Source organism: Mobula birostris, chromosome 10 (assembly GCF_030028105.1).
Source record: "Mobula birostris isolate sMobBir1 chromosome 10, sMobBir1.hap1, whole genome shotgun sequence".
In the NCBI taxonomy this organism is placed as follows: Eukaryota; Metazoa; Chordata; class Chondrichthyes; order Myliobatiformes; family Myliobatidae; genus Mobula; species Mobula birostris.
The window spans coordinates 126,314,500-127,433,325 of record NC_092379.1 but is presented as its reverse complement, the minus strand read 5'-3'; the positions used below and the strand labels follow the sequence as shown (position 1 = coordinate 127,433,325).

At 41.9% G+C, this 1,118,826-nt stretch overlaps 3 protein-coding genes across 3 annotated transcripts; all 3 read left to right on the top strand.

The window, feature by feature from the left end:
- The first annotated feature begins 33,223 nt into the window (after positions 1 to 33,223).
- Positions 33,224 to 99,348, top strand: LOC140203739 (arrestin-C-like). Its single transcript, XM_072269772.1, has 14 exons — positions 33,224 to 33,257; positions 36,104 to 36,313; positions 40,476 to 40,520; positions 45,464 to 45,660; positions 47,324 to 47,383; positions 52,408 to 52,475; positions 56,250 to 56,385; positions 66,890 to 66,974; positions 71,131 to 71,203; positions 73,557 to 73,694; positions 74,800 to 74,883; positions 82,843 to 82,866; positions 84,508 to 84,560; positions 99,238 to 99,348. Exons 1-14 carry the CDS (start codon positions 33,224 to 33,226, stop codon positions 99,252 to 99,254), a joined length of 1,224 nt encoding a protein of 407 aa, XP_072125873.1. The 3' UTR covers positions 99,255 to 99,348.
- A 149,067-nt stretch (positions 99,349 to 248,415) lies between these two features.
- nalf2 (NALCN channel auxiliary factor 2) lies at positions 248,416 to 728,159 on the top strand. The gene is made up of 3 exons (XM_072269771.1): positions 248,416 to 249,057; positions 685,316 to 685,487; positions 727,855 to 728,159. Exons 1-3 carry the CDS (start codon positions 248,416 to 248,418, stop codon positions 728,157 to 728,159), a joined length of 1,119 nt encoding a protein of 372 aa, XP_072125872.1.
- Positions 728,160 to 848,669: 120,510 nt separating this feature from the next.
- On the top strand, positions 848,670 to 1,118,128 carry eda (ectodysplasin A). Its single transcript, XM_072270941.1, has 8 exons — positions 848,670 to 849,066; positions 1,009,153 to 1,009,264; positions 1,063,560 to 1,063,583; positions 1,068,017 to 1,068,196; positions 1,077,362 to 1,077,396; positions 1,087,801 to 1,087,852; positions 1,096,131 to 1,096,261; positions 1,111,693 to 1,118,128. Exons 1-8 carry the CDS (start codon positions 848,773 to 848,775, stop codon positions 1,111,936 to 1,111,938), a joined length of 1,074 nt encoding a protein of 357 aa, XP_072127042.1. The 5' UTR covers positions 848,670 to 848,772; the 3' UTR covers positions 1,111,939 to 1,118,128.
- The last annotated feature ends 698 nt before the right edge of the window (positions 1,118,129 to 1,118,826 follow it).

Below are 1,118,826 nucleotides of genomic sequence, written 5' to 3'. Positions count from 1 at the left end.
CGCTGAAGGCTCAGAGCTGTTCACCGTTGGAGGACAGTCCGTGTGGCTGGCTGGGTGGGTGAGAGGGAAGAAGGGGGCTTGTTTGGCTGCTACTGTCTCTGTTGCTTGTTGCATTCTGTATTGTTCTGCTGAGCACTGCGGGCATGCTACGTAGCACTGGAATATGTGGCAACTCTAGCGGGCTGCCTTAGGGTTGTGCTGGTTGTTAACGAAAATGACATATTTCACTGTGTGTTTCGATCTGCACATGACAGAAAAATCTCAATCTGAATCTGATTTATTTATCTCCTTTAGCAATGGGTTCTAACTTGCAGCCACGTTCTTGGTGAATAAAATTAGCCGGCTTACGTTGGCGCTGGTGAAACACAGTGATGCCTTACTGACAGTAAACAAAACTACTAACTGCTATATTGCTCACACATTTTCTGGAAAACGATCACTGCAATCAATAGCCAGTAACTTCCCTTTCGGAGTTGCACTTTTGAACCGCCTGGATGACACAGCATTTTTGCAGTGTGAACTGAAGTCTCAGAGGTGCAGGACAGTTGCAATGAGGGATAAACGGGCTGAATAGAGGCAGCAGGGCCCAGGCCCGAGAGTGGGGAATGAGCCAATGTTTGGCCTTTGCTGGAGCAGATGCAGAGGCAATTTGATGTGCAGAACTGAGCCAAGGAAAGGTCCAGGCCTGGGAGTGAGGAATGACCCACTGTTCAGCCACTTTAAGCGTGGAGGCAGATTGGAAAAGATGGGGTGTCAGGGCCGGAGGAGAGGGATGGGCCAGTGTTCGGCTTGCTGCTCCATGAGGTTTACCTGTGCCTGTGCTGAAATGAAGCTGGGGCCTAAAACTAACGGGCTCCTGGATTAGTTGATGTGATGACCAACTTTTTGGCTGTGAACTCACTTTCGTGATCTTCAGTTCTGAAAGTTATTTGCTTACTTTCACTGTTTGCCTAATAAGTGTTTTTTCTACACATTGGGTGTTTGACGGTCTTTTTTTTTCCAATGGGTTCTATTGGGTTTCTTTGTTCTGTGGCTGCCTGTAAGGAGATGAATCTCAAGATTGTGTATAGCATACATACTTTGATAATAAATGTACTTTGAACTTTTTAGTCTTAAATAAAATTGGGTGATCCAATTTAAATTTCCACAATGGCAACTGAGGAATTTAAATAATCTGGAATCTGAAAAAAAAATGGTAATCAAGAATAATAGTGATGAAAACAGACAGTTGATGAAAAACCCATTTGTTGCACCAGCAGGGGACGAAATCAGCCAGTCCTTCCCAACAATGACAATCTTTGCCACTGTCTGGGCCCACATACCAGGCTCAGTAATACCTCCCAGAAATGACCCAGCAAACCGGAGCATTACTGATGAGACTTGCATGTGGAAACTATATCCTAAAATATAAATGTAAAATAAAGAATTCTTTAGGGACTAACAGGAAAGATGCAGAGCTGTTGTTTACTTTGTCATGAGATCCAGAACCAGAGGTCTACTACATTGTTTTTCACTTGTTAGTGATTTTCTATCCACAGCACAGACCCTTTTATTGATATGTTTCTGACTTCTTGACTTACAATCAGTGGCCACTTCATTAGGTGCTGGAGAGAAACCCAGTGCTATCTTCTGGTTGTGGTAGCTTCAAGGTTCAATGCTCTTCTGCACACCACTGCTTTTCAAAGTTCAAAGTTATTTCAGGTTACTGCCGTCTTCCTGTCAACTTGAGCTATTCTGTCCATTCTCCTCTCTCATTAACTAGGTGTTTTCACCCACAGGATTGACACTCAATAAATGGTTTTTTTGTTTCTCGCCCCATACTCTGAAAACTTTAGAGACCGTTGCACATGAAAATCCCAGAAAATCAGTTGTTTCTGAGATACTCAATCTACCCCCTTTGCTGCAACAATCATGTCACAGTCAAAGTCACTTAGATCTCATTTCTTCATCATTTGTCTGAACAGCAACTGAACCTCGTGACCATGCCTGCATGCCTTTATGCACTGAGTTGCTGCATATGATTGGCTGATTAGATATTTGCATTAGATGGACAGGTGTACCTAATAAAGGGACCCTTTTTGAAATCCTTGTATACCTCATGTCCTTTGATATTCTGCTTATTTTTTCCCTCAAAGTAACAGCAAAGCAGAAACAGCATATGGAGGGAAAGTCCGATGAAATGGATTTGAGGAAACTGGAGCTCCATCTAGTGCTATGAGGATTGAAAAGGAGGATACAAAGCAGATTGGAGTACAGCCTGCGAAGAGATTTTAATAAGGCATTGAATCAATGGGAAGAAACAATGTGCATTGGTTTTAGCAATGAAAAAGAGATTAAAGGACATACAAGGACAAAGATACCAATGTGTAGAAGGAGCCTGAAATTCATTGCCTTAAGAAGGACACACAGAAATACTTATAAAATCTAAAGAAGTGTCAGGATTTGCATATGAAATTATTATCTACACAAGTACAGATGGTAGTCTGATCAGTGGGAATGATCAAAACGGCTCCATTACTATGCTGCAATGACATGCTTCTCTGCTGGCATTAGAGGCACAGAAAGACAAGGGCGTGGGTGCTGTTTCCTTCATCCATATCCTGTCCTAGTCCAACTATGGAGAGTCTATGGCCAAGAAGGCCCACTACTTTTTCAGAAGGCTAAGGAAATTTGGCATGTCCCTGTTGACCCGCGCTAATTTTTATAGGTGCATCATAGAGAGCTTCCTATTCAGATACTTCTCATTTAGTATGGCAACTGCTCTACTCAAGAAATTGCTGAGAGTTGTGGACACAGCTCAGTCAGTTGCGAAAAGCAGACTCCCCTTTATGGACTTTGTCCATATTTCTTAATGCCTTAGAAAAGCAGTCAGTATAATCAAAAGACCCTTTCTCACCCTTGACATTCTCTCTTTCCCCCTTCCATTGGGCTGAAGGTATAAATGCTTGAAAATGTGCATCAGTAGGCTCGATGACAGCTTCCATCCACAGTTCAAAGACCCTCAATGCAGGGATTCCAAACCTTGGGTCCACGGACCCCTTGCTTAATGGTATTGGTCCATGGTATAAAAAAGGTTGGGAACCCCTGCTTTAATTGAACTCCTGTACATCAAAGAAAACTTTTGAAAGGCCTAGATAGATTGATGTGGAGAGGATGTTTTCAGTGGTGCGAGTCTACAAGAGTAGTGGGGCCTAGGACCAGAAGGCACAGACTCAGAACACATGGGCATCCCATTGGAACAGAGATGAGGCGGAATTTTCTTAGCCGGAAGGTGGTAAGTCTGTGGAACTCATTGCTACGGATGGTTGTGGAAGCTAAGTCATTAGTTATACTTAAAGCAGAAGTTTATAAGTTCATGATTAGTAAGGGTGTCAAAAATTATGAGGAATGCAGGAGAATGGGGTGAGGAGGGAAAATAAAATCAGTGGTGATCTAACGGTGGAGCAGAGGAACAGACTCGATGGGCCGAACAGCCTGATTCTGCTCCTATGACTTAGTCTTATAATCTATCACTTGACCTCACGACCTATCTTGCTCTGAAAGTTGCACCTTATTGTCCACCTGCATCGCACTTTCTCTGTAACTGTAATGGTAACTATGTTCTGCATTCTGTTATTGTTTTTCCTTTGTATTACCTTAATGCGCTTATGTTTTGAAGTGATCTGTATAGATGGCTCGCAAAACTATCTCGGTACATACGACAATTATAAACAAGTTCCAATACCAAATCCAATTTCAAAATGAAGATGAGTGAGCCAGGTTTTGACAAGGATCTCGTGCTTTCATGGTCTATATTTCCAGTGCCAGAGAAGATGATACAAGTAATACAGCGTCTATGGAGGGAAACAGATTTTGCTCTTCGTGTCCATGGACTTTCACCAAGCAGAGAAATATTGTGATAAACACAGTTTCATGAGTGGGGGGAAGAAACAAAAGGGAAGGTATGTGATATGGTCAAAATCAGAACTAGATTTATTATCTCTCTCTAATATGACATGATGTTTGCTTTTCTGCAGCAGCAAAGACATAAAATTAGTATAAATGACAATACATATAAATAGTGCAAACAAAAAGGAATAAAGAGGTAATGTTAGTGAGTTTATGGACCATTCAGAAATTTAAAGGTGGAAAGGAAGAAGCTGTTCCTGAATTGTCGAGTGTGAGCCTCCAGGCTCCTGTACTTCCTCCATGATGAAAGCACAAAGTAAAGGATAAAAGTGGTGTGATAACAGGGTCAGAAAAGGAACAAAAAATTTAAAAATGTTGTAAATGTGAGATGCCAGTACTGAGTCCAGAAACTACATCCAGTTGAAAGAGGGGGTACATCTTCCTAACTTTACTCTGTTGAGCTTTATTGGAACAGTGTAGGAAACTGAAGAGAGAGAGGTCAAAGCAGAGAAGCACAGAGATTAGATTAGCTCGAGACATATAGTGAAATGCATCATTTACATTAACAATCTACACAATCTGAGGATGTACTGGGGGCAGCCCGCAAGAGTCGCCATACATTCCAGCGCCAACATAGCACACTCATTATGGTCAGCAGAACAACCCTCTTCAAAATATGACAAGATAGTAGATGGATTGACATGCAGATTACAATGCCAGCAGAGTGAGTTCAATTCCCACCACTGTCTTTGGGGAGTTCATACATTCTGCCCATGACCGTGCATGTTTGTTTGGGGTGCTCCGGTTTCCTTCCACATCCCAAAGATGTACAGGTTGATAGGTTAATTTATCACATGTATAACTGGGTGTCACAGGCTCTTTGGGCCGGAAAAGCCTCATCCCGTGCTATATCTCTACATTAAAAATTATCTGAATCCCACTCTTAATTTTTTAAAGTACAGAGGTACGATTCAATGCAATTAAAGACACAGGGTAATGCAGAACAGGAATAAACCCTTCGATCCAGCTTGTTCATGCTGACCAAGGTTCCTATCTAAGTTAGTCCCAAATCCCTCTAAACCTCTCTTATCCATGTACCTGTCCAAGTACCTTTTAAATGTTGTCATTATACCCGCCTCAACCATGTTCATTAGAAACTCGTCCCATGTATGTCCCATGTTCTGCATGAGGAAGTTTCTTTTAATTTGTTCCCCTCTGGTCTTAAACCTATAAGCTCTGGGTTTCATTCCCTTTTTCTATGCATTCACCCTACCTATGCCCTCTCATGATTTTTACACACCTCTATAAAGTCACCAACTATAAAGTTGGTGCATGGAATGCACTGCCTGAGTCAGTGGTAGAGGCAGATACACTAGTGAAGTTTAAGAGATTACTAGACAGGTATATGGAGGAATTTAAGGTGGGGGGTTATATGGGAGGCAGGGTTTGAGGGTTGGCACAGCATTGTGGGCCGAAGGGCCTGTACTGTGCTGTACTATTCTATATTCTTTGTTCATTCTCCTATCTTCCAAGGAATGAAGTCCTAGCCTGCCCAACCACTTCTTAAAACTTTCGTAAATCTACAGACAATCTTGCATCCTGACAAAGTTTTTGCAAATCTACTCAGATCCTTGAGTCCTTACAACTTTCTTGTAAGTGTATTCTTACAGTGTCTATAAAAAGTATTCACCCCCTTGGAAGGTTTAGTGTTTTACAACATTGAATCACAATGGATTTCATTTGGTTTTTTTGACAATGATCAACAGAAAAAGACTTTTTCATGTCAAGGTAAAAACAGATTTCTACAAAGTGATCTAAATTAATTACAAATATGAAACACAGAATTATTGATTGCTTAAGTATTCAACCCCCCCCCCAATATGACACACTAAGTCAGCAGTGGTGCAGCCAATGGTTTTCAGAAGTCAAATAATTAGCTAAATTGTTGATACTGCTTCTTTTTATGCTGTATATCTATGATCTAGATGATGGAAAAGATTACTCTGTTGCCAAGTTTGCAGATAATAGGCAGACTGGTGGAGGGGCAGGTAGTGTGAAGGAAACAGGTAGGCTGCAGAAGGATTTAGGTTAGGAAAATTTGCAAGAAAGTGGCAAATGAAGCATAATGTTGGAGAATGCATGGGCATGCACTTTGGTAGAAGGAATAAATGTGCACACTATTTATAATTGGGCAGAAAATCCAAAAATCTGAGATGCAAAGGGACTTGGGAGTCCTTGTGCAGAACATCTTAAAGGTTAACTTGCAGGTTGAGTCAGTGGTGAGGAAGGCAAATGCCATGTAAGCATTCATTTCAAGAGGTCTAGAATACAAGAGCAAGGATGTGATGCTGATGCTTTGTAAGGCACTAGTGAGGCTTCACCTTGAATATTGGGAAGAGTTCTGGGCTCTTCCTCTAAGAATATGGGGAATGTTTGATAGCTCGGGGCCTGTTCTTGCTGGAATTCAGAAGGCTGGGCGGGGGGGATGGGTCACATATGAACCTTTCAAATGTTGAAAGGCCTAAACAAAGTAGACGTGGAAAGGTTGTTTCACATGGTGGGGGAGTCTAGACTAGAGGGAACAGCCTTAGGATAAAGGACCATCCATTTAAAACAGAGATGCGGAAAAATTTCTTTTGCCAGAGGGTGGTGAATTTGTGGAATTTGTTACACAGGCAGCTGTGAAGACCAGATCTTTGGGTGTATTTAAGGCAGACCGTGATAGATTCTTGACTGGACATGGCATCAAAGGTTATGGGGAAAAGGCTGGGACGTGGGGCTGAGGAAGGGAAAAAAGGATCAGCCATGATTGAATGGCGGAACAGACTCAATTGGCCAATAGCCTAATTCTGCTCCAAAATCTTATACCCTTATGGTAGGTCTAAATCGAGATCACATGTGTAGTCAAGATGTTTCAATTGATTGTAGTAAAAATACACCTGTATCTGGCAGGTCCAACTGCTGGTGAGTCAGTATGCTGGCAAAAACTACACTATGAAGACAAAAGAACATTCCAAGTAACTCCATGAAAAGTTTATTGAAAAGCACAAGTCAGAAGATGGATACAAGAGAATTTCCAAGTCACTGAATACCCCTTGGAGCACAGTTAAATCAACCATCAAGAACTGGAAAGGATATGGTGCAACTGTAAATCTGCCTAGAGCAGGCCATCCTCAAGAACTGAGTGACAGTGCAAGAAGGGGAGTAGTAAGGGACGCCACCAAGGAACCTATGACAATTCTGGAGGAGTTACAAGCTTCAGTAGCTGAATGTGAGGAGAATGTGCATATAACGACTGTTGCCCAGGTGCAGCTTTAGGGGAGAGTGGCAAAGAGAAAGCCACTGTTGAAAAAAACTCACATGAAATCTCAGCTAGACTTTGCCAGAAGGCATGTGGGAGACTCTGAAGTCAACTGGAAGAAGGTTTTATGGGTCTGATGAAACCAAAATGAGGCACTTTGGCCACCAGACTAAGCACTATGTTTGGCGTAAGCCAAACACTGTACATCATCAAAAGTACACCATCCCTACTGTAAAGCGTGGTGGTGGCTGAATCATGTTGTGGGGATGCTTCAATGCAGCAGGCCCTGGAAGGCTTGTGAAGGTAGAAGGTAAAATGAATGCAGCAAAATACAGGAAAATCCTGGAGAAAAACCTAATGCAGTCTGCAAGAGAACTGCAACTTGGGAGACGACCTGTTTTCCAGCAAGCATAAAGCCAAAGCTGTACAGGAAAGGCTTAAAAACAACAAAATTAATGTCCTGGATTGGCCAAGTCAGAGTCCGGACCTCAATCCAGAACTTGAGCAGCTTTGTAAAGAAGAATTGGGAAAAATTGCAGTGAGCAGATGTGCAAAGCTGATGGAGACCTATCACACATTCTCAAGGTTGTAATTGCTGCCAAAGGTGCATCTACTAAATACTGACTTGTAAGGGGTGAATACTTATGAAATCAAATATTTTGTGTTTTATATTTGCAACTAACTTAGATCACTTTGTAGAGACTTTGATGTGTGTTGCTTGAATTTCCAGCATCTGCAGAATTCCTGTTGTTTGCGTTTAAATTCACTACTGCTGTCCTGACGAAGAGTCTCGGCCTGAAACGTCGACTGCACCTCTTCCTACAGATGCTGGCTGGCCTGCTGCGTTCACCAGCAACTTTGATGTGTGTTGCTTGAATTTCCAGCATCTGCAGAATTCCTGTTGTTCACTTTGTAGAGATCTGTTTTCACTTTGACACGAAAGAGTCTTTTTCTGTTGATCAATGTCAAAAAATAACCGCATTAAATCCACTGCAATTTACTGTAAAACAATCAAACATGAAAACTTCCGGGGGGGGGGAAATACTTTTTATAGGCACTGTATAAATTCATTGAAAGAGTAATTGTCAGCTAGAGTGAATACTCCATAAATGATCGTGATACTGTATATTTAATGCTTTTGGCTATGAAATTACAAAGCGATATTAGAAGGTCAGAGTGAAATATGAATCGAAAATTCCTCTGCTTGCTGAATTGCTCTTGCTTCACATGGACAGACACATGGTGCTTTAATCGTAAATGCTTGTGCATCACTAAGACAAGAAGAGGAAGATTCTCTTATCAAGCTATTAACTCATTGGAAATAGTCTGTACAGTCATGAACTGACACGCATGGACTTACGGTAAAAACCAAAAAAAGAAGTCACAAAGATACCCTAAGAGGATTAAGAAACATTGTTAATTACTGATAGAGAACACACCATCTGTCTCTTGCCAGCTAATACTAGCAACTTGAAGATATATGGAACAAGTACTTAGATAGAAGGAATCAGAATCAGAATCCTTTATTATCACCAAGTATGTGGACACATACAGGGAATTTGATGCCGGTTTCCCCGAGCTCTCGCTGTACAGAATCAAAAAGCAAACAAAACAATCGTGCAAATAATCGTGAACTATATACAGTGAGGTATACCTGTGTATGTACAGGTGGACTTGGTTTATAATAGACTAAAATTCAATTGTTCATAAGACTGATGGCCTATGGAAAGAAACTGTTCTTGTACCTATTTGTCCTGGCATACAGTGATCTAAAGCATCTACCAGAAGGAAGGAGTTGGAACAGTTGATGTCCAGGGTGTGATGGGTCTACAATGATGCTGTTTTCTCAATTCCTGACTCTAGATACATCTAAGTCCTGGATCGAGGGCAGCCTCACACCAATAATATATCATTCTCAATCAAAAACCTATCTTGTCCACCCAGGTTTGATGAAAATATCTACAGCTCAATCAGTAATCAAAGAAAATAACTTTTCTAAATGCATATAAAATATGTTTAAGTCATTTGGATAAATAAAGACATAAAGAAATAGAAGCTGGAGAAGACCATATGGTCTATCAAACCATCTCTTCATTCATTAATACCGTGCCTGATCTTTCACCTCAAATACGTGTATCCTACCCAATATCTGCATTCCTCAGTTCCTTCAATATTCCTAAATCTACCAGTCAAAGACTGACCCTCACCAACCCTCCAGGGTAAAACATTCCCTATCCTCAGTGTTAAGAAAGTTCTTTTTATTTCAGTCTTGAATGGCACATCCCTCAGTCAGAGGCTGTGCAGAGTGAAATGTCCTACCCAAATATGACCATAGGACCATAAGACAAAGGAGCAGAATTAGGCCATTCAACCCATCTGCTCCGCCATTCCATCATGGCTGATTTATTATCCCTCTCACACTCATTCTCCTGCCTTCTCCCCAAAACCTTTGACACCTGGACTAATCAAATAACTATCAGTCTCTGCTTTAAATATACCAAGTGACTTGGCCTCCACAGTCATCTGTGACAATGAATTCTACAGATTCACCACTATTTGGCTAAAGAAATTCCTCCTAATCTCTGGTCTAAGGGGATGTCCCTCTATTCTGAGGCTGTGTCCTCTAGTCCGAGACTCACCCACTATTGGAAGCATTGTCTCCATGTGCAATCTGTTTAGGCCTTTTGATATTTGGTCAGTTTCAATAAAATCCCCTCTTATTTTTCTAAACTGCAGTGGGCACAGGCCAGGGCCATCAAACACTCCTCATACATGAATCCTTTCATTCCTGGAAACATTCTCGTCAACCTCGTCTGGACCCTCTCCAATGCCAGCACACCTATTATTAGATAAGGGGTCCAAAACTGCTCACAATACTCCAAGTGTGGTCTGACCAATACCTTATAAAGCCTCATCATTACATCCTTTTTTTTTAATATTCTAGTCCTCTTGAAATAAATGCTAACATTTGATTTGCCTTCCTTACCACAAACTCAACCTATAAGTTAACCTTTAGAGAATCCTGCATGAGAACTCCCAAATTCCTTTGTACTTCTGATTTCTGAATTTTCTGCCCGTTTAGAAAATAGTCTATGCCTTTATTCCTTCTACAAAGGTGCACAACCATACACTTCCTCGCACTATATTCCATCGGCCACTTATTGCCTATTCACCTAATCTATCTAATCCTTCTGCATACTCCTTGCTTCCTCAAGGCTACCTGCCCATCCACCCGTCTTCACATCATCCACAAACTTGGTCACAAAGCCGTTAATTCCATCATCTAAATTATTGACATTGTGGTAAACCATATATATATGTTGTAACTGGCTTAACTGTCTGGACACGCCCCTCTGCTAACGGCCCCTGTGGCTCCTCCCACACAGCCCTGTATAAAGGTGTTTCACCTTGCCCCTCCCCCTCAGTCCGGGGGCAGACACTCACCGTGGAGGTCGTGGAGGTCATATTGTACAGCGAGTAAAAGCCTTTCAGTATGTTACCAAACCTCAGTCTTTTGGAGTTATTGAAGGTGCTTCAGACATGTAACATGAAAAGAAGCAGTCCGAACGCTGATTCCTGCATAAACAATAAATCATGCAAACAATAAAAGCAAGCACCAACATTGTGAACCAAAATCAGCATTCAGATCCGAATCCGAGAGCAGCCTGGAGTAGGCCCATGCCTTGGTATCAGTCACTCATATTAGTATCCATGGAGCACAGCAGATAGGGACAGTCTTCATAGCCTCAGTGAGAGAGGAGTGAACAGTGGGAGAACAAGCGAAATCGGCTCTCACTTCCAATCCCGATGCCCTGTCCTTCCAGTATATCATTTAAATTGTCCAATCAGCGTATCATACCTCACAGTAGTACCTGGGCATCCCTGCCACGAAAGGCTCAAGGTCCAGATTTAACCATCCGGCCCAAAGCCACTCCCGATTTCTCCTAATCGTTTCGGCACCTAGAGTGATTCAAACTTTGCACCCAGGCCAGTAGTACAAGCATCAAAATTCCTCCGTCTCGGCTTCTCCTCTCCAAATGGCTCACTCCATCTGCGTCAATTTTGGGACATACCAGCATGGTTCATCCCTCAAATTCGCTTCGCCTTCCCTCACCTCCTCATTTTTTTGTGGTGATAGTTTATCACCATTTACTTCATAAGCTCTGTGAGGTCTGATGCTTCACAAGTTCCTACTGTGAAACGGAAGGCAGCTCACTGTAAGTGGAGGGCCAGATGGGTCAGGGTGGCGAGGTGGAGAGATATTATGGATGCGATGGGAGGTGAGGACCTCAGTACAATAGCTATCACTACAGAGGTAGAAGAAGAAGAAGAAGAAGAAAGCCCTTAACTCTGAGTGGAGTCATCAAGACGCCGTCATGACGGTGTTTTTTAGCAGGCTTTATTTTTATGAGGCCGAGTTGCGAGCTCAACACTCAACCCAGCCCAGATGGAAAGTGTGCAAGGGAGCCACCTGGATTTGAACTCGGGAGCCTTCGCTCTGAAGTCCGGCACTGATGCCACTACGCCACCAGTTGGCATCACTACAGAGGTAGTGCTGAGCAAACTTGTGAGTCTGAAGATAGGTAGGTCCCCTGGTCCTGAAGGAATGCATCCCAGGATACTGAAAGAAATGGCAGAAGTTATGGTAGAGGCTTTTGTGATGATTTACCAAAGTGTTCTCGACTCTGGGCAAGTCCCAGTGGATTGGAAGATAACAAGTGTCATGCCACTGTTCAAAAAAAGGGTGGAGGCAAAAGGCAAGTAACTATAGGCCAGTTAGTTTAATATCTGTAGTTGGAAAAATGCTTGAAGCTATCATCAAAGAAGAAACAGCGAGGCATCTGCAAAGAAATGGATCCATCAGGAAGATGCAGCATGGATTCAGCAAAGGCATGACAAACTTACTGAAGTTCTTTGAAGATATAATGAGCGCAGTGAATAGAGGGGAACAGATGAACATTATTTACTTGGATTTCCAGAAGGCACTTGATAAGGTGCCACATAAAATACTTATCCATAAAATAAGGATGAATGGAGTTGGGGTGATGTATTAACATGGGTAGAGGATTTATTAACTAATAGAAAACAAAGAGTTAGGATCCATGGGTGTTAATCTGGTTGGCAATCAGTGGTTAGCGGTGCGCCGTAGGGGTCGGTGCTGGGCCCGCAGATATTCACGATATACATTAAAGATCTGGAAGTGGGGACCAAGTGTACTGTATGTAAGATTGCTGGAGGCACTAAATTGAGTGGAAAAGCAAATTGTGCAGAAGATGAGGAGAGTCTGCAGAGAGATATAGATAGGTTAAGTGAGTGAGCAAGGTCTGGTAGATGGAGTACAATACTGGTGAATGCAAGGTCATCCACTTTGGAAGGAAAAGTGGAAAGCAGATTATCATTTAACGGGTAAAAAATTGCAGCATGCTGCTGTGCAGAGGGACTTGGGAGTGCTTGTACATAAATCACGAAAGATTGGTTTGCAGGTGCAGCAGACTATCAAGAAGGCAAGTGGATAGAATTTAAGAGCAGGGAGGTTATGCTGCAACTGTACAGGGTACTGGTGAGGCTGCACCTGGAGTACTGCATGCAGTTCTGGTCTCCTTAGAACATAGAAAACCTACAGCACAATACAGGCCCTTCAGCCCACAAAGCTGTGCCGAACATGTCCTTACCTTAGAAATTACCTAGGGTTACCCATAGCCCTCTATTTTTCTGAACTTCATGTACCCATCCAGGAGTTTCTTAAAAAGCCCTACCATATCCACCTCCACTGCCGTTGCCGGCAGCCCATTCCACGCACTCTCTGCATAAAAAGCTTACCCCTGACATCTCCTCTGTACCTACTTCCAAGCACCTTAAAACTGTGCCCTCTCATGCTAGCCACTTCAGCCCTGGGAAAAAGCCTCTGACTATCCACACAATCAATGCCTCTCATTGTCTTATACACCTCTATCAGGTCACCTCTCATCCTCTGTCACTCCAAGGAAAAAAGGCTGAGTTCACTCAACCTATTCTCATAAGGCATGCTCCCCAATCAAGGCAACATCCTTGTAAGTCTCCTCTGCACCACTTCAATGGTTTCCACATCCTTCCTATAGTGAGGCGACCAGAACTGAGCACAGTACTCCGAGTGGGGTTTGACCAGGGTCCTATATAGCTGCAACATTATCTCTCGGCTCCTAAACTCAATCCCACGATTGATACTTCAGGAAGAATATACAGGCTTTGGAGGCGGTGCAGAGGAGGTTCACCAGATTGATTCCAGAGATGAGGGTGTTAGACTATGAGGACAGATTAATTCACCAGGGACTTTACTCGCTGGAATTCAGAAGAATGAGAGGAGATCTTATAGAAACGTATAAAATGATGAAAGGGACAGATATGATAGAGGCAGGAAAGTTGTTTTCATTGGTAGGTAAGACTAGAACTAGCCTCAAGATTCAGGGGAGTAGATTTAGGACGGAGATGAGGAGAAACTGCTCTTCCCAGAGAGTAGTGAATCTGTGGAATTCTCTGCCCCAATGAAGCAGTGGAGTGTCACTGTCTGGTCTGTGAAGTCTGCATTCCGGTTCATGGTCCAGTCCGTGGATTCCGTACTCTGGATAATCCATTTTTCCCTTGTTCCGTTGGGTGCCTTAATTGAGGAACCTGATTCTCATTTTAGGCTGGCAACATAAATAGCTCTGGGGTCCAGTGATTCCTTGCTGGACCGTCCTAGTCAGCAACCTCGGCAGCAACCTCATTAGCAACCTTGCCAATATCCTCGTCAGAATCCCCGTCAAGTTAACCCGCCAGAGTGAGACTAGAGCCACTGTCTGTAGCTCCTGGGCCACGTCTAGGGCTTGCCGCTACTTGGAGCCTTTTCGTGTCAAGTTAAAGGTCAGTCTATCGTTGTGTGGTTTTGTCTCTCAGTGTTCTCTCCTCCACTGGGTAGGTCCGGCCGTTTGCCACTACCCTGAGGGGGGAATGGTCTCAATGTTTTGTGCCCTGCGTCCAAGAAGAGTCTCAGTTCTATGTCCTATGTCCAAGGAGGCGCCCCGGCTCAGTGTCCCATGTCCTGTGTCTAAGAAGAGTCCCAGCTCTATTACCTGTGTCCAAGGAGGAGCCTTGGCTCAGTGTTCTGTGTCCTGTGTCTAAGTCAAGTCTGAGCCTAGTCCAAGTCAAGAGTCATGTTCCAAGTCCAAGTCGAGAGGCAAGTTCCAAGTCCAAGCCTGAGTCAAGTCCAAGCCAAGCCTGAGTCAAGTCCAAGCCATGTCTAAGTCCAAGCCACGAGCCAAGTCTAGACCTAGGTGCCAAGTCCCAGCCAAGACCCGAGTTCCGAGTCATGACCTGAATTCCCTGTCATGTTCAAGTCCAGGTTTTCCAGTTTGTCACTCTACGTCTACCTTTGAGTTATCATTTTGTCCTCGCTCCTCGGCTTCCCTAGCATTCTGAATAAACATAGTCCAGTTCCTAGTACTTCAGTGTCTGTGCCTTGCATTTGGGTCTGCTCTCATCACCCCCTTATGACATGGAGGCTACCTCAGTAAATATGTTTAGGACAAGTTTGGATAGATTTTTGTGTAATAGGGGAATTAAGGGTTATGGGGAAAAGGCAGGTATGTTGCTATCAAAGGAGGTCTAAGGCTCTCCTTCCCTCCGGCAGCACCTGTTTTGCTCCCCCGATCAGGGTCACATGAAGCCATGGGAGCGGGTAGTGGATGGTCATATGAGCAGCTGGTGCATAGCACAAGTCCTGGTTGTGTGACCACTAGTGTCAGGCAGACAATCTCTGAAGAGTATTGATAATGGCTGGGGTCACCCGTCTTACAAAGACACTGCCCAGAAGAAAATTTGCCAAGAATAATCATGGATAGGCCACGATCGCCCACGTCATACAACATGGTGCATAACGCAAGAATGGTATCTTAAAGTTATTTTTTATCCCAGGATTCAATCCATTACAACTACTTTGTTCAAGGCATACGCATAGACAAGCAGAAATATATGAGAAATTCACTGATGATGCTAACTGGATTTTGTATCAGTAGACCCATGCTGTTTTAACATTGTTGAGAATCCGTGGGGAGCACCATACTGTACATTGAGGCAGCACAATTCAAAACAGCTGTTTCCTACAATAGTTAAAATGGCACTCCCCTGAAATTAAGCCACTGTTCTCTATCTAACTGATGGGAGATTTATTGAGATAATTGTGCTTTGTTTCATTGTTTCTTGCCATTTTGTATAATCATATTGCTGTCAGTAAGAGACAATAGTTATTTTAGACAAGCAAGAATTCCAAATGGATCTACAAACAAGAAGCCACAGGAGACCGCAAATGCTGGAATCTGGAGCAAAAAGCTGTTGCAGGAATTCTGCAGGTCAGAAAAAACCTATGGAGTCAAAGGGATGTTCGAAGTTTTGGGTCACATGTGTAAATCAGAAGGACTCAGCCTGAAATGTCAACCGTCTCTGTGCCTCCACAAATACAGTTTGATCTGCCGAGTACTTCCAGCAGTTTGTTACTTCCTGAAGCAGACAACAGCAACATATAGTTCCCACCAACCTGTACTTTACTGCACCAGATGTAGAATGCTGATCCTATAAGACGTAGGAACAGACTTAGGCCATTCAGCCCAATGAGTCTGCTCCGCCATTCCATCATGGCTGATCCCAGGTCCCACTCAACCACATATACCTGCCTTCTCGCCATATCCTTTGATGTCCTGACCGATCAGGAAACTATCAACTTACGCATTAAATATACCCACAGACTCGGCCTCCACCGCAGTCTGTGGCAGAGCATTCCACAGATTCCCTACTCTCTGGTTAAAAAAATTCCCCCTTACCTCTGTTCTAAAACGTCGCCGCTCAAATTTGAGGCTGTGCTGAGAGTTAGACAGTGAGATCCCAGCATTAATCACACCTTAGGTGGTGTGGTACTGAGGACACTTCCTTGAACACCTTGACAGCTTTTGACAGCAGAAAACGTTTGGAGAAAGCATCAGATTAACACAAAATCAACGAGGCCACCATTTCACGGCTTCAATAGCCCACAAATATGTGAGATGTTTAAAAACTACTAAAATTGATCATAATAAAAATGATCACAATTGTAACTACAAGTGATGTATATTAAATATTGTAAAAACATTTATGAACCATTTCAAACACTAAACTGAAATAAATCACTTGCTTTCTCCATTCTTCAAGGTAAGAATTTCCATCAAGTCTCAGATCTCAGAGCTTGGATCCTGTCCTGAATTTGACCCAATGAAGGGTCAGAGACATGATTCCACAACACAACCAGGGTTCTCCAGCAAAACTTCATTGCACTGTTGGACTTCATGTGGAATCCAGGGAACGAATGGGGTGGCAGATACTACACCATCTGTCACTAGTCATTCCTGAACTCACGGTGATCCCATGTAAGTCTGGGATTTATTTAAAGTGACTGTCTACTCCAGTTGTACTTTATCCTACCTCAGATCTGAGAGATTGCTCAGGCAAACCGAACTCTTTTAGTTTCACGTGATAAATGTTATTGGGAAACAACCATATTTCAGAGCCACTAAGGACATCCTGGGGATTATAGTCTAGTTTAGTCATCTCCAATTTAGAGATCCACCTCACAGGGCCGAAACATTGCCTCAATTCACGTGTAAGCATACGAGATCCATCAAAATATCTCCTTATTTTCTAAAACTGGATCGCATTAGCTTGCATAAACCTTGTAAGCATCTTACTGAAGCTAGCTTGTACACTAGCAAGACATCATGGTGTCTTCAGTCTGTCAACAATGTCAGCAAAAGTAGAATCTCTTTTGCAATTTCTGGAGTGTAGGGTGGGAGGTAAAGTGCTTGAGGTACTCCTGGAACCAAGATTGGCATTTCAGATTTCAACTGGACTCAGGGTCTCAGCCCGAGACGTCAACCCCTTATTCATTTCCATAGATGCTGCCTTAACTGCTGAGTTCCTCCAGCATTATATGTGTGCGTATGTGTTACTGTTAAGTGTGTGATCTTTTAATGACTCTTTCAACTCACGTTCTCGGTATTTAATTTGTTTATTCATTCATTTATGTATTTATTTATTTATCTGTCTGTATACTTATTTATTTATTTGACTGTCTGTTTATTTAATTATTTAACTTCCTTTTTTTACTTTTTGCAGAGTTTGTCCTTGTATGCACAGTGGGTGCTTTTCAGTCTTTGTCAGTGTGTAATTTTCATTGATACTATTGTATTTCTTTATTCTACTGTGAATGCCTGCAAGAAAATGCATCTCGGGATGAAACATACATACATTGATAATAGATTTATTTTGAACTTGGAACTTTTCTGTATCCATTGCTCTTGATATCACATGGAGTGAAATTGGATGAAGTCTGCTCTGATGAAGAGCACAGGAGACAACAGCAATGAATTGTCACTTGGCATTTATGGCTAGTAATGCTGGCAGATCATTCAGCCTTTCCCTGGAACAGTGTGTTAGACTCCACTGTTACTGAGGTTGGGGACCTTCCTGAAACCCCCACCTCATGATAGTTGTCTAAATGTCCACCACTCTCTACCACTGGAGATGGCAGACTGAAGATCTTTGATCTAATTGGTTGGTTGTGGGATCAGTTAGCACTCCTTGCTACATGCTACTGTTCCAGTTCAACACACATGCGCAGGCTTTGCTAGATTGGCATCTTACCTTCAGAATGCCTGACCTTGCCCCTACATGCCCTTTGATTTTGAAGGAGATACCATGAGAGAAGGGCCATGTGATTCAAGAATGTGGTGGACTACAAAGCTTCAGAGCAGACAGCCTATAAGGGCCCACAAAAGCCTGGCTTTGAGCCACTAGAACACTTTTGACAGTATCACTTTAATAGGATAATGATGCTGCAAAGTTCAATGAAGAGCATCATCAGTGTGAAGATGGGACTTGGTCTCCATGAGGACAAATCTCAGCCATGCTGCCATACTCAGATATACAGCATCTGCAGGAGATTAATTGGTAATGTTAATGCCAAGTAGCTATATCCACGTCTTATTTTATTAGCCACCTGCCACTGAACTGTCAGGCAGCCAAGTCCTTCCAGACCATTAGTTCCTTCAAGTTTGTTGCTGCCAAGATAGATTTGGTGGTGGGCATTGGTTTCCAACCCAAAGTACACTCTTTGCTCTTACTACGTGTTTTGTTTTCTACTTATAATGACACAGCAGGCTACTCAGTCCATCAGATTCGTGCTAGCTCCCAGGAGAACAAGTTCTTAGTTCCAATCTCGTCTCCATATTTCCTTGCATTAATATAGAACATAAAACATAGAACAGTACAGCACAGTGAAGGCCATTTGGCTCATGATTATTTGAGAGGTTGGTGATAAAATATATCAGCTCCTGCCTGAAGAATGACTTGGATCTACTCCAACTTGTCTACCATCATAACAGGTCAACAACAGCTGTCAATTCATTGGCTCTTCATTCAACCCTGGACAGTGAAGATGCATGCATCATGATGCTTTTCATTATCTCAGCTCTTCATTCAAGCCTATCATCCCCTCAAAAACAAATCAGTAAGCTCCAAGCCCTAGGTCTCAATACCTCCTTATGCAACTAGATTCTTGATTTCCTTACTTGCAGATCCCAGTAAGTTTGGACTGGCAACATCTCTTCCACAATCACCATCACCAAAAGTGCACCACAAGGATGTGAGCTTATTCCCCTTTGAAAGGTTTAAATGAACCTTTGAACCTTTATTCTAATTGCTTCATACTTACAACTGTAAAGCTAAGTACAGCTCCACTACCACTTGTGCTGATTTCATCACTGTCATGGGCCAGATCAAAAATGTGGTGACAAATCAACATCTAGGAGGGAGGTTGAAAATCTGGCAGAATGGTGCCACAACAAAGCCCTCTCACTCAATTTCAGCAAAAGCAAAGAGCTGATTATTGACTAAAGGAGGAGGAAACAGGATGTCCATGAGCCAGTCCTCATCAGGAGATCAGAGGTGGAGAGGGTCAGCAACTTCAAATTACTCTGTATTATCACTTTAGAGGATCTTTTCTGGGTCTGGCACATAAAGGCCATTACAAAGAAGTCACTGCAGTGCTTCCGCATTCTTAGAAGCTTGTGAAGATTTGGCATGTTATCCAAAACTTTGACAAAGGGCTATAGATGTGTGGTGGAGAGTAGAAACATAGAAAGATAGAAAACCTACGGCACGATATAGGCCCTTCGGTCCACCGAGTTGTGCCGAACATGTCCCCACCTTAGAAATTACTAAGCTTACTTATAGCCCTCTATTTTTCTAAGCTCCATGTACCTATCCAAAAGTCTCTTAAAAGACCCTATCGTATCTGCCTCCACCACTGTGCAGCCCATTCCACACACTCACCATTCTCTGAGTGAAAAACTTACCCCTGACATCTCCTCTGTACCTACTCCCAAGCACCTTAAACCTGTGTCCTCTTGTGACAACCATTTCAGCCCTGGGGAAAAGGCCTCTGACTGTCCACACGATCAATGCTTCTCATCATCTTATACACCTCTATCAGGTCACCTCTCATCCTCCGTTGCTCTAAGGAGAAAAGGCTGAATTCACGCAACCTATTCTCATAAGGCATGCTCCCCAATCCAGGCAACATTCTTGTAAATCTCCTCTGCACCTTTTCTATGGCTTCCACATCCTTCCTGTAGTGAGGCGAACAGAACTGAGCACAGTACTCCAAGTGGGGTCTGACCAGGGTCCTATATAGCTGCAACATTACCTCTCGGTTCCTAAATTCAATTCCACGATCGATGAAGGCCAGTACACCGCACGCCTTCTTAACCACAGAGTCAACCTGCACAGCTGCTTTGAGTGTCCTATGGACTCGGACCTCAAGATCCCTCTGATCCTCCACACTGCAAAGAGTCTTACCATTAATACTATATTCTGCCATCATATTTGACCTACCAAAATGAACCACCTCACACTTATCTGGGTTGAACTCCATCTGCCACTTCTCAGCCCAGTTTTGCATCCTATCAATGTCCCGCCGTAACCTCTGACAGCCCTCCACACTATCCACAACACCTCCAATCTTTGTGTCATCAGCAAATTTACTAACCCTTCCCTCCACTTTCTCATCCAGGTCATTTATAAAAATCACGAACAGTAAGGGTCCCAAAACAGATCCCTGAGGCACACCACTGGTCACCTACCTCCATGCAGAACATGACCCGGTTACAACCACTCTTTGCCTTCTGTGGGCAAGCCAGTTCTGAATCCACAAAGCAAGATCCCCTTGGATCCCATGCCTCCTTACTTTCTCAATAAGCCTTGCATGGGGTACCTTATCAAATGCCTTGCTGAAATCCATATACACTACATCTACTGCTCTTCCTTCATCAATGTGTTTAGTTACATCCTCAAAAAATTCAATCAGGCTTGTAAGGCACGACCTGCCCTTGACAAAGCCATGCTGACTATTCCTAATCATATTATACCTCTCCAAATGTTCATAAATCCTGCCTCTCAGGATCTTCTCCATCAACTTACCAATCACTGAGGTAAGACTCATTGGTCTATAATTTCCTGGGTTATCTCTACTTCCTTTCTTGAATAAAGGAACAACATCCGCAACCCTCCAATCCTCCGGAACCTCTCCCGTCCCCATTGATGATGCAAAGATCATCACCAGAGGCTCAGCAATCTCCTCCCTTGCCTCCCACAGTAGCCTAGGGTACGTCTCATCCAGTCCCGGCGACTTATCCAACTTGATGCTTTTCAAAAGCTCTAGCACATCCTCTTTCTTAATCTCTATATGCTCAAGCTTTTCAGTCTGCTGTAAGTCATCCTTGCAATCGCCAAGATCCTTTTCCGTAGTGAATACTGAAGTAAAGTATTCATTAAGTACCTTTGTTATTTCCTCCGGTTCCATACATACTTTCCGACCATCACACTTGGTTGGTCCTATTCTGTCATATCTTATCCTCTTGCTCTTCACATACTTGTAGAATGCCTTAGAGTTTTCCTTAATTCTGCCCGCCAAGGCCTTTTCATGGCCCCTTCTGGCTCTCCTAATTTCCTTCTTAAGATCCTTCCTATTATCCTTATAATCTTCTAGATCTCTAACATTACCTAGCTCTCTGAAACTTTTGTAAGCTTTTCTTTTCATCTTGACTAGATTTATTACAGCCCTTGTACACCACGGTTCCTGTACCCTACCATAATTTCCCTGTCTCATTGGGACGTACTTGTGCAGAACTCCACACAAATATCTCCTGAACATTTGCCACATTTCTTCTGTACTTTTCCCTGAGAACATCTGTTTCCAATTTAAGATTCTAATTTCCTGCCTGATAGCCTCATAAATCCCCCTACTCCAACTAAACACTTTTCTAACTTGTCTGTTCCTATCTCTCTCCAATGCTATTGAAAAGGAGATAGAATTATGATCACTATCTCCAAAATGCTCTCCCACTGAGAGATCTGACACCTGACCAGGTTCATTTCCCAATACCAAATCAAGTACAGCCTCTCCTCTTGTAGGCTTATCTACATATTGTGTCAAGAAACCTTCCTGAGCACACCTAACAAACTCCACCCCATCTAATCCCCTTGCTCTAGGAGATGCCAATTGATATTTGGGAAATTAAAATCTCCCATCATGACAACTCTGTTATCATTACACTTTCCAGGATCTGTTTCACTATCTGCTCCTTGATATCCCTGTTACTATTGGGTGGCCTATTAAAAACACCCAGTAAATTTATTGACCCCCTTCCTTTTCCTAACCTCCACCCACAGAGACTCTGTAGACAATCCCTCCACGGCGTCCACCTTTTCTGCAACCGTGACACTATCTCTGATCAACAGTGCCACGTTCCCGCCTCTTTCATAAGGGAGGACGTACAGAGACTTCATACACAACGGCACTGGAATTGAAGTTTGAACTCCAGAATGCCCCAGCCTATAATGTCTCTCTCTTCCCCCCTCTCTCCCCCCCCCCATATCTGGGGATATGAAGATATGAATTGACAATAAACTGGACTGGTCAAAGAACACTGAGGCTGTCTACAAGAAGGGTCAGAGCCATTTCTATTTCCTGAGGAGACTGAGGTCCTTTAACATCTGCCGGACGATGCTGAGGATGTTCTACGAGTTTGTGGTGGCCAGTGCTATCTTGTTTGCTGTTGTGTGCTGGGGCAGCAGGCTGAGGGTAGCAGACACCAACAGAATCAACAAACTCATTCGTAAGGCCAGTGATGTTGTGGGGATGGAACTGGACTCTCTGACGGTGGTGTCTGAAAAGAGGATGCTGTCTAAGTTGCATGCCATCTTGGTCAATATCTCCCATCCACTACATAATGTACTGGGTGGGCACAGGAGTACATTCAGCCAGAGACTCATTCCACCGAGATGCAACACTGAGCGTCATAGGAAGTCATTCCTGCCTGTGGCCATCAAACTTTACAACTCCTCCCTTGGAGGGTCAGACATCCTAAGCCAATAGACTGGTCCTGGACTTATTTAATAATTTACTGTCATAATTTACATATTACTATTTAACTATTTATGGTTCTATTACTATTTATTATTTATGGAGCAACTGTAACGAAAACCAATTTCCTCCGGGATTAATAAAGTATGACTATGACTAAAAACATTCAGTGATCACTCTAATTGGGGACCTCTTGTACCTAATAAAGTGGCCACTGAGTTTATGTAACTAGTAAACCTTATAGCATATTTTTAAATAGTTTCCTTTGTCTGGTTCAACCAAAGGTCATAGAGTTCTTGGTTTAATCTGTCTTTCTGCACTGCCACTGAAGTCTTTCCAAGTCTAAGTGACCTAACATTGCAGAGATACAATATCGTTAATTAATCCTAGAAACTGCCCTCTGTCATTTTAATGACTTCCAAGATAATCTTTGCTTTGCTTCTCCCTCTTCAACACCACTTTAGTCTCCCAGAAACAGTTATTTATAACACAAACTTTATCCTGTTAATAAATTAATACGATTGGAATGAAAGAGCTGTTGTAATCCTGTTCTACGTGGGAGGCAAAGTATATAAAGAAATGAGAGAAAATGTCACAGCAAGACTCACCACCTACCAGGGTTGTTAAAATCGGAACAAGTGGAATCCGCATTATCTGTTAAAAGTCACATCGGACCAGGTAAGGTCATGTGAATTGTTTATATTTACTAAAACTGCTTGAATTTTCACACCACTTTTTCCAATGACAACTGTAAAACAGGAGCAGGTCAATTATTCTGTTAAGTGTGCTCAACTCCTGAGCAATCATTGTTGATCCCAGTCTTCATCCACCTGTTCCAATATCCTTTAGAATCCATTTGAAACTGCTCAGCAACTGAGTCTCTGATATCCTCTGAAACAGAGTGCCAAGGTTTTGCAGAACTTGTAGTGAAGTAATTTTTCCTCATCTCAGTTCTGTCTCTCTGACAATTTATTCAGAGAATATCTCATTAAAGGGAAAAGAGGCTGGGTTTACTCAATTGTCTCCAGTACTGATTTACGCCCTATGTTCTGTCTCAATTTTAAAATACTTATTCTTGCTCGGAATCACTTCATAGTTTCATTCTTAGACATAAAACATAGAAAGCTAGAGCAAAGTTGCAGGCTTTTTGGCCAACAATGTTTACCAACATTTTAACTGACTTTAAGATCAACGTAACCATTCCTCCTGCAGAGCACTCCATTCTTCTATCATCCTTATGCCTATCTAAGAGTTTATTAAGTGCCCCTAATGTTCTCTACTATCATCCCTTATCATAGTTCTATGTAAGTATTCTTCCTATCTCATAATTCCTTCTAATCACTCTGAGTCTCTGAACTCATTTAATTCTAGCACCTGATCCACCCCGATTCTGTTCAATCCACCACATATGGCTGTGCCCTCCGTATAGCCAGATGCATTGTGGGAACTAGCCTCCCCAACATTGACAACACCTTTAAAAAGTGATGCTTCAAAAAGGGGTTATCCATCATTAGGAGCTCCCATCACCCAGGACATGCCCTCTTCTCATTGCTGCCATCAAGAAGGAGATACAGAAGTCTGAAGACACACACTCAATGTTTCAAGGACAGCTCTTCACCTCCACCATCAGATTTCTAAATGGACAATAAACCTCACAATTTGCTCTCTTTTTGCACTACTTATTTAAGTTACTTCATAAGTATATACACACGTGGAATGTGTTGTTTTGTGGCAGCAGTACATTGCAATATATAATAGTAAAGGCATCCGTTAGTCTTGCGAGACCATGGACCTGCACCTGGAAAGTCTTCACTCTCCAGGGTGCAGGCCTGGGCAAGGTTGTATGGAAGACCAGCAGTTGCCCATGCTGCAAGTCTCCCCTCTGGACGACACCAATGTTGTCCAAGGGAAGGGCATTAGGACCCATACAGCTTGGCACCAGTGTCGTCGCAGAGCAATGTGTGATTAAGTGCCTTGCTCAAAGACACAACACGTTCCCTCAGCTGGAGCTCGAACTCACGACCTTCAGGTCGTTAGTCCAATGCCTTAACCACTTGGCCACGTGCCCACACAATATATAATAATTTTTTTTATTTTTTTATTTTTAATATATAATAATAAAATATAAATCACAATAAGAAATCAATATATACTGTATATATAGATATTTATTGTAATTTATAATTTTTACTATATATTACAATGTACTGCTGCCACAAAACAACAAATTTCATAATTTATGTCAGTGATATTTGGCTCACCTGATTCTGAGAGGCCTAATGAGCCAAAGGCATCCTATCATCTTACACGAGAAAATAAGGAAATTAAGCTCTGGAATTCTCCCCCAAAACTGGCCCAGCACTCTCTCCTGCTCTTTGACTGAGGTTTTGATCAATTTTTCATGGTGTGACTCAGTATCAACACTCCCACGAGAATGTCTTTTTTTAAACTATGTTAAAGGACAAGTCCAAATGCAAGTTGTTGTTGTAGCTCTAACGATCAACCTTGTCACATCAAAGAATATGGTGAAATGTGTCTTTGCTGTTAAGAATGTGCTGAGGGCAGCCTGCAAGTGTTGCCATGCATCCAGCACCAACACAGCATGCCCACAATGTACTCATCCTAACTCGCACATCTTTGGAACGTAGGCGCAAACTGTAGCACCTAGAAGAAAAGCATGCAAACTCCTTACAGACGGCAGCAGCAACCGGACCCTGATCGGTGATTGCTGTCACCGTAAAACAATTGTGCTAACCACTACATTACTGCGCTGCTCTAAATTGCTCAAGGACCAGGAATAACAAATTGCATTTGAAAGGAATCTAGACCAGGTCTGGATATCTTTTTGTGCATCTGATATGTAATTTCTCCACTCACCTTGTTTTAAATGCTCTCCCTCAATGTAAGATCTAACACTAGCCAGTATTTTGTAATCACTGAAGCTTATTAAGGATTTCTTACACCTTCATTTCATAATGTATGCCTGGCTGTGTGTTTACAATAATCCACCCAAAGCTCTTTTCCAATAGCCGCTTAGCAATGAATATTTCAATGTTGAAACCTTCTGCTGAGCTCTCAGGGAAAAGTAGACTGAGCAGACTTGTCCCTTCTTGTCGTAAGATTAACGTAATGAATTCAAAGCTACTATAGATCAAATTTGGAAGGTACCAGGCCAAGTTATTGTGTGATAACCCAGATCATATTAGAGAGATTAACATAAAGGAACCTTGAGGAGGTGGTGATCAAAGTGAGAATAAAAGGGTCCTTTTCTGGTTGGCTGCCAGTGACTAGTGGTATTCCTCAGGAAACAGTACTGGGGACTACCACTTTTCACATGGTTTGTCAATGATTTAGATAATGGAATTGATGACTTTGTGGCAAAGTTTGCAGATGATACGACAATACATAGAGGAGTAGGTAGTGCTGAGGAGCCAATGCAATTGCAGCAGGACTTAGACAAATAGAAGAATGGGATAAAAAGTGGCAGATGGAATATAGTGTTGGGAAATGTATGATAATGCATTTTGGTAAAAGGAACAACAGTGAGGACTATTATCTAAATGGGGAGAATGTTCAAACATCAAAGGTACAGAGACTTAAGGGTTCTTTTGTAAGACTCCCAGAAAGTTAATTTAAAGGTTGTGTCTGTGTTAAAGAAGGAAAATGCAATGTTGGCATTTATTTCATGGGGATAGAATATAAGAACAAGGAGACAATGCTGAGCCTTTAAGACACTAGTCAGGCCGCTCTTGGAGTATTGTCAACAGTTTTGGGTCCCATATCTCAGAAAGGATGTGTTGGTATTGGAGCGAGTCCAGAAGAGGTTTACAAGGATGATTCTGGGAATGAAGGGGTTAACATATGAGGAGCATTTGGCAGCTTTGGGCCTGTACTCATTGGAATTTAGGAAAACGTGGGGGGATCTCATTGAAAACTACTGAATGTTGAAAGGACTAGATGGGGTGGATATGGAGAGGATGGTTCCTATGGTGGGGGTATCTAGACTAGAGGGCACAGCCTCAAAATTGAGGGGCAACTTTTTAGAAAAAGAGATAAGGAGTTTTTTTTTTAGCCAGAGAGTAGTAAATCTGTGGAATGCTCCGATACAAACTGCAGTGGAGACCAAGTGGAAGTTGATGGTTTCTGGTTTGATCAGGGCAACAAAGGATATGGCGGAAAGGTATATGGGATCCGGGATTGGCCATAATGGAATGGTGGAGCAGCCTCGATGGGCTGAATAGCCTAATTCTGCTCCTATGTCTAATGGTCTTATGGGCATCTTACTCTCTCCTTTAAACATAAAGCCTCTTTCTTTTTGCATAAATACCATACTGTGCAAAAGTCTTAGGTTCCCTAGGTATATATATGTGCTTAAGACTTTTGCACAATTCCATAATAGACAATATAAATTATAAAACCATGCCCATTGAAATTTGATAGTTGGTTCTTAAATTTAAATGAGGGAAAGATTCAGAACATAAAATGCCAAGTCTTCCCATTAAAGTAACAACTGGAATATAGGACAAATTCCATATGCTTAAACTTCCCAGCTTAAACCAATCACACATCATTTCTCTGAAGAACACTATTCAATGTGTATAGCTTAAAACAAACAATTAGTCTACACATTTAAGGTTAGCTTAATCGTCGTGGCTATCCCTTGAGGCCGAGGATCATGGTCTTCGTTCTGAAGAAAGGGCCCACAGAGTGAAGACGCCTGTGTGTGTATTTGTTTAACGTGTACTTGATGTTGCACTCCAAGAAGCACACAATGCTTCACAAATCAACCAACTGATTCCAATGGCATGGAAACCATGACGATTGGAGCTGATGAACTTGTTGCAATTTTCATCCGTCTTCACAGCTATTGAGTTCAAAGTAACTTCATCCGCCTGTTCCACCGTTGAGGTTTTGGTTGGATTGTTCTTTGTCAGGAACCTCACCCTCGACCTACCGCCATGGGTGACCCTACCAGGAGCATAGCTCCAGATGGCATTGCTCTCGGGATCACAGGACCACACAAGCTTCTCCACCACGACAAGGTGACAATCCTCGGAGAAGATCAGCTTAATAGGTTATGTTAAAAAGACTCGAAAGGTTGTGCAGCAGCTGTGGAGAAGGCATCATCACTTTCAACTCTTTGCAATGGTTAAAGGTCATTAGGCTGAAAATTTCACACTCTCCTTCTGTTCTCAGAAGCACCTGGATATTTTCTTTCCTATCTTAAATGTCCAGTATCTGGAATATTTCCCTTGAATAGTTTTTAAAATTTGATACCATGACCGAAAAATATCCTGAAAGCAATTTGAATCATTTAACAGGAACCTAATGAGAAATGATGAATCACATATTGACATTACCTTAGTAATATTTATTTATTTATTTAGAGTTACTGAACTGAACAAGCCCTTCCAGCCAAATGAATAGCACCACCCAGCAACACACCTGTTTAACCCTTGCCAAATCACAGGACAACTTACTATGACCAATTAACCTCCTAACGGGAATATCTTTTGACTGTGGGGTGGTGGGGGGGGGGGCGGGGGGAAGCAGCACCTGGAGGAAACCCAGTTCATGGGGAAAATGTACAAACTCCTTACAGCCGATGCTATAATTGAACTCTGAGTTCAGGAATGCTCGAAGCTGTAATGGTGTCACATTAACCACTATGCTACTATAACACCTATAATTGAGATATTTTGCAATGTAACCTCAACATTGAAAATATTCACCACAGCACTTTTCTACAGACATAGCAGATACTGCAAGTATTGAGAAAGGGGCAGAAACATATCTTCAAATGTATGTAGTAAATTAACATCAGATCCAATTAGCTGTCTGTTATACTCTCTTTCCATGACAGTAGATAGCTTGCCAGTCATCACCTGTTTCCCCTTAGTGGTTGTTTGCTACCTGTTTATCTGTTAAGATAAATTTCTATTCCTCTTAATATTGTATAAAATGCTGCACTCCACCACCAGTATAGGATATATCGAGTGAATAATTTTACCTCAGCGTACAAAGAATAGTCCCATTTTCAGAGTCACAGATTTCCTTCTAATTGTCACATAAAGTTTGATATTTTAGTTCTATCCTACAAGTTTTTCTCTTTTTTTGTGTGTGGGAGAGGTGGATTTGGGGATCAATGTGCCTGTTCCAATTTTGTCTGTTTTTGTGTGGGGAGGAGGGGGTGGGGGTGGGGGGTAGGTTAATGAGCGTACTACCATTCTTTTCTTTCTTGGTTTTGTGGCTATCTGAAGAAGGAGAATTTCAGAGTTGTTCACTTTGATAATAAATGAACTAAATAAACCTTTGAACCTTTGAAATCATCAACACTTCACAAACAGTATATATTTCAGTGTATGACACAAGGAAATAGCCAATGATATTCAATTATGTTTGATAATGAACAGCACTACCAAGCATAATTAGAATGAAATTGGCCAAGAAACAATTCTGGGCAGTCATATTTCCCAAAAGGGGAAAATGCTAGATAATTGCACTAATGCACGTGTTACTCGGAGATACACAACAATGATACCATAAGAACATAAGACATAGAGGCAGAATTAAGCCATTTGGCCCATCGAGTCTGCTCAGCCATTCCATCATGACTGATTTAATATCCCTCTAAACCCCACTGAGGCGGGCCATAATCCTATCTGCAACGAGAATGGCCCTTACAAAGATGAGTTGAGTATCAAATATACAGCTCATACTGTGAACATGCATAAAATAATCAGAAGGTATGCAGCTGAGCCCAAGAAGAGGAATTTTTTCAATTTGGTCATCTCTGCAGCCAAGTGAAATATTCTCACCTCCAGTTCAATACAGAACACCCAATCCAGTATAGCTGGTCCTCTAGTAGGCTCAATGACAAACTGCTTTAAAAGGCCATCTTGTAGGCAATTAATAAATTCACTCTCTTTTGATCCATTACCAACCTATTTTTCCCAATCGACCTGCATGTTAAAATCTCCTATGGCTATCAAAACATTGCCCTTTTGACTCGCCTTTTCTATTTCCTGTTGTAATCTGTGGTCCACCCCCCAGCCACTGTTTGGAGGGCTGTATATAACTACCATCAGGGTCCTTTTATTCTAGAAGTTTCTTAACTCAACCGACAAGCATTCAACATCTTCCGATCTAATGTCACATCTTTCTAATGATTTGATGCCATTCTCTACCAGCAGAGCCATGCCACCCCCTCTGCCTACCTTCCTATCCCTCCGATATAACATGTAACCTTGGACATTCATCTCCCAACTACACCCATCCTTCGACCACGATTCAGTGATGACCATAACATCATATTCGACAATCTGTAAAAGTGCAACAAGATCATCCACTTTATTTCTTATTCTCCGTGCATTGAGATGTAACACTTTCAGTACTGTATTTGCTACCCGTTTTGAATCTGCATCCTGACTGCACTGATACTTACCCTACTGGCTACAATTTTGCGTTGCAATCTGCCTGCCATTCCTGGCAGTCTGACTGCATGCTATCTTTGCTTTTTGACCATCTGTCTTATCCTGAGTACCTTCACTCCGGTTCCCATCCCCCTGTCAAATTAATTTAAACCCTCCCCAACAGCTCTAACAAACCCACACAAGAGAATATTGGTGCCCCTCGGGTTCAGGGGCATCCCATCCCTTTTGTACAGGTAATACCTCCCCCAGAAGAGATCCAAATGATTCAAGAACCTGAAGCTCTGCCCCTTGCGCCAGCTTCTCAGCCATGTATTAGACTGCCAAATCATTCTGTTTCTACCTTCACTGGCAAATGGCATAGGTAGCAAGCCAGATATTACTAACCAGGACGTCCTACTTCTCAGCTTTCTGACTAGCTCTCGAAACTGTCTCTTCAGGACCTCTTTGCTTTTCCTTCCTATGCCATTGCTAGCAGTATGAACCAAGACACCTGACAGCTCTGCCTCCCTCTCCAAAATGCTGTGGACACGATCCAAGACATTTCTGACCCTGGCACCTGGGAGGCAGCATACCATCCGGGTGTCCCATTCATGTCCACAGCAACTCCTGTCTGTTCCTCTGAATATTGAGTCCCCTATCACTACCGCTCCCTCTCCTCCATCTTTAACTTCTGCACCACTGCGCAAATATAACGACCATCAAAACTGTTCAGCAATGATATGTATAAGCATCACATACTAATGTGCTATCCACAAGTGAAAAGGGTAAAGAGCTGTTACAGGCATGAAACTATATTCAACGTGCATTATTTCCAAGAATATTTGGAAAACAAAATCTTACCAATAGTACAAAAAATAGCAGTCTCTCAAAATGAATGATTAACTTTTAATTTTTTACCAATTTTAATAAATGATAAAAAGCATCATCGAATGCAAAGAAAGACATTTTGAGACATTTTCACTGTTTTCAGAAAACGTTCATCTGATACATGGATAGAAATCTCAATACATTTTTGCACAAAGAGCTAGCATAAATCCTGTTTCTTTCAATAAAACACCCCAGACATCAACTCCCGACCTCTGACCATACTGCATCATCTGTTCCACCTCAACAAGGATTAAAACGCCTATCTCTAAGGCTTGGATCACAAAGAGCTCCAGGAAATCTTGAAGGCTAATGTCCAGTAACAGGCTACTGTTACTGCCAATAACAGCAGGAGGCTCCCTGTTGCAGAATTGCAACCAAAATGCTTCATACACATAAGGGATTCTGCTGGAGCAACACACACAAAATTCTGGAGGAACTCAGCAGGTCAGGCAGCATCCATGGAGGGGAATTAACAGTCTATGTTCCAGGTCAAAACCCTTTATCAGAACTCAGAAGGTTTCATACTGTACTCAATCTCAGTTAACTGGTTTCCATTCTCAACCATGTCCTCATTGTAAATAAAATCCACTATCAAAAGCTAAGCAAAAATTTACACCATGCATCTGGATTCAAAATCTATTACCAGTTGCCATTTCCTTTGACACAATCCACATCAATAATGGTCATCTCCTGATGGAGCATAAAGATTGAATGGAAAATAATCACAAAGACTGAATGCAAACATTTAGAAGTTTCTAAGCAATGAGCTATTTAAATATTCCTAAATGCAGGCTTTCACAAGGCTATTTGTACACCCTCTGACCAAGTCAGTCAAAATCAATTACTTTCTCTCTTCAATTTAGAGCAATTGAATGGATGCCGGCTTTCATTGGCCAAGAGAGTGAGTGTAGGAGCCGGGAGGTTATGCCCCAACTTCATACAGATCTGGTTAGAACTCCTCTGGAGCACTGCATGCAGTTCTGGTCCCCACACCGTAAGAGGGATGTGACTGCGCCGGGAGAGAGGGGGAAGGAGATTTGCCGGGATGTAGCCTGGGATACTTCCTCCATGAGGAGAGACTGTAAAAGTGAGGACTTCTTTTTCCCTTGGAGTAGAGGAGGTTAAGAGGAGCTCAACTGACGTATGTAAGATTGAAAGGTATAGATTGGAAAGACTACAGGAAACTTCCCCATTACCACAGAAAGATAAAACAAGAAGACATAGATTTATGGTAAGGAGTAAAGAGATTTAGAGGGGATCTGAGCAGAGACGCTTTCATCCAGAAAGTGATGAGCATCTCGAATACACTACTTGTCCCAATGCCATATTCAAGTTTACTGACAACACCACTGTCATAGGCTGAGTCAAAGCCGATGACTAATCAGAATACAGGAGGGAGACTGAAAATCTGTCTGAGTGGTGTCACAACAATAACCTCTTTCTCAATGTCAGCAAGACCAAGGAGCTGATTATTGACTTCAAGAGGACTAAAACCAGACAGCCAATCCTCATCAGAGGATTGGAGGTGGAGAGGGTCAGCAAATTTAAATTTCTTGTTGCTATCATTTCGGAGGACTTGTACTGGGCCCAGCATGTAAGTGCAATTACGAAGAAAGCACGGCAGTGCCTCTACTTCCCTAGGCCTTTGAGGAGGTTCGGCATGACATCTAAAGCTTAAACCAACTTCTGTAGATCTGTGGTGGAGAGTATGTTGTCTGGCTGCATCACAAGTACGTAGAAATCTACAGAATATTGCAGGCCTTTTGGCCCACAATGTTGTACCAACCATGTAACCTATTTAAGAAACTGCCTAGAATTTTCCTACTGCACTGTCCTCTATTTTTCTAAGCTCCATGTACCTATCTAAGAGAATCTTAAAAGACTCTGTTGTATCCGCCTCTACCACCTATGCAACCCCACTCTCTTTGTGAAAATATTACCTCTGACATCCCCCTTTAACCTTCCTCCAAGCACCTTAAAACTATGCCCTCTCATATTAGCCATTTCAACCCTGGGGAAAAAGCCTCCGGCTATTCACATGATCAATGCCTCTCATCATCTTATACACCTCTGTCTGGTCACCTCTCCTCCTCCGTCACTCCAAGGAGGAAAGGCCGAGTTCATTCAACCTATTCTCATGAGGCATGCTCTCCAATCCAGGCAACATTCTTGTAAATCTCCTCTGCACTGTGAGTGTGGTGGAAGCAAAATCACTGACAGCATTTAACAAGTATTTATACAAACTCTTGAATTAGCCAGGTATAGAAGGCAATGGGCCAAGTGCTCGTGGATGAAATTAATCTGGGTAAGAGTGGGCTGAATGGCCTGTTTTCACTCTGAAAACATCTAAGTACGTCTAATCTATTGTGTGTGACTGGGATGCACATACATATCAGACTGGAGCTGAAGTCACAATACCTGTAAAAGTGTGTGACCATTTGGTACTTCTGGTATAACAAAACCTCTTAATGCAGTTGTCCTGTGTTAAATCTTAGTATTTATAACAGACTGTACATACTTGGATATTAACATATTAAACATACATTCTGGCTATTCTTTTTTCCAGGCCTCTGTATCCAGCAGCTTTCCAGCATGAGTCAAAAGGCAGGAAAGTGAGTAAAATACTCTCACTTTAAAAATCTGGATCCATTTTCTTTTTAGTAGGTTTTTTACAGTTGTCTTAAGTTTAAGTTTACTGTCATTTTCAACTGTTTGCATGTATACCACCAAATGAAACAAGGTGCATAACACAGTACAAATAACTCACACACAACATGTAAAGTAATATTATCACAAATAAATTAACAAATACTAAGGTGCATTTACAAAAGTAAACAGTACAATACCACTGATGCTTCATGCGTGGTGAGACCTGGGTGGTGGTAGGGATTTCAGTTGTCTCACTGCCTGGGAGGAAAAAGCTGTTTCCTATCCTAACAAACCTTGTCCAAATACTATGGTATCTCCTGCTTGATGGTTGTTGATCAAAGTGATTGTTGGATGAAACACAGGGATCATTGACAATTCTGAGGGCCTAGCATATGCAGAGCTCCTGATAAGTATCTCAGGAGGGTGGAACAGAAATTTCTCAAAATTGAAGAAAAAGTTGAACGACAAATATAGACACGATTACAACAAACCGATGGAGCCCAACCCTTAGACTCTCCCAATATAGGAAACATCCTCTCCACTTCCATTCTATCAAGGCTTTTTACCATTCGATAGGTTTCAATGAGGTCACCCCTCATTCTTCTGAATTCCAGTGAATACAGGCACAGACTCATCAAGCACTCTTCATATGACAAGCCATTCAAACCTGGAATCATTTTTGTGAACCTCCTTTGAACCCTCTGCAGTTTCAGCACAACCAAAGTGCATGACCATATATTTCCCAACACTGTATTCCTTTGCCCATTCCTTTATTGCTGAGGATGTTCTATGAGTCTGTGGTGGCCTGTGCTATCATGTTTGCTGTTGTGTGCTGGGGCAGTAGGCTGAGGGTAGCAGACACCAACAGAATCAACAAACTCATTCGTAAGGCCAGTGATGTTGTAGGGACGGAACTGGACTCTCTCACGGTGGTGTCTAAAAAGAGGATGCTGTCCAAGTTGCATACCACCTTGGACAATGTCTCCCATCCACTACATAATGTACTGGGTGGGCACAGGAGTACATTCAGCCAGAGACTCATTCCACCGAGATGCAACACTGAGCGTCATAGGAAGTCATTCCTGCCTGTGGCCATCAAACTTTACAACTCCTCCCTTGGAGGGTCAGACACCCTGAGCCAACAGGCTGGTCCTGGACTTATTTCCTGGCATAATTTACATATTACTATTTAATTATTTATGGTTGTATTACTATTTAATTACTTATGGAGCAACTGTAACGAAAACCAATTTCCCTCAGGATCAATAAAGTATGACTATGACTAAGACTATGACTATTCCTTTGTCATTTCTTTGCCCATTCACCTAATCTGTCTACGTACTTCTGTAGGCTCTCAACTTCCTCAAAACTACCTGCTCCTTCACTTATCTTCATATCATCTGCAAACTTTGCAACAAACCATTCAATTCCATCATCCAAATCATTGACGTATGACGTAAAAAGAATCGATCCCAACAGAGACCCCTGTGGAACACCAGTCAACAGCCAGAAAAGGCTCCCTTTATTCCCACTCTGCTTCCTGCCAATCAGCCACTGCTTTATCCATGCTAGAACATTTCCTGTAATACCATGGGCTTCTAGCTTGTTCAGCAGGCACAGGTATGCAATCTTGTCAAAGGGCTTCTGAAAATGCAAATACACATCAACTGATTCTCCCTTGTTTATCTTGTTTGTTATTTCTTCAAAGAATTCCAACAGATATGTCAGGCAAGATCTTCCCTTGAGGAAACCATGCTGACTACAGCTTATTTTATCATGTTTCTCCAAGTACCCTGGGACCTCATTCTTAATAATCAACTCCAACATCTTCCCAACCACTGAGCCTATAATTTCCTTCCTTCTGCTTCTCTCCCTTCTTGAAGAGCAAAGTGATATTTGCAATTTTCCAGTCTTCAGAAACCATCCAAATGTCAAAATTTGAATTGAGAAAAATAATTAAATAAGCTTAACTTTCATTTAGTTGGAAAATCATTTTTAAATTAAGCTAGTGGAAATTTTATGCGCCTTCGGGAAGTTCAATGATAGCTGTTGGTGGACCCTCCCTAATGAGATTTTAATTTTTCTATTGCAAAAACCCGTAATGATACTTTGAGATTAATGCTGGAACATTACAGTCTGGATGGATAATATTTTACTTTTCGATTTTTACAGGGTTTTCAAAAAGACCAGCCCCAATCAGAAGGTTAGTGTAAAAAGTTGTAATAAGTTGGAATAAAAACAGCAATGCTGGAAACACTTAACAGATGAGACAACACTCATGGACAGAGCAACAGATTTGAAGGTTCAGGTCTATAATGACTTTAATGAAATATCGTCGGTTTGAAAGGTTTCTCTGTTTCTCTCTCCAGAATCTGGGGATTCTCACTAGCTGTTGTTTTTATTTTGCAAGGTCAATATCAGGCCTTGTCGATCATTCTGGATGAAGTTTTCATTCAGTACTAAGCTATTAAATTCTAACTTCAGCATTTTATTTCATTTCAGTTTATAATAATGAACAGCAACTTGCATGCTATTACTGTCACTATGGAATACTGGGAGTAATTTTGACTTTTATCCGTGATATTTATTCACATGGAGTTTTTTGGAGTAAGTTACAAACGTGTTGGGTAACACTCATTTCCTTTCATCAGCTCTCACTCTACCTGGGAAAGCGAGACTTTGTTGACCATATTTACAAAGTGGATCCAGTTGGTGAGCAAGGACCATTATTTACACATTAGTAGCAATAGTGTAACATGAGTGTGCATAAACATGTCTGTGAGTAAAGAACACGTGAATGCCTGATCATGTACATGCATGTACGCGAGTGTATGAGTGCGTGTTTGTGTGTGCATGTATGTACGATTAACAGCCACTTCGTTAGGTACCTCCTACACCTAATAAAATGTCCGTCATCTTCGGCTGCTGTAACCCATCCACTTTAAAGCTTGACATGCTGTGTATTCAGAGATGGTCTTCTACTGTTGTAGTGAGTTGTTATTTGAGTTACTGTCACCATCCTGTCAGCTTAAACCAGTCTGGCCATTCTCCTCTGACCTCTCTCATTAACAAGATATTTTCACTCGCAGAACTGCTGCTCACTGGATGCTTTTTTTTGTTTCTCACACCATTCTCTGTAAACTTTACAGGCTGCTGTAAATGAAAATCCCAGGAGATCAACAGTTTCTGAGATGCTCTAACCAGCCCATCTGACATGAACAATCATTCTGCAGTCAAAGTCACTGAGGTCACATTTCTTCACCTGGATCCTAGCCCTCCATTAATGTACCTATCCAAATTTCTCTTAAATATTGAAATCAAACCTGCATCCACCACTTCCACTGGCAGTCCATTCCACAGTCTCACCAGCCTCTGAATGAAGACGTTCCCCCTCATGCTTCTCTTAAACATTTCACCTTCCACACTTAACCCATGACCTCTATATCTAGCATCATCCGAACACAATGGAACAAACATGCTTGCACTTACCCTATCTGTACCTCTATCAAATCTCACCTCATTCTCCTTTGCTCCCGGGAATAATGTCTTAACCCGTTCAAACTTTCACTATATCTGAGGGTCACGAGTCCTGGCAACACGTTGAAAATTCTCCCTGCACTCTTTCAATCTTTCTTACATCTTTCCTGTAGATAGGTGACCAAAACTGTCGACAATGCTCCAAATTGGGCTTCACCAATATCTTACACAACTTCGACATAACCTTCCATCTTCTATACTCAATGCTTTGATTTATAAATGGTAATATGCCTAAAGCTCTCTTTATGACCCTATTTAATTGTGATAACACTTTGAAGGAAATTACAGATCCATATTCCCAGATCTCTCTGTTCTGCCACTCTCCTCAGTGCCTTACTGCTACCTTGGTTTGTCCTCACAAAATACAATACCTCACACTTGTCTGCTTTAAGTACCACCTGCCATTTTTCAGCCCATTTTTCCAGCTTTGATAGCCTCCTTCGTTGTCTACTACACTCCCACTTGGTGTCATCTACAAATTTGCTAATCCAGTTTATCACATTATTATCTAAATATTTGATATAGATAGAAAATGTGCCCAGCACCATTGGGTGTGAGTCAGGGCTTTTGAATTGCATGTGGGTGGAGGAAGCACCCAAGGAAAGGATGTAAGCATGTTTCAGTTCCAGACTGATACAACAATAAAAAATCTCCTCTCCTCTTGAATGTATGGATCAAATACTGACAGACTTTGGGACAATGTTATCACGTCTGGCCAATTAAAAAGACCAAAAATCCAAAAGCAACCCATACAAAATGCTGGAGGAATTCAACAGGTCAGAGCAACACTCAGAACACGCTGGAGGAACTCAGCAGGTCGGGCAGCATCCGTGGAAAAGATTGGTCGACGTTTCGGGCCGGAACCCTTCGTCTGTAGGACTGTAGGGGGAAGGGGCAAAGGCCCTATAAAGAAGGTGAGGGGAGGGTGGGAAGGAGAAGGCTGGTAGGTTCCAGGTCAGGCAGCATCTATGGAAATGAGCAAACAGCCAATGTTTCTGGTCTTGGCCCGAAACGTCAACTGTACTCCTTTCCATTGATGTTGCCTGGCCTGCTGAGTTCATCCAGCATTTTGTGTGTGTTGCCTGGATTTCCAGCATCTGCTGAATTTCTCTTGATTGGGAAATAAAGATTTTGGTGAGTTTTCTGGACTGTGGCATCTACGTGATTGGACCAAGACAGATCATTAATGACGTTCACTCTTTGCAACCTGAAGTTACCAACCCTTTCAAATTCAGCTCTGTTGATGTAGATAGGGATATGTGCACCAAACCTCTTCCTGAAGTCAGTGACCAACTGTTTGAGGAAAAGGCTGTTGTCGTGAGGTCATGTTACAAAGCTTCCTGTACTCCGACTCATTGTTATCTGAGCTATGGCCCACTGTGGTGGTGTCATCTGCAAACTTGTAGATGGAGTTAATGCATAATCTGACCATGTGGTCATGAGAGTACAGGGAATAGAGAAGGGGGCAGAGGATGCACCTTGTGGTGCACCAGTGTTGAGAATAATGTATCCTTGCTGATTGCAGTGAGCCTCATAGACCACCATGTTTCTATGGCCAATGTCCACTCTGTGCAAGTTGAAAGATCACAGACAATGAGTTGAAAAGCAGACAAAACATATATCGCTAACAGGAAGCCGGGTATAACATTCACACATGCGAATACAGTCTAAGATAAGATCAGACTTAGCTATGGTAGCAGTAACATAGACCACATTGTGTTCGTACATTGACGTGTTTTTACATGCGATACAGAAGCTGCCTGCTATTTATATCCCCATGCGTAATGACAAGAAAAAATGATAATTCTTGCAATCACCTGTCACATTAAGGTATGAAGTAAGGGACTTATAATCTATTTTCCAGAACTTATAAACCCTACCATGACAATTGGAGGATTCTAATTTAGTTATGTAATCTGGAGTTAATAAACTATATTCGGATAAGAGGATTTTTTGGAGGAGAGGACTGTCCAGCTAAAAGAGACTAAATAGTTTGGGCTTGTATCCATTGGAATTTGGAAGATTGAGGGGTGTTTATTCAAACAGTTAAGATCATAACAGGTCTTGACAAAGTAGCCGATGGGATATTTTTATTAGTGGGAGAATCTCGAAAAACGGAACCTAACTAGAAGATAAAGATCCAGTCAGTTAAGTGTGAGGTAAGTGAAAACTTCTTCTCACAGACAGTGCTGTATCTCTGGAGTTCTCTGTCCTGGATATTGTATCACTAAGAGTATTTAAAGTGGAGGGAGGTATGGAGAATTGAGACAGAAGAGTTGAGGCCAGTAGAAAAATTATCCATAATCATGTTAAATGGTAGAGAAGCCTTGAAGGGCCCAGATACCTAATTCTGCTCCTATTTCAGAACAAAGGATTGTATAGCATAGTACAGGCCCTTTGGCTCACGACGCTGTCCCAACCTAAATAAACCTACTCCATGAGCAATCTCGAGGTTGTATACAGTATACATACTTTGATAATAAATGTACCTTGAACTTTGAATCTAACCCTTCTCTCCTATATAGCCCATAACCCTCCAATTTTCTTACAACCATATGCCTATCTAAATCTCTTTTCAACTTCCCTCTCGAGTCAGCCTTGATCACCACCACCAGCAGAGCATTCCAGGCACCCACAGCTATCCATGTAAAAAACTATCTTGGACTTCCCCACTCATCTTAAAAGAATGTCCCCTGGTATTAGGCATTGTTGCTCTGGGGCAAATGTTCTGGCTGCCCATTGTATGGTGCCTGTTATCACCTTATACACCTCTATTAATTTGCCTCCTTTGCTCCAAAGAGAAAAACCTTGGTTCATTCAAGATTTCCACATAAGACATTCTGTAATCCAGGTGGCATCCTAATAAATCTCCTCTACACCTTCTCTAAAACTTCTACATCTTTCCTATAGTGAGGAGACCAACTGAACACAATAAATGTTCTTGTGGGTCTTGTGATGTATGTCAGTAGTGATGTCCAGAAAAGTACTAATTGTGTTTGGTTTATGAATACATACTAAGAGTTTTATCTATCCTTATTCAGTCTGGTCCACATCTCCCTAAAACCACAGCAGTGCAGTCAACTCTCACCCTCCTACTAAATCTTTCAGTTCAAGGATAATTAGTTTTGCCATTGATCCTTATCAATTAATTTTTAAAATGTGTTTTCTAGTAAGTCATAAAGAGACAATGGAACATTGATTTAAAAACTATGAATGAATATAAATTCTATGACACTCCCAGGTTAATCGGTGGTAGAATTCAGAAATCGCATTTCTGGGGTCAATAGGTTGCATTCACACTGTTACTTTACAAGTTATTTTGGTTTGTTTCTTGCAGATGGAGTATTGCTGATTGACCCAGAGTACCTAAAGGACAGGAAAGGTAAGGACGCTGAGCTGATATGCTGCACTTGTACGCTATTCCAGTTCCCAGTGACATAGATAGATTAGAGATTAGCTTTCTTTGTCACATGTGCATCGAAACATACAGTGAAATACATCGTTGGCACCAAAATCATATCAGCAAAGATTATGCTGGGTAGTCCCCAAGTGTCCCCATGCTTTCGGCCCCAACAACTTACTAATTCCTACCCATATATCTTTGGAATGTGGGAGGAAACCGGAGCACCTAGAGAAAACCCACATGGTCACGGGGAGAACGTAAAACTCCCTGCAGATAGTGTCAGCGATCGAACTCTGAACTTACAGCCAGTGCTGAAAAGAGATGTGCTAACCTTATGCTACAAAGCCATCCGTAAACTGCCCCCGATTTATTTGCTGACCTCTGATCCCTGTTTGCACCCTGGGTTTCAGCAGTAGGTACATCATAAGAAATGGCTCAACTCCACTGTGTCTTGTGTTACTCACTGTCACTTAGGTAAATTTGCTCTTGAATGTACGTTTCCTTTGCTGAAAATGACTTATTAATGGATTATTGGAGTGCTTGTTGTGTGACATGAGCCACACGTTCACAGAAATTGAAAAGCTGCAGATGCTGGAAATAAATTTTAATGAAGCAGAAAATAGTGGAAATACTCAGCATCTATGGTAGAAAGAACAGAATTAATATTGCAGGTCTGATGAAGGGTCTTCAATCTGAAATATTAACTGTTCCTTTTTCCTCAGATGCTGTGTATCTACCAAAGGTTTCCAGCACTTTCAATTTTCACTTCTTAAATCAGCTCTCTTGCACTCAGGGTGACATCTTCTGAAACATTCGCACTGCAGTTTACTGTCAACGGCCACATTACTAGGTACCTCCTGTACCTAATAAAGTGGCCACTGAGCTTATGGTTGTGGTTGTCTGCTGCTGTAGTCCATCCACTTCGAGGTTCAACATGTTCAGCGCGTGGAGATGTTCATCTTCACACCACTGTTGTAACTTGTGAATATTTGAGTTTCTGTCAGCTTGAAACAGTCTGACCATTCTCCCCCGACCTCTCTCATTAAAAGGACATTTTTTGCCCACAGAACTGTCGCTTACTGGATGTATTGTTGTTTTTTGCACCGTTCTCTGTAAACTCTAGAGACTTAAGGCTGATTTATACTTGTGCGCACTAGCTTACACCATAGCCTACGCAAGTGGGCTATGCCATTGTGAGCATTTATACTTGTGCATTGGTGAGTCTGCGTCGCTCTGCAATTCACCGCCAAAACACTAGTTGGGGGTGGGGTTTCTATGCCACTGTGTTGAGTTTCTTCGTGTTGAAACTCAAAACAAAGAAACTCAAACTTCAAACAACGGCAACTGAAACTGAAGGAGGGTGAATTTTCTGTGCTTGTCCGGCCACTGAGAGACGTGGACGAGGAAATGCATTTCAAATATTTTCAGATGTCGGCAAATAGATTTGACGATTTGGTTCATCATCTCCAACCATTTATTTCGCATCAGTGTACGCACAATATACTCAGAGACTGGCAATCACCATTCGAGTTTTAGCTTCGGGTGGAAGTCAACAGGATGTAGCAGCTATCTACAAACTGGCGTCAAGCACAGGGTCCTCCATAATTTCGGAGGTCTGTAAAGCTTATGGAAAGCATTGCAGCCAGAGTTCCTTCCCTGCCCTTCAGTCGCCCTATTGCTGCGTAGGATGAAATGCGATGCTACCAAACGGACCAATCACAGTTGTTGAAGTCTACGTCGCCGCGATACGTAGTTACATTTTGGGAGAGGTGCGCGTTAGGCTACGGCGTAGGGTTCTGCATAGAGTACATCATAGGGTATGCCGCAATGGCATACATTTGACGCACAAGTATAAATCAGCCTTTAGTCGTGAAAATCCCAGGAAAGGAGCGGTTTCTGAGATTTTCTGGTACAAGCAATTATTCCATGGTCAAAGTCATTTAGATTACACTTCTTCCCATTCTGATATTTGGTCTGGACAAGATCTTGATCATATCAGCATGTTTTTATGCTTTGAGTTTCTGCCACATGATTAGCTGATAAAATATTTGCATTAATAAGCGGATGTAGGGCTGTACCTAATAAAGTGGCCACTGAGTGTATACTCTAGTGATAAATTCAATGCATGGGATTTAATTTTGGCTGTCTACTGATTGGGTGAACAATCTTGTCCCTGACAAGAGAAACAAATGAAACAGAATAGATCCAAATCTGGGCCCCTTTGTCATTAATGTCAATGCCCAGCTTTAACAGCTCACAGATTTTAACCTTGTACTTCAAATCAACCCCTCCCCCACTGAAACAAACATTTAGTATGGATGTTCTGTACATTTGACAGTCTGACAGAGCTTTGTGAATCCATGGTGTATGGACTTTACACATTTCCAGAATCATTCTTACTTTAAAAGTACTGACTAGGAGAATGGAGATATTAAACTCATTGACTACGGTCAACTGCACACGGTTAAGATCTTGTACTCTTGGCAGCTTTAAAGTAATCTGTTCTCACACCGTCTATTTGCAAACTGTATGCAAACAAATGCAAAATATGACATTAAGCTGAGTAACAATTTGTAACATTTCTAATGCATGGGTTTTCTAAAAGGCATTTCTTTTCCCTCAAAAGAAATTTTAAAAAAACACTTACCTTTTATGGAACTAATGCCATGCAGTCCTGGTTTGGGGTTGGTGGTGTGAGAGGGGGTAAAAGTGTTAGGAAGTCAGTGATAATTTATTTACTCATGCTACCAATTTTAAGGAAAGTTTTATGTTGCCTAATTGTAGTTTTAACCAGCAGACTGAAAGAACTCGCTAACTCCGGGGTGCGTAAATACACTGGGCCACCTGAACACTCAATTTCTATTTGTGGACATGGTTTATGATTAATTTGTAAGCTTCACAAGTAGATATAACCCAATATCTGCAGCTTGATAAGGCTGCAGTGCAGAGAAGCAGGTAAAGAGTGTGATTTGAAAAAAAGAAACTTGTATTTAGAAAACATAGAAAACCTACAGCACAATACAGGACCTTCAGCCCACAATGCTGTGCTGAACATGTACTTTAGAAATTATCTAGGGTTACCCATAGCCCTCTATTTTTCTAAGCTCCAAGTACCTATCCAGGAATCTCTTAAAAGACCCTATCGTATCTGCCTCCACCACCGTCGCCAGCAGCCCATTCCACGCACTCACCATTCTCTGCGTAAAAAACTTACCCATGGCATCTCCTCTGTACCTGCTTCCAAGCACCTTAAAACTCTGCCCTCTTGTGCTAGCCATTACAACCCTGGGAAAAAGCTTTTGACTATCCACACGATCAATGTCTCTCATCATCTTATACACCTCTATCAGGTCACATCTTATCCTCTGCTGCTCCAAGGAGAAAAGGCCGAGTTCACTCAACCTATTCTCATAAGGCATACTCCCCAATCCAGGCAACATCCTTGTAAATCTCCTCTGCATACTTTCTATGGTTTCCACATCCTTTCTGTAGTGAGGTGACCAGAACTGAGCACAGTACTCCAAGAGGGATCTGACCAGGGTCCTATATAGCTGTAACATTACCTTTCAACTCTTAAACTCAATCGCATGGTTGATGAAGGCCAATGCACCGTATGCCTTCTTAACCACGTCAACCTACGCAGCAGCTTTGAATGTCCTATGGACCCACACTCCAAGTTCCCTCTGATCTTCCACACTGCCAAGAGTCTTACTATTAATACTATATTCTTCCATCATATTTGACCTACCAAAATGAACCACCTCACACTTATCTGGTTGAACTCCACCTGCCACTTCTCAGCCCAGTTTTACATCCTATCGATGTCCCTTTGTAACCTTTGACAGCACTCCACACTATCCACAACACCCCCAGCCTTTGTGTCATCTGCAAATTTACTAACCCATCCCTCTACTTCCTCATCCAGATCATTTATAAATATCACAAAGAGAAGGGGCCCCAAAACAGATCCCTGAGGCACACCACTGGTCACCGACCTCTATGCAGAATATGACCCGGCTACAACCACTCTTTGCCTTCTGTGGGCAATCCAGTTCTGGATCCACAAAGCAAGGACCCCTTGGATCCAATGGCTCCTTACTTTCTCAATAAGCCTTGCATGGGGTACCTTGTCAAATGCCTTGCTGAAATCCACATACACTACATCTACTGCTCTTCCTTCATCAATGTGTTTAGTCACATCCTCAAAAAATTCAATCAGCCTCATAAGGCACAAGCTGCCTTTGACAAAGCCATGCTGACTATCCCTAATCATATTACGCCTCTCCAAATGTTCATAAATCCTGCCTCTCAGTACAGTATTTATTAGAGAACATTCCGAGGAACTAGGACTTCAGCACAAATGGATCATGTATGAAGTCCGAAGATGCTACATAGACAAAGTATGTAAGTTAACATATATAATTCATGAATATATTTTGGTGATACTGTGATCCTTCTAAAGGAAATCCACAACTGCTTGAAAGATCTAGGATAATAGGAACATGAAAAGGTTGCTCAGTTCTTTGAGCTTGTATCATCATTCAAATAAAATATGTGACCTATATAGCTTCCATGTCTACATTGTTTCTGAAAACCTAAATGCTCATGCCCAACAAATATCAATCAATATTAGATGTCAAGTGTTTCAGTTTGCTTTGCAAGCCCCTCTTCCCCTTCACTGACTAATTAAAAGGAGAAAGGTTCACATAACATGGAGCCAAAACTGTCCCCTGTGCTCATAGCATATGTCACCCTCCCCAGCTAATTCAGAGATCATGGGCTCTCTTTTAGTCTTATAGTGGCAACTTCTCTTTGTGGCTTGGTTATGTACTTCGCTCAAGTGCTTTGTATTTGGAATGTCATGTTTACCATAGTTTTCCGGGTAATCGTTTACCAAGTTCTCCGAATTTCAATTTACACAGTTTACGTGACGTTGACGTGTGCATTCCGATATGGCCGTGATGATTTGGACGTTATTGGCCTTAGTTTCCGAAAGGATATTTACACAGAGGCAATCCAGGTCTATCCACCACTTCCCAAAAGCAAGAAGCAACTGACCTCACTGCAGGAGAAAGTGATTAACAAACTGAAGGAGAACTGCTACCCTTTCTGCTTTGAGGTGGGCTCTAATAGTACAAATAGTCACATATGCTATTTAGGCTAAGGTTAGGGAGCTCTCAAGGTCTGACAGGCCTGGACAACTGGAGTCTATTCATTGGGCAGGTTTACAGCTTTGATTGCTGGCTTGTGGGCTTGAAGGTCAGGGGAGGAATGCTGATGAGGAGCTGGGAGGCAGAATTCTGCTCCCTCTGAAAAAATTTGCTGCAGACCTTTCAGTCCAAAGACTCTCAACTGTTAACCTGTTTATGGACCAGGAAAATTACCTCCCTAAAACATTGTAATGACAGATCCAGAATGCAGATTAGACAACCTGCTCCCTTTGATGTATTGGTATTGAAATGCCAATTCCCCATCTGTTCAACCTTTATTAATGTCCCCACTTACTTTGTCACAGGGGCCCTATATTAACTGCTTCTGCATAACATATAATATGCTCAAATTCCATATTTAAGCATTTATAAAGCTAACATCATTTATCATGTAAGATATGCATAATTTATAAAGGAATGATTTGCTTCATTTCAGTTTGCTACTTATTCTACATTCTGTGAGAGAAATGTTCCTTGTAACTATTGTTCTTGCTTAAGACCTCTGAAGAACCTAAAGGGAATGAAGTGCTTACAACCACAACATTATCTGTGTTGAAAGGCATGTTAATCTTCTTTTCCCTGATGAAGATAAGCTTATCTCTGTTAATCCTTCCTTATGATGGGTCATAAGCTGCAACAGTGCCTCATAAATCCACAACCTCACCATCAAAATGGTTAAAGACTGCAGGTGCACGGGAAAACCTCTGCCCCCAGATTCCTCTCCAAGCCAGCCAACCTCCTGATTTGAAAACACAGTGCCATTCCTCCTTTGTTGCTGGGTCAAAAACCAGGAGCTTCCTATTCAACATTGCTATTGAGTATCTCCACGGGGGAATGTATGAAAGTGGTTCACACCACCTTCTTGAGGGCAGTTGCTATCAATAAGTTCTGGCCTTGCCTACAGTGCCCCTGTTCAGAGAATGAATGAAACAAATGGATATAAACTGATGTCAGTTAAAGTGACCATAAGACATAGGAGCAAAATTAGACCATTTTGCCTCTTGAGTCTACTCCGCCATTCCATCATGGCTGATTTATAATCCCTCTCAGTCCCATCTTCCTAGTTTTTCCTCGTAATCTTTAAATTTATTTAAATCTTACATCCATCCCACAACGTGAGGGAGTAAAAATCTTTGTGTTATGACTCTGTTGCAATGTACAGACATGTGAATTTAAAAGTCTAATGGCTTGCAGAAAGAAGCTGTCTCGTAGCCCGTTCGTCTCCGCTTCAATGCTGCGGTGGCGTTTGCCAGACAGAAGCAGCTAAATTTCTGGTTGGGGTGACCGGTGTCCCCAATGATCTTCCAGGCCTTCTTTCTGCACCCGCTGCTATAAATGTCCTTAATGACCTTACTAATCAAGAACCTATCAACCTCTTCTTTAATTGTACACAATGACTTTTGACCACCATAGCTGTCTTTAGCCATGAATTCCACAGACTCACCACACTCTGTCGAAAGAAATTCCTCATCTCTGTTCTAAAATGATGTCATTGTATCCATTTAAGATAAACAATACATATCCAAATTTATATTATGTTGTTTTACACCACAATTATTCATATCTTTACAGATTCCAACCAACCTGCCATGTTCGGTTACCTTACAACCTGGCCCAGATGACCAAGGAAAGGTAAAGTGTTTCTTGTCAGTAAACAGATTGAATGGTGTAAGTATATTCCATGCATTAACATGGGAATGGGGTGAAAAATGTGGTTAAACAGCAAGTTCCACAGACAGATTAACTACTTCTCCCACTAAATGCCAAAATAAGAGGCTTGGTCACCTGTCTTACGGATCTTCTTGGACAGTCAATTCACGGTGCGCTACTGGATGAGGGAAGGAAGAAAATTACCTCTAGCCACTCTGATGCCGGCTGCTGAAAGATCAGGTCTGGGGCTTGGCAGGGGGAAAGAGCGAAGGGGAGATCATTTCAACCCCAGACAAGTCCAGGGGATCTAGCCGTCTCTTTAAGGATAGTGGTGCTGTGGTGCAGATGGTTGAACCAGAGACAGAACTCTGCTTTCTCTCTTGCAACTCAACATTGCAACCAGATTTAGAGTCATTGACTTAGAGACAAATCCAACATGGAAACAGGCCTTTGGCTTAGTCCACATCAAACATCGACCACCATTTACTCTCACCTCTTTTTTTTTATTTCCCCCACTTCCCCCCATCCCCAGATTCTATGACTGTACATATGAGGTAAACTACAGTGGCTAATTAACCCACCAATTAGTATGTCTTTAGGAGAAAATGGTGCACTGGGGAGGGGGGGGTGCGGGTGGGGGCAACCCATGTGATCACAGGGAGAACATTCAAACTCCACATACACAGCACCAGGTCAGGACTGACTACCATAAATTACCTCTAGTGCGTTGGTGGGCCGTAGAAACAGAGGGGAGTAAATTTGCATGTGGGGTGCATTGAGTGGGATTAATATAGATTGGTGCTTAATTGTCAGGACAAATGGCTGAAGGGTCTGTTTTCATGCTTGATGGCATTATGTAATCATCTCTCTGGATATGGTGACATATAGCCCGCTGATCATTTAAACACTTTGCAACAGGACTTCTTGCCTGTAGTAATAGACTGTCATACCACCATATTACCTCTGATCGTCGTCCATTTCCTCTCCGGCAAAGAGCACTTCTTCCAGTAACTCTGCAGCACGTGCAGCTGTTGTGCTTTGGAACGTCTCCTTGTTTTATCCCAAGCAGAAGACCTTGATATGTTAAGGAGATCTCTATGCAGGATGGGAAAATGTACATCAAATGAAAATTAGGGAAAATCAGCTTCAGGCAGCACGTGGGAATCGCTGTTTCCAATCAAGATGGCGCCAGGCTGTGGTCTCTGTTATGGTTGTGGCTGAGACTTGGTTGATTTTATAATTGTATTGTAGGTGTAGATTTGTGGACAGAGCAGGCAGATAGAGGCTGCCTGACCTGCAGAGTTTCTCCAGCATATTGTGTGTGTGTGTAGGCAGGTAGAGAACAGGTTATGGTTTAGGGAAAGAGATGGTGGGGTCTTGGAGATCAGGCCAGAGCCTAGACCTCCGTTCTGTGCTCAAAGGCCAGTGACGTGGACATAGACGAGGGTGGTCGGCTGGATGTGTCATGGTTCCATTTGGCTGTTCCCCTTTAATGTTCCTTTCTCCCTGATTATGCCCTAATTTCATTCATTAGATTTCTAATTGCTGCTAGTTTACCTAATTGCAGTACACCTGGTTTTCATCAGAGACTGTGAAATAAGTACGATGGCATCTCTTTCTCAGGTTGAGTTGTAGGAAGTATGGGATACAGAGAGAGGTGATGAGAAATAAATTAAGGGAGTTGGGGGAATGCAGGAATTCACATTAAAAGGGTTGCTGGGCATGGGTGAGAGAGCACAAGTCTGGGTATTTTTAGTGTTTTAGGGGTATAGTGGTTTTTTATAGAATATGATGAATAAACAGGAATAGGATACTAGGATGGTTAAAGATAGGAGGGTGAAGTGTAGGTTTGTGTGTGTATGTATATATATATATATATATATATATATGATTGATTGGGTGAAGGGATTTAGAATGTATGTCTAGTGTACATTCTAGAGCAGAGGGTGGTGGTAATGCACCATTAAGCTGGATGCCAACCATGGTAAAACAAGATACAGACAGACAGTCTTTCTCAGGTTGCCAGTTTGTTGGTTTAGTCTCATGTGATACCTTGTTCTCTTGTCTGCTTAGAACCATTAGTTCCAAGTTTAGTTCCAAGTTCTGCTCTAGTTTCAAGATAGTCTCTATAGATCCTGTCTCCTTGTCAAGATTCCTCTGGTTTGCTGTTTTATATTCATGTCTACGCCAGCATCCCCAATGCAGTTGACGTGCTGGTGTCCTGCACTTGGGTTCTCCTCAGTCACCCCAAGCAACAGGATGGCAGGGAGGAATGGGACCTGGTTTGCTGTTGTTTTGTTGCTTGCTGTGTTCTGTGTTGTAGGTGTGCTATGTTGGCACTGGATTATATGGCAATGCCTGTTGGCTTCCTACAGCACATACTTGGGTTGTGATGGTTATTAATGCAGATATGCAGTGTATGTTTAACATTTGTTTATGTTCTGTGCAGTATGACAACTGGCAATCATAGTCTTTCCATGGCCATGTTTGTTCTTGGCAAGTTTTTCTACAGAAGTGGTTTGCCATTGCCTTCAGGGCAGTGTCTTTACAAGATGGGTGACCCCCCCACCCATTATCAATACTCTTTAGAGATTGTCTGCCCGCTGTCAGTGGTTGCCTAAGCAGGATTTATGATGTGCACCAGTTGTTCATACAATGTGCTCCTATGGCTTCATATAACCATGACTAGGAAGGAGGGTTAAGCAGGTGCTACACATTGCCCAAGGGTGACCTGTAGGCTGGTGAAGGGGAGGAGCACTTGCATCTCCTTTGGAAAAAACACCCATATGTTTTATGTGAAAAGGATAAATAAAATCAATCTGAATCTGTGAGCAGGTATGCAAAGTATTTAAAGCAGAGCTATGTCTCCATCTGCTGGTGAGAAAAGTAACAATTCTGTTCTATGCAAAGAGAAGGATGGGGCCCTTTGTAGGAAGTGAGCCTTGAACTATCTCGTTGCTTCTTCTGTGCTGCAGTACGGCTACGTCATGACTTCAGTGACAGATTGGTGGGAACACTGAAGTTGTCTTGCCTGGAGTGTTGGACACTAACCTGTACAAGCTGGAAGCACATTTGCATAACTGAACCCCTTTTGCTGAAATGCAAATACAGTTGAAAGCATTTCACAAAGTGCCATTCATCCGGCAGGAAGTGGGCAGAGAGCATAAGCAACGTATAACCCCAACAACATGACAGGCTCTCACCACAGACAAGCAGCATCCTGATACAAGGCATTGAAAAACAACAGGTTTTAATGCAAATGTGTTCAGCAATCAGAGACATGACCCTGTGCCAAAACTCCTCTAGTACAAACACGCACTGAAATGTTTTAAATCTGCTCACCAATATTCGCTAAATGACACAAAGTATGTCAGCTGCAGATTAATATGAACTGTGGTAAACATGCAGCGCATCCTGCAGATGACAGCAGCCTCTTTCAAAATTAAGACCATGTCACATGAACTGCCAAGATCTATGTTGTGAACTAGAGGAAGGTAGGTTAGGGCATCAGAATGGTGCTCCAGTATCTGAACCCTCAAAGCAGATTTGTGAATTTTTATGTAGTCTTATTTATAAAATAAATCACTTTTTGTAACAAGAACAACAGGGAAGTTACCATTGGATGTGGAGAAGGTAGATTAATGGAAGTCAGAGCAGGTGTTGACCTTGAGTAATGCTGTAACAGGGTTTCTCAGGATTGCTGAAGGGTCTCAGCGGAAAACATCGACTCTTTACTTCCCTCTATAGATGCTGCCTGACTTGCTGTGTTTATTATTTATTCACTGAGACACAATGCAGAATTGGCCCTTTGAGCAATCCCCCGACTCAACCCTAGCCTAATCATGGGACAATTTACAATGACCAATTAACCTACCAATTTCTTCGGACTGTGGGAAGAAACCAGAGCACCAGGAGGAAACCCATGTGGTGACGAGGAGAACATACAAACTCCTTACAGGAGAAGCAGGAATTGAACCTGGGTTGCTGATACCATAAAGTGTTGTGTTAACCACTATGCTACCCTACAGCATCCCCCCCACCACCACCCCATTCCCAAGCATTTTGTGTGTTTCCAAATATATACAACACATTTTGTAAAAGAATGTCAGCGTGCCTTTGGCCTAAATTGCCAAGTCCTAATACTAGGATCATGTTTCCTTGTTTTGGACCTTTCAGCCAGAGGCCACAACCTCTCACCCTCTGTCCGCCCCTCTCAGAATATTATGTGTTTCAGTGGAGGTTAGCATGCGTTACTTTGCGCTCATGATAAAGGACCCAACGACTTGCAGTCAACCATTTTACACTAATACCCAAAGCACAACATCCCTTCCAGGGAGTATTCTGGCAAAAATGTAAACTTCTGGGGGGAAGATTTTGGAACTTTTTGGGGAGCAGAGAAAAGTTCCCTCCTTTAAAGCTATAAGTGTTAAAGAATGACTGACAGTTGCCTTGGGTGCAGTGAATGGCAGTGAAATGGTCTGTCAAGGAATCTTCTGCCATTGGTTTCACAGTGTGAGTTTGTTGCTGATTTGCATATTTGGTAAACAGTCCTCCCCCTTTTCATTCATTCCCCACTCTGGCTTCCCTCTTACACCTTCTCTTAGCTGCCAACCACCTCCTTCTGGTGCCCTTCCTCCTTCCCTCTCTCGCATGGTCCACTCCTCTATCAGATACTTTCTTCTTCAACCCTTTACCTTTCCACCTATCACCTCACGGCTTTTCAATTTATCCTCCCTCCCCAACCCACTTCCCTCTCACCCTGTTTCACCTATCACCTGCCAGCTTTTGCCTTTTCCACTTCCCCTCTTCTTATTCTGCCTTCTTCCCCCTTTCTCTCCACTCGTGATGAAGAGTCTTGGTCCAATACATGCTGCCTGACCTTCTGTGTTCACCATCATCTTGTGTGTGTTGCTATAAATAACCACTGGGCTAGCAGTCAATTCAAGGTGATCAACCATTCCTCTGTCTCACATGAACTAAAGTATTTGTTTTGCTTTTGATTGTAGGCGTGCGGTGTAGACTTTGAAGTGAAAGCATTCTGTGCCGATAACCTGGAAGAGAAGATTCATAAAAGGTACGTGAACCTTCACCACCTGAACATCTGTCTCCATTCAGACAGGGGTGGTTGTCTACTGCAAATATTCTGCGTTTTTTTCCATTAATATCAGCTTTCCAAATTCTTATAAATTGCTCGGTCTTATTCTCCAGTGGTCACCTATCAGATTCACCCACTGAGTCCTGCTAAACATTTCTTCCTATTGAAACTCCTTCAAACTGAACTGTAGCTTTACATTTCAACATCCTGGAACGCAATGATCCAGACTAAGGACAGGAATTCCTTTATTCAACTCTCCTGTGATTAATGTTACTTCGATTAGCCTCTACCCCTTTCGGACCTGGGGCACTAATACTGTACCAATTACTGGTTCTGTGAGCATTACACTTTGCTTTAATCTATTTATTTAACAGCAGGTTTTCACAGCTGGTAAAGCCATCATATACTGTCCGTGCCTAATCACCCTGCGACGGTGGTAGTGATTCACATTTTTGAATTGCTGCAAGCTATCTGGCGAAGGTGCTTTCACAGTGCTGTCAGGGAGGGAATTCCAAGATATACATGAAGGATGTACCATATATTTCCAAGTCAGGATAGCATGTGACTAAGAGGGAAACGAACGGTGGCTATGATCACCTTTGCCAATTGCACTTGTCCTTCCTCATGGCAGAAGAGACCAGAGGTGTTCTTGGTATAGTTCAGAACAATCTAAGCCTTCTGTCCCATAGAGCGCTCCATTTGTCGATCATCCATAAGGCTATAAGACTTGGGAGCAGAACTAGGCCTTTTGGTCCATCAGACCTGCTCCATTAGACTGTCATGGCTGATTTATTATCCTTCTCAACCCCATTCTCCTGCCTCTCCCCATAAATGTTAACACCCTGACTAATCAAGGTGTTATCAATCTCCTCTTTACATATGCACAATGACTTGGTCTCCATAGCCATCTATGGTAATGAGATCCACAGATTCACCAGCCTCTGGCTAAAGAAACTCCTACTAATTTCTATTCTAAAGGGACATCCTTCTATTTTGAGGCCATACCCTCTGGTCCTAGACTCTCCAAACATCCACTTCATGTCCACTCTATCCAGGCCTTTCAATATTTGATAAGTTTCAATGAGATTCCACTTCATTTTTCTAAACTCCAGAGGGTACAGGCCCAGAGCCATCCATTTGCTAACTATTCTCTGAAATGTCCCTAATATGCCTGCCTAGATAAGTTTATGTTTTAATAGTGGAGGAATGAAAGTTAATAAGATCCTAAATGTGAAGCGCAGAAAGGTTAACCCAAGAATCATAAAATGAAACGGCATAAAAAAGATAATTTATCCATTTAGTTGCACCAGCATTTGGAGTTTAACTTTCCCTTAGTATTCTTCAAGAACTCCAATTCTCTGAACAGTTATCACTGAAACATATTCCACCTGTTCAAATGATACATTGGATAACACAATTTATGATTTCTCTTCATCTCCTGGGTTTGTTTTTGGGTTAGATGACATCATATATTCCAAATTTTGAGTGATGGAAACTCTTTCCCCCAGTACCCATTGCACACAACTTCTCTCCGCTATTTTTAATTATTCAATCACACTGTATTGTTGAATCCCTGTGGTCAGAATCAGAATTAGCTTTATTAGGACTGTCCTAAATGGCATGAAACTTGCAATCTGGGGCATCGGTGCAAAGACCTAAGATTGCTATGAATTACAAAGTAGTACAAAAATTTGTAATGAGGTAATATTCATGGGTTCACAGAATATTTTAAAAAATTGATGGTAGAAGGAAAGAACCTGTTTTTGAATGATAGTGTGAGCCTTTAAGCTCCTGTACCTCCTCCCGATGGTAGTTATGAGAAAGGAGCAATGGATGGTAAGAGTCCTTTATGATCTGCCATTAATCATCACCACCCTCAAGAGACCAGCCCAGGTCTCTTCAGATCACCACATAACTAAAGTTCTGCATTCCCACAACTTGTTTCATAAATCTCTGTGCATCTTCTCTAGAGCCCTGAGATCCTTCAGAAGATGTGGTACACCCAATTGGACACAATTTTCCAGATGAGATTGAAAGTTCAGCATAACTTCCTCCATGCTTCACTGCTAAAATTGCCTGGATTCCACTAGCTATTAAAATAGTGTTTTTTATTTACCTTTCCATCTTCTAAGATCTCTCTCTTCATGCAGCTAAGTTAAAATTGCTATTTTGCTTCTAGATTTCCTCATAGCCTATACACTCCTTTGCCGCACTGTCGGTAGGCTCAAGTCTAAATAATTCTGGCACTCTTTTCAAGTGGCTTTTCTTTAAGATGGGGAGCCCGGAATAGGTGCTGTCAGTCATAAGTCCATGCATCTATTCTCCAATGCCCTTTGCTTTGATTTATCATGATATCTTTTTAATTTTGTTACTGAAGTATGTAGCTTAGCAATAAATCCCACCTACCATATGTTTCCCCATTTTGCCAGTTGGTCTGTTGCTCACCTTACCAATGTCATATTTTTTCTGAGTTCCACACATTCTGCAGATGTGTATCCAAGTGCAGACAGTAATGTATTTCATAAAGATGTTGGTTTCTGAGGGGAAAAAACTGCACAGTTTCCACTGGTTAGAAAATACAATCCTTCACCATTAGTCTCTGCTTCCTTTCTCAGACAGCTATGTTCTCACCCAGCCACTGCCTTTTATCACCTAATTTTCCAAAGGGGAAGAGTAAGTACTTATACTAACTGACTTTCATTAAATCTTCTTCCTCACTCAGTTAGAGTTGCTAGTTTTCAGCTGCAGGTGTGATTCAATTCAATTGGATTTCAACCACCTCCAGATGTGTCATCTGATAATAAATCTCAATTTTCCACTCTAAACATGTCTTTCCTGTAGATAACACTATAAGAAGAGGAAGAATGGATTTTTTTTTCACAAAAGTGGGATCCATTAGCAGGAACCACCAGAAGGTGTGCGAGAACAGGTGATGGGCTTGAGCAGGGTGTCAGAAATATTTATGCAGTGACTTAGCAACAGTGTAGCAAAGGAGTGTATAGTTGAGGGGGAACCCTGGATCACGGTATGGTCTGACCATGCAAAATCTACGGATGCTGTCAATCTTAAACAAAAGCAGGAAATGCAGGAATCACTCAGCAGCATCAGAATTAGCTTTAGTATCACTGATAAATGTTATCTTGCAGCAGCAATACAGTGCAGTCTATTTAAAAATATAAATTACAGTAAGACATACATGTATATACTGTGCATATTGTATAAAACAAGCAGTGTAAAAAGCAGCAAAATAGTGAGGTAATGTTGAAGCATTGTTTCATTGTTTATTCAGAAACCTGATGGCAGAAGGGAAGAAGCTGTTCCTAAAATGTTGAATGTGCATCTTCAAGTTCCTCCCCCGCCTCCCTGACAATAGCAATGAGAGGAGGGCATGCCCTTTGTGATAGAGCCCTTAATGATGGTTGCTGCCTTTTTGGGGCATTGCCTTTTGAAGAGATCCATGATGCTGGGGAGAACAGTCCCTGTGATGAAGCTGACTGAGTTTGCAATCCTCAGCAGCTTTTTTCTGATTCTGTACACTGGCATCTACAGAAAGAGAAAACAAATTTATCATTTTGAATCTAAGATTCATTCCTTGGATCCTTTCTGAATTGCTGACGGTTTCCAGCATCTTTGGTTTCTGCTATGGTACGGAGACTTTTACAGTTGTGTTTCATTCATCTCAGGGAATGTGAATCAAATTTGATGAAGTGGCTTGGGGTTGAAGTTGTTGAGTGTTTATGTTCTCTATATCAGGAATTCAGTGAGGCTGATTATCCGTAAGGTACAGTTCGCTCCAGAGCAAAAGACCTTACAACCCATGTCGGAAGCTACTCGTCAGTTCCTCATGTCAGACAAGCCACTGCACCTGAAGGCATCACTTAGCAAAGAGGTCAGTTCCAATCATATAGAATTACTGACATTAATCCAAGTGGACTGGGTGGCACCAACACAAAGTTCAACTTCAAATTTCAAAGTAAATATATACAACTGTCTGCTCTAGAACCTACTTCCGTGAAAATGATAAAAGGGGTTATACTCTAAATATGAAGGTAATATTTCACCGAACTCTAGTCCACTGCTTTTGGAAGATTAAGTTCCATCCCAAAACAATCCACATTGTTATATTTGGATAATTTATGAAATCTATATGAACAAAGACCAGGCTCAATCAGCTTTTATATGCAATAACTTTTCACTGATTGCAACCTGGCTTTCCCTGTGAAAGAGAATAACCTTTCTTATGGAATTTTGCCCAACAATTGTATTCATCAGGATTTTATAAAGGAAATTTTCATATTTTGAGTGAAGTAACAATAATTACAGACAATACCAAATTTGGTAAAGTTGTGGAAAATGAGGGAGATTGCCAAAGGATTTAGCAGGGTGTAGACAACTTGAAATATGGGCCGAGAAATGGCAGAAAGAGTTTAATCTGGACAGTGTGACTTAGAGAGTTTAAATGCAACAGGAAAGTAGACAGAAAATGACAGAACACTAAAGAGCATTGGTGTACAGACAATCAAATCAGAGGGACCTGACTGTAGTAACGCTATTGGACAGGGCGATAAAGAAGGTGTATGGTATACTTGCTTTCATTGGTTTGGGCATTGAGTATAAACATTTAAAGTTCAAAGTAAATATATGTCACTATAAACTGCCCTGAGATTAATTTTCTTGCAGGAATTTACAGAAAATAAAATAACATAGCACTTACAAATATGTGTACAAAAACAGACTAACAATCAATGTGTAAAAGAAGACAATTGTGTAAATAGAAGAAGAATAATACTGAGAACACAAGCTATAGAAAGTGATCCTGTAGGTTGCAGAATCAGTTCAGAGCGACGCAGGTTCAGGAGCCTGATGGTTGAAGGGTAACAACTGCTAGTGAACCTGGTGGTGTGGGACCCAAGGCTTCTGTACTTCCTACCCAATGGCAGTAGTATGAAGAGACCGTGGCCTTGATTGTGGGGCTCTTTGACGATGGATGCTGCTTTGTTGTGTTGGCACTCCGTGTAAGCGTGCTCAGTGGTAGGGAGGGCTTCACCTGTGATGGGCTGAGCTGTATCTACGATTTTATGTAGCACTTACTGTTCTTGGGCATCAGCATTCCCATACCAGACTATGATGCAACCATTTAGGATACTCTATACAGTGCCCCTATAGAAATCTGTCAAAGTCCAAATGAATAGCAACTGTTTGGAACAGCTGGGGCTCAATTGCCTTTGAGTCAAGGAGTTGTAAGTTTAATTCCCCCCAAGAACGTGAGCATTGAAATCACAGAGCTGAGAGTAGGCTGCACTGGTAAGAGTGCCTTCTTTAGCATAAATTCCTAAACTGAGATGCTGTGCCCTCTGGTGGTGACAAACATTCAATAGAACTTCCAGAGATCTGAACATAACCATTCCCTGGGTTAGAGATGTGTAAGATAGAAAATACATCCCAGAAGTCAGATTGTGATTTTATGCGTTCTATGATCCAATGTCTTAGATAAACAAAGTGTATTTTAAAATTGGGAATTAATCATGAAGTGCATGATTTTCAATATGGAGCACTAATGTAGGAGAGAGCCTGGACAGGCAGAGTGGTGTCTGATGTATGAAGCACACAGCTGGATGTTACTCCACATTTGCCAGTCAGGCATGTGTGGCCAGAGGTGTCCCAAAACCTCTCCTTCCACAGGTAATAAGACCCTAAGACATGGAAGCACAATTAAGGCATTCAGTCCATCAAGTCTTCACCACCATTCCATCTTGGCTAATTTATTATCCCTCTAAATCCCATTCTCTTGCCTTCTCCCCATACCTTCTGACTGACCAAGAACCTATTAACCTCCACTTTAAATATACCTGATGATTTGGCCTCCATAGCCGTCTATGGCAGTAAATTCCACAGATTCACTACCTTCTGGCTAAAAAAAATTCCTCCTCTTCTGTATTCTAAATGGATTTCCCTCTAATCTGAGGCTGTGCTCTCTGGTCATGGACTCTCCCACAATAGGAAACATGGTCTTCACATCCACTTTATTTAAGACTTGCAATATTCAGTACATTTAAATAAGATCCCCTCTCATTCTTTTAAACTCTGGCGAGTACAGGCCCAGAGCTATCAAATGCTCCTCGTATTGTTAAGCCTTTCATTCCTGAAATCGTTCTTGTAAACCTCTTCTGGATCTTTTCCAATGCCAGCACATCTTTTTTTAGATAAGGGACCCAAAACTGCTCACAATATTCCAAGTGCAATCTGACCAAAGCCTTATAAAACTTGAGCATTATGTCCTTGTTTTTTGTATTCTAGTCCTCTTGAAATGAATGTTAACTTTGCATTTGCCTTCCTCATCACAGACTCAACGTGCCAGTTAACCTTTAAAGAATCCTTCGCGGGGACTCCCAAATCCCTTAGCACCTCTGATTTTTGAATTTTCTCCCTGTTCAGATAATAGTGTATGCCTTTGTTCCTTTTGCCAAACTGCATGATCATACATTTCACCACACTGCCACATCTTTGCCTATTCTCCCAATCTCTTTAATTGCTTCTACAGGTTACCTCCTTCCTCAACACTACCAGTCTTCAAACCATCCATTCCATTATCCAAATCTTTGACATGTATTATGAAAAGAAGTGGTCCCCACAGAACATCAGCACCAAAGCAGAAAAGGCCCCCTTTTTCCCACTCTTTGCCTCCTGCAAGTCAACCAACTTTCTATCCTTGCTCGTCTCTTTCCTGTAATATCTTGTTAAGCCTTTTGAAAACCCAAATATACAACATCTACTAACTCCCTTTTGTCTACCTTGCATATTTCTTCAAAGAATTCCAACAGATTTGTCAGGAAAGATATCCTTTCAAGGAAATTATGCTGACTTTGGTCTATTTTATTTTGTGCCTCCAAGTACCATTAAACCTCAGCTTCAGTAATGGACTCCAACATCTTCCCAACCTCTGAAGTCTGGCTAGCTAGCCTATAATTTCCTTGCTTCCATAATAGGTTGTAAGAATATAGGAGCAGGAGCAGGTCATTCAGCTCTCCAAGCGTGCCCTGCCATTCACTATGGTCGTGATCTACCTCAGGCCTCACTTCCTTTTTTTTGGTGCCAATTCACCATTGCCCTTAATTCAGTAATCTTTCAAAATAATCTACTATTGATCTTCGAGCCAGATTCTGATTGGATGCCTATGAGTATTTGTTTCTCTGATCTCTTTTGGTCCTCTCCACCCCCTCACCATGCTGGTGACCACCACTTTCTGACAAGTGCTCAACACTCTGACAACCTTACACTCTCCAACTGACACACTGCAGAATTCTCCAAAAACCCACCCCTATCCCAACCAATTATTCCAATCCTGATATCCTAGTCAGGGTGGTAGCACAGTGGTTGGCATAACACTTTACTGGCTCAGCAATCACGATCGGGGTTCAATCCCTTATAGCTCTCTGTAAGGGGATTGTACGTTCTCCCTGTGATCATGTGGGTTTCCTCCTGTATTCCAAAGACATATGAGGTAGGGTTAGTACGTGGGTGCTAGAAGCATGACAACACTTGTGGGCTGCCCCAGTCCATCCTTGGACTCAGTGGGTCATTCACCTGCCAATGACACATTTCACTGTATGTTTCAATATCTCAATGTACTTGTGACAAGTGAAGCTAATCCCAAATTTGAACACCAGCCTGCAGCCCTGAGGATTCAATAAATGTCTAGCAAGCCAAGCAGCATTTGTGGAAAGCGAAAAAGAGTTAAAGTTTCAGGTTGATGACCTATCAATATAACTTTGGTCCTTTGCTTTGCAGTGTTTCTAAATCTACTAGCAATAGACTCAGAAGAAAAATAATTGTTGTTACTTCCCCAACTCTAATGCCCTATTGTGACTGTTTAGTGCACCTGTAGAGGCGCAGACGGATAACAGGCTGTAATCCGGTTATCATTGTGGGAGCTTGCTACGTGCAATTTGCCTTCATTGAAACCTTTACCCTCTCTCAACACTCCCTGAACAGTACGTACACACACTAATCTGCAACCTGACCCAAATCAGCATATTCCAGATATCCGACAAATTTTCTCCATGACTTTCACAAGTCTAAGGAGCTCCTCCCTGACACCTCAATCTCCAAATATGCTTCGTGAACTATACTTGTGGAATTCTTGAAGCTGAAAGATTCTTTACAAATTCATGCATTTTGTTCATTCAATACCTCGATGAATTATTACTCAGAACACTTGTATGTCTCCTATTATCTGGCTACTGTATATAAGAACATTATTAGAAATCAGTACATAACAGACGCTGGTTCTTTGAGTTTTTAAAGACAAATGGCAGTTCTGTGCTGTGTGTCTGCTAAATCCTATATCCTCCTAATAAGACCAAGGAGATATAGGAGCAGAACTAGGTCATTTGGTCCATAATGTCTGCTCCACCATCCCAGTGTGTCTGATTTATTATTCTTCTCAACCCCATACACCTGCCTTCTCCCCATAACCGCATAACTTTGTCCCTATAATATAATAAGGGCATATTGTACCAATGAAGACCATCGTCCAATGTACAAGGGTACACACTCTCACCCCTAAACATTATATCATTGCACTGTCAGCTCAAACCAGTGTCAGGATCAGAAATCAGACCATACGAAGAGGGGGAGAAAAAGAAAAGGTGAATGGAAAAAATCCACTATTTAATTTTTTTTTTTTGGAAAATGTAATTACTTTTTATAAAAGCCCTCGAGCAAAGCACTAAATAATCCCACTTAATCCAATCAGTAGATGGAGGACAATGCTGGCTGATCTTTCACTAAGTAGTAATCCCTGTGATATTTGCAGCCTTCCCTGAGTCCAACAAGCATTAGTGAATGCCATTTAATCCTAAATACACTCAAGCCTCAATGAAAATACTTTTCTAAAAATGTAACATAAAATGTGAATACAATGTGTAACACGATGCATTTTAAGAAAATGGTGTCATTCACCACGGAAACAGCAAGTAAAAACTGCATAGAAAATGCAGTATGTGCTGATGTGAATGGATATAATGATGCAGCTTGTCCCACAAAGGCAAACAAGACCTATAGAGAAGCTAAATTATGTTATAACTTACTTTCCAATAAGATGGCTGTGCACTCAGATGCAGCAGTTTGTATGGGGTCAACCAAAGGTGTTATTGTATGTTTTAAACAGTATTTACGATCACAAGACCCTCTTGGACATTGCTGGTGTTGAATGCTGCAAGTCCAGTTTATTGAGTATTTGGCAAACGGCAGGGATAGAGAGCAGTGAAGCTGCATGGCATTGGTCATAGTGAGGACCAGGCCTTAAGCTGTGGTGCCTCCTGTTTGTGGCTGCCCGAGGGGAGGTGACAGATTTAGTGCTCTGCTGGAGTGCCAGAGGTCGTATGGCTCAGTGTCCCCTCTGGAGTCAATGCTGCCACTGGTGTCTGGTCAGCAGTAGACAAGCTAGATTGTGTTTGAATGCAGCCTGTTGCAACATTGATGGACTTGGGGATTTGGACTATTTTTGTTTTGCATAATTGTATTTTACTGCTATCTATATGGACTATATGTGTTTTGTGCTGTGTATGACTGTTGGTACTGTGTTTTTTCACCTTCGCCCCAGAGTGATGCTGTTTCATTTGGGTGTATTCATGGATATTCATGTATGGTTGAATGACTATTAAACTTGAACTTATATAGTGCAGAATAAGTCCTTTGGCTCACTGTGTCCACCCCAACCATAATGTCTATCAAATCTAATCCCACATAGTCCCATATCCCTTTATGGCCTGCTCATTCAAATACCTATACAAATACTTCTTAAATGTTATTGTTGCTGCTTCCACCATCTCTTCTGGCAGCTCATTCTAGATTCAAACCACTCTTCCCATGAACAATTTACACTTTCACTGCCCTTAAACATCCTCCCCCCTCACCTTAAACCTATGCCTTCTAGCTTTAAACCAGCAAGACAAACTTTGGAGTTGATTTTAGTTTAAATTTAAGATGTTCAGGTAATTTACTGGTTAATTTCTACTATTTGATGGTAGAAGATGTTGCAACACCAAGGAGATGCTTGTAAGATTGTAAGTTGTGAAAAGTTCAGTTAAGATTCCTTAGTCCTCACTTAGATGGTTGTTAGAGCATAGAATCTGATTAGAATCAGAGCATTAAGGGGGGTGTTTTTAACAAGGGGATTCAATAGTGAGGAGAACAGAGGAGGTTCTGAAAGCCTGATAGAGATACCCACATGGTGTGTTGCCTCCCAGGTGCCAGGGTACAGGATGTCTTGGATCGGGTGCAGAGTATTCCGAAGGGAGAGAGTGAACAGCCAGAAGTCTTGGTACACATTGGTACCAATTACATGGATAGAAAAAGGGTGGAGGTCCTGAAGAGAGAATTCAGGGTGTTGGGTAGGAAGCTGAAAAGCAGGACCTCCAGGGTCATAATCTCAGGATTGCTGCCTGTGCTACGTGCTAACGAGTGCAAGAATAGCATGATCAGGCATATTAATGTGTGGCTGAGAGACTGGTGTAGGGGCAGGGCTTCAGGTTCCTGGATCATTGGGGCCTCTTCTGCAGGAGGTATGACCTGTACAAAAAGGACGGATAAACCTGAACCCAAAGGGGTCCAATATCCTAGCAGGCAGGTTTAATAGAGCTGTTCGGGAGGGTTTAAACTAATTTGGCAGGGCAATGGGAACCGGACTGAGGAAAGGGAAAACAGAAATAAATCAAAGGTAACGTGCAACAGAGATGATAGAAAGGACAGGCAGAAGATGAGGCATAGTCACAGCAAGTAGGATGAGGTACAGGGTAATAGAGGTGTGGTGCAGTTAAAACAAAGCAACAAATACTGGACTGAAAATGTTATATTTAAATGCACGCAGCATAAGAAATATAATGGACGATCTTGAAATTCAGCTACAGATTGGCAAGTATGATGTTGTGGCCATCTCTGAAACTTGGCTAAAGCATGGCTACCATTGAGAGCTGAACATCCAAGAATATACGGTGTATTGGAAAGATGGGTTAGTTGGCAGAGGGGGTGGTGTGGCCCTGTGTATAAGAAATAATATTAAATCTTCAGAAAGGGTTGACGTAGGATCGGAAGGTGTAGAAGGACTCTAATGGCAGTTGTATACAAGCCTCTAAATAGCAGCCGGGATGTGAATTACAAAATTACAGCAGGAGATCGAAAAAGCATGTCAGAAGGGCAATGTCATGATAATCGTTGGGGATTTTAACATGGAAGTAGATTGGGAGAACTAGACCAGTATTGCACCTCAAGAGAATTTGTAAAATGTCTGAGTGATGGCTTTTTAAGAGCAGCTTATTGTTGAGCCCACTAGGGGATCGGCTGTGCTGGATTGGGTGTTGTGCAATGATCCGGAGGTGATAAAAGAGTTTAAGGTAAAGGAACCCTTAGGGAACAGTGATCACAATATGACTGAGTTCACTTTGAAATTTGAGAAGGAGAAACTAAATTCCAATGTGTCAGTATTTCAGTGGATTAAAGGAAATTACAATGGCATAAGAGGGAATCTGGCCAAGGTTGACTGGAAAGAGACACAACGGCAGGAAGGACAGCAGAACAGCAATGGCTGGAGTTTCTGCAAAAAATGAGGAAAGTGTAAGAAAGGTATATTCCAGATGAGAAAAAAATTTCAAATGGAAGGACACTACTGTGGCCGACAAGTGAAGTCAGAGCCAAAGTAAAAGCAAAAGAGAAGGCATATAAGGAAGCCAAAGCCAGTGGGAAGATGTTGGGAAGCTTATAAGAAAACTTTCAGAAGGAAACTCAGAGGTCACAATGAAGGAAAAGATGAATTATGAAAGGAAGCTGGTGACTAATATCAAAGAAGATACGAAAAGCTTTTTTGAATATATAGGGGGTAAATGAGAGTCAAAGGTAGATATAGGACCAATAGAAAATGATGCTGGAGATATTGTAATGAGAGACGCAGAGATGGCAGAGTAACTGAATGCGTATTTTGCATCAGTCTTCACAATGGAAAACATCTGCTGTATACCAGACATTCAAGAATGTCAGAGAAGTGAAGTATGTGCGGTGAAAATTACGACTGAGAAGGTGCTCAGGAAGCTTAATGATCTCGATGGATAAATCTCTGGACCTGATGTAATGCACTCTCAGATTCTGAAGGAAGTAGCTGGACAGATTATAGAGACATTAACGATGATCTTTCAAGAATCGATAGACCGGATTGTACCAGATGACTGGAAAATTGCAAATTTTACTCTGCTATTTAAGAAGGGTGGGAGGCAGCAGAAAGGAAACTATTGACCTGTTAGCCTGACATCAATGGTTGGGAAATTGTTGAAATTGATTGTTAGGTTTGAGATTACGGAGTACTTGGAGGAACATGACAAGATAGGCCAAAGCCAGCATGGTTTCCTGAAAGGAAAATCATGCCTAACTAACCTACTGCAATTTTTTGAGGAAATTACAAACATGGTGGACAAAGGAGATACAGTAGATGTGTACTTGGATTTTCAGAAGGCCTTTGACAAGGTGCCACAGATGAGGCTGCTAAGCAAGATAGGATCCAATGGAATTACAGGGGAGTTACTAGCATGAGTGGAGCACTGGCTGATTGGCAAAAAACAGACAGTGGGAATAAAGGGATCCTATTCTGGCTGGCTGCGGTTTACCAGTGCAGTTCTGCAGGGGCTGTTGTTGGAACCGTTGCTTTTTTATGATGTACGTCAATGATTTGGACCTTGGGATAATGGATTTGTGACTAAATTTGCCGATGATACAAAGATAGGTGGAGGAGCAGGTAGTATTGAGGAAACAGAGCCTGCAGAGAGACTCAGATAGTTTAGGGGAATGGGCAAAGAAGTGGTAAATTAAATAAATGTTGGAACGTGCATGGTCATGCACTTTGGTGGAAGAAATAAGCAGGTAGACTATTATTTAGACAGGGAGAAAATTCAAAATGCAGAGATGCAAAGGAACTTGGGAGCCCTTGTGCAGGATACCCTGAAAGTTAACCTCCAGGTTGAGTCGATTGTGAAGAAGGTGAATGCAATGTTGGCATTCATTTCTAGAGGTATAGAATATAAGAGCAGGAACACTTGGAGTTTTGTATGCATTTTTGGGCTCCTTATCTTAGAATGGATATACTGACATTGGAGATGGTTCAGAGAAGATTCACAAGAATGATTCCAGGAATGAAAGGGTTACTGTATGAGGAACGTCTGGCAGCTCTTGGGCTGTATTCCCTGGAGTTCAGGAGAACGAGGGGGGATCTCATAGAAACATTCCGAATGTTAAAAGGCCTAAACAGATTAGATATGGCAAAGTTGTTTTCCATGGTAGGGGAGTCTAGGGCAAGATGGCACGACTTGAGGATTGAAGGACCTCCATTTAGAATAGAGGTGCGGAGAAATTACTTTAGTCAGAGGGTGGTAAATCTGTAGAAGTTGTTGCCTCGAGCAGCTGTGGAGGCCAAGTCACTGGGTGTATTTAAGGCAGGGAGATAGATAGATTCTTGATTAGCCAGGGCATCAAAGGGTATGGGGAGAAGGCAGGGGAATGAGTTGACTGGAAGAATTGGATCAGCCCATGAGTGAATGGTGGAACGGACTTGATGGGCCGACTGGTCTACTTCTGCTCCTATATCTTATCATCTTATGAGTGGGTCCTGGGCAGTTATTCCTGGTTAGAATCATAAAGTACAAGAAAAAGTTCTTTAGTCCATCATGTCTACTCTGATGATTAGGTAACTATCTACACCAATTTTATTTCTCAGCACTCAGCCCACAGCTTTCTGTCTATTGGTGCTTCAAGAGCTTATCTAAATATTTCTTAAATGTATTGTATTCGTCAATGTGGAGTGGAGAGCGAGTTTGTAAAACCGGTGGGAGCAAAGGATGTTTGGAATGGTGAGGGTGGAGTGCTGCGGGAGGGCTCTGGGACAGGTGGCAGTGAAGCAGTGCCAGGGGCAGGGAGTAGCACTGGTACTAGACACAGCCAGCCCTGAGACAGGCAAGGTCATTTGATTCCAGACAACTGGTTTATTGATCATTACAGTGTTCTATGTTCTAAAAGGGAGGGGTTTGGTACTGGAATCTGTAGGATGCCTATGAGTAAAGACGGAGCTTCCTAGATAAAATATACTAGTCCAACAAGAAGGAAACAGCATTTTTCGTATTTTATTGTCACAAGGATTGTGAGTGAAAAATGCTGTCACCAAATAACATGGGGACAGCAGAGGCACAGACTTGATGTGTTTTGTCATTTTTACAACTCCAGAACCCTTTTAATGTCAGCTCCTTAATCATAATGCTCTTTTATTCATGCTTCCTAATGTACCTGACAGCTCCAGCTGTTGAGTTAAGTGTTGTGTGGAGAACTCCTGGAAAATACAAGCTAAATTTCTTTTACAGATATACTACCACAATGAACCTATAGACGTCACAGTTTGCATCACCAATAACACAAGCAAGGTGGTGAAGAAGATTAAGTTATCAGGTAGGTTTGTTTTCCCAGTTTGAAAAATTTTGCCGTAATCTATGATGTGAAATTGCTGCTGTACAAGGTGTGACACAGATCCCAAGGTTAACCCAGTCTGCCTGGTGGAAGGATGGATCCAGTGATTCAGGCTGAGTACTAGATAACTGCATGCAAAACGCTGGAGGATCTCACTAAGTCAGCCAGTATTGTGGAGTGGGAGAAACAGTCAACATTCTTCTAACTCTGAGTTGGAACAAATTTCCCATTTGTTGCAATGTTTGTGCAAGAAAGCAACTTTTCATGCTTTTCCTGCACTTCCTACTTTCAGCCTTGTAGTAACATGTAACCCACAGTCACAGATTCACACAACTTCAAATGTGTTTGTGCGGACTATCAAACACCAATTAATCCAATTTGAACCCATTTTATGCTCCCTAGCTTCCCATTCATTCCTGCCAAATTCTATCACTTACATAAAGAGTAGGGGCAATTACTGGTCTGTTATCTCACCAGATTTCACATCTTTAAGGTCCGGAAGAGACCAGATCTGGAGAAAACCCATGCGATAAATTGCATTATCCATGCTTTCAGAGTTCCCCATTAAGGAAGGCCTGACAGGAGGGGCACTAAGACCATAAGACATTGGATCAGAATTAGGCCATTCAACCAGTCGAGTCTGTTCCATCATTCCATCATGGCTGACCCCGGATCCCACTCAACCTCACATATCTGCTTTCTCGCCATCTCTTTTGATGCCCGGACCGATCAGGAAGTTATCAACTTCTGCCTTAAATAAATCCATGGACTTGGTGTCCACCACAGCCTGTGGCAGAGCATTCCACAGATTTACTACTCTCTAGCTAAAAAAAATTCCTCCTTACCCCTTCTCTAAAGTGTCACTCTTCAATTTTGAGGCTGTGCTCTCTAGTTCTGGATACCCCCGCCATAGGAAGCATCCTCTCCATATCCACACTATCTAGTCCTTTCAACATTCAGTATGTTTCAATGAGATTGACCCTTTGTTCTTCTAAATTCCAGTGAGTACAGGCTCAAAACTGTTAACAATACTCCAAGAGCAGTCGAACTAGTATCTTATAAAGGCTCAGCATTAATGACTTGCTTTAATATTCTATTCCTCTTGGAGTAATTGCCAAGATTGCATTTGCCTTCTTTACCACAGACTCAACTTGTAAATTAATCTTCTGGGAGTCTTGCATGAAGATCCTAAGATTCTTTGTACCTCTGATGTTTGAACCTTCTCCCCATTCAGATAATAGTCCTCACTACTGTTCCTTTTAACAAAATATGTTATCATGCATTTCCCAACACTGTATTCCATCTGCCACTTTTTTGCCCATTCTTCCAGTTTGTCTAAGTCCTGCTGCAATTGCATTGCATCCTCAGTACTACCTACCCCTCCACTTATCTTTGTATCATCCGCAAACTTTGCCACAAAAACATCAATTTCATTATTTAAATCATTGACAAACAATGTGAAAAGTGGTGGTCCCAATTCCGACCTCTGAGGAACACTACTAGTCACTGGCAGCCAACCTGAAAAAATCCCATTTATTCCCACTTGTTGCATCCTGCCTGTCAGCCATTCCACTATCTGTGCCAGTATCTTTCCTGTAACACCACAGGATCTAGAAGAGGCAAATCTTTTAACTGTTGTGAACTTTGAAAGGCAAAATTGGCCCTTTTAGGTCTGGGTGGGAAACCTTGATCCTCTTTTGTCCTCATTTCTGTTCTCCCTGCATTGCTCATACATGAAAATCTTGTTCAGGAGTAAGAACTAGTACTGCCCAGAAAGTCAAATTCAGCAGCTGACATATTGTTTAGCAGGAACAGCACCTACAATCTTGTATTGAATTGACTCATTTCTTACATCCTTCACATACATGAGGAGTGAAAATCTTTACATTACGTCTCTGTCTAAATGTGCAATCATAGTAATTTATAATAAATTGAACAGTCAATGTAACATAGAATACAGTCAAAGCAGTGTGAGTTAATAAGTCTGATGGCTTGGTGGAAGAAGCTGTCCCGGAGCCTTTTGGTCCTGGCTTTTATGCTGCGGTACTATTTCTTGGATTTTAGCAGCTGGAACAGTTTGTGGTTGGGGTGACTCGGGTCCCCAGTGATAATTCAAGCCCTTTTTTCACACCAGTCTTTGTAAATGTCCAGAATCTTGAAGTTCACAACTACAGATGTGCTGGGCTGTCCACACCACTCTCTGCAGAATCCTGCAATTAAGGGAGGTACAGTTCCCATACCAGGCAGTGATGCAGCCAGTCAGGATGCTCTCAATTGTGCCCCTGTAGAAAGTTGTTAGGACTTGGGAGCCCATACTAAACTTTCTCAACCGTCTGAGGTGAAATAGGTGCTGTTGTGCCTTTTTCATCTCACAGTTGTTGTTTACAGACCATGTGAGGTCCTCAGTGATGTGGATGCTGAGGAACTTGAAGTTTCAGTGCCATAGTAGAACAACAATGGTAAAGTAGCTTTATTAGAATATTGCCAGGACTCGAGGGCCTGAGTTACAAGGAGAGTTTGAGCAAGCATTTCTTGGAGTATCAGATATTGAGAGGCATAGATAGGGTCAATGCAGATAGTCTTTGTCCAAAGGAGAGGGATTCAAAGCCTGGAGGGTGTAAGTTTATAAAACTCTAGTTAGGCCATATCTGGAGTATTGCATGCAGTTCTGGTCGCCACACTACAGGAAGGATGTTGAGGCTTTGGAGAGGCCTCCTGGTTTACCAGGATGCTGCCTGGTTTAGAGGGCATGTGCTATCATGAGAGGCTGAATAAACTTGGGTTGTTTTTGTTGGAGCACTGGAAGCTAAGGGTAGATCTCATAGAGGTTTACAAGATTATGAGAGGCATTGATAGAGTGGACAAGGCATATCAGTTTCCCAGGGCTGAAATGTTTAATACCAGAGGTGAGAGAGGGTAGGTTCAAGGGGGATGTGAGGGGTAACTTTTTCACTCAGAGTGCCTGGAATGCACTGCCTGGTCTGGTGGTAGAGGCAAATACATTAGTGTCTTTTAAGAGACGTTTGGATAAGGACATGGATGTAAGGAAGATGGAGGGATATGGACATGGTGCAGGTAGGAGGGATTCACATTTGCGTATTTTCTCCTAAGCTGGTTCGTCACAACATTGTAGGCCACATGACCTGTTCCCTGTGCTGTGCTGTTCTATGTTTAAAATGAATGAGAAAAGATCTGAGGGACATCTCCCTCATGCAGAGGGTACTGTGTACATGAAACAAATCGCCAGAGATAGCAATTGAAGCTGGTACAATAATAAGGTTGAAGGGAAGTATATGGACAGGAAAGGTTCAGAGGAATATGAGCCAAATGGAGGAAAGTGGACATTGGTCAGCATGGACTAGATTTGCCGAAGGGTCTGTTCCTGTGGCTGTATTGCTCTACAACTCCATAAGAAACAACCACAACTGTTCAGTGTGTTTAGTATTACTGATGAACGTCCAGGCAACACAAGTTCCCAGTGAGTGGCCTCTGACATGCCATTGTATAGCCACAATAGGTACTATCCTGGCTACAAGCACAGTTATTCATACTAATCTGCCCTCTGAGTGTAACATATCACTAACATAAGCAGAGAGAAGATGGGCCACAGCTACTCCAGAAGGCAGAATACATCTCCTCCTTCAGGTTAATTAGAGTTGGACAAGGACTTTTGCCCCTACCAACTCATCCCATAGGCTAAGTAAACAAAAAAATGCTGTTGTATATTTTATGAAATGTGTTATCACATTGGTGGTGTCAATTCTATTCCTACTGAGTTACCTTGTGCTAATTATAAACAATTTATTTTTCAATTAAATTGCATGCTACTTTGTCACACTAGCAAGCACTTGTCGGTAAATCACTTCGTGAGCTCTAGGCTGTTCCTCCAGTCAGAATGGGGCGGGGGGGGGGTGCAGGGGCAGGGGGAGTTGGAGCATTTGCAGAATCTGAAGTGTGAACTCTGAGAGGGGGGAAAAAAGATGCAGGCAGTTTGTTACCAGTAGACCTAAGGAACGAGTGTGCTTTTTGACGTTTGATTTACTGTTCTGTGTCAGAAAGGGCATCACTTGTCACTGTGCTATGAGTGTTACCTATCAGTTGCAGTGAATTACATTGTTTCTTTATTTTGTCCATTCAGTTGATCAAGTCACTGATGTAGTCCTTTATCAACTTGACAAATATACAAAGACGGTGGCTGTGGAAGAATGGGAGTAAGTAAAGTGTGAAATGTACTACAGTGCTCTAAGGGAGTGTGTACATGTGCAAGTATGCATATTTGTGTTTGCATGCACGTGTCTGTTTTGTGTGGCACACATGGGTGTATATCTATTTGTGTGCCTGCATTTCACACTTGTGCATCTATTCTGTGTGTGCGCATGGATGTATTTATATGTTTGCATGAATATTTGTGTTTGTGTGTGTGCATACGTGTGTCTGCCTGTCTGGTATTGGTACTGGTTTATTATTTTTCACATGCACCAAACTACAGTGAAAATCTTGTTCAACATACTGTTCATTCAGATCAAATCATTACACAATGCATTGAGCTAAAATAAGGTAAAACAATAAATTGTAAAAGCTACTGAAAGACTAAATTATACAGTGCAAGGTCAAAATGAGTGAGATTGTGAGGCCAAAAGTCCATCTTATTGTACAAGAGGTCCGTTCAAGACTCTGATAACAGTGTTATCAAGATGGTTCCCTTGAGTCTGGTGGTATGTGCTTTCAGGCTTTTGTATCTTCTGCCCAATATGACGGGAGAAGAGTGACTACTCAGGGTGGGTGGGGTCTTTGATTATGCTGGCTTCTTTACTGAGGCAACAAGAAGTATCAACAGAGTCCCTAGAAGAAACACTGGTTCCTGTGAAGTGCTGAGCCATGTCCGCAACTCTCTGCAGTTTCTGGAGGTCAGGGGCAGAGCAGTTGCTACACCAAGCCATTATGCACCCAGACAGAATGCTTTAGTGTATTGATAAAGATTGGTCGGAGATGATGGGGACATGCTGAATTTCTTCAGCCTCCTGAGGAAGTAAAGGCGTTGGTGAGGCTTCTTGGCCGTGACATCAACATGGTTGGATCAGGACAGGCAATTGATGAGGATCGCACCTAAGAACATGAAATTATCAACCCCAATTGAGGTAGACAGGTCCAACACCGCCAACCCCCCCCCCCCCCCCCCCGGCAACCTTCCTGGATGACCAGCTTTTTTGTTTTGTTGACGTTGAGGAAAAATAAATTGTTGTCATGTCACCGTGTTATTAAGCTCTCTATCTCCTTCATGTACTCCAATTCATTGTTATTTGAGATGCAGCCCACTACAGTGATATCTGCAACCTTACAGATGGAGCTTGGGCAGAATCTGGCCACCGAGTCATGAGTCTACAGAAAGCTGAGTAGGGCTTTGTGCAGCACCTGTGTTGAGAATAATGATGGCGGAAGTGGTGCCACCTAGGTGAGGTTGGTTAGCACCCAAGTGCTGGAGTATCCGAGACTAGAATCGAGACACAATACGAGACTGAAATGAAGACAGGTTTATAAACTCGATGCTAGATGAGAATCCAAATTTGAGCTGATGATTGAGCACTGAACCTCAGTTCAGGTGCTCTTTAAATATTAAAATCTTGGTGCCAAAATGTGGCTGCCAATTAACAGGGTGGGCCTGAATCTTTCAGAGGGCCATGTCAGCTATCCATACTCCGGAGAGTTAGAGGATCTAGACTACAGAGGCTGGCGAGGATGACTGCATGTTGTAACACTTACAGATTGTGGTCTGTTGGTCAGGAAGCACGGATCCGGTTGCAGAGGGAGGTATTAATTCCCAGGGTCTCATCTTTAGTGGTGAGTTTGCTTGGAATAGTAGTCTATATGTGTGAGTGTATCCGTGTGCATGTATGTGGGTGTGTTTGGTGAGACACTGTGTTGCAATCAGACACACCAGTGTGAGAAATTCCACGTATGACACACTGGTATTCAAATTTGCTGCTCCATACTATTATTCACATTGCTGGCTGCCATAAAGGCAATGTTTTTATGCACCGAGTGGGGAGCTCATCAGCTGTCTGTTTTCTCAGCCGGAGAATGGCCCAGGGACAATTAAAGTAATCAATACCAAAAATAAGGATTAGAATTTGCACTGCTGGAGGAGTCTAAGTGCACAACATGAACACATCATACCCCAATTCGTTAATGAAATTGATTATAAACCTGTTAATAGGGGGTGACAGTAGCATAGCGGTTAGTGCAATGCTATTTCACCCGCGGCGTTCCGGAATTCGAGATTCAGTTCCAGCTCCATCTGTAAGGAGTTTGTATGTTCTCCCTGCGAGAGTGTGCGTTTCCCCCAGGTGCTCTGGTTTCTTCCCACAGTCCAAAGACCTACCAGTTATTAGCTTAGTTGGTCATTGTAAATTGTCCTGCGGTTAGGTTAGTGTTAAATAGGTGGGTTACTGGGTGATGAGGCTCATTGGGCCAGAAAGGCCTGTTCCACACCGTATCTCTAAATAAATAACATTATAGTAAAACTGGATTGATTTTAACTTGTGATCTGTGTGTGTGTGATTCCAGTGAAACTGTGGCTGCCAATTCTAACTTCACCAAAGTTTACAAAGTGACTCCTGTTCTGGCCAACAATCGGAAGAAACGAGGCCTGGCCTTAGATGGGAAACTCAAACATGAGGACACTAACTTGGCCTCGAGTACCATGTAAGTCCTGCGAATGGAAACCAACTCATGCACGCTATATGACAAGCCCCAAGGACTCACATAAAGAGCAGTACTGAATGTAATGAGGCTACAGTTAAAACCAGCACATCCCGCTTTTCATTGGTATGCAGAGATTCAAAATTCAAGATCCAAGATCCACGATTGTCTATTGTCATTCTTCAGTACACAAGTGTAAGAGAGAACAAAATGATTGTTAGTCCAGACCTGATACAGCATGAGAAAACACAATAAGCATAAAGAACACAATAAGGAAACAAAAACATAATAAATATGAAAGCAATCCTATAAATGTGCAAGTAACTGTTGTATACATAGACTGGTTGTAAGAGTGATGGGTAAGGTTACATCAGGTGATGTGTACATGGAGGTGGTGGGTGGAAGGGTTAATCAGCTTTATCATTGAGGGGAAGTAACTGTTGAGTTTAACTGTTCAGAGCTGAACCTCAACATGTCAAATAATATTTTATAACCATTCTATTTTTAATGTACAACTTTTCAATAACAAGGAAATATTTAGTTAATTTCTCATCTGATTTCTCCCAACTTACTCCCCCTATTTCAGTCCTGAAACCCCACCATTCATTTTACCCCCTGTTCTTTCTCCACTTCCGCTTTTCTCCTTTCCAGATCACGTCTCACTCTCCTTCAACTCTGCCTATTTCCTACATCTTATATATGGCCCCATGTTGCCCCTGCCTAATATGACATCTAAGTTAGTTATGTCCATGCTTCCCACCACCACAACCCACCTTCAGCTTATGCTTCTGTTCTTTTGCCCATTCATTTCCTTTGATTTTTAGCATCCATGATCTTTGTCGTAACCAATCAGCCTATTTCTTCCCTAAAGCATTACATTATCTCACTTCTCCACTTAAAATATTTTATACCAGATACTGACATATATCACATTGTTTTATATAAAATTTAATATTGGAAAATGAGAAATAATTTCAATGCGATAAAATAGACAACGTTAAGTTAGAATCACAGGAAATGATCATCCAACCGTATTGTGATATACCACACCCTCTCCATTGTTTTACATTGTGTGGACTTTGCTACCTGTACTTACGTTTCCTTCTAGGCTCAGACCAGAACTCGATAAAGAGGTCCTTGGAATGCTTGTCTCCTACCTGATGAAGGTGAAGGTGATAGCCTCCCGAGGCGGGTAGGTAATTTTACTTCAGGTTCAAGTTCAAGGTCAAGTTTAATTCTCATTCAACCATACACATGTATACAGCTTAATGAATCGGTGATCCTCACCAGGCCAAGGGCAAAACACAATACATACAGTACACAGCGCAAAGCATGAATATTTACAATAACATATAAAGTCACAAAATAATTTTACCGTAAGTCACTGGACTGTTTGATAATGCATGGGATGTTGTCCTGGAGCCACATTTCTGCAAGAATTAGTACATAACAATTTCTCATCTCACATTGGGTCAGTCACAGATGAAGACAGTTCATCTTCTAAGGAAAGAGCACAGGAAAGCAACATTGACGGGAGATCTGGCCTGCAGGAGCTAGCTCGCTAGCCACTGCAGATTCCAGCACACCTGCAGTTCATTCCCACACCTCTTCTAGTGCTCTCTCTCCTGGGTGGCTGTAACAGGCAATGCAGCGACATGAAGGCCCAGTCTATGTAACGACCAACGCCATTCAGCTTCTCTGTCACCGGTATTGCCAACGAACCAATGAACTGCCCATACAGTATTTTGTATGACCAATGTCCATTAGGTGTTTTAAAACAATTATTTACACCTTTCTTTGGACCTGGAGAGGACAATGCAACCAAGCATGCTGTTATGTGACCGGACCAGAGCTTTACCCAGTGTTCCCATGTTTTGGGCCAGAGCTTTAATTCTCACTCTTACTTTGCTTGTGATTAATATTCATGGCTCTCTTAACAGCTACATCAAAAATTGAAGTGCTATTTTAGTAATCAGGTGTTTGTTTACTGAATTAGAATTTAGTCAACACTTGGGTACAACCTTGGAACAGATTCCTGACAACAAGGGTGTTCTGGAACACAAGCTGGTAGGAATCCTTTTTCCAAAATTGGAACAAAGGTGTTGCTGGCAATTTTACCAATTTATCTGGGTAGTCTCTCATTCTCTGAGGATTCTGCAAAGGGAGCCTTGTAGTTTGTTTTTCTCCCCCTCCCTCCAACATTCTCACCTCATTTGCCAAAGCCACATTGACATCCGGATCCACATTACTCACAGTTAATGAGTAATTAACTGAGATCTATTCAACTAGAGGGCCAATCCATATATAATTCTGCAAATCTCCAGTAGTGGCTGGTGAACAGTGATTAACATTTCGCCTTCATTGTTAGCGATTTAAAAGTCAGTGCTGGAGTCAATCCATTAAAAATAAGGCAGTTTATTTCACAGTCTAACCTGATGCATTAGTATAATGCCCCAGAGCATTTCCTGGTTTGTTCTACCTGATTTACAGAGTTAGGGCAATATATACTATTACAGAAGTTAATATACTTAATCAATGTTCCTATGTTATCAGGAGTCTAACATCTAGCTACTGTGTCCTTTGTTTAGCAACTGCTATCTACAAAATCTTGAATTGAATTGACTTTATTACTTACATCCTTCACATATATATAAGGATTACAAATCTTTCTAGTTACGTCCCTGTCTAAATGTACAGTATGCAAATCTTGATACATTTAGTTGAAAAATAAGATTATTGTATCCTTACTTTTGTAACCCACCTTCACTAAACCTGCCTAAGTATATCAACTTGCCTAATTCTATAAACCTACCTAATTACAGTATATTGACTTGCATAGCTGTTCCTATTACAGTCATGAACCTATATTATACATAATTACTATATTATTTCTATATTTTGTCACCATACTGCAAAACCATCTACTACAAACATTTTATAATTTCCTTGGATAAGCTGTTCACTGGGTTCAGGAGGGCTTAAACTAATTTGGCAGGAAGATGGGAACCAGAGTGATATTGCAGAGGATGAGATATTTGGTTTACAAAGACAATGTGTAGCAAGGCTCTGGAAAGGAGAGGCTAGTGATAGGGCAATATTGTAGTCAACAGAATCAGTTGCAATGTAAATGGTAGAGAAAATTGAAAAGGGTTATATAGAAACATAGAAAATAGGTGCAGGAGTAGGCCATTCGGCCCTTCGAGCCTGCACCACCATTCAGTATGATCATGGCTGATCATCCAACTCAGAACCCTGTACCAGCCTTCCCTCCATACCCCCTGATCCCTTTAGCCACAAGGGCCATATCTAACTCCCTCTTAAATATAGCCAATGAACTGACCTCAACTGTTTCCTGTGGCAGAGAATTCCACAGATTCACCACTCTGTGTGAAAAAGTTTTTCCTAATCTTGGTCCTAAAAGGCTTCCCCTTTATCCTCAAACTGTGACCCCTCGTTCTGGACTTCCCCAACATTGGGAACAATCTTCCTGCATCTAGCCTTTCCAATCCCTTTAGGATTTTTTGCGTTTCAATCAGATCCCCCCTCAATCTTCTAAATTCCAATGAGTATGAGCCTAGTTCATTCAGTCTTTCATCATATGAAAGTCCTGCCATCCCAGGAATCAATCTGGTGAACCTTCTTTGTACTCCCTCTATATCACAACTGAAGGAGTGATATTTGAATGCATGCACAATACAATACAAGGTAGGTGAACGTAGCACAGTTGCTGATTAGCATGCATGATGTTGGAGGCCTCACTGCATAATGGCTGAAAGAAGATTACAGCCAGGAGCTTAATGTTTAAGGATACACAATGTTTCGAAAGGACAGGCAGGTAGGCAGAGGGGGTGGTGTGGCTCTGTTAGTGAAAATTAAAAAGGGGTGGTATAGGGTCAGAAAGTGTTGAATTATTCAGGGTAGAGCTAAGGAACTGCAAGGATAAAAGACCCTGATGGAGTTATATACAGACACCCCAAACAGTAGTAAGGATGTGGTCGACAAATTACAAAAGGGGATAGAAAATGCATGCGAAAGGGAGATGTTACGGAAGTCATGGGGGATTTCAATATGCAGGTAAATTGGGAAAATCAGGTTGGTGCTGGATCCCAAGAGAGGAATTTTATAAAATGCCTATGAGATGGCTTTTTAGAGCAGTTTGTGGTTAAACCCACCAGGAGATCAGCTATTCTGGATTGCGTGCTGTGCAATGAGCCAGAATTGATTAGACAGTTTAAAATAAAATAACCCTTAGGGGCCAGTGATCATAATATGATCGAATTCACCCTGAAATTTGAGAAGGAGAAGCTAAAGTTAGATGTATGAGTATTACAATGGAGTAAGGGGAATTACAGAGGAATGAGAAAGAAGTTAGCTGGAATTGATTGGAAAAGAACACTGGCAGGGATGACGACAGAGCAGCAATGGCTGGAGTTTCTGGAAGCAATTCGGAAGGCACAGGACATATACGTCGTCAAGTGAAGTTTATTGTCATTTAACTACATATATATAATGTATATAACCAAATAATGTGTATAAAAATGAGATAATGTTTGTTTGAATCGGGGAGTAAAGCACAGTAGTGCACATAACACATGATAATTTAAAAAGGTAACGATAAAATCTATAGATGACTCATACATAAATAGTAAACTAAAGTGCATTAATTTTAAATATTGTGAAGTACAAAACAGATTAACCAGTGACCTTTTGAATGCAATGCGGCCGGGATTTCAGAACCAATGGTCTGAGGGAAGAAACTGTTTCTCATCCTGACCGTTCTTGTTTTTATACATTGGAGTCTCCTGCCTGATGGTAGAAAGTCAAAGAGGCTGCTGGATGGATGGGTGCGATCCTGAATAATACTAAGGGCTCCTGTATGTAGCACTCCTGATAAATGTCCCTGATGGATGGTAGAGAGACCCCATGATCCTCCCAGCTGTTCTCAGATCTTTGTAGGGACCTCTGGTCCAATGCTTGACTGTTCCTATAACTAGAGAGAGATGCAGCTTTTCAGAACACTCTCATTGGTACTCCTGTAAAACGCAGTTAAGATGAGGGGATGGGAGCCTTGATTGCCTCAATCTTCTCAGGAAGAGGAAGCACTGCTGTGACTTCTTGTTCAGGGAGGCAATATTAAGGGAGCAGGTGAAGTCATCTGTAATGTGAACTCCAGGAACTTGGTGCACTAACTCTCTCTACAGAGGAGCCATTTATTCGCAGAAGGGGGTGGCCTGTCTGAACCTTCCTGAAGTCCACAATGATTTCCTTTTGTCTTCTCCACATTCAAACTTAGGTTGTTCTTCTCACACCAATTCACCAGCCACTCCACTTCCTCTCTATGCTCTGTCTCGTCATTGTTCTTGATAAGGCCAACCATTACTGTGTCATCTGCAAACTTGACACGGTTTGAGCTGGATCTTGCAAAAGAGTTATGCATTAGCAGTGTGAACAGCTGTGGGCTGAGCATACAGCCTTGAGGATTGATAGTGCTCTGTATAATGGGACTAGAGGTGCTGCTGCCCACATGGGCTAACTGTAGCCTTGCTGTTAAGAAATCCAGTATCCAATTGCAGAGAGGGGTGTTGAAACCCAACAAGGACAGTTTCCCCACCAGTTTCTGGGGTATGGTGCTTTTGAATGCCGAACTGAAGTCTATAAACAACAGTCTGCCATATGAGACCCCATTTTCTAGGTGGACAGAACAGAGTGGAAGCCAGAGACTATTGCATCATCAGCGGATTGATTTACATGATAAGCGAATTGAAAAGGGAGATTGTAGCCGGGAGAAAGGCTTTAATATACTCCATGACCAGCAGCTCAAAGTATTTCATAATGGTTGATGTTAATGCCACTGGATGATAGTCATTTAGGCAGGTTGCTGTCACTTTCTTTGGCACTAGACTGATGGTTGCCGTCTTGAAAACTGAGGGGGCAATGGATTGTTCTAGAGAGATGTCAGCACTTCCATTAGCTGGGCTGCGTAATTTTTCAGATTCCAACCAAGATGACATATCTGTGGCTGAAAGAGAAGTCAAAGCCAACATAAAAGTCAGAGAGGGTATATTACAGAGCAAAAATTAGAGGGAAGTTAGAGGAAGCTTTTAAAAAATCAATAGAACGCAACTAAAAAGTCATTAAGAAGATAAGATTGAATACAAAAGTAAGATAGCCAATAATATTAAAGAAGATACAAGAAGTTTTCTCAGATACATTAAAGTGTGAAAGAGAGGCATGAGTGGATATCGGACTACTGGAAAACAATGCTGGAGGGGTAGTAATGGGGGACAAGGAAATGGCAGACAAACTGAATAAGTATTTTTTATCACTCTTAACTGTGGAAGACACTAGCAGTATGGTGGAAGTTCCAGAGTGTCAGGGGTCAGAAGTGTATGACGATCCCATTACAAGGGAGAAGGTTCTTGAGAAACTGAAAGGTCTGAAGGTAGTTAAGTCAACTGGACCAGATGGAGTACACCCAGGGTTTTGAAAGAGGTAACTGAAGAGATTGTGGAGAAATTAGTAATGATCTATCAAGAATTACTGGAATCTGGAATGAACTCTAAGAAGGGAGAGAGGCAGTAAAAAGGAAAGCACAGGCCAGTTAATCTGACCTCAGTGGTTGGGAAGATATAGGAATCAATTGTTAAGTATGTGGTTTTGGGATACTTGTTAGCCACAGTTATGTCAACTTGGTCGGGTTCTGAAAGATTGCGCAGCCCAGCTGATGGAAGTGCTGACAGATATATTCAACATCTCTCTAGAACAGTCCATTGTCCCCTTGGTTTTCAAGGTGGCAACTGTCATCCTAGTGCCAAAAAAGGTGATAGAATAGGCTGTGGTCAGCATGGTTTCCTCAATGGAAAATCTTGCCTGACAATTCTGTTGGAATTCTTTGAAGAATTAGCAAGCAGTAAAGACAAAGAAGAATCGGTTGATATTGTGTACTTGGATTTTCAGAAGGCCTTTGAGAGTGCCAGACAAAGCTGCTTAACAGGCTGCGAGTCCATGGTATTACAGGGAAGATTCTAGTATGGTTAAAGCAGTGGCTGACTGGCAGGAGGCAGAGAGCGGGAATAAAGGGAGCCTATTCTGGTTAGCTGCTGGTGACTACTGCTTCCTTTTACATTATATGTAAGAGACTTGGATGATGGAATTGATGGCTTTTTTGCAAAGTTTGCTGATCCTACGAAGGTAGGTGGAGGGTCAGGTAGTTTTGTGGAAGTAGAGAGGCTACAGAAGAATGGGCAAAGAAATGGAAGATGGAATACGGTGTTGGAATTTGTATGGTCATGCACTGTGGTAGAAGAAATAAAGGGTTTGACTATTTTCTAAATGGAGAGAAAATTCAAAAATCTGAGGCGCAAAGGGACTTGGGTTTCATTAACCCTGAAGGTTAATTTGCGGGTTAAGTCTGTGATGAGGAAGGCAAATGCAATGTTAGCATTTATTTAGAGAGGGCTACAATATAAAAGCAAGGATGTAATGTTGATGCTTTATAAAGCACTGATGAGGCCTCACTTGGAGAATTGTGAGCAGTGTTAGGCCTCTTATCTTAGAAAGGGTATGTCGAAACTGGAGAGGGTTCAAAACAAGTTCACAAAAATGATTCCAAGATTGAACGGCTTGTCATATGAAGAGTGTTTATCTTATGCTCGTATGGTATTGCCTTTACCAATGAGAATCTAAATTCAGGAGTAACTTCTCCACTTGTGAAAAAGCTTAAATGTAAAACTCATTATCACTTCAGAATAGTTGGTGTAAAAATCATGTGTGTGTTTACAGGGAAGTAAGTTGATCTCATGAAGGAGAAAGGAATTGAGGATACTGGTATGGCAAAGTGAATTAAAAAGAATTGGAGGAAGCTCAGATCATATTTCTTATTTTCCCTTTATAGATATGGAAGTATATGAATATTAATATGGAAATAGTACACACTCAACTTTATGGTCCAAGTCTTACTTGTAAAATGAACAATATGCAGATCACACTCAAAGCCCTTGTGTGTCATGTTTCATTAATATGTATTTCTTGAAAGGATGGAAGAACAGATTCTCTCCTATTTTTCAAAATGATGAACAAGTTCTGAACAGGAATGAAAAGCCAAATGATGTCCTTCAGTACTGTATCATTCTTTAAATCTATGTAATTGTATTATTCATCATGTTTTTGTCTGACTGTTTCGATTTCCTTTCATCAGGATCCTTGGAGACCTCACGTCAGGGTCATTAATGTATAGCTTCTTTTGCCTCATTCCTCAGTGCATTATGTAAACTTGAAGGAACAACTTCCATCTCAAATACACCAATTGATTGTTTCTAAATTCTTTCTGTGAAACACAATGGTGAAGTAATGAGAGTTTTAGGGAGGTTGAGCAGAAGAGTTTGAATTCATGAGTGCCGTTGACGAAATAAGTGAGAAAATTGATCAGTAACCAGAGGACACCAATTAAAAGACAAATGACAAAAGGTTCAGAGGCAAGCTGAGGAAAGATGCTTTTAGCAGAGTGAGTAATTAGTAACCTGGAATACTTGCTTGAAAGAATGGGGACATACATTCTCTCCTTTCTTTCAACAAGATAAGCAAGAGAAGAGATCCCTGTCACCCAGGACATGCTCTCTTCTTGCTGATGCCATCAGGTAGAATGTACGAGATCCTCAGGACTCTCACTACCAGGTTCAAGAACAATTACTATCCCTCAGTCATCAGAGTCTTGAACAAAAGGGAGTAACTTCACTCAACTTCACCTGCCTCATTGTTGAAATGTACCCACAACCAATGGACTCATTTTTCAAGGACTCTTCATTTCATGTTCTTGTTATTTATTGCTATTTATTTATATTTACATTTGCACAGTTTGTTGTTTACTGCACTCTAGTTGAACACCCTGGCTGGGTGGTCTTTCGTTGATCCTGTTAAGTTGCTGTTCTATGGATTTGTTGCAAAACCCCACGAGAAATAATCTCAAGGTTGTTTATGGTGACATACATGTACCTTGACAATAAAATTTACTTAGAACTTTGAATTTTGAAGTTCTAAACCAATATGAGAAGCCAAATGATGTCCTTCTGTACTGTATCATTCTTGAATTCTCTGTATTTTAGTCATTAATTATGTTTTTTTTTGCCTTCCTGTTTTGACATCCTTGTGTTAGTATCCTGGGAGATCTCATTTCAAGGTAAATGGAAATGTGTACAAACTGTAAAGCCTTGATAATCCTGGTCATAAAAATTGTGTCATGGAGGAATTATATGACATTTCCTTTTCATTAAACATAGTTATCGGAGGTGCTGAAAATGTGACTCATAAGCAAGAGCTGATAGAAATATAAAGCTGGTTAGTCAGCATCTGTGGAGAATGATAAAAAAGAGCTAATGGTTGAGGATGGTGCTCATTGCAAATTTGGAAGACCAGAGAAGAATAAATTAAAATTAGCATGATTGGCTCAAGTAGTCAAAGATGACAATGTTTCCAGAATCAGAATTGGGTTTATTATCACAGTCAAGAAATTTGTTGTATCACTCCAACTAGGTCAAAATTTCATGGTAAATGCATTGTCGTCTTAACAATAAACCAGGTAATGTATTCACTACATCAAGAAATCATTACATGACAAACCTGCTGCTCCAGTCTCTTTTCAAATGCTTCTGCTCTTCCAATGCTACACTCACAGCTGTTCCTATCCAAATCTTCCTGCAGTCTTCCAACCTCATGAACAGTTTCTCATAATGCGTGTGCGTGTGTAAAATGGAGCTTGTTTTTCTGTCATTGTTTTGTTACTTGTTATTTTCTGTTTTGTTATGTTCTGCGTTGTTCTGCTGAGCATTATGGGTATGCTATTTTAGTGCTGTAATGTGTGGTGATACTTGCAGGCTGCCCCCAAACACCCTCAGGTGTGTTAGTTGTTAAAGCATGTTTCGATGTTCGTTATGTGTTGTATGAAGTGAGCAATCTTGGTCTTTCCGTGACCATGATTGCTCTTGGCAGATTTTCCTACAGAAGTTGTTTGTCATTGCCTTCTCCTGGGTAATGTATTTACAAGATGGGTGATCCCAACCATTACCAATACTCTTTAGAGATTGTCTGCCTGGTGTCAATGGTTGCATAACCAGGACTTGTAATATGCACCAGCTGCTCGTATGACCGTCCACCAGTTGTCCCCATGGCTTCATGTGACCCCAATCAGGGGACTAAGCAGGTGCTACACCTTGCCCAAGGGAGACCTGCAGGTCAGCGGAGGGAAGGAGCCCTTACACATCCTTTGGTGGAGATGAATCTGCCACCCAATGTTCCAATGTACATGTGATAAGTAAATGAATCTGGATCAGAACTTTCACTCCTCCCCATTGAGTCTTCCTTGTTTGCAAGCTTCCTCAATAAATATTCTTCTTTTTTTAACCCTTAAATCAAAGTAGAAACAACTGGAAGCACTCAGAAGTGCATTTGTGGAAAAGAAACAGAGATGATGTTTCAGAACTGTTCAGCTTTACACAGATGCTTTCTGACTGCTGAGTGTTTCCAGCATTTCTGCTTTATTTGAAATTTTTAATGTTTGCAGTGCTTTGAATTTCTTTAACCCTTAACTCTGATCGTGCTGCCATTCTTTTCTTTCTTGGTTTTGTGGCTACCTGGAGAAGAATTTCAGAGATGTATACTTTGATAATAAATGAACCTTTGAACTTATGAGAAAGCTTCCCTTTATGTCTCATAATTATACATATGAAGTATTTACAAATTAAAGCTGGAAAGTGGTTGATTTTGATACAACATATTTTCTGGTCTGGATAACATCTACACTCTATTTCTGCTGTTGTTTCAGCGAGGTGATGGTGGATATTCCTTTTTACCTGATGCACCCTAAACCCCGTGAGGGTGAGTACTGACTTTGTATTATTTTTCAGCTATGAATGGGGGCATTATGACTCTATGACATTCTTGCCTTCAAGCACAGCTTTCATGTTTCATTGCTAATCTTCATACGAGTGTTGGAGCTAATCATAGATCCAATTTCTTTTGAAAGATGAAAAACTGAGTCTAATGCAAAAATTTATCCAAATTTGTCAAACCGGTAATCAGATAAAATGGATTTGAATGTGAAAACTTAGCTGAAATTTCTCTGGAGTTCACCAGCAATGTTGTGATTTTTTAAATCACAATAATAGGACTTGTTTTGTGGAAATACTGGCAGGATAACAACATCATTTGTTAATATACTGTCAAAACATAGTTATGAGGCAAACATTTTCTTACATAATTTCATCCTGAACTTCACTAGGATTGGAAAATGTTTCAGAACTAAATCCACCAGTACTCATTATAAATCCCCAATTTTATTACAGTTCTCTCCTTTGTGTTTCTGGTTTTGCAATAGTCAGCAAAATTCTTAGCTTTCCTTCCTCCCTTCCACTCTGAGACTGTTGCTGTGGTTGCATATCTTTTGTAAGACCAGCGACTTGTTGTGTTCAAGACTGAGCAAGTTTAAGAGCCATACACAGCATAGGCTGGTATTTTAGAACATGGAACATAGAATGTTACAGCACAGTACAGGCCATATGGCCCTCAATGTTGTGCCAACCTTTTAACCTACTCTTGGATCAATCTAACCTTCTCTCCTATGTAGTGCTACATTTTTCTACTATCAATGTGACTATTTCAGACTTTCTTAAATGCTACCGAATATGTCTTTGCTTTGAATTCCAAAGTAACCTTGCTGCACATAACATTTGTTTGAATACAATGTAGACACTTGGTAAACCATAGACTTAAGGAAGAATTACATGGATTTTATGGCCATAAATTGGCTACTTCACCAGACAATTGCTATCTTCTGCCAGATTACAGGTGTATTAAAGCTTCTAGAAAATAAATCAATGAACATGTCAATTAAAATGTACCATGTGACCCATCACAGAAACATGCTAAATATACAATACAATCACTGATATGACCAGTTCACCATATTTAAGGTTTTACTTAGTGTTTCTTTTATATCTACTATCTATTTCTTGGCACTTACTTAAAACTTTTCAGTCAAATTATGGATATTGCCATTTTATTAATTTCTCCCCCAAAGCCCCGATAAGATATAAACAACATGTTGCTATCATCACCTCTAATTCCCAGACAGGATATTAGAAAATGCTTGTTCATTTGCTGGGTGATTCCTCATCCTGTTTGACTTGACTAACTCTCCCTTTCTTGGGATCAATTTAACAGACACAGAAATGGGTAAAAATGCCCAGATTATGTCCCTCACCTGATGATGACAATAGACTGTAACTTTAACCTTCTTGCAGAGCAAACAACAATGGCAACAGTCTAATGATCATGGAATATTTCTTTTTGTAAACAGATGTGGTGGAGACATTGTCTCCGTAAGGTATTAGTTGCATTTTAAGTGCAAATTCTTGAGGGGAAAATAGCAGAAAGTTTGCAAGGGAAGTAAATAAAGGATGGAGGATCAAGTTATTCATCATATACATTTACATCAATTAAGAATTTGCTGTGGTGTGTCAGTCAGAGCGCTTCATCCAATAAAAACAGCACTTAACAGTAATAAAGAATAAACAAATATATCAAAGTAAAGTTAGAATTTAAAGGACAGAAATGAAATAAAACATACCTAAATACATAAATACCAACATTATAATAAGTTGTTTAATCTGCCTTCAGTGCAGCACAGTGACAGGGACACACCACTCTTTAAGAAGGAAGGGGGGCAGACAAAAGGAAATCATAAGCCATTTAGCCTGGCTTCAGTGGCTGGGAAGATGTGGAGTCCATTATTAAGGATATGGTTTCGGGCTACTTGGAGGTGCATGATAAAGTAGGCCAAAGTCAGCATAGTTTCGTTAAGGGGAAATCTTGCCTGACAAATCTGTTGGTATTCCTTGAGGAAATAACAGACAGGATAGACCAAGGAGAATTGGTGGTTGTTAAGAGTCATAGAGTCCATACCCTACCATCCATGCACCTGTTCAAATTTCTCTTAAACATTACAATTGAGCTTGTATGCACCATTTGTGCTAGCAGCTCACTCCACACCCTCGCAACTCTCTGAGTGAAGTTTCCTCTTATCTTCCCCTTGAACTTTTCACCTTTCAAACTTAACCCAAGACCTCTAGTTGTAATCTCACCCAACCCCAATGGAAACTGCCTGCTTGCATTTACCTTACCTATACTCCTCGTAATTTTGTATACTTCTATCGAATCTCCTCTTAATCTTCTATGTTCCAAAGATTAAAGTCCTAACCTATTCAACCTTTCCATATAACTCAGGTCCTCCAGTCCTGGTAACCTCCTTGTAAATTTTCTCTGCACTCTTTCCACCTTATTTACATCTTCCCTGTAGGTAAGTGACTAAAGCTGCACACAATACTCCAATTAGGCTTCACCAACACCTTATACAACTTTAACATATTATCCTATCTCTTGCACTCAATACTTTGATTTATGAAGGCCAATGTGCCAAAAGCTTTCTTTATGACCCTATCAACCTGTAATGCCACCTTCAATGAATTACGGACCTGTATTCCCAGATCCCTTTGTTCTACTGCACTCCTCAGTGTCCTACTATTTACTGTGTAAGATCTACCCTGGTTGGTCCTACTAAAGCACAACAATTTGCACTTCATTGCATTAAATCCCAGCTGCCTGACCTGCTGAGTTCTTTCAGAATTTTGTGTCTGTTGTTTTAAATTTCATCTGCCATTTTTCAGCCCGTGTTTTTCGATCTGGTCCAGATCCTGCTGCAAGCTATGACCGCCTTCCTCGTTGTCCACTTCACCCCCAGTCTTGGTATTATCCACACATTTACTGATCTAATTAACCATATTTTCATCAAAATCGTTAATATTAATGACAAATGACGATTGACCCAGCACCGATCCCTGCAGCACTCCATTAGTCACAGGTCTGCAGTACTCCATTAGTCACAGGTCTGCAGTCTGAGAGGCAACCATCACTCTCTGGTTTCTTCTGCAAATCTAATGTCTAGTCCAAATTACGACCTCATTTTGAATTCCAAGTGACTGAACCTTCTTGACCAGCCTCCCATATGGGACCTTGTCAAATGCCTTGCTAGAGTCTATGTAGGCAACATCCACTCCCTTTCCTTCACCATCTTTCCAAATAACTCCCTCAAAAAACTCTATAAGATTGGTTAGGCATGACCTACCAAGCACAAAGTCATGCTGACTATCTTTAATTAGTCCATGTCTATCCAATACTCATATATCCAATCCCTTAGTATACCTTCCATAATTTTCCCACTACTGATGTCAGGCACACTGGCTTATAGTTTCCTGGTTTATGTTTAGAGCCTTTCTTGAACAGTGGAACAATATTGTCAATCCTCCAATCCTCCAGCACCTCACCTGTCACTAAGGGTGATTTAAATATCTCTGCTAGGACCCCAGCAATTGTTGCACTCTCTTCCCACAGGATCCGAGGGAACACCTTGCCAGGTCCCAGGGGTTTATCCATCCTAATTTGCTTCAGGACAAATTTGCCTCCTCTTGTGATCTGTATAGTGTCTATGAAGTTGATGCCATTTTGTCTTTTTTCTATAGACTCTGAGTCCATCTCTTGAGTAAGTACAGATGCAAAAGAATTCATTTAAGATGCCCCCCCCATCTGTTTTGCTCTTAACACATCTGTAGGATCCCTTATGTCTTTTTAAACTTCCTGATTTCTTTCAAAAGTGTCCTCTTGAATTTCTTATACTCTATAAGCAAATCATCTGTTCCTTCATGCCTATACCTGCATTGTACCTCCCCTTTTTCTTAACCTGGGTCTCAATATCTCTTGAAAACCAAGGTTTCCTACACCTGTTTCTTTACCTTTTATTCTGATAGGCACTTACAAGCTTTGTACTCTCAACATTTCGCTTTTGAAGGCATCCCACTTACCAATACACCTTTGCCAGTAAATAATCTGTCCCAATACACACCTGCCAGATCCTTTGATACTATCAAAATTGGTCTTCCCCCAATTTAGAATCTCAACATGTGGCCCAGACCTATCTTTTTCTATACTTTCTTTGAAACTAATGGCATTGTGATCACTAGATGCAAAGCGCTCAACTACACAAACTTCTGTCACCTGCCCTGTCTCACTTCCTGATAGCAGATCAAGTATCACATTCTCTCTCATTGGGAATTCTACGAATTCTAAGAAAACTTTCCTGAACACATTTGACCAATTTTATCCCACCTAGACCTATCAATATGTGGAAGTCAAAATCACCTACTATAACAAATTTATTCCTTAAATCCCCTGGACTGTTGAGTGGTCTGCAATATAGCCTCATTAACTAATCATACCTTTCTTATTACTCAGTTCCAACAATAACGCTTCACTAGACGAGTTCTCCAGTCCGTTCTGACTGAGCTCTGCTGTGATATTTTCTTTGACTAATAATACCACTCCTCCTCCTTGAATCCCTCCTACTCTGTCACGTGCAAAACAATGGAATCTTGAATTATTGAGCAGCCAGTCTTGCCCCTCCTGCAACCAAGTCTCAGTCAGTATCATTATTCTAGGTGTTGATGAATGCTCTAAGCTCATCTGCCCTTCCTACGATACTTCTTGCATTGAAATACACACGTCTCAGAATGTTAGTTGCACCATACACAATCTTTCGATTCCTGACTTTGTCTGATGTCTTAACAACATCTGTCAGCACAACTTCTCCACTATCTGTTCTAAAACTCTCATTCCTATCACCCTCCAGTTCAACCTCCCCCCCCCCCCCCCCCCCCACTCATAAAACATGATCAAACCTTCCCGGCAGGTTATTAGTCCCCTTCCGGTTCAGGTGCAAGTTGTCTCTTCTGCAAAGGTCCCACCTTCCCTGGAAGAAAGCCTAATGTTGTTTATTTGGATTTTCAGAAGGGCTTTGACATTATGCCACACATAAGGCTGCTTAACAAGATAAGAGCCCATGGTATTACAGGAAAGATACTAGCTTGGATAGAAAATTGGCTGACTGGATGGAGGCTAAGTGTCAGAATAAAGGGAGCCTATTCTGGTGGGCTGCCGATGACGTGGTGTTCCGCAAGGGTTGGTATTGGAACCGTTTCTTTCCACTTTATATGACAATGATTTAGACGACAGAATTGATGGCTTTGTGGCTAAATTTGCACACAATGCAAAGGTAGGTGCAGGAACAGGTTGTGTTGAGGAACCAGTGAGTCTGCAGAAGGACTTGGTCTGATTGGGAGAATGGGCAAAGAAGTGGCAATTGAAATATAGTGTAGGGAAGTATACGGTCATGCACTTTGGTAGAAGGAATAAAGGCATCGACTATTTTTTAAATAGGGAGAACTTTCAGAAATCAATGGTGCAAGGGGACTTGGTAGTTCTTGTGCAGGATTCCCTAAAGGTTAACTTGTAGATTGAGTTCTTGGTAATGAAGGCAAATGCAATGATGGCATTCATTTTGAGAGGACTAGAATACAATCACAAGCATGTGATGCTGAAGCTTTATAAGGCATTGGTCAGACTGCACTTGGAGCATTGTGAGCTGTTTTGGACCCCTTATCTAAGATGCATACTGACATTGGACAGGATCCAGAGGAGGTTCACGGGAATTATTCTGGGAATGAAAGGGTTAATGTATGAGTGTTTGCTGGCTCTGGGTCTGTACTTGCTGGAGTTTACAAGAACAAGGTGAGATCTCATTGAAACCTATTGAACATTGAAAGGCCTGGACAGAGTGGATGTGGAGAAGATGTTTCTAATAGCGCATGAGTCTAGAATCACAGGACAGAGCCTCAGAACAGGGGGACATCCATTTAGAACAGAGATGAGGAGGAATTATTTGAGACAGAGGATGCTGAATAAGTGGAATTCATTGTCACAGACAGCTGCTGAAGCCATGTCATCAAACATATTTAAAGCAGAGGTTGTTAAGTTCTTAGTTAGTCAAGGCATCAAATGTTATGGCAAGAAGGCAGGGAAGAATGGGGTTGAGAGGATAATAAATCAGCCATGATGGAATGGTAGAGCAGAATCAATGGGCCAAGTGGCCTAATACTGCTCCTATGTCTTATGGTCTAGATAGATTGGGTTGGGGGATCAAACTAGTTTGTTGATCAGATTAACTGCTTAGAGGAACAATCTTTTAAGATGGCGTGAAGTTTTAGTATTAATAGACCTTTGCTGCTTTATTGGTACTAAAAGAGCCACAGATTTTTGCTTAAAATGAACTTCCTTTGTAGAGCAGTAATTTAAAGAAGTTAGATCTTTCATTTCTCATAAAGAACCCTAGACTCTTCTATCACTGCCCAAGACTTCTCCTTTCCATTCTTAAAGTCCATCTCCTGTTGCCCCTGAAAAACTACCTTGCCTGGGAATTTGCTGTTTTTACTATTACACCACAACTCAGCATTTGAACACTGCCCCAAAGTTTGAGTCAAACCAATTACTTAAATGTTTGTTACCTTCTTATTTTTTTGTTGGTACTACCTGCACTTTGACTTTCTATAACCTGACAATCTGCTTCATCTTTTACACTCTAAATCATTTCTTCATTAATTTGTTCTTTAACAAAACTGCCAGAGCTTAGTATCAGCATTTAACAACTGATCAGACTAACTTAGACCTTGTTTGTTCTTTGTACTTTCGGTGATGTCTACTGAGGACCTCACAATAGAGTGGAAGTACTGAGCTTAGTTCAGACTGGAAGGACTACAATTTCATTCTCTTTACTTTCCCAAGGCAATAGTATACATAACACTGGATAGTATTCTATCCCAAGGAAGAGAATGTCATCTGACAATTAAGTATAAAAGGAGCAGTTGAACATTTGCATTTGCATAGCTTCACAAGACCTCAGGAATGTTTGAATAATGATCAGAAGAAAATATGTCTATACTCCATTGTCTGGGGAAATTAAGCCAATTGTAATAGTGCAGCACCATGAAGTGGTTAATGCAATGTTTCTGATACAGCTGAGTTGGTCCAGAGAAGATACAGCGCATTGCACTCATTATTATTTTTGCTCCAGGGATGTTTAATATTGAATTCAAACTTGAGCTAATTTATAACAAGTATTTAATTTGCTAAACCAACATACTTTTTTTTTCTTATTTCTTTCATCGCTTCAACTAAATTGCAGTCAGCATCAGGTAAGCCTGTGATATTGTAGGATACACAGAGGTTACTCTCCTCAATAAAGTGTGGCATTTGGGCAGTGATTTTCGGTCAAAGTAACGATTTACAAATAAATCCTTGAACTGCTAGTGGGTTTAAGAGGTGCATACTGGCATTTCCCCGTAAAAATTTGGCCTTGGATCAGACAATCATTATATGTGATGTGAATTCAGGTATAATTATTGATCAAAGCACTGAGAAAAGTTTCCCTACTCTTCTTAAACCCAGGAGTTATTTTTGATGGGCAGCAGGAGAGCATAGCAGTTGGTGTAATACATTGAAGATGCCAGTGAACCCGGATTCAATTCCAACGCTATCTGTAAAGAATCTGTACGTTATCCCCGTGACCATGTGGGTTTCCTCCGGGTGCTTCAGTTTCCTCCCAAATTTCAAAGATGTATAGGTTAGTAGGTTAATTGGTCACATGAGTGTAATTGGGTGGTGCAGTCTCATTGGTATGGAGGGGTCTGTTACTATGCCTGACTCTCTTTTCTTTAATAAAAAAAAAAAAAAAAACAGTCCAGCTGGAAACTTCATCTGAGATTGAGGTAGTCTATCTCCACTGAACTGGGGCACCAGTTTGGATTAAGCGTTTAAATATCTATGCAGAAAAAATACTTGAATTCTTGAAGTGGATGGTGGATCCGGAGAATGTTTGAGTGAAGGATTAATTTACAAGCTGGAGACCTATTAGTGCCAGTATGCACTTGAAAATACAGAAACACTTCGGAATTGTTTCTATCGTAAACGAGTGAATTCTGTTAATTAGTGGGCAGGAATTGTAAGTTCATAAACGTTAATGTTGACAGAAGGATGAAGCCTTGCAACTCATGGCAGCTCTGACTATCTTAACGGAAGGTAGCAGTAACCAGCAGGGGTGCCTTCTGAGTAGCCACTTTCCTAGGTACATCTGTACACCTCGTTAATGCAAATATCTATTCAGCCAATCATGTGGCAACAACTCAATACTTAAAAGCATTCAGACATGGTCAAGGGGTTCAGTTGTTGTTCGGATCAGAATGGGGAAGAAATGTGATCTATGTGGCGCCGACCGTGAAATGATTGTTAGTGCCAGGCGGAGTGGTTTGAGTATCACAGAAACGGCTGACCTTCTGGGATTTTTACGCACAACAGAATCGAGTGTTTACAGAGAATAGTGGGGAAAAAAAAACAAAGAAAAATTAAGCAGTGGTTTTGGAGGAAAGAATTTACAAAGATCTAAAGCATTCTCTATACAGTCCATCACCCAGGTAACAAATGGGTTCCACTTCTATAGACATCCATAACTTGTTTTATCCATAAACTGGAAAATACACAAAAAACACTAGACAAGGTAACAATATCACCATGATGTTGTAATAAATGGTATCCAAAGCACATGGAAATGATGAGAAAAAAATTACTAAAAATGAAGAGTGAAAACAGAAACTAGTTCTTCCATTCGTTGAGATGAACTTTATGTACGTAACAGAATCAGGTTTGTTATCACATCCAACATGTACTGTTTCAAGGACCATTCAGAAACCTGATGGTGGAAGGGAAGAAGCCGTACAGAAAACAATGAGTGTGGCTCCTGTGGTTCTTGTGCGTTTTGGTAGTAATGAGAAGAGGACATGTCCTGAAGATGTCCTTGCTGGTGGGAATGACTGCGGCCATGATGGAAGCTGGCCGAGTCTATAATCCTCTACAGCTTCTTTCAATTCTGTGCATTGGAGCCTGCAGACCAGGCAGCAATACAATCAGAATGCTCTTCACTGTACATCTGTAGAAATTTTCTAGTCAGAATCAGAATTAGATTGTCATGAAATACAGTTGATTGTAGTAGCTGTATAGTGTAATACATTCAAAAATACTAAAATGAAAAATATGGAAAAATAAGTAAGTAGTACAAAACAAGTGAAAAATATTGGGGTAGGACTTATGGATTCATGGACCATTCAGAAATCAGATAGATAGATATACTTTATTGATCACGAGGGAAATTGAGTTTCGTTACAGCCACTCCAACCAAGAATAGAGCATAAATATAGCAATTCAAAAGCCACAAACAATCAAACAACAAAATGCAAACTATGCCAGATGGAAAATAAGTCCAGGACCAGCCTATTGGCTCAGGGTGTCTGACCCTCCACGGGAGGAGCTGCACGTTCGATGGCCACAGGCAGGAACGACCTCCCGTGCCGCCCAGTTTTGTATCTTGGTGGAATGTGGCTGAAGTCCAACAGCAAGAAGTCCAACAGCAAAAAGTTCAAAAGTTCTACAAACACGTTCCTCGATCGTAATATGACCCGGATTGCACCATCCATTGTTAACCAGAACAGTAAGCACCCAACTCCTTTACGCTTACTGCTCTCAGTGCACTTCCGGTCAGCCCGAACGGTCTGGAAGCCATCCATGAAAAAGTTTTGATCGGGTATGTCCTTGTGCAGCCCCGTTCCAGTAAAGCACATAACACTGCTCTCCTCAAATGTTCTCTGACGCCTGGCTAGCGCCGTGAACTCGTCCATTTTATTACCCACCGAACTCCTCTTCTCCATAAGTCTCTGTTGTCTCGACCTGGTCCTCTTTCCTCCACTTTGTGATTCCCCCTCTGCATCTTCTGTGTGTTTTCCTCCAGATTTCAGCAGGGGTGTCCGCAGGGGTGGTGATGGCAGAGTGGAAGAAGCTGTTCCTAAAATATTGAGTGTGTGATTTTTGGCTCCTGTACCACCACCTTGTTGGTAGTAATGCAAAGAGGGCATATGTTCCTCTTTGGTGGCATACAAAATCTTCACAAACTCCTCATGAATTAGGGCCACTGGTGTGCTGCCTTAGTGACTGCAACAATATGCTGGGCTCAGGATAGATCCTCTGTGATGTTGCCATCCAAGAAGTTGAAGCTGGTGTGCCTTTCTACTGCTGGCCCCTCAGTGAGGACTAGTGTGCGTTCTTCCAAAGCCCTCAATCAATCCTTAGATAGATCTTGCTGACATTGAGTGTGAGGTTGTGGCAACTGTACTCAACCTGCCAATCTTCCTCACTCCTGTATGCATCCTCATCGCCCAATGAGATTCTGACAGCAACAGTGGTGTAATCAGTTAATTTATAGATGGCTTTTGAGCTGTGCCTAGCCACACAGTTGCTCATACATCACACTTTTGAGTTTAATAGTACCATTACAGCTTGCTCTTGTGTCAGGGTGTCCATAATTGGGGATGGCCTATGCTTCAGTCTTGAGATCATGACCACTCCTGAAGTTCTGGACTTTCCATTTAGAGGAACTGCCTCACTCTCAATGATATAATCTGCTTTGAGTTATTGGCTTTGTCCCAGATGGAATATTATTACCAACTCTGGGCTCCAATCAGGATGACCAAGAATTCCAGAGGATGCAAAGGAGACTTACAACAATGGTGGTGCCAAGAATGAGGGACTTGGATATGGAGAAGCCAATCATTTGTATAGAAGTTTAATGACTCTTCCTTAAAAACTGATTGATTTTTAATTGGGTTTGTAAGGAAAAACCGTCACGTAAGCATGATGACTAACAAAATGACAGCCAAGAGCAAGCAACCAAAATTATATAGGGTTCAGGCAAGTCTCCATATATGATATGTTTGCTTTAAAAGGTTCAAAGTTTAATTTTATTGTCAAAATATGTATGTACAATACAACTCTGATATTTTTTTTCTTCAGATAGCCATGAAATACAGAAAGACCATAGGAGTTGGTGGGGAAAAAAAAGGACATCAACTCCCCGGGAAGCAAAAGAAAAGAAATAAAACCTGCAGATCCCAAAAAAAAAACCCAAATCTTGTGGAAAAAAAAATCAGAAACAATAGTATCAAATCCTTCATCTTCCACCGCACAGAAACAGTGACAATAACAATCTCTGACTTCCTCACCTGCAGAAAAATAACAGCAACAATAACAATTGCTGAGCCCATTACTCACAGAAAAGAACAGCGACAGTCACATCAAAACCCCCAACCCCCTGCCCCCCACTTCCTTACGCACAGATTGCCCACCCTCCAAATGGCCATAAGATACAAAACACGAAAAAACTAAAGAAGGTGATGCATTAGAGGCTCACTGGACTGATTCCGCAGCTGAGTGGACGCTTACTGTATATTCAATGAAGAGTTAGTTAAAGCTTCAATGTCTTTGCTGAGGACAATGAGATTGCCATATTAATCCATTCAAAGTAAAACCGCATAATGGCAATTCAATTACTAACAACATAATGACTAAATTTAAAATAACATCTGAGTTATTTAGAATGACTTCCAAGTTACAACTGAATTAAAAACAAACAACTCTAAAGTTAAGAGAATCAATGGCTGCCCCATTCAAGTATCACACATACCATGTTATAAAATGCAATGATTAGATATAAAATAGCATCAAGAATTAAAGCTTAAATTGGAAAATAAAGCTCTGAAATCAAAGGAAGGCAGCTGCCCTATTTAAACCCAAATATTGCACATGTCCATGTATTACACTTAGAGACTGTCCTTAGTGCCTATGGGCGACGGGTAGGTGGGAAAAAGTTGTGTTTCATTCTGGATGTCCATGCAGAAACGTTCTGTATCTCTTGTTGGATAGTCGGGAATTGAACAGGTGATTACCGAGGAGGGATGAGTATGTCGCGATGTTGTGAGCCCACTGTTGCCAGTGTGAGATGTAGACGGCTTCCATTTCTGGTCATTGTGTCCTAGTGATGCGCTGTAAAGTCCTGATCACTCGTTGAAGTGCTTTTTAGTTGATCTTGATGCAGCTAGTGTACTATACTATAATGCAGTAGGTTAATATGCTTTCAATTACACGATAATAAGTTCTACCAGCAGCTTTTGGGGTAGCTTTGCTTTCTTTTAAACTCCTAAGATAGTATATGCGTTACTGAGCCTTCCCTACTATGAAGGAGATGCTGGTGGTCCTCGACAGCTTCTCTGTGATGTTCACTCCCAAAAATGTAAAACTGGAGACCTTTTCCACTGCTTCACCATTAATCAGTAGAGGAGCTTGTTCATACCTCCGTGATTTCCTGAAATCAATAAACATTTCTTTGTTTTTTTTTACATTGACTGAAAGGTTATGTTTATTACACAATTCATACAATCTCTGCATCCCCTCTCTGCTGTTTTCATTGTTATTTATAATTCATCCAGTCACTGTGGAGTCATCCACAAATTTAGTGATGGAGTTGGTGGCAGAGGCAGGGGTACAGTCACGGGTGAAAGGGGTGTAAAGGAGAGGGCTCAGTACACATCGCTGTGGTGCACCAGTGTTCACGGTCAGGAAGGTTGATGTGTACTTGAGTAGTCTGACTGTCCAGGTGCGATTGGCATGAAAGTCCAGAATCCAGTTGCAAATTGACGTATTGAGTCCCAGATTGTGTAGTTTCATGGTCAACTTGTTGGGGAGTATGGCGTTGAAGGCAGAACTATAGTCGAGAAAAAGCATTCTGGTGTAACTGTCCTTAAGCTCCAGGTGTTCCAGTACGATATGGAGAGCAATGGAGATGGCATCCTTGGTTGATCTATTTGCCTTATAAGCAGACTGGTGTTGGTCCATCATAGCAGGGATGGCATTCTTAATGTGGTACATATCCAGTCTCTTCAGGCACTTGGCAACTAAGGAGAGAGTGCAACAGGACTGCTTTGGGACTGGTATGATGGTTGATGTTTTGAAGCATGCTGGGCCCACAGCAAGGAATAGAGAGAGGTTATAGATTTCAGTAAAAACTTCTGCCAGCTGGTCAGCGCAGTCTCTGAGGACCCACCTAGGTAAGCTGTCTGGTCCAGCTGCTCTTCATGTGTTGATACTGTGGGGGATACGCCTCACCTCGTGTGCTCAGTGTCAGCATTATATCATCCTCAGGTGTCAAGGCCTTCAGTACTGTTTCTTTATTGTCCCTGTCAAACGAGAAAAGAAGTGGTTTAACTTCTCATCTAGTGTGGCGTCACTGTTTGCAGGGCAGATCTTTCCTTCATAGTTAGTAATGGACCTGATGCCTTCTCACTTACTTCACCGTTTGGTGGTGTTATTGAAGTGTGTCTCTATCTATAGTGCATGAACAAGTGTGGAACTATGTAACTTCTTAATAGTGTTTGAGGCTGTTAGATTTGCTGAATAGTAGAACTGTGGGTTCTCAATTTCAGGTCTGAAGAAGTGTAACCATCACCACATGGGTTTATGGTAGCATTTAGCACAATGCTTTACAATTGGCAGCTGTAAAATTGGGTTCAATTCCCATCATTGTCTGTAAGGAATTTGAATGTCCGCCAGTGACTGCATAGGTTTCCTCTGATTTCCTCCCACATTCCAAAAAGACATGCAGGCAAGGGTTAGTAAGTTGTGGGCATGCTACGTTGGCGCCAGAGGCATGGCAACACTTGCGTGCTGCCCTCAGCACATCTTCGAGCTGCGTTGGTTGTGAACACAAATGACACATTTCACTGTATGTTCCAATGTTTCAATGTACATTTGACTAATAAAGCTAACCATCCTAATCTATTGAGTTCTCTACTCCAGAAAGCTGTGGATCGCAGTGATTACATATGTTCAGGACTGAGGTTGAAAGGCTTTGGAATACAACACAGAGTTAGCACAAAAAAAGTGAAGTTCAGATGTGGTATTATTGAACGATGGACAATCTGAAGAGAATGCATGTCCCACTTTTGTTATTATTTTCCATACTCCTACGAACTTCCAGAACATTCCATGAAGACATTTGGAGCAGCAAACAGAGTTTGTGATTTGTGGGTAAAGTTGTTGCTATTGTAAAACAAGTTGCACATGTACTAAAGGTTATCAAGTTCTGCTCAAAGGAGCAGCCTAAAGTTGCAGCAGATTTCCAGGGAGTAACTAGCCACACTCCATTCAGCTGCCAGCCACAAACCCTATTTCCATACAGTTGCTTATTCCCATAATCCACTTTTCAACTGGATATTCCATTGAAGGGGCTTCTGGCTGAACAAATCATGTTATTTCAGAGTGTGACGCTCAGCAACTAGTTGGGATTTTACAGGGTCCTCTTTTCAAGATCAAACAGTTAAAAAAGTAGATCAACATCAACAGAAATAGGACATTCAGTCCATGCAACCTGTCAGAGCTCAATTGAGATAAAAACACTTCAGAATTACACTGCTACCATATTAATTCCCGACTACAAAGTAATCCATGTTGTCCATCAGAGAAAAATATATATATATGTTGGTTAACAATGTTATTATGAAAGTAAAATCGTGTTTTTTTTTGAAAGACCAGGGATTATGTGGAACTGGCTAAGAGGAGAGTTGGGGCCAGGGGCAGATTAGCTCTTGTCACATTGCATGGCATGACAGACTTGAGGGACGAGGTGACCGACTCCTTCACCAGTTTTCTTATGTGTTTCTTTTCCCGCTTCTCCTAGTGCCGAAGACATTGTAATTGAAGACTTCAATCGTCAAAAGATTGATGGAGAAAAAGATGATGAAGAGGAAGAGATGGCAGCTAACGAAGGAGAAAATTAAAATGCAATGAAACAGACACAAGGCAGAAAGGAAGCTGGCATAACGTTGTAGGCCAAAAGGCCTGTATTGTGCTGTAAAGTGCTGTGAGGTGGTAGGTGAATGCAAGATTGTGAGAAATTAAGACTATTAAAAAACATCATTTGCTTTCTTTCAATTGTAGTCAACAGTCAGCTTTATTGTTGACCTTCATGTTTTAGACCGGGCAATCTGGTCATTGGCTGAGATCCTGGCAAGTGTTTAAAACATAGAGCAGGCTTTATCTGCTGACCCAGATATTAGAAATGAGAACCCAAAGCATATCTAGAAACAGCCTCAGCAGCATTTATTTTTTGTGTGGCATGAGGTCCTGATTTGATTCATTGAATATTGACCTGCAACACTTGAGTTTGAGACTAAGCAACAGAATTGGGTCTTCCTCTTCCCTGACCACACCCCACTCAGGTTTGATTAGACTAATGACTCCAGAAGCGTGTGAGCTCTTATAATGGGAGCAAACTACAGGGGCAGGCACGATGGCCATTGCAATTCTTGAACATCACCAACATACTGACAATGACCCATTTTTGGGCATCTCTATTTTCAAAACTGGGATTTACAAGATACTAACATAAAAGATTCTGCAGATGCTGAAAATACAGAGCAACGCCCACAAAATGCAGGAGGAACTCAGCAGGCAGGCAGTGTCGATGGGCACTGATAAACATTTAACGTTTTGGGCTGAGACCCTTCATCATGAGTCCTGATGAAGGGCCTCAGTCCGAAACGACTGTATTCATTTCCATTCACTTCTGCTCCCAGGGCCAGAAGCAGTCAAACTTCCTGTTTATGTTCAAAAGAGTGCAAAATATTGAATTGGTTGATAAAGCCTATGTCATGGTCCAAAGTGTAAAATGGTTTCGAGCAGAAGTTTCCAACCTGGGGTTCATGGACCCCTTGCTTAATGGTAAAGGTCCATGGCATAAAAAAGTTGGGCTGGCCTGTTTAGAGGGATATGGGGCATATGGAACTAACTTGGTTGGCTTGGATCATTTGAGTCAAAGGGCCCCTTTTCCCTGCTGCATGACTCTACGACTTTATGACTACTCTCAAGGCCTTTCCTCTTTTCATCAGTTCATTGAAGATAATGAAAGATAGGGATGGAGCAAGTCTGCCCAACCCCTTGATGACTGCGGTCTTATACCAACCCTCCACGGTTTTAGCACCAAGATAAATCTTCCCAGTTGTTGTACTTCTGCTGTTGTGTAGGAAAATTCTCTCCATTACATCACTTATTTAAAAATAAACATTTGCTCTATTTGTCACATGAACTTCCAAACACACAGTGAAATGGGCCATTTGCTTCAAATCAAGTCAACAAGGATTATGTTGGGCAGCCTGAAAGTGTTGCCATGTTCCGGCACCAACACGCCATGCCTACAGCTCATGAACCCTAACCCTAACTGTACATCTTTGCAATGTAAGAGGAAACTGGAGCACTGTTAGGAAACCACCACAGTCACAGAGAGAAAGCTCTTTACAGACAGCAGTCAGAATTCAACAGTTCATTTATTGTCAAAGTATACAACTCTGAAATTCTTCTTCTCCAGACAGCCACGAAACCAAGAAAGAAAAGAGACAGCATGATCATTAACCCTCAAATCCCCTTCCCACACACATAAATAAATGAGAAAGATCGGGCAAAAAACACCGAATATTAAAACAAACATAAGACTGGAAAAAAGGTCCACACTCCAAGTTGATCTTACATCTGGGCCCATAAAGTGTCACACTAACTGCTATGCTACCATGCTGACCCAAATTTGTATCGTCCTTTTCTATCTTCTTAGATCCCCATCCTTGAGATAGTGTAGTCAGTGAGATATTAGCCTGTCATCTGAAGCAAGGCGATAATTGTCTCCAGTAAAACCTCCTGGCTCAACTCCTGAATGTTTTGGATTTTCCCTGTTTCTTTTTTTCTATGCTCCCTGCACTACATGAGTAACATTTTAACCTGGTTCAGCATTTAGAGTTGAATGGAGTACATTATAAGACCTCAGCAGATCTGTGCTCCAGCAGTTTAGATGCAGAACCCAACACTGCATTTGTAATTTCAATTTCTGCACCAGTTTGCGTTCACATTAAAAAGTGATGGGTTTCTTGTGTTGTACTGAATGAATCCAAATTGTTTTATATTTATGAGATGTTTTCCACCAGTGGGTAGAAAACCTTAAATTCAGTGCTTCCTTTGTAAATTTAGCTGTACAGTATTGTAGTATGTAATGTCCTTTTCTCCATAATAATTTATATCTCCATTTGGAACATACTGTTCAATAATTCATCTGTCCTGCTGCTCGACAATTATTGGGTTGGCCCAAATACATTAACCATTCTGTTCATGGGATTATGTTATCACTGGGTTCAAAATCTCATTGGGGTGAAAAGAACTAATTCCTTGACAGAATTCTGCAGGACTATTAAGTCTGACTAAAACAAATTGGATTTAGCTCTTAAGAAGGTCTACTTATCAGTATGGATTGGGCGCAGTGCATCTTGCTGTTTTAACAAAGTTAGGATTAATCAGTCAGTGATCATTCATCCAAATAGTATAACAGGGAACTGTTTATAGGTTTGAATCATTGCAATGATTTATCAATTAGAGATGGTTGAAAAGAAATGATTCCCAATTGGTGACAATGACCTTAGCTATTTGATTTATTTTAACTGTAGGGTATGTTTCTGTGCTTTGAAACAATATGTTGTGGAGAAGCTTAAAGGGTAATGTGATTTACAGTAAATCCTACAAAGAAATTGATGCCATTTCATCATTCTATGTCCTGTGTTGTTGAATGTGATCGCTTGTTAATATAATTTAACCAAAGTAACAAATATGTTATTAATATTAACATAGTATATTTCTTTACAGTGCTCTATAAGAACAGAAGACTATAAGACAAAGGAGCAGAATTAGGCCATTGATCCTATCAGATCTACTCCGCCAGTCTATCGTGGCTGATTTATTATCCTCCTCAACCCCATGCTCCTGCTTATTCCCCATAACTTTTCATCCCTTACTAATCAAGAATCTATCAACCTCTGCTTTAAATATATCCAATGGTTTTCAGAACCCTGGGGTGAACTCCATCTGGTCCAGATGACATACCTACCTTAAAATCTTCAGCTTCCCAAGCACCTTCTCCTTAGTAATATGACTATGCTTTCTTATTCCCCTGACCCACTACCACTTTCCTGTGATTCCTATTAGTAGTGGAATTTTAGTCCTCCACTCCAGTCCAGGTATTCAGCCTGTTTCCTTTCTCCTCATTACCATAGTCACACACTGGTCATTTTAACTTACGCAGCTGTGTCCCTCATACACAGCTATCCTAATTTAATAGTCAGTAAGTGTCGAACTAGAGAATACTCTAATTCGTACGATCTGTTATCATGTAATTTATTTCCCATGGTTTAAGGGTTGGAAAATTGGCTTCTATAACTTTCTCTGTTTGGCTGGAATTTTATGGTTGGTACATAAGCTCACATTTACAGCATGTCTATCTCCCATCATCAATTCCAGCAAGCTTCCAAGGCCTCTCGAATGACTTCCACCACTAATCCTGACCACAAAGTACCTGCTACTTAATTGGTTCCAGCTGGGTTTTGCTCAGCATGAGCTAGCTAGAGTTGGCGTATTTCACAAAACTAAGCACCGTGCAGATGTACTGAGGTAATGAAGAGTGTGCTTCAAGCTGTGTGTTCACTAACATTATAATATTAACATCACAGCACAAGTCACTTGGAAGCCTGCTTCAGGATCTCAATTTCCCTTTTTTTATTCCTGCCCAGTTTAACCTCCCTAAGGTTTCCTACACACCATTTCCAGAAGAAATAAGGGGAGAAAATCTGCAGTTCAGCTGTTCCCCATGAGGTGGCCACAGACTCTCACATTTCAGAGTGTAGCTCTTCCTAAAAACACCTTCGCTGAAATGAAATATTTTTATAATTAGCTGTCTCTGTCCATGAAAGATCAATATGTGTCACCCAACTGCATGGTGTAATCACCCAGGATAGGGTTTACTCTGTATTGGACTCAATAGTTATTGGTTCTACGTTAGGGATTTAACTGATAAATGTAAACTAATGACTTCTGCAAAAATTTTGCATCTGTTTGAATAATTTTTCTTAATTAGTTGAACATCACTCCTCAAGGTTGCTTTTCCAATTCAGCTAATTGTCAAAGAATGGCTAGGTGCTAAATAGACCATCTCTATCTAAAAAGGAATTCTATCTAACTATCTAAATACTGAGGAATGGTATCTATCTTTATCTTATAATTTGAGTACAGAAAAAGTTATACTTCTGGAAGAATAATGGAAGAAAATGCAACATCAGATAATTGGCATTTTGTCATCTCGTCTTATACTCTTCCCCCAAATCAATCTCTTCTTTCTAATAACCTCATGTATTCTCCTTTATGTTGTCAACCTAAAGAAAATTGTGATCAACAATATCTACAAATGAATGCTTTCACCACATGTAGGAACATGTAGGAACATTGACCCTGGATCCTCACTGTTATCCAAACCCAACATTATGGATAAGGACAATGAGTGGGCTTATAACATACTGATCTGGCACTGCCTGTCCTGATGGAGGGTCTCAACCTGAAACATCGGCTGTTTATTCTTTTCCATAGATGCAGCCTGACCTGTTGAGTTTCTCCATCATTTTTGTGTGTGTGCTGCTTTGGATTTCCAGTATCTGCAGAATCTCTTGTGTTTATTACTGCCTGTTATTGCCTGCATCAGGTTAATTTCTGTCTTTTTCCAAGAGTCAAGATCTGTGGAATTTGTTGTTGTATCACCTTTCCCTCCGTTCTTATTTTTACACTCACACACAGGGTTGTGTGCCAAAGTCTTCTCAACAAGGTTTACGGGGTATATGATTCATTGGCTGCCCATCTGGTCCTGCATGATTGGTGCAGCTTGGTGTCAATTCACACATACACTGCACACTGAGCACAACGGATAACTCACTTCTTTTCAGTGCTGTACAGCTAATGAATACATTAGCTGTTTCCCGTGCGTGCCAGATTTTATAGTTTTATCCATTATGTGGAGTGCCTGTCAGAAGGTGATACTGAGACACAAATTGTGTTTTGGGGCTTGTATCTAAGGAAAGATGTACTGGTCCTGGAGAGAGCCCAGCAGAGGTTCGCAAGTATTATCCTGGAAATACAAGGCTTAATGTATGAGGAGTGTCTGAGTCAATGATGTTCAGAAGGACGAGGGTGGGATATTATTGAAACCTACTGACTGCTGAAAGCCTGGATCAAGTGGGCGTATCTTCTTGACCTTTTGGCTTTCAAGCAGGAGGTGTCAGAAAAGTTACCACAGGGATAAATGTCTTGTGGCAGCCAAGCATTCACAGCGACTTCATGTTTTGATCTGTGTATAGAAGATGTTTCCATTAGTAGGAAAGCGTGGGGTATGTGGGCACAATCTCAAAATAAAGGGACATCATTTTAGAACTAAAATGAAGGAGATTTTTCTTCAGCCCGAGGGTGAGAAAACTATGGGATTTGTTGCCACAGACCACCAAGTCTTTATGTGTATTTAAGGTAGAGATTAATAGGTTCTTGAGTAGTAAGGGCTTAAGGGTTATGGTAAGAAACAGGATGAATGGAGTTGAAAATTAATCAGCCAAATCTGAATGATAGAGCATATTGAATATGGCCAAATGGCCTAATTCTGATCCTATATCTTATAGGCTTATGGTGCAGATGTTAGTGACTTTTTGTGGCAGGTGAATATGGTGGAATGTTTGCTGAGTGTATGGTTGATCATTGTCTACATTATTAACATTATTAAAGACTGGGCACTTATTTTTTTGGAATTATTTTATTTTCTGCCTCTAATGTTTTGTCTCTTTGAGGATTGTGGCACTTTTATCATTCAGCTCAATACTTTTTTATAAATATTGTCAAATATAAAGTCTATAAAGGCAAGTCAAATGCTTAGGAAGACAGGAAGAACAAAAACACAATTACTGAATGAGATGGATAGGAGATTTTATTCCTTGCAACATCTGCAGCGCAACTCTAGATAAAGTTGATGGACAAATGACTGTGTGAGTTTTAATTATGAAAACAGAAAATGCTGGAAACACTCAGCAGGTCAGGAAGCATCTGTGGACAGAGAAACAGTGTTTACATCTCAAGTCGAAGACCTGCTGTCACAAATGTTTCCGATATGTTTGGAATGGAATAAAGGAATATCTCACTTCCAGATGACGCTGTTGCCAATTATTCTGAAAGAATGCACACAGGGAAAATAGCACTGCTCTTGAAAGTCTCTCATATACCGGTTGATTCACCTTAACTGCAGTGATACCTCCTCACCCAGAATATCCTGATAACCTTTGAATGGAGACAAAACCAGAGGCAGAGTATAACCTTTCAGAGCTGTCAATCTTCATGTTCTTCTTTGGCCTTCGTTGATCAGAGTTGACCGCGGATATTGTGTCCTAGCTGTCTAGATACGCAAGCCAGGGCAGTAAAATATGGAGAGCAAACTGTTCCCCATGTAGCAAGCTCCCTCTCTTCACACATCTGATGAACTCGAAGGAACGGACGAGACCGAAACAGTTTGCCACCAGCAGTGTCGCAGGAGTTGCCAGAAAGTGGTGAACTCAGTGTAGGACTGCCTTAGGAACTTCAGCTTCGGACTTTTCCCTCAGAGTTTACTCCCAAAGCCTTCCCCTTGAGTGGGTATAGCCGCAAGGCAGCGGAGGTTTGAGATCCGAGTTTTCCTTCTAGATGAACTGCCAGCCACAGCTGACAAGCCCCATCTGCCCGAAGCGACTGGTTTTAAGACATCAGTAACCTGATTTTGCCCCTTCTACCGGTTCCACCAGGCTTAGTAGCTATGCCTTACGTGGCCAGAAGCTGGTTGTCAGAGGCTATTTGAGGCACACGCCATTGGGAGCAATTAATAAGTAGTGAGAGCTTATCTCCATTACCACCCCCCTGCTATAACAACCTTAAGCAACCAATCTTAATTCCAGTGCTTCTGTTATCCAGTGATACTTAAAATGATAATATTGCTTTAAATTGATAACATATATATTTTAAATATATAGATATATAGCATGACACGATAGCATAGTTGTTTGCACCACTCTTTACAGTGGCAATTGTAGATCAGGTTCAATTCTACTGCTGTTTGTAAGGAGTTTGTACGCTCTCCCGTAACCACCTGGACTTCCTCCAGGTTCTCTGGTTTCTTCCCACGTTCCAGAGATGTATTGTTAGGGTTAATAAGCTGTGGGCATGCTATGATGGTGTCGGAAAGGTGGCCACCCTTGTGGGCTGCCCAAACACATCTCCGACGCAAGAGACATAGTTCACAGTTGTACATGTGACAGACAAAGCTGTTCTTTCTCTAAAAATTGTGTATTTCATCTTGTTTAAATTAATTGTGTCTATCTAATCTCCAAGGCAGGGAAACTGCATTCAAATCGATGTGGATTCTGATCCTTTAACAGTTCTGGCTGTTGTAGGAGGGGAGAGGTGGATTCCCCACTGCATTGCTAAGCAATCCCAGCACAAATGGACTCTGTCGACAGTGTCTAAGTGGAGTCCAGCAGTGAGGTAGTAAGACTGATACAGTAGCATTGCTCCCTCAGTCCTTTCCTGACACATGGCAGTTTCAATTAAATCTAGGCAGGAATAACTTACCTTGGAGCAACCGTGCTCTATTGATTCCATGAAGAGATTTCATCTACAGCCAGTGTTTAATTTGGCCCTGTAAAAAAAGAGAGAGCGAGAGAGAGAGAGAGAGAGAGAGGAGAGTGAGAGTGTGCGTGTGTGTGTGTTTGTGTTCGTTCATGAGTAATCCATGCACCCTGTAACCAATGGTGATATACTGGGCTGTCACCCGTGATAAATATATCTTTTGGAAGATTTGCCCTGGTTGGAATTTCCCATTAAAAGATACATTAGAATTGTCATTAAAGTGTCACGGCATATGGAAGGTAATTCAACCAAGATTTCAAAGGTTATTTTTTCTCTCTCTCAGTCTTGCATTGGTGTTGTTGTCATTGTTTATTTTGCACACATGTAAGTTATAATTTATGCTAATTTATGTTTATGTTAACTTACGTCTGTCCTCAACATAATGTACTGCCGCTGCAAAATGCTAATTTTCATGACATTTATACTTGACAACAATAAACACGAACTTGAAAAGTTCACCTGAATGCCTCAAAGCAAAACTCCATATTTTATTTATTTAATTATTTAGAGATGCATCACTTCTGGCCCAATGAGCTGCCCAGTTATACCCATGTGACCAATTAACCTGTACATCTTTGGAATGTGGGAGGAAACCAGAGCACCCAGAGGATGCACACAGTCACAGAGAGAGCATGCAAATTCTTTATAGACAGCAGTGGGTAATGAACCCTGGTCATTGGTACTGTAAGCATTACGCTAACCACCATACCACCCCGCTCTGTGTACATGAATATATTTTGGAAGAGTAAATTTGAAATGCATGCTCTCATTAGAGAAGAAAAGCAATGACAAAGTACCAAAGGAAAAATCCCAAACACATGTTCCCTGCCAGAAGAAGTGTCATTTTCTTTTCTGAATCTGGAAGCTGACAACCACACTTCAGTCCCTGCCAATGGATTTCCTCGAGGTGTTTGTACTGAAAGCTGCACATTCTGCACTGTTTCCTTTAGGCATTCATGGTCTAAAAAGACCATGAAATTGGGGCTGAGAGGAAAAGTGGATCAGCCATGATGAAATGGTGGAGCAGACTCGATGGGCTAAATGGCCTAATTCTGCTCCTATGTCTTATGGTCTTATGGATGATGTAGGAGATAATGCTTTATTAACAATCCAAATTATGTCTCTATGTCCATCCAGGAACTGAAGAAAGTGTTATTCGTACAACAGTTATACCCCTCAGTGCTGTGCCTGGCCGAGAAAATAGAGTCATAGAGACAGAACACTACAGCACAGAAACAGGCTTTTTGGTCCATCTACACTGTGCCAACTATTAATCTGCCTAGTCTCATTAACCTGTGCCTGGAACGTTGTCCTCCATGCCCTTCCCATCTACATACCTATCCAAATTTCTCTTAAATGTTGAAAACAAATTCGTCCTCACCACTTCTGCTGGCAGCTCATTCCACACCCTCACCATGTTCTGAATGAAGAAGTTGCCCTTAAACATTTCACCTTTCATCCTTAACCCATGACCTCTAGTTCGAGTCTTACACAACCTCTAATACCCAAGTATTAGTCAATCAACCAATCAATTTATTACAAAAATAAAGCAGGCTGCTGGTGCAATTCAGCGGGCTGAGCAGCATCTGTGGGGGCAAAAGCATGGTGAATGTTTCACATTATGACCCCCTACAAAAGGGCTGAGAAAGTGGAGGGAAGAGGGCAGTATGGAGAGGTGAGAGGTATGGGTTAGTCAGGGATTGGTAAGTGACATGTGGGACAGATGAGTCATCTTGATGATGGCTCTGGGGAAACTCATGTGGTCAAAGAACACATGCAAACTCCACACACAGGCTGCAATGAAGGTCAGGATTAAACTCAGATCACTGGAGCTATGCCATCACAAGAATTAAGCTACAGGCAATAAAATTTTTGAGCCAAAAGGCTCATCAAGAGAATGTTGAAATAGGGAAGTCCAGAGAGAGGGGGGTTGTTTAGTTATGCTGGAAATTTCATCACAACAGCGAGGTGGGTAGACAGTGTCCACGGAGGGAAGACTAGTTTCTATGGCGTGCTGATCTGAGTCCAAAAGTCCCTGTAATTTCTTAGTCACATGTAGAGCAATTGGCATACCAAGCTGTTGTGCATCTAAATAGGATGCTTTCTATAATGTTCTGATGAAAATTGGTGACAGTCAAAGGAGACAAATGAAGCTTATTTACCCTCTTGAAGAAGTAGAAACAGTGGTGAGCTTTCTTGATCATGGTGGTCAACATCGTTGGACTAGGACAGGCTTTGGTGATGTTTACCCTTAAGAACTTGAAACTCCAGGGACGCTAACATTTCATTGGGCATTATCCTGTCCTCCTCCTATGAAATTTGACATAAATAGGAGTATTCATTCCTTCAGTAATGTGAAAGTCCTGGCGGAAGTTTGGTAATATGACAGTCAATCTAATCCAACATGGGCAAGTTATTATACCAAGTGAAATGGAATGCCTTAATCTCTAGGCATAAACTAGGTGATAAGTCAACAGTTAGGAACTAAAATGAAGAGGCCTAAATCTCAAAAGATGCACAATCTTATGTTAGATATCTGTCGATTTTGGTAGAGCAAGAGTTGGGATTGGTAAAACGATTCGGTGAAATATGAAAGTTTAATTTAAGCAAAATCCTTTTCGTTTTATTTGTGTATGTAGTTCATTGCCTTTCAGATTTTCATGGCAAGCTGGCTTTCTTGGGTATTGGCTGTTCTGCAGTAGTTGCCTGAATAGGTGAGCATCACAGTTGAAAGTCATTCTTTTCCTCATGTGATGCTGACAGAAATATCTAAGAAAGACTTGAGCTTTCTGGAAAATGAAAACGCAGTCTTTCCAGGTAAGGCAGAGATTCACTTGCACTTCTTCCAGCCTAGTCTACTGCTCAATGTGATCTCCTCTACAGCAAAGAATCCGAATGCAGATTGAGGGACCGACTCGCAGATAACCTGGCTCAATCTACAGGAATGGCTCTGAGATTCTATTTGCTTGCCATGTTAGTTCAACATCTCACTCCCACTATGACCTCTCTACACTTTTATAATGAGGCCCAATGTAAACTCAAGGAAGAACTCCCTATTTTTCCTCTGCATATGTTGGAATCACATAAGACCATACTGTAAGACATAGGAGCAGAATTAGCTCATTAAAGTCTGTTCCACTATTTCCATCATGGCTGATTTATTATCCCTCTCAATTGCATTCTTTGGACTTGTCCCCATAACCCTTACTAATCAAGAACCTAACAGCCTCCAATTTAAACATACCCAATGGCTTGGCCTCCATAGCTATCTGTGGCAATGAATTCTACAGATTCACCAGCCTCTGGCTAAAATAATTCCTCATTATCCCTTTCCTAAAGGGATATTCCTGTATTCTGAGGCTGTAACTTCTGGTCCTAGACTGCCCCACTAAGGAAATATCCTCCCAACATCCATTCTATTTAAGCCTGTCAATATTCAATAGGTTTCAATGAGATCCCCATTTTTCACCTGTGCTTGTTCAACAAGATTGACCCTGAGATTCAAGTTGCCTGCCATGTTAGTTCACCATTCCACTCTCACTCCAACCCCACTAAACGTGGCCTCCAACACTAACACAATCAGTCCCAATGTAAACTCAAGGAAGAAAATCTCATTTTTCCTCTGCATATGTTGCAGCTTTTGGGTCCAGTATTGAAATCACCAACTCAGATAAAATGCTATATTTTTCTTTTTATATCAAGACTGGTTAGTTATGCTTCAGTTCTTCTCTCTACTTGTGTATTGTGCTCTGCTGGGCATATCCCAGTAGAATAGGCTATGGCTACGTCCACACTAGACCAGATAAATCCATAACTGAAGCATTTTCTCTTCGTTTTGACCCTCCGTCCACACTGAAACGGCGTTTTCCTCCCCCGAAAACAAAGCTTTTCTAAAACACTCTCCAGAGTGTTTAAATCTGAAAACACCGGTTGGGTGTCGTAGTGTGTATGGGGTAACCGGAGGTTTAAAAATACCTATTGTCCCTTTCATCTGTGAAGAGACTATGGCTGTAGGAAATGTTTCCAGGGTGACCCCTCTGTGGGAGTGGGGAAGGTGTTGGTGGGGCCACCCGGGGGTCTGTGTGTCCGTATGTGTAGCTATTGTAGTGGCTGTGAGGCTGGTATTGTGGTGGTGAAAAGTGCTGGGGGGGAGCCATCATACTCCTCATCATTGCAAATCCCTCTGCAACACAGTTAGTCAGTTTTTCAATGTTTGTCGTCAGCCGGGTCATACTGTCCATGAACTCCCTGTCGGTTGCCTCCATACGCTCCAGTACTTGTTTTTTTAGCTTTAAGTCCTCCTGCGCGAGAGCCAACAGCTGTCCATCGTTTGGCAATTTCCTTTTAAGTTTTTCTAGTCTGTAACTGGACAAACACACACCAAGTATACAATTTCCTCTTCGCTTGTTTTCTGTAGATGTGTCCTGCGCCTGCCCAGTAGGTGGAGATTTGTCCAAATACCCGTTTTAATGTGGACGGAGGTATTTTCAATAACGCCTGGTGTGGACGCCTATTGTTTTTATGCGAAACCAGCGTTTTCAAAGTTATCCAGTCTAGTGTGGACGTGGCCTATACAACGTCAGCCCAACTTCACAACATTATCAACACATTACACCAACAAAGAAGCTCAACTGGCAATCACTATACCATTTCACCTGATTGCAGATATTCCTTTGTTACACCCATTGCACTCTCCCACTTTGCATTCTACCTTAATATATTTGCTTTGTTTTTCTTTCAGACCTTAGCTGAATCATTTGCTTTCCAAAGGTACAAATGCAGCCTGATCTGCTGAGTTGTTCCATCATGTGCTGATCTTATTTTAAGCTTTCTGCAGGTTATTTTTCCACATAGCCTGGGGAAAGTGGCTAGGTCGTGGGGTAAACACAATAGATTAGTGCTTGACCCTCGTGTAGTGGCAATACCGCTTAGACCAAAAGAACAGCAGAAGATCTTCTCGAACATAAGAAATGCTGCAGCGTTTGGACCTCCTGAGCAACACACACACAAAATGCTGGAGGATGCTGTCTGACTTGCTGAGTCCCTGCAGCATTTTGTGTGTGAGCACCTTCTTGATCTGTGTCTTCCTAGATCATTTATTTAAATGCAAATTAATTAATTGATTAATTATTCTTATTCAGCGGAACTCTGAAGGTGCTTAATGCTAGTATTTTATCAAAGATTGCTTCAGTTAGTGCACTACATAGAGAGACATGAATAGGACTAATAATAAAGCACTTGCCTCCACATTCTTCCAGATATATAATATAAGAAAATCAGCCAAAGTGAAGAGGTCCATGTATAGGAATTACATAGAAACTTAGAAAACCTACAGCACAATACAGGTACTTTGGCCCATAAAGCTGTGCCAACCATGTCCTACCTTAGAAATTACCCAGGTTTACCCATAGCCCTTTATTTTTCCGAGCTCCATATACCTGTCCAGGAGTCTCTTAAAAGACCCTATTGTATCCGCCTCCACCACCGTTGCTGGCAGCCCATTCCACGCACTCACCACTCTCTGCGTAAAAAACTCACCCCTGACATCTCCTCTGTACCCACTTCCAAGCACATTAAGACTGTGCCCTCTCGTGCTAGCCATTTCAGCCCTGGAAAAAAGCCTCTGACTATCCACACAATCAATGTCGCTCATCATCTTACACACCTCTATCAGGTCACCTCTCATCCTCCATCGCTCCAAGGAGAAAAGGCTGAGTTCACTCAAGATGTTCTCACAAGGCATGCTCCCTAACCCAGGCAACATCCTCTGCACCCTTTCTATGGTTTCCACATCCTTCCCATAGTCAAAGTCTAGTCCCAAGGCAGAGTAATAATAGTCACAACATAAAAAGCATGATCTGGCTATCCTTCAGACCACAAGACAAGGGAACAGAATTAGGCCATTCAGCCCATTGTGTCTTCTCTGCCATTCCATCATGGCTGATTTATTATCCCTCTTAACCCATTCTCCTGCCTTCTCAGTAACCCTTGACGTCCTGGCTAATCAGAGGAGCCTGTTCCTGTGCTGTACTGTTCTATGTTCTATGTCCTATGTCCCAGAATCTGCAGTCCCGAGCATCTCCAACTTTCTAACGTAGCAAGATGAGATCTCACTTGTGTATAAGCACGTCCGGCATGCATGAAAAGAGAACCTTAAGGTGACTCATTGTTGACGTGATACAGGGAAAGGTGTGAGCTAAGCATTGAGAACGCACTGGGAATGTGGAGAAAACCAGGGCACCCCGAGGAAACCCATGCAGAGAGAATGCACAAGCTCCATATAGACAGCGGAAGGAATTGAACTCCAGTCGTTGATCAAAGCATTTTGCTTACTGGTATGCTGTCATGCTTCCAACAGCTTCTAGTGGATAAACAAACAAAAGTTTTAAAAAATATGTGGTTTCTCATAGAAGGCTACATGTTTTAACTGCTTTATCCTGTGGATCTTTTCTGGATGCTTCAATACAATGACATTTTAAATAAGAAAGACTTGAATTTCTAAAACCTTTCACGACCTTGGAATGTCACTAAGTTCTTCACTGTTGACGACGTACATCTTAAACCATTGTTGCAAACGGTAATAGCAAACATAGAGCAGACTATTCATGCACAGCAACCAGATAATCTGTCTCTAACATGGTTGATTGTGAGGAGAAATATTGGCTGGGACACCAGAAATACTTCAACACCTACAATAGTGCACAGGGACCTTTGTGCTTACCTGAAATGATTAATGCAGCATCGTTTTATTACCTCATCCAATAAACACCAAGGTTGGCTTTTAAAGGCCTGTGGATTGTAAGCAAATGGAAAGAATAGAATAGGAATATCCTGACTACACAAAACGCTGGAGGAACTCAGCAGGTCAGGCAGCATCTAAAGAAATAAATAAGCCATCGATATTCCAATACCCTTCATCAGGAGGAATAGATTCAGATTGGGGTGTTAGGAAAAGATGAATTTCAATAAGGTGACACCGAAGAAGGTGTAGGAAATCCAGTGGGGACAAAGTATTGATTAAATAGAAGGCGGGGGATGCATGGTAGCTTAGCGGTTAGTGCCACACTTTTCAGGGGCAACTGTAAGGTTGGGGTTTGATTCCAACTGTTCTCTGTAAGTAGTTCGTATGTTCTCTCTGTGATCATGTAGATATCCTCTGGGTGCTCTGGTTTCCTCCAGCATTCCAAAGGCATGCCGCTAGGTGCGCCACCATAGAGTAACGGAAAGTGCAATGCTATTACAGCTTGAGGGGTCTCAGAGCTCAGAGCTCAGTTCAGAGCATGCTATGTAACTCTTGTGTATATAACTTCGTATGTGCAATAAGGAATTTGTACATTCTCCCTGTGACCTGATGGGTTTCCTCTGGGTTTCCCCCGTTTCCTCCCATAGTCCAAAGATGTTCCAGTTCATAGGTTAATTGATTATTATAAATTCTCCTGATGAAGCTAGGGTTAAGTAGGTGGGTTGCTGAATGGTGTGGGTTGTTGGGCCAGAAGGGCCTGTTTCCCACTGTATCTCTAATATAATGATACGAATAATAAAGGTTAGTGATTTCTGAACATGCCATATTGCCGTCAGAAGTGTGGCAACACTAGCATCATCCTCACTGATTTGATTTGATACATTGCACGATCTATTCCAACCTACACGTAAAAATAAAATGAATCTCCAGTGAAGTTTTATTTGGCATTCTAATTTACCTAAAGGGACAAGTTAAACCTGCCTTACGCTATTGACGTTATTCCTGAAACTCCAAATACACTGATGTTTGTTGCAAAATGACTCAGACCCTGCATTTGTAGCTTGGCACTCAGATCAAAGACTGTCTTTTTACCGAAACCTGCTTTGAGAAAGAGCCCTGTTGTTCACCCTTTGATACAAGCCATAGGTTACAGCTGTCAACACACATGACATTTTGTTGGATATGGTAACGGATTAATGTAGGGCTTCATTCAAACTTGCTGAAAACGGCCATGTAATAGTATTTTAAGTGGAATCTCCATAAAGTTATTTATCTTCTTCAGCATTCTTGGCTGTTTTTAATTAAAAAATAAACCAGTATAACAACATAATACAAAAATTGATTTAGCTCTCATGAAATTTAAGATATTTTGTAAAACTAAAGCTGACAATGATAAATGCCTGTAAATTAGCACCGTACAATCTGTGGCCACTTTATTAGGAATGCCCTGTACTTAATAAAGTGGCCACAGAGTTATTTTGTGGTCTTCCACTGTCTTCCATCCTCTTCAAGGTTCAACATGTTGTGTGTTCAGAGGTGCTCTTCTGCACACCACAGTTATTTGAGTTATTGTTGCCCTCCTGTCAGCTTGAACCAGTCTGGCCATTCTCCTCTGACCCCTCTCATTAACAAGGCGTTTTCCGCCACAGAACTGCCACTCATTGGATGTATTTTGTTTTCCACACAATTCTCTGTAGCCTCCAGAGATTGTTTTGCATGAACCTCCCAGGGATCAGCAGTTGCTGAGATATTCAAACCATCTCATCTGGCACCAACAATCATTCCACGGTTGAAGCCACTTAGATCACATTTCTTCCCCATTCTGGTATTTAGTCTGAACAACAACTGAACCTCTTGACCATGTCTGCATGCTTTACGCATTGAGTTGCTGCCATATGATTGGCTGATTAAATATTTGCATTACGAGCAGGTGTACAGTTATCCATAATAAAGTGACCATTGAGCGCATGTTCTGCTTCAACACATCCTGTAGCAGATTTGATCCTTCTTTTCCACTCCAACACTGTTTTCTCTGATCCTTTCCGGTCCCGTTCCTTTCCTTCTTCCCCCAAACTGGCAGTGGGAATGAGATATTTTGAGTGAGCAATGATATCCATTGAGTAACATCCTGCTTATCATGTGACCTTATTATTTTCTAACCTATTGTGCTTTCACTTTCAACAAATTTGGGTGATGGTCTGGATTCAGGAGCATTGTAAAGAAGGTGGATGAGCTTAGAGCATGGATTGATACCTGGAACTATGATGTTGTAGCTATTAGTGAAACATGGTTGCAGGAGGGGTGTGATTGGCAACTAAATATTCCTGGATTTTTTAGATTATGAGAACACTCAGTCCTCTTTTATTGTCATTTAGAAATGCATACATGCATTAAGAAATGATACAATGTTTCTCCGGAGTGATATCGCAGAAAACAGGACAAGCCAAAGACTAACACTGACAGAACCACATAATTATAACATATAGTTACAGCAGTGCAAAGCAATACCATAATTTGATGAAGAACAAACCATGGGCAAGGTAAAAAAAAAGTCTCAAAAGTCCCCGAGTCGATTGACCCCTGAGTCCCCGATAGTGGCGGCAAAAGGGAGAAACTCCCTGCCATAAACCTCCAGGCACCATCAACTTGCCGATGTCTTGGAAGCAGCCGACCCCAGCCAACCCGGAGTCCACCCGTCCAAAAACTCCGAGCCTCCGACCAGCCCCTCCAATACAGCCTCCCGAGCGCCATCCTCTGCCGAGCACCTTCGTTCTCGCTCCGGCCGCTGAAACGTGCAAAGCCGAAGATTTCAGGGCCTTCTGCTCTGGAGATTCCGGTTAACACACAGTAGCAGCGGCAGCAAAACGGGCATTTCAGAAGTTTTCCAGATGTTCCTCCATACTCTCACGTCTGTCTCCATCAAATTAGGATTGTGCATGGTCCCCTACTTGACAGATAACAGATATTCATCATCAGAAAGGCTGCGCGCGCTGCCGTCGCGTCGCCACCTTCTCCTCCTCCTCGTTGCTTCAGGTGTGATAGAATTGGAGGAGCAAGAGGGGGAGGTGTTGCATTGCTTGTCAGAGAAAATATATTGGCAGGATAGATTAGAGGACTCTTCTAGGGAGGCTATTTGGTGGAATTGAGGAATGGGAAAGGTGTAGTAAGGCTTATAGGGATGTATTATAGACCACCAAATGGGGAGCAAGAATTGGAGGAGCAAATTTGTAAGGAGATAGCAGATATTTGTAGTAAGCACAAGGTTGTGATTGTGGGAGATTATAATTTTCCACACATAGACTAGGAAACCCATTCTATAAAAGGGCTGACAACAGGAATTCTGCAGATGCTGGAAGTTCAAGCAACACACATCAAAGTTGCTGGTGAACGCAGCAGGCCAGGCAGCACCTGTAGGAAGAGGTGCAGTCGACGTTTCAGGCCGAGACCCTTCGTCAGGGCTAACTGAAGGAAGAGTGAGTAAGGGATTTGAAAGTTGGAGGGGGAGGGGGAGATCCAAAATGATAGGAGAAGACAGGAGGGGGAGGGATGGAGCCAAGAGCTGGACAGGTGATAGGCTTAAGGGGATACGAGAGGATCATGGGACAGGAGGTCCGGGAAGAAAGACCGAGGGTGTGGGGGGGGAACCAGAGGATGGGGGGGGGAACCAGACGAGGGGGAGGTGGGGCCTTAGCGGAAGTTAGAGAAGTCGATGTTCATGCCATCAGGTTGGAGGCTACCCAGACGGAATATAAGGTGTTGTTTCTCCAACCTGAGTGTGGCTTCATCTTTACAGTAGAGGAGGCTGTGGATAGACATGTCAGAATGGGAATGGGATGTGGAATTAAAATGTGTGGCCACTGGGAGATCCTGCTTTCTCTGGCGGACAGAGCGTACCCCATCTGTTACTTATTTTTATACTCTAACTTCCGCTAAGGCCCCACCTCCCCCTTGTACCCCATCTGTTACTTATTTTTATGCACACATTCTTTCTCTCACTCTCCTTTTTCTCCTTCTGTCCCTCTGAATATACCTCTTGCCCATCCTCTGGGTCCCTCCCCCCTTGTCTTTCTTCCCGGACCTCCTGTCCCATAATCCTCTCGTATCCCCTTATGCCTATCACCTGTCCAGCTCTCGGCTCTATCCCTCCCCCTCCTGTCTTCTCCTATCATTTTGGATCTCCCCCTCCCCCTCCAACTTTCAAATCCCTTACTCGCTCTTCCTTCAGTTAGTCCCGACGAAGGGTCTCGGCCTGAAACATCGACTGCACCCCTTCCTACAGATGCTGCCTGGCCTGCTGTGTTCACCAGCAACTTTGATGTGTGTTGCTATAAAAGGGCTGGTTGGTTTGGAGTTTGTAAAATGTGAGCAAGGTGGTTTTTTGCAGCAATACATAGAGGTACCAACTAGCGAAGGGGCAGTGTTGTATTTCCTGTTAGGGAATGAGATAGGTCAGGTGACGGAGGCATGTGTTGAGGAGCACTTCGGGTCCAGTGATCACAATGCCAGTAGTTTCAATATAATTATGGAGAAGGTTAGGACTTGACCCAGGAGTTGAGATTTTTGATTGGGGAAAGGCTAACTTTGAGGAGATGCGATAGGATTTAGAAGGAGTGGATTGGGACAATTTGTTTTATGGGAAGGAGGTAATAGAGAAATGGAGAAAATTTAAAGGTGAAATTCTGAGGGTACAGAAACTTTATGTTCCTGTTAGGTTGAAAGGAAAGGTTAAAAGTTTGAGAGAGCCATGGTTTTCAAGGGATATTGGAAACTTGGTTCGGAAAAAAGAGAGATCTACAATAAATATAGGCAGCTTGGAGTAAATGAGGTGCTCGAGGAATATAAAGAATGTAAAAAGAATCTTAAGAAAGAAATTAGAAAAACTAAAAGAAGATACAAGGCTGCTTTGGCAAGTAAGGTGAAAATAAATCCAAAGGGTTTCTACAGTTATATTAATAGCAAAAGGATAGTGAGGGATAAAATTGGTCCCTTAAGGAATCAGAGTGGACAGCTATGTGCGGAGTCAAAAGAGATGGGGGAGATTTTGAACGATTTCTTTTCTTCGGTATTCACTAAGGAGAAGGATATTGAATTTTGTAAGATAAGGGAAACAAATAGGGTAGTTATGGAAACTATGATGATTAAAGAAGAGGAAGTACTGGCACTTTTAAGGAATATAAAAGTGGATAAGTCTCTGGGACCTGACAGGATATTCTCTAGGACCTTGAGGGAAGTCAGTGTGGAAATAGCAGGGGCTCTGACAGAAATAATTCAAATGTCATTAGAAATGGGGATGGTGCCAGAGGATTGGCATATTGCTCATGTGGTTCCATTGTTTAAAAAGGATTCTAAGAGTAAAACCTAGCAATTATCGGCCTGTGAGTTTGGCGTCGGTGGTGGTTAAATTGATGGAAAGTATTCTTAGAGATCGTATATATAATTATCTGGGTAGACAGGGTCTGATTAGGAACGGTCAACATGGATTTGTGCGTGGAAGGTCATGTTTGACAAATCTTATTGAATTTTTTGAAGAAGTTACTCGGAAAGCTGATGAGGGTAAAGCGGTGGATGTTGTCTATATGGACTTCAGTAAGGCCTTAGACAAGGTTCCACATGGAAGGTTAGCTAGGAAGGTTCAATCGTTAGGTATTAATATTGAAGTAGTAAAATGGATTCAGCAGTGGCTGGATGGGAGATGCCAGGGAGTAGTGGTGGATAACTTTTTGTCAGATTGGAGGCCGGTGTCTAGTGGTGTGCCTCAGGGATCTGTACTGGGTCCAATGTTGTTTGTCATATATATTAATGATCTGGATGATCGGGTGGTAAATTGGATTAGTGAGTATGCAGATGATACTAAGATAGGCAGTGTTGTGGATAATGAAGTAGGTTTTCAAAGCTTGCAGAGAGATTTTGGCCAGTTAGAAGAGTGGGCTGAAAGATGGCAGATGGAATTTAATGCTGATAAATGTGAGGTGCTACATTTTGGTAGGACTAATCATGGTAAATGGTAGGGCATTGAAGAATGCAGTAGAACAGAGGGATCTAGGAATAATGGTGCATAGTTCCCTGAAGGTGGAATCTCATGTGGATTGGGTGTTAAAGAAAGCTTTTGGTATGCTGGCCTTTATAAATCTGAGCATTAAGTATAGGATTTGGGATGTAATGTTGAAATTGTACAAGGCATTGGTAATGCGAAATTTGGAGTATTGTGTACAGTCTGTGGTGGCCAGTGCTATCATGGTTGCTGTTGTGTGCTGGGGCAACAGGCTGAGGGTGGCAGACACCAACAGAATCAACAAACTCATTCGTAAGGCCAGTGATGTTGTGGGAATGGAACTGGACTCTCTCACGGTGGTGTCTGAAAAGAGGATGCTGTCTAAGTTGCATGCCATCTTGGACAATGTCTCCCATCCACTACATAATGTACTGGGTGGGCACAGGAGTACATTCAGCCAGAGACTCATTCCACCAAGATACAACACTGAGCGTCATAGGAAGTCATTCCTGCCTGTGGCCATCAAACTTTACAACTCCTCCCTTGGAGGGTCAGACTTCCTGAGCCAATAGGCTGGTCCTGGACTTATTTCATAATTTACTGGCATAATTTACATATTACTATTAACTATTTATGGTTCTATTACTATTTATTATTTATGGAGCAACTGTAACGAAAACCAATTTCCCCCGGGATTAATAAAGTATGACTATGACTATGACTAAGACTAGTTCTGGTCACCGAATTAAAGGAAAGATGTCAACAAAATTGAGAGAGTACAGAGAAGATTTGTGGGTTTCATCTCCTAAGTTACAGAGAAAGGTTGAACAAGTTTAGTCTTTATTCTTCGGAACGTAAAAGGTTGAGGGGGGGACTTGATAGAGGTATTTACAATTATGAGAGGGATAGATAGAGTTGACGTGGATAGGCTTTTTCCATTGAGAGTAGGGTAGATTCAAACAAGAGGACAGAAGTTGAGAGTTAAAGGGCAAAAGTTTAGGGGTAACATGAGGGGGAACTTCTTTACTCAGAGAGTGGTAGCTGTGTGGTACGAGTTTCCAGCAGAAGTGGTTGAGGTAGGTTCGGTGTTGTCATTTAAAGTTAAATTGGATAGCTATATGGACAGGAAAGGAATGGAGGGTTATGGGCTCAGTGCAGGTTGGTGGTACTAGGTGAGAGTAAGAGTTTGGCACGGACTAGAATGGCCGAGATGGCCTGTTTCCGTGCTGTAATTGTTATATGGTTATATCTCACTTTCATCACTGGATGAGTAGAAAACCTCCAACACTTCCTGGATCATCCCATTGACTAACCCTCACTTGTGCGTTCCTCTCTATGCCAAACAGATCCTTTACTCCCAGTGGAAGGAAAGTCAGTGAGCCTCTGGCGAGCAAAGAAAATGCTTCAATGGTCACTTCAAAATCAGCCTGAAGAAATTCAACATTACTTCTGAAAGCTGGGAAGACATTGCATTCCATAGATACACCTGGAGGAAATCTGTTCAAGAGGGAGCTGCGACTAATGAGAGCGACCTCCACTGTGCCTCAGAGAACAAGTGGCAGCTGTGCAAGGAGAGACTGAACAACCAAAAGATCCAACCACAGTCACCACTTACTCTTGTCTACATTGCACCAGAATATGTGGATCCTGGATTGGCCTCTATGGCCACATGGGGACCCCAAAAATAGACAATCCCTGAGGGGAACATCAGGCTCAACTCCAGTGACCGTGATATTACTGCTATAAATCTGCTACATCTGCGGATTTTGAAACCACTGATGTGAAACTCTGCAGAAACTGCCCATTTCTTTTTTTCAATTTGTGCTGTTGAAAATCATTAAGCCCAGTGGAGAACGAGCCAAGGTGTCTGTCTTTCTCAGAATGGTGGAAACCTGGCAGAATTGTGAATTATTGACAAGGATATGATCAGAAGAGTTGTGAACATTTAATCCACACACTCATTTCTATGCCAGCAAAGCACAAGAAGCTGCACCTAATGTGTTTTGTTTCCATCCAAGAAAACCTTAGATTGTGCAGCCACCAAAAGATAACCCCTCAGGAGAAGTTCATACACAACTCAAGTGATCACACCTCTACTACTCCATTACCTTGTGCGAATAAACTATACCTCCCAACTCCCTGCTCAATAACCTTTTTTCTTCTCTCTTGGCATGATCATTCTGACCAACTCTCTCCCTGAGCAATGTCCCCAAAGTGCAGCACCCCTACCTGTCCCAACTGCATTTCCTCACTGAGTCATACACAACTATCACACGGAAACAGGCCTTTTGTCTAGTTGAGTTTCTGCCAACCATTTACACGAATCTTCCATTCTTCCCATTTCCCCGAAGACATAAACCTGCAAACTGAAATTTTCTGCACCTTCTTCATAGGATATCTGGCCACATAGGTGTAATTGGCAGAATGGCCTCATTCACACTTCCACTCCACTCCCCAGTTCACACATTAAGCACTGCCACTCGGCTTCAACAAGCCAAAATAAAATTTCCATCCTTGAACCCATACCTTTGTCAGAGAGAATGGGTTGCATCTTTCACAATTTATGGACATCCCGAGGCTTTTCTTGAACAGATAATGAAGTAACGGCACAATGTAGTAACATAGAAAAAGCTGCATTCCAATTTCTGCTTCGGAAGCTCCCAATAACAGCAAATCATGTCATTGGCATTGATTGAGCGTTAACTACTCATCTGGTCATTAAAGATAATTACTCTCCTTGTCTTTGAATTAAAATTGTGTGATCTTTTCCATCCTGAGAAAGTGGAAGAGGGCTCGCTCGACTTCAAGAGTGCAGCACTCCCCCGGGCAATACAATGATGCTTCCGTTCCAATATCTGGATTGAGACTTGGACCCAGAACTCACAGGGGCAAGAGGGGCACCAACTGAGCCAGAGCGGATAATGAGAGACAAGGTATCAGGAACATTGAGCTAAGTAGAAGGGAGAACATGAACTCTGACACACCATAAGCAACTTAATGGCTATTTTTAAATTTTGAGACACAACATAGTAACAGGCTCTTCCAGATGAATGAGGACATTCTGCCAATTACACCTATGTGGCCAATTATCCTCCTAACCTGTGCTTCTTTAGAATATGGAAGGAAACAGGAGAATTTGGAGGAAACCCATGTGGTCACAGGGAGAACATACAAACTTCTGACAGATGTGGTCAGAATTGTACCCAGGATGCTGGCACTCTAATAGTGTTTATGCTAACTGCTAGGCTACAATGGCACACCATCTAATTGCCTAATATTACAGGTGAGCTCTCGTTCTAACACAGTGAGAATATATGAGTAACACGCATAAAAATGCTGGTGAACGCAGCAGGCCAGGCAGCATCTATAGGAAGAGGTACAGTCAACGTTTTGGGCCGAGACCCTTCGTCAGGACTAACTGATAGAAGAGATAGTAAGAGATTTGAAAGTGGGAGGGGAGATCCGAAATGATAGGAGAAGACAGGAGGGGGAGGGATGGAGCTAAGAGCTGGACAGTTGATTGGCAAAAGGGATACGAGGCTGGAGAATGGAGAGGATCATAGGACAGGAGGCCTAGGGAGAAAGATGGGGGGGTGGGATATAATCAACTTTCCAGCTCTTAGCTCCATCCCTCCCCCTCCTGCCTTCTCCTATCATTTTGGATCTCCCCCTCCCCCCCCCCCCCACTTTCAAATCTCTTACTACCTCTTCTGTCAGTTAGTCCTGACAAAGGGTCTCGGCCTGAAACTTCGACTGTATCTCTTCCTATAGATGCTGTCTGACCTGCTGGGTTCACCAGCATTTTTTGTGTGTGTTGCTTGAATTTATAGCATCTGCAGATTTCCTCGTGTTTGCAAGAATATATGAGTATTTTTTTCAATTGTAAGAATGTCAAAAATAGCACAGCATAGGATTAAAGTGAGAGAGAGGAATTTTGAGGGTGATCTGAGAGGTAAGTTTTTACACAGAGAATGGTTGATAGCTGAGACGTGGTGGTCGATTCAGTTGTGTTCAAAAGGAATGTAGAGAGATATATAAGAATACAGGATACAAGAGTGCTGTGGAAGGCAGAAAACTCAGCAATGGGTGTGAAAGATCTGCAGGAACACACACAAAAAGCAGAAGGAACTCAGCAGGTCAGACAGCATCCATGGAAACAAATAAACAATCAACGTTTCAGGCTGAGACCCTTTGTTAGGACTGGAAAGGAAGGAGAAAGATGCCAGAATAAAAAAGTGGGGGGACAGGAAGGAGGATAGTTAGAAGGTGATATGTGAAACTGGGTGGGTAGGAAAGGTAAAGGGCTGGAGAAGAAGGTCCAAAGGCCTGTTTCTGTGCTGAACAGCTATGACTCTTATGGGAACTTCATTTCTGACAAAGGGTCTCTGATTTGAATTGTTCACTATGTTTCTCTCTGCACGGATGCTGCCCAAACTGCAAAGTATTTCCGACGTTTTCTGATTTTATTTGGGATTTCCAGCATCTGCAGTGTGTTATCTTCCTGATCCTGGCTTGCTTTTCTGTAGCTCAGTTTTTGTCTGCTGAGGGGTGCAACCTAACCTGGTGGGTTATCCCAACATTTTCCTTTACATCAGAGTTTTGCATCTCACAGCTTTTATTCTTTTCCTTTCACACTCACTCTGTTTAGACGTCCTCCGGACTAGTGAACGGCCATTAACAAGCCTTCATTAACTTTTGCTTGTCAGCACTAATCTGTGTCGTTCATTTTCTCTTGATTCCACCGTATCGATGACACACACAAAATGCTGCTGGAACTCAGCACACCAGGCAGCATCTATGGAGAGAAATAAAGAGTTGATATTCCCGGCTGACGCCCTTCATCAGGACTGGAAAAGAAGGGGAAGAAGCCAGAATAAGAAGGTGGGGAAGAGGATGAAGGAAAAGCTGGCAGGTGATAGGTGGAAAGAGTAGAGAGCTGAAGAAGAAGGATTCTGATAGGGCAGCCTAGTGAACCATGGGAGAAAGGGAACAAGGAGGGGTACCAGAGGGAGGAGATGGGCAGGTGAGGAGAAGGGGTAAGAGGGGAGTAGGAATGGGGAATGAAAAAGGAGTGTAGGGGGAGAAGGGAAAAATTGCTAGATGCTGGAGAAATCAATGTTCATGTCATTGCGTTGGAGGCTACCTAGCATTTTGTGTGTGTTACTCTGGATTTCCAGCATCTACAAAATCTCAACAGACATAGAATGCAGGAGGAACTCAGCAGGTCAGGCAGCAGCTATGGAAAAAGAGCAAACAGTTAACATTTCCGGCCGAGACCTTTCTTTAGGACTCTGGAAAATCTCATGTGCTTATAAGGATGTTTTGTTCTCTCAATCCCTTCACCTTCTTGGCTGGAGTTCTTCCTCTTACCAGTGGTGAAGCAAGTTTATTGCCCCAGCCATTGGCTTAATTTCTCTCCACATGGTTGCTGCAGAAACTTCTAGCATTTTCATTTTTTATTTCAAATTTCCAGGAACTACCTATTTTCTGTAGCTATTGGAATTTTATTCCTGCCCCCAGCCCCACCCCACTCCCCATGTTCTGATGCATTTTTTTACTGAGCGAGGGCCCTGGGTAGAATAAGATGCTGCAGCTGATAGGCTGTAGGCAATTACAAACACCAGAAAATCTTCTGATGCTGGAAATTTAACCAACGCACACAAAATGCTGGGGTAGGTCAGCAGGCCAGGCAGCATCTATGGAAAAGAGTACAGTTCGACGTTTCGGGTCAAGACCCTTCGTCTCAGTCCTGTTGAAGGGTCTTGTCCAGAAACGTCGACGGAACTCCTTTCCATAGATGCTGTCTGGCCTGCTGAGTTCCTCCAGCATTTTATGTGCGTTGACTGTGGGCAATTGTTTGTTGTGAGGGCACCTTGATATTTGCCATTTGCTGAAGAACCTCTCTCAGATTCAATCTGTTCGTGCTTTTATCTGCAGCACGTTGAAGAGTTCAAGACCTGTAAGCTTTCTGCTAGAGTCATCCAAATTATAGACTTGACATCAGAAGCCTATGATTTTCACCTGTTCGAGAGGTTAGAGTTTTATAAGTATTTACAGTAATCTTGGAAATTGAATGTTACTTTTATATTGAAGTAAATTAAATCCAACCAAGGCTGTAATTCTGTGGTTGGCATAGAGTGACTTTGTTTTGGATTAAACTGAGCTTACTTACTTATTATGGCACGGAAGGAGATTGTTCAGCCCATTGACTGCCTGCTGGCTCCCAGGAGAGCAATTCCGTCAGTCCCTTCCTTGTTTTCCTGCCTCTTGTAAATTATTCTCTTGCTTCCACATATCTACTCATGGCGTCACGGCAGCATAGCGGTTAGCGCCATGCTATTGCAGCTTGGGGCTTTCCAGAGTTTGGAGTTCAATTCCAGCACTGTTCTATAAGGAGTCTGTATGTCCTCCCCGGGGAGTGCATGGGTTATGTCCGGGTCCTTTGGTTTCTTTCCACAGTTCAAGGATGAACAGGGTAGGTTAATTGGTTATTATAAATTGCCCAGTGATTAGATTACCGTTAATCGGGTTTGTTGGAGATAGCTGGGGCAGAATGGCCAGAAGGGCCTACTTTGTGTTGTATCACTAAACAAATAAAATAAATAAATACTATTACCCTTCTACTCCATACCACTTCCCTACAGTAAGAAACAATGTTACAGTAGCCAGTCAATCCCGCAACACATCCCTGAGATGCTCCTGGCCAAACCCAGACAGTAATAGCCATGCCTTCAAATGGAGCAAGTTATGAGTGAATTTGAGATGTCACCATTCAAAAGCAAGACAGATACTTATGTTTACAAAGAACACACAGAACATGCAACACACAAGCACTTACAAGTCAGGCATCATCTATGGAGGGTAATAGACAGTCGATATTTTGGACTGAGGTCCTTCATCTGGACTGGAATTTGCATAGTGTATTGCTAACACCTGGTATCCATCATTATTCATTTCTGTTCTGACCTTTGTTAGCACTGCTGTTCATTGACTTAACCACATCATCTCTCCTTCACCCATTGCTCCAGTGCTTACAAACCCAAATTGGCTCCCTGTTCAGCAATGGCTCAATTTTATAATTTTAAGTCTTGTTTTTAAGTCCCTTCATGACCTCACCCTCCTCTACACCTGTGGTCTGTTCCAGCCCCCCAGTCCCATGAAATATCCCAGATTCTTTAATTCACCCAAACTTAGGGAGTCAGACAGCAGAGGAACACACTCTTCAAATCACAAATCTCTGCACACCATCAAACACCTACTTACAATAATCCTACATTACTTGGAATTTAATCTCCTCACATCCTTATCAACAAGACCCATATTAGAGTGGTCAATTAAGTTATCAGCAGAACAAGCCAGGAATGGAGGGTTTGAGGGGTAGAACTGAAGAAAGGAAGTACAGTAGGGCTGGAGAAGGTTGGAGAATCTGAGATGACATAAAAGAATCAATGATGTATCACATTGCAATTCCAGTGGTCTGACATATATTGAGTGCATCAATTGTATGTGAGTGAGTTTCTCAATCAGATGATCACTCAATTCCAGGGACTTCAGCATCAATCTTACACTGGCATTTCTATTGAGGATGGTTGGCGGGGTGGAGATAGGTCTCTCCCAAAGGAGGTTCAAAGTGTTCCTTCCCTCTGCTAGCCTACATATGTGGGCAGGGTGCAGCACCTGCTTATCCCTCCGATCAAGGTCACAAGAAGCCACGAAAGCAGGTGATGGATGGTTGTATGAGCAGCTGGCACATAACTCGAATCCTGGTTATGTGACAACTGATGCCAGAGAGATATTCTCTGAAGAATACTGATAATGGCTGGAGTCACCATCTTGTAAAGACACTACCTAGAAGAAGGGAATAACAAACCACTTCTGTAGAAAAATTTGCCAAGAGCAATCATGGTCATGCAAGGACCATGATCACCAACATCATATGACACAGCACATAATGAACAAACTATTGAGCTGACATCTTTAAGACCATAAGACCATAAGTTATAGGAGCAGGTGTAGGCCATTTGGCCCATTGAGTATGCTCCGCCATTCAATCATGGGCTTTAAAAAAGATGAAAAAACATTTTCTCTCTTCAAGGAGGAGCACAAAAGCCCACAATCAAGATCAAGATCTTCCCCTAGACTATCAGAGTTTTAAACAAATCACCTCTTTCACATCCCCTGCCCAGTGGTGCTGCCATGTTCTCAGACTCTTATTTCTTTCTCACTTGGCTATTCGAATTTTCTTAGCATTTCTTTTCCCATGATATCAAACTGCATTACTGTACTTTGTACCATTCTGTAGTTCTGTGCTTGTTGCTGTATATATTGTTGTATTTATTATTACCATGTAGAGTATACTGTTTACACTGTGAGCTTCATGCAAGCAAGACATTTCATTGCACCCTGGTGTATGTGACAATAGGCTAATCTGAATATGAAACAGAAGGCATAAAATCCAGGGGCCAACATACTCAAGAGGATGCAAGAAATCCATTGGAATCACTTTGAAAAAGGTTTGTATTCTCCCTGATATTCTGCCAATTTTTCCTCAACTAATACTTAAAAGCAGATTACCTGATCACTACCTATGAGCGCACACTCTGCACAAATTGAATGCCAGGTTTTTTACATTTTGGTAGGGATTGGAATTCAGAAGTTGTTTATTGGCTAGAAAGTGATTTGAAAGCTCTTATGAACTTAACTATGAAAGACATATACCGAATATTATTTTTACTTTTCCTTTCAAGGAAGAATGCAAGTAGCCAGAAGATATTCTTGGCTCATACTCATAAGAGGAAGTAAAAGTGAAAGCCAATCCCAGTAGAGCTGTTCTTTATTTCTACTAGTGGCTGAATTGTGGTAGATCTTTCTGACAGGGTGACTGTATATAGGACATCTCAGTAGCCTAATTAGACCTCATAATACCATTACTGACAAAAAAAAGAGTCCTGATTAATTTCTCCTACCTGTGTACTTACGTAATGGAATAGTGAAAAATATTTTAAGTATAATTAATATCTATTCACTGGAGTATTTTTGTGACTACAGTACTGCCTTCAAACACTGGGCAGTTAGGAGCCATTCAGTTGCATCAGGAAAAGATAACTTTTTACTACTTATTAGTAAAAGTAGCATACTCATGGCAATAATATTTTAACTTAGAACATAGAACATAGAATAGTACAGCACAGTACAGGCCCTTCGGCCCACAATGTTGTGCCGACCCTCAAACCTTGCCTCCCATATAAGCCCCCACCTTAGATTCCTCCATATACCTGTCTAGTAGTCTCTTAAACTTCACTAGTGTATCTGCCTCCACCACTGACTCAGGCAGTGCATTCCACACACCAACCACTCTCTGAGTAAAAAACCTTCCTCTAATATCCCCCTTGAACTTCCCACCCCTTACCTTAAAGTCATGTCCTCTTGTATTGAGCAGTGGTGCCCTGGGGAAGAGGCGCTGGCTATCCACTCTATCTATTCCTCTTATTATCTTGTACACCTCTATCATGTCTCCTCTCATCCTCCTTCTCTCCAAAGAGTAAAGCCCTAGCTCCCTTAATCTCTGATCATAATGCATACTCTCTAAACCAGGCAGCATCCTGGTAAATCTCCTCTGTACCCTTTCCAATGTTTCCACATCCTTCCCATAGTGAGGTGACCAGAACTGGACACAGTACTCCAAGTGTGGCCTAACCAGAGTTTTATAGAGCGGCATCATTACATCGCAAATCTTAAACTCTATCCCTCAACTTATGAAAGCTAACACCCCATAAGCTTTCTTAACTACCCTATCCACCTGTGAGGCAACTTTCAGGGATCTGTGGACATGTACCCCGAGATCCCTCTGCTCCTCCACACTACCAAGTATCCTGCTGTTTACTTTGTACTCTGCCTTGGAGTTTGTCCTTCCAAAGTGTACCACCTCACACTTCTCCGGGTTGAACTCCATTTGCCACTTCTCAGCCCACTTCTGCATCCTGTCAATGTCTCTCTGCAATCTTTGACAATCCTCTACACTATCTACAACACCACCAACCTTTGTGTCGTCTGCAAACTTGCCAACCCACCCTTCTACCCCCACATCCAGGTCATTAATAAAAATCACGAAAAGTAGAGGTCCCAGAACAGATCCTTGTGGGACACCACTAGTTACAATCCTCCAATATGAATGTACTCCCTCCACCATCACCTTCTGCCTTCTGCAGGCAAGCCAATTCTGAATCCACCTGGCCAAACTTCCCTGGATCCCATGCCTTCTAACTTTCTGAATAAGCCTACTGTGTGGAACCTTGTCAAATGCCTTACTAAAATCCATATGGATCACGTCCACTGCACTACCCTCATCTATATGCCTGGTCACCTCCTCAACTTCACTCAGTTTATTTTTTAGTGAGTTAATCAATTATCAGAAGTAGTAACACATGACACTCACAATACTTCCACCGGAATGATTTCATCACTTGGAGAGAGATCACCCTTTCTGGATGGGAAGCCCAGGGTTTACAGTGCAAGTCCAACAGATGCCATTTGACAGCCACAGGGCCACTGGATATTTTTGTCTTTCATGGTTGGAAAGAGCAGAGACAAAAATCAAGCACTGCAGAGGTCTCCGACTGGTGACTTGGGAGACTACCAGAAGTAAGCTGGGTCAAGGAAGAGGTTAAGGGGAATTTTTATGAGCTTTGCAAATGGAAGGGTGATGGAATTAGCTATGGTTGGGTTGTTTTTGGGTACAGGTGTTCAGACATTGTCTGGAGGGCTATTCCTACCCATTTACCCATATTAATTTTGGTAACCTCTGTCTGTGATAGTCACAACAAATATTTATAATGACTCTACAATTTAGGAGCAAGGGTAGGTTCATCTAGTCCATGCCAAACCATTTAAACTGCCTATTCTTGCCAGGACCACAGCCCTCCATACCCTACCATTCATGTACCTATCTCTCTCAAATATTGAAGTCAAGCTCACATGCATTGCTTGTTCTGGCTTTTCATTTCACACTCTCATAGTCATCTGAGTGAAGACGTTTCCTCTCATGTTTTCCTTAAACCTTTCACCATTCACACTTAAACCATGACTTCTCGTCGTAGTTCCATCCAACCTCAGTGGAAAAAGCCTGCTTGCATTTAACCCCTCATAATTTTGTATACATCTCTCAAATCTCCTCTTAATCTTCTACATTCTAAGAAATAAAGTCCCAAACTATTCAATCTTTCCTCATAACTCAGGTCCTCAGACCCAGCAACGTCCTTGTAAATTTTCTTTCTACTCTTTCAAACTTATTTACACCTTTCTTGTACGTAGGTGATCAAAACTGCAGACAATACTCCAAGTTAGGCCTCACCAATGTCTTAAACAACTTCAACATAACATCCCATCTCCTGTACTCAGTGCTTTGATTTATGAAGGCCGTGTGCCAAAAGCTTTCTTTATGACCTTATCTACCTATGATGTCACATTCAACAAGCTACACACAAATAACAACAGACCCAGCACTGATCCCTCCACTAGTCATGGGCCTCCAGTCAGAGAGGCAAGCATCTGCTGCCACTCTCTGGCTTCTTCCACAAAGCTAACGCTAATCCAATTTACTACCTCATTTTGAATGCCATGCTACCGAACCTTCTTGACCAACATCTTATGTGGGACCTTGTCAATGCCTCGCTGAAGTCTGTGTAGACAACGTCTACTGCCTTGCCCTCATCAACTTTCCTTGCAACTATCTCGAAAAACTCCATAAAATTGGTTAGGCATGACCTACCATGCACAAAGTCATACTGACTATCCTTAATCAGTCCATGTCTATCCAAATACTCATGCATCCAGTCCCTTAGAATACCTGTCAATTACTTTCCCACTAATGACGTCAGGGTCACCACCTATAACTCCCTCATTTACTCTTAGAGCTTTTCTTAAACAGCAGAACAACATTGGCAATCCTACGATCCTCTGGTATCTCACATGGCGCTGAGGATGATTTAAATATCTCTGTTAGGGCCCCGGCAATTTCTGCATTTGCTTCCCACAAGGTCCAAGGGAACACCTTGTCAGGCCCTGGGGATTTATGCACCCTAATTTGTCCCAGGACAGCAAATACCACCTCCTTTGTAATCTGTATAGGGTCCATGAAGTCAATGCTGCTTTGTCTCACTTCTATAGACTCCATGTCCATCTCCTGAGTAAATACAAATAAAAAAAATTATTTAATTTCTTCCCCATCTCTTTTGACTCCTCATATGGATTACATTCTGATCTTCCAGTAGAAAAATTTTGTCCCTTGCATATATTCTTTTAGCTCTCCTGATTTCTTTCAGAAGTGTCTTCTTGCAATTCTTGTACTTTATAAGTGCCCCATTTGTTCCTATCTGCTTATACCTGCTATATACCTCTTTTTTTTCTTAACCAGGGCCTCAGTATTTCTTGAAAATCAGGGTTCCCTACACCTCTCAGCTTTACCTTTTATTATGACAGGCACATACAAGCTTTGTACTCTCAAAATTTTACGTTTGAAAGCCCATGACTTACCAAGAACACTTTTGCCAGAAAACAGATCCCAATCCACTCTTGCCACATCTTTTCTGATACCATCAAAATTGGCCTTTCTCCAATTTAGAATCTCAACCCGCAGACCAGACCTAGCTTTTTACATATTTACTTTGAAATTAATGGCATTGTGATGACTAGATGCAAAGTGTTCCCCTGCACAACTTTTGTACTTGTCCTGTCTTATTCTCTAGTATCATAATAGTAGATGAAGTATCACACACTGTCTCATTGGGACTTCTATGTACTGATTAAGGGAACTTTCATGAACACACTTGACAGACCCTATCCCACCTCATCCTTTTACAACATGAGAGTCCCAGTCAATATGTGCAAAGTGGAACTCACCTACTATAACAACCCTAAGTTTCTTGTAGCAGTCTGTGACCTCTCTGTAAATTTGTTCTTCTAAATCCCTAGGACTGTTGGGTGGTCTGTAAGATAGCTCACATGGTCACACTTAATGTGGTTATATTTTCTTATTACTCAGTTCTACCCATAACGCCTCATTAGATGAGTTCTCCAATCTGTCCTGACTGAGTACTGCCACAACATTTTCCCTGATAAGCAATGTCATCCCTTCCTTTAATCCCTCCCACTCTGTCGCGTCTAAGACAACGGAACCCGGAATATTGAGTTGCCAGTCCTGCCCTCCTGCAACCAAGTCTCATTAATGGCTACAATATCATAATTCCAGATGTTGATCCATGCCCTGAGCTTATCTGTCTTTCCTATGATACTTCTTACATTGAATTATGCAGTACACAGCTCAGGACATTAGTTACATCATGCTCAATCTTTTCATTTTGGACTTTGTTTGAGGTCTGCCTCTACAATCTCTCCAATATCTGTTCTGGCACTCTGGTTCCCATCCCCCTGAAACTCTAGTTTAAACCTCACCTTGCCGCACTAGCAAACTTTCTCACTAGGATATTAGTCCCCTCCAGTTCAGGTGCAAACCAACTCTGTAGTCATGTGTTAGACTGTTTAATCTTCCTATTTCTGGCCTCACTGGCACATGGCATGGGTAGCAAACCTGAGATCACAACTCTGGAGATCCTCTCCTCTAACTTAGCATTTACCTCCCTTAGCAGATCCTTATTGCTCTCCTGCCTAAGTCATTAGTACCTACATGGACCATGATCTCTAGCTGTTCAACCTCCCACTTAAAAATTCTGAGGACTTGATCTGAGATATCACAGATCCAGGCACCCAGGAGGCAACGTACCATCCAGGAATCTCATTCCCCAAACTAATGAATCCCCTATCACCAAAATCGCCTCTTCAATCTGCTTTCCTTCTGCTTTCCTTGTGGAGAAATTACTTTAGTCAGAGGGTGGTAAATCTGTGGAATTTGTTGCCATGAGCAGCTGGGGAGGCCAATTCATTGAGTGCATTTAAGACAGAGATAGATAGGCTCCTGATTAACCAGGGTGTCAAAGGGTATGGGAAGAAGGCAGGGGAGTGGGGATGACTGGAAGAATTGGATCAGCCCATGATTGAATGGCGGAGCAGACTCGATGGGCCAACTGGCCTACTTCAGCTCCAATATCTTATAGTTGCAGAGCCAGGGAACTAACCTCTTGAACTTTCCTCTCCGAAAAAGTATCCAAAGTGGTACTCATTCAGCTTTGTTTTTTCTTAAATGAAAGGCCTAAAGCTGCAAAGATTACTCCAACAGCAGCCTCAGCAACACCCTGAGTAGTTAAAACAAACTGTATTTCAGAACTCTAAGCCTGTTACAATAGAAGACAAAATGCCTTTTTCCTTCTTTTTGTGATTCGTGCACAAGAGCACTTAGGTGCCTCTGAAGTCCATTTCTATGCCGCATTTCTCCATTTAAATAATAATCTGGCTTTTGATTCCTCTTACCAAAGAGTATGACCTCACACTTCCTCACATTAAATGCCATTTAGCAAGATTTTACTCAATAATCCAACCAATTCACATCCTGTTGCAGAATCCCAATATACTTATTGCAGCCTGCCCTCCTATCTATTAGCATATGATCATTCCAGTTAATGTACATTAATTTTCAATTTAAGAACTTCTGTCCTTCCTGAACCCCTGTCCAGCACCATGCACAAATACTCCATCCTGTGGGTTTCCACTGAATGAGGATGAGTTTAAGTCCACAATCGGACCATTGTGATCTCATTTCTCTCAGCAACCATTCTTTTAAAAACCTGGTGAACCACCGCTTTAATTTCCTCGCACGGCTAGAGTAGGGTTTCCCAACCTGGGGTCCATGGACCCCTTGGTTAATGGTAAGGGTCCATGGCATAAAAAAGGTTGGAAAACCCCTGCTCTAGAGTTAGATGCAGTGGTCAGTAGATGTACTATTTCTGGCCTCTTGGAAAAAAACAGACCAGGCAAGATTCCCTCATCCCATTGGCCACCATTTTCCATTGTTGACAAATAAGGGTGAAAGGGTTGATCCTGAAAAGCGGCAACTTTGCCAACTTATCAGAGGAGGCCTTCAATTGCGAGGACCAGATGGGAACTTCAAGGTCATGAGGAGAGGTTATTTGACCCCTCTTATGGGTAAGAGCACAAACCTCTGCATATCCTTAAATGACTTTTCAATTGCCTTGTTCCTTCCAGACATGGATGTCTTTTTTCCCCATTGCCTGGCAACCTGGAAATAATAGCTTTGAAACCTGCTGGTAAGTGCGTCAGTAGTGATGTGGATAAGTTGAGTATGAGTAAGGTACTGATTCCCATCACTCTACCAGTGCAAAGCGGACGTATCCCCATACTTTAATCTGGTGAACATCTATCACCAAACAGCTGAGTCATAGGTAACACAAGAAATTCTGCAGATGCTGGGAAGCCAGAATAACGCACACAAAATGTTGAAGGACCTCAGCAGGTCAGGCAGCTATGAAAAGGAATAAAGAGTCGATGTTTCAGGTCGAGGCCCTTCATCAGGACTGAAAAGGAAGGGGGAAGAAACCGAAATAAGAAGGTGGAAAGGGGGGAAGGAGTAATGATAGAAGGTGAGTTATAAATAATGCTATTAGCAGCATGTATTGGAACATGCGTTTCAGAAAAATTTTGTAAAAAAGGAAATAAAAGATAGAGAGTACCCTCTGCTGTTTAGCTCCATATACAGTGCAGTGTAATGTACTAGAGCCATTGGCCATTAGTAGAAATGTTCCGAGCTTAAGGCTCTTTCTTTCATACATTTGAACTATAGATTGCCTCACGGGCACTGGCTCCCTAGTCCTCTGGTTACAGAGAGAGTGAGTTAACTGAAACCAGACCTTCCATTAACACGCTCGATTTGCCTGCTTTTACGCAGCATTAGAAACCACTCAGGCTTGTCTGCTGTGATTAAAGTCCCCCAAGTGCTTAAAGAAAAAAAAATCTCAAAGTTAAATAAAAATAAAGAGCATGTCAAGAAAAAGATTCATAATGACAAGCAACAGAGCAGAAACTGGTTAAACTTAACTCATGATTTTACACCTGTCATAACGCCAACAGGTGGTGATGCTACGCTACAAAACAATCTGCCTCTCAGAACAGATTGTAGCCCAAAAGTTTTCAGCGGACGGACTCAGCAATGAGCTGTTTAATTTCTCTGAGTATTAATTAGAGGCCTATAATGGTACTTCAGAAAACGCAAATTACTAATACAGTTTGGTAATTTTCAAAGTTATTCAAAATGGGCAGCACAGTAGAGTACTGGTTAACGCAACATTGTTACAGGTCGGCGACCCAATTTCAATTCCCACTGTTGTCACTAAGGAGTTCGTACTTTCTCCCTGTGACTATCTGGGTTTCCTCCAGGTGCTCCAGTTTCCTCCTACATTCCAAAGTTGTACAGGTTAGTAAGTTAGTTGGTGGCATGGGTGTAGTTGGGTGGCACGTTCTCATTGGGCTGGAAGGGCCTGTTACCGTGCGATATCTCTTAATAAAATAAAATAGTGAACCAACTCCCTCATCAGCATCTGAATTTGTGACTGCAGCCTCAGCTGCAATTCTTGGGAACAGAAAATCAATCATTTTTGGATTACTCAAGGACTCTTAGCTAATGATGCTTTGAAAGCAGGAAGCAGGAAGTTGCCCAAGATATTGGAGACAAGTTAGCAAATATCCAACTTTATTTTATTTAGAGGTTTAGCACATAATAAATCCTTCTGGGCCTTCGAGCCTTGCCACCTAGCAACCCCGATAACCCTGATTTAAGCCTAACCCAATCACAGAACAATTTACAATGACCAATTAACCAACCCTATACGTTTTTGGACTGTGGATGAAAACCAGAGCACGTGGGGAAGACCCATACATTCCACAAGGAGGATGTACAAACTCCTTACAGAGGATGCCAGGATTTAGAACTCTGAACTCCAACTATAATAGTGTTGCTAAAATACTTTGATACCTTTCTTTTCTTCAGAGGAATGTCAGGATTGCTGTGGAGTATCTGGTCAATGCAGTATCCCAGCTTAAGTTCAATTCTGTAGTTATTGTCAAGTGCCTATCTGGGATTGGCAACTCTGAACACGTACATGAAAAAATACTACTTCTCCTTTCAAATGCAGTTACCCTATGTTTCCTGGCCCCTCTTCCATCATCCACTGGTCACCCTCCCAATTACAAGCAAACAGACATAGACACAAACACACACATACATACGCACTCTCACATAATCACATACATACACACACGTAAACACACACACACACACACACATACACACATAAACACACATGCATACACGCATTAACACTCACATAATCACACTCACCCACACACATAAACACGCTCAAATAATCACACTCACACATACATGTAAACACACTCACATAATCACACACACACACATAAACACGCTCAAATAATCACACTCACGCATACACATAAACACATTCACATAATCACACACACAGACACATATAAACACACTCACATAATCACACACACAGACACACTCACATAATCACACACACATAAACGCACTCATACACATATACGTACTCTCATTCTCTCTCACACATACCCACAGACACACACACACACACACATACACACACTCACACTCAATTTACCAGACATTATATCAGGAAGAATCTTACCAGTCTTTTCTTTATTTGCCATTTCATGTATTTATAACTAATCAACATTTCCTTATTAATCGTGAAAGAATTAAAGAGAGAAGGGAAATGGATGGTAACTTGATTCACATTCAGTGATTGATCCATTAAATAATGTACTGGTTGGGCACAGGAGTACATTCAGCCAAAGACTCATTCCACTGAGATGCAACACTGAGCGTCATAGGAAGTCATTCCTGCCTGTGGCCATCAAACTTTACAACTCCTCCCTTGGAGGGTCAGACACCCTGAGTCAATAGGCTGGTCCTGGACTTATTTCCATCTGGTATAATTTACATATTATTATTTAATTATTTATGGTTTTATATTGCTATATTTATACTCTATTCTTGGTTGGTGCAACTGTAACGAAACCCAATTTCCCTCGGGATCAATAAAGTATCTATCTATCTTATTCAGGTCACAATGATCTGGTTGATATTAGCTGGTGGGGAATAGCTGGTGAGGAAAGTTAACTTGAGAAACCCGAGTTTTAACCAGTTAATGATTCTTCGGCTTGTATGAAGTCTTATTGACAGGTACAGGACCACATTAAATCCATCTATCACCTTGCAGTCTACCGAATTCCACAACAATTTTCTTCTTGGCATCCTAGGTATAGATTCAAAGTGAAGCTGGTATTGAATTTGTTACACAAGGAAGCATTTAAGCAACAGTATGGTGAAAATCATTTTGTTGTCCTGAAGCCATCTTAGCCTATCTTTTCTCAGTCTTTTCCAGCTACTACATGGTGAATCTGCAAAATTAGGGGCTACAAGAAGCTCTCATCATCATATCCATCCATGGCCTAGGAGCAAATAAGCATTCTGCTCTTAAACCTACTTCTCTGAAAACTATAAAAAGGGATATAAATATGAAAGAGCAACACACAAAATGCTGAAGGAACTCAGCAGGTCAGACTGCATCTATGGAGGGGAATAAACTTTCAATGTTTTATGCTGACACCCATCATCAGGACTGAAATAGAAAGGGGTAGAAACTAAAATAAGAAGCTTAGGATGGAGAAGGAGTACAACATGAAAGTTTATGATAGTAAATATGAAATATTCTACATGTAATATTATTTCAGAAAAAAATACTCTATTTATGAACAAACGTGAAAGTTTAATATATCACCCAAGTCTGGTCCACTGCTTTTGGGAGATTAAAATCCATCCCAAAACAAACCTGATTTGTTATTTTTGGGTAGTGCAGGAAATCTATGTGGACAAAGATCGGCTTAATAGATAATATCCCTTTACTGACTGCAACCTGGTTTTCCCTGTTGAAAACAACCGCCCTTATGGAAATTAGCCCAATTGCATTTAGCAGGAATTTATGAGGGAAAATTGAAGATTTTTGAGTGATGCAACAATATTTGCAGATGATGCAAAAATTGGCAAAGTTGTGGAAAGTTAGGAGGATCATCATTTAGCAGGGTATAGATCACTTGGACAATGCCCAGAAAAATGGCAGACAGAGTTTAACCTGGATAGGTGTGACTTTGGATGGTCAAATGCAAGATGAAAGTTTACAGAAATGACAGAACTCTGAGGAGTATTAGTGTACAGAAGGATAAATCCCTAGCAATTTGAAAATGATAAAGAAGGTCTATGGCATACTTGCTTTCATTGGTCAAGATGTAGAATATAAAAGCTCAAAGTTCAAAGTAAATTTATTATCAAAGTACATATATGTCACTATACACTACATTGAGATTAGACCATAGAACATAGAACATAGAATAGTACAGCACATTACAGGCCCTTCGGCCCACAAAGTTGTGCCGACCCTCAAACCCTGCCTCCCATAAAACCCCTCACCTTAAATTCCTCCATATACCTGTCTAGTAGTCTCTTAAACTTCACGAGTGTATCTGCCTCCACCACTGACTCAGGCAGAGAATTCCACGCACCAAACACTCTCTGAGTAAAAAACCTTCCTCTAATATCCCCCTTGAACTTCCCACCCCTTACCTTAAAGCCATGTCCTCTTGTATTGAGCAGTGGTGTCCTGGGGAAGAGGTGTTGGCTATCCACTCTATCTATTCCTCTTATTATCTTGTACACCTCTATCATGTCTCTGTCATCCTCCTTCTCTCCAAAGAGTAAAGCCCTAGCTCCCTTAATCTCTGATCATAATGCATACTCTCTAAACCAGGCAGCATCCTGGTAAATCTCCTCTGTACCCTTTCCAATGCTTCTACATCCTTCCTATAGTGAGGTGACCAGAACTGGACTCAGTACGCCAAGTGTGGCCTAACCAGAGTTTTATAGAGCTGCATCATTACATCGCGACTCTTAAACTCTATCCCTCAACTTATGAAAACTAACACCCCATACGCTTTCTTAACTACCCTATCTGCCTGTGAGGCAACTTTCAGGGATCTGTGGACATGTACCCCGAGATCCCTCTGCTCCTCCACACTACCAAGTATCCTGCCATTTCCTTTGTACTCTGCCTTGGAGTTTGTCTTTCCAAAGCGTACCACCTCACATTTCTCCTGATTGAACTCCATCTGCCACTTCTCAGCCCACTTCTGCATCCTATCAATGTCTGTCTGCAATCTTCAACAATCCTCTACACTATCTACAACACCACCAAACTTTGTGTCGTCTGCAAACTTGCCAACCCACCCTTCTACCCCCTCGTCCAGGTCATTAATAAAAATCACGAAAAGTTGAGGTCCCAGAACAGATCCTTGTGGGACACCACTAGTCACAATCCTCCAATCTGAATGTACTCCCTCCGCCACAACCCTCTGCCTTCTGCAGGCAGGCCAATTCTGAATCCACCTTGCCAAACTTCCCTGGATCCCATGCCTTCTGACTTTCTGAAGAAGCCTACCATGTGGAATCTTGTCAAATGCCTTACTAAAATCCATATGGATCACATCCACTGCACTACCCTCATCTATATGCCTGGTCACCTCCTCAAAGATTTTCCAGCAGATAGTTGCAGATAAATAAAGACAATAGAATTTATGAAAAACTATAAATAACAAACACTGACAAACAACCAATGTACAAACGAAGGCAAATTGTTCAAATCATTTTTAAAAAGTAAATAAATAATACTGAGTTGTAGAGTCCAGGAAATTGAGTCTATAGATTATGGAGTCAGAGCTGAGACGAATGAAGTTATCCATGCTGGTTCAGGAACCTGGTGGATGTAGGGTAATATTTGCTCCTGAACTTTTTCTGTGTGGGTCCTAAGGATTCTGTACCTCTTGCCCAATGGGAGTCAACAAATTGTAAGACCCCTAAGTCCATAAGATACAGAAGCAGAATTAGGTCATTTGGCCCATTGAGTCTGCTCCGCCATTTCATCATGGCTGATCCAATTTTCCTTTCAACCCCAATCTCCTCCCTTCTCCCTGTATCTCCTCATACCCTGATCAATCAAGAATATATCTTTGCCTTAAATTTACATAAAGACTTGGCCTCCACAGCTGCCTGTGACAAAGAACTCCACAGATTCATCACTCTCTGGCAAAAAATGTTCTTCATCATCTCCATTCTAAAAGGATACCTCTCTATTCTGAGGATGTATCCTCTGGTTTAGACTCTCCCATGATAGGAAGTATCCTCTTCACATCCACTCTATCATGGCCTTTCACCATTCGATGGGTTTCAATGAGGTCACCCCTTATTCTTCTGAATTTCAGTGAATACAGGCCCAGAGCCATCAAATGCTCTTCATATTACAAGCCATGCAAACCTGGAATCAACACACATCAAAGTTGCTGGTGAACGCAGCAGGCCAGGCAGCATCTCTAGGAAGAGGTACAGTCGACGTTTCAGGCCGAGACCCTTCGTCAGGACTAACTGAAGGAAGAGTTAGTAAAAGATTTGAAAGTGGAAGGGGGAGGGAGAGACACAAAATACAAATCTGGAATCATTTTGATGAAACTCCTTTGAAGCCTCTTAGTTTCAGCACATCCTTTCTTAGACAGGGGGCCCAAAAGTACTTGCAATACTCCAAGTGAGGCCTCACCGGTTCTTTATAAAGTCTCAATATTATATCTTTCCTTTTATATTCTAGTCCTCTTGAATGCTAATATTGCATTTGCCTTCCTCATTGCACACTCAACCTGCAAATTAACCTTTAGTGAATCCTGCACAAGGACTCCCAAGCTCCTTTTGCACCTCAGTTGTTTGTATTTTCTTTCTATTCAGAAAATAGTCAACCCTTTCTTTTCTTCTGTCAAAGTGCATGACCATACACTTCCTGACACTGTATTCAATCTGCCACTTCTTTGCCCATTCTCCAAATCTAACTCTTTCTGTAGCCTCTCTACTTCTTCAGAACTACCTGCCCTTTCACCTGTCTTCATATCTACTGCAAATATTGCTTCAAAGCCATCAATTCCATCATCCAAATCATTGACATATTCTGTAATAAGATTTGGTCCCAAGATAGACTCCTGTGGAACACAGCTAGTCACTGGCAGCCAACCAGAACAGGCTCCCTTTATTCCCACACTTTGCCTTCTGCCAATCAACCACTGCTTTATCCATGCTGGTATTTTCCCTGTAACACCACGGGCTCGTAGCTTGTTAAGCAGTCTCATGTGTGGCACCTTGTCAAAGGCCTTCTGAAAATCCAAGTACACAACATTAGTCAATTCTCCTTTGTCTATCCTGCTTATTATTTCTTCAAAGAATTCCAATGACTTGTCAGGGAGGATTTTCATTTGAGAAAACCCTGCTGACTATGGCCTATTTTATCATGTGCCTCCAAGTACTCTGAGACTTCATCTTTAGTAATCGACTCCAACATCTCCGCAATCATTTAGGTCAGATTAATTGGCCTATATTTTCCTTTCTTCTGCCTCTCTTCCACCTTGAAGAGTGGAGTGACATTTGCAATTTTCCAGTCTTCCGGAACCATTCCAGAATCTAGTGATTCTTGTAAAAGTATTACTAATGCTTCCATAATCTCTTCAGCCACCTTGTTCAATACCCCGGGGTATACATATTCAGATCTGTGTGGTTTATCTGTCTTCAGACCTTCAAGTTGCCCAAGAACCTTCTCTCTGGTAATCGTAACTTCACACACTTCATGACCCCTGACACCTGGAACTTCCACCATACTGCTTGTGTCTTCCACGCTGAAGTCTGATTCAGAATATTTATTCAGTTCATCTGCCATTTCCTTGTCTCGCATTACTACCCCTCCCTTATCTTTTTCTGGCAGCCTGATATCGACACTTGCCTCTCTTTTACACTTTATGTACCTGAAGAAACTTTCGGTATCCTCTTTAATATTATTGGCTAGCTTATCTTCGTATTCTATCTTTACATTCTTACTGACTTTTTTAGTTTCCTTCTGTTGGTTTTTAAAAGCTTCCCAATCCTCTAGCAACCCACTAATTTTTGCTCTATTATATGCTCTCTCTTTGGCTTTTATGTTGGTTTGACTTCTCTTGTTAGCCACAGTTGAATCATCTTGCCTTTAGAATCCTTCCTTCTCTTTGGAATGTATATAACCTGTGCCTTCCGAATTGCTTCTGGGAATTCCAGCAATTGCTGCTCTGCTGATATCCCTTCCAGTGTTCTTTTCCAATCGATTCTGGCCAGCTCTCTCATGCCTCTGTAATTCCCTTCACTCCACTGTAATACTGATACATATTTGAATTTAGCTTCTCCTTCCCAAATGTCAGGGTGAATTTGATCATATTATAATCACTTGCTGCTAAGGGTTCTTTTACCTTAAGCTCTTTAATCAACTCTGGTTCATTGCACAGCACCAAATCCAGAACCCACCAACCTGATTTTCCCAATCTACCCGCATATTGAAATCACCCATGACTATTGTAACATTGCCCTTTTGACATGCCCTTTTGACATATCTCCCATTGTAATTTGTTTAGTAATAGTCATAGTCATAGTCATACTTTATTGATCCCAGGGGAAATTGGTTTTCGTTACAGTTGCACCATAAATAATAAATAGTAATAGAACCATAAATAGTTAAGTAGTAATATGTAAATTATGCCAGTAAAGTATGAAAAGTCCAGGACCAGCCTATTGGCTCAGGGTGTCTGACCCTCCAAGGGAGGATGTTTACCACATCCTTACTACTGTTTGGGGGTCTGTATATAACTCCCATCAGGGTCTTTTATCTGTGCAGTTCCTTAGCTCTGTCCACAATGATTCAACATGTCACCTTTTTCTGATGAGTTGGTTTCATTTTTTTTTACCAACAGAGCAACACCGCCCCCTTTGCCTTCCTCCCTGTCATTTTGATACGATGTGTATCCTTGGGCATTGAGCTCCCAGCTGTAATCTTCATTCAGTGATTCTTGCAACATCATACATGCCAATCTGTAACTGTGCTACAAGTTCATCTATGTTATTTCGTACACTGCGCACATTCAGATACAACACCTTCAGTCCTGTATCCACTCTTTTCAATTTTGTCCACCTTTTATATGACAATATGAATTGATTATGGGGAACAAGGACATGGCAGACCAATTGAAAAACTACTTTGGTTCTGTCTTCACTAAGGAGGACATAAATAATCTTCTGGAAATAGTAGTGGACAGAGGGTCTAGTGAGATGGAGGAACTGAGGGAAATACATGTTAGTAGGGAAATGGTGTTAGGTAAATTGAAGGGATTAAAGGCAGATAAATCCCCAGGGTCAGATGGTCTGCATCCCAGAGTGCTTAAGGAAGTAGCCCAAGAAATAGTGGACGCATTAGTGATAATTTTTCAAGACTGTTTAGATTCTGGACTAGTTCCTGAGGATTGGAGGGTGGCTAATGTAACCCCGCTTTTTGAAAAAGGAGGGAGAGAGAAACCGGGGAATTATAGATCGGTTACCCTAACATCGGTGGTGGGGAAAATGCTAGAGTCCGTTATCAAAGATGTGATAACAGCACATTTGGAAAGTGGTGAAATCATCGGACAAAGTCAGCATGGATTTGTGAAAGGAAAATCATGTCTGACGAATCTCATAGAATTTTTTGAGGACGTAACTAGTAGAGTGGGTAGGGGAGAACCAGTGGTTGTGGTATATTTGGATTTTCAAAAGGCTTTTGACAAGGTCCCACACAGGAGATTAGTGTGCAAACTTAAAGTACACGGTATTGGGGGTATGATATTGATGTGGATAGAGAATTGGTTGGCAGACAAGAAGCAAAGAGTGGGAATAAACAGGACCTTTTCAGAATGGCAGGCAGTGACTAGTGGGGTACCGCAAGGCTCAGTGCTGGGACCCCAGTTGTTTACAATGTATATTAATGACTTAGATGAGGGAATTAAATGCAGCATCTCCAAGTTTGCAGATGATATGAAGCTGGGCGGCAGTGTTAGCTGTGAGGAGGATGTTAAGAGGATGCAGGGTGACTTGAATAGGTTAGGTGAGTGGGCAAATTCATGGCAGATGCAATTTAATGTGGATAAATGTGAGGTTATCCACTTTGGTGGCAAAAACAGGAACACAGATTATTATCTGAATGGTGGCCGGTTAGGAAAAGGGGAGGTGCAACGAGACCTGGGTGTTATTATACACCAGTCATTGAAAGTGGGCATGCAGGTACAGCAAGCGGTGAAAAAGGCGAATGGTATGCTGGCATTTATAGCAAGAGGATTCGAGTACAGGAGCAGGGAGGTACTACTGCAGTTGTACAAGGCCTTGGTGAGACCACACCTGGAGTATTGTGTGCAGTTTTGGTCCCCTAATCTGAGGAAAGACATCCTTGCCATAGAGGGAGTACAAAGAAGGTTCACCAGATTGATTCCTGGGATGGCAAGACTTTCATATGATGAAAGACTGGATCGAGTAGGCTTATACTTGTTGGAATTTAGAAGATTGAGGGGGGATCTTATTGAAATGTATAAAATCCTAAAGGGATTAAACAGGCTAGATGCAGGAAGATTATTCCCGATGTTGGGGAAGTCCAGAACGAGGGGTCACAGTTTGAGGATAAAGGGGAAGCCTTTTAGGACCGAGATTAGGAAAAACTTCTTCACACAGAGAGTGGTGAATCTGTGGAATTCTCTGCCACAGGAAACAGTTGAGGCCAGTTCATTGGCTATATTTAAGAGGGAGTTAGATATGGGCCTTGTGGCTAAAGGGATCGGGGGTATGGAGGGAAGGCTGGTACAGGGTTCTGAGTTGGGTGATCAGCCATGATCATACTGAATGGCAGTGCAGGCTCAAAGGGCAGAATGGGCTACTCCTGCACCTATTTTCTATGTTTCTATGTTTCTAACTCATGCTATTGGTTCCAATTTTGCCTCATCAATATCCTCTCCTCACTACACATTGCCTCTACTTGTAAATCAGCTACTTTCTCTTTAGCACTATCATCCGCTTTTCCTACAATACTTCTTGCATTTGAATATATGCAACCCAGGACACTAGTTGCCCCATGTTCAAACTTTTGATTCCCAACTTTGTCTGAAGTCTTACCAACATCTGCTTCCACATCCTCTCCATTAACTGTATGGCACTCTGATTCCCGCCTCCCTGCATCTTTCGTTTAAACCTCACCGTGCATCATTTGCCGTTATATAAAACATTATTTCAGCTGCATTTGTGTCACAGAGAGGATGTGGAGTCATTGGAGAGGATTCAGAGGAGGTTCACCAAATACTAACAAGAGAAAATCTGCAGATGCTGGAAATCCAAGCAACACACACAAACTGCTGGGGGAACTCAAGCAGGCCAGCCAGCACTTATGGAAAAGAGCACAGTCGACACTTCAGGCCGAGACCAAATTCTGTCTGGGTTAGAGATTACGAGCTGTAAAAAGAGGTTGGACAAACATAGATTGTTTTCTCTGGAGCATCAGAAACTAAGGGGACACCTGATAGGAGTATGAGATAGAATAGGCAGTCTGAGTCTTTATCCCAGCGTAGTAATGTCAAGTACTAGAAGAAAAAAATCATAACTTTATGCTGAGAGAGTGAAAGGAGATTTACAAGAGAAATATTGTTTCACAGAATGTGGTAGGGTGCCTGGAACGTGCTGCCAGGACAAGTGATAGAAGCGGATTTAATAGGCAATTTGGAAAGACACAAAATGCTGGAGGAATTCAGCAGGTCAGACAGCGTTTAGAGAAATGAATAAATAGTTGACGTTTCAGGTCCAGGCCTTTCTAGACTGGAAAGGAAGGGGGAGGATGCCTGAATAAAAAAGGTAGGGGGGGTGGAGGAGAAGGAGAATAGGTGATAGGTGAAGCCAGGTGGGCAGGAAAGATAAATGGCTGGAGAGGAAGGAATCTGACAGGAGAGGAGAATTGACCATAGGGGTAAGGGAAGGAGGATGGGACCCAGGTGGAGGTGATAGGCAGGTGAGAAGAGGTAAGAGGTCAGAATGGAGAATAGAAGAAGAGAGGAGGAGGAGGGATTTTTTATACCAGAATGTAGATAGATACATGAACATGCAGAAGATAGGACGATGCATAGACAGTTGGAATTAGTTTGAATTAGCACAGTGGTTGACGCAGATGTTGGAGGCCAAAAGGCTTGCTCCTCTGCTCCACTGTTCTAATGTTGACAATTTGACTATCAGACAAAGAATTTGCCTTTTTTTCCCCTTGCTTCTGTTGACTTGGGCACTGCGGGCAATTCAATTCATGTTCCTCACATTGTTAGAGGTGTAGGTAGAAATACTGATTACCTCATTCGGAGTACAGTAGTCCTTTAAAATCACCACAAAGCCTCCTGCCAGGGTTACTGAATGCACGCAATTACTTTATATGAACAGTCGACAAGAAGCTGAGTTATATCTTAGGCAGTAACTGAGTGTGCACAATAAATAAGAAGGGATGCACAAAGGACAAGGTTGTTCGAGGGACTGCTTGCAAAGTCTGACAGTTCAACAATCTCATTCCAGCTTCCCGGAGGTCAGTAATAAGGAAGGCAAATGCAGTGTTAACATTCATTACAAGGGGATTAGAACATAAAAGCAAGGATGTAATACTGAGGATTTATAATACGTTGGTCAGACTGAACATACTGCAGAATATAGTGAGCAGTTTTGGACCCTTTATTGAAGAAAGCATGTGCTGGAGAGAGTCCAAAGGAAGTTCATGAGAATGATCACAGGAATGAAAGGGAGGAGTGTTTGATGCCTCTGGGCCCGTACTCACTGGAATTTAGAAAAATGAGGGGGGATCTAGGCCTATCAAATATTGAAAGGCCTGGATAGATTGATGTGGAGAGGATGTTTCCTATAGTAGGGGGGTCCAGGGCAAAGAAGGAATAGCCTCAGAATGTAAGGACTTCCCTTTAGAACAGAGATGAGGAAGAATTTCTTTAGCCAGAGGGTGATGAGGCTGTGGACTTCATTGTCCCGGATAGCTGTGGAGGTCAAGTCATTGGCTATGTTCAAAGCAGAGCTTGAAAGGTTCTTGACTAGTAAGGGTGTCAAAGATTACAGGGAGAAGGCAGGAGAATGGAGTTGAGAAGGATAATGAATCAGCCATGATAGAGCAGAAACGTTGTGCTGAATAGCCTAAATTCTGCTCCTATGCCTTCAGATCTTATGCTCTTGTGGGAATCCCTGCAGTCACAGGGAGAACACACAAACTCCTCTGTCCTCTGGTCTTATCGCCCTATGCATGGTAGGAGTCCAACAAACTGGTACACTGTTCGTTAATGTGACTAAGAAAGATCCAAACATATCGGATATATCAATTCATGTGAAAATCACGGGGAGCATACACTGCATCAACGGGGACATCAGTCACCCCAGGCATAGTAGAAGTGTTGAGAGACAGATTGAAATGTAGTCAGATACACAACTTTAGCTGTGCAAAGGAAACTTTCTGGAGTTTACAATTAAAGTTTAAAATGCCCTTGGAGTCCAAACACATTGCTTTAAAGTTCATTTTATTGCAAGGTACGAATGAATTGGCCTGTTCTGTTAGTTCAAAATCCAAAGTAAGTTATCTGAGTATGTATATGTGACTAGATACTACCTTGAGGTTCATTTTCTTGCAGCTAGAATGAAGAAGTGCAATAGAATCAATGAAAAACTACACACAAAGACTGACAACCAACCAACATGCAAAAAAGGGCAATGTATGTAAATGCAAGCAAAAGCAAATAATAAGTAAATTAGTAAGTAAAATAAAAATAAGTAGTGTAAAATAACAAACAGAGTAAATACTGAGTTAACGACAGCAACACACATCAGAGTTGCTGGTGAACACAGCAGGCCAGGCAGCATCTCTAGGAAGAGGTACAGTCGACGTTTCAGGCCGAGACCCTTCATCAGGACTGAGTTAATGAGTTGTATTATCCTTGAACGTGAGTCCATGGGTTGTGTTCAGAGAGCAGTTCAATTTTGAGATGAGTAAAGTTATCCACATTGGTTCAGGAGCCTGATGGTTGACAGGGAATAACTATTCCTGAACCTAGTGGTGTGGAACCTAAGGCTTCTGTACCTCCATCCCAATGGTAGCAGTGAGAAGGGAGCATGACTTGGATAGTGGGGGTCCTTGATGATGGTTTTCTTGTCGCAGCACTCCTTGTAGATATGGTCCTTGTAGAAGCAGTGGATGTGCAACATCCACCACTTTTTCTTCTCCGAGGATTGTCACCTTGTCATGGTAGAGAAGCTTGTGTGTCCTGAGTTCCTGAGAGAAATGTTGTATGGATCTTAGCTCCCAGTAGGGTCAAGTAGAAGGTTTCAGAAAAAGAGTAAGCTAACTAAAACCTCAATGGTTGAGCTGGCAGGAGATGATGACATTACAATGGCAGTAAAGGCACAGCAAGGTAGCAGCAGTGAAGGGTCCTCAGTCGTCTTGAATGTCATGCCACTGGACCCTAACCCCAATCAGTCAAGGACCGTGTGGTGTCTGCCCATGTATCGGCCTTGGAAAAATATCGGACTGGACCCGAGTGATCACACCACCATCCACCAACTTTTCACAACAGTATTATGAAGTTCAAAATACATTTATTATCAAAGTATGTATACTTTATGCAATCTTGAGATTTGTTTCTGTACAGGCATCTACAAAACAAAGAAGCATTAGAACAAAAGGGGACCATCAAACACCCAACGTGCAGAGAGAACATAAACAAATCATCCAAACAATAAAAGTAAATAAAGAGCAGTCAGAACTGAAGCTCATGAAAGTGATTCCAAAGCCCGTTAGTTGCAGGCCACAGCCTCAGTTCAGTGCAGCAATGAGTAAATTCGTGGAGCAGTGAGCTGAACTAGCTCATCCGTCACCTCTGGCCCCAACCCCCTGATCCTTTCAATCTGGCCCGGCACTTGAATCGTACAAACCTCGGGTCATTCGTTGCTCTCTGACCTGGGCCTTGCCACTTCAATATGCTCTGAGGCCCGAGCCCCGCCTCCCCAATTCGGTCCATTCCGATTCGGCTCAGATCTTAAATCGAAAAAACCTCGGGTCTTTCCTCACTCTCAGGCCTGGGGTCAACCTCGACTCTGCTTCACCTCAATTCAGCTGCATTGAATTGCCTTAAGTCTGCTTCAGCAATGGCCACATATTGGCTCATTCCCCATTGTCTGGCCTGGGCTCCAGCACTTTGATTCATCCTGTACTTGCTTCACTGGAACTGTCCTGCACCTTCACGACTTCAGTTCACTCCGCAAAAATGACAGGTCGTACAGACATTGCAAAAGCTCATCTCCTACAGGGAAGTTACAGCCTATTGTTTGCAGTGACTGTTTACCAGAAACAGCATGACTAATGAAGTGTTTAGTTGATTTCTTTGTTTTATTTGCCAGCAGCAAGTAGTCCCTGAGCATCATCTCCGCATGGGTGGTCCCAAGCCTGGCTGTGAAAGCAGGGGGTTTGGGCAAGACCACAAGACCATGAGACATAGGAGTGGACTCAGTCCATTGAGCCTATCGAGTCTTCTTCGCCATTCCATTATAGATGATCCTGGATCCCACTCAACCTCACACACCTGCCGTCTCTCCATATCCTCTGATGCCCTGACCGATCAGGAAATAATCAACTTCCACCTTAAATATATGGACGGACTTGTCCTCCACCGCAGTCTGTGGCAGAGCATCCACAGATTGACCACCCTCTGGTTTAAACAAAATTCCCCCTTCTCTCTGTTCTAAAGGATTGCCCCTTAATTTTGAGGCTGTGCCCTCTAGTTCTGGATATCCCACCACAGGAAACATCTTCTCCACATCCACCTTATATAGTCCTTTAAACATTCAGTAGGTTTCAATGAGATCCCCCGCATTCTTCTAAATTCCAGTGAGTACAGGACCAAAGCTGCCAAATGCTCCTCATATGTTAACCCCTTTATTCCCGGAATCATCCTCGTGAACCTCCTCTGGACTCTCTCCAATAACTACACATTCTTTTTGAGATATGGGGCTCAAAACTGTTGCCGATACTCTAAGTGTGGCCTGACTAGTGTCAGCCCCCATCATGTAAAAATGAGAGAGGAAGGATCTTCACAGGGCTACGCCTGGGGGCAACTTGAAAGACTGGCCCAGGATAGAGGAATTGGGCGATCTGCTACCTGCAGACTATGCTCCAGCAGGGCTGATGGGCTTAAGAAGAAGAAGAAGAATCTGCTCAAATTCCTCCTTAACTGAATGGAAGGAGGTGTGGTGGGAGTCATCCATCTAACTCACTGGGATCACTTCAGAAATTGATTCTGGTCCAAACTGGCAGTGGTACTGAAAAAACATGGATATTTTACGGCTGTTAACAGCAGTACATCGTGCTCCAAGGCAGCAAAGTGGGAAGCACTTAAAACAGGGGTCCATAATTAGCAATGCAGAAGGAAGGTAAAAAGACTAACTACCAAGATAATTACTGTTGGGAAGCAGCATATGATGACAAGGGAGGAGAATGTATACACTATAAATGCTTTAATGATGGATCAAACAGAGATTGCCCTTTACAGAATGAGTCAACATTTTTACAAAGTGTCAACTGAAGTAGGGAAACTGTTCACATATCAATTGAAATGAGCAGCTTCAGTGGCAGTTACACCAGGGATATAAAGTTAGGAAAATTCCATCCACAGTGGTTGCCGCTATGATTGCATAAGTCTGAAGAGGGAAGTAGTAATGTGATCTGGGAATTTGGTCCCAAAAAGCTGACTTAAATCAAATTTTATTATAGTAAGGTTCAATTTCAGGCCAATCAGCTGGAAATAATCAGATCTTAATTAAAAACACAATTGTTTTAAAATGCTTTAAAAAGCATTTTAAAGAAGGCTATGGACTCCTTGTGCTGTCTTTTGGCAAACAACAAGGGTGACAATATGCATGCAGTAGAGAAAGGTGAAATCAAACCTGATCATTCCTCAGTAACACGTCCTGGAAAGTGCGTGGAAGCTGTGAATGACATAACTCAGCCTGGTTGACTTCCAGTCAATTACCAATCCAGCACATACTTGTGAAGAATTGAAACATTGGGTATTGATCACTGAAGCCTTCAATGGAGAAGTGGAATGCATATGGCAGGGAGAAAGGTCCTTAACCTAAATAAGGATACCCCTGATCTGTAATGACCCGAAGTGAAAAGAAGGGTGCTTTTGACTTACAGGGTTTGATGCTTAACTGTTTACCCAATAATAAAGTTGCTTTTCATAAACAATTTCCCCATTCTGCTTCAGTCATACAGTTATAGAGTCATGGATTTATAGAGCACTACAGCCTGTTAGCCCATGCTGAACTGTTATTCTGCCTAGTCCCATCAACGTGCACCTGAGCAATAGTCCTCCATGCCTTTCCCATCCAAATTTTCATAAATGTTGACATCGAACCCGTCTACCACTTTTGCTGGCCGCTCATTCCACCCTTACCCACCCTCTGTGAAGCAGTTCCCCTTAAATATTTCACGTTTCACACTTAACCTGTGCCCTCTAGTTTTAGTCTCACCAAATATCAGCAAAAAAAAGCTTGCTTGCACTCAGCTATCTATACCTCTCATTATTTTGTATAGCTCTATAAAATCTCCCCTCATTCTCCTACACTACAGGGAATGAAGTCCAAACCTGCTCTATATTACCCTATAACTTGGGTCCTGGCTAAATTCGTGGCTAAATCCTTGTAAATTTTCTCTGTATTCTATCAAGCCTACCGATATCCTCCCTCCAGGAAGGTAACCAGACCTGCACACAATACTCCAAATTAAACCAACATCTTATACAACTTCAACATAATATCCCAACTCCTGTACTTGATATTTTGATTCAGGAAGGCTAAAAGCTCTCTTTATGGCCCTATCTCCCTGTGGTGGCACTTTCAACGAATTAAAATGTGGAAACTGATAGGAAAATGCCACTTTCTCATTGAGACCAATAAATATTGACAGCACATGAGCTCCCAAGGGTTTCCATATCTTAGATGTGTGGATGCATTTGTGCCTATTATACCATGTGCTAGTTATCTGAGAAGGATTGAGACACATATTTATCATGAGTACAGCATTGTGAATATCTATGAGGCCACTGATTGTGACGATCATGTTGCAATCAGTCAGTACTTCCATGGGTGTGACACTTTGCAACTATGCTCGAATTGTGTATTTCAGCCTGTGTAAATAGGCACAGTTTGTATTTGATTTATTGGATGTGTTAGGGTATCTTCTGGAATTATGGAACATATCAAACATTAATTTTAACAGCAACCAGTCTTCTGATCTGAATGTGGATTGTAGATTGAATTTAAAATGCAGCTCAGAACAATGGTGTTCTTGGAGCTGCCAACTGGGGTTGATTGCAACCAATACAAAAAAACATTGACCTGAGATACCTGCATATGTATCAATGCAGCTCAGATTATAGCGGTGATTAACATTCAATTTGGGGTGTCTTGAGTGTTGATGTGAAGATCTAGATGTTTGAAAATCATATGTAACTCAAAGGAAGCAAAATGAATGCATTGTAACAATAGAATAGTCCTGTTGTTATCTTTGATATTTATCATATAAAAATGTGATGTAATATTGGGTAAGGGAGAGTCTGTCCTGTGACTCCAGATGCTATCAGCTTGTATGTGCCAAATAAAGCTTTTTATACTACCAGTTGTGTGTCTCTCTGGTGGCTTTCGTTGACAGTCACAATAGGCAGAGACTGGCTAAATTGCCAGACATAGTCAAATAGGACTAGCTTACAAAGGTATCTTGATCAGCATGGATCTGTTGGGTTGAATGCCTGATTCCCTGAATCTATTACTCTACATAACATGCCTGTTTTTCAAGGTTTGATTTAAAGACTCAGCCAACCTCATGAGTGCATAGATCCACAGATAGCAAGTCAATGGATAATGGTGACCAGGTGAATATTGAAATTAGCCTAAACAATTGGCCATGCTACAGTTACTCCAAGTTCATGTCCAAAGTTCACTGTTCACTGGTAGAAAGTCTTTTTACCTTCCTTCTGCATTGCTAATTATGGAGCTCTGTTTAAGTATTTCCTACTTTGCTGCCTTGGAGCACGATGTACTGCTGTTAACAGCCATGAAATATACATGTCTTTCAACATCACTGCCAGTTTGGACCTGAGCCAATATCTGACGTGACCCCAGTGAGCAGCTCCAAGTCATGACAGCTGACTCCCACCACACCTCCTTCCATTCAGGTAAAGAGGAATTTAAGGGTAGTTTCCTTCCCATCTGCTATCAGAGTTTATGAACCCATGAACACCACCTTTTTGTTTCTCTTTTGCATTATTTATATTTTTTTTGTAACTTATAGTAATTGTGATGTCTTTACACTCTACCAGCTTTAAAACGTTAAAATATAAAAACAATCTATTTTGTATCATATGCCAATATTAATAAATCTGATATGTGGTAACATTTTCAAACCAATTGATTACAGAATATCTGATTTATATTTATAGAAACCAGATATGAGGTACATTTTCATTAATAATAAATCCAAATCAGCATCTGTACTACAATAAGTGAATTTCTTGGCAAAATCTCAGCTATTAATTTTGTGGGGACAACATGTAATTTTCTGAATAAGGAATATTCTGCTTTACTTCTGTTCTTTAAAGGTTTCTTGCTGCAGAAGCTCCAGCTTGAAAAGCCCTTTTGTCATCTGCCTGCTGATTTACTGCTGGGTTCATTTCCATGTGTCACCATGATACCCAGCATTGAAGCCGCTCTGCTGAACTGCTCTTGCACTCAGTAAGATGATTTGAGGTCTCAAGCTGCAACATCTGTCAAGGTCACTTGATCAAAGTCGAAGCAAAACTTTTCAGTGGGGAATGAGGTTTTAAATCTTTTCCTTTTGTTAATTGGCTGCAGCCTCCCAAATCCTTCTTATTGAAACGGATCACTAGCAGAAATTCTTCTTCTCTGGTTTGGTCCAATTTCCCACCAACCTGTGACCACAGATTGTTGTTGTACATTCTAAAGTTTTGTTAAGCCGAAATTCAAGGTCAGTGGATGCACACGGTCACCTGCTGCCCCTATCTGATTTCAGGCTGGGCACCTTTCACCCTTCAAAGGCACAAGAAGCTGCAAATGCAGGGATTTGGACCAACGCACCATAAGGCTGGTGGAGCTAAGCTCTCCAGGCAGCAGTTATGGAGGGAAATGGTTAATCAATATTTCAGGTTGACACCCTCAGGTGAAGTGTCTCGACCTGAAATGTTATCTGCTCATTTCCCACCTTTCATCTTTCGCCTGGCTTGTAGCTAAGAAATTAATTGGTCATAAAATTTTCACGCTCCATTTCAAATCCCTCCGTGGTCTGGCTACCCCGTTTTGCTCATTTTCTATTTATTTTTCTAATCCTGCATCATTCCACAACTGGTAGCCAGCCCTTCAGAGGATGAAACCCTAAGGTCAAGAATTCTTACCCTCTTTACTTCTTGTAGTATAAATACATATGTAAGCATGAAGTTATCCTCTTCAGTGGGAAATACAGAAAGATATAAGACCATCAGACCATAATATATACTTCTTTTACACAGAGACTGGTGAGTGCGTGGAATGGGCTGCTGGCGATGGTGATGGAGGCAGATACGATAGGGTGTTTTAAGAGACTCCTGGATAGGTACATGGAGCTTAGAAAAATAGAGGGCTTCGGGTAACCCTAGGTAATTTTTCAGGTAAGAACATGTTTGGCACAGCCTTGTGGGTCGAAGGGTCTGTATTATGCTGTAGGTTTTCTTTGTTTCTATATAGGAGTAAAATTAGGCCATGTGGCCCATCAAGTCATGACTGATCCTTATTTTCCTTTCAGCCCTAATCTCCTGCCTTCTCCCTGTATCCTTTTATGCCTGACCAATCAAGAATCTACCAACCTATGTCTTAAATTAACATAAATACTTGGCTTCCACAGCTGCTTTGGCAATGAATTCCACAGATTTTCCACTCTCTGGCTAAAAAACTTCCTCCTCATCTCTTTTCTAAAAGGACATCCCTCTATTCTGAGGCTGTGTCCTCTGGTCTTAGACTCTCCCAGCACAGGAAACATCCTCTTCACATCCACTGTATTGAGGCCTTTCAACATTCGATAGGTTTCAATGACGTCGCCCTTCATTCTTCTGAATTCCAGTGAGTAAAGGCCAGAGCCGTCAAACATCTCATATATGCCTTTTAATCCCAAACAATTTTTCTGAACCTCCTTTGAACCCTCTTCAATTTATGCACTTCCTTTCTTAGATAAGGTACCCGAAACTGCTCACGATACTCCGTGAGGCTTCCTCAGTGCTTATTAAAACCTCAACATTACATCCTAACTTTTATCTTTTAGTCCTCTTTAAATGAATGCTAACTTTGCATTTGCCTTCCCTACCACTAACTCAACCTGCAAATTAACCTTTAGGGAATCCTGCACTAGGATTACTTAAAGAAAGAGTATTACTTTAATGGTAATAGATCAGGAACTGTTGATAAACAAAGGGATCTGGTGTCTTTGTAATGGGGAAACAAATATGTATGTGTGCAGCATGTAGTTAGTTAAGTAGGGCAAATTTAATAGAAGATTTTATTGGAACTGGTTTTGAGTCAAGGTGCAAGATGTCTTACAAGGTTTTGGTGACATGTGGAATAGTAACTGCATTTTCAGTTTCCTTATGTAAGAAAAGATATTGTTGCCAGGAAGGGAATTCATTGTATATTCATCAGGTTGATTCCTGGGATGATGTGCCTGTTGTATGATGAAAGATTTGCATCAACTAATTCCCTAGAATTTGGAAGAATAAATGGAGATCTTGTTGAAACATACAAAACTCTGACAGAGCCCGACAGGCTGAATGCCAAGAGGATGTTTTCCTTGGGTGAATGGTCTAGAACTAGGGGTCATCTTCCTGTGATATGGGGTTAACCATATTGGACTGAGATCCTGATGAAGTGTCTCGGCCTGAAACATCGTTTATTTACTCACCTCCATAAATGCTGCCCGACTTGCTGAGTTCCTCCAGCATTTTGTGTGTGTGATTTCCAGCATCTGCACAATCTCGTACATTTAAGACCGACATTATTTTTTATTAATTAGAGATACAACATGGTAGCATGTCCTTCCAACCCAATGAGCTCACAATGGGCTAATTGCACCAATGTGACCAAATAACTTAACAACCTTTGGAATAAGGGAGGAAACTGGAGCACCCGGAAGAAACCAACGTGTTCATGGAGAGAAGGTACCAATTCCTTACAGACAGCGGTGGAATTGAAACAGCGTCACTAGTGCTGCAAAAATGTAACGCTAACTGCAATGCTATCATGATAGAGAAATCTTTCCCCACTCCCAGGTTGATGAAACTGTGAAATTCTCTACAGCAGAAGACAGCAGAGGACAATTTACCAAACATATTTAAGAAGGAGACATATGGATTTCTGGACACAAAGGACATCAAAAAATATGGAGAGATGCAACAGAAAACTTGTCTGACAAATCTGTTGGAATCCTTTGAAGAAATAACAAGTAGGATAGTCAAAGGAGAATAGGTTGATGTTGTGTACTTGGACTTTCAGAAGGCCTTTGACAAGGTGCCACACATGAGGCTCTTAACAAGCTACAAGTCCATGGTATTACAGGAAAGATTCTAGCATGGATAAAGCAGTGGCTGATTGGCAGCAGGCAAAGAGTGGGAATAAAGGGATCCTTTTCTTGCTGGCTGCCAGTGATTAGTGCTGTTTCACAAGGGTCTGTGTTGGGACCGATTCTTTTTAGAACATAGAACATAGGGTAGTACAGCACAGTACAGGCCCTGTGGCCCACAATGTTGTGCCGACCCTCAAACCCTGCCTCCCATGTAAGCCCCCATCTTAAATTCCTCCATATACCTGTCTAGTAGTCTCTTAAACTTCACTAGTGCATCTGCCTCCATCACTGACTCAGGCAGTGCATTTCAGGCACCAACCACCCTCTGAGTAAAAAACCTTCCTCCAATATCTCCCTTGAACTTCCCACCCCTGACAAAGCCATGTCCTCTTGTATTCAGCAGTGGTGCCCTGGAGAAGAGGCACTGGCTATCCACTCTATCTATTCCTCTTATTATCTTGTACACCTCTATCATGTCTCCTCTCATCCTCCTTCTCTCCAAAGAGTAAAGCCCTAGCTCCCTTAATCTCTGATCATAATGCATACTTTGTAAACCAGGCAGCATCCTGGTAAATCTCCTCTGTACCCTTTCCAATGCTTCCGCATCCTTCCTATAGTGAGGTGACCAGAACTAGACACAGTACTCCAAGTGTGGCCTAACCAGAGTTTTATAGAGCTGCATCATTACATCACGACTCTTAAACTCTATCCTTCAACTTATGAAAGCTAACACCCCATACGCTTTCTTAACTACCCTATCTACCTGTGAGGCAACTTTCAGGGATCTGTGGACATGTACCCCGAGATCCCTCTGCTCCTCCACACTACCAAGTATCCTGCCATTTACTTTGTACTCTGCCTTGGAGTTTGTCCTTCCAAAGTGTACCACCTCACACTTCTCCGGGTTGAACTCCATCTGCCACTTCTCAGCCCACTTCAGCATCCTATCAATGTCTCTCTGCAATCTTTGACAATCCTCTACACTATCTACAACACCACCAACCTTTGTGTCGTCTGCAAACTTGCCAACCCACCCTTCTACTCCTACATTCAGGTTGTTAATAAAAATCACGAAAAGTAGAAGTCCCGGAACAGATCCTTGTGGGACACCACTAGTCACAATCCTCCAATCTGAATGTACTCCCTCCACCACCACCCTCTGCCTTCTGCAGGCAAGCCAATTCTGAATCCACCTGGCCAAACTTCCCTGGATCCCATGCCTTCTAACTTTCTGAATAAGCCTACCGTGTGGAACGTTGTCAAATGTCTTACTAAAATCCATATGGATCACATCCACTGCACTACCCTCATCTATATGCCTGGTCACCTCCTCAAAGAACTCTATGTTATATATCAGGGACTTGGATAATAGAATTGATGGCTTTGTTGCAAAATTTGCAGATGAAAGGACGTGCTGACGTTGGAGAGGGTACAGAGAAGATTCACTAGAATGATTCTGGGAATGAGAGGGTTAACATATGAGGAACGTTTGTCCGCTCTTGGACTGTATTCCTTGAAGTTTAGAAGAATGAAGGGAGACCTTATAGAAACATTTCGAATGTTGAAGGGCATGGAAAAAGTGGATGTGACGAAGTTGTTTCCCATGATGGGGGAGTCTAGTACGAGAGGGCATGACTTAAGGATTGAAGGGCACCCATTCAGAACAGAAATGCGAAGAAATTTTTTTAGGCAGAGGGTGGTGAATCTATGGAATTTGTTGTCACGGGCAGCAGTTGAGGCTAAGTCATTGGGTGTATTTAAGGCAGAGATTGACAGGTATCTGAGTAGCCAGGGCATCAAAGGTTATGGTGAGAAGGCGGGGGAGTGGGACTAATTGGGAGAATGGATCAGCTCATGATAAAATGGCAGAGCAGACTCGATGGGCCGAATGGCCGACTTCTGCTCCTTTGTCTTGTGGTCTTATGATAGGTGGAGGGGCAGGTAGTTTTGAGGAAGTAGGCTATAGAAGGGCTTAGGCAGATTAGTAGAATGGGCAAAGAAATGGCAGATGGAATAAGTGTACAATCATGTATTTTGGTAGAAGAAATGAAAGGGTTGACTATTTTCTAAATGGAGAGAAAATACAAAAAACTGAGAGGCAAAGGAACTGAGGAGTCCTTGTACAGGATTCCTTAAAGTTTAATTTTCAGGTTGAGTCTGTGGTGAGGAACACAAATGCAATGTTAACATTCATTTCAAGAGTATTAGAATATTAAACAAGGATGTAAAGTCGAGACTTTATAAAGCACTGGTGAGGCCTCACTTGGAATATTGTGAACAGGTTTGTTCTTCTTATCTTAGAAAGGATATGCAGAAACTGGAGAGGATTCAAAGGATGTTGACAGGAATGATTCCAGGATTGAATGTCTTGTCATATGAAGAGTGTTTGATGGCTTTAGGCCCGTACTCACTAGAATTCAGAATAATGAGGGCTGACCTCATTGAAACCCAACAAATAGTGAATGGCCTTGATAGAGTGGAGAGGATGTTTCCTATGGTGAGATAGTCTAAGACCAGAGAACACAGCCTCAGTTTAGAGGGGTATCCTTTTAGAATAGAGATGCAGAGAAATTTCTTTAGCCAGTGAGTGGTGAATCTGTGGAATTCTTTGCCACAGGCAGCTGTGGAAGCCAAGTCATTATGTATATTTAAGGCAGAGGTTGATAGATTCTTGATTGGTGAGGCCATGAAGGGATACCAGGAGAAGATAAGAGATTGGGGCTAAGAGGAAATGTGGATTAGCCATGATGAAATGGTGGAGCAGACTCAATGGACTAAATGGCCCAATTCTGCTCCTATATCTTATGTTCTTATGGTCTATGAAGGAATATGGCACTGGGATGCAAAATTCATCAATGACCCTATTGAAATGAGGATCAGATACAAAGGGGTGAATCACCTCCTCCTGTTCCTAATTCTATGATTCTCTGAGCAATGGAATATGTTATACTCAGTGTCTAATCATATCAAAGTCAAGCATCAGCCATTACATTAAGTCATTTCTATTTAAATTAACTTTACCATTATCCCCTTGAGGCATAAATAAATATTGGCTTCAAGTATTAAATTTTAACTTATGCAAAATGATATGAAATGCGCTAATGGTGTGTCTAACATCTAAATTTCTCAGTGTACCGTACCACCTGAACTCTGAGAAATAAAATTATTGACTACAGCCTTTTCTGCAATATAAGGGATGGATGTAATCTGCAACATAAGAGGTGTATGTCTATCCCAGGATCTCTACACTTTCTGCCCAGGCTTCTGCCCTGGAGAGGTCACTCTGGTGCCGCTGTTCCCAGCAACAGAGCCAATCAATGGCTGACCCATAGTGCGCACTCCTTTGCCCAGCGAGACAGATGGATGATATGATGAACGTCACCACTTCCTCTGTAGCTGTAACACTTTATTCTGAATTGTTGCTGGTTTTCCCCTTGTTCTACTTCAATGCACTGAGTAATGATTTAATCTATAGGAACAATATGTAAGACACGATTTTACAGTGTACCTGTATCCGTACATGTGTCAATAACATATATACTAATGCTAATACAATAAATCCACAAACAATATCCCATTTGTGTCATGTCACAGGAAAGGCATTTAGGTAACAAAACAGAAGATGGTGCAAGTACCCAACTGGTCAGGCAGCATCAGAAGAGATATAAACAGAGGTAAAGTTTATGTTGATGCTAAACTTTTCCAGTATTTTCTGATTTATTTTAGATTCATTATACCGGCAGTGTTTTGCTTCAGGCTTTTGCACTGTGAAATCTAATTTGTGGAATGCGGTTTCAAAACTGGAGAATTTTCCAAAATCCTATCGAATTATGAAAGTATTATGTCCTCAACACATGATGGCTCCACCTGTAATATTTATACTCAGTGTTTATGAATTATCGATGATGTTTGAATTCATGATTTTTATTTCCTCAGTTAACATGTATTTCATTAGAAAGTGTATTTACTATCCATACAACCAGGGAAATTGGGCAATGGATATTAAATATTTTGGCAGGATGTCATGCAGCCATTATTAGATCAGTGGAACTGGTTCCCCCGACGGAGTTTCCCATTCATCCACTTAGATTAAGGCTGTAACTAGCACCTAGACTCAGCACCAGGCCAATAAAGAATGACACTTTCTTTAACTGGTGACATATGATGTTTTATTAATGAACAGACAAGATTGAAATGGTATTACTGTGCTTGGCTGACCTTGCTTCAACCCTGTGAGACTAAAGGCCCAGCGACTGAAATAACATATGCCCCACTGTAGAGTCGCCTGGCAACATGTCAGTTAATCATTATCATCTTTTCTGTTTTTAAGAGATAATGACTTGGGCCATTTATATGCCCACTTACTAGCAATGATCTCAAAAGGAGCTCTGACAATTTTTACAACAGGAAAAAAGGAACTTGTTTTACAACAGAGTGATACTATTTAATTTTTATAATGGTTAAAAAATATACCCTTAGCAGACTAGGTATTATACCAGTTCTATTAAACGGTGAGATCTTCCTGTCATCTGTCTTCATTGCAAAGACAAGTATTTATAGAGAACAATAAACACCTAGGATTTATTGCACAGAAATAATCTGATCAAGGGCACAGTGGATAAATAGCTGTAAGGCATACCCCATATGTTATTTCAGACTTGTGATTCTTTTTAATTCATATGCCATCTTACTGTGAAATTGTAAAAAGAAATTGTCAGTGGCAAACTAGGGATTGAGATTGTGTGGGGACTGAGCAATTAAAAGGTCACATGGCTGGATTAGCGCAATGCTATTAATGCTTGAGGCATCCGAGTTCAAAGATGAATTCTCTCGTCCTATGTAAGAAAGTTTTGACACTCTTCCTGTGAGTATGTGGGTTTCCCCTGGATGCTCAGTTCCTTCCCACAGTCCAAAGACATATTGGTTAGTAGGTTAATTGCTCATTGTAAATTGTTCTGTGATTAAAGGCTAGGATTAAATAGGTGGATTGCTGGGCTGCATGGCTCTTTGGACCAGAAAGGCCTCTTCCATGCTGCATCACTAAATAAATAAAATAAAAACTGAATTCCCTACTTCAAACCAGGAGTCTTGACATGATGCTGGTTATGGGAAGAGCATCTCAGGTCCAGCTGGACATGAAGGGAAAACAGGGTATGGGAGGGGTGATTTTGGGGTGGAGCAGCCTGAGGGATGGATGATGATGTTAATGTCCTGTCCTGGGGTTGGAGGACTATGTAGTATGTGGCACGGGTGGGAGGAAGGGAGGAACGGAGTTTGTTTCACTGCTGTTTGCTTTGTGGTTTGTCGTGTTCTGTGTTGTTCTGCCAAGCATTGTGGGAATGCTGCTGTATGTTGGTACCAGAATGTGTAGCGACAATTGTGGGCTGCACATCTTTGGGTGTGTTGGTTGCTAACGCAAGTGATGTCTCAATGTGCATATGATGAATAAATCTGAATCTGAGAATGATGAGCGTAGTTAGTCTGGAAAGGCTGAGGGATGAATTTAAGCCAGTTGGCGGGGTGAGTGCAAACTTCACCTAGTGAAGGGTGGAGGTAGATACGGGCAAAGGGATGAGTGCTGTGTTTGGGTTATGGAGATATCTTAGTGAGGACAGAAAGGGGTAGTCAATTCTGGAGTCACAGGCAGGAAAAGCTAGAAGGTTGTCTGGGGAGAAGCAAGTCTGAGGGAAGGTTGGTAGGTAAGTGCAGAAATTAGGGTGAAACTCAGGGCTAGGGCAAACAGAGCTGGGATGAATGGGGAGAGGGTTGACTGTGATGCTGATGCTGGAGGTAGGTGGGAAGGTAAAGCAGGTGGAAGAACAAGAATATTGATATTTGCTTTCACTGAGAAGAGGCACCTGAGTCATGAAAAGTGGCTCATATGTGCCAGGGTGGTAGATTTTGATCAGGAGTATGTCTATGCAACTGGGAGAGTTTGAAGCTTTTATGTTCTGGTGATACACTGTGAGGTTCATTTTTTTGAACTTTTCAGTTAAGAAATCAATGATGCAAAAGTCACTGGTGTTTGACAATGGGTACACACATTCGTGTACAGTACTTCAGTGATCACAGGTGAGGGTGATACTGGTTTTGGAATGGAAGCAACAAAATTTTAATATATTTTCAAGTGTCCTATAAATTAATTTCAATCCAGCAGTGATCTTGCCAAAGATGAGTTGTAACATAACAGCAAGGTAGATTGAGAAGAGTGTTGGTGTGATGATATAAACTCGATTGACTCCATTCTGCACTAGCATCAGTGCGAGGGGATGCTTGGTCAGATCCTCAGCTTGCATGTCATCGTGTAGCAGACCAAGATGATAAATTTTAGAGCATAGCCAAAGTAGAGAAGGATTCTTCATAATCCCTCCTGACGGACAAAGTAGAAAGCTTTTGTAAGGTCAAGAAAGATCATGAGCTGTTCATTGGTACGTTTTGCATTCTGATGTTTTAATCCAAGGTTCTTTCAGCAGTCAGGAAAAAGACACAAAACATGTTGCTTCAGCACTCTACTGGCTTTCACACACTTAGTTTGTGTTTATCTGTGTTCCATTGTTTGTACTTTTATTTTATGCTGTTACATACTTCATGGATATCTTGTGACTGTCTTATGAGGATGATGTAATGGTCTTGCAGAGGTCACATGATGTAATTTTCCCACCAGTGAGGTCACATGATGAACTGTTCTCGACAGGTTTATAAAAGGAAGACCCCTGGTGACACAGTTAGTTTTCAATTATGTTGTCAGTCAGATACTCCGCTATGCTGCTTATTAATCTCATGACTCAGTATAGTTTTAAAACAGAGTTTTACTTTCTATTGTAAGGTACAGAACTGTTGGGCTGGCAGTTTCACCAATAGCTGCCAGGTTTGTTCTTGTACCTTTTCAGTAATATTGGAGAGTGAAGACAGGAACCTGAAGGAGTCATTCGGTGGTTTTGGAGAGGATCGACCATTACTGAATTCGTTCAAGTAAGAGTTATCTGCATGAGATAACCTCTGTTAAAGTAGAAAAGGTTGTGCAGTATCTAGTCTATTCTACAGAGGAAAAGGTCAGTGCCTTTAAACCGTTTTATTTCCATCGTCATGAATCCTGCGGACAAGGCAGGTTCCGGCTGGGATTGGCAGTAACGTCGTGTCTTTGAGGAATTCTTTACTTCAAGAAGGTCTCTCCTAATTGACTGTATAAATCTCTTGGTCTCTCAAATTTACCATTCGAAGAACTGTGTTTGAATTTACCACTTTAAAAACTGTTTTCGCATTTACCGCTTTAAGAACTAGTACTGAGTTTAGCAGTTTGTTAAATGGCCGCATAGCAGTTTACTTCCGGTTAAGGTTTTCGTTTGTTTATTTTTTTTATTAATATTGAGCAGAGTTTAATAAATGTTTGTTTGTTTTTATAAAACCTGACTCAATTCTATATTTATTGTTACTGGTCACGTGACAATGCTCAGCTGGTTTGTGTGTGGCTCTACCAGCTTGAGTTTCTTTTATACGGATATATTTTTCTAAAATAGCAATATAACAGTTCCTCACTCCTAACTCCCATCCAATGATGTCGAAGCCAAAACTACGTTTTCTCTCAGACAAATTGGAAGAGGAAGTCCTTATCACTTTTGTTGCATGCTAAAGCTCCCACCTTGTCTGCAATTGTAACAAGTCCATACATTTCGCAACCATGCTCTCCAACTATGCCAATTACATTCTTCTTGGATTTGTTAGACAGAAAAGATCATGACCACTGTAATTCTTAATGACCAGAATCCATGTGACACTGCAAGGAACTCTTTGGCACTGGGAGGTGGAAGCCTCAGATAAGCTTCCCAGTAATTATTCCTGTGGCTGACACAGTGAGATCCCTGTAATTACTTCCATTTACGTATCTATTAATGCGTATTTTATTCCAAATGTGTATTTTAACTCTAACTCTATTTTTATATAATTCTTTATAATTATTGAATGTTTTTGCTTTTGTTACAAGTCGTGCCAACACACCAGAGCAAATTTGTAAAACGTAAGTGCATATGGTGAATGAAGCTGATCCTTGAACTTTCTTGAAGATGGTGACAATTATGACGTCTTTACAGTCCTTTGGGATGTTCTTTTTTCCCCAGCTGAGATGGTGTATGAATAGCATAATTTTAATTAATACTCTATATATCACATAAGTTATCAAATAAACATTTGAAAATTCTGTGATTAAAACATGAGTTGAAATATATATTTTCATTCTTTATTTTAAAGTCTTGCATTTTTGAAATTTTGATGTAAGAAAATTACATTGCACATGAAATAAACACAAGAGGTTCTGCAGATGCTGGAAATCCAGTGTAACACACAAACAAAATGCTGGAGAAACTCAGCAGGTCAGGCAGCATCTATGGACATGTGTAAACTGGCAATGTGTCAGGCTGAGACTGTCTTTCAGCCCTGAGATCAGTCCATAGATGCTGCCTGACCTTCTAAGTTTTGAGAGTACTACACATGGAGCATTTTTTTAGGAGAGTATAAATTCATGAGCACCGGTTCTTGCTTGAAACATAATTAAGTATTTACTTAGACATCATTCAACAAGGCACTATATGTATGGAGTATTTCATCACAAGGCTAGTTCATAATTATTTGGAATTCATGTCAGTCAGGGTGATTTCGCATAACTGCACTGAAGAAGGCAACAACGTCGGAAATGTACTGAATCATTTGCTGAACCACTGGGATTTCCACACTAAACAGCAGACGTGCAGAAACCTCAAAGCTGATGTCAATTTCAGAAAGCAATGAAGATGAATGTCAATAGGCGAGCTGTCATTTCTTTAGCGATATCCATGCTTTTGCTTGTTTATCTGCCATCCAGTTTCAGAAGAAGATTCCTTTGGGTATACGGAGATAATCTGTGCACATGAAGACAAAAGAGACTGCAGATGCTTGAATTTACAACAAAAACAGAATGCTGGAAGAACTTAGTGGTCGACAATATTTTGGGTTGAGACGTTGCATCAGGACAAAGTTCTCTCTCTCTCTCTCTATTCTTGAATCATTGAGTGTGTGCCTTCAGGCTTGTGTACTTTCTCCCTGATGGTAACAATGAGAAAAAGGCATGCCCTAGGTGATGGGGGGGGGTCTTTAATTCCTCAATGGTGGATGCTGCCTCTTTCAGGCATCACTCCTTGAAGATATCCTCCGTGCTTGGGATGCTAGTGCCCATGATGGAGATGACTAAATTTACAACTTTCTGCAGCTTAATTCGATGCTGTGCAATGGACCCCACCCCACTTATCAGATAGTGATGTAGCCAGGTAGAATGCTCTCCACAGTATAACCTGTAGGCACTTACAGAAGAGTCTGAGGTACCTGGAAGAAGGTCAGGGGCTAAAAAGGTGAATTCTATTTGGAAAAACCTCAGGCAAAGGCTTGTGCTGTGTAAGGATTATGACTGGCTATTTTGCAACCGATACTGCAACTGACAAATTGCCCCTTCTTGCACACAAAACAGTAGGCTAAAAATTATTGAATGCACTAAATGTGTGGTGTAGTAGCATATACGTTGAAGTCTGGGTCTGAAATTCGTTTCCACAGAAGCCACTGGAATTGAATTTTCAAAGTGGAGTTCAACCTTATTATATTGTGCATTTAGCTCATCCAACACAGGATGGATTTTAGTGCATTTACAAGCAGGAACCTCCAGATTGTGTATTTATCTGCAAATAGGGCCATCACACTCCAGATGTCACAGAAAGGCAGAAACAACAATAGCAATTTCATGCTTATGTCATCTGATTAGGAGCTGGAAATTTACAAGCACCTGTTAATCTGCAGGTTTCCTTCAGGGAGTTCCAGTTACAGGAATTGGATTTTGTGGTCTTAAAGGTACAGGCCCCATGAGATGTTGCTGCATCTTATCAGCTTAATAATCGATGGTGCCTTTTATGACCTTACCCTAACAGGGGCAGATTTTAAATTCATGTGATTGCATGAACCAAAAATGGCCTCAAGAATTAAATAATTGATGCTGCACAAAATTAAAGGAAACAAACAACAGGAAGATATAAAAGCGGATGTCCATTACAGAAACACTCAGTCAATATCCTGCCTCTCTGCTACAGAGGAAAGTCCAGTGGAAAAGTTACTCTAACAATACTTTTTAACATTTTTCCTCCAGCTTAGAACTTATGCTTTCACTTCTATAAAGTGTTTAATTTTTCTCCACTATTATCAAACTTTTTTCTTTCTCTTGAACACAAGAGATACTGTTGATGCTGGAAATTTAGAGCAACACACACAAACTACTGGAAGAACTCAGCAGGTCAGGCAGCATCTATGGAAGTAATATTTAAGGATAAAACCCTTCATCAGAACACTTCTTTCTCTTGCTCTTTTTAACTTGTTCCTGCTTCTCTTCTGCCAATAAAAAAAAAGATCTATTAGAATGGGATTTGTTAAGGTCATACAGGGATGTTAGGTATGGGGAACTTGTAATCCTTGTTAACAGCAACAGAAACATGGCAATTAAAATCAAAATCAAGTTTATTGTCAGATGCACAGGTACAGGTGTAATGAGAAATTGTGCAGCATCAGATGCAAAACGTCCACAATAAAACAAATTATACATTTTAAAAGAATTAGTTCAAAATTTCAAAGTTCAAAGTATAATTTATTATCCAAATATATACAGTGTATGATGTGGCAGGCCCTCTACCAATGGAAATGTAAGGCTCCCCTTCCCTCTACTAGTCTGCAGGTCACTCTTGGACAAGGTGTAGCACCTGCTTTGCCCCCCCACCCCAATCAGGGTCACGTGAAGCCATGGGAGCAGGCGGTGGATGGTCGTATGAGCAGCTGGTGTATATCACAAGTCCTGGTTATGTGACCGCTGACATCAGGTAGACAATCTTTGGAGAGTATAGATAATGTCTGGTGTCTCCTGTCTTGTGAAGACACTGCCCAGAAGAAGGCAGTGGCAAGCCACTCCGTAGAAGCATTTGCTAAGGACAATCATGGTCATGGAAAGACCATAATTGTCCACGTCATATGACATGGCACATAACGAACAAATGAACGATCCAGGGGATTCTGGTTAATTGGATCACATCGGGATCAGTACATTTCGGGCCAGTTAACCGACTGCCCAGATAGCCAAAGTTTCATGGAACTAGATAAAAAATATAAAAAGGACAAGCTACTGTGTAATTGAGTAACAAATTTATGTATTTAAATAAAATGAAGAACAAATTAGAACAGTACCAATGCCATGCATTATTTCCTAATAGTAATCAACAGAGGAATTCATCTGCTGTGTTCTTTTGATGGACTGTAAATGAACAAAATCAGCGCAGGCACCTAAAGCAGACAGTATAATGCAGACCTTCATACAATGCTTTCGATGATTGCATCCTCCAAATCTTCATTTTCATTGTAACATTCAAGATGATTTTTGATACCTTCATAATTCCTAACTTGTTGGAGGTGTGGAATCGTTTCATTTTCACTCCCGATTGTTTCCGGCGTCTCCAAGCCTGAATGATTGAAACCACAGTGAGCAAAACAGTTCCGAATTGCTTTTCTGTTTAATTCTTGCCAACTACCGGTGACAAAAGTTACTGTTTTTTTTTAAACACAAACCTATACAACTGACGCTATATAAAAACTGATTGCTCTAAGCATGGTGTAGTATCCAATGGTCATGCAAATACATGCAACTGAAAATAGCCAGAAATTGTTCAGCAACAGTCTCCTGCCCCAATTACCCAATTAAGCAGCATATTATCCCATATAAATGAAGGGAAACCTGGTCAATGAACTGTTGCCCGACTAACCGATGGCCCAATTAACTGGAATCCACTGTATATGTTACCATATACTATCTCGAGATTCATTTTCTTACAGGCATTTAAGGATTTTTAAAAAAATCAAACGAATTTACGAAAAGCTACAGTACTGAGCAAAAGTCTTAGGCACATATATGTAGTCATTTTATGCATTGCACTGTACTGCAAATTTCATGACATATGTAAGTGACGATAAACCTGATTCTAATATGTAGACTGACTGTGGGAAGGGGGCAGGGAGAGGGGAATCATGGTTGGGAAAAGGCAAAAGGAGAGGGGAGGGAGCAGGAAGCACCAGAGAGACATACTGTTATAAACTGATTGACCTTGCCTGCTGTCCCAGGGCTGGGTGTGTCTGTACCTGCTCCACACCAACACCTCCCCCACCTCTGGTACTCTTTCTGTGCCACCTGTCCCACACCCTTCTGCAGTGCTCCCCCCTCACCATTCACAACATCCTTTATGCCAAATTTACAAACTCGCTCTCTGCTCCACATTGACAAATATATATATTTATATTGCTATATACGTGTGCCATACTGAAGTAGTATTTAGTGGTTTACAGGATAGGCCAAGAGCAAATAGTTGAAAAGAAGTAGTTGTTCTTTAATCTGGTGGTGTGGAACTCCGATGTCCTCCTTCCCGACAGTAGCTGTGAGACGATGGTATTGGCCTGATGGTGTTCATCCGTCATTTGTCTGGATGGACTTGATGGATCGAATGTCTATGTGTTGATGGATATCATCATAATCTGTAAATGGAGCCTGTTCAAAGTAGGTGGTGACCCGGAAGGCCTCAGAAATAGACTCTAACTTCAGGCTACCGTCCAGAATTATCCTGGACTCCCCATTATCCTAGTCATTAATCTGCTTCTAACAACCCAGGAGAGATGCCATTGACCTAGAAAAAGGAACACCAGAACATTAAAAAATACAATTAAAGACTTTTTCTGCCTTTTCCATGCATTGATTACAGTACAAATACATTTAGCAGTACCCCCACTGACCTGAATTAAATGTAAACAAACTGTACACCCAATTTCACTGTTTGGTTTACAGTAATTGATAGCTTGGTCAGTAATAGCATTAAAAGTAAATTAAATGATTCATTTTCCTAGTTTACCATTGTTTAACATTTCCCCATAGGTGTTCTCTGCTAACGTTAATTCGTTCCATTTTCAAATGAAAGGGTGATTGAGTTAGATTAGTATTTACTTGAGCCTGTCACAGGCCCTTCTCTTCAATGTGAATGGAGCTCGAATGCCCGGAGACGTCCCGCCTCAGTAAATGCCTTCCACTTTTTGTGGGGTTTTCCATTCTTGGGCATTGGCATTTCTATACCAGACCATAATAACATGATAACCTCCGCTGTGCAACTACCGAATTTGTCAAAATTTCGGATGACATGCCAAATCTGTGCCAATTTCTAAGAAATTCGGGGTGCTGCTGTGCCTTCTTTGTAATGGTACTTCTGTGCCAGTCCCAGAACAAATCCTCTGATATGGAATTTGATATTACTGACCCTCTCCACCTTCAGTCCCCCAGTGAGGACTGGCCCATAGACCCCTGACTTCTTCCTCCTGTAGTCAATAATCCGCTCTTTGGTTTGCTGATGTTGAATGAGAGGTTGTTGCCATGACACCATTGAATTAGATTTTCAATCTTGCCCCAGATGGAATATTGGAAGAACTCAGTGCCATAAGCAGCGACTGTGGAGGCAAAAGGTGCATGTCAATGTTTTGGGTTAAGACCCTGGGTTAAGCTTTGATCTCTCGCTGTGTTTTTCAGTCACTTTTAAGGCCCTCAGAGCTGATCACACTCAGACAGTGGAAAATCAAGATCAGGATCTTACCACTGGCAATTTGAATTTATTCAGCAGTCCTTTGTCTGCACTCAACTTGCTTGACAAAATGCTCTTTGGATGTCAGTAGTTAACCTCCATGTAGCCAGCACAAGGTCCTTCAGCTGCTGCCTATTTAGTTTTGTTTTACAGCAAGCAACAAGTAGTTTGGTTGCTTCATCTCATGTTCCTACCATCCACTAGGTGAAATCCAGAATGTTTTGTTCTGAAATGTAGAGATGAAATTGGACCCTTTCAGTAGTGTGAAATGTCAGCATTCTGGCAAAGGGCAAAGTCTAATTTCACTCTCCATAAATTCAGATTAGCCCTGAAGGAATCTCAGCCCCTTGCATCTTCAATCTAGCTCAGTTATCCCCCTCAAAAGTCCTTTCTCTCAGCTGCAGCATTTTCCCATAACAATAGCTTAGCATTTCTATGCTGCTCTTAACTTGGCAAAACAGGTGCTTTATAATGAGATTAACATACAAAACATTGCACAAACCCAATGGGGAAATATTGGACACCATGATTACAAGCTTGATCAATTAGGTTAATTTCAAAGAAAATCCTAAAGTACAAAATGGTGCAAAGATTTGGAGAGATTTAGGGAGGAAATTCCAGAATTCATGGTTTAGGGTATTCAGCCCATTGAATCTGCTCTGCTATTCTATCATGGCTGATCCCGGATCCCACTCAACCCCATGCACCTGCTTTCTCACCATATCCTTTGAAGCCAATACTGATCAGGAAACGACCAACGTCTGCCTTAAACATACCCTTGGACTTGGCCTCCACTGCAGTCTGTGGCAGAGCATTCCGCAGATTCATGACTCTCCTCCTTACCTCTGTTCTAAAAAATCACCCTAAATTTTGAGGCTGTGCCCTTTAGTTCTGGATACCCCCACCACAAGAAACATCCCCTCCATAGCCATCCAGTCTAGTCCATTCAATATGTTTCAATGAGATCCCCACACATTCTTCTAAATTCCAGTGAGTACAGGCCCAAAGTTTCCAAATTCTCCGCACATGTAAACCACTTCATTCCTGGAATCATCCTCATGAATCTCCTTGGGTGTCTGTCCAGTGACAATACATTCTTTGAGATATGGAGCCCAAAACTGTTCACAATACTCTAAGTGCGGCCTGATTTGTGTCTTATCAGGTTCAGCATTATCTCCTTGCTTTTATATTGTATTCCCCTTGAAATAAATGCCAACATTGCATTTGCCTTCTTTACCACAGGCTCAACTTGCAAATTAACCTTCTGGGAATCTTGCACGAGGCCTCCTAAGTCCCTCTGCACCTCTGATGTTTGAAGCTTCTCCCCATTTAGATAATAGTCCGCATTGTTGTTCCTTCTACCAAAATGCATAATCATACATTTCCCAACACTGTATTCCATCTGCCACTTTTTTTTTGCCCATTCTTCCAGTTTGGCCAAGTCCTGCTGCAATTGCATTGCTTCCTCAGCACGACCTACTCCTCCACCTATCTTTGTATCATCTGCAAACTTAACCACTAAGCCATCAATCCCATTATCCAAATCATTGACAAACAATATGGAAAGTAGTGGTCCCAATACTGACCCCTGAGTAACACCACTAGTCACTGGCAACCAACCAAAAAAAGGCCCCTTTTATTCCCACTCGCTGCTTCCTTCCTGTCAACCATTGATCGATCCATGCCAGAATCTTTTCTGTAATGCCATAGGACTTTATCTTGTTAAACAGCCTCTTGTATGGCACCTTATCAAATATCTTCTGAATATAAAAGTAAATGACATCCACCAGCTCCCCTTTGTTCACTCTGGTTGTTACTTCCTCTAACAGATTTGTCAGGCAGGATTTCCCTTTACAGAAACCTTGCTTGTTGCTTATTTTATCATTAGTCTCCAAGTACACTGAAACCTCATCTTTATTAATAGACTCCATCACTTTCCCAACCACTGAGGTTCGGCTAACTGGCCTATAATTTCCTTTCTTTTGCCTTCCTCTCTTTTTAAAGACTGGAATAACATTTGTAAACTTCCAGTCCTCCAGGACCATATCAGAATCAAGTGATTCTTGAAAGATCATGACAAATGCATCCGTTATCTCTTCAGCACCCTCTCTCAAGACTCTGGGATGTAGTCCATCTGTTCCAGGAGACTTATCCACCTTAAGACCTTTGTGTTTGCCTAGCACATTTTCCCTTGTAATAGCAATGGCTCTCACTCCTGCTCCCTGACACTCACGGACCTCTGGCACACTGCTAGTATCTTCCACAGTGATTTCAGATGCAAAGTACTTCTTAAGTTCATCTGCCATTTCTTTATCCCCTATTACTACCTCACCAGCACCATTTTCCAGTCGTCTAAAATCAATTCTCACCTCCCTTTTACTCTCTATATAACTGAAAAATCTATTAGTATCCTGCTTTATATTATTGGCTGGTTTGTCCTCATATTTCATTTTTTCCTGTCTTATAGGTTTTTTAGTTGCCTCTTGTTGGATTTTAAAAGCTTCCCAATCATCCAACTTCCCATTCACTTTTGTTACTTTACATGTCCTTTCCTTGACTTTTATGCAGTCCTTAATTTCCCTTGTCTGCCACAGGTGCCCAGCCCTGCCATCTGAGAACAGCTTGTCCTGTGGGACATATCTATCCTGTGCCTTGTGAACTATTCCCAGAAATTTCAGCCATCTTGGCTCTGCTGTCATCCCTGCCAGTATCCTCCTTCAATCCACCTGGGCAAGCTCCTCTCTCATGCCTCTGTAATTCCCTTTATTCCATTGTGATACTGATACATGTGAGGTATGCTTCTTCCTCTCAAGCTGCTGTATGAATTTAATCGTATTATGATCACTGTCTGCCAAGGTTCCGTTACATTAAGCACCTTAATAAAATCTGGGTTATAACACAACACCCAATCTAAGATAGCCTTTCCCCAAAAAGGCTCAAGCAAAAGCTGCTCTAAAAAGTCATCTTGTAGGCATTCAACAAGTTCCCTCTCTTGCAATCCAACACCAACTTGATGTTCCCAACCCCCTTGCATATTGAAGTCCCTTATTACAATTGCGACATTACCCTTATTACATGCCTTTTCCAACTCCCTTTGCAATATCAATCCCACATCTTGACTACTATTTGGAACCCTATATATGCGTCCTATAATGGTTTTTTCACCCTGGCAGTTTCTTAACTCCATCCACAAAGATACGACACTCTCTGTCACCTCTTTCTAAAGATGTAATTCCATCTCTTACCGACAGAACCACGCCACCTTCTATGCCTTTCTGCTTGTCCTTTTGATACAAAATACTTTCTTCGATGTTGGCTCCTAAATGTGTGCTTCTTTCAGCCACGACTCAGTGATGCCCACAACGTCATACCGACCAAACTCTAATTGCGCCACGAGTTCGTCCAGCTAGTTGGAAATGCTATGCACATTTAAATACAGCACCTTCAGTCCTGCATGCCTTGCCTTTTCGAATTTTGTCTCTGTGGTACAATTTAATTCTTTGCTCTTTCTGCATTTGTACCCAATCATTGGCTATTCCCTCTTTACATTCATGTTACATCCATCATCTACTTATAAACCTGCTGGCTCATCCTCTGCTCTATCATATTGGTTCCCATCCCTCTGCCATATTAGTTTAAACCACTCCCAACAGTTGAACTGCAGCAGTCAGTGACGTCGCAGTGAAATTCAGTGGTGCAAAAGGATGAAGAGGGGATGACTGCAGTATCATCAGACTATTACAAAATGATTTTTGTCCTTTTTCATATCACTTTATAACTTTTTTCCCTTTTTGTTTCTATGCTGTACTCTATAACTCTATGAATTTAGACCATAAGATTTACATTCCAAATTCCAGAAGACATATATTCAAGAGAGTGATCTCTCACTCTCTGTCTCTCGATGGTGAGTGAGAGTCTGTTAGTCCTCAAGTCGGCGAACTTGACCAGCGAGCTGTTAGCCTCCCCTCTTGTGTTTGCAGGAGCAATACCTCTCTCTCCCTTGTTAGTAAGAGAGAGAGTCTGTCTGAGATGTTGAAGTGTGGGGATGGACAGTGGTTTTCAATGGTCTCCAGATCATGGTGACTTGAGGACTTTGCTACTGTTTGCATGATAGGTGGTGGGGTTCATGATTTCTGCTGGAGCAAGCTGGCGGGGGCTGATGTTTTGGCTGCTGCTTGTGTGTGGGACGAGGAGGGGGGCTTTGGGGTTCTTAAGTTTTCTATCTTTGTTTTTTTTTCCCTGTTTCATGGATGTCTGTAAAGAGTAAGAATTTCAGGTTGTATATTGTATACATTGAACCATTGAATACGGTTAGGGTTAGTGATTTGTGGGCATGTTATGTTGGTGCCAGAAGCATGGAGACACTTTGGGCTTCCTCCAGCACAATCTGGACTGTGTTAGTTGTTGATGCAAAATGAAATATTTCACTGTATGTTTCAATGTTTTTGTGTATACAGTATGTGATAAATCTAAAGCTAATAATTAATTTTTAATCCTCAAAATATAAATCTTAATTTTTAAAATTTTGATTTTAATCTTAAAACTTTAATCCTTAAAATTTAAAAAAAATGGTTGAATTTGACCACTTCCATGTGCAAAGGGCAATGTTTAGTTAAAGCTGAAACTATTTCTTGATTTTCCAATGGGAACACACAAGATGTTGCTGATTTAATCAGACCATAAAATTCACAGGTTCAAGCCTTGATTGGTACTGGTGACACGACCAAATCAGAACAGTTTTGAGGATATCCAGAGTCACCCATCAAAATCAGAGAAAATTAAGTAACTCTTGCCACCAATGAGTAAGCATTGGAGATTGAACATCCCTCCCAGTTTCAATATGGACTGCAGGCACCGGTGAAGGTCGCAAATAAAGGCTGGCACTTCAATAAATACCAAAACTGCCAGCATTGTTTTAATTGGACTTAAAGTCCCTTTCAGTGAGATAAGGAGAGAATGGTTCCTTTTAGAATGTGAAGTAAAAAGGATCAAAAGATTTTCCTCATGCAATTAGACAGTGAAAATGGCCTTTTATGTGTCCCTTTATGAAATGAAGATAGGCTTTCAGTTAGAGAGACTCAGAATCTTATCGTGCTATTCCAGTATTTGGTTCTCTTGAATTAGCTTTAGAGTTAACATGTTTATTTACTATTAGATAGCTCATACACAGGACTTCCACTCCTGGCAATTATAAGTGAAAGTAATGTTGAAATCCATCATTAAGACCATAAGACAAAGGAGCAGAAGTCAGTCATTCGGCCCATCGAGTCTGCTTCGCCATTTTATCATGAGCTGATCCATTCTCCCATTTAGTCCCACTCCCCCGCCTTCTCACCATAACCTTTGATGCCCTGGCTACTCAGATACCTATCAATCTCTGCCTTAAATACACCCAATGACCTGGCCTCCACTGCCACCCGTGGCAACAAATTCCATAAATTCACCACCCTCTGGCTAAAAAAAATTTCTTCGCATCTCTGTTCTGAATGGGCGCCCTTCAATCCTTAAGTCATGCCCTCTCGTACTAGACTCCCCCAGCATGGGAAACAACTTTGCCACATCTACGCTGTCCATGCCTTTCAACATTCGAAATGTCTCTATGAGGTCTCCCCTTATTCTTCTAAACTCCGAGGAATACAGTCCAAGAGCGGACAAACATTCCTCATATGTTAACTCTTTCATTCCCGGAATCATTCTACTGAATCTTCTCTGTACCCTCTCCAATGTCAGCACATCCTTTCTTAAAAAAAGAAACCAAAACTGCCCACAGTACTCCAAGTGAGGTCTTACCAGCACCTTATAGAGCCTCAACATCACATCCCTGCTCCTTTACTCTATTCCTCTAGAAATGAATGCCAACATTGCATTCACCTTCTTCACCACCGACTCAACCTGGAGGTTAACCTCAAGGGTATCCTGCACGAGGACTCCCAATTCCCGTTGCAGCTCTGAACTTTGAATTCTCTCTCCATTTAAATAATAGTCTGCCCGTTTATTTCTTCAGCCAAAGTGCATAACCATACACTTTCCAACATTGTATTTCATTTGCCACTTCTTTGCTCATTCTTCCAATCTATCCAAATCTCCCTGCAGATTCTCTGTTGCCTCAGCACTACCGGCCCCTCCACCTATCTTCGTATCAACAGCAAACTTAGTCACAAAGCCATCTATTCCATAATCCAAATTGTTAATGTACAACCTAAAAAGAAGCGGCCCCAACACTGATCCCTGTGGAACACCACTGGTAACCGGCAGCCAACCAGAATAGGATCCTTTTTTTTATTCCCACTCTGTTTCCTGCCAATCAGTCAACGCCCTATCCACGTATGTAACTTTCCCGTAATTCCATGGGCTCTTATCTTGTTAAGCAGCCTCATGTGTGGCATCTTGTCAAAGGCCTTCTGAAAATCCAAATATACAACATCCACTACATCTCCCTTGTCTAGCCTGCATGTAATTTCCTCAAAAAATTGTAATAGGTTTGTCAGGCAGGATTTTCCTTTAAGGCCACCATGCTGAGTTCTGCCTTTCTTGTCATATGCCTCCAGGTACTCTGTAACCTCATCTTTGACAATCAACTCCAACAACGTCCCAACTACCGATGTCAAGCTAACAGGTCTATAATTTCCTTTTTGCTTCCTTGCCCCCTTCTTAAATAGCGGAGTGATATTTGCAATCTTCCAGTCCTCTGGAACCATGCCAGAATCTATTGACTTTTGAAAGATCATCGCCAATGCCTCCGCAATCTCCACAGCTACTTCCTTCAGAACACGAGGGTGCATTCCATCTGGTCCAGGAGATTTATCTACTTTTAGACTATTCAGCTTCTGGAGTACTTTCTCTCTCGTAATTGTGACTGCGCACTCTTCTCTTCTCTGCCACCCTTGAGTGTCCGGTATACTGCTGTCTTCCTCAGTGAAGACTGATGCAAAATACTCATTCAATTCCTCTGCCATCTCCTTATCTCCCATTACAATTTCTCCAACATCATTTTCTATCGGTCCTATATCTACTCTCACCTGTCTTTTACTCTTTATATACTCGAAAAAGCTTTTAGTATCCTCTTTGATTTTATTTGCTGGCTTCCTTTCATAGTTAATCTTTTCCTTCCTAATGACCTTCTGAGTTTCCTTTTGTAAGCTTTTAAAAACTTCCCAATCCTCTGTCTTCCCACTAATTTTTGCTTCCTTATATGCCCTCTCCTTTGCTTTAACTTTGGCTTTGACTTCTCTTGTCAGCCACGGTTGCATCCTTTTTCCATTCGAAAATTTCTTCTTTTTTAGAATATACCTGTCTTGCACCTTCCTCACTTCTCACATAAACTCCAGCCACTGCTGCTCTGCCATCCTTCCCGCCAGTGTCCCTTTCCAGTCAATTTTGGCCAGTTCCTCTCTCATGCCATTATAATTTCCTTTACTCCATTGAAATACCGACACATCGGATTTTGGCTTCTCTTCCTGAAATTTCACAGTGAACTCAATCATGTTATGATCACTGCCTCCTAAGGGTTCCTTCACCTCAATCTCTCTAATCACATCTGATTCATTACACAACACCCAATCCAGTACAGCCGATCCCCTAGTGGGCTCAACAACAAACTGTTCTAAAAAGCCATCTCGCAGACATTCTACAAATTCTCTCTCTTGAGATCCAGTGCCAACCTGATTTTCCCAATCCACTCGCATGTTAAAATCCCCCACAATTATCATAACACTGCCCTTCTGACAAGCCTTTTCTATTTCCTGTTGTAATTTGTAGTCCACATCACTGCAGCTGTTTGGAGCCTGTATATAACTGCCATCAGAGTTGTTTTACCCCTGCGATTCTGCACCTTCCAATCCTATGTCACCTTTTTCTAATGATTTGATATCATTTCTTACCAATAAAACCACGCCACCCCCTCTGCCTACCTTCCTATCCTTCCAATACACCATGTATCCTTAGACGTTCAGCTCCCAGAGACATGCATCCTTTAGCCACGTCTCAGTGATGGCCACAATATCATTCCTTAAGGACCCATACCATCCTCTCTTCTCGATGCTGCCATTGAGAAGGAGGTACAGGAGCATTAGGGACCACTCTACCAGGTTCTGGAATAGTTATTACCTTCAATCATCAGGCTCCTGAACCAGGGTAAATAACTTCATACTTGGCATACCAGTTTCCAGTCATTGTTCCCCCAGCTCCTCTCCTCTCCCTTGCTGACTGATGCATTTGCCCCTCCTGACATTCTGTCCTACCAACTACCCCATTAAGTTAACTTTATTGATTTACATACAGTACTCCAGAAAAATGATTACAGGTCCATTGCATGCAATATCAAAATTTATAAATGATAACCTAAATTGTTTGTGTGATTGAGAAATCAAAAGAAACCAAAAATAACTCAGAATTGTTTATCTTATTTAGATAGTACTGTGGCTTTTCTGTGGTCCCATTCTGTTATAAAGATAAAGTACTTGGCCGTGAATTCTCAGACTCGCAGACATTGGGCCTCTTACCTCCAGCCCCTGACCCAGGCTCGCAGACCTCTGATACAATATCACAGGGGGAATCATACAATCTCCCCACAATCAGGGCCTAGATCTCTGGTGCTATGAGACAGCAATGCAAATTATTGAGTCATTATGGTATCCTCGAACTGGGACAGCTGTAGGAGAATATTCCCCGGATTTTAACATAGATATAGAGATCCATACGAGTCTGGAGGTCGAGGCCTGGAACTCAAAGTCAAATTCTGGGGTCGGCAAATCCTGGGGTCAATATTCAGAGATCAGCAAAGTCCAGAGGTCAAAGTTCAGGGTAACAGACTGAAGTCAGTGAGCCTGGAGGTTGAAGCCTGAATATCCATGCCCCAGGGACAGCATGTCAGGAGGTCAGAGGTCCGTGAGATTTGAAGCTGGAGGCCATTTGTCTGCGGGTCTGAGAGTCTGGCACCAAATATTGGTGGTCAGAGGCCCAAAAGTGGTTTGTCCTGCAGATGGAGGCCTGTCTGTGTGTGTGACTGAGTGGGAGAGTGCGAAAGGGGCTTGCTTTGCTGGTGTTGTTCATTTTGTTGTCTGCAAGATCTGATGGACATGCTACATCAGTGCTGCAATGTGTGTTGACACTTGTGGTCTGCCCCCAGCACATTCTTAGGTTGTGTTGGTTGTTAACACAAACAAAGCATTTCACTGTATGCTTCAATTCACACATGACAAATGAATGAATCAGGATAGTTTGAATAGGAATATAATTCCTACTTAACGGGCTCTAAGGTTTGTTTTGGTGGATTTCCATTAGACCAGAAGACCATAAGACATAGGAGCAGAATTAGGCCATCTGGCCCATCGACTTTCCTCCGCCATTCAATAATGGCTGACCTTTTTTTTCTATCTCCTCCTCAACCCCAGTTCCTGGCCTTCTCCCCCTAACCTTTGATGCCATGTCCAATCAAGAACCTATCAATCTCTGCCTTAAATACACAGAATGACCTGGCCTCCACGGCTGCATGTGGCAACAAATTCCACAAATTCACCACCCTCTGGCTAAAGAAATTCCGCCGCATCTGTTTTAAAAGGGTCCTCCTCTATACTGAGGCTGTGCGCTCTTGACCGAGACTCTCCCACCATGGGAAACATCCTTTCCACATCTACTCTGTCTAGGCCTTTCAGCATTCAAAACCTTTCAATGAGATCCCTCCTCATCCTTCTGAATTCCAGCAAATACAGGCCCAGAGCCATCAAACATTCCTTATATGATAACCCTTTCATTCCTGGAATCATCCTTGTGAATCTCCTCTGGACCCTCTCCAATGCCAGCACATCTTTTCTAAGATGAGAGGCCAAAAACTGTTCACAATACTCAAGGTGAGGCCTCACCAGTGCCTTATAAAGTTTCAGCATCACATCCTTGCTCTTGTATTCTAGACCTCTTGAAATGAATACTAACATGGCATTTGCTTTCCTCACCACCAACTCATCCCTCAAATTAACCTTCAGGGTGTTCTGCACTAGGACTCCCAAGTCCCTCTGCTTCTCAGATTCCTGGATTTTCTCCGGGTTTAGAAAATAGTCCACACATTTATTTCTACTACCAAAGTGCATGACAATGCATTTTCCAACATTGTATTTCATTTACCACTTTCTTGCCCATTCTCCTAATCTAAATCCATCTGCATCCTACCTGTTTCCTCAACACTACCTGCCCCTCCACCAAGTTTCAAAAGCAACCTGCAAGAAATTGGATCAAGAATAGATGACAATCCTGCTCTGCTATTTAATATCATGCCTGATCTAATATTTCAGTTTACATGCTATTCCCAATTAACTTGCTTTTCCCTAGTGTCCACAAAACTATTGCCTTGTAAAGGATATCATTTACTCCAAGGTAAAAATAGACCATTGGAAAATGGCCATTTTCAATGAGATGAGAGCAGGTCTTGGACTCAAAGTGTGGCTGGCAAAAAATGTAACTGAGGAATACCTGTCTTTTAAAGGAGCATGTTTCAACCACTATCTTAGGACGTTCGGATGAGGGAGAAGGATAAGGAAGTTAATGCCAGAGATGGACAGAAAAATAAAGAGTATATTACAGATGCCAGGCAATTAGCACAAGTGAAAACCAGGCTGGTTGTTGGGGAAGTTCAGAGGAGAAGTGAAAAAGGAAATGTGAGAAGCACATTGGATGTTTGTTGGTTTTTGTTATGCATTTATTTTGTGGATCCTATTGAGTTTCTTTGTTTTGCGGCTGTCTACAAGAAAATACATCTCAAGGCTGTCCTTGGTATACTGTACATACTTTGATAATAAATTTACTTTGAACTTTGAGAGCATAATAAAAATAAAAAAATAAAAAATATTCTACATGCATCTGTATGGAAAAAAAAAGGGTCTGTAAAAGCAGAGACCGAAGACAAAATCTATCCTTGGAGACAGAAGGTAGGATTGAGGCAATGGAAAAGGATTTTACATCAATCTTCTGGAAAAAGATGCTACAGGAGTCTCTGTAGGACAGAGGTTCCCAGCCTGGGCCCACTGACCCCTTGGTTAATGGTAGGGGTCCATGGCACAAAAAAGGCTGGAAACCCCTGTTGTAGAGGATAATGTCTTTTGAGATTCAAAATGTTCTTACAGAAACATCTGCATGATGTTTCTGTAAGAACATCTTGAATCTCAAATGACATTATCCTCTTGAGATTACAAAAGGAGCTGCTAGGAAAGCCATCTCAAAATCAGAATCAAATTTATTAACATTGAAATTTGTTATTTGGAGGCAGCAATACAGTGCAAAAATACACAATTGCGACAAATCACAAAAATAAGTAAACAGTGCAAGAAGAAGGAAAAACAAGATGGTGTTCCTGGGTTCATGGGCTATTCGGAAATCTAATGAAAGAGAGAAAGAAGCTGTTTCTGAATCATAGAGTGTGTAATCTTCGGGCTCATGTACCCTCTCTGTGATTATAGTAACAAGAGGAGGACATATCCCAGAAGGTGAAGGTTCTTTGCAAGGAATGATGCCTACTTGAGGCATCATCTCTCGAAGATGTCCTTGATGGTGAGGACAGTAGTGCCCATGATGGAGCTGGCTGAGTTTACAACCTCCTGCAGCCTCTTGTGTTCCTGTGTTTGGAGCAGTCACTATGCTCTCTAGCATACACCCGTAGAAATGTGAAAGAATTTTCACTTCACCTAGAGTGAATAAGTCATCCGGTCCAGATGGTAAACATCCTAGGTTACAGAAAGCAAGCTTGTAGAGCGCTTTGCTATAATCTTCCAAACAACTTAGAGGATTATCTTTCCAGATATGCTGGAAAACTTTAAATATATATAAAAAAAAGAGTAAGGATAAATTCAGTAACTACACACCATTCAGTTTGACTTTTGTGGGGGGAAAATGTACTTGAAAAAACATTCAGCGACAGAATTACTGGTGAAACAAGCAGACAAAGTAAAATTTCATAATGAGAGGTGTGAAGTGTTACTTTTGGTAGGAAGAGTAAGAAGAGACAGTATAAATTGGAAGAAACAATTCTAAATGTGATAAAACAATAGGGAGATCTGGAGGTAATATGCAGCATTGTTGAAAAGTGAAGGAAAGGTATAGAAAGTGGTTTCAAAATAGTATGAAAGATCTGAAGCTTTATATATATAGAGTGAGGTATAGAATACATTAATAATGCAGTCATGAACTTTAATAAAATATTAGTTTGGCCACAAAATAATTCCAAACAGACCTCAGTTGTATGAAGAAGCTGGGGTTATTCTTTAAATACAGGAGGTTGCAAGGAAATCTCACAGAGGTACATAAAATCATGGTAGGTATAGACAGAATGATTCCTAAGGTTGTCATAGCTGGGGGAGGTAGCAGGGGATAAGCTTCCATTACCTACTAAATACTCTCAATGACGTACACCTCACAACCAAGTCCAGGTCCTGGCCTTTGCTGGTGGCTTAGCTACTAAGCCTGCTAGAACCATCTCTACTGACAGGAGAAGGGGCTAAGGTATGTTATTGGTGGCATAAAACCAGCCATTTTGGGCAGATGGGTCTGTGGTTGGCAGCTCATCTAGGTGAAGGAGAACTCTGATCTCAAACCTCCGCTGCCTCGTGCTGTACCTACACATGAGGAAGGCTTCGGGAGTAAACCCGGAGGGAAAAATCCAAAGCTGGAGTTCCTAAGGCAGGCAATTCCTGTGCACTGCTGGTGCCAAACTTTATCGGCCTCTGCCGTTCCTTTAGGGTCACCAGATGTGTAGAGAGGGGGAGCTTGATACATGCTTAATAGCTTGGTCTCAATATTGCACTGCCCAGGCTTGCGAATCTACTCAACATCAAGGTTAAACCGGACAAACAGAGACCTCAGATAGACAGAGTAAATAGAGAGAAACTGTTTCCACAGGACGACTGGTCAAGAACTGGGGGGCACATAATGAATGTGATTGGCAAAAAAATCAAATGTGCAAGAAGGAATTTGTATAGAGATTTTGGAATGATTTGCCTTTGATGAAAGCAGCACATTCAATTCAGAGCTGCACTTAAAAGGGAGCTGGATAAGTTTTGGAAAGAAAGTCCATTCAAGGCAATAGAGAGAGGAAGGGGTTAGAGGGACAAATTAGATCGCTCTTACATAAAGCCATTGCAGACCAGATGGACTGAATGGCCTCCTGTGTTGTGATTTCATAAATATAATCTGCCAAGTGGAGAAGGGAATTCCAAAAATCTACATCACTTTGGATGAGAAAATTTCTCATTACAATTCTTATCTTGTTAGCCTTGGTTTCAGATTCCCAGTTAGAGGAAGCAGATTTCACTCTCTAGTAAACCTTTAAGAATGTTCTACATTTCATTTTCTAAACATTAGGAAAATATAGTTTTATTATACACAGCCTTCTCATCCCAAGCTGACCAAATTCATCTGCATCCTCTTTTAAGCAAATATATTCTGCCTTAGATCAGACAAAAATGAGCACGGCTTCTGATACCGTCTCTCAAAATCCCTTTGTAAGTGCAACAAGGTTACCTTAGACTTGTACTCTGACTTCCTTACAGTGAGGCTTAATATTCAATTTTCTTTCTTAATTGCTTGCAATATCTGCATGTTAACTTCTTGTGGTTTGTTTCCAAGGATCAAAGATTCTTCCAAATGTCAATGCGTATAGTTGCCCTCTTTGAGAAATATCATCTTCAATGCTTCCCTCCAATATTCTGTAAGATTCAAGATTCAAGTTTGTTTATTGTCATTCTTCAGAACATGAGTGTAAAGGAGAATAAAATGATGGCTACTCTGGATCTGATGCAGCACAAAGAAATACAGGATGCATAAAGAAGATCATAAAATACACAATAAATATAAATACTTAAGATTAGCTTACAGGCATAGACTGTTTGTATGTACATAAAGTGATGTTTGGTACAGGAGTATTTGTACATTATGTGATTCTGACAGAAAAGGATAAACTAGTAGTGGTGGGATGGGTTAATGGGTGGAAGTTTTCATCATCCTGATGACTTGAGGGAAGTAACTGTTTCTATGACTGGTTGTCCTGGCATGGATGCTCATCGTCTCTTCCCTGATGAGAGTGGGACAAGCAGTCCAGGAGCTGGGTTGGTGGATCCTTCATGATATTGCTGGCCTTTTTCCAGCCCTTTTTGCATATTGGTGGGTCTGGTGATGCGTTGGTAGTTTTAATTACCCGTTGTAGAGCCCTCTTATCTGCCACAGTGTAGTATCGGTACCACACAGTGATGCAGAATGTTAGGGTGCTCTCTACCACATCTGTAGAAGGTCATGAGTATTGATGTACAACTCCTTTCATCCTCCTCAGAAAGTAGAGGTGTCAGCAACCTTTCTTGACTGTGGAGTATATGTTCTGAGACCATGAGAGGGTATAGCTTCAGATATTGCCAGTTGCAACTTTCTTGCCACTTCTGGTGCAAGCCCTTCTGTCAAGTTTAGTGGCGACATATTGCATGGGATCTATAGCTTATTTGAATGGGTAGTTCAGACTTCAAATGCCAAATGTTAACTGTTTGAGAGCAGGTCCTGGCTCTCTGATTTCTTTCATAAATATAGCTGTGGCCCTCTGACTAAAAGCCAGACCAGATTTTCTTTTTCACTGTGATGTCTGCTCTTACCCCCACCCTTCACATCATTTCATGGAGTAGACAAGGGGAAATGAGAGGTTACTCAGCATAAAACATGGAGTAGGAAGGGACTATGGATCCTTTTGATCTTGTTCTGCCTTTTGTAGCTGGCAACTCACAAAGTGATATCCCAAACCTTTATCTTCCCTTCCGTCAGTAAGCTATAGTGGGCATGCGTGGATCATGTACACTCAGTGGCCACATTATTAAGTACACCTGTACACCAGCTCATTAATGCAAATTTCTAATCGGTCAATTACATGGCAGCGACTCAGTGCATCGAAGCATGCAAACAGAGTCAAGAGGTGCAGTTGTTTTTCAGAGCAAGCATCAGAACGGGGAAGAAATGTGATCTAAGTGACTTTGACCATGGAATGATTGTTGGTGCCAGATGTTGTGTTTGAGTATCTCAGAAAGTGCTGATCTCTTGGGATTTTCACGCACAATAGTCTCTAGATTTTACAGAGAATGGTACAAACCTCTCCTCCCCCGCCCCCCCCCCCAAAAAATCCATTGAGCAGCATTTAGAAACATAGAAACATAGAAAATCTGCAGCACAATACAGGCCCTCCGGCCCACAAAGTTGTGCCGAACATGTCCCTACCTTAGAAATTACTAGGCTTACCCATAGCCCTCTATTTTTCTAAGCTCCATGTATTTATCAAAAAGCCTCTTAAAAGACCTTATCGTATCCGCCTCCACCACTGTTGCCGGCAGCCCATTCCATGCACTCACCACTCTCTGAGTAAAAAACTTACCCCTGACATCTCCTCTGTACCTACTCCTCAGCACCGTAAACCTATGTCCTCTTGTGGCAACCATTTCAGCCCTGGCAAAAAGCCTCTGACTATCCTCACGATCAATCCCTCTCCTCATCTTATACACCTCTATCAGGCCACCTCTCATCCTTCTCCGCTCCAAGGAGAAAAGGCCAAGTTCACCCAACTGTGGGTGAAAATATCTTGTTAATGAGAGGAGTCAGAAGAGAATGGACTGTGTCAAGCTGACAGGAAAGTGACACTAACTCAAATAGGCATGCATCACAACAGTTACAGTCCCCTTGGACCACAATGTTGTACCAAACTAATTAAACTAGCAATTTAGTAAACTAGTGGTTTAGTAATTAAACTAGTAGAAGCCCGAAGGCACACACTCAGTGATTCAGAAACAGCTTCTTCCCCTTTGACATCTGATTTCTGAATGGACATTCAACACAAGAACACTATCTCATTACTTTTTAAAAAAATTCTGTTTTGCACTACTTATATTAATTTAACTATTTAATATACATTTATATACTAACTACAATTCAGTTTTTTTTCTATATTCATCACGTATTGCATTGTACTGCTGCAATGGAAGAGGATTGGGAGACTTTTAAGGAGCAACAGAAGTTAACTAAAAAGGCAATACGGGGGGAGAAGATGAGGTGCAAAGGTAAGCTAACCAAGAATATAAAGGAGGATAGTAAAAGCTTCTTTAGGTATGTGAAGAGAAAAAAATTAGTTAAGACCAAAGTTGGGCCCTTGAAGACAGAAACGGGTGAAATTATTACGGGGAACAAGGAAATGGCAGACGAGTTGAACAGGTACTTTGGATCTGTCTTCACTAGGGAAGACACAATCAATCTCCCAGATGTAATAGTGACCAGAGGACCTAGGGTAACAGAGGAACTGAAGGAAATTCGCATCAGGCAGAAAATGGTGTTGGGTAAACTGATGGGACCGAAGGTTGATAAATCCCCAGGGCCTGATGGTCTGCATCCCAGGGTACTTAAGGAGGTGGCTCCAGAAATCGTGGATGCATTGGTAATCATTTTCCAATGTTCTATAGATTCAGGATCTGTTCCTGTGGATTGGAGGGTAGCTAATGTTATCCCACTTTTTAAGAAAGGAGGGAGAGAGAAAACAGGCAATTACAGACCAGTTAGTCTGACATCAGTGGTGGGGAAGATGCTGGAATCAATTATAAAAGATGAAATAGCGGCATATTTGGATAGCAGTGACAGGATAGGTCCGAGTCAGCATGGATTTACGAAGGAGAAACCATGCTTGACTAATCTTCTGGAATTTTTTGAGAATATAACTATGAAAATGGACATGGGAAAGCCAGTGGATGTAGTGTAACTGGACTTTCAGAAAGCCTTTGATAAGATCCCACATAGGAGGTTAGTGTGCAAAATTAGAGCAAATGGTATTGGGGGTAGGGTACTGACATGGATAGAAAATTGGTTGGCAGACAGGAAACAAAGAGTAGGGATTAATGGGTCCTTTTCAGAATGGCAGGTAGTGACTAGTGGGGTACGACAAGGCTCAGTGCTGGGACCGCAGCTATTTACAATACACATTAATGATTTAGATGAAGGGATTAAAAGTAACATTAGCAAATTTGCAGATGACACAAAGCTGGGTGGCAGTGTGAAATGTGAGGAGGATGTTATGAGAATGCAGGGTGACTTGGACAGGTTGGGTGAGTAGGCAGATGCATGACAGATGCAGTTTAATGTGGATAAATGTGAAGTTATCCACTTTGGTGGCAAGAACAGGAAGGCAGATTACTATCTGAATGGTGTCAAGTTAGGAAAAGGGGAAGTACAATGAGATCTGGGTGTCCTTGTTCATCAGTCACTGAAAGTAAGCATGCAGGTACAGCAGGCAGTGAAGAAGTTAATGGCATGTTGGCATTCATAACAAGGGGAATTGAGTATAGGAGCAAAGAGGTCCTTCTGCAGTTGTACAGGGCCCTGGTGAGACCACACCTGGAGTATTGTGTACAGTTTTGGTCTCCAAATTTGAGGGAGGACATTCTAGTTATTGAGGGAGTGCAGTATAGGTTCACGAGGTTAATTCCCGGGATGGCGGGACTGTCATATGTTGAAAGATTGGAGCAACTGGGGTTGTATACACTGGAATTTAGAAGGATGAGAGTGGATCTGATTGAAAAATATAAGATTATTAAGGGATTGGACACGCTAGAGGCAGGAAACATGTTCCCGATGTTGGGGGAGTCCAGAACCAAAGGCCACAGTTTAAGAATAAGGGGTAGACAATTTAGAACGGAGTGGAGGAAAAACTTTTTCACACAGAGGGTTGTGGATCTGTGGAATGCTCTGCCTCAGAAGGCAGTGGAGGCCAATTCTCTGGATTCTCTCAAGAAAGAGTTAGATAGAGCTCTTAAAGATAGCGGAGTGAAGGGATATGGGGAGAAGGCAGGAAAAGGGTACTGATTGTGGATGATCAGCCATGATCACAGTGAATGGTTGTGCTGGCTCGAAGGGCTGAATGGCCAACTCCTGCACCTATTGTCTATTGTTTATTGACAAAGTTAACAAATGTCATGACATATGCCGGTGATATTAACCTGGTTCTGATTTTGACTAAAGAAATCCCTTTTGCCTCCACAATATCTGCATGCCCTCATTCTCTGCACATTCAAATGCCCATCCAAAAACCTCAGAAACATCAGTAACACTTCTAGGTACCCAGCACTCTCTGTGTAAAAACTTGCCCTGCATGTCTCCTTTGAACTTACCCCTTCTCACCATAAATGCACACTCCATGGGAAAAGGTTACTGGCTGTCTAGTCTTTCCAGGTCTTCCATCACTTTTCAAACTACTATCAGCTCTCCCCTCAGATGCTCCATGGAAAAGAACACAAGTATTCCCAATCTCTCTAATGATCCTAATCCTAATCTCTAATCTCTAATCCAGACAGTATCCAGGTAAACCTCTTGCACACTCTCTCAAAGCCTGTGCATAATTCGTATGATGGAATAACAGGAACTGAATGCAATTCTCCAGATACAGCGAACTAGAGTTGTACACAACAGCAATATTATTCCCTGACTCTTGAACTCATTCCCTTAAGTAATAAAGACAAGGATACCATACACCATTTTCAAAGGTTTCAATAGGTACATTTAATGGCAGAGAAATGTATACAATATACATCCTAAAATACTTTTTCTTCACAAACACAGAAGAGTGCCCTAAAGAATGAAGGACAGTTAAATGTCAGAACTCCAAAGCCCCCCCACCTCCCCCGTGTAAGCAGCAACAAAGCAAAAATCCCACCCTCACTCACCAGCAAAAAAAAATTGGCGCCCCCCTGCCCCCACCGAGCACTCAAGCATGCAGCAAAGCATCAATAAAGACACAGACTTGCAGTACCCCAAAGACTACTCGTTCACCCAGTACTTGACATACCACAGGCTCTCTCTCTCTCCTTAATAAGGGAAAAAGAGATGTCTCCATTTCACAGCAAAAGAGGGAGAGAAATAACAAACAACTCCCTTATTTACGATGTTAAAAGTCCGAGCTTTTTCCGAGCTCTGTGCCCAAAGAACTCGGGTCTGGGCACACAGCTAGAGATCTTCCGAATCCCACAACACACCGATTTCCTGCAGAGGCACTGACCTCGAGTCTTCCCGCCTCCAGAGCCACAACATCCCAAAACTCCAAAGGTGAGCTAATCTTCTAGGCCGCGCCCTTGGCATATCGAATAACGGCCAGTCGTGACCCCGAGAGTAGGTCCCATTCCTGCAAAGACCCACCATCAACCTTTCTGCAGCATCTCTTGCAAAAGGCACGCTGTGAAAACAAGTGAGCCAAGCATCATCAGTGATTTGTTTGAAAGAACTGTTTCGATCCAGAAGCATGCAAGAAAAGCTGGAAATGGCATTTTAAGAAGGGAATACTTCCCCAAAGACCTCTTCTGCAATCATTATGCTGTCCAAACATGTTTTACCTAGTTTCTTATTGCAAACAGGAGAAAATCAGCAGATGCTGGAAATCCAAGCAAATGCTAGAGGAAGTGAGCAGAGCACGCAGAATCTATGGAAAAGAGTAAATAGTCGACGTTGCGGGCCGAGACCCCTTATCAAGACCTGTTGACTGTACTCTTTTCCATAGATGCTGCCTGGCCTGCTGTGTTCCTCCAGCATTTTGTATGTGCTACTTATTTCCTTTGTTGTTTGTAAATCTTTCTTAACTGTAAATATAAATGGACTATTTAGTGTTATAATAGTTCAATCTTCCAAATCAACAAGTGATTCATTGGGAACTCTGTACACTCTCCATTGAACAATTCATCACACTCAGGATAACTGTTAGATTTGAGTTATATTAATTCTACCCTGCAGCTGATAAAAAATGAAATGTCTTTTTCTTCGCTTAATATAAAGAGCGAACTTTAGAAGGGGAAAAATAACCCCCAATTTCCACATTTAACCTGAAGACTGATTGCATGCATGCAATTCTCCTGACATCTGCTATTATTTATTAACTTGTACTAATTGTTTAATTGGACCAGAACTACCACGCACTTTTGAGGTTAGTTCACAGCTGTGAGATTTCCAGCTACCATGGAAAGGAGAAAGGGAACTCAAGAGCAAATGGAGCAACTGGTAGATGGGTATAAAAGAAGAGAAGAAGATATATTTACATGTTTGTGTATTGGACATAAAAGGATGAGTAATTCCCTATACAGAATGAATATGCATGAAACTGGCATCTGTAGGGAGTGATCTTGTCCAGAAACAGTGCAGCATATATTGTTTGACTGCAGGTGCAAAGGAAACATCTAATTGCTAAATTATGATCCCTGGAATAGACACATTCTTACATGGAAAGTTTGTTAGGATATCACTGCTACAGTAATGCATATAAGTGCGTATTTGTCTTTCTGAAAAGCAGTAGACTTTATGATATTATTTGATTTTTTTTGGGGGGTGTGGAATTTAGTGGATATACTCCCTGTCTCTTTACTCCACACTCCAACTCAGTTGGTGGTAGTAATGCACCTGATGTTCAACTGCCAGCTGCCATTAAACCTTACAAAAAGAAGAAGAACAAGTGAAGGATCTGACTAAAACACCAGCAACTTTGATGTGTGTTGTTGACTAAAACTCCAATTACTTTGCATTACTCACAACTATTATTCTTGCTGTTTGATAGGACAGGCTTGTTCATAGCCTGCTTGCTGAGTTTATCAAATGACAACAAAACATTTGAGGCTTTGGTTGCCTTTGCCTGATAAACAACAGGCAAAAGGACCAATTGCAGTACCGGCAGGCTCTTCAAACAGTAAGACCTGTGCACTGAGCCTAGAGACAAAGGCTGAGCTTGTTTGGAACTTCAGGAGCTTTAAGCTGTACCTAAAACATTGAGTGAGGGTCTTCAAGCTCCTGTAACTCTTCCCTGATGGGAGCATTGAGAAGAGTAATGTTCACCAGTTTCCAAATCAGCTGCTTAGGTCCTTCTACCCTCGAGCAGCATGGCAGAGACTAATGAAGCAGAGCTGCAGCCTGCTGCAGATGCACTTCAGATATCCACAATAGATCTGGAGGGACCTTTGCATAAGAACCAGACAGGGGCTCCACCAGCGCTGTTGCACTGTGACCCTCCATAGAATGATACACCCCAGTGGCTTCATATGCAGTATGATACACATTGGGTGTCGGCAGAGGGGAAAGAGGATGGTGATGAGAAAGAGGAAAGCTGTGAGGTTGATGAACACTCGCTGCTCACATCACGTCTTAGGCCACATTCCCAGGTTTGCAGAAAGTGAGTGCATGCAAATATGTGTGGTGGCGATTCACTGCACCACCCCAGCCCTTTCTCCCACTACTACTGATGCAAAGCAGTCCAGCAGACGATACACCATCCACTTCAGTCCAGTTCATTCATCAACCAAGAATGGACTTGTTAATGGTGAAAAGTAACAAAATGTATGTATTTCAGTTGGAGGACAGGAATATCTTAGGCTCTCATCTACGTGCCATTGGGAAGCACATTTTTTAATATATTTGCTCATTTACTGAATGTTACTAGAAAGCCAGCACTAACTGATAGTAACTAAGCACAAGGGCAGTGCGGTCGCATAGCGGTTAGTGTTACACTTTTACAACGCCTGCGATCAGTGATCGGAGTCCAATTCCTGCTGTTGACTGTAAGGAAGTTTTACATTCTCCACATTACAACATGGTTTCCTTCTGCTGCTCCAGTTTCTTTCCACATTCCAAAGACGTACTCATTAGGGTGGTAAGTTATGGGCTTGCAATGTTGATGCCAGAAGCATGGGGACATTTGCCATCTGCCTCCAGCACGTAGTCATCATGTTTGTTGTTGGTGCAAATGACACATTTCACTGTATGTTTCGATGTTTCAATGTACCTGTGAAAATAAAGCTAATAATTACCTGTAATCTAATTCCTCTACATTAATGATCATTATGAAGTTGGTGGTGGGTAGTTTCCTGAACTATTTCAATCCACAATGTTGACAGGAACAAAGTTCCAAAGTATAGAGCCGGTGATACTGAAAGGATAGGAAAGTACCTACCATACGGGTTAATGTGTAAGCTGGCAAAGGAATTTGCTGTCTTTGTCCTTCTAGATAGCACTATCATGTTTCCTTCAAAGAAAACCTTTCTCGTCACACGAGGTGATGTAAATCCCTGTCATTTGGTGAGACCCCTGTTCGAATATCCGACATGCTCTTGGTTGATGACCTTGGATTGTGGAATCAGGAAAGTCTTGACAAAAGCCTGCCCATTGTTGGGATGTAATTGGCCATCAGTTCATGGGGCAGGCAGCTGTGTGACAGCCTAAGGTGGTAGACAAGTAGAGGGTGCCCTCAGGGAAAGAAGGGATTTATGTGGAGTTCCCTCTTATGCTAGAATCTGTCTCTCAGAGAAGGCATTTGCCTCTATTTTGGTAGAGAGCATGGAGAACAAGATGAGGCAAAGTCCAAGGGGTGCAGCATTTTACCTTAGATGCCAGACTTGTCTAAGTGCAGAATGTGATGGTTATGGCAAGATGTGCATGGATTCATTTGACAGCAATGCTTGTTCCACAGAACTAGCCACTCTGTCACACTGTTATAGAAAAAACCAATGTCACAATGCCCTGCAGCATTATCCCACTCTCACCTGAAGGTTGACAGATCTGTTTTCTTTGCATCGCAAATGTGCTTGAAAGACCTGTCAGAACATTGCAACTTCTCCCAGCATGCAATAATTATCTTTCCCATTGACAGCTCCCCAGAGCAGAACATCTGTGACCAGCACACCAGCGCATGGAGAGGACAAGTAAGCATGCCCTTTATTCCGGTGTGTCTCAGGAGGACTCATGTCCTTTGAGGATATTTCATCTGTAGCAACCAAAGTACGTGCAATGAACTTCTGTCAGCGATCAACGATATGTATCAGTATTTGCAAGGTAATAATGTCACAGCCTCATTTTATGAAGATAATTGTCTTTCTCTTATTTTAAGATGAAGTCTCTGCTTTTGAATTATAAATACAAACAGATTCTGCTGAGTCCCTCCAGCATCTGTTGCCTACTCTGGATTTCTAACATCTGCAGAATCTTTTGTGTTTATGATTTGTTGCTCTTCTTATCCTGGCTTCCCCTCCAGTACTGATGAAGAGTCTCAGCCCCAAATATCAACCCTTCATTCCTTTCCATAGATGCTGCCTGACCAGCTGAGTTACTTATCTGTTATATAAAATAAAGGCATCTGTTAGTCTTGCGAGACCATGGATCTGCGCCTGGAAAGTCTTCACTCTTCAGAGCGCAGGCCTGGGCAAGGTTGTATGAATGACCAGCAGTTGCCCATGCTGCAAGTCTCCCCTCTCCGCGACACTGATGTTGTCCAAGGGAAGGGCATTAGGACCCATACAGCTTGGCACCAGTGTCGTTGCAGAGCACTGTGTGATTAAGTGCCTTGCTCGAAGACACAACATGCTGCCTCAGCTGGGGTTCGAACTCACGAACTTCAGATCGATAGTCGAATGCCTTAGCCACTTGGCCACGTGCCCACGGGCCCATATCTGTTATGTATGATTTACATATGAGTTATATCTGCATATAGGAGGAAGATTGAAAATATGGCTGAGTGGCGTCATAACAACAACCTCTCACTCAATATCAGCAAGATCAAAGAGTTGATTATTGACTTCTAGAGAGGGAAGCAAGAGGTCCATTGGCCAGTTCTCTTCGGAGGATCAGAGATGAAGAGGGTTAGCAACTTTGAATTCTTCAGTGTTATCATTTCAAAGGATCTGTCCTGGGCCCAGCAAATAAGTGCAACTATGAAGAAAACACGGCAGTATCCTTACTGCCTTAGGAGTTGGCAGAGATTTGGTATGACATCTAGAACTTTGACAAACTGGTATGGAGCCACCAATATCCTTGAATGGAAAATCCGACAAAAAGTAGTGGATTCAGTCCAGACCAGCACGGATAAAACCATCCGAACCATTGAGCACATCTACATAAAATGCTGTCAGAGGAAAGCAGTATCCATCATCAGGGTTCCCCACTACCCAGGCTGTGCTCTCTTCTCACTGCTGCCATCAGGAAGAAGGCACAAGAGCCTTAGGACTCACACCAGCAGGTTCAAAACCAGTTACTCCCCTCAACCATCAGGCTTTTGAACAAAAGAGGATAGATTTACTCATCCCATCATTGAATTATTCCCACAACCAATGGACTCACTTTTAAGGATACTTCATCTCATGTTCTCGATATTTATTACTATTTACTTACATCTGCATTTGCACAATTTGTCGTCTTCTGCACTCTGGTTGAACACCTTAATTGGGCAGTCTTCCACTGATTCTGTTATAGGTACTATTCTATACATTTGTTCAGTGTGCCCACAAGAAATTGAATCTCAGGATTGTATATAGCAATATATATGTACTTATATAATAAATTTATCAAAAACAGGTTTGTTATCACTAGCACGTGTCGTGAAATTTGTTAACTTAGCAGCAGCAGTTCAATGCAATACATAGTAGAGAAGAAGAAAAAAAAGAATAAAATAATAATAAAAAATAAATAAATTACATATATTGAATAGGTTAAAAATCATGCAAAAACCAGAAGTAATACATATTAGAAAAGTAAGGTAGTGTTCAGAGATTCAATGTCCATTTAGGAATCAGATGACAGAGGGGAAGAAGCTGTTCCTGAATCACTGAGTGTGTACCTTCAGGCTTCTGTACCTCCTACCTGATGGTAACAGTGAGAAAAGGGTATGCCCTGGGTGCTGGACGTCCTTAATAATGGATGCTGTCTTTCTGAGACACCGCTCCTTGAAGGTATCCTGGGTACTTTGTAGGCTAGTGCCCAAGATGGAGCTGATTAAATTTACAACCCACTGCAGCTTCTTTCGGTCCTGTGCATTAGCCCTCCCCTGACCAGACAGTGAAGCAGCCTGTCAGAATGCTCTCCACAGTACATCTATAGGAGTTCATGAGTGTGTTTGTTGACATGCCAAATCTCTTCAAACTCCTAATAAAGTATAGCCGCTGTCCTGCCTTCTTTATAACCGCATCAATATGTTGGGACCAGGTTAGGTCCTCAGAGATTTTGACACCCAGGAACTTGAAATTGCATCCTGACATAAGTCTTTGTGTTGTCCAGGTGGTCTAAGGCCGTGTGAAAAGTCATTGAGATTGCATCTGTCGTTGACCTTTTGTGGCGATAGGCAAATTGTGATGGGTCCAGGTCCTTGCTGAGGCAGGGGTTCCGCCTAGTCACGACCAACCTCTCAAAGCATTTCATCACTGTAGATGTGAGTGCTACTGGGCAATAGTCATTAAGGAAACTCACATTATTCTTCTTGGGCACTGGTGTAATTATTGCCTTTTTGAAGCAAGTAGGAACTTCCACCCATAGCGGTGAGAAGGTGAAAATATCCTTGAATACGCCTGCCAGTTGGTTAGCAAAGTTTTCAGAGCCTTACCAAGTACTCCATCAGGGCCTTCCATCTTGCGAGGGATCACCCTCTTTAAAGACAGCCTAACATTGGCTGAACAAATTTCAAAATTACTTTGAACTCTGAGTTCCTCTAGCACTGTGTGTGTGTTGCTCTTTATATTTGAATTATACATGATTTGGTTCCCAGTTTGTTGAAGGGTCTCCTAATGTCCTACTCGCAGGAATGCTGAGATATAACTGTTTCACAGCTTCCTCCTTGCTGGCTGTTATTGTTCTGTAATCCATAAAGGAACTGGTCTGGTTTGCTTCCTCTTCCATTTCTGCTGCACAATATTCTTGTTGAGAAAAAGAATAGACCCCAGTGCAGGGTTAATGGGAAATGTAAACTGAATGGATGAAGCACCTTTGGCAGGGATGAGACAAAGAGCATTTGTGTCTGCGTGGATGATAAATGAGGGGGAGAGGAAGGATATAAAAAGTAAGGGGCAGTTAATGTTCGGGCAGTGGAAAGACAAAGAATATTTGTTTATGGGTGAATGCTAAATGATGGGGAGAGAAGGGTATAGAAATTAAAAGGCAATTAATGTTCAAGTTCAATTCTCATTCAACCATACATGAATATCGTCAAACAAAAGAGTGTTCCTCGAGGACCAAGATACAACACACAGATACCAACAGCACATAGCACATTGCACAAATAGCACATATGGTTATGAATTCATAAAAATATATTGTTACAAAGGAAAAATAATAAGTCTCTGAGTAGCATGACTATAGCCCCAGTCGAGCTTGTCTTTCCACTGAGTGGACACTGCAGAGCAGCAACAATGGGCGGAGCCAGGCCCCAACCAGGCACGACTCCAGCATGCCTCACAAAGACTCCATTACACCACCTTGGCATCTCCTCCCTTGGTCGGCTGTGACAGGCAAGTCCACAGCTTCATCCTAGTCCTCACAACAACGGAGTCAATGTAGCTTCCTACCATCAATCTTTCCAATGAACCAGTGAACCAAACTTGCAGTACACCACATTTCCAACATCCAGCAAAGTCTTGAGATCCCGATAAAACATCCAAGACAATCATTCGCACTGCACACCATTACGGTGTGCAACAATTCCAGGCAACTGCACAACAACGTTAAGCAAAAAGTCCAGCTCCATTGCTACTGAACAACTCGCTGATGGGATAGTCCTGCAGTACTTGATGTTTCTAGTATCCAGCAGTGACTTGCATTCTTAAAATAAAGATGTACAGGCTGAATAAAATGCACCCTTGATTGGGCCCAGAGTGGTTGCTGCATCTGAGTACACAGCCATCTTACAGGAATGAGGGCTAATGTGGTAGATCAGTAATATGATTTGGGTGGGAGTATGTTGACACAGCAAGACATAGGCAAAGGTCCATTTGTTGACCTTAGTTTTCTTAACCAGCATAGGTCATTGAAGTATTTCCTGCTGAATCCAGGCACATGCAAAATGCTACAATGCCTTGATCTCCGGCCATACCAAGTAAATATCTTACTCCAGTTATAAGTCAGAAACTCTGCCCTGGGCAGTCCCAAGCCTGGCTGTGAAAGGAAGAGGGTTGGGCATGGGGCTAGCAATTCCATCCTGTAAAAACCCAGAGCTACAGAAACTTCAACAGTAGCTTCAAAGACCTCATCCCTGGGAGAGGAAGGATTTTCACCTAGAATATACACCTGGGGACAACTTGAAAGACTGGCCCAGGATAGAGGACTCTATCACATTGCTTTTGATGAAATATACCACAATAGTGGTGATGGACAGAAGAAGTCAGAAGTCAGAATACTACAGAGCAGTGCAGGCTCTCTGGCCTATAATTGTTGTGCCTACTCCACAATTATTCTTACTCTTCTGTCCTACATAGTCCATAACTGTCCTTTTTTTTTCTTTCATATATGTACCCATGTACAAGTCTCTTAAATGTTCCTAATGTGTCAACCTCTACTGCCATCCCCAGCAGTGCACTCCAGGCACTTGCTGTGTTTACTCTGTGTAAGAAACAAATCTACATCTGACACCTCCCTAAACTCTCCTCCACTCCCTCCAAAGGATGTCCTCTGGTATTAGCCATTGCTGGCCGGGTAAGGGCCGGTTGTCCACTCTACCTATGCTTCCCAATTACCGGAAAAGGCCATTCCAAATTTTTACCATCCCCAGAAGAACCTTAAGGTAGAAATGAATGCAGCCTTTTGCTAGACCTGAATTTAAATCTCTTCTTTCCAGCTCTTTCAAACCCCATCTTCAGATCAGAACTTTAAATGGCAATCGAGAGTGTCATTTTAGCTAGCCGTATATAGAATGTCAAATCCAGAAGTAAAAATTTAGGAATGAATCTGTGATAAAATATCACAGGCAAATGTATCAAACGTCATTCTGACTATCTCATGCATTGTTACAACTCCTCCCCATCACACTCAATATGTTTGTAAGTTCATGTCAAGACCTAAGATTGAGTATTGAGAATTAAATAAAAGAAAATGTCCAAGATTGCTAATGGGACAGCCAGGAAACTGCATGACAAACAACAGCATCATCTACAACATATATCCATTTTAATACAGTAAAATGTTCCTAGATGCTTCATAAGCACATTAAAAAACATGGTCCATATAAAGACAGGCTTGTCAGAGGAGTAGGTTTAAGTGACAATCATTGACTTTCCTTTTTCACAGTTCTGAAGAAAGGTATTCAGTGTGAAACATCAACTGTTCCTCTTTCTACACACACCATCTGAGTCTTTACAGCATTGTCTGTCTTTGTTATAGTAGGTTTAAATAAAAGCTTAAATAAACAGTCAGGGTGACAAAAGTGGAAAATTTTTCCAGAAATAAGCAGTTGCAAAGAACTCAAAAATATGATGTTTTCTGACATTGTTAAAATTGAATTAGAATCCCTTTACTTCCTTTAAGATTACCATGTAGAACTTGTTCTGGACTGGAAACTTCCTATTTTGCTCAATCAAGATTCAAGATTGTTTATTATCATTCTTCACCACATAAGTGTAAAGGAGAATAAAATGATTCTTTTTCTGAATCCAGTACACTAGAAAAAACACAATAAATATAAAGAACACAATAAAAAATCAAAACAAATACAAATATAAAAACAATCCTACAAAAACACAATGGACAAGTAACTGTTACATACGTAAAGTAGACTGATTGGATGTACATTAAGTGAAACTAGGGTATATGTATGTAGTGGTGGTTTCCAGTAAGACAGATGCAGCAACTTCTCTGGGTCCAACCAAAGGTGTTATTGTCATTTTAAATGTCTTCTTTATGATTGCAAGGCACAGCTGGACTTTAAGAACTTTAAGAACTGCAGGTCTACCGCAGCAGCGAGTTGCTCGATAGTGGGGGACCTGGAGGAGATGGATTTGGTGTGGACCATGCTGCTGCCTGCTATAGAAAAGCATCAGAGTCAGTGTGTGAAGACGTTGTGCAGTCAAACAGCAAGTGATTGTCTTGGATGTTTATCTTGTGATCACAAGACCCTGTTGGACATTGGTAAGATAAAATACTGCAGATCTGGTTCATCAGTTTATCGAAGAGACTGATGGTGGGGGAGCTGCGTGGACTTGGTTGTAGTGCAGGCTAGGCTCCATGCCACGGTTTCACCTCTTGCAGCCACCCAGGCAAGGATACGCCAGAAGTAACCTGGCACAGCGTAATTCTGGATTGGGTGCCGCCCTCCAGTGTTTGCTCAGTGGAAGACAATCTGGATTGTGTTTGGCTGTGGACTGCTGCAAACTTGTTCTTGCTGACAACATCCATGCATCATCAATCTACAGGACATAACATTCAGGGACTTGGGCTATGTTATATTTTTTGTGTAACTGTGTGCTTACTATCTTATATGTGCTGTATGTGCTTTGTGCTGTGATGACTGTCGGTACTATGTTTTGCACCTTGGCCTCAGAGAGCCGCTGTCTCCTTTGGCTGTATTCATGGATATTCATGTATAGTTGAATGACATTAAACTTGAACTTGCTGTTCATATTGAATTAGAGAAAAAGAGTTGAAGGCTTAAAATGCAAAGCATTACCAAAACAGAAAAAAAAATTAGGAAATAAATCAAGATTTTATTTTGTTTGAAAAGATTGCTTATTTGACCTAGAAGGAAAGATTAAAAGGGATATAATATTCAGAGTGATATAGAAAAATTGGATTTAGATAGGCATAGAGTCTTGATTTTTGTGCAAGAAAAAGAACATTTTTATTTATTCAATCTTAGGACAGTCAAGGAAGCAAGGGAATACTAATGAAATGAGGAAATGATTACTGCCGTAAGATAGAGTCAAAGGAGAATGCAGATGCTGGAATCCAAAGAAGCAAACAATCCTCTGAAAGAACTCAGTGGATCAAGCAGCATCTGTGGGAGGAAACAACTGTCTACATTTTGGGTCTAAACTCTAATCTTGACAGTGAGTAGAGAGGGAAGATGGCCAATATAAAGAAAAGGGGCAGTAGTTACACAAGAACCATTGGATGATTGGTGGATTGTGGAAGGGGGAAGGATGGGCTGAGGCCTGGTGAATGACTGGAAGACTGTACAAGGGTGAAGGATGAAGGGACGAGACCTGGTGGATGATTGGTCGACTGTGCAAGGGTGAATGATGAAGAGATGAGGCCCGTTGCATGATTGGTGGACTGTGGAAAAGTGAAGGATGATAGGATAAGGCCCATTGGATGATTGGTGGACCGAGGAAAGGTGAAGGATGGGGATGAGGCCTGGTGAATGTTTGGTAGACTGTGGAAGGGTGAAGAACAGATCAAGCCAGATATGAAAAAGGGGAGAAGTAGAGTTGGGCAGCAGTGGATAATAAGTGGAGGCAGACCATAAAAAAGGCAGAAGGAAACAAAAACTTAGTTTGTGGTTTTGATCCAAAACGACAACAAATCCTTTCTTCCCACATATGCTTTTTGATCCATTGAGTTCCTCCAGCAGTAAAGTACAGGCTGCAGGTTTTTAAAAAAGTTAAAAAAAACAGACAACAAATCATGTTTGGGCGCTGACTTGGTTAAGGGGCTTGTAAAGGATGTCAGGTTCATATCCTGCAGGCAGAACACACAAATGTTGCAGCAGCATGTTGTTATCCTTGTAATATCAGAGTTTGAAAATGGGTGACTGAATTAAAATACACTCTTATTCATCCAACTATCTGGCCTTTTATGCACAGCCTATAAAAAAACTCACTTTCTCTTTACTAATTGCAATCCAAGCTTTGCAAGGATTGATAAGCTGTCCTGATTTAAATAAAATGACCACAAAAGGACCACAACCTTGCCATTGGGTTTGGAGACTTGCATGCCTGAATGACCCGGAGGGCTATGCTGGCTTGAGTCAGGGTTTTATGTTTTGGCTCTTTGTAGGGTCACCCATGCCAAACCGGTCAAAGGGTAGAGGCCAGACTAAGAGTGGTCCACCGGTCCTTAAGGTTCACGGAATCAGCTGAGGGAAAACAATCCTGACTAGTCAAACAAAACCGATATGGAAACATCAATGAAGAATCCTTTCTATATCTGTGTGTGACGATACTGAGGCTCGACACAGGACTTGCATGGCTTTGTTCTTTTGTAATGTGCCATGTTGTATGACGTGAGTGATCATGATCTTTCCACAACCATGATTGTCCTTGACACGTTTTTCTACAGAGGTGGTTTGCCATTGCCTTCTTCTAGGCAGTGTCTTTTCAAGATGGCTGATGTCAGCCATTAATCAATATGCTTCAGAGACCGTCTGCCTGGCATCTGTGGTTGCACAACCAAGAATTGTCACACACGCCAGCTACACAGACAATCTTCCACCACCAGCTCCCATTTGTTCACATGACCCTGATGGGGGGCGGGTGGTGGGGAGTGGGGAGGGGATGGATGTTGCTTAGCAGGTGCTACACCTTGCCCAAGGGTGATCTGCAGGCTAGCGGAGGGAAGGAGTGCCTTACATTTCCTTTGGTAGAGATGTACCTCCACCCGGCCACGCATTGCATACAGTAGTGAAGACTGACAGGAAGCTACTGGCATGATGAAGGAAGCCCTAAACTCCACCAAGGTGGAGGACCTTCAATGATGCTCTAATGCCAGCAGGCCTTATGGGCAGTAAGTACTACAAAAGAACATTCTTATGAGTGTTAATAGATGTTAAAACGTGGGTGATATGCAGGGATCTCAATGAAGGACTATCAAACCGAGGAGGCCTACAAAGTCTGCAATCAATGGCCAATTCTTCATGAATAGCTGGATAGGCCAATCACTGATGATCACTAGTGTGTTGGCAAGTGGCCAAGCGGTTAAGGCATTGGACTAGCGATCTGAAGGTCGTGAGTTCAAGCCCCAGCCGAGGGAACGTGTTGTGTCCTTGAGCAAGGCACTTCATCACACATCGCTCTGTGACGAAACTGGTGCCAAGCTGTATGGGTCCTAATGCCCTTCCCTTGGACAACATTGGTGTCATGGAGAGGGGAGACTTGCAGCATGGGCAACTGCTGTTCTTCCACACAACCTCGCCCAGGCCTGCGCCCTGGAGAGTGAAGACTGTCCAGGCACAGATCCATGGTCTCACAAGATGATCACTAAAGTTTGCTTACTAGTGCAAATTCTCTAGACATGAATTAGTTCATGCTTGGAGTATATGGAACATCGACCATTGCAGCACAGTACAGGCCCTTCAGCCCATGACCTTGTGTCGACCCTTTAACCTATTCTAAGATCAATCAAACTCCTCCCTTCCCATTTTCCTATCATCCTATCTAAGAGCTCCTTTAATGCCTCTGATGTATCTGTCTCTACAACTCCCTTGGCAGTGCATTCCTGATATTCACTACTCTCTCTGTTTAAAAAAAGCTTGCTTCTGACATGTCCCCATCCCTCCAATCCCCTCTTTTCATCTTGCACACCTCCATCAAGTCTCCTCCCATTCTCCTTCGCTCCAAAGAGAACGTGCAGTAGATTGGTTCTGTTCAAGCATGCAGTCATTGCTTTAGAATTAAACCTCTTTGTCAAAAAAAAAGGAAAAAGTTGTGTGCTTTATCCAAAGGAAAGTGCCATAAATCCAGTAAATGCTGTTCAATTCGAACCTAGGCATTAACTCTCCAGTGTCTGTGGCATGAGGTTGGGTCATGCCAGGCCAAGAGGAATAATCATTTGATCAGCTAATTAGGAATGGTGAAGCCAGCACATAGAGAGCCCTGCATCCAGGTAAGCTGGAAGTATGGCTACTCCGCACAGCAACATCACAATCCCCACCGACATTGGGACGTCAAGCCAAGCACTGGATCTCAATTATTGATATTGGTATTGTCACATAACCATGTAACAATTACAGCACAGAAACAGACCATCTCGGCCCTTCTAGTCCGTGCCGAACTCTTACTCTCACCTAGTCCCACCGACCTGCGCTCAGCCCATAACCCTCCATTCCTTTCCTGTCCATATAGTTGTCCAATTTAACTTTAAATGACAACACCTAACCCGCCTCAACCACTTCTGCTGGAAGCTTGTTCCACACAGCCACCACTCTCTGAGTAAAGAAGTTCCCCCTCATGTTACCCCTAAACTTCGTCCCTTTATCTTTCAACTCATGTCCTCTTGTTTGAATCTCCCCCACTCTCAATGGAAAAAGCCTATCCACATCAACACTATCTATCCCCCTCATAATTTTAAATACATCTATCAAGTCCCCCCTCAACCTTCTATGCTCCAAAGAATAAAGACCGAACTTGTTCAACCTTTCTCTGTAACTTAGGTGATGAAACCCAGGTAACATTCTAGTAAATGTAGCTAGGTACAATGAAACTCTTCTTGTGTGTACTGTGCATACAGATCAACTCATTACATAGTGTATTGAGCTAGAATAAGGTAGCAGAATAACAATGCAAAGTGTAAAAGCTACTGAGGGAGTGTAGGGTCCTGCCTTTAATCAAGTCAGGGCCATCCATGTGAAGAGCTGAATAAGCATCTGCAAAAAAGAACATCATTACCAGGAAAGGGAGAGAGTAAGGCCTTGGCCAACGATCATCAAGGATACTGAATATCAGACGTCCGGACTGTCTGTCTGCAGGCATTATGGATGCATTGCTTCTGATTGTCCAAAGTTCCCTACTTCCTGGAAAGCTCCCGATGTGTTGGAATAATCACAAACGCAAGGTCCTTTTTCAAGAAAAGGGAATGCAGAAAGCAGGAAATGATATCCTAACTTGCTAATTATTTTTGATTAGAAAAATTAGCAGTTCATTATTAAGAAAATAGCAACAAAACAGAAAATCAAAATGCAAGCAATATTAGCATGGTTTTATGAAAATTATGTCTGACAATTATATTAAAGTTCCTTGAGGACCTGATCAGCAGACTGAGTAAAACAGGACCAGTAGATGTAAGTGCATCTGGATTCCAAAAAGAATTTATGAAGGTATTACATAAAGGATATTTCCCAAAGGTAATACTCATAGTATCAGAGATATTTTATTAACAAGGAGTGAAGGTTGACCAACAAATAAGAAACAGAGAGTTGGAATGCAGGATTATTTTCAGAATGGTGAAAAGGAACTAATGTGATGCCATTGCGATCAGCCTCAGCTCCCTACAACACTGGATTCATGAATTACATGCAACAGACATACCATCTTAAGTTTCTGATTCAGAGCCAAGATCATAATGTTGGGCCAAGTAACTGTTTCATGCTGTATATTCCGTATCACTCCTGTAAGTAAGAAAGGTAAAATTAAAAAAGGAACTATTGATCTAATAAATGTGTTCTTAGCAAACAGCTGACATAAAAAAAAATTTACTAAAAATATATATACATATAATTAACAGCTGGATTGGATTGCATAATTAAGTAAAATATCCTTGAATCATGTATCATTTATTATATAGAGTGTTAGTTCCAAACTTTCCCACATACCTTCAAAAGTACTTTGATGTATTAGGAGGGGCTCCTGGAAGAACTGCAGGGATGAATCTGGATCTTAAAATCCTGAAGGGCGAGAATCGATTTGAGCACTGAGGGAATCAATTATATCAGGAGTCTTTTTTTATTCATCAAAGGACTCAATGTAACTAATGCTCAACTGCACAGTCAGACAGAATGCATAATAGTATTGGGGCACTGGATAACTAGATGAACAACTACTTAATCAATATAAATGACATACAATGATACAATACAAATGTGAGTTTGTTATGTTGGAACTGGGTGAGTCTGTTTCATAATAATTGGTGCAGCTTGCTCTTTACAATGGAGAGGACCAGTAGACATAAAATACAACAGATGGAAAGGATAACTGTGTGAGAGCAAAGGATACTCAGAACAAGTAGTTTGAACTGAATAACTAGGTAAACATGAGCAAAAAGAATAAATGCGAATAACCTAACATTTCTGTCCACCAATGAACACAACAGGCATGAGATGCCTTTTCCCTAATTAATTTCAGAAATGGCATAGTTAGTTCAAATTGGATCAGTACCCTGCTAAAATTGCAAAGCCAAAGGAAACTACTGAGATTGCTCAGAAGAATCATAATGACTTAAAGAGGCATCTCAAGAAAGGTGCAGCTGTTATGCACAAAAGAGCTGATGAACGTTCATTGACCGGAAACATCAGCTGTTTCCACTTCTACAGATGCTGGCTTACCTGATGGGAGATTTAAGCCTTTTTTTCTGTTCTTATTACAAGACCTTAAGGAGCAGAATTTGGCCACTTGGTCCATCAATTCTACTCCACCATTATTTTACAGCAGATTTATTTTTCCTCTTGATGCCATTCCCCTGCCTTCTCCCCATGACCTTTGATGTCCTTATTAATCAAGAGTCTATCAACTTTCATTTCCAATAACATCCTCCACAGCCAGTTATGGCAATACGTTCCATAGATTCACCACACTCTGACTAAAAAAGTTCCCTCTCATCTCCGTTTTGAAGAGATATCCTACTATTCCGAGATTCTAGATTCTATCCCTAGATCTCTAGATTCCTAGATTCTATCCCGAGATTCTCTCACCATTGGAAACAACCTTTCCTTGTTCAATATATCGAGGTCTTTCAAAATTCGGTAGGTGTCAATGAGATTCCTCCTATTTCTTCTAAACTCTAGTGAGTTCAAGCCTAGAGACATTAAACGTTCCTTATACATGAATCCTTTCATTCCCTGGATAATTCTTGTAAACATCCTCTGAACCTTTTCCAATGCCAGCACATTCTTTCTTAAATATAGAGCCTAAAAATGCTCACAATAATCCAAATATGGTCTGACCAATATCTAATCAGCTTTACCTTCTTGCATTTGTATTATAACCCCCTCAAAATGAATGCTAACATTGCATTTGGCTTCCTCAAAGAATTCCAACAGCTTTGTCAGGCAAGGTTTCTCCTTAAGGAAACCATGCTGACGTTAGCCTGTTTTATCATGTCCCTCCAAGCACCCTAAAACCCCATCCTTAATAATGGACACCAATATCTTCCCAACCATTGAAGTCTGGCTAACTGGCCTATAATTCCCTTTCTTCTGCCTCCCTCCCTTCTTAAAGAGTGGGGTGACATTTGCAATTTTCCATTCCTTGGAAACCGTTCCAGAATTTTGTGATCTGTGAAAGGTCGCGACTTATGCTGGTACAGTCTCATCATCTATCTGCTTCAGAACCCTGGGGTGTCCATCTGGTCCAGGTGACTAATCTTCCTCAAATCTTTCAGCTTTCCAAACACCTTCTCTTTATTAATAGTAAGTAGATTCTCTTCTGCCTTCTGACTATCCCAAATTTCTGGTATGTTGCATGTGTTTCCACAGTAAAGACCAGTGCAAAATCCTTATTCAGTCTGCCCGCCATTTCTTTGTTCCCCACTATGACCTCTTCCCTGTCATTTTCTAGTGGTGTGATGTTCACTCTTGTTCCTCCTTTACTCTTTATACTTCTTAAAAAAAAAACACTTGGTGCCCCTTTTATGTTATTGGCTAGATTACTATATGTCATCTTTTCTCTCCCTATTGCTATTTTAGTTATCTTCTGTTAGTTTTTAAAAGCTTCCCAATCCTCTATCTTCCCACTAATTTCAATTAACATCAAGAAGGTATTGTTATCTCAAAGAAGCTCCAGCAAATGTTCAGGCTGGATTTCACAATCACTGTGATTAGCTACATTTTAAGCCTTTATTGTAACAATAAATCCAGAATAAGATCCTGCCAACGCGCAAAATGACTAAGGGTGACACCCTCCAGAAGGTTAATGAAACCACTTTTTTCACCTCGTTTTCCCTTCAGATGTGGTTCTGCTACTGCTAGAGCCTGTTATCTACGTTTTGGTGGTGTGTTTTTTGGGCCAATTGAAGGATCTGGTGCTATGCTGACTCCGAGAAGGATCCGTGAGGCTTCTAGCAAAGTGTGCATCTTGAGGCCAAGAAGCCTGAAGACTGGGCGTTAGCCCATGATTGACTCCATTTCTTGTGGAACTCGCCGATTACAGTACTGAGTACTGAAATCGTCGGGGCGGGTGTGGAAGGCGAACAGGAGTTTATCGCCATCTTACAGCCTTGCTGCTGCCTGAGAAAGGCATCTGTGTGTGGTGTTCTCTCTCTCCCTCTCACTCACTGCTCCCGAGGGAAGGTCCCTGCATTCAAATGAGCTCTCTTTCCCTCGACGCTCTCAGAGGATAGTGCCGAAGTCCTGGATCTTGGGCAAGGTTTAATCAATGCGATGTGTGGATTGCACTGTGATGTGTTTCTGGTTTCTGCTTGCTCATTTTTTTTTTGATGCTATTTTGGACAATTTTGATTGGGGCAGCCTGATTGTAACAAACACTGAGCTGAGCTGAATATGCCTGGACTCTTTCAATATTGTGTTTTTTGCTTGCTCTTTTTGATCCCATTTGTGTGTGTGGGGGGGCATTTGATTTTTTTTTAATGGGTTACATAGTTTTCTTTGTTTCGTGACTCTCTGCAGGGAATATGAATCTCAGTGTTGTATACTGCATGCATGCTTTGATAATAAATATACTTTGCATCTTTGAATCTGTGAATATAGTTTTTTAATCAAGCAGTGTGAGGATTTGAACTTCTGTAGCAAAATAGCACAGGTTTTAATTTTCCATTCTTAAACAACTTCAGTTGCATAACATCACCTTTTAATAACCTAATTTAACACCCTGGAAAAGGTTTCACTGTGAATGTAACGGTTCTTCCTGTAGAAGCAGTGTGTGGTTTATGTTTAGAGATAACGGGTGCTTTGGGATGTGAACCATCCAATCAGGGGAGCGGGTTTTTGTGTTGTGTGCCTGATGCCGGTGTGAGCTGGGGTCTTTTGTTCAGTGGAAGAGGAAGAGAGAAGATGCTGGAGAGAATCGGTCAAAGGATTAGACCCGATGGGGGATTTGATGGAGCAAGTTGAAGAGGTCTTCCAAGGATTGTTGAATCTGACTTTTAGAAGAGCTGAGCTCCAACTTGTGCACACTTGACTGTTTAATTATAGTGGGCCATTTTCGTTTCTTTTATTTACTAAGCCTTTAGGTAACAATCATAAATATAATTCCTTCAATTGTATTGAGTTTATGTCTGTTATTTCTTGGCACTGTAACAGGATTTTAAATTATACATCATCCACACATACCGGGATTTGGGGTGGGAGAGCAGTCCCAATCGCACGGATTTGGCGGGACTGGAGTGTGCATTCCCTAGACGTACACATCGAAGGAAACTTGGGGGGAGGGGTTCACTAGAAACCATCAATAATGAGGAGCTCAGTAGCTTTGTTATTAATGACCTGTATAGCCAAGGTTGATTGGTGTTTCCAAATTAGCCCAATCTGACAGCATGGCTTCTTTAAACATTAGTATTATTTGCCACATGTGCATCAAACATTGAAGTGTGCAGTGAAATGTGTTGTACGCATGAAATTAAATCAGCAAGCATTTTGTTGGGCAACCATTTGCAAAATCAGTATAGCAACCCTCATCTCATTACCCCTAACTGTATATTTTTTTGGAATGTGGGAGGAAACCCATGAGGTCATGGGCAGAATGTACAAGCTCCTTACAGACAGCGGTGTGAATTAAACCCCAAATGTCGATCGCTGGCATTGTAAACTGATATGCCAGCCATTACGTTCCCATTCCACTTTACTTCACCATGTACCAGCTTCATGACAATCACTGGAAATACTAGGAGATGCTGTAGCTTGTCTTTCCATGGATAACATTGGAGAAATGCATTGAATGATTGGACCCTGCATCAGAGGCCTCTGCTGAAATAAAACATTATGTTTTTTAATAGAAACATTATTTAGTGTCACGCAGGTGAGAAACTGCTAGAAAGTTCAGCAGTCTAATGAACAAAGAGGCAATTAAAAGAGAGGGAGAGTACGGCGCGAGCTGAGACACGAGCTGGGAAGTCACCATGGTAACAGCTCAGAGCGGTTAAGCTAATGGACGCTGGAATTTTGGATGGATTATAAAAAGTTGATCCTTCAGTCTGATAACGGCAGAGGAGACACAACACGAGAGAACTGCGGAAGCTACCCGAGAAACCACTGGCGGAGTTTAAGACCACCACGCGGGTGGAGGCGACGGACCGATTAATTTCGACCCGTGATTACCAGTGTGGGTAAGAGCTTGCCTGTGGGGGTCTGCTGGTGGTGAACCCGTGCCGCTGGTTAGTAGACCGTTCTCTAGAAGGGGCTCTGTCCACCTGTGTCTGTGTGGTGGTCACACAAAGTAACTCTGAAGACTTCGGAAGCAAGAACAACTAAAGCTGCCAACTTGAACATCAACTCAATTAACTCTCTCTCTCTCCTCCCATCAATTCAACTCGACGCAACACAAAGTGAACTGAACTGCTTAAACTTACCTGACACCGTAAGACTGATATTTACCTCCTGGACTATTATTTTTATATCCACACACACATTTACAAATATATAATAGTTTATAACCTGTATCGTATTATTCGGTTTGATGATATTAATTCATAGTAGTAATAAATATAGTCTTAATTTATAGTAAACTAGACTCCAGGTGTGTTCCATTTCTGCTGGTCCTTTTCAACCCGTCACGGTGTTCCTGACATTAGGAACAAGTATTCCAAACAAAACAAACCTTCTTCTTTATTTTTTTATTTGTTTCAAAGATACAACACAGTAACAGTCCCAAGAAGATCTGCAGATGCTGGCAATCCAAAACAACACACACAAAATGCTGGAGGAACTCAACAGGTCAGGCAGCATCTATGGCAATAAATGAAGGGACGAAACGTCGACTGTTTACACCTTTCCATAGAGGCTGCCTGGCCTGCTGAGTTCCTCCAGCAGTTTTTGTGTGTTGCCATGGTAACAGGCCCTTCTGGCTCAACAAGCACAAGCCCAAGCCCATGCTGCCCAATTACAACCATGTGACTAATTAACCTACTAACGCATACATCTTTGGACTGTGGGAGGGAACCGGAGCACCGGGAGGAAACACATACATTCATGGAAAGAACATGCAAACTCCTTAAAGACTGCAGCAGGAATTGAACCTGGGTTGCTGGCACTGTAATGGCTTCACAGCAACTGCTTCACTACTATGCATAGAATTCACCCTCTCCATTCAATAAAATCCAGAAGGATAACAGTAGCCCCAGTTCCACATGGTCAGTTGGAAACAGTGCACTCAAACAAGATGCCCCCATTTTCATGCCACATACATACACCTGCATTTTCCTGAGTAGAATAATAGACCAATTCAGAATCAGAATCAGGTTTACTACTGTGAAATTTGGTGACTTTGTGGCAGCAGTACAATGTAATACATAATAATAGAGAAAAAAACATGAATGACAGTAAATATACAGTTATATATATATATGAAATAGTTAAATTAAATAGGTAGTGCAAAATAAAAAATGGCAAGTCGTGAGGTAGTGTTCATGGGCAGCTCAATGTCCATTCAGAAATCAGATGGCAGAAGGGAAGAAGCTGTTCCTGAATTGTTGAGTGTGTGCCTTCACACTTCTGTACTTCCTTCCTGATGGTGGTAATAAGAACAAGGCATGAGCTGGGTAATGGGGGTCCTTAATGATGTTCACCTTCTTTTTGAGTCATTGCTCCTTGAGGATGTCCTGGGAACTGTAGAGATTAGGGCTCATGATGGAGCAGAATAAGTTTACAACTCTCTGCAGCTTAGTTCGATCCTGGACTGAAGCATGACAGAAATGTCATTTCTTCACTCCTCTCAGATGTTCATGGGTACTATGACTAAGGTAAGTCATTATCCTCTCTCTGCCACAGTTCAATGAACTGAGCAATGACTAAGGGACCATACATTATCTCTGATAAACTGTGTGTATGTTTCTAATTAGCATGGTCATTGAATCATTGCGAGACCCTGGCAAAATAAAGGATGGCAGATAAATTACATCTCATTTCGCTTCCTATTGATGATATTGTAATGGTGGTCTTTAAATTGCAAACCATTGATTTCCCAGTCTTGTTGAGACAGTGACAGAAGCTGTGTTGATACCAATTGCATCATTTCCTTTAACATTTCATTAAAGTTCACTTGACAGAGCTCTGAAAGATGATCATTTATTTTTATAGCTTTCTCAGTTGAACCTTGAGTGACACCAAAATAAAGTGAAAATGGGAGATCCATAGTATACTAATGAAATTTTGCAGGTACTTACAACCCTTACTCATCCAACCTCTTATAGTACCACCATAGTTATATATAAACCCTTAAGTGTGGACAGTTTCTATTTTAAGGATAATGTTCCATGATTAAAATTCTAGCAAATACAAATGCAGAGAATTCTGGGGATAATCACAGGTCAGAGAATTAATGAAGAGAGAAAGAAAGTTAATCTGAGTCTCCATGCAATTGACAAAGAAATACAACTTAATAGTGATCATTTCAGTCAAGATTTAAAATATGTTTTTATTAATTCTTCTACATATTAAAAGTAAAATTTCTAACAAAAAGACTGGAGATCTTGAAATTATTTCTGAGTCAGAAATAAATTGATTGACATATCAACCCATGGCCTCCTCAACTGCCCCAATGAGGTCACGCTCAGGTTGGAGAAGCAACACCTTACATTCTGTCTGGGAACTTTGATTTTTTCGAACTTCTGGTAATTCCACCTCCCCATCTCCACCATTCCCCATTCCTGTTTCCCTCTCACCTTATTGGCTTTCCTGCCCATCACTTCCCTTGTGTGCTCCTCCCCCTTCCATTGTTTTCTACCTTCTCCAATCAGATTCCCCCTTCTCCAGCCCTTTATCTCTATCATAAATTGACTTCCCAGCTTTTACTTCACCCCTCTCCCTCTCCTGGTTTCACCCATCACCTACTACTTGTAGGTCTCATCATTTTTTCCAGTCCTGATGAAGATGCTCGGCAAGAAATGCCAACTGTTTACTCTTTTCCATAGACGCTGCCTGACCTGCTGAGTTCCTCCAGCATTTTGTGTGTGTTCCTCAGATAAAATGTCCTCTTGTCTGTTTTTGACAATATTCCCAGGCCAAGCCTCAGTGCTGCCTCAATGGTAATGTTTCCTTTTTCTACATCAAGCAGCTACGTATCTTCTCTAAATTAGATTGGAATTTAATAGTTTATTTATAGGCCGTACCGTGTCATGCATTGGAATCTATGAGAACTGCCTCAGATACACAGAAGGATTTGACCAGAAATATGAAGTGGACGAGCGTGTTGAGTGACGGGTGTTTGTGATCCAAAGGTTCTTCAGAAGGCAAGAATGAGGTATAAAACACCAGAGGCTTGCAGGTAAGTTAAGAGGGGGTAATTTCAAATGTGATGTGATTGGCAAGTTTGTTTGTTTGTTTTTTTTTATACACAGAGTGTAGTGGATGTCTGGAATCCGTTGCCTGGGACGATAGTAGAGGTAGGTACATTATTGACTGTTAAGGGACGTTTAGAAAGGCACAAGGATGTGTGGAAAATGGAAAGAAATGGACATTGGGTAGGCAGAAGAAATTAGTTTAGTTGGTTCCCAATTTAATTGATGTTGTCAGAGGGCCAATTCCCATGCTGTGTTCTATGTAAAATTATTATGTTCTATATAAAATTTACAGCTTTTGATCATTTTATTAAGGGTCACAAGAGTGGAAAACAAACAAAAAAGAGGAGCCAAGAGAATAAGGGAAAGAACAAAAGAAAATGCAGCTGATATTGTCTCATATTTAGACTAGAGATAATGAAATTCCAGTGATAACAATTAATCTATAATATAGCCAGACTCAAGTGGTGTGACACCTGCTACTGAAAACTAAGTTTCTAAAAAAAAAAGAAACAACTGCATCACAATTATGAGAAAATTCACTGAATATTTACATGTATATAGGTGATTATATAAAAATACAAGCAAGCAGAGGGAAGTTAAACTACAAGGAAAACTACAAGAAAAATATCAATTCTATACCTCATTTAAACATGGGGGAGAGAGAATGATGGTGAAAGAAAAAGAGAGTGATAATCAAAGGGAGAGAAAGAGTGATGGAAAAGAGAGAAAGGAAATAAGAGTAATGGAGAAATCAAAAAAAGAAAGGATGAGTGAGAATGATGGCAAGAGAGAAAGAAAGAGTAATAGTGAGAAAGAAAGAGTAATAGTGAAAAAGAAAGAGTAATAGTGAGAAAGAAAGAAAGTTTAAAGGAAAAAGGTGGAAACAGCAAAACAATCAGATTTATTATCATTGATGTATGTTGTGTATTCTGGTGTTTTGTGGTAGCGGTACAGTATAAAGACAGAAAGATATATGAATTACCAAAATAAATGAATGTTGCAAAAAAAAAGGAATAATGAATAGTCTTCATGGGTTCATGAACCATTCAGAAACCTGAATGGAGAGAAGAAGCTCTTCCTAATTTGTTCAGTGTGGGTCTTCAGGCTTCTCTCCCTGATGGTCATAACAAGAACAATGTTCCAAATAGTGCGTGCCCTTAATGATAGATGCCAACTTTTTGAGGTGCCACCTCTTGAACATGTCCTCAGTGATGGGGAGGCTAGTGCCCGTGATTAAGCTGGCTGAGTCTATAGTCTCTGCAGCCTCCTTCAATCCTGTGCATTGGAGACTTTATACTGGGCTGTACTGCAACCAGTCAGAATGCTCTCCATCAAACATCGACAGAAATTGGTAAGAATTATTGATGACATACTGAATCTTGAAATCGAAAGGAGGTAGCGAAAGGAAGGAAAAAGAAAGCCTATCACTTCCTCAACAGCAAAGAAATAAGCAAAGATTTTTGCATGAAAACCTGAAGAATGGAACGGTTTTCAGAGGAGTTCTCACACCCACAACAAATGTTTTTCTGTATTTCTTTCACACTCCTCATCAATCTGATAAGTACTACTACCCACCTGAAATATAAAGGAGATATGATTTAAGTGTGCCAAAATTATGCTAAACATACAGTTTTTATTTCCTAATCTTTTTCAGGCCCATCATGGGCATGCTGACACTTTCTCTCCCTCTCTTAGACTCTTTGGAAGGTTGAACTGTTGCTGTCTTTGTGGTGATTGTATCTCCATGACTGGGTTAGAATGGTTGCTCTGTTTTGTAATTCTAAAACATAAACTAAATGAAGGAAAAACATGGAGCTGGGAGATGCATGTCTTAGTTTTATTTTTCCTTTAGTGAGGCATGCACTTATGACCTAGTGGTGTAATGATGAATGACGTTCACATACTTTTATATGCACAGTAACCCACAATGAATTACTTAAAAAAAAACAAAAAATGCTAACAAACATAGAACAGTACAGCACAGTACAGGCCCTTCGGCCCACAATGTTGTGCCGACCCTTAAACCCTGCCTCCCATATAACCCCCCACCTTAAATTCCTCCATATACCTGTCTAGTAGTCTCTTAAATTTCACTAGTTTATCTGACTCAGGCAGTGCATTCCACGCACCAAACACTCTCTGAGTTAAAAACATTCCTCTAATATCTTCCTTGAACTTCCCACCCCTTACCTTAAAGCCATGTCCTCTTGTACTGAGCAGTGGTGCCCTGGAGAAGAGGCGTTGGCTGTCCACTCTATCTATTCCTCTTAATATCTTGTATACCTCTATCATGTCCCCTCTCATCCTCCTTCTCTCCAAACAGTAAAGCCCCAGCTCCCTTAATCTCTGATCATAATCCATAATCTCTAAACCAGGCAGCATCCTGGTAAATCTCCTCTGTAGCCTTTCCAATGCTTCCACATCCTTCCTATAGTGAGGCGACCAGAACTGGACACAGTACTCCAAGTGTGGCCTAACCAGAGTTTTATAGAGCTGCATCATTACATCGTGATGCTTAAACTCTATCCCTCGATTTATGAAATCTAACACTGCATAAACTTTCTTAATTACCCTATCTACCTGTGAGGCAACTTTCAGGGATCTGTGGACATGTACCCCCAGATCCCTCTGCTCCTCCACACTACCAAGTATCCTGCCATTTACTTTGTACTCTGCCTTGGAGTTTGTCCTTCCAAAGTGTATCACCTCACACTTCTCCGGGTTGAACTCCATCTGTCACTTCTCAGCCCACTTCTGCATCCTATCAATGTCTCTCTGCAATCTTTGACAATCCTCTACGCTATCTACAACACCACCAAGCTTTGTGTCATCTGCAAACTTGCCAACCCACCCTTCTACCCCACATCCAGGTCGTTAATAAAAATCACGAAAAGTAGAGGTCCCTGAACTAATCCTTGTGGGACGCTACTAGTCACAACCCTCCAATCTGAATATACTCCGTCCACCATGACCCTCTGCTTTCTGCAGACAAGCCAATTCTGAATCCACCTGACCAAACTTCCCTGGATCCCATGCCTTCTGACTTTCTGAATTAGCCTACCATGTGGAACCTTGTCAACTGCCTTACTAAAATCCATGTAGATCACATCCACTGCACTACCCTCATCTATATGCCTGGTCACCTCCTCAAATAACTCTATCAGGCTTGTTAGACATGATCTGCCCTTCACAAAGCCATGCTGACTGTCCCTGATCAGACCATGATTCTCTAAATGCCCATAGATCCTATCTCTAAGAATCTTTTCCAACAGCTTTCTCACCACAGATGTAAGGCTCACTGGTCTATATTTACCCGGACTATCCCTACCACCTTTTTTGAACAAGGGGACAACATTTGCCTCCCTCTAATCCTCCGGTACCATTCCTGTGGACAACGAGGACATAAAGATCCTAGCCAGAGGCTCAGCAATCTCTTCTCTCGCCTCATGGAGCAGTCTGGGGAATATTCCATCAGGTCCTGGGGACTTATCCATCCTAATGTATTTTAACAACTCCAACACCTCCTCTCCCTTAATATCGACATGCTCCAGAACATCAACCTCACTCATATTGTACTCACTGTCATCAAGTTCCCTCTCATTGGTGACGGAAGAGAAGTATTCATTGAGGACCTCGCTCACTTCCACCGCCTCCAGGCACATCTTCCGACCTTTATCTCTAATTGGTCCTACCTTCACTCCTGTCATCCTTTTGTTCTTCATATAATTGAAGAATGCCTTGGGGTTTTCCTTTACCCTACTTGCCAAGGCCTTCTCATGCCTCCTTCTTGCTCTCTCAGCCCCTTCTTAAGCTCCTTTCTTGCTACCCTATATTCCTCAATAGACCCATCTGATCCTTGCTTCCTAAACCTCATGTATGCTGCCTTCTTCCACCTGACTAGATTTTCCACCTCACTTGTCACCCATGGTTCCTTCACCATACCATTCTTTATCTTCCTCACCGGGACAAATTTATCCCTAGCATCCTGCAAGAGATCCCTAAACATCGACCACATGTCCATAGTACTTCTCCCTGCAAAAACTTCATCCCAATTCACACCCGCAAGTTCTAACCTTATAGCCTCATAATTTGCCCTTCCCCGATTAAAAATTCTCCTGTCCTATCTGATTCTATCCTTTCCCATGATGATGTTAAAGGCCAGGGAGCGGTGATCACTGTCCCCCAGCCTCAGCCTCAGAGAGAACTGTGACCTGACCCGGTCACAATGTATTTTTTATTTGTAAACAATATATTTACAATATTACTCAAATATTACTGAAATATTAAATACACAACACTTCTCCCTGCTTAGCTATAAGCTCACACTCAATATAGAATGCATGTCAACTATAAACACATGATACTGTAATATAATGCATCTATTATCTAGACATCCACAGCACAGTCAGTCAGTTTTAACTTGTCCTGTTCCAGCTGATAATGACTGCAGAAAATGGTTCTGACAGCTTTGAATACCTCTCTTCTGGACGTGTTTGCATCATTAACAGTTCATGGCAAGCTGCTTGCTCTGCTGATCGATCCCAGGCCACCAGAAAAAGCTTTGAGCCAACACTTTCATTTAGACCATACTTAGATGATCAGCAGGTAGCTCCACCAGCACTTTAGCTCTCAGCTTGAGATAGCACAGCAACTCTCAATCCCCACCTAGGGCAGCTTCCATCAAGGGCAAGTTTATCCCACCACTGCTAAAATGGGGCAACTGCAATTTCTGCTGCATATTCCAGATATTTTTTTTTATGGCCATGTAGACCTGAAGCTGTGGGGGGTCTTTTCTTGTTTCCCTTAGGATCATCTCTGCCATAATAGAGATACTTTCAAAATACATCAGGAAGAATACGTCAAGAGGAGTGTCATCTTTTGTGAACTTCTCAATTATTTCCTTTTCCAAAGGGCAAATGGGACAACCCATCACCATTTTGATTGTTAGTTGTCCTCTTGAATTCAATCTTGTACTTGTCTCGGCCAAGAAACAGAGCCGGTCTCTGCATTCAAGCTGCTCCTGTTAGTGGAACACCCTTCCGTGGATTGAAAATGGACACTGTGGTTGATGGTCAGTTATGAGAGTAAACTGTCTCCCATGCCAGTACTGGTTGAAACATTTTACACCCCAAACCTCACTCAAGGCCCCTCAAGGTCCATAATTTTTCTCAGCTGTGGTAAAGGATTCTAATGCAAAGCTGAGGGGGTGTTCACTTCCATCACTCACAACATGCAAATTGACTGAACCTAAACAGAAAGCAAGCAACCTTCATTGGATAATGTGGATCATAATGCATGAGTACAATGACTGACATCACCATTTCCTTTACCTTTTGGAAAGCCACCTCACACAGATCTGTCCACTGACATTTCTTCCTGATATGTAGTAACGAATTCAAGGGGTGGAGCAGAGTAGCCAGGTCTGGAGGGAACCTGTTATAGTAATTCACAAATCCTTAAATGGACCGTAACTCTGACATGTCCTTTGGCCTTGGGGCATCCACCACTGCTTGAATTTTCTCTGCACGCTTGTATAATGATTGTGCGTCAATGGTGTGACCACAGCAAGTGACTTTTGGTTTAAAAAGTTCACAATAGTTATATCATGCTCTGAACCCATAATCTTCTCACCTTTTTAACACTTTCTTGAGATCTTGTAGATTTTTGCTGTCATCCTTATCAGTAACAATAATGTCACCTAGGTAACACTGAGAGTCTGGGCAGCCTCGAAGCACTTGGTCCATAGCTTACCACCAGAGTGCAGTGCAGATGCTATTCAAAAAATAAATTAGAGCGATAAAGCCCTTTGTGAATGTTTACGGTGACAAACACTTTGGACTCTTTTTCCATCTCCATCTGTAGGTTGGCCTTAGCTAAGTCTGTTTTGCTGAAATGTTTCCCTTCAGAAAGGTTTACAAAGGTATCCTCTATCCTGGGCAGACAGTATTGATCTGTTTTCAGTATTGGGTTGATGGTGACCTTAAAATCACCACAGATCATGACACACCCATTCTTCTTACAAACAAGAGAAAATCTGCAGATGCTGGAAATCCAAGCAGCACACACTTCGGCAGGACTCTTGGCCTGAAATGTTGCCTGTACTGTTTTCCCCCACAGTTGCTGCCTGGCCTGCTGAGTTCCTTCATCATTTTTGTGTGTGTTGACCCATTCTTCTTAGCTACTGGAACCACTGGCATTGCCCATAACTGAAGAAATACAAGGAACTGAATGGGCTTATAAAGCTTGGATGTGACCTTTTCATTTACCACTGTTTGATATGTTTGACTTTTTCATCCTTGAACACTGCTGTGTCCTCATTCAGTACTTTTCTTGATTCACTTTTATTTGACTCTATTGCAGGTGACATGGCATGCAAATGCTGGTTGGATTTCTAATCAAGATGTAGTTTTCTCAGCCACACGCATCCCCACAATGCTGGCCCTCCTGTGTTGACCACATAAAGCCCAATATGGCTTGTTGGTTACATAGAAACATAGAAAACCTACAGCACAATACAGGCTCTTGGGCCCACAATGCTGTGCCAAACATGTACTTACTTTAGAAATTATCTATGGTTATACATAGCCCTCTATTTTTCTAAGCTACATGTACCTATCCAGGAGTCTCTTAAAAGATCCTATCATATCCGCCTCCAGCACAGTCACCGGCAGCCCATTCCATGTACTCACCACTCTGTGTAAAAAACTTACCCCTGACTTCCCCTCTGTACCTACTTCCAGGCACCCTAAAACTGTGCCCTCTCATGTTAGCCATTTCAGCCCCAGGAAAAAGCTTCTGACCATCCACATGATCAATGCCTCTCATCACCTTATACACTTCTATCAGGTCACCTTTCATCCTCCGTCACTCCAAGGAGAAAAGGCCAAGTTCACTCAACCTATTCTCTTAAGGCATGCTCCTCAATACAGACAACATCCTTGTAAAACTCCCCTGCACCCTTTCTATATTTTCCACATCCTTCCTGTAGTGAGGTGACCAGAACTGAGCACAGTACTCCAAGTGGGGTCTGACCAGGGTCCTATAGAGCTGTAACATTACCTCTGCCTCTTGAACTCAATTCCACAGTTGATGATGGCCAATACACCATATGCCTTCTTAACCACAGAGTCAACCCGCATAGCAGCTTTGAGTGTCCTATGTACTCAGACCCCAAGATCCCTCTGATCCTCCACACTGCCAAGAGTCTTACCATTAATACTAATTCTGCCATCATATTTGACCTACCAAAATGAACCACCTCACACTTATCTGGGTTGAACTCCATCTTCCACTTCTCAGCCCAGTTTTGCATCCTATCAATGTCCCGTTGTAACCTCTGACAGCCCTCCACACTATCCACAACACACCCAACCTTTGTGTCATCAATAAATTCACTAACAGATCCCTCCACTTCCTCATCCAGGTCATTTATAAAAATCACAAAGAGTAGGGGTTCCAGAACAGATCCCTGAGGTACACCACTGGTCACCAACCTCCATGCAGAATGTGACCTGTCTACAACCACACTTTGCCTTCTGTTGGTAAGCCAATTCTGGATCCACAAAGCAAGGTCCGCTTGGATCCCATGCATCCATACTTTCTCACTAAGCCTTGCATGGGGTACCTTATCAAATGCCTAGCTGACATCCATATACACTACATCTACTGCTGTACCTTCATCAATGTGTTTAGTCACATCCTCAAAAAATTCAATCAGGCTCGTAACGCACGAACTGCCTTTGACAAAGCCATGCTGACTATTCCTAATCATATTATGCTTCTCCAAATGTTCATAAATCCCGCCTCTCAGGGTCTTCTCCATCAAATTACCAACCACTGAAGTGAGACTCACTGGTCTATAATTTCCTGGGCTATCTCTACTCCCTTACTTGAATAAGGGAAAAATGTCTGCAACCCTCCAATCCTCTGGAATCGCTCCCATCCCCATCGATGATGCAAAGATCATTACCAGAGGCTCAGGAATCTCCTCCCTTGCCTTCCACAGTAGCCTGGGTTATATCTCCTCCAGTCTCGGTGACTTATCCAACTCAATGCTTTCCAAAAGCTCCAATACATTCTCTTTCTTAATGTCTATATGCTCAAGCTGTAAGTCAACCCTACAATCACCAAGGTCCTTTTCCATAGTGAATACTGAAGCAAAGTATTCATTAAGTACCTCTGCTATCTCCTCCGGTTCCATAGACACTTTTCCACTGTCACACCTGATTGGTCCTATTCTCTCACATCTTATCCTCTTGCTCTTCACATACTTGTAGAATGCCTTGGGGATTTCCTTAATCCTGCTCACCAAGGCCTTCTCCTGGCTCCTTCTGGCTCTCCTCAATTCATTCTTAAGCTCCTTCCTGCTAGCCTTATAATTTTCTAGATCTCTAACATTACCTAGGTTTTTTGAACCTTTCGTAAGCTTTTCTTTTCTTCTTGACTAGATTTTCAACAGCCTTTATACATCAGAGTTCCTGTACCCTACCATCCTTTCCCTGTCTCATTGGAATGTACCTATGCAGAACAGCATGCAAATTTCCCCTGAATATTTGCCACATTTCCTTGAGAACATCTGATCCCAATTTATGCTTTCAAGTTCCTGCCTGATAGCTTCATATTTCCCCTTACTCTATTTAAACACTTTCCTAACTGGTCTGTTCCTATCCCTCTCCAATGCTATGGGTAAAGGAGATAGAATTGTGATCACTATCTCTAAAATGCTCTCCCACTGATGGATCTGACACCTGACCAGGTTCATTTCCCAATACCAGATTAAATACAGCCTCTCCTCTTTTAGGTTTATCTACATATTGTTTCAGGAAACATTCCTGAACACTCCTAACAAACTCTACCCCACTTAAACCCCTCGCTCTAGGGAGATGCCAATCAATATTGGAGAAATTAAAATTTCCCACCACAACAACCCTGTTATTATTGTATCTTTCCAGAATCTGTCTCCCTATCTTCTCCTCAATGTCCCTGTTACTATTGGTGGTCTATAAAAAAAACACCCAGCAGTTATTGATCTCTTCCTGTTCCTAACTCCCACACACAGAGTCTCAGTAGACAATCCCTCCATGACTTCCTCCTTTTCTGCAGCCGTGATACTATCTCTGATCAGCAGTGCCATGTCCCCACCACTCCTGCTTCCCTCCCTGTCCTTTCTGAAACATCTAAAGCCTGGCATTCTAAGTAGCTATTCCTGCCCCTGAGCCATCCAAGCCTCTGTAATGGGCACAACATCAGAGCTCCAAGCACTGATCTACGCTCTAAGCTCATCCGCTTTGTTCATGATACTCCTTGCATTAAAATAGACACATCACAAACTATCAGTCTGAGCATGTCCCTTCTCTATCACTTGCTCATCTTCCTTCTCTCCTATCTACAAGCTTTCTCAATTTGTGAGCCAACCGCCCCTTTCTCCATCTCCTCAGTTTGGTTTCCAGACCCCAGCAATTCTAGTTTAAACTCCCCCCAATAGCCTTAGCAAACCTCCCTGCCAGGATATTGGTCCCCCTTGGATTCAAGTGCAACCCGTCCTTTTTGTACAGGTCATGTTGTTGTATTTCACTGTTACAGATATCACTCCCACAGGAGTTATCTCTTCTGTAGTATAAGTTCTTAGTTGGATATCTGTATCTTTGAAATGCCATTCAAACTCATTTTGTGGAATGACTGAAATAGCTGAGCCAGTGTCCAATTTCATTTTAATTAATTTGCTGTTCACTTCTGGCGCGTTATATTGCTTGTTTCCTGTTAGTTTTCACATTATAAATCTCAAGGCTACTCAGACCGCTATCGGTCTCATTATCAGATTTTTCATCAACAGCATGCAGAGTAGTGCTCTTTTTGAAACTGCAGCTTGATATTTCATTTATTTGCTTCCCTATGCAGTCCATTTGATTTCATCTGCCTGCCATGCTCTTTGTATAAGTCCTACTTAGTTGTCATTTCTACAAGTTCCACCTTCATGCCTGCCTGGTTTGGCCTGGTGTATGTGAGTCCCTGCCACAACAGGAAGACAATTTATTCAGACAGGCCATTTTCTGCTTCGACCCTGCAGTTTTTTTTCACGCTCACTTTCAGTCCTGACTGCAACTCAATTGTGTCGCTGTTTGCTACTTCCATAGATAGTGATTTCAACTGCTCTTTTGAACGTGAGTCGTGCTTTCAGTAAGGTGCTGTTTTTGAATGCTTTCTTGTAAGATTCCTTAAATGAAATAATCTCTCAGTGCATCATTAAGTCCATTACTGTACTGACAATGATCAGACAACTTATTCAGTTCAGGCACATACACTGAAATGGACTCAACTTCCTATTGATACCACTTATAAAACCTAAAGTGTTCTGCAATCCACAATGGTTTTGGTCCTTACCTGCATCTTTCATGATATCAGCAAAGATCATGTTGGCTGGTTTAGTTAGAGCAGTCAAACTTCTAAGCAAACTGTAGGTAGTCAGCAAAACTGGCATTTGTTTCTCAACGGCTATTTCATTTGCTTTAAAATACTGCTCAGTTTGTTCAGTATACAATATTCAGTTTTCTCTTGTGCAATCGAAAACATCTGTCTTTCCGCTGTAGCCAGCCATTTTTTGTTTTTTTATTTATGATTATTATCACCCAGTATTCACTGTTTATGAACCTGTGAAATTTGCCTGTTTTCTACCCTTTTTTAAAACTTGTCCGTCTCTTCCCTTCCAAAGAACACATGCTGCTCTGAAGAAAAAACATGTGCTGTGCTTTTTTGTAACTTGAACAACTCGTTGCACTTTTTTGAAGCTGTGCCTCAAAAGCTATGTATTCACCTCGGGTTCACTTGAAACTTTCGCTTCGCCACTGTTATGTTTTACAACTCTAAAACATAAAACTGAATGAAAAGCATGGAGTCAGGAGATGTGTGTCTCAGTTTTGTTTTTACTTTAGCAAGGTGTCCACTTATGATGTGGTGGCTTAATGATGTATGCCATTCATATACTTGTACATATAACTATAATGTATTATTTAAATGAACAAAGAATGCTTTATCAAACAATATATTAACAATATTGCTCAAATATTAAATGTACTACAATAGTAAATACAAAAGTTCTGATTACTTAATGGTAAAGGAATAGTAAATTACTTCTGAGACAGAAAGGTGTGATTTGGCAAGTAGTAAGACCATAAGACCATAAGATATAGGAGCAGAGTTAGGCCATTTGACCCATCGAGTCTGCTGCACCATCTCATTATGGCTGATCCATTTTCCCACTCAGTCCCAATCTCCTGCCTTTTCCCCTTGATATAATGACTAATCAATAATCAATCAACCTCTACCTTAAATATACCCAATGACTTCGCCTCCACAGCCACCTGTCACAATGAGTTTCACAGTTTCACCGCTCTCTGGCTGAAGGAATTTCTCCTCACCTCCGTTCTATGGACACTCCTCTATTCTGTCTCTATATCCTCTGGTCTTAGACTCCCCCACCAGATGGAACAGCCGTTCCGCATCCAGTGAGTAGAGGCCCAAAGCCACCATATGACAAGCCATTCAATCCCAGAATCATTTTTGTGAACCTTTTTGAACCCTCTCCATTGTCAGCACATCCTTTCTTAGATAAGGAGCTCAAGACTGCTCACATTACCCCACGTAGTAGTAGTACAATCACTCCAGTTGAGTATGATATTCTCCTAAGGGGTTGTCTATTGGTAGGTCTTCAAATGGCTGTAGAGTCCAATCTGGGACCCACATATTTGCATAGTATGTGGTGGCTGTGGTTAGTGTTTGGGTCTTTTTGGTTGTACAGTCTTCCTTTATGCAGCTAAGGATTGTTCTTTGCAGAACAGCTTGGTCTCATGTAACTCTGCTTGCTCCTGAGAAGACTTGCCCCTGGTCCATCTACTGAATGCAATATCTTCCCAGTTTAGATTTAGATTTTGAGGTTGACTCGGAGTCATTTCATTTGCCCACCAGGAATTCACTGACTGTCCTTCAACCCGGAGGACAGAATCTGTTTGGGGAGTAGTGAGTCAGGTATTCGGGTGACATGATTGATATACAGATAGGTAGGTAGATAGATAGATATACTTTATTGATCCCGAGGGAAATTGGGTTTCGTTACAGCCGCACCAACCAAGAATAGAGCATAAATATAGCAATACAAAAACCACAAACAATCAAACAACAAAATGCAAACTATGTCATATGGAAGTAAGTCCAGGACCGGCCTATTGGCTCAGGGTGTCTGACCAACCACGGCAGGAGCTGCAACGTTCGATGGCCACAGGCAGGAACAACCTCCTGTGATGCCCAGTGTTGTACCTCGGTGGAATATGGTCGGAGTCCAACAGCAAAAAGTTCAATATCTGGTCTACAAACACGTTCCTCAATCGTAATATGACCCGGATTGCACCATCTGTTGTTAACCAGAACAGTAAGCCCCCAACTCCTTTACGCTTACCGCTCTCAGTGCACTTCCGTTCAGCCCGAACAGTCTGGAGGGCGTATCAGCGTTGGTATTGCCTTATCATAGTGGAGAGATGCTGTTCATTTTTGCTCGTCCAGTACGCTGGTGTCAGTGCGAAGGGTCTCGGCCCGAAACGTCAACTGTACCTCTTCCTAGAGGTGCTGCTTGGCCTGCTGTGTTCACCAGCAACTTTTATGTGTGTTGCTTAAAATTCCAGCATCTGCAGATGTGTGTGTGTGTGTGTGTGTGTGTGTGTGTGTGTGTGTCATCAGTGCAAACTTGGTGGGTGAGTCGGAATGACAGTGCTCCCTTCATCTTGTTCTCCTTGACCTTCTTGAGGCGGGTTCCCGAGAAATAGGCTTCTGTAATGCATTCTACACATCAAGTACACTGAATCAGAAAGGAATCACAGATGAACAGAGTGTATATTTAGTGCAGAGCCACTGACAAAGAAGCTTTCCAGGACAATGAAGAGTGCTCTACTGGAATCTTAACTTAAACCTTTCTAGATGTTGGAGGGATATTTGTGGATTGGAAGGTAAGCCATTGATTGAAGCTTGTGCCTTGTTTTTGTATCCATTGTGTTGATATGACTCGTCCAACTAAGACCCAGCTGAGAGATAAGCCAGAAAAAATACTGTTGCAGGATGTAGGGATTGCCTTTGAAGATAATGAATACTTGCATTTGTCTAACCTTCACAACTCTGTTATCCCAGAGCATTTTAACTAATAAAGTTATTTGAAGTCGAGGTGCCTCTACAATATAGAAGTCATGACGGCCAGCTTGCATACTGGGAGATCCCATATTGTAGCAATGGAATAAATCATGATGGATAAAAACAGACGGGGACTCCAGGGATGATCTATATTCCAGAGAGCACTGCCCTGCCTAGCTTCAGACTAGTGCTGCACTATCTTTTATGTTTATCTCAGAAACCGAATGAGGCCATGGTTTTATACGCAGCAATATTGCACTCAATTATGAAAATTATTTACACTTATAAAGCTCCTTCAAAAAAAACACTTGGATACAGGCTATCAGGGTCTGGCGACTTGTTTGCATTTATTCTATTAGGTTTCCAACACTTACAAAATGCTAGAGGAACTCAGGAGGTAAGGCAGCATCTGTGAAAAAGAATAAACAATTGACTTTTCGGGCTGAGACCCTTCACCAGTCCTGATGAAAGACTTTGTCCCAAAACATCAATGCTTTATTCCTTTCCATACATGTGAAATCTACTGAGTTCATCCAGTATTTTGTAATGTCCAGTCCTGAGAAGGGTCTCACCCAAATCATCGACTCTTTATTCCTTATTATGGACGCTGTCCGTCCTGCTGAGTTCATTCAGCATTTCATATGTGTTACTCCCTGGTTTCCTTGACTAAGTCTAGGGAAGACAACCTCCGGCCCCACCAAACTTGAGATTGGGGCGTGCTCCATCCCACCCCAAACCCCAGTTTGTGTGGATGCTGTCACATGCTACGCTGTTACAAATTAATGCCATGAAATAACAGGCAGTACACGGCATACAATTAAAGGAATTATATTTATGAATCTTAACTAAAGGGTTAGTAGAGAATAACAAAAAGAAAAGGGACCATTCTAATTAAACAATTGAAATGTGCACAAGTTGGAGGTCATCTTGAACCGCTCTGTCACTCATGCTCTGGGCCCTCAGTCAACGTGAACGCACACACCACCTTCCGAACGTCGCTCGCAGTCCATCTCAAACAGACGTGTCTCCCACCAGATCGTACGCTACGACCGGTTCTCCTCGGCGTCTTCTCTCTTCATCTCCCGCGGAACAACAGCCCCAAGCACAACCTTAGTGTCCCTTACCAGAGAAAACCTCCCCTTCAATTCGACCATCCTAATTGGATGGCCTACATTTCTCCTCATCTCTTATCTTCAACAATAACCTAAACATCAGCTGAAAACAAGCAGCTCTCACCAAACAGCACAAAATGAAATACATACAGAATAACGGTAAAACATATGAACCAGGGCATTACACTGCATTTCCAGAATCCGCAGCATCTCTTATATTTAAGTTTTCCAACACTTTACCTTCAAGATAGGGACTTAGACAAGTTCTTCCTTTGAAATGAGCCTCTGACCATGTCTGCAAGCTTTCATGCACTGAGGTGCTGCCGCATGGTTAGCTGATCCCATTCTATTACCCACGTATTATTTGCAGTATCCCTCACCTGGAAGATGGTTGGTAGTGGTTTTATATTCATGTAAATTATCTTCCATTTCTCATTATGAATTCACCATTCCCTTTCTCCAGGGATTCTTTGGTTACCTTAACTACCCTTCAGTTTTAATATCAATGGAAACTCTTGCAATATGTTTTTATATTGGTCTCATGATCAATTTAATTCCTTTTTACTTTTATAGCCCTCAGCAGCAACCAAGGATGGCTCATCATTCGCATGTCTCAGAGACCACTTTATTAGGTACACCTGCACACCCTTAATCCAAGTATCTAGTCAGCTAATCACAAGATAGCACCTCAATGCATAAAAGCTTGCAGACATAGTCAAGAAGTTCAGTTCAAACATCAGAGTGGGGAAGAAATGTCACTTTGTCTATGAAATGATTATTGGTGCCAAGTAGGGTGGTTTGTGTACCTCAGAAATTGCTGATCCTGCCACTCTCTAGGCAAAAGAGCCTTGTTAATGAGAGAGGCAGAGGGGAATTGGTAGAGTGGTTCAAGCTGACAGAAAGATGATGGTAACTCAAATAACCATGTGCTACAACAGTATTGTGCAGAAGGGCATCTCTGAATGCACAACGTATCGAGCCTTGAATTGGATAGACTACAGCAGCAGAAGACCATGAACATACACTCTGTTGCCACCTAGTAATGTGACCATCAAGTATAAGGTGCTGCTTTCTGAGTGTAGTTAAGAAATAATTGCCCCGTTCATCCATTGACCTTTCCTTTAGCCTGTATCCCCAGCCTACTCCAGACAACCCTTCATTTGCAATGTTGTTGTTGCCCTTACTTAAATTGAAGACATTGGTTTTGGATACGAGGTGTTCATAAATGTGGTAGTTTGTTCAAAGAAGGAGCTGGACAAAAAGTGGGAAACTATAAGCCATCTGCTGCTGGGTAGATATGGACATTGACAATCGATAACCTAGTACAAATAAGCTAGTCCTTTGAAAATCTAAATCAAATGTGCCATAGCTTTATGAAGGGGAAATCATATTTGACAAAGTTTCTATAGTTTGTCTCTGGATATAATAGATATCATCAATGGAGTGGAACCTGCAGATACAGTGTACTTTGATTTCAGTAAGGTAATCCAAAAAGGTGCTTATAAGAACCTAATGTAATTATTGAACGATCTTGGGTGAACTCTGCTAACCACTATTAAAGACTGGTTTCCACATACAGTCCTGTGCAAAAATCTTAGGCGCATATATATAGCTAGGATCCCTAAGACCTTTGCATAGTACTGTAGTAATTTCATGTATTGCACTGTGCTGCTGCCACAACAAAAAACAAATTTCATACATATGTGAGTGATGACAAACCTAATTCTGATATGGGTCTCCGTTGTGAATTGAGAGTGGGAAGGGGGCAGAGAGAAGGGAATCAGGATTGGGATAAGGGAAGAGAGAAGCGGGGGAGTGGGAAGCACCAGAGAGACATTCTGTAATGATCAATGAACAAATTGTTTGGAATCAAATGACCTTGCCTGGTGTCTCAGGGCTGGGTGTGTCTGCACATTCACTACTCTCTGGCCTTGGCACTCTTTCTCTGCCACCTGACCCACAACTCTTCAGCAGAGCTCTATCCTCACCACTCCCAATATCCAGTGCTCCCAGCAGGATTTCAAACTTGCTCTCCACTCTACGTTGGCAAATATAGTACTGTGCTAAACTCTAAGGCACTCTAGTTGTACTGTATATATGTGCCAAAGACCTTGGCACTGTATTTTATTTGTCAATATGGTGTGGAAGGCAAGGTTGTAGGTGTTATTGTGAGTTCCAAGAAGTAGGTGTTTTTTTCTGGAGTGGAAAGACATAGTTAGTGGTATGCCACTGGACTTCAATAGTTATAGTAATGACATGGTGGAGGAGGAGGAAGCAGAGTCCAAGGCACTAAGTTTGCTGATGACATGAAAGCAAGAAGGAGGGAATGCCACATTAAAGATAATTGGACAACAACAGGATATAAATGGGCTGGCTGGCAGGGCAACAACTTGGCAAATAGAGTTTAACGTTGGAAAGTGTGAGGTATTGGTATTAGTATTAATACTGTCACATGTGCCGAGATACAGTGAAAAGTTTTCCTGGCATATTGTTCACACAGACTGGATCATTACACAGAGCACTGAGGTAGTTCAAGGTAGAATAACAATAAAGAATAAAGTCTAACAGCTACAGAAAAAGTGCAAAACAGGTAAACAATAAGTTGCAAGATCATGAAGAAGTTGATTATGATGTAAAGAGTCCAACTAATTGTACCAAGGAACTATTTGATAGTCTTGTAACAGTAAGGTATAAGCTGTCCTTTGAGCCTAGTGGTACATGCTTTCAGGCATTTACATCTTCTGCCTGATGGAAGGTAAGAGAAGAGCGAATATCCAGTGAGGGTGGAGCTTTTGATTATGTTGGCTGCTTTACTGAGGCAATGAAAAATATAGACAGAATTCATAGAGGAGAGGCTGGTTTCCAGGATGTGCTCAGCTGTGTTCACATCTGTCTGTGATTTCTTGTCATTACGTCGAGAGCAGTTACCATACAGAGTTGTGGTAGAATGGTTTCTATGGCTCATTGATAAAATTGGTAAGGGTTGATAGAGACATGCCAAATTTCTTTAGTCTTCTGAGGAAACAGAGACATCGGTGGTTTTCGTGTTTGCTTGGGACACGGGCTATTGTTGATGTTCATTCTTACTTGAAACTCTCAGTCTCAATAACATTGATATTGATAAGAGCATGTGCACTACTCCCCTTTCTGAAGTCAAGGACCAGCTCTTTAGCTTTTGCTAACTTTGAGGGAAAGGTTGTTGTCATGACACCATGTTACTAAGCTCTCCATCTCCTTCCTGTACTCCAACTCATCATCATTTGAGATACAACCCACTATATCTCCAAACTTATCGATGGAGTTAGATGAGAATTGGATCACATAGTCATGAGTGTACAGGGAGTAGAGGAAGGTGCTGAGGACACAACCTTGTTGTGCATTGTTTAGAATAATTGTGATCGAGTTGTTGCTGTCTATCCTTGCTAAATGCTGTTGGTCAGAAAGTCAAGGATCCATTTAAGGAGGGATCATTGACTCCCAGGGTCCAAAGTTTGGTGATGAGTTTGCTTGGAATTATGACATTACAGGCGGAGCTGTAGTCAATAAACAATAGTCTGACATAGGTGGCTTGATACTCCAGGGATAAGTGTAGTTCCAGGGAGATGGCATCCGCTATAGACCTGTTTTGGTGGGAAGCAAATTGCGGTGGGTTGAGGTTGTTTAGTAAACTTGAGTTAATGTGTGTCATGACCAGCCTCACAAAGCACTTCATGATGATAGATGTTAGAGCCACTGGGTGGTCCAAGTTTCAAAGTAAATTTATTATTATGGTACAGATATGTCACTATATACAACCCTGAGATTCATTGTCTTGTGAGCACACTCAATAAATCCATAGAATAATAACCATAACAGAATCAGTCAAAGACTGCACCAACTTGGGTGTTCAACCAGTGTCCAAAAGACAGTAAACTGTGCAAATACAAAGAGAAATAAATAGTTCTTAAATAAATAAACAGGCAATAAATATCGAGAACATGATTTAGATTTTAGATTTAGATTATGAGGACACTCTGTCCTCGTTTATTGTCATTTTGAAATGCATGCATGCATTAAGAAATTATACAATGTTCCTCCAGAGTGATATCACAAAAAAACAAGACAAACCAAAGACTAATACTGACAAGACCACATAATTATAACATATAGTTACAGCAGTACAAAGCAATACCATAATTTGATAAAGAGCAGACCATGGGAATGGTAAAACAAAGTCTCAAAGTTCCGATCAACTCCCAATAGACTCCGATAGCAGGCGGCAGAAGGGAGAAACTCTCTCTGCCATAAACCTCCAGGCACCGACAACTTTCAATGCATTGGAAGCACCCAACCACAGCTGACTCTGAGTCCGTCCGAAAACTTCGAGCCTTCGACAAGCCCTTCGACAACGAGCACTGGGCACCATCTCTGCCGAGCCCTTCGACCCCATCTGAGCAACAAGCAAAGCCGAGGACTCGGGGCCTTCCCCTCCGGAGATTCTGGATCACACGGTAACAGCGGCAGCGAAAAAGGCATTTCAGAAGTTTCTCTAGATGTTCCTCCGTTCTCTCACGTCTGTCTCCATCAAATCGGGATTGTGCACGGCACCCTACTTGACAGATTACAGATATCATTCACCAGAGTGGCCACACAAGCTGCGTCGCGCTGCCATCTTCTCCTCCTCCTACATGATATGAAGAATCCTCAAAAACAAGTCCATTGGTTGTGGAAACATTTCAATGATGGGGCAAGTGAAGTTGAGTGAAGTTTTCCCCTTTGGTTCAAGAGCTTGATGGTTGAGGGTAATAACTGTTCCTGAACCTGATGGTAAGAGTCTTGACGGCAGCAGCGAAAAGAAACCATGTCCTGGTTGGTGGGGATCCCTGATGATGGATGCTGCTTTCCTGCAACAATGTTTCATGAAGATGTGTTCAGTGGTGGGAAGGACTTCACCAACAGTGGACTGGGCCATACCCACAATTTCTTGTAGAACTTTCTGTTCAAGGACATTGGTGTTTCCACACTAGGGGTGATGCAGCCAGACTATGTACTCTCCACTGCACATCTATAGAAGTTTGTCTACTTTTCAGTTGTCATGTTGAAACTTCACAAATTCCTAAGGAAGTTGAGGTGCTGCTGTGCTTTCCTTGTAATTGCTCTTACATGCTGGGCCCAGGAAAGGTTCTCCAAAATAATAAAACCAGGGAATTTAAAGTTGCTGACCCTTTCCACCTCTGATCCTCCAATGAGGACTGGCTCATGGATCTCTGCTTTCCTTCTCCTGAAGTCAATAATCAGCTCCTTAGTCTTGTTGATACTGAGTAAGAAGTTGCTGTTATGGCTCCCTTCAGCTATATTTTCAATCTCCCTCCTATATACTGATTCATCAGTACATTTGATTCAGCCTACAACAGTAGGCATCATGAAATAAGGCTTTGGAGCTGTGCTTAGCCACACAGTCATAAGTGTAAAGCGAGTAGAGCAGGGGGCTAAGCACATAGCCTTGTGGTGCATCTGTGCTGATGGAGATTGTGGAAGAGATATTGTTGCCAATGTGAACTGACTGGGGAGTTCAAGTGAGGAAATCGAGGATCCAATTGCACAAGGAGGTATCTTGGATCTTATTGATTAATTTTGAGGGGATGATGGCATTGAATGCTGAGCTGTAGTCGATAAACGACATCCTGATGTATGCATCTTTGCTGTCCAAATGTTTCAGGGTTGAGTGAAGAGCAAACGAAATGGCATCTGCTGTAAACCTATTGCTTCAGTAGGCATATTAGAGCAGATCTGAGTCACCTCTCAGGCAGGAGTTGATGTGTTTCATCACCAACTTCTCAAAACACTTCATCACTGTGGATGTAAGTTCTACTGGATGATAGTCACTGAGGCAGGTCACCACATTCTTCTTGGGCACTGGTATAGTCAAAGCCTGTTTGAAACAGGTAGGTACCACACTCTGCAGAAGCAAGAGGCTGAAGATCTCAGTGAACACTCTAACCAGTTGAGCAGCACAGGTCTTTAGTATTCTGTCAGGTTCCCCATCTGATCCGAATGCTTTTCATGGGTTCACATGCATCAGCCTTACAGACTGAAATCATCAGGAGATGTGGGCATTTGTGATGTTTCCTCTATGTTTTGATGGTTAAAGTGAGCGTATAAGGCATTGAGCCCATGTGGAAGTGAAGCCCTGCTGTTGCCTGTGTTGCTTGATTTAACATTATACAGTAAGAGGTGATAGTATTCAAGCCCTGCCAAGTTTCTTCCAGAATTGCCACTTTGCCCATGAGAAGGCTTTCCAGAGATTGTACCTGCACCTCTTGTGACTTTCTTGGTCGCCAGACTTCTTCCTCTGATCTGGCCCTCAGCAGATTACGATCTCATTGCTCATGCAGAGCTTCTGATTGAGAAAGACTCTGAATGATTTCTGTGGGGCCATGCTCATCTACAACTGTTTTAATGAGGTCTATGACAGCCATAGTGTATTCATTCAGCGGGTAATCAATAAGTTACACTATCACGTGTTTATTAGCTTACCAGTGGTCTTCTCAAGGCAGGTGGAAATCACAGACTGAAGTAGACAGAGGTTAAAAATGTCTGCAAGCACCCCTACCAGATGATATATACAGGATCTAAGGACAAGGCCAAGGGTGCCATTTGGGCTAGATGCTTTCAACGGGTTTACCCTTCAGAAGATTGATCTTAAATCCGCAATGGTGACTATAGGTTCAAGTGCGTTGGAGGTAGTCAAGATTGGTGGTTACATATTCATTCCTATATGCTCAAAAATGCATAGAATGCACCAAGCTCATCGGAAGGGATGTGCTGCTGTTGGTAATGCCGCTGACTGCTTTTTGAAGCCTGTTATGCCAAGTAAGCCCTGCCACAGCTGACGGGGTGGCAAGTTGGCACTGGAGCCTGGTGACTCCTGGTCATGTAGTTCAGTAGGAGGAATCAAAAGTCACGGTATTGAGGTGGTCAGTCCAATCATTTTAAGCACGAGCGGACACTACTGACTGTAAAGAGTTTGTATTTTCTCCCTATGGCTACATGGGTTCCCTCTGGGTGCTCCAATTTTCTCCCAAATTCCATAAAAGATGTACAGATTATGGTTAGGATCAGTAAGTTGTGGGCATGTTCTGGTGGTGCTGGAAGCATGGTGGCACTTGTGGGCTGCCCCCATCATTATGTTCGGAATATGTTGGTTCTTGATGCAAAAACAATGCATTTCAATGTGCTTAGATGTTTCAATATACGTGTGACAAATAAAGATAATCTTTCACCCTCAGAGTGTTGGAGAGGCCACACTTGGTGCTCTGTAGTTTCAGTTCCAATATTTGAGAGACTGTAACAGCACTAAAAGTCATCCAGGCAACGTTCGCTAGGACAGTTCCTGGGATGAAAACACAATCTTTGGATGAATGGATAAAAATGTTGTGTTGGTCTTCATTGGAGTGTTGAAGAATGAAGACTGGTCTTATTGAAGCATCATCAAGGAAATGACAAGGCAGAGGTGTTTCTGTTGGTGGGAGAATCATGAATGGAGTGACATGGTAACAAGAAAAAGAGTGGTCAATTAAAACTGAGGTCCGTGCAAACTTTCTCGCACAGTGGGACAGTGAATCTGTGGAAACTTCTTTCTGGAAGGTTGCGGTGGCTGGATCATTGGGGGTTTTATAAAGGATGTAGGTATTTTGTTTTGAATGATTGGGTATTTGAGTGCTATAAACACTGGGAAGAGGAGCTGAGGCTTGGGGCAGAGCAGCTTAATCATATGGGATGAACGGACAGGCTTAAGGTGCAAAATGGTCTACTTGTCATCAATGTTCTTGCATTCTTTATTGTAATGTAATATCTTAAGATATCTAATGGTGTTCCATTGTTTAAGAAGAGCTCCAAGAGAAAGCTGGAAATTACAGGCTGCTAAGCCTGACAACAGTAGTGGATAAGTTACTGGAAGTTATTCTGAGGGACCGTACAGATTTAGGGATTGTTAACATGGCTTTGTGCATGGTAGGATGTGTCTAACCAATCTTTAAAAACTTTTGTGGAAACATTATTAAAAGGCAAGGCAGTGGAAATGGTCTACTTGGACTTTAGCTAGGCCTTTGATAAAGTCCTGCATGGGAGTTATGTCAAAAAGGTTCAATCATTTGACATTCAGGATGGGAGAATTTCTACCACCATAGATGCAACAGAGAAAGCGTCAAGATGGCTCTGGATAAAGAGGGCAGATCATGGGTTGCTGTTAGGGCACAGGCTGGGTTCTGGTCAACCTGGTCAGGTCGCCTGGTCGAGGGTATATGATGTTGAAAGACCTGAAACACCAGACATCCCCAGGTGACATCACTGATTATGTGTCCTAGCTTCGCATCTTGCAGATGTTTCTGTAAGAAAGAAGGTTCAACATGGGCTTCATGGGAGATGCCAGAAAATGGTAGCTAATGGTTGCCTCTCTGACTAGAGGCCTGTGACTAGTGGTGTGCTGCAGGGTTCGGTGCTGCATCCATTGTTGTTTGTCATCTAGGTCAACAATCTGGATGATAACGTAGTAAACTGGATCAGCAAATTTGTGGAAGACACCAAGAGTGGGGGCAAGGTAGACAGCGAGGAATGTTATCAAAACTTGCAATGAGGTCTGGACCAGCTGGATAAATGTGCTGAAAAATGGTGGATGGAATTTCATACAGATAAAGAGTTGCACTTTGGGAGGACAAACCTGAGTAGGACTTACTTGGACGAGAAAATCTACAGATGCTGGAAATCCAAAACAATACACACAAAATGCTGGAGGAACTCAGCAGGTAAGGCAGCATCTATAAAAAAGAGTAAACAGTCAATGTTTCAGGCCGAGATCCTTCATCAGGACTTACATTGTGAGCGGTGAGGCACTGAAGAGTGCGGAAGAACAGAGGGATCTGGGAATATAGATCTGTAATTCCTTGAAAGTGATGTCACAGTGAGAGAGGGTTGTAAAGAGAGCTTTTAGATCATTGATCATCATTAATCAAAGGATTGAGTACAGAGGTAGGGATGTTATGTTGAAGTTGTATAGGATGTTGGTGAAGCCTAATTTGGAGTATTATGTGTAGTTCTGGACACCTATCTATCGATATGATTGAAAAGAGTGAAGAGAAAATTTACAAGGATGTTGCCAAGATTTGAGGACCTGAGTTGTAAAGGAAGGTTGAATAGTTTAGGACTTTATCCCCTAGAAGATTGAGAGGGATTTGATAGAGATATACAAAACTATCAGGGGTGTAGATAGGGTTAATGCAATCAGGCTTTCTTTCCACTGAGGTTGGATAAGACTAGAACTAGCAGTCACGGCTAAGGGTGAAATGTGAAATATTTAAGTGGAACATGAAGGGGAACTTCTTCATTCAGAGGGTAGTGAGAGTGTGAAATGAGATGTGGGCAGAAGTGGTGGGTGTATGTTTGATTTCCACATTTGAGAGAAATTTGGATAAGTACATGGATGGGAGGGGTAAGGAGGGCTATATTCCTGGTGCATGTCATCGGGACTAGGTAAATTAATAATGGGCTGAAGAGCCTGTTTCTGTCCTGTACTGTTCCATGGCTCTTTCACTCTGTAATCTCACACCAGTATTAGCAAACTACGTTTGACACGGTGCCATCTACAGAAATACTTGTTATTGACTGGAGTGTCTAGATCTCGCAATCAAACCTTTCTGTTAAATTTGAGCACACCCTTCTATTTCAATGGCAAGAGTGCCAACCACAGATTTCCCGAGTCAGGGGAAGTTGGTTCAAGTTTATATTGCTGTGAAAAGTCAATAACTATCTTCTTTCTCAATAATGGTGCAGCTATTGCCTCACAGCACCAGAGACCTGCATTCAATCCTAATGCCAGGCGCTGTCTGTGCATTATCCCTGTGACTGCTTGTGTTTCCTCTGAATGTGCCAGCTTTCTCACGCACCCCAGGTTGGTCAATTGCAAATTTCTCCAGCTTGTCGGTGAGTGATAGAATCTTGGGAGAAATTGATGAGAATATGGAGATAATAAAGTAATGTGATTAATGTAGGACTAGGGTAAAATAGTCAGTTTGTACTCAATGGACCAAAGGGCCTGTTTGCATACTGTATCTCTTCGTGGACTGGGAATGTCTATAGATACACCTGGTGGAAATCTGTTCAAGAGGGAACTGTGCCTAATGAGAACAACCTCTGTGGTGATGCAGAGAAAAAAATGGAAGCTGCAACAGGAGAGACTGAACTACCAAAAGACCCAACCACTAACCAGAGCCGCCTTTTCCCCTTTCCCACACTGCATACTGTGGATCCTGGATAGCCCTCCTCCACAGCTATAGACAATCCCTTAGGAGAACATATACTCAACTCGAGTGTTCACTCTGCTAAATTCCTCCCTGACTCTAAGACCAAATCTGCATTTTTTTAGGTTTTAATGCAAGTAAAATAGTCTTTTTCATTATTATTTAATTGTAACAGCATGATCATTCAGCTACTGAGTACATTCTACAGTGATGAAGAGAAGCACACTCAGTCCATTCCCTTACTCCTTCCCCATAGTAGCGTGATCATTCAAGTTGAGTATGATGTTCTCCAAAGAGGTTGTCTATTGGTGCATCCTCAACTGGCTGTAGTGGTCGATCTGGGAGCCACATATTCGGGTGGAATCGCTTAATGGAGAGCACCTGTGTGTGGCATGGAAAGGGTGATGCACGGGCAGCCACCAGACGGTCTGTGCCAGGATCCAGTAACAAGACAAATGGGGACCCTTCACTGCCATTGTGATGTGCCATCATCTTCCACCAGCTCCAGAACTGAGATCATGGTTGGATTGCTCTTTGTCTGGAACCTCCTCCTTGATCTTACTGTTATGGATGACCCCACCAGGAGCTAAGTTCCAGAGGCACCACTCAGGAACTTACAAGCCTCTTCAGCACTACAAGGTGATGATCCTCAGAGAATATTTCAGCCCATTGATTAGGGAAATGAGGAAAGGTCATCTTTCCCCATAGCCTGTCCCTCAAGATCTATCTAGATCTTTATTGAAAGTTTCAAATAACTCGGTTTCCACCAGCCGTACAGGGAATGAGTTCTCATTAAGAGCCACATCTCCACAAAAATAAACTTTTCCTCACATCTATCCTCTAACTTTTACCAAATAATTTTAAACTGTGCCTTCTAGTCTCCAAACAATCCATTTTTGCCAACAGCATAGGAACTGAAAATCTAAAGACTGTGAAATTAAGGCAAGGAATATAGAAGGTATTTATTCCATTACCATCAATGACCATACTGATGCATTATGCTGGGTCATGATAATCGAGCCCATTAAATTCTACAGATTTGTGTAAAGCTTAAAGGGGATAGTAAAAAGATATCCTTAAACAGTGTTGTTACAAAGTGGTATGATCAATATACTGTCAAAAGGGAAATGCTAGAGATACTCAGCAGGTCAGGCAACATCTCTGAGGGGAGAAACAGATTAACAACCTGTCCTGAAAGGTCATCATCCTAAAATATTAATTCTGTTTCTCTCTCCACAGATAGTCCTGATGAAGGGTCTCGGCCCAAAACATCAAATCTTTATTCCTTTCCATAGATGCTGCTTGACCTGCTGAGTTCCTCCAGAATTCTGTATGTGTTACTCTGGATTTCCAGCATCTGCAGAACCTTTTGCATTTATGTTCCATTTTTGTTTCAGATTTCTTGCATCTGCAGTATTTTTTAAATTATTAATTATTGAAAAGGAGTTGTGCAGTTCCTAAAGTGGGGAAGCATTGGAAAAGTTTGAAGAAGACCAAAAGGATAGTGCTACATCACATGACCTATGTGCGACATATCCCTGTCATAAATTTTCTTTATAATGTAAAAATTCAATAATAGATTAGCATCAAGCAACAAGCCTCCACCATTCCTCGTGTCCAGAACAACCTCCTTGCTTTTTTTGATCTTTATCTTTGTGATATTATTTTCCAACAAATGCAGGATTTAAAGATTAATGTTATCCAATGCTGATTAATCTTAAAGGAGCATTTAAAATAATGTTTGACAAAGATCTTTTTATTTGCTTATATAAAGACAGCTCAAAGGCATAAAAGAGGAATCCCGGTTTGCTTGTTTAAGCTTTTATTGTGATAAATAGACATATTTTTCAATTCTGCATTGATTTCCTGCCTTATCATCGCACTCGCCCACTCCTCACCAGTACAAATTACTTACATGGTCATATTCATGAAACTGGTATCTCTTGAAAGAGTGCGATAAAGACTGGAAGAGGCATAGGATGTAGATAAGAATAACTAAATCCGATTAATTAAATAATTGTTAAAAAAAAAAATGGAAGATTACAAAGATTTGTGTACAAATTATCAGACGGAATTGTGTAAATATTTTCCTTGAATGGCAAATACGCAAAGTGCTTAAGATCAGGTTATTAATGAGTAACTTGTACTGGGACATTATTGTAAATCAAGAAATCTGTCTCCAAGATCAGTGAAATTGATATATTAATCCAAAGTCCCTCAGAATGACTTTTAAAGGTTATGCATGATTTACCTTTCATTTATAAAATTTAATGTTGAAATAATTATTGTTTAACTGTAATGTTTCTTTCTTCCTAAAAGGGTCCGATGTTAGATTGTGATTGCTGTTTAAAAATAACACCAGAAAAGATTAAGGGTCACTGAATAGGTTGTGCTCTCTTTACCTCTGATATATAATGGGTTCCAGTCAAGCATATAGGAAGTGGCAATTCTAATAAAATATTATTATTATATTTTAGAGACTGATTTTAAAAATTCAGGAGAATAAAAATTATGAGAATTTTCATTACTCTGCTTTATATCAATTATTTGATATTAAATGTCTCGTAAATTTAGTTTACAATAGAGGATACCTTATAGACTGGATATCCGCATACAGTTATAAAGTGTGAATTGTGAATATTGTTTTAGACACTTCTAGGCATATTGCTTGCCTTGTGCCTCAAAAGAATAATGTAAATAGAATCATCTTCAGTTTTATCTTGGATATCTAGAATAAACTGGCAGTGAATGAAGGGTAAACTTAAATCTCTGGATTAAGAGGCAACATGAGAAATGTCACCTTGGTCCTCATGATGGTTCTTACATATATCTGTACCAAGTTGTGTATTGATCATCTAGGCAATTTGAATTTCTTTCTACTTGGCTGAAAAGGATAAATGCAGATATTTTACATCATGCACCTCTTTCAGCCAGAACATACAAGGTTATTGTCAGTGCATAAAAGGACTTTCTTCTATACCACCACAAGAAAGTGATCAATATAGCCCTTCAAGCATTTCTTTCCCGCAACACAAAGGTGAGATAATTAAAGAACTGCACATATACTAAGAAAACACTTAACATTCTTTGGCTGGGGAGGAATGATTGTTGGGCTACATATACCTAATCAAAAGCCATATAAAACAGTTTAGTTCTCAAAATGTTTGCTATGGTAAAAAGTGAAAGTTCGTTCTTAAAATCATATTGATTAGCAGATCAATAACACACCCTACAACACCACTCCACCAACATGTACTCATAGTCACATTTTGTACAGGCACTCCTGCACAGAGCATCATTTTATGTACATGAAATTAATCTATGTATATAAGTTGTCACATATATTATATTATATATTTATTGTGTTTTTTTTTTATTATTATGTTCTTTATCTGCTGCAGCAGATCCAGAACAACAATTATTTTGTTCTTCTTCACACTTGTGTACTGGAAATTACATTAAACAATCTTTTATCTTAAATCTTGAAATTATACAAGGAGGTCCTGGGTCCATCATACGGTCCATTAATATCCAATTTTTCTCATCCTATTCTTATCCCTGTACTAAGTGAAATCTTCTTGTTTACATATTTATTCAGTTCCCTGTAATGATATACCATTGAACAAACTTCCATCACAGTTGAAGGTGGTGCAGCGCAAGAAAATCTGCAGGTGTTGGAAATCCAAGCAACACACACAAAATGCTGGCGGAACTCAGCAGGCCTGGCAGAATCTATGGAAGAGAGTGAACACTTGATGTTTCAGGCCGAGACCTGTCATCAGGACTGGAGAAAACAGATGAGAAGTCAGAGGAAGAGGAGAGGAAGAAATACAAGGTACGAGGTGATAGGTGAAACTGGGGCAGGGGAGGGGTGAAGTAAGTAGCTGGGCAGTTGATTGGTGAAAAAGATAAAGGGCTGGAAAAGGGGGAATCTGATAGAAGAAGACAGGAAACCATGGAAGCAAGTGAAGGAGGAGGTGCATCAGAAGGAGGTGATGAGCAGGTAAGGAGATAAGGTGAGAGAATGAAATGGGGATGGGGAATGGAGAAGGTGGGGGGGGGCATTACTGGAAGTTCAGGAGATCGATGTTCATGTCATCAGGTTGGAGGCTACCCTGATGGAACATAAGGTGTTGCTCCTCCACCCTGAGTGTGGCCTCATCGCAGCAGTAGAGGAGGCCGTGGACTGACATGTTGGAATAGGAATAGGAAGTACAATTAAACTGGGATATCCCACTGTTTCTGGTGGATGGAGTATAGGTACTCGGCGAAGTGGTCTCCCAATCTACATCATCATGATGGTACATTGCATTAAAAAAAATCTTCACTTGGCTTTTTAGACAAGTGTACTCAGGTTACTAATTCTCATGTCAATGGAATTAAGTTCCCCTGGTCTTCCACTTCATGATTTCCAACACTCCAATAAATTTCTCCTGCACTTAAACCGCTCTACCTCAACCTTTTCAATCTTTCCACCTAAATGAAATCCTACATTGCGGATACCCCTTGCCAACAAACACTTCCCCCACCTGTTATTCATATTGAGACTGTGACACCCCTTTTAGTACTTTGAGGCCTTAAATGGAACAATTCTCTGGAGAGTGGTTTATGGATGTACTTTATAGTTCCTTTCCTTTTGTATCCAATATTTCTCTGTATAAGCTGAAGGATCTCATAAGATTTTTGAAACTTTACCTTCTCCAACTGGCTAATCCTGTCTAACCATTCTCCCTCATCTCTTTATACTTCTCTCCACTTTGAGCCCTGATGCATCTTTGACCGAAAACATTGACAACTCCTCTCCACTATGAATGCTGCTTGACCGTTTGATTCTTTCCAGAAGATTGTTGCTTCGGATTCCAACATCTGCAGTCTCTTGTGTTCCAATTGGCTAACCTTTCAAGGCCACATTCTAACAGTTATGCCCAGGTACCCTTAGTTTTCCCTGTTCCTTTTCCAGCTTCAAATCTGAAGATTCAGTTTCTATGATCACTTCTTGGTCTTCCTAGTAAACTGCAATGCTTCCACTCTTCGGTATTTAATTCCATCTCCTTTGTTATAGTCCACTATGCTAGATTGTCTAAGTACTTAAAATATGTATTTCAAAGGCCTAATTAGTTCACTTCTGCTGAATTTTTCCTTGGACCCTGAGACATAGAAAATTTGGTTCACCTAAGGTGCGGGAACAAAGTTAACATTTCAGATTGGTAACCTATCATCAGAACTGGCCAGTGCTATTGAAAAGCGAACATGGAACATTAGCTGTATTTCCTTCTGTTATCTGTGATCTGGTCTGCTGTGTGCTTCCACTACTTTCTCTTTTTATTTCATATTTCCAGAATCAGCAATATTTTGGTTTGGAAGTTTGAGTTAAGATTGGTTCCTGGGGATACCCTTTAAAGACAAGCACTTTGTTCTGCAGGTAATTGGTCACTGATGATTTGTCAGAAATTGCAAGGATTTCAGCAATATCTCCTAATCTAACTGCATATTATAGATTTGAATATTCCATGGATAATTGCCTACTAGGCAGAGCAATAAATCTTGGATTCTCATTTCGACTTCTCCCTAACCCTCTGACAGGTAAATTGTTTGCTATTTTGCATGCCACCCAGACTGATTATTCCAAACATTCATACATTGAAGAAGTACAAAATGAAAAGCAGTAACATAATGCAGAATATAGTGAAACAGTTGCAGAGGAATTGCAGTGCAAGTAGGCAAATAAGCTGCAAGGGCAATAATATGATAGATTGAGAGATCAACTGTTCATTTTTATTGTACAAATGAGAAGGTGTCCATTAAAGTGGCTTAAAACAGTAGCGTAGAAACTGTCCATGAATCTGGTGGTGTGCTTTCAAGCTTTTGTATCTTCTGCCCAATGGGAGGGGGTCACAGAGAGAATGATTTGGGTGAGAGGGATGTTTGATTGTGTTGGCTGCTGCTCTCCTGGGGCAGTGGGAAGTGGAGACAGAGTTGCTGGAGGGAGGGTTAATTTCCATGATAAACTGGGCACTGTTCACAATTCTCTGCAAATCCTTGTGGTCTTGGGCAGAGCAGCTGTCATACCAACCTTTGATGCATCCACACTGAATACTCTCTATGGTGCAACTAGAAAATTTAGAGAGGGTCATCAGTAACATGTGGAATTTCCTTAGCATATCCTGGAACCAATAGGAAATATTTATTGTCCTTTGCGAAAGAGCATGTGGAAAGTTGCCTCTCCCAAAGTCTCATCTTACATATTTGATACTTGTGATGTAACTAGGTCAGAGGACAATTGTATTAATAGTTGGTGTATTAGGGCTTTCCTACCACTGGGCTGCTAAAATAGAACTTTTTTTTCATTTTTCAGGATTCAGGATTCAAGTTTATTTATCATGTGTGTACATCAAAGCAAACAAGTGCAGCTAGCCCATGTGTGGGACCACCTATTCTGATGCCACAGAAGCAAGTGTTCTTCATAAGAAGAAATCATCTTCTGAACATTTCAGAGACAATGACACAACACCCTGACCTTTAGCATAGCTTTGGGCAAGGATAGGAGCAGATGGTATAGGAAAGTACTTAATTGGGCAGGTTGAATTATCATGTTATTAGGCTGGAACTCAGGAGTGTAAATTGGGAACAGATATTTTCATGGAAACATGGAGGTCTTTTAGGGAGCACTTTCTGGGAGTTCTGGATAGGGAGTTCTGGGAGTCCCACTAAGGCAGGGAAAGGATGGTAGGATGAAGGTACCATGGTTTCTCAAGACCAGAAAACACCTGATCAAAAGGAAGAAGGAAACAAGGATCAAATAGGGTTCTTGAGCATATAAGTTTGTCATGAAGATGCTTACAAAGGGATTTTGGAGAACGTTGGTGAGAAAGATTAAGGAAAACTCCAAGGCATGCTGTGGAGTAGGAAGAGATAGGTAAGGTCCTTCTCGAATACTTTGCTTTGGTATTCACCGACAAGAAAGACCTTGATGAAAGTGAGATCAGCATAGAGTGGGCTAATATGCTGGAACTTTTGAGTTCAAGATTGTTTATTGCCATTTCCAGTACACTAGTGTAAAGACAAACAAAATAATTGTTACCCCAGATCAATGCAGCACAAATTAAAACACAATAAAATAAAGAATACAATAATAAAAACACAATAAATCTATGTGAATACATAGATAGTTTATATACATAGATTATTTGATGTCCATAAGGTGATGCAAGGCACAGGAGTATCTGTACATAAGGTGACTGACAGGAAACGATAAAATAATGATGCTTCAGAGCATGGAGGAGTGGGTTGGTAGGTGGAGGTGTTGATCAGCCTTATTGCTTGTGGAAGGTAACTGTTTATGAGTCTGGTGCTCCTGGTGTGGATGCTACATAGCCTCCTCCCTGATGGGAGTGGGACGAACCGTCCATGAGCAGAGTGGGTGGGATAATCAAAATGTTACTTGCCCTTTTCTGACATGTTTCTGCATATAACATTAGGATAGATAAGTCCCTGAGTCTGAACAGAATATATAGCAGGTTACTATGTGATATTGCTAAGCCTTTTTCTATGATCTTTGCATCCTCACTAGCCACAGGAATAATACCAGATGTTTGGAGGATGTTACTCCTTTGTTCAAGAAAAGTAATAGGGATAATTGTGGGAGTTATATACCAGTGAGTCTTACATCAGTGGAGGGAAAACTATTGAAGAGGATTCTTAGAGACTGGATTTCTGGACATTTAGAGAAGTGCAGTCTACTGAGGGGTAGTCCACATTGCTTTGTGGGGAAAGGGCTTGTCTCAAGAGCCTGATTGACTTCATCAAGGAAGTAACCAAACAAATTGATGAAGGTAGAGCAGTGGATGTGGTGTATATGGATTGTTGTAAGGCTTGTGCACAGAAGGCAGAGGGTGGTAGTAGACGGAACTTGTTCTACCTGGAGGTCTGCAATAAGTGGTGCTCTACAATGATCTGTTCTGGGCTCCTGCTCATTATGATTTTCAGAAATGACTCAGATGAGCATGTGGATGAGTGAGTAATTAAGTGTGCAGATGACATGAAGGTTGAAGGTGTTGTGGATATTGTATAAGGTTATCATAGGGTACAATGGGACATTGATAGGATGCAAAGGTGGTCTAAGAACTGGAAGATGGATTTCAATCTGGAGAAGTGTGAAGAGATACACATTGGAAGGTCAAACTTGAAGGAAGAGTACAAGGTAACTAGCAAGGTTCTTAGCAGTGTGGAGAAACTGAGGAATCTTGGGGTCCATGTCCTTAGATCCCTCAAATTTGCCACACAAATTGATAGGGTGGTTAAGGCGTATGTTACGTGGGTTTCCATTAATAAGGAGACTGAGATCAAAAGCCATGAGGTAATGTTGCAGCTCTATAAAACAGTAGTTGAAAGGAAGGAAGTGGAAGTTTTAGAGAGAGTGCAGAGGAGATTTACCAGGATGCTGCCTGGATTAGAGAACACGTTTTATCAGGAAAAGTTGAGTGAGCTTGAGCTTTCTTCTTTGGAACAGTGGAGAGGTGACTTGATAGAGGTGTATTAGATGACAAGAGACGTAGGGGTGATGGAAAGACACTTCTGGGACATTTAATAGACTCTTAGGTAAGCACATGGATGAAAGAGAATGGAAGGGTATGTGGCAGGGAAGGGTTAAATTGATCTTGGAGTAGGATAAAATATGTCCAACACCTTCAGATGCAGCTGCCAAGGGATAATGTGGAGATGATGAAGAAGCTAGTGACCGATCCCTGTGGAATCCGAAAGTGCAGAACAAACAACCTTTTCTGCCTTTGCTTAGCTCCCATTGGATGGTGTAAGAATAGAGCAGAGCACCTCTAAAGTGGATGATGCAGATGAGGCACTGGAAGAACATGGTGCGATCAATTGTGTCAAAGACTATGAGAAAGCAAAGATGAAAAAGGAAAATGTGCAGCAGTGACAGTCCCAGAGGATTTCACTTGTGACTTCAGTGCAATGCTGGGTGTGAAATCCAACTGGACAGATTTAGATATGTAGTTGTGAGCGAGGATTTTTTTTGGGAGGTGACAATAAATTCGAGGTCACACCTCACTTTTCTTTTAAAAATAGAATACCCAGAATTGTGCTCTGTATTGCAAATGTAAATCCACCAAAAATCCATAGACAACTTGTTTTGACATATTGTAAAACGCTCTTTAAATAAATCCCAGCGCATGATTAGTTTCATTCAGAACCACTTCACATTGAATGAGATTTCGGTGAATGATCGAGAAAACACATAGATATGGACCTTCCTGTGTACCAGGTCCTTTGCCATATTATATATGCATTCATAGCCCAATTATATGTAGCCTTGTACCTGTATTTCAATCTATCGGTCGACCTTTAGCCCATTTTAAGGGTTCCCGGTGGGTGCTCTGTTGGACCAATCGCTTGCTCATAGTTAATGTTGCCCGCATATCTATCTTATGTGTGTAGAAGAATAATTCTCATGTATATGAATAAAGCGGGGAATTACTCGGACGTGTGCTGAAAGCTCACACAAATCTCTCTCTGTCATCACTCCTCCTTCCATCGTCCACCCCCTCTCATACCCCCCGCCACCACTTCCCCATCGTCCTCAACTGTTGCCGAGCTAAACCTTACTTTAAAATAAAACGTGGATCTTGAAAATGTGAGAGGGGAAGAGAGAGAGAGAGAGAGAGAGAGAGACAGACAGACAGACAGAAAGGCAGATTGCAAGTGTGGATGTGTCTGCGTGGGGGGGTTATGATGTGAGTGTCTGCCTGGTGGATGTGTGTGTGAGAGAGAGAGATAAAGATAGGGAGAGAGAGAGAGAGGGAGGGAGGGAGGGAGGGAGAGAGAGAGAGAGAGAGAGAGAGAGAGCGAGAGAGAGATGACTGCGAGTGAATGGCTCAGTCAGTTCAGCTCTCTCTGAATGGCTCTGTCAATTTCCCCGAGTCCGAGCAGAGCGCAGGCGCCGGGACCTACCCAAACATCTCAAGGTGTACTCATCGCGTTGAAGATGGCGACAATTTGAGGTTGGAAGGTTGGGGGGGGGGGGGGGTTAGTGATGGCCGAGGGGAGGGAAAGAGAGAGAGAGTAGAGAGCGAGTGAGGAGAAAGCAACAGGGGTCAAAGCACGAGGATGATACCCCAGGATCAGGACAAGGACACCGGCGGAGGCAGGCAGAGGGGAGAAAAAACGATGATCGCGGTGTATTCCTAAAGGATCGTGCTCCTCGCACTAATAGTGGGTGCGCGTTGGACATTTTTTGAAATCTATCAGGTAGCCTGCAATTTGGGGAAAGGGAGGGGTGGAGAAAAGGGAGTCTATCCATAGTGGGAGTGGAGAGAGAGAGAGAGAGAGGGGAGAAGGAGGATTTATTTATTTATTTAATTACCAAAAACATCTCCCTTTTTGTTTTTGTCCAGATGGAGGATGCATTCTCCAACAAAATGCAATGGATTATTTTTGACCAGGAGATGAGGGGCAATTTGCGCCCCTCTTTTGCAACTCACCACACAGCCATACTGCAAAAGTGACATTGGGAATTAGGAGAAATTGGAAAGCCACCCTATTTCCCCACCTTTTTCCCCCCTCCAAAATATGATCAGGGGTGCTTGGATGTGTAATGCCGTCTTGAAAATCTGTTTTGCACCCACAGCGAACGAGAAACCCTGCGTCGATACACAGAGGGCAGAGAGATGGCCAATGTCTTTAGCGTCTCGGCTTATTTTCGCCCTGGTCTTGTCTGATTATTTTTGCACTTGTGCTGGTGCGAGATTGAGGAGCGGGGAAACGGCGGGGAGAATCTGGAGTGACCCCTCGGGGAGTCGTAACCTGGCCACATCACACGCGGGGGATCAGAGACAGGGGAGCGGTCACTGTGATCCCTCGCTAACCAATTTGACTGGACCTGTCGAAGACTTGGAATCAGTCTGTCGATTTCCCAAGGGTTTGGAACGCGCTTGCCTCTGGTCTTATTTCAGTCATTTTAGGCTCTCTTTTTGCCACTCTTACACCGTTGCTGATCTTTTGCGAGAATATGTCAACCCGAATGGGTTAAACTGCAGTTTGGATATGCGGATTAGAGATGATGGAGAGGCCCTGTCTGTCTGCAGCGAGTGTATCAGGGCTTATCAGATGGAGGACCAACATGCTCAGGAAAAATTTGAGGAATTCGAGCTACTGCTACGCAAGTACATGGAATCGGGCTACTCGGTCAGATCTTGTCCAAGCGACTGTATGGTAAGGTTAAAATATTGAACTGTTGTTCGTTTCTTCATTTAACATTTAGCCTTTTAAGGTAAAATGGTAGGATCTTTGGGGCAGTAAGATACGTCTTTTTGTCCACTGTTGTAATTTGCTTCTAAATCTTAGGATAGAGCTAAAGCACCTTACAGTGGAAAGTCAGAAACTGTCACAGGCAGGTAGCAGCCAGTTTGGATTTTACAAGGGAGAAGGGGGAGGGATTATACCTGGGGAGAAAGATAAAGACTTTCCATTGGAATGAGATCCTGGGAAAGAGGGCAAAGGACAGCCTGTGACAGATGTTATTTAAGGTCGACTCTCAGGGTTTGAGTATGTCTGTGTGTGTAGGAAAAATAAGATGTGAAATCAAATTCTGTACAGAAATGCCTATAATATGGTTACAGAGATGGAAAAGGCTGAAAGTAAGAATAGATAACAAGCAATCTTTACTAAAGGTTTATTTTGATTTAACTTTTATGAAGTTTGTCTCCTTCACATGAGCAACCTATCAAATGTATAACACTAATGTTTGTGTTGCTTTCAACGTGATGGCATATTATTATGTTTAGAAAAAGTGAATGGTGTGAAAAGTGTTGGCAAGTTATTGGGTTGCCAGCATCACAAATAGGACTCAGATTAAAAAGCAGCAATGAAAACAATGAACGCTGAACATAAAAACATAAATGGATTGTGAGCTGGTTCTGAACAGGTTGCTATGAAACTTTCTTTTTAAGCACTGTTTTTTTCTGATTTGTGATGTCAGCTGTGAGAAATACGAAATGTGTTGCATGCAGATGTAATAGAGATGGGTTCTAGAACACAGCTGAAGAAAATGTATTGGTGTCTCCTTTGAGATGGAGGAGATAATTTCTTTAAAAGTTGAAATTACTGGGAAAATGCAAACTCAAGATATCAGTTATATTTTTATTGTTTTTTTTTCTTTCATTAATTAGCACCCATCTCAGATGGTCTGTTTTATCTAAAACTAGTTTTGTTACAGAATAGGCTAAGTGGCCGTAATCATCTGTACTGGAAATTGCTGCTACTAGACTTTCAGGATATGAATGACTTTGCAGAACTTGAACAGGGGAACATGTGGCGGAAAGAAGAGTAAAGTTTCTTTCAGCTGGTTGATACATATTCACTTTGCGTGGCAGTATCCATGTTCTGTACAGTGCAAGAGCACAAGATGTCCAAACAATGATCTGTAGGATCCTTTTGGTGAGCCAATACTGAACACCTGACAAAACTATGAAGAAAAGATAGATTGTGATGTTGCTAATCAGTTTCCAATGTCGATTCTTCACCATCTTTGTTACGTTGGAGTTCAACGCTGTAGTTCATGCCTTCCGGTAAACTTGCATGGCCGGGCTCACTTTATGAGCAGCTTTGAATGCCATGCCTAAGGAGGGATGTTCTGGAATTGATGGGAATCTTGACGAGATTTACAAGAGGTATTTGATGGCTCAGGGCCTGTACATGCTGGAGATTACAAGAATGAGGAGAGATCTTTTTGAAACCTACCAGATACTGAAAGGCCTAGAAAGAGTGGATGTGGAATGGGGGTGTCTAATAGTGTACAATGAGAGGACATAGCTCCAGAATATAAGGACATACAATTAGCACAAAGATGAGACGAGATTTCTTTAACTAGAAGGAAATGAATCCGTGGAATTCATTGCCACAGATGGCTGTTAAGTCTTTGGGTATATTTAAAGCAGAGGTTAATAGTTTCTTGATTAGTATGGGGAGAAGGCAGGATAATTGGGGTGAGATGGTAAGTACATCTGCCATGATCAAATGGCCAATCATGGGGATCTCAAAGGTAAGTTCTTTACACAGAAAGTGGTGGGTGTGTAGAATGCCCTGCCAGGTGTGGTGGTAGAGGCAGATATATTAATGCCAATTACAAAACTTTTAGACAGGCACATGAATGATAAAAACATGGAGGGCTATATTGGAGGGAAGGATTAGATTGATCTTAGAGTAATTTAACTTTGTGCACCGAAGGGTCTGTATTGTGCTGTTGTTCTATGTAGACTGAATAGCCTAATTCTGCTCCTGTAGCTTACCATCTTTTGGATCCTATTTCCCCATCCACTCCCCTCTCACTAAAATACCTCCGCACCAAGTCAACCAGTACTTTTTTTAGAGCCTCACCAATGACTTGCATGTTTGTTACCAGCTCAAATCGTTTGGCTGCCCTTTTGATTCCATATGTGTTTGGAGCAATTCTGAGTTGATTGAAGTTGCAGAAATCTACAGGGGGTTGTGTGCCAGGTGCTGAAAAGCTTTCAGCTGAACTTAGTTCTTCTGCACAGAACATTTGATTCCAGGCAGGCATGTTTGTAGGGATTCCCCTTGAAGTGCAGCTTGGCTGGCAATACAAGGGGATACACACCCGGCAAGGATGAACAGTCTGTGTCTCTATTCATAGAGGGAAGGTGGCTGAAATGTGGTGTTCTAGAGGGATTTGGCATGGTGAGAGATTTTAATAAGAGAGAGTGCGGAGACAATGATTCCACTTGGGGAGAGGACATAACTGAATGTCAATATAAGATGGTTCACAAAGATACTTAACAAGGAATTATGAAGAAATCTTTTATATAAATATACACACATATACACTCAGTGGCCACATTATTCACTTTATTAGTTACACTTGTACACCTGCTCATTAATGTAAATATCTAATCAGCCAATCATGTGGCAGCAACTCAATGCATAAAAGCCTGCAGACATGGTCAAGAGGTGCAGTTGTTGTTCAGACCAAACATCAGAATGGGGACGAAATGTGAACTAGCTGACTTTGACTGTGGAATGATTGTTGGTGTCAGATGGGGTGGTTTGAGTATCTCAGAAACTGCAGATCTCCTGGCATTTTCATGCACATCAGTTTCTAGAGTTTACAGAGAATGATGTAAATAAATAAATAAATAAATGAGAAGCTATTCTGTGGGCAAAAATATCTTGTTAATTAGAGAGGTCAGAGGAGAATGGTCAGACTAGTTCAAGCTGATAGGAAGGTGACAGTAACTCAAATAACATGTGTTACAACAGTGCAAGAGAGCATCTCTGAATGTAGAAAACTTCAAAACTTGAAGTGGATTCACAGCAGCAGCAGAAGCCCTCACTGGGTACCATTCCTGTGCCGAATAAAGCGGCTGCTGATTGTAGATACACTTAAAGTGAAGTTGGACAATATATGAGAGATAAGGAACTCAAATGTTGGACTGATGAACTTAACCAAATGAAAGGTGGAAGGAGTATCAAGTAGAGCATGCATGTGCTTTTGTGTCTATCTCTGGTTAATCATTCTACATAATTAGCAGGGGCCATTGGGACTAGGGCAGAGTTCTTAAAGAAGAAGGGGAGGGTATCAAGGAGAAATGTCAGGCTGCATGCAGCATGATGTCTGGAAATATTTTCTCCTACCTGAACGTCGGCAAAGAACGGTATCTGAGGTATCTATGCTTCAGTCTGCTACCTGCTGCAGTCACAACTGCAGCATTAATGCAGGGCAGGGACTGCATTGGCAGAGGCTGTCCAGGTGTCAGGAGCAATGAATCTTTAATAACCTGACTCCGTTCAGGGTAGCCTTGAAGATATTTGCAACATCCCACACTAAGTGTCCACTAGATAAGGAAGATCAGTGATGTCCTGCATTAAGGAAGAATGAATGCATTTTATTACTTCTTGCCAGAAACCAACTGGCAAGGATCATTCACGTGTCTGCAGATATTTTTTCCCATGGTGACACTGATCGCAAACACACTGCTTTCGGTGCACAGCATGCAAGCCCTAGCAGACAGTGGAGCAATAAAGGACTGCTTTCCTTCAGCGTCAAGCTGGAATGTGACTAAGGACAGTGAATAATACGGGTCTATGGCCAGCACTCTGGCAGCAGTCATGATGTCTTTATTCTGCAACAGTGCACTGCACTAAGAGTCACTGGCAAACCAAATGGTAGCTAAAACAATGAAAAAGGTACATCCAGTGCCAATGTTGCTGAAGATTCTGGTGGATAACCTACACATACATTCAGTGGCCACTTTACTAGGTGCACCTGTACACCTGCTTGTTAATGCAAATATCTAAATAGCCATTCGTGTGGCAGCAACTCAATACACAAGAGCATGCCAGCCTGGTCAAGAGGTTCAGTTGTTGTTTAGACCAAACTTCAGAATGGGAAAGAAGCCAAGATCCAAGGATCAGCTACATACATGTACATGTATTAGGAATTTGCTGTGGTGTATTGGCACGATGTACAACAGAAAACAATAGCATGCAACAATTATAAGAATAAAGAATGATATAAAAATAAACTTAGAGGTTAAAGTACAGATATTAAATGAAATGTGCATAAATACATAAATACAGTATGTATTTGCAATGTAAACAGCATTATAAAAAGTGGTTTAAAGTGTTTACAATGCAGTGCAGTGACTGAGGCAATACACGGAGGGGGTGGGAGCTAACTAGAATGATTGATCAGATTAACTGCTGGGGGAAGAAACTATAAAGATGGCCTGAAATTTTTGTTTTAATAGCCCCATAGCACTTTAAATTGTCATTAAATTTTGTCCCTAATTAATCAAATGTGTTACCAAACCATGATTTACATTGATACAGATGCAAAACACTGATCGTGATCATCAAACTCTTGCTTTAAGTCTGTTTCTGATTAATACCTGGCTAAAAATACATGATGTTCTCAAGCAAGGAACAAATGGAACGACCTAAGCTGATGAGCACAGGTGATGAAATGATCCCATGGAGCTTAGTTAACTTCATCGGATATTGTAAAATGTGCTTGTATTGATATAATGATTGTCATTTTTCCTTTCAGAATGAGAGTTAAGTCATTTTAAAGTGTGGTCAGGGTTGTAGCATCACTTAGCTAGCTGCATGGAAGGGTGGGTCTTAGAGGGGTGTGGGCCGAACACAGGAAAATTGGGGCTAGCTGGGTGGGCACCATGGTCAGTGTAGACTTGTTGAGCTAAGGGGCCCAGATCTGTGCTGTCTTATTCTGTGATTAATTTAGGAAAATGTAATCGAAGTGACTTTGACTGTGGAATGATCGTTGGTGCTTGACAGAATGGTTTGTGTATCCCAGTAACTGCTGATCTGGGATTTTCAACGTACAATATTTTCTACAGCATGGTGTGATAAGGCAGAACCATTCAATGAGTTCTGTGAGTGAAAGCGCCTTGTTAATGAGAGAGTACAGTGGACAATGGCCAGACTGGTTTAAGCTGACAGGAAGGTGACAGTAGCTTAAATAACCACGTGTTACAACTGTGGCGTGCAGAAGAGCACCTCTGAATTTAAACCATGCCGAACCTTGAAGTGGATAGGCTACAGCTGTCAAAGACCACAAACATACACTCAGTGGCAACTTTATTAGGTACAGGAGCTGTGGTTGTGGGAAGCATGCCTTCTGTACCTAAAACCAGCTGAAGAATGCCTCTCTTTCCCTGACTTGCTGAGGGACGTTTCTGCTGCCTGCTCTGTCCTGAACGAGCCTTTCAATTCATGTTAGTCTGCTCCATGATCCATTACTCACATGAAGAGGGCAGAACCCTGTCAATTAGCAGCTGCAGGAGAGAAGGAGGAGGAGAAAAAGACAGTGGGGGTCAACAAGAGGAATGCTTTCTGTCAGGATTGTCCATGAAGAACACATCCAAGTAAAATATAGCACACTTACTGTCCTTTCCTTCCCTATGTCTAAAGATCATTTCATCATCAGAAATTCAGAGGTATGTACAGCCCAGAAGGATTCCATTTGGCCTATCCTGTTCATGTTCTCTAAAAAAAAAAAAAGTTGCTCCAAGTAATTTCATTCTTTACCTTTTGGTCTGATGGCAGTAGGGTCACAGTCCTTGAAAGTCCATTTTTCTTCAATTCTCCCCTCATCCCTCGACAACTTTGAATGTATGTATTAGTTATTTTGAGGAGTAAGTCTTGCTTTCACTGTATTTAGACCTCTCATAATTTTATATAAATCTCCCCTTAAGCATTCTGCTCTGAAAAAAATAACTCTCCAAGGCAATCTTTTCGAATAAGCAAATAGCCCAACCAATATATCCGTAACATCGTTGTAAATGTATTCTATAGTGTCCTTGGTGCAATCACATTTTTCTATGACCTGAACTGTAAGCGATCCTCTAACTGTGGTCAGATCATTATTTGCATAGTTCTAGTCTAACCACTATGCTTTTATATTCCAAGCCTCACTATATTAGGCAAGCATCTATTGTCTTGGTACCTACCCTTGCATTCTTATGTTTCCTATAGTGGAGAGTCTAGGACCAAAGGGCACAGTCTCATTCTCAGAATACAAGATCAAAGATGAGGAACAGTTTCTTTAGCCAGAGGATGGTGAAGGAGAATGTGGTTGAAAGGGATAATAAATCAGCCATGATGGAATGGCAGAGAAGACTCGATGGGCCAAATGTCCTAATTCGGTTCCTATTCTTATGATCTTATCTTTCTTTGACTAACTTGCCCTGCTACCTCCAAGGATGAACTTTATTCCTTTGAATTATCCCATTATTTATTTTTTCCTTTGAAGTATCCCATTATTTACTGTCTATTTCTTGTTTCCCTCCCCAGGAGCATTACTTTTCATTTTCTACACTGTGCTTTCTGCCACTTTTCTCCTACTTGACCATTTCACGGACAGCTAGCGAATACCTGCATCTTTTTCGCTATCAACCACCATGTACATTTTTTATTGTATGTCCAAATTTTCTTATCACATTTCATACAATTATTTCTGAATCCTTTCATCATACAATGAACAGATGATAATTCAGCTATAAGTCTGATTATCCTGCAAAATCTGACTCTTATCTCTGAAACACCTTTGAAATATCACCCTTTACCATTTGTGATTGAAATAATTCTAAATTTACATGCTATTTCACATGAATTCCATGGGTTTTACTTTATGTATACCATCATCTGGGACCATGCCAAATGGCCAGATGAAATGCCCGTAGACCACATCAAGTACATTGCCATTTTCAGGCCTCCTTTTAAACACCTCAGAATTTTAAACTTAAATCAGTTGGACACATCCTTCACGTAACAAAATCACGCTAATTCTCATTGTTAACTTGGCCCTTTCTAGATAATAATTACTGTTCTACGTCAAAACATTTTCTAAATATTCGTCCATCTCCATTGCTATGATTTCCATTCCTTCCCTTAAGAGCCGGAGGTATATTTTATCTGGACCTGGCGATTTACTATTAAAGATTCTTAATTCTTTGATACCTCCCTTTTTCTAGTAATTGACTTACTCTTTAATTGCAATGTTTGTATTGTGCTGCCTTATCTGTCAAGTAATGCAAACTGTTCAAGCAGAATATTCCCTTTTTTTGCCTCACAATCAGGTTTTATTTTCAGTTTATGATAAACATGTCTCTTTATTATTCACTTTACCTTGATTCTTCGATTTATTTTTCCAGGCTTTTTTTGTGCATTCTCTTTGCTTGCTAACTCCCTATTGAATTTCACCCTGGCACATTTTATAATCTCCTAGGGTTTTGCGGATTTGCACTCTCAGTTCCTGACATAAACTTCATTTTTTTTTTATCCTCTCAAGTACACCTTACTAGAAAAACTCATCATCATTTTTACTGGTGACATTAGTGCACAACTCTTCACCATCTCCCCTTTGAATGCCTCCCACAGAGATTGGTTTGCCTTCAACAAGATATTTCTAGATCAGCTTGTCACATTACAGCCTCGTAAAGTTTCCTGACTCCAAATAAGAACTTTTACTGTTTACCAACTGATCTGTTCTTCTACAACTATGCTAAATCTAACTGAAGACCACGCAAGTACTCTTCTACTGATGCTACCCCACTAGGAATAGGGTTCCCCTGGTCCTCACCTACCACCCCACCAGCCTCCGGGTCCAACATATTATTCTCCGTAACTTCCGCCACCTCCAACGGGATCCCACCACTAAGCACATCTTTCCCTCCCCCCCTCTCTCTGCATTCCGCAGGGATCGCTCCCTACGCAACTCCCTTGTCCATTCGTCCCCCCCATCCCTCCCCACTGATCTCCCTCCTGGCACTTATCCGTGTAAGCGGAACAAGTGCTACACATGCCCTTACACTTCCTCCCTTATCACCATTCAGGGCCCCAAACAGTCCTTCCAGGTGAGGCAACACTTCACCTGTGAGTCGACTGGGGTGATATACTGCGTCCGGTGCTCCCGATGTGGCCTTTTATATATTGGCGAGACCCGACGCAGACTGGGAGACCGCTTTGCTGAACATCTACGCTCTGTCCGCCAGAGAAAGCAGGATCTCCCAGTGGCCACACATTTTAATTCCACATCCCATTCCCATTCTGACATGTCTATCCACGGCCTCCTCTACTGTAAAGATGAAGCCACACTCAGGTTGGAGGAACAACACCTTATATTCCGTCTGGGTAGCCTCCAACCTGATGGCATTAAAATCGACTTCTCTAACTTCCGCTAAGGCCCCTCCTCCCCCTCGTACCCCATCTGTTACTTATTTTTATGCACACATTCTTTCTCTCACTCTCCTTTTTCTCCCTCTATCCCTCTGAATATACCTCTTGCCCATCCTCTGGGTCCCCCCCCACCCCTGTCTTTCTTCCTGGACCTCCTGTCCCATGATCCTCTCGTATCCCCTTTTGCCAATCACCTGTCCAGCTCTTGGCTCTATCCCTCCCCCTCCTGTCTTCTCCTATCATTTTGGATCTTCCCCTTCCCCCTCCAACTTTCAAATCCCTTACTCACTCTTCCTTCAGTTAGTCCTGACGAAGGGTCTCGGCCTGAAACGTCGACTGCACCTCTTCCTACAGATGCTGCTTGGCCTGCTGCGTTCACCAGCAACTTTAATGTGTGTTGCTTGAATTTCCAGCATCTGCAGAATTCCTGTTGTTTGCGACTAATTCAAAGAATTTTCTTCATTGCTCCTTAAGAGCTCTACCCCCATGATACATTTTCTCACCATTTCTGTCCCAGCTAGATTAGCCATACTTCTAATTATTGTTTTTTTTTGGTATATCTCAGAACCTCTTTCTATATATTTGCTTCTGCATCTCTCTATGAACTTGTCATGGCCTACAAGAAGTTCAGAATGAGGGAAAATCTTTTTGAAAACTATTGAATATTGAAAGGTCTGGACAGAGTGGATGTGGAGAGGATGTTTCCTACAGTAGGGGAGTCTAGGGCCAGAGGTTACAATCTCAGGATTGAGGGATCTTCCTTTAAAACAGAGATGAGGTGCAGGTTGATGGGAGTAGGCAGTTTAAATGGTTTGGCGTGCACTAGATGGGCTGAAGGGCCTGTTTCTGTACTGTATGTTTTAAATCTCTATGAGGAGGAATTTCTTAAGCCAGAGGGTAGTGAATCTATGGAATTCATTGTCACAGACGGATGTGGAAGCCAAGTCATTGGGTATATTTAAAGAAACAGTTAGGTTCTTGATTAGTAAGGGCGACAAAGGTTATGGGGAGAAGGCGGGCGAATAGGGTTGAGAGGGATAATAAATCAGCTATGATGGAATGGAGGAGCAGGTTCGATGGGTTGAATAGCCTAATTCTGCTCCTATGCCTTATGGTCTTATAACACATAGATGGACATGCAACTGCCCTATTTTTGGTTCCTTAATTTAATCCATATTTTAATATCTCTAAGCAGTATTTTCTACCAGAGCTAAAAGTTTTGAGTAAATATTGTTACCCACACCACTGTGTTACGTACAGTGCTTCTTTGTGTAAAACCCTATAACCAACAATCTTGAACTTCTATTTGTCCTTTAAGTTAAAATTGTTTGTTTCCCTTTTTGAGCCTTTGTTTCCATGTCTTCCAAAGTACAACAATTTATCCCTGACTATTTATCAAGCTCCGACTCTCTCTCAACTAAAACTACTCTCAGGTTCCTATTCACTTGCTAAGATCGTTCAATTCTTAGCCATTGACACTAGGACATTTTCCAATGAGACTAAACACCTGAGATTCCACTGGAAATCCGTAGTAACAGGCACAAAATGCTGAAGGAGCTCAGCAGGTCAGGCGGCATCCATTGGCGGAAGAAACAATCAAGGAGTCATGGCCCAAAACCGCTACTCTTCTCCTTGGATGCTCAGTTCGTCCAATATTTTATGTGTGTAGTTGCAATGAGTCAATTGATCTTGGTTCTGTTGAGACTCAACCTATTTGGCTTACAGGATTTTCACCTTCCCAAGGATGTGTAACGTAAGGATCCAAATCCTCTGCTCCATCTCTCCAGCCATGGAGCAGGCCACGGTATGCTTCCATTTCTGTACTTACCAGGACATAGTGCAAACGGAATAGTAGAGATTACAACCTTTGATCCTTGAATTTTTCATCCGATTCCCAAATCTGTCTAATCAGCCTTTATTTATTTAGGCTAGGACCTCTGACTTTTCTCCCTTCCTCCTCTATAATCTTCCTGATCCATGTACCATCCTGCAATCATGCCTGTGGCTTCAGAGCAGTCAGCCTTCCCACCCGACAATCAGATCCACTGCCACCATATCCTTCTTATGCTGCACTCTCTTCAGGGTCATCTGTCCCACCACACTGAACAGATCCACACCCATTCTGTCTTGGTCTCGGTCTTGAGGGCACCTCGCACACCTCTCCAATGGAAGAATAAAGAGCACTACAAAATAAGCTTAACAAAACAAAATTATAAATTAAATCAAACTCTAAAATGCTGTCACAATTTTTGTTTTAACTCCCCATACAGTTCCACAATGCCCCTGTACAGTACAGCCACAGTGTCTTTCGTGTGATGACTGTCGAGAAGTGAAGCAGACTGCAGATAGTTCTGGGGGAGAACCATCTGCAGTGAGAGGGATCAGTTATAGACTACATGGTCTGGGCATGAGAGGCACCATCCTGATGTGGACAATTGACAAACAATAGCTAATGTGCTTATGGCACGGCAAAGGTAGGGGGACAATGATTCTTCCGAGGGAGGACAACATTTAATGCTTCCTGGAGATACTGTCACTTTTCTGGAGTGGTAGCTGAGCATTCCTCAGCATTACACATAAAATGCTGGAGGAACTCAGCAGGTCAGATAGGTTCTATGGAGGGAAATATATAGATAATGTTTTTGACCAAGATCTTATATCAGTATTAGAGATGCAGAAGGCAAAATAAGAAGGAGGGCATAGAAGAAGTACAAACTGGCATATGATAGGTGAGAAACACACACAAAATGCTGGAGGAACTCAGCAGGCCAGGCAGCATAGTGGAAAAAAGTACAGTCGACATTTCAGGCCAAAACCCTTCACATCACCTGTACTTTTTTTCCACATCTGCTGCCTGGCCTGCTGGGCTCCTCCAGTATTTTGTGTGTGTTTTCCTCGGATTTGTAACATCCGCAGATATTCTCTTGTTTGTGAGACCAGCTGTGCAGGAAGTTGTGTGGGTGGGGGAGAGGGGATGTTATGAGGACCTGGGGGCTGATAGATGAAGGATGTAAAGGGTTGAAAAATAGGGAAACTGACAGGAGACTAAAGGGAAGGAGGAAGATGATGGGCTGGGTGAGGATGGGGGAGGAGAAGGATCACCAGAATGGGGAAAGAAAACAAAAAAGAAGTGGGCAGTGGCTGGGAAACAGGGAGAGGTGCTTACCTGAAGTTAGATAAATCGATGTTCATGCTGTTAGATGAGAGACTGCTCCCAGATGGAATATGCAGTCTTGCTCCTTCTACCTGCATTAGTCAGAGGAAAGATTGCTAGATGGATGTAAGAGTCTGCAAGTCCCTTTTCACACTGCGCTTCTCATTTGCCCAGACTTGCCCGCAGCACTGTGATCATCCTCTGTAGATAGCACGCAGTTCTTCGCTGTTGCCGTGGGCTTCATTGGAAGCTGCTTCTCAGCTGAGTCCTGGTGTGTGTGTGTAACAAGTGTTAGCCAATGCAACTGTGCTGGGTGATTACTAAATTCTGCTCAAAACACGGTGGCAGGCGCTGTGTTGGGCTTAGTGCTGGACTGCTGCACACCCCTTGTCAATGCAGACCACAACATCCACTCCAACAGAGGGAAATTTGTTTTTTATTTATTTCCAGATACAGCATGGTAACAGGCCCTTACGCCCAACAAGTCCACACAGTCCCGTTACACCCATGTGACCAGCTAGCCTGGTAACCCATACGTCTTTGGAATGAGGGAAACATAGAAACATAGAAAATAGGTGCAGGAGTAGGCCATTTGGCCCTTTGAGCCTGCACCACCATTCAGTATGATCATGGCTGATCACCCAACTCAGAACCCTGTACCTGCCTTCTCTCCATACCTCCTGATCCCTTTAGCCACAAGGGCCATATCTAACTCCCTCTTACATATAGCCAATGAACTGGCCTCAACTGTTTCCTATGGCAGAGAATTCCACAGATTCACCACTCTCTGTGTGAAGAAGTTTTTCCTCATCTCGGTCCTAAAAGGCTTCCCCTTTATCCTTAAACTGTGACCCCTCATTCTGGACTTCCCCAACATCGGGAACAATCTTCCTGCATCTAGCCTGTCCAATCCCTTTAGAATTTTATACGTTTCTAAAGAAAGTGGAAGAAATTGGATCACTCAGAAAAAAACCATGTGGTCACTGAGTTAACAGACACATTCCTTACAGATACCAGGTCGCTGGCGTTGTGCTAACTACTGTGCTTTGTGCCGTCCATAGTTTTTATCTGATCTATTTTTTTTATCCCCTCACTCTGGACTTTGAGCCCCTCAGAAATGGTGTTCCCAAAGTTTTAGATTACATTGTGAATCAATACCCAAACTGTTGATGAGGTTTTGAAACAGTGGTGCTCTGAACTCAAACAACAGGAATTCTGCAGATGCTGGAAATTCAAGCAACACACATCAAAGTTGCTGGTGAACGCAGCAAGACAAGCAGCATCTGTAGGAAGAGGTGCAGTCGACGTTTCAGGCCAAGACCCTTCGTCAGAACTAACTGAAGGAAGAGTGAGTAAGGGATTTGAAAGTTGGAGGGGGAGGGGGAGATCCAAAATGATAGGAGAAGACAGGAGGGGGAGGGATGGAGCCAAGAGCTGGACAGATGATAGGCAAAAGGGGATACGAGAGGATCATGGGACAGGAGGTCCAGGAAGAAAGACAAGGGGGGGGGGACCCAGAGGATGGGCAAGAGGTATATTCAGAGGGACAGAGGGAGAAAAAGGAGAGTGAGAGAAAGAATGTGTGCATAAAAATAAGTAACAGATGGGGTATGAGGGGGAGGTGGGGCCTTAGCGGAAGTTAGAGAAGTCGATTTTAATGCCATCAGGTTGGAGGCTACCCAGACGGAATATAAGGTGTTGTTCGTCCAACCTGAGTGTGGCTTCATCTTTACAGTAGAGGAGGCCGTGGATAGACATGTCAGAATGGGAATGGGATGTGGAATTAAAATGTGTGGCCACTGGGAGATCCTGCTTTCTCTGGCGGACAGAGCGTAGATGTTCAGCAAAGCGGTCTCCCAGTCTGCGCCGGGTCTCGCCAATATATAAAAGGCCACATCGGGAGCACCGGACGCAGTATATCACCCCAGTCGACTCACAGGTGAAGTGTTGCCTCACCTGGAAGGACTGTTTGGGGCCCTAAATGGTGGTAAGGGAGGAAGTGTAAGGGCATGTGTAGCACTTGTTCCGCTTACACGGATAAGTGCCAGGAGGGAGATCAGTGGGGAGGGATGGAGGGGACGAATGGACAAGGGAGTTGTGTAGGGAGCGATCCCTGCGGAATGCAGAGAGAGGAGGGGAGGGAAAGATGTGCTTAGTGGTGGGATCCCGTTGGAGGTGGCGGAAGTTACGGAGAATAATATGTTGGACCTGGAGGCTGGTGGGGTGGTAGGTGAGGACCAGGGGAACCCTATTCCTAGTGGGGTGGCGGGAGGATGGAGTGAGAGCAGATGTACGTGAAATGGGGGAGATGCGTTTAAGAGCAGAGTTGATAATGGAGGAAGGGAAGCCCCTTTCTTTAAAAAAGGAAGACATCTCCCTCGTCCTGGAATGAAAAGCCTCATCCTGAGAGCAGATGCAGCGGAGACGGAGGAATTGCGAGAAGGGGATGGCGTTTTTGCAAGAGACAGGGTGAGAAGAGGAATAGTCCAGATAGCTGTGAGAGTCAGTAGGCTTATAGTAGACATCAGCAGTGGATAAGCTGTCTCCAGAGACAGAGACAGAAAGATCTAGAAAGGGGAGGGAGGTGTCGGAAATGGACCAGGTAAACTTGAGGGCAGGGTGAAAGTTGGAGGCAAAGTTAATAAAGTCAACGAGTTCTGCATGCGTGCAGGAAGCAGCGCCAATGCAGTCGTCGATGAGTGCTTTGAACTCACTTTGATTACTTTCCTGCTGCTCTTCACTGCCTGCCTTGTTTACAGGACCCAGGTCAAAAAATATTGATTCATTTATTTATTTAGAGACACAACCCAGGACAGACCTTTCCAGCCCTTTGAGTTGCAGTGCCCAGCAACCCCTGCTTTAACTGCAAACAAACCATTTACAAGGACCAACTAACCTGCCAACCAGTACAAGTTTGGACTGTGGCAGGAAACTGGATTATTCAGAGAAAACCCATGCGTTCCAAGGAGGAGACATTCAGACTGCTTACAAACGCAAATTTTGACAGAGGTGTAACCAAAAGATTTTTACTCCTCACGTATGTGAAGGACGTAAGTAATAAAGTCAATTCAGTTCAATTCAGATGACGTCAGAATTGAACTCTTAACTTTGATCAAAAACTATAATAGTGCTGTACTAACTGCTGCTTTACCGTGCAAAGGGCTGCAGTTGTGGAGACACAAGAGACTGCAGGGATCTAGAACAACAGATAATCTGCTGGAGGAATTCAATGAGTCAAGCATCATTGGTGGGGGTAGGGAGAGGCATTGTTGATGTTTCAAGTTGCAAACCTGCATTAGGACTGAGTGGAGAAGGGAAATGGCCAGTATAAAGTGGAGGAGGGCAGAGCTGGTAGAGGAGCCCATTGCGATTGGTAGATCAAGGAGCGGTAGAATAATGATAGGCAGGTTAGTGCTAGGTAGTGGAGAGGTTCAAGGATGGAGCTGGGGAACAGTGGTTGGTGAGTGATAGATAGAGGTAGATAGATTGATATAGAGAGAGAGAGAGAGAGAGAGCACATGAGAGAGAGAGAGAATTGTTACTGAGAGGCAGATGAAGCAAGGAGGGAAGGGTGTGTGAAGACTTGAGACAGCAGAGCTACTAGTTCTGGACTCCATTGAAAAGGTGAGAATGGGAGCCATAGTCTGAGTGTAGGACCAAAGGGCACAGCCTCAGAATAGAGAAGAGGATGGATTTCTTTAGCCAGATAGTGGCGAGTTTGTGGAATTCATTGTCACAGATGTTTGTGGAGGCCGAGTCATTAGATATCTTTAGAGTGGAGTTTGATAAATACTTCATTACTAACAGCATCAAAGGTTATTGGGGAGAAGGCAGGAGAATGTGTGTGTGTGTGTGTGTGTGTGTGTGTGTGTGTGTGTGTGTGTATTGATGAGGGTGGGGTGGGGGTGGTATTTGAGGGAAAGGCGACAGAACTGGGAAGATAAGGTTGTGGTGTGTGGCACAGTTTGACTAGAAGTTCCTCAACTTAACTGCCAAGTTGTGATAGATGTAGCATGTAAATCAGCAGAAAACTTGGGGTGAACGGGATGTGAAGTGGAAGGCTGGATGTGAAGATATGAACGTTGTTAGTAGCTTCAGTCTCGCCAAAAGCAATGTCCAACATCCTATTGCTAGCCAACAGAAACTCACTTGGCTCCCTTCATTCTGTTCCCTGAGCATTAAAGATGAGGAAGAGATATTGCTGTGAGCATCATTCAATGTGTTCGGTTGTCATGGCTCTTGTGGTGGAATGGCTGTCTGAAATAGGAGTGAGGTGTGCATCTGGAAGAGAAAATGTATGAGAAGGTATTAGGTGTAAGCCTGAATGGTAGAGGCAGTTGTTTATCGAAAGGAAGTGTGAGGAATCAATCATTGACTGAGGCTGGTGCTGTTATTGCTCTCCAAGGTGAGGTTAGTGAGTTTATTTTGTAATGCCGCATCCTGCTTTTGACCTTCTCAACTATCTGTTTCTTCTGGCTTGTGACTTGTGCAGAAAGAATATCTTTCCTCCTCACCCCTTCTCCATCAAATCATGGGTTAAGGGTGGAAGGTGAAATGATGAAGGGGGTCCTGAGTCACTGATTGACCACTGGGTTGCTGAACATGTGAACATAAGGCATAGGAATATGGTATTTAGCCCATTGTGTGTGTGTGTGTTTTTTTAAATAGAAAACAAGATATAAAATTTCTTGCAGTCTTTTTAGGACACCCTATGCTTCCTAGATTTGTATGGGATTTATACGCAGAATGCACTCTAGAGAGACCGCAAATCCTGTGTGCATGAGCCTCTCAATGCAATCACAGCCATCTGCTATTCTAGGGGTGAAGTCTACAACACAGAACTCAATTTATGTTATCACTTTCTCCATATATTTACTTATTGTAGTTCTCTCCCATTATTGTGCATTAAGATGGGTTATGTAACTAAACACATCTCCATTGAGATTATGTTGGACTGTCTCACTTCCAACATGACGCTGCCTCATTCCCAGATTTTCAAGGTGATGTTTAGATCTGTAGCCATGAAAATAAGATAGCAGGCAATTTAATGAAAGACATGACCAATGATTTGGTTTGATATCAAGCAGGCGCTGTTCTACATTCAGGAAAATACAGCATTACATGGCTGATCCTTAGAAGTCAAATTTGTAGGCCAAGCATCATTATGTTATAGAAGTGAACAGCTGGGAATTGGTATTGATCAGGGATATATCTTGCTAGTAACCTGTATTAAGCAATAACACTTAATGATAATTCAACTTGATGTTAGAGAGTTCAGTTAGTTAAGCATGCAAGTTTTGAAATGTATTATGTGATCAGATGCAAATTTGCTTTTATGATAGATTTTATAACCTCTCTCCAAATTTCTGCGTATTCAGTGACGCACAGCCTATTTTGCAAAGTATAAGGTCACACGAAAATAGGACCAGGAATAGGCCACTCAGCCCTTCTAGCTTTGCCCATCGTTCAATTTGACCATTGTTGGTCTACGGTGGTCTTAACTCCTCTTCTGTGCTTGTTAGATCTTTCAAATATTTAACCATCACCACCTCAGATCTGTCTAGTGTCCTGACCTGCACCAGTCACAAGATCAGAGAACTCCTGAGAATCACTGGCCTCTGACAGAAGCAGTTTTGTGTGACAGGCTCTTCGGCCCAGCTTGTCTGTATTTTTCAGAGAGCTCAAAGATCAAAGTTCAAAGTAAATGTATTATCTAAGTACTTACAGGGAATAAATACAATAGAGTTTTACAAAAAAAACTATAAATGAACAAATACTGAGCAGCACCAATGCGCAAAAGAAGACAAACTTTATAAATAAAAATAATGCTGACAGCATGAATTGTAAAGAGTCCTTGAATGTGAGTCACAGAATCAGTTGAGAGCAGTGGTGGATGAAATTATCCACAATGAATCGGGACCCTAACGGTTGTAGGGTAATAGTTGTACTTGAACCTGGTGGTGTGGGACATCTAAGGATCCTGTACCTCCAACCTTATGGTAGTGGCAAGGAGAAGGCATGATATGGATGGTGATAGCTAGTCCCATCTGCCCATGTTTGCCCCATAGCTCTCTAAATCTCTCTGATCCGTATACTTAACTAGATGGCTTTTAAATGTTGCTATGGTACTGACCTGATTAGCCCCTTACTTTGTAGCTCTGTCTACAAAATGTGAAAGAAATCTATGACAAAATTTGACAATAGAACACTGAAACTTAAAAATCAACTTTGGGGTATGTGGGATGGTGCATTGATATTCACATTGGAGTATAATTAGTTGCATGAGGCTCAGTCCTCACTGACTTTTCCAACTGAAGTGCACATGAAACAGCAGGCTTTTCATGTGGTTGGCAAAATGTAATCCATGCTGGGACCTCAACTTCTTGCAATGAATATCAAGGAAAATGCAAAAAAAAAAGTATGGTCGCTAAGAATGCTGATGATGCAAAGACAAATAGAGAAGTTCTGAAGAGGCCATGAAGGGCTAAAGCTGAAGAACATCTCTGAATGTGTAACACATCGAACCTTGAAGTGGATGGGCTACAGCAGCAGAAGTCTATCAGCATGCACTCAGTGGCCACTTTATTAAGTACAGAATATCAGACCATTGCTGGGTCTCGACCCAAAGTGACAACCATCTCTTTGCCTCCATAGACACCACTTGACTCAGTGAATTCGGCCAGCAAATTGTTTTCAACCATGTACAATATTGCCTGCTGATTGAAATAGGATATAGATGCATTGAAAGTAGTTCAGAGAAAGTTTGCAAGACTGATGCTTGAATGGGTGGGTTGTCTTCTGAGGAAAGGCTGGATTTTTATTCGCTGGAGATAGAAGAGTGAGCGGTGGTGTGACTGCAGGATCCTGACCTTGTGGATGTGGATAGGAACTCGGGATCAATGGATTTAAAAATAAAGAGTCATCTATTAAACATAGAGATGACGTGACTCATATTTCCTTTCAGAGGATCTTGATTCATTGGAGCTCAGATGCTGACCAAAATAGTCATTGCACAAGTTTAAGGCATGGTGACAGATTCTTGATAAGCAATGGGATAGGAGAATACCTGGATAGACACAAAGGGTACTTCATGTCATAGACAGGTCAAACGTGATTTTGTTGAATGAAGAAGCGGGCTTGAGGGACTGAGTGGCTCCTAATTTGTATGATTTTATGTTTGGCTGTAGGAAGACTTGGTAGGCCTCAGGTTTATAAAGAGACACAGAAATATTGTTGAATAACATAAATATGTAAATGGGCGCCTCAGTAGCATAGTGATAAGCGTGATGCTATTACAGTCCGGGGCGTCAAAGTTCGAAGTTCAGTTCCGGCATCCCCTGTAAGCAAGTTTGTACGTTCCTTCCCTTGTGCATGGCTAGTTTCCTCTCACAGTCCAAAGACATGCTGGTTGGTAGGTTAATTGGTCATTGTAAATTGTCCTGTGATTGAGCTAAGGTTAAGTCAGTGGGTTGCTGGGCGGGTGTGGCTCACAGGGCCGAACGGGTCCATTCTATGCTGTATCTCTGAATAATTGTGTTCAAGAGACAAATACGAGGAAATCTGCAGATGCTGTGTGTGTTGCCTCAAGAGACAAATAAAACTACAATATATAGTTCTGGGGTGATAAAAGTTTATCTCAATTGTCCTTTCAAATATTTATACTTATAATATAATGGTTGGCTTGGAGTTGGATAGTGGGTGGGTTGGGTGCTTTCCTTTCTAATTTTTCATTTTTAATACGGGTGACTTGCTCATTTGTTAAGACATGTATTATTGCTATTTTTGTCTGTATTGCAATGATCCTTCTATTCACACTATTGATTGTTTTTTCTTCTACGCTGTAGTTTATAGAAAATCATAAATAAAATATTTTTTAAAAAGAGACAAATAGTTTATGGAAAGGGAGAGTACCAATCAATATGATAAAAAATAAGAGAGAAGGCTGATTAAAAAAAAATATATCAGAATATGGCTTGGAGGGATCTGGGTGTGTTTTGTTCTGTGTGTCTGCAGGTAGCTGTTAGTAGTTAGTCCCCTGTTATACTCTAGACTTTGCAACAGCTTTCTGACTAATCCTATTCCAGCTGTTTCCAAGTCCAATGTGGCCAGATAGTGGTTATAATGATGTCGGGAACTGGAAGATGGAAAATATAGTTGGGAGGGGGTGGGTCTGGTAATAGTATTGATTCAGCCTATGTCTGTACAGGATCTGAGGCTGGGAGCCACAGTACAGTGAAAGGAAACATGTTCAGAACTCAAGGGAGGAATACCAGAAGACCACTTGGGAATGACGTACGGTAGCATAGTAATTATTGTAATGCTATCACTGCACCAGCGACACAGGTTCAATTCCCACCACTGATCGCGAGGAGTCTGTACGTTCTCCCTATGACCACGTGAATTTTCTCCAGTTGTTCTGGTTTTCTCCCATGTTCCAAAGATGAATGGGTTAATAGGTTCAAAGTTCAAAGTAAATTTATCATCAAAGTATGGGGTATGTTACCTAATAGTACTACCCTGAGATTCATTTTCTTGCAGATATTTATAGTAGTTATGATTATTATTTTGATTATTATTTTAGATTATGAGAACACTCAGTCCTCTTTTACTGTCATTTAGAAATGCAACCATGCATTAAGAAATGATATAATGTTTCTCTGGAGTGATATCACAGAAAACAGGACAAACCAAAGACTAACACTGACAGGATCACATAATTATAACATATAGTTACAGCAATGCAAATCTGTACCATAATTTGATGAAGAACAAACCATGGGCACAGTAAAAATAGTCTCAAAGTCCCGAGTCGATCGACTCCCGAGTCCCTGATAGCAGGCGGTAAAAGGGAGAAACTCCCTGCCATAAACCTCCAGGCACCATCAACTTGCTGATACCTTGGAAGCAGCCGACCACAGCCGACACTGAGTCCATCCGTCCAAAAACTCCGAGCTTCCGACCAGCCTTCCGATACAGCCTCCTGAGTGCCATCCTCTGCCTAGCGCCTTCGACCTCGCCCTGGCCAGTGAAACAAACAAAGTCGAGGATTCGGGGCCTTCTGCTCCGGAGATTCCGGTTACCACACAATAGCAGCGGCAGCGAAGCGGGTATTTCAGAAGTTTTCCAGATGTTCCTCCGTACTTTCATGTCCGTCTCCATCAGATCAGAATTGTGCACAATCCCCTACTTGACAGATTACCGATATCATTCACCGTCGAGGCTGCGCGCACTGCCGTCGCGCCGCCATCTTCTCCTCCTCAATAGAGTCAATGAAAAACTACATACAAACTAAGACGGACAAACGACTAACGTGCAAAAGAAGGCAGATACTAAATACATACATACATACATAAATAATGAGAATATGAGATGTAGAACCCTTGAAAGTGAATCCATAGGTTGTTGAATAAGTTCATTGTTGATGTGAGTAAAGTTATCCACAGGGGTTCAAGAACCTGATGGTTGAATTGTAATTTCTGAACTTGGTGGTGTAGGACCTAAGGTTCCTGTACCTCCCGTACCTTAAGACCATAAGACATAGAAGCAGAATTAGGCCATTTGGCCCACTGAGTCTATTCTGCCATTTGATCATGGCTGATTTATTTCCCCTCTCAATTTCATTCTTCAGCCTTCTCTTCATGTCCTTTGCCACCTTTTCCTATAAAAAAAAGTACCACTGGGGCCCCAGAAGCAAATGAAAAGAACCAGGCCAGGTTTAGGCAAAGTTCTGGCCTCATTATCACTTCTAAATCTCTCTTAAGTTCCCTTCTTGAAACTGGCAATATCCTATCTTTTACCCTCCATTTGCAAACTACCCCTCAGAGCTTTAAGTCACTATATCACCTCATTTGATACAGTGTTGAATTTTCTTCCAGTAACACTCCCATGAAGCGCCTTGTTTCCCTGTCTGGTGGAGAGACAGGAGAGGCAGCAGTACCATCTCTGTTGTAGAGAGGACCAGTACTCAAGCCGCGAGGAAGCAGGCCAGCTGAGGAGGAGATGCTAGAGGTGGTGTAGCGTGGCAGCATGGCATCTGTGCTCGTCAGGTGGTGGTATCTCCTGTCGATGCTGCCCTCCAGTGTTAGATGGTTGGAATTACAGGTTGGACTGCCAGGAACCGTCAACTTGGGTGATGTCGTTCAGGATCTTGGACAAAAAATGTGCTTTCTTGCATGACTATGTTCTTTTTTTCCTCTTACTCATTATTTTGAAAGGGCATGCACTGCATGTTTTTCACCTTGGCCCTGGAGGAATGCTGTCTCGTTCAGCTGTATCCATGGTTTGAATGATAATTAAACTTGATTTAATTTTATTTGTGCCATTTTTATCCATTGTAGGTACTACGTAAACTTAGGTAGCCGATTTTTGAGATAGTACTGAGGAACAATGATTGTGGCAACTCACACAAAATGCTGGAGGAAATCAGCAGGCCAGACAGCATCTATGAAAAAGAGTAAACAGTTGACATTTCAGGCCAAGAACAATTGTGATTGTCTAGTTGTAAAATTGATTAAAATGGTTTAACTGTAACAGTTTGTGATTGGCTCGGTCAAAGAGAGTTACCAATGAGCAATGTCGGGCACTTGATTAACTGGGATATGATTGAAAACACTATTGTCCCAGAAACTGGGAATGAGTAAAGACATAAAGAGAAATAAACATGATTATAGTTCCAAAATTATTTGTGATGTTAATTTTTGTTCTATACTATGCATGGCAATTAAAAGAATAGACCCCAACAATGAGTTTTCGGCTGAAACCCATTGACCAGATTTAGGTAATTTATAAATAGACCCGGGGATGTTTGTGAATGACAGGAGAAACTAATCTAATTAAGAGTGTCTGATGATGCTAACCATGACTGCTTGCTAACTGCTGGAATAATGTTGCTGCTTTGAAATCATCCCACATTTTTATTCTCTGTATTTTTACACCAACTGTGATTATTTTTTGGAGTGTTTCATTCAGTTTCAGATCCACTCTTCAGCAATAGGATGACTACCATCAGGGTCACAAGAACAGCCATAGTGAGTTTGGTATGAAATAGTTTCCAGTGAATTGACAGGAAATTATATTGCTGATTATTGCATTATTATTCAAATATATTGCAATTAAGGGTCATCGTGAGTTTCTCTGGCTGATGTAATTTTAGAGCTGCTTTGAACAATTATATTTACAATCAAATCTCTATTGATTATTAGAAATGATGAATAATATTTGGTACATGATACCATTCAATTGGCCGACAGCCACATTTGTCAACTTCTGGCTCCTTTGTAACAAGGGTTTATACCCATTTATTTATTGAGGTAGAGCACAGAACAGGCCTGTCCGGCCCTTCAAGCTGTGCTGCCCAGCAAACCCTGATTTAGCCTCAGCCTAATCACAGGACAATTCACAATGACCTACCAACCAATACACCTTTGGACTGTGGGAGGAAACTGGAGCAGCTGAAGGAAACCCATACGGCCATGGGAGAACATACACACAATGGTGAGATAAGGTTAAAATAATAGTCAGTTGTAAATGTACAGAAAATAACCTTCCTTATGTTTTTAATACGGTCAACCAATGATTTGCCATTGAGAACAAAAATGGAAATCAACATCTCACTTCAGTGTAAATATGATCCAACCCCAGTTTCTAGCACTATTCGCAAAGCCTGCCTTGTTTTTAATCTTCTGCCCATGTCTTAGTTAAAGACCCTTTACTAGTTTAACTCTTTACTAGTTTAATTTCTCATTCAGAAACAATCCTGTTTTAAAATTCTCAGCTTTGTGTTACCCCTCTATGGCCTTATACCCTCCCGTTTCTCTGAGCTTCTCCAGATTGATAGCCTTTCAAAACATCAGCATCAGTCCAATTGTGGCCGTTGATGCTTTTCCAGTCTTTATCACTCCATCACTGTGGATCATGCCTTTAGTCACTTAGCTCCATTGTTCACTGGTCACAGAGTATGTAGCATGGAACCAGGCCTATCACCCGGTGAGTCCATAGCAACCACCCACTGCCCGTCTGTACTAACCCCACTTTATTTCCCTCACATTTCCAATAGCTACTACCCCAGCCCCCACCACCCCGCCAGATCCTACCATTCACCTACACTCCGGGGACTTTTCACAAGGGCCAATTAACCTGTCAGCTTGCACAAGTTTGAGACGTAGGAGGAAACTGAGGCATATGGAGGAAGCCCACATGTTCAGAAGGAGAGCATGCAGACTCCACATGGGGGATCAAGTTTGACTCAGGTTGCTCATGCTACAAGGTGGCAATTCTACCAGTAGTGCCAAAGTGCCTTTTCCACTATACCATCATCTTTTTCCTCAAAATGCTCAGCCTCTTTACCCCCAACTCCTGCTTTCAAATGCTACCACTTGGACCAAACTTCTCTGTTGGTTGACTATCTTTTTATGTGGATCAGTGTCAGATTTGATGATGCTCCTGCAAGGTGTTCAACGACTATTTTATATCAAAGATACAACATAAATATAAGTTGTCATTATTGCTGGTATTAATATTTCATGGATCTTGTCAGCCCAAATTTCATTTTGCTATAATAATCAGAACAATTAGTTGTAGAACAAGAATGACTTAAACGGTTGTGCTTTAAGAGAACTTGTTAGACGTGCTTTATAAATGGAAGTATTTTAAAAATTATTTCTTCTATATGTCTTTTAATATTATATCTTCCCATATAAGGGTGGCACGGTAGTGTCGTTGCAGTGCCAGTGACCCAGGTTCAGTTCCATTTGCTGTCTGGAATAAGTTTGTACATTCTACCTGTGACAACGTGTGTTTTCTCTCGTGGCTTTGGTTACCTCCCACATCCCAAAGACGTACGGAATGTGGGATTAGTATGTTGTAGGCATGATATGTCATCACTGCAAGCATGGTGACGCGTGGGCTGCCCCCACAACATCTCAAACCATATTGGTTGTGAAGCAAATGATGCATTTCACTGTATATTTCGATATACATGTGACAAATAAAGATCATCTTTAATATTTAATGTCTGTGCCTTAGATCAGCTATATTTGATGCTCATGGCTGGATCTATACAGCACTGGATAATACCATAGACTGCCTGTGCATAAGACTCTGTGTAATGCAGTCATGATCATGTAGAGATCTGTATTATGCTCAACAATGGCAAGAGACGTACTCTCTTAAGCATTCCTGGACTGGAGGATAACTTGCTTCTCCATGCTGGTTTCATTTGTTCCAAAATGGCTGATAAGTCTTGTGCATTATCTGCAGACTTAACAACTAGAGGGGGAAAGAGGTTCTTGGCATAATGTTTGGGAAGGTGGGGACACCGATGCCTGAATTGAGCACCAACTTACCCAGTGGTGGGGAGATCACGTGCACAAAAACAGCAGTTTATTTCTTCCATCAACTTGCTTGGCAGTGTTACACCTCTCCTGAAAGAAACATAAGGTTCTCAATGCCTTGTGAGATGCTCCTTCAGCATTCCGATTGGCCATGGGCCAGCAATTCCCATGAGCTAATGAAGATGTTATATTTTCCCAAGAGGAACATCATCGAAGTGTTTTTTCTTCAACTCCTGAAAATCTCTTACTATGAGGAAGCTGAAAGTAGACGTCCTGATTTAGACATGTGGATGACATGACCCACTCAGTAGAGCTAGCTAAGTATGCCAGAGCCTTGAAGCTGAGGATATTAGCTAACATTGGTTTTCTTATCCAGTTAGTCATTTTTTTTGGAGTCAGAATTAGTGGAATCTCTCTTGTGTTATGAGATGTGAGCTATAAGTCATCCATGCTACAGAAGAATTTGAGAGAGGATCACCATTGTCTGGTAGACCATGAATTTTGCGCAGTTTGAGTACTTGCTCTTCCCATACACTTTTCCTGGGACACCCAAAAGCTGTGCTGGTGTACTGGAGACAATAGTGAGTTTTGCACTTGAAGAATGCCTTTGCTGAAAGGTAGTACCCAAGCTAAGGGGAGAGATCCATGTTTTCTATGTTCTTAGTGTGTCATGGGGACAATGGCGAGAGAGCAGATTGGTAGAGCATTTCTGCCTGAACGTCCTCCATGAAAGGCCCATTTTCTCATACGATTCGGTAAATAGGTCAATGATGACTTGAATCTTGGCCTTAAGTGAGCAAATGCACATTATCTTTGTAGTGAAACGGGTGTGACTTTGGTTCTGGAATGGAATTAAACAAGGATGAGCAGTTTCCTCTTTGACTGTATGGTCGATGGCTGTGTTTAGTATTGTGCAGTATCCTGTATTAACTTTATGCAACTGTCACTGACCATCTGCACAACTGGACAATGTCCAACATTGCCCGTGTTCTGCACCTTATTTTGGTTACACTTAGTGGTCACCTTATTAGGTACGCTTGTACCTCTGCTTGTTAATGCAAATACTAATCAGCCAATCATGTGACAGCAACTTAATGCATAAAATCATGAAAGCATGGTCAAGAGGTTCAGTTGTTTGTTCAGACCAAGCCTCTGAATGGGGAAGAAATGTGATCTAGGTGACCTTGACCATGGGATGGTTGTTGGTGCCGGACAAGATAGTTGCCATATCGCAGAAACTGCTGATCTCCTGGGATTTTCATGCACAACAGTCTCTAGAGTTTACAGAGAATTGTGTGAAATACAAAAAAAAACATCCTGTGTGTGGCAGTTCTGCAGTCAAAAATACCTTGTTAATAAGAAAGATCAGCGAGGAATGGACAGACTTGCTAAAGCTGACAGGAAAGTGTTAGTAGTTCGAATAGCCATGTATTCTGCACAACAGAGCATCTCTGAATGCACACCACATCGAACCTTGAAGAGGATGGGCTACAGCAGCAGAAAATCATGAGCATACTGTACACTCAGTGGATACTTTATTAGGTATGGCAGATACCTAATGAAGTGGCCACTGAGTATATTATGCATGGCATTAAGAGAAGATGGACATTTAAAATAAAATGAAATTTTGGAAAATACTCAGCGGGTCTATTGAAGATTTTCAGACCATTCATCTCATCTCCAAACATTGAATGTATTATATGCTGGAGATCTGAAATAAGATCTATTCTCATCTCCGGGATGTTAAAGATTTTGCTTCCATATGGATGGTTGATGTTAAATCATAAGATATTGGAGCAGAATTAGGCTATTCGGTCCATTGAGTCTGCTCTGCTATTTGATCATGCTGATTTATTTTCCCTCTCAAATCCATTCTCCTACCTTCTCCCCATAGCCTTTGACCCCATTACCATCAAACTCTGCTTTAAATATACCCAATGACTTGCCCTCCACAGCCATCTGTGACACATTCACCGCTCTCTGCTGAAGAAATTTTAAGTTCAAAGTAAATTTATTATCAAAAATGTATATGCCATTATATACTGAAATTAATTTTCTTGCAAGCATTCACAGTAGAGCAAAGAAGTACAATAGAATCAATGAAAAACTACACACAAAGACTGACAAATGGCTTATTCTTCCTCGTCTCTGTTCTAAACGGATGCCCTTGTAATCTAAGGCTGTGCGCTCTGGTCCTAGACGCTTCCATTACTGGAAAGACATTCCCATGTCCACGTTATCTAGGCCTTTCAATTTTCGATAGATTTCAATGAGATTCCCCCCCGCCCCCATTCTTCTAAACTCCACTGAACACAGGCCCAAAGCCATCAAACAGTCCTCATATGTGCAGTCAACTAAAATACAACATCTTGTTGAAGTGGTGATGTTCTACATTATGGTGATATGAATGAATGGTGTCAAACTGTGTATTTCATTCTAGTGCATTTGTGCTGCATGTCACCTATCTCCAAGCCCTATAATTCTGTTTGATCATTGTTTAGGTCTCTAAGTATGAGAAGGAGCAATGTCCTTCACAGTGAACTGACCTTCAGTTTCAAAGAAGGAATTCGCTGTGATGTTGATGTCAAAAGTTCCAATATTAATAGAAGGAGACTTCACTCACTAGGTAAAGGTAGTGTTTTCCATATTTTGTTCATTATCCCACCCAATTCATTGGAGTTTGAGTCACAAACATTCTTCTGTTAAAGTGGAACACCATGCCAATACCTGCTGCTGAATCTCTGACTATCTTCCCTACTGTGCCTATCAGAATTGGGCAGGATTGCAGTGATACTATTACCTCTCATTCTGAAGGAGTGTGTGGCCTCAATGCTACACTTCCCAATCACAGCAGGGATCCATTATGTAGAGAAACACAAAACCACTTCCAGCCATGCTGTGGCACACTCCACTGGCGTTCTCAGTTAAAGAGAGCTTTGTTGCTGTGAACGTTAGGACAATTAAAGAGCCAATTGAACCAGTGCTGGAACAGATTACTGGGCAAGGATCAAAGATCAATGTTATTCACCATTTACACTTACATGTATTAGGAATTTGTTGTGGTGAGCTGGCACGACATGCAATATACAAAACAACATTCAACAATTATAAAGAATAAAAATTATATAGAAATGAAGTTAAAAGTACAGATACGGAATAAAATGTGCAAAGTTATAGTAAATAAATACCAGCATGTATTTGCGATACAAATAACATAATAAGAGGTGGTTTAAACTGTTTAAAATGCAGTGCAGTGACTGAGGTAGTAGATACAGGTGGATGGGGGAGGGGTGCTAACTAAAATGTTTGATCAAATTAACTGCTTGGAGGAAGAAGCTTTTGAGATGGTGTGGTTTTTGTTGTGGGGGTGGGGGGGTAATTGATAAGTTCGTGCTCTAAGGTAGAAGGAGATGAGTTATACAGCTCTCATTACATGCACGTGCAGTTCAACACTTTGAGTGATTATGCAGAAAGTTTGAAATTAATAACTCATCTCCTTCTACCTTAGGCCACGAACTTATTAATCACCCCTGCTGTAGACCGCTTTCTGGAGGTCCAAGCCACCGACTTCTACAAAGAAGAGATCCGTATGCTCCACAACTGCTGGACTAAGTGTGTAAATATAGGAGGGGACTATGTTGAAAAATAAATGTGCTAGGTTTTCTAAAATTAACTCTTTCTACCTTCAGCCACAAACTTATCAATCACACCTTGTAATAGATCTATAGTGCTTCCCAGAAGGGAGCTTTAGGAAAAAGCAGTTTGCAGAATGGGTAGCGCCTACATTCTGTTGCTAGAAATGACAGCAATCTCAGGCTAAACAGAAATTAGAGAAGCCACACCTATCATTCCACCTAGCTAGTCTACAATCTGACCACATGAACATAGAATTCTTCAACTTCTAGACAAACTGCTTTCCCTTTGTCACTTTTCTCTCTCCCCCTGATTTACCTCAGTTCCATTCACACTGTCTCTTCTCCTCTACCCACCCCATCTATTCATCAACACCTAATCCTTCCACAACGTCCCCTCTGTTCTTACTTGCCTCTCCATCTCCCCCATAATTCTGCATGCTCTACCTTCCTCCCCTATCTGATTCCATTATCTGTAGTCCATTGTCACCTACACCTACCACATATCGGCTTCAGTCACACCCTCACCTGGATCCAACTGCCCATCATTCCCCTACCTGGATCTACCTGTCAATTGCTAGCCCTTGGTTGACCCCTTCCCTTCACCTCTTCATACCGGCTACTCTATCTTTAAGCCTCAATTTGAAACATTGACTGCCCATTTCCTCTAGAGATACTGCCGGACCCATTGGATTCCTCCAGTATCCTCTGTGTTGTAGGAGTCTAAGAAAATCTGTAAATAGTGCTAAGGCTGTTTCTGGACAAGCTGACTATTTCACAAATCACTTTGTGAACATGGTCTAACATGGTCACATTAGCAACTCTGTCAACACTGGACAATTTTGAGGTGTCAAATTTTCAGTCACACACCATATACTTAAAGTGTCAGATACATATATGCAAACTCGAAATAAGTGGGCCACAGGGGAGACTATCAGAAGTATCCTTGGATTTCCATTCATTCTCCTTATTCTCATCTTTCTTTCTCTTCTTCCATTGCTCTTTTTAAATATTTCTCTCATTTGCAGTCCAGCTTGCTGTAATTTTTCAACCCCATTGGGACTCTCAGTAAATGCTAAGTTATCTCACTGATGATTAAAACAATAACAGCTGTTAAAGCCTTGTAAATGAAAAGTAACATTAATAAAAAAAAGGTGCTGGGAACTTTTTATCGCAGAGAGAAGACTGCACATTTCATTGTTTTCCCCTTAAATGGACAGTCCGGATTTATTTAATCGTGACCATCTAATATTGTCAGTGTCTTGTAAATGAAAAGTAACATTAATAAAAAAATGCTGGCAACTTTTTATTACAGAGAGAAGAATGCACATTTCAAAGCCTTCCCCTTAAATGGACAGTCCGATTTATTTAACTGTGACAGTCTAATATTGTCAGTGTCTTACAGTATACCCTGCAGTTGCTCTCCATCTCTGTTGTAAATCTCAATGCTGATCTTATTAATTGATACTGTTAATAGTCTGGTTTCTCACCTCGCCTCACTTTGTCTCCCTAGACCTGGAATAAGTTCTTATTTGAAGCTGTCTGTTGCTACACTTTTATAGAGCCCTACCGGGACGAGGTAGTCATCTTAAGCCATTAGCACCAATAACTATGGTGAGGATTCCTTTAAACAATGTGGAGTTGCCTCTTCATGCTCCCCCAGGGGGAAAGCAAGTGAGAGCGGATAATGAGGCAATGTGTTTTCAACACCAAGGCTGAAACAGTGGTAGCTGAGCCAAGCATTGCACACGAATGCCAACCTTTTCCCCAGAGATTGCTACATGTAGCGGGTGCAAACACATGGAAACCTGCAGAATTGTTTGAGCACTTACTTTGTCACTTCGAGCACGCCACTCATCTTCTGGTGTATACTCTGTATTGAGTGCAGAGCTTTTAAATTGATTTATTGATTCACTTAGTGGGGGTTGATAATTTGTAGTTAGTTACGTATTTCAGCATTGACTAGGTTCTCTCTGTTTGACTGGCAGACATTTTAATGAGTCTTTTTCCCTGATACTGCCCTTTATTTAGAAATCTAAATTACCTGCAACACTTCTATGTCAGTTCTCATCACTCTCAGAAAAAGATTGAAGATTAAAAATATGTGTTGAGCTGTCAGTCTCTATCTTTGCTGCATACATTTCATCCATAATCTGCTCCCACATTCTTCCAAATCACTGGTCAACAGTATGCCCTCAGTCCACCTCTGTGAGATCTTTATTTATCTCCCTGTCATTCACTTTAGGTCACTTTTGCTCTGCATTTATCTGCTTCTGAATCTCTTTCCTGTGAACCCTTGACTACACAAGGCAGATCTTCACAGCAAGGACTGGCAGCCGGGAGCTTCATGTACTGACTGATGTGGAAGATAACAGGATCGGACTCCTGCCCTCTTTCAAAGTTCAAAGTAAAGTGGTTACCAAAGTTCACATACGTCACTCTATACTACCCTGAGATTTGCTGACTTGCAGGTATTCATGGTAGAACAGTAGAATCAATGAAAAACTGCATGCAAAGACTGACAAATAACCAAGGTGCAAAAGAAAACTAACTGTGCAAATACAAAAAAAAACAAACAGATAACAAACAACCAAGAAAAAATGAAAACATGAGTTGAAGAGTCCCTTGAAAATGACTTCATAGGTTGTAGAATCAGTTCAGTGTTGAGGTGAGTGAAGTTATTCACACTGGTTCAGAAACCTGATAGTTGCAGGGTAATAACACCTTTCAACAGTACGTTTCCCTCCACCCCACCCCCTGCAACAATAAATGTCCACAACAAGGCCCTAGAAAATGTCGACAACCTTCTCTCTCACAGGAGCCACCTATCAGCAAAACACCATCATCGGTAATAAAATTCACCTCACATTCCCTCCTCTTTTGGCTGTATGAGGACTCAACTTGATTTGCCTCAAAACTAAAAAGACCTGGCAAAAGTATACAGAGGGATATTAGTTGAGAAGATCAGGACCTCATATCCAGAACAAAGCTGTCTTCTATTAGGAAACAGTAGTGATTCCTGTTATCCTGTATAATTCTAAGACATGAACTGTCTAAACAAGCACCTCAAGGCACCGGGGATGGGGAGGTGCGGGATGATGCCTCCAAAGCTATTTCTATACAGTAAAATCCTTAAATTTTTGTGCAGTAAATACATGAATATGTAGGGAAAACTCATAAGATCAGACAGCATCCATGGAAGGAGAAGCAGGCCAGAGCTAATATCTGTGAGACCATTGAGGAGCTCAGTATCTACAGGCCTGAGTCCAGGTCTGCTGAAGGCTGGAGGCCTATTTTGGGGTTAACGGGCTGTCTATGTGCTTGGGTAGGAAGGAGAAGCTACTCTTGTCTTGTTTTTTAGCTATTGTTGTTTGTTGCTTGTTGTGTTCTGTGTTGATTTACACTGTGGGCATGTTCTGCTGGCACAGGAATGTGTGGCAACACTTGCAGGTGCCCCCTAGCACTCTCTCGGGTGTGTTGGTTGTTTATGCAAATAACACATTTCACTGAATGCTTTGATGTACATGTGAAAAATACACTTGAATCTTGAATTTTGAAGAGTTCCTGTTTCAGAGGCCCAATATCACAACAGGATTTTCTCTTGACTGGTGTTTTGAATAAATGAGATTTATAAACAACCCACTTTTGCTTAAAAGTTATTAGGAATCAATAATCTTTCACTAACCTTGCCTTTGATCTCTATTACAACCTCAAGGTAATCTCAACTGTGCCCCACCTGCACTGCAGTCTCTCATAGTGATGATTTTCTCTTTGTGATGGTCACAACTTCATGAATTTGTAATAAACGTGCATAAGATTATTGACCAGATTTCTGCAGTTGATATTTATATTCTAGAATGCATTCTGTGAGCATCTGTACAGTCTGCGAAAATATACTTTGTAGTTACAGGCCTGAAAATCAGTAGCCCTGCTCTAGAACATCCAACTTGCCAATCAGTGGTTTGGGGAAATTCCAGAGCTGCAATGTTGCCAGACTGGGTGTCCAACATCTGCACATCTGTTGCATATTCAGTGGAATCAGGAGCTGTCACGTTCTGAATCTTTGATCAACATGCTTTCTTTTTATTCACTCCCAGAGGATATCTGCCTCATCAGGCATTCTATGGGCTGCACATGTATCAGAGAATTGACAGCTGTTATGTTTGTAAGTGGCAAAACACCTCCATCACTTTTCCTGTTAAAAGGAGACATCAAGTGGGCTAGACTAGCAGCTTTTCAGCATGTGACAGAAATTCAGCTAATATAAAAGGTGGCATGTGATACCTGAACAACATTAGGATTTTTTTGTATCAGTTCTTGGCCTTCAGGGGAATCAGCTTATGCTAAGATCCAAGCATGGTGTGTTTGCTGCCATTATCGTGCCTCGGCATATAGTAGTGTGATCACTGTCGAGTATGATGGTCTCCAAGGGATGGTCTTTTGGTGGGTCCTCAATTGATTGCTGGCTGTGGAGGCTGATCTGGGATCTGCATAACCAGGGTGGATGGGTGAATTCCCTTAATGGAGGATGCCTGTGTGTGGCTCTGTTTAAGGTGGGGAGGCTGATGCGCAGGCAGCCATCACGTGGTCCTTGACAGATCACGGTGAAGGTCCAATGGCATGGAATACAAGGCAACTGGGAACCGGTCCCTGCTGCAGCCTTCTTCCTCCTTTACTGCCATTGTGATCTGTCATCATCTTCACAATAGAGGACTTTGTTTGAAACCTCCCCCTTTTGAACTTACTGCCATAGGTTACCCTACGAGGAGTTAAGCACCAGACGGCTGAACTCCAGACGGCGTCACTCTCGGGATCAGGAACTCTCAAGCCTCTCCATCGCAACAAACTACCGATCATCAGAGAAGGCCACAGCAAGTAGTTGCTTCAGTGCCCACATTATTGGAGCATTGGATGGGTATGAGCAGAAAAGGAGCCATGGCTGTTGCCAATATCAGAAAACATTGTGTCATCCTCCCTAATCATCTTAACATTAGTTTATTGCCCCTCTTGCTTGCCACAAATTTCACCATTATGCCTTCTAGTTTAAACACAATGAAACAATACATGTAGAGATGTGTGAGGGCTTGGCGTGTATCCAATTGCTTGCCTCAAAGATATAAAGCAACTGGATAAAAACACAAATGGATCTTGGTTGAAATGCAGGAATAACAGAGGACAGGGTCTTCATCCTCAGAACAAAGCTGTCTTCCCCTTCTACTTCTGAGTCATGAACTATATACAAACTATCTCAGCAATATTTGTGCACAATGAGCCCTAGTAGATAATTGAAGTCTTTATCCTGGTTGACTTGTCCTACAGGAAAGGTGAACTCTTATCTTCACTTTGCTGCCATTTCCAGCCCAATTCTCCTCCTTATTTGCCACTGGTCCTTGTTCGTAATAGATTATTTGGTAACTCTTCATTCATCTGGCATCTATGTTCTTTACTAGAGTGTTGCCTTCAGTCACCTTTCACTCCCAATTGCTGTGGGATATCCAACTCTTTGTAATACATGGAGCAGCAATGCTATGAACAAGTTGTCCATTCCATAAGACCATAACACCACCAGACATAGGAGCAGAAATAGGCCATTTAGTAGTCTGCCATAGTACTATCATGGCAGATTTATTATCCCTCTCAACCCGTTATCAAACTTTCTTCACGTAACCTTTGACACCTTTACTAATAATGAACTTTTCAACCTCCCTTTAAATATACCCAATGACTTAGCTTACAGAGCCATCTGTGGCAATGAATTCCACAGATTTGCCACTTTTTGGCTAAAGAAATTCCTCCTTATCTCTGTTCTAAAGGGACATCCTTCTATGCCCTCTGGTCTAGGACTCCCCCAATATAGGAAGTATCTTCTCCAAGTCTACTCTATCTAGGCCTTCCAAATCACCACTGCTTCCCCTTCTGAGGCAAATGGTCAGCTGTAGGAGCTGCAAATTCAGCTAGATTTTGTGATTTTCAGCCAATTTCTCCAGACAAGATTCTCCAGCTCCTGGAGCCCTTGTAAAAGGAAGAAAAGGGTTGCATGGTAAAACTCAGCACATTTCTCTCCAGAACTATTGCAAACAAACATCCCTCTGCTTGAGGCCAATACCACTTCAGTTTGATGAAGGGTCTCTTTAAGCACTCATTCAGGTACATTTATGAGGAGGCGTTTACCTTTTCACCATGTTAGAAAGTGAACTCCAGGCCTTCACATTTCACTAAGCACAATAATGTTTCCTCAGCTTCTCACTAAACCTTTTACTGATTAACTTCAAGCTTAATGGTCCAACCTGGATGAGCTTCCGGTTTTGGATTGTGCGCAGTTTTCCCCAAGTGAACATTTAGAAGGCTAAGCCATTGTCTTCAGAGCACAGACAAACACTGCAGTGATGCTTTTGATGGTAGTCCTTTCCTCAAAGATCTGAACCAAACTACTTATAACATCATATCCGAAGATGCCTTGATGAAGGGTCTCACCCTGAAATGTCAACTCTTTATTCCTCTTCATGGATGTTGCCAGACCTGCTGAGTTCTTCCAGCATTTTGCGTGCGTTACTCTGGATTTCTAGCATCTGAAGCATCTTTTGTGTTTACCACTTCAGTTTTGCCTGCTGTATTAAATCGGGATCGACATTCAGTGATTTTCAATTAAGCCCAATGTGATTTCCTCTGCCAGTAGATATTGAGTGAATATTTGGTGGCTTTGTGCAATCTGTTTGAAGAGCTGCAGTGATAATGAGAAGGAGCCCAATATAGGCTGTTTTATAGGGCAGCAAAAAACCATTATAACCATATGTTACATGGTTTGGCTGGGTTGTATAAGGTCCAGCAGTATGAAGGAGAAAGCACATTGATATAAAAATGAACTGAAATATAAAATGTCAGCTACAACAATTATTAATAGAGTTTTATTGTCTATGAACAGTAGGTGTCACATTTATACAGTTCTTGACCTCTGTAAGTTTAAGTAATAATGTATATGTTTGAATCTCACACTGTAACTCATTAACACTGTAATAGGCCTAGGCAAACCTCAAATTATGCACCCTATTTCAAACACCGTAATTGCATTTGTAGTTATACAGTACTGCGGTTCCTTAATGAATTATTTTGAAGAGCAAGTAAGAAAAATCCAGCACCTTGTCTTGTCAGACCGCAGGTCCTGTTTCTCGCTATAAACTGATCATTAGTGCGAACTGAATCCATTACTGTCTGATTGTTATTTGTGCCTCTTGGTCAGACGCTGCCTTCCAGATGAAAGTGATTAATATAATCACCAATTTAATAGGACAGACAAAAATTATGCACTTCTGAGACCTGTTCCTGTCATGCTTTGTTTGTGAGTGTCTGTCTCCTTGACTGCCTTTCCCTCTATCATGCTTCAATGTTGTCTGCTTCTTTTTTTTCTCTTTGCCATCTTATTGCCTGGGCTCCAGCATATTTGAAATAGAGAAGCGTCTGTTCATCCGTGGATGTAGATGTCACAATTCCCGATTCTCTAGTCGTTCCTTTCTCTTCTTCCCTTCCCTGTCTTTACATCTTAGTATGTTACCTTTCGCAAGGTTACAATATACGAAAGCTACAATGACCTGTCAGGTCAGCGTAAAAGGTTATTGGCTGCAGTGCACCATCACTGCAGGGCGTGTGTGCGTCCAAGACAAAGAAGTGGGCAGGAAAAAAAAATCATTGCCCACCCAGCAAACTATGTTTTACAAATCTCCCGTCTAGAAAGCACTATAGGGTTATCAAAACAAAATCTGCATGCCATCTTAAAAGGTTCTTCCTCCAGGCAGCTAGTATGATCAACTATTCTAGTTAGCCCCCATTTACCCCCTCTATCTGTGACCCCCATCTCTGCACAGTAAACACTTTAAACCACTTTTAAAATGCTGTTTAGATTGTACGCACATGCTGGCATTGAAGTATTTATGCACATATTATTCCATGTCTGTATTTTAACCTCTACTTTTATATGATTCTATATTCTTTAGAGTTGTTATTTTATGTTGCATGTCGTGCCCTGACCAACGCCCTACTGCAAATTCCTAATACATGTATTTAGTGAATGACGCTGGTCCTTTCTTCCTTTTTAGTTTTATTTTATCTTCTGTGTCTGTTTCTGTAGCACCCTTCCTTCCTCCGCTGAATACTTTGCAGCCTCCATGTGAGGATGATACAGAGATAAAGGTGCAGGCATCAGAATAACTACAATGACCAAAAACAACAATTACGATTCTCTGTAGTTGGAATTTTCTCCTGAGAGTCGGCCATGATATCACCATCCAGCTAAATAAGCAGGTTAACACTTGCACAGGCAGAGCTATGGCTATCCAGTCTCTTCTGAGAGTTCAATCTCTACGGGATGTTGGCATTCACCAACTATGTTCTTAGCCTTTTAACACTTTGCATAACAACATCATGGATGGCATGTTTGAAGTACAAATCACAACTTGCAATGGGTGAGGACCACGCTATTTATACACACGTGGAGAGCTAATTAGCCTCCGAGATTTCCGGCCAACCTTTATCGATGTGCAACAGAGGGCAAACTGACATACGGAATGACAATGTGGTAGTCTGGCTGCAGCAAAACAGATCACAAAGCTCTCCGATGGGTGTTTAGGACGGCTCAGCACATTATTAGGGCTCAACTACCAGACCTGGAGACAATCTACAACTCTCAATGCCCAAAGCGTGTCGTAATATCATTAAAGACATGTCTCATCCTGACACTGTTCGATCTCCTGTCATCTGGTCAGAAACAAGAAATATCTTAGCCAAAAATGTAAGACTGAAAACAGCTTCTTCCCAAGGGCTGAATAGTGCTATATCCTGGCTTGCCAATGGCCTTTGAGTTTATGGACTATCAAAGTCACTTGTTGCATGTAAATATGGGATTTTTAAAAAAACCGTAATTCATACATTGTGTTGCATGGACTGAAGTCGCACCACAATCTCACCTTTTGAACAATGACAATAAAGTTCTATTCTGTTCTATAATGTTAATGTTTATTAAGCAATGTCACAGTCTACCATAATTGTAGGACTTGAGTTTGTCCAGGATAAAGGAATTGCCGAAAAATAACCGCAAACACTTCCCACCCAGCAAACTGTCTTTTTCAAAATCTCCCTCTGGAAAGCATTTTAAGGATTTCTTCCTCCAGGCAGTTAATCTGATCAACCATTCTGGTTAGCCCCCACCCCCATCACCACCCCATCCATCTACACCATCAGTCATTGCACTGTAAACACTTCAAACATCTTTTTAAACACAGCCTCACTTTTATTATTCCTGTTTTTGCTTTATTTTAATTTAACTATTTAATATACGAGTTTGTATATATACTTGCTGTAATCGATGTTTACTGTATTTTTTCTATATTATCATATTGCATTGTACAGCTGCCACTAAGTTAACAAATTTTATGACATATGCTGGTAATATTAAACCTGATTCTGATTAAAATGCTCACTACATTGTAAGTACATGTTGCTGTTTATGTATTTATCCACATTTTAATCCACATCTGCACATCAACCTCATAACTTTATTTTTTTTAAATTCTTTATTTGTTATAATTGTTGAATAATGTTGTGTTTTGCTGCATGTTACACCAACAAACCACAGCAAATCCCCAATGCATGTCAATGCGTATGGCGAATAGTGTTGCTCCTTGATCCTTTACAAATTTGTATCTTTGACAAATTTTACAATATTATTAATTATATTATTCAACAATTGTTTGCCAGGATTTTACTTGCCACTTTAAATCTTTGATCAGAGCACTTATTTCTGATAGTTGACCTATATTGCCTTGGAAGCTAATTGTGTGTATAGCTCTCTTGACCAGGAGCTGGATAGATGTAGAATGAAGTTCCAGGGGTTTCGAGCAATAATCGGGGCTTCTGTTCAAACGTAGCAATCAGAAATCAGAGGTAATTTTTTTTTAAGATGAAAGATTGAAACTGATCACTCACTGCCCTCTGGCAGTTGTAGAAGGAGAACAAGGGGCATTGGTCAGATGGCACTTGGAATATGGTGAGCAGGTTTGGGCCCTTGATCTAAGAAAGGATGTGCTGGCATTGGAGAGGATCCAGAACAGGTTCACAAGAATGATCCCAGAAATGAAAGGGTAATTTATGGGGAGAGCTTGATGGTAATGAACCTGTACTCACTGAGGTTTAGAAGAATGAGATCGATCTCACTGAAATCTATCTAATATTGAAAGGCCTATATAGAGTGGATGTGGAGAAGATGTTTCCTACAGTTGGGAAGCCTAGGACAAAAGGGCACAGCCCCAGAATACAAGGATGTCCCTTTAGCACAGAGAAGAGGAGGAATTCCTTTAGAGATGGTGCCGAATCTGTGGAATTCATTGCCACAGAGGGCTGCGAAGATCATGTCATTGGGAATATTTAAAGCGAAGGTTGATAGGTTCTTGATTAGTAAGGTTGTCAAAGGTTATGGGGAGAAGGCAGGAGAATGGGGTTGAGAGGGATAATAATTTAGCCATGTTCTGACCAATATCTAACCTTCAACCAACACCACATTAGATTATACGACTGCTATTGTGCTGCTCCTTCTGAGAGTAATGTGTTAATTAGCTGTTATGTTTTCTACATTATAACATCTTATACACCTTAAAAATATTTCACTTGCTCTGAAATGCCAAACATCCCAGGGCCTTTTCTTTGTTTCAATGGACACAATGAATAATTGAATACCCAATTATCAAATGCATCCTGGCCAAGGGACTAAGGCATGTTGTTACATGAGCTAACAGGGACTCCACAGAGGGTAGTCAGAATGCTGCAAAAGATTGAGCATTATGATTTAAACACAAGAGGTTCTGCAGATGCTGGAAATCTAGAGTAACACATATAAATCCTGGAGAAACTCAGCGGGCCAGGCGGCATCCATGGAATGGAATAAAGTGTCAAATTTTAGGGCCGAGACCCTTCATCAAGTCCTGATGTTTACAGCGACTCTTTAATCCTCTCCACAGATGCTGCCTGACCCGCAGGGCAATGTGATTTTCTTTCTTATTCAATCCAGCTACAATGTAAATGGGAGGCAGTGTTCAATTAAGAGGAAGAAATGGCACACAGATAGTTAGATGTACAGATGCAAAATCATCAAGTGCCAGCAGCTGCTGGAATATTGAAAAGCCACAAAGCAGAAACACAAAATTAAAACAGAAAGTTCTGTGGATAAACAGCGGGTCAGTCAGCATCTGTGGAGAAAGAAACAGAGCAATTCTGAAGCAGGGTCATTGTTTTGCAAAGATTTTTAAAGATTAAAGATTAGCTTTATTTGTCACATGTACATTGAAACAAGCAGTGAAATGCATTGTTCGCATCAAGTCAAAATTGCTGGGGGCAGCCAGCAAGTGTGGCTATGCTTCTGGCACCAACATAGCATGCTCACTACTCACCCTAAATCTAACCTTTGGAATATGGGAGGAAACTGGAGCACCAGGAGAAAATCACAGGGAAAACATACAAACTTCGCTACAGATAGCAATGGGAAATGTACCCTGATCTTACAGCAGGCAATGTACTAGCAATACGCTAACCACTATGCGACTTAATCCACCATGGAAATGAAATTTTAATTATTTGATTAAATGCCAGGGTCCGGGATATTTCTGATCGTGTCCAAGATATCCTGAAGTAGGAGGGTGAGGAGCCAGAGGTCGTGCTACATATAGGTACCAATGACATAGGTAGGAAAAGGGAAGGGGTCCTGAAAGGAGAATATAGGGAATTAGGAAGGGAGTTGAGAAAAAGGACCGCAAAGGTAGTAATCTCAGGATTACTGCCTGTGCCACGCGACAGTGAGAGTAGGAATGCAATGAGGTGGAGGATAAATGCGTGGCTGAGGGATTGGAGCAGGGGGAAGGGATTCAAGTTTTGGATCATTGGGACCTCTTTTGGCGCAGGCGTGACCTGTACAAAAAGGACAGGTTACACTTGAATCCTAGGGGGACCAATATCCTAGCGGAGAGATTTGCGAGGGCTACTGAGGTGACTTTAAACTAGAATGGTTGGGGGGGGGTGGGAATCAAATTAAAGAGACTAGGAGAGAGGAGGTTAGTTCACAACATGGAGATGGGAACCAGTGCAGAGAGACAGAGGGGTGTAAAATGAGGGTAGAAACAAAAAATAGTAAGGTGAAAAGTAAAAGTGGCAGGCCAGCAAATCCAGGGCAAAAATCAAAAAGGGCCACTTTTCAACATAATCGTATAAGGGCTAAGAGAGTTGTAAAAGCGAGCCTGAAGGCTTTGTGTGTGTCAATGCAAGGAGAATTCGTAACAAGGTGGATGAATTAAAAGTACAGATTGTTATTAATGAATATGATATAGTTGGGATCACAGAGACATGGCTCCAGGGTGACCAAGGATGGGAGCTCATCATTCAGGGATATTCAATATTCAGGAGGGATAGACATGAATGAAAAGGAGGTGGGGTAGCATTGCTGGTTAGAGAGGAGATTAACGCAATAGAAAGGAAGGACATTAGCCAGGAGGATGTGGAATCGGTACGGGTAGAGCTGCATAACACTAAGGGGCAGAAAACGTTGGTGGGAGTTACATACAGGCCACCTAACAGTAGTAGTGAGGTTGGGGATGGTATTAAACAGGAAATTAGAAATGTGTTCAATAAAGGAACAGCAGTTATAATGGGTGACTTCAATCTACATGTAGATTGGGTGAACCAAATTGGTAAAGGTGCTGAGGAAGAGGATTTCTTGGAATGTATGCGGGATGGTTTTTTGAACCAACATGTTGAGGAACCAACTAGAGAGCAGGCTATTCTAGACTGGGTATTGAGCAATGAGGAAGGGTTAATTAGCAATCTTGTCGTGAGAGACCCCTTGGGTAAGAGTGACCATAATATGGTGGAATTCTTCATTAAGATGGAGAGTGACATAGTTAATTCAGAAACAAAGGTTCTGAACTTAAAGAAGGGTAACTTTGAAGGTATGAGACGTGAATTAGCAAAGATAGACTGGCAAATGACACTTAAAGGGTTGACGGTGGATATGCAATGGCAAGCATTTAAAGATCACATGGATGAACTACAACAATTGTTCATCCCAATTTGGCAAAAGAATAAATCAAGGAAGGTAGTGCACCCGTGGCTGACAAGGGAAATTAGGGATAGTATCAATTCCACAGAAGAAGCATACAAATTAGCCAGAAAAAGTGGCTCATCTGAGGACTGGGAGAAATTCAGAGTTCAGCAGAGGAGGACAAAGGGCTTAATAAGGAAGGGGAAAAAAGATTATGAGAGAAAACTGGCAGGGAACATAAAAACTGACTGTAAAAGCTTTTATAGGTATGTGAAAAGAAAAAGATTGGTTAAGACAAATGTAGGTCCTCTACAGACAGAAACAGGTGAATTGATTAGGGAGCAAGGACATGGCAGACCAATTGAATAATTACTTTGGTTCTGTCTTCACTAAGGAGGACATAAATAATCTTCTGGAAATAGTAGGGGACAGAGGGTCCAGTGAGATGGAGGAACTGAGGGAAATACATGTTAGTAGGGAAGTGGTGTTAGGTAAATTGAAGGATTAAAGGCGGATAAATCCCCAGGGCCAGATGGTCTGCATCCCAGAGTGCTTAAGGAAGTAGCCAAAGAAATAGTGGATGCTTTAGTAATAATTTTTCAAAACTCTTTAGATTCTGGACTAGTTCCTGAGGATTGGAGGGTGGCTAATGTAACCCTGCCTTTTAAAAAAGGAGGGAGAGAGAAACCAGGGAATTATAGACCGGTTAGCCTAACATCGGTGGTGGGGAAACTGCTAGAGTCAGTTATCAAAGATGTGATAACAGCACATTTGGAAAGCAGTAAAATCATCGGACAAAGTCAGCATGGATTTGTGAAAGGAAAATCATGTCTGACAAATCTCACAGAATTGTTTGAGGATGTAACTAGTAGAGTGGATAGGGGAGGACCAGTGGATGTTGTATATTTGGATTTTCAAAAGGCTTTTGACAAGGTCCCACACAGGAGATTAGTGTGCAAACTTAAAGCACACAGTATTGGGGGTAAGGTATTGATGTGGATAGAGAGTTGGTTGGCAGACAGGAAGCAAAGAGTGGGAATAAACGGGACCTTTTCAGAATGGCAGACAGTGACTAGTGGGGTACCGCAAGGCTCAATGCTGGGACCCCAGTTGTTTACAATATATATTAATGACTTGGATGAGGGAATTAAATGCAGCATCTCCAAGTTTGCGGATGACACGAAGCTGGGCGGCAGTGTTAGCTGTGAGGAGGATGCTAAGAGGATGCAGGGTGACTTGGATAGGTTAGGTGAGTGGGCAAATTCACGGCAGATGCAATTTAATGTGGATAAATGTGAGGTTATCCACTTTGGTGGCAAAAACAGGAAAACAGATTATTATCTGAATGGTGGCTGATTAGGAAAAGGGGAGGTGCAACGAGACCTGGGTGTCATTATACACCAGTCATTGAAAGTGGGCATGCAGGTACAGCAGGCGGTGAAAAAGGTGACTGGTATGCTGGCATTTATAGCAAGAGGATTCGAGTACAGGAACAGAGAGGTACTACTGCAGGTGTACAAAGCCTTGGTGAGACCACACCTGGAGTATTGTGTGCAGTTTTAGTCCCCTAATCTGAGGAAAGACATCCTTGCCATAGAGGGAGTACAAAGAAGGTTCACCAGATTGATTCCTGGGATGGCAGGACTTTCATATGGTGAAAGACTGGATGAACTAGGCTTATACTTGTTGAAATTTAGAAGATTGAGGGGGGATCTTATTGAAACGTATAAAATCCTAAAGGGATTGGACAGGCTAGATGCAGGAAGATTGTTCCCGATTTTGGGAAAGTCCAGAACGAGGGGTCACAGTTTGAGGATAAAGGGGAAGCCTTTTAGGACCGATATTAGGAAAAACTTCTTCATACAGAGAGTGGTGAATCTGTGGAATTCTCTGCCACAAGAAACAGTTGAGGCCAGTTCATTGGCTATATTTAAGAGGGAGTTAGATATGGCCCTTGTGGCTAAAGGGATCAGGGGGTATGGAGGGAAGGCTGGTTCAGGGTTCTGAGTTGGATGATCAGCCATGATCATACTGAATGGCGGTGCAGGCTCAAAGGGCTGAATGGCCTACTCCTGCACCTATTTTCTATGTTTCTATGTTTCTCTTTTCACAGATGCTAACTGCTGTGCCATTTTCCTCCGCATTTTCTGTTTTATTTCTGCTGTATTTGAGCCATTTTCTCAGGCAGAGGAAGCTGCAGTTCAGTAGGTCTAACCCCAGCTGAATTCTGTGCTCAGTTGTAGGCACTGCACTTTCAGATCTGTGGGCCTTGGAGAAGATTCAGCTCAGATTCACCAGATATATGTCAGGACACAGAGCCCTACATTGTGAGGCAGGTTTTTAAACATGGCTCAGTGAATGTTTGAGGAGATGGCCTGCTCAGTGTGTTTAGAATCTTAAAAGAACACTTTAATTCTTCTGCAACTCATTGGTATGTTCTTCTAGTTCATAAGGATTGTTCCTGTGTTTGGAAATCCCTTATCATTTGTAATTTTTTTTGTAATTCAGAAACCTTTTATAAATCAGAAATCAGAAATTGTCTGTGAGTGCTAAATGTGTGTTAAGAGTTATTTGTCTAAATTTAAATGTGTATCATTAAAAATAAAATAAACTGTTTAAACTATTTGTTAGCTGCAAGTATCTCGTCCTTGATACAGAAGGAAGACCAACCAGTTAAGCAGTGCGTACTGGGAATAAACCCAGCCACAGAGACGAAAGGGGGTGGAAGCTTTTGCAGCAAGCAAGAGTTCATGATCCAATGGGCCACTTGAGAAAGAAATTAGGAATTAATCAAAGTTTTATGGAAATTCGCAACCCTAATACAGAAGAGCTGCAGTCACTAGGTCAAAAATTCATTAGGTCAGTGCAGAACAAAGATGTGAAAACAACCCTGTTGATCTCATAAACATCATAGCTCTTGCACCTTGTTTGTCTAACCTGCACTGCACTTTCTCTGTAACTGTAACACTTTATTCTGCATTCTGTTTTTACTTTCCTTTTGTTGCACTTATATAAGACCATAAAACCATAAGATAGAGGAGCAGAATTAGGCCATTTGGTCCATCGAGTCTGCTCCGCCACATTTTTATGGCTGATCCAATTATCCTTTCAGCCCCAATCTCCTGCTTTTTCCCCATTTCCCTTCATGCCCTGATCAATCGAGAATCTGTGAACTTCTGCCTTAAATATGGATAAAGCCGTCCTCCACAGCTGTCGGTGGCAATGAATTCCACAGATTCACCATTCTCTGAGTAAAGAAATTCCTTCTCACTTCCATTCTAAAAAGACCACCCTCTATTCTGAGGCTTTATCCTCTGGTCTTAGACTCCCCCTCCACAGGAAACATCCTCTCCACATCGACTCTATCAAGACCTTTCACCATTTGGTAGGTTTCAATAAGGTCACATCTCATTCTTCTGAATTCCAGTGAATACAGGACAAGAGCCGTCAAACGTTCTTTGTATGACAAGCCATATACTGTATGGAATAATGACTCTGGGTGGAATGTAAACAAAATACATTCACTGTATCAGAGTACACGTGACATTAATAAAGCAATTACCAATCACTTACCACACATTGAGAGGATTGAGAGAGTTATGGATGGAAGTCTCATGGTAGCCGTCTACTTTCGAACTGTCAAAGGTGTCCTTTCTCCTCGCTCATGGAAATGTAAAGGATCTTTAAGACAGTATTTCAAAGAGTAGCATGAGGCTTATCAAATTATAACCTAATTTTCCCAGGTGAGTGCAGCTCTGGGGACTCTTGGTATGTCCATTCACATAATCATTCCCATTCTCCACCACCAGCACATATTGGGTGTAGGTCAAGTTTATTGCCATTAAGCTGTATACATGAATATCGCCAAATGGAACAACATTCCTCTGACCAAGATGCACAACACAGTACTTATAACTCACATGCAATACATAAGGTATTAATACCACAAATAAATTAACAGATAATATAGAGGGACATTTATGACACAAGTCAAAAAGTTTACAGTGTAACACGACTGGCACTTCATATGCGATGAGACCTGGGTGGTGGCAGAAAGTTCAATAGACTCATGGCCTAAGGAAAGATGTTCTCCATCCTAACAGTCCTTGTCCTAATGGTACCATGAGGAAGGGAGAGGGGAGGGAGTTAGAAGCATCAGAGAGATGTTCTATAATAATCAATAAACCAATTGCTTGAAATTAAATGACCTTGCCTGGTGTCTCAGGGCTGATTGTGTCTTCACCCATGTCACCCCCAGGCCCTAGAACTCCTTCTCTGCCACTTGTCCCACACCCTTCCTGCGGTGCTCCACACTCCCCATTCCCGACACCCTTTGCTCCTCCCAGATTTACAAACTCGCTCTCTCTTCCACATTGACAAATGCAATACTGTGTGAAAGCCTTACACACGCTTGCTATAGATATGTGTCGAAAACCTTTATACATTGCTGTAAATATGTTGCTCATTGCCAGCAAAATGTTGCTTCTCCCTGACAGACACAATCACAAAGAAGACATGCCAGCATCATTAATTTCTTAGAAGATTAAGCAGGTTTGGGATATTTGGCACTGAACAGGCTAACAAACCTCTACAGGTGTACTGTTGAAGGTATCATGGATTGGTATGGCAGTCTGAATGTTCAGGAACAGAAGGAGCTGCAGAATATTGGACTCAGCCCTTTACATTGCTGACACATCCCTCCCCAACATTGATAGTATCCGCAGGAGGCACAGCCTTAAAAAGGCAACACCTGTCACCAAAGATCCTCACTATGCAGGTATCTTCTCAGAGCTACCATTGGTAGGAGATACAGAAGCTCAATGTCCCACACCAGCAATTCAAGAGCAGCAACTTTGCTTCAACCATTCAGTTCTTGAACCAACCTGCACAATCCTAATCACCACCTCAGTATGGCAACATTGTGTTCACTTTGCATTACAAAGGGCTTTTTTTGTTCTCGCTATGTGCTTTCTTGTAAAAATTGTCTGTAATTGATGGTTAATTTATATATTTTTCCTTGCGAATACATATATCTGATGCAATGTGCCTGTACTGCTGCTACAAGTAAGTTTTTCACTGTACTTGTAAGTGTGGCACAGTAGCGTAGCGGTTAGTACAACCCTTTTCAGTACAGGTGACCCGGGTTCAATTCCCACCGCTGCCTGTAAGAAGTTTGTACATTCTCCCCGTGACCATGTGGGTTTCATCCAGGTACTACTAACTGGATGGGAAAGGCAGTTTCCCGGAGCAGATAGCTTTCACCACATTGCGTCCAGATATAATCGTATGGTCTGACACCAGTAGAGAAGTGGTTATTGGTGAACTCACAGTCCCCTGGGAAGACAACATCGATGAAGCCCATGAGTGCAAGTTAACCAAATATGCAGAATTAAGATCAGAGTGCAGATACAGGTCTCATGCTATCCACTCGAAGTAGGCTGCCACGGGTTTATTGTGTTCACTTTCTAGAAGTAGCTGCGTGACCTTGGCTTCACTAAAAGAGAGATCAAGTCAACCAGCAGGGCTGCTGCTGAGGCAGCAGAGAAAGGATCAGCATGGGTGTGGACCAAGTACGTCCAGAGGGGCAGATAGTCAGACAGTGTATACATATCTTGCAAACCCTTCAGTAGTTGCATAGACACCTGAAGAGCAGACTATCTGTTGGATGGAAGTGACCAACAACTCTGATAGAGGCAGATGCCAAGTTTTTAAGCTCACCAGTGGGAGGTGGTGCTTTAGCACTGCTGGCCCACCACCTCGAGGGAGTCTTGATCATAAGCGGGCCGAAATTCCTGAAGACAAGTGGCAGATCAAGTGATGATCCCACTGGTGATAGCACAGGACAGTTAACATCTTAGTCCATGTGTATTTTTTTAACTCTTAACTCCCACAGTCCAAACATAACTGGTTGGTAGGTTAGTTGGTCATTGTAAATTGTCCCGTGATTAGGCTGGGATTAAATGGGTGGCTGCTGCCAGTGAGACTCAAGGTGCCGGAAGGGCCTATTCTATGCTGTATCTCAATATGTGTATAATAAACTTAACTTCTGATGTTACACTTTGCATCACATTATAATAACTACACTACAAATTGTACTTGGTTATCTGTAGCAACAAACAGGATGTTATGACTGGTGCTTTATACATACACATCAGGTTTTTGTCTTTTAAATAGATGAGCTGTAGATCAGCTGTGATGTAATTCAGTGGAAAAGCAAACCCCAGAGGGTGAACAAGCTACAGCTGTTCTTAATCTTCTGACCTTCCCATTCTGTAAGAGTATAATATCAATAGCAATAACATATGGGATGAAGTACAGAAAATATCCCTCATAATGACAGCCCTAAAGTTTTCTTTTATGGAGAGACGATCACGGTCTCTGCATAAAAGCTGCATATGAGCTTCAGTTCACTTCTGCTACTGATTTTGACTTTATGTTTATAACTGCATCTACTAGAAAGCAAATGTCCATGAAGACCAGCTATAACTTTCTTCACAGATGCGGATTTACATTGAAAGGTGCAATAATAGTATGATTTCCCCCCAGACCGTGCATTCAGTCGAACTGGTAATCAGGTCAGTGAATCAAACCTTACTCTACACCAACCTGCACTACAATCTTCTGCATGGATTACCATTGGAATCAGAATCGGAATCAGGTTTATTAACACCGGCAGGTGACGTGAAATTTGTTAACTTAGCAGCAGAAGTTCAATGCGATACATAATCTAGCAGAGAGAGAGAAAAATAATAAAAATAAATAAAACAAAACATACAAAACCTACTACCCATCCCACAATCCATTTGACCCAATCCTGTCAGGAAGGGGTGGAGGAGCATCATGACTAGGACTGCCAGACTAGGTAATGGCTCTTCCCCCAGGCTGTGAAACTAATGAATACCCTGCCACCACTGAGGTCTCATCACTGGGGCAGCAAGCTGTTTACTGTTTACTGTATGGTTTACTGGTTACCTGTGCTGCGCACTTCACATGCATTTTGAATTATATTTTATTAAGTTATTTGTGGTAATATTTTGTTTCACGTGCTGTGTGTGCTATATGTATTGTGGGTGTACTGTCATCCAGAGGGATGTTGTTTCGTTTGGTTATATATATGTACAGTCAGATGGCAATAAACTTCAACTTGAACTTGTACCTGAAAAAAAATTAGAACATCTATAAATAGGAGCTTAGCTTTTTAATGGTTATTGTGATTGTGAAGTTACATTTTATGCAGTGTTAAAAGATCAGGGGGACATGGGATCAATAGTTAGATAAAAACTGTATGTTCATGTTTTGAACCATGGTTTATGATAAAATGACAGAGTTGTCATTTACAAGAAGAAAATGTCTTAAGAAAGCTGTGTAGACACCAAAGGATGAACAAGACCAGGGGTAGGGAGATGGGAACTGTGCACGGTGCTTCCCATTGTCTCTCCCAACAGCGGGTGAGACAAGAGTTAGAAAATGATTCAAGTGTGATTGGTTGGAGCAGAAGAAATAAAGAATATGTACGGGCAACTGATGGAAGTGAAAACGTTCCATTTATTTGGCTATTGTTCCTAATTGATCACTGGTCCCTTGGCCGTCTTTCCAGACCTTAAGGAAAGCTTGTCTCTTGGCCGTAGAGCTCAGGTTAAGATACTCCACACAAATATGATTCAAATGGCCCGTCCACCCTTTTTCTGCTGTTTGCTGGGATTTGGAAATAGCTGTATGAACAGGGTCTGGGACAATCATTCAGTTGGGTAGTTGTCAGGTGTCTGCTCCAAGAGTACATGGCTGTCAGCCAGGCAGAGAGGACACATCAATAGATATTTTTATATAATCGGGTGACTGAAGAACAGGATTATTGGAAGTGTAACTGTAACTTGCCACTGCCTCATATCTGGCCTTGTCTTCAGCTAACATTGTTAATGGGCTAGATTTTTCCAGTTCAAGGCACTCCAAGGGAAGATTAATGATTAGTTTTAGTTGTCACATGTACAGTATTGTGCAAAACTCTTAGGCACATACATATATAGCTAGGGTGCCTAAGACTATTGCACAGTACTGCATTTGTCACGTAGTGTGGAGAGCGAGTTTGTAAATCTGGGGGGGAATGGAGTGCCATTGAAGGGGTGTGGGACAGGTGGTAGCGAAGGAGTGCCAGAGGGATGCGGGGGGGGGGGTGGCACGGGTGCAGGAACACCCAGCCCTGAGACAGCAAGCAAGGTCAATTGATTCCAAACAATTGGTTTATTGATTATTGCAGAATGTCTCTCTGGTGCTTCCCACTCCCTCCTCTCTCCATTCCCCTTTTCCCAACCATAATTCCCCTTTCCCTACTCCCTTCCCACACTCAATCCACAATAGAGACACATATCAGACTCACATATGTCATGAAATTTGCTTTTCTTTTGCGACAGCAATACTGTGCAATACATATAATTACTACAGTACTGTGCAAAGGTCTTGGGCACCCTGAAGGCTTATGCACAGTTCTGTATATTGAAACTTACAGTGAAATGTGTTGTTTGCATCAAATCATATCAGCAAGGATTGTGATGGGGTCAGCTCGCAAGTGCCCCCATGATTCCAGTGCCAACATAGCATGCCCACAATTTGCTAACTTTAACCCAAACTGTACCTCTTTGAGATGTGAAAGGACACTGGAGCACAGAGAGGAAACCCACATCTCACAAAGAGAACATACAGCGATAGGAATCAAATCCCATCTGTGAATGCTGGCACTGTAAAACGATTGTGCTTGCTGCTCCTCTAGTGTGTCACCCAGTATTAAGTGAGGATTCCAACACCTATGGAATATTTCAGCTACTTGTTGTCACTGGGAGAGACTCTTTGCTTCAAGGAGTGTAGCGAGCCCTGTAGGGTCAGTCTCAGTCTCTACTTCTCTGATTTTACTGTCTCCACAAGGTAAGTTAGTTTGAAACGGATATAAACCCAGACCAGCTGTGGTTTATCTTGGTAAAAAATACTTCTCAGGAAGCAAAGTCTGCTGAAGGAAAGTCTCTCCCCGAGGCCCTGTCCTAAATATTAGGTATGGGTCCATTAATATAATAGATAGAATAGCTTGTGATGATATTGGTGCAATGCAGCACTTACCCAGTCTTAACAAAGAAATACAAGACTGCAACTTGAATATTGGGTCGGTATAGTCAGTGACCTAAAGGCCTATACCTAAGACCTAAAGTTCATCCCCTTTAATGCAACCGAGGTAGGTCACAGAGCCTTAGAATACCTTTGAGATTATTGACAATTTCTACCACATCTCCAGGTCTACCTTTTCTGTGCTGGGGCATAGATAGGGTCGTGCACAAGTATTTGTATCAGGGTAACGGAATCAAAAATGAGAGGCCCCAGGCCACGTAGAGAGGGGGAACATTTAAGCGTAACAACTTCTTCTCTCAGAGGGTGATGCTTGTATGAAATTTGCTGCCAAAAACAGTGGTAGAGATGAGAACATTTAATAGACATTTGGACAAGTACATGGATTGGAAATGTCTGAGGAATACGAGCCAACACAGTTTAGATGGGATCTTGGTTAGCATGAATACATGGGCCGAAGGGGATTTTTCCTTGCTGTGTTACTCTGTGATTCCATGACCCTCTTTAGTTGGCAACAGCAGTCTGAAACAAGCCTCTCAATCTTAAATATGAAAAGATCGACAAGTTTCTTGGACTGGATTCAATCCCATCCCAGATTCACCAGCTTTTGGCAGAGATGTCACGAAGAATACTTCCTGTTAACAGTCCTGAATGGCCAACCTAATTTCAAGGTTGTACCTCTTGCTCTGGATTCTGCAGGCAACAGAAATACTTTCTAATTAACCTATTAGTTTCTATAATAATCTAAAACTCATTAATCCTACCATTCCTTGATCTATTAACTTAAGTATTCTCACAATTTCGAAGTCAAAAGTTTAAGCTGAATAACATTCATTCTGCTTTGGTGGTAGTCCAGGGTTATGAAACAATGCAGTTTGTATGGAGAAATGTATGTTGTTCAAAAGGACACCTAGGGTGCACCAAGTTGATCTTTGTACTGCTGATATTCCCCTGGTAGATTGCTCTCAGAGACACATCCAATATTAACCTCCCAGCCTTGATATTCATCTTTAAAGACTGCCTCCATCATTAAGGACCTTCAGTAGTCAGTTCATGCCCTCTTCTCATTACTGCCATCAAAGATGATGTACAGGAGCCTGAAAACATAGCAGCTACTTCCCCTCTGCCATCACACTTCCGAATGGTGAATTAACCCACAAACACTACCTCATTTTTTGCTCTCTTTATGCACTACTTTTTTAGTATTTCTTATTTCTACTTATTGCACTTTATTTATGTATTGCACTGTACTGCCCCAAAACAACGAATTTCACGATTACAAGCAGTGATAATAACATGACTCTGATTCTGAATTTACCCACGAGGACTTACAGATGGAGCTTGTCAGCCTGAAGAAATGTCTATGCCCACCCCAAACCTTAGAAGTTATTGACTGGATATTTAATTATTTAGATATTCAGATATTTAGAACCACTTTGTATTGTAATTGATTGGTTCGTTTAGTCTATGCCATGTCAATGACATAGGTGATCATGGTCTTTCCAAGACCCTGATAATTCTTGGCAAATTTTTCTGCAAAAGTGGTTTGCCGTTGCCTTCTACTGGGCAGTGTCTTTACAAGACAGGTGACCCCAGCCATTATCAATACCCTTCTGAGATTATCTGCCTGGTGTCAGTGCTCGCTTAACTAGGACTTATGATATGCACCAACTGCTCATATGACCATCCACCACCTAGTCCCATTGCTTCATGTGATCCTGATCCAGGGACTAAGCAGGAGTTACACCTTACCCAAGGGCAACCTGCAGGCTAACAGAGGTAGGAGCACCTCACACTTCCTTTGGTAGAGAAGTATCTGTAATTAGTTTATTAGTGTCATATGTACTGGAGTAAAGTGAAAAACATTGTCTTGCATGCCATGTAGATCATTCCAAACATAAGTGCATTGAGGTAGTGAAAAATGAAAAGCAGTAATGGAATGAAAGATATTATTTTACAGTTACAGAGAAAGTGCAGAGAAGGTAGACAGATAATGTGCAATGGGCAAGGCAATGTAAATTGAGAGATCAAGAATTCACCTCAATTGTACAACAGGCCCAACCAAGAATCCTCAAGAAGTAGTAACAAGGTAGGAGCAGTCCTTCAGCCAGGTGTTGCATGGGAATCCCTTGAATGCATTCCCTCAGAACTCCATCAAGAGGGAACAGAATCATTGTTGTTGTAGAACAGAGGGATTTCGCTGTTGAAGTACGTGGTTCCCTGAAAGTGGAGCCACAGATAGACAGGGTGGCGACGAAGGCTAACGGCAGACTGGCTTTCATCAGTTGGGATGTCATGTTGTATTTCAACAAGGTGCTGGTGAGGCTGCATTTGGCAGATTGTGTTCAGTTTTAGTCAGGCTCAGATTCATTTATTTATCTCGTGTACATTGAAACATACAGCGAAATGTGTCATTTGTGTTAACAACCAACACACCCAAGCATATGCTGGGGGTAGCCAGCAAGTGGGAGGGGGGGGTCATATCCTTTTTCAGGCACCAACATTGTATGTCCAATGTTCAGTGGAACGATACAAGCAGCAATAACAACAGCAAAACAACAAAGAAACAAATCCCTTCCCCACCCTCCCTGCTACAGTTCTGTCCAAAATTCTTAGGCACATGTAGGGTGCCAAAGACTTTTGCACAGAACTGTATATTTGTTAAAATAGGAAGATGGCTGTGAGACAGAAATAAGAGTACTTAGCTTTGTATTAGCTCAGTAATATTGTGTCATTGGGTAACTGGAAAGACATAATACACTGTACTGTGCAAAAGTTTTAGGCACCTTAGGTAATATATAGATGCCCAAGACTTCTGCATAGGACCGTACCCATCAATTCACATTCACTGAAAGGCCTCCAATCCTAGTTCAAGTATCTCCAAGCCTCCAGTTCTTGGCCCCAGACTCTCGGACTCACAGACGTCAGGCCTCCAACTTCAGACTTTGACCCAGCACTCGTTGATCATGAACTTGAGTTCCAGGCCTCTACCTCTGAGCTCACACAGTCTAGAGCAAGGGTCTCCAAGCTTCTTTATGCCATGGATCCCGAACATTAACTGAGTGGTCCGTGGACCCCAGGTTGGGAACCCCTGTGCTAGAGGAAAGGTGGTACAGGACGGGAAAGAGTACAGAAGAGATTTATATGGCTGCTGCTGGGACTTACAGAGAGAAGTTCAAACAGACTTGGGCTTTTATCATTGAAGTGTACGAGATGGAGAAGTGATCTTACGGAGGTATATAAAACCAAAAGGGGCTCAGATAAAGTGAATACAATGAGATTTTTGCCCAGGATTGGAGAATTCAGAACTCAGGAGCAGAGATACCAGGTGAGAGGGTAAAGATGTAATGGGGATCTCTGGGACAATTTTTTTTTACATGAAGTGTGGTATACAAAATGAGCTGTTTTCACAAGTCTTTGAGGTAGGTACAATAACAGCTTTTAAAAGATAGCTGGACATCTCCGTGGATAGGAAGGATTAGAAGTTTATTGGCTGGTCAGTGGGTGGGGATCTTGGTTGGCAGGAAGAGATATGCTTCCATGCTGTCTAACCCTATAACTCTAAGATTCAGTGCTACCATTGTACACAATCAGTTCGATGTCGAAACGCTGGTCTCTCTGCAAAGGATATGACACAACCCCCCACTCCAACTGTGTTTTATTGTCCAGATCTTGCTCTAGCAGTAAAATTGCTTGGCCATTGATTAGGAAGCATATTTGCAGGCGAGCTCTGTAATCTCTCCAGTTCTGAGAATCACATACAAATTGCTCGAGGAACTCAGCAAGTCAGGCAGCCTGACCTGCTGAGTTCCTCCAATGTTTTGTGTACATTGCTCAAGATTTCTAGCATCTGCACAATCCCTAGTGTTCAGTTCTGAGAATCACTCAGTGTAGTTCCTCCCTAAACAATTCCCTATTCCTCCATCTTGTTAAGTGCTGTTTCTCTTCGTAATTCCACAATCAATATGTCTTGCTGCTGGTGTTGAGATTTGCAATGACTGCCTGCAACAATGGACCTTACTTACAACTAGCTGTGTGTAACTGTCCATAACTGATGCTGCTGACAGGCATAATCTCATTTGGTGTATGTAAAGGTGTTCTTAAATCCGTGACCTTCTGTGGCAGAGCAGCGGCATCACCATTTTGCAGAATGATAGCAGACCGGTTGTGACTGGGATTATTTTTCTCACATTTAGTTGGCAGGCAGGAAGTTTTTTGTTTTCCATTTGCCATGCTGTTTTTTCAGCACCTTGGGAGATGGTTGGAAGTCCAACCCCATTGCTGGGGCACTCTCAATTCATGATGTTATGTTGTTACGTTTTGTAATTTCAAAACATTAAACTAATTCAGAGGAAGGCTGGGAATATGGGTCTAACGTCAAGTTCACTTTAATTGAGGTGCACATGTATCATATCACGTGGTAGAGTGATGACAGATACGATTCATGTATTTATACTTAATGAATCCCGTAATGAATTATTTAAATGAACAAAAATGCTTAATCAACGACATATTTACAGGATTTCTCTAATATGACTGAAATATTAAACACATAGCGCATGTTCTCATGGGTACAACCAGCAGTGATGCCCAACTCAGTTATAACTCTGATGATACATCAAGCCTATCTCTTCCAGAGCTATTCATGGGTGGAACCAGTATTGGAACCACACCCTTTGATCTGTCTCTGTGGTAGACTGATTTCCTGTTTTAAAGTGTATCTTCTTCTTCTTCTTCTTCTAAGTCCCTTGGGGCTGAGGATAGTATTGTTTCATTCCAGTTCCATGGGTACCAAGCCCTGTGCATGAACTGGAGGTTCTTCCACAAATGGGGCAGTTGCTGGGTCATCGGGATGGGGCAAGTCTGCAGGTAGTTTGAGCTGTCGTGTGCTCCCTTCTACTGACTACACATGGTCAGAGCAATCACATAGGTTTTTAAAGGTGAAAGGCGAAATATTTAAGGGAAACGTGAGGGAGAACTTCTTCACAGAGAGTGATGTAAATATGGAGTGAGCTGCTAGAAGAAGTGGTGGTTACAGGTTTGATTGAAGCATTTTAAAGAAATTTGAATAAGTAAATGGATGGGAGGGGTACGGAGGGCGATGTTCCAGCTGAGTGTTGGTGGGACTGGTGAGGATAACAGTTTGGCATGGACTAGATGGGCTAAAGGGCCTGTTTCTATGTTGTGGTGCTATATGACTTTATGACTCTATGAGATTTTCTCCATTTTAAGTGAACAAGTGCCAAATGTCAGTGATCAATTTTTATTTTCTCCAAGAAGGCTTCAGAGGTTCCCTGAACGCACATTTCTGCCCCCCCCCATCTTCTTGTATATCTCTTATCGTAATGAAGCTTGAACTACAGTGTTTGATTTGGCCGTCTGATGCCATTTATGGAAGATGTAGAGCTGATTGTCCACAATAAAAGTCTCCGAATGCTGGATGTTGGCCTGGGTGAAGATATTGACACTTGTTTACCTACCTCGGCAATGTATCAGGGCAATTTTGTGGTGACGCCTCTTCTCCAGCTGTTTGAGGTATCTGCTGTAGGTAGACTGTGATTCTAAAGCCCACAGGAAGGTAAGGATCATGAGTTATGTTCCAAATTTTAGATAAGTCTTTGATCACTCTCTTCCTCAGTTGATCGAAGGTCAGCTGATGCTCAGTCACACAGCTGAATTTTGGCATCAGTGTCTACTTTTGCTGAGGGGTGACTCCTGAGCTGTGAGAGGTGACCCACATTTTGTAGAATCTCATTGCAGATATTCTTCGGTATTCACCAATGAGAGGGAAGTTGATGATGGCGAGGACAATATGAGTGAGGTTGATGTTCTGGAGCATGTTGATATTAAGGGAGAGGAGGTGTTGGAGTTATTAAAATACATTAGGACAGATAAGTCCCCGGGGCCTGACGGAATATTCCCCAGGCTGCTCCACAAGGCAAGAGAAGAGACTGCTGAGCATCTGACTAGGATCTTTATGTCCTCGTTGTCCACGGGAATGGTACTGGAGGATTGGAGGGAGGCGAACATAGTCCCCTTGTTCAAAAAAGGTAGTAGAGATAGTCTGGGTAATTATAGACCAGTGAGCCTTATGTCTGTGGTGGGAAAGCTGTTGGAAAAGATTCTTAGAGATAGGATCTATGGGCATTTAGAGAATCATGGTCTGATCAGTGATAGTCAGCATGGCTTTGTGAAGGGCAGATCATGTCTAACAAGCCTGATGGAGTTCTTTGAGGAGGTGACCAGGCATATAGATGAGGGTAGTGCAGTGGATGTGATCTATATGGATTTTAGTAAGGCATTTGATAAGGTTCCACACGGTAGGCTTATTCAGAAAGTCAGAAGGCATGGGATCCAGGGAAGTTTGGCCAGGTGGATTCAAAATTGGCTTGCCTGCAGAAAGCAGAGGGTCATAGTGGAGGGAGTACATTTGGATTGGAGGGTTGTGACTGGTGGTGTCCCACAAGGATCAGTTCTGGGACCTCTATTTTCGTGATTTTTATTAACGACCTGAATGTGGGGGTAGAAGGGTGGGTTGGCAAGTTTGCAGATGACACAAAGGTTGGTGGTGTAGATGGTGTAGAGGATTTTTGAAGGTTGCAGAGAGACATTGATAGGTTGCAGAAGTGGGCTGAGAAGTGGCAGATGGAGTTCAACCCGGAGAAGTGTGAGGTAGTACACTTTGGAAGGACAAACTCCAAGGCAGAGTACAAAGTAAATGGCAGGATACTTGGTAGTGTGGAGGAGCAGAGGGATCAGGGAGTACATGTCCACAGATCCCTGAAAGTTGCCTCACAGGTAGATAGGGTAGTTAAGAAAGTTTATGCAGTGTTAGATTTCGTAAGTCGAGGGATAGAGTTTAAGCATCACGAGGTAATGATGCAGCTCTATAAAACTCTGGTTAGGCCACACTTGGAGTACTGTGTCCAGTTCTGGTCACCTCACTATAGGAAGGATGTGGAAGCATTGGAAAGGGTACAGAGGAGATTTACCAGGATGCTGCCTGGTTTAGAGAGTATGCATTATGATCAGAGATTAAGGGAGCTAGGGCTTTATTCTTTGGAGAGAAGGAGGATGAGAGGAGACATGATAGAGGCATACAAGATATTAAGAGGAATTGATAGAGTGGATAGCCAGCACCTCTTCCCCAGGGCACCACTGCTCAATACAAGAGGACATGGCTTTAAGGTAAGGGATGGGAAGTTCAAGGGGGATATTAGAGGAAGGTTTTTTACTCAGAGAGTGGTTGGTGCGTGGAATGCACTGCCTGAGTCAGTGGTGGAGGCAGATACACTAGTGAAATTTAAGAGACTACTAGACAGGAATATGGACGAATTTAAGGTGGGGGCTTATATGGGAGGCAGGCTTTGAGGGTCGGCACAACAATGTGGGCTGGAGGGCCTGTACTGTGCTGTACTATTCTATATTCTATGTTCTATATTAATTATTGGGGTGAAAGATTATTGTAGTATAGCCAAATTGGTAGAGGACTTTCATCCTGTGATGTATTCTATAAACCACATCTGAGAAAGAGAAAATCAGCATATGGAGCTCAGAAGCAAGTGTTATTTAATTTGATAACTGGCCTTGTTCCTGGGGTAGTGATGATGGAGGCTGGACAGGTGCCTGCCTAACCTGTAAATTACTTTCAACCATTGGGAAGATTGGAGGGGAGGTACAGTAAAAAATAACTAGGTAATGATAGAGATCTAGAAAATAATAAGGCTAGCAGCAAGGAGCTTAAGAATGAAATTAGGAGAGCCAGTAGGGGCCATGAGAGGGTCTTGGCAGTCAGGATTAAGGAAAACTCCAAGGCATTCTACAAGTATGTGAACAGCAAGAGGATAAGAAGTGAGAGATTAGGACCAATCAAGTGAGACAGTGGAAGAATGTGTATGGAACTGGAGGAGATAGCAGAGATACTTAGTGAATACCTTGCTTCAGTATTCACTACAGAAAAGGCTCTTGGTGATTGTAGGGATGACTTATAGCAGATTGAAAAGCTGGAACATGTAGATATTAAGAAAGAGGATGCGCTGGAGCTTTTGGAGAACATCAAGTTCAATAAGTCACCAGGCCAGAGCCAGACAAAATGTACCTCAGGCTACTGTGGGAGGCGAGGGAAGAGATTGCTGAGCCTCTGGCAATGATCTTTGCATCGTCAATGGGGAAGGGAGAGGTTCCGAGGATTGGAGGGTTGCGGATGTTGTTCGCTTATTCAAGAAAAGGAGTAGTGATAGCCCAGGAGATTATAGACCAGTGAGTCTTACTTCAGGGTTTGGTAAATTGATGGAAAAGATCATGAGAGGCAGAACTTATGAACATTTGGAGTGGTATAATATGATTAGGAATAGTCAGCATGGCTTTGTCAAAGGCAGGTTGTGCCTTACAAGCCTAACTGAATTTTTTGAGGATGTGACTAGAGCATTAGATGTAGTGTATATGGATTTCTGCAAGGCATTGATAAGGTGCCCCATGCAAGGCTTATTGAGAAAGTAAGGAGGCATGGGATCCAAGGGGACATTGTTTTGTGGATCCAGAACTGGCTTGCCCACAGAAGGCAAAGTGTGGTTGTAGACGGGTCATATTCTGCATGGAAGTCAGTGATCAGTGCTGTGCCTCAGGGATCTGTTCTGGGACCCCTACTCTTTGTGATTTTTATAAATGACCTGGATGAGGAACTGGAGGGATTGGTTAGTAAATTTGTTGATGTCACAAAGGTTTGGGGTGTTGTGGATAGTGTGGAGGGCTGTCAGAGGTTACAGAGTGACATTGGTAGGGTGCAAAACTGGGCCTAGAAGTGGCAGATGGAGTTCAAACCAGATAAGTATGAGGTGGTTCATTTTGGTAGGTCAAATATGATGGCAGAATATAGTATTAATGGTGAGACTCTTGGCAGTGTGGAGGATCAGAGGGATCTTAGGGTCTGAGTCCATAGGACACTCAAAGCTGCTTTGCAGGTTGACTCTGTGGTTAAGAAGGTGCATTGGCCTTCATCAATTGTGGGATTGAGTGTAAGAGCCAAGAGGTAATGTTACAGCTATATAAGAACCTGGTCAGACCCTACTTGGAGTACTGTGCCCAGTTCTGGTCACCTCACTACAGGAAGGATTTGGAAACTATAGAAAGGGTGTAGAGATTTACAAGAATGTTGCCTGGATTGGGGAGCATGCCTATGAGAATATGTTGAGTGAACTTGGCCTTTTCTCCTCGGAGCAACGGAGGTCAAGAGGTAATCTGACAGAGGTGTATAAGATGATGGGAGTCATTAATCATGTGGATAGTCAGAGGCTTTTTCCAAGGGCTGAAATGGCTAGCATGAGAGGGCACAGTTTTAAGGTGCTTGGAAGTATGTACAGAGGAGATGTAAGGGGTAAGTTTTTTACGTAGAGAGTGGTGAGTGCATGGAATGGGGTGCTGGCAACTGCAGTGGAGGCCGATACAATAGGGTCTTTTTGGAGACTCCTGGACAGGTACATGGAGCTTAGAAAAATAGAGGGCTATGGTAAGCCTGGGTAATTTCTAAGGTAAGGACATGTTCGGCACAGCATTGTGGGCCAAAGGGCCTGTATTGTGCTCTAGGTTTTCTGTGTTTCTATGCTTCTAAGGAAGACTGAGAAGAGATTCTATATCCTTGTATTGCATTGGGACTGGGTCTGGAATCAATTAGCTGCTTGTGCTGCTGTCACACTGCTGGTAACCTGGAATTAATCGTGATTTCGGACTCTCTGTGTGGAGTTTGCATATCATCCCTATGACCTTATGAGTTTCTCTCAAGTGTTCTGATGTTCCTCTGCATCACAAAGGTATAGTGTGCTGATTGGTAGGATAATTGGCTGCTTAAAATAACCCCAAGTATAGCTCAGCTGTGGGAGAGTCAGCAGAGAGTTTCATGGACATTTTTCCTTTTTGCCTTTCTCCTAGTTTCTGACTGAAACTTCCTGCCGGGGGGCTCTGGGAGACACAGGAAATCCATAATGCATTGGAATTAAGTTAATTCCATTTGTAATTTGCATCCTTGGACAAGAATATTAGAGGGTAAGCTGCAGTAGCCAATCTTGTACAGTTCAACTGATCTATGTGCAGCTTTAGCTTCATGGCTGTCAATCTTCCCAAGCAAAGACCTGTCATATTGAAATCATATTGCTTGCCTATACAGTGGACTGGCTCTTTAATCCATGTCTAGTCAATGGATCGTCTCCAGCGACATTAAAGGCTTGTTTGTTCATTATGTGCCATGTTGTACAAAGTGAATGATCATGGTCTTCCCATGAGAGTAAGAGTTCGGCACCGACTAGAAGGGCCGAAATGGCCTGTTTCCGTGCTGTAATTGTTATATGGTTATATGATTGTTCTCGGCAAATTTTTCTACAGGATTGGCTTGCCTTTGCTTTCTTCTGGGCAGTGTGTTTACAAGCTGGGTGACCCCAACCATTACCAACATTCTTCAGAGATTGTTTGCCTGGTGTCAGTGGTCACATAACCAGGACTTGTGATATGCATCAGCTGCACATATGACCAAACACCACCTGCTCCTATGGCTTGATATGATCCTGATTAGGTGGTACGAGTGGGCTTGCAGGTTCTGCGCCTTGCCCAAGGGTGACCTGCAGACTAGCAGACAGAAGGAGTGCCTTCCACCTCCTTTGGTAGAGGTGTAACTCCATCTTGGCCATCCATGACATTAAAGGACTAGAATGGTTGGGGGTGGGAATCAAATCGAAGAGACTAGGAGAGAGGAGGTTAGTTCACAAATAGAGAAAGCTAGTAGACAGTGTGTGAGGGAGGATAGGCAGGGGACAGAGAATGGGAGCACTCAGACCGAAGATGTAGGGGAGAAGGAAGAAAAAGATAACAAAGTTGTTTGCTCCATTAGAAATGAACAGAGAATCAGAGGTGGAGAGTTTCTTAAATGCATCCATTTTAATGCTAGGAGCATTGTAAGAAAGGTGGAAGAACTTAGAGCATGGATTGATACCTGGAGATATGATGTTGTGGCTATTAGTGAAACATAGCTGCAGGAGGGGTGTGATTGGCAACTAAATATTCCTGGATTTTATTGCTTCAGGTGTGTTAGAATCGGAGGGGCAAGAGGGGGAGATGTTGCATTGCTTGTCAGAGAAAATATTACAGAGGAGCTTTGGCAGGATAGATGAGAGGACTCGTCTAGGGAGGCTATTTGGGCGGAATTGAGGAATGGGAAAGGTGCTTATAGGGGTGTATTATAGACCACCTAATGGGGTGTGAGAATTGGAGGAGCAAATTTGTAAGGAGATAGCAGATATTTGTAGTAAGCACAAGGTTGTGATTGTGGGAGATTTTAATTTTCCACACATTGACTGGGAAGCCCATTCTGTTAAAGGGCTGGATGGTTTGGAGTTTGTAAAACGTGTGCAAGATAGTCTTTTGCTGCAATACATAAAGGTACTAATAAGAGAAGGGGCAGTGTTGGATCTCCTGTTAGGGAATGAGATAGGTCAGGTGACAGAGGTATGTGTTGGGGAGCACTTCGGGTCCAGTGATCACAATACCATTAGTTTCAATATAATTATGGAGGAGGATAGGACTGGACCCAAGGTTGAGATTTTTCATTGGAGAAGGGCTAACTTTAAGGAGATGCCAAAGGATTTAGAAGTAGTGGATTGGGACAATTTGTTCTATGGGAAGGATGTAATAGAGAAATGGAGGTAATTTAAAAAGTGAAATTTTGTGGGTACAGGATCTTTATGTTCCCGTTAGGTTGAAAGGAAAGGTTAAAAGTTTGAGAGAGCCATGGTTTTCAAGGGATATTGGACACTTGGTTCAGAAAAAGAGAGGGATGTACAATAAATACAGGCAGCTTGGAGTAAATGAGGTGCTCGAGGAATATAAAGAATGTAAAAAGAATCTTAAGAAAGAAATTAGAAAAGCTAAAAGAAGATATGAGGCTGCTTTGGCAAATAAGGCGAAAATAAATCCAAAGGGTTCCTACAGTTATATTAATAGCAAAAGGATAGTGAGGGATAAAATTGGTCCCTTAGAGAATCAGAGTGGACGGCTATGTGCGGAGCCAAAAGAGATGGGAGAGATTTCTTTTCTTCGTATTCACTAAGGAGAAGGATATTGAATTGTGTAAGGTAAAGGAAACAAGAAGGGTAGTTATGGAAAGTATGATGATTAAAGAAGAGGAAGTACTGGCGCTTTTAAGGAATATAAAAGTGGATAAGTCTCCAGGTCCCGACAGGATATTCCCTAGGACCTTGAGGGAAGTTAGTGTGGAAATAGCAGGGGCTCTGACAGAAATATTTCAAATGTCATTAGAAATGGGGATGGTGCCAAAGGATTGGCATATTGCTCATGTTGTTCCATTGTTTAAAAAGGGTTCTAAGAGCAAACCTAGCAATTATTGGCCTGTGAGTTTGATGTCAGTGGTGGGTACATTGATGGAAAGTATTCTTAGAGATGGCATATATAATTATCTGGATAGACAGGGTCTGATTAGGAACAGTCGACGTGGATTTGTGTGTGGAAGGTCATGTTTGACAAATCTTATTGAATTTTTTGTTGAGGTTACTAGGAAAGTTGACGAGGGTAAAGCAGTGGATGTTGTATATATGGACTTCAGTAAGGCCTTTGACAAGGTTCCACACGGAAGGTTAGCTAGGAAGGTTCAATCGTTAGGTATTAATATTGAAGTAGTGAAATAGATTCAGCAGTGGCTGGATGGGAGACGCCAAAGGGTAGTGGTGGATAACTGTGTGTCAGATTGGAGGCTGGTGTCTGGTGGTGTGCCTCAGGGATCTGTACTGGGTCCAATGTTGTTTGTCATATATATTAATGATCTGGATGATGGGGTGGTAAATTGGATTAGTAAGTATGCAGATGATACTAAGATAGGTGGAGTTGTGGATAATGAAGTAGGTTTTCAAAGCTAGCGGAGAGATTTAGACCACTTAGAAGTGTGGGCTAAAAGATGGCAGATGGAGTTTAATGCTGATAAATGTGAGGTGCTACATTTTGGTAGGACTAACCAAAATAGGACATGCATGATAAATGGTAGGGCATTGTAGAATGCAGTAGAACAGAGGGATCTAGGAATAATGGTACATAGTTCCCTGAAGGTGGAATCTCATGTGGATAGGGTGGTGAAGAAAGCTTTTGGTATGCTGGCCTTTATTAATCAGAGCATTGAATACAGGAGTTGGGATGTAATGTTAAAATTGTATAAGGCCAAATTTGGAGTATTCTGTACAGTTCGGGTCACCGAATTATAGGAAAGATATCAATAAAATTGAGAGAGTACAGAGGAGATTTATTAGAATGTTGCCTGGGTTTCATCTCCTAAGTTACAGGGAAAGGTTGAACAAGTTGGGTCTTTATTCTTTGGAGCGTAGAAGGTTGAGAGAGGACTTGAGAGAGGTATTTAAAATTATGAGGGGGATAGATAGAGTTGACATGGATGGGCTTTTTCCATTGAGAGTGGGAGAGATTCAAACAAGAGGACATGAGTTGAGAGTTAAAGGACAAAAGTTTAGGGGTAACATGAGGGGGAACTTCTTTACTCAGAGAGTGGTGGCTGTGTGAACGAGCTTCCAGCAGAAGTGGTTGAGGCAGGTTCGACGTTGTCATTTAAAATTAAATTGGATAGATATATGGACAGGAAAGGAAAGGAGGGTTATGGGCTGAGTGCAGGTCGGTGGGACTAGGTGAGAGTAAGAGTTTGGCATGGACTACAGAGGCTAAGATGGCCTGTTTCCGGGCTGTAATTGTTATATTGTTATATGGTTAAAGACAGATATCTTATATCTGCTGAGGTAGAGGCATATCACTGATGAACCAATGTAAATTAATCAGCATTAGCATGGTAGTGTGGTGAGCACAAAGCCTTACAGCACTAGAGATCACTGATCAGGGTGCATTTCCTATTCCAGTCTGTAAGGAGGTTGTACTTTCTCCCTGTGACTGCATGGGTTTCCGCAAGGTGCTCTGGTTTCCTCCCACATTCCTTAGTGTTAGCGAGATATGGGAATGCTATGCCGGTGCTGGAAGCGTGGTCATATTTGCAGGCTACTCCCAGCATAATCCCTGGACTGCGTTGGGTGTTGATGCAAACAACACATTTCACTGTATGTTTCAGAGGGATAATAAATCAGCCTAAGACTTTTGCACACTACTGTGATAATTTTATGTATTGTTGTGTACTGCTGCCTCCAAAAAAAAACTAATTTCATGACATATGTGAGTGGTGATAGACCTGATTCAGTTATGGGTCTCTATTGTGGACTGAGAGTGGGAAGAGGCAGGGAGTGGGGAATCATGGTTGGGAAAAGGGGAAGGGAGAGGGGAGGGAGTGGGAAGCACCAGAAAGACATTCTGTAATAATCAATAAACCAGTTGCTTTGAAGCAAGCAACCTTGCCTGGTGTGTCAGGGTTGGGTGTTTCTGCACCCACGTCATCCCCTGCTCCTGTCACTCCCTCGCTGCCACCTGTACACACCCCTCCCATGGTGCTCCACCCTCGCCATTTCCAGCATCCTTTGCTACCACCAGATTTACAAACTCGCTGTCTACTCAACCTTGAAAAATATAGTACTGTGCAAAATTCTTAGGCGCCCTAACTATATATATGTGCCCTAGACTTTTGCACAGTACTGTATATGTGACAAATAAACTAATCTTTCTTTCTTTCTAATCTTATGAAACTGACCTCAGGACTAAAATATAAATTTAGTATCCGTGTACAACAAAATCTTTAGAAAGGTACCACCTTATCCAATGGATCACCTAACCTCTCTAGCATGAGAACTAGTATCTGTATTATTCCTTCTGATCTGAAGTCTTGTTCCTAATCAGAATCTGTTTTTGTTTGTGCCTGGATTACTAATGAGGCTGCATTCCTTGCAGCAGTTGATACAGGGAGAAAGAGAGCAAGAGGAGGAAGTAAAGAAGGATTGGAGGGAACAGGGTGCTCCTAATGTGGCCTTCTATATTTTGGCGAGACCCGATGCAGGCTGGGAGACCGTCTCGCTGAACACCTACACTCTGTCCGCCAAAGAAACCAGGACCTCCCAGTGGCCACACATTTTAATTCCACGTCCCATTCCCATTCTGAAATGTCTATCCACGGCCTCCTCTACTGTAAAGATGAAGCCACACTCAGGTTGGAGGAACAACACCTTATATTCCGTCTGGGTAGCCTCCAACCTGATGGCATGAACATTGACTTCTCTAACTTCCGTTAATGCCCCACCTCCGCCTCGTACCCCATCCGTTATGTATCTATTTATTTATTTCTCTCTCTCTCTCTCTCTCTCTCTCTCTCTCTCTCCTTTTTCTCCCTCTGTCCCTCTCACTATACCCCTTGCCCATCCTCTGGGCTTCCTCCCTCCCCCTTTCTTTTTCCCTAGGCCTCCCGTCCCATGATCCTCTCATATCCCTTTTGCCAATCAACTTCCCAGCTCTTAACTCCATCCCTCCCCCTCCTGTCTTCTCCTATCATTTTGAATCTCCCCCTCCCCTCCCACTTTCAAATCTCTTACTAGCTCTTCTTTCAGTTAGTCCTGACGAAGGGTCTTGACCTCTTCCTATAGATGCTGCCTGGCCTGCTGCATTCACCAGCAATTTTTATGTGTGTTGCTTGAAATTCCAGCATCTGCAAATTTCCTCATGTTTGCATTGGAGGGAACATCTTTTTCTAAGAAATGAGAGTCAGATTACACAAAACAAATACCCCAAAACAGAAAAGCTACCTTAATAAAGTTCATTGAGAGATAAGATTTGGTTTAGGATAGTGGAGAGAAATAGGTAACTCTTTACAGAAATGCCTCAGGGTATTTTATCCCATGTGGGATACTTCTTGCCTGTCAGAAAGGAAATTCAATTATATTCATTTCAATTGCATTTAATTCTTGTCTCCCCATTGTAGGAAGATGTAGGAAAGGGTGTGAAAGAAGTTCGCTGGGGTTTTATCAACTACTTGGATTAGAAGGCGTGTCTGACAAGGAGAGATTGGGCAAACGGTTTGTTTTCACTGTAATGGGGGAGGCTGAGGGAGGAACAGATAGGAATTTATAAGACTACGAGAGGCATAGAAAGAGTAAGTAGCCAGTACCTTCCTCCCAGGTTTGACATGCATAATACTGGAGAGCATGCATACTAGGTGGGTGGGGTTAAATTCAAAGGTGGTGCATGAGGAAGTTTTCTTACAGAGTGGTGGGCACCTGGAATGCATGCCAAGGGTCGTAGCAGAGGCAAATGCGATAGTGGCATTTCAAAGGCTCTAAGATACAGTATATACAATCATATGCACAGAGTGGAGGGATATGGACATTGTGCAGGAGAAAGGATTAGTTAGTTAGCCATTTAATTGGAAGAAGATGCAGGATTACATCATTCTGCAGTGAAAGAGAGCCTAGGTTCAGTACTCAGACTCTAGGTGGAAAAGGGGGAGGTCATAGGCCTTCCTTTGTAGAAGGAATGGGGCAATTGAGAAATCATAGAAAGTACAGTACAATAACAGTTCATTCGGCCACCAGACCATTTAAGTTGCCTTGTCCCATCAACCTGAACTTGGATAATAGCCATCTATACCTACCCCTATTATCCATGCATCTATCCCAACTTCTCTTAAACATTGAGATTAAGCTTGCATATACCACTTGCGCTAACAGCTCGTTCCACACTCTCATGGCCCTCTGAGTGAAGAAATTTCCCCTCATGTTCCCCTTAAGCTTTTCACCTTTCACCCTAAACCCATGACTGGTTGCAGTCCCACCCAACCTCAGTGAGAGAAAGCCTGCTTGCATTTACCCTCTCTACACCCTTTAAGTCCTTAGACCTTACTTTCAATTGCCGCTGAACTTGATAACTTGCAGTTGTAAGATGAGAGAATGGTGGGATGACTTTCTGTTTCTGGGTAGGCTGATGATGCCCACCTCTCTACGAGTCAATACCACCTGCCTTTGATCCTCTAGAGGAAGGGTTTCAGATCAGAATCAATGAGGATGTGGCTTGGTGCCATGCAGTAGCCCTCTGGACAGATGGTGTCTGCATACTTATAATCCTGTATGAGTATAATCAAAAATTATTGCAACACCATACAGTGAAGTTATTAGGGAGTGAAGTGGAATAGACAGCAATGCTCTTGCACCATCCGTTTGTCATCCACTCTAATGGCAAATAGGCTGTTTGGAACTGATTTTTTAAAAGCTGCACAAATACTTCCAGTTGGCTCATCTACTTCCATTAGATTTTATGCTAAAACCCACACTAAAATGAATGCAAGTGGGGAAGGAACTCCAGTAATCAGGACTGGAAGCAGCCCATAGAGATGAAAGGGACAATATCAATCAAATGCTTTTTTGCTGATACTGCAGCCCAATGATTCTAGGGATGCATTGTAAATTTCTGTTTCATTCCTCTTCTTACTTGCCTGGGGAAAGTCCAATTAAACTGAATGCATTCTTAAAAGTTCAATTTTTTTAACCTTTCCTTTTATTTTAAAGAATTAAGTTCACCAGCTCTATCCTTGATATTAATTTTTCTTGAACCAGCAGTCTGATTTGAAGAGAACAGCTTTTGTTTTACATCCTTGACATAAAACAAGCAACAGTTCAGGTTAAAACAGAGCAGTCTACATTTTCAAGCAAGACATCTGTTCAAGTACTCTCTCTCTCCAGACACTAAACAGACATTGCATTCAGTGACAAAAAGATATTGTCTACCTCCAACCTTGAAGGATGCTGCGTGCAGATTTGCAGGTGTTACGTTGTTGATTCCATCTCCCCTAGTCATATTGCCGTAGAGAGATGAAACACTGAAAGACCATAAGCCATTGGAGCAGAATGAGACTCTTTGGCCCATCGAGACTGTTCTGCCATTCCATCATGGCTGATTTATTATCCCTCTCCACAACATTCGCCTGCCTTCTCCCCATTACACTTGATGCCCTTACTAATCAAGAACCTAACAACCTCTGCTTTAAATATATCCAGTGACTTGGCCTCCACAGCCATCTGTGGCCATGAATTCCACAAATTCACCACCCTCTGGATAAAGAAATTAGAAATCATAGAAATCATAGAAATCTACAGCACATTACAGGCCCTTCAGCCCATAATGTTGTGTCGACCATGTAACGTACTGCACTCTAGAAACTGCCTAGAATTTCCCAAGCGCATAGCCCTCTGTTTTCCTAAGCTCCATGTACCTATCTAAGAGGCTCATAAAAGACCCTTTTGTATCCAATTCCTCCTTACCTTTGTTCTAAAGGGGCAGCCTTGTATTCTGAGACTGTACCCTCTGGTCCAAGACACCCACAGTATTGGAAACTTCTCTCAATGTCTTCTCTATCTAGGCCAGGGGTTCCCAACCTGGGGTCCATGGATCCCTCAGTTAATGGTAAGGGTCCATGGCATAAAAAAGGTTGGGAACCCCTGACCTAGGCCTGTCAATATATGATAGGTTTCAATTGGATCGCCTTCATGCTGAAACAGATCTTCTGGCCCATCGGGTCTGTACTGACCATTAAGCACCCACCTCCAGTAATCCTACATTCAACCCATTCTTTTTATTCTCCACACATTGTTCATTTATTTATCTAATGAGATACAGTGTGGTGTAGGCCCTTCCGGCCCTTCGAGCCACGCCGTCCAGCAAACCCCCCACTTAATCCAAACCTAATTGACAATGACCAATTAACTTACCAACCGGTACGTCTTTGGACTGTGAGCAGGACAGCAGAGCACCCGGAGGAAAGCCATGCAGTCACGGGGAGAGCAGGCAGAAGCTGGAATTGAACCTGGGTCTCCTGTACTGTAAAGCATTGTGCTAACCAGTATGCTACCATATCTTCTACTTAGCTCCTCTCGTTCCAGCTCCCAAAAAGATAGCCATACTCAGAACCATACCAGGGCAATTTTCAGTTGCGAATAAACCTACCAACCTGTGAACCAATGAGATGTGAGAAGAACCTGGAGTATTCAGTGGAAATCTACATGGTCTTAATGAGAACGTATAGATTCCATACAGACAGATCCTGAGGTGAGGTTTGAAACCTTGATGTGATGAGGAACCAGCTTAACACGATTCATTGAACCTGGTGGGTGTTGCAGAGTAACTAGATAATACTTTCTAAACAAAGTATGCATTGGGTACAATGGCTACTATTACCCAGCCTGCATTGAACAATAACTAACTTAATTCCACATATAAAATAGTTAAATGCTTCACGATGAACCAGATATTTCACTTCCTGCTTTGGTATTTGAGAGCTCCTTTAATCTGATTGGCTGTTTAGCAAGCTCGATGATTCCTTTGTTCTTGGAGTCTGTAACATTCCTTCAAGCATAAGGATATTAACCTATTGCCTCTAGTAGCATGCCAATCTAGCAGCCATATTAAGAAATCTGAGAGATACCAAACAGGATTATAATGAACATTTTAATCATTTTACATGTGGGAGTGAGGTTTTGCTGAATTATCATATTTTTTGTTATCTTTGCTTGTGACAATTTAAAATCATGAAACTTCTATCCTGGAGTGAGAGGTATAACGCTCCACATGTAAAATTAACTTTTCCGAGCCAGGAAGGATGTTCGTTCCAAGTATGAATAATAACGCCATTAAAAGCCATTAAAATTAATGAGGTTCTGTTGCAGTAAGAGCTCCTCAACCCTTACAGGCATAATGCTAAAATTATGGTGACATTAACCTTCGAGGCACATGTCAAAATATTCAAAACAACGAAATTCACCATCTGTAAATTGGGATGGTTGGTGTAACAGATAGATGATCTACAATACAGTCATTGGCCACTTTATTAGGTACACCTGCACAGCTGGTCATTAATGCTAATATCTAATCAACCAGTCATGTAGAAGCAATCAAATGCATAAAAGCATGCAGACATGGTCAAGAGGTTCAGCTGTTGTTAGGACCTAAACATCGGAATGGGGAGGAAATGTGATCTAAGTGACTATGACCATGGAAAAATTTTTGGTGCCAGGCAGGATGGTTTGAGTATCTTAGAATATGCTGATCTCATGGGATTTTCATACAGAACGGTTTCTAGGGTTTACAGAGAAAAGTGTAAAAAACAAAAAAAGAAATCCCATGAACAGTAGTTCTGTGGGTGAAAATGCCTTGTTAATGAGGGAGGTCAGAGGAGAATGGCCAAACTGGTTCAAGCTGACAGGAAGGCCACAGTCACTCATATAAACACATATTACAGCAGTGGTGTTCAGAAGAGCATCTCTGAATGCACAACATGTTGAACTTTGAAGTAGGTAGGCAACAGCAACAGAAAACCATGAACCTGCACTCAGTGGCCACTTTATTAGATACCTAATAAAGTGGCCACTGAGTGTATATTTTTGCATTGAGTGGATATCGTAAAGAGAGCTTTTGCTGCATTGGCCTTTATTGATCAAAGTATTGAGTATAAGAGCTGGAATGTTATGATGAGGTTTTATAAGGCATTGGTGAGGTCGAGTTTGGAGTATTGTGTTCAGTTTTGGTCACCAAATTACAAGAAGGATATTAATAAGGTTGAAAGAGTGCAGAGAAGGTTTACAAGGATGTTGCCGGGACTTGAGAAACTCAGTTACAGAGAAAGGTTGAATAGGTTAGGACTTTATTCCCTGGAGCGTAGAAGAATGAGGGGAGATTTGATAGAGGTATATAAAATTATGATGGGTATAGATAGAGTAAATGCAAGCAGGCTTTTTCCACTGAGGCAAGGGGAGAAAAAAACCAGAGGACATGGGTTGAGGGTGAGGGGGGAAAAGTTTAAAGGGAACATTAGGGGGGGCTTCTTCACACAGAGAGTGGTGGGAGTATGGAATGAGCTGCCAGATGAGGTGGTAAATGCGGGTTATTTTTTAACAGTTAAGAATAAATTGGACAGATACATGGATAGGAGGTGTATGGAGGAATATGGTCCGTGTGCAGGTCAGTGGGACTAGGCAGAAAATGGTTCGGCACAGCCAAGAAGGGCCAAAAGGCCTGTTTCTGTGCTGTAGTTTTCTATGGTTTCTATGGACATTTTGGCTGCACTGGTTAAATTCTTCTCCTTGGCTAACTAGAAGTGGTAAGAACTACACCATGACTGGGCTTGACTTGGATGTTCACTTCTTCAGTTGAGGAGCTTCAAAAGTAGGATTAGGTGAAGGTCATGAGACATTCCTTCCTAAGTTAGATCAGGTTCAAACCCCACAACATCAGCCCCTTTTTTCATTCCTCAACTCTGTCATCATGTGACAATTTGGAAGATTGGAACTGAGAAAAGTACATCAATTTCTATGCACTATATCAAGCAGGACCATTTACTCTGGAAAGTCAAGTTTGAAGACAGAACACAAGGCCAATGGCAGGATTCTTAGTAGTGTGGTGGAACAGAGGGATCTTGGGGTCCATGTCCATAACTCCCTCAAGGTTGCCATGCAAATTGATAGAGTTGTTGAGAAGGTGTAAGATATGTTGGCCTTCTTTTAATCAGGATATTGAAGTCAAGAGTCACAAGGTAATGGTGCGCTCTTAAAATTCTGGTTAGGCTTCACTTGGAATATTGAGTTCAGTTCTGGCACCTCATTATAGGAAGGATATGAAAACCTTGAAGATATACCAGGATGCTGCCTGGACTAGAGAACATGTCTTATGCAGATAGGTTGAGTGAGCTTTTCTCCTTGGAACGAAGGAGGATGAGAAGTGACTTGATAGAGACATAAGAGATGATAAGAGGCATAGATGGAGCGGATAGCCAGCGACATTTTTTCCCGGGGAAGAAATGGCTAATACAAAGGAACATGATTTTAAACTGATTGGAGAAAAGTATAGGGGGCCGTCAGAGGTAAGTTTTTAACACAGAAAATGATGAGCGTATGCTGCCAGGGGTGGTGGTAGAGGTAGCTATCATCATCATTATGCTGTATCGTATGGCATGCTCAATCATGGTCCTGACCATGACTGTTCTTGGCAAATATTTGTGCAGAAATGGTTTGCCATTTCCTGCTTCTGGGCAGTGTCTTTACAAGAAGGAAGACCTCGGCCATCAACAGTACTCTTCAGAGTATAAGGCAGATCTATTACATTCTTTAAGAAAGTTACATGGATATTAGAAACATCAAGGGCTATGTAGGAGGGAAGAATTAGATTGATCTTTGAGTAGGTTAAAAAGGTCATCACAACATTGATGTGGGCCAAAGGGCCTAAACTGTGCTGGAATGTTCTATGTCTGATGTTTTTATTTTGTTCTGTTTACCAAGAAGAAGCTCCAAGTCTGCATGGTTACAAAGTGTTACCTGTCAACATGTTTCACATTTACGAAGGACCCTGCCAAATACTCACAACTTTATAGTCCTTTAATTACTTATCACACATGCACATGTCAGGAAGAATGTCAAACAAGCAACAGAAGGCACCTGGGAGGCAATCAGAAAACAGGAGAAATCTAGCTGTATTTTGCTTGGGTTGTTGTGGAATACCATATTTTCAGATTCCACAAACAGGCACATACAAACCTGAAAAAGATAATATGGCAAGAAAGATGCTATAAAGAGGAAGGTTTTTTAGTTCAGATAGAATCAAATTTCCACATTATGATAGTTTTGGTCTCTGTAAACAAACTCATTCCACATTCAGCTTTACAACGAAGGAATGCATGATTGGCAGTACCTCAAGGAAATTCCTGGAATGATAGGCTGGAGTTAAGTGGAAACTCCCAAAATTATAGTGGGCTGAAATTTATGTAGAAATCACCCCTTCAAAATAGTCTGCAATCCAGAGTAAGGATTTTTGAGGCACCAGAATAAAGAGGATTTAAGATTATAGTTCTGTGGTACTTTTAAGAAATGCGTTTTGAATATCTTCTGAATCCAGCACGTTCTGATAAATTTCCAAGCCTTTGAAGAATTTTATTTCTGCAGGATAATAAATATATTGAATAGATTTACATCAAACCCTGTAATTCTTTTAAAAGAAGCCAGATTAATATGTCACTACCAACAAGAATGACAGTAATAACAGTATGGATGGAAATGATCAAATGCTCACAATATGAAAATAAATTTGCAAAACGATGGCTCAGAAACTGCTGTGACAAGGGACATGTCAAACCAATGGAATAGGATTAGATAGCTATTTTGAGTTGTGCACAATTTATTTTGGAGGGGAGCAGGAACAGGATTAAACATACTCTCATCCATTTCACATAGATTATCCTAACAGTTCAGCTGGTTTAGCCGATGAGTAGTGGGCACAGAGGCTGCAGGATTGAGTCCTGCTTTTAAGTGAAAGGAAATGGATTTTAGGAGCTTACTTTATGAAGGCGGGTTATAGAGTATGTCCTGTATTCCCCTTGAATTTATGTTGTGTCTCACTTTATTCAGTTGTGGCCCCACCCTTCCACCAATGCATAAAAGCTTTTCATTTTTGTCATTAAACCCCCTTTCTTTACTCAGAGGGTCTGCCTCTCTGTGTGAAATCTGTAGTGTTGTACATAATCCAATTGTAATGTTTAAACTATTAAGGATTGTTTTTAAGGTAGAGATAAGCAAGCAGGCTTTTTCCCACTGAGGTCAGATGGGGTTACTACTAACGGTCATGGGTTAAGGGTGAAAGGTGAAATGTTTAACAGGAACATGAGAGGAAACTTCACTCAGAGGGTTGTGAGAGTGTGGAACAAGCTGTCAGTGCAATTGCTGCATGTGAGATCAATTTCAATGTTTAAGGGAAGTTTGGACAGGTACTTAGGTGGTTGAGGTATGGATAGCTATGGACCTGGTGCAGGTTGATAGGAATAGGCAGGTTAAATGGCTTGGCACTGACTAGATAGTCTGAAGGGCCAGTTTCTGTGCTGTACTTTTCTATGATTCTATTAGGTACATGGGGTACCTAATAAAGTGGCCATTGCTGTAGCCCATCCACTTCAAGTTTCAACATGCATTCAGAGATGCTCTTCTGCACACCACTGTTGTCACGCGTAGTTATTTGATTTACTCTCATCTCTCTGACAGCTTGAACCAATCTGGCCAGTCTCCTCTGACTTTCCTCAATAACAAAGTGCTTTTGCCCACAGAACTGTCACTCACTGGATTTTTTTTTTTGTTTTTGGACTATTATCTGTAAACTCTTGAGACTGTTCTGCGTGAAAATCCCAGGAAATTTGAAGTTATTGAGATACTCAAACCATCCCACCTAGCACCAACAATCATTCCATGGTCGAAGTTACCTAGATCACATTTCTTCCCCATTCTGATGTTTGGTCTGAACAACAACTGAACCGCTTGACCATGTCTGCAAGCTTTTATGTATTGAGTTGCTGCCACACAATTGGCTGATTAGATATTTGCATTAACGAGCAGGTGTACAGGTGTACCTAATAAAGTGGCCACTGAGCGTACCCTAGGAGTGAAATGAGCAAAGGCACAGTCAGCAGTGTTAATGTTTGATTTTAAATCATCTCTTGTCTGAGCAGCAAATAAGATATCATCATTGCATTTAGAAAATGAATGTTAGATATTCAGAATTCTCTCCCCCAAAGGGCTATCAACAATTGGAGTTTTCAAAATTATTAAATTATGGTCAGGGAACATGGAGTAATAAATTAAGCTGGACCAAGTTTTTTCAGACTACTGTTCAACTAAGGTCTAATCAAACAAGGCTGTGAGAGATTATTTATAGATAGACTTTCTGCTATTTCACAATAGCACCCCAGCACACTGCATAAACTGAGCTGTTCTGAAAGGCAAGCAGAGTATTCATGAACAGAAATTAAATGGCCAATGAATGTGCTTCTTTTGTTAGTGGTGAGGCACGTATGTTACCAGAATGGTAAAACGCCTTCATATGCCTATCACAGCTGGAGGAAGGAATGCACTTCCTATGATGGCATACCACATGACACTGGGATATCGCCTGTATTAATTAATTGATCCCATGACATCGTAATTAGTGTCAGCTCCCCATGAGGTAAAGGAAATTAGCCAAGGATTCCATTTTATTGCCATATTGTGGAGTGCACAGGTGTGCACATTGGAGTACGGAAAAGATTGAGCTCAGCTCAGAGACAAAATTATCACAGCACAGAAAGAAACTATGCCAAATATTTCTTAAACTAGGTATCAAGGATTTTTCCACATTCTGCTTATCTTAACCTGAAAGCTATTTTCTTAAAAGCTGCCATGCAATAATCTATTGAAAGCAGCGGCTCTTTTCCTCCATCCTTACAGGCAGTGAGACCCAGATCATAAATACTCTCTGCAGAAGGAATGATATTCTGCAAAACTCCCATTGTCCCTGTTGCTCATTACTTTGTTCCTTGTCCTTGAACAAGCTGCTAACATGAATAGCTTCACTCTAGTTGCTGTATCTTGTCATTGAAATCCTTCAGCCTTGGAATTATTTCATTAAATCTTTTCCGCACCCTCTCTATCACTTTACATTTAACTTAAAATGTGGTTATCAGAATTGGATGCAAACCTCCAATCATGTCCTCCCCACTCTAGAAAGGTTCATAATGGACTCCCTGATAGTGCATTCAATTCATGAAGCCCAGAATCCTTTATATTTTATTGACTATTTTCTCTCTCAAAAGATCCTGCCACTTTCTAAAATATGCAGTATTCATGCCTGTACTGATCTTTGAGTTGAGTTGTTCTCCAATTTTGGCTGGATCAAATTCCATTTCAAAGTCAAGATTATGGTCATATGTACAAGTACTTGCATGCACAGGTGCAATGAAAACCTGCACCAGTATCGCTGGCACATCACATTAGAGACAAAACATTCACAAGGAAAACAAAAATAAACATAAGTTATTTAAAATTATATATGAACGAATACACTTAGAACAGAAATTCCATTTTTAGTGCAAAGAGATTATAGTGGTGGGATGATGAAGTCGTGAATAGGGTTGTGCAGATTGTTTCAAGAACAATATGGTTGAAGGGAAGTAGATGCTCTTGAACCTGTGGTGTGGAACTTTGGGCTTCTACACCTCCAGCCAAAAGGTTGTTGTAAGAAGATGGCATGGCCCAGAAGGTGGGGACCTTTGATGATAGATGCTGCCTTCTTGGGGCAGTGTCTCATTTACATATTTCCAGCAGCGATGTGAGATGTGCCTGTGATGGACTGAGCTGAGTCCACTATGCTGTGTGCATTCATATTGCCATTCCAGCCCGTGGTGCAACTGGTCAGGATACTTTCAACAGGACATGAATTGAAGTTTGTCAAAGTGTTTAGTTATATACTTACGGTACCACCAATTTTGCAGTCATTTTTAATTTAAGAGATTTTTCTGGACTTCCATATCCAAGTAAAGGATTGGTTCATTGTGCTCTTTGAAACTCTTGTTTCGGGAGTCTATAATCCTGCCTTCTTCCTGGTTCCACTGGAATGTTGAAGTCAGGAATGAGATGTGGAGATGAGATGTGGGTGAATCGGAATTGCTGCTCTGCCACTGGACTCAATGCTAAGGGGCCCTTAGTAGAAGGACTGGATGTGGATTCCCTTTGCCTCCAATTCTTCAACCCCTCACCATCTATGGCTGTGGTTTGGCCTCACACATTTAATAGGTACCACCAATCAAGATTGAACTTTAAGTGCAGGCAAATGTTTTTTTTTAATTCCATTCAATCTTAATGCTTTAATTGATTTCTAGCATCATAAAGATGTTTATAAGTAACTATGAATTTTTAATATTTTAATCTCTTGCTTAAATTATTTAAATCATTTGATCCGTTTTCAAAATATATTTGTTCATCAGTGATACCGAATAGCAATTCAAAGACCAGTTTTTATTAGTTATAGTTTTTCATAAACTCCATTATATTTCTTTATTTTCATGTAAATGCCTGAAAGAAAATCTCAAGGTAGCATATGGTGACATGCACTCAATGGCCACTTTTTAGCTACACCTGTGCACCTGCTCATTAATGCAAATATCTAATCAGCAATTCATGTGGCAGCAATCAATACATAAAGCATGTAGACATGTTCAAGAGGTTCAGTCCAAACATCAGAATGGGGAAGAAATGTAATTTAAGTGACTTTGACCATGGAATGACTGTTGGTGCCAGGCAGGATGGCGTGAGTACCTCAGAAACTGCTGAGCCTCAGGGTTTTTCAGGCACAACAGTCAATAGGGCTAACAGAAAAACAAAAATCATCCGGTGAACAGCAGCTCTATGGATGAAAATCAGAAAGGTCAGAGGTGAATGGCCAGCTTGGTTCAAGCTGACAGGAAAATGGCATCCGTTAGTCTTGCGAGACCATGGATCTGTGCCTGGAAAGTTTTCACTCTCCAGGGCGCAGGCCTGGGCAAGGTTGTATGGAAGATCAGCAGTTGCCCATGCTGCAAGTCTCCCCTCTCCACGACACTAATGTTGTCCAAGGGAAGGGCATTAGGACCCATACAGCTTGGCACCAGTGTCGTCGCAGAGCAATATGTGATTAAGTGCCTTGCTCAAGGATACAACACGTTCTCTCGGCGGGGGCTCGAACTCACGACCTTCAGGTAGCTAGTCCAATGCCTTAACCACTTGACCACGTTCTCACACATGGAAAATGACAGTACCTCAATTAACCACATGTTAAACATGTCAAACCTTGAAGTGGATGGGCTACAGCAGCAGAAGACCACGAACATACACTCAGTGACCATTTTTTTAGGTACAGCGTGTACCTAATAAAGCGGCCACTGAGTGTGTGTGCTTTGCTAATAAATTTACTTTGAAACTTGAACCTGGAGAGCAGTGGTTTGGGGACAAAATCTGCAGGCTGAAGTCTAGTTGCTTCTTGCAGACCCTCCATGCCATGGAATGGCCATGGATAGCTTCTGTCATATTGAGCTTGATCCAACCAAAAATGTGTATCAACATAAGCAATAGTCCTCGTACTGAGTACCACACACTTCCAGTCTGAAGTGCAATGTTTCACCACATCTCTCCACTTTTTTTTTTAAACCGTGCTGCCTGCTTTGGTATTCACTGCATGGCAAAGATGCTCTGTCCAGCACATAAAAGAAGAGCAGTCATCTGAGCAAAAGATGTGAGAAACTGATAATGAAAGTTTTCTATGGGTAAAAAAGAAGAAACTACTTGCAGGAAATAAAAAAAATGCTGCAGTACGGTTGCAGTGCAGTGGTTAAATTGCCAGACTAGTAACTGACAAACCTGAACTAATAATACAGAGATCACATCCCACCATAGAGACCGTGGAATTTAAATTATCTGGAAGTCTGTGTGAATATACAGCATCCGGTCTTATTATTGATGTCCATGACTACTAGATTGTAATTAAAAACTGATTTAGTTCATTAATATCCTTCAAAGTAGAAAATCCAACATCTTTATCCGGTCTGGCCTACCTGTGACTCCCAAACCACCCAGTCTGGTTAAATCTAAAATACCCACTTAATTGGTCCAGCAATCACACAATATTGCTACATTTAAACAGACTGGGCTTTCTCAGTCAATAAATAGTCCATCTCCTGAGTCCAGGCTGAAGACAGAGTGCCCATCCTATTTTACTTCACAAGCAACGGTGATTTCAATTGTTGTTTCTAAAATTCAATTTTAGAGGTAATATACTGTACACTATCATCAGTTTCTCAGTAAATCAGGAGTTCCCAGCCTTTTTTATGCCATGGACCAACACCATTGAGCAAGGGGTCCTTGGACCCAGGTTGGGAACCCCTGCAGTAAAGCAAAAGTGAAGCTGGAGGAGCATAAACAAAAATAAATGCTGGAATTACGAAGAAGGTAAGGCAGCATCTGTGGAAGAGAAACAGAGTCAACATTTCCACACCACCGGGTCCAGGAACAATTATTACCATACAACTATCAGACTCCTGAAACAGTGTGGATAACTTCACTCACCTCAACAGTGAACTGATTCCACAGCCTATAAACTTACTTTTAACGACCTATAGCTCGTTATCGATATTATTTATCTTTAATTGCATAATTTGCCTTCTTCTGCATGCTGGTTACTTATAAGCTTTTACTTATGAATAGTTTTTCATTAAGTCTATTATACTTCTTAATTTTCTTGTGAATTCCTGGAAGAAAATGAATCTCAAGGTAGTGTATCGTAACATAGAAGTACTTTGATAATAAATTTACTTTGATTTTAACTTTCACTTTGAAAGCCCTTCCTTGAGTTATTCTGACAAAATGCCTGCAGTCTGAAACATTAACTCTGATGCTGTCAGACCTGCTGAGTGTTTCCAATACCCTTGTCGAACTGGAAATAATTTCAGAACTTTCGGTGCTGAACATATGACTCCAGCAAGATATATTCCTGAACAAGTAGCACTTTTAGGTTCCCAGCATCTGAAGTTCTTTTGACTTTTGTTTACTGTTGAAGTTAGGGGAGATTTCATACAGTAGATACAGGAAACTGACAGCATAAATTAGGAGATACAGCTTCTTTTGGCACGTGGGTCATTGACTAGGGAACCTAGATTTAAGACAATTCACCAGAAAAAAACATAGTGGGGGAAAGAAATCAGTAGTGTTGCTTTTATGCAGTGAGATTCTTTGCAACGGAAACCACAAGAGTGGTAAAAGCAGGTTTATTAGTAACTTGGAAAAAAAAAGAAAATATCACAAGTCTTCACAAAGGTAAAACAGGTGAATTAATTGAACTGGTTTTACAAAAAAAACCGTAATAATGTTGTTAGTTGACTGGCTGATCAGGGCTATAAGGTTCATTGTCTCTGTCAGCTGGGAATGAGAAAGAGGGAGCTGAGTGACCCAAGGGGATATTAAATTAATTGCTTCAAATGGTGCCCACTTCCTGCACTTACAAAGGAAAAAAAATGCTCGCAGAGAGAAGAAAAATAAGGGCAGTTGATAATCTACAGAGGAATGTTTTTGTGTCTGAGGGAAATTATGTCCTATTAACGGATTTGTAGTCTTGTTAAAAATGGAACACCACAGAGTGTGTGCAACAGGATATGTGAATCCCCGAGGATGGCAATGTAACCAGGCAACACCAACCAGTAACGTTAATGCATGAGACCCAGTGTGGATGTGCACTTCTCTGTTAATGAGATCCACCAACTCCAACCAGGTACATCTGTTGTAGCAAACAAAGCAAATAATTGTTCTCACTGCAGTTGTCTGGGTCCTCGGGGGGAAAAGAGGAGTACAGGCATCAAGGGAATTTTATCCAGACGTTTGGAGTGACAAATATTAGAGAGAGAAATGCATTATACACAGTAGGCAGCGAGTTGTCCTGCTAATCCTTCCTATCTCTTATTACCACAGCAATTTACTTCAGATGTACTTTTGTCCGCTGTATAGCATCCTGCTCCGACTGAAACGCAATTAAAGGGTTAGCATCATCATGGTGAAAGTGCTTGGCCTACCATTTATAATTTGTACGCAATCAGAATAAGCCCCATCATAACACACAGCTATGTGTGACATTACTGTGACAACAATGACGCAAGCCGTACCTTATTTTTCTCCCGCCTCATATCAAAATAGATCGCCAAATGTTGTTTCTGCAGTTACTTTTTCTCTTTAACCGGAGAAAGGTGTGATGACTAAGACCCACAACAATCACAGTTATAGTTTCAACTACAAAAAAACCCCCCGAGAATTAAAAGAATAGCCGATTAATTTTAAACTCGGTGCCTCTCTTTCATTGAGCTAATTGGGAACAACAGTCGCACAGATTTAAAGAATTTGATTAATGGAAGTTGAATTTTAACTGGAGTATATATAGAATTATATAGAAATTAATGCATTGATTTAACCAGTCCGAGATGGTTTTTATGTTCAATTAAGGTAATAGTCCTGATCTAGGATGTCCATCTTCCTCACAAATCTCTTTAGACTGCTTTCCTTCATTCGGGGCTAAACATTGACAAGATTTATGCTTTAATCATTACTGAATTCTGTTGCCTGCAAAATGTACGCATAGACAAAAAAACTTCAGAATCAGAATCAAAATATGTCATGAAGTTTGTTGTCTTTGTGGCAGCAGTGCAATGCAATACATCATAGTAGAGATAAAAATGTGAATTACTGTATGAAGTATATAGTATATATAATTGTTAAATTAAATAAGTAGTGCAAAAATAGAAATAAAAAAGTAGTGAGGTACCATCCATGGGTTAAATGTCCATGCAGAAATTGGATGGCTGTACCTGAATCACTGAGTGTGTGCTTTCAGGCTCCTGTACCTCCTTCCTGAAGATAGCAATGAGAATGAGTCACATCCAGGGTAATGGGGGTCATTAATGATGGATGCCGCCATTTTGAGGCATTGCTCCTCAAAGATGCCGTGGAATACTACAAAGCTAGTGCCTACGAAGTTTAAAACTCTCTGCGGCTTATTTCGATCTTGTAGAGTAACATGTCCCACTCCCCATATCAGATGGCAATACAGTCAGTTAGAATGCATGGTACATCTGTAGAAATTTGCAAGTGTCTTTGGTGACATACCAAATCTCCTCAAAATCCTAATGAAATACAGCCGCTGTTGTACCTTCTTTGTAGCTACATCGATATGTTGCATCCAGAATAGATTGTCTCAGATGTTGACACCCAGGAACTTGAAAATGCTCACTCTTTCCACTTCTGATCACTCTGTGAGGGTTGCTGTATGTTCCCTCATCTTACCCTTCCTGAAGTCTATCCCTGTCTGAAAGAATCTCTTCATTTAATCCTGTCTGTGTATTCATTCTGTATTAGTGAGAATCATCTCACCAGGTAATTGCACAGAGTTCCTCCCAATCCGAAATTAATAGCTGGCAAATGAAGGTATGAAAAACCAGGTACACTGATATTTCTGCTAGGCTGCAGATGTTGTGGCAACAGAGCTTAAAAAAATCCCCATGTCTTTTTATATTTACTGTATGTCATTCCTTCATAATTTGAAACAAACTCTGTCAAGCCATCCTGAGAAGTATTGTTTCAATGAAAAGTCAAGCAATCTTTCAAAACAATCTTTTTGTCTCTCACATCCGTCAGCATCTGCACTTGACCCAGATGCTGTCACTTGTGGCACCCACCGGTTCACATTCTATTTGTTTTGCTGTTTTATCAGGTTATAAAAGAGTAATTTTGAAGGCAATTTGAAATTGTGTTATTCTAAACATCAGCAAAGTATTCTCTTTTTATAAGTTCAAAGCCTCCTGCAAATCACTACCTCATACAGTATTTAAGTTTGCAAGATCTGCCCTTTCTTGAGGACATTGACATAGGTTGGGGACTCAAAGATCCCCTTCATTTCCTAACATTGCACCTAAGTTTTAGCTCAGACTATTTCAGACTGTCCTTTTGGTGGGTTACTTGACCATGAGGAGTGTTAGAACTGAGCCCAGTCTTGTTCTCACTCAAGATTACCTCGTGCTTTCCAGTACTGCTTTTCCACTAACACCTGTGAGAGGATAGCTTCTTCTCTTTGCACTTGCCATGAGAATACCTGTGTAAATGTTTTTGGAACTCAAGATATGATGCCAGATCAGAGCATTTCACAAGGGCTAAGACCAGGGTTTACTGACTATCTTGATTCTGCAGCGTATAGTGCATTTAACAAACATTCAATTGTAACAGACCTACCGAAGCCTATTTAAAACCCGAAGTAGATTGCGATACAGCTTCACTGAGCACCTACGCTCTGTCCATGAAAAAAAGTTGGATCTCCCAGTGGCCACCCATTTTAATTCCACTTCCCATTCCATTCCATAAGACCAAAAGATATAGGAGCAGAAGTAGGCCATTCAGCACATCGAGTCTGCTCCGCCATTCAATCATGGGCTGATCCAATTATTCCAGTCATCCCCACTCCCCTGCCTTCTCCCCATACCCTTTCATGCCCTAGCTCATCAAAAACCTATCTATCTCTGCCTTAAATACACCCAATAACTTGGCCTGCACAGCCACTCATGGCAACAATTTCCACAGATTTACAACCCTCTGACTAAAGTAACTTCCGCACATCTCTGTTCTAAATGGATGTCCTTCAATCTTGAAGTCGTGCCATCTTGTCCTAGACTCCCTTACCATGGGAAATAACTTTGCCATATCTAATCTGTTCAGGCCTTTTAACATTCGGAATGTTTCTATGAAATCCCTCCTCATTCTCCTGAACTCCAGGGAATATAGCCCAAGAGCTGCCAGAATTTCCTTATACGGTAACCCTTTCATTCCTAGAATTGTTCTCATGAATCTTCTCTGAACCCTCTCCAGAGTCAGTACATATATCCAAAACTGCACACAATACTTCAAGTGTGGTCTCACGAGTGCTTTATAGAACCTCAACATCATATCCCTGCCCTTATATTCTATACCTCTAGAAATAAATGACAACATTGCATTTGCCTTCTGCACCACCGACTCAACCTGCAGGTTAACCTTTAGGGTATCCTGCACAAGGACTCCCAGGTCCCTTTGCATCTCAGCATTTTGAATTCTCTCCCCCTCTAAATAATAGTCTGCCTGTTTATTTCTTCCACCAAAGTGCATGACCATACACTTTCCAACATTGTATTTCATTTGCCACTTCCTTGCCCATTCCCCTAAACTATCTAGTTCTCTCTGCAGGCTCTCTGTTTCCTCGACACTACCCACTCCTCCAACTATCTTTGTATCATCGGCAAATTTAGCCTCAAATTCATTAATCCTATAGTCCAAGTCATTGACATACATCGCAAAAAGCAGCAGTCCCAACACCGATCCCTGTGGAACTCCACTGGTAACTGGCAACTAGCCGAATAGGATCCCTTTATTCCCACTCTCTGTTTTCTCTCAATCAGCCAATGCTCCACCCATGCTGGTAACTGCCCTGTAATTTCATGGGCTCTTACCTATAGTTTCCTAGCTCAGGTCTATAGTTTCCTTACTGCTGTCTCCCGCCTTTCTTAAACACCAGAGAAACATTTGGAATCTTCCGGTCATCCAGTACAATGCTAGAATCTACCGATTCTTGAAAGATCATTGTTAATTCCTCCGCAATCTCTCCAGCTACTTCCTTCAGAACCCGAGGGCGCATTCCATCAGGTCCAGGAGATTTATCCACCATCAGACCATTAAGCTTCCTGAGCACCTTCTCAGTCGTAATTTTCACTGCATATACTTCACTTCCCTGACCTCCTTGAATGTTGGTTATACTGCAGATGTCTTCCACGGTGAAGACTGACGCAAAATACACATTCAGTTCCTCTGCCATCTCTGCGTCTCTCATTACGATATCTCCAACGTCATTTTCTATTGGTCTTATATCTACCCTCAACTCTCTTTTACCCTTTATATACTTAAAAAAACTTTTGTATCTTCTTTTATATTAGTCACCAGCTTCCTTTCATACTGACCTTCTTAGTTTCCTTCTGAAAGTTTTTAAAAGCTTTCCAATCCTCTGTCTTCCCACTAACTTTGGCTTACTTATAGGCTCCCTCTTTTTCTTCTACTTTGGCTCGATTTCACTTGTCAACCACGGTAGTGTCCTTCTTCCATTCGAAAATTTCTTCTTTTTGGAATATATCTGTCTTGCACTTCACTCATTTTTAGCAGAAACTCCAGCCATTGTTGCTCTTCTGTCCTTCCTGCTAGTGTCCCTTTCCAGTCAACTTTGGCCAGTTCCCCTCTCATGCCATTGTAATTTCCTTTATTCCACTCAAATACCGACACATTGGAAATTAGTTTCTCATCAAATTCAAAGTGAACTCATTCGTATTGTGATCACTGTTCCCGAATCATTCCTTAACCTTAAGCTGTCTTATCACCTATAGATCATTGCACAACACCCAATCCAGCTCAGCTGATCCCCTAGTGGGCTCAACAACAAGCATTTTTTAAAAAGCCATCCCTTAGAATTCTACAAATTCTCTCTCTTGAGGTCCAGTACTAGCTGGGTTTTCCCAATCCACTTTCATGTTAAAATCCCTAATGATTATCATGACATTCCCCTTCTGGCATGCCTTTTCTCCCTGCTGCTGTAATTTGGAGGCCTGTATACAACTGCCACTAGTGGCCTTTTCCCCTTCCCATTTCTTAATTCGACCCATAGAGATTCTACACCTTCCGATCCTATGTCACCCCTTTCTAATGATTTAATATGATTTCTTATTCACAGGGCCATACCATCCCCTCTGCCTTCTAACCTTTCTTTCTGATACACCATATATCCTTGGACGTTCAGCTCTCAATGGCAGCCATCCTTTAGCCAAGGTTCAGAGGTGGCCACAACATCATACTTGCCAATCTTTAGATGAATTTCAAGATCATCCATTTTATTTTTTATGCTGTGTGCATTCAAATATAACACTTTCAGTCCAGTATTTGTTGCTTTCTGTTTTAACTGCACCGTGCTTCTATTGCCCTGTAAATGATCCCACTGGTTGTGATTATGCCTCATCTCCTGCCTATCTTTCTATCATTTCTGTTGCACGCTATCTTTGATTTATTTCTGTTTCCCCCCTTCCTCAGCCCTATCACTCTGGTTCCCATTCCCCTGCCAAATTAGTTTAAACCCTCCCGAACAGCTCTATTAAACCCGCCTGCTGGGATATTGGACCCCTTTGGGTTCAGGTGTAACCCGTCCTTTTTGTACATGTCGTACTTTCCCCAGAAGAGGCCCCAATGATCAAGGAACCTGAAGCCCTGCCCCCTACACCAGTCTCTCAGCCGCACATTAATATGCCTGATCATGCTATCCTTGAGCTCGTTAGCATGTGGCACGGGCAGAAATCCTGAGATTACTACCCTAGAGGTCCTGCTTTTCAGCTTCCTTCCCAGCTCCCTGAATTCTCCCTTCAGGACCTCCTCGCTTTTTCTGCCAATGTCGTTGGTACCAAGAATTCTGGCTGTTCACCCTCTCCCTTCAGAATACTCTGCAACCGATCCGACACATCCCGTACCCTGGCACCTGGGAAGCAAAACACTATGCGGGTATCTCTATCAGGCTGACAGAACCTTCTGTCTGTTCCCCTTACTACGGAATCCCCTATGACTACTGCATTCCTCATCTACTTCTCTCCCTTTTGCACCACGGAACCAGGCTCAGAGCCAGAGACCCAATCGCCGTGGTCATCCTTTGTCAGGTCACACACCCCCTAACAGCATCCAAAATGAGATAACGATTACTGAGGGGGATGACCACAGGGGTGCTCTCTACTATCTGATCTCTTCCCTTCCCTTCCCTGACGGTCGCCCACTTGTCTAACTCCTGCAGCCTCGGGGTGACTAACTCCCCGTAACTGCTACCTATCTCCTGCTCACTTTCCCTAATAAGCTGCAGGTCATCAAGCCACAGCTCCAGATCCCTAACATTCTGATGTCTATCCAAGGCCTCCTTCACTGTCGTGATGAAGCCACACTCAGGTTGGAGGAACAGCACCGTATATTCCTCCTGATGGCATAGAACTGATTGCATAAACATTGATTTCTCAAACTTCTGGCAATGCCCCCCCCTTCTCCATTCTCCATTGTCTTCTCCCTCTCTCACCTTTACCCTTTGCCTTCCCATTACCTCCCTCTGGTGCTCGTCCCCCCTTTTCTTTCTTCCTGGGCCTTCTATCCTCTCCTATCAGATTCCTCCTTCTCCAGCTCTGTATCTCTTTTGCCAATCAACGTTCCAGCTCTTTACTTCACCTCTCCCCCTCCCGGTTTTACCTTGTGTTTCTCCTTCCCCTCCCGCCACCTTTGAACTCCACTCCTCATCTTTTTTTCTCCTGTCCTGCTGAAGCATCTCAGCCCAAAACATTGACTGTACTCTTTTCTTTAGATGCTGCTCGGCCTGCTGATTTCCTCCAGCATTTCGTATGTGTTTCTATTGAAATGTTTGCTTTTTCTTAGTCATAGAGTCATTGACACAGCTCAGACACAGGCCATTCAGCCCATCTACTATTCTGCCTAGACCTACAACTGGACCATAGCAGTCTACACTTCTCCCATTCAGGTACCTACCCAATTTCTCATAAATGTTGCAATCAAACCCACACCTACCATTTCCGCTGGAAGCTAGTTCCTGAGTCTTACCACATTCTGAGTGAAGAGGTTCACCCTCATGTTCTTGGGAATAGGGTCCTAAACTATTCAAACTCTCTCTGTGACTCGGTTCCTCAATTCCCAACAACATCCTTGTAAATTTTCTCTGCACCCTTTCAATCTTCGTCACATCTTTCCTGTAGCTAGTTGACTAAAACTGGACACAACACCCAAAATTAGGCCTCACCGATGTCCTATACAATTTCAACATAGCATCCCAGCTCCTCTGCTTAATACATTGATTTATGGAGGTCAATGTGCCAAAAGCTTTCTTTATGACCCTATCTACCTGTGACACCACCATCGGTGAATTAATGACCTGTATTCCCAGATCTCTCTTTTTACCACACTTCAGTGGCCTACTGCTCACTGTAATAGACCTACCCTGATTGGACCCACCAAAGTGCAACGTCTCACACTTGCCTGCACTAAGTTTCATTTGCCGTTTTGTATAACTCTATAGGATCTCCCTCATTCTTCTACACTCCAGGAAGTTAAGTCCTAACCTATTCAACCTTTCCCTATAACTCCAGTCCTTAATTCCCAGCAAGGCAACATCCTTATAATATCTTTTTCTGTGACATAGAACAAATAAAAGAAAGTAGTGGTTTATCAGTCTTCTTCAGAAGCTCTGTGGAGGTTGTTGGGGTAGCAGGTCTAAATCATTGCCAGTTGTCCAGATATTCCATCACTATTAGTTTGGAACTGAAACAGAAATATGACTTTGCGGTTTACTGCCTCATTACTCATTCACAGCTTGCAAATTGCGGGGAAAAAAGTTGTTAGCCATGGTTCTGATGGTAAGAGCATCACTGCTGAAACAGAACGAGTCGAAGTCCCACTGCAGAAACTTGAGCCCTTGCTGCAGGTTGACATTTCAGTAAGGCACGAGAGGAGAACTTGCCGTGTTAGAGGCGCCAGGTTTTGAAATGAGGTCATTCCTGTCTCTCAGTTAAATGTTAAAATATTGAAGAGGAGCAATGGAGTTGTTATCAATACCCTGGCTGATATTCACCATTGAACTTACATTAACAATCAAATATCTTTTCATTGCAGAAACTTGACTGCTGGCTTTTATTTGTCTGGTCTTTGACACCCTTTGCAACTAAAAATCTATCAATCTCCACTTTAAATATGCCCAGTGACTTGGCCTCCACAGCTATCTGTGGCCATGAATTTTCTATTTACCATGCTGTGGTTAAAGAAATTCCTTCCCATCTTTGTTCTAAAGGGAGGGATATCCTTTTATGTGCGGCTGTGCCCTCTGGTCCCCTACTGTAGGAAACATCCTCTCTATATCCACTCTGTCTCATCCTTACAACATTTGATAGATTTCATTGAGATATCCTCCCCCACATACACCCCCTCCGTTCTTCTAACCTCCAGCAATTAAAGATCTAGAGCCATCAAATACTCATAATACATTAACCCATTCTTTTCTGGGATCATTTTCATGAACTGCCTCTGTACCCTCTCCAATGCCAGCACATCCTTTCTTCGATAAGGGGTCCAAAATTATTCACAATACTCCAAGTGCAGTTTGGCCAATGCCCTATAAAGTCTCACCATAACATTCCTGGTTTTATAGTCTCATCCTCTCGAAATGAACGCTAACATTGCATTTCATGATTCAGGTTTGTTTAATGTCATCTCCAGTACATAAATGTAAAGGAGAATTAAATAGTTTTTACTCTGAATCTGATGCAGCACAAAAAAACACGAATAGATAAAGAACACAATCATAAAACACACAATACATACATAAGATAACATATACATAGATGGATTACATGTACATAAAGTGACGCTGGGTACAGAAGTCTGTACAGGTGACTGACAGAAAATGATAATGTAGTGGTGGTTGAGGATGCGGAGGGATGGGTTAATGGGCGGAGGAGATGATCCATTTTACTGATTGGGGAAAGTAGCTGTTTTTGAGTCTGATGGTCCTGGGATGGATGTTACGTAGCATCCACCCTGATGTGAACAGTGAGACAAGCAGTCTATCAGCAGGGTGGGTGGTATTCTTCATGATATTGCTGGCCTGTTTCTGGCACTTTCCTGTATATATGTCCTTGAAGGTGGGTATGCTGGTGCAGGTGATGCACTGGCCAGTTCTGACTACCTGTTGTAAAGCCTTGCAGTCTGCTGCAGTGTAGTTTCCATGCCAAGCAGTGATGAAGCTCTTTACTGCACATCTGTGAATGTAATCCAACTCTCTTCAGCCTCCTCAGAACGTGGAGGCATTGCTGATTGTTCCTGATTGTGCTCTGGGACCATGAGAGTTTGTGCAAGATGTGCACTCCCAGGAGTTTGCCACTGCTTGCAGTTTCAACTGCTGTGCTGCCAATGTAAAGATGTGCATGAGTGATGCGAGTTCTCCTGCAGTCAATAACCATCTCCTTTCATCTTGTTGACATTGAAGGAAAGGTTATTTGCTTGGCAACCACCGCATATTGAGTGTACTATTCCCCTCAACCATCCACCCCTCACACTCACCCCTTTATTTTGGCTCCAGCCTATCTCCAAAATTTAAGTGCACCTGGACTTTAATTCAATCTCAGCACATCCAATTAAATTGGAAATGTCAATTTTACTGCAATATTTGGAGAGACAGAATAATATAGTCAGACTCGTAATTTTTTATTAACCCTTGGAACCTTGTTTTATTGCTTCTACGTATGCTTTGCATTCTCCACTCACTGCAACAACGAGGGCATGCAGAAGACAACAAACTGTGCAAGAACAAAAATAATAATAAATAAATATCAAGAGCATGAAATGAAGAAGAGTCCCTGAAAGTGAGTCCATTGGTTGTGGGAATATTTCGATGATGGAGCAAGTGAAGTTATTCCCTTTGGTTCAAGAGTCTGATGGTTGAGGCCGAGTAACCTGGTGATGTGAGTCCTGAGTAATGTCATGGCGGCAGTAAGAAGAGAGCATGACTTGGGTGGTGGAGGTCCCTGATTCCTGCAACAGCGTTTCATGCAGATGAGCTCGATGGTTAGTCATGGTGAAAGGTGTCTATGGAGGCAGGCAAGCAGGCTAGCTAGTTATGGAATTAATGTTTTTCTTGATAATTATCTGGATGACTTCAACAGGAGTGGAGTGGCCAACATTACAAAGTGTGCAGATGACAAAATTTAGGGTGTGGCATACCACAAGAAGGAAATTTATAGCATGCTGTAATTTGAATCAACCATTCAATGGAAGGAAGGGGAGGAGGCTGTCCATGAGTGGAAGAGGCTAAGGTGCTCAGACCTGGCAGATGAGCGTAAGGAAGCTGGCTGGAGGACCATCATCTACCTTGTGGACGTAGGACGCCAGGGCTTCACCGGTGCCTCGACAACAAGGTTACTCTGTGATATAGCAGTGATTGGAGCGAGGCTCAGGAGGGCCATCAGAGGCTTGGCTGAAGAGGCAGAAAAGGGCAGCTTTTGGCTGTGGCTGTGGCACAGAAATTGGGGAACCGAATAACCCCATTGGAAGCTGCAGAGTGTGGCAGGGAGGCGCCCCAGTCACTGCTCAGCCACCAGCAGATGTCGCGGGACTAAGGGAGTGGAAATGTCAATGAGCAGTGGTTCCTGGCTGATGACCTAAAGACACTGTTGGAGGTGTGGCAGGCAGCAATGCCAAGCACGAAATAACATCTTTCTGTAGATCTCATTGAGAGGCTGGTAGAATAGTCATGCAGGGGGCAAATTGGTTTCATTGCAGCAACAGGAAGGAGTACAATTTGGCTGAAAAGACAATGAGAGCACAATATAAATGAAACAGTCTGAATGATGTGTTGGAACAGAGCGATTTGGATGGACTGATGATATAATATTAACAGGAAATGTTGAGTGAGAGGTTAGCAAAACTCATGGGATCTTGAGCTTCATAAGTAGGTGAAAAATACAGAACACAGATTACGTTGAACCATTGTGAAACAGTAGCTAGTTCACATTTGAAAATACTGACTAGAGTGGTTCCAGAGTTGAGCAATATTGGCTATGAGGTTGAAGCTGGATTTGTTTAGTTTGAGCAATGAAGGTTGAAAGGAGATTTGTTACAGTACACTTGATAAGTTGTGCTGGGTGATAGAAAGAGGCTGTTTCTCTTAACAGTGCTACAAGGACCCAGACATACAGATTTAAAGCAACAATCTAAAAATATAGGAGGGATGTTGGTAGTTGTACAATGGAACTCTGTGAAATATGGAAACAAAATCAGTCGGAGTTTGAAAGGGAATTGACTGGGTGTGTGGAATATAATTTGCAGGGTTACAAGAAAAGAACAGGGGAATGGGTCTTTCTGTATGGCCCTTCAAGGAGCTTGCATTAATTCAATGGTTAGGATGGTCTCCTTCAGCGAGATAACAACTCTATGATTTTATAAATCAATACAGTTAAACTTGACCACCAATTGATTCTTCCAGCTTCCTTTAATAACATAAGAAACTCCAGAGTCAATTATCTCTCAATAGTATCATCAGAGGTAACAATGGCTTGATACATGCTCTGTGTGAATAAGTCTTTTCGATTTGGAGTGGTAGATCAGGAGTGGTGAATTAATAGAGATGTACAAGACGAAAGGAGGCATAGATTGAGTGAATAGCCAGAGACCTCCTCCCAGAGTAGAATAGCTAATAAGTGGGGGCATAATTATAAGGTGATTGGAGGGAAGTATGGGGGTGGGATGTCAGAGCTAAGTTTTTTACATAGAGAGTGGTGGGTGTGTGGACTACCCTGCTGGGGTAGTGGTAAAGGCAAATATATTAGGAGCACTTAAGAAGCTCTTAGATAGACACATGGATGATAGAATAATTGAGGGTTATGTAGAAAGGAAGGGCTAGAGTGATCTCAGAGTAGGTTAAAAGGTTAGCACAACATTGTGGGCCAAAGGTCCTGTACTGTGCTGTAATGTTCAATGATCTATGTTCCATATACAAAAAGACTCAAAAATCTCCTGCAAGAGTATTGGATTACAATATGCCTCTTGGCTGCGTTGTATTAGCTACTGAGCTAGAGATCTTACATGTGACTAAAAGCAGCCAACAGCAAAATCAAAACAAATAGAGGAAATACACTCAGTGGCCACTTTACTGGGTTCCTCCTGTACCTAATAAAGTGACCACAGAGTGTCTGTTCATGTTCATGGTCTTCTACTGCTGTAACCCATCCACCTCAAGATTCAATGTGTTATGCATTCAGACATGCCCTTCTGCACACCACTGTTGTAATGCTGTTTATATGAGTTACTGTCGCCTTCCTGTCAGCTTGAACCATCTGGCCATTCTCCTCTGACCTCCCTCATTAACAAGGCATTTTCTCCCACAGAACTGACACTCACTGTACATTTTTTTTTTGTTTTTTGCACCATTCTCTGAAAACTCTAAAGACTGTTGTGCGTGAAAATCCCAGGAGATCAGCAGCTTCTGAGATACTCAAACCACCCTGTCTGGCACCAACAATCATTCCATGGACAAAGTCACTTAGATCACATTTTTCCCCCATTCTGATGTTTGGTCTGAACAACAAATAAATCTCTTGACCATGTCTGCATGCTGTTATGCATGGAGTTGTTGTCATATGCTCAGCTGATTAAGTACTTGCATTAATGAGCAAGTGTACAGGTGTACCTAATAAAGTGGCCATTGCGTGTGAAACTGCAATGAAACCTCTTCAAGAAACAGCGGGGTGCATTGTCCAGAACAAGTAACTAAGTGAACGATGGTTATATGGCAATTGCATGGGTAAGCCAAAACAGGTAAGCACCATGATGATGGGGAACTTACCCAATCATCTTCCTTCTGGCTACATTTTGCATGTCCACACTTTTCAGTCTTGATATTATTTAATTTTAATTGCTTTTATTCGGTGAGATAACCAGCCCATCAACAACACTTAAGGCATCATAAAGAGATTGCCTCATTGATTTGGCCTGGGTTTTATGAAATTGACCTGAAAGTTGGCAGGAGGGACTTTGAGAAAGGATTGAACAGCTTGAGAGCCGATTACACCAACAAAGGGATAATGACCTTTTAAAGTGCAAGAGACTGTTAAAATGATGGATTAAAAATCTTTATCTCCTAACCTCTTATGTAACACTCGTGTGAGATTAGATGGGTCAGGACTGAGTGCTTCTGGTATGATTACCAAGAGTCAGTGAGTTTACTGAAGATTCAAGGGTGGGAGAATTTTGTAGGAATGGAGGGTCAGGTATATTGTTGTCATAGGCATAGGTACACAGTGTATACTATTAAAATTAAAATTAAGTGTATACCATTAAAATTAACACTTGCAGCAGCTGCCGCACAGCACATCATGAGGACAAACATATGTTAACATCAACTTTATTAAGCACACTTGTAAATTCTACGAAACTTTCAATGCTTTGTATTCCAAGGACAAGCCCTCAGAATTGAGGGATCTCCATTTAGAACAAAGATGAGGAGGAATTTCTTCGGCCAGAGAGTAGTGAATCTGTGGAATTTATTCTCACAGGTGGCTGTGGAGGCAAAGTCATTGGGTATATTTAAGGCAGGGGTTGATAGACTCTTGATTATTCAGGGCATGAAGGGATACGGTGAGAAAGTAGGAGATTGGGGCTGAGAGGGAAATGGATCAGCCATGGTGAAGTTGTGGAACAGACTCGATGGGCCAAATGGCCTAATTCTGCTCCTATATCTTATGGTCTTATGGACTTTCATTCAAAATAAACAACACCATTGTAAGATTGAGAGAAGAAAAATATAGTCCGATAGTGTTAATAATTTTCAAGTTGGTTCAAGTACCTAATGGAAGTGGGAGGCAGATACGATAGGGTCTTTTAAGAGACTCCTGGATAGGTACATGGAACTTAGGAAAAAAGAGGGCTATGCGTAACCCTAGGTAATTTCTAAAGTAAATACATGTTCGGCACAGCATTGTGGGCCAATGGGCCTGTATTGTGCTGTAGTTTTTCTATGTTTCTATGGGACAATGTTGTTGAATGTTGAGGTGTGGGTCTTCAGTCTTCTGTACCTCCTGCCTGATGGCAGCGTCAAGTAGAGGACAAAACCTGGATAATGGAGGTCCCTGGTAATGGATGTTCTGATGATGATGATTGTAGAGGCTTTTCAGTGTTTTCATTTTAAAGATGCATAACTTGAAGATGTGCCATGTAAAATATGACACATGGGGAATCTTGGATTTTTTTGTATTAATGTGATGGGAGTAATCTCTGTACTCAGAGGATACTTGAGCTTGTGATTTCAGGGTTTGGTTGGATCGGCTGGAATTGTTCTGAAAAAGGACACATTTGAAGTCTGCAACAAGCCAGGGACTGAGCTCAATTCTCATCTATACAGAGTCTGCACAATCTCCCTGTGCCTGAGTGTGTTTCCTAAGGATGCGCTTGTTTCCTCCCACATCCCAAAGACGTACAGGATGATCGATTAATTGTCCACAATAAATTGTCCCTGGGATGTAGGTGAGTTTACAGTCTGATACGAGTTGATGAGAACACAGGGAGAATACACTTGGAGTACTGTGTCCAGTTCTGGTCACCTCACTATAGGAGGGATGTGGAAGCATTAGAAAGGGTACAGAGGAGATTTACCAGGATGCTGCCTGGTTTACAAAGTATGCATTATGATCAGAGATTAAGGGAGCTAGGGCTTTACTCTTTGGAGAGAAGGAGGATGAGAGGAGACATGATAGAGGCGTACAAGATATTAAGAGGAATAGATAGAGTGGATAGCCAGCGCCTCTTCCCCAGGGCACCACTGCTCAATACAAGAGGACATGGCTTTAAGGTAAGGGGTGGGAAGTTCAAGGGGGATATTGGAGGAAGGTTTTTTACTCAGAGAGTGGTTGGTGCGTGGAATGCACAGCCTGAGTCAGTGGTGGAGGCAGATACACTAGTGAAGTTTAAGAGACTACAAGACAGGTATATGGAAGAATCTAAGGTGGGGGCTTATACGGGAGGCAGGGTTTGAGGGTCGGCACAACATTGTGGGCCGAAGGGCCTGTACTGTGCTGTACTATTCTATGTTCTATGTTCTATAAAAAAATGAGGTTAACGTAGATGGGTGGTCAATGATTGGTGCAGATTTGGTGGGTTGAAATGCTTGTTTCAGTGCAGTGTCCTTCGATGACTGTTTACATAATGCAAACAGAACAAGTTGCTCCCATCAGTGAGTTCAAGAACCAGGAGGCACAGATCTGGACATTAGGGAGAAGAGTGAGAGGGGAATGAGAGAATAGATTAGGTGTGAATGATCCTTAATTATGGCTTTCTAAATGCAACTGAATGGCTTTTTCAGGAAAATATACTTTTAGGCTAAGATAGAAAGTAGGGGGAATTGGAATGCTGATCCAGGAACTAGCTTGGAGCTTTCTATATTCTGTATTGTTTCCCATAATTCCTTATAATATAGAAAAAGCCCATCAAGTCTATACCACGTCACAAAATAATTCCAGTCCCTGTAACCTATTTTACCCATATCCCTATCAAGGATAAAGGGTCAATTTTATTTGCCATATATTGTTTCGAAATCTTCTGTGCTAAGGGGGTGTAACAGGCAACAAAAACAATGACATTCAACAATTATAAGAATAAAGAGTTATATAAAAATAAACTTAGAGGTAAAATCAATGGCCATCCCTCAGATTCTACCACTCACTCAGGGCGATTTACAAAGGCCATCCACCGACCTGCACTTCTTGGAGATGCCTGAGGAAACTGAAGCAGCTGGTCATAGAGGAAGGTGCAAGCTTCATGCAGAGATCTCTGGAGATCAGGACTGAAGTCAGGTCGCTGATGCTGTGAGGCAGCAGCTTTACTCACAGTACCACTGTGTCACCAGAGTTGATGAACTGAGTGGCCTTTGTCTGTGTCCCAATGCTACTCGACATCACTGTTTCATGGGTACAATGATAACTTCCACTTATATAGCATTATAAGTGTAGTAAAACACTATTAAGTGCTTTGAGGTGAGGGTTAGTATACAATATTTTTCAAAAGAAAGTGCACTAGGGCAGATATAATGAGCTGGATATTGAGCAACAGAATATACTTCAAATATATGAAAGGGGAATGTGAGAATTTTGTTTTGAACAGAGTGGGAATGAATGGAGACTCACTGCGTGTAAAGCTGGGGAAACAAATGAATATTTCAGTCCAGTAACCTTCTTTCGTGAGACAGTTTAGGCAAGTGCACAGGCAGGGTAAATGGAGAGAAATGGAACAAAATGGCTGTGAAAGGGTGGAAGTCAGGTGATCTTGATGATAATGAACGACCAAAGGAGACGAGATGGACTTCAAAGTGAGAATGAACGGCCGTTCACCTGAAGTGTTAATTCTTCATCTGTATACGGATGCTGCCGGGCTCACAGAGTAATTCCAGAGTACCAGTTTAAAAGCAGCTGCCACACTATAGATTTGGCATAAATGAGAGCAGCAGAATCATTACCAACAGCTGCTGCGCAGAAAAAGGGTGGCAGTCATTATGACCTGATACTCAACAACCTGCCAGAACCATCACACACTTGGTGGGCTGCGTGGTCCTTCTCTGTTCGTCACTGCTGGCCAGGGGGACTTTATTTGAATTTTATGAGATAAGGCTGTCAAATTGCATAGCTCTCCATGAATTTTTATAGCCAGCAGCCATCGGAAATTGTGCCAAGAAGCTATGCTGTTGTGTCTCTATCATATCGACGCGGTATTTGGGTGGCAAGGTAGTGTCGTGGTTAGCATTACGCTATTACACCACCAGCAACCAGGCTTCAATCCCCGCTGCTCTCTGTAAGGAGTTTGTCCATTCTCCCTGTGGCCACTTGGGATTCCTTCGGGTGTTCTGGTCTCCTCCCACATTTCAATGACGTGCAGTTTAGTTGTTTTTTTAGATTAGATTATGAGGACACTCAGTCCTCACTTATTGTCATTTAGTAATGCATGCATTAAGAAATGATACAATGTTCCTCCAGTGTGATATCACAGAAACACAAGACAGACCAAGACTAAAACTGACAAAAACCACATAATTATAACATATAGTTATAACAGTGCAAAGCAATATCGTAATTTGATGAAGAGCAGACCATGGGCACGGTAAAAAAAAGTCTCGAAGTCCCGATAGCCCCATCATCTCATGCAGATGGTAGAAGGGAGAAACTCTCCCTGCCATGAACCTCCAGTGCCGCAAACTTGCCGATGCAGCACCCTGGAAGCACCCGACCACAGTCCAACTCTGAGTCCATCCGAAAACTTCGAGCCTCCGACCAGCCCTCTGACACCGAGCACCGAGCACCATCTCTGCCGAGCACTTATTTAACTATGTATTTACGTTTATTTTGAGATTCAGCGCAGAACAGTCCCCTCTGGCCCACCGAGCTGTGCCACCCAGGAACCCATCTATTTAACACTAGCCTAATCACAGCACAATTTACAATTTACGATGACTAATTAACCTACCATAAGACGATAAGACATAATGGCAGCATTAGGTCATTCAGTCTATCAAGTCTGTTCCTCCTTTCCATCAACCTCATGCTCCTGCCTTCTTGCTATAGCCTTTCATGCCCTGACTGATCAGGATACTATCAACTTCCACCTTAAACATATCCATGGCCGCCATTGCAGTCTGTGATAGACCATTCCATAGATTTACTACTCTCTGGCTAAAAAAATTCCTTTTTATCTCTGCTCTAAAGGGTCGCCCCTCAATTTTGAGGCTCTTGTTCTGGATACCACCAGAGGAAACATCGCGTCAACATCCACCCTATCTAGTCCTTTCAACATTCAGTAGGTTACAATCAGATCCTCACTCATTCTTCTAAATTCCAGTGAGTACAGGCCCAAAGCTGCCAAACACTCTTCATATGTTAACCCCTTCGTTCCCGGAATCATCCCTGTGCACCTCCTCTGGATTTTCTCCAATGACCACACACTCTGAGATATGGAGACCAAAACTGTTGACAATACTCCAAGTGTGGCCTGACTAATGCATTATAAAGGCTCAGCATTATCGCCTTGCTTCTATATTCTATTCCCCTTGAAATAAATGCCAACATTGCATTTCACTTCTTTACCATAGACTCAACCTGTAAATGATCCTTCCAGGAGTCTTACACAAGGGCTCCTAATTCCCTCTGCACCTCCAATGTTTGAATTTTCTCCCCATTTAAATAATAGTCTGCACTATTGCTCCTTTTACCAAAATGCATTATCATGCATTTCCCAACACTGTATTCCATCTGTCACTTTTTTGCCCATTCTTCCAATTTATCTAATTCCTGCTGCAATCGCATTGCTTTCTCAGCACTGCCTACCTCTCCATCTATCTTCATATCATCCACAAACTTACCCACAAAGCCATCAATTCCATTATATGCATCATTGACAAAAAATGTGGAAAGTAGCGGACCCAATACTGACCCCTGAGGAACTCCGCTGGTCACTGGCAGCCAACCAGAAAAGGCCCCTTTTATCCTCTCTCGTTGCCTCCAGCCTGTCAGCCATTCCACTATCCATGACAGTATCTTTCCTGTAATGCCATAGGACTTTATCTTGTTAAGCAACCTCATGTGTGGCATGTTATCAAACGCCTACTGAAAATCCATGTAAATGTCATCCATTGCCTCTCCTTTGTCCATCTTACTTGTTACATACTGAAAGAACTCTAATAGATTGGTCAGGCAAGATTTCCCTCGACAGAAACCATGGACACTTTCACTTATTTTATCATTAGTCTCCAAGTACCTGAAACATCATCCTTAATAATAAACTCCAACATTTTCCCAACAACTGAGATTAGACTTACTGGCCAATAATTTCCTATCTTTTGCTTTTCTCCCTTCTTAAAGAGTGGAGTGACATTTGCAATCTTCCAGTCCTCTGGGACCATGCCAGAATCAAGTGATTTTTGAAAAATCATGACTAATGCATCTGTTATCTCTTCAGCAACCTCTCTCAGGACTCTGGGATGTAGTCCATCTGACCCAGGTGACTTATCCACCTTAAGACTTTTGCGTTTACCTAGCACTTTTTCCTTTGTAATAGCAATGGCACTCACTCCTGCTCCCTGACACTCACAGATCCCAGGCACACTGCTAGTGTCTTCCACAGTGACGACTAATGCAAAGTACCCATTAAGTTGAGCTGGTATTTTTCCCCCCATTACTACCTCACCAGCATCATTTTCCAGTGGTCTAATATCAACTCCAACATCCTTTTCACTCTTTATAGAACTGAAAAAACTTATAGTATCCTGCTTTATGTTATTGACTAGTCTGCCCTTATATTTCATCTTTTCCTTTCGTATAGCTTTTTTAGTCTCCTTTTGTTCAATTTTAAAAGCATCTCAATCATCCAACCTCCTACTCACTTTTGGCACCTTATATGGCCTTTCCTTTATTTTTACTCAGTCTTTTTGACATACCTATCTTCTGAACTATTCCCAGAAACTTCAGCCATCATCCCCACCAGTATCCTCCACCGATCCAGCTGAGCAAGCTCCTCTCTCATGCCTCTGGAATTCCCTTCATTTCATTGCGATACTGATAGATGTGAGTTATGCTTTTCCCTCTCAAATTGCAGAATGAATTCAGTCATATTATGATCACTGTCCCCTGAGGGTTCCTTTATGTTAAGCTCCCTAATAAGATCTGGGTTATATATACAACACCCAATCTAAGATAGCCTTTCCCTGAGTAGGCTCTAGCACAAGCTGCTCTAAAAAGCCATCTCATAGGCATTCAACAAATTCCCCCTCTTGCATTCTGACACTAACCTGCTTTTCCCAGTCCCCTTGCATATTGAAGTCCCCCATTACAATTGTGTCATGACGCTTATTACATACCCTTTCCACCTCCCTTTGCAATCTCCCCACATCTTGGTTACTATTCGGAGGTCTATATATGATTGCTATAATTTTTTTTACCCTTGCAATTTCTTAACTCCACCCACAAATATTCAACGTTCTCTGACCCTATGTCACCTCTTTCTAAAGATGTAATTCCAACTCTTACCAACATGCCACACCATCACCTATGCCTTCCTCCTTGTCCTTTTGGTACAAAGTATATCCTTTGATTTTAAGCTGCCAACTATGGCCTTCTTTCAGCCACGACTCAGAGATGCCCACAACGTCATACCGACCAAGCTCTAATTGCGCACGAGTTCATCCACCTTATTCCGAATGCTACACACATTTAAATACAGCACCTTCAGTCCTGCATTCTTTGCCCTTTTGAATTTTGCCTCTATGGTACAATTTAGCTCTTTGCTTTGTTTGCATTTGCACCCAATCATTGGCTTGTCCTTCCTTACATTCATATTACACCCATCAGCTACTTGTAAACATGCTAGCTCATCCTCAGCTCTATCATACTGGTTGCCACTCCCCTGCCATATTAGCTTAAACTACTCCCAACAGATCTCTTAAATTTTCCCACAAGAATATTGGTCCCACTCGGATTCAAGTGTGAACTTTTGCTTTTGTGCAGGTCCCACCTGCTCCAGAAGAGGTCCGAATTGTCCAGAAATCTGAAACCTTGCCCCCTGCTCCAATTCTTCAGCCATGTATTAATCTGCTATTCCTATCCTCACTGTCATACTAGATCTAGTATTAGGTATCGAACTGAGTCAGGACACAGGTCTCTCAGTGGATGAGCATCTGGGGGACAGTGACAACCATTCCCTGGCCTTTAGCATTATCATGGAAAAGGATAGAATCAGATAGGACAGGAAAATTTTTAATTGGGGAAGGCCAGAACTTGCAAGTGTTAATTGGGATGAAGTTTTTGCAGGGAGATGTACTATGGACATGTGGTCGATGTTTAGGGATCTCGTGCAGGATATTAGGGATAAATTTGTCCCGGTGAGGAAGATAAAGTGAAGGAACCATGGGTGACAAGTGAGGTGGAAAATCTAGTCAGGTGGAAGAAGGCAGCATACAAGAGGTTTGGGAAGCAAGGATCAGATTAGTCTATTGAGGAATATAGGGTAGCAAGAAAGGAGCTTAAGAAGGGGCTGAGGAGAGCAAGAAGGGGGGCATGAGAAGGCCTTGGCGAGTAGGGTAAAGGAAAACCCCAAGGCATTCTTCAATTGTGTGAAGAAAAAAAGGATGACAGGAGTGAAGATAGGACCAATTAGAGATAAAGGTGGGAAGATGTGCCTGGAGGCTGTGGAAATGAGCGAGGTCCTCAATGAATACTTCTCTTTGGTATTCACCAATGAGAGGGAACTTGATGATGGTGAGGACAATATGAGTGAGGTTGATGTTCTGGAGCATGTTGATATTAAGAGAGAGGAGGTGTTGGAGTTATTAAAATACATTAGGACGGATAAGTCCCTGGGGCCTGACGGAATATTCCCCAAGCTGCTGCACGAGACGAGGGAAAAGATTGCTGAGCCTCTGGCTAGGATCTTTATGTCCTCATTGTCCATGGGAATGGTACCGGAGGATTGGAGGGAGGCGAATGTTGTCCCCTTGTTCAAAAAAAGTAGTAGGGAGAGTCCGGGTAATTATAGACCAGTGAGCCTTACGTCTGTGGTGGGAAAGCTGTTGGAAAAGATTCTTAAAGATAGGATCTATGGGCATTTAGAGAATCATGGTCTGATCAGGGACAGTCAGCATGACTTTGTGAAGGGCAGATTGTGTCTAACAAGCCTGATAGAGCTCTTTGAGGAGGTGACCAGGCATATAGATGAGGGTAGTGTAGTGGATGTGATCTACATGGATTTCAGTAAGGCATTTGGCAAGGTTCCACATGGTAGGCTTATTCAGAAAGTCAGAAGGCATGGAATCCAGGGAGGTTTGGCCAGGTGGATTCAGAATTGCCTTGCCCGCAGAAGGCAGAGTGTCGTGGTGGAGAGAGTACATTTGGATTGGAGAGTTGTGACTAGTGGTATCCCACAAGGATCGGCTCTGCAGGCAGATACACTAGTGAAGTTTAAGAGACTACTAGACAGGCATATGGAGGAATTTAAGGTGGGGGGTTATATGGGAAGCAGGGTTTAAGGGTCGACACAACATTGTGGGCCAAAGGGCCTGTACTGTGCTGTACTATCCTATTTTCTATGTTCTATGTCACATGGCACAGGCAACAATCCCTAGATTTACTACCTTTGAGGTCCTGCTTCTCAGCTTTCTTCCTATCTCCCTGTATTTTTTTTTCAGGACCTCCTCCCTTTTTCTTCCTATGTCATTGATACCAATATGTACCACAACTTCTGGCTGCTCACCTTCCCTTTTCAGGATACTATGGATGCGTCCAGAAACATCTTGGACCCTGGCACCTGGGAGGCAAACCACCATTCACGTTTCCTTTTTGTGTCCTCAGAATCACCTATCTGTCCACCCTTACTATGGAGTCCCCTATCAGTGTTGCCATTGTTTTCAGTCCCCTACCCTTCTGAGCCACAGGGCCAGACTCTGTGCCAGAGGCACCGCTGCTGTTTATTTCTCCAGGTAGGTAATCCACCTCCTCCCACCCCCCAACAGTAAAAACCAGTACGTCCTTGGACTGTGGGTGGAAATTGGAGCATCTGAAGGAAGCTCACACAGTCAATTGGAGCAAGTACAAGCTCATCTCAGACGGTGCCAGAATTGAACTTCAAACTCTGATGCCCTGAGTTGTAATAGAGTCAGGCCAACCGCTACGCTAATGTAGCACTTAGTCACATGGGTGTAATTAGGTAAAGTGGGCTCATTGGTCTGTAATAGCTGTTACAATGCTGTATCTCTAAATAAAATAATTATCTTGAATTTGTTGAAACACTTTCCCTTGCACATGTGCTGTTTCTGGTCTTTGAAGCCTGAATTTATTAACATCGGAAAGAATGTTTGCATGGACGGAGAAGTATTAATAACAGAGGCAGACATAAGCACGGGACATATGCAACCGAATGTGTGGTTTTGAATTCCTTCAGGTGGCTGGTAAAGATTGTCAATCAATGACTACCGCAGTCAGGCTGCAGGAATATCAACGCGATACGTGGTTGCACCATCCAATACTCCAGAGGGCTCGGTAGCTCCACGTTGCTTTCCACTCCCCTCATTGGTTTGAGGCTCATTTGCCACCAGCCAGTCAGCAGCTCTGTATTGCATGCCGAGCTCCCGTCTGGCTAGTGATGCTGTCACTCGCGATGATTTAAGCTGCTGCTGCGCCGTGTCAAGTTACGGAACAGGGTTCAACTGCGATTTGAAGGGCAGCGATTTGGAGAAAGGTGTTTGATTACAGCTAGATGATCTTCAGCTGCAATGCCCAATAATAATAAATAGCCATAACCAGTTTATTGACACTTACAAAAGTAAACTTTTATTTAAGATCTGTGCCTAATTAATACATTACAACTGTGTCACTGCTTATTATAAATATTTGGAAGCATGATTGAATGGTGCAGGTGGAGTGTTTCTGTGAGGTGGTATTATGATTTCATTCTATTCATTCGGGACAAAGTCATGCAGATTAAATCTGTAAAAATCACATTACATCTGGTAGGGTAGAATCAGATTTTCCTCACAAAAAAAAACATCTTTCAGAAGGTCAGAAAATTCTAACATATCACAAAACGTTTTGAAAGTAAAGACCTCATCTTCATGGAAAACTTCCAGCTTAAAGGAGTACAGCTTTCATTCATTATTAAGGAAAGATCAGCTAATTATTTTTGTCTGTTTGCCAAACATTCAGTACGATGATGCGCAGTACAACTAAATGCGTAGCTGTATTTTGTAAATATTACCATGACAAAATAGCCACGGGTGTTTTAACCGATCACAGAAACAGTGTCCCTTTAACTAGTAACATTTCAAAGCACAGAGGGGAATATGAGCTCCGACCCCATTTGCACTCACGCAGATAACAATGATACAGAAAATGTTCTTTCTGCTGAATTATTTAATTTTTTTTAAACTTTAGACATTTATGTATATTTCTGAGAAAGCAAGACTTTGTAAACAATCTCAGAACTGAACTTGTCTCCTCTTTCTGTCATCTCTCTGTGTCACAAGAAATTCTACATTTAGACCTTTGTTACTATGAACTCTCCCAGACTCTATAGTATATGAAAAATTGATAACGGCATAGAATACATTGCAGAGTAACACAATGTTCCAGGAAATCCTGTTCTTTCACAGCTTGTTCCATTTACCGAACAAAACTTGAGAGCTTTTCCTTTCATGAATCCTTGACCAGCTGGCATCTGTCATAATTCAATATTGGGGCCATGGTTATTTGTTGAGATACAGTGTGGGATAGGACATTCAGGCCCTTTGAGCTGTGCTGCCCAGCAATCCCTCAATTTAATCCTAGCCTCATCACTGGACAAAGTACAATGACCAATTAACATACCAAGCAGTACATCTTGGAGTGTGGGAAGAAACTGGAGCACCCAGAGAAAACCCACACGGTCATGGGGCAACGTACAAACTCCTTACAGGCAGTGGCGGGAATTGAACCCAGGTCGCGGGTACTGCAAAGCATTGTGCTAAACACCACGCTAAATTGTGTGGCTGATAGTAGTGAAAAAAGCTTCAGGAAGTTGTCCCGGTCTCTAGCAAAAAAAACCCAGCAAATACAATACAAAAGGCTTTTCTTTACTAGCTGAGGCATGGGACCTGAGAGCAGGAAGGTTACTCTGGAATTTTATACAGTACTTACTAGAGTACACCGGGAGTACTATATGCATTTCTCGTCTGCTTGTTATAGTAAAAAGTATTACTGCATTTGAGAAGCAGAAGAAGTGATTGAGAAGGATGCTGCTGGCATTGGAAAATTGCAACTTTGAAGAAAAGTTGGATCAGCTGCACTATCTCCCTTAACAGAGGGATCAAAAACCAGATAGCAACAGGTTTTAAATAATTGATAGACATATTAGATGTCCGGAACTCACTGCCTAAGAGGATGGTGGAAGTAGAAATTGTCAGTGGATTTAGAAAGCATTTGGTAATTTGGATCAAGAGGCATGATCTGTAAAAGTACTAATCTAATACTGGGAGGTCACATGAGGCTGGGGAGCTGAACCAGCACAGAGAAAATGGGTTTGTGTATTGTCTGTGTGTCTACGGCTCATTGCTTTTTCTTTGTATAAAGTGTGAGATATTTCCATACTGGGATTAAAGGCAGAAAATCCTGGAAATCAGAAGACCAGGCAGCATCTATGGAGTGAGGGAATCTCCACATATATTACCAGATCTGGTGTATCTTTCCAGAGTTTTCAGATTTCCAGAATCAACATTTTAATTTCCTTTTTTTTTTGCCTTTCCACAGCATAGCCTCTGCAGCCACATTCCATGTAGATCTCATAATGGAATCAAATGGAGGTTCTACACAACATCAGATTCAATTCACCAAGACAGGTTACATTCAAGTGTACCTGCCTTTGAACAGTATCATAATGCTATGAGTATTGCTGAGGTATGATATGTTTAGCACAGAGTACAGTGCCCGCTCAGTGCATGTCCATGTTTTGTGGCCTTGGCAAGGAAAGGGAGGGATACTTAAATGTAGAGGCAGAGTAATTCATATGTTCCTGGGAGTAAGAAGAAACCATTGTCATCCATAGCGAACACATACAGTCAATATCTCCAGTCTGAGGATCTTTGACCTCAGAGTTGATGAGATGGACTCTGAGATTCAGGAGGGGGAGGACATTACATTACAATCTGTCCACCAGCAGGGAAAAGAGAGTCTGTTTCCAAGGAAGCATGGTTTGAGGATCCAGAAGGTAGTATTGAAGGAGCCTCAGCCATTGCAGTTGTCATTTACTTTCACTGAATTGATGAAAGTAAAGTTAAAAATTGGCTAGGATCCACATTCAAAGGACAATCACAAAGATAACCTCTGCATTGTCATATGAGCTATTGCAACGTGGCAGAAAAGCAATGAGAACCGAGGACTGGATGTATGACTTAAAGTTCAAAGTTCAGGGTTCAAAATAAATTTATTATCAACGTATGTAGAGTATTAAAGTCATCCGTTAGTCTTGCAAGACCATGGCTCTGCGCCTGGAAAGTCTTCACTCTCCCGGGCGCAGGCCTGGGCAAGGTTGTATGGAAGACTGGCAGTTGCCCATGCTGCAAGTCTCCCCTCTCCACAACACCAATGTTGTCCAAGGGAAAGGCATTAGGACACAGCTTGGCGTCACAGAGCAATGTGTGGTTAAGTGCCTTGCTCAAGGACACAACACGTTGCCTCGGCTGCTGCTCGAACTCACGACCTTCAGGTCGCTAGTCCAATGCCTTAACCACTTGGCCACGTGCCCACACACGTCACCATATACTATCCCCGGATTCATTTTCTTGCAGACGTTCATAGAAAAGCAAAGAAATGCATTAAAATCAATAAAAACTTCACACAAAGCAAGACTGACAAACAACCAATTGGCAAAAGAAGACAAAGTATGCAAATACACAAACAAAAAAACAACTAAATAAATCTGGAACATGAGTTGTGGAACACTTGAAAGAAGTTCATAGGTTGTGGAATCAGTTCAGTGTTGAGGTGTGTGAAGATTCAGGAACCTGATGTCTGAAGGTTAATAACTATTCCTGAACCTGGTGGTGTGGTGTAAGGACGCGGTACCTCCTTCCTGATGGCAGCAATGAGAAGGGAGCATAGCCTGGATGGTGGGGGTCCTTGATGATGAATGCTGCTTTCTTATGTTAGTGCTCCTTGTAGACACAGGGAAAGGAGTTTCCATTCATGGAACACTAATATCAATACTGAGAAAAGAGGGAGATGCTTCATTGGCGAAAGCTTCACTTGCACCTTATTGTCTGCATGCATTGTACTTTTCTCTGTAACTGTAACATTTTATTCTGCATTCTATGGTAGTTTTCCTTTGTGCTTCCTCAACGCATGAATCAGATCTGTATGGATGGCATGCAAAACAATGATTTTCAATGCATCTTCATACATGTAGTAATAATGAGCCAATTTAACAATTTACCATTTTGGTTGGGGTCGGTGTCCAAGCAAACTAAATAACTTGGGCAGTGGATAAGGCTTTAAACTAGGTAGTTACTGAGCAATATTATGAAGAGGGGAAATTTAACCGGAAAGGTTGATGTGGTGATGCAAGAGTCCAAATAGGTTAAGTAATCAAGTATCTTCCAAGAAGAATAAGGGCATATAACCACTTCTTTTAACACCAGAGCAGAACAAAATTCCAGCTTCTTTATCTGAATTTGTGTGGCATTCATAGCAGGGTGGATAAATTAACAATACAGGTAGAAATAAATGAATATAATAATCTTAAAGCCATCACAGGGACATCTTTGTAAATTGGCCAAGGTTGGCATTATATATTCCAGGATACATAACTTCTAGGGCAGATAGTCAAGGTGGAAAAGAGGAGGAGCAGACCTGGTAATAAAGGAAAAGATTAGAACAATTGAGGAAGTTAAACACAAGAAATTCTGCAGATACTAAAAATCCAGAACAACACGTACAAAACGCTGAAGGCACTCAACCGGTCAGGCAGCATCCATGTAGAGGAACAAAGAGTCAACAATTTGGGCCAAAACCTTTCATCAGGTCTGAAGGGGAAGAGATAGAAGCCAGAATATGAAGGTGGGGAGAGGGGAAGCAACGCAAGCTAGAAGGTGATAGGTCAAATCAGGTGAAGGGACAACGATTTAAGAAGATGATAGATTAAATAGCTAAAGGGCTGAAGAAGGAATTGATTAGCAGAGGAGAGTCGACAGGGGAGAAAGGGGAGGAGGAGTGGCATCAGAGGAAGGTGGTAGGCAGGTAAGGAAAAGAGGTAAGCAAAAATGGGGAATGGAAGGTGGAGGAGAAGAAATTCCCAGAAGTTAGAGAAATCAATGTTCATACCATCAGCTTAGAGGCTACCCAGATGGAATATGAGATGTTGCTCCTCCAACTTGAGAGTAACCTCATCATGACAGTAAAGGAGACCATAGATTGATATGTCAGAATAAGAGAGGGAGAGGAAGATAATTCGGAAAATGAAGAGGAATCTAGTTGGGTAGAAATATGAAAGTGTCGTGGGGGAACAGAACACATTAAAGCGAGCCGTATATTTGGTATGGGCAAACCAATTTAGCAATATAATTCTCAAATAGAGTGCATATGCATTCGTTTTCTACAATAGTTTGTTGAAGCTGCAATAGTAAAGCATATCTTTTTAGATTTTCTATTATGGAATGTGAAATAATTAATTTATAATGTGTTAGTTAAAAAGCCTGAAGAGAAGAGTGATCTTATTATGGAATTTTATAACTTTTTGAAAGATAGAGTCATAGAGAACTACAGCACAGAAACAGGCCCTTCGGCCCCTCAGATCCATGCTGGACCATTTAAACTGCCTAGTCCTATCAAACTGCGCCCAGAATATAGCCCTCCATTTCCCTCACATCCATGTACCTATCCAAACTTCTCTTAAGTGTAGAAATGGAAATCGCATCTACCACTTGCACTGGCAGCTTGTCCCACATTCTCACAATCCTCTGATTGAAAAAGTTTCTACTCATATTCCTCATAAACGTTTCACGTTTCACCCTTCACCCATGACCTCTGGTTGTAAACTCACCCAACCTCAGTGGAAAAAGTCTGCTTGCAATTACTCAATCTATACTCCTCATAATTTTGTATACTTCTATCAAATCTCCCCTCAGTCTTCTATGTTCTAGGGAATAAAGTTCCAAACTATTCAATCTTTCCTTATAACTCAGTTTCTCCAGTCCCAGCAACATGCTTGTAAAGTTTCTCTGTACTCTTTCAGTAAACCGTTTTGGAAGTATGGAACCTGGTCATAAACCTAAACAAATTAAACTGCAAAAGCATGAGATGTGAATTGGTTATAAGAACATAAGGCCATAAGACATAGGAGCAGAATTAGGCCATTCAGCCCATTCAGTCTTCTCCGTCATTCCATCAGTGCTGATCCCAGATCCTATTCAACCCCATACACCTGCCTTCTCACCATATCCTTTGATGCCCTGACCGATCGGGAAACTATCAACTTCCACCCTAAATACATCCATGGACTTGGCCTACCTCTACTGCAGTCTGTGGCACGGCATTCCACAGATTCACCACTCTCTGGCTAAAAAAATTCCTCCTTACCTCCATGTTGCCCCTCAATTTTGAGGCTGTGCCCTCCAATTCTGGATACCACCACCATAGGAAACATCCTCTCCACATCTACCCTAGCTAGTCCTTTCAATATTGCTGCCAAATGCTCCTGATATGTTAACCCCTTCATTCCTGGGATCATCCTTGTGAACCTACTCTGGAGTCTCTCCAATGACAACACATCCTTTCTAAAATACGGGGCTCAGGCTGTTGGCAATACTCCAAGTGCAGCCCGACCAGTGTCTTATAAAGCTTCAGCATTATCTCCTTGCTTTTTCTGTTCTATTCCCCTTGAAATAAATGCCAACATTGCATTTGCCTTCTTTACCACAGGTTCAACCTATGGTAGTTTAAGAAACTGCATTAAAATATGAAAGTAACTGAGCAAAGTCGAACATTTAAAGAATTAATACATTAACCCTATGATGCAATAAGAGCTCATAGGAAAAGTGCTTCATCTCTGGATACCAGGAAATGTTACAATTAATATTAGAGCAATGGCAAAGAATTATGATGCCAAAGAAGCAGTAAGCCTGGGGGGCTGGATGAGCAGGGCATTTTTCAGCTTCAGAGAAGCTGCAGGGAATATCAACGTGACATGTAGTTGCACCACCCAGCGCTCCAGATGGCTGAATAACAACACCCCTCTGCACTGGTCCAAGGAACATTCATCAACAACCAGTCAGCAGCTCTGCATTGGCTGCTGAGTTCTTGTTTGGCTAGCAATGCTGTCACTAGTGTTGATTAAAACTGAGGAAGAGCAATAAACTGAAAAGTAGAACATGAAAGCAATCTACCTAGAAACATAACATAGAGCATAGAAGTTTCTACAGCTGCTTGAAAAGGAAATGATATGTTAAAGTTAATATGCAATATGAGATAGACTACAGATTGAGATAGGATACCTATACCAGGGAATAATGATGGAGGGACTCACGAGAATCAGAAGATGCCACCTATCAGAATCAGAATCAGAACCAGATTTAATATCAACAGTATACATCATCAAACAGGTGTAGAAATTAAAGACCGAGTTACTTTAAGTAACCATATATATCAGGCGTGATTGATAAGTTCGTGGTCTAACCTAGCACATTTATTTTTCCTACATTTACACACTTAGTCCAATGGTCATGGGCTATACAGATCCCTTCTTTGTAGGTCAGCGTCTTGGACCTCCAGAAGTGGTCCACAGCAGGGGTGATTGTGGCCTAATGTAGAAGGAGATGAGTTATTAACTTCAAATTTTCTGCATTTTCACTCAGAGTTGAACTGCACGTGCATGTAACGAGAGCTGTATAACTCAACTCCTTCTACCTTAGTCCACGAACTTATCAATCACCCCTGCTGTGGACCACCTGGAGGTCCAAGATGCTCTCATTACATGCACATGCAGTTCAACTCTTTGAGTGATAATGCAGAAAGTTTGAAGTTAATAACTCATCTCCTTCTACCTCAGGCCACGAACTTATCAATTACACCTGCTGTCGACCACTTCTACAAAGAAGGGATCCGTATGCTCCACGACCGCTGGACTAACTGTGTACATGTAGGAGGGGGCTATGTTGAAAAATAAGTGTGCTAGGTTTTCTAAAATTGACTCCTTCTACCTTAGGCCACGAACTTATTAATCACACCTCGTTTTGATATATATACATATTAAATAGTTAAGTTAAAATAAGTAAGTTCAGAAAAAAAACAGAAACAAAAAAGTAGTTAGGTAGTGTTCATGGTTTCAATGTCCATTTAGAAATCGGATGGCAGGGGGTAAGAAGCTGTTGCTGAATTACTGAGTGTGTGCCTTCAGGCTTCTGTACCTCCTTTCCAATGGTAACAGTATGAAGAAGGAATGTCCTGGGTGGTTGGGGTCCTTAACAGAGGACACCACCTTTCTGAGGCAGCGCTCCATGAAGATGAATTGAACACTACGGAAATTAGTACCCGTGATGGAGCTGACTATCTTGAGAAACACACACAAAGGTGTGGGAGGGTCTCAGCAGGCCAGGCAGCATCAATGGTGGTAAATGACCAGTTGATGTTTTAGGTCATTGGGATGAAGGAAATTCTTTGTGTCTGTTTTTATGGGAAGAAACTTAGGAAAACTCCTGGAAAGGATGGAGAACAGGTCAAGGGAAAATAAGCTCAATGAAATTAGCATGAGTTAAAGTAATATCTAATAAAGTAATAGAACTTAAAAATCCTGCCTTTTGATCACTGGTGGGATCACTGTACTGCTGGACAGGGCAGCTGTCACTTTACCCAGAGAACTTTACCCATGTTTTCCGTGTTTTGGATATGGACTTGGATTGTAGACTTTCTTGCAGTCTTCTAGTTTTTATATTCTGTGTTTTTCGCCTGATCTTTGTGCAGGGGAGGAGTATTCGGGTGTCGATGTTCCTGTTCCATTTTTGTTTGTTTTTTTTTTATGCGGGGAGGAGGGATTTGGGGATTGATGTTCATGCTGCCATTTTTTTATTTTGCTTTTGTGGCTATCTGGAGAAGAAAAATTTCAAAGTTGTATGCTTTGATAATAAATGAACTTTTGATCCTTTAAGATAATATTTGATAAAGTAATAGATAGTGGATGCAACGATTGGCATATATTTTCAAAGTATCTCCCACAGAAGGGAATATAACAAATATAACCCTGCTATTTGAGAGTAACAGTGAAAAGGGGAAGCTTTAGAGCAGTTAGGTGGATATTGAATAGAGAGGAAATGATGGAATTTATTATTAAGGAAGTGGTGACAAGGCACTGACAATATGATAATAGATTTGACAGAATACAAATGGATTCATGAAAGGAATATCATGTTTGAAATGGAGTTTAGATAAGGGAAGAACCACTGACCCACCAAGAGAGATTAAACAGTTTAGGCCTTGACAGAGGGAAATGGACAGTTTACATTCAGTTCAAGACTCTTCATGTGGATTGAAAAAAGTAGAACATCTATTTTCCTAGGAGGCTAAAGAAAAGCAGCAAGTGCCTTTGATGCTGACCAATTTTTGTAGATGAAGCATAGAAAGCATCTTTCTCAGATGCACCCAGCACGGTATGACAACTGTATTGCCTGAGAAAGCATTCTTCTCCCAAGACTCCATCATTTAAGAATAGCAATCTCAATGAAATATACAAATTCCTTTCAGACTTTTACAGATGATGTTTCTCTGGGCTAAGTTATCTTGAACGAATAGCTTGCATCAGCCATTCAGTACTGGGCAAAGGACTTCCTTTAAGCAGAAAAGTCATTGAAATATTCTCCACAACAGTGTTGCTAAGAGATTAAAGGGAAAGATAGTATTGGACCAGTCATAGGCTATATTCAGCAATTTGGATACTTATGCAATCAAAGGATTATAAGCTGGTGCAGTAAAGTTTTGCAGAGGTAAAAGATGATCTCCTTGAAAGGCCTAGTTTGACTCTATTTTCCTCACTTTTATTTTTATTTTTTAACTTAGACATACAGCACAATAACAGGCCTATCCAGCCTCACAAGCCTATACTGCACAATTAGGCCAATGTGACCAATTAATCTACTAACCCATATTCTTTGGACTGTGGGAGATAACCAAAGCACCCAGAGGAAACCATGCGGTCACGGGAAGAACGTATAAACTCTTACAGACAGTATGGAATTGAACTTGGGTTGCTGGTGTTGTAAGACATAGAGCAGAGAACATAGAACATAGAATAGTACAGCACAGTACAGGCCCTTCGGCCCACAATGTTGTGCCGACCCTTAAACCCTGCCTCCCATATAACCCCCCACCTTAACTTCCTCCATATACCTGTATAGTAGTCTCTTAAATTTCACTAGTGTATCTGCCTCCACCACTGACTCAGGCAGTGCATTCCACGCACCAACCACTCTCTGAGTAAAAAACCTTCCTCTAATATCCCTCTTGAACTTCACACTCCTTACCTTAAAGCCATGTCCTCTTGTATTGAGCAGTGGTGCCCTGGGGAAGAGGCGCTGGCTGTCCACTCTATCTATTCCTCTTAATATCTTGTATACGCCTATCATGTCTCCTCTCATCCTCCTTCTCTCCAAAGAGTAAAGCCCTAGCTCTCTTAATTTCTGATCATAATGCATACTCTCTAAACCAGGCAGCATCCTGGTAATTTCTCCTCTGTACCCTTTCCAATGCTTTCACATCCTTCCTATAGTGAGGCGACCAGAACTGGACACAGTACTCCAAGTGTGGCCTAACCAGAGTTCTATAGAGCTGTATCATTACTTCACGACTGTTAAACTCTATCCCTTGACTTATGAAAGCTAACACCCCATAAGCTTTCTTAACTACCCTATCTACCTGTGAGGCAACTTTCAGGGATCTGTGGACATGTACCCCCAGATCCCTCTGCTCCTCCACACTACCAAGTATCCTGCCATTTACTTTGTACTCTTCCTTGGAGTTTGTCCTTCCAAAGTGTACCACCTCACACTTCTCCGGGTTGAACTCCATCTGCCACTTGTTAGCCAACCTCTGCATCCTATCAATGTCTCTCTGCAATCTTTGACAATCCTCGACACTATCCACAACTCCACCAACCTTTGTGATGTCTGCAAACTTGCCAACCCACCCTTCTACCCCACATCCAGGTTGTTAATAGAAATCACGAAAAGTAGAGGTCCCAGAACTGATCCTTGTGGGACACCACTAGTCGCAACCCTCCAATCCGAATGTACTCCCTCCACCACCACCCTCTGCTTTCTGCAGGCAAGCCAATTCTGAATCCACCTGGCCAAACTTCCCTGGATCCCACGCCTTCTAACTTTCTGAATAAGCCTACCGTGTGGAATGTAGTAATAACATCATAGCTAAACTCTATGCTACCATACTGCTCAATGTTTTTTTCTTCAGTACCCTTAAAATTCAATCTTTTGTGACTGAGAAATCACCATTAATGGCTTTGAGTAAAAAAATAATTTCTTTAGGCCTCTTTGTTTGGATGTCTTGCTGAGATATGTACAGTGGCATTCCACTCTTCATAGTCTTGTTTCTTCGATCGTTGATATGGCTGAATTCTAGTTTCTGGGGTATTATGAGATGTAAAGGACCATTCTGCCTAGAATTGATGAAGATGGCCATTGCTGAAGGTGAGAACCAATGCTTTCTTTTCAATCTGTGCACAATTTTTCTTGCTTTGTGTTAAAGTGAAAGAAGCTTTGAGTATAGGTCCCTGCGACTTGTATCCATATCACTGACCCAGCACTGTGAGCAAAGGTACTGTAGGAAAGTCTTATTGCTCTTTTTCTCAGAGTGAATCAATAATGACCCACTACCCACTGCTGAGACTCACCCAACACTTCACAACTCATGTTCCCTGTGTTGTTTTCATTTGCACAACTTGCCTTCTTTCACATAGTAGCTGTTTCTCAGTCTTTGTTTATGTATAATGTTCCTATATAAAATTCTTCTGTATCTTTTTTCCTGCAAATGCCTGTAAGAAAATAAATCTCAAGGTAGTATATAGTAGCAAGTATGTACTTTGATAATAAATTTACCTTGAATTTTGAACGTATCATATGATCTCTGTTGTAACCCATCCCAATAACAGACCTCATATATGATGAGGACACGCAGTCCCCTTTTATTGTCATTTAGTAATGCATGCATTAAGAAATGATACAATGTTTTTCCAGAATGATATCACGAAAACACATGACAAACTGACTTAAGAACTAACAAAAACCATATAATTATAACATAAAGTTAAAACAGTGCAAAGCAATACCGTAATTTGATAAGAACAGACCATGGCACAGTAAAAGTCGCAAAGTCTCTCAAAAGTCCCATCACCTCATGCAGACGGTAAACCTCCAGCGCCACCAACTTGCTGATGCAGCATCCTGGAAGCATCCGACCACAGTCTGACTCTGAGTCTGTCCGAAAAATCTGAGCCTCCGACCAGCTCTCCGACACCAATGCACTGAGCACCATCTCTGATGAGTGCTTCGATCCCAGCCCCGGCAACAGGCGATAAGCAAAGCCGAGGATTTGGGGCCTTCATCTCTGGAGATTCTCGATCGCACAGTAGCGGCGGCAGCGAAGCAGGCATTTCAGAAGTTTCTCCAGGTGTTCCTCTGCACTTCTCATGCCTGTCTCCATCAAATCCGGATTGTGCACGGCCCCCTGGTTACGCATAGTTGATACTCATCTGGAACAGCCGTGCACACAGCGTTGCGCCGCCATCTCCTCCTCCCTTCCTCATTAACTGGAGGAAATATATTGATCATAAGACCATAAGACATTGGAGCAGAACTAGGGCATTCAGCTCATCGAGTCTGCTTCACTATCTGATCATGGCTGATCCCGGATTCCACTCAACCCCATACACCTGCCTTGTCGCCATATTCTTTGATACCCTGACCGATCAACTTACGCCTTAAATATCTGCACGGACTTGGCCTCCACTGCAGTCTGTGGCAGAGCATTCCACAGACTTACTACTGCCAGACTAAAATAAATCCTCCTTACATCTGTTCTCAAAGGTCAACCCTCAGCTGTGAGGCTGTGCCCTCTAGTTCTGGATACTCCCACCACAGGGAACATCCTCTCCACATCCACTTTATCTAGTCCTTTCAACATTCAGTAGGTTTCAATGAGATCCCCATACCTTCTAAGTTCCAGTGAGTACAGGCCTAAAGCTGCCAAACACACCTCATATGTTAACCCCTTCATTCCCGGAATCATCCTTGTGAACCTCCTCTGGATTCTTTCCAATGGAAAACAAATCCTTTCCGAAATATGGGGCCCAAAACTGTTCACAGTACTCCAAGTGCAGCCTGACTATTGTCTTATAAAGGCTCAGCATTATCTCCTTGCTTTTATGTTCTATTCCCCTGGAAATAAATGCCAACATTGCAGTTGCCTTCTTTACCACAGGCTCAACTTGTAAATTAACCTTCTGGGAGTCTTGCATGAGGCCTCCTAAGTCCCTCTGCACCTCTGATCTTTGAACCTTCTCCCCATTTAGATAATAGTCCGGACTATTGTCCCTTTCAGCAAAATGTATTATCATACATTTCCTAACACTGTATTCCACCAGCCACTTTTTTGCCCATTCTTCCAATTTGTCTAAGTCCTGCTACAATTGCATTGCTTCCACAGAACTACCCACCCCTCCACTTACCTTTGTATCATCCACAAACTTTGCCACAAAGCCATCAATTCCATTATCTAAAACATTGACAAACAATGTGGAAAGTAGCAGTCCCAACACTGACCTGTGAAGAACACCACTAGTCACTGGCAGTCAACCTGAAAAGGCCCCTTTTATTCCCACTCACTGCCCCCTGCCTGTCAGCCATTCCTCTATCCATGCCAATATCTTTCCTGTAATGCCATAGGATTGTATCTTGTGAAGCAGCCCGTGCGTAGCACCTTATCAAACGCCTTCTGAAAATCCAAGTAAATGTTGTCTATTGCCTCTCCTTTGTCCACCCTAGTTGTTACTTCCTTGAAGAACTCTAACAGATTTGTCAGGCAAGATTTCCCTTGATAGAAACCATGCTGACTTATTTTATCATTTGTCTCCAAGTACCTTGAAACCTCATCCTTAATAATAGACTCCAACATTTTCCCAACCACTGAAATTAGACTAACTGGCCTATAATTTCCTTTCTTTTGCTTTCTTCCTTCTTAAAGAGTGGGGTGACATTTGCAATCTTTCAGTCCTCCAGGACCATGCCAGAATCAAGTAATTCTTGAAAGATCATGACCAATGCATCAGTTATCTCTTCAGCTATCTCTTCAGCAACCTCTCTCAGGACTCTGAAATGTAGTCCATCTGACCTAGGTGACTTATCCACCTTAAGACCTTTGAATTTTAAGACCTTTGAATTTTCCAAGCACTTTCTCCTTTATAATAGCAATGGCATTCACTCCTGCTCTGTGACGCTCACAGACCTCTGGCACATTGCTAGCATCTTCCATAGTGAAGACAGATGCAAAGTACCCATTACGTTCATCTGCCATTTCTTTGTCCCCCATTACTACCTCACCAGCATCATTTTCCAGTGGTCCAATATCAACTCTTACATCCCTTTTACTCTTTATATGACCGAAAAAAACTCCTGATATCTTGCTTTATATTATTGGCTAGTTTGCCTTCAAATTCATTTTTTCCCTTCTTATAGTATTTTCAGTTGCCTTTTGTTGGATTTTAAAAGCTTCTCACTCACTTTTGTTACCTTATAACTCCTTTCCTTTGCTTTTATGCAATCCTTAACTTCCTTTGTCAGCCACGGTTGCCAACCACTGCTATTTAGAACTTCTTCCTCTGTGGGCATATCTATCCTTCACCTTGCGAAGTATTCCCAGAAACTTCAGCCATCTCTGCTCTGCCACCATCCCCGCCAGTATCCTTCTCCAATTCACCTGGGCAAGCTCCTCTCTCATGCCTCTGTAATTCCCTTTATTTCATTTGCGATACTGATAAATCTGACCTATCATCATCATCATCATCATCATAGCTTGTCACACCAGACAGCCAGCCACTCTAGTGTTGTTTGGTTGATGTTCAGCAGGTCAGTGTCAGCTAAGTCAGGTGAGAGTGGGCAGTTGCGCAGAACCTGTTCAATATTCTGCACCCTTTCGCCACACTCACAGGATTCGCTGGTCCTTAAACCCCACTTCACCATATTGTCTCCCGTCCTGCAAACTCCCGCGCTCACTCTGTAGAGAGTGCACCGCCTCCGTCTGTCAAGCAGTGCCCCGTCTGGTAACATTTCTGTGGGGTCTTGCACTGTATTGTTTGGTGGGGTTCTGGCTTCTGTGTGTTGCCAGAGGTCAATCCTGTATGTTTGGGGGGATGTTCCGTGCGGTAGTTCCTCTACTGTAGCAAAGTTTTTCCTCGATTTTAGGCGGTTGGAAACCGGCACATGATGATGTAGTGGGTGCCGTGGATCCGAGTTCTGTTTACTTTTTTCAATCTGACCTATGCTTCTCCCTCTCAAATTGCAGCATGAATTCAATTATATTATGATCACTGCCTCCTAAGGATTTTTTTATGTTAAGCTCCCTAATAAGATCTGGGTTATTACACAACACCCAGTCTAAGATAGCCTTTCACCGAGTAGGCTTAAACACAAGCTGTTCTAAAAAGCCATCTTCTATGTATTCAATAAATTCCCTCTCTTGCGATGCAACATCAACCTGATTTTCCCAATCCTCTTGCATATTGTGTCATTACCCTTATAACATCCCTTTTCCAGCTTCCTTTCCAATATCAGCCCCACATCTTGGCTACTATTAGGAGGCCTATATATGATTCCCATAATGCATTTTTTTACCCTTGCAATTCCTTACTTCACCCACAAAGATTCAACATTCTCTGACCGTATAACACCTCTTTCTAAAGGTGCAATTCCATCTCTTACCAACAGAGCCACACCACCCCCATGCCTTCCTGCCTGTCTTTTTGATATGAAGTATATCCTTTGATGTTAGACTCCCAACTATTGCCTTCATACGACTTAGTGATGCCCACAGCGTCATATCAACCAATCTCTAATCGCACCACGAGTCCGCACACCATATTATGAATGCTACACACATATAAATACAGCACCTTCAGCCCTGCATTCTTCACCCTTTTCAATTTTGCCTCTGTGGTAAAATTTGACATTGAGGCAAGTTCTGATCGGAACCTGCCACCGTATTGTACCTTTCCAAAAAGGCCTGACTTCTGTAGCATTTTGCAGTCACTGCATGTTTGCAATCTGTGCTACCTTTTCTTCAACAGGTTATAATCCATCCGCATCCATCTTTAGGTCCCAATCCATATCTTCATTTTGCAGGAATGCAGATTTGGTCCATTTCGAAACGACAATGTGCCTTCTAGAGCCACTGGAAAACTTTCAAGCACTTTCAAGTGCTCTTCCTCAGTGACACTGGCAATCAGTAAGTCCTTCTGATGGCATAGATGACAGTATCAAGTCATTTACACTTTGGAAGATCATAGGATCTCATTCCACCCAGCATGTTAATTCATGTTTGACAGCCTTTGAGTATTTATTATCAGGTAGTTTAGGCTTACTATGTCCTTACCATACAGGATATGCATGGAACAAGTTAAGCTTGCTAAGATGTTTGTCCCTGCCAAAAACACTGGTATGTTGGCAAAGGGTACTGTTCATCAGCACTGATCTGGTCCAAGCGATTTTATAGTCACTATAGAGATAGACAGTTTTGTCAGAATTTGGAACTTCTGCTGTTGGCATCAACCAATTATTTTATTTCACTTTTAACTTTCCTGCTCTTCCTTTACATATCTGTGTCCTGTTGTGCTCGAGTGACTCTGATCATTGCGACGGTCTGCCATAATAACTGATACTTTGATTCTTGGCCCATATGAAGAGTAGCGTACATCAGCCTTGAATATATTTAATGATTGCACATTCCAAGTTACCTGTATAAAAAATGCAAAGATTTTCAATTCTCTAAGAAAAGATATTTCTCCTCAAGTGTGCTAATTGACAGACCCCTTTTTTAATCTGTGCAGTGTCAGTAACCCAAAATGCATTATGTAATTACACACTCAAAATGCTGGAAGAACTCAGCAAATCAGATAACATCTACGCAGGGGAATGGACAGTCAACATCTCAGGATCAGGACTTCATTTCTCCAGTATTTTGCATGCTTTGCTCAAGATATCCAGAATCTCCTGTCGTTGTATTATAGCAAATGTACAGTTTTTCTGCTTCTCAGATTCAGTTCCTTTAGCTCAAAGGAACTAGGTTCCAGAAGTGATATGAAGGTACAGTTGCAAATATAGATCATGATTAGTGCTACCAACTGAGGATACAGATTGTTTCATTGTGACTTTCAAAAACCCAGGCTGACCATCCTATGGACTGATGGCATTGGGTAAATACTGGCTGAATTTACTCAAACACAACAAGACACAGATATGTAAAGGAAGGTTTTGGAAATTAAAAGTGAACTCTTAAATGCCTCCTTTCTCAATCGTTCCTTGTGTAACAAGATTTCCATCCCAGAAATCAAATTAGAGAATTTACACAACAGTGCTCCTACTCTCTCTCAGTCTCTAGGTTTCAGCAAAGCCCTCTATAATTGTTTACATTTGTGCCCCCACCGCTTTGAATTAAAGACTAATATAGCATTTGGCTTCCTAATGGTTCCTGGTTATTAACTTTCTAAATCTTGTGTACCAATACTCCAAGAGTTGTTAATGGATTTTATCAACCCTGTTTGATTTATTCTTTCCTGTGATTATGACTGTATTTACAATGAAACTGGCTCTTTAAAGCACTGAACATTAGTTGTACTTTGGTCTGTATGCTGCCTTTTGTTGCTTGGCCCAATTGAGTTGCCCAGCTGTAACTTTGTGTACTTTGCACTTAAAGACTGAAGATGTTGATAACAGACAATAGAGGCTCTCTTTGTCTGTTGATGAAATATTAGCCTGCAACGGAAGTCTCCTGTTTCCCAGTACCATTCACAATTTTAACCACACAAAACGTATCCGGGAGGTGCGCTAAATCTGTTGATGGAAAAATTGGAACTGTGTGTTTCTAAGCTCAGCTAGAAAGTAAACATTAATTGTAATTTCTTTTTATTTGGCAAGAATCAGAGTCAGAATCAGGTTTATTATCACTGACATGTGAAATGAAATTTCTTTTGTGGCTGCAGTACAGTGCAAAGACATAAAAACCTATTATTTACAAATATTTAAAAAAACAGTGCACAAAATGAATAACAAGGCAGTGCTGATCAGCATTCCTAAGGCATTGAGTGTGAGTCTTCAGGTTTCTTTACCTCCCTCCTGATGGTAGTAATGAGAAAATTGCATGTCCTGGGCGGTGAGTGTCCTTAATGATGGATGCTACATTCTTGACTCTGTGTTAGGGCAAAGGAAAAAAATACTTGCATTTATTTAGCAACATTTGTATTCTCAGGCACAGACAGAAAATAGATTGCATGCTTCCTACAGATTTAGTTTGTTATTGTCACATGTACCAAGATATAGTGAAAAGTTTGACTTGCATACTGTTCATACAAATCAAATCATTACACAGTGCATTGAGCTAGAATAATGTCCAATAATAACGTTGTGGAATAAAGTGTAAAAGCTACCAGAAAAGTATAGTGCAGGTAAATGCTAAGTGCAAGATCAAAACAGTCAGATTGTGAGGCCAAGAATCCATTTTAATGTACAAGGTCCATTCAAGAGTCATACAACAAGGGGATAAGAAGTTGTCCTTGAGCCTGGTGGTGTGTGCTTTCAGGCTGTCAGGTGGTTACACACAACAGCGGATAAAGTTCTCCTTTAAGGATTGTCATAGAGAATGCTACCCCAATTTATGCATAGCAAGCTTCCACAAACAGCACCATGTTAATAATTGGATCACATATTTTAGTGATATTAGTTGAGGGACAGATATTGGCCAACATTCATTCCAATATGTGCTCCAGTATTGTCACAGTGCTCACTGTGACTACCAGGCTGGATTATTTAAGTTGCACAGTTTGGCATTTAGTTTAGTTGGTCCCATGGCTTGAGATGTTTGATGTTAACATGGGATAATGTTCAAAGCATCAGTACTGGCCACAGTAATTCCAGGGTTGGAAAGAAGATCAACCCACCGTTAATGCCACAAATGTTTCTTGAAAACTCGAAAATGCTTACTGATGTACAGTACTGTGGAGAGCATTCTGACAGGCTGCATCACTGTCAGGTATGGGGGAGGGGTGCTTCTGCACAGGATCGAAAGAAGCTACAGAAACTTGTAAAATTAGTCAGCTCCATCCTTGGTACCAAGTTCCAAGACATCTTCAAGGAATGGTACCTCAGAAAGGTGACATCCATTATTAAGGAGCCTCAGCACCCAGGACACATCCTCTTCTCATTGCTACCATCGGGAAGGAGGTACAAAAGCATAAAGGGACACATTCAGTGATTCAGGAACAGCTTCTTCCCCTCTGCCATCCGATTCCTAAATGGACATCGAACCTATGAGCACAACCTCACTTTCCTTTTTTATATTATTTGTTTTTGCACAATTTTTAATTTAACTATTTAGTATACATATATACATTTGCTGTAATTGATTTACTTAATTTTTCTATATTATCATGTATTACTTTGTACTGCTGCCACTAAGTTAGTAAACTTCATGACATATGCCGGTGATTCTAATTCTTGTCGACCCATGATTCTATGTTTAAGTACAGTACAGGCATCCATTGGTCAGATTCCACCCTACATACTGCTGCAAGGGTTGTCCCAGAAGTTCCAAAGAATGAGTGGCGATTTCACTGAATTATATGAAACTTTTAAGAGATTTGACAAGACAGATACAAGGATGATGCTCCTTCTGGCTGTGGTGTCTAGAATCAACGGTTCCAGTCTCCAAACAAGGGGTTGGGTTTCAGGACAAAGAAATATCTTCACCCGAGTTGCAATGAATACTTCTGAACCATATTCTCTGCCATGGAAACTGGTGAATGCTCAGTTACTGAGTATTTAGACAAAAGAAATTGGGCCAAATGATGGGCCAGATGACATAATTCTCATGGTCTTATGGTCTTACACCTTTATAGGCACTTAAAGATCATTTATACTCACTGGCCACTTTATTAGGTACCTACTATCCTTAATAAAGTGGCCACTAAGTGTCTGGTCATGGTCTTTTGCTGCTGGAGCCCATCCACTTCAAGGTTCGATGTGTTGTGCATTCAGAGATACTTTTCTGCACACCTCTGTTGTAATGTGTGGTTATTTGAGTTACTGTTGCACTCCTGTCAGCTTGAACCAGTCTGGCCATTCTCCTATGATCTTTCTCATTAGTATGGTCTTTTTCACCCATAGAAATGGGGCTCACTGAATGTTTTTTGTTTCTTGCATATTCTCTATAAACTTTAGAGACTGTCGTGTGTGAAAATCACAGGAGATCAGCAGCTTCTGAGAAACTCTAACCACATTTGTTGGCACTATCAGTCATTTCCCAGTCAAAGTCACTTGGATCACATTTTTTCCCCATTCTGATGTTTGATCTGAAAAACAACTGAATCTCTTGACCATGTCTGTATGCTTTTATGCACTGAATTGCTGCTACATGATTGGCAGATTAGGTATTTGCATTAATGAGCAGGTGTACAGGTGTACCTAATAAAGTGGCTGTTGAGAATAAACAGGTCAATGCAGGAAATGGCACTGAGAGAAAAGATCAAGCACAGTCAAACACCAGGAGCTAAATGTTGTATTCTTGTTATTGTTTCTGATGTTTTATTACATGATATCTCTTGCAGGAGGCTAACTTGATCCTTTGTTTTCCACATCCATTCTTCCCCTGTATCTTCCCAACAAACAATTCTGTTGGCCTCCTGTTTTTGCAGAAATGTAGATATATTCGTGGAACACAATGTCCAAACATTAGGACAAGCTTGCAATTCCATGAGAGCTAAGCAGGAATTGATTTAGGGATTGGTCGGCAGCATCCAACTGCCCGCTTATTTCTCAAGAAACGGATAACTGATAATAAGATCAGGTGGACATATATTTGTCCTGCCTGGTTTGTTTTTCAGGGTTGCTTTTAATGAGCACCATGGTAGTATAACGGTTAGCATGACGCTGTTACAACTTGGGGCATTGGAGTTCAGAGTTCAGTCCTGGTGTCCTCTTTAAGCAGAGTGTGTATGCCCTCCCCGTGGAAGGCATGGGTTTTCTCCCAAGTGCCCCAGTTTCCACCCATAGTCCAAAGATATACCAGGTATGTTAATTAGTCATTGTAAATTGTCCACGATTAGGTAAAGGTTAAATCGGGGTTGTTGAGAGTTACTGGGGTAGTGCAGCTTGAAGGGCCTATTCCACCCTGTATCTCTAAGTAAATAATATAAGTCTATACAGTTTAAAATATGTCTTAGAATCTTTTTTTCAGGTGTAGAGTCATCATAGCCACTGGGTCTGTAAAGATGTTGCAAGAGTTTTGTGGGGCCAAGAGGACACTAACCAACCAAAGCCTGAATGACTTTCTGCCATGTCGACATGAAATGCTTCAGAGCAGCTTCAGCTGTTTGTTGCTTGAAATTGACTAGTTAAATGTAAAAATAAGACCAAAACCTGCCAATGTTTCAGACCTCCTATCTATATCCGTGAGGTCAGCTGCCATTGAATGTTACGGCAGCAATGTCCAAATGGGTACTACCATCACCACTGAGCTAAAAGAAAACAACCTGATTCCCGATGCTAAACTCATCAGTAATCCAGCCTGACACCGGTGCTGTATAGGGGATATGACATGTTGCTGGAGATGGTGTCTTTCAGAAGAGGCATTAACCTGCGGTAGTGTCCACCTACTTAGGTGGACATAAACGATCCCATAACACCTGTAGAGGAAGAAAAGGGGACTTCCCTCAAGAACTGGCCCATATGTACCGATACCACTGAACAGCAGGTAAGTTGGCCATTAGCCCACTGCTACTTGAAGTTACTAATGATCATATTTCTATCATTGTATCATAGAGCCATGCATTACGAAAACAGGCCCTTCAGCCCACCAAGCCACTGAATGCCCAGCACTTATCCCATTTCATTCTCCCCATCAACTTCCACTGGATTTTAACACTCACCTACATACATAAGAGGGGGAATTTACAGAGTGAAACTATCATCCTAATGTGCATGTGCTTGCGACATGCGAAGGAACTGGAGCACCGAGAGGAAATAAACACTGTCACAGGGAGACCAAATAAATTCCACATGGACATTACCTGAGATCAGAATTGAACCTGGAATGCCAGAGCTGTGTAGCAAAAGCTTTACTAGTTCTGCTCCAACGTGTTTCCAGTACCATAATGGTGACTATACTTCAACAGTGCATTGGCTGTGAAATGCTTCTAGTTGCCTTGAGATTGTTCAAGAGGCTTCAGAAATTCTTTTGATATATTCTTCCATTAAATCCGGACCTCCTATCTGAATTAACTATTTGGTTTAAATCTATAAGAAGCATATCAGGGGTTAAATCCGCTACCTTCTGTTACCCCTGAAAGTCACCTTTGCATCTTTGGTTTTAAAAGGAATCATGAGGCATAACATCAACTGAGTGACTCATTGATGACAATAGGTGAGGTGCCACCATAATTTACTCATAAGTCATGAGTTGTCTCTGCTTATAAAGAATGGCTATAACTTAATACCACAGGTGTGATATCTTATTGCAGCTGCTGGAAAGTAAAGCTTACAAGCTATGATCCTGGACATTTTGGATAGGACACAATTGTACAAATTAAGGATTTTTTATTGATTATTCCTGGGCAAATGTTGATGGCTCATGAGCATTTCCTGAACTCATAATCCATTCTCTCTGACAGTGTATTAGGAAGGTTCATTAGATACCTGCTGTCTGGGTTTTTGCCAACAGGATGTAATTACAGTCTCATCCTTCCTTGCTACTCATGCTGCAGTGTCAATCCATTCTATCTCAGAGTTGCTCAGGCTCTCCAATGAGGAATGGGCTTTTTCTGTAAACAACCATTTCCTGCTTCTTAATCTTGCCATCTCTCTTCCTTGTGCCACTGAAGAAGAGTGGTATCTGTCGTGAAATTTGCTTTGTGGCAACAAAAGCTGCAATATGTAATAATTTAAAAACTATAAATTACAATAAGATATATATATATATATATATAGAAGGAAAGTAGTGAGGTACTGTACTGTATATGGGTTCATTATCCCTTCAGACTTCTGATGCTGCAGGGGAAGAATCTGTTCCTAAAATGTTGAATGTGTGTCTTCAGATTCCTGTACCTCCTCATGCTATCATGGCTTGAAAATATACTGCAAAATAGCACAGAAATGGGTGCATCCATCCCTTGCATTCATCCCAACAATGATGCCTATTTTTGCTAATCCTATTTGCCTGCATAGGCTTGTTTTCCTCAATGCCCTTTCTATAAAACTGTGTGTCCATATGCCTTTCAAATGCTTCTATTGTTTGCATGATTTGTGTTTGTTTTCCCTCTTTCTCCACTCATTGGGTGTTGGTCATTTTTTATTTGGGTTGTTACGGGTTTCTTGCTTTGTGGCTGCCTGTAAGAAGATGAATCTCAGGGTTATATAATTTATACGTCTGTAAGTTTTCAACTTCCTGCAGCTTTTTCCAATCCTGTTCAATGGCCCTTCCATACCAGACGATGATACAACCAGTTACTTCTCCACAGTACTTCTGTAGAAATTTGCAAGAGCCTGGAGTTAAGCAAATCCAATACTGAAGTAAATAAGAAAGACACACAAACCCACATGTTCTGAGAGAGTAAATAGGGTGAGAAGGAGGATTGCACATGCAGGAAAAATAAGATAGCTTTAATTTATACGTGTTTCACCCAACTCTGTCTCACTCTCCATTGTTTCTACACTATCAAATTGGATATTAAATTGAATCATTGAATTTTATTCACAAGAGGAGGCTATTCAGCCATTGCGTCCAAAAACAGACTTGAAGTTACTCCTGTTTCCCAGCCCTCGGTCCACAATCCTGTAAGTTACAACTCTTCAAGTGCTCGTCTAGGTACACTTATGGGGAGGGCTTTCGTGAGCTCTTACCTTCGTCACCATGCTAGGCAGGGAACTCTAGATCTTCACTTCTCACTGAATGCAATAATGTTTCCTCAACTTCTTGCTAAACATTTTACCAATTAAAGCTTAACGGTCTGAACTGTATGAGCTTTCCGTTTTGGATTGTACGCAGTTTTCCCCAAGTGAACATTTAGAAAATCAAGCCATTGTCTCCAGACCTCAGAGAAATGTTGCAGTGATGCTTTTGATGATAGTTCCTTCCTGAAAGATCTGAACTGAGTTATTTATAACATAATATCCAAAGATGTCCTGTTGCAGGGTCTCAGCCTGTATTCCTTTCCGTAGATGCTGCTTGACCTGCCAAGTTCTTCCAGCATTTTGTTCTGTTACATCACATCCGAAGCCCTGTGTCTGGTCCGATTTCTTTTTTACCTTAACAATGTTTTACTGCATTCCATCAAATCTCTCATCCATGTCATTGCGATCTTCACTGCCACCTTTACAAATGTTTTCCTGATTAGCCTGCCACCTTATATCCTGCTGTCTATTTGCCATCAACATCGAGTCACTGCTTTCTCCTTTATTGCCAAATCCTGCTCATACATCAGCGCTTTCCTTGTTCATCCACATCAGTTACCCTTCAATCCTCTACTCCCTTATGTTTAACATTATAAGAGACATCCTAACTGAGACAGCATACATGGAGGGCTCCTGCCAGTACCAGCTCTGTAATAAAGCTTCTCTGCTAATCTTCATGTGCCATTGAAGTGTGATGGTATTGGGTTCCCTGTACGCAAATGACCTGAACCCAAAAGAGGATTTTAAGCCCTATCTGATATAAATATTTGATAGTGAGGCTCACTATAGGGTTACACTGTATCTACCTATTTTTCAAAGACTAACTTGGTCAGTACAGCAAGGTCTATCTATCAACCAAGGCAGAGATACTTCCAGCTGACAAAGTAGTTTAAACATAGTTTATTTTATTTTAATAATAACACATTTAAATTTAGACAAATAGTTTTTAGCACACATTTAACACACAGAGAGTTTCTGATTCATTAAAGATTTCTGAATTACAAAAGATTTACAAACTACAAAGGATTTCCAAACACAGGTACAATCCTTACAAACTAATTGTGGGTTGCAGACAATTGAGTCATCCATCGCAGGAACCAAAGGCTGAAGAATGAATTCCAGTTCTTCTTTCTGATCATTTTCTATCATTCTTCTTGTCATTCCTAACAATCCCAATGCTTTCTAATATTTATACTGTTGCTACTAGATGACAGCATCTGCACGTCATATTTTCCAGATACCTTTGCTGGGACTAGGTAATTCTCACAGATGATCTAAAAGCTTCTGCGGACAATTGCACAAATAACTTAGCTGTAGTTGCCCGGAATAATGCAGGCCAATTAACAGTAGAGCTACTAGGACTTGATGTTTCAATCCCATCAAGTCCTAGTAGCTCTACTGTTAATTGGCCATGCACTTGGCCAATGCAGACAAGAGGACACATAGTCACCTCACTTTGCATACCACATCCCTTAGCAGTGAAGCCTGGTGTCCTTTTAACTTTAAACAGATTACTGCTTGCAACTTACATTGAGAATTGACCAAGGAATATTTGGTAGAAGTTTAACTTTATTACAAATAACCCTGACCCTTTGAATGCTCATCTGTATAAATCCCAAGGTAAATTCAAAACTATTTCAATATATAACTATTTCAACTAAATATTAAGCTCTTTATTAGAGCTAAGGACCCCTTAATATTATGATTTTAAAAGTAATGTCCTGCCAAAGTAAGTAGTCTATTTCCATGGCCTCGTTCACAAAAAGATATAAGCTAATTGTTTCTCTGTCTCTATTCTTGTGCTTCATTGTGTCTGGGCAAATGACCCCAATGAACTGGTGTTCAGTTTTATTCCAGTTTTCTAGTGTTAAGTTCATTCCTACTAGATCTAGCCCAGAGCATTTTCAAAGATCTGTAGTTGTGTAGAATCAATCTATAAACGTAGGCTTAATATTGGCAAGTGGTTGGAGAAACTGGCCTAAGGATATATATCAATGCAATCACCTTACCCTCAGTTCTCAACTGATGTAAATAACTACAACTTCAAAGTCTCTCAGCTTACAGCCAAATCATTTCAAATAACAGACTGAAATCAGAGTTAGATCAGAGGTTTCCCACAGCAATCCTGTCTCTGTACCCATGATGAACAGAATACCAGCTAAGTAGTGACACAGGAGACTGCAGATGCTGGAACCTAGAGCAAAACAAAGATACTGGAGGAACTCGGTGAACCAGGCAGCATTTGTAAAGGAAAATGAATAGTCGATAGTTCATGATGAAGCCCTCCATCCAGTCCAAGAGAAGGGGTTCAAACTGAAATATTAACTATTTTCCTCCATCTACAATGACCTTAGCATCTTGTTTTTCACACCTTTCTGACACGTCAGTTCATGGCTTCCTTTACTGCCGTGATGAGGCTACCCTCAGGTTGGAGGAGCAACACCTCATATTCTGATGGTATGAACATCGATCCTGCAGCAGCGTTGATTTTCGGTATTTTTTCTCGCTTCTCTTCCCTCTTCTTCCATTTCCCACTCTAGATACCCTCTTACCTCTTTTCTTCTCCTCACATGCCTATAAATCTCTGCCTGGTATCCTCCTCCTTCCCTTACCTCATTGTCCACTCTCCTATCAGATTCCTTCTTCTTCAGCCCTTTATCCTTTCCACCTATCAACTCCCAGCTTCTCACTTCATTCCCTCTCACCTAGTTTCACCTATCACTTTCTAGCTTGTACTGCTTCTACTCCCTCCACCCTCTTATTCTGACTTCTTCCCCCTTCCTTTCGAGTCCTGATGAAGTGTCTTGGCCCAAAACATTGACTGCTTGTTCCTCTCCATAGATACTGCACAACTTGCTGAGCTCCTCCAGCATTTTGGATACATTACTCTTGTTCTCTCATTCCAGAGGATATGTGTATCACAAGAACCTGGAAAGAAGCAACACAATGGAACATATCCACAGTAACCTTCTTACTTTCGTAATTGATGAAATAATTTTCTTGTCAATACATGCACTTTTGCTTTTCTTTTGAACGTTGTAAACATTTGGTTTGAATTTGTTTTTGTGGGATTGGAGGATTCATGCAGAAATAACTGACAGAGGAAATTGACCAAGGAGCACTTCTAAAAGAAAGCAGCATTCATTATCAAGGACCCCCACCATCCAGACCATGCTCTCTTCTCACTGCCACCATTGGGAAGGAGCTACAGGAGGTTTAGGTCCCACAGCATCATGTTCAGGAAATTATTACCCATCAACCATCAGGATCTTGAACCAGCATGGATAATTTCACTCACCTCAACACTAAACTGATACCACAGCCTACAGACTCATTTTCAAGGACCCCTCAGCTCAAGTTCTCAGTATTATTTTATTCATTCGTTCGTTTATCCATTCATTCATTATTTGTTGCCTTTTTGTATTTGACATATTTTGTCTTCTTTTGTGCATTAGTTCTTTGTTTGTCTTTGTGTGTAGTTTTTCATTGTTTCTTTGTACATGCTGTGAATGCCCGCAAAACAATGAATCACAGATTAGAATATGGTGACATATACATACGTTGATAGTAAATGTATTTTGAGCTTTAACTTGGAACTTTGAAATTTTGTATGGAGAAACTTTCATAGATCACAGTTCATTTCCCTTTTCAGAATGTTACTCAGTAACCTTGATCCAATGGAGTCCATTTGAAATGTAGTTCCTGCAATAATGGATGTAGTGTGAGTCTAATTCATAAAGAGGAAGCTGCCATAGACAGTAACCTGATACTAACCAGTCAATGTTGCCAGTAATTTGAATTTCACCTATTGCTAGTTCACTGGAAATTAATTCCATCTAGCAACAGTACTCAGTCAAGCAACTCCACAAATCAAAAACCTCAAATTGGCTGAAGACCGTAAGACATGGGAACAAAATTTGATTATTCAGCCTATTGAGTCAAAGTTATCACCTCTTTATCATTGTAAAATATTCTATTAAGTCATTGAGTGGTGCCATGTTTCCAAACGAGAATGAGCCAAGTGAGAATAATGGGGAGAGAGAGAGAGAGAGAGAGAGAGAGCGAGAGAGCGAGAGAGAGAGAGAGGGGGGAGAGAGAGAGAGTGAGAGAGAGAGACTGATTGTAAAGTGCTCCAGATGCTGGAAATCTAAGCAGTCAGAAGGATCACATGCACTCCATGGGGAAGTAAACAGGGTTAAGTAATGCATTTCAGGTCAAGGACATTTACTTTGTTTCCTTCTGCTGGATATTATCTGCCTTGAGAGTTCTCCATGCCTTCTGTTTTTTCTGCATAAGGAAAATATTCAGTCCACTGTGCCTGGTTAACACTTTGCAATAACTAACCATTCAATCCCATCCTTTCTCTGATTCTCATAACCATGGAAGATATTTCTATTTTAAAAAGTGTACATTTTCAGAAGTAGACTGAATCTACTTTCGACATCTATTAAACAGGCTATTTCAGATTAGAGTGATATCAACATCTGCTCATATAGAGCAGAATTTGGCCATTTAGCCCATACAGTTTGCTCTGCCATTTCATCATGGCTGATTTATGATCCCTCTCAACCCCATTCAGGATCAGAATTATTATCACCGGTATGTGTCCTGAAATTTGTTAACTTAGCACCAGCAGTTCAATGCAATACATAATATAGAAGAAGAGAAAAAAAAATAATAAATCAATCAATCAATTATAGTATATGAACATAGAACATAGAACATAGAATAGTACAGCACAGTACAGGCCCTTCGGCCCACAATGTTGTGTCGACCCTCAAACCCTGCCTCCCATATAAGCCCCCACCTTAGATTCCTCCATATACCTGTATAGTAGTCTCTTAAACTTCACTAATCTGCCTCCACCACTGACTCAGGCAGTGATTCCACGCACCAACCACTCCCTGACTAAAAAACCTTCCTCTAATATCCCCCTTGAACTTCCCACCCCTTACCTTAAAGCCATGTCCTCTTGTATTGAGCAGTGGTGCCCTGGGGAAGAGACGCTGGCTATCCACTCTATCTATTCCTCTTATTATCTTGTACACCCCTATCATGTCTCCTTCATCCTCCTTCTCTCCAAAGAGTAAAGCCCTAGCTCCCTTAATCTCTGATCATAATGCATACTTTGTAAACCAGGCAGCATCCTGGTAAATCTCCTCTGTACCCTTTCCAATGCTTCCACATCCTTCCTATAGTGAGGTGACCAGAACTGGACACAATACTCCAAGTGTGGCCTAACCAGAGTTTTATAGAGCTGCATCATTACATCGCAAATCTTAAACTCTATCCCTCGACTTATGAAAGCTAACACCCCATAAGCTTTCTTAACTACCCTATCCACCTGTGAGGCAACTTTCAGGGATCTGTGGACATGTACCCCTAGATCCCTCTGCTCCTCCACACTACCAAGTATCCTGCCATTTACTTTGTACTCTTCCTTGGAGTTTGTCCTTCCAAAGTGTACCACCTCACACTTCTCTGGGTTGAACTCCATCTGCCACTTCTCAGCCCACTTCTGCATCCTATCGATGTCTCTCTGCAATCTTTGACAATCCTCTACACTATCTACAACACACCACCAACCTTTGTGTCGTCTGCAAACTTGCCAACCCACCCTTCTACCCTCACATCCAGGTCGTTAATAAAATTCACGAAAAGTAGAGGTCCCAGAACAGATCCTTGTGGGACACCACTAGTCACTTATAATATTATATTCACGTATAATGAATAGTTTAAAAATCATGCAAAAACAGAAATAATATATATTTAAAAAGTGAGGTAGTATTCACGGGATCAATGTCCATTTAGTAATCAGATGGCAGAGGCGAGACTCTGTTCCTGAATCGCTGAGTGTGTGCCTTCAGACTTCTGTACCTCCTACCTGATGGTAACAGTGAGAAGAGTGCATGCCCTGGGTGCTGGGGGTCCTTAATAATGGACGCTGCCTTCCTGAGATACTGCTCTCCTGCCTTCTCTCCATAATGTTTGATGCTGTTGCTAATCAAGAACCTATCAAACTCCACTTTAAGTATACCCCCAGTGACTTGGCCTCCACAGTCATCTGTGACAACGAATTCCACAGACACTTTACCTTCTAGATAAAGAAATTCTTCCTCATCTCTTTTCTAAAGGGGCATCCTTCTATTCTGAGGCTGTGCCCTCCAGTCCTAGACTCCCCCACTATAGGAAACATCCTCTCCATGTCCACACTATCTAGGCCTTTCATCATTTGGTAGGTTTCAATGAGATTCCCCCTCATTCTTCTGATCTCCAGCTTGTAAAGGCCCAGAGCCTTTAACTGTTCCTCATAGATTAGGATTTTCATTCTCGGGATCATTCTCACGAACCTCCACTGGACCCTCTCCAATGACAACATTGATAAGGGGTTTCAGAGGTAAGCAATGTTGAGACATCCCAGTGTCTGAGATGCCTTCCATAGCTCATTGAAATCAAAGTAGTGGACGTCACGTCTGCGATGCTACAGTGATCAACGACTTGGAGACATGGCAGAAGCCTCCATTCAGAGAGAAATTTGTGCATGAGGGCAGACAATGGAATGTACCTCAGTGCTGGAAACCTCGGAAGACAAAAATCGGGAGGAGAAGATGGTGGCGTGACGCAGCTCGCAGCGGCCACTCGGGTGGTGATGTCCGTTATTTGTCAAGTAGGGTGCTGTGCACAATCCTGATTTGATGGAGATGGATGTGAGAGCACGGAGGAACATCTGGTGAAACTTCTGAAATGCCTGCTTCGCTGTCGCTGCTACTGTGTGGTCCAGAATCTCCGGAGGAGAAGGCCCCGAGTCCTCGGCTTTGCTTGTTGCTCGGCGTCTGGGGTGGGGTCAAAGCGCTCGGCAGAGGATGGTGATCGGAGGGGCTGTGTCGGAGGGGCTGGTCAGAGGCTCAAAGTTTTCAGATGGACTCAGAGCCCGCTGCGGTCGGGTGCTTTCAATGGTGCTGCATCAGCAAGTTGGCGGTGCTTGGAGGTTCATGGCAGGGAGAGTTCCTCCCTTCTGCTGCCTGTGTGAAATGATGAGTCTATCGGGACTTTGAGACTTTTTTTTACTGTGCCCATGGTCTGCTCTTTATCAAATTACGGTATTGCTTTGCACTGTTGTAACTATATGTTATAATTATGTGTTTTTGTCTTGGTTTGTCCTGTGTTTTCTTGTGATATTATTCTGGAGGAACGTTGTATCATTTTTTAATGCATACATTTTTAAATGACAATAAACGAGGACTGAGTGTCCTCATAATCTAATCTAAAAAAAGACTAAGCATGCAAATGTGTCATTCATCTGGGAGCCTGTGTTGGATGTAGTGTCCCTGAAGAATCTGTGCTTCACTGATGAATATGTTTTTGCATCCTATTCTCAAGTCTCTAACACACCTTGGGTGTCAACCAACACCATGACAATGCCTCCATTAATGGAATGTTGCCATTGGGGTTACTACTGAGGAAACCATGGAATTCCCGTATACGATCTTATAGAATTATCTTGCACACTAGGCAATCTACACTAGACAATCATGTCTGTTAGTTCAAACATATGCTGTGTACTTTGGAGGGCTTCTCAGCATTTCTGAAACTGTCTGCTTGGATCTCTCTCAATATCAGAAAAGTGTCTCTTTAAATTGTGAGGAAAACTGCAAGCTGGCATAATATCCACCTATATCTACTGAAACTGTTCCACCTTGCCCGCATTATGGGGTTGTGAACTCTGATTTTTTTTTGGAAGTAGTGGAATTGTGCACTGCATTATGAGTTAGGTATGCATTAGCTGCAAGGAAAATGTCATGTGTGCCAACATGGCCCCTGCATAGAAGTGCATGATGCAGTTTCAAACAACACTATTTAACATGGGAATGATTGTTAGTTGCCCTACTCCAGACAAGGTCATATTTTGCCATCAGCACTTTAAGATTAGGCTTCTAGTCTTCTGCAATTAATAACGTTAATCAAAGGATTAATATAGGCCAGGGATCTTAAAAATTAAAGATTAGCTGTATTTGTCACATGTACATAAAACATACAGTGAAATATGTCTTCACATCAAATCAAATCAGTGAGAATTGTGCTGGGCAGCAGCCAAGTATCGCCACACTTCCAGCACCAACATAGCATGCCCACAACTCACTAATCGTAACCTATACATCTTTGAAATGTAGGAGGAAACCCATGCAATCATGGGGGGAATGTACAAACCCTTTACAGTCAGCGGAAGGAATCATACCTCGATCTTAAAAATGGCACTGTAAAGTGTTGTTCTAACCACTACGCTATTGTGACATCCTATGGTTAACCTATGGTTAACCTCCCCATTCCTCAGTCCAGTGCCATCAGATTTTCCTATATCCACCTGATAAAGCAGGTCAAGCAACAATTTAATACATCAACTTATTGCAATAATTGAGAAGATAAATAACACAATATTCTTTTCATGACTGAACATTGTCTAAACTTACCCTGAAAAACAATGTCTGTTTTTGGGTTCAGTTCACTCAAGGGGTTTGGCTGAATCCTGTGATCATCCTTTGTACCCATCAGTACAGGTTTCCTCCGCCATCCAAAGGTACAGCGTTCCTATGAAAGGGTTCGTAAGCCGGAATGTCGCATAGAGCAAGTGAAATCGGCAATCACTTCCGATCTGGGCAGACATTTATGTGCTGGGTGGCACCTAATTAGTTAGCTTGTTTATTTCGGCTTTTTTCTTAAAGACGTGCTGGGTGCCTCCGGGCTACCGCTGCATTCTCCACGAATCAGTATCTGTCCATGGCCCAGGGTTTGGGGTGGTGGGACACTGAGGTTTCGATTGTTATCCTTTCCTCTTCCAATTGCATCAGCTCTTCATCTATCAGTTCTTGGTCTTGGGATGGCAAAACCTCTTCAACATCATCTTCGTCAACTTCCACAAGCCAAACTCACTTCATCCTTACTTCGTTCACCACGATCGAAACGCTTAATTATGTCTAGTTTTACGCTAAGTGTAACACCCTTATGAGCTCTTTTAGGCTTTTCCAATACCTTAGAACTCATCTTGCTAACGGTTGCTCACAGGCACATGTTTAAGCAATGCCGGCGAGAATGTTGTTCTGAATCCGGGGGAGAGCGGCTGCTCGGGGCGCACGCTGCCTTTTTTCACGCGCTAATTTTTTTGTAACAGTGAAAACACCTTCTGCTGGCGAAAGCAGGGAACTAATGTAGGTCTTTTGTAACAGTTAGGTTTTGTAAAGCGAACGTTCGAAAGGCGGGGGACACCTGTATTTCCCAACTTTCCATCCATCCAACCATTCAAACTGACCTTCTGGTCTCTGGGTCCCCAACCCCTCTGACTTCAGACTGTTTATGCTACCTCCATCTTCTGCCATTAATTTAATTCATCCTCTCTGTCACAGATCATTCAAAATCCTCTCTCATTCCACTTATTTTCCTCACTGATCAAGCCCGGTTCACTGGTACAGAACTCTTCAACCATGCTTTTACCCTACCTCCCAAATCTCTGGACTTAGTCTAGATTCTGCATAGTGCATTTTCAAAATGTGAAAGTATGCAGTACTCCCCATGAGCAAAATAACTGTATGGTATATTCAGGAACATTCCTCAAATTGTGCACACTCTCAGCAGAATGTCAAGTTTCATTTATTAGAGTTATTTTTCTGGAGTGATAGTTCACAGCTTTCTGATACAAAGCCAAGCATGCTGTTCACTGGGCCACAGTCAAAGTTATAGAGCTATGTCGTATGGAAGCAGGCCCGACAACCAATTTGTCCGTGCTGACCAAGATGGTTATCTGAACTAGTTTCATTTGTTTGTCCGTGCCCCTGTGAACCAGTGGTTCCCAAGGGAGGTGATATCAACCCCTGGGGGCAGTGGGGATTTCTAATATGAAGATAAAGGGAGCAGTGGAAGTTACAAGGGTGGCAACTGAGAGTAATAGGCTTATTTTAAGAAATGAATTATAAGCATTTGATCCTCAGTGCCTCAGAATTGATTATAATGATCACATAATCACCTCATCCCTTGCTCTTAGACTTTGGTCAAAGCACATTATAGTTGTTGAAAAGCCATAATAAGACCTTAAGATATAGGAGTGGAATTAGGTTATTCATTCATAGTCATAGTCACAGTCATACTTCATTGATCCCGAGGGAAATTGGTTTTCGTTACAGTTGCACCATAAATAATTAAATAGTAATAAAACCATACATAATTAAATAGTAATATGTAAATTATGCCAGGAAATAAGTCCAGGACCAGCCTATTGGCTCAGAGTGTCTGACCCTCCAAGGGGGGAGTTGTAAAGTTTGATGGCCACAGGCAGGAATGACTTCCTATGACTCTCAGTGTTGCATCTCAGTGGAATGAGTCTCTGGCTGAATGTACTCCTGTGCCCAACCAGTCCATTATGTAGTGGATGGGAGACATTGTCCAAGATGGCATACAATTTGGACAGCATCTTCTTTTCAGACACCACCGTCAGAGGGTCCAGTTCCATCCCCACAACATCACTGGCCTTACAAATGAGTTTGTTGATTCTGTTGGTGTCTGCTACCCTCAGCCTGCTGCCCCAGCACACAACAGCAAACATGATTGCACTGGCAACCACAAACTCATGGAACATCCTCAGCATCGTCCGACAGATGTTAAAGGACCTCAGTCTCCTCAGGAAATAGAGACGGCTCTGACCCTTCTTGTAGACAGCCTTAGTGTTCTTTGACCAGTCCAGTTTATTGTCAATTCGTATCCCCAGGTACTTGTAATCCTCCACCATGTCCACACTGACCCCCCTCAGGTCTACCACCAGCTCCTTAGTCTTTTTCACATTAAGCTGCAGATAGTTCTGCTCACACCATGTGACAAAGTTTCCTACAGTAGCCCTGTACTCAGCCTCATCTCCCTTGCTGATGCATCCAACTACGGCAGAGTCATCCAAAAACTTCTGAAGATGACAAGACTCTGTGCAGTAGTTGAAGTCCGAGGTGTAAATGGTGAAGAGAAAGGGAGACAAGACAGTCCCCTGTGGAGCCCCAGTGCTGCTGATCACTCTGTTGGACACACAGTGTTGCAAGCACACGTACTGTGGTCTGCCAGTCAAGTAATCAAGAATCCATGACACCATTTGGCCCATCGATCTGCTACGGTGTTTCATCATGGCTGACCTAATTTTTCTCTCAGCCCAAATCTCCTGCTTTTTTCCTTGGGCAATCAAAAAAATGTGACATTTCTGTATTTGGCATATCATGAGAAATCTGGACTGAGGAAATGTGTTATTTCCAGGCATGGCCTGCACATTATTGCCATTCACTACTGTAGTACAGTGTTAGCTAGCACGATTTCTACTCAAATCACGCAAAGATGTAATTCCTGTGCATTAGGATATCATGTTCAATAGGGTAAAATTCAGAATTTGCCCTTTCAGTCACTTTGTGAAAACCTTCAGAAATGGAAAACACTTCAAAACATTTTTGCCAACAGTTCACAACAAAACATTGATGGTTCGCGTGCTTCATAAAACATTTCATTGCTCATTGTTAAATCTGGAAAGCCCCATACAATTGGAAAGAACTGATTCTGCCAGTAGTGGGGGTGGTCCTGAGTACAGTTTTGCAGAATTCACTGGACCAAAATAATTAAAGTGATTCCACTCGACAACTCGGTTCAAAGAAAAATAGTGAAGTGTCTGAGAATGTGAAAAACACATTGACACAGAATTTAAACGCAAACAACAGTCCTGCCTGAAACGTCGACTGCACCTCTTCCTACAGATGCTGCCTGGCCTGCTGCCTTCACCAGCAACTTTCATGTGTGTTGCTTGACACAGAATTTGCTCTGTATTTGGATGAGTCAACTTCCTCAGGCAACTAATTTTTGCTTCTTGGTTAAGTTCTTTTCATAATAGATGAAAGCATGATTGAAGAGTTGTTATTTGCAGGGGGACCAAAAACAGATATAAAGGGGGAATCGTTATTTTCTGTTGTTGAGCAATTTTTCGAAGAGAAGAACATTCCGCTCACCAGCATTCTTGCTTGTGCAGCAAACGGGACAGCACCAATGACAGGACTGAACTTTGGGGTTATTACTTTGGGGATATTACATTCACTGTGTAATCACAGACAATATCTTGTCACAAAAAAAACCTAAGTGATTGGCTGCACCAATGATTAAATACTGTTATCACAGCAGTAAATAAAATCAAGTCCCATGCTCTCAATTCTTGACTATTTTGAGAGCTTTGTATTGAGGATGATGAACAGTTCGAACACTTGCTGGTGTACACAGAGGTCAGATGGCTCTCAAAAGTCTCTGAAACACTTTTATGCGCTTTTTGAAAATGTGATCAAATTCTTTGAAGATTCAAATGCTTCATTCAGTAATCAACTCAAGAATATTAGGCATGGCATTGCTTATTTGTCAGAATTATTCACAAAGTTTAATGAAATCAGTCTTTAATTGCAAGGAAACTATGTAAACTTCAAAAAAGTCAGATCAGTTGCCTCCACATTTCAGTCCGAGTTAACTCCATTCATGTGTAACTTTGCCATAATGACCTTTTCCAGTTTCTGAGCTTCTCTGAGTTGGAAGAGAAAGAGAGAACACTAGATAATGATCTTTCAGTATATTGTGCCCACCTGGGTGAGCTGCATATGACATGTTAGAGAAATTTTAGGATCTTCTCTTGATCCAAGTTCCAGATTAGGTAATAAATCCATTCCTGAACGCTTGTGATGAGGAAGTAACAGGAAGGATGGATCTCACTACAAACTGACTTTGAGCTGACGCCTAGGTTCAAAAATCATAGCAGGACTCTTGGTGCAGAAAATATTCTCTGAATGTTATCTTGCACTGTGGAAAAAAGCCAAGATACTCTTTGTTGCCTTTTCAACAGCATATTTAGTGGTGTGCTGTTTCAGTACAGTCACCCATCGAAACAACAAAACAGACTGCAAATTATCGAATGGGATGTGAGACTCCTTTTGAGTGACAGTCAGCCTAATGTTGAGAAGCTGATATGACTGCACCAAGCCCATCCACCTCATTGAAAGGTGAAAAAGCAATGAAGTACTGAATAGTTGGACTACTAATGTACACTCCAAAATTGTTGATGAAATTTGTTTTTATTGTAATTAAATAAAGAAATAATATTGTTCGTAGCTTTAAATAGATTTTTTTTTTAATTGCTATTATTTGCCTCTGCTTTAAGTTAGCAGTTCTTATTTTCTTTCACTCTGCATCGTATATCAAGTTCTTTATAATTTTTACATAATGGCCAGAAAGAGAGCTTGAGTGGGGAGGGCGAACACTGGTGATGTGTTCTAGGAGCCAAGGGGGTGGTAACCCAAAAATGCTTGGGAACCTTTACCCATCCGGCTACCTGTCCAATAGGCCTCTAAGTGTTACAATGGTACCTGACTCTACACAGAGAAGATTAGGTAGCAGTAACAAACATCCTCTTCCTGAGATTTTGCTCGATACATTCTTTCTTTTGAGGTACTGATTAGAAGTTTCTGATCTTAGTTATGTTTCCCTGTTTCAGTGATGATTGGTAATTTATTTGGATCAAAGGTCAAAGTTCAAAGTAATTTTAAATATCAAAGTACATATACGTCACCATCTACAACCCTAAGATTTATTTTCTTGTGGGCATACTCAATAAATCCAATAACAATAATGGAATCGATGAAAGTCTGCACTAACTGGGTGTACAACCAACGTGCAAAAGACAACAAACTGTGCAAATACAAAAAGAAAGAATAATAAATAAACAAACCATAAATACCGAGAGTATGAGATGAAAAGTCCTTGAAAGTAAACCTGTTGGTTGTGGGAACATTTTTATGATGAGGCAAGTGAAGTTGAGTGTAATTATCTCCTTTGGTTCAAGAACCTGATTGTTGAGGGGTAATAACTCTTCCTGAACCTGTGGTGTGAGTCCTATGGCTCCTGTACATTCTTCGTGATGGCAGCAGCGAAAAGAGAGCGTGACCTAGGTGGTGGGGGTCCCTAACGATGGATGCTGCTTTCCCGTGACAATGTTCCATGTAAATGTGCTCAATAGTGGGGAGGGCTTTACCCTTGATGGGCAAATAACTTTTGAAATAAATAAATCTTTCATTGTCTTTTACCTGATCTTGACATTGTTCATAATCTGAAAATTAAACAGAATCAAAGCTGTCTCCTTTCCATCATTGTAAAATATTCTATTAGGTCATCGCAAGAGCCCAATTGTAAAGTGCTCCAAATATTGGAAATCTGATACACTCAGCGGGACAGGCTGCGGATCATTATAGGAAGACAAGAGCAAAAAAGAAGCAGCAGCAGGTCATCATCCCACTGACTCCATTCTACCACTCATCAAGGTCAGAATTAGCTTGAAGATAGGAAGCAGAGAATGGTGTTTGAATGTCGATTCCCCAGCTGGAGGGCTGTGACGAGTGGGGTGCCCCAGGGGTCAATGTTAGGACCTCTGTTATGGAAATGATTTGGATATGAATGTACATGGTGCAATTAGCAAATTTGCTGGTAATACAAAATTAAGGCACCTTGCTGATAGCGAAGCAGGTTAAAATGAAATTCAAAGGGATCAGTTAGAGACGTGGGCTCAGGATGGCAAGTGGATTTCAACATGGATGAGTGTGAGGTGAAGCATTTTGGACAGATGACCAGGGTAGGACTTACACAGTGAATGGCAGGGCACTGAAGAGTGTTATGGAACAGAAGGACCAAAGAGTACAAGTGAACCGTTCACAGCAAGCAGAGTGGCAAAGAAGGCATTTAGCATGCTGGCCTTCATCAATCAGGCTAGTGAGATTAGGAGTAGGGTTATCGTGTTTATTTATTTATTTAGAGATATAGTGCACTTACTTAAGGTTTTGGTGAGGCTGCTCTTGGAGTACAGTTTGGGTCACCCTGTCCTGGGAAAGACATTTTCAAGTTGGAGATGGTGTGGAAGAGATTTACAAGGATGATGTCTAGATTAGAGGACCTGAGTTTTAGGGATAGGTTGGCCACGTGGATCTTTATTCCCTTGAGCACAGAAGAATGACGGGTGACCTCAGAAATTTATAAAATCATGAGGGAGGTGGATAAGGTGGATGGGGGTCATAGTCTGTTCTTCAGGGTTGGGGAGTCCAAAGGTAAGGATGCAATCAAAGGTGTCTAAATCAAAGCTGTCCAAATTGGCAGAATCAAAGGTGGTGACAAATCAGCGTATGGGAGGGAAGTCAAAACTCTGGCTGAGCGGTGTCACAACAACAACCTCTCTCACAATGTCAGCAGACCAAGGAGCTGATTATTGACTTCAGAGGTCCATGAGCCAGTCCTCGTTGGAGGATTAGAGGTGGAGAGGGTCAGCAACTTTAAGTGCCTCAGTGTTATAGTTAAGAGGATCTGTCCTGGGTCCAGCATGTAAGTGCTATTATGAAAAAAGGACAACAGCACCTCTACTTTCTTAGAAGTTTGAGAAGATTCGGCATATCATCTAAAACTTCAACAAACTTTGATAGATGTGTGGTGGAGAGTATATTGACTAGTTGCATCACACTCCTGAATGGAAAAGATGACATAAAATAGCAGATACAGACCAGTCCATCACAGGTAAAGCCCTCCCCACCATTGAGCATGGCTACAGTACTTAAAACACTGTTGCAGAAAACAGCAGCCATCATCAAGGACCCCCACCATCCAGGACATGCTCTCTTCTCACTGCTACCATCAAGAAGGAGGGATAAGCTCTTGAACCAGTGGGGATAACTTTATTCATCTTCACTAACCCCATCACTGAACTGTTCGCACAACCTATGGACTCACTTTCAAGGACTCTTCATCTCACGTTCTCAATGTTTATTTGTTAATTATTTATTGTTTATATTTTTTTCTTTCTTTTTGTGTTTGTGAGTGTTGTTGTCTTTTGTCTATCCTGTTGAATGTGGTCCTTCATTGATTAGTGTCATTGAGTCATAGTACACTACAACAAAAAAGCTTTGGCCCATCTAGTCCATGCCAAACCATTAATCTGCCTAATCCCTTCGAGTGGCACCTGGTCTTTTGCCTTCCATACCCCTCCCATCCATTACCTATCCAAACTTCTCTTAAATGCTGAAGTTGAATTTGTATCTACCACTTGCACTGGCAGCCTGCTCCACACACTCAGCGAAGAACTACCCTCACATGTTCCCCTGAAATATTTCACCTTTCATCCATAACACATGACCTCTACCTTTAGTCATACCGAACCTCGGTGGGAAAAGCCTTTTCAGCTCATTACTTCTGCCCCTTACTATGAGACTTTTATCACTGGTTCAACCTCCAAGGCCGGAAAAACATCCTTCCCACATCCAGCCAGACTAAAGCTGTAAATAATATTACTGGTACTGTTTTAATAGACACCTTTACATTTTTAGTAACACTTCCAAACAGCTGTATTCAAATCCTTTCATAATAAAGGCCGTGAAACCATTTGCCTTCCTAATTGCTTGTTTTTTGCGACTTCTGTAGAACCATATCTAGGTCATTTAAATATCAACATACTTAACTTCACAACATTTTAAACAAATAATTATTACCTAGTATCAGATAACAGGAGTTGATACCAGTCAAAGCCTACCAACCTGAGAAGAATCCATTTGTTCCCACTTTTCTATGTGAGATATTTTCAAAAGTCTTCAGTAAATGCAAATACTCCATATCGATTCATTCTTCCTTGACTAATCTGCTGGTTACATTCTTACAAGAGTCCAGCAGATTCATCAAAACTTGTGGGTCATTCTTTTCAGAAATCCATGCTGACCCTGCACAATCCTATTCCTTTCAATGCATTCTGTTATTGCTCTATTATTGTAGTTTCTAGTATATTCCCTGCTGGTGATGGTGGGTCAATAGTTACTGCCTCATCTCACTCCCTCATTATTTTCAACTCTATGGTCATTTCTGCTTTCCTATATTCAAAAGAAAAATTTCAAAACCCAAACAAAAAAATGGAAGTTAACAACCACTATCTCTAAAGCCACCTTTCCAAAACCCTGAGATTGAACTTATCCAACCCTTGGGAGTTATTAGTTTTCTGCTTTTCTAGAACTATTTTTGTCTACTAATTTTTCCTTCAATTTTTCAATTTCAGTTTTCAATATTTCTGGTAGATGTTTTGTGCTTTGTTATGTGATGACGGACGCAAAGTATTTGCTTACTTCCTCTAGCATTTCCTTACACCCCATTATAGATTCTCCCATCCAGCCTCAGCTGAGAGAGAATTCTTCCATATTTCTATGGAGAGATAGACAGTTTTAAATAATACATTTCCATTCAACAACACATTATCAAATCTCTTCTGCATGGATATAGTTTACCTAGAGAGTTTTCAGTATTTTCTGTTTTCTCTGCATAAAAGAAGGCATTTGGTCTTTTGTGACCCGGATTTGAAGAAGTTCAGCATTTGATCCTATTCCTCTGTTTCTTCCTCATAAACAAGCAGACTTTTCATTTTTTTTAATTATGTGTTCTCTTTTGAAAGATAACACTGAATCTGCTTTCAGCACCTTTTGAAGCAGGGCAATTCTCACCACAACGACTGTGAAAAAAAGATCCATCTCCTCTTTAGCTTTGTTGCCATCCCTCTTAAAAGTGAGCTTTCCAATTAGTAATCAGCTTTACCAATCAAAACAGTTTCTCAATTACCTGTCAAAATGGCTCATTAAAAAAAATACTGCTATTAAATTTCTTAATCTTCTCTCTTATTGGGAGAATAATTTCAACTCTCTAGTTAACTGAAATCCACCACCCCTACACTTCTATTTTGGTAAACTCCTTCTGTGCCCTCCACAAAGCTTTAGAATAGCCCACAAACATGGTTTCCAGATTAGCCAGAATATTTCACCTGAGGAGTAGTCTTGCCATTTGTAGATTTAGCACAAGAGAGGATGGTTGCAAGAAATAATTCAGGAACCCTAATTAGATAGATAGATAGATAGATAGACACACTTCATTGATCCCGAGGGAAATTGGATTTCGTTACAGCTGTACCAACCAAGAATAGAGCATAAATATAGCAACACAAAAACCACAAACAATCAAACAACAATATGCAAACTATGCCAGATGGAAATAAGTCCAGGACCAGCCTATTGGCTCAGGGTGTCTGACCCTCCACGGGCGGAGCTGCAAAGTTCGATGGCCACAGGCGGGAACAACCTCCCATGATGCCCAGTGTTGTATCTTGGTGGAATACGGCCGGAGTCCAACAGCAAAAAGTTCAATATCCGGGCTACAAACTCGTTCCTCGATCGTAATATGACCAGGATTGCACCATCCGTTGTTAACCAGAACAGCAAGCCCCCAACTCTTTTACGCTTACCGCTCTCAGTGCACTTCCAGTCATCCTGAACGGTCTGGAAGCCCTCCATGGAAAAGTCTTGGTCAGGTATGTCCTCGTGCAGCCACGTTTCAGGACTTAATTCAGGAGAGAAAAAAAACTGAGATCAATTGTAGAATAGTAAATAGAGAGTCTGAGATATTAGATGCTTTCAGTAATCACAAAAAGAAAAAGCAACAGCACTCATGAAGTGTGTGCTTATAATGCTAAGGCCGTGCGTTGAGGAAGGGTGGTCAGGTAGGAGTTGACTCAATTAAGGTCTGGTAGAGCCAATGCGTCTCTTTCATTAAATGATTCTGGAGAAAGAAATTCAATCTCTTTCTCCGGGATGGTGGTGGGTGAGGATAGGAGAAGAACAAAGTTACCTGAGGTAATTAGCCATTCAGATTCACATTCATTTATTTATCACATAAACGCTAAAACACAGCATTCGCACAATGGTCAGCAGAACACCATGGAACACAACAAGCAACAGGAAACACCAGCAAAACAAGTCCACATACTGTACCCACATGGGCAGCCCTCCAACCCCCAGGACAGATTAAGACCACAATGTACATAAACATTACACTCCTGATGTTTAACCGAGGTTGGAAAGAAGGCCAAGAATATCTTCAGAAGGTAAGTTGCAATTGAGAAGGCTTTGCTTGTCTTTATCGTCACAGTTGTTCCTAGAGTTAGTGGAAGATTTGGCCAGGTAATAAACAAACAGTAAAACAGGGTACAGTGATTTAATTGCCCAAGCATTCCAGATATTTATAGAAGAAACATCTTCCTGTGTTATTACTAATTATTTTGCCAACTTAAATAATAGGATTAATAGTTTGCAGTGGTATATATTTTGCTTAAAGTTGAAATGAAAACAGGCAATTATGGGGACATACAGTAATTCGTCAGCTTCTGAAAATAGAAAAATTGTTAACATTTCAGTGAAAATCTTTGTCAAAACTTGCAACTTGCTGCTGACAAAATATCATCTTATTGTTTTTCGGCTCAGATGTTGATGGATCTGCTGTGCTTTTACTTTGTAATTGTAATATTACTTGCATTCTTCAGCTCTGTCAATGAAATACACAATTTTTTTTAAGGTGGAGATCGGCTTCCATGCAGATCCCTGATGGACCATTAGAACAAGGGATTTCTTAGCCTTGCTTATGAGAATGTGAGCTTTAGCAGTATATTTAAGGGACATGATTGATTTATTGATTACATTTCAGCTGTGCGCAATGACCAAGCAGGTCGTTTTTTGAATTGGCATAGCCACTAAAAGGCACTTAACCGCAGAGTTGCTCACTGGGCTCAGAAACTATTTTTGGCATCTTTGTTTCCAGGATAGGAATCATTGATTGAGTACTGTAAATATCACTTTCAGACAGCCAATAAAGGGCACTTGTGTTGGAGATACTGGTAAGGACAAATGATTAACTCTGTGAGGTTTTAAGAAGCAGAAATGTTCAAATCCTGAACTTAACAATCAGTTTTCATTTTCCACCGATGATGAAATAGTTGGTCTAGCTTCTCCGAGGATTGTCACCTTGGCGTGGTGGAGAAGCTTGTGTGGTCCTGTGATCCCGAGAGCGATGCCGTCTGGAGCTATACTCCTGGTAGTTACACCCATGGCGGTAAGGTCGAGGGTGAGGTCCCTGACAAAGAACAATCCAATCAAGCCCTCAACGGTGGAACAGGAGGACGAAGTTACTTCGAACTCAACGGCTGTGAAGGCGGATGAAGGCTGCAACAAATCCATCAGCTCCAATCACCGTGGTTTCCATGCCATTAGAATCAGTTGGTTGATTTGTGAAGTATTGTGTGCTTCCTGGAGTGCAACATCAAGTACACGTTAAACAAATACACACACAGGCGTCTTCGCTCTGTGGGCCACTTCTTCAGAACGAAGACCATCATCCTCGACCTCGAGGGTAGCCACCACGACGAGTTGATCTAGAAATTTGATCAAGAAGTTCTGCTTATGTCAGCTTAATGTAGCTGTAAACAAAAGGTGAATTTTTGACCCAGGTAATGGCACTCTGATAGTATCAAGTTCAAGTTTAATTGTCATTTTGCCATACACTAAAATAAACAGCGTTCCTCCAGAGCCAAGGGGCAAGACACAGCACAGATAGTTACGGCAGCACATACAGTTGCAAAATTAATATTAGCCCAAGTCCTTGAGTGATTTGGCCTGAAGATCGGTGGTGCATGGGATGTTGGTCTGGAGCCACGTCTCTGCAAGAACAAGTAAGCAGCAGTTCCTCATCCCACACTGGGTCAGCCACAGATGAGGGCAAATTAGTTTGTCTGACATTGGTTCAGCCCAAGATGAACGCAATCTACCTTGTCTTCTAGGGAGAGGACACTGGGGAGCAGCACTGACAGGAGAGCTGGCCGACAGAGGGTAGCCCCCGACCCAGCATTGATTCTGGCATGTCCACCCTGCACCCGTGTTCTCTCCAACACTGCCTCCTCTCCTGAGTGCCCATAACAGGCGATGGCTCAGCATGAGGGCCTGGTCCACAAAACAACCGAGGACATGCAGCCATCAGTCTCATCAGTGAATCAATAAACCCGACTTGCTGCATTTTGTATTACCAGTGTCCTGCGGGGAAAAATATTGAAGAGACACTCTTGCACCACTTGTTGGACTCAGAGAGGCCAAGTGCGCCACCATCTTAAATTGCACATGTGCTTCAAATGTATTTTCCTTGCCAAATGCGCATTAAATGGAAAAGGAGAGAAGGGGAAGGGGAGATAAATTACCGGAAGTTAGAAAAATCAATGTTCATGCCATTAGGTTAGAGGCTACCCAGACAGAATATGGAAGGTATTCAACAGAATGGTCCGCCATTCTACGTTGTGTCTCACCGATGTAGAGGAGCCATACCAGGAACACCAGATACAGACAGTAACTCAGACAGAGTCATAGGTGAAATGTTGCCTCACTTGTAAGGACTGGTTTGGTTCCTGAATGGTGAGGCATAGGGGCACATGCAGGTATTTGGCCCACTTGCAGGGATAAGTGCCAGGAGGAGATCACTGGGGAGGGAAAAGTGGACAAGGAAGCCATGTAAAAAGCGAACCCTGTGGAAAGCAGAGTGTGAGGTAAAAATGTGTCTAGTGGTAAGATCCCATTTCAGAAAATGTCATTTAAGCACTGAGATGTGAAGAAATGTTTTCAGCGAAAGGGTATGAAATCATTGGAATTCTTCACTGATCCCACTGTTGAGGTTCACTCACTGAGTATATTCAGGCCAGATCTTGGGATGCCAAGTGAAAAACTGGAAATATGGTTAATGCTGGAAAGGAACCCTGAATTAAAAGATCAGTTATGATCTTTTCGAAGGCAGAGCAGGATCGAAGGAACCAAATGATCTACTCCCACGTGTGTTCCTTGTGGTGTTCTGTTATTTAAAACCAACACATCCATGATCCTCTGAGATCCGAACTTGAGATCCTGATCTACATCTCAGCAAATGCCAGCTTTCAGTCCTGGTTTTCTTTGACAGCACTTGAAAGTTATTGTGAGGAACCGAGAGAGAGAGAGAGAGAGAGATGGAAATTGGTAGAAAGGGAAGAAAAAGGAAAAAAAAATTCCATTTGTACAGCACCAAAGATGAAATCACATTGATAGTGATATATAATTTAAGTCTCTATGTTCCTTGACCAGACAGAGACGTCACTATTTTGCTGCTGATATGTACTCAGCAATATATCATGTACGACAATGAGCTGATTTCCATTTAGTAATGCTGTTCATGGGATAAATACTGGTTGAAATTCCCTTGATTTTCTGGGATAATGTCATGAGACCCTCTACCTTTATCTGATTGAGCTGCTGGGACCACAGTAAATGACACCATGACTCTGTGCTCACTTTCCTCTTCATCTAAGAGGTGAGAATTTTCTCTTGGAAACAACTCGGATGCAAAAGTCATTCCATTCCTCATTCCCTTCTCATTTGCCTGTCCAGGGTACAGCAATAATAGAATGAAGGACCAGATTAATGTATTAAAAGAATAAACAAGAGGATATAATTCTGAAAGTGACACAGTGTCAAATCTACTAGAGCTGATGCCTGGCACTCTGTGTTCAGTCCCAATCTCCATTTCTAATTGTGTGAAGTTTACATATTCCACTGGGTGTTACATTTTTCTCACATGTCGCAATGCTGTGCGGCACCTAATCTGTAGGTGAGAAAGCAGAGAAATGACAGGAATGCAGAGAGAGTAAAATTGAATTATTGCAAATGGGTGTTTGGTGGTCAAAGCAGACTTGGTAAGATAAAGAGCTTGTTTCTGTGCTCTATGTCGCTAATTCAGAAAGATCTGTGAGGATAGGTGCAATGGTCACTAAAGGTGGTAGGGCAAGGTAAGAAAGCGATGACCAAAAATGTAAGGGATTCTGAACTTTATAAAATGTAGCCAAAGAGGACAAGTGCAAAGTTGTCATGAAGAACCTTGACTGAACAATCTTTCAGCTTTCATTGGTGTACTGTGTCCTGTTTGTCATAGTCATAGTCATACTTTATTGATCCCGGGGGAAATTGGTTTTCATTACAGTTGCTCCATAAATAATAAATAGTAAGAAAAACCATAAATAATTAAATAGTAATATGTAAATTATGCCAGGAAATAAGTCCAGGACCAGCCCATTGGCTCAGGGTGTCTGACCCTCCAAGGGAGGAGTTGTAAAGTTTGATGGCCACAGGCAGGAATGACTTCCTATGACGCTCTGTGTTGCATCTCGGTGGAATGACTCTCTGGCTGAATGTACTCCTGTGCCCAACCAGTCCATTACGTAGTGGATGGGAGACATTGTCCAAGATGGCATGCAACTTAGACAGCATCCTCTTTTCAGACACCACCGTCAGAGAGTCCAGTTCCATCCCCACAACATCACTGGCCTTACGGATGAGTTTGTTGATTCTGTTGGTGTCTGCTACCCTCAGCCTGCTGCCCCAGCACACAACAGCAAACATGATAGCACTGGCCACCACAGACTCGTAGAACATCCTCAGCATCGTCCGGCAGATGTTAAAGGACCTCAGTCTCCTCAGGAAATAGAGACGGCTCTGACCCTTCTTGTAGACAGCCTCAGTGTTCATTGACCAGTCCAGTTTATTGTCAATTCGTATCCCCAGGTATTTGTAATCCACCACCATGTCCACACTGACCCCCTGGATGGAAACAGGGGTCACCTGTTTCCAAACAGGGTTTTGGAAAAGATATAAAGTCTTTGGAAAAGATGCTGAAGAGATTTACTATAAGGATTGCAGGAATGAGAAACTATAGTTCTATAGATACACTGGAGAAGACGGGTTTGTTATCAGTGGAACAAATCAGATTATGGGAAATTCTGATAGAAGCATTTAAGATCATAAAGGAAATGAGCAGAGTAGATGTAAGAAAGCTTAGATAGAGGGGCCAGGAACAATGGGATTTAAAATGAGGTTGATTGGTAAAAACATCAAAATTAACCAGAGAGAGAAAAAATTAGGCAGCGACTGGTTAGAATCTTGATTATAGAGAAAGTATAATGTTCAATGTGGCATCAAAAAGGGAGCTGGGTAAATATCCAAAAAAAAGTCTTCAGATTTTTGGGGATTCATGGAGTGTTGGTGGATGAGATAAGCAAGACAGCTATTACAAAGGAATGATATAGACTTGCTGGGATGAGTGGCTTCCTTCCTAGTAACTCCTTGGATATTGTTTCAATGGAAAATAACTAAGGCAAGAAATAAGAACCAGAATCAGGTTTGTTATCACTGACATGTTAAGAGATTTGTTGTTTTGTTGCAGCAGTACAGTGTAAGACAAAATATTACTGTAAGTTAGAATACAGATGAATAAATAGTGCAAAAGAGGAATAACGAAGTAGTGTCCAGGATGTTGAGAGTGCTTAGTGATGGATGCTGCCCACTTGAGGTGCTGCCTTTCGGAGATGTACTCAAGGGTGGAGAGGCTTGTGCCCGTGATGGAGGTGGCTCAGTCTACAACCGTCCGCAGCCTCCAATGATCCTGTGCATTGGAGCCTCCATACCAGGCAGTGATGTAATCAGTAAGAATGCTCTCCCTATACTTCCGTAGAAATACACTAGTGTCTTTGGTGACACACCGAATCTCCTCAAACTCCAAATAAAATATAGTCTTTAACTCAGTGAAATACTGCCATATGAAACTGTATCACCCAATCGGTCTTTGCTGCCTAGATAGTGTCATTCAACCCAATGCAGATTGAGGGACCGCTTCGTCAAGCACCTCTGCTCCGTCCGCCACAACAGACAGGATCTCCCGGTAGCCACCCACTTCAACTCTGTTTCCCATTCCCATTCAGATATGTCCATACATTGCCTCCTCTACTGCCATGATGAGGCTAAACTCAGGTTGGAGGAGCAACACCTCATATACTGTCTAGGTAGTCTCCAGGCCCTTGGTATGAACATAGAAGTCTCCAACTTCCAGTAATTCCCTCCCCCTCCCTTCCTCTATCCCTATGTCTCCCTGTCCCCTCCCCCAGCTGCCTATCATCTCCCTCATGGTTCTGCCTCCTTCTACTACCCATTGTGTTTTCCCCTATTCCTTCTTCACTTTTCCTGCCTATCACCTCCCTGCTTCCCCTCCCCCATCCCTTTATCTTTCCCCTTACTGGTTTTTCACCTGGAACCTACCAGCCTTCTCCTTCCCACCCTCCCCCACCTTCTCTATAGGGCCTCTGCCCCTTCCCTTTTCAGTCCTGATGAAGGGTTCCTGCCGGAAACGTTGACTGATCGTTTCCACAGATGCTGCCCAACCTGTTGAGTTCCTCCAGCATGTTGTTAGTGTCATTCAGATGCATGGGAGGGATACGTCTGTAAGGCGTAGCCTGGGAAAGAGGAAATCAACCAAATTCCTATCCTTATGATGGCTCCCCCGCCCCAGCCTTGGATTAAAACTCCAGCCAGGCTTCTCATGTCACCACAGCCAAAACCTCAATAAATAACAAAGAAATCCTCTGCCTCATGCCTCCCCTGTCCTCAACATTCAGTACAGGCCCCAATTGCCTACTTGATGCAGTGAAGCAAAATTGCACCATGTTGGTGTAAGCTGCTTCAGTCATGGCAACTGCACTCCCATGCACACAGTTGTAACTAGGCAAGCCAAGTTAAAATAACTTTCTCCTCTCCACAGAGGAAATACAGCTGTTTTCTGTTCTAACTTGTCAATCAAACAAGGCGTATTATGTCACAGATCTTAGACTGGCACAAAACAATAAAGATCCTGTATCAGCTATTTGCTAGAGCTGTCTAATTATTCCTATTCTCCAGCTTTTTCTTACAACTCTGTAATAGTTTTCCTCATTTATTTATTCTGTTTCCATTCAGGAATGGTTTATAGGTGAAATTCCTGTCTGTGTTGTTGGCTAGCCTTCAGGTAATGTCGGCAAGGTACATCTTTTCATCTAATGCATTATTCTTCATCTCTTCTGATCATCCAAGGTCAGCAGAGAGCTTTTTAACATTTCTCTAGGGAAAAAAAAAGTACACACAAGTATTTTCATTCATATTTAAATGGCTCTTTTGTTTACAGTATGACAAAAGGATACATTCAAAATATTCTTCATCCAACAGACAAACCACTGGCTTTGACAAAACAAATATTCTTCTTCTTAAGCAAAGATAACTTGTTCCCATACTGAATCTGCAGGTAATGAGGAGGCAGATGAGGTCTTTGTGGAAACCGTAGACTCTGTCACCATAGTTCAGGTCTTTGAGAGAGTGCGATTGTTGTTCTACCATTTGCACTGCGCTTCTGTGTGGTCCTGGCATATAAATCTGAGTTTCTTGTGTTGTACTGAATGTTCCTTCTCGATTGTGAGCATGTGGGCCAATAATTCTCATGGATCAGTGAGGATGTTACATGTCTTCAGAGAGAATTCGAAAAATTCTCAAATCCTTATCTTTTTTCACCTGACAACCTCTTCCTCTGATGGAGCTTGGAATAAAGTCTGTGTTGCAGAAGTGCAAGAGTTGTCCAAGACATTTCTTGGAGACATTTGATTGAACTGCTCAGGAAACATTGGATTACGTAGAGGAAGAGAAAGGTTAAAAGAGTGAGTGGGGACTGTCAGCACTTTTTGCATGTCACTGTCCTGAGAAGACATTATTTCATTGTTTATTCTTTCCTTCTTTCTTTTTGCAAGTGGCGATGCCAGGAGGGAGAGTGGAATGCTCCTCTGGCAAGATGTGGGAAGGCAGGAAGACCTCTAGTGTCCCTGATGACTATCACAGCAAGAAGTGCGTCCAGCTGCAGCTTCTAACAGACCATGTTAAGGAGTTGGAGCTAGAAGTGGATGAATTCTGAGGCTGAGGGGTTGATAGACAGGACAAAAGGGGATGTAGTTAAACTCAAGGTACAGGACCCAGGTAACTGATTGACTGTCAGGAGGGGGAAAGGGGTTTGGCTGTCCATGCAGAGTACTCCCTATGCCCATTCCCGTCAGCAACAGGTATAGGGTAGAGGAAAGCCACAGCAAATTAGGATGGATAAATCCCGAGGGCCTGACAAGGTGTTCCCTTAGACCTTGCGGGAGACAAGTGCAGAAATTGCAGGGGCCACAGCAGAGATATTTAAATCATCCTTAGCCATGAGAGAGGTGCCAGAGGATTGGAGGATAGCTAATATTGTTCCGTTGTTTAAGACTTAGGGATGATCAACGTAGCTTTGGGTGTGATAGCTCATGCCTAACCAGTTTAATAGAGTTTTTCAAGGAAGTTACCAGGAAAATTAAATAAGGCAAGGCAGTGGATATTTTCTACATGGATTTTAGCAAGGCTTTTCATAAGGTCTCACATGGGAGGTTAGTTAAGAAGGTTCAGTTACTTGGCATTCAAGATGAGGTAGTAAATTGGATTAGACATTGACTTTGTGGGAGAAGCCAGAGAGTGGTAGTAGATGGTTGCCTTTCTGATTGGAGGCCCGTGATTCATGGTGTGTCACAGGGATTGGTGCTGGGTCTGTTGTTGTTTGTCATCTATAATACATGACCTGGTGATCATGTAAATTTGCTGACGACACCATGACTGGGGGTGTGGTGGACTGGGAAGAATGCTATCAAAACCTTCAGTAGGATTTGGACCAGCTAGGAAAGTGGGCTGAAAATAGCAGATGGAACTTACTGCGGACAAGTGTGCGGTATTGTGCTTTGGGAGGACAAACCAGTGTAGGAATTTCACAGTGGACGGTAGGGCACTGAGGAGAGCAATGGGGCAGAGGGATCTGGGAATTCAGATCCATAATTCCTTGTATAAAGTGGTGTCACAGGTACTGTAGATAGTGTCATAAAGAAAGCTTCTGGGCATTGGTCTTCATAAGTCAATGGATTGAGTACAGGAGTTTGGATGTCATGTTGAAATTGTATTAGACATTGGTGAGGCCTAATTTACAGTATTGAGTCCAGTTTTAGCTACCTAGCTACAGATGAAAGATGTACATAAGAAAGATGTAAATAAGATTGAAAGAGTGCAGAGAAAATTTACAAGGATGTGGTCAAGACTTGAGGACGTGAGTTCTAGAGAAAGGTTGAATAGCTTAGGACATTATTCGAATGTGTGTTCTAATGTTCTAATGCTCATTGTTGAGGTGAGTGAAGTTATTGATGCTGGTTCAGGAGCCTAATGGTTAAGAGGTAATAACAGTCCCTGAACCTGGTGAAGTGGGACTTAAGGCTCCTGAACCTCCTTCCAAATGGTAGTAGAGAGATGAGAGCATGGCCTGGAAGGAGGGTGTCCTTGTTGATGGGTACTGTTTTCTTGTGGAACCACTCCTTGGAGATATGTTCAATGGTGAGGAGGGCTTTTCCTGTATTGGGTTGTCGTGTATCCACTACTGTTTTGTTGAGTTTTCTTTTCTTGGACTTTGGTGTTTCCATATCAGGCCATGATGCAACCAGTCAGAATATTCTCCACTGTGCAACTATAAAAGTTTGTCAAAGTTTTAGATGACATGCCGAATCTGTGCAAACTTTTAAGAAAGTAGAGGCACTGTCATAATGTAATGAACTTACATCCTGTTCCCAGGGCAGATCCTCTGATATGATAACACCAAAGAATGTAAAGTTAGTGCCCCTTTCCTCTTCTGATCCCCTAATGAGGACTGGCTCAAGAACATATGTATCATGACCACATACGAATCCATCACTGTGCTTTATTGTGAGGGCTCCCTTGGTTCAATGCCTGACTGAAGTTATTTCCAGCTTCGAGTCCTCTCAAGAAAGTTGAACACAAAATTCAAGGCTGACTCACGGTGCATAAATGAGCAAAATGCTGCACAACTTGAGGAAATAAACCAAGATATTTTGGTACTCTTGCAAAGAAGGGATGTGTTTCATTGCACATTCACACTCAGAATGCTGAAGGAAGTTGGCAGATCAGGCAGCATGTATGGAGGGCAATAAACAGTTGCGGTTTCAGGCTGAGACCTGGCATACAGTAGATGCTGGCTCACCTGCTGAGTTCCTCCGGCACATGATGTGTGTCGCTCGAGATTCCCAGCATCTGCAGAATCTCTTGTGTCATGGCAATATTTATCCATTGTCAATGAAAGTAAAAAACAAATGATTTAATAATAATGACTTTGAGCTGTCAGAGCTTGGCATCTTCAAATTGACAACGATACTTACAATAATCCTGCAATAACTCCAATCGGACACAACGTAAAGCACCCCAGGTTTTGACACTGTATTGATGTGCACAATATTTGTACAAATATGAAGAGGATTTTCTGGCACAGAGAGGTAAAAGAAAGATTACAATTACCCCACTGTATCTCAGCAGGAGATAGTCTTAAAAGAGCTGAGGGAAGAAAAAGAAATCAGAAAGCTATGTTGAGTTCCTAAGTCGTGAAATATTTATAAAAGATAATATTAATATTTGTCAATACGTCAACTCACATGTGAGATAGAGTGATTGGAAATCCAGTATGTGAAACCTACCGTTGTGCTTTCTGACTACTGTTATTGTTATTGTTATTGTCTCCTGCAATAGCTCCTCCAGTGGAAAATCAGTCAGATGTGTAATCTGTTAGTAAGTGTTGTACTTGAATACCATTGATAGTTGCAAGTATGCAAAGCCTAAGAATTGCACAAAACTGTTTTGCACAGGTGATAATTAATTTAATGCTAAGTTAACCAAGTCCACACATATTTCTGAATTAAGGGCAACTGTTAGTGAACTGTGGACTTTTGATGCAAGAGATCCCTCTAGCCTAGCATTGTTTCTTCAGTGTCCAAATAATCCAAATGTCATCGATAGGGTAGTAGAGCAAAGTTGACTATTCATTTCCGAGATACTATCAAGAGGCAGTGCTTCAAGAAGGTGACATCCGTCACTAAGTACATGCCCTCGTCTTGTTACTACCATTGAGGAGAAGACTGAAGATCTACACTCAACATTTCAGAAATATCTTTTTCCTGTCTGCCATCGGTTTTCTGAGTGGTTCATGAACCCATGAACACTACCTCGTTACTCTTTGTTGCACTATTTATTTACATTTATAACTTACAGTAATTTTATTTCTTTGCACTGTACTGCTGCCACAAACAAATTTCACGTATTTAACTCAGTGATAATAATTCTGATTTCAAAGAACAGCAATTAATAAGGCTGCAGGGTCAGACTCATCTCTCTTAGAGTCAGAGAGACAGTGTTGGAGCCTTGGTGCCCAAGCAAACCTGCAGTTGACTAGACCCTTACCTCATATACCAGGTGGTTCCAGCAGATCTCCTCAAAATCAGGTGAATAGAAAAGCCAACAGAAATCTTCAAAGATGTGCACAGTTCCATATCTATCAGATCTTTCACTGATGATCTTGGAAGAAAGGAGCCTCGATATACATACTGCATCCAGGTTTCCATCACTGTCAGAAACTTTGTCATCCGTTTCCTTTGTTGAGATATCAGGATCAGTTTAATATCACTGGCATATGTCATGAAATTTGTTTGTTATGTGGCAGTAGTACATTGCAATACATAATAATATTGAACTGTAAATTATACTAAATATAGATATATATTTAAAAAGTTAAATTAAATAAGTAGTGCAAAAAGAGAAAATAAAAGTAGTGAGGTAGTGTTCATGAATTCAATGCCCATTCAGAAATCTAATGGCAGAGGGGAAGAAGCTATTCCTGAATCATTGAGTGTGTGCCTTCAGCCTCCTGTACCTTCTCCTTGGTGGTAATAATGAGAAGAGCGTATGTCCTGGATGATGGGGGTCCTTAATGATGGATGCTGCCTTTTGGAGGCATCACTGCTTGAAGATGTCCCGGATGCCGGGGAGGCTGATGCCCATGATGCAGCTGACTGAGTTCATAACTTTCTGAAGCTTTTGCCGATCCTGTGCTGTGCCAGTCCCCGCCCCCAATAACAGATGGTGATGCTGCCAGTTCGAATGCTCTCTATGGTAAATCTGTCAAAATTAGAGAGTGGCTTTGATGACATACCAAATTTCCTCAAATTCCTAACGAAATATAGCCACTGTCCTGCCTTCCTTGTTACTGCATTGATACATTGGGCTCAGGAGAGATCCCTAGAGAGGAATGTGAAATTGCTCATCCTTTGTACTTCCGATCCCTTGATGACGACTGTGTGTGAGTGCCCTCGTCCTACCCTTTCTGGAGTGTGAATATGTGATATATCTGGTATTTGAAGGTATATCATATATGATGCTGATGCCATGATGAAGCTCTGCTGGTTGATTGGTGGTCATTGGGACATCTCCATTCACATTTGGAATTGACACTTGATTACATTGTCAGGCTCACAAAGTGCTTACAAACACCTAAGATTTAAAAAAAAAATGACAGAAATACTCAACAGGACAGGTGGCATCTGTGGAGAGAGAAGCAAAGAAAATGTTTCATATCAATGACCTTTCATCAGGACTCAGAAATATTGGAAACAAGGATACAGAGAAGGGTAGATGTGGAGAGAACAAAGAGAATGTCTATGATAAGTAGATAGACTGGGAAATGCAAGTGGTGGCTGTACCAGGTAAGAGGAGGTGAAAGTTTGTTTATTGTTGATCTTTTGCAAAAGAAGACATAAATAGACAGAAACAATTGGAAAAAAAGGAGGGAGAAGTCTTCAAATCTGTTTCTTTCTCTGTAGGTATTAACTGACCACCTGACTATTTCTATCATTCATTGTTTTTATTTCAGATTTCTTGCATTTGCAATACTTTGCCTCTGTTTGAAGCGTGAGGTGTTCCATTTAGGCAAATGCAACTAGGGCACAATTATATATAATGAATGGAGCGATGTTGAGAAATACAGAGGGGCAGAGAGATTGTGGAATGTACAGTAAGCTAACAGGCCCTGCATAGAACAGGACAGTCCAGGAACAGGCCCTCCGGCCCATGAGGTCTGTGGGAACCATGATGCTAATTTTTCTGCACATAGTTCATTTCCATCTATTTCTTTCCTGCTCATGCATCTATTTGAAAGCCTCTTAAAATTGTTATTGCTCCTTCCTTTATTATCTTAAAAAGCAGAAAAAAGCAGAAAATCAGAACATGGAGTTTTGTTAGAACTGTATATAACACTTCAAAGCCACAGTTTGAGTATTGTGTACCATTCTAGTTGTCATGTGATGGAAAAATGTGTGATTGTCCCAGTAATACTGCAGATTCTCACTGCAGAGGGAATGTTGCCCAGATGGGAGAAATTAAGCTATAAGGAAGGGTTGTATGTACTGTGATTGTTTTCTTTGGAGCAGAGACAAATGAGTGGAGACTTAATTAAGGTGCATAAAATAGAAGGAACCAAGTAGAACACGCTGGTGCTTTACGCAGAACATACTGGTGCATCTCTACACTGCCATCAGAGAGAGCATCCTCACATCAGCCATTACTGTCTGGTTTGGTGCAGCAGCCTCTCACAGTATCAAAAACTACAGCAAACTTGCAGGACGGCAGAAAAGGTGATTGGCTGCAGTTTACCATCACTGCAGGGCTTGTATGTGTCCAGGACAAAGAAGCTGGCAGGAAAAATCATTGCAGACACTTCTCATCCAGCAAACTGCATTTTCCAAAATCTCACTTCTGGAAAGTGCTATACAGCCATTAAAACAAAAACCCCAAAACTTCACACCATCTTAAAAGTTTCTTCTCCCAGACAGTTGTTAATCAATTATTCTACTTGGCTATTGCACTATAAACACTTTCAACCACTTATTTTAAAATGCTGTTTCTGTAGTAAAAACATGCCGGTATTTATGTATTTATGCACATTTTGTTCCATATATGTACTTTTAACTTTATATAATTTTTGAATGATCTTTACAATTGTTGAATCTTTTTTTGTCGCATGGAGCGCCAACATCCCACAGCAAATCCCTAATATATGTAAATGCATACAGTGAATTATGTTGATCCTTGTTAAACTTGATCATTGATCCCAGACATAATAAGGTTATATTTCCCATAGTTGCGAGGTCGAAAACAAAAAGCAGGAATTTAAAGTGAATGGTAGATGGATTGAAATGAAAGTGAGGTCAGGAAATCACTACCTGAATGTATGATAGAGGCAGAGACTGACAGCACATTTGTGAGGAACCTAAATATGCTCATGAAGAACTGTGAAACTCCTTTTCACTGAGCATCTCTGGAAAGCCTAACAGCCACTTGACTCTGCGGCGAGAAACCCACCTTTCCCAGGCTCTGTATGTTTAGGGTGTTTACTGCTTTGGTCCCACCAAACCCGTGAGGTTGGGATGTCTCAGCCACCCAAACCCCGGTTTGTGTGAATGCTGTGTGATTTACTGACCCCCTGCAATCACCCATCAGCAAGAAATAACAGAGAGTACACTGCATACAACTATAAAGTACACTGCATACCATTATAAAGAAAGTATATTTATGAGCATTAACTTAACCAAAGAGTTATTAAAGAAAAGAAGGAAAAAGCAAAATGGGACAATTATGATTAAATAGTCATATGTGCACATAATTTGGAGCTCATCTTGAAGTTGTCTGTAATTCACGCCCTGGGCCTTTGGTCTACGTGAAAACCCACACTACCTTCCAAATGTAACTCGAAATCCATCTTGAACAAACGGGCGCTCCAACAGGAGCATTGGTCCTTCCTCCTCGAAGCCATTCATCTGCACAAAGCACCTTGTGCAACAGGGATGGCATCCTCAGCCATCTTCCCTCCTGTCTTCTCCCAGCTCCTGCCAAAAAGACCTCGACCCACACCTGTGTCCCTCACAAAAACTCACCGCCCAGCATTCTCTAGAACCTTCTCGCAGTTCCACCATCCTGACTGGTTGACAGCACATTCCGAAGTTAAACAACAAAGCCCCTCAGCTCAAACCCAAACAGACTGAAAGCAGAACAAACTGCTCTTATAGAACTGCTAAAATGAAAGACCTACACCACAGCAGTAACAAAATCTTAAACGGGGCATTACAACTGTAACTCACAGTGTATGGCATACTGATGCAGCTAGTAGAACTGCTGCCCCCTAGCTGCGGTGACAAAAAATTCAATTGTGATCTGTGCTGCTATCCATGTGGAGTATGCATGCTCTCTCTGTGGCCACATGGACTTCCTTGGGATGCTCTTGTTTCCTCTCGTATCCCAACAATGCACAGGTTAGTAGGTTAATTAGTCCATGCATGTAAATGAGTGGCAGAATTTGGAGGAAGGATAAAACGGGCTTGGGTTAGGATTAGTACAAGTATGGTGCTTAACGGTCAGCCCGGACTCAGTGGGACAAAGGATCTGGTTCCTTTCTGTATAAGTGAATTTAAATGGAGTTGCCAGATGTTCTTCAAACAACACAGGCATGATGGGGGCCGAACAGACTTATAATGTGTTGAAATTTTTCTATAATTATTCAATGCATGGATGTCCAATGCAAAATCAGCATGGATTTATGAAAGGAAAATCATGTCTGACGAATCTCATAGAATTTTTTGAGGATGTAACTAGTAGAGTGGATAGGGGAGAACCAGTGGATGTGGTATATTTGGATTTTCAAAAGGTTTTTGACAAGGTTCCACACAGGAGATTAGTGTGCAGACTTAAAGCACACGGTATTGGGGGTATGGTATAGATGTGGATAGAGAATTGGTTGGCAGACAGGAAGCAAAGAGTGGGAATAAACGGGACCTTTTCAGAATGGCAGACAGTGACTAGTGGGGTACCACAAGGCTCAGTGCTGGGACCCCAGTTGTTTACAATATATATTAATGATTTAGACGAGGGAATTAAATGCAGCATCTCCAAGTTTGCGGATGACACGAAGCTGGGCAGCAGTGTTAGCTGTGAGGAGGATGCTAAGAAGATGCAGGGTGACTTGGATAGGTTAGGTGAGTGGGCAAATTCATGGCAGATGCAATTTAATGTGGATAAATGTGAGGTTATCCACTTTGGTGCCAAGAACAGGAAAACGGATTATTATCTGAATGGTGGCCGATTAGGAAAAGGGGAGGTGCAACGAGACCTGGGTGTCATTATACACCAGTCATTGAAAGTGGGCATGCAGGTACAGCAGGCGGTGAAAAAGGCGAATGGTATGCTGGCATTCATAGCAAGAGGATTCGAGTACAGGAGCAGGGAGGTTCTACTGCAGTTGTACAAGGCCTTGGTGAGACCACACCTGGAGAATTGTGTGCGGTTTTGGTCCCCTAATCTGAGGAAAGACATTCTTGCCATAGAGGGAGTACAAAGAAGGTTCACCAGATTGATTCCTGGGATGGCAGGACTTTCATATGAAGAAAGACTGGATTGACTAGGTTTATACTCGCTGGAATTTAGAATATTGAGGGGGGATCTTATTGAAACGTATAAAATTCTGAAGGGATTGGACAGGCTAGATGCAGGAAGATTGATCCCAATGTTGGGGAAGTCCAGAACGAGGGGTCACAGTTTAAAGATAAAGGGGAAGCCTTTTAGGACCGAGATGAGGAAAAACTTCTTCACACAGAGAGGGGAGAATCTGTGGAATTCTCTGCCACAGGAAACAGTTGAGGCCAGTTCATTGGCTATATTAAAGAGGGAGTTAGATATGGCCCTTGTGGCTAAAGGGATCAGGGGGTATGGAGGGAAAGCAGGTACAGGGTTCTGAGTTGGATGATCAGCCACGATCATACTGAATGGCGGTGCAGGCTCGAAGGGCCGAATGGTCTACTCCTGCACCTATTTTCTGTTTCTATGTTTCTAATGCTGTCCTCCCTTCCTGAATTATCCCATCTTCCCAGCCCTGACTTCCACTTCCGCATGATCCAACCCAGTTCTTCAACTCCATGTTATGCAATTCTGCTCTCCCATCTATTTTGACCACCCTCTACTCTGCCACTCCACATTTTCCAACTCCCCTCCTTCTCCTACTTGATATTATCCCATCCTATTCTCCAGTTCCACTGTATCCAATACTGTAGCACAAACAAAAATGACTGCAGATGCCAAAAATCTGGAGAAAGTCAGAAAATTCTGGAAATACTCTGCAGGCGAGGCAGTGCTGGAGAAGTGGAGATAGTTTTTCAGGTTACTACTTCAGGCTGATGATCTTTTATCAGAATCAATACCAGAAATATTAGCCTGAAGGAGAAATGGTACCTTGGACTAGAAGAAGCATTGACCTAAAATTTAACCCTAATTTTATCTTTATAGATAAAATCAGCCTGGTTTGCTGACTGTTTTTACCATTTTCTTTTTATTCAGTACTCACTTTCTACATTACCCATTTTCCATTCTCTCTTTCAACATTATTTAATGCCTCCCAGTCACCAACTATATAATACTGCTTTTTATTCCCCTTCAACCTTGATGCAACCCTAATCTCTCCCACCCCTTTTGTCAGCATTGCCTACTTGCTGTGTCTAATCAGTCTTCCCTTTATTTTAACACGTCAGACTCTCCCCTTGCACCAAACACACCCATGAGATGATCACTCGCACCCCTACAAGGACAGTATACCTTGCCTGCCTGTGTAAGCTTTTTTATGAGCACTTGTTTCATCCACCAAGTTCCTTTCTTGCACAACTTTGAAAGGATTGGTCTCTTAGAGCAGTTCTCAATCATAGTCAAAGTAACGGAAGCTTTATTTATTTTTTGTTAATTAATTTGTAGTTGAAAGTTCCAGGCATCTCTGACTCCATTTCCTGTGGGTTTCTATGGCAACACTATAGAACCTCTGATTGCTGCCAGGCCATTGTAATACAAATGAAGAGGGATCACAGTGCCGCATTCTGATTATCTATTTAGAATCCTATTGGGAGAAGCTCTGTGCATTCTGGCTGTTGACAAAATCTGACTGCTGTCCAGTTGACGCAGCGTTTGTGTGAATGCACATTTTAAGAAGAAATCTTCATTGGCCCTCTTCTAAGAAACTGACAAGATAATTTTCATTGGCGAATTGGATTAATTTTGGGCAAAACAATGACTTGAAATCAATCTTCTTGGTGTGGATCTGGAATGTAGATGTTATCTTAGTATTCTCTCTTTGTACTGAAACAGTTGCTCAGCAAAGCCTCTCATATAATCTCTCTCAGCTAGTTTTCATTACTGTAGTGAGAAGGTACTGGAGTTGATCCTGGTGCCCCAGGTTAGGGATGAGGAATGCCCATGTCTGGGCAAGGGGTTGCAGATGGTCTGGGGATCATCTCTGATTCTGCTCCACTGTGGTTTAGGCTTGCAAGTGAGAAATGGTACCTTGGACTAGGTGTGTAATGAATTGAACAACACCACATGTGTCAGGGGAAAAAGTTTGGGGAAAATTATTTTAAGTTGTGTGCTTGAGTGCTGGCCAATTACTGCTCAATGTTTCTATCAGTGATCTAGCCCTGTCTTTGCATCAATGATGTCAGTGTGGACAGGAGAAGGATTGATGTAGTTAAACTTTGATTAGATGTACTCAGTATCTGCATCTGGCAAACTAGCTGCACACAGCAGGACAGGGGAACCCAGGGTCAAACAAGTGCTGCATCAACTTATTTCACCTTTTATCTAATTGACAGCGTGCTTAAAAGTTAAGTACAACAAACTGGAAAAATCTCAGGTCATAGTGAACGGATGCAATTGTAGGCCACTTTACCCATTTTTTCTGCTCTGCTGTGCACTAAATACGTAATAGATCTTCTACCTTCGTACCATCTCCTTGCACAATCCCTAACTTCCTGAATTCCTTATTTTCAAGTTTGCCCTGAGATAGAAGGTGGCCACTCAACCAAGTCGACGCCAAAGCTCAGAGCAAGCGCACCAATGACATGCACCCACTCACTTCTCTCTCACACGCTCATCAACTCTACCCTGATGCTCCAGCCAGCCACTTATACTTGGTGGAATTTACAGAAGCCAATTAACTATCAGCAAGCGTGTTTTTGATACATGGGAAGAAACTGGAGCACCCAGGAGAAACCACATGGTCGCAGGGAGTGTGTGCAAGCTCCAGGCAGCCAGTGCTGGAAGTTAGGATTAAGCACAGCTTGTTGGAGCTGCAAGACAGCACCACCATCTCCTGCCTCACTATCCAAAAATTTATCAGCCTCTGTCTTGAATGACTGAGCAGCCAATCTGTTGAACTGAAAATTCCAAACATTCACATCTGTAAATTCAAAGATTCAAAGTAAATTTATTATTAAAGAATGTATAAATTATACACTTTGAAAGTTGTCTGCTACAGGCAGCCACAAAACAAGAGACCGGAAAAACCCAATAAAAAAAACCCCAAAAACCACTATGCAGAGAATGAGAAAGAAGAAATACACACATCATGTAAGCAATGGAAGCAAGCCAACAGCATCCCAAACCAGACTGAGTCCCAAGTCCGCTCCTGGAGCAGCCAGAGTATACCCGTGCCAAGCCTCGGTCCCCAGTTCATCACACCAGCGAGGCAGAAATGCACAGCAGCCAGATCAGTTCACAGCCTCAGCACCATGGAGAAAGGAATAAACATACACGGAAGAGCGAGCAAAATCAACCTAACACTTGGGGTTCCAGTCTATCTGGGCTGATATTTAAATTGTCCCAGCACCAGGTAGTACCAGGCTCTAGGACCCGAATCCAGCTGCCTCTATATGCTTGGGCTGCCCAGCCCAAAGCCGTTTGCAATCTCACCAAATTGGCTTGGCACTTGGAGTGATCCAACCTCACACCCACTTTAGGTGGATGGGCATCGAGACTCTTCTGCATCGACTCCTCTGCTAGTGATATGAACTCCGCTCTATGTACGGCTCAAACACGCTGAGCCTTGCAATGTTCCAGCATGGCTCATCCCCCAAACCAGCCTTGCCTCCACATCTCACATCACCGTCTGCATTGATACTTCACCACAATTTGCTTCAGAAAAGATGCTATAAGCAGTGTTTTTAGTCAAATCTCTTGCCTTATAATCTACCAGTAAGCTGTTGCAAGGCGGGAGGAGAGTGAGCAGCACGCCGTGCATGCGCAGCCCTCTGGTGAAAAATGATATCGTATCCGTTAAATAGGGGCCATGGACAATTCTGATTTGATGGAGATGGATGTGAAAGCACAGAAGAACATCTGGAAAAATTTCTAAAATGCTCGTTCACTGCTGTCATTACTGCGCGGTCGGGAACCTTTCGGAGGGAAAGCCTCAAGATCCCCGGCTTTGCCTGCTGTTGCCAAAATGGAGGTCGAATCATTCGGACGGAGATGGCGCTCAGTACTTGGTGTCGGAGAGCTGATCAGAGCTCGAAGTTTTCGGATGACTCGGAGTCGGACCGTGGTCGGGTATGGCAGGGAGAGTTTTTCTTCCTTCTCCTGTCTGCGTGAGATGTGGGACATTTGAGAGACTTTGAACTTTTACTGTGCTCATGGATTTCTTCATCAAGTTATGCTATTGCACTGTTGTAACTATATGTTATAATTATGTGGTTTTGTTAGTTTTTTCAGTCTTGGTCTGTCCTGTGTTTTGTGATATCACACCGGAGGAAATATTGTATCATTTCTTAACGCATGCATTACTAAATGACAATAAAGAGGACTGCGTGTCTTCATAATCTAATTTTCAGTAGCACCATCTTAACCTGGAAACCATTTGATGAAATTGATGAAATTTCTCTTCGAATCCCAGTCCAAAATGACTGATCCCTTTGTGATGGTATTGGGTTCAGAGTCCATATATCCCTAAATTCAGAAGGAGATTTTAAGCCATATTCAATACAGGTAACTGCAGGTACTATCACTATAGGGAGATTATACAGTATCAACCTTCTCTTCAAAGACTAGCTTACTTCACTGACTAGTCTGTACGGCGAGGTCTAGTTGCCAATACCAAGGGTTTGAATGGCTGCTTCCCCCTCGCTACCAAGGAGATACTCCACTTAACAAAGTAGTTTCAACACAGTTTATTTTTAATGATGCACACTTAAATTTAGGCAAATAGTTTTTAAACACACATTTAAAACTCAGAGATGATTTCTGATTTATAAAAGATATCAAAATTACAAAAGGTTTATGAATTACAAAGGATTTACACACATGGGTACAATTCTTATGAACTAAATGGAGAACAAGCTGTCCATTGCAGAAGGCTGAGGAATGAATTTTAGTTCTTCTTTCTGTCAACTTGTCTTTCTGTTATTCTCTTTGTCATTCTGAGCAATTCTTACAATTCCTAATAATAACTTTATAATATTTATACTGTTTTACTACTAATCAGTATTATTTGCATGTGACATTTTTCTGATACCCTTGTGAGAACAAAGTATTTCACACAGAAGTCAAAAAGCTTCTGGCGACAGAGATCCTAAACACCCAAGATTAATGCTGTGACAGCTGCCTCTCTGAGTACAGAAATATACAAATTACTAATTATTCACAAATACCTTTGACCATGTTTGATGTGCTAAGTAACAAAATCATTCCAGTCTGCAAGCTTCCTTGTACTCAGTCACAATGGTGCAAATAACTTGGCCAGTGTTGTTGGTTTGATACAGGCCAATTAGCATCACCACATTGTTTTACATTGAATAAGTATGGACTGATAATACCTCTTTGTTTATTTGTTTAGAACAAGAGGCTGAGCAAGGATTATGTGTGAGAAGTTTAACTTTTCTACAAACAGCTCTGATCTTTGGAAAGGTCATGCCACTGTGATAGAAAGCTGAGACTAGCAATACACTTCTCAGGCCCTGAAAAGTAAATATCTATAACACCTTATTCCAAATGTTCTAGACTCTCAGGCAGGGATATCCTCATCTGTTCTGAAATTAGATCTAAATAGGAAATGTAAGCATAATTCTATTCAGGCTATTCTCATTCAACTCCCCCAGCCCCAGAATGAATCTTGTCCCCTTCCTTACACATCTTCCCAAGGGTAAGATACTCCATTCTTTCAATAAAGAAACCAAAACTGTAATAATTCCAGGCTTGAGGGAATTTAGTTACCTGACCTATAACTTTGACATTGACTAGTCATAGATTAAGAAAGCGGAGACTACTCTCCTTGGAATAGAGAAGATTGAATAAGCAAATCAGAAAGATGTACTTAAAATCACCAAGCCAAGGGACAAGGTTGTTAGTGAGAAACTGTTCCCACTGTCAGAGGGGAAGGAAACTGAAGATGAAGAATGAAGGCCGCTGACTGAAGAGTCTAAATGATAGGGAATTCTTTTTGATTAGCATCTGGATTGTAGATTCATGGGAAGAAGGAGAGGCAACTTAAATCATAGTGGTCCAAAGGGAATTAAGGACATGTTTAACATTAAAACATTTGCAGCGCAATGGGGTGAAGGTGGAGGAGTTAAATCAGCAGCTTTGCTCTTCCAGAGAATTGAGACAATCTTGATAGACTGAATAATCAACTTTGTGCTGTGGCCAGGCTGCGATTTTATTTTGAAAACTCCACACAGTATTCCAGGAGTAGTGTTCTCAATCTCTATGTAATTGCGGTAAGACTTGTCCACCTTTCTATTCAAGTCACTTAGCAATAAAGTTTAACAAATCATTTGCTTTATTGAATGCTGTACCAGCATGCTTCCTTTCTGTGCTTTGTGTAAAAGAAGTCATTCAGGCCCCTCTAAATGCAACCATTTTAAAACAACATTAAAAAATACATCCACTTTTTCTTTTATGGCTGCCAGTTTCATTCTTTCCGTGTTTCACTTCATCTGTTATGTTCTTGACCTGTTCACATTTCTTTGCAGACTTTCCTATCAGCCAAGTTTCTACCCTGGCTTTGTGTCATTAGCAAATGCTGATAAATTGAGCTCTGTCAGCATGGAATCATTCTGCAAAGTGGTAGGCCATTGCTCAAAGTACTCTCAGTGGCCACTTTATTAGGTACACCTGTACATCTCCTCATTATTGCAAATATCTAATCAGTCAATCATGTGGCAGCAACTCAATGCATGAAAGCATGCAGACATGGTCAAGAGGTTCAGTTGTTGTTCAGACCAAACATCAGAATAGGGAAAAAATTTAATCTAAGTGACTTCGACTGTGGAATGATTGTTGGTGCTTGACAGGCTGTTTTCAGTATCTCAGAAACTGCTGATTTCCTGGGATTTCCACACACAACAGTTCCTAGAAAACGGTGAGAAAAATGAAAACCATCCAGTGAGCAGCATTTCTGTGGCTGAAAGTGCCTTGTTAATGAGAGACTTCAAGGGAGAATGGTTAGACTGGTTCAAGCTGACAAGAGGGCAGCAGTAACTCAAATAACTATGCATTACAACAGTGATGTGCAGAAAAGAATCTCTGAGTACACAACACATTGAACCTTGGAGTGGATGGGCTGTAGCGACTGAAAACTATGAGCAAAGTACTTGATAAAGTGGCCACTGGATTTACTTTAAATGACCATGTGATTCAAATTTGCTTTTTAAGCCTGCTTTGAGTTTTAAGATTGGTTTTATTTGTCACATGTACCTTGAAAAATACAGTGCAATGTGTCATTTGCATTCACCCCCAACACAGTCTGAGGATGTGCTGGGGTCAGCCTGCAAGCGTCGCCATGCTCCCGGTGCCAATATAACATGCCCTCAATCTTCTAACACTGACATGGAGAACGTGGGAAGAAACAGGAGCATCCAGGGAAATCCCATGCAGTCACGGGGAGAACATACAAGCACCGTACATACATTGTACAGTGGCAACTGGACCCCAATCACTGGTACAGTAAAGCAGTACAATGAACACTATGCAACCATGACACCCTCTTGCATAATGTGTTTATTTACTTGGAGATATATTGCAAAATAGGTCCTTCTGGCCCTTCGAGCCCCACCAACCAGCAACCCCCCGATTTAACCCTAAACTAATCATTGCACAATTTACAATGACCAATTAACCTACTAACTTCTAAACACTAACCTTATTCAAAGGAAGACACGGGAGTCTGGGAAAAAGGTCCAGCTTCATCTGTACCTTAAGTGAGACATATGCGTATCAGGTGATAGTGTGAAGGTGTGTGCAATGAACGTATTTTTACATATAACCCGAAATTAATTAAGCAAACAAGAATGCTTAATATATATATATATATGTACACACACATATACAGGATTACTCAAATATTATTGAAACATTAAATACACCAACAGCTTGGATGGTGGGAGGAAACTGGAGCACCTGGAAAAAGGACTTGCATTCCACATGGAGGAGATATAGTCTTAGAGATGGTGTCGGATTTGAACTCGGAACTCCAATCGCCCAAACTGTAATAGCTTCGCACTAACTACTACACTACTGTGGCATAAAAACGTAGCGAAGGAAAATAGGAAGTATTCAGTTAATCCTATCCTTAAGTCTGTTAATCTGATCAACTACATTTGTACCTCAGCTTCACTGAATTGTCCTGATTCCAACTCCTTTATACTTTTAACTGATAAGAGCTAATGAATCTCAGTTTTGGTATCTACAGTTGACCAGTATTTCCAGAATAGTTTACCTTCCTTACTTTTATTATACCTCCATGGGATTTTGGCATGCCGGGGCGGAAATAGGCTCTAAACAGGAGATGTAAGGTGCTCCTTCCCCCCTATTAGCCTACAAGTCACTCTTGGGCAATGTGTAGCACCTGCCTAGCCCCCTGATCAGGGTCATGTGAAGCCATGAAAGCTGGTGGTGGATGGTCTTATGAGCAGCTGGTGCATATCACAAGTTCTGGTTATTCCAACACTGCTGCCAGGCAGCCAATCTCTGAAGAGTATTGATAATGGCTGGGGTCACCTGTCTTGTAAAGACACCGCCCAGAAGAAGGCGATATGAAGAAAGTTCTGTAGAAAAATTTGCCAAGAATAATCATAGAACCATAAGACATAGGACCAGAATTAGGCCACTCAGCCCATCGAGTCTGCTCCGCCATCCCATCCTGGCTGATTCCTGACATCATATGACACGGCACGTAACAAACAAACCACAGGATATCCAAATGCAGTAATGAGAAGGTGACCGTGTACGTTTCCTCCAGGTGCTCCGGTTTCTTCCCACAGTCCAAAGAGGGACTGGTTGATAGGTTAATAGGTCATTGTAAATTGTCCCATGATTAGGCTAGGATCGGGGATTGCTGGGTAGTGCAGTTTGAAGGGCCAGAAGGGTTTATTCCATGCAGCACCTCGATAAATAAATAAATATTGGAAACGAGGAAATCTGTAGATGCAGGAAATCCAAGCAACACACACAAAATGCTGGGAGAACTCAGCAGGTCAGGCAGCATCTATGGAAATGAGTATAGTCGATGTTTTGGGCTGACACCCTTCAGCAGGGCTTCAGCAACTGACTAGATTACTGCTGCTTCTGTGTTCCCTCGCTTGTCATTTACTTGTCTCCTCATTCCGAGAACAGGGTGACAAATAAATACTGCTACCTAGTAGCTTCTGTGAAATAGGTTTGATGCTGACCTACAGTGCTGACTGTGTGGAGTTTGTAGGTTCACACTGGGACTGTTCTCGTCTATGCAAAGCACCTGCTGATATTTTCCTATATTAAAAATACCATTTCAATGTCAGTTGAAATGTCATAGCAATCATTCTGTCTGGTATGGCAACTGCTCTGCAAGTGACCACAGGAAACTACAGAGAGTGGACACAACTCAGTACATCACAAAATTAGCTCCCCTCTAAGGACTCTGTCTATATTGCTCACTCCCTTAGTAATGCAGCCAGCATGATCAAAGACCCCAACCCACCTCAGACACTCTCTTCTCCTCTCTGCCACCAGGCAGAAAATACAAACACTTGAAAGCATGTAACACTAGGCTCAAGTCAGCTTTTATCCCACTGTTATCAAACTCTTGATACCTCTTGTAGAATAAGATGAACTTCTTGCCTCACAATCCACGTCATTATGATTTTGTACTTTATTGTTCACCCGCACTGCACGTTCTCAGTAGTTTTTACACTTTGAGCTGCTTTGTTATTGTTTTATCTTATTCTAATGTAGTGATGTGACCTGTATGAACAGTATACAAGACAGAATTTTCACTGTATCTTGATACATGTGACAATAGTAAACCAATACCAAATGTTAGATGGGGTGAATGAAAGAGAAAAGAATAAAATGACAACATTCTGGGCTTGTACTTGTTGGAGTTTAGAAGAATGAGGGGTTGGTGGTCTTTTTGAAACCTATAGAATATTGAAAGGCAGAGATAGAATGAACGTGTAGATAATGTTTCCAATTGTGGGGACCTCCAAGACCAGAGGGCATATCCTCAGCATAGAAGGACATTCAGCAATGACATGGAATTTCTTTACCCAGAAGGTGATGAATTTGTGGAATTCATTGCCATAGATGGCCATGGGGGCCAAGGCGTTGGGTACATTTAAAGTGGATGTTGATAGGTTCTTGATTAGCAAGTGCAGCTGTTACGTTTTGTAACTTCAAAACACTAAACTAATTCAAATGAAGGCACGAGAGTAGGAGATGTGGCTCTAACTTTGCACTTACTTTAGGCGAAGCACGCACGTATCATACGGTAGCGAGAAGACATATGCAATTCAAGTATTTATACATGTAACTCGTAATGAATTACTTAAATGAAAAAGAATGCTTAGTCAGCCAATATACATATATACAAGATTACTCAAATATAACTGAAATATTAAATACACAATAGCTTCAAAGGTTACAGGGAGACAGCAGGAGATTGGAATTGAGAGGGATAATAAATCAGCGAAGATGGAATGGTGTAGCAGATACGATGGGCCAGATGGCCTAATTCTGCTCCTACGTCTTATGGTCTGACGGTCTTGTTCTTGTAACTTGCACTTCTACCAAACTTGACATTGAAGCAGACATGAATTTGCGGTGCAGATTGAAGCTGCTTTGCAGTTATTGAATGACTGGTGTGTTATGCATTAAGGTATAATTGATGGATCATGTGGGCACAGTGTTAGCACTCGCGCTGCACACATTGTTGAAAAATTTAAACTTATAACAATTGCAACTGTTTACTTTCCAGGCTAGGAGTTGTTCAACCTTTCTCTGTAATTTAAGAGATGAAACCCAGGCAACATTTTAGTAAATCTCCTCTGTACTCTGTATTTTATTGACATCTTTCCTATAATTCGGTGACCAGAACTGTACACAATACTCCAAATTTGGCCTCACCAATGCCTTATACAATTTCAACATTACATCCCAACTGCTATACTCAATGCTCTGATTAATAATACCAAAAGCATACCGAAGGCTTTCTTCACCACCCTATCCACATGAGATTCCACCTTCAGGGAACTATGCACCATTATTCCTAGATCCCTCTGTTCTACTGCATTCTTCAATGCCCTATCATTTACCATTTATGTCCTATTTTGATTAGTCCTACCAAAATGTAGCACCTGACATTTATCAGCATTAAACTCCATCTGCCATCTTTCAGCCCACTCTTCAAACTGGCCTAAATCTCTCTGTAAGCTTTGAAAACCGACTTCTTTATCCACAACGCCACCTATCTTAGTATCATCTGCATACTTACTAATCCAATTTACCACTCCATCATCCAGATCATTAATATATATGACAAACAACATTGGGCCCAGTACAGATCCCTGAGGCACACCACTAGACACTGTCCTCCAATCTGACACACACTTATCCACCACTACTCTCTGGAGTCTCCCATCCAGCCACTGCTGAATCCATTTTACTACTTCGATATTACTGCCTAACGATTGAACCTTCCTAACTAACCTTCCGTGTGGAACCTTGTCAAAGGCCTTACTGAAGTCCATATAGACAACATCCACTGCTTTACCCTCGTCAACTTTCCTAGTAACCTCTTCAAAAAATTCAATAAGATTTGTCAAACATGACCTTCCACGCACAAATCCATGTTGACTGTTCCTAACCAGACCCTATCTATCCAGATAATTACATATACCATCTCTAATCAAAATTCTGGCGGAACTCCTCAAGTCAGACAGCATCGAAGAAGGAGAATAAACAATGTTTTAAATCAAGACCCTTCATCAGGACTGGAGAAGAATAAGAAGGTGGGGCGGGTGGAGAGGAAGAATTGGAACCTAGTCAGTTAAAGGTGAGATCAGGTGAGGGGGAAGGTGGATGGGTGGGGGAGGGCATATAAAGTAAGAAATTGGCAAGGGATAGGTGGTAGAGGGAAAGGATACTCCTTCCTCTCCCACCACCTTTTTATCCTGGCTCTGCCCCCTTCCTTTCTGGTCCTGATGAAGTGTCTGAGCCCGTTGGCTTCAACAGCACTAGGCGATGTCATTCCTAAATTTATCTAATTTCTTATGATGTTATTTCTGTTTGTCGAGTGAATCAGCAGAGTTGGAAGTAGTTAGTGGATATGTGGAGTGTTGGCTGTAAGACACCTTCGTCCATCCAGCAAATGGCTCTATCTGGTATAGAGAGAATGGGAATTTAGCCAAGACATCAGTGTAGAACACTGTCTCATGACTTAATGCAGAGAGGAAGAAATGAATGAATACCCATTCAGAGACTGATAGGTGCCCTGTGTCATTAACAGAATGTTTCCTATATGTCAGTGAGACCCGACATAGATTAGGAGGCTACTTCATTGAGCACCTACGCTCCACCCGGCAGAAAAAGCGGGATCTCCCGGTTGCCACCCATTTCAAATCTCCATAAGACCATAAGACGTAGGAGCAGAATTAGGCCATTTGGCCCATTGAGTCTGTTCCACCATTCAATCATGCCTAATTCTTTTTTTTTACCTTCCTTAGCCCCATACCCTTGCCTTCTCCGCGTAACCTTCCAAACAAGAACCTATCAATTTCTGCCTTAAATACACCCAACGACCTGGCCTCCACAGCCGTCTGTGGTAAAAAAAAATTCCACAAATTCATCACCCACTGGCTAAGGAAATGTCTCTGTGGTTCTGTTTTAAATGGATGCCCCTCTATCCTGAGGCTGTGCCCTCTTGTCCTACACTCCTCCACCACGGGAAACATCCTTTCCACATCTACTCTGTCTAGGCCTTTCAACATTTGAAAGGTTTCAATGAGATTCCTCCCCACCCCCCATTCTTCTAAATTCCAGCGAGTATAGGCCCAGAACCAGCAAATGTTCCTCCCTTTCATTCCTGGAATCATCCTTGTAAATCTCCCCTGAACCCTCTTCAATGCCCAAGACTGTTCCCAATACTCAAGGTGAGGCCTCACCAGTGACTTATAAAGCCTCCACATCACACCCCTGTTCTTATAGTCTAAACATCTAGAAATTAATGCTAATATTACATTTGCCTTCCTCACCACTGACTCAACCGGCAAGTTAACCTTTAGGATGTTCTGCACGAGGACTTCCAAGTCCCTATGCATCTCAGATTTTTGGATTTTCTCCTAATTTAGAAAATAATCTGCACATTTATTTATTTTTCTACTAAAGTGCATGACCATGCATTTTCCAACATTGTATTTCATTTGCCACTTTCTTTCCCATTCTCTGAATCCGTCTAAGTTCTTCTGCAGTCTACCAATTTCCTCAACACTACCTGCTCCTCCACCAATCTTTTTTTATCATCTGCAAACCATCTATTCCATCATCTAAATCATTGATATACAGCATAAGTAGAAGCTGTCCCAACAACGACCTCTATGGAACACCACTAGTCACAGGCTGCCAACCAGAAAAAGGATCCTTTTATTCCCACTTACTGTCTCTAACCAATCCGTCAATACTCTAACCATGTTTATAACTTCCCCTTAACACCATGAGTTCTTAACTTGATAAGCAGCTTCATGTGTGGCACCTTGTCAAAAGCCTTCTAAAAATCCAAATATATACAATCTACTACATCCCCTTTATCTATCTTACTTGTAATCTTCTTAATGAATTCCTACAGATTCTTCAGGCAAGATTTTCCCTTAAGGAAACACAGCTGATTTTGTCCTATCTTGTCCTGTGTCACCAAGTACACCATAATCTTATCCTTAACAATTGACTCCAACATCTTCCCAACAACAGAGGTCAGGCTAGCCTGTCTATAATTTCCTTTCTGCTGCCACCCTCCTTTCGTAAAGTGTGGAGTGACATTTGCAATTTTCTCGTCCTCCAGAACCATGCCAGAGTCCAATGATTATTTAAGGATCATTACTAATGCCTCCACAATCTCTGTCACTACTTTTTTTCAGAACCCTTGGGTTCCTTTCATCTGGTCTGAGTAACTTATCCACCTTTAGGTCTTTCAGCTCTTTGAGCACCTTCTCCCTTGTAATAGTAACTGCACTTACCTCTCTTTCGTCACAGCCTTCAACCCCTGGCACACTGCTCGTGGCTTTCACAGTGAAAACTAATGCAAAATACTCATTCAGTTCATCTACCATCTCCTTGTCCCCCGTTATTATTTCTCCGGCTTCATTTTCTGGCATTCCTATATCCACTCACACCTCTCTTTTATTTTTTATATACTTGAAAAGGCTTTTTCTATCCTCCTTGATATTTTGTGAGCTTGCTTTCATTTTTCATCTTTTCCCTCCAAATAATTATTTTTGTTGCTTTCTATAGGTTCTTAAAAGCTTCCCAATTGTCTATCTTCCAGCTAATTTTTGTTTTGCTGTACGTCCTCTCTTTTGCTTTTACATTAATTTTGACTTCACTTGCCAGCAACGATTGTACTATTTTTCCATCTGAGTTTTTTTTTGTTTTTGGAATACATCTATCCTGCAGTTTCCTCATTTTCCCCAGGAACTCAAGCTATTGCTGCTCTGCTGTTATCCCTGTCAGCGTCTCCTTCCAACTTATTTTGGCCAACTCCTCTCTCATACCACTGTAATTTCCTTTACGTCACTGAAATTCTGCTACACCAGACTTTACTTTCTCCCTATCAGATTTCAAGTTGAACTCATTCGTATTACGATCCCTGCCTCTACCTCTGACTTCTCCCCTTCCTTCCCAGTCCTGATGAAGGGTCTTGACCTGAAACAGTAAAAGGCTGTTTACTCTTACCCATAGATGCTCCCAGGCCTGATGAGTTCCTTCAGCATTTTGTGTGTGTTGTCTCCAACAGAATGCTCTTAATGTATATCAATGGGAAATGGTTAATGATGTAATTCATGAAATTGTCGATCAGGTGATCATCTTGTCAGGCAAATTAAACAGCAAGCAGGACTTTGCCACCAGGTGAGCGATCTGGTCATTTTTCTCACTGGCAATTGGCAATTCCCATTTCACAAAAAAAAATGGCCAGATTCCAAAAGTCTGCCGAGCCATTTTCTCTCTTTTCTACTTGATTTTTCATAGTAAACAGTAAAAAAATAATACAATTGGCACTGATGCCAGACTTAAAAGGCATTTAGTCAGTGTGTGGGAGCTTTTCATTGCACCATATTTCTGTGATTATTTGTAATTAACAGCTAATTGTTTTCTAGCAGTTTGCTTGGAGTCTGTATAAAAACTAATGAACTTTCTGCTATAGGTTGTAAAATTTGCCTTTGGATGGTGCTTTGCAGAACCTGAAGACTGTCCAAAGCACTTCACAATGAAGGAATTTGCCAGAGTTCCTAGAGGGCGAAACAAACAGACTCAGTAAAAGGAATCTAGAAGATGCAAACAATTTGAATTTCTAGAAAGTCGCTGACAAAATGCTGCACTTAGTTTTCAGTACAAGGATACATGGAGCAAATATAGAGAGGAGAGTAACTAAAGACAACAAACAGAGGAATGGGATAAATGGCTCTTTATCAGATTCGCAATCGATAACTGCAAAGTATCACCGGAACACACTCAAAATTCTGGAGGAACTCAGAAGGCCAGGCAGCATCCATGGAAAAGAGTAAACAGTTGATGTTTCGAGCCGAGACCCTTCATCAGGTCTGATGAAGGGTCTCAGCCTGTAACGTCATCTATACTCTTTTCCATAGATGCTGCCTGGCCTGCAGAGTTCCTCCAGCATTTTGTGTGTGTTGCTCAGAATTCCAGCATCTGCATATTTTCTCTTGTTTGTGATTAGTATCATGGGGATGAGTGCTGGGAGCTCAACCATTTATAATCCATAATGATGACTTAGATGAATGGACGGGTAGAATTGCATCATGGCCTGGTTTGGAAACACACAGCAATGTAACCAATGACCTTTCTTGTTGCTGTAGCAATTAGATGTGCAGTCCACAGCCTCCTGTTGTGCCATGATGAAGCCACCCTCAGGGTGGAGGAACAACACCTTATATTCTGTCTGGGTAGCCTCCAACCTGATGGCAAGAAGGCGATTTCCCCTTCCAGTTAAAAGCAAATTTCCCTCCCCGTCTTGCCTCTTCTATTCCCCACTCTGGCCTTTTTCTTCTTCTTATCTGTCTATCATTTCCCCCCTGAGTCCTCTCCTCCTTCCCTTTCTCCAATGGTGCACACTTCTCTCCTATCAGATTCCTTCCTCTCCAGCCCTTTACCTTTCCAATCCACAAGGCTTCACCTATTACCTAGCTATCCTCCTTCCCCTTCCTACCACCTTTTTATTCTGGCATCTTCCCCCTTCCTTTCCAGTCCTGAAGAAGTGTCTCAGCCCGAATCGTGGACTGTTTGTTCATTTCCATAGACGCTGCCTGACCTGCTGAGTTCCTCCACTGTTTTGTGGCTGTTGGTACGGAGCAGTTGTGTGTGTGATCAGCGTAAACCTCACAATGTTGATTGTGGAGGAAACAATGTCTGCAATACCTGTAACTATACAGGAAGGTTGTTAGTCTCTCTTTAGTTAGAGATGGTAATTGCCAGGCACAAATATTCATCAACTTATGCCCGAATATTAGTTGGTGCAAGAACAAACAGATATGCTGGAAATGTGAAAAATAGTAGGTGAACACTGCTCTGCAGAGCTCCTGCTGTTAAGTCTTAGTTTCTGATAATTGAGCTTCACTCTTAGACTTGGATAACTACTCCAGTGTAGACAAAATTGCCCCACTACCATCCTGGTTTATGGGGATAAAGTTTTCTCCCTCTCTGCATTCCTGAGACTGGTAAAATATTTAGCTTTTATTCCTTTATCTCAGAGAAACCAGGTTACAAGCCATTGTTGCACAAAAAAAGAACTAATTTGATTCTTATAATGAAATTCATGGGACTTCCTTAATCTTTCCACTATGCAGCTTTAAGCTGAGCCAGGATTCCCTGACTAAGAAGACCATTAATTGAAAAAGAAATTTTTTTTTTGCTGCTGGGAGAACATGAACGTTTTGTTTTTTACCTTGAAGGAAATGCTTGCATATGATGTTGTGGCATAATGACGTATGCCATTCGCGTACTTTATGTATATAACCCGCAATACAAAGAGTGCTTAGTCAAACTATCTGTTTACAATATTACTCAAATATTAAATATGTAACACTCCTCCCTGCCTAGCTATAAGCTGTGTATATAATAGATTTATTGTATTGTATATTGTAGGGCCGGCTGGTGGTGTAGTGGACATTGAGACAGATGGTCCTGAATTTGAGTCCAGCCTGCTCCCAACCTGGGCAGCAGCAGTATCTGTGTGGAAGAAAGGCTTTGCAATCTACTTACATACAGTGTCTATAAAAGGTATTCACCCCTTGGGAGTTTTCATGCTTTATTGCTTTACAACATTGATCACAGTTGATTTAATTTGGCCTATTTTGACACTGATCAACAGAAAAAAAGATTCTTTCGTGTCAAAGTGGAAACAGATCTCTACAAAGTGATCTAAATTAATAACAAATATAAAACATAAAATAATTGATTGCATAAGTATTCAGTCCATTCAAGTCAGTATTTAGTAGAAGCACCTTTGGCAGCAATTACAGTCTTGAGTCTGTGTGGATAGGTCTCTATCAGCTTTGCATAACTGGACACTGCAATTTTTCCCCATTCTCCTTTACAAAACTGCTCAAGCTCTGTCAGATTACATGGGGATAATGAGTGAACAGTCCTTTTCAACTCCAGGCACAAATTCTCAATTGGATTGAGGTCTGGACTTTGACTTGGCCACTCCAGGACATTAACTTTGTTGTTTTTAAGCCATTCCTGTGTAGCTTGGACTTTATGCTTGGGGTCATTGGCTTGCTGAGAAAACAATTCTTCTCCAAGTCACATTTCTCTTACAACCTGCATCAGGTTTTCCTCCAGGATTTCCCTGTATCTTGCTGCATTCATTTTACCCTCTACCTTCACAAGCCTTGCAGGGTCTGCTGCTGTGAAGCATTCCCACAGCATGATGCAGCTACCACCATGCTTCACAGTAGGGATGCTGTGTTTTGATGATGTGTGGTGTTTGGCTTACGCCAAACATAGTGTTTAGTCTGATGGCCAGAAAGCTCAATCTTGGTTTCATCAGACCATAGAAACTTCTTCCGGCTGACTTCAGAGTCTCCCACATGCCTTCTGGCAAAGTCTAGCTGAGATTTCATGTGAATTTTTTCAATAGTGGCTTTGAAAGCTGCAACTGGTGAAGCACCTGGGCAACAGTTGTTGTATGTGCTGTTTCTCCCATCTCAGCCATTGAAGCTTGTAGCTCCTCCTGTGCTCTCATAGTTCTCTTGGCAGCCTCCCTCACTAGTCCCCTTCTTTGCATGGGTCACTCAGTTTTTGAGGATGTCCTATTCTAGGCAGCTTTACAGCTGTGCCACATTCTTTCCATTTCTTGATGATTGACTTAACTGTACTCCAAGGGATGTTCAGGGACTTGGAAATTCTCATGTATCCTTCTCCTGGCTTGTGCTTTTCAGGATCCCTTTCCCAGAATTGCTTGGAATGTTCTTTTATCTTCATGATGTAGGTTTTGCCAGAATACTGATTCACCAGCAGTTGGACCTTCCAGATACAGGAGTATTTTTACTACAATCAATTGAAACACCTTGACTGCACACAGGTTTATATATAGCTAGAGCACTTTAACTAATTATGTGACTTCTAAAACCAATTGGCTGATGATTTGGTGTGTCATATTAAGGAAAGGCGGGTGGGTGGGGGGGGTAAATAATTATGCAATCAATTAGTTGTGTTTTATACTTGTGATTAATTTAGATCATTTTGTTGATCCGTTTTCACTTTGACATGAGAGTCTTTTACTGTTGATCAGTGTCAAAAAAAAAGCAAACTAAATCCATTGTGTTTCAATGTTGTAAAACAATAAAGCATGAAAATTTCCAAGGGGGCGTGAATACTTGTTATAGGCACTGTATCTTGTCACAAAAACCCTATGAACAACTACAGAATCCATAGGGTCACCATGATTCGATGATGACTCACACTCAACAAACAGCATATAGTATACTATACAATACAACTACTATACACACTTCCACAACATACTAAGTTTTAAATTGTCCCATTTAGGCTTAAATATTTAATTACTGTAGAGCGTTTCTTACTCCTACTTTTACTCTTGTGGAATAACTTCTTTCCTGACAAGGTTGGGGATGGGGGTGGGGGGGTGGTTTCTCTGCTTGGAACTTTGCTGAAACTTGTAGCTGTGGAACAATCTCAGGTTTTGAGACTTCCTCCGTGTTGGTTGTAGGAGTTGACTCTGGGACTGTGGGAAGTGGTTCTGACAGCTCTGGAGCCCTTTGTTTTCTCACAATTGACTCTGCACTCCTCAACTGATCGATGTGTCATCTCCAGGTGACATTAAACACAATCTCCAGTGTGTAGGAGAAGGGTCCAGTTCTCTCCTTAATCTTTCCAACTCCTCGCTTTTGGTCACCGCTGTAGACTCACACCAGAACTGTTTGTCCAGGAGTGAAACATCAAACCTCCTTGTTTGAGGAGCACTCAATATTTCTCAGCTGTTTGTCCTGCATATTCCTCTGAGATCGGATTTGAGCAGATCCAAGTGTACAAGGGACAACCCGGATTCAGCATAGCTGGTGAGCTGTTGGTTAAGGAGTGTGCTGCACTGTGATATGCAAGGACAAAATAGGTGAGCTTCTGATGCACTGTCAGAGTAGTGTGTTCTGCTGACATTCTTCGCAGTGCATTCTTTAGACTCTGGACAGACTTTTCCACCATGCCATTTGTAACTGCATGGCATGGTGCAGATGTAGTATTTCGTTTTCAGGAATGACTGAAACTGTTCCACTACAAACTGTGATCCATTGTCACTAAGTGGTCTGGAACACCAGTCCATAAAAAAGAGGATTCTCAACACTTCGACGTTGTGTGAGGCTGTAGTGGAGGCTAATAGGAACACATCTGGCCACTTTGTAGCTTCATCCACTACTCCTGACCTGAAATAATGACTATCCTTGTCTCCCCATAGATCCTGCCTGGCCTTCTGAGTCCCTCCAGCACCCTATTTAATTACTTGGAGGTACAGTGTGGTAACAGGCCCTTCAGGCGCTACTAGCCCATGCCACCCAAGTACACCAATGTGACCAATTACCTTGCTAACTCATATGTCTTTGGGATGTGGGAACAAACTGGAGCACCCGGCAGAAATCTGTACAGTTACAGAGACTACGGAGTGGGAATTGAATCCAAGTTGCTGGCACTGTAAAGCGTTATGCTAACCGTTACACTACAGTGCCATCTTGTGTGTTGCTACTGAATTCTGTTAATGCAGGGAGGGTCTGTAATATATCAGTGCCTGTCTTATTCAAAACGGGTTTAAATCCACAGAGAGAGAAACAGAGCCGATAGTTCAAGTGAATGATTTTTCATCAGAACAAGAAAAAGTTAAAAATAAAATATTTTAAGCTGCAGAGAAAGAAGAGCTGTGGAGTGGTGCTAACTAAAGGAAAGTGTTGAAAATCAGTCAATAACAATAGGTTGGCAAATCTTTCGATCCAGTAACACTATTTATTTTAGCTCAAGGTACCTAATATGAATAGGCAAGTGAATAAATGGTGGCTGTGCTTAATTTTTAGACTACTGGGCTCTTCTCTTAACTCATAGATCTAACATGGAGATGTGAGAGCTTAGATATTATCTGAACAGTTTGATTTATAACTGTATGCCTGTTGCCTATCAGATTTTTGATATGAATATTATGTAGGATAATTCTGAACATCAGTAAATATCTCTTTACAAGTTTAGGTTGGTGAGCATTTGCCATAATTTTTAACCATTAAATCTCAATTTATTTTCCGATAGGTCCATCATATACAATATTTCTTTCTGTTTTTTTTTTGTTATGGTTGTTTTACATTTGGTTGGCAGTCAGCACCAATTAAGTTCAAAGTTAAAGTGCATTTATTATCAAAGTAAGTATACCTCATACAAACTTGAGGTTTGTCTCCTCACAGCCAGCTACAAAACAAAGAACCCCAGTAGAACCCATTAAAAGTAAGACAGTCAAACACCCAATCTGCACACAAATCATGAAATAAACAAAGCATACAAACAATAAAAGCAAGCAAATTGCATTTAGCACTGAAGTGAGTCACAGACACAAAGCCAGGCATCGCTGCAGCTGATTCAGGAGCTCATCGTTACAAGCCACAGTCTCAGATCGTGTAGCAAATTGATGAACTGGCCTGTCCCTTGTCTCTGGCTCCAACACTCTGATGGCCACATAGGCTCAGTGGCCACTTTAGGACCTGATGAAGGGTCTCCCAGCCTGAAAAGTCGATTGTTTACTCTGTTTCTATAGATGCTGCCTGGCCTGCTGAGTTCCTCCAGCATTTTGTGTGTGCTGCTTGGATTTCCAGTGTTTGCAGATTTTCTCTTGTTTGTGCTCCTCTGACATCTCTCATCAACAAGGCGTTTTCTCCCACAGAACTGCCGCTCACATTGTTTTTGTATGTTTTTCACACCATTTTCTGTAAACTCTAGAGACTGCTGTGAGTGAAAATCCCAGGAGATCAGGAGATCTGAGATACTCAAACCATTCCATCTGACTCCAACAATTATTCCATGATCAAAATCACTTAGATCACATTTCTTCCCCATTCTGATATTTGGTCTGAACAACAAATAAATGTCTTAGCCATCTCAGCATGCTTTAATGTATTGAGTTGCTGCCATATTACGTACAGTTCTGGTCACCGAATTATAGGAAAGATGTCAATAAAACTGAGAGAGTACAGAGGAGGTTTACTAAAATGTTGCCTGGGTTTCATCTCCTAAGTTACAGAGAAAGGTTGCACAAGTTAGGTCTTTATTCTTTGGAGTGTAGAAGGTTGAGAGGGGACTTGATAGAGGTATTTAAAATTATGAGGGGGATTGATAGAGTTGACGTGGATAGGCTTTTTCCATTGAGAGTGGGGGAGATTCGAACAAGAGGACATGAGTTGAGAGTTAAAGGGCAAAAGTTTAGGGATAACATGAGGGGGAACTTCTTTACTCAGAGAGCGGTGGCTGTGTGGAACGAGCTTCCAGCAGAAGTGGTTGAGGCAGGTTCGATGTTGTCGTTTAAAGTTAAATTGGATAGATATATGGACAGGAATGGAATGGAGGGTTATGGGCTGAGTGCAGGTCGGTGGGACTAGGTGAGAGTAAGAGTTCAGCACGGACTAGAAAGGCCGAGATGGCCTGTTTCTGTGCTGTAATTGTTATATGGTTAAATGGTTATATGAATGGTTCATTCGATATTTGCATTAATGAGCAGGTGTACAGCTATACCTAATAAAGTGGCCACTGAATATATTATAGGACCAGAGTGAACAGCAGGCTACAGGATGTGGAGATAACAGAAATCATTTCCTGAAGGATATTGAGGAATCATGAAAATTTCATGGGTATTGCTTGGTTGGCAGACTTATTAAATTCAAATTCCCTTGGTGGAATAGGAGCTCAGTCTTTGTTGGTCCCTACTTGTAATGCATCCTAGGTCTGCCAGAGTCAGAAACAGAGTAAAACTTCATCCATAGTCATCATCAAATACTTCTGGGTCATACATGGTCTATGTTAGTTCAAAGGTTAAGATATTTACTCACATTTGGGAAAACACAGACTTATTATAAATAGTCAGCATGGCTCTGTGTGAGCAGGTCATGTCTTCAAATTCAAGTTTAAGTTTATTGCCATTCAACCATCCACATGTATACAGCTAAACGAAACACTGTTTTTCTGGGGCCAGGTGCAAAACACAATACATATAGTCACACACAGCACATATCGCTAAGATCCAGCATATACAGCCATAAAATATTAGCACATGTGATTGAGTTTTTTGAGGAGGTGACAAAAATGATATTGAAGGTAGGGCAACAATCCTACTCTCAGCAATAAACTTTGTCACCTTCTCAAAAAATCCAGTCAAGTTTGTAAGGCATCTCCTGTCCCATATAAACCTATGCTGACTATCCCTGCAGAGGTTTTGCACACTTGGGCTTTGATAATGCACTCAAAGGTAGACCGATCCATAAGATTCAGAATTAGCTTGGTCTTGGAAGAGAGAGTAGTAGTGAAAGGGTGTTATTCTGACTAAAGGTCTGTGAACAATGGCATTCTATTAGAATCAGTGCTGCCACCTCTGGTGTTTGTGATAATATAAATGATTTGCAGGAAAGTGTAAGTGGGTTGATTGGTAAACATGCAAATGACACCAAAAATGTGGAGTTGTGGATAATGAGGAAAATTATTAAAGGATACTGCAGGTTATAGATCTGTTGGATTATATAGGCAAATGGAGCTTAATCCAGACAAATGCAATGTATTGTACTTGGGGAGTTCAAATGTAAGAGAGAAGTATACAGAGGCAGTATTAGGAGCAGGTATAATTAAATTTTAAAAGTCACTCAGACATATACATGGATAGGAAAGGTTTAGAGGGATGTGGGCAAAATGCAAGCAAATGGGGCTGGCTCAGGAGGCACTTTGGTCAGGCTGGGTAGGTGGGCCTGGTTTCATGCTGTATAGCTCTATTATTCTGAGCCTCAACGCTCGCACCAACAGGTTCAGGAATAGTTATTACCCCTCAACCATCAAGCTCTTGAACCAAAGGGGATAACTTCACTCAACTTCGCCTCATTGGTGAAATGCTCCAACAACATGTAGACTCACTTTCAAGGACTCTTCATATCATGTTCTTGATTTTTATTGCTTATTTATTTATTATTCTTATTTATTTCTTTTTGTATTTTCACAGTTTGTGTCCTCTGTACACTGGTTGAATGACCAGGTTGGTTTGGTCCTTCATTAATTCTATCATGGTTATTATTATATTATGAATTTATTGAGTATGCCCACAAGAAAAAGATACTCATGGTTGGAAGCGTTGACATATACTGTATGAATTTTAATAATAGGCTGACTTTGAACATTGAAATTTGAACTCTAAATGACGGGACATGTAGGAGTATAGCTGTGGAGAGTACTCTTGAATAGTAAGTCTATAGTACGCTGAACGCACCAACACAGATGAATAGTGTGGTAAAGACGTCATATGGCATGCTAGCCTTTATTGGTTGAGGGATGTCGGGAAGTTATGTTGCAGATGTATAACAGATTAATTAGAACACATTTGGAGTATTAAGCACAGTCTGGTTGCTGAATTATATGAAGGATCTGGAGGTTTTGGAGAGGGTATAAGATGTTACCTAGATTAGATAGTATGAGCTAATGGCAGAAGTTGGACAAACTTGGATTGTTTTTTCTGGAGTAGTAGAGGTTGAGAGTCAACCTGATGGAGCATACAATGTCAAAAGAGGCATGGTTAGTGTTGATATAGTGTTTTTTTCCCAGGGTAAAACATACCAGAGGGCATAGGCTTACAGTGAGCAGGAAAAAGTTTAAAGGAAGTTAACAAGGCAAGATTTTTTTTTAAAAACAAAACACCTGGAATGGGCTGCCAGGAGAACTAGTGGAACTAAATACCATAACAATGTTTCAAAGGTATTTCAATAGGTACACAAACAGACAGGGAATACATAGATATAGACCATGAGCAGGCTGAAGTGATTAGTTCGATTTGGCATCATATTTGGCACACATATTATGGGCTGAAGGACTTGTTCTTGTAGTATTCTGTTCTATGTATTCCTGTCAGTTCTATAAGGAACTCTAGATCAGATATGGCCTGGTTCAGATTCTAAAGAATGTTCTCTTCAAAGCAGTGACATAGAGAGATGACTTATGCAATTTTCCTGCTGTTCTAATGTCCAGTTACGTTCCAACATTCTGCTACAGCCATCTGGAAACTTGTGAATCTGCTTGACAACAAGTCTGCCCACTTCTAAAAGCACAGTAATTACCGATAATATGATTGAGTTGCTGTGAGCCATAATAGCATACCATAAAGTTGATGGAGGTATAATTCCTAAAATAAATCTTCTGGTTCTGCCAAGTTTTTTTAAACACTCTCCTTATCTTTTATGACTGGGGTGGAAATGAGGCAGATTTTGATCTTTAGCATTTGAGCCATAGACATTCTGTGGGTGGGACACAAGTGAAGAATTATGGTGGGAGGATGATAAATAGTAGAAGGAACACAAGTAGATAATTATGGTGGAGGTACTTAAGGGCAACACAGTAGCATGGTGGCTAGCATCATGCTACAACAGTGCCAACAACCCGGGTTCAATTCCCACTGAGTTTATACATTCTCCCCTGACCACATGGGTTTCCTCTGGGTGCTCCAGTTTCCTCTCAGATCCCAAAGACTTAAAAATTACCAGGCACTAGGTTTAATTGGGAGGCACAGGCTTATTGGTTTGAAAAAGCCTGTCACCATGCTGTATCTGTAAATATTTTTTTAAAGTAGCAATAATGTATCCTCTTGAGTGATATCCTATCCAACAACTTGGTACTGTGCTACATGTAAGGACCCAGCTAAAGGAAGGATGTGATTAAATTGGAAAGGGTACAGAAAATATTCACAACGATGTAACCAGGATTGAAAGTGTTGAATTATAAGGAGAGATGGAATAGGCTGGGTCTATTTTTTACAGGAGAGATGGAATAGGCTGGGACTATTTTATACAGGAGAGATGGAATAGGCTGGGTCTATTTTTTACAGGAGAGATGGAATCGGCTGGGACTATTTTATAAAGAGATGGAATAGGCTGGGACTATTTTTTACGGGAGAGATGGAATAGGCTGGGACTATTTTTTACAGGACCATTGAAGGCTGAGGGATGATCATGCAGAACATATAAGATCATGCGTGATATATATACAATGACTTGTCGCAATCTTTATCCCACATTAGGAGAATCAAAAACTTAAAGGCATAGATTTACTGCAGAAGGGGAAAGATTTAAAAGGGACCTGATGGCAAACTTCTCCACACAGAGGTGAAAAGAGGTTGAAAAAATAGACCGTAAGACCATAAGATTTAGGAGCAGAATTAGGCCATTTGGTCTATCGAGCCTACTCTGCTATTTCATCATGGCAGATGCAATTTTCCTCTCGGCCCCAATCTCCTGCCTTCTCTCCGAATCCCTTCATGCTCTGACAGGTCAAAAATCTATCAACTTCTGCCTTAAGTATATGTAAAGACTTGACCTCCATAGCTGCTTGTGGCAATGAATTCCACAGATTAACCACTCTCTGGCTAAAGAAATTCCTCCTCATCTCCATTCTAAGAGGATGGCCTCTATTCTGAAGCTGTCTTCTCCGGACTTTGACTCTCCCATCATAGGAAACAGCCTTTCCACATCCAATCTATCAAGGCCTTTCACCATTCAATAGATCTCAATAAGGCCACCCCTGATTTTCTGAATTCTAGTCAATATAGGCCAAGACCATCAAACGCTCTTCACATGACAAGCCGTTCAATCCTGGAATCATTTTCGTGCTCCACAAGTGAGGCCTCACCGGTGCATTATAGAGTCTCAAAATTACACTCCTGCTTTTATATTCTAGTCCTCATAAAATGAATGCTAACATCACATTTGCCTCCCTCACCCAGACTCAACCTGGAAATTAATGTTCAGGAAACCCTGCACAAGGAAACCCAAGTTCCTTTGTACCTCAGTCTTTTTTTTGTATTTTCTCTTCATTTAGAGATAGTCAATACTTTCATTACTTCTACCAAAGTGCATGACCATACACTTCCTGACATTGTATTCCATCTGCCATTTCTTTTCCCATTCTCCTTATCTGTCTAAATCTTTCTGTAGCCTCTCTACTACCTCAAAGCTATCTACGCGTCCACCTAAATTCTTATTGACTGCAAACTTTGCTACAGAGCCATCAATTCCATCATCCAAATCATTGACATGTAACATAAAAAGAATCAATCCCAACACAGACCCCTGTGGAATACCACTAGTCACCAGCAGCCAGACAGAAAAGGCTCACTTTTTGCCTTCTGCCAATCAGCCACAGCTTTATCCATGCTAGAATCTTTCCTGTAATACCATGGACTCGTAGCTTGCTAAGCAGCCTCATGTATGGCATCAAACAATCCTCCTTTCTCTATCCTTCTGGTTATTTCTTCAAGGAATTCCAACAAATTTGTCAACTAAGATTTTCCCTTGAGGAAACCATGCTAAGTATGGGCTATTTTATTATGTGTCTCCAAGTACCCTGAGAACTCATCCTTAATAGTCGACTCCAGCATCTTCCCAACCATTGAGGTCAGAATAACTGGTTTATGGTTTCCTTTCATCTGCCTCTCTCCCTTCTTGAAGAGTGGAGTGACATTTGCAATTTTCCTGTCTTCCGGAACCATTCCGGAATCTAGTGATGCTTGATAGATCATTACTAATGCCTCCACAATCTCCTCAGTCACCTCTTTCAGAACATTGGTGTGTACATTATTTGGTCCAGGTGACTTACTTACCTTCAGACCTTTCAATTTCCATAAGACATAGGAGCAGAATTAGTCAATTTGGCACATCAAGTCTGCTCTGCCATTCAATCATGGCTGATCCTTTTTTCCTTTCCTTAACCCCACTCTCCGGCCTTTCCCCCATAACCTTTGATTCCATGTCCAATCAAGAACCTATCAATATCTTCCTTAAATACACCCAATGACCTGGCCTCCACAACTGCCTGAGGTAACGAATTCCACAAATTCACCAACCTCTGGCTAAAGAAATTTCCCTGCACCTCTGTTTTACCTACTATCAAAACTTTATGTTTCTTGCAACAGTCAGCGGAACTCGCTACAAATTTGCTACTCTAAATTCCATGGACTGTTGGGTGGTCTATAATATAATCTCATTAACATGGCCATACCTTTCTCATTCCTCAGTTCAATCTATAAACCCTCACTAGATGCATAAGTCACATGTATCAGTATTGCAGTGGAATAAAGGGAATTAGAGGCATGAGACAGGAGCTTGCCCAGGCAGATTGGAGAAGGATAGTGCCCAGGGTGATGGCAGAGCAGAGATGGCTGAAGTTTCTGGGAATCATTCACAAGGCACAGTGTAGATATGTCAAATGTCACAGAAGAAATTTGTCAAATGGCAGGCGTAGGCCACCATTCCTGACAAGGGAGGTTAAGGACTGCATAAAGGCCACAGAAAGGGCACATAAGGTAGCAAAAGTGAGTGGGAAGTTGTATGATTGGGAAGCTTTGAAAATCCAACAAAGGCAACTAAAAAAGCTACAAGAAAGGAAAAGATGGAATATGAGGGTAAACTGGTCAATAATATAAAGTAGGGTAATAAAAGCTTTTTCTGTTATATTGAGATTAAGAGGGAGGTTGGACCACTGGAAAATGATGCTGGTGAGGTAGTAATAGGGGACAAAGAAACAGCAGATGAACTTAATGGGTACTTTGCATCTGTGTGGAAGACAATAGCATGTGCCAGAGGTCCGTGTCAGGGAGCAGGAGTGAGAGCCATTACTATTACAAAGGAGAAGTTCTAGGCATACTCAAAGGTCTTAAGGTGGATATGTCACCTGGACCAGACAGACTACATCCCAGAGTCCTGAGAGAGTTGCTGAAGAGATACTGGATGCATTAGTCATGATTTTTTAACAAACACTTGATTCTGGCATGGTCCCGGAGGAGTGGAAGATTGCAAATGTCAATCCATTTATTAAGAGGAAGGAAGGCAAAAGAAAGGAGATTATAGGCCAGTGGTTGGGGAAGTGTTGGAGTCTATAAATAAGGATGAGGTTTTGGGGAACTTGGAGACTAATGATAAAATAAGTCAAAGCCAGCATGGTTTCTATAAAGTGAAATCTTGCCTGACAAATCTTTGAGGAAGTAACAAGCAGGGTGGACAAGGGAGAAGCAATGGATGTCATTTATTTAGATTTTCAGAAGACATTTAATATGGTGCCACACATGAGGCTGCTTAACAAGATAAATCCTATACTGGCATGGATAGAGGAATGGCTGACAGGCAGGAGACAGCTAATGGGAATATAGGGGGCCTTTTCTGCTTGGCTGTCAGTGACTAGTGGTGTTCCTCGGGGGTCAGTATTGGGATTGCTGCATTTTACATTGTTTGTTAATGATTTAGATAGTGGAATTGGTGGCTTTGTGGCAAAGTTTGCGGATGATACAAAGTTAGGTGGAGGGGTAGGTAGTGCTGAAGAACCAATGCAATTGCAACAGAGCTTAGACCAATTGGAAGAATGGGAAAAAAGTGGCAGATAGAATACAGTGTTGGGAAATGCATGATAATGCATTTTGGTAAAAGAAACAATAGTGCAGACTATTATCTAAATGGTTCAAAGAAGGTTCAAGCATTAGAGGTTCAGAAGAACTTAGGAGTCCTTGTGCAAGACTCCCAGAAGATTATTTTTCAGGTTGAGTCTGTGGTAAAGAAGGCAAATGCAATGTTGGCATTTTTTTCAAGGGGAATAGAATATTAAAGCAAATTAATAACGCTGAGCCTTTATATGGCACTAGTCAGGCTGCACTTGGAGTATTATCAACAGTTTTGGGTCTCATATCCCAGAAAGGATGTGTTGTCATTGGGGAAGAGTCCAGAGGAAGTTTACAAGGATGATTCCAGAAATGGAGGGGTTAACATATGAGGAGCATTTGGTAACTTTGTGCCTGTACTCATTGGAATTTAGTAGAATGCGGGGGGGGGGATCTTATTGAAACCTACCGAATATTGAAAGAATAGATAATTTGGACGTGGAGAGGATGTCTCCTGTAGTGGGGGAATCCAAAACTAGAGGGCACCGCCTCAGAATTGAGGAGTGACCTTTCAGAACAGAGGTAACGAGGAATTTTTTTTAGCCAGAGAGTCATGTATCTGTGGAATGCTCTGCCACAGACTGAGGTGGAGGCCAAGTCCACGGGTATATTTACGTCGGAAGTTGATCGTTTCCTGGTTGTTCAGGGCATCAAAGAATTTGGTGAGAAGGCCGGTGTATGGGGTTGTGTGGGATCCGGGATCAGCCATGATAGGCTGGTGGAACAGTCTCAATGGCCTAATTCTGCTCCTATGTCTTATGGTCTTATTGTGTAGAGGAGCTCTTCAGTCTGTCTGACTGAGCACAGTGACATTTTCCATGACTAGTAACGTCACCCCTCCACCTTTAATCTCTACCACTCTGTCATGTTTAAAACAATGAAACCCCAGAACAATGAACTGCCAGTCTTGCCCTCCCTGCAATACACACAAAATGCTGGTGAAACTCAGCAGGCCAGGCAGCATATCTGGAAAAGAGTATAGTCAATATTTCGGCCCCAGACCCTTCAGCAGGGTTTCGGCCCGAAATGTCGACTATACTCTTTTCCATAGATGCTGCCTGGCCTGCTGAGTTCCTCCAGCATTTTGAGTGTGTTGCTTGGATTTCCAGCATCTGTAGATTTTCTCTTGTTTGTGATTGCCCTCCCTGCAACCAAGTCTTACTAATAGCTATATTTTCATAATTCTATGTGCTGCTCTATGCCCTAAACTCCTTTCCCACAATACTCCTAACATTGAAATATATGCAGATCTAAATATTAGGTGCACCATGCTCAACCTTTTGATTCCTCCCTTTGTATGTAGACTCAACAACCTATTTAACACCAGCCTAATCACAGGACATTGCCAGTAATGTAGAGGCATCAACACTGGACTTCAAGGCGAATGGTCCTGAGTTTTAATCTGGTAGGCTCCTTTCCATCTTTGTGGGTTGAGTGCTGAGCTAGCAACTCGGTCTTGTTAAAAAAAAAGCTGTCCGATGCACCGCAAGGCATGAGAAGGAACAACAACAATCACAGGACAATTTATAATGACCAATTATTCTATTAACTGATATGTCTTTGTTCTTTGGAAACCAGAGCACCTGGTATGTGGTCATGGAGAGAGCATACTACCTCCTTGCAGATGGTGCCGGAATTGAACTCCAAACTCCAATGGCCTGAGCTGTAATAACATTTTCTGTTAATATTGTATAATATTAAACATAATAGTAGCTGTGGTAGTGTAATAGAATGCAGATGCTTAAAACTGGGCACAAGCAGTCCACTGAAGGAACTCAATGGGTTGAGCAGTGTCTGTGGGAAGGAAGGAATTGACGACATTCGAGGTCAAGATCCTACATCAGGACTGAGAGTTGAGAGGGGAGCTAACCAGTGTAAAGATAGTGATGAGGCAGGGCCCAATAGGTGACAGGCGGACTATAGAAGGGTGAAGGATAATGGGCAAATGGAGCCAGGTAGGGATGGAGTCGGGTGAAGGCAGACCCAAAAAGGACAGGTAGGGGAGGATGGACATGGAAACGGCTGGAAGGTTGATAAGTGGGAACACAGCAATTAAACCGGGTCCAGAATTTGCAGACAGGTGGAAAATTAACTGCCCAGTGCTGTTCACCACAGGACATACTTTGCCAATCAAAAATCAACACCATACTTTCTGGACCATATATCCTCAGTGGCCACTTTGTTAGGTACCTTCTGTACCAAATAAAATGTCCAATGAGTGTATTTTCAGTGTGAAATCTGTAGTATTGAAGTGCAATCCAAGTGCTATGTTTAAAGGAGTCCTTTAAGGTAGAGATAAACTATTTCCTTGGATGGGAAAACTGATGTTAGAATTGTTTACTCCATGAGGTCCAGGAGGTACCTAATAAAGTGGCCACTTTATGTTCATGGTCATGGTCTTTTGCTGCTGTAGCCCATCCACTTCAAGGTTTGACATGTACATTGAGAAATGTTCTTCTGCACACCACTATGGTAATATGTGGTTATCTGAGTTACTCTCACTTTCCCATCAGCTTGAACCAGTCTGGCCATTCTCCTCTGACCTCTCTCATTAACAAGTGTTTCCGCCCACAGAACTGGATGTCTTTTTTTTTTGTTTTTCACACAATTCTCTGTAAACTCTAGAGACTCTTGTGCGTGAATATCCCAGGAGGTCATCAGTTTCTGAGCTACACAAAACCACCCCATCTGGCACCACCAATCACTCCACGATTGAAGTCACTTGGGTCACATTTCTTCCCCATTCTGATGTTTGGTCTGAACAACAACTGAACCTCTTGACCATGTCCACATGCTTTTATGCTTTGAGTTGCTGATTAGATATTTGCATTAATGAGCATGTTTTCAAGTGGCCACTGAGTGTACTTATGAACTGCTCTATTCAAGGGTTGTCTAATGTGCTATCATTTCTGGTCAGTGTTAGAAGTGTAATGTACGACTTTCAGATCCATGGAACTTATCACCTTTAAGTCGAGTAGCTGAATCTAGGTTCAGTTAAAAGGTGTAGGTCTGGATACCTCTCCGGACATGGAGTGTTGGGGAGATGGGTATAATTCATCTCAAGGAGTAGTTCAGGAATTCTCATCCTGTCATGACCCAGTCCCAAATTACTTCAACCGACCTAATTAAAAGTGATGGGTAGGTTTCCAGTGGGAGCCCAGCGTCAAGAGGGAGACTGTTGTTGCCATGGAAATAAAAATCTGGCTGTGCTGAGCAGGAAGTCTGCTACAGCATACAAAAGAGTGGCAGACATGGTCCAAGGCACGCTGGATGTCCAGGGAGAGTCAAACTAAGAATAAGCCTCAGTGACTTCAGTGAGGCATCAGTGACCCTGAACAATGAAGAGGGGCTGCCATAAAAAGGCCTGCTTCCTCCTGTATGCCGATAAGTGCACTTCCTGTCAAAGCAACAAGTCCTACATCTGGCCTCCGTCTGGTGGTCTCAAGGTCGGTGATGGCCTGGACGACAGGCAGTGTGGTTAGAGACAGACCCCACCCTTGCACCCCTCTCCCCGTGCCAGTCTGGCAGAAGCCATCTAAACCCATCCCCATGACATGACCTTAAGGAAGCCTTCTCTCAAGGTGTTATGTGCAGAAGGAGAGGGTGTGGGAAAATAGTGGAGATATAGAAGTATGTTTTCTGGACTGTTTTTCTCATCCCTTGTGTGCAGAAATGTTTGCACTCATTCAGGTTCATGTTGTGAACGGGAGCTTGCATTATATTTAATTCTGAATTTTGTTCGAGGGATAGGGAGCAGCTCTCTTCTCACACTGTTGATTCCGGTCGCTGCATATTCCCGTTAACCTAATTTTTTTTAATATACAGTATTTCTGTTTTTGCACATTTTTAATCTATTCAATATACATAATTGATTTACTTATTTATTTATTATTATTATTTTTAATTTGTTTTTTGTTTTTTTCTCTCCTAGATTATGTATTGCATTGAACTGTTGCTGCTAAGTTAACAAATTTCACATCACATGCCGGTGATAATAAACCTGATTCGGATTCGGATTCCTTTAATCTTTCTGTGGGAATGCCGGCAACAGGCCACTGTGCAATTATCTGCATTTCGACAGTTGGAAACACATTACTGGACAATTTAGTTATAAACTCTCACATGTGCACTGAGATTGGTTTCTGACATTCATACCAGACAACTTTTAGCTACAGATGAGCTTCATTTTCCGTGGGAATTCTATACATCTGCCATTTAATCTTTAGGGCAGGACAAGGCCCACTCTGGATTAGACGGAGCAGCTGTTTAATTGCAAGAAGTGAAAGACTAATCAGGAAATTAAATAAATTGTTAGGAGGAGCCAGTACCATTGAATGAAGTTATCACACGGGGATTATTTTGTTTTGCTTCTGGGCTGCATGGGTAGCATAACCATACAACTACACCACCCCCATCAGCCTCCTGACAAATATCCCAGACCCAATCCAGTATCGAACAGCCCAATATCCCTGGTGCTACAAACACCATCCAATATTCCAGCACCTTAAATATCCCATAATCAATAAACCTCAACCCAATATCCAGAGCCCAGAAGTGCTACATCCTGGACTGTCCCAAGTCTAATGTGCCTACAGACTTACAGATCTTCATCCACATGGTCCACAGTCCTCCACATCATCTGACAGTCATGAAGTGCCACATGCCTCTCTGCTAGGGTTTTCTCAAGGTAGGGAACAGAGTGCCAAGGTTTCTCATTGGGCTGGGCCCTACTGCATTGTTAATCAAATTAAGCAATGATTACAAATTTTAATGGAAGTGTTCATTCAGCAAACTGATTGCCCACGGCTGTTGGTCAGTTTGCAGATTCCAATTATAGTGTCAGTGACCCCAGAGTTGCAACCTGCATAGGTTTTCAATTTCCTTTCACAGTACAGAGAACCAGAGGAGGAACAACCATTCAAGCTCCCTGCTGCAAACACAGTCCTACTTCTGGCTGACTTCCTCTATAATTGCTGGTTACTTGAGATGACTCGACACTAGACATAATTTACCAGACGTGGATTGTGCATAAGTACAAATTGCCCTTAATTTAGAAGTGGATTTGAGCTTGCCACAACACGCAGTGGGAAATACTACAGGAAGGAAAATTGCTGCAAGTAATGTTTGTCAAAATAACTTGTGACTGACTTGCTGTGTGCTTTTGGCTGCACTCAGTTTTTATTTTGATTAATGGTGCAAATGGTAAGTGATATTGCAATTACTTGGGGCCCAGTTCTAGCAAAGCCACGGTGAAGTTATATGCGTTCCCAGTGTTTAAGTAAAGGAAGAGACTAAAGAGATTTTCCAGTTGTTTCCTCTCCTTCTGTAGTCATCATCTCATTGTTAAAGCTTTAAGAACCCAATGGCTGGCTCCATTGGTTACTCATATTTGAGCCTAGTGAATAAGTAATGACAGGCCAAGGGAAAACTGGACATTGGAAATCATAACCCAGTTTGACTAGCATCATTAGAAGTAAGAAACAGTTCGCCCCATTGATGGCTGTCTGTAAGGTTTATTAATCATATTTCACATTTGGTTACTCATATAATCATATTTGCATGGGACAACTATCAGGATAGGAAACTATTTCTTCCCCCAGGCAATAAGACTATTGAACTCCTGCCACTACCTAGGTCTCATCGCGTACGAAGGGCCAGTTGTGTTATTCTGCTTAGTTTTTAACTTATGTCATAAATACACCTTATTATTTGTTAATTTATTTGTGGTAATACTACTTCATGTGTTCTGTGTGTGAGTTATACGTATAGTGTTATGTACCTTGGTCCGGAGGACCATTGCTTCATTTGGTGGTATGACTGAATGACAGAAAACTGAACTTGAACTGCAACCTGATATTTAAGGCTAGCGAACAACTAATGGGATGTGGTTGGAGAACAGGCCATAGCAAATCACAGTCTAGTTAGGTTAGCATCTGTAGAAGGAGGAGACTGTTTAGCCTATCGAGTCATTAACTGTAAAGCAATCCAATAATTTCCATTCCCCTGTAAATTAACCTCCTAGAGTGCCCACTTCAGGACCCCATGTATTATTCTTTGATCAGTAACACACAAGCTTAAATCTCACCACAGCATCTATGGTTTTTGAACCCAGAATATAATTAAAAAGCTAATAAAACAACTGAAGACTGGTTCATTAACATGCTTTGAGAAATGAAATCTACAACCCTTAGCCAATCAGGTTTACATTTGACTCTCAGCTGCCCACTGAAATGGGCCAGCAAGTTATTTTGATTCAAAAGTGATTAGAAATGGGCAATAACCACAAACCTCGCCGGGGAAGCCCACACCCTATGAAAGAATTTAAGGAAAGCTTTAGTGTAGTGTAGAAGAGATGTAGTCAGTACTATACTATGAAATAAAGGCATTTAATTCAATCCCTTTGTGGCATCCCTGTGAATATCTTTTCTTCTAATTTATGGTGACGAAGCATTTAATGGAATCTGCATTTAGGTTATTACATTTTTTTATATGTTCTTAGAACTATAAACTAAAAATCCCACAGCGAGGGTGACAGGGCATCTGGGATTTGTATGGATACAGCCACCAAACATGAATCTTCTTAACAAATCAGATTGGAGGACTTTAAAATTCATGGAAAGGAAATGACAAAAAAACTCAGGTGGGGAGAATTCAATGCAACATCGGAAGAAAAATGAAAAAAAACAGAGAATGCTGAAAAAATTCAGGCAGCATCTGGGTAAAGGGAACAGTTACTGTTTCAGTTCTGAACAAAAATTAAAGGAAGTAAGGGGAAGTGAGGGAGGGCGAGAGTAGAAAACAGAATGGGATAGTTATTCAGGTTGGAGGAACAACACCTTATATTCCGTCTGGGTAGCCTCCAACCTGATGGCATGAACATTGACTTCTCTAACTTCCGCTAATGCCCCACCTCCCCCTCGTACCCCATCTGTTATTTATTTATATACACACATTCTTTTTCTCTCCCTTCTTTTTCTCCCTCTGTCCCTCTCACTATACCCCTTGCCCATCCTTTGGGATTTACCTCCTCCCCCTTTTCTTTCTCCCTAGGCCTCCTGCCCCATGATCCTCTCATATCCCTTTTGCCAAACAACTGTCCAGCTCTTGGCTCCATCCCTCCCCCTCCTGTCTTCTCCTATCATTTTGGATCTCCCCCTCCCCCTCCCACTTTCAAATCTCTTACTAGCTCTTCTTTCAGTTAGTCCTGACGAAGAGTCTCGGCCTGAAACGTCGACTGTACCTCTTCCTAGAGATGCTGCCTGGCCTGCTGCGTTCACCAGCAACTTTTATGTGTGTTGCTTAAATTTTAAATGTTTTCATTCTCCAAGTTATAGGAATGTTAGTGTATTAATTAGCACAATCACCTTACAGCATCGGTAATCACAGATCATGATTCAATTCCCCCCATTATCTGAAATGTTTTGTATGTCCTCCTTGTGGTCACATAGGCTGCCATCAGGTTCTCCAGTTTCCTTCTACATTCCAAAGACATACAGTAGGGTTGGTGAGTTGTGGGCATGCTATGTTAGCACCAAAAGCATAGTGATACTTGTGTGCTTCCACCAGCATATCCTTAGACTGTGTGGGTTGTTGACGTAAATAGACACATGTAACTGTGACAAATAAAGCTAATCTCATTGTCCTATATAGGATGAAACATGGCACTAGTCTCATTGTTACCCTGATGAAAGTTAGTAGTACTTGGAATTTTCTGTCTCTTTGGGGTCAGGAGAATAACTCCAATGTTTTACTGTTATCCTGCCCCTTTAAGACCATGGCTAGGACATTCAGTAAGTTTGTAAGAATGAGTTGAGAGGCAATTTTATGCTTTTGGTAATTAATTCTTCCCTGAAATGCAGACCGAGCAGCAGAGCCGACTTTTATTACCCACTGCTTATTGCTTGAACTGCGAATAGAGTTAAGATTCAATCGTGTTTATAGGTCTGAAGATATACATAGGACCAACTTCCCAACAATCCAGCAGTGAACCAGATAGCTTTTACAACAATTCAGTCATTTCAAATTTATTGATACCAATACCAATGCAACATTTTAATTCCTTAACCATAAATTCCCCATGCGCTGCGGTAGAACTCTTTTTAAATAGTTGGGGAGATTAGATGGCATGGTAGCTTAGTGGTTTGTATAACTGCTTTACAGCATCTGCAATCACAAATTGGGATTCAATTCGTGGCGACAAGACCCTGATTCTGCCCCAGCACAATCCTTGTGGATATGATTTCTTGCGTGGCATGACAGTGTAACAATCCAGGTTCAATTCCCAGTGCTGTCTGTAAGGACTTTGTACATACTCCCCGTGACCACGTAGGTTTCCTCCAGATGCTCTGGTTTACTCCCACATTCCAAAGACATACGGATTAGTAGGTTGGTTGGTCACAAGCAAGAGAAAATCTGGAGATGCTGGAAATCCAAGTAATACAGTCAAAACACAAATATGAGGAAATCTGCAGATGCTGGAAATTCAGGCAACACACACAAAATTGCTGGTGAACGCAGCAGGCCAGGCAGCATCTATAGGAAGAGGTACAGTCAACGTTTCAGGCCGAGACCCTTCGTTAGGACTAACTAAAAGAAGAGATAGTAAGAGATTTGGAAGTGGGAGGGGGAGGGGGAGGGGGAGGAGGAGGGGGAGATCCAAAATGATAGGAGAAGACAGGAGCGGGAGGGATGGAGCTAAGAGCTGGAAAGTTGATTGGCAAAAGGGATACAAGGCTGGAGAAGGGAGAGGATCATGGGACGGGAGGCCTAGGGAGAAAGAAAGGAGGGGAAGAACACCAGAGGAAGATATAGTGAGAGGGACAGAGGGAGAAAAAAGAGAGAGAGGGAAAGGGGAAAATAAATAAATAAATAAAAAAAAAAAACAAACAAACAAGGGGTGGGGTAAGAAGGGGAGGAGGGGCATTAACGGAAGTTAGAGAAGTCAATGTACATGCCATCAGGTTGGAGGCTACCCAGATGTTGGAGGCATAAGGTATTGTTCCTCCAACCTGAATATGGCTTCATCTTGACAGTAGAGGAGGCCATGGAATACACACAAATTGCTGGAGGGACTCAGCAGGCCATGCAGCATCTATGGAAAAGAGTAAATGACGTTTTGGGATGAGACCCTTCATCAGAACTGGAGAAGGCCAGTCCTGGAAGTGCCACTGGTTACTTGTTTCCATGGATGCTGCCTGGCCTGCTGAGTTCCTACAGCATTTTATGTGTATTAGATTGGCGGTGCAGGCTCATTGGGCTGATTACTGTGCTGTACGTCAAAATAAAAGCAATTTTTAAAAATGAATCTCAGGGTTGGAAAACAGGGCAAAATCATTGGGTTTCTCTCTCTTTCGTGCTGTAAAAGGGTGAAGGATTTGATAGAAACCCTATTTTGGAAAGCGATTGCCATCAATTCTTCCAATGTGATTGGATTTCCTTTCCAAACCCTTATATTTATAAAACACTTTCCAATTATCCTCATTCATTACCATTCATTATATGTTCCCAGGAGCAACGATCAAGTTCCTGAGGCCTCTCACCTGCTTCTGGAATAGACAATCTGGATCAGCACGGTACAAATTTACCCAGTGGGATATTTTGAAGTCCAGCTTTTTAAATACACCAAGGGATTTTGCAGAGCCTTGTGCAGCAGAATGATATTTTCAATAGATTTTTTTTAAACCTCCTTTCAATATGTTGTACCATAGTTATGCAATTCACAAATGCTCCTCAGGCTATAGCAGAATTAACTGTTCTCCAACAAAGCCCCACCACTGCTACGGCTGTTTGGATTAATCACCTGCGGAAACATTATTCATTATTATTTTCATTGTATATTTTATTCAGAACTCCTACCTGCAGTGTTTTTATTCTGAATTTATTACAGGGTGATTTTTAATTCAAGACTGAATGATGTGGTATAAGCATCTTTGAGTCCAAAACATTGTGGGCAGCAGCAATAGGTCCTCTATTTCAAGAAAAAAAATATTCAGCATCCTTGCTGCAGTAATCTGCATTCAACCAATTGTCCATCTGTGATGAGCTGATTATCTTATTTGGAATGGGGGGGCAGGAAGAAGGTGGTGTGGACACAGTCCATTCTGTGCTGAATTTATGATGGCATCTTGTTACCTCCAGCAAAATCCAATGCATTCTTTGACGCTCTCTAGCATTTCTCAACTTCAGGTCATACAGAACACTGCTGTGTCCTAATCCATGTAGATCTGGTCAGGTATAAAATTAGACTCCAGCACTATTGGAACAACAAATAACCTGCTGGAGGAGCTCAGCAGATCAATAGAGCAACTCAGCAGATCAGTCCCAATGCTGGGTTTTGAATTAAAATGATGACAGTTCCTGTACCCCCACATTTGCTGCTCGGCTCACTGGTCCTCCAGCGGGCAGTTAATTGCTCCAGCTTCCAAAATTTGGATTCACTTGTGGGTTCTTGCATAATTTGGTTGTTGGATAGCTAAATTCGAACTTGCTCATCTTCAGCATCTTTCAGTTCTTGTTGATCTAACAAAACCATTAAACATAGAAGCAAAATTAGGCCATTTGGCCCGTCAAATGTCAAATGTCTTTTGGATTTACAGTGCCTCGATTTTAATTGCTATCTTTTTCCCCATAATCACCTCCAACCCTAAGATGCCTGAGACCCTCATACTCTTCCAGATCTAACTCCTTATACATCCTCAGTTTCGATCTCTCTCCCATTGCTGTCTGTGCCATCAGCCACCATTTTTATCCTGCTTTAAATCAGCTCTTTGACCAAGCCTTTGCTCATCTGCCCTGACATCTCCCTACTTGGCTCAGTGCAAAATTGTGTTAGCCCATGTTCCTTTAAAGCACTTTGAGATGTTGAATCTGTTAAAGGCAGTAAATAAATTAATGGATATGTTGTAAGGACATGTCCCTTGCTTGTGCAAATTTGTGGGTCGATTTATTCAAGTCCTTAAAATATTAAAAAGTTTTGATGGAAGAATTTCAGCAAAAAAAAGGTATCCAGTTAGAGAATGTGAATAAAAGGAAACCAACTTAAACTGAGAGCTAAGTTTTTTTGGCTTGGAAATCTGGGTTAATTGAAATTCTCAAGACAGAAGACAAAATTTCATGGTACAAGGATATTGTTGAATCTCGTGCTGAAGCAAGAAAATAGATATGATGTTCAGATCAGGTGTGATTGAATAAAGTGCAAATTCAGTGGCCAGTTTATTAGGTACTGCTGTTAATGTTTACATTAACCTGCTCATTAATGTAAATATCAAATCAGCCAATTATACAATTATACAAGTCAATGCATAAAACCATGCAGATGTGGTCAAGAGCTTCAGTTGTTGTTCAGGCCAAACATCAGAATGGAAAAGAAATGTGATTTAAATGACTTTAAATGTGGAGTGATTGTTGGTGCCAAATGGGGTGGTTTGAGTATCTCAGAAACTGATGATCTCCTGGGATTTTCACACATAACAGTCTCTACAGTTTACTGAAAATGGTGTGAAAAACAAAAACCCATCCAATGGATGGAAATACCTTGTTATTGAGAGGTTAGAGAAGAAAATTAGCAGACTGGTTCAAGCTGACAGAAAGGCGAGAGTAACTCAAATATCCATGCATTGCAACAGTGGTGCTCAGCAGAGCATTTCTGCATGCATAGCACATCGAACCTTGAAGTGGATGAGCTACAGCAACAAAGACCATGAGCATACACTCAGGGCCACTTTATTAGGTACAGGAGATACCAAATAAAGTGGCCACTAAAGTGTTGGTGGTAGGCAAATATCAAAAGACTAAAAAGGCAGAATCTCATGGTATAAGAATATTGTTGAATCTCGAGCTGAAGCAAAAAAAATAGAATTGTCGTTCAGATCAGGTATGATTGAATGAAGTGAAAACCTGACTCTCAACTTCTCTTGGCACAGTACTCAGGTAAACCTTGAAATGAATGGGGTAGACCAAATGAATTAAATAGCTAATGTATGTGTGACACTGTGCTATTTTAGGAGCCCGGTTGGAAACTTCAGAGGCTTATTACCTGTCACTAAAGCAACCAAGAATTTGTACTTCAAGAATGAGATCTGAGCTTTGATGTGCTTTTAAAGTTGAAATTTGAAGACCAAACATTGAAAGTTCAAACTTGAAGTTGAAATGAGGAGATCTTTGCTTTGATGCTGTCATTTTTGCTTGGGATTGTCTGCTTTAATATGAAAAGGGTAGGATCTACCTTAAGCAGCCTACTTGCCAAAGATTTTTAAATGACTGTCTAACTTTCAGCCCCATAGGACAGGAAGGAGAATCCAATTCTTCATCCTCCTTCTTCAGCCCCTTACCTCTTCCAAATATCCCATCCCAGCTTCTTATTTCAGATCCCCTGCCCAACCCACCCACCCACCTTAACCCTCACCTGGTCTTAGCTGTCACATGCCCGCTTGTACTTCTTCCCCTCCCCCTACCTTCTTATTCAGGCTTCTGTCTCCCAGCTTTCTGGTCTTGATGAAGGGTCTCATCCTGAAGCTGGTTACTCCCTTCCATAGATGCTGTCTGACCTGCTGTGTATATCCAGCATTTTGTGTGTGTTGAAGAAGAGTCCGGGTGCCTGTCGAATCATCAAATTGATTTTAGATGCAATGTTCCAGTATATAGATGGCTATTTTTTAGTTATCCCTCTACTAAACCCATTTTGTAGAACTGTGAGTGAGAGCTATATCCACTATACTGTTTTCAGGTATTGGCTACTGTCAACAAAAAGAGCTTTATAAGACCATAAGACACGGGAGCAGAATTAGGCCATTTCGCTCATTGGATCTGCTCTGCCATTCCATCATGGCCGATTTACTATCCCTCTCAACGCCATTCTCCTACCTTCTCCCCATAACCTTTGACTGATTGATTAATCAAGAACCCATCAACTTCCATTTTAAATATACCCAATGACTTGGCCTCCGCAGTCATCTGTGGCAATGAATTCTACAGATTGACCACCCTCTGACTAAAGAAATTCATTCTCATCTCTGTTCTAAAAGGGCATCCTTGTATTCTGTGGCTGTGTTCTCTGGTCCTAGACCCCTCCACAATAGAAAACATCTTCTCCGCATCCAGTCTATCTCATCCTTTCAGTGTTTGATAAAATCTCACAAGAATAGTATCAGAGGAAACCGTCTCCACAGTAATCCACATAAAAATTGCTGGTGAATGCAGCAGGCCAGGCAGCATCTATAGGAAGAGGTACAGTCGACGTTTCGAGCCGAGTCTGGCCTGCTGCATTCATCAGCAATTTTTATGTGTTTTGCTTGAAATTCCAGCATCTGCAGATTTCCTCGTGTCCACAGTAATCCAATGCTTCTCACCCCTTTTCTGATACAATTACTCCCTCTCCCCTAAACACAACAGATTCTTCATGTTGCTAGAAATCCTGAGGAATACACACAAAGTATTGGAGGCCAGGCAGGTCTGCAGACCAGGCACCATCTATCTGAATACCAATGAAGGGTCTCAGTCCAAAACGTCAACTGTTTATTCTGCTCTATAGATGCTGCCTGACCTGCTGAGTTCCTTCAGCATTTTGTGTCTGTCCAACCCTCTCTCCTCTCTTCTTTTTATTTCACTTCTGAAACTTCCCCTGGGGCTTCTGCTGCAGCAAGAGAAACAGCCTTTGCTTCAAATGAATGTGCTACTTGAGAAGGTTTGGCAGATACTGGAAGCTGGCCTAATTAATATTAACAAGGCTTGAGCGCCAATTTAAGGCTGATGTCAAAAAAAGAGACACATATAATTTATAAACCAATGCCCCTCTTCTCTCCCCCCTTTCCTTAAACTCCCTACCCTTTAGTAAGGTGTAAAGATTGCAGATGAAATATTGGCTTTTACTGCAGGAGGGATGGAGTTTAAAAGTTAGTTAAGGACTGTACTTCTATAAATGTACTGAGCTTTGCACATACCATATTCAGATTACAGTATACAGTTTTGACCTTATCATTAACAGGATATTTGTGCCCAGGAGACAGTGGAGAGATGGTTAATTGGATTTATTCCTGGAATGAAGTGGATTGTCTAAAATGAGATTGGGCCTGTACTATCAGAAATTCAGTATGAGGAATGACTTTATTGAAAAATATAAGATTCTGAGAGGGCTTTAAAAGTAGATACCAAGAGAATGCTTCCTCTCATGGGAACATCCTGAATTAGGGACCATTGTCTCAGGATAAAGGGACATTTATTTAAGAATGAAGTGATGGGAATTTCTTCTCTTAGAGAATTGTGAATCTTTGAAATTCTCTGCATCAGTGATTGCTGATTGACTGAAGCAGAGGGAATCTTTTAGACGAAAGAGCAAAATCAATGGGTTAAGGAGATCAGCGAGGAAAAGGAAGTGAACTCAAGAGATTCTTCAGATTCCGGAAACCCAGGGCAACACATACAAAGTACTGGAGGAACACAGCAGGTTAGGCAACATCTATGGAGAGGAATAAACAGTCAAGATTTTTGGTTGAGACCCTTCGTTAGAACTGGAAAGGAAGGATGAAGAAGCCAAAATAAGGTGGTGGGGGGAGGGAAATGAGTACAAGCTAAAAGGTGATAGGTGAAGCCACGTGGATGGGGAGTGGATCTGAATTGAGAAGCTGGGAGGTGATGGGTGGAAGAGGTAAAGGGCTGAAGCAGAAGGAATCTGATAAGAGAGGAGAGTGAACCATGGGAGAACCATGGGAGAAAGGGAAGGAGGAATGGGCAACAGAGGGAGGTGATGGGCAGGGTTCGCACCATCAGGTTGGAGGCTACCCAGACGAAATATGAGGTGCTTCTCCTTCAGCCAGAGAGTGGCTTCGTTGCTGCAGTAAAGGAGGCTGTGGACTGACATGTCGGATTTGGAATGGGAAGTAGAATTAAATTGGGTGGCTGTTGAAGTCTGCAGTCACTTCAGCAGTACCCGTATTGAATGCTGGTGCAGCCTTGAGGAGCTGGGTGATTTACTCCTGTACCCCTGTACCTATGTTTTAAGCTTATGTTCCCCACTGACCCTTCTGTCATCTTCAGAGCAGAAGACATTCCAGATCTAACACTGTCAAACTTATTAGACTCTCTCAACTTCTGCAGCTCACAAATGGCCTCAAAGAAACATAATCCAAGCTAATGTTCCTTTGATGCACTATTGGTGTTGCCATCTGTTAAGTGGGACATTAAACTAGACTCCTCTTGCACACCCCCTCACCCATGGATATAAAAATCCCATGGCAATACTTTGGAAGCGAGCAGCTGAGTTCTTTCCTGACAAAATTTGTCTCTCAGCAAACTAACTTCAAAGTTCAAAGTAAACGTTATTATCAAAGTACATTTATATTACCATAGATGACCCTTAGATTTATTTCCTTGTGGGTATGCTCAAAAAATCTAAAAAATGGTGGTTATCACAGGATCAATGAAAGGACATCCAACAAGGGTGTTCAACCCGAGAGAAGATAACACGCTGTGCAAATGCAAATACAAACAAATAACAATAAATGCTGAGAACCTGAGATGAAGAGCCCTTGAAAGTGAGTCCATGGGTTGTGGGAACATTTCAATGATGGTGCAAGTGAAGTTGAGTGAAGTTAAAGCAACACACATAAAAGTTGCTGGTGAACGCAGCAGGCCAGGCAGCATCTCTAGGAAGAGGTACAGTTGACGAAGGGTCTCGGCCCGAACGTCGACTGTACCTCTTCCTAGAGATGCTGCCTGGCCTCTTACGTTCACCAGCAACTTTTATGTGTGTTGCTTGAAATTCCAGCATCTGCAGATTTCCTCGTGTTTGAGTGAAGTTATCCCCTTTTGTTTAAGAGCCTTATGGCTGAGGGGTATTAACATTTCCTGGACCTGGTGGTGTCAGTCCTGAGTCTCTTGTACCTTCCACCTGATGGCAGCAGTGAGAAGAGGGCACGATCTGTGGGCTGGGGTCCCTGATGTTGGATGCTGCGCTCCTTCATCCCTAGAAAACAGATTACCACAATGCTGTTGGGCAGCCCTGCTGTACAAGTATCTGCTGCCGCCCTCCCTGTGTTTCACAAGTAATTATATTGCAGAAACACTTAAATGCTTTTGGAACATCTGCAATTGAAAAGGATGTTACACGTGTACCTTCTTGCTTGTTCTACCTAATGTGTATCTTCTAGCCAATTGTCAAAATCATTCTGTAAGCTGATCACTCCAGAGTCAGTCATGTCAAATGAATTGTCACATGCAAAAATATGGCGAGGCATGCGTATGATGAAAATCTTGCTTACAGTTCTCTTTCCCCCATTTTGCAGAAACCTTCTCCTCCCCCAGCAACAATCCTTCTATTTGTTTATTTTGTTTTTGTGGAGATACCTAAGGTTGTTATAGCCAGGGGGTGGGGTAGTGAGGATAAACTCTCACTACATATTAAATGCTCTCAATGGTGTACGCCCTAAACAGCCTCTGACACCAAGTCCAGCTCCTGGCCTCAACATGCTCCTTAGCTACTGAGCCCAGAAAAACCATTTCTACTGACAGGAGAAGGGGCAAAGGTGGGTTACTGTCTCCTTAAAACCAATCGCTTCAGGCAGATGGGGTTTGACAGCCATAGATGGCAGCACATCTCAGAGAAGGAAAACTCTGAACTCCAACCTCCACTGCTTTGCGGCTATACTCACTCATGGGGAAGGCTTCAGGAGTAAATTCCAAGGGAAAAATCTGGAGATGTCATCCCTAAGGCGGCCCTGCACTGAGTTCAATGTTGACTGGCAACTCCTGCAACGCAGCTGGTACCAAACTATATTGGTCTCTGCCCTTCCTTTGTGTTTATCAGATCCATGGAGACAGGGAGCTTGCTACATGGGCAACAGCTTGCTCTCAATATTTCACTGCCTGGCTTGCATATCTAGGCAGCTAGGTCACAGCAACTACGTTCGACCCTGACCAATGGAGGCCTCCAAATTGAGATATAGCATGGAATAGGCCCTTCTGACCCTTTGAGCCACGCCGCCCAGCAATTCCCCAATTTAATCTTAGCCTAGTCATGGAACAATTTACAATGGCCAATTAACCTACGAACCAGTAAGTCTTTGGACCATGGGAGGAAACCCATGCGGTAACGGGGAGAACACACAAACACCTTACAAGCAGCAACGGGAATTGAACTCGGATCACTTGTACCGGAAAACGTTCTGCTAACCACTACGCTAGCGTGAGCTAATGTGTCCTCCATGTCAGCTGCCCACTGATGACTTTCTTGCTGTTGCCCCTAGCTGCGCATTACATTTGATGTGCCGAGGATTTTCCTGTTCCATTGCAAAACAGGAACTCCCACTTACATTCTGTATCAGGAAAAATGCTATTGGACTGAAGTATCCGTGTTAGGCAGGAGCTATAGTCACAAATAATAGTGTAAACATCATCCAGAAAGTCACACAGCTGCAGCATCTCCTCCATATCCAAGTGCTTTGTAATTACTCACAGTGAGTGTTCGACCTGCTAGTATGGATCATCAAGGATTGAGGATCAAGACACAACTTTGTTCACCACATGCGTTTACATGTATTAGGAATTCGCTGTGGTGTGTTGGTCAGAGCGTGACATGCAATAACAAAACAACATTCAACAACTATAATGAGTAAAGAATTATATAAAAATAAAGCTAGAGGTTGAAGTACCAATAAATGTCCATAAATTCACTAATACCATCATGTTCTGAGAAACAGTGTAGTATATTGATTTAAGCTATGGCTGCTTTTACTGTGTTTCCTGAACCTTTAAATCCAACTCATGAGGCCATGAAACTGGGGCTTTCTTGTTTATTTATCACACTTGAAGCTGGCCACAAGAAATGTTTACTGCTGTAAATTGTCATTAACTTGGAAAAGCAAATTTATTAGCATGAGAAATCAGCTGTGTGAAGATCAAGAAGAGCACTGATTTTAGCACTGCATTCCTGTACATGGTTCTAAGTCCATAATCAAGCAGACGGCACCATGGTGGTTGACCTGGGGGATGACGAGACGGTCTACAGGGACGAGGTCCAGCACCTGGCCGCGTGGTATGCCGATAACAACCTGGCGCTTAACACCTAGAAGGCTAAGGAAATCATTGTGGACTTCAGGCATGCTAGGAGCCACACTCACGTCCCCATCTACATCAACGGAGCTGTAGTGGAGTGTGTATCAAGCTTCAGATTCCTTGGTGTCCACATTTCCGAGGATCTCACCTGGTCCCTGAACTCCTCCATCCTGATCAAAAAGGCGCAACACTGCCTTTATTTCCTGCGGAGCATCAAGAAAGCTCACCTCTGCCACAGGATACTGACGGACTTTTACCGTTGTATCATTGAGAGCATACTCACCAACTGTATCTCAGTGTGGTATGGCAATTGTCCCGTATCAGACCGCAAAGCACTCCAGTGTGTGGTGAAAACTGCCCAGCAGATTATCAGTACCCAATTGCCCACCATTGAGAACATCTACCATAAACGCTGCCTGGGCAGGGCGAAAAGCATTATCAAGGATGCATCTCACCCTAACCATGGACTTTTTACTCTCCCCCCATCCGGTAGGTGCTACAGGAGCCTCCGCTCCCGCACCAGCAGGCACAGGAAGAGCTTCTTCCCTGAGACTGTGACCCTGCTGAACCTCACATCACAGCGCTAAGTAGTAGTGCATCCGTATTGTACTGTCTCAGTACTTTTATATTTGTGCGCTGTAGCACTTACTTTTTATTCCCAGTTATTTTGTAAATAACACTATTCTTTGCATTTCTGGTCAGATGCTAACCGCATTTCATTGGCTTCGTATCTGAACTCGGCACAATGCCAATAAAGTTGAATCTAATCTAATACTCTACCCTCAGGGTCAGTGGTAGACACCTCAGCACTCATGATGAAATCAGAGTAATGAGCATGAAGGTCGACAAGGAACTGAGTGGGCAGTGAGGAGGAGGAAGTCAACACGGAGTTGAGCACTGAAGACCAAAACTTGTGATCTTAATCCTGTTCATTCTTGTTCTAGGAGTGTGTTCTTTACCAATACTATTTCAACTGATATTTACTTATGGTATGTTATTGATTGGTAAGCATTTGTCAACATCAATATGTGCCATGTCGTATAAGGTAGACCATCATGGTCTCATGACCATGATTGTTCTTAGCAAATTTTTCTACAGAATTGGTTTGCTATTGCTTTCTTCTGGGCAGTGCCTTCACAACATGGGTGAACCCCCCCCCCACACACACACACACACCCATTATCAATACTCTTCAGAAATTGTCTGCCTGGGGTCAGTAGTCACATAACCAGGTGATATGCACGGTCAGTAGTCACATAACCAGGTGATATGCACCAGCTGCTCTCATGACCCTCCACCACCTGCACCCATGGCTTCCCGTGACCCTGATCGGGGTGGGGGCATGGGGGTAAGCAGGTGTTACACTTTGCCCAAGGGTGACCTGCAGGCTAGTGGAGTTAAGGAGTGCCTTACACCTCCCTTGGTAGAGACGTATCTTGATCCTACCACCCATGGCAAGCATTGGAGCCTTGAAAATTGATGATTTTATGCAAGATGGTTCATCTGCACAGTTATTCCTGATCCACACATTATAATCGGAAGAGGTAACAAAGCACAGAAAGCTCATGTGTTTCAAGGTATAGGTCTGAGGATAATATTATTGAATTGCCTCAAAGCTCATGACCAGTGGGTCGTACTCCTCTCTTAGAAGATGTGGAAGCATTTCATACTCATTTCTATTGAGTGCAGCATGGTGGATAACCAGGTAGACCCAGCATAGTGTGCTCAAAGTGCTGGAGGAACTCAGCTAAGAGAGTTGATAGTTTATCAATTTTAAGTGTTTGAAAATTAATGTGAATTCTTAGTAAAAATCAGCATTTACTTTGGGCAATAAAGAACCAGTGTTTCAGCTGAGACCTTTCATCAGGCGTGGAGGGGAAGGGGGAAGAAGACAGAATAAGAAGTTGCAGGAGGGGAAGGAGTACATGCTGAAAAGTGATAGGTGAAGCAGGTAAGGTGAAAGGAAAGTGGGTGGGGGAGGGGTGGATTAAGTGAGAAGGCAAGAGGTGTTAGTTGGGGAAGGTAAAAGGCTGAAGAAAAAGGAATCTAATAGAAGAGGAGTGGATCATGGGAGAAAGGGAAGGAAGAGTGGAATCAGAGGGAGATGATGGGTCTGTGAGGAGAAAGGGGGACCTGGGTTCAATTCTGATTTCTGGTGTTGCCTATATACTTACTTCCTGTGATCATGTTGGTTACATCTGGGTGCTCTCGTCTCCTCACATATTGCAAAGATGCACAGGTTGTTCAGTTAAATCCCTGCTGTAAATTACCCCCAGGAGTGGTGGGTTGCAGAATTGTCGAGGAGTCGGTGGGTATTTGACAGAGAATGCTTTACAGGGAAAATAAAGTGGGGTAATGGGATCGCTTTGAAAGCTGGCATAGACTCAATGGGGTTACTATCCCTCATAAATTTCGTAAAGGAATATGATAGATATGGCATAGAAACTGAATGACAGAGGCTAAATTCATTCTTTTCCACTTCCACATATCAACCAACCGGGTACAGGCTTCTGGCTGCCCATAATGTTTTAGTTACAGATTTCAAATTATGTCTAATAAAAGATTAAAGAAGAGCTTAGATTTTCACCAAGAATTCACATTAATTTTCAAACACTTAAAATTGATAAACTTATCAACTCACTCAGCTGACAGGAACACCCTTTGACTGAGATCAATGTAGTTATTAACATTTTACATCGGAAAATCATTCTAGTCTGAGATCCAAGACTTTGTTCAAACTCTTATTCCTCGTCTTTTGAAATCTGAAGTCAGAGCATTGAATACATTTGTAGCACATGACAGAAAGGATTTCCACCATTTACTTTGCCCAGCCTAAAAAGAATCACAGTTAGTCTTTGTTAGTCGACTATTTAAAGTTCCCAGCAGAACTGAGATTCAAGTGGCTAGTGTGATATTGGGTATGAAGGAACATGGTTGCATTTGCCAAAGCCTCTTTATTGTAACTCCAGGATTTTCGTGACAGGATTTCCTCAGGGATGTGCTTTTCACTGTACTGTATGTTTGTTGAATATGAACCAATGAGTTTTCTGTCATGGGCTGCCACTGCAAACTTCAGCAAAGCCTGGGGTCCACAACTCAATGTACCTCCCATGCCCAACGATCAGACTGGGGGATTGCAGGCCAAGAGTTTAAATTTGAGTGTGACAAGAACAAGAAGCCCTCATTAGATCTCCAACTGATGCAAAACTCTGATATGATTATTTTTGCATGATAAATTTAACATAGAAAATCCATAGAGACACATTTTCAATTGCTTGGTTCTGAAATAGACAACACTATACAATCTAGAAGGAGGTGCCTCTCCTCCCTCCCTTTCTCCCATGGACAATCGTCCTCTCCTGTCAGATTTCTTCCTCTTCAATCCTTTACCCCTTCTACCTATCACCTTTCAGCTTCTTACTTCATCCCCTCCCCATACACCCACAATCTCCCTCACCTGCTCTCTCCCGTCACCTACCAGCTTGTACTCCTTCCCCTCTCCCGCCTTCATGCTCTGTCTTCTTTCACTCTTCCTTTCCAGTCCTGATGAAAGGTCTTGAGCTGAAACATTGACTGTTTATTTCCCTCAATAGATGCTGCCTGACCCGCTGAGTCCCAAACATAAATGTGTGTGTGTGTGTGTTTTTCTCCAGATTTCCAGCATCGGCAGAATTCCTTGCATTTATGACTGTACAACCTAATTTCTGGACTAGATTTTTCACTCAGTTCAGCAGCAATCTTCTCACCACATCCCCCATGATTAGTTAGTGACTCCATCGAATTTGGCCCCACCTCTTCCAGTGATAAAGCATATATTGGTATCCTACATCAGGTTTAGACTGACAAGCGGTACTAATGTCTGTGACACATAAGTGGTAGATAATGTCCCCACACTTAAGGGTTTCATGATCCAATTTTTGCCAAGAAAATGCCTGACTAATTCATAGAATCATAGAGATATTTGGCATAGAAGAGGGCATCCAGCCAAAACTAGACATTAAATTAATCCCACTTGCAGGCTGCCCAGCACGATACTCACTGATTTGATTTGACGCGAATGAAACACTTTGCTGTATGTTTCGATGTTTCAATGTACGTGTGACAGATAAACCTAATCTCTTTAATGTCTCATTTTCCAGCTCTTGCTCATAGCTCTGCAGGTTTTGCTTCTTCACATCCTCATCCAGGTACTTTTAAAAACATAGTTAGAAGTTACGCCACCACCACCCTTTCCTTAAACTTCAATGGCATCACTCAGTTAGGTCTTCACCATCTATGCTGGGTGAGGGTGGAGCTGCAGGGTCACCAGTAACAAAACGCCATTTTCACAGATGCTGGAAATCTAGCACAACATGCACCAAATTCTGGAGGAACTCAGCAAGTCAGGCAGCATCCACAGAGGGGAATAAACAGTCGATGTTTCAGGCCAAGACCCTTCATCAGGACTTTGTGTGTTGCATATTTTCACAAGCACAGGACTCATATTTGTTTTTCAACAAGGATTAAACGCAGTTGGAGTCATACAGCAAGAAAATGGGTCTTCTGGCCCATCTGGTCCATGTTGGCCAAGATGCTGATGCAAGTTGTTTCCATTTACCTGCATTTGGCCTATCCATGTACCTGCCTCTTAACAGTTGTTGTTGTTCCTGCTTCAACCAGTTCCTCCATTAGTCCATTCTATATAAACACAAACCTCTGTGGAAATAAAGGCAAATAGGACTAACTCAATTAGGCACCTTGGTTAGCATTCATGAGATGCGCTTAAGAGCATGTTTCTATCCTGTACCACTCCACAGCCCTGTGACTCTAGGAATTATCAATTCGGTTGTCACCTGGCTCTGGTGCTCCTCCCCCTTCCCTTCCTTCCATGGTCTTCTGTCATCTCCTATCAGATTGCTCCTTCTCCAGCCCATTATCTCTTTCACCAATCAACTTCCCAGCTCTTCACTTCACCCCACCCTTCCCCCACCTTCTTGTTCTGACGTCTCTCCTTCTTTTCCAGTCCTGATAAATGGTCTCAGCCTGCAATGTCGACTGTTTGCTCTTCTCCATGGAATGCTGCCTGACCTGCTGAGATCCTCCAGCATCTGTTCTGTTAATACTTGTGCACATGATTGCAAAATCTACCAACATGAGCACCTCATCTACAAGTCTTAAAGGTTTATAAAATGAATAACAATGTCTCTCCTGGAGCACACAGAGTCCTTTCATTCAAGCCATCTGCCTGTTGCACTGTTACTGAGGGTAAAGAAAGACATGAAACCGTTATTCATTATGGAAGTAAGATGTTAATTGCTGTCCTTGAGTCCAGACCATAATGACTCCCAATAATGCATTTAGCTGGACTTTATGAAAGAGAAAGCAAGGCAAAAAAACAGGGTTAATTTTACATTATTGGCTTGGAGCCTAACTCATTGGCTTTCCCTATTGGGATCTCTAGCAGCTAATTTTAAAGAAGGAGAACTTGTGGGCTGTGTCCCTGCAGTTTCCCAATATGTGCAAGCAGTCTTTGATGTTCCCTGTTGGTATTGCAATCTTGAAAGAGTACCTGGGAAATAGAAAAGGAAAGTTATTTATGAGTTATGCAGCTCATTTGAAGTAAAATGGGTGAAAATGTAAAACAATACTGCTCTAGTTCCCAGTAATTCAGGCCACAGCCGACATCACTGCCATCTAAAGCCATGGTTCCCACTTCCAAAGCTGCAAACTCTCTTACCTTTCTTTGCATTTCTGTCATAATTGTGGTGTATGCTCCTGCGTCGAAATCCAGCCCATGATGGCCAAAGGCTTTACAAGGGTAAGATGGGCAACAGGTCTGAATCGCCTCGGTCACAATTCATCAAGCCGCAGAACTTTCTGTGACCTTTTCGCGCTGCTCTTCCCCTCTGGTAGCTGGCCAGCCTCTCAATCCAGATGGCTTCCTGGAGGGAAGCAAAATGGGAAAAATTGTTAATGATGACCTGTAGTTAATTTTCTTAGGACTCCTACGTTCTAAGTACTTCTCGCCACAAACAGTGTGCCAACTCCTCCTTTTACATGCAACAACCCACCTTCAACAACCTCTCCACTGCATGTGCATTGGCAGAATAATCTGGCCGGCTGTTACTTCAACCCAGGCTCTTTCTCTGTCACCAGTCTGACCCTCTCAGGCTGAACCAGACTAACCACAGACTCCTGATAGTGCTTAACTCCAAACTTGCTTCAGTTCTTGTATAAACGACAATAGACCATAAGAGCATAAGACATAGGAGCAGATTTAGGCCATTTGGTCCATTTCTCATGGCTCTCAACCACCATTCTCTTGCTTTCTCCCCGTAACCTTTGATGCCTTACTAATTAAGAACCTATCATCCTCCACCTTAAATATACCCAATGATTTGGCCTCCGCGTCTATCTGTGGCATTGAATTGCACAGATTTACCACCCTCTGTCTAAAGAAATTCCTTCTCATCTCTATTCTAAAGGGACATCCTTGTGTTCTGAGGCTGTGCTGTCTGATCCTGGACTCTCCAACTAATAAAAACATCCTCCTACATTCATATTATCATGGCCAATCAATATTCAGTAGGTTTCAATGAAATATACCCCCACTCATTCTTCTAATCTCCAGCAAGTATAGGCCCAGGCTCATCAAACGCTCCTCATATGTTCAACCTTTTATTTGTGGGGTCATTCCAGTAAACTTTTTCTGGACTTTCTCCAAAGCCACATATCCTTTCTTAGATATGGGGCTCAAAACTGTTCATAGTACTCCAAATGTCATTTGACCAATGCTTCATGAATCCTCAGCATTACATCCTTCCCTTTCTTTTCTAGTCCGCTCAACATGAATGCTAACATTGCACTTATCTTCCTTATTACTGACTCATCCTGCAAGTTAACCTTTAGTGATTACTGCATTACAACTCTTTGTCCATTTGCACATCTGATTTCTGAATTCACTTCCCTTTAGAAAATAGTCTATACCTTTATTCCTTCTACCAAAGTCCACGACAATATACTTCCCTACACTATCTACCAATGGCCACTTCTTTGCCCACTCTCCTAATCTATCCAAGTCCTTCTGCAGTGATTTATCAACACTATCTGCCCCTCCGCCTATCTTTATATCATCTGCAAACTTGGTCACAAAGTCATCAATTCGTCATCCAAATCATTAACATACAACCTGAAAAGTAGTGGCCCCAGCACTGATTCCTGTAGAACATCACTGGTCACTGGCAACCAACCAGAAGAGGCTCCTTTTATTCCCACTTTTTCCCTTCTGCCAGCCAACTAATCTTCTGTTCAACTACTGATACTGCAATAATAACTATTACTTCCACTTGTAACATAATGAAAATATTCTGATATCTTTACAAAAAAAATGTTATCAAGTAAAACTTGTCACTAAGCTAGTTAAAGAGATCTTAAAAACGCAAACACAAGGAATTCTGCAGATGCTGGAAATTCAAGCAACACGCATCAAAGTTGCTGGTGAACGCAGCAGGCCAGGCAGCATCTCCAGGAAGAGGTACAGTCGACGTTTCAGGCCAAGACCCTGATCTTAGGCCAGATTACCAAAAGCCAAGTCCAAGAGTTGGAGAGAAGAGTTCAGCCTCAATTAGCAGTGCTAAAACCGCGTGTATAATAGCCACTGCACCTAAAGCACTTCCAAAATTTGCTTCCACATTAAGTTGTAGGAAGTGTGTTAATTTATAGCATAGGTTAAAGAAGCAAATCGAAGTTAAAATAACTGTATTTGACTGAGGTATGAAATAAAATCAGAAAGCGCTAGAGACACTCAGCAGGTCAGGCAGCCTCTGTGAAAGGAGAATCATAAAAACATAACAAACAGGAACAGAAATGAGAAATAAAAGGGGAGAGCCAGCCTTGGATAGCTAAGGAAATAAAAGAAGGCATTAAACTAAAGACTCATACAAAGTTCCCAAGAGTAGTGGGAAACTGGAAGACTGGGAGAACTGCCAAGCTAGTAACAAGGAACTGAAAGGTAGATTATGAAAGAAAATTAGCAAAAATATAAAAACAGATAGTGAATTTTTTTATAATAATATGAAGCGGGAAAGGGTGGGTAAAGTGAACATAGGTCACTTGGAAATGAGAAAGGAACATTAGTATTTGGTAAAATGGAAGTGGGCAAGGTCTTGAATGACTACTTTGTGTCAGTTTTCATGGCACAAGATGTTTCTAACATGCCAAACAGATATTATGGATACAATGGGAGCTCAGGACCTCGACATAATCATTGTCACTAAAGAGGTAGTGATAAGTAAACCAGTGAGCCTAAAGGGACGAGTCCTCTGCTCCTGATGGGATGCATCCCAAGGTACTGAAAGAAGTAGCGGAAGTTATAATAAATACATTTGTTTTAATTTACCAAAATTATCTGGATTCTGAGCAGGTCCCGGCAGACTGGAAAACAGCAAACGTCACGCCACTTTCAAGAAGGATATAAGTGCCTCAAAAAAGTACCGTCCAACATTAAGGACACCCCATTACCCAGGACATGCCCTTTTCTCATTGCTCCCACTAGGAAGGAGGTACAGAAACATGAAGACACAAATTCAGTGATTCAGGAACAGCTTTCTCCCTCTTCCACCAATTTCTGAATGGACATTAAACCCTTGAACACTACCTCACTATTTGTTTATTTCAGTCTTTTTGCACTACTTACTTACTATAGCTTATATATATATGTATATGCTTACTGACATTCACAGTTTCTCTATTATGTATTGCATTGTACTGCTGCCGCAAAGTTCACAAATGTCATGACATATGCTGATAATATTAAACCACTAAACCTGATTCTGATAGGCAAATGGTAGGTAACTATAGGCCAGTTAGCTTAACACCTGTAGTCAGGAAAATACCTGTAGCTGTTATTAAGGAAGAAATAGTAAGACATCTGGATAGAAGTGATTCCATCAGGCAGACACAGTGTTGATTCGTGAAGGTCGGGTCCTGTTTGCTAGAACCTACTGGAGTTCTCCAAGAATATAATGAGTGCAGTGGATAGAGGGGAACAGGTAGATGATGTAAACTTTGATTTCCAGAAGCATTTGATAAGGTGCAGCATTAAAGACTTGCCTAGAAGGATCACACTAAATGGACATCCTTAACTAGTTCAGCACAACATTGTGGGCTGAAGGTCCTGTACTGTTCCATGTTCTTTGTTTTACATAGGAACAAGCCCTTCTACTCATTGAGTCTGCACTGACCATCACGCACTGATCACGTTTTATTCTTCCTACATTCTACGTTAATTCTTTCCAGTTTCTACCACTCACCCAAACACATTGGCAATTTCCAGTAATCCAATTAACCTGCAACCCCTATATCATTGGGAGGAAACCAGAACATCTAGGGAAAAGCCAGGTCACAAGGAGAAGATGCAAAATTACATATAGGCAGCAGCACACAAACCCTGGTTGCCAGAGCTGGAGAGGCTGTACCATTGTGCTAACCCAGTTAGTTTAGTCACAGAGTCATAGAGCATCACAGCACAGTAACAAGCTCTTCAGCTTTGTTAGTCCGTGCTGAACTGTTATTCTGCCTAGTCCCATTGACCCACACCTGGACCATAGCCGAAAAGATCACTTCCATCCATGTACTTATCCGAATTTCTCTTAAATGTTGCAATTGGACCCATATCCACTACTTCTGCATGTAGCTTGTTCCACGCTTGCACCTTTCTGAGTGAAGAAATTGCCCCTCAGGTTCCCCTTAAACATTTCACCTTTCACACTGAGCCTATGTCCTCTAGTTCTAGTATCTCTCAATCCCAGTGGAGAACATTTGCTTGAATTTATCCTATCTATACCCCTCATAATTTTGTATACCTCTATCAAATCTCTCCTCATTCTCCTACGCTCCAGCGAATAAATTCCTAACCTATTCAACCTTGCCCTATAGCTGAGGTCCTCAAGTACCAGCAACATCCTTGTCAATTTTCTCTGTACTTTTTCAGTCTGTAAGTACAGAAGGTGACCAGAACTGCACACAATACTCCAGATTTACCCTCACTAACATCTTATACAACTTCAACATAACATCCCAACTCCTGTACTCAATACTCTGATTCATGAAGGTCAATGTGCCAAAAGCTCTCATCAGAAGTCACATCAGATGTTATTAATTGCCTTTGACCAGACCTCCTTTCATACAGGTGCAGCACGGTAGCATAGCGGTTAAAATAGTGCTGTTACAGCATCAGCAATCTGCATTCATTTCCAGCTGCTCTCTGTAAGATGCTCGTAAGTTTTTCCCATGACTGCTTAGGTTTCCTCCGGGTGCTCTGGTTTCCTGTCACATCGCAAGGACATGTGGCAAAGTAGGTCAATTGGTCAGATGGGTGTAATTGAGCAGTGTAAACTCGTTGAAGTAGAAGAGCCTGTTTTGGTGCTGTTTCTCTAAATAAATAAATACCATGCTGGAACTCAGTTGAAGGGATTCAAACGAGGAGATGACAAAATTCCAAGGTAGGAACACCATTTAAGAAGATTCTAAACGAGCACTTGGATTGCCAAGGACTGAGGCTGCAAACCGTGTGATGGTAAATGATGGTCAACCTGAACACGATGGGCTGGTAGGTCTCATTCTGTGCAGTCTGACTTCACGCCATGGCTCTTTAGGATCTGGGTACCATGGGCATTGAATTGGAAGGTAGCAATACATTTCTAAAAATCCTGAGAGGAAAGTAAAGGGGGAACTGGAGAGGTAGTTTACAAGGAAGAAGGAGTAAAGTTGATGCCTTCATTACGGAGAAAACTTACTTCCCTTTTGCAAATTTGTTTAATGCATCTCCACTTCAGCCTATGACTACTGAGGCTTAATTTTAGAACCAGATTCTATCGATACTAGATCACAGAAGCTTTAGATCATAAGGCCCTTTGGTTTTTCTGCCCCTTAATATCTAATTGAGTTCCTTTTTTTTTAGTTTGATTAAGGATACACCACTCATTGAATGCTTCTTATTTTCCATTGATTTGCATTTAGATTTCTCCCTAATAAGGAGCTCACTCAGAAGTGGCTGTGTCTATTATATCTCATTACTGGAAAACACAGAGGCTTGGTACAACATTAATTACAAGATTGTCATTTTGCTTCCACAGAATATTTGCACATATAACATAGCATATAATAATGAAGTATGAATTATATACAAGAAAAGAAAATGGAATGGGGTTGACATTGATGAGACATCACTTCCCATTAACTCTTAATGTGCCATTGATGTGGAATTGACCTTTATCACTGGGTATTTGTTCTCATCAGCAAATCTTCCTGTTTCACTGGACTATACTGGATCAGGAATGAATGATCAGCTGGGTAATTAGAAAAGGTTTTACAAGTAAATACAACCTATAAAATATTGAAAGGCCTAGAGGGAGTAGACGTGGAGAGGATGTTTCCTATGGTATGGCAGTCTAAGACCGGAGGGCGCAGGTGTCCTTTTCGAACAGAGATAAGGAGGAAATTCTTCAGCTAGAGGGTGGTGAATCGGTGGAATTCATTGCCACAGACAGCTGGGGAGGCCAAGTCATTGGATATACTTAAAGTGGAGGTTGACAGGTTCTTGATTAGTAAGGGTGTCAAAGGTTAAAAGAAGAAAGCAGGAGAACAGACTGAGAGATAAAATATATCAGCCACAATCGAATCATTTGGGCCAAGTGGCCTAATTCTGCTCCTATATCTTATAGTCTTATGGTCTAAAAGTACATCTTGCACACCCACACCTGCCCATACACCTCCTTGCTCACCTCCATTCAGGGCCAAAGGCCCTGGGAGGCAACATTTCACCTGTGAATCTGCTCGGATTATCTATTGTGTCCAATGATCCTGATGTAGCCTCCTCTACATTGGTGAGACCCGTCGTAAATTAGGAGACCGCTCCATCCACCAGAAGCGGAACTTTCAGGTAGCCAGACATTTAAATTCCAATTCCCATTCCTGTTGCAACATGATAGTCCATGGCTTCCTCTTGTACCAGGGTGGAGGAGCAATGCCTTGTATTCTGTTTGGGTAGCCTCCAACCTGATGGCATGGATATTGATTTCTGCTTCTGGTAAAAAGTTTATTCCCCCACCCCCTCCTTTATTCCCCACTCTGACGCTTCACCTCTTCTCACCAGCCAATCACTTCCCTGCATCAACTCCTCCTTCCCTTTCTCTTATGGTCCCCTCTCCCCTCCTAGCAGATTCCTTTTTCTCCAGTCCTTGACTTAAAATGCTTTTTAAAAAAGGAGGGAGAGAGAAACCGGGGAATTATAGACCGGTTAGCCTAACATCAGTGGTGGGGAAAATGCTAGAGTCAGTTATCAAAGATGTGATAACAGCACATTTGGAAAGCGGTGAAATCATTGGACAAAATCAGCATGGATTTGTGAAAGGAAAATCATGTCTGACGAATCTCATAGAATTTTTTGAGGATGTAACTAGTAGAGTGGATAGGGGAGAACCAGTGGATGTGGTATATTTGGATTTTCAAAAGGCTTTTGACAAGGTCCCACACAGGAGATTAGTGTGCAAACTTAAAGCACACGGTATTGGGGGTAAGGTATTGATGTGGATAGAGAATTGATTGGCAGACAGGAAGCAAAGAGTGGGAATAAACGGGACCTTTTCAGAATGGCAGGCAGTGATTAGTGGGGTACCGCAAGGCTCAGTGCTGGGACCCCAGTTGTTTACAATATATATTAATGACTTAGATGAGGGAATTAAATGCAGCATCTCCAAATCTGCGGATGACACGAAGCTGGGCGGCAGTGTTAGCTGTGAGGAGGACGCAGGGTGACTTGGATAGGTTAGGTGAGTGGGCACATTCATGGCAGATGCAATTTAATGTGGATAAATGTGAGGTTATCCACTTTGGTGGCAAGAACAGGAAAACAGATTATTATCTGAATGGTGGCTGATTAGGAAAAAGGGAGGTGCAACGAGACCTGGGTGTCATTATACACCAGTCATTGAAAGTGGGCATGCAGGTACAGCAAGCGGTGAAAAAGGCGAATGGTATGCTGGCATTCATAGCAAGAGGATTTGAGTACAGGAACAGGGAGGTACTACTGCAGTTGTACAAGGCCTTGGTGAGACCACACCTGGAGTATTGTGTGCAGTTTTGGTCCCCTAATCTGAGGAAAGACATCCTTGCCATAGAGGGAGTACAAAGAAGGTTCACCAGATTGATTCCTGGGATGGCAGGACTTTCATATGATGAAAGACTGGATCGACTAGGATTATACTCTCTGAAATTTAGAAGATTGAGGAGGGATCTTATTGAAACGTATAAAATCCTAAAGGGATTGGACAGGCTAGATGCAGGAAGATTGTTCCCAATGTTGGGGAAGTCCAAAACGAGGGGTCACAATTTGAGGATAAAGGGGAAGCCTTTTAGGACCGAGATTAGGAAAAACTTCTTCACACGGAGAGTGGTGAATCTGTGGAATTCTCTGCCACAGGAAACAGTTGAGGCCAGTCCATTGGCTATATTTAAGAGGGAGTTAGATATGGCCCTTGTGGCTAAAGGGATCAGGGGTATGGAGGGAAGGCTGGTACAGGGTTCTGAGTTGGATGATCAGCCATGATCATACTGAATGGCGGTGCAGGCTCGAAGGGCCGAATGGCCTACTCCTGCACCTATCTTCTATGTTTCTATGTTTCTATCCCACCCACCTGGCTTCAACAACTGTCACCTTCCAGCTAGCTCCCTTCCCCTCTCCCTCCCTTTTTTATTCTGGCATCTTTTCTCTTCCTTCTCAGTCCTGAAGAAGTGACTCGGCCCAAGGCATTGACTGTGTATTCATTTTCATCGAAGCTGCCTGACATGCTGGGTTCCTCCAGCATTTTGTGTGGGCTGGTATACGTTCTGCTCCAGTTTTCAATTCCAGTGAATTTGCTGTCCCAACCACTGACAAGTTTCTAGAAACATATCTCTATTTAATTATCATTAGAAAGGTCCCCATTGACTTGTACAATTAGGGGTGAACAATAAATTCTCTTCTGTGCAAGATGGGATTGAATTTCTAGGGTAGACTTTAGAAACTCAGCCATTCAATCCATCTGGTGGTCAAAGGCTGCAACTACATTGTGACATTTCAAGTTGCAGAACTGGATGGAAAATGTCTGCATTAACAGGAGTGGGTAAGTATACAACAATCCCAAAGTACATCAAAATAGAAAACGCTTTGACGGCCACCTAACCGATGTATCCAGCTTAGTCGGTTGTTAACTATGGAAAAAGTTATGAATATTTCTGACTTACAGAGTTACGAAAATCCTTCATAATGTTTAAAAATATTTTAAAATCTAAAGCACAAAAGATATGTCATATGCCTATAAACATTTACTTACAGACATTTTATAAACAAAATTGAATTGATTACTATTTCCTTCAAATGAAAATGAATAAAAATACTGCTGATGCAGGACACTGAAATAAAAGCAGTGAATGTTAGGAGTACTCAGGTAGCATCTGTAGAAAGAGAAATATTTAACACTTCAGTTCTGGGACACTTTGTGAGAACTGAGTTAGAGGGAAACAAGTTAGTCTTCGGAGCAGAGAAGGTAAGGGAGTGCTGGTGATGCCCAAGTTTCAGATTACTTGTCACTAACTCCCCATCAAACTCCTTCTCTGAACCTTTGATCTGTGGCCTGCTGTGCTGTTGCAGCAAGGCCCAATGCAGTGCTGAGGAATAAAATCTCGTCTTTCATTGGAATGCAGTGTAGTGCGCAGGGCTCAGTAATGAACTCCTCAACCTTGGATAACCAACGTGGTCTTCCTGTGTGTTGTCAGGAATGGTTACTTGTGTTTGCCGTTCCTCTTTCCCTCGATTATTTCATTTGTATGCTCGGGCCTGCCGGGCATGTCCCAGTAGACCAGACTGAACAACGTTACCCAGACTTCACAACTTCAGCAACGTGCTCCACAGACAAAAATGCTGAATTGCCCAGCACGACCTATTCTTAGTACTACCATCAGAGAAGAGGTATAGGAGCCTGAAGACACACACTCAACGTTTTAGGAACTGTTTCTACCACTTCACCATTAGAATTCTGAACGGTCCATAAACCCATGAATACTACCTGACTGCTTTGCTCTTCTTTTCAACTACTTACTTTTAATTTATATATCTAATTGTCATTTATAGCAGGCGTTATGTATTGCAATGTAGTGCAGCCACCAGACAACAAATTTCATGACATGTATCAGTGATGACAAACCAAATTCTTACTCTGATTATGGTTGCATTATTTTATCCTGTCACAAGCTTTCCCTCTGTTTCACCCATTGCGCTCGCCCAGCTTCTCTGCTACTTTGTTTTCTCCTCTTTGTCAGTTCTGACAAAAGGCCCTCAACTTAAAATGTTAACTCTGTTTCTCTGATGCTACCTGACCTGCTGAATTTTTTCAGCATTTTCTGTTTTTATAACTGCTTACCAGAATACTTCATGCCTGTCCCCTCTTTTTAAATAATTTGGGAAGCCATAGCAATGCCAAATTTAGACTGGTATAGCACGTTTGTACAGATTACTCATTTTTAGTGATGGGGGAACTACCACAATTCCATGCACTCTCTCTAGTCTCCATGTCAAGCACCAGAATGCATTCAGAAGAGGAACGTAAATGTTGCGTGCAACATCTATCTTTGCTGGAGAGCTGGAACTTTCTGACAGTTACACGCAAGGGACAAATAGATAAATGCTGAGAATTCCCTTACAAAACCTAATGCGTCAGGATTACCAACAGAAGATAGCAAATATTAATCGAAAACAAAGACCATGATAAAAGGAGATGATAAAGTTTACTGCATGGTTTACGTGGATTTTAAATAATGTAAAGAAAGTTAATTCTAGTAATCTGCGAGAATGCAATATCCACCATTCCATTTCATTAATATCTGCATAAATCAATTGGACTAAATGCCCCATTACTGGGCAGCTAATTGAATAAGTCCAAAATTTATGCAGGATAAGTGCCGTGGCAGATTAGCCACAATTGCATTTAATCTAGTGCACAAGTTGCAACCAGTAAGGATCATGCAACTCTACAAAGTGAATTCACACAGAAAATATCAACCGTAGAACACAAGGAGCAAAATCTGTTCAAAGGCTATTTGAATGTCCTACAATTGTCAAAAACCTAAAATTGTAACAGTCACCACCCACAATCCATTAGAAACTCTCTGTATCTCTGAAAGTAATCTCTTCTTTTAAAACTGATCACTTAAAAGTGACTCTTTTATTTTCAGCAATCCTTCCACTGCAGTTTCTCAGGCACCAGCTTCTTTCTGTAATATTTGCAAGATGTTCGGTGCACACAGTGAGCAGTAGCCCAAGTTACATGGCTGAGAGAGAAGGTGCACCAATGCCCACTTCCTTCTGTCCTTGGCCAGTGTTTATATACGCACACATAATTCAACAATTTCCTCACAGCATGGCGGCACGGTACGCAGTAAAACAGGAACCACATTTTTACTTAATTGCTCCTCAGTTCAAGACACCAGGTAAGCCCAAACTGATGCTCCAGCAAAAACTAACTAAAACAGGAGAGACTGCAGGAGGGCGCTACAGCAGGTAGTTAATACTCCCCAACGCATCACTGGCACCACCCTGCCAGCCATCACATATATACAGTAAGCTGCCAGAAAACGGCCTGCAATATCACCCACCCTGCTTATGGTCTGTTTGTCCCACTCACATCAAGGAAGAGGCTACGTAGCACCCATGCCAGGACCACCTGACTCAAAAACAATTCCTTTCCCCAGGCAGTGAGGCTGATCCACACTTCCTCCCTTCACTCCCCCCATCCATTACTTTATCATTTCCTGTCAGAATCCCCTCGTGTAGCAATACCCTGTACCTAGTATCACTTCATGTACTGTACAATCAGTCTTCAGTCTGCATGTAAGATAAAGCTTATGTATTTATATTTATTGTTTTTAGTGTGTTCCTTATGCCTATTGTGTTTATTTATATGCTGCATTGGATCCAGAGTAACAATCATTTCATTCTGCGTTACACTTGTGTACTGAAGAATGGCAATAAACTATCTTGGATCTTGAACTTAAATCTTACACTAGATATCCTACTGGTGAGCCACAGCCCTGTTAATTTACTTCCCTGTCTATTGCTACATTAGCTGAGGTTTAACAACCACTCTAATGGCCCAGAATTTAGAATGCATAACCATTACAAATCTGCCAAGATTTTAAAAAAACTAAATTCATTTTAATTTTGTTGAGTTTTATCTCAAAGATAAAGATAAAATCAAGAAGGCATAACTCCACAACCCAGTACATTGTGTTCATAATTTCACAAGTGCCTTCGTTTCGAGCTTTGCTCCTTTTTGGGGTTGTTTGACCGACTGACTTATCCTTAAACTTTTTCCTCGTGTTTGGTGATGGTCCTTCTGTAAAAATTGAAATGCTTTGTGATCCTTTGTTATATTTGCAAGCTATTGTATCGCAGTAATAATGTAATAATTGTGCATTTAACTTAAAGTAACCAATAAGCAATTATCAAGGTAATAACACAGCCAAAACTGCTGTTTACATTTTCTTGGCCTTTTAGAATGAAACAGTTGCAGGGACGAATCTTTCTTGCTATCATTTGAAAAGCAAATGCTTCCTGAATGTTACATATGGAGAACACACAATTCATCCGCTGCTGGAAACCTATCAGTTTGAAACCTGTCTAATCTCAACCGTCCGTCACAAAAAGCGGGATTTTCCGGTGGGCACCCATTTCAATTCTACTTCTCATTCCCATTCCAACATGTCAGTCCATGGCCTCCTCTACCGGCAGGATGAGGCCACACTCAGGTTGGAGGAGCAACACCTTATATTCCGCCTGGGTAGTCTCCAACCTGATGGCATGAGCATCAGTTTCTTGAACTTTCGGTAATTGCCACCTCTGCTCTCCTTCACCATTCCTCATCCCCTCTGACACCTTCTCTTCTTACCTGCCCATCACCTCCCTCTAGTACTCCTGCCCCTTCTCTTTCTTCCCTGTTCTTCTGTCCTCTCCTATCAGATTCCCCCTTCTCCAGCCCTTTATCTCTTTCACCAATCAACTTCCCAGCACTTCCTCCTCCTCCTCTCCCAAGAAGGGGTAGCACCTCTGGTGAAGGGGCTTGACGTGCCCATTTTGGGGCAGCTCCCGCATCTTTGGTCCCCTCTGGACACTTAGTCCCCACCTGTGGCTCCAAGTAGCTGTTTGCACCGACAGCGGCCACACCCCAATACACCGCTTCAGCAGGAGGGCTAATCTGGGTGAGGGTAGCCGGCGGCCTCGTACCCCGGAGAGAAAGGGATACGGCTGCCCTAACAGCTCCAGTGGACTGGCCAGATGAGATCTACGGTGAGGTCCAATGTCCAGGAAAGTATTACTGCAACATTGCATGGAGAGCGAAGGGCATGACAAAACCTGGAAGATGGCATGGTCATCCACTGCAACCAAAGAAAGCCTCAGTCCATGGTGCTTGTTCATGCCACTGGACCCTGCCTTCTGAGGTCGAGAGAGTGAAACTACCCATGTGCAACAGCTTTGCCACTTTAAAAACTCTTCAGCACAGATTTCCTCTCACTGTTGGACACGATAGGCAACCATCACCTTAAAACTGCTAATAATCAAATCAATGTGACTAAGTCTGGAAGCATCAAAGGAATTAGGCATTTTAAATGGTTCAGCACAGACTAGGTGGGCTGAATAGCCTCTTGCTGTTCTTTTCTATGACTTTCACTGATTTGTAGACAAAGCTGCTTACAGAGTAAAGAGACATGTGAGCAGTCGTAAGCCATCTGGTCATTCGGCAATGATGAAGGAATGGGATGTGAAAGAGAGCTTGCATCATGTGGGTTCTCATCTCTTACTTCTCTTTTATCTTTGATCTTCTAGATATTGGAGGTGTTGGAGCTTCATTTTCTGTAAGGCACGTACATGCTGACTTCAATACTGCTGCTATTGGAATACAAATTCTAGGATGCTGGTGAATGTCAAAAGTTCAAAGGTCAAAGTCAATTTATTATCAAAGTACAGATATGTCAATATATACTCCCCTGAGGTTCATTGTCTTTCAGGCATTCATGGTAGAACAAAGAAATACGATAGAAGCAATGAAGAACTACACACAAGAACTAAAAATACAACTAAAAGACAAACTGTGTAAATACAAAAAAAGCAAACAATAATAGTAAATCATACTGAGAACATGTGATGTAGAGCCTTTGAGAGGGAGTCCATAGATTGTGCAATAAGTTCAGAGTTGAGGTGAATGAAGTTATCCATGCTGGTTCAGGAGCCTGATAGTTGAGGGGTAATAACTGTTCCTGAACCTGGCGATGTGGGATCTAAGGCTCCTGTACTCCTTCCTGATGGCAGCAGGGAGAAGAGAGCATGGCTTGGATGGTGGGGTCCTCGATGATGATTGATGCTTTCTTGCGGCAGCACTCCTTGTAGATGTGCTCAATGGTAGTCGGTCGATTCTATGCCACTTACAGTGCGATATCCTGCTCTCTCACTTCATCAGCCCTGAGGGCCAGTGAAAATGTCACCTGTCAAAGAAAACAATTTTGGTGCAAGAGATCTAAACTACAAGACTATCACAGCATTAGAAAGTAGCTTTATATTATAAACACAGCAGATTCTGCAGATGATGGAAATCTTGAGCAACACACACTAAATGCTGGAGGAACTCAGCAAGTCAGGCACCATCTGTGTCAGGGGTTCCCAACCTTGTTTATGCCATGGATCCCTTCCAGTAACCCAGGGGTCCTCGGAGCCCAGGTTGGGAAACCCCTGATCTATGGAGAGGAATAAACAGTCAATGTTTCGGGCCTTATGTGATGCTCTGTGTAGGATTCTTGGTTGCTGTTTCATTTTCTTATACAGATGCACTCTCATTTCTCTGCAGAACTGTAAACCAAAATATGTCAATACCTGTGGGAAGGGGAAGGTAAAAGACGCCTCTGATAGGCAACCTAAGCACTGCATTTCCTCTGGACTAAGTGCATTGGTGTGTAGCAGCGCTGTGACTGTCGTGGCAATGTGACTGTGATCAGAATGAGCTAATAGCAGGTGGCTGGCACTGGGGACACATGGCATGAATGCAAATAAGCAGAACGATGATATCATGGGTTTAAGCTGTACGTGTTCCTCAACATTAACACTGAGTTAGAGTCAGAATTGGCATCAACTAAATTCAAGTCCGCTTTGCATTTGGAATCAAATGCTTTCAGAATGGGGTGTGGACGATCTGTTACAAAGTACTCGTGGCAATAATAACACGGACTGGTTTAGATCCCGCTTCTATCCACTTTCCACAAAGAAAAACCTTTAGTGTGGTATTAATGAAGCACAACATTATTGAAGGAGCAGTCTTTTGCATGAGACAGAATCGGGACACCAACTCTGTCACTGGAATATAGTAGATTCTGGGCACTGTGCCTGCATTAAAAGCTGAATGAGATGATAAAAAAGAACAGTGGTGTTTTCCTTGATGTCCTAGCAAGTATTCATTCATCAATTAATAATAATTTATCTAGTCCTATTACATGACTGTCAGTGGGTGTTGACCACGAGCTAATTGACTTGTGTTTCCTATAGGGCAGCATTATCTAAAAGCACATTTTGGTTGCTACACTATGACATACCAGAGAGCTACAGCACAGACAAGGCTGCTCTGTACTTGACTCTCTGCTCTGTACTCTGTGCTCTATCAGGGTGCCACAGTTGAGAATTTTCACAGAACCTTTCAATAGGTTTTAATAGGCACATTTAATATGTGTACAATATACATCCTGAAATAATTCTTCTTCGCAAATGTCCACAAAAACAGAGGAGCGCCCCAAATAATGAATGACAGTTAAATATTAGAAACCCAAAGCCCCCCCCGCTTCCCCCTCCCATGCATAAGCTGCTGCAAAGCAACGACTCCCCCCTTCCCCACCAGCAAAAAAGCATCGGCAGCCCTCCCACTGAGCACTCAAGCATGCAGCAAAGCATCAATAAAGACACAGACTTGCAGTACCCCAAAAACTACTCGTTCACCCGGTAATTCAACATACCACAGGCTCTCTCTCTCCCTAATAAGGGAAAAAGAGGTGTCCCCATTTTCCATTCTACCTGACTGGAAGTTTCACTGACATAACCCTCATGCCCAGGATCTGAGATGAATGCAACAGTGAAGCACACTGCTGACAGAAAGAGTGACTAAATCCCCGCAAATATTTTTACCCAGTTCTTAATTAGGCTCTGTAGACTTTTTAACAACAATGTGTGGGTAAGAAGTGGCTCTACAATTTTTAATGCAGAATGGTGGCTTGTTGGTGGTTAAAGTGTGCAGGTAACTCCCCAGCCTTCTGCTGCTGGCTAATGGCTCTTTTCGTAGCCATGAATCTGTTCAATGCTGTTCTTTAATCTGCACGCCCCCACCCCCCGCTCTTCTTCATTCACTCATGTCCTTGCTCCTCTTTTCTTTTCTCCTCTTCACTGGATCATGACCACCGACCACATCGTCTGCCTAGTGAGCATTGCTGTTTTGCTTTAAAACATCTTTCCTTGTTCTTTTCCCAAGCTCCACTCCTTCTCGCAACACACATCGAAGTTGCTGGTGAACGCAGCAGGCCAGGCAGCATCTCTAGGAAGAGGTACAGTCGACGTTTCAGGCCGAGACCCTTCGTCAGGACTAACTGAAGGAAGAGTTAGTAAGAGATTTGAAAGTGGGACGGGGAGGGGGAGATAGGAGAAGACAGGAGGGGGAGGGATGGAGCCAAGAGCTGGACAGGTGATAGGCAAAAGGGATATGAGAGGATCATGGGACAGGAGGCCCAGGGAGAAGGAAAAGGGGGAGGGGACCCAGAGGATGGGCAAGGGGTATAAGTCAGAGGGACAGAGGGAGAAAAAGGAGAGTGAGAGAAAGAATGTGTGTACATAAATAAATAACGGATGGGGTACGAGGGGGAGGTGGGGCATTAGCGGAAGTTAGAAAAGTCAATGTTCATGCCATCAGGTTGGAGGCTACCCAGATGGAATATAAGGTGTTGTTCCTCCAACCTGAGTGTGGCTTCATCTTTACAGTAGAGGAGGCCGTGGATAGACATGTCAGAATGGGAATGGGACATGGAATTAAAATGTGTGGCCACTGGGAGATCCTGCTTTCTCTGGCGGACAGAGCGTAGGTGTTCAGCAAAGCGGTCTCCAAGTCTGCGTCGGGTCTCGCCAATATATAGAAGGCCACATCAGGAGCACTGGACACAGTATATCACCCCAGCCGACTCACAGGTGAAGTGTTGCCTCACCAGGAAGGACTGTCTGGGGCCCTGAATGGTGGTAAGGGAGGAAGTGTAAGGGCACGTGTAGCACTTGTTCCACTTACAAGGATAAGTGCCAGGAGGGAGATCAGTGGGGAGGGATGGGGGGGACGGATGGACAAGGGAGTCGCGTAGGGAGCGATCCCTGCAGAAAGCGGGGGGGGGGGGAGGGAAAGATGTGCTTAGTGGTGGGATTCCTTCTCTCTCACTCTCGATCCTCCCTGCTTCCCACACGCATTGCCACACCAACACTCTCACCAGTTCACATGCTTAATTTTCTGTTCGGGCAAAGGAACCAAACATTTTCAGGCACAGCCAGGCCAATCTGCTCTGCAAGCCTAACACAGATCAATCTGTCCTTGCAAATGACAAGTTGTGATTTACTGCGGGATGAGATGCAAATTAAATATCCAAGAAGCATTTGGTTGAGGTGAGGTTAGTGGAGAAACTGCAAAGTAATACGAACAAGTACTCCATTTTTTTAAGCATGATTGAGAAAGAACATATAAATATAACTTTGAATAGAGATATGTGATGTAAATTTAAAGAGGAAAAAAAAATCTTTGTACTTATTCCCTTTTTGCACTCTTTGTTACAAAGGCCTGATTATACATTGAGAGCATAATTGCACTGCCGCCAATGATTGCTGGATAGTGATCAGTAATCTTGTGGTGTTAGTTCATCTCTTCCTATCGCTAGTTGTCGAACACTGACTGCATCATTTCAAAACACTTCTGGAAACCTACTTTTTAAAATTTGGACTATTTATAGGGTTAATTAATGCCTGCTGATGTTCATTACTTTTACAGTATATAATTTGGTATATTCGATCACATTTATTTCTACATAATGTTTGTCTTATGATTTTTAATCTTGTCTCTTATTTTGTAACTATATTAACTTATCTTTACAATCAATGTAAAACACTTTGTACCTGCATTTTAACGTATGAAACTACTACTATGTCGACTCAGGCCTAGGGGGCCGGCGTCGGGCACGATGACAGACTCTCCACTTCTCCCTCTCCCTCATCAGTGTGTTCAGTTCACCTACACTAGCCGCGCCGCTGTCTTCTGGGAGCCTGTTGACCATAGTCTTGGGAGGGCGCCCAGGGTTCATTCTCTCGTGCTTGGGCTCTCATATGAAGACTAGGCCGGCCGGTAGCTCAGGGTGGCATAGACAGTGCCCCGTTAGTTGCAGTCTTCTCGCCTCGATTTTGATGGTGAGCATCAGTAGGTTGTTATAGAGCTCGACGTTCGTCATGTGCTGTTGCCAACTCACGTCAAGAGCCATCCGGAGCATTCGTGTATAGCAGCCATCCAGAGACTTTTGTATCGTCTTGGTGAGTGTCCACGTCTCGCATCCATACATGAGAATGGACTCTGTGACTGCTATGAAAATCCTCTTTTTAAGCCCTCTGGTCAGGTTCGACTTCCAGATTTCCTTTATGTCGTTCATAGCCCTCCACGCCAGCGTCTTCCATAACGTATGAAAGGTGCTACATAAATAAAGTTATTATTATTATTATTATCATTATTATTATCTGAGCTGTTCCAGTTTGAGAATAGGATCCTCTAATCTGTGATTAATTTCCTGTCACTTGGAAGATTCTAATCCTCCAGCTGTGAATGGGCAGAGATGGACAAACTTTCTATATGTGTGCAGTAGAGAATGTCTCCAACATGAGGAAGACTGGCTTCAGCTCAGCCTGGTACAAAAGGAAGTGGATTCGGCCCTGTGCATCATGGGTAAAGCCCTCCCAACCATTTGAGCATATCTGCATGAAACACTATCCTAGGAAAGCAACATCCATCATCAGGGGTCCTCACCACCCAGGTCATGTTCTTCTCTTGCTGCTGCCGTCAGATAGAATGAACAGGGTGCCTCAACACTCACACAAGCAGGTTCAAGAACAGTTACTACCCCATAATCATCAGGCTCTTGAACAAAAGAGGATGACTGCTCTCACTTGCTCATCCATTTGAGATGTTTCCACAATCAATGAACTAACTTTAAGATCTCCTTATCTTATTATTTTTGCTCTTGTTATTTATTACTATTTATTTATATTTGCGTTTGCACAGTTTGTTGTCTTCTGCACTCTATTTGATCTTCCACTGATCCTGTTATAGTTAAGATTCTATAGATTTGCTGAGTATGCCCACAGGAAAATGAATCTCAGGGTTGTATGTGGTGACATATATGTACTCTGATAATGAAGTAAAATTTACTTTGAACTTTTGCTTTGAAATTCTGCACCTAGGCCTCCAGTATTTCAAAACCAAACCTGTATGAGTAAGAATTGCTTGGAGTGCTTCAGTGCAGGCTGGGGCTGGTGCTGAAGCAATTGAGGGGCCATGAACAGGAAGTGGAAGAACTTAACCTGAAGAATAGGTAGGTCTATGTGACAAAGCTCTGTCAAGCACACCTCTTCTGCGGATTCTGGTCCAGACTTATCAAGTGACCTCATACCTCACCCCTAACTTGTTTTAGAATAAGGAGACCTAGTAAGGAGTGGAGATTGAGGTTTCTCCAAGAACCTACAGTATTCAACACTCTCAATAATCACATGGCACCGATTGATGTCTCCTGGTGTTTGATTTTTATTTAGAGATCCAGCAAGGTGACAGCCCTTTCCAGCCCAATTCCACCAATTAATCTGCTAACCCATACGTCTTTGAAATGTGGTGAGAAAGCACAGCACCCAGAGGAAGCCCATGTGGTCACCGGGAGAATATACAAAATCCTTACAGACAGCGGAGGAATTGAACCCAGGTTGATAGCGCTGTAATAGCTTGACACTAAACACCAAGCTACCCCTCGACAGCATTCTCCCTTGCTCAACACATACACAAAGAGGATAATTACATTTTAATCTCATTGCGTTTAAAATGCTAGCATTTCTCTAGGCATTGCATTTTGGAAAGCATGTTACTGTATATCGTTTGATATGTCTATGAGTCATGGTGAAATACTGTTTAAGCTCATCTTGGTTTTATCGAATTATTGAGCATCAAGGTATATTGGACAGAAGGCATACAACTGATTTCTCTCCACTGGGTCTTCCCTTGCTCTGCCGTGGCAACACAGCAGCCAATATTAAGTATGTTAATAGCAGTTCAGTTTGTATTTCAACCAATCATTCCTTTCAATCCAAACCACACACGGCTCACCCCACTTAGTGCTGAACATAATGTTTATGCTGTTAATTATGAAAGCTGTCAATTTTCAGGCTTGCACTGTTTGGGTATGCATTACATACTTACACATGCTTTCCAAGGATGCTCCAACTGTGAGATAATCATTAACATTTCCTTTCCAGTTCTCCTATTTGTGTGTTCATTAGCAGAGATTGGAAACCACAGGAAGGGCGAGTGGGCTGGGTAGGGGGATTTGAAAAGGACTTTTTTTTGTCTCAAATCCAGCTGGCCTGTAATTTGCATTGAACACCAATTAGCAATTTTATCTGCATAAAACTGACAATTATGAGTGTTTGAATCAGGCAGGGAAATAGAAGCAAGAAAAAGGAGCTTCAGCTCGTGACATAATTGCATTGTCTGTCTGATTGGCTCACAGCCAGCAGCCCTGGGTTTGTACGTGGGTGGTCCAAGGAAACTGGGTACATCAGCAACAAGAATTTACCATTCGGCCCCTCAAGTCATGCTTTGCTATCCAGTTTTAGATCCAGTTCTGGATTCTGCAGACCTATTCACAGCCTCAGTGAAACTGTGCACCACAGCGTTACACTATGACATGGGAGTAACCGGTTTTGATATCATGGCAGCATTTGACCAAGCTGGGGAAGGCTCTATGTGCATCAAGGGGAAAACACTCCATTAGTTGGGCTCATACCCCCTACAAAGGATGATGGTTGTAAATTTTGGGGATCAATCATCCTTGCCCCAAGATATGACTGTTGGGGTTCCTCAGGGCAGTGTTCTGGGCTCAACCATGTACAGCTGCTTCTTCAATGACTTTCCTTCCTTCACAAGATCAGAATTAGGCAGAATATTATTTGTTCTTGTGGCACTTCGTAAATCAGTCATAAAGACCAAGTTTTATGCCCCATCCTTGACTTCCTATGGATCAATACCACCAGATCCAACCCAACCCTGAACATACATTCCATACAGTGGTACAGTATATATTATCTACAAGCGTGCACTACAGCTACTCACCCAGGCTAATCTGAGAGTACCTCCTAAACCACCATCTCAACCATTAAGAGGGACAAAGGCAGCAGGAACAATGGAGCACTGCCACCTGCAGTTTCCTCTCCAAAACGCATCCTGATCTGGAAACATATCCCCGCTTTTTTTCATTGTTGGATCTAAATCCAGGGACTCCCTGCCCAGTAGCACTATGGTTCTACCTTCAGAATCAGAATTATTATCACTGACATATGCTGTGAAATTTGTTTTGTGCCAGCGGTACGGTGCAATGCATAAAAAAATGCTATAAATTTAAATAAGAATTTGTTTAAAACGAATATAAAAAAGAGAACAAAAAGTGAGGCCACAATAAGAAATATACAAAAAAGGTATTCGTGCAAAAAGAAAGCAAAATAATGAGGCACTGTTTATGAGTTCATTGTTCGTTCAGATGGCAGGGTGAGGAAGTGTTGGGTGAAGAAGATGTTCTTAAAACGCTGAGTGTGTGTCTTCAGTGGACCGAATACATCAGGTCAGGAGATAGCCCACTATTAGCTACTCAAGTGTAATGAGTGATGTGCAGTAAATGTGGGTCTTGACAAAGGATGCTAGATCTGATATAGAAATTCCTTGCCTCAATTGCAATAAGGCATATTCTCACAATGAGCATGCTGAGATGATTCACCAGATTGATTCTGGCGAGCGTTTGTTGCTGGTTTATAGTTTGAGGAGAGATTAATCAGATTAATCCTATAAATTTCAAGAGTATGAGCAGTGATCTCACTGAAATGGACACATTTTTTACAGGCCTATGGTTAGATGTGAATTTGATAAGGCAATCACGAATCAATGGTCACTATGCTAAAATCTTCTTCTTAGGCAATCCCTCGACTCAAGGATGGCCTGCTCTTCCAGTTTTGTGGGTTCTGATGTGGCTGATGAAGATAGTATAGGGACAATGGACTCATCCTGAGAATAAGATTGTGAGGTGGTCTATTTGTATTTTATAAATTCCATAGGCCCATCTGATAAATCCCTCCTCAAGCAATACACCAGCTGCAAAATCTCATCAGAACCTCACACACAAAATGCTGGAGGAACCCAGCAAGCCAGGCGGCCATCTATGGAAAAAAGTACAGTTGGCGTTTCGGGCCGAAACCCTTCAGTAGGACTGGAGAGAAAAAGCTGAGGAGTAGATTTAAAAGGTGGGGGGGGGAGGGGAGAGAGAACCACCAGGTGAGAGGTGAAACCTGGAGGGGGAGGGATGAAGTAAAGAGCTGGGAAGTTGATTAGTGAGATGAGGTGAGAGACGGAAAAGGGGATGGGAAATGGTGAAGAAGAGGGTGGGGGGGGCATTACCACAAGTTCATAAACATCAGAAATTGATGTTCATGCCATCAGGTTAGAGGCTGCCCAAACAGAATATGAGGTGTTGTTCCTCCAACCTAAGTGTGGCCTCATCACAACAGTGGAGGACGCCATGGATGGACATATCGGAATGGGAATCGGAAGTGGAATTAAAATCGGTGACCATTGGGAGATTCCGCTTGTTCTGGCAGATGGAGGGTAGATGCTTGACTCACCGATGTACAGGAGGCCACAGTGGGAGCACCGAACTCCGTACATGACTCACGGGTGAAGTGTTGCCTCACCTGGAAGGACTGTTTAGGGCCCTGGATGGTAGTGAGGGGCAGGTGGAGGGAGGAGGTGTAGGGGCAGGTGGAGGGAGGAGGGGAAGGGGCAGGTGGAGGGAGGAGGTGCAGCGGCAGGTGGAGGGAGGAGGGGAAGGGGCAGGTGGAGGGAGGAGGTGTAGGGGCAGGTGGAGGGAGGAGGGGAAGGGGCAGGTGGAGGGAGGAGGTGTAGGGGCAGGTGGAGGGAGGAGGGGAAGGGGCAGGTGATTTCCAGCATCTGCAGATTTCCTCTTGTTTGTGGTTTTCTCACTGGAATCAATCTGGTTAGCACATCTATAGCAAGTACATGCTTTGTTATAACTGAAGCAAGGTCAGTACATTAAACAAACTGCCCTCCCCGCTATTGACTCCATCAATGCTTCTTGCTGCCTTGAGAAAGCAGCCACATTATCAAGGACGCCTCTTATGTTAAACATTCTCTCTTCTCCCTCCTTTCATTGAGGAGAAGATGAAAAAAAAACCATGATAACACAAACCATCAGACTCAAAGACAGATTCTGTCTGTTGTTAGAAGAGTATGAATGAATCCTCTCTCCACGACACTGAGTCTATGAAGACTGCCCCAGCTGTTGTGCTCGGTACTCGCTAATATGCTGAGGTTTGGGGCCTGCTCCACACTGCTCCTGGATTCGGACTTAAGGACCCATTTTGGTTCGGATGTTGTTACTCACTTCTTTGTTTTGTATAATCTATTTTTCCCCCTTACTCTGCGTGCCAGGTGTTGGTCCTTATTTCTTTTTTTAATTGGGTTATCTCAGGTTTCTTGCTTTGTGGCTGCCTGTAAGCTAACAAATCTCAAGGTTGTATAATTTATACATTCTTCGACAATAAAAGTACTTTGAAACTTGGAACCTCTCATACGCTAAAGGTGAACTCTTGATCTCACCGCCTGTCTCATCTTGGTACTTTCCCTTTGCTTGCCTATCTGTACTGCACTTCTTCTGTAGCCATAAGATGATGTCAGGGTGGCACACAGCAGTTAATGTTACGCTTTTACAGCACAAGGCATCAGAGTTCTGAGTTCTATTCCGATGCTGCCTGTAAGGAGTTTGTATCTTCACCCCGTGATCACATTGGATCCTCCAGGTGCTCCAGTTTCCTCCCACAGTCCAAAGATGTACTGGTTGGTAGGTTAATTGGTCATTGTAAATCGTCCAGTGATTGGGCTAGTGTTAAATAGGTGGGTTGTTGGGCTGTGCAGATCATCTCCTTATGCTGTATATCCTTGGGAAAAGCTGTACTTGTGAAGACGGAAATTGAATAGAGTTGCAGAGAAAATGGTGCTTTTGGAATGCTGAAAGGAGAGGGGAAGATGGATCTTATGCTAAAATCCCTCTGGAGATGATAGAAATGAAGAACGAAGATCTGTTGAGTATGGAAGCTAGTGGGATGGAATGTGAAGACCAGGGAAATCTAGCCTTGGTCTAGCTGAGAGGAGAAAGGGTGAGGGCAGAAGTGAAGGAAACATTTGACACAACTGAGAATCCTGTCAAGCATGGTAGAAAGAAAAGGTGTTTCACAGACACTGGTGCAGGAAGTCTGAAGTTCAAGTTTCAAGATTAGTTTTCATTCAACCATTCATGAATATAGCCAAAAGAAACAACATTCCTCCAGCGCCAAGATGCAAAACACATTAACAACAGCCGGCAGCACATAGTACATACAGCACATATGTTTACGATTTCAGAAAAACATAGTCACAAAGAGAAAAATATATATCATCCAAATCCCCGCGTTGTCCTGGTCCAGTTTGTTCACCCACCAAGTGAACACCAGAAGGCAGTGCTGAGGGAACACTAGAGGGCGCTACTGAGTGAACACCAGAAGGTAGTACTAAGTGAACACTAGAGGGCAGTACCCAGCAAACACCAGAAGGAAGTACTAAGTGAACACTAGAGGGCAGTACTGAGTGACCACCAGAGGGCAGCACTAAGTGAACACTAGAGGGCAGTACCGAGTGACCACCAGAGGGCAGTACTAAATGAACACCAGAGGGCAGTACGGAGCGAACACCAGAAGGTAGTACTAAGTGAACACTAGAGGGCAATACCGAGTGACGACCAGAGGGCAGTACTAAATGAACACCAGAGGGCAGTACGGAGCGAACACCAGAAGGTAGTACTAAGTGAACACTAGAGGGCACTACTGAGTGAATACCAGAAGGTAGTACTAAGTGAACACTAGAGGGCAGTACCTAGTGAATGGTACGCAACAAGCCCAGGCAAGAATACAGCAACAGTACACAATAAATTCAGGTTCATTGCTATCAGGCACCTCACTGTTGGGATAGTCCTGCAGTACTTAATGTTCTTAGTATCCAGCAGTGATTTGAAATCATAAAAGAGATGCACAGGATGAACAAATACACCTTTGATTGGGTCCAGAGTGGTCACTGAGTTTGACCATCTTACTGGAATTAAGATCACATACTGTAGATTCAATCTGTTCTCCCAGTTATATCAGATCGCATACAGTGGAGATTATGAAACTGGGAGAATGGAATGGAGTCCCCACAGGAAGCAGGGTGGGGGGGGTGCAGGGGGTATTCACCTGGCAGTTGGAGAGGTTGTAACAGATATTTCTCTGACCTATTCTTTGAAGTGGAAGTGAAGATCTAAATGAAAGAGAAAGGAGCTCGATATGGGCCATCTGAGAGTGAGAGCAGAGTGGGAAAATGTTTGTGTTGAGCAAGAGAACCTTTTCGGAGGGCCTCATCCTTCAAGACGTGGAAGCATTTTATCGGAGCCAATCCTGAGTTTGCAGCTTCTTGGCAGCTGCTGCCTATCCTCACTGGCATGTAAATTGAAGCTTGATTTGTCACACAGGCACAAAGTCTGCTTCAGTGATGTGTTGCAGAGAGATGACGCCATTCAGATCATGCCCTTTAAGTGCTGCCTGTGTAACTCAGGAAGTGCATTGGCATGGGGTGAGAGTGTTTTCTCTCCTTGTACTGAATAGTCCAGTGTTCCAAAGGAAGTTCTGTACAGCACAGAAACAGATTCCTCAGCTGCATTGGTCAATGCTGATGTTTATGCCATGTATCAGAGCTCTCCTAACCCTATTTTGTTTTTAATCATGGAAATCTAATTTCTCCATAAGTGGATCAAATCACAGAAACTTATGATCTACCTCCATAGGTCCCTCAAAACTGCCACACATTTTGATAAGGTGGTTAAGAAGGCATATGGTGTGCTGGCCTTCATCAGTCAGGAAATTGGGTGCAAGAGCCACAAAGTAATGCTGCAGCTCTCTAAAACTCTGATTAAATCACACTTGCAATGTTGTGCTCAGTGTCTGGTCACCTCATTATAGGAAGGATGTGGTAGCTTTGGACAGGATGCAGAGATTTACCAGGATGCTGCCTGGATTAGAGAGCATGTCTTGTGAGGAAAATATGAGTGAGCTGGTGCTTTCTTCTTTGGAGTGACGGAGAATGAGAGGTGATCTGATAGAGGAGGTGTTTTCGATTATGATGGTACCAGAGGACATCCATTTAAGTTGAGTAGATGAAAAAATTAAGGGAGATACCAGAGGTTTAAGATGGTGGTGAATATCAGTAGCTCATGTTGAGGTACTCAGTGTTGCAATGTTCAGCGAGCTTTGGAATTAGCTTGCAGGCTAATCGCCAAGCTCAGCGAACACCACGAAATCGGATATCAGAGGTGTCTTGTTTACACAGAGTGATGGGTGCCTGGAATGCACTGCTCAGGCTGGTAGAGACAGTTACAAAAGGGATGTATAAAGACTCTTAGGCACAAGGATAGAAGAGAAATGGAGGGTTATGAGCTGTGTAGAAGGGGATGGTTAGATTAATCACTGGGTAGTTTTAACCTGGTGGCGCAACATCACTTCCATCAGCACTCCTCTCCACAACTGCTCACACGTTCCACGTCTGACCCACTGACTGATTAAAGAAGTTCCTCCCTGAATTCTCTGTCAGAGATTGTGAGGTACAAATGTGAACAGGCATCAACCAAAGCAGCAGCAGCAGGCGTTGGGTTCTGCTGCTTGAGGTAGGGTCTGCTCACAGAAAAGAAAGCCTGGGCCAAAATTCTATGGAGCTGGGTTGGGCAGCCCCCTGTACAGTCTATTCCACAATGCAACAGAGTGAGTTCTGCAGAGTGACACTTGTCACCAGTGCTCCTCCACCCAACCACCAACTATTATGCATTCTCCCTATACTTCACTTTCTTTTTCTCTTCCTGATTTCCTGACTCAGTCTCCTGTCAGCGTCACACACCCATGCAGCAGCTTAAACACCATCCCTGCCTTCAGTAATGTAATGACATTCCACGGTTAACTGGCCAAGCATTTATGTCAATACTACACCAACAAACTCACAGATCCTGCTCGACCTCGTAGAGTTAGTCCACGGAAGAGTGCAGCCTAGGAATACGCCCTTCGGCTCACAACGTCTGTGCTAGCTATGATGCCAATTTAAATTGCACATCTGCCTGCAAATGGCCCATATTTCATAAACCTCTGACTTTGTTCATGTGTCTATCTAAATGTCTCTTGAAAAATGTATCATATCTAAATGCCTCTTAGTCATTGCTATCATACTGGGCTTCCTCCAGCAGTTTGTTTCTTGCTCCATAAGTTAATGGGTATCTGTTGAAGACAGGGCTTCCATTAACTAACAATGTGTTACTCCAGAATTAACCAATGATTGCTGACCCGGAAATGTTAAGTGAAAACCAAACTCAAAGTTCAAAGTAAATTTATTATCGAATAAATATGTCACCATACACAACCCTGAGAATCATGTTCTTACGTGCATTCAAGGTAGTTTATGGTGATAAATACAGTCCAGTGCAAAAGTGTTAGGCACATATATATAGCTAGGGTGCCTAAGACTTTTGCATGGTACTGTAGTAATTTTATGTATTGCACTGTACTGCTGCAAAAGAAAACAAATTTCATGATATATATGTGAGTGATGAAATCCTGATTCTGATATGGGTCTCTGTTGTGGACTGAGAGTGGGAAGGGGGAAGGAAGAGGGGAATCATGGCTGGGAAAAGAGGAAGTGAGAGGGGAAGGAGCAGGAAGCACCAGCAGGACATTCTGTAATGATGAAATAATCCAATTGTTTGGAATCAAATGACCTTGCCTGGTGTCTCAGGGCTACCTGTGTCTGCAGCCACGCCATTTCCTGCCCCTCGCACTCCCTCTGTGCCACCTGTCCCACACCCCTGCCATGATGCTCCACCGTCACCATTCCCAGTATCCTTGGCTCCCGCCAGATTTACAAACTCACTCTCCACTGCATGTTGACAAACACAGTACTGTGCAAAAGTCTTAGGCAGCCTGTCTATCTACCTTTCTATCTATATACCTCAGTCTTTTGCACAGTACTGTACGTATTTTGATAATAGATTTACTTTGAACTTTATGTTGGGTTTGCAATTTCTGGGTCAGCAATCAGGTTTAAAGCATAGGTCAAACATTAAAATGAATCAAGTGAGTTTGCATTGGAAATAATGTAGGATGTTCCAGGTCTGTCAGCACAGACCCCGAACGGGTGCATTCCCATCGAATACATCCTCTGGCTAATGCTGAGTTTCATAGCATTCAGATTAATTAAGCATCACATGACTCTGCTTCATTTTGAGATCTGTCCCTGCTGAGTTATTAGACACTGTCTTGCATTTTCTGTTGCTTTATCACCCTTTCATTAAAACAATAAATTTAGGTCATGTCTGCTGCAGCGGGCTGTCCTAATTGGCATCCATCATTACACCATTCTACTCTGCATATACAAACCAGACGTAGTGTCTCAAAATACAATGCTTTTTTAAGTAGGTCTATTTAACAAATCAAAATATTGCATTTGGAAATAATTCTCTTCATTTCCTTACAAGAGAAGTCCTCAGAGAGCCATCATCTTCACTGGCTGACCTTTGTTTACAATGAAGAATCCAGTCTTCTCTTTCCCCTCCTGTCTTATCTCCTCCCTCCTGTTTTGACATTGCTGATTAATTCTAAGCTATGGCTGCCATAGACCATGGTTCCTCATAACCGGGGGAGCTAGTGGGGATGAGCTCCAACTGCCTATAAAATGCTCCCATGCTCAAATAGACTCTGACAACCAAGTCCCGCTCCAGGTCTTCATGTGTGCCTTAGCTACCACGCCCAGTGGAACCACTTCTACTGACAGGAGAAGGGGCAAAAGTGGGTTACCATCTCCTTAAAATGGCAGCTCATCTAGGAGAAGGAAAGCTCTGATCTCAAACCCCCACTGCACTGTGGATATGCCCACTCATGAGGAAGGCTTTGGGAGTAAACCCTGAGGAAAAATACGGAGCTGGAGTCCCTAAGGCAGTCCGATGTTGAGTTCAACGCTGACCGGCCACTCCTGTGACGCCAAACTGTTCCTTCGAATTCATCAGCTGTGTGTTGAGCGGGAGCCTGTTTCATGGACAACAGTTTGCTCTCCATACTGTAGCCCTGGCTTGTGTGTCAGGTAGACAGCTAGGATGCAATATCGATGGTCAACCTTGTCCAGTGGAGGGCCTCGTGGCTGGTTTGAATCTGAGCTCAGGCTGTAGTCCTGCATCTGGATGTCTTAACGGTATGGAGTCATGGAGCTGTGTGACACACAGATTGGGTCCTTCAACCCAGTTGATACATGTCAAACAAGATTTCCAGCTAAGCTAGTCCCATTGGCCAGCATTTGGTCCATTTCCCTCTTAACCTTTCCTATCCATGTACCCGACCAAATACCTTTTAGATGTTGTTAAGGAACCTGCTTCAGCCACCTTCCCCTGGAAGTTCATTCCATGTACTAACCTCCTTCTTAGTGAAAAGAATACCCCTCAGGTTCTTGTTAAATCTCTTCCCTCTGACCTTCAGCCAATGCCCTCTCGTTCTTGATTTCCAGCCCATCTGGTTCTATCTCCTCCCCGTCTGGTTCCACTTATCAGCTACCAGCCCCTATCCCCCATCCCACCTCCCCTCCTTCCCCTTGTACTGTTACTAACAATCTTTCCTCTTCCATCTGAGTCCTGATGCAGGGTCTTGACCCAACATGTTGACTTACACTTTGTGCTTCCACAGATGCTGATTGCTCCTTTTATTGTACCTTGGCAGTGCGTTTGGCAACTTATAGATAGATACCTTATTGATCCCAAAGGCAATTACAGTGTCACTGTAGCATTGCAAGTGCAAAGATTTACAAACATTAGAAGAGAAGTAAGAAGAATAAAAAATAATTTGCCTCAAACAGCCTAACAGGAAGGGGTCATCACTTCTCCGCCTGTAGTTGACTCATTTTAAAGCCTAATGGCCAAGGGTAAGAATGACCTCATATAGTGCTCTTTGGAGCAGCACAGTTATCTTAGTCTATCATTAAAAAGACTACTACTTAGTCTATTACTAAGAGTGCTCCTCTATTCAGCCAAGATGGCGTGCAGAGGGTGAGAAACATTGTCCAGAATTGCCTGGATTTTCAGTAGGACACTTTGTTCTACTACAGCCTCCAGTGTGTCCAGTTTTATTCCTATAACAGAGCCAGCCTCTCTAATCAGTTTATTGAGCCTGTTGGCATCACCCGTGTTAATGCCATTGCCCCAGCACATCACCGCATAGAAGACTGTACTGGTGACAACAGACTGGTAGAACAGGAGAGGGAGAAGCCTGCATACTCCAAAAGATCTCAGTCTCCTCAGGAAGTAGAGGTGACTCTGGCCCTTCTTTTACACAACCTCTGTTTTGATGCTCCACTCAGGTCTGTCATCCAGGTGCAACCCCAGGTACTTGTAGATCCTCACCACATCCGTATCCTCACCATCAATAGTAACAGGTGCAGTGCATTGTCTATAGCTCAGCAATTAATACCGTCATTCCCAAAATCCTGATTGAGAAACTGCAGAACCTGGGCCTCTGTACTTCCCCCTGCAATTGGAACCTCAACTTCCTAACCAGAAGACCACAGTCTGTGCGGATTGGTGATGACATCTCCTTGCCGATGATCAACACTGGTGCACCTCAGGGATGTATGCCTAGCCCACTGCTCTACTCTCTATATACCCATGACTGTTTGGCTCATGTTCGTGTTCGTCCATCGTTGTCGATGATGACTTCGACACCGATTGATGGTGTCGAGACTAGCGCGTGATTTGGATTTAAGTGAGGGAGAGTTGCACAGCATCAGCCTCACTCTCTCTTCCCAATTCCCATCTGGATCCAGTGGCAAGACAAGAGTCGAAATGGCTGGAGATGGGAATAGGCGCAGTGGATGACCAGGACATCTTCTGTGTCTAATCATGCTCTATGCGTTCCACAACGCTTGCAGAGACCGCCTTCTTGACCGTTGGACCTTCCATTGGTCTCGTCCGCTCAATCTGCCGGAGTCTGTCTTCACATGCTGGGATAGACAATTCTGTATGGCTAGGCATAGTTCAAATACCATCTATAAATTTGCTGACAATACAACCATTGTTGGTAGAATCTCAGGTGGTGACGAGAGGGCGTACAGGAGTGAGATATGCCAACCAGTGGAGTGGTGCCGCAGCAACAACATGGCACTCAACGTCAGTAAGATGAAAGAGCTGATTGTGGACTTCAGGAAGGGTAAGACGAAGGAACATATACCAATCCTCATAGGGGGATCAGAAGTGGAGAGAGTGAGCAGTTTCAAGTTCCTGGGTGTCAGGATCTCTGAGGATCTAACCTGGTCCCAACATATCAATGCAGTGATAAAGAAGGCAAGACAGAGTCTATACTTTATTAGGAGTTTGAAGTGATTTGGTAGGTCAACAAATACACTCAAAAACTTCTATAGATGTACCGTGGAGAGCATTCTGATAGGCTGCATCGCTGTCTGGTACGGAGGGGCTACTGCACAGGACTGAAAGAAGCTGCAGAGGGTTGTAAATCTAGTCAGTTCCATTTTGGGTACTAGTCTACAAAGTACCCAGGACATCTTCAAGGAGCGGTGTCACAGAAAGGCAGTGTCCATTATTAAGGACCTCCAGCACACAGGCCATGCCTTTTCTCACTTTTACTATCAGGTAGGAGGTACAGAAGCCTGAAGACACACACACAGTGATTCTGGAACAGCTTCTTCCCCTCGGCCATCCAATTCCTAAATGGACTTTGAACCCTTGGACACTCTCACTTTTTTAAAAACATATAGTATTTCTGTTTTTTGCATGATTTTTAATCTAATCAATATACGTAGAGTATATAAAGTATACTGAAATCTCACGTCACATGCTGGTGATAATATACCTGATTCTGATTCTGATTAGTCTTCCTAAAGTCCATCACCATCTCCTTTGTCTTACTGATGTTGAGCTGCAGATGATTCAGCTTGCACCACTTGACAAAGTCCTCCACCAGGGCCCTGTATTCATCCTCCCACCTTCCCTTTATACACCAAACTATTGCGGAGTCATCAGAGAATTTCTGCTGATGACATGACGTGTATCTAAAGTCCGATGTATACAAGGTAACAGGAAGGAAGCCAGTATATTCCCCTGTGGAGCCCCAGTGCTGCTTACAGCCATGTGTGACAGCTCTGAAGCCGCTTAACTATGGTCCACTAGTCTATGGAAGTGCCAACCTGCACGGAATGGAGCTTCTCCCCAGCATTGAGGGCTGCATGGTATTGAAGGCACTTGAAAAATCAAAAACTATGGTCCTCACTGTGCTTCCCTGCTTATCCAAATGGGAGTAGGCTCTGTGATGACAACATTGGCTCCAACGTGCTCCTGGTAGGCAAACTGCAGGGGATTGAGGACTGATCTGACCAGGGATAGGACAGCCTCTCTAAGGTCCTCATGATGTGTGAGATCTGGAATCACTAGGCAGCAGTCATTCAAGACCTTCAGTTTGCCCTTCTTGGGTACACAGTTGGGACCCATTTCCAGACTAAGACTCAGACCGAAAATGCCTTGGAAAACTCCAAATAGCTGCTCAGCACACTCCTTCAGGACCTTGGGGTTCACATCATCCGGTCCCAAAGCTTTGCCATGACAGAGTTTTCCCAGAGTCCTTCTCACCTGCTCAGCAGTGAAGGTGATTTCATGATGACTGGGGAGTTGGTGAAAGGTGGGAATGGGGGTATCATTTTGGTATCATGACATGAAGTTGTGTTCCACCTGATGCCCATCCGTCAATCATTTGACAAGCTAATAGCAGCCTTGTGCTATGTCCTGAAAAATGAAGCAATTCATTCCTTTTAATCCTACCCTTGTACTTGGAGGGAGCTATTGAAATCTCTCTAATTAGGATCATCCATTAGCGCAGACTCATGAATTTTCACAACATGGAAATAGGCGTTTTGACCCAATTCATCTATCCCAACCAACATGTATTCCTGAGCCTGCCCCATTGCTTGTATTTGGCCCATATCACACTGAACTTTTCCCATCCATGTATCTGTCCAGGATTTTTTTAACTTTGCAATCGTAGTTGCCTCTGCCATTTCTTCTGACAGCTAATTCCATATACCTACCTGCAGTACCTCTGTGTAAATGATTTGCCCCTCACATCACCTTTAAATATTTCCCCTTTCATTCTTAATGTTTGCTGTTGTGTGCTGGGACAGCAGGCTGAGGGTAGCAGACACTAACAGAATCAACAAACTCATTCATAAGGCCAGTGATGTTGTAGGGATGGAACTGGACCCTCTGACGGTGGTGTCTGAAAAGAGGATGCTGTCTAAGTTGCATGCCATCTTGGTCAATGTCTCCCATCCACTACATAATGTACTGGGTGGGCACAGGAGTACATTCAGCCAGAGACTCATTCCACCGAGATGCAGCGCAGAGCATCATAGGAAGTCATTCCTGCCTGTGGCCATCAAACTTTACAACTCCTCCCTTGGAGGGTCACACACCCTGAGCCAATAGGCTGGTCCTGGACTTATTTCATAATTTACTGGCATAATTTACATATTACTATTTAACTATTTATGGTTTTATTACTATGTATTATTTATGGTGCAACTGTAACGAAAACCAATTTCTCCCGGGATCAATAAAGTATGACTAAGACTTAAATCTATGGGTAAAAGACTGTGACCATCCATTGTATCTATGGGTTTCTACACTACCTTTTCACTGTGGGTGATATTGATTCATAATCATAATCAGAATCAGGTTAATTATCACTGACATATGATGTGAAATTCAAGGTTTAAAGTAAAATTTATTATCTGAGTTCATACATGTCACCACATACAACCCTGAGATTCTTTTTCTGTGGGAATACTTTGTAAATCTATAGAACAGTAACTATAAACATCAGGAACTTTTAACTGTAAACAAGCGGTGCAGATGCAGGTATAAATAAACAGCAATAAATAATGAGCATGAAGTAACAATATAACAGAGACCTTTAATGAGCGTGGTTATCCCCTTTTGTTGAAGAGCCTGATGGTTGAGAGGTAGTAAATGTTCTTGACCTGGTGGTGTGAGCCCTGAGGCACCTGTACCTTCTACCCGATGGCAGCAGCGAGAAAAGACCATGGCCTGGGTGGTGAGGATCTTTGATGATTGATGCTGCTTTTCTATGGCAACGTTTCATGTGGATGTGCTCAATGGTTGGGAGTGTTTTACCCGTGATGTACTAGGGAAGCTTGTGTTTGTGTTGGTGCTAGCTAATTCTACAAAGCCCAACAGTCCCTTTTGATCCTGCACATTAGAGCTTCCATACCAGGCAGTCGTGTGACCAGTCGGAGTGGTCTCCACTGTACACCTGTAGAAATTTGCTAGGGTCTTTGGTAACATACCAAATCTCATTGTGTAATTCATCTCAACACTTTTCCTGGTGCAAACTCAGCATCAATAAAGCATTTTCCGAGATCAAACACCATCAGGCTTGAAAACATCAAATGAAATGCAGCAAGTCGTCACTTTCAAAATATATCACCTCCTATCTCATTTCCCTTTAATCTTGTGTTTCTGTGCATTAATCACTGCAGTGGGCGAAGTAAACATACAACAGATAGTAGGTTACAGAATTTGAGACTAACCTGGGAAATGCATAAGCCAGCCAAACATACGTTTTATTCCAAATCTTTCTTGAAACAATCCAAAGCTAATTCTGTTGTTATAACCCTTCCAGATACATAAATCACTCCTCTTTATCCTTCTTTTTTCAAATAATAACCAATCATGCTTCTATTCTATGGTATTTCATTATTTTTCCATAAATACCTACAAGAATATAAACCTCAAGGTTGATATGGTAACATACACATACAGTACTATGCAAAAGTCTTAGACAGAGACACACACACACACACATACATACATACATACATACATATATATATATATATATATATATATATATATATATATATATAGAGAGAGAGAGAGAGAGAGAGAGAGAGAGTGAGTGCCTAGGACTTTTGCACTGTACTGTATTTGTCAATGAGGATCAGAGAACAAGTTTGTAAATCTAGCAGGAGCAAAGGATGCCGAATGCCGAGGATGGAGCACCGCAGGAGGGGTGTGGGACAGTTGACAGAGAAGGAGTGCCAGGGCAGGGAATGGTACCGATGTAGACACACCCAGCCCTGAGACACCAGGCAAGGTCATTTGATTCTAAACAGTTGGTTTATTGATCATTACAGAATGTCACTCTGGAGCTTCTGACTCCCTCCTCTCTCCCTTCCCCTTTTTCCAACTACGATTCTCCTCTCCTTGCCCCCTTCCCACTCTCAGTCCACAATAGAGACCCATATCAGAATCAGGTTTATCATCACTCACGTATGTCATGAAATCTGTTTTTTTTGGTGACAGCAGTACAGTGCAATGCATAAGATTACTACAGTACTGTGAAAAAGACTTAGCTACCCTAGTTATATGTATATTGCCTAAGAGTTTTGCATAGTATTGTACTTAGAAAAAATTTACTTTGAACTTTAAAGTGTGGGATAACCAAAGTTAATATACAGCATCAGCATAACATCCGACCTCTTATCTGCTATTCCCCTAGTGATAAAGGCAAGCATGCCATATGCCTTCTTTACCACTATATCTACTTGTGTTGCCAAAGCTTCATACAAAGGTAAGAACTTTGACCCCAAGTTCCTTAAGTATATCAATGTTGAATTATTTGCCTTTTCATCTATTATGTACCAGTCTTGCATTTTAGGCAATTATTTTTTTGACCTCTTCTAACTGCTTTCATTGTTATTCTTTATTTGTGTTTTATTGAGTGCACTGATTCAAACCTGGAACTCTTTGTCCAGGTGAAGGGTCTCGGTGTGAAACATCGATGCTTTATTCCTTTCCACAGATGCTGTCTGACCTGCAGAATTCCTCCAGCATTTTGTGTGTGTTACACTGGATTTCCAGCATCTGAACAATTTCCTGTGTTTACTCTTTATCCAGCAAAACTTTGGATGGATCTTCATCCCACGGACTGATTCGGTTCTCTAGCCCCTACTCTAGGGCTATTAGGAATGAACAGTGAATTCCATCCATGCTATTCTTACTTTATTCACATCCATGCATGAGTTTTCAAACACTCCATTCTGTGTGGAAGAAACCTATGTGGCATGAGTTTTAGTAGCAGGGTAAGTAGGTGGTACTTCACTGCGAGAGATTGATCTTCCCTTAAGTCAGTTGATTATCTAGTCACACTCGTGGTAATGATATAGTGAAGTATTTATGCATCAATCTATCTGTCATTTTTAATTATGTATTTTCTTGTAAATAGAAACCAGAGCCAACTTGAAACCAGCATTTTCACCATTGAAGCAGTGATGTTAAATTTATCTCAATATGTACATTGTCTGGATCAATATATTTTCATTATATCCTCTTAACCTCGTTATTTGCTTGATCATCTCAGTTAAATTACGAATACCCATCTATTTCTTCAATTTTGAGACTTGGTCTTGTTGCCGTGGAGATAATTAGCAGAATTGTACTGTTAATTAGTGTGAAGTCTTTCATTAGAACCTGGGCCGAGTCAACATCCCATCTGTTGATTGGCTCAGAGGAGCTGATGTTTTTAATTATTTAGCATACTGCACCAGTATTGTGTTTTGGTTACATTCATTCATGGGAATTGGGCATGGTTGCTTATTCTACCACATCAAGGGAAGGGACAATACATGACTCACATACTGCGCGTGTGATTATACTCTTTCATGAAAGCTGAGGGTGGAGTTGATGTACACAAATCTGACACTTCTGTCTGTTGTGTATTTAATACTTAAGTAATATTGTAAATATATTGTTTGATTAAGCATTCTTTGTTGTTTGCATAGTTCATTACTGGTTATATGTAAAAGTATGTGAATGGCATACGTCATTATACCACCACGACATAAGTGTGCGCCTCTCTAAAGTAAAAACAAAGCATACATGTTTTCCCGGGCTCCTGTGTTTTGCTTATGATTAATTTCTGGGGTTACAAAACATAACAGTGGTGACAAGTTTCAAAATGAACCCGATATGACTGCCCACCTGTTGAAACGCAGCATGACGTTCGACTTAAACAAAAAGATGTAGCACGCTTTCTTCAGAAGGGGAGAAAGAGACATTAGAGCTTTTTTTTAAAAAAAGCACAGCACCTTCTTTTTCCTTGAAAGGGGGAGAGAGTCAAGTTAAAAAAAATGTAGAAATCCGATAAAATTCATGGGTTCATAAACAATGTACTTCTGATAATAATAAAAATTAAGAAGCGGAAATAGATGGCTATGATGGAAAGATAGACGTATTCAATTGCACAAAAGATAACTGGGTGATGTACACTGAATGATTTGAACAATATTTTGAAGAAAATGAAACAAGCCAATGAAAAGTGAGTGCCAGTGTTACTGAGTGTAAAAGGTGGAAGAAACTACAGTATGCTTAGAAGTATAACTTTTCCAACCAAACCAGCCAAAGTAAGCTTTGCTAATATCATGAATGTAATGCAGGAACACTAGAAGCAAAACCATTGTTGATTGTAGAATAGTTTGGTTTTCATAAGCAGAATCAAAGGGAGAGGGAGTCTATTACACCTTGAGAGGCTGAATTGAAGAGATTGACTGAGCATTGCAAGTTCACTGATAGGCTTAATAATGAACTGACAGATCAGTTTGTGGAATGTTACAAGAAAGTATTCAAAAACAGCTGCTAACTGAAGCACAACTCACATTTAAAAGAGCAGTTGAAATTGTTGTAGGAATGGAAACAGCAGACAGAGACGGAATTAAGTTGCAGTCAGGAATGAAAGTTAGCATGAACAGAACTGCAATTTCTAAAGAAAAACCTGCCTGGCCAAACAACTGGTGATACCATTGTGGGAAGGGCTCAAATTCACCAGACCAATTTTGGTCTAAAGTCAAAACTTGCGGAAAATGCAACAAGTAGGACACGTACAAAGAACATGTCAGGCAGACAAAATTAAATGGACTGCACAGGGAAGGGGATAAGATAAAAAGTCAAAGAGCCCTAATCTGTGTTGATGAAAAATCTGAGAAGGAGGCAAGAGACTCAAGACTAGGTAGCCTTGAAGTTTACAATATGAAAGCTAACGAGACAAGCAATATGGCTTATACCAGAAGTGAAGGCCAAATTAATTAAAATGGAATTGGAAACTTGCTCAACTGTTCCAGTCATTGCACAAAATGCGTTTGAAAGGTATTTCAAAGATATGAACGGGAGCCTACAGATATCCAATGAAGAACTCATACTGGAGAAAAGATAACTCCTCTGGGAATGACATTCATAGCCATGAAATGCAACAAACAACAAGCCACATTGGGCCTGTCTGTGGTAAAATAGGAGGGCCAGAATTGTGGGGACATAATTGGCAGAGACAACTAGAGAACCATCCACTATTTGCATGCCACATCTCTGGTAACGGGTCAACTGAAAGTGAATTAAGAAAAGTACTAGATGATGCCACAGCAGTGTTCAAGATGGCTTTGTAAAACTCAACATATCAAAGGTAAAATAGTGCTAAATGAAAATGGCACACCCAAGTTTTGCAAAGTCTGTTCCTTATACCATCTGTGATAAAGTAACTAGTGAGCTAGATTGAATGGCGGCTGAAGGAATTCTTTCCAAGGTTGAGTGGAGTCCATGGGCAATGCCAGTGGTCCCAGTAGCCATGAAATATGATCAGGATCTGTGGTGAGTTTAAGGTCACCATCAACCCAGTACTGAAAGTAGATCAATACCTTCTACCCAGGACAGAGGATATTTTTGCAAACTTTTCTGGAGGAAAACCCTTCAGCAAAGTGGACTGAGCTGAGGCCTACCTACAGATGGAGGTGGAAGAAGAGTCTGAAGTGCTTCTCAACATAAATACTTGCAAGGGGCTTTACTGCTAAATTAAGCTTGTTTCTGGAGTAGCTTCTGCACCTGCGCTCTGCCAGAAAGCTATGGACCAGGTGTTGCAAGTCTGCCCAGGCACTCAGTGTTACCAGTAAGGATGACAAGGAACATCTACAACATCTCAGGACAGATCTAAAAAGAGTAAAAGCTTATGGGCTCAGAGCACAATGCAACAAGTGTGGATTATTTAAGCATTACTTACCATGGTCACACAATTAATGCACAAGGATTACACGAGTGTGCTGAGAAATTTCAAGCCTCAAGGCAAAATGATGTGTCAGAGTTGTGATCATTTTTAGGATTTGTTGATTACTAGAGCAGGTTCTTGCCAATCCTGGCTTCTGTGTTCTACCCCTTGAACTCACCACTGTGAAGCAGGAAGAAATGGCAATGGACAAAACAGTGTGAGCTGGCTTGTTAAAAGATAAAAGGAAATAGAGACATTAGACACTGTACTCACACATTATCATCCACATTGTCCAGAGAATCTTGCCAATGATGCCTCACCTTATGGGGTAGGTGCAGTTATATCACATATTATATGATGGAAGTGAACACCTCCAAGCCTTTGCATCATGTTCCCTTAATACAGCAGAGAAAAATTGCACACATGTTGACGAGAGGCCTTGAGTCTGGTTTGGGATGTAAAACGTTCCAACCAGTACTTGTATGGGAGGGAGTATACTCTCAATACTGATCATCAACCACTGGTGTCCATCTTCAGTCCATAGAAGCTTGTTCTACTAACAGCAGCAACACAAGTGCGGAGATGGGCTCTGTTTCTCAGAGGACACAATTACAAATAATCATGGAAATGCTAATGGATTGTCCTGTTTATCTTTGGAAAAGGAAATAACTGAAAATTTTACAAAAGAGGGCACTCCTCTGGACATATTGTCCCTAAGGCAAATCAAAATTCGCCCTGTAATGTCAGTGATGATCTTAAGGGAAATCAGAAAAGATCCCGCTCTTTCTCAGGTCTACGTGGGCACCCAAAATGGCTGGAATGTGCAGCAGAAATTCCCGTTTTAAGCAGCTCTGGGATGGACTTGCCCTTGACAGAAGTTGCCCATGTGCGGATTGAGAGTTTTGTACCATCCAAGCTGAGTGCTAAAGTATTGGACGAGCTGCATGCCCGTCATTTAGGCGTGGTTAAAATGAAAGCATTGGTTCAAAGCTTTGTCTGGTGGCCTGGGATCGAACAGCTGTTCAAGACGCCAACATGTCCAGAAGAGGCCAAGAGCAGTGCCTCTCCATCCTTGGGATTGCATTGCCTTGGCAGAGGATTCATGTGCATTTTGCCAAACCATTCATGGGCACAGATTTCTTGATAGTTGTGGATGCAGCTAGAAAGTGGGCAGTAGAGTTCCAAATAGCCTCCACGACAGCCTCATACACTGTTAATGTGTTGAGAAGCCTTTTTTCAAGGTCTGGAGTTCCAGAACATTTAGTCAGTGATAATGGACCGGTCTGTTGCAGAACAGTTTCAGTCATTCCTGAAAATGAATGGAATAAGACATATTACATCTACACCGTACCACCCAGCTACAAATGGCTTGTTGGAAAGATTTATCCAGAATCACATCAGTGCAAACAATGTCAGCAGAACACACTACACTATCACTGAATCAGAAGCTCGCCAGTTCACCCCTTGCATATCGCAATGCAGCACACTCCACAATCAACAGCTCACCATCTGGGCTGCTTCTGCTTTGTCCCTTGTGCTCATGCTCCGATCTCCTTAACCCCAATGTCAGTAGGAGTATGCAGGACAAACAGCTGAGGCAAATCGAGGATTCCACAAACAAAGAGAATCGATGTTTCACTCCTGGACAAGCAGCCCTGGCGAGGGACCACAGTGGTGATCAAAAGTAGGTACTTGGAAGGATTAAGGACAAAACTGAACTACTTTCCTGCACAGTGGAGATTATATCTGATGTCATCTGCAGATAGTCATAGTCATAGTCATACTTTATTGATCCTGGGGGAAATTGGTTTTCGTTACAGTTGCACCATAAATAATAAATAGTAATAAAACCATAAATAGTTAAATAATAATATGTAAATTATGCCAGTAAATTATGAATAAGTCCAGGACCAGCCTATTGGCTCAGGGTGTCTGACCCTCCAAGGGAGGAGTTGTAAAGTTTGATGGCCACAGGCAGGAATGGCTTCCTATGACGCTCTGTGCTGCATCTCAGTGGAATGAGTCTCTGGCTGAATGTACTCCTGTGCCCAACCAGTACATTATGTAGTGGATGGGAGACATTGACCAAGATGGCATGCAACTTAGACAGCATCCTCTTTTCAGACACCACCGTGAGAGAGTCCAGTTCCATCTCCACAACATCACTGGCCTTACGAATGAGATGACACATCAATCAGTTGAGGAGAGCCAATGCTTTCATTTTAACCACACCTAAATGACTGGCATGTAGCTCGTCCAATACTTTAGCTCTCAGCTTGGATGGTACAACAACTCTCAATCCCCACATGGGCAACTTCTGTCAAGGGCAAGTCCATCTCAGCGCTTGGTTATGTACGTACTTCTCTTTGCCACTCTCGCATAAAACTGCGACTGGTTAATCACAGCTGTTATAAATAGTCTCTCCCATCTCAGCCACTGAAGCTAGCAACTCCATCAGAGTTGTCATAGGTCTCTTGGTGGCCTCCCCCACCAGTCCCCTTCTTGCACAGAAACTCAGTTTTTGAGGATGGCCTGCTCTAGGCAGATTTACAGCTCTGCCATATTCTTAACATTCCTTGATGATTGACTTAACTGTACTCCAAGGGATATTTGACGACTTGGAAACCTTCTTGTATCCATCTCCAGCCTTGTGCTTTTCAACACCTTTTTGCGGAGTTTCTTGGAGTATTCTTTTATCTTCATGAGATAGTTCTAGCTCGGATATACACTGGACCTTCCAGATGCAGGTGTATCTTTTACTGCAATCAATTGAAACACCTTAACCGCACACAGGTCTTCAAAAACAGATCTCCAGCGAACTAGTTATGTGATTTCTAAAACCAATTGGCTGCACCAGAGATGATTTGGTGTGTCATATTAAAGGGAGAGGGGGTGAATACTTATGGAATCAATTATTTTGTGTTTTATATTTGTAATTATTTTAGATCACATTTTAGAGATCTGTTTTTGCTTTGACACGAAAGTCTTTTTCAGTTCATCAGTGTCTAAAAAGCCAAATTAAATCTTCTGTGATTCAATATTGTAAAACAATAAAACTTGAAAACTTCCGGGGGCCGGGGGGGTGTGGAGGGTGGAGTTGAACACTTTTTATTGTCAGTGTAAGTTGAAATGCATTCTATATTGAGTTGAAATTTATAGCTAAAGAGGGAACAGTATTTTGTATTTAATACTTCAGTAATATTTGAGTAAAATTGTAAATAATTGTTTTATAGTCAGTCACAGTCATAGTCATACTTTATTGATCCCGGGGGAAATTGGTTTTCGTTACAGTTGCACCATAAATAATTAAATAGTAATAAACCCGTAAATAATTGAATAGTAATATGTAAATTATGCCAGGAAATAAGTCCAGGACCAGCCTATTGGCTCAGGGTGTCTGACCCTCCAAGGAAGGAGTTGTAAAGTTTGATGGCCACAGGCAGGAATGACTTTCAATGACACTCTGTGTTGCATCTCGGTGGAATGAGTCTCTGGCTGAATGTACTCCTGTGCCCAACCAGTACATTATGTAGTGGATGGGAGATATTGTCCAAGATGGCATGCAACTTGGATAGCATCCTCTTTTCAGACACCACCATCAGGGAATCCAGTTCCATTCCCACAACATCACCGGCATTCTGTATTGTTTACATGATTCATTACTGATTATATGTAAAAGTATGTGAATTGGCACCTGCCATTACACCACCATGACTTAAGTGTGTGCTTCTCTAGAGTAAAATGAAGCATAATGGTTTCCCGGGCTCCTGTGTTTTCCTTGTGGTTAATTTCTGGGGTTGCAAAACGTAACAGTGGTGACAAGTAAGTTTTATAATGAACCCGATATGACTGCCCACCTGTTGACATGCAGCATGACGTTGGAGTTAAACAAAAAGTTGCAGCATAAGTTTTCTTCAGAAGGGGAGAAAGAGATATTTGAGCTTTTTAAAAAAAGCGCAGCTCCTTCCTTTTCCTCGGAAGGCGGAGAGAGAGAGAGTCAAATTAAAAAAAAGTAAAAATCAGACGAAATTCATGGGTTCATAAACAGTAAGTACTGTATGATAATAATCATAAATTTTTAAAAAGCAGAAGTGGCTGGCTCGGTTGGAAAGACAGACACATTCAATTGCACAAAAGATAACTGGGTGATGTACACCACGACATGTGTGTGCACCTCACAAAACAAAGCGTACATGTTTGCCCGGGCTCTTGTGTTTTTGTTTTTTTAAATAATTTCTGGAGTTACGTAACGTAACAGTGGCAGTGGCAAGATCTTAGGATATCATATTCTGACAACATCCCTCTTTGTTACTCAGAATATATCCAAGTTGAAGGATCAAGCTGTGACGTGGGCAGACAGCGAGATAAAAACAAATGGATGCAAGACGGGTCAGTATTGCCCTGTTGTGGAGCATCTTGGAAAGTGATGCAAATGCATCTGTGCTCATCACTGCAAAGTACAACCTTTCTTGATCTTTATGCACAAATACTTCTCAGCCAGGGCTAAACAACTAGGGGTGTATCTAGTGTGGTAGTTCAGAAAAATTACTATAGACTTTACAATGAATAAGAGGCCCTGTTTTTCTGTATTGATGTCAACCAGTTCTTAATAGGCAAGAACTGGCAGACATGGTGCCAAAATGATTGTGGTATTTGCACTCAAGTTTAATCCCTCAGCTATTTGCATAATAATTTGCTGATACTGTACATGCATTTTGGGAGTGTTTTGAGGTGTCACCAGATACAAGCTCTGTGAATGATGGAGAGCTGTGGATAAGAATGTGGAAAGAGTCAGGAATCCAGAAATTATTGTTGAGACCACAAAAATAAATTCACTTACCAATAATCTGTAGATTAAGTATTTGTTTGGATACTGCCAAATTTGTAATGACCAGTGTGCATAAAAATCTTGTGCTGTGCAATTTGTTGCCCAGTGGCAACAACATGTGCACGCTGAATAATTTCTTCAACAACGTGTATAAATAAGCCAGTTCTAAAATTTGCAGACAAATCATCCCAAACTCTACGTTGTCAACACTGCCTGCATCAGAAGCCCGAAAAGGAAATGTGATTGTGTACGATCGTGAAACATGCTTAACATTCCAGCAAGGTAGAGGACGACAGCCTTATGTGAGCAGTTTAAATTCCTTTGTGTGCTAGTAGCAAAAGATGTGTGTGTGCGCACATGCACACATCTTAGAGGAAAGAATGCTCCCAAGTTCCATCACAGCATCTGGCATTGGAACTCAATGCCAGATGTGGGGTGAGAGTGGCAATCTTAAGCTCAAAACAGCTGCTGCCATTCCTTTTTATGTATTCATCAATTTCATGTGATGAACTCAGTGGGTCAGGCAGAAGCTGTGGAGGAGAGGAATAGTCAACATCTTGGGCTGAAGCCCGATATCAGGATTTATGCAGACTGATACAGAGTCTCTTCCCTAAATGTCAGTGATCCCTCTGCCTCCACAGATGCTGCCTGATCCACTGAATACTGCAGTTACTTACTTAGCTAATTTATTCTGGTTTACGGAATCTTGTCTTTAATTTAACGCATTCAGTTTGAGAAGAGTTAAAAATCTCCAAAGTACAGTACGGTGCAATAGTCTGAGGCACTTATATATGGTTCAGACCTTTGCACAGTACTGTAATAATTTTATATTGCACTGTACAACTGCCATAAAAAAAACTAATTCCATGACATATGTGAGTGATGATAAACCTGATTCTGATATGGGTCTCTATTGTAGACGGAGTGGGAAGGGGGCAGGGAGAGGGGAATCGTGGTTGGGAAAAGGGGAAGGGAGAGGAGAGGGCGTGGGAAGCACCAGGGAGACATTCTGTAATGATCAATAAACCAATTGTTTGGAACCAAGTAACCTTGCCTGGTGTCTGAGGGCTGAGTATGTCTGTACCTCCATCACTCCCCACCCCTGGCTCTCCACTCCTTCTCTGCCACCTGTCTCCTCACCCTTCCCACAGCACTCCACCCTTGCCATCACCGGCATGAGGGAGGGAGAGGGAGATATATATGCCTGAGACTTTGGCACAGGACCGTAACTACAAATTTCATCTTTCCTGCAAGCTCAGATTGACCACAAGGATTTGATGTTAAGTTTGAAATTTATTTAGTTATTTATTTAGCCCTCTGAGCCATGCTGCCCCTGCAACACCACAACCCCAATTAACTCTGACCTTATCACAGGACAATTTACAGTGGCGAATTAACCAGCCTAGTATATTTCGGAACTGTGGGCGGAAACCGGAGCAGCAGGGGAAAACTCACACATTTCATGGGGAAGTCAAATAGAGACTCCTCACACAACGACTCTGGAATTCAACTCCGAGCTTCGCAATGCCCCGAGCTGTAATAGTGTCCATGCAGACCGCTATGCTACAATGGCGGCTGTAATACCAAATCCAAGTGAATTTGACCTCTGTGTAATCAACCCAAAAGGCCATGTGCTTCTATTAGTGTCCTATATAACTGTCCAGCAACTTGTGGGTGGTGGCTGTCAAGATCAGGCAGGGGTAGAGCACAGAACATGGAACACTGCAGCACAGTAAAGGCACTTTAGCCTATGATGGTACTGAACTTTTAAGGTAGTCCAAAACCAATCTAACTCTTCCCTCCTATATTGTCCTCCATTTTTTCTATCATCCACATGCCTAAGAGTTTCTTAAATGCCCCAAATGTGTTTGTCTCTACTACCACCCCTGTAAGAGCATTATATGCAGCCATCACTCTGTGTTAAAAAAAACATACCTCTGGCATCCCCCTATACTTCCCTGCAATCACCTTAAAATGATGCCTCCTTGTCAGAGTCATAGAGAAACACAGCACAGAAACAGGCCCTTCAAACAATCTAGTCCATGTCAAAAGCATTTAAACGGCCCACTCCATTTGACCTGCACCTGGGCCATAGTCCTTCATACCCCTACTATCCAGGTACCTATCCGAACTTCTCTTAAACTTTGAAGTCAAGCTCGCATGCAGGACTTCTGCTGGCAGATCATTCCACACTCTCATGACTCTGAGTGAAGAAGATTCCTCTCATGTTCCTCTTAAACTTCTCAACTTTCATCCTTAACCACGACCTATGGTTGAAGTCCCATCCAACTTCAGTGGAATAAAACTGCTTGCATTTATCCTCATAATTTTGTATACCTCCATCAAATCTCCTCTCAGTCTTCTATGTTCTGAAGAATGCAGTCCTAACCCATTCAATGTTTTCTTATAACACAGGTCCTTCAGACCCAGCAACATCCTTGTAACTTTTCTCTGTACTCTTTCAACTTTGTTTACATCTTTCCTGTAGGTAGATGACCAAAACTACACATGCTACTCCAAATTAGGCTTCACCAATGTTTTATACAACTTCAATACAGCATCCCATCTCCTGTACTCAATACATGGACTTATGAGGGCCAGTGTGCCAAAAGCTTTCTTTACGATCCTATCTACCTGTGATACCACTTTCAACAAATTATGGACCTGTTTTCCCAGATCCTATTTATTCCACTATATTCCTCAGTGCCCTACCACAAGGTCCTACCGAAGTGCAAAACCTCACACTTGCCTGTATTAAATTCCATCTGCCATTTTACCACTGATGCACGTCCCTCTGCAAGCCTTGATAACCTTCCTCACTGTCCACTACACCCCCCAGTATCGGTGGCATTTGCAAATTTGCTTATCCACTTCTCCACATTATCATCCATATCATTGATAAAGATGTCAAACATCAAAGGACCTAGCAGCAATCCCTGCAGCACACCACTAGTCACAGGCCTCCAGTCAGAGAGGCAACCATCTACTACTACTCTCTGGCTTCTCCCTCTAAGCCAATGTCAAATCTAATTTACTACCTTATCCTGAATGCCAAGTGACTAAACCTTCTTGACCAACCTCCCATGTGGGACCTTGTCAAATGCTTCACTAAAGCCCATGTAAACAACATCCACTGCCTTGCCTTCATCCACATTCCCGGTAACTTCCCCTCGAAAAACTCTATAAGATTGGTTAGAAATGACCTTGTTTAGCCGTTTCTGCCATGGGGAAAATTCTCTGGCTCTCTACTCAATCTATACCTCTTATCATCTTGTAAATCTCTATTAAATCACCTCTCCTCTTTCGCTCCAGAGAGAAAAACCCTAGATCACTCAACCTATCCTCACATTACATACTCTCTAGTCCAGGCAGCATTCTCGTACATCTTCTCTGCACTCTCTCTCGACAGCTTCCACATCCTTTTTATATTGAGGCAACTAAAACTGAACACAATATTCCAAGTGTGATCTAACCAGGTTTTATAGCTTTTCAACTCAATGCCCTGACAAATGAAGGCAAGCGCTCCATAAAGTAGGCAACTTATCATCAGGAAGTTTCTGAGCTAGCTGATCTTCTGGGATTTGCTCAGTAGCTTCCCCACCCCTAAGGGTGCAAATTCCCAGTGGCTGCTCCTGCTACGATGATGATTGACTCTGTGAGAGGAAGGTGATTCACCGTGCCTGTCAACTTCCAATTAGCTGCCACTACCAGTGACTATGTACCACATTGTGTTGCAAGAGAGAGGAAGTGTGTGTGAATAGGTGATGTACCTGTCATTGTATGGTGGCAGCGTGTAAACACTGTGAGACATAATTTAGAAAGTGACAGCTGAGACACGCCTGAGAGCACAGCCAAGCAAATCATGTCTTCTGGATTTTGTAAGGCAGTGAGTGTTGGGGCGGGGGGGGTACGGTGGTGTGATGAGAGACTCAGTGGTTTGTGGTGCATTTATGCCTGTCAGACTGAGTTCTAGTCTCCCTGCCAGCATTTACTACAGTAACAATCTGCATCCCCTTTAGAGGGAGTGGACCCATGAAGTAGGACAGGTTAGGGTTATCTGACGCCAGCCACTCACAAGACAGTGCGCCTGCTGAGACAAGAAGCCAATGAGCAGCATCATGCACATTGGCTACGTTCCATAAACAGAGAAATGAGCAGGCAGTGTAAGGTTAGCATGGTGCCTGCATCTAAACAAATGGTAGCGGTTGTCACGTTCATGTCCACTTTTCAGAAGCTGACTGATCCAGCTCTCATCCTCTCTGAAACATGTCCTGCCAACGAGAAAAACAATGAAATACTTTAAACATCACAAAAATGGTAAAAGTATAATAAGTGTCTGAAGAGCTTTAAAAAAAAGCTTTCATTTTAAAAACACAACCTCTGTTTTTTATTTTGTAGATGGAACAAAGAAAGCTACTAAATTAATGCATTTATTTAAAGCATAGCATATTGTGAGACAGAATTTGAGACATGGGTTGTCTGTTTCACACTCTGCAGGATTTAATAGAAAGTTATAGTGGGTGTTAGCAATATCTGAGAACAAATTCTGAAGGCTTGCTATTCGCTCTTTGTCCTTACAAGATTTCAATCAGCCAGGGCTTGTAGTGCTTGACTGTTCTCATCTTGTAACACTGGCTTCACCTCCCATCTGCACCTTTTAAAGTTTGTTATAATTAACGACAGCACCAATAAAACTTTGCTTAGAAGTCCCGTCTTGTCAACAGTTATTTTAAGGAGGGTGTAGTCAGAGCTTATAAATGGGATCTTGGAACTTCCCTATTATAAAGAGTGAATAGCTGTGGCATATTCTTGGAAGAAGTTTTAGAGCAGGTAAAACATGAACTTGTCAACTTCTGAGGATGCCGGAATCATAAACACTGTTAATGAGATAATTCCTGGCAAAAGCAATTGGCAAACACGGTAAGGGTGTTGGTGCAGACTAGGAGACTGGAAAATATCCAAAACAATTAAGTATCTGTAAAGTACCATAAGTTTGATTGCAGATGCATTTTTGGATTGGTATCTGGATATAATTATGGGAAACATTATTACGCAGAATTGATCAAAATGTATTTTTTTCACTATCTCTAGGCTTTGCAAGTTTTGTTCCAAAGTCTTTTATGGCAATTTGCATTCTTACTGATTTCTATTTCCTGGCAATGTTGTAACATTTGGCACATTGTCAGTAATACCACATGCAACCTGCTAGTCATTTATAAATGGCTTTGAGTCTAGCAAGCATCTGCCACACTCTAGATGTCACACCCTGGATGTCACCACACACTTTAAAGTGCCAAAAATAAATTTAAATAGAAAGGCGATGTTGGACTAGAAATTCTGCAGAACAGAGAAAGGCAGCATCAAACTAAAAGGGCACGGTATTGATCTGTTGGAACAGAATTCTACGGAGCATAAGAATTACTTTGGTTTCTTGAGAAATGAATTTTGTTCATGAAACTATGTACAGTAAATACAACACAAATACAAAAGAGTAGATGTTTTTCTTTGTAATAGAGTCAACAGTTGCAAACATTTTTACCTGGTGTAGGTGGGCCAAAGGGCCTGTTTCTGTGCTGTACTTTCCTAAATGAAACATTTAATGTGCCATCAAGCCAATACATTCTATCTACAAAGCGCTAACGGCACTCATGCAGCCGCTTTGAGCAATGCAGCCGTCACCTGTTTGGTAGAACGTCACCACTCAGTGTCCAGTGGCAGGAAGACCTTAGATTTCAGTCCTTCCCCACAAAGCCCCCCCACAGAATTTTCACAACCAACACACACACAAAATGCTGGAGGGACTCAGCAAGTTGGGTAGCATCGATGGAGAGGAATAAACAGTCAAAGTTTTGGGCCAAGACCCTTCATCAGGACTGGAAGGGAAGAGGGAAGAAGCCAGAATAAGAAGGTGGGGAGAGGGAATATAAACTGGCAGCTGATAGGTGAAGCCTGGTGAGGGGGAAGGTGCATAGGAGATGAAGTAAGAAGCTGGGAAGTGATAGGTGGAAGAGGTGAAGAGCTGATGAGGAAGGAATGTGACAGAGGAGGAGAGTAGACCATGGAAGAAAGGGAAGGAGAAGGGGCACCAGAGGGAAGTTATGGGCAGGTGATGAGAAGAGAAGGGCGAGGGGATCCAGAAAGCAGATGGAAAAAGAGAGAAGGGGGAGGTAGTAGAAATTACCAGAAGTTAGAAGACATGACATTTATTCCATTGGCTTGGAGGCTACCCAGACAAGATACAGGTATGAGGTGTTGCTCCTTCAACTGAAGTGTGGCCTCAGTGTGGCGGAACAGGCTATGCACTGACAAGATTTTCACACATTTTACAGGGAAACATCTTTCTGCTACTTGCTTCACCAAGTAGTTCCTTGTATAAAACCACTGAGCATCAGCAAACTGATGCCATCAAAGAGCTAGTGAGCTCAGAACCATTTTTAGTCTCTCCTTACACATACTGTTCCTGCAAAGAGTCAGGTCAGGCTAGCAACTAAATACTTATACACCATAACATTTACAAGCAATGTCACAAGATATGCAGGTTTTAGAAGTTCATGACAGTAATTACCTTCATAATAAAGCACAAGAATATAAAAAATAGGAGCAGAAGTAGGCCATTCTGGCCCTTTAAACCTTACCCACTAATCAATATAATCATGGCTGATCTGCCCCATTCCTCATATTTTAGGTATCAGTTCTCCCTCGCCTTTGTTTCCCTGATCTTACAAAAATATGTCTAAATAAAACTGGAATAAGGAGAATGAACACCTTGATTAACATTCCATTTTTTAAATAATTTAGTGAAAAATATGAGGAAGGAACTGGAAAAGTTTGAAAATCTATGACATTCAATATGAATCCGAATGATTCAGAATCTCTTCTTCGAGCTCTGTGCATGCTTAGATCTCAATTTGGCTCACAGTGTGTGACCAATAAATTATTTATTCATCTTTTGTGACTAAAGAACATGGTATTTTTCCATGAAATGTTTAAAGTGGCTTTGGGAAAACTCTTGACAACTTTCCAATTTTCTTTTCAGTGAAAATATGCAGTGGTCACCTCATTCTCTTAGAAGAGTGTTAGTGCCTGTTAACAGAGCCACAGGTGCATTGCCCGTGCCAGGTAAAATGATTAGTTAAAATAACTCGAGAAAATATGCAAGATAATAACAAGTTTCCAAGCGCATATATACAGAGGTTACTGGAGTGGATGAGAAAGCATCAAATCATGGACGGTATAAAATAAGATACCACATTTAAGTTTGTTTATTGTCATTCTTCAGTACACAAGTGTAAAGGAGAATGAAATAATTGCTTTTCTGCGATGCAGCATAAAACACACATTAATCATGAAGAACTCAATAAAAAGGACAAAAATATATATATACATAAAAGCAATCCTATAAAACACAATGCAACACACACAAAATGCTTGAGGAACTCAGCAGGTCTGTCAGTGTCTATGGATATCAGATTCAGGTTTAATATCACTGGCATATGTTGTGAAATTTGTTTAGTGGCAGCAGTACATTGCAATACATGATAATAAGGGAAAGAAAATAAATAAGTAAATCAACTATAGAACTCTAGTAAGTATGTATATGTATATATCTGTATTAAATAGTTAAATTAAAAATAATGCAAATACAGAAATAATATCTTAAAAAGTGAGGGAGTGCTCGTGGGTTCAATGTCCACTTAGGAATCAGAAAAAAAGTCAACATTTTGGGCCAAGACCCTTCTTCCGAACCAAGGCCAACAAACATTGTGCAAGCAACCGTTATACACTGTACATAGACTGATTGTATGTACCTAAAGTGATACTAGGGTGAAGTGAATGTAGTGGTGGCAGGGTGGGTTAATGGGTAGAGGCGTTGATCAGCATGTTGGCATTGAAACAATGCTAATACTTACTGACTTATTAAACTAATTAAAATCACTGGTTTGAACTGTTGCTGAATATTTTTGACACCTACTATATAACAGGTGTTAAAACAGCAACCTTTATTGGTTGTTCAGTAGTTAAACTCTAAATATTAGGAATGGCTGTTTGTTATTATCTTGGATAGCTAGGCTTCAGTTCTACAAATCTCTTAGTACTGTATTTAAATTTACAAAGGGGATTTCCTACACTCAGCTCATACAGGTGCCATGTACTGTAGCTCAGGGAGAATATAGCCTATTAAAGCATGGAAGGCAGCCCGTGCTCCAGACTGTTACCACGCCTTTAAGCTGAGCACCGAGAACATTCTGTATTGGCACAGCTCGTACTTCAATGATTAGCCCAGCACTACTTTTACAGCTGAAAACCGATCTCTCTCCCTTCCAGTGAATGTGGGAGGTGTTTCTCTGGATGTTCCAATGATTTAAACTCCTTTCTTTGAATGCTTGTGATCATCTTGATTCCAACATGCTTCTCCTCATCTGCCGTCCCTTCATGCGGGCTGGGATGTGATATCAAATTGGGTTAAAAAAAGAAAGGAATTATCTTTCTGATTTCCAAACCATGTCTGGCCCGTGCACTTTTCTGAAGAGAGAGCTATGAAAACTGCCTAGTGCCACGCTGTGGTCAACTTTCCCTCTGATTCTGTTCTTACAGCTACACGGACCAAACATTGCTCTGAGCAGGAAATTTTTAAACGGCCTGACAACTAAACAGCACTTTATAATAACGTTATATAAAAGGAAATTCCAACTGCGCAGCAAGAGGCTATGTGCATGGGAGCATTTCAGTTACTGCCACATAGCTTAAAGGGAACAGTGGTTGTGTTGGGAATTGGCTTCAATGACTATCTCTTGAAAGTTGGAAGCACAGGCTGATGTCTTTGATGATTTTATTGCCAGCAACATCGGCGCCAATACTCCAACTACTCCACCCACACACAAATACTGTACAAAAGTCTTAGGCACATACTGTATACATAGCTAGGATGCCTTAATACTGTATTTGTTAACGTGAAGTGGAGAGCGGGTTTGTAAATCTAGCAGAGGCAAAGGTTGTTGGGAATGACAAAGGTGGAGTGCCACAATAATGATGTGGAACAGGTGGCAAAGAAAGGTTACCGGGGGTAGACGGTGGCACAGGTGCAGACACAACCAGCCATGGGACACCAGGCAAGGTCATTTGATTCCAAACAATTGGTTTATTGATCATTACAGTATGTCTCTTTGGTACTTCCCGCTCTCTCCCCTCACCTTCCCCCTTTTCCCAACCATGATTCCCCTCTTTGTGCCCCCATCTCGCTCTCAGTCCACAATAGAGGCCTATATCAGAATCAAGTTTATCATCATTCACATATGTCATAAGATTTGTTATGTTTTTACGGCAGCAATACATAAAATTACTACAATGCTGTGCAAAAGTCTAAGACTTCTGCTCAGTACTGTAAACTCTCATTAACTTTCTTGTTAAATACTCAACAACTACCTTTGTATTTCCAAGGAAGTTGTTAGTTGATACTTTTGAAAATTATATTCCATAAGCATACTTGGAACTGCTTGAAGTTCACACGGTGTAGGATGCTTGGTGTTTAGGATATTTTAAAGGCAGGGAACTCTTCTACAGACAACCCCCTTGAGACCTACTGTAATGTGACTGGGCTAAAGAACAGAGAGTATATAGACCAGGAATGTCTGTTGGAATATAGGATGGTAGTGTTGGAATAAACTCACAGCAGGATGTTTTAGAAGTTATTATGTCATCTGATATGGACTGATGCTGAATGCCCTCCTTTTGTTTGTCATCCATGTCCCTTCATTTCCTTCATTCCTTTAATATGCATGTGTCTATCTAAAATCCTCTTAAACTCCACCTAATTCCCTAATTTCCATTTGTGGTAAACCATATATATGTTGTAACTGGGTTAACTGTCTGGACACGCCCCTCTGCTGACTGCCCCTGTGGCTCCTCCCACAGATTCCTGAATAAAGGTGATTTCGTCTTGCCCCTCCCCCTCAGTCCAGGGGCAGACACTCACCATGGAGGTCGTATTGTACAGCGAATAAAAGCCTTTCAGTATTTTACCCAACCTCAGTCTTTTGGAGTTATTGAAGGTGTTTCACCCTTCTACCCTTATGAACTATTTCCAGGCATCTACCACTGTCTGAGTAAAAAGAGTTTGCCCCTTTAAACTTCTCCCCCCCCCCCCCCCCCCAATCTTCAATGCACGTTCTCTAGTATTTGACATCTCTACCCTGGAAATATAGATTCTGACTGTCTTCCCCATCTAGACATCTCATCATTTAAAAAAAAACTTGACACTCTAAGGAGAACAAGGCAAGTTGCCTAACCTGTCCTTATAACTCAAACCTTCTAATCCAGATAAAATTGTTCACCTTTTCTACAACCTCCACATCCTTCCTATAATGGGCAACAAGGACTGAACACAATACTCCAAGAATGGTCTGACTGAAGTTTTGTATAGCTCCCTACCAATGAAGGTGAACATGCCATATGCCTTTACAACCTTACCCACTTGTGTAATCACTTTCAGTGAGGTGTAGACTTGGACCCCATGATCCCTCTGTACCTCAGTACAGAGGCTTACAATTAAGCATATACTTTCTCCTTCATTTGATCTGCCAAAGTGCAACACCTCATGCTTGCCTGGATTAAGCTCCAAACATCACTTCCCTGTAGCCATGTCTGTAGCTGATCTATATTCCACTGTATTCTTTGATAGTTCTTTACACTGTCCACAACTCCACCAATTTTAGTATCTAATATGCACATGCTAATCCATCCATCTACAATTTCATCCAAATCACTGAGATATATCACAAACAACACGAGGTCCCACACCAATCCTTGCAAAACACCATTGGAAGTGGGCCCCAGCCAGAAAGACAGCCTGCCGCCCCTACTCTCTGTCGACAATGGGCAAGCCAGTTCTGAATCCAGACCTACAGTTTCCCCTAAATCCCATGCATCTTTATCTTCTGAATCAACTACTATGAGGGACCTTGTCAAATACCTTACTAAAGTCCCTGTAAATAATGTCCACTGCCTAATCCTTATTAAGCACCTTTATCACCTCCTCAAAAAACATAGTCAAGTTTGTAAAGTATCCTCTGCACTACACAAAGCCATGCTGACTGCCCCTAAGCAAGCCATGCCTTTCCAAATAAACATAAATCCTCTCCAATCAGCAGCTCTCAAATAGCTTACCCAAGGCTAGCTGTATTATCCATATTTCCTTTCTTGAACAAAGGTACAATATTTCCAGTGCTCTGGGACCTCATCTATTGCTAGTGAAGACACAGAGATCTTTGTTAAATCTCTTCTCTTGCTTCTTTCAATATTCTGCTTGGTAAGTACTGAAACTAAGTACTCATTTAGTACCTCAGCTATTTCCTTCCTTTATTATTGAATGGAACTACCTTCTCCTTAGTTATCTTCTTTTTCTTAATATAAGCATAAATGCCTTGGGATTCTCCTTGATCCTGCTCATCAGATGAAATTCACGGCCCTGTCTGGCCTTCCTAATCACCAACTTCAGCATTTCCCTGATAAAGGCCCAGTCTGATTTTAGCCTTGTAAACATCGTGTATGCTTCTCTGACTAAATTTAGGACCTAGTTTCCTGTACCTTGCCAGCTATGTGCTTACTCCTAACTAGAACATTGCCAATCCTGAACTCTGAGCAGCTCGTCTCAAAGTTCAAAGTAAATTTATTATCAAAGTATGCTTATGTTACCATATATTACCTTAAGATTCATTCACTTGAATCATTTACATTAAAAAAGAAATACAATAGGATTTTATGAAAACCTGTACATAACCAAAGACTGACGAACCCCAATGTGCAAAAGAAAACAAACTGTGCACATAAAATTAATACCGAGCACTAAAACGAGACCTTCAAAGTAAGTCTGTCGGTCATAGTCGGTTGAAAGTAGTGGTGAATGGAGGTATCCATGCCGGCTCAAAAGCCTTTTGGTTGTTGAGTATCAACTGTTCCTGAACATGGTGGTGTGCTACCTCTATCAGATGGTAGGAATGAGAAGAGGGCATGGTCTAGATTGTGGGGTCTTTGATAATGGATGCTGCTTTCGTGTGCAGCGTTCCATGTCAATGTACTGAATGGCAAGGAGCACTCAGAGTGTCCACACTTCAGGGGTCAGAAGTGGAAAAGGTGAGCAGTTTCAAGTACCTGGGTGTCAATAGGGAATCTAGCCTGGGCCAAACATATTGATGCAATTATAAAGAAGGCACAACAGCAGCTATATTTGACTAAGAGTTTGAAGAGAATTTGTTTGTCAATGAACACACTCACAAATTTCTACAGTTCTACTTTGGGGAGCATTCTAACTGGTTGCTTCACCATCAGGTATGGAGGGGCCACCGCACAGGAGTGGAAAAGTCTGCAGAAAGTTACACAGTCAGCCAGCTCCATCACAGGCACTAGCTTCCCCAGTATCCAAGACAGCTATAAAAGGTAATACCTCAAAAAGGTGGCACCCATCATTAAGAACCCAATCATCCAAGACATGGCCTCTGCTCATCGCTACCAGCAAAGAGTGACATGCACTCAATGCTTCAGGAGCAGCTTCTTCCCCTCTCCCTGATGGACAACGAACCCGTGAACACTTCCTCGGTACTTTTCCCTCTCTTTTGTACTATTTATTTAATTTATTTCTATATATACTTCCTATTATAATTTATAGTTGTTATTACTATGTATTGCAATGTACTGCTGCTACAAAACAACAAATCTCATGACATATGCCAGTGATTTTAAACCTGATTCTTATTCTGACTTTCTGTAGACATTCGTGCTTCCAGTTAGGATACTCTCCGTTGGGCATTTATAGAAGCTTCTGAAAGTTTTTGGTGACATACCAAATCTATGCAAAATTCAAAGAAAGATGAGGTGCTGCTGTACTTTCTGTGTTAATAATTCTTAGGAGCTGGTCCCAGGACAGACCCTTTGAAGCAACTCCCAGATGTTGTGAAAAGGAATGAATTGCCAGTGTCGCCAATGTGACTTTGAATTGTTTTTTGTGTCTGGGCTTAGAACACTACAGTGCTGTACAGGCCCTTTGGCCCACAATGTTGAACCAACCTTTTTGTAGATGTTTGCAAACACCTGAAAGTATATCGGTTCACTGAAGCTCTATTAAAGAAGAAATAACTCTTCTTCATTCTTATGTGAATGAAGTAACATGGCCACTAAAAGTTCTGCTCAGCTGGATTGATTTCATTTTGCTGGTTCCGCATGTCGATGTGCTGTCTGTTGGAAATTAAAACAGGAAATACTGGAAAGACACAGCAGCTCAGGAAGCATCTGTGGAGAGAGAAACTGTCTTAATGTGTTAAGATGAATGCCACTGTCATGAAACTCACTCCATTTTCCCAATTTCCAGCATCTGCAGTTCCTTGATGTACCTGAAGTGAGGTTGGGCTCTCTCGCTCCACCTACAGCACAACTGCTGGCAGAGCGACAGATATGGAAAGCCAAATTAATTATTAGGAGACAAAATAGCAAATTCACTCGGCATGGAGCCTCAGCAATCAAAATAATCTGCTGCTTGACTGATTTCACACTTTTCAACTGGTCTGTTTCTTTGCTTTTCTGTGACCATCACCCTGCTTCCGTAGCCAGTTCCATCGGAATTACTAAAGTGATTTGTAGTCGGTCAGTGTGCAGTTTTGCTCTCTGTTGCACCTATGTCATCTGACCTATCAACACCCCTCACTCATTGCCAACCCCCACCCTGACTGCACACCACTCACAGTGGGTGCCTCCTCAAAGGAACCCGCATCTTGGATATCCTCGGTGTAATTACTGGAGCTTCCTTGCACCCATCATCTGGCATGAAATAGAGTCATCAAACACTGCAGCAAAGAAAGAGGCCCTTCAGCCCATCTAGTCCATGCCAAACTATTAATTTGCCTATTGAGCTGCACCCAGACTGTAGCCCGCCCATCCATGTACCTGACCAAATTTTTCTTAAATGCGGAAATCGAACTTGTATCCACCAGTAGCCCTTTCCACACTCTCACTAGCCACTGAGTGAAGAAGTTCTTAATGTTCCCCTTAAATATTTCACCTTTCACCTTTAACCCATGACTTTTAGTTCTAGTCTCACTCAAACTCAGTGCAAAAAGCTTGCTTGCATTTTCCCTGTCAAATCTCCCATCATTCTTCTATGCTCCAGAGAGTACAGTCCTAATCTTCGCATTCACAAATCTCCCACTCAATCCTCCAACAAAGGTGGTATGGAAGCGAAGTGGTTAGCACAATGCCTCACAATTCCAGCAACCCCGGTTCAAATCCCTCCCCTACCTGTAAGGAGTTTGTATGTTCTCCCTGGGGACTGCAGGGGTTTCCTCCCCCAGCCCAAAGAGATGTACTAGTTGGTAGGTTAATTGGTCAATGTAAATTGTCCTGTGATTAGGATAGGGTTAATTCGGAGGGTTGCTGGGTGGTGTGGCTCGAAGGGCCGGAGGGGCCTGTTCTGCACTGTATCTCAATAAACAAATAAACACAATGGCAGGAACTCAGGCTAAATTTAAATACTCTCCTGTTCAGAGACCATGCTATTGTTCTGGGTGTTAACCTTAGCTCAGTCAGAGGCCATCCAAGCCACGCCCTGGTCGTTATGGTATGGGGTAGTCTTCTGGGTTTGGCTGATAGTTGGGAGGCAAAACTTTTCCAGATTTCATCAACAAATCTAATGCTAATTACATTTGTCTGGTAGTTTCTGAGTTTAAACATCACACAGCAGTTTGTTTTCACATGATCTAATTTATTCATTATACTCACCAGCAAACATTCATCTCAATCACCCACTCAAAGCAGCAGCAGCAAAGCTTTTCATAGTCCTAGCTGACTACTAGTGAGCTTTGTTTCCCTTAGCATCCATCATTGGCTAAGAATTAAATGAAGGGTTAAAAGCAGCTTATGGAACTGAACTTGACAGACCATGCTGATAGTCACGAGACCCACAACACCAATTCTTTAGTCAATAAAGCACAGCAGTGCCTCCACTTCCTGAGGATATTGAGATGAGCAAGGCTCCCCACCCCCATTGTAACCACATTCTACTGGAGCACCGTCGGGAGAGCCCTGGCCAGCTGTACTACCATCTGATATGGGATCTGTGAGGCATCTGACCACAAGACCCTGCAACAGATTATGAGGCAACTGTGGGAAACATCGGTATCTCTCTCCCACAACCCCCATCCATGACATACACCAGAAGCCCTGTATTCACAGTATGGCCAAGGACCCCTCTTATCCATCTCACAATCTCTTTGATCTCCTGCCATCGGGCAGAAGGTACCACAGTGTACGAACAACAATTGTTAGACTGGGTAGCAGCGTCTTCCTCCTGGCTGTGAGTCTTCTGAGCACCTGCTATCACCCAGTACATACTATTTATGACTGCATCAATAACAGTAATACGGTTCTATATTTAACTATAGGTCATATATGTACTGGTATATCCACAGAATAATTTATATATGTTAATATTATTTTATGGGCTGTACATGATATATTGACTGTGTTTCAAAACTTGGTCCCTGAGAAATGTTGTTTCATTTAGCTGTATACATGTGCACAGCTGAATAACAATAAATTTGAACTTTAACTTGAATGTTTACTATCCACTGGACTCACATTATAAGCTGCATATTGCTCAGTCCTTAAGTCTCTGAGCCCAAAAACATCCAGCGGGACTTGTTGAAGCAATTTAAATGGGTTTCAGGCACAGTCTCACCCTCAGAATGAATGATTTAAAATTAGGCATTCATGCTATGATCAATCTGAAACGGATGTCATTGTTTGGCTATAAGGCCTTTTCTATTCATCATTCTTCTCCACTTTCTAAATATCAGCTATAAACAAACATATAGGGCACAGATTTCTTGTAATAAAGTGAATTTCAGCAGGAAAGTCCTGCTAGCTGATTCTGACACACGCAACACAACTTGTTTAAAGCTAAACACTGTTTTGTCTCAAACTAACAATTCCTACTCAGTGTTGCTCATGTATGTGCAATGTATGCAAACAATTATGGGAAATGTTATATAGTGATGCTCCAGATTTGTTCTGTTAGCTGTGACAGTTCATCCTTTGCCAGTTGGGGTTCTGTTCACTCCAAGCAATTATGAGGATCATATTGTGGAAACATTAATGGGAGAGTCTAGGACCAGAGGGCAGAGGACATCCCTTTAGAACAGAGATGAGCAGGAATTTCTTTAGCCAGATGGTGGTGAATCTATGGAATTCATTGCCACGGCTGTGGAGGCCAAGTCATTGGGCATATGTAAAACAGAGGTTGATAGGTTCTTCGATAGACCATAAGACCATAAGATATAGGAGCAGAATTAGGTCATTTGGCCCAGCGAGTCTGCTCCACCATTTCATCAAGGCTGATCCACTTTTCCTTCGATCCCAATCTCTTGCCTTCTTCCCGTATCCCTTCATGCCCTGACCAATCACGAATCTTTCAACCTCTGCCTTAGATATACATGAAGACTTGGCCTCCACAGCAGCCTGTGACAAAAAACAAATTGCACAGATTCACCATTCTCTGGCTAAAGAAATCCTCCTTATCTCTATTCTAAAAGGACGCCCCCTCTATTCTGAAGCTGTGCCCTCTGGTCTTAGATTAGTAAGAGTGTCAAAAGTTATGGGAAGAAGGCATGAGAATGAGGTTGAGGGAGATAATAAGTCAGCTGTGATCAAATGGCAGAGCAATTCGGCAGGCCGAACAGCTTAATTCTGCTCCTACCCTATGTGTAATGGTCAAATGGAATCACAGAGAGGCCACAACTGCCCAGTGTCTACTTCCCCCATAATAGACCTTCCAATCCTTTCTCCCTTCCTGGAGCTTACCTGAGGCACATAACATTTCCCAGTTGTCCCCGCTAATTTATCATCCTATTAAAGGTTAACAAACTGAGGCCCTAGAATACCTCTCGTCACTTTATGTGTTAGCCTTTGATTAATGTCTTTTGCTGACGCAATAAGCCCTCAGGCCACAGAAGGAGCTGTCTGATAATATTAGCATCATTTGAATTATCACTGACCTCCCACATGGTGCATTGACTTGAGAGTCAGCAGACCAGCGGGAAGGCAGACAAGTGGAAGCACCATTTCACGGCCATCTCGGAGCTCCAGAATTGGGTCCTTGGTCAATAAATAAAAGCTGTTTACAAATCCAGTGAAAATGCTATGAACTGCCCGTCTGGTTAACAGTGTTATGTTACTAAATTCACCATTTGTCATTTGGTGACAAATGGCGCGCATTCTGCTTTGTCTTTTCTTGGTGTACCCCCACTGAGAAAATCCCATCTTAATCTCTAACAGCTTATCCATTTCATGGTACACCACTGAAAGCTGGTCCAGTCTCTGTAGTAATATGATTTTCATGATCTCCTGACTGATGTCTCAAATCTCAGCCAATCCAAAACACAGCTGGTGTACCCTAATCTCATCAAGTCCCATTCGCTCAGTGCTCCTGTGCATGGTGACAGAGTAGCCCATCATCTGTCGACGCCTTTCCACCAATATACACTCAGTGGCCACTTTATTAATACCTCCTGTACCTAATAAAGTGGTCACTGAGTGAACATTCATGGTTTTCTGTTGCTCTAGGATACATGGGACCTCTTCTGGGGTAGGTGGGACATGTACAAAGGGACAGGTTACACTTGAATCCAAGGGGGACATATATTCTTGGGGGCAGGTTTACTAGAGCTGTTGGGAGCGGGTTAAACTAATGTGGCAGGGAGATGGGAACCAGGATGATAGAGCTGAGCATGAGCCAGCAGGTTTACAAGTAGAAGATAGGTGTAACATGAACGTAAGGAAGAACAAGCCAATGATTACATACAACTGCAGACAGAGCAAAGAGTTAAATTGTACCACCAAGGCAAAATTCAAAAGGGCGAAGAATGCCGGACTGAAGGTGCTGTATTTAAATGCGCATAGCATTCAAAATAAGGTGGATGAATTTGTGGAGCAATTAGAGATTGAATGGTATAATGTTATGGGCATCACTGAGTCATGGCTGAAAGAAGGCCATAGTTGGGAGCTTAACATCAAAGGATATACTTTGTATCGAAAGGGCTGGTAGGAAGGCATAGGCGGTGGTGTGGCTTTGTTTGTAAGCGATGGAATTGCATCTTTAGAAAGAGGTGACATAGGATCAGAGAACGTCGAATCTTTGCTAGTGGAGTTAAGAAACTGTAAGGGCGAAAAAAACATTACGCGAATCATATATAGGTCTCCAAATAATAGCCAAGATGTGAGGTTGAGATTGCAAAGGGAGCTGGAAAAGGCAGGTAATAAGGGTAATGATACAATTGTAATGGGGACTTCAAATAAACAAGGGGATTAGGAAAATCAGGTTGGTGTCAGATCACAAGAGAGGGAATTTTCTCAATGCCTATGAGATGGCTTTTTAGAGCAGCTTGTGCTCAAGCCTACTAGGGATAGGGCTATCTTAGATTGGGTGTTGTGTTATAACCCAGATCTTATTAAGGAGCTTAATGTAAAAGAACCCTTAGGAGACTGTGATCATACTATGATTGAATTCATATTCCAACGTGAGAGGGAGAAGCATACTTCACATGTATCTGTATTGCAATGGAATAAAGGGAATTACAGAGGCATGAAGAGGAGCTTGCCCAGGTGGACTGGTGAAGGATACTAGTGAGGATGACGGCAGAACAGAGATGGGCTAAAGTCTTTGGGAATAGTTCATACCTCGCAGGATAGATATGTCCCAGAGAGGAAGAAGCAGGGGTAGGCAACCATGGCTGACAAAGAAAGTTAAAGACTGCATAAAAGCCAAGGAAAGGGCATATAAGGTAGCAAAAATAAATAGGAAGTTAGATGATTGGGAAGCTTTTATAATCCAACAAAAGGCAACTAAAAAAGCTATAAGAAGGGAAGAGATGAAATAAGAGAGCAGACTAGCCAATAATATAAAGCAGGATACCAAAAGATTTTTCAGGTGACTAAAGAGTAAAGGGTGTTGAGAGTTGATATTGTACCTCTGGAAAATTATGCTGGTGAGGTAGTGTAGCCCCCTGGCCACCCTGACGGTCGCTCGGCTCACTGTCGTCTAGGGAAACAGCCCTCAGCCCCGCCAAACTGGGTAATAAGTTTGTGTGGGTGCTGTGTGATGTACCCCACCCCACCCAAATAACAGACGATACACCAGATACGATTAAATGATTTACAGTTTATAGATATTACTGGAACTATATAATTAATAGAGAATAAAATATAAAAGGAAAATAAAAGGTGCCACACTTATCAAAGTTCAATCACTTCGTGCACAGTTGGAGTTCGGGACCCTGCGACCCCTCGGACCGCCTCGACCGGCTGCCTGGGACCAACAACAATGGTCGACCAGACGCTCCACACGAGTCCGTCTCTGTCTCCTCTCCTTGCCGAATGCCCCGCTTGGGGTCCGACCCCGTTAGCGGACTCACAGCACCTGCTCCATCCTCTGTCTCTCTCTCCTGCCTTCTGCCCCAAAACCCCGCGCATACAGTATCTTCAAATACACCAAAAACATAACAACTATCCCAACTGGTTCATTCGTCCTCATACCAATAGATAATACAAAACAAACTGCTAGCAGGAAGGACTTTCTCAGAGTTTAACATAACAAAGAAGCATTCCTAGGTATAACATAACAAAGAATCCATTTTAATTAGCCTACACAATAACATAAACGACAAAACCCCCTTACAGTAGCAATGGAGGACAAAGAAATGGCAGATGAACTAAATGGGTATTCTGCATCTGTCTACACTGTAGAAGACATTAGCAGTGTGCCAGAGGTCCGTGAGTATCAGGGAGCAGGAGTGAGATCCATTGCTATTACGAAGGAAAAAGTCCCAGGCAAACTCAAAGGTCTTAAGGTGGATAAGTCACCTGGGCCAGATGAACTACATCCCAGAGTCCTGAGAGAGTTTGCTAAAGGGATATCAGATGCATTGGTCATGATCTTTCACGAATCACTTGATTCTGGCATTGTCCCGGAGGACTGGAGGATTGCAAATGTCACTCTACTCTTTAAGAAGGGAGGAATGCTAAAGAAAGGAAATTATAGGCCAGTTAGTCTAATCTCAGTGGTTGGGAAAGTGTTGGAATCTATTATTATGAGATACTAGAGACTAATGATAAAATAAGTCAATGTCAGCATGGTTTCTGTGAAGGGAAATCTTGCCTGACAAATATGTTAGATTTTTTCGAGGAAGTAACAAGCAGGGTGGACAAAGAAGAGGCAGTGGATGTCATTAACTTGGATTTTCAGAAGGTGTTTGATAAGGTGCCACACATGAGGATGGTTAACAAGATAAAATCCTATGGCGTTATAGGAAAGACACTGACATGGATGCTGGAATGGCTGACGGGCAGGAGGCAGCGAGTGGGAATAAAGGGGACCTTTTTTGGTTGACTGCCAGTGAATAGTGGTGTTCCTGAGGGGTCAGTATTAGGACCGCTACTTTTCACATTGTTTGTCAATGATTTAGATAGTGGAATTGATGGCTTTGTGGAAAAGTTTGTGGATGATACAGAGATAGCTGGAGGGGTAGGTGGTGCTGAGGAAGCAATGTGATTGCAGCAGGACTGGGCAAAAAAGTGGCAGATGGAATACAGTGTTGGGAAATGTACGATATGCATTTTGCTAAAAGGAACAATAGTGCGGACTGTTACCTAAATGGGGAGACGGTTCAAACATAAGATGTGCAGAGGGATGTAAGAGTTCCTAGGACTCTCTGAAGGTTAATTCACAGGTTGAGTCTGTGGTAAAGAAGGGAAATGCAATGTTGACATTTATTTCAAGGGGAATAGAATATAAAATCAAGGAGATAATGCTGAGCCTTTATAAGACACTAGTCAGGCCGCACTTGGAGTATTGTCAACAGTTTTGGGCCCCATATCTCAGAAAAGATATGTCGTTGGAGCGAGTCCAGAGGAGGTTCATGAGAATGAATCCAGCAATGAAATGATTAACATATGAGGAGCATTCAGCACCTTTGGGCCTATACTCACTGGAATTTAGAAGAATACAGGGGTTCTCATTGAAACCTACAGAATATTGAAAGGACGAGGATGTTTTCTATAGTGGGGGTATCCAGAACTAGAAGGCACAGCTTCAAAATTGAGGGGCGACATTTTAGAGGTAAGGAGGAATTTTTTTAGTCAGAGAGTAGTAAATCCGTGGAGTGCTCTGCCACAAACTGAGGTGGAGGCCAAGTCTGTGGGTAGATTTAAGGCGGAAGTTGATTGTTTCCGGATCGGTCAGGGCATCAAAAGATATGGTGAGAAAGCAGGTGTTGAGTGGGATCCAGGATCAGTCATGATGGGATGGGGGAGAAGACTCGATGGGCTGAATGGCCTAATTCTGATTCTATATCTTATGGTCTTATGGTATTCCATCCTCTTCAAGCTTAGATGTGTTGTGCATTTAGAGATGCTCTTCTGTAACTGAAATAATCTGGCCATTCTCCTTTGACCTTTCTCATTAACTGGGCATTTTCACCTACAGAACTGCTGCTCATTGGATGTCTTATTGTTTTTCACACCATTCTCTGTAAACATTAGAGACTGTTGTGCATGAAAATCCTAGGATATCAGCAGTTTTTGCGATACTCAAACAACCCCGTCTGGCATCAACAATAATTTCAGGGTCAGAGTTATTTACATCACATTTCTTCCCCCATTCTGATTTTTGGGCTGAACAACAACTGAACCTCTTGACCAAGTCTGTATGCTTTGATGTGTTGAGTTGCTGCCACACGATTAGTTGATTAGATAGTCGTATTATCGAGCAGGTGTCCAGGTGTACCCTATAAAGTGGCCACAGAGTCTAAGTGTCAAGTATTAGTCCGTGTCTGTTGGAGACATGTTCTGGGATTAAAGGGCTTTGCACATGCATGGGTGGGAGGGAGAAATGGAGCTTGCCTTTTGCTCTTGTTGTTTGTTGCCTGTTATGTTCTATGTTGTTCTGCTAGGCATTCTAAGTATGATATGTTGTTGCCAAAATGTGTGGTGACACTTGTGGGCTGCTACCAACACTCCTTTGGGTGTGTTGATTGTTAACACAAATGACACATTGCACTATATATTTTGATGTACACATGACAATTAAACTTGAATCTTGAACCTTGAAGCTCTTTCAGTTCTGGTTACTAGCTTGTTGCCAAACCATTGGTGATTATAGCAACCAAGATCCTAAATCAGCCAGCTTCTCTCCTAAATAAAACTGACATTTCTCTGCTTTTTAGAAAGTGTCAATTGAAATCTAGCTTTTTCATCTGTTTTAATATCAATTTATTAGTTCTGTGTCAATTTAACTTGATAAAGCTTCTCTGAAATGCATTTGGGTGTTTTACCAGATTAACCACGCTTTAAAAATGTTATTTATTATGGTTGAATGAACATAAAAATTATGGTCATGGACGTAATGTAACATATGGTAATAATATGAATTCTATTGGAATGATTAGTAAAAATTACTAACAAATGCAAGCAAATGGTCGGTGGCTCTTAGGCACATGAAAATGCTGGGAATGAAGGCATAAGGATCATGTACCGGCAGAAGAGATTTAGTTTATTCCTCATAAACTAAAGGCCCGTTCCTGTGTTGTACTGTTCTATGTTCTTTGCTCTATGTTTCTGGCAATGGAAAGGCTGAATATTCAGGTAGTTTTGCATGTGACGGTGACCTTCTCCAACCAAGAGCGTGGGTCATTGGCGATACTAAAAAAAATTACACCATGTTTTGGAAACAGACGTCTGCTACAGGACTCACAGATACCTGTCAGTGAACTTGAATTCAGGCCATTACACATCACCTGGGTGTTACATCGCATACAATATACATGCCATATAGATGTGCATACAGTCTCACACAAACTCCTCTCCCACATCTCATTTAGAATTTCACAAGTTCTGGAATTTGACACCAGCATCTTGGTCTGATACAGTGTAATGCACACAAAATGTTGGAGGAACTCAGCAGGTCAGGCAGCACCTAAGGAGTGGAATAAACAGTTGCCGAGGCCCTTCAACAGGATTGACAAAGTGATTGGATTCTCCATAAGGAAAGAGAGGGTCTGTTGCTGGACTTCAGCTTCACAGCTCCTTGCAGACAGCACTGGAGATAATTGCTTGAGAGAAGGTAATCCAAAAAATGAGAAAAAATAAAAAATAATTTGTGATTTATTGTACAGACTCATTCTCAGAAATTGGGAGGGTAGTATAATCCAACAAGAAGAATGAGCTAGTATTCCTGCACGGAATATTGAATGGAAACTGGCCCTTTCAACCCAACAAGTCCATGGCAACCAAAATTCCCACCTAAGCCATTTTCCTGTATTGGGCCCATATTCCTCTAAAAAAAACTTTGCTATCCATCTACCTGCCCAAGAGCCTTCCAAATACTTTTACTGTAGCTGCCTCAAATACTTCTACTGAAAAGTCTATCCATATATTGACTACTTTTTGAGTGAAAATTTTTCCCTCTTAGGTTCCTAGTGAATCACTTCCCTCTCACCCTAAACATATCCTCTAACTCTCTTGATTTCCTCAACCCTCGAAACAATACGGTGTACCCTGACACTGTCTATGCCTCTCGTGATTTTTACACCTTTGTAATATCACCTCTTATTCTCATATGTTCCAATGCAAAATTCCAAGTCAACTCAACCTCTCTCCTTAACTCACTCTCTTAAATCCCTTGAACGTCCTCTCTGTATTCTACCCAGTTTAATAACATATTTCTTATTGTATAGTGACCAAAACGAAACACAATATTCCAAGTGCAGCCTCAGCAATGTCTTGTACGGCGCAATGTAACATTCCAACTCCTATAGTCATTCAGCTGACTGATGAAGACCAGTATTTATTGCTGCCGTCCACCTGCAATGCCACTCGGGGATGGTGCACTGATGCTCCTGGGTTTCTTTGTTCTACTACTTTAACTGGCCTTGGCAAGTACTTTGATAAATTTGTGAAACTCATGTATGGCGTGTAGTAGAAAGTCAGACCCAATCATTTTCTGTTCAAAATAGAAGAGCCTCATTTGAAACAAATCGGGCTTACACCTTGGTTCAAGATTTAAACAAAGAGTTTTTCACAATGCTGAGTGCAGTAATTGTGATGAAATAATCAGTAAAAGAGCGAGATTTGGATGTCTGAGAGGTATTTTTTAACTACACGTTACACTTGCTAGCATTTAGGGCAACAATGAAAGTCCTCCATCTTCATGGCAGTGTTCAGGGCTTCTTTCATCACGCCAGTGCCTTCCTCTCAGTTTTCTCTCCGGGTTGTTGAGGCATACAAGCTTCCAAACCACAATAAACTCATAAGCCATAGGAGCAGAACTAGGCCACCCAGCCTATCGAGTCTGCTCCACCATTCCATTAGGACCGAACCTCTTCTTCTCTCTCCTCAGCCCCACTTCCCAGCGCTCTCCCCATAACCTTTGATGCCATGGCCAATCAACAACCTACCAATCTCCACCTCAAATACGTAACTACCCACTGGCTAAATAATTTTCTCCACATTTCTGTTTTAAATGGATGCCCCTCTAACCTGAGGCTGGGCCCTCTTGTCATTAACTCCCCCACCATGGGAAATATTCTTTCCACATTTACTCTATATAGGCCGTTCGACATTCAAAAGGTTTTCAATGAGATCCCTCCTCATCCTTCTAAATTCTAGTTAGTTCCTCATATGATAACCCTTTCATTCCTGGAATCATCCTTGTGAACCTCCTCTAAACTCTCTACAATGCCAGTACATCTTTTCTTGGATAAAGAGCCCAGAACTGTTCATAATATTCAAGGTGAGGCCTTACCAGTGCCTTATAAAGCCTCAGCATCACATCCCTGCTCTTACATTTTTGTACACTCTTGAAATGAAAGCTATTATTGCATTTGCCTTCCTCACCACCGACTCAACTTGAAAGTTAATCTTTAGGTTGTTCTGCACAAGGACTCCCAAGTCCCTTTGCATCTCAGATCTTCGGATTGTCTCCCGGTTTAGAAAATAGTCCGCACATTTATTTCTTCTACCAAAGTGCATGACCATGCATTTTCCAACTTTTGTATTTCATTTGCCTCTTTCTTGCCCATTCTCCTAATCTGTCTAAGTCGTTCTGCAGCCTATCTGTATCCTCAACACTACTTGCCCCTCCACCAATCTTTATATCATCTGCAAACTGGACAACAAAGCCATCTTTTCCTTCATCTAAATCATTTATATACAGCATAAAAAGAAGCGGTCCCAACATCCTTCTAAGCTGTAGTGGGTACAGGCCTAGAGTCACCAAACGCTTCTCATACATTAACACTTTTATTCCAGGGACCATTCTCATAAACCTCTTCCTTACCCTTTCCAAAGCTATTTGGACTTCTGCCATTACAAGCCCAATTGGAACCATGGAGACTATAATTTAGAAAGAGTTTGGCTTTCCCTTCCACAGAGTGCCACCAAAAATGCAGTGACTGTGCTTTCTAAAACAGCATCAAAGAATATGATTCAGATTTTCAATGGTTTAATAACATCATTAATCCTGTTGTCCAGGCTTCCTTTAAAGCTCTGGGTGAGAAAAGGATTTGTCTGTGTCATTCAAAGGGAATGGAGCTTTATGTCATGTGGATAAATGCACTCTCCATGCAAACTAATCTGTCTAACAAATATTTTGTGTGAATTCATGCAAGGAGACATAGAAATGTTCTGAAGATCATGGAGAACAAATGATTTAGAGGATGAAGAGCAAAATAAAAATTAACATTGGTGAAAAAATAACTTTGCGGAGTTCATGGGACTGGCAATATACATTCCAAGTTTGAAGGAGGTATCTTTGGATTTCGTCAATGGATTGATTGACATCTTCCAAAGTTCCATGGAATCCAGAATAGCTCCCACGTATCAGAAAGCACCAAATATGAGCTCTGCTGTTTGATAAAGGAGTCAGACTTAAACAGGGATCTACAGAAAAGTTAGTTTTATGTCAGTAGCAGAGAAAATGCTGGAACCTATTATACTTTATACAGTGATATTTGATTCTGCTCTTCCCGATCCCTGGATTACAAATATTAAATATTTAAAATAGTAAAAATGAGTAAATATTAAAAACTTAAATTATAAATTTTTGGAGGGTTCGGCCCGGATCCAGGTCAAGATCCATTCAGCAGTCTTATCACAGTTGGAAAGAAGCTGTTCCCAAATCCGGCCGTACGAGTCTTCAAGCTCCTGAGCCTTCTCCCAGAGGGAAGAGGGACGAAAAGTGTGTTGGCTGGGTGGGTTGTGTCCTTGATTATCCTGGCAGCACTGCTCCGACAGCGTGTGGTGTAAAGTGAGTTCAGGGATGGAAGATTGGTTTGTTGGATGTCCTGCGCTGTGTTCACGATCTTCTGCAGTTTCTTTCGGTCTTGGACAAGACAACTTCCATACCAGGTTGTGATCCACCCTAGAAGAATGCTTTCTATGGTGCATCTATAAAAATTAGTCAGGGTTTTAGGGGACAGGCCAAATTTCTTTAGTTTTCTCAGGAAGTAAAGGTGCTGTTCGGCTTTCTTAGCAGTGAACTCTGCTTGGTTGGACCAAGTGACCAAATGACCAAGTCATTTGTAATATTTACTCCGAGGAACTTAAACCTTTTGACCTGTTCCACTTGCACACCACTGATGTAAATTGAGTCGTGCGGTCCACTACTCCTTCCAAAGTCAACAACCAATTCCTTCGTCTTGCTGACATTGAGGGATAGGTTACTGTCTTTGCACCATGCCACCAGGTTCTTAATTTCCTCCCTCTACTCAAACTCATCATTACCCGAGATACAAGAAGAGCACTCTGATACAATGCAGGTGACACACATATTACAAGGAAGTTGCATGCTGAGGAAATAGTCTATATTGCAATGTTCTTTAATGCAAAGCATCACTGCCTGTATATACACCAAGAACCATAAGATTAAAAAAAAATGTGGGTTTTTTAAAATATAAATTCCATGGAAGAAAATGTTATTTTGTATTCAAACTTTCGAATAGTGACTTGTGAATTCTGTAAGACCAAGCTTCTGTGACTCAGGGAGGGCCTGCAATATGACCGGACAGAGTTAATATGGACTTCTGATAGGAAACAATGGATAACAATTCTGATATTTTTGATGCTATGCTTAAATTGATAAAGTGGTTTATTCTTGCCATATGTACCAAGGTATAGTGAAAAACTCTGTTTTGAATGCTATCCATACAGATCATTTCATCATTTCAGACACTACAAACTACAAAGAAAAAGCAATTAGCAGAATTCAGAATGAAATGTTACAGAGTGAGCAGTTTCAAGTTTCTTGGTGTTAAGATCTCTGAGGGTCTAACCTGGTCCCAGCATATCGATGCAACTATGAAGAAGGCAAAACAGCGGCTACATTTCATTCGGAGTTTGAAGAGATTTGGTTTGTCACCTAAAACACTTGAAAATTTCTATAAATGTATCATGGAGAACATTCTGACAGGCTGCTTCACTGTCTGGTGTGGCGGGGGGGCACTGCATATGACAAAAAAAAGCTACAGAAAGTTGTAAAATTAATCAGCTCTATCTTGGGTAGTGGCCGTGGTAGTATCCAAGACATCTTCAAGGAGCGGTGCCTCAGAAAGGTGTCATCCATTATTAAGGACCGCCGTCACCCAGGACATGTCCCCTACTCACTGTTACCATCAGGAAGGAGGTACAGAAGCCTAAAGGCACCAACTCAGTAATTCAAGAACAGCTTCTTTCCCTCTTCCATCTGACTCCCAAATGGATATTGAACCCATGAACACTACCTCAATTTTTATAATATTTCTGTTTTGTACTGTTTTCAATCTAACTATTTAATATAGATATTTACTGTAATTGATTTAGTTATTTGTTTTCTTCTTTCTATATTATCATGTATTGCATTGTACTGCTGCTGCTAAGTTAACAAATTTCATGACACATGCCAGTGAAAACACAGCCTGATTCTGATCCAGATACAGAGAAAGTACAGTACAGACAGTCATTAAGCTGCAGGATCATGACGAGGTAAACTGTGAGGTCAATAATCTTATAACAGTGCATAGAAACTGTCCTTGAGCCTGGTGATATGCACTTTCAGGCTTTAGTATCTTCTGCAAGAGTGAAAAAAGTATGTTCAAGCTGGATAGGTCTTTGATTATCTTGGCTGCTTTACCAAGGCAGCAAGAAGTGTCGACAGAGCATAGGTAGCGATTTGGTGTATTAGACTTCTTCAATGAAATATCACAAAGGGGGCTTGAAGTGTTGAATCAGGTTCACAGGTCTGGCAAGTGGGACAGGAAATACACTGATTTCGAATAGGTATATTAATAATTTATTTACAGACAATAAAAATTTGACCAAACATTCATGTTCCCCAAGTTACAGACACTACAAAGCTGAATACTCAACAAACCTACTTAGTTAAAAGTGTGCACAGAGCATACCTTCCCAAGGGTCTCACCTTAAACAAAGGAAGAAGAGAGAAAGCCTCTTCCGCGTGCTACTTTATATACCTAGGATACTATATTTGGAATGGGACACCAGGCAGTTGTCCAATGGGAAAAGCAGCTGCAGCTTCTAAACTAACCAATCACAATGGAAACGACATTCGACAATCAGAATAAGGCACGCTCCCACAGGGCGGGGCCATTAAGCAAAATTAGTGCACCTGTGATTGAGGAAATATACAGCCATGTACTGGGACTCCAGGAGGAATTGCCTTGCTCATCTCAGGAGCTTTTACATCCACCAGTTGGAGCATTAATTGAATTATAATCTGATTTGTATTGCTTCTGGCATTATGGTAGTGTTTCATTATTGCCGTTGGTGTTAGACTTCTTTACAAATTTACAGTTTATGTGAGATGTTCACCTGAACCTATCCTCATCCAATATTCACAAATAATTGAAACAAATTAGGTGTCACCCATGGAATGAGAGCTAGTTCTACTGAGCCAACAATGACACCCAATTTGTTCTACATGTGAGTGAATATTGGGCAAAGGCAGGGTAAATCTCAGATGCTTACAGTGGGAAAGCTGGCGTTTGGACAGCTGTGTGGAGGGCCGCTGCAGATGTGAAAATATAGCACGGGAGGGTCCATGTTTTCAGGCCTAAAAGAAAATGCTTGTCAGGATAGGGAAAAGCCAAGAGCTGAATATGAGAAGTGAGCAAATCTACTGTGAAGAAGTTTCAAAACATCAATGGAACCTATTTGGAAAGAAAAAAAAAATTGGATGAGTACTTGAGTTGGTTTCAAACCAAATAAATCTGATATAGAGAGTTTAAGTAGTCATACACAGGGTCCCTGACCCTCTTAGTGAAAGGCTCTGCTGTAGTGATATTCTGTGGTTCTCATGACCCAGGGCGCCATGGATCAGTTCTTGCTCACCCAGAAAAGGTGTCTGTTGTCCAAAAACTCTTTGCATTGCAGAGCCAGAGGAAAAGTCCTAGTGTTCTACCAAGTGGGACTGGGTGGGGGGGGGGAGGGGAGAGGGAGTGGATTTGATAAATGGAGATGAGGAAAGGAGGAATGTTGATTGAGGAAGGAAGGTGATGTTGTTGTGAGTGTGGACTAAGGAAGGGAGGTTAGGTTGAGGGGAATGTAATTTGAAGAAGGAAGGTGAAGATGGAGGGAGAATGTGGATTGAGGAGGGGAGCTGACGTTGAAGGAACTGTGGATTGAGGAAGGGAGGGGAGGTTAGGAAGAATGTGGATTGTGGAAGGGAGGGAAAATTGGTGCAATGGGATTTTGGGAGCAGTGGTCATTTGGATACGGACTTAGGACTTGTTGAAGATAGGATCACATGTTGGGCATAAATAATCAGGATTTTGCAGATTAAAGTTGGCATTTGAGGGAGAGTGGCTGATGGGGCCTTGCAGTGGAGCCAGTCATGATGAAGGGTCGGAACGTTGACTGTTTACTCTTTTCCACAGATGCTGGCTGGCCTGCTGAGTTCCTCCAGAATGTCGAGTATAGGGCCTTGCAGTAGCTGGCTGAACATTCAGATAATGGATCCAGGGTTGAAACTAATGTGGGATGGTGAGTGGTGATGGGGGTGAGCATTGAGCAATTACTTACAGAAGGACCCACCTGGAAGATAATGACCAGCTCACATAACTACATCAAAGCAAGATTTTCTTTTTGTGCTGTGTCTGTGCCTCTTCTGAGCAGAAGAACTGGGCATAATTGCAGGTATCACACAGCTTGTCACAGCTACATGTCCCCAGTGGTTTTCTTCCATTTGTGGGTCATTTACACCGACGAGCCCCCAGCACACTGCATCTGTGGGAAGGAAAACAGCTAATGCTTCAAGTTGAAGGCTCTTCGTCAGGATTGGGGGAAGGTCAGAAAAGAAGCTTGTCACGCTTCCTGGAGGGTGGAGAAAGTGGGATGATGTGTCTGATAGGGTGGAGCAATGGCTATAAACTTGAACCAGGTTACTGAGAGCATGGGAGCAGTTAGAGGGTGAGAAAAATAGAGAACAACTGCAGGACTGTGATATGCAGAGCAGGAAAGTGTTCCCTCTGGATTAGGCTGAATGTGTCCTCCACCTCAAAAGGGGGTGTGGGGGGATAAAAAGGAGAAGGAGAAAACAGCTAACACATCTAGCATCTAGATGCTAGGTGTACCTAAATTTCTCAGTCAGTAGGTGGTTAGGCGGGAGGTCTGGTGAATCTACAGAAATATACAAAATACTGGGCTGTCCCAGACCTAAGATTCTGATGTCCAGCAGCACAGCAAAAAGACAAACCTGGGCAGAAGTCTGTGACTTGCTTCTGTTTCGAAAGATGGTAGTCCTGATCAGAGCCACTGATGTAAGCACCGCAAGGAGCTGGTGGTAGACCTGAGGAGAGCCAAGGCACCGGTGACCCCTGTTTCTATCCAGGGGGTCAGTGTGGACATGGTGGAGGATTACAAATACCTGGGGATACGAATTGACAATAAACTGGACTGGTCAAAGAACACTGAGGCTGTCTACAAGAAGGGTCAGAGCCGTCTCTATTTCCTGAGGAGACTGAGGTCCTTTAACATATGTCGGACGATGCTGAGGATGTTCTACGAGTCTGTGGTGGCCAGTGCGATCATGTTTGCTGTTGTGTGCTGGGGCAGCAGGCTGAGGGTAGCAGACACTAACAGAATCAACAAACTCATTTGTAAGGCCAGTGATGTTGTGGGGATGGAACTGGACTCTCTGACGGTGGTGTCTGAAAAGAGGATGCTGTCCAAGTTGCATGCCATCTTGGACAATGTCCCCCATCCACTACATAATGGACTGGTTGGGCACAGGAGTACATTCAGCCAGAGACTCATTCCACCGAGATGCAACACAGGGCGTCATAGGAAGTCATTCCTGCCTGTGGCCATCAAACATTACAACTGCTCCCTTGGAGGGTCAGACACCCTGAGCCAATAGTCTAGTCCTGGACTTATTTCCTGGCATAATTTACATATTACTATTTAATTATTTATGGTGCAACTGTAACGAAAACCAATTTCCACCGGGATCAATAAAGTATGACTATGACAATCCAGTCTGTAGAAACAGAAAGAAGATAAGACTCATGGAGAGGTGTTGCTACAGACTGTGACAACTCCACATGCTTTCCCATATGGAAACTCTGGAAATGTCTTTCCATATTTTGCATATTCAGAGCTCAATGGGAAGAAGAGTCTCCACAGATAAGACCATAAGATATCATCATTGTTATGTGCCATTTTGTAAGATGTAGGTGATCAAAGTCTTTCCATGACCATAATTGTTCTTGGCAAATCTCAAGGTTGTATAATTTATTCATTCTTTGATAATAAATGGATCTTGAATCTCAAATCTTGCTGGGCAGTGCCTTTACAAGACGGATGACCTCAGCCATTATCAATGCTCTTTTGAGGTTGTCTGCCTGGCGTCAGTGGTCACTTAACCAGGACTTGTGATATGCACCAGCTGCTCATACAACCATCCAGCACTTGCTCCCATGGCTTTACGTGACCCTGATCAGGAAGCTAAGCAACTGCTACCTATTGCCCAAGGGTGACCTGCAGGCTAACAAAGGGAAGGAGTGCCTTACACCTCCTTTGGTAGTGATGTATCTCCACCCCAACATAGGAGCAGACTTAGGCCACTTGGCCCATTCCATATTTTATCCCCCTCACCCCATTCTCCTGCTTTGCCCCCCAATAGTCCTTGATGCCCTTACTAATCAAGAAGCTATCATACTCTGCTTTAAATATACCCGTTGATTAGGCCTCCACAGTTGCCTGTGGCAAAACCTTACATATCTAAGTTATTGAGGTCCTTTTATAACCTTTGTAGTTAGCTCCCAAACTCCTTGGGTAAGTCTATGTATTTCCTGTCTTCTGTCCTTCCACATACAACAGGAAACCCAATAAAATCCTTTTGTTTACTCGACTGATGTTGGAAGGAGCATTGTCAAAACCAAATTTGCATCATGCAGAAATGAATTAAGGTTGGAAATGAGTTTACAAATTAATTTCACATTGAATTAATTAATTCTTATGTTTAAGGACAGGTAAATGAAATATGAAATATTTGAATTGACAAATGCTTACTAGTAAAATATTTATGATTGTAAAATTATTACTTGTATTTAAAGAATAAATTGAGAAATAATCCATCATATAAAGCCATTCTTTTTGAAGTAGCCACATCATAATTAACTAGTTTAGAATTGATTATTTGATCAAGTTGCAAAGACTTATCAGGTCAGAGGAGCATGAGATGTAATATTGATTGTAATCAAGTGATATTAGGCTTTTAAGTTGATCTAACTGCGCTCACTAAAGGATGGAGAGGCACAATTGCACTTCCCTTCACACAGTCATAGGTGTACAGCGCAATGACTTTATGAGGGGATGTGCAGTTAGGTCCCATCTATGAACTCCATGAAGTAAAACATAAGCCTGCTTAAAAGGTTAAATGCAGTCTACTCTTTCAGGAAGTTGGGAGAATGGTTGGGTTGCGTTAGGAATGAAGTGCTGAAAGGAAGAGGAAGTTAGTTCACCAAGTGAGAAGGGGTGTGAAAGACCAGCATCCTGCCCTTGCAGCGACCATTTCTAAATTGTATTGGCCTTTTTCTAAGCAACCTGCAACATTATAGGGTGGTAACTGTGTAGAATTCATTGGCACTGTCGGCTGTGAAGGACAAGTCATTGGCGATACTTAAAGCAGTGGCTGGTTGGTTCTTGATTAGTAAGGATGTCACAGGAGAATGAGGATGAGAGAGATAACAAATCAGCAGCAATTAAATGGTGGAGGAGACTTGATGAGCCAAATGGCTTAATTCTGCAATATGATATGGTCTTCTGGTCTTATGGTCTTATTACTATTAAGTAATAATACTAATCGTCTTAATAAGATGATTGTAGAATTCTTACAAAAATAATGGAGGCTAGATTATTGGAGGTATTTAAAGAGGAAAAAGATCATTTGAGAGCTTGAGGAATGGAGAGTCACAGGGAGGAGTTGAGGCCTGGGGCATGTCGGCCATGATCATATTGACTGACAGGCAAGCTCAAAAAAAGCAAGTGGCCTACGCCCATTATTCCTGGTATTTTCTTACCTGTTATTATATATCTGTTATAGGACCCGAGTGAGCACATTACAAATATTGTTAAACAGGCAGTACATGACCTAGCCGTACTAAGGTTCTAATGGTGTTTTGGAGGTGGAGGTGCTCTGCCATTTTCTCGTCTGTCACTATATGATGCCTGTTAGGTAGAGGCAGCAAAACTGGCCCTCCATTGGGAGTGGAGCAGCCACAGAGTTGGTTTATTATTGTCACACCTACTGAAGAACAGTGAAAAACTTGTCTTGCATACTGTCTATACAGATCAATTCATGAGAACAGTGCATTGAGGTGGTACAAGTTAAAACAATAACAGACTGCAGAATAAAGTGTTACATTTTAAGCAAAGTGTGGTGCAGGTAGACAATAAGGTAGATTGTGAGGTCAAGAGTCCATGTTATTGTACTAGGTAGCCATTCAATCAGTGCTTCTATTCTTAATATTCAGTGCTGTAAAGTACAAGTTTCTCAATATCAGGATTTCTCAAGATTCGTCTTAATAATGAAGCACTTCAATGCTCTGTGCTCAGCCTGGGGACACTGTTATAATTACCTTGATTCCTGTGATAGCAAGAGCCACACAATGTTCTGGCAACTTTGTGACTTGCCATTTCTCCGATTTCCTAGCCGGACATTGACAAAATTGCCTGTTAAGGTGATTCATTTTGTTCCTCGCAGTCTGTAACTTCTTCCTGTTCCAGGTGTAATTTGTTATCCCAGAAATGGAAAAAAAAGTGAAAATGTGAAAATATTGATTTCTGTCTCAATCCTTGAAGGAAAGAGGTAAGCAAATTCCTGCTACATTTACCTGAGCTGCTTGCATTAGGCTGTTGAGCCTGTGCTTTAGAAAGCTATAGATGGTGGAATAATCAGGGAGTTAATGTAATGAGACTTTTTGATGAGGATGGAGTGGACCCAAATGCTGGGGTATCTGAAGCAAGGTTCAAGACGTGGTATCAAACTGGATCTGAGCACATGTGAGAGAGAATAGTTTACAGCAGGGGTGGCCAACCTTTCACATTCCATGCGTCAATTTTTTCACGCACGAGTTCAGATGCGATTTTTTTTCACGCACGAGTTCTATATTAACATATTTTTACATGAATTGAATGGGGGTACAAGAGTTGTATGGTGCATCTGAACTCATGAGTGAAAAAATTGACGCATGGAATGTCAAAGGTTGGCCACACCTGGTTTACAGGGAAATAATTGGGGAAGCATCAAATGGGAATGAACTAAGAAATGGCATAAACCTTTGGCCAAATGGTCTCTTTCTAAGTCATAATTGTTGAGTTCCTACAAATATTCAGTAGTTTCAAGATAATCATCACAGATGATTGCTCTCTTTATGTCCAGATTTACTTAATCATTTGAATTTAAAAGTTCCCAGTTTTCACTGTGGGATTTGAACTCAACTAATGCAATAATTTAACCCCTATGTTAATCTACTGTAAAATCTTTCAGCAACTGGCACACATGGAGGAACAAAGGGTGCATATCATTGTTTGCTAGTTTGGAAGAGTAGTCATTTTGGTGGTTTTGAACTGAGCAATACAAAAGAATGTCTTTTTCACTGAATGAGAAAACTGTAGATAACAGAGACCAAGTTGAGAAAGTAGGAGGTCATTCATCTTGGATCTGAGAAAAAGAAATAGAACATTTCTCCTTAATAATGCACAAAAGAACTAAATCCAGTTGCATATTGATATTGTTCCCCTTACCTCAAGAAAACAGATAAAAATCCTAAGCCATGTCTCTCATTATATACACATCAGAAACATATAAAGAGTTAAACTAATGGAAAAGATGCATAATCTTGACTTTCCTTCTTTTAAATTAAGAATATTGAAGGCAATATTTTAAAATGGTGCAAATAGCCATGAGGAAGGATACAGAGGAACTACTTTCTCTATTGGTAGAACCTAGAATGGGAGGGTCATAATCATTAATTTAGAGTTGAACTATTATTCAGTGTTTTTTTTTGATGTAATACGTTATGGGTATCGACTCTTTACCCCAGGAATCAGATGAACTGCCCAAGCACAAGGCTTCCAAATTTTAGGACAAGTTTTAATGGCCAAATAACCTACCAACCCAAACGGAATGTAACAGGAAACAGGAACAAATTCCACACAGATGGCAATAGAAGTGACAATTCAACCAAGGTTATTGGAGCTTTGAGGCAGCAGCTCTACTAACTATACCACTGTGCCACCCGAAAAATGCCAACAGAGGGATAATATTGTCTAGGATGCTGTGAAAGCTATTTTTCTTTAAAAGTAGTTTTAGTCTATAGTGTTCATCTGAAGATTTAAATAGCCAAGTTTCATGTTCCATCTAAAGCTGGTGTAGAAATAGTACAGTACTTTATTGAGATGTCAACCTGCTAAATGCTCAAAATTGAGGTATGAATCCATAACTTCTGGCTGAGATTCAAGGGTGTGACTCCTAAGCTTTTGCTTTAGGTGTGTTAGTGTTTATTGTTTGAAGTTGGCTCAGTATTGCATGAGTCAGGTATTTATGAATTCAAGATTCACTGTGAAATGTTTGAGCTCCTAATCTTCTGCAGATAATTATGTTGTTAGACAAGATGTATTTTAGGTGAGGCCTTAAGCCAAGGCCCTGGATACCTAGGTAAATGGTTGAGAAGGATCTCTTGGCATTGAAGAGCAGGAGAGTTCTCAGAAAGCTTGCCTTTCAGTTTGGGTCAGGGCTGACCAGTTCTGATAAAAACTTATCAATCTTTAACATTAACTGAGCTTTTCTCTCGTCTCGGACATTGTCTGACTTGCTGGGTATTTCTACCATTCTCTTGTCTTTTTCAAATTTCCAACAACTGCAGTGTTTTTCATTGATCAGTTTCGAACTCTTTATTTGCCTCAGTTGTGATCAGTACACTTCATCAGACCAGAATACTACCATTAGCATCATTCTGTTGCTACTTCTCAGTCGCCACCCTGTTAAAGACCTTCATTTTGTTGTCTCCACGCCTCCCCTACTCTGTAATCTGAGACATACTTTTGCTTCTCTGAAGTATGATGGAAGATCTTCAACCTTGCCTCTTTCACCATTATTTCCAAAGTTTTCTGTATTTGTTCAGAGTCCCAGTGTCTGTCTTGCTTTCCATATTCTCCCTGTGTAGTGACCAATGTTCCCCCTCACCAATACCAGCAAATGCCAACCACTGCCAATTTATCAATTTGTTACACAATGTATGGTAATTAATTGGATTGGAAGTGCTATCTTTGTATCTGTGTAAGTGACTACACTTCAGATGGAGGTCCCACCTTAACCCCTAATCCTCCTCTCTGCGGCCACCTCTTCAGTAACATAGTCCTATTTCCCATGAATCCGCGAATCTTGGTGAAATGGCTTCAGCATCCAAATCAGTTTTTATGCTTCTCATAAGGAAGGAAACCTCAATAATATTTTAAAGATTAAAGATCAGATTAGCTTTATTTGTTCCATGTATATCGAAACAATGAAATGCAACATTTGCCTCAACAACCAACACAATCTGAAATAGTGCTGGGGCTAGCCCACAAGTGCCTCCATGCTTCCAGCACCAACACAGCATGCCTGCAACTTGTTAGCCCTTACTAACCTGCACATCTTTGGAGTGTGGGAGGAAACCGGAGCACCCAGAGGAAACCTACGTAATCATGGGGAGAATGAACAAATTCCTTACAGACAGCATCGGGAAGGGAGGATGGATCGATCTTGTAATTTGTTTGACATTGAGGGACAAATGTAATACCCATTCAGTGCATCAGAAATTGGGTAAAATCCACTTTCCAGATATTAAGACCAAAGCAGCCATAGAGTTTAAATTCAGTTAGTTAAGTAATCTGGAATTTAAAAGATAGTGTTATTAATAATAAAGTGACTGGGATTGGATTGTAAGACACATCAAGTTCATTAATATCCTTCATAGATTGAAATTTAATGTCCTTGCATAGTCTGGTGTACGTGACTCAAACTGGGATTCATGGAAAAGTATATGTCCCTTAACTGCCCTCTGAGGTAGGGGCACAATAGATACTGGAATATGGAGCAACACACAAAATGCTGGATGATCCTCCAGCGACTTGTGTATCCTCTGAAGTAGCCCAGGAAGCTATTCAGTTGCCAGTGATGCTGAACATTGAACATCACTGAATATTGTGGACACTGTAAAGTGTGACGAAACTTATGGGCTGCTCTCAGCACGTTCTTAGGGCGTGCTGATTGTTAACACAAATGACATATTTTACTGAGTCTTTTAATATTGTCACCATCATTAGTTGCCGTGTTGTATGACGTGGGCGATCATGGTCTTACGACCATGATTGTTCTTAGCAAATATTTTTACAGAAGTGATTTTCCGCTGCCTTCTTCTGGACAGTGTCTTTACAAGACGGGTGACCCAAGCCATTATCATAACCAGGACTTGTGATATGCACCAGCTGCTCATACGACCATCCAGCACCTGCTGTTATGGCTTCACGTGACCCTGATCAGCGGGAAAAGCAGGTGCTACACCTTGCCCGAGGATGACCTGAGTGGAGGATTCAACAATATACAATCACTTGTTATCCACCCCCAGACTACATCTGAGTACTAGATGAAACAAATCACACTGCAACAGTTTTGACATTATTTGGCAAGCTCAGGTCTTGGATTATGGAGATTTAACAGCCTTGTTCGATTGAAGCAAAATTATGGATTCTCATGAAGGAAAGCCAATCTTCCTCTACAATGTCTCTTCATTAAGTGTACAACTCAGGGTGATAATGATTGAACTACAGAGAGGATCTTTATGACAACCTCCTGCAAGATGTAACTAAGCCTTGCTAATATGAAGGAGCATAATTTTAAGCTGATTGGAGGAAAGTATGGGGTGGGATCTCAGAAGTAAGTTTTTACACAGCAAGTGGTAAGGGCATGGAATGCAGTACTGGGGGCGGTGGTAGAGGCAGATACATTTGGCATGTTTAAGAGACTCTTATATCAGCACATAGATGATAGAAAAATGGAGGGCTATATAGGAAGGAAGAGTTAGATTGGTCATAGAGTAGATTAAAAGGTTGGCATAACATCATGAACTGAAGGGTTTGTACTTGCTGTAATGTTCTATGTTCTAAGCTCTTAATGTCATTGGTGAGGTAAAATGACTGAAGTCGCATGTGTCGTGTAGGATTGAAAGGAGTATTATAATTGACCTCACTTCTCGTGCATTAGGAAGTCAAGGACTCATTTCCCCCCATCTCTGAAATCTCTGCACAGTCAATGAATCTCCTCTTCTTCATGACCACATAACCTTGTTCCACCATTCACACCAGTGACTGCAGCTGCCTTAGGATCCCCAAATGCCTCTCTAAACTTATCCAGTTCTCCACCCTTCTTTCGCCATGTTCTCCAAAACCTGCCAAACATTGTCTCCTTTGTATGAGTGAAAAAGTTTATGAAGTGCCTTTGGAAATTGCTACAGCCAAGAGCACTCTATTGCTGGTGTTGGCAAGATTGGCAATGATGCTGTTTATCATCAGTACCTCGTCACCATCCCGGCCATAATCTTTTCTCACATAAGCTCCTGGACATCAGGAAGGATGTACAGGAGACTATGTCACACATCACCTGGTTCAGGAATACTTTTGCCCTACAAACAGCGGGCTCCTAAACCGACATGGCTAACTTCATTCACCTTAACTCTGAACAGATTCCACAGCCTATAACTCACTTTCAAGGAGTCTACAACTCATGATCTCAATATTTTTTATTATTTATAAAATTTCTTCTTTTACACATGAAGTTTCCATTTCTGATCTCCAATATCTACTATGTACATCAGTGGTCCAGTTCTTGTAGCTATCCTACTAGATATCCACTTGTCTTCTCAGTAATCACCCGCTAGGACTTCCTGTTCGATCTCAAAGCTCCTTGCTGCTTCACTTGGCAACTGGCTGAACTGTTTATTCTATGCTTCCCTCCATAGGTCTGATTTCAGGAGGTCTATAAGAGATCTCAGATTTCTGTTCATGAACAGCATTGTAGGTGTTTCATTTGTCATCACTTGAACGGAGTTCTGATACACAATAAGAAAATTGTCCACCTTGTGCCGTCGAGGAATGTTCTCCTTGTCCATCATCTTAATGGACTTGTTGAAGGTTTGAATAAACCTTTCAGCTATCCCATTTGTTGCTGGGTGGTGAGGAGCTTACTTGAAATGTCTGATGCCATTTTTCTTCATGAACAGTCGGAATTCTTTGACGTTTATTGTGGTTCGTTGTCACTCACAATTTGTTCTTATAAGCCACTTCTAGTGAAGGTAGCCCTCAGAGCGGAGATAATGTTTGCTGAGGTGGGTGACTTCATTGGTATAATCTCCGGCCACTTCAAATGAGCATCCACAGCAATCAGAAACTAACAGTCCATGAATGACACAGCAAAGTCAATACATACTCTTTGCCATGGTGATGGCGGCCACTCCCACGGGTGCAACAGTGCCTGTGGGGGAGCATTTTGAACTTTTTGGAATCCTAAACAGCTTTTGGCCAAATCTTTAATCTTATCTATTCCCGGCCACCACACATAGCTCCGGGCAAGACTCTTCAGTGTGCCTGTTCCCTGGTGTCCTTCATGCAGATTTTCTAGCACTCTGGTATGCAGTTTAGAGGGAAGTACAATATAAGATCCATACATCTGGGTTCTTTGACATACCGACAGTTGGTCTCATCTCACTGAGAACTCTGCAAACATAGGGTTACCATGAGCTGCCAATCCTTGCATGGTGATTTCATAGACTTTTGACAATGTCAGGTCATTCCTTGTTTCCCCTTATGTTTCAGAATTTGTTACCGGCAACTGGTCCACCAATGTGGTGTGGAACTTTTCTGCTGGGTGGCAATATGAAGAATTTTCTTCAGTGGCCAATAGTGCAAGACATAACAAGCCATTAGCGTAGTTGTATTGCTTGGTAACTTTGAGCTCAATCTCACAAGAGTGGGCTCCTAAGAACATTGCCCAATGTTTTAGGGCAGCAGTTATCACTGGAATTCCCTTCCTGGGACTGAAAATGGACACAAGGGGCTGGTGATCTGTCACTAGTGCAAACTTTTGACTGTAGATGTAGTGGTGGAACTTCTTTATTCCCCATCCTAGACTAAGGGCCTCTCAGTCTATCTGTGCATAGTTGTGTTCTGTGCTCACCAGTGATCTTGAAGCAAATGCAATCGGGTGCTCAGATCCATCTTATATAATGTTGTCAGTACGCTGAAGCAGGGACCCAATCGCAGACCAATTACTGTGCACACTGTGATATTTACTGAGTAGCAAATCCTGAGGGGCAACAAAGTCGGCGTCAAAGTTCAGACGGAGATCAAAAATTCCAGAGAAATCCAAACACCAGAATTGAGAAACAGGCAGAGTCAATATTCAGACGGACAGAGTTCAGAATCAAATGCTGGAAAGGCTCAGGAAAACTCACTGGCACAATCTGGCAACAAACAGGTGAAAACATAGAACTGAAACACACTGAGCAATAAACAGAGAGGCAGATGATAGGTGGAGCACAATGAGACAGAAGTGGCAGCAAAACAGGTAATAATGAGAAACAGGTGAGAGGCGGAGTACTCAGTAATACAGGGTCCGGAGTAGAACAGGAGCGGGGATAGGAGCATATGGGGCATGTAAACAAACAAGAGCACATGGCAGTATAAAACCACAGACTGATGGCTGGGGGAAAACACACAAAAAGACAAAGTTCAAATGGAGGTAGTGACAAATGTGTGACAAAACGGCTCCAATGCCATGAGGGGATGCATTGTACACCACTCTGATGGGCAGGGATGGGTCATAATGGGTGAGCATTTCATCGGATGTTATTAGTCTCTTTGTTTCCTGGAATGCTTTTTCACAACTTTCTGACCATTCGCACTTTGCTCCTATCTGTAACAGTGCGTTCAACGGAATTAGCAATGTTTAGGAAAAACTGGTGATAGTAGTTTACAAGGCCCAAATATAGCCTGAGTTTTTTCAGGTTAGGGTGTCTGCAACACTGCTTCAATCTTCTCTTGTGACTTAAGCAAGCCTTGCTTGTCAAAGACACGTCCACAATATGAGATTTCATTCTTGAAAGACTCACATTTCGCTCTCTCTTTGCGCACAGACCATATTCGCTCAGCCTGGTAAGCACTTTACCAAAGTACTAGAGAAGCTCTTCCTCATTTTTGTCAGTCGTAATGATGTCATCAAGGTAACATTGTGTTCCTGGGAGCTCTTGGTCCATTACTCTTTGCCAAAATATGCTGGACCTGATGCAACACCAAAGATGAGATGATCATACTGGAACAGTCCCTTGAGTGTGTTGATTGTGAGGACTTACTGCTTGACTCCTCAATCTCCATTTGCAGAAAGGCTTGTGACAAGTCAATTTTTGAAAACCTCTCCCTGCCTGCCAAAGATGCAAAAGTGTCTTCTGTATGTGTCAGGGGATACTGCACTTTACGCAGCACCAGGTTGATGCTCACCTTGAAATCCCCCCATATGCGAATGGCTTCAGCCTTCCCTTTCTTGATCAGTGGGCTAATGGGCATGGCCCAATTGCTCCATTTAGCCTTGGAGAGAATTCCAGAAGCATCCAATCTCTGAAGTTCAGCTTCTACCTTAGGACATACATAGTGCGTAAGGCACTGGACAGGCTCTATGAAATCTTGATGTTGCTGTTTCATCCAGTTAATTTCTGGTCTTCATACCTTTGAGTTTACCAATCCCTTTCTCAAACAACTTCTCATTAGCATTAAGTAGCAGTGCCAGTCTCTGGTTAGTGCTTCTATTCGGGCTGCTGTTGCCTGTTGATGCCACACTGAAAGCTTCAATTGAGTGCCAGTCTAGTTGGATTTTTCTCAACCACTCACGTCCGCGAAGTGCTGGCCCTCCACTTTTCAACACAAAGCTCTAACTGCTGTGTTTGGCCTCCATACCTCACCTTCACTTTCAGTTTTCCTTTGGGGCACACTTTTTCACTGAGATATTTTCTAATGGTATCTTAGAAAACAGTCTGTTGTAGTCAAGCTCTGGAATTATGGACAAAGCTGACCCTGCATCCAGCTCCATTTTCAGTTTTACACCAGACACATCTATTGTGATCCAGATAATTTTGTGATCTGCTTCTGTTATACTATGCAGTTTCAGGCATGTCAGTTCACCTTTGTCAGACTCTATGTTGTCTGATTCTGTTTTACATTCAGTAACTTCATGCATTTGCTGACATTTTATGTTTTGAGACCTTTCACTCAGTTATGCTTTTTTTCTACATTATACATTCTCTCTACGTGACCTTGTGATATTTTCTGCAGACTTTTTCTTTGAACTAACACTCATTTACATCATGGGAGGATTCGCCACATCAACAACATCTTTTGCCTTTTTGCACCATTTGGGAACATTTTGTGCATTTCACCTGCCAACCTCCTTTTCTGTAATTCTGCTGCATCCTTTGTAAAAGGAATTGCAACAATTTCATCAAATGTCTTGCTTGCTGGCTTTGTAAGGGTTACTAAGTTGCATAAGAGACCGAATTAGCAGGTTTCTTCCAGGACTTTCAATAAAAGCAGGCACTCTAAGAGAAATAGATGGGCAGAAAGAAAAACCAATGAGAGAAGGAAAAAGGAACCAAAAGACAAAGTAAGAAATAAAAATCTCTTAACAGTAATTTACTACCTATAGAAAAGAAGTAGCATGCACAAAATGCTGAAGGAACTCAGCAGGCCAGGCCATGTACTGTATGGAAAACAGTACAGTCGACATTTCAGGGCGGGACCCTTCAGCAGAAGGGTCCAGCTGAAGGCTCTTGGTCCAAAATGTTGACTGTAATTTTTTCATTAGAAGCTGCCTGGCCTGTTGAGTTGCTCCAGCATTTTGTGTGTGTTGCTTGGATTTCCAGCATCTGCAGATTTTCTTTTGTTTCTGTACAGAAAAGAAGTAGTGTATTTTAAGATGTTCCCATTTGAGCCAGAGAAGCTCAGTGCATTATGGAAATATAAATCACTGTTATGAAAGTCCTCAGAAGTTACAATTCCAACTTTCTACTGTTAGATTAATTGATAATTCATGTGCAAATGCAGTAATTTTGTGAGACTCTGAAAGTGGTGTTGAAGGTATCTTGCCATTTTCACAAGGGAAGAGGTAACAATGGCACAAATTTGTCACATTTTGTGACAATTTACAGGATATAAGTCACTGGAGGATTTATTAATTAACAATACAAGGCAATGTTAACCACTGTCAGTACAACCTTGGAATAAAGGCCAGGACTAATTTGCTCACTGGTACAGGGAGATATTTACATTTGAACAGGCAAGGCTTTTGGGGACCAGTAACATGTCTGCATTGTACTGTTTAAATAATAACCCATTATTTTTGTGAAAGAGAACATTCTGAATAAATTTTAACATGAGCCTGTCACAGCTCCAGAGAGTAGTAGATGTTCACATTGTGAGCTAGAGAAAGGTCGTAATCATTGCTTTCTCCTTACCTTGTTTCATATTTGATTATGATGCAGCTTTGTGTGTCAGCACCACCAGGAACTGAGATCTACCTCTCCTCACTCGTTTTACTATAGATTCTGATGGCCAGAGCAGAGCCAACAAGCCAAGCTAATACTGGTTCAAAGTCTTTAGAAGTGGGGCAATAGAATTTCAGCATTATAACCTTCCCGTGAAATAGAAAGGAACTGAAATTTGAAATGGAGGAGAGCGTGTAAATACTCTTTGAGAGATTGCAGATGTCGGAATCTGGAGCAATGAATGCTGCTGGTGGAACTCAGTGCGTCAAGCAGCATCTGTATAGGAAGAGGAATTGTCAGTCGTTTCAAGTTGAAATTCTGCATCAGAACTGTTATAAGTATTCTTGTCATCTAGCCCTGGCGAATTTCTGCGCCCTGTTGTATTTCCCCACAGGAAACAGGCAACACCTGCATTTTTTTCCCATTCTCCCCTACCATCCAAGTGAAGCAGTGATTCACAGTAGCATAACACCTTCCTGCACCAGCCATCAGGGGTCAATTCCCACTGCTGTCTGTAAAGAGTTTGTACGTTCTCCCTGTGACCACATGAGTTTCCCCCAGATGCTCTGATTTCCTCCCAAATTCCAAAGGTGTACAGGTTAGTAAGTTGTGGGTTTATGCTTTATGGGTGCCAGAAGCATGGTGACACTTGTGGGCTACCCAGGACATCCTCAAATTGTGTTGCTCATTGACACAAACGGCTTATTCCATGGTATGTTTTGATGTTTTGATGTACAGGTGACAAATAAAATTTATCTTTATAATCTTTGTAATGACCTACCTTCATATTTGTAGAATTTCTTCCGGTTCAGTACACAAATTATGGTCTTTTCAAAACTGCAGAAGCCAAACACATATTGGAATGTTCTGTTCAGTTTGCCAGGGAGGCCTTCGGCAGACTGAATTTTGAGATGGCTCCCCCCACACCCCCACTATTCTAATCAACTTTTACCGAAGCACCATCAGAGTGTTCTGCCCAGCTGCATCACTGTCTGGTGTGAGAAGAATTGTGAGGACTGCTGAGAAGATGATCGGAGTCTCTCTCCCACCCATCAGAGATATTTATCAGGAGCACTGCATACACAGGGTCCTTAGCACTGTCTATGATCTCTCCTATCCATCCAACAATTTCTTTGACCCCCCCCCCCCCCACCACCACCATCTGGCAAGAGGTACTGTAATGTTAGGACAAGAACTGTTCGGGTGCGAAACAAGTTTCTTTCCCAAGCCCTAAGACCAATGAACTCCCTGCCACCACCCCGGTCTCATCACACACAAAGCACAAGTAGAGTTTTACTGTTTACTCTTTAACTTGTGTCATAAATACGCCTTATTATTTGTTCATTTATTTGTGGTAATATTACTTCATGCGTTATGTGCGTGAGTTTTATGCACTGTGTTGTGCACCTTGGTCCAAAGGAACATTGATTTGTTTGGAAGTATAGATGTGTACAATTGAATGACAATAAACTGAACTTAAATTTGAGTTGCCTGGCACTTTATTTCACCATCCCAATGCCTCTCCGACCATCATGTCCTCTTGCACGGCTTCAGCGTAAGCTTAAGGAAGGGCATCTCAGCTGGGAGTAAACAAGTTACGGTTATTAATATTGAGCCAATGGTTTCTGATAATGACTCTGTCCATTTTATTTAGTGATACAGTGTGAAGTAGGTCCTCCTGGCCCTTCAAGCTCTGCCGTCCTAGCAACCCCGACAACCCCAATTAACCCTAACCTAGTCACGAAACAAGTTACAAAGATCAGTTAAACTACCTGGTACTTCTTTTGACCGTGGGAGGAACCCGGAGGGCCTGGAGAAAACCCTGCATTCCACATCCTCCCTGTGGAATGTGTGGGTTTCCTCCATGTAATCCTGTTTCCTCCAAATCAGAATTAGCCAATTCTGATGAACAGAAATCAACTGGAAGTATTCTGAACAACAGTTCCACCTTGTTTTTTTTTCCTCCTCTCACCCATGTCCGCGTGCACCTCCTATTTACATTTCTTCCAGACAGATCAGGTGCAATTAGCAAGTCTTCACCACTTTCTCTCAGCCGACACCAACACCATCTGTGCCTTCAGGCTCTCTCAGCTTACAGCCGATTAAATTTGGGAAGTCATGTTGCAGCTGTATAAAAGTTTAATTAGGCCACAGTTGGAGGATCATGTGAAGTTCTGATCACTGATTACAGCAAGGATGTGGAGGCTTTGGAAAGAGTATAGTAAAGGTTCACCAGGATGTTGCTTAGATTAGAGAAGTTGGACAAACTTAGATGGATTTTCACTGGAGCGTCAGAGGCTAAGAGGCAAACTACAGAAGTATATAAAGTGTATAAAAGGCATAGTATAGATAGGTTAGATAGTCAGTGTCTCTTTCCCAGGGTGCAATGTCAAATAATAAAGGGTATAGGTTCAAGTTAGGGGGGGGAGGAGGGTGTTTAAAGGAGATATGCAAGGCAATTTCTTTAAATAGATAGTGGCAAGAGTGTAGATCACACTAGCTGGAAACAAGAGAAAATCGGCAGGTGTCAGAAATCCAAAGCAACACACACAAAATACTGTCAGCTGGGGTGATATACTGCGTCCGGTGCTCCCGATGTGGCCTTTTATATATTGGCGAGACCCAATGCAGACTGGGAGACCGCTTTGCTGAACACCTACGCTCTGTCCGCCAGAGAAAGCAGGATCTCCCAGTGGCCACATATTTTAATTCCACATCCCATTCCCATTCTGACATGTCTATCCACGGCCTCCTCTACTGTAAAGATGAAGCCAAACTCAGGTTGGAGGAACAACACCTTATATTCCTTCTTGGTAGCCTCCAACCTGATGGCATGAACATCGACTTCTCTAACTTCCACTAATGCCCCACCTCCCCCTCGGACCCCATCTGTTACTTATTTTTATACACACATTCTTTCTCTCACTCTCCTTTTTCTCCCTCTGTCCCTCTGAATATACCCCTTGCCCATCCTCTGCGTCCCCCGCCCTTGTCTTTCGTCCCGGACCTCCTGTCCCATGATCCTCTTGTATCCCTTTTGCCTATCACCTGTCCAGCTCTTGGCTCCATCCCTCCCTCTCCTGTCTTCTCCTATCATTTTGGATCTCCCCCTCCCACTCCAACTTTCAAATCCCTTACTCACTCTTCCTTCAGTTAGTCCTGACGAAGGGTCTCGGCCTGAAACGTCGACTGCACCTCTTCCTAGAGATGCTGCCTGGCCTGCTGCGTTCACCAGCAACTTCTATGTGTGTTGCTTGAATTTCCAGCATCTGCAGAATTCCTGTTGTTCACACAAAATACTGCAGGAACTCAGCAGGCCAGGCAGCGTCTATGGCAACGAGTACTGTCGACTTTTCAGGCTGAGACCTTTCATCAGGACACTAGCTGGTGCTAGTAGGGTTGGTGAAAGCATAGTTATGTTTAAGAGCCATTTAGACAGGCACGTGAACATACAGTGAGTAGAGAGGTTTGTGTACAGTTTAATTTGGCATCATGGTCTACAGGCATCGGGGGCTGAAGGATCTGTCCCTGTGCTGACCTGCTTTTTACTTTATGTATCCTGTCACAGGTACTCCCTGTGTTCTTTGTGCTCAGCCTCTTTCTCTGCAGCTTAAAATATACTTGACATGAAATTATTTAACAGTTCTGATCATTGACCTGAAGCACAGATGAACAAAAAAACACTCCACATCTGGGAGCAGCAAATGCTGGAAATACTGGGCAGGTCAGGGGCATTCTGTCAAAAGAGAGCAAAGTTAACAGTTCAGGTTGATGACCCTTTGCCAGAACTGGTAAAAGAAAGATTGAGCACTTTGTACAATAGGCAGCCCTCTAATGTTATGTCCCTTTTTTTTGGCTTATTTCATTTTTATACATGTCTGAGCTGGTATGTTCTTGTTGATTTCATTGTTTTTTTTTGGAAAATTTTGAAAATAAGGTATTAAAAAATAGAGATCAGTTGTAAAGTAGAGATAAAAACAGACCTCCTGATGTTATGTTAAGAAAAATGCCTGTGATTCGCAGCAACTAGAAACTGCTATAAACATTGCAAAGAATTGTCATCGACCAGTCATTCTGAGAAATCAATGATGGCAATTTTTTTTTAAGAAAGGAAGCCCTTGCAGCGGCTCTTTCATATTCTCCTTATATTACAAAATAATATGTGGCCAGGCAATTAATTTTTTGAAATGTATGGCCTGTAAAAAAAATGTTAAAAAGGAAGAAAGAAAACAAGTTAGTTTTCAATATCCTTGAAGGTTGGGGGTAGGGGGAGTGAGGAGTTCTGTTTCTGTGCTGTAGTGTTCAAAGATTCAATAACTCAATGACAAAGAGATTATCTCTGAGAAAGTGATAGCAAATGTGTTTCTGTGGCTTTTCAAAACAGGTACTGCTTCTTTGTGCAGCTTCTGGCTGGTCTGTAGGAAATATCCAGCAGGGTTGACGATAACCATTAGAAAACCTGAACAAAAATCACAGATGGATGACCACCAGAAAGGGAATGAGAGAAAAAGCAGGGCTTCCATCCGTTGGAGAATTCAACACTGAGTTCGGCAGGTTGCTACATGTCAACCTTGCATCGGGCATTATTGCACCGTACAGGGGGCCACAGGCAGTTTGATCAGAATGTGAGTGGAGTGGGGAATCATGGCAGGCAAGCAGGAAGCTCAAGCTCACTCCACCAGACTGAACACAAGCATTTCAGAAGGTGATCACCCATCTCCATTTAGTTTCTTCAATGCAGAGGACACCCCATCATGATTGAAAATTTAATTCATGGCTCTCATCAGAAGAGGTACAAGTGATTTGCTGCTTTACCTGGAAACACTGTTTGCACCCTGAGATGGTGGGGAGGGAAAGCGTAAATGGGCAGACATTGCGTCTCCTCTTGCTACATGGAAAAGAGCCATAAGGTGGGCAGTGGATGGTGGAGACTGGACAGCAGACCAAGGAGTTGGAAAGAGAGCGATTCATTCAAAACCTTGAGAATAAGTGACACATTTCACTGCATGTTTCGATGTACATGTGATAATTAAATATGAACCTGGATCTGAAAAGCAGAAGGGTTGGAAGTGTATGATGGATGTGAAATCTTGCTGAAGCTAGCAGAAGTTGTGAAGGGTGATCCATGAATGCAGAGGCTGTTGGAATGAATCTTAAGGACCAAGGTGTTCTTGCTCTATCTGGGAGGTGAGGGTGTGAAAGCAGAGGTGTGACTCATTGAAGAGGTGCAGTCAGGGGCTCTGCCCACTGTGGTAGAGGGGAATCTGAAATTCAGGAAAAACGAAGGTATTTCAGAAGTACCTGTGCAAGAAGTCTCAACGTCAGTGCAAATATGACGGAGGTAGAGGAACTGGAAAAATACAAAGGAATCCTTAGAAGTACGCATATGACATGGTGGTGTAATGACATATGATATTCACATGCTTTAGCATATAATCCACAATGCATTATGTAAACAACAGAGAATGCGTACTCAAACAATATATTTGCAATATTACTCAAATATTATTGGAATATTAAATGCACAACTCTTCTCCCTGCTTAGCCATAAACTCCAACTCAACACAGAATGCATCTCAACTACGTACACCGTATGCGATATAGTACAACAACTATACAGACATCTGCGGTATAGTAAATTTCAAATTGTCCCATTCAGGCCTAAAGATTTAATCACTGAGGAGGATTTATTTCTTTTATGGATCTTTCTTGATAGGGTGGGGGTCACTCTGATTGGCAGGAGAGACAATCTCGGGTTCTGCAGCCTCCTCCATGGTGGTTGTAGGAGTTGACACTAAGACAGCAGGAAGTGTTTTTCAAGATATTAGCAAAGCTCATTTTGGCTGGTTTGGTTGAAGTAGTTAAGCTTAAAAGCAAACTGTATGTTTTTCCACCCAATGCACTCATCAAAACTGCCACTCCTTTCTCATTGGCTATTTCATTTGCTTCAATATACAGCTGAATTTGCTCAGTATACATGAGCCAGATATCTGTTGTGCAATTGAACTTATTTACCTTTCTGATGTAGCCAACCAGTTCTGCTTTTTTAAAAAAATATAACCATTATTACCCAATACTCATTGTTTATGAATTCATGAATTTGTCTGTTTCCTGCCTTTTTAAAACGCAACCATGTTCTCTCTCTTCTTTCCAAAGAGATATCTGCTGCGCTGCTAGGTTTAGTTGATTGTTTCTTGCTGCACTTTTTTTTTCCTTGAGCATCTCACTGTGCTTCAACAGGTAAGCAGTCATCTTGGGCTCATTTAAAACAAAATTTGTCACCATTGTTATGTTTTGGAACTCCAAAACAAAAACTAATTGAAGGTAAATACACAGAAGATAACTCATGTAGCTTTGTTTTTACTTTAAGTGAGGTGAGCCCTTTTAACGTGGTGGCTGAATGATATACGCAATTCAGGTGCTTTTACATACGACCCACAATGTATTATGTAATTAATAAAGAATGCTTAATAAAACAATATATTTATAAAATTATTCAAATATTACTAAAGTATTAAATGCACAACACAAGGTGGAAGAATATATTGTCAAGATGGCTGTTAGAGTCTTTGGGCTTGTAATTAATGCTTGAGCTGAAGATGGAGTGATCCAGAAAGGGAAATGTTGACATTGAAAGATATAAATAATACACACAAAATGCTGGAGGAACTTGACAAGTGGGTAGCACCTTTGGAGAGAAATAAACAGTCAATGTTTCAGGCCAAGACCCTTCATCAGGACCAGAAAGGAAGGAGAAGGTGGGGGGAGACGAAGGAATACAATGTAGAAGGTAGGGTGAAGCCAGGTACTGTAGGTGGCTGGGACAAAGGGATTGAAGTGAGATGCTAGGAGGTAATTGGAGGAAAAGGTAAAGAAAATGAAAAGGCTGAAGAAAAAAGAATCTGATAGGTGAGGGCAGTGGACCAGAGGAGAAAAAGAAGGAGGAGGAGCACCAGAAGGAGGTGATAGGCAGGTGAGGAGAAGAGACAGCATAAGGGAAGTGCCAGATGGGAATGGAAAAGAAGATGAGGGAGCAGATTACCAGATGTTGGAAAAGATCAATGGTTTCCCACTCTTCAGATGCTGGCTGACCTGCTGATTATTTCCTGCAGCATTCTTCTCAATTTCATTTTCCCTACCCTTCCCAATATCACAGGTCTGTACAGCTGATTGCAGGGGGCCATTTTTCCATAAGTAGATTTTATAAGAATATTTTATTCAAGTATTCTAGCCCTCGTGATCCTGAACTTATTCTGCATTTATATCAATATCTTGTGTGAGGTCAGCAGCACACACCATGGTGTACTTTTCATCTCCCCTCACCATGAAATGCTGAGACCACTGGTAACTCAATGATGTTCCATACAAATTGCGCAGTAATGTAACTGTTAGTGCAAAGCTGTTACAGCATCAGCAACCTGAGTTCATTTCCTGCCATTGCTTATAAGGAGTTTGTACTTTCTCCCCATGACCACATGGGGTTTTTTTTTGGGTGCTCTTGTTTCCTCCCACATTCCAAAGATGTACAAGTTAGTTGATTAATTGGTCACATGGGTGTAACTAGGCGGCACAGACTGTTCAGGCTGGATGTGTCTGTTACTGTACCGTATCTCTGAACATCTATAGTAAGCATACTTGAGCTATAGAACCTGAGGCAGCACACTTTATCATGACTGAGCTATGCATAACTTTGTTCATGCTGAGTTGCTCATTTACAAATTGGCTATGATTAAAATATAGTCTAAATTTCTCCCCTCTGATCAAGATGCACCATATTTCAAATTTATGAATTAAACAAATCATTCATTTGTAAATTTATTAGATAGAAGGTAAATGGTAGCAAAGTGGTTTACATAATTGAACTAGAAATTCAAGAGAACTAGTCTAATCTTCTGGAGATGTGAATTCAAATCCCGCCATGGCAAATAGTGAATTTAAATTTACTTAATAAAATAAATTGGGAATTAAAATGCCAGCAGCATACATAGTGACCATGTAATTCCTGGTTAATTATAAAACCCTTCTCATTCACCAGTGTGCTTCAGGGTAGACATAAGCATTGTCCTTATGTGACTTCAGGCCACAGCAAGGGGGTCCTCTGAAGTGGTCCAGCAAGTTGTTTGAAACCACTGTGTGTAAGTCAAGAAGCCAATTTGCCACTAGGTCTTCAAGGCAAATTTAGAATGATGGACAATACACAATGCATTAAAACAAACTCTCCCATCAATTATCCCAAAAAAACTTTTTTAAAAAAGGTCTTTCTTTATTTTAATTTATCATTAATTCTAGTGATATAATTTCTAATGTAATTAGAATAAATAAATTTTCTAATGTAATTTCCATATAAGTAAAATAATCACTTTTATATTCATTCAGCGTATTGTAAATTAGATACTGTTTTTTATGTAGATATTATCATTAGTAGTTTCATTTAAAGATTTATCTGTGAGTCAGATCCAAGATTAATCATTGGTAATTGCCTCCCATCCATTGCTGTCTCTGCACTTCTCTGGGAGATGCAGTCCTGGCCTGTGAAAAATTATCTTCACATCATACTCTCGGCCAAAGCCTTGTTTTTGTTATGATGTGATTATAGAAATAATTCATCTTTGCATTAAATTCAGTGTGCACGCCAAATTGAGAATGAATTCTGGCGGCCTTTGTCAGGTAAAACCTGTGATCAGATATTGGGGTGGCACGCTAGCATGGTGGTTAGCACAATGTTTTACAGTACAGGCAACCCCAGTTCGATTCCCGGCACTGCCTATAAGGAGTTTGTACATTCTCCCCTTGAATGTGTGGGTTTCCTCTGGGTTCTCTGGCATCCTCCCGCAGTCCAAAGACGTACCGGTTGGTAGATTAATTGGTCATGGTAAACTGTCCTGTGATTAGGCTAAGGTTAAATTGAGGGTGGCCGGATGACATGGCCGGAAGGATCCATAGGGCCTGTTTCGCGCAGTATCTAAATACGTACATACATACATCAATCAATCAATCAATCTTTAAGTCTGGCAGAGCCATTGTGCCAAATATTATTGACTCCCTTCTCAACAAGTTGTAATTGAACAGCTTAGTTTCCTTAAAATCCTGATAATGATGAGCATTTGTTATTTCAGTGAGAGTACAGGCAAGAAAGGAGTGTTTTGCTACTTTTGTTTCATTGTTTATGTTTAGACATCAGAAATAATTATTGTTTATAATTTATATTTCTCAGTACAAATGTTGCATTGTCTCATTGCTTGGAGTATAACAAATTATGCAAAAACAAAATGACATAAGGAGCTTCTTTAAAAGATGTTTCAGATGAAAGCTATTATAATGCATTCTATTTCCAAACAAGACTGTGGCTGACAAGGCCACATGATTAAAACACCTGCTGTCTGTTTAATTTATATATCAAAATCATTGCAATGGCTGAGCGAATCATTAATTATTTTTCCACATTATTTCACTGAAGATTTGTATCTTTGTCACATTTGCTCACCCACAAGAAGCAAGAACAGCTTTCTTTTTTTGCAACAGGATGCAAGTTACCCCAGTGCCACATGCACTACAAAATTTATACTGTATATTGTGAGCTTAAAGCCCAGTCCATTCTTTGTCCACTCTGGGCTTATACTCACTGGAGTTTAGAAGCCTGAGGGGTGATTCATTCAAACCTATCAAATGTTGAAGGACCTAGATAGAGTGGATGAGAAGAGGATTTTTCCTACAGTGAGGGATTCTAGGACTAGAGGAATAGCCTCAGAATAGAGGGACAATCATTTAGAACAGAGATGAGGAGGAATTTAGTTAGCCAGAGAGTAATGAATCTGTGGAATTCATTGCTACAGACAGCTGTGGAGGCCAGGTCATTAGGTATATTTAAAGCAGAGGTTGATAGGTTTTTGCTTAGTCAGGGTGTCAAAGGTTATGGGGAGAAGGCAGAAGATTGGTTGAAAGAGATAATAAATCAGCCATGATGGAATGATGGAGCCCACACAACAGGCCAAGTAGCCTAATTCTACTCCTATGTCTTGCAGTCTTATGGAAGCAAATTTTAGAAACCAAAATGAAAATTTGTTTTTATCGCATATTCCACATTGTCCCATCAAAGACAAACTTCACTCCCCATCACTGAACTGTTCCCACTGAACTGGGCTCACTTTCAAGGACTCTTCATCTCATGCTCTTGGTATTTACTGCTTATATAATTTATTATTATTGTTGTTTTTTCTTTCTTTTTGTATTTACACAGTTTGTTGTTTGTTTTTTTGTTGCAGATTGGTTGCTGTCCATTCTGTTGGGTGTGGTCTTTCATTGACTCTATTGTGTTTCTTGCATTTACTGTGACTCCCCACAAGAAAATGAATCTCAGGGTTGTATATGGTGACTTTCATAATAAATTTACTTTGAACTTTGAATTTTGAACTTCCTTCCCCTGCTGCCTTAGCTCTAGAAAGGCAATTAAAGAACAAGGAGATGGTAAACCAAAAGTGTGAGAACTAGAAAGAATCACAGAAAATATCAGCACAGGTCTGGGCAGAATGGAGCTAACTGGATAACTTCCCAACAATTATGTTTGAGTTAATATTTTAGAATTGAGCAGAGTGCATTTGATGACTGTCCATCAGTCATTATGTTTTTGAAGAAACTATCCAGTTTCCATGGGGTTACATTGTAGTATGATTTTGTGATTTGCTTCGAAAATCCTTTGCTGCACAAACAGATTTTTTCCTGCTGTTAAATGGTGTTAAGCATTACTGAGAGAAGCGGGGAGAATGGGATTGAAAAAAACTCAGCCAGGATTGCATGAGAGCAGAATTGATGGGCTGCTCTTATATCTTATGAGGTCCCATGAGGTGTGGTCTAAAGTTTTTTTCTTTTTCCATATGTTTCCCCAAATCTCCAACTCAATGGCGGATGTAGTGGTATTACTGTGTAATGCACAGTGGCCTAGTTTGTTCCAAACAATTCTCCTGACATGCCAATGTAAAAGTCAAAGTAAATTTATTATCGAAGTACGTATACATCACTATATACACCCCTAAGATTCATTTTCTTACAGGCATACTTAATAAATCTATAATAGAATAATAGCCATAATAAAATCAATGTAAGACCACGCCAACCTGGGTGCCCAATCAGTGCGCAAAAGACGATAAGTTGGGCCAATACAAAAAGAAATAAACAATCATAATAAATAAACAAGCAATAAATATCGAGCATGTGAGATGAAGAGTACTTGAAAGTGAATCCATAGGTGAGTCAATGATGGTGAAGTTGAGTGAAGTTATCCCCTTTGGTTCAAGAACCTGATGGTTGAGGGGTAATACTTTTCCTGAACTTGGTGATGTGTCCTGAGGGTCCTGTACCTTATTTCTGAAAGCAGCTGCAAGATGAAAGCATGTCCTGGGTAGTAGAGGTCCCTGATCATGGATGTTGCCTTCCTGTGACATTGTTTCATGTAGATGTGATCAGTGGTTGGGAGGGCTTTACCTGTGATAGACTGGACTGTATCGTCTACTTTTTGTAGGATTCTCCATTCAAGGTCATTGATGTTTCCATATCAGTCTGTGATGCAGCCAGTCAGCATACTCTCCTCTACACATCTACAGACATATGTCAGAGTTCCAGATGCCATGCTAAATCTCCAAATCTTCACATGCTCTGAAGGAAGTGGAGGTGCTGCTATGCTTTCTTCTTTTCTTTTGATTTTCATATGCACAAGTACGTGCATGTACAGGTGACATTGCATTCACAAGAAAAAAGACATAAATTATACACAAATTTCACAAGAAAGAAAACAATTAAATTTAAAGTAAATCAAAGTCCATTTAAGTGCAAACTTGATCAAAGTGATCATAGTGTTGGTAAACTGCAGTGATTAAGGTTGTGCATGTGAGTTCAGGAACCAAATGGCTGAAGGGAAGTAGCTGTTCTTGAACCAGGTGGTATGGAACTTCAGACCACTGTACCTCCTGCCTGATGCTAGCTGTAAGAAGATATCATGGTCCAGATGGTGGGGATCTCTCAGGATAGATGATAATGCTGACGTGAAGTAATGGTTCCTGCGGATACTTCTGATTGTGTATTGTGCTCCATTAACAAGTTTGCGATGTTTTCTTTAAGGCTTTAAACAAAGACTTCGTTCTCTGTTCTTTGAGCTGAATTTAAAGATTTCACAGCACCATTTTGAGGCACTGCAGCAGCATTATGTCTTAAGTCCCCGCCAATATTTATCCTCCATGATATATCGATGCCACTGCTTGTGGGATCATGCTGTATGCAAAATGACAGCATGTTTCTTACAAGACTTCAGGTGTAGTTCCTTAACTATAAAGTGCATTGGGACCTTGTGAGCTGGGGAAACACAATATGAAAATCAAACGATGATTTCGTTCCTTCAAAAGATAATGTTTACAATGTCTTTGACCCAGCAGTTAGAATAGCAGAATTACTTCAGTTTTTCTGAGGGTCCCTGTGCTCATGGGAGCAAACTGAAGGGCCACTTAGAACTTGAGATCAAAGTAATGGGTCATTTATTTTAAAAAGCAGTGTGCATCAGGAGACCAGTCAAAGCTGATCCATTAATTTAGTCAAGCTTTTACATTCTCTGTTGATGAGATCACCAGTAAAACTCCAATTTGATAATAGAATGGTAGCTTCAGGAGGATTTAATTAAGTAACAGATTAGGTCCTGATAACAGAGGAAAATGATCATCTACATTTCTAACAGTAAATCCAATTTTCTATTACAACAATGGGTGCACATGAGAACATAATTAATAAAGTCCTGAAACTTGTGTGTTGTCGCTGCTGCATTCCACGTCTCCACTCCAAGGCTTTGTCTGCAGTTCCCTTTAACCATATTAGCACCATACACATTCCTATTTATTAGTTGTTAGGCGCACTTTTCTTTCAACTATCTTAAGGCCCACCGTTTGTCAGGTTTGGCCATGGATGTTGCATCTCAGCTGTCTACGTGACACACCAGCCAGGGCAGTACGATATGGAGAACAAGCTCATGCAGTAGTCTCTACCTCCTTTGAATCCAAAGGAACTGCAGAGACCGATACAGTTTTGCACCGGTGGCATCACAGGAGTTGCCGGTCAGCGTTGAACTCAACATCGGACTGCCTTAGGGACTCCAGCTCTGGATTTTTCCTCAGGGTTTACTCCTGAAGCCTTCCCATGAGTGGGTATGGCCACAAGGCAGCAGAGTTTGAGATCAGGATTTTCCTTCTCCTAGATGAGTTGACAACCACAGCTGGTGAGCCTCATTGGCCTGAAGTGACCGGTTCTAAGGCACCAGTAACCTGCCTTTGCCCCTTCTCCAGTCAGCAGAAATGGGTTAAGTAGCTTAACCACACATGAAAGCCAGGAGCTGGACTTGGTTGTCAGAGGCTACTTGAGACGCACACCATTGGGAGCATTTAATAGGTAGTGAGAGTTCAGCCCTCGTTTCCCTCACCCCTACCCTGGTTATAACAACCTTAGGAACCTCTTTCACCTATAACGGAGGTAATCGTACAAAAACAGAATATCATAAACATAAGAGATTTTGCAGATCCTGGAAATCCAGAGTAATCACAGACAAAATGTTGGAGGAACTCAATAGGTCAGGCAGCATCTATGGACGGGAATATAGAGTCAACATTTCAGACCACGAGTCCTGACCTGCTGAGTTCCTTCAGCATTTTATGTGTTACTCACAAGAACAGTGTGTTTGTAGAATAATTAGTGGGATTTGGTGTCAATTAGTTCCTTCTCCTCCAGCAGATAAATTAGGAATGAACTTTAGCACTAGTGGAAAAAGCATCGGCGCAAGCTTTCTAGGCACCACGAGGTTCCTACCAGAAGAAGCAAAGGTGAAGAGAAGCAAGATGACCTTGCTTCTTTCAAACTTTGCTTTTAGAAATTTCTATCAAGAAAGATATCCTGAAGTGGGAGGGAGAGGAGCCAGAGGTTGTGGTACATGTAGGTACCAATGAGGTAGGTAGTAAAGGGGAAGAGGTCCTGAAAGGAGAATATAGGGAGATACGAAGGGAAGGACCACAAAGGTAGTAATCTCAGGATTACTGCCTGTGCCACGCTACAGTGAGTAGGAATGCAATGAGGTGGAGGATAAATGCGTGGCTGAGGGATTGGAGCAGGGGGCAGGGATTCAAGTTTTTGGATCATTGGGACCTCTTTTGGCACAGGTGTGACCTGTACAAAAAGGATGGGTTGCACTTGAATCCTAGGGGGACCAATATCCTAGCGGAGAGATTTGCAAAGGCTACTGAGGTGACTTTAAACTAGAATGGTTGGGGGATGGGTATAAAATTGAAGAGACTAGGAGAGGGGAGGTTAGTTCACAAATAGAGAAAGCTAGTAGACAGTGTGTGAGGGAGGATAGGCGGGGGACAGAGATCGGGAGCATTCAGACCAAAAATGTAGGGGAGAAGGAAGAAAAAGATAACAAAGTTGTTTGCTCCATTAAGGATAAACAGAGAATAAGAGGTGGAGAGTTTCTTAAATGTATATTTTAATGCTAGGAGCATTGTAAGAAAGATGGATGAGCTTAAAGCATGGATTGATATCTGGAAATATGATGTTGTAGCTATTAGTGAAACATGGTTGCAGGGGGGTGTGATTGGCAACTAAATATTCCAGGATTTCGTTGCTTCAGGTGTGATAGAATAGGAGGGGCAAGAGGGGAAGGTGTTGCATTGCTTGTCAGAGAAAATATAACAGCGGTGCTGTGGCAGGATAGATAAGAGGACTCGTCTAGGTAGGATATTTGCGTGGAATTGAGGAATGGGAAAGGTGTAGTGACGTCTATAGGGGTGTATTATAGACCACCTAATGGGGAACGAGAATTGGAGGAGCAAATTTGTAAGGAGATAGCAGATATTTGTAGTAAGCACAAGGTTGTGATTGTGGAAGATTTTAATTTGCCACACATAGATTAGGAAAGCCCATTCTGTAAAAGGGCCGGTTGGTTTGGAGTTTGTCAAACGTGTGCAAGATAGTTTTTGGCAGCAATACATAGAGGTACCAACTAGAGAAGGGGCAGTGTTGGATCTCCTGTTAGGGAATGAGATAGGATAGGTGACAGAGGTATGTGTTGGGGAGCACTTCGGGTCCAGTGATCACAATACCATTAGTTTCAATATAATTATGGAGAAGGTTAGGACTGGACCCAGGGTTGAGATTTTTGATTAGAGAAAGGTTAACTTTGAGGAGATGCGAAAGGATTTAGAAGGAATGGATTGGGACAAATTGTTTTATGGGAAGGAGGTAATAGAGAAATGGAGGTCATTTAAAGGTGAAATTTTGAGGGTACAGGATCTTTATGTCCTGTTAGTTTGAAAGCAAAGGTTAAAAGTTTGAGAGAGCCATGGTTTTCAACAGATATTGGAAAATTGGTTTGGAAAAAGAGAGGGATCTACAATAAATATAGGCAGCTTGGAGCAAATGAGGTCCTCGAGGAATATAAAGAATGTAAAAAGAATCTTAAGAAAGAAATTAGAAAAGCTAAAAGAAGATATGAGGTTGCTTTGGCAAGTAAGGTGAAAATAAATCCAAAGGGCTTCTGCAGTTAGTGAGGAATAAAATTGGTCCCTTAGAGAATCAGAGTGGACGGCTGTGTGTGGAACCAAAAGAGATGGCGGGGATTTTGAACAATTTCTTTTCTTCATTATTCACTAAGGAGAAGGATATTGAATTGTGTAAGGTAAAGGAAACAAGAAGGGTAGTTATGGAGAGTATGACGATTAAAGAAGAGGAAGTACTGGCACTTTTAAGGAATATAAAAGTGGATAAGTCTCCGGGTCAGGACAAGATATTCCCTGGGACCTTGAGGGAAGTTAGTGTGGAAATAGCAGGGGCTCTAACAGAAATATTTCAAATGTCATTAGAAACGAGGGTGGTGCCAGAGGATTGGTGTATTGCTCATGTGGTTCCATTGTTTAAAAAGGGTTCTAAGAGTAAACCTAGCAAATATCGGCCTGTGAGTTTGACATCAGTGGTGGGTAAATTGATGGAAAGTATTCATAGAGATGGTATATATAATTATCTGGATTGACAGGGTCTGATTAGGAACAGTCAACATGGATTTGTGTGTGGAAGGTCATGTTTGACAAATCTTATTGAATTTTTTTGATGAGGTTACTCGGAAAGTTGACGAGGATAAAGCGGTGGATGTTGTCTATATGGACTTCAGTAAGGCCTTTGACAAGGTTCCACACGGAAGGTTAGTTAGGAAGGTTTAATCGTTAGGCAGTAATATCGAAGTAGTAAAATGGATTCAGCAGTGGCTGGATGGGAGTCACCAGAGAGTAGTGGTGGATAACTGTGTGTCAGATTGGAGGATGGTGTGTAGCGGTGTGCCTCAGGGATCTGTACTGGGCCCAGTGTTGTTTGTAATATATATTAATGATCTGGATGATGGGGTGGTAAATTGGATTAGTAAGTATGCAGATGATACTAAGATAGGTGGTGTTGTGGATAATGAAGTAGATTTTCAAACCTTGCAGAGAGATTTATGCCAGTTAGAAGAGTAGGCTGAAAGATGGCAGATGGAGTTTAATGCTGAAAAATGTGAGGTGCTTCATTTTGGTAGGACTAATCAAAATGGGACATACATGGTAAATGGTAGGGCATTGAAGAATGTAGTAGAACAGAGGGATCTAGGAATAATGGTGCATAGTTCCCTGAAGGTGGAATGTCACGTAGATGGGGTGATGAAGAAAACTTTTGGTATGCTGGCCTTTAAAAATCAGAGCATTGAGTATAGGAGTTGGGATGTAATGTTGAAATTGTATAAGGCATTGGTGAGGCCAAATTTGGGGTATTGTGTACAGTTCTGGTCACCGAATTATAGGAAAGATGTCAATAAAATTGAGAGAGTACAAAGGAGATTTACTGAAATGTTGCCTGGGTTTCATCTCCTAAATTGCAGAGAAAGGTTGAACAAGTTAGGTCTTTATTCTTTGGAGCGTAGAAGGTTGAGGGGGGACTTGATAGAGGTATTTAAAATTATGAGGGGGATTGATAGAGTTGACGTGGATAGGCTTTTTCCATTGAGAGTGGGGGAGATTCAAACAAGAGGACATGAGTTGAGAGTTAAAGGGCAAAAGTTTAGGGCTAACATGAGGGGGAATTTCTTTACTTAGAGAGTGGTAGCTGTGTGGAACGAGCTTCCAGCAGAAGTGGTTGAGGCAGGTTCGATGTTGTCATTTAAAGTTAAATTGGATAGATATATGGACAGGAAAGGAATGAAGGGTTATGGGCTGAGTGCAGGTCGGTGGGACTAGGTGAGAGTAAGAGTTTGGCACGGACTAGAAGGGCCGAGATGGCCTGTTTCTGTGCTGTAATTGTTAAATGGTTATATGGTTAAGAAGATCGAAATGATTAATTTGGCCCTTTAATATCTCTTCCACAATGTCTCAAAACACGTACAGTAAACCATCAAACACTTGCCTAGCCAAGGGGTGGTTGTAATACAGGTCAGCCAGCAGCCTCTTTGTACACAAGTTCCAACAAATAGCAATGTGATAATAACATAATTTGCTTTTCAGTGATACTGAAATATTGAAGTGGAAACCTCTTGATTCACTGATGAGAATGGTGCCAATTGAGCTAGAGCTGACTCTACGTTCAATTGTAATGGCACAGACTGAAATACTTGGCCCATTAAATCAGTGCTGGCTCCTACTGACCAATTTCATATCACTTCCTTCCTCATTCCCCCACCCTCCCCCCATTATCCTGAAAATTATCCTCCCTCGAATGCCTACCTAATTCCATTTTAAATGCATGGCTATTTCTGTTTCCATCACCTCTTTTGCCTGTGAATTCCAGATGAAGATCATTTATCTTCAACCTCACAACTGATCTTCTATGTCATAGCCACTTTCCTGCAGTGAAGTAGCCTCATAACCCTTGATTTCCTTTATTTGTTATGTGCTATGTCATATGGCATGGGTGATCATGTTCTTTTCAAGACCACAATTGTTCTTGGCAAATTTTTCTAGAGAAGTTCTTTGCCATTGTCTTCTTCTGGGTAGTGACTTTACAAGATGGGTGACTCCAGCCATTATCAATACTCTTCAGGGATTGTCTGCCTGGTATCAATGGTCACATAACCAGGACTTGTGAAATGCACCAGCTGCTCACACGACCATCCACCACCTGCTCCCATGGCTTTGTGTGACCCTGATCTGGGGACTAAGCAGATACCACACCTTGCTCGAGGATTATCTGAAGGCTAGCAGAAGGAAGGAGCATCTCACACCTCCTTTGGCAGAGATGTATCTCTACTTCACCACCCATAGCATCTCAACAATCTACCAAACTCTGTCTCAAATAAATTTAGCGACTGAATTCCTCCTGGACAGAAGGTTTTGAAGATTTGTGATGTAGGTGGAGAAATGCCTTCTCTGTCTTAAATGGCTGATTCCTTATGCTGGCAATCATGACCTTTGATTCTTAACACACAAGCCTCTGGAAACCAATACTGTAACTATCCTCTTAATCTCCGTAAAGAGTTAATGGGAATTGACTCTTTCCCATTAAGCTCTCCTCATGGGACAAACTCACAATCTGCAGAATTAATCTATTGAAGTTTTGCTGCATTCTCTCTGTCACAAGGATGTACTTAGTGAAGAAAGGAGGCTAGAACGAAATATAATATTTTAAATATTGTATCATCCCTATCAGGCTTATTATCACTGACATAGGTTGTGAAATCTTTTATTTTGAGGCATCAGTAAGTGTAATACATTAAAAAGTATATTATAAGTTACAATAAGAAATACAAAAACAAATAAGTGGGGCAAAAAGAGAACAATATAGTGAAGATGTGTTCATGAATACATGGACTGTTGTGAAGGGATCGTACAGTATGGCCAAGTGAAACAGGAATTGATATGGGAGGTGAGGGGAGTAATGAATTATAAGTATTATATATGAATGCATGGAGTATAAGAAATAAAGTAGATCAGCTTGAGGCACAGTTGGAAATTGGCAGGTATGATGTTGTGGGAATAACAGAGACATGGCTTCAAGTGGACAGGGCCTGGGAAATGAATATTCAAGAGTATACGTCCTATCGAAAGGACAGATTGATGGGCAGAGGGGGTGGGGTGGCACTGTTGGTGAAGAATGATATTCAGTCCCTTGCAAGGGGGTACATAGAATCAGGAAACGTAGAGTCTGTATGGATAGAACTGAGAAATGCTACGGGTTGAAAGACCCTAATGGAAGTTATCTACAGGCCCCCAAACAGTAGTCTGGATGTAGGGTGTAAGTTGAATCAAGAGTTAAAACTGGCACGTCACAAAGGTAATGCTGCAGTTGTTATGGGGGATTTCAACATGCAGATAGACTGGAAGAATCAGGTTGGTACTGGACCCCTAGAAAGGGAGTTTGTGGAGTCCCTCCGAGATGGATTCTTAGAACAGCTTGTACTGGAGCCTACCAGAGAGAAGGCAATTCTAGATTTAGTGTTATGCGATGAACCTGATTTGATCAGGGACCTCGAGGTAAAGGAGCCATTAGGAGGTAGTAACCATAATATGATAAGTTTTAATCTACAAATTGAGAGGGAGAAGGGAAAATCGGAAGTGTCAGTATTACAGTTGAACAAAGGGAACTGTGGAGCTATGAGGGAGGAGCTGGCCAAAGTTCAATGGAACAATACCCTAGCAGGGATGACAGTGGAACAACAATGGCAGGTATTTCTGGGAATAATGCAGAGGGTGCAGGATCAGTTCATTCCAAAGAAAAAGAAAGATCCTAAGGGGAGTAAGGGGAGGCCGTGGCTGACAAGGGAAGTAAAGGACAGTATAAAATAAAAGAGAAGAAGTATAACATAGCAAAGATGAGTCGGAAGCCAGAGGATTGGGAAAATTTTAAAAGCAACAGAAGATAACTGAAAAGGCAATACATGGAGAAAAAATGAGGTACGAAGGTAAACTAGCCAAGAATATAAAGGAGGATAGTAAAAGCTTCTTTAGGTATGTGAAAAGGAAAGAGATAGTGAAGACCAAAATTGGGCCCTTGAAGACAGAAACAGGTGAATTTATTATGGGGAACAAGGAAATGGCAGACGAGTTGAACAGGTACTTTGGATCTGTCTTCACTAGGGAAGACACAAACAATCTCCCAGATATAATAGTGGCCAAAGGAGCTAGGGTAATGGATGAACTGATGGAAATTTATATTAGGCAGGAAATAGTGTTGGATAGACTGTTGAGTCTGAAGGCTGATAAGTCCCTGGGACCTGATGGTCTGCATCCCAGGGTACTTAAAGAGGTGGCTTTAGAAATCATGGATGCATTGGTAATCATTTTCCAATGTTCTGTAGATTCAGGATCAGTTCCTGTGGATTAGAGGGTGGCTAATGTTGTCCCACTTTTCAAGAAAGGAGGGAGAGAGAAAACAGGGAATTATAGACCGGTTCGCCTGACGTTGGTGGTGGGAAAGATGCTGGAGTCAATTATAAAAGATGAAATTACGACACATTTGGATAGCAGTAACAGGATAGGTCCGAGTCAGCATGGATTTACAAAGGGGAAATCGTGCTTGACTAATCTTCTGGAATTTTTTGAGGATGTAATTATGAAAATGGACAAGGGAGAGCCAGTGGATGTAGTGTACCTGGACTTTCAGAAAGCCTTTGATAAAATCCCACATTGGAGGTTAGTGGGCAAAATTAGGGCACTTGGTATTAGGGGCAGAGTACTGACATGGATCGAAAATTGGCTGGCTGACAGAAAACAAAGAGTAGCGAATAACGGGTCCCTTTCAGAATGGCAAGCGGTGACCAGTGGGGTACTGCAGGGTTCAGTGCTGGGACCGCAGCTATTTACAATATACAGTACATTAATGATTTAGATGAAGGGATTAAACGTAACATTAGCAAATTTGCTGATGACACAAAGCTGGATGGCAGTGCGAAGTGTGAGAAGGATGTTATTAGAAAGCAGGGTGACTTGGGCAGGCTGGGTGAGTGGGCAGATGCATGGCAGATGCAGTTTAATGTGGATAGATGTGAGGTTATCCAGTTTGGTGGCAAGAACAGGAAGGCAGATTATTATCTAAATGGAGTCAATTTAGGAAAAGGGGAAGTACATCGAGATCTAGGTGTTCTTGTACATCACTCACTGAAGCAAGCATGCAGGTACAGCAAGCAGTGAAGAAAGCTAATGGCATGCTGGCCTTCATAACAAGGTGAATTGAGTATAGGAGCAAAGAGGTCTTTCTGCAGCTGTACAGGGCCCTGGTGAACAAAACACCTGGAGTATTGTGTGCAGTTTTGGTCTCCAAATTTGAGGAAGGACATTCTTGCTATTGAGGGAGTGCAGCATAGGTTCACAAGGTTAATTCCCGGGATGGCGGGACTGTCATATGCTGAAAGATTGGAGCGACTGGGCTTGTATACACTGAATTTAGAAGGATGAGAGGGGATCTGATTGAAACATATAAGATTATTAAGGGTTTGGACAAGCTGGAGGCCGGAAGCATGTTCCCACTGATGGGTGAGTCCAGAACCAGAGGCCACAGTTTAAGAATAAGGGGTAGGCCGTTTAGAACGGAGTTGAGGGAAAACTTTTTCACCCAGAGAGTGGTGGATATGTGGAATGCTGTGCCCCAGAAGGCAGTGGAGGCCAAGTCTCTGGATGCTTTCAAGAAAGAGATGGATAGAGCTCTTAACCAATTTCCCCCGGGATCGATAAAATATGACTATGACTAAAGATAGCGGAATCAAAGGTTATGGGGATAAGGCAGGAACTGGATACTGATTGTGGATGATCAGTCATGACCACAGTGAATGGCGGTGCTGGCTCAAAGGGCTGAATGGCCTACTCCAGCACCTACTGTCTATTGTCTATTGTGAAATCTGATGGCAGAGGGGTAGAAGCTGTTTCTAAAATGTTGAGTATGTGACTTCAGGTTCATGTGCCTCTTCCCTGTTGGTAGAAGTGAGAAGAGGGGATATTCTGGATGTGAGGGGCTTTAATGACTGATGCCTCCTTCTTGAGGCATCACCTTTTGAATTTGCAAGTGCAAGTAATGGAGCTTTATCTTACTGGAGTGAGATGTCTCTCATCTTGACTCCCAAATTCCCTTGTAATAAAGATCCACATAGGGCTTACCCTCCAAGTTGCTTGCTGTACCTTATATGATTTAGTATATCTGTCATGTTCTTCACTCGACCGATCAACATCCTCCTGGAGCACCGCTACATAGTCCTTACAACCTACACTTCCGCCTACCTTTGCCTCATCAGCAAATAATACATTTGACTGCTTCATCTAAGTCGCTGATATAGATTGTGAATGCCTGGGGGTCTTGCATAGATCCATGTCGCACACCACTAGTCACAGCCTCCCAACCAGAAAATGACCCAGTTATCCCTACTCTGTTTTCCATCTACTAACCAATGTCATAGATTTATGACCTGGCCACCTCTGTCTTGGATGGCTGACTCTTTATTTTGAGACTGATTTTATATTCCCCATTGAAAGGAAATCAATAAGAGTAAGTTGCGTAGGAAATCAATGATATGACATGTCATTCTTCAAGATCAAATCAAAAGTCAAAGTAACTTTATCATCAAAGTATGCATATGTCACCAGACACAGCATTAAGATTCATTTTCTTGCCGGCATTAACAGGAAAATAAAGAAATACAAAACTACACACGCAGAATGCTTGAGGACTCAGCAGCTCAGGCAGCATCCATGGAAATGAACATTCGACACTTTGGGCCGAGACCCTTCTTCAGGACCTGAAATACAATAGAATTTGGGATGGTGCGGTAGTGCAGTGGTTAGCATAGTGCAATTACACATGCCAGTGATGCAGGTTCATTTCCCACTGCTCGCTGTAAGGAGCTTTACATTCTCTCTGTGACCATGTGGGTTTCCTCCAGGTCGGTAGGTTAATTGGTCACTTGGGTGAAACTGGTCAGTGCAGGCTCATTGGGCTGAAGTGGGCTGTTAGCATGCTCTATCTCTAAGTAATAATTTATGAAAAAACAATACATAAATTAATGATTGACAAACAACCAATGTGCAAAGAACAAATATATATATGTATATATATCTGAGAATGTGAGATGTAGTGTACTTAAAAGTGAGTCTGTAGGTTGTGATGAGTGAAGTTGTCCACTTTGGCTCAGGAGCATGATGGTTGTAGATTAATAACTGTTCCTGAGCCTGGTACTGTGGGACCTTAGGCTCCTGTATCTCCTGCCCGATGATAAGGGAGCATGGCCTTGATGGTGGATGTTCTTGATGATGGAAGCTGATTTCTTGTGGCAGTGCTCCTGATAAATGCATTCGCTGATGGGGACGGTTTTGCCTGTGATGGGCTGGGCTGTATCCGCTCCACCTCTGATCCCCGAATGAGGACTGGATCATATACGTATCTTCAGATTCTTCCTCCTTTAATTGATATCAGCTCTTCGATTTTGGTGACATTGAGTGAGAGGTCATTGTTGTGGCTCCATTCAACCTCCCATGTGCCAACTCATCATCACCTTTGTTGTAGCACATGGTTCCACATCCTTTGAGAATGGACTCCATCAGTGCAGTATATTACCCAAAAACCCATGCATTTTGTGTTCTTTTTTGGGAAAGTTTTAAGTCCAAGATCAAATACATCACCTAACAAACACACATTCCAAGTCCAACATTTGATATCTATGAAACTACTCAAGTGAAACTAACATACTGTAATTCTACACTCCGTCCAATGGTACTAGGGTAGCATCTCAGCTCGGACCACTGTCCCATAGCAACACAGACACTGGTTCAATCCTGATCTGGGGAACTGTCAATGTGGCATTTGCACATCGTCTATGAGACTGTACACACTGATTTCTTCCCACATGTCAATGATGTGGGCGTTGATAAGTTAATTGATTGATGTAAGTTAGCCTAAGGGTGTAGGTGAGCTGTAGAATCTGGGAGTTGTTCAAAAGGACTGTTGAGGGAATTAAAAATGGGGATTAATGTGTGTTTAGAGTAAATGGTTGCTTGGCAGTCAGCATGAGGTCACTGGGCTGAAAGGCCTGTTTCTATGCTGTATCTCTCTGTGACTCTATGTTCTTTCAATAGTCTTGCTGCTACTCTTTTCCTGTAGCTACCACAGCAACAATGATAAATCCAGTTAGGCTCAGTAATCCAGGCTCTGGATTCTTATTTGGTAGGAGACAATCAAGAGCAAATATATACTGTTCAGATCTGATTCAGTGCTTCCCGTAATTTCCACTGACAATGGGCCAAACTGCCTACTTCAGCATTGACCAAACCTTGGTAGTTTCACTGTTGGGTTGGAGGCTAGATGATTCTTCTGCACAGAGGTTTCCTTCAATTCCTGGATGCCAAACTTCCTTGTGCACCAAGATCTAGTCAGGTGTTTGGAGGAAAGACTTCTGAGTGATTAAGTAAAGTGGTGGAAATTTTTTTAGATCTCTAGCGATGAGTTTGAATTATATTGATCTATAGCTTTAAAATGAGGAATGAGTTATTTCTGCATGCCGTGGTATGGTTGTCGTTCAACCATAAACATTCATACAACCTTTGGAGCCAAGGTGCAAAACACAATATCTGTCATCACACACAGCACACATAATTAACATCCAGCACCTACAGTCCCTGAGTGGCATAGCCTGATTCAATTATACTTTGCCCTTTAACCAGACAATACCTGTTTTACATCATAGAGACTGATTAATGCCTATCAAAAAGAATAAGGTGTTTATAATATTTGGAGATCATAGAGATCAAGCGTAAGACAAAGAAAGTAACCATTTTATTATTCCATCAGAAGACAAAATATAACCTTGGAAAGCAAACATCTGCAGTGTATTAAATTAAATATTGTATGCAAATATTTGAAATATTTTATCTCCCATTTGATCATTTTGGGGTTAGCTTTGCTCCAAATTTAATTACACCTGAAAGCTATAGAAATAATTGTGCTCTGATATTGCTTCATCGTTTGTGTAAAGTGCAGATGTGTTTGATGCAGTTACCACAATATTTAAATTCCATTCAACTGCTCAAGAGAATTCTTGCAAAAAGTGTCCAGCTACAAAATTGTCCAAGTTTCACAACCTTCACAAAAGTGCTGTGATGTTGAATTACACGCCATTAAAAATTGTTCATCCATGGATTTAGATCTAGTTCTTGCCTGAAAATAACATTGTTGGATGTCTTGACAGTGTGCAGCCCAGAACTCAATCTAACTTTAACAGAAACTAGTTTCTATAACACTTGTATGCAACAGAACAACAAATTGACAACATTTCTTATGTAGTCTACGAGCATAGACAATGATGGAATAAAATATTTTCTGTTTCTGCACTTGATTCGAGAATCCAACCAGTAAATCCTATGTTCCAAGTGTGAGTAAGTGTTCAATAACCATGCTCTGATCACAATAACAAACACATTCCACATTTGCAGTATTCTCCCTTCATAATACCTCCCCTCAAGGCAACACTTACTTGGGACTTGTTTCCATGGTGGTCATGTATCAGTAATTTCTTCAAACATCAGTCTAAACTATAATCTGTGGCAGAATTTTAATCCCATCCTCTGGGCCTGAATTAAATTTCAGACCCAACAGTTGATTGGATGCTGGCTTTCTGGCTTTCTGACTGCCCCACCTAGAATCCTCCTTGTGTCCAGTTTGTTTCTCGAGTTTACCTGGGGAGTGTTAGTAACCAAAATTTTTTCGTTAGTAATCGAAGATATGATACTTAAAATCCAGGCTCGATGATGCAAACCATGACCCTCCTGAAAACAATGTGCAAGTGTTCGATGAGGAAACTTGTGATGGCACTTGGTATAGATTGTCACCATTTTGACAAGGTGCCCAAGATGAAATGTGATGTGTGCAAGCATACAAAGCAGAGGTATCGCCGATTACAGGTAAAACACATTAAGTTACAGTGTATTCTAGACACTTTTAAAATCAAGGATCAAGGAACAACTTTATTCTCCATAGTCAAACGTTTGTAGATTTAGATTAGATTAGATTAATATATATTACAAAGGGTAGATTTATATATATTAGGAACGACATTCAACTATTATAAAATTAAAGAATTATAAAAAAAATAAAGTTAGAGATTAAAGTATGGATTAGGAATTAAATGTGCATAAATACATAAATACCATCATGTATATACAACGTAAACAGCATTGTGAAAAGTGGTTGAAAATGTTTCCTATGCAGTAAATCACCAGCCGCTGGTGTAGTAGCATCTGCACTGGACTTTGAGGCAAGTGGTCCTGGGTTCACACTCCCCATCTGTGCTGGGTTGAGAGTTTAGCTAGCAACTCGGCCTCATAAAAAACAGTCATGACTGCTAAAGAAATGGCACGGTTGCCAACCAAAAGATCAAAGACATAGGAGCAGGATGAGGCCATTCAACCCATCAAGTCTGCTCCGCCTTTCCATCATGGTTGATCCTGGATCCCACTCAACCCCATACACCTGTCCTCTCGCCATACTCCTTCACGCCTTGACTGATCAGGAAACTATCAACATCCGCTTTAACTATACCCATGGGCTCGGCCTCCACTGCAGTTTGTGGCAGAGCATTCCACAGATTCTCTACTCTCTGGCTAAAAACAAAATTCCTCCTTACCTCTGTTCTAAAAGGTCGCCCCTCAATTTTGAGATTGTGCCCTCTAGTTCTGGATACCCTCACCATAGAAAACATTCCCTCCACATCCACCTTATCTAGTCCTTTCAACATACACTAGGCTTCAATGAGATCGCCATGTATTTTTCTAAGTTTCAAGCCCAGAGCTGCCAAACACATCTCCCCTTCATTCCCGGAATCATCCATGTGAACTTCCTCTGGACCCTCTCCAATGACAACACATTCTTTCAAAACTGTTGACAATGCTACAAGTGCGGCCTGACTAGTGTCCTATAAAGTCAGTATTATCTCTTTGCCTTTATATTCTATTCCCCTGGAAATGAATGTCAACATTGCAATTCCTTCTTTACCACAGACTCAACCTGTAAATTAACCTTCTGAAAGTCTTGCACGAGGACTCTAAAGTCTCTCTGCACCTCTGATGTTTGAAAATTTCCTCATTTAGATAATAGTCAGCAATATTGTTCCTTTTATCAAAATGCATTGTCATACATTTCCCAACGCTATATTTCATCTGCCACTTTTTGCCTATTCTTTCAATGTGTCTAAGTCTTGCTGCAATCGCATTGCTTCCTCAGCACTATCTACCCCTCCACATATCTTTGTATCAGCTGCAAACTTTGCCACAAAGCCATCAATTCCATTATTTAAATCATTGACAAACAATGTGAAAAGTAGTGGCCCCAATACTGACCCCTGAGGAGCACCACGAGTCACTGGCAGCCAATCAGAAAAAGTCTCCTTTATTCCCACTCGCTGCATCCTGCCCATCTATCCATACCAGTATCTTTCCTCTAACAATGCACCACAAGGAGCAGAAAGGAACAACAACAACAAACTAATAGAAAGAGGTGGAAGGTCTAACTGGAGTAGTTGATCAGACTAACCACCCAGAGGAAGAACCTTGAAAGTTTTTAAACTTTTAAATTATTATGTTTTAATAACCCTATAGCACTTCCTAGAAGGGAACTTTTGGAAAAGGCAGCTTACAAGGTTGGTAGTGTCAGCAATGCTTTTTCCTGTCCACTTCTTTGTCCTAGACATAGACAAGTCCAGTTATGATGATAGACTGCAGCCAATGACCTTTTCAGCCAATCTGACAGCTTGCTGTAGTTCATCTGTTTTTCGGACAGCAAAGTTCTGCAGAGGTTAGTGCTTCTTACTCACAGCTCTAGGGACCTTATTTCCATTCTGATCTTGTGGCCTGCCTGGAAGGAGTCTGCACGTGCTCCCTGTGGCTGTCACGTCAGTACTCCTGTTTCTTCACAACATCCTAAAGGCATGCTGGTTAGTTGGTTTACTGGCCATTGTAAATCTTTCATAGTGTAGGTGGGCTGTCTGTAAGGATTTTGTCCGTTCTCCCGGTGACCACATGGGCTCCCTCCACATGCTCCGATTTACTCCCACGTTCCAAAGACCTTTGGGTTGGAAGGGTAATTGATCACATGTGTGCAACTGTACGGGCACGTGGCCAAGTGGCTAAGGCATTCGACTAGCGATCTGAAGGTGGTGAGTTTGAGCCCCAGCCGAGGCAACGTGTTGTGTCATTGCTCTGCAACGACACTGGTGCCAAGCTGTATGGGTCCTAATGCCCTTCCCTTGGACAACATCAGTGGCGTGGAGAGGGGAGACTTGCGGCATGGGCAACTGCCTGTCTTCCATACAACCTTGCTGAGGCCTACACCCTGGAGTGTGAAGACTTTCCAGGCGCAGATCCATGGTCTCGCAACTGTACGGCATGAGTGTCTCTAAATAAATTAGTCAACAATTTGATGTGTTCTGATATATTTTGCACTCCTGTTTTCACGTGACATTACCCACTTCACCAACCAGCTCTTGAAATGATGCCCACTATTTCCAATCACAGTGCTCCATGTCTTGTAGCAATGGCCCCTCTTCCCCATTGTCTAAGGAGAAGTACCAGTGTTAGAAGAGATTCTTTCAGAGCTGCCTGTCAGACACTATTACCTACTCCTTAGTTCTTTAGCAAGCTTCGCCGCTGTAGTTAGACATATAAGGCCTTGAAATTGTGCAGTCTTATCGTAGGTTATGACGCATTTGTATCAAATCACCTTGTCAGCTTTTAGTGGAAGTGTCAATCCAGGCAAAGAAATTCAAACAATCAATAAAATCTAAAAGCAGACGCTTTACTGCTGCCAGAAAACAACTCATTTCATGTCATATAAGTCAGTGTTAATAAATCTGATTCTGATGATCCTGCTTCTAAATCGTTGGACTGGAACTCCTGGCCTGGTGCCCCCTCACCATAGTTGGCCCCTGCAGTGCACCCACATACACCCTCATGTGGACAGGATGAGGAGGCCGATTTCACTGACCCTCCAGACGTATAAATCTAGCAACAAGGTCCAGAAGGCAACAGGGCAGTGGACGGTTAGTGCAGAGTCCTCATTAAGGGCAATGTTCCACCACTCTCTGTGTATAAAACCTATCTCTGGATCCCTCTACGCTTCCATCTAATCACTTTAAAATTATGCCCTCTTATATTAGCCATTTCCATCTTGGGAAAATAGATGCTGGCTGTCCACTCTATCTATGCCTCATGATATTAATCAGCATTTTAATTGGGGTTCTCTTTCTAACTTACCTGATTTTACTCTTGCGGATTAGCGAGAGTCACACAGTATCAAAAAAGAGTCTTAGACTCATTGTGTCTGTTCTGACCATGAAGCACCCAATTACACAAACCCCATTTTATTCCTCCAATATTCCGATCAATTTTTCCCAGATTCTACTATTTGCCTAATACCGGAGGTTGATTTACAGTTACCAGTTGACCTATGAACCCATACATTTTGAGGGCATGAGAAAGAAAAGGAGCATCCAGAGGAAACACATATGATCAAAGGGGAACTGTGCAAACTCCACATAGACAGATGGTAGCTCAAGGCCCATCAGAGCCATGAATCAGCCGGTCTACCAGCTATTACACTATGCTGCTTTGAAATGTTTATTAAGTTGTTTCTATTACAATTACCAACTATTTTTGGAGCACTTAGATTATTTCATGCAGTTCTGGCCAACCCCCTTACAGAAAGGATGTAGGGACTTTGGAAAGGGTACAGCAGAGGTTTACAAGGATGTCTGTCTGGATTAGCGGGTATGAGCTGTATGGCTAGTTTGGACAAACTTGAGGTTTTTTTTTCTCTGCAATGTCAGAGACTGAGGGAAGACCAAATAGAAGTTTATAAAGTCCTGAAAGGCATAGAAATGGGAGACAGTTAGAATCTCGATGTCGAAATATCAAATACTGGAGGATGTGCATTAATGGGAAGGGTAAAGTTTAAACGAGATGTGAGGGGCAAGTTCTTTATGCAGGTGCCTGGAATGCACACCAGGGATAGTGGTGGAAGCAGTTACGGCAATGGCATATTGAGGATTTAGATGGACACATGAATGTGCAGGCAGTGGAGGGATATAGATCATTTGCAGGCAGACGAGATTTAGTTTAATTCTGTAATGCATTTGGCACAGACTTCATGAGCTCAGGAGCTCGTACCTGTTCTATGTTCTTAATTTTATCTGAAAACAAAACACGCTGATTACCATACCATTTTTACACCTGTCCCAATATCCTTCTCAATTTCCCTATTTTGGGCAAGCAATCAGCGGTATAATAACCTCCTTAAATGCTGATTCATGCCATCTTTATGCACAGTTGCATTTGACAGACAAGGCAGACATAAACACAGTAGGCTGTACTTCCACCCCTACACATAGTGTTTGGCAATTTCATCTGACGAAGATCAGAGTCTGGATAGGAGACTGAATTTCTTGTGACGGGATTTCATAGATCCAACCAGAGGTATTTCACAGAGGAAAATCTTTGAAGGGAAACCCACAAGCGGCCTGGCAGGACTTTTCTGAGTAAGCGTTTGAAGGGTTTGACAGCACTGTGATTGCGTGGAGCCCATTAGGGAAATCATGTCAGATTCAGTAGCACAAGACTTTCACCAAGCATGAATTATAAACGCAGAGAAAAGCTTGGAACTAGAAAAGACCATTCATTTCATTAGCCTGTCTTTTCATGGATAATCTATCATGTTACGTGTCATATCTATGCCCAGTCAGTGGTAGCTTGGTATATTTTGATTTATTTGCACAGTAACACACAAAGATCAGCAATTCTGGGCACCATCTGATCCACTGTACATTTAATATGACAGTCTAAGTTCAAAGTTCAAGGTAAACCTATTCTCAAGGTATGTACATCACTATATATTACCTTGAATTTCGTTTTCTCGCAGATATTCACAGTAGAACAAAGAAATACAATAGAATCTATGTAAACTACACACAAAGACTGACAATGTGCGGAGAAGATAACCTGTGCAAATTAAAAATATAACAATAGTAGCAATTACAGTACTGTACAAAAGTCTTAGGCACATATCTATAGCTAGGGAGCCTAAGACCTTTGCATTGTACTGTATTTGTCAACATGGAACAGAAAGTGAGTTCATAAATATGGCGGGAGCAAAGGATGTTGTGAATGGTGAGGGTGGAGTGCAACAGATGGCAAGAAGGAGTGCCAGGGGTGTGAGATGGTGTGAGTACAGACACACCCAGTCCTGAGACACCAGGCAAGATAACCTAATTCCAAACAATTAGTTTATTGGTCATTACAGAATGTCTCTCTGATTCTTCCTGCCTCCTCCACCCTCTCTTCCCTTTTTCCCCAACCATGAATCCCCCTCTCTGCCCCCTTCCCACCCTCAGACCCATACGGACAGACCCATACGGAATCACCACTCACAGATGTCATGATTTTTTTTTGCAGCAGTACAACGCATTACATAAAATCACAACAGCACTGTGCAAAAGTCTGAAGCACCCTAGCAAAATATATGTGCCTAAGACTTTTGCACAGCACTGTAAATAAGTAACACTGAGAACATGAGTTGTAGAGTCCATAGGTTGTGGAATCAGTTCAGAGTTGAGGTAAGAGAAATCATTCATGCTGGTTCACGTCAGAAACTCCAAGTACATGTTTGGATGGGCCTGCTGGATTGGTTGACAAAGAAATGCACATTCAAAGTAAAGAATAATACAAACAACTAGAGCCAAATTTTTGCACAACCCACATTTAGTTTCCAGAAATCCTGGCCTTTGTCTGGTATTCTCTGAGCAACTTGGCATCAACCAGCAAAGAGGCCAAAACACTGACATTATGTTGAGAAATTAGTTCAGAGAATCTTCATAACTAATGGCACAGAAAATAGTCATTTGAGTTATTATGTTAATACCAACTAAGAAAGTCATCTAAAGTTACTTTCAGACTGTTGGTTCATTATTTCATACGTCAAGGCACATGTCTTTACTTGCTCATTCAAATACATCTTGGAATTGGAACTGGCTTATTATTGTCACATGTTTCAATGTTCAGTGGAAATTATGTCTTCCATACTGCTCACACAGATCAGATCATTCCACAGTGCTTTGAAGTAGAACATTGTAAAAGATGACAATGCAGAATAAAGTGCAACAGCTACAGAGAAAGTGCAGTGCGGGTGAACAGTAAGGTACAAGTTAGTTTGTGAGGTCAAGAGTAAATAACTTAAACACAATAATTTTAAAATTCTACCGATCTTTCAGTTGGTCCCAGAAACCCATCACCCTCTGAATAAAACAAACACAGTAGCATAGCAGCTAGTGCAATGCTATTGCAGCTTAGGGTGTCAGAGATCAGAGTTCAATTCTGCTGCCATTTGCAAGGAGTTTGTATACCCTCCCCATGATCTGTGTGGGCTTCCTCGGGGCGGGGGCTCCCACTTCCTCCCACAGTCCAAACACATAACGGTTAATAATTGGCCATCATAAATTGTCCCACGATTAGGCTGGAGTTAAGTAAGTGGGTTGTTCGTTGGGCCAGAAGGGCTTATTTTGCTCTGTATCTCTAAATAAATAAATTAAGATAAATAAACAACTCTTCACTTCCTTTCTAATTCTCCCACTAATTATTTTAAATCCCTGCTTAATGATTTTCTCTATAGGAAATAGGCTTTTCTAATCCATTCTGTTTGGCCTTCCTTAATTTTACAAGCACAAGTAATTCTTCCTTGGATATGTTCTGTCGGAATGTTATCATTCTGCTCATTAACATTTCTAATTTTATCACACCATTCTAGATTAACATGTTGTTGTGTTTCATTGTACAGGTAATATATTGGAAATATCACTGAGCCCATGCAGAGCGAGGACTTGTTGGTTCTATGCTGTTGCTGGCCTTTGTCTCCAAAGTTCTTCCTTTAGACACAGTTGTGTCTTGGGTTTGGATTTTGGAATGGAGTACAAAAAAAAGAGAAAGAAGGACATCATGTATCAGGAGAAGGTGCCAAAGGAGGAAATAGAGGCAATGTACTGTCCATGGAGAAGAAGTCTTTTCATCTCCTAGCTTTCCTCTATTTCAGTACTTAAGGGATTTTGTTTCCCCTGAGGAGACTTTCATTGAGCTTTGTCACCTGCTGTAGCTGCAGCTCAAGCTCAGTCCTTGAAGCAAAACGTGAATAATGAAACCCCTTGTTCATCCTGAGGCTGAGATGCTCAGCTGTGTAGACTCCACACAACTAGTACTTCACTGTAGTGGTTCTTAGATTGAAAGTTAACCCAGAGATTGACAAATGGCACACCTTCTCCTACCACCTTTCATGAAAGTCAAGGCAAGAGGACGAAATGTGCCACTAATATTGATATATTCTATAGATATAATTAGATATTCTATAAATATAAAACAAAAGATGAGAAATACAGGAAAATTGCATTCCCTAGTGTAACGATACTGAGAAGCTTGATGGAGGCAAGCCAGATAACATGGAATGTGCAGATCGTCCCATGATAGACCAATTATACTTGAATGCTGGAGTTCAGCATTCAGAATAGTGAGAGATGGCTTAATTGAAACATATGACATACTCTTGACAAGGTAGTGTGCTGAGAATGCTTCCGAGGAAGGGAGGTGGCTAATTTAAAACCAGGAGTTATTGTTTAAAAGTAAAGGGCAACCGATTTCAGACAGACAAGACTGTTAAAATAAATGTCTGATAGGATAAACACAAGTAATTCTACAGATGTTGGAAATCCAGAGAAACACACACACATACAGAATGCTGGAGGAACTCAGCAGGTCAGGCAGCATCAATAAATCAGGACTAGAGTGCCAATAATAAACCAGTTCCAACCAATTCCAATTCCAAGATGTATTTGAATGGACAAGTAAAGATGCGTGATGCAAGGTGTACTGCAGATGCTGGAAATCTAGAGAAAAGCACACAATGTGCTGGAGGAGCCCAGCAGGGCAGGCAGCATCTATAAATGGGAATAGCAGTTGATGTTTCAGCGGAGACTGTCACGATGTTCAGTTATGGCCCAAGTGCAGAGCGAGAGACACTGAAGTGGGTCGATGTTTCACAGATTTTAATGCAAAGAGATTTAGAAAACAAGAAATACTAGGCTAATCGGGGCCATTAACTAAAACCCTCAAATGGAAAAGAAAGCCAACACTGTGGCTGAAAGGAATAACTAAATATAAAGGAATACCACTAGTCTTCAGCGTCAGTTGACTCAACAGTCCAATTTCTCAGGCAAGGCCGAATGCAAACAGGCAGCAAAACATTGCTGTGCTTTGCTCAAGTCTTGACAAGCTCTATAATAAAAAGAATGGAGTTAAGTACCATCGTAATGAAATAATAATTAGCTGACATGTGCATATTCACAAGAATATTTGCCGTATCTGCTGCACTGCTGAATCCGTGGTTGTGACAGAGACCATTTTTCAGTAAAGTTGTGTGCCTTAACTTATGAAATAATGAGCCATGACTATCAGTCCTGATGAAGGGTCTCGGCCCAAAATGTCAACTGTTTATTCCATTCCATAGATGCTGCCTGACTTCTGAGTTCCTCCAGCATTTTGTGTGTATGTTATCTAATGACACTGTTGATGCTTTGGTTTTTATCTTCCAAAATTCTCAAGGTTCAAGGAAAGATCTGTTACATGAAAAAATAACAAATGTAATTCCTTTATTGAAAAGGGTGGGAGACAAGAAGTAGGAATCAATAAGCTTAACTTCTCTCGAAGGGAAAGTGTTAGAATCTATCATTAAATTAATAACAGTGGGGCACTCAGAAAAAGTTAAGGTAATCTGCCAAAGTCAATGGGAAATCACTGATGACTAAATTATTGAAGTCCTTTGAAGAAATAACATGAGTTGTGGGTGAAGAAAAATCATCAGACACAGATTTTCAGAATTCATTTGATAAGGAGCTCATTTAAGAGTATGGCACGAAATGAAAGCTAATGGTGTGGGAGTTAATGTATTAGAATGGACAGAAGATTAGCTGTCTAACAGGAAACACAGTGTAGGCATAAATGTTTTCTTTTTGGTTATTAATATAAAATGATTAGTGCATCACAGGGATTGGTACTCAAGTTTCAAAATAATGTAATTCTGATTAATGATCTGGATAAAAGCACCAAGTATTTGGTTGTAAAACTTGCTGAAGATAAAAAGTAGGAAAATAAGTTGTGAAGAGAACACAAAGAGGTCAAAAAGGGAAATACTCTGATTGGCCAGTTTATTAGGTACTTTGTAAACAGTGGACACTGACTGTATGTTCATGATCTTCAGTTGCTGCAGCCCATCCATTTCAAGGTTCGATGTGTTGTGCATTCAAAGATGCTCTTCTGCACACCATTGTTTTAAATCATGGTTATTTGAGGTATAGTTGCCTTCCTTTCTGCTTGAGCCAATCTGTCCTTTCTGTTCTGACCTCCCTCATTGACAAGGTGTTTTCACCCACAGAGATGTCACTCATTGGATGTATTTTTTGGTTTTTCGCACCATGTTCTGTAAACTCTAGGGATTGTTGTATGTGAAGATCCCAAGTGACCCGCTGTTTCTAAGATACTCAAACCACTCTGTCTGGCACCAGGAATCATTCCACAGTCAATGTCAATTAGGACAGATTTCTTCCTCATTCTGATGTTTGGTCTGAACAACAACTGAACCTCTTGACCATGCCTGCATGCTTTTATACACTGAGTTGCTGCCACATGATTGGCTGACTGGATATTAGCATTAATGAGCATATGTAGAGGTGCACCTAATAAAGTGGCCACAGAGTGTCGATAGGTTATGTTTTATCGGTAATTAAAGATGTAGCAAAATGGAAACTTGTCCGTTCTGGCTAGAAAGAAAGGTATTTGGTAGCCTACTAAATGATAAGTAAAAGATGAGAACATAGGAGGAGCCCTCAGTAGGAAAGTTAACAGAATGCTATCATTTGTTGATAATGGTATGGAATTCAGAGTAGGTTTGTTTTAGTTGTATTAGGGAGTGATCAGACCTCATCTGAAGCACAGTGTACCATATTCATTTCCTTATATAAGAAATTTATTCAGTGTGTTGAAAGCAGTTCAGAGGCAGTTATCAAATAGATCGTGTGGAATAGGTAGATTGTCTCATGAGGAAAGGTCAGACTGAGTATTGTATCTGTTGGAGTTTAGAAGAATGAAGAGTAACTTAGTTGAAACATGTACCATAAAATCATAATAAGTCTTGACAAATTAGTTGTCAAAAGGATATTTCCCTGGGTGTAAATCTAGAACCAAGGGTTTCTGATTAAAAATAAAGCATTTATATTTATTTATGCTGCATTCTCTGGAAGTCGGAATTCAACATTAAGTTTATTATATGCATAAACACACATATGCATAGTTGAAGAGAAAAACTTATTTGCAGCAACATCATAGACACAGAGCATCAGATACACATCATGCGCAGGAAAACCTTCAATTACATTTAATATTACAAAACTATACAAGAAAGAACAGAATTAAAACAAAAGGAAACACAGTTGTAGTGCAAAGTGGACAAAATGTGGTGATGATTAGGGTTACACACACAAAATGCTGGAGGAGCTCAGCAGCCCAGGCAGCATCTATGGAAAGGGAAATAGTGTCGGGCCAGGATGCAGAATCTCTTCTGTTAATGATTCAGGTTGGTTCACAAATCAGATGGTTGAAGGGAAATCACCGTTCTTGCGCCTAGTGGTGTGGGACTTCAGGTTCTCCTACCCAGTGGTAGCTGTTAGAAAATGGCACGGTTCAGATGGTGGGGTTCTTTGATGACAGCTGTTTCCTTCTTGAGGCAACGCTTCATGTAGATACAACTGACGAATGCACAATATTAAAAACTGATTGCATTTTCTTTAAACATACCAAGCTGGAGATATGGGTGCATTTGGGACAACTCCTGAACTGAGTAAACTCAAGAGCATCAGTCATCTTTTGTGCACCTTTCCTGGGATTTGGAATATAGGAAAATGAGCAGTTAGTGCAAGTGAATCAAACTAATTTCTAACCTAGTGATTTCAGTCCTTTTTTAAAATTTCCACGTGAAGCAGGGAGCCCAAGGATGAAGTGACATGTACATTGAGTGCTTTCCTTGAGCCTCTGGTTCCTCACACTAATTCACTGTTACTTATGTGTTTTATTATTTTCCAAGATTTGCAAGTGTCACTGGCAAAGTAAGCATTATTTGGCAATTTGTGCAGCAATAAAATGGCATTTTATTCTTTGCTGGCATATGTATACAACAATTCTGTGGCAGCTGCTGGGGCAAAATGACTTTCTTCAGTCATTCTGGATAGAGCACTACAGGAATGATCTTGAACTGTTGGCACATTGTCCTCTAGTGGAGAGCACTGGAACTGGGGAAACAAAACAGTTTTTCATTTTGCTTCTTCAGGAACAACCCTGGGACTGGGGTCAAATTTCACCTCCTGACCATACGTAGTGCCCTAAGACCATAAGACCACAATACATAGGAGCAGAATTAGGCCATTTAGCCCATTAAGTCTGCTCTGCCATTCCATTATGATTGATTTATTCTCTCTCTCAATCCCATTCACCTACCTTCTCCCTTTAAACTTTGATATCCTTACCAATCAAGAATTTATCAACTTCTGCTTTAAATATACCAAATGACTTGGCCTTAACTGCCACCTGTGGTATTGAATTGCACAGATTCACCACATCTAGCAACAGATATTCCTCCTCATCTCTCTGCTAGGGGAGCATCCTTTCCACATCTACTCAATCTAGGCCTTTCAATCGTTGATAGGTTTCAATGAGACCTCCACTCATTCTTCCAAACTCCAGCAAGTATAGACCCAGAGCTTTCAAATGCTTCTCCTACCTTAACCCTTCCATTCCTGGGGTCATTCTCATGAGCCTCTTCTGGATTCTCTTCAACGCTAGCACATCCTTTCTTACATAAGGTGCCAAAAACTGATCATTGTACTCCAAGCACAGTCCAACCAATGCCTTATAAAACCTCAGCATTACATCCTTGTGTTCATATTTTAGCTCTCTCAAAATGAATGCTTTCCTTGCCGTTTACTGCAAGTTAACCATTAAGGGATCCAGCATACGGACTCCCAAGTTCCTTTGCTCCCCTGATTTCTGAATTTGCTCCCAGTTTAGAAAATAGTCTATGCTTTTATTCCTTCTATCAAAGTGCATGGCCATACATATTCCTACACTATATTTCATCTGCCACTTCTTTGCCCATTCTCCCAATCTGTCCAAGTCCTTCTGCAGACACCAGTGTAGATGTTACCTGGATAATTGCCTTCATTGTTTTTCATTTTCTAAATTGCCTTTTACGTATTTGTTTACTTTCTGGAGAACTTGCCTGTTTTCCATAAACACTTACTCTGGTTTTTGAACTGCTGTTTTCTGTAGGAAATAAGTACAAATAGTGATAACTTCTGTAGGTTATTGTAAGCTGCAGTCACTAATTCCCAAGATGTATTAGCATTATTTCTTTGCAGGTATTCTTAAACAATTATCTTCATCAATGAGTGGGCAAAGATAGGACCATAATGATGTAATAACAACAAGTTTTACCTCCATGCCAATGAAACAAAAGAGCTGGCCATTGACTTCAGAAAGGGAGGTGGTGCACATGCTCCTATCTACATCAACAATGTGGAGGTTGAGGGGGTTTGAGAGCTTCAAGTTCCTACTTGTGAGCATCACCAGAAGCCTGCCCTGGTCCAACCACTTTGATGTTGTGGCCACAAAATCTCACCAAAGTCTCTACTTCCTCAGGAGGCTAAAGAAGTTTGGTTTGTCCATGTCAACCCTTACAACTTTCATTGATGCCCATTAGGAAGCATTTTGTCTGAATAAAGAAGAGTTTAGTATGGCAGCTGCTCTGCACATGGCTTTGTAGGAGGGAAAAGATGAAATATGAAAGCAAGATAGCAAATAATATCAAAGTGGATAGTTTTTTCAAGTATGTAAAAAATAAAAGAGAAATGAGAGTGGATATAGGACCGCTAGAAAAAGAGGCTGGGGATATAATAACAGGAGAAAAAGGACATGGCAGGTGAACTAAATGAGTCAGTCTTCACTGTGGAAGACACTAGCAGTGTGCCAGATGTTGAAGGGCGTGAGGGAAGAGAAGTGAGTGCAGTTACTATTATAAGAGAGTAGGTGCTCAAAAGGCTGAAAGACCTAAAGGTGGATAAGTCTCTTGGAGCAGATGAACGGAATCCTAGGATTCAGATAGAGGTAGCAATAGAGATTATGGAAGCATTAGTATTGATCTTTCAAACATCATTGGACTCTGGTATGGTACCAGATGACTGGAAAATTGCAAATGTTACTCCATTCTTTAAGAAAGGAGGAAGGCAGCAGAAAGGAAATTGTAGACCAGTTAGCCTGACCTCAGTGGTTAGGAAGATGTTGAAGTCAATTGTTAAAGATGAAGTGATGGAGTACTTGGTGACACAGGACAAGATTGGACAAAGTCAGCATGGTTTCCTTAAGGGAAAATCTTCCCTAATGAACCTGTTGGAGTTCTTTGAGGAGATTACAAGTAGGATGCAGTGGATATTATATATTTGGACTCTCAGAAGGCTTTTCCAAGATGCCGCGCTTGAGGCTGCTTGCCAAGTTACGAACCCGTGTTATTACAGGAAAGTTACTGGTGTGGTTAAAGCATTGGCTGATTGGTAGGAGGCAGCAAATGGGAATAAAGGGATCCTTTTCTGGTTGACTGCCAGTGACTAGTGGTGTTCTGCAGGGGTCGGTGTTGGGAGTGCTTCTTTTTATGCTGTATATCAATGATTTAGATGATGGGATCGATGGCTTTGTTGCCAAGTTTGCAGATAATATGAAGATTGGTGGAGGGCCAGGTTGCACTGAGGGAACAGGTAGGCTGTAGAAGAACTTAGACAGGTTCGGAGAATGGGTAAGAAAGTAGCAAATGGAATACAATGTTGGAAAGTACATGGACGTGCACTTTTATAGAAGAAATAAATGTGCAGACTATTGTCTAAATAGGGAGGAAATCCAAAAATCTGAGATGCAAAGGGACTTGGGTGTCCTTGTGCAGAATACCCTAAAGATTATCTTGCAGGTTGGGATGGTGGTGAGGAAGGGAAATGCAATGTTTAGTATTCATATTAAGAGGTCTAGATTACAAGAGTAGGGATGTGATGCTGAGGCTTCACCTTAAGTATTGTGAACAGTTTTGGGCTCCTCATCTGAGAAAAGATGTGCTGGCCTTGGAGAAGGTTCAGAGATGGTTCACAAGAATTTTTTCCAGTAATGAAAGTTTTATCACATGAGGAATGTTTGATAGCTCTGGTTTGTACTCACAGGAATTTGTAAGGATGAGGGGGGATCTCATTGAAACTTTTCGAATGTTGAAAGGACTATATAGAGTGGAAAGGATGTTTCCCATGGTCTGGGAGTCTGGGACAAGAGGGCACAGCCTCAGGATAGAGGGGTGTCTAATTAAAACAGTGATGAGGAGAAATTTCTTTAGCCAGAGGGTGGTGAATTTGTGGAATTTGTTGCACAGTCAGCTGTGGAGGTCAGATTGTTGGGTATATTTAAGGTAGAGGTGGATAGATTCTTGATTGGACACAGCATCAAATGTTACAGGGAGAATGCCAGGGAGGGGAGAAAAGGATCAGCCGTGATTGACTGGAGCAGACTCGGTGGGCCAATGACCTAATTTTGCTCCTGTGTCTTATCATCTTGTAGACTATAAGAAACTGTAGAAACTGCAGAAAGTGGTAAACATGGCTCAGCACATCACAGAAACCAATCTCATTTTAACCTCTGTCTATGATTCTTGTTGCCTCAGTAAAGCAGCCAGCACTATAGAAGACCCCAACTACCTACACATTCCCTCATCTCCCAAGATACAAAAGCCTGAAAGCACACACCACCAGGCACAAGGACGGCTTCTAACCCACTTTTATCAGACTCTTGAACAGACCTCTATTATGGTTATTATTCTATTATCAACTTATTGAGTATGCCCGCAAGAAAATGTATCTCAGGGTTGTATATGGTGACATATATCTACTTTGATAATAAATTTACTTTGAGCTTTGAACTTTTAATAAGATGGACTCTTGATCTCACACTCTACCTCATTATGACCTCACATTTTATCATCTGCCTGCATTGTATTTTAGTAGCTTTTACACTTTTATTCTGCATTGTTATTAGCTTACCTCAATGCGCTATGTAATGATTTGATCTGCATGAATAGTATGCTTTGCATGAATGGTATGCTTGATAAGTTCTTCATTGTATCATGGTATTTGTGACAATAAACCAATACCAATAGACTCCATTTACAAGCACTTGGTTTTGACCCGAAACATTGGTAATTCCTTTTCCCCTACAGATGTTCCCTGACCCACTGAATGATTCCAGCAGATGGTTTATTGCTCTAGATACCAGCATCTGCAGTCTCTTGTGTCTTGAGAGATGCAGATGCTGGTATCTAGACAACAAACCATCTGCTGGAATTCAGAAGGATAACCCTGATAGACCCACTCAGAACAACATTAGATGCCAAGAAAATTATTCTGACGGGGAAAATTTTAAAGAAAGTGTGCAAGATAGGTTTTTACTCATAGAGAGTACTGCGTGTTTGAAATCCACTACCAGGGGAGGTGGCAGAAGCAGATGTGAAAGCAAACTCTAGGAGACAAAAACAATTCAAACTTCAAAGTAAATTTCTTTTCAAAGTACAGGTACCTTGAAATTTATTTTCTTACAGGCATTCACGGCAGAGCGGAGAAATACAATAGAATCAATGAAAAGCTACACACACACACAGACCAGCAACCAATGTACAAAAGAAGACAAGTTGTGCTAACAAAAAATAAATAACTAAACAATATTGAGAACACGAGTTGCAGAGTCCTTGGAAGTGAGTCCATAGAATATGAAATCAATTCAGAGTCGAGGTTGAAGTTATCCACTTGGTTTCAGGAGCCTAATGGTTGTACGGTAATAACAATTCCTGAATCTAGTGATGTGGGACCGGAGGCTCCTGTATCTCTCTCCTGATGGCAGCAGCAAGAAAGGAGTGTGTCCTGAATGGTGGTTATCCTTGATGATGGTACTGCTTTCTTGTGACAATACTCCTTGTAGACGTGCTCAGTGGTAGGGAGGGTTTTTACCTGTGATGGACTGGCTGTGTCCACTACTTTTTGTAGGATTATCCATTCATAGGCATTGGTGTTTCCATACTGGGCTGTGAATACACTCCTCTGTGCATCTAAATAGTGGTTTGTTGAAGATGCTTGGCATTTAGACATTCAATAAATGGACAAGAAATAGAGGGGTGTAGAACGTGCAGGCAGACAGATGGGTTTAGTTAGGCAGGCATCATGGCTAGCCCAGACATGGTGGGCCAAAGGGACAATTACTGTGCTGTACTGGTCTACGTTATATGTTCTAGCGGCTAGCACAGACAGAAGCAAATTGGAGGAAGCTGACGGTCTTGCAGTCCCCTGGATACTGCTGAAAGCAAACTAGACCAAAATTACAAACTAGTCCTGCAGTTGAAATACTCTGAAAATGTTATGCATAACTTAGACTCTGAATTCCCTGTCATGAATACTTCAGGGCTTTTATTTTATTTTATTTTATTGATTGATTGATTCCTTGTGTGCAGCAGGACCTTCTAGCCTTGGAGCCGCACCGCCCAGCAACTGCAAATTTAACCCTTGCCAAATCACAGGATAATTTACAATGACAAATTAACCTACCGGTACGTATTTGGTTTGTGGGAGGAAACCAGAGCACCCGGAGGAAACCCACGTGATCACAGGGAGTATGTATAAACTCCTTACAGGCAGGGGTGGGAATTAAACCAGGGTCACTGGTACTGTAAAGCTTTATGCTACTATGCCACCGTTTTAAATTGTCTTTATTTTTAATGACTATTATACTAATATTTCAATTACTTTGTTATGTTCTGAATTTTATCTGGCATTCTGTAAACATGCTTAAATGAAAATTTGTACTCATTACTCCTGGTTTGAGATCTGCAAGAGATCTTTACAGTAATATGATTGGCTGCTCAGTCTGCTTGATGACCTAGTTTCATACATGCAACAGTTCTTGAATATGATTAGCTGTTCAGCCTGCTTGATGACCTGGTTTGTTATCTGTAAGAGACCTTTAATATGATTAGCTATTCAACCTGCTTGATGACCTTACTTGGTCTCTATAAGAGCCTTTGACATGATGGCTGCTCAGTTTGCTCGATGGCTTGGTTTGCTAACCGTATGAGTCTTTTCATATGATTGGCTGTTTAAGTTGTTAGATGACCTGGTTGGATCTTGGCTAGGGTTTTTTAACATGATGGCTGCTCATCCTATTTATTGCCCTCACAGTTCTTAGAGGCCAGAAGTCTTCTGGAACTGGTGTTTGGTAGCAGCACTCATTTTTTTATTTTTAAAGTGAAATTCTCATCGCAGCATACTTAATATTTGCTGAAGGGTTTGCAGTTGTCGCTGTCACTTCGACACCATTGCAAATTCTGGGCTCTTATCGAAACGCCAGGTGTTTTCACTCAGTGTACAACACATGCCAGTTCTAATGATTATCCTTGATGGAGATGGCAAAGGTTCGGGCCTGTGCCTCAACTTTCACTGTGTGATGCCTCTTCCCTGCCATCCATCTGTGCACCGTCTTCTGTCCAATGTTTAGACGTTATTACGAAAATCCACTCAAAATTGGTTCAAACCAGGGAACATGTCTACAGGGACAAGAATCCTACTGATTACCTATGCCTTTCTACATTATTCATCAGCTAATGTAGACCACAGGTGGGAATCAGAATGATGCTTTACCCATAGGTACACAAGAGACTGCAGATACATTGATAAATTGGTGTGTTATTGCCACATGTACTGAGTTACAGTGAAAAACTTTGTTATGCACATCATCTATACAGAACATTTCACGCATCAGTACATTGAGGTAGTACAAGGGAAACCAATAACATAATGCAGAGAAAGTGCAGTGTAGGCAGACAGTAAGGTGTAAGACCATAATAAGGTAGATTGGTAGGTCAAGAGTCAATTTTATCGTACTGGAGGACGATTCAATAGTCTTATAACAGTGGGATTGAACCTGTCCCTGAGCCTGATGGTACATGCTTTCGGGTCTTGTAGTCCTCTGCCTGATGGGACGTGGGAAAAGAAGTAATCGTTGTGGAATGAGCTTCCAACAGAAGTGGTTGAGGCAGGTTCTATGTTGTTGTTTAAAGTTAAATTGGATAGCTACATGGACAGGAAAGGAATGGAAGGTTATGGGCTGAGTGCAGGTCAGTGGGACTAGGTGAGACTAAGAGTTCAACACGGACTAGAAGGGCCGAGATGGCCTGTTTCCGTGCTGTAATTGTTATATGGTTATATGGTTATAATCTCCAGGGTGGATGGAGTCTTAAATTATACTGGTTGCTTTACCAAGGCAGTAAGAAATGATGAAAGAGTCCATGGAGGGGAGGATGGTTTCTGTAATCTTCACAACTCTCTGAAGTTTCTTGCAGTCTTGGGCAGAACATTTATCATACTAAGCAATGGTGCATCTGGAACATAGAACATAGAACAGTACAGCACAGTACAGGCCCTTCGGCCCACAATGTTGTGCCGACACTCAAACCCTGCATCCCATATAAGCCTCCACCTTAAATTCCTCCATATACCTGTCTAGTAGTCTCTTAAACTTTACTAGTGTATCTGCCTCCACCACTGACTCAGGCAGTGCATTCCACGCACCAACCACTCTCTGAGTAAAAAACCTTCCTCTAATATCCCCCTTGAATTTCCCAGCCCTTACCTTAAAGCGATGTCCTCTTGTATTGAGCAGTGGTGCCCTGGGGAAGAGGTGCTGGCTGTCCATTCTATCTATTCCTCTTATTATCTTGTACACTGCTATCATGTCTCCTCTCATCCTCCTTCTCTCAAAACAGTAAAGCCCTAGCTCACTTAATCTCTGATCATAAGATGCTTTGTATGATGCACCTATAAAAATTGGCCAGGGTCAAAGGGTCATGCCACATTTCTTTAGCCTCCTGAAAAAGTAGATGATCTGCTTTATCAATCCAGATAAAGGGACTCTACCTGAAATGTCAACTATTCATTTCGCTTCCAAGATGCTACCTGCTCCACCAAGTTCCTCCAGCATTTTGTTTTACTTCTCTCCCAATTCCAACATCTGCAGTATCTTTTGCTTCCATAGCACCTAGAGACATGGTTTAACAATATGTAGGCTGAAGATCAAGTCCCAGCACGGCTGCAGTGCAATTTAAAATCGGATGAATAATCTAGAGTTGACAAAGAAAAGAATAGCTGATCTAAGAAATGAAAGCCATGAAGCCATTATTTTGTCTTAAACTTCAACCTGGTTCACATATATCCTTCACGGGAGTTAATTAATGTCCTCATATGTCCTGATGTAGCAATCTTTATTGTCTAGGTGTACCAAAGTTAAATGTTGAGCCAAGGTGGTGGTCTCCACCATGGACCTGCTTAGCAAAGTTAAGTTGTAGTGGATCAAGATTATCTGGTGGCTAGAGCTGATATCATGACCAGCCTCTCAAAGCCCCGCCTCTCAAAGCCCCATCTCAGGTTCAGCTGCAGATTCAGACTGAGATTTATTTGTCACACGTGCATCGAAACATACAGTAAAATGCATCATTTGTGCTACCAGCCAACACACTCAAAGATGGGGCGGCCCACTAGTGTCGCCACACATTCCAGTGCCAACGTGACATGCCCACGATGCTCAGCAAAACAACATAAGCAGCAGCAACAACAAAAACAAAGTAAAGCAAGGCAACAGTTCCCTTACAGATGAACAAATTTCCATTATATTACTAAATTCATAAGTCTGAAGTACATGCAAGCATTAATTCCTACGAACAGTGCAACTAGTTTTCTCTCCATCCACCTTTAGTAATTGTTCGAAGTTCAAGGTAATTTTTTTATCGAAGTACAGTATGTGCTTACCTGTCTTATGCATTCATTACAAGATTGTCGAGATATGGTTACCATGGAGTCATAGAGCAATACAAAATGGAAGCAGGCCTTTTGGCACATCTGGTTCATGCCAACCAAGTTGATCACATTCATCTGTGTTTGGCCCACGTCCCTTTAAACTTTTCTTATCGACGTATCAAGTACCTCTAATGTTGCGAATGTCCCTGCTACGATCACTTCCTCTGCCAGCTTATTCCAAATACTGACCACCTTCTGGGTGAAAAGGTTGCCTCTCAAGTTCCTATTAAATATCTAGCCTCTCTACTTAAACCGAAGTCCTCTTGTTGATTTTACAACCCTGAGAAAAGACGTAGACGTTCACCCAGTCAGTATCCCCCTCATGAATTTCGACACCTCAAACAGTTTTCCTGCATCTTCTGATTTAGGGACATCTTTAAAAATTAAATAAATTTTTACCCAGGAATGTCCTATGTGTAACTCCAGGTCCACAATAACATGTTTGACTATTTAGTGCCCTCTGCAAAAGGAGACTCTGCGGTTCTGTTCAGGACACACAGGGAAGTAAACGCCACTCCCAGAAAGTGATTAAAAAGCAATCAATATGTGCTGACTTGACAGGGACAAGTAAGCAGAGCAATGGACTCCTGCAAAGGATATACATGAAGTATTGTTATACCTGAATTGTCATTACTAAGACTAGCTGTACCTCTTTGAACTCCACACCATAAACTAAATTTAGATTGCATAGCCGCTTCTGTTGCCCACACGTACCTGAGGAAGTTAAGATTTAAGAAGTGAGACATCTAGTTCCAGTAATTAAAAAGGTTGAATTGGTGGGGAATAATTACAACTTATTCTAATTGAGGGTTGAGAAACTGCTACAATCACATCATCAGTGATTTTAAAGAAGAGGAAACAGGGAACAGTTTATTACTTGCTGGACTCTGGTATTTATTTGTAAAAGGGCAGAAATCCTAAAAATAACACTAAACAAGGATGAATAGTCTTGCTGATTTTTAAGTCATTTTGCTTTGTACTACTGTCTACCTGCAGACAGAAGCTAACAAAGGGTGAAACATATGGGTCCATTCCCAAAAATGAAGGAATTACACTTGGTGACTAATTTATTAGGTACCTCTTATACCTTCTGTACCTAATAAAGTAGTCACTCAGTATATTTTCCTTCATTAGGTATCTCGTGTACCAAATAAAGTGGTCACAAAGTGTATAATTGTGGTCTTCTGCTGCTGTAGGCCATCCACTTCAAGGTTAGGCATGTTGAGAGTTCAGAGATGCTCTTCCACACAGCACTGTTGTAACATTATATTTGAGTTGCCATCACCTTCCTGTCAGCTTGAATCAGTATGGCCATTCTCTTCTGACCTCTCTCAATTACAAGCCTTATTTTACCCACAGAACCGCCGCTCACTGGATTTTGTTTTTGTATTTCACACCATTCTCCGTAAACTCGGGAGACTATTGTGAGTTAAGATTGTGAGCTATTGTGAGCTAAGTTAACAAATTTCATGGCACATGCTAGTGATAATAAACCTAATACTGATACTGATTCTGAGTGAGAATCCCAGGAGATCAGCGGTCTTAGAGACTCAAACTATGCCACCCGGCACCAACAATCATTCTTCAGTCAAAATCATTCAGATCACATTTCTTCCCTAGTCTGATGTTCAGTCTGAACAAATGAACCTCTTGACCATATCTGAATCCTTTTATGCGTTATGCTACTGCCACATGGCTGGCTGATTTCCATTAATGAGCAGGTGTACAGGTGTAGCGAATAAAGTAGCCAGTGAGTATATGAATCTATTCCTTCAAAATAAGGAAAATAATTGCAATTGAAAAACGGGGGCAAATTAAAAGGTGATTAGGAAATTGAACTGTTACAGATTAGATCCTGGTGTCATGTTCTCGTTGGTTGAAGAGGGAGGTCAGAGAAAACTGTTGTTAAAAGATTCATACTACCTTCATGGATATGCGTCTGTTTAACATTTCAAGGAAATTACTTTATTAGAAAAAAACTTACTCAACCTCCAAAGAAGAAGAAGATTAATCAACATTCCCTTCGAAGAAAATTATGGCATTCAGGGCTTGTGCATTTTTTTTTATAAAATATTATCAAAAGCACATTTGCACAAGCTTTATGAATTTTTGTTTAATTCTGTTCATCTTTATTGAGGTTTAACAGTAGCTTACTGTTTGCGTAAATATATTACAGGACAGATGCAAGCCTTGCAATTTCCTGGGAATAAGCCAATTAAGCTTGGACAAACAATATGCTTTCCCTTCATTATGTTTCCCCTGCACTCATATTCCCAGCTAAATTGGCACAGTACCAAATCAGCATTATGTATGACAGGTGCTATGAGTTTAAATAGGGAATTAGAAAATTTTTGAGGATGCTGTTTTATCATAATTTCAGAGTTGCTTTTTTTTCTTGCACTAGGGTTTAGGCTCACCACAATATGACGGAGCAGGCAGAGGTGGTCTGTGGGGGTGGTGGATGTGAATGTGATATCCAGGACTTCTGCAATTTCGAACTGAACTGTGACGAGTATCCAGCAGTAAAATTGTCTATTTTTGTCGACCTGGGATACATCTGGAGAGAATATTTTATGGTCTGTAAAATTAGAAGTGAAGATCTGCTTAGAGGGATGTCACTGCTAATTGTGGTGTTGGAAGTGTTTGGAGGTTGTGATACTGACGGTGCTTTAACACCCTATGTATTTAGTGTCCGTGCAGTTCTAAGATTTCTTTGCAGTGATGTTACGTGTGAAGTCCACATCTGGTAAAAGCACCCCAGCAGATTCCTGAATAAAGTTGAGTGTAGTTTCATCTCATATGATTCTTGATTTAGACCGTATCTGGATTTAGGCCACATTTTGCATTATTAGGCTAGCATCGGGGTAAGTAAAACTCTTCAACAAGCCATCTCAATGTAATGCAAATGTCCGTTGACTTGCAATTATAGAACACCTCAGCATGGAAATAAAGGCCCTTCAGTCCATGCTGAACTATTATTCTGACTAGTCCCATCAACCTGCGGTTGGACCATAGATCTCCATAAACCTCCCATTCATGTACTTATCTAAACACCTTCCAAATGTTGCAATCAAAAATGTATCCACACTTCTGCTGGCAGCTCAATCCACACTCTCACCACCCTCTAGATGAAGAAATTCCCTCAGGTTCCCCTTAAATGTTTTACCTTTCAACCTTATCCTATGACATCTTGTTCTACTCTCACTCAACCTCAGTGGAAACAATCATGTTTGCGTTTACCCTATCTATGCCCTTCATAATTTTGTGCACCTTTAACCAGTCTCCCCTCCTTCTCCTACACTCCAGGGGAAATAATCCTAACCTATTTAACTTTTCCCTATAACTCAGGTGCTCAAGTCTCAGCAAATGTTGCCTAATGCACAGCACTGAGGTACTCTGAGACCACAGGTTATTATAATAGTGGATAAATCACTAAGACTAGACTAGCAGCCAGAAGTCAGGACAATTGATCCAGAGACTTGAATTATATTCAAGTGATTGAATAAGAAATGGATTTTTTTTTTTAAAAAAACTAGTCTCAGTAAAGTTACTATGAAATCATTGGATTTCTCTTAAAAAATAACTATCTGATTCCCTCTTGCTCTTCACACACACAAAAAAACAATTGCCCTTATCCAATAAATGCTGGAAGAACTCAGGTCTGTCAGCATCAATGGAGAGGAATAAAGAGACGGCGTTTCAAGCTGAGATTTTTCATCAGGACAGGGTCTTGGCCGGAAACATCAGCTCTTTATTCATCTCCATAGATGCTGACTGACCTGCTGAGTCCCTTCAGCATATTGTGTGTGATTCTCTGGCTTTCCAGCATCTACAGTACTTGTTGTGTCCTGATCTAGTCTTGCCCACAAGAGGCACCAAGCCCATCAGTCCAGTTGAATCTTAACTACTTCAGTTCAAAGATACCCATGGATGGGCAATAAATGCCAATATTTCCAGCAATAAGACCATAAAACATAGGAACACAATTAGGCCATTCAGCCCATCAAGTCACTCCACCACTTCATCATGGCTGATCCCAGATCCCATTCAACCCCACACACCTACCCTTTCACTGTATCCCTTGATGTCCCAATCAATCAGGAATCTTTCAAATTCCACTTTGAATACACCCAAGCACTTGGCCTCCACCACAGTCTGTGGCAGAGCATTCCACAGATTCACCACTCAGACTAAAAAGTTCCTCCTTACTTCTGTTCTAAAACATCACCCTTCAATTTTGAGACTGTGCCCTCTAGTTCTGGTTACACCTACCACAGAAAACATCCTCTCCATATCCACCCTATCTAGTCCTTTCAACATACAGTAGGTTTCAATGAGATCCCCAAACATTCTTCTAAATTCCAGTGAGTACAGGCCCAAAACTGTCAAAGGCTCCTCATATGTTAATCCCTCCATTCCCAGAATAATCCTTGTGAATCTCCTCTGCACCCTCTCCAATGAGGATACATTCTTTCTGAGATAAGGGGCCCAAAATGGTTGATAATACTCCAGGTGTGGCTTGACTAGTGTATCATAAAGCTTTAGCATTATCTCTTTGTTTTTATATTATATTCACCTTGAAATGAAGGCTAACATTGCATTTAGCTTCTTTACCAAAGACTCAACCTGTAAACTAACCTTCTGGGAGTCTTTCAGGGGCCTCCTAAGTCCCTCTGCACCTCTGATGTTTGAATTTTCTCCCCACTTAGATAATAGTCTGCACTATTGTTCCTTTTGCCAAAAGGGATTATCATACATTTCCCAACACTATTCTATTGCAAACACAAGGAAATCTGCAGATGCTGGAAATTCAAGCAACACACACAAAATACTGGTGAACACAGCAGGCCAGGCAGCATCTATAGGAAGAGGTACAATCGACGTTTCAGGCCAAGACCCTTTGTCAGCATTTTGTGTGTGTTGACTGTATTCTATCTGCCACTTTTTTGCCCATTCTTCCAATGTGCAATGTACACATCCAATGAATGAATATAAATACATTTATTACAATATCCTATTTTTATTGATTGTATTCGTAGTACTATCTTGAATAAATCATTCCTAGCTATAAAGGTTACAAAGGACACAAAGGTTGGTGGTGTTGTAGATAGGGTAAAGGATTGTCAAAGATTGCAGAGACACATTGATAGGATGCAGAGGTGGGCTGAGAAGTGGCAGATGGAGTTCAACAGGGAGAAGTGTGAGGTGGTACACTTCGGAAGGACAAACTCCAAGGCAGAGTACAAAGTAAATGGCAGGATACTTGGTAGTGTGGAGGAGCAAAGGGATAGCAGAGGGATCTGGAGGTACATGTCCACAGATCCCTGGAAGTTGCCTCACAGGTAGATAGGGTGGTTAAGAAAGCTTGAGGTGTTAGTTTTCACAAGTCGAGGGATAGAGTTTAAGAGTCGCGAGGTAATAATACAGCTCTATAAAACTCTGGTTAGGCCACACTTGGAGTACTATGTCCAGTTCTGGTTGCCTCACTATAGGAAGGATTGTGGAAGCATTGGAAAGGGTACAGAGGAGATTTACCAGGATGCTGCCTGTTTAGAGTATGGATTATGATCAGAGATTAAGGGAGATAGGGCTCTACTCTTTGGAGAGAAGGAGGATGAGAGGAGACATGATAGAGGTACAAGATATTAAGAGGAATAGATAGAGTGGATAGCCAGCACCTCTTCCCCAGGGCACCACTGCTCAATACAAGAGGACATGGCTTTAAGGTAATGGGTGGGAAGTTCAAGGCAGATATTAGAGGAAGGTTTTTTAACTCAGAGAGTGGTTGGTGCATGGAATACACTGCCTGAGTCAGTGGTAGAGGCAGATACACTGGTGAAGTTTAAGAGACTACTAGATGGGTATATGGAGGAACTTAAGGTGGAGGGTTATATGGGAGGCAGGATTTGAGGGTCGGCACAACATTGTGGGCCGCAGGGCCTATAATGTGCTGTACTATTCTATGTTCTATATACTACTCAGTTTTCTAAATATACTGGAAACAACTGAATTGAAATGAAAGAGTAGTAAGAGCAGGCAGTGCTTGCTATTATTTGAATGCATAGAGTGATGCATAAAAAATAACCACGATTTCCTGTTGTCACAATGGGGTGCTGGGAACAGACCCAAATGCGAGACACAGACACTGAAGTACAAGGAACAGGACTTGACTAGAATAGGGATGTGACAGGATACAGGCAAGGAGCAGGGACAAGAACACAAACTTGGATGAGGGAAAGCAGGACCAGGACTAGGAACCATGGACTAGGAGACAAGGCTTCGACTCCAAGCCCGAGACTGGACAAGGATCCAGAACCTGGGTCTTGCCTCGGGCTTGGATCCCAGAACCAGGCAAGGATATGACATGGCTTCAGGACAGGACATGGCTGGGGTCTAGAGGCCAGAGCTTGGAGACAGGCTGGGGTCTTTGTTCTTGAGGTTTGAGGCTGGGGCCTTGGGTCTTGAGCTTGGCTTGGGATCTTCAAGGCTTGTGTTCTTGGAGGAACTCCTGGGCAGGACATGGATCTTCACCCACAGAGGCAAGTACAGGGAGGGACAGACCCAACCAGAGGGTAACAGCAAAAGGCCTGCTTACCCAACAGAGGCAAGGGACCAGGAGGGACAGAACCAACCACAAGATGACAGCAATCACAGCCTGGCTTACCCAACAGAAGCAAGAACAGGAAAGGAGCTCTATCCAGGGTGGCTCTGAGTCTCGGGGCAGCCAGCAACCTTGGCTGGCTACGGCCAAACCACAATGACTGCTCCAACAAGTGGCAACAAGGCTTCATGAAGCAGTGGTCCTCCAACCAGGCCTAAAGATCACAAATGGTTTCACTAGTCTTCCATCAGCAGGTTTCTCCAAGGGGGACTGACAAGACAAACCAGCAGCCCACACTCAATCCCAAGGCTACTTATATTCCAAGCCTCAAGATGGGAATCAGTTGCCTATGATTAACTCAACCAAATGAGGGACAGCTGGAAGACCCGGAGTCCTGAGTCCACGGACCGGACCATGAACCGGAATGCAGACTTCACGGACCGGACCATGACACCTGGAGTTTAATTGTTTGAAGAAGTTAAGACAATTTTCCTCAAATTGTCATGGATATTTTGGACTGGTGATCAATCTAGGAGTTAGCATGACTAGCTATTGCAAAGCATGGTGAATGGGTAGAAATGGACAGTACTGTGCAAAAGTTTTAGGTATATATATATATATATAGCTAAGGTATCTAAGACGTTTGCATAGTACTGTATTTCTCAACATGGAGTGGAGAATGAGTGTAGGACAGATGGCAGAGAAAGAGTGCTGAGGCATATTGGTGGTGTGGGTGCTGACACACCCTGTCTTGAGACACCAGACGAGGTCGCTTGATTCCAAATGATTGGTTTATTGATCATTACAGAATGTTTCTCTTCTACTTCCCACTCCCTCCCCTCTCTCTTCCCCTTTTCCCAAAACAATTACCCCTCTCCCTGTTCCCTTCCCACTTCCAGTTCACAACAGAGACCCATATCAGAATCATGTTTATCATCATACACATACAATGAAATTTGTTTCTTTTATTGTGGCAGCAGTACTGTGCAAAAGTCATAGGCACCCTGCCTATATTTATGTGTACTGCACTTGCCTTCTGCTTCTGGTTAGGAAAACAAGCTGCTCCCATAAGGAAGAACATTGCTGATTTTAACCTTTGTCAAAAGTTCAAAGTAAATATTTTATCGAAGTACGTATATGTTACCATGTACTACCCTGAAAAGTGAACGGCTGAAGAATGTCACTGCTAATTGTGGTGTTGGAAGTTTCTTGCAGGCATTCACAGCAGAACAACGAAATAGAATAAATTCAGTGAAAAACTGCACACCAAGACTGACAAACAGCCAATGTGCAAAAGAAGACAAGCTGTGCAAATAGATAAAAATAAGTAATAACGATGGTAAATAACTATTTCTGAGGACATGAGTCCATAGTTGTGGAATCAGTTCAGTGCTGAGGTGAGTGAAATTATCCACACTGGTTCAGGAGCCTGATGGTTGAAGGGTAACAGTTGTTCCTGAGTCTGACTGGGTGGGACGTAAGGCTCCTCCTGCCTTCGGTGTGGGTGCACAGTATGTGGCAAGGTTAGATGTTAGCTCATGTGCTGTGCTGACCACTGGATTCAAGACATGACTCCATTGAGGGAGCTCAGCCTTTGCTGAGCTGAGCAGTTGAGTATACTTCTTCTCAGGTCCCTCACCCACCATGGCTAGTGAAGGTGCTCATTTGAATGGGGTTGCCAACATGGGAGATGAAAGTGGTATCCCTGGGGTTCCCTTTAAAAATCATTATTCATATAATTAATTAATATTCATCAGTCAGACATGTTTTAAATGAGTTCATAATTAATTTATTTTAAAATTAAATTTTATTTTGAATATTTCTGAACTGTGCTAAAAAGTCACTGACCATCAGGGACAATAAGGAAAAGCTAGAAAGTCCTTAGACAGAATCAGCTCTCAAAAGCTTCTGAGGACAGAACAGGCCATCTGCCATCTGACACCTAGCTGATTCTCATAGACCACCCCACCCCCAGTCATGGGATGCCCATGGAATTAAAGCCTTGAGCAAGAGTCAAATATGATTCAGACCAATAAAATTGCAGTTGTTTGCGGACAGGATTAGGTGTGCACTGAGGTATTCACTTTTTTTAATTTCATGTATCATCTGTCCAATGAGCATTCAATGTAGCTCAGAAATCAGTCGTTTTATTTCAGACTGGAACATTTTGTCTGGATGTCATTTTCAGTGAGAGAGGACTGCCAGTTGTGTAAGTGCTACAGATGCTTTCTTCTCTCAGGTTGAACCAAAGTGGTGAACAGCCAATATGCAAGCACAATGAGTATTATACAAAGCCAGGTGGTAGGTGTTGATTAAAAGTAACAATGAACTCTGTTCATGCTGTGAGTAAATTTTGGCTTTATAGAGCCTGTTCCAAATTCTGTTCCCTTCTGAGAGCTTAACAACTAGGAAATTTCATATCATACAAGGTACATTCTTTTCAATGAGTTTATTTCCTATCTATTTCAAGTACATGAATTTTAATGTCAAATTACAAAGTACTCACACTAATTCACCATTATCAACTGGAATGATTTTTATGTCAATGCCTCTGTGTATTCCCTTCTTTGTCAGGATTTTAAAATGCAGCCTTGGTGCCTTGTAGTTACTTTTTAGCTTCTTTCTTTTTTGCCCTTCGTGTTTTTAACTTTGGTAGTAGTCTTTAATTTCCATTCTACATTCTGTACAGTGAAAACAGACGGAAGAATAATAGTAACATTGAGAATTATGAGGGATAATGGATTGAGTACAGTAGGCATTAAATACTATAAGACCATAAGGTGTAGGAGCAGAACTGGGCCATTCATCCCATGCAGTCTGCTCTGCTATTCCATCATGGCTGAATTATTACCCCTCTCCACCCCATTCTTCTGCCGTCTCCCCAGAACATTTGACTCCCTGATTAATGAGGAACATATCAACCTCTGCCTTAAATATACCTGATGACCTGGCCTGTGCAACGGTATCTGACTGAATTCCACAGATTCATCACACTCCGGCTCCAACAATGACCACTCTGATTACACCTTCTTTCTTTTTATTGACCCTGTACTGATTTCAGCCTGCCAAGAGAAAGTTGAAAGCTTCTGAGCTCTTTTTAAACTTTGCCCTGCATTAACATCAAATGACCTCTCACACTGATTTCAGCCCGCCGAAAATACCAGTTTGAAAATTCTCAGAATGTGGTGTCAACTTTGATTTGACAGTAACATCAATCTATCTGAGTCATAAAGTCATAGGTTAAACTCCTGCTCCATAAATCTGAAAACATAAATTCTGTTACCAGCAAGAGAAAATCAGCAGATGCTGGAAATCCAAGCAACACACACAAAATGCTGGAATAACTCAGCAGGTCAGGCAGCATCTATGGAAAAAAAGTACTGTCGACGTTTAGGGCCGAGACTTTTCAGCAGTCTTGTCAAAGGGTCTCAGTCCAACATGTCGATTGCATTTTTTTCCATAGATGCTGCCTGGCATGTTGAGTTCATCCAGTATTTTGTTTGAGTTATGTAAATTCTGCTGATTATTTTGTGCTGTAGAATCTTGTAGAAGAGGCAGTAGAGTGAGGTGCTGTAGCAATTTACATCTATCCTCTTAGAGGGATGCAAATGATTTTATGGGATGATCTGAGATCGAACAACATACACAAGAAGCTGAAGGAACTCAGCAGGTTGGACAGCATCTGTGGAAACAGTCGATGTTTCAGGCCAAGATCCTTCACCAGGACGGAGAAGGAAGGGCGAAGATGCCTGAATAAGAAGGTGGGAGGAGGGGAAAGAGGCTAGCTGAAAGGTGATAGATGAAGCCAGGCGGGTGGGAAGATCAAGGGCTAGAGAAGAAAGAATCTGATAGGAGAGGGGAGTGGACAATAGAAGAAAGAGAAGGAAGAAGGGACGCAGGGGGAAGTAATAAGTAGGTGAGTAGAATGAAAGGTCCGAGTGGGGATAGAGGAAGGAGGGATGAAATTTATTCACCTGAAGGAGAAATCGATATTCATGCCATCAGGTATGTTCTCTCGACACATTGGAAAATGTTTTAAGTGTGAACTATGACAACAAAATCAATCACTTCTTCTGGATAGAAAAGGTTTAAGGGGGATGTGGACTAAGTGTGGACCAATGGGATTAGCTTTGTTTTTAGTATTGGTATTGCTTTATTATTGTCAAATGTACCAAGATACAGTGGAAAGCTTGTCTTGCATACTGTTTATTCCAAACAAATTATGACACAGCTTTGAAGTAGAAAGTAGTAAAACAATACCAATGCAGAATAAAGTGTAAAAGCTTTTGAAAAAGTGCAATACAGATAAATGATGAAGTGTGAAATCATAATGAGTTGGATTATGAGGCCAAGATTCCACCTTATTGTACTAGAGATCTGTGCAAGAGTCTGATAACAATGGAATTGAAGCTGGCCTTGAGCATGGTGGTACATGCTTTCAGGCTTTTGTATCTTCTGTGAGATGGGAGTGAAGCGATGATAGAATGTCTGGGTTGGTTTGGATGAAACACGGTCGTAGGAAAGCAGCAACCATCATCATCATCAAAGGTCCTTACCAACCAGGACATGCTCTTTTCTCACTTCCGCCATCAGGTAGAAGGTACAAGAGCCTGGGGACTCGCACCACCAGGTTCAAGAACAGTTACAACCCCTAAACTACCAGCCTCTTGAACAGAAGGGTTAACTACACTCACTTGCCCATCTATTGAGATGTTCTCACAACTAATGATCTCATTTTAATGACTCTTTGTCCTGTTATTTCATGTTTTTGTCATTTGTTTTTACTTATTTATATCTGCATTTGCACAGTTTGTTGTCTTCTGCACTCGACTTGATCTTTCATTGAATCTTGTTATAGTTACTATTCTATAAATTTGCTGAGTATGCCTGCAGGAAAATCCTTTGGGTTGTATGTGATGACATGTCTGTACTCTGATAATAAAATTTACTTTGAGCTTTCAGCTTTGATTATACTGGCTGCTTTACAGAGGCAGCAGAAAGTATATACAGTCCATGGAGGGGAGCTGGTGGCGTGATCATTAAGCGTCTTGATCAGCATGAACAAGTTGGTCTGAAGGGCCTATTTGACCCAGTATATACAATGAATGCTAAAGGGCTGTATGACTCTTTGAATCTGGGTAAATTGCTTTCTTTCTATGGCAGAGCAAATGCACTTTAGAAAACATACTTCATTGGTCATGAAGTATCTTAAGGCTTCCTGAAATTAAGATTAGAAGTACAAAGTTCAGAGTAAATTATTATCAAAGTATGTATATGTCACCATATGTTACACTGAGGTTCAGTTTCTTGCAGCCATTCACAGTGGAACAAACAGTAAAATAGAATCAATGAAAAATTATAAACAAAGACTGACAAACAGCCAACGTACAAAAGGCAAACTGTGCAAATACAAAACAAAAACAATAAATAATTAAATAAATACATACGTAATATGCATACATAGATAGCTAAATAGACAAGTAAATAAATAATTGATACCTTGAGATTTAAAATCTTTAAAAGTGAGTCCATAGGTTGAGGAATCAGTGTCGAGAGTTGTGTAATTATATTTTTCTTTCTTTCTTAAATGGCAGATTTTTCTGAGGAAAATAAACTCTGGTCAGGTGGCATTTTCCAGTTTTGAAGATGGTGCAGAATAGATTAGGGTAAAAGCAGAGATTAATGAGAGTTATTACAAGAAGAGACAAGAGAAAACAGGATTGTTTTCATTCAAGCAAAGTAGGTTAAAAGGTGATTTGATAGATGAGTCCAAGATACAATTACTCCCAAAAATGAGCAAAGGCTATCTCCGCTGGTCAGTGCATTGGTTACTGCAGGGTGTAACTTTAAGACAAATGGAAAAATTGACTGGTTTGGACAGTGTCTATATTTGGAATTGTGACACGGAAAGCCCTATGCTTGGCTTTCAAATGAGAAGCTGCTAAGTATTTGAGAAACAAATAAATTGAAAGGACACGTGGAAAGGGCAAGTCATTACCACAAAATAAATAGCATTCTTAGCAAAATGGCATCGGCATAATAAGATGAACAGCTTCCTTTTGTGCAGCGGAAATAGTGCTTCTACCCACAATTAATCCTGCAAGTTCTAGATTGTTTCCTTATTAAGTGAGGAATAGTTATTTGGATTGATATCAAGCTGAGACTGAAAAATTTCCATTTCCGTCAAGTTCATCCCATCAAGCTGCAATCAGAATTCCTGCTCCACAGGAGGGATATGACAAATGAACGGCAGAAGAATTAATCCATAAAAACAATGGGCAATGCAGTGGGAAGGGAAATACACTGAAGTAATTTTGCTCTCTACTAGACCTACTCAACAGGCCAGAACTCTACAATTCCTTCTTACCATTCTCGGCCAGGTCGTTGGATGTATTTAAGGCAGAGATTGATAGGTTCTTGATTGGACATGGCATCAAAGGTTATGGGGAGAGGGCTGGGAACTGCAGTTGAGGAGGAGAAGGAAAAAGGATCAGTCATTATTGAATGGCGGAGCTGACTCGATGGGCCAGACAGCCTAATTCTGCTCCTATGTGTTATGGTCTATCTCACCATCCAGGAAATGCCCTCTTATCATTACAACCATCAGGGTGGAGGTCCAGGAGTCTGAGATTGCACACAACATGTCAGGAACAACGTCTTCCCCCCTGCCATCAGATTTCTGAATGAACTACGAGCCTATGAACACTGCTTCACTACTCTGCTCTCTTCTCCACTAAATATTTTTAATATATTTCTTATCGGGACTTTTACTAATTTTTTAAGTACTGTATGTGATGGATATTCACATTCCAAGATCTAGGAAGCTTATTGCTAATCTCAACTTTCTAGGGCAGCAGCATGACCTTTCCAAATGGGTCAGGGTTGTTAGTGGCAAAGTTAAACTTCTAACACATATTCTTTGCTCAGATTTCTGTTGTAAATAAGAACCAGTGTTCAGTTCTCAATGTTAATGGCAAGTAGTAATCATTTTGAAGTTAAAGGAACAGCTTTGCAAACAACAGTGTTACAGAAGAAGAGCTTCTGGTCCACAGTGGTGGGGAGGTGAGGGAGAGCGGTGGCTGCTGAGGTGACCTTGTACAAGTTGGGATATTTGTCTATTCAGAGAGTCATCCCTAGGAGCATTAATTGCGAGTATTTGGACCTTTGTCGCCAAAAACTGTTAGGTCATTTGTGTGAACTTCTTTGTCCTAGCCAAGGTATCTCAAAAGCATCACATACAGATGATGTCATCTAGTAGAAAATAATATAAGCATTAGAATGCATCGAGGGTTTTTTGGAATGACAAGGAGAGTGACAGAAAGACAGGGTGACAAAAAGAACTATAATTCATTCCACAGCATTTGGTTTCTGCCATGGACAACTCATTGGGCCCCTTGTTAAAACAGGACAAAAAAGAGATGCAGTTTTGTTCTCTCTAGGACTGAAGGTGAGAAGGAGTGGATAGAATGAAAGAAATGTCTGTGATAAGGTGAGTCAAAATTGCTTAATGGGGGCATTTATCAGCACAATGACCTTCTTGGTCTGTGCAATATGTTGTTAGTACGAATGTTGTGGGAATGTAGGCAATCGGATAAGAATAAACTGAGCCAACATGATACAATGATTCTAAAAAAAGCTGGAAAAACTCAGTGGGTCAAGCAGCATCTATGGAAAGATAAACAGTTAACATTTCAAATGAAGAACACCTCATCACACCTGAGAAAGATAATCAAGGTACCAGAAAGTTGCTGGAGGGCACTGGGTGGAACTATCTTGTCATGCTTTCCTATATTCATTAGGCTCATATACATATACTATATATATGTGTGTGTGTGTGTGTGTGTGTGTGTGTGTGTGTGTGTGTGTGTATGTATGTATATATATATATATATATATATATGTGTGTGTGTGTGTGTGTATATATATATATATATATATATATATATATATACATACACACACACACACACATATATATATATATGTAGCCTGGAGAAAAATACACACGCAAGACAGCAAATACCTTTTCGGGTCTTAAAATGATGCAACACAGAGCGTCATAGGAAGTCATTCCTGCTTGTGGCCATCAAACTTTACAAGTCCTCCCTTGGAGGGTCAGACACCCTGAGCCAATATGTCCTGGACTTATTTCATAATTTATTGGCATAATTTACATATTACTATTTAACTATTTATGGTTTTTATTACTATTTATTATTTATGGTGCAATTGTAACGAAAACCAATTTCCCCCGGGATCAATAATGACTATGACTAAATTGCTTTATCTATTTCAAATGTTTTATTGCAAAAAGAGGGTATCAAAATAAAAACAACAAAATAAATTAAAACAGTTCCCACTATTACAATCTCAGTTTAACTTCAGACCATACCCTTTTTACGTATGCAGTATGAAAATAATTAAAACAAAATATACAGAACCAATATGGTAGTGGCAAATATTTGGAACACACATGCTTAACTTCCAAACACATATAGGCTAGACCTTGAAATGAGTTCTCCTCGCTCACGCTAGTAAGCCAAATAAGGAACTTTGCAATCACGCAATCCAGCACTGATCAATTTACTCGCGAAAATCTGAAGCTTCCACATTTAAAACACATCAAATTACTAATATTCTAGATTTACAAACAAGTATAAATGAATTTACATGGATATTATCAAATATTAATCACCTTTCCTCACCAAACTTGGGAAAAGCGTTCGAACGTCGTCCTTTCTAGAACATGGCAATTCTTCGTTCTACTTCACCCATGCAAAATGACATCACCGTTTTCTCTTAAAGGCACAGGCAGATATTTTAGCATTACCAAGATGAATACATAAGTGCACTTTAACAATAAAAAATGATTTTAAACAGTCACCTGGTTACGTACAGTATATAACATAAACATATAAGATTCTGCAGATGCTGGAAATCCAGAGCGACACATACAAAAGGTAGTCAGCAAGTCAGGCAGCATCTATGGAGAGTGAAAGTTTCAGGGCTAGGCCCTTCATCAGGACAGGAAAGGAAAAGGAAACAGGCCAGGATAAGAAGGTGGGTCGGGGAGGGGGGTTGGTGGGGAAGGAGTACAAGCTGACCGGTGATAAGTGAATCCAGATGAGGAGGAATGTGGGTGGGTGGGAGAGGAGCGTGAATTGAGAAGCTGGGAGGTGATAGGTGGAAGAGGTCTGAAGAAGAAGGAATCTGATAGGAGAGGAAGAGAAGGAGGAGGGGCACCAGAGGGAGGTGAGAGGCAGGTGAGGAGAAGAAAGGAGATAAGAGAGGAGCCAGAATGGGGAATTGAAAAAGCGAGAAAGGAGAGGGAGTAGAAATACCAGAAGATGGAGAAACCGATATTTGTGCCAACATGTTGTTATTATATTCTTAATGTGTATTTACCAAGCTCCTCCCAAAGCGTCAAATTCAAGTTCCCATGTTTTCCCCGCTTGAGGCTGAATAGAATTATTATGGTAATTAGCTGCTCTTCACATCGTAAACAGGCATTAAGTGTAATCCCTATTAAACATAACTACATTCTAGTGAAAACTTTTCAGTGTTGTTTGCATTTTGCATTGATGACTTTGAATCTTCACGAGTTTTGCAGAACTTAGAATATTTAATGCTTTGCAATGATTATGCAGATAATCATTGTGACATTTGAGATATTATATCCAAGATATTTATCAGGAGTGCTGCATACGCAGGCCACTTAGCATTGTCAAAGATCCCTCCCATCCATCCCACAATCTCTTTGACCCATTGCATCAGGCAGGAGATACCATAATGTTAAGACAAGGTCTGTTTGGATGAGAAACAGCTTTCTCCCTCAGGCTGTGAGTCTACTGAATACCCTGTCACACCCAGGTCAAGTATAAAGTGCCAGTAACACTATACTGTTTAACTTTGTAACTTACGTCATAAATGCAACTTATGCTAAATGCCAATCTTCTGGAATATATTACTTTATTATTTGTTAGTTTATTTGTGGTAGTATTAATTTCCGTGTTATGTGTATGAGTCATACGTACTTTGGTCCAGAGGAACATCGTTTCATTTGGCGGTATACGTGTATACGGTTGAATGACAATAAACTTGAACTTAAATTTTTATAAAAAGATGGTATATGGGTAACAGGCCTGAGCATTAAATATTTGTTAGTATGACTGGACATGGCTTAGGTGTCGCTTCCCTAGCAAGTTTCATTTCTAAGAAAAACATTTCTACTCTTCTTTTCTTCACGGCAGCAACGAGTTGGACTTGATCAGCTTTAGGAATTTTACTTATCTTTTAAGGGGCCGTGCTTTACGCATAAGGGATATGCTTTGTTTCCTTCCTCTAAACCAGAGCTGCTCATGATAGTTTGGCCACTCGTATCCCAAATTCAGCCCAGATCAACTCATTCTGAGCAAACTAGAAAGGATTCCAAAATGTTCCATTTGAATGGTTTTGTTTATGGACAAACGGAAAGTGTAGGTGATTAAACAGATTGTGAGTGTTGGCTGGGCTTATTTACTCCCTGAATCTGGAAATCACTCCACTGCCAGAAATGAATCATACAATCTAGACCATTGGTTCTCAACGTGTGGGCTATATGCACTCCAGGAGCCCATGCCAGATTTCATTGGGGCCGCAAATAAAAAACAAGAAACTGGGGGCCACAGGAGATTCTGAATGGGCCATGATAATTATATTGTTTTAAAGAAATATTACCAAAATATATTAATTTTAGAATGTCTGAGAAGAAGAATTATTTCAGGATGTATATTGTACAAATGTATATATTTCTCTGATATTAAATGGAACTATTGAAATAAAAGAATAAATAAATATATGTAATTTAATTGGAACCCTGAGTAAAATAAATGGGAAAGTATGCTAGATAATGCAAATGAGACAGCAAGACTACTTAACCTGTGTGTGGGAGGGGAGCATTTGTTATCTCTGGCCCTGTTTGACGATGCACAAATCACTGTTTACATCCTTCAGGATGGCCCAGTGAGCCCCGCTCTACATCCACCCCCAAATCACTGATTATAGAGTGAGCGGGCTGGTGTGACCCAGCAGGATACCCTGCAACGTGCTTCGCTAATGCATGCAGAGGTCTGATGCTTATCAAAAGGTAACTGTCTTATTTGCCTTGCAGTATTTCTAAGTGATAAGTAGCTTGGAGAACAAATTGTCACTGCTAAGTCTGACATATTTTAGCTGTCAGATATTTTTGAAAAGCTAAATTTATTAAATAAAGAGTTACAAGGAAAACACAGCAATCTCATATCATGCGAAGAGGCTATCACCTCTTTCCTTGGAAAACACAAACTTTTCCGCAGCAATATTGGACGTCACGAGTTTATGCAATTTCCTTCACTGGCCATTCTTATAATAGAATTGCAAGGTGATGATCTGATATCATATCTTGATCATTTGAAAAAACTGTGCACTGATTTGGAATTTTGGTTCAGAGACCTTCTAGAGATGCATATTCCAGATTGGGTGGTGGATCCCTTTGGGGTGAATTTGAATGATGTTGACACCACACTGCAAGAATGCCTTATGGAGCTGCAGAATGATATAACAGCTCAAGCAAAATTTCTAGATAAGTAGTGATATTCAAAATAAGTTTCCATAGCTCTGGGAGAAAGCAAAGTTGTTTTAATTGGATTTCCCACCTCCTATCTAGTTGAATGTGGCTCTAGCTCTTCACCTGCTATAAAAAGCTTGCAACCATCTTGATATTGTGAAAAGAGATGATTGTAAGTTACCTTTAACCAAGTTGCAACCAGAAATTCAAAAATTCACTAGTTTGCATCACAAGGATCTCACTGAATACCCAAGGTAACAATATTATGTGCATTTCAGTTGCTGTTTGTGAGAATATTATGTATATTATAAATAAAGAATCCTATTCAGAGCTTTGAAATAGTTTTATTTTTCACATATATCTGTAACATTATATTTAACATATAATACTCACTATAACCTGTTAAAACATAAATATTGACCGTATGTTAGTATAATTAGTACAGTTGATCAAAAAGTAACCTTAACAACTAACAGAGACTATGGTGCATGGGGCCACAGAGATAAATGAAAGTCACAAGAGGACCACAGGCAGATAAAGTTTGAGAAACACTGATCTAGACTAAAATTTTACTGCAATATTAATACAATGATTTACTGTTCACTTTTTATGAGACCATTACAAAGTAAAAGACCCATTGGGATTGACTGAAAGAACAGAAAACTTCCAATATCTCAACTGGAATTCAGTCCTTTAAAAAACAATGTTAAAAATTAAGCAATACATATAAAATGCTGGTGGAATGCAGCAGGCCAGACAGCATCCATAGGAAGAAGCACAGTCGACGTTTCGGGCCAAGACCCTTCGTCAGGTTAAAAATTAATTTTCCTGTTCATATGTCCCTGGTGTGTTGCACTATGTTCTTTACATGGTCTCATCAAAACACTAACCTGCTTCTACATCAAATGCCTAGAGTAAAGGGAGAATTTCTGGGCAAATAACACGTCAATTATTTATTAAGACCATAAGACATTGGAGCAGAACTAAGCCATTCGGCCCATTGAGTTTGCACCACCATTCCATCATGGCTGATTTATTTTCTCTCTCAACCCTATTCTCCTGCCTTCTCACTGTAAACATTGATGCCCTGGCTAATCAAGAACGTATCAACTTCTGCTTTGAATATACCCAGTGATTGCACCCCCCCCCCCAGCTAAAGAAATTCCTCCTCATCTATGCTCTAAAGGGACAGCCTACAATTTAGTGCTAACATAAAGGGAGAATTGTTGGCAAATAACAGGCCAATTATTTAATTGTTATATGTATATTTGTTCTTTCGGGGCACCTAGGCACAACTCGAGTAGCAGCAGTGCTCTCAATTGATAGGATTAAATATTCCCTTTTCTGCCTGATACAGCTATAAAGCACAACTGCTTCCAAGGTCAGTACAGTCAACAAAGATGTCTTAATTCATTTAAATAAACTATCGCTACTAAGAACTGACAGAAACAACACCAATTGCGGTTGGAAGCATCCACGTAGGATATCTCAGAGGAAGCGCAGGTGCAGAGCAGGGTTACAAGTGCATTTATGGAAACAAGGGTTTAAACTCCCTATACTGACTATCTAACTGGCAAACGTGCGGTCTCTGTTGAATAAAATCGATGATCTCAGAGCCAGGGTGCTGAATCAGAGGGACATTAGGACCACGTGTGTCCTTTGTTTCACGGATCCTGGTTAACCCCCTCCGTACCGGATGCAGCGATTCAGATCGACGGGTTTACTATATAGCATCAGGATAGATCTCAAAAGCAAGAGGTATCAGTGCTGTCCCAATTCTGCTCACCAGACCTGGAATACCTAGCAGTGAAGTGCCGTCCTTTTTACCTACCACAGGGGTTCTCCGGGGTCATTTTGGTAGCCGTGTACATTCCACCTCAGGCCAATCTCAGGCAGGCTTTAGATGTTCTGAGCAATGGAATCAACATGCACGAAACAGCACACCCTATCACCTTCACCATCGTTTTGGAAGATTTCAACCAGGCTAGTCTGAAAAAAAAACACTAACCAATTACCATCAACAGATCACCTGCAATACCAGAGGAAACAACACACTGGACCATTGCTACACCACCACCAAGAATGCCTACCATGCTATTCCACGCTCTCACTTCAGGAAGTCTGATCACCTGGCTGTACTTCTACTCCCTGAATATAGGCAGAGACTGAAGACTGCAGCACCAGCAGTGAGGACCAAGAAGGTTTGGACACGGGAAGCACAGGAGCACCTACAGAACTGCTTAGAATTGATGGATGGGACTGCTTTGAATTGATGGACTGGACTGTATTCAGGGATTCATCTTTGAACCTGGATGAGTCTGCTGCAGTTGTTACTGACTTCATTAAAACCTGTGTGAATGAGTGTGTGCCTACAAAGTCTTACTGTACATTCCCAAACCAAAAGCTGTAGATGAACCAGGAGGTAAGTCTTCTGCTGAAGGCTAGATCTGTGGCATGCAAGACTGGCAACCCAGGCCTTTACCAGAAAACCAGGTATGATTTGCAGAGGGCTATTTCAAGGTTCAAGGGCGAAGAGACAATTTCAAATGAGGTTGGAGGCAACATTGTATGCACGGCAACTCTGGCAGGGTTTGCAAGACATTACTTCCTACAAAGCGAAATCCAATAGCATGAATGGCAGCAATGCTTCACTACCAGATGAACTCAACGCCTTCTATGCCCGCTTTGAAAGGGAGAACACAACTACAGCTGTGAAGATCCCTGCTGCACATAATGACCCAGTGATCTCTGTCTCAAGGGTCAATGTTAGGCTGTCTTTAAAGAGAGTGAACCCTCGCAAGATGGAGGGTCCTGATGGAGTACCTGGTAAGGTTGTGAAAACGCGTGCCAACCAACTAGCAGGAGTATTCAAGGACATTTTCAACCTCTCACTGCTATGGGTGGAAGTTCCCACTTGCTTCAAAAAAGGCAACAATTATACCAGTGCCTGAGAAGAATAATGTGAGCTGCCTTAACGACTATCGCCCGGTAGCACTCACGTCGACAGTGATGAAATGCTTTGAGAGATTGGTCATGACTAGACTGAACTCCTGCCTCAGCAAGGACCTGGAGCCACTGCAATTTGCCTATTGCCACAATAGGTCAATGGCAGACACAATCTCAATGGCTCTCCAAATGGCTTTATACCACCTGGATAACACAAACATCTATGTCAGGATGCTGTTCATCAAATATAGCTCAGCATTTAATACCATCATTCCCACAATCCTGATGGAGAAGCTGCAGAACCTGGGCCTCTGTACCTCCTTCTGCAATTGGATCCTCGACTTCCTAACCGGAAGACCATAATCTGCGGGGATTGGTTATAACATATCTTCCTCGCTGACAATCAACACTGGTGCACCTCAGGGGTGTGTGCTTAGCCCACTGCTCTACTTTATATACCCATGACTGTGTGGCTAGGCATAGCTCAAATACCATCTATAGATCTGCTGACAATACAACCATTGTTGGTAGAATCTCAGGTAGTGACGAGAGGGTGTACAGGAGTGAGATATGTCAACTAGCGGAATGGTGCCGCAGCAACAACCTGGCACTCAACGTCAGTAAGATGAAAGAGCTGATTGTGGACTTCAGGAAGGGTAAGATGAAGGAACACATACCAATCCTCATAGACGGATCAGAAATGGAGAGAGTGAGCAGTTTCAAGTTCCTTGGTGTCAAGATCTCTAAGGCTCTAACCTGGTCATAACATATTGATGTAGTTATAAAGAAGGCAAGACAGTGGCTATGCTTCAGTAGGAGTTTGAAGAGATTTGGTATGTCAAGAAATACACTCAAAAACTTCTATAGATGTACCATGGGGAGTATTCTGAAAGGCTGCATCACAGTCTGGTATGGGGGATGGGGGATGGTGGGGGGGGCCACTGCACAGGACCGAAAGAAGCTGCAGTGGGTTGTAAATCTAGTCAGCTCCATCTTGGGTACTAGCCTACAAAGTACCCAGGACATCTTCAGGGAGCGGTGTCTCAGAAAGGCAGCGTCCATTATTAAGGACCTCCAGCGCCCAGGGCATGCCCTTTTCTCACCGTTACCATCAGGTAGGAGGTACAGAAGCCTGAAGGTACACACTCAGCGATTCAGGAGCAGCTTCTTCCCCTCTGGACATTGAACCCTTGTGCGCTACCTCACTTTTTTAACATACAGTATTTCTGTTTTTACACATTCTTTTAAACTATTCAATATACCTATACTGTAATTGATTTAATTATTTATTATTTTATTATTTTTATTTTTTTTCTATTCTATATTATGTATTGCATTGAACTGCTGCTGTTAAGTTAACAAATTTCACATCATATGCTGGTGATAATAAATCTGATTCTGATTCTAAACCATTGATCATCATTGCGGTGTTTCGGTATGTAACTCAAAAATATATTATTTCAGTTAATCCTATTCCACTTTGGTTCATCATTAATTTTCAATTTCAGATTCACCATTCATGAAGAGCATGTATTGCCTATTTTTTTTTCTTTTCAGCGTCAGTGTGGCATTTTAGACTTGGCCTGTAGTAATTTTATCTTCTCATCCCAGCCTATATATGTTTCTTACCTAGGTATATTTACCCATGCTCTTTGACCCAGGTGGTTGCACTCTAATCAGACAACAGTGTCTTGTCTGACTCACTCTGCAACAGCTTCTTAGCTGGCCTCTTCTGATTCATCTCCCTGTCTAGATCAGCATCACTGTCAGATCTGGATAATTTGCAACAAAGTCCAAGTCATTGATGTAAACGTCAAATAGCAACGTCACCTTGGGACAATTTGGAACATCTTAGGACATCTAGGGTCATCTTGAGACCATGTCATCTTTGAGAACAAAAAAGAAACTTGCACTTCAGAGTCAGAGGAGCACAAAGCATTCAAAGGGTTGGTGGGGTGGGAGACCGTCTATTACCAAACTGATTCAACCACGGAGAAAATGTCTGCTTGCTCTGGTGGTTACCTGCATGGATACTGCAGAGCAAATGGCCTCTATCAGCCTATAGATTTCCATAATACCAAGACGTGCACTTAGTAATCAATTATTAGATACAGGGTGTATATAATAAAGTGGATACTGAGTCTGATATGTTCTATGAGGAGCCTAAGGCTAGAGAATATAATGATATAAAGTTTATAATCCACCATTGAAAACATCAGAGAATCTATCAATAAAAGGGGCTTAGAAATCAGTTATAAAATTAAAGTAGTTGCGATATTATAAAACTTGCACTGGTGAGTGGTAATTAAATGAGACTTCTGAGTCGCTCAAGGATCTAACTGAGCAAATCTCGTATTTCTCTGGCAGTGCAGATCTTTCAACACCCATCCATCAAGTCTACTGGATCTCTTAATAAGCCTCAAATACTAGCATAAGACAAAAGCATTTGGCTGTTCATGACATATCTTGTGCTAATTCTTTTCTGTAAGCTTGACATTTAAAGTATGTTAGTGTCTGGAAGCCTTTCCAATTGGCACATGCCAGAACATTGAAAGCAATGTATTGGAGCCATGATAGCCACATGTTTTCTATCAGTGACACCCAGGACTTTAAGGAAGAATAAGAATAGCACATGACATAATGCCTTATTCTCTCAAATCTTTCCGATTAGATTGTAACACAGTAATTTCCCAAGGGAAAGACAGATTTGATAGCCAGAATCAAATTCTGACCACATCTATTTTCATTTGGCTCGATATTTGTCTTATGTTTTACTCCTTCCGAGATACTAGGATAGGTGTCTCTACCAGCCACTTGCAGGATTTTATCTCTGCAGTTATTGCCATAGCACATAGCATTCAATGAAATATCATTGATCTTGCCAAACTCCAGAAAGCATTTGAGAGGTCATCTCAATGCCATGAAGTCCTCATGTTAAAGGGCACACAATGGTGTCAATGAGTGTCTTATTGCACAATAATACCTTCTTTCATGGCTAGTTATTATGGGAACTTCTAGCCTAAGACTCTTTTGGAGTGTGATTTGTGTAGCAGTCTATGCCACTCAATCACTGTTAAGATTCCCAGTAGGACAAAAAGTGCAAGACAGAGGTGCAAGAGATCACTCAGGATAATTAGGAAGAATGAGGAAATCAAAAAAGTATGTAGACCCAAAATTCAAGATTAACCCCAGCCTTTACTAATACAGATTTCTTAAGGGTTCAGGAAAATATTGACAGGTCTGGCAATGTCGACCTATACTTCACAAAATACTACCCACCTGAGTCCCAGAGAACTCCGACCTTCCCCAGGTTTTACTCAGAGTCATCAGCTTTGTAGCGGTCCAGGTGTGCTGAAAGTTCTTAGCCTTACCAGAATTACCTGAGGGAAGTGAAGATGGCGGTGCAATGCAGCGTGCGCGACCTCTCCAGTGAATGATATCATATTTGCAAGTAGGATGCCGGGCACAATTGTGATTTGATGGAGACAGACGTGAGAAATGCAGAGGAACATCTGGAGGAACTTCTGAAATGCCCAGTTCGCTACAGCTGTGCAATCGAGAATCTCCAGAGGGGAAGGCCCCAAATCCTCGGTTTTGCCTGTTGCTGGCGGCCGGGACCGGGAGCGAAGCGCTCGGCAGAGATGGTGCTTGGTGTCGGAGGCTCAAAGTTTTTGGACGGACTCAGAGTGGGACTGTGGTCGGGTGCTTCCAGGATGCTGCATCGGCAAGGTTGCAGCACTGGAAGCTCATGGCAGGGAGAGTTTTCTTCCTTCTCCCATCTGTGTGAGATGATGGGACTTTTGAGAAACATTGAGACTTTTTTTTTTTACCATGCCTATGGTCTGTTCTTCATTAAGTTACGGTATTGCTTGCACTGTTGTAACTATATGTTATAGTTATGTGGTTTTTGTCCATTTTTCAGTCTTGGTCTGTTTCTGTGATATCACACTGGAGGAATATTGTATCATTTCTTAATGTATACATTACTAGATGACAATAAAAAGAGGACTGCGTGTCCTCATAATCTAATGTCTGGTAGTGAAGACCATCAACTTCACTCAGTGATTGGGAGAATCTGAACTCCACTTGAATTCAGTGACATAGTGAGTTTAGAAGATCAATACTTGGTCCTCAGCTCTGGAGGGAATTGATCAGTAAGCTAATAAGGCACCCATCTTCCAACCAAAAAAAAACAGGTACTTATACATTCTTTGATGATAAATGTACTTTGAAAGTTGCAGGTCACCAGGGTAGTCAATCCAGCTCAGAAAAACAGGCCCTTTAGCCCAAATGGTCTATGCCAATCAAGATGCCCCATTGAAGCATTTGCTAGCATTTGGCCCATAACTTAAACTTTCTCCATGCAGGTACCTATCCAAATGTCTTTGAAAGGACAGGCATCAACCATTTCCCCAAGCAGCTCATTCTTTTCAGAAAAGTCAAAAAGCTGCTTCTTAATTTTCACGTAAGTCTTTTCTGTCGCCAGCAGAGGGACAAGAACATTTAGTCACTGCACTCCAGCCATCTTGGTTTAGGAATGGTAGAGATATATTGCACATTTGCCCCCTATGAGTCTGCCAGTACCTCTAGTTGAACTCTGTCTTTTTGTGTGTTTCCCTCTAGCTGTCAGTCTGTGGTTTTGTATTGCCATGTGCTCCTGTCCCCGCTCCTGCTCTACTCCGGCCCCTGTATTACTGAGTACTCCGTCTCTCATCATTACCTGTGTCTCATTGCACGCCACCTATTAATTGAGTAAGAAATCCCGAGATACAAACAAAGTCAGAGTTCAGGCAGAGATCAGAACATCCAGAGAAATCCAAAAATCAGAATCAGGTAGTTTCAATATTCAGAAAGATAGAGTTCAGATACAAATGCTGGAAAAATCACTGGCGCAATCTGGTGAAAACACAGGACTGAAATACGCTGGGCAATAAACAGAGAGGCAGGTGATAGGTGGAGCACAATGAAACACAGGTGGCAGCAATACAGGTAATAATGAGAAACAGATGAGAGACCGAGTACTCAGTAATACAGGGGCCGGAGCAGAGCAGGAGCACATGGCAATATAAACCACAGGCTGACAGCTAGAAGGAAACACACAAGAAGACAGAGTCTTACTGTTTATTGTGGTGGCTCACCAGGATTTGATTATGAAACATTTGCTGTGTCTCTATACTAGATCTTTTCTACAGGCCAAGTTTCATGAGGTAGCTGAATCGGTGAATGTGTCCCTGGAAAAGCTTAGCCAGCCAGTATGGGGACCACAAAAGACTGCAAAGGCCTCTACAGATGGTGCCATTGAGTTCCTCCAGCAGTGTGTGTTATTTTTTGAGGCATTGGAGGACTCCTCAGATATAATTGGCAGTTAAGAGGCTATTAAACACATGAATATTTAGGAAATGTTGGATTATGGATCATGTACAGGCAAAAGTGATTTAATTTAACTTAGAATGAGGCTTGGTGCAGATATCATAGGCCAAATAGCCTGTTCCTGTGCAGTGCATATGTTCCATGTTCGATGGCTGATCAAGTGATTGGGATTGCAAAGTATGACTCATTGTGAACAAATACCGTAGCATAGTGGTTAATTTCCTGGACTGGTTTTCAGAATGAATGGGTATGATGACATAATGGTTAAATTGTTAGATTAGTATCTAAAGTCTTGGACTATTGACCTGGAAATATGAGTTCAAATCTCACCATGGCAGCTGGTGAATAGAAAGCTCACATCAGTAGCAAGAATTTTTCACCGATTGTAAAAATCCATCTGGTTCACTAATGTTTCTCGGCAAAGGAGGTGTGCTGAAAGCAAACTGCCAGAAATATAAAGCAAAAACAAGAAATGCTCGTTTCTGAGAGTAAAGGTCATCAGCTGGAAACATGAATTCTATTTCTCTCTTCAGTATTTGAGCACTTTCTGCATTTATTTACAGTTAATGGAAACATGGCATACTCCCATAATAAATAAATAAATAAATAAGCAGCTCAGAAGATTGCTTCCCCCTTTGACAGAAGCCTCCTGAAAATCTGCAATAACCCAAATGCTGAGTAGCTGAGGGTGGTGCTTAGAGATGGATCAATTTCTATGGTGTATTTCTGCTCAGTCCAAGTCTGCGGCGTGACCCATTTCCATCATCCAAGCCCGCTCTAGATCACCACAGATTGAATGCACACTCAATTAAGCAGCATCAGGCAAAGGAGCAACAAAAAAAAATGCCCAATTTCTTCCTAAAGTCATGGGAATCAGAGAAATTTACAACACAAAGATTATATTTGGCCCATTGTGTGCATGCCAGCCAAAAATGTACTTAAACCTCACTTTCTTCATTTCCCTCCGTCATCCTGCACTTTGCAGTTCTTCAGGCTCACTCATCCATGTACTTCTGAACCTCCCTCCACCTCTCTTTCAGAGGGTGAGTTCAAACCTCTTCTAATACTTCTGCCAATTATCTTAACATCAGTGACCTCTTAGCTTTTGACCCCTCTATTAAGGGAAATTTATTTATTTATCTAAGCACCTCGCACTTTACACAGTTAAATCTCACCCAGTCACCTGTTTTCTAAGAAAATAACCCCAGCCTAACCAGTCTCTCCTCATATTTCTCCAATCCTCGTCACATCCTTGTAATTCTCTCCTGCATCCTCCCTAGTGCTATTGTATCCTTCCTGTGGTGTGGTATATTGTGGTTCCAATTCATCAGTAAGCAGCAGGAAAGTTGCAACACCACCTACTTTAAGTAAGTGAACATCACTCCAGGAAGCCACAGGGAATTCTCCAACATCTAATGACACTTCCTCTGTACAGGAATTAACTGAAGATAGGAACAGATTTAACAGAAGTGTGATTAGTACCATCTGCTTATGTGGATAATAAAGCACAAGAACAGACCATATGGCCTCTTGTCTGTTGTATTTAAAGATCTTCTTTCTTTGGGCTCACCATGTTGTGTCTCTACAATGAGCCCGCACCACCCAATTACACACATGTGACCAATTAACTTACTAACCTGTATAACCTTGGAATGTGGGAGGAAACCAGAGCACGTGGAGGAAATGCACGCGGTCACGAGGACAACGTAGAGACTCACTACAAACTGTGGCAGGATTGAACCTGTTCACAGGCACTGTCATAGGGTTACACTGGTCCTCACAGGAGCAAGCCTCCCCAATTCAAAAATTGGGAAGGCGATATTCTAGATTAAGTGGCCACTTTATTAGGTACACTGGTACACTGGATCATTAATGCAGATATCTAATCAACCAATCATGTGGCAGCAACTCCATGCATAAAAGCAAGCAGAAATGGTCAAGAAGTTCAGTTGTTGTTCAGACCAAATATCGGAATGGGGAAGAAATATAATCTAAGTGACTTTGATCATGGAATAATTGTTGGTGCCAGACAGGGTGGTGTGAGTATCTCAGAAGCTGCTGATCTCTTGGGATTTTCACACACAACAATCTGTAGAGAATATAGAGAATGGTGCAACAAACAGAAACTATCTAATGTGGCAGTTCTGTAGGTGAAAACGTCTTGTTAATGGGAGAAGTCAGAGGAGAATGGTCAGAATGATTTCAGCTGACAGGAGGGGAACCGTAATTCAAATAACCATGTATTACCACAATGGTGTGCAGAAGAGCATTCTTGAATGCACAATACTTCAAACTTTGAAATGGATGGACCATAGCAGCAGAAGACCATGGACATGGAGTGAACCAACCTATCAATCTTAATACTTTTGAAGATTCTTTGAACTGTAACTCATTGTGAATCACAGCTTCCACTCATTATTGTTCACTCTTAAAGCATTTGGGTGAAGACAGAGCATTGACTTCCAGTGATATGCTGCTAGAAAGCATAACAGGTTCCAATCAGCATTTAGAGATGGGATGAATGGTGGAAAAGCTTCTATATCAGGGCTTCTCAACCTGTCTCCATGAACCCCTTCGCTTAATGGTATTGGTGCATGGCATTAAAAAGGGTTGGGAATCCCTTGATCTATTACATGTTAAGTTTTCAAACTGTTATGTTGCAGAACAAGGAGAGCTCTCTCTCTCTCTCTCTCTCTCTCTCTCTCTCTCTCTGCATTTCTGCCTTAGTCTGATTGCAAGTTGCTATCTGGTATTGTTTTTCATGAATACTATTGTGTTTTTTATTTTCCTATATATGCCTGCAAGAAAATGAAAACTCAAAGTCATATATGCCGACATATATGTACTTTGATAATAGATTTTCCTTTTCTTTGACTTTGGGAAGTTCTGAGACAAATTTATGATTTGATACTTGCTCTTTTAAACTATTAAGAGATGTCAAGGTGGCAGGGAAATGGGCAGCCTTAACAAGTGCTTCTTTAAATTTCAGCAACGCACATAAAATGTTGGAGGAACTGAGCAGGCCAGGTAGCATCTATGGAAAAAAGCACAGTCAATGTTTCGGGCAGAAATCCTCTGGCGAGACTGCAGAAAAAAAAATTGAGAAGTAGATTTGAAAGGTGGGGGGAGGGAAGAGGAAAACACCAGGCGATAGGTGAAACTTGGAGGGGAGGGATGAAGCACAGAGCTAGGAGGCTGATTGGTGAAAGAGACAGAAGGCCATGGAAGAAAGAAAAAAGGGGGGGTGGCATTACTGGAGGTTTGAGAAACCGATGTTCATGCCATCAGGTTGGAGGCTACTCAAACGGAATATAAGGTGTTGTTCCTCCAACCTAAGTGTGGCCTTATCGCAACAATGGAGGAGGCCATGGATAGACATATTGCAGTGGGAATGGGAAGTGGAATTAGAATAGGTGGCCTCTGTGGAGGATGGAGCGTGGATGCTCAGTGAAGCGGTCTCCCAATCTACATCAGGTCTCACCAATATACAGAAGGCCACACTGGGAGCACCAAACACAGTATATGACCCGAACAGATTCTTTAAATTTCATCTGCTTTCTCAGGTGGTTACCTGCATGGATACCGCAGAGCAAATGACCTCTATCAGCCTATAGATTTCCATAATATATGCGCTCAGTAAGCAATTAGTAGGTACAGGACATGTATAATAAAGTGGCTATTGAGTCTAATATGTTCCATGAGGAGCCTAAGACTAGGAACTTAATGATATAAAGTTTATAATCCACCATTGAAAACATCAGGGAATCTATCCATAACAGGGACTTAGAAATCAGTTACAAAATTAAAGTGGTTGCAGCATTATAAGATTTTCACTGGTGAGTGGTAATTAAATGGAATTTCTGAGTCGCATAAGGATCTAATTGAGAGAATCAAATATTTCTCTGGCAGTGCTGATAAAAGTAATCCTGATCTTTCAACAGCCATCCATTAAGTCTACTGGATCTCCTAATAAGCCTCAAATACTAGTACAAGGTAAAAACATTTGGCTGTTCATAGCATATCTTGTGCTAATCATTTTCTGTAAGATGTCCAGATGGCAGGGAAATGGGCTACCTCAACAAGTCCTTCTTTAAATTTCTTTCAATTTGCACCAGTACCAACCATGTTCTTTCTTGCATAATTATTACGACAAAGAGTAAGGCCAGTTGGGTCATTGAGTCCATGCAGGGATTTCCTTATAGTCTTACAGTATTCTCTCTTCCAAGTCGATTTACTCTCCTATTATTCATTTTTATTGTGCTATTTATCTACACAAGGGGGCAAATTATAATTGCCCAGTAACCTACCAGCATATCTCTGGATCCAGGTGGAAACCAGAGCAAACCTCACAAACCCACAAACACTAAAGCTAAGCTTAAGTTATAAATCTTGAATCGTAAACTTTAACCCACACAGTCACAGAGAGAGAATGCAAAATCCACAGAGGTAGCACCAGAGGTCAGGATTGGATTAGATTACTTGAGGCTGCAGCACCGTACCAGGGACTAGAGGTTTAATTGCCGAACATACAGTCGCGTCTTATGTGCAGGGGTTCCCAACCTGGGGCCTACAGATCTCTCGGTTAACAGTAGGGCTCCATGGCATAAATAATGTTGGGAACCACTGCCTACATGCCATGTGATCAGCACATTCTAACACCTAATGGAAATCTGAAATCCATGTTTCTGTGTGAGTGACATGTTTACATAAGGCGATGAACACACAGCAAAGCAGATTTGTTGCTGCAATATTAGCATGGGAATTCACAACAGCGCAGTAGTGTGGGCCTTGTCAATTAAAATAGCTCCCAACAGAAGGAAGTCCCACTGTAACCTGTAACTATATTTTAAGTAATTCCTTATTCTTTATAATTGTAGAATGTTGTCGTTTTTTGTTGCATGTTGTGACAGCACATCACAACAAATCCCTGATGCATGTACTGTACATGGCAATAACGTTAGAAAAACCTAAAAACCTGCAAAAAGTAGTAGATAGAGCCCAGTCCCTGACAGGAAAAGCCCTCCCCACCATTGAGCACAGCTGGAAAGAGCAGTGCTACAAGAAAGCATCACCATCATCAAGGACTCGCAGCAGCCAGCCCACGTTCTCTTCTCTAGGATAGGTACATGGAGTTTAGGAAAATGGAGGGCTATGTGGTCGGGCATTCTCGGCAGTTTTTAGAGTAGGTTACGTGGTCGGCACAATATTGTGGGCTGAAGGGCCTGTAGTGTGCTCTATGTTCTATAAAACGGACATGTTGTATTCTATAATACCAATGCCCAACAGGGTCTTGAGATCACAAGAAAAATGTCCAAGACAATCACTTGCTCCATTTGTTAGACTACTCACTGCATTTGTGCTCCGATTACGATGCCTTTCCGTAGCAGGCAGCAGCACGGTCCGCACCAAGTCCAGATCCATTGCTTTCAGGCAACTCGCTGATGGGGTGGACCCGAAGTACCTGATGTTCTTGGTAGCCAGCAGAGTCTTGAAATTGTTAAAAAAAAAGACATAGAAGGTGAATAATTGCAGTTTTCGTTGGACCCAGAGTTACCACTGTGACCATGGACTCTGCCATCATAGCAGATGTATCAGTAATTTTAATGTTATACATACTATCGATTCAAATTTGCCAGAATACTTCCAGCAGCAATTCCTGATGAGAACAGCAGCTTTAAGGGAGCATGTTAAGAAGGGGTAGGGCATTGGCACAATCACATTCTTCCCGTCCTGTAGCAGTCAAAGCTACAGGCAATGCTTAATGTGTGTGGCCTAACCAATGTTTTATAAAGTTGTAACATGATGGAATCAGAATTGGAATTGGGTTATCTTTTTTCTCATGTATTGAGATAGCGTGTAAAGGCTTTCTTCCATATTGTTCATGCAGATCACATCATTACACCATTACACATTGAGCTAGAACAGAGTAAAACAGCAACAATGCGGAATAAGGTGTGATAGCTGCTGAGAAAGTGCAGGGCAGGTAAACAGTAAGGTGCAAGAATATAACAAGGTAGATTGTGAGATCAGGAGTCCAACTTATTGTACTAGGGAATAAATCAATATTGTTATAACAGCAGGATAGAAGCTGTTCTTGAGGTGTTTGCTCTTATATTTCATGCCATGACTGAAGAAGGCTTATCCGTTTGCGTTGCCACTTTCGGGGATCTAGGTACTTGTACCCTCTAGGCTCCTCTGTTCATCACTGTTTGCCAGGATCCTACCATTTACTGCATCTGTTTGCTCTCCCAAAATGTGCTTGTTAGGATTATATTCCATTTGCCATTGTTGTGCTCACTTTGCAATTTATCTACACCATACTGTAGCCTTCCACAACCTTCCATACCGTCTACAACACTACACACTTACTTATCATGACCCCTGCATTCGCATCCGCATAGAACACAAACATTAGAGGTCCTAGCACTAACCCCTGAGGTAGAAATCTGGCCACAGCCTTCAGATCAGGAAAGCAACCCTCCACCACAACCTCTGCCTTTTATTACCAAGCCAGTTTTGGAAACAGTTTGCCAACTTGGCTTGGCTGTGACTTTCTGGGACTTGCGATTGTAAACAAAAAGACATAAAGGATGAATAGTTGCACATTTGGTTGGACCCAGAGTAGCCACTTCTAAAGCGAAAGAGTTATCAGGACAGTCAACCAAAGGCTTGCTCAAAGAGGTAGTTTGTAATAAATATCATATCAGAAACTTAGAGAATTCCAGAGCTTATTAAATTAGCAGTTCAAGCCAGGATATAGCTTAAGATGGAGCAATTTTGGAGCATGGGCGGACTAGGGATTGGAATTAATCATATCAAGCTAATAGTTTGTTTTGCTGAGTCTATTTTTGTCTTCACTAGCTGGTATAATTTACACATAATTTATTTTCTGTGTGTTAGACTATGAGACATCGCAGCAAAATTAGGCCATTTGGCCATTGAGACCGCTCCACTATTCCATCACGTCTGATTTATTATCCCTCTCAACTCCATTCTCCCGCTTTCTCCTTGTAACATTTGATGTCCTTAATAATCAAGATCCTATCCGCCTCCACTTTAAATGTACACAGAGAATTGGTCTAATGATATAGATGACATGAAATTTACAGCAGCAGTAACATGCAATGGCATATAAAATATTATAAATTACAAATAAATAACAGCGAAATAAGAAAAGAAAATGGAATAAACCGGTAGTGTTCATGGGTTCATAGACCTATCAGAGATCTGATGGCAGAGGGGAAGAAGCTGTTCCTAAGTAATTGGGTGTGAGTCTTCAGTCTCCTGTCCTTCCTCCCCAAATGTAGTCATGAGAAGAGGGCAGATCCTGGTTCATGAGGATCGTTAGCGATGGATGCCCTCTTCTTAAGGTACTGCCTCTTGAAGATGTCTTTGATGGTATGGAGGGTTCTGCCCATGATGGAGCTGGCTGAATGTATAACACTCTACAGCCTTTAGTGACTCTGTGCAGTGAAGCCTCCATGCAATCAATCAGAATGCTCTCCAATGTACTTTCATTGAAATTTTGCGAGAGGCTATGGCAACATACCAAATCTCCCAGGCTCCTAACAAAATAGGGTCTGAACTTTTGTGTCTGCAAGCAAGTTTCTTATTGCATCTTTATTTGTGCACCTGACAATCAACTTGACTTACAGGGATGGACGAGGAATCTCATCAGTCTTTAGGCTCTGCAGCAGATTGTAAAACAATGGAGAAATCAAACTAGGGAGGGATTTGAAAACAGTGAGATGTTTGAATCTGAAGTGTTGCTTAACTGATTGAGCAGACTAGTTTGTAATGAGAGAAGTGATTCAGGAAAGGAAACTCAAGTGCAGCCTGCATTATGGCCATCAGCTTTTTGGTTGATCTCAAGCTTCAAGGCTAATAGAATAAGGAAGGACAGCTAGGGTGTAGTGTGAGCCCAGAGGTAACCGATGGAGGATTTCAGTGACAGCTCGCCTGAGGCAGGCTGGAGGCAGGGAATCTTTCCGAGTTGGAAATAACCAGTGTTAACGATGGCAAGGATATGTGCCTGAGGCTTAACTCTGGATCAAACATGACATCAAGGTTGAGAGGAGTCAGGTTCAGTTGTAGGAAGCTGCTAGTGTAAAAGAATGAGCTACTGGCAACGGAACCTGAGTGCCGAAGATCTTGAGTGCCATTTTTGGTCAACTTGTTATTTAGCTGGAGGAAATTTCAGCAAGTATCAGACATTGGGCAAATTTATTACTCAGAAAAAGAAGTAGTGTCAAGAGGCGGCATGGTGAGGTGAAACTGAAAGTCCTTGTGAAAACTGACACACTACATCCTTGAAAGGCATTGCTAAGTAGTAGTGTGTAACTGAAATCTATACCCTGTAGCCACTTTATTAGGTATGCCAGTATACCTGCTCGTTATTGCAAATATCTAATCAGCCAATAATGTGGCAGCAACTCAATGCATAAAAGCATGCAGACATGGTCAAGAGGTTCACTTGTTGTTCAGAGCAAACATCAGAATGGGGAGAACATGTGATCTAGGTGACCTTGACCATGGAATGATTGTTGGTACCAGGTGGGGTGGTTTGAGTATCTTTGAAACTGCTGGGTTTCCTGGGATTTCATGGGATTTCCTGGGACTGCCTCTAGACTTAACAGAGAATGGGGCAAAAAAAAACCAAAAAAAAAACATTCAGAGAGCAGCAGTTTGTGGGCAAAAATATCTTATTAATAAGGAAGGACAGAGCAGAATGGCCAGACTGGTTCAAGCTGACAGGAAGGTGACAATAATGCAAATAACCATGCATTACAAAAATAGTGTGCAGGAGAACATCTCTGAATGCCCAAGATATCAAATCTTGAAGTGGAAGGATGACAGCAGCAGAAGACTCAAGAACATAAAGTAGCAGGGGCTACTTTATTAGGTACCTATTAGGTTCTTACTATGTACCAGGAAGTACCTAATAATGTGCAGCATAGAACCAGTGATTGAACGGAAGAAATGTTATGGTTGTGGGAAGAGATGTCTTTGCTGATTACTTTCCACCCCTAGACAAATAAGAGTGCAATCCCAGCCAGAATGAAGGTGATGCCGAGGAGCTAGAGGGCAAGGAGGAATTGAATATGACAATTATACAAGTAGCATTCCTCATAATATGAAGTTATATCAATGTACTTGAAATTCGAGCTGATAAAAATTAAATATTTAACATTGGGAGGATGCCAGATGCATAAACATAAAAGAAAAAAATAAAAAGGTTTTTGAATATTGGGACAGAGATAACAAAGTCATAACTGTGCAAGCAAGGAGTTCTACAGATTCAAGATAAAGATTAGCTTCATTTGTCACCTGGACATTGAAACCTCAAAACATACAGTGAAGTGTATTGTCACACACACACAAAATACTGGAGGAACTCAGCAGGTCAGGCAGCATCTATGGAAAGGAGTAAGCAGTCAATGTTTTGGTCCAAGACCCTTCATCAAGATCTAATGAAGGATCTCGGGCTGAAATATCAACTGTTTACCCTTTTCCATAGATTCTTATTGACCTGCTGAGTTCCTCCAGCATTTTGTGTGTGTTACTTTAGAATTACATTATCTGCAGATGTTATCGTCTCAGTGTATTGTTCACATCAAAGCAAATCAGTTGGGATTCTCCTGGGCAGCTGGCAGTTGTCACCGTGCTTTCATTCCAATGTGACATGTCTACAGCTTTCTAACCTTAACCCTAACCAAATGTTTTTGGAATATGAGAGGAAGCTGGAGTACCTGGAGGAAACCAGGAGGAGAATATCCGAACTCCTTACATTCAGCCATGTGAATCAAATCCCAATTGGTGATCATTTGCACTGTCAAGTGATTGTGCCAACCATTGTGCTCATGTGTTGCCCCATTGGGAGAATGATAAACAAGTAATCCGGGATCAATTTTGTGAAGTCAAATATGTTACATTTGAAATGCTCAGCAGGTCAAGCCACAACTAATCCAAACAGAAACACAGCTAATAAATCAGGTCAAACCCCTTCATCTGTATGACATTAACTCTGTTTCTCTTTCCACAAATACACACTGACCTGCTGAGTGTTTCCAGCATTTTCTATTTTTGTTTAGATTTCCAACAACTGAAGCTTTTTGTTTGATTTTCATGAAAAATAATCAGAAAGGCTTGTGAAATGCTGGGTTCTGTATCTAGAGGAAGAGAACAAAATGTGATAGGATGTTATTGTACTTATATTCAGACCACTCACTATGTACCATTCCAGGCATTGACACCTAAAGAAAGAGATATTGGCCTTGGAAAGAGCATACTATAAAGTTACTAGAATAATGGCTGGACACTATTAAATTACTAGGAAAGATCACATGAACCTGAACGTTGAAGGGTTAAGAAGTTATTGCATTATCAAACAGGTTTTCAAGATATTGGAGGTTACTCACAGGATAGGCAGCAAGTAACTATTTCCGTTGTTTGGAAAGTTGGTGACTGGGAGAAGGGGGAATAATATGGAAGTCTGGTTTTCAACTGTGAAGTTCATAGACTGATCTTTTTTTTCCAGAAGATGTTATAAATAAGGAACTTCCCCACAAATAATTCAAGGGCAATTAGATTCAAGGCTGTTTAATGTCATTTCCAGTACACAATTGTAAAGGAAAATGAAATCATTGTTACTCCTGATCCAATAGCTTATATACATAGGTTGATTGTATGTCTATAAAGTGATACTAGGCACTGGAGTGTCTGTACATGAGGTGACTCTAATAGGAAATGATAAAGCAGTGGTGCTGGGGCGTGTGGAGGGGTGGGTTAGTGGGTGGAGGTGTTGACCAGCCTTACTGCTTGGGGAAAGAACTACTTTTGAGTTTGGTAGTCCTGGTGTGAATGCTATGTAGCCTCCTCTCTGACAGGAGTGGAATAAACGGCCTATGAGCAGGTTCAGTGGGATCCTTCGTGATATTTCTGGCCTTTTTCTGGCACCTTTTTGTACATATGTCCATGAAGGCAAGTAGCCGGGTGCCAATGATGAGTTGGGCAGTTTTGTCTACACATTATAGAGCCGTCCTGTCTGCTGCTGTGCACAGTTTCCTCACCAGGCAGTGATGCAGCTTGTTAGGATGTTGTCTACTGCGCATCTGTAGAATGATGTGATTATTGAGTGCATGGTCCAACTCTCTTCGGCCTCCTCATAATGTAGAGGCTTTGGTGAGCTCTCTTGTTTGTGTAGGATATGTTCTGGGACACATCCTACACAAACATGAGACAGTTAGTGTTTGTAGCTGTGGTTATTTAAGAATATTAGGAAAATGATCAAATCATGTAAAATCCGCAATACAAGAGGCCATTTGGCTCATCATTTAAATTTGTTAGTTAAAATCCTGGTGCCAAGACAAACTCCATCTTCTATCACTAGCTCCAAATCCTGCACATTACAGCTCATCAAGTACACTGTAAGACCACCTTAAATTTGGTCTTCTTTCAGGCAGTGAGTTTTGGACTCCTACCAAACACTGGGCAAAATTTCTTTTCTTAGTTCCACTCCACTTCTTCCACTAATTAACCTAGTGTGCATATTGCATTATCCCTCTGTTTTGGTGAAATATGTCATTCCCACTTACTTCATCTTGTCTCCTTGCAATTTCACACTGCACAACTAAACTATCCTTCAGCTCCTCTATTCCAAAGAAAAAGCTAGAACCTTTCCACTCTTCCCTTGTACCTAAAATGTTCCAGTCTTTTTGAATAAGAGAAGCTGAACCTGGTGCTAATTTCAAAGCCAAGGTACACATCTTGAAATCAATTAATTATGTTTAGGATCCCAGAGGAACTTTGTAGTGATGAACATTAGTGGTTAAAGATATTGTTCAGTGAAGACTTCAGATTTTGTTATCCTGCAACTTTAAGTAATATTGCAGTGTTGTGGATCACTGTTAATCCCATAAACCATCTGTATTTCATATCATGGATTCACACTAGACATACAGGTGGATTTATCTTGATCCAAATGGCCATAGTGTTGTTGCCAAAAAGCAGTGTGCGAGAACACTGATGAATCATGAGGGGAAATGATAAGTTGAATCAAATTAAGCACGTATTACCTTTCACTCCTCCTGTTCAGTTGATCACGCAGTTGCGCGGCAGATGAGTGAAGCAAATTATATCAAAGTATACATAGTTCTGCAATGCTAAAGTGTGAATTAAGGGGGAATCATCCAGCTGAGAGCACAGAATATAGATACTATTTTATTTTACCTGGCTGTGTAGATTACAAATATAGTATCTCAGCTTCCAAAGGGTGTGCATGCTAAACTCAATACTGAAACTCACTTGAAAATGTACATGCAATTTTTGGGATAAAATTCTATTGCCTAGAAATTGGAGTGCAGCCTCTTCTGATAGACTTATGCTGCGCATTATGCTGATGGCGAAAATGGTCTCGTGAATAAAGTTTGCATAATCAGCAACAGGGTTGTACGCATTGATTCATAAGCCAATGGGACTTGTACAGCTTCTTTCAGGTTGTGAATATGGAACTCCTAGCTCACGTCATTCACTTGATGACTGCTGGAAAGGCAGTCGGTTCATAATAAACCTTTCTCCAAGGTTGTGGCTAACCAGCTTCAGAAAAGGCTGCCAAGAAACTGAGGACAAATGCAAGGGAGGGATAGAGGAACAATCCCTCGCTTCTGTTGGCACTTCTGCATGGAATCCAGTGGACCAATTGAACTGAACACATTTCACATCACTACCCAGGTACAGAAGAAACAAACTGACAGGATTTGTAACATCTTGCACTGAGGATAATTGAAAGGATGCACTCTGATGCTTGTGCACATGAATAGACTATTGAAAAACGAATCTGCTAATGTCAGTGAGTGAAACCCTGAGCCATATGCTCATTACTAATCAGCTCGGGGTTTGTGATGTTGTTCTTGAAGATTAATAAATCAAAGTTGAAGGTTGAACCTCACCAATATGATTCAGTAATGACATCTGCAGGTGTGAAATTGGCAAATTTTAGCTGAGCAAAGGGGAATTGAGCACTAAAGCTACCAGACCAATTTGCTCAGTGTCAGCAAGCCCAAGGAGTTGATTATTGACTTAAGGAGGAAGAATCAAAAGATTCATGAGCCAGTCCTCTTTGGAGGATCAGGAGTGGATAGGGTCAGGTACTTAAGTTCCTTGGTGTAATCATTTCAGAGAACCCGTTCTGGGTCCAGCACATAAGTGTAACTTTGAAGAAAGTATGGCAGTGCCTCTACTTCCTTAGGAGTTGTGAAGATTCGGCATGACATCTAAAACTTTGACAAACTTCTATAGATGTGTGGTGGAGAGTATATTGACTGGCTGCATCTCATCCTGGTATGGAAACACCAATGCCTTTGAATGGAAAATCCTATAAATAAAGGATACAGTTCAGTCCTTCATGGGTAAAGCTCTCTCCACAATTCACGACATCTATTCCGAGCATTGTCACAGAAAAGCAGCATCCATGATCAGGGACCCACACCACCCAGGTCGAGCTGTCTTCTCACTGCTGCTATCAGGAGGAAGGTACAGGAGCCCCAGGTCTCAGTGCTAGGTTCAGGAACAGTTATTACCACTCAACCATCAGGCTCTTGAAAGAAAGGGGATAACTTCACTAAACTTCACTTCACTTCCACCATTACTGAAATGCTCCCACAGCCTATGGACTCACTTTAAAGGATTCTTAATCTTGTGTTCTTGATAAAAAGGAGGGAGAGAGAAACCGAGGAATTATAGACTGGTTAGCCTAACGTCGGTGGTGGGGAAACTGCTGGAGTCAGTTATCAAGGATGTGATAACAGCACATTTGGAAAGCGGTGAAATGATCGGACAAAGTCAGCATGGATTTGTGAAAGGAAAATCATGTCTGACGAATCTCATAGAATTTTTTGAGGACGTAACTAGTAGAGTGGATAGGGGAGAACCAGTGGGTGTGGTATATTTGGATTTTCAAAAGGCTTTTGACAAGGTCCCACACAGGAGATTAGTGTGCAAACTTAAAGCACACGGTATTGGGGGTAAGGTATTGGTGTGGGTGGAGAATTGGTTAGCAACAGAAAGCAAAGAGTGGGAATAAACGGGACCTTTTCAGAATGGTAGGCAGTGACTAGTGGGGTACCGCAAGGCTCAGTGCTGGGACCCCAGTTGTTTACAATATATATTAATGACTTGGATGAGGGAATTAAATGCAGTATCTCCAAGTTTGCGGATGACACGAAGCTGGGTGGCAGTGTTAGCTGTGAGGAGGATGCTAAGAGGATGCAGGGTGACTTGGATAGGTTGGGTGAGTGGGCAAATTCATGGCAGATGCAATTTAATGTGGATAAATGTGAAGTTATCCACTTTGGTGGCAAAAATAGGAAAACAGATTATTATCTGAATGGTGGCCGATTAGGAAAAGGGGGGGTGCAACGAGACCTGGGAGTCATTATACACCAGTCATTGAAAGTGGGCATGCAGGTACAGCAGGCGGTGAAAAGGGCAAATGGTATGCTGGCATTCATAGCGAGAGGATTCGAGTACAGGAGCAGGGAGGTACTACTGCAGTTGTACAAGGCCTTGGTGAGACCACACCTGGAGTATTGTGTGCAGTTTTGGTCCCCTAATCTGAGGAAAGACATCCTTGCCATAGAGGGAGTACAAAGAAGGTTCACCAGATTGATTCCTGGGATGGCAGGACTTTCATATGAAGAAAGACTGGATGAACTGGGCTTGTACTCATTGGAATTTAGAAGATTGAGGGGGGATCTGATTGAAACGTATAAAATCCTAAAGGGATTGGTCAGGCTAGATGCAGGAAGATTGTTCCCGATGTTGGGGAAGTCCAGAACGAGGGGCCACAGTTTGAGGATAGAGGGGAAGCCTTTTAGGACCGAGATTAGGAAAAACTTCTTCACACAGAGAGTGGTGAATCTGTGGAGTTCTCTGCCACAGGAAACAGTTGAGGCCAGTTCATTGGCTATATTTAAGAGGGAGTTAGATATGGCCCTTGTGGCTACGGGGGTCAGGGGGTATGGACGGAAGGCTGGGGCGGGGTTCTGAGTTGGATGATCAGCCATGATCATAATAAATGGCGGTGCAGGCTCGAAGGGCCGAATGGCCTACTCCTGCACCTATTTTCTATGTTTCTATGTTTCTATATTTATTGCTCATTTACTTAGTATTACTATTTATTTATTTTTGTATTTGCACAGTTTATTGTCTTTTGCATACTGGTGCACACATGGCCGGTGTGATCTTTCATTGATTCTATTAAGGTTATTATCTAATTATGGATTATTGAATATGCCCACAAGAAAATTAATCTCAGGGTTGTATATCAGAAACAGGTGTAATATCACTGGCATATGTCATGAAATTTGTTGTTTTGCAGCAGCAATACATTGCAATATAAAATAATTTTTAAAAACTGTAAGCTACAGTAAGTAGTATATATACACATATTTAAAAAGTTAAATTAAATAAGCAGTGCAAAATGAGAAAAATAAAGTAGTGAGGTAGTCTTCATGGGTTCAATGTCCATTCTGTAATCTGATGGCATGTGGTAACATATAAGTACTTTGATAATAAATTTACTCAGAAATTTGAATTTTGATGGTGTCAAGTGATGCAGAAATTATCTTTAGCCTAATCCAAAATGGGTATGTAGGATCAGTATAGATCGGTAAAAGATCAGCACAGAGATGTGAGCTGAAGGACCTGTTTACATGCTGTATAACTCTATGGCTCCATGTTATATGTACCTTCTCCAGGAAGACAGTTATTGATTCAGGCACAAAAAAAATGTGGGGCCACCAGTAGATTTGACTGTTGATGACATTACAGCTGAGACAAATGGTGACTTTTCATTTCCTATGTAGAAGGTAGCCCAATGCTCCTCCAGTTTAGACTTAACTTAAGCAAACCATTCAGATATTGATGATCTCTTTGTCCTTTTCATCTCTAAAACTGAAGGATATGATGTAAGATTGTATCTTACAATCTTAAACTAATAAACTAATATGGCAGAGGGATGGGAACCAGTATGAAAGAGCTGAGGATGAGTCAGCAGGTATACGAGTAGATGCTGGGTATAACATGAATGTAACAAAGGGCAAGCCAATGATTGGGTACAAGTGCAAAAAGTGCAAAGAGTTACATTGTACCACTGAGGCAAATTTCAAAAGGGCTAAGAATACAGAACTGAAGGTGATGTATTTAAATACGTATAGCATTTGGAATAAAGTGGGCAAACCCATAGCGCAATTAGAGATTGGTCAGTATGACATTGTGAGCATCACTGAGCCGTGGCTGAAAGAAGGCCATAGTTGGGAGCTTAACATCAAAGGATATACTTTGTGTCGAAAGGACAGGCAGGAAGGTGTGGTTCTGTTGGTAAGAGATGGAATTACATCTTTAGAAAGAATTGAAATAGGGCTCAAGAACGTTGAATCTTTGTGGGTGGAGTTAATAAATTGCAAGGGTGAAAAAAACATTATGGGAATCATATGTAGGCCTCCAAATAACAGCCAAGGTGTGGGGTTAAGATTGCAAAGGGAGCTGGAAAAGGCATGTAATAAAGGTGACAATACAATTGTAACAGGGGAATTCAATATGCAAGGGGATTAGGAAAATCAGGTTGGTTTTGGTTCGCTCGAAAGGGAATTTGTTGAATGCCTTGGAGAGAAGCCTGTGCTTAAACCTACTCGGGGAAATGTTATCTTAGACTGGGTGTTGTGTAATAACCCAAATTTTATGAGGGAGCTTAACGTAAAGGAACCCTTAGGCGGCAGTGATCATAATATAAACACGAGGAATTCTGCAGATGCTGGAAATTCAAGCAACACACATCAAAGTTGCTAGTGAATGCAGCAGGCCAGGCAGCATCTCTAGGAAGAGGTACAGTCAACGTTTCGGACTGAGACCCTTCATCAGGACTAACTGAAGGAAGAGTGAGTAAGAGATTTGAAAGTGGGAGGGGGAGGGGGAGATCCAAAATGATAGGAGAAGACAGGAGGGGGAGGGATGGAGCCAAGAGCTGGACAGGTGATTGACAAAAGGGATAGGAGAGGATCATGGGACAGGAGGCCCAGGGAGAAGGAAAAGGGGGAGGTCGGGAAAAAACATTGACTTCTCTAACTTCCGCTAATGCCCCTCCTCCCCCTCATACCCCATCCGTTATTTATTTATATACACACATTCTTTTTCTCTCTCTCTCTCTCCTTTTTCTCCCTCTGTCCCCCTCACTATACCCCTTGCCCATCCCCTGGGTTTCCCCCCTCCCCCTTTTCCTTCTCCCTGGGCCTCCTGTCCCATGATCCACTCCTATTCCTTTGGCCAATCAACTGTCCAGCTCTTGGCTCCATCCCTCCCCCTCCTGTCTTCTATCATTTCGGATCTCCCCCTCCCCCTCCCACCTTCAAATCTCTTACTAACTGTTCCTTCAGTTAGTCCTGACGAAGGGTCTCGGCCCGAAACGTCGACTGTGCCGCTTCCTAGAGATGCTGCCTGGCCTGCTGTGTTCACCAGCAACTTTGATGTGTATTGAGTGATCATAATATGATTGAATTCATACTGCAATTAGAGAGGGAGAAGTATATCTCAAATGTATCAGTATCACAATGGAATAAAGAGAATTAAAGAGGCATGAGGGAGGAGCTTGTCCTTGGTGGATTGGAGGAGGATGCTGGTGAAGATGATGGCAGAGCAGAGATAGCTGAAGTTTCTGGGAATAGTTCACAAGGTGCAGGATAGATAGGTCTTACAGAGGAAGATGGTCCCAAATGGGTAGGCAACTGTGGATGTGGATGACAAAGGAAGTTAAGAACTGCATAAAAGCCAAGGAAAGGGCATATAACGTAGCAAAAGTGAGTGGGAAGTTGGATAATTGTGAAGCTTTTAAAATCCAATAAAAGACAACCTAAAAATCTGTATGAACGGAGAAGATGAACAATGAGGGCAGACTAGCAATAATATAAAGCAGGATACCAAAACTTTTTTTCAGTTATATAAAGAGTAAAAGGGAGGTGTGAGTTGATATTGGACCACTGGAAAATAATGCTGGTTGAGGTAGTAATGGGGGTCAAAGAAATGGCAGATGAACTTAGTGGGTACTTTACTTCTCTGTGGAAGACACTAGAATGTGCCAGAGGCCCATAAAGTGTTAGGGACCATGAGTGAGTGCCATTGCTAATACAAAAGGGAAAGGTGCTGGCAAACTCAAAGATCTTAAGATGGATAAGTCACCTGGGCCAGATGGACTACATCCCAGAGTCCTGAGAGAGGTTGCTGAAGAGATAATATTGGCATTGGTCATGATCTTTCAAGAATCACTTGATTCTGGCATGGTCCCAAAGAACTGAAAGATTGTACATGTCACTCCACTCTTTAAGAAGGGAGGAAGGCAAATAAAAAGGAAATTATATACCAGTTAGCCTAACCTCAGTGGTTGGGGAAATGTTGGAGTCTATTATAAAGCATGAGGCTTTGAGGTACTTGGAGTCTAATGATAAAATAGGTCAAAGTCAGCCTAGTTCCTGTAAAGGGAAATCTTGCCTGTCAAATCTGTTAGAGTTCTTTGAGGAGGTAACAAGCAGGGTAGACAAAGGAGAGGTAGTGGATGTCACTTACTTGGATTTTCAGAAGATGCTTGATAAGGTGCCGCACAAGAGGTTGCTTCACAAGATAAAATCCTATGGAGTTACAGTAAAGATACTGGCATGGATAGCAGAATAGCTGGCAGGCAGGAGGCAGTGAGTGGGAATAAAAGGGGCCTTTTCTGGTGACTAGTGGTGTTCCTCTGGAGTCAGTATTGGGACTGATACTTTTCATATTGTTTGTCAGGGTTTTAGATTATGGAATTGATGGTTTTGTGGCAATGTTTCTGGATGATACGAAGATAGGTGGAGGAGTAGGTAGTGCTGAGGAAGCAATGCGATTGAAGCAGGACTTGAACAAATTGGAAGAATGGGCAAAAAAAGTGGCAGATGGAATACAGTGTTGGGAAATGTATTATATTGCATTTTTTGGTGAAAGGAACAATAGTGCTGACTATTATCTAAATAGGGAGAAGGTTCAAACATCAGAGGTGCAGAGGGACTTAGGAGTCCTCATGCAAGACTCCCAGAAGGTTAATTTACAGATTGAGTCTGTGGTAAAGGAGACAAGTGCAATGTTGGCATTTATTTCAGGGAAATAGAATGCAAAAGCAAGGAAATATTGCTGAGCATTTTAAAAACATTAGTCAGACCACACTTGGAGTATTGTCAACAGTTTTGGGCTTCATATCTGAGAAAGGATGTGTTGTCATTGGAGAGGGTCCAGAGGAGGTTCATGAGGATGATTCTGGGAATGAAGGGTTAACATATGAGGAGCATTTGGCATTTTTGGGACTGGAATTTAGAAGAATATGGGAGGATCTCATTGAAACCTACTGAAAGTTGAAAGGACTAGACAAGGTGGATGTGGAGAGAATGTTTGCACCCCCTCAAAATTGAGGGGTGACCCTTTAGACAGAAGTAAGGAGGATTTTTTTTTAGCTGGAGAGGAGTAAATCTGTGGAATGCTCTGCCACAGACTGCGATGGAGGCAGATCGTATATTTAAGGCAGAAGTTGGTTGTTTCCTTGATTGATCAGGACATCAAAGAATATGACAAGAAGCCAGGTGTATGTGGTTGAGTGGGATCTGGGATCAGCCATGATGGAATGGGGGAGCAGACTCAATGGGTTGAATGGCCTCATTCTGCTCCTATATCTTATGGTCTTGTGGTCTTTTGTACTATCAACTGAATAGGCCAGGATTCTCAAGCCTGCGAGACTTTTCTTTGGGATAGTCTGAATGATGATGCCGAAAAAGTATTATTTTCGAATTTGTTTGACAGCTGAAGTCCAAAACCAAAGATGTTATTAAGGAACAAGAGTGGGAACTACAAGTAGGAAGAAGAAAGGATATAACTAAAATAGAAATGGTGCAGAAAAATTCATGAAGTTGTCACCAATAGTTTTTGCTGGACAGTAGATCATGGTCTCTTGTTGGGGGCGTTGCTGTTGCTTGCTTGGTGGGTTGTGGGCACTGATTGTTCCTGCTGAAGTAAGTAGGAAAGGGGGAGGGGAGGGGGGTAGGGTTGATGCTTTGCTGCTGCTTTATGCATAGGAGGGAGAGGGGGGCTTTGGGGTTCTAATATTTTTCTGTCATTCATTCTTTGAAGTTCTCTTCTGTTTGTGTGGGCGTCTGCGAAGAGTAAGAGTTTCAGGTTGTATGCTGTATACATTCTCCGATATTAATTGGATTCATTGAACCATTGAAATTGGGTTGGATGGTATTGTTCTTACTGGAGTGGATGAGATTGAGGAATGACTTTATACAGGTTTATAAAATTATGATGGGCATGAGAGATAGCATAGCCTTTTCCCCAGGGCAGCAGGATCTAAAATTGAGAGGAGAAAGACTTAAAAGGATGCTTTCACACTAGGGATGAGGGATGTAGGGAATGAGCTGCTAGATGAGATACAGGTTCAAGTACATTTAAAACACATTTGGAGAGGAACATGGATAGGAAAGGATTTAAGGACTTGGGCCAAGTGCAGGGAAGTGGGATTAGCTTGGAGAGACATCTTGGTCAGCATGACCAAAGGGCTTATTTCAATGCCATATAGCTATGAATCAATGCACAGATGTGGATTCCTAGACATTTATCCACTGTCATGTTAATAAATACAACATATAAAAATGTGACATGACCTTCATCAGTTTTGCAGTGGAAGGAGACAGAAATTGGGAAAAAAAACCCAGATCATGATGATGGCTCAGAACTCACCATAAAAGCGGACAGATATCACTAAAGAACAAAGAAGAAATACATACAGAATATTGTGATTTTCTGTAAATGTACATGTGAGACCACACAAGAGGTTGTTACACATAAAAAATACCGGAAATGTTCAATGGGTCATGCTGTAGCTGCGAAGAAAGAAACAGACTTAATGTTTTGGTTCTATGATTCTCAACGTAAAGTTCTTCTCTGCTAAAAATCTGTTGATGATGGTTTGACTTTAAATATTAACTCTCTTTCTCTTCCCTCTGATGTATCCTAATCCGCTGAGGGGTTTAAGCATTTTGTTAGTGTTTTTTTTATTTCCGCATTCTGTATTATGTTATTTTTATATTGTCACTAGGTTGTTACACAATATCAACTAGGGTAATTAATTATTATGGATTGAGAATTAATTAAAAGCCAGGAAACAGATTAGAATTCTATAGGGCATTTTTTCTTTGCTAGATTGTAAGCAGTAAAGTGCCATGAGGAGCAGTCCTTGGATATAAGCTACTTACAGACTGTCGTTGAAGTTTAAATGGGCCAAGTGTTACGTATCCAAGTTTATTAGCAATGCAAAGATAGAAGTGGTAAAAGTAAGCTGCTGGAGGAGGCAAAGACGGTATGAGGGAAGTAAACAATGCCAATGAGATTGAGTAAGGTGATGGTAAATCAGGATAATAAGATAAAATGTTAAGTTATCTTTAACGGGAAGAACAGAAAAATAGTATTGATTGTGTTCAACGAGATTCCGACTTCCAAGATCATTAGCGTACTGGTACAAAGCAAACAGGTTTGCAAACTTTTGCTGTAAAGTAGAACATAGAAGAGTACAGCACAGGAATAGGCTATTCAGCCCACAATATTGTGCTGAGCCAGATGAAAAGGAAATCAAAAAAACACCAAGCACTGATCCCTCGTACCTACACCACGTAGGGAGTAGGAGGTGGTTAAGTGCATGAAAAGACGAAGTGCTTAGGGATGGTGAAATGCCAGTTTAGACAGTTTAACTGTTAGTTTGCAGCAAGCAAGCAGTGGAAATTTAGTTGTGCACCACGATGAAGAACAAGCTGCCAGTGCAAGTGGCAGATGAGGGTTCGATTTCAACATTTCAGAGAAATTGGAAGAGGTACATGGATGGGAGGGATGTGGAGAGCTATGGTCGGGTACGGCATGGACTAGATGGACTGAAAGGCCAGGTTTTTTGCTGTAGTGTTCTATGACTCTATGGCTGTATTGTGGTCTACTGAACGAGCATTGTATAATGAAACATCTTCCCTTCATTGCCACTTGATTACAAGGAAGCTGGATGGCACTGTTGTGCATATACAGTGTGTATTAGCATATTTGATGCCCAGAGGAACCGAAAGGAAATTTTTGGACTTGTGAAAATCAAAGAAAGCCACATTTTCATTTGGTCTTGTTTTTCTTTGTGAATTGATTGTGTAGTCAACAAAAATGAGATGGAACATCATTGAATTTCGAAGCAAATCTTGCTTCAATTATGCCCTGGTGGGATTACACCTGGAACACACTGTACAGTTTTTCTCTCCTGACCTGAAGAAAGATATACTGTACGTGACTGGGAGAAGCTGCAGCCAATGTTCACCTGATCAATTTTTTGGTATAAAAGAGCTTGCCTGAGGAATGAATGAGCTCAGTTAACCTCGTGAAGATCTGAGAGCTTAATATAGTGAATGACTTCAGAACAAATAGTCAGAGCTCATAACGCCAGGTTGATTTTTGGACTGTGAGGACCAAAATTATCTTCAAACAACGTAAATCCTTAGGATTCTCTGTCTCAAAGAGCTATAGAAACTCACTTTGTTCAGGCATTCAAGACCAAGATAAGAAGATCAGAAGAGAGTACAGGAAAGTGAGCTGCCTGGCCTATAGCTGTTTGTATTTCTTACGGAGCTCACGGAAATCTAGGTCTCTCAGGTAAAAGCTGTCAAAGAGACTGCTGAAGGGAGATCTTGTTTTAAATTTGAATCTCTGTTAAAGAAAGGTGAAGGGCTAGGAGATAGTGAAGTGTACAAAGCCAGCCACTAATGATTGTGTTGGCACAAAAGACGTCAAAGGCTCAAATCTGGAGCAGCACACAAAATGCTGGAGGATATCGGCAGCATCGATAGAGGGAAAGGACCTGTCCGCATTTTTGATTGAAACCCTTCGTCTTGACTCAGATGACCTGAGAGACCAGGATTGAACATAGGTCACCAAAGTATAAGGCAGCAGCTCTACTAGCTATGCCACTGTGCCACTAGTAGGGCTATCTGCAAATAATTTCACCTGACTATAAGTTCCATACTGTTTTCTTCTACCACTTTGGCTCCCATACCCCCCAGCCCCACTTTTAATATGCAGCCATGACAAAATGATAAAAATGATTTCTTAACATGATCACAAATGAAATGTTGAATAACTGAAGGATGCCAAATCTGGACACCATATAGAGGAGGGCATGAGGAAAAACACTGGCAATTGCAGACCTGCAAAGCCAACAGCAGAAGGAGAGAAATTATTGCAAAAAGAATCTGACGGACACAGTGGATGAAAAACACAAGAAATTCTGCCGATGCTGGAAATCCAAAGAAACACACACAAAATGCCGGAGGAACTTAGCAAGCCAAGCAACATCTATGGAAATGAATAAGCAGTCAATGATTCAGGTTGAGACCTTTCATCTGGACCAGTAACTTGGAAAGCTGTTGGTAAATCAGAGACAGCATGGCTTTTTCAAGGACATGTCTTGTCTGTCAAAGCAATCAGAATGATTTTCTTGAGAACGTAACAAATTATAATGACGAGGGTAGGGCAGTAGATCTACTTATTTATTGGGAGACAGCATAGAATAGGCCCTTCTGACCCGACAAGCCTCGTCACCCAGCAATCTCCCGATTTAACCCCAGACTAATCACAGAAGAATTTATAATCACCAATTAAACTACCAACCAATCCGTCTTTGGACTATGGGCGGAAGCTGAAACACCTGGAGGAAACCCGCCTGATCACAGTGGGAGCGTACAGACGGGAACTGAACCTGGGTCGCTGGTATTGTAAAGCGTTGCGCTAACGTTACTGCGCCGCCCAATGATGTGAATGATTTGCATGTCGATGCAGGACACGTGATCAGTAAGTTCACAACTGACACAAAAATTGGTGTAACTGTTGACAGTGTGGACGGGAGCCTTCGGCAACCTAGTGATACTTATGTGTTGATGAAAGGACCTGAAAATGGCAGATGGAGGTTAATCCAGATAAACATGAGCCGATACATCTTGGAATACTCATAAGGCTTCAACAAACACCATGAAAGATGAGATCTGAGGAAATATTGAAGAACTATGTGCTGATCCAAAAATCTGTGTCAGTGGTAATGCAAGTAAGAAGGCACATGGAATATTGGCCTTCATTCATCTTGGCAATGTATACAAAATCAGGGAGGTAATGCAGGGGTTAGACCTCAGATGGAGTAGTGTGTGCAATTCTGGTCACCACACTACAGGAAGGATGTGCTAAAGGGCGCAGAGGAGATTCACCAGGATGTTGCGTGGGGTGGAACATAAGAGGACGTTAAGAAGGAACGTTATTGAAGTATATATAATGATGAGAAATATACATAGCACAGACTATCAGAGGTGGATAAAACAAGAGGACAAATATTTAGGGTAAGGGATAAGAAATTTAAATGAAGTCTGAAGGGGACTTTTCTCACCCAGAGGCTGCTGAGTGTCAGGAATGCACGGCCTGAGAGAGCGTTGGAAGCACAGTTGCTGACATCATTTAAGAAGTGATTCATTGAGCATTTGGATTGCTTGGGTATAGAAGGTTACAGGTTAAATCAGATATCCCACCTCTCCTGGAAGTTCCGGGAGTCTCCCGCATATTGATAGTGGCTCCCTGATGCCCCGAAATAATATACAATATCCCGGAAATCAATTTTTTTGAGAGGGAAAGTGAGCATCCTGATTGGTCTCTCTTCGTGCAACGAGTGGTCCCCAACCACCGGGCCACGAGGAAACGATATGATTTGGTGATATGAAACGATATATGTCAGCTGCACCTTTCCTCATTCCCTGTCACTCCCACTGTTGAACTTGAACGCACGCGAGGTCATCAGTGACCCAAGACATGCAAAGGAGTGGGGCCGTGACCCAGTTGTGAATGTCCCCGGTGAATCATCCATGTCAGCGCAGGAAAAAGATCAACTCCTCGAGCTTGTAAATGATGGTGGGCTGAAAAGTATGTTTGACATAACATCTCTGCCGGCATTCTGGATCAAAGTCAAGGCTGAATATCCTGAGATAGCCACAAAAGCACTGAAAACGTTGCTTCCGTTTCCAACATATTTCTGTGAAGTGGAGTTTTCTGCAATGAATGCAACAAAAACTAAATTGCGGAATACACTGGACATAAGGAACCCCCTTCGAGTATCGCTGTCTCCCATCACCCCTCAATAGGACCGTGTTGTTGCAGGAAAACAAGCCCAGGGTTCCCACTGATTCAGCGATATTGGTGTGTTGCAATGATTTTATATGTTCATACGAGGAAAATATGCATTGTGTGTTTAATATCCAAACGTTCCTTAAAATTTTATGATGCTATTGACTTATAAGTGACATAATTCAGTGGTCACCAAGCTCTGGGCTGCGAAGAATAGAGCCCATTGCCAATTGCGTTGCCTCTGATCTGGGCCGACATTTACGTGCCGGGCGGCACCTAATCAATTAGTTTGTTTATTTCGGCTTTTTTCTTAAAGATGTGCTGGGTGCGTTCTGGCTACCGCTGTACCGCTGCAGTCTTCGCGGCCCGAAGGTTTGGGACCTCTGTTATAATTGACTTTTCACTACATTCATGCGAGGAAAATATGCGCTGTGTGTTTAATATTAAATTCGTTAGATAAACCCCTTTAGAAACGAAATTGAGTGTATTAGCCACTTACAAGTGACTTATAGTTGACTTACCACCTATATTCCGGTCGCGTTTAACACCAACCCCTCCCCCCCCCCAGGGGTCGGCCGGTTCGCGGTGCAAAAAAGGTCGGGGACCCCTGATTTAAACTAGCTGGCTGGCTGCCAAGGAGCTACGCTATTGATGTCCTACGTGATGAGGCCAAGCTCCCTGTAGACTTGCTTAAATTTGTAATAGAATAAACATGATAATATAATATAAGTACATATTTTAATGTCACATTTCCTACATATACCCAACTTGGTTTACAAATTAGACAAAATCACTAAACAAATTATTACATACACCTTTGGAGTTCGATGGGGGGGGGTGGATATGGGGTTGCAGGGGGCAGAGGTGCTACCTCCCTGAAATGAGTTTTTGCAGGGTGGGATGTCTGAGTTAAATGCTAGAAGATGAACTTAATTGGAATGGGTGCCCACTGGTCAGCATGTCCATGGTGGGCCGAATAGCCTATTTCTATCCCGTATGACTCTTCACTCACTTCTACTTACAGCAAATATTTGCCTCAAGTGACAATAAGATATTAGCTTTATTTTGATTTTAAAAAGATACAAATATTAACAAACACGTTGTAATATGCTCCTGTTTTTCAGTCATATAAAGTGAATTCTAATGCAATCATGCAAGACATGAATCACACTATGAGTCAGCATAATTTAAACAAATTAATAATGGTTCACTTTATCTCAAAGACTTTGGATTCCATTCTTTCCCTTTATCACCAAGAGGCCGATGTTAGGATAGCCTGCTGTTGGATATCATAATCTTTATGTCAGTGATCCAAATGAACTTATTCTTCACTGGGTTGTGTATTGAATGATCAGTTTAATTTTATACAGAGTGTCTGTTGTGCAATGAAAGTGGCCTTCTTAACAGAGAATGTGTTCAGGGAGCACTTGAGACCACAGAGGGGGGAGCATGGAGATTAGATCGCACAGAACTCCTGTCAGAGAGAGGAGGAAAGGTCAGCGTATCTTGAAGAGACTTTGCAGTGAAGTAATACAAGGGAGACACGAGACAGCAGATACTGGAATCTGGAGCAATAGTCAGTCAGCTAGAGCAACTCAGTGGGTCATGCAGCATCTGTGTGTGGGGGGTGGGGGAGGCAAGGAGTTACCAACATTTTGAGTTGAAACTCTGCATCAGGATTTATGTCAGTCTTTGTTATATGTGGTTTCTCATGAATTCTAAATTATTTCTTTATTTTCCTCTAAGTGATTGTAAGAAAATTAATCTCAAAGTTGTAGAAGACAATAAGACCTGTGAGCAAAATTAGGCCATTCAGCCCATCAATTCTGATTCACCATTCCATCATGTCTGATTTATTAACTCATTCAATCTCATTCTCCTGCCTTCTTGCCATAACCTTTGATGCCCTGATTAATCAAGAATCTATCAACCTCTGCCTTAAATATATCCAATGATTTTGCCTGCACAGCCACCTGCAGCAAAAAATTCTACAGATTCAACAAACATCTGACAAAGTAAGTTTTACCTCATCTCTGTTCTAAATGGACTTTCCTCAATTCTGAAGCTGCGCCCTCTGGTCCTAAACTCCCCCACTATAAGAACCATCCTCTCCACATCTACTTTATCCAGATCATTCAATATTCAGTAAGCTTCAATGAGATCCCCCATCATTCTTCTAAACTCTAGCAAGTACAAGCCCAAAGCCTTCAAATGCTCCTCATATGATAAACAAGAGAAAATCTGTAGATGCTGGAAATCAAAGTAGTACACACAAAATGCTGGAAGAACTCAGCAGGCCAGGCAGCATCTATGGAAAAGAATAAACAGTCAATGTTTCAGGCCGAGACCATTTATCAGGACTGTGAAGAAGAGATGGTAAGTCAGACCAAGAAGGTGGGGGGAGGGGTGGAAAAAGTATAATGTGGTAGATGTTAAGTGAAACCAGGAGAGGGGGAGGAGTGATGTAAAGAGTTAGGAAGTTGATCAGTGAAAGAGATAAAGGGCTGGAGAAGGGAATCTGACAGGAGAGGACAGAAGGCCATGGAAGAAAGGGAAGGAGGAAGAACACCAGAGGGAGGTGATAGGTAAGTGAAGAGATAGGTGAGAGAGAGAAATGGGAATGGGGACCGGTGAAGGAGATGTGGTGTCAATTACCAAAAATTGGAGAAATCTCACATGATAACCCTTTAATTCTCGTGAACCTCCTTTGGACTGTCTCCAATGCCAGCACATCATTTCTTAGATAAGGGGCCCTACACTGCCTGCAATAGTCCAAGTGCGGAGTTTTGACCATATACTGTATATAGTATACATACATTGATAAAAACTTTACTTTGAGCTTATGTAGGATTTCAGCCCAAAATATCAGCAATTCTTTTCCTCATACAGATGTTGCAGGACCTGCTGAGTGTATCCAGGAGCTTTCTTGTCAACACAGAACACAGCACTGTACAGGCCTTTTGGCCTACAATGTTATGTCACCCTTTTTATCCTACTCTAAGATCAATCTAGCCCTTCCTTCCTACATAGCCCTCCTTTTTCCTATCATCCATGTGCCTAACTATGAGTGTCTTAAATGCTCCTGATGTATCTGCCTCTACCAACTTCTCCTGGCATGGTGTTCCAGCATTCTCTGTGTAAAGAACTTACCTCTGACATCCCCTCCACACTTTCCTCCAATCACCTTTAAATTATGTCCCCTTGTATTAGCCATTTCCATGCTGGGAAAACGTGTGTGGCTGTCCGTTCATTCTATGCCTCTTATCATTTCTATTGAGTTCAAAGTTTAAAGTAAATTTATTTTCGAAGTACTTAATGTGTATCTCACCATATATGTCACCTTGTGACTCATTTTCTTGATAGCATAATAATTTCTACAATAACATCTGATTTTCTCTTTGTCTACTTTAAAAATCATCAAGTTTACAGCTTCACTGATAACTAATTCTGCAAGGTTTTTTCCAATCATTTATAGGATGAGTCAAAGTAATTACGCTTAACCAGTCTTGGTGTCACCCACAAACTTGCTGGTCCTGGTTGCCACATTATGATCCAAATCATTATTATAGATGCGATGAGGGCCCAGCACAGATTCCAGCAACACACCCCTAATCACAGGGCATCAGTCAGCAAAGCAACCAGCTATAACCACTCTCTGGCTTCTTCTGTTAAGTTAACGTAGGATCCAGTTTACTACTTCATCCTGAATGCCAAGTGTCAGAACCTTCTGAACCAGCCTCTCATGTAGAACATTGTCAAAGACCTTGCAAAAGTCCATGTGGACAACGTCCACTGCTTTTCCTTCATCAGCTTTCCTGGTAACCCTCAAAAAGATTGATTTGACATGTCCTATCACACCCAAAACCCTGTTTGACTATGCCCAATCAGGCCCCTTCTATCCAAATATTTATATATTCTGTCCCTTAAAGTATCTCCAATAATTTACCCACTACTGATGACGGGCTCACCTGCCTATAATGTCCCAACTTATTCTTAGAGCCAACCTGGAGCAACAGAACAATGTTATCTATCCTTCAGGCCTCCACTACCTCAACCATGGTGAAGAGCATTTTAAATACCTTTGCCAGGGCCCTCACAATTTCCGTACTAGCCTCCCACAAGATCCAAGGTGACAGCTTTTCAGGACCTAAGCACTTATACACCCTAATTCTCCTCAAACCAGCAAGCACCTCCTCTTCTATAATCTGTAAACATTCTATGACCTCACTGTTGTTTTGCCTCAGTTCTATAGACTGTCCATCTCTCAAGTAAATACAGATGCAAAAAACCTATTTCAGATCCCCCACATCTCTTTCAGCTTCATGCATAAACGACCATGTGGAACTTCAAGTTGACCAATTTTGGCCCTTGCTATCCTTTTGCTCTTAATATATCGTTGGAAGCCCTGATGATTCTCATTCACTTGTCTGCCAGAGCAACATCATGCTTTCTTTTAGTCCAACTGATTTCCCTCTTAAGTGCTTTCTTGCATTTTTTAATACTCCTCAAAAGCTTTGATTGTTCCTTATTTCCCATTATTCCCTCCCCATCTGGTTCCACTTCATCACTCACCAACCTCTATCTCACCCTTGCCTGTGGTGCTGCTAAATACTTCCCTCTACACTCAATACTAATGGAAAGTCTTGACCTGAACCCATCCTTTTGCCTCCACAGATTCTGAATGATGTACTGAGTTCTTCGAGTGTTCTTTTATTTTTCTGTTCAAAGAGTACTGCGAATAATCTGGTCACTATATTGCAGAAAATTGGAAGGGCACAGTGGAGATTTATAAGGCTAATGCCAGGATTAGAAATCACTGGCTTTCGAAATCAGAGTTGTTTTCTCTGGAACAGGGAGAGCTGAGTGGAGAATTGAGATGTTTAAAAGTACAAAAGGCCCATTGAATAATGGGAAAGATCTGTTTCCCTTAGCAGAAGAACAAAACCTATGGAGCATAAACCTGACACATTAATAAAGAGATGAGGAAAACTGTTTCCGTCCAAAAGAATTCGTTGCTGGAAAGAGTCAGCAGCCCTACTAAAAAGCACTTAAATGTGTATCTGAAAACCTGGAGTTTGCAGACTTCCATTACAAGAAAAGAGGATTAGTTGAGTTATGAGAATGGACAAGCTGGGACTGTTTTCTCTGGAAGAAAGGAGTCTGAAAAGTGACTTAATAGATGGATATATAATCATCAGGGGTAGGGGAGCTTAACATTAGATGTCATAGAGTTAAGGTGAGATAGTCAAGATTTAAAGGTGACTTGAGAGACAGGTTTTACATACAAAGGCTGGTGGGTATATGGAATGAGCTGCCAGATGAAGTGATACAGATGGGTATCACTACAATGTTTAAAAGACACTTGGACAGGTTCATGGATAGGAAAGATTTATGGGGATATGGACCATGTGCAGGTAAATGGGACTAGCTCAGCTTGGCATGTTGGTAGGCATGGATGAATTTGATCAAGGGGCCTTTTTCTGTGCTGTGTAACTGTATGGCTCCATAATGCTTCTTAAACTGGCACAGACACAATGGGCCAAATGTTGCCCTTCCATGTCACACATTCGTTGTGATCTTATAAAAATGATAAGTAGCAATTAGACAGATTGTCATTGGCCTGGTTTCAGTGGACAGGAGATACCAAGCCAACTTGACACATTTTTAAATTCCAGTGTGGGTGCTGAAATGGAAAAGCTTAGTCAGAAGCACAACTAGTTCTGATATAAGTCTTCAGCATATCAGCTGGGTTTTTCTCAAATCCCATTGATTTTTACATTTACTGCATTTACATTTACATTATCAGCAAAGCCAGCAATAATAATTACAATAATAAAGTTGATGTCTGGTGGTCTATCCAGTTTTTTTCCATCTTAGTATCACATGGATTGAGTCAAATTGGATGCAACAAAGCTGGGCGTACAGAGGTGAAGTTTGGAGGAAGACACTTGGCTGAGATGCATTGTCCTTCCAATACTTTTGGCTGTACAATCAGCCAAGTCTTCAGTCTTGCCCATTGTACTGGTATCCTTGATTTTGCCATCATTAAGGATGGTAATGTTCGTGCAGCTTTCTAATAGCTCTTTAACTCTCCAACACAACATATGACAGGATGTGGCAGAACGATCAACTCTGTTGTTTTTGACTCTGTGCACGGCTTGTGTTCTACCTGCATGCAGTCTTCAGTGATACCGTCAACAGATTTGAACCTTGCTTTTAGCTTTGCTTATCACTGCTCTTAGCATATTCATCTTCAGTCCTTATGGCTGGTTAATGGTTTAGTGGCGATAGCATAATGAGTCTGTTGACTCGAAGTTACAGGCTGTGCAGAACAATACTATTCTACTGCTGTTGACAGCAGACAGAGCCACTTGGATACCCCGTTATCAGCTGTCTGAATCCGGGCACATAGTGATGCCCTCTGTTGCTCAGGGCTGACCATGGATGTTGTATCACACCTGTCTACATGATGCAAGCCAGGACACAACCCAGGGCAATACAAGCTGTTGCCTAGGTAGCACACTCCTCCATTCCTCCATCTCCATGCAGCTGACGAATTGATGAATCTGAAGGAACAGCAGAAACAGATACCATTTGGCACCAGTGGCATCACAGGAGTTGCCTGTCAGTGTTGAACTCAACAACATAGAGCTGAGACACACACACATGAACTTTGAAGTTTTAATTGTGGGTCTGCTATGTTGGTGCCAGGAGCATTGTGAGCTTGTCCCAACACAATCCTTGCTGATTTGATTTGATGCAGAACAACGCGCTTTACTGCATATTTAGGTGTACACAGACATCCCACCTCTCCCGGAAGTTCCGGGAGTCTCCCACATATTGATAATGGCTCCCTGACACCTGGAAATTATATACAATATCCCGGAAATCGATTTTTTTTTTGAGAAAGAGAGGGAGAGGGAGAGCGAGCATCCTGATTGGTCTCTCTTCTTGCTAAGAGTGGTCCCCAACCACCGGGCCACAAGGAAACAACATGATTTGGCGATATGAAACGATATGAGTCAGCTGCACCTTTCCTCATTCCCTGTCACGCCCACTGTTGAACTTGAACGTACGTGAGGTCATTGTTCACGCGAGGTCATTACACATGCTTCATCCATGTCAGAGCGGGAAGAAGATCAACTCCTCAAGCTTGCAAATGACGACGGTCCGAAAAGTATGTTTGACGTAACATCTCTGCCGGCATTCTGGATCAAAGTCAAGGCTGAATATCCTGAGATAGTCACAGAAGCACTGAAAACGTTGCTTCCATTTCCAACATGTCTCTGTGAAGCAGGATTTGCAATGAATGCAATGATAACTAAATTGCGGAATACACTGGACATAAGGAACCCCCTTTGAGTATCACTGTCTCCCCTTGCCCCGCGATGGCACCATCTTGTTGCAAGAAAACAAGCCCAGGGCTCCCACCGATTCAGTGATATTGGTGTGTTGCAATGATTTTGTATGTTCTTACAAGGAAAATATGCGTTGTGTGTTTAATATCCAAACGTTACTTAAAATGTTATGATACTATTGACATATAATTGACTTATCACTATATTCATGTGAGGAAAATATGCGCTGTGTGTTTAATATTAAATTTGTTAGATAAACCCTTTTAGAAACGAAATTGAGTGTATTAGCCACTTATAAGTGACTCATTGTTGACTTATCACCTATATTCCGGTCGTGATTAACACCCCCACCCCCAGGTCGGCCGGTCCGCGGTGCAAAAAAGTTTGGGGACCCCTGCTAAGTAGACCTATCAGTTTTCTCTGTGGGCGGGCTTTACAGTCGACCTCAAAAATAATGACAGTGTTGCTCGCTGCACTGTTTGCAACAGTGACTTTTCTATTGCCCATGGTGGGTTAAAATGTAAAAGACATGTTGAGGTGAATTTAACAGGTGTCATTCATTCATTAGCATAGCTAACGTTATTTAAACTAGCTGGCTGGCTGCCAAGGAGCTACGCTATTGACGTCCCACGTGATGAGGCCAAACTCCCTGTAGACTTGCTTAAAGTTGTAAAAGAATAAACATGATAATATAATATAAGTACATATTTTAATGTCACATTTTCTGCATATATCCAACTTGGTTTACAGATTAGACAAAATCACTAAAAAAAAGTATTGCATACACTTTTGGAGGTCGATGGGGTGGGGGGGCGCGGGATATGGGGTTGTGGGGGGCGGGGGTGCTACTTCCCTGAAATGGTGGTGCTAACTCCCTGAAATGAGTTTTTGCAGGGTGGGATGTCTGTGTACATGTGGTAAATAAAGCTAATCTTTAAAAATTGGCATGCTCCTGGTTAACTTTGTTGGATCCTCTTTGTAGTTTCAATGCCCTGTTCCAAAATACTTGGATTACTACAGCTGTGCACTCCTTCTCAGCTGTCAATCCTGTAATTTTCCCGCTTTATCTCCCTATTCAGAGAACTGTTGCCTTGCTCAAAACAGAAAACACTTACTGTTGTCATGTTAAGAGTATTCTTTGACATTGTTATTTCACTGAAGCTTTCTTGAGAGTGGGAAGGTTTCTGCCTGTATTTACTGGGTGGTTTTCAGGGATGCTTTGTGAAGGGCAGATCATGTCTAACAAGCCTGATAGAGCTCTTTGAGGAGGAGACCAGGCATATAGATGAGGGTAGTGCAGTGGATGTGATTTATATGGATTTTAGTAAGGCATTTGACAAGGTTCCACACGGTAGTCCTATTCAAAAAGTCAGAAGGCATGGGATCCAGGGAAGTTTGGCCAGGTGGATTCAGAATTGGCTTGCCTGCAGAAGGCAGAGGGTCGTGGTGGAGAAAGTACATTCGGTTTGGAGGGTTGTGACTAGTGGTGTCCCACAAGGATCTGTTCTGGGACCTCTACTTCTCGTGATTTTTATTAATGATCTGGATGTGGGAGTAGAAGGGTGGGTTGGCAAGTTTGCAGACGACACAAAGGTTGGTGGTGTTGTAGATAGTGTAGAGGGTTGTTAAAGATTGCAGAGAGGCATTGATAGGATGCAGAAGTGGGCTGAGAAGTGGCAGATGGAGTTCAACCCGGAGAAGTGTGAGGTGGTACACTTTGGAAGGACAAACTCCAAGGCAGAGTACAAAGTAAATGGCAGGATACCTGGTAGTGTAGAGGAGCAGAGGGATCGGGGGGTACATGTCCACAGATCCCTGAAAGTTGCCTCACAGGTAGATAGGGTAGTTAAGAAAGCTTATGGGGTGTTTGCTTTCATAAGTCGAGGGATAGAGTTTAAGAGTCACGAGGTAATGATGCAGCTCTATAAAACTCTGGTTAGGCCACACTTGGAGTACTGTGTCCAGTTCTGGTCGCCTCACTATAGGAAGGATGTAGAAGCATTGGAAAGGGTACAGAGGAGATTTACCAGGATGCTGCCTGGTTTAGAGAGTATGAATTATGATCAGAGATTAAGGGAGCTAGGGCTTTACTCTTTGGAGAGAAGAAGGATGAGAGGAGACATGATAGAGGTATACAAGATATTAAGAGGAATAGATAGAGTGGATAGCCAGCACCTCTTCCCCAGGGCACCAATGCTCAATAAAAGGGGACTTGGCTTTAAGGTAAGGGGTGGGAAGTTCAAGGGGGATATTAGAGGAAGGTTTTTTACTCAGAGAGTGGTTGGTGCGTGGAATACACTGCCTGAGTCAGTGGTGGAGGCAGATACACTAGTGAAGTTTAAGAGGCTACTAGACAGGTATATGGAGGAATTTAAGGTGGGGAGTTATATGGGAGGCAGGGTTTGAGGGTCAGCACAACAATGTGGGCCGAAGGGCCTGTACTGTGCTGTACTATTCTATGTTCTATGTTCTATGCCTTGTCTGATTTTTGGAGGAACCTTTAAAAGGCAGTATGAACTAATATTAGGTAGGTTCTAAATCAGGCAGCCATGCTGCTCCCTTTAGCATCACACTGGGTTACTGTTTCCAATAAAGTAATTCCTACCCCAAGCAATCCACTTCCATGAGCCACAGACCATTCTGGAGACGACAGCATGACCTCAGTATAAAGTGGCTGCACTTCCCAGAATTTCCCTGTTTAAAATTTCTTTCTCTTGATGGAATTGAATCACAGTGTGAACTGACATTGCAATTCAGCTCTCAGCATCTGCTGCCGACTAATTCCACAGCAGTCATGTTCAGTTATCAGTCTTCTTTTCTCAGGGCTTCCTAGAGAATCTCCGTACTGAATTAAGGAAACAAGTCATGCATAGCTCTGAGGACACCAGAGAAATAGGTTTGTTCAGCTGTCTGTGATCTGCAGAGGTTTCAACTGCCATAGCTCTAACTTCTGATCTTCATTTCACAAATCTCTCAGCCCCTCTTCCCTCTGTTAAAGATGCTCCTCAACATTTAACTCACTCCACCAAGTTTTTTTGTCAACAGGATATTTATTTTGATGACTCACGCCATTTTCTCTGATTATGTTGTGAGAAGCATCTTGTGATACTTTATGATATTAGAAGTTACATGAATTCAAAATATTGTTTGTGTGTGCAACATATTGTAGCCAGGAGTGCAATAAATAAGGAATAATTTGTAATTATTATACAGCAACACTCTTGGAGGGCATTGTTCATAGTGAGTCACAGGATGTCGTAAAGCTTGATGCCTGAAGGGCGACAATCAAAGTGTGACAAGTATATAAGAAACCATTTTTACATAGTGTAAGTTTCAAAAATGCTACAAAATCAAAGAAATCAGACTAAAAAAATCACTGAAAGTATCTTTTCTGCAGTAAGTTGTGTTAGATTATCTCCGCAAACAGTGAAGGGGCAAGCAATGGTGAGGCGAGTTCGGGGGATGAGTCGAAACGGCTTGTCACAGAATTGTTGCAAATGGAGTTCCAATACCCATATAGTTGGACCGGGAGTGAGGCTGGATCACTCTGGGCACCGAAAGGAGAAGTCAGGACCCGGGAACAAAGTTCCAATGCCCATATAGTTGGCCCAGGAGTGAGGCTGCATCACTCCGGGTGCCGAAAGGAGAAGTCAGGGTCTGGGCAGGGGAGATTCAGTGCTCGTACAACTGGCCAGGTGCGAGGGTAGATCACTCTAAGTGGCAAGCAGATTTGAAGAGCTTGAGAGTGGCTTTGGGCTGGGCAATGAAATTTGGGCCTGGAGCGAGTTGCTGGGTGGCGTGGTGTAGGCCCGAAGCCTTTCGCAGCAGTGGTGCCTGGGTCTTTGTGCAAGGTACAATATGCTGTTTGGAAAATGTAAACGCCGGCCCAGATCAGAGGCGAGAGCAGATTTTGCTCGCTCTCCATGATGTTCTCTCCTCTTCCCAGAGCACCGAAGCCTATCATCAATTGGTCAATTTAAATACCGGCCCAAATACACTGACAAGGCGGGGTGTCAAGATCTGGGACAAAAGCTAGTTTTGCTTGTTCTATGCGATGGTCACTAATCTCCCCGTGACGCTGAAGCTATGAAGACTGCCCCAGCTGCTGTGCTCCATGCCCGCTAATGTGATGAAATGATAAGCGAGGCTTTGGGCCTGCTCCAGGCTGCTCTGGGGTTCGGACCTGAGGACTCAACTTTGGTTCAGAATGCTGTAATTCGCTTCAATTGTTGGCACGTTGTATGTTTTTCTTTTCATTCTCTTGTGCATTAAGTGGAAGTCTTTTATTTTTATTTTTATTCTTTTTTTCTTTAATTGGATTCTCTCAGGTTTCTTGCTTTGTGGCTATCTGTGAACAAGCAAATCTTAAGATGGTATAATTTATACATTCTTTGATAGTAAATGTACTTGAATCTTTGTATGACAATTAGTAAATGAAACCAAGCCTCCGTTGGTGACAAAAGTGATATTGATTCAAATATATGACAGTCAGAGAGGATGCCTGTGATAATGTGACCAGGTTTTTGCTGTGGTTACATTAGCCAAAGGTCAGTGAGCAGACCTAGTCATCCTCCTGTGCATTTCCTGCAGCTGCAACTCTTTCTGCAATTTGGCAGTAGCAATTGACCCCAAGGCCTGGTTGAAGCAGTCTTCCCATGGGCAAAGGAGATTGCATCCAGCAACTATACCTCAGCTCGACTAGCTGAGGTAGATCGTTGTTGTCAAAGGCTTTAAACTGGTTTTAAGTGTCTCTGATGATCAGAGGTATTTTTTAAAAGTTCAAATTAACTTCGTTAATTAAAAATTTTTTCAAAACAAAATAAACATTAAAAATCTTTAATTACTACATATTAATTATGAAGATAAATGAATAAAAATTAAATAAACTACTGTTATTTTCATCAAAGTCAAAAAGTCAAAGTAAAATTTATTATGTATATATGCTATCATATACTATACTACCATGATAAATTTTCTTGCAGGCATTTTCAAGAAAATAAAGAAATTCAATAGAATTTATGAAAAATTATAGGTAAAAAGATTGACAATCAATATGCAAAAGAAGACAAATTGTGCAAATAAAATAGATATATAAATAACACAGAGAACTTGAGTTTCAGAGTCCATAGGCTGTGGAATAAGTTCAGAGATGTGCTGAGTGAAGGTATCCACAATGGTTCAGGGCCATGATGGTTATAGTGTAATAACTGTTCCTGAACCTGGTGGTGTGGGACCTAAGGCTTCTGTACCTGCCCAATGGTGTAGTGTGAAGACAGCATGGATGGTGGGGGTTCTTGATGATGGATGCTGCTTTCTTGTGACAGCACTTCCTGAAAAAATGCTATCAAGATCCGTGACCCGATTCAAATGAGTGGAATTTTCTGTTGGATACAAAGTCCGTCAGCTGCTCAGCTCAGTTTTGAGAGCCGCGGCAGAGGAAGGTCAGAGGAGCCAACATCTGACCCTTCTCTGTCTGACCACCTCATTGCATGGTGTGGCTGTTGGTGTCAGAGGTAAGCCGTCCAACATTCTATTCCCTTTAGAATTTTTTGATCCAATTCCTGGATTGAATACAGATGACAGCAGTGCACCAATGATCTTAAATATCTGGATTAGCCCAGAACCTGTGGTATTTGTTCTGTGGAGTGCAAATTTCATTTTGCTGAAATCATCACGAGGAATGAGGAGGAATTTCTTAAGCCAGAGTGTGGTGAATCCGTGGAATTCATTGCCACAGATGGCTGTGGAGATCTAGTCTTTGGGTATATTAAAGTGGAGGTTGATATGTTCTTGTTTAGTCAGGGTGTCAAAGGTTATGTGGAGAAAGCAGTAGAATGGGGTTGAGAGGGATAATAAGGCAACCATGATGTGGAACATACTTGACAGACTGAATAGTTGAATTCTGCTCCTATGCTTTAAGGTCTAATGGAATTCAGCCCAACTTGTAGGCCTAACTTCATGACTAACATTTGTTATGTTGAAGGTGGGTAGTTCAGCAGGTAGTGAATGTGCATCTGATAATATCCCATCTCTGGCAGTGGATGAGATTACCCTGTGCAGGTCTGATCCCTGACACCTAAAACTCCTACACATTGCTGGGAATCAATTGAAGCAGCTCTTCAAAGCAGCACTTCAAAAGATAAGTTTAAAATCTGGAAGAATATACTTCTAATCCTCCTGGTACTCAGCTTTCCCCAGACATCTACCTGTGCATTTCCTGAAGATGAACTTTTGCAACTCTGCTGTAGCAATTTACCTTGATGCCAATTTGAGCCTACACATACAAAATTAAGTCATGATTGAATGGTGGAGCAAACTCGTTGGACTGAATGACCTAATTCTGCACCTATGTTTTATATTCAACCCATTCCCTCAAGGCTGGTTGGCTTCCCTGTCGGGTCCATGTCTCGCTTTCATTAGATCTGGATATAGGTAATCTGGATTAGAGCTTCTTTCAAATGTTTTAAACATTTCCTCCAACCCTGGTAACCTCTACTTGGACTGAAAATTCAATCAAAAAATACAAATTAACAACAGCACAGAAGCAAGGTGGCAAGTTGCCATGCAATTTGTGACTCTCCTGATTTATCTTAAAGTACACTAAATGGCCACTTTATTAGGTTTATCTGCACTCCTGCTTCTAAATGCAAATATCTAATAAGCCAATCGTTTGGCAGCAACTCAATTTTTAAAAGCATGGTCAAGAGGTTCAGATGCTGTTCAGACCAAATGTCAGAATTGGGAAGAACTGTGATCTAAGTGACTTTGACCATGGAATAGTTGTTGCTGCCAGAGAATGTGATTTGGATATCTCAGAAACTGCTGATCTCCTGGTATGTTCACACACAATAATCTCTAGAGCGTACAGAGAATGGTGCAAAAAAAAAAATCCATTGAGCAGCAGTTATGTGGGAGAAAATGTTTTTTTGATTGGAGAGTTTAGACGAGAATGGTTGAAGCTGACAGGAAGGCGACAGTAACTCAAAAAGAAGTGTTACAATAGTGGTGTGCAGAGCAGCAACTGTGAATACAAAACATGTCAAACCTTGAAGTGGATGGGCTACCACAGCAGCAGAAGAGTATGAACACTCAATTTAGAGTACAGGAGGTACTTAATAAAGTGGCAACTAAGTGTACATTTATATGAAAACATGCATTTAACCTTAACCTTTTACACTACCCCAGATCATTTGAAGGAATGTTATCAAGCAAGTGTTAATATTGGGATAATGAAGGAAGCATTATGTCATTTAACATTGGTAATTTTTAAACACAAATGGAAAAGTGAGGGGGAGGGGGTTGAGGAAGATCAAGCACTGAAGGCTGAAGGCATAGCTAACAACAGTGAATGAAGAATATTCTAGAAACCTGCATAGATGGAAAAAAAAATCAATATGCAGGTAGATTGGAAAAATCTGGTTGGTGCTGGATCCCAAGAGAGGAATTTTGTAGAATGTCTATGAGAGGTCTTTCTGGAACATCTTGTAGTTGAGCCTACTAGGGGAAAGGCAATTCTGGATCGGGTGCAGTACAATGAACCAGATCTGATTGGGGAGCTTAAACTGAAGAACCCTTAGGAGACATTGATCACGTAAAGTTAGAATTCACCATGTAGTTTGAGAGAGAGAAGCCGAAGTCAGATGTATCAGTATTATAGTGGAGTAAAAGGAATTACAGAGAGCGGAACTAGCCAACATTGATTGGAAGCAGACAATAGCAAGGATGATGGCAGAGCACCAACGGCTGGAGTTTTTGGGTGAAATTCAGAAGGTGTAGGATACAAACATCCCAAAGATGAAGAAATAGTCTAAAGGGAGAATGAAGCAATCGTGGCTGACAAGGGAAGTCAAAGACAGCATAAAAGCAAAAGAGAGGGCATATAATACAGTGAAAATTAGACCATAAGACATTAGAGCAGAATTAGGCCATTCAGACCATCAAGTTTGCTCCACCATTTGTTCATGGCTGATTCATTTCCCACTGAACCCCATTCTTCTGTCTTCTCCCCATAACCTTTCACACCCTGACTAACCAAAAAGCTGTCAACCTGTGCTTTAAAAACACTCATTGACTTGGCCTCCACCACTGCCTGTGGCAACAATTTCCACAGATTCATCACCTTCTGGCTACAAATATTCCTGCTTATCTCTGTTCAAAATGGATGTCCCTCTTTTCTGATTTTGTGCCCTCTGGTCCTTGACTCCCCCACTAAAGGAAACATCCTCTCCACATCCAGTCTATCTATGCCTTTCACCATTTGATAGGTTTCAATGCGATACCTCACCTGATTCTTCTTCTTTCCAGCGAGTACAAGCCCAGAGCCAGCAAATGCTCCTCATATGAAAAACCTTCCATTCCTTGGGTTATTCTTGTGAACATCCTCCGGATACTCTCCAATTTCAGCTCATCCTTTCATAGATAAGAGGCCCAAAGCTGCTCACAATATTCCAAGTGAGGCCTTATGAATGCCTTATCGAGCCTTAGCATTACATCCTTGTTTTTGTATTCTAGTCCTCTCAAGATGAATGCTTTTACCTTCCTCACCACTGACTCAACCTGCAGGTTAACCTTCAGGGAATCCTGCACAAGCACACCCAAATCTTTTGCACCTCAGTGTTTTTTTGTATTTTCTCTCCATTTAGAAAATAGTCAACCCTTTCATTGCTTCTACCTAAGTGCATGATCATGCAGTTCCCAACACTGTATTCCATCTGCCACTTCTTTGCCCATTCTTGTAATTTGGCTAAGTCCTTCTGCAGCCTTGTACTTCCTCAAACCTACCTGCCCCTCCGCCTATCTTTGTATCATCCACAAACTTGGCCACAAAGCTATCAATTCCTGCATCCAAATCATTAACATACAACATAAAAAGAAGTGGTCCCAATATTGACCCCCACTGAACACAACTAGTCACCAACAGCCAATTCAGAAAAAGCTCTATTTATTCCTACTCTTTACCTCCTGCTAATCAGTCACTACTTCATCCATGCTAGAACCTTTCCTATAATATCATGAGCTCGTAGCTTGTTAAGTAGCCTCATGTGGGCAATTTGTCAAAGGCCTTTTGAAAATCAGAGTACACAACATCGTCTGATTCTCCTTTGTCTATCTTGCTTGTTATTTCTTCAAAGAATTCCAACAGATTTGTCAGGCAAGATTTTCCCTTAAGGAAACCTGCAGACTTTGGCCATTTTATCATGTGCCTCCAAGTATCCTGAAACCTCATCCTTAACAATCGACTGCAACATCTTCTCAACCACTGAGGTCAGACTAACTGGCCAATAATTTCCTTTCTTCTGCCTCCCGCTGTTCTTGAAGAGTGGAGTAAGATTTGAAATTTTCCAGCGCTCTGGAACTATGGCAGAATCATTATTAATACCTCCACAATCTCTTCAGCTTCCTCTTTCAGAACCCTCTGTTGTAGTCCATTTGGTCCAGGTGACTTGTCTACCTTCAGACCTTTCAGCTTTCCAAGCACCTTCTCTCTAATAGTAGCAACTGCACTGACTTCTGCCCCTTGAATTTCTCGAACTTCTAGCATGCTACTAGTGTCTTTCACAGTGAAGACTGATGCAAAGTACTTAATCATTTTGTCCACCATTTCATTATCCCCCATGACTACTTTTCCAACCTCATTTTCCAATAGTCTGATATGTACTCTTGCCTCTCATTTACTCTTTATATATCTGAAAAATCTTTTAGTGTTGTCTTTGAAAGCATTACCTTAATATTTCATCTTTTTGCACGTTATGGCTTTTTTAGTTGCCTCCTGTTGGTCTTTATAGACAGAGTGCATGGAGGGAAGCTAAATTCCATGATGTTCATCAACAATTCTCTATAGTTTCTTGTGGTCTCAGGCAGAGCAGTTGCCATACCAACCCATGATGCATCTGGATAGGATGGTTTCTATAGTGATTTGATAAAAATTGGAGATGGTCAAAGGAGACCTGCATCCTTCAAAAATAGCAGCATTTGTGAGTTTTCTTGGCCATGGCATTTATGTGGTTAGATGAGAACAGGATATTGGTGATGTTCATTTTGAGGAACTTGAGGTTTTCAACCCTTCTGACCCCTGCACTGTTACTGTAGGCAGACATTTCTGTATCTCCCATCCCACCTTACTGAAGTCAACAACTTCTGATATTAAAGTAAAGGTTATTCTCATGATCATCATGCTACTAGGCTCTCTACAGTCTTCCTGTATTCTAACTCATTGTTATTTGAGTTATGACCCACTATAGTAGTGTCATCTTCAAACTCATAGTGTTAGAGGCCATCATGGGTAAAGCCCTCCGTGCCACTGAGCACATCTACATGAAACATTGTTGCAAGAAAGCAGTATCCATCATCAAGGATCCCCAACATCTAGGCCATGCAGTCTTCTCACTGCTGCCATCAGGAAGAAGGTACCAGAGCTTCAGGACACATACCATCTCATTCAGCAATGGTTACTACATCTCAACCATCAGACTATTGAACCAGGGTGGATATCTTCACTCAACTACATACCAGTGATAATCTGTAATGGCAACTTAACCTACTGAGTGTTGAACCTTTGGGATGCGGCAGAAAACTGAGGCACCCAGGGGAAATCCACTCAGTCACGTGGAAAGTGTGCAAACTCTGAGCAGACCATACCATGGATCAGCTTTCACTCTCAGCCACTTCAGTATTCAAGATTCAAGTTTACTTATCACGTGCACATTAGAAAATACAATGAAATGTGTCATTTGCATTAACAGCCGACACACCCAAGGGTATGCCAGGGGCAGCCCTCAAGTATTGCCATGCACTCCGGCACCAGTCCCACCTTCACTTGAGCTGTGAAGCAGCATTTCTACCAGTCGAGGTCGGAGTCACAGCTGCAGGCCCTTCTTGTTCATGTCAGCCAAGATGACCACCTAAGCTAATCCTATTTGCTTCTGTGTTGCCCATGAAGGGGTCTGAACTTGGAATTTTAAAATATTGGCACTGCTGGACTGGAAAATAGTATGGGTCAGCAATCTAAGTCATGAACCATGTAACAAAGCCAGCGGAGGTAGCCTTCACAATCAGTCGTATGGGATCAGAAGCCAAATCCAGATCTCTTTGTTACAACAATTGATTGACATATTCAAAATCTCTTCCCCCGCACCCCCCCCCCGGGTAAGTGAAATGGTGGGAGCATGCCCCACATTGTTATTAAAGTGATTCATCTGCAAGAAGGAGAAAGCAGGAAGGAGTCAGCGGATGGGTGGAAGAATATGGAGAATACCAATGACGCATCAAGCAGCAGGGAATGGGAGATGAAGGGAGAAAAATGGGATAAAAGTACATAATACTTAGAGGGAATTTAACCGCACAAAAATTGATTTTGAAAGCAATGTAATTGGAAGTGCCTAAAGCAGTATATTAAAGAAGCATTTACATTTGGCCATGAATGCAATGTAACTGTTTAATCACATAATTTTTAAATACAAGGTTTTACTCCCTGCTGACAAGATGTGTGTGGAACTTATATAAACAATATGACAGTCTGACAAATATTAATGAGCTTTCCGTCCTACAATTTTTCTTTGAAATTTTGGCTGCAATGTTGGCACAACATGCTCCAGTACCCAAGGACAATGGAACAGAGGCAATATGAGAGATGTAAGGAAAGAAAAGCTTCTATATAAAGGATTTGTTTAAGGAAGAACATTCGGGCTGATTATCCAAATGAATGAGAAAAACAAATCTTTAATGAATTTTATGGATAATCCCTGATGGAATGTTAAGTTGATACATTTAATGTGTGTAAATGCTGCTGATATTGTTTAGGTTGTAATGTCAGAATCAGAATCAGGTTTAATACCACTGGCATATGTCCTAAAATTTGTTGTTTTGCATCTGCAGTACAGAGAAATACGTAAAATACCTATAAACTGCAATGAGAAACATCTGTATAATTTAAAAAAATAAAGTAGTGCAAAAGTAGTGAGGTGTGAGGTTGGTTCATCATTCATTCCTGCCTATCTCCTCTCTCTGCATCTCCTCATCCTTCCCTTTCTCCTATGATCCATTCTCCTCTCCAGTCAGGTTCCTTCCTCTCCAGTCCTTTATATTTCATACCACTTGGCTTTACCTGTCACCTTCTAGCTGTTCCCCTTCCCTTTCCCCCGCATTTTTATTCTTGCATCTTCCCCTTTCCTTTCCGGTCCTGAAGAAGAGTCTTGGCCCAAAACGTCAACTGTTTATTTCCGTAGTTGCTGCATGACCTATTGAGTTCCTTCAGCATTTTGTGAGTGTTACTTCAGATATCTGATGTTCCAATATTTTTTTCCTCAGTCATCCAAAGGTTGTGTTTGTGTGGTGAAGGTAGTGGTGAATCTAATATCCAACCAGGACACTCCCAGCTTCTTTATAGACACCTAAGACACCTATAAGATACTTAAAATAGGTTTACTAATCCTTCCAGTTCAGTTCATGAAATTTCACAATGCATAAATTGTCTAAGGAAGAGTAGTGGCTTCCCTTTTGGGATCAATAATTTAGATGAAAATGTGGATTGGTGATTCTGCAAGTTTGCAGGTGACACTAAGATTGGTCATGTTGCGCACAGTATAAAAAGGACTATTAAAGAATACAACAGGCTAAAACTCACTCTCCTCCAGCTGCTCCAGCTTTCTCACACGTTCCAGAGACAAACGGGTTAGTAGTTAATAGATCATATGTGTGTCATTGGGCAGTGTGGATTCATTAGTTCAGAATGACCTGTTGCCTTGCTGTATCTTTAAATCAATAGAAATAAAAAGGAACTGACCCATACAAAACTGCTTCAGTAGTTTCATACAAAAGCTGGTCCAGTCAAATCTTCCAGCCACTGTAGCACAAACTGGCAGTGTGTTGATTCCATAAATAATATATATATAGGCATCTGTTAGTCTCATGAGACCATGCATTTGCGCCTTGGAAGGTTTCCAGGGTTCAAGCCTGGGAAACGTGGTATGGAAGACCAGCAGTTGCCCATGCTGCAACTCTCCCCTCTCCACACCACCGGTGGTATCCAAGGGAAGGGCATTCAGACCCATACAGCTTGGCACCGGTGTCGTCGCAGAGCAATGTGTGGTTAAGTGCCTTGCTCAAGGACACAACACGCTGCCTCAGCTAAGGCTCAAACTAGCGACCTTCAAACCACTAGACGAATGCCTTAACCATTTGGCCACGCGCCAACACATGATAATTATTCAAGAATAATAGAAATACATCAAAAACAGGTTAAGACAATGGTTATCCAAGTTTCTTTCATTCAATTCCCATTAAATTAATCATTGTCTGACATCCATATACTTTTGGCTTTTCAGTTATTTGGGAAAATGTCCACTATTGTTTCATGTGGGCTTTATTTTAGGGTCAGAAAGATTTTCTGAAGGGCTGTTGACTAAATGTCAGATGGTGAAGAGGAAGGGGGTCATGCTGGACACACATATCAGAATGAATTATCCCACCAGCATTTTTGCTGCTCCTGACAACAAAAGTGTTTAAATAAGCACAGGCAGCCCTCCGGTTATTTTTCTTCTCTCCGTCCTCCAGAGCTACCCACTCATCTTAGAGATCTATTGTGATAAACATATAGAACTGCAAATTCTGGAATACAAAACAACCTTAGAAATTCTGAAAGAACTCAGCCTGTCCAAGTAGCATCTGTAGAAAGAGAAATCAAACAAAGTTTTGGGTCAGAAAATCAAAAATCTGTTCTGAGGAAGGAGTAATGACTTGAAATGTTGACTGGATTCTCTTCTCTCCCAGATGTTGCCTAACTAGCTGATTTTTTTCTGCATTTCCCATTTGGTTTGGTTCAGGATGCTGTGTTTGCTTCAATTGTTTGCAAGATTTGTATTTTTTTTCTCTTGCGCATTGAGTGTAAGTCTTTTATTTTTATTTTTAATTCTTTAATTGGATTCTTTCGGGTTTGTTGCTTTGAGGCTAGCTGTCAGCAAGCAATCTCAAGGTTGTATAATTTATATATTCTGTGACAACAAATATATTTGAATCTTGAATCTTTAAATCTAGTTTGTTGTCATATGTGCGAGTACAGTGAGGTACATTGATAAACTTCACAAACATGTAAGTTCAGACAACACAGAGAACATAATTAAAGTTCAACATAAATTTATTATCAGGGTATGTATGTGTCACCAAATATTACACTTAGATTAATTTACAAAATACTGGAGGAACTCAGCAGGCCAGGCAGCAGCAATGGAAAGAGTACGATCGATGTTTCAGGCCAAAGCCCTTCATCAGGACTGGAAAAAAAGACGTGGAGTCAGAGTAAGAAAGTGGTGGGAGAGGGAGGAAGAACCACAAGGTGATAGGTGAAACAGGAAGGTGGGGAAGGGTGAAGTAAAGATCTGGGGAATTGATTAGTGAAAGAGATACACTGAGAAGGGGGGGATCTGATAGGAGAGGACAGAAGGCCATGGAAGAAAGAAAAGGGGAGGGCCATCAGAGGGAGGTGATAGGCAGGTATGGAGATGAGCTGACAGAGGGTAACTGGAATGGGAAATGTTTAAGGGTGGAGGGTATTACCAGAAGTTTGAGAAATTGATGTTCATGCCATCAGGTTGGAGGCTGCTTAGACAGGATATAAGGTGTTCCAACTCCTCCAACCTGAGTGTGGCCTCAACGCACTGGTAGAGGTGGCCATAATCTGACATGTCAGAATGGGAATGGGAAGCAGGATTAAAATGGGAGGCCCCTGGAAGATCTCACCTTTTCTAGTAGACAGAGTGTAGGTACTCAGCGAAGTGGTCTCCAAATCTGTGTTGGGTCTCCGCTATATAGGAGGCCACACTGGGAGCACTGGATACAGTAGATGACCCCAAAAGACTCATGGGTGAAGTGTCACCTCACCTGGAAGGACTGTTTGAGGCACTGAATGGTAGTGAGGGAGGAGGTATAGGGGCAGGTGTAGCACTAGTTCTGCTTGCAAGGATAAGTGCCAGAAGAGAGATCAGAGGGGAGGGACGAATGAACAAGGGAGTCACAGAGGAAGCAACCCCTGTGGAAAGCAGAAAGTGGGGTGGAGGGAAAGATATGCTTGGTAGTGGGATCCTGCTGGAGATGACAGAAGTTATGGAGAATTATGTGCTGGATGCAGAGGCTAATGGGGTGGTAAGTGAAGACGAGAAGAACCCTATCCCTGGTAGGGTGGCGGGATGATGAGGTAAGAGCAGACGTGCGTGAATTGGAAGGGATGCGGTTGAGGGCAGCATTGGTGGTGGAGGAAACAGAGCCCTTTCTTTGAAGAAGGACTACACCATCTTAGTTCTGGAATGAAAAGCCTTATCCTGAGAGCAGATGCAGCGGAGATGGAAAAATTAAGAGAAGGAGATGGCGTTTTTACAAGCAACAGGGTGGAAAGAGGTATAGTCCAGGTAGCTATGGGTTTATAATAAACATCAGTAGATAAACTGTCTCCAGATAAAGAGACAGAGGCATCAAGAAAGGGGAGGGAGATGTTGGAAATGGACCAGGTAAATTTGAGGGCGGGGTGGAAGTGGAGGCAAAGTTGATAAAGTTGACAAGCTCTGCATGAGCACAGGATGCAGCCCCAATGCAGTCATTGATGTAGCACAGAAAAAGTTGGGGAGCAATAGGGTTGTCAGAGGTTACAGCGGGGCAACGATAGGATGCAGGACTGGGCTGACAAGTGGCAGATGGAGTTCAACCCAGATAAGTGGTTCATTTTGGTAGGTCAAATTTGAAGACATTATATAATATTAATGGTAAGACTCTTGGCAAGTGTGGACGATCTGAGAGATCTTGGGGTCTGTGTCCATAGGACTCTCAAAGCTGCTGTGCAGGTTGATACTAGAAGGCGTATGGTGTGTTGGCCTTCATCAACTGTGGGACTGAGTTCAAGAGCCATGAAGTAATGTTACAGCTATGTAAGACCTTACTTAGATCCCACTTCAGTTCTGGTCACCTCATTACAGGAAAGATGTGGATACTATAGAAAGAATGCAAAGGAGATTTACAAGGATGTTGCCTGGATTGGAAAGCATACCTTATGAGAACAGGTTGAGTGCATTTGGTCTTTTCTCCTTGGAGCAACAGAGGATGAGAGGTGACCTGTCAGAAGTGAAAGAATGAATGAAATTTATTTCGGTCAGTACAAACATAACAAAAAGCATCATTTTCAACAATGATTTTATAGGACAAAATTACAACAAAAAAACATAGATATTCTTTAAAACAGACCAAAAGGGTGTAGGCTGAAGCTACAGCTTATTACGCCTACCCCTCTTACTTATACAACAACATATTTGGCGTCAATCATCACATCAAAACAAAAAAATTCATAATCCTTTAACACAAAATCCAATTCCAAGTATCATTTATTTACATTACTCCCATTCATTTAAAATCATGTATTTTATATTTGTTCAATAAATTATTTTTACATTTTTTTAAACTTGTTAAGTGTGGTGCATGGTTTTAAATTCTCACTACAACTATTTCATAGATTCACCCCTCCGACTGAAATACAATGATTTTTTACATTTGTTCTTATCCTTTGTTTTTGAAATATACATGTCTCTCTCAAATCATTAGATTAGATTATGAGAACACTCAGTCCTCTTTTATTGTCATTTAGAAATGCATACATGCATTAAGAAATGATACAATGTTTCTCCGGAGTGATATCACAGAAAACAGGACAAACCAAAGACAGAACCACGTAATTATAACATCTAGTTACAGCAGTGCAAAGCAATACCATAATTTGATGAAGAACAAACCATAGGCACGGTAAAAAATGTCTCAAAAGTCCCCGAGTCCCCGATAGCAGCGGCAAAAGGGAGAAACTCCCTGCCATAAACCTCCAGGCACCGTCAACTTGCCGATGCCTTGGAAGCAGCTGACCACAGCCGACACTGAGTCCATCCGTCCAAAAACTTCGAGCCTCCGACCAGCCCCTCCAATACAGCCCCCCGAGCGCCATTCTCTGCCGAGCGCCTTCGACCTCGCCCCGGCCGCTGAAACAAAGCAAAGCCGAGGATTTTGGGGCCTTCTGCTCCAGAGATTCCGGTTACCACACAGTAACAGTGGCAGCAAAGCAGGCATTTCAGAAGTTTTCCAGATGTTCCTCCGTACTCTCACGTCCACCTCCATCAAATCAGAATTGTGCACGGTCCCCTACTTGACATAACAGATATTCAACACCAGAGAGGCCGCACACGCTGCTGTCGTGTCGCCATCTTCTCCTTCGAAATCATGTTGACTTTCTCTCATTTTAAACAAGTGTATAAGATGATGAGAGGCTTTGATTGTGTGGATAGCCAGAGGCTTTTTCCCAGGGCTGAAATGGCTAACATGAGGGGACATAGTTTTAAGGTGCTTAGAAGCAGGTACAAAGGGGATGTCAGAAGTAAGTTTTTCCAGACAGAGAGTGGTGGGTGCATGGAATGCACTACTAGTGATGTTGGTAGGTCTTTTAAGAGACTCTTAGATAGGTACATGGAGCTTAGAAAAATAGAGGGCTATGCAATATGGAAATTCTATGCAGTTTCTGGAGTAGGTTACGTGGTCAGCACAGCATTGTAGGCTGAAGGGCCTTCAATTTGCTGTAGATTTCTTTGTTCTATGTTCTATACCAGTTTAGCCTTGGAACATAGACTGTTCCATGTAGCCAACAAACAGGCAGGCATAGCTGGGACCCATGCAAGTGCCCCTTTTGTTTGAAGGAAGTGGGAGGAGCTGAAGGAGAAATTATTAAGAATGAGGACAAGATGGGGGAGAGCGGTGGTGGGGGGGAACTGGTTGGATCTGGTGTCCAGAAAGAATCGTAGAGGTTTGAGGCCTTCCTGGTGTGGGATGAAGGTATATAGGGACTGGACATCCAATTTGGAAATAAGATGATCGGAGCCAGGGAACTTGAAACCATTGAAAAGATCAAGAATGTGTGAAGTGTCACGGATTAGGTAGGAAGGGACTGAACCAAGGCAGGATAAAACTGAGTCAAGGTATGCAGAGATAAGTTCAGTGGGACAGGGAAAAGCAGAAACAATAGGTCTACCTGGACAGACAAGTTTGTGAATCTTGGGTAGGAGGTAAATGAAGGGCACTTCATCTTTTTTTCCAGTCTTGGTGAAGGGTCTCAGCCCAAAAAGTTCACAGTACTATTTCATACATGCTGGCTGGCCTGCTGAGTTCCTCCAGCACTTCATCTGTGTTGTCTGGATTTGCAGATTTCTCTCATTTGGCTTAGATTCATTTTCTTGCAGACATTCACAGTACAACAAAGGAATACAACTGAATCAATGAAAAACTGGACATAAAGACGGACAAACCACCAATGTGCAAAAGAAGACTAATTGTGCAATCTGTTATACATAAATTAGGCAAGGCAGTGAAGAGAGAAAGAAAAGAATGGCCAAAATAAGACAATAGTGTAAAAGGAACTTCAGCAATGTGTCCATGGTAGTGCAATGGGAGTCTGTAGTGTTCCATTGCTGAGGTAGGATTAGAGTTGTGCAGGTCATTTCAAGAACCTCATGGTTGTTGGCAAGCAGCTGTTATTGAACCTGGTGATGTGGGACTTCAGGCTTCTTCACCACTTGCCTGACAGCAGCAGCAAGGTGGAGGTATGTCCCAGGTAGAGGGGTTCCTTGTTGAATTAGTTGTTACTTCAAAGTGCTGGTAATTTCTGTCATCCCACAGTATATATGGCTATCTCAGGTATGTTTGTTTCATACTGTCCACTGATCCCTCAGTTAACAGTAGGGGCCATGTCATTAAAAAAATCTGGGAACTCCTGTACTAATCCATTAAATTGGCTTAAATATGAGTAGTAAATCATAAACACAAGCGATTCTGCAGATGCTGTAAATCTTCAGCAACACACACAAAATGTTGGCAGAATTCAGCAAGTCAGGCAGCATCTATGGAGGGAATAAATAATCTTATTGAAAGATTGGATTCAGGCCAAAAAGGCAACTGTTTATTCCCCTCCATAGATGTTGTCTGACTTGCTAAGTTCCTCCAGCATTCTATTTGTGTTGATAAGTGAGCCATAATTTTTCTGAATCAATAACACAATGTATTCAGTTTTTCACAAATTTCCAGAAGTAAATTACATATAGATTATGACATGTTTTTTGCTGCACCACTGACCAACAAAACAGATGTTTGTATGTTATCTTGGCAACTGAAACAGACTAATTATCAGGTGAATAATTTAAATTGCAGATTTATAAATGGCATAAGCAGGTTTAATTGTGGAATGGAAATATGTAATTACACCAACTGCTTGTGTTCACAGTTCAAAGCAAATTTACTATCAAAGTACATGTATATCACAATATACTACCTTGAGATTCATTTTCTTACAGGCATCAAGAAAAACAGAGAAATACAATAGAATCAATGAAAAACTGAAGACAAAAACTGACAAACAACCAATATGCAATATGCAAATGTATATAACTACACACATACATGGTAGTGTAATGGTTAACACAATGTTTTACAGTACAGGCGACTTGGATTCAATTCCTGCTGCTGCCTGTAATGAGTTTGTGTGTTCTCCCTGTCACTGCTTTGCTTTCCTCCGGGTGCTCCAGGTTCCTCCCACAATCCATTGACCTACCAGTTGGTAGGTTAGTTGGTCATTGTAAATTGTCCCTTGATTGGCTAGGAGTAAATTAGGGCATACAAGGAAGCAAAAATTAGTGGGAAGACAGGATTGGGAAGTTTTTAAAAGCTTACAAAAGGAAACTAAGAAGGTCATTAAGAGGGAAAAGATTAACTATGAAAGGAAGCTAGCAAATAATATCAAAGAGGATACTAAAAGCTTTTTCAAGTATATAAAGAGTAAAGGACAGGTGAGAGTAGATATAGGACCAATAGAAAATGATGCTGGAGAAATTGTAATGGGAGATAAGGAGATGGCAGAGAAACTGAACGAGTATTTTGCATCAGTCTTCACTGAGGAAGACATCGGCAGTATACCGGACACTCAAGGGTGGCAGGGAAGAGAAGTGTGCACAGTCACAATTACGACAGAGAAAGTACTCCAGAAGCTGAATAGTCTAAAGGTAGATAAATCTCCCAGACCAGATGGAATACACTCTCGTGTTCTGAAGGAAGTAGCTGTGGAGATTGCGGAGGCATTAGCGATGACCTTTCAAAAGTCGATAGATTCTGGCATGGTTCCAGAGGACTGGAAGATTGCAAATGTCACTCCGCTATTTAAAAAGGGGGTAAGGAAGCAAAAAAGGGAATGATAGACCTGTTAGCTTGACATCGGTGGTTGGGAAGATGTTGGAGTCAATTGTCAAGGATGAGATTACAGAGTGCCTGGAGGCATATGACAAAATAGGCAGAACTCAGCATGGATTCCTTAAAGGAAAATCCTGCCTGACAAACCTATTACAATTTTTTAAGGAAATTACAAGTAGCTTAGACAAGGGAGATGCAGTGGATGTTGTATATTTGGATTTTCAGAAGGCCTTTGACAAGGTGCCACACATGAGGCTGCTTAACAAGATAAGAGCCCATGGAATTATGGGAAAGTTACATACGTGGATAGAGTGTTGGCTGATTGGCAAGAAACAGAGAGTGGGAATAAAGGGATCCTATTCTGGTTGGCTGATGGTTACCAGTGGTTTTCCACAGGGGTCCATGTTGGGGCTGCTTCTTTCTGCATTGTACATCAATGATTTGGATTATGGAATAGATAGCTTTGTGGCTAAGTTTGCTGATGATACGAAGATAGGTGGAGGGGCCGGTAGTGCTGAGGAAACAGAGAATCTGCAGAGAGACTTGGATAAATTGGAAGAATGGGCAAAGAAGTGGCAAATGAAATACAATGTTGGAAAGTGTATGGTTATGCACTTTGGCAGAAGAAATAAACGGGCAGACTATTATTTAAATGGGGAAAAAATTCAAAGTTCAGAGCTGCAACGGGACTTGGGAGTCCTAGTACAGGATACCCTTAAGGTTAACCTCCAGGTTGAGTCAGTGGTGAAGAAGGCGAATGCAATGTTGGCATTCATTTCTAGAGGAATAGAGTATAGGAGCAGGGATGTGATGTTGAAGCTCTATAAGGAGCTGGTGAGACCTCACTTGGAGTACTGTGGGCAGTTTTGGTTTCCTTATTTAAGAAAGGATGTGCTGACGTTGGAAAGGGTACAGAGAAGATTCACTAGAATGATTCCGGGAAAGAGTGGGTTAACATATGAGGAACGTTTGTCCGCCCTTGGACTGTATTCCTTGGAGTGTAAAAGAATGAGGGGAGACCTCAAAGAAACATTTTGAATGTTGAAAGGCATGGACAGAGTGAATGTGGTAAAGTTGTTTCCCATGATGGGGGAGTCTAGTACGAGAGGGCGTGACTTAAGGATTGAAGGGCGCCCATTCAGAACAGAAATGCGAAGAAATTTTTTTAGTCAGAGGGTGGTGAATCTATGGAATTTGTTGCCACAGACAGCAGTGGAGGCCAAGTCATTGGGTGTATTTAAGGCAGAGATTGATAGGTATCTGAATAGCCAGGGCATCAAAGGTTATGGTGAGAAGGCGGGGGAGTGGGATTAAATGGGAGAATGGACCAGCTCATGATAAAATGGCGGAGCAGACTCGATGGGCCGAATGGCCGACTTCTGCTCCTTTGTCTTATGGTCTTATGGTCTAAATGGGGCACTGCTGGGCAGTGTGGCTCGAAGGGCCAGAATGACCTATTCTGTGCTGTATCTCAATGAGTAATAAACAAACACATGAAGAAATAGAAATAATACTGAGAACATGCAGAGTCCTTGAAACTGAGTCCAGAGCTTGTGTCTTCTTTCTGTGATTTTAGATGGTTCATGGCGGCTTAGCAATTAAGTCTCTCAACCAGCAACCAGACTTTTGAACTACTGATCGAGGCACACGTTCAAATCCTACTATTAGAGCTGGGGATTTAAATTCAAGTAATTAAATAAATCTGGAATTTAATAGCAAATCCCTGTTTTGGTAACAGAATACACAAAATTACTGCTTTGTCTAGAGAAAACACGTCTGATTCACTGATGTCAGTCTGGAAAAGAAATCTGCCGTTCATTCCTTGTCTAACTTCTATGTGACTCCCAATGGCCTCATCATTTTAGGGACAATTACGGATGAACAACAAATGGTGGAATTGATTACAATATTCACATCCTGTGAACAATTGCATCTATGAAAAAGACATTACTTTTATTTCCATACTTAAGTGACATTTGAACCATTTGCAAAGAAGCCCAATTTGTAACTTTGTGATCACCCATGTCCATCACTCTGCTAAAGTCAAAGGATCAACCCTTGTGCAATGAGGAATGTAGAAGAGCATGCCAGGAGCTGGGGTGGGTATAGGTAAAGTTGAGGTGCCAGCTTGGTGAAGCAGTGGCACTGGTTTGCACCACATCAAACAGTGAGTTTAGTTGTCAGTAGACCATGCTAAACGATCACAAAACATGTAAATGTAATCAAATCTCTGCAGTTCTAGAACATTCAGTAATGAATAGTGGCAGTCAAATGAACAGCTGAGATGGTGGGGTCTCCCATAACATCACCAGCTTCAATGAGACACAGCTGAAGCAATTGTGCCTCAGAAGTGATAAGGAGCTGACCCAGTCCTGCCCCTTAAACATCGCTAAAGCCAGCCCTTGCCTAGTTCAATTGACAGTGCTAGAAACAGCAAAGGCTGTGATTCCTGGCAAAAATCCCAGCTTCTGTGTGATCTGCACTACTAGCCAAGGAATTATGCTTCAGTTACAAAATTGGAATCTATCCAGCAATATGGAGAATTGCACCAGTTTGTCTCATTCAAGGGGAGGGCAATTCCAATCCATCTCATTACCAGCCCATTAGTCAATCATCAGTAGCATGATGGAAGATGCTGCCAACAACATGATAAAACCTGTTCAATACAAAAGCTGCACAGAACGTATAGAAAGAGGTCCTTTATCCCACGATGATATTAATCCAATTTATCTCATCTGTCTGCACATGGTCTATATCTCCGCATTCCTGCCCATTCAAGGAGTGTCTGATAGCTCTGAGTCTGTATTCACTGGAATTTAGAAGAGCGAGCTGAGGGGAATCTCATTGAAACCTACAGAACATTGAAAGGCCTAGGTAGAGTTGGTATGGAGAGGATGTTTCTGATAGTAGGGGAGTCTGGGACCAGAGGGCACAGACCCAGAATACAAAAACTCCATTTAGAACGCAGATGAAGAGGAAGTTCTTTAGCCAGAGGATGATGAATCTGTGGAACTCATTGCCATAGATGGCTATGAAGGTCAAGTGAATGGGTGTATTTAAAGAAGAGGTTGATAGGTTCTTGATTAGTGAGGACGTCAAAGGTTACGAGAAGAATGAAGTTGAGAGGAGCAGTAAATTAGGCATGATAGAATGCTGGGGTAGACTTAATGAGTCGAATAATGACCTAATTTACTGCTATGTTTTATGGTCTTATGTTCTTATGGTTCATGTTCCTGTCTGAATGCTTTTTAAGCATTCCAATCATCTCTGCTTCTGCCACCTCCCCGGCACTGCAATTACCATTCTCTGTGCAAAAAACTTGCCTTGCACATCTTTAAAACTTCTCCCCCTTTCACATTAAACCTTTGCCCACTAGTATTTGATAGTCCTACCCTAAAAAAGACTCTACCTACCCATTCTACAGTGTGCCGCTCTTAAACTTCTGCCAGGTTGACCCTCAGCCCCCAGTGCTCCAGGTCCGGAAAGGAAGCAACTGAAGAAAATGGCTCACCATCATCTCTCAGGCATAATTCGAGACTGTGAATAAATGTTAGCAGCCAGAAGAACTAGAAACATAAGAGCAAAAGAAAGGGAAGCAGGATGGAGCTTTTACCTCAGTGCCACTTTCCTGTCTTAGCTTATACTCTTTAATGATAACTTCTAAATTTCAATTTCATACTTGAACTGAGTGTCCAGAGCACGACTGGGGAGAAAACTCCGAAGATTCCTTTGAAATTGTTGGGTGAAGTAATTTCTTCTCATCCCACTGTCTTGAAAGGTGGATTCCTTATTCCAGAATGTTACCCCTGCTCCGAGATATTTTAGCCAGGGAACATCAATTTCATGCTGTCATGTTCCAAGTCATAATGTGCTTCTCTCTTACTCCCTTAAATACACAAAAGTATGTCACCTTTATTACCTCTGCTTTATATGACAAAACTGCCATTGCAGGTTTTTAGAACTCTGATTATACCACATTTACAATATTTTGTTCAGTTCCGGTCACCTCATTTTTGGAAGGATGTGGAAACTGTATAGAGAGTGCAGAGGAGATTTACCAGGATACTGCCTGGACTAGAGAGCACGTTGAATGAGGAAAGGTTGAGCAAGCTAGCCTTTCTCCTCCGGAGTGAAGCTGGATGTGGGATGGTATGTTAGAGATGTAAAAGATGATGAGGCCTAGATGGAGTGGGCAGCCAGCACCTTTATCCCAGGGTGAAAATGGTTAAATGAGAGGATGTTTACTCTCTCTTTTGCATGTATATCCTTAAGAAGGGATACCAAAACTGTAAACAATATTCCGGATGTAAATTCAACAGGGCTTTCTCTAATTGGAGCAGGATGCCTCAACTCCTACACTCGAGTCTTCCTGTAAAAAAGGCCAATATACCATTTCCTTTCCTAATAACTCTCAGTACTTGAATGGCAACTTTCAACAATTCAAGTACAATTAATTACCTCTGAACACCGCCTTTCAATCTCTCATCACTTAAAATATACACCACCTTTTTATGTTATCTGCCAAAGTGGAAGACCTTAAATTTTTCCACATGATAGTTAGCTGCTGCAGCTTTGCTTTTCCCTTAACCTGTCTTTATCCTCCTGTCTCCATCCTTTTGGGCCCTCTTTAAAGGCTGCCTTTGCATCATCAGCAAGCCTGCAAAAACTATTGTTAAACTTGTCATCCAAGGTATTGCTATAGATGGTGAGCAGGTTGGGCCCCATCCTCATTCCCTATGATATTCCTATTAGTGATAGCCATCCACCCCAACATTTTCTACTCCTCTTTTCCTGTCCTTTAACCAATCCTCTGTCCAGCTCAATATATTACCCACAATACTGCATGCTCTAATTTACATTAATAATCTTTTTTGCACTAAGCAATAACAACTTCAAAGACAGGTTTTTTTTATATTTAGAGATGCAGTACAGTAACAGGTCCAACAAACCCATGCGACCCAATTATACCCACGTGACCCAATTAACCTACTAACCCTTTGAATGCATATATCTTTGGAATGCAGGAGGAAATTTACATGATCATGGGAAGATTGTGCCGCCCTCAAGTTAAATTAATCGAATATGATTTCCCATTCAGAAATCCATGTTGACCCTGCCAGATCTTATCCTCATTTTCAAGGTGCCCTGTTAACATTTCCATAATATCAATTCCAACCAGGGAACACACACCAGTTCTCATAGAGGGATCAGAAGTGGAGTGGATGAGCAATTTAAAGTTCCTAGGTGTCAAGATCTCTGAGGATCTACCCAGGGCCCAACATAACAATGCAGCTATAGAGAAGGCATGGCAGTGGCTATGTTTCATTAGGAGTTTGAGGGGATTTGGTATGTCACCAAAGGCACTCGCAAATTTCTACTGACGTACCGCGGAGAGCATTCTAATTGACTGCATCACCGTCTGGTATGGGGGTGGTGGTGTGGTACTGCACAGACAGGATCAAAGTCAGCTGCAGAGAGCTGTAAGTTAGTCAGCTCGTCATGGGCACTAGCCCCTGTAGTATCCAGGATATCTTCAAGGTGCAATCCCTCAAAAAGGACCCCCAGCACCCAGGATATGCCCTGTTCTCAATGCTACCATCAGGAAGGAGGTGCAGAGGCCTGAAGGCACACACTCAATGATTCAGGAACAGCTTCTTCCCCTCTGACATCCGATTTGTGAATGGACACTGAACCATGAACAATATCTCAATACACTTTTTTTATTTTTGCACTACTTATTTAACTGTTGTTTGTCCATCATCGTCGTCGATGAAGACCTTGACACCATTATGATGATGATGGTGTCCAGACTAGCGCATGATTTGGATTTAAGTGAGGGAGAGTTGCGCAGCATCAGCCTCACTCTCTCTTCCCAATTCCCATCTGGATCCAGTGGCAAGACAGAGTCGAGACGACTGGAGATGGGACTAGGCGCAATGGATGACCAGGACGTCTTCTGTGTCTTGTCCTGCTCTACGCGTTCCACAACGCTTGCAGAGACCACCTTCTTGACCGTTGGACCTTCCACTGGTCTCATCCGCTCAGTCCACCGGAGTCTGTCTTCACATGCTGGGATAGACAACTCCCTATCTCACAGAGGGTTTGAGACCCATCGGCTACCCTCACCTGGTTTAGCCGGCTTGTCGAAGCCGTTGCCCGGGGTGTGGCCGCTGTCGCGTGCAAACAGCTACGGGGAGCCACAGGTGAGAGCTGAGTGCCAGGTGGGGACCAAAGGTGGCCTAACCGCCCTGAAAAGGACATGACATGTTCCCTCACCAGAGGTGCTACCCCTCCCTGACACCCCATACGCTCCAACATTTAACTATTTTTTATATATATATATATATATACACACACACACGCACACACACACACACACGCACACACACACACACACGCACACACACACACACACACACACACACACATAACACTGAAATATATATATACTTACTGTAATTCACAGTTGTTTTTCTCTATTATTCTGTATTGCATTGTACTGCTGCTGCAAAGACAACAAATTTCATGACATATGCCAGTCATTTTAAACCTGATTCTGATTGTGATTTCCCATCCTACTCTCATTCCCTGATTTATCTGTCTCTCCTTCCTTAAGTAGTAGGGCTACTGTTGCTGCCTTCCACTGTCTGAGAGTTCCTATCAAACTTACCCAGCTTCAGTGTTGCTTCAATCGAATCAAAGTGTTCACCCTTCCACTTTGAAATGATTCATGAAAACCAACAAAGAGGAATGAAACACTTTAAGGAAAGGACTTCCCCAACTGAAATTTAAAAAAAAACAGTTTTGCCACACCAAAGTTCAGGCTTGTAATCCATCAATTCCAATATTATTTTTACCAAATATGATTATTCAAAAGACAGACATTAGAATGCACTTAGGTAAAAGTGAAGGAAAACTAGCTCCGTTGGGTCCAAAATTGAGCTGAATGGGCTAGTATGCTTTAGTATTCTTGGCTGTAATGTCACGCTAAAATAACTTACTTCAAGCTTTGGAGAATAAACAGCTTAAGGGCATGGGTCCTTATACCTGACCACGTGATAGTTTTATGCTTTGAAAGTGCTATCCAATATTAATACTTTAGAAGAAGTGCATGAAGCCATCCAGCCTCACGGTAGGGTAATGGTGAGCACAACGCTTTACGGTACCAGCGGCCGGGGTTCAATTCCCGCTGCTGTCTCTGAGCAGTTTGTACGTTCTCCCCATGGCCGCGTGGATTTCCTCCGGGTGCTCTGGTTTCCTCCCACATAGGTTAATTCGTCATTGTGAATTGTCCTATGATTAGCCTAGAATCAATTCAGTGGTTTCTGGGTGGCATGGCCCAAAGGGCCTATTCTGCACTGTATCACAATAAATAATGAAATAAATAAATATGCCATTAGACTTATGGACTTTTGTTAAATATGTTTTTTTTCTCTCTTTTCTGACCTCTGACCCCCCAACCCAAATATCCCCTCCTTTGATCTTTTAGGCAGTCTACAAAGCATGGCTGTGTTCGGAGTATTTCAAAGCCTCACAACTTCTGTGTCCTCGCAGGATTCCTTGTAAGCAATACTGCCTGGAAGTCCAGGCCCGATGTCCATTTATTCTACCAGACAACGATGATCTAATCTATGGCGGGTTGCCAAGCTTCATCTGCACAGGTACATATCTGACAGCAATGTGCAATAAAGGTGATATAGCTCTAACTTAGTGCTTGTAATATTTGCAAAAGTATCTTCTAAGTGCTTCAATCACTACCTCCAACGTCCCTAAGTACAGCCAGCATCTTCATATTACTCCTGCACAGAGTATTGCAGCAGATTCCTCACAGTTGATCATAACCTCCTCCCCACATGCAAAACATTCAAATGAATATTAAATCAAATGCAATGTACTTCCGATGCCTGGAATCTAAAATTACATGCTGGAAGAAATTAGCAAGTTGCTTTCTAAGTTCTTATCCTCAAGTATTTCCTTCCACAGATGCTGCCTGTCCAGATTTCTCACATTGAATCAAAGCTGAGAACTCATATTAGATTAGTCATGAATTGTACCTGTTCCTACACTCTTATTATCACCCAGCTTTCTGAAAGTAGAAATAAACACCAGAGATTATCACTCTGCAAGTCAGGCAGTATCGGTGGAAGACAGTATAGTAAATGTTTCAGATCCTCCTGGACCACTAGTCAGAATTTTCTAATGAGGATCCAGGACTTGAAATGCTAAGTGTTTCTCATACATTAGTGCTGCCTGAGCTGCTGAGGGTCTCCATCATCTTCTATTTTTACCCAGTTCCATCCTTTACCTCAGCTCATCTAGTCTGAAATTCTCATCCACATCTTCCTAACCTCTAACATCTAGACTTAACTATTCCAATACACCACTGGCTATCAATCTGGTCGCTGTAACCCTGGAATTATCCAAAAATTCTAAACACAAAAGATTGTGTAGGTACTGGAAATCCAGACCAACACACACAAAATTCTGGAGGAACTCGGCAGGCCAGGCTGCACCAATAGTGAAGAATGAAGTGCTGAGGTTTCGGGCCAAGTCTTGTTGATAGATTCCTTTTCATAGAGGCTGCCTGACCTGCTGAGTTCCTCCAGAATTTTGTGGGTGTTACTCTATTATCCAAAATTCCTTGTTTTATATCATATCTCAACCCACATTACCATTGCTCTTGTGTTCCTTATACCTCTATTCTTGCTGGTCTCCATTTATAGGCATCCATTAGTCTCGTGAGACCATGGATTTGCGCCTTGGAAGGTTTCCAGGGTGCAGGCCTGGGCAACATGGTATGGAAGACCAGCAGTTGCCCATGCTGCAAGTCTGCCCTCTCCACGACACCGATGTTGTCCAAGGGAAGGGCATTAGGACCCATGCAGCTTGGCATCAGTGTCGTTGCAGAGCAATGTGTGGTTAAGTGCCTTGCTCAAGGACACAAAACACTGCCTCAGCCAAGGCTCAAACTAGCGACCTTCAGATCGCTAGACAAACGCCTTAACCACTTGGCCACGCGCCAACACTGGTGTCCATTAGTTTAAGCAAAACTTTCATTTTAAAATTCTTGTTGCTGCTTCTGAAGGTGGCCAGAGTCTCATCCTTGTTCATTCGGTACACAACCACTTGGGATGTTGTTACTCATCCAGGTTTGACTTCTTGAGCTACCAAGTTCCTCAGCTCTGTAATTCTTTTCTAATATTTCCACATGCGACCCCCCCCCACCCACCCCACCTGGCTTTTCCCCCATTTAAAGCGCTGTTTAAAAGCTACCTCTGTAATTAATATTTTGGTCATATCTCTTTAAGTACATTATTGTCAATGTTTTTATTAAGTAATATCCTGTGAAGAACCTCAGAAAATTGTTGGTATGTTAACAATGGTATCTAAATTAAGATTATTGTTGCTGTTAACTTGAATAATTCCAGCCTACGCTGTGTTAACCCAAACAAGTGCAATTCCCAGCAAGGATCAATGGATTCTATTTTAGTTTTTCTCACTCAGTTGAAGTTATGAGTTTTAAACTTAAATATAGCACTCCAGATCTGCATTGGTTCAACCTCATTTCATGCCTTGTCTTTAAAGGTTTTTCTAAAGCAAATACGTTTAGTGAAAAGCTGTCAAGTCAATCAGAATTATCGTCACACTTAGAACATAAGACACAGAACTTACAAATAAGGAATATCTAAAGAAAATGCTGTTAATAATTCTCAACATGATCCCACATCAGATGAAAATCAAAGCAAAACTTCAAGTGATGGACGTCTAAAATACAAACAGAAAATGTTGGAAAATTCAGCAGCTCAGGCAAGAATTGAGTAAAAAGAAGCAGTTATGAAGTCAGGGTAGTGTTGTAAAGTCAGGCTGCATTGTTCGTATAGTCAGCTAGATGATATATGACCCAAATTTCACATTGGCAACCTGCCATACAGACCAAGGAGTTTAACTAACTACTTAATGGCTACATCACCTTCACCTCTAATTGACACTCTGTCGAAAAGAGAAAGTGAGTAAGTTGCAAAGAGTGTGGGATCTGACAGTGAGAGGAAATAAACAGAATGCCCATAAGAAGCTAAGATGATGTGGCCATTAAATAGGCAGCTAAGCTCCTTTGTCTGCCTGACAAGTTGCCATGTGAAACTTGGGTGATGCTGGCTGTACAAACTATAATAGTATGACCATACAGCATCATGTAGACTTCATAACGTTGTTTTGCTACAAATGTTGCCTGAGCTGCTAAATTTTCCAACACTTCCTGTTTATATTAAAAAGCTGCAATCAGGAAGAATGCATAGGAGCTTCAGGACCCACACCACCAGGTTCGGGAACAGTTATTACCCCTCAACGATCAGACTCTTGAACCAGAGGGAATAACGACACTCAACTTCACTTGCCCCGACATTGAAATGTTCCCACAACATATAGACTCACTTTCAAGAACACTGCATGCCTTGTTCTTAATATGTATTGCTTATTTGTTTTTCTTTTTGTATTTGCACTGTTTGTTATCTTTTGGACACTGGTTGAACGCCAAGATGGTGTGGTCTTTCATTGATTCTATTATGGTTATTATTTCATAATGGATTTATTGAGTATGCCCACAAGAAAATGAATCTCAGGGTTGTTTATGGTGATATATAGGTACTTCGATAGTAAATTTACTTTGAACTTGGAACTTATATATTTTAGGTGAATAAGTTCTTCACGGCCTTCCAGCTGGGTACAGGTATCGATTATGACCAACGTTTTGAGGACAAACTCTGCCATCTTCATCAGGGATGATGCCTGGGCACGTCTAGTCCAGTGGTATTTATACCTCCGTCGTCCGACCCTCCTGACTGGATAGTCCTCATCCAATCAGGTTTCCCCTCTCCCACCTTGCTTACAATAGAATTCCAGTTCTTTCTTGGAGCGCGACCTTCATCTTCATTAAATTCTTTTCCTCTAGTTTTATTTCAAAGGCTTCCTTTACCAGGTGGTCCCAAAAGCCATTGGCACGGCACAGAAATTTTGTGCCAAAATCAATCCCATTGCCATTGTGAATGCAGAGTTCTGCTACGACCGATTTTTCTGGGTAACCTAAACAGATACACCTTCTGTGCTCTTTGATGTGGGTTTCCACCATCTGTCCTGCCTGGCCGATATATGCTGCTCTGCATTCACAGGGAATCCTGTAAAAGCCAGCTGACCTGAGTCCCAGGTCATCATTGACCCGTATAAACTGTAATATGAGCTTCCTTATGGATTTGTCAATGGATTCATCCGGTATTTCTTCAGGATCATGACAATCCGTCCAGAAATCGTGGAAATATAGGGGAGACAGGCAGTAGTGATGGGTTCCTCCTCATTGTTATGTTTCCGGATTTTTCTGTCAGCCCTTTTACCTAGTGAAGGAAACTAGAGGAAAAGAATTTTAACAAAAACAAATGCCTCGCTCTAAGAACTGGAATTTGATTGTAGGCAAGGTGGGAGAGCGGAAGCCTGATTGGAAGAGGACTCACCAATCACGAGGAATGGACTATGGGTGTATAAATACCACCAGACTAGATATGCGCAGGCATCATCCCTGAAGAAGATGGCAGATTTTGTCACTGAAACATCAATTGTAAATACCTGTATCCGACTGGAAGCTTGTGAAGTGTTTATTCAACATATATGCCGGGAAAGCGCTGGATCTTTTTTATATTTCAGGAGTCCATCATCTGAAGTTATTGTTTGATTTTCATCAGATGTGGAACCATGTTGAGAATTTCAAAAAACTTTTCCTTACATACTTCTTACTTACCTTAGTTTAGATCTCATTCTTGATTACTGAAGGCTCGATGGTTTATAAAATGTTTCAATACCATATAGAGCATGCTGAACAAAAACAAAATTTCATTTTAGTTTTGGTGCTTCTAGCTTTTGAAGTAGTAGATACCTTCTCATTTGTTTACAATCAATTGAACAAGATGTGATGCTAGAGCATCATGTGTGAAGTTCAGCACTCTGCAACCTCAGTGATGTAAAAAGAAGCAGTAAGCAAGATAAATTCTGCAGATGCTGGAAATCCAAAGCAAAATATATACACAAAATGCTGGAGTGACTCAGCAGGTCAGGCAGCATCCATGGAAATGAATAAACAGTTGATATTTTGGGCTGAGATGTTTCTCCTGGACTGAAAAGGTCCTCTGGGTTTGATTGTTTTCACTTTCATTCATCTGTACTCTCATGTACAATGATGAAATATGCTTAACATGCCAAAGCGGTAGAGGGTGACAACCATTTATGTGCAGTTTAAATTCCTTTGTGCATTTGTAGCAGTTTTCAGAAAAAAAAACTTTTCATTTTCCTATTACTTATCATGAAAATCATCATTTGGTCATGAAATCTAAGGTGGTCATTTGGTCCATTGTGTGAGTACAGATTTTCATTCAGTCTGCCACAAAAGGCAGGATCTCCCATTTCAATTTAACTACTAATTCCACATTCGAACATCGTGACACAGTACTTTGAGTGCACATCCAAAGACTCTGTAAATGTGAAGACGCATTCTGCGTCTTCCATTAAAAGCAATAAATACCAGATCTCAATGACCTTGTAGATATTTCTTGTTTCTCACCTTCTCTCCATTCTTATCAATCATTTTAAATCTCTGTCCCTTTGTTTTGTACTCTGCTTCCTTTGGATATAGGCTATTGCTGTTTATTCCATCTAAGTCTAAGCCGAATATAATATTATGCACTTGACTTGTCTATATTCTGTCCTAAAGGCTACAACTCCAGGTTTATTCAATCCTTTTACAACATCCATGTACATCTCCACTACACCTTGTCAAATGTAATCACTTCTCCTACAATTTGAAGACTCAAACTCTGGTCTGAATGTTGTCTACAGTTCTGGCATGCCCTCCCTGCTCATCTGTTCTTTGTCTCATTAGTAAAAGTGTCCTGTATATCTTTTTAACAACTTTATTAACCTACCCTGTTATCTTTGAGGGTCATAAGGTATTTCTCCTCCTCGAGATGTGGCATCCTTCCATTTATTATTTCCTTTCCTTGTAACTCTTCAAATACTTGCCTGGATTCGTCCAGTTAACTTTTTTTTACCCCAACTAACACCAATAAGATTGAAAGAGTACAGAAAAAATTTACAAGGATTTTGCCAGGACTGCTGAATTGGTGAGGACTTTATCTCCTGGAGTGTAGGAGAATGAGGAGAGATTTGATAGAAGTATACAAAATTATGAGGAGTATAGATAAGATAAATGTAAGCAGGCTTTTTTCACTGAGGTTAGGTGAGACTAGAACTAGAGATCAGGGATTAAGGGTGAAAGGTGAAGTATTTGAGGGAACCTGAAGGGGAACATCTTCACTTAGAATGTGATGCAAGTGTGGAGCAAGGTGCCTGTGGAAGTGGTGGAGAAGTTTGGATAGATATATGGATGGGAGAAGTGTAGAGAGCTATGGCCAGGTACAAGTCAATAGGACTAGGCAGAATAGAAGTTCGGTATGGACTAGATGGGGCCAAAGGGCCTTTTCTGTGTTATAGTCCTCTATGACACTCTAACTTTATAACCAGAAAACTCATATCTTCCTAAGGTCAAAATCTTCTATCCTTTCCATCTACCAAATAAGCAGTTTTTTACCATTAACAAATTTCTGCAAAATGATCCTTACATTTAGGTCTAAGTCATTAATAAATACTACAACATCAAGATTCAAAGTATTAAACCCCATGGAATTTCACTGCTGACTGCTTTCCCATCACTGAAACAAGGGTTTGGGGTGCCATGGTAGTGTAGTGATTAGCAGAGCACTATTACACCTCCAGGCATTCTGGAGTTCAGAGATAAATTTCAGCACCCTCTGTAAGGAGTTTGTACATTCTCCTCCCCACCCACTGTGGAATGCATGGGTTTTCCCCAAGTGTTCCAGTTTCCTCCCACAGTCCACGGACGTGTGGATAGGTTAATTGGTCATTATAAATTGTTGGGGTTCATCAAGTTTGTCAGAGGTTGTTGGGGCAGAGTAGCTCGAAGCACTGGAAGGGGCTACTCTGCTCTGTATCGCTAACTAAGTAAATAAGTTTGTCATAAACCTCTGCTTCCTGCTACTGGGTCAGGATTGGATCTGATTTGCCACTCTCCCTTGGGCTTATAACTTTTGGATGAGCTCATGGTATGATATAATTTGTCAAAAGCCATGCGAAACCCAGGTAGAATGCATTATATACCCTGCCCATATCCATCCTCCCCATTATTTCCTCAACTAAGTTAATGAGAAACAATCTCCCCTTAACAAATTCAGATTGACTTACATTCAATACCTTTCTAAATGACAATTTATACTGACCTAGAATAGGCTCTACTTATTTACACACCACAGAAGTGATTAATTACCCCACTAACTACCTTATAATTGCTTAATTTATATCTTCTTCCCTTTTTAAACAATAGTACAAGTTTAGCAGCCCTCCAAACCTCAGGTACCCTACCTGTAGCAAAAGAGGGTTGAAACATCTTGGCCAAAGCTCTTCCTACTCCTCCCCTCCTCTTCTTATTATGGCTTCTACCCCCTTCTTTTCCAGTTCTGATGAAGGATTTCAGCTCAATACGTCAACAGTTTAACCCGCTTCATTAATGCTGACTGACTTGCTGAGTTCCTCCAGCACTCTGTTCCTGAGAATGAGGTTTCCTTTACACCACCATTGATTCTGCACTCACTTGCATCACCTCCATTTCCAGCACAGCTATACTTAACCCATCCTCCCACTGTCATTGCAGGGAGAAGGTTCCTCGTGTCCTCATCTTGCACCTCTTGAGCCTCCATATCTAAAACATCATTCTCCATAACTTATACTGCTAAACACATCCTTCCCTCCCAATAACACCACTCCCCCCACCACCACCACTCTTCTTTCGTAAGATTCACTCCCTTTGTGAATTCCTTGTCCAGTTGTCCCTCCGCACTGATCACTTTCCCAGCACTTCATCCTGTAAGTGTAATAAGTGCCACACCCGCTCATACGCTTCCTGTCTTACCACCATTCAGAGCCTCTAAAAGTCCTTCCAGGTGAGGTGACACTTTGCTGGTGAGTCCACATGACATGGTTGCAGAATTAGGCCATTCAACCCTTCGAGTCTGCTCTGCCATTATCATGGCTCATCCCGGATCCCACTAAAACCTACACACCTGCCTTCTCGCCATATCCTTTGATGCCCTGATCAATCAGGAAATGATCAACTTCCGCTTTATATATACCAAGGACTTGGCAGCCTGTGGCAGAGCATTCCACAGATTCACTACTCTCTGGCTAAAAAAATTCCTCCTTACCTCGGTTCTAAAAGGTCGCCCCTCAATTTTGAGGCTGTGCTCTCTAGATCTGGATACCCCCACCACAGGAAACATCCTCTCCATATACATCTTATTTAGTCCTTTCAACATTCGGTAGGTTTCAATGAGATCCCTCACATTCTTCTAAATGTCATGAACACACGCCCAAAGCTGCCAAATGCTTCTCATATGTTAATCCCTTCATTCCCAAAATCATCCTCATGAACCTCTTCTGGACCCTCTCCAAGACAACACATCCTTTCCAAGTTATGGGACCTAAAAGTGTTAGCAGTACTCCAAGTGTGACGAGTGTCTTATAAAGGCTCAGCATTATCTCCTTGCTTTTATATTCTATTCCCCCTGAAATAAATGCCAACATTACATTGGCATTAACCTTCTGAGTGTCTTGCACGAGGGCTCCAAATTCCTTCTGCACCTCTGATGTTTGAACCTTCTCCCCATTTAGATGACAGTCTGCACTATTGTTCCTTTTACCAAAATGCATTATCATAAATTTCCAAACACTGTATTCCATCTGCCACGCTTTTGCCCATTCTTCCAATTTGTCTTAGACCTGTTGCAATTGCATTACTTCCTCAGCACTACCTACATCTCCACCTATCATTGTACCATCAGCAAACTTTGCCACAAAGCCAGCAATACCATTATTTAAATCATTGACAAACAATCTGAGAAGTAGCAGTCCCAATACTGACCCCTGAAGAACACCACTAGTCACTGGCAACCAACCAGAAAAGGCCCCCTTTATTCCCACTGGCTGCCTCCTGTCTGTCAGCCATTCCTCTATCCATGCCAGTATCTTTCCTGTAATGCCATAGGATTTTATCTTGTTAAGCAGCCTCATGTGTGGCACCTTATCAAATGCCTTCTGAAAATCCAAGTAAATGACATCCACTGCCCCTCCTTTGTCCACCCTGCTTGCTATTTCCTTGGAGAACCCTAACAGATTTGTCAGGCAAGATTTCCCTTTACAGAAACCATGCTGACTTTGACTCATTTTATCATTAGTCTCCAAGTACCCTGATACCTCATCCATAATAATAGACTGCAACACTTTCCCAACCACTAGGGTTGCACTAACTGACACTTCCTCCATTCTTAAAGAGTGGAGTGACAATTGCAATTTTCCAGTCTTCCAGGACCATGCCAGAATCAAGTGGTTCTTGAAAGATCGTGACCAATGCAACTGTTATCTCTTTGGTAACCTCTCTCAGTACTCTGGGATTTAGTCCACCTGGTCCAGGTGACATGTCCACTTTAAGGCCTTTCAGTTTGCCTAGCACTTTTTCCTTTGTAATACCAATGGTATTCACTCCTGCTCCTTGACACTCGCAGACCTCAGACCTCTGGCACACTGCCAGTGTCTTCCACAGTGAAGGCAGATGCAAAGTACCTATTAAGTTCATCTGCCATTTCTTCGTCCCCCATTACTATCATACCAGCATCATTTTCCAGTGGTCCCATATTAGCTCTCACCTCCCTTTTACTCTTCATATAACTGAAAAAACTTTCAGTATCCTGCTTTATATTATTGGCTAGATTGCCCTCATATTTCATCATTTCCCTTCTCATAGCTTTTTAGCTCCCTTTGTTGGATTTTAAAAGCTTCCTACTCACTTTAGCTACCATATATGCCCTTTCTTTGGCTTTTATGCAGTCCTTATCTTCCCTTGTCAGCCACAGTTGCCATTTGAAAACTCTTTCTTCTGAGGGATATATCTATCCTGTGCCTTGTAAACTATTCCTGGAAACTTCAACTACCTCTGCTCTGCCATCATCCCCGCCAGTACCCGCCTCCAATCCACCTGCCTCTGTAATTCCTTTTATTCCATTATGATACTAATACATCTGATTAATGCTTCTCCCTCTCAAATTGCAGTATGAATTCAATCATATTATGATCACTGCCTCCGCAGGGTTCATTTACATTAAGCTCTCTAATAGGATTTGGGTTATTACACAACACCCAGTTTAAGATAGCCTTTGCAAGTAGGCTCAAGTAGGCATTCTACAAATTCCTTCTCTTGCGATCCGACACCAATCTGATTTTACCAATCTCCTTACATATTGAAGTCCCCCATTACAATTGTAACATTAACCTTATTACACACCTTTGATGTTAAGCTCCCAACTATGGCCTTCTTTCAGGCATGGCTCAGTGATGCCCACAATGTCATACCGACCAATCGCTAATTGTCACATGAGTTTGTCCACTTTATTCCAAATGCTATGTGCATTTAATTGCAGCACCTTCAGTCTGCATTCTTCACCCTTTTGAATTTTGCCTCTGGTACAATTTAACTCTTAGCTCTGTCTGCATTTGTACCCAGTCATTAGTTTGTCCTTCCTTACATTCATGTTATATCCATCATCTACTTGTAGACCTGCTGGCTCATCCTCAGCTTGATCCTACTGGTTCCTGTCCCACTGCCATATTAGTTTAAACCACTCCCAACAGCTCTAGTAAACCTGCCCACAAGAATATTGGTCCCCCTTGGATTCAAGTGCAACTCGGTCCTTTTGTACAGGTCTCACCTGCACCAGAAGAGGTCCCAATTATCTAGCAACCTGAATCCCTGCCCCCGGTCCAATTCTTCAGCCACCTCATTAAATTCCTATCCTCACTGTCCATGGCACAGGCAGAAATCCCGAGGTTATAAGGTTGCTAGGAAGGAGTTTAAGAATGGAATTAAGAGAGCCAGAAGGGGCTATGAGAAGGCCTTGCTGAGCAGGATAAAGGAAAACCCCAAGGCATTATACAAGTATGCGAAGAGCAAGAGAATGAGCCATGTGAGAAAAGGACCAATCAATTCCAGATGGTAGAAATGTGTGCATGGAGTGGGAGGAAGTAGGGAGGTACTTAATGAATACTTTGCTTCTGTATTCACCAGGGAAAAAGACTTTGGGAATTGTGGGGATGACTTAGAGCAGACTGAAACGCTTGAGCATATAGACATTAAGAAAGAGGATGTGCTGGAGCTTTTGAAGAGAATTAAGTTAGACAAGTCATCAGGACCGGATGAGATATACCCCAGGCTACTCTGGGAAGCGAGGGAGGAGATTGCTAAGCCTCTTGCAATCATCTTTGCACCATCAATAGGGACGGGAGGAGTACTGGAGGATTGGAGGGTTGTAACTGTTGTTCCCTTGTTCAGAAGAGGGAGTAGAGATAACCCAGGAAATTATGGACTAGTGAGTCTGACTTCATGGTGGGCAAGTTGTTGGAGAAGATCCTGAGAGGCAAGATTAATGAACATTTGGAGAGACATAATCTGATTAGGGATAGTCAGCCTGGCTTTGTCAAGGGCAGGTTGTGCCTTACCAGTCTGATTGAATTCTTCGAGGGTGTAACAAAATACATTGAAGAAGGTAGAGCAGTGAATGTAGTGTATATGGATTTCAGTAAAGCATTTGATAAGGTTTGAACCTTCTCCCCATTTATCAAATTTGAACCACAGGGGGACCAATATCCTTTCAGGGAGGTTTGTTAGTGCTATTGGGGAGGCTTTAAACTAGATTTGCAGCGGGATGGGAACCAGAGTGCCAGAGCTGACAGTGTGGCTGGGGTGAAAATAAATTACATTGAAAGTTTAAGCAAATCCGCTGATAGAAAGGTTGTGAGTGGTGGTAAAAATCTTCTGAGGTGTATATATTTCAATGCTAGGAGTATTGCAGGGAAGGCGGATGAGTTGAGGGCGTGGATTGACACGTGGAATTATGATGTTGTAGCAATTAGTGAAACTTGGCTACAGGAGGGGCAGGACTGGCAGCTTAATATTCCAGGGTTCCGATGTTTCAGATGTGATCGAGGCAGAGGAATGAAAGGTGGGGGAGTAGCATTGCTTGTTAGGGAAAATATTACAGCAGTGCTCAGGCAGGACAGATTAGAGGGCTTGTCTACTGAGTCCTTATGGGTGGAGCTGAGAAACAGGAAAGGTATGGCCACATTAGTGGGATTGTATTACAGACCACCCAATAGTCAACGAGACTTGGAAGAGCAAATCTGCAGAGAGATAGCAGGCAACTGCAGGAAACATAAAGTTGTGGTGGTAGGGGATTTTAATTTTCCATACATTGATTGGGACTCCCATACTGTTAGGGATCTAGATGGTTTAGAGTTTGTAAAATGTGTTCAGGAAAGTTTTCTAAATCAATATATAGAGGGACCAACTAGAGGGGATGCAATATTGGATCTCCTGTTAGGAAACGAATTAGAGCAAGTGACAGAAGTCTGTGTAGGGGAGCACTTTGGTTCCAGTGATCATAACACCATTAGTTTCAATTTGATCATGGACAAGGATAGATCTGGTCCTGGGGTTGAGGTTCTGAACTGGAAGAAGGCCAAATTTGAAGAAATGAGAAAGGATCTAAAAAGCGTGGATTGGGACAGGTTGTTCTCTGGCAAAGATGTGATTGGTAGGTGGGAAGCCTTCAAAGGGGAAATTTTGAGAGTGCAGAGTTTGTATGTTCCTGTCAGGATTAAAGGCAAATTGAATAGGAATAAGGAACCTTGGTTCTCAAGGGATGTTGCAACTCTGATAAAGAAGAAGAGGGAGTTGTATGAAATGTATAGGAAACAGGGGGTAAATCAGGTGCTTGAGGAGTATAAGAAGTGCAAGAAAATACTAAAGAAAGAAATCAGGAGGGCTAAAAGAAGACATGAGGTTGCCTTGGCAGTCAAAGTGAAAGATAATCCAAAGAGCTTTTACAAGTATATTAAGAGCAAAAGGATTGTAAGGGATAAAATTGGTCCTCTTGAAGATCAGAGTGGTCGGCTTTGTGCGGAACCAAAGGAAATGGGGGAGATCTTAAATAGGTTTTTTGCGTCTGTATTTACTAAGGAAGCTGGCATGAAATCTATGGAATTGAGGAAATCAAGTAGTGAGACCATGGAAACTGTACAGATTGAAAAGGAGGAGGTGCTTGCTGTCTTGAGGAAAATTAAAGTGGACAAATCCCCGGGACCTGACAGAGTGTTCCCTCGGACCTTGAAGGAGACTAATGTTGAAATTGCGGGGGCCCTGGCAGAAATATTTAAAATGTCACTATCTACGGGTGAAGTGCCGGAGGATTGGAGAGTGGCTCGTTGTTCCGTTGTTTAAAAAAGGATCGAAAAGTAATCCGGAAAACTATAGGCTGGTGAGTTTAACGTCAGTAGTAGGTAAGTTATTGGAGGGAGTACTAAGAGACAGAATCTACAAGCATTTGGATAGACAGGGGCTTATTAGGGAGAGTCAACATGGCTTTGTGCGTGGTAGGTCATGTTTGACCAATCTGTTGGAGTTTTTCGAGGAGGTTACCAGGAAAGTGGATGAAGGGAAGGCAGTGGATATTGTCTACATGGACTTCAGTAAGGCTTTTGACAAGGTCCCGCATGGGAGGTTAGTTAGGAAAATTCAGTCGCTAGGTATACATGGAGAGGTGGTAAATTGGATTAGACATTGGCTCGATGGAAGAAACCAGAGAGTGGTGGTAGAGAATTGCTTCTCTGAGTGGAGGCCTGTGACTAGTGGTGTGCCACAGGGATCAGTGCTGGGTCCATTGTTATTTGTCATCTATATCAATGATCTGGATGATAATGTGGTAAATTGGATCAGCAAGTTTGCTGATGATACAAAGATTGGAGGTGTAGTAGACAGTGAGGAAGGTTTTCAGAGCCTGCAGAGGGACTTGGACCAGCTGGAAAAATGGGCTGAAAAATGGCAGATGGAGTTTAATACTGACAAGTGTGAGGTATTGCACGTTGGAAGGACAAACCAACGTAGAACGTACAGGGTTAATGGTAAGGCACTGAGGAGTGCAGTGGAACAGAGGGATCTGGGAATACAGATACAAAATTCCCTAACACTGTCGTCACAGGTAGATAGGGTCGTAAAGAGAGCTTTTGGTACATTGGCCTTTATTAATCGAAGTATTGAGTATAAGAACTGGAATGTTATAATGAGGTTGTGTAAGGCATTGGTGAGGCCGAATCTGGAGTATTGTGTTCAGTTTTGGTCACCAAGTTACAGGAAGGATATAAATAAGGTTGAAAGATTGCAGAGAAGGTTTACAAGGATGTTGCCGGGACTTGAGAAACTCAGTTACAGAGAAAGGTTGAATAGGTTAGGACTCTATTCCCTGGAGCGTAGAAGAATGAGGGGAGATTTGATAGAGTTATATAAAGTTATGATGGGTATAGATAGAGTGAATGCAAGCAGGCTTTTTCCACTGAGGCAAGGGGAGAAAAAAAACAGAGGACATGGGTTAAGGGTGAGGGGGGAAAAGTTTAAAGGGAACATTAGGGGGGGCTTCTTCACACAGAGAGTGGTGGGAGTATGGAATGAGCTGCCAGACGAGGTGGTAAATGCGGGTTCTTTTTTAACATTTAAGAATAAATTGGACAGATACATGGATGGGAGGTGTATGGAGGGATATGGTCCGTGTGCAGGTCAGTGGGACTAGGCAGAAAATGGTTTGGCACAGCCAAGAAGGGCCAAAGGGCTTGTTTCTGTGCTGTAGTTTCTATGGTTCTATGTTTTATGGTTCCCCATGCCAGGCTCCTTCAGAAAGTAAGGAGGCATGGGATTCAAGGAGACCTTGCTTTGTGTATCCAGAATTGGCTTGCCCACAGAAGGTAAAGGGTGATTGTAAGTGGTTCATATTCTGCATGGAGGTCAGTGATTAATGGTGTTCCACAGAGATCTGTTCTAGGACCCTTCCTCTTTGTGATTTTTATAAATGGCCTGGATGAAGAAGTAGAAGGGTGGGTTAGTAAGTTTGCTGATGACACAAAGAGTGGGGCTGTTGTGGATAGTCTGGAGGGTTCTTGGAGGTTACAACGGGACCTTGATAGGATGCAGAACTGGGCTGAGAAGTGGCAAATGGACTTCAACCCAGATAAGTGTGAAGTAGTTAATTTTGGTAGGTCCAATTTGAAGACAGAATATAGTATAAATGGTAAGACTCTTGGCAGTGTGGAGGATCAGAGGGATCTTGGGGTCCGTGTCAATAGGACACTCAAAGCTGTTGAACAGGTTGACAGTGTTGTTAAGAATATGTATGGTGTCTTGGTTTTCATCAACCGTGCGATTGAGTTCAAGAGCTGTGAAGTAATGTTACACCTGTATAAGACCCTGGTCAGACCCCACTTGGAGTACTGTGTTCAGTTCTGGTCATCTCACTACAGGAAGGATGTGGATACTATACAGAAAGTGCAGAGGAGATTTACAAGGATGTTGCCTGGATTGGAGGGCGTACCTTATGAGATAGGTTGAGTGGACTTGGCCTTTTTTCCTTGGAGCGACAGAGGATGAGAGGTGATCCGATAGAAGTGTATGAGATGATGAGGGGCATTGACCATGTGGATAGACAGAGGCTTTTTCCCAAGGCTGAAATGGCCAACATGAGGGGGGTATAGTTTTAAGGTGCTTGGAAATAGGTACCAAGGGGATGTCAGTTGTAGGTTTTTCACACAGAGAGTGGTGGGTGCGTGGAATGCACTGCCGGCGGTGGTGGTGGAAGCGGATACAATAGGGTCTTTTAAGAGCCTCTTAGATAGGTACATGGAGCTTAGACAAATAGAGGGCTATGTGTGAGGGAAATCTAAGCAGTTTCTAGAGTAGGTTACATGGTCGGCACAACATTGTGCTTCTCAGATTCCTTCCTAACTCCCTGTATTCTGTTTTCAGGACCTCTCTCCCATTTTCCAACTATGTGGTTGATACCCATATGTATCACGACTTCTGGCTACTCACACTCCCTTTTCAGAAAATTGTGAACACGTTCAGAAACATCGCAACTGGGAGGCAAACATAACTACAGAGTCTCTTATTACTGCTGCCATCCTCTTCTGTTTCTTACCCTTCTGAGCCACAGGGCCAGACTCAGTGCCAGAGGCATGGCTGCTGTTGCTTGTAATTTCAGTTACAGCTATTCTGTCATTTTAATTGTAATGGGGAATATTATGAAGAGAGAATAATATGGTTAGTAGCTTTGGCCAATTTAGCAATTATTGGTGGAGAGCGCCAGCCCTGTGTGCAGACATATTGTCCTAAAGTGCATAATGCTTCTCACATCAAAATAAATTGATACCTTATTCGTCAATATGAAAAAGAGCAGAAGACATTTGAACATGGGATATATTTCAACTGAGCTTGGAAGATATCTCCATTTTCCAAATGAAAAAACCAGTAATCATTCTTTTTATAATATCGTTATTCCACCCATTATGATGTAGTTTCCTTGCCAGCACTATACATTATGCATGGGATGGGCAATGAGCTGCTTTCCTTTTTATACACAGCACAATATTTATTGAATTGCAGAAACTGGTGGATACACAAAGCAAAGATTTTTTTTAAACACAACAGATTGTTCATATGCTGGAAATCCAGAGGAACGGACACATTTTGCTGGAGGAACTCAGCAGGTCAGGCAGCATCTATGGGAGAGGAATAAACAAAGACACTAGAATAAAAAGGTAGGGGAGGGGAGGAGAATGGGGATAACTAGAAAGTGATAGGTGAAACCAGTTGGGTGAGGAAGGGAAAGGGCTGGGGATGAAGGAATCTGATTGGAGAGGAGAGTGGACCACAGGAGAAAGGCAAGGAAGAGGAGACTCACAGAGAGGTGAGAAGAGATAAGAAGCCAGAGTTGGGAATAAAAGAGGAGAGGATAGGGAAGAAATTTTTTGCTGGAATGAGCAATCAATATTCATGCCAGCAGGCTCCCCAGACAGAATATAGGGTCTTGCTCCTCTACCCTTTATCAGGATGAGGAAGGAAGGTGGAAGAAGCATATTTCCATAGTCCAGCACTGAAATCGATCCTCCAACATTGTTTTTTGGATGTTGCTTTCACATTTAAATCACAATGGCTGGGGTAAATACCAACAACTCTGAGCACGATTTTTGGAGCGATGCAAGGGAAGTTGGACCAAGTTGGCTTCGAGGCACTGGTCCAATCACGTTACTCAGAGTTCAACAGTGGACAGAGTCACCTGCAAAGCAAATAAATTACTTGACAGTTTTTCCCAGGACTGACCCGACTGCCAGATCTCCAGCACAACACTCTCCCTAAGTCTGTGTGTCTGATTTCATAACTCACCTTTTCCATGGAAATTCTGATTTCTATTTGTTTCTGATTCCCTTAAATGCAGGTCTCCCACTCCCAATATCCACAGACTTCTCCAAGCACAAATGGCACAAAGTGCAAAACACTATTCAATTTTATGATTGGCTGCCAGTGACTAGTGATGTTCCTCAAGGGTCAGTGTTGGGACCACTTCTTTTCACATTATATGTTAATGATTTGGATGACAGAATCGATGGCTTTGTGGCCAGGTTTTCGGATGATACAAGAATAGGTGGAGAATTAGGTAGTGTGAGCAAGCAGGGAGTCCGTAGAAAGACTTAGACAGATTGAGAAAACAGGCAAAGAAGTGGCAGATGGATATGGTGTAGCAAAGTGTACGGTCATACACTTTGGCAGTGGGAATAAAGATGTAGACTATTTTCTAAACAGAGAGAAAATCTCAAAATCTGAGGTGCAAAGGGACTTCGGTGTTCTCATGCAGAATTCCCTAAAGCTTAACTTGCAGGTTGAGTCAGTGGTAAGGAAGGCAAATGCAATGTTAGCCTTCATTTCAAGATGACCAGAATACAAGAACAACGATGTAATGCTGAGGCTTTACAGGTACTGGTCAGACCGCACTTGGAGCATTGTGATAAGCTTTGGGCCCCTTATCCAAGAACAGATGTGCTGGCATTGGAAAGGATGTGGAAGAGGTTCACGAGAATGATTCAGAGAATGGAAGGGTTTGATTGGCTCTGGGCTAGTACTTGCTGAAATTTAGAAGAACGAGGAGGGATCTCATTGAAGCTTTATTGAATATTGAAGGCTTAGATGGGGTGGATGCGCAGAGGATGTTTCCTATAGTGGGTGTGTCTAGGACCAGATGGAACAGCCTCAGAATAGAGTGATGTCCACTTAGAACAGAGTTAAGGAGGCACTTCTTTAGCCAGACAGAGGTGAATCTGTAGAATTCATTGTCTTCGACAACTTGGGGGGTGGGAGGCAAAGACATTGAGTATATTTAAAGCGAGGCTAATAGGTTCTTGATTAGTCAGGGTGTTAGAGGTTATGGGGAGAAGGTAGAAGTATGTGGTGAAAGGATAATAGATCAGCCATGGTGAAATGGAACAGACTCATTGGGCCGAATGGCCTGATTCTGCTCCTATGTTTTATGGTTTTGTAGTCTTATCAAATGAAAAGGCTTGAATAATAGCCAGAGAGAACAGTGTAAGGATTAGGCAAATTTCAGAATTCAGTGAAAGAAGAACCAAGAAATTGATAAGGAAGAGTACGTAGCTAATGTAATAAAATACTTTTTAAAAAGATCACTAAAAAATGATTAGCCAGTGTTAACATGGTCTCTTATGGACAGAAACAGGAGGAATTACATTGGGGAATTAAACTAAGACAGAGAAAGCCTCTCAGGAAGAATAGAGAACAAATATTGGATGAACTAGCATTCATAATAAAACATATCAGAGACATTAATTGGACTGAATATCAATTAACTGCCAGGTCTTTATTGCAAGAGAGGACCATAAGACCATAATGCACAAACAGAATTCAGCCATTCGGCCTATCGATTCTGCTCTGCCATTTTATCATGGCTGATCCATTTCCTTCTTAACCTCATTCCTCTGCCTTCTCCCTTTAGCCTTTCATGCCCTGACTAATCAAGAACCTATCAACCTCTAGCTTAAGTACATCAATGAGTTGGCCTCCACAACCGCCGTAGCAATGAATTCCACAGATTAACCACCTCTGGCTAAAGAAATTCCTCCTGATCTCCATTCTAAATAGACATCCCTCTATTCGGCTGCTGTTCCCTCTGGTCCTAGACACCCCCAACATAGGAAAATTCCTCTCTACATCCACTCTATCCAGGTCTTTCAACGTTTGATAAGTTTCAATGAGATCCCCCTTCATTCTTCTAAACTCCAGCAATTACAGACATCAATCGCTCCTCATACGATGACGTTTTCACTCCCCGAATCATTTTCATGAACATCTTCTGAACCCTTTCCAATGTCAGCACATCCTTTCTTAGATAAGGGGCCCAAAACTGTTCACAATACTCCAATTGCATCCTCACCAGTGCCTTCTAAAGCCTCAGCATTACATACTTGCTTTTGTATTTTTGTCCTCTTGAAATGAATTAGATTAGATTAGATTAGATTCAACTTTATTGTCATTGTTCTGAGTACAGATACAAAGCCAATGAAATACAATTAGCATCTGACCAGAAGTGCAAAAGTATAGTATTATTTACAAAATAACTGCAAATAAAAAGTAAGTACTACAGCACACAAATATAAAAGTACCGAGACAGTCCAATATGGGTGCAATACTGCTTAGCGCTGTGATGTGAAGTTCAGCAGGGTCACAGTCTCAGGGAAGAAGCTCTTCCTGTGCCTGCTGGTGTGGGAGCGGAGGCTCCTGTAGCACCTACCGGATGGAAGGAGAGTAAAAAGTCCACGGTTAGGGTGAGATGCATCCCTGATAATGCTTTTCGCCCTGCCTAGGCAGCGTTTATTGTAGGTGTTCTCAATGGTGGGCAATTGGGTGCCGATAATCCACTGGGCAGTTTTCACCACCTGCTGGAGTGCTTTGCGGTCCGATATGGGACAATTGCCATACCACACTGAGATGTAGTTGGTGAATATGCTCTCAATGGTACAGCAGTAAAAGTCATCAGTATCCTGGGACATAGGTGAGCTTTCTTGATGCTCCGCAGGAAATAAAGGTGCTGTTGCTCCTTTTTGATCAGGATGGAGGAGTTCAGGGACCAGGTGAGATCATCGGAAATGTGGACACCAAGGAATTTGAAGCTTGATACACACTCCACTACAGCTCAGTTGATGTAGATGGGGACATGAGTGTGGCTCCTAGCATGCCTGAAGTCCACAATGATCTCCTTGGTCTTCTGGGTGTTAAGGGCCAGGTTGTTATTGGCACACCACGCGGCCAAGTGCTGGACCTCGTCCCTGTAGGCCATCTCATCATCCCCTCTGACCAGGCCAACCACTGTGGTGTCGTCTGCGAACTTGATTATGGAGTTAGAACCATGTACAGGAATGCAGTCATAGGTGAAAAGAGAGTACAGAAGAGGGCTCAGCACACAGCCTTGAGGCATGCTGGTGTTCAGGGTGAGAATGGAGGAGGAGAGGTTGTCTAACTTAACAGACTGGGGTCTGTTAGTCGGAAAGTCCAAGATCCAATTGCAGAGGGATGAACTGATACCAAGCTGGCAAAGTTTGGCGATCAGCTTGGAGGGGATCACAGTATTGAATGCCGAACTAAAGTCAATGAACAGCATTCTGACGTAAGAGTTGGGGCTGTCCAGGTGGGACAGGGCAGGATAAAGTGCTGTGGAGATGGTGTCCTCTGTAGACCTGTTGGTGCGATAGGCAAATTGATGGGGATCCAGGGTAGAGGGCAGACAGGATTTCAGATATGATAAAACCAGTCTCTCAAAGCACTTTACAATGATGGGGGTGAGTGCAACTGGACGGAAGTCATTCAGGCCCGTGGCAGTGGAATGCTTTGGCACTGGCACGATGGTGGTAATCTTGAAGCTTGTGGGGACAACTGCCTGTGCCAGAGACAGATTGAAAATGTCTGTGAAGACCCTGGCCAACCGCCCTGCGCAGGCTCTGGCCAGGTATTCCATCCGGACCAGCTGCCTTCCATATATTCACCCTGCTCAGGTTGGCGTAAACAGCGGAGGTGGAAAGTGAGAGGGGCAGTTCACCAGGTGGGAGATCCGCTTTGAGGGTGGCCTCCTTGTTCTTTCTGTCAAAATGAGCGTAGAAATAACTGAGCTCATCAGGGAGGGAAGCAGAGCTGGAAGGGGGCACAGTACTAGGTGGTTTGAAGTCTGAAATAATCTGTATGCCATGACACATGCACCGGGGGTCCAAGGAGTTGAAATGCTCCTCGATCCTCTGTTTGTGTGTTTAGTCTGAGAGATTCCCTCCTCAGGTTGGTGGTATCCAGACCTGAAGGCTGAATCTCTGGCTTTGAGCAGGAGGCAAACCTCTCTGTTCATCCATAGTTTCTGATTGGGGAAAATTTTTATTTGTTTTTGTGATGTCACTCTATCTACACACTTGTTGAAGTGCTCAAGGACAGAGTTGGTATATAAATCAATGTTAACCTGAGAGTCTGTGGTAGCATGGGCAGCAAACGCACTCCAGTCTGTGTGCTGGAATTGGTGCTGAAGAATGCTAACATTGCTAACATAAAATTAGAATACAAGAATAAAAAGGCCTTAATGGAATTAAACTGTATATGGTCCTGGAATATTGTTCATGGGTTTGATCTCCCAACTTAAGTAGAGTTATTCTTGTCACAAAGAGAGGTTCAGCACAATGAGTTCTTGGGCGTTGTATCAGGCAGATAGATTCTACACTACATCAAGGAAAGTTTTTGTACCATTTCCTGTAAACTCAAGAGACTGTTGTGCATGAAAATCCCAGGAGATCAGCAGTTTCTGAGATACTCAAAGCACTCCCTCTGGCACCAACAATCATTCCACGGTCAAAGTCACTTAGATCACATTTCTTCCCCATTGTGATGTTTGATCTGAAAAACAACTGACCTCTTGACCAAGCTTGCATGCTTTTATGCATGGAGCTGCTGCCACATGATTGGATTGGCTGATGAGATATTTGCAATAACGAGCAGGTGTACAGGTGTACCTAGCAAAATGGTCACTGAGTGTATACACACTCTCGAATTCAAAAAGAATGCAAGCCAGTTTCACTGAAACTTAAAATAGCTTTAAGGCTTAACAATATAAGTAAAGGATAGTGCTTACCTGCTCAAAATATAATGCCAACAACTTTGGGCGAAAATGAGAAAATATTTCTTCACCAAATATGTAATGAAATTTTGCAATATTCTAACTAAGAAAAGGTGGATTCTCTGTTGCTGAATATTTTCAAGACAGACACTTTTTGAATGAAGGAACATGGGATTAGTGCAGGATGATACTGAAGGAATTGATCAGCCATAAACTGATTGGGTGATGGATCAGTCCCAAGTAGCTGACATTTTAATGTGTCAATGTTCTTGAAATCAAGAAGTACGGGAAGGCAATTTGCAAATGTGATCTTAATTTTGAAGATCTCTTTCACTGTTTGTATGTGTTGGCTTTGCATTAGTGATTATTTCTGTCAGCATTTTACCCCTCATTTCTGATTGGTGAGCTGCAGGGAATTGTTTCCTCGGGATTGGTAGCCTGCTGCATTCCTTCAAAAATTAAGTGTGAACCCGGTCAGTGTTACTCTTGTCCATAGAGATTCAAAGGTAAAACATTAGCTGAGCGCTCCCAATGGATGCTAAGGTTGCCCTTCCCTTCCAATCAGTTAACTTAGCTACCGTGAACTGATTTTGGGACATTCTTATCTGAGTTTGTCATTAAATTCAGATTTACAGTAGATTCACACTTACTTATCATTACATCAAAATATGTAGTTAAATACTTCATTTGTGTCAACAACCAGCATAACCAAGGATATGCCGTAGGACCCTGCAAATATTGCCACACATTCAAGAGCCAACATAGTATGCACGCAATGTTCAGTAGAAAAACAATCAGCAACAAACAACACCACAACACAATACAGTACCAGCAAAACAAGCCCTTTTCCCATCCCCCCCCCCCACCCACCCACCCATTAATGGACCCAGACAGGCCTCCAGCCCCTGGGTCTTCATTCTTTGTCCCCGAATTCTCAGACTCACAGATGTCAAGCCCCTAACTTTGGACGTCACCACAGGATTTTGATCACAGGTTTGACCTTTGGGATTTGACTTCCAGACTTGCTCAGACCTTCGAATCAATTGACCTAGTTAATACACAGGGTCAACAAGAAGACAGTAAATATGTGAAAAGGGTATTCAATTATCTTGTCTCCTTATTCGTTGCTGCACTTTGCAATGTAGTTGAGCTTGATGTGTGAAGAAGTAGGCTGATTGACACAGTAATTACAGATAGCCCAGGGTTCTGGCGCTAAAGCAGGGTTTCCCAGTGTGGGGTACATCAACCCCTTGGTTACTGGTGGAGATCCATGGCATTAAAAAGGTTGGGTACCCCTGCACTAAAGGAACCTTACTCTGTGGAAAGAGGAACAATTAATATTTCATGTGGAAGAATTTTCACCTATTACATTAAGTCTGTACTCTCTGAGACACCTGATGCCATGAAAATTCTGACAAAGGGTCTTCGATTTGAGATGTTAACTCTGCCTTTCTTTCCTCAGATGTTATCCGACCTGCTGAGTATTTTCATGTATTTAGAGATAGAGCACAATAACAGGCCCTTCCAGCCTAATGAGCCTGTGCAGCCCAATTAACCAATTGACTCAAGTGACTAATTAACATTTTAACCCATATGTCTTTGGATTGCGAGAGGAAATTGGAGCGTAAAGAGGAACCCCGCAGAGTCTCAGGGAGAATGTACAAACTCCTTACAGACAGTGACAGGAATTGAAGCCTGGTGATCACTGGCACGGTAAAGCCTTACGCTACTATGTTGCCCTATAGGTAGCATTTACAGCTTTTATTTCAGCATTCCACTTCTACGTTTCTTTTAATCTGCAAATGCTCACCCTGCTTTTATTTCTGATTGCACTATCAGTTTGTGTGTGAAAGCATCGCAAACTTCCAAGATTCTGTTATTAACATGAAATATTTTACAGTTTTGATGGCCCAGTTATGTCCTGAATGCATGTCTTATGCCAAAGTATCTGCGGGATTGTAAATTAGCCTCATCAATAGTAAGGTTTAGTAAGTATACTAAATTTTGCTGGATGTCTATAAGACTATAAGGCATAAGAGCAGAACAAGACTGTTTGACCCATCGAATCTACTCCAGCATTCCATCATAGCTGATTCATTATCCATCTCAACCCCGTTCTCATGCCCTCCTCTCCCCATAAAACACCGATCGGGTGATAGAACAGTCCCAAGGAGCTGAACGTTTTATGTTCCAATGACCTTGAAATCAAGAAGCACAGGAAGGCAATTTGCAAATGTAATCTCAAACTTGGAGTATATATGTGTTGGCTTTGCATAAGTAGCACTTTCTTGCCCCTCTGTTCCTGATGGAGGAGTTACAGGGAATTGTTTCCTGGAGGTTGGCAGTCTGCAGCATTTCTTCAAAAATTAAATGTGAACCTGAGCAATCAATGTTACTCAGTTCATAGCGATCCAAAGGGATAACATTAGCTGATCACTCCCAATGAATGCTTACTAATCAAGACACACTTAATAACACGCTTAATTATCAAGACACACTTACTAATCAAAACACACTTACTAACACACTTAATTATCAAGAACCTGTCAACCTCCACTTAAGATATACTCAATGACTTGGTCTCCACAGCCGTCTGTGGCAATGAATTTCACTGATTCACCACCCTCTGGCTGAAGAAATTCCCCCTCATATCTGTTTTAAAGAGAAGTCTTTCAATTTCGAGGCTGTCCCTCCAGTACAGGACTCCCCCAGTATAGGAAAAATCCTCTCCAGGACCACTTCATCTAGTCCTTTCAATGTTCAGTAGGTTTCAATACAACTCCCCCTCCCCAACCATCATTCTTCTCAACTCCGGCGAGTACAGGCCCAGGGCCAGCAAATGCTCATACATTAAACTTCATATTTTTGAGATAATTCTCATAACCCTTTCCAATACCAGCACATCCTTTTGTAGATAAGGGGTCCAAAACTGCTCATAATACTCCAAGCACGGTCTGACCAATGCCTGATAAAGCCTCGACATAACATCCTTGATCTTATATTCTAGTCCTTTTGAATGACTATTAACTCATTATGGAACACCAGCACAAAACAAGTAAAAATCACCATAAACAATTGTTGCTCACTAATCATGGAAAATATATAAAAATGTGGCTCGCTGCGTTCCTCTTTAGTTTGCGAGGCCCTCTATTGGTCAGGGTCGATCATGGACATTGCGACCCAGCTGTCTAGATACACTAGCCAGGCAGTACGATATGGAGAGCAAGCAGTTGCCCATGCAGAAAGCTTCCCCTCTCCACACAGCTGATGAATCCAACCAAACGGCAGAGACTGGCACAGTTTAGTACCAGCGGCATCACAAGAGTTGCCAGTCAGCATTGAACTTAACGTAGAACTGCTTTAGAGAGCTCTGTATTTTTCCTTGGGGTTTACTTCTAAAGCCTTCTCTGTGAGTGGGTATAGCTGCAAGGCATCAGGGGTTCGAGATAAGAGTTTTCCTTCTCCTAGATGAGCGGCCAACCATGCCCGAACAGCCTCATCTGCCCAAAGCGACTGGTTTTATAGCATCTGTTACCTGTCTTTGCCACTTCTCCTGTCAGCAGAAATGGTTCCACCACACTCAGGAACTAAGCCTCACATGAAGGCCAGAAGCTGGACTTGGTTATCAGAGGCTATTCGAGATGCACACCATTGGGAGAATTTAAAAATTAGTGGGGACTTATCCCCACTACCTCCCCCCACTATGAAAACCTTAATTTAAGTTTACTAATGATAAAATCACACTCTGCACAGAATAAGCCTATTTGACCACTTTTGCTGTGCCAGCTCTTTGAAAAGGAAATCTGATTAATGAAACTTTCTTACTCAGTTCTCTGAATTAGAATTATATTAATCCAGGTTATTTTTGAAGGTTCCTTTTGAAATATCCTTTCAGGAAGGGCATTTCAGATTGTAACATCTCTTTACACTGTAGCAACTCGCTGCAATGAAAAGTTTTTCCACATATTAGTCATAGAAACAGTCCCATCAACCCATCTAGTTCATGCCAGCCTGATTTTCTGCCTAGTCCCGTCTACCTACACCTGCACAATAGTCCTCCATGCCCTTCTCATCCACGTGAATATCCAAACTTCTCTTAAATTTTACAATTGAACTTGCACCCATCAATTCCACTGCCAGCTCAGTCCACACTCACACCACCCGCTGAGTCAACTTACTCCTGGTTCTTTTCTCATCATTCTAAATATGTGCTTTCTGGATTGTTTGATGTCATGGAAATTAAAGTTTGAATGCATCAACCCATCAAGTTTACACATTAAATATGTCATGTTCAAGGAAATTGAAATGTGAAAACTTAATATCTAAGACATAGGGCCAGAGTTAGACCAATCCATTTAGTCTGCTCTGCCTTTTCATCATTGCTGATTTTTATTCCTTTCAACTCCATTCTCCTGTCTTCTCCCTGTAACTTTTGACACCCTGACTAATCAAGAACCTTTTAATCTCTGCTTTACAGATATTCAATGACATGCCCTCCACAGCTGTCTTTGGCAAAAAATTCCACTGATCCACCACCCTCTGGCTAAAAAAATTCCTCCTTATCTCTGTCCTTGTATTCTGAGTCTGTCCCCTCTAGTCCTAGACTCTCCCACTATAGGAAACATCCTCTTCAGCTCCACTCTATCTAGACCTTTCAATATTTGATAGGTTTCAATGAGATTCTCCATCATTCTTCTGAACTCCAGCGAGTACAGACCCAGATCTATCAATGCTCATGCTGTACATTAACCCTTTCAATCCCTGTGTTCCTTCTCATGACCTGCATCTGGACCTGCAGCAATGCCATATTTTTTCATTATTACTTGCCGTAAGTAGGCCGTCCAAGGGATGAAATAACAGAATGTCTCAGCAATTAAAAATGCAAAAAGCTGAATTAAATCATTGCTGTAAGGAATGAGATTTCGTCACCTTGCATTTTGCCAACTCTAAGATGTGAACGGAAGCACATACTCATTCCAAAGAAGCCCTAAGCTACTTTAGATATTTATGGGGTTGAGTTATTCTCTGATCTTGGCAATTTACTTGCAAATGTTTCATCACCTTAAGAGGAGACATCCTCAGTGTGCTGTTAATTGTGGTGTGTCTTCTTGTTTTACGGCGGTTGGCACCCAGCTTAATGGTGCATGACCGCATGATGAGGATATCTCATTGCTGATTGGTCTACAAAATCCAATGTGGGGACTGCAGCAAATATTACACTGGCCAACCTGGGAGAAAACTATCCACAAAGATCCATGAACATCAACTGGCTGTAAAGTAGCATGACCAACTCTCCCTAGTCTCTATGCATGATGATCAAGAGAGGCACAAATTCATCTGGGCATCAGTGAAAGCCATGGCACAAGCAATATGCAGCATGCACGAGAATTCCTAGAAGCAAGATATTCCATAAATAATTCGGTAAACGGAGGTGTAGACCTCGATCCTATTTATGAACCAATGCAGACAAAATTTCACACCACAACACGTGAAGTTCACCATGCAACCAATCAACAATGAGATCTCCTCCTTATATCACAATTGAATTTCCATAATGACAACCAATCATCTGCTTGATAAGTATATAAAGGGCAAGCATTTGGAGGACATAACAAAATTAACAGTGTGCTGATGATGTCTCCTTGTATAGAGACAAAATGTTTGTAAATGGATTCCCAAGATTGGAGAACAACTCAACCCAACCAGCAACCACACGAGTTACACTTCTTCCAAATTAGGCATTTATATTTATTGTGATATCTTTTATTATCATGTTCTTTATCTTATTGTCTTTTTATAAGTTGCATCAGATCTGGAGTAACAATTATTTTGTTCTCCTTTACACTGTGCACTGGAAAAAACTTTGAACAATCATGAATATTGAATCTAATGCTGGAATCCAGTTTAAGATGGTACTGGTGATGCACAGTGACAGCTTGCTGGCAGAAAATACAACTACTAACTAGTTTATTACTCACAATCAAAAGCCTGTAATTTCCCTTTTGGAATTGAGCTTTTGAACTGCCAGTACAACCAGGCATTTTTGTTGTATGAATTAAAGTCTCAAAGGTTCATAGATTCATTTGTTATCAAGTATACATCTCTGAAATTCTTCAGTTCTCTGGGTAGCCATGAAATCAGACAGGAAAAGAAAGGCAGCACAATCATTGACCCCCAAATCCCTCCTCCAGCACAAAAAATATAGACAAAATGGATCAGGCACATTGACCCCCAAATCCCCCACCCCACACAAAAAGGCAAGAAGACCAGGTGAGAAAACACTGAATGTAAAAAACTATAAGACTGAAAAAAAAGAGTCTATAGTTCAAGTCCATATCCAAACCACAGAAAAAACCTGGGCAACACCCTCTGGACATAGTGGCAGGCTCTCCCCTCTCTGGTACAAAGCAACCAATCAAAAGGAAAGCAAATAGGTGTATTCTGGTCATAGGTGCAGAATTGTTGTGACATGGTGCGTAGGGGCTCAGTCGAGGTGGTGGGAGCCGGGCCAGACTGCGGTGAACAAGTCACTGTTCGGCTGCTGTAGCACACTTGGAGACAATTCAAAGTGGCAGATCTGAGGCAAAGTAGAATCAAGGTGGCAGGGCCCAGGCCCAGAGCATATCAATACAACAGGGCCCTGAATCCAGGAGCGATGAATGACCCACCGTTTTTCCGATTTAAGCACCAGGCCAGTTTGAAAAGGTCAGGGTGTAGGAGCCAGAGGTGAGGACGGGCCCTGCTTAGCTTGGCACTCCTGAGGTTTACTCATCTCTGCACTGAACTGAGGCTGCAGCTGCTGGATCAGTTCTGACTGGCTTCGTGGCTGTGTACTCACTTTCATGAACTTCAGTTCTGAATTTATTTGCTTACTTTCTTTGCTGGCCTGATTTGTTTACTTTTTCTGCACATTGGGTGTCTTTTTTAAATGGGTTCTATTGGGTTTCTTTGTTTTGTGGCTGCCCGTAAGGAGACGAATCTCAAGGTTGTATAAAAGACCATAAAACATAGAAGCAGAATAAGGCTATTCGGCCCATCGTGTCTGCTCTGCCATTTCATCTTGGCAGATCCTATTTTCCACTCAGCCCCAATCTCCTGCCTTCTCAATGTATCCCTTCATGCCCTGACCAATCAAGAATCTATCGACCTCTGCATTATATATACATTAAGACTTGGCCTCTACAGCTACCTGTGGCAAAGAATTCCTCAGATTCACCATTTCTGGCTAATAACATTCCTCCTCATCTCCATTCTAAAAGGACACCCCTCTATGCTAAGGCTGTGTCCTCTGGTCTTAGACTCCCCCACCATAGGAAACATCCTCTCCACATCCACTCTACTAAGGCCTTTCACCATTTGATAGGTTTCAATGAGGTCACCTTCATTCTTCTGAATTCCAGCGAATACAGGCCCAGAGCTGTCAAACTCTCTTCATATGACATGCCGTTTAATCCTGGGATAATTTTTGTGAACCTCCTTTGAACCCTCTCCAGTCTCAGCACATCCTTTCTAAGATGAAGGACCCAAACCTGCTCACAATACTCCAAGTGAGACCTCACCAATGCTTTATAAAGTTTCAACATTACATCCTTGTTTTTATTTAGTACACATACATTGATAATAAATGTTCTTTGAACTTTGAACTCCTGTGTCCTCTAGTTATTTACACAGGGCTGGAGTTAATCAGCAAGTTGGAGTTTCAGGCAGTGTAACTTGACAACTTCACAAACGGTAAGACTTGCACAATGCACGTGCAATTAAACACTATCTGTAATTATTTAACTAATAATACCAGCAGTGGAAATACCACCAGCACCCACAAAATGCTGGAGGAACTCAGCAGGCCAGGCAGCATCTAGGAAAATAGTACAGTGGACGCTTCAGGCTGAAACCGTTTGGCAGCATTTACAGATGTTGTCTTGACCATTTCCTTTGTATTGATACCCAATCTCTTGCCATTGTACTCAATAAGAATGGAAAAGAAATCAGTGAAAAGAATGCATGTGTTTATACAGAGTATAAAATTAGTTGTTATGTTTTATCTCCCTCTCATTCATTTACTAATCTTCCTGATAAAAAGTTCAAACAAAATTTCTTATAAATGTATGTATATGTTACCATATACTACCCTGAGGTTCATTTTCTGGAGAAACATTGTCTCACTTGACAGTATACATGACTGTAGTTAAAAGACAATAAACTTGACTTGACTTGACCTGACTTGATTTTCTTTCAGGCATTCACAGTAGATGCAAAGCAACACAATAGAATCAATTAAAAACTACACACAAACAAAGGCAGGAAAAACAACCAATATGCAAAAGAAGACAAACTGCAAATACCAAGAAAAACAAATAATAAGAAATAATATTGCAGAAGAAGAATATCTAGAAGTTTTGTGAGCTGCTTGCAAAATGTCGCCATGTGTCACCAGCACCATATTGATTCCTAATCACTCTAAGGTGGCAGTAATGCACTATCATTCTAAACCTCTCTTAAGGTTAGCACAAGCAATCCAGTAAGATTTTCTATTGGGTAATTCCCGCTCTTTCTTTAATTACATTTGTTACTAACACACATCCACAAATCTTGATATCATAATTTCTTCGTGAAAACAGTAGAAATGTACACTCTTTCTCTGAGATTAATGAAACTCTATTGCCTTAAACAATCTACTTCAATGTTCTTGAATAATTTGTTTTGAGTAAACAATTTTTTTTCTTTTTTTGCCTTTATATAACAAATCTCATCTCTTACACTGTTAACAGCTGTGTTTATAAAATGGTATTCCCTCGTGTGTTTTAATGTTTGAATAAAATAGCCTCACAGAGAAACAGGCTTCTTTTTATTTCCAAATTGGTTTTAATCCAGCAACTCCCCTCCAGAGAAAGTGTTCCTTACGCTAATTACAGATGCCATTGAGCATCAATTTCCCTGTCAAAAGAATATTTTTGTCTTTGTGCTTACATTTGGCTATTCTGCTATTTTTGCTGTGACGTAATAGTCTATTTAACCTATTTTCTTGCCTGTTCCCTGTACCCATCTATTGAATTACTTCTGTTTCAAACATGTCATATAACTTTACTCATGTGGTCTTTTAGGATTGGGTCCTGATCCTAATCACTAAGCTTAATTTTTTTTAAATACTTCTGTATTTTTTCCTTTTTATTCATCCTCCAATTACGCCAAAGAACTTGTTACTTTTCCAACCTTGATCATTGGTATTCTTTTTAAGCACCTTACAGTTCCTCGCAACTTGACAACACTGTTTGTTTTGGTTAAGTAGGGAGTGCCCACAAATTAGCCCACAATATACTTACAGGAAAGTGAGACCGTCCATCTTGAAACTTAGCATTTTCCCTGAAAATAAATCAAATGATGGTGAAGAATACACTAGAATCACTCATTATTCCTCAAGTATATCAAAGGATGTCACATTCTGTTCAGAAGAGTATTAAATTTCTCTCGTCTGTAGAACATTTGATTCCTATTCTGAAGCCCATACCATATAGTGATCACTATGTGAAGAGTTTTATGCCCACTGGCTAAATTCTCCCTAAGCTACTTAAAAGTAAGTTTGTTATCAAAGTACATATATGTCAATACATATATATGTCACCATATACAACCTTGAGATTTATTTTCTTGTGGGCATTCCCAGTAAACACAAAGAAACAATAGAATCAATGAAAAACTGCACACAAAGAAAGACAGACAACCAATGTGCCAAAGAAGACTAACTGTGCAAATGAAACAAAAATCAATAATAAACAAATAATATTGAGAACATGAGTTGTTGAGTCTTTGAAAGTGAGTCCACAGGTTGTGGAATCAGTTCTGTGTTGAGTTGAGTGCAATTATCCATGCTGGTTCAGGAGCCTGATGGTTGAAGTGTAATAACTATTCCTGAACCTGAAGGTGTGGTATCTAATGCTTCTGTACCTACTGCCTCATGGTAGTAGTGAGAAGAGAGCTCAGCCTGGATGGTGGGGGTCCTTGTTGATGGATGTTGCTATCCTGAGGCAGTGTTCCTTGTAAATTTGCTTGATGGTGAGGAGGGTTTTTCCTGTGATGGACTCGACTGTGTCCACCGCTTTTCATGGGCTTTTTCTATTCACGGGCATTGGTGTTTCCATACCAGGCCATGACGCATCCAGCCAGGATACTCTCCACAGTGTATCTATAGAAATTTGTCAAAGTGTTAAATGACATGCCGAACCTGCGCAGACTTTCAAGAAAGTAGAGTTGCTGTCATGCCTTCTTTGTAATGGCACTTACTTTTACTACTCCTAAACGTTGTTAGTTTTTATTCCACGTCTTTCTTTCAAGGTTGGGCATCATCAAGGAGTAAAGAGCACTACAGCACAGACACAGCTTCTTCAGTAAAATAAATCCAGGCCGCCACAGTGTCCACCTAGCTAGTCTCAATTTCCTGTACTTGTCTGACATCCCTCCAAGACTTGTCCTCCACCTACAATACCTATCTATGTTTCTTGAATAATACTATTGTGCCTGCCTCAACCACTGCCTGTGGCGGCTCATTCAGTATACTCACCCCACCCTCTGCATGAGAAAGCTACCCCTTGAGTCCCTTTTAACTCTTTGCTGCCTCACCCCAAATCTAAGCCCTTATAGTTTGGACCAAACGTTTATTTTGTCACTGTAACCTAAATCTCTCACAATACTTATATGATGCCAATAGTCCCATGATTTATCAACTGGACACAGTTCCAGAACCTTTGATATTTGAATTTCAAGTTTATGAGTCCAGGTCCAACTGACAAGTTGATTAACACACACATACACACAATTGATATTTCAGGCCAAGATCCTTTACCAGGACTGGAAAGGGAGGGGGAAGAAGCCAAAATAAGAAGGCAAGGGGAGGGAATGGCGTACAAGCTGACAGGTGACAAAGCCGGGTGGGGGAATGGGGGGATGAAGTGAGAAGCTGGGAAGTGACAGGTGGAAAAGGTAAAGGGCTGAGGAAGGAGGAATCTGATCAGGAGAAAATTGGACCAGGGCAAAGGGAAGAATGCACCAGAGGAAGGTGCTAGGCAGGTGAGGAGAAGAGACGTTAATATTGTGTCATTGAGGTTTGAGTCTCAGATAAAAGGCTAAAGTGAAACTCCACCCGCCTCTTCAACATGTCAGGACTCAATAAAGAAAGGCATGAGCTCTTCTAACACATTGAGGTCCAATTGTACCACCAACAATACAGTATATTACTGAATTATTGATTCATTTGATGTTCAGTGTACGGCATATCAAGAATAATAGGCTGGTGGGTACATTAATTGGCCCCTTCATCACGTGTCCACTGGAGGTTCAGAGGCCTGTTTCAGGGTTGGCAGACACTCGTGTGGGTGTGTGGTTGGGAGAGAGGACAGGGGTTTGTTTTGCTGTTGTTGCTTTGATGCTTGTTGTGTTCTGTTTCATTCTGCGTTGTTCTGCCGAGCATTTTGGGTACGCTATGTTGGCGCCGGAATGTGCGGTGACATTTGCGGGACACTTAAATTATGTTGGTTGTTAATATAAATGACACAATTTGCTGTCTGTTTTAATGTGCATGTGATAAATAAATCTGAATCTGAATCCCATTTTGAATATGTATATGAATATAAATATGATGGTATGGAAGAGATTATACATAATTGAAACAACACACATCAAAGTTGCTGGTGAACGCAGCAGGCCAGGCAGCATCTGTAGGAAGAGGTGCAGTCAACGTTTCAGGCCGAGACCCTTCGTCAGGACTAACTGAAGGAAGAGTGAGTAAGGGATTTGAAAGTTGGAGGGGGAGGGGGATCCAAAATGATAGGAGAAGACAGGAGGGGGAGGGATAGAGCCAAGAGCTGGACAGGTGATAGGCAAAAGGGGATACGAGAGGATCATGGGACAGGAGGTCCGGGAAGAAAGACAGGGGGGGGGGAACCCAGAGGATGGGCAAGAGGTATATTCAGAGGGACAGAGGGAGAAAAAGGAGAGTGAGAGAAAGAAAGTGTGCATAAAAATAAGTAACAGATGGGGTACGAGGGGGAGATGGGGCCTTAGCGGAAGTTAGAGAAGCCGATGTTCATGCCATCAGGTTGGAGGCTACCCAGACGGAATATAAGGTGTTGTTCCTCCAACCTGAGTGTGGCTTCATCTTTACAGTAGAGGAGGCCGTGGATAGACATGTCAGAATGGGAATGGGATGTGGAATTAAAATGTGTGGCCACTGGGAGATCCTGCTTTCTCTGGCAGACAGAGCATAGATGTTCAGCAAAGCGGTCTCCCAGTCTGCGTCGGGTCTCGCCAATATATAAAAGGCCACATCGGGAGCACCGGACGCAGTATATCACCCCAGTCGACTCACAGGTGAAGTGTTGCCTCACCTGGAAGGACTGTTTGGGGCCCTGAATGGTGGTAAGGGAGGAAGTGTAAGGGCATGTGTAGCACTTGTTCCGCTTACAAGGATAAGTGCCAGGAGGGAGATCAGTGGGGAGGGATGGGGGGGACGAATGGACAAGGGAGTTGCGTAGGGAGCGATCCCTGCGGAATGCAGAGAGAGGGGGGGAGGGAAAGATGTGCTTAGTGGTGGGATCCCGTTGGAGGTGGTGGAAGTTACGGAGAATAATATGTTGGACCCGGAGGCTGGTGGGGTGGTAGGTGAGGACCAGGGGAACCCTATTCCTAGTGGGGTGGCGGGAGGGTGGAGTAAGAGCAGATGTACGTGAAATGAGGGAGATGCGTTTAAGAGCAGAGTTGATAGTGGAGGAAGGGAAGCCCCTTTCTTTAAAAAAGGAAGACATCTCCCTCGTCCTGGAATGAAAAGCCTCATCCTGAGAGCAGATGCGGCGGAGACGGAGGAATTGCGAGAAGGGGATGGCATTTTTGCAAGAGACAGGGTGAGAAGAGGAATAGTCCAGATAGCTGTGAGAGTCAGTAGGCTTATAGTAGACATCAGTGGATAAGCTGTCTCCAGAGACAGAGACAGAAAGATCTAGAAAGGGGAGGGAGGTGTCGGAAATGGACCAGGTAAACTTGAGGGCGGGGTGAAAGTTGGAGGCAAAGTTAATAAAGTCAACGAGTTCTGCATGCGTGCAGGAAGCAATGCCAATGCAGTCGTCGATGTAGCGAAGGAAAAGTGGGGGACAGATACCAGAATAGGCACAGAACATAGATTATTCCACAAACCCAACAAAAAGGCAGGCATAGCTAGGACCCATATGGATGCCCATAGCTACACCTTTAGTTTGGAGGAAGTGGGAGGAGCCAAAGGAGAAATTATTAAGAGTAAGGACTAATTCCGCTAGATGGAGCAGAGTGGTGGTAGAGGGGAACTGATTAGGTCTGGAATCCAAAAAGAAGCCTAGAGCTTTGAGACCTTCCTGATGGGGGTGGAAGTATATAAGGACTGGACATCCATGGTGAAAATAAAGCGGTGGGGGCCAGGGAACTTAAAATCATCGAAAAGTTTAAGAGCGTGAGAAGTGTCACGAACATAGGATGGAAGGGATTGAACAAGGGGGGATAAAACCGTGTCGAGGTATGCAGAAACGAGTTCGGTGGGGCAGGAGCAAGCTGAGACAATAGGTCGGCCACATTTAATTCCACATCCCATTCCCATTCTGACATGTCTATCCACGGCCTCCTCTACTGTAAAGATGAAGCCACACTCAGGTTGGAGGAACAACACCTTATATTCCGTCTGGGTAGCCTCCAACCTGATGGCATGAACATCGACTTCTCTAACTTCTGCTAAGGCCCCACCTCCCCCTCGTACCCCATCTGTTACTTATTTTTATGCACACATTCTTTCTCTCACTCTCTTTTTTCTCCCTCTGTCCCTCTGAATATACCTCTTGTCCATCCTCTGGGTTCCCCCCGCCCCGTCTTTCTTCCCGGACCTCCTGTCCCATGATCCTCTCGTATCCCCTTTTGCCTATCACCTGTCCAGCTCTTGGCTCTATCCCTTCCCCTCCTGTCTTCTCCTATCATTTTGGATCTCCCCCTCCCCCTCCAACTTTCAAATCCCTTACTCACTCTTCCTTCAGTTAGTCCTGACGAAGAGTCTCAGCCTGAAACGTCGACTGCACCTCTTCCTACAGATGCTGCCTGGCCTGCTGCGTTCACCAGCAACTTTGATGTGTGTTGCTTGAATTTCCAGCATCTGCAGAATTCCTGTTGTATACATAATTGAAAGGTACTTCTTTAAATCACATAAAATTTGATCTCAGGTAGTCTACTTTCTGAGTCATTTGTACTTTGTCCCCAAACTTGAATAGATTTTTGTCCTTTTACAGTTTCTAAAATATCAGTTCTTTAATCATCAGTTGTCAATAATCATTTACTGGCCTGAAGGCATATGTTTCATTAAGAATGAATACATATGTCGTTTGATCAAGTCTATGTCCCTCATTGGGAATTGTTAGTATTCACTTAATTTAAAATGCATACTCAGTACATTATGTAGATTAGAATGAATACGAACAATTGAAAATTACATCTGTATGTCATTAAAACAGTACCGCATAAGATATTGACCACAAATGTCAACAGAAATAATAGGGTATAAGGCAGCTGAGTGCACTTGAATGTTCAATTAAACACTTCATAAATCCCATACATACTACAGAAATTGCAGTCAATTAAAAATACCTTTATTTTAAAATATACCAAAATTATATTTTTACACACCCTGCTGAATGCATCTTTTCCTGTTACATCCAATTCTGAAATAAAGATGAGAATCAGTCCCCACACAAATGTCTCTCACGTTACTTGTCTAAACCTGCCTTTCCATGGAATTCACAGCAAAGATTAGTGCTGACAAACCTTGGACTTCAATGGCAGAGGAAATGGATCAATGTCCGTGATCATCAGGAAGATAGCCAAACATTGTGTCCTCTCCCTTTCAGGCCAGTTATTTCATACAGTTACCCTGAGATTGCATTCAGCAAATTCCTTTCAAGATTTGGCTGGCCTCATGTTGTGTCCCAGCAGCAAGGAGGTGGCAGCTGCAGTCTCGGACAGCAGCAATCAGGGACCATCTTTATGCAGTGGTCAATGAAGATCACCCTAATGAGTTTTTTAAGTATATCTCCTATCAAGTTAGTATTTTTTTCAGTATTAATGGTACAAGCAGCAATCAGCAATAAATAAAGATGTAATCCACTGCACTTCCACTGATGGCTTCAAAATTTCACATTATATACTCGGTGGCCACTTTATTAGGTATACCTCTACACCTGCACATTAATGTAAATATCTAATCATATAGCAGCAACTCAATGCATAAAAGCATGCTGGCAAAGTCAAGAGTTTCAGTTGTTCAGACCAGATATGTCTCTTTGACCATGGAATGATTGCTGGTGCCAGATGGGTGGTTTGTGTATCTCGGAAACTAATAATCTCCTGGAATTTCTAGAGTTACAGAAAATGGTGCAAAAAAGTAATTTTTAAAAATCCATTGAGCAGCAGCTCTGTGGGCAAAAATGCCTTGTTAATGAGAGAGATCAGAGGGGAATGGCCAGACTGGTTCAAGCTGACAAAAAGGTGACAGTAACTCAAATAACTACACATTACAACAGTGGTGTGCAGAAGAGCATCTCTGAACACACAATATGTTGAACCTGATGGGCTGCAGCAGCAGAAGACCACCGACATACAGAAATACTCTCAGAGACTACTTTATTAGGTGCAAGAGGCACCTAATGAATTGGTCACTGTTGTGTCTGTGCACAACTACATATATATTAAATAAAAGCATGGACAAAGGAGATGGCTTTAACTGGTGTATTCACATTGCAGCAACAGAGAGAGAGAGAGAGAGAGAGAGAGAGAGAGAGAACAATGCACATGCACAAATAACAGATCAATACGTAGTGCTAAGGGAGAGGGGAAGTCATTGTTCTAAAATAAATAGATCCATACATTACAGTCACTGAGTGTATATTCATATGTAAACTATCCTTCCAATTCCAATGGTTCATCCCATCCACATTGATAGACTAAACAGATCTACTTCTGATTTTTGGGATCGATTCTTTTGCTTTTCAGCTCTTCCTTTGAAACTTTAAAATCAAGATCAAAGTATTGAGTACCAGAGTTGGGATATTATGGTGAAGTTGTATAAGATGTTGGAAAGGTCCATTTTGGAGTATTGTGTGCAGTTCTGGTCTAAGATTGAAATAGTGCAGGGACAATTTACAAGGATGTTGCCAGGACTTGAGGATCTGAGTTATAGGGAAAGATTGAATAGGTTAGGAATTTACTCCCTGTAGCAAAGGAGAATGAGGAGAGATTTGGTAGATAATGGGGAGTATAGATAGGGTAAATGCAAGCAGACTTTTTCCACTGCGGTTGGGTGAGACTAGAACTCAAGGCTATGGGATAAGGCTGAAAGGTGAAATGAAGAACATGAGGGGGAACTTCTTCACTCAGAGGGTGATGAGAGTATGAAACGAACTGCCAGGAGAAGTGGTGGATATGGGTGCGATTTCAACATTTAAGAGAAGCTTGGATAAGTACATGGATGGGAAGGGTATGGAGGGTTATGGTCCAGCTTCAGGATAATGGGATTAGGCAGAATGATAATTTGGCACAGACTAGATGGGCTGTAGGTTTCTATGACAGCATGACTATACCATCTTTTCAGAATCTGCTGTTGGTCTCCCTCTCGCCGTGGCAGGAGCGATTCCTCGCTCCCTTGCTAGTGAGCGAAAGCCTGTGGTATGTTGAACTGTTGGGGTGAACAGTAGTTCTTAATGGACCTTAGATCATGGTCTCTGTTGGGGGGCTTGGCTATTCCTTGCACGGCTGGTGGTGAGGGGGGGGGCACGGTGCAGTTTGCTGAGGCAGGTGGGGGAGGGAGTGGAGAGTTGATACTTTTACTGCTGCTTGTGCGTGGGTGGGGAGGGGGGGCCTTTAGGGTTCTAACGTTTTCCTATCATTCATGCTTTGGGGTTTTTCCTCTTGTGTCGAGGGTGTCTGTAGAGAGTAACAGTTTCCGGTGGTATACTGTATACATTCTCTGATATTAAATGGAACCATTGACCCATAGAATCTCCTCATGTTCAGCCCTCGCCTCCTTGTTTCCCGTGCCCATGCCCAGTTTGCATGCGAGAAGTTAACCTTTAATCTCTAATATTCTTTGACATCTATATATATTGCTGATCCGTGTTGAGCCAACTGATCTTAGCCAGAATAGAGGAATGGGATTTATGATTTTGTTCAGAGGCCTTTGGCCAGGAAATGGGGAACAAATGCAATGCCATTTCTAACCTCTGATGCTGTTGATACAGACCTGAGTCAACTTCAGGATGGGATTGCAATGCAGTGTTCTGTGCAGTGAAATAACAAGTTGGCTGTTAGCTCCTTATATTCTTCCTTTTCATATGCCAGAGTATTAGTCAGATGGAACAAGCTGCAGAGTTAATGTGAACCCCTAGTCAATGCTAGCCAGTGACAGCAGCCTCGCCTAACCTTGCAGGCAAAAAGCCAGCTGGTGCTGCAGTAACAGCCCTTGGCTTTGCATTCTTTCTGGCCATGGAACATACCGTGATGCTCCAACTCTAGCAGCATCAACATAGCAGCAGATGCCTCAAGATTTCCTTGTATTCTAGCCGGAGAAAAAGAAAAACGTTATGCTTCGTAACTCCATAAATTAATCAAAAGAAAAAACACTGCGTAACCAGGATAAACGTGTACTCTTCATCTTTACTTTAAGCGAGATGCATACATATGACACGATAGGGCAATGACATGCATATGCCATTCCCATACTTTTACATAAAACTTATAATGAATTATTTAAACAAAAAAGAATACTTAATCAAAGAATGTATTGACAATGTTACTCAAATATTACTGAAATATTAAATACACAAGTCACGTCTTACCAACTGGATTGGGTTTTTTTGACAAGGTGACGAGAGATTGATGAGGGTAGGGCAGAGGATGTTGTCTACATGGATTTTAGTAAGGTGTTTGACAAACTCCCTCATGGGAGGCTAATCCACAAGATTAACATGCATGGGGTTTGCGGCAATTTGGCTGTTTGGATTCAGAACTAACTTGCATATAGAAGACAGAGGGAAGTGGTCAAAGGGGCTTACTGTATTTGAGCTGGAGGTCTGTAATTAGTGGTGTTCCGCAGGGATGTGTGCTGGGATCTCTGCTGTTTGTGATGTATGTACATAAATGACCTGGATGAAAATGTAGATGGGTGGGTTAGTAAGTTTGCAGACGATACCAAGATTGGTGGAGTTGTGGATAGCTTAGAGGACTGGCAAAGAATACAGCACAATATAGATCAATTGCAGATATGAGTAGAGAAATGGCAGATGGAGTTTAATCCAGATAAATGCGCGGTGTTGCACCTTAGAAGGGCAAATGCGAGGAGACTGTATGCTGTTAAGGGCAAGACTTTTAACAGTGTTGCTGAGCAGAGGAACCTTGGGGTCCAAGTTCATAGATCCTTGAAAGTGGCTACACAGGTCAACAGAGTGGTTAAGAAGGCTTATGGAATGCTTGTTTTTATTCATTGATGCATTGAGTTCAAAAGTCAGGAGGTTATGTTGCAACTTGATAGAATTCTGGTTAGGTCACGTCTGGATTATTGCATAGAGTTCTGGCCGCTCCATTGGAGGAAGTACGTTGAGGCTTTTGGGAGGGTGCAGACGAGGTTTAACAGGGCATGTGCTATCGTGGGACACTGGGGTTTCTCCAGGGTGGTGCTGGCTGAGGGGAGATCTGATAGAGGTTTATAAAATTATGAGATCCAAGCGTGAGCACAAGGGATGACCCAAGAACACCATAGCTGGTGAGTTGTTGGTTGTGCTATGTGCTGCATTACAATATGCAAGAAGGAAACTGCTGAGGTTCTAATTCAGTATCAATGTAGTGTATTCTACTGACGTTGCTAACAGTGTGCCCTTTATACTCTGCACAAACCTTTCCGCTAAACCATTTGTAGCTGGCTGCAGTATGTCTTATTCCATTCGTTTTCAGGAATGACTGAAACTGTTCTACAACAAACTGTGGTCCATTGTCACTATGTGTTCTGGAACATCAGTCCTTGAGAAGAGACTCCCGAACTAATCAACAGTGTGCAAGGCTACAGTAGAGGCTTTTTGGAACACTTATGGTCACTTTGTCGATGCATCCATTACAACCAAGAAATTTGTGCTCATGAATAGACTGGCAAATACATATGAGCCCTCTGCCATAGCAATGCAGGCCATCCCGAACAGTGCATGGCAAGATGCTCGATCTGTTGATTAATCCCAGGCCACCAGACAAAGTTTTGAGCCAATGCTTTCATTTTGACCGCACTTAGATGACCTACATGTATAGTAGTCCCTTCTCTTAGCTGGAATGGTAAAACAACTCTCAAACCCCACATAAGGCAAACCCCCCCCCCCCCATTAAGGGCAAGTTCATATTGGTGCTGGTAAAAATGGGGAATCTGGAATTCCTGCTACACATTCCAGCCATTTTGGGTGGCCACGTAGACATGAGACAGTGTGGGGTCTTTTCTGGTTTCTCTTTAGATCATCTCTGCCATAATAGGGAGACTCTCCATTTGCATTAGGGAGAATGCATAAACAGGAGTGTCCTCTTTTGTAATTGTTTCGGGTATTTCCGTATCCAAAGGTAAACAGGAACAATCTATTAGCATTTCCATGATTAATTGTCCTCTTGAATTCAGCCTTTTAATTGTGTCCTCTGAAGGGATACATCTCTGTATTCATGCTGCTGCTGTTAGTGGAACACCCTTCCTTGGATTGAAAATGGACACCAGTGGTTGATCAGTAACGAGGACAAACTCTCTCCGGTACAGGTACAGGTTGAAATGTTTTACACCCCAAACCAGACTCAAGGCCCTCTGCCAATCTGTAAGCAATTTTTCTCAGCAGTGGTAAGGGAATATGTTGGCTGAACTGAGGCAAGGCCCGCGACCCATCGCCAAGAGCAAGGAAGTCCCGAGGTACAATCGACTTAAGTGCTGGGCCAATTTGAAAAGGTTGAGAACAGGCCAAATCGCAGCAGTGGGGTCATGGGCCCAGAGCTTACTGAAATGATTGAACCCAATGTTAGAATGACCATTTAGGTCCTGGGCCAGATTGAAGAGGTCAAGTTGTCGGGGCCTGAGGTTGGTGTCGGGTCATTTCAGCTCGCTGCTCCACTCTGCACTAAACTAAGGGTCTGCGGACGAACTGTCTTTGTAGATTCAGTTCAGAACACTATATGCTTATGTTTATTGTTTGCATGAGTTTTTAAATATCTCTGCACATTGGGTGATCGACAGTCTTTTTTTTAAATGTGTTCTTTCGGGTTTCTTTGTTTCATGGCTGCCTATTAATAGACTAATCTCAAGGTTGTAAAATGTATACTTACTTTGATAATAAATATACTCTGAACTTTGAACATTGTTCTGTTTTGTAACTCCATAAATTAAGAAAAACACGGGGAAACTGGGATAAATGTGTACTCTTCACTTTTACGTAAGTAAGATGCACTTATATGATGTGGTGTTGTAATGGAGTATGACATTCACTTGCTTTTACATATAACACATTTCAAATTATTTAATCAACAAAGGATGATTACTTAAGCAATATATTTACAATACTACTCAAATATTATCGAAATATTAAATACACAACAAAACACAGATGTGTTTTGCCTCTTGACTCTATGCCCTAACCTGTGGTGGGAGGTCTGGGTGCAAGGATTGGCATAATGCTCTTCAGTCAATGCCAAGGTAAGTGAAGATATTGAAAGGAAGGTGTGCTATGACTTTATATTGCTTCTGATTGAGTTCTTTGGGTTCTTTTTTGTGCAATAGGGCTACTGGAAAACCATATAACCAATGCAGAGCCAGAATGCTGTGATGTCAGATGGAATACCTGTGATCCATCCTGGGATAAAGGTTACAATATATCTACCAAATCCATGGACTCCCTGTTGCATCATAAGTCTTCACTGCCCGTTTCAGCAGCACCTCGACTGTGCAACAGCAGACTCAAGCTGTGTGTTTTGGTATTAATTCTTCTACACACTGTGGTGACATTTTCTGGGTTTCAGAACAATAGCAGAGTTGGCATGGAGACAGTAAGTGCACTGGATGACAGTTCTGCGAGTGAAGAGTAGAAAAAGATGTCTTCTTCCTTTCTTTTTTTGTTTCAACAGTTCGTACAGGGCCATGGTACTGAACAGCAAAGAAGCTCGAGGAGTTTACAGAAGACCACCTAATCAAAGAGTTGGGCTGCGGGCAGCCATGTGTTACAGTGCACAGCAAGGCTTAGAAGAAAACAAATCTGGCCATGGCAGATCCAGAAATGCTTATCTGCTCTGATAAGGAAAGATGGTTTAAAATGTTAACTGATACAACAAGGGTAAAATTAATTTGGGAAAAGCATAGCTGTCTCTGGGACAGATACTAGAAATAGACAGTAAATCTAACTCCATCTGTTCCACACGCCACTAAGAAGGTTTAGGATGTATAGGCGCACTGAACAATTTCATTACAAGATTTTTTTTCTTTTGCCTTCTCAATTTGTAAGCAAGCTAAACTCCAATACGGTAGCCTTCAACAAGTTCTTTGTGGTGTTTACTCCTACAAACACAACTTAGTTGTCCCAGGGACAGATAGCAATAATCCTGTGCTTGAACCAAGAATGTTTTGCGTATGTCAGGAAGTTGGATAAGTGTCTGAATCCCTGAATCCCCAAACAACTCTGGTAATATTTCTCCTCATGACTAAACCCAGTGCTGATCTGTCATCTCATTTTTAACAGCTAGTTAAAAACTGTTATTTATTGTCATGAGGAACACCAGCAAAGGAACTGTGAACATCTCAGTTGCAGGAAAGGTAGGCAAACATTCTAACACTCTATGATTGGTAGATTGGTGGAGCTGCCATTAATGCAACCTCCTGCCTACCAATGTCCATAAAATGTGCTTCCTCAACTCTTAGCATGATGCTGGGCATAGATATCATGGCTACCCAACTCAAGACTTTGGAAATAAATAGCAGATGTGTGCCCTAGAGGTAGCTTATCACCTTATGAATGCTATGAGCATTGATGAAAGTGGGGTGGCACTGGAAGTGGGTATAGGTGGGGTTACTTGGGTACTTCCATTTTAAGAAAGAAACACCAAAGGGTATTTGAGTCCGTTTCAGAGCGATGTAGTAGTAGATATGTGTGTCCTACCTACTGCCTGTAAAAGCCTGGGAATGACAAATGGAACTCCAGCTCAATGCCGGTTTGATGCCAGTGCAAAACCATTGCAAACGGTGATCTAAGGTTCCCCTGACCCACAACATGTGTCTTCGGATGCAGTGCATGGTCAAAAGTAACATGGCAGCAGCCAAATGAACTATTAAAATACGAATGTATGCTTTTATAAATAAAAATAATCATAGATAACAAAGGCAAAAACGTAAGATTTTATAATACATTTTCAGTTAAACTGTTGTTTCTAGTGTTGCGTTAGATTCTTAAGAACCTATGATTCTACTGTGCCCTGCACTTCCACTGAATCTCAGCACTTGGGGAATTTGAAATGGGTATTTCCATCACTAAGAATACCTGATGAAGAGCTAAAACCCATAGTGCAGGACATTGCCTAAGTTTTACAAAATAAAATACTAATGAAAAATATAACAAAACAGCCACAGAAATTAATATAAGAGAGTTAATATCTTCATGCCAATATAATATGCCCCTTTTAATTGACATTTCTTTGCAGTTAATTGATATCTGTTTGTTGGTAACAAGTTTAGACATTCTTGGTTCAATTTTTAGAATGTGCAGGCCTACAACAGAAATCACAGATAAATTGTCATCAAGCCAAGTGAGGCCTCAAGGATGTTTGGTGTAGAAATTCAAATGCATTACTGATGATTTCAACAGGTTGGAGGTTGCCGTCATGCACCTGGCTTGGGGTAGCCATGATATACCAGGCTTGGAGTAGCCATGTTGTTCCCTGAATTGGGGATTGAAATAATGCACCATATCACTGGCTGGGAGTAGCCTGATTTGATGTTCCTGGTTTGAGGTTAGCCATCATGTACTTAGCTTCAGACTAATCACAATGCTTGGCAGTAGCTATTATGTACCTGATTTTGGGGATAGCTATGATGTACCTGGCTTCGGTTTATTTATAATGCACTTGACGAGGAGATTCTTGATGGGCACTCTGGATGGCAAAATAGGAAATTTCCTCTCCTCCAATCTTGGCGCTCCTCATCTTGAAAAGCAAAAAATTTGTTCTCCCTTCTCATTATCATACAAAACTGAAGGAGCTCACAGGAGTAACGCACAACGAAATGCAGATCAGTTGCCATCAAGAGCAGCTTTCAAGCAAACCGTGAAATGAAATGTCTTGTTAGCATCAGAATTATACCATTATTTTGTTGGGGAGCTGCAGGTTCTAGCTTCTCTTTAATGCAATCAAGCAAAGGGTATGATATATCAAAGCAGATCCATTTATGTAATTGTGTTTTGGATGCCAATCACTTGATTTTTGTGCCATTAATAGATAGCAAATGGAAGCAGTAATCAGGACCAGTTTATTCATAATAATCTTGGTGATCCATAGTTATTCAAAAAATTCTTATTGTTTTTCTGGCATGAAGTAAACTCTCCTGCCTTGTTTTAGGGTAAAAGCTTTTGTGACACTAAATTGGCACCTGAAGTCCACTGGACCAGGCTATTATCATGATTTAATAGAACATCATCTTCCTCTGAATCTTACCAGAGCAGCACAAGGTGCAGTTGGTTCCCAGATGCATGTTGCAAAGTGAAATTGCAGTATGCTTGCACAGAAATTCATCCCTGGACTGTATGTAGCACAAAGGTGTACTCTGCTCTGGAAATTATTCCATTAACTACAATAGAATGAATTTCAGAGGCAAGCAGGTATATACACACATAAATGCTACTATAATGCACATGTTGTATTATCAACTGAAGAAGCAGTTCTCTGAGATCTTCTTTCAATAATGAATGTTTCCTTTTTTCTCTCTTGGATCCCCCTTGGACATTTTTTCAATTGCATCATTTATTGCCACATAATAATGCCCATTAAATTTCTTCTGCTCAGCTACTCTCACTCATCCCATCCCTGCCTTACTCTACAGATATATGTAATAATTTGTTCCCCTCCATCCATTGTGGTACATCAGGTTGCAATCTTACTGTTTCTTTAGCATTTGTCTGTTTTGTTACGAGGCCAAGTTGCCAGCTTGACACTCAACCCAGCATGGATGGAAAGCGTGCAAGGATGTGTCCAGATTCAAACCTGGGACCAATTCGCCTCGAAGTCCAGTTCTGATGCCACTACACCATTAGCCGGTTATTCTACTGATATCCTAGCCTTAACTGTGTCCTGGATCAGTCCGCAACAATGGTCTCACACTTAGGTAGGTCCTGATAGTGGTCCCAATTTTCCATTCTTCTTTCATCCAGGATACTCCTCTGTCATACCAGTTGGAGTTTAACCTCACTAATCTTACATCCATTCCCATCGCACAACCAGCTTCCCTGCGAATACATTGCACAACATCTCCATAGCATCCAATAACGTGTAGTAAACATCTTACGGTACAGACGCGTTGTAGATTACCCCATTATCGTGACTGAAAATTTGTTGTGGAGAAATAATCACCTTGCACTTTAAAACCTGGAAACTGTAAGTGTCAGCTTCAGGTCGACTCTGTGTCCTTTCATATCATTTGAGTAAAAGTTTGGCTATGTTATGCTCAGTATTTCATCCAGGTGACAAAATAAAAGCTGGAAATATTCATCAGGTCAGGCAGCAGCTATGGAAAGAGCTAATACTTCAGGTGCAGGATCCTTTGTGAAGACTGTGAAAGAAAGTTAGCTTTAAGGAACAGAAAAGTGGAAAGGACTGCAAGGTCCAAGGAAGGATATCTGATAAGTTAAGGTCAGGATGCGATGCAGATGAGAGAGTCGTAGGTTAATAAGAGCAATTAAAGAGCAAAAATATAAACTTAAAATTAGTGAAATGCAGAACCATCGGAACTGTGCTGCAGGTCAGGCTGCGCTAATGTAGAGAGAAATACAGAGCTAATGTTACAGATGGAAGACCCATTGCAGAACTGGCCAGTTCTGATGCAACTTACATGAAATTGTAGAACTTAATGTTAAATCCAGGAGGCTACGTCATTACCAGATGGAAGAGAAGGTGATTTGTCAAGCTTATGTTGTGACTCATGCAGGATACCGCAGACAGACAGGTCAGAGTCGGAATGAGATGTACGGTTAAATGGTAGGCGACAAGAAGCTCAGGGTCATCCTGCCAACTCAACATAAATGGCCTGCAAAGTGAGCACCCATCTCCATTTGTTTTCTGTCATTGAATGAGACAATATAGTGAACATTAAATACAGTGCACTAGATTAGAAGAAGTGCAAGCAAATTTAATTTTACATTTAGAAAATTGTTTACATCTCTGGGCAATGGGAAGGAAAGAGGTATAAATAAAGATGCTGCATTTCTTGCAGATGAATGGAAGTATGCCATGGGAAGAGCAGTAGCTGGTGTAGTTGACAAAAAAAGGACAAGTGAGTTGCAAAAGGAATGGTCCCTTCAAATTTTTGAACAGTGAGCAGTGGGGACTTTGTATGTGGTGACAAATTCTCACTGGTGTTGGCAGAAATCGTGGAGGATGTGAAGGTTAGTGGTGTGGATGGGAGGACCATGTAAGTTCTACATGTGTTCTGTACAGGGGGAGAGCAGGTGAGAGCAGAACTGTGGGACATACATGAGATGGAGTCCAGTGCTTGATCAGCTATGGTAGTGCAGGAAGAAGACATGATTCAGAAGGAAGACGTCTCCGAGGCACATGTGTAGCAAGTATCATCATCAAAGTAGATATGACAGATGGCAGAACAGCAGCAATGGAGTGGAGTCCTTATAAGAAGCAGGCTGAGGGGAAGTAACCTTGAGATAGATGTGAAAGGCTGTGGGCTTGTTATGGATGTTTATCAAGATGAGATTAACCTGGTGCCCGAATGCGTAGATAGTGTTAGGTGAGCGCCAAGCAGCCAGACTTGAGGTGGAACGGATGATTGGGATGGAGTAATGGAGTGAGAATTTTGATGGTCTAATGATATATGACAGCATTTGTTGAGCACATGTGCATGGAGGATGCTCTGTACTTGGGTCCTGTTTCAAGTTTGCCTCAGTACCACGGTCAGGCAGTGATAGTAAGGTCTGATGGCTATTTCAGTTGTGGATGTCATTGTCTAGAGGCAGTATTGGGTCAGATTTTAACTTTATATTTCTACCACACCTACCTAAATCTAACCCATGAAGCTCTTTGCTCCTCATCGCTGCTGAAGTCTGGTCACAACCTTTATCACAAAGTGAACATTGACACCTTTCCTGATCTTTCTGTATCTTCCCCATTTTAGACAAATCATCTTATTCACCTCCTCCTTTCGGCTTTTTAGTCACCAGCTTTGAGTTCCTTCTATTCGTTATTTTCCTTTCCCAACATCACTGCATTGAGGGAGAAGTATTTCTCTTCTGGTGATTTTAATACCTATTGTCAAGTACCAAATTTTCATCTTAAAGAACTGCTCAATCTTCCCTAGAGCTCTTGCTCCATCTCAACTCTCATGTCTCTATTGGTAGCTACTCTTCGGCAAAGCTGGAATCCACGGCTTCAGTCTTCCTTAATTATTATCTTGAACATAGAGCATTGGCATGTATGTAACCACCACAGGTATCCATCACCCTCCTGTGACACATAAGGTGATGGATATCTGTAATGGTTACATATAAGATAATGCTTTTTAAACCCATTTGACTCATTGACTTTGGAATATACTGTTAGAAAATGACTGAGATGGGAGAGAGTAGATTTGCCTGCTGCCAAAATTTCTTTTAGAAATATATTCATTTATAGGTGTGATCATTGTTAAAAAGAAAACATTAATATTTCATGCTTATTTTCTTTGAAATTATGGTGGTCAGCCATCTTCGTGATCAACTTGATGAAAATTAGCAGCACAATCCCATCGGATAGGGGCATTTAGGATTCTTTCCCAAACAATTAAAAGTGATTTTAATCAACACCCAAGGACATTTGAATGAATTATAAACTGTAGAAAGTTTGTAATAACCAAGAGCTAAGGTAGTACAAGTAGAAATTATTTGGGGAAGGTTTATTCCCCCAAAACAGATGCTGAAGCATGAAGAGTTCAAAGATGTTTTAATCTGGGTGATGTGAGGTGTGAGGATGTTGAAATGGTTGAGTTAGTCTGTGATTTAGGACAAAGTGGATCTTACCAAAGAGACAAAGTGATTGCATCAGTGATTTTCCTTATATTCAATCAACCAGTTCTCCTTTATAAACTGCTTGTGTTATCAAATGTCAAGTTAAAATTACTTGCAGGTCTATTAGAGAATAGACATTACATGAACGAGAGAAATCTGCAGACACTGGAAATCAATGTAACACACACAAAATGCTGAAGGAACTCAGCAGGCCAGGCAGCATCTATGGAAAAGAGTAAACAGCCGACGTTTCAGAATGAGGCCCTTCATCAGGACTGGATGAAGAGATGGGAAGTCAGAGGAAGAAAGTGGGGAGAGGGGATCAAGAAGGGGAAGGGACTGGTATGGACTCCTGTATATTGGTGAGATCCGACGTAGATTTGAAGGCCGCTGAGCACCTATGCTCTGTCTGGCAGAAAAAGTGGGATCTCCTGGTGGCCTCCTATTTCCATTCAACTTCCCATTCCCACTCAAGTTGGAGGAGCAACACTTTATATTCCGTTTGGGTAGTCTCCAACCTGATAAAATGAACATTGATTTATCAAACTTCCTGTAATTGACCCCCACTCCATCCTTCACCATTCCCCATTCCTGTTTCGATCTCTCAGCTTACCTCCTTACCTTCCCATCATCTCCCACTGGTGCTCTTCCCCTTCCCTTTCTTCCATGTTCTTCTATCCTCTCCTATCAGATCCTTCCTTCTCCAACCCTTTTATCACTTTCACCAATCGACTTCCAAGCTCTTTACTTCACCCGCCCCCCCCCCCCGGTTTCACCTATCACCTACTACCTTGTACTTCTTGCTCCCCTCACCCCCTTCATATTCTGACATCACTTTTTCCTGTCCTGATGAAGTGTCTTGGCCCGAAATGTTAACTGTTTACTCTCTTCCATAGATACCGCCTGGCCTGCAGAGTTCCTCCAGCATTTTGTGCGTATTAGATGTTACATAACTCACAGTGAGAATCATCCATTAAAGTCAGCTGAATACAACGTGATCTTCCTGATGTATGTGATCCCTCCACCCACTTCTTATGGTTATCATCTCACCTCACCCGGCTACTTTCATACTCCTCTTCTTTTGAATACTTTCGCCTTCACCCTCCAGCACCTGATTGGCTGGAAACTCTGATGGTTTGGCACCTACCCTTTTAGTTAGTCTGAATTGCGAGCCAGGATTCCATTGTGCAGGCAGGGTTTGCAAGCAGAATCAGTAATCTGGATTGGGGGCGAACACATATGTGGTAAGAATCAGGGCCAAATTCCGGAAACACCGAGGGTTAGAAATGTGGATAGGTTTGCGACTAAGGCCAGGAGCGCTTGCGTATTTCCTGTTCCCTTTAAACTCACTGGAGGGTCCAATGAAAAAAAAATATTATGCTACTGTGTAACATAAAAAAACTGAAATAAACATGTGTTTGAATGTTAGGGGTGACAATCAACAGTCTGGAAAATCTGCCAACCTAGCACCAACATGATGACGGATCCATACATGCATCTGCTGCTCGTTCCATCCCGGACATCCAGATGTCTTCAGGCATCAGTATAATAATCATATTATTGTATAGAGTCTATCATTATTATGTTAGTGTGCCATGAAAGTCTTTCCTTTTGAGGTGATGAAATGGGCCAAAATGTATGGCTTGTGGGTTGATGCATAATCTGTGCAAACTCATTTTTAGCCTTTTGCAGTATTAGAGATACTTAAATGCAGAAATAATCTAAACATGGAGCTTTGGAGTTTTTATTTAGTCTAAAATGTTTCCTTTACTTCTAAATCCTAATCTCTAAACATTGCTTTTCCTAGTGCCTTTCTCCCCTGTCCAGCAGAAGACAACAGAGCTCCAGAAACTGCTTCTCCGCATACCCAACGCCTTTGGTTTTTCTCAGATTTCTTGAATATATGCCATCCCACAAAAGGTTCATCATCTAGCTGCGAATACTCAATGATGGGCAAATTGAACCAGTTACAACTATTTGACTTTGCACTCTGTCTGCCGTTAGATCATTATAAGAGAGGCAGCTTTGAATAGGTACCAATATTAGGACATCAAAATCATTGCCTCTCTTTGACCTCAAACCTCTGTTGTTGATCTCATCAGTGTTTAAACATTGCTACAGGTTAAAGCAGAATGTTCATGATCTCCGAGTCCAATTCAAACTTAAGCTGAAATTCTGACTCCATATCTTAAGTACCATTGGTAAAAACCTACCAGCCCCTCTATAGGAGTAGCAGGCTCCATTCCTGCTGCTGTTTAAATCCATATCTATGTCTTAGCACAATCCAAACGTGATATGCTATTGCTATTTTGTCAACTTCCGAACTCCATGTGTTAAAAACTCTGCAACTCTGCTGCTCATAGTTTATCTCATATGCTGTGAGATTTGTTGTTCAGCGGTATTAATACAGTAAAAATCATAAAAAATTATGACAAGTTACAATCAATTAATCATTCAATCAACCAATAAATAAATAAATAGTGTGAAAGAGGAATAGAGAGGTAATATTCATGTACCATTCAGAAATCTGATGGCATAGGGGAAGAGATGTTCCTAAAACATGGAGTGGGAGACTTCGGGGTCCTGTACCCCATCCCAGATCATAGTAATTAGAAGAGGTCATATCCAGGACGGTGGGGGTCACTCATGATGGATGCCACTTTTTTGAGGTGTCACCTTTTGAAGATGTCCTCTTTGAAGTGGCAACTTGTGCCTGTGGTGGAGCTGGCTGACTCTGTAGCCTCTTTCAATACTACGCACTGGGGCCTCCATGTCAGGCAGTGCTGCAACCAGTCAAAATACTCTCTGCTGTACCTAGAGTATGTAGAAATTTGTTAGAGTCTTTGGCGACATACAAAATCTCCACAAATTCCTAATGAAGTAGCGACACTGGTGTCCTTTTGTCGTGGTTGCATCAATATGTTGGGCCTAGGATAGATCTTCTAAGATGTTGATGCCAAGGAACTTGAAGCTGCTCACGCTTTCCACCAATGGCCCCTCAAGGATGTCTGGTGAGTGTTCTCCCAAGTTCCCTTTTCAGAAGTCCACAATAAATTCCTTGACATTGAGTACAAAGTTTTTTTGCGATGCCACTCAACCAGCAGAACTATCTCACTCCTACATGCCTCATCACCAAGATTTGATTCCAAAGACCAGCTTAAAAATCTTGACTCAAGCAGTACTAGGAGAGCACCAGACCGTTGGAGGGATTGCCATCTGAATGAGGTATTATGTCAAAGACCCTATAAGACCTTTCATGTAAATTAAAATATCATATGATATTATCCAAAGAGAAACAGGAATGCTCTCCATTTTACCCCGACCAATATTTATCCTTCAATAAAATCAAACAGATTACTTGTTCATTACAATTTCAATATTTGTAGAAGCTTCTTATGCAGTACTTGACTTTCCTATTCCTCTATTACACCAATGACTGTTTGAAGAAGTGCTCAATTGATTGTAACTTGCTTTGGAGCATGAGGAGGTGAAACGTATTTTATGAATTCAAGTTTATATCAACGTCCATTTCTTCAGGACCCCAGATTTAAATTTTACATCCTTCTGCCTGAACACCTCCTTGCACTCAACCTAGAAATCTAAATCTTCAGCCATGGTATTATGAAATATTCAGTCATCTCTCAATGACTATCATAAATAATAGTTGTGGCAATATTTTCATATATATACGCAAATATGATAAAGCTGTATCAATAAAAAATTCAGTGAGGTGCATTTAAAAAAGTGAATATGAGTATTTGGTTAAAAAAAAATTTTGCTATGACCCCAAATAACTCGGCAACCTCTTTCCCAAGCAGTATCATGCCCACTAAGATTCCCAGAATCTAAACATTTCCATTCTTTCCCCTTCCTCATATCACTGCTCAAGCTATATTCTGAATTTCTCCAGAATCAAAGTCAGATTTATCATCATTGACTTAGATGATGTGAAATGTGGTGCTTTGCAGCATCAGGACTGTGCAAAGGCATAAAATTGCTACAAATTACAAAATTAAATATATAGTGTGAAAAAAAGGAATAATGAGCTTGTGTTCATGGACTATTCAGAAATCTAATGACAGGGAAAAGAAGTGGATTCTGATTTGCTGAGTGAAGTATTTCTTTATTTGTTGAGCTACAGTGCAGAACTGGTCCTCTCAGCCCTATGCGCAGCACAGCCCAGCAACACTTGATTTAACCCGAGCTTAATCATGAAACAATTTATAATGACCAATTAACCTGCTAACTGGACTGTGGGAGGAAACTGGAGCACCCAGAGAAAGCCATACACTCCACGGAGAGGTCCATAAGACCATAAGACATAGGAATGAACTAGGCCATTCAGCCCATCGAGTCTGCTCCACCATTCTCATGGCTGATCCCAGATCCCACTCAACCCCAAACACCTGCCTTCTCACCATATCCTTTGATGGCCTGATCGATCAGGAAACGATCGACCTCCGCCTTAAATATACCCATGGACTTGGCCTCCACCGCAGTCTGTGGCAGAGCATTCCACAGATTTACTATTCTCTGGCTAAAAAGAAGAAGAATAGTGTTTTTGGTCTAATCAAATTTTTTGAAGATATTTCCAAATAATCATTAATTGAGAAAATATTCCCAATTTTATTCCATAATGACATGTTTTATTTATTGCATGTTTTATTGCATCATGGCTGATTTATTTTTCCCTAACATCCCCATCCGAGACTCTTCCCCATAACCTTTTTGCCCTTATTAATCAAAAACATCTCAGTCTCTACTTTAACTGTACCCATTGACTTGGCCTTTACAGACATCTGTGGCAATAAATTCCACAGATTCCCCTCCCTCTGGCTAAAGAAATCCTCCTCATCTCTGTTCTGTGGGATGTCCTTTTATTCTGAGGCTGTGCCCTCCTGTCCTAGGCACTTCCACTGCAGGAAACATCCTCTCCATGTCCACTCTATCCAGTCCTTTCAATATTTGGTGCTTTTCAGTGAGATCCCACCCCCTGTACCCCTCCCTCACACACACACACCTACCCACCCTAGTATTTTTCTAAATTCTAGTGAGTATAAACCCAGAGTCATCCAGCACTCCTCATAATGGGATTCATCCCTTGGAGAGAAGATGGCCTGTCCCAGATGGTGAGAGTTTTTAGCGATGGGTGCTGCCTTCCTGAGGCACCACCTCAATGGCCTCCATGTCCTCAATGGCAGGGAAGGTTATGCCCATGATGGAGATGGCTGAATCAACAACTACCATGAGCTTCTTGCGCTTCTGTGCATTGTTGCAAGCAGTCACAATGCTTTCCACCATACATCTACTGAAATTTGCACAAGACTTGGGTGAAGTACCTAATCAGAAACCCCTAACAAAGCAGAAATGCTGGTATGCCTTCTTCACAGTTCCAAAAAATTTTCTCCTCGCACGTTAAAGTTACTGTTTGCTTACACAGTTGAACTGAACATGGCATAATATAATTGATTAGTTTGTTATATTAAAATTTTAGTTTAATATGTCAAGGCAGCCTGCTTGCTACCTGTTCCTTCAGTTCACATACTTATTTAACCCTGCCACTAGAGGGAGTACTTATGTTAATTGACTATTTTTAATTCAGCAAGTAACATTCCTGTCCTGTCAACAAATAACACAACATAAAATATGGGCAAAATATGAGCACATATTTTTTGGGACACATAAGGAGATCAAATTAACTTCTGGGTTAACCAGAACCAAGACCTGGACAGAGCTCAATATGATCAGGTAACCAATTTCTTTGTCTACTAAATCTATTGATTATCATCAAAGGCAATTGGATACATAAACTCGAATGAACTTCTGGCATTGAGACACAAGAGACTGCAGATGCTGGAAATCTGATTATCAGGTTGCAAGGTCACAGAATTATTTTATTCCTTTCTAGACTAATACTAGACTCCACTAGAAAGAGGAAAAAAGTTACAATTTAATATTAAACAAGTGGCAACAGAATACTTGGAAAATGATTATAGGATTGCAAGTGTCAACAAGATTTATGAATTAGAAATTGTGTTTGACAAATCGGTGAAGGTTATTTTGACTTTGTAACTAGAATAATAGTTAAAGGGGGAGCAATGATTAGGCATATACGGGCATTCAGAAAATCCTCAATAAGTTTCCACAGAAGAGATCAAAAAACAAAAACAGGATCAGAATCGGGTTTACTATCACTGGCACATGTTGTTTTGCAATAGCACAGTATGATATATAAAAGATTACCATAAGTTACAAGAAGAAATACATAACTAAATAGTGCCGAAGGAGAGCAATATAGTGATGTAGGGTTCATGGGTTCATGGGCCATTCAGAAATCTGATAGCGGAGGAGAAGAAGCTGTTCCTAAAATGTTGAGCATGTGCCTTCAAGCTCCTGTACCTCCTCCCTGATGGTAGTAATGAGAAGGGGGCTTGTCCTGGGTAGTGAAGGACCTTAATGATGGATGCCACCTATTCGAGGCACTGCCTTTTAAAGGTGTCAGTGGTCAGGAGACTAGCACTCATGATTGAGCTGGTTGAGTCGACAACCATCTGCAGTATTTTTCAATCTTATGCATTGGAGCAACCAGTCAGATACATCTTGAATACTATGCATCACTTAGATATGTTTTGTAGACAGAACCAGGTACATCTGTCGAAATTTTCCAGAGGTTTTGGTAACATACCAAGTCTCCTCAAGCTCCTAATGAAGTATAGCTGCTGGCGTGCCTTCTTTGTGGCTGCATCAATATGTCGCACCGGGATAGATCCTCTGGCATTTTGAACCCAGGAATCTAAAGCTGCTCAATTAGATATTAGGAATAATGTACTGGTGAAGATTGAGGGCTGGTTAATGTACAGGGAGAGTAAAAATGTTGGGGCTGGGAGGCTTTGATCAGAAAGGTGCTGCAGGAATCGGTTTCACTAATATGGGTGAAATGGGTGAGGAACCAAATGAAGTATATCCAATTGTGCTTGTAATACCAAGAAGTAGATATTTTGAGGTGGATTTAGAGAGGCTTCAGGGGATAGAAGCAGAAGCAATGAATATCCAAGAACATGACAGACAGAATGTAGTATTGAAAAATGGGAGATCATCCACTTTGGTAGCAAAATTGAGTATTTTTAAACGGCAAGACTTTGTGAAATGCCTGCAACTGGAGAGATATAGTTGTCATTGTAAATGAATCCCTGAGAGTTAACATACAGGTTCAGGCAAACAGATCTTCATCCAAGCATACAGTCATTGAGATACGGATATAAGCCCTTCAGCCTAGCTGTTCAATGCTCTCCAAGAAGTCTATCTGAGCTACTTGTCTGCGTTTAGCCCATATTTCTCTAAAGATTTTCTGTCCATGTACCTGTCCATACATGCTGTAAACATGTAATTACATCTGCCTCACTGCATCCTCTGGCAGCTTCTTCCATCAACCAATCACCCTCTGTGTCAGGAAGTTGGCCCTCCAGTTCTCTCCAAATCTTTCCTTTCTCACCTTGAATCTGGTTTCAGACTCGCCTACTCTGGGAAAAAGATTATGACCATTCACCTTATCTATGCCTTCCTGATTTTATGTACCTCTATAAAGTGATTCCTGAACCTCATACACTCTAGGGAAAGAAATCCCAGCTTGTCCAGCTTCTCCTAATTACTCAGCTCTCCAGAACCACTAACATCTTGGTGAATCTTTTCTGCACCCTTTACAGCTTAATAATATCCTTCCTTTTGAGTGCTAACCAGAATTACACATAATATTCCAGGTGTTGTCTCCCCAGAGATTAGTACATTTTCAACCTGACGTCCCTACTCTTGTTACTCAATGGCCTGACTGCTGAAGGTCCCGTCCTCAATGAAGAATACCTTCTTCACCACCCTGCCTACATGTGTCACAATTTTCAGGAAAGCTCAGTACTGTGCAAAAGTCTCAGACATGCTAGATTTTTTATATGGTTTCAGATGGTATGGCCTCCACAGAGCCCTGATCTCAACATTATCGAGGCTGTCTGGGACTACCTGGAGAGACAGAGCCAAGTGGGACAGCCAAAGTCTGCAGAAGAATTCTGGCAGGTTCTCCACAACGCTTGGAACAACCTACCAGCCAATTTGCTTGTAAAACTGCATGACAGTATATCAAAGAAATGGATGCAGTTCTAAAGGCAAAGGGGGGGGGGGGGTCACACCAAATATTGGTTTGATTTAGTTATTTACTGTTTACTGCACTTTATGGTAACTTTTTTGATGTTTAGAAACTTCTCATTTCATTAGTTATGAAAGCAGCTTCGCTTTACAGAATTTTTTAATGTGCCTAACTTTTGCACAGTACTGTATGTACCTCAACATCTCTCCTGTCCTAAAATTTGAGTTGTCGTCTAACTGTAATTAAATACAGTTCTAATCTGATTGCAGCTGGAATGTCTTATAATGATCTAGTTAAGGAAGGATATCAAAGAACATAGAACATTACAGCACAGTACAGGTTCCTTGGCCCAGCATGTTGTGCCAGCCTTTTAACCTACTCGAACATCAGTCTAGCCCTTTCCTCCTCCATTTTTCTATCATTATTTTCTATGTTTATATCCTTACAATATATTGCAACAAAGGTTCATCAGATTGATTCCTGGCACGCAGGGTTAGTCCCAGGAGAAGAGAGTAGGCAGGATAGGTCTGTGCTCTCTTGACTCCAGAAGAATGATAGGTATCCCTTTTGAAACCTGCAGAACCCTGTTTGACAATGTTTCACTTGACTAGGGTGCCTAGGAGTCAAAGTCAAAGTCTCAAAGTAAGGAGCAGCCTTTCCAGGAATGAGGTTAGAAGAAATTTCTTCAACTAGAATCTTTGGATTCCTATATCTAAAAGTGCTATGGAGCCACAGTTGATAACAGCCCTTTATGGGAACCAATGGATTTGGGAGCAGGAATGTAAGTGGTGTTGTGGTAAACCATCAGCTGTGATTTTATTCAATGGCAAACTGAAGGGTCTATTCTTGATTCTACTTCTAATGTAAACTTAATGTGGAAACATCTATAAATAACAAAAGGCTTCAACTTTTATTACAGAGGTCAGGAGGATGGCAGATGTGGGAATGAAAAGATTGACACTGATCTGCGCTGATAGCAAGGTTAGGATACACTGTTGGGGCAGAATCAGGGAAATTTTCTGACCCTGGTATCCCGTTGTTTTGATACACAATGATAGCATCAATACAAGAATTTAAAATAAAGAAGTGTTTCATGCCAGGCACACTGACGAGCACAAAAAAATTAATTAAAAGAAATACTGATGTACATGTAAACCAGAAAGTTAGGCATATTCATTTGAAAAGTATCAAGCCCCTTCAGAAATAAGTAAAGGCATTTCTATCTATCACATCTAATCCAATGGACAGTGCACAATGTACATTCTTGTAGATCTGCCCAGTTAATTTACACCACTTAGGGTAAAGTTATGAATAATGCTTTCAAAGATAATATCAGTATCCCGGATCCCACCCCTGATTTTTGGTTTAATCCTCAAACACCTCAACTCCTTGTGGTGTCCTGTTACTGCTTTGATGACGGTATGCCAATGTAGTTTGTGTAGAGGGAGAATATTCACAGATCATGCTGCTTCTGTATTAGATTCTGATGCCTTTTGTGTATTCTTCAAGACTGAAAGTTAGGATGAGAAGTCCATTTCCCACTACAGATCTCCAGAATTCCTCCATAAGTTCGTTTCCACCTGCCATGAAGAGCTTTTCTCCATCGTAAATATTGTCAGTGATTTCATCGTTTATAGACCACCATCCAAGTGACCTCCCAAAATGTACCACTTTCTGTTTTGTTCTAGAGAGCCGAAGGAAGGGAGTAATGAGAGGGAGGAGGGGGGAAGGTGCACCAATAATGGCGTTGCAGGGGTACGGCCCTGCCCAGAGTGGAACTTAGCCATAGGGACCAAGAAGATCCCAGGTGCGATTCTCATGCTGCGGTATCGTCCCAGGGAGCTTACCAATGTGATTCTTTTCCATTGTGTGTGATTTCAAATCCATGGTTTTGTGATTCCATTACTGTAAAAGATTACTTCTGGGATTGAGATGAAATGTCCTTTAAGGAGTGCGTTTGCAGTTCTGCACCATGTCCAGATATACACAATAAGAATTTCTATTTTCTTCGGAGTGTACCATAAATAAAGGCATGTTCAACATGGTCTAAGCATTCCTCTCCTTTTTTTGTGTGCAATATTCAGAGTTCTGATATTATTTAAACTCCAATCCCTACAGTATCAAGTATCCAATCTTTAGACCTCAACAAATTAATAAGAATTCTTATTTCTTTAATAGATAAAGAGATAAATAATGTGTAGTGTGTGGAACCAGATGATGGAATCCAACTCCATTTCCTGCTCATTAACCAGTTAAGCAAACCTACCTCCCCTACATCGACTCCGTCTACACTTCCTGCTGCCTCAGTAAAGCAGCCAACAGAATCTAGGAACCCTCCCATCCTATTCATTCTCTCTTCTTCCCTCGCCTGTCAGCCAGAAGACAAAATAAAAAAGATTGGGCGTATATATATCACCAGGCACAAGTACAATTTCAATGCCTCTGTTATCAGACCTCACATACAGTAAAAGAAGAACTCTTAATCTCCCAATCAAACTTGTGAGGCCCTAGCATTTCACTGTCTCCCTGCACTGCACTTTCTCTAACTGCAACACTATATTCTGCATTCTGGTTTTCTTTTCACTATCTCCATGTACTTACGTCTGGCATGGTCTGCCCTGGATGGCGTGCAAACAGAAGATGTTCGCTGTATCTCAGCATGTACGAAAATAATAATCAATACCAATACTAACAGTTGATTTCGGCCAGTTCAGAAGCAGAAATGCGACTGGTCGCCTAGTCTCGAAGTTAGGAGATGAAAGATAAGTCAAAGTTTTGCTTCTGATCACAATGAGTGACTATCTGGAAATTGAATCAAGTTTAATATCACTGACGTATGTCATGAAATTTGTTGCTTTGCAGGACAATACCCAAAAGAAAGATATGTATAATTAGATAATTAGGTCAAAAAGAGAACAAAAATAGTGAAGTATGGGTGGGTTGATTGTCCATTCAGAAATCTGCCGGCAGTAGGGAAGAAGCTGTTTCTAAAGCATTGAGTGTGTATCTTCAGACTCCTGTACCTCCTCCCTGATGGTAGTAATAAGAAAAGAGAATGTTCTGGGTGATGGGGGTCCTTAATGATGGATGCCATCTTTTTGAGGCATTGCCTTTTGAAGATGTCCTTGATGCTTGTGGAACTGTATGCTTTACCAAGCATAACAATTATGTGTGCTTGCAACACCCTTCCCTAATATTGTAAGTATCCTGACAACACCCATTCAAAGGCTCATTTTATTGTCAAAGTATGCATGAACAATGCAACTCTGATATTTGCCTTCTCCCGATAACCAAGAAATACAGAAAAACCACGGGAGTCCTTAAAAGAAATCAACCCCCCCCCCCGCCACATGAAAAGGAAAATTGAAACAAAACTCTCAATCCCCAAACCCCCCCCCCACCCTTCCCTAGGACAAAAACCAACAGATTCCCCATCCAGAAGATGACAGTCAGAACATCAAAAACCATAAACCTCCAACCCCCTTCCTCTCAAAAAAAAGCAACATCAAAATCCTAACACCCTCCCCCACAAAGAAAAGCAGCAACAATAGCTTCAAATCCCCAATCCATCTCCCTCCCAAATAAAAACAATGACAATAACAGTGTTGAGTGGGTGATGAATTAGCAGTCAATATTAACTGAAGCCTGTCCCTCTTCTTCCCTCCTTAGACAGCTACTCAGGATCAAGGATAACTGCTTACACTCTCATTCTCTTGGTTCTGACTTGGCTGATGAGATGTAAATGCCATTAGGACCTCATCAGCCAAATCAGTAAGCACTAGATGAGGCGCGTATGTGCTTCATGAAGCTGTTGAGTCAGAATAGGTTTTGGGTATTGTGCACTCCTCCCATGTTTTATGAATGGCCTGTGATTGCTCCACATGTATTTACATAAGATGCTCAGTTCCTTCCTGAATTCTCCTTCTACATTCTGAAACATCAAAGACCAGTGATTCACTAGAGTTTGTGAAGATGTTACATCTTTTCTTTAAGGAAATTTCAAGAATGTGCTTAGGCATTATCTTTCTACTCAAGACTTGGACCCGAATACTTGTTTCACAAATCTGATATTAGTCTTATAGACATTATGACCTGTCTAAGTATGATCAGAGCTCTGGTTTCTTCCATCTTTGCATTAGGTTTGGAGAAAATTGTAAAGACATAATTTCTCTCCATTGGTATTGAATTGGTTTATTATCATGACATGTACCAAAATAGAGTGAAAACTTTTGTTTTGCATTTCATCCAGACAGAACATGTCATACGTTATTATACCAAGGTACTAAAACAAAACAATGCAGAATATAGTGTTGCATGCAGTGAAAGAGAAAGTGCAGTGAACCACATTCTGCAGATTATTGGTTTTCCTGAAATATACAGGAGGCTGGGAGTCACAGATGTTCCACAGACTGTTGAACTTAGCACCACCTTTGGGGTCTTGGATCTTCAAATAGAACTAATTTCCTCAGGTGGTCAAATGCTGAGCTGATGCAGTAGATAACATTGGGAGAAAAGAAAATAAGAGGAGGACAATGGCTAAAGAAGAGCCTCCGTTTCTTTGATCAAAAATGAGCCTTTATTGTTTGTTTTGTTAATATCTTCATTTCCTGGCTTCATTCTCCTGCAGACTGAAATCAGTGTAAGAGTAATGAGTGACTTAAGAGGCTGAGATATTGTTATGATCAAAGTAATGATTTATATGTCCTAGAAAGGTGGCTATAGTCATCATGAACTATGAAAATCAAGTTAACTATTTATTTTCTGTTCAAGCAACTGGAGAGATGACAAAAGAGAATAAAGAAGATTTACAATGGTTTCTCTTCCCTTATTATACTATATTGTCTGTGGATGTATCCAAGTCCAAATCGGATGCCTTCCCCTTTCTTAGCTACATGCTCACTCTCAGTAATATCAAGAGAATACTCGGGCTTAGTTTACACTGATGTTATGCAGCTCTCCCTCAGCACCATTCTTCTCAATGACCTCCATGGTCTCCAGAAGGTGCTTGTTAACAATAATAGGCAACTCAAGATTTCTTCCAAGACACAGAGACAGCCAAAGCATTGTCTTTTACCATAACAACCAACTCTGCCCTGCCCAGCCACCACTTACATTCCCCTACCCTGGAACACTAATTCGCCTGAACCAAACCTCACATTTAACCTGTGGCTGCTCTTTCAACACCATGTGCTGTCTGCCACAAAACCAAGTAAATTTATTATCAAAGTACATATATGTTAGCATATGCTGCCATGTTATTTATTTTCTTGCAAGCATTTCCAAGAAAATAAAGAAACACAAAAGAATTTATGTAAAATTATACATAAACAACCAAAAATCTTAACAATCCCTTCTCATTTCCTCTCTCACAGTTCATAGCTTATTTCACTCAAGTAATTTTAAAATTTTAAAATGAAGTGGAGATGCTTCTGCCTCAGAATCAAAATCAGATCTATTGTCATTGAATTCGATTACATGAAATTTGTTTTTTGGTGGCAACAGTACAATGCAAATGTATACAAGTTACTATAAATTACATATATAAATAAATAGTGGGATTAAAAAAAGAGAATAATGAGCTAGTGTTTATATTTTCATGGACTTTTCAGAAATCTGATAGAGGCCAGGAGAAACATTGAGTGTGTGTCTTCAGGCTCCTGTACCTCCTCCCTGATGGTAGTAACAAGAAGAGAGCGTGTCCCAGACAGTGAGGGTCTGTAGTGATGGATGTGCCTTTTTGAGGTACAGTCTTTTGAGGATCTCCTCACTAGTGGAGAGGCTTGTGCCCATGATGGAGCTGGCTGAATCTACAACCATCTGCAGTGTCTTGTGATCCTGTGAAATGGACGTTTCATACCAGGCTGTGATGCAGCCAGTCAGAATGCTCTCCACCATATGTTTATAGGATTGTCAGGCAGTGAGTTCCAAGCCCCAACGCCACGAAAAATATCTTAGATTCTTTAGAAAGCCCTCTAACTATTGATATCTGAACTGGGGAAATAGGTCACTGTCTTTCACATTATATAGATTTTCATACTCAATTACATTGGAGGATCATGAAAACTACGCTGCACCAGAAAGCAAGGTATAGAATCATGAAATTATAACGGCACACGTTAAAGCCATTGAGTTGATTCAGTTTTACCAAGCCGAATAATATTCTGGCAGTGGCAAGAGCCAGCAATCAGCTCCCTTTTAAGAGGTACAAACATGATGCTCAATTAATGGCATATCATATTAGTTGGTACACATTCATCCTAAAATTATCAATGGATGGTCACAGACTAAAGTGGAAAAGATTTTCATAGATGCTGCCTGATTACTTAATACCTGACATATGATATATACTAAAAGCTTGCGTAATTTTTGGGGGTAAAGTTGATTGGTTGTCTTTAGCATTTGTCTTAATGCACCAGCAAACTTCTGTGATTTCATATCTTCATAATATCTTACATTAAAATATTATCAACCCTTCTATTCTCCCAAGGTAACTAAGAGGTATTGAGTAAGTGGTGGTTCACCACATTTAAGATGGGCAATTCTGAGAAAACTAACTTTCCAAACATGCCTACTCCTGTTTCCATTCAAAGTTATAAAGTACTTTAGCTCTATTTCCCTTATGAAAGAGTAAGTAATTTTTATTAATTCATTACCAAATGTGCCTGGAAGAATTCACAGTCTAAATTTCTTAGACTTAGACACCCCATAATTCACTGAGATCATATAGAATTTCCCTTTGGCTGGAGTGTATGAACCTTCCTTAGCCTGGTAGTTTAATTTTGAGCTCAATTATTCAGTCTGTGAGGCAAGTAATTACTGCAGAATTATTATTTGAACTCATCATGAATAATGCACTCTGACAAATAACAAATACTGTAGCAGGTTTTAACTCAATCATGTTTCCAGCAGAGAAACTGTAGTTGAACTAAGTCTGGGACCATGTCCAAAATTTTCCTGCTTTAGAAAGCTCCATTGCACAGACACTGAGAACGGCGGTCACTGACCTAAGCTAATGTTTCACATCATCCATTAATAATGTGTGAAAAGATATTTAGAAACATCAACAAATAAAAGACATTTACCTCAACATTTCTTTACACATTGCTTTGTATGTTTTTACACTTTTGTAACAACTTGTCTGGCAACATTTTCCAGTATTGATTGATGTCAGAAATCAGGTCATAAGTGGAAGAGCAGAATGGTGATACAAAGGGTATCTATTGGGCAAAACACTTGAATTGGTCAAATACAAAAAAAAACTCACTAAAAAGAAAATAGAACATAATTAGTTTTCCCAGTTAACTTAGTTCCCCTTATCTGCTGTCTGCCCTAAATTGCTTTAACTAGGGTCCTAAAGGAAATAATTATTCAACCAAATGAAGCAAGACCTAAGTGAATGTAGTAGCCTCCAAATTGATAGCATGAACATTGTTTTCTTTAACTTCCAGCAATTTCTTCTCCTTCCCCTTTCTCTCCATCCCCATTTCCCTCCCTGGCTCCCCTCTTACCTTCTCATCTGCCCATCACCTACCACTGATGATCCACCTACTCCCCTTTCTCCCATGGTTCAATGTGCTCACCTATCAGATTCCTTGTTCTTCAGTCCTTTACCTCATCCACCTATCACTCCCGAGCTTCTCACTTTACACATCCTCCCCCACCTACCCATCTTGCCCCTTGCCTGGCTTCTCTTATCACCTGTCAGCTTGCAGTCCTTCCCCTCTTCCCACCTTCTTATTCTGGCTTCTGATGAAGGATCTCAGCCTAAAATGTCAACTGTTTATTGCTCTCCAGATTTCCTCCATCATTTCGAATGTATTACTCTATGTTTCTAACATCTGCAGAATATCTGTGTTTATAAAGCGAATGGATTCAGTTGAATCTGGTGAAGCAGCTGAATGAAGTTTAGGAAAAAAAAAACAATATCCCAGTGGGAGTTCAATTACAGATTAGCTTTATTTAAGATTGAAACATCGAAGCATATAGTGAAATGCTTTCTTTGTGCCAAATCAAATCAACAAGGACTGTACTGTGAGCACAGTAACCCTAACCCTACGCCTTTGGAATGTGGGAGTAAACAAGAGCACCCAGAGGAAACCTCCATAAAAACTCCTCACAGACAGAGGCAGAAAGTGTTTGCACTGAATGCTACGGTACAGTGCCGTCCTCCAGCATATTCTTCATTAACAGGGTTAAATGCACAGTGGTCAAGCAGGAGAAATACTCAATAAATGGTTTTGAACAATGCAGCTGGATCTAAAATCTTGAATTCCATTGCCTCATAGCCAGTGGGAATACTTTCACCAGGAGGAGTCCAGCAGTGAAGAAGCTGCCTTTCAAGGGCAATTAGTAATGAATAAATGCATTAAATAAATTTATTTTACACTCCTATGCACTCTGCAAAAGCATAAAGAGCTGCAGGTGAAAACAGAAAATGCAGGAAATATACAGTAGATACGTGACAAGGAAACAATGTTAATTTTTCAAGTGAAAAGTTTTCTCTTAGACTGGAAGAGTTAAAGTAAAAGATAGTTTCAAGGTGTAGATAAAGGAGGGGAAGGAAGAACAGAAAGGGACGGCATATGATTGTTCAAAACATGGAAGAATGGGAAAAAGACGCAATAAAGTTATTAGTGATAGCAAAAGGAGCAGCAGAATAGGAGAAGATTAATAAAATTTGACTTTACCACTGGAAGACCAGATAACGAATGCTGTAGTTGTGACATACAGAGCCAGATCTGCTTTTTGGACAATTTAGACACCGGTTCAGATAAAACCGGAAAGGCGGGGTGTTGGGATCAGAGGCAAGTGTCAGGCCAATTTCACTTGCTCTTCCGCCATGTTCACTTCTCTCCATGGTGCTGAGGCTGTGAGACTTCCCCCGGCTGCAGTGCTTCACGCCCATGAGCTTCGTGGCAATTTGCCCCACTAATAGGACGAACTGATACCGAGGATTTGGACATACGGATCTAAGGGCTCAATTTGGTTTGAAATGCTGTTGCTCGCGTCTATGGTTTGCATGATTTGTGTTTTTTTTCTCTCTGTGCATTGGGGGTTGATCTTTACTTTTTTAAATTGGGTTCTTTCAGGTTTCTTGCTTTATGGCTGCCTGTAAGCAGACAACTCAAGGTTGTATAATTTATACATTTTTTGATAATAAATGTATTTTGAATCTTTGAGTCTTTGAATTACAATTTTCTGCTCTGCAGGCATTGCCTGGACATCCTGCTGACTTTTCACCAGAATAAATACACACTATGGAATACCTAGTGCCAGTGGCTCTTTCAAAGCTGCTGATGATTCATAAACCTTTACATCCACTGAGAAGGAACATTGCCCAGTGGCAATGCAGAGAGAGTGGCAGTACTGCCTGGTTGTCAGTGCCCTGGAGATCTTAGCGCAGTGGGGAAATGAGGATATCCTGTAATAAACTGCAGTCAGTAAAGAGATGACAAAGCTTTCATTATGACCATAATACATAGCAGCGGAATTAGACCACCTGACCCATCGAGTTCAATCATCGCTGATTTGTGTTCCCTCTCAACTTCAGTATCCTGCCTTTGCCCCGTAAGCATTGGCTAATCAAGAGCTCTGCTTTAAATGCACCCTATGATTTGGTCTCCACATCCACCTATGGCAACCATTTCCACAGATTCATCATCCTCTGGCTAAATGACTTAATTCTCATCTCTATTCTAAAGGGATGACCTTGTAATCTGAGGCTGTCTTCTCTGGGCTTTGACTCCTCCACTTTGGGAAACATCCTCTCCATGTCTACTCTATCTAGGCTTTTCAATATCCAATAGGTTTCAATTTGATCCACCTCATTCATCTGAATTCCAGCAAGCCATGTGTGCCCTGAATTGGAGAAGAAGAAATTTTCAGTGGAGTGCCATTCCTTTTTCCTCTGGCTACTGACATGTGGCTTCACATTACAAACAGCATGCACAAAATGCTGGTGGAACGCAGCAGACCAGGCAGCATCTATAGGAAGAAGTACAGTCGACGTTTCGGGCTGAGACCCTCCATTAGGACTAACTGAAAGAAGAGATGGTGAGAGATTTGAAAGTGGGAGGGGGAGAGGGGGATCCGAAATGATAGGAGAAGACAGGAGGGGGAGGAATGAGGCTAAGAGCTGGAAAGTTGATTGGCAAAAGGGATACAAGGCTGGAGAAGGGAGAGGATCATGGGACGGTTGGCCTAAGAAGAAAGAAAGGGGGAGTGGAGCACCAGAGGAAGATGGAGAGCAGGCAAGGAGTTATTGTGAGAGGGACAGAGAGAGAAAAAAGGGGGAAATAATAAATAAATAAATAAATAAATAGGCGATAGGGTAAGAAGGGGAGGAGGGGCATTAACGGAAGTTAGAGAAGTCAATGTTCATGCCACCAGGTTGGAGGCTACCCAGACGGAATATAAGGTGTTGTTCCTCCAACCTGAGTGTGGCTTCATCTTTACAGTAGAGGAGGCCGTGGATAGACATGTCAGAATGGGAATGGGATGTGGAATTAAAATGTGTGGCCACTGGGAGATCCTGCTTTCTCTGGCAGACAGAGCGTAGGTGTTCAGTGAAACGGTCTCCCAGTCTGCGTCGGGTCTCGCCAATATATAAAAGGCCGCACTGGGAGCACCAGATGCAGTATATCACACCAGCTGACTCACAGGTGAAGTGTCGCCTCACCTGGAAGGACTGTCTGGGGCCCTGAATGGCCGTAAGGGAGGAAATGTAAGGGCATGAGTAGCACTTGTTCCGCTTACAAGGATAAGTGCTCTGAGGGAGATCAGTGGGGAGGGATGGGGGTGATGAATGGAAGGGAGTCACGTAGGGAGCAATCCCTGCGGAAAGCAGAAAGGGTGGGGAGAAGATGTGCTTAGTGGTGGGATCCCGTTGGTTTTCAACCTGTACTTGACACTATATTACATATGGGTGTGGATTCATTGAATCTCTTCTTGTTTTCATAAAATGCTGTTTTGGCATAAAATTTCAATTTTTCCTCATTTGCTGCCTCAGACTAGATTTCCTGTTAAGGTGAAGTCTGAGTGCGAATAGGCTGTGAAACAACTTGTCCATGTAAGTTTGACAATTGCAACAATGAGAGCCAAGCCAGGGTCTTCAATACTGGAGATTGTTTTCGGCATTATGAACAACACTCAGAGAGAGATATCCATTTGTACATCAGGCTATAAAGGGTCGTAATGAAACACCTACTGTATATGTCAACATTATCCCATTTCCCAATTCATCCCCTAGTTTGTCATTTAATCTTAATCTTAATTCCTTAATCTTGTTATCTTTAAGTTCCTAGGTGTCAGCATCTCAGAGGCCCAACATATTGATACAACCATAAAGAAGGTCCACCATCAGGAGTTCGAGGAGATTTAGTATGTCACCAAAGACTCTAGAAAATTTCTACAGATGTTCCATGGAGAGCATTCTGAATGGTTGCATCACCATCTGGTACGGAAGCTCCATTGCCGAGGATCAAAAGACCCTGCGCTGTGTTGCAAACTTAGCCGGCTCCATCACAGGTACAGGCCTCCCTATCACCAAGGACATATTCAAAGGGCAGTGCCTCCAGAAGGCAACATCTATCATTAAAGGTTCCCACTGTTGTGCATTTCAGATACCAGTAATATTTGAGTAACATTGTAAATATACTGTTTGATTAAGAATTATTTGATTGTTTACATAATTCATTATGGGTTATATGCAAAAGTACATGAATGGCATACGTTATCCTGCCACCACGCCATATTTGTGCACCTCACTAAAGATCAAACGAAGTGGACACCTTAATCCCCGATTCCATGTTTTTCATTCAATTAGTTTTGAAGCTACTGAACATAACAGCCATGACCAGTAAGATTTAAAGTGAACCTACTTGTAGAAGTGCAGCACGCTTTCTACTCTACAAGGGGGAAGAGAGTTAAAAAGAAAACAGCACAGCACATTTTTTACTTTGGAAGTGCAGTGAGACATCTGCGTTTTTTAAAAAAGGTAGAAAACAGATGAAGTTCATAGGTTAATAAACAGTGAGTACCGGGCGATAATGATAACAGTAGTTGAGAAATTAGTGCGCTTGGCTACGCCCATACCTCAGGTTTTACCAGCTTGAGCTGAGCAAAAATTTTTTTTTAAATATTATTAATAATGAAGCAGAGATGGCTGGCTACATCATAAAAATAGACGTGCTTGATTGCACAACAGATAACTGGATTTGTTATACTGAACAAATTGAGCGGTATTTTGAAGCAAATGAAATAGCCAATGCAAAGGTAATGCCAATTTTGCTGGAGTGTAATAAGTTGAAATGTATATAGAATGCTTTCAACTTAAACTGCTTCAAATAAACCAGTCAAAATTAGCTTTGCTGATATTGTGAAAGTAATACAGGAACATTTAGAACCAAAGCCATTGTTGATTGCAGAATGCTTTAGGTTTCATGAGCAAAATCACAAGGAAAGGGAGTCCATTTCGGTATACATGGCTGAATTGAAGCAATAGTCTGAGCATTGTCAGTTCAGTAGTGATGCACTGAGGGATTGTTTGGTTTGGGAATCTTACAGGAGAGAATTCAAAAATGGCTCCTAAGGAGCAACTCAGCTTTAAAAGGAATTGCAGTACTAATGGAAATTGCTGTCAGAGATGCAACTGAGTTGTGGTCAGGAATAAATGTGAGCGTGAACAAAATTGCAACATCCAAACAGAAAACTGCCTGGTTGAACAAATTCTGTTAACATTGTGACAGGGCTCACATACATTAGGTCAAGGCAGGTTTAAAGGCGAAACTTGCAGAAAATACAACAAAGTAGGACACATAGAAAGAGCATACTGGGAAGACAAAAATAAACAAACTGCACAGGGAAGAGAAAAATATGAAACATCAAGTTGCAGTTTAAAAAAGAGCACTAATCAGAATCATAAACTGCATTTGAATTGAACTGAATTGACTTTATTTCTTACATCCTTCACATACACGAGGAGTAAAACTCTTTACGGTATGTTTCCATCTAAATGTGCAATCATAGTAATTTAGAATAATTTATAATAAATAGAACAGTCAATGTAATATAGAATACGCTCAAGTCAGCGTGAGTTCATCAGTCTGATGGGCTGGTGGAAGAAGCTGTCCCAGAGCCTGTTGGTCCTGGCTTTATGCTGTGGTACCACTTCCCGGATGGTAGCAGCTAGAATAGATTGTCGTTGGGATGGCTTGGGCCCCCAATGATCCTACGGGCCCTTTTTACACACCTGTCCTTGTAAATTACCTGAACCATGGGAAGTTCACAACTACAGATGCGCTGGGCTGTCCACACCACTCTCTGCAGAGTCCTGCGACAAAGGGAGGTACAGTTCCCATACCAGGCAGTGATGCAGCCAGTCAGGTTGCTCTCAATTGTGCCTCTGTAGAAAGTTCTTAGGACTTGGGGGTCCAAACCAAACTTCCTCAACCGTCTGAGGTGAAAGAGGCGTTGTTGTGTCTTTTTCACCACACAGCTGGTATGTACAGACCACATGAGGTCCTCAGTGATGTGGATGCCAAGGAACTTGAAGCTGTTTACCCTCTCAATCCAGATCCACTGATGTCAATAGGGATTAGCCTGTCTCCAGTCCTCCTGTAATCCACAACCAGCTCCTTTGTTTTTTTCGACATTGAGGGAGAGGTTGTTTTCTTGACACCACTGTGTCAGGTGACTTCTTTCCTGCAGGCCACCTCGTTATTGTTTGAGATAAGGCCAATCAATGTTGTGTCGTCGGCTAATTTAATTAGTAGATTGGAGCTGCTGGGTGGCGATACAGTCATGGGTATACAGGGAGTAAAGGAGGGGACTCAGTACGCAGCCCTGAGGGGTTCCTGCTTTGAGAGTCAGAGGGGAGGAGGTGAGGGAGCCCACTCTTACAACCTGCTGGTGATCCGACAGGAAGCCCAGGATCCAGCCACACAAGGCAGGTTCAAGGCCAAGGTCTCTGAGCTTCTTGTCGAGCCTGGAAGCAACTATGGTGTTGAATGCTGAACTGTAGTCCAAGAACAGTATTCTCACATAAACATCCTTCTTCTCCAGATGTGTAAGGACGGTATGTAGAGCAGTGGCTTTTGTGTCATCTGTCGATTGGTTGTGTCGGTAGGCGAATTGTAGGGGGTCCATTTTGGGAGGTAGCAAGCTGCAGATGTAATCCTTGACCTGCCTCTCAAAGCATTTGCTTATTATTGAGTTGAGTACGACAGGACACCAGTCATTCAGGCATGTTACCTTGGTCTTTTTTGGTACAGATACAATGGTGGTGAAGCAGGAGGGCACTACACTGGGAGAGGGAGAGATTAAAAATGTCTGTAAACACACCTGCCAGTTGTGCTGCACTCATCCTGAGTACTAGCCCTGGGATGCCGACCAGTCCCGCAGCCTTGCGACTGTCCACTCTTTGGAAACATCTGCACACCTCAGCCTCAGAGATGACCAGGTTGCAGGTTGTAGCGGTGGCTTTCCTCGGAGGCTCAGAGTTAGTGACATCAAACTGAGCATGAAAGCAACTGAGCTCATCTGGGAGAGAGGCCGCGATGTTGGCAGCACCACAATGTTTGGCTTTGAAGTCTGCGATGGTATGCAGCCCTCGCCACAAATCACGTGTGCTAGTCGTTGTGGATCTTGACTCAATCTTCTCCCTATATTGTCGTTTTGCAGCCTTGATTGCTTTGCGTAGATCATGCTGCTTTTCCTGAGCTCTAGTTGATCGCCAGCGATGTAAGCCCGATGTTGCTCTGTAAGTGCTGCTCACACAGAACTATTGATCCAGGGTTTCTGGTTTGGGAAGATCCTGACTGACTTCTGGGGGACAACATCTTTGATGCACATCCAGATGAAGCACATGACTCCATCAGTGAACTTGGAGACATCCTCATCATGGAAGACATTCCAGTCATGCTACTGATAAAAAATCCGAAAAAGGTCAGAGTGAAACGGATTGGGTAACCTTGAGATTTACAATGTGAAAGCTAAAAGGAGACAAGCAATATGGCTTACTCCAGAAGTGAACAGCAAATTAATTGAGTAGAATTGGACACTGGTTCGGCCGTTTCAGCCATTGCACAAAATGAGTTTGAACGGCATTTCAAAGATATTGAATTAAAGCCTGCAGACATCCAACTAAGAGCTTATACTGCAGAAAAGATAGCTCCTGTGTGAATGCCATTCATAACAGTGAAACACAACAAACAAGCCACAATGTGCTTGTACATGATAAAAGCAGGAGGGCCAGCTTTGAGGGGCCATGATTGGCTGAGATAACTACAGCTTGATTGGAGATCCATCCATCAGTTGCATGCCACATCCCCTGCAATAGAGTCAACTGAAAGCAAATTAAGAAAGGTACTGAATGATGCCATAGCAGTGCGCAAGGATGGCATTGGAAAGTCAGACTTATCAAGGGTAAAATAATGTTGAATGAAAATGCTACATCCAAGTTTTATAAAGCCCGTCTAGTTCCCTATACCATCCGTGATAAAGTAGACAGTGAGCTAGATCAGATGGGGTCTGAAGGAATATTTTCTGAAGTTTGACTGGTGCCTATGGACAATACCAGCGGTCCCAGCAGCCAAGAACAATGGGTCTGTTAGTATCTGTGATGATTTTAAGGTCACCATCAATCTAGTACTTAAAGTAGATCAGCGCCCTCTTCCCAGGATAGAGGATATTTTTGCAAACCTTTCTGAAGAAAAACACTTCAGCAAAGTGGATTTAGCTGAGGCCTATGTGCAGAAAGAAACAGAAGAAGAGTCTAAAGTGTTTCTCACCATGAGCACTTAGATTAGATTATTAGAACATGCAGTCCTCATTTATTGTCATTTAGAAATGCATGCATGAATTAAGAAATGATCCAGTGTTCCTCCAGAGTGATATCACAGAAAAACAGGACAAACCAAAGACTAACACTGACAGAACCACATAATTATGACGTATAGTTACAGCAGTGCAATGCAATACCATAATTTGATAAAGAGCAGACCATGGGCACAGTAAAAAAAAGTTTCAAAGTCCCGATCGACTCCCGAGTCCCTGATAGCAGGTGGCAAAAGGGAGAAACTCCCTGCCATAAACCTCCAGGCACCGACAACTGCCGATGCATTGGAAGCACCCGACCACAGCCGACACTGAGTCCGTCCGTCCAAAAACTTCGAGCCTCTGACCAGCCCCTCCGATACAGCCTCCCGTGTGCCATCCTCTGCCAAGTGCCTTCGACCTCGCCCTGGCCGCCGAAACAAGCAAAGCCGAGGATTCGGGGATCTGGACTACACAGTAGCAGCAGTGAAGCAGGCATTTCAGAAGTTTCTCCAGATGTTCCTCTGTACTCTCACGCCTGTCTCCATCAAATCAGAATTGTGCACGGTAGCCTACTTGACGCATAACAAATATCATTCACCGGCGTGGCCATGTGTGCTGCGTCGCGCTGCCATCTTCTCCTCCTCCTTACAAAGAGCTTTACCACTATAATAGGCTTATTTTTGGAGTAGCATCTGCACCTGCACTCTGCCAAAAAGTTATGGACCAGGTGTGCAAGGCTGCCAGGCACTCAGTGTTACCTGGATGGCATCTTTGTTACTGGTGAGGATAAAAAGGAACATCTCCAAAACCTCAAGACAGTGTTAAAAGGATTAGAAGATTATGGCTTAGAGCATGACACAAGTGTGAATTCTTTAGACCAAGCATCACTTATTGTGGTCACACCACTGATGCATAAGGATTACATAAGTGTGCTAAGGAAATTGAAGCAGTGGTGGATGCCCAAGACCAAAGGATGTGTCATACTTGTGGTCCTTTTCAGGATTTGTCAATTACTATAACAGGTTCTTTCCAAACCTGGCTATTGTGCTCTACCCTTTGAACTCATTATTACAGACAGGGGAAAAAATGGCAATGGTCAAAGCAGTGTGATGTTTGCCACTGTATTCACACATTATGATCCACTTCGTCCAGTGAAGCTTGCCTGTGATGCTTTACCTTTTGGTTTAGGAGCAGTCCTGTCACACGTTTTGAGAGAGGGAAGAGGATGCTCCATTGCCTTTCCATTATGATCCCTTAACACTACTGACAAAAATTATGCACAGAGGGGCCTTGAATCTGGTTTAGGATGCAAAAAGTTTCTACGTGATCTTGTATGGGAAAGCGTTTACCTTCATTACCAATCATCAACCACCAGTATCAATTTCCAATCGGAAGAAGGGTGTTCCACAAACAGCAGTAGAGATGGACTCTGTTCCTTGACGGATACAATTTCAATATCAAATTCAGGAGGACAACTAATTATGGAAATACTGATGGATTTTCTCATTTACTCTTGGAAATACCTGAACATTTTTCGAAAGGGGTCACTTCTCTGGACCTATTTCCCCTAATACAAATCGAAAGTCTCCCTATTACGGCAGAGATGATCCAAAGGGAAACCAGAAAAGACACCACACTGCCTCGGGTCTACGTGGCAACTCCAGACCCCCCATTTTCACTAGCACCGCAATGAACTTGCCCTTGAAAGGCATTGCCTTAGGTAAGGGTTGAGAGCCGTTGTACCATCCAAGCTCGGAGCTAAGGTATTAGAGGAGCTAAATGCCATTCATCTAGGTGTGTTCAAAATGTAAGCATTGCCTTGAAGCTTTGCCTAGAGGCCTGGGAGAGATCAGCAGGTCAAGCAGTTTGCCATGTACTGTTAAGGATGCAAACACACCCAGAAGATGCCAAGAGCAGCACTTCTCCATCCCTGATGAGTTAAGAAGCCTTTTCTCAAGGACTAGTGTTTCAGAACACTTAGTCGGTGACAATGGATCATAGTTTGTTGAGGAACATTTTCAGTCATTCCTGAAAAGAAGTGGAATAAGACATATCACATCTGCACCGTACCAGTCAGCTACAAACTGCTTATTGGAAAGGTTTGTTCAGAGTCTAAAGAATGGACTTATAGTGTCAGCAGAACACACTACATTAACACCGAATCAGAAGCTTGACAATTTCCTCCTTGCATATTGTAATACAACACACTCCACATCCAATAGTTCACCAGCTATGCAATTCCTGCATCTTACCTTGAGTTCACACTTGGATTTCCTCAACCCCAGTCTCAGAAGCCGTATACAGGACAAACAGCTGTGACAAATTAAGGGTTTCTCAAACAAGGAGGTTAAATGTTTCTCTCCTGGACAAGCAGTCCTGGCGAGGGTCTACAGAGGTGATCAAAAGTGGGTATTTGGAAAGATTATGGGTGGAACTGGACCACACTCCAACACAGCGGAGATTGCATCAGATGTTAGCTGGAGATGACACCGATCAGGTGACAAAAGCAGAGTCAATTGTTAGAGAAGAAAGGCAGCTAGAGCTGTCAGAACCACCTCCTGCAGTCTCAGAGTCAATTCCTAAAACCACCACTGAGGAAGCCCCAGAACCTGAGATTATTTCACAGCTACAAGTCTCACCTGCCAAGCAGAGTGACCCCTCCCTCTCTTTGTTGGGAAAGACGTTGTGCCACAAGAGTGAAAAATCCACTACAGTGATTAAACCTTTAGGCCTAAATGGGACAATTTAAAATTGAAATTTACTATGTTGTGGATATCAATATAGTAGTTACTGTATATAGTATACATATAGCACATCCAAACATACACAAAGCATATAACCCTACACTATTTGTGTATGTACGTATATATACACACACACACACACACACACACAGGCACACATATTTTTCTAGTCATCTTATATACACAGTATAAGATGATTAGAGAGCAATACGTTACATATTTGAGTTGAGATGTATTCTATATTGAGTTGGAGTTTATAACTAAGCAAGGAGGAGTGTCGTGTATTTAATGTATCAGTAATATTTGAAAAATATTGTAAATATATTGTTTGATTAAGTATCCTTTGTTTACATAATTCATTATGGTTGTGTGTAAAAGTATGTAAATGGCATATGGCATCATGCCACCACGTCAGATTTGCGTTCCTCACTAACTTACAAATGAAGTGGGCACTTTATTCCCCGGCTCCATGATTTTCTTTTCATTAGTCTTGGAGTTGCAAAACATAACGCTCACTATCCAGGACATGCTCTCTTCTCATTGATACCATCAGTGAGGAGGCATAGAAGCCTGAAGACACAAACTCGATAACTCAGAAGTAGTTTCTTCCCCTCAGCCATCAGATTTCTGAACGGTCCATGGATCCATGAACATTACTTCAATATTCCTCTTTTGCACTCTTTATTGTCGTTGTTTTAAGTTAAAGTGATAGAGTCATAGTACATTACAGCACAGAAACAGGTCCTTCAGCCTATCTAGACCATGTCAAACAGTTGTACCTATCCAAATGTTTCTTAAATATTAAAATCAAACCTGCATCCACCACTTTGGTTGCCAGCTTGTTTCACACGATCACCACCCTCCAAGTCAGAAGATCCCCCTCATGTTTCCCTTAAATATTTCACCTCTCACCCTTAATGTATGACCTCTTGCTCCCGTCATTATTTCATGTCTTGCACTGTACTGCTGCCACAAAACAACAAACCTCGTGACATACAAACGTCAGTGATAGTAAACCTGTTTCTGATTCCGATTCTGACCTCTACTATTAAGCAAAGTAGTTTTGCCTCAGTCATTGTTAGAGGTTTCTACATCAAATATAATTTTCAGCCATTCTTGACATTTCAGAAGGTTACATAAATATTGCTGCACTATGTGTGTGAAAAACTAATGAGATCCAATTCAAGATATATTAGCTCTAAGTGAACAACTGAGAGAGTCAAGGGAAGTTATAAAACAGTTATTTTACTTGCATGGCTAAGTATAACATTTTATAGAAAAACGTTCTATTTTATGATGTTTCTTAGACATAGCTTCACATACAACTTTGATCTTCCATGACTCTTGTTACTTCACCAAATGTGGTCTGAACATCAGTCCCATCATCACAATTATCTGATATATCAGTTGATCAGAAAATAACGATGCACTTAGTCACAGAACCCTCTCCAGGTCCAACAAATGGTGCAATTGCTGGTCTTGCACATTTTTCTTATGAACTTGAACTTGAAAATGTACTGCAGCTACTGCTCTTGTATGAGCTAAATTTCAAGACTGTTCCCTCTTCAAAAAAGAGCAGAAAATCCACCCTGTTCAACTTCCTCTTCAAAGTCAGTTTTGCTTTCATGCAACACACACAAACACACACACACACACACACACACACACAAGATGTCAGGCATCATCAATGGAGGGGAATAAGCATTCAATATTTCATCAGGGCTCTGGGCTTCAGGTGGAGATCAGGTTGCTTGCTCTGGATTTCCAGCATCTGCAGAATCTCTTTTGTTCATACTTCATTTTTGTGACTTGTATAGTTATTTTTTTCAATCATTACAGGTCTTGGAAACCACTAATGTTTCAAATAATACTTTTTATACGATTTGTACTTTTTAGCAAACTTGTGTATGTGGTGGTTCATCCCCACTCACTGGCAGAAAGTGGTATAACAGCTAAACTAATGGTTTATCCCCTTTCTCATTTTTCATTGGAGAAGTATTAGTACATTACCCACATGATGTCATTATTTTAATATGTAGCCTATCAATTAGTTTATCTCTATCTAAGGAATTTCTTATCTTATCTATAAAAGTGATGGGAGTTTTCAGCGGCACCATCGTTTGTTTCTTTATTTTCGTTTGCTTTCACCATTCATTTACCTCTTGGTATAATTTCTCAGCTCTTTCTTTAATTTGCTTAATATTTGTTTTTTTTTTGTACTTTAAAATAAACGGTAATCTTCGAATTAAGATTACTCGTTATTCCTATCTTCCAGAAGAACCCTAAAGATCAGAAAATAAACAGAGATCCAACAATGAGTTCAATCTTGACTTTACAGCAGTTATAGTTATACTATATGATTCATCAAAAACTTCTCAAGGACTGGCCTATATTCCATACTTTGGATGAGCCAGGTCTATTGTATTTTTGCACAATAAAGCATAAGTCTAACTTTCCTCAATGTTTATTGAACTCTAAAGCAAATGCAATTCCCGAGGAAAAGCATTATGCATACTGTTCCAAACATGACTAAGGTACTATGAGCATCTCCAAAATAATAATAAAATTAGACAATGCTAGTAACACTGCAGTTGAACGGAGAGCATCAAGGCCAGTAACATTTTATGCTGCTTCTAATACTTCCTGATTTTATTTCGGATATCCAGCCTCTTCTCCTTTTGTAATTAGAGGATAACAGATTAAATGGAGGTAATGTGAAATGTCAGAAGCGTTGGTGTCTTTGACATTGAAAGCATGCCAGTCAAAAGGCAGTTTGGATGAGTTTAGCCATATACTTTACAGTTCAGAAAAATCACAAGTCATAATAGATTGGAATCTGATATGACTTTCATTGAGACCATAGGACATAAGAGTAAAATTAGGCCATTCAGCCCATCAGGTTCACTCCTCTATTTGCTCACGACTGATTGATTATTTTTCTCTCAACCCCATTCTCTTGCTTTCTCCCATAACCTTTGACATCCTTACTAATCAAGAACGTAACAATCTCCACTTTAAATATATCCAATGACTTGCCCTCCACAGCCGTCCATGACAATGAATTCCACAGATGCACCACCTTCAGGCAAAAGAAATTCCTCCTCATCTCTGTTCTAAAGGGACATCCTTGTATTCTCAGGCGGTGTCCTCTGTTCCGAGACACTTCTCTTGTTAGAAACATTGTCTCCATATCATATGTTTCCTATGGTGGGGGAGGCTAGGACCAAAGGGAAGAGCCTCAGAATAAAGGGACATAAATTTAGAACAGGGATGAGGAAGAATTTCTATAGTAATAGGGTAGTGAATCTGAGGAATTCATTACCACAGACAGCAATGGAGACCACGTAAGTGGATATATTTAAAGAGGAGGTTGATAGTTTCTTGATTAGTAAAGGTGTCAAAGGATACAGAGAGAAGGCAGGAGAATGGGGTTGAGAAGGATAATAAATCAGCCATGATGGAATGGTGAAGAAGACTTGATTCTACTCCTAAATTGCCTTATTCTGCTCTAATATCTTATGGTCCTAAAGTCTTATCCTCTCCATCCAGGCCTTTCAATATTTGGTACAATTCTACGAGATTCCCCCTTCATTCTTCTAAAGTCCAACAAGCACAGGCCTAGAGCCATCAAACATTCCTCAAATATTAGCCTAATCATCCCCACGATCATTCTAGCAAACCTCCTCTGGAAGATCTCCAATGCTAGCATATTTTCCTTAGATATGGAGTGCAAAGCTGCTCACAACACTCCAATATGTTCTGTCCAATGCTTCATAAAGCCTCAGCATTACATCCTTGCTTTTGTATTCTAGTTCACTCGAAATGAATGCTAGCATTGCTAACATTCCTCAGTACTGACTCAACTTGCAATTGAATTGTCAGTGAACCCAGCACTAGGAATCCAAAGTCCTCTTACATTCCACTTTCTAAATTATCTCCCCATTTGTAAAACAATCAATAGAAGCTTCTGGTCAAGATGGCGCTAACGAACGATGATTCCTCAGGTGACATCTTTCAAATAGCCAATCTCTTCAATTATTTCACTTTCTCTATGTTTTCTGCTTGTTCTTTGTCTTGATTGTGTTACTGCATCTCTTGGAACCTGTGATGTGAAGTTTGGAATTCAATCGAATGATCTTGCGTTCTGCTGTGTCCGAAGGGGATTGAGAGCACAAGCCGGCTCATGGAGAAGACCAGAGACAGGGTCCTGGAGAGGACCAAGAACAGGAGCTGCTTCATAGAAAAGACCAGAGACGAGGTGTGGGGTCATCTCAAAGCAGCGTAGAAGATTGAAAATCGAGGTGAATGCAGAGGAAGTTAATGGTTACTCTCAATGGAAGCTATGGGGCTGGTCACCGGGCCTGCGGCATTAGCCTTCAGATCCAGCATGGCGGTTACTCTTCGCAGAAGAACTCAATTTGTGCGGCTGCTCTCCTCGAAAGCTGACAGAAGGATGCTCTCGATATTCTGAGATTTATATGATTTTTGGACTGTACTTTCTGTTGGTCTCCTTCAGTTTTTGGTGTTTTCTTTCTTATTGCTGATTGGTGGAAGGGCAATATGTTACTTTTTATGCAAGGAAGGACTTGGGGATTAGGGGTCTGATGTCCTTGTTGATATCTTTCTGTGTCGGTAAATCTGCTAGTGTTTGTGTGTGAGAGAGGGTTGATGCATCAATAGTTTTGATGCTATTGTCATTTTTTTCTGAGAGGGAAGGGGCTGTGAATTGGATGTTATTGTCACTGTTTTTTTGCAAGGGAGGGGGTTAGGGGATAGGGGTTTACGAGTTTTGTTTCTTTCTCTTTTTCATGTCAGGGGTGTGGGGTGATGTCTTTTCTTTTCAACAACTCCCAAGGTTTTTCTGCATTTTATGGCTATCTGGAGAAGATGAATGTCAGAGTTGTGTTGTACATGCATACTTTGACAATAAAATGAACCTTTAAACAAGCAAGTCACAGTTATTTAATATGAAAAAATGGAACTGCTAAAATGATAGTGGAGTAATAAATCATAATCAAGTCAGATTATAAATGACTTAATATATCTTTAAACCTATTGAGTATGATTGGTTGCCATGATAGTGATCAATCACAAACAAGAGAAAATCTGCAGGTACTGGTAATCCAAGCAACACACATAAAATGCCGAAGGAACTGAGCAGGCCAGGTACAATCTATGGAAAAGAGTAAACAGTCGACTTTTCAGGCTGAGACCCTTCATCAGGATTAGAGAAAAAAAGATGAGAAGTCACAGTAAGAAGGCGGGGAGAGGAGATAAAGAAATACAAGGTTGTAGATGATAGATGAAACCGGGAGGGTGAAATAAAGAGCTGGGAAATCGATTGGTGGAACAGATAAAGGGCTGGAGAAGGGGAGAGGACAGAAAGCCATAGAAGAAAGGGAAAGGGGAGGAGCACCAGAGGGAGGTGATAGGCAGGTAAGGTGATAAGATGAGAGAGGGAAACCTATTCCCATTCTGGCATGTCCCTCCTTGGCCTCCTCTACTGTTGTGATGAGGCCCACACGCAGGTTGGAGGAGCAACACCTTATGTTCCATCTGGGTAGCCTCCAACCTGATGGCATGAACATTGATTTCTCGAATTTCTGGTAACACCCCCCTCCCTTCACCATTTCCATTTCCCTCTCTCACTTTAACACCTTACCTGCCCATCACCTCCCTCTGGTGCTCCGCCCCTTACACTGATTTCTCATCTTTACTTCTCCAGTCCTCATGAAGGGTCTTGAGCCGAAACGTCGACTGTACTCTTTTCCATAGATGCTGCCTGGCCTGCTAGGTTCCTCCAGCATTTTGTGTGCGTTGCTGCGATAGTGTAGCAGTTAGTGTGATGCTATTACAGTTCGGAGTTCAGTCCCAGTGTTCTCTGTAAGAAATCTGTATGTCCTGCACGTGGAATTATGGATTTACCCTGGGTCCTCCAGTTTCCTCCCACAGTTCAAAGGTGCACTGGGTAGGTTAACTGGTTATTGCAAATTGCCCCACAATTCGATTAGAGTTAAATCGGGGTTGTTAGTTGTTGCTGGCGATGCGGATTGAAATGCCTTTTCAAGATAGTCTTCTTAGTACATATGCTGTATTTCTCATTAGCACATTTGTTCTTAATTTATTTAAACTTAATGGAGCCATTTCTTTATTTGACACTTTCCCTTCCTCTCTGAATAATTATTAATATAGATTCATTTGTAAATTCCACCAATTTCTACTTAAGACGTCTGAAGTCACATTACAGATGCTTTGGTATTTTTGATGTGTAATTACGGTAGTAATATTGAAATTTTTTTGGTCAGCTGGGGGTCATCCACCCATGATTGGCAGCTCACCTAGGGGAAGGAAAACCCTGATCTCAAACCACTGCTGTCTTGAGGCTCTCCCCACTCGTGGGGAGTAAGCCCAAGGAAAAATCCAATGCTGGACCCCCTAAGGCAATCCCACAGGTATGGTGAGAAACCTGTCTTGTTTAGTCTTTCAAAGAAACCAGATTCATAGCCTCAGCTTGGTATAGTTTGTACTTATGTTGGAGGGAGACAGAAACTAGAAAATTACACTCTGTTAACTTAGGAAAGTTTCAAAGCTATTATTTACAATAATGTAATAGTGCACTTAAATATATTCAGGGTAATCAGGCAAATTGTCAACATTCTTCTATGAATGTGAAGTCATGCTTGGCAATTTATCGGAGTGGTTGGTTCTGTGGTTAAATGGAAACTGATGGATGTAGATTAAAGTAGGGCATTTGATAAGGAGTTCTAGTGTTAAATAAAAGTTCTTGGTATAGAAGCCTACACTGGCAAGGATGGATGATTGGCTATCTTAAGGGAGAATAGGCATAACTGAGCCCTTTTCCTCTGCTTAGCAAGATGCAATGTGTAGTGTGCAAAGGAGCCTCGACTTTCTTAATTTATATTAATGACTGTGATGAGAACACCAAAGATCTGGTTCCTAACTTAGCTAATGGCACTGATAGGTAAGAAACTATGTTATGATCCAGGCTACAAAGAAATATAAACAAGTTAAATAATTGGGAAAAGATGAGGAAAATGTACTCTAAGGAGATGAATCGGTATATAGAAGATTGAAAATCTGGCTGAATGTTGCCACGATAACCTCTTACCCAACATCAGAAAAAACAAAGAGCTGATTATTGGCTACAGGAGGAGGAAACCAGAGCCAGTCCTCATCAAGAAAGGATCAGTGTTAAATCCTCAGTGTTAACATTTCAGAGGATCTGTCCTGTGCCCAGCAGGTAAATACCATTACAAAGAAGGCACAATAGCACCTTTACTTTCTTAGAAGTATGCAAAGATTCAGTATGTCATCTAAGGCTTTGACAAACTTATAAATACACAGTGGAGAGTGTGCTGACTGGTCACCTCACAGTCTGGTATGGAAACACCAATGCTCTTGAACAGAAAACCCACAAAAAATTGTGGATACGGCCCAGTCCATTACGGGTAAAGCCCTCCCCACCACTGAGCAAGGAACAAGGAACACTGTCACACGAAAGCAGTACCCATCATTAGGGACCCCCACCATCCAGGCCTCTTTTCACTGCTACCATCAGGAAAAGGTACAGAAGGCTCAGCACCCACACCACCAAGTTCTGGAACAGTTATTACCCCTCAACCATCAAGCTCTTGAGCCAGAGGGGATGACTTCACTCAACTTCATGCACCCGAACACTGAACTGTTCCCACAACCTATTGACTCACTTGCAATAGGACCCTTCATCTCATGTTCTCAATATTTATTGCTTAATTATTTTTTTTTAAATTTTGCATTTGCATAGCTTGGTTGACTTTTGCACCTTTGTTGCTCGTCTGTCTTGTGCACAGTTTTTCATTGATTCTATTGTGTTTCTTTGTATAGATTGTGAATCTCAAGGCATTACATTGTCACATACTGTATATATGTACTTTGATCATAGATTTACTTTGAAATTTGCTTTATTTGTCACGTGTACATCAAAACATACACTGAAACTTGTTTATTTGCATCAAATCAGATCAGTGAGGATTGTACATAGCAGTCAATTGCAGAATTTTACCATGGTATCATCACCTCTCAATCGCTGACCCCAGCTATATCTCTTCAAACGTGCAGACATTGACTCAGGTCACAATATATTGAATACTCTGGGAACGACACTAACCACAAGATACTCTGTACTATTCTGTGAACCACAGATTATTCAGCTTACTCACCAATGTTCGGAACATCATTATAAACATACAGGAACAGACCCTATCAATAATATATTTAATACACAGGGACAGACATAGTCCACAATAAATACACTAATCGGACTCAGACTTCAACTGCAATATTTCCATCGATTATACAGCAACCTTAGCCACAATTTATACAATATTCTTAAACCCCATTAAATTCTAAACTCAGAAAATGACTCAACCCATAAGACCATAAGACATAGGAGCAGAATCAGGCAACTCAGCCATCAAGTCTGGTCCCCTTTTCCATCATGGCTGATCCTAGATCCTGCTCAACCCATAGACCTGCTTTCTCGCCATAACCTTTGATGCCCTGACCGATCAGGAAACGATCAATTCCTGCCTTAAATATACAGACTCTGCAACCACCGCAGTCTGTGGCAGAGTATTCCACAGATTCACTTCTCTCCAGCTAAAAAAATTCCTCCTTACCTCCATTCTAAAAGGTCAACATTGTTGGGAACTTAACATCAAAGGATTAACCATTAATTAACCGTAATTTAACCAGTCCTTGTGCAAAACTCCCAGAAGGCTAATTTAAAGGTTGAGTCTGAGGTAAAGGCGGCAAATGTGATGTTGGCATTTATTTTAAGGAGAATAGAATATAAAAGCAAGGAGATAATGCTGAGCCTTTATAAAACACTAGTCAGGCCACACTTGGAGCATTGTCAACAGTTTTGGGTCCTATATCTCAGAAAGGATGTGTTGTAATTGGAGAGTCCAGAGCAGTCTCTGGGAATGATGATTCTGGGAATGAAGGTGTTAACATAAGAGGAGCATTTGGTAGCTTTGGTCCTGTACTCACTGGAATTTATGGGGGGATTTCATTGAAACCTACTGAATGTTGAAAGGACTAGATAGGATGGATGTGGAGAGGATATTTCCTGTGGTGGGGGCATCCAGAACTAGAGGGCACAGTCTCAAAACTGAGGGATGACCTTTTAGAATGGAGGTAAGGAGGAACCTTTTTAGCCGGGGAGTAGTGAATCTGTGGAATACTCTGCCACAGACTGCAGTAGAAGTCCTGTCCATGCTTATACTTAAGGCACCAGTTGATCATTTCCAATCAGTTAGGGCATCAAAGGATATGGCGAGAAGGCATGTATACAAGAATGAGTGGGATACGGGATCGGCCATGATGGAATGGTGGAGCAGACTCGATGGACTGAATAGCCAAATTAGGCTCCAATGTCCTATGGTATTATGGTCTGATGGACTCCTAAGCCCCTCTGCACCCCTATGTTTGAACCTTCTCTCCATTTAGATGATAGTCTGCACTATTACTCCTTTTACCAAAATTGCATTATCATACATTTCCCAACACTACATTCCATCTGCCACTTTTTGCCCATTCTTCCAATTTGTCTATGTCCTGCTGCAATCACATTACTTCCTCAGCACTACCCAGTCCCTCAACCTATCTTTGTATCACCCGCAAACTTTGCTACAAAGCCATGAATTCCATTATCCAAATTATTGACACATAACATAAAAAGAATCAGCCCAACACTGACCCCTGAAGAACACTACTAGTCACAGGTAGCCAAGCAGAAAATACCCCCTTTATTCCCACTTGCTGCCTCCTGGCAGTCAGTCATTCCATAATCCATGCCAGTATAGTTCCTGTAATGCCTAGGGATTTTATGTTGTACAGCAGCCTAATGTGAGGCACCTGATCAAATACCTTCTAAAAGTCCAAGTAAATGATGTCTACTGCCTCTCCTTTGTCCACCCTGCTTGTTATTTCTTTGAAGAACTCTAACAGAGTTATCAGCCAACTATGCTTTGACTCATTAGTCTCCAAGTACCCTGAAACCGCATCCTCAATAATAGACTCCAACAATTCCCAACCACTGAGGTTAGGTTAACAGGTCTATAATTTCCTTTCTTTTGCCTTCCTCCCTTCCTAAAAAGCTAAGTGTCATTTGCAATCTTTCAGTCCTCCGGAACGATGCCACAATCAAGTAATTTTTGAACGGTCATGATCAATGCATCTGTTAACTCTTCGGCGAACTCCCTCAGGATTCTGCATTGTGGTCCATCTGGTCCAGGTGACTTGTCCACTTTAAGACTTTTCAGTTTGCCTAGCACTTTTTCCTTTGTAATAGCAATGGCACTCACTCCTGCTTCCTGACCACTAGCACAGTGCTGGTGTCGTCCACGATGAAGACAAATGCAAAGTACCCATTAAGTTCACCTGCCATTTCTTGGTACTCTATTACTACCTGACCAGCATAATTTTCCAGTGGTCCAATAACGACTTTTACTTCTGTTTTACTCTTTAGATAACTGAGGAAACTTTCAGCATCCTGCTTTATACTATTGGCTACTTTTTCCTCATATTTCATCTTTTCCTTTCTTGTAGCTTTTTCAGAATCAGAATCAGGTTTATTATCACTGGTGTGTGTCGTGAAATTGTTTAACTTAACGGCAGCAGTTCAATGCAATACATAATATAGAAGAGAAAGATAATAATAAATAAATCAATTACAGTATATGTATATTGAATAGATTAAAAATCATGCAAAAAACAGAAATAATATATATTTAAAAAGTGAGGTAGTGTTCAAGGGTCCATTTAGAAATCGGATGGCAGAGGGGAAGAAGCTGTTCCTGAATCACTGAGTGGGTGCCTTCAGGCTTCTGTACCTCCTACCTGATGGTAACAGTGAGAAAAGGGCATGTTCTGGGTGCTAGAGGCCCTTAATAATGGACGCTGCCTTTCTGAGACACAGCTCCTAAAAGGTGCCCTGGGTACTTTGTAGGCTAGTGCCCAAGATGGAGCTGTCCAAATTTACAACCCTCTGCAGCTTCTTTCTGTCCTGTGCAGTAGCCCCCCCCCACTCCCCAACCCGTGCCAAACAGTGATGCAGCCTGTCAGAATGCTCTCCACGGCACATCTATAGAAGTTTTAGAGCGTATTTTTTGACATACCAAGTCCCTTTAAACTCCTAATGAAGTATAGTTGCTGTCTTGCCTTCTTTATTATTGCATTGACATGTTAGGACCAGGTTAGATCCTCAGTGATCTTGACACCCAGGAACTTGAAACTACTCACTCTCTCCACTTCTGATCCCTCTTTGACGATTGGTATGTGTTCCTTCATCTTACCCTTCCTAAAGTCCACAATCATCTCTTTCATCTTACTGACGTTGAGTGCCAAGTTGTTGCTGTGGCACCACTCTACTAGTTGGCATATCTCACTCCTGTACACCCTCTCGTCACCACCTGAGATTATACCAACAATGATTGTATTGTCAGCAAATTTATGGATGGTATCTGAGCTATGCCTAGCCACACAGTCATGTGCATACAGAGAGTAGAGCCGTGGGCTAAGCACACACCCCTGAGGTGCGCCAGTGTTGATCATCAGCGAGGAGGAGATGTTATCACCAATCCGCACAGATTGTGGTCTTTCAGTTAGGAAGGCGAGGATCCAGTTGCAGAGGGAGGTATAGAGGCTCAGGTTCTGTAACTTCTCAATCAGGATTGTTGGATTGATGGTATTAAATGCTGAGCTATAGTCGATGAACAGCACCCTGACATAGGTGTTTGTTGTTCCTGGTGGTCTAAAGCCGTGTGGAGAGTTCACTGAGATGCATCTGCCATTGACTGTGGTGGCGGTAGGCAAAGTGCAATGGAACCAGGTAATTGCTGAGGCAGGAGTTCAGTCTAGTCATGACCAACCTCTCAAAGCATTTCATCACTGTCGATGTGAATGCCACCAGGCAATAGTCATTAAGGCTGCTCACATTATTCTTCTTAGGCACTGGTATAATTGTTGTCTTTTTGAAACAAGTGGGAACTTCCACCCCTAGCAGTGAAAGGTTGTAAATGTTCTTGAATACTCCCGCTAGTTGGTTGACACAGGTTTTCAGAGCCTTACCAGGTAATCCTTCTGCCTTTCAAGGGTTCTCCCTCTGTAAAGACAGCCTAACATTGGCCTCTGAGCCAGAGATCACAGGGTCATCAGGTGCAGCAGGGATCTTCACAGCTGTAGTTATATTCTCCCTTTCAAAGTGGGCACAGAAGGAATCGAGTTCATCTGGTAGTGAAGTATCACTGACATTCATGCTATTGGGTTTCACTTCGTAAGAAGTAATGTCTTGCAAACCCCGCCAGAGTTGTCGTACATTCGATGTTGCCTCCAACCTCATTCAATATTGTCTCTTCACACTTGAAGTAGCCCTCTGCAAATTATACCTGGTTTTCTGGTGCAGGCCTGGGTCACCAGACTTGAATGCCACAGATCTAGCCTTCAGCAGCTGATGTACCTCCTGGTTCATCCATGGCTTTTGGATTGGGAATTTACAATGAGACTTTGTAGGCACACACTCATCTACACAGGTTTTAATGAAGTTGGTAACAACTGCAGCATACTCACCCAGGTTCGAAGATGAACCTCTGAATACAGTCCTGTCCATCGATTCAAAGTAGTCCTGTAACCACTCCTGTGCTTCCCTTATACATACCTTCTTGGTCCTCACTACTGGTGCTGCAGTCTTCAGCCTCTGCCTATACTCAAGGAGTAGAAGTACAGCCAGGTGTTCAGACTTTCTGAAGTGAAGGCGTGGAACAGCACGGTGAGCATTCTTGATGTTGGTACAACAGTAGTCCAATGTGTTGTTTTCTCTGGTACTGCAAGTTATCTGTTGGTGGCAATTGTTTAGCGATTTTTTTCCAGACTGACCTGGCTAAAATCCCCCAAAACGATGGTGAAGGCATTAGGGTGCACTGTTGCATGCATGTTGATCCCATTGCTCAGAACATCTAAAGCCTGATTGACATTGGCCTGAGGTGGAATGTATACTGCTACCAAAATGATCCCAGAAATCTCCTGCAGTAGGTAAAAAGGATGGCACTTAACTGCTGATATTCCAGGTCTGGTGAGCAGAATTGGGACAGCACTGATATATTTGTGCACTAAGAAGAGTTGATCATGAGGTATACTCCTCCACCTCTGCTTTTGAGAGACTCTATAGATCTATCCTGATGATGTATAGTAAACCCTTTTACTATAGTTGCCTTTTGTTGGATATTAAATGCTTCCCAATCATCAAACTTCCCACTCACTTTTGATACATTTTGCCCATGTTACTCACTATGCCCTTTCCTTAGCTTTTATACAGTCCTTAATTTCCACTGTCAGCCACAGTTGCCTATGCCTGCCATTTGAGAACTTTTTCCTCTGTGGGACATATCTATCCTTCGCCTTCTAAACTATTCCCAGAAACTTCAGCCACCTACGCTCTGCCATCATCCCCGCTAGTCACCTCTTCCAATCCAGAATCAGAATCAGGTTTATTATCACTGGCATGTGACGTGAAAATCATTAACTTACCAGCAGCAGTTCAATGCAATACATAATCTAGCAGAGAGAGAAAAAAATAATGATAATAATAAATAAAACATAAAAAATAAACAGGTAAATCAATTATGTAAACACGAGGAATTCTGCAGATGCTGGAAATTCAAGCAACACACATCAAAGTTGCTGGTGAATGCAGCAGGCCAGGCAGCATCTCTAGGAAGAGGTACAGTCGACGAAGGGTCTCAGCCCAAAACGTCGACTGTACCTCTTCCTAGAGATGCTGCCTGGCCTGCTGCGTTCACCAGCAACTTCGATGTGTGTTGAATCAATTATGTATATTGGATAGATTTTTTAAAAATGTGCAAAAACAGAAATACTGTATATTAAAAAAGTGAGGTAGTATCCAAAGCTTCAATGTCCATTTAGGAATCAGATGGCAGAGGGGAAGAAGCTATTCCTGAATCGCTGAGTGTGTGCCTTCAGGCTTTTGTATCTCCTACCTGATGGTAACAGTGAGAAAAGGGCATGCCCTGGGTGCTGGAGGTCCTTAATAATGGACGCTGCCTTTCTGAGACACTGCTCCCTAAAGATACCCTGGGTACTTTGTAGGCTAGTTCCCCAAATGTAGCTGACTAGATTTACAACCCTCTGCAGCTTCTTTCGGTCATGCCAAATCTCTTCAAACTCCTAATAAGTATAGCTGCTGTCTTGCCTCCTTTATGACTACATCAATATGTTGGGACCAGGTTAGGTCCTCAGAGATCTTGATGCCCAGGAACTTGAAGCTGCTCACTCTCTCCACTTCTGATCCCTCTATGAGAATTGGTATGTGTTACTTCATCTTACCCTTCTGAAGTCCACAATCAGCTCTTTCATCTTACTGACGTTGAGTGCCAGGTTGTTGCTGTGACACCACTCCACTGGTTGGCATATCTCACTCCTGTACACCCTCTCGTCACCACCTGAGATTCTACCAAAAACGGTTGTATTGTAAGCAAACTTGTAGATGGTATTTGAGCTATGCCTAGCCACACAGTCATGTGTATACAGAGAGTAGAGCAGTGGGCTGAGCACACACCCCTGAGGTGTGCCAGTGTTGATTGTCAGCAAGGAGGATATGTTATCACCAATGCATACAGACTGTGGTCTTCCACGTTTGCAAGTTCTTCTCTCATGCCTCTGTAATTCCCTTTATTCCATTACGATACTGATACATCTGACTTGTGCTTCTCCCTCTCAAATTGCAGTATGAATTCAATCATATTATGATCATGCCTCCTAAGGGTCCTTTACATTAAGCTCTCTAACTAGATCTGGGTTATTACACAACACTCAGTCTAAGTTAGCCTCTCCCTGAGTAGGCTCAAGCACAAGCTGCTCTTAAAAGCCATCTTGTAGGCATTCAACAAATTCCCTCCCTTGCAATTGAACAGCTACCTGATTTTTCTCATCCCTTTGCATATTGAAGTCCTCCGTTACAATTGTATCATTACCCTGATTACATACTTTTTCCAGACTCCCTTTGCAGTCTCAACCCTATATCTTGGCTACTATTTGGAAGCTTATAAATGATTCTCATAGTGTTTTCTTTACTCTTACAGTTTCTTAACTCCACCCAAAGACTTGACATTCTCTGACCCTGTCACCTCTTTCTATGGATGTAGAAATTCCACCTCTTACCAACAGAACCACAGCACTGCCTATACATGCCTTCCTACCTGTCCTATCCTTTGATTTTTAAGCTCCCAACTACGGCCTTCTTTCAGCCAAGACTTAGTGATGCCCACAGCATCATACCAACCAATCTCTAATTGTGCCATGAGTCCATCCACCTTTTTCCGAATGCTATGCGCATTTAAACCTAGAGCATATAAGGGGCTTAGCAGAATAAGTTCAACACTTGGGCATGAATTCTATCTAGAATACATTCAAAATTCAGACAATAACCCTAATCATAATATTTCCAACATTCACACAGTAAGCCTAACAATATATTCAGCAATCAAACACTGACAATAAATTCAACATTTGTATAGGAGCCATAACCCATTATTTTCAACTTTCCGGTACTGATTCTAACCACTGAAGATGTCCTGATGTACAGTCAGCACTCAGACGCTGTCTGTAACCACAATTTATTCCACAATCTTATGCTGACCTTCACTATTATATATTTATTGTTCAGATTGTAACCAAAGCTACTGTATACAAACAATCAGACAATTTCCTAACATTACTTAGATTCTTTCACTTGCCTCAATATATTCCAGACATAGGTACTTAACCACAATATTTCTATCAAGCAGGTATTGATCCAAGTGAAAATGTCTTCAATTCACAGGCATTGATCTTGATTTAATTAATTTCAACAATACATCCCAACACAATACCAGCACCACTCAGTGAACTTAATAACAATATGTTTGGCAGTGGCTGACCTGAACCACAATGTATTCAACATTCATGTAATGTATTCAGCAATTAATCAGGATTTACTCAGCACTTGGATACCAACTCAAGCCCCTTGTCAGTACCCAATGACCTTCACCAGAACAGATTCAATTCCCAGGCTCTGGACCAAGACAAAATACAATTCAATATTCATTTACAAGCTCTCACATTCAAACAGGGAGGCTGAACATAATATTTCCATCACAAAGATATCTGCCCTTACCATGCTATGTTATCAGACTTTTACCCTCAAGCAACACACATAAAAGTTGCTGGTGATCGCAGCAGGTCAGGCAGCATCTCTAGGAAGAGGTACAGTGGACGTTTCGGGCCGAGACCCTTCGTCAGGACTAACTGAAAGAAGAGCTAGTAAGAGATTTGAAAGTGGGAGGGGGAGGGGGAGATACGAAATGATAGGAGAAGACAGGAGGGGGAGGGATGGAGCCAAGAGCTGGACAGTTGATTGGCAAAAGGGATATGAGAGGATCTTGGGACAGGAGGCCTAAGGAGAAAGTAAAGGGGGAGGGGGGGGAACCCAGAGGATGGGCAAGGGGTATAGTGAGAGGGACGGAGGGAGAAAAAGGAGAGGGAGAAAAAGATTGTGCATCCTCTGGGTTTTCCCCCTCCCCCTTTTCTTTCTCCCTAGGCCTCCTGTCCCATGATCCTCTCATATCCCTTTTGTCCAGCTCTTGGCTCCATCCCCTCCCCCTTCTCCTATCATTTTGGATCTCCCCCTCCCACTTTCAAATCTCTTACTAGCTCTTCTTTCAGTTAGTCCTGACGAAGGGTCTTGGCCCGAAACGTCAACTGTACCACTTCGTAGAGATGCTGTCTGGCCTGCTGCGTTCACCAGCAACTTTTATGTGTGTTGCTTGAAATTCCAGCATCTGCAGATTTCCTCGTGTTTGGACTTTTACCCTGTTTAGTATTCACACTGACGTTAAGCACAATTTTCACCACTGACACTATCCACAATATATTTAGCATACTTTAACTACAATGTATGCAAAGTGCAGATGTAGAAGTCATATATTTATGATAGTATCAACAATCTGCTGTAATCGAAACTCAGTTATTGATTCTAACTACTATAATTTAAAGAAACAGACACCGATGATTAATACTTCATTTGGAGTTTGGGGAGATTTGGCTTCATCACGAAAGGCTCTTGCAAATTTCTATAGAGGTATGGTGCAGAACATTATGACTGGTTGTATCACATGCTGGTATAGAACCTCCTATAAACACAATCACAAGAGGCTCCAGAGAGCTGCAGAACCTTCCCTACTATTGAGGGGATCTTCAAGAGGTAGTATCTCATGAAGGAGGGATCCATCAATAAAGAACTTCACCATCTGGGACATGCCCTCTTGTCCTACCACCAGGGAAGAGATTCAGGGGCTTGAAAATAAACACGCACATTTTAAAAACAGCCCTTTTCCTCCATTGTCAGACTTCTGAAAACAAGAAATTCTGCAGATGCAGAGCAACACACACAAATGCTGGAGGTACTCAGCAGTCAGGCAGCATCTATGGAACTTAACAAACAGTTGACGTTTCAGGGCGAGATGCTTCTTCGTGACTAGAAAGGAAGGGGTAGATGCTAGAATGTCCACCATTAAAAAGTAAGGAAAGGAGGACTAACTAGAAGGTGATAGATGAAGCCAGATGTGTGAGAAGTCTGGAGAAGAAGGAATCTGATACAAGAGGAGAATGGAACATGGGAGAAAGGGTGGAAGGAGAGGCAACAGGGGGAGGTGATAGGCAGGTGAGAAGAGGTAAGAGGCCAGAGAGGGGAATAGAAGAAGAGAGAAGGGGGATGGGAAAAAATTACTGGAAGGAGAATTCAATGTTCATACCATCAGGTTGGATGCTGCCTAGACAGAATATAAATGGTCCATGAACACGAGCTCATTATTTATCATTTGCACTATTTATTTTTTTTAAAACTTTAAGTAATTTTTATTTCTTGTACTGTACTGCTGCTGCAAAACAATTAATTACATGACATGTCAGAGATAATAAACCGGATTCTGATACAAACACTCAGCTATTTAAACTATATGGAACACCAATCACTCATTTTATCCAGTCTGTTTGATAAAGACACACTTAAACCAAACTAACATATTTGCTTAATGGACACTGCCCTAAACATAAAATACTCATTATTCACTCACCAATGCTAAACCTACATGAATACCACCGACCAACGTTTACTCTCTAGCCACAATATGCTCAACAGTCTCACTGACAATAACCACAAAGTATTCACTGGTCAGACACCAACCAGAACCACAATATGTTGAACCCTCAAACGATGGTCTTAACCACAAGAGGTTCTGCAGATGCTGGAAATCCAGAAAAACATACACAGAACACTGAAGGAACTCAGCAAGTCAGGTAGCACCTATGGAAAGGAATAAAGAGTCAACTTTATGGACTGAGACCATTCATCAAGACTGGAAAGTAAGGGATAGAAGCCAGAATACGAAGGTGGGTGAAGTGGAAGAAGTATGAGCTTGGAGGTAATAGGTGAATCACTTCATTTCTCCTTCCCTCTTTTTCCTTTCCCTATTCTGGCTCCCCTCTTACCCCTTCTTGTCTCCTTGCCTGCCTATCGCCTCCCTCCTGTTCCCCCCCCATCACATTCCTCCTTCTTCAGCCCTTTATTTTTTTCTACCTATCACCTCGTAGCTTCTCACTCCCCCCGCCAACCAATCACCTACCTTGCCACTCACTTATCTTCACCTATCACCTTCCAGCTTGTACTCCTTCCTCTCCTCGACCTTTTTATTCTGGCTTCTTCCTCCTTTCTTTCCAGTGCTAATGAAGAGTCTCGGCCCAAAACATCGACTCTTTATTCCTTTACATAGATGCTGCCTGACCTGCTGAGTTCTTCCATCCTGTTATGTGTGTTAATCTGGCCTAAACTGTTATTACAACCACATATCAATTAAATAAAAGCATGCACGCAAGGAATGGCTTTAACTGGTGTATTCACATTGCAGAGAGAGACAGAGATAACAATGTGCATGAGTAGACAACAGCACATGCACAGACAACAGATCAATATATAGTGCAAAGGGGAGGATCATTGATCTAAAAGAAATAGATCCATACATTACATTAACCAGAATTATTTTTAACATTTAACATTTAACATTTTAACATTGAGATGCAAATTTCAACAACAAAATTTGCATCGATCACTCAGTGACTGAACCATATATTCAACACACTTTAATCTGAGACATAAGAGATTGCAGATGTTGGAATCTGGAGAAGAAAATAAACCACTGAAAGAACTCAAGGGTCAAGCAGCAACTGTGGAGGCAAAGGGACAGCCAGCATTTCAGGTCAGGTGTATAAAGGAAGGAGCCAGTATATTAGAAATGAAGGTGGGGGGCGATGTTAAAGAGAGCTGATGTGATAGTTCGATACAGGCAAAGGGGGGTGTTGGGTGGATGAGATAGGAATGGCAAGAGAGAGGAGAACCAGATAGATTGGTATGTGGGTGATGGGTAACTGGAACCAGGTGAGGTAATGATAATAGAACTGAGAAGCTGCTTCTGCTTGGAAGTCATTTCAGCTCCCCTTCCGACTCCCACACCAACTTGTCCACAGTGACACCAAACACAAACTAGAAGAGCAATGTACCAATTTCCTCTTTCTTAGCCTACAACTCAATGGACTGAATATTGAATTTTTCCACTTCACTCTTCACCCAGAGGGTGGTGAAAGTGTGGAACAAGCTGTGAGCGGAAGTGCTGGATGCATTTAAAAGATGTTTATATAAATATATGCACGAGAGGGTTATGGAGGTCTATGTTCCAGATGGGACTAGGCAGAATTACAGCTCAGCATGGACTTAATGGGCCGAAGGATCTGTTTCTATGCTGTAGAGCTCTATCACTCTACGACTATTTCAGGTAACTCATACCCCCTATGCTCCCATTCCGCTCTTACTGCTCCACCCTATTTCTCTTGCCTTTGTTCATATTTTCCATTCCTCCTCCTTGCTACCAAGGTTCATCACCTTCCCCCACCTGGTTCCATCTGCTTATCACCACGTACCTTTTCACTTTTAGTTTTCTCCAGGTTCACCTTCCTACTCCCTCGCAGTCTGCCACCTGGCCTTATCTGTGCACCTATCACCCTCCGAATCACCCCTTCTTCTCACTTCCACACATTGATTATCTTCCCGATACTCTCTGTCCGGATGCATGGTCCAACCCAAAATATCAGCTGGCCCTTTGCTTCCATAGATGCTGCCTGATTTGCTGGCTTTGTCCAGCAGTTCAGTTTTTTTTTAACTCAGGTATTGCTCCCAACAACAACATAGCCAATAGTGGAACACGATACCAACAATATCATATTGAATGACTTGGTGTAGACGATAACCAAAATACGTCTATTCAACACTCGGACACCTAGGATAATATGCTTCCCTGTAACTGTATTCACAATATACACTCAGTAGCCACTTTATTGTACACCTGCTCATTAATGCACATATCTAATCAGCCAATCATGTGGCAGCAATTCAATGCATAAAGGCTGAGGTCAAAGCGTTCGGATAGAGATGGTGCTCAGTACTCGGTGTCGGAGGGCTGATCAGAGTTCAAAGTTTTTGGAGGACTCAGAGTCAGTCTGTGGTCGGGCATGGCAGGGAGAGTTTTCTTCCTTCTCCCATCCGCGTGAGATGTGGGACTTTCAAGAAACTTTGAACTTTTTTACTGTGCCATGGACTGTTCTTCATCAAGTTATGGTATTGTTGCACTGTTGTAACTATATGTTATAATTATGTGGTTTTGTTAGTTTTTCAGTCTTGGTCTGTCCAGTGTTTTTGTGATATCACACCGGAGGAATATTGTATTATTTCTTAATGCATGCATTACTAAATGACAATAAAAGAGGACTGTGTGTCCTCATAATCTAAAAAAAATCATGCAGATATGGTTAGTTGTTTTTCTGTGTCAGGATGGGGAAGAAATGTGATCTAAGTAACTTTGACTGAGGAATGATTGTTGGTGCCAGTTGGGTTGGTTTAAATATTTCAGAACCTTCTGATCTCCTGGGATTCTCACACACAACAGACTCTAGTGTTCACAGAGAATAGTGCGATGAAGAAAAAAACATCCAGTGAGTGGCAGTTCTCTGGCCGAAAGTCCTGTTATTGGGCTGTAAACACAAAATACTCTGCAGATACTGGGGTCAAAGCAACACATAGAAAAAAAAATAGGTGCAGGAGTAGGCCATTCAGCCCTTCGAGCCTGCACCGCCATTCAGTATGATCATGGCTGATCATCCAACTCAGAACCCTGTACCTGCCTTCCCTCCATACCCTCTGATCCCCCTAGCCACAAGGGCCATATCTAACTCCCTCTTAAATATAGCCAATGAACTGGCCTCGGTTCTGACGAAGGGTTCCAGCCCAAAACGTCAACTCATCGTTTCCACGGATGCTGTCCGACCTGCTGATTTCCTCCAGCGTGTTGTGAGTGCTGTTACTGGGCTGATTCTCTAAATACTTTTTTGGAAAAAGAAACAGAGAACAGCACAGCAACAAGTTCCACACATCCCAATGTTGTGCCAAATGACACCTAATCCACTCCGTTTGTAAGTAGTCCATATCCCTCTATTCTCAGTATATTATCCTGTTATCTAAGAGATTCTTAAGCACCTCTGTTTTCCCCTTTCATGGACACACCAAAGTGAGAAAAACTTGTCCCATGCATCTGCTTCGAACTTCTGCACCCCCCCCCACTTTTTATTTATGCCCTCAGGCATTAGACATTTTAACCCTGGGAGCAAAGAAACCAACTGTATCTCTGCCTCTAATCATTTTATAAACTCCTAACAACTCATCCCTCATCTTCCTTTGCTCCAGAGCAAACAGGACTATTCACCATCCAGGACATGCCCCCTTCTCATTACTACCATCAGGGAGGAGGTACAGGAACCTGAGAACACACACTCAATGTTTTAGGAAGATCGTCTTCCCCCTGACATCAGATTTCCAAGCGGTCCATGAACCCATGAACACTATGTCACTACTTTATTCTCTTCTTGCACTATTTAATTATTTTATATATTTCTTATTGTAACTTACAGTAAGTTATGTTTTAAACTATACTGCTGTTAAAAAAACTACAAATTTCATGAGTGACAGTACAGTGCAAAAGTCTCAGGCACATATATACGACCTGGCCTCCACAGCTGCCCGTGGTAACAAATTCCACAAATTCACCACCCTCTGGCTAAAGAAATTTTGCCGCATCTCTGTTTTAAATGGACTCCCCTCAATCCTGAGGCTGGTTCCCCCTGTCCTAGAGTCCCCCACCATGGGAAACATCCTTTCCACATCTACTCTATCCAGGCCTTTCAACTTTCGAAAGGTTTGAATGAGATTCCCCCTTTATTCTTCAAAAATCGTGGAAGTAAAGACTCAAAGTCATCAAACGCTCCTCGTATGAAAACCCTTTCATTCCCAGAATCATCCTCGTGAACCTCCTCTGAACCCCCCCCCAATGCCAGCACATCTTTTCTTAGATGAGAAACCCACAACTGTTCATAATACACAAGGTGAGGGCTCACCAGTGCCTTATAAAGCCTCAGCATCACATCCCTGCTCTTGTACTCTAGATCTCTTGAAATTATTGATAACATTGCATTTGCGTTCCTCACCACCGTCTCTATCTGCAAGCTAATCTTTAAGTTGTCAAGTCCCTTTGCATCTCAGATTTTTGGATTTTCTCCCCGTTTAGAAAATTGTCTGCACATTCATTTCTACTACGAAAGTGCATGACCGTGCATTTTCTAACATTGCCACTTTCTTGTCCATTCTCCTAATCTGTCTAAGTCCTTCTACAGCCTACCTGTTTCCTCAACACTACCTGCCCCTCTGCCAATCTTTGTATCACATGCAAACTTGGCAACAAAGCCATCTATTCCATCATTGATATACAGCGTAAAAATAAACGGTCCCAAAACTGACCCCCTGCAGAACATCACTAGCCACTGGCAGCCAACCAGAAAAGGATCCGTTTATTCCCACTCACTGCTTCATATCAATTAGCGAATGCTTAAATCATGTTAATAACTTTCCTGTAATACCAAGGGCTCTTAACTTGGTAAGCAGCTTCATGCGTGGCACCCTGTCAAAGGCCTTCAGAAAGTCCAAATATACAACGTCCAATACATCTCCTTTATCTATCCTACGTATAATCTCCTCAAAGAATTCCAACAGGCTCATCAGGCAAGATTTCCCTTAAGGAAACAATGCTGACTTTGTCCTACCTTGTCCTGTGTCACCAAATATTTCATACTCTCATCCTTAACAATTGATTCCAACATCTTCCCAACCACTCAGGTCAGGCTAACTGGTCTATAATTTCCTTTCTGCTGTCTTCCTCCTTTCTTAAAGAGTGGAGTGACATTTGCAATCTTCCAGAACCATGCCAGAGTCCAATGATTCTTGAACGATCATTACCAATGCCTCCACAATCTCTACCATTAGCTCTTTTAGAACCCTAGGAAGCAGTTCATCTGCTTCAGGTGACTTATATACCCTTAAGTCTTTCAGCTTTTTGAGCATCTTCGTCCTTGTAATAGTAACTGCACTCACTCACACCTTTCAACATCTGGCACACTGCTAGTGTCTTCCACAGTGAAGACTGATACAAAATACTCATTTGGTTCATCTGTCATTTCCTTGTCCCCCATTATTATTTCTCCAGCCTCATTTTCCAGCAGTCCTATATCCACTCTCATCTCTTTTATATTTTTTACATACTTGAAAAACTTTTTTACTATCCACTTTGATATTGTTTGCTAGCTTTCTTTCATATTTCATCTTTTCCCTCCTAATGATTCTTTCAGTTGCTCTCTGTAGGTTTTTAAAAGCTTCCCACTCCTCTATCTTCCCCCTAATTTTTGCTTTGTTGTATGCCCTCTCTTTTGCTTTTACATTTGCTTTGACTTCCCTTGTCAGCCACAGTTCTACAATTTTGCCATTTAACTATTGATTCATTTTTGGAATTAATCTATCCTACACCTTCTTCATTTTTCCCAGAATCTCATGCCATTTTGACTTTTGCACAGTACTGTATTTGTCATCGAGCAGCAGAGATCTAGTTTTGTAAATCTGGCGGGCACAAAGGATGTTGGGAATGGTGAGGGTGGAGTGCCGCAGGATGGGTGTGGGGCGGGTGGCAGAGAAATTGAAATATCTTTATTGTCATTGCATAGTACAATTTGTCATGCACCAATACAGCGAAAATGAGTTTGCAACTCTCATACTCAATGCTATAAAACAACAAATACAATAAACGAGAAATAAAATCAAGTAACCAGCCAGTACAAGCAATGGCCAGCAGTACAAAAACACAACTCAGATGCATGACAGCCATAAAACTAGTATTAAAGTAGCAATATAGCAAATTTATGGATGATGCTTGATCGATTGGTTCAGAGCAATTATAGCTCTGGGGAAAAAGCTATTTTTCAGTCTGGAAGTGTGGGCATAGAAAATCTTATAATGTCTGCCAGATGGAAGAAGTTCAAACAGATGATTGTATGGGTGTGTATTGTCCTTACAGATGCTTGTAGCTTTCCTTAGGCAGCGAGAGCTGTAGGTGTCCTCCAGGGCTGGGAGCTGTGTCCCGATGATCTTCTGTGTGCTAGAGACAACCCGCTGAAGTGCTTTCCTGTCAGCTGCTGTACAGCTGAGATACCACTCAGAGATGCAGTGTGTTAAGATGCTGTCTATGGTGCAGCGGTAAATGGTCACCAGCACCTGTTCAGGTAGACCAGCTTTCTTCAGCGTCCTAAGGAAAAACAAGCGTTGCTGTGCTTTCTTAACTATTGTAGTGGTGTTAGTGGACCATGTAAGGTCTTCTGAGATGTGTATTCCCAGAAACCTGAAACTGGACACTCTCTCCACTATGTCTCCGTTAATGTAGACTGGAGCGTACTTGTCATCCCGTAACTTTCTAAAATTGATAATTAGCTCCTTAGTCTTTGCTGTATTAAGAGACAGGTTGTTCTCTGAGCACCAGCTCACTAAGCTCTGTACCTCTGCTCTGTACGCTGATTTGTCTCTGTTGGAGATCAACTCGATCACTGCAGTGTCGTCTGCGAATTTCACGATGGTAGTGGTATTAAATGCAGGTACACAGTCGTAAGTGAAGAGGGAGTAGAGTATGGGACTCAATACACAACCTTGTGTATTGAGAAGGAGTGCTGGGGCGGAGCACCACAGGTGCAAACACCCCAGCCCTGAGACACCAGGCAAGGTCATTTGATTCCAAACAATTTGTTCATTGATCATTACAGAATATCTCTCCGGTGCTTCCAGCTCCCTCCCCTCTCCCTTCCCCTTTTCCCAACCATGATTCCCCTCTCCCTGCCCCTTCCCCACTCTCAGCCCACAATAGGGATCCATATCAGAATTAGGCTTATCATCACTCACATGTGTCTTGAAATTTGTGTGTTTTTTTTGCAGCAGTACAGTGCAATACATAAAATTACTACAATACTGTGCAAAGTACTGAGGCACTCTAGCTACATACATGTGCCCAAGATTTGTGCAGAGAACTGTATGTCGGTGACAATAAACCTGAATTTTATTCTGATTCTCTAAAGGTGGACACATACAGCAAACACACAGACACTAATGTTAATTACAATATTTTTCTAATTCATACTCTAACCACAAGTACAACGTTCTCATCACTCAGGCACTGACACTAACCACGATCTACTCAACATGCACCTTAACCACATTACTTATGTCTTTCAGTCATTAATTCTCACCTTAATATAGGCGTTACTCAGATACCAACTCCAGCTACAGTATTTCTATCACTGACACACTGATCATATCATTAATAAATTCAAAACTCACTGTCACTGAACACAATACACACTCAGTAGCCACTTTATTAGGTACACCAGTACACCTGCTCATTAATGAAAATATCTAATCAGACAATCATGTTGCAGCAACTCAATGCATAAAAGCATGTTGACATGGTCAAGAAATTCAATTATTTTTCTGAACAAATATCCGACTGAGGAAGAAGTGTGATGTAAGTGACTTAGACCATGGTTATCGGTGCTAGGTGGGGTTGTTTGACTATCTCAGAAACTGCTTATTTCCCGGGATTTCCATGCACAGTAGTCTCTAGGCTGTGGCAGTTTAGTGGGCAAAAATGCCCTTTTAATGAGAGAGATCGGAGGTGAATAGCCAGACTGGTTCAAGCTGACAGGAAGGTGACAGGAGCTCAAATAACCATGTGTTACAACAGTGGTGAGCAGAAGGACATCTCACACAACACGTCAAACCTTGAAGTGGATAGGCTATGGGAGCAGAAGACCAGAAACATACACTCAGTGGCCACTTTTTCAGTACTTTTTCCTGACCTAATAAACTGACCACAGAGTGTATATTCAGCACATAGATACTGACCATACCTAATATACCATCAGCACTCTGATCCTAAACAACACCTAGACATTAAATACTTAACATTCAGACACTGTCTTTGTGCACACTCAGTGAAATTTAACAATGTAGCCTTAACCATAAAGTGTTTAACTCACAGGCACTGAACCAAGTCCCAAAGTACTAAACACTTAGACATTAAAGCAAACAACATTAATGAAGTGAATCATGCCATAACATGTTCAACAATTGGACGCTGAACCTACCCATAACATATGAGACAGTGGCCCTAGTAATAGTTTCTATCAATCATGCACAGACCAGTCTTCAACACTCTGAGGCTCTGTAACCACACAGTCCAACAATGGAACTGAACATGCATTTCCATTACTCCAGCACTGACACTCAGCTCTCTATTTATTTGATAGTTATCACTCAGACGCTCACCACTACCTCATACCTATCACAGACTATTGAACGGTTCCGTAGGACTGTAAGATGGAGTCCCGACTTCACAATCTACCTCATTACGATCATGCGCCTTATTGCGGCACAATAGCATAGCAGTTAGCACAATCAACTTACATTGCAAGCGATTATCAATCAGGGTTCGATTCCTGTCTCTGTCTGTAAGTTTTCAAGTTCTCCCTATGACCACATGGGTTTCCTCTGGGCGTTCTAGTTTAATCCCACATACCATAGATGTACAGTTAATTAGGGTTAGTAAGTTGTGGGCATACTGCGCTGGCACTGGAAGTGTGGTGACACGAGTGGGCTGTCCCCAGTGTAATCCTCGCTTCTCTCTGTATATTTTGATGCTTCAATGTACATGTGACAGATAAAGGTCATCTTTATCTTTACGTGCACTGCACTTTCTCTGTACTGCAACACTTAATTCTGCATCTGTTATTGTTTTATCTTGCACTGCCTCACTGCACTGTCTAATGAACAGACCTGTGTGAACAGCGTGCAAGACAAGCCCTGCACTTCAATATACACTGAGTGGCCAATTTATTAGTAACCTCCTGTACTTCTCCTGTACCTAACAAATTTCTCACTCTCTAACAGCATTTGAGCTAATCCCACTGACCTGGTTTCACCCGACCGGCAAAATGACTCTTCCTCAACTCTGCCTGCAGTTTAACAATCTTCCCTCCTTGTAAATTCTGATGAAGAGTCTTTCACCTGAACCATTGGCCGTTCCTCTTCCCACAAACGTGATCAGATCTGCTGACTACTTCCAGCATTTTGTTTTCATTTTAGATGCCCAGCATCTCTAATTTATATTTAATTTAAATTACCGGAATACCAGTGAACAGGCGGCACCAGCTGGATCTGTTGACCCTAAGGCTATTAGTGAATCAGAATCAGGTTTATCATCATTGACATATGTTGTGAAGCATATGTCAGTTCATTTCTGAAACCTACCTCCACTTTCTCAATCACTCTGCCTCCGTCTCTGCAGAAAAATTGTCTATCGGCATCTTTTATAAACTTACTGATTCACATGGCTATCTGGACTACACCTCTTCCCACCGGTCTCCTGTAAAAGTGATTTCCCTTTTCTCGGTTCTTTTGTCTGTGGAAGGGCATTCAGGACATCACCAACTACACGGACAGTGTCACCTGATTGTGCGAGTGATGCCACCCTCCCAGATGCGCTGAATAACTTCTACGCTCATTTTGAGGTGGAAGATGACGTGGTGGCGAGGAAAACCTCCCCTCCTCCAAATGACCAGGTGCTGTGTCCTACCGTGGCCGACGTGAGGAGAACCCTGTCAACCGGCGGAAGGCTGCTGGAACAGACAATATTCCTGGCAGATTGCTTAGAGGATGTGCAGACCAGCTAGCAGAGATTCTCACTGACATCTTCAACATCTCCCTGAGCAGTGCTGTTGTCCCTATGTGCTTCAAGGCCGCCACCATTGTCCCTGTGCCGAAGAAGTCTTCAGTGTCCTGCCTCAACGACTACCGTCCCATCGCACTCACATCCATCATCATGTAGTGTTTTGAAAGGCTCGTCATGAGGCACATCAAGACCCTGCTGCCCCCCTCACTGGATCCCCTGCAATTCACGTACCATCCCAACCATTCAACAGATGATGCCATTGGAATCACCGTCCACCTGGCCCTAACCCACCTGGACAAAAAAGACATGTACGTTCGAATGCTGTTCATAGACTTCAGTTCAGCATTCAACACAATCATTCTGAAAACTGAGCCTACTGGGCCTGAACACCTCCCTCTGCAACTGGATCCCAGACTTCCTGACTGGGAGAGCTCAGTCAGTCCAGATCGAAGGAGTATCTCCAACACCATCACACTGAGCACGGGGCCCCCCAGGGCTGTGTGCTCAGTCCACTGCTGTTCACTCTGCTGACCCACGACTGTGCTGCAACACACAGCTCGAACCACATCATCAAGTTCACCGATGACACAACCGTGATGGGTCTCATCGGCAAGAACGATGAGTCAGCATACAGAGAGGAGGTGCAGCGGCTAACAGACTGGTGCAGAGCCAACAACCTGTCTCTGAATGTGAACAAAACAAAAGGGATGGTTGTTGACTTCAGGAGGACACGGAGCGACCACTCTCCGCTGAACATCGACGACTCCTCCATAGAGATCGTTAAGAGCACCAAATTTCTTGGTGTTCACCTAGTGGAGAATCTCACCTGGTCCCTCAACACCAGCTCCATAGCAAAGAAACCCCAGCAGCGTCTCTTTCTGCGAAGGCTGAGAAAAGTCCATCTCCCACCCCCCATCCTCACCACATTCTACAGAGGTTGTATTGAGAGCATCCTGAGCAGCTGCATCACTGCCTGGTTCGGAAAGTGCACCATCTCGGATCGCAAGACCCTGCAGCGGATAGTGAGGTCAGCTGAGAAGATCATCAGGGTCTCCCTTTCCGCCATTAGAGACATTTACATCACATGCTGCATCTGCAAAGCAAACAGCATTATGAAGGACCCCACGCACCCCTCATACAAACTCTTCTCCCTCCTGCCATCTGGCAAAAGGCACCGAAGCATTCAGGCTCTCACGACCAAACTATGTAACAGTTTCTTCCCCCCAAGCCATCAGACTCCTCAATACCCAGAGCCTGGACCGATACCAACCTACTGCCCTCTACTGTGCCTATTGTCTTGTTTGTTATTTATTGTAATCCCTGCACTGTTTTGTGCACTTTATGCAGTCCTGGGTAGGTCTGTAGTCTAGTGTAGTTTCTGTGTTGTTTTACGTAGTTCAGTGTAGTTTTTGTATTGTTTCATGTAGCACCATTGTCCTGAAAAACGTTGCCCCGTTTTTACCGTGTACTGTACCAGCAATTATGGTCAAAATGACAATAAAAAGTGACCTGACTTGACTCTGTGGCATCTGTTTAAGACCATAAGATACAGACAGAGCAGCATAATTAGGCCATTTTGCCCATCATGTCTGCTCCTCATCCCATTAAGGATGAAGCTTTCCTGTCCAGGACATCAAAGATGTCCTCCTTCTTCAAAGAATGGGGTGCTTCCCTCACCAGCATCTCCTCCATTTCCCAGACATCCACGCTGTCACTATCTTCCTGCCACTTGAACAGGGATCGAGTTCCTCATTTACCAACCCATGAACTTCTGCACCCAAGACGTCCTTCACTGCAACTTGCACTGTCTTCAATGAGATCCTACCACCAAACACATCTTTACCTCCCCTCTCACTCTGCTTTCTGCAGGGATCACTCCCTCCATGATTCCCGTGTCCTTTCATCCCTCCCCACTAACCTCCCACAAGTTAAATATATCTGCAAGTGACGGAGCTGCTGTACCGGCCACTTACCTCCCCCCCATACATCCATTTGGAACCCCGAAGAGTCCTTACTGGTGAGGCAACACTTCAACTGTGAGTCTGTTGGGGTCGTCTATTGTATTCGGTGATCCTAATACAGCCTTCTCTGCATTGATTGTACCTGATGTAAATGGGGGGCCACTTTGTCAAGCACCTCTGCTCCATCCACCAAAATCCTATCCCCATTCCCATTCCAACATGTTGGTCCATGGCCTCCTCTTTTGTCATTATGAGGCCACCCTCAGGGTGGAAGAGCAACACCTCATATTCTGTCAAGTTATCCTTAGTCTAACTCCAAGCTTTGAACTTTGATGGCATGAACAGAGATTTCTTCTTCCAGAAACTTTTTCCCTCTATCTTCTTTTATTCCCCACTCTGGCCTCTTACCTCTTCTTTTCACCTGCCTATCACATCACTCTGGTGCCCATCCTTCTTCCATTTTTCCCATGGCCCACTCTCATCTCCTATCAGATTCCTTCTTCTCCAGCCCTTTAACTTTCCCACACATTTGGCTTCACCTACCACCTTCGAACTGGTCCTCCTTCCCCTTCCTCCATCTTTCTATTCTGGCATTTTCCCCCTTCTTTTGCAGTCCTGAGGAAGCCCAAAACATCAACTGTTTATTGGTCTCCATAGATGCTGCCTATCCTGCTGAGTTCCTCCAGCATTCTGTGAAATTTGTTGTTTTGTGGCGGCAGTATGGTGCAAGTGGTCAAGTCAAGTTGGAGAATGGGAACAAGTTGCTGCCAAATGATTGGCTGATTAGATATCTGCATTAACTAGCAGGTATACATGTCTATCTAATGAGTGTAGTATCAACACTGACCCTAACCACAATATTTGCATCACTCAAGAAAGTTCACTACTATATTATATCATCAAGAGGAAAACATCCAAAACAAAATATATTTAGCATTCATACACGGTTAGAAATCACTATTCTGAATAATGAGGATTGTTCAGTATTGAATGTATTGTGGTTCTGGCCATGTTGGAAGAAACCAATGACAGTAGGAAGTGACAGTGCAACAATAAGCCAAAGTGCATTATTTCCATTATTCTAACCTACTTTATTCATGATATGCTCTTTATTCAGCCGGTTATGCTGACCACAACATATCCAATATTCACAAACTAGTCACATATTGACTCTAACCACATTAATTCCATTTCTCACAGCTTGATGTTTGCCTCAACAACCAGATATTTGCTTTTCAACCACAATAGTTGCATTACTGATTTTACCCTCAATTAGTAATTACTCTAACCACAATGCCTTCAACATACTGTGGCAGAGAATCTGTGGAATTCTCTGCCACAGGAAACAGTTGAGGCCAGTTCATTGGCTATATTTAAGAGAGAGTTAGATATGGCCCTTGTAGCTAAAGGGATCAGGGGGTATGGAGGGGGAGGCTGGTACAGGGTTCTGAGTTGGATGATCAGCCATGATCATACTGAATGGCAGTGCAGGCTCGAAGGGACGAACGGCCTACTCCTGCACCTATTTTCTATGTTTGTATACAGACACTGAGCCTAACCACAACAAATACTACATTCACACAGTGAAGCTAACTTCAGCTCTCCTGGTTCAACAATCACAGAAGTGCAACTAGTACAGAACAGAATCTCATTAGAGTGCAAAACTGAAAGAAGTGTGGATTACCTTCAACTACCTTCAGTCATTGTCTTCTGATTAATGAATTTTAAGGTGCAGTCACCATAATGTTTCCAGCAAACTAACACCATGGATGAAGGCTGCCACAAACCCTCCTCCAATCAGCCACAACTCATCAGAACAAGAAAAACAGCATCCTTCATGCTTCAATCTGACCACCAGGGGGCACCAGAGTCATTCAGACTTAGACATTCCTCCTCCCCTGATCATGAGCTGAATATTTTCACCTGTGGATCATTTTCCTTATCGGAATGCCTGTGCCTGGTTTTGTTTCTCTATTTGTGCTGCCTCTGGCTTGTTCGTTTTTGCACAGTCTTGAAGTTACCTATCCTGTGTGCAGAGATCTTAAAGTCCCAGTTGTGTTCTCTACAAAATAATCCTCAAGTAAAGATTCTTCATTCAACTCTATCCTTGTCTCCCATCTCCTCTACACTTGAGTCCACCTGGTCTATATCTCTCCTGGCAGTCCACGAATAGGAGATACAGAACTTTGTCATAACAACCCCCGTTCAGCTCAGTCTGGCAACCACCCCTGTTACAGCATCACAGCTTTGGTTATTTTCTATTTCATTCTTTCCTTATTTTGTTAATATCTTCCCTTGAATATTTATTTACTTATTTATTGAGATACAGTGTGGAGTAGGCCCTCCAGTCCTTGAGCCGTGCTGCCCAGCAAGCTCCCAATTTAATTCTAGCCTATTCACAGAACAACTTACAATCACCAATGACCAATTAACCTACCAACCAGTACGTCTTTGGTCAGTGGGAGAAAACCGGAGCACCTGGAGCAAACCCATGCGGTCACGGGGAGAGCGTATAACCTCCTGACAGGCAGCAGTGGGAATTGAACTTAGACTGCCTGAACTGCAAAGCATTGTGCTAACCACTATACTACCATGTGTTCTGGACCAGCTTCACAAATACCAGGCACCATCTAAAATCATCGTCAAATGGCTTGGAAATGAATCCTTTGGCCCACTAAATCCACGCTGATCATTGAGCATCCACCTGCCTTCCATCTCATACAAACCCTATTTTATTTCCCCTCAGATTTCACTCAAACCAACCTCCCCCCCACTGAATTTCAACATTCAGCCACACACTTGAAGCATTTATAATAGCCAGTTAACCTGCTAACCTACATGTTTTATAAACACAAGAGATTCTGTAGGTGCTGAGAATCCAGAGCAACACACACAATGCTTGAAGGACTCAGCAAGTCAGGCAACATCTATGGAGGGGAATAAACAGCAAAAGTTTTGGGCTGAGACCCTACATCATGACTGGAAAGGAATGGAGAAATGGCACTGGGGTGGGGGGGAAGGAGGACAAGCTGGCAGGTGATAGGTGAAGCAAGGTGAGGAGGAAGGGCGAGTAGGGGAGGGGGGATGAAGTAAGAAGCTGGGAGGTATTAGGTGGAAAAGATAACGGGCTGAAGAAGAAGAAAACTGATGATAGGAGAGGAGAGTGGACCATGGGAAAGTGGGGAGGAGGAGAGGCATGAGAGTGAGGCTATGGGCAGGGAAGGAGAAAGGAAGTGGTTGAATCTCTCTCAGAGTCTACCTTTGTGGCTCAGATGGGAAGAGGGAAGAAGAGGCACACTGTGGTGATAGGGGATTCATTAGTTAGGGGAATGGACAAGGGGTTCTGGTAGGCAAGAACAAAATTCCTGAATGGTATGTTGCCTCCCGGGTGCCAGGGTCCGGAATATGTTGGATCAAGTCCTCAGCATTCTTAAGTGTGAGGGTGAAAAGCTGGAAGTTGTGGTCTATGTAAGTACCAATGACGTGGGTAGGACAAGTGACAGGGTTATGCACAGGGAGTTAGATGCTGAGTTAAAGGGCAGGACTTCCAGGGATGTGGCACATGCTAGTGAGGCTAGAACTAGGAAGATTATACAATTTAGTACATGTCTAAGGAGTTGGTATTGGAGGAAGGGCAGAAGATTTTTGGATCATTGGATTCTCTTCCAAGGAAGTTGAGACCTGTACAAAAGGAACAAGTTTGCACCTGAACTGGAGGATGACTAATATCCTATTGGGAAGGTTTGTTAATGCTGCATTTGGGGTTTAAACTAGAGTTGCAGGGAGGTGACATGTAGCTGAGGTTGTGGAGGCAGATGTTGGTAAGACCTCAGACAAAAGTAGGAATCAAAAGGTTGAGTATGGTGCGACAAAATCAAAACGGGTGAATACAGGCCTGAAGGTGGTGTATCTGAAAGTGTGCAGCATACGGAGTAAGGTAGATGAACTTGCAGCACAGTTACGGATTGGCAGGTACGATGTTGTAGGCATCGCGGAATCATGGCTGAAAGATTATAGCTTGGAGCTTTATGTCCAAAGATACACATTGTATTGAAAGGACAGGCAGGAAGGCATTGGGGGTAGTGTTGCTATGTTGTTAAAAAATGAGATCAAATCATTAGAAAGAGGTGACATAGTATTAGAAGGTTTTGAATCATTGTGGGTAGAGCTAAGGAACTGCAAGGGTAAAAAGACCCTGATGGGAGTTGTATACAGACCCCCAAACAGAAGTAAAGTTGTTGCCTACAAATTACAATGGGAGATAGAAAATGAATGCCAAAAGGGCAATGTTACAATAATCATGGGGGACTTCAATACACAGGCAGATTGGGAAAATTAGGTTGGTGTTGGATTATAGGAGGGGAGATGTCTAGATTGCATACGAGATGGCTTTTTAGAGCAGCTCATGGTTGAGCCCACTAGAAGATCAGCTATTCGGGATTGGGTATTGTACAATGAACCAGAATTGATCAGAGTAAGAGAAGGCTGAGAGGAAGCGATCATAATATGATCAGTTTCACCCTGAAACTTGAGAAGGCCAAGCTAAAGTCAGATGTGTCAGGATTAAGTGAAGTTAAGGGAATTACAGAGGCTTGAGAGAGGAGTTGGCCAGAAATGATTGGAAAAGAGCATTGGCTGAGATGGCGGCAGAGCAACAATGGCTGGACATTCTGGACGCAATTCGGAAGGCACCGGATATACATATCCCAAAGGGGAAGAAGTATTCTAAAGGCAAAATGACACAACCATTGTGGGCAATAAGAGAAGTCAAAGCCAACATAAAAGCCAAAGAGAGCAAAAATTAATGGAAAGCTTTTAAAAACCAACAGAAGGCAACTAAAAAAGTTATTAAGAAGGTAAAGAAGGAATACAAAGTAAATCAGCAGAATAATATTAAAGAGAATACCAAAAGCATCTTCAACTACATGAAGGGTAAAAGAAAGGTGTGAATGGATATTGGACTGCTGGAAAATGATGCTGCAGAGGTAGTAATGGGGGACAATAAAACAGCGGACAAACTGAATAAGTATTTTGCATCCGTCTTCACTGTGAAAGACACCAGCAGTATGGTAGAAGTTCCAGGTGTCAGAGGGCACGAAATATGTGAAGTTACCATAACTAGAGAGAAAGCTCTTGGGAAACAGAAAGGCCTGAAGATAGATACATCACCTGATCAGATGGTGTACAATGCAGGGTTCTGAAAGAGGTGGCTGAAGAGATTGTGGGGGTATTAGTAATGGTCGTTCAAGAATCACTAGCCCTGGAATGGTTCTGGAAAACTGAAAAACTGGAAATGTCACTCCACTCTTCAAAAAGGGAGAGGCTGAAGAAAGGAAACTATAGGCCAGTTAGACTGATCTCAGTGGTGGGGAAGATGTTGGATCAATTATTAAGAATGAGGTCTCAGAGTACTTGGAGGCACATGATAAAATAGGCCATAGACAGCATGGTTCCCTCAAGGGAAATCTTGCCTGACAAATCTGTGGGAATTCTTTGGAGATTTTAATTCGTAAGTTGAGTCTGTGGTGAGGAAGGCAAGTGCAATGTTCACATTCATTTCAAGAGGACTAGAGAATAAAAGTAAGGATGTAATGTTGAAATAATATTAACCACTGGTGAGGCCTCACTTGGACTATTGTGAGCAAGTTTGGGTGCCTTATCTTAGAAAGAATGTGCTAAAACTGGTGAGGGTTCAAAGGAGGTTCATGAAAATGATTCCAGGATTGAATGGCTTGTCATATGAAGAGCGTTTGATAGCTCTGGCCCTGTATTCACTAGAATTCAGAAGAATGAGTGGTCACCTCATTGAAACCTATGGAATGGTGAAAGGCCTTGATGGCGTTGGAGTGGAGAGGATGATCATGGTGGGATAATCAAAGACCAAAAGACACAGTCTCAGAATAGAGGGGGGTCCTTTTAGAATGGAGATGAGGAGGAATTTCTTTAGCCAGAAGGCAATGAATCTATGGAGTTCTTTGCTACAGGCTGTTGTGGAGGCCAAGACTTTATATAGATTTATGGCAGAGGTTGATAGATTCTTGATTGGTCAGGACATGAAGGGATATGGATGAAGACAGGAGACTGGGGCTGAGAGGAAAATTGGATCTGCCATGATGAAATGACAGAGCAAACTCAATAGACCAAATGACCTAATTCTGCTTCTGTATCTTATAGCCTTATTTCAGCTTTGGAAATGAAATTGCATTTAATTCCACTGGTAGATGATGGATGCAAAGAACTCACTTAATTAAAGTTATGCCATATTCTAGCTCTGAAGCCTTTAGAATTCAGCTGAGTCTGTACTAACATAAACAGCCTCTTTTCTGTGGCCTCTGAAATGTGTTTTTCATAAGCTTTCAAAATAGTCACAAAAGTAAAAGTTATCCAAATTTAATATGTTGACTTTAAAACTCTAAACTTATAAACATGCATGTAATGATTAGTAAAGAAATATAAGATAATTATACTATTGCTTTCATATCTGCCCTAGTCTGTGTCATTTCTTAGAATCCTTGCATTTTGTTTTGGAATGACCTAAGAGGGCAGGCATCATTCATATGAAGGTGAAGCAGTATCTATGGAAAGGAAGAAACAGTTGACGTTTAGGGTCTACAAAGCAAAGCAAGGGGCTAACTAGGTAAATAGTAGACTTAAACAAATTAAACAAACACGTCCTCAAACCCGACCTCCGCTAATAGCGGATAAAATCCACGAAGGGAATATATGTGTGATCAGAGAGAGAAAAAAATAGTTACATTAAATGAAAATATTGAATGAAAGATCTCCAGGTCTGTTCAAATTTGAATGAAAGATCTCCAGGTCTGTTCAAATTTGGATGAAAGATCTCCAGGTCTGTTCAAATTTAACTGAAGTATCATAAAGATTACTTCTGATTTTTTTCCAAATTTAGACACATTATCATTTGAGAAAACCTAAAAAATGTAGTTGGGGCATTAATCTCCTTCCAATGTTGTAGATTTTTTTTATGGTAGGTTTTTTTTGGGGGGCGGTTTCTGGGTTTTTTTCTCGTTCTATCGATATATATGGAAAATGAGTATACAACTATATTACCTTGTTATTTTATAACTAACTTACGTTGTTTGCATTGTTTTTTTGTATTAATATTACTTGTATATTTATATCTTAACAATGTATTGGTTGCTATATGATTTACCTTTTGTATACTAATTCAATAAAAAGATTTAAAAAGAAAAGACATTTAGGGTCAAGACCCTTCATCAGTCCTCATGAAGGGTCTGGGCCTGAAATGTTGTCTGTTTATTTCTTTTCATTCAGTAGATCCTGCCTGATCTGTTCAGTTCCTCCAGCATTTTGCAATGTGTTGCTCTGGATTTCCAATACCTGCAGGATTTCTTGTGCCTTGGATGAAGGTCGTCCTTTTGTCTGTGGATTTGCGTATACATTTTCTGCGTGTGGATGTATATCTGTTTGATACATGGCATAATAATTTATAACAACATTCTTTATAACATAATTTACTGAGTAGTGTCACATTTATTAGTAGCATCTGAATTTAATTAGTCAAGTGCCTCCAGAGGTGGAAGCCAAGAAGCAGGTATGGCTGCAATCTATCGCAAAGTAAGCTGGCATCCAAGACAGAGGTAAGTATATTTTTTTTGGCCAACTCTGCAACCAGTCTTCCTGCAGGCCAGAAAAGGAACTTGGCTAAATTCATGCTGAAACATCTGAGGAATTTGTACAAGTGCAAACTTGACCTAACTAACAAATGCAACTCTAAAGCAAAACCCACATTATTGTCCAGAGTACAATTCCCAGTGCCAATGGGGAAAGAAGATTGATATACTGTTCATACTTAGCAAGATGGCAAAATTAATTGTTATTAAGTATTATTCTATGCTTAGGAGTATGACAGATTTATATTTTAATATAATGTTCAACAATAACAGTAACCACTTGTAGAGGCGGCCATGGACTGATACGTGGGAATGAGAATGGGAAGTGGAATTAAAATGGTGGCCATGGGAAGATCCCACTTTTTCTGGTGGACAGAGCGTAGGTGCTTGGTGAAGTGGTCTCCCAATCTACGTTGGGTCTCACCGATATATAGGAGGCCACATTTGGGAGCACCGGATACAGAAGATGACCCCAACAGATTGGTGAAGTGTCGCCTTACCTGCAAGGACTGTTTGGGGCCCTGAATGGTAGTGAGGGAGGAGGTGTAGGGGCAGGTGCAGCACTTGTTCCACTTGCAAGGATAAGTGCCAGGAGGATCAGTAGGGAGAGACGAATGGACAAGAGAGTTGCATAGGGAGCGATCCCTGTGGAAAGCAGAAAGTGGGAGGCAGGGAAAGATGTGTATAATGTGCTGTAAGCTTTCACTGCTAATGTAATGTAATGGCCTCTCTGTAATGATAGAGACAGAGAGATCAAGAAAGGGGAGAGAAGTGTAGGAAATGGACCAGGTAAATTTTAAGGGCAGGGTGGAAGTTCGAGGCAAAGTTGATGAAGTTGACGAGCTCAGCATGGGTGCAGGAAGCAGCACCAATACAATCGTTACTGTAGTACAGGAAAAATTGAGGAGTGACATCAATGTAGGGTTGGAACATAGACTGTACCATGTAGCCGACAAACAGGCAGGCATAGCTGGGACCCATGCAAGTACCCATGGCTACAGCTTTTGTTTGAAGGAAGTGGGAGGAGCCAAAGGAGAAATTACAGAGAGTTGAGGTCAGGTTCCGCCAGACTGAGGAGAGTGGTGGTGGAGGGGAACTGGTTGGGTCTGGTGTCCAGTAGGAAATAAAGAGCTTTGAGGCCTTGCTGGTGGGGGATGAAGGTGTATAGGGACTAGACATCCATGGTGAAAATAAGATGTTCAGGGCCAGGGAACTTGAAATCATTGAAACAACATGTAGAAAAGACTTTCAAATAAAGGAGCAATGAAGATTAGAGCTGAGTGTGTGGTCAGAAATGGATCACGTCAAAGACCATGGATGGTTGTGTGACTAGTGAAGAGGGAACACCAGAGACAAGCAAAAACCTGACAGAATGTAGTTAATGGATAAGTGGGGCAGGTTTGGTTAAATACAGAATGTTGTATAAATCGATGTATTGCAATGTGATAGGGAAAATGGGAGAGGATTGCAATATTATGATCCAGAGTTTCAGATTTCAGAATCATTGGGACCTCTTCTAGGGCAGGTGGACCTGTACAAGAGAGACGGGTTACATCTGAACTACAAGGGGACCAATATCCTTGCAGGGAGGTTTGTTAGTGCTATTGGGAGGGGGGGGCGGGTAAACTAGATTTGCAGGGGGATGGGAACCAGAGTACCAGAGCAGATAGTGGAGCAGAGGTGAAAATAAATGATGTTAAAAGTTCATGCAAAGTCACAAATAGAAGAGTTGTGTGTGGTGGTAATAATCTTCTGAGGTGTGTCTATTTCAATGCAAGGAGTATTGTGGGGAAAGCTGACGAGCTGAGGGCATGGATTGACACATGGAATTATGATATTATAGCCATTAGTGAAACTTGGCTACAGGAGGGGCAGGACTGGCAACTTAAAGTTCCAGAGTTCTGATGTTTCAGACGTGATAGAGGCAGAGGAATGAAAGGTGGGTGGGTAGCATTGCTAGTCAGGGAAAATGTTACAGCAGTACTCAGCCAGGACAGATTAGAGGGCTTGTCTACTGAGGCCATATGGGTGGAGCTGAGAAACAGGAAAGGTATGACCACACTAATGGGGTTGATTATAGACCACCCAATAGTCAGCGAGAATTGGAGGAGCAAATCTGCAGAGAGATAGCAGACAACTGCAGGAAACATAAAGTTGTGATCGTAGGGGATTTTAATTTTCCACATATTGATTGGGACTCCCATACTGTTAGGGGTCTAGACGGGTTAGAGTTTGTAAAATGTGTTCAGGAAAGTTTTCTAAATCAATATATAGAGGAACCAACTAGAGAGGCTGCAATATTAGATCTCCTATTGGGAAACGAGTTAGGACAGGTGACAGAAGTGTGTGTAGGGGAACACTTTGGTTCCAGTGATCATAACACCATTAGTTTCAACTTGATCATGGATAAAGATAGATCTGGTCCTTGGGTTGAGGTTCTAAACTGGAAGAAGGAAAAATTTGAAGAAATGAGAAAGGATCTAAAAAGTGTGGATTGGGACAGCTTGTTCTCTGACAAGGATGTGATTGGTAAGTGGGAGGCCTTCAAAGGAGAAATTTTGAGAGTGCAGAGTTTGTATGTTCCTGTCAGGATTGAAGGCAAAGTGAATAAGAACAAGGAACCTTGGTTCTCAAGGGATATTGGAACTCTGATAAAGAAGAAGAGAGAGATGTATGACATGTATAGGAAACAGGGAGCAAATAAGGTGCTTGAGGAGTATAAAAAGTGCAAAAAATACTTAAGAAATAAATCAGGAGGGCTAAAAGAAGACATGAGGTTGCTTTGGCAGTCAAGGTGAAGGATAATCCAAAGAGCTTCTACAGGTATATTAAGAGCAAAAAGATAGTAAGGGATAATTGGTCCTCTTGAAGATCAGAGTGGTCGGCTATGTATGGAACCAAAAGAAATGGGGGAAATCTTAAATGGTTTTTCTGAGTCTGTATTTACTAAGGAAACTGGCATGGAGTCAATGGAAATAAGGCGAACAGGTAGTGAGGTCATGGAACCTATACAGATTGAGGAGGAGGAAGTGCTTGCTATCTTGAGACAAATTAGAGTAGATAAATCCCGAGGACCTGACAGGGTATTCCCTCAGACCTTGAAGGAGACTAGTGTTGAAATTGCAGGGGCCCTGGCAGATATATTTAAAATCCTGATATCTATGGGTGAGATGCCGGAGGATTGGAGGATAGCTCATGTTGTTCCGTTATTTTAAAAAGTCTCTAAAAGTAATCCAGGAAATTATAGGCCGGTAAGTTTGACGTCGGTAGTAGGTAAATTATTGGAAGGAGTACTAAGAGATAGGATCTACAAGTATTTGGATAGACAGGGACTTATTAGGGAGAATCAAAATGGCTTTGTGCGTGGTAGGTCATGTTTAACCAATCTAATAGAATTTTTCGAGGTTACCAGGAAAGTAGATGAAGGGAAGGCAGTAAATGTTGTCTACATGGACTTCAGTAAGGCCTTTGACAAGGTCCCGCATGGGAGTTTAGTTAAGAAGATTCAGTCGCCAGGTATACATGGAGAGGTAGTAAATTGGATTAGACATTGGCTCAATGGAAGAAGCCAGAGAGTGGTAGTGGAAGATTGCTTCTCTGAGTGGAGGCCTGTGACTAGTGGTGTGCCACAGGGATCAGTGCTGGGTCCATTGTTATTTGTCATTTATATCAATGATCTGGATGATAATGTGATAAATTGGATCAGCAAATTTGCTGATGATACAAAGATTGGAGGTGTAGTGGACAGTAAGGAAGGTTTTCAAAGCTTGCAAAGGGATACAGACCAGCTGGAAAAATGGGCTGAAAAATAGCAGGTGGAGTTTAATACAGAGAAGTGTGAGGTATTGCACGTTGGAAGGATAAACCAATGTAGAACATACAGTGCGGTAGAACAGAGGGATCTGGGAATACAGATACAAAATTCCCTAAAAGTGGCGTCTCAGGTAGATAGGGTCGTAAAGAGAGCTTTTGGTACATTGGCCTTTATTAATCAAAGTATTGAGTATAAGAGCTGGAATGTTATGATGAGGTTGTATAAGGCATTGGTGAGGTCGAGTTTGGAGTATTGTGTACAGTTTTGGTCACCAAATTACAGGAAGGATATTAATAAGGTTGAAAGAGTGCAGAGAAGGTTTACAAGGATGTTTCCGGGACTTGAGAAACTGAGTTACAGAGAAAGGCTGAATAGGTTAGGACATTATTCCCTTCAGTGTATGTATGATGGATATAGATAGAGTGAATGCAAGCAGGCTTTTTCCATTGAGGCTAGGAGAGAAAAAAACCAGAGGATATGGGTTAAGGATGAAGAGGGAAAAGTTTAAAGGGAACATTAGGGGGGGCTTCTTCACACAGAGAGTGGTGGGAGTATGGAATGAGCTGCCAGATGAAGAGGTAAATGCAGGCTCACTTTTAACATTTAAGAAAAACTTGGACAAGTGAATGGATGAGAGGTGTATGGAGGGATATGGTCCAGGTGCAGGTCAGTGGGACTAGGCAGAAAAATGGTTCGGCTCAGCCAAGAAGGGCCAAAAGATCTGTTTCTGTGCTGTAATGTTCTATGGTTCTGTGGTTCTATGGTTCAGAGCTAATAAAGAGATAGATGAGGGCTTCATAAGGTTGCTGCATGAATTATTTGGTTGGTGAACAATCTCTCTTTAGCGTTTGCTCCCTATTGGCAGTTGCCAAATAGCAACTCCACATTTATCGGCAAGTGGCTTCCTCTGCAATTTTGTGCTTACCATTAAGCCATAAACCATGGAACTATTAAAAGAGACTCCAAGTTAATTGTAGTTTGCTGTTCCTTCTGCTTCTGGAGGATAAATGAGCATTCAGGAGCATTTAATGAAAATTTGTGTGTGATTCCCATTATGTTTGTAACAATGTAACCCATTCCCACTATCAATTAAATACATGTATAGTCACTGATGATAAGAAGAAAGAACTCTGTTGATGTTCCAAAACACTCTTAGCCTTTTGTATGTGTGATCTGAGGACAGACCCATAGTTTGTGGCTATGTGATTAATGAGCTAGATTTTCCCATTTAAAAACTAATGTCATCAGAAAGAATATTTTCCAGAATGGGTAATGTTGATTTTCTGATTTGTCTCATTCCAGTATTAATACAAATAAACATTTCTTAGCTATTAGCAAGGTTTTGCAGTAATGTCTACTCTCTGGTTTATGAACTGTGATACTGAATGAATGTGTCAACGGGAGAACAACCTTGGGAATATTGTAGCTCTTTGAAAACCATTTCAGACATACTGTATGAAATATAAAGTCTAAATTAATGATGTGATGGAGGAGATGATGAAGACTGAGGAACAATTCCAGATTGTTTTATTGCTCCTGATCTCTGAAGCAGGTGGCAAGTCTGGGTTGTGTTATGTTTTGTAACTCTGAAACATAAATCTAATTGAAAGCACATAAAATGGGGTGGCATAATGACATATGCCATTCACCTAATTCTATATTACCCTGTATTGAATTATTTAAACAACAAAGAATGCTTGATCAAACAACGTATTTACAATTTTATTCAAATATTACTAACATATTAAATACAGAACACTCCTCCCTGCTTAACTATAAACTCCAACTCAACATAGAATTCATCTTAACTTATATACACAATATATAACTACTATATTGATATCTACAGCATCACAGCAAAGTAAATTTTAAATTGTCCCATTCAGGCCTATGGATTTAATTGCTGTGGAGGATTTCTTACTCACGTGAGATAATGCCTTTCCTGACAAGATGGTGGGGGGAGGGGGAGCATTTTGCTTGGCAGAAGAGACTTGTGGCTGTGAAACAATCGCAGTTTCTGGGGCCTCCTCCATGGTGGCTGAATTCTAGTGAATCCAGGTCCACAGCCATCAGATGCTCTATCTATGACAAGCCATTCAAACCTGGAAGCATTTTTGTGAATTTCCTTTGAACCTTCTCCAGTTTCAGCACATCATTTCTTAAATAAGGGGCCCAAAACTGCACACAATACTCTAAGAGAAGCCCCACCAGTGCTTTATAAAGTCTCAACATTACATCCTTGCTTTTATATTCTAGTACTCTTGAAATGAATGCTAACATTGAATTTGACTTCCTCACCTCAGACTCAACTTACAAATTAACCTTTAGGGAATCCTGCACAAGGACTTCCAAGTTCCTTTATACCTCAGGTTTTTTCACTTTCTCTCCATTTAGAAAATAGTCAACCCTTTCACTTTTCTACCGAAGTACATGCCCATACAGTTCCTGCACTGTATTCCATCTGTCATTTCTTTGCTCATTCTCTGACTTCGTTGCCTCTCTACTTCTTCAAAACTACCTGCCCTCCACCTATCTTCAAATCATCTGCAAACTTTGCAAAAGAGACACCAATTCCATTATCCAAATCATTGAAATATAACATAAAAAGAATCAGCCCGACACAGACCCCTGTGGAACACACTAGTCACAGACAGCCAACCAGAAATGGTTCCCTTTATTCCCACATTTTGCCTCCTGCCAATCAGCCACTGCTTTATTCATGCTAGAATCTTTCATGTAATATCATAGGATCATAGTCTGCTAAGCAGCTTTGTGTGTGGCACCTTGTCAAAGGCTTTCTGAAAATCCAAGGAAACAACATTAACCAATTCTCCTTTCTCTATCCTGCTTGTTACCTCTACAAAGAATTTCAACAGAATTGTCAGGCAACTTTTTCTCTTGAGGAAACCATGCTGACTCTGACTCGTTTTATCATGTGCCTCCAAGTACCCTGATACCTCATCCTTAATGATCGACTCCAACATCTTCCCAACCACTGAGATTAGACTAACTGGCCTTAAAGTTTCCTTTCTTCTGCCTCTCTCCCTCTTTGAACAGTGGAGTGACATTTGCAATTTTCCAGTCTTCCAGAACCATTCAAGAAGTTAGTGATTCTTGAAAGATCATTACTAATGCCTCCTCAATCTCTTCAGCCACCACTTTCAGAACACTGGGGTGTACACCATCTGGTCCAGGTGACTTATCTATCTTCAGACCTTTCAGTTTCACAAGGACCTTCTCAATCTTCTAACGTCCCACTAACTTTTGCTCTACTATATGCCTTCTCCTTTTTTTTATGTTGTTTTTGACTTCCCTGGTTATCTTTCCTTTAGAATACTTCCTCCTCTTTGGGATGTATATATCCTGTGCCCACAGAACTGCTTCCAGAAACTCCAGCCATTGCTGCTCTGTCATCAGCCCTGCCAGTGTTCTTTTCCAAACATTTCTGGGCAAATCCTTTTTCATATCTCTATAATTCCCTTTACTCCACTGTAATACTGATACATCTGACTTTAGCTTCTTCTTCTCATATTTCAGTGCAAATTCAATCATATGATGATCACTGCCCCTAAGGGTTCTTTTACCTTAAACTCTCTAATCAATTCTGGAGAGATTCTAGACAATTACAAAACTAAAATGCAACATCCTTATTCAAATAAAAATTTTGCAGGAGGGAACCGTATGCTAGCTAGCATATGGACAGGATGGATAAATTGAAAATATATTTGGATGGCCTGAATGAATTTAATAACTTGCAACATTAATGATTGCTGTTCATTATAAGGCAGTATGGGATTGATCGGAGGTAATATATGAATAAGGGAATAACTAACTAATAGAAAACAGAAATGAAGATAAAAAGATCAACTTTATTTAATAAATGGGTCATTGTCAGATTGACAATGGGGAAAAATTATGAAGTTACTCACTTTGGATGGAAGTGAGAAGACGCAAATTATGATTTAAATGGATTGAGACTGAAAAATGTTGCAACATAGTAGGATGTTGAGCTCCCTGTGCTTGAAACACAGAGGTTCAGCTGGTTCAGCAAGAAATTAGGAAAGCTAGTAGAATACTGACCATTAAGTGGTGTGGAGTGGCAAAGGCAGGGAAAACCTGATGCAACTTTGCAGGTCACAGCTGAGATCTACCTGGATTCATACATACAATTTTGATCTCTTTTAGGAGATTACTAAAAGTGATATAGAGAATGTTCACTAGGTGATTTCCAGGAAGAAGGGATGATGTATATAGTTGTGTTTGTACACATTAGAGGCTAGAAATTTGAGATGCAGCCTTATAGCAATGAGTGAGCTTCGGAGAGAGATCGATAGAGTAGACACTGAGTGCATGTTTCCCTTAACTGAGTGAAAGAATTCTGAGTTAGGGGACTCACATTAGGATGGATATGAGGAATGTTGTGATGCTGAACAATTCTCTATCACACTTATTTGTAGCAGCAGAATCATTGAATACGTTCGAACGCTATGGGGAGAAAGTGGGAAAGTCATGGTAAGGCCAACACTAGATCTGCCATGACCTTATTGAATGATAGAACAGACAGGAAGAACAAAATACTGCACCCACTCATTCTAAACATTTCACAATAAACAATCAAATGGAGGGACTCAGCAGGTCAAACACCCTGGGGGGGTGAGAGGAGGGGTCGATGGCAGAGGAGTGGAAGAACAATTGTCAATATTACAGGTCGCAACCCTGCATCAGGACTCCTCTAGTGTCTTATTGTATATCTCTATTTTAAATGTGTTCCTGATCTTTAAATTTGTGTTCTCCACTGCCTGTGGACAAAACTCATCACATCATTGAAACTGGACAGTCTCCCTTCCGGTGGACTTTTTCTATATTTCTCACTGACACTCAGCATAATCAATGGCCCCACTCGCCTTGTACATTTTTTCTTCTTCCCTCTCCCATTGGGACAAGAGACAAAAGACAGAATGCATGTTCCTCCAGACTCAGGGTCAGCTTCTATCTCACTGTCATCAGTCTCTTGAACAGTCCTCTTGTAAGATAAAATGGACTCTTGACCTCACAATGTAGTCATTATGATCTTGCATTCTATTGTTTATCTGCACACTGCACTCTGTAGCTGTTACGCTATATTCTGCCTTTATTTTTACCTTGTTCTACCTCAATGCACAGTGTAATGATTTTGGTCTGCATGAACGGTGTGCAAGACAAGTTTTTCACCGTACCTTTGTACATGTGACAATAATAAACCAGTACCAATTTAAAGATAAAGATTAGCTTTATTTGTCACGTGTACACAAAAACATACAATGAAATGTGTTGTTTTTGACATCATCATAGTCTGTTGGATTGTGGTGGGAACAGCCCTCAAATGTCATCAAGTTTCCAGTGCTATCACAGCATGCCCACAATTTACTAATCTTCACCCTAACCGTACATCTTTGGAATGAGGGTGGAAACCGAGGCAGACGGAGGAAACTCACTCAGGCTCGGAGGGATCATACGCCCAATCAGTGATTGCTGGTGCTGTAAATTTAAAGTAGCCCATCAGGGAGAGAGATGGCCATTGAGAATGCCTTCAACTCATCTTTCATTCGTCTCAGATCAAGAGCCCAGTCGGTTTAATCTCTCCTCAGACTACAAACCTGTTACACCTGGAAACACTCTGGTGAACCTTCAATGCAATCCCTATATCGCAAGTATATCCTTTCTTTGGTAAGCAGATCAAACCTGTACACAACTACCAAATGCTGTCTCACCAGGGATCTGTAGAGCTGGAACAAAGCGTTTCAAGTCTAGCCTTGACAGGATGGGGAAAATTTAGAGCAGGCATTCCCAACCTGGGGCCACAGACTGCTTGCTTAATGGTATTGGTCCAAGGCATATAAAAGGGTTGGGAACCCCTGGTTTAGAGGGATGTGGTCCAAACACAAACAAAAGCATTACGTTAGTTGGATAGCTTGGCTGGCAAAGATGAGTTGGGTGAAAGGGCCTGTTTCCAAACTGTGTTATCCTATGACCTTGTGACTGATAATGAAACTTGTTCTAAAAAGTAAGTGCATCTAAGCAGTTGATAGCAACTATTATTTGACCAGATATTATTTCATTCTTGATTATTTGCCTGATTGTTACCCCCAATGCTCTTGACGTGAGTTGGCAACAGCACATGACGAACATCGAGCTCTATGACGACCTACCGATGCTCACCACTAAAATCGAGGCGAGAAGACTGCAACTAGCGGGGCACTGTCTACGCCACCCCAAGCTACCTGCCAGCCTAGTCATCATATGGGAGCCTAAGCATGGGAGGATGAACCCTGGGTGCCCTCCAAAGACTATGGTCAACACGCTCCTAGAAGACAGCGGTGCGGCTAATGTAAATGAACTGAACACACTGATGAGGGAGAGGGAGAAGTGGAGAGTCCGTCGTCGTGCCCGATGCCGGCTCCCTAGGCCTGAGTCGACGTAATAGTAGTAGTAGTACCCCCACAGGAAAGTGATTGTATGTATATTTCAGATAAGGGGAGTATTAGCTCCACTCCACTTGTCTGACAGAGCTAAGTGGGCTTAATTGGAAAGATTAATCTCAAGAATTATTCATTTAACTGGAACTGGACAATGCTGATTTAAAACACAAAATAATCTGCAGATGCTGATTTACCTGGCTGGCATGCCTGCACAATAGTTAGCGCAATGCTTTATCACGCCAGCGATTCGTGATCGAGTTTCAGTTCCCCCCTCCCCACTGTCTGTAAGGAGTTTGTACGTTCTCCCTGTAACTGCGTGGGTTTCCTCTGGGTGCTCTGGTTTCTTCCCACATCCCAAAGATGCTTAGGTTAGTAAGATGTGGGCATGCTATATTGGCGCCAGAAGCACGGCAAGACTTGTGGGCTGCCCCCAGCAGATCCTCGGAGTGGTTTGGCTGCTGACACAAATAACCCATTTCACTGTATCAGAATCAGGTTTAACACCACCAGCATACGTTGTAAAATTTGTTAGTCTTGTGGCAGCAGCACAATGCAACATGTGATAAATATAGGGAAAAATTATATATATATAAAAATAACTGTAATTTAGTTTTTTTAACATATATATGTATGCATATTAAATAGTTAAGTTAAAATAAGTAATGCGAAAACTGAAATTATAAAATGTGAGAATTATAATAAGTGAGGTAGTGTTTATGGGTTCAATGTCCATTTAGAAATCAGATGGCAGAGGGGAAGAAGCTGTCCCCGAATTCCTGTCTGTGGTTTCAGGCTTCTGTACGCACTCACCCCCCAGTGAGAAGAGGGCATGTCCTGGGTGGTGGGGGTCCCTAATGATTGACACCACCTTCCTGAGGCACCACTCCTTGAAGATGTCTTGGATACTACAGAGGCTGGTGTCCATAATGGAACTGATTAATTTTACAACTTCCTCCAAATTACTTCAGTCTTGTGCAGTAGCCCCCACCCCCATGCCAGACAGTGATACCATCAGTCAGAATGCGCTAAGTGGTGCAGTTGTAGCAGTTTTCCTGTGTTTTAGGTGACAAATCTTCTCAAACTCCCAATGAAATATAGCCACTCTCTTGCTTTCCTTATAGCTGCATCAATATGTTGCAACTAGGTTAGGTCCTCAGAGATATTAACACATAGAAACTTGATATTGCTCACTCTCTGCACTTCTGATCCCTCTATGAGGTTTGGTGTGTGTTCCTCATTTTACTCTTCCTGAAGTCCACAATCAGCTCTTTGGTCTTGTTGACAGTGATTGCAAGGTTGTTGCTATGACACCACTCAACTAGCTGGTATATCTCAGTCCTGCACACCCTGTGATGAAATCCTAAGGTTTATCCATTATGGACTGTGCCTTTAAGAACCCTGCCTATGAGAAAGAGAAAGCTGTACAGCACAAACAGTTTGTTACAGAGAGAGAGAGAGGTGAAGACTGCTTACAGTTTGTTTGGGATTTATGCAAGGACACTGCCAGCTTCTGAGTTCCTACAGAGAGAGAGGGGAGGAGCTACATGACGGACAGCTGGTGATCGGCACAACAGAATTTAAACTAGCGTAGTTGCTTGATTTGCAGGACATGCAGACGCACCAAGGTGTGGCGAAATTGCCACTACACTTTCAGATACCCACGAGTGTTGGACTAGGGATCGATTAAGAGGAATCGATCTGTGATTATTAACTTGTGAAAGAGCAACCCTGTGAAGTCTACCAGTGTGTTTAACCCTTGCTTGGGTTGGTCGATTATCACTTGAAGACGGAGATCTTAAGCTGGTCAAGTTTGGCTAGCTTGGAAGTTTGGGAGGACGACGGGAAGAATCGATGGCATCAGCTTACTTGGATAACAAATCACCTCTCTCTCTCTCCTCAATTCTACTCAACTCAATATCACGAACTGAATTGACTTTGTTTACATACCATCGTAAGACTGTATCAATTACCACCTAAGTTTGAAGAAGTTTGGGTTTTGTATTTACACATCTATATATGTGTAAACTCTGCTAACCTGTTTGATTTATCTGGTCAAACACAAGGAAATCTGCAGGTGCTGGAAATTCAAGCAACACACACAAAATGCTGGTGGAATGCAGCAGGCCAGGCAGCATCTCTAGGAAGAGGTACGGTCGATATTTCGGGCCAAGACCCTTCGTCAGGACTAACTGAAAGAAGAGATAGTAAGAGATTTGAAAGTGGGAGGGGGAGGGGAAGATCCGAAATGATAGGAGAAGACAGGAGGGGGAGGGATGGGGCTAAGAACTGGAAAGTTGATTGGCAAAAGGGATGAGAGGCTGGAGAAGGGAGAGGATCATGGGACGGGGGGCCTAGGGAGAAAGAAAGGGGGAGGGAAGCCCAGAGGATGGGCAAGGAATATAGTGAGAGGGACAGAGGGAGAAAAAGGAGAGAGAGAAAAAAAATAATAATAAATAAATAAATAAATAATGGATGGGGTACAAAGGGGAGCTGGGGCATTAATGGAAGTTAGAGAAGTCAATGTTCATACCATCAGCTTGGAGGTTACCCAGACGGAATATAAGGTGTTGTTCCTCCAACCTGAATGTGGCTTCATCTTGACAGTAGAGGAAGCCGTGGATAGACATATCAGAATGAGAATGGGACGTGGAATTAAAATGTGTGGCCACTGGGAGATCCTGCTTTCTCTGGCAGACAGAGCATAGGTGTTCAGCGAAACGATCTCCCAGTCTGCGTCAGGTCTTGCCAATATATAGAAGGCCGCATCGGGAGCACCGGACCCAGTATATCACCCCAGCCGACTCACAGGTGAAGTGTCGCCTCACCTGGAAGGACTGCCTGGGGCCCTGAATGGTGATGAGGGAGGAAGATTAAGGGCATGTGTAGCACTTGTTCCACTTACAAGGATAAGTGCCGGGAGGGAGATCGGTGGGATGGGATGGGGGGGACGAATGGACAAGGGAGTCGCGTAGGGAGCGATCCCTGCGGAAACCAGACGGGGGGAAGATGCGCTTAGTGGTGTGATCCCATTGGAGGTGGCGGAAGTTACGGAGAATTATATGTTAGACCCAGAGGTTGGTGGGGTGGTAGCTGAAGACAAGGGGAACCCTATTCCTAGTGGGGTGGCAGGATGATGGGGTGAGAGCAGACGTGTGTGAAATGGGAGAGATGCGTTTGAGAGCGGAGTTGATGGTGGAGGAAGGGAAGCCCCTTTCTTTCAAAAAGGAGGACATCTCCTTCGTCCTGGAATGGAAAGCCTCATCCTGGGAGCAGATGCAGCGGCGACGGAGGAATTGCGAGAAGGGGACAGCATTTTTGCAAGAGACAGGGTGGGAAGAGGAATAGTCCAGGTAGCTGTGAGAGTCCGTAGGCTTATAGTAGACATCAGTAGGTAAGCTGTCTCCCGAGATAGAGACAGAAAGATCAAGAAAGGGGAGGGAGGTGTCGGAAATGGACCAGGTAAACTTGAGGGCAGGGTGAAAGTTGAAGACAAAGTTAATGAAGTCAACGAGCTCAGCATGCATGCAGGAAGCAGCGCCAATGCAGTCGTCAATGTAGCGAAGGAAAAGTCGGGGGCAGATACCAGTATCGGCTTGGAACATGGATTGTTTATCTGGTTTTATGTTACTTTATTATGTAGTTACTAATAAAATAGAGTTAGTTAACAGCCAAACCAGACTCCAGATGTGTTCCACTTCTGCTGGTTCTTTTAACCCGTTATGGGATACGTAACAAAATTGGGGGCTCTGCCGGGATACGAACAAATTTTTTGGAGCTATTCTAAAATTGTCTGGGGGCTTTTGATTTGTTTGAGTGGGAAATCAGCAGCAATGGAGGTTGAGGTCGGCAAGTTTCTGGCAGAACCAACCCCTGATGCTTTGGAGGATGCTAAGAGGGTTCTGCTGGTGGAAACTGCTCACAAGTTAAAACTTAAGGTGAACACTAGAATGAAGAAGGCTCAGATTCAGGCATTAATAGCAGAGCATTATATATCCAAGGAAAAATTTGAAGAGGATGTGTTGGAAATGTTTGCTGAAAGGAAAACAACTGAGGCTGAGTTTCGGATGGAGCATGAGTGGCGCCTAAAACAGCTTGAGGCTGAAGAGGCAGAAAAACAGAGAGAAGAGGCAGACAAACAGAGAGAGTTTGAGAGGGAGAAATGGCAGCGAGAAAGGCAAGGGTCAGGCTGTGGTAATGAGTTGTTTGTACCATTTAATGCCAGCCAAGGATTTAAGTTGGTACCTCCATTTGATGAAGCAAAAGTTGATAAGTACATCCTGCATTTTGAAAAAGTAGCCCAGAATCGGCAGTGGCCAAGGGATCAGTGGGCTGTCCTGTCACAAAGTGTGATTAAGGGGAAGGCTCAACAAGCGTATTCTGCTCTGACACTTGAAGAGGCAAATGGATTTAGCACAGTGAAAGATACTGTGTTTCAGGTTTATGAGTTGGTTCTGGAGGCGTATAGGCAAAGGTTTCGAGATTTGAGGAAGTCTTGGAACCAAACGTATGTGGAGTTTGCCCATGAAAAATAAGTGTACTTCAATCGTTAGTGTACCTCAAAAGGGATGCATGAGAATTTTAAAAACTTAAGAGAGTTGATTTTGATTGAAGAGCTTAAAAGCTGTGTCCCTGCTGAAATAAGGACATACTTATATTAAAAAGAGGTTGCGACCCTTTCAGCATCTGCTCGGTTAGCAAACGAGTTTGCCTTAACCCATAAGGTTAAGTTTTTCTTGAATAAGAGCTACCAAAAGTGTAACAGAGATAACTCACAGATTAAACCAGAAAGTAAGTCGGGAACTAGCGACAAAAGTAAGGAGGAAGGAAAGCAGTCAAAAGAAACAATTTCCAGTTTTATGTGTCACTTTTGTAAGAAGCCCGGTCATGTGGCATCTAATTGTTTTGCTCTGCAAAGGGAAAAAGGAAAAGAAGACAATCCCAAATGCTTGTGTTCAGTCGGTTGAGACACCGCTAAGGAAAGAGGGGTCTGACTGAGTTCAGGCGGGATTGGAACGGATTATTTCAAATGGGTTTGTTTCTGTAAAGGAGGGGTCAACCCCGGTCCCTGAGAGAATCTGGCTAGATACTAGGGCTTTTCAGTCACTGATATTGGTCAGTGTTTTTGAATTTGGTGACGAAATGAAAACTGATGAAGTGAATACTATCAAAGGTATTGGAAAGGGGACTGAGTCCGTGCCTTTGCATAAGGTAATTTTGAAATGCGATTTGGTATCAAGACCCGTTAAGATAGGGGTACGATTTGAATTATCGATAGACAATGTTGATGTATTGTTCGATAATGACCTTGCAGGTGGGGATGTTTATCCGGCAGTGCTGCTACGAGCCAACCTGCTGCTGACAACCCACAAATAGATAGTGATATTTACCCCGCATGCGCAGTAACCCGAAGCATGACTAAAAAGTCTGCTGATGTAGATAGTTCTGGGCGGGGGGGGGGGGGAGTGGCTCAGACCATGACAGTTTATCAGAGACTTTTCTACCTTCCATGTTCCAACAGGACTTAGGTGATAAGGCTGAGGAGAAAGGTTTATCTTTGTCCAGAAAGGACTTTATAAAGGAACAAAACCAAGATCCTGAAATTGTGGCTTTAAAAGGAACCACCCTCTCTGATAATGAGATTCAGGGGGAGCCAGTGGGATATTACCTTAAGGAAGGAATATTAATGAGGAAGTGGAGACCATCTACGGTGCAACGAGTGAGGATTGGGCCATTGTGCATCAGGTAGTGGTCCCAAAAGTTTACAGGGCTGAAATTTTAAACCTGGCCCACAAAATGTCTTTAGGTGTGCATTTTTGGAGTGAAGAAGGCAGTGAATCGGATTATGAAGGAATTCTACTGGCCTAATGTAAGGAAGGATATTGTGACTTTTTGTAGAGGCTGTCACACTTGCCAAGTTGTGGGGAAACCTAATCAGGTCATCCCGAAAGCCCCACTTCGGCCGATACCTGCTCTTGGTGAACCTTTTCACTGAGTCATAGTGGATTGTGTTGGCCCACTGCCAAAAACTGCAGCTGGCCATCAGTATTTGTTAACTATTAAGTGTGTTGCCTCCAGGTTCCCCGAAGCCATTCCTCTCCACAACATTAAGGCTAAAACTGTGGTGAAGGCTCTCATCAAGTTTTTTACTATGGTAAAGATAGAGATTCAAAGAGATTCAATCCGACCAAGGCAGTAACTTCACCTCAGGGTTGTTCCAAGGATGGTTGGTGAACTGAGAGTTAAGCAAATTGTATCACCTGCATATCACAGCGCGACCACTTCGGTGACGAATATCTGTTATTTGTCAAGTAGGGGACAGTGCACAATCCTGATTTGATGGAGGCAGATGTGAGAGCACAGCGGAACATATGGAAAACTTCTGAAATGCCTGCTTTGCTACCGCTGCTACTGTGTGGTAACCGGAATCTCCAGAGCTGAAGGCCTCGAAATCCTCGGCTTTGGGTGTTTCAGCGGCCGGGGAGAGCTCGAAGGTGCTCGGGAGGCTGTATCGGAGAGGCTGCTCTGAAGCTCGGAGTTTTCGGACAGATGGATTCAGGGTCGGCTGGGGTCGGCTGCTTCCAAGGCATCGGCAAGTTGACGGTGCCTGGAGGTTTATGGCAGGGAGTTTCTCCCTTTTGCTGCCTGCTATCGGGAACTCGGGAGTTGATCGACTCAGGACTTTGAGACATTTTTACTGTGCCTATGGTCTGTTCTTTATCAAATTATGGTATTGCTTTGCACTGCTGTAACTATATGTTATAATTATGTGGTTCTGTCAGTGTTAGTCTTTGGTCTGTCTTGTTTTCTGTGATATCACTCCGGAGAAACATTATATCAATTCTTCATGCATATATGCATTTCTAAATGACAATAAAAGAGGACTGAGTGTTCTCATAATCTAATCTAATCACCCAGAGTCCCAAGGAGCTTTGGAAAGATTTCATTCTACTCTTAAGACAATGAGTAAAACATACTGTGTGGAAAATGGTAAATACTGGGATGAAGGTGTGCATTTACTTTTGTTTGCTGTCAGACACTCGATTCATGAACCATCAGGGTTTAGCCCATTCGAACTTGTTTTCGGGCACAGGGCCAGAGGAGCTTTAACTTTACTCAGGGAGCAGTGGTCTAATAAGGAGGTATGTGTAAGTGTGCTCAGTTATGTTTTGGAATTCAGAGATAGACTTAACAAGGTTTGTGACCTTGCAAAGCAGAACTCGCAGAACTCTCAGAGGAAGATGATGGTCTGGTATGACAGAAAAACTAGAGAACAGATATATCATGTTGGGGATAAGGCTCTGGTTCTGTTCCCACTCTTGACCAACCCACTCCAAGTGCAATTTAGGGGACCATACCAGATATTTTAAAAAATTGACTCTTTGAGTTATGTTGTTAAGACTCCCGACCAAAGGAAGGCTACTCAAGTGGTACACGCTAATATGATAAAGCCTTATCATAATTCAGAGACAGCATCTGTGAGTACTGTTGTGAAAACAAGTGGAGTCGTGGAGACTGGTAACGAGGTATTCGATAATTTTAACAAGTTAAGTACAGTCTCAACAAGGCTCAGGAATTCCATTGTCCATCGCCTGGAGCCTGATCAGCAAAATCAATTGAAGGAATTAATTAGCAAATATGAGGATTTGTTCCTTAATGTTCCGAAGTAGTGCACAGCTGCCATGCATGACATAATTGTAGGTCAAGTTGACCCAATTAAGCAACATCCCTACAGAATGAATTTACGAGTAAAATGGGTGAACAAGAAACTGGATACATGCTGAAAAACGGTATCATTAGGCCATCGACCTCAGACTGGGCGCCGCCCTGCGTTATTGTGCCTAAGCCAGATGGCAGCGTGAGATTCTGTGCTGATTACAGGGAAGTTAACGCAGTGACCAAAACAGATGGTTATCTTATTCCGAGAGTGGATGACTGTATTGATAAGGTGGGAAAGCCTCAATACCTTACAAAGATTGAGCTGTTAAAAGGGTACTGGTGTGTTCCTTGACAGAAAGGGCTAGAGAAATCTCTGCATTTGTCACACCATCTGGACTGTATGAATATAATGTTTTACCCTTTGGAATGAAAAATGCTCCAGGGACATTCCAAAGAATGATTAATTCTGTGATTCGAGGTTTAGAAAATACAGAGGCTTATACTGACAATTTGGTTGTATGGAGTGACATGTGGGAAGAGCATATCTCGGCAGTAGAGATGCTGTTTGACGAGCTTTCCAAGGCCAATCTTACTGTTAACCTCGCTAAAAGTGACTTTGGCCATGCCACTGTTACATATCTTGGCTATGTAGTAGGCCAGGGCCAGCTGGCTCCTGTGCAGGCCAAGGATCAAGCTATTGCTGAGGTTCCCGTTCCAACAGGCAAGAAAGCTTTAAGAAGATTTTTAGGTATGGTTGGTTACTACTGTAAGTTTTGTAAAAATTTTGCAGATAGCGCTCTGCCACTAACGAAACTACGAGGGAAGAGTGAAAGATTTGTATGGAGTGAGCTTTGCCAGGAGGCCTTTGAACCACTAAAAACTATTCTATGTTAACAACCTGTGCTCAAAGCACCTGATTTTACAAAACCATTCTCTATAGCGGTAGACGTAGTGACAAAGCTGCCGGGGCAGTATTGTTACAAAAGGGTGATGATGACATTAAACATCCTGTAGCTTATTTCTCAAAGAAATTTAATGAGCACCAGAAGAATTATTCATCTGTTGAAAAGGAGTTGCTATCACTCATTTTGGCCTTGCAACATTTTGATATCTATGTATGTCCTGCGCTGAAACCGCCTGTGATTTACACTGACCATAATCTATTAGCGTTTCTGAGTAAGATGAAAGATAAGAACAGAAGGTTACTAAACTGAAGTCCGATCTTGCAAAAATATGACATGGAAGTGTAGCCTCCCAGCCAGCCTCAGGGTTGCTCGGCTCGCTGTCATCTAGGGAAACAGCCCTCGGCCCCGCCAAACTGGGTAATTAGTTTGTATGGATGCTGTGTGATGTACCCCACCCCGCCCAAATAACAGACAATACACCAGATACGATTAAATGAGCTTCAGAGTAGCCTCTCTGATACAGCCTCCCAAGCACCTTCGACCTCTCCCCAGCCGCTGAAACACGCAAAGCCAAGTGCTGCTAGGCTTCCACAACAAATTAACTCTAACTGTATGCCTTTGGATTGTGTGAGGAAAATGGGTCAAGTAGCTTAATTCTGCTCCTATATCTTATGGAAACCAGAAAACCTGGAGGAAACCCACATGGTCATAGTGAGAACATATGAACTCCTTACAGCAGGAATTGAACCTCTATCCTACAGGTGATGTTGTAAAGCAAATTGCTAACCATTATGATACTGTACCACCCAGTACAATAGCTGTCATCTTATCCTGAAATAGTGCCCCTATTTCCAGGTTTTCCCTGTGAGAACAAACATACATCACCATCTACTTTGTCACTTCAACAAGTCTTATACTTTTTAACGGGATTATCTCTCATTCTTCTGCACTAAATAAGTTTAGACCCAAGCATGTCAACCTTTCCTCAGATGACAATGCTTTCCATCCCCAGGTTCACCTTGGATTCAGCCCAGTCCAAGACCAGGTGTGTGGCAGGTGTGGTGATAGGGTGTGCTGGACAGAGCATTGCCTGGTGGTAGATAGATTGTGGCAATGATTTGGATTAGGTGTGTGGCTATTGCTTGGCCAAGAACAAGAGTCAAATGGAGGCATAATGTGTCTGAAACAGGACAGAGTAGGATGTCTCTAGAGGTTGAAGGGTGAGTTCGAGGAGGAGTTTAAAGTGGGGGGGGGAGGGGAAGAAAGAGTACCAAGCACTGTTGTTACATAGTAAGGGGGAATATCTCCTTCTCTCAGATGTATAAGTATATTTGAAATGTACACTCACTGAGAGACATCACATATATGCACAATGTTTTGAGTACAGACCATCATATCAGGCTCTAAAGGCCAGATGAAGAAACTGAAGAACAGCTTCTTCCCCACTGCTCTTAGTCTTCTGAGCAAATCACCACTTTCACATCCCCTTCCCAAAGGTGCCACCACATTTTCAGACTCTTAATCCTACCTCCCTCACTTAGTTCATTATTGTCACTTTCATTGTGGTTTCATGACCATGAGAGTTCTTGACATTTTTTTCTACAGAAGCGGTTTGCCATTGCCTTCCTCTGGGCAGTATCTTTACAGGATGGGTGACCACAGCCGTTATCCATACTCTTCAGAGATTGTCTGCTTTCTGTTAGTGGTCGTATAAACAGGATTGTGATAGGCACCAGCTGCTCATACAAACATCCACCACCTGCCCCCATGGCTTCATGCAACCCTGATCGGGGGGGGGGGGCTAAGCAGGTGCTAAACCTTGCCCAAGTGCAGCCTGCAGTCTAGCGTCTTACAGCTCCTTTGGTACACTATCTCCACAGCACCACCTATACTGTCACTTTATCATTTCTTTTAGCAATACAATATTTGCCTTCTATTATTTAGAGCTTGTCATATTTAGATTAGATTAAATTATGAAGACATGCAGTCCTCTTTTATTGTCATTTAGTAATGCATGCATTAAGAAATGATACAATTTGTTCCTCCAGAATGATATCACAGAAACACAAGACAAACTAAGACTAAAAAAACTGACAAATACCACATAATTATAACATATAGTTACAACAGTGCAAGAAATACCATAATTTGATAGAAGAATAGACTATGGGCATGGTAAAAAGTCTTAAAGTCTCTCGAAAGTCCCACATCTCACGCATCCTGGAAGCACCCGACCACAGTCCAACTCTGAGTCTGTCTGAAAACCGAGCCTCCGACCAGCTCTCTGACACAGAGCACTGAGCAACATCTCTGCCGAGCGTTTCGACCTCAGCCCTGGCAACAGGCAATAGACAAAGCCGCAGATTTGGGGCCTTCCCCTCTGGAGATTCTCGATCGCACAGTAGCTGCGGCAGCAATGCAGGCATTTTAGAAGTTTCTCCAGATGTTCCTCTGTGCTTCTCACTGCTGTCTCCATCAAATCAGGATTGTGCACGGCATCCTAGTTCACAAATATGATATCATTCGGAGTGGCCGCGCGCACTGCGATGTGCCGCCATCTTCTCCTTCCCTTTGTTGTTGTATTTATTAATACCATGTATCCTGTATGCTTCACCAGGGCAAGAAACTTCACTATATGTAACAATAACCAAATCTGAATCTGAATCTGAATCCTGAAAATTACTCTTTTATTCCCACATTCTGTGTGCAGGTCTCAAATGCAATGCCTAATCTTAGTAGCCCAATTTATTTTAAATAGCCTCATTTCTGTAAATCCACTGGCCCGCTCATATTTACCCAATCTCTTGAAGCCTCAAAACACTCCAATTGATTTGTCAAAACAATTTCCTTTAAGTCTATTTTGACCCATACTCAAAGATTTAGCTACAGCTTCTTTCCCTCCACCATTAGATTTCTGAACAGTCCATGAACTCTCATTATTCCTTTCTTTTCTGCACTATTTATTTATTTTTTTATAATTTATAGATTTTTATGACTTTGTATTGTACTGCAGCCACAAAATAACAAATTGCATATCACATATCAGTGACAACACCGTTAGGGCATATTCTGGAGTTAGGGTATGTAACAAATATTAAGTTCAACAGTGGCCATTCCTCAGATCTGAATGTGGATTGCAGATGAAATTTAAAATGCAGCTCTGAACAATGGTCTTCCTGGAACTGTGGACTGGAGTTAATATCAAACCACATTACCATTCATTTTGGGTGTCTGGAGTGTGGGTGTAAAGAAGAAGGTGTGAAGCAATATGTAATTCAAAGGAAGCATTATAGATACATTGTAACTATAGAATTGCCCTGTTATTAGCTTCAATCTTTAGTTTATAAAAATGTCATGAAATATTGGGTCGAGAGGCATCTTCCTCCAAGAGTGCCTCAATATGATGTCTGCTGTTCATTTTTGTTGAATAAAACATTTCTGTAACCACTAGATTCAGTGTCTCTCCAGAGATATTGTCCATGTTATAACAAATGCCAAGATGGTGTAACAGTTAGTATGATGCTATTACAGCTCAGGGCATCAAATTTTGTGTTCATTCCCTGCATCCTCTGTAAGGAGTCTCTGTATGTCCTCCCCATGGAATGTGTGAGTTTTCTGTGGGTCCTCTGGTTTCCTCCCACAGTCCAAAGATGTACCGGGTAGGTTAACTGGTCATTGTAAATTATCCCATGATTAGGTTAGAGTTAAATCAAGGTTGTTAGGGTTGCTAGGATGGCATGGGTCTATTCTGCAATGCATCTCTAAGTAAAAATAAAATAAATAATACATCAGATTCTTATTCTTCCCAATCATGATTTTGATTTTCTAAGTGCTTTGATGTCAGGCTAACTAGTCTATAATTCCCTTTACCCATTTTTCTACATTCCTGAATGATACCTTGCAATTTCCCACCCTTTAATCCAAGAGCATATTTCCATAATCTATGGAAATTTAAAACCAATGAATCCACTGCAAAAACCCTCCTTATCAATGGAGGCCAAATTCAATAGTTTTACTGAGTTTTAACTCATTCATTATTATCGTAATTCTTTACAAACTTGAATTTCTTAAAGATTCTCTCCCTTAGATACAAAGCATGTACTTCTTTTTCTACCATTTTCACATTCCCCTTATAACTTTTCTCTCTTTGCCTGCAAGGGACACAATTTTACTGTTGCTAGTTATATGTTACATTCCTCTGAACGATTGTTACAGTCTGTTTTCATTTCATACAGGTATAAGTGTTATTTTCTCTCTCCAATTCATTTCCATTCTTTCCACATTTCCCAAGTGCCTCCAACTCTCAAGGGAGACTCAGGTCTTCCCTCAGCCTACTTTTACTTTTGTTTGCCAATGGATGCACAGTAAGTCGACAGTACTTCACACCAAAGGAATGTATATAAATTCAGAATTATGAATTATGCATCTAAAAAAGAACAGTGTTTTGATGTTTGCTAATGCTTATCAGCCGGTTAGAGAAGGAATGTGATACAATCACGATAAAAGGAATGGGAATCAAAGGATAGACAGCAGGGAAATTATAGGGGATGTGGGGAAGATAAAGGGTGCAAAGGTGAGGGAGAGGCAAGAGAAGATGGTCACTGAGACATAAAGAGAAAAGGACACACACGGAGAAAGGAACATGACAGAGGGTATACACGGACGACCGATAAGGAGACAATGCACAATATCTTCTGTTTCCAGTTTACCCACCTGAAATGTTATTTCTTTAAAAAGGTACTTTATATGTCAAACATGGAAGTGTCCTTATACTGCTTTTTTAATAGTGAAAGCAACATATTGAGCTATGGCATCTCTGACTAACACACACAAATATGCAGGGCTTTAGCCCAAAACATCAACCATTTCTTTTTCATCGGATGACCAGCTGATTTTGTTTATTGCTGAATTTTTGAAGGTTTTATAGAGAAAGTTGATCATCAAGAATCAGTGAACAGCGAATGTGGAGAGGTTATTCACTGATTGCTCCCCTTCCACATTAGTGGATGTTGTCAACAGTGCAATTGATTGGCACTTAATAATAACTTGCTTCCTAATGCCTCTTATGGGCTCACCGGCACCTCCTGATTCCAGACCTCATCACAGCCTGGAGCCAACGAGTGAGACATGACAGCGCCTGAAGAAGTTGTTCAGGACAACCAGCTGATTTCAGCCATCTGCTTAAGCTGTGACTTTCTTTTCATCATAAGGTAAAAGTAGGAATGTTTATGTACAATATTTAATTCCATTCCTAATTACACCCTATCCTTGTTATATGAGTCTTCAGACTATACGGATTCACAGTTATGCCAGGAACCCATTTCTACCAACATCTCCTTATATACGTCCAAAACTCATAGTTATGCGAGGAGCCCAACTTTCCTGCCAATACAAGTCACGTGCACACGCTTCACAGTCTCACTGTCGGGGTGAGAAGCACCACTTTCCCACCAATACAAGTCAGGAGTCAGGTGCGCGCCCTCACAGTCTCACTCCCACCAGTCTCGCATTGGTTTTGGCAAGGCGTGGATGTGTGATCTTGCGCTCTTCAACTTCCGTTGGTTTTACCTGTGGTGCAGTGATTTTCTGCTTGAAATATTTAACTGTGCCTCCTAAGCGTCCAATGTCATGTCCTGGGCCATCAGCCGAGCAGCAGAGAACCACTTTAAAATTTGAAAAAAAATTTGGAAATTATAAACAGCGGCATCAGGTAAAGGTAACACAGCTCTGGGACACTACTGCCAGGAACAGAATCTTGCCTTTAAAGTTCTTTTGTTGCTTGACAATGCACCAGCCCATTCTAAACATTTGGACATCATTCATCGTAATATAACAATGCGCTTCCTGCCACCTAACACAACATTGCTGATTCAACCACTCGATCAAGGTGTGATCCACATTCAAGGTGTATTTTTTTTACAGTGAACTATCTCTCAGGTGCTGCAAGCAACAGATGATTTTGAAAATCCTGAGAGTTTACCAACAGTGAGGGAATGGTGGAAGTCGGAACACTTGGCACAAATGGCGATGGACATGGACCCAAGTTTAGAATGGAATCAGCATTTCAGTTGTTCCCTGCCGTCAACCCTTCTTCCCTACAAGCAAATTTATGCTGAAAAACAAAATGCTGCCAAGCAAACAACCCTCACCACTTTCTTCAAACCGGTGTCATCTCCTGCTGCCGGCAGTTCTAAGAGTTCTTCGAGTCTTCCTTCACTCCTTGCTGTGCTTGATGATCCTGATGACCCACAACCGTTCACCTTATCCATGTAAAGCTGCCCAACACCACAACAACCACTCATCTCCCAGAGCGAACACACCTCCCACTCTTGGTGAGTACTGTACACCCTAGTATGTTAACTTTCTATGATTTATTACATTGAATATTACCTTAAATTAATGAAATATAATACCAACGTTGCCTTGTGGTACTGCATTTGTGTCGTATTGGTACAAAAATGTGAATAAATAACAGATAAAACATATTTAGGAAGCCCTCTGGAATGCAACCCTATTTTCTCCATTTAAGTAATTATTCACATTATGCGATTTCACATTATGCGTTGACTACGAGGAACATATCCCCCGCATATAACGAGGATAAGGGTACTCAATTTCATGGAAAACTACAGATAGGAATTGATATACAGGTTTCCCCCGCCATCTGAAGGTAGAGCGTTCCTATGAAACAGTTCGTAAGCCGAAATGTCGTAAAGCGAAGAAGTAATTACCATTTATTTATATGGGAAAATTTTGTGAGCATTCGCAGGCCCAAAAATAACCTACCAAATCATGCCAAATAACACATAAAACCTAAAATAACAGTAACATATAGTAAAAGCAGGAATGATATGATAAATACACAGCCCATATAAAGTAAAAATACTTTTCCACAATGATTACTGAACTGTTCTCCGTAGCGAAAATCTCACGCAAGCGCTGTTGGCAAAAACATGGCGCAAGCGCTCTCCAGTAACCTTTAAGCTATGAAGCTGCCTATCATACCAAACAACACGTAAAAATACACAGCCCATATAAAGTAGAAATAATGTATGTACAGTGTAGTATCACTTACGGGAATCGGGAAAACAGCGCCGAGCACACTGATAATGTTGTGTTAGGCTGAGTCGGATTTTGGGCGGTGCAGTGGCCCCCACGCTCCGGGCTGCCGAGCGATACATTGCCACGAAGCATGCAGGGGTCCAGCGGTAGCCAGGAGGCACACAGCACATCTTTAAGAAAAAAGCCGAAATAAACATGCTAATTAATTAGGTGCCGCCCGACACGTATTTGTCGGCCCAGATCAGTGCAGATTTCCGATCGCGTCGTCTCTGATCTGGGCCACAATTACGTGTCGGCGGCACCTAATTAATTAGCGTGTTTATTTCGGCTTTTTTCTTAAAGATGTGCTGTGTGCCTCCAGGCTACCGTTGCATTCTCCGCGAATTGGAATCTGCCCGTGGCCTGGGGGTTGGGGTGGTGGGACACTGGGGTGTCATCTCGTCATCGTCTGTTTTCATTAGAGCAGGCAGCTCATCTTCTCCTATGACGGCCCGCCTCGATGTCGAAGGTTAAGGTTCGTCGTCTGCTGTGGCTGATGTGGAAGGCTTGCTTAATTACTGAGCCTCGCGCATTTTTCTATCACACAGTTCTTTGTAAGGTCTCAAACCATCCTGCAAATGTCTCTTAAACCAACGTACCCCTTCAAAATTAAAGTCGTACTTTATCATTACTCATTCGGTTTCGATTGTTATCCTTTTTTCTTCCAATTGCATCAGATCTTCATCTGTCAGTTCTTGGTCATGGGATGCCAAAACCTCTTCATCATCATGTTCGTCAGCTTCCACAAGCCAAACTCACGTTGTCCTTACTTCGTTCACCACGATCGAAACGCTTAATTATGTCTAGTTTTACACTAAGTGTAACACCCTTACGAGCTCTTTCAGGCTCTTCCGATACCTTAGAACTCATCTTGCAAACGGTTGCTCACAGGCTCATGTTTAAGCAATGCCGGCGAGAATCCGGGGGAGAGCAGCTGCTCGGGTCGCGCGCTGATTTTTTCATGCGCTGATTTTCCCCGCACGCTTTTTTTTCGTAACAGTGAAAACACCTTCTGAAAGCGAAAACAGGGTACTAATGTAGGTCTTTCGTAACAGTGAGGTTTCGTAAAGTGAACGTTCAAAAAGCGGGGGACACCTGTATAACAAATATCAACATAATAACATAGGGTGCCACGGTGCTGTAGTGGTGAGCACACAACACTATCACGGCTTCTAATATCTGTAAGAAGTTTATGCGTTATCTCCTTGACCATGTGGCCTTCCTCTTGGTGCTACAGTTTCCTCCTAAAATCCAAAGACATACTGGTTAGTAGGTTAAAATGGTCATTGTAAATTGCCTTGTGATTAGGCTAGGGTTAAATAGTTGGGTTGCTAGGCAGCTCAGCTCATTAGGCTGGAAGGCCCTGTTCCGTACTGTAGCTCTAAGTAGATAAGTAAACAAACAAATAAATAAATAGACACTCCTTTTACAAAACTTCTAAGCAGCAATCATCTCCAAAAAGAGGAAGTTTAACCATCTGCACATGGCATTCAATGGAATTGCCATTCTCATTTTTGCACCACCAATACCCTGGGCCCATATTTGATCAGAAACTTAAATGAACTAGCCACATAGATAATACGGCAATATTGTGCAGGCAAGGAGCTGGGTGCCCCACAGCAATTGACACACCAAGTCATTATCACTGTCTGCAAAATATAAGGCAGGACCATGATGAAGCATTTTGCATTAGTTTGGATAAGTGCAACCCTAACATCAGATTCTGGTTCAACCATCTGGTTCAAGAGCCTGATGGGTGAGGTGTAATAACTGTTCCTGAACTTGGTGGTGTGGGGACAGAGGCTACTGTACCTTCTTCATGATGGCAACAGGACCTGGGTGGTGGGGGTCCCTGTTGATGTATGCTGCTTTCCTCAACAACACTCCATGTAGATACGCTCAGTAATGGGGAGGGCTTTACCCTTGATGGCATAGGATTTTCTGTTCAAGGACATTGGTGTTTCCATACCAGGCTGTGATGCAACCAGTCAATAAATTCTCCACCACACATCTATAGAAGGCTGTGAATATTTTAGATGTCATGTAGAGTCTTCGCAAACTTCTAATGAAGCAGAGGTGCTGCTGTGCTCTTTGTGTCTCTTTGGAAGAGGCAGAGAGATGGTCGAGTTAATATAAAGGTAGAAAATGGACAAAATTCATGGGTTCCTAAACTTTGAATACCAGGTGGGAATAATAAGAAATAAAAACCAAGCAGCAAACAGGGTCAAGATGGAACCAGTGTACGTAGCTCTCTGGGTCAACATCTTCCAGATAGCAAATGAAAATAGCTTTTTCACTTCTTTTCTGTCTGTTTTTCAACTTAATTAAGTTTCTTGGACTGTTACAAACCTGCGATTTATAGCTTGGAACGATCCAGCATTTTGCTGGCTCCGAGAAGATTCTGGGAAACGAACACGTACTCAGACCACCTCGATGCAAAGAAACTCCAAGACAGGATGCAAGCCAATGTTTGACTCCACTTCACCATTTAAAGTGTCCAGCAATCTCCTATTGAAGCATCAAGGAAGATTGAGATATCGAGGTTAATGTGGATGCTGAGCAAGAATTTCGGCACCGACTGCCTTCCTTTTGATTGCTGCTGGAGATGCAGTCTATGAGTGGCCTATCGTTGTGTGGCTCACTGTGGTAGACGGTAGGCCTCTATTCCTCGTGTGGTATCCCTCTATTTCAATGAAGGTTGGTGATATCCGAGGATGGTATCATGGTTCTGTGTTTATGAATTGGACTACTGCATTTATGGACTGTGGAATTTCCCAGACTTATGGTTTTCATATTCTATGTTTGTTTTTTTTCCTGTTCCTTTTCTATTTTGTTGTGTGAGGGGAGGGTCTTTGGGGGTTGATGTTCTGTAAGTGTTTGGTTAGTTTTTTGTGTGAGGGAGAGGTTGTTTGGGTGCCGATTTTCCTGTTCTGTGTTGGGTGGGGGAAGGGGATTGAGGATCAGGATGCCATTCTTTTTTGTATGGGGCATGTTTGATGTTTCTCTCTGAGAGACTTACATGTTCTTTCCTTGTTTCGTGGTTACCTGGAGAATACAAATTTCAGAATTGTATATGGATACTTGCTTTGAGAATAAATGAACTTTTGAACCTTTGAACCTTTGAAAAGGCTGGCTACATTAGAAAGAGAAATAAGTTTGATTGCACAAGAGCTAACCAGGGACACATATGGAACGAACTCAGCAGTATTTTAAAAGAAATGGAATAGCCAATGAGAAGCAAGTGCCAGTTTTCCTGAGTGCAATGGCAGAAGAGCATACCATTTGCTTAGAAGTTTAATTTCTCCATCCAAACTAGCAGAAATGAGCATTGCTGATGTCGTGAACATAACGCAGGAACATTTCTAACCAAAGTCGTTGTTCATTGCAGAATGCTTTAGTGGATAAGTGGAATCAAAAGGAAGGGGAGTCCAATTACAAACAAGAGAAAATCTGAAGATGCTGGAAATCTAATGATCACACACAAAATGCTGGAGGAACTCAGCAGACCAGGCAGCATCTATGGAAAGGAACACAAACATTTCAATGTACGTGACTGAACTGAAGAAATTAACTGAGTACTGAGAGTGTTTAGTTTGTGGAATCTTACAAGAAAGCATTCAAAAATGGTTCCTAACTGAAGCACATTTAAAAGAGCAGTCAAGATCACTGCTTTAATGGAAACAGCAAACAGATGCAATTGAGTTGTAGTCAAGAATGAAAATGGGCATGAACAAAATTGCAACATCCAAACAGAAACCTGCCTGGCCAAGCAAATTGGAGTACCGTCATGGAATGACCTCACATACACCAGACCAATATGTGTTGAAAATGCAACAAAGTAGAACACATGTCGGGCAGAGAAAAGTAAGTGGACTCCACAGGGAAGAGAAAAAGATAAGAAGTCAAGTTGCACTTTTGAAAAAAGCACTAAACTGCATGTGGAAAAATTGGATAATGATGAGACTGACACAGGATTGAGATTTGCAATATGACAACTAACAAGACACAAGCCATATGGCTTACACCACCCGAAGTGAATGACAAATTAATCACAATAGAATTGGACACTGACTCAGCTGTCTTAGTCATTCCACAAAATTAATTTGAACAACATTTCAAAGGTACTGAAATGAAGCCTGCAGATATCTAACTAAGTACTTACACTGGAGAAAAGATAGCTCCTCTAATAAGGACATATGCATCAGTGAAATACCACAACCAAGTCACCTTGGGCTTGCATGTGGTAAAAATAGAAGGGCCAGTATTGTGGGGCCTGATTGGCTGAGACAACTACAACTTGCTGGAGATCCATCCACCAGTTGCATGCTACATACCCTGCAAAAGAGTCAACTGAAAATGTATTAAGAAAGGTACTGGATGTTGCCAGAGTAGTGTTCAAGGATGGTATTGGAAAACTCAAATATGTCAAGGGTAGAAACATAGAAACATAGAAACAGAGAAAATAGGTGCAGGAGTAGTAAAATTCGGCCCTTCGAGCCTGCACTGCCATTCAGTATGATCATGGCTGTTCATCCAACTCAGAACCCTCTACCAGCCTAAAATGGTGTTAATTGAAAATGCCACAACTAAGTTTTACAAAGCCCCATCTGGTGTTGTTTACCATCCGTGATAAAGTAGCCAGTGACCTTGATCAGATGGAGGCTGAAGGAATACTTTCCAAGGTTGAGTGGAGACTATGGGGAACACCAGTGGCTCCTGAAGCCAAGAAGAATGTTTCTGTCAGGATCTGCTGTGATTTTAAGGTCACTGTCAACCCAGTACTGAACGTAGATCAATACCCTATGCCCAGGATAAAAGATAAGGGAATTAAGGGTTATGTGTGAAAGACAGGTAGGTGGAGCTGAGTTTATGGACAGATCAGCCATGATCTTATTGAATGGCGGGGCAGGCTCGATGGGCCGGATGTCCTATTCATGCTCCTGTTTCTTATGTTCTTATGTTCTTATATCATTGCAAACCTCGTAGAAGGGAAACAATTCAGCAAAGTGGACTTAGCTGAGACCTCCCTAGAGATGGAGATGGAAGAAGAGTCTAAAGTGCTTTTCAACATAAGCACCCACCAAAAGCTTTATTGCTATAATGGACTTATTATTGGAGTAGCATCTGGCAGAAAACTATGAACCAGGATCTGCAAGGCTACCCAGGCACTCAGTTATTATCCGTAACATAAGGTTAACAAAGAACATCTACAAAATTTCAAGACGGTGTTAAAAAGATTATGTCTATGGGCTCTGAACATGATGCGACACGTGTGAATTCTTTAACCCAGGCAGCACTTACAGTGGTCACACCACTGACTCACAATAATTACGTTTGCTGACAGAATTCAAGTTGTGGTGGATGTTCCAAGACTGAGGATGTGTCACAGTTGCGTCCTTTTTAGGATCTGTCAATTACTATAACATGTTCCTGCCAAACGTGCTTATGGTGCTGCACCCCTTGAACTCATAACTACAGATTGGGAAGAAATGGCAATGGGAAAATCAGGGTGATGCAGCTTTCCAAAAGGCAAACGAAATGGTGATGGCAGACATTATGATCCACATCGTCCATTGAAATTTGACTATGACACCTTGCCGTAAGGTCCAGGTAAAATCATTTCACATTATGATTCAAAGATTCAATGTATATTTATTATCAAAGAGTGTATCAATTATGCAACCTTGAGAACTATTTGCTTACAGGTGGCCATAAGGCAAGTAACTTGAAAGAACCAAATTAAAGAGGAAAAAAATAAAAAGACCAACACCCATTGAGCAAGAGAAAGGGGTAAAAAACACAAATCACGCAAACAATTGAAGTGAACAACAGCATTCCGAACCAAATTGAGTACTCAGATCCAAAACCCAGAGTAACCTGGAGCAGGCCCAAAGCCTCACTTATCAGTTTATCATATTAACGGACATGAAGCACAGCAGCCAGGGCAGTCTTCATAGCCTCAGTGCCCTGGAGAGTTGAGTGATCATTGCTGAGAGCGAGTGAAATCGGCCTTCACCTCATATCCCAACATGATGTCTTTTCAGGCTATCTGGGCCGGCACTTAAATTAACCAAACAATAGACAGCGAAAGGCTCCAGCACACTGGAGAGAGGAGTGAACATTGCAGAGAGCGAGCAAAATTAGCTCCGCTTCTGATCTTGGCCGACATTTAAATTGTCTAAACAGGGGATCGTACCTCACACTGAGACCTGGCTACTGCGAAGGGCTTGGGGCCTAGACCACACCGCCCAGCAACTCGCTCTGGGCCCAGAATTCACCACCCAGCCTAAAGCCACTCTCAGGCTCTTCAAATCAACTCAGCACCAAGAGTGATTGAACCTTGCACCCAAGCCAGTGGTACGGGCATCCAATCTCCTCTGCCCCGACTTCTCCCCGAATGGTTCACTTCATCTGCAGCAATTCTGCAACACAACATCTTGGCTCGTCCCCCAAACTTGCCTCGCCATCACTCACCTCTTTACTGTGGCGAAAATTTAACACAATTTACACCTGAAAAGTTGCTTTCAGTGATGTTTTTCTCAAACTTTCTGCATTTTTTAACTACAAGTGAGCTGTCGCACGTGTTCAGTAGTGCCATCTTAACTGCAAATTGAGTGATGGAAGTGAAGGCCCATAACCTTTCAATCACATTGCCTTCCCACTGCAGAGAAAAATGATGCACAGATTGATGGAGAGGCCTTGAGTCAGGTTTGGGGTGTAAACCTTTTCCAGTACTACTTGTAAGGGAGAGAGTATACCCTCATTACTGTTCATCAACCTCTCATGTCCATTTTCAATCTATAAAAGGGTTCTCCACCGACAGCAGCAGCATGAATGTAGAGATGGGCTCTGTTTGTTGGGGACAGTGTTACAAGATCAAATTCAAGAGGACAAATAATCATGGAAATGCTCAAAGGGAAAAACATGAAAAATTTACAAAAGAGGGCACTCCTCTTGACGTATTCTCCCTAATGCACATCAAAATTATCTCTATTACAACAGGATGAACCAAATGGAAACTAAGAAAGACATACCACTGTCTCAGGTGTACACGGAAATCCAAAATGGCTATAATGTGCATCAGAGATTCCAGTTTCCCCATTTTTATCAGCACCAGGATGAACTTGCCTTTGGCAGAGATTGCGAGTTATTGTACCATCCATGGTGAGAGCTGAGTGCTGGAGGAGTTATGTGACAGTCATCTAAGTAACATCAAAATGGAAGTGTTGCCACAAAACTTTGTCTGGTGGCCTGGGATAGATTAGCAGATGGAGCAGCTTGCCATGCACTGTTTGGAATGCCAACATGTTCTGAAGAAAGCTATTTAGAGAGTGTCAGAACCACTTACTGCTGTCCCAGATTGAACTCCTGCAATTACCACAGCGGGGGGCCCCAGAAAAGGGGATTGTTTCACAGCCACAAGTCTCACCTGCCAAGCAGAGTGACTTCTCTGGTCAGGAAAGATATTATCCCAGAGGAGTAAGAGTAATTCTCCAATGCAATTAAATCTTTAGGCCTGAGTAACACAATTTAAAATTCGCTATGCTGTGGATATCTATGCAGTAGTTGTATTAAATTTTATATTGTTCATGATAATTGAATGACATCATATGAAAAGGGTTTGATGGCTCTGGGCCTGTACTCTCTAGAATTCAGAAAAATAAGGGATGACTTCATTGAAGCTAATCAAATGGTGAAAGGCTTTGACAGAGTGGATATGGAGAGGATGTTTCTTATGATAGGAGATTCTAAGACCAGAGGACTCCACCTTAGAAAAGAGGGGTGTCTTTTTAGACTGGCTATGAGAAGGGATTTCTTTAGGCAGAGAGCGGTCAATCTGTGGTATGCTTTGTCACAAGCAGTTGTGGAGGCCAAGTCTTAATGTATATTTAAGACAGAGGTTGAAAGATTCCTGATTGTTCAGGGCATAGAATATAGAACATATAACTTACAAAACATACAGCACAATACAGGCCCTCCGGCCTACAAAGCTGTGCCGAACATGTCCCTACCTTAGAAATTATTAAGGTTACCCACAGCCCTCTATTTTTCTAAGCTCCATGTACTTATCCAAAAGTCTCTTAAAAGACCCTATCGTATCCGCCTCCACTACTGCCACTGGCAGCCTATTCCACGCAATCACCACTCTGCGTAAAAAAAACTTACCCTGACATCTCCTCTGTACCTACTTCCAAGCACCTTAAAACTATGCCCTCTTGTGGTAGCCATTTCAGCCCTGGGAAAAAGCCTCTGCCTATCCACACAATCAATGCCTCTCATCATCTTATACACCTCTATCAGGTCACAACTCATCCTCCGTCGCTCAAATGAGAAAAGGCCGAGTTCACTCAACCTATTCTCATAAGGCATACTCCCCAATCCAGGCAACATCCTGGTAATTCTCCTCTGCACCCTTTCTGTGGTTTCCACTGTTACCTGTCCTGTGAGCATGATGTAATTCTCTCGTGAGCATGATGTATTTATCTTGTGAGCATTATGTAATTGTCTCATGATAGCAGAGTGATGTGATGTCACGTGATGGCATGTTCCAACTGAAATAAAGAGGAAATCATAGCTTGCTGCGTAGGTGTTTTTGTTGGGAGTCACAGTTGGTGGTTATGCAATCACAGAAGGAGAGAGAGAGAGCGAAGAATTTCCAGCTGTCAGTTGAACTGAAAGAGTTGGGTAGAAATCAATGGCGTTCTGTGTGTCTCAAAGAGATTGATGTGAATTGTGGCACACACTTTTGGTTAACCCCAGCATGGTCTCGGGTCTTGTGTGATGACCACCTCTGGCGAAAGGTCAGTTACTTTGAGAAAACTTACACTTCGTAGTATCTTCAGACAAGGCATTTCTCGGCTGGAATCTGCATCAGCAGTTTTGTCTTTTCTTCATCGCTGGTTCAGGAAGGCTCTCCTCTCATTTATTCCATAAATCACTTGGACTCTTTGAACTACCACCTTAAGACTGTGCTTAAGTAAGACCTGTTAAGAATTGTCTTTATGTTCGACCGTTTGATAACTATAGACACATAACACTGTTAACTTCCGTTTAAGTTAGTTGTTTGTTTACTTTTCAATAATTTTGAGTAGAGGTTAATAAATTTTGTTGTTTATTTATAAAAACCTGACTTAATTTCATATCTATAGCTGCTGGCATATAACACCACGTCCTTCCTGTAGTGAGACAACCAGAACTGAGCACAGTACTCCAAGTGGGGTCTGACCAAGGTCCTATATAGCTGCAACATTACCTCTCGGCTTCTAAACTCAATCCCACGATTGATGAAGGCTAATGCACCGTATGCCTCCTTAACCACAGAGTCAACCTGCATAGCAGCTTTGAGTGTCCTATGCATTCGGACCCCAAGATCACTCTGATCCTCCACACTGCCAAGAGTCTTACCATTAATGCTTACCATTCTGCCATCATATTTGACCTACCGAAATGAACCATCTCACTCTTACCTGGGTTGAACTCCATCTGCCACTTCACAGCCCATTTTTGCGTCCTATCAATGTCCCGTTGTAACCTCTGACAGCCCTCCACACTATCCACAACACCTCAAACCTTTGTGTCATCAGCAAATTTACTAACCCATTCCTCCACTTACTCATCCAGGTCATTTATAAAAATCACGAAGTGTAGGGGTCCCAGAACAGATCCCTGAGGCATGCACCGCTAGTCACCAGCCTCCATGCAGAATATGACCCATCTACAACCACTCTTGCCTTCCGTGGGCAAGCCAGTTCTGGATCCACAAAGCAATGTCCCCTTGGATCCCATGCCTCCTTACTTCCTCAATAAGCCTTGCATGGGATACCTTATTAAATGCCTTGCTAAAATCCATATACACTACATCTACAGCTCTACCTTCATCAATGTGTTTAGTCACATTCTCAGAAAATTCAATCAGGCTCATAAGGTACGACTTGCCTTTGACAAAGCCATGCTGACTATTCCTAATCATATTATGCCTCTCCAAATGTTCATAAATGCTGCCTCTCAGGATCTTCTCCATCAACTTACCAACCACTTAAGTAAGACTCACTGGTCTATAATTTCCTGGGCTATCCCTACTCCCTTTCTTGAATAAGGAAACAACATCCGCAACCCTCCAATCCTCCAGAACCTCTCCCATCCTCATTGATGATGCAAAGACCATTGCCACAGGCTCAGCAATCTCCTCCTTCGCTTCCCACAGTAGCCTGGGGTACATCCCGTCTGGTCCCGGTGACTCATCCAACGTGATGCTTTCCAAAAGCTCCAGCACATACTCTTCCTCAATATTTACATTCTCGAACTTTGCAGTCCACTGCAAGTCATCCCTACAATTGCCAAGATCCTTTTCCTTAGTGAATACTGAAGCAAAGTTTTCATTAAGTAGCTCCGCTATCTCCTCCAGTTCCATGCACACTTTCCCACTGTCACACTTGATTGGTCCTATTCTCTCATATCTTATCCTCTTGCTCTTCACATACTTGTGGAAGGCCTTGGGGTTTTCCTTAATCCTGTCCACCAATGCCTTCTCATGGCCCCTTCTGGCTCTCCTAATTTTCCTAATTTCATTCTTAAGCTCCTTCCTGCTAGCCTTATAATTTTCTAGATTCCTATCATTACCTAGTTCTTTGCACCTTTCATAAGCTCTTCTTTTCTTCTTGACTAGATTTACAACAGCCTTTGTACACAGTGGATCTTGTACCCTACCATCCTTTCCATGTCTCATTGGAACGTACCTACTCAGAACCCCACGCAAATATCCCCTGAACATTTGCCACATTTCTTCCATATGTTTCCCTGAGAACACCTGTTTCCAATTTATGCTTCCAAGTTTCTGCCTGATAGCCTCATATTTCCCCTTACTCCAATTAAACGTTTCCCTAACCTGTATGTTCCTATCCCTTTCCAATGCTATGGTAAAGGAAATAGAATTGTGATCTCTATCTCCAAAATGCTCTCCCACTGAGAGATCTGACACCTGACCAGGTTAATTTCCCAATATCAGATCAAGTACAGCCTTTCCTCTTGTAGGCTTATCTCCATATTGTGTCAAGAAACCTTCCTGAACACAGTTAACAAACTCTACCCCATCTAAACCCCTCACTCTAGGGAGATGCCAATCAATATTTGGGAAATTTAATTCTCCCACCACAACAACCCTGTTATTATTACTTTCCAGAATCTGTCTCCCTATCAGCTCCTCAATGTCCCTGTTACTATTGGGTGGTCTACAGTGGACCCCAACCACCAGGCTGCAAAGCATGTGGTACCGGGCCGCGAGAAAACGATATGATTTGGCGATTGGAGTCAGCTGCACCTTTCCTCATTCCCTGTCACGCACTGTTGAGTTTGAACGCAGGTGAGGTCATTACCCGCGCGTCATCCATGTCAGTGCGGGAAGGAGATCAACTCCTTAAGCTTGCAAATGACAGCGGACTTAAAAGTATGTTTGACATAACATCTCTGCCGGCATTCTAGATCGAAGTCAAGGCTAAATATCCTGAGATAGCCACGAAAGCACTGAAAACGTTTCTTCCATTTCCAACATATCTCTGTAATGAATGCAACGATAACTAAATTGCGGAATAGACTGGACATAAGGAACCCCCTTCGAGTATCGCTGTCTCCCATCACCCCTCGATAGGACTGTCTCGTTGCGGGGAAACAAGCCCAGAGCTCCCACAGATTTCAGCAATATTGGTGTGTTGCAATGATTTTATATGTTCATACGGGGAAAATATATGCTGTGTGTTTAATATCCAAACGTTACTTAAGATGTTATGATGCTATTGACTTAAAAGTGACTTATATAACCATATAACAATTACAGCACGTGAACAGGCGATTCTGGCCCTTCTAGTCCGTGCCGAACGCTACTCTCACCTAGTCCCACCGACTTGCACTCAGCCCATAACCCTCCATTCCTTTCCTGTCCATATACCCATCCAGTTTTTCTTTAAATGATAATATCGAACCTGCCTCTACCACTTCCACTGGAAGTTCATCCAACACTTACTTCAAGCTCCCCTGTACTCCCCTGATAATTGACTTATCACTATATTCATGCGAGGAAAATATGCGCTGTGTGTTTAATATTAAATTCGTTAGATAAACCCTTTTAGAAATGAAATTGAGTGTATTAGCCACTTATCACCTATATTCCGGTGGTGATTAACACCGCCCCCCCCCCCCGAACAGAATCGGCAAAAACGATTTGTGGGAAAAAATCGACACATACACGCACGCGCACTGGTGCCCGCACAAGGCTTCATGGTCACTGTAGTCTTTCTCTGGGTAAACACAATGTAGTTGACTGCTACTCTTGTACGTTGGCAACCCTACACCCCTCCCCCCCCCTGGTCAGCCGGTCCGCTAGAATATTGTCAATATTAAACCGGTCAGCAGTGCAAAAAAGGTTGGGGACTCCTGGTCTATGGAGTCTCTGTGGGTGGAAGTTAGGAATAGGAAGGGGTCAATAACTCTACTGGGTGTATAACTTCCTCCTTTTCTGCAGCCGTGACACTATCACTGATCAACAGTGCTACACCCCCAACTCTTTTGCCTTCCTCCCTATCCTTTCTGAAACATCTAAAGCCTGGCACTTGAAGTAGCCATTCCTGCCCCTGCAATGTGTCTGTAATGTCCACAACAACATTTCTCCAAGTTCTGATCTACGGTCTAAGCTCATCTGCTTTATTCATGATACTCCTCGCATTAAAATAGACACATCTCAAACCATCGGACTGAGTGCATCCCTTCTCTATCACCTGCCTATCCTCCCTTTCTGAAGGGATACGGGAGGGAAGGCAGGAATTGGGGCTGAGAGGAAAACTGGATCAGCCATGATGACATGGCAGAGCAGACTCAATGGGTCAAATGGCCTAATTCTGCTCCTATATATTATGGTCTTCATTAAGTTCATGTTCCTTGTGTTTTTGTTTACTTCCTTTTGTTTTACTGTTTGTGTGATTTGATCAAAGCAGTTCAGCACTGAACAGTGTCCGCAGCTGTGACCTGCAATGATTGGCAAGTGCTGAACTGATTCTGTTGCTGTGGCCTGCAGCCATCACGCTCCTGAACGGCTTCACTCGTCTCACTGGCTCCATGACTGTGGACTCACTTTCTGGGAATCAGCAGTTCACGCTCCTTGTGCTTTTGTCGACTTCTTTTCTGCTATTTGTGCAATCTAATCGGGGTGCTTCAGCACTGAACCGACTCGACAGCGATTGGCACAGTGCCAAGGACTCAGTCTCAGGGACAGAGATTAGTGTCATTTGTTTACTTTTTATCGTTTGCACGGTTCGTTCTTTTTTTTTTAATACATTGGGTATTTGATGGTCTTGTGTGGGCTTTTTCTTTGAACGGGTTCTCAGAATCAGAATTATCTCATTGCCAGTATGTGAAACATAACAGAATTGATTGCGGTTCATTGCCAAGCATAAAACGCAGGAGAGACGACACAATAGCAACTGTAGTCGCGTGCAATCGCGCTACTAAAGAAACACACGGAGGCAGAGAGAGCTGAACTCAGAATGCCTTTACTGATTCAAAATTGCGCGCTTAAATCTCCCCTCCCATGGGTCCCTGCGACCCGCGGGGCGACATGACGTCGGACTGTCCCCGGAAGGTCCGCCACAAGCAGGTAGTTCCAAATGCACTACCGCGTGTCTACCTGTGGCTCCCGATGGCCGTTCGAGTCCTGCGTGTGCGGGCTGCCACACTACCGCCCCCACCCCCCGAAACGTCCATCGGGGGAGTGGAGCCCCCAGTCTGTGTGGTTTGCCTGGGTGGCCGGCCTCGCTGGCGCGGTGTGGCTACCCACACTGGTTGCTCAATGTCCAAAGTGCGCCAGATGGAGGCGGTCCACTGTAAAAGTCTCTTCCCGGCTACTCACCTCCACGACACACATGGGCCGCCACACACCCAACAATTTGCAAGACAATAGCGCAGCCATGAGCAATAACCATTTAACAGAATGGCTACATGCGCACATGTCAATAATCAAACTTAAATAAATGTGAACATATGGAACAGACTAAATAATTAGCAACAGAACAATGAGAGCAGGATAGACCACTTGTTATACAGGGACATTTAGGATATTACATCTGAGTGAGTTTAGTTGAGAAGTTGGATAGCTACGGCATAGAAGCTTCTGAGATGACGTTTAGTCCTGGTGGTGATGGACTTGTAGTATCTCTCTGATGGGAATTTAGTGAATAGGTGACTGCTGGGGTGGATGGAGTCAGCAGTAATATTTTCAACTTCTTTCTTCGCTCTGGCGATGAACAGGTCTTTTAATGTCAGTAGCTGATAGTCTATGATATTCTCTGCTGAACAGACCACTTGCTGCAACCTGGCCTTGGAGAGGGAGGAGATGGTGGGAACCAAACGGTGATGGAGGTGGTCTCAATGATGGTTGAGTAAAAATTCATGATGATATGCCTTGAGATGTTAAGTTTCCTAAGCTGGCATTGGAAGAACAATTTTTGCTGAGCTTTCCTCATGATGAGCATAAAGTGCTTGTCCCACTTCATTGTATTGGTAATGCTAGTCCTCAGGAATTTGAATAACTCGACTTTGAACTTTGGACGTATACTGTGTTGTGACTTTGAACTAAGTCGGCATAGAGACGCTGAAGCCAGTGGATACTGAAGTCTTTATTCAACCCAATAAGCAACCATCATTGTCGAGACACTCTTGGAAGAAGAGGTCTGCCTGACCCAATATTACATAGCATCTTTACATGCTGAAGATCAAAGGTAACAGCAGGACAATTCTACAGTTACAATATATCTACAATGCTTCCTTTAAATTACATATAGTTTTCACACACTCTATCTTCACACCAGCGCCCCAGACACCCAAAATGAATGATAATTCCCCTGAGCCTTTGTTTCTCGAGCTGCATTCATACATACTCAGACATCTCAAATGAATGGGTGTTTCCTGGTTTGCAATCAATCCCAATCTGCAGATCATAGTTCTGAGCTGCGCTTTAAATTCAATCTGTAATCCACCTTCAAATGTGCTGCTTCCTCCTTTAAGAAATGAGGAAGGCAGCAGAGAGGAGATTATAGACCAGTTAACCTGACCTCAGTGGTTGGGAAGATGCTACAGTCAATTGTTAAAGATGAGGTGATAGTGTACTTGGTGACACAGGAAAAGATAGTAGAAAGTCAGCACGGTTTTCTTCAGGGAAAATCCTGCCTGTTGAACTTGTTGGAATTCTTTGAAGAGATTACAAGTAGGATAGATAATTGGGAAGCAGTGGATGTTGTATATTTGGACTTTCAGAAGATCTTTGACAAGGTGCCACACATGAGGCTGCTTACCAAGTTAAGAGCCCATGGTATTACAGGAAAGCTACTAACATGGTTAGAGCACTGGCTGCTTGGTAGGAGGCAGTAAATGGGAATACTGTAAAAGGATCCTTTTCCTAGTTGGTTGCCAATGACTAGTGGTGTTCCACAGGAGTCGGTGTTGGGACCACTTCTTTTTATGTTGTATATAGGGATTTAGATGATAGAATAGATGCCTTTGTTTCCAAGTTTGCAGATGATACAAAGATTGGTGGAGGGGCAGGTAGTGTTGAGGAAACAGGTAGGATGCAGGACTTAGACAGGTTAGGAGAATGGGCAAGCAAGTGGTAAATGAAATACAATGTTGGAAAATACATGGTTATGCACTTTGGTAGTAGAAATAAAAATGTGGACTATTTTCTAAAAGGGGAGAAAATCCAAAATCTGAGATGCAAAGGGACTTGGTAGTCCTTGTGCAGAACACCCTAAAGGTTATCTTGCAGGTTGAGTCGGTGGTGAGGAAGGCAAATGCCATGTTAGCATTTATTTCAAGAGGTCTAGAATACAAGAGCAAGGATGTGATACTGAGGCTTTATAAGGCACTGGTGAGGCCTCACCTTGAGTATTGTGCACAGTTTTGGGCCCCTCATCTTGGAAAAGATGTGCTGGCAATGGAGAGGGTCCAGAGAAGGTTCACAAGGATGATTCCAGGAATGAAAGGGTTACCATAAGAGGAACATTTGATGGCTCTGGGTCTGTACTTGCTGGAATTCAGAAGGATAAGGGAGGATCTCATTGAAACCTTTTGAATGTTGAAAGGCCTGGACAGAGTGGATGTGGAAAGGATGTTTCCCATGGTGGGAGAGTCTAGGACAAGAGGGCACAGCCTCAGGATAGAGGGGCGCCCTTTCAAAACAGATGTGGAGAAATTTCTTTAGACAAAGGGTGGTGAATTTGTGGAATTTGTTGCCACAGGCAGCTGTGGAGGCCAGGTCGTTGGGTGTATTTAAGGCAGAGATTGATAGGTCCTCGATTGGATGTGGCATCAAAGGCTGCGGGAGGAAGGCCAGGAACTGGGTTGAGGAGAAGACAGGAGAAAAGTATCAGCTATGATTGAATGGTGGAGCAGACTCGATGAGCCAGATGGCCTAATTGTGCTCCTATGTCTTATGGTCTTCAAATCTGAAGACTGTCTGCTGTTGAAATTAATATTTGCTATATACTATAACTCCAGAATACATCCTAACAGTTGTATATACTTCGGTAATAAATTTACTTTGAAGTTTGAAGATTAGGATTAGTGTAAATGGATGGCTGGAAGTCAGTGTGGGATGGGTGAGCTGCTGTGTCTCCTAATGCCTCTATTCCTCAGATGTATACAAAAGGACAGAACTCAATATGGCCTGCCAGACTGGTTTTGTCTTCAAGTACTCTGAAGAGTACTGGGGCAGTGAAGGTGATAGTGAATCTCATCATCCATAGCAGGCTAGTGGAGAGCAGCCAGTGAGTGGGTGGGGCCAGTGAAGGAGTGGAGTTTTGAGGCTTTGGCTCGAGAGGTTTTGGTGAGAAGACGCGGAGGGTGAGCTTGCTCCCACTGAGGTAAGGCCAGATAAGATTCTCTAATTAATCTAATTAACTTAGGAGTAGTTAATGGAGGCAGAAGATAGGGCATTCCAGTGCTCCGATTGTAGGATGTGGGAAGTCAGGGACAGCACAATTGTCTCTGATGACTACACCTGCAAAAGGTGCATCTAGCTGCAGCTCCTGTCAAACCGAGTTAGGGAACTGGAGCTGGAGCTGGATGAACTTCGGATCATTCGGGACGCAGAGGCAGTAATAGATCGGAGTTTCAGGGAGACAGTCACCCCTAAAAGTCAGGAGACAGGTAACTGGGTAACTGTCAGGAAAGGGAAGGGGAATAGACAGAAAGAGCAGAGCACCCCTGTGGCCGTTCCCATCACAATAAGTATATTATAACCACATAACAATTACAGCACGGAAACAGGCCATCTCGTCCCTTCTAGTCCGTGCCGAACTCTTACTCTCACCTAGTCCCACTGACCTGCACTCAGCCCATAACCGTCCATTCCTTTCCTGTCCATATAGAATATAGAATAGAATAGAATATAGAATATCTTTATTGTCATTGTTGTGGAGCAATGAAATACAGTTTAGCAGCTCAACGTTTTGCAGCATAACAAAGAATATATACATAAAATAAACTCTAAAACCTCAGGAGTGCAGTCCAAGATTAATAATATATGGATTGGAGGGGGGGGGGTAGGACTATTGCACGCCTGCCATTACTGGGAGTGTGATGCATTTAGCTGCCGCCGTCTTAGGAGGGGGGCAGGAGAAGGGAAGTGGGTGTTATACATTTCACTGCTTGTGGGTAGAAGCTGTTAAGGAGACTCTTTGTTTTCGTCCTTAATGCTCTGTATCTCTTCCCAGAAGGTAGAGGGGAAAACAGGTGATGTCCAGAATGAGTGGCTATATTTAAGAGGGAGTTAGATATGGCCCTTGTGGCTACGGGGGTCAGGGGGTATGGAGGGAAGGCTGGGGCGGGGTTCTGAGTTGGATGATCAGCCATGATCATAATAAATGGCGGTGCAGGCTCAAAGGGCCGAATGGCCTACTCCTGCACCTATTTTCTATGTTTCTATGATCCTTTGAAATACAAGTAGCCTTCTTTTGAAGTCTGCCAGTATAAATGTCTCTGAGGGAGGGTAATGTTGTGCCAATAACCCGCTCTGCTACCCTCACCACCCGCTACAAGTCCTTCCTGTTCTGTTCTGTGCAGCTGGCAAACCACACTGCACAGCAATACGTAGGGAGGCTCTCTATAGTTGTCCGATAGAAGTTGATCAGCAGGTGATGAGGGAGGAGAGCGTGCTTTAGCTTCCTTAGGAAGTAGAGCCTCTGTTGGGCCTTCCCCACCTGATAAGAGATATGGGCAGTCCAGGTGAGGTCAGCCGAGATGTGGACGCCGAGGAACTTGAAACTCTCTACTCTCTCCACCTCTTTCCCGTATATGTGCAGAGCAGAGTGCCCAACGCGCTTTGACTTCCTGAAGTCTACTATCAGCTCCTTGGTTTTTGTGATGTTCAAGTCCAGGTTATTATGACAACACCATTCTGTCAAATGCTGTACCTTCTCCCTATCCAATTTAACTTTAAATGACAACATCGAACCTGCCTCAACCACTTCTACTGGAAGCTCGTACCACACAGCTACCACTCTCTGAGTAAAGAAGTTCCCTCTCATGTTACCCCTAAACTTTGGCCCTTTAACTTCCAACTCATGTCCTCTTGTTTGAATCTCCCCCACTCTCAATGGAAAAAGCCTATCCACGTCAACTCTATCTATCCTGCTCATAATATTAAATACCTCTATCAAGTCCCCCCTCAACCTTCTACACTCCAAAGAATAAAGACCCAACTTGTTCAACCTTTCTCTGTAACTTAGGTGATGAAACCCAGGTAACATTCTAGTGAATCTTCTCTGTACTCTCCCTATTTTGTTGACATCTTTCCTATAGTTCAGTGAGCAAAACTGTACACAATACTCCAAATTTGGTCTCACCAATGCCTTGCAAAATTTCAACATTACATCCCAACTCCTATACTCAATGCTCTGATTTATAAAGGCCAGCATACCAAAAGCTTTCTTCACCACCCTATCCACATGAGATTCCACCTTCAGGGAACTATGCACCATTATTCCTAGATCCCTCTGTTCTACTGCATTCTTCAATGCCCTACCATTTACCATGTATGTCCTATTTTGATTTGTCCTACCAAAATGTAGCACCTCACATTTATCAGCATAAAACTCCATCCGCCATCTTTCAGCCCACTCTTCTAACTGGCCTAAATCTCTCTGCACTGAGTCTAGATTGTTTTGTATATTGTTGGTGGGGACCACATACCAGGGACAAGTTGTAGTGGTCGCATCTCTGACACCAAGACTGGACACTCAGCTCAGAAAGAAAGGAGGGAAAAGAGGAGAGCAGTAGTGATAGGGGATTCAATAGTTCGGGGAACAGATAAGAGGTTCTGTGGGAGTGATCGAGAATCCCGGATGGTCTGTTGCCTCCCTGGTGCCAGGGCCCGCGATATCTCGGATCGAGTTCTCGGTATTCTCAGGAGAGAGTGTGAGCAGCCAGATGTCGTGGTCCACGTGGGGACCAATGACATAGATAGGAGTAGGGATGAGGTCCTGAAGAAGGAATATAGCGAGTTAGGAAAGAAGTTAAAAAGCAGGACCTCAAGGGTGGTAATCTCGGGATTGCTGCCTGTGCCATGAGATAGAGAGGGTAGGAACAGGAAGTTATGGCAGATGAATGTGTGGCTGAAGAGTTGGTGCAGGGGGCAGGGGTTCAGATTTCTAGATGATTGGGACCTCTTCTGTAGAAGGTCTGACCTGTACAAAAAGGATGGGCTGCACCTGAACTGGAAAGGGACCAATATCTTGGCGGACAGGATTGCTAGAGCTGTTGGGGAGGGTTTAAACTAGTTTGGCAGGGGGGTGGGAATCAGAATGTGAGTACAGAGATGAGGGTAGAAGGACAAGAGCATGATGCTGTGTGTTCGGATTTGGTGAGGAAGGACAGGCAGGGGGCAAAACATAAATGTAGCCAGTTAGAGGGGTTGAAATGTGTCTACTTCAACGTGAGGAGTGTTAGGAATGAAGGGGATGTGAACTTAGGGCATGGATCAGTACGTGGTACTACAATGTTATGGTCGTTACTGAAACTTGGCTGGGGGAAGGGCAGGATTGGCTGATGCAGGTACTGGGGTTTAGGTGTTTTAAAAGGAATAGGATGGGAGGTAGAAAAGGTGGGGGGAGTAGAAATACTGGTCAGGAATAGTATCATGGCTATAAAAAGGGAGGATGCTGCAGAGGGAGTGACCACTGAGTCGGTGTGGGTGGAAGTCAGAAATAAGAAGGGATCAATCATTGTGCTGGGAGTAGTCTATAGGCCCCCAAATAGCCCCTGGGACACCGAGGAGCAGATAAGCAGGCAGATTTTAGAATGGTGCAGGAAATACAGTGTTGTAGTTATGGGTGATTTCAACTTCCTTCATAATGACTGGCACCTCCTGACTGCAAGGGGATAGATGGGACTGAAGTTGTCAGGTGTGTTCAAGAAGGATTTCTGACACAGTATGTGGACCGTTCGACGAGAGTAGAGGCCATACTGGATCTAGTTCTGGGAATGAAGCTGCTCAGGTGGCAGACATCTTGATGGGGGAGCATTTTGGTGAGAGTGACCATAACTCCCTTAGCTTCAGCATAGCTATGGAAAAGGATAAAAACAGACAAAATGGTCAAGTGCTTAACTAGGGAAGGGCTAACTATGAAGGGAAGAGGCAGGAACTAGCCAGAGTAAATTGGAAACAGATATTCAAGGGTGAAAGCACAGAAGTAATGTGGAGGAAGTTTAAGAACCACTTGTGCTGGGTTTAGGATAGGCTTGTCCCAGTGAGACAAGGAAAAATTGGTAGGAAAAGGGAACTGGCTGACGAAACATGTGAAGCGACTCGTCAAGAGAAAGCAGGCATATGTTAGATATAAGAAGCAGGAAGCAGGAGGGGCTCATGAGAATTATAGGGTAGCCAGGAAGGCGCTTAAGAAAGGACTTAGGAGAGCTCGATAGGGACATGAGAAGGCCTTGGCATGTAGGATTAAGGAGAACCCCAATGCATTCTATGCGTATGTGAAGAACAGAAGGATGACAAGAATGAAGGTGGAGCCACTAAAGGATAAAGAAGGCAACATGTGCCTGGAGACGAAGGAGGTTGGGGAGGTCCTAAATGAATACTTTGCTTCAGTATTCACAAGCGAAAAGGATTGGGGTCGAAATAGAACAGGCCTGTGTGCTGGAAAATGTGGAGATTAAGAAAGAAGAAGTATTGGATCTTCTTAAAAACATCAAGATTGATAAGTCTCCAGGGCCGGATGTGATATACCCCAGGTTGCTGTGGGAAGTGAGAGAAGAGATAGCTGGAGCAGTAGCTATGATCTTTGAATCTTCTTCGGCTGCAGGGGAGGTGCTGGAGGATTGCAGAATGGCAAATGTAGTTCCCTTGTTTAAAAAAGTTAATAGGGAGAATCCTGGGAATTATAGACCGGTGAGTCTTACGTCGGTGGTATGCAAACTATTGGAAAGGATTCTTAAAGATAGGATCTACGAGCATTTGGAGAAGTACAGTCTACCCAAAGATAGTCAACATGGCTTTGTGAAGGGAAGGTTGTGCCTCATGAACCTGATTGAGTTTTTTGAAGAGGTAACAAAAGAAATTGATGTGGGTAGGGCAGTAGATGTGGTCTACATGGATTTTAGCAAGGCACTTGACAAGGTCCTTCATGACACACTCATCCAGAAAGTCATGAGGCATGGGATCGGTAGAACATTGGCTGTTTGGATAAAAAATTGGCTTACAGGAAGAAAGCAGAGGGTAGTAGTAGAAGGAAAGTATTCTTCTTGGAGGTCAGTGACTAGTGGAGTGCCGCAAGGATCTGTTCTGGGACCCTGATCTCTGTGATTTTTATAAATGACCTGGATGAAGAGGCAGAAGGATGGGTGAGTAAGTTTGTGGATGACACCAAGATTAGAGGAGTTGTGGATGGAGCTGTAGGTTGTCGAAGGTTACAAGAGGATATAGACAGGATGCAGAGTTGGGCAGAAAAGTGGCAGATGGAGTTCAATCTGGATAAGTGTGAGGTGATGCATTTTGGAAGGAGAAACCAGAAGGCTGAGTACAGGGTTAATGGTCGGTTACTTAAGAGGGACCTTGGGGTTCAAATCCATACATCCACAGGTTGATAGGATAGTTAAGAAGGCCTATGGGATGCTAGGCTTCATTAATAGGGGGATTGAGTTTAAGAGTAGAGAGGTCATGTTGCAACTCTACAAATCTCTGGTGAGACCACACTTAAGAGTATTGTGTTCAGTTCTGGTCACCTCATTATAGGAAGGATGTGGAAGCCATGGAGAGGGTGCAGAGGAGATTTACCAGGATGTTGCCTTGATTGGAAAACAAGTCTTATGAGGCAAGGTTAGCAGAGCTGCGACTTTTCTCTTTGGAGTGTAGAAGGATGAGACGGAACTTGATAGAGATCTACAAGATTATGACAGGCATAGATCCAGGTGGATAGCCAGTACCTGTTTCCCAGGGCACGAATAGCAAACACCAGAGGGCATATGTACAAAGTTAAGGGAGGGAAGTTGAGGGGAGACATCAGGGGTAAGTTTTTTTATGCAGAGGGTTGTGGGTGCCTGGAATGTCTTGACGGAGATGGTGGTGGAGAAAACATTACGGGTATTTAAGAGCCTCTTGGACAGGTTCATGGATGAAAGAAAAATGGAGGGTTATGGGGTAGTGTGGGTTTAGTACCTTTTTTTGAGGATATATGGGTTGTCACACATAGAGGGCTGAAGGGCCTGTACTGTGCTGTGGTGTTCCAGTGTTTCTCTGGGTTAAGGGAATGGTTCAGGTTGTTTCAGAGCTTCACTGTGAGCCTTAAATATTTGGAGGCAAGTTAGTGCAGCAACTTACTGTACTGTATTAAAAGAACTTTGCAAAGACACAACCTTCCACATGCTTCAGTGGCTGAGGGAATGATGTTCCAAAACTCAGCTTCAGAATACTGTATATGGATAACACTCGTCATAACTGCACAAGATGGATTTCAGCGGAAAAGGGCACTCACCTTGTCCAGGAGAACAAAGGCTAGCAGATACCAATGCCCACACGGAGAACAACCGAAGTTAAAGATTATAACCAAGAGGAAATCTGCAGATGCAGCCTGTCCTGCTGAGTTCGTCCAGCATTTTGTGCGTGCTGCATGTTAAAAATCTTTTTTTTTCCTCAGCTATATTATAACTTACCTCAGCCCTAAAGCAGCTGCAGGAAAAATTGATCTGAGATGATTCCTGCGGCATGTTTATTTTTATATATTCAGAGACTATTGTAACTCAGCATGTGGGGAGTTAGCTGCACGGTTTCCCCAGCATAGGGCATGGTATGTTGGTAACAGGCTGGGTATCGAGTCACTTAGCACTTTGACGCAGGACAAAGGCTCCGGAAGTCGCAAAAATGATCACACCAATGATGCGACCATGCATTTTCGTCCGATTCGCATCAGCTAATTGTGCATTTGTAAACAAAAAAAAGCTTTTCTTTCCCCAAAGGTTTCCTGTAAAGTTGCGCCGGTTTACTCCATGCTATGGTTGACGTCGACGTGCAAGCATTTTATATCGAATAAAATATGCACGTTGACCTTTACCTGCTTTACAAAATCAATGCCCTCATCCCCGCCGAACGAAGTTGAAAATAATATTGTTCACCGAATTGATCTCTTAATGGACGGAACAATTGACCAATAGGGAAACGGAGCCAATCGTGAGGCGGGCTGTTGCTGATTTGATCGACATGTGCCTCAGTCAGTCTCCCTGAATTGACCACCACTCACTTGTGAGCGACTTCGGCGTAGTAAGGTGCTGCTGAGAACAAATCGGAGTTAAGAGAAAGTCAATTACATTTTGTGTTTTAGAATTTTTAAAAAAAAACTTCTTGGTTTGTAAGTTCTAAAAATGGCAACGAAAAGTTTCGAGGGAAAACTTTTAAACTGCGAGAAAGACCTTTCCAAAACTTGCAATTGCAGGAAGCAGTGCAATAACTGTGGTATCTTCCAGAGTTTCTTTGTGCTGTCGCTGTGCCTTCACCTGGTCACTCTAGTTTGCTACTTGGATCTCCGATCCGAGGTTAAACGGGAACTGAGGCTGCAGAGCGGGAGCGAGGTTTCAGGCGCACCAACACCGGATGGTACCCGTCCTAAGAACAAGCCTGAGGGGGAAACGCGATCAGCTGCTACTGCCGCACCCGAGGTGAGTGGGGTCCCTTTCCCAATCTGCTGACACCGTCTCTGGAATGTGGCACTGTGTTTTCTGAATGGAGCTTTAGTAATGCAATTCAAAGTCTTTTTGATGTGGGCTTTTATTCAGCTAAGTAATTTGTTTGCAGCATTTATACAATTAGATTGGAATTTCCATGATCAAAACAATCAATAATCTACTGCACATGAAATTCCTTTAAAACGAACTCTGAGGTTTACTTAATCATTTGGAATGTTACTGCAATTTTATTGAAACGTAGCGTTTATTGGAATATTTCTAAATCGTTTTCTAAGCTTTGCTTTAGTTCACACTTTTGAATGTTCCCATCCTCCGGCTCCAGAACCTGTCATCATCAGATATTCCTTCTCGCGGACAGGCACTTTCGTTTTCCTTCATTACGTACTTGTTTTGTGTAACCAGCTAGAAGTCGGGTTGTTTCTTTTTTACTTTTGCTACTCAGTTTTTCTGGAAAAGTGGCTCAGTTTCCGTGGAGAAATGCCAATATGTGGACTTTGGAAGGAGTGAAGAGGAAAGGACCTTGAAACTCCTCCGGACGTGGATGCAAACTCTGTGGGTGCAAACTCACCTGATGTCAACGTAGGCCGCATTTAAAGAAATGGAAAAAGGTTTGCACAAGGGCTGGGCGAGTTGCTGTCTCATAGCTCCAGTAAACCGGGCTAAATCTTCCCCGCTGTGGCGTTTGCACCTTCTCCCATGTGCCTGCATCACTTTCCTATGTGTTCCAATCTTGTCCCCCCATCCCCATCCCCATCCCCATCCCCATCCCCATCCCCATCCCCAAGAGGTGCGGGTTGCTAGGAAGTTGACCATTGTGAAATAGCCCTGAGCTCGCGTGGTAGAATCCGGGAGGAGGGGGGTCTAAGGAGGATAAAAGGAGATTGGTTAGACTTAATACAAATAGATGCGTTGAAGGTCACATGAACTTGCTGGGCCAAGAGGCTGTTTCTCTAAGTTCCTTTGCAGAGATGCTAGGAAACTACACAATTGATATTGTTGTTCTTTTCTCCCCCCCCCTTTTTTTAAGAAGGGAAGCAGGGGTAAGCTTGGTAACCACAAGCCAGTGAGTTGTTTAACAGTGGTATGAAAATTATTGGAGAAAAGACTGAAGGATTTATCACAAAGCAGAGGAAATCTGCCGATGCGGGAAATCCGAGCAACACACACAAAGTGTTGGAGGAACTCAGCTGGCCAGGCAGCAGCATCTATGGAAAATGACTACAGTTGACATTTCGGCCTGAAACGTTAATGGCCTGTACTCATTTTCCATAGGTGCTGCCTGACCTGCTGAGTTCCTCCAGCATTTTGTGTGTGTTGAAAGATCTATGTACATTTGGAAAGGCAGGGGCTGATGGGGGTTGGTCGGGGGCAGTCCTGCCTTATTAATATGACTGGATTATTTGAGGAGATGATAAAGATTGATGAAAGCAGGATAATAGACTTTGTCTGCATGGACTTTAGAAAAGCATGTGATAAGCCTTTTTGGTTGGTTGATTCAGAATGTTATGTGGACATCAGGCTAGCTGGCTCAGTTTGGATCCAAAAGTGGCTTGGTGACAAGTAACGATGAAGCATGCTTTTTTTTTTTGTTTGAATCTTGTGACCCGTGGTGTACTACAGTGATCAGTGTTTAGACGCAAACTGTTTGTAATGTATATGAATGACTTGAATGTAAATGCAGTGGGTATGATTAGTAAGTATGCAGATGACACGGGTGTTGGTAGAGCTGTGAATAGTGCGGAAGGTTGTCTAAGGATAATGATATAGTTTGGATGGAAAGTTGGGCAGAGTTTAATCCTGGCAAATGTGAGGTAATGGAATTTGGGAAGTGAAATAAAGGGATAACTTCTCAGTAAATGGAAGACATTAAGGAACAGAGATCTTTGGGTTCAAGTCCTGTGTTCTGTCCATGTTTTCCTACGTAGGTCAGAGCACAGAATATAAGAGTTTGGAGTTTATTTGGATCTTGAGGAAACACATGTTAGACCACACATGGAATGTGTGTGTGGGGGGGTTGTTCTGCTTGCTACACTACAGGAAGGATGTGAACCCTGTGCAGAGAAGGTTGCCCGGAGTGGAGGACTTTAGTTATAAGGAGAGATTGGATATACGGCCTTTGTTTTCTCTTGAAGAAGCAGGGGTGGGCACTGACTTGTTAGTACACCAGCTTAAAAGAGGCACAGAAAAGTTAGATGGTCAGATACTCTACTGTCATAGTAGCGGTATAGATTTAAGGGGAGAGGAAGGAGCATTAAAGGAGATTTGAGGAGAGCATTTTTTTTTCTACCCAGAATGGCTGATATTGGGAACTTGCTGCCAGAGGAATTGGAGGTATCAGATATGGTCACTGCATTTAAGAGTCAACTAGACAAGCACTTACATAGACAAAGCAAAGCAGGATATGGATACAGAGTTAATGCAGGCAATTGAGATGGTCTGTATAGACTTGATAGGCATAAGGGGCAGTTTTTCTGTGCAACGCTATGACTGTATGGCCCTAAGACAGAGGATCAGCAGAAATCTGGGATGTAGCAAGATTTAGTTGTTTGAGAAAGGAGGGGGGAGGGGAAGAAGCATCATGGAACTTTTTACTGAATTACTCAACAGAAGAAAACACTGATATATGAACTTGCCAGAGAACTGAACAAAAGGGAGCCTCCACACTGTACCTCAAGGCTTCATTGTGCTTCTCCATTTCCTTGCACTAACATTCAAAGAAACCACATCCGAATCTTGGTGTCGAAGCTGCCAGGAACTGGGTTAGAGACCATTCCAGCTGTAGCAAATATTACAGTAGAAAGGAAACGTACCACTCCGTTGCTGGTTTGCTCTTAATTCTCCACAGAGTCTCCTTTCCCTGTACACTTTAGTTATTTTTCTTCTCCAAATATGTGTAAAAATACTAAAGTGTCCCATGTTAAATATGTTCAGTTTTTGAAAGTAAAAACAATGTTCAGAGTTGCAAAGATTTTTAATTACAGAAAAATGATGCCCTACGATTTAGTTCCTTCAGTTAGTCCTGACGAAGGGTCTCGGCCTGAAACGTCGACTGTACCTCTTCCTACAGATGCTGCCTGGCCTGCTGCGTTCACCAGCAGCTTTGATGTGTGTTGCCCTACGATTTACTTTGTTTTAGCAATTTTTTTTTCATACTTCTTATTTTGGAGATATTTTCAAGTTTTCAGAGTTGCTAATTGCAGGAATCCACATCTGAGAGCGTATACGTAGTGTTAATCCCACTAAGGTGAAGGAATGAGATCTGTGTGATGTAGACAATAACTTGCTATTTCTGAGGTTACTTGGCACAACTACATGTTGACAGACTGTAGCAGATCAATGCAATCACAGGCATTTAGAGTAAACAAAAATTGTGAACAACTTTTTCCGTGGTCCACTCTTCTCTCATGTCGGATTCCTTCTTCTCCGGCCCTTTCCCCATCACCTCCCAGTTTCTTACTTCATCCACCCTCCACAACCCACCTGGCTTCACCTATCACCTTAAAACTTGTACTCCTTCCCTCCCCCCGGACCTTATTCCAGCATCTTCCTCTCCTGTACCGAAGAAGGGTCTCGGCCCGTAAAATGGACAATTTATTAAATTCCACAGATGCTGTCTGGCCTGAGTTCCTCCAGCATTTTGTGCGTCTGTTGCTTTGAACTTTCAACAATGGCAGAATCTCTTGAGCTTAGGTTGAATAAGCGTACATTGTTGAAGGCTGTTCTGTGGTTGTGTAATTATTGGAGTAGAAGATGCTTAACTCTTTTGAGATGCTTAACTCCTCCGGACTTAACAGGCTTCCGCTAGAAGGGTTTGGCAGTAAATCAACAGAATGACATTTTGATTAAATTACCTCATTGATAAAATCAATGCTTAATCTTCTGAGGCAAAATTAATACAAGTAGTTCTGTCAAAACCCAATCTGCACAGGGGATGTTGTGGGAAATAGTTTGGCAGTACTGCAGTTATAGCCCTCAAGTAAGGGAGGGTAACTCTTGTAAAGTGGTTTTTGTTGCAAGAGACACAGGTAGATAGTGGTTGAAAATAAGATCAGCGTTAGCTAAGGTGCACAGCAATAATGAGAAAGAAATCCTCACTTGTGCAAGGTACTGTAATAAAGGCATGAAATGCTGAAACTACACAGCAGGCCAAGATGTATCTGAGAATATAGACATGTTTTGGATCTTTCATCAGAAATGGAAAGAGGAGAGAAAATGTTGTAGACCCAGAGTGTTGGCGGGAGAATTAATAGATTGAAGACAGCTTAAATAACAGGAGGAAAGTTGACCCAACACAATAGGAAACCACTTTATTGAAAGGTCATTGTAAATGAGAGAACTTCACCCAGAGAAAGGTTACTGCATTTCAAGAAATAGATGGGGGAAACTATGTTACAAATAATAGACTTGTATTTGATAAACAAAGTAAATTGGATTTTGTGAAAATTGATTAATAGCAGTCATTAAGACAGATTTCAAATAACTTGATTTTATGACAACTTTCACCCACATTTGGTATGATGTTTTACTTGCTGGAGATTGTAAATCATTTTGTTTTTTTTAAATAATTATTGAAGACGAGAAGTCACAACATTTTTAAGAGGAGTAGGAAAAATTCGAAGGAGAGTACTGAACTCAAGGAATGACATTTGAACAGTATCACTAACTGAGGTGATTACATTGTTTTCCTCTCTGCCGGTGACCTGCTGAATATTACCAGTATTTTCTGCTTTCATTTTTCTTTCTGTATCGCTGTTCTGAAGTTTCGGATTTCATCCCAATGTATCGGTCCCTGCCGTTCCTTTGGGCTCGTCAGATGCATGGAGAGGGAGATCTTGCTATGTGGTCAACAGCTTCCTCTCCAGGTGGTATTGCCTGTGCTTGCATATCTACACAGCTAAGATGCAACTTCCATGGTCGACCCTGACCAACCTAATCACATAAGTGTTGGTGCATAGACAACATTGTAGGTGAATTCATGCTTGATTCACTCTGCAAGCACGTCAGAACAGAAGTTCAGAATTGGATTATTGTCACTAGCATATGTCGTAAAATTTGTTGTTTCGCGGAAGCAGTGCGGGACATAAAATTAGTTTGTTACAAAAATAAGTGTAAAATAGCGCAACAGGCGAGTAACGCAGTGATGTTCACAAGTTCATACATCGTTCTGAAATGTGATGGTAGATGGAAGAACCTGCTCTTAAAACATTGAGTGTGAGTCTTCAGCTTCTGCACCTCCTCCCTGACGCTAATAATGAGAAGAGGGCGTGTCCAGGGTGGTGAGTGGCCTGATTGACGAATGCTGCCTTCTTGAGACACTGCCTCTTGAAGATGTGCTCAGTGAGAGTAAGAATTGTGGGCTGAGTTTATAATCCTTTGCAGCCTCTTGTAATCCTCATTGTGGTGCAACAAATCAAATGCTCTCCACTATACATCTGCAGAAGGAGTCTTTGACGTACCAAATCTCAAACTCTTAATGACGTAATGTTGTGATGGCATCAGTATATTGGTCTAAGGTGAGAAGCTGATACCCAGGAAGTTGAAGCTGCTCACCCTTTCCACACTGACCTCTCAATGAGTACTGCTGTGTGTTCCGACTTCCACTTCCTGATCCACTTTAAGAAGAATGTATAGAAAGTGATGAAGAAGCCCATGCAATAGATACATTTAACATTCCTCAGTTTGATTCATTAACAACTAGATTGCCTGGTCATTGACATCATTGCTGTTTTGTGCAGGTTGTTAATTTTGTTGGACGTCAGTGTACTTCAGGTATCAAAAATACTTTGAGACACTTTGGAATATCCTGAGGATATAAAGTGTTTGATAGAAATGTGGAACAGGAAACAGGCAACTTTTCAGGTTGGAGGTCTGGCAAAGACATTCCAGTGTGAAACATTGACTGTTCCTCTCTTCACAAACAGTGCTTGATCAATTATGCATTTGCAACGGATTCCATTTTGATTTCCTTCAAAATCCAGGATCACTAATGTCCCCATTGCTCCCTACCAGTGTCTGGGCTGAGTAGTATGCCTTCAGTGCCTGGAGTCGCTGTCCTGTATCATTAGTGCTAACAATGATGGGGTTCTGCCCAGTTCATCATAGGTAAAGCCCTCCTGACTATTGAGCACATCTGCAAGCAGTGTTGTCACAGAAAAACTGTATCCACCACCAAGGACCCCCACCGTGCAGGAGCAAGGAGTTGCAGAAGCCTTGGGTCCTACACCACTAGTTATTATCCCTGAACCAGAGTGGTTAACTTCACTCACCCCAACACTGAACTGATTCCACAACCTATGGACTCTGTTCAAGGACTCTACAACTTGTGTTTGCAACATTAATTATTATGATTATTATGCATTTTTTGTATTTGCACAGTTTGTCTTTTGCATATTGGTTGTTCGTCCATCTTTGCAGTTTTACATTGATTCTATTGTCTCTTTGTGTTTACTATGAATGCCCACTAGAAAATGAATCTCAAGGGAGTATGTAGTGGCATATACAGCATGTACTTTGATAATAGATTTGCTTTGAACAATCATTGATCCACCTTCATTAATAGTATCATTTGTAACCTTGACAGTGTCTTCAAATAAATCTCTGAACAAAACAATCTGTTTCAGTTTGGTTCACTGAAACATTTGATGCACATTTTCCAAATAGCAATGTGCTGAAACCTCAATTGTAATGCCTGAAATACGAAGGGACACATCAATTCAGCTATTTTGAATGTGAGCATTTGTATGTTTGTATGTTGGATGTTTGTATGTTGTGTATATTGATATAACTTTTGTTTACTGTCTAGCTCTTCCTTCAGTTAGTCCTGATGAAGGGTCTCGGCCCGAAACATCGACTGTACCTCTTCCTAGAGATGCTGCCTGGCCTGCTGCGTTCACCAGCAACTTTGATATGTGTTGCTATACAAATTAATAGATCATTCTTTAAACCATGTGATTTAGATGTTCAACAGACAAGGTTATTAATGACAGTATCTTTTATTAATAATGTTCATTTAGCATAGTAAACCATCCTAATTTATTTCATATGATCTTTTCCCGAGGGTAATTGGACATAAGAATGTAAAGTGAAACTTTTGTCAGTGTTGTAGATTATGGGGGTATACTGGCAGCTGTGAGATTGGGGTTTAATTTCTGCTACAGTCTGTAAGAAGTTTGTACGTTCTCCCTCCGACTGCATGGGTTTTCTCTGGGTGCTCCAGTTTCCTCCTACATTCCAAAAGACGAAGAAATTAGATCTAGTAAGTTGTGGGCATGGTGACTCTTGTGGCTACACGTGGCTCATCTTGCTTCACAAAGCAAAGTCCACAATGCAGGGCCTGAGCTGTCAAGCAAAGCCACAGGGTTGGAGTAATTAAAGTCACAGAGCAGAATGGAAGGATATAACTATCTGAGGATTATACAGGACAGAAACGAAGCCTTCAGCCTTGTTTCCATGTCAACCATTCTGCACTAATCCCATTTACCCTTCTAAACCTTGGAGATTCAAGTACTTACAGGCATAGGTATCAGCAGAGGCTGGCATCTGAGGTACAAGTGGGCAGCTGGAGGAACTCATTGTGTCAAGCAGTTTCTGAAGAGGGAAGTGAACCATCGAGAAGACAGTTCAGATGAAGAAGTGCTACCTGGCCCTTTGAGTTCCATCAGGAGTTCATGTTTATTTCCAGTTCAAGTACAGTGGCATACAAAAGTTTGGGCACCCCTGATCAAAATCTCTGTTACTGTGAATAGCTAAGTGAATAAAAGATGACCTGATTTCCAAAAGGCACAAAGTTAAAGATGACACATTTCTTTAATATTTTAAGCAAGATTACTTTATTATTTCCATCTTTTGCAGTTTCAAAATAACAAAAAAGGAAAAGGACCTGAAGCAAAAGTTTGGGCACCCTGCATGGTCAGTACTTAGTAACACCCCCTTTGGGAAGTATCACAGCTTGTAAATGCTTTCTGTAGCCAGCTGAGAGTCTTTCAATTCTTGTTTGGGGGATTTTCACCCATTCTTCCTTGCAAAAGGTTTCTAGTTCTGTGAGATTCTCGGGTCATCTTGCATGCACTGCTCTCTTGAGGTCTATCCACAGATTCTCGATGATGTTTAGGTCGGGGGACTGTGAGGGTCATGGCAAAACCTTCAGCTTGTGCCTCTTGAGGTAGTTCATTGTGGATTTTGAGGTGTGTTTAGGATCATTATCCTGTTTTAGAAGCCATCTTCTTTTCATCTTCAGCTTTTTTTACAGACGGTGTGATGTTTGCTTCCAGAATTTGCTGGTATTTAATTGAATTCATTCTTCCCTCTACCAGTGAAGTGTTCCCCATGCCACTGGCTGCAACACAAGCCCAAAGCATGATCGATCCACCCCCGTGCTTAACAGTTGGAGAGGTGTTCTTTTCATGAAATTCTCCACCCTTTTTTCTCCAAACATACCTTTGCTCATTGTGGCCAAAAAGTACTATTTTAACTTCTTCATTCCACAGGACTTGTTTCCAAAATACATCAGGCTTGTCTAGATGTTCCTTTGCAAACTTCTGACGCTGAATTTTGTGGTGAGGATGCAGGAAAGGTTTTCTTCTGATGACTCTTCCATGAAGGTCATATTTGTGCAGGTGTCGCTGCACAGTACAACAGTGCACCACCACTCCAGAGTCTGTTAAATCTTCCTGAAGGTCTTTTGCAGTGAAATGGGGGTTTTGATTTGCCTTTCTAGCAATCCTACGAGCAGTTCTCTCAGAAAGTTTTCTTGGTCTTCCAGACCTCAACTTGACCTCCACCGTTCTTGTTAACTGCCATTTCTCAATTACATTACGAACTGAGGAAACGGCTACCTGAAAATGCTTTTCTATCTTCTTATAGCCTTCTGCTTTGTGGGCATCATTTATTTTAATTTTCAGAGTGCTAGGCAGCTGCTTAGAAGAGCCCATGGCTGCTGATTGTTGAGACAAAGTTTGAGGAGTCAGGGTATTTATAAAGCTTCGAAATTTGCATCACCCGGCCTTTCCTAACGATGACTGTGAACAAGCCATAGCACTAACTAGCTAAATAAGGTCTGAGACCTTGGTAAAAGTTCTCTGAGAGCTCAAATCTCTTGGGGTGCCCAAACTTTTGCATGGTGCTCCTTTCCTTTTTTTCACTCTAAAATTCCTCAAAACAAAAATAATACACTAATCTTGCTTAAAATGTTGAAAAGAATGTTTCATCTTTAACTTTATGACTTTTGGAGATCAGTTCATCTTCTACTCACTTAACTATTCACAGTAACAGAAATTTTGACTGGGGTGCCCAGACTTTCGCATGCCACTGTACTTGCCTAGACTTTTGTAAAGCACATAGAACAGTACAGCTGAATACAGGCCCTTTGGCCCACCATATTGTGCTGATGTTTTAACCCACTCTAAGATCAATTTAATCCTTTCCTCCTACATTTTTCTGTCATTCATGTGCCTCTCTAAGTCTCTAAAATGTCTCTAATGTGTCTGTCTCCACAACTAACCCGGCGGTGTGTTCCATGCATTTACCACTTTTGTTTTAAAAAAAACAACCTACCAGTGGCTTTCCCCTTTGTACTATTGTCCAGTCACCCTAAAGTTATGCCCTCTCATATAGGCCATTGCTGACCTGGGGAGAAAAGAGCTGGTTGTCCGCTTTATATATGCCTCTTATCACCTTGTACACCTCTATCAAGTCGCCACTCTTCCTCCTTTGTTTCAAAGAGAAAAGCCCTGTCTCTCCTCACAAAACACAATCTCTAATCCAGGCAGCACCCCAGTGAATGTCCTCTGCTACCTTTCTAAAGCTTCCACATCATTTCTATAATGAAGAGACCAGAACTGATCGCAATGCTCGTGTGGTCTTTTTTTTCTTTACATGCTTCCTTCAGCCTATCATCTTTTCCCTGTCTCAGTAGGACAAACCTATACCAAACTCATGCAAGTGCTCCCTCTATAACTTCCATATTTCCATCATACGTTTCCCTGAGTAGACCTGTTCGCAATTTATACTCCCAAATTCCTGCCTAATAGCATCACAATTTGCCCTCCACAATTAAATGCTTTCCCTAACAACTGCTCCTTATCCCTGTCCAAGGCTAAGCTAAAGATCAGGGAGTTGTGGTCAGTGTCTCACCTACTGAGAGATCTGTCTCTCAACTAGGTTCAGTGGTTAGTACTGTTATGTCATCAGCAACACTGAATATAGCATTGAGTCAGGTTTTATTAACAAACATAAACATTTATTAAACTCTGCTCAACAATAGTGAAAAGTAAACAAACGACTAACTTAACTGGAAGTTAACTGCTATACGGCAATTTAACAAACAGCCAAACTCTGGAACAGTTCTTAAAGTGGTAAATTCAAAAGTCCAAGTGATCTATACAGTCAGTAAGGAGAGACTTCCCTGAAAACTGATTTCTTTGAAGAAGTGACGTTACTGCTGATCCCAGCAGAGGGATGCCTTGTCCAAAAGATTCACGACGAAGGAAATAAAACGGCTTAAAGGAACTGACTTTATTCCTGGAGGGTGAACACTACACAAACCTTCCTGATCTTGCAGGGGTTATCTCAGATGCAGGCCACTTTTCCTGAACGAAGATTCAATAAGCTCGATCCTTTATAAAACCACTGAACGACACCAACTTTACTCAGTCTTTCAGGTTCCCGTACTTTGGTAAGGTCTTCACTCTCCAGTACTAGACTGTAAAGGTAAAGCAAAGGTGCAACAAACAAGAACTGGCAGAGATTGGCAAAACTGCCGGCACAACGTTTTTACCTTACAATAGAAAGTAAAACTCCACTTTAAAACAAAACTGCTTCATGAGACAAATACGCAGCAAAACTAACTGACGAACTAACTAACGAATTAACAGACAACAGAGTTTTCCCTTTACATACCTGTGGGAACATGTCATCATGTGACCTGACTGGCGGGAAAATTACATCATATGACCTCATAATGGCAGGGAAAATTATATCACCCCACCATCACAAGACAATTACATAATGCTCGCAAGATACTCCATTACATCATGGTCATAAGACAGTCACAAGATACCCATGAGGTAAGTAACAGTGCTAGGTTTAAAATAAATAACAGTAATTGTTTCAAGTGTAAGGAATGATGTACACAGCAATGGTCCAGTACTGTGATAATGTTTTCAACTCTACCATATGTGTTTGTTTGCTTAAATTGTGTTCTAATTATATTGCAGATTATTCCACAGCAGCCTAGATTACTTTCGATGATAGCCCATTTCAGGAATTGGGTGATACTTTGAAGCTACATCTCTTAAGTCCCTTATGGTCAATACACTTCCCCCTCTTCTCCCCACCCCCCACTCTGCCTTTCTTAAAGTTTCATAGATGCATTCATTAATTACTGAGAGAGGCAAATCTAACTTTCCAAAAAAGACACATCTTTCCTTTCATAAAAATCCTCAGTATAAAAGCTTTTGCTTTGTACAGATGACACTCCCTCCCTTAATAGGAAATGAACAAATTTTCTCATGTTTTGTGTTCCCTCCTGGAAGTCATTAAGAAATATAACTTCTTCCCCTTTTTCAGCATAACATAAACCAGGTAACCCAAAAGGAAGTTGGGTGGGGTGGGGTTGCTAGTTTGGCTTTAGCGGGTGCAAAGGCAGTGTTAGGTGAACGTATTTTGCTACTTACAGTACACTGTATTGGCCCACCTAACACACACCAATAAGCCAAAATCAATAATGAAAAACACAGGAACTTTTAAGTCAAGAAGTAAAGAATGGACTTGATGGAATTCTGGAAAAACAAAGTTCTATAAATACTCACGCAAACACGAGGAAATCTGCAGATGCTGGAAATTCAAGCAACACATAAAAAAAATGCTGGTAAATGCAGCAGGACAGGCAGCATCTATAGGAAGAGGTACAGTCGACGTTTTGGGCCGAGACTGTTCGTCAGGCCTAACTGAAAGAAGAGATAGTAAGAGATTTGAGAGGGGGCAGGGCAGATACGAAATGATAGGAGAAGACAGGAGGGGGAGGGATGGAGCTAAGATCTGGAAAGTTGATTGGCAAAAGGGATACGAGGCTGGAGAAGGGAGAGGATCATGGGACGGGAGGCCTAGGGAGGAAGAAAGGGGGAGGGGAGCACCTGAGGAAGATGGAGAGCAGGCAAGGAGTTATTGTGAGAGGGACAGAGAGAAAAAGGAGGAGGGGGAAGGAATAAATAAATAAAGGATGGGGTACGAAGGGGAGGTGGGACATTAACGGAAGTTAGAGAAGTCAGTGTTCTTGCCATCAGGTTGGAGGCTACCCAGATGAAATATAAGGTATTGTTCCTCCAACCTGAGTGTGGCTTCATCTTGACAGTAGAGGGGGCCGTGGATGGATATATCAGAATGGGAATGAGGCGTGGAATTAAAATGTGTGGCCACTGGGAGATCCTGCTTTCTCTGGCAGACAGAGCGTAGGTGTTCAGTGTCGGGACTCGCCAATACTTAGAAGGCCGCATCGGGAGCACTGGACACAGTATATCACCCCAGCCGACTCACAGGTGAAGTGTCACCTCACCTGGAAGGACTGTCTGGGGCCCTGAATGGTGGTGAGGGAGGAGGTGTAAAGGCATGTGTAACACTTGTTCTGCTTACAAGGATAAGTGCCGGGTGGGAGATCGGTGGGAAGGGATGGGGGGGGGGGGGCGGAACTAATGGACAAGGGAGTTGCGTAGGGAGCGATCCCTGAGGAAAGCAGAAAGAGAGGGGTAGGGAAAGATGTGCTTAGTTGTGGGATCCCGTTGGAGTTGGAGGTGGAGGTAAGAGTTAATTTGTGGACTTGCCTTTATGTAGTTGCCTCGCCACTTTGCAAAGTACCTTTCAGCGCATGGATTCCTTTTTGAAATGTAGTTATTATGATTCACAGCAAGTCAGTTTAGGAAACATGAAGGGCATAAGATCATAGAGCACCACAGCACAGAATCAGCCATCTAATCCATAGTGAACTCCTATTCTGCCTAGTCCTACTGACCCACACGTTGGCCGCAGCCTCTCCATCCACGTACTTATCCAAACTTCTCTTGCATGTTGTATTTGAACCTGATCCACCACTTCTCCTGGCAGCTCATTCCACACTTTGCCATTCCCTGAGTGAAGAAGTTTGCCCTCAGGTTCTCCTTAAATATTTCACCTTTCACCCTTAACCTGTGATTTCTAGTTTTAGTCTCGCCCAACCAGGGGGAAAAAGCCTGCATGAACTTACCCTATATATACCCCTCATAAATTTATGTACTTTTATCAAATTTCCCCCAATTCTCCTACACTCCAGGCAATAAAGTCCTTGTTTCCCTATTACTTGGGTCCTCATCCCAGCAACATCTTTGTAAATACAATGTACTCTTTGAATATTATTGATAATTTTCCTGTAGTTGGGTGACCAGAACTGCACACAATTCTCCAGATTTGGTCTCATCAACAACTTGTACAACTTCGACATTACATTGCAACTCCTGTGATTTATGAAGGCCAGCCAGTGTACCAAAAGGTCTTTTTGCAACCCAATCTACCTGTGATGCCACTCTCAAGGATTCTCATATCCCTTTGTTGTACTGCACTTCTCAGTGCCCTACCGTTCACTGTGCAAGACCTACCTCGGTTGGTTCTACCAAAGTGCAACAACTCGAACTTGTCTGCATTAAATTCCACCTGTCACTTTTCAGTCCATTTTTCCAGCTGGTCCAGATCACGTTGCAAGCTTTGTTAACTTTACTCACTGTCCACTATGTCTCCATTCTTGGTGTCATCCATAAATCTGTTTGATCCACTTTACCACATTGTTACCTAAATCATTAATATAGATGATAAACAAAAGCTGAACCAGCACTGATCCCTTTGGCATTCCACTACTCATAGGCCTCTAGTAAGAGATACTGTCATCTACTATCACTCTTACCCACCATCACACTCTGTCTACTCCACTAAGCCAATATTGAATCCACTTTACTAATTCATCCTGATGCCAAGCGCCGTAAACTTCTGGACAAGCCTCCTATGTGGACTTTGTCAAAGGAACGGAGAATTAAAAGTGATAAGAAACTGAAAGTTCAGAGTCATCTTTGCAGACTAAATGCAGATGCTCTGCAAAGTGATTACCTTAATTTGCATTTGTTGTTTTTTCCCCATTGTGGAGGAGACCAGATTGAGAACATTGAATGCAGTACTCTGGACTGGGGAGAGAAAGTACAAGTTCTGGAAGGACTGTTTGCGTCACTGGATTGTGGGAAAGGTAGAGGTGAAAGCATATCTTCCACAGGGAAGATAATGTATAGGAGCAGAATTAGGCCATTCAGCCCATTGAGTATTTTCTATGATCCAGTCATGGCTGAAATGTCATAGGAGATTTATGTAGTTAAATGAGTTGACCATGAAATCACAGAGGGAAAGTATCTTTGAAATGCTGATAAGGGAGTGGAAAGGAAAATGCCTGTAGGTGGAATTTTGTTGGAGCTGGTGGAATTTATGAAGGATGATCCACAGAATGTCCATTGAAAGTGAAGGCTGTTGGAGTGATAATAGAGTGAGCTATCACTCTAGAGTGGGCATGGAATAGATGAGATGCATTCAAGTGCTCTGTGGTAGAGGAGAACCCAGGTTCAGGAAGAAAGCTCAGAGGCGTCATATGGAAAGTCTCATTAGAGGAAACTGTGGATGTAGGAGAAGAAAAAGGAGAGAGCATGAAATTTTGTTACTAGCCCTTGGGAGAATCTAGGACCAGAAGGCATAGCCTCAGACTTGAGGGATGCCCCTTTAGAACAGAGATGAGGGGGAAACACACACAAAATTCTTCCAGGCCTGCTGTTCCTCCAGCATTTTGTGTGTGCTGCTTGCATTTCCCGCATCTGCAGATTTTCTCCTGTTAGAGAAGAGGGGGGATTTCTTTAGCCAGTTGGTGGTGAATATGTGGAGGCCATAATCAATGAGTATATTTAAAGCAGAGATCGATATGTTCTTGATTAGTCAGGGTTTCAAACGTTATGGGATGAAGATAGGGGAATGGGGTTGAGGGGCAAAATCAGACATGATGGAATGGCAGAGCAGACTCGATGGGCTGAATGGCCCAATTCTCCTATGTTTTTATGGTGTGATGTAAACAGGGAGATGCAGAAAAGGAAGCGAGGAGTCAGAGATGGGTACATGGAAGTGAGAGCAGAGTGGAAATTTACAGGAAAAAGTTCTGAATCAATGCAGGAAATAGCACCCACATAGTTATCAACGTCTCTTTCTGTGCCCTCCTTATCATCGATGAGATAGTGCGGGGGCACCATCTGCTTCCCAGACCTTGTTGCTTTTGGGTGGGACATGCACTTGTACTTTTACTGGTCAGGAGCAGAAGCTATTGACAAGGAATTGATACTTATTATTGCTATGTGACAATAAAATTTGTAGAACTGGCAAAGATGGCCTGAGTCCAATGCCTTGCATTCATTTCAGTGCTAGATATATTCATTCCTCTGATTTTGTGGATGTCAATGGAACAGAATAGAGGCTAATATCAGAGCTGAATCCATTGGAGGGGGGAGGGTTAACTCTCTGCATCTTATCCAAGGGAACTAGCAGCATACACACAAAGTGTCAACTCTCACCTCTGTAATGTTTTTCAGCTCAGTGGATGCCTCAACCTGAAAGCCTTGTGCACTCTGTCAACAAAACCTTGATTTATTAAGCTAAAATTGGAAAGAAATAGTATAAAAGCTCAACAGATCAAACATCATCTGAAAGAAAAAAACGTGTAAAGTTTCAGGTCAGTGGCTTGCACATCTTTTATTAAAATGAGAGCTCAATCCCACACTATTGCCCTGCAGTAACCCCTACTTGCTGTACTCATCACTAGCCTACTAGTCTTATTCTCCAGAGAATTTAACTGTATTGTTTCAAGCCTCCCCTATTTAAATATCTCTGGTAATGGTTTCTGTGTTAAAAGTTCTATGTAAATGATGGCATTATTAGTGCATGCAGATCAATTGCTAGATTTAATGAATTAAGCTTTGAAGGAATTTTTTTTGGCAGTGATGGCCAACATATAGTCCCTGCACAACAAGCTGTGTGAGCTGAGAGCCATAATCTCCTACCAATGGGAACAAAACACTGTAACATATGCCTTACTGAAACCTGGTTGTCAGAGGAGGTATCAGACCAAGCCGTCGAACCCATTGTGTTCTCTGTGTTCCGAGCAGACAGGTCTAAAGACCGCGCTGGGAAAAGTAAAGGTGGGGGAGTATGTTTCATGGTGCGACCCAGTTAGTACACACACCCTCAAGTCCTTTTGCTCCCCAGATCTGGAATGCCTTATGCTGCTATGCTGACCTTTCTGGTTGCCTAGAGAATTCATGTCTGTTATTATTACAGCTGTGTACATCCCACCACAGGCCGATATCAACCTGGCTCTCAATGAACTACACAAAACCATCAATATCCATAAAACCACACACTCAGAGCTTGCCCAATGTGCTGGCAGAACATCAAGGTGAGCCCACGGAGGAGAAGCATACTCGACTACTGCTACTGTCCCTTCCACAATACCTGCAAAGCACTTCTCCGCCCTCCGTTTGGAAAGTCTGACCTCTCCTCCATCTTGCTCCTGCCCACCTACAGGCAGAAACTGTAACAGGATGCGGCCATGGTGAAAACTATGCACTGCTGATCCAACCAATCCAGCTCAATGTTACAAGACTGCTTTGATAATGTCACCTGGGAGGGATTTCGAGCTGAGGAGCATCTATGAATACATGGAGCTGGTCACAAGCTCCATTCAGAAGTGCATTGAAGATACTGTTCACCAAATATCGGTCCAGGTTTGTTTGGGTGTGCCTTGGATAAATAGTTCAGTGCGTGGAAATAGTTCAGTGCATGTTGCTCTCAGAGCTAGGGATAAAATCTTCACCTCCGGAGAACAACAGAAGCTCGAGAGGTGACTATGCGTACCGCCATCAAGGTGGAATAATGGCAACACGGATAAAATCCAGTCACAACGTCGTGACAATGACACGCGTAGAGCACGGCAAGGACTGCACGCTATCACGGAACTCGAGGAAACACAGCAGTACAGCCAACGTTGCTGCCTCACTCCCCGATGAGCTAAATGTTTTTTTTAACGTTCGATTCGAGGTTGACAGGTCTGCCTGAACTCCTGAGCAGAGCTGCCGACGAGACTTGCACCTTGGTCATCGCTGAGGCTGAGGTACATAGAACATTCCAATCTGTCAACAGCTACATTTTCCTCAATGTGTGCAGAACGGCTTACTGGTAGACATTTTTAACCTCTCCTTCTCCCAATGTGTAGTGCTCTCCTGTTTCAAATCATCCACCATTATCGCTATACCTAAGAAAACCAAGGTAGCGTGCCTGAACGATTGGCACTCTGTCGCACTCACCTCAATTATAAGCAAATGTTTTGAGAGGCTGGTTAAAGACTACATCTGCAGCACGCTACCACCCACACTGGACCCCCTACAATTTGCCTACCAATGGAACCGGTCAACTGATAACGCCTTAACCACAGCACTACACACTGTCCTCACTCATCTGGAGAAGAGGGATGCATATGTTAGAACACTGTTCCTGGACTACACTTCAGCATTCAACATAATTCCCTCCAGCCGACAGGAAACTTGGGGACCCTGGCCTGCACACCACCTTGTGATACTGGATCCTGGGCTTCCTATTGGATTGCCAACAGGTGGTAACGATGGGCTCCCTTGCCTCTGCCTCTCTGACCCTCAATACAGGTGCCCCCGGAGTTGTGTCCTGAGTCCCCTTCTCTACTCCCTTTGCACCCAGGATTGTGTTGCCACACACAGCTCCAATCTGCTGATGAAATTCACAGATGGCATGACTTTGATCGGCCTTATTTCTAGCGGTGATGAGACAACCTACAGTGGAGTGGCTGACACCCTGACACAGTGGTGCCATGATATTAACTTCTCCTTCAATGTCCAAAAAACAAAAGAGCTGATTGTGGATTACAGGAAGAACAGAGACAGGCTTGCTGTGATCAACATCAATGGGTCTGCAGTTGAGAGGGTGAGTAGCTTCAAGTACCTCGGTATACACATCACCAAAGATCTGACCTGGACTGTACACACAGGCTTTGTGGCAAAAAAAAGCACAGCAGTGTCTCTTCCATCTCAGGTGACTGAAGAAGTTCAGCATGAGCCCCCAGATCCTCGAGGCCTTCTATAGGCTCACCATTGTGAGCATACTGACTGGCTGTATCACTGCCTAGAACAGGAACTGCACCAACCTCGGTTGCTAGGCACTGCAGAGAGTGGTACGGACAGCCCAGGGCATCTGTGTGTGTGAATTTCCCTCCATTGAGGATATTTATAGCAGCAGGTGCAGAAAGAAGGCCTGGAAGTTCATCGGGGACACCAGTCACCCAAACCATAAACTGTTTCAGCTGCTTCCGTCTGTCAAACGGTACCGCAGCATTAAAACCGGGCCCAACAGGCTTCTTTCTACCAGCCATTAGACTTATAAATTCACATATCTTTACATCGCAGCAGAGTCATAACACAAAGATATTTACTCCCTCACGTTATGGGACAGATGTGAGAATTAAATAAGGGGGAACGTCGACTCAGACCATGAGAGGCCTGCGTCGGGCATTTTCATGCCTTACAAGGCGCAGATTGTAAGTCTGCAGATTGGAAGTAAATAAATTCAAATATCAGGTGAAGTGAAAATAACATGTCGCTGTAGAGTCATATAGCATGATTTGCAGTTTGTCAATCGATTTTTGTCTATTTATAGTTCATACATTTATTTGTATTTCTTTCCCTGTAAATGCCTACACAAATGAATTTTAAGTAATATATGGTAACGCGTGTGTACTTTGCTTATACTTTTTTTATTTTGACTTTGACTTTGCTCTTGAATCCCCTGTCTGAATAAATACCTGAATATATTTCTTTCTTCCTCTCAGTGTTGATGCTATAGTTCAAGGACCCAGGAGGGAAACTGAGCTTGTCTGGTGCATGGCTCAGAGGTTGCACTCTGATGTAGATTTATTGACTTGGACTCTGGGAATTCATGTATCTTCTTCCCTGTGGCGCAGGTCTCGCCGTCTCTTTTGAGTTCAAATGCAGCCACTCCTTGGATTACAGGAGGTCAGACTTGGGGAAGTCCCATGTTAGCTGAAATTTCCCATAAATATCTCAAGGATTTCTCAAGATAAGAAAGTTAGTTACAGAAACACAAACATCTTCGGGAGTTATAGAATGAATTAGAAGCTACTTATTTGGTAGTATAGCTGTGAGTGCAAGGCGTTTGTACGTTCTGTGACTGTGTAGGTTTCCTCCGGGTGCTCAGGTTTCCTCCACATTCCAAATACATATGGAGCAGTAGGTTAATTAATCACATGGGTGTAATTGAATGGTGGGCTCATTGGAATGGAGGGGCCTGTTACTGTGCTGTATCTCTGAATAAAATGAATACATTCAATAAACAATCAGTTTTCAATAAAATCTGCTTAATGTGACATCCTGGCAGTACTCAAACTGTTTTAATGTAGTTGCTGGTTCACAAGCACTTAAGATATTGATTTTGGAAACTGGTAAGTCCATCTATTTTCACTTGTAAAATGCTTTATAAAAACTGTGTAGCATCCATTGATACTTTTAAGGCATCAATATTAGCTGTAACAGTTGGAAGACAAAAGCAAATGTTCACGTTAATCGACCCTGATTGAAATGATTTGTTTTGGACTTGTGGAAAGCTGGTTTGTGGATAGTTCCCTGGAATTAAGTCATGATGTAGCCTGAGGCCTGCTGGCAGCAGGAAGTATATTCTCTACATGGATGCTAATGCTTCTGTCCTGGCTAAATCTGTTTCTTGCATCAACACTTCCAGGCATGGAGACTTTTATAACTTAAGCACAAGGAATTCTGTAGTTGCTGGAAACCCAAGGCAACACACACAAATACTGGAAGAACTCAGCAAGCCAGGCAGCATCTGTGGAAATAAATGTTTCGGGCTGAGATCCACCTCCTTTAGGAGTCCTGAAGAAAGGTCTTGGCCCAAAACATCAGCTTGTATAATGTGGTAGATGATTGGGTCAGAGCTGCTGTGTTGTGGCAGTGCTCCATGTAATTGTACTCAGTGGTGGAGAGGGCTCCACCTGTGATGTACTGGACTGTATCCACTAATTTTTGTGCACTTCCTATCCCTGGGCATTGGCACATTATTTAAACAGCATCTCTGGGGGTCGGAGTGGGTGGGTGTTGAGGGAATTGTAAACATTTCGGGTCAAAACCCTCCTTTAGTCCTGATGCAAGATTTTGACCTGAAATGCTGACAATTCTCTCTCCGAAGTTTCGGGCCGAACCCCTTCTTCAGGACTGAAAAGGAAGGGTTGAAGTCAGAGCAGGAAGGTGGGGGGAGGGGAGGAAGATGTACAAGGTGGCAGGTGATAGGTGAAACCAGGAGATGGGGAGCGGATGAGGTAAAGAGCTGGGAAGCTGATTGGCGAAAGAGATAAAGGGCTGGAGAAGGGGTAATCTGATAAGAGAGGATAGAAGCCCATGGAAGAAAGAGAAAGGGAGGGGAATCAGAGGAAGGTGTTGGGTGGGTAAGGAGATGAGGTAAGAGAGGGGAAATAGGAATGGGAAATGGTGAAGGGTGGTGTGGGGAAATTATCGGAAGTTCAAGTTAATCGATGTTCATGCCATCAGGTTGGAGACTACCCAGATGGAATATAAGATGTTGTTCTTCCGACCTACATGTAGCCTCATCGTGACAGTAGAGGAGGCCATGGACTGACATATCAAGATATACTTTCGCCCTCCTGGCCTCCCTTTATACATGATATATCAATTAATGGCCACACTCGGGCTGGAGGAACAATACCTTGTATTCCAACTGGGTGGCCTCCAACCTGATGGCATGAACATCGATTTCCCGAACTTCTGGTAATGCTCCACCTCCCCCTTTCAACATTCCCCATCCCCTGTGCCCTCTCTCACCTTATCTCCTTGTCTGCCCATTGTGCCCCTCTGATGCTCCATTCCCCTTCCCTTTTTCTTTCGTCCATGGGCTTTTGTTTTTTCCTGTTGGACTCTCCCTTCGCCAGCCCTGTGTCTCTTTACCTGTCAATTTCCCAGCATTTCACTTCATCCCTCCCCCTCCCGGTTTCACCTATCACTTTGTTTCTCTCACCCCTCCCCCACCTTTTAAATCTACTCCTCAGCATTTTTTCTCCAGTCCTGCCCAAAGGTCTCAGCCCAAAAAATCGACTGTACTGTTACATAGATGCTGCCTGGCCTGCTGAGTTCCTCCAGCATTTTGTGTGCGTTGCTTGGATTTCCAGCATCTGCAGATTTTCTCCTGTTTGTGATTTGGATACCACCTTACTACCGTTTTCTATTTACTTTTTTTGCACTACCTCTTTAATTTAACTATTATTTGTGTGTGTATATATATTTTTCATTCAGTTTTCTTTACTCTCTAATATGTATTGCATTACACTGTTGCTGCAAAGTTAACATTTCATGTAATACTGTATGTTGTTATTAAATGTGATTCTGAACTGTACTTCCTCTAACTGTAATACTATATATTCTGCATCCTGTTACTGCCTTTTCGCTTGTTGTACCTTAATATACGTTTGTCTTGAAATGATCTGCATGAATGGCTTACAAAACTAAGTTTTTCACTGTATCTTGGTATATGTGACAGTAATAAAACAGTTGGGGTCCCAAACCTGATGAAAATTTTTACTTTGTTATTGTCTCACCAAGTTAATTAAAGGAAAAGACCTATTGCTCTGCATTGTCAAGAACCATGCAGGTTCAAAAGGTGGTAACGGCAAACATCTCATGTATTTCAGTAAAGGCTGATTTATATTTGTGCATCAAATGTACGCCGTAGGTACAGCATAACGCCGTACCTATGCTGTACTCTACGCTGAACCCCACGCCGTAGCCTAACGCGCACCTCTCCCAAAATGTAACTACGCGTCAAGGCAACGCAGATCATAAGTGTGATTGGTCCGCTTGGTAGCATCGCATTTCATCCTACGCTGCAATAGGGCGACTGAAGGGCAGGGAAGGAACTCTGGCTGCAATGCTTTCCATAAACTTTACAGACCTCCGAAATTATGGAGGACCCTGTGCTTGACGCCAGTTTGTAGCTAGCTGCTACAGCCTGTTGACTTCCACCCGAAGCTAAAACTCGAATGGTGATTGCCAGTCTCTGTGTGCACACTGATGCGAAATACGTGGTTGGAGACAATGAACCAAATCGTCAAATGTACCTGCCGCCATCCGAAAATATTTGAAATGCATTTCGTCATCCATGTCTGTCAGTGACCAGACAAGCACAGAAAATTCACCCTCCTTCAGTTTCAGTTGCCATTGTTGAGGTTTGAGTTTCTTTGTGTCGAGTTTCAACGTGAAGAAATGCAACACAGTGGCATAGAAACCCCACCGCCAGCTAGCATTTTGGCAGTGAATTGCAGAGTGATGCAGACACACCAACGAACAAGTATAAATGCTCACAACGGCGTAGCCCACTTGCGTAGACTATTGCGTAAGCTACTACGCACAAATATAAATCAGCCTTAAATAGATTTGCCAACTGTCCTGTGTTTGCCGGGACATCCCGTATATTGGGCTAAATTGGTTTGTCCCATACACCCTTGTCCCTTATTTTCCCCTGCTATAGAGCGGTCCTATGAAACCTTTCATGCCAAAATGGCGTAAAGCGAAGAAGCAATTACCATTAATTTATATGGAAAAAATTTTTGAGCGTGCCCAGACCCAAAAAATAACCTACCAAATAACACATAAAACCTAAAATAACACTAACATATAGTAAAAGCAGAAATGATATGATAAATACACAGCCTATATAAAGTAGAAATAATGTATGTACAGTGTAGTCAGGAAGATTAAGCCAAAACTGATTTGTGAGGGGAAAAAATCACGTATGTGCATGCGCACGTTACGCATGCGCACACAGGTGCCCGCGCAAGGCTTCATGGTCATGGTAGTCTCTCTCAGGGTAAACACAAGTGTCCCGTATTTGACTGCTACTTTTGTTCCTTATTTGGGAGTGAGAAAGTTGGCAACCCTAGCCTTAAGCCTTTCTCATGCTTCACACTTTGAAATGAATGGTTTCCCGAGAGCAGCCTTGCATGTAGTACATCCTCCTGCCCCCTGCCCCCCCCCCCCCGCCATTAGCACTCCCATTCCTGTAAAAGCTCGGCTCCAGTACATCAAAGAGGGAATGCTTTTTGTTACAGTGGCAGTACTGCTGTGGAGGTTGGACACAAAGGCCTGCATGGATGTTAAACTTGAATACAGTACTAGGGATGCTCAGAGAGAAGTTCAAAGAATCCAAGTGCAATGTAAATTTATTATCAAGGTGTGTATACCATGTATTACCTTGGGGTTTATTTTCTTGCAGGCACCCAGTGGAAAATAAAAGGATACAGTAGAGTTCATGAAAAACCACACATAACAAACATTCGATCTGCTAAAGAGGATAAATTGTGCTAAATAATAAAAATGGCAAACAAGAATGTGATTTGCAGAGTGCTCAAACGTGAGTCCATAGGCTATGAAGTTATTTCAGTGCTGAGGCCAGTAAAGCCACGGTGATTGAGGAGACTGAGGGCTGTAGGGGGAGAGAGCAAGAAATCTGCTGCCATCTCCCTTTTATCCAGGATAAGGATGGCATAGTAGTGTTAGTGATTGGGGTTCACATCCTGCCACTCTCTGTAAGGAGTACTGTACGTTCTCCCCAAGACCATGTGGGTCTACTCCAGGTGCTTTAGAGACAAGGAGAGGTTTACACCAATTTTTCTTTCTTAGAACCTAATATAAGCAACACAAATTTGAACCACTGAAGCTTGCTGAAATCGAAGACAAATTACTGACTTGGTGAATCTCCAAGTGCTAAGATGTGTGCACATGGATGTCATGTTCAGACAGTGGCAATCAGGCACAACATCCCAAGATGCTCAGCCAGCCTGTCAAGTACCACATGCAGTTGAGCCTGCAGGCACTCATTAGCCACTTCGGATCCCACAAAGCTAGGGTGTGTGTGGGGGTAGGAGGGAGTTATCCACAGCAGTGAGAGACTGCAAAAGAAGAGAAAATATTAACAATCTGCTGGAGCAATTCAGCAGGTCAAGCACAACTACTGAAGCACTGTAGCATAGTGGTTGGCATAACATTTTACAGAGCCAGCTACCCAGGTTCAATTCCTGTTGCTGCCTGTATGTATATATGTTCTCCCCATGACCATAATGGGTTTCCTGCGGGTGCGCCAGTTTCTTCCCACCTTCCAAAGACGGTTGGTAGGTTAATTGGTCATTGTAAAATGTCGCGTGGTTAGGCTAGGAATAAATCAGGGGATTGCTGGGGGGGGGGGTGCAGTTCGAAGGGCTGGAAAGGCCCATTCCACGCTGTATCTCGATAAATAAATAAATTTTGTGAAACTGTCATCAATTCACTGTACAGCTTGCTTTTATTTCTCAATTTATTCACGTGTGCAAGGAGAACAGTTTAGCCCTTCACCGAGCAGATCTGAAGCCTCAGTTCAGAATTGTCAGTTTTTATACAAATATTGACTCAGTCAGAAACATTGTGCACGTTCAAAATCTTCATTGCATACATTTAGAACAAATCACAATGCATTCTTCAGCTGTCAGTAACCAATAAAAACTAGACGTTACAGCCATTTATACACTTGTGTTAGTAAAAGAATTGTCGAATAGTTAGTGCGTGCTGTGCAATCCTTTGTTTGCTTCTTTGTCATACTGTACAGAGAGGAGATTGGCTCGAGGCCCTTGCTCGCTGCAGTGTCTGCATGCTGTCTTAACCCTCGCCTTGCCACAATTTCCACAAAAGGAATTATTAATGTTTCGGGTCACATTCCTGAACCGTGACCAATATCCAGGTTTTCCTACAGCAGGGAGCATTTCAATCCCACTGCTGGCACCTGGGCACATTGGTTGGTTTCTCTTTCTCTCTCTCTCTCCTCATTTTATTCCCTATCTTGCTGGTTGTTTTCTTCCCTTTGCTCATTTAACCACTTCTCACAGCTTTGGAGACCAGCAACACCATACTGATGCACTTAATCGCAGCACTCTGCAGAGTGGTGTGGGCAGCCCAGCGCATCTGTAGTTGTGAACTTCCCATGATTCAGGACATTTACAAGGACAAGTGTGTAAAAAGGGCCCATAGGATCATTGGGGACCCAAACCATCCCACCCATAATCTATTCCAGCTCCTACCATCCAGGAAGCGGTATTGCAGCATAAAAGCCAGGACCAACAGGCTCCGGTACAGCTTCTTCCAATAGGCCATCAGACTGATGAACTCACACTGATTTGAGTGTGTTCTATATTTTATTAACTGTTCTGTTTATTATAAGTTACTATGACTGCACATTTAGATGGAGACGTAACATGAAGATTTTTACTCATGCATGTGAAGGATGTGAGAAATAAATTCAATTCAATTCAAATTCATTAACCATTTTCATTTTTTTCTCTCCACGTTCTTATTCATTTCCAGCACTCATCTACACAATTTGAGTATACTTACAGTAGCCAATTAACCTACCCGCATGCAAATCTTATAGAGGGGGAGGGATGAAGGGGGAAGGAGTGGCATTACTAGTCAGGGAAAATATCACAGCTGTGTGTAGACAGAACAGCCTGGAGGGCTTGTCTACAGCGGCCATATGGGTGGAGCTGAGGAATGGGAACAGTGTGACCGCACTAATAGGGTTGCATTATAGACCGCCCGATAGTCAGAGAGAATTGGAGGAGCAAATCTGTAGAGAAATAGCAGACCGATGTAAGAAACTGAAAGTTCTAATAGTAGGGGATTTTAACTTTCCACATATTCACTGGGATTCCCACACTGTGAAAGGGCTAGATGGCTTGGAGTTTGTCAAATGTGTTCAGGAAAGTTTTCTAAATCAATATATAGAGATACCAATGAGAGAAGATGCAATACTTGATCTCCTATAAGGGAACCAGACAGGTCAGGTGACAGAAGTATGTGTAGGCAAGTTAGTTTCAAGTTAATTATGGATAAGGATAGGTCTGGTCCTTGAGTTGAGGTTCTAAATGGGAGAAGGGCCAATTTTGTGGAAGTGAGAAAGGATCTATGAAGAGTGGATTGGGATAAGTTGTTTTCTGGCAAGGATGTGTTCAGTAAGTGGAAGGCCTTCAAAAGTGAAATCTTGAGAGTGCAGGGTTTGCATGTTCCTGCCAGGATTAAAGGCAAAGTTAACAGGCATAGGGAACCTTGGTTTTCAAGGGGTATTGGCGATCTGATTAAGAAAAAGAGAGAGGTATATAGCGGGTATAGGCAACAAGGAACAAATCCGGTTACTTGATGAGTATAGAAAATGTAAGAAAATACTAAAGAAGGAAATCAGGAAGGCAAAAAGAAGACATGAGTTTGCTTTGGCAGATAATGTGAAAGTAAACCCGAAGGGTTTCTACAAGTATATTAAGAGTAAAAGGATGGTAAGGGACAAAATTGGTCCCCGGAAGATCAGAGTGGTCGTCTGTGTGTGGAGCCTCACGAGATGGGGGAGATCTTAAACAGTTTTTTTTTGCATCAGTAATAATAATAGGCATCCGTTAGTCTTGCGAGACCATGGATCTGCACCTGGAAAGTCTTCACTCTCCAGGGCGCAGGCCTGGGCAAGGTTGTATGGAAGACCAGCAGTTGCCCATGCTGCAAGTCTCCCCTCTACACGACACCAATGTTGTCCAAGGGAAGGGCATTAGGACCCATACAGCTTGGCACCGGTGTCGTCGCAGAGCAATGTGTAATTAAGTGCCTTGCTCAAGGACACAACACGTTCCCTTGGCTGGGGCTTGAACTCACGACCTTCAGGGAGCTAGTCCAATGCCTTAACCGCTTGGCCACTTGCTCAGTATTTACTCAGGAAACTGGCGTAGCGTATATGGAAGGAAGGGAAACAAGTAGTAGTGTCATGGAACATATAGAGATTAAAGAGGAGGAGGTGCTTGCTGCCTTACAGCAAATAAAGGTAGATAAATCCTCCAGGCCAGACATGATATTTCCTCGGACCTTGAGAGAGACTAGTGTAGAAATTGCAGGGGCCCTAGCAGAAATATTTCAAATGTCCTTAGCCACAGGTATGGTGCCGGAGGATTGGAGGGTAGCTCATGTTGTTCCGTTGTTTAAAAAAGGCTCCAAAAGTAAACCAGGTAATTACAGGCTGGTGAGCCTGACATCAGTAGTAGGAAATTTATTGGAAGGTGTTCTGAGAGATTGGATATGCAAGTATTTGGACAGCCAAGGGCTGATTAAGGATAGTCAGCATAACTTTGTGCGTGGTAGATCGTGTTTAATGAATCTTGTAGAGTTTTTCAAGGAGGTTACTAAGAAAGTAGATGAAGGAAAGGCTGTGGATGTTGTCTACGTGGACTTTAGTAAGGTCTTTGACAAGGTCCCACATGGGAGGTTAGTTTAGAAGGTTCAGACACTAGATATCCATGAAGAGGTTGTAAACTGGATTCGAAATTGGCTGTGTGGGAGAAGACAGAGAGTGGTAGCGGATGATTGTTTATCAGACTGGAGGCCTGTGACTAGTGGTGTGCCTCAGGGGTCTGTGCTGGGATCATTGTTGTTTGTTGTCTACATCAGTGACCTAGATGATAATGTGATAAATTGGATCAGCAAGTTTGCTGATGACACTAAGATTGGAAGTGTTGTGGACAGCGAGGAAGGCTTTCAAAGCTTGCATAGGGGTCTGGATCAACTTGAAAAATGGGCCAGAAAATGGCAGATGGAATTTAATGCAGAGAAGTGTGAGGTTTTGCATTTTGGAAGGACAAATCAAGGTAGGACATATACAGTAAATGGTAGGGCACTGAGGAGTGTGAAAGAACAAAGGCATCTGGGAGTTCAGATACATAATTCCCTGAAAGTGGCGTCACAGGTAGACAGCGTTGTAAAGAAAGCTTTTGGCATCCTGGCATTCATAAATCAAAGTATTGAGTATAGGAGATGGGATGTTATGGTGAAGTTGTATAAGACATTGGTGAGGCCAAATTTGGAGTATTGTGTACAGTTCTGGTCACCTAACTATAGGAAGGATATCAGTAAGATTGAAAGAGTGCAGAGAAGATTTACTAGGATGTTGCCGAGTCTTCAGGAGTTGAGTTACAGGGAAGGATTGAACAGGTTAGGACTTTATTCCTTGGAGCATAGAAGAATGAGGGGAGATTTGATAGAGGTTTACAAAATTATGCGGGGTATAGTCAGAGTAAATGCGAATAGGCTCTTTCCACTTAGATTAGGAGAGATAAATACGAGAGGACATAGCTTTAGAGTGAAAGGGGAAAGGTTTAGGGGGAACTTCTTCACTCAGAGGATGGTGGGAGCGTGGAACGAGCTGCCATCTGACGTGATAAATGCGGGCTCACTCTTAAGTTTTAAGAATAAATTGGATAGATACATTTATGGGAGAGGTCTGGAGGGTTATGGACTGGGTGCAGGTCAATGGGACTAGCAGAATAATGTTTCGGCACAGACTAGAGGGGCCGAATGGCCTGCTTTCTATCTGTGGTGTTCTATGGTTCTTTGGGAAGGAGGAAGGTCTCTAGCACCTCATGGGTACAGTGAATGTCCGACTTCATGCAGGCAGCATCCAAGGTCAGAGTTGAACCCAGGTTTCTGGAGCTGTGTGATACCAGCCATGCCAATGTGCCACCCTGAACTTCATCCCACAAGAGATTCTGCAGAGGCACTGGAAATCCAGAGTAACATAGCGTTTCAACCTGAAATGGCGAATCTTTATTCTTTTCCTTAAATGCTTCCTCCAGTGCTTAGTTTGTGAGTGAACTTCATCCCAAATGGATGAAGTGGAATGTTGGTGTATTTAATGGGTACACTTCCTCACAATACCTAAATATAGCTTTAGATACAAGTTTCTTTTTTTAAATAAAAGAGCCACTGAGAATTTAATTGATATCTGTAAATTGTTGTTTTTCCACTTGCCCATATATTTTCTGTAGGCTTTTGCACTCCTACTTCCTTTGTAGTAACAATCTGCAGAATATTTAATAGCTGTCTTCATAAGACAAGCAATTTACAGCTCCTTAAGTAATCAGAGGGATAAATTGTTTGACAACATGAGCCAAATTAAAGTTCAAAGTCCAAATTTATTACCAAAGTATGTGTATGTCACCATATACGAACTTAATAATTCAACTTCTTGCAGCCATTCACAGCAGAACAGGGGAATACAATAGAATCAATTTTTAAAAAACTGCACACAAACAAAGACTGACAAATAATGAATGTGTGAGAGAAGACAAACTGTGCAAATAATAAAAATGGGAATGCCGAACTCTGAACTCAAAGTGCCTGGAAAGACAAGTTGGGAAAAGGCAGGGAAAATAAAGCTTTACATTACAATTATAAATTTTAAGTAGACAAAAATGAGCAATTAAAGAAGTAATGGGATTTTAATTTTTACCCAAAGGATTTGATTGGTGCTATTTAGGAATTATCATGCATTAACCGGAGAAGCTCTTATTCTTTTTATTTCCTTGAATATGTTCTATTAGTGTCAGGTAGGTATAGGAACCTTACACAGCACATTATATTTAAATGGTAAATCTGGCAGTAAGGGACCATTATGAAGCATTCAAAGAAATACAGCTTTCACTTTCCTGGTTTCTATGTTTAGTTATGCTGGTGCAGCTGGTGAAACTTTGTCAGATTTCCATTGAATAAGTTGAATGGTGTTGACTTCATTATTTCGCCCCAGTGTGTAGTAATCTCTCCCGATTGTTAGATGAGGCTATACTAGTCAACAAGGAAAAGTTACAAAGGAAAATTAGGAAAAATGACTTGTTTGACCTACTGTGAAGAATGGGTGCAGTAAATATAGGTGCAATTGATTTCCATTCAGATTTGAGCATTTCTACTGCTGTCAGTAAAGAGTCTGTACGTTCTCCCTGCGGGCGCATGGGTTTCCTCCAGATGCTCCGGTTTCCTCCCTCAGCCCAAAGACGTAGCGGTTGGTATGTTAATTGGTTGTTGTAAATTGTCCTGTGATTATGCTACGGTTATATCGGGGGTCTCTGGACAGCATAATTTGAAGGGCAGGAAGGACCTGTTCTCTGCTGTAGCTCAGTAAATACATAAATAAATGAAATTATTGTCACTGGGTCTAAATGCTGAACCTACCCACCTACCTATCAGCACTTTCGGAATACTTTCATTGGAAGGACTGCCACAATTGAGAACTTGACTCTAGGGCAATAAATAATGATGCCCAGTTCCTGAAAAATTCAAAAGTAATTAAAATGAAATATCACCATATCTGTGGATGATTGCATTTTCTCTGGTTCTGTGGGTTATGACGAAACAGAAGAATTCTCAGATTGTGCAAGTGTGGCTGGTTGTTTGGGATACCAGAACATTTCTTCTGCTGTTTCTTTTGGGATTGGGTCTGCATTAGTATCCTGGTTTGCATATTATCATCAAGCAGGTGTTTGAAGTAAATTTATTTTCAAAGTACATATACGTCAACATGTATAATTCTGAGATTCATTTTCACAGTAAGTACAAGAAACACTATAGAATCAATGAAAGTATCCAGCTGGATGGACAACAACCTTTATGCAAAAAAACAAGAAACTGTACAAATACTAAAAAAGAGAAACATTGAAAAAAAATCAATAAGCAATAAATATCGAGAACTGGATTTACTTTCAAGGACTCTCTCTCTCTCTCTCTCTCTCTCTCTCTCTCTCTCTCTCAAGAACATGACATGCAGAATACTTGAAAGTGGGTCCTGGTGAAGGTTCTCAGCTCAGCAGGTCGACTGTCCACTCCCCTCCCGCCACTTTCTTCCTCTGACTTCTCATCTCTTCTTCCAGTCCTGATGAAGGGCCTCAGTCTGAAACATTGACTGTTTACTCTTTTCCATAAATGCTGCCTGGCCTGCTGAGTTCCTCCAGCATTTTCAGTGTGCTAATTTGGATTACCAGCAGATTTTCTCATGTATGTGAAATGAATTTATGACAGACTAATGACGTAACTAAGCAGAAAGTTTATACAAATGGAATTTATATTCTTGTAACCTTTCTCTGAATGGTTAATTATGTGGGTAGTGGGAAAGTTATCCCTCTTGTGTTTGTCTAACTTGTTACTGGAGATACACTGTCACTGGACCCTGTCACTTTTCAATGGCAGGGTCCTTCAAAAGTCTTCCTTAACCTGGTTCAACTTCACTTGCTTTTTTGGTAATTGAAGTCACTGAAAATGAACATTGAGAGGTGGGAGGACATCGCAAGCGATCACTCTCACTGGAGGCTGGAACTATGCAGGGGTCTAAAAAGTGGAGAAGAGAAGCTGAGGCTTGCTGCTGAAGAAAAGTGCACTCGTCGGGAAAACAGCACCAAGACAACACTGGAGGACAGCGCCTTCAAGTGCAGTCGCTGCAGCCGAGACTGTCACTCCCGTGTGGGCCTCTAGAGCCACAACAGACGCTGCTCTAACACAGTCTGAAGCGAGACTTTCCAGGCGCAGATCCATGGTCTCACAGACTAATGGATGCCACCACCACTATTTATCTTATTAAGCATAGGAAAGGTGGGCAGTACTGTCGTATGTTTGTGTGCAAGGTGGGGGTCAACTTGAATGAAGACTTGGGGTGGGGCCTTGTTTAGAATTTTCTATTTATGGGTGTGGAGCTGCTTGTGACTGCGTGGGGTATTGCTAAGGGTAGGTGGGGTTGTATAGCTTTGATGTTCAGTGTTAATGAATCAGAATCAGGTTTATTATCACCAGCATGTGACGTGAAATTTGTTAACTTAGTAGCAGCAGTTCAATGCAATACATAATCTAGTAGAGAAAAGAAAAAAAAATTGTAAATAAACATGTGAATCAATTACATATATTGAATAGATTTTAAAAAGTGCAAAAACAGAAATACAGGTGTCCCCCGCTTTTCGAACGTTCACTTTATGAAACCTCACTGTTACGAAAGACCTACATTAGTACCCTATTTTCGCTTTCAGAAGGTGTTTTCACTGTTACGAAAAAAAAGCAGCGCGCGATAAAAGGCAGCGTGCGCCCCGAGCAGCCGCTCTCCCCGGATTCGGAACGGCATTGCTTTAACACGTGCCTGTGAGCAGCCGTTTGCAAGATGAGTTCTAAGGTATCGGAAAAGCCTAAAAGAGCTCGTAAGGGTGTTACACTTAGCGTAAAACTAGACATAATTAAGCGTGACGAAGTAAGGACAAAGTGAGTTTGGCTTGTGGAAGCTGACGAACATAATGTTGAAGAGGTTTTGGCATCCCATCACCAAGAACTGACAGATGAAGAGCTGATGCAATTGGAAGAAAAAAGGATAACAATGGAAACCGAATGAGTAATGATAAATTACGACTTTAATTTTGAAAGGGTACGTAGATTTAGGGGATATTTGCAGGATGATTTGAGTGCTTACAAAGAACTGTGTGATAGAAAAATGCGCGAGGCTGAGCAGTCAAGCAAGCCTTCCACATTAGCCACAGTAGACGACGAACCTCGACCTTCGACATCGAGGCGAGCAGTCATGGGAGGAGATGAGCTGCCTGCTCTAATGGAAATAGACGACGAGATGACACCCCAGTGTCCCACCACCCCAAACCCCAGGCCACGGACAGATATTGATTTGCAGAGAGTGCAACGATAGCCAGGAGGCACACAGCACATCTTTAAGAAAAAAGCCGAAATAAACATGCTAATTAATTAGATGCCGCCGACACGTAATTGTCGGACCAGATCAGAGACGACACAATCGGAAATCGGCACTGATCTGGGCCGATAATTACGTGCCAGGCAGCACCTAATTAATTAGCATGTTTGTTTCTGCTTTTTTCTTAAAGATGTGCTGTGTGCCTCCCGGCTACCGCTGCACCCCTGCATGCTTCGCGGCAATGTATCGCTCGGTGGCCTGGAGGGTGGGGGCCACTGCACTACCCAACCTGCGACGACTCAGTCTAACACACCATCATCCGTGTGCTCAGCGCTATCTTCCCAATTCCGGTAAGTGATACTACACTGTACATACATTATTTCTACTTTATATCTGCTGTGTATTTTTACATGTTATTTGGTATGATTTGGCAGCTTCTTAGCTTAAAGGTTACTGGAGAGCGCTTGCGCCGTGTTTTTGCCAACAGCGCTTGCGTGAGATTTTCTGCCGACGGTGCTTGCGTGAGATTTTCGCTACAGAGAACAGTTCAGTAATGATTGTGGAAAAGTATTTTTACTTTATATGGGCTGTGTATTTATCATATCATTCCTGCTTTTACTATATGTTACTGTTACTTAAGGTTTTATGTGTTATTTGGCATGATTTGGTAGGTTATTTTTGGGTCTGCGAACGCTCACAAAATTTTCCCAGATAAATAAATGGTAATTGCTTCTTCGCTTTACGACATTTCGGCTTACAAACCATTTCATAGGAACGCTGTACCTTCTGATGGCGGGGGAAACCTGTATTTGCATATTTTTTTTAAAAGTGAGGTAGTGTTCAAGGGTTCAATGTCCATTTAGGAATCAGATGGCAGAGGGGCAGAAGCTGTTCCTGAATCACTGAGTGTGTGCCTTCAGGCTTCTGTACCTCCTACCTGATGGTAACAGTGAGAAAAGGGCATGTCCTGGGTGCTGGAGTTCCTTAATAATGGACCCTCCTTTCTGAGACACCGCTCCCTGAAGATGTCCGGGATACTTTGTAGACCCAACATGGAGCTGACTAGATTTACAACCTTCTGCAGCTTCTTTCGGTCCCGTGCAGTAACCCCTCCATACCAGACAGTGATGCAGCCTGTCAGAATGCTCTCCACAGTACAACTATAGAAATTTTTGAGTTTATTTGTTGACATACTGAATCTATTCAAGCTCCTAATAATGTACAGCCGCTGTCTTGCCTTCTTTACAACTACATCGATATGTTCGATCAGGTTAGATCCTTAGGAATCTTGGCACCCAGGAACTTGAAATTGCTCTCTCTCTCCACTTCTGATCCGTCTACGAGGATTGGTATGTGTTCCTTCATCTTACCCTTCCTGAAGTCCACAATCAGCTCTTTCATCTTACTGACGTTGAGTACCAGGTTGTTGCTGCAGCACCACTCCACTAGTTGACATATCTCACTCCTGTACGCCCTCTCGTCACAACCTGAGATTCTACCAACAATGGTTGTATTGTCAGCAAATTTATAGATGGTATTTGAGCTTTGCCTAGCCACACAGTCATGTGTATATAGTGGGTAGAGCAGTGGGCTAAGCACACACCCCTGAGGTGCACCAGTGTTGATCATCAACAAGGAGGAGATGTTATCACCAATCCGCACAGATTGTGCTGTTCCGGTTAGGAAGTTGAGGATCCAATTGCAGAGGGAGGTACAGAGGCCCATGTTCTGCAACTTCTGAATCAGGATTGTGGGAATGATGGTATTAAATCCTGAGCTATAGTCAATGAACAGCATCCTGACATAGGTGTTTGTGTTGTTCAAGTGGTCTAAAGTCGTGTGGAGAGCCATTGAGATTGCGTCTGCCGTTGACCTATTGTGGCGATAAGCAGATTGCAATGGGTCCAGGTCCTTGCTGAGTCAGGAGTTCAGTCTAGTCATGACCAACCTCTCAAAGCATTTCATCACTGTCAATGTGAGTGCTATCGGGCAATAGTCATTAAGGCAGCCCACATTATTCTTCTTAGGTACTGGTATAATTTTGTTGCCTTTTTGAAGCAAGTGGGAACTTCCGCCTGTAACAGTGAGAGGTTGAAAATGTCCTTGAATACCCCTGCCAGTTGGTTGGCGCAGGTTTTCAGAGCCTTACCAAATGTGAATGAATGGGAAATATTTTCTCTTATTTCTTTAGCTTTTGTCTTTTTGAGGGAAGGATTGTATGTGAAGAATGGAACTGCCTTTCAAAAAATATCTTGTTACTCAATAACTTCTAGGAGCTAAAATATTCATTAGACAAGTGAGCAAACTGATATTTAGGGTCTGGATTATTTCATGGAATTGATGGATTAAAGATTATTTGACATCTGTACATTGAAGCATGCATGTGTCATTTGCATCAATGACCAACACCTTCTGAGGATGTGCTGTCGGCATTCCGCAAGTATCACTATGTTTCTGGCAGCAACAAAGCATGCCCACAACTAACTAACCTATACTACTTTGAATAGATCAGGTGGATGTGGAGAGGATGTTTCCTATGGTGGAGGTATCCAGAACTACAGGGCACAAAGGTAAGAAGGAATTTTTTTAGCCAGAGAGTAGTGACACAGACTGCTACAGACGGCGGTGGAGGCCAAGTCCGTGGGTATATTTGAGGCAGAAGTTGATCGTTTCCTGATCGGTCAGCGCATCAAAGGATATGGCGAGAAGGCAGGTGTATGGGGTTGAGTGGGATCTGGGATCAGCCATAGTGGAATGGTAAAGCAGACTTGATGGGCTGAATGGCCTAATTCTGCTCCCATGTCTCTGAAAGGAAAGCAGAGTAAAATACATTGCTTCTAAAAGACTGACCGTAAAGATTAAAGATAAAGATTAGCTTTATTTGTCACATTTACATGGAACCATACAGTGAAATGCATTGTTTGCTTCAAATGAAATCAGCGAGAATTGTGCTGGGCAGCCTGCAAGTGTTGATATACCTCTGGCGCCCACACAGCATGCTCATAACTCGCTAACTCTAACTGTGTATCTTTGGAATGTGGAAGGAAGCTGGGGCACCTGCACGAAATCCATCTGGTCATGGAGAAAATGTACAAACAAAACTCCACATGGCTGATGGTGAGTATTGAAACCTAATTGCTGGTGCTGTAAAAGTGTTATCCAAACTGCTACATGAAAATTGCTATAACAACTATAATGATCTCCAGATATTGCAATTGAAGTATTTCCTGCTATTATCATGTAGGAAGATAGGCAGTTTGCTTACGGAAATTATGGACTTCAAACTGCAACAACGAAGAGATGCTAGGGCAGAAAGTTACAAAGAAATAATTACAGTTATTGATATTTTCACATTTAGTGGGGTGGTAATCGGAAGATTGGATTTTGATTCTGCTGTTGTCTGTAAGCAGTTTGTATATTCTCCCTGTGACCATGGGAGTTTCTTCCTTTGGGTTTCCAAAGATGCATGCGTTGGTGTTGGGGTTAGTAAGTTGTGAGCATGCTATGTTGATGCTGGAATCATGACAAAACTTGCAGTCATAACTGACACGAACACAATCCTCGGACTGTGTCAGTTGTTGGCACAAATAACTAAACTCACTGTATGGTCTGATGTTTTAATGCACGTGATAAATAAATCTAATCTTTATCATTAACAACAGAATATGTAGGTTAGACTACATTAGATTAGATTCAACTTTATTGTCATTGTGCCGAGTACAGATATGCAGTTAGCATTTAACCAGAAATGCAAAGAATAGTGTTATTTACAAAATAACTACGAATAAAAAGTAAGTGCTACAGCACACAAATATAAAAGTACTGAGACAGTACAATATGGGTGCAATACTGCTTAACGCTGTGATATGAGTTTCAGCAGGGTCACAGCCTCAGGGAAGAAGCTCTTCCTGTGCCTGATGATGTGGGAGCGGAGGCTCCTGTAGCACCTATCGGATGAGAGGAGAGTAAAAAGTCCATGGTTAGGGTGAGATGCATCCTTGATAATGCTTTTTGCCCTGCCCAGGCAGCGTGTATGGTAGATGTTCTCAATGGTGGGAATTGGGTGCCGATAATCCGCTGGGCAGTTTTCACCACCCGCTGGCCACTAATCAGAAACAGTAAGAGGGACAAGTGGGAGCAGTCCGTACAATTGTTGTGAGACTATGGTACAGTACGTGATGGACTCTCAACGTCAGAGTCCACCTCACTGCAGACAGTCAGCCTGCACTGCACTTCCTCTGGAAATTTACACATAATTTCGCACTCTGATTTCCAGTGTTGTGAATCTGATCTTAGTTATCGAAGAGGTACTGAAACTGGTGATATAAAGGTCTCAGTTCATCATGACAAGCAGGTATTTTCCTGGAGAACCCCTCGGTAGAGCCTCCCCAACTGAAAATACACCAGTGTTTTTGCCCTGAGCAAAGATAACAGCAGGTGATTCTAAATAATTTCAATAGCTGCGATTGCATCTACAATACTTAAATATTCTGACTCTGATGATGCCTTCTCTGAATTCCACATCTACAATACAGACATCCCACCCTGCAAAAACTCATTTCAGGGAGGTAGCACCCCTAATCCCCGCAACCCCATATCCCCCCCCCACCCCCCAGTCGACCTCCAAGGGTGTATGTAATACTTTGTTTAGTGATTTTGTCTAATCTGTAAATCAAGTTGGGTATATGCAGAAAATGTGACATTAAAATATGTACATATATCATCATGTTTATTCTATTACAACTTTAAGCATGTCTACAGGGAGTTTGGCGTCATCACATAGGACATCAATAGGGCAGCTCCTCAGCAGCTAGTCAGCTAGTTTAAATAACATTAGCTATGCTAATGAACGAATGACACCTGTTAAACTCACCTCAACATGTCTTTTACATTTTAACCCACCATGGGCAATAGAAAAGTCACTGTTGCAAGCAGTGCAGCGAACAACACTGTCATTATTTTTGAGGTTGACTGTAAAGCCCGTCCACAAAGAAAACTGATCGGTCTACTTAGCCTGAAGAGAGACCAATCAGAATGCTCGCTCTCACTCTCCCTCTCCCTCTCAAAAAAACTGATCTGTGGGATATTGTGTATAATTTGCGGGCATCAGAGAGCCACTATCAATATGCGGGAGACTCCCGGAACTTTCGGGAGAGGTGGGATGTCTGACAATGGGAGCTGCCTGTAATGAGTCAAAATTCACAAGGATGGTCTAAAAGCTTCTGAAGACAAAGAACCCAGACAAACAAAGTTAATGCTGTGTTCTCAAAGATCCCAAATATTGATAGATCAACCATGCTTGTGACCATGTTTGATATGCTAAGTAACTCCAGTCAAGATGGTGCCTGCGTACAATGCTCCTTTGGTCAACATCTTCTGGCTAGATCATGAAACCATATATTTCACCTTCTTTGTCTTTTATGTTTGTTTTTTTTGTCTTGGATGTGATTCTGGAACTGTTGGAAACTGTGATTTGCTGTTTGGAGACTGTTTGGGTGTTCCAGTGCTCTGCAGTCTCCGACAGGATTCTGGAAGGCAGAGTCACCATGAGCAAACCTCATGGTGGGCAGTCTGCGCGACGGCACGCAAGCCGATGTTTGACTCCATTTTGCTGATTAAAGCTTCCATTGTTTGAGGTGAATATGGAAGTTTGGAGATTGTTTGGATGCTTCAGTACTCTGTAGTCTCTGAGAGGATTCTGGGAGACAGGCAACATGCGCAACCTCTGCTGTAGGTCAAGGTGCAAGTCGATGTTTGACTCCATTTTGTTGATTAAAGCCTCCATTGTGCACTGATTGAAGCGATGAGGAAGATTGAAACATCGAGGTGAGTGCTGGCTGCCTATCTTCTGATCGCTCTGTACCAGTGAGGCCTGTTGCTGTGCCCGGATAATGTTGCCCAGGCTTTCTGCATTTCGGATATGGACTCGGACTACAGACCTTTTTTCTGCAGTGTTATAGAGTTTTATATTCTGTGCTTTTTGTCTGATCTTTCTCAGAGGGGGATCTGAGGGCCGATGTGCCTGTTCAGCTTTTGTTCTTTATTTTGTGCAGGGAGGTGGGGTTTGTGGGCTGATAATCATACTGGCTTTCTTTTCTTTCTTGGTTTCATGGCTATCCAAAGAAGAAGAATTTCAGTCTTCCCTTGGCAGCTCATGGAGTAAGGCGCATTTGTCGCAGCTCCATTTTTTACAACTTACTTTCCACTGTTAAGATTTGTTTAAAGGTTGAAGATTTATTACTTTTGCTGAAGAATTTACGATTCAACTACAATGGCTGATACTCGATCTGGAATTGAATTAAGAGGTGGCAAAACTTTTCCCAATGCTGAACAAACAAAGAAATCAGAGGAAGAGCCTACTTCAGAAAGAATGTTCTCTTTAATAGAAGCTATAAGTACTAAGATCAGTACGGTGGACACCAAGATCGATAAACTGACGAATGCTAATGGAAAGCTTGAAAAAACTATTTTCACTGTTCAGGAATCTTTGAAGAATCTGGAAGGTCAATATCAGATGCTTAAACAGAGCACTCATAGAATTGAAAGAGAACAGGAGTCAATAAGTCAAAGTGTTAAAGAACAAGAATTGAAGTTGTCTTCTATGGAAAAGAAAATTAATGAGGTTACTTTGGAGTTATCAAGAACTAAGAAGAAAACAATCGATCTGGAAAGCAGAAGTCGCAGAATGAATTTACGCATACTGGGTTTGCCTGAAAATACAGAAACTGGTGACCCATTAAAGTTCTTTTCAAACATGTTACATTCACTTTTTAGTGAGATTCTTGAAGCTTGTCCGATACTGGACAGAGCCCGTCAAATTTGACGTCCTAAGCCTTCAGCCGAAATAAAACCTTGTCCTATAGTATAATGTCTGCATTATTTTACAACCAAAGAAGCTATTCTTGGCGATGCAAGGAAAAAGGATAAGCTAATTTATAACGGAGCAAAGATTTGTATTGTTGAAGATTTTACCCCAGAAATTTATGCTGAAAGAATTAAATATTGGGAAGTCATGGCTGAACTTTATACGATTTACTGTCGTCCCTCTCTGCGTTATCTGGCTCGTCTGATAATTTCTCCACCTAATTCCTGTTCAAAAGGGATTGACTCCCCAGAAGACGGTTGGAAATTTATATAGGAGTTTAAGCCCATTTCGTAAGCAATTTGAATAGTTAATCCTTAGCTGGGAGCTGTTTGTAGCGGCTTCGATTAAAGTCCGCTCCACATTTTATGAGTGCCCAGACATGGACCTGGTTGATTTTCTTAGATCTGTTGTTTGCTTTAATAATTAATATAGTTTTGGATTTTATATATATATATATATTTACTTATTCTTTCTTTGATTTGTAAGTCCTTAACATTAGTTGTACTATGTTAGTTGGTTGGATTTATCTTTTTTGAATACAGGGTTACGTATTTTAAATGAATCTAAGATGGCTGTCGTTAGTTCGGTGTTAACTATTGTTAGACATAATATGAAAATATTTGGAATTTGCTTATTTCTTTGTATCTTTTGTTATGTGTTTTTGGTGGTGGTAACGTATTACCTTGTAAGCAGGGGCTGCTACCTGGAGACAGGGGTCAAGAGTCATTAGAGTAGCATGCTGTCTGCCTATTGGACAGTTTCCGGGCTTTTGGGGGAGGGGAGTGAGTCTATTAGATTAGTTTGTTTTTTAGACTGGGCAGTCCTGAGAGGTTTTTTTTGCCAATTATCTTGCCTTTCTTTCTGACCGAGTCATGCCTTGTTTTCTCTTTGGATTTAGTTTGCGCCTGCGCATTAGCTTACTTTATAAAACTTTAAATTAAACTTTAAATATGGATCTTAATAAAATTAATATAATATCTTGGAATCTGAATGGTATGAACCAACTTATTAAGCGCAGAAAAATTTTCAAGAAATTAAAAACACTTCATGCGGATATTATTTTTGCGCAGGAGACTCATAAAGTAAGAAGGGTATCTATTTTCATTAATTCTAAAATCCCTTTTGTACATTTTAACACCGTTACTGATTTAATTGGAAGATATTTAATTGTTACTGGTCTGTTATGTGGTCAAAAGTTGGCTTTGGTGTGTGTTTATGCACCTAATATAGATAGCCCTGAATTTTTTAAGAAGCTATTTTCTGTGCTGCCGAATTTAAATGAATATAAGTTGATTATGGGCGGTGACTTCAACTGCTGTCTCCGTCCATCGATTGATAGATCACCTGCCAATCCGTCGCTTCCTAATAAAGCTGCAACTTGTATTAATTCTTTTTTATTAGAATACGGTCTGGTTGAATTTTGGAGATTTATGTATCCTAAAGATAGGGATTTTTCTTTTTTTCACATGTATACGATAAATACTCAAGAATTGATTATTTTTGCTGGACACGCAATTTGTGCCCTCTGTTGCTGATTGTGCATATGATGTCATTGCGTTGTTGGATCATACACCCATGAAATTAACTTTGTAGTCTCTGGTAATATACTGAAGGTAACTCAGTGGAGATTTAATGCTATATTGCTACAAGATTCAACCTTTTGGAAGTTTTATGAAAGAGCAAATTTGTCTACTTTTTGAATTAAATACAACTGAGGGAATGTAAAAATTTGGTTATTTGGGACACAATGAAATCTTTTCTTAGGGGACAGATAATTTCAAACTCAGTAGGTTTAAGGAGGAAAACCAAGGCCGAACTTTTAGTAATTACTAATAGGATTAAAGAAATAGACCAAGTTTATTCAGTAATGCCCAGTGAAGGAAAGGGTGAAACTCTAAACACAGCATGATTAGCTTTTGACTTTTGCCATTGAGCAGCAACTTCTTAAATCTAAATGTCAATTTTATATACATGGGGACAGGTCAGGCAAGTTATTGGCTGGTCAATTAAAAGCAACTATGGCTAGAAGACAGATCCTGAAAATACGAAGACCTGATAGAACTGAAACGGTAGATCCTTATGAAATTTATAAGGTATTTATAGATTTCTATCTAACCTTTATAAATCTGAATCTTCGGACAATATTACTTTTATGAATAGATTTTTGCAAAAATTCAATATACCTAAAATTTCTATCCAAGGTATGAATACATTAGATGCACCTATTACGGTGGTCCCCAACCAACGGGCCACGGACCGGTACCGGGCCGCAAAGCATGTGCTTCCGGGCCACGGGGAAACAATATCATTTGGTGATATGAAGTGATATGGGTCAGCTGCACTTTTCCTCATTCCGTGTCACACCCACTGTTGAACTTGAGCGCACACGAGCTCATTATGCACTTGAGGTCATTACCCACGCGAGGTCATCAGTCGGTATGAGTAAAAAGCAAATGTCGCTTGAGAGATTCTTTGGAAGAGGTAGAAGAGAACATATAAGGCCTAACGATGATGATAACGCAGAGGCAGCTGAGGCAGACACTGCAAAAAAAAGAAAGTTTCCTTCAACAGAAAATACGACGAGCCATACATAAAATATGGCTTTATTGTGACCGGTGACTCGCACACTCCAAGCTCCCTGTGTGTGATATGTGGAGACAAGCTGTCTAATTGCTACAGAGATTTCTTTCAGGAAAAAGTCACCACTGGCAGCACACTTCAGTGACGAGGAGTGGATAGCAAAACTCACTTATCTGTGTGACATCTTCAACCTACTCAATGAACTCAATTTGTCACTTCAGGGGAGAATGGCAACTGTCTTCAAGTTGGCAGTTAAAGTGTCTGCTTTCAAAGCAAAACTGGAACTGTGGGGATGGCGAGTGGACAGGGGTATATTTGATATGTTCCCAACATTAGCTGGGATTTTGGGAGAGACTGAGGCTGCACCGTCTTCCTCACAGCTGGTGAGTGAACACCTAACTTCGGTATCGACAGAATTCGAGCGTTACTTCCCAACTGCAAATGACCCAAGACATGCAAAGGAATGGATCCATGACCCATTTGTGAGTGTCCCCAGTGAATCATCCATGTCAGTGCGGGAAGAAAATCTACTACTTGAGCTTGCAAATGACAGTGGGCTGAAAAGTATGTTTGACATAACATCTCTGCTGGCATTCTGGATCAAAGTCAAGGCTGAATATCCTGAGATAGCCACAAAAGCACTGAAAACGTTGCTTCCATTTCCAACATCATATCTCTGCGAAGCAAGATTTTCTGCAATGAATGCAACGAAAACTAAATTGCGGAATAGACTGGACGTAAGGAACCCCCTTCGAGTATCGCTGTCTCCCATCACCCCTCGATGGTACCGTCTTGTTGCAGGAAAACAAGCCCAGGGCTCCCACTGATTACCGATATTGGTGTGTTGCAAGATTTTATATGTTCATACGAGGAAAATATGCGCTGTGTGTTTAATATCCAAATGTTACTTAAAATGTTATGATTCTATTGAGTTATAAGTGACTTATAATTGACTTATCACTATGTTCATGGGTGGAAAATATGCACTGTGTGTTTAATATTAAATTCGTTAGATAAACCTTTTTAGAAATGAAATCGTGTGTATTATTAGCCATTTATAAGTGACTTGTAGTTTCACCTATATTCCGGTCATGATTAATACCCGCCCCCCCCCCCCCCGTCGGCTGGTCCGCAGTGCAAAAAGTGTTGGGGACCCCTGCTATAGACCAGTCTCTTTACTGAAAGTGGATTTTGAAATCCTTTCTAAGATTTTGGCTAATAGACTTGAGAGTATTTTACCTGGTGTTATTTCCAATGATCAAACTGGATTTATTAAAAATAGGTATTCACATTTTAACATTCGAAGATTATTAAACATTATTCACTCCTCTCCATCTAAAGAATCTGAATGTGTTTTCTCTCTTGATGCTGAGAAAGCTTTTGATAGGGTGGAGTGGTTTTACTTATTTGAGGTTTTGGAGAGATTTAATTTTGGTCCAGGATTTATTTCCTGAATCAGCTTGATCTATCAAGCCCCTATGTCTGCGGTTATAACTAATAATCAAAAATCTCCTTACTTTAGATTATACAGAGGTACTCAGCAGGGATGTTCTCTTAGCCCTTTATTATTTAACTTGGCTGTAGAACCCCTTGCTATTGCTCTTAGTGATTCCAATACTGTTCAGGGTATTAAGAGAAGGGATAAAGTACACAAGGTTTCATTGTATGCAGATGACCTGTTAGTCTATATTTCAGATCCTAGGAAATCTATTCCTTCTATGCTATCTATATTTTCTAAATTCAGTAGTTTTTCTGGATATAAATTAAATTTACATAAAAGTGAGTTATTTCCCATTAATAATCACTCAGATCAATATCATCAAGTACCTTTTAGCATTGCTAAAAATTACTTTACTTATCTTGGTATTAAAATTACTAAAAATTTTAAGGACTTGTATAAATATAATTTTCTCCCATTAATTGATTACACCCAACACATGCTTTCTAAATAGCCACCTATGACGTTATCATTAATAGGTCGGATTAATGCTATTAAAATGATAGTCCTACCGGAATTCTTATATACATTTCAGGCAGTTCCTACCTTTGTTCCTAAAATGTTTTTTGATAGAACAGACTCTATAATCTTATCTTATATTTGGAATAATAAAAATCCTAGATTGAGTAAACCTTTATTATTACAGAAAGTAAAAAAGGATGGTGGTATGGCTTTGCCAAATTTTAGAATGTATTATTGGGCAATTAATATTGGATATATTACTTTTTGGATTCATTATTCAGACATACATGAATGTCCTTCATGGTTGGATTTGGAGGAAAACTCGGCGAAGGGGTTCTGTTTGGCCTCTTTACTGGGAGCTCCTCTTCCGTTCTTGTTTTCTAAGATTAATAGACAAGACTGTAATCCTATTATTAAACATACTTTAAGAATTTGGTTTCAGTTTCGTAGATTTTTTGAGTTAAATAATTTTGTTCTTTCTGGTAATATCCATTTCAATTTTTTTTAAGCCATCAATTTTAGGTAAGGCCTTTTTAATTTGGAAAACCAAGGGAATAACAACTTTTTCAGATTTGTTTTTAGGGGGTTGTTTAATGTCTTTTTCTCAGTTAGTGGATAAATATGATTTATCTAATGTACACTTTTTTAGATATTTACAAATTAGGAATTTTTTACATGGTTTGCTGCCAAATTACCCTTCTGCTTATCCGCCTAATATGACAGATGCTCCCTTTCAGCTTAAACCACTTCAAAAAGGGTTGATAGCTATAATTTATAAACGGCTATTGAATTTACGAATGATGTCTAATGATGAAATTAAACGTGCTTGGGAATTAAAATTTCAAGAGTCATTTTCAGATAAATCAACAGAGTAAAATTTTTCATTTGGTTAATAACTCATCTATTTGTGCCCGCCATTCCTTGATACAGTTCAAGATAGTGCATCGGGCCCATATGCCAAAGGATAAACTAGCACGTATTTTTTTCAATATCAATCCTATTTGTGACAGATGTAATATTGAGGTGGCCACTTTAACTCATATGTTTTGGTCCTGCATAAAGCTGGACAATTTTTGGAGAGATGTTTTTGAAACGTTAGCAAAAGTCTTGGATCTAGACCTACAACCTAATTTACTTGGGGCAATATTTGTGATTACCCCATCGGAACCAGGAAATATTCCTGTTTCCGCTCAACGTATGATAGCCTTTTCAACTTCATTGGCTAGGAGAGCCATTTTACTGAAGTGGAAGGATTCTAATCCACCTACTGCCTTTTATTGGCTTTCCTCCATTATGTCCTGTTTCCCCTGGGATCAATAAAGTATGACTATGACTATGAATATTTAAGTTTAGAGAAAATAAGAAGTCAGACATTTGATCCATCCTTTAAATTTGAGCAAATCTAGTGACCTTTTATTCATGTTTTCATTTGGTTTGATTCATTACTCTTCCAATATTTTTTTTCGAAGTTTTAGATTTGATCAGAAAGTCTTTCTTTTTTTTTGGTCGTATCCTCAGAATGGACTGCCCAGTCCCTTTTTTCCCCCCTTTTTTCCCCCCTTTTTTGTATAGTGTAGTGGTTTTTTTTCTCTTCATTTAAAAACTTAAAGATTTTTTGCGCTCCATGAATTCATAGGAGGAGAATTAGGTGTCTTTATAATTATATACTACATACTAGCTTAACACTATGTATGATTTCGATAATGTCTATTTCACTTTCTGTTTGTATTGTTATTGATATATATATTTGAGATAATTCTCCTTGTTTGTATTTAGGCTCCTTTTAAATCAATAAAAAGATTAATAAAGAAAGAAGAAAGAGGAATTTCAGAGTTGTATACTTTGATAATAAATGAACTTTTGAGCCTTTTGAATGATATCAGTCTGGTCTGCAGGCACCCTTGGATTCAGTAAGCATGGTACAAAATAGTTTAGGCCAAGTTGCCTGTTTTGATATACGCCAGTTAATAGAACCCCATTGTTTTAAGTTTGACTGAAGCACACAAAAATGTCTCATGGTCACATCTCCTTGCAAACCATTTATTTTGAACAGTCAGCTCCCTGCTGTGGGCAGCAGCCTGAGATATGCAGTCAACACTGTTCCTTTGCAAAGATGTCATTTTAGCTTCAAACAGATCCCAGCTGGCAGTTTACATTAGGAGTTGAAGACTGGATATCGATTATCAGATGAAGATTAGCTTTATTTTTCAAATGTACTTTAGCATCCACTGGTTGGGGGAGGTTGAAGACCTAATTAATGAAGTATATTTGTGATAAAAGAAGCCAAACCAAAGCAAATGTAGATTGTTCATTTGTCCTAAAGGGCAACAAAGCTGAATAGAATGATGGAAGTTGTGTTAAACTATAACCTGCCGAGGTCTGGCATATCTCTTGTTCAGTTTAATGGAATGCATTCCTGTTTGGGATTGCTATTATTCAGGTAGAAGGCAGTGGATATATGAACAGTGGATGGATGAAATCCGATCTCTTTCTCTGCCCCACCCACACTGTCAATACTTTGGCATCGCGCCTGCCTTTGGACTGCAAATCAACCCTTGACAATAAAGGTGCGAAGTGCTTCTTCCCTGCTTTCTCAAGGTCATCAGTTTTCTATTTATGACAATGCACTGTAATTACCCTGTAAGTTTAGTCTATCTTTTTATAAATGTATTCATCACTTTGGTATAAAGGTGACATATTGCTGCACAATCTTTATCCTTGCCTGTTGAAATAGCCACAAAGCCTGACTGTAAGAAGGTTGTGAGCTTTGTACAAATTAAATCACAATGCTATTTGCAATAGAACATGGAAAACAGAACAGTACAACAGTGGAACAGTTACTTTGACCCATAATGTTGAGTCAAATGAATTGAATTGGTAATCAAATGGCCAACTAATCTAATATCATTCTGCTTAGCTAAAAATCCCTAATATATCTGCCTCTCCCATCACTTGGGCAGTGCATTTCAGGCACCGACCACTCCCTGTGTATATCAAAGAAACGTGCCCCTCACATCTCCCTTGAACTTGCCCCCTCTCACCCTAAGTACATGCCCTCTGGATTTAGACATTTCAGCTCTGGGGAAAAAGTTACCATCTGTCTACTCTATCCTACTCCTACTCTTATAAACCTCTATCAGATCTCCCGTCAGCCTCTGCCACTCGAGGGGAAACAACCCAAGTCTGTCCAACCTCTCGTTATAACATGCACCCTGTAAACCAGGCAATATCTTGGTAAATCTCTTCTGCACCTGCTCCAAAGCCTTGGCATTTTTCCGATAATGGGGCAACCAGAAGAGTATGCAATACTCCGGAAGTGGTGTAACTAGTGTTTTATACTTTATACTTTGTTGTCGCCAAACAATTGATACTAGAACATACAATTGTCACAGTGATATTTGATTCTGCGCTCCCCGCTCCCTGGATTACAAATATTAAATATTAAAAATAGTAAAAAAAATTAGTAAATATTAAAAAATTAAATTATAAATCATAAATAGAAAATAGCAAAATGGAAAGTAAGGTAGTGCAAAAAAACTGAGAGGCAGGTCCGGATATTTGGAGGGTACGGCCCAGATCCGGGCCAGGATCCGTTCAGCAGTCTTATCACAATTGGAAAGAAGCTGTTCCCAAATCTGGCCGTATGAGTCTTCAAGCTCCTGAGCCTTCTCCCGGAGGGAAGAGGGATGAAGAGTGTGTTGGCTGGGTGGGTCGTGTCCTTGATTATCCTGACAACTCTGCTTTAACAGCGTGCGGTGCAAAGTGAGTCCAAGGACGGAAGATTGGTTTGTGTGATGTGCTGCACCATGTTCACGATCTTTTGAAGCTTCTTTCGGTCTTGGATAGGACAACTTCCATACCAGGTTAGAAACATAGAAACATAGAAAATAGGTGCAGGAGTAGGCCATTCGACCCTTCAAGCCTGCACCGCCATTCAGTATGATCATGGCTGATCATCCAACTCAGAACCCTGTACCAGCCTTCCTTCCTTGCCCCCTGATCCCTTTAGCCACAAGGGCCATATCTAACTCCCTCTTAAATATAGCCAATGAACTGGCCTCAACTGTTTCCTGTGGCAGAGAATTCCACAGATTCACCACCCTCTGTGTGAAGAAGTTTTTCCTAATCTCGGTCCTAAAAAGCTTCCCCTTTATCCTCAAACTGTGACCCCTCATTCTGGACTTCCCCAATATCGGGAATAATCTTCCTGCATCTAGCCTGTCCAATCCCTTTAGGATTTTATACGTTTCAATAAGATCCCCCCTCAATCTTCTAAATTCCAGAGAGTATAGGCCTAATCGATCCAGTCTTTCATCATGTGAAAGTCCTGCCATCCCAGGAATCTATCTGGTGAACCTTCTTTGTACTCCCGCTATGGCAAGAATATCTTTCCTCAGATTAGGGGACCAAAACTGCACAAAATACTCCAGGTGTGGTCTCACCAAGGCCTTGTACAACTGCAGTAGTACCTCCCTGCTCCTGTACTCAAATCCTCTTGCTATGAATGCCAGCATACCATTCGCCTTTTTCACCGCCTGCTGTACCTGCATGCTCACTTTCAATGACTGGTGTATAATGACACCCAGGTCTCGTTGCACCTCCCCTTTTCCTAATCATTCAGATAATAATCTGTTTTCCTGTTTTTGCCACCAAAGTAGATAACCTCACTCACCTGACCTATCCAAGTCACCCTACATCCTCTTAGCATCCTCCTCACAGCTAACACTGCCGCCCAACTTCGTGTCATCTGCAAACTTGGAGATGCTGCATTTAATTCCCTCATCTAAGTCATTAATATATATTGTAAACAACTGGGGTCCCAGCACTGAGTCCTGCGGTACCCCACTAGTCACTGCCTGCCATTCTGAAAAGGTCCCGTTTATTCCCACTCTTTGCTTCCTGTCTGCCAACCAATTCTCTATCCACATCAATACTTTACCCCCAATACTGTGTGCTTTAAGTTTGTACACTAATCTCCTGTGTGGGACCTTGTCAAAAGCCTTTTGAAAATCCAAATATACCACATCCACTGGTTCTCCCCTATCCACTCTACTAGTTACATCCTCAAAAAATTCTATGAGATTCGTCAGACATGATTTTCCTTTCACAAATCCATGCTGACTTAATCCAATGAATTCACTGCTTTCCAAATGTGCTGTTATCACATCTTTGATAACTGACTCGAGCTTTTTCCCCACCACTGATGTTAGGCTAACCGGCCTATAATTCCCCGGTTTCTCTCTCCCTCCTTTTTTAAAAAGCGAAGTTACATTAGCCACCCTCCAATCCTCAGGAACTAGTCCAGGATCTAAAGAGTTTTGTAAAATTATCACTAATGCATCCACTATTTCTTGGGCTACTTCCTTAAGCACTGTGGGATGCAGACCACCTGGCCCTGGGGATTTATCTGCCTTTAATCCCTTCAATTTACCTAACACCACTTCCCTACTAACATGTATTTCCCTCAGTTCCTCCATCTCACTAGACTCTCTGTCCCCTACCATTTCCGGAAGATTATTTATGTCCTCCTTAATGAAGACAGAACCAAAGTAGTTATTCAATTGGTCTGCCATGTCCTTGTTCCCCGTAATCAATTCACCTGTTTCTGTCTGTAGGGGACCTACATTTGTTTTAACCAATCTTTTTCTTTTCACATATCTATAAAAGCTTTTACAGTCAGTTTTTATGTTCCCTGCCAGTTTTCTCTCATAATCTTTTTTCCCTTTCCTATTTAAGTCCTTTGTCCTCCTCTGCTGGACTCTGAATTTCTCCCAGTCCTCAGGTGTGCCACTTTTTCTGGCTAATTTGTATGCTTCTTCTTTGGAATTGATACTATCCCTAATTTCCCTTGTCAGCCACGGGTGCACTACCTTCCCTGATTTATCCTTTTGCCAAACTGGGATGAACGATTGTTGTAGTTCATCCATGCGATCTTTAAATGCTTGCCATTGCATATCCACCGTCAACCCTTTAAGTGTCATTTGCCAGTATATTTTAGCTAATTCACGTCTCATACCTTCAAAGTTACCCTTCTTTAAATTCAGAACCTTTGTTTCTGAATTAACTATGTCACTCTCCATCTTAATGAAGAGTTCCACCATATTATGGTCACTCTTACCCAAAGGGCCTCTCACAACAAGATTGCTAATTAACCCTTCCTCATTGCTCAAAACCCAGTCTAGAATAGCCTGCTCTCTAGCTGGTTCCTCGACATGTTGGTTCAAAACACCATCCCACATACATTCCATGAAAGCCTCTTCCTCAGCACCCTTACCAATTTGGTTCACCCAATCTATATGTAGATTGAAGTCACCCATTATAACTGCTGTTCCTTTATTGCACGCATTTCTAATTTCCTGTTTAATGCCGTCCCCAACCTCACTACTACTGTTAGGTGGCCTGTACACAACTCCCACCAGCGTTTTCTGCCCCTTAGTGTTATGCAGCTCTACTCATATCAATTCCCCATCCTCCCGGCTAATGTCCTTCCTTTCTATTGCGTTAATCTCCTCTTTAACCGGCAATGCTACCCCACTTCCTTTTCTTTCATGTCTATCCCTCCTGAATATTGAATATCCCTGAATGTTGAGCTACCATCCTTGGTCACCCTGGAGCCATGTCTCTGTGATCCCAACTATATCATATTCATTAATAACAATCTGCACTTTTAATTCATCCACCTTGTTATGAATGCTCCTTGCATTGACACACAAAACCTTCAGGCTTGCTTTTACAACACTCTTAGCCCTTATACAATTATGTTGAAAAGTGGCCCTTTTTGATTTTTGCCCTGGATTTGCCGGTCTGCCACTTTTACTTTTCACCTTTCTACTTTTTGCTTCTACCCTCATTTTACACCCCTCTGTCTCTCTGCACTTGTTCCCATCCCCCTGTTGTGAACTAACCTCCTCTCTCCTAGTCTCTTTAATTTGATTCCCACCCCCCAACCATTCTAGTTTAAAGTCACCTCAGTAGCCCTCGCAAATCTCCCCGCCAGGATATTGGTTCCCCTAGGATTCAAGTGTAACCCGACCTTTTTGTACTGGTCACACCTGCGCCAAAAGAGGTCCCAATGATCCAAAACTTGAATCCCTGCCCCCTGCTCCAATCCCTCAGCCACGCATTTATCCTCCACCTCATTGCCCACCTACTTTCACTGTCGCCTAGCACAGGCAGTAATCCCGAGATTATTACCTTTGTAGTCCTTTTTCTCAACTCCCTTCCTAACTCCCTATATTCTCCTTTCAGGACCTCTTTCCTTTTCCTACCTATGTCATTGGTACCTATATGTACCACGACCTCTGGCTCCTCACCCTCCCACTTAAGGATTATCTTGGACGCGATCAGAAATATCCCGAGTATTCTCTGGTTTCTCTTCAGATCGTATAAATCTTTCGCCTTTTACTAAAGAAATATCCCGGACCCTGGCACCAGGGAGGGAAACTACCATCCAGGTCTCTGGACTGCGTCCACAGAATCGTCTATCTGACCCCCTTACTATCGAGTCCCCTATTACTACTGCCTTCCTCTTCCTTTCCTTACCCTTCTGAGCTACAGGGCCGGACTCTGTGCCAGAGGCACGGCCACTGTCGTTTCCCCCAGGTAAGCTATCCCCCCCCCCCCCGAGTCGTACTCAAACAGGAGTACCTATTGTCAAGGGGCACAGCCACAGAGGTACTCTCTAGTACCTGACCCTTCCCCTTCCCCTGCCTCCCATGGCCCCGGTGTGACCACCTGCCTGTAACTCCTCTCTATCAACTCCTCACTCTCCCTGACCAGACGAAGGTCATCGAGCTGCAGCTCCAGTTCCCTAACGCGGACCCTTAGGAGCTGCATCTCGGTGCACCTGGCGCAGATGTGGACGTCCGGGAGGCTTGGAGACTCCATGACCTCCCACATCCGGCACCAAGAACAACAAGCTGCCCTCACACTCATACTGCCCCTCTCCTCAAATAACAACAAAAAATGAATACCAAACCCTCTTCGCCTCGCCTGTTTCTGCCTGAGTCCATTGAGCCGAAGCCCTTAAGCTTTCTCTCTGCAGCCCGCAAACTCCACTGTCCATTGTATAAGGCTCTGTTCCTTTTAAATCTTCCGCGCTTCACTGCCCGACGTCACTCGCCTGCGCAGTCCTGCCTCTCCGAACGCCGATGAAAAAAAAACCGAAAAATTCAAAAATGGCTTCCTCCGCACTCCCGCTCTGATTCTCAGACTTCCTTCTCCGAATTAAACCCGAAGCAGGATTTCTGTCCTTTTAAATCTTCCGCCTTCACTGCCTGACGTCACACGCCTGAGCAGTCCCACCTCTCTGAACGCCGATGGAAAAAACAAACCGGAAAATTCAAAAACGGCTTCCTCCACACTCCCGCTCCAATTCTCAGACTTCTCAGACTTCCTTCTCCGAATTGTGATGCACCCTAGAAGAATGCTTTCTACGGTGTATCTATAAAAATTAGTGTGAGGGTTCAGGGGACAGGCCAAATTTCTTTAGTTTTCTCAGGAAGTAAAGGCGCTGGTGGGCCTTCTTGGCAGTGGGCTCTGCTTGGTTGAACCAAGTCAGGTCAGTTATAATTTGACCCCAAGGAACTTAAAACTTTTGACCTGTTCCACTTGTGCACCACTGATGTAAATTGGGTCGCGCGGTCCGCTACTCCTTCTGAAGTCAATAACCAATTCCTTCGTCTTGCTGACGTTGAGGGATAGGTCATTGTCTTCGCACCATGCCACCAGGTTCTTAATTTCCTCTCTGTACTTAAACTCATCATTACCTGAGATACGGCCTACAATAGTTGTGTCATCAGCAAACTTATATATTGAGTTTGATGGAAACTTGGCTACATAATCATGGGTGTACAGTGAGTACAGCAGGGGGCTGAGTACACAGCCTTGTGGGGCACCGGTGATCGGAGTGATTGTAGAGGAGAGCCTGTCCCCTATTCTTACAGCCTGGGTCCTGTCTGTGAGGAAGTTGAAGATCCAGCTGCAGATCTGAGTGCTAAGGCCCAGGTTCCGGAGCTTAGGAATCAGTTTATTTGGAATGATGGTATTAAAGGCAGAGCTGTAGTCAATGAAAAGGAGCCTTACGTATGCGTCTTTATTCTCCAAGTATTCTAAGGAGCAATGTAGGGCCAGAGAGATGGCATCTGCCATTGACCTGTTGCTCCAGTAGGCGAATTGCAAAGTGTTGAGGTTGACCGGTAGGCTGTGGTTGATGTGTGCCATAACCAATCTCTCGAAGCACTTCATAGCAATTGATGTCAGAGCCACCGGTTGATAGTCATTCAGGCATGCCACCTTGCTCTTCTTCGGCACTGGGATTATCGTTGCCTTCTTAAAACACGAGTGGATCTTAGACTGAAGCAAGGAGCAGGTGAAGATGTCAGCAAACACTTCGGCTAGCTCGCTTGCACATGCCTGGAGAACCAGACCTGGGATGCCATTTGGGCCCATCGGCCTGGGCTTCCAACTTGGCTCGTTATTGCCGCTTGGCGCCCTTAATGGCTTTCCGGAGTTCACAGAAAACTGAAACATAACTTCCTGGCTTTTGAACTCAATGTCTTGACAGATAAAGGCAAGCTTGCAATGTGCTGCCTTAACCACCATATCAACCAGTGTAGCCACTTTAAGGGAGCTATGAACTTGGACCACAAGATCCCTTTGCTCATCAGCACTTTTTAAGGGTCTTGCCAGTGTGCATATGATGTATCAAATTGCATCACTTCACATTTGGCTGGGTTAAACTCCATCTTCCGTTTCTCTGCCCACATTTGCAATCGATCTATATCCCACTGTATTCTTTGCCAGTCCATTATGCTATCCACAACATCTAGAGCCTTCATATCATCTGCAAATTTACTGACTAACCCATCTACATTTTCATCCAGTTCATTTACATGCATCATAAACATCGGACGTCCTAGTATAGATCACTATGGAACAGCACTAATCATAAACCTCCAGCTAGAATAAGTCCCTTAAACCAATTCACCCTGTCTTCTATGGGCAAGCCAATTCTGAAACCAATCCACCAATTCACCATGGACTCCTGCATCTTGATCTTCTGGATAAGCCTCCCACAAGAGACCTTATCAAATACCTTACTAAAATCAAGCTAGGTAACATGTTCAGCTCCACCTTTATGTATCATCCTTGTCACCTCTTTAAAATACTCAATTAAGTTAGTAAGACATGACTTGGCCTGCACAAATGATGCTGGCTCTCCCTAATTGGACCATGGTTTTCCAAACGCTCATAAATCCTATCCCCAAGAATTCTCTCCAGGGACCTCTTTGCCACTAATGTGAGACTGTCTGGTTTCCAGGATTAGCCCTGGTTCTGTTTCGCACAATGGAACATCAGCTACTCGCCAGTCCTCCGGGACCTAGCCTGTGGTCAGAGAGGACACAAAGATGTTGATCAAGACCTCAGCAATCTCTTTACTTGTATCTGTCAAGAACCTGGGGTATATCCTATGAGGCCCTGATGACTTTATCCATCCTAATGTTCTTTCACAGATCCAACTCTACTTCCTCCTTTACTGTGAAATGCTCTAACATATTAATACTCTCGGCACCGATCTCCATTGCCTCCTCATTCTTCTCCTTGGAAAATATTTGGTATACATCAGTGTGCAGTCTCTTGTGTTGTTACAGTGAGGCCCAACATAGGAAGAATATGTCTTGCCTTCCACCTGGGCACATTGCAATCTGCTGGACAATACAGAATTTGACAACTTCAGGTAACTTGGTTTTGACCATAAGACATAGGAGCAAAATTGGCCCATTGAGTCTCTTTGCCATTTGATCATGGCTGATTTGTTATCTTTCTCAACCCCATTCTCTTGCCTTCTCTCCCGTACCCTTTGATGGCCTTACTAATCAAGAACCTATCATATACCCAGTAAGTTGGCCTCCACAGCCATCTGTGGCAATGAGTTCCACAGATTCACCAAGCTCTGGTTAAATATATTTCTCCTCATCTCTGTTCTATAGCTACAGCCTTGTACTCAGAGCCTGTGCCTTCTGATTGTAGACATACTCACTATAGGAAACATCCTCTTCATATCCACTCTTTCTAAGCCTTATGGAAGAATGGTGTTTCTGGATTTCAGTTTGGCATTCAACACTATTATCCCACAGACATTGATAGGCTAACTTCTACTCTTCAGTACACCACTGTGCATTTGGATGTTAGACTCCCTCCCCATCGTCCCCATGGGTGCTCCCCAGGGCTGTGTGCTGAGCCCATTGCTGTACACTCTGCTCACACTTGACTACACAGCCAAACAGCCAAGTAATCACATTGTCAAGCTCACTGATGACATGCCAGTGGTGGCGCTCATCACCAACAACGATGAGCCAACCTACAGAGAGGAGGTGGAAGAGCTTGAAGCCTGGTGCCAGGCAAATAGGACAAAATTGAAGCCAGCAGGGTGAGTATCAGTGCATGAGGGATGAAAATCAAAAAGTGTAGCAAATACAGCACTCAAAGTGGATGATCTTGTTGCACTATCACAGATTGTTGGGTATGATGTTGTAGCCATCACTGAACCATGGCTGAAGGAAGGTTGTAGTTGGGAGCTGAATGTCCAAGGTTACACGTTGTATCAGAGGGATATGAAGGTAGGCAGAGGGGGTGGCGTGGCTCTGCTGGTAAAGAATGGCAGCAAATCAGTAGAAAGATGTGACATAGGTTAAGAAGATGTTGAGTCCTTGTGGGTTGAGTTAAGAAACTGTAAGGGGAAAAGCACCCAGTTGGTATTTATATACGGGCCTCCCAACAGTAGCTGGGATGTGGACCTTAGGTTACAATAGGAAATAGAAAAGGCATGTCAAAAGGGCAATGTTATGATAGTCTTGGGAGAGTTTAACGTGCATGTCGATTAGGGAATATAAGGTTTGTAATGGATCTCAGGAGAGTGAGCTTGTTGAATGCATACGAGATGGCTTTTCAAGCAGTTTGTCGTTGAGCCCACTAGGGGATCAGCTGTACTGGATTGAGTGTTAAGTAGTGAACTGGAGGTGATTAGGGAGCCCTGAAAGAACTCTTAGTAGCCAGTGATCACAGTATGATTGAGTACAACTTGAAATTTGATAGGGAAAATGTAGTCTGATGTAGCAGTATTTCAGCGGAGTAAAGGAAATTGCAGTGGTTTGAGAGAGGAGTTGGCCAAAGTAAATTGGAAGGAGCTGCTGGCAGGGATACCAGCAGAGCAGCAATGGCGTGAGTTTCTGGGAAAAACAAGGAAGTTGCAGGATAGATGTATTCCCAAGTACAAAGAAATTCTCAAATATCAAAATAGGACAATTGTGGCTGACAAGGGATGTCATAGCTAATGTACAAGCAAAAGAAAGGGCATATATCAGCAAAAGTTAGTGAGAAGACAGAGGATTGGGATGCTTTTAAAAGCCTTCAGAGAGCAACTGAAAGAATCATTTGGAAGGAAATGATGGGATATGAAAGCAAGCTAGCAAATAATATCAATGTCGATAGTAAAAGCTTTTTCAAGTATGTAAAAAAATAAGAGAGATGAGAGTAGATATAGGACCGCTAGAAAATGAGGCTGGAGAAATAATAACAGAGGACAAGAAGATGGCAGATGAACTCAAAATGAGTATTTTGCATCAGTCTTCTTTGTGGAAGGCACTAGCAGTGTGCCAGATGTTGTAGTGTGTAAAGGAAGAGAAGTGGGTGCGGTTACTATTATTAGGGAGAGGGTGCTCAAAAAGCTGAAAGACCTAAGGATACGTAAGTCATCCGGGCCACATGAACTGCACCCTAGGGTTCTGAAAGAGGTAGCAATAGAGATTGAGGAGGATCAGCCATGATTGAATGGCAGGGCAGACTCGATGGACTAAATCGCCTAATTCCACTCCTAGGTCTCAGGGTCTAAATACCATCTTCCTTAATGACAACAAGAAAAAGGAGATGGCTATTGACTTCAGGAGAACTCATACTACAATTCCAACCCCCCACCCCCACCCCGAGCAGTGCACAGCAGTGGAAATTGCAAGCAGTTACAAACTCTTGGGAGTGCACATCACACATTACCTGTCATGGTCTCAGAGCACATCCTGCACAGTCAAGAATGCTCACCAACGCCTCAACTTTCTAAGGAGGCTGAAGAGAGGTGGACTATGCTCATATCATTCTACAGCAGAAAGCATCCTAACTGCATGGTATGGAATCTGCACTGCGGCAGACCAGAAGGCTCTACAACTGGCAGTCAAAACTGCCTAATGCATCGAGAACAGCCGACCCACCACCAAAGATGTATATGCAGAAAGGTGCCAGAAAAGGGCTAGTAACATCATGAAGGATCCCACCAATGAGAATACTCACTTGGTTCCAATGAGATTCCATTCCTCCCCCCACCCCCCCATCTCAATTCTTATAAACTCCTGCGAGTACTGTGAACTTCCTGGACACTCTCCTGAACTCTGTTCAATAATAGATATTGGATGCTGGTGCTGTGGAACCACTGCTTAAAAAGTAGGGACTTTTTTTTTTATTTTGTCAAAGTTCTGTAGATATGTAGTGGAAAGTATATGGACTGGTTGCATCGCAGCCTGGTATGAAAACACCAAGCCCCTTGAATGGTAAATCCTACAAATTAATGGATACAGCCCAGTCCATCACGGGTAAAGCCCTCCCCACCATTTGGCACATCTACACAGAGCACTGTCACAGGAAAGCAGCATCCATTTCAGGGAGCCTCACCACCCAGGTCATGCTGTCTTCACACTGCTGCCATCAGGAAAAACATAAAGAAGCCTCATGACTTGCACCACTAGATTCAGGAACAATTATTGCCCCTCAACCATCAGGCTCTTGAGCCAGAGGGGATAACTTCACTCTACTTCACTTGCTCATCACTGAAATGTTCCCACAGCCTATGGACTCACTTTCAAGGCCTCGTCGTCTCATGCTCTCAATATTTATTGTTTATTTATTGATTATTATTTTATTTTTACTATTCTTTTTGTATTTGCACAATTTATTTTCCTTTTCACACTGGTTGTCCACCCCCTTGGTGCTATCTTTCATTGATTCTATTAGGGTTAGTTGATTGATTATGTCCACAAGAAAATGATTCTGAGGATTGTATATGGTGACATATATACATTGATATTAAATTTACTTTGAACTTTGATTTTTAAAAATTTTCTCCCATTGCGAGAGTGGGAAGATTATGCTGGCTGCTTTACTGAGGCAGTGAGAGGTATAGACAATGTCCATTGAGGTGAGAAATATTTCCTTGATGTACTGAGCTGCGTCCACAGGTCTGCGGTTTTTTGCAGCCATGGGAAGATCAATTACCGTACTAGTCTGTGATAAGAAGATTTTTATGGTTCATCGATAATAGGTAAGGGTTGACGGGAGCATGTCAACTTTTTCTTATCCTGCAGAAGAAATGGTCATTGATGAGATTTCATGGCACGTAGCCCTGGAAGCTGAGGGGTCAACTCTCCTCCCAGCCAGATAGAAATATTCCTGTGGAACTACTCTGATTAAGCACATGGGTATCCTTGTCAATATTTACTCCTCAATCAACACTTCATAATGGAGATCATCTGGTCTTCATTGTGTGCTTTGTTTGTCCTTGTGCAGTACAAAGAGGAACTGCATAGATAGAAGAAATGCATGAAGAAGATGCATCTGATTATTCTGGGAATTGACTTAAATTAACCATATACTGTAGAGAGTTGCAATAACCTGACCAAGTGCTACTTCCTTAAGCTAGTAGCAACTACGACTAACCATAATCTTTAATTTGATAGCCAATATATAAGTCACATACTGCATCCAGCACATTATCAATGGCCCATGTGTTTCAAAGAGGGTAGGGTAGGGATGGAACATGGAACATAGATCAGTACTCCACAATGTTGTGCCAACCTTTTAACTTACTCCAAGATCATTTTAATGCTTTCCTCCCACATAGCCTTCCATTCTTCTATCATCCATGTACTAGCTAAAAGTCATTTAAATTTCCCCAATGTACCTGTCTCAATTACTCGTGGCATTGCATTCCATCCACTTACCATTTAAAATAAATTGACCTTCCCCACCCTCACATATTCCTCCATACACTTTAAAATGATGCCTTTTCATATTAGCTATTTCCATCCTGGGAAAAAGGTATTGGATACCTATTCGATCTATGCTTCTTATCATCCTATACTCTTCTATCAAGTCAGCTCTTATCCTCCTTCACTCCAAAGAGAAAAGGCCCAGCTCACTCACTCAAGTTCCCCTCATAAGACATGCATTCTAATCCAAGCAGCATCCCAAGGTCCTGTAGGAGTGTGCTGAGCAGCCATGTGGAGTTCTCCAGTGCATTTTCAATCTGAGTCTCAGATTGGAAAGGGTCTGACTGTGTGGAAAAGATGATGTATGGTCCCAGTGCCCAAAAAGGACCAACCAAAATTCTTGACTGACTACCATCCAGTGGCCCTGACCTCATGCATCATGAAAACCTTAGAGAGGCAGGTCCAGGCTCACTTCCGACCCCTGGTCGATCAGCCTTCCATCCCCTGAAGATTGCCTATCAGGAGCACATTGGAGGCAATGATGCTGTCATCTACCCGCTGAACAAAGCCTACTTCTATTGGGATAAGCAGGGTAGGACTGTGAAGATCATATTTTTTGATTTCTCTTGTGCCTTCAATACCATACAGCCCTCATTACTGGGGGGAAAGTTCCGTTCAATGCAGGTTGGCACTATCATTGTATCCTAGATAGTGTCTGGCTCACCAATTTGTGCAGCTTCAGAGTTGTGTCAGACATAGCTATAAGCAGCATTGGGACCCTACAAGGGACTGTATTTGCTCCCTTCAACACTCAGATTGGCTCCCTTCCTGTTAACCCTGTATACCTCGGGACTTTAGATACAACATGTCATCTGGAGAAATTATCTGAAGACTCAGCAATAGTTGGGTGTATAGAGGGAGGACAGGAGGATGAATACAGGGCCCTGGTGGAGGACTTTGTCAAATGGTGCAAGCTGATTTATCTGCAGCTCAACATCAGTAAGACAAAGGAGCTGGTGATGGACTTTAGGAAGATTAAGACAGTACTGCTTCTGTTACTATTGTTGATGAGAATGTGGATGTGGTGAGGACCTACAGGTAGCTGGGGGTGTATCTGGATGACAAACTTGTGTGGGGCATCAACACAGAGGCTGTGTACAAGAAGGGCCAAAGTCACCCCTACTTCCTGAGGAGACTGGGGTCCTTTGGAGTATGCAGGCCTCTCCTTCACATGTTCTACCAGTCCTTTGTTGCCAGGACAATCTTCTAAATGGAGGTGTGCTGGGGTAATGACATCAATACAGGTTATGCCAACAGGCTCAATAAACTGATTAGAAAGACTGGCTCTGTTATAGGAGTCAAATTGGACACACTGGAGGCTATGTAGAACAATGGACCCTATGGGAAATCCTGTCAATTCTGGACAATGTTTCTCACCCTCTGCATGTCACTTTGGTTGAATAGAGGAGCACTTTTAGTAATAGACTTACAGAACTGTACTGCCCCAAAGAGTGCTATATGAGATCATTCTTACCCTCGGCCATTAGGCTCTATAATGAGTCAACCTATAGCTGGGGAAGTGATGACCTCCTCCTGTTAGAGTGTTTGAGTTAACTTTTTTTTTATTCTTTCTTATTTCCCTTCTAATATTTGTATATCTGTGTACTTGTAATACTATTGTTACACTGTAATTTCCTTTGGGATCAATAAAATATCTTTATAAATCTCATCTGCACCTTCACTATAGCATCCACATCTTCCTATAGTAAGATGACCAGAACTGAACACTCCAAGTGTAGTCTACCAGAGTTTTATAGAGCTGCAACATTACCTGGTAGGTCTTGAACTTAGTACACCAACTAATGAAGGCCAACACACCCTACACTGCCTTAACAACCCTACCATTCTCCACGCCAACTTTGAAGTTGGGGAATTTTGCTGTAATCGTACGTGCCTAGAAAATGGTCTGTATTGTAACTTTCTGTATTTGAAGTCTTGCCTTTTCTGCATACGATCGACTTTTCCTTATTTCGATGACCCAACAGAAATGCTATCTGATGAACTGTTAATGACCTGATATTGTTTCTGTCTTTGTAGCTGCTGCCCACCCTGTGGTGTATCTCCAGCATTTTCTATTTGTCTATTGCAATTTATCTAAATTTTTCTGTTAAAATTATTAACAAGGATCCTGAATCCTACCTGTAAGTTTCTGCTGTCATGAACATGAAGTATTCAAGCGCTTTTATAAATAAATCTCTTTAGTTGCTTTGAAATCTGTGCTACTTGAGATATGATATTCATAAGTTTCTGGGAATTGCTTCTTGATGTTGGTGCGCAGGTCAGCTAAGCACAGAAATTCTGCAGTACCTGAATCTGCTTGGAAACAGCTTCTGATTCATGGGGATATTCTGAGAAACTGGAGCACTCAGGTTTCAGTTCCCTGATAAAAGCAAGTTGGAGAAGATGCATATTTATATAATTAGTTCAAATGAAGAATATGATTCAAACTGATTTATCATAAGGAGAAGTTAGACCAGTGTTCTAGCAGAGATACTGCATTTTTTTAGGAGTTAATTTGCGTTGCCATTGGCACACGAAGAATGTTTGTTTTGATCTTTTTGTATTCACCAATCAATGATAGTAGTGTGAGTGAGAATCGCTGTTTATCTTACATTTTAGCATGGTTTATCAACATTAGATCTGCTGCAGGGGATGGGTGCTTTCCTATGTTTTGAGCAGAATGCAGCCAGCATAAAATTGAGCTCCTTCGCTCTCTCCATTGTGGCCAGCTATTTTAGTTCCACTTCTCGTCCCACACGGACTAGTGTGTCCATGGCCACCTCTACTGCCAGGTTGGGGTTTGGTGCAGATCAGAGGAACACTTCATATTTTAACTCGATAATCTCAAACGCAATGGCATCAATATTGGATTCTTCACCTTCCACTAACCACTCCCTTCTATTCTTCTACCACCCCCGCATTTTGCATGTTCTTATCTATCTGGCCCCATTATCCCTTCTCTTTCACCTACCTGGACCTCATGATCTACCCATCACTTCACTCTCCTCTTTCTCGTTCCCCTTTATTCCTTTTACTTTTGTAATTTATTTTTTATTGAAGTTCATCATCAAACAAACATTTCCATAAGATGTATTTCAGACATTGTACATATATATCATATAATCATATTTGCCACAAATCTCCACATAATATTTATCTGAGGTATACACCTATAGAAAAGAGAGGAAAGAAAGAACAAGCAAAAGGAGAAGACTATATACAAGTAGGGAGTGATCCTTTTTTTAACAACATATTCATTGATTTGTGAGAATAAAATCAGGCCTATGAGGTGTTATGTAGTTGAACCATTTTTCCCAGTATGAATCAAATTGTTCCACCTTATGATTAACAGATGCTGTTATCTTTTCCATTTTTAAAGTTTCCATTGTAATCTCCATCCATGCGTTTAAAGTTGGGCTCTGCTGTGATGACCATTTTCTGGTAAGAGTCTTTTTTACCAGCCACCAGCAGTATATTCATTAAATATTTATCTCTCTTCAACCTTTCTTGAAGTACATACCCAAAATATATGGTCTTACTTCCTAAGGGTATTTCACATTTAAAAATGTCTTGTAGGGTATCGTGTATCCCACTCCAATAGTCTTTGATAACGGGGCAATCCCAGGAAATATGAGAATGGTTTGCATTTTGATTTCCACAATTTCTCCAGCAAACAGGGAGGTTACTATCATAATGGGATTTCTGAGAGGGTGTAATAAAACATCTTATCAAGTTTTTCCATCCAAACTCCCTCCAATTCTGTTAACTGGTACACTTCCATTGATACCTCCATGTTATTGTCCATTCTTCCTCAGATATAATTATCTATCCTTCCTTCTCCCATTTTGTTTTAATGTATGAAGTCAAATGTGTTTTAAAATTTGACAAACCCTTATACACGCTTGAAATGATTCTACTACCATTATCTGAATTATATGCTTTTCTAAATAGCTGTATCGAATATGTACTTGCCTCGGTTACATTTTTAACCTTCCTATTAACATACTGTTGCATCTGTAGATACTGATAAAAGTCTTGTTTTTCTAATAACTGTTTCTCTTTGAGCATTTCAAAACTGAACTGTGTTCCTTCTTTCACTATATTGCAAAGAACTGTTATTCCTTTAGCTGTCCAGTCCTTAAATCTAGCGTCCAGTTTATTCGGCGTAAAATCCGAGTCATATGCACACCATTTAAGAATTGCAATATCTCCCTCTAGTTTATATACTTTTATAATAGTTTTCCATATTTTAAGAGTCCAGTTCACCCATGGATTATCAATAGTATTTATGTACCTTTGTAGGTTGTTATCAGGCAAAATTGCCTGTATGGGGATGGGAAGTATCCCCTCCTCAATGTTTTTCCATTGAGCGCCATATGATGGGTTTCACCGGCATATCACGGCTCTCAGCTGTGCTGTAAAATAATAATCACTAAGAGAAGGTAGGCCCCATCCCCCCTTTTCCTTGGCTAATTGCAAAGTTTTGAGACGAACTCTAGGCCTTTTACCTTGCCATATATATCTTGATAACATTTTGTTCCATTCATTGAATTGATTCTGATTAATCTCCATTGGTAGGGTCTGAAAGAGATATAATAGTGTGGGCAATATATTCATTTTAATAGATACAATCCTTGAAGTGAGACTAAAAAAAAGGAATTAGGTTCCATCTTGTTATATCTTCCTTAATTTTTTTTATATATATAGGCTGATAATTGCATTCTGATAATTTTGACAAATCTTTTGGCACAATGATGCCCAAATATTTGAAAGACTCTGTTTGACATGCCTAGGGATATCTACCTTCAATTTCTCTTGGTGGGCTATAGTTATATGAAAGTAATTGGTTATATCGATGTTGATCTTGTATCCTGATAATTGACCATATTGTTCAAAGGATTGCATCAAATTAGGTAAAGATTTGGTTGCCCTAGATAGATCAAAATGTCATCCGTGTAAGAGGCCAATTTATGCTCTGTCCCTTTAATAGTAATTCCCCTCATATCTTCATTTTGTCTGATGTATTGAGCTAATGGTTCCAGATATAATGCGAAGAGTAGCGGTGACCATGCCCCTACTCGTGCCCCTTTCTAGGGTAAAACAATTTGATAACTATCCATTGCTTTCAATCCTAGCAGTAGAGTTATCATAGAGGGCCTGTATAGTTTTAATTAATTGTGTCATGGAAACCAAATCTATGTAAAACTCTGTAAGGAAAATTCCTATTAACCAAATCAAATGTCTTTTCAGCATCCACGCTTATCACTATTGCTTCAATTTTATTTTTTTGTATATGGTCCATAATGTGTAGTGTCCTTCGTATATTGTCTTGTGTTTGGCGTTGTTGTATAAAACCTGTCTGATCCTTATATATCAATATGGGTAGAAACTCTTCTAATTGTTTGGCCATGATGGAGGTAAATAATCTATAATCTACATTAAGAACAGATATTGGTCCAAATGACCCACATTCCATTTTATCCTTGCCTTCTTTCGGTATAGCTGAGATTATTGCCTCCTTCCAGCTGGGTGGCATTTGTGCCTTTCTTAGAGCCCAGTTCAGTGTGGGGAGTAAGACAGAAATTAACTTATTTTTAAATTCTTTGTATCACTCTGCTGTATACCCATATGAACCTGGTTACTTGCTTAATTTAAGCCTACTAATTGCAGCTTTTAGTTTAACTTCAGTTATGTCAGCAGTCATCGTTCTATTTTGTTCTTCGCTTAAAGTGGGTAACTCTAGAGAATTCAGGGAAGTGTTAATTTGGGTTATGCTTCTCCCTGAAACTTTGGAATACAGGTTTCCTCCACTATCCGAAGGTAGAACGTTCCTACAAAACGGTTTGTAAGCCGGAATGTAGTAAAGTGAATAAGCAATTACCATTTATTAATATGGGAAAAATTTTTGAGCGTTCCCAGACCCAAAAAATAATCTACAAAATCATGCCAAATAACACATAAAACCGAAAATAACAGTAACATATAGTGGAAGCAGGAATGATATGATAAATACACAGCCTATATAAAATAGAAATACTTTTCTGCACTGTCTAGCACAGCGAAAATCTCACGGCAGCACTCTCAGCAGAAACACGGCGCAAGTGCTCTCAGCAGAAACACTCTCTCCAGTAACCTTTATCTATGAAGCTGCCAAATCATACCAAATAACGCATAAAAGTACACAACCTATATAAAGTAGAAATAATGTAGTACAGTAGCCAAACTCACTATTGCCGTATTTATTGTTGATGGTTCAAAGCCTTTAAAATCGTTCACTGCTTCAGGACAGTTTCCTCCAAACGCCATTTCTCATCGAGACTGTTAGCCTATCGAGAGCATCTCCAACGTTGGCGATTGCCAATTTTATATTGTATTCTTTCCAGATCTCTGGCAAAGACGCTTCAGAGTTGCCCTCTCTGTCAATGGTACTTACAATAAAACGCATCACATATTGTGTATAGTAAGCCTTAATTGTGGCTATTAGGCCTTGGTCGCACGGCTGCAGCAACGATGTCGTATTCGGCGGTAAGAACGTAACACGAATGTTACCGCCATACTCGGTAATGGCAGGCGGATGAGCAGCACAATTATCCACAATCACAAGACACCTATTATCGAGGTTATTTTCTCTGCAGTATTTTTCAACAAAAGGACTAACGTATCCACTCATGTACTCAGAAAAAAGCACTTGGGTATTCCAACCACCTGGGTGTGAACGGAACACAACGAGAAGTGTTTTCTTATCAACGCCTATAAGTGCAGTCGGATTTTCTGAATGCTACACTAGTAGAGGTTTAAGGACAGCATCACCAGTGGCGATAATAATAGGCATTAGGGTAAACCTGTCCTTCGATGCCTTGTGTCCCTTAGCCTGCTTTTCTTCTATTGAAATAAATGTCTTGCTCGACAATTTTTTCCAATAAATTGCAGTTTCGTCACAGTTAAACACTTGCTTATACGAATAACCACTTTCTGTAATTCTTTTCTTCAGCTCTGCTGGGAACTTTTCGGCAGCTTCAGTTATCAGTTGAAGCACTCTCTCCGGTAAATGTTAAACTATGAAGTTGCCTTCGCCTCAGAAACCGATCAAACCACCCATGACTACGTTCAAATTCCACTTTCATCACTTTCAACACTTTCATCACCATCATCCAGTGCTTTCTGTTTCAGCTTATTAAAAAGACTGACTGGTTTCTCCTTGAGTATAAGAAAACTTAACGGAACACCACGCTTTGTACACCCATCAATCCACTCAAGCAATAGACTTTCCATTTTATCCATTATTGGATGCCGACTAAGAGAGGCCACTTTGCTACGAGCAGAACCAACAGTAACATTGGCAGCTTTTAAAATTCTTTCTCTCTGCGTATAAATAGTGCGAATGTGGACTCAGGCAAGTTCAACGTGTGGACAGTGTCCTTACTTCATTCACCATGATCGAATCGCTTAATTATGTCTAGTTTTTCGCGAAGTGTAACACCCTTATGAGCTCTTTTAGGCTTTTCTGATACCTCAGAACTCATCTTGCTAACAGATGCACAAAATAAATCGAGATAAAGCACGTGTTTAAGCAATGGCGGCTAGAATGCAGTTCTGGGGGAGGAGCTTGGCTGTTCAGGCACGCGCTGCCTTTTTTCATAACAGTGAAAACACCTTCTGTTAGCGAAAACAGGTAACTAATGTAGGTCTTTGGTAACAGCAAGGTGTCGTAAAGTGAACGTTTGGAAAACGGGAACCACCTGTATAGAGTTTTGTAAACCACTTCAAAAGCTTCTTGAATTTCACTTAGCTTATTTTTTTTTTATCACTTTTGTTCTTGGATCCCTAATTCTATGAATTGTATTTTTTGCTATCTTTTTCTCCAGTTTCCATGCCAGTATTTTCATTGACTTTGATCCACTTTCATAATGTCTCTGTATCAGAAACATTAAATTTTTCCTGATTTCTTGTGTAGCCAAACTATTAATTTCATTCCTAATTTTTAAAATTTCCTCTAATGTATCCTGTGCCAAATTCTATTTGTGTTTTTTTTAGTTCCTTCAGTGTATTTTATAATTCCTCTAATGTCTTATTTTTTTTCTTATATGAAGATATCACTATAATTTTCCCTCTTAAGACAGCCTTCAGTGTATCCCATAGAATGGGAGGCGAAACCTCTCCATTATCATTGAATTCTAAGACCAATTTATTTTTTAATTTGTTCCTTAAAGTAGGGATCATTGAGTAGACTTGAGTTTAGTTTCCAAATAGTATTCTTTGGTTGTAGGTCAAAATCAACAGATAAATATATAGGTGCATGGTCACTTACATCTATTGTCCCAATTCTACAGGTGTTTATTTTGTCTTTGTCTTTTCCAAATGTTATGAAATAGTCTATTCTTGTATATACAGAATGGGGGGGCAGAATAATGAGAGTAATCCCTTCTGTCAGGGAAAAGGTCCCTCCATATATCAATTAAACCGACATCCTCAGAAAGTGTATTAACTCTCTTACGTAAGGGTTTGTTTCATAGGTTTTTCTATTGAAAGTGTAACAGCCTTTGCCCCAACTGACTCCCATTGCCTGGGGTGTATAGTCAATGCAAATGCTTTGGTGCAGATACGGTATGAGGCACCCAATGTTCAGCCACGACACAAATATCAAACAATATACCAAGTAGGAGTAAAGAATTATACTTTATAGCAAGTTTTGGTGATGGGTTAGTAGCAACAACTAAAAGAAATGGCGCCACATAAGTAACTAATCAGTCTTGTGCACATAATATTTTAATACATTGGAGCTCACGCCTCCGATTCCATCCACAACGTCCTACCGAGCCTCTGACCACCATCCGATCCACCGAGGTCCAGTATCTGCCGCCCTGGAACCGCTGTCCGTTCCCCGCACGTCTGTCCTCTCTGCTCACCTCCCAAAAAAACCCGCGCTCCTCAATTCAGCACACATATACAGGATAATATAACATGACTTCCACTGGCTAACAAATGAATACAATTTCCGTTATCACTAAGTATAACCCAAACATTGCTGTTACAGAGAACCCCTTGTTCAGCAGTTAACAGTACGAGAAGTCATTTTAGTATAACACTTCAGAGAAGCTATTTTGGTAACAAACGATTAACAGTTAACAGTTCAGCTAATATTACAGAGAACCCTACAGAAGAGTCTAACTTTGGTTGTAATTGTAAATTTAAGTCTCCCCCACATATCAGGAGACCTTCTGTTTCCGTTACCATAATATTAGTAATTTTCTGAAAGAAACCAATATCACTTACTGGGGGTGTGTATGTATTCAATGGAGTAACTGAATTTCCATCTATATTCCCCCTTACCTGAATATATCTGCCCACTTCGAATACTTTTTCAAAATTTAGCTTGCTTGAGATAAGAATAGCAACTCCTCTCCTATTTCCTGATTTATATGAGGAGAAAAACAAATTAGTGAAGCCCCATTCTCTTTCATTTTCCATGCTCATTATCACTTAAGTGTGTTTCCTGTAAATATACTACATGGGCTTGTTCTTTTTTTCATTTTGGATAGAATTTTACTGCGTTTGATTGGATTTAACAGCCCATTGACATTAAAAGAAATGAATTTTACTTTGTCCTTAGCCATGTGTATTTATCTGTCAATATATCATTGAAATTAGCAGGTTAAAACTTAATCGATCTATTCCCTGAACAAATAAGAACCAAGAAACACGATTAATTAAAAAAAAGGCAACGAAAGTGTGACTCCAGGCTGAGGTCTCTAGTATATGACCCTGGTTTGAGCTAGAAGAAACGTCTAGCCGTGGGGGATAGCCCCTCCTCCCTGTGAGTTGGGGGCCCCCATTACAGTACCCATAAAAGTAAGTGAACAAGTCTATGTCCATTACACAGAAAAGATTTCCCTGTGTATTCCTCCCATATATATATAATATATATATATTCTCATTTAGGTGGGGAAAAAGGAGTGAATGAATGAATTTTAAAAAATTGAGTAATTTAAAATCCACATTATAATAAGTATTTCTTGAAATAGGTATAGCACTGTCTATTTTTGCTTCCGTTTATCTTATCAACACTTTTAAAGTTAGCCAAACCTTATGGCTGTTCTGGAGAGGGTGAGGGCTGTCTTCAGAAAACTCAGTCTCTTCCTGATATTCTGTCGCCCTCCTCCGGTTCCCTGCTTTCTCGGTTCTCTTACTATTTCCCAAGCAGTTCGGGATAACTGCTCAGCCAGGCTTTCCCTCGGTTTGATCATGCTGACAGGCAGCCCTCTGTTCCTCATGTCTGAAGTCGCCTCTTCCACTGTCTGATACAGTTGCATACCATCTTCATAAAACACCCGCAGTTTAGCAGGGTACGGCGTTTGGAATCTAATCTTCCCTTGCTTTAATATTCGCTTTACTGCAGAGTATTCTTTACGTTTTTGCAGGACCGCTGGGGTTGGGGGGGGGGGTAATCTTGATCGAAATATATTAATTTCCCGTCCAAAAGCACCCTCTTCTTGCCCCAGGCCCTTCGTAGAATCTCTGCCTTGGTATTGTATCGAAGGAATCTAATTACTACTGAGTGTGGCTTACCTTCTCTGTCTCCAGTAGGCCTCGGGACGAGCGCACGATGCGTCCTCTGAATTCCAAGCTCCATAGTCGAGGGAATCTCTAGCACGTCCCGCAGCAACTTTCCTACAAACTCCATCATAGACAAACCCTCCGCTCCTTCGGGAACATTGTATATCCTGATATTTTTCCGTTGTGATCTTCCCTTCTGGTCAATCAGTTTACCTTCTTGTTGATTTAATATTTTTATCATCCTACTTAGTATCTGTTCCACGTTTTGCACGTGATCTTCCACCTTCTGAATTCGAGTCTCTGCCACTGCTATTTTTTGATTGATGTTGGCGAGCTCTGACTTCATATCATTGAGTTGCTGTTCTATATCTTTTTGGAATCCCTGTATCTCTTCCAGAATCTTTATCATATTTGCCACTTTGCCTGAATGAGGCCCACCATCAGCCTCGCTAGCATGTGTTTGGGTAGGAGAGCTGCACGTTGCACCTCTCTCATCTATAGGATCCACAGTGATGCTTTATTTAATCTCCATTCTTTTTCCCCATTCTTGCCCCCCTTATCAATTCAGATATTTTCGAAAGATCTTATATTTGATGGATTAACGGGGCAATATATGCGTTTTCCCGGAGGAGCCGTTGAATTAAACTGCCCTTCTGAACGATGATGTCACAGGAAGCTCTAGTTCCCCTTTATTCCAAGGCCCACTGTCCACTCTTATCAAGTCCATCTTCTTCAGCCCTTTACCCTTCCATCAATCATCTCAAAGCTTTTCACGTAATTCCTGCTGTCTCCACCCCCCACCTCCCAACATTTTCCTCTCATCTGAATTCAACCATCTACTGTCGGCTCCTGCTCCTCTTCCTCCTTCTACCCTTTTACTCTGGTTTCTGTCCTATTTCTTTCTAGTTCTTTTGAAGGTTCTCAGCCCGAAACATAGGTGCTTCATTTGCCTGCACAGGTACTACCTGATGATTTTCTTCAGCATTTTGAGGGTGCTGCATCAGGCTGCCTTTGTCCATTTGACACCAAATATCCAGTTAGGTTTCTCATTGTAGCATCTCCTTTAGAACACCTTGTCCCACCTTTAGATAACTTGGCGACATGGCATGGCATAGGGTGATGTGGAGGTTTGCGGGTAAGATGAGCCTAGTCTTTGATTATCAAGCTGTGTTTAGCTATCTGGCTGCAGAGTGTTCCAGCATTTACAGTGCCAGTTATAAGACTGGAGTTCACTTCCAGCCTCTGCCTGTAAGGAATTTATAGTCTCCCTGTTACCCTGTGGGTTTCCTCCAGGTACTCTGGTTTCCTCCCACATTCCAAAGATGTACAGGTTCAGGTTAGTGAGTTTTGGCATGCTACAGTAGCACCAGAAACATGATGATACTTGAAGGCGCAATCCTTGCTGATTTAATTTGATACGAGCAATGCATTTCTTTGTCATGATATACACGCGGCAAGTAAAGCTAATGTATTTGCAGTTTTAACATTAAAATTTTATGTGGTGAGTTAGAGAAATAAACAAAAAAATCCTGTGGTTCTCTATTGAAATAAAAGATTAAGCATTACACTTTTGCTCTCTACTTTTTTTGCTCCGTCAATGCTATTCCATTGAAACATCTGACATCAGACAATGAATATTCAATATGAAATCCATTTTCAACTTCTGCCAATAAAACATCTTGTACCAGCGTATCACAGAGCCAGACAGCACGCAGGCATGGATTGATCAGTGGTAAATAAAGCACATTCCATGAGAGTGCCAGGCAAAGATCTCTGCCATGGAGACAATCTCACCGTTCACCCCAGATATTCCTTGGTTTTAATTTCAGAGAGTTCGCAACCATCAACATCTTGATGGATTACCAGGAACTCGTCTGGCCAGCATACTAATCTTTTTGCTAACAGAGCAAATGAGAAACTCGTCACCTGACAGCCCAAAGCTTTTGCACCACCTACAGAGCATGTTAGAAGTATGATTGATTATCCTTCAGTTGTTGGGTTATAGAGTCATAGAACACTACAGCACAGAAACAGGCTCTTTGGCCTTTCCAGTCTGCACTGAATTATTCTGCCTAGTCCTATCAACCTGCACCTGAACCTTAGCCCACCATATTGCTCCCATCCATGTACTTACCAAACTTCTCTTAAATGTTGAAATTGAACCTACATCCAGCACTTCTGCTGGCAGCTCATTCCGCACTTGTACCACCCTCATGTTCATCTCAAATATTTCACCTTTCACCCTCAACCTATGACTTCTAGTTCTAGGCTCACTCAACCTCAGTGGGGGAAAAAATGCTGTTTGCATTTGCCTTATCTATACCCCTTATAATTTCTATAAATTCTCCCCTCATTCTCCTATACTCCAGCGAATAAAGTCCTGATCTATCCAATCTCTCCCTACAACTCGTAAACTAGCGAGTTGTTTGTTATGTCTGCCCACTTGCTGGTGAAAAACAGAGACACCCTTTTCTCCCTTATTAGGGGGAGAGAGAATCTGCGGTATGTTGTATGCCGGATGAGATACGAAGTCTTTGGGGTAACTGCCGGTCCGTGCCTTTGCTATTGCTTTACTCACACTGAAAGCGCGCTGGTGGTACCGATGCTTGTTTTTTTTTGCCGGTGGGGAGAGGGGGATTGTTGCTCGTTGCTGCTTACCCGTGGGAGGGAGGGGAGCTTACGTTTATCTGTCGTTCATTCTTTGAGGCACTTTTCTGTTTTTGTGGATGTTTGTGAAGAAAAACTATTTCAGGATGTATATTGTTGACATTTCTCTGACATTAAAAAGGACCTTTGAACGTTTGAATTCAGGTCCTCTAGTCCCGGCAACATTCTTGTAAATTTTCTGTACTCTTTCAACTTTATTGATATCTTTCCTGTAAGTAGGTTGCCAGAACTTCATGCAATATTCCAAATTAGGCCTCACCGCCATCTTGTACAATTTCATCTTAACATCCCAACTTCGAAATACAATACTTTCGGTGTATGAAGGCCCATGTGCCAATAGCTTTCTTTATGACTGTATCTACCTGTGACATTACTTTCAAGGAATTGTGGGTCTGTATTATGGATTAATATAGATCCAACAACAGTCAGGATGCTCAACAGCATCCATGACAAAGTGACTTCTTCAATTGGGGCCACTTCCCCTTATGTGAATTTTCAATTCCTCTGCCATTGGTATACAATTGTTGCAATGTGAATTGCAGTGATATTTCTGAGGCAACATGATCATTACCTCCCAAACTCATGACGTCTACAAGTGGAAATGACAAAAGAACTGCAGGTTTCCCTCAAGTACCACACTATCCTGATTTGGGAAAAAAGCAACCTTCATCGCAACTGGGTCTAAAAAGTTGAACTTCCTTCCCGGGGTAATTTAAGAAGTTGCTCACCATGACCTTCGCAAGGAAGTTTGATGGGACATGCTCTATAAAGAAACGATGAAAGTAGATCATGTTAATTCAGTGAAGAGTAGAGTCTATTGTAAAATTATGTAAGAACATTTTGAATATGTCTCTCAATTCTTTCCAGCACTGACCTATTGGAACCAAATATAGAAGATGCTGGAAGCATTTCACAGTTCAACCAGTATCTACGGAGGGGTGAAAAAACAGAATCAACATTTTAGATTTAAGTCTCTTTAGCAGATAGTTTTTGGGGTATGACTGGAATACTGAATTTCTTAGCTGATTTTTTGTTTCTTTTTTGAATGAACTAATTGTGATCCCTTTGAATAGTGAAGAACTCCATTATTATGTCTTGTGCCATCAGTATGGTACATGGAAATATATATTTTTTTTATTTTATGAAGCAGTGTGAGATTTTATGAGACTAATGCTAGGGTGTTTTTCTCTATAGTGGACTGAAATGAGGAATAACAGATCCATTTTGTAATATAAAGCTTGAGTATTGCAGATTAGGGATAGTTAGCATGCCATTCTGTGTGGGAAATCACGTCTCTTGATTTTGACTGACATTTTTTTTTGAAGAGATGGCCAAGAGGATGGATGAGGACAGGATAGTAGATGTTATCTACACAGACTTTTAACAAAGCCTTTGACAAAGATTCATAAGGTAGGTTGATGTGGAAGGTCAAATAATATGGAATTTTGAATTGAATTGAATTGACTTTATTTCTTACATTCTTCACATCAGTAAAGATCTTTACGTTACATCTCAGTCTAAATGTGCAGTGTGTAATTTACAGTAATTTCTAATAAATAATATACACAACAAAACAGTCAATGTAGCATAGAAATCCAATGGTATGAACATGAATTCATCAGTCTGATGGCCTGGTGGAAGAACCTGTCCCAGAGCCTGTTGGTCCTAGCTTTTATGCTCCGGTCCCATTTCCCAGATGGTACCAGCTGGAACAGTTTGTGGTTACGGTGACTCGTGTCCCTAATGATCCTTCGGGCCCTTTTTACGCACCTGTCTTTGCAAATGTCCTGAAATCTACTGATGCGCTGGGCTGTCCGCACACTCTCTGCAGAGTCCTGCGATTAAGGGAGATACAGTTCCCATACCAGGCAGTGATGCAGCCAGTCAGGATGCTCTCAATTGTGCCCCTGTAGAAAGTCCTTAGGATTTGGGGACTTATGCCAAAATTCTTCAACCGTCTGAGGTGAAAGAGGTGCTGTTGTGCTTTTTCCACTACACAGCTGGTAAGTACTTTCCACGTGAGATCTTCGGTGATGTGTATGCTGAGGAACATAAAGCTTGTTCACCCTCTCAAGCCAAGATCCATTGATGTCAATAGTGGTTAGCCTGTCTCCATTCCTCCTATACTCCAGAACCAGCTCCTTTGTTTTTGCAACATTGAGGGAGAGGTATTGTCAGCAAATTTAATTAGCAGATTGGAGCTGTGGGTGGCGACATCGTCATTGATACTGGGTGAGTTAATCAATTGTATTCAAAATTGGCTTGGTGTAGGGGAATGTTTACTGGTAGAGGGAAAAATGAATTCAATTAAATACCAGCAAATTCTGGAAGGAAACATCACACCTGTAAAAAAGCCGAAGATGAAAAGAGGATGGCTTCTATAACAGGCTAATGAACCTAAACACACCTCAAAATCCACAATGGACTACCTCAAGAGACGCAAGCGGAAGGTTTTGCCATGGCCCTCACAGTCCCCTGACCTAAACATCATCGAGAATCTGTGGTTAGGCCTCAAAAGAGCAGTGCATGCAAGACGGCCCAAGAATCTCACACAACTAGAAGACTTTTTCAAGGAAGAATGGGCGAAAATCCCCCAAACAAGAATTGAAAGACTCTTAGCTGGCTACAGAAAGCGCTTACAAGCTGTGATACTTGCCAAAGGGGGTGTTACTAAGTACTGCCATGCAGGGTGCCCAAAACCTTTGCTTTGGACCCTTTTACTTTTTTGTTATTTTGAAACTGTAAAAGATGGAAATAAAAAAAGTTTTCTTGCTTAAAATATTGAAGAAATGTATCATCTTTAACTTTATACCTTTTGGAAATCAGTTCATCTTTTACTCGCTTAGCTATTCACAGTAACAGAAAGCATGCCACTGTATATTGTGAAATTTATTGTCTTGTGGCAGCAGTATAGTGCAATACATAAAAACACTATAAATTATAATAAGAAATGTATAAAAAAAGTTAACCCAAGTAGTACAAAAAAGAGCAAATATAATGAGGTAGTGTTCATGGGCGTTGGTTTATTTCTGTTTAGAAATCTGATGGCTGAGGAGAAGCTTCCTAAAACACTGAGTGTGTGTCTTCAGGCTCTCTGATGGCAGCAATGAAAAGAGGGCATGTCCTGGGTGAGGGGGCCCTTACTGATGGATGCCACCGTCTTTTAAAGATGCCCTCGATGCTGAGGAGGCTCGTGCCCACGATGGTGCTGGCTGAGTTTCCAATCATCTGCAGCTTCTCCCAATCCTGTGCAGTGGCCCCTCCATACCAGATGGTGATATGACCGGTTAGAATGCTCTCCAAGGTACACCTGCAGAAATTTGCTCGAGTCTTTGGTGACATTGAACCAGGAACTCCTTCCCAGTGTGTATTTTTCTGCATGGACCTGGGTCCTGAACTAGGACATCACCATTGTGAGGTTACGCTATTTGTGTATGTTTGAAAAGGTTCTTGTGACATTGATGTTTTTCTCTACACGCAACAGCACCAGTGAACCATCTTTGTAAAAGCTTCAATTTTTATTAGGAATCTAATGAGTTCTTTGGGCACAGGGTTCCGGAAAAGCAACACAACAGACTTTTAATATCATAAATCAGCAAGTTGTTTGTTGTGCCTCCCCTCTCACTGTGAAATGGGGACACCTCTTTTTCCCTTATTGGGGGAGAGAGAGCCTGTGGTATGTAGAATTATTGGGTGAACGAGTAGTCTTTGGGTTACTGCAAGTCTCTGTTTTTATTGATGCTTTGCTGCACTCTTGAGTGCTCGGTGGGGGGGTGCTGATGCTTTTTTTGCTAGTGGGAGGGTCATAGCTTTACTGCTTATGAGTAGGAGGGTGGAGTTAGGGGGGCTTTGGGGTTCTAACATTTAACTGTCATTTATTCTTTGGGGTACTCCTCTGTTTTCGTGGATGTTTGCAAAGAAAAAGAATGTCAGTATGTATATTGTATACATATTAAATGTACCTATTGAATGAGACCAGGAAATAGATACTGTAAGTTTAAAAAAAACAATAGTTTTCATTTACTTAACTTTGAATGGAAGAGATTTGATTCAAAATGATTATTTTGTGTGGTCAACTAATTTTCAATTGCATTTTGCTAAGTGCTGCAAGCTATCTCTCTTAAATACACTGGAGTTCTTTTTTATTCCAGAAAGAGATTTGCTGTAAACCGTTGACTAATTCTGATGGCTCTTGGCAGCCGTTGTTCAGAGTCGGGTCTATTATCACTGACATATGTTTGATTAATATGCAAAGATATGAGTGGAACTTGAGCTTATAATCACTCCTGAGAACAAATGCAGCTGTCAGTGCAAATTGTAATCACTTTGTCAATTGCAGGGGACAAATGTAAAACAATCTTTGTTCCTGTGTGTTTAGAAGTGATCAGTGCGTCACAGCATCCCACAGAGGATGAGTTGCACCTGTGAGCAACAATGATGTTGGCAAATTTCATGCAATATAACGTGAATTCCAAGTGCACACATTCCTGTCCCAAATGGCCATATTGCTCTGCACTCCTGTGGTTGTTGAATGAAGTGTTGAGTAGGAGAGGATGTGTTAATATTAATTATTGGATTAAAATAACATATTCTCACACTGAATAACAAATTCTTGTCCTGTAATTGAGTAGTGAATCTGGCTCCAGTTACATCACCTGAACCATCTTTGCTTTGCATTTTTAGTCATGCACTCACAGGTGTTGGCATAAGGTTTTGTGTTTGAAGTATGGCGCTTGATTCCACTGTAGGTTCAAATTCAAGCTCGCTGTCTTTTAACCATGCAATGTGGACAGCTAATCGGAAATATCATCCCCTTTGGGCTCAAGGTACACAACGCAATGCATGTAGTCACAAACAGTACAGTCAGAAAATACGTTAGCACAAGTCCTTAAGTGGCATGGCCTGAAGATTAACGGGTTGGCATAAAGTGTGAGGTGTATGTTTATGTTACTGTCACTGTTATAATAAATATGTAAACCAGTAACAATAAAAGATGTAAAATGACCAGTGCAGGATGACGGTGTGTCTGTGAGTTGGAGAGTGGGGGAGGGGACGACAGGGCATTCAGACTGGGTGTACATGTGTGCTGGGTGGTAGCAGGGTGTGAAGTAGTTTACCAGACTGGGTCGCCATGGTAGCATAGTGGTTAGCGTAGTGCTCTTTATAGTTCCTGGGTTTCAGATGTTGGAGATCAACTCCAGAGTCATCGGTAAGGAGTCTATACGTCGTCCCGGTGAAGTGTCTGGGTCTGTGGGTGCTGCAGTCTCCTGCCACAGTCCAAAGATGTTAGTAGGTTAATTGGTCATTGTAAATTGTCCCGTGATTTGGTTAGTGTTAAATCGGGGGATTGCTGGGCAGCTCAGCTTGAAGGGCTGAAAGGGTTAGTGTTACTCCGCGCTGTATCTCTAAATAAATAAATAAGCTGGCAGTTTTGGTCATTAAGCTGTGGTACCTTCTGCAGGAGGTCAAGGGTTTGTGGGAAGCATCCTCAGCTTAAGAGACCTTTGACCATGTTGTCCTCGAATACTCTATTTATCTTGCTAAGCACATTTGAGCTGGGGGTCAGATGTCACTGGGATATAGGTCAGGTCTGGGAAATATTAGCAGTTCAATTTCCCAGCTCTGCAATTTGCCATGGTATTACAGGGAAGATGTACATAAAAAGCTCCCACAACAATGTGATCCTGACATCATAATCTCTCTCCTTTAGATGCTGTCTGAAGGCTGAAGTTCATAGGCCATACTGAAGTTGTGTTGTACTGATGGCGATCTAATTTTATTTACAGAACTGCAAGCTAAGCACCCCTCACAGCCCCACCACCCCGACAGATGTGCAGTGCGATGCAAAAGCCTTGCGCACCTGTATATTCTGCAGCTAAGGTGCCTAAGACTTTTGCACAGTACTGTATTTGTCAATGTGGAGGGGAAAGCAAGTTTGTAAATCTGACGGGAGCCACGGAGGTTGGGAATGAGGAGGGTAGAGCGCTACGGGAGGTTTATGGGACAGGTGGTAGTGAAGGAGTGCCAGGGGCAGTGGGTAGCCTGTATGCAGACACACCCAGTGCTGAGACACTACGCATTGTCTTTTGATTCCAAACAATTGGTTTATTAATCATTAAGGGATGTCTTTCTGGTGCTTCCCATTTCTTCTCCTCTCCTTTCCCTTTCCCCAAATATGATTCCCCCCTCCCTGCTTCCTTCCCACTCTCAGTCCACAATAGAGACCCATATCAGAATCAGGCTTATCATCACTCATGTATATCATGAGTTTTTTTTTGCAGTAGTGATGCAGGCACCCTAATATATAAAGCTATAGAAAGTTACAGTATCAAGTGTTGACCTATAAGTTCAAATCTCACCATGGTAGCTAATCCAGTTAAATTTGGATATTTAAATAATTAAGTCTAGCCTAAAAATACTGTAGTGACTGTAAAACCTGAGGTTCACGTAGAGAAGCAAATTGTTTGGATTTGGAGAGCTTGGAGAGTGGAATCTGTTGATATTGTCAGCTCTATGTGACACCTAGACCCATTCCAATATGACTGACCTTTAAGAATCTTCTCAGTTCGAGAGCGGTTCGAGAGCAGTTGGGGATGAGCATTAATTAAATAGCAGAGATAAATAAATGAATTAAAGAAATCCAAAAATGATTGGCTGAATAACTTCAGAAATTATGGACTTATTTCCAGGGCAACAGTGCAAGCAGCCTTGGAGAAAAAAATGTATAGAGAGCAAGAGAGAAGAAAAAAAAACAAAAAAAAACAAAACGCACATACATATAGGGCAGTATTTTTAAAATTTGATGAATTCATAGATTGGTTAACAATTGGAAAATGCACCTGCTCATTCAATGAAAGTTAATTCCTCCAGAAAACCCACATATTTGAATCTGGTGCTGAGAGTTGCAATTGTACCTTTAAAAATATAATACAGCTTCTTCCCTGTTCCTTTCCAGTCCTGAAGGTTTCTGGCCTGAAATATCAACTCGTTATAGGTGACCTGTTCAGCTCCTCCAGTATTTTGTGTGTGTGTGTGTGTGTGTGTGTGTGTGTGTGACACACTGAATTCTAGGTAGACTTTTGCCCCGTTACTTACAAGTAGGGAAGGCATGGGAGAGGGCAGGGAACTATAACACAATATCCAGCTAAAAACGATGAAAGCACTTAGAATATAATAACCCCCTCACTCCTATATTATAACCAGTAAGCCCTGTTCTGCATTGGCTGTTGCTTCCTAATCTAGTTCCTCTGCTTACATCCCAACTCAGGTGACGATATTGTCATTGTTCATCTCAAGTGCCGACCTATCCATTGGCTAATACTTGCTATCCTTTCTCATCCACTCCCCCCATGATTGTACTGCAACTGGCAGATGAATTCCCACCTCTCCATTGAGCACATCTGCAGGGAGTGGTGCCACAAATAAAGAGACCATGAGACCATAAGATATAGGAGCAGAAGTGGGCCATTCGGCCCATCAAGTCTGCTCCGCCATTCAATCATAGGCAGATCCAATTCTTCCGGTCATCCCCACTCCCCTGCCTTCTCCCCATACCCTTTGATGCCCTGGCTAATCAAGAACCTATCTATCTCGGCCTTAAATACACCCAGTGACTTGGCCTCCACAGCAGCTTGTGGCAACAAAGTCCACAGATTTACCACCCTCTGACTAAAGTAATTTCTCCGCATCTCAAAGGATGTCCTTCAGTCCTGAAGTCGTGCCCTCTTGTCCTAGAATCCCCTACCATGGGAAATAACTTGGCCATATCTAATCTGTTCAGGCCTTTTAATATTCAGAATGTTTCTATGAGAACCCCCCTCATTCTCCTGAACTCCAGGGAATACAGCCCAAGAGCTGCAAGACGTTCCCCATATGGTAACTCTTTCATTCCTGGAATCATTCTCGTGAATCTTCTCTGAACCCTCTCCAATGTCAGTATATCCTTTCAAAAATAACGATTCCACAACTGCACACAGTACTCCAAATGTGTTCTCATGAGTGCCTTATAGAGCCTCAACATCACTTCCCTGCTCTTGTTTTCTGTACCTCTAGAAATGAATACCAACATTGCATTCACCTTCTTCACAACTGACTCAAAAGACTCCCAGGTCCCTTTCCATCTCTGCATTTTGAATTTTCTCTCCCCATCTAAATAATAGTCTTCCTGTTTATTTCTTCCACCAAAGTGCATGTATTTCATTTGCCACTTCTTTGCCCAACCCACACTTCTGTCTCCATCCAGCCTCCCACAGCCGACCAACTCTCTCCATCCAAGCCCCACCATTCTCTCTCCATCCAGGCCCCGTCCACTTCTCTCTACATCCAGCCCCCCACATACATCTCTCTCCATCCAGGCCCCCCCCCACACTTCTCTCTTCCTCCAAGCCGCCCCCACTTCTCTCTCTCTCTTTATCCCTCAGTTTCTCCATCTTTCTCAATCTCTTTCTGTCTTCCTCCATGTCTCTCTGTCTCTCAATATCTCTCTCACTCTCTATGTATCTCTCTATCTGTGCCTATCTATCTATATATCGCTCTCCCTCTCTTTCTCTACCTCTTTATGCCTATTCTTTTCCACAGTGCTCGTCTCGGTATTTGTGCATTTTTTCCATTGATTCTATTTAACTACTTTGGTCTTCTGTGCATACAAGAAAATGAATCTCAATGTAGCATATGGTGACATAATATGTATTTTGACAACAGGCTTTGATTGGAGGAATGAAATGTTACACTATGCCCATGAATAAATTGCTTTAAATTTGACCAACACGCAAGAGTTAATATGGAATAGATGTTTCAAGGGAGATTCACAAATGAAGTTGCTCTGATATTAAAGAAGTCTGGAGTAAATTTTTGCTGTTTTTCTATTATTTACTTTGCTCTTTTCTCCTCGCTGGTCGTTCGTTATGTTTGGTTTCACAGCAAGCTCTATGTCACTATTAACTTGTTAGCCGAGACTCAAAGAAACATATAGACTGTGAAGCTTAAACTCTGTTGGGTATATAATATATCTGTCCTTATGGTACAGAGACAGTTTATTTTCCAACTATTTGTTTAGTCTTTAATAGAATACACATGCACACAGAGCAGCCTCAAACCTTAGATTTGTTTTTGTAAATCAAAAAAAATGTCACGCAATTCCCAGAAATAGAACCACATACTGTGCTTGATGCTGAAATTCTGTTTCAAGGTTCTTAATCTTTAATTTTACTGGAATATCTATATCAATTTAAAAGGAGATAGAATTACAAGTTGAAAGTCACTGCTGGTAAATAGTTGTTAATTCCCATGACAGCAGATGCCATTAGCTTTGGTTTACATGCTCTGTCTTGCGTCTTGTCCTTTGGGGTTTTGGTTAGTTAGTTGTATGATAGAATGCTTGCACCTGCTAGGGAAATAAAAATTCACTTCACCAGCTTCAAAATTGTGCTTTTATAAAAATCAATACAATCTTAATTTAATTTAGTTTAAAGTAACTTCATCCTGGTGTGACTTGAAAATCTATAATCTTGTTCACAGAGTGGAAAGACTATGTTCATAAGGTTCTGGATTAGATTTGAAATCCTGAATAAGCATGGACTAATCAGGCTGATTGGGCACTGAAGCTGTGTGCGTTGCACTGGTGGAGATGTCATTTTATAGATTTAACTGCAACCCCCCCCCCCCCACCACCACCAATCCTTAGATGGATAGAGAAGTTCCATGGCAACTTTTCAGAGAAGCATAGAGAATTTTTTCTCCTGCTGCCAAAGGCAATATTTATCTGTCATTAATGTCAGGAGCTAGATTCTCTTGGTAATCTTCACATTTATGAAAATTCATTGGACAAATTGTATTCCACTGTTCCCATGCTGTTTAAGTCACTTCAGTTTTGAAGTGTCATGCCCTTCTGAGACATTCAAGACATTGTGAAAAGTGCAACATAAAGCCTTTCTATTTCATTGTGCTCGCAAAAAAACTAAACAAGGTGTTCAGTCAATTCCCTGCTTGTGCCTGTACTCACTGGAATTTAGAAGAATGCCGGGGCGGGGGGGGGGTGGTGTTGGTGGGGTGGATCACATTGAAACCTACCAAGTGTTGAAAGGACTAGATGGGTTGAATGTGGAGAGGATGTTTCCTATGGTGAGGGTATCTAGAATTAGGGGGCACAGCCTCAAAATTGATGGGCAACCCTTTAGGACAGAGGTAAGGAGGAATCTTTTTAGCCAGAGGGTAGTAAATCTGTGGAATGCTCTGCCACAGACTGCGGTGGAGGCCAAGTCTGTGGGTATATATAAGGCAGAAGTTGATCATTTCCTGATCTGTCAGGGCATCAAAGGATATGGCGAGAAGGCAGGTGTATGGGATTGAGTGGGATCCAAGAGCAGTCATGATGGAAAAGAGGAGCAGACCCGATGGGCTGAATGACCTAATTCTGCTCCTATGTCTTATGGTCTTATGTGGGTGTCATTCTTGCCTGAGTCACCATTCTGACCTCAAGGTCTAATCCAAGGTATAGAAATAATTAGAATTTCACGAGTACAGAAAACGAGCTGGACAATGAGACATTTTAAAAAAATGCATTGAAGTATCCCACAATTATATAAGAAGATAGGATTAATTGGAGCAGGAGATGGCCATTCAGCCCCTCAAGTTGGTCCTCCATGCCATATGATCGTGGTTGACTGGTAATTGGTTTATTATTGTCACATGTACCAGGATACAGTGAAAATCATTATTTTGCATGCCATGTAGCTAGATCATTCCAAAAGAAAGTAGATCAAGCAAGTACAATGGGAAAAACAATTACAGAATGCAGAATACTGTTCCATTTATAGAAAAAGTACAGTGCTAATAGACAAATAAGGTGCAAAGTCCATGATGTGGTAGACATTCATCTTTATCGTACAAGAGCTCTGATTGAGAGCTTTTATATTAATGTAAACCTACACTTGGTTTGTAGATATTAATTACATTACTTTTAAATTTAATTTTGATTGAATTCATGTAACCCCTCCTACCTTTACCATCAATATTCTCGGTAATATTCTCTGAAAGTGATTCCAGGATAACACACAAATCTCCTCTTTATGAATGTACGTGGTCATTCTAACCATTATGGAAATGTATTTTTGTTTGACAATAAACTTATGATTTGGCAGGTCAGCTGGTGTCATTGGCTGAGAAAGTCTAATAGAGGATGATTTGAGCTTAAAAAAAAAATCTGTTGTATTTTTTAAATTGCAAGTACCTGCAAGAAAATAAAGTTCAAGGTACGAGGGGTGATTGATAACTTTGTGGCCTAAGGTAGAAAGAGTCAATCTTAGAAAATCTAGTAAATTTATTTTTCATCATAGTCCTCTCCTACATTTACACACTTAGTCCTGCAGTCGTGGAGCATACAGATCCTTTCTTTGTAGAAATTGGCATCTTGGACCTCCAGAAAGTGGTCAACAGGAGGGGTGATTGTTAAGTTTGTGCCCTAAGGTAGAAGGAGCTGAGTTATACAGCTCTCATTACATGCAAGTGCAGTTCAATTCTGAGTGATTATGCAGAAAGCTTGAAGATAATAACTCATCTCCTTCTGCCTTAGTGTGGAGCATGGCCAAGTTGTTAAGGCGTCGGTCTAGCGATCTGAAGATCTCGAGCCTCAGCAGAGGCAGCGTGTTGTGTCCTTGAGCAAGGCACTTAACCATACATTGCCCTGCGACAACACCAGTACCAAACTGTACGGTTCCTAGTGCCCTTTCCTTGGACAACATCGGTGGCGTGGAGAGGGGAGACTTGCAGCATGGGCAACTGCCGGTCTTCCATGCAACCTTGCCCAGGCTTCAGTCAACATCGAAAATTGACGGACAGCCAAAGAAAAGAGATAGTACATATAATCACAACTTCCTCGTATACTGCATTTATCTCAAAGGAAATGAGGCAAGTTTATTTTTGTGGCAAAAGTATGGAGGTTGTTAAAGGAGAAGAGTGATGACACAAGAATAACAGCAGCAAGAAAGCCGGGAAAGGTATTATTCCTCCCCAGTCCAGGAGTCTCTAATTGCCACTACTGAATCCACAAACTTTGCTGAGCAGAACTGAAGCAGTAAGTTTTGTTTAAAAACAGTCAGTTTGAACAGAACATGCCAATTCTAAAAAGGGCAGAACACTGGACATAGAACAGTACAGTACTGGACCAGGGCTTTTGGTCCATGATGTCGGCGCCAAACATAATGCCAAATAAACTGACTCTTTTCTGCCTGTATATGATGCACATCCTTCCCTTTCCTGCATATTCCTGTGTCTGTTCAACTGCCTCTTAACACCATTATCATTTTTGCTTCCCTGGTATCTAGTTCCAAGCATTTACCTTTTAATATGTAAATAACAATTGCCCTGCTCAGTTCTTTTAAATATTCTCCCTTTCCAGTACCTGATATTCCTACTCTGGGAAATGAATTCACAAAAATCTACCAAGAGTTTCTGGATATTTAAAAAAAATTGGATTACTTTGCATTGTGCAGCTGCTGAATAAGGCCATGCTTCTGATTGTAAACGCATGATAAATAATTCAAACTGAAGGGCTTTTCTAGACTGTGGCATTCGTGTTAAACTGTATAAGAAAAGAATTGTGTGTGTGTGTGTTAGATGCTCTTGTTAAATGAAGGGGCTCAGAATAGAGAATTGTTTCCCTCAAAGAGAATGCAGAGGTGTCAAAGCAATATAGAAGGGCTTGTGAAAATGGGCAAAGAGATGGCTCACGTGATATAAGTTTGAAAAATGTGGAGTCATGCACTTCAGCTGAACAAATATAATTCAGATTTTTTTTAACTGGTGAGAGACTGAAAAGTATTAGAGTTTAGAGATTTTGTGTGTCCCTGTGCACAAATCATTAAAAGCTGGATGGCAGGTCCAGCAAGCTTTAGGAATGCTATTGGTATTTTGGCCTCTGTGGCAAGAAGATTTCAGTACAAGAGTGAAGACAATTTCCAATAAGAATATAATTTTGTGTATGGGTCTGGTCTCCCATCCTGAAGATAAATTTGCAATAGAGGGAATGAATGGTTCACCTGATAGTTTCTTAGAACAGGGTTGTGAGTGGTGTGGTGTTTGGCGGGGTGGGCGCTGGTGGATGTCAAATAAGAGATTTAGCAGCTTGGATCTATATTCTTTAGAGCTGAGAAGTGTGAAAAGCAATCTCACTGAGGCATGTATAATTGTAAACAAGAAAATCTGCAGGTGCTGCAAATCCAAGCAGCACACATAAAATGCTGGAGGAACTTAGCAGGCCAGGCAGCATCTATGGAAAGGAGTAAGCAGTTAACATCTCAGCCCGAAACATTCCTCCAGCGTTTTGTGAGTTGCATGTGTACTTACTATGGGTCTGGACAGAGTAAATGTGGGAATGATGTTTTCCCTAGTTTCTGTGTTCCAAACTATGATCACAATTTAAAGATAAGGGGTCACATGGTTGGGATTCAAGCAGAATTATTTGAGCGTAGGTTCTAGTATTTGTCGAGAGATCCTGTAGTGGCCCAGAGAGGGTCCGGGGATGCCTGAGGTGAAAGAGGTTTGAATGATTTGGCTCATTGTGTTGGATGCATGATATTGCAGAATCCAGATAACTTTAACCACTTTTTTGGTGATTTTTTTGAACAACTTTGGTAATGGTGGTACCTGCTAAAAGCGGATGATAAAGAAATGTGTGTAAATCATTATCTTCTATCCTGCACTACCATCAACACCTACAGCACGCCAATTAGTTAATCTTGGGCCCTCACCTTTTTGTTTTGTAAGACACTTTAAGGCAATCCGAGAGCTGCCTGCATGATCTATCCCTATAGAAACCATAGAAACTACAGCACAGAAACAGGCCTTTTGGCCTTTCTTGGCTGTGCCGAATCATTTTCTGCCTAGTCCCACTGACCTGCACACGGACCATATCCCTTCATACACCTCCCATCCATGTATCTGTCCAATTTAATCTTAAATGTTAAAAAAAGAACCCACATTTACCACCTCGTCTGGCAGCTCATTCCATATTCCCACCACTCTCTGTGTGAAGAAGCCCCCCCTAATGTTCCCTTTAAACTTTTCCCCCCTCACCCTTAACCCATGTCCTCTGGTTTTTTTCTCCCCTAACCTCAGTGGAAAAAGCCTGCTTGCATTCACTCTATCTATACCCATCATAATTTTATATACCTCTATCAAATCTCCCCTCATTCTTCTACGCTTCAGCGAATGAGGTCCTAACCTATTCAACCTTTCTCTGTAACTGAGTTTCTCAAGTCCTGGCAACATCCTTGTAAACCTTCTCTGCACTCTTTCAACCTTATTTATATCCTTCCTGTAAATTGGTGACCAAAACTGAACACAATACTCCAGATTCGGCCTCACCAATGCCTTATACAACCTCACCATAACATTCCAGCTCTTATACTCAATACTTTGATTAATAAAGACCAATGTACCAAAAGCTCTCTTTACAACCCTATCTACCTGTGATGCTACTTTTAGGGAATTTTGTATCTGTATTCCCAGATCCCTCTGTTCCACTGCACTCCTCAGTGCCTTAACATTAACCCTGTATGTTCTACCTTGGTTTGTCCTTCCAATGTGTAATACCTCACACTTGTCTGTATTAAACTCCATCTGCCATTTTTCAGCCCATTTTCCAGCTGGTCCAAGTCCCTCTGCAGGCTCTGAAAACCTTCCTCACTGTCTACTACACCTCCGGTCTTTGTATCATCAGCAAATTTGCTGATCCAATTTACCACATTATCATCCAGATCATTGATATAGATGACAAATAACAATGGACCCAGCACTGATCCCTGTGGTACACCACTAGCCACAGGCCTCCACTCGGAGAAGCAATTCTCTACTACCACTCTTTGGCTTCTTCCATTGAGCCAATGTCTAATCCAATTTACCACCTCTCCATGTATACCTAGCGACTGAATTTTCCTAACTAACCTCCCATGCGGGACCTTGTCAAAGGCCTTACTGAAGTCCATGTAGGCAATATCCACTGCCTTTCCTTCATCCACTTTCCTGGTAACCTCCTCAAAAAACTCCAATAGATTGGTCAAACATGACCTACCACGCACAAAGCCACGTTGACTCTCCCTAATAAGTCCCTGTCTATCCAAATGCTTGTAGATTCTGTCTCTTAGTACTCCCTCCAATAACTTACCTACTACTGACGTTAAACTTACTGGCCTGTAATTTCCCTGATTACTTTTAGATCTTTTTTTTAAACAATGGAACAACATGAGCCACTCTCCAATCCTCCGGCACCTCACCTGTAGACAACGACATTTTAAATATTTCTGCCAGGGCCCCCGCAATTTCAACACTAGTCTCCTTCAGAGTCTGAGGGAACACCCTGTCAGGTCCCGGGGATTTATCCACTTTAATTTTCCTCAAGACAGCAAGGACCTCCTCCTTTTTGATCTGTACACTTTCCATGATCTCACTACTTGTTTCCCTTAATTCCATAGACTTCATGCCAGTTCCCTTAGTAAATACAGACGCAAAAAGCCTATTTTAGATCTCCCCCATTTCCTTTGGTTCTGCACATAGCCGATCACTCTGATCTTCAAGAGGACCAATTTTATCCCTTACAATCCTTTTGCTCTTAATATACCTGTAAAAGCTCTTTGGATTATCCTTCACTTCGACTGCCAAGGCAACCTCATGTCCTCTTTTAGCCCTCCTGATTTCTTTCTTAAGTATTTTCTTGCACTTCTTATACTCCTCAAGCACCTTATTTACTCCCTGCTTCCTATACATGTCATACAACTCCCTCTTCTTCTTTATCAGAGTTGCAATATCCCTTGAGAACCAAGGTTTCTTATTCCTATTCACTTTGCCTTTAATCCTGACAGGAACGTACAAATTCTGCACTCTCAAAATTTCTCCTTTGAAGGCTTCCCACCTACCGATCACATCCTTGCCAGAGAACAACCTGTCCCAATCCACGCTTTTTAGATCCTTTCTCATTTCTTCAAATTTGGCCTTCTTCCAGTTGAGAACCTCAACCCTAGGACCAGATCTATCCTTGTCCATGATCAAGTTGAAACTAATGGTGTTATGATCACTGGAACCAAAGTGCTCCCCTACACAGACTTCCGTCACTTGTCCTAACTCGTTTCCTAACAGGAGATCTAATATTGCATCCTCTCTAGTTGGTCCCTCCATATATTGATTTAGAAAACTTTCCTGAACACATTTTACAAACTCTAAACCATCTAGACCCCTAACAGTATGGGAGTCCCAATCAATATATGGAAAATTAAAATCTCCTACTACCACAACTTTATATTTCCTGCAGTTGCCTGCTATCTCTCTGCAGATTTGCTCTTCCAATTCTCGTTGACTATTGGGTGGTCTGTGATACAATCCCACTAATGTGGCCATACCTTTCCTGTTTCTCAGCTCCACCCATAAGGACTCAATAGACAAGCCCTCTAATCTGTCCAGCCTGAGCACTGCTGTAATATTTTCCCTAACAAGCAATGCTACTTCCCCACCTTTCATTCCTCTGCCTCGATCCCATCTGAAACATCGGAACCCTGGAATATTAAGTTGCCAGTCCTGCCCCTCCTGTAGCCAAGTTTCACTAATTGCTATAACGTCATAATTCCACGTGTCAATCAGTTATCCATTTGGCTAGCACATATGCTCAAAACCATGGCACATGATTTATTGCCCTTATCTTTGGATTCAATCTTGCCTGCCCCAGTCTTCCTTAAAATTGCAGTTGTGATGAAGTTAAATCATAGCTTTGTCCGGCCATTTCAAATGCAGTTCTTTGTTGAGTTCCATTCATCTGAATACTATGGAGTTCATGTCATTCATCAAATTTCTCCCTTAAAATCTACAAATACTTCTAACTACAAATATTGTGCAATCTTACCATCATCTTTTCAATTTTGATCATTCTGGAGTTTTACCTACATGATCTTGGGATGTGTAAGGGAACTAGCTCTAACTCATCTGGATAAAATTTACTTGGTCAAATGAGAAACATGCGGAGTCCTCACAGCCAGCACCAGTGGACATGGTTGGACTCATGGTACTAAAACCATGAAGTCTGGTAGCTCTACTAGCTGTCCCATTGTGCTGTCTGAGTTCAATTAAATTTTAATTATATTACTTATTTTTGTATAAACATATGTTAGGTGCAAGAGTATCATATTTTCCTCTTCTTAGATCTCTTATTCTCAATTATTTTATTGCATTATTTGTTCTGCCTCATCTTCAATTCATTGTATTTGCTCAGGATTCAGATCTTTTAAACAAAAATGGCCAGAACTGCCTTTAACATCCTCTTACAGCTGACTCCATCACCCCTTTTGCCAACTGATGGAGAGCTCAGCAAGCCAGGTAGGATCTGTGGAGGAGAAGAAACATTCACGCACAACACGCTGGAGGAACTCAGCAGGTCGGGCAGCATCCGTGGAAACAAACAGTCAACGTTTCAGACCGAAGTCCTTCATCAGGTCTGAAGAGGGAGGGGGCAGGGGCCCTATAAAGAAGGTGGGGGAGGGTGGGAAGGCTGGTAGGTTCCAGGTGAAAAACTAGTAAGGGGAAAGAGCAAGGGGTGGGGGAGGGGAAGCAAAGAGGAGATAGGCAGGAAAGGTAGGGAAAGCACAATGGGTAGTAGAAGGAGGCAGAACCACGAGAGAGGTGATAGGCGGCTGGAGGAGGAGGCAGAGGGAAACTGGGATGGGGGAAGTGAGGGGGAGGGAATTACCGGAAGTTGGAGAATTCAGTGTTCATGCCAAAGGGCTGGAAACTACCCAGACGGTATATGAGGTGTTGCTGCTCCAACCTGAGCTTGGCCTTATCATGGCAGTAGAGGTGGCCATGTACGCACATATCTGAATAGGAATGTGAAGCAGAGTTGAAGTGGGTGGCAACCAGGAGATCCTGTTTGTTGTGGTGGACGGAGCGGAGGTGCTCAACGAAGCAGTCCCCAAATCTGCGTTGGGTCTCACCGATGTAGAAGAGGCTGCACTGGGAGCACTGGGTGCAATAGATGACCCCAACAGACTCACAAGTGAAGTGTTCCCTCACCTGGAAGGACTGTTTGGGGCCCTGAATGGTGGTGAGAGAGGAGGTATAGCGACAGGTGTAGCACTTACACTTGCAAAGATAAGTGCCGGCTGGGAGATCCGTGGGGAGGGACGTGTGGACCAGAGAATTGCAGAGGGAATGATCCCTGCAGAAAGCGGAGAGGGGTAGAGAGGGAAAGATGTGCTTAGTAGTGGGGTCCTGTTGAAGGTGGCAGAAGTTGCGGAGGATAATGTGCTGGATCCGAAGGCAGGTGGGGTGGTAGGTGAGGACAAGGGGAACTCTGTCCCTGTTGTGGTGACAGGAGGATGGGGTGAGGGCTGAAGTGTGGGTAATGGAAGAGATGTGGGTGAGGGCATCATTGATGACAGCAGAAGAAACATTGAGTCCTGATGAAAAGTCTCATCCGAAATATTGACTGTTTATTCCCTTCCATAGATCTTGCCTGATTTGCTGAGTTCTTCCATTTTGTATGTGCTGCTCAGGATATCTAGCACTGACAGAATCTCGTGTTTATTTTGTGTGATTTGTTTGGTTCAATACAGATTCAAATGCTCTTTTAAATAAAATTTAACATAGTTTTTTGACTTTTGTTGCTTTGGTCTGGGCATTAACAATAAGAGGGCATGAAACTCAGGTGAGAGGTAGAAGTTTTAAAGGGGATTTTTGTTTACACAAAGTGTAGTTCTTATCTGCAACTTCCTGTGGAGGCAAACACAGTAACTATATTTAAGAGGCATTTATATACGGGCACTTAAGTAGACAAGGCATAAAGACCTAACGCAAGCAACTGGGATTGTTTGATGGGTGTCCTTAATGATGGATGCCACCTTTTTGAGGCATCGCCTTTTGAAGATGTCCTCGGTGATGGGGAGAAGTCCTCCATACTGGAGCTGGCTGAATGTGAATGTGGTGGGCTAAGGGGCCTATTTCTGTTCTTATACAACCCTATGACTTTATTTTTTATTGAATGCCATCACAAAACCCCATATCTTTCCTCAATAATAGTATCTTCAACACTTACCTCATGTGCAAGTCTTGTGAAGCTGCTTGATGCTGCGTTATTGCCCAAAAACAATTCTGTCATTATCTTGTCTATCTTGTCTTCATTGGTGGTCAGTCTCCAAGTCCCTGATCTGTCACTCTGGCTGTAGTGTTAAGCCTAGCATTGCGTGCCTTCCATCAACTCACCTCTTGGATTCCAAGCACTGTAATCAAAGCAATGGTCTAACTTCAGAGTATTTACCTGAATAGGCTGAGAGAAACCAATGTTTTTGATGGCTTTATTTCTGCTGAATTTTCTGCTGCTAGCCTCTTACTTATCTGTCATAGTGTGCATTTTAATATGTTAACTGAATCTTTTATTTTTAGGGCTTTTTAATGTAGTATACTGATCCAGCGTTGCCACAGGGATGTTAGTCTAAGTAAATTTGGCACTAAGTCCCACAAATTTAGACAGAGGTTACAGAAGAAGGATCGGAAGTAGGTTTTATTATCTCAAAGATAGGAGAGGAGTGTAGAGATTTAGGCTGGGAATTGAACTTCCATGGAAGCTTCAAGTTCCTATGTGTCAGCGTCTTTGAAGGCAGCTTCAAGTTCCTAGGTGTCAACATCTCTGAAAATCGATCCTGGGCTCAACATATTGATGCAATTACAAATAAAGCTATATTTCATTAAGGGGTTGAGGAGATTTGTTATGTCACCAGAGACTCTCGCAAATTTCTACAGATGGAGAATATTCTGGCTGATTTCATCACTGTCTGGTATGAAAGCACAAATTCTCAGAATTGGGAAAAAGCTACAGAGGGTTGTAAACTCAGCCAGCACCATCAAGGGTTCTAGCCTTTCCACCATCAAGGATATCTGTAAAAGACAATGCCTTAAGAAGGTAGCATCCATCATGAAGGATGCTCACCATCCAGGACATACCCTCTTCTCATTACTACCATCAGTGAAGAGGTACAGGATCCTGAAGACACACACCCAGTCTTTAAGGAGCAGCTTCTTCCCCTCTGTAATCAGTGCTCTTTTTTTTTGCACTATTTATTCTTCCATATATTTTTATGGTAATTTATAGTAATCTTTAGGTACTGCACTGTACTATTGCCGCAAAACAACACATTTCAAGACATATCAGTGATGATGAACCTGACTCTGATTTTGAAAGCCAAAATTCCTATGTGTCGGAACCTGCTTTTCCAAAATTCACAAAGCTAGTATTCCAAAGGTCCACCCATCTTGGGCCCAAGATTGGCAAAGTTATGCAGGAAAACTTCCCTGTTTTTATTGGATGAATAGCTTTGTTTTTCTGGGATGCACTTGTACTCCTTATGTGATTGATGTTACTATTAACTATGTACACTGCTTTCTTTCAAAGAACAACTACGAGTAATCTGTCAAATAAATTTGAAATACGTGATGTTTTGGCTTTCTATTAATTCCTCTCTGGTGTTTAATCTTTTGCTACTGTAATCGGTGATTTATGTATTTGGCTCACATATCAATATTTTTACCAGTATTTTTAACCTTAATATGTTACTGGAGGTCTGATTTGGTGCAAGCATTTTATACAGGTGACTTTGATAATTAGGTGCTTACCTTGTAAATGAAGTGAGGAAAGTCTCCCAAGTATCAGAAAGCAACAAGAAGAAAATCTCCATATTACATAGAACATAGTACAGCACAGTACAGGCCCTTCGGCCCACAATATTGTGCCCACCCTCAAACCCTGCCTCCCATATAACCCCCCACCTTAAATTCCTCCACATACCCGTCTAGTAGTCTCTTAAACTTCACTAGTGTATCTGCCTCCACCACTGACTCAGGCAGTGCATTCCACACACCAACCACTCTCTGAGTAAAAAACCTTCCTCTAATATCCCCCTTGAACTTCCCACCCCTTACCTTAAAGCCAAGTCCTCTTGTATTGAGCAGTGGTGCCTTGGGGAAGAGGCTCTGGCTATCCACTCTATCTATTCCTCTTATTATCTTGTACACCTCTATCATGTCTCCTCTCATCCTCCTTCTCTCCAAAGAGTAAAGCCCTAGCTCCCTTAATCTCTGATCATATTGCATACTTTCTAAACCAGGCAGCATCCTGGTAAATCTCCTCTGTACCCTTTCCAATGCTTCCACATCCTTCCTACAGTGAGGTGACCAGAACTGGACACAGTACTCCAAGTGTGGCCTAACCAGAGTTTTATAGAACTGCATCATTACATCGCGACTGCCCATAAGATGCATAAGTTATTCAGAGTTAGGGCAGCTTATACTCCTCAGAAATCCTTGGAGTATCCTCAACTTCTTAAATGACTGGGCTGTGACATCATCAGGGGTTTAAGGAAGGCCAGAGAGAGTTGCGCCAACTCACCACTCTCTGCGTAAAAAAACTTACCCTGACATCTCTTCTGTACCTACTCCCAAGCACCTTAAACCTGTGCCCTCTTGTGGCAGCCATTTCAGCCCTGGGAAAAAGCCTCTGACACGATCAATGCCTCTCATCATCTTATACACCTCTATCAGGTCACCTTTCATCCTCCGTCGCTCCAAGGAGAAAATCCGAGTTCACTCAACCTGTTTTCATTAGGCATGCTCCCCAATCCAGGCAACATCCTTGTAAATCTCCTCTGCACCCTTTCTATGGTTTCCACGTCCTTCCTGTAGTGAGGCGACCAGAACTGAGGACAGTACTCCAAGTGTGGTCTGACCAGGGTCCTATATAGCTGCAGCATTACCTCTCGGCTCCTAAACTCAATTCCACGATTGATGAAGGCCAACACACGGTATGCCTTCTTAATCACAGAGTCAAACTGCGCAGCTGCTTTGAGCCTCCTATGGACTCGGACCCCAAGATCCCTCTGATCCTCCCCACTGCCAAGAGTCTTACCATTAATACTTTGGTTTGGTTCAGCACATAGTGTTCTCGGTTAAGGGAAAATAAGGCAGGAAAGGGACAGAGCCAAAACTATCTAGTTGCAGGTCAGGAGGTGTTGAGACTTTAGATGAAGCTAATCATTTTAATAGAGATATAGTCATTGAGCACTACAGCACTATAGTAAAGGCCCTTTGGCCCGCATAGACCATACTGAAGTGTTATTCTGCCCAGTATCCTTGAGCCACACCTGCAACATAGCCCTCCATACCCCTGCCATCCATCTACTTATCCAAACTTCCCGTAAATGCTGCAATCAAACCAGCATAAACCTCTTACGGTGGCAGTTTGTTCCACACTCTCAGCATCCTTTGAGTGTAGAAGTTTCCCTTAAGGTTCTCCTCAAATATTTCACTTTTTGTCCTTAACCTAGAACCCAACTTCAGTGGAAAAAGCCTGCTTGCATTTCCGTTATTTATACCGCTCATAAAAGGGAAGACATGAAAACAGTACTGTAATTCAGCTTTAACAAGGAGCGTAGTGCAGATGTTAACTGGGTGGATTGATCAAGAATCACATTGAAAAATCAATGTCTCTTTTTGGTTTAAAATTTCAGTCATGAAAATATATGGATTATAACAGAACATGTAGCTTTAAATTAAACAATGTATCATCATTTTCAAATGAATAGACTTTACACTCCCACTTAGTCGTTTCCTTAGAAGTATATTACAAGTTTTACACCTTTTGTTATTCAGGCTGGCTTTTAAATATTAATCCTGAAATTGGAGTATGTAAAACTGTGCAATCTCCAAAGCTTCCAAATGAAAAGATAGAACTAATTTGCATGCTTTCTGCATCAAACTTTTCATTAGACTCAGTGTCACTCTTGAGGGCCTGCTTATTTCATGCCTAAATTTAGTATTTTTATACCATCTGCATTGTCCTTTGAATGGTGTAAAATCTTTACTGGACCTCTTCTCATTTTAGTAGTGTCCTACAGCTTGGAAACTGGCCATTTTGTCTGACTCATTCATGTCGACCATTTTGCTTACCCGAGCAAATCCCATTTGCCTGCATTTGGCCCAATCCATCTAAACCAGGGCTTTCCCAACCTGGGGTCCACAGACACCTTGGTTAATGGTAGGGGTCTGTGACATAGAAAAAAAAGGTTGGGAACCCGTGATCTAGGTCTTTGCTGTCCATGTACCTGTCCAAATCAACTTTAAGCATTGTAATTGTATCTGCACTTGCATTTCTTCTGGGCAGTTCGTTCCATGTACCCACCACCCTCTGTGTGGTTAAAGTTGCCATTGAGTCCCCTTTTCCCACCCTCTTAACATAATCAGATGCTCTCTAGTTTTTGATTTACTTTCACTGGGGGGGGGGGGGGGGAAGAGACTGATTGTCTATGCCCCTCAGGGTTTCATACATCTATACAAGATCATTCCTTAGTCTCCACTGTCCTAAGGAATAAAGTCCTTGTCTGCCCAATCACTTCCTATGACTCAGGCGACTGAGTCCTGGCAACTCTTAAATGGGGAAATCAAAACTGCATCCACTACTTGTGCTGGCAGCTTGTTCCACACTGTCGCCACCCTCTGAGTGAAGAAGTTCCCCCTCATGTTTCCCTTAAATATTTTCCCCTTCACCCTTAATTCATGACCCTAGTTCATTTTCCTGTTTGCATTTTGCCAATCTATACCCCTCATAATTTTGTATACCTGTATCAAATCTCCCATCATTTTCCTACATTCCAAGAATAAAGCCCTATCTTATTCAACCTATACCTATAACTCAGGCCTTCAAGTCCTGGCAAAAACCTTGTAAGTTTTCTCTGCACTCTTTCAAAGTAGAGTCTCCCTTATTTATTGAGATACTGCATGGAATATGCCCTTCTGAACCTTCAAGTTCTCTAGCAACCTCCCGATATAACCCTAGCCCAATCACAAGACAATTTACAATGCCCATTTAACCTACCAACTGGTGCAACTTTCGACTGTGGGAGGAAGCTGGAGCGGCATGGTCACAGGAAGAACATACAAACCCCTTTCAGACAGCGGTGGAAATTGAACCCAGGTTGCTGATACTGTAAAGCATTGTGCTAACCACTGTGCTAGCACTTGGGTAACTAAACAAACCTGGAGAATTAGCACAGCTTTTTAAAAAAAAACTAAAAAAGAACCTTCAAACAAGTTAAATCACTCTAGACTAAATATAGTTGTATCTACCAAAGGTATACGATATGATACAATACTAATGCAATGAGAATGTGGGGATCTTGTCTTTTTTAAAAAAAAAAGTCAAACAAAAATTAAGGCAGATAAGAAGCTTTGACTGACAGTTGAATCATTAATGGTGTTTTAGTCCAGGGCAGCTGTAACTTATAACTGTGAGTAAAATGAGAGTAGGTTAAGTAACTTATAAATGTTGTATAAACCTGTATTATATTACATTAAATATTTCAAAATCTGCAAACAGTAGTGTCTTTTTTATATTGAAGGATTAAGGTTTGTAAGACTCCTGGACTTGATTAAAGATTTATTACTTCTTGGAACTTTCCTGGAGGTTAAATGTGAAAGAGATACTTCTACAAGTATCTATTAAGGGATTAAGTGAAGTTCGTCGTCGTTGTTAGGTCGCATCTGGAATTCCCAGTTGGCAGACGATTTCCCACCACGCTGCTCTGACATATTGGGAAATCATTTATTCGGCAGGTTACAGCACTGGTTTGCCTTTGCCTTCTGCCGAGTGAGTTTAACGAGTTCACCACCTCTTGCAGTGGATAACCAGGACATCTAAGTGCCTTGTCGTGCTCTTAGCACTCCACAAACACCTGTTGGCTTACCTTCATGACCATTGGACCATTAATCAGTCTCCTCTGCTCAATCTGCCAGGGCCAGACTTCACATGCTGGGATAGGCAGTTCCCCTACCTCACCAAGGGTCGAGGACCCGTCGGCTGCCCTCACCTGGTTTACCGGGGTGTGGCTGCTGCGCCTGTTACAGCTACTCGGAGCCACAGGTGAGAGTTGAGTGCTAGGTGGGGACCAGAGGTGGATGAGCTGCCCTGAAAAAGGGCACGGCAAGCCCCCCACCAGAGGCGCTACCCCTCCCTAGACACCCCATACACAAGTGATGTTTGATGAGGCAATTCAGACTAAGAACCTTTGAGTGTTGGATCAAGTACTGAAGGTGGTATGTGGAATAGTCATGAGCCCGGATGGGGTAGGTTGAATGTGAAGTGGTCTTTGAGGAGCAGGCAGAAAGCAAGTGCACAGAGATACTTTTATACTTTATACTTTATTGTCGTCAAACAATTGATGCTAGAGCGTACAATCATCACAGCGATATTTGATTCTGCTCTTCGTCCTCCTTGGAGTACAAATCGATAATAAATATTAAAAATTTAAATTATAACTCATAAATAGAAAATAGAAAAGGGACAGTAAGGTAGTGCAAAAAAACCGAGAGGCAGCTCTGGATATTTGGAAGGTACGGCCCAGATCCAGGTCAGGATCCGTTCAGCAGTCTTATCACAGTTGGAAAGCAGCTATTCCTAAATCTGGCTGTACGAGTCTCCAAGCTCCTGAGCCTCCTCCCGGAGGGAAGAGGTGTTTGCTGGGTGGGTTGTGTCCTGGATTATCCTGGCAGCACTGCTCCGACAGCGTGAGTCCAAGGATGGAAGATTGGTTTGTGTGATGTACTGGGCTATGTTCACGAACTTCTGCAGCTTCTTCCGGTCTTGGACGGGACAGCTTCCATACCAGGTTGTGATGCACCCCAGAAGAATGCTTTCTACAGTGCATCTATAAAAATTAGTGAGGGTTTCAGGGGACAGGCCAAATTTCCTTAACTTCCTCAGGAAGTAAAGGCGCTGGTGGGCCTTCTTGGCAGTGGACTCTGCTTGGTTGGACCAAGTCAGGTCATTTGTGATATTGACCCCGAGGAACTTAAAGCTTTTGACCTGTTCCACTTGCGCACCACCGATGTAAATGGGTAATCCACTACTACTTCTGAAGTCAACAACCAATTCCTTCGTCTTGCTGACATTGAGGGATAGGTTATTGTCTTCACACCATGCCACCAGGTTCTTAGTTTCCTCTCTGTACTCAAACTCATCATTACCCGAGATACGGCCTACAATTGTTGTGTCATCAGCAGACTTATATATTGAGTTCGATGGAAACATGCAAGACAGAGATAGCAATGGATACGTAAGCTTCTTCCTAACTGAGTTGTATGTATGCTGTGGGTGCTTTTGGCAGGATAACAGTATATATTTGAATGCTAAAGACATGATGATCCCTCCAAGAGGCCCACAACCTTGTTGTGGTTTGGAGGCTTGCGTGCCTCAATGACCCGGTGAGCTATGTGGGCTGGAGTCAGGGATTTATGCCTCGGCTCCTGGTAGGGTCACCCATTCCAAACAGGTCAAAGGGTTGAGTTGTTGAGAGCCTCCATCGGTCAGAATTGAACATGAATATTGCATCCTAGCTGTCTAGATATGCAAGCCTGGGCACTACGATATGAAGAGCAAGCTGGTTGCCCATGTAGCAAGACCCCCCTCTCTATGCATTTAATGAACCCAAAGGAACTGCAGAGACCATTACAGTGTGGTACCAGCAGCATAGCAGGAGTTGCCAGTCAGCATTGAACTTAATGTAGTTCTGCCTTTGGGACTCCAGCTCCTGATTTTTCCCTTGGGGTTTACTTCCAAAGCCTTCCCCATGAGCGTGTATAGCCACAAGGCAGTGGAGATTTGAGATTGGAGTTTTCTTCCAATATTTTTTATTTATATATGAATACAGAGTACAGGAAAAAAATCATATGTTAATACATTAAGCTAAATCACATATAAAGACTCCTTACCCGATATTCATACAAGTCAATTAGTAACATTGAAAAATAATAATTTTATTTTATAAAAAAAATCTAACCCACTACCAAGACCGAAGCTGATTAGTAGGAAAAAAAGAAAAAAGATTGTTAGTCATCACCTGTGCTTTAACAGCAAATCAAAGGTTTTTAAAATAATTCAGAAAAGCCCCCCACAATGTTTGAAAGTCTTGATTAGATTCAAAGATTGAACATCAAATCTTCTCTAAATTTAAACATGACATCACATCATGTAATCATTGGGCGTGAATAGGAGGGGCCACATCTTTCCATTTAAGTAAAAGCATCCTTCTGACCATAGGAGACATAAAAGCCAAAATGTACAAATCAGATGGCTCCAAAATAATATCCTTTCCTCCAACAATACCACATAAAGCAGTCAAAGGATTAGGCTTGAAATTTACTTTAAATTAAAGTATCAAAAAGGTTTGAAATACTTCTTTCCAATATTTTCCAAGACTTGGACATGTCCAAAACACATGAATGAGTGAAGCTTCTCCATTATTACATTTATCACAATGCAAAGATATATCTAAATAAAAACGAGACAACTTATCCTTAGTCATATGGGCCCTTTGGACCACTTTAAATTGAAGGAGAGAGTGACAGGCACATAACGATGAAGTGTTGACCAATTTAAAAATTTGATTCCAAGTTTCCTCAGAAATTTAAGTCTGTAAATCTTGTTCCCAAAGATTTTTAATTTTATCTAAAGGAACGCTTCTCATTCCCAACAGCATATTATAAATATTAGATATAAATCTATTATAAAAAAAGGTTTCAGATTAAAAATTACATCCAGTGGATTCTTATCAGGACTTTTAGGAAATGTACTTATTTGAGACTGTAAAAAATGTCTTATTTGTAGATATCGAAAAAAATGAGTTTTGGGTAAACTGTATTTAGTTGACAATTGTTCAAACAAAAAAAGACTTCCCTCTATAAACAGGTCCTGAAAGCATTTAATATTTAATCTATCCCATTCTTTAAAAGCCACACCAAACATAGAGGGTTTAAAAAAATAATTAGATAAAATGGGACTCGAAAGAGAAAATCTCAATAAGCCAAAATATTTTCGCAGTCGTATGCAAATCCTCATAGTGTGTTTAACTACCAGATTATCAGTTAACTTACTCAAAGACAAAGGAAGTGAGGATCCAAGAAGAGAAATAATAGAAAATATATTAACAGAGTTAGCTTCTAAGAAAACCCACATTGGCGATCCTCACGATTTATATAATATAACCAAAATGTAAGATTTCTTATATCAACTGCCCAATAATAAAATCTAAAATTTGGTAAGGCTAATCCTCCATTCTTCTTATCTTTCTGAAGGTGAATTTTATTTAATCTAGAACGCTTATTCTTCCATATATAAAAAGATACAATAGAGTCAAGAGAATCAAAAAAGGATTTATGAATGAAAACCGGCAAGGCCTGAAAAAGATATATAAATTTAGGTAATATATTCATTTTGATAGAGTTAATTCAACCAATTAATGATAACGAAAGAGGCAACCAATTTAATAGTATTCTTTTTACATGATTCAATAGAGTAAGAAAATTTTCTTTAAATAGATGCTTATAATTTTTAGTAATAGTTACACCTAAATAAGTAAATTGTTTTTTTACAATTTTAAAAGGAGGGTTAGAATTTGTTGGTATCAAATTGTTCAAAGAGAAAAGTTTACTTTTATGTAGGTTTAATTTATAACCTGAAAACTGGCTAAAACAGGAGAGTAAAGAAGAGATTGGAGTTTTCCTTCTCCCAGATGAGCTGCCAACCAATGCTGGTGAGCCCCATTTGCCTGAAGTGACTGATTTTAAGGCACCAGGAGAGTAAAGAAGAGATTGGAGTTTTCCTTCTCCCAGATGAGCTGCCAACCAATGCTGGTGAGCCCCATTTGCCCCTTCTGTCAGTAGAAACAGTTCCAAGGGGCTTAGTAGCTAAGCCACACATAATGGTGAGGAGCTGAACTTGGTTGTCAGAGGCTATTTGAAGTGGAGCCTTTGGGAGCGTTCAATAGGCAGTGTGAGCTTGTCCCCATTACCACTACCCTGGCTATAATAACCTTAAGGAACTGGTCAAAGGGTAAGACCATAAGACAAAGGAGCAGAAGCCGGCCATTCGGCCCATCGAGTCTGTCTGCCATTTTATCATGAGCTGATCCATTCTCCCATTGAGCCCCACTCCCCCGCCTTCTCACCACAACATTTGATGCCCTGGCTACTCAGATACTTATCAATCTCTGCCTTAAATACACCCAATGACTTGGCCTCCACTGCTGCCCGTGGCAATAAATTCCATAGATTCACCACCCTCTGACTGAAAAAATTTCTTCACATTTCTGTTCTGAATGGGCGCCCTTCAATCCTTAAGTCATGCCCTCTCGTACTAGACTCCCCCATCATGGGAAACAACTTTGTCACATCCACTCTGTCCATGACAGAGGTCTGACTAAGATTTGTCCAGTGGTCCTCCAGGTTTGGGGGTTCAGCTCAGGGTTAACAACCCTGTTAGGTAAAACAAAAATGTTATGGAAACAGCAATGAAGAATCCTTCAACTTAGTGCGACAGTATTCCTGAGTCTCCACCTGGGACTTGCATGACTGACAGTAGTGAAAACCACGAGGAAGCTACTGACATGAAGAAGGAAGCCCTGAACACCACCAGAGATAGAGGACCTTCATTGCTGCCCTAAATGCCAGTGGTGTATCAGGCAAAAGTGAAGACATGATTGTTCCAAATTACAGGTTTGGAAAAGACATGAGACCTTGCAATGGGAATCATCTGGCCTGAAATTTCAATTCAACATGACTTCATGCTTTAATTGCTATCAGATAGGACAATTGCAAAAATTCTTCAAGAAGGTGATTGCAAAGGTATGCAGCCGCTCTGACAGGATATTATTCAAATAAGCTGGATTAGAGAATTTACTATACAGCTGTGGCGTTGGTTATCTATTACTGGCTTCCTTACCAATTACAGTAAGTATATATATGTAAAAAATAGTTAAATAAATAGTGCAAAAATAGAAATAAAAAAGCAGTGAAGTAGATTTCATGGGTTGAATGTCCATTCAGATATCTAATGGCAGAGGGGAAGAAATTGTTCCTGAATCATTGAGTGTATTCTTCTAGGCTCCTGTATCTCCTTCCTGATGGTAACAATGAGAACAACAGTGATGGGGGCCCTTGATAGATTCCACCTTTTTGAGGCACCGCTCCTTGACGATGCCTTGGATACTATGGAGGCTGGTGCCCATGGTGGAGCTGACTAAACTTACAACTCTCTGCAGTTTATTTTGATCCTTCACATACCAAACGGTGACGCAGCCAGTTAGAATGTTCCCTATGATACATCCGCAGAAATCCGTGCGTCTTTGGTGATGTACCAAATTTCCTCAAATATCCTAGTGAAATATAGCTGCTGTTGTGGCGTCTTTGTAGTTGCATCGATATGTTGGGTCCAGGTTAGATCTTTAGATATTGATACTCAGGAACTTGAAATTGCTCATGCTGTTCTGATCCCTCTAAGAGGACTGGTGTGCGTTCTATTGCTTTACCCTTTCTGAAGTCCACAATCAGTTGAACTTACAGACGTTGAGTTTAAGGTTGTTGCTGCGACACCACTCAACTAGCTGATGTATCTCACTCCTGTACATCCCTTCCTCACCATCTGAAATTCTGCCAGCAATGGTTGTTTCATCAGCACATTTATAGATGGCATTTGAGCTTGTGCCTAACTGCTTTTTATCTTAACTACAAACATTAAGCCCACACGATAAAGTTAGAAAAGCAATCGCGTGATTGTGTTAATTAACTACCATAAATCCCTTCATCTGGACTGGAAAGAAAGAAAGAGGGGTATGGTAGCTTACTGGTTAGCACAGCGCTTGACAGTACCAGAGAACCAAGTTTATTTCTTCCGCTATTCTCTCTCTGACTATGCGTGTTTCCTCCGGGTGCTTTGGGTTCCTCCTACAGTCCAAAAACGTGCTGGTTGATACGTCATTGCAAATTGTCCCATGATTAGGCTAGGATTAAATTGGGGGATTACTGGACAGAGCGGCTCAGAGGGCTGGAAGGGCCTGTACTGCACGGTAGCTCAATACATAAGTAAATAAATGAATAACTTTAATAAAAAGTGGGTGGGGAGGGAATAGATTGGAGCAGGGCCGGTGGTGGATAAGCAAATCCAGGCTAGAGGGTGGGGTGGCTGATAGGTGGGTGAGAGGAAGAGGAGTGAAAATGAGATAAGAAGCTGAGAGGGGACAAAGCTAAAGAACATGAAATTTGAAAGGAGAGGACAGTGGGCCATAGAATGAAAGAAAGGAGGTGGAGACGGGAACCAGTGGGAGGTGTGTGTGGATTATGGGCAGATAAATAACGTAGGGGAAGGATTAGGAGGAAAAAATAAAAGTTGGAAATTGAATCCAATCCAGTTGTTACCTGACACTCAAGCATACTGTATGTGAGGTAGCTACAAAGAGTCCTGTACAAATTGGTGAATATTGGCAATGTGTGAAAGTTATGAGTCTATTATTTTTTCTGAGCCGCAGTATTTCCGGTCAATTTGCCACTGTAGTGCTGATTACTAAAAAAAGGTATAACACAGAAATCAACTACCTATCCTCTTTTGTTCTCTGCTCACAGTTCGCAAGAGTAACGTCAGTGTGACCACTTCCCTCTCCCTTCACCATTGGTTTCAGCATCACAGTTTATTTTCCATTTGAAGTGCTGAACCAATCTACTTTGAAAGCCAATATTGAATCTATCTTCACAAATTTCAGATTACTCTAGATGCTAAACTATTGCTGAAGTCAAATAGATTTTCCTTAAATTGGCCTTAATTCTGTTGCAAATTACCTTGATTCTGTGCTGTCACATTCCTGAAATCTCCAATGCTAATACTTAACTTTTCTATTCTGGCTAACCTGCTGTCGATTGGATATCGATTTCTCCTTCTGGTTAAAAAAAATTCCCTCCCTCTGCCTCTACTTTTGTTCCTCACTCTGACCTTTGACCGCTTCTCAACTACCGATCACCTCCACTGGGTCCCCTCTTCCTTCTTTCTCCTATGGTCCATACTCCTCTCATATCAAATTCTTTCTTTTCCTGCCCTTTATTTTTAATACCCATCTGGCTTCACCTATAACCTTCTAGCTATACGGACACAAGACATAAGAAAAAAAAAAGAAAATAGTAAAGTTGTTTGCACCATTAGTGATAAACAGAGAATAAGAGGTGGAAAATTTCTTAAATGCATTTATTTTAATGCTAGGAGCATTATAAGGAAGGTGGATGAGCTTAAAGCATGGATTGATACCTGGAAGTATGGTGTGCTAGCTATTAGTGAAACATGGTTGCAGGAGGGGTGTGATTGGCAACTAAATATTCCTGGATTTAATTGCTTCAGGTGTGATAGAATTGGAGGGACAAGAGGGGGAGGTGTTGCATTGCTTGTCAGAGAAAATATTACACCGGTGCTCTGGCAGGATAGATTAGAGGGCTTGTCTAAGGAGGCTATTTGGGTGGAATTGAGGAATGGGAAAGGTGTAGTAACACTTATGGGGGTATATTATAGACCACCAAATGGGGAGCGAGAATTGGAAGAGCAAATTCATAAGGAGATAGCAGATATTTGTAGTAAGCACAAGGTTGTGATTGTGGGAGATTTTAATTTTCCACGCATAAATGGGGAAGCCCATACTGTAAAAGGGCTGGATGGTTTGGAGTTTGTAAAATGTGTGCAGATAGTTTTTTGCAGCAATACATAGAGGTACCAATGAGAGAAGGGGTAGTGTTAGATCTCCTGTTAGGAAATGAGATAGGACAGGTGATGGAGGTTTGTGTTGGGGAGCACTTCGGGTCCAGTGATCACAATGCTATTAGTTTCAATGTAATTATGGAGAAGGATAGGTCTGGACCCAGGGTTGAGATTTTTGATTGGAGAAAGGCTAACTTTGAGGAGATGCGAAAGGACTTAGAAGGAGTGGATTGGGACAATTTGTTTTATGGGAAGAATATAATAGAGAAATGGAGGTCATTTAAAGGTGAAATTTTGAGTGTACAAAATCTTTATGTTCCTGTGAGGTTGAAAGGAAAGGTTAAAAGTTTGAGAGAGCCATGGTTTTCAAGGGATATTGGAAACTTGGTTCAGAAAAAGAGAGATATCTACAATAAATATAGGAAGCATGGAGTAAATGAGGTGCTCGAGGAATATAAAGAATGTAAAAAGAAGCTTAAGAAAGAAGTTAGAAAAGTTAAAAGAAGATATGAGGTGGCTTTGGCAAGTAAGGTGAAAATAAATCCCAAGGGTTTCTACAGTTATATTAATAGCAAAAGGATAGTGAGGGATAAAATTGGTCCCTTAGAGAATCAGAGTGGACAGCTGTGTGTGGAGCCAAAAGAGATGGGGGAGATTCTGAACAATTTCTTTTCTTCGGTATTCACGAAGGAGAAAGATATTGAATTGTGTAAGGTAAGGGAAACGGGTAAGGAAGTTATGGAAACTATGATGATTTAAGAAGAGGAAGTACTGGTGCTTTTAAGGAATATAAAAGTGGATAAGTCTCTGGGTCCTGACAGGATATTCTCTAGGACCTTGAGGGAAGTTAGTGTGGAAATAGCAGGGGTTCTGACAGAAATATTTCAAATGTCATTAGAAACGGGGATGGTGCCGGAGGATTGGCGTATTGCTCATGTTGTTCCATTATTTAAAACGGGTTCTAAGAGTAAACCTAGCAATTATCAGCCTGTGAGTTTGACGTCAATGGTGGATAAATTAATGGAAAGTATTCTTAGAGATGGCATATATAATTATCTGGATAGACAGGGTCTGATTAGGAACAGTCAACATGGATTTGTGCGAGGAAGGTCATGTTTGACAAATCTTATTGAATTTTTTGAAGAGGTTGCTAGGAAAGTTGATGAGGGTAGAGCAGTGGATGTTGTCTTTATGGATTTCAGTAAGGCCTTAGACAAGGTTCCACACGGAAGGTTAGCTAGGAAGGTTCAATTGTTAGATATTAATATTGAAGTAGTAAAGTGGATTCAGCAGTGGCTGGATGGGAGACTCCAGAGAGTAGTGGTGGATAACTGTGTGTCAGATTGGAGCCTGGTGACTAGCGGTGTGCCTCAGGGATCTGTACTGGGTCCAATGTTGTTTGTCATATATATTAATGATCTGGATGATGGGGTGGTAAGTTGGATGAGTAAGTATGCAGATGATACTAAGCTAGGTGGTGATGTAGATAATGAAGTAGGTTTTCAAAGCTTGCAGAGAGATTTAGGCCAGTTAGACGAGTGGGCTGAAAGATGGCAGGTGAAGTTTAATGCTGATGAATGTGAGGTGCTACATTTTGATAGGACTAATCAAAATAGGACATACATGGTAAATGGTAGAGCATTGAAGAATGCAGAAGAACAGAGGGATCTAGGAATAATGGTGCACAGTTCCCTGAAGGTGGAATCTCATGTGGATGGGGTAGTGAAGAAAGCTTTTGGTATGCTGGTCTTTATAAATCAGAGCATTGAGTATAGGAGTTGGGATGTAATGTTGAAATTGTACAAGGCATTGGTGAGGCCAAATTTGGAGTATTGTGTACAGTTTTGGTCACCGAATTATAGGAAAGATGTCAACAAAATAGAGAGAGTACAGAGAGGATTTACTAGAATGTTACCTGGGTTTTATCACCTAAGTTACAGAGAAAAGTTGAACAAGTTGGGTCTTTATTCTTTGGAACATAGAAGGTTGAGGGGGAGCTTGACAGAGGTAAAATTATGAGGGGGATTGATAGAGTTGATGTGGATAGGCTTTTTCCATTGAGAGTGGGGGAGATTCAAACAAGAGGACATGAGTGGAGAGTTAAAGTGCGAAAGTTTAGGGGTAACATGAGGGGGAACTTCTTTACTCAGAGAGTGGTAGCTGTGTGGAGCAAGCTTCCTGCAGAAGTGGTTGAGGCAGGTTTGATGTTGTCGTTTAAAGTTAAATTGGACAGCTGTATGCACAGGAAAGGAATGGAGGGTTATGGGCTGAGTGCAGGTCAGTGGGACTAGGTGAGAGTAAGAGTTCGGCACGGACTAGAAGGGCCAAGATGGCCTTTTTCCATGCTGTAATTGTTATATGGTTATACATAGGAGCAGAATTAGGCCATTCAGCCCATCGAGTCTGCTCCACCATTCAATCATGGCTGGATCCCAGATCCCACTCAACCACAAACTCTTGCCTTTTCTCCATAACTTTTGATGCCCAGACCAATCAGGAAACCTTCAATTTACACTTTAAGTATACCCACGAGAAGGTGTCTGTGGCAGAGCATTCCACAGATTCACTACTCTGTGGCTAAAAGAAATCCTTACCTCTGTTCTAAAAGGTTGCCCCTCAATTTTGAGGCTGTGCTGTCTAGTTGTGAACACCCCAACCATAGGAAGCATCCTCTTCACATCCACCTTTCGACATTCGATAAGTTTCAGTGAGATCCCCCAGCATTCTTCTAAATTCCAGTGAGTACAGACCCATAGCTGCCAAACACTCCTCATATGTTAACCCATTGATTCCTGGAATCATCTCCGTGAACCTCCTCTGGACTCTCTCCAATGACAACACGTCCTTTCTGAGATACGGGGTCCAAAACATCCACCGCCTCTCCTTTGTGCACCCTGCTTGTTCCTTCCTCGAAGAACTCTAACAGATTTGTCAGGCAAGATTTCCCTTTACAGGAACCATGCTGACTTTGACTTATTTCATCATTAGTCTCCAAGTATCCCAAAACCTTATCCTTAATAATGGACTCCAAAACTTTACCAACCACAGAGGTTAGGCTAATTGGTCTATAATTTCCTCACTTTCATCTTACTCCTTTCTGGAAGAGTGGAGAGACATTTCCAATTTTCCATTCCACCGGAACCATGCCAGAATCAAGTGATTGTTGAAAGATCATGACCAATGCGTCTGTTATCTCTTCTGCAACCTCTCTCATGAACTCTGGGATATAGTCCATGTGGTCCAGGTGACTTATCCTCCTTAAGATGTTTCAGTTTGCCTTACAGTTTTCCCTTTGTAATAGCAATGACACTCACTCCTGCTCCCTGACACTCACGGACCTTTGGCACACTGCTAGTGTCTTCCACAGTGAAAACAGATGCAACATACTTAAACACGAGGAATTCTGCAGATGCTGGAATTTCAAGCAACACACATAAAAGTTGCTGGTGAATGCAGCAGGCCAGGCAGCATCTCTAGGAAGAGGTACAAGACCCTTCGTCAGGACTAACTGAAAGAAGAGATAGTAAGAGATTTGAAAGTGAAAGTGGAAGGGGAAGGGGGAGGGGGGTATCAGAAATGATAGGAGAAGACAGGAGGGGGAGGGATGGAGCTAAGAGCTGGACAATTGATTGGCAAAAGGGATATGAGAGGATCATGGGACAGGAGGCCCAGGGAGAAAGAAAACGGGGATGGGGGGGGAAAGCCCCAGGGGATGGGCAAGGGGTATAGTGAGGGGGACAGAGGGAGAAAAAGGAGTAAGAGAAAAATAATGTGTGTATATACAAACGTAAATAAATAACGGATGGGGTACAAGGGGAAGGTGGGGCATTTGCGATGACTGTACATCTTCCTAAAGATACTGCCTGGCCTGCTGCGTTCACCAGCAATTTTTATGTGTGTTGCAACATACTTACTAAGTTTATCTGCTATATCTTTGCCCCCCAATACTACCTCACCAGCGTCATTTTCCAGTGATCCAATATCAACTCTCACCTCCCTTTTACTCTTTATATTACTGAAAGAACTGTTAGTATCCTGCTATTTGCTCGTTTGCCTTCATATTTCATCTTTTCCCTTCTTCTAGCTTATTAGCTGCCTTTTGTTGCATTTTAAAAGCTTCCCAATCATCCAACTTTCCACTCACTTTTGCTACCTTATATTTTCTTCCCCTGGTTTTGCTGCAGTCCTTAACTTCCCTTGTCAGCCACAGTTGCCTAGTTGCCTACCCCTTCCACTTGAGAACAACTACTTCTGTGGGACATATCTGTCCTGCGGCTTGTGAACTATTCACAGAAATTTCAGCCACCTCTGCTCTGCTGTCATCCCCGCCAGTATCCCCCTCTAATCCACGTGGGCAATCTCATCTCTCATGCCTCTGTACTTCCCTTTATTCCATTGCAATACTAATACATCTGACTTGTGCTTCGGCCCCTCAAGTTGCTGTATGAATTCAGTCATATTATGATCACTGGCTTCTAAGGGTTCCTTTACCTTAAGTTCCCTAATAAAATCTGTATTATTTCACAACATTCAATCTAAGATAGCTTTTCCCCAAGTGGTCTCAAGCATAAGCTGCTCGAAAAAGCCATCTCTTGGGTATACAACAAATTCCTTCTCTTGCGATCTGACACCAACCTGATTTTCCCAATCCCTTTGCATATTGAAGTCCCCCATTACAATTGTGGTATTACCTATATAAAATGCCCTTTCCATCTCCCGTTGAAATCTTAACCCCACATCCGGTCTGCTATTTTATCCTTTGATATTAAGCTCCAAACTAGACATTCTTTCAGCCACGACGTCATACTGACCAATCTCTAATTGCGCCACAAGTTGATCCACCTTATTCCAAATACTACATGCATTTAAATACAGCACTTTCAGTCCAGCATTCTTCTCCCTTTCTTCTCCATGTACCTATCTAAGAGTCTCTTAAAAGGCCCTACTGCATCCGCCCTTACCAACGTCACTGGCATGCATTGCACGCACCCACCACTGTCTGTGTGAAAAACTTACCTCTGACATTCCCCTTGTACCTACTTCCAAGCACCTCAAAACTGTGCCCCCTTGTGTAGGCCATTTCAGACTTGGGAAAAAGCCTCTGGATATGCACACAATCAATGCCTCTCATCATCTTATACATCTCTTATCAGGTCACCTCTGATCCTCCATCGCTCCAAGGAGAAAAGGCCGAGTTCACTCAACCTATTCTCCTATCTTGGATTGTTGCTACTCCATCCAGGCAACATCCATGTAAATCTCCTCTGCACTCTCTCTATAGGATCCATATCCTTCCTGTAGTGAGGTGGCCAGAACTGAACACAGTATTCCAAGTAGGGTTTAATTAAGGTCTTGTATAGATGTAACACTACCTCACTGCCCTTGAACTCAATCCCACAGTTGATGAAGGCCAACACACCATATGCCTTCTTTACAACATTGTCAACCTGAGCAGCAGCTTTGAGTGTTCTATCAACACAGACTCCAAGATTTCTCAGATCCTCCATGCTGCCAAGGGTCTTACTGTTAATAATATATTCTGTCTTCACATTGGACCAGCTGAAATGAACCACTTCACACTTATCTGGGTTGAAGTCCATCTGCCACTTCTCAGCCCAATTCCGCATCCTGTCAATGTCCCACTGTAACCTCTAGCCTATCCATAACACCCCCAACTTTTGTATCATCAGCAAACTTACTAACCCACCCTTCTACTTCCTCATCCGGGTCATTTATAAAAATGACAAAGAGGAGGGAATCCCAGAACAGATCCCTGCAGAAAACCACTGGTCACCATCCTCGTGTAGAATGTGAACTTTCTACAACCACCCTTTGCCTTCTGTGGTCAAGCTAATTCTGAATCCACAAAGCAAGGTCTCTTTGGCTCCAGAGCCTCATTATGAGCCTTGCATGGGGAACCTTATCTACTTGTAAACCTGCTGGTTCATCCTCAGCTCTGTCATACTGGTTCCCACCCCATTGCCACTTTAGTTTAAAGCACTCCCAACAGCTCTAGCAAACCTGCCTGAAAGGATAGTGATCCCCTCGGCTTCCAGTGCAACCCGTCCCTTTTGTAAAGGTCAAGCTTGCCTCAGAAGAAGTCCCAACGATCTAGAAATCTGAATCCCTGCCCCCTACTCCAATTCTTCAGCCATGCAATTATCTGCCACCTTATTCTATTCCTATCCTCTCCGCCGTGTGGCACAGGCAGCAATCCCGAAATTACTACCCTTGAGATCCTGCTTCTCAATCTCCTTCCTAACTTTCTGTATTCTGAATTACATTTAACCTTTTGATTTATTTTCAACACAATATCTCATCTTTACTCAAACTCTAAATGAACAGGTATAAAGTTTTTTGTGTTATTTATGTAGTTTTAGGACTTATGTGAAGATCTGATGATATTTTGGGTCACATTTATGCAGAAATAGTGAAAATTCTACAGGGTTCACAAACATTCTAGCACCACTGTATGTTTATGTAACCCAAGTTCACTCTGTTTCCACTCATTTTCTATATTATGTTGGCTTTTTTCCATTTTTCATGATAAGATGCATCTCTTTGCATTTCTAATTATTACACAAAATACAAAAGCAAAGATGTAATGCTGAGGATTTATAAGACATTGGTCAGACCATATTTCAAGTTTTGTGAATAGTTTTAGGCCCCATACTTGAGAAAGGATGTGCTGACGTAGTGTGAGCAGAGGTGGTTTATTTGAATGATCCCTGGAATGAAAGGATTAATGTATGTAGAGCACTTGATGGCTTTGGGTTTGTACTTGCTGGAGTTTAGAAGAATGAGGGTGGATCTCATTGAAAACTTCTGAATGTTGAAAGGGGTAGACAGAGTGGACGTGGAGAGGATGTTTCCAAAGGTAGGAGAGTCTTGGACCAGAGAGTACAGCCTCAGAATACAAGGATGTCCCTTTGGAACAGAGATGTGAAGAAATTCCCCTAGCCAGAGGGAGGTGAATCTGTGGAATTTATTGCCGCAAATGGCTGGGAAGATAAGTTACTGAATTAATTTAAAGTGAAGTTTGATAGATTCTTGAATAGTAGGGCACCAATGGTTATTGAAAGAAGGCTGGAGAATAGGGTTGAGGGGGAAAATAATCAGGCATGATTGAATGGCAGAGCAGACTTGATGGGACAAATGACCTAATTCTGCTCCAAAGTCTTATGACCTGTGAATGCCAATTTGAAATCCATTACTGCCTCCCACAGTGTTTACTGTTGGCTCAATTTTAATGACAGCTTATCAAATATCAACATCAAACCAGCAACTTGCAGGTTTGGCTTGATTCCACAATAAGTAATTCACAATTACTTATTCCTATCAGTGTTTTAACTTGAGAATAAATTATGGAGACATCTACAATTATCCCAATGATAGTCAAAAATGAGAATTCTTGTGTATTTCAAAGTTCAGTTAAGGAGGTAAATTTGATATATTACATACATCTTCCAAGTTCCAGAAAGAGGGGAAAAAAAGCAACTGTTAGCCTCGTTATTCTTCTGATTTATGTCTCATAGGTTCCGTGATAAAATTTGATTGGTTTATTACTGTCACATGTACTAATGTACAATTTAAAAAACTATTTTGTATACCATCCATATAGGTCAATTCATTACAGCAGTGTATTGAGGTAGTACATGGTGAATCAGAATCGAGTTTATCAGCACTAACATACGTTGTGAAATTTATTTTATGGTAACAGTACAGTGGAAGACATTAAAAATTACTGTGAGTTGCAAAACAATAGTATGAAAGTGGATTTGTGAGGTAGTGTTGAAGGGTTCATGGTCCTTTCAGAAATCTGATGGCAGAAGTGTAGAAGCTGTCCCTAAAATGTAGAGTGTGGGTAGCTGGGCTCATGTACCTCCTCCCTGATGGTCATAATAAGAAGAGGGCATTTCCTGGGTGGTAAAGGTTCTGAATGATGGATGCCGCTACATTATAAGAAAACCCCTCCAGGAAGATAAGGGTGAGGGTTGTGCTGGCTGGATAATGAAGCTGGCTAAGCCTATAACCCTCGGTAGCCTTGTTGATTCTCTGCTTTGGAATTCTGTACCAGGTGATGATGTAACAATGCAGAATAGTCTTCGCTATATATTTTGCTGGTGACTTTGATCATCTACCAAATCTTCTCTCATTTCTAATGAAATTTAGCCCCCGGCATGTCTTCTTCATGATTGAATCAATGTGTTGGTCCTATGAAAGATTCTTTCAAAGTTTGAAAAGATTTTCAATGTTCAAATTTATTATCAAAGTATGTATACATATACAACCTTGAGGTTTATCTTCTTGCAGGCACTCATAAAACAAAGAAACAGTAGAAATTGTTAAAAAACACAAAAAGAAGATAACTAATTTACAAAAGAGGACAAATCAGGCATATAGTTTTAAAAAAAAGTAAACAATACATGGAAAATGAATTACAGAGTCCTGGAAGTGAGGACACAGCTGTGGAGCCAGCTCAGAGCTCAGGCGAGCGAAGCCTGTCCAGGAGCCCGATGGCTATAGGGCAACATCTGCTCTCAAACCTGATGCTGTGTGACCCAAGACTTCTGTGCCTCCTGCTCGATTGTAGTAGTGAGAAAAGAAGGAGACCAGTCAAACTCAGACAAACGCCACTGAACATCTGTCCGTTTCCACTCTCGATCACGATGATTTTAATCTCGCTTGACACATTAATTGGTGTCGAGTAATGGAGCCAAGTACGTGTTTATCTTCGACTATCAAGCCTCAATGCAACAGCCAAACCTTCAATCTTGAGTGTCTATCACTGAATTCCCCCAAGGAGATCAGAAAAGTGCCAGTTAGTTTAGTTGGTTTAAAAATACGTCCCTTGGAGGAAAATTACAACTGTGAACAGCTGATTCATATACAATACCTATAAAAAAGTATTTGTCTCAAGACCCCCCCCCCCCACCTCCCCTAGAATTTTCATGTTTTATTGGTTTACAACATTGAATCAGAGTGGATTTAATTTGGCTTTTATTTTGACACTGATCAACAGAAAAAGACTCCTTTGTGTCAAAGTGATCTAAATTAATTCCAAATATAAAACACAAAATAATTGATTGCATAAGTATTCACTAGTATTTAGTAGATTCACCTTTGGCAGCAATTACAGCGTCTGTGTGAATGGTCTCTATCAGCTTTGCACATCTGAACACTGCAATTTTTCCACATTCTTCTTTACAATGCTGCTCAAGCTCTGTCAGATTGCATGGGGATCGTGATTAAACAGCCCTGTCAAGTCCAGCCACAAATTCTCAATTGGATTGAGGTCAGGACTCTGACTTGGCCATTCCAGGACATTAACTTTGTTCTTTTTAAGCTTTGGTTTTATGCGTGGGGTCATTGCCTTGCTGGAAAACAAATCTCCTTCCAAGTCGCAGTTCTCTTGGAGACTGCATCAGGTTTCTCTCCAGAATTTCCCTGTGTTTTGCTGCATTCCTTTTACGCTCTTCCTTCATAAGCCTTCCAGTGCTTGCTAAGCATCCCCACAGCAAGATGTAGCCACCAACATGTTTCACGGTAGGGATGGTGTGTTTTTGATGATGTGTGATGTTCGGCTTATACCAAACATAGCATTTAGTCTAATTGCCAAAAAGCTCAATTTTGGTCTCATCGGACCATAGAACCTTCTTCCAGCTGACTTCAGAGTCTCCCACATGACTTCTGGCAAGTCCTAGGCAAGATTTCATGTGAGTTTTTTTCAACAGTGGCTTTCTGTTTGAAACTCTCCCATAATGGCGTGACTGGTGAAGCACCCGGGCAACAGCTGTTGTATGAGCAATCTCTTCCATCTCAGCCACTGAAGCTTGTAACTCCTCCAGAGGTTTCATAGGTCTCTTGGTGCCCTCCCTTACTAGTCTCCTTCTCGCACGCTCGCTCGCTCAGTTTTTGAGGACAGCCTGCTCTAGGCAGATTTAGAGCTGTGCCATATTCTTCCATTTCTTGATAATTTATTTAACTGTACTCCAAGTGATATTCAGTGACTTGGAAATTTTCTTGTATCCATCTCCTCACTTGTGCTTTTCAATAACCTTTTTGTGGAGTTGCTTGGAGTGTTATTTTGTCTTCATGGTGTAGTTTTTGCCATGATACTGACTCACCAGCTGTAGGACCTTCTAGATACAGGTGTATTTTTGCTACAATCAATTGAAACACCTTGATTCCAAAAACAGGTCTCCGTTTAACTAATTATTTGACTCCTAAAACCAATTGATGATTTGGTGTCATATTAAAGGGGGGGGGGTGAAATGTTAAACAATCAATTATTTTATAGATCACTTTGTCGAGATCTGTTTTCACTTTGACATGGAAGTGTCTTTTTCTGTTGATCAGTGTCAAAAAAGCCTAATTAAATCCACTGTGATTCAACGTTGTAAAACAATAAAACACGAAAACTTCCGAGGGAGAGTGAATCCTTTTTACAGGCGCTGTATCATCACTTTCAAGAATTGGCGGGGAAATGGCTTGCTATAAATTGAAATGAGAAATTCTGCAGATACTGGAGTTTAGAGAGGAAAACGGAAAAAGCTGGGTCTGCCGTAGGATAAGTCAGTAGAGGGGGAGAGAGACTTTAGGTTGCTGAATCTTCATTGGAGTTGGAAATGTGAGAAATCAGGATCAGTTTCTCATTTCATTACAAAGGTGATACCTTCAGTAGTGTAGCATTCCCCCCCAGTACTGAACTGAGGTAATTGTAATCAAGCTGTGAACAGGGACTTGAAACCAGTACATTTTAGTAGGTTGTGTGTGTGTGTGTGTATATATATATACACGCATGCGCACGCGTGCATGAGTGTTTATGAGGTTTTAATAAAAAGAACATGTTATTTTTATATGAGCTAACATCAGAAGTCTCAGCCAACGCAACATGCTTCTCCTGGCATTGTACTTGTTTTGGTTCTATCTTATGTAGCCCGGGAAAAATACACACTCAGGACAACAAATGCTTTTTCAGGTATTTAATTCCTTCATCTGTTTTAGATGTTCAAATGCAGGAAGAGGGTATCAAAATAAAAACAACAAATTAGACTGAAAAAAACACAGTCCCTGCTGTTATCATCTCAGTTTAATTTCAGTCCACACGCTTGTGTATCAACTAGTAACAACTAGAATGCAGTAACAAATAAATAGAGCAAAATATACAAAACCAATACGGCAGTGGCAATTCTGAAAAACAATACAAACAGCTTTAGAGTCCCACCAACCCTGTACCTTATATACAACATTAAAGACATGAATAAATACATCTCATTTTAACGAAGAGGTATTCTCACTTTGGCACACATGTGCTTAATTTCCAAACACGTATAGGCTAGACCCTGAAATGAATTCTCCTCGCTCATGCTATGTGAGCAGAGATTAACATATTCACATTACTCTGCTACATTCACACTCAGACATGAAAGAATAAAGTAAGACAAAAATAAGCTTTTACAAAAACTTTAACAATATATTGCTTTGCACTTCAATTACCTAGAAAAACTAACCTACTCGGCCAGCAAGGAACTCCGCACAACCACGCTATGCAGCGCTGATATATTGCTTGCGAAAATCTAAAGCGTCCATGTGTAAAACATGTCAGATTACCAATATTGATTTACAAACAAGTATAAACAAATTCAGAATCGGAATCAGGTTTGTTATCACCGGCATGTGATGTGAAATTTATTAATTTAGCAGCAGCAGTTCAGTGCAATACATAATATAGAAGAGAAGGAAAAAAAAGTAATATATGAATAAATCAATTACAGTATACGTATATTGAATAGATTAGAAATCATGCAAAAAACAGAAATACTATATATTTAAAGAAGTGAGTTAGTGTCCAAGGGTTCAATGTCCATTTAGGAATGCTGTTCTGCTGTTCCTGAATCACTGAGTGGGTGCTTTCAGGCTTCTGTACCTCCTACCTGATGGTAACAGTGAGAAAAGGGCATGCCCTGGGTGCTGGAGGCCCTTAATAATGGACGCTGCCTTTCTGAGACACTGCTCCTTGAAGATGGCCTGGGTACTTTGTAGGCTAGTACCCAAGATGGAGCTGACTAGATTTACAACCCACTGCAGCTTCTTTCAGTCCTGTGCAGTAGCCCCCCCCCCCATACCAGTGATACAGCCTGTCAGATTGCTGTCCACAGTACACCTATAGATGCATTTGAGTGTATTTGTTGACATACCAAATCTCTTCAAACTCCTTATGAAGTATAGTCACTGTCTTGCCTTCTTTATAACTGCATCGATATGTTGGGACCAGGTTAGATCCTCAGAGATCTTGACACCCAGGAACTTGAAACTGCTCACTCTCTCCACTTCTGATCCCTCTATGAGGAATGGTATGTGTTGCTTCGTCTTACCCTTCCTGAAGTCCACAATCAGCTCTTTCACCTTACTGACGTTGAATGCGGCACCACTCCACTAGTTGGCATATCTCACTCCTGTACACCCTCTCATCACCACCTGAGATTCTACCAACAATGGTTGTATCATCAGCAAATTTATAGAGGGTATTTGTGCTATGCCTAGCCACACAGTCATGGGTATATAGAGAGTAGAGCAGTGGGATAAGCACACACCACTGAGGTGCGCCAGTGTTGATCGTCAGCGAGGAGGATATGTTATCACCAATCCGCACAGATTGTGGTCTTCTGGTTAGGAAGTCAAGATCCAATTGCAGAGGCCCAGGTTCTGCAACTTCTAAATCAGGATTGTGGGAACGATGGTGTTAAATGCTGATCTATAGTAGATGAACAGCATCCTGACGCAGGTGTTTGTGTAGTCCAGGTGGTCTAAAGCCGTGTGGAGAGCCATTGAGATTGCATCTGCTGTTGATCTATTGTGGCAATAGGCAAATTGCAATGGGTCCTGTTCCTTGCTGAGGCAGGAGTTCAGTCTAGTCATGACCACCCTCTGAAAGCATTTCATCACTGTAGATATGAGTGCTACTGTGAATTTACATTGATATTATCAAATATTGTTGACCTTTGCTCACCAGACCTGGGATATGCAGCTCCCAGCACTCAATGTTCGTTCTAGAACATTGTAAATCTTTTTACTCCGCATGTGCATAATGATGTCTTCATTTTCTCTTAAAGGCACAGGCAGCTATTTTAGCGTTACCAGGGTGAATGCATAAATGCATTTTAACAACAAAAATAATATTCAACAGATACACTTAATGTTAGTCATCAAGTTTTTGTTAAATGAGGGGTTCCCAACCCTTTTTTTTAATGCCACGGACCCTTACCATTAACTGAGGTGAATGTGGACCTCAAATTGAGAACCCCTGTGTTACGGGATCACAAGACTCCAAAGTGCTAAGCAACTTTGGCACTGACAGGACCAAAGGGAATATAGAGTGGTAGGAAGGCATCTTGAAGGAATGAGTGATCCAAGGTCTGTAGAAGTGAAAAGCAAGTTGTAATGCCAAGAAGGTAAGTGAAGCATCTGTCATCAGTCAGTCTGTCTCTTCCTCCACAACAGATTTATCTGCTTTTACTCTTTTTTTTTTAAGTGATATTTCTTCAACAGAAATATAAAAGCCAAGTTGAGCATCAGAAATGCAGATCAGGCTGGGACACGGAATGTAACACAGATGTGAGCTCTTAATTGCTAAAAATAAAAGACAACAGCATGCATAAAGACAAAATCTGTGCAGAAAACCAGCTTTGGGGAAACTTTTAAATGGACCAAAATTTATGTGAAGTTTATGTCCTTAGTTTAGAGTTGTAGAATAGCTATGAGGTTTTGGTTAGTTTAAGCTAACATTCGTATCCGCTCAGATCGGTACTCTAATGAAATGAATACTGAGTCTTAACTGGACACCATCTAAATAAAAAAAGTAAAAGGCATACTTTATGTAGATATGGATTCTCATATGCACTGAGAATTTTTAATTTCATTCAAAGATCAGTATACTGATGTCACTATTATATACCTTTGTACATAAAGATCTATAGATATTACAAATTATCTTTGTGCAATTAAGTTGAAGTATGATCCTGGGATTGAATATACTCTAACTGTCCATTGAGTTTGTCCAAAGTGATCATTTCGTATTTGATATATATTGTCATAAATATTGTCCTTCCCTGATTCTGTGATTAAAACCACAACCACATCAGGCTCCTGAACCAGAGTGGATAACTTCACTCATCTCAACTCTGAACTGATTCCACAACCTATGGACTCACTTTGAAGGGCTCTACAACTCATGTTTTCAGTATTGATTAACTTCTTTAAATTTGCACACTTTGTATTCTTTTGCACATTGTCAGTATTTGTGTGTAGTTTTTCATTGATTCTATTATATTTCTCTGTTCTATTACAAATACCTACTGAAAATGGATTTCAAGGCAGTATATGGTGACATATATGTTCTTTGATAATAAATTTACTTTGAACTTTGAGAACCATAGATTGCCATGTTTTTAACTGCCAGTTCAGGTTTCAGTTGAACAAAAAACAACAGGAGTTAGCTATTTAGGTCATCAAGCTTGTTTTGCCATTCATTGAGATCGTACTCTTCTATTTTCAGATTCTGTGTACCTGATTTTCCCCATTTCCTTAGCCTCTTTGATGAACAAAGGTTCATTTATTATCAAAGTATACACTGAAATTCTTCTTCACCAGATTGCCATGAAACCAAGAAAGAAAGGAAGCATGATCGTAAACCCCCAATTCCCTCCTCCTCGCACAAAAAAAACCGGAGAAAGATGGGTGAAAAACAGAATACAAAAAAATCTTAAGACTGTGAAAAAATAGTCCACAGTTTGAGTCCACAACCAAAATGCAGAGAACCTGGGCAACATTCTCCTTCTCCTTAGCAGAATGATCTCACCAGCAATAAGAGGCAGTTTACCTTCTGATAGTAGAGCGATTTCACCAGCGATAAAAAGATGGTCTCCTCTCTCCAACAACAGAGTGGTCCCCTTCTGATTAAAAAGGCATGCAGCCATTAATTCAATCTCCCTCATCACTTTAATTGGCGAACAATGGAAGCCTTAATTGGTGAAATGGAGTTGAACATAGGCTCGCAGCCTTCTCACCATGAGGTCCCTGCGTACTGCCTCAGCCTCTCGGAATCCCCTGCAGAGCACTGAAACACACAAACAGCACATCACAACCTCCAGTAATTCCAGAATCATGTTCAAAATGAAAAAAACAACGTAAAAGACATAAAAGAAGTGAAATATATGGTTTCATGATCTATCCAGAAGGTATCAACCAAAGGAACAGCTTCTTCCTGTCAACCATCAGATTTCTGAGTGAACCCTTGTACCTCACTATTTTTTCGCTTCTCTTTTTGCACTACCTAAGTACTTTTTGAGGATTTTGAAGAGAGCATACTTATACTCCCACCTTTCTACAGAAGTGCATTAGAAAGCTTCCTAATATACCGCATCACTGAATGGTACGCGGGAAAGTTCTTTAATGGATAGTCGAAACTGGCCAACACGTCAGCAGCAACAGCCTACCCACTATCAGGACATAGATAGATAAAGGTTCCAGAAAAGGGCCAGTAATATCATAAAGAAACCCACCCATCCTGCTCGTGGACTCTTTGTCCCACTGCCATCAGGGACGAGGCTACGGAGCATCTGCGCCAGGACCACCAGACTCAGGCTACGTCCACAATAGACCGGATAATTTTGAAAACACTGGTTTGGTGTAAAAGCGATAGGCGTCCACACCAAGCGTTTTTGAAAATACCTCCGTCCATATTAAAATGGGTATTTGGGTGAATCTCCTCCTACTGGGCTGTGCAGGACACATCTACAGAAAACAAGCGACATGCTTGGTGTCAAATCTCACTGTGAAAGTGCGCGTTTGTGCAGTTACAGACTATAAAAACTTAAAAGGAAATTGCCAAATGAGGGACAGCTGTTGGCTCTCGTGCAGGAGGACTTAAGACAAAAAAAAACAAATACTGGAGCATATGGAGGCAACCGACAGGGAGTTCGAGGACAGTATGACCCGGCTGACGATGAACATTGAAAAACTGACTAACTGTTGCATTAATAAAGCATCTTGTTAAATGTATAAAACATGTCTGCATCAGTGTTACTTTGTATGTCCATACAACGCTATATTAGGCTGTTACACATCTATTGTCAGAGAAGTACTTGCACAAATAGGTAAACCACCTTCATACAAGCAAGGACAGAAAACAGGGCAACGTGAGTATACTTATTTATTCAGTAAGTTATGGGTCAAAGTATTTGGTGAGTACATCTCTAACTCTTCTGGCTTCAGTCTCGTTGCCGTCTGTTCCAAAATTGTTAGGTTGTGTGGGGAGTTGGCATTCAAGAAAACAATGAAATGCTGTGAATCTGCCACCATCTGTTCCGGCACGTCATGACAGCGTTTTTAGAAACCTCTGGTTACCGCACCCACACTGCTCTGCATAATCGACGTTTTCAAATTTATATACACTGGAGGGCGTCTTAGAAAAGCTCCGTTTTCGGGGGAGGAAAATGCCGTTTCAGTGTGGACGGAGGGTCAAACTGAGAGAAAATGGTTCAGTTACGGATTTATCGGGTCTAGTGCGGACGCAGCCTCAGAAACAGTTACTTTCCCCAAGCAATCAGGCTGATCAACACCTCCACTCACTAACCCACCTCTCCACATCCCCTACCACCGATACTTTATCATTTCCTGTCAGAGTCACCCTATGTACAAATACTCCTGTGTATGGCATCACTTTATGGACAAACAATCTTGTATCTTATGTATTTATATTTATTGTGTTCTTTGTCTTACTGTTTTTTGTGCTGCATTGGATCCGGAGTGGCATTGTTTTGATTTCCCTTACACTTGTGTACTGGAAATGACATTAACACTCTTGATTTTTCTTCTGCATTATGTATTGCAAATTTCTGCTGCTGCAAAGCAACACATTTCATGACATTTACCACTGATATTAAACCTGATTCTGATATATTGAGGAAATTTACTTGACATGGCAGATCCGATCCAAGGACAATAAATCTTTCTGGCTGGAGGCACAAGGGCAGTGATGCTTGGATATTGGGCAGAAGAAAAGATAAGCTTCTAGAGGAACTCAGCAGGCTATGCAGCATCTGTGGTCAACGTTTCAGTATTTTGCATCAGTCTTCATTGTAGAAGGCACTAGCACTATGGGGAAGGAGGCAGAAGTGAGTGAGGTTGCCATTGCTAGGGAGAAGGTGCTTGGGAAACTGTAAGGTCTGAAGGTAGAGAAGTCATCTGGACCAGACGGTCTACACAACAGGGTTCTGAAAGATGAGGCTGAAGAGATCGTGGAGGCATTAGTAATGACCTTACAAGAATCTCTAGATTCTGGAATCTTTCTGGAAGACTGGAAAATAGCAAATGTCATTCCACTCTTCAAGAAGGGAGAGAAGCAGTTAGTCTGACCTCAGTGGTTAGAGTTAATTGCTAAGGATGTGGTTTTGGGTACTTGGAGGCACATGATAAAATAGGCTGAAGTTAGTAAGGGAAATTCTTGCCTGACAAATCTATTGGGATTCTTTGAAGATGTAACAAATAGGATAGACATAGGAGAACCGGTTGATGCTGTGTACTTGGATTTTCAGAAGGCCATTGACAATGTGCGAAAAGTGAGACTGCTTAACAAGTTAAGAGCCCACGGTATTACAGGAAAGATACTAACATGGATAGAACATTGGCTGGCCTGGAGACAAAGAGTGGGAATAAAGGAAGCCTTTTCTAGTTGGCTGCCAGTGACTAGTAGTGTTTCATAGGTGGTGTTGGGACTACTTCTATTTTACATGATATGTCGATGATTTGGATGATGGGATTGATGGATTTGTGGCCAAATTTGCAGACAATATGAAGATAGGTGGAGGGACAGGCATTACTGAGGAATCAGAGAGGATGCAGAAGGAGTTAGACAGATTAGGAGAATGGGCAAAGATGTGGCAGATGGAATACAGTGCTGGGAAGTGTATGGTCATACACTTTGGTTGAAGAAATAAAGCATGGACTATTTTCTAAATGGAGAGAAAATTCAAAAATCTGAGGTGCAATGAGACTTGAGATTCTTCATGGTGGGATTCCCTAAAGGTTAATTTGCAGTTTGAGTCAGTGCTGAGTAAGGCAAATGCAATGTTAGCGTTCATTTCGAGAGGATTAGAATATAAAAGCAAGGATGTAATGTTAAGGCTTTATAAGGCACGGCTGAGGCCTTACTTCAAGTATTGTGAGCAGCTTTTGACCCCTTATCTCAGAAAGGATGTGCTGACATTGGAGAGAGTTCAAAGGAGGTTTATGAAAATGATACTGGTATTGAAAGTCTTATCATATGAGGAGCATTTGATGGCTCAGGACCTGTACTCACGGGAATTCAGAAGATTGAGGGGGAATCTCATTGAAACATATTGAACGTTGAAAGTCTTTGATGGAGTGGATGTGAAGAGGATGTTGCTTATGGTGAAGGAATCTAAGGCCAGAGCACACAACCTCAGAATAGAGGGATGTCCATTTGGAATGGGGAAGAAGAGGAATTTCTTTAGCCAGAGTGTGGTGAATCTGTGGAATTCATTGCCACAAGTATCTGTGGAGGCGATATCACTGGCTAAATTTAAGGCAGAGGTTGATAAATTCTTGATTGGTCAGAGCATGAAGGGATATGGGAAGAAGGCAGGAGATTGTGGCTGGGAGGGAATTGGAGCAGACTTGATGAGCCAAATGGCTTAATTTTGCGCCTATATCTTAAGGTCTTAAATGCTGACACCCAGGATCTTGAAACTGCTCACCCTTTCCTTTGCTGATTGCTTGATGTCTCCCCCCACCGCCACCCCCCCCCCCCCCCGTCTTACCCTTCCTGAAGTCCGAAGTGTTTTAGAGCAAAACAGTGTTCTGGAATAAAATTAGGTGCTGATCTACATAAAGTCAAGTGACCTGTGATCTGGAAGAAGAGGAGACTTTTAAAGAATGCATCTTAAAGTATTTTTTGAATCCAGAGAGGTTTAGGAAAGCAATTCCAGTTCTTTTCCCCTTGCTAGCTCTAGGAACAATTGGCCATGGTGAAGTGATAATATTCAGGATTGATCAAGATGGTCACTTGGAGGAGTATATATTCCTAGTGGGGTTTATGGGACCAGTAAAAGTACAGCAGTAATGAGGAACAAGACTGAGGAGAGATTTGAAAATGGGGTGACAATTTCAAAATGAAAAGTTTGTTTAGTCAATCAGCTCAGTATTGATGAGTTAATCTGGGAATGGTCTGAGTTAAGACGTGGACAGCAATTTTAGAATACTACAAGTCCATTGACAGTAGAACAAGGGGGAGCGAAACAGGAATTTTTTTGCAATTGTCAAAACTAGAGAAATAATAAAGGCATAACTAGAGCGGGGTTCAGTGAATAGGGTGATATGGTGGCATAGCAATAAGAATAACGCTATTGCACTGAAAGCAACCTGGGTTCGATTCCCGCCGCTGCCTTTAAGGAGTTTAAATGTTCTTCTCATGACCACATGGGTTTCCTCCTGGTGCTCCAGTTTCCTCCCATATTCCGGAGACATACGGGTTAGTAGGTTAATTGGTCATTTTGGTATAATTGGGTGGCATGGGCCCAGTGGACTGAAAGCAGCTGTTACTGCGCTACATCTCTAAATAAAGAAATAACAACTTAATGACCTGAGGTCATAGCAGATTCAGATTATTTTGTAGGGGTGGAGCTGGTATTAATTGTGGTACAGATTAGTTTAGTACAGTGAAGGAAATTGGGGAGAAAAAAAATTGAACTTTTTTTGGCACATGATAAACATCTGGAGAGTGCATGCAAAGTTGTCAAATACTTGTTGTGGTGGTATGTTATGCCCACCCTTTATAACTCTCCGTATTATGTCTATATTAAGATTTATTATGTCTCTATCTGGTTACAGTTCTTAAATAATTAAGTTAGGAATTATTTCAAAACAATACCATGAAGGTTTTTGAATTATCAACATTCTTCTACAGTGTTGTTTCTCACCAAATTTTGTATTGTAAACTTTAACCAACCATGTTTCAGTTTAGACCACTGATATAATAGTATGAACACAGTGAGCAGCCTTCCAGTCCTGTACTTGCCTCTGGCTTAATTTTCTTTTGTTTTTCCTTCTTGGCATATTTGTATTTGTTGATAACCCTTCCATATCACTTCTCCCCTCTTTCCATTGTTGCAGGTCTTGACACCACACATCATGTTGGTCTTTTATTCTGTTTTAGTTCTCCTTCCTAAGGGCTCTGACTTGTGCTGCCACTCATTTCCAAAGGGGGTTGCTAGGGCTGGGTCTTCTGCAAGTGCTACTCTGCAAGCCCATTCTAATTTGCACTGTTGACGAAAGGGCTATTATGAGGAGTTTGGTACTTCGAAGAGCAATAGAACGTAGAACCCCACAGCACGAGAACAGGTTCATCCACCTGTAATATCGGTGAAAAATTATTATAATCCTATCTGCCTGCACGTAACCTATATCATTCCATTCCCTGCATGTTCATGTGCCTATTGAAATGCCTTTTAAACACCACAATTACGTGCATTTCCATCACCACCCATGACAGCGAGTCATAGATGACCATCAGTCTGGTTGAAACAAAAGGTTGCCTCACACATGTCCTCTAGTTTTTTATATTTGTACCCCAGGGAAAGGGACCTTTGATTCTCTGCCCTACCTATGCTGTCATAAGTTTATACATGTCTTATCAGGCCATTTCCTCATTCTCTGATGCTTAGAAAGCTACCTAAGTTTATCCAACCTCTTCTTGCAGCTAATACAATATTGGTATCCTGACGAAGGGTTTCGGCCCGAAACGTCGACCGTACCTCTTCCTAGAGATGCTGCCTGGCCTGCTGCGTTCACCAGCAACTTTGATGTGTGTGGCTTGAATTTCCAGCATCTGCAGACTTCCTCGTGTTTGGTAACCTTTTGATTCCCTTTCTTGTGCAAAGTCCAGCAAGCGTTCATGGGATGAGCTTAGTCCGGTCCCATCACAAACAACAGAAAATCTGCAGATGCTTGAAATCCAAGCAACATGCACAAAATGCTGGAGGAACTCAGCAGACCAGGCACACAGCATCTATGGGAAAGAGTACAGTCGACATTTCGGGCCGAGACCCTTCAGCAGGACTGGAGAAAAAAAAGAGTAGAGTCAAAGGGTTGGGGGAGGGGAGGGTGAAACACAAAGGATTGGTAAAACCGGGAAGCGGGAGGGTGGGGGTAGCTGAAGTAAAGAGCTGGGAAGTTGATTGGTGAAAGAGGTACAGGGCCGGAGTAGGGGGAATCTATAATAGGAGAGGACAGAAGGCCATGGAAGAAAGGAAAGGGAGAAGGAGCACCAGAGGGAGTTGATGGGCAGCTGAGGAGATAAGGTGAGAGAAAGGGGAATGAGGAACGGTGAAGGAGTGGGGGCCATTACTGGAAGTCAGGAGAAATCAATGTTCATGCCATCAGGCTGGAGGCTACCCAGACAGAATATAAGGTGTTGCTCCTCCAACCTGCGTGTGGTCTCATTGCAACAGTAGAGGTGGTCAACGATAGACATATTGGAATGGGAATGGGAAGTGGAATTAAAATGTTTGGCCATTGGGAGATCTCGATTTTTCTGATGGATCCTTATCTTTTATCTTCTCACATATCCCTACTGCTCTTGGGACAATGGGATAATTTTAATATTTGTGTTATGGCTCTATATTTTTGTCCACTGCATAGATTGGCATTTTGTAAATAAACCAATATTAGTATATAGAATTGACTGTTCAAACTTCATAAGGCCGATAATAAATGTACTGACATAGTAGGTACTTGGCTTGACATTGTAATGTCAGTGAGATCAGATCTATTAGTCCCTTCGTAATGATACTTTGAAGCTTGTGTTTCTTCCAATGACTGCATCTCCTACAGTACTGTGCAAAAGTCTTAGGCACATGCCAGGGTATGTACAGTACTGTATTTGTCAACGTGAAGCAGAGTGAGTTTGTAAATCTGGCAGGAGCAAAGGATGTTGGGAATGGTGAGGGTGGAGAACCACGGGATGGGTATGAAACAGGTGGCAGAGAAGTGCCAGGGGCATGGGATGTGGTGTGGGTGCAGACGCACCCAGCCCTGAGAAACCAGGCAAGTCAGTTGATTCCAAACAGTTGGTTTATTAATCATTACAGAATGTCTCTCTGGAGCTTCCCAATTCCTCTCTTCTCCCTTCCCCTTTTCCCAACCATTATTCCCCTCTCTCAGTCCACAATAGACACCCATATCAGGATCAGATTTATCATTACTCACACATGGTGAAATTTGTTTTTTTTTGCAGCAATACAATGCAATACATAAAATTACTACAGTACTGAGGAAAAGTTTTAGGGGCCTTAGCTATACATACTTTCACTATGGACAGTGAGAGACTACATTTATATGCACTGTAACCATTTTATTAGGTATACTTATGCACCTTCTCATTAATGCAAATATCCTATCAGCTGATCACATGGCAGCAACTCAATGCATAAAAACATGCAGTCATGGTCAAGAGATTTAATTGTTGTTCAGACCAAACATCAAAATGGTGATGAAATGTGCTTGAAGTGACTTTGACCGGGGAATGATTGATGCTGTTCGATGGGGTAGTTTAAATTTTTCAGAAGTTGCTGATCTCCTAGGGTTTTCATGCACAACAGTGTGCAAAGTTTGCAGAGAATGGTGCAAAAACAAAAAAAAAATCTAGTGAGCAGCAGTTCTGTGAGCAAAAACATCTTGTCAATGAGAGACTTCAGGAGAGAACAGCCAGACTCTTCAAGGTGACAAAAAGGCAACAATAGCTCAAATAACTGCACATTACAACAGTAGTGTGCAAAGGAGCATCTCTGAACACACAACACATGAGGCTACATAAGAAGATCACATCCCATGAAGTTACAGGAAAGATATTGGCATGGATAGCAGAATAGCTGGCAGGCAGGAAGCAGCAAGTGGGAATAAAATGGGCCTTTTCTGGTTGGCTGCCAGTGACTCTTGGTGTTCCTCAGGGGTCAGTATTGAGACCGCTACTTTTCACATTGTTTGTCAATGTCTTAGAAAATGGAATTGATGTGTTTCCTGTGGTGGGGGTATCCAGAACTAGATGACACAGCCTCAAAATTGAGGGGCGACCTTTTCGAACAGAGGTAAGAAGAATTTTTTTTTAGCTAGAGGGTAGTGAATCTGTGGAATGCTCTGCCACAGACTGCGGTGGAAGGCAAGTCCGTGGGTCTAATTAAGATGGAAGACAATAGTTTCCTAATTGGTCAGGGCATCAAAGGATATGGCGAGAAGGCAGGTGTATGGGGTTTGAGCGGGATCCGGGGGTCAGCCATAATTCTGCCCCTATGTCTTATGGTCTAACACTTTGAACCTTGAAGTGGCTGGGCTGCAACAGCAAATCACCATGAACAAAGGGTGGTGTACCTAATAACGTGGCTCTGAGTGTGAATAGTCTTTCACAAATTTAGGAAATACCTATACATGATTGAAAGTCAAAATCAAAAAAAGCCATTTTGAAGACCCAGTGGCAGGCCTCCCTGTCAGGGGAGCTGATTGCCATCTTTACCCTTGAAGAAACTGTCTTTCCACACCCCTCCACTTCCATCAACACGTAACCTCACTGCCAGAATTAGATTTTAATTTATCTGACTATATAAGTGCTGACATTCCTATGAACACTAACCTGTCTTAACAAACAATTCTTACTCAGATGTTTTTAGAATCACATTTCAATCAGCATGAAGCCCAAAGCATAATTATTTCAAAACAGCTGCCAAGTTATGAGTGCATGTCAGGACAATAAAGGGAGCTTAATTCTGATTATAAATACACACAAAATGCTGGAGAAATGCAGTGTCAGGCAGCACTTATGAATTCTAATGAAGGGTCTCTGCCCAAAATGTTGTCTCAAAAACTGCTCTCCATAGATGCTGCCTGCCCTGTATTTTGTGTGTTTGTTATTCTAGATTTCCAGCATCTGCAGAATCTCTTGTGTCTCTGATTAGTCACCTTGGCAATGATTACTTCCGTCATGTTCATAACTATGTCATACCAGTAAGATGTCAGCATGTGTAGACACAACAGCTTTTTGAGGGCCAACCAAAGGTTTTTTTTCCTTTGTTAAATGTGTTTTTTTTTTGAGACATTAAAAAAAAGGGGGAGGCTGGTCATTGGGGCCGCAGGGGAAGAGTTGTTCTGCTGGGCGGCAGGAGGAGCTGGTTTCGGTTAGAAGGAACTGACCTGGTTGCAGGCCATATTGCTGTCTGCTACTTGAGGGTGCCAGGTTTGGTGCGCGAAGGTAGCCTGCAGTGAAACCATGAGTGAGAGCATCTTGGATATTTCTTTTATGAGCGCAAGATCCTGTTGGACATTGATTCCCTTGTTAGGAGATGAGACTGGAGGTGAGGCAGCAGTGTCACCTCTGTTGTAGCGTGGACCACAACAGAGAAAGGACTGCAATGCTGGAAGGACTAGATAGGCTGGATGTGGAGAGGATGTTTCCTATGGTGGGTGTATCCAAAATTAGAGGGCACAGCTTCAAAACTGGGGGGCAACCCTTTAGAACAGAGGTAAGGAAGAACTTTTTTAGCTGGAGAGTAGTAAATCTGTGGAATGCTCTGCCACAGACTGCGGTGGAGGTCAAGTCAGTGGGTCTATTTAAGGCGGAAGTTGATAGTTTCCTGATCGGTCAGGGCATGAAAGAGTATGGTGAGAAGACAGGCGTATGGGGTTCAACGGGATTTGGGATCAGCCATGGTGGGATGGCAGAGCAGAATCGAGGGGCCAAATGGCCTAATTCTGCTCCTGTGTCTTTTGGTCTTATGGACTGCTGGGAACCATCAGTTTGAGGGACTTGACACTCAGGGTCTTGCACTAAAAATGTGTTTTCTGACATAATTTTGTTCTTTTTTTCCCTCTCTCGCTATTTTGAATGCGTGTGTACGTTTTTGCACGTTAGCCGCAGAGGAACACTGTCTCGTTCAGCTGCTTCCATGTTTGGTTTGAATGATAATTAAACTTGATTTTGATCTAGTCATGGACCCCAAAATGTTAGTTGGGGAAAGGAAAGGAGGTGATGAAATATGGTGGAAGTTTCTTTATGTTTACAACCAGATATTTGAGTGGTGATGGGACAAATAAATTAGCAGCCTCCCAAATTTGCCCTTCATTTAATAATATTTTGGCTGATCTCATTCTGAGGTTCCTTGTCTTCCTCATTCATTCCCTAGCTGATCAAATATTTATCACCTGCTGATTATTCAAATACTCTGCTAACATAGGAGGAAAGTTCCATGCACTTAGAGAGGAAAAATTCTGGCTTTATAAGCTGATCCTTTATTCCTACGGTATCCTCTCTAAATCCAGACTTTGGAGATTTTTCAGGACCTTGTATGCTTCAGTCCTGTTATCCATCACTCTTCTAAACTCCTGCAGCTACAAGCCTAGGCTGCCGAAATTCCGTCATGAGTCAACAGGCCCAGTTCAGGAATTAGATAAATAAATCATCCCTGAACTGCTTTCAACACATTAACGTCCATTCACAAATAAAGTATTCAAGGTTCTACGGTGCCTCTGCCTTCGGACAATAATTTCCTTTCTGTTTTTCCTGCCAATATGCTATACAGTAGATTCTGGTTAATTAGTCCATCAGTTCACCTGGACAGCCACGTATTTGAGACAACTCTTAAGGAACAAAAGCTAATCAAGAAAATAGCTGGGATTGCTTTTGTTTATCTGGGACACAATGCCATTTAATTGGGACAGGAGACAGCTACCAAACAGAGTGGCCGTTAGACACAACACAGTGCTTAGACCGTAAAACAGAGGAGCACAATTAGGCCATCTAGCCTATTGAGTCTGCTCTGCCATTCAATCATGGCTGATCCTTTTTCCCCTTTCCACCTCAACCCAGTTCCCAGCCTTCTCCCTGTAACCTTTGATGCCATGTCTAAACAAGAGCCTATCAATCTCTGCCTTAAATACACCCAACGACCTGGCCTCCACAGCTGCCTGTGGCAACAAATTCCACAAATCCACCACCCTCTGGCTAAAGAAATTTCTCCGCATCATGTTTTGAAAGGGTGCCCCTCTATCCTGAGGCTATGCCCTCTTGTCCTAGACTCTCCCACCATGGGAAACACCTTTTCCACATCTACTCTGTCTGGGTCTTTCAACATTTGAAAGGTTTCAATGAGATCCCCCCTCATCCTTCTGAACTCCAGCGAGTACAGACCCAGAGCCAACAAATGTTCCTCATACGATAACCCTTTCATTCCTGGAATCATCCTTGTGAACCTTCTCTAGACCCTCTACAATGCCAGCACATCTTTTCCAAGATGAGGGGCCCAAAACTGTTCACAATACTCAAGGTGAGGCCTCACCAGTGCCTTAAAGCCTCAACATCACATCCTTGCTCTTATATTCTAGACCTCTTGAAATGAATGCCAACATGGTATTTGCCTTCCTCACCATCGACTCGACCTGCAAGTTAATCTTCAGGGTGTTCTGTACAAAGACTGCCAAGTCCCTCTGTATCTCAGATTCCTGGATTTTCTTCCCGTTTAGAAAATAGTCCGCACATTTATTTCTACTACCAAAGTGCATGACCATGCATTTTCCAACATTGTATTTCATTTGCCATTTTCTTGCCCATTCTCCTAATCTGTCTAAGTCCTTCTGCAACCTACCTGTTTCCTCAACACTACCTGCCACTACACCAATCTTCATATCATCTGCAAACTTGGAAACAGAGTCCATCATCTAAATATGCAGCATAAAAAGAAGTGGTCCCAACACCGACTCTTGTGGAACACCACTAGTCACTGGCAGCCAACCAGAAAAGGATCCTTTTATTCCCACTCGCTGCCTCCTACCAATCAGCCAATGCTCAATCCATGTTAGTAACTTTCCTGTAATGCCAAGGGCTCTTAACTTGGTAAGCAGCCTCATGTGTGGCACCTTGTCAAAGGCCTTCTGAAAGTCCAAATATACAACATCCACTGCATCCCCTTAATCTATCCTACTTGTAATCTCCTCAGAATTCCAACAGGTTCGTCAGGCAGGATTTTCCCTTAAGGGGACCATGCTGACTTTGTACTATCTTGTCCTGCATCACAAAGTACTCCATCACCTCTCGTCAGTGAGATGAAAGAGCTGATTGTGAACTTCAGGAAGGTTAAGACGAAGGAACACAAACCAATCCTCACAGAGGGATCAGAAGTGGAGAGAGTGAGCAGTTTCAAGTTCCTGTGTGTCAAGATCTCTGAGGATCTAACCTGGTCCCGACATATCAATGTAGTTATAAAGAAGGCAAGACAGTAGCTGTACTTTATTAGGAGTTTGAAGAGATTTAGTATGTCAGCAAATACAATCAAAAACTTCTATAGTTGTACTGTGCAGAGCATTCTGACAGGCTGCATCACTGTTTGGTATGGAAGGGCTACTGCACAGGACCAAAAGGAGCTGCAGAGGGCTGTAAATCTAGCCAGCTCCAACTTGAGTTCTAGCCTACAAACTAACCAGGACATCTTCCGGGAGCGGTGTCTCAGAAAGGCAGTGTCCATTATTAAGGACCTCCAACACCCAGGGCATGGCCTTTTCTCACTGTTACCATCAGGTAGGAGGTGCAGAAGCCTGAAGGCACACATTCAGCAGTTCAAGAACAGCTTCTTCCCTTCTGCCATCCGATTCCTAAATGGACATTGAATCTTTGGACACTACCTCACATTTTTTTTAATAAACAGTATTTCTGATTTTGCACGTTTTAAAAAAACTATTCAATATATGTATACTGTAATTGATTTACTTGTTTATTATTATTATTTTTACTTTATTTATTATTATAATAATTATTTATTTTTTTCTCTCTTCTATACTATGTATTGCATTGAACTGCTGCTGCTAAGTTAACAAATTTCACGTCACATGCCGGTGATAATAAACCTGATTCTGATTCTGATTCCTTAACAATTGACTCTAATATCTTCCCACTCACTGAGGTCAGGCTAATTGATCTATAATCTCCTTTCTGCTGCCTTCCTCCTTTCTTAAAGAGTGGAGTAATATTTGCAGTTTTCCAGTGCTCTGCCTCCACGCCAGTGTCCAATGCTTTTTGAAAGATTATTTCTAGTGCTACCACAATCTCTAATGCTACCTCTTTCAGAACCCTAGGGTGCCGTTCCTGTGGTCTGGGTGACTTATGTACCTTTAGGTCTTTCAGCCTTTTGAGCACCTTCTCTTTTGTAACTGTAACTGCACTCACTTCTCTTCCTTCACACGCTACAACATCAGACATACTGCTAGTGACTTCCACAGTGAAGGCTAATGCAAAACACTCATTTAGTTTATTTGCCATCTCCTTGTCCCCCATTATTATTTCATCTGCCTCATTTTCTAGCAGTCCTAGATCCACTCTCATCTCTCTTTTATTTTTAACATACTTGAAAAAACTTTTGCTATCCATTTTGATATTATTTAAGCTTGCTTTCATATTTCAGCTTTCCCTTCTAATGATTTTTTAGTTACTCTCGGTAGGTTTTTAAAAACTTCCAATTCTCTATCTTCCCACTAATTTTTGCTTTGTTGTATCCCCTTTCTTTTACTTTTACAATAGCTTTGACTTCTCTTGTCAGCCACGGTTGTACTATTTTTACTATTTGAGTATTTCTTCATTTTTGGAATACACATGTCCTGTACCTTCCTCATTTTTCCCAGAAATGCACGCCATTGCTGCTCTGCTGACATCCCTGCCAGGATCTCCTTCCAATTTACTCTGATACCACTGTAATTTCCCTTACTCCACTGAGATACTGCTGCATTAGACTTTACTTTCTCCCTATCAAATTTCAAGTTGAACTCACTCATATTATGATCACTGGTTCCTAAGGGTTCCTTTACCATAAGCTCCCTAATTGCCTCCAGTTCATTACATAAAACCCAATCCAATATAGCTGATCCCCTAACAGGCTCAACACCAAACTGCTCTAAAAAGCTATCTCTTGGGCATTCAATAAACTTACTCTCTTGAGATCCATTACCAACCTGATTTTCCCAATCAACCCGCATGTTATATCTCCCATGACTACCATAACTTTGCCCTTTTGACTCACCTTTTCTATTTCCTGTGGTAATTTGTGGTCCACCTCCCAGCTACTGTTGGGAGGCCTGTATATAGCTACCATCGACGTCCTTTTACCCTTGCAGTTTCTTAACTCAACCCACAAGGGTTCAACATCTTCCAGTCCTATGTCACATCTTTCTACTGATTTGATGTCATTCTTTACAGTAGAGCCACACCACCCTCTCTGCCTACCTTCCTATCTCTCCAATATAATGTGTAACCTTGGACATTCAGCTCCCAACTACAGCCATCCTTCAGCCATGATTCAGTGATGGCCACATCATACCTGGCAATTTCAAGATCATCCACCTTATTTCTTATACTACGTGCATTTAGATATAATACCTTTGTACCGTATTTGCTACCCTTTTTGATTTTGCATCCCTAATGATTTGCTACTTAGCCTATTGGCTGTATCTAAGTCCCATCACCTGCCTGCCCTTCCTGACAGTCTGACTGCACACTATCTTTACTTTTTTTACCATCTATCCTATCCTGAGTCCCATCACTCCAGTTCCTACCCCCCTACCAAGTTAGTTTAAACCCTCCCCAACAGCTCTAACAAACCTGCCTGCAAGAATATTGTTCCCCTCGGGTTCAGGTGCAATCCATCACTTTTGAGCAGGTCATACCTCCCCCAGAAGAGATCCCAATTATCCAAGAACCTGAAGCCCTGCCCCCTGCACCAGCTTCTCAGCAATGCATTTATCTGCCAAATCATCCTGTTTCTACCCTCACCGGCATGTGGCACAGGCAGCAATCCAGAAATTACTACCTGGGAGGTCCTGCTTCTCAGCTTTCTACCTAACTCTCTAAATCCTCTTTTCAGGACTTCATTGCTTTTCCTTCCTATGTCATTGGTACCAATATGTACCAAGACATCTGGCTGCTCTCCCTCCCTCTCCAAAATATTGTGGACACAAATCTGAGACATCCCAGACCCTGGCAGCTGGGAGGCAGCATACCATCTGGGTGTCCCATTTACATCCACAGAATCTCCTGTCTGTTCCCCTCACTATTGAGTCCCCCAACACTACCGCTCCCTTCTTCTCTCTCTTTCCCTTCTGCACCACAGGCCCATGCTCAGTACCTGTAACTCAGTGACTGTGGTATTCTCCCGGGAGGGCATCCCCCACAAAAGTATCCAAAGCAGTATACTTGATTTTGAGGGGAATGGCCACAGGGGTGCTCTGCTCTAACTGCCTATTTCTATTTCCCCTGACGGTCACCCAGCTACTCACCTCCTGCAACTTTGGGGTGACTACGTTCCTGTAACTCTGATCAATTACCTCTTCGCTCTCCCGAAGGTCAATCCAGTTGCTGCTTCAGGTTCCTAACACGGTTTTCAAGGAGCTGCAGCCGGATGCACTTCATGCAGATGTGGTTCCCTGGGAGACTTTGGGTCTCCCAAGACTCCAAATCCGGCGTGAAGTACACATCACAGCCATTTGATAGGCATAGTCATACTTTATTGATCCTGGGGGAAACTGGTTTTTGTTACAGTTGCACCATAAATAATAAATAGTAATAAAACCATAAATAGTTGCGCATTAGTTGTAAATTATTGTAAATAGTTGTAAATTTTGCCAGTAAATTATGAAATAAGTCCAGGACCAGCCTATTGGCTCAGGGTGTCTGACCCTCCAAGGGACCCTCCATTTAAGTGCTACAGTAAGAGGGAAAAAAGACCAAAAAGAGCTTACAGCAAACAGTTTTTAAATAGCCTCGGTTTTGTTTGTTTGTGTTCCAAAAGGCGATGATTTTTGTCGCTGATAGTTGTTGAGAAATAAGCAGCACTGGACAATTCAGAACTGTTTTGCTCATTGGCGTTTCAATTATTCAGGCTTGGAGATGCCAGAAATGGCCAGGCGTAAAAATGAAATGATTTCGCACCTCCAGCAAGTTAGGAACTACTATGAATTTGAAGTTATCAACAGTCACCTTGAATGTTACAATAAAAATGAAAATTTGGAGGATGCAATCTTCAAAAGCATTGTTTGAAGGCAGTGCAGTATTTGCGCTAGGTGTCTGTGCTAATGTTGTTCCTTTGTCTTCAATCAAAGTTACCCAGCAGGGTGTTGCTTGTCCCTTGCATCCGACGATGACAATGAAATGTGTGCAGGAACATTTTTAAAGTGGAAAACTAATTGTACAGGGACAGTTCCACTCTCTTGGCCTTGGAAGTCTGGGTTCAGTTGTATGAATAGTTGTCACAAACTCATGCCTTTCTTATAGATAACCATAACTTCTTCTGTGTCTCAACATGCCTTTCACTCCTGCAAAACCGCCTTCTTGGCTGTTAGACCTCACTGTTGATCTCCTCCGCCCAACTCCACTGCAGCTGGCTTCACATGCCAGAATAGGCAGGTCCCTATTTCACCAGGGTATGAGGCTCGCTGGCTACCCTTAAATGGTTTAACCCGCTTGTCGAAGCGGAGTACCGGCTTTTGGCTGCTGTTGCATGCAACCAGCTTACTAGGAGCCACAGGTGAGATCTGAGTGTCCAGTGGGGACCAAGGGTGAGGGAGCTGCCCGGGAATGGACAAAACAAGCCCCTTTTCCTGAGGTGCTACCACTCCTTGGATACTCCATACGTGACAACGTATGCTGAATGAGTATCTCTGGCGATAACTTATAAGAACTTATACACCATTATGAACATTGACTTCTCTAACTTCCGCTAATGCCCCACCTCCCCCTCGTACCCCATCCATTATTTATTTATATACACACATTCTTTCTCTCTTTCTCTTCTTTTTCTTCCTCTGTCCCTCTGACTATATCCCTTGCCCATCCTCTGGGTTTTTTCCCCCTCTCCCCCTTTTCCTTCTCCCTGGGTCTCCTGTCCCATGATCCTCTCATATCCCTTTTGCCAATCACCTGTCCAGCTCTTGGTTCCATCCCTCCCCCTCCTGTCTTCTACTATCATTTTGGATCTCCCCCTCCCCCTCCCACTTTCAAATCTCTTACTAGTTCTTCCTTCAGTTAGTCCTCATGAAGGGTCTCGGCCCGAAACGTCGACTGTACCTCTTCCTAGAGATGCTGCCTGGCCTGCTGCGTTCACCAGCAACTTTGATGTGTGTTGTTACACCATTTTATAGTCCCCTACCTATGGAAAATATATCATAATCTTAAAAGAAGTGCATCGAAAATGTACTTGTTGTTGGGACTCAGGGACCTGAGTTTAAGGGAAGGGATGGATAGGAGAGGACTTTATTCTCTGGAACACAGGAGAATGGGAGGGGAGGAGTGGGTGTTCCTTGTACAGGTATACAAAATTATGAGGGGTATAGATCAGATGAATACATGCAGACATTGCTTCCCCCTCAGGTTGGGTGAGACTGGAACGAAAGGTGCAAACACGAGGAAATCTGAAGATGCTGGAATTTCAAGCAACACACATAAAAGTTGCTGGTGAACGTCCTGACGAAAGGTCTTGGCCCATAACGTCGATTATACCTCTTCCTAGAGATGCTGCCTGGCCCGCTGCTTTCACCAGAAATTTTTATGTGTGTTGCTGGAACTAAAGGTCATCGGTTTAGGGCGAAAAGTGAAATTTTAAAGGGAACCTGAGGGGGATCTTCACTAAGAGGGTGGTGCAAGTGTTGAACAGCCTGTCCGTGGAAGTGAAAGGTGCAAGTTCAATTGCAACATTTAAGGGAAGATTGAATGGGTACATGGATGAAAGGGATATGGAGGGCTGAGGTGCAGGTGAATTGAACCAGGCAGAAAACCAAGCCAGCACAGACTGGATGAGCTGAACAGCCTGTTTCTTTCTGTAGTGTTCTATAACTGTATCACTTTAATCCAGAGTAGAGCAAATGAGAGTCAGTGATCTTTCGGAAATTATCCTCCTGACTCTTCAGCAGGATTTTCATTTGCCCTTGAAAGTGTCATGTAAGATGCCTCGAAATAGCCGATGTGCAGTGTGGTGTACAGTGTTACTGATCGGAATAAAGGCAGCTCTCGATTACCCATAGAATAAGATTTTTTTCTCTGAATTAAAGAGCCAATGCTCAACTGCATTCATTGTCTTTGCTGATATTTGTGACTTACAGGGTAACTTGTGACTTTAACAAACCGTAACAAACTTCTATAGATTGACGGTGGGGACTGTCACGGCCTGCTATGGAAACACCATAACCCACTAAATAGGAGATAATCTACAGGAAGTGGTGAATGCAGACCAGTCGGTCGCAAACAAAGCCCTCCCTTCCATTAAGCACATTAAGCTCCCTAATTGCCTCCAGTTCATTACATAAAACCCAATCCAATATAGCTGATCCCCTAACAGGCTCAACACCAAACTGCTCTAAAAAGCTATCTCTTGGGCATTCAATAAACTTACTCTCTTGAGATCCATTACCAACCTGATTTTCCCAATCAACCCGCATGTTATATCTCCCACGACTACCATAACATTGCCCTTTTGACTCACCTTTTCTATTTCCTGTGGTAGTTTGTGGTCCACCTCCCAGCTACTGTTGGGAGGCCTGTATATAGCTACCATCGACGTCCTTTTACCCTTGCAGTTTCTTAACTCAACCCACAAGGGTTCAACATCTTCCAGTCCTATGTCACATCTTTCTACTGATTTGATGTCATTCTTTACAGTAGAGCCACACCACCCTCTCTGCCTACCTTCCTATCTCTCCAATATAATGTGTAACCTTGGACATTCAGCTCCCAACTACAGCCATCCTTCAGCCATGATTCAGTGATGGCCACATCATACCTGGCAATTTCAAGATCATCCACCTTATTTCTTATACTACGTGCATTTAGATATAATACCTTTGTACCGTATTTGCTACCCTTTTTGATTTTGCATCCCTAATGATTTGCTACTTAGCCTATTGGCTGTATCTAAGTCCCATCACCTGCCTGCCCTTCCTGACAGTCTGACTGCACACTATCTTTACTTTTTTTACCATCTATCCTATCCTGAGTCCCATCACTCCAGTTCCTACCCCCCTACCAAGTTAGTTTAAACCCTCCCCAACAGCTCTAACAAACCTGCCTGCAAGAATATTGTTCCCCTCGGGTTCAGGTGCAATCCATCACTTTTGAGCAGGTCATACCTCCCCCAGAAGAGATCCCAATTATCCAAGAACCTGAAGCCCTGCCCCCTGCACCAGCTTCTCAGCAATGCATTTATCTGCCAAATCATCCTGTTTCTACCCTCACCGGCATGTGGCACAGGCAGCAATCCAGAAATTACTACCTGGGAGGTCCTGCTTCTCAGCTTTCTACCTAACTCTCTAAATCCTCTTTTCAGGACTTCATTGCTTTTCCTTCCTATGTCATTGGTACCAATATGTACCAAGACATCTGGCTGCTCTCCCTCCCTCTCCAAAATATTGTGGACACAAATCTGAGACATCCCAGACCCTGGCAGCTGGGAGGCAGCATACCATCTGGGTGTCCCATTTACATCCACAGAATCTCCTGTCTGTTCCCCTCACTATTGAGTCCCCCAACACTACCGCTCCCTTCTTCTCTCTCTTTCCCTTCTGCACCACAGGCCCATGCTCAGTACCTGTAACTCAGTGACTGTGGTATTCTCCCGGGAGGGCATCCCCCACAAAAGTATCCAAAGCAGTATACTTGATTTTGAGGGGAATGGCCACAGGGGTGCTCTGCTCTAACTGCCTATTTCTATTTCCCCTGACGGTCACCCAGCTACTCACCTCCTGCAACTTTGGGGTGACTACGTTCCTGTAACTCTGATCAATTACCTCTTCGCTCTCCCGAAGGTCAATCCAGTTGCTGCTTCAGGTTCCTAACACGGTTTTCAAGGAGCTGCAGCCGGATGCACTTCATGCAGATGTGGTTCCCTGGGAGACTTTGGGTCTCCCAAGACTCCAAATCCGGCGTGAAGTACACATCACAGCCATTTGATAGGCATAGTCATACTTTATTGATCCTGGGGGAAACTGGTTTTTGTTACAGTTGCACCATAAATAATAAATAGTAATAAAACCATAAATAGTTGCGCATTAGTTGTAAATTATTGTAAATAGTTGTAAATTTTGCCAGTAAATTATGAAATAAGTCCAGGACCAGCCTATTGGCTCAGGGTGTCTGACCCTCCAAGGGACCCTCCATTTAAGTGCTACAGTAAGAGGGAAAAAAGACCAAAAAGAGCTTACAGCAAACAGTTTTTAAATAGCCTCGGTTTTGTTTGTTTGTGTTCCAAAAGGCGATGATTTTTGTCGCTGATAGTTGTTGAGAAATAAGCAGCACTGGACAATTCAGAACTGTTTTGCTCATTGGCGTTTCAATTATTCAGGCTTGGAGATGCCAGAAATGGCCAGGCGTAAAAATGAAATGATTTCGCACCTCCAGCAAGTTAGGAACTACTATGAATTTGAAGTTATCAACAGTCACCTTGAATGTTACAATAAAAATGAAAATTTGGAGGATGCAATCTTCAAAAGCATTGTTTGAAGGCAGTGCAGTATTTGCGCTAGGTGTCTGTGCTAATGTTGTTCCTTTGTCTTCAATCAAAGTTACCCAGCAGGGTGTTGCTTGTCCCTTGCATCCGACGATGACAATGAAATGTGTGCAGGAACATTTTTAAAGTGGAAAACTAATTGTACAGGGACAGTTCCACTCTCTTGGCCTTGGAAGTCTGGGTTCAGCTGTATGAATAGTTGTCACAAACTCATGCCTTTCTTATAGATAACCATAACTTCTTCTGTGTCTCAACATGCCTTTCACTCCTGCAAAACCGCCTTCTTGGCTGTTAGACCTCACTGTTGATCTCCTCCGCCCAACTCCACTGCAGCTGGCTTCACATGCCAGAATAGGCAGGTCCCTATTTCACCAGGGTATGAGGCTCGCTGGCTACCCTTAAATGGTTTAACCCGCTTGTCGAAGCGGAGTACCGGCTTTTGGCTGCTGTTGCATGCAACCAGCTTACTAGGAGCCACAGGTGAGATCTGAGTGTCCAGTGGGGACCAAGGGTGAGGGAGCTGCCCGGGAATGGACAAAACAAGCCCCTTTTCCTGAGGTGCTACCACTCCTTGGATACTCCATACGTGACAACGTATGCTGAATGAGTATCTCTGGCGATAACTTATAAGAACTTATACACCATTATGAACATTGACTTCTCTAACTTCCGCTAATGCCCCACCTCCCCCTCGTACCCCATCCATTATTTATTTATATACACACATTCTTTCTCTCTTTCTCTTCTTTTTCTTCCTCTGTCCCTCTGACTATATCCCTTGCCCATCCTCTGGGTTTTTTCCCCCTCTCCCCCTTTTCCTTCTCCCTGGGTCTCCTGTCCCATGATCCTCTCATATCCCTTTTGCCAATCACCTGTCCAGCTCTTGGTTCCATCCCTCCCCCTCCTGTCTTCTACTATCATTTTGGATCTCCCCCTCCCCCTCCCACTTTCAAATCTCTTACTAGTTCTTCCTTCAGTTAGTCCTCATGAAGGGTCTCGGCCCGAAACGTCGACTGTACCTCTTCCTAGAGATGCTGCCTGGCCTGCTGCGTTCACCAGCAACTTTGATGTGTGTTGTTACACCATTTTATAGTCCCCTACCTATGGAAAATATATCATAATCTTAAAAGAAGTGCATCGAAAATGTACTTGTTGTTGGGACTCAGGGACCTGAGTTTAAGGGAAGGGATGGATAGGAGAGGACTTTATTCTCTGGAACACAGGAGAATGGGAGGGGAGGAGTGGGTGTTCCTTGTACAGGTATACAAAATTATGAGGGGTATAGATCAGATGAATACATGCAGACATTGCTTCCCCCTCAGGTTGGGTGAGACTGGAACGAAAGGTGCAAACACGAGGAAATCTGAAGATGCTGGAATTTCAAGCAACACACATAAAAGTTGCTGGTGAACGTCCTGACGAAAGGTCTTGGCCCATAACGTCGATTATACCTCTTCCTAGAGATGCTGCCTGGCCCGCTGCTTTCACCAGAAATTTTTATGTGTGTTGCTGGAACTAAAGGTCATCGGTTTAGGGCGAAAAGTGAAATTTTAAAGGGAACCTGAGGGGGATCTTCACTAAGAGGGTGGTGCAAGTGTTGAACAGCCTGTCCGTGGAAGTGAAAGGTGCAAGTTCAATTGCAACATTTAAGGGAAGATTGAATGGGTACATGGATGAAAGGGATATGGAGGGCTGAGGTGCAGGTGAATTGAACCAGGCAGAAAACCAAGCCAGCACAGACTGGATGAGCTGAACAGCCTGTTTCTTTCTGTAGTGTTCTATAACTGTATCACTTTAATCCAGAGTAGAGCAAATGAGAGTCAGTGATCTTTCGGAAATTATCCTCCTGACTCTTCAGCAGGATTTTCATTTGCCCTTGAAAGTGTCATGTAAGATGCCTCGAAATAGCCGATGTGCAGTGTGGTGTACAGTGTTACTGATCGGAATAAAGGCAGCTCTCGATTACCCATAGAATAAGATTTTTTTCTCTGAATTAAAGAGCCAATGCTCAACTGCATTCATTGTCTTTGCTGATATTTGTGACTTACAGGGTAACTTGTGACTTTAACAAACCGTAACAAACTTCTATAGATTGACGGTGGGGACTGTCACGGCCTGCTATGGAAACACCATAACCCACTAAATAGGAGATAATCTACAGGAAGTGGTGAATGCAGACCAGTCGGTCGCAAACAAAGCCCTCCCTTCCATTAAGCACATTTACATGGAGAACTGCCACAAGAAAGCAGCATCCGTTATCAAGGACTGCCACCATCTAGGCTATGCTGTCTTTTTGCTAGCACCGGGTAAAGGAGCCTTAGGTCCTGCATCGCCAGTTTCAGGAACAGCCATCAGTCTCAACCAGCCTGGATAACTTCACTCACCGCAACGTTGAACTGATTCCATGACTGACAGACTCTCTTTTTCAGTCTTGGGCAAGTCATGTTCTCAGCATTATTTATTTTTAATCTTTGTACAATCTGTCTTTTGGGGATGTGTCAGTCTTTGTTTATGTATATCTTTTCCATAAATTCTGTAGTTTTTCTTTATTTTCCTGTAAATATCTGCAAGCAAATGAGTCTCAAAACAGCACATGGTAACATCTGCAGTACCTACTTTGATAATACATTTTACTTTGGCTTTGGCTCAGTTGCACGTACTTTGACTGCTTACTGTGGTGGTCAGGGTAATTTTTACTCTTGGCTTACTTTCCTCGGGATTACTCCACGCTGAGTTCTGACAAACTCGGAACTCTGACAAACAAGAGTTTCCTCCTCCTTGCTGTATGAAGTGGATCACTCAAACTTGTTGCACAAGGAAAAAACACTTCTCAACTCTTTCCTCTCCCCTGTATTTTAGGAAACTCCTTAAAAAAAAAGACTTTGCTTAACCTAGTTATTCGTCATTTATCCCAATACTTCAAGTAACTTAGTAATGTTTTATTTTTTGATGTTTCTAAGTAAACATAGAAACATAGAAAATAGGTGCAGGAGTAGGCCATTTGGCCCTTTGAGCCTGCACCGCCATTTATTATGATCATGGCTGATCATCCAACTCAGAACCCCACCCCAGCCTTCCCTCCATACCCCCTGACCCCCGTAGCCACAAGGGCCATATCTAACTCCCTCTTAAATATAGCCAATGAACTGGCCTCAACTGTTTCCTGTGGCAAAGAATTCCACAGATTCACCACTCTCTGTGTGAAGAAGTTTTGCCTAACCTCGGTCCTAAAAGGCTTCCCCTCTATCCTCAAACTGTGGCCCCTCGTTCTGGACTTCCCCAACATCGGGAACAATCTTCCTGCATCTAGCCTGTCCAATCCCTTTAGGATCTTATACGTTTCAATCAGATCCCCCCTCAATCTTCTAAATTCCAACGAGTACAAGCCCAGTTCATCCAGTCTTTCTTCATATGAAAGTCCTGCCATCCCAGGAATCAATCTGGTGAACCTTCTTTGTACTCCCCCTATGGCAAGGATGTCTTTCCTCAGATTAGGGGACCAAAACTGCACACAATACTCCAGGTGTGGTCTCACCGAGGCCTTGTACAACTGCAGTAGTACCTCCCTGCTCCTGTACTTGAATCCTCTCGCTATAAATGCCAGCATACCATTCGCAAATGTTTCTAAGTAGCAGTGTAAACTTTATTATTGCATTAGAGGCATTATTAAAATACTTAGAAAAGTTAAAAATGCTAGTGTTTTCAGCTCTAAAATAAAGCCACAAATTCTGGAAGTAATGGGTTAGGGAGGATTTGCAAGATTCAGAATAAGGTTATTATCACTGACATATGTCAGAAAATTTGTTATTTTCCAGCAGCAGTATAGAACAATATATAAATATACTATTTCTTACTGAATTGCCCTTATTTCTTACGTCCTTCACATACATGAGGAGTAAAAATCTTTATGTTACGTCTCCGTCTAAATGTGCAATGTGAATTATGGTAATTTATAATAAATAGTAAGTACAACAGGACAGTCAGTGGAAACATTGCAATATATATGTAAGAAAAAGTGTAAAAGGAGTGCAAACTAGTTAGGTAGTGTCCATGGACCATTTAGAAATCTAATAGTGAAGGGGAAGAAACCTTTTATAAAACTTTGAGTGTGTGTCCTCAGGTTACTATAACCGCTCTCTGATGGTAGTAATGAGAAGACAGCATGTCCTGGGTGGTGAGGGTCTGTGATGATGAATGCCACCTTCTTGTAGCAGGGTTCCATGTAAATTTTTACAGTAGTGGGAACGGCTTTGCCTGTGATGGACTTAGGATGTGTCCAACACTTTCTGTAGACTTTTCCATTCCTGGTACTGGTGTTTTCATACCAGAGCATGACACAACCAGTTAGGATACTCACCACGGTGCATCCATAGAAGTTTGTCAAAGTTTTTGGTGCTGTGCTGAATCTACACAGACTCCTAAGAAAGTAAGTGTGCTGTCATGACACTTACTCGCTGTTCCCAGGACAGATCCTCTGATATGTTCATGTCAAGGACTTTAAAGCTACTGACCTTCTCTGCCTAATGAGGACTGGCTCACGAGGATGAGCTGTTTGGATTTTTTTTTGCTGATATGTAATTTCTCCATGAGCAAAACAGATTGACCATTCTCAAATTAGCTTCTGTCACCCTGAAAATTTGGTAGGGTGTTCTCCATTATAAGTTACCCTTGCAACATTGGTGTAATTTCTGCATTAGAGCAACAGGGGTTGTTGAGATCCCCTATTCGGCTTTCCTTGTGGATCCTCGTAGGAGTCATTGGGAAAATTGACTTCCAGAAGTAACATAGTCTTAAAAATACCACATGCAAGCGAAGTACAATTTTTCCTTCTTCCTTAGTATACCTTTTCCACTGCCTAGCAAACTCAGCCTTAAAAGCCTGTTTCATAAACTATCCCAACTGTAAAACTTATTCTTCTGTTTTCCCTCCCCCTGCTTGCCCTCACCAAGGTCCCTTCCCCTAACTTTCACTGTTGCTTCTGACCACTGCTCTTAGTGCAAACCATGTCAGCCTGATGCAAGGTACCCTTCATTGTACATTAGAAAACCAGGCACTGGTCTTGTATTATAAACATTGTGTCATACTATATCAAAATATTAAAGCATACAGTGAAATGCGTCGCTTGTTTTGTGATTGTGCTGGACACAGCTTGTGAGTTTCACTGTGCTTTGGGTGCCAACATAGCATGCCCATATCTATGGACATCCATCCCATCTTGGTAGTCTCTAACTTAATGACATGATCATCGATTTCTCCTTCCAGTGATTTTGTTTTCCTCTTCTATTTCCCATTCTGACCTCTTAATTCTTCTCATCACCTCCCCTGATGCCCCTCCTTCTTCCCTTTCTCCCATGGATCTCCTATCAGATTCATTCTTTCCCAGCCCTCTACCTTTCGCACCCACCTGGCTTCGCCTATCATCTTCTAACTTGTCCTCCTTCCCTCCTACCCACCTTTTTATTCTGACATTTTTCCCCTTCCTTTCCAGTCCTGATGAAGGCTCTTGGTCTGAAACGTCCATAGATGCTGCCTGACCTGCTTGGTTCCTCTAGCATTTTCTGTGTTATTATAGATTTCCTTATTGGATTTATTGTTGAGTTCCAAAGAATTCCTCATTGAAACTGGACTGGTCAAAGAACACTGAGGCTGTCTACAAGAAGGGTCAGAGCTGTATCTATTACTTGAGGAGACTGAGGTCCTTCAACATCCGCCGGACGATGCTGAGGATGTTCTACGAGTCTGTGGTGGCCAGTGCTATCATGTTTGCTGTTGTGTGCTGGGGCAGCAGGCTGAGGGTAGCAGACACCAACAGAATCAACAAACTCATTCGTAAGGCCAGTGATGTTGTGGGGATGGAACTGGACTCTCTCAGGGTGGTGTCTGAAAAGAGGATGCTGTCTAAGTTGCATGCCATCTTGGTCAATGTCTCCCATCCACTACAAAATGTACTGGGTGGGCACAGGAGTACACTCAGCCAGAGACTCATTCCACCGAGATGCAACACAGAGCGTCATAGGAAGTCATTCCTGCCTGTGGCCATCAAACTTTACAATTCCTCCCTTGGAGGGTCAGACACCCTGAGCCAATAGGCTGGTCCTGGACTTATTTCATAATTTACTGGCATAATTTACATATTACTATTTAACTATTTATGGTTTTACTACTATTTATTATGTATGATGCAACTGTAACGAAAACCAATTTCCCCCGGGATCAATAAAATATGACTATGACTATCTTTTTTGCTCTATTGCAATCACCTTCTTTGAGTCCACCCCAACCAACTCCTTTAATTCTAGCAACTGTCAAGGAAGTTCAGCTGTGAGACAAATGGAATGGACAATTTCACACAAGGACTGGCTGTTTCAACACCATTAAAGTCCTCCCTCCAGCAAACAAATTCCATGTTGCAAAAAGAGCACTGTTTTCATAGAAAGCAGTTTGCTGTTTCTTCTTTATTGAGTCCGCTTGCTCCTTATGTATCTACTTGCTTGCTTACATTGCTGGCTGTATTGGCTTCCCCTTGGTTGTCCATAAAATGTGCTTTAAAATGAGATGGCAGTTTGGAGCTGCCTCATTGATAGATCAAAGCATTAGTCAGGATGTTCGGTTTTGTGTGCTTTTAAAACATCATGTCTTCTAATTTTTTTTTAAAGCCATTGTTTTGTGTGGTGTTTAATTTGCATGAAGGGAGAGCATTTTTTGAAATACAGGAGGACATGAGGAACATAATGTATGAGGTGTGTTTGATGGCTCTGGGCCTGTACTCACTGGAGTTTAGAAGAATAATGGGAAATCTTATTGAAACCTATTTAATTTTTAAAGGGCTAGATAGAGTGGACAGAGAGAAGATGTTTCCTATAATGGGTAAGTCGAGGACCATAGGGTATAGACTCAGTATGGAAGGAAGTCCATTTAGAATAGAGATGACAGGAAGTGGTGAATCTGTGGAATTTATTGCCCTGAATGGCTGTGGAGGAGTCATTCGCCTCCACATATATAAACTAAAGGTTTTTGATTAGTAAAGATGTAATAGGTTATAGGGAGAAGGCAGGAAATTGTTATTGAGAGGGGTGTAAATTAGCCATGGTGGAATAGTGAGCAGATTAGATGTGCAGAATGGCCCAATTATGTTCCCATGTCTAATGGTCTTGCAATTATTTGACTAACAATTTAAAGGCTTCCACTGTCCCACCATATCAGCTGTGGAAAATGAATTCAATTCATATTGACTTAGGAACTATAACAAGTTTCAGTAACGATGACCAGAAAACCCCCTGGATTAGTGTATATCAAAAAAAATCTGGTTCACTAATGTACTTCAGGAGAGAAAACATGCCATCTTTATCTTGGACTGGCCCAAATATCCTAAGCCTCAATCATAAATTCTTAATCTCCCAATCTTCCTTTTACCTCACCTCAATAATAAGCAAATACTTTGAGAGGCTGGTCGAGGACTACGCCTGCAGCATGCTACCACCGAAACTAGACACTCTACTATTTGCCTACTGACACAACTGATTGACAGACCCACTGTTCTACATACCATCCTTACACATCTGGCGAAAAGATGCTTATGTGAGAATGTTGTTCTTGGACTGCAGTTCAGCATTCAACACCATGATTCCATCCAGGCTCGACAGGAAGCTCAGAGACCTCAGCCTTGACCCTGCCTTGTGTAGTTGGATCCTGGACTTACTGTCAGATCGCCAGCAGGTGGTAAGAGTGGACTCCCTCACCTCCTCCCCTCTGACTCTCAATGCAGGAACCCCTCAGGGCTGTGTATTGTCTCCTCCTTTACTCCCTCTAAACCCATGATTTTGTCGCCACCACAGCTTCAATCTGCTAATTAAACTTGCCAACGACACTACATTGATTAGCCTAATCTCAAACACCAACGAGGTGGCCTGCAGGGAAGAAGTCATCTCTCTGACACAGTGATGTCAAGAAAACAACCTCTCCCTCAATGTCATAAAACAAAGGTTGTGGATTACAGGAGGAAAGGAGACGGGCTAACCCCTATTGACATCAGTGGATCTGGGGTTTAGAGGGTAAACAGCTTCAAGTTCCTCGGCATCCACATCACCAAGGACCTCACATGGTCTGTACACACCAGCTGTGTGGTGAAAAAGGCACAACAACACCTCTTTCACCTCAGACGGTTGAGAAAGTTCGGTATGGGCCCCCAATTCCTAAGAACTTTCTACAGGGGCACAATTGAGAGCACCCTAACTGGCTGTATCACTGCCTGGTATGGCAACTGTACCTGCCTTAGTCGTAGGATTCTGCAGAGAGTGGTGCAGACAGCCCAGCGCATCTGTAGTTGTGAACTTCCCATAATTCAGGACGTTTACAAAGACAGGTGTGAGAAAAGGGCCAGAAGGATCATTGGGAACCCGAGCCACCCCAACCACGGTCTATTTAAGCCGCTACCATCCGGGAAACGGTACCGCAGCATAAAAGCCAGGACCAACAGGCTCCGGGACAGCTTCTTCGACCAAGCCATCTGACTGATTAACTCATGCTGATTGACTGTATTCTATGTTACATTGACTGTTCTATTTATTATAAATTACTTTGATTGCACATTGCACATTTAGATGGAGATGTAACGTAAAGATTTGAATATATTCCAGATGGCATCAGATTTACAGTACAATACAGCAATATGCCTGACATTACAATATTTATGTAATGATCTTTATGGAGGTGGATACATGGTATTCTCGGCACCTGAGCTGCTGAATGATTTCCACCTTTGAGCAATGTCATAGTGTGGTTCTAATCATGTGCTGTGTTCTACGGCAACTGGAGCAGTAGAATCTGCTGCCAGGTACAGTGTGCTGAGCCAAAGTTAATTCTGGACCTCTTGACTGACAGGTGCATAATAACTCTTGAAATTATCCCAGTTGGCTTAAGTAACATGATCAATGCTTCATTTTGCTTTCAAGTTTCCAATGGTAAACTAGGTGGGAGTTGACCCAAGAAGCAGTCAGATGCCATTCTCTTGGTTGGATGTTGGATAGTGCAAGCTCTTCATCGACACTAGCAAGACAACCTCTGCTACATGGTGGTACAGTCCACCATGGAAAAGAGGTGCATGAAGCCATCTTTATGCAGAGAAGACTCTGCAAGGAGAGAAGACTAACCAGATCCACATTGACGTGGCCACACAATCGCTCAGAGACCGCGAAAGGAGCCAGTGATACCCAAATGGGACGGTTAATGTTTGCCTGCTGACACACAGTTCAGGCTGCACTTCGGTCTTCATAAGGTTATGGCACACAAAATATAAAGCAACCAGTTTCTTTGAAGCTTTCCCACTTGGATGCAAGAGGCCGTGAAAGGAGTATGCCTCCAGTTTGCAGGCACTAAGGGGCGGGGGCAACAGGTTGAGACATCGCACGGCGGAGAAACTCCTGCATCCCCGAACTTGAGATCAGCCAACCGCAGGCCCGTGGCCGCTGTCCTGTAAGTCTGAACCTCTGGGTCCATAGGTAGGTCAGCTGCCATTCTAGCATAGTCAACCCCGGTGTATGGCATTGATGCCGACCCTTGAAGACGCAATCAGCCACGGCATTATTTTTCTCTTTGATGGGCTGGATGCCAGTTGTGATTTCCGAAATGTAGGCCCGGTAGCGTTGCTGACTTTACACCATAGAAGGGAAGCACAAGTCCAGCAGCTCATGGAGTGAAACAGTGATGGAAATTCACCATTAAGTAAAAACTCTGGCACTGATTTGGTAATGCGAGGAAGTGTAAAATCCATAATAGTGGCGACTTTTGATGGTAGGTGTTTTGCACCTTCTGCAGAGATTCAGTTGCCGGGACACTCAGCAGTAGCCAACCCAAACTGGCATTTGATGGGGTTAATAAATAGCCCATGTTGGCATAAGCACTTGAAAAGTGCACAGAATGTGGTAAGTGTTCGGTTTTGGATGTGGTAGCAACGAGAATGTTGTCCTGGTAAACACAAAGAAAATCTAAATCTTTTAACAGAGACTGTTAGTCACTGGAAACTCTGTGCTACGAGCATTGCTCTGAAGGTGTATCCATAATGCAAGAAAGCGGCAAGGACCCCACCATCTATGACATGCTCTCTTCTCACTGCTGGCATCAGAAAGAAGGTGCAGGAACCTCCGGATCCACATCACCAGGTTCAGAAACAGTTATTATCCCTCAACCGTCAGGCTGTTCAACCAGAATGGATAATTTCCACAACCTATGGACTGGCTTTCAAGAAATCTACAACTCGTTCTCAATATTTATTATTTATTTATTTATTATTCTTATTTTTTTTCTTCTTGAACCAGAGCATGGATCAAGCACTCTTCATGTCATGTTCTTGATATTCATTGTTTACTTATTATCTTTTTTTTGTATTTGCACAGTTGATTGTCTTTTGCACATTGCTTGTTTGTCCATCTTCGTGTGCAGTTTTTTCAATGATTCTTTGAGTTTCATTGTATTTACTGCATATGCCTGCAAGAAAATGAATCTCAGGGTTGTATATGATGACATATATGTATTTTGCTAATAAATTTACTTTGAACTTTGTATTTAGTAATGTTGTGGGAGCTCATTCATGTGTAGGGATATCCACAAGTTGTCTGTTCTTAACTTTTTCATTTCCAACAGCAGGTTTTTTTAAGACAACTAAGATCATGATGATTTGTGTTTTATTTTCCTGTTGCAATGCACTCAGTAATTTACTAGACAGAGACTGTTCAAAAAAATATCTCTTGAGACCCTTGTTCTAGTCAAGATAAAACTTCCTCTATCTGTCTGTGAGAGACTGAAAGCAACACAGTTCCCTGGGGCAGTGTGATTGACTGCTCTCAGTAGGAAATGCGACTCATTCCTATCCTTGCCCAGCTGCCCATTTCTTTGCTGTGTTGTTGATGTTCCTTTTCGTGCCTTGTGGCGCATCAGGTGATTTTTTTTTTGCCATTTCCTTAACAATTTTTACAAGACTGAGCAGCTAGCTTGAAGCTCAGCCCAGCATGGATGGAAAGCGTGAAAGGAGCTGGGCGGATTCGAACTCAGGACCATTAAGCCTCAAAGTCCCCACTATACCACTGGCCGGCTTCTCTGTTCTTGGCCATATATTTGAATAATGGTGAGATTGCATCCTTAAATAGACTTGAAAGGTCTGAAGGCAGGAGCATGCTGGAGCAACTTCGTTTCAAATCTCCCCTCAACCTATGAGATTATTGATGCGTCTGATCAATATAATCTGTGCTATGTCAGACATCCCACCCTGCAAAAACTCATTTCAGGGAGGTAGCACCATCAATTTGCAAGAGGTTCCTGGAACTTCTGGGAGAGGTGGGATGTCTGCAATGGAGTAGCTCCTTGGCAGCGAGCCAGTTAGTTTAAATAACGTTAGCTATGCTAATGAATGAATGACACCTGTTAAACTCATCTCAACATGTCTTTTACAGTCTTAACCCACCATGGGCTATAGAAAAGTCACTGTTGCAAACAGTGCAGCGAGCAACACTGTCATTATTGTTGACCCCTATTAGGCAGGGGTACAATTTAGCATAGTCTGGGGTGATGTATGTTTTATATTTTTGGAACACTCTCCCATGACACTCACACACACTCTCTCTCTCTGTCTCTCTCGCTCGCTCTCGTGGTCTTTCTTTCGCTCACTCTCTCTCGCTCTCTCTCTCACGCGCGCTCGCTCTCTCAAAAAAAAGATTTCCAGGACATTGTATATAATTTGTAGGCATCAGGGAGCCACTATTAATATGCGGGAGACTCCCGGAACTTCCGGGAGAGGTGGGATGTCTGGTATGTAGAATCAGAACTAGATTTATTATCACTGATATATGTCATGAAATATATTGTTTTGCAGCAGCAGTACAGTACAATACATAAAAATCTACAAATTACAATAAGAAATATATTAAAAATTAAATTAAATAAGTAGTGCCAAAAGAGAGCAAAAATAGTGAGGTGATGTCAGGGGTTGGTTGATAGCATTCTCGACTGTGAATTGGAATAAGTCCCACTGCAGAGATTTGAGCCCAAACATCCAGGTTGATGTTTCACTATAGTCCTGATTGGGGCATTCGTGTTGTCTCTTCTTGGATCGTGTGTAAAACTAAGGCCAGTGATTGTGAAGGATTGAGTCATCATTGCTGTTGCATGGACTGTGGTGAAAATTTAGAGCAATTACAGAAGCGTCTGGAAAACACGTAGGGATGTAGTGAGTTGTGAAATACAATATCTAAACACAGGACATGGATCCCTTTATGAAAATGCGATAGATTGATAGATATTTTAAGTTATGTGTGGTGAAACGTAGAATACTAGGGCACAGTATAGTCCCTTTGGGTCACAATGTTGTGCCGACAATTTAAGCTACTGTAATGTCAATCTAACCCTTCCCTCCCACATTGTCCTCTGTTTTTCTGTCATCCATGTGCCTATTTAATAGATACTGTGGATAACCTCTATAACTCTGCCTCTACCCCTGCCTTTGGAAGCTTGTTCCACACACCCGCAACTCTCTGTGTAAAGATACATCCCCTCCCCTACTTATATCCAATCACCTTGAAATCATGTCCCCTCATATTAGCTATTTCTACCCTGGGGAAAAAAGACTTCGGCTGTCCACTTGATCCATGTCTCTTATTTTGTACACCTTTAGTGGGATAAGTAGATCTTGCGAAGTTTTTTGAACTGGAGATTTTAAAATGTACTCCCACCAAGTACTGTATGAGTTACGGACAAAAGCTGTTTTGTGCTTGAGGCTTTAACCTAAGCCTCACTATGTGTGGGCAGCCACACTCAGCATGCAAAAAGAGTTCTGCAAAGTTGATACCACACAGGTTATCCACATGTCACTAGCAGCTGCCAGATCTGCAACCTGATAGGATAAAAAGAGGGCAGAGAGAAAGCAATAACTTGGAGTCCAGTTAGAAGAGTTTGTTTACATTATCAGGGTCACTTCATCAATATGAGTATACATTCCCTCCCCCCCGCCCCCCCCCATTGAATGGAAACAAAACAGAAAATGTTGGAAGTGCTTAGTAGATCGGTCAGCTTCCGTGGGGAGAGGAACCGTTAATGTTTTGGATCAAAGGTTGGAGAAGTGAGAGAACAGGAGCTTGTTTTAAGTTGCAGAGAGGAATAGTTAGGAGAGTGTAGTGAAGTTGTGTGTCAGGGAAGTGGAAATATCAAAGGCTGAACTGAAGTGACCCAGAATTGTTGGAACAGGGAACTCTGGTTTGTTATGGGCAACAGAAAAAATGTGAGAAGGCATCATGTTGCTGCAGTCTCTCCCATTATTAACTCTGTACCTTGATTGCATTTACAAAATTTGTTCCACATTCTCTGATTGATTGTGTTAAATGGGGGCCTCAGTCTTAACATGCTTCACATTTCAGTTGACACACTATCAGGTTGGTAAATTCCAGATTATTTGCTGTTGAATTAAATAATCTCATCCCTTGGTATTTTTTTTAGAGCAGAGGTTCCCAACTGTTTTTATGCTGGAAACCCCTGTTTGAGTGTGAATCTATTTTGTCACAGCTGCTGGTGTGCCTTCTTCATAGTTGCATCAATATGTTGGGCCCAGGATAGATCTTCAGAGATGTTGACATCCAGGATATTGAAGCTGCTGACTGTTTCCACTGCTATACCCTCGATAAGGACTGGTATCTGCTCTCTAACTTCCCTTTTTGAAGTCTACAATCAATTCCTTGGTATTATTGTGGTTGAGTGCAAGATTGTTGTGACACCTCTCAGCCAGCTGATCTATCTCATTCCTGTATGCCACCTCATCACCATTTCAAATAATTCAAAGAACAGTTGTGCCACTGGAAAATTTATAGACTGTATTTGAGCTGTGCCTTACTACACAGTCACAAGTGTAGACAGAAGAGAACAGCAGTCTAAGCATGCATCCTTGAGGTGTGCCTGTTATGGATGTCATCAAGGAAGAGAAACTATTTCTGACTCGTACTGACTGTGGTCTCCCGATGATGAAGCCAAGTATCCAATTGCAGAGTGAGACCTCTGCCTCTTTCTGAATGGGATTCATTGAAGTACTAATAACTGTCTCTGAAGTTGTATTTGTTTAAAAATTGCAACTTTATATGTCCACAAACTTTAGAAATTAGAAGTAAAAGCAGAAGAAATGTTGGACTATTTTGAACAGCTGGGAAAGGGAAACAGAGTCACACCCAAAATCTGTCATTAGGGTATATTTGTGAAAGTTTGCCTTTGGAAATGACAGCAGTGAGTTTTCTGAGATGGAGTTGGTGGGATTTCAGGATACCATCACCAGTTTCCTTGGAGGTTTTCTTCCACATCCAGTTTTTCCTGGATCCAGAGTAGAAGTCAGCCTGACTCATTGGCCCGTCTTCCTGTCTGTAGTTAGCACTTGGAGAACCTATGGCTAAAGATTCTACAACAGCTGTCAGGGTAGGGTAATGAAAGGGATCAATGTCCACCCTCTCCACAGCCACCTTTCATTTCAAAAGGAGGATTACCTCACCCTGGAAAGTGGGAGTGCTGAGGGATAGGATCCAGTACCAACATCCACCTACACACCCAAGCCTACAAAAACTGCTGAGAAGGTATTCAAAGTTCACTGTAAATTTATTATCAAAGTACATATATGTCATAATATACTTCCCTGAGATTCATTTACTTGCATTTACAGTAGAACAAAAAATACAGTAGAATCATTGGAAAAAACTCCACAAAAGACTGACAACCAACCAATGTGCAAAAGAAGGCAATCTGCAAGTAGGAAAAATTATAATAAATAAATGAACAAGCAAATAACTCATGTTGACTTTGCCATCTTCCCCCTTCATTTCCAGTCCCAAAGGAGGGGCTTGGCCCAAGTTGTCAACTGTTTATTCCTTTTCAAAGATGCTGCCTGACCTGCGGAGTTCCTCCAGCATTTTGTGTGTGCTACAGTAGATAGTTAATGCTGAGAACATGAAGGGTCATTAAAAGTGAATCCATAGATTGTGGAATTGGTTCGGAGTTGAGGTGAGTGAAGTCATCCATGCTGGTTCAGAGGTCTGTTGGTTGTAGGGTAATACATGTTCTTAAACCTCATGGCGGGGGACCTAAGGCTCCTGTACTCCCTTCCCAATGGCAACAGTGATAAAAGAGCATGGCCTGGATGGTGGGAGCCATTGATGATGGATGCTGATTTCTTGTGGCAGTATCCTTTTCAGAACTTACCTTTGCCCTAATGCTGCCTGTGCATTTCCTCAACTGCAAGATTCCTAAATGAAGTGAAAACCTTAAATATCTTAGCCACGAAGCTGTCCTCAGGAGTTAGTAATCTCCGTTTTAGCCGAGGTTGGATTATCTCTATCCTAATTTTTTAAAATATAGAAATGTGAGGGTTTGAGATATTTGCAATTCATTTGCACTTCAGCTACATCCAATCCATTATTGGCTGCCTGCTCAAACTTCATTAACTCTGTTCTCCTCGTCACAGTTTACTTGACCTGCTGGCTCTTGCAGGGTTTCCTGTTGCACCATTGCGGGCATTCTACATCAGCTCAGGAATGCGTGGCGACACTTGCCGGCTGCCCTCAGCACATCGTTAGATTGTGTCGCTTGTTAGTGCAAATAACGCATTTCACTGCATGTTTCGATGTACAACAAGTGAATCTGTATCTTCTCTTTTTTTGATTCTATGTTTTTATTTTCATTTTTTTGTTCTCCATGTACTTTTCACATCAGAACATTCCTTCTGGCGTTTTACAACTGCCTGGTCATTGTATTCTTTTTGTTTTCGAATGCACACTGAGGTGACTTTCTCCTTTAATTTTTATGCTTTTTTTGTTTGAAACCATATGCAGAAGAAGAATGAAATTGATTTTTGCAAATTCTGAATAAATTAGATCAATGTTAATGCAGGAGACTGCCCAGTCTGTCCTATTCCAGCTGGCTAACACTGCACTCAGTCGTGATAGCACCGCCAGTGTCTTTGTGTAGCTTATAGTTTACTCGTGCACAGTTGATTATGAAGTAAAGTCAGAGAATAGTTGAGTGCATTTGAGATTCAGAAAATGGGATGTTTTGAAATCCACTTGGAAAGTAACAAGCTGAAAGTACAAGCAGAAATGGTACACGCTGTAGGAGTTCACACTTCTCAGCCACAGTAACCTTTAAGCTACTGTAATTTTCAGTTCAATATTGCAGAATTGGAAGGTGCTGAGTGAGAGCTCGCCCTAAAACTGAAATGACATTAACCCTGTGCTTTATTAGCCTGTTCTCTGTCTCTTGTACAAACGGCTCAAAGAAGAATCAGAATCAGGTTTAATATCACCGGCAAATGTCGTGAAATTTGTTAACTTAGTGACAACAGTACAATGCAATACATGATAACTATAGAAACAAATAATTGAATTATAGTAAGTGTGTGTGTGTGTGTGTGTGTATATGTATATAAAATAGTTAAATTTAAATTTAGTAGTGCAAAAACAGAAATAATAAGAATAAGTAAGGGTACTATTCATGGATTCAATGTCCACTTAAGAATCGGATGGCAGAGGAGAAGAAGCTGTCCTTGAGTTGCTGAGTGTGTGCCTTCAGGCCTCCATCCTGATGGTAACAACAGGACGAGGGCATGTCCTGAGTGATGAGGGCCATTCATAATGGATGCTGCCTTTCTCAGGAACTGCTCTTTGAAGACGTCTTGGATACTACAGAGGCTAGCACGCATGATGGAGCTGACTAATTTTACAACTTTCTTTCGATCCTGTGCAGTAGACCCTTCCCCCCACCCCATACCAGATGGTGATGCGGCCAGTCAGAATGCTCTCCACAGTACATCTGTAGAATTTTTCGAATAGAAATTACAGAGTTTTGGAGAAATCTTAATTGGATTTGCTATCTGGTGAAAGATGTGATAGTAGTTGGTGTCCTGTTTTGCTATCTAAGGAGATTGATGAACCTCTCCTAGAACATCCTCCACAGGATTACCAGCTCTGTAGATATCAACAGATCAGATTCTCCGAAGCAGAATCGTAGGTACATGCATTATTATGTAACCGCTTGGCTTGCCCAGCTCGTGTTCGTCTGGGGAATCAGCCTGCAGCCTCACCAAACTGGGTAAGAAAGTTTGTGTGGATGCTGTGTGATGTACCCCCAACACTAAATATCAGACAGTACTCCATATGCAACTAAATGATAGACTTTATGAATCTTAAACTGAATATAGGGTTAGTAATGAAAATAAACAAAACAAAATAAAAAGGGCCAAAGTCAAAGTTGCAGTTGGGGCTCACTCAGTAGGCACTCTTCCACCATCGATTGCCTCCGAACGTCAACAACCTTCGGACCCCCGCTCAGACTCCACCCCGTCCGGCGGTCTACCAGATTCCTCCATTTGCGTCTTCTCTCTTCTTCTCTCCCTCCCCTTCGGGCAAAAGCCCGTGAAAGCAACTGTTTCCAGAGTCACAAGACAGGGCAACAAAATCCTGGTTGGCTAACATGCATCAACAGTCCGGTTAGCTCCAGCCATAACCCAAACATGGCCGCTACAGAGGAACCATTACTTTAGCAGTGAACATTACAGGACGTTACACATGTTTGGTGCCATGATCCAGGACAAACTAATAATTTCCCCACTTTTCATTTAGTCAGCATCCTGCTTTCCTGCCTCAACATTTAATTCAATGCATTGATAAAATGATTGTGGTCCCAATACCATCATCCTTTGTTTCTTTTGCTCTCACAATACACCCTTTTTTGCCATCTTTTCTGTCATCTCTCAGACTGTTTCCTCCTTTGTTCTTCTCCCCTTCTCTGCATTTGAGAATCTATCCACATTTCAGATGCAAGGTCTGAAATATATGGTGATAATGTTGCAGTCTCTCATGTCTTGCGGCACTGCTCCCTCTGTCCAGCACTGGCACAGTAGTTCGTGCAGGTGGTTTAGCAGGATGCCTTTTGCACATTTGATGGCCTTGGGTGGAATGCCATCCAATCCTGGTGCCTTCCCAGTGGGCAGGCTGTCGATGGCTTTACTCAGCTCTTTGGCAGTCAGCAATGCATCAAGTTCCTCCATGGCAGGCAGGCATTCCACGACATCTTGCGTGCTGTCCGAGATGCTGTTTTCTCTGGAGAAGAGTTCAGAGTAATGCTCCACCCATCTCTCCATCTGCTTGCCTTTGTCATTGATGGTCTCACCTGTTATGGTTTTCAGTGGTGCTGTCTTGCTTGGGGTTGGCCAGAGGAGGAGGCTGTTCAGCCCATTTGAACTGCAGGGGGAATTTTTACTACTCCTCTTCCTCTCTCCCTATTTCTCTGTTCCATACAATTGAAGGTCTCGTCACATGAATATTAACACACCTTTGATTCTTTTTCTGTCGTTTACTCACAAAGAAGAGCTCGTTTTCAAATACTATTTAGCTAGCTGGCATAATTTCAGATGCCGAAGGAAATTGGTGTAACTAGAGCATTAGAATCAGGACTAGTATTACTGACATGTTGTGAACTGTATCGTTTGCAGCAGCAGAACATTGCAATACATAAAAAATGCCATAAATTATATTTAGAAATATGTGTATGTATTTGTGTGTGTGTATGTGTATGTATATATACATATATATATATATATATAGTTATATGTATGTGTGTAAAATATGTATGTATATATACACATACATATACAGTACTGTGCAAAAGTCTTAGGCACATATATATAGTTCGGGTGCCTACAATCTTTGCACAGTACTGTATTTGTCAATGTAGAGCAGAGAGCGAGTTCCTAAATCAGGCAGGAGTAAAGGATGTTGGAAATGGCGAGAGTGGAGCAGCAGAGAGGAGTGCTGGGGTGGGGGGGATGCAGGGGGCACGGGTGCAGACACATCAGCCCTGAGACACCAGGCAAGGTCAATTGATTCCAAACAATTGAATTATAGAATGTCTGCCTGGCGCTTCCTGCTCCCTCCCATCTCCCTTCCCCTTTGCCCAACCACGATCCCCCTCTCCCTGCCCCCTTCCCACTCTCAATTCACAATAATGACTCATATCAGAATCAGGTTTATCATCACTCATGTCATTTTTTTTTGCAATAGCAGTACAATGCAATACGCAAAATTACTACAGTACTCTAAGTCTGAGGCACCTTAGCCATATACACTATGTGCCTCAGGATTTTGCGTAGTACTGTATATAATTACACAAAATAAATAGTGCAAAAATAGTGAGTTAGTGTTAATGGGTTGGCCATGCCATCACAGAGGGAAGGTGTAGGCAGCACCGAGGTCAGGATCGAACTGGGGTCCTCAGAATCAGCAAACACTAACAACATAAGACATCTGTGTTGATTACCTTTGAAGTGGTGAATGCTGAAACAATCATACTGTTCTGTTTCTGGACAACCTTCAATACCAGGTTTTCAACACTGAACTTATTATATATTTTTTGTATGTTTGTTTCACCAGGCGCACATAATAAATTATTTACCCATTGATGATCTGGCACAACGTCATGGAAGTCAAGTCCAGGTGATTCATCGGATGAAGCGCAGCCAACCCAAAGAGCCAGGGGAAAAAGGTGAGTAACTAGTCAAAGGGGATGGAGGTGAGAGCATGGGTAGAGGTACAGACTTGGTTTTAAAGGATGACAGACAGCTACAAACTTAAAACAAAATTCCCAAGAATCCTTATTAAAATTCTTATAACCATATAACAATTACAGCATGGAAACAGGCCATCTCGGCCCTTCTAGTCCGTGCCAAACTCTTACTCTCACCTAGTCCCACCGACCTGCACGCAGCCCATAACGCAGGAAAGGAATGCACGCAGTCCATTCCTTTCCTGTACCTACAGCTGTCCAATTTAACTTTAAACGACAACATCGAACCTGCCTCAACCACTTCTGCAGGAAGCTCGTTCCGCACAGCTACCACTCTCTGAGTAAAGAAGTTCCTCCTCATGTTACCCCTAAACTTTTGCCCTTTAACTCTCAACTCTCAAGTTATGTGTTGAAGTTTTATAATGTGCATCTTAATTGCATTGCTGTCATTATTTAACTGGGATCCATTACTTACAGGATTTTAAAAGCATGCCCTGCAACTGAGTGGCAGTATCTCTGATTATTGAACTTAATACAGGATCTAACATTATTATTGGATGTGGTCTTAACAACAATAACAGGAAACATTTGCACTTCAAATGAAAATGATCACTCCTATTCCATCGAATTTTCTTTGTATGCTTCCGTGCTTAGCCAGTTTTTTGCACTGAGTCTACCATAGTGAATATTTGCTGAGAAAGGCTTTAGGATTAGGATTATGAAGACACGTAGACGTCTTTTGTTGTCATTTAGTAATGCACGCGTTAAGAAATGATACATTATTTCCTCTGGTGTGATATCACAAAACGCAGGACAGACCAAGACTGAAAAAAACTGACAAAACCACATAATTATAACATATAGTTACAACAGTGCACAATACCATAACTTGATGAAGAAGTCCATGAGCACAGTAAAGTCCAAAGTTTCTCAAATGTCCCACATCTCACGCAGACGGGAGAAGGAAGAAAAACTCTCCCTGCCATGCCAACCACAATCCGACTCTGAGTCATCCCAAAACTTTGAGCTCTGATCAGCTCTCCGAGACCGAGTACTGAGTGCCATCTCTGTCCGAATGATTCGACCTCCTTCTCAGTCGCCAAAAGCAGGGAAGGCCGGGGATTTTGAGGCCTACCCTCCGAAAGATTCCCGACCACACAGTAACGACAGCAGCGAACGGGCATTTCAGAAATTTCTCCAGATGTTCCTCTGTGCTTTCACATCCATTCTCCATCAAATCAGAATTGTCCACGACCCCTATTAAACAGATACGATATCATTTTTCACCGGAGGGCTGCGCACGCACGGCGCGCCACCATCTTATCCTCCCGTTCTGTATTTTAATAAATTATCCAGGGGCACACATGTTCCAGCTCTTCAAGAACCACGGCAAAAGGAAGTAGACGAAAGTTTCACTGCCCTCTTAGAAGGCAGCATTGTGCTCTTGGACGTTATATTTAAATCAAGGATTGAACTAGCCCTGAGAACATATTTGTGGGATTTAACTATCTTAGTTTCAGTGGACTATCGTCCAGCTATCCAATTTTCCTCTGCTTAAATTAAATTAACCTGATACTCCAAGTAGCTGATAGTAATTTTGTTATATTTGCTAGATTTTAACTATATAGTTGCAGAGTTAGATTTTACAGAAATCGATCTCATTACATGATCTCAAGTTCAAGTTATTGGCATACATGCACAGGGTACATATTAATGGCATGAAAGCTTATTGCAACAGCAGCACATTACATTACATCAAGAGGACAACACAATTAACATAAACTTTAGTTAGGCAAATTATGCATAAATATGTGCAAAAATAAACAACAGAATAAATTTAATGACAGATATAAATAAGAGTGAAAAAAAATACGAGGGGTGATTGATAAGTTTGTGGCCTAAGGTAGAAGGAGTCAATTTTAGAAAACCTAGCACAATTATTTTTACTACATTTACACACTTAGTCCAGTGGTCATGGAGCATACGGATCCCTTCTTTGTAGAAGCCAGCATCTTAGACCTCCAGAAAGTGGTTCACAGCAGGGGTGATTGATAAGTTCGTGGCCTAAGGTAGAAAGAGATGAGTTATTAACTTCAAGCTTTCTGCATTTTCACTCAAAGAGTTGAACTGCACGTGCATGTAAGAAGAGCTGTATAACTCATCTCCTTCTACCTAAGGCCACAAACTTATCAATCACCCCTGCTGTGGACCACCTGGAGGTCCAAGACGCTCTCGTTACATGCATGTACAGTTCAACTCTTTGAGTGATAATGCAGAAAGTTTGAAGTTAGTAACTCATCTCCTTCTACCTTTAGGCCACGAACTTATCAATCACCCCGGCTGTGGACCACTTCTACAAAGAAGGGATCCATATGCTCCACGACTGCTGGACTAAGCGTGTACATGTTGGAGGGGACAATGTTGAAAAGTAAATGTGCTAGGTTTTCTAAAATTAACTCCGTCTACCTTAGGCCACAAACTTATCAATTACTCCTCGTACATATCCCAATGCAGAGTTGAATTTATTCAGGTTGGTTTAAGAACTTGTTGGCATGGGGAGGAAATTATTGAAGAACTTTAAGGTCTAGATCTTCAGGCCCCTGTACTTTCTGTCCGATGGCAGCACTGAGAAGAGGTGTCTGTTGGGATATCCAAGCATTTTATTCTGCCAATTGCACCTGAATGGAAAGATAGTATACTTGTGCAAACTGTGTTGAATTCATATTGGCTGGGTAGTCTAAATAACTTATTGCCAGAGAGGGATCTTTCAATCCAGGTGCCAACCAAGAGTTTAGATGGACTTTCTGAGTCTAACTTGTAAATGAGATTTACTTTCATCTAATGCAGTTGGATATTCTGTCCACATGGTGTCTCCTTAATCACACTCGACAATAGATTGACCCTAGCTTATAATGTATAGAACAATGGAAGTGACTGAAACGTCTATGAAAATTTTCTCTTGTCTGGAGACGCCTGTTTTTCCAGCATCCTGCAATTGAAAACCTTTTTTCTTGAAGAGTGGATGCAGTAATGACCTTTCCTTGGCATTTTGACACTTGACACTTGACTTTCAAGTAGATTCTTCCAATCTTGAGTTACATTCATGAACAGCTGATTTCAGTATCAGAAACCACTTTGTTTGGCATTGTTCCTACCTCTCTCCCACTTGGTCACCTCTTGTTCTAGCATCTACCATCCCCAACATCTTCCTGCCCAGTCTAAGAGAGGAGTGAGAGATGATCTCTATACAGATGTGGCTTTAGCATCAAATCAGACTGGCAGATCTACTCTCAGTCAATGTGTAAACTTGGCTGGTTCATATCCTGTGCAGGCACCCAATATGCTTGGCCAATATCTGATATGCACTATGAATATACACCATTTCGTGTGTGCTGATAACATTCTCTCCAAGGTGGCCTATAGTGAGCTCTGGGAGATTTACTTAGTTCTAGGAGGCTGTCACATAATTGGGGATCTCTACTGAACTTTATATGAAACTATCACATCCCCTTTGTGCAATGGTCTTGGACGGTCAGTATTCTTCTTATTTCAAGTCAAAAATTGGAGTAGGCCATTACTAGTGGAGTTAGAAAAGACCAGTTGGTCCGCTGAATCCTCTCCTTTCTCACCATGTGAAAATCTGTCCCAATGTGGATTGTAGTCCATTCTCCTGTGTGAGGTAAGAATCCCCATATGAAACAAAACAAATTCAGCGTATTTAATCATCCTGTCATCCACAGACTCCACAAACATTTCCTTCCACAGCAAAGCAACTACAGTCTCTTGAGTGATCCAGCATTTGCACATGGCAAAGTCACTACCTTACTCCCACCTAAACAGTCATCAGCTCCTATTGTTGTGCCTTGAATTTCGAGATTTTTATCTCATCCATTCACCAAAGTCATGGATCCTTCTGGTGACAGAGCAACTGCTTTAGTGAATGATGATCTCTGCATCCCAGAGTGTTTAAGGAAGTAGCCCAAGAAATAGTGGATGCATTAGTAATAATTTTTCAAAACTCTTTAGATTCTGGACTAGTTCCTGAGGATTGGAGGGTGGCTAATGTAACCTCACTTTTTAAAAAAGGAGGGAGAGAGAAACCAGGAAATATTAGACCGGATAGCCTGACATCGGTGGTGGGGAAAATGGCAGAGTCAGTTATCAAAGATGTGATAACAGCACATTTGGAAAGCAGTGAAATCATCGGACGAAGTCAGCATGGATTTGTGAAAGGAAAATCATGTCTGACGAATCTCATAGAATTTTTTGAGGATGTAACTAGTAGAGTGGATAGGGGAGAACCAGTGGATGTGGTATACTTGGATTTTCAAAAGGCTTTTGACAAGGTCCCACACAGGAGATTAGTGTGCAAACTTAAAGCACACGGTATTTGGGGTAAGGAATTGATGTGGATAGAGAATTGGTTGGCAGACAGGAAGCAAAGAGTGGGAATAAACGGGACGTTTTCAGAATGGCAGGCAGTGACTAGTGGGGTACCACAAGGCTCAATGCTGGGACCCCAGTTGTTTACAATATATATTAATGACTTAGATGAGGAAATTAAATGCAGCATCTCCAAGTTTGCGGATGACACGAAGCTGGGCGGCAGTGTTAGCTGTGAGGAGGATGCTAAGAGAATGCAGGGTGACTTGGATAGGTTAGGTGAGTGGGCAAATTCATGGCAGAAGCAATTTAATGTGGATAAATGTGAGGTTATCCACTTTGGTGGCAAAAACAGGAAAACAGATTATTATCTGAATGGTGGCCAATTAGGAAAAGGGGAGGTGCAACGAGACCTGGGTGTCATTATACACCAGTCATTGAAAGTGGGCATGCAGGTACAGCAGGCGGTGAAAAGGGCGAATGGTATGCTGGCATTTATAGCAAGAGGATTCGAGTACAGGAGCAGGGAGGTGCTACTGCAGTTGTACAAGGCCTTGGTGAGACCACACCTGGAGAATTGTGTGCAGTTTTGGTCCCCTAATCTGAGGAAAGACATCCTTGCCATAGAGGGAGTACAAAGAAGATTCACCAGATTGATTCCTGGGATGGCAAGACTTCCATATGATGAAAGACTGGATGAACTAGGCTTATACTCGCTGGAATTTGGAAGATTGAGGGGGGATCTTGTTGAAACGTATAAAATCCTAAAGGGATTGGACAGGCTAGATGCAGGAAGATTGTTCCCGATGTTGAGGAAGTCCAGAACGAGGGGTCACAGTTTGAGGATAAAGAGGAAGCCTTTTAGGACCAAGATTAGGAAAAACTTCTTCACACAGAGAGTGGTGAATCTGTGGAATTCTCTGCAGCAGGAAACAGTTGAGGCCAGTTCATTGGCTATATTTAAGAGGGAGTTAGATATGGCCCTTGTGGCTAAAGGGATCAGGGGGTATGGAGGGAAGGCTGGTACAGGGTTCTGAGTTGGATGATCAGCCATGATCATACTGAATGGTGGTGCAGGCTCGAAGGGCTGAATGGCCTACTCCTGCACCTATTTTCTATGTTTCTATGATAGCCGAATGGAACAAGAAGGACTAGAATTATCTTTCTATGGCTCCTTTTATTAGTTTCTAAAAAAAATGCAAAATAAATGACTGATGGTAAGAAACCCAACTGGAAAGGACAGACTTGTTCTTTCCAAGAAAGCACTGATTGTGACAAAATACTTTTTGATTGCTTTTTGGCTGGCATGTAAGAGAGAGATGACGCATATAGTCATAAAACACAGTTAAACAGGAGTCATGAGAGACAGCAGATGTTGGAATCTTAACAAACGAAAAACAAACTGCTGGAAGAGTTCTGCAAATCATGCGCATTGTTGGTGGCAAAAGGGTAGTTAGGTGAACATTTTTGAGTCAGATTGCTGCATTGGATGGATATCATAGAGGGAAGATGTTCAGTATACGTAAGTGAGCTGGAGGAGTGAGATGGGGTTGGTATTTTCGTTAGTGCACTACCAACGGGGAATAGATGGTGCTGTTATTCTAATTTGCACCTGGCCTCACCAAATTTGCATCCGGCTACACATAGTGCGATCATGTTGAGTATGATGTTCTCCTAAGGGGGTACTCCCTTAACGGAGAACAACTGTGTGGGAGTTATTTAACATGGGGAGGCTGATGCACAGTCAGCTACCAGATAGATCAGGTCAGTGTCCAGTGACCTTGAATGCAAGATGTCTGGGGACCCTACACTTTTGCAGCCCTCCTCCGCCTTCACTTCTGTTGTAAAGTGTCATCGTCTTCCACCATTTCCATCATTGAGGTCTTGGTTGGATCACTGTTTGTCTGGAACCTCCCCCTGTAGAATGCTGGGGACAGACCAGTTGGTTGAGGGAATGGGATGGGGGAGACATAGAAATGATGTGCTGCTGGAAGCTCAAGATGGCCATTGTAGACCAAGCACAGGTGCTCCACAAAATGGTTGCCAAGTCTACCCTTGGTCTCACTGATGTAAAAGAGGCCAAATTGAAAGTAGCAACTGCAGTAGACAAAGTTGCAGGAACTGACTCTCTGGTTCACCACCATCTGCCCCCTTCTCACACACCTTCTTATACCTTCCACTCTCTGGTTCCATCTGCCCATCATCTCTCTCTTATCTGCTTCCTCATAACCTTCTGCCCTGTCTCCATCCATCCCCATCCTGTCCCGCAACCCATGTTTTCTTTGTATCATCCACCACCTTCTGAATTAAACCTCTCCCTTCATCACCCTCCTCCTCACACATCTTCCCATCATCACCCATGTCACCCTAGTCCCACCTATCACCTATCTGCTCCGGTCTCACTCCTCTCTTCCACTCCTTTTACTGGCTATCTTTCCTCTCTACTCTCAGTCCTGATGCAGGGTCTCAACCTGAGATGTCAACTATCTCTTTGCCACTGTGGATGCTGATTGACCCTGATGAGTTCTTCCAGCTTTTATTTTGTTAAACAGCTTATTATGAGTATGTCAAACACTCCAAATAATGGAACTATGAATAACTGATCTTTTTACCATTTCAGAAGTATATGACCTTATTTCAGATTATATGAATGAATATGAAACAGCTTTGCGCTGTGGCTTGTTATTCTATTACACAGTAGCCTTTAATTGTAGATTGTTACTCAGTAAGCACCATTTGTAGATTTTCACTTGGAGCTCTTTTCCAAAACAGAACAAACCAAGTGCAGAGAAGGAAAGCTAATCTTGAAAATGCCACATTGTCAACATCTCTGAAGATCTGTCCTGGCCCCAACATGCTAATGTAATTATGAGGAAAGCATGCCAGTGGCTATATTTCATTAGGAATTTGAGGAGATTTGGTATGTCACCAAAGACTAGCAAATTTCTACAGATGTACCACGGAGAACATGTTGACTGGTTGCATCACCCTCTGGTGTGAAGGTACCAATGCACAGGAGCAGACAAAGCTGTAGTAGGCTGTAAACGCAACCAGTTCCATCATGGGCACGAGTCTTCCCACTATCAAGGAAATCTTCAATCTGCATTGCTTCAAAAAGATGTCATCTATTATTAAGGACCCTCAACCTACAGGGCATGCCTTCTCGTTATTACCTTCAGGAAGGCGGTACAGGTGCCTGAAGTTACACACTCAACATTTTGGGAACAGTTTCTTCCCCTCTGCCATCAGATTTCTGAAATGGTCATGAACCCATGAACACTACCTCACTTTTTGCTCTCTTTTTGCATTACTTTTTTTTCTTTCTTACTGTCGCTTATTGCAATGTTTTGTGATGCACTGTACTGCTGCCACAAAACAACAAATCTCATTATGTATCAGCGATAATAAATCTGATTCGTGAAGATGATAGATTCTTATATAATATATAGATATGTTCATTACTTGACTTGGGTCAAGTATTCACATTTGTAGATGATACCAAAAATGGAGGAATGGTGAATTGTGAGAGGAATATCTGTACTTTTCAGGTGGGAGATGACAATGAATCCAATGAAATCCAAAACATTATATTTTAAAAGGAAGTGAGGTTGTATTCAGCAGGGTCAATTCCAAAAGCAGCAGAACATTGACCATAGAACAGTACAGCACAGCAGCAAATCCTTTGGTCCACAATGTATGTTCCAAACACAATGCCAAATTAAACTAAACTTCTTCTCCATGCACATAATCTATTTCCCTCTATTCCCTGCATACATGTGTCTATCTGAAAGTCTCTTAAACAGCTACCAGCACAATTACAGAATGCATCTGGGCATATATACTGTATATTTTCTGTTGTAAGTTGGGGGGGCAAGTTGAGAAAGTTGTTTAAAAAAATACAAGTTGATTAATTAGAGTACAGGAACAGGTAGATCATGGTGATTTTCTTTATAAAACATTGGTTTCAGGTATTGTGTCCAGTTCTGGATGCCACACTTCAGGAAAGATATGAAGGGTTTGGAGAGGTGCCAGGTCTGAATCCTTGGAGAAGGATCATTTTTTGTAATGAATTATGATGCACTTATGACAGTTTGCACGCTGTATTACTCCATGACTTTGAGCTTAATTGCCTTGGTAATAGATGCTAAAATTGGCCAATACTGTAAGTACATCATGAACTCACCGCAAAAGTGACTGCCACATCTTACATGATAGCACACTGGACTGGAGACAAAACACATGCCTATTCTAGAAATCTGTTCATTGTCATTTGCATGTGTCATGCAGATTACATGCCACAGTTGGTAACGTGGTTCAGCTGCTGTCAACGCTGTCTTATTCGTGACAAGTGGCCACATGCAAGAATTGCTGGCATTGAAACCCATTTCTTGTGTAATTAGGAAAGAACAAGGACATAATTTAAAAAAAACCTTTAGGCTCCATTAGCTTTCCGAACCATCAAAATGGATTAAGCAATTTCTATTCAAGTTTTTGTCAACCACCACTTTGCAAAACTAATCTTGTGTCAAATTCTCGTAATGACACTGATGTATTTTGATTTAGGAAAGGGAAGTTGCGGTAGAACCTTATTTATCTGGATCCAAGGACTGATAGAGTTGAGGGTTACCATAGGTCTGAGATCCAGGGTTGGGGGAGCCGGGGGGAAGTAAACTAGTATAAGAGCAATTGAATTTTTTTTAGATTATGAAGACACGTAGTCCCCTTTTATTGTCATTTAGTAATGCATGCATTAAGAAATGATACATTATTTCCTCCGGTGTGACATCACAAAAACACAGGACAAACCAAGACTAAAAAAACTGACAAAACCACATAATTATACATATAGTTACAACAGTGCAACAATACCATAACTTGATAAAGAAGTCCATGAGCACAGTAAAGTTCAAAGTCTCTCAAATGTCCCACATCTCACGCAGACGGAGAGGGAAGAAAAACTCTCCCTGCCATGCCGACCACAATCCGACTCTGAGTCATCCGGAAACTTCGAGTTCTGATCACCTGTCCAACCCCGAGTACCGAGCGCCATCTCTGTCCGAGCGATTCGACCTCTTTCTCGGTCACCAAAAGCAGGCAATGCCGGGGATTTTGAGGCCTATCCTCCAAAAGATTCCCGACCACGCAGTAACGACAGCAGCGAATGGGCGTTTCAGAAATTTCTCCAGATGTTCCTCTGTGATTTCACGTCTGTCTCCATCAAATCAGAAATTGTCCACGGCCCCTATTTAACAGATACGACATCATTTTTCACTGGAGAGCTGCACACGCATGGCATGCTGCCATCTTCTCCTCCCGCCTACAACATAGGAGTACGTTGGGGAGGAAGGTAAGGTAAATAGTGGATGTGATAATTACAGGGAAGCACAGAAAAATTGCATTAGAATACCAAATTAGATGAGAGAAAGGAATAACTCTAAAATGAGTAAAAGTTTCTGGGTTCCTGTATAATGTGAGGGAAGTAATAAGATCCAAGACCATTGGTTAATTATTGTTAGATGTACTAAGGTAAATCCATTCATACGGATCAATTCATTACACCGGTACGTTGAGATAGTATAAGGTAAAACAATAACAGCATGCGGAATAGTGTTCCAGAGAAAGTGCAGTGCAGGTACATAATAAGATGTCAGGTCATAACGAGTAGGTTGTGAGTTCATGGTTACAACTTATTGTACTAGGGAACCGTTCAATAACCTTGTAACAGTGGGATAGAACTTGCATCTTTGAGCCAGGCAGGATGGGAAGTGCTTTCACGCTTTGTATCTTCTGCGTGATGGGTGTGGGGAGAGGAGAAAACGCCTGAGATGGGTGCTGGCTGCTTTACCAAGGCAGTGTAAAGAGTGGACAGAGTCCATGAAGGAGAGGCTGTTTTCTGTGATATGCTGAGCTGCGTCCACAGTTCTGCAGTTACTTGTGGTCATGGACAGAGCAGATGCCATACCTAACCATGATGCATCCGGATAAGGTGCTTTATATGGGGCATCGATAAAAGTTGGTGAGGGTCAAAGGGGACTTGGCGAATTTCTGTAGCCTCCTGAGTAAGTTGAGATGCTGGTGAGTTTTCTTGGTTGTGGTGTCAATGTGATCGGACCAAGATGGGCCTCAGGTGACGTTCACTCCTAGCAACTTGAAGCTCTCAGTCCTTTCAACCGCAGCACCATTGATGTGGACAAGAGCAAATGTACCAACCCCCTTCCTTTCAATGTTCAGTTCTTTGTTCTTCTGACATTGAGGGAAAGCTTTGTGCCATGACACCATGTCCCAGGGTTCTCTACCTCTTTCCTGCATTCCAACCCATTGTTACTTGAGATCCAGCCCTATCTACTGGTATCATCTGCAAACTCGTAGCTGGATTTAGTGCAGAATCTGGCCACGCAATCATGAGTGTACAGGGACTAGAGTTGGAGTCTGACGTTGCAACCTGGTGGAGCACCAGTGTTTAGTGTATTTATGCAGGATGTGCTGCTGCCTAACCTTACTGATTATGGTCTGTTGTCAGGGCCCTTGAGGGAGCTGAGGGAGTAATTGTCTCCGAGGTCTTGGAATTACAGAAATAAAGGCAAAGCTGTAGCAATAAATAATAGTCTAATGTAGTTGTCTTTACTGTTCAGATGCCTGAGAGATGGACCAGGAAGATGGTATCCACTGTAGACTAGTTTTGGCAGTGGGGAAATTGCAGTTTTTTTGAGGTTGTCTGGGAAGCTGGAGTTTATGCATACCATGAACAGTCTCTCGAAGCACTTGATGATGGTGGACATCAGAACCACTGGGCTGTAGATGTTAAGACATTTTATAGAAACCATAGAAAAACTACAGCACAGAAACAGGCCTTTTGGCCCTTCTTGGCTGTGCCTAACCATTTTCTGCCTAATCCCACTGACCTGCACATGGACCATATCCCTCCATACACCTCCCATCCATGTATCTGTCCAATTTATTCTTAAATGTTAAAAAAGAACCCGCATTTACCACCTCGTCTGGCAGCTCATTCCACACTCCCACCACTCTGTGTGAAGGAACCTCCCCTAATGTTCCCTTTAAACTTTTCCCCCTTCACCCTTAACCCATGTCCTCTGGTTTTTTTCTCCCCTAACCTCAGTGGAAAAAGCCTGCTTGCATTCACTCTATCTATACCCATCATAATTTTATATACCTCTATCAAATCTCCCCTCATTCCTCTACACTCCAGGGAATAAAGTCCTAACCTATTCAACCTTTCTCTGTAACTGAGTTTCTCAAATCCCGGCATCATCCTTGTAAACCTTCTCTGCACTCTTTCAACCTTATTAATATTCTTCCTGTAATTTGGTGACCAAAACTGAACACAATACTGCAAATTTGGCCTCACCAATGCCTTATACAACCTCATCATAACATTCCAGCTCTTATACTCAATACTTTGATGAATAAAGACCAATGTACCAAAAGCTCTGTTTATGACCCTATCTACCTGTGGCGCCACTTTTAGGGAACTTTGTATATGTATTCACAGATCCTCTGTTCTACTGCACTCCTCAGTGCCTTATCATTTACCCTGTATGTTCTACCTTGGTTTGTCTTTCCAACGTGCAATACCTCACACTTGTCTGTATTAAACTCCATCTGCCATTTTTCAGCCCATTTTTCCAGCTGGTCCAAATCCCTCTGCAATCTTTGAAAACCTTCCTCTCTGTCCACTACACCTCCAATCTTTGTATCATCAGCAAATTTGCTGATCCAGTTTACCACATTATCATCCAGATCATTGATATAGATGACAAATAACAATGGACCCAGCACTGATCCCTGTGGCACACCACTAGTCACAGGCCTCCACTCAGAGAAGCAATCCTCCACTACCAGTCTCTGGCTTCTTCCATCGAGCCAATGTCTAATCCAATTTACCACCTCTCCATGTATACCTAGCGACTGAATTTTCCTAACTAACCTCCCATGTGGGACCTTGTCAAAGGCCTTACTGAAGGCCTTTATCTTGTTTTTATTAACTACTGGGATAATAGCAATCTTTTCAGAGCAGGTAGAAACCACAGATCAAAGTGGGGAGAAGTTAAAAATATCTGCAAGTATCCCTGCCAGTTGATCTGCACAGGATCTAAGGACATGGCCAGGGATGCCCTCCAGATGAGTTGCTTTCTGCAGATTCACTCTCTGGAGAACCAAACTTACATCCGCAGTGGTGAGTGGTGGCTGTGGGTTTAGTAGTATTGGAGGCTGTCAGGTTGGGTGGTGACATAGCAGTCCTCTGCTGTTCTAAACATGCATAAATTATGTTAAACTCACCAAGATAGGATGTGCTGTTGTTGGTGATGCTGCCTGACTTTTTGCAGCCTTTAATAACACATGGTTCTTGCCGTAAGCAACAGCTGGTCTGGGACTTGAATTTGGACTGAATGTTGGCATCTTTGATAGCCTTATGGAGGCCATAACTCACATTTTTGTAAAGGTCAGGGTCACCTGACTTAAATGCTGCAGACCTAAACATTGGAAAGGAGTAAATCCCGTGATATATCTGTGGTTCCCATTTTGGGAAGACCCCAGATTGTCCTCTTCGGTACACAGTCCGCAACACACTTGCTGATGAAGCAAACACGAAATCTGCAGATGCTGGAAATTAAAGCAACACACATAAAAAATGCTGGTGAATGCAGCAGGCCAATCGACGTTTTGGGCTGAGACCCTTCGTCAGGACCCAGTCCTGATGGAGGGTCTCAGCCCAAAACGTCAACTGTACCTCTTCCTATAGATGCTGCCTGGCCTGCTGCGTTCACCAGCAGTTTTTATGTGTGTTACTGATGAAGTCTTGGATGGTAATGATCCCAATCCTTTGACTGCCATGTTTGATATAGTTGAGGATACCAAAATTGAAGCCATCTAATTTCTGGGTATTAGCCTTTATGTCTCTTATGGCCAGGAGGGCGATCTGGCTCAAGTGGAAGGAGGCCACTCATGATCATTGGCTATCTGATGTTCTGTTGTGCCTTAATATAGAGAAGATTTGTTGTTCGATTTCTGATTCTAAACATGATTTTCTAATGTTATGGGGACCCTTTCTGAATTATTTTCATAATCTTTGAACTGTTATTAAAGTATGGATCTGAACCATTATTATTATAATATCATATGGTAAGGTATTTTTCTTTTTTTCTTTTTTTTTACCAACCAGCTCATTTTGGTAGTGGGGGTTGATTTTTTTTTAATAAAATACAATTACTTTATTTTATTTCATTTCATAATTCAATCTTTTTTTTCTACATGATTGATTTGGAATATGGATACTATGATCATAATACTGTGATTTAAATGTAATGTAATTTGTATTATTTGCTTGTATCCTTATGAATTTTGTATTTGTATTCATGCAATTTATATAAATAACAATAAAAATATTGAAAGAGATGGTAAGACTAGGCTGGCAGTTGAGTCTTTGAACGTGGATCAGTCTATCAACTCAAAGAAGCTGTGAAGGATTTCACGAGGAATTCTGCAGATGCTGGAAATTTAAGCATCACACATCAAAGTTGCTGGTGAACACAGCAGGCCAGGCAGCATCTCTAGGAAGAGGTACAGTCGACGTTTCGGGCCGAGACCCTTCGTCAGGACGAACTGAAGGAAGAGTGAGTAAGAGATTTGAAAGTGGGAGGGGGAGGGGGAGATCCAAAATGATAGGAGAAGACAGGAGGGGGAGGGATGGAGCCAAGAGCTGGACAGGTGACTGGCAAAAGGGATATGAGAGGATCATGGGACAGGAGGCCCAGGGAGAAAGAAAAGGGAGAGGGGGGAAAAACCCAGAGGATGAGCAAGGGGTATAGTCAGAGGGACAGAGGGAGAAAAAGGAGAGAGAGAGAGAAAGAATGTGTGTATATAAATAAATAATTTAATGGGGTACAAGGGGGAGGTGGGGTATTAGCGGAAGTTAGAGAAGTCAATGTTCATGCCATCAGGTTGGAGGCTACCGCCCACTAGGAATAGGGTTCCCCTGGTCCTCACCTACCACCCCACCAGCCTCCGGGTCCAACATATTATTCTCCGTAACTTCCGCCACCTCCAACGGGATCCCACCACTAAGCATATCTTTCCCTCCCCCGCCCCTCTGCTTTCTGCAGGGATCACTCCCTACGCGACTCCCTTGTCCATTTGTCCCCCCCATCCCTCCCCACTGATCTCCCTCCTGGCACTTACCCTTGTAAGCAGAACAAGTGCTACACATGCCCCTACACTTCCTCCCTTACCACCATTCAGGGCCCCAGACAGTCGTTCCAGGTGAGGCGACACTTCACCTGTGAGTCGGCTGGGGTGATATACTGCGTTCGGTGTTCCCGATGTGGCCTTCTATATATTGGCGAGACCCAATGCAGACTGGGAGATCGTTTTACTGAACACCTACGCTCTGTCCACCAGAGAAAGCAGGATCTCCCAGTGGCCACACATTTTAATTCCACATCCCATTCGCATTCTGATATGTCTATCCACAGCCTCCTCTACTGTAAAGATGAAGCCACACTCAGGTTGGAGGAACAACACCTTATATTCCGTCTGGGTAGCCTCCAACCTGATGGCATGAACATTGACTTTTCTAACTTCCGCTAATGCCCCACCTCCCCCTCGTACCCCATTAAATCATTTATTTATATACACACATTCTTTCTCTCTCTCTCCTTTTTCTCCCTTTGTCCCTCTGACTATACCCCTTGACCATCCTCTGGGTTCCCCCCCCCCCCCTTTTCCTTCTCCCTGGGCCTCCTGTCCCATGATCCTCTCATATCCCTTTTGCCAATCACCTGTCCAGCTCTTGGCTCCATCCCTCCCCCTCCTGTCTTCTCCTATCATTTTGGATCTCCCCCTCCCCCTCCCACTTTCAAATCTCTTACTAGCTCTTCCTTCAGTTAGTCCTGACGAACGGTCTTGGCCCGAAACGCCAACTGTACCTCTTCCTAGAGATGCTGCCTGGCCTGCTGCGTTCACCAGCAACTTTGATGTGTGAAGGATTTCATCTGTTTCTTTAGATCAGTACTGTACAGCTTTCTATATGGGATCCTCCATTTCAAGTTCATTTCATTGCAGGCTTGGTAGCCATCTACGATGGTTGTATAGCAATGGTCAAGGGTGTTTGATGCCCCTGATGGTACAGGAGACCTGCTGGTAGTTTTTCAGTAAAGCACTCTTGAAGTTAGGATGTGCATACATGTACTGATGAATATGACAATAAACTTGAGACCATTTTACTGATTTTGTGCATCCTGATGCAGCTTCTTGTGTTTTTGTACAAAAATTGACCCCAGTACTTTAATGTCATCGGAGTAGTTGGTGAGAATATTGACACATCCAGGGCTCCAATATCCTGTCACTTAATCTTGACCTGCACCCTTATTGGCTTCCAGAAAATCATTGGATCTTAGTGGTGTCTCCTGTTGGCCAGTCGCCTCCACTTCTTATATAATGCTGTTCCTGTTTCCAATCTTAATTTTTCTCTGATCTTCCAGTTTCATTTGGCAGACAGGTTATTTTTCAACGCACAAGCAAAACAAAAATTATGTTCAAATGTGAGCAAACTCTGCAACATACATAAAAGTTGCTGGTGAACGCAGCAGGCCAGGCAACATCTCTAAGAGGTGCAGTCCACGATTCAGGCCGAGACCCTTCGTCAGGACTAACTGAAGGAAGAGTGAGTAAGAGATTTGAAAGTTGGAGGGGGAGGGGGGGGGAGATCCAAAATGATAGGAGAAGACAGGAGGGGGACGGATGGAGCCAAGAGCTGGACAGGTGATAGGCAAAAGGGATACGAGAGGATCATGGGACAGGAGGTCCGGGGAGAAAGACAAGGGGGGGGGGACCCAGAGGATGGGCAAGGGGTATATTCAGAGGGACAGAGGGAGAGAAAGGAGAGTGAGAGAAAGAATGTGTGTATAAAAATAAGTAACAGATGAGGTACGAGGGGGAGGTGGGGCATTAGCGGAAGTTAGAGAAGTCGATGTTCATGCCATCAGGTTGGAGGCTACCCAGATGGAATATAAGGTGTTGTTCCTCCAACCTGAGTGTGGCTTCATCTTTACAGTAGTGGAGGCCATGGATAGACATGTCAGAATGGGAATGGGATGTGGAATTAAAATGTGTGGCCACTGGGAGATCCTGCTTTCTCTGGTGGACAGAGCGTAGGTGTTCAGTAAAACGATCTCCCAGTCTGCGTCGGGTCTCGCCAATATATAAAAGGCCACATCGGGAGCACCGGACGCAGTATATCACCCCAGCCGACTCACAGGTGAAGTGTTGCCTCACCTGGAAGGGCTGTTTGGGGCCCTGAATGGTGGTAAGGGAGGAAGTGTAAGGGCATGTGTAGCACTTGTTCCGCTTACAAGGATAAGTGCCAGGAGGGAAATCAGTGGGGAGGGATGGGGGGGACGAATGGACAAGGGAGTTGCGTAGGGAGCGATCCCTGCGGAATGCAGGGTGGGGGGAGGGAAAGATGTGCTTAGTGGTGGGATCCCGTTGGAGGTGGCGGAAGTGCTTAGTGGTGGTGAGCAAACTCTGCTTTGTGTTTTGGACTTGACCACACAGAATGGTTTCAGTGTACCAAATGCGTGGGAGAGAGGCATTGCAGTCCCACACCTCAACTCTTCAGTTAAAATTATATTTGATTAATGCAAACAGCAAGCTACTACTTTTAAATTTAAAAATGGAAATTTTGTAAAAACGATTTAAAACAACATTAATTATCTGGAAATGTTGAAATTTTGTGTTTGACAATATGCAAGGGCATTTCTTGGTTGGTGAAAATTTGCTTCTGTTTATAATAACAGGCTAATGAGACGATTGACGCAAGAGATTCTGCAGATGCTAGAAATCTTGAGCTACATGCATACACACAAATGCTGGAGGGCCCCAGCCAGAATTATTGACTGTTTATTTCCCTCCATAGATATTGTCCATCCTGCTAAGTTCCTCCAGCACTTTGTGTGTGTTGATGAGCCCACTGGGCTTACACTGCCTCCCAGGGATGCAATCCTGCCAGTCCCACCACCCTTCTTCCAGCATCCTGCAACTCATTCTCTCTCACACCTGCTCATCAACTCCCTTCGCCGTTCTCTGTGATTTTCCCCTGCCATCAACCCACAAGAATTAGCCAACTAACCAGAGTAGCCAGATGAAAGTCATGTGGCTACAGAGACAACAGGCAAATTCTGCACGCACAGCACCCCAGGTCAGGATAGATCCCAACACCCTAGTGCTGTGAAGCAGCACCCCAATCTGCTGCACCACTACCTCCAAGCATGTACTGCTGAGCTTCATAAAGTATTGATCAGACCACATTTCGCATATTGGAATCAGTGTGGGGCCCCATATCTTACAAAGGATGTGCTGGCATCTGGCAGAGTCCAGAGGAAGTTTACAAGCGTGATCTTGGAAATGAAAGGGTTAATGTATGATGAGTATTTGATGGGTCTAAGCCTGTAATCACTGGAATTCGGAAGAGGGGATCTCATGGAAACCTACCCATGAATACAGCCAAACAAAACAGCATTACTCCAGGACCAAGGTACAAAACTGTACCAACAGTCACACACAGCACAAGGCACTTATTGCACACGTAAGATATCAATAAAATACAGTCACATGAAAAAATACATAGTCCAAGACCCCGAGTCCATGAATGTTCCAGTAGTCTGCAGTTGAACACAATACTACTTGTCTTCGCATGGACACTGTGTCACAGTGACTCTGATGCCTCTTTCCTGGGCAGCTGTATACCGCAGCTTGAGGCCTACTCCTCGCTACGACCCGGGCCACCCACCCGCCATCTGCCAGTGGATCTGTGACTCAGACTTGCAGCTTTGCACATTAATCGTGTCCAACAGGGTCTTGCGATCGCAAGAAAAGCGACTAAGACAATCACCGCTGCGACTGAATGTGTCGCCATCTTACTGGAAGTGTTTCAGTTAGTGAGGTGAGCCTGGACCAGAAGGCACAGCCTAAGAGTAGGTTGTCCCTTTAGAACAGAGGTGAAGAGCAATTTCTTCAGCCAGAAAGTAGTGAATCTGTGAAATTCATTGCCACAGGTGACTGTGGAGGCCAAGTCATTGGGTAGATTTAAAGAAGAGATTGATAGGTTCTTGATTATTAACAGTGTCTAAGGTTATGGAATGAAGGCAGAAGTCGTTTGAGAGGGAAAAGAAGTTAACCATAATTGACTGACAGTAGACTCAATGGCCTAATTCTGCTCCTAAGTGATATGGTCTTATCGATATTTGACCTTTCAATTCACTATACTGTATATGAATGGAGCCTAACCTATCTGGAGTTACACTGGTCAGAATGAAAGGAAAATCCTCTTCCCCCAGTGAGTTTCCATTCAGTCCTCAGTTGTGATTTTGTTGTAAACTGCATCAGTACATATTCTGTCATGTATTCTGTCCATAATGACAGACAAGAAAAGCTTGTTTAACTCAACTGCTGGTTTTATTGCAACAAGCACAAAACAGACCCGGCATTATGACCCAAGGAGGGAACCCACTCAGTCTCATACAGATGGGGGAGATGATTATTACACACCCCAGTTACAGTCAGGGTGACCCACAAACACACATGCGAGTAACTGTATAACCCAAGCTAAAATGTAACAATAAATGAGCTTGAACATGCCACCATAATCCCACAAAAGCAATTTAAAAGAAGAACAATAATGATGCTGGCCGATAGGAATGCTGGGGTGAGCTATCGACGCCCCCCCCTCCCTCCCCAGAGCGTTACACTGCCCCCACCTGAGGGGTCAGCCATCCCCAGCAATCCCAGCAACCAGAGTCCACAACAAAGTCAAAAAGTCCCGGTGGTGATCGACACTGCTGCCCGGGGTGCTATGGGGTGTCTGTAGCCACACACTCCCATGGAAGGCACTGTTTGGTGAGGCAAAAGGCAGGGCATCTTCCTTCCTTCAGCCTCCCCAGCCGGTCCTGATGCAGCACGATGACCTTCCTCTGCTCAGGCACCCAATATACCACATCAGAGATGTGGTCGAACACCTATCCCGTCCCCTTCCAAGGGCTTCCAAGCTTGGGGATAGTCTCTTCTTTCTGGTGGAGTACTTGTGGTATTGGTGCCCTAGCCTAGTGGCCTGGCTCCTCCTGAGACATAGAAGCGTTGCTGCAGTGCACAAACAGCTCCTGTTCCCCAGGCCAACAGAAGCGTTCGCACAGCTTGCCCAACGTCTTTGTGACCCCAAAATGGACAGCCCGCACCGGCCCGTGCACTGACCGCAGCACCATGACACTGCGGGGTGTGTTGCACGGCGGCGGGCATGCGAAACCGGTGGAGGTTGTTGCTGTTCCTGCCGGATCGGTCTTCTAGAGCTGCCCTACTGGAGAGCCCCCCTGCCACATCCACACAAGCCTCCTAGTACGATAGTAGGGTGAGGCCAATGATGCAGGACTCCCAGCTGTCGGCTAGCCATGCCTCGTGCTCCCCTGTGTTTTTCTCCACTGTGATGCGCAGCCTCCTCTTCCTCCTCATCGCTGCACGGTCGCCGGTGACCATAGCCAGCTGGTGCCGTCGTTGTCCACCCAGGCGGTGGACACCCAGGTGGATGATGTTGATGGTTGACCCTGTCTCCACCAGTGCACGGCACCTGATGCCCTCCGCTATGCAGTCCATGTATAAGCCTTGATCTTCACCCAAATGGCACACTTGGGGAGGTGACAACCGAGGGATTCTGCTGGAGGTCTCGGGCGGTGCTGCCTGTTTGGCATTTCCCGATAGCTGCACGGGGTTGTGGTGTGATGCTGGTGCGGGGCAGTCCAGGCCACATGACCTGACTTGCCACGCAGGTAACAGAGATCGCTCTGTGGCGCGCAGCAAGGCTGGTGCAGCGCTAGTCAGAACTGTCTCACAGACCCCTCCTTGTCAGTTTCTTCCTCCGCCTCAGTGACACAAGACTGGGCTCGCGGCATGTGGGGTAATGCTGGAGAGCCTTGGGGGCTAAAATTGCTTCTGTCCTCTCTGCCTCAGCTAGTGATGATGGTGATGCCAGGCGGACATGCTGCCAAAGGCGCTGTGGTGTCAGGACACTCACAAGTGCATGGAGGGCAAGCTCGTCCTGAGCTGTGGGAAGGACTTAGGGGTAACCATGCCAAGCACAGTGGCAGAGATCTGCTGTGAACGCCCCCAGACTTTCTCCCTCACGGGTGCTGCCTGCTGCCCAGTTCTTCCCTCATTATTTCATCCAATGATCTCTGCCTGAAACGCTGTCCCAAGAATGCTATGAGGGCCCTGTGGTCGAGCTGTTCAGCCAGTGTTATGCTGAGAAGGGCCCGCAGGGCATCCCCCTCCAGCGCCAGGGCAAAGTGGACCGCTGTCTCGGTTGTGCCCTGAGGCAAGTTTGACTTACATCAGGTAAGGCTGCAGGTGGCTGGTACCATTTTATCTTGGGAGATTTGTGGCATGAAATACTGAGGCCTGTTGGTCTTCCTCTTGCTCCGGTGGGGTTGGTAGTGCCTGCCCATGTTGCTCGTCCTGCCATGACTGTGGCGACTTGGGTTCCCTGGTGCGAGATATGAGGGAGGTGGGTGATGTGCTCCACCAGCTGGGGAACCTGTGTATGCTTGCGCTGTTGGGGTTCCCTGGGAAGTCAATGTGCTCTGTCCCCAGGTCATCCGTCCATCTCAGCATCCCATCTCCGGGATGTTGAGGAAGGCCTACTGGTCGTTCCCTCAATTTATTCCCCGGGTCTTCAGCACTACATCCGGCATCGTAGCTCTTCAACCTTGCCATCAATTTCCAGTCCCACTCTTGCCATCAATGTGGCAAGCACTCGGTCCACGATGACAGATGAGAAGAGCTTGTTTAACTCAACTGCCACTTTTACTGTGACAAGCACAAAACAGTCCGGGTGCTATGACTTGGTGAGAGAACTCACTCAGATTTTCACACACCCTGGTTACAGTCAAGGAGATCCACCAACACACATGTAACTGTATAACCCAAGCTAAAATGTACTGATAAATGAACTTGAACATCCCACCATAATCCCACCAAAGCATTTTAACACAAGAACAATAAATAGTGCTAGACACCAGGAACACTGGGATGGACTGTCAACCTCTCCCCCCCCCCCCACATTCCCCCCCCCAAAGTGCTACAATATTCTTGACAACTTGCTTTTCCCAAGATTCTCTAGAAACGCTTTTACGTTACCACTCATACAACAGTGCAACTGTGCAAACTGATGCAGTACATACATACAAATTTGAAACTCACTTTCTCTGGTTTCAATGTATGAAGATACGACTGCAAATTTGAACCTTCATTACCAGAGCTGGAAATATGTCAAGAATTATATGGAATGCTAGTCAATATCAGTTCACCACCTCTGGATAACCTGATTTTAAATAGACATTTATAAAATACTTTTATAATTATCTTCATAAACCTTTGCCATTTTCTTGATATATTAAAATGACATTATAATAAAAGGATTAAGTTAATCTTCTTGTACCTAAATGAACCAATTTAAATTTGGAAGCTTTCCTGAAACCTCAAAAATGAACCTCATTAGTGGAGTCAGATAACAATAACAAATTCACTCTGGGAGATTTGAGGACAGAATCTTCCTTCAGGACAATGATTTTATAGCTTTTGTGGAATTACATTTGATGAGGGATTAACATAAACTTAAATGACAGTCTTACGTTGCAATTATGTAAAGTTCTGCTGAACCGTGGCAAACAGCAAAAACCTATGTTATCAAGAAGCAGCTCCTGTTACAGTCAAACTCCTGTAATCCAACAAGCTCATGAGGTTGGAGGTTGCCTGACTGCCAGATACTCCGGGATATTGGATGCTATTCACAACCCTAATTCATTTTTGCTTAGATGTTATGCAGTATTATGATAAATGGCATCAACACAAGAAAATCTGCAGATGCTGGAAATCCAAGCAACACACATAAAATGCTGGAGAAACTCAGCAAGCCAGGCAGCATCAATAAAGCAAGTAAGTAGATGACATCTAGGCCCGTAATATTGACTGTTTACGAAGAATATTAGATATATAGGAGCAGAATTAGACCATTTGGCCCATCGAGTCTGCTTCACCCTTTCATCATGGATGATTGAGTTTTTCTCTCAGCCCCAAACTCCTGCTTTCTCCCTGTATCCCCTCATGCCCTGACCAATCAAGAATCTATCAACCTCTGCCTTACACATACATAGAGACTTGGCCTCACATCTACCTGTGGCAACGCATTCCACAGATTCATCACTCACTGGCTAAAGAAATTCCTCCCCATTCCATTCTAAAAGGATGCTCCTCTATTCTGAGGCTGTGTCCTCTGGTCCTGGACTCTCCCACCAAAGGAAACAGCCTCTCCACATCCACTCCATCAAGGCCTTTCACCATTTGATAGGTTTCAGTGAGGTCACCTCTCCTTCTTCTGAATTCCAGTGAATACAGGCCCAGAGCCATCAGATGTTCTTTTTATGACAAGCTATTCAGTCCTGAAATCATTTTGGTGAACCCTCTCCAATTTCAGCACATTTTTTCTGAGATAGGGAACCAAACCTGCTCATATAATGTCCAAGCGAGGCCTTACCAATGCTTTATAAAGTTTAAACATTACATCCTTGCTTTTATATTCTAGTCCTCTTGAAATGAATGCTAACATTCATTTGCCTTCCTCACTACAGACTCAACCTACAAATTGACCTTTAGGGAATCCTTTACAAGGACTCCCAAATCCTCTTATGGCTCAGTTTTTTGTGTTTTCTCTCCATTTAGAAAGTTGTCAACCCTTTCATTTCTTCTACCAAAGTGCATGATTTTACACTTCCCAACACTGTATTCCATCTGCCATTTCTTTGCTCATTCTCCTGATCTCTCTGTCCTTCTGTAGTTCCTCTACATCCTCAAAGCTACCTGCCTCTCTTCATATAGCCTGCAAACTTTGCAGCAAAGCCATCTATTCCATTATCCAAAGCATTAACATATAACGTAAAAAGAATCGGTCCTAACACAGACCCCTTTGGAAAATCACTAGTCACTGGCAGCCAGTCAGAAAAGGCTCCCTTTATTCCCATTCTTTGCCTCCTGCCAATCAGCCACTGCTTTATCTATGCTAGAATCTTTCCTGTAATACCATGGGCCTATAGCTTCTTAAGCAGGTTCATGTGTGGCACCTTCTCAAAGGACTTCTGAAAATTCAAGTACACAACATCAACGATTCTCCTTTGTCAATCCTGCTTGTTATTTCTTCAAAGAATTCCAACAAATTTGTCAGGCAAGATTTTCCCTTGAGAAAACGATGCTGACTATGGCCTATTTTATCATGTGCCTCCAAGTACTCTGCGACTTCATCCTTAATAATCGACACCAACATCTTTCTCACCACTGAGGTCAGACTAATTGGCCTATAATTTCCTTTCGTTTGTCTTTCTCCCTTCTTTAAGAGTGGAGTGACATTTGCAATTTTCCAGTCTTCAGGAACCATTCCAGAATCTAGTGATTCTTGGAAGATCATTACCAATGCCTCAACAATCTCTTCAGTCACTGCTTTCAGAACCCTAGCGTGTACCCCATCTGGTCCAGGTTGCTTATCTACCTTCAGACCTTTCAATTTCCCAAGAACGTTCTCCCTATTTATGGTAACTTCACACATTTCATGCCCCCGACACCTCGAGCTTCTACCATACTTCTAGTGTCTTCCACAGTGAAGACTGATGCAAAATACTTATTCATTTCATTCACTATTTTGTTGTCCCCTACTACTATATCTCCAGGCACTGTTTTCCAGCAGTTCAATATCCACTCTTGCCTCTCTTTTGCACTTCATGGATCTGAAGAAACTTTTGTTATCCTCTTTAATGTTATTGGCTAGCTTGCTTTTGTATTCCATCTTTACTTTCTTACTCACTCGTTTAGTTGACTTCTGTTGGTTTTTAAAAGCTTCCCAATCCTCTAACTTCCCACTAATTGTTGTTCTATTATACGCCCTCTCTTTGGCTTTGATCTATCTTGTTGGACGTAGTTGTGTCATCTTTCCTTTAGAATACTTCTTCCTCTCTGGGATGCATGTATCTGTGCCTTCTGAATTCCTTCCAGAAATTTCAGCCATTGCTGCTCTGATGTCATCCCTGCCCGTGTTCTTTTCCAAATAATTCTGGCCAGATCCTCTCTCATGCTTCTGTAATACCCTTTACTCCATTGTAATACTGATACATCTGACTTTAGCTTCTCCTTCTCAGATTTCTGTGTCAGTTCGACCATATTATGATCACTGTCCTCTAAGGGTTATTTTACCTTAATCTCTCTAATCAATTCTGATTCATTGCAGAACACCCAATCTAGAATAGCTGATCTTCAAGTGGGCTCAACCACGAGCTGTTCTAAAAAGCCATCTCGTAGGCACTCTAGAAATAACCCCTCCTGTAATTCTGCATCAACATGATTTTCCCAATCTTCCTGCATATTGAAATCACCCATGACAATTTGTAACATTGCCTTTCATGCATTTTCTATCTCCCATTGTAATTTGTAGACTGCATCCTTACTACTGTTTGGGTGTCGGTATACAACTCCTATCAGGGTCTTTGTACCGTTGCAGTTCCTTAGCTCTATCCACAATGATTTAACACCTCTGATCCTATGTCACCTCTTTATAATGATTTGATTACATTTTTTACCAAGACCAATGCCATCCCCTCTGCCTTCATGCCTGTCCTTTCGATACAGTGTGTATCCTAAGGCAATAAGCTCCCAGCTATAAACTTTCAGCCATGATTCCATGATGCCTACATCATACCTGCCGATCTGCAACTGTGCTACAAGTTCACCTACCTTATTCCATATACTGTGTGCATTCTGATACAGCATATTCAGTCCTGTATTTACCCTTTTTGATTTTGTCACACCATGCTTAACCTTTAACTTTGTGTGAGGTCTTTCCAACATCTGCCTCCACAACCTCTCCACTAACTGTTCTGGCACTCTGGTGCCCATTCCCCTGCAACTGTCATTTATACTCCACCGTGCACTGTCAACAAACCTTCCCACTAGGATACTAGTCCCTGTCCATTTCAGTTACAAACCATCCCTTCTGTACAGGTTCCACCTTCCCTGCAAGAGAACCCAAAGATCCAAAAATCTTATGCCCTCCCTCCTACACCAACTGCTTAGCCACGTCTTAAAGTGCATAATCTTCCTAGTTCTGGCCTCACTAGGACCTGGCATGGGTAGCGATCCTGAGAGCACTACCCTGGTGGTCCTGCCCTTTAACTTAGCACCTAACTCCCTGAACTCCCTATGCAGAACCCCATCACTCATCCTACCGTGTCATTGGCACTCACATGGACCACCACTTCCAGCTGTTCAATTAAGAATGCTGAGGACTCGATCCGAGATATCACAGATCCTGGCACCCAGGAGGCAACATGCCATCTGGGAACCTCGTTCTCACCCACAGAACCTCCTGTCCAATCCCCTAACTAACGAATCCCTATCACCACAGCGTGCCTCTTTTTCCCCCTTCCTGTCTGAGTCAGAGAGACAGACTCAACGCCAGAGACCCAACAACTGAGGCTTTCCTCTGTTAGGTCAAACGCCCAACAGTATCCCCCTGTTGTTGAGGGGGGTGGCCACGGGGTACTTGGACTGGCTCCCTAACCCCTTTCCCCTTCCTCACTGCCACCCATTTTCCCATGTCCTGCACCTTGGATGTAACCACCTCTCCATATGTCCTATCTATCACCCCTTCAGCCTCCCGAATGATCCAGAGTTCATCCAGTTCCAGCTCCAACTCCTTAATTCGGTTTGTTATAAGCTGCAGCTGGATGCACTCCTCACAGTTGTAGTAGTCAGGAATACCGCAGGTCTCCCTGACTTCCCATATCGTGCAAGGAGAGCATTACACTATCCTGCCTGTCATCTCTACCTAGCAGAGAAGATATAAAGAAGGGAAGGAAAAAAACTTGAGCTTTGCATTCTCTGAATGAAGCCTCTCTTCACTGAAGCATCAAAGAATTAAAGCCTCAAGAGTACTGCCTATGTCCACTCAGACAATGGCCACTGAGCCTACTCTTGCCTTCCTTTAACTTGCTCATACTAATTAATCTCAAAAGCCAATTGACTGCTGGCCAAAGCTCTATTTTGCTGCCACAAACCGCTCCATACTCTTCTCCATAGTCGCTGCCTGGCTGGCTGAGTTCCGCCAGCATTTTGTGTGTGTTGCTTACAACTAATAGTTGTCACTCTGACCAGCCGCCTGTGCCGAGTGTTGTGCTGCGAGGATCAGTGCTGGATTTATTGTCATTAATCATCTGTTAGTGATTTAGGCGATAATGTGGTAAACTGGACTAGCAAATTTGCAGATGACACCAGGAGATGGGTGGGGGGGATGGTGTGGTGTGTCTGTGTGCAGTGGATTGTGAATGAAACTAACAGAAAGTGCAGTGGGATCTCGACCAGTGAAAAAAAATGGGTTGACAAATGGCAGACAAGTGTGAGATGTTGCCTTTGGGAAGACAAATCAGGATAGGACATACAGGGTTACACCATGATCAGTAAGGCACTGAAGAGTGCAGTAGAACGAAGGGTTCTGGGAATACAGATCCATAATTCTTTGAAGTTGGTGTCACAGGTCATAAAGAGAGCTGTTGGCTCATTGGCCTTTATAAAGCAAAGTATTGAATCCAGGAGTTGGAATGTTATGTTGAAGTGCAGTAGAACAAAAGGTTCTGGGAACTTTTCTCAAAATAACATGTTGGGGAGGTCTAATTTTGAGAATTGTGTGCAGTTCCGGTTACCTACCCACAGGAAGGATATCAGTAAGTTTGAAAGAGTGCAGAGAAAATTTGCAATTATGCTAATATGGGTTGAAGCTCTGAGTTATAGGGACAGCTTGAATTGGTTAGGACTTTACTCCCTGCGGCGTAGGAGATTCAGGAGAACTTTGATAGAGGCATTGAAATTTATGAGGGGTTTAGAGAGGGTAAATATATACAGGATTTTCTGCTGATGTTGGGTGGGACTGGAACTGGAGGTCACAGGTTCAGGGTGAAAGGTGAAATAATTAGGAGGAATCTGAGGGGCAACTTTTTCACTCAGAAGGTGGTGTGAGCATGGAATGAGCTGCCAGCAGAATTGATGGATGTGAAGTTTGAATAGGTACATGACTAAGAGAGGTATGGAGGGCTTCAAAGCTCAATGTCTTCACATTGCAAGTAACATAGGCTCATCCATTGTACTCTGTCCTGTGGCTGAACTGTCATTTGTTAGGACTAATTTTGGTGAGTAATAACCAAATCTTTATTTTGTGTTCAGAAATGTAATAAGGCAACTGTTACTGTATTGTGATTGTGTAGAGGTAAAAAAAACAGGTTGGCATGGGTTACAGGGGCCAAAGGGCCTGTTTCTATGCTATTTTGCTCAATGACCCTAAATAAAAATGAAACTGGTAAATTTAAAAAGAGCAAATGAACTTGGATCTTGTGTGGCTTAAATCATCACCTGGTGAGGCAAATGTCAAATAATTAAGGTTTCAATCCATAGCCAGAAGATGTTTGGTACGAACTTTAATATAATTTTTTTTTACTTTGGTTCCCCTCAGTAATGCCATCCGCTGTAGTGCTGAAACATCCTTCCTCTCAATACACACTCTTAATTGCCAAACAGACCCTGTTTGGTGTGTTCTCACTGCAGATATGAACTGAGCCTCTGTGGGTCAGTTGTCTTGTCTGGCTCTGTTCATGCTGACTGAAATTTTAATTTGGCAAAGAGTATTCGGATCAATCAAACTTTATGTGATATCCTCCAAAAAATTACCATTTGCTTCAGTAAATAAGTGTTATCCTCTGAAATTTGGTTTGTGAAATAAATAGAACACAAAATGCTAGAACTCCTCAGCAGCTCAGGTAGCACCTACATAGAAACCGAACTGGCATTTCCAGTCAAAGAGCTCTATCAGAAAATCAATTTGCATTTAGGGAAGGATGGTAACAGAATTAGACTGGCTATGCATCAGACCTCTAAATAGTAAGGTTGGGATATTATTTCATCTATTAAGAACAGGAAAGGATGATCTGAGAAAGTCCTAATCATAATAGAGATTAATGGAGAGAGCAGCTCTCAAACAGTCACATAGCTCTACAGCGTAGAAACAGGCCCTTCAGCCCATCTAGTCCATTCTAAATTGTTATTCTATTGATCCACACCCGGACCATAGTCTTTCATACCCTTCCCATCTGTATTCTTATCCGAACGTCTCTTAAATGTTGAAATCGAACCCGCATCCATCACTACCACTGGCAGCTTGTTCCACACTCTCACCACCCTCTGACTGAAGAAATTGCCCTTAAATAGTTCATCTTTCATTCTTAACCTTTAACCTCTAGTTTTAGTCTCACCTAATTTCAGCAAGAAGATTATGGCAGAAAAACAGAATGAAAAACCTGTGTTTTGTAGAATCACTCTAATGCCAAGAGCATCAGTTTTACTTTTGCAGACACTGTGGAGAATATTTGGAGAATCAAGCCTAACTCCGGGATGATGGCTGCAGAACATTTTGGAAGTGAAGGGTAAACAGCTGGAAGTCATGGGTAGATAAAGCGATGAGGTCCTGCAGGTTAATTATGAGCAAGTAAAGAGATAAAGCAGCGGGACAATCTTTGATTACCCCTGTGACACAGTGAGTCTGAGAAGATGAGGAACATGGCCAGATGTGTGGTTGAAGCCAGGGGCCGGGAACAGGATCAGTCTGCGCAGGGTAGTTGGTCAGATGGCTGCTGTGAATTTCCACAAGTGTGTTGGGGAATGATAGAGCTTGTGGGGATCTGGGGAAAGTAGGTGAAGGAGGAAATTAATGGGTGTGGAATGGAATTGTTCTGTGGGCCAGTCTTGACTGTCGACTCATTGGACACACGGCCTGGTGTGGAAACACCAATACTCTTGAATAGAAAGGCCTATGAAAAGGATTTGGCCCGGTCTATCACGGGTGAAGTCTTCTTCACCCTTGAGCACATCTACACAGAGCACTGTCTCAGGAAAACAGTATCCATAGTTAAGAACTCTCATCATCCAGTCCATGCTCTCTTCTTGCTGCTCCCTTCAGAAAGAAAGTACTCGAGCCTCAGGCCCCATATCACCGGGTTTAGGAACAGCTATTTTTTTTTCCTTTCTGTATTTGCACACTTTCTTTCTGTATTTGCACATTGATTGTCTGTCCCATTGGGTGTGGTCTTTCACTGATTCTATTGTGTTTCTTGTACTTACTCTGAATGCCCACAGGAAATTGAATCTCAGAATTGTATATGCTATTGTAAATATACTTTGATAATAAATTGAATTGGAACTTGGAAGTTAATTCATCTCTTTCTGTTTCAGAATCAGAATCAGGTTTATCACTGTTAAGTGTCATGAAACTTGTTTTGTGGTACAATATTTGAAATATACTATCATGTACAAGAAGAGATATATCAAAGCATTAAGTAAGTAGAGCAAAAAGAGAGCAAAAATACTGAGGTTCATGGGTTCATTGTCCATTCAGAAATCTGATGGCAGATGCAGAGAAGCAATTCCTAAACGATGAAAATATTCAGTCCCTCATAAGAAAACATGGAAATATGAAATGACTGTCAGTGGCTTATTTTTACTGAAACTGATGCCACAAGCTAACACATAATAACATCTAGAATGTTGGACACTTACACAGTGCTACATATCTGAAAATCACTTACTTCCTGAGAGGAGTGTGATTGTGATTCCGATTATTTCCAGGCCAAGTTGCTCCACTCCCGAAACCTCATTGGGCATTGCACATCTCAAATCAGTTTTGCACCAGTGATGTAATGTCCTCGCCAGTCATGCATGGAGAAGAAGAAGAAGAAAGCTGAGTGGAGTCATTGGGCCGCTGTCATGACAGCATCTTTGTAGCAGGCTTTCTTATTTTTACGAGGCCAAGTTGCTAGTTCGACGCTCAACCCAGCACGGATGGAAAGCGTGCAAGGGAGCCGGTTGGATTCCAACTCGGGAGCCTTCGCTCCAAAGTCTGGCACTGATGCCACTATGCCACCAGCCGGCACAGTCATGCATGGAAATTGGATCATATTGTTCCAAGAATTTCCCCGATTTTCATAATTCTGCTCCATCTGCAGCTATGCTGCGTAAAAGTGCTGATTGAGCACTTACCATTGAGCATCCATTGTGCAATGTTCAAACCCAGTTCTCTTGCTTTTAAAATAGAAGAGCAACAGAAATGACTTGTCTGCTCCTTGAACTTCCATTAGGCATTCAGTTGCTGGAGCAACAAACTATCTGCTGGAGAAACTCAATGCATCATCTGTGGGAAGAAAAGAGTGTCAATGTTTTGGGTTAAACCCCTGCATTTCTCTCTTTCTAATTATAAATGCATGATTATTGAGTCCTCCCTTGAACTCTGCACAGTTTAACAAGGTACACACTCAGAGTGTCACAATAGCCTTGCAGTTAGTGCGCCTCTTTACCACGCCAGAGATCAGCGATTGGGGTTCAGTTTCTGCCTCTAGCTGTATGGGGTTTATAAGTTCTCTCCATGACCATCAGCGTTTCCTCCAGGGTACTGCGGTTTTTTGTACTTTCCAAAGATGTTTGTGTTAGGGTTAGTAATTTGTGGGCATACTATGTTGGTGCCAGAAACATGTTGACACTTGCGAGTTGCCCCCAGCACATCCTTGGACAGTTTTGGTCATTTACACAAAAGGCAAATGACCTGGCAATTTCTGCCTTGACTCCCATAGGATCTGAGGGAACACCTTGTCACAGGGTATGTTTAAAGCAGAGCTTGATGGGTTCTTGATTAGTAAGGGTGTCCCAGGTTACAGGGAGAAAGGGGTTGAAAAGGAGATTAAATCAGCCATGAACAAATGGCAGAGCAGATTCAATGGGCTGAGTGGCTTAACACTGCTCCTATGTTCTATGTTTAAATCCTCAGTGCTGGTTCAATCCCTGACTTGAATATACAGTACATGATTTCCATCAAACTGAGAGATAAAAGGCACTAGGGAAAATTATACAGCATACTTAATCCTCTGTTTCTCAATGTCTTTATTCACTCTGGCATAAATATCAAAGCTGAGGACCTAAAACTCTTTATGTATTCTATATGGATACAACATTTATTTATAGGAACCCACCAATCTGGCTCCAGGATTATAATCAAAGCAGCGCCACATTGAATTCTTAGAGAACCTCAGAAGTAGGAAGAAAAGTAGGCCTTTTGGCTCAAGGCTTCGTCAGCATTCAATATGATAATGGGGGATGTGCTCTTGGTTTCAGGGTTTTTGATTTGTAAAGAGGTTAAGGGTTACGAGGAGAAGGTGGGAGAATGGGGGTTAAAAAGAAGTAGCCACTATTGAACGGTGGAGCAGACTCACTGGGCTAAACAACCTAACTCTGCCCCTACATCCTATAGTCCTAAAGACTGAAAATTAGAGATGACAGTGCATTGAAGTATATTTGTCTTTAGACCTAGATATCCAATGTTTAATATAAAGATACTTGAAAGCACAGTCACAAATAGGACTTGCTGTGCATTTTTCTACGCTAAAGAGACTTGATCTTGCTCTTCGAGCCAGCTTATTTGTGTCTTATTTCTCCAAGATCTGTTTAATTTTGATTTTCCAAAGATAACGCGATCCCAATGTAATGCAGGCCTAGTGATGAGAAGCATCTTGAATCACTTAATCTTCCTACACCGCCATGGAACTTTGAAATATTTATATATAGTTTGATCCAAAAGCATTTAAGCAAAGTGTTCTGAGTTGAAAAACACAAAACAGCTGTAAAACTATTGCAATACATAAAAAATAATAATTATGCAATATTTAGAGACTTATTCAAAGTTCAAAGGAAAGTTACTATCAAGGTCACCATATATAACCCTGAGAATCATTTTACTCAATGAAAGACCAAACCAACTTGGGCGGTCGATCAGTATGCGAAAGATAACAAACTGTGCAAATACCAAAAGATAGAAATGATAGTAATACATAAATAAACAATAATTATCGAGGACATGAGATGAAGAGTCCTTGAAAGTGAGTCAGTAGGTTGTGGGAACAAGTGAACAATGGTGGGGCAAGTGAAGTCGAGTGGAGTTATTTCCTTTGGTTCAAGAGCCTGGTGGTTGAGGGGTAATAACTGTTCCTGAACAAGTGGTGTGAGTTCTGAGTTTCCTGTACCTTCTTCCTGATGGCAGCAGCGAAAGGAGAGCATGACCTGGGTGGTGGGGATCCCTGATGATGGATGCTGCTTTCCTGCAACAATGCTCTGTGTAGGTGAGTTCAATGTAGGGAGGGCTTTACCCGTGATGGACTGGGCTGTATCCACAACTTTTTGTTCAAGGGCATTGCTGTTTCCAGATCATGCTGTAATATAGCCAGTCAGTATACTCTCGACTGCACGTCTGTAGAAGATGGTCAAAGTTTTAGAAGTCATGCCTAATCTTTGCAAACTCCTAAGGAAGTAAAGGTGCTTCTGTGCCTTCTTTGTAATTATGTAGTGAACCCAGGACAAATCCTCTGACATGATAACACTGAGGAATGTAAAGTTGCCAGCTCTCTCCACCTCTGACCCTCCAGTGAGAACTAGCTCATAGACTTGGTTTCCTTCTCCTGAATTCCATAATCAACTCTTTGGCCTTGTTGTCATTGAGTAAGAGGTTGTTGTTCTGTCATCACTCGGCCATATTTCCAATCTCCCTCCTATATGCTGATTCATCGCCGCCTTTGGTTCACTCTTTGTCAGTGGTGTCGTCAGCAAACTTGAATACGGTATTGGAACTGTGCTTAGCCACACGGTCATGAGTGTAAAGCAAGTAGAGCAGGGACTAGGCACACCAGCCTTGAGGTGCACCTTGGCTGATGGAGACTGGAGGAGATGTCGTTCCCATTCAGAACTGACTGGAGCCTGCAAGTGAGGAAATCAAGGATCCAATTGTACAAGGAGGTATTGCGGCCAAGGTCTTGAAGCTTATTGATTAAAAGGGATGATAGTATTGAATGCCAAGTGTAGTCCATAAAGAGCATCTTGATGAATGCATTTTTTGCTGTCCGGATGTTCCAAGGTTGAGTAAAGAGTCACTGTGATGGCATCTTCTGTGGACCTTTTGTGCCGGTAGGCAAATTGGACCAGGTATAAGTTGCTTCTCAGGCAGGAGTTGATATGTTTCACCATCAACCTCTCAAAACACTTCATCACTGTAGATGTAAGTGCTACTGGATAATGGACATTAAAGCAGGTTACCACATTCTTCTTTGGCACTAATATAGGTGAAGTCCGCTTGAAGCAGGTTGGTACCTGGGAGGTTAAAGGTCTCAGAGAACACTCAAGACATCTGATCAGCACAGGTCTTTAATACTTGGCCATGTACCAGATGCTTTCCATGGCTGACCCTCCTGAAGGCTGCTCACATTTCAGCCTTAGAGTCTGAAAACATAGCTATGGGAATTCATGGTCAATGTAGGAATTCGTAAGTCTGGATGTTCTGACAGGCCTTCATGTTTGAGTTGAGCTACAATTGGATTGGCTATACTTTTAAACGGCTTCCTTTTCACAGTGATTGTGATCATGCAATGAACTGAGATTTTTCTCTTGTTTATTTTAAACAATGATAATTAGATATGCAAATTTTCAACAAAGTATATTAGCATGTTATGCAAGGACTATAATGCAACAATTACCACAAGAATGCAATATTAATCAATTTGTGTGAAACAGGAGCAGAAGTAGGCATTATTATCAGGCTGGGTAACAGCTTCTCCCCCAGGTTCTACCCAACACCCTGTCTGAACGCCCTATTGTCGCCCAACCCCACCACTCTCCAACTGACAGACACACTCTCATCCTGCACTGGTCATCTTTTATTTTGGCTGTTTTACATATTGATACAACTGCTTCTTTTATTATAATAGTGTCAGTAACATGATCTTACATAGACATGCAACTCGTAATTCATGTCAGCCTATCAATCTTCAGGCTATGCCACCCAGGGGCTGTTATAAATATTATTGTGTGATACTATGTGCTGGATTGTAACCGTGTGTGCTGTGTGTGAGTATATGTATCATGTTTTGCACCTTGGCCCTAGAGGGAGTATCTTTAGTTCAGCTGTATACATGTGTATGGTTGAATGGCAGTAAGCTTGAACTTGAGCACACTGTCTCTTGAATAAACGTGATGCCTTATTCCCACTTCCTTTGATTTGTTTGTGTTGTCTAAACATTTTATCTTAGTCCTGAACATTCTCAGGGAGTGAACATGCTATGCCAACTAAGAGTGGAGAGCATCAAAGTGTGTCTAGCTTCTTAGCTGTAGACTGTAAAACCTTGTTCTAACCTTTTGAGCTATCTGCTCATGATATCGACCCTATCATGCCAACTAAGGATTTTAAAACCTGCAATTGAGGCAACCCTTCATCATACTTCAGAAAATGCAGGGCGATTATTTTTGTCTTTCGCGCCTAACAGGACGTCAGTTCATTTTAGGAATCAGCCAATCAGCTTATGTTGCACTCTTTTTAAAGCAAAACAATACCTAGCACTCCTGGTGTGGATCCACCAAAATCTTCTGCAGTTGCAAGAGAGATTTCCTTATTCTCATTGTCCAAGCCTCTTGTAACAAAGGAGAATGTAACAATGGCCTTTCAATTGCTCATTTGCTTTGTGAATTCCCTAATCACTTTGTGCAGCGTCTTTTTACTAGTCACTCATGTATATTTAAAACCATTTTTAAACCTTTAAATGGATCGTTTGAACAGCAACAGTTTATTTCCCTCCATAAACTAGAATGGTTGGGGGGTGGGAATCAAATTAAAGAGGCTAGACGTGAGGAGGTTAGTTCACAACAGGGGGATGGGAACCAGTGCAGAGAGACAGAGGGGTGTAAAGTGAGGGTAGAAGCAAAAAGTACTAAGGAGAAAAGTAAAAGTGGCAGGCCGACAAATCCAGGGCAAGCATTAAAAAGGGCCACTTTTCAGCATAATTGTATAAGGGCTAAGAGAGTTGTAAAAGAGCGCCTGAAGGCTTTGTGTGTCAATGCAAGGAGCATTCGTAATAAGGTGGATGAATTGAAAGTGCAGATTGTTATTAATGATTATGATATAGTTGGGATCACAGAGACATGGCTCCAGGGTGACCAGGGATGGGAGCTCAACGTTCAGGGATATTCAATATTCAGGAGGGATAGACATGAAGGAAGGGGAGGTGGGGTGGCGTTGCTGGTGAAAGAAGCGATTAACGCAATAGAAAGGAAGGACATAAGCCGGGAAGATGTGGAATCGATATGGGTAGAGCTGCGTAACACTAAGGGGCAGAAGACGCTGGTGGGAGTTGTGTACAGGCCACCTAACAGTAGTAGTGAGGTCGGAGATGGTATTAAACAGGAAATTAGAAATGTGTGCAATAAAGGAACAGCAGTTATAATGGGTGACTTCAATCTACATGTAGATTGGGTGAACCAAATTGGTAAAGGTGCTGAGGAAGAGGATTTCTTGGAATGTATGCGGGATGGTTTTTTGAACCAACATGTCGAGGAACCAACTAGAGAGCAGGCTATTCTGGACGGGGTTTTGAGCAATGAGGAAGGGTTCATTAGCAATCTTGTCGTGAGAGGCCCCTTGGGTAAGAGTGACCATAATATGGTGGAATTCTTCATTGAGATGGAGAGTGACAGAGTTAATTCAGAAACAAAGGTTCTGAACTTAAAGAGGGGTAACTTTGAAGGCATGAGACGTGAATTAGCTAAGATAGACTGGCAAATGACACTTAAAGGATTGACGGTGAATATGCAATGGCAAGCATTTAAAGGTTGCATGGATGAACTACAACAATTGTTCATCCCAGTTTGGCAAAAGAATAAATCAAGGAAGGTAGTGCACCCGTGGCTGACAAGAGAAATTAGGGATAGTATCAATTCCAAAGAAGAAGCATACAAATTAGCCAGAGAAAGTGGCTCACCTGAGGACTGGGAGAAATTCAGAGTTCAGCAGAGGAGGACAAAGGGCTTAATTAGGAAGGGGAAAAAAGATTATGAGAGAAAACTGGCAGGGAACATAAAAACGGACTGTAAAAGCTTTTATAGATATGTAAAAAGGAAAAGACTGGTAAAGACAAATGTAGGTCCCCTGCAGACAGAAACAGGTGAATTGATTATGGGGAGCAAGGACATGGCAGACCAATTGAATAATTACTTTGGTTCTGTCTTCACTAAGGAGGACATAAATAATCTTCTGGAAATAGTAGGGGACAGAGGGTCCAGTGAGATGGAGGAACTGAGCGAAATACATGTTAGTAGGGAAGTGGTGTTAGGTAAATTGAAGGGATTGAAGGCAGATAAATCCCCAGGGCCAGATGGTCTGCATCCTAGAGTGCTTAAGGAAGTAGCCCAAGAAATAGTGGATGCATTCGTGATAATTTTTCAAAACTCGTTAGATTCTGGACTAGTTCCTGAGGATTGGAGGGTGGCTAATGTAACTCCCCTTTTTAAAAAAGGAGGGAGAGAGAAACCGGGGAATTATTTGTCCGGTTAGCCTAACGTCGGTGGTGGGGAAACTGCTGAAGTCAGTTATCAAGGATGTGATAACAGCACATTTGGAAAGCGGTGAAATGATCGGACAAAGTCAGCATGGATTTGTGAAAGGAAAATCGTGTCTGACGAATCTCATAGAATTTTTTGAGGATGTAACTAGTAGAGTGGATAGGGGAGAACCAGTGGATGTGGTATATTTGAATTTTCAAAAGGCTTTTGACAAGGTCCCACACAGGAGATTAGTGTGCAAACTTAAAGCACACGGTATTGGGGGTAAGGTATTGGTGTGGGTGGAGAATTGGTTAGCAGACAGGAAGCAAAGAGTGGGAATAAACGGGACCTTTTCAGAATGGCAGGCGGTGACTAGTGGGGTACCGCAAGGCTCAGTGCTGGGACCCCAGTTGTTTACAATATATATTAATGACTTGGATGAGGGAATTAAATGCAGCATCTCCAAGTTTGCAGATGACACGAAGCTGGGTGGCAGTGTTAGCTGTGAGGAGGATGCTAAGAGGATGCAGGGTGACTTGGATAGGTTGGGTGAGTGGGCAAATTCATGGCAGATGCAATTTAATGTGGATAAATGTGAAGTTATCCACTTTGGTGGCAAAAATAGGAAAACAGATTATTATCTGAATGGTGGCCAATTAGGAAAAGGGGGGGTGCAACAAGACCTGGGTGTCATTATATACCAGTCATTGAAAGTGGGCATGCAGGTACAGCAGGCGGTGAAAAAGGCGAATGGTATGTTGGCATTTATAGCGAGAGGATTCGAGTACAGGAGCAGGGAGGTACTACTGCAGTTGTACAAGGCCTTGGTGAGACCACACCTGGAGTATTGTGTGCAGTTTTGGTCCCCTAATCTGAGGAAAGACATCCTTGCCATAGAGGGAGTACAAAGAAGGTTCACCAGATTGATTCCTGGGATGGCAGGACTTTCATATGAAGAAAGACTGGATGAACTGGGCTTGTACTCGTTGGAATTTAGAAGATTGAGGGGGGATCTGATTGAAACGTATAAGATCCTAAAGGGATTGGACAGGCTAGATGCAGGAAGATTGTTCCCGATGTTGGGGAAGTCCAGAACGAGGGGCCGCAGTTTGAGGATAGAGGGGAAGCCTTTTAGGACCGAGATTAGGAAAAACTTCTTCACACAGAGAGTGGTGAATCTGTGGAATTCTCTGCCACAGGAAACAGTTGAGGCCAGTTCATTGGCTATATTTAAGAGGGAGTTAGATATGGCCCTTGTGGCTACGGGGGTCAGGGGGTATGGAGGGAAGGCTGGGGCAGGGTTCTGAGTTGGATGATCAGCCATGATCATAATAAATGGCGGTGCAGGCTCGAAGGGCCGAATGGCCTACTCCTGCACCTATTTTCTATGTTTCTATAAGTACTTCCTGACTTGCTGAGCTCCTCTAGCATTTTGTGTGTGTTGTTCAAGATTTCCAAATCTCCGGATCTCTTGTGTTTATCATGTGATGTGTGTCAATGTTGTAGTTTATTTCCTACTCCCTTCATCTTCCAGCATCTGCAGATTTCCTCGTGTTTACATCCATCTAGTTCTTTTCCAACAGCAAATTTTAATTCATGCTTTTTTTCCTCTAATTAATTGCTCATTGGACACTTGGTTTCCCTTTCTTTATTGGTATTTTATTTCATCTTTTGTAGAATAAGACACAAAATATTTAACACTTCTGCAATTATAATTCCACATTATAATTTCTCTTGCCTTTTATAATTTTTCTTGCCTTTGTCTTCAAAGGATTAACTACTGTAGAATCCCTGTAGGAAATCCTGATGGTTCAGTATCTGGCTCACAAGGTGATGTTTCCTGCAATCTCCTTGAACTCGCGGGGGCTCCCTTACCATTCAATTCTCACCAGAGTCCCATTTCCACACTCCCATTAAACTCGACATGTCCCTGTTTACCACATTCCCATTCAACTCACTGTGCTCCTATTTCCCCTACACCCTTGAAATACCAGGGTGTTGTTTCCAGTGCTCCCTTTAAACTTATCAGAATGCTAGGGAAAGCCAAAGGGAATTGAAAGTGTGATGGATATCTCCATGTTTCAATAACAACTATATGGAAATCTGACAGTCTGGCCTCTCCAAAATTTCAAGTGTGCTGGATTATTGGAGTTTTGCTGTCCTCGCTTGCAGACCCCAGTCACTTCAGATTGGCAACAACATCTCCTCCACAATCTCTATCAACACAGGTGCAGCGCAAGACTGTGTGCTTAACCCGCTGCTCTACTGGCTTTACACTTATGACTGTGAGGGTAAGCACAGCTCCAATTTCATTTGCAAGTTTGCTGATGACACCACTGTTGAAGGCCAAACTAAGTGGTGGTGACAAACCAGCATTGAGGAGGGAGATTGAAAACCTGGCTGAGTGATGTCACAACACCAACCCCTCACTCAATGACAAAAGAGCTGATTATTGACTCCAGGAGGAGGAAATTGGAGGTCCATGAGCCGGTCCTCATCAGGAGATCAGAGGTGAAGAGGGTCAGCAACTTTATATTACCTGGTAGTCTCATTTGAGAGGACCTGTCCTGGGCCTCGCATGCAAAAGCAGTTACAAAAAAACAATGTGGCAGCACCCCAACTTCCTCAGGATTTGCAAAGATTCAGCGTAACATCTAAAACTTTGACAAACGTCTATAGATATGCTGTGGAGAGTATATTGACAGGTTGCATCACAGCCTGCTGTGGAAATACCAATGTCCTTGAACGGGAAATCCTACAAAAAGTAGTGAATACGGCCCAGTCAGTCAAAGATAAAGCTGTCCCCACCATGGAGTTCTCAGTGCTTGGAGCGAATAACTAATTGAATTGAATTGAATGATCTTTATTGTCATTATACATAGGTACAATGAAACTCTGTTTGGCTTCCTCTCAGGCAATTAAATAAAGCGGTAGATAAAAACAAGACAGTAATAGAAAAGCAGTATTAAATAGATAAGTAGCAGAAAATAAGTTGCAGCAGCACCAGGATATCACAGTAATGAACAAAGTGCCGTTAGTGCAAGTATTTGAGTCCCTGTGTGTGCATGTGTGTGCTCACAGTTTCAGTCATTGTTCTGTGGGAGTGGTGTGATGGAGGCCACAGCTCTGGGATAGAAGCTGTTCCTCAGTCTATTTGTCCTGGCTTTTAGTGTCCGGAACCTTTTGCTGGACAGCAGCGAGTCAAGCAGGGAGTGGCTGGGGTGCGTGGTGTCTCTGGTTATGCTGATTGCTTTCCTCCTGAGTCTGCTGGAATAGATGGTGTCCAGTCCTGGGAGCTCCATCCTGACAGGATGGAGCTCCCAGGACTAAATTAGTTAAGCAAATAAAGCTGATTTGGAGTCCAGAAAGCTGAAGTTTATATCAAACTTTATCTAAAAATCTGAACTTTCCACAGTGTAATTAATATTCAAGACAAAATCTGACATATGTTAACACCCTTGCACAAAATGCTGTGTAAATGGCAGTGGAATTTCTGCCTGGCAAAATATAAAATAGAATGTTTTGAAGTAAGCAAGCTAATGTCGTGTGTGGAGAGTGAGAGACTAGGGTGGAACAAAGGAAATAATTGGACTGGAATAAGCTTTCATGAGAAGCAGCACTGCGGATCACAGTGTGAACAGTCTGACTTGGATTTGTCTCTGGATTGAATGAGTAAGGTTGGAAGACTTTTCTTTAAATATTTTGCTCACCTGGAAACTTTGGTGAATCACACCAAAGCCCTGCACACCATCATCAGCAATATATCCCAGGACCAATCTCGTGGCAAACCACTGATGCCATGCACACATGTGGCCATCAGCTGATCACAAGCTCTGACCCTGGACCATGCTTAGTATGGTGACATTCAGGACAGGACATCTTATGGGGACTGTTCTAGCCAGGAGCAAGTAGCTGAAGAGAAAGATAAATCAAAAGCAGAGAAATTATGCTAATTTGTACAACTAAGTTGAGCTTGAACATGAGAAAGCAAAATTGTATTTATTGTGTTAGGCTCCACAGTAATGATGTTACTTACCTGAGCCCTTAGCTTCTGAGTGGAACATAGGCTTCCCCATCCCCATTACAGACATCCCACCCTGCAAAACCTCATTTCAGGGAGGTAGCACCATCAATTTGCGGGAGACTCCCGAACTTCCGTGAGAGGTGGGATGTCTGCAATAGAGTAGCTCCTCAGCAGCTAGCCAGCTAGTTTAAATAACGTTAGCTACGCTAATGAATGAATGACACCTGTTAAACTCACCTCAACATGTCTTTTACAGTCTTAACCCACCATGGGCAATAGAAAAGTCACTGTTGCAAACAGTGCAGCAAGCAACACTGTCATTGTTTTTGACCCCTATTAAGCAGGGGTACACTTTAGGGTAATCTGGAGTGACGTACGTTTTTTATTTTCTTTTTTTGGAATACTCTGCCATGGCGCGCGCGCGTGCTCTCTCTCTCTCTCTCTCTCTCTCTCTCACACGCGCTCGCTCTCTTTCTCTCTCACACGCTCTCTCTTGCTCGCTCGCTCTCAAAAAAATTGATTTCCGGGATATTGTATATAATTTGCGGGCATCAGGGAGCCACTATTAATACGCGAGAGACTCCCAGAGCTTCCAGGAGAGGTGGGATGTCTGCCATTGTCCTCTGAAATTGATGGTATGGCTGGAGTTCATCAATGTTTCTGTAATCCATTGAATCCACTGTGCAAGGTGTTGGTCTATACAGCTTCACCAGAGGCTTGTAAGCTGGCCTTACCCATTTCTACCTCTCTCAACTGGGACTTTGAGAGGTGACGGTAATGATGTTATCACTCATTAAAATTGTTGGATCCTGAGGCTTTTGCGATCCAAAGCTTCTTTGTGAGTCACGAATGAGGCATAAAATTTGATGTTTATGGCCATTTTATTCAGTATTTCAAGAGCAAAGAAAGAGAGGCCAAGAGAAAAAATCAGGGTGGAACAATCCCCAGGGCCTGACGAGATGTATCCTTAGACCCTGTGGAAGCAAGTGCAGAAATTGCAGTGGCCCTGGCAGAGCCACTTAAAACATTCTTAGCCACATGCGAGGTGCTGGAGGATTGGAGGATAGTTAATTTTCCATTGTTTAAGAAAGGCTTTAAGAATAAGCCAGGAAATTATGGGCTGGTGAGCCTGACATCAGTAGTGAGTAAATTATTCCAAGGGATCAGATAAATGAGTATTTGGATAGACGTAGACTGATTAGGGATAATTGCATGGCTTTGTGTGGGGTAGGTCATGTCCAACCAATCTATAGGGTTTTTTGATGAAGGCAACATAGTGTATGTTGTCTGCATGGACTGAAATAAGGCTTTCGACAATATCCTGCATGGAAGGCTGGTCAATAATGGTTCAATTTGCTTGGCATTCAAGATCAGGTAGTAGATTGGATTGGACATTGGCTTTGTGGCAGAAGCCAGAGAGTGGTAGTAGAGAGTTGCCTCTCTGACTGGAGGCTGTGACTAGTAGTGTGCCACAGGGATCGGTGCTGGGTCCGTTGTTTTTTGTCATCACTATCAACGATCTGCATGATATTGTGGTAAACTGGATCAGCAAATTTGCATATTATACCAAGACTGAGAGAGTAGTAGACAGTGAGGAAGACTATCAGAGCTTGCAGAGAGATCTGGACCAGCGGTAAAATGGCAGATGGGATTTATTGCAGACAAATGTGAGGTGTTGCACTTTGGGAGGACAAACCAGGGGTAGCTCTTTCATGGTGGGCAGTAGCACACAAAGGAGTGCAGTGGAACACAGCAATCTGGGAATACAGATCCATAATTTCTGAAAGTGACATCGCAGGTAGATAAGATTGTAAAAAAGCTTTTGGCACATTTGGCACATCGTAAGTCAAAGTATTGAATACAGGAGTTGGGATGTTATGTTGAAATCGCATATATTGATATTTCAATTGACACCAATAAACAATTTGCTGGATAAACTCAGTGGGTCTAGCAGCATCTGTGGAAAAGAAGCAGAACAAAAAGTGGATGGGCAGGAGAAGGATCAGAAGGGGAGAGGGGTGCCGGAAACAACGAAGGCGATGGTTACCTGAAATTGGAAAATATACTGTCCCTTTCTGCCCCCTATCCCATACCAACCCTGACCCCATCACCAATCCCTGTCTCTTTGTCTTCTGCTTTCATCCACCTCTATTCCACATGCGTCTCATATTTATAAACATTTATCAGGAGTTAAAAACGATGGTGTAGAAACCCCCAACATCTGCTATTGAGAGTGGATTTACTCCCAAGTATCATTGCTAAATTGAAGTATCCCTTCACACCCATCATATTTGGCCACCACAACTTAACAGCATCCAAATCTGAAAAAGCTTCTTTGATCAAAGGGAGAGGTTAAGGGCATGAGCACAATGTAGACTTTCGATCAATGAATGCAGCTGTGGTCATGCTTATTTGCTATCTGGCTGTTACATGTGCAGGAAGAGGGGAAAAATGCAAAAGTAGTAAAGAGATTAGGGTTCATTTGGCATACATTCAGTATTGATAATTGCTTTCAATTTTAGGCTTAGCATCTGCTCAGTGTCGTGAGATTTACCAGGCCAATGTTGTTGTGTACGAGTCATATTGTGTAACAGAGATCTCTGGAATTAAATTTGCGTTAACATGTCATGGAATACAAACTATCCAAGTAAAGAGTAGCTTTTAAAAGGTTTTGCATGTGCAAAGAAATAATTGGATAAAGCTTGTTAAACCTGGTAAGGCTCTCTGTTTTTCACTATGAGATATTTCTTAAAGCTTACCCCTTTGGCTAAGCTTTTACTTATCTGCCCTAATATCTCCTTCTATAGTTCACTGTCAAGTTTTGTTTGATATTGCCTTTGTAATATAATGCCTCTATCTCACCACAAACCTCAAATCCATGAGATGACTTGTATGATTTTCTTACTGAAGCTCCCTTCTTTTACCTTCCATTAAGTGAGAATAATCTTAACTTTATTATGGTTCACTAGCTCTAAGCCCTATAGCTTGATAACAAAAAAAATCCAAGCCAAGCTTTACCAGATTTCACTGCCCCAGATAATCATTTGTAAGAATATTATCCTGCCCTTCAAATCTCTTCAGACTGAATTCATTCAGCCATATTTCCCAGGATCATCACTGTATTCTCTCACTAGCTGCAGACCTCAACAATGCTCTTTTTTTTGGCATTCTTTATACCATTATTACATTAAAAGCTTCCCTATCTGAAGCTATGCCTTTATTTCTCCATTCCCCTCTCAATGCAAGCTCACTGCTCTGCAAACTATTCTCTTATTCAGAAAAACCAACTCAAATGACCTAGGACGGCCTGCTGCTCTCTCAGTTAATTCACCAAGATTAGCTTAGAGGTGCTGAGGTCAGTCTACCATCAGCATTGGGAACGTTGGATGCGATAGAAAAAAGCAAAATTAAATTATGTTTGAACCTCCTCGGCCAACATGTGCTTTTTGAAAGGATAGCATACTTGACTAACTTAATAGAGATCGTTAATGAAGTGACAGAGAGGGTTAGTGAAGTTACTGTGGCTTATGTGAATACGGCCTTCAAAAGGCAGTCCTGAACGCAGACATCCCAACTCTCCCAGAAGTTCCAGGAGTCTCCCACAAATTAATAGTGGCTCCCTGATGCCCGCAAATTATATACACTGTCCCGGAAATTGATTTTTTTGAGAGCGAGCGTGAGAGAGCGCACGAGAAAGAGCAAGAGAGAGTGTGTGAGAAAGCAAGCACGAGAGCGCAACCACGAGCGAGAGAGAGCGAGAGAGTTCCAAAAAAAGTCAGAGTGGCAGAGTATTCCAAACAAAATTATAAAACGTACGTCACCCCAGACTACACTAAAGTGTACCCCTGCCTAATAGGGGTCAACAATAATGACAGTGTTGCTGGCTGCACTGTTTGCAACAGTGACTTTTCTATTGCCCATGGTGGGTTAAGACCGTAAAAGACATGTTGAGGTGAGTTTAACAGGTGTCATTCGTTCATTAGCATAGCTAACGTTATTTAAACTAGCTGGCTAGCTGCTAAGGAGCTACTCTATTGCAGACATCCCACCTCTCCCGGAAGTCTCCCGCAAATTGATGATGCTACCTCCCTGAAATGAGTTTTTGCAGGGTGGGATGTCTGTGAACGTTTTGAAGAGGAGGGAAGGCGTCCTTATTTGGTAAAGTGTTTCCAATGGAGTGTCCTACAGATTGTTGTTGAGTCTTCACTTTTACACCATTTATGTTAATGAATTGGGTGAAATTGTACTTTATCCAACTTTTGTAATAGATTCTGCTTTAATGGCAACAAAATTTAGGGTGAAAATTAGGAGTGTGTGTGTGAGCATATGTATGGAAGAGAGAGAGGCAGTGGTAACTGTCAAAGAGCCACATAAAGATATATAACTGTCTAAGCACTGGAAATGGAAGCATTATTAAGTCAGAAAATGCGAAGCTACTTGATTTGGCAAGAAAAGCAGTAGCTATGATGTACAGAGGTCTTGCAGTGCCAGTTCATAAAACACCAGAAGTAAACATGTAGAAACAGCAAGATGGGAAGATATTTTTGGGTTTGGTGAGATATTGAGTCAGAGGATTGGTCTCCAAAATAGATAAGCTCACCTTACTGTTGGATTTTGGGGATGAGGGGTTTGTTGTGAGGAAAGATTGTATGAGATTGAATAATAGTACTGAACCTATAAAGAATGAAAAATGAGCTTATTGAAACATAGAAGATTCTGAGTGGGCTTGTTGGGATATATGGTGGAGGAGCCCAGAACCTTGGGGCATAGTTTCAGATTTAGAAGAACACCCATTTGAGACAGAAACGAGGATACATTTTTTCCCTTCAAATAGCCATGAATCATTACAATGTTCCACTCCACGGAAAGGAAGAGACTCAATTTTTGAATAATAAGTATACAAGCTGAAACAGACAGATTTAGAGACAACAGGAGAAATCAAATGTTATGAGGAACTGGCAGAAATGTGGAGTTGAGGCCAAGATCAGTGAGCTGAATAGCAGAACAGACACCAAGGACTGTATGGCCAACTCTGTCCCTCTGAATATACTTCTTGCCCATCCTCTGGGTCCCCCCCCCCTTGTCTTTCTTCCCGGACCTCCTGTCCCATGATCCTCTCGTATCCCCTTTTGCCTATCACCTGTCCAGCTCTTGGCTCCATCCCTCCCCCTCCTGTCTTCTCCTATCATTTTGGATCTCCCCCTCCCCCTCCAACTTTCAAATCCCTTACTCACTCTTCCTTCAGTTAGTCCTGACGAAGGGTCTCGGCCTGAAACGTCGACTGCACCTCTTCCTACAGATGCTGCCTGGCCTGCTGTGTTCACCAGCAACTTTGATGTGGGTTCTAGTTCCTCTCTCTGGTTTTATTATGTTTTTGTGATTTCATTTATACCTCCACAAACCTGAGAAGGTAAATGCTGAGGGGTTGTTTCCCAGTGACTGTATTGTCTAGAACCAGGGCACAGCCAACGGCTAAGGGACTGCCTGTTTAATACAAAATGGTCAGATATATTTATACTGAAAGGATTGTAAATACGTGGGGCTCTTCAGCCAAAGGCTGTCAGTGCTCAATTATAGTTGTAAACAGAGTTGATCACATTTATTTATTTGAAGGGAATCAAGGGACACAATGATGAGAAAACTGAGGCAAAAATTCAATCATTATCTTATAAAATAGCAGAAAAGACACACAAGTCATTGTAGCTTATTCTTGCTTCTCATGTACTTTTATGTTGGAGCACATATTAGACTTGCAACCATTTAAAGCCAATGGGATGTGGTGACACCGTGAGTACAAATTTTGCTCAGGGACAAAAGAGAGAAGTATGAGTAGTGATTTCTCTGACCACCGGAAGAAAATTGTAGTGTTTACCAGGAATCAGAATCACTGTGACAGAGGGGAATACTCAGTCTGTTGAGTCCATGCCTGCTGTTTACTGAGCAATCCTGTCAGCTACCTGAAGCCCTGTATATTATATTCTCTCATGCCTGTCAAAATCCCTTTAAAAAATCTTGGTTGACTAAGTGGCACCACTCTTACATGTGAAAATATCTTTAGTCCTATATCTCTATTGCACTTCGCATTAGATCTGTATCCCTGTTCTTCTCAATGGCAGCTACATCTCTTTTATTTTACTCTATTTACTCTAAATCCATCATAATCTTATACAATAGACAGTTTACTGTAAGAACTCAGCAGGTCAAGCAGCACCTCTGGAAAGGAAAGGAATTGTTGACATTTTGAGGAGATTTGGTACGCTAGCAAATTTCTGCAAATGTACTGTAGAGAGCATTCTGACTGGTTGCATCACACTCTACTATGGGGGGTGGGGGGGGGGAAGAAAAAGCTTCAGAGGGTTGCAAAGTCAACCATCTCCATGAAGGGTACTAGCCTCCCCACCATCGAGGACATCTTCAAAAGATGATGCCTCAAAAATGCAGCGTCCGTCATTAAGTACCATCATCACCCAGGACATGCTCCCTTATAATTACCACCATCAGTGAGGAGGTACAGGAGTCTGAAGACAAACACACACTAAATGTTTAAGAACAACTACTTCTTCTCCACCATCAGATTTCTGAACGGACAATGAACCAACCCATGAACCCTACCTCACTAGTTTTGCTCTGCTTTTGCACTTTCTTTTGGGACTCAGTGGCTCATGTTCTGTGAATTGTTTGTTTTGTTACTATTTGCACAATTTGTTCTTTCCTTTTCGCACGTGGTACTTACGACTCTCTTTATGGTGTATGTTTTTTTTGTGAATTCTATTGCGTTTCTTTGGTTTGTGGCTGCCTGCCAGAAGTTGAATCTCAAGGTTGTATAGGGTATACATACTTTGATAATAATTGTACTTTGAACTTTACTAAAGTTGCCCGCTGAGTGTAGGTCGCTTAAACTCTGATTCTGATTCTGTGTTGTTGCATCAATGATTCATTTCTGCCACAGATGCTGCTCGACCCATTGCATTCCTCCAGCAGAATAGGATTTGAAATCAGAGTTATTATCACTGATGTAGGTCATGAAATTTGTTGTGTTGCAGTACAGTGCAATTCATTACAATAAGAAATATAAAAAAGTGGAAAAGAATTCAAAATAGTGAGGTAGTGTTCATGGAACACAAGAAACCTGAGAGTGGAGGGGAAGTGTGCCAGTCTCTTGTCTCCCCAGGACCTTGTACATCTCTTCAATGGCATTCTTTGCTCCAAAGATGACAGCTCCACTTCTCTAGTCTAATCTTCTCTAACCTGGAACCATTTTTGGTAAATATTTACTGTTAGCATATAGAAAAGAAGCTTTTCTCAGCAACTAAAGTGTTGCTGACAAAAAGGGACTGACTCAAAACAGTGGACAGAAGAACTGGGGTTACTGTGAGAATTCATTTGCTTTCTGTGATGCCATTGGGACTACAGTAAGATGTGGTAACTTTAAAAAAAGATCATAAATCATTGAAAGAAAAAAAATTGCAGGAATAGTAGTACTGGGAACTGGAACTGATTAGACTATACTTTTAGGTCACAGGCCAACTTCTGTACTATATTTTTCTAAAAAGTAAAACTTATTTTAAGTTGAATTTAGTTGAAAGTAAAACTTATTTTCAGAGTACATACCTGTCACCACATACAACCCTGAGATTCTTTTTCCTGCGAGCATACTTAGCAAATCGATAGAATAGTAATTAAATAGGGTCAATGAAAAAGCAAGGGCATAGAAGACATCAAACTTTGCAAATGCAAATATAAACAAAGAGTAATATATAACAAAAGCATGAAATAACAAGATATAGAATCCTTAAAGTGAGATCACTGGTCATCTATCTCAATAGATGAGTGTAGTTATCCCCTTTTGTTTAAGAACCGGATGTTTGTGGGGTAGTAACTGTTCTTGAACCTGGTGGTGTGAGTCCTGAGGCACTTGTACCTTCTACCCGATTGCAGCAGTGTGAAAAGAGCATGGCCTGGGTGGTGAGGATCTTTGATGATGGGTGCTGCTTTCCTATGCCAGTGTGCTCAATGGTTGTGACGGCTTTACCCATGATGTACTGAGCTGAATACAATATCTTTTGTAGGATTTTCTACTCAAAGGCATTGGTGTTCCATACCAGGCCTTAATGCCCAGTCAATACACTTTAAACTACACATCTATAGAAGTTTGTCAAGGTTTTTGATGTCATGCCAAATCTCTGCAGACTCCTGAGGAAGTAGAGATGCTGTCGTGCTTTCTTTGCAATTACATTTGTATAATGGTCCAATTCAGGTCCTCTGAGATAGTGACACCTCAGGAATTTAAAGTTACTGACCCTCTCCACCTCTGATCCTTCAATGAGTACTGGCATATGGACCTCTGGTTTCTCTGTCCTGAAGTCTGTAATCAGTTCCTTGGTTGTGTTGACATTGTTGTTATGACACTACTCAGCCAAATTTTCAGTCTCCCTCCGGAATGCTGATCCCTCACCACCTTTCATATGGCCCACAACAGTGGTGTCATCAGCAAACTTGAATATGGTGTTTGAGCTGTACTTAGCCACACAATCATACAGGTAAAAGCAAGTAGAGCAGAGGGCTAAACACACAACCCTGTGGTGCTCCTGTGCTGATGGTGATTGTGGAGGTGATGTTTTTGCCAATCCGAACTGACTGGTGTCTGCAAGTGAGGAAATCCAGGATCCAGTTGCACAAGGCCCAGTTCTTGGAGTTGATTGATTAGTTTTGAGGAGATGATGGTATTAAATGCTGAGTTACAATTGATAAAGAGCATCCTGATGTATGCACCTTTGCTGTCCAGATGTTCCATGGTTGTGTGAAGAGCCAATGATTTGACCTCTGCTGTGGACCTGTTACTCCAGTAGACAAGTTGGAGTGGATCGAGGTCGCTACTCATACAGGAGCTGATATGTTTCAACACCAGCCTCTGAAAACTCTTCATCATTGTGGATGGAAGTGCCACTGGCTGATCGTCGTTGAGGCAGGCTACCACACTCATCATGGGCACTGGTATGACTGAGGGAAGAGTACTGCTTTGACTATCAGCTTGTTGAGTTCAGAATTATCAATAGTTCTGTAAGTGAAGAGAATATGCAGGCTTGATGCTGGGGGGGGTACCACACACTGCTGAAGCAAGAGGTTGAAGTTATCTGTGAACACACCAGCCAGTTGGTCAGCACAGATCTTCAGTATCTGGCCAGGTACTCCATCTGATCTTTATCAGTCCTGATGAAAGGTCTCTGCCCAAAACATCGACTGCTTACTCTTTTCCTTAGGCTCTGGCTGGCCTGCTGAGTTCCTCCAGTATTTTTTGTGTGTTACTCCATCTGGACCAGATGCTTTCCTTGGATCTCATTAGATAGCATGCCATTTGGGAGAATACTGCTTTGACTGTCTGCTTGCTGAGTTCATGATTATTAGTAGTTAGTAGATTAGAGTGTGGAGAATCTGCATGCACATACAATTATTGGTTTGAGCAGGAATTGAGATGTGGCCAATTTTCTTTCAAATATATTCTATGAGGGAGATGTTCAAAAGGGTTTTAGACAGGTCCCAGGTCCCAGCTCCTCAGTGATCATTGGGCATGAGATCAGTGCGTGGGGTGAGATCTTAAAGAAGTTCTTTTCCAAGATTGTATTTGTGAAGATTGCACCAAACTTAATGTTTCCATTAACAAACTAAAAGCAACACTGATGCCTGTCAGTGTGACTAACCGTCATAACTATGTTTTGAGAATGCATGTCACACAAATTTCAAGTCTGACTCCAGGAATTAATGAAAGGGCGGGTTTCAACTTGTCTGATGAGTCAACAACTGGTTTAGCAAAATAGTTTAATTTCTGAAAAATATTCTTTTTCCGTGGTTTGCAATAGGCACTTAGTGGCCACTCTGTTATGTACAGGAGTGAACACATTGTATTCTTCTACTGTGGTAGCATATCCACTTCGAAGTTCAACATGTTGTGCATTCAGAGATGCTCTTCTGCACACCATTGTTGTAGCGCATCATTATCTGAGTTACTGTCAGCTTGAACCAGCCTGGCCATTCTCCCTTGACCTCTCTCATTAACAAGCTGTTTTCATCCACAGACCTGTCGCTCACTGGATGTTTTTGTTCATTTTCTTTTGCACCATTCTCTGGAAATGCTACAGACTGTTATGCATGAAATGTACTACAGGGTCTTACAATCACAATAAAAATGTCTAAGACAATAATTTGTTGGACCGTGTACCATCCCTGATGCCTCCCTTCCTGGGTGGCTATTACAGGCTGCAACACAGAGCGCAACAAGTACAGCTCCACCACTATCAAGCAACTCACTGTTGGGGTAGATCCTCAGAACCTGATGTCCTTATTCAGCAGTGTCTTGCAGTCATAAAATAGGCGTAAAAGGACAAACAATTACACCTTCATCTGGACCCAGACAGGCCACTGCAACCGAGCGTGCTGCCATCCTACAGCTTCCTAGAAGGTTATAAAATCATAATAGGTGATGTTTACAGTCGTTTCCCCAGGGTTAGGAGAACAACCCTAGAGGACACAGATAGAAGAGAGATTTTAAAGTGACCTGAAAGATTGCTTCTTCACACAGAGGGTAGTGAGTACTTGGAATGAACTGCCAGAGGAAGCGGTTGAGATGGAAATTGATCTTGGACGGCTCCAAGGCATTATAGGCCCTTCGTCTCTTAGAGTTCCCGCTCCACAGCTACACCCATCAACTGCCACAGGAGCAGATTGTGAATGGTTTTCTGAAGTTGGCGCTATTCCCTCTGACACTCTTGCCTTCTGAACACCTTTGAGGATGAAGAACCTCATGATATTCACCTTAATCATTTGCACTGGTGTATGAGGGAGTGAATAAGATGATTCATAATTTTCTAACCTGAGTTATAGGGAAAGGTTGAACAGGTTAAGATTTTACTCCCTGGAGCGCAGGAGGATGAGAAGAGATTTTATGGACATATACAAAATTATGAGGGAAATAGATAGTGTTATGGTACGCACCTAACCACGGCAGCTTCTGGGTTTAGACACTCCATTGCTCTGGAGAATGGATCGCTGGCGCAGTACCTTTAGAGATTCAGGCTCACTCCACTAATTGGTGGCCATGTTCTGGCACCAGGATTTTAATACCTGAACTCGGGTTCGATGCTCAATCAGCAACTCAACTTCAGTTCAATTTGCAATTGCATGTTTTGATTTCTGTCTCACTTTGGATTCTTGTCTAGCAGCATCTAGTCAAGAACCCTGTTTTTTGCCTCAGCCTCGAAATCATGTCTCGAGCTTGGTCCCAGGTACTCCAGCACTTGCTTCCTTACCATCCTCACCTGGGCCTCTTGCAGAGCTAAATGCAAGGAGGGTTTTTCCACTGAGCCTGGGTGAGAAGAGAACTAGAGGCCGTGGGTTAAGGATGAGAGGGGAATATTTATGAGGAACCCGAGGGAGGTCTTGTTCCCTCAGAGGGTGGTGCATACGTGGAGCGAGCTGCTAAAGAAAGTGATAAAAGCAGGTTTGATTTCAAAATTTAAGAGAAGATTGGATAAGTATGTGGATGGGGGGGGGGTCTGGAGGGCTTTGCTCTAGACACTGGTTGGTGGGGCTGGTCCGAATATAGACCAAAAGGGCCGTTTCTTTGCTATGGTGCTGTATGATTTTAATTGGCTACTGAAATTTAATGCCTGCTTTACATCTTACATAATGAATCAACAATTAACTGTAGCGCAGTGTGATAGATGCTGAACTACATTGAGTAAGAAATGCATGGATAATACGCAGAAGTGTTCAATGCTTTGGATGAAAGCTGATCGAAATGGTGCAACAGTACTGTCGTGATAGCAGAAGGGAATTTGTGTTCAGTTGTTGAAATTCAAAGGATTTATTCTCACAGTCAGTCTATATACAGTTACTCATGCAAAGGAGCTATTTATGCAGCAGACAGTCCAACTTTTAGAAGGGGCAGGTGTCCAAGACTGGTATTAGAGTCAATCATCCCTGCTTTCTCTGTAGTCTTCCAGTAATGTTGATAAATGCTCGGTTATCAAACGTGACATATATTGGTAATCTTTGGCCGTAAATGTCAGAAACCCAATAAGATCTGGACAAAGTTCACAGACAGCTAAGAGGTTCAGTGACTTCTGGTTTTAATTTTTCTTTTGTGAAACGTTCCCTTAAGCCACAGGACACAGAGATTTCTGGTCCTTTAATCTAAATTTATATAATGCCATTCTCACAATTACCTCAATTACTTCAGCCTTAATAAATGTATACAGCTTGAATTTTTTTCCTTTTGGGCTAATAACTGAGGGGTTAAATGACTACGAAGTGTAAACCGAACCTTAATAAGTACAGAATTTTTATATGAATTCCACTGGTCTTAATGTTTTAAACACCCTTTAATGTATTTTTCTGACATTCCCTCTGAGATTTCCAGAAATAGTTTTTCCCATTGAGGTTCCAAATTTTCATATCAAACCCTCTGTTGGCATGTTTTCATTTGACGGGGGTCTTAGCATGGAATTCTGAGCTGTTTTGTACCCTTTATGATCTGCACATCTGCTTGGAATGGAATACGTGTCTAACTAATACCTACCTCTTCAAACCCTATGGTGCTCCCATTGCTGCCGCACTCTAGTGTTTGCTTGGTGCAAGACAAGCCAGATGGGTGCGTGGTGTGTGAGTGAGTGGGACAGGCCAAGTGCAGAGGGGAATGCAACAACAATAAGACCATAAGATATAGGAGCAGAATTAGGTCATTCCGCCCATTCCATCATGTCTAATTTATTTTCTCTCTCAACACCATTCCCTTGCATTCTCCCCACAGCCTTTGACATCCCTTAGTAATCAAGAACCTGTCAACTTTCATTATAAATATACCCAATGTCTTGCCCCGTCTGTGGCAGTGAATTCCACAGGTTCACCATAAAGCAATAACAAATGTGGGGGGTGTTCCTTGGACTCAACAACCATCAGCTTAAGAGTAAATGAGGGGAGAAGCACAATCTGTGCCTCTTTCACCAATTCCATGTGTGCAGTTGCAAAACACTAGAATAAAAATCCTTGTATTGCTTGCCTTCTCACATCTTTGATTTACAATTACTCAGAGGGGAAACAAGGTGTTTTTCATGAGCTGTTCGGGGATCTTTGCAACATGCAATTAATATCTTTTCACTGCCAGTGGAACATTTACGGTCTCATAACAGCAAATGTGATTTTTACGTAAATCAATGAACCGATAACACATTTTTTCCATGTATCAAATAGCTAAACATGTTGGAACAGCAGTAAAGATGTTTGTTAATCAGAACTTCTCTCTCTGATTTGATTTGTTTTCTTTTCTAGGTAAAAGCAAAAGCAAAGGGAAAGGTAGGATGAAAATGGTTATCTTTTGATAAATTCTGCACAGGGTTTGGAACTTTGAAACTAAAATCTGTATTCCCCTCTATTTACCTTGGATTACAATTCAGAAATGGAAACTGTTATCATTGCCATCAAAGGAATCATCAAAATTCAAGCTATGCTTTCTGCTCACACCCACCCGTCCTGCCAAAGGGATACCTGGATTAACTAAACTGTGCTGAGAAACTGGATTCAGTTCCAGAGAATGGTACAGAATACAGTGGTCTACTGAAATACAAATTTTGGTTACTAGAAGCAAGCTATTCTTCAAACAGAAAGTTCAGGAGCAATCCAGCAAAGATGGTCAAGCCCATGACAGGTTTTGACAAGAATAAGTCAGAAACTGTTTACAGTGGTCAGTAACCAGGGATTTAAGGCATTCATCCTAACAATTGTAAATCACAAGTTTTTTTATATGCAGCAAATTATTAATTGTTTGAACAGGCGAGGAATACAAATTCATAAATAATTTCCAAAGTGGAAATGGATAATTACTTGAAGGGGTAATGTTTGCAGAATAATAAAGGAGGTTAACTGAATAACTCTCCGGAGCTGTTTACAGGCTGGGAGGATGATTTGTATCTTAAAATCCTAATGCTTCTCAGTGAGTCCTGAGTTACGGTCTGCAGAGGGATCACATATTACAAGGTTACGAAGGAAGTAAAAATATGCAAAAACTTATGTAGATTTTGAGGCTTTTCTTTGCTGGAATGATATAGATTGTGAGACAATGTCACAGAAGCCATTAAATTATAAATGAAAACAATAGTATAGATTAAAGCAGACTTTTCCCAATAGTTCACGGACTACAGGTAAAGGGCTTCAGAAAGCAGCCAAGAGAGGAAACCTAACATAATCTGTGAAAATGCAGTACATATTTCTCTGATAATGTGTGTGTTCATCTTTGCAAAATTGCCTAAATTTGCATTTTACACTAATAAAAATATGCCAAAACATATACCAGAATCCTTCACTATTGATAATGATAATATTTCTCAGTGCTGCAGGTTTCCAGTGGAGATTTTCATGCTTATGAGTTGGGAATACTTCCACTCCCATCTGCAATTAGAATAAATAATACAATTATTAAGCTCCCACAGTTTTTGAATCCACTTATGAATAGTTTTTACACCAATTGTTTCTTCCAACTCCTGAGGGTACTGGCTCATGTTGTGCCATGGGACAATGGATTCTTTGTGTGAGCCAAGGCAGTGAGAATAAATGAGATTGTATGGTCATGGTTAATTTTTAACCCAACCTTATCTATGTTCTTGCTCAACAGTCTTGGGCATTATTTCTAGTGAGGGTTGTGAATGAGAAATCAGTGTTCCAGTATCTTTTATTGAAGATGACTCCAACCCAAAATCTTTTATGCTCAGTTGTTCCTCCAGTCTATAAATACTACATCACCTAGCATGGGGTCTGGGACACAAGCAAAATACTGCAAAAGCCAGAATTCAGAAGTAAAATCAAATCAAAAACATTGGAAAGATTCAGCAGGTGGGACGGTATCTGTGGGGAGAACTGACATTACAGTTCAGTGGCATTTCTTCAACCCTTGGCCTGGTCTGCTTGCAAATATCAGATTGAATTTATACAGAGTCCAGTTTTACTTCATTATTATTGTTAATCATTATTTGTTTGTCATTGCACATGTACCAAGATAGAGTGAAAAGCTTTATGTTTGCATACATTCCACACAGATCATTCTATATATAAGTACAAAAAGAAAACAGTAACAGAAGGTAGAATGTTGTAATATACCGATACAATATTGAGTCATATAGCAGGAAACAGGCCTTTGGGCCAACTCTTCTCTGCCATCTGTGTTGCCCAGCAAGCTAGTCCTATCTGCCTGTGTTTGGTCCATAACCCTCTAAACGTCTCATGTCCATGTACTAATCCAGGTGGTTAGACCACTCACCACCTCTCGAACTGAACTATCAATACTGCTTCAAGAAACCCCCTTAGACACATGTAACAAATTCTTCCCCATCTAAACCTTTTGCACTAAAGAGTTCACTGTCCACGTTGGGGGAGTTCCAGTCACTCACAATAATAACCATGGTTTTGCTGCTTTCCATAATCTGCCTATACCTTGGGTATTTGGGGATCTGCTGTATAAATCATCATAGTGATTAGATCTTTCTTCTTTTGATTCCTTCCCATATCAATTCAGTCAATCAGCCTTAATTTCTTCCCCTCTGAGTGCAGCTGTGATATTGTTCCTAACTTGTCATGCAACCCCTTCCCCTCTTTTATCCCTCCCTCCGTCTTCTCAAACCCTGGAACTTTAAGCAACCATTCCTGTCCCTTTTGACATGACATTTGGCCCAATGAGTTTGTGCCATCTAATTAACCCATATTTCTTTGAGAGCTGGGAAGAAATCAGAGCACCCAGAGGAAACCCATGCAGTCACGGGGAAAATTTTTGAACTCTGCCCCAGGAATTAAAACTGGATCTGTGGCGCTGTAATAGCTATTCTACCAGAATGGCCTCCATGAAAACTTGTTCTGTCTGTCTGTTTCCCTTGCCTCTGCTGGCAGTCACTCTCTAACGCCTGCACCTCAGGAATAACCACTTACTGAAACTCTGATCTGTAATACTCTCAGCTTCCTACACAGTACTCAGTACATCCACCATCAGCTCCAATTCCTTACATGGTTATTGAGGAGATGTAGTCCTCAGGGAATATCCCTGTACTCCCACGTCATACAGGAGGAACACACCGTCCTTACTGCATTTGTTCTAAAAGTGAAAAGCAAAACTAAACAGATCTTATCAGTCTCACTTCACAGCCTCCTCTTGCTGAAGGATCTCAGGGTTCAGCTCCCCAGTCTTACAGCCCATCTTGAGATTGGCTGCTTCACTTAACCTTACTTTTTAAACATATAGGTTAGCTTTGCTTGTCATGTGTTCATCGAAATACATTGTTTGCATCAAATCAATTCTGCAAAGGTTGGGCTGGGCGGCCCGAAATTGTCGCCACACTACATAGCATGCCTACAATTCACTAACCCTAACTGTACCTCTTTAGAGCATGGGAGGAAACCAGAGTACCTGGAGGAAACCCATGTGGTCACAGGGAGAACATGCAAACTCCTTATTGAATCCTGATCTTACAGCGGCCACTGTTAACAGTGTTATGCTGACCACTAGGTTACCATGCCACCACTACTTAAAGTGCCCTCCAATTAGCTAATCAGTAAAATTTACCTTTTTATAGGTTCCTGCTCTGACTCTTGCTCCTGACTCCTGTAGAAATTAAACCATATAGTGTTGCATTATACAGAAACGCATCCCCGATGGTTAACAGGGGCAAGATGGAGAGGGGAAGGGCCATCAGCTGTGGGTGACTAAACACTTGGATGAGGAAGCAAGTTTTAAAATGATTGTTTTCAGAGAAAGAGAAAACGAGGGTCAACTAGACTTAGATGCGACAATTTAAGAATAAATTACTCCACACATCCATTTTGCCTTGAGGAACTCTGTTGCCGTGACCAATTGAAGCAGCAAATTGCAGATGTCCCACAAGTGCCTGTAGTTTTCGGATACCTCTTATTTGATTTTTCTGAAGTTGGTGAAAAACTGGGGTTTTAAGTAAATCTGGCCTCCTCTCATCTCTTGACTGTTATTAATAGTGTTTTCTCATGGGAGGTATAGATGTGGAATGTGGTGTGTAACATCGGTCTCATTTCAATTGGGATTTAATGATGCAACCAGCATGGGGCCAGAATAACTTAAACTTGGCAATATATTCTGTCAGCTTGACAAAATAACAAGATAAAACCAATAGCCAAGACATTTTTATTATGTATTTGTGGATCTATGCAACTCCAGCAACTTCTCAATGCCACTGCCAAAATATCCTGTAAGATGCTTCACACTGATTTGAAGCATTTACCATAAAGATCAATCTCTTGTCAATGTGATGTTGTTTTTCCAGAGAATCTGGATCACTGATGTCTTTCAAATTCAGTTCAGTAACTCAAGACACTGCTTGCTAATGGGGACCCTGTCCTTGTTATTCATCAAAGAATCCACCCACTGCGGAGGCTCTCTCTTCTCCTGTCAGGCAGAATATACAAAATCGTGAAAGCACTTACCACCCAGCTCAAGGACAGCTATCCCAGTTGTTAGACTCTCGAACGGATCTCTTGTAAGAAAAGATGAACTTTTGACCTCACAATGTACCTTGTTATATTATACACTCGGGCGTTTACCTGCACTGCAATTTTTTCAGCAGTATTTACACTGTTTTTTACCTTATTCTACCTCAAAGCACTTTATAATGATTTGATCTGTGTGAACAGTATGCAAGATAAACTTTTCACTGTTTCTATTTACATATGACAATAATAATCAAATTCCAATACCAACTCTCTCCATTATATTGCAGGCAAGAAAATGGGTCCGCCTGGTGCACAGGGGCCGCCAGGTCCTCCAGGCCCCCCCGGACCGCAAGGCCCCCCGGGAATCCCAGGAATCCCTGGAATACCAGGAACAGCAGTGTTGTCAGCTCCTGGACCACCAGGTCCACCTGGTCAGCCAGGACCTCCTGGACCACCAGGGCCACTAGGTAAGTCAGTAACGGTTTGGTGAGCTAGAAATCTGACAGGAGAAAGAAATGGCAGGATGTCACAAGTTCCCCTCAAGGAGAACATAGCTAACGGGTGGTGAAACTATGGCATGCAGCCCAAGATGTCACATGACAAAAATTGCGTTCACATAGGGCATGTAGTGCCACTCCTCGATTCTTTAAACCCCACACAGAACAAAAACGATACGTGACAGTTTTTTTTTTTCTCTGCCAAACAAAGCAGCAAATATTTTTTTGCATCCGGAGAACAGTGAGATGTTTTCACAGGAAACATCCCATGGCAGCTTGGCGCCAGCTGGACATTTCCGAGAATACATGACATTGAAGGATATGTGTTGAAATCCTTACAGACTGGGTGTACACATCAGTATTGGTGACCTACTGGTGAAATTAGCGTTATTCACAAAGCTCTCAAAGCAACCAAATAGAAACCAGATATAAAATATTTGTCATTGTCAGTGCAGCAACAAAAATCTCACTGAGAGTAAAGTGTGTTTATTTTCTTTTCCGTGTTTATTTTCTTTTCCGTGATGTTTTTATGAATATTGTTACGTACCCCATAACTGGGTTGCCAAACCAGCAGAAATGGATCACTCAGTTGGAGTCTGGATTACTAGATCTAAGAAAGTTTTATTAAAGAAACAAGCAACACAGTAAACAAAAGGATAATAAATGCAACAGTTCAGCAATGATAAACACACATGTGCACAGAATTAAGATAACAGGATCAACCAAGTTCTATCGTTGTCTAGGGGTAAATGACTAATTTCAAAGTGACACAAAGTCCAGTTCAATTTAGTTCAGTTCGCAGTAATCGTTGCCATGGCGATGGACAACGTGGGGGGAAGGAGAGAGAGAACGAGAACGACTGATCATTCAAAACAGCTTCCACTCACAGACCTGCGATATTGCTCACAAGCAGCTTTCGGGCAAGTCCTTTGTGATGTCACCTGAGGTCACCGACTGTGACCCCTCCTCCAGATGCGGTCGATCCTCTGCAGTGAACCCGGCACCCAAGCAAGGGCGGATGCACACCAGGTTCCTGCTGATCGTACCTTTCCACCCTGTGCGTCTAAGGCTGATCCCGCGATCAGCCGTCCAAGAGCTTCCCACCGACTTGTGAGAGGCGCACCGCTTCCAGGGTCTCGTTACCTCAGGGTGTCGTGTGTGTGTGTTGCCTTAGCGAACCTGTCCCTTTTTATCCCCCTGCTGGGGTATCGCCTGTCCATCACTTCAAACAGTTCAGGGTTCAAAGGGGGAGCCGCTCTAGACAGCTCTCTCTCCCGTCCCTTCATTACACATCTCCAGATCGCCTGTCCATCACTTCAAACAGTTCAGGGTTCAAAGGGGGAGCCGATCTTGACAATACCCAGACTGATGGCTCCTTCATTAACATCTCCAAATGCTACTTCATTGTGTTCCTTATCTCTCCTTCCCCCTGAGGACAGGTGGCAGACCAACTGCTGATGCCACTGGTGCTAGCCCAGGCCAGCAAACATCTTAATTTATGTGTATTCTCGTCACAATATGCACCAAAGCTTACAATTTCACAATCACATTTTTTTGTTGTATATGAAATGCAATGACCATAGCCAGCCAGCAGTGTAGTGGCACTTTGTGGCGAGAGATCCCGGGTTCAAATCTGGCCGACTCCTTGTACACTTTCCATCCGTGCTGGGTTGAGCGTCGAGCTAGCAACTCAGCCTAGTGAAAAACAGACAAATGCCAAGGTTGCCGCCCAAGGCGAGGAGAGGAATTTAATTAATAACAATGACAATACTATTCAGAAATTATGTTACTTTTCAATTGTCTTTTTAAAAGATAAATTTTAATATTTTTTAATATTTTAATAATAATTATAGGAAAGATGTCAATAAAATTGAGAGAGTGCAGAGGAGGTTTACTAAAATGTTGCCTGGGTTTCATCTCCTAAGTTACAGAGAAAGGCTGAACAAATTAGGTCTTTATTCTTTGGAGCGTAGAAGGTTGAGAGGGGACTTGATAGAGGTGTTTAAAATTATGAGGGGGATTGATAGAGTTGACGTGGATAGGCTTTTTCCATTGAGGGTGGGGGAGATTCAAACAAGAGGACATGAGTTGAGAGTTAAGGGGCAAAAGTTTAGGGGTAACATGAGGGGGGACTTCTTTACTCAGAGAGTGGTAGCTGTGTGGAATGAGCTTCCAGCAGAAGTGGTTGAGGCAGGTTCGATGCTGTCATTTAAAGTTAAATTGGATAGATATATGGACAGGAAGGGAATGGAGGGTTATAGGTCGAGTGCAGGTCAGTGGGACTAGGTGAGAATAGGAGTTCGGCATGGACTAGAAGGTCCGAGATGGCCTGTCTCCATGCTGTAATGGTTATATGGTTATTTTTTAATAGAATGCTTCATTTATACATGTAACCAAGCAGTGACACTCGTTCCTTTTCCTTTAAAAAGATATAACCATGTAACCATATATAACCATATAACAATTACAGCACAGAAACAGGCCATCTCAGCCCTTCTAGTCCGTGCCGAACTCTTACCCTATCCTATTCCCACCGACCTGCACTCAGCCCATAACCCTCCATACCTTTAATGTCTATATATCTATCCAATTTAACTTTAAATGACAACATAAAACCTGCCTCAACCACTTCTGCTGGGAGCTCATTCCACACAGCTACCACTCTCTGAGTAAAGAAGTTCCCACTCATGTTACCCCTAAACTTTTGTCCTCTAATTCTCAACCCATGCCCTCTTGTTTGAATCTTCCCCACCCTCAATGGAAAAAGTCTAACCACGTCAACTCTATTAATCCCCCTCATAATTTTAAACACCTCTATCAAGTCGCCCCTCAACCTTCTACGCTCCAAAGAATAAAGACCTAACTTGTTCAACCTTTCTCTGTAACTTAGGAGATGAAACCCAGGCAACATTTTAGTAAACCTCCTCTGTACTCTCTCAATTTTATTGACATCCTTCCTATAATTCGGTGACCAGAGCTGTACACAATACTCCAGATTTGGCCTTACCAATGCCTTATACAAATTCAACATTACATCCCAACTCCTATACTCAATGCTGTGATTAATAAAGGCCAGCAAACCAAAAGCTTTCTTCACCACCCTATCCACATGAGATTCCATCTTCAGGGAACAATGCACCATTATTCCCAGATCCCTCTGTTCGAAAGCATTCTTTAGTGCCCTACCATTTGCCATGTATGTCCTATTTTGATTAGTTTGAACAAAATGTGGCACCTCACATTTTTCAGCATTAAACTCCATCTGCCATCTTTCAGCCCAGTTTTCTAACTGTCCTAAATCTCTCTGCATGTTTTGAAAACCTTCTTCATCATCCACAACACCATCTATCTTAGTATCATCTGCATACTCACTAATCCAATTTATCACCCCATCATCCAGATCATTAATATATATGACAAACAACATTGGACCCAGTACAGATCCCTGAGGCACACCACTAGTCGCCAGGCTCCAATCTGACAAACAGTTATCCACCACTACTCTCTGGCGTCTCCCATCCAGCCACAGCTGAATCCATTTTACTACTTCCATATGAATGCCTAATGATTGAACCTTCCTAACTAACCTTCCGTGTGGAACCTTGTCAAAGGCCTTACTGAAGTCCATATAGAAAATATCCACCGCTTTACCCTCGTCAACTTTCTTAGTAACCTCATCAAAAAATTCAATAAGATTTGTCAAACATGACCTTCCAAGCTCAAATCCATGTTGACTGTTCCTAATCAGACCCTGTCTATCCAGAAATACTTTCCATCAATTTACCCACCACTGACGTCAAACTCACAGGCCGATAATTGCCAGGTTTACTCTTAGAACCCTTTTTTGAACAATGGAACCACATGAGCGATACGCCAATCCTTCGGCACCATTCCTGTTTCTAATGACATTTGAAATATTTCTGTCAGAGCCCCTGTTATTTCTACACTAACTTCCCTCAAAGTCCTAGGGAATATCTTGTCTGGACCCGGAGACTTATCCACTTTTACATTCCTTAAAAGTGTCAATACTTCCTCTTCCTTAATTGTCATACTTTCCATAACTACCCTACTTGTTTCCTTTACCTTCCACAATTCAATATCCTTCTCCTTAGTGAATACCGAAGAAAAGAAATTGTTCAAAATCTCCCCCATCTCTTTTGGCTCCGCACATACCCGTCCACTCTGATTCTCCAAGGGACCAATTTTATCCCTCACTATCCTTTTGCCACCAACATAACTGTAGAAACACTTTGGATTTATTTTCACCTTACTTGCCAAAGCAGCCTCGTATCTTCTTTTAGTTTTTCTAATTTCTTTCTTAAGATTTTTTTTACATTCTTTATATTTCTCTAGTACCTCATTAACTTCAAGCTGCCTATATTTATTGAAGATCTCTCTCTTTTTCTGAACCAAGTTTCTAATATCTCTTGAAAACCATGGCTCTCTCAAACTTTTAACCTTTCCTTTCAACCTAACGGGAACATAAAGATTCTGAACCCTCAAAATTTCACCTTTAAATGACCTCCATTTCTCTGTTACATCCTTCCCATAAAACAAATTTTTCCAATCCATTCCTTCTAAATCCTTTTGCATCTCCTCAAAGTTAGCCTTTCTCCAATCAAAAATCTCAATCCTAGGTCCAGTCCTATCCTTCTCCATAATTACACTGAAATTAATTGTATTGTGATCACTGGACCCAAAGTGCTCCCCAATAAATACCTCCGTCACCTGCCCTGTCTCATTCCCTAACAGGAGATCCAACACTGCCCCTTCTGTAGTTGGTACCTCTATGTATTGCTTCAAAAAACTATCCTGCACACATTTTACAAACTCCAAACCATCCAGCCCTTTTACAGAATGGGCTTCCCAGTCTATGTGTGGAAAATTAAAGTCTCCCACAATCACAACCTTATGTTTACTACAAATATCTGCTATCTCCTTACAAATTTGCTCCTCCAGTTCTCGGTCCCCATTAGATGGTCTATAAAACACCCCTATAAGCATCACAACACCTTTCCTATTCCTCAATTTCACCCAAATAGCCTCCCTAGATGAGTCCACTAATCTATCCTGCCAGAGCACCGCTGTTATATAATCCCTGACAAGCAATGCAACACCTCCCCCTCTTGCCCCTCCTACTCTATCACACCTGAAACAAAGAAATCCTGGAATATTTAGTTGCCCCTCCTGCAACCACGTTTCACTAATAGCTACAATATCATATTTCCAGGTATCAATCCATGCTGTAAGCTTATCCACCTTTCTTACTATGCTCCTAGCATTAAAATAGATGCATTTAGGAAACTCTCCCCCTCCCACTCTCTGTTTATCTTTAATTGAGCAAACAGCTTTGTTATCTTCTTCTTCTTTTTCCCTTACATCAATCTTTCCTCTCCTAGTCTCCTTAATTTGATTCCCTCCCCCCAACCATTCTAGTTTAAAGTCACCTTAGTATCCCTCGCAAATCTCCGAGCCAGGATATTGGTCCCCCTAAGATTCAAGTGCAACCCGTCCCTTTTGTACAGGTCATGTCTGCGCCAATAGTGGTCCCAATGATCCAAGAGCTTAATTATTAATCCAAGATACTTAATTATTGTTACCAATTCATTAATCAATGAGAATCTCTGCTCAGAATTACCATGACCCTTCTCCTCTTCCCTGTCCCACCCACCTTCTCTCTCATCTGGCAACCTGTCAGCTTGTACTCCTTCCCCTCCCCTCCCCCACCTTATCATTTGAGCTTCTATCCCCATCCTTCCCAATGTTGATGAAGGGCATCAACTTATTCCCCTCCATTGTTGCTGCCTGACCTGCTGAGTTCCTTCCACATTTTGTGAGTGTTGCTCAAGACTTCTAGCATATGCATATTCTGTTGTGTTTTTCCAAAATTGGTGAAAGGTCAAGAACGTGAAGTTGTATCTCCATCTCTCCACAGTGCTGTCTCACATTCAAGCATTTCAGATTTCCAGCATACATGGTAATATGCTTTTAAACTGTAGACCTTAGGACTTTTTTGACAGATCTTTCTAAATGCTTCTTTTAATGTCATTAGAGATTTTGACTGACTTTCCACCTCACACTGTTTCCCTTCCACCTTTCAGCCTGACCCCAATTCCCCAATTGTTGCCAAATACTCTCCCTCTCTACGGCTCTGGGCCCCAGCCTGGTCCTCTGTCCAATCACACTTCTCTATTCAATTCTGTCTGCAACCCACCCCTAACCTACAGCTAGCAACCAGCTTTCCTTCCTCTGCAATGGTGGCAGAGAGCAGACAAATCAGACTAAAGCTTCACTGTTAGGGCACCTGCACAAAGCAGACATTGCTGTACTACATCTAGAGCAAAAAACCTCTGCTTGACGTTCTATTGTTTCTCTCCAGTTCAGAAGCCAGCTGAAATTCCTTGCAAAACCACTTCCTTAAAAAAGATCCTTTAATTATTGTCAGCTGTGGTCGGCTGCTTCCAAGGTATCGGCAAGGTGACAGTGCCTGGAGGTTTATGGCAGGGAGTTTCTCCCTTTTGCTGCCTACTATCGGGGATTTGGGAGTCGATCGACTCGGGGACTTTGAGACTATTTTTTTTTTACTGTGCCTATGGACTGTTCTGCATCAAATTATGGTATTGCTTTGCACTGCTGTAACTATATGTTATAATTATGTGGTTTTGTCAGTGTTAGTCTTTGGTCTGTCTTGTTTTCTGTGCTATCACACCGGAGAAACATTGTATTATTTCTTAATGCATGTATGCATTTCTAAATGACAATAAAAGAGGACTGAGTGTTCTCATAATCTAAATCTGATTCATTCATCAATGAGGATTAATGAGCAAAAACCATTTAGGATCTAAAACTGAGAAGACAGATATACTACTTTAATGAAGCTACAACAGCTGGAGAAAAATTTTGTTATTCATTTGGCAGCCTTTTTTCATTTGTAGTTGGCAGGGCTGTTTCTATTTTTCACTCCTGAACATATTCATTCAGACCTAGTAAAATGTTACGAAATGAGCATCATAGAATGTGCAGCTGCCTCCTCAGTCACCCAGTGACCCAGGTTCAGCATGCTGTCTGTGTGGACTATGCATCTTCTCCTTGTGACAGCATGGGTTTTTTTCCAGGTGCTCTGCTTTCGTCTGCATCCCAAAGACGTCAGGTGGGTTGGTTGTTTGGTCACTGTAAATTCCACCAACCTCCTGGTATAATTGTTATAGTCAAGTCTGAGGAAAGTTGTTGAGTATAGATTACAGGGAAAATTTGATGGGCTGGAATGTCTTTCTAGGAGGTCATAAACATGCAGATGATCTTATGCCAGTTAATGTTTGGAAATTAATCGACTGAATTCCACATGAGAGTCTAGAAGAGTGGCTGATACACTTACAGAACTTCCCAGCAACTCTTTAACTCTGCTGTTAATCTAGCTGGGACCTTCTTACCAGTAGAACGACTAGGCATCGGCAACTTGATTTGGTCAACAACAAATTGAGAGAATAGTAAATCTAATGCATTTCCCAGCAAATAAACTTGATGTTCCATGAACAAACTTTATTGTTTAAAACAAATAACATTCTCAACTAAGGAAACAACTGCATGGGGCAGTGGTGTGAAGAAATCTTTTAAGTCTTCTAACAAATGGTCACTGCAATATGAGTGAAAATAAATCCTTCTTTTAAAATTCATGTAGTGTGGGGATTACTGAGAAGGTTAGTTGTTATCACTCATGCCTCATTGCCCTTAAAAGGGTGGTGTGAGCCAGCACATGGATATGCTGTGGTCCTTCCAATGAAGTTATTCCTACAACAGTGTTCAGTAGGGAATTTCAAGGTTTAGACTAAATGACAATGAAGGGACAGTAGTCTATTTTGCAGTCAGGAAACGCTTCTATGAAATGGGATATTTCTTACTGGTGATGTTTCAAATGTGGAAATTAGGTTACCATTGTCTCCCTTTTAATACTCCTGGGGTATTCAATAGTCAAAGTATATTTTTTTTATCAAACTGCATACATGTCTACATGTCACCATATACTACCCTGATAGTTATTTTCTTGCAGGCGTTCACATTAGAGCAAAGAAATACGATAGAAATCAATGAAATACTACACACAAATAAAGACTTGACAAGCAGCCTAGGTGCAAAAATAGGCAAACTGTGCAAATACAAAAGAAACAACAACAAATAATAGTAATAAATAAATAAATCTGTAGTTTTGTTCAAGTTTAATTGTCATTCAACCATACACATGAATACAGCCAAATAAATCTGTGTTCTATCAGGGCCAAGGTGCAAAACACAATACCAACAGTCACACACAGCACATACAGTTATGATAGCCAAAAAAACATAGGAAAATTGTCCAAGACAAACATTTGCATCATTTGTTGGACCATGCACTGCCTCTGGTTCATTTCTCCCTGGGTGGCTGTAGCCGCCAGCGACACTGTGCGCAAGAAGTCTAACTCCAATGCCATCAAGCAACTCGCCACCGGGACAGAACTGCAGCACTTGATGTTCGTAATATCCAACAGTGTCTTGCGATCGCACAAAAGACACTAAGGACAAACGATTACACCTTTGTTTGGACCCCAAGAGGCCGAGTGTGCCCCTGTTGACGGATATATAGATAAATAACGCTGAGAACATGAGTTGTCGGGTCCTTAAAAGTGAGTCCATAGTTTGTGCTCAGTGTTGAGGTTCAGTGTTTTATGGTACAGAAAGACATCACATTGAGAACACAGAGAACTCCTGCATTCATTGTTGTCTTGAAAGGAAAATAATACAAGAAATTCATCTTGTATAAGTTATTTTTACAAACCTCTTCCAAAGGCTCAGTATCCTATAATCTGGTGAAAGCCCATAGTGATGTTTGTGCTCAGTCTGGATTAAACATTGCACCACATATCAATGGCATCATCTAACTTAATTTGCATATTCTAAGTCCTGGCCAATATCCAGAAAGGCAGAACACCAGCTAAACCTGTTGAATTTAAACAGCTGGGTGGACAGGGCTGAATTCTACTTTTGGAAATGATATGCGTACTTAACCAGGTTGGAAACAAAGTATGGCAATATTCACGTGGAATAATTCAGAAAAGAAAATGGAAGTAATTTTATGTATTACCATATGACTGTATTTTTCAGGTACTTTGGACAAAGCTTCAGACAGTCGGTCAGCAGTAAGTATACTTTGTTAGCACACTTTTCTCATGTGTATTCTATTCAATTGTTGGGGATGTGGGAATCATTGACAAAGGAGGCATTTACTATTAACTTATAGATACCCTTCAGCTAATCATGATGCTCACCTTTGTGGAGTGATTTTAACACAGCAACAAATGAGGGATAGTTTAAGACCAGTGTGGCCAATATTTTGCAAGCAAACTGCAGTGACATTACCTTTTGCTGCTGAGTCCACTATCTATGGTCTCTTGTGCCTCTGGATGCTGTCTTCATCCTCCAAATAGAGGGGCACCCTTTTAGAATGGAGACGAGAAGAAATTTCTTTAGCTGGAGAGCAGTGAACCTTTGGAATTCATTGCCACAGGTGGCTGTGGAGGCCAACTCATTGAGTATATTTAAGGCAGAGGTTGTTTAGTCAGGACATGAGGGGATAAGGGGAGAAGGCAGAAAATTAGAGCTGAGAAGAAAAATGGATCAGCCATGAGGAAATGGTAGAGCAGACTCAATGGGCCAAATGGCCTAATTTGACTCCTATACCTTACATTCTTATGGTCTAATTGGTATGGATCATGGTTTATTTTCATGTCCTAAATTATAAAGTTATGAAAGTATGAGAAAAGCTCAGCTGAAGTAAAATGTTTTTGAAGTTTAAGACATACAAAATAAGAAAAATGGAGTAAAGCATCAGTTATTGGATGGATGGTTGAATTCTAAGGGGGAAAAGCTGGACAGATGATCTTAGAACTCTTGTATCTATTTGGCTGAATAGTTTACTTTGGAGTTTTAAACTTAGTATATTTTAGCAGATGATTTTGAGTTTATCCTCCAGAGTATTAAATCCTAGTCTTACATTTTCACTTTGGATACCCACTATGGCTTTGCATGAGCTTGCCTTTTGTGTTCCAACAACATACCAAGGAACTCATGGACTTCTTTGACATTAAGTATATTTGATTGCTATATCTCTAGCTTCCTCAGCCAGAATTGATTCATTTCAGTGAACTCCTGGTAAGCCACTTAATCGTTCTCTATAAACTTCAGGTCATAGAGAGATACAATGTATCTCTCTACTACTTCCACCTACTGTATCAATGTCAACTGCCATGCCTCTCTATAACTACTCCCTCTTGGCTACATTGTTCCAGCTCCCTCTATGCTCTGCTCATTCAAGTACCTCTTCAGATACCTTTTAAAAGTTGTTATTGTTCCTTCTTCCACCACCTCCTCTGGCAGCTCGGTTTGGGAACCAACTGTACTTTGCGATTAAAAACTCGACCTTCAGCTCCCCTTTCAATCTCCACCCTCTCACATCAGACCTGTGCCCTCTAGTTTTAGACAACTCTATCATGGGAAGTAGGTGGCTGGTTGGAGGTACGGATGAAGTCACTCCTTCCCTCTGCTAACCTGTAGGTCACCCTTGGGCTTAGCACCACCCCCCCCCCACCCGATCAGGGTCACATGAAGCCATGGGAGCAGGTGGTGGATTGTCGTATGAGCAGCTGATGCACATCACAAGTCCTGGTTATGCGACCACTGGCGCCAGGCAGACAATCTCTGAAGAGTATTGATAATGGCTGGTGTCACCCATCATGTAAAGGCACTGTCCGGAAAAAAAGCAATGACAAACCACTGCTGTAGAAGAGTTGCCAAGGACAATCATGGTCATGAGATCGCCCACGTAATACAGCACGGAACATAATGATGATGATGATCATGGGAAAAAGGATCTGGCTACCCCATCTACGCCACTCATAATTTTATACACCTTTATTTTGAAATCTCTGTGACTCTTTTTCTCCCCAGACCACCCAATCTTTTCTAATAACTCAAGCCATCCAATCCAGACAAAATCCTGTGAATCTTCCTTGCATCCTTCAAGCACATTCTTCCTAGAGTGTGGAAACTGGAACTGCACACAGTGCTCCAAGGGTAGCTGACCAATCTCTTGTCCAACTGTAACCTGATGTCCCAATTCTTGCACTCAGTGTCTCGGCTGACGCAGGCAAGAATGCCACATGACTTCTTTGTCATCCTTTTGCCACTTTCTGGGAAATATGAACTTGTACCTCTTTCTCTCTTCAGCAACACTTCCCAGAAGGGTGCAGCCGCTCACTGTGTGTGCCCTGCCTGGGTTTAATTTCTCATCTAAAACTCTACATCGTTCAACAACCTTTCATCGAGTTGTGACCACCCACCAATCACGTATAAGCTGACTGTCCTGTGTTTGCTCCCAACCTAACAATGCCTCCATCTTAAGCTTCTTGTCCTTGTTTTAAAATCCTTCCACTGTCTCACTCTTCCATGCTCAATCCTAAGGTAACTACACTTAGACTCCTACAGCATGAAAACAGGCTCTTCAGTCCCATTGGTTCATGCTGACCACAGCATTCTCCCTGCTAATTCCAGTTGCTTGCATCCAGGCCTGTAACCCTCCAAGCCTCTCCCCTCCATCTACCTATCCAGGTACCTCAAATGTTTCAATTGTACGCCCTGATATAACCAGTTCCTCTGGCAGTCATTCCAGGTACTCACTATTCCCTGTGTAAAACTCAGACCTTTTTAAAATCTCTCCCCCTTATATCAGTGTCCTCTAGTAGTGACACACAACACTGGGGAAGACTATGACTGTCCAACTTATCTATAAAGGCATCCGTTAGTCTCATGAGACCATGGATTTGCACCTTGGAAAGTTTCCAGGGCGCAGGCCTGTGCAAGGTTGTATGGAAGACCAGCAGTTAGAAGGGCGTTAGGACCCACACAGCTTGGCACTGGTGTCGTCGCAGAGCAATGTGTGGTTAAGTGCCTTGCTCAAGGACCCACACGCTGCCTTAGCCAAGGCTCGAACTAACGACCTCAAATCACTACACGAACGCCTTAACCACTTGGCCACGCGCCAACTTATCTATGTCCCTCACGATTTTATAAACTTCTAAGAGGTCACCCCTCATTTTCCTATGTCTCAATCTTTGTACAATTCTCAAATTTAATATCTTCACCATTGATGGCTGTGTTTTCAGCTTGTAAACTCTAGAATATCCCAAAAAAATTTGTCAGTCTTTTCTTTTTCTTCCTCAATGAAACCACTGCTAAAAGCCAATGTCCTACCAAGTTTCTGTTCATCTGCCTAAATATTTGATGATGCTCAATGAAGTTGTTAAGTGTTTTATTCACTGCTTTGATATGCTGTAAAAGTGTCATTTTTTAGTTTAGAGTTGCAAAGTGGTAGCAGGCCCTTCCAGCCCAATGAGCCCACGCCACCCAACTACACCCAAGTGAAGAGTTAACCCACTAACTGGTACAAAGGAAATGCATACGGTCATGAGGAGAATGTACAAACTCCTTACAGACAGCAACAGGAATTAAATCTGGCAGGGCACTGAAAACCTGTGCTAACTAACCGACGCAAGTGTTCCAGGACATCTTCAATCTCTGATGGATTGAAGTCGGAGGTCCTCACCTGCTTCAAAAGGACGATGATCATACCAGTACTGAGGAAGAGCAGAGCGAGCTGCCTCAATGACCAGCATCCGGTTGCACTCACATCCACTGTGATGAAATGCTGTGAGAGGCTGTCATGGCCTAAGTGAGGACCTGGACCTGCTGTAATTTGCCTATCACCACAATAGGTTTAGAGTGGATACTTTTTCAGTGGCTCTCCACTGGCCCTTCGATCACCTGGACAATACCAAAACTTACATCAGGCTGCTGTATTTTGATTACAGCTCAGTGTTCAACACAATCAAACCCACAGTTCTAGTCAACAGGTTCCAAAGCCTGGGCCTCTGTATCTCCCTCTACAACTGGATCCTTGACTGCCTTATATAGCAAATAACCTTCCTCCCCACTGACAATCAACATTGCCGCTCTTCTAGGATGCATACTTAGCCCACTGCTCTGCTCTGTCCACACCCAGCTCAAACACCATCTGTGTATCTGCTGATGACACAACTATTGCTGGCAGAAGTTCAGATGGTGACAAGGAGGTGTACAGGAGTGAGATAGATCAGCTGGTTGAGTGGTGTTACAGCACCAACCTTGCTCTCAGCGTCAGTAAGACCAAGGAATTGACTGTGGCCTTCAGAAAGGAGAAGTTGAGGGAACATGAATCAGTTCTCATCAAGGGGTCAGCAGTGGAAAGGGTGAGCAGTTGCAAGTTCCTGGGTGTCAGTATCTCTGAAGATCTTTATGGGCTTAACATATTGATGCAATTACAAAGAAGGCACGAAAGCAGGTATATTTCATTAGGAGTCTGAGGTGACTTGGTACGTCACCAAAGACTTCAGCAATTTTCTACAGATGTACCGTGAAGAGCATTCTAACTGGTTGCATCAGCATTGTACAGGATCGGAAAAGCTTTCTGTGCTATTAAAGCCCTGTCAGAGTACACCCAGTGGCCACCTTAATAAAGTGTGCGTGGTCTGCTCACCACTATTGAATTGTGTTACTTGGCTTAATGCCGCCTTCTGCTCAGCTTGAGCCACTCTGTCCATTCTCCTCTGACCTCTCCTTATTAACAAGGCATTTTCGCACGATGCTATTACAGCTCAGAGCATTGAAGTTCAGACTTCAATTCCGACATCTTCTGTGAGGAGTTTGTACATCTTCCCCGTGAAAGTATGGGTTTTTTCTAGGTGATCTGGTTTCCTCCCATAGTCCAAAGCTGTCCTGGTTGGTAGGTTAATTAGTCGTTGTAAAGTGTCCTGCCATTAGGCTGGGGTTAAATAAGTGGGCTGCTGGGCAGTGGGGGCTGTTGGTCCAGAAGGGCCTATTCCATTCGCTGTAAACTCTTGACACCGTTGTGTGCAAAAATCCCAGCAGATTAGCAGTTTCTGAGGTATTCAACCTACCCTGTCTGTCACCAACAATCATTCATCCACAGTCAAAGTCACTTACATCAGATTTCTTCCCCATTCTGGCGTTCGGTCTGAACAACAACTCAACCTCTTTGACCATGTCTACATGCTTTTAGAGATTGAGTTTCTGCCACATGATTGGCTGATTAGATACTTCCATTGACAAGCAGGTGTACCTCATAACGTGGCCACTGAGTGTTTACTTGTTAATATCTGAAATGATGCCATGTCACCAGCTCTAGCTGACATTGAACAGATGGTCCAGTTGCTCAACTCACTGGGGATTAGCATGGTCTGTCACAGTGGTGTCACCTGTGTGTCTTGTGACCCACTGTTAATCATCTCAAGCAGACAGGTGCTAAAATGATGCCAGCTGAGGCCTGGTTAGAGGTCACTGGATGCTTGTGCCAGGTGATGTGTAAAGATAAAATACGCCAAGCTAATTGCAATTTTGTCCTCTGCTATGTTCTGAGTATCAAACTGCACTGATGTAGCCAAATTCTTTCAGCTGAGTGAGAAATCAGGTTTATTATCACAGATTTAAAATCTGTTGTACTGTGGCAGTGGTACATAAAAACTTGCTATAAATTACAAAAAAACTAAGTAAATAAATAGTGTGAAAGTTATATTAAAGTAGTGTCCTTGGATTCATGGACCATTCAGAAATCTGATGGCAGAAGAGAAGATGTTCCTAAAACATTTTGTGTGGGTCTTCAGGCTCTGGTACCTCCTTAGTGACGGTAGTAAAGAGAAGATGGCATGTCAGAAAATGGTGAGGGACCTTAATGATGGATACTCCCTTCTTTACTTTATACTTTATTGTCGCCAAACTATTGATACTAGAACATACAATCATCACAGCGATATTTGATTCTGCACTTCCCGCTCCCTGGATTACAAATATTAAATATTAAAAATAGAAAAGATTAGTAAATATTAAAATTTTAAATTATAAATCATAAATAGAAAATAGAAAAGGGAAAGTAAGGTAGTGCAAAAAAACCAAGAGGCAGGTCCAGATATTTGGAGGGTACGGCTGAGATCCGGGTCAGGATCCATTCAGCAGTCTTATCACAGTTGGAAAGAAGCTGTTCCCAAATCTGGCCGTACGAGTCTTCAAGCTCCTGAGCCTTCTTCTGGAGGGAAGAGGGATGAAAAGTGTGTTGGCTGGGTGAGTCGTGTCCTTGATTATCCTGGCAGCACTGCTCTGACAGCGTGCGATGTAAAGTGAGTCCAAGGACGGAAGATTGGTTTGTGTGATGTGCTGTGCCGTGTTCACGATCTTCTGCAGCTTCTTTCGGTCTTGGACAGGACAACTTCCATACCAGGTTGTGATACACCCTAGAAGAATGCTTTCTACGGTGCATCTATAAGAATTAGTGAGGGTTTTAGGGGACAGGCCAAATTTCTTTAGTTTTTTCAGGAAGTAAAGCATCGCCTTTTGAAGATGTCCTCGACGGTGAGGAGACTTGTGACTGTGAAGGAGCTGGCAGAGTTACAGCCCTCTGTGGCATATTTCAATCCTGTGCAACCGGACAGAATGCTCTCCACGGTGTATCTATAGAAATTTGTTAAGAGTCTTTGGTGACATACCAAATCTCCTTAAGCTCCTATTGGCATGCATCATTGTATGTTGGGCCCAGGATAGATCCTGTGAGATTTTGACACCAAGGAACATGAAGCTGGTGGCCCATTCCACCACTGACCCAGCAAAGAGAGCGTCTGATGTAACCAATTCTCCATTACCACAGCCAAACATATATTCTTTAAATGTAAGACTATATGGTGAACGCACCAACATGATTAATTCATCATTGTTACGTGTGCTAAGTTACAATGAAAAGCTTTTGCTTGCGTGCCATCCAGACAGATCTTTCTAGATGTGAGTACATCGAGGCAGTGAATAGGAAAACGGAATGCAGAATAGGTAGATAAAATGAAAGAGGCATAGTTAGATAGGTTGGGAAACTGGAAGTTCATCCTTCAGCAAGCAGGAGGTCCATTCAACAGTCTGATAACAGCAGGATCAAAGTTTTCTGAGCTTGGTGATACGTGCTCAGTTGCTGGGTTATTGTAACTCCCACAGCCCTCATCAAAAGCTCAGTTTCACATTGGAATTTACTTAAAAGTCATTATTGTTATCTCTTGTAACTCCAAAACATAAGACATAGGAGCAGAATTAGGCTGTTCAGTCCATTAACTAATGAAAGAAAAAGTTGAAACTCGTGTACATTTAGTTTCTTTTTACTTTAGTGAGGCGCATGCATATGATGTGGTGGCATAATGACATATATCATTCACTTACTTCTTCGTATAATCTGTAATGAATTATGTAAACAACAAAGAATGTTTAACCAAACGATATATTTGCAATATTACTCAAGTAGTACAGATGTTGTAACTATACAACTTATAATTTATGGTTAGCTATAAACTCAAACTCAATATAGAATGCACGTCAACTATATACACAATGAGATTTACAGGGAGGTATTGTTTACTGCTTGGCATTGCTGCCTGCCACACCTCCAACAGTTTTCTTAGGTCAGCTGCAGGGTCATCGGTCTGCGACCATCACCCATTGATGTTTCACTCCCTTAACCTTAGTACATCTCCTGGTGATGGAACAGTGGCAGTGACATCTCTCTTCACTTTCTGCAGCTTCCAATGGAGTTAATTGGTCCCCCAGTTTCCGCCCTTCCTTCTCAGCCACAGCTGAAAGCTGCCATTTTCTGCCTCTTCAGCCAACTCTCTGTCGGCCCTCCTGAGCCTCACTCCAGTCACTGACATATCACAGAGTAACCTTGTCGTTGATGCGCCAACAAAGCCCCAGTATCCTACCTCCACAGGGTAGATAATGGTCCGCCAGCCAAAAAACGTGCCCATGTAACTGAGAGGAATTAGTGGAAGAGCAGGCAGTTTGCTTAGAAGTTGAACTGCTCCAACCAGACCAGCCAAAATGAGCTTTGTTGACATTGTAAAAGTATTGTGAGAACATTTAGAATGAAGCTATTTTTGATTGCAGAGCACTTTAGGAAAAAACAAAAAAAAAATCCAGCGATTGGAAAAAACAAAAAAGTTCCACTGAGCAACAGTTCTGTGGGTGAAAATGCCTTGTTAATGGGAGGCCAGAGGAGAATGGCCGGACCGCTTCAAGACAACAGTAACTCAAATAACCATGTGTTACAACAGTGGTGTGCAGAAGAGCATCTCTGAATGCGCAACATGTCAAGCCTTGAATTGGATAGGCTACAGGAGCGGAAGACCACAAGCATAAACTCACTGGCTCCTTCATTAGTTACAGGATATACCTCATAAAGTGGCCATTGAGTATTTATTTAAGTAAATCAAACACACTCTTCCTCAAGGCATTCAGTGAAATGCAAATCATGTTATTGTTGGCTACCAAACAGCAAGAATTACAAAACAAAAAGCACCAGCCTCTGCAAAGGGATAATTATGTTGCAGAGGAATAATACTCTTCCTGAAAAAGTAGCCAGCTGATTGAACTCTTGTTGAAGTGTCAAGTCCAATCTATGTTAACAGACAGCACTTGGGCAGGTTGTCTCACATAAACTGAATATGAAAGGTATATGTTGGAAGACAATATTAATACAATCCAGATGATCTGGTGGGCAAACGTAACATTAGACATTGTGAGTAAGTGCAGACAAGAAAGATGCTGTGCTGGATACCTAATATTTCCTGCCAGAAGATAAGCTTGGCCGGGAGTATGGCAGGCTATGAAGAGGGTTTTGGAGATCTAAAAGTGCACCAATTGCGGACATGATGTGAAAATATCTTATTGCTTATGTTGGATTCCATAATGATAGCCAATGCGATTGGCAAGCTCCTGTCTGTTGATTGTATTCCATATGAGATGAGGAGAGAAGTTTGGAGATTCTACTGGTAGCCACGGAGTTAAGCTTGAAGGGAATGACTTGTTCTATATCTAGATGTCCAAATTGATCAGGTCTTTCCCACTTTGCTCTTCTCATGATAAGACCTGAAAATGTAAGGGAAACCTGAGTTAATGGGTCTATCTTATAGATGTATAGTGATGTAGAGGGTTGGAGTGACTAGGAGGAAGCACTGAAAAACCTTGTTTTCCAGTGAGAGTGAGGCACACCCTAAAGACTAGACAAATATGATAATGCTATGATAGCAATAGATTGTCTCACTGGCCACAGAAATGGACATACTGCTTGGTAAGGAAAAAAAAAACAACAGTAATCCAAAGTAATCTCTTTTCATTGAAACTAGAATTGGTTTATTATTGTCACATGTGCGAAGATATAGTGAAAAGCTTGTCTTCCATATTGTTCATATAGATTAACATGATAACACAGGTAGAAAAAGATACGGCAATAATAATGCAGAAAAAAAGTGTAAAAGCTGCAGAGGAAGTGCAGTGCAGGTAAATGGTAAAGTGCAAGATAATAACAAGTAGATTGTGATGCAAGAGTCCACCTTCTCATGCAATAGGTGCATTTAAGAGTCTGATAACAGCGGGACGGAAGTTGTCCCTGAGCCTAGTGGTAGGTGCTTTCAGATTTGTGTATCTTCTGCCCAATAGGAGAGGGTTAGAAGAGAGAACAGCGGGGGAGGGGGAGGCCTTTGGTTATGCTGGATGCTTTATTCGGGCAGTGGGAAAAATAGATGGAATAGGCATTGTCATATCAGGGGTTCCCTGCTGCTTAAAGTGCTGACTCCCTCTAGTGTCCTGTGGAGTTTGAAATAATGAAGAGGTGCAAAGATGAGGGTATTATATGTGTGGCAGGACCTTGTGACCTCTTACAACAGGGGTTCCCAACCTGGGATTCATGGACCCCTTAGTTAATGGCAAGGCTCCATGGCATAAAAATGGTTGGGAAAGGCTCTCTTACAAAAACAGAGATACTTACTGAGCCAGGTGTCTTCCTTTTGTATCCTTACAAGAATCTAAGCCTTAAGTAGGTTAATTGCTGATTCTTATCTGCTTCGCGTGCAATTAGATTGACATCTGAACATTATTGCCTGGCTTCAGTTTCATAACAAAAATATCATTCAATTGCCCTTGTTGATTTTGGCAAACAACAGATAGAAAAGGTGAAGTTGTTGGAATTGAGAACAACCTTAATGCTATTCCACATAGAGTTATGTGATATTGCATCAGATTGCTTCAGGTTTCTTCCTCTTGTATACAACGTTAAAATATAAATAATGCCTTAGTTTTACAAAGAGGGAAACTGCAAACGAAGCTGAAGATGGAAACTTGAAAATTCAATGCTCAAATGTGCAGTGGCTCATTAACACCTAAAAGGAAAGATTAGCATCATATGTTGTCAGAGAGGAATTAAATGAACAGAAAACAGACAGAAATTAAGTAGATAAGAAAATGGATTCGAGTGAAGTGAGTTTCATTTCCTGAGAAGGGAAGTTAACCTTCCTATTTACAGCGTTTGTTTAACCATTTATCATTGTTACAAGTCTTTCTGCTTTTAAGTTGCTGTGTTTGAGATGACAGCATTTTTTTCCCTAACATAATATTGTAATTATTACTTGCAGATGGAAGTTGTCCACCTCCAGGGTCATGACTCAGTGATTCAAGTTAAACAAGGTAAGATTTAAATTCATGAAATTATAGTATTAAAAACATTGGAAGTCAGTGAGCTGAAACAAAGTATCATTTTGTCATTTTGACCATCTTTTGTCAAAAGCAACCTATGATCTTTCTGTATTCTGTCATTTACACAGTGTAATGCAGATTGCAAGAGAAAATCAGATTATTAGAATCATAGAAAAGTACAGCACAGAAACACCCCCTTCAGCACATCTTGTTCATGCAATACCATTATTGAATAACGTTTTGCCATGGTACCATCTCGTCTAGTTGCCCCTAAATAGTGCTTATGATATCCCCTTGCATTTCTCTGTGTCTTATATTGGGCCACACACTGAAGTGTATCTGGAACTTTTCCCTGAGTGTATTATATAGTAGTTGATTGGTAGGTTTTATCAGGAGTATTAGCGTAGACATCCCGAATGAAGACAAAATCCAGAAATAGCTAAAACTATTAAATAAAGTGTTCTCTTCAATACATAAATTGTTTCTTTATGAAGCAATTTCCATGACTGCTCAGTTTTATATAACAAATTTAACATGGAGAACATCGTAAGGTTCTTAATGGAGGAATGATCATAAAAATTGATAAGATATTTGGAAGGATGACCAAAAGTATATTTGGAGGAAGAGTTTATAACGGTGATCTTTAAATCAGAGAGAGAGAAGGAGAGAGACAGAAGGGAGGAAGAGGTGAATAGTTGAGAGAATTATTGTACTTTAGACCTTTTAACAGAGGGATTAGCTGTAATTTGCAAAAGAGATAATTAATTCAGGCAACATCATTCACTACCAGCATTAATGTTGATCAGAGACCCTTCCCATCCCCCCTTTCCAACTTATTCTGTTGTTTGTTTGTCACTCCCTCCCTTAATTCTTCCTCCAAGTCAGCTTCCCAGCCTCCTGAAAGACCCTCTTACAAGCCTGCCTCTTCAGCAGAAACCTTTAGTCTACTGCCTTCTTTGGCTCAGCATCTATTTCTGTCAGCTTATGGTTCTTTGAGGTGCATTGGGAATATTTTCAACATTAAGATCGCAGACATTCCACCTCTCCCGGAAGTTCCAGGAGTCTCCCGCATGTTAATAGTGCTCCCTGATGCCTGCAAATTATATACAATATCACAGAAATCAATTTTTTTGAGAGTGAGCGACAGAAAGCAAGAGAGACCGCGCGAGAGAGAGCTCGTGCGTGCAAGCGAGCGAGAGAGAAAGCAAGTGGGAGCGCTTGAGAGCGCGCGAGCGACCACGTGAGAGAGATAGAGCGCAAGCGAGAGCGCACCATGGCAGAGTGTTCCAAAAAATATATAAAACGTACGTCACCCCAGACTACACTAAAGTGTACCCCTGCCTAATAGGGGTCAAAATAATGACAGTGTTGCTCGCTGCGCTGTTTGCAACAGTGACTTTTCTATTGCCCATGGTGCGTTAAGACTGTAAAAGACGTGTTGAGGTGAGTTTAACGGGTGTCATTCGTTCATTAGCATAGCTAACGTTATTTAAACTAGCTGGCCAGCTGCTAAGGAGCTACTCTATTGCAGACATCCCACCTCTCCCGGAAGTCTCCCGCAAATTGATGGTGCTACCTCCCTGAAATGAGTTTTTGCAGGGTGGGATGTCTGAGATGGTTGGTTGAATGAAAACCTTCAAAAGCAAGGTGCTCGTAGACAATTCAACAGTTAATCCATTTAGCAGGTTAAATAAATAAACATGGATTAATATTTCTAGTTACTGCATGAATTGTGTTTGCACTGCTTGTCATTGTGATGTATCATTTGGTGACATAAGGTGAAGGATCTGTCAAAAGCTGGTAAAGGCTGCTTAGTAACTGGAATGCATTCTCTTTGAAACTATATAAAGCAAGTGCATTAGACTGAATAGCATTTAATTCCTGGCCACTTTACAAAGATTTGCAAATCTCCAGTTATCTTTACATGTCAAAAGTAAATCTTCCTAAGCTACTGTGGTGGATAATTATATGTTTAAAAATTAGAAGCATAAAGGGTAGATTTTTTTTTATTAAGCATCAGCCAGCTAACTCATCAGTGATTGACTATTATAATCCACCTACTGCTAACCAAGAGAAGTGGTGTAAAATGAGAATGAAAGTAGAAGCATCCAAGCTAAGCATCTCACTCTTTCTCTATTGCAAAACAACCGGAGACTTTAATACCATTCACCGTTAGCAGTGTGTAACTCTCCAGTGACCCATGTTGAGTGACAGAGACAATGAATTATTACACCCTTACAAAAGTGGCTTTCAACATCCTTCTGTTCATCTCACAAAAACCGATAAATCTCCACCTCTGTGGCTTTTGTAAAATTCTTGTATTGGAATCTCAGTTGCGAGTGAGATGTTGGGGATGCTAGTTATAAATGAAAGTGGGAAGAATTGTATTCCTGTTACACTGGCCATCCTCTCCATTATAGAAAGGGAACAAGTGAAATATTGAAATAATTACTGTAAAGACATTTAAAGCATTACAAAATGTTCCATATCTAACTCTTAATTTTACTTCAAAGTAAATTTATCATCAAAGATTCCTTTTCTTGCAGGCATTTACAGAACGTAGTAATACAATACACACAAACAAAACTGACAGACAACCAATGTGCAAAAGAAGACTGTGCAAATAAAGGAAAACAAATGAAATTATAAATAAATAAACAAGTAAAACTGAGAACATGAGTTGTAGAGTCATTGAAAGTGAGTCCTTAGGTTGTAGAATCCATTCAGAGTTTAGGTGAGTGAAGTTATCAACGTGAGTTCAGTAGCCTGATGGTTAAAGGGTAATAATTGTACCTGAACCCGGTGGTGTGGGATCCAAGGCTCCTGTACCTCCTTCCTGCTGGCAGCAGCAAGAAGAGAGCATGGCCCAGATGGTTGGGGTCCTTGACCATGTATGCTGCTTTTTTGTGGCAGCGCTCCTTATAAAGTGTCAATAGCGTTGAAGGTTTTTCCTGTGATGGGCTGGGCTGTACCCACTACTTTTTGTAGGTTTTTCTATTCATGGGCATTGGTGTTTCCATACCAGGCTGTGATGTAACCTAGCAGGATACTCTCCCCTGTGCACCTGTAGAAGTTTGCCAAAGTGTTAGATGACATGCCAAATCTGCAAATTTCTAAGAAAGTAGAGACATTGCTGCGCCTTCTTTGTAAGGCACATACATGCGGGTCCCAGGCCAAATCCTTTGATATGATAACACAATGGAATTGGAAGTTACTGACCTTCACCACCTCTGATCTCTTAATGAGGACTGGATTATGGGCCTCCAATTTGTTCCACCTGTAGTCAATAATCAACTGTTTGGTCTTGCTGACATTGAATGAGAGGTTGTTGTTGTGACACCACTCAACCAGATTTTCAATATCTCTCCTATATGGTGATTCATCACCACACCACCTTTGATTCAGCCAATAACAGTGGTGTACTCAGCAAACTTGAATATAGCATTGGACCTGTACTTACCTTCACACTCATAAGTATAAAACATGCAGAGCAAGTGGCTAAGAACGTGGCCTTGAACTGGTAATGGTACTGGATTTAACTCTTAACACTTCCTACTACTTCTCTGGTATTCCACTGTTTCTTTCTCTTTTCTTAAATCTCATCAGTCAGAAAGAATCTTCACTCTTCACTGTTGCTCCTGATGACCCTCCCAAGCTCACGGCAACATTATTACATCACACTTCCATCAGTGCACGTTACACGCAGAAAGCTGAGAGCGAAGAGTGTGGTGAGTGTGTGGTGGTAAAGTCAGAAACATTGGGGCCATTTAAAAACTCTTAGACACAGTACCGTGCAGAAGTCTTAGGCACATACATAGAGCTAGGGTGCATAAAACTTTTGCACAGTACTGTATATTGGTTAAAATAGGAAAGTGGCTGGGAAACAAATAAGGATATTTAGCTTTGTATTTGTTCAGTAGTATTAAGTGCTATTCAGGAACTGGAAAGACATAATATACAGTACTTGGCTAAAGTCTTAGGCACCTTAGCTCCTTAACTATATATATATCCTGGTAACTATCAGCTTGCTGTTTAGAACCATAAAGTCTTACTGTACAGCACTGAGTTCCCAGTAGGGCTAATGCAAGAGTGGAGAGAGGTATTCTCAAGGACAAGCACGGGGAGATAAAGAATGCGTTCCCAAAGCAATATTTTCAAAGTACAGGTTTCCCCCACCATCCGAAGATAGAGCATTCCTATGAAACAGTTCGTAAGCTGGAATGTCATAAAGCGAAGAAGCAATTACCATTTACTTATATGGGAAAATTTTGTGAGCGTTCGCAGACCCAAAAATAACCTACCAAATCATGCCAAATAACACATAAAACCTAAAATATAGTAAAAGCAGGAATGATATGATAAGTACACAGCCTATATAAAGTAGAAATACTTTTCCACAATCATTGCTACACTGTTGTCCATAACGAAAATCTCAGGCAAGCGCCGTCGGCAAAAACACAGTGCAAGCGCTCTCAGCAGAAAATCTCACGCAAGCGCAGTTGGGAAAAACACTTTCTCCTGTAATCTTTAAGCTAGGAAGATGTCAAATCATACCAAATAACACATAAAAATACACAGCCTATATAAAGTAGAAAAAATGTATGTACAGTGTAGTATCACTTACGGGAATCGGGAAGGCAACGCCGAGCACACTGATGATCGTGTGTTAGGCTGAGTCGTCGCAGGCTGGGGTAGTGCAGCATCCCCCCACCCTCTAGACCGCCGAGCGATACCGATCCGTGAAGCGTGCAGCGGTGCAGCGGTAGCCAGGAGGCACACAGCACATCTTTAAGAAAAAAGCTGAAATAAACATGCTGATTAATTAGGTGCCACCCGACACGTAATTGTCGGCCCAGATCAGAGCCAATTGTCGACTGCGTCGCCTCTGATAGAGATAGAGATGCTTACTGCATTCACACCCTGGGGTTAGGAGAAAAAGCTGCTTTTCTTAAGGGTAACTGAGTAATTATCCTCTGCAAAACAGCATCTGAAAGCATTGAGAGTGTATGTGTGCCCAGATGCCTGATTTCATTGGCACGTGCATCAACTAGACCCGGACCATTCAAATTTGCTTATTTTTGTCATGCTGGGATTGAGAAATAAAGACAGAAAGTGCTGAAGATGTTCAACAGGTCAAGTATAATGGAGAGAAGCAAGGCCAGTGAACGTATTGTGGATAATCAGCCATGATCACAGTGAATGGCGGTGCTGGCTCAAAGGGCCGAATGGCCTACTCCTGCACCTATTGTCTATTGTACATTAGCCACCATCTAACTCTCTCCGCCAATCCTGTGCAGTGCTTCTTTGTTAGCTATATTTAAGAAAAACAAGACTATACTAGAAACACGCAGCAAGTGCAATAAGGTGGCGGAAAGTAAAAAGCAGAGCTAATAATTCAGGTTGAAACTTCATCAGATCTTTTTCCTTCGATATTATCCCACCAAGGTGTGTTTTCAGAATTTTCTATTTGTTTCAGATTTTCGCAATGCTTTGATTTTCAAATAAAAGTTTGATTAAAGCAAAATATGATAGTTTAGAGCACAAACGTGATCCCTGTGGTGATCCAGCCATAGGAGATATTTCCCCCACCCTCACCTCCCTACCCTCCTACTCCCTACCCGCTAAAGGTCTCTGGACTGCTGTATTCTGTAATTGGTTGACTTTATAGTTCCAGTCTTCGAAAACAGGTGCTACTTGTCAGTATTCAAATCAAAGTTAAGGAGATCCTGTTCATTTTTCTGACTCTTGTTACCGCTCTTCCAATTAATCTCTGATCAAATTACAAGTCGAGAGAAGCATGGGTCGAATCTGATCCAAGCCATCAGACTTGGGTTCTGAGAGATCTGCTGATGATTGTGGCCTGACGTGAATTTGATGTGGCAGTGAATGATTTTAACATGCCTGTTGTAGTGCTTAAGGGATTCCTTTGAGTTGCTGAAGGCACAAACAAATGGACAGAGGCAAAGTATAACTATAAACTATAAAAAGGCTAATTCTGTCCCTTTTCTATAGCTGCTGTACCTTTAATACATCCCCTACCTTTAAGGTATATAAGGACCATCTTTTCTGGTGGCTTGATCCAGTGATGGTTGCAGCAGCTTGCCACCCCAAGCAGGCACTCTTGGGATCAAGTGTTTCCGGTAACTTCCATGGTTAGGATCACCCATTTCTGCAATTACTTGACATGCAGTTTTCCCTTCTGTGGTAAAATGATCAGCTGGTTTTCTCCTGATCAAACTTTTAGTGTCCACAGTTCTCAGCTGCAAGGGGAGAGACCATACCACCATTACAATCTCTATGGACTCATTCCCTTCTCATAACTTGGATTTGCTCAGGTTTCCAAATGCCATCTGTATAAGATAATAGGAACAGAATTAGACCATTCAGACCATTGAGTCTATTCAGTCACTCAATTATGGCCGACTTTTCCAACCCCATTGTCTTACTTTCTCCCTGTAACCCTTAACCCCCCCCCCTTAACAATCAAAAACATATCAATTTCTGCCTTAATTGCACCTAGTGACTTGACCTCCACAGGTCTGTGTAGCGACAAATCCCACAGATTCACTACTTCCTCGCTGAAGAAATTCCTCATTGTCTCAGTCCCTTTATTCTGTGGCACAACCAGCGACTTGGGTTCAGCTCCCAATGCTGTCTGTAAGAAGTTTGTACTTCCTCCCCATGACTGTGAGGCTTTCCCCTGGGTGCTCCGGTTTCCTCCCACATTCCAATGGTGTACCAGTTGGTAGGTTAATCGGTCATTGTAAATTGTCCCGTGAACAGGCTGGGGTTAAATCGGAGATTGCTGGGCAGCATGGCTTGAAGGGCCGGAGGGGCCAATTCCATGTTGTACCTCAATAATTGAAACGAATGGAACATCTGCTCTAGCCAGTATCTCCATACTAATGGTAATCCCACATGATTTCCAGAAAACACTGCTTGAATATTACCTAGTAATTGAATGCTTAGAAATTACACAATAAAAAAAGACTAGAATTTGAATTTTATTTATGCTTATTCCTTGACCACTATTTCCTCTGAACCCATGTTGAATGTCCCCAAACTTGTAACTCTAAAATCTCCAGTGATGTCAGATTAAAATATCCCACAAAAGTTTCTAATATGTTTTTTTACGGTGCTGCTGTCCTTTAAGGTGGAAATATTTCATATTTTCATACTACTGCACCTGGAGGGATGTAACTAGTGCCCCATCAGTTCATAGCCCTCAATTACATACAATGTACTTGAATATCCTGGGGGTGGTAGCAGAGAGATGCATATCCAAGTCTGCAGATGACGGGGAAGTGGGTAGGAGAGCATGTTTAAGACTTTGCGACTGGAGGTGGATATGGTGAGTGAACAGGAGAAAACATAGCAATAGAGTGTAATGTAAGACGTGAGCTCGTGCCTAATGGCATGCTATTATCTCAATGGAGAAAGGATGAAGCTAAGTTTTCTTGTGCATTAAATGCAATAAATTAGGTAGGTGTGGCAAGTGGTTAGGAAGACAAATAGCTCGTTGGCCTTTATTATAAGGGGTGTGGTGTTTAGAAATGAAGCAGTGTTATCAGAATTATGCAGAGCACATGTGACATGCACTGCAGAAAGTCTTTGTCCCATCATTAAAGAGGAACAATGGCATCAGAGGTAGTCAAAGAGAAATACATTAGACTGACTCACAGGACAAAAATATTGACCTATTGTAACATATACAAACTGTTGGAGGAACTCAGCAGGCCGGGTAACATCTATAGAAAGAAATAAAAGAGTCAACGTTTCAGGCCTGATCAGTCCGGATGAAGGATCTCGGTTCCAAACATCAACTCTTTATTCCTTTCCATAGATGCTGCCTGACCTGTTGAGCTCCTCCAACATTTTTAGTGTGTTGCTCTGGATTTCCAGCATCTACAGAATCTCTTGTGTTTATGACCTATTAGGAGTAGGTATAGAAATCATAATGTATATTCCTGAGAGTTTAGAAGAAGGTGGGGTGATCTTACTGCCATATGTGATATCCTGAAACAAATGGAGAAATCTGGAAACACCCAGCAGGTCAAGCAGCTTCTGTGAAGAAAGAAATAGATTTAATATTTTGATTCACTGTACATTTGAGCCTATCATTCAGATGAATTTCATTACTGCATGCATGGATCCTTTTTTTTAAAGCCAATAAACCATTGTTTTAACAATGTTAGCTTAGTTTCTTTTTATTTTAGAACTTTGCTGCATATTTTTCCATGTATTGAGTGACTGCCCTTCTCACGATGAGATCTCATAGGTGGTGTTCTGGCCGACTGGGTTCGATCTTCGCTGAATCGTAAGGTCTTCCGATTACACAGCCGAAGTGGACAGTTGGAGGTACTTGCGGATGGCACCTACTTCATCTATAGTCAGGTAGAAGTGAGTACGGTCTTGGACCTAATGACTAGTTGCGGGCAAGTGCTGGGTTTGGTGGTAGACATGGGTATATGTATGTGGGTAGTGTTCGGTGGTTGTCACTGGTTTTGTGTTCATGTCACTAACACAGGTACAGATAAATACATCCCATCCCGTCATTCCAATGTGGAAATGGTCACTATACATCTCATTGGTATCTGTTTACTCCCAGTTGTACAAGGATTAAGCAAATCAACATAGTTCATTTTCCTGCCGTACCGTCATTGAAACTATTTCTCATTAGATCAAATAAATTCCATTTAATTGTAAAGGTTTTTAACCATTTGCTCATGGCTTATTACATTCTTCCCCATTTCATTCCAGTTGTAAGTGGCCAGTGTAATTCAACTGCGGTAAAATCATAACAATCTGAAATGCATACCCAAGTACAAAAAAGATCACCGATTTACAAACTGGGATCAGGACTAAGCCACCCCACCTCTCAAGCTATCTCTGTCAATTAATAAGATCATTGCTGATCTGATTGTCTCAGCGGTACATTCTTGATTACCCCTGGTAACTTTTCATCCCTTTGCTTATCAAGAATCTATATACTATATCTCTACTTTACAAATACAGGTTTCCCCTGCCATCCGAAGGTACAGCGTTCCTATGAAACGGTTCGTAAACCGAAATGTCGTAAAGCGAAGAAGCAATTACCATTTATTTATATGGGAAAAATTTGTGAGCGTTCGCAGACCCAAAAATAACCTACCAAATCATGCCAAATAACACATAAAACCTAAAATAACTGTAACATATAGTAAAAGCACGAATGATATGATAAGTACACAGCCTATATAAAGTAGAAATACTTTTCCACAATCATTACTGAATTGTTCTCCGTAGCAAAAATCTCACGCAAGCACCGTCGGCAGAAAATCTCACGCAAGTGCTGTTGGCAAAAACACGGCGCAAGCGCTCTCCAGTAACCTTTAAGCTATGAAGCTGCCAAATCATACCAAATAACATGTAAAAATACACAGCCGATATAAAGTAGAAATAATGTATGTACAGTGTAGTATCACTTACCGGAATTGGTTCAGCGCCGAGCACACTGATGATGGTGTGTTAGACTGGGTCGTCGCAGGTTGGGTGGTGCAGTGGCCCCCACCCTCCATGCCGCCGACAGATAACCGAACCGCGAAGCATGCAAGGGTGCAACGGTAGCCAGGAGGCATCCAGCACATCTTTAAGAAAAAAGCCGAAATAAACATGCTAACTAATTACGTGTCGGGCGGCACCTAATTAATTAGCATGTTCATTTGGGCTTTTTTCTTAAAGATGTGCTGTGTGCCTCCCGGCTACCACTGCATTCTCCGTGAATCGCGGAGTGGTGGGACACTGGGGTGTCATCTCGTCGTCTGTTTCCATTAGAGCAGGCAGCTCATCTTCTTCTATGACTGCCTGCCTCGATGTCGAAGGTCGAGGTTCGTCGTCTGCTGTGGCTGATGCGGAAGGCTTGCTTGACTGCTGAGCCTCGCGCATTTTTCTATCATACAGTTCTTTATAAGGAAGGACTCAAACCATCCTGCAAATATCCCCTAAACCTACGTACCCTTTCAAAATTAAAGTCGTACTTTATCATTGCAGCGAAAATCTCACGCAGTCACTTTTGGTCCATTCGCTACTGCATTCGGTGTCGATTGTTATCCTTCCCTCTTCCAGTTGCGTCATCTCTTCGTCTATCAGTTCTTGGTCATGGGATGCCAAGACCTCTTCAACATCATGTTCGTCAACTTCCACAAGCCAAACTCACTTAGTCTTTACTTCGTTCACCACGATCAAAACGCTTAATTATGTCTAGTTTTACACTAAGTGTAAAACCCTTACGAGCTCTTTTAGGCTTTTCCGATACCTTAGAACTCATCTTGCAAACGACTGCTCACAGGCACGTGTTTAAGCAATGCCGGCGAGAATGCCGTTTCAAATCCGGGGCGCGCAGCGCACTACCTTTTATCACGCGCTGATTTTTTCACGCACTGCTCTTTTTTCGTGAAAACACCTTCTGAAAGCAAAAACAGGGTACTAATGTAGGTCTTTCGTAACAGTGAGGTTTCGTAAAGCGAACATTCGAAAAGCGGGGGACACCTGTAATCATTAGTCCAAGTGAAGGGTCTCTTCCCAAAATGTCAACTGTTTATTCCTTTCCATAGCATTTTGTGTGCGTTGCTCTAGAGTTCCAGCATCTGCAGAATATCTTGTGTTCATAACATCCTGTAAAGAAATGGTCCAAAGATTCATGACTCTAGAAGAGGAAAAAATAACTCAACTATGTCTTAATTGCGTAATCTGTTAGTTGTGAACAGTGTTATATATCCACATACAAATTATCCACGGCTAACTGATACTTAGAGAATTCAGACATATCTCTCTGCAGCCTCATGTTCTTTCTTGGCTCAATATTGAAATCTGTGCCTTTGGGTAATTATTTTCTCTGTCTATATCAGAATTGACTACTTGCACTGTAACTCATCATCTGTAATATTGCCTTTCTTCCCTCTTCTTCCCCAATACTGCTGCCCTTTGCAATGCTTCACACCTCTTGATCACTACTGAGTAGATCACTATCAACATCCCCATGGCAACCCTGGTCTCAACCTAACACAATTATTCCCTTTGTCCTATCCATTCCTCCACTACCTTTTCTGCATCTTAAATCTAATTTGTTTTCTCTCATTCCCAACTCTTAACGAAGGGGAGAGATGTGAAAACAGACCATACTAGCAAGGGAATTAAACCACACGTGCCAACGTATTACACAAAAAGAATGCGGAGTTGAGGATACAGTCCAACCAGCTGCAATGGTGAAACAGGAATGGAAACATAGAAACATAGAAAACAAACAGCACAGTACAGGCCCTTTGGCCCACAAAGCTGTGCTGAACATGTCCCTACCTTAGAACTACCTAGGCTTTACCTATAGCCCTCTATTTTTCTAAACTCCATGTAGCCATCCAGGAGTCACTTAAAAGACCCTATCATTTCCGCCTCCACCGCCGCCGGCAGCCATTCCATGCACTCATTGCTCCCTGCGTAAAAAAACTTACCCCTGACATCTCCTCTGTATCTACTTCCAAGCTCCTTAAAACTCTGCCCTCTCATGCTAGCCACTTCGGCCCTGGGAAAAGCCTCTGACGATCCACACGATCAATGCCTCTCATTATCTTGTACACCTCTATCAAGTCACCACTCATCCTCCGTCGCTCCAAGGAGAAAAGGCCGAGTTCACTCAACCTATTCTCATAAGGCATGCTCCCCAATCCAGGCAACATCCTTGTAAATCTCCTCTGCACCCTTTCCATGGTTTCCATGTCCTTCCTATAGTGAGGCAAACAGAACTAAGCACAGTACTCCAAGTGGATTCTGACCAGAGTCCTATATAGCTGCAACATTGAGCTCTTAAACTCAATCCCACGATTGATGGAGGCCAATACACCGTATGCCTTCTTAACTACAGAGTCAACCTGCGTAGCAACTTTGAGTGTCCTATGGATTTTGACCCCAAGATCCCTCTGATCCTCCACACTGCCAAGAGTCTTACCATTAATACTATATTCCACCATCATATTGGGCCTACCAAAATGAACCAGCTCACACTTATCTGGAGGATGTAATAACAGAACTGTAGCATGGAGGCAGATTTGAGGCTTCAGTGAGTGAAACAGAAGACAAGGATTGCAAATGGGCATGTTAACTATTTAAAAATGAACAATGAAACACTAAACAAGTCCTCGTGTAAACTACACAGAACTACATTACAGACATTCAGTCACCCTTTAACTTAACATGTACTCCATTAAATCTCCCTAAGTTATAAAACTGAGAAACTAAGCATGCTACAAAAGAATACTTAATTAAACAAACACAGGGGGCCTCATCTTTCCCAGTGGTGCCTTGAGGCTGGTCGCGACTTCACCTTGAAGTGGACCGCAGAGACAAAGGAAAGAGGCCATGTCACTTGCACGTCCTATTCTTACACCACCCCAAGATGCCCAGAACTGAAAACCGGTTCCGTGGTGCCCAAGGCAACCGATGGGAGAGAGTGGCCGCATCTTTAAACGGGCCAATCATCGACCAACACGACGGAAACGGCTTTCAACCGGCAAATCAGCCAGCCCCACCCATGACAAGAATACTCTGAAAAGAATAAAGGGACAGCACAGAGGCAACTGGACTTAGGAAAGATAATTCATATTTCAGTAATTAACTGCAACTCATTGAAAATTAATAGATAAAATAGGTAAGAGCAAACTGGTGAATATGGTCCATTGTATATTCTGAAGTCTTCGAATAAGGACTCACACAGGAGGTTGATCAACCAGTTAGACTGCCCAGAATCTGAGGTACAGATTGACTCAGATTTGCAGAGATTGATACTTGAACCCAACTAATCTGAATCTGTATTAGTGATGTGGCTAAGGAGACAAAATAACACATTCCTAGGTCTTTTAAGAGAGAGATGAAAGATAGTGCAAGGCAAAGGATTTTAGTAATGGATTATGTAAGAAGCAAGACAAAGTATAACACAAGCTATCAGTGTGAGGAGCAGAAAAATTACCTGAAATTCCATATCTGAAATGTAAGCATTTAATTTGCTGCAAGGGTTTCATTCACCGAAGTGGTTAAATTCAGCATCGAGTCCAGAAGAACTGCATCTGGTGGGAAGATGAAGTGAAGTCCCTTGAATTTGTTTTTCTTGGAACAAAGTAGCTGGCTGAGAACTGAAGGTTTAAAGTGGAGTGAGGAGTATTAAAGTGACAGGTACTTGGATATTCATGCCTTCCTGACTGAGTAGAATTCATCCCATCTACATTAGACTTTGCTAGCTGAGGTTATGGGGTGAGTATATCAATAAATGGTGAGAAAGGAAAGCTTTAAAAGGAATCCAAGGAACGACTTATTCTTCAGAGATTGATGCATATATGGAATGAGTTGCTATTGTTCAGGTACAATAACTACATTTCAAAGATGCTTGACAGGTACATGGATAGAGAGAGGTTTAAGTGATATGGGCCAAGTAGGTTTAGACATGCATCTTGGACCTATTTGGCCAAAGACCCTGCTCCTGTGCTGTATGATTCTCATTCTTTAGAACATAGAAATTACAGCACAGTACAGGCCTTTTGGCCCATGATGATATGTCAACCTTTTAACCTATTCGAAGATCAATCTAATCCTTCTCTCCCTCAGAGCCTCCGATCTTTCAATTCTCCTTTTTCTTTTGCTGATTTCAACCAAGACAACTGTGGTGTTGGTGGAGTACTCTACTGCAGTGAAGGGTAAGACGGGGTTGGATTCATTGACTACAGTGAGAAAGGATCTATGGGATATCCTAAAATGAGCCAAGATTAATCCAGGTCCTGGGGCTCTGAACAGTTACATAATCTGCCATTCATTCCTTAGCTGAACTTGGAGATAAATAATTAGAACATTGAACATAGAACAGTAAAGCACAGTATAGGCCCTTCAGCCCACGATGTTGTGCCAAGCTTTTAACCTGATCTAAGATCAATCTAACCCTTCCCTCCTACATAGACCCCCATTTTTCTTTCATCCACGTGCCTACCTGAGAGTCTCCTAAATGCCCCTAGTGTATCTGCCTCTACCCCAGTACGTTACACATACCTACCAGTCTCTGCATAAAAAACCCAACCCATCTCTTTCATCCCTCTAACACCTGCCCTATACATTCCTCCGTTCACCTTAAAATGATGCCCTCTCATATTAGCTATATCCACTCTGGGAAAAAAGGTGCTGCCTGCCCTCCCTATCATCACATACACCTTTATCAAGTCACCTCTCGGCCTCCTTTGCTCCAAAAAGCAAAGACCTAGCTTGCTCAGCTGGCACAGAAGAAGAGTTGAGGTCTGGGCCTGGAGTGGATCAACCATATTGATTTTGAATCATAGAGCAACAGGTGACCTACTCCTGCTCCTATTCTCTTGTGTTATTGCTACTGGCATTAATAGAACCGTGAGATTAAATGCTCTGAGAAGTAAAGTAAAAAATCTAGGCGATAGTTGCCTTTGATCAAGAAGGTTGAATTCTGTGGAATAAAGATGCCGAGCTATTGAAATAGAGATCTGTGTTTGACAGAATGAAATAGGTCATCGCCAGAGGCTTAATTCACTGTCTTGTATCTGCTTGCCACAGTTAACATCTACCCACTCATCCTAAACTAATTCTGTCCCTAAGGGATGGATTATGGTAATCCTGACTAAATGCCTTTGATAACTCAATACACGGTAATTCCTATACATGTCTGTCCTTTATAAATCTGGATTCATCAAAACCTGTCCTGTCCAAGAACATTAAGTTTAGGAGGAAGCAAGCTAACCCTTTGAGCCTGCACTTCAATTCTTCAGTGATCTTCCTGTCTAGCTCCAAGTTCCTCTTATTTTAGTATTCCTTGATTTCTTTAATAGAATTTCATACACTTGGTATGGTTTGAATGAGCTCAGTAACTGAATGTCCACAGCTCTCGAAGATAGAGAATTCTCAAGGTTCATCACTCTCTGTTTGAAGAAAATTCTCCTCACTGCAGTGCTAAGTGGTTTATTCTGGGGCTGAACATAAAGCAGTAGCACAGTACAGCTCCATCAGCCCACAAGTTGTGCCAACTTTTTAACCTAATCTAAGATCAATTTAACCCTTCCCTCCCATGTCGCCTTACATTTTTCTTTTATCCATGTTTCTTTCTAAACGCCCCTCATGTATCAGCCTTTACCACTACCGCTGGCAGTGCTTTCCAAACAGTTACCGCTCTTTGTGTAAAAAAAAACCTACCTTTGACATCTCCTCTTTATTTTCATCCAAACACCTTAAAATTATGTCCTCTCGTATTAACCACTCTGAGGAAAAAAGCGTTGACTGTCCACTCTGTCACATTATTTGCCTTTATTAAGTCACCTCTCATCTTATACCCATCTGTGCCCTGTGATTCTAGCCAGGGAGGACTTCCACCCTGCCGACCCCTAGAAAACATTGTATGTTTCAATGAGGTAGTCTCCTGTGCTTCTAATCTCCAAGTACAGAGACTAATCTGTTCATAGAGGAAATATACCCTCAGTGGAATCAATCTAATCAATATTTGCTGTACTCTCACTCTTGCATTACTTAGTTTCTTTTAAATAAAGAGATGAAAATCTATATAAATACTCCAGAAACAGTCTCACCAAGGACGTAAAGTGCAGATTCACAGGTTTAGAAAGGCTATCAAAGAATACGGAAGAAGGAAGGAGAACAGGGTTGAGAGGAAAAATGAATTAGCCATGATTAAATTGTAGAACAGACTCGATGGGCCAGATGGCCTAATTCTGCTCCTGTAGCTTATTGTCTTAAATAATTGTGGTTAACTATCTTGGTTCCAGTACCCAAACCCCCTCACTAGAAAAGCCAACACACCATTTGCCTTCTTAATGGCTCACAGCACCCAAGTTCGTTTTCAGCAAATTGTGAAGAGGGTCATGCATGATCCTTTAAGTGTCAGTATTTCTCCATTTCTCACCATTTTGAAAAAATATTCTGCTTCGTGGACCAAAGTGGATGACTCCACATTTTTCCACATTTGTTTCAGCCAGCCATGTAGATTGCGAATATCCTCTTGAAGCCAGAGACACAGAATCTCCTTCCTGTGGTCATGCCACATCTGGACAATCATCTACTGTGTTCAGTTGTTGAGAAGCTCCAGTCTGTCTATCAGTGCCCTAGTGACAAAGCTCCATATTTTCTGACTATCCAACTGGATCAAAGTTATATTTCATCTATCCTGAAATAGTTATCCTCTCAAGTGCCTAAAATAAAAAAAAGAATCGAAATTTTAAGCAGCGTCTCAGTCTAAAACATCGACCGTTACTTTCCTTCTGTAGATTGTCTTTTGGTTCCAGACTCCCGCATCCAAAGTCTATTGTGTCTTCAAAACCAAGTCTGGGCCAAAATCTGCTAATGTAATAGACACACTGTTGAAATTTGTTTGGAGGGTCTTTCACTGTGGAAAAAGTTCAATATAAAAAGCTGTTGGTGTCAATAAGGGAGAACAGCTATTGTAACTGTGTAAAGGTGCAGGGATAACCTTGTCAGCAGTAGGTTCAAAAATGTCCAGAAAACCATGTAGGGAGTGTGTTAGCTTTTAAAATATAAAGTGTATATATAACATGCCAGTAAAGCTGCTTATGCGGTCTTTAGAGCTAGGGGGCAATAGGTAGGGATTGACAAAACCTATAACAGAAGAGAAAGTATTGTCTGTTGCAACAGTTTTTATAACATTACTAGCAGTGGTTGTGATGGCTTCAAACTTCACTCCTCAAATTGAAAACAGCAAAAATAAAGAATGTTGGCAAACATTACGAAGATGAAACTTAACTAAAAAAATTAGTACTCAGCTGAACTTTCCTGTATGTGATTTTGATGTTCATTATATATTTGTGCACTTTAGGATTTATTGAAAGATGATCGTAAAGTAACTGGAGCTCTGATAATTACTTTGGAATGTTTTCATGATAAACAGTGTGTTTGGCAAGACTTGGGACACTAGAAGTTGAGTTGCAAAATATCTGATCCTCTAAAATGTGTAAGATTCACAAAAGCCACATTTCCTGAGCTTGTCTCTAAAAGTTTGCCGTTAGGTGGCAAAAACTAATCAATAAGCTTCAAGACCTTGGCCTCAATGCCTCCTTGTGCAAATGATGCCTCGTTTTCCTCACTTGCAGACCCCTACAAATTTGGATTGGCAACAATGTCTCCTCCACAATCTCCATCAGTACAGCTGCACCACAAGGCTGTGTGCTTAATCCCCTGCTCTACTCATTTATGATTGTGTGGCTAAGTACAGCTCCAATTTCATATTTAAGTTTGCTAATGGCACCACTTTCATTGGCTGAATCAAAGGTGGTGATGAATAAGCACATTGGAGGGAAATTGACGATCTGGCTGAGAGGTGCCATAAAAACAACCTCTACTCAATGTCAACAAAACCAAGGAGCTGATTATTGACTTCAGGAGGAGGAAACCAGAGGTCCATGAATCACTCCTCAACAGAATCAGAGGTGGAGAGGGTCAGTACCTTTAAGTTCCTCGGTGTTATAACTTTAAAGGATCTGGCCTGGGCCAGCACATAAGTGCAATTACGAAGAAAGCATGGAAGCGCCTCTACTTCCTTAGACGTTTGCAAATATTTGGCATGACATCTAAAACTTTGACAAACTTCTGTAGATGTGTAGTGGCAAGTATACTAACTGGTTGCATCACAGCCTTGGGACAGAAATACCAATGTCCTAGAACAGAAAATCCCTCAAAAAGTAGTCGATACAGTCCAGTCTATTTTGGATAAAGCCCTCCGCACTATTGAGCACATCTACATAGAGCGTTGACACAGGAAAACAGCATCCATCATCCAGGACTCACACCACCTAGGCTGTGCTCTCTTCTCACTTCTGCCGTCAGGAAGAAGGTCCAGGAGCCTCAGGATCCACACCACCGGGTTCAGGACCAGTTATTACCACTCAACCATCTGGCTCTTGAACCAGAGGGAATAGCTTCACTCAACTTCTCTCGACCCATTATTGAACTTTCCCACAACCTATACAGTCACTTTCAGGCTCTCTTCATCTAATGTTTTCAATACTTTTTAAACTTTTGCATTTGCAGTTTGTCTTTTGCAAATTGGTTGTTTGTCCATCCTGTTGAGTGAGGTCTTTCATTGATTCTGTTTTGTTTCTTGGACTTACTGAGTATGCCTGCAAGAAATCGGATCTCAGGGTTGTATATTTTGACATATATGTACTGTGATAATAAATTTATTTTGTACTTTGTCATTTCTTAAGAACTGGGGAATAAGGAGAAGTTAAAAAATGTACCCATTGCTTTTGTACTTCTTAGCCATCTGCAGAAGCTTTGCATTTCAAAGGTTTCAAAGGTACATTTAAAGGGAGAGAAATGTATACGATATGCATCCTGAAATGCTTTTTCTTCGAAACCATCCACAAAATCAGAGGAGTGCCCCCAAAGAATGAACGACAGTTATATGTCACCGCCCCCCCCAGCTCCCCTCCCTCCCACGCATAAACGGCAGCAAGCAATGATCCTCCCTCCTCCCACCGGCAAAAAAAAGCATCGGCACCCACCATCGAGCACTGAAGTGTGCAGCAAAGCAACAGCACAGACACAGACTTGCAGTACCCCAAAGACTACTTGTTCACCCAGTATTCGACATACCACAGGCTCTCTCTCTCCCTAATAAGGGAGAAAGGGGTGTCTCTGGTTCATAGCGAGAGGGAAGACATAACAAACAACTGGCTGGTTACAATGTTAAAAGTTTCCGAGCTTTGTGCCCAAAGATCTCAGGTCTCTGGGCACACAGCTATAGATTTTCCAACTCCCACAACAGACCAACCTGCCGGGACACCGACCTCCAATCCACCCGTCTCCAGAGCCACAAGATCCCAGCCCTCCGAAGGCAAGCTGAGTTCGTATGCCGAGCCCTTGGCATGTCAAATAACAGCCAATTGTGAAACCCTGAGAGCGGGGCCCATTCCCCAAAGAACCAAAGTCAGTGTGTAACTCCAGGTCAGGGTCTTCAAAAGAACCCTGAAAGGGAAAAATGGAGATATTAAAGACAGAAGTGGAGCTGTTTCTGAAGATGCAAACAAAGGAGTCGCCGTTAGGCACCATTGTCTCCTCATAAACTCCGGTCTTGATGTTGTTTTCTCTCCTGAAAATTTTGTTCCTGATTCGAGATTGTTTAATGTCAGTTCCAGTACAGAACTGTAAAGGAGACTGAAATAATTGTTACTCTGAATCCGATGCAGCATTTAAAAAAATGCAAGTAAGGTAGAAATCCCAATAATAAAAAAAACAATAAATAACAACACACACACACAAAATGCTGGAGGAACTCAGCAGATCAGGCAGCATCTATGGAAGTGAATAAACAGTCAATGTTTCAGGCTGGAAGGAAGGAGGAAGATGCCAGAATAAGAGGTGGAGGGAGAGGAAAGAAGACTAGCAGAAAGGTGATAGGTGAAGCCAGGTGGGTGGGAAAGATAAGGGGCTGAAGAAGGAATATGATTGGAGAGGAGAGTGGACCGTGGGAGAAAGGGAAGAAGGAATGAGGGGTAGGTGATAGGAGGTGAGGAGAAGTTGTAAGAGGCGGAGTGGGAAACCGAAGAAGAAGGAAGGGGGAAGGAAAGAGTTAGCAGAAGGAGAAATTGATGTTCATGCCATCAAGTTGGAGGATACCTGGACAGAATATGAGGTATCGCTCCTTCACCCTGAGAGTGGCCTCACCGTGGCAAAAAGGAGGACATGGATCGATATGTCAGAGTCGGAATGGGAATTAAAATGGTTGGCCACTGAGTAATACTGCTTTTGGCTGATAGAGTGGAGGTGCTCGACAAAGCAGTCCCTCAACATACAACCAATGTAGAGGAGGCCGTGTCAGAAACGAGGGATACAATGGACGACCCCAGCAGATTTGCAGGTGAAGTGTTGCATCACCTCAAAGGCTGTCTGGGCCCCTGAATGGTGGCAAGGGAGGAGGTGAATGGGCAGGTGCAGCATTTCTGTCACTTGCAGGAGTATGTGCCAGGAGGGAGATTAGTGGGAAGGGATGAATGGACAAGGGAATCATGAAGGGAGCGATACTTGCAAATATCAGAAATGTGATGAGGGAAGGTAAAGATGTGTTGGGTGGTAGGATCCCATGGAAGTGGAGAAATATCCCTGTTAAGGCAGCAGATGGGGTGAGCATGTTTACATATATATATATATATATATATATATATATACACATACACACACACACACACACACACACACACATATATATATATATACACACATAAAGTGACATTGGTGCAGGAGTCTCTGCACATAAGATGACTCTGGCAGGAACTGATAACATAGTGGTCGTGTGGAGCTCCCATCCACTCTGCTTAAGACTGTCACAGACCCTCTTTCCAGCCGTCCCAAAATGTATCTTTACAAACCAATGAGGACCTGCCTTTTTGATTGAGGTTTTGGTTTCTGCCACTTTATTCCTCCACTATGCCCTGTCATCCTTTACTATTTTGAGGAAATCCATTAAAACAATTGTATTTAGACTTTTACATACACTATAATGAAATAAAATGCTCCAGATCTTTGAAGTTATATTAAACTTCCAGTTTAATAACTTAATGATCTGGAACACAATTCCAAGAAATAGCGGGATTTTAAGAAATAGGATATCACTTAAAATAAAACAAAGTTGTGCAATTATTTAACGGCAATTCGAGAGTAGTTTTGTGTTGGGTCAAAAACCAAGGCTTGTACAAGTGACCATTTATCCTGCTTGTGCATACAATTGTGCGTTACTGAATAAGTTGGAACTTAAAAGGGTTAGCTAGACAGACCGCTGGAAACCAGGATGACTTCATTCTTATCACTGTGGTAGGTAGACAAAAAATCAAGGCACAAGTGATGTGCTCAAATGACGTAGCCAGGAAAGCTCACCAACTCCTCTACTCAAAGACATTTGGCTTGTCACTGTCGACTCTTACCAGATTTTGTCAGTGCACCATAGAAAGAATTCCGTCAGGATTCCCAACAGTTTAGTATGGCAGTTGCTCTGTACATGACTGCAAGACACAGCAGAGAGTTGTGGGGACAGCTCACCACGTCACAGAAACCAATCTACCCACTTCGGACTCTGTCTATACTTCTTGCTGCCTCAGTAAAGCAGCCAGTATAATCAAAGACCCCACCACCCTGGACATCCTCTTTTCTCCCCTTGCCCATTAGCGGAAGATCGTCGTCGTCGTGGCTGTCCCTCGAGGTTGAGGATGATGATCTTCGTTCTGTTGATCTACTTATGGGCTCTCAAGTGGCTTATGAGTCCAATCTTGAAGCAGAAGATACAAAAGCCTGAAAGCATACACTAACAGACTCAAGGACATCTTCTGTCACACTGCTATCACACCTTTTAACAGACCTCTTGTTCAGTAAGATGGACTCTTGGCCTTACAATCTAACTTGTTATGATCTTGCACTTTATCAGTTACCTGCACCACACTTTTACACTTTATTCTGCATTGATTTAACTTATTCAAGCTCAATGCACTGTGTAGTGACTTGATCTGTATAAACCATATGTAAGACAAGTTTTTAACTGTATCTTGGCAGACGTGACAATAATAAGCCAAGCCAAACCAAACAGGTCAGCAAATATCTGGTTGTTGTTTCGTATGGCAGGTGGTTTTTCTCTTCATACTGCCAACTGGTTTTTCTGAAGCCACTCCTGCTCATGGACACATTGATGGACAGCGGCAAAGCTGCCTTGGATCTTGGTGAGAGGGCATGTTTGGAGCTTATAGAGTCTAGTATACTTTTCAAACACTGCTGACTCTGGTCTCCGTGAACACGGACCTTTTTATTCTGGGCGACAACCGAGCCAGTATATATTGAAAAGTTCAACTGATTCAAGATGAAGTATGGCCCTGGTCTGTCCGTTCAGGAGCTGGGGTTGGATCAATCTTCGTCTGGCATCTCATCCACAGCTGTTGCAACATGGGTGGCCCTGGGCTGGCATTGCCCGATGGAGTCCTTGAAGCCTGCAAGCCTCCACACGATGTCAACGTGTTGATCCAGGTCATGGAGGTGGTTGTTCTGTGAATAAGTATGGACTGCTGTTTCCTCAAGATGTGAAGTTGAAAATGTCAGTACACACAACTTGTGCATGGCACACAACATTTGTGCTCATTTGACAGAAAAAAATGCATTTCAGAGAGCAAAGCCTCACATGTAGGGTAAAGTTCCCGACAAGTTCTAAAGCATCCAGCATTGTGGGTTTTTGTGGTCTGGAAGTAGCATGTTGGTTATTTGCTGACTGTGAGTCCTTGCTGCTGTTTGTGTTTCCAGATTGTGGAAAATACCTAATCCCCAAAGAAAATTAAGCCTCTGATTTATTGAGCAGCAATGCCAAATGGAAAAATTGAGGGTGCTTTATTCCCTGATCTTGACATTGCTTGGTTTGGCAAGTATAAAATGAGAAAAGAGAAAAGTAAATCAACTTTTAACCTTTTGTTCCTGTTAGCTATCAGTCAAATCGAACTATACTGTTTGCATCTGCCAGTGACTAAACCGCTTTAGAAAGGAATTGAGCCACGTAGCTTGGGGTTGGTTTAACAATACAAATTTATAGTGTGAGTTTAATCTCCACGCGGGCAGGGTTTTGGTGGAAATAGTTCTGAGATGACGATAGGCTAAGCCCAAAGCACCCAGAAAGTGCTTCCTCAAAGCAGGAGTTTCCAATCTGGTGTCCAAGCACCCCTCAGTTAATGATAAGGCTCCATGGCATAAAAAAGATTGGGAGCCCCTGCCCCAGAGTGAGGGATAATGGCCTAGCAGCAACTAAATGCTAAGTATTCTTTCTGAAAGATTATTATTTCAGAGAGAAATACAGTTGGTAGAAAACGAAGTTGAAAATAGAACATCCTATTATTTGTTCCCATCTTTAATAGTTGTTTCATTTGTGATCTGCCAACAGTGGTACCGAAGCCAATGTAGTAACACTGCTGATGTACAGAAAGGGCTGATCCTAACCCCAGCAATATTTCAAAAGTTGATATCTGCCAGTCTTCTTGCTTCAATTAAAAAATACTGCTCCATGTGTTTATTTCAGCCAAACATACAATTATAATACTCCCTCCGCACAATGCACCTGCAAAAAGGTCAGGGCATTGCTATTTGGATCGACAATACAGTCAGTGGCCGCTTTATTAGTTACCTCCTGTGCCTGATAAAGCGGCCATATGTTTCTGGTCTTCTGCTGCCGTAGCCCATCCACTTCAATGGTCAACGTGCTGTGCACTCAGAGGTGCTCTTCTGCGCATCTCTGTTGTAACGCCTGGTTAATTGAGCTACTGTTACCTTCCTGTCAAATTGAACCAATCTGACTATTCTCCTCTGGCCTTCCTCATTAATAAGGTGTTTTCTCTCACAGACTGCTCTCTCACTGACTGTCTTTTTTATTTCTCGCACCATTCTCCATAAACTTTAGAGATTGTTGTGCATGAAATGCCCAGGAGATTAGCAGTTTCTGAGATACTCAAACCACCCTATCTGGCACTGACAATCATTCCATGATCAAAGGCATCAGATGTCTTCCCCATTCTGATGTTTGGTCTGAACAACAACTGAATGTCTTGATAATGCCTGTATGCTTTTATGCATTGAGTTGCAGATACATGATTGGCTGATTAGATATTTGCATTAGCGAGCACGTGTACATAATAAAGTTGCCATTGAGTATATATTGTTTAGACCAAAAACTGTACCTCATATCAGAGTCTTAATTATAAACTGATTGTTTTCAATATTAAGTACGTGGTTCACATATTGTTCTTTGTTTTTCTCAGGTTTACTACATTAACTTTACTGACTTCGCAAGTCACGAGATACTTGTAGACGACAAGCCATTCTTGCAGTGTACGCGCAGCATTGAAAACCGCAAGTCAAAGTTCAATACCTGCTACACAGCTGGTGTGTGCCTACTGAAAGCCAGGCAGAAGATTGCAGTCAAGATGACGTACGAAGATACAGTCATAAACATGAGCAAGCACACAACGTTCTTTGGAGCAGTGAGACTCGGAGAATCCCCATAGGTGTGGGAAATAAGGGAGTCGAGTACAGAGGTGAAAACCGAAAGAAAAGGCAGCATCCTTAAAGAGGTCATGCAAAATTTATATTGAAGTACAGCATAAGTTAAAGTTTATTTCATTTAACCAAAACAAGTTGATTCCCATTTTCCTGATGTACTTCCATGAATGAGCATGAATTACATTGAGTTGTATCAAGAAATTACCCAAACTGTCACAACTCTGTCAGCCTTGTATCAAGGTCCCAGCAATCTGTTCTCCTTAATGTCTATAACAGTGACAGGAGTATTATTAATGAGTTGATTTCCCCAGTCCACATTTCTCCTAGAGGACTGGAATAACTCAATTTGTTCTGCAGCACCCTTGCAGAATTAATGGACATTTGGCTGGTGCTGACGGCACGCATCCCTGCTTTCATCTTTGCAAGTGGAACGAACTAAAGACAAGTGGGTCCTAAGGATGAGACTTGTGAATGATCAGAAAAGAGCAATAGTGGTCTGTTCTTCGATCATCCTCGCTTGTGTAACTAGAAATGTGGGAGAAACAATTGAATAAGTTTTACTTACATATGAAGGAAAGTAGGCAAAGAGCTGAGAATAAAGAGAACTGATTGAATGTAGTTAAAAGTTGCCTTGGAAATCCTGTATAGTGAAATGAACAATTGCGTGTCACTTTGCATTGGGTAAGTGCATTGCTTGGTTGCCCCAGGTCTGTCGTAAGTATATTCAGAGGCAAAGCACTCAGATAGAGTGAACTCCAAAGAATTACACCCATTTTTCTCATGTTTGTTCATGCCTCTCATTCTGAAATGGTGTCCATTAGTTATAGATTCCCCAGACTGGGAAAACCCTCCATTCTTCCAAGGAAAGGTTTTACCCTTATTTGCAATTTCCTAACCAGAATTTTCTTAAAATGATGTATGAGAATCTTTTGTGCTTTGTAATTCACTGCAGCTGCCTGATATGGTACTGTTGGAAACACTTCTGTGATAGGAGGAATAGAAAAGTTAAGCATTCGTACTCATAGTCATAAGCTCAATGTCTGCAACTGGAGTTGTATTATTAGTTTTAGATTTTGTGGTCCTTGAGTTCCTGATGGATTTTATTCACAAAACCTTTGGAATGTTTCAGTCTGGTACATTTCAAACATGTAACTTTTTTTTTGTCATTCTGAGATATTACAAACTAAATGGAAAAAAATATCTCATTCCTGCCACCTTGAGACTGAGTGAAACGTTACAACTTGCAGCCAATTGCACAAAATGAAGGAGTCCAATCCGGATTAAATTAGCATGGTGTCAAGTGAAGGGAATGGAAATTATATTAGGTATTAGCATCCTGAAGTGCTATGACATGAATGTTGCATTGTTCAAGGAGCCAAACGGGACACCCTGCATTTCAATCACAAACAAGAGAAAATCTGCAGATGCTGGAAATCTGAGCAACACACACAAATGCTGGAGGAACTCAGGAGGCGAGGCAGCATCTTTGGAAAAGAGTATATGTTTCGGGCCGAAACCCCTTGCCTGATATGTCAACTGTACTTTTTCCCAAAGATGTTCCTCCAGCATCTAGTGTGTGTTATCCTGCATTTCAAAATAATTTTAAAGTAAAACTTTAAAGTTTAGTGGAAGGAGGGGGAAAAAAGATATTTTGAGCAATTAACATCACCTTTAGTAACATCTCCCTGTGGATGGACAAAACTAGATCTAAAGTTCAAGCATTTTTTGAGATACAGCACAGTAACAAACCTGTTATGCCCAATTAGACTTAATTTACCCATTTATCCATACGTCTGTGGAATTCTGGAGGAAACCAAACAAGGGGGAAGCACACAAACTCCTTACAGAACAGGGGTCCCTGGCACTGTAATCGCATGTTACACTTACTGCTATACTACCATGACTCCCACCAAACTACACACTGGCTGGGAATTGAGCACAGGCCTCCCGCATGGCAGGCGAGACTTCTAACAATGCACCTTATATTGCATCTTGGTCTTTTCTGTAGAAATAGTAGTTTTCAACCATGACGCAGATGAGCTTCCAGAGTGGGAACATATCAGCCAAAAATACAAGCTAAGTGGAGAAGGTTTCCACGTAATTGTATTTTTTTGTTATGGATCTTTCCTAAAGAACAATTAAGTGAATGCTTTGCTATAAAATCAGCAATTATGAATAACAAGATTCATATTCCTGGGCATTGATTTATTGGCCCAAGCATTACAAACTTTTTGCATCTTCTGCACTTGCTAAGAAAATAAAAGGCCTGTCTTGGCCTCCTATTAACTTCTGCTTGAGATGCTTATGTGGAAGTACGAGGTGAGAGCAATATTGAAGCCAGTTGAATAGTCCACAGGTAGCTACTGAGGCAAGGTCAAAGTTAGGCAAAAGCTAAAATATTCTTAGAAATCTCAAACTTAATACAAATAATGACCTCTGAGACAGACATTTAAAATTTTTTAAAAAGTTATTTGTCACTAGAACTGTACATCTCGACTATACTATCACCCCCTCTGCCTCTTGTAAGGATTATTTTCCTTTCACTCTGTTTGTCCATTTGCATCGTTCATATCCAGATTTTCACACAGGTGCCTTCCCAGTGTCTGCCTCCAGTCTGAACCATCGCCTTTCTTCTACCATGGTTGACAGAGCAGAATTAAAATCAGAATCAGAATCAAGTTTGATATCACTGGCATATATCGTGAAATATGTTGTTTTGTGGCAGCAAATCATTGCAATACATAATAAAAAAAAACTATAAATTACAATACGGAATTATATGTGTATACAACAGGTGGTTAAATATGTAGTGCAAAAGGAGTGCAAAGACATAGTGAGGCAGTGTACATGGGTTCATTGTCCATTCAGAAATCTGATGGCGATGGAGAAGAAGCTGTCCTAAAATTGTTGAGTGAGTGTCTGCAGGCTCCTGTACCTCCACCTTGATGGTAGTAATGAGCAGAGGTCATGTCCTTGGTGATGGGGGTCCTTAATGATGGATAGCACCTTTCTGAGGCGTTGATTTTTGAAGGTGTCCTTGATGCTGCGGGGGCTATTACCCATGATGGAGCTGGCTGTGTTTTGCAACTTTCCACAGCTTTTTCCATTCCTGTGCAGTGGCCCCTCTATACCAGATGCCCATGCAACCAGTTAGAATGCTCACCATGGTCCATCTGTAGAAATTTGCTAGTCCCTGGGGGCATACCAGATCTCCTCAAAATTTCAGCAATTCCTTTCCCTTCCACTGGTGCTGCTTGACCTGCCGAGTTCCTACAGCAGATTGTTGTATAAGATCGTGATGGGTTTAGAGTAAATCAATAGTGGCAAACTTACTAAGGCTTCCAAATCTTTGCCCCAGCTAACTGCTTCTATACAGATGCACAGCTTGACATCAACAATTCACATACCGGAGTTCAGCCCATGACCTAATTGGACTGCTTGTATGGATATTGTACTTGTTATGATTGTCACACTCCTTTCTCCCTCAATTTCTTAGGTTGACACATTCTAGCAAAAGTCCTTAGCTGCCTAAGCTGAAATTCATTTTTCACTTTTCTTCCTTTAATTTGCAACGCAAGGTTAGGATAAACTAGAATTGACTTAGGACATTCCTTCTCATGATATCAGAACATCAGCTAATGCCTTTTCTTTGAGGAGTAAGGTCCTTTTTATTCCTCTTGCCTGTTCAAGATCCCTTCTGCAAGACATTAAGGATGATTACCTCAGCCAATTGTTCACCAGAATTTTGGTGAACACCTTTAATGATGCTGAGGCAATAGATGGCCTCCAGTCATCCAAATGCCTATTGTTTAAATTTCTGGCCTTATGTGAAATGCCTGAGGTTGATTCCCAGCCTGGCAGCTCAGGAGGTTTAAATTTGACCAGTTAAATTAATTTGGAAATGAAAATCCAAGATCAAAATGTGAAATGATACTTGTCTTGAAAGCCTTGAGAAGCAAATTGACTATGCATGTCCAGTCTGCCCTCAGTATGACTCCAGGCCCTTAACTGGCTTTTGAAATGGCCTAGAAAACCACACTTAAGTCATTCAACCCAGCGTTGTAATGTTTGGATATTTTGAGTTACTGTTGCCTTCCTATCAGCTTGAACTAGTCTGGCTCTTCTCCTCTGATCTCTCATTAACAAGGTGTTTTCGTCCAGAGAACTGCTGCTCACTGTTCTTTTTTTGCAACATTCTTTCTAAACTCGTTAGAGACTGTCATGTGTGAGAATCCCAGGAGATCAGCAGTTTCTGAGAATCTCAAACCACCCTATCTAGCACCACAACCATTCCACGATCAAAGACACTTAAATCACATTTCTTCCCCATTCTGATGTTTGGTTTGAACAACAACTGAACCTCTTGACCATGTCTGGATGCCTTTATGTATTGCGTTCAAAGATTTCAAAGGTACATTTAATGTCAGAGAAGTGTATACAATATACATCCTGAAATTCTTTTTCTTCGCAACCATCCACAAAAACAGAGGAGTGCGCCCAAAGAATGAATGACTGTTAAATGTTAGAACCCCAAAGCCTCCTCCAGCTCCCCTCCCTCCCACATGCAAGCAGCGGCAAAGTAACAATTGCCCTTCCCCACCAGCAAAAAAAAGCGTCAGCGCCCCCCCCACCACCAAGCACTCAAGCATGCAGCAAAGCATCAATAAAGACACAGACTTGCAGTACCCCAAAGATGACTCGTTCATCCAGTAATTTAACATACCACAGACACTTTCTCTCCCTTATAAGGAAAAAGGGGTGTCCCCATTTCACAGCGAGAGAGGAGACATAACAAACCACTCACTGATCTACAATGTTAAAAGTCCATTGTGTCCCCTTCTCCGAGTTCTGTACCCAAAGAAGTCGGGTCTCTGGGCACACAGCCAGAGATCCTCTGTCTCCCATAACACAACGATTTCCTGCAGAGGCATCGACCTTGAGTCCACCCGCCTCCAAAGCCACAAAATCCGGAAACTCTGAAGGCAAGCTACTCCACTAGGCCACGTGATTGGCAGTTTGGACAATTGCATTAATGAACAGGTGTACTGTACCTAACAAAGTGGTCATTGAGTGTAAATGGGTCAGTGTCCGTTTTCTTCCTGTCTGCTCTCCTAACAAATCATCAGCTATGTTTGCCTTATCTTGTTTCAAAATATACGATTGTCACCTTGCATTTTCATGCATATTACAGCAATCTGCTTGGTTACATTATTAAGTTGGGCTCTAATTGGCTTTATAGCTGTAATTCAAAAGCCGTCCTTTGATTAGAGTCAATGATGGATGTTGCTTCCTAGCTGTCTATGCAAGCCAGGTCAGAACAATACAGAAAATAAGCTGTTGTCTGTGCTGCAGGCTCCCCATCTCCCTGCAGCTGATGAATCCAAAGGAATGGTAGAGACCAATACAGTTTGCACCAGTGACATCACAGGAGTTGAGTTGCCAGTCAGCATTGAACTCAACATGGGACTCCTTTCGGGACACAATCTCTGGATTATTCCTTGGGGTTTACTCTGGGAGCGACCCCTATAGTAGGTATAGTTGCAAGGCAGCAGAAGTTTGAGGTCAGAGTTTTCCTTCTCCTAGATGAGCTGATAACCATGGCCGATGAGCCTCATCTGCCTGAAGTGACTGGTTATATGATGCCAGTAACCCACCTTTGCCCTCTCTCCTATCAATAAATATGGCTCGTCTGGGCTGAGGAGCTAAACTACGTGTGAAGGCCAGGAGCTGGACTTAGTTTTCAGAGGTTCTTAGAGATGCACACCAGTGGGAGCAGTTAAAACATAGTGGTAGCTTACCCACTCTCCCTCTTAGGAACCTTAATGAATTCAAAGGACTTGTAATATTAAAAAAAATTAAATAGGACCAAGGTAAAATGTTTTTCATGACATGATATTCCAATGCTTGATGCTCAATCTTCTCGTATTCTTAATGATATACAACACCTTTGCATCAATACACTTCCGTATGTAGTGTATATAATAAAGTACCTCAATGTTATATTGTTTTTTCCATTGCAGAACGTAGAGAAAACCAGATTGAGGGAGCCATCTTATAACAATGATGGAATGACCTTGTGCTGAAATGTGTCAGTTTTGAGTTCTGTTCTGAAGATATTAACATAATTTATTTGTATTGTGTATATATATTTTTGTATTAGTTGTTGGCGCTATTCACCTGCTGTATACTGAGTTGCTAAACATCTTTACAAAAACTGAGTACATATATTAAAACTGTACATGGCCTTCAAAATTTGCTGGCATACTTTCAATGTTTTTATTTGAAGCAAAGATTACGTTGCTACCTTTCATAGCAGAAACAGTATCTCATGTGGATCATACTAATCTAAAACACTATGAACATATAACCAAAATTGTTTGGCTACCTAATATTTTCCATCCTGATCCCTTAACATGATAAAATGAGGGAAATGTTTTTTGTACATAATAAAATTATAAACGTGTACTTCCATTTCATAATTAAGTAAACAATTATCCCTGTGCACTAATAACCACATTTTTAAAATTTGCAATTAAAAATTTAAAATTATTGCTTCATACAAATTGCCTTCCCTTTATATTTTGCCAATAACTCTTATAGTTCTCCTCAGTTAACTTTTGACCAATTCCCAGTCCTCCATTCACTGGTTCAGTACCTAAATATTTCTTTGCCTTTAGGATGTTGTTGATAAAGTTTCTGCTGTTTTTCTTGGTCATCTCTTTCAGGAAAAAGTATGTTTCCTTCTTCTGTTTCCAGTTTATTTCTCCTGGAGCGAAATTGTATACAGTGCTTGCTATCATAGCGTTGAAGGCTTTTGTGCAGTAATTACTAACACTTCAGTATTGAAAATATCAGCTTTGGCTGATAGTGGAAAAGAATCAGATTTAATATCA

Excerpts from the sequence above, each read along its gene's own strand:
- LOC140203739 (XM_072269772.1), top strand. The coding sequence starts at position 33,224 with ATGGGCCAAGTGCTCGTGGATGAAATTAATCTGG. Across the intron at positions 36,314-40,475 it reads TTACAAAGTGGATCCAGTTG|ATGGAGTATTGCTGATTGAC; the intron begins GTGAGCAAGGAC and ends TGTTTCTTGCAG. Across the intron at positions 82,867-84,507 it reads CTGGGAGATCTCATTTCAAG|CGAGGTGATGGTGGATATTC; the intron begins GTAAATGGAAAT and ends CTGTTGTTTCAG.
- eda (XM_072270941.1), top strand. The coding sequence starts at position 848,773 with ATGGCAACGAAAAGTTTCGAGGGAAAACTTTTAAACTGCGAGAAAGAC. Across the intron at positions 1,068,197-1,077,361 it reads TGGACCACCAGGGCCACTAG|GTACTTTGGACAAAGCTTCA; the intron begins GTAAGTCAGTAA and ends TGTATTTTTCAG. Across the intron at positions 1,077,397-1,087,800 it reads CTTCAGACAGTCGGTCAGCA|ATGGAAGTTGTCCACCTCCA; the intron begins GTAAGTATACTT and ends TATTACTTGCAG.
- nalf2 (XM_072269771.1), top strand. The coding sequence starts at position 248,416 with ATGATCAGGGGTGCTTGGATGTGTAATGCCGTCTTGAAAATCTGTTTT. Across the intron at positions 249,058-685,315 it reads CTTGTCCAAGCGACTGTATG|GCAGTCTACAAAGCATGGCT; the intron begins GTAAGGTTAAAA and ends TTGATCTTTTAG. Across the intron at positions 685,488-727,854 it reads GCCAAGCTTCATCTGCACAG|GGCTACTGGAAAACCATATA; the intron begins GTACATATCTGA and ends TTTGTGCAATAG.